Source organism: Tamandua tetradactyla, chromosome 16 (assembly GCF_023851605.1).
Source record: "Tamandua tetradactyla isolate mTamTet1 chromosome 16, mTamTet1.pri, whole genome shotgun sequence".
Taxonomy (NCBI): Eukaryota; Metazoa; Chordata; class Mammalia; order Pilosa; family Myrmecophagidae; genus Tamandua; species Tamandua tetradactyla.
Window position 1 is genome coordinate 40472141 of NC_135342.1, and position 1153433 is coordinate 41625573.

General features: G+C 36.9%; 3 protein-coding genes, 1 long non-coding RNA gene, 3 other non-coding genes and 7 pseudogenes across 20 annotated transcripts; 5 read left to right on the top strand and 9 right to left on the bottom strand.

Annotated features, from left to right (window-relative positions):
* Positions 1-71313: 71313 nt before the first annotated feature.
* On the bottom strand, positions 71314-148530 carry NETO2 (neuropilin and tolloid like 2). 2 transcript variants are annotated; one of them, XM_077132338.1, is made up of 9 exons: positions 148148-148530; positions 125271-125327; positions 121342-121482; positions 120419-120667; positions 117414-117437; positions 117182-117309; positions 92842-93070; positions 74476-74589; positions 71314-73344 (listed from the first exon to the last, which is right to left on the bottom strand). In XM_077132338.1, exons 1-9 carry the CDS (start codon positions 148179-148181, stop codon positions 72764-72766), a joined length of 1557 nt encoding a protein of 518 aa, XP_076988453.1. In that variant the 5' UTR covers positions 148182-148530; the 3' UTR covers positions 71314-72763. The 2 variants fall into 2 exon arrangements, with proteins under 2 accessions (XP_076988453.1, XP_076988452.1); XM_077132337.1 differs by having other exon boundaries at positions 117393-117437; positions 148148-148529.
* A 1584-nt stretch (positions 148531-150114) lies between these two features.
* LOC143659412 (origin recognition complex subunit 1 pseudogene) lies at positions 150115-267770 on the top strand (annotated as a pseudogene). The gene is made up of 5 exons (XR_013163525.1): positions 150115-150208; positions 208538-208598; positions 252757-252818; positions 256872-256934; positions 258051-267770. The product of XR_013163525.1 is annotated as an origin recognition complex subunit 1 pseudogene (transcript).
* ITFG1 (integrin alpha FG-GAP repeat containing 1) lies at positions 174201-517398 on the bottom strand. 2 transcript variants are annotated; one of them, XM_077132340.1, is made up of 18 exons: positions 516963-517398; positions 515245-515317; positions 509704-509849; positions 507815-507872; positions 498058-498132; positions 473328-473422; positions 400943-401004; positions 394734-394815; positions 345907-346001; positions 343446-343618; positions 290803-290953; positions 289068-289176; positions 262711-262754; positions 231615-231693; positions 183533-183657; positions 182928-183010; positions 177339-177456; positions 174201-174428 (listed from the first exon to the last, which is right to left on the bottom strand). In XM_077132340.1, the coding sequence occupies exons 1-18, from the start codon at positions 517168-517170 to the stop codon at positions 174369-174371; spliced, it is 1836 nt and encodes a 611-aa protein (XP_076988455.1). In that variant the 5' UTR covers positions 517171-517398; the 3' UTR covers positions 174201-174368. The 2 variants fall into 2 exon arrangements, with proteins under 2 accessions (XP_076988455.1, XP_076988454.1); XM_077132339.1 differs by lacking the exon at positions 515245-515317 and having other exon boundaries at positions 516963-517070.
* Positions 180598-183209, top strand: LOC143659417 (nucleoside diphosphate kinase 6 pseudogene; annotated as a pseudogene).
* On the bottom strand, positions 195779-225857 carry LOC143659973 (keratin, type II cytoskeletal 8 pseudogene; annotated as a pseudogene).
* Positions 248442-249494, bottom strand: LOC143659974 (nuclear transport factor 2 pseudogene; annotated as a pseudogene).
* On the bottom strand, positions 275202-289061 carry LOC143659413 (SAFB-like transcription modulator pseudogene; annotated as a pseudogene).
* A 1-nt stretch (position 517399) lies between the features above and the next one.
* Positions 517400-811458, top strand: PHKB (phosphorylase kinase regulatory subunit beta). Of its 11 annotated transcripts, XM_077132332.1 has the most exons (33): positions 517435-517530; positions 517688-517863; positions 519665-519759; positions 580487-580576; positions 582265-582403; positions 599637-599736; positions 606341-606448; positions 608443-608523; positions 630188-630303; positions 656873-656936; positions 663807-663902; positions 665032-665229; positions 669188-669245; positions 669739-669816; positions 671530-671688; positions 707061-707155; positions 733303-733358; positions 733865-733958; positions 738390-738473; positions 738939-739043; positions 739633-739715; positions 739925-740015; positions 760892-760953; positions 761042-761204; positions 762328-762409; positions 764535-764592; positions 766754-766844; positions 769605-769807; positions 786730-786864; positions 794318-794447; positions 797673-797780; positions 800302-800442; positions 801078-811455. In XM_077132332.1, the coding sequence occupies exons 3-33, from the start codon at positions 519705-519707 to the stop codon at positions 801213-801215; spliced, it is 3261 nt and encodes a 1086-aa protein (XP_076988447.1). In that variant the 5' UTR covers positions 517435-517530; positions 517688-517863; positions 519665-519704; the 3' UTR covers positions 801216-811455. The 11 variants fall into 11 exon arrangements, with proteins under 11 accessions (XP_076988445.1, XP_076988444.1, XP_076988443.1 ...); XM_077132330.1 differs by lacking the exon at positions 517688-517863 and having other exon boundaries at positions 517400-517530; XM_077132331.1 differs by lacking the exon at positions 517688-517863 and having other exon boundaries at positions 517406-517530; positions 519670-519759.
* On the top strand, positions 611143-630181 carry LOC143659975 (etoposide-induced protein 2.4 homolog pseudogene; annotated as a pseudogene).
* On the top strand, positions 634867-634973 carry LOC143660436 (U6 spliceosomal RNA). The gene has a single exon (XR_013164040.1). It is a non-coding gene; the product is annotated as a U6 spliceosomal RNA (small nuclear RNA).
* A 12730-nt stretch (positions 811459-824188) lies between the features above and the next one.
* Positions 824189-888082, bottom strand: LOC143660277 (uncharacterized). Its single transcript, XR_013163911.1, has 3 exons — positions 887923-888082; positions 886947-887206; positions 824189-824698 (listed from the first exon to the last, which is right to left on the bottom strand). It is a non-coding gene; the product is annotated as an uncharacterized LOC143660277 (long non-coding RNA).
* LOC143660489 (U4 spliceosomal RNA) lies at positions 884194-884332 on the bottom strand. Its single transcript, XR_013164086.1, has one exon. It is a non-coding gene; the product is annotated as a U4 spliceosomal RNA (small nuclear RNA).
* Positions 888083-935975: 47893 nt separating the features above from the next.
* On the bottom strand, positions 935976-936139 carry LOC143660506 (U1 spliceosomal RNA). The gene has a single exon (XR_013164102.1). It is a non-coding gene; the product is annotated as a U1 spliceosomal RNA (small nuclear RNA).
* A 38412-nt stretch (positions 936140-974551) lies between these two features.
* Positions 974552-975203, bottom strand: LOC143658427 (grpE protein homolog 1, mitochondrial pseudogene; annotated as a pseudogene).
* Between the last annotated feature and the right edge of the window lie 178230 nt (positions 975204-1153433).

A 1153433-nucleotide genomic window follows, 5' to 3' on the forward strand; every position in this document is an offset into this window, starting at 1 on the left:
CCTTTAACCCTGGAGAAGGGGGCTAGCCCCCACTCCCACCTCCAATAAGTGAGGTTAAAATTCCAGTAGCGTCCTTTATTTATTGGCTGCTCCAGCTTCAAGCCGATGTGGCGCTGGCATGAGAAAATGCGACAGGAGCAGCAGTGGATTACAGAGTAGGCCGTCCTGCAGCGGGAATGCGCTGGGCGGGTCCCTGGCTGAGGCACCCAATGCTCTGGCTACAGGCACATGCGAGTTTCCATTTCCAGCTCTGTGTGGGCTTGGGGAAAACTTATGCGTATTGCTTTGAGTTATATCTAAAATTGAATTTCTTAACCCCTCTTGAGTGTCGTTGTGTAACTATCAGTTCTGATATTTTTGTAACCTGTTTTTTTTTTTTTTCATCTTCCCTCTTATCACATTGCTTTTGGTGTTAGAAAGGTTTCTCAGCAATGCCGAGTCTCTCTAAAGGGGAGATCAGAACATTTGAATGCTTCCAGTGTGAGAGTCTGGGACAGTGGGAGACTTAAGCACTTCCTCATGAAGTCCCCGCTTTGTGGCCTAAGCACCTACCCCCTGCCCCGGGTGGCATCACCCTTAAAGGTGGGACTCATTGGGACCGAAAGCATGTTACCTGGGAGGGCTTTTTATTATTATTATTAGAGAAGTTGTATGTTTACAGGAAAAAGGTACATAACATATACATTTCCCATATACCACCTTATCATGAATAACTTGCATTAGTATAGTACATTTGTTATAATTCATGACAGAACGTTTTTATCACTGTATTATTAACTATAGTGCATGGTTTTCAGTAGGGTTCACTGTTTATGTTGTACAATCCTATGTTTTGTTTTGTTTTTAAAGTTTTTAATCTAGTAACGTATATATTACCTTTTAACCACATTCAAATTGGGACGGGTTCTTCTAGGGAACTGGAAAATGGAGAATCAGAATTATTAAAAGCAGCAAATGCTAAGCCCAGAGCAAAGTGATGTGGAAAGAAACAAGAGAAAAATTGGTGTCAAGGAGAGTTAAAAGCAGTCCAAGGGAAGAGATGGAGGCAGGATGAGGCTCCAAGGGGAGCTTAGGTGCCAAGACCTCCCTCCTGTTCTGCTCTTCTCAGTCTGGGCTCCTCAGCCCTTTCTTTGGGCCAGTGCCTGCCAGAGTTAGAGAACTTTGTGGCACAGAACGACAAATAGCACCATCCTCTTATTATTTCCCAGGTGCCAGGGTGAAGTTTTCTCTGAACAACCAAGTATGACCTTCACCATCACCTGAAGGCACCCTAAGCATAGCATGTGGATATCCACCTCTCTTGTTTTTCAGAATCCATTTTCATCTCTTTCATTGGCCTGGGGTGCTCAGATGATAAACCTGTGTTTGTTGGCTTCACATTCTAGGTGAATTCAGTGAGGACAGGTACTCAGGCCTGTGTGGGCTGGGATCCTGAGCACTGGGTTGGGTCTGGCAAAAGGATGTTTGCCCAGAGCAGCAGAAGCACCTGCATATCTCCCAGGTCCTGCAAACTCAACACGTTCCACTGGGAACCCTTATTTGTTCCTGGACCTCTTCCCTGAGTGCTATACCAGATTTAGGTCCACGCTATGTGCTGCATGCAGTTTCCTCTAGTTCCTCGAGGACACTCATCATACTTTATCTTAATCGCTTGTTTAACATCAGCCTTCTCTAAGAGCTTTTATGTTCCATGAGGACAGGGACCATGCCTGCCTTGCTCAGTATGGGATCCTTCATGCCTGGAAGTTGGTAATACTCAATACATATTTTTTTAATGGATGATAGAATGAAAACTCAAGTTACAGTTGATGGGGAAATCCAGAAAACAGCCCAGGGAGATCAGCAGCCTCAAGCAAGGGCTGAGCCATAGACAAAATGAGGGACAGAAAGCTACAATCAGGTGTAAGCTGGAAAATGTTGCCAGAAAAACATGGTCTGCATCTTGGGTGACTGGATTTTTACTCTGGATATGTGTGGAAGAGCTCAACACAAGCCTTGTCACTCAGTGGGACTCAGTAAATGATTATTGACTCTAAACTTCTAAGAGCAGAATTACATTATCCAACCAAAAAGCGTATCCACTAGAGTTCTCTGGTTACAGGTAAGAGAAACTGACTTTGACTCACTTAAGCAAACACTTAATGAAGGAAAAGTAGAAAGAGCAGGCTTTAAGATGTTTAGGAACCAGTATAGCTCTGGCCACATGGGTATCAGAAATGATGAGGGTTTCTTCCTGGGGAAGAATCTGTTCCGTCTGTCCTCAGCCCTTCAAAAACTCTGTTCAGTAATTCAAAAACCAAGCAGGAGCCCCCTTAACCAATAGTCCCACCACAACTGTATGCAATGAATGAGGGGGTGCTCCCCAAAGGAAAGGGGCATGGTGGGAGGGCAAACCCACAGACATTCACCAAGCTCAGACTCTGTGTTGGCTCATGGGAGTCTCTCACAGGATGGCCTGGGCTGTCTTGCCTGGTCTCTGTCACCAACTCTTCCTTCCTGTTGGGTGGTTGTCCTTTCCCAACCCTCAGGCTGGATGATTGGATCTCTTTGGCTGCCATGGTTTCCCTGACCTGGTTTCCCTTTGCATCCATTGGTCCGGCCTTCCTACCTTTAAGTTCCAGAAACTGGTACTCTTGCAGGCTCGGGAGGGAAGGTCAGATGAAGATCCAAGAATATTTGTCTCTTGTGCCCAGAGAGGGAAAGAAAGTTTTGTATATATAGATATAAAACATATTTATAGTAACATATGTTTGGGAAAGAAAATCTAGAAAATATGTGAAAATAAAAAGTGAAACACCCACCAAAATAACCCAATGCTATTTATATTTTACACCCCAATCTTTTGGCATCCAGTTTAGATGGGGATGCCAAATCATACCACGTGCACTGGTTGAGAGCACGGGCTGTGGTGCTATCTGAGCTGCCAGTTAGGAGCTGTGTGGCCTGGAAACATGACTTAACCTCTCTAAGCTTCAGTTATCACCTGTAAAATAGAGATGGTGTGAAGAAAGGGCATAGCAGCATCTGTTATATAGTAAATACTCATTTAGTAAATGCTGATAAATGCTGAATAAATTGAATAAATATTAAAATTCATTAACAATTTGTGGTCTCTCCATGCCTCCCTGAATTCCTTAGGCAACTTCCTATCTCATTTCTGGGCTTCAGGAGGACCATTCACTTATTATGGGGAGAGATTTTTTATCAACTCCATGCCCTCCTGAAAGCAAAGCTAGCATCCAGGGGATTATATTGAGCAATTTGGATGGGCATAGTGGGGAGGAAAAAATGTAAAGTGCACATAAGAGTATATTGAGCATTATATTGAACCATAGTGGCTCAGTTATGTCTACTCTTCCATTCTTCTCATAGTGGCACACCCTTCCCCTCATTTTCCTTTGAGAAAATATGCTTCCACTCCATGTGATTTTGGTAAGTCTGTCAATCACATGATCTGGCTCTGCACTGTCCAAGCCACAGGGGTGGGCAAGTGATACAGGTCCAGGCAATCAGAGTACCCCAAATCCTTGTTCTCAGAGAGTGGCTCAGTAATGGGCAATTAACTTCGGGCAGACCCTTTTGATTTTTTCTTGGTACTTTGTCTTTGGATTCAAAGGGTCATGTAAACATGTACTTTTATGTGGAGGAAGTCTACTTGCAGGAAGAGAGAATGAGATCAATACCAAGAGAAGTAGGCACATGCAGACATTAAACTGGAATTATCAAGTCCCTGGTTCCAGCCCACGAAGCCCTGATTCTTGCAGAACTTCTGAATTATAAAGTTTCTCCACCACTCTTCCCAGCTATATGAGCCATACAATTTCCTTTTTCTTGGGCTGGGGGGTGGGGGGTGGGTGGGACGGGGGAAGGGGACAGTGCTTAAACTGAATTATTTTAAGCTGTTGTTCAAGTCAGCATCCGGATACAAATGTTTTGTTTTTAAAGGAAGGAAGGAGGTTTTGTAATCATTTGCAATTATATCCACTCTTTCTCTGATGAAATGCACCATTATTCCCAAGTGGTAAGTATTCCAAGCATACTGACCAAGATCAAGGGACCTACATCTAAATCAGCCTTCTTGATTTCTGATTCAGGGCTCTCTCTGCAGTTGCACTCTGTCTTATTGATCGCTGATATCATCTGCAGCATTCACTCCATCAAGCAGAATTTGAGTCTCTCAAGTCTTTGGAGTTATTTGAAGCAACTTTGATCCTTTCATCTCTTTTGGTTTTCTTGGAGTTTTTATATTCTCTTTGATCTCTAGCTCAGCACTAGGAAAATGTGTAATGGCATGAGATCCCGAGTCTAGATGTGTATGAAAGTATTTGGCATAGTCTAAGCTATCAAAATTAATAAATGTGGCCCCAGTGACCCGTTCTCTTTATCTTCCCAGTCTGCATGAATGGAGCATCCCCAAAGGGGTCTTGTGCAGTCCTTCTTGTATGGTGAAGCTGCAAGCAGAGGAGTGGTCACATTTAGTCAGACACAGAAGCCTTCTAGTTTATTGCTGGCTTAAGACATCCTCCCCACATACCCCAATTTGAGTCCTCCCATTATTTGAGAAGTTTGTTCATCTTCTCATCAGGTTGTCCCTCTTGTCCTTCAGAAAAATACTCAGCACACTTCAGGAAGTTCTCATCCTTGATTCCTTTCAGCGTCAGTTAATGTAGCATTTGTTTCTTCTTACATGTGCCATTTTATTTCCCGGAGCTCATATTGCCCAATGGGCTATCAATGACTTGTGGGCAAAAACAGTGTTTCCTATAATTTCCTTAAGAACATCATAGAAAAAATGGAATAAGGAGCTGAAGGGCAAGACCGTGCAAACGGGAGGGATTAATTGATGTTAGATTTTCATCATCCATGTGTGGAAATAGATCTGGAAGGAATATGCTTTGTGCTTTTGGCCTTCTAGGAAAGAAAGTCTGTGAGAATTGTGACCCAATTTGACTTGTCAGTTCCATAAAAGTCATAAGAAAAGAAATAAAAGAGGATGTTTTTTCAAACATTTACATAGGTACACATCAGTGTGCAAATGACCATACAGACTCATTTCAGCTTGGTTTGTTGGCATTTGCAAATTTAAGTGCTGCTGTGATAAGTTCACTACAAACTAGCCAACCAATTATATCTGAACAAGAAATCAACCAAGACTTGAAACCAATGCTCTCAGACCTTTTCAGAGCTTGAAGGACTAGGCCGAAGTTGTGGACCCCACCAGGATACGGGATCAAAGTGAAAGTTTTGGAAATCTCTCATACCTGCCAAGACCCCTGGCCTCAAATGACCTCCTGAAAGACCAAGAGTACCTTAATTGCTTCCTGATTTGACCAAAAATAAACCATTTTAAAAAGATTTCAAGCATGAAGAACAGGAGATAACGAAACATGACAACTGAATGCACTGCATGTTCTGGTTACTTCTTTTGCTGAGAAAGGAGACAGTTGGTGAACTCTGAATGAGTTTGTAGATCAGAGAATAGTATAACAATATTAATTGACTCATTTTGATAATTGCGTTTTACTATGTCTACATAATATATTGTCCTTTTGGGGAAATACCCATTGAAGTACTTGGGGTGAAATGGCATCACGTTGCAACTCACTTCCAAATGATAACTATAAATGTGTGTCTTTGTATGTGTGTGAAATGAAAGGAGAAATAAGCAAGCCTATAATTATAGTTTGAGATTTCAAAACGTTTCTTTTTATCAATTGATTGAAAAACAATAGGTATATGGAAGACTTAAACAACACAATCAACATTTTTAACCAACTGGGTCGAATTGATATTTATATAACACTGTGGCCAACAACTGAAGAATACACATAATTTTAAATTGCAGATGAAATTTTCACCAAAAGACCATATGCTGAGCCATAAAAAAGCAATTTGTAATAGGGTGCACAGGTAGTTCAGTGGTAGAATTCTCGCCTTTCACGTGGGAGGCTCGGGTTTGATTCCTGGGGCATGTACCCCCACCAAAAAATAAATACATAAATAAACAAAAACAATTTGTAATAAACTTACAAAGACAGAAATCATGCAGAGTGTGTTATTTAACCATGAAAGAATTAATTTTGAAATCAACAACAAAAAGATTGTTAATAGTAGAAAAAGGAAAAGTCTAAAACCAACAATCTAAGTTTCCAAGTTAATAAGTTAGTAAAACCAAATTAAGTCCAAATCAAGTAGAAGGAAGAAAACAAATATATAAGAGTAGAAATCAATAAAATAGAAAATGGACAAATGATAGAGAAAATCAATTAAACTAAATGCTGGTCCTTGGTAAAGATTAATAATATTGCAAACCTCTAGCTGGATTGATATGAAAAAAGAAAAGAAGATACAAATTACCAGTAGGAAAAAAAGAGGACCTACCTGAACAAATCCTACAGATATTGATAGGATAATGAGTGAATACTATGACTAATTTTACACCAATAAAATCAATGATCTAGATGTTTTGCACAAATTCCTTGAAAGACACAAATTACCAAAACAGTCTCAAGAAGAAACAGAAAAATTGAATAGCATTATATCCATCTTTAAAAATGAATTTAAAATACAATAAAAATCTTTACACAAAATTTCAGGCTGAGATGCATCACTGATTAATTTTATCAGAAATTTAAGGAGAAGATCATACCAATTCCATACAAAACCAGAATTTGGAGGAGGAAATAAACATCACCCAACTCATTTTATGATGATAGCGTTGCTCTTACACCAATATCAGACAAAGACATCACAAGAAAATGCACAAACCAATCACCCTCATAAGCACGCTTACAAAAATATTCCTTAACAAAACAGAAATCAAATCTAGCAGTATATACAAAGTGTAATATATCATGACTAGGTGAGTTGATCCCAAGAATGCAAGATTGAAAATCAGATCCCAGGAATGCAAGATTGAAAATCAGTCAATGTAATTAACAATATAAAAGAAAAACATCATATATCATCTAAATAGATGGTGGAAGCATTTTATACAATTCAAAATTTGTGTATAATAAAATGTCTCTGCAAAGTAGGATAAGAAGTGAATTTTCTCAACCTGATAAAAGGCATCTGTTCTACTTTGCTAGTTGCCAGAATGCAATATACCAGAAATGGAATGGCTTTTTAAAAGGGGAATTTAATAAGTTGCAATTTTATAGTTCTAAGACTGTGAAATTGTCCAAATTAAAGCAAGTCTATAGAAATGTCCAAATTAAGGCACCAACAAGAGGTTACCTTCACTCAAAAAAGGCTGATGAAGTTCAGGGTTTCTCTCTCAACTGGGAGGACACAAGGTGAACATGGAGAGGTCTGCTGTGTTTCCAGGCTTCTTGTTTCATGAAGCTCTCCCAGGAACATTTTCCTTCTTCAGCTCCAAAGGTTTCTGACTGGTGGACTCTTGACCCTGTGGCTCTGCTGTGGTTATATGACTCTTTCCTTGTTCTCAAGTTTTTTACAAAATACTTCCTCTTTTAAAGGATCTCAGTAAACTAATCAAGACCCACCTGGAATGGGTGGAGCCACATCTTTGTGGAGATAATTTAATCAAATATCCAACACACAGTACTGTATAGGGTTTAAAGAAATGGCTCCCTCCACAAGACTGGGTTAGGGTTAAAACATGGCTTTTTGAGGGTACATAAATCCTTCCAAAATTGCACAGCATCCTTTCAAATGTATATCTGACATCATCTTAAATGGCAAAAAACTGAATGTTTTTCCCCTAAGATTGGAAACAATGAAAGGATATCCTTTGTCACAATTTCTATTCAACATTGGACTAATGGTTCAAGTCAGAACCATAAGGCAATAAAAAGAAATACAATGTGTGCATAATATAAAACAGCTTTTATTCACAGAGATATCATCGTCAAATACACAAAAAACCCAAATAAGTCTATAAAAAGCTACTAGAATTGGTAAATGAGATTTAGAAAGCATGATTATGAAGGTAGTACACAAAAATAACTGTATTTCTATTTATCAGCAACAAAAAAATTGGAAATGTGTAGGAATAAATGTAATAAAATAGGTGCAAGGCCTGTAAATGAAAACTACAGTGCAATGTTGGGAGAAATTAATAAATACAAATAGATGGAGAGATATACTATGCTCATGGACCAAGAAAGAACATGTTGTTAAGGTGTTAATATTCCCCAAATTGATCTTTAGATTCAATGGAATTCCAAACAAAATCCAAGTAACTTGTTTGTATAAATAGACAAGCTGATTCTACAATTTATATGACAAAGCAAAAGATCTAAAAAAAAAAAACCCCCAATTTTGTAAAAGAAAAGAACAGAGTTGGAAGACTTACACTACCTGATTTCAAGACTTACTTAAAAGGTACAGTAATTGTACAATGGGACTGGATATAAAAACTCAGAAATGGACAGCACAATACTACCCAATTGTAATGCAATTATGTTAAAACACTGAATGAAGCTGCATGTGAGGTATAGGTTTTTTGTTTTTGTTTGTTTGTTATTTTTTTTCTTTCTATTATTGTTTTAATTCTTATTCTGTTGTCTTTTTATTTCTTTTTCTAAATCGATGCAAATGTACTAAGAAATGATGAATATGCAACTATGTGATGTTATTAAGAATTACTGATTGTACATGTAGATCGGAATGATTTCTAATTGTTTTGTTAATTCTTTTTTTAATTAATAAAAAAAAAAAGGTACAGTAATAAATCCCAGAAATATACTCACACATATGTGATCAACTAATTTTTGTGAAAGGTGCCAAAGTACTCCAACATGGAAAAAGTGTTTCAACAAAACATATTCAACAAATGTATATTCACATGGAAAAATAAACTTTGACACTTATGTCACATCACACACAAAATTTAACTTGAAATGGATCATAGATCTCAATGTAAAACCTAAAACTATAAAATATCTAGACAAAAATATAGGAGAAAATCTTTATATCCTTGGAGTGGGCTGAAAATTTTAGGTAGAACCAAAAAAGACTAACAATAAAATACAAAAATGGGTGAATTGGACTTCTGCTATTTGAAAAACAGAGTTAAAGTGAAAACACAAGTCACATCCAAGAAAACATGCCACCAAAAGCAAGGGTCAACAGAAACAACAAATAATTGAATTAGACTTTCAAGAAATTTAGATAATAGAATTACTGAGTTCAGAATATGAAATACATTTAAAATTCTTAAATAAGAGAGGATAAAAGCCAAGAAAAGTTTACAAGTTCATATATCAGACATAGGATTTTATTCAAAATATATAAAGGGCTCATACCTCAGTAACAAGAAAATAAACAACCCTATTTTAAAAATCTGGCAAAAAAGTACAAAATCTTGATAAAGAGGATATATAAATGGTCAATAAGCACATGTAAAGATGCGCAACATTGATGATCAGGGAAATTGAAAGTATGATATCATAGCCATTAATATGTTAAAATTAAAAAGACTAATCATATCAAGTGTTCATCATCTTAAATGGTGAGGTTTTCTCCATAATAGCCCCTGACAATAATATATGTTCATCAATAAAAGAATAGGTAGATTGTTTAAGACTTCCGGGAAGATGTTACAATAAGATAGGCAGAGCTCACCCTCCACCATGGAACAGTAAGAGAAAAGGCAGAAAACAATAGGGACAGTGGTTCCAGGATATAGGTGATCAGAGAGGGACTTCTACATTATATAGGGAAGACCCGGATGAAGAAGTGGGGAAACTACAACTGGAAGGCTGGGGTGAGTTTGCTCAATCATGACCACACTCAGGATCAGCTGCTATAATGCCAACCAGATCAGGTGGCAGAGAAGTGGTGCACTCCCACTTCTGCTGCCATCTGGTGAAAACATCCCTCTCAGTCCCATGGCTTGGAGTTCCCATGTGGGAAACCGAGAGTCAGCAGAGACCTTGCTGTGGTGCCCCATTCCTAATGCCCATCCCTGAGGCAGGCCACTGTGGGCACCTGGTATTGGGGGGCTTGGGAGCCCTCTTCTTGGGAGGAAATGGGGACACAGAGCAGACCCAATCTGACAGTTGGCTGGCAAGAGAGACACTCTGGGTCCCACTACCTCCATCCTTTCTCCATGGACTTCCAGAGCCCTCACTGCATGCATGGAGACAGAGGTGGGGACAAGGGAGGGAGCCACATTGCAGCACCAGGAGCTTTCCCCCAACCCTGAGTCACACCGGTGCATGCCAGTCTGGGTCTTTTGGGCAGTTGAAAATCAGGGCATTCCTGGGCTGGCTGCAGGATGGGGAGATTGAAACTCAGTCCTGCAGCCCTAGGTCTTTCCATGGGAAAACCTGGGAATCAGGAGACGCATTGTGCCCACAAGTGGGGTCTCAGCCAAGCTGCATAGTGCCCATCCCCCACTCCCAGAGCTGGCAGCTTCCAGCTAACACAGGGACCTGTGGCATTGACTGGATTGTTCCTGGTAGGGTCCCCACCCAGTGGGTTTTCACAGTCAGGGAGAGGCTGGGCTGTGGGGAAGAGGTGGCCCAAGGTCACCATCTGCTGGGAAGACTGGGGGAAGTACATGCTGGCAAATTGCTTTTCTGCCCAGCTTTTAACAGAGACTTCTAAAAAGGCTTGCAACTCCTGCATGAGCCCAGCTTTTAACAGAGACTTCTAAAAAGGCTTGCAACTCCTGCATGATGCACCAGCCTTGGCTGGAAATTACCGAAAAACCAAGTGTCAAAGGAGACCTGCAATGTAAACACAAGCAATGACAAAATCTTGGACAAGTAAAGGAAATCAACTTTCAAAATAACCTTATCAAAAAATCAAATGCCAGTGGAATAGCAAGATGGCAGCTTAGTGAGGTGTAGAATTTGGTTCAACAGCCAGAACAGCTAGTAAATAGCCAGGAATGGTTCAGAACAACTGCTGGGGGAACATTAATGACCAGATACAAAGCACACACCAGTCTGGACAAGTGGAATGGCTGAGACCCCAGAAAAACTGTAAGTCCCCCAGGCTGCAGAGACAGGTGCCCCTCCACCATGGGCACAGCAGGCTGGTTCCTGAGAGGAAAGGAAACAAACCTTACTAGCAGTAAGGGCTTAGCACAACCAGCTCCAATTGTGGATTTAATTAACAAAGTCTGGCTTCTGAAAACAAGACCCCAGCTCAGATAAACCTACAGTAAAGCACTAAAAGAAGGAGGAGTTTTTGTCTGAGCAGAGAAGGGGCAGGGCTGAAGGAAAAACAGACAAGCAAAATAACCAGAGGCTTTTTGAGTCAGACAGCATGAAATACTGGGAAAGGGTTAGACCTCAAGAAAAGGAGCACCTAGAGCCTGGAGCTAATAAAGCCATGTACCAACACAAACTCTTTTTTTTTTAATCAATTAATTTATTTTTTATACAACATACAAACACAAACATTTTTACCATATGATCATTCCATTCTTGTTATATAATCAATAACTCACAATATCATTGCATAGTTGTATATTTATCATCATGATCATTTCTTAGAACATTTGCATCAATTCAGAAAAAGAAAAAGAAAACAGAAAAAAAAATCATACACACCATACCCCTTACCCCTCCCATTCATTGATCACTAGCGTTTCAACCCACTAAATTTATTTTAACATTTTGTTCCCTCTATTATTTATTTATTTTTAATCCATATGTTTTACTCGTCTGTCGATAAGGTAGATAAAAGGAGCATCAGACACAAGGTTTTCACAATCACACAGTCACATTATGGAAGCTTTATCATTATACAATCATCTTCAAGAAACATGGCTACTGGAACACAGCTCTACAGTTTCAGCAGTTCCCTCCAGCCTCTCCATTAGACCTTAACTAAAAAGGTGGTATCTATATAAAGCATAAGAATAACCTCCAGCATAACCTCTCGACTCTGTTTGGAATCTCTCAGCCATTGACATTTTATTTTGTCTCATTTCGCTCTTCCCCTTTTTGGTTGAAAAGCCAACACAAACTCTTAATTGACAAACCCGAGGAGCAGGGGTATGGCTCTGCAAAGGCTTTTTTATGTGGGTTTTTTTCTTTTTTCTTTTTTTTTTCTTCTTAACAGTTCATTAGATAGAACTGGAAGCATTCTAAGGCTCCAGCACTGCCCCAGGCAAGGGCAGAGTTAAGCTCCTCTGAGAGACAAAATAATTAGTCAGGTGAAAGGAGTTAATTCCCTAAAGGATGTACCTTTCCCAAAAGAAAGGTGGGGCCCAGCACAAATGGAATCCCTCCTTCAAAGAGTTCAGGCTGCAGGACCTGGAAAACTGAAGAAATTAAAGCCATCCTACAACTTCACCTCTGTCTCAACCAAGCCCCCCAGCAGGAAGAGTCTGCTGAAATTAAAGCACCACATCACTTTATGCTAGTGGTAAGCCATGGACAGACAAGCACCACATGCTGAGCAGAATAAGAAAGGCACAGAGTCTAGGAGCTACATAGGAAAGTCTGTCAACCTGTTGGGTCTCACCCTCAGGGAAAACTGATGCTGATTACTCTTTCCTCCTGGGATGTGGGCCTGTCTGGTCTGAGAAAATCTAACGGGTCTCCAATATCTGAGGAGACCATTCTCAAAAAAAAAGGGTCCATATAAGCAGGGGTAAGAAACAGAAAAACAAGAACTGAAAAATTCTGATCCAGTTAAACAGAACCTATGCTAAAGGTCTAGAATAAGTTTAACTGAATGTCAAAGAATAGATAGAGAACAAAGCCATCCAACAAGAAAATCCTAGGTAAAAGAGTGAAACCACCCTCCAGAAAAAAGTAACTAAGGAAATAAAATGCCTAGATGCCTCCAAAAATGACAAGTCATACTAGGAAAATTAAAGACATGGAAAAAGCCAACAATTCAAATGAGATACAGGAGTTGAGACCACTAATTCAGGATATTCAAACAGACATGGAAAATATCATCAAAAGTCAAAGCAATGAGTTGAGGAAGGATGCAAAGAAGACATTGGGCAGATAAAAAGAAGAACTCAAAAGTTTGAGAAAACAAATCACAACTTATGGGAATGAAAGGCACAATAGAAAAGATGAAAAAGCCAACAGAAACCTACAACAATAAATTTGAATCGGTAGAAGAAGGATTAGTGAACTAGAGGACTGGACATCTGAAATCCGACACACAAACAAAAATATAGGAAAAAGAATGGAAAAAAAGAATGAGCAGAGTCTCAGGGAATTAGATGACAATATGAAGTTCATGAATATATGTGTTGTGGGTATTCCAGAAGGAAAAGAAAAGGGAAAAGGAGGAGAAACACTAATGGAAGAAATAATCATTGAAAATTTCCCATTTCTTATGAAAGACACAAAATTACAGATCCAAGAAGTGCAGCATACCCTAAACAGAATAGATCCAAATATATGTATTCCAAGACACTTACTAAACAGATAGTCAAATGTCAAAGATGAAGAGAGAATTTTGAAAGCAGCAAGAGAAACTCAATCCATCACATACAAGGAAAGCCCAATAAGACCATGTGTGGATTTCTCAGCAGAAACTCTGGAGGTGAGAAGGCAGTGGTTTGATATATTTAAGATTCTAAAAGAGAAAAACTGCCAACCAAGAATTCTATATCCAGCAAAATTGTCCTTCAAAAAGGAGATTAAAATATTTTCAGACAATCACTGAGAGAAATTGTGACCAAAAGACTGTCTTTGCAACAAATATTAAAGGGAGCATGACAGGCAGATAGGAAAAGGCAGGAGGCAGAAGTCTGGGGAAGAGTGTAGAAATGAAGACTATCAGTAAAATAAAAAGAGAAAAAATGGATATTGCATATAAAATCCAAAAGACAAAATGGTAGAAGAAAGTACTGCCTTTACAGTAATAACATTAAATGTGAATGGATTAAAATCCCCACTCAAAAGATATAGACTGGCAGAATGGATTAAAAAACAGGACCCATCTATATGCTGTCTACAGGAGACTCATTTTAGACCCAAGGACAACAATAGGTTAAAGTGAGAGTTTGGGAAAGTATGTTTCATGCAAACAACAATCAGGAAAGAGCAGGTAGCTGTATTAGTTAGGGTTCTCTAGAGAAACAGAATCAACAGGGAACACTTGCAAACATAAAATTTATAAAATGTCTCACATGACTGCCGAAACACAGAGTCCGAAATCCACAGGGCAGTCTGTTAAGCCGATGACTCCAATGGATGGTCTGGATGAACTCCACAGGAGAGGCTCACCAGCCGAAGCAGAAATGGGACCTGTCTCCTCTGAGTCCTCCTTAAAAGGCTTCCCGTGATTAGATTAAGCATCACTCATTATAGAAGACACTCCCCTTTGGCTGATTACAAATGGAATCAGCTGTGGATGCAGCTGACGTGATCATGATCTAATCCTATGAAATGTCCTCATTGCAACAGACAGGCCAGCACTTGCCCAATCAGATAAACAGGTACCACAACTTGGCCAAGTTGACACATGTCCCTAACCATGACAGTAGCTATACTAATATCCAACAAATGTGACTTCAAATATAATACAATTAAGAGACAAAGAAGGAAACTATGAATAAATAAAAGGAACAATTCAACAAAAGACGTGACAATCATAAAGATTAAATGCACTGAGCTAGAGTGCTCCAAAGTACATGAGGCAAACACTGAAAACACTGAAGGTAGACATCTCTAGCATAATAGATCAAGACTTCAATTCCCTGCTTTCATTAATGGATAGAACATCTAGACAGAGGATCAGTAAAGAAACAGAGAATTTGAATAATACAATAAATGAACTAGACTTAACAGACATTTACAGAACATTACATCCCTTGACAGCATGATACATGTTTTCTCAAGTGTTCATGGATCATTTTAAAGGATAGACCATTTGCTGGGTCACAAAGCAGGTCACAATAAATTTTAAAATATTGTAATCATACAAAACACTTTCTTGGATCATAATGGAATGAAGTTTGGAAATCAAAAACAGCTAGAAAATTCACAAATATATGGAAGCTAAACAACACACTCTTAAACAACCAGTGAATCAAGGAAGAAATTACAAGAGAAATAATTAAGTATCTCATGGCAAATGAAAATGGAAATACAACATATAAAAATTTATGGGATGCAGCAAAGGCAGTGTTAAGAGGGAAATGTATTGTTTTAAATGCCTATATTAAAATGAAGAAAGGGCAAAAATTGAGGAATTAACAGTTCACTTGGAAGAACTAGAGAAAGAACACTAATTCCAAAGCAAACAAAAGAAAAGAAATAATAAAGATTAGAGGAGTAATAAATGAGATTAAGAAGATGAAAGCAATCAAGAAAATCAACAAAACCCAAAGTTGGTTCTTTGAGAAAACCAATAAATCAATGGACCCTTAGTTAGGTTGACAAAATAAAATGAGAGAGAGAGAGAGAGGAGAGAGTGAGTGAGTGAGAGAAGATGCAAATAAATGAAATCATAAATGGAAAAGGAGACATAACCACTGACCTGGCAGAAATAAAGGAGATAATGAGAGGATACTATTAGGAATTATATGCAAATAAACTAGAAAATATAGATGAAAGGGACAACATCCTAGAAAAGAATGAACAACTAACATTGAATCGAGAAAACATAGGTGATCTCAACAAAGCAATCACAAGTAAAGAGATTGAATCAATCATCAAGAAGTTCCCCAAAAGATAAAGTCCATGACCAGGCAACTTCACATGTGAATTCTATCAAGCATTCAATAGAGAATTAGTACTAATCCTGCTCAAACACATAAAAAAAAATCGAAGAGGGGAGAAAGCTACCTCTTTTAGTCTGCCAAAGCTGCTAGAATACAACACACCAGAGATGGATTAGCTCTTAATAAAAAGGGATTTATTTAGTTAAAAGCTTATAGTTCTTCAGGGGAAAGACAGCTAACTTTCTCCTGAGGTTTTCTCTTACACAGAAGGTACAAGGTGATATCTCCTGGCCCTCTCTCCCAGTTCTGGGTTCCCTGGGGTTATTCTCTTCTGCATCTCCAAATGTCCGGGCTGAGCTGCAAATCCTGAGATGAGGTATGCTGAGCTGTTTGGGCTGTGGTGCACTGAGCTCTCTTATGACCTCTTTCTTTTAAGCCTCCAGCTAATTAAATTAAACATCACTCTTTGTAGAAGGCACTCCCATTAGCCAACTGCAGATGTAATCAGCCATGGATGAGTTTCACATGCTAATGATTCAAGTCCACAGAAACAGAACTAGGCACCATCACATGGCCAAGTTGACACCTGAACCTAACTACCACACTACCTAACTTATTCTATGGAGCCAACATCACCCTAATAACAAAGCCAGATAAAGATACTACAAAAAAAGAAATGTACAGCTCCTTTAATGAATAGAGATGTAAAATTCCTCAACAAAATACTTGCAAATGTATCCAGCAACATGTTAAAATAATTATACACCATGATCAAGTGGGATTTATCCCAGGTAAGCAAGGATGGTTCAACATAAAATCAATTAATGTAATACACCATATGAAAAATCAAAGCAGAAAAACCACAGGATCATCTTGATTGATGCAGAAAAGGCATTTGACAAAATTCAACATCCTTTCTTGATGAAAACACTTCAAAGGATAGGAATAGAAGTAACTTCTCAATATGATAAAGGAAATATACAAAAAACCCACAGCTAACATCCAAAAGATCCAAAAAGATCCACAAAAGATCCAAAAGATCAGAAAAATACAAGAAATTGCTAGAAGAAATAATGGGAGATCTAAATAAATGGAAGGGTATACCATGTTAATGGATTGGAAGACTGAATATGTTAAAGATGTCAATTCTACTCAAATTGATATATAGATTTAGTGCAATACCAATTAAAATCCCAACAACTTACTTTGCAGAAATAGAAAATCCCATAACCAAATTTATTTGGAAGGGAAGGGTACCCCAAATAGCTTGTGCCTGTTTGAAAGGATTATGTGCTCTAGAAAAGCTGTGCCTTGATCCTGAAATATTTTGTGGAGGCAGCCATTTCTTTTAACCCCTATTCAGTACTGTAGGTTTGAAACTTGATTAGATTATCCCACAGAGATGTGACACAAACAATTATGGGTATTAACCTTTTATTAGAGATATATGTGATTCCACCCATTTCAAGTGGGTCTTGATTAGTTTACTGGAATTCTTTAAGAGAGGAAACATTTTGGTGAAAGCTCCAGAGCCATGAGAACCACAAAAGCCTACATAGCCAAATACTTTTGTAGATGAAGAAGGAAAACACCCCCAAGGGAGCTTCATGACATAAGCATGGAAAGAAAGCTAGCACATGTTGCTGTGTTAGCCATGTGCCTTTCCAGTTGAGAGAGAAACCCTGAACTTCATTAGCCTTTTTGAACCAAGTTATCTTTACCTGGATGCCTTAGATTGGACATTTTTATAGCTTTGCTTTAACTTGGATATTTTCACAGGCTTAGAACTGTAAACTTGCAAATTAACAAATTCCCCCTTATAAAAGCTGTCGTGTTTTTGGTATATCACCTTTCAACAGCTGGCAAACTAAAACATAGCTAAAAATATCTTGAGAATGAAAAATAAAGTGGGAGGTCTCACACTGTCTGACTTCAGAGCATATTATGAAACTACAGTGGTCAAAATAGCATGATATTGGCATAATGATAGAAATACTAACCAATGGCATCAAATAGAGTGTTTAGAATAGACCTTCTCATCTATTGACAATTGATCTTTGTTAAGATAGTCAAGCCAACCCACCTGGGACAGAGCAGCCTTTTCAATAAATGGAACTTGGAGAACTGGATATCCATATGCAAAAGAATGAAAGATGACCTATATCTCATACCTCATACAAAAATTAACTCAAAGTCAATCAAAGACCTAAACATTAGAGTTAAGACCATAAAACTTTTAGAAGAAAATGTAAGGAAATTTCTTATAAATCTTATAATAAGAGGTGGTTTCCTAGACCTTACACCCAAAAAATAAGCATTGAAAAAAAGAAATAGATAAATGGGAAATCCTCAAAATTAAACACTTTTGTGAATCGAAGATCTTTGTCAAAAAAAGTAAAAAGGCAGTCTATGCAATGGGAGACAATATCTGGAAACTACATAAAGATAAGGGTTTGGTGTCCAGAATATATATAGATTCTTCAACTCAACAACAAAAAGACAAACAACCCAATTAAAAATGGGCAAAAAACATGAACAGACACTTCTCAGAAGAGGAAATACAAATGGCTAAAAGGCACATGAAATGATGCACAACTTCACTGGCTATTAAGGGCATGCAAATCAAAACCACAATGAGATATCATCTGACACTCACTAGATGGCCATTAAAAAAAAAAAAACAAAGAAAACAACAAGCTCTGGAGGGAATGTGAGGAAATTGGCAACTTATCCACTATTGGTGGGAATGCAGAATGGTACAACAGCTCTGGAAGACAGGTTGACTGTCCCTCGGGAAGCTAAGTATAGTATTGCTATATGAACAAACAATCCCATTACTAGGTATATATTCAGAGGATCTGAGGGCAAGGATGTAAATGGACATTTGCACCCCGATGTTTATAGCTGCATTATTTACAACTGCCAAGGAATGGAAACAGCCTAAATATCCATCAATGGATGAATTGCTAAACAAGCTGTGGTATATACATATGATGGGATATAATATAGCTGTAAGACAATAAAGTCATAAAACATGTAACATCATGGATGGACCTTGAGGACATTATTCTGAGTGAAATAAGCCAGAAACAAAAGTGTAATACCTTATGGTTTCTCTAATATGAACTAACATTAATGAGTGAACTTTGAGAATTGAAGTTAAAACACAAGTTATCAGAAGATAGAAATAGGGTAAAGACTGAGCAGTTGGTGCTGAGGCAATATAGATTCTGTGATAGGACTGATTGTAAAAATTCAGAAATGGGTAGCATGATACACCTGATTGTAGCACAATAACATAAGTTCACTGAATGAAGCTGAATGTGAGTATGATTGAGGGAGAAGGGCTAGGGACACATATGAAACCAGAAAGAAAGGTAGAGGATAAAGACTGAGATGGTATAATTTAGAAATGCCTAGAGCAGACAGTGATGATGATTAAATTTACAAATAAAAAAACATTTTTGCATGAGGGAGAACAAATGAATGTCAACATTGCAGGGTGATGAAAATAGATAGTATACAGGAAAATATACAATCAATGCAAGTTAAGGTCTATAGTCAACAGTAACATTGTAATATGCTTCCACTGAATGTAACAAAGGCATTGTGCCAAGACTAAATGTCAGCAGGTGGAGGCATGGGAGAGGGGAATCGATTTTTTGTGGAACAAAAGAAAATGTCTTTGAACAGATTATGGTGGTGAAGGCATGTCTACACACTTATGATATGTGAATAAAACTGAACATGAACAGAGAGAAACAAGTGTTAGAGAAAATGCAGAGAAAGAGATGCAACTTTTCACTGTCAGTAGGGAAACTGAGATGTGCAACACCTTTGACGGCAGTGTGGTGGTTACACAGGAGGCTGGGGTGGGGTTGCCATCTGATCCTGAAACCCCTTTGCTCAGTCTATACCTGGAGGAACTGAATGTGGAGACATGAATGGATATTTTCACACTGTGTTTATGGTGGCAGTGTTCATGATCCACAGCGGATGGCCTAAGGGTACAACAACGGAGGAATGGAAGGGGGATCCATGGTCTATACATACAATGGACAACTGAGCAGCCACAAGAAGGAATGATTGTGAGGCATGCATCCAGGTGTATGAGCCTTAAGGTCTATGTTGAATGAAATGTCAGGAACAAAAAGACAAGTATTATCATGCCTCAATCATATGGACTAACTATAATATAAAAATTCAGTGAACTGGTGTCGAGAACGTGGGTTATCAGGTTGGGGCCTAATGTAAAGGGTCTTAGATTATAAGCTCTTACAGCAGTCACATATATTCAGGAGCTGTAACTATTCTTTTTAAATTCTGAGATACTAAGCTGTTTGTATATAACCTGTTCAGAAGTTTTGGGTATTTATGTGACACCTGAAACTCAGAATTAGAGCTCTGAAACTATGAAAGTCAGCAGTACCACATACCACAGGAACTGTGGAAAAAGTTTAAAAAGTAGTCAGACTTCAAGTAGAGATATGAATGAAGCTGATCTGGATAGGACTAAGGTAAATCAGAATACAGAGCAAAGGATGATATCTTCCATATTTTAAAACCTCAGCTTCTGTGGGAGACCAAAGGGAGAGATGCTTTTTTGGTACAAAGTTTATATTTTGGGTAGTGCATTTCCAAATTTAACTTCCATGGTCAGTTTAATTGATCACCACAAGTACATGGAATCTTGAATAGGGCATGATTTTGTTGATTTCTCCAGGTTAGCATGATGCTCTGATAAATCTCAGAATAATTTGAACAGTGAATAAAGAAATATTTGCTAATTCTCCTTGGGAGACTGGGGAGAAGGAAGGAAATATTTAACTTTCCCATTTGGAAAATTTCTGATATTCTTGCAAACAGTAGAAACAACAAAATCAATAGACCAAGCACTCAATCTTGGGGTTCACCCCTATGAAACTTATTCTTGCAAAGGATAGGCTAAGCCTGCTTATAATTATGCCTAAAAATCACTCTCAGGAAACCTCTTTTATTGCTAAGATGTGGTTTCTCTCTCTAAGCCATCTTGGCAGGTAAGCTCACTGCCCTCCTACTATATGGGACATGACTCCCAGGATGTAAATATACCTGGCAACATGGGACAGAAATGCCTGAATGAACCAGGACCCAGTATCAAGGGATTGAAAAAGTCTTCTTGACCAAAAGAGGGAAGAGAGAAATTACACAAAATAAAGTTTCAGTGACTGAGAGATTTCAGGGTTGAGAGGTTATCTTTGAGGCTATTCTCATGCATTATATAGATAGCTCTTTTTAGTCTATAGTGTATTGGATGGTTGGAGAGGGAAGTACCTGAAGCTGTAGAGCTGTGTTCCAGTAGCCTTGATTCTTGAAGACGATGGTATAACTATATAACGTTTATGATATGACTGTGTGATTGTGAAAACCTTGTGTTTTCACAATTTGTAACAACTAATCAAAGATACTAAAAAAATCTCCTAAATAACTTCATTGGGTTTGCTAAAGATGTAGAGGATATCAAGAAGACACTGGAAGAGCATAAAGAAGAATTTGAAAGAATAAATAGAAAAACGGTAAATCTTACAGAAATGAAAGCTACTGTAGGTTAAATTAAAAATATACTAGAGACACACTACAGCAGATTTGAAGAGATAGAAGTAAGAATAAGTAAATTAGAGGATAGAACAACTGAATCTGAATGCACAAAAGAACAAATGGTGAAAATGATGGAAAAATTTAATAGTATCTTGGTGTGCTGGTTTGAAAGGATGTGTGTCCCCTAGAAAAACCATGTTTTAACCTTCATCCCATTTTGCAGCTGTTTCTTCTAATCCCTATTCAGCATTGTATGTTTGAAACTGTAATTAGATCATCTCTCTGGAGATGTGATGTAATTGAGAGTAGTTGTTAAGCTGGTTTAGGTGATGACATGTCTCCACCCATTCGGGTGGGTCTTGATTAGTTTCTGAAGTCCTATAAAAGAGGAAACATTTTGGAGATTGGAGATTTGGAGAGAGCAGAGAATGCTGCAGCACCATGAAGCAGACAGTCCACCAGCCAGCGACCTTTGGAGATGAAGAAGGAAAAATGCCTCCCGGGGAGCTTCATGAAACAGGAAACCAGGAGAGAAAACTAGCAACTAGAACACTTGGGGGAAATGATTGACAACACAAAGGGAGGAAATATAACTATCATTGGTGTCCCAGCAGAAGAAGAGAAAAGGTCTAAGAAGATTATTGAAAGAGATAATTGGGAAAAACTTCCCAAGGATACAAATAGGCTGAAAGTGAAAGGATTGAAAAATATATTCCTTGCAAGTAGTAACCAAAAGAAAACAGGGCAGCTGTACTAATATCAGACAAAATAGACTTTAAATGCAAAGATGTAATAAGAGACAAGGAAAGAAACCATAAATTCATAAAAAGGACAATTCATCAAGAAGAAATAACAATCATATGTTATTATGCACCCCATCAAGGAGCTCCAAAGTACATGAAAAAAATTGGAAAAACTGAGGGGAGGATTACAGCTTCAATAATAATAGTGGGAGACTTCAACACATCACTGTCTTCTATAGATAGAACAACCAGATAGAGGCTCAATTAGGAAACAGAGTACATAAACCATATGATAAGTGAATTACATCTAACAGACATATATTGATCGTTGCACCCCAAAACACCAGGATATCTATTCTTCTTAAGAACTCATGGAACTTTCTCCAGGATAGATGATATGCTGGGGCACAAAACAGGTCTTATTAATTTAAAGAATATTGAGATTATCTGAAGCACTTTCTCTGACCATAATGAAGTGAAGCTGGAAATCAATATCCACCAAAGAATTGGAACTTTCACCTCTATGTTTCACCAAACATATGAAGGTTAAACAACACACTTAGACAATCAGTGGGTCAAAAAAGAAAATTCAAAAGAATTCAGTAAGTATCTGGAGATTAATGAACATGAGAATACAACATATAAAAACCTTTAGGATGCAGTGAAGGCAGTGTTGAGAGGGAAATTTATAGCTCAAAGTGCTTACATTAAAATGAAAGAAAGAACAAATATAAAAAAACCTAACCAAACAACTGAAGAAACTAGGGAAAGACACGTAAACTAATGCTAAAGCAAATAGAAGAAAAGAAATAACAAAGATTCAAGCAGAAATAAATGAATTGGTGGGAGAGAGAGGAGAGAGAGACAGAGACAGAGAGAGAGAGAGAGAGAGAGAGAGAGAGAGAGAGACAGAGAGACAGAGAGACAGAGAGACAGAGAGAGAAGAGAATTAATAAAATCAAAAGCAAGATTTGGTTATTTGAGATCAACAAGATTGACAAACCCTTAGCTAGGATGACAAAGTAAAGTAAAAGAGCTCCAGTAAGCAACCCCACCTGGAATGGGTGGAGATACATCTCCATGGAAACCATCTAATCAAAAGATACCACCCACAATTGGGTAAGACACATCTCCATAGAAGTAATAAAAAAATCCCACCTAGCCATACCGAATAAGGATTGAAGAACATGGTTTTTCTGGGGTACACAACACTTTCAAACTGGAACATCTTCCTACAAAGAAAAGCCCAGGGCCAGATGGCTACACCGGGGAATTTTACCAAACATTCCCAAAATAACTAACATGATTCCTGCTCAAGCTCTTCCCAAAATTGAAGTAAAGGGAACACTACATAACTCATCCTAAGAAGCTAACATCACTCTAATACCAAAACCTGATAAAGATACTACAAAGAAAGGAAAACTACAGGCAAATCTCCCTAATGAATATAGATGCAAAAATTCTCAACAACAGACTAGCTAATTGAATCCGAAGGCACATTAAAAGAATTATGCACCATGACCAAGTGGGGTTTATTCCAGGAATGTAAGGGTGGTTCACACAAGAAAATCAATCAATGTAATACAGCATATGAACAAATCAAAAGGGAAAAATCACATAGTCATCTCAATTTACATGGAAAAGATATTTGACCAAATTCAGCATGCTTTTCTAATAAAAACACTTCAAAAGGGAGGAGTTGAAGGACACTCCCTCAATATCATAAAGGGAATATATGAAAAACGCACACAGCATTGTACTCAATGATGAGAAACTGAAAGCCTTCTCCCTAAGAATGAAACAATAAAAGAATGCCCAGTGACACCATTGTATTGAAATTCTAACTAGAGCAACTAGGCAAGAAGAAGAAATAAAAGACAGCCAAATCAGAAAGAAAAAAGTAAGACGCTTATTATTTGTAGATGACAAGACCTTATATTTGGAAAATCCCGAGAACCTATGACAAAACTACTTGAGTTTAGAAATTCAGCAAAATGGTGGGATACAAAATTAATGTACAAAAATCATTAGTGTTTTTATACACTAGTAAGGCCTAACCAAGAAGACAATTAAGAAAAAAATTCCATTCACAATAGCAACTAAAAGAATCAAACATCTAGGAATAAACTTAACCAGGATTTAAAGGGCTTGTGCACAGAAAACTACAAAACATTGCTTAAAGAAATAAAAAATGACCAAATAGGTGAAAAGACATTCTCTGTTCATTGATGAGGTGTTAAATGCCATTAGGATATCAATTCTACCCAAATTGATCTACAGACTCAAAGCTATACCATTAAAAATTCCAACAACCTACATTGCAGACTTGGAAAACTGCAAGTAGGTTTTCCAGTTGCAGTTTATTTGGAAGGAAATGGGCCCTCAAATAGCTAAAAACATCCTAAAAAAAGAACACAGTGGGAAGACTTACATTTTCTGACTTTAAACCTTATTATAAAGCTATGGTGGTCAAAACAGCATGATATTGCCACAAAGATAGAACTATTGATCAATGGAATCAAATTGAGAGTTTGGAAATAGACCCTCAGATCTATGGTCAAGTGATTTTTTATAAGGCACCCAAAGCTACTAACATGGGACAGAATATCTCTTCAACAAATGGGCTGGGAGAACTAGATATCTATATCCAAAGGAATGAAAGAGGACTCTTGCATCACACCCTATACAAAAATTAACTCAAAGTGGATCAAAAACCTAAATATAAGAGGTATAAAACTTCTAGAGAAAAATATAGGGAAACATCTTCAAGACCTAACATTAAGAGGTATCTTCTTAGATCTTATACTCAAAGCACAAGGAATGAAAGAAAAATAGATAAATGGGAACTCCTTATCATTGAACACTTTGACAAGTCAAAGGACTTGTCAAAAAGGTGAAGAGGCAGCCAACTCAATCATAGAGAATATTTGGAAACCATGTATCGGATAAGGGTTTGATATCCAGTATCTATAAAGAAATCATACAATTCAATAACAAAAGACAGCTCAACTATAAAATGGGCAAAAGATATGAATGGATATTTTTTCCAAAGAGGAAATACAAATGGCTAAAAAAAAGCACATGAAAAGATGTTCATCTTCATTAGCTATAAGGGAAATGCAAACCAAAACCACAATGAGATATCATCTCCTTGCTGGTTTGAAAGGATGTATGTATACTAGAAAAGCCATGTTTTAATCCTAATCCCATTTTGTAAAGCCTTTTCTTCAAATCCCTATTCAGTACTGCATGTTTGAATCTGTAATTAGATCATCTCCCTGAAGATGTGACTCAATCAAGTGTGGTTGTTAAACTGGATTAGGTGGAGACATGTCTCCACCCATTTGAGAGGGTCTTGATTAGTTTACTGGTATCCTATAAAAGAGGAAACATTTTGGAGAAAGAGAGAGATTCAGAGAGAGCAGAGAATGCTGCAGCACCATGGAGCAGTGAGTCCACCAGCCAGTACTTTGGAGATGAAGAAGGAAAATGCCTCCCAGGAAGCTTCATGAAACAGGAAGCCAAGAGAGAAAGCTAGTGCATGATGCAGTGTTCACTATGCACTCTTCCAGCTGAGAGAAAAACGCTGACTGTCTTTGTCATGTGCCTTCTCCCTTGAGAGAGAAATCCTGAACTTCATCAGCCTTCTGGAACCAAGATATCTTTCCCTGGATGCCTTTGATTGGACATTTCTATAGACTTGTTTTAACTGGGACATTTTCTCGGCCTTAGAACTATAAACTAGCAACTTATTAAATTCCCCTTTTTAAAAGCCATTCCATTTATGGTATTTTGCATTTCTGATAGTTAGCAAACTAGGACAATCTCACACTTATACGAATGGCTGCTAGTAAACAGAAAACTACAAATGTTGGAGAAGATGTGGAGAAATAGGAACACTTATTCACTGCTGGTGGGAATTTAAAATTGTACAGCAGTTGTGGAAGAGAGTTTGGCAGTGTCTCAGAAAACTAAAGATTGAATTGCCCTATGACACAGCAATTCTACTACTTGGTATATATTCTAAAGTTTGGAAAGCAGGGACACAAATAGATATCTGCACACCAATGTTCATAGTTGCATTATTCACAGTTGCCAATCAATCCGAGTGTTCAAAAACAGAGATGAGTGGATAAACAAAACATAGTATATTCAAGTGATGTAATGTTATGTATCAGTGAGAAGAAGTGAGGTCCTGAAGCATGCAACAATAAGGGTGAACCTTGAGGACATAAAGCTGAAAGAAATAAGCCAGACACAAAAGGACAGATATTGTATAATTTCACTAACATGAACTACCTAGAAAATGTAAACTCAGAGGCTTAAAATGTAGAATATAGGGACCTAGAAATATACAGAAGTTAAGAAGGGAAAGCAGTTATGTAATGTGTACAGAATTGTTAACAAGGTTGAACTTAAATGTTTGGGAAAGGATAGAGGTGATGGTAGTTATGAGTCATAATGTTGTATTGTAAGTGAATTTGACTGAAAAGGGTTACTGAAAGTCATGTATGTCACTAATTAACATTACAAATATAAATAAGTTCTTGCATGAACTGCTGCAAATGTATGACACTTGTACAAAGAGTTAATAATAGAGTGGCATATGGGGGGAAATTAGCTATTCCATGCTACAGACTCTGTTTAACAGTAATATATTAATATTCTTTCATCAACAGTAACATGTATACTACACCAATACTAGGGGGAAGTAATGGAGGTGTAGGGATATGGGGTTTTGGGTTTTTTTTCATAGTATGTGATGATTGCACAAATAAGTGAGGATACCATGAGACATTGATTGCATACTTTAGATGGAATATGTAGTATGTGAATATAGCTTAATAAAATCTGTAGTTTAAAAATAAAAGAATAGGGGTGCAAGGGTAGTTCAGTGGTAGAATTCTCCTCTGCCATGTGGGAGACCCAGGTTCATTTCTTAGTCTGTGCATGTACCTGCAAATATAAAATAAAGTAAAAGAATAGGTAAACAACTCATCTAACTGGATACTTAACTTATGTGCATTTTTCTGTATGTAAATCAATAAAGTTAATAAAGAATTTTATAACATCTGTGTGTTTTGGAAACTCCCAATCTAGGAAATTAATTTACAGTGATTAAATTAAAGTGAAAGTGCCATGGAAGCACCACATAGAGGTAAAATAAAATCCTCTGTGGAGGGAATACACTCACACCAGGCTTCATGGACTCATACAGAAAAAAAATCCTTTTCAAGGATGAGTTCACTACAAAAAGAAAATTTTAAAACTCTTTCTCTCAAAAAAAAAAAAAACCAAACCAGCTGCCATGAGCAAGGCTCAACAGATACAAGCGATAACAAAATATTTTGTCAAGGTAATTAGTTAATAGAATTATAGGATATAGATATAAAATATATTTAAAATGGTTAAAGAAAGATTTAAAATACAAGGAAAAAAGGACACCATCAACAAAGAGTTGGTGTCACTTTTGGCTTTTTGTTTAGAGGCAGACAAGGTGAGACTGTAAGAATAAAATTAAGTTTAGCTTTCACACAAGATGGTGCAGGGTGAGAGAAATGGAAGTCACTAAACAAAGGGGTGCAAAGCAACTCAGACTGGTCCTGCAGGTAGGGAAAGGGGAGGGCATCTGATGCAAGCCTGGGATTGTCACCAAATCCTAATATAGGTAAAAACAAGTTTAAATAAGTAACAGTTAGGGTCACTGAAATGTAAAGTGCAATAAAAAGTGGGAGCCTTCGGTGGGAAATTTGAAAGTTAGACTACCTGGGTAGGCTGTAATCCCTGGAGTATCCAATCAGTGGAGAAACAGAGGAGGGACCTGTGTGCTCAGCTTATGGTATAGAACCTGTGGCATTCTATTGCTTGATGTGCCAGCCATCATTTTTTCCATTGAGTCCCCATTCTTGCAAGATCATGAATAAATTATTTTCTTCTCTACAATTGGATGAGCATTTGTTTTCTTTCAGGTATGCTTTCTTTCTAATAATTTTGGTACTTATCTGGGACCTGATGCTTTGGAAGAGGACTCCTAGGGAGGATGAAGGAAAGGTGTGCCCCATTGATTGAGTGGCCTCAGACTTTGCTCTTGGGGGGCCACTTCTGATAGCCCAAAGGGCCCAAGACCGGATGCTTGGATCCGCTGATTGTGAATGAGAAAAGGGGGAAGAAAATCTGCCTCACAGTGACCAGACAACACTGTGCAAGGACTAAGGTAAGAAAAAGGACTATTAAGTATTGCCTTGGTGGTCAAGAAGAATTCTGATGAGCCTGGAGTTGAGTAAGCAAGTACAGAGTCCCAATCCATTATTCCCTTCTCCCGTGAGGGAAAGGGCTGGAGTTGGACAAAGCGAAATGGTGCTGAGAGAAAGAAACCCAGGCAAGACTCAGAATGGGTAATAGAAGTAGTTGGCCCAGGGAATAAGGGAAGGGGGTACCTGCAGAGTTCCCTGGAAACATTCCCTTGGATAGTCCATAGGGAGAATGTTAGAACATTGGACAGATAGTGATTGGATTAAGGAAAAGGACAAAAAGGAAATGATTAAATACTGTGTTACATTTGGACAAAGGAAAACATTGTGCCATCTGTTGTATTCTGGCAAAAATATGGGGCAGATGGGGATTGGTTCTGTGCCAACCTCATACTTTATGTTAATGGAAAGCCCTTTTCCAAAGAGGAGTCTGATTATGCTACATGTTGGTTAAAAGGAGGGGAGACCACTCTTTATCCCATAAAAGTTAAAACCCCAGACCTAGAGACTAAATCTTTAGGAAATAAAGCCTGGGATCCTTTGTTGAGCCATCCCCTGCTCTAAGCACCCCCAGCCCCTGGGGTAGGGACTGTTGGACCTTGAAGGTCCAGTGGAACTAATCTGCATTCCCCCTATCCCTGGGGAACCAGAGAGTCAATCTGGGCCAACTGTTCCACCCGTGACAACCCACCAACAATTAAGAAAGGAGTTGGAACAGTGTAAAATAGATATAAAGAATTTTCCATTTCAGAGGCTCCTGAGGAAAAAAAAGTGAAAGCATAGATCTGTTGAGTCCCTATACCCTTTGAGAGACATACCTATTGGACCAAGGGAAATCAGTTATGTAAATGCCCCATTGATGAGTACAGAATTAAGGAACTTGAAGAAGTGATAAAATCATTAATGGATGATCCAATAGAGCTAGCCAAACAACTGCATCAATTTTTAGGCCCCATTTTATACGGCTGATCCAAACTTTTGTCTATCCTCAATGTCCTCTTTACAGGGGAAGAAAAGGGAATGGTGAGGAGCGTGGCTATGAAAGAATGGGAGAGGCAGCACCCACCTGGACAAGGGGTAATGGCAGCAGAACAAAAATTCTCCTATGTAGATCCCAATTGGGATAATAATCAGGAAGACAGGGCACAATGAGGATATTAGAGACCTCAATATATAGGGATAAAGTTGGCTGTACCTAAATCTCAGAACTTAAATAAAGCCTTTGAGGTAGCTCAAGAAAAAAATATGACTCCCTCTGCTTGCCTGCAAAGGTTGAGGGACCAAGTGAAGAAATTCTCAGGGATGGATCTTGATAGTCCTGTGGCCCAAAGCTGTAAAGGGGTCTTGGACTGACATTCAGAAAAAAGATTCAGAAAATAGATGGGTGGATGGATAAACCACTAGGAGAGTTATTGAGAGTCTCAGAAAATTTTGTCTGTGAGAAGGGAAGAGGAAAAACAGAAGCAACAAGCTAAAGTCATGTAGAGCATGGTTGACCACATGGTCAAGACGAGATTAGAGATAAAGCAGCAAGGAGAAAGGCAGAGATGAGAGAGAGAAACAGTCTGTACCAAAGGGGATAAAGGAGTGAGGCAGGCACAGGGCTCAGCAAGGGTGTTATCACTGTGGGAAACCCGGTCATTTCAAAAGGGAGTGCCCAAGTTTAAAGAAAGAAGGTCTGGTGACACACCTGATGAATTTTGAGGATTAGGGGTGTCAGAGGCTCCTTGTCTAAAAAGCCCACTGGGAGCCTTTGGTAAATCTGAAGGTAGGTCCATATCAGGAAGGAATTACATTTTTTGGTAGACACTGGGGCAGCTCAATCTTCTGTGAGTGGAAGGGGACCTATGCTCTGGACCAATTGGCCATCCTGGCATTTGAAAAGGAGGAGGATGTTCTAACCCAAGGAAAAAGAAAGAAAGAAAAAGGTTACTTGATTCCTTTGATGATCAAATTTATTTGGACAGTATAGGGGTGTCATGGGAAATCCCAGATGAGTTTGAGGCTAGGAATCAAGTAGCGGCAGGATTTGCACCATTCTTAATTCTGGTGGGCTACCATCAACAAAAATGTGAATCAGCAAAGATTTATCAATTACACCAAGGATGCAGTTAAGGGAATAGCATAACAGTTGGATGCTATGAGCCAAATGACATGGGAGAATTGAATGGCCCTAGACATGATGCTAGCTGAAAATGGAGGCATTTTTGTTACAATCAGGGGTAATTGTTGTACATTTATCCCCAATAATACAGCCCCAGATGGAACTAGCACCAAAGCTTTACAAGGCCTAATGGCCTTATCTGAAGAATTGGTAGAAAATCCAGGCATTAATAACTCCTTCATGGGATGGTTAGAAAGCTGGTTTGGGAAATTGAAAGGGGTGGTATAGGGAGCTCTTACAATCACAAAGACTGTCCATGTTAACTTCTTTAAACATCGTAACTGGGGTACTCACAGCGCTAGGGTGTTATATTATCCTATATGCCTGAGGGCTAGCTCAGAGACTCACTGAAGCTCCCCTAACCAAGCAAATACCTGTTCAATACAGGCATAACAATCTGTACAGTGTAAAAGAGGAAGATACCTATGGTGAAGAGTGAAAAGATTGTTATCAGGTTTGAAATAAGACTAAAATGTGAAGACTAAGAGTTGGAAAAGAAAGGGGGGGGATTTGTAAGAATAAAAGTAAGTTTAGCTTTCACATAATATGGTGCAGGATGACAGAAATGGAACTCACTAAACAAAGGGCTGCAAAATGGCTCAGATTGGTCTTGCAGGCAGGGAAAGGGGAGTGCCTATGATGCAAGCCTAGAATTAGTGCCAAGTCCTTATATTGGTAAAAACAAGTTTAAATAAGTAACATCCAGGGTCACTGAAATATAAAGCATAATCAAAAGCAGGAATCTTTGGCAGGAAATTTGAATTAGTTAGACTATCTGGATAGGCAGTAACTTCTGGAGTATCCAATCAGTGGAGAAACAGGGGAGGGACCTGCATGCTAAGCTTAGGGTATAAAACCTGTGGCATTCTATTGCATGGTGTGCCAGCCACGATTTTTTTTTTTTTTTGGTTGAGCTCCGTTCTTTCAAGATCATGAATAAATTCTTTTCTTCTCCACAATTGGATGAGCATTTGTTCTCTTGAAGTTACATCTTTCTTTCTAACAAGACCTCCTTCAGTTGTCTTGTATCCAGGTTCATCTGATACCAATTACCTTTGCCATGCTACCCAAACTTTACTCCAACAAGATCAAAGTCATTTACCTAAAGTTCACCAGTTGGGAAATCTGTAGTACATCTTCCCTAGACCCCAAGTTTGACACCCTGGTCTGCCTCCAAAAAAGGTTGGTGATGACATCACCAAGACAACTGGTGACTAGAAAGTTCTAAGGATCACAGGGAAATTGATAGCAGACAAAGGTGGTGAATTCCTTGTGAGGTGGTTCAAATGACCAATTCCTGAGTCACTGGGGTTTCAAAGAGAGAAAGAGTTTATTGCTAAATATACAGCAGGAGAATGGATGAGCTAGTGGCCCAAAAATCTGTCTCCCCAAGTCTAGAGGTTCAAGGTTTTATGGATTCTAATAAGGGGAGATGAAGTCATTACAATTTCCATAGCAAGCAGAAAGGAAGAGAAACAAACTTATGATTTTAATAGCAAATGCAAGCAGAAAGGAAGGGAGATGGAGTCATCATTTCAATAGTAGGTACAAGTTGAAACATTTTACAAATGTAAAGGAGTGAAAGTAACTGGCTAGAACCAGTTAAGGCCGACTCAAGTTCTTTCATTAACATTAGGACATGTGCCCTTATAAATTACTTTGAGAAAAAGACTGGATAAAGGGAGTAAGAGCTCTTACAATCACAAAGATACAAGATAAGGACTTTAAAAATCATTATCAGATATCAGGGCAGCCAAATTGTAGTTCAGAGATTTCTGGTATCCTATAATATACCAGAAAGAAAAAAGGAATATTTATAAAATGGTTCAGTTGTCATAATCATCCCTTAAATCCTAACTTCTCTGTTACAAAACTGACCATTCAGAACAAACAGCATCAGATTGATGAGGTGGAAACTTCTACGTCTGTCCCGCTCATCAAAGCCCTCAAAAAACCACTCAGAAATAGAAAGAAGCAGAAAAACATCAAGCACAAAAGGAATATCACTTTTGATGAGATTTTCAACTTTTCCTGAGAGATGCAGCAGCAATCTCTAGCCAGAAAAACTTCTGGAATCATTAAAGAGTGTGGTAGTTAGGTTCAGGTGTCAACTTGGCCAGGTGATGGTGCCTAGTTCTGTTGCTGTTGACTTGAATCATTAGCATGTGAAATTTATTTATGGCTGATTACATCTGCAGTTGGCTAAAAGGAGTGCCTTCAGCAATGAGTGATGTTTAATTTAATTAACTGGAGGATTAAAAGAGAGAGGTCAGAGAGAGCTCAATGCAGCACTGCCCAAGAAACTCAGCATACCTCATCTCAGCACTTGCAGCTCAGCCCAGATGTTTGGAGATACAGAAAGGAATCACTCCAGGGAAAGCTGTTGGAACCCAGAAGCCAGAAGAGACCAGCAGACCTCACCCTGTGCCTTCCCATGTAACAGAGAAGCTCAGATGAAAGTTAGCTGCCTTTCCTCTGAAGAACTATAAGTTTTTAACTAAATAAATTCCCTTTTATTAAAATCCAATCCATCTACGGTGTGTTGTGTTCTGCAGCTTTGGCAGACTAAAACAAAGATATTCTGAGGAATGCCAAGTCTATGGGCTGTCATGTTTACGGCTGCCACTGTTGCACGAAATCAGGGGCAAGGCTGCAGTCCTCCATGAACATTATGTGGAGCACCAAGGGAATTGGGAAAGAGGCTACAGAGCTTCAGGAAGCAAGATTTCATTCATCCTTGCACACGGGACCCAGCCAAGTCATCTCTAAAGTCTGTGCCCCGAACAAAAGGTTCTAAGAGCTTTTATAGTGAGGATGATGCATTAAAGACAAGGTATGAACTCATGGTGTTGGAGGGAAATGATTGACTGATTTAAACTGGGAAAAGCATGAAGCTGGGTTTACAGAAGCAGATGAGTGGTTAGGGGAGGGGTTCCTTTATAGGAATTTATCTTACCTTGTCTATGTGCAATCTTACCTGTTCTCTGGGCAAGCATCCTGTTTATGTGTAGTTCTGACTGGGGAATTTTTAAAGAGGAGGTAGTTTAAATGTGCAAAAAGGGATGAGGGGCCCACCTACTGCAAGGGGGAATGGCTTGGACAAACAGGAGCTGCCTGCTAAACCACCTTCATGACATCATAGATAGCATTAACAATGGTGTAGAAGAATGTCCAGCCAGTGAAGAACTACAAGGGATGATATTTCAACAAAGGATCATTTGACAACCAAAAAAAAAAAAAAAAAAAAAGAGTGGTATCAAAACTATAGGCAGTTATAGTAATATAGTAATAGATAAAATAAATTCCTGAAATAAAAAATTTGAAACTATTTAGTAACATAGCTCACCACTGTAGCAAAGTTGACATTTGTAGTAACTTTTCACTTGAAATTTTGAGAACACACACAGTTTTGATAGTTAATCAAATGGTATTTAAGATACTAGTTAATATTTAGAATTCAAGTAACTGATATCTGTATTTATAGATTTTTTTCCTTACTTGCTTTAATTTTAAATTGGTTTTGAAGCATTGTACAAACAGGCTTTATGATGATTACTTAGATTTTTTTTTTTTAATATGCCTGTGGATAAGCTAACAAAGAAATCCGTTTTAGGTGGTTAGGATTTCCTCATGTTAATTGTAGAAATATTCATATTTTCAGGATGATATTCATATTTGCCTGAGATCAGGAAAATATTTATTAAAATGGGTCATTATTATAGCAATGCAGATATTTGTAAGAACTTTCTACTTGATATTTTGAGAGCAAAGTTTTGACAGCTGATCAAAAGGTACCTTAGAATTTAAGAACTTTGCTATCTGAAAATGTAGATTTCTTCCTTGTTGCCTTAATTTTTTTATTGTACAGTATAACATTTAGACAAAGCAAAGAAATAAAAAAGCAATAGTTTTCAAAGCATTCTTTGGAAGATCCTGTAGTTTGTCATGGGCTACCATACAATCCTCTCATATTTTTCCTTCTAGCTATTCCAGAACATAGGAGGCTAGAGGGCTTAAATACTGTATCATCATGATCGACTTTTGTTTTCCTTCTTTTTTTTTTTGTGAACTATATATATATGCTATAAATTTCAAAGCACAGTACCACAATTAGTTGTAGAACATATTTCAGACTTTGACATGGGTTACAATTTCACAATTTTAGATTTTCACTTCTAACTACTCTAAAATACTGGGACCAAAAGAGATATCAATTTAATGATTCAGCATTCATAATCATTTGTTAAGTCCTATCTTCAATGTATAATTCCACCATCACCTTTTATCTTTCTATACCTCCGTTTGGGTTGTTTTGGGCTATGGCCATTCTAAATTTGTGATATTGGAAGGGTCTGTCACTAATATAGGGTAGGGAGATGGAACTATCTGATGTTCTGGAGAGGCTGGGCAAGGTTTCAGGAAGTATCTGGACCAGGGACCCATCTGGAGGGTGTAAGTTTCTGGAAAGTTACTCTAATGCCTGGAACCCTTGTGGAATCTTATATATTGCCCTAGGTGTTCTTTAGGATTGGCCGGAATGGTCCCTGTTGGGGGTTGGCAGGTGATGATAGATATCAAGGTCTACATGAAGCCTGAGTAAGAGCAACCTCCAGAGCAGCCTCTCGACTCTATTTGAACTCTCTCTGCCACTGATACTTTATTAATTGCACTTCTTTCCCCCCCTTTGGTCAGGATGTAATTGTTGATCCCATGGTGCCAGGTCTAGATTCATCCCTGGGAGTCCTCTCCCATGTCTCCAGGGAGACTTTCACACCTAGATGTCATGTCTGAGAGGGGCGAGGGCAATGATTTCACTTGTAGAGTTGGGCTTAGAGAGACTGAGGCCACATCTGAGCAACATCTTGTTGCCTTAATTTTAAATTGGCTTATGAAACTCACTGTGTAAGCACAGGCTTTACAATGATTGTATAGATACTTCATTTAAATATGCCTATGGTTAAGCTAGCTAAGATATTCATTGTTGGTGGTTCTAAGTGTATTGTTTGTTTTACTAAATAAATAAATAAATGATGTTGGACAAACTGGATCTTAATGAAAATGGACCCCTGCTTAGCACCATATAAAAACTCAATTCAAAATTCACCAAAGACGTAAATATAACAGTAAATACTATAAAACTCTTAGAGGAAAACAGGGAAATGTATGCAGTACCTTGTATTAGGAAATAGACTGATAGATTTTACACTGAAAGCATGGGCAAAAAAAGAAAAATAGATAAAGTGGACTTTATCAAAATTAAAAACTTTTGTGTACCTAAAGACATTATTATGAAAGTGGCAAAATATAGTGGGAGAATATATCTGGAAACCATGCCTGGTAAGGGTTTAATATCTAGAATTTATAAAGAATTCCTACAATTTAATAACCAAAAGAGAAAAAAGCTAATTAAAAATAGGCAAAGGACTTGAATAGATATTTTACAAAAAAATATATACAAATGGCCAAGAAGAGCAAAGAAAATATGCTCAAAGTCATTATCCATTAAGGAAATGTAAATCAAAACAACAGTGGATTCCACATCACATCCACTAGAATGGCTATTATTATTATTATTATTTTGCACGGGCATGCACCAGGAATTGAACCCAGGTCTCCAGCATGGCAGGCAAGAACTCTGTCTGCTCAGCCACCGTGTCCCACCCATAGAATGACTATTATTTTTAAAAATGGAAAATAATAAGTGCTGGTGATGATGTGGAGAAATGAAAATCCTTGAATGTTGTTGGTGGAAATATAAAGTGGTGCAACAGTTGGAAAACAGTTTGGTGGTTTCTTGAGAAGTTAAACATAGAACTACCATACATCCTGGCAATCCCACTTCTAGGTATATACCCCAAAGATTTAAAAGCAAGGACTGAGAGAGATATTTGTACACCAATGACCATAACAGCATTATTCACAATAGCTAAAAGGTAGAAGCAATCCAACTGTCCATCAGCAGATGAAGGGACAAACAAATTGGGGTATTGCATAGAATGAAATATTACTCAGTCTTAAAAGGAATGATATACATCACTACTTGGATTAAGCTGGAGGGCATCATGTTGAGTGAAATAAGTCATACATAAAAGGACAGATACAGTATCATTCACTTTTATGAAATAGCTAAACTATGCAAATTCATAGAGACAGAAGTAGAGTACATGTTACTAAGGGCATGGAGAGGGAGGGTGTGATGGTTTGAAAGGAAGTATGCCCCCTAGAAAAGCCATGTTTTAATCAAAATCTCATTTCATAAAGGTAGAATAATCCCTATTCAATACTGTATGTTTGAAACTGCAATCAGATCATCTCCCTGGATGATGTGATATAACAAGAGTGGTTGTTAAACTGGATTAGGTGACAACATGTCTCCACCCATTTGGGTGAGTCATGATTGGTTTACTGGAGCCCTATAAAAGAGGAAACATTATGGAGAATGGTAGATTCAGAGAGAGCAGAGAAGAACAACATAGCCACGAGAAGCAGAGTTCACCAGACAGCAACCTTTGGAGATGAAGAAAGAAAATGCCTCCTGGGGAGCTTTGTGAAACAGAAAGTCAGGAGAAGAAGCTAGCAGATGATGCCATGTTCACCACATGCCCTTTCAGATGAGAGAGGAACCCTGACCATGTTCACCATGTGCCTTTCCAGGTGAGAGAGAAACTGACTGTGTTTGCCATGTGCCTTCTCACTTGAAAGAGAAACCCTGAACTTCATCGGCCTTCTTGAACCAAGGTATCTTTCCCTGGATGCCTTTGATTGGACATTTCTACAGACTTGTTTTAATTGGGACATTTTCTTGGCCTTAGAATTGTAAACTAGCAACTTATTAAATTCCCCCTTTTAAAAGCCATTCCATTTCTGTTATATTGCATTCCAGCAGCTAGCAAACTAGAACAGAGGGAAAATGGGGAGTTAAAGCACAATAAATTTATGGTTCTTCCTTGATGATGGGAAAGTTCTGGTAATGGGTGATGGTGAGGATAGAACAATATTGTGAATGTGATTAATCCCAATGAATGGTATGCTTGGTAATTGTTGAGATGGAAAAGTTTGTATTGTGCATATGCACAACTTAAAGCAACTAAAGAGACGATGACAATAAGATGCAATACATGGATCTAGTAATGGAGGAACAAAGGCCCAAAAGGACATTATTGGGACATAGGATAAATTAGAATATAACCTGATAAAATTCTTTAACATGATAACTATATTTAAGATGTTTACATAAGTGAATATCCTTGTTCTTAGGAAATATACATGGAAGTATTAAGTGTTCCAAAAACATGATGTTTACAACCTACTCTCACATGTTTAGAAAATTGATGATAAAATGGATTAGATAGAAAGAGACACAGAGATAAAGACAGAATGATACAACAAATGTGGGAAAATGTTAAAATTGATGGGCAGGTAATGGTAGGGGTCATGCTGGAGTTCTCTGTATAGGTTTTGTATTATTTTTGCAAGTGTTCTGTAAGCTTGAAATGATTTCAACATAAAAAGCTTAACAGAAAAAGAGTAGGCAGATTTCAAAAGGAGCTAAATAGGATTCTGGGAAATAAACAATAAAATCATTCAAAGTAATACTCATTGGAAATTAAACAGAAAATTAGATAGGGCCAAGAAAGCTTGTATCACATTGAAGATATGAGGACATAGAAATAATGAGAGATTAGGGGATATGGCAGATATGAAGGTCTAAAATATCTCTAACTGAAGACCAGATGGCAAGAATAAAGATTATGGAAGACAGGTAATATTCAAAGAGATGTTTATAGAATTTTTGACAACTATTGAAAGATATGAATCATTAGACTCAAGAAGCATATTGAGAGACTTACAGTTGATGAAGATGGTGTAGAGAGACACTCCAGGGTGCCATACTCCCACAGAATCTATGAACAACTAGCAAATATTGGCACAGCCATCTTTCTCAGAGCTCCAGAAAGCAGTTAACATGTTGCCGTAGCTTGGAAAGCACAAAAGGCAACATAAAAACTGTAGGAAAACCACGTAGTACCTTGTTGGTCTTTCCACCACCCCATCCCCAGCTCAGAATGGAACCAGCCTGCACTATCAGTGCTGCTCCTAGTTCCAGTTTTGAGAGAGAAGAGTAGACTTTATGTGCATAAGGGTACATGTATATCTGTGCCAATCTATCTAATGGCAGCAGAAGGACTTAATGAGGGCATTAATTTCTGGCTCACTGACCAAGAATTGGTCTTGCATGCAGGAGCAGCTTGCAGACAGCTAAATCAGTACAAGAAAAAATCAAATTGCAGTGGTCTGGGGCAAAGAATTATCAGATTTAAGATGTATAAAACAAGACTGGAAGGAAAGATTATTCCATAGGAAGAAGAGGGGGCATTCAGATGCTTGTAAATGGGTGAATTTGTAAGGGCACAAGCATATACCCAAGATGAGATGCTCAGAAATGGCCATAGAGGAACCTGAAGTTTTACCTAGGGCTATTATTCAGGGTCACTGGTAAGAGAGATAAGCTCTGAAAGATACCACCAATCAACACAAAGCTAATTTGTAAAGATTGTGAAAGGTGACTGTTTGCACTTGTCCTCTGATTTTGCTAGCTCTTGGTGTTCAAGGAAATTGCTGTCATATCACTAGCTGGATACAAATGTAAGAAAAAGGCATCCCAGGGACTAAAATATCAGAGTTAACACTTTAAAATATTAAAAGTATAGTGTGCAGCAAAAAACCCAAGAGGCCCAGAAAGAAATATGAAATAATGGCCCAACCAAAGGAATAAGCAAAAACATTAAAAGCCACCAGGGAGGAAAACTAAGCTTTGAGCACACCAGAAAAAAAGATTTTTTTAAACATTGTGAGCCATTGTTTGTAAACCATGTATGGAATGTTTATATGTTAGGATTTACAACAAATAAACATAATAACATTCTTGACATACAAATATTCTTTTTTTTTTTTGCTCTTCCTAATGAAAAATATTTTTAAATTTATACTTTTAGTCACTATCATTGTACACTCAAGGCATCCCTAGACTATACCACCTCAGTCTTTCCTTCTAGTTTCATTTGTGCCCCAGCCCTCCTCCCTCTATCATTCTCACATTCAGCTTCATTCAGTGTACTAACATTATTGTGCTACAGTTAGGAAGTATTGTGCTATCCATTTCTGAATTTTTACAATCAGCCCTGTTGCACAATCTGTATCCCTTCAGCTCCAATTACCCAATATTTACCATATTTCTAGCTCCTGATGGCCTCTGTTCTTAACTGAAATTCTCCAAGTTCATTAATTAATGTTAGTGCATATCAGTGAGACCATACAGTATTTGTCCTTTTGTTTCTGGCTAATCTCACTCAGCATAATGTCCTCAAGCTCCATCCATATTGTTACATGCTTCATGACTTTATTCTGTCTTACAGTTGCATAATATTCCATCATATGTATATACCACAGCTTGTTTAGCCATGCCTCTGTTGATGGACATTTGGGCTGATTCCATCCCTTGGCACATGTAAATAATACTGCTATAAACATTGGTGTGCAAATGTCCATTTTTATCCTTGACCTCCTGTCCTCTGAGTAGACACCTAGCAATGGTATTGCCAGATCATATGGCAAGTCTATACTTAGCTTCCTGAGGAACCAGCAAACTACCATCCACAGTGGTTGTCCCAGGTGAGTTGGCTTGACTGCCTTATCAAAGATCAATTATTCATAGTTGAGAGGGTCTATATCTGAACATGCTATTCAATTCCATTGGCCAGTGTGGTAGTTAGATTCAGGTGTCAACTGGCTAGGTGAAGGTGCTTAGTTCTATTGCTGTGGACATGAACCAAATGGCATGTGAACCTCATCTGTTGTTGATTACATCTGCAGTCAGTTAGGAGGTGTGCCTGCTGCAATGAATGATGTTTGATTTAATTGGCTGGTGCTGAAATGAGAGACTCAACATAACACAGTCCAAGCAGCTCAGCATACCTCATCTCAGCACTCAAAGCTCAGCCCAGGCCTTTGGAGATGCAGAAAGGAATGACCCTGGGGAAAGTTGCTGAAACCCAGAGGCCTGGAGAGGCCAACAGAGATCACTCTGTGCCTTCCCATGTAAGAATCTCAGTTGAAAGTTAGCTGCCTTTCTTCTGAAGAACTATACATCAACTAAACAAATCCTCTTTTATTGAAAGCCAGTCCATCTCTGGTGTGTTGCATTATAGCAGCTAGTAAACTAGAACAGTGAGTATATCTTTCTTTATGCCAGTACCATGCTGCTTTGACCTCTGTAGCTTCATAACACACCTTAAAGTCAGGTAGTGTGAGACCTCTGACTTCATCTATCTTTCTCAGGATATTTTTTTAGCTCTTCAGGGCACCCTGTCCTTCCAGTTAAATTTGGTTATTGGTTTTTCTATTTCTGAAAAGTGAGTTTTTGGGATTTTAATTGGTATTGCCTTGAATCTATAAATCAATTTAGGTAGAATTGACATCTTAACTGTATTTAGTCTTCCAATCCATGAACATGGTATGCCCTTCCATTTACTTGGGTCTTCTGTGATTTCTCTTAGCAATTTCTTCTAGTTTTCTTTGTAGAGGTCTTTTGTATCCTTAGTTAAAATTATTCTTAAAATATTTTATTCTTTTGGTTGCAATTGTAAATGGAATTTTTTTCTTGATTTCCCCTTCAGATTGCTTATTACTAGCAATTGTATAGAAAGTCTACAGATTTTTGAGTGTTAATCTTGTAACCTGCCACTTTGATGTACTCATTTATTAGCTCTAGTAGTTTTTCTGTGGATTTTTAAGGGTTTTTGACATATAATATCATATCATCTGCAAACAGTGAGTGTTTTACTTCTTCTTTTCCAATTCTGATGCCTTATATTTCTTTTTCTTGGCTAATTGCTCTGGCTAGAACTTCCAACACAATCTTGAATAACAATGGTGATAGTGAACATCCTTGTCTTGTTCCTGATCTTAGGGGGAAAGTTTTCAGTTTTTCCCCATTGAGGATGATGTTAGCTGTGGGTTTTTCATATATTCCCTTTACCATATTGAGGAAGTTCCCTTGTATTCCTATACTTTGAAGTGTTTTCAACAAGAAACGATGTTGATTCTTGTCAAATGTCTTTTCTGCATCAATCAAGATGAACATGTGGTTTTTTCTGCCTTGATTTGTTGATACTTTGTATAACATTAATTGATTTTCTCATGTTGAACCATCCTTGCATACCTGGGATGAATCCTATTTGGTCATGGTGTATAATTCTTTTAATGTGCTACTGTATTCGATTTGCAAAAATTTTGTTGAGGATTTTTGCATCTACATTCATTAGAGAGATTGGTCTATAATTTTCTTTTCTTGTAGTATCTTTGGCTTTTGTATGAAGGCATTGTTAGCTTCATAGAATGAGGTAGCCTTCCCTCCTCTTAAGTTTTTTTTAAAGAGCTTGAGCAGGATTGGTACTAATTCTTTCTTGAATGTTTGGCAGAATTCACATGTGAAGCCATCTGGTTCTGGGCTTTTTCTTTTTGGGGAGCTTTTTAATGACCAATTCAATTTCTTGTGATCAGTTTGTTGAGGTCATCTATTTCTTCTCGAGTAAATGTTAGTTATTCATGCCTTTCCATTTCATCTATGTTGTCTAGTTTATTAGCATAAAGTTGTTCATAGTATCCTCTCATTATCTCCTTTATTTCTGCAAGATCAGTGGTTATGTCTCCTCTTCCATTTCTGATTTTATTTATTTGCATCCTCTCTCTTCTTTTTGTCAACCTTGCTAAAGGTCAATCAATCTTATTGATTTTCTCATGGAAACAACTTATGGTTTTGTTGATTTTCTTGACTGTTTTCATGTTCTCAATTTCACTTGTTTCTGCTCTAATCTTCATTATCTCTTTCCTTTTGCTTGCTTTGGGATTGGTTTGCTGTTCTTTCTCTAGTTCTTCCAAGTTGTATTAGTTAGGGTTCTCTAGAGAAACAGAATCAACAGGAAATATTCATAAATATAAAATTTATAAAAGTGTCTCACATAACCATCAGAATGTAGAGTCCAAAATCTGTAGGGTAGGCTGTGAAGCTGACAATTCCAATGGAGGGTCTGGATGAACTTCACAGGAGAAGCTCGCTGGCTGAAGCAGGAAAAGAGCCTGTCTCTTCTGAATCCTCCTGAAAGGGCTTCCAGTGATTAGGAAAGCATCACTCATTGCAGAAGACACACCCCTTGGCTGATTGCAAATGGAATCAGATGTGGATGCAGCCAACGTGATCATGATTTAGTTCTATGAAACATTCTCATAGCAACAGATAGGAGAGCACTTGCCCAACCAGACAAACAGGTACCACCACCTGGCCAAGTTGACACATGAACCTGACCATGACAGTCCACCCCTTGTCAACTTGGCAGCTATACACATCATCTTAAATCATACCTATTTTCTAAATAAAAAACAATAAACACATTTTTTTCTTTCACCTAGCAATGCCCAACTGTCCTGCATATAACTGGAAACACACTAAATCTCTCCAGAATAGGGTGCAAGTCCTTGGGTAATATTCTTTCTTAAACTTGATACTTTACAACTTAAATAGTATAACATGAACAAAACAGCATTACAGTCCTTGTTTCTGTAACTGATCACGTGATCGTGGTTCATATTTATCACTACCTTCTTCCACTACCCATTCCATGTTCACTTTACCCTCAGCAAACACTTCAGCTGGCCATGGATCTTTGCCTGGTGGGGTGACCCAAACCTTCATTCCTGAAGTTTCAGACCCATTGATAGTCCTGCCTGGATTGGGTTGTTGCAGTTTTCCATTGATTTTAATCACAGAGCATGGTAGTACTAAAAGATGCCCTAGGGGATCTCCTATATTCCAGGAAAACTCTTCTTCACCTCCATTGTGTAGTTGCAGTCCTATTTCCCCCTGGCAGTCAGGGTCAATCACCCCAGCCAGTAATTTAATCCCTTTCTTGGCTTGTTGATCCAGGGGCATGAGTAGCCCAAAGTGACCAAGTGGCAGTCTTAGATTCCAGTTCAATGGAATCATTGTTGTTTCTCCTGGTAGAAGCACTTCCCATTTTGGAACTAAAACCTGTAGACAAGCAGAGCACAGGATCACAGGGACAGGAAGTAAAAATTTTTCTAGTGGATCACTAGAGGTAATAGTGAGTGGTGCCACTCCCATTTCCACCTCTTGGTTCCTGGACCCATGGATCCTGGCTATGGGAGAACAGCACCATGTAGTGGATGCTGATTCAGAGCATATACAGCTTCTGGGAGAACATTATTCCAGCCCTTCAAGGTATTGCCACCTAGTTCGCACCATAATTGAGTTTTCGCAAGACCATTCCACCGTTCTATCAATCCAGTTGCTTCTGGGTGATGGGGAACATGGTAACATCAGAGAATTCCATGAGCATGTGCTCATTCCCACGCTTCATTTGCTGTGATGTGAGTTCCTTGATCAGAAGCAATGCTATGTGGAACACCATGATGATGAATAAGGCATTCCGTAAGCCCATGGATGGTAGTTTTGGCAGAAGTATTGCATGCAGGGAAAGCAAATCCATATCCAGAATATGTGTCCATTCCAGTTAGAACAGATCACTGCCCCTTCCATGAAGGGAGTGGTTCAATGTAATCAACCTGCCACCATGTAGCCAGCTGGTCACCTCAGGGAATGGAGCCTTATAAGGGGCTGAGTGTAGGTCTCTGCTGCAGGCAGATTGGGCACTCAACAGTGGCTGTAGCCAGGTCAGCCTTGGTGAGTGGAAGTCCATGTTGCTGAGACCAAGCATAACCTTCATCCCTACCACCATGACCACTTTGTTCATGAGCCCTTTGGGCAATGACAGGAGTTGCTGGGGAAAGAGGCTGACTGATATCCACAGAATGGGTCATCTTATTCACTTGATTATTAAAACCTTCTTATGCTGAAGTCACCATCTGGTGTGCATTCACATGGGACACAAATATGTTCATGTTTTTAGCCCACTCAGAAAGGTCTATCCACATACCTCTTCCCCAGACCTCTGTCACCAATTTTTCAATTATGGTCTTTCAAGTCCTTGACCATCCAGCCAAACCATTAACAAGCCCATGAGTCAGATACAAATACTCTGGCCAGTTCTCCTTCCAGGCAAGATGAACAACCAGGTGTGCTGCTCAAAGTTCTGCCCACTGGGAGGATTTCCCCTCAAGGACACCCCAGGAAGGGGTTGTAGTGCTGCAGCTGTCCACTTTCAGGGGGTACCTATATATTGTACTGAACCATCTGTAAAGCACGCCTGAGTTTTCTCTTCCTAAGCCAACTCACTGTAAGGAAATCCCCAAGGGGCCACACCTCTGGTCTGGGAAAGAGAAGGTAATGTGGCAGGAGTGGCAACCATGGGCATACGGACCACTTTCTCATGTAATTTATTTGTGCCTTCAGAACCTGCTCTGGCCCTATCTCATATGTACCATTTCCATTTTAAGACAGAGTGCTGCTATGCATGCCCAACTTTATGGCTTGGTGGGTCAGACAATACCCAGCTCATGATAGGCAACTCAGGTCTCATGGTAACTTGGTAGCCCAAGGTTAAGCCTTCAGTCTCTACTAAGGCCCAGTAGCAGTACAAAAGCTGTTTCTCAGAAGGACAGTAGTTATGTGTAGCAGATAGTAAGGCTTTGCTCTAAAATTCTAAGGATCTGCATTGCGATTCTTCTATAGGGGCCTGCCAAAGGCTCCAAACAGCATCTCTATTTGCCATTGACACTTCTGGCAGCATTGCATCTGCTAGATCATGTATTCCAAGTGGCAGAGCAGCTTGTACAGCAGCCTGGATCTGTCACAGAGCCTCCTCTTGTTCAGGTCCCCACTCAAAATTAGCAGCTTTTCTGGTCTCTCAATAAATGAGCCGGAGTAGCACACCCAATGAGGAATACGTTGTCGCCAACATCCAAAGAGATTAGGCATTGTGCCTCTTTTTTTGGTTGTAGGAGGGGCCCGATGCAGCAACTTATTCTTCAACTTAGAAAGGATAGCTCAACATGCCCCACACCACTGGTCACCTAGAAATTTCATTGAGGTGGAAGACCCCTGTATTTTTGTTGGATTTATCTTCCATTCTCTGACATGCAAATGCATTACCAGTAAGTCTAGAGTAGGTGCTACTTCTTGCTCACTAGGTCCAATCAACATGGTATCATCAATATAATGGACCAATGTGATGTCTTGTGGGAGGGAGAAACAATCAAGGTCCCTGCGGACAAGATTATGACATAGGGCAGAGAATTGATATACCCCTGGGGTAGGACAGTGAAAGTATATTGCTGACCTTGCCAGATGAAAGCAAATTGTTTCTTGTGGTCCTTACTAACAGCTATTGAGGAAAAAAGCATTTGCCAGATCAATAGCTGCACACCAGGTACCAGGGGATGTATTGATCTGCTCAAGCAATGATGCTACATCCAGAACAGTGACTGCAATTGGAGTTACCACCTGGTTGAGCTTACAATAATCCACCATCATTGTCCAAGACCCATCTGTTTTCTGCACAGGCCAAATAGCAGAGTTGAATGGGGATGTGGTGGGAATCACCACCCCTGCATCCTTCAAGTCCTTAAGAGTGGCAGTAATCTCTGCATCCCTCCAGAAATCCAGTATTGCTTCTGATTTACTGTTTCTCTAAGTAGGGGCAGTTCTAGTGGCTTCCACTTGGCCTTTCACACCATAATCATCCTCACTGCATGAGTTAGAGCACCAATGTGGGGATTCTGCCAATTGCTCAGTATGTCTATTTGAATTATACATTCTGGAACTGGGGAAATAACTACAGAATGGGTCCAAGGCCCCATTGGACCCACTGTGAAATGGATCTGAGCTAAAACTCCATTGATCACCTGGCTTCCATAAGTACCCACTCTGATTGGTGAACCAGAGTGACCTTTTGGGTCCCCTGGAATTAATGCCACTTATGAACCAGTGTCTAATAATACCCCAAATATCTGATCATTTTCTTTTCCCCAGTGCACAGTCACCCTGATAAAAGGCCATCGGTCTCCTTGGGGAAGGCTTGGGGGAAGATTGACAGTATAAATTTCTGTCTGTGTAACAGGGTTCTCCCCCAAAGGGACCTAGCCTCCTCTTCATTCAAGGGGACCTGGGTCTGGAAACTTTCTCAATTCTGGAAATTGATTAAGGGGTTTTGACTCTGTCTTTTTGTAATTCAAATTTGTAATTCAGTCAGGTTAGACTTCTGTTCACTTGACCTAGAAGTCTTTTGTTTATGCAGCTCAGACAAGAATTTAGTAGACTGCCCATTTATTGTATTTCTAGGTACCCCATGATTTTCTAGCCAATGCCACAAATCTCTGTGAGTCAAATTATTTTGACTCCTGCTTTGAGTTTGCTGTCTATTATAATATCCACATCCACCCTATCTTTGGGATTAAGTGCTGCCATCTGGTTCCTGTCAACTCAAGATCCAGTCATCCTCATTGTGTTTAAGGATTCCAGCTCAGTGACAGCAGTTACCACAGTAATACCTGACCTACAGAGAAGTGCAACTATAGAGCTCTTCAAGGATGATGGTGCTAGTCTCACAAATTTATTTCTCACTGTTCTGGTAAAAGGTGAATCCTCTGGACATTCCTGGGGTGTAAGAGTAGGCTTTGCATGATAAATCCACTCTAACATTCCAATCTCTCTAAGCCTCTTGTTCCCTCATCTACATTATACCGGGGCAATTCTGGCATTTCAACCTTAGGTAATGTCGGCCACCTTTTGATCCATGTTTCAGCCAACCATCCAAACAAACTGTTAATGCTTTTTCTAACCCCTCAAGCTATAACATTGAATGCAGAATCTTTACTTAGTGGGCCCATATCAATAAATCCAGCCTGATCCAGCCTTACAGTCCTCCCACCATTATCCCACACCATTACAATCTATTGCCACATATATTCCCCTGATTTCTGTCTATATAAGTTGGAAAACTCACTCAGTTCTTTTGGAGTGTAATGTACCTCTTCATATGTGATACTTTGTACCTCACCTTTAGGGGCCTGTTGGGACTTTGCTCTAGTTATAGGTCTGGAAGAAATGAGGGATGGTGGGGGTGGGTCATGAAAAGAATTAGAAATAACTTCCAAACCATTTGCTTCAGGGCATTCATTTGCAGTTTCATCTGGTGAAACAGGATTAATCATTCTAGGACTAATCCCTTCAGGTGGAGGTTGGGTGGCCAACTCCTTCAGGCAGGCTGGAGGTGGAGCAGCTATGTCCTCAGGCAGACTATTACAGGGTTATCTAGGGAAGACTCAGCATGACCTAGGATTTCAACCTTGCCCCAGATATCATTATCAATCCATATGTAACCATCCCATTTTCATGGTCCCACTCCTTTCCAATCAATGCCCTCACTTTAATGGCAGATGCTATGCAAGATTGAGATTTCAGTTTATGTTGCAAAGTTGCAATTCTAACAATAAGATTCTGAGTCTGATTTTCAGAGATCTCAAGTCTATGGCTACAGGAAATAAGATTTTCCTTCAGGACACTCATAGAAACTTCTTCATCTGTCAGATAGTGCTTAAGCTTCTCACTTGAAGCCTTAAGCCCATGTACATACATGATACATGGATACATATACCATTAACGTATCCAGTGTATCTAACAACAACCAGCCAACATCTCTATACCACCTATGTCCACAAAACTCCATAAAGGTGTCAAAAACATTACCCCCCAGAGCCTGACTTCATACAAGCAAAGCATTAGAAGAATCAAATGGTGATATTTTGCCAACTCACTCCATGGATTGGCAGCGTCATTCTGATTATGGGAATCAGAGTCTTTTGTGCCTCTGAGTACAGTCAGAGTAGAAAACCATTCATAAAAAACCATTTTAAGATTCTGATTCTTAAGAACCACTCCCGGTACCAAGTTGTATTAGTTAGGGTTCTCTAGAGAAACAGAATCAACAGGAAATATTTGTAAATATAAAATTTATAAAAGTGTCTCACATAACCATGGGAATGTAGAGTCCAAAATCTATAGGCAGGCTGTGAAGCTCATGATTCTGATGGAGGATTTGGATGAACTCCACAGAGAGTTTCACTGGCTGAAGCAGGAAAAGAGCCTGTTTCTTCTGAATCCTCCTTAAAAGGCTTCCAGTGATTAGATTAAGTATCACTCATTGCAGAAGACATTCTCCTTGGCTGACTACAAATGGAATCAATTGTGGATGCAGCTGACATGATCATGCTTTAATTCTATGAAATGCCCTTATAGCAACAGATAGGCCAGCACTTGCCCAACCAGAGAAACAGGTACCACCACTTGGCCAAGTTAAACATGAACCTGACCATGACACAAGTGAACAGTTAATTCCTAGATTTTTCCTCTTTCTTCTTTAATATAGGTATTTAGGGCAATACATTTCCCTCTTAGCACTGCCTTTGTTGCATCCCATAAATTTTGACGTGTTGTGTTTTCATTTGCCTCCAGATATTTACTAATTTCTCTTGTAATTTCTTCCTTGACTCACTGGTTGTTTAAGGATGTATTGTTAAGCCTCCATATATTTGTTAATTTTCTGGCCCTGTGACCCAGCATATTTTCTACCATTGAGAACGACCCAGGAGCTCTTGAGAAAAAAGTGTATCCTGCTGTTGTGGGGTGCAAAGTTCTATAAATGTCTGTTAAGTATAGTTCGCTTTTTGTATTATGCAAATTCTGTGTTTCTTTATTGATCCTCTACCTAGATGGTCTGTCCATTGATGAGAGTGGGGAATTGAAATCCCCAATTATTATGGCAGATGTGTCTATTTCTCTTTTCAGTGTTTGCCTCATGTATTTTGGAGCACTTTGACCTGGTACATAAATATTTATGATTGTTATGTCTTCTTGTTGAATTGTTCTTTTTATTAATACATAGTGTCCCTCTTTGTCTCTTTTAATTGTTTTACATTTGAAATCTAATTTGTTGGATACTAGTATAGCTACTTCTTCTTTTTTCTGTCTGTTATTTGCATGAAATATCTTTTCCCAACCTTTTCCTTTCAACCTATGGTTATCCTTGGGTCTAAAATGCATCTCCTCTGGGCAGCATATAGATGGGTCCTGCCTTTTAATCCATTCTGCCAGTTTATGTCTTTTGATCGGAGAATTTAATCCATTAACATCTAGCATTATTACTGTAGGGGCAGTGCTCTCTTCTACCATTTTGTCATTTGGATTTTACATGTCATATCTAATATTTCTTCTTTTTACCTTTACTGATAGTCTTCACTTCTACACTCTTCTCCACATCTTTCTCTTTTGTCTTTTCCTATCTGTCTCTAGTGCTCCCTTTAGTATTTCTTGCAGAGTCAGTCTCTTGATCACAAATCCTCAGTGATTTTTGTCTGAAAATATTTTAATCTCCCCCTCATTTTTGAAGGACAATTTTGCTGGATATAGAATTCTTGGTTGGCAGTTTTTCTCTTTTAGTATCTTAAATATATCATACCACTCTCTTCTCACCTCCATAGTTTCTGCTGAGAAATCTATGCATAGTCTTATTGGGCTTCCCTTGCATGTGACGGATTGCTCTTCTCTTGCTGCTTTCAAGATTCTCTCTTTCTCTTTGACCTCTGACATTCTGATTAGTAAGTGTCTTGGAGTATGTCCGTTTGGATCTATTCTGTTTGGGGTATGTTGCACTTCTTGGATCTGTAATTTTAAGTCTTACGTAAGAGTTGGGAAATTTTCAGTGATAATTTCCTCCATTAGTTTTTCCTCCTCCTTTTCCCTTCTCTTATCCTTCTGGGACACCCACAACACATATATTCATATGCTTCATGTTGTCATTCAATTCCCTGTGTCCCTGCTATATTTTTTCCATTCTTTTCCCTATATATTTTTTGCTTGTTGGATTTCAAATGTTTCATCCCCCAGTTCACTAATCCTGTCTTCTGCCTCTTGAAATCTAACATTGTAGATTTCCATAGTTTTTTTTTCATCTCTTCTACTGTGCCTTTCATTTCCATAAGTTCTGTGATTTGTTTTTTCAGACTTTTGACTTCTTTTTGTTCATCCCTTGCCTGCATTATATACTCCCTCAATTCATTGATTTGGTTTTTGATGATATTTTCTATATCTGTCCAAACATTCTGAATTAATTGGTTCAACTTCTGTATCTCATTCAAATTGTTGGTTTGTTCCTTTGACTGGGCCATATCTTCAATTTTCCTAGTATGATTCATTGCTTTTAGCTGGTGTTTAGACATTTAATTTCCTTAATTAGTTTATTCTGGAGGTTATTTTCCCTTTTTTAACTAGGATTTTCTTGCTGGATGACTTGGTTGTCTATCTGTTCTTTGCCATTCAATTCAGCTTATTCTAGACCTCTAGCATAGGTTTTGTTTAACAGATCAGAATTTTTCAGTTCCTGTTTTCTTGTTTCTTGTCCTGATTTATTGTGCTTTTTTTTTTTCCTTAGGCAGGTCTGCTTAGGTGTTATAGACCCCAATCAGATTTTCTCAAATCAGACTGACCCCCCTCTTAGGAGGAAAGTGTCACCTGTATCAGTTTTCCCTGAAGGAGAGCCAGCAGGTTGAAAGATTTTCCTATGAAGTTTGTAGACTCTGTTTTTCTTATCCTGCTTGGTATGTGGCTTTGTCTGCCTGTAGGTCCCACAAGCATAAAGTTATAAAGATGTGGTACCTTTAACTTCAGCAGACTCTCCCTGCTGGGGTGTGGTTAAGGCAGAAGAGAGGTTGTATACTGGCTTTAATTGCTTCAGTTTTCTAGACCCTGGGTTCTGAATTCCTTGAAGGAGGAATTCCCCTGAGCTGGGCCCCACCCCTCTCCTGGGGAAGGAACAGCCTCCAGGGAATTACTTCCTTTCACCTGACCAGCCTCTTTGTCTCTCAGACAAGCTTAATTCTGCCCTTTCCTGGGGCAGTTGGAGCCTGAGAAGCCTTGTAGTTGTATCTAAAGAGTAGTCAAGCCATAGAAACACAGCCCCCTCCCCCCAAAAAAAAGAAAAGAAAAAAAATCCTTTTCAGAGCAGTACTCCCATACTCAGGTTTACTAGTCAAGAACTTAAGTTGGTATATTGCTCTATGTATCTCTGGGTCCTACATGCTCCCTCCTTCCTTCATGGCCCAGACTTTCAAATATTTTGCGCTGTCTGATCCAAAAAAAAACTCTGTTTTTTTTTTTTTTTTTTTTTTTTTTACCTGTCAGCCCTGCACCCTTAGTGCTGGTGTAAAAACCAGCAGCCTCCGCTTTTACTCGAGGTTCAGCTGAGCTTGCGGTCTAAATTCAGTAGTCAGAATTTTTTAAGTAATTCCATAATTGGAGTTTGGTTGAGCTCAGCCCTTTGCTGTTAGAAAGGTCTCTTTCCTTTCCCCTCTGAGAATCAGCCTGTGGGGGAGGGGTGCCAGCCTCCATGGCTTGGGGGCCTCATGGTTCTGGGTGGAATCCCAGCTGGTCCAGCTTGTCCAGATTGGTGTACACTGTGTGTGTGGTCACTGACGTGGCCCCAACAGTTGTTCTGTACTGTTCTTGACTATTTATTAGCTGCTCCGAAACACAAACTAAATTCCACACCTCACTAAGCCACCATCTTAGACCTTCTCCAATAAATATTTTTAAAAATGTTTTTAAATATTCTCAGAGAGCTAAAGGAAAATGTGGAAAAAGTTTAAAGGATATCAGGAAAATGATAAATGAACAAGCAAACAAAAAAGAATTTCAATAAAGAGATAGAGATTATGAAAAGAAACCAAGCAGAAATACTGGAGTTGATGCCCACAATAACAAATAAAAAGCTCTTTTGTGGGGTTCAAGAGCACACTGAAGGTGGGAAAAGCAAGAATCAGTGAACACAAAGATAAGACAATTGAAGTTCTCCATTCTGAGGAGCAGAAGGAACAAAGAATGAAGAAAAGTTAACTGAGCCTAAGACACCTTGGGAAACTGTCAAGCATACCACTATAGCATTATGGGAGTCAAACGGTAGGAGAAGAAAGAGAGAAAGGGACAAAGAGAATATTCAAAGAAACAATGACCAAAAAGTTCCCAAACAATAAAAATATGAATATACATGTAAAATAATTCCTAAGAACCCCAAACCAGAAAAACTCAAATAGGTCCACACCCAGACACCTTATAATCAAATGTCAAATGTCAAAGACAAAAAGAATTCTGAAATCTGCAAGGCAGTAGCAATGCATAAAGAACAAGAGACACTCAATAGATTAAGTCTATGTTTCTCATCAGAAACCATGGAGGCAAGAAGGTAGTGGTATAACACAATTGCAAAGAAAACAATAGCCAACCAAGCACCTTTAGGGACAATGAAACTATCTTTCAAAATGGGGAGAGAGATTAAGACATTCTCAGATAAACAAAAGCTGAGGTAGTTCATCACCACTACACTTAACCCACATGCAATGTTAAAGGGAGTTCTTGAGGTTGAAATGAAAGGACAGGAGACAGTAGAAGCTACATAAAGAAATAAAAATATCCAGTAAGGGTAATTACATGGATAATTATAAACACCAGCAGTATTGTGTTTTTGGTTGGTAACTCCACTTTTACTTATGGGGTCTAAAATGTAAATGCATTAAAAGCAATAATAAATCCATGGTTTTGGATACATCGTGTATGAAGATAATTTTCTAACAAGAACACCATAAAGGTGTGAGTGTTGGGGGAAGAGGTAGAGAAAGATAGTTCGTGTATGCTATTAAAGTTAAGTTGGATTCTCCTCAAGCATGATTGTTATAGATTTAAGATATTAAATTTAAGCCCATGGTAAACACACGACAATATATGTGAAAAATACACACAAAAGGAAACCAAAGGCAGATAAAGATATCACAAGAAAAGAAAGCTACAATATCCTTTAGGAACACAGATGCAGAAATCTTCAATAAAGTACTAGCATGCTGAATCCAGGAGGACACTGAAAAAATTTTACAACATGACCAAATGGATTTTTTTCTGGAAACCAAACAGTAGTTTAATGTAAGAAAATCAATCAATGTAATATACCACATTAATAGAATTAAGGGAAAAATTCATGGGATCAACTCATTTGATGCAGATAATTGATGCTTTTGACAAAATCTAACACTAATTTCATTATAAAAACATTCGGAAAAATATGGTTAGAAGGTAACTTCCTTAACATTTTAAAGGGCATATATGAAAAACTCACAGCTAACCATTTGTGCAACAGTGAAAGACTGAAAGCCTTCCCTTTGAGATCAAGGAAAAAAGATAAGTTATCTCACTTTCATCATGGCTATTCAATATCATACCAGAAAACCTTGCCAGAAAAGGTAAGCAAAAAAAATAAATAAAAGATATTCAAAGGAGAACGAAAAAGTAAAACTGCCTCTATCCACAGTGACATGATCTTTTATACAACAAGTCCAAAAGAATGTGCAAGGAAACTATTAAAACTAATAAACAAATTAAGCAAAGTTCCCAGCTACAAGATTAATGAGCAAAAATCAGCTGTTCTCCTATGAATTACTGTATTAGTTTGTTAAGCTGCCAGAATGCAATTTACCAGAAATGGGACAGTTTTTAAAAAGGGAACTTACTAAGTTGAAAGTTTACAGTTCTAAGGCCAGGAGAATGCCCAAATTAAGGCACCAACAAGAGGTTATGTTCATTTGAGAAAGGCTAATGCTATCTGGAACACTTCTGTCAGATGGGAAGGCACGTGACAACATCTGCTGGGCTCCAAGCATCTCCAAACATCTCTGCCTCTGTCAGCTCTGAAGCAACTGTTCTCCAAGCATCTGTGGGCATTCACTTAATTGCTATGAGACAAAACTCTCAAGTTTCATTTCTTAGCTGAGCATCTGCCAGGGCGAAAGATTTCTTCTTTTCACATTCTGGCTATTTCTGTGTTCCTTGCTTAGCATCCAGGATATTTCTGTCTTGATCTCCAAACATCTACATCAGATCTCTGTCAGCTCTGGCTGTCTCTCCAAAATGTTTCATCCCTTAAAGGATTCCAGTAAACTAATCAAGACTCACCTGGAATGGATGGAGTCACATCTTCATCTAATTAAAAGGCCACACCCACAATTTGTCATGTCATTTCTCCATGGAGATAATCTAATCAAAGTTTCCACCCTATAATATTGAATCACGATTAAAAGAAATGGCTGCTCCTACAAGATTGGATCAGGATTAAAACATGGCTTTGCTGTGGTTCAGAGTACTTTCAAACTGGCACAATTACCAAGTAATTTAAAAATAAAAACACCCCATTCACATTAGCTCAAAAAAAAATACTTAGGAATAAATTTAAACTAAGGAGGTGAAGAACTTGTATAATGAACACTACAAAATATTCCTGAAAGAAATGAAAGAACTAAATAAGGGAAGGATGACTGTGGACATTTTTCTTGTTCCTAGTCATAGAGGGAAAGCTTTTTTCAGTTTTCATCATTGAGTATGATGTTAGCTGTGGGTTTCTCATATATGCCTTTATCATGTTAAGGATATTTCCTTGTATTTCTAGTTTTATGAATATTTTTATGAGGAAAGCATACTGAATTTTGTTAAATGCCTTTTCTTCTGCATAAGTTAGATGATCTTGTGTTTTCCCCTCTTCTTTCTATTAATGTGGCATATTACATTCATTTATTTCCTTATGTTGAGCCATCCTTGCCTACCTGTAGTAAATCCCACTTGATCATGTACAATTCTTTTAATGTGTTGTAGGATTTGGCTTGCTGCTATTTCTTTGAGGAGTTTTGCATCTATGTTCAAAAGGAATATTGTTCTATAACTTTCTTTTCTTGTGATGTTTTTACATGGATTTTCTATTAGGGTGATGCTGGCCTAATAGAATGAGTTGGGCTGTGTTCCTTCCTCTCCAAGTTTTTGAAAGAATTTGAGAAATACTGGTGTTAAATTCTTCTTTATTATTTGGTAGACTTCACCATTGAAGCCATTTGGTACTTGTTTTTTCTTTCTTGGGACATTTTTATTACTGATATATCTCTGTACTTGCTATTGGTCTGTTGAGAACATCGATTTATTCTAGATGCAGTACACATAGCTTGTGTACTTCTAAGAACTTGCCAATTTCATTTAGGTCATCAGATTTGTTGGCATACAATTGTTGAGATTATCCTCTTATAATCCCTTTTATTTCTTTGAGGCTACTAGTAATGCATTCCCTTTATTTCCTGATTTTAGTTGTTTGCATCCTCTCTCTTTTTTTTAATGTCAGCTTCATTAAAAGTTTGCTGATTTTATTGATTTTCAAAGAACAAACTTTGGTTTCATTTTCTTTCTCCATTGTTTTATTTTTTTAATTCTCTATTTTATTTATCCATCTGCTTGTTTTTATTTTTTTCCACCGTTCACTTTGTGATTAGTATGTTCTTTTTATAATTCCTTCAGACGTGAGATATGCTCTGTGATTTGACCTCTTTTATTTTCTTTCATTGTTTTCAAATTAGGCAGTTGTAATTGTGCTGGTTTGAAAAGATGTATGTCCCCTAGAAAAGCCACATTTTAATCAAAATCCCATTTCATAAAGGCAGAATAATCCCTATTCAATACTGCATGTTTGAAACTGTAGTCAGATTATCTCCCTGGAGATGTGATTTGATCAAGTGTGGTTGTTGAACTGGATTAGGTGATGACATGTCTCCATCCACTTGGGTGGGTCTTGATTAGTTTCTGGAGTCCTATAAAAGAGGAAATATTGGGGAGAATAAGAGATTCAGAGAGAGCAGAGCAGAATGACTTAGCCAGAAGAAGCGGAGTCCAGCAGCCAGCAACCTTTGGAGATGAAAAAGGAACATGCCTCTTGGGGAGCTTCATGAAACAGGAAGCCAGGAGAGAAAGCTAGCAGATGATGCCATGTTCACCATGTGCCCTTCCAGCTGAGAGAGAAACTGTGACTGTGTTCACCATATGCCTTCTCCCTTGAGAGAGAAACCCTGAACTTCATTGGCCTTTCATGAGTGAAGGTAATCTCTTATTGGTGCCTCAGTTTGGACATTTTTATAGACTTGCTTTAATTTGGACATTTTCTTGGCCTTAGAACTGTAAACTAGCAACTTATTAAATTCCCCTTTCAGAAAAAGGCATTCCATTTCTGGTATATTGCATTCTGGCAGCTAGCAAACTAGAACATACACCCTTTCCCTTCCCCTTTCCTTCTGGGACTCCACTTCATTTATCCCTCAGGTCTTTTAGGCTTTGGCAACATTATTTCATTTCTCTATCTGCTCTCCTGGCTGTTTGATTACAATAGTTCTGTATCTACTTCATTGATTCTTTCTTCTGCCTGTTCAAATCTGCTGTTGAATGTTGTTAGTATATTTTAATCTCTGTTATTGTGTTTTCATCTCTATAAGTTCTGTTACGTTCTTTTGAAAACTTTCTAATTCTTTTTTTCATGCATCATATTCCTATGATATAGTTCTATATCCAAATTTAGTTTATTTTTATCCATATTTTCCTTTAGCTCTTGAATTGATGTAGGTGATCTGACTGAACTCTTTGATTAGTTGCTCCAGTCTCTGTGTTTTCTCTGCAGTTTTAATTTGTTGCCTTGACTGAGCCATCTCTTCCTATTTCTTTGTATGGCTTGTGATATTTTGTTGATGTCTACATATTTGACTGTTATGTATTTGCTCTGGAAGTCAGTCTCTTCTTCCTGCCTATAGCTTTATTGTACATTTCTGGTGTGCAAGTGCTATTGTTCAATGCTTGGTCCATTTTATACGGAACCTTTAGAGCAGTGCATGTTTAACACTTCAGATTTTCTCAGGTGTTTCTGGACAATCCCTCTTGCCATGGGTTGCACAGTAACTGTTAAGATTACCCTATTATGTGCAAGTGTCCCCCTCCAGGAAAGCTCTGTTCCTCCTCCAGGAATCCTAGGCTTTTCTCTTTGTTTTATACAGATTTTCCTCCCCATTAGCTATGATTTTCTCAACTTTTCCCCCAAACACTGGGCAGCCTTTTCACTCCAGCTTTCAGTGTTGAGTCTTTCCTGCCTTACAGTGATTCAGTTTACCCTTTCATGTGACTTTTCTGCATCTGTGACTTCCACATTAGGGGATCCCAACTCATGAAACCAGATGTTGTCAGTGTTCAAAAACACCTGATTTTTTTCACTTAGATGCACCAGAAATTAGGGACCAGGCTGGGAGTGTGTACAGCTTGCCAGTTCTGCCACGGGTAACTATGATTTCTGGGAATTTCTTTGTATGCCTGAATGTGTGTGGGGCTCTAAGTCTCTGCTGTGAGAGGCTGTGTGGTCAGCAGCTGTGGCTGGTGGTGTCCAGGACGCAGCACTGCTGCAATGCCTCTCTTAAACCACAAGGGACTGAACATGGGGGAAGGGTCCAGATGGACAGGTCCACATCACTCTCCTATCTTTTTCTTTTTTGGTAGGCTTTTTTAACTTCTTCAATTCAGCATCTGTGCAGTCATTCCCCAGTCTCTATCATTCTCCAGAGTTCCAAGCTAGTTGAATCTGCCCTTTCATTTAGCTATCTCTAAGGGGATATGTTCCCAAGGATGTCTTAACTATACCATCTTGCTGATGTCACCTCCTTGGTGTTTTTCTTTCTCTCTTTTTCAAATAACTGTACGTTTTCAAAACAACTCTCATGTTAAGGAAAAAAATTTGGTCCAGGTATGCTTCTGAGGGGCTGCTTTGACTCAAGCCCCACAGGCTCTGGCTTGAAGGGGGAGGGATGTGCTGGTTTGAAAGGATGTATGTCCCCTAGAAGAGCCACGTTTTAATCAAAATCCCATTTCATAAAGGCAGAATAATCCCTATTCAATACTGTATGTTTGAAACTGTAATCAGATCATCTCCTTGGCGATGTGATTTGATCAAGAGTGGTTGTTAAGTTGGATTAGGTGATGATGTGTCTCCACCCATTTGGGTGGGTCTTGATAAGTTTCTGGAGTCCTATAAAAGAGGAAACATTTTGGAGAATGAGAGAGTCGGAGAGAGCAGAGAATGCTGCAGCACCATAAAGCAGAGAATCCACTAGCCAGCGTTTTGGAGATGAAGAAAGAAAATGTATTCCGGGGAGCTTCATGAACAGGAAGCCAGGAGAGAAAGCTAGCAGATGATGTCATGCTCACCATGTTTCCTTGAAACTAAGAGAGAAACCATGACTGGGTTCACCATGTGCCTTCTCACTTGAGAGAGAAACCCTGAACTTCATTGGCCTCCTTGAACCAAGGTATCTTTCCCTGGATGCCTTTGATTGGACATTTCTACAGATTTGTTTTAATTGGGACATTTTCTCAGCCTTAGAACTGTAAACTAGCAACTTATTAAATTCCCCTTTTTTAAAAGCCATTCCATTTCTGGTATATTGCATTCTGGCAGCTAGCAAACTAGAACAAGGGACAAGCATAACAATGAAAACTCCAGCAGGGAAGAACAAATTGCAGCAAAACACTGCCAGCCTCAAGACACTTTTGTTGTCAGATGCTGGCAAGAGGGTACCATTTCGACTTTAATACTCACAAAAACTATCATACAATAATGAAAAGTAAATGAAGACATTTTCAGAAAAGCAATAATTGAACAGATCACCAGGCAGAGTGTCAATAAATAACTTCTAAATGAATACAGAAGGAGAGTGATCAGAGGTATAAGGTCTTTGATGGAAGAAAATACAAGAGCAAATAAACTGATAAATGTAAAGAATCTAAATTTTTACTGTAAAATTAAAAATACTGACCATTTAGAGGAGAATAAAACACAAGTTAGGCCCTGCCTGATCAAGATGGCACAATGAGAAGCTTCAGGGCCCAATAAACCTACAGAAGTTTTGAACAACCAGTAAGAACTGGCAGATACATCTTCTACAAAGCTCCATAACATAGTTAAAGGACTTCAGTAACAAGGTGTTCTAGTTTGCTAGCTGCTGGAATGCAATATAACAGAAATGGAATGGCTTTTTAAAAAGGGGAATTTAATAAGTTGCTAGTTTACAGTTCTAAGGCTGAGAAAATGTCCAACTAAAACAAGTCTATAGAAATGTCCAACCAAAGGTGTCCAGGGAAAGATACCTTGCTTTAAGAAGGCCGATGAAGTTCAGGGTTTCTCTCTCAAGTGGAAGGGCACATGGCAAACACAATCAGAGTTTCTCTTTCATCTGGAAAGGCACATGGTGAACATGGTGTCATCTGTTAGCTTCTTCTCCTGGCTTCTGGTTTCATGAAGCTCCCCGGAACGCGTTTTTCGTCTTCATCTCCAAAGGTCGCTGGCTAGTGGGCTTTCTGCTTCTAATGGCTATGTCGGTCTTCACTGGTTCTCTCTGAATCTGTTTCATTCTCCAAAATGTTTCCTCTTTTATAGGACTCCAGAAACTTATCAAGACCCATCCAAATGGGTGGAGACATGTCGTCACCTAATCCAGCATAACAACCACTCTTGATCAAATCACATCTCCAGGGAGATGATCTGATTACAGTTTCAAACATACAGTATTGAATAGGGATTATTCTGCCTTTATGAAATGGGATTTTGATTAAAACGTGGCTCTTCTAGGGGACATACATCATTTCAAACCAGCACGTAAGGCAAGTGCTGAATCAAGAGAAGAGCTACTTAAAAGCAGTAGGATCTCATGGCAACCTGGCTGGCCATTCCCTCACACATCACTGGCTTGGTGCAGAGCCAGCCTTTGCTCCCAGTACAGATTCTCTGGTGTCAGTTCTGGATGGAGCTGAGTAAGCCTCATGAACATACTGGTAGCATGTGTGACTTGCTGAATCTGTCGGTTGCCTGAGGGTTTTGCTGTCCCAGAAATTGCCCTGTGTGTAGAATGCAGTTCACAGAGCCCTCCTACAAAAATGCAGTGGCTGTCTGGACAGGGATTGCTGGCTGTAGGACATACAGTGTTGTGCACAGTATCATGAGGGTACTGTCTCCTAGGGAAGAGGGGACATTCATATCTGTGTAAATGAGGAAATTCCCAGGGCCACAGGAAGATGCTCAAGACAAGATGCAAGCACAGAAAGGATCAGGGAGGCCCCCTGGCCTTAGCCTGGAGCTATTTTCCAAACTCATTGCATGGATAAGCTCTGAGGGAGTCAATTTGCAAAGACTGGCAAAGGTGTATTCTTTTTGTCCTTTTCTCTTTCTTCTTAGCTCCTGATATCCTAGGAAAGCTTTGTTATAACACTAGCTGGATTTAAGCTTAAAGAACTCAGAGTCTAAATTCCAGTGATAACATATTAAAATATCAAAGTTTCTGCTGGGTAGCTGATGGCTGGTTAGCTGATGGCTGGGGGTAAGCGGCCGTACTGAGTCAGTCACACAGGCACAGAGCACACAGCACACAACTCAGGAGACAACCCTCAGGGGAGAGTGGAAGGTGTCCGCTTTATTGAGGAAGTGCACAGGCTTATATAGGCTGGGAGCATGCAGGGACACGTGTCAGGCTGGGATTGGTCACCGTTATTGCTAAGGTGGAGGGAAGATTTCTGGGATTGGTCACCATTGTTGCTAGGGTGGAGAGCAGATTTCTGGGATTGGTCACCGTTGTCGCTAAGGTGGAAAGCAGATTTCTGGGATTGGTCACCGTTGTTGCTAGGGCGGAGGGCAGATTTAAGGTCAGCCACTTTGTGTTGCCTTGCATCAGCCATGGCAGCCATGTTATGATTTCTCCATCAAGTTTCTAGGTGTGGTAATTTGAAAGTGTTGGTTTCCAGAAAAGTCATGTACTTTAATCCTGATTCAATATTGTAGAGTGGATTTTTTTAGATTATTGCCATAGAGATGTGGCATACCCAATTGTGGGTGTGGTTTTTTGGTTGGATTGAGATGTGACTCTGCCCATTCACGGTGGATCTTGATGAGTTTACTGGCGTCCTTTAAAGGGGAAACATTTTGAAGAAACCTCAGATGCAGGTGCTTGGAGAACAGTTGCTTCAGAGCTGACAGAAACATGGATGTTTGGAGATGCCTGGAGTGCTGACAGAGAGCGCAGATGCCTAGACATGGGCAGACCCAGCAGGTGTCACCGTGTGCCTTCCCATGAGATGCTAAGCAAGCAGAACCCAGAGTTGTGTCCTGGAGGAATTAAGTGAAGGCCCACAGGTGCTTAGAGAGGAAACTACTGGCATCAGAAGTGGGAGCAATGAATCAGGAACAAGGACCAGCAAACACCAGGCACATGTCTTCCTAGACCATCCTTCCTTGAGCTAAGGTATCTTTCTCTTGGATGCCTTCGTTTGGACATATTTATAGCCATAGAACTGTAAACCGGTAACTTATTAAATTCCCTTTATAAAAGCCACTCCATTTCTGGTATATTGCATTCTGGCAGCTTTAATAAATTAATACACCAGGTTTCAACAAAATATTACAAAACATACAAAGAAATAGATAGTGATGGCTTAGGCAAAAAAGAAGATTAAAGCATTAGAAACCATCAGTGAGGAGGATCAGACCCAAGACATTTGGACAAAGTCTTTTTAAAAAATGGTCCTGAATATGCTCAAAGAGCTAAAAAAAAAATGTACAAGGAATGAAAGGAAATCAGGAAAATGATAGAACGCAAAGAGAATATCAATAGAGAGATGGAAATTATTAAAAAGAATCAAATCGAGCTGAAGAGCACAGTAATCAAAAACTCCTTAGAGGGATTCGAGAGAAGAAAGAATCAGTGAACTTGAAGATAAGAAAATGAAATCATCCAGTCTGATGACAGAAAAAGGAAAGAATGAAGAAATAGAGCCTGAGGAATCTGTGGGACACAATCAAGCTTATCAATATATGCAAGTGGGAATCCCAGAAGCAGAAGAGAGAAAGCAGAAGAGAGAATATTCAAAGAAATAATGGCTGGAAACTTCCCCAATTTAATGAAAGACATGAATATAAACATCCAAGATGCTCAGGGAACTACAAACAGAATAAACCCAAATAGATCTACACTAAATCATACTATAATCAAACTGTTAAAGGCCAACGATAAAGAGAGGATTCTGAGAGCAACAAGAAAGAAGCAATAGGCCACATACAAAGGAAGCTCAGTAAGATTGTTTCAATTTCTCACCGGAATCCATGGATGCATGAATGCACGGGGAAGACACATTTAAAGTGCTGAAAGCAAAACATTTCCAACCAAGAATTCTGTTTCCAGCAAACTGACTTTCAAAAATGAGGAACTCAGTGAGACAATCCCAAATATACAAAAGCTGAGGGAGTTCATCACCCCTAGACTGGCCCTAAAGGAAATGCTAAAGGGAGTTCTGCAGAGTAAAAGGAAAGGACATCAGACAAGTGACTGAATCCACATGAGGAAATAAAGATCTCTGGTAGAGATAATGACATGTATAAATATAAATATGAAAATTATTGTATTTTTAATTTGTAAATCCACCTTTTACTTCTTACAGGATCTAAAAGGCAAATGTATTAAATGTAATAAATCAGTGGTTTTAGATTCAGTGTATAAATATGTAATTTGTGACAAGAACTATATAAAGGTGGGAATGGAGGGGTATAGGAACATCGTTCAGATATGTTATTGAAGTAAAGTTGATATCGAAGCAAATGAGATTATTATGAATATAGGATATTAAATTTAAGTGTCATGGTAACGACAAAGAAAATATCAGCGAATGTGCAAACTCATAGAAACAGAAAGTAGGTTACAGGTTACCAGGGGTGTGGATGCAGAGAAAATGGTGAGTTGATACAAAATGAGTGTAGGTTTTCTGTTTGAGGTGAAGGAAAAATTCTCCTACTGGTTGGTAGTGTGGATATTGCAATACTGTGAAAGTGATTAATCCCACTGACTGTTTGAGGTGAAGGAAAGATTCTCCTACTGGTTGGTACTGTGGATATTGCAATACTGTGAAAGTGATTAATCCCACTGACTGTTTGAGGTGAAGGAAAAATTCTCCTACTGGTTGGTACTGTGGATATTGCAATACTGTGAAAGTGATTAATCCCACTGACTGTTTGAGGTGAAGGAAAAATTCTCCTACTGGCTGGTAGTGTGGATATTGCAATACTGTGAAAGTGATTAATCCCACTGAATGGTTGAGGTGAAGGAAAAATTCTCCCACTGGTTGGTAGTGTGGATATTGCAATACTGTGAAAGTGATTAATCCCACTGAATGGTTGAGGTGAAGGAAAAATTCTCCTACTCGTTGGTAGTGTGGATATTGCATTACTGTGAAAGTGATTAATCCCACTGAATGTTTGAGGTGAAGGAAAGATTCTCCTACTGGTTGGTAGTGTGGATATTGCAATACTGTGAAAGTGATTAATCCCACTGAATGGTATGGTTGGGAGGGGTCGGAATGGAAAGGTTTATGTTGTATATGTGTTTCCACAATTAAAAAAAAAAGAAAAAGTAGAAATAATGACGTTCAAAGACAATAAGGACACTAGATTGGATCTAAGAATGGAGTAGAAAAGTCACAAAAGGATTTTTTTGGACAAGTAAAAATTGGGATATAGAATATAACCCACATAACAACATTCTTGAACTTGACAACTGCATTTAAAGTGATTATATAAGTGAATATCCATGTTTGTAGGAAATGTATATGGAAGTATCATGTGTTCAAGGTCATGGCATGTGCAACCTGCTCTCAAATGATTAGAAGATGGATAGATAGATTAATAGATAGGTAGATGATAGAGAGATAAAATGTTACGGGAAAGATGGCAAAATCTTAAAATTGGAGGATCAGGGTAAACGTGTTGGAGTTCTCTACATGGGGTTTGTATTATTTTTGCAGCTGTCCTATAAGTTTGAAATTATTTTAAAATAGAAAGTAACAAAAATAAAGATGATAAGGAAATATAGAAAAAACTAAAACTATACAAAAGTAACATATAAGATGGAAGAAGGGTGAGTGCAATTAAGACATAAGATTCTTGTCTTGTTCAGAAAGTCGGTGGAAATAGTAATTTTATATTTGAAGTATGCATAAGAAAATTTGAAGGTCAGCCACAAAAACAAGAGCAATAGAGCATGTAATGTCTAAGCAATCCATACATGGGATTGATAAACACCAAATTCAGGACTGGGAGACTGGGTGGATAGGAGGGAAATTAAACCCAGGAAGTTTCATTTAGACTTTAATTGTATTTATAGAATACCATTTCTTAAGCAGGATCCTGGGTATGGGGGGGATCTCATTATTCTTTATATCTTTCCATAAATCTGAAACATTTCTTTAAAGTAGAATTCAATAGATTTGAGTTAGTTTTTTTTTTTTTATCACTTTAATCTTTGTATAGCAGTTGTTCTCAAACGATTTTGCCTCAAAGCAGACATACAGCCTGTCTGGAGATATTTTCAGTTGACACAACTGCAGGTAGTAACGCTACTGGCATCCGGCGTTAGAGGCCAGAGATGCTGTTAAGTCTCCTACAATGTACAGGCAGCCCCCAAAGCAAAGAATTATGCAACCCAAAATGCCAGTAGTGCAAGCTTGAGAAACTCTGTTCTATGAGAACATTTATTTTTTCAAAAATTAGATTTTCTCCTCTCCCTTCTACTTAAACGGAAATGAAACTCCATTTTGCAAATTGAGAGAAGCAGAAATGATGGTGCCACCTGGTGACCTAGTTCACAATACTTCCTGTACATAATTATTTTCAGAAAGTAAAAATGTTTGATCAAGTCTTTAGGAAAAACATTAATTCATCAAAACATTCAAAATTGTTACTATATTAATTTACCTTTGGCTGATTGGTAAAGTGCCTCGGACATATTAATACCTATAATGAGCTGCTTTTGACTGGAGTTTCTTTATGAGATGAGGTTTCCATGAATTGCTTTCAGTTTCTCCATATTCAAGGAAGGAACAAAAGATAACCAAGAAAGAAGCTGTTTTTGTTCTCTTGTTTTCTTTCTAGTGGCACATTAGTATTCCACAGTGGCACTGTACTCAATTCTGGGACTGCTACTGAAATGTCATTAAATCCTGACTTCACACATCTGGCATGCTGCCTAAATGCAGCTCAGAGTAGATTACAGTTCAACAAATCAATGCTTTTGAATTGCGAGTTTATGTAAACCGGCAATTAAAAACAGTGTGCAATCACTTTCTTTGCCTACCTGATGAGAGGAGAGAAGCAGGCTGTTTTTTTCTAGGTCGGAGAGGTGAGAATGCTATCTAAAAATAGAAGCGTTCCCTAGCATATCCATTAAGCACAGATTTTGATAAAAGGCAGTTTCACGGTATATCTCTCAGTCCTTGCACTATTCGGGGAAGTTCTCTAATTTTCATTGAAAGACTTGGAAGTTTCTTCAGAGAACTTAGTTTGGTGAAGTAATATTTCCTTAAGAAAGCTGTGGGCATTTGTGGGAATGGGGAAAATAAAGTTCAGGTCCTCAAGAAAGGAGATGGTGGTAGTAGGACCGGAAGGTTTTTTTTTTTTTTTTTTTTTTTTTTACAAAATGTGTGGGGGGGTGTGTGTGTAGGGAGGTTAGGTTTATTTAAAAGTGATTGAGAGATGCGGGCCACGGTGGTTCAGCAGGCAGAGGTACTCGCCTGTCATGCCGGAGACCTGGGTTTGATATCCAGTGTCTGCCCAATAAAAAAAAAAAAGTGATTTAGAGGATATCCACTGGCTCCTAGCGGAAAGGCAGACACTTCTCCTTACCCTGCAGAAGAAAACGAAAACCTCAAAGAAGTACTTTAAGAAGTAGGAAATAGTCACAGACTTCCACAGAGCAGGAAGACAGTGCTCTGGTATCTAGAAATAAAAAATTTAAAACGATTTTAGAAAGAAAAGCAGGCTAAAGTTATTGGGCTTTTGATTATTTTGACGGAAGCAAAGCAAAGCAAAGCAAAGCAAAGCAAAGCAAAAAACAAGCATTGCCTCCCACGAAATCCATTTACTTTTCATCACAGCAAAATAACCCCCACATAGGAATGTTTGGGCTACACTTCTCAGTTTGGAGTCGGGTAGGATCTGGATATAAAGGATTTGTATTTCCTTTTTCAGTGATCCAGGTAGACCACTTCACCATAGGGTTTTTTGTTAGTAGTGTTTTCTGGTCCTCTGCCTTCTAAATCAATTGAACCAACAATTGTTTTTTCATGTAGAGTAACTTTAGAAGTGTCACTGGGATTGGAAATATGAAAGATTTTGGTGGAATTGTGGGAATCCCACATAGGCTCTGAATAGAATTTTATCCTGGATTCATTTTTAGATAATTCCATTTTACCCAAAGGAGCTGATAAGTGACTTAAAAGGGATACTACTCAAGAGTCAGGATTTAATTGTAATCTAATTTACATTTCAAATGCAGAATAACTACATTTTAATCTCTTTTGGTTATCTTTGGAGAGAGTGAATCCAGTTAAGTGTTTTTGTCTATGGCTGGGGAGGCTAAAGATAGCTGTGAAATGCTCATGCAGGGGGTAAATCAGCTCTTTTTAATCCAGCTCCTCAAATGCTGACAGATTCATCAAGATGCTGTGACCATTGCTTTGATCATCTTTCTGCACACAAAGCACACAAAGCATCAAATTAAATCTCTAGCAACTACTTTTACCCCAGGGGTTGAGTTGGGATATGCCATTGTCTTTCTTTTCTAGCTTTGTATTAGTTATTTATGGTTGTATAATAAATTGCTCCAAGATTTAACAGTTTAAAACAACTCCTATTTTCTCACTTTCTGCAAAGAAGGAATCTGGATGTGGCTTAGCTGGGTCCTCAGGCTCAGGGTCTCTCACAGGCTGCGTCATCTCAAGGCTCTACAGAACTCGATTCTTTCACAGGCTGTTGGACTTGGGGCCTGAGTTCCATGCTGGGTTTTGGCTGGAGAGCTACCTGGGTTTCTGCCACGTGGGCCTTTTCATGGAGCATCTCACAATATGGCAGCTGGCTTCCATCAGAGCAAGTGAGAACGAGAGAATGTGAACAGGACAGAAGTCAGAGTGTTTTCATCATATAATCTCAGAAGTGGCACCTATCACTTTTGTTGTATTCTGTTTATTAGAAGCAGGTCACTAGGTTATTAGGGCAGGGGATTAGACAAGAGTGTGAATACCTAGGAAATAGGGATCACTGGAACCATATTAGTTGCTTTGTTTTTTATATGAAAAGGTAATGACTGAAGAATTAGCCTTAAGACTGGATTTGAAAGGCAGTTGCAGTAGGCTTACTAATCTGTTACTTGTACACATTTTCAGACTAAATTGTTTTATGAGGTATACACACTAGAGTGATAAATGAATTCAAGGGTACAAAAATGTATTTGAATACTGGAACAAAAATCTCCTTTTTATGACTTACTAAAACGACCAGGACTGTCTATATTTTTGGTTCAAATTCTGTGAATGCTCTGAAACAGCACTAAATACAAAGGACAAAGTTATGAAAGGAAGAATAAAAACAAGATTTCAAAAGCATGGTTCAAAATCCAGATTTCTGATGAAAATTCCTTTTAGCAATCATCACTTACTCATATTGTACTGACCAGGTGACCAGAAGGTACTAGATGTTGCTGAATATGACAAAGTTTGGAAGGTGAGAGCACTTTTAGATGAAACCTGATTCTTGATCCTAAATGCACAGGAAGTAACACTGTTCTGTAACTACCTTTTAATTTTTTCCTTCTTATGTTCCTTGTTCTGTGACTATATGACGGTAAAACTCCAGGGAGTTCTTGCCTTCCTTTGCTTACCTACCCCACCCCATCCCTAGGTAAGTGCATACCTTTCTTGAGGTCCACTCATCCATCTTTACTAAGCTGGGGCTATGCATTCCACACCTCAGAGGCACTGGGTGAGTCTGGTCATAGGAGGTCTCATGCCACCTCAGTGACTGGGCACAGCAGAGCGGACCTGTGGACAGCCTGAACAATTTGGTAGAAATCCCTTCTTTTTCTTTTTTTAAAATTTATCTCACTTGATGTTACTTCACTTGAAAACACAAAATGGTTTTCATGTAAATAGCTTGGGGGCGCTTTTATTTCCATAAACAGTTATGATTATTATTTTGGAAACTAGTGGACAGGAAATGTTGACCTTGCACTGGAAGGAAATAAAGATTCTACTGCCATCGGTGGCCTACAGATTCCATGTCACTTCCAGAGACTTTGGCAATCAAGGAAATCAAAACATAAGGTTTTATTTAGTTAATAAGCTTGCCCAGAGGGCAAAACTCTTTAATGTGAAATTCCAAATGCATAATTAAGCATATGGTCTGGAAGTTTATCTCTAATAAAAATCCATTTTTAAAAAATTTACTGTAGACAGTACATAGTGCTAAATGTGCACCAACAGTCATTAAACCACAGAAATATATAAAAAGAGTTACTAGCACAGGAAGGCAAGTTCAGAATTCTGAATTTGTTATTAGATGTGTGTAAAATATGAGCAATTGATTTTGCAGAGTTAGAAAAAGCTATCTGAGGTCAATTTGTCGTTTGTGGTGGCTCAAAACTCAAATCATTGTCCAAAACTCAAGAGATATAGTGCACAAATGTTTAATTTCTAAGTATACATAGTCTCCTTTAGATTTAACAAAGATCACAAAAGCAAAAACACCGAAGCTCTTTCTATATAATATTAAGCCTATAATTAACATTATTTATTAGGAATTCACAGCAATTGCCTTGCAGCTTGCAGGTGCCAAGAAATTATGGCAATCAAAACTGCAGAATTATGAAGTGTTACATATATTAGAAAAAAGGTGAAATATAATGTGCTGAAAGAAAAATTACTTTTATGGAATAAATTACCTTTTAAATCACGATTGGCAAGTATACATGGAACATCTAGGCTGCTGTTTAGAACTGTTTGACTTTTAAAACTTACAGCCAGCTAAAGCAGGGAGACAGCACAAAGCAGGAAAAGCGCATTGGGGTACTAGTTGCAAGATTTGGGGACTCACTTCACTTCTCCGGGCTTCTGGACTAGATAATCTTTCTTGCATCTTCAAAAAGAAAATTCAAGGCTTCTTCTAGCAGTCTAATCAGTCTGGTTCATGGCATATTATGTTTAGTACTTGAAATAAAGTAATGTGAACAATATTGCAGACATTAGTTTTCAATAAAATATAATCTACTTTGAGAATTATTCCTGGAATCACAAAGAGGTTTTCCCACATCAGTTGACACACTCCTGAAACAAGAACGCATCCTTCTCATCAGGTGAGAGCAGAACTACAAAAATGTTCAGAGGCAGACAATTAGAAGTTCTTTTACCGTCTAATGATTATATGAAACATCATGAAGACACTGACACAAGAACTGCTAACAAGTCAAAGAGGCTTTTAAAATCTTTTTTGTGGTGTGAAATATGAAAAATCTCTTGCTTTTTATTAAACCTTTAGATTGAGAATTTTCCCCCACAACAGGATTATTGCACTTTGCTATATTCTTTAGATGTTGGGATGCTTAAATGATAATAAACTTCCTGTAATTTTGGGACATTTGGGGGTTGTCTTGTGTTAAAATTGGGTATAACTGTGTCACAAATGGAAGATAGTGATGACAATATTTTAGAGATCTATGGACATCTTCCTTAACGATGCTCCTAAAATGGAGATATTCCCAACTCCAGATTTACATTTTCTGTTAGAAGTTTTATGTTTAACACTGGGCTACTGTATTGTCTGTGCAGGGTATAATAAATTTCATAAAATGGTTAAATTTCATGTCTTCCATTACTAAAATTTATGGCTTTCACCATTGTAAACAATTTGTAGTTTTCCTACTGACCTAAAAAATTAAAGAGTTAGGCATTACATAGTAATAATGCCTAAATTTTATTAGTTCCATTCTCTTCCCTTTCTAGAGTATATTAGCAAAATGTTTGACTAATAAATAAATGAAATCTAAGACCCATCTATAGCTTCAATGAAGGCATAAACTATGACAGGTTGGCTTAGCTATTGATTATCTGATTTTCTAGTTCTATCCCTGCAGACAGATGATCAGAAACCAATGTTTATAGATGCCATTAAGTTGTGCCTACACTGGGTTAATTTTTAATGACCTTTTTCTGTATATTTTCCTTTCTTAAATACCAAGAAAATGCTGCCTCACATAAAGTTTGTCTCAAACTAGTTATCAAGGAAAAAAAAAGCCTCTGCAGGTAAGTTTGTTTTTCATTGTGAAAAACAACTCTTCCTTCTTTGTTTTAGCAGCCAGAAAATTTAGAACCAAATTTGTTGTTCAAGCTTTACTTGTTAACCTGAGTTGTTTGAAACCATGTGCTTCTGTGCTAATGTTTTAACTTTAAAATGTCTTATTTAAAGGCTCTATATATTGTAGGCTTCTTTGAGACTTTTTAAAGAAGAAAGGACACACATCTCAAAAGTAAAAATATAGTTACAAGTGACTATAATGTTCAGCATATTGTATAATGGATATAGTTTCACATAGAAAATATGCTAAGTTCCCTTTCATCATCATGAAGGATGAGATCAATTACTATTATTATTTTAAATGCTTACCACGTTGTTCAAATGTTGGCTGGCTTAAATTGTCTACTAAAAAGCCTATTCAACATAGCTACCAAAAGAAATTAGCTATCTAATCTGGCTCTGGTAATAATCTGGTTCTGGTAATGCTATATTCATTAAGACCTTTTACCTTTCCAAGTTGTACTTTTAAAACAGAGAAAAATAAGCTGGCTTACAAAAATTATGTGTGTTTTCAAATTTCCTGGGTATAATAATTTGTTATTAAAAAACAAAAAGTGACATAAATGTTTTGTATTATATATATATCCACCTATCATATTTAAGGTCACAGTTTTCATTAATGTAAGAGAAGATATTTATATTTTAAAGAATGAAATCCAATGAAATTTCAGGTTCTCATTTCAGTGAAAATTCACTATCAAAAATATAATAAATAAGAATTTACATCTTTTAAACGGCATGTCTGTATTAGTTGTATTTCTTTACATGGATTCCTTTCCATACATATCTTAAGATGCAAAACCTCAGTGCCATAAATAACATGATTGAAGGATCATGTAACAATGTATATTTTAATATGGGATTTGTGTAATGATATAGAGCAATAAATATCACAGTAGAAATTTATCACAAACTAAATACAGTAACAAAAGGGGAAAAAAGCTTATGTACACATTACCAAGGTCTTTACAATAAATTATAGTTACAATTCCATCACAGCATATTTGTATACAGAGCTGCTAATGTGAACGCTGAAAGAAATCCTCCATGTAGGTTTTTAATCCTGATTTAATAAAGTTTGTACAGTATCAAATAATATCAAAAGTCTAAAAAAAGACTGTGAGTTTTTATATCATGTTTATAAATTATTGTTTTGTATACCATTAAAAAACATAAGGTCAAAAGTACAGTTTAAAAAAAAGTTGTTATTCTTGATAAGAGCTAGAAAAATGTATTGTCCCAAGTAAGAAGCAATGTAAAGGCTTATACAGTTCCTTAGGAATTTCCCTTTAATTCTCATACAACCTTGGTTACCATATGCCATAAGATAAACCAATGCAAAGGTAGCTAAAGCAATCTTTTTATGAAAATAATAGGAAACAGCTGGAGGTGAGAAACATCACAAATAAACTCAATTATAGGGATCTTCCACAGTGAATTAAATGGAATGAATGGGCAGTCATTGGATGTGGCCAAATTTGAGAAATTTCAAAGGCCTGCTAGAAGTTTTATTTTTCTCAAGTTTTTAGTCATAATGGACAATAGTGTATGCATCCAAAGGTTATGCAATTTTCCACTACAATTAAGATAAAATATGATTAAAAGGTGATAAATAATACCATCTACTTCTCACAGAAAATAAAGACTAAGGATGCAGTAATTAAAAGGCAACTGTATAAAAAATTAGTCAAGAAGAAACAGATGGATGATGAAACCTAACTCTGTGTCTTAATCAGCTCTTTTCAGAGTTAACTAGCTATAATTTGACAAATTCAAGAACAAATATCTATTGAAATATATGAGAAGCATTAACCACTTGTATTTTTTCAGAAGCTGAAATGGTAAAACTACTGGCATATAAAACCAATTAGAGAAAGGAAAAAGGAACCCAAGATATAATGAAAAATCTTATTTTTAAGCCTGTTGTGGGATCAAAACATTGACAGAGCTATGCTGATCAACAGCAGTCTTCCTGTTGCTAAAACTAACTGGTAGCTTGAGCATGGGTCAACACAACCCATTCCTTACTCAAATGCTGTTAACTGGTGCTTTGTTTACATGAACAAAATAATACCCAATTTTTTTTTTCTTCACTGAATAGAGTTAAGTTCCTTGGTGGGCTTAACATATAGACTGCCTGAGACAATAATTTCACCATTACAATAGGCTAATCGTTAAGATCTCTCTATTTTGATAGGGGAAAGGGTTGGCTGCTAAAACAGTATAGGTACACTGTAGGCTGAACACACACGCACATAATAATTAGCGTCAACTTTAGAAGATTAAAAATCAATGGATATGGATGTTTGTGCAGAATCTTCTCGTCCCCTGACATAAATTTCACAGGGAATCTCCTCCATTACTCTGTCTTCTAGAGCCTGTTCAGAGCACTCATGTGCCTGTTTGAAAGTGTAGCTACTTTTTTTGAAGGTGCTATTAAATGTTTTCATTGGCTGTGGTTGTGCAAAATCATTTCGGAAAGGAAGTTCCATGGAACTGAGGTTGGTCCTGCTTTGTTTGACACTGGATGCTTGTGACCCACAGTGATGGTCATGAATGCACCGGGAGGCAGTGGAGGAGCGCCGCATTTTCTGGTAGTTGTCCAGTTCTTCCGACAAGTCAGCCAGGTCTGCAGAAATTTCTTTGTCCCTTAGCGAAAACAGTTCATAATGAGGAGGATCAAACACTTCTTGGAACCCCGTTTTATTAAAAGCAGTTTTGCAAGCCATGACCTTTTTTCGAGGCTGTTTCACTTGAACTAAAATAGAAATAATGAGAAGAACTAAGACAATCCCTGATGTAATGCCAATAATTGTTCCATGAGTTTTAGTGATTTGCTCAAATATTCCTGCTTTTTTCTTCTCTGTAGGAAGAGAAAGAGAAACATTGAGGCTCTCAAAATTCATCAATAGGAATTGTGTCATAAATTGGGAAGAAGGCATTTTTAGGTAAAGCACTTGGGTCAAATACACCACAGATGATGCAATTTAAAATTAGATTTCTACACAAATAAACCAATTTATTAAAATGATATCTAGTTAAAAATAATCATAATACAGCTAGACAGAGTACTTAGTTCCTTTACTCAAAGGTACATGAACACATATAATTAAAGACATGAATATAGAAAATACTAGATTAAATACTTTTATTTTATCAAGTCTAACTTTCTGCTTTATGGGAAGTTTGACCAACAGCCCCTGTAAGTATATTTTCAATATTTCTACTGATGGACATCAGCAACAGAGAACTACAATAAAAAGACTAACCTAGTCAGATGTATTATCATGGTTACTGGTTTTGAAAATATTTCATGGCAAGTACGTAAGATAGCCAGATCAGATTACATCACCTTTTTATAGTGATTTATTTTAAAGACATCTATTGAACTCTTGGAGGAAAAAAGGTAGATATACTTTAGTTCTGAGAATGATTTTGACAACCATCTTAACAACATTCAACTATTACCATAAGCCATGCTTGTCTTTCACATAGTAAATACAGATAATATAGCCTAAGAAATCTTCCAAAATGAAAAAAAGCAATTCTTAGAGTGAGTTTGCTTTTACCTTGTAATGGTGATTCTATCAGTTAATTTTTATTAATCACATAAAACAGTATTTCCATATAATGTTAAAAATACTAAAGTATTTTTACTTTAAAAATTATTTTGAGAAATAAGGTATCTTTATTGTACATATGACTAATATCGACAACAGAAATATAAAAGGCAGGAAATACCATGATGCAATTCTGAATTAAGATAAAACTTATTTTAGAAACCCCAAATACTTTTGTTTAAAACAAGTATTTTTTCTTTGTTTCTATCACATCTCAGGGAAGCTCTGTGATCCATTTAAAAGAACATTTATATTATATGTCTCCTTTTCTGCCAAAACAGCTATGCTAAAACAACTTTAAGAAAAAAAAATCTTAATTCTTGAGGCAAGAGCCACTTTTATCTCAAAAATGTTCGCCCTTGTACCAGACTCACCTTTACAATGATTTTCATCCCAAGGGTATGCACAGTTTTGAACACCATTACAGACCAAAGAATTATTGATGCACATGTTGCTATGGCAAAAGAAAGTGCTGCCTGTGCAGGGAGCTGTAGGAAAAAGGAAAACAGCATTGCTAAGAAAAGAGAATATACAGATTATGAGCCCATCTTGATTTAATTTACACTTACTTTTACAAAGACAATTTCTTAATTTAAAGACTTTTCAATGAATATACTGTGCTACATGAACAATAAATAAGACAAAGCCAATATTCTCTAGCCCTGGCTCATATAAAGTTTCGCTCATGTTGGGCACTACAAAGGCCATTTTTAAATAATGACAATCTGAATATATTTCCCATAGTTCTTATGGAACTAGTATATACCCCACTGTGATGGTTAATTTTATGTGTCAACTTGGCTAAGTTAAAATGTTCACTTGTTTGGTCAAAAACTGGCCTAGCTCTTTGTGGTGATATTCTGTAGACATGATTAGCAGCTATAAATAGTTGACTTTAAGCGAAATAAATTATCCTTGATAATGTGGGTGGGTCCCACCCAATCAATCAGTTGAAGGTCTTAAGAGCAAAAACGGTTATTTCCATAAGAAGAAATTCTTCTTTAAGACTACAACCTTCTACTCCACACTGAATTTCATTCTGCCGGCTTGCCCTATAGAATTCGGATTGCCAGCCACCACAATCACATAAGCCAATTCCTTAAAATAAATCCATATATTACATAAATAAATAAACACACACACACACGTCCTGCTAGTTCTATTTCTCTGGAGAACCCAGACAAACATATCTGGTAAATTTTTTCAAAAATTTAAAGGACATCTGTACATCAATATTCATAATAGCATTATTCTCAACTTCCAAAAGATAGAAGCAAACCAAGTGTCTATCAACAGATGAATGGATAAACAAAATGTGGTACATCCATACAATGGAATATTATTCAGCTATAAAAAGGAACAGAGTTCTGAAACATGCAGTAACACAAATGAACACTGAAGATATTGTCTTGAGTAAAATAATCCAGATACAAAAAAATATTGGGATTTGACTTCCTGAAATATCTAGATAGGCAAATTCATAGAGAAATTAAGTAGATTACATGTTACCAGGGGCAGGGGGAAGGCATGGGGAGTCAACGCAGAGTTTCTATTTGGAGTGATGGAAAAGTTTTGGTAATGGATGATGGTGATGGTAGCACAACATTACGAATGGAAATAATACCGAGTTGTACATTTGAAAGTGGTTAAGAATGGGAAATTTTACATTATAAATATGTTACAATAAAAACATTTCAAAGTACAATAAAGGCATATGGAGTAATTTCTTATTTTGTGTAAGTTATTCTCTCCGCCTAGAATATCTTCTTCCTTCCCTTCTTGGCAATCATTTTCAAAATCATCTCAAATGTTACCCTTTCTGTGATGATTTCTCAATTATCCTAGGTAGCTAGTCATCCCTGTGTGTTCCTGTCACACTCTATATACTTCTCGATGTACACTTCTCAATGTATTTGTGAATATTTGTTATACTGGATTATGACTCAATGCATGTACTTCGGTTATGAAATAAAGTCCTAGATCAGAGACAGAAATACAAAGTAGTGTAACTTTAAAGTACTTCACTGAAAAGACGTACACAAAAAAATCTGAAAGTTAAAAAGTGGGACAGCTTAAAGACTGGAAAAAGATATGGTAAAAATACCCAAAAATAAACTAACCATTTTGACTTGTAAAATTATAATCTGATAAAATGTTTTTTTCTGTCTAAAAAATTCTACTGAAATAAATAATTCCAGCAAATTTTTCTTTTTTAATGCAATTTTATTGAGATATATTTACATACATACAATCCATCCAAAAGTATACAATCAATAAAATTCCACATTTTAATTTTCAGAAAATATGTGTTTTATCAAGAATTGATTATGATTTTATATCAGACTGAAAGAACCTAAAAAATTTTTCACATTTTCATTTTAAAGTTTCTTTAAAGATTTCAAGGTGAAACGAAACATCTAAAATTTCAATGACTGATAAATAACCTCTTCCCACCCAAGATGGCTTGCAAGGGTTTTTTCCAGCTAAATGTTATCTTTATGCAATGAATATCATTAAAATACCAGGCATGAGGTAAGCATTTCTTTTTCTCCATAGAGGGGGCTATCTGTTTAGGTTGTCACTCCAGGCCTTTGTTTGCTTACTTGTTTCCTCCCTAAGGAAAGAAGAGTGAATTATTTTATTGATATATCTGGGAGCAGGAATTGGAGATTCACAGCTCAGCCCCTTTTCTTATTTACTTTGGGAGCCAGTGGCCTGCAGGAAGCTGACATTTTTCTCAGAACCTCTATACCATTACTTTAGAGGGCCTGACTTCCACATGACTGTCTAGCTCTGTGCTGGTGACTGGGTTGTCAAGCCTGAAATACTAGGGTGCAGTCTTAGGAAACTTAAGAATGCCTACTCATATTCCTCAATTGCAATATCAATAATAAAACTGATATATTGATATCCACTTGCCTGTCCCCCTTTACCTATCTCAACTGGCTCTGAACATGGGCTGGGAAAACAGTTATTATACTAGATTCCCAGAAAAACCCCAAAGCATAATCTGATTAACATAGGTCAATATTCTCTATTCCAAAATCTCTATTCTTCATCCAAAATTGTCTTGGTATTAGAGTGCAATCATAACTTTTCTTTAAGGAATAATCCCTGATAAGGTATTATTTATCCAATTTGCAATGCAGCAGATTTATAATCTATGTTAATCATTATGAAGCAGTTTGTTTACCCCTTTCCCACACTGTTAAACAATTTGAGCTTAGGCACTGACTTCTTTATCTACATACAATTAAACAGTCTTCATATTAAACTTTTAAGCTTGTTTTTTTGCTGAGCATTCAGCCACTACACTTCAAGTATAATAACCCCTAGGTGGCTCTTGTGACTGGAAAGTCTGAAACAGCTATGAACCATGAATAACTGTGGAGCAGTGCTGTGCAGCAGAAAGTAGAAAAATAGTGGACAGGTAATCAATAGAAATTGTTTCTGTTACCAGTTCACTGTACACTTTAAGACGATCTAACATCTGAGATTCTTTTATGCAGGGTATTAGATTCTGGTTTGAATATTCAATGAGATTATGAAATTACTGGTCTCAACATGTTGCTACTTCTACTCTCAATCTAAGTGCAAAAAAAAGTTAATAATTAATGACTAAATTATCCAGAGACTGTTATCCTGTCAAAAATCATTTAACCTATTGGAATTATAAATATTTCATGATCCTTAAAAAATGTTTGATGATTTCAAAGCTCATCATAATGACAATAGGTATTAGTTACATAAATAAGCCATTAGATTGGGAATAGGTAAGTCAACAAAGATGTATAGTGGTATTTTATTTAATTAAAGAAACTAGCTAGTGCACCACTTTAGTTGCATCATATATATCATAAAATGATTACATAATGGGTACTCTCTAAAATATAACGAATGGCCTAGAGAAACATACAGCATCTTCAAATTCACCATCCCTTAAAACAGGAGTTTTCTGTTTTTATATATATACCACACCATAATTCTATTACATGGTGCATAGTACTCTATATTATATTCTAATTCTGCTATCTGTTTTATCTATTTAAGAGATGGGGATGCAGGGAAGAGAAGCTATTTTTAAGACATGCTGAATGAGATAAACAACAGAGTGGCTTTTTGGGATTCAGATTTTCTGAGCCAAACTATCATTAGCTTTTAAGTTTATCCACAGAGCATTATGTGACTGCAATCTGTTGGCTCTTTATAGTTTGAAAGGTGACATAATACAGGTTTTCTGCTCTGTGTTTCTCAATGATTATATGGTTAAGAGGAAAATATCCTTAGCTTTTATGGTAGAGGGCTTTATAATTGCTCCTCCAGTTATTTAAAGCAATTAGAAAAAATAGGACTGATATAGTCAAATGTTTTACAGAAATTTGTGTTACATTTATAATTACAAATATCTTAAGCATTATGGCTTTTCGTTGGACAAACATGGCTGTTCTTATGAGAGTCAAGGTAGTTATTGATTTGGGATGCTAATGAAAACTTTAATTCAAAACTATGATGAAATAGTTGAATAATGAGTCTTTATCAACAAAGTACAAAGATAATAGCAAAAATAGTGCTAGTTATGTCACTCTTTACTTATAGCCTAAAAACTCTCTACCCCCTTTATTCACCACTGGGTTATGGCATGGAAAAGAGGAGGAAGGTTCAGATTTCAGCTCCCCTCTACTTGTGATGAGATGTGACAATGATGCTGAAAGATGGTTCTCTCCTTCAACTAAGCCTGCAGGTGACCCTTAGGCAATATGCCACTGAAAATCACATTACGGATTCATTCTAACAAAAGTATCTACTCCTTTCACAGTTCTAGTCCTAGAAATTTTCTTATAAAGCCATATAATTTCTTAGAGAGTCAGGTATGTATTGGAATTCAGTGCCTGGACAGAAGTCTAACATATCCTGATTCCTATTCTACATTGTCCCATTTAGCTAAGTAATGTTATTTTAGTTACATCTGCAATGTACAATGGGTAGGCATGAAGTGACTCTCATGCAGAAATAGCCCATTTATATAAGCCTCATTTGAAATATTGTTTCATAGGTAGATTCACAACAATTACAAATCACTAATAACTTAGAGAAGAACAAAAGAAATAGTTCAACAATTAGAATTAATGACTAGGATGTAAAAATTTCATCTCTGAAATGTGCTTATCAAAGGGAGATTTTCAAGCTGGGAATATTCTCTTTAAAAAAATCCATGAAATCCCCTAATTTATCACATCTACAAAGTTTGTGGAAGATGTTCTTGGTTAATAAAGTTAAATTTGGGGTATGGAGCTAAATCTATTGTAGCCTTACAACTCAATCTTACATTTAATGATTACCATAAAAATAACTTAGGGAGACTTTTCACCTGATTAATAATCAGAATTGTACCAACAGAGAAATCATTAAATGTATATATAGAAAATACCTTAACTAAAACATATCAGTGGATAATTTCCATTTAAGATTTAGAGCAGCACTCTCCAAAATATGTATGAGCCAAAAATATAAGTATGAGCCAAAAACATGATCTAGTAGCCACATTAAAAAGAAACGGATGAAATTAATTTTACTAAACCCAATTTATTAGTACAAAAGAGAGTTAAATTAGGCTTAAAGCTATCTTTAGAAGGGCCTGTTTACAAGGTTGACCTTGGCTGGCATCTGGGAATTTGGCTTTCCTCCATTCTCTAACATAACTGATAAAGGTGGTTCACTGGGCCTAGACTGTTTGTGCAAGCAGTGTAGTTTATGCTGAACACATGCTTTCATTCTGACAGTCTGGAATTTTTGTATGTGCTCAGCAGAGGTAGATATATGATCAACTTTCAGTAAAAACACTGGGTGTTGAGCCTCTAATGGGCTTTCCTGGGTGGAACACTGCATACATGTAACAGCATTATGCGCTGCTGGAAAATGATTTCTCCAGACTATTATGGTGTCTCTTTCACTTGCTGATCATATCGTGTATCCTTTCGCTGCAATATATCTTAGCTGTGAGAACAAATACATGAATCCTTCTAGCAAATCACCTAACATGTAGGTGGTCTTGGGAAGTCCTGAAACAGTATAAAGAATATTCTTCTTTAAACATGTAACCAACAGAAAACATTATCAAGGAGATATTTCACATTCTTCAGTGAAATCTGTGATGTATTTAGGTACTTTAAGCACTTTTCAATTTGGACTGGCCAAACTGGACTGGCTCAAAAGCCCCCGTGGCTAGTGGACACTGTGCTGGACAGGGCAGACATGGATGTCAGGAATAATAAACAGATGAAAAAAATAAGACAACTAAATTAGCTTTCTTGTTAACTATATCTTTGCATAAAGCCCTGATGATTTGAAATTACTTGAAATACCAAACAGTCTATGTATAGGTGATTTCTTCTTAAAGTTGTGGCTTTACAGAAAAATCATGCATAAAATACAGGGTTCCGATACATCACCCCATTATCAACACCTTGCATTGGTATGGTGCATTTTTACATCTGATGAAAGCATTTTTGTAACTGTACTTATTAACTATAGTTCATGGTTTAACCTAGGGTTCACTGCTAGTGTTGCCCAGTTTCATGGATTTTTAAATTTTTATTCTAGTGACATATACACAACCTAAACTTCTCTTTTAAACCACAAATATACAATTTAGTGTGGTTATTATCTTCACAATATTGTGCTACCATCACCATCATTCATTACCAAAACCTTTCATTGTGGAAAACAGAAACTGTATATTTTAAGCCTGAACTCCTTATTTCCTTACCCAGTCCTGTCCCATGGTAACCTATATTACATTCTGACTTTGAGTTTACTTATTCCAATTATTTCCTATCAGTGAGATCACACAATATTTGCCTTTTTGTGTCAGGCTTATTTCACCCAAAGTGATGTCTTCAAGGTTTATCCATGTTGTTCTAGGTATAAGCACTTCATTCCTTTTTACAGCTGAATAATATTCAGTTGTGTGTATATTTTGTTTATCTATTCACTTGGTGGTGGATACTTGGGTTCTTTCATCTTTTGGCAATTGTGAATAATGCTACTATGAATATCAGTGCGCAAATATCTGTCAATTCTTTGGGGGTATATAACAATAGGTGGGATTGCTGGGTCATACAGTAATTCTACACTTAACTTTCTGAGGAACAGCCACAATGTCTTCCACTATTTTATATTCCCATCAGCAATGAGTGTTTCTATTTTAGCACATCCTCTCCAACACTTGTGCTTTTATATTTTTAAAACAGTAGCCATACTAGAGGTGTGAAATGGCTTCTCCCTGTGGTTTTAATTTGCATTTCTACCATTGCGTAGGTTGTTGTTTTACTTTCATAATAAAGTCCTTTGATGCACACGTATTTAACTTTGTTGAGGATCCATTTATCTGTTCTTTCTTCTGTTGCTTGTGTTTTTGGTGTAACGTCTAAGAAACCACTGCCTGACACAATGTCCTGAAGTTTTTTACTCTAGGAGTTTTATAGCTGTGGCTCTTATATTTAGGTCTTTGATCCACTTTGAGTTGATTTTTGTATATGATGTAAGGTATGGGTTCACCTTAATTCTTCTCGATATGGAGATCCAATTTTCCTGACACCATTTGTTGAAGAGACTATTCTTCCCCAATTAAGTGGTCTTTGCCTCTTGTTGAAAATCAGTTAGTTATAAATGTGAGGGTTGATTTCAGAACTCTCCATTGACCTACATATCTGCCCTTGTGTCAGTACCATGCCATTGAATTTGTAAATTGCCTTGACTAGAATTGACTTCCTGACAATATTTGGTTTTTTAATCCATGTATATTTATTTAGGTCTTCTTTCTTTTGACAACGCTTTGTAGTTTTCTGTGTACAAGACCTTTATGGCCCTTTTCAGATTTATTCCTAGATATTTGTCTCTTTTAGTTGTTATTGTAAATGGAGTTTTTCCCTTGATTTCCTCCTCATATTACTTATCACTAGTGTGATTTTGGGGTGTTCATCTTGTATCCTGACACTTCAATGATTTAATTAGCACTAGCAGTTTTGTTGTGGATTTCTTCAGGATTTTCTGTATATATAGGATGTCATCTTCAAATACGGAAAGTTTTACTTCTTCCTTTCCAATTTGGTGTCTTTTATTTCTTTTCCTTTCTAAGTGCTTTGGCTAGAACTGATAGTCCTATGCTGAATAAGTGGTGATAGTGGCCATCTTTATCTTGTTCCTGGTATTAAAGCAAAAGTTATCAGTCTTTCACCATTAAGGAGGATGTTAGCTGTGGTATATATTTTTCATATATGCCCTTTATCATGTTGAGGAAGTTTCCTTCTATTTCCAGTTTCCTAAGAGTTTTATCAATAAAGGGCTGCTGGATTTTGTCACATGCCTTTTCTGCATCCAACTGAGATGATCATGAAGTTTTTTTTTCTTTACTCTATTAATGTGGTGTATTACATTAATTGATTTTCTTATGTTAAACTACCCTTGCATACCTGTGATAAATCCCAGTTGATCATGGTATATAATTCTTTAAATGTGCTGATGGATTCAGTATTGGGGGGGGGGGGTTGCATCTTAAGAGATATTGGTATAATTTTCTTTTCTTATGTCTTAATCTGGCTTTGGTATGAAAGTGATGTTGGCCTTGTAAATGAACTAGGGAGCATGCCCTCCTCCTAATATTTTGGAAGAGTTTGAGCACGATAGGTATTAATTCTTCTTGGGATGGTTGGTAAAATTCACCAGTAAAGCCATTTGATCCTGGGCTTTTCTTTGTCGGGAGATTTTTGATCACTGATTCAATCTTTTTAGTAGTTGTTGATTTGTTGAGATTTTCTATTTCTTCTTGAGTCAGTCCAAGTAGTTTCTATGTATCTAGGAATTTGTCCCTTTTATCTATGTCATCTTTAATGCTATCACATATTATCAGATATGTTATTGGCATACATTTGTTCACAGTATCCTCTCATTGTGTAGTTGCTTTTTATTTTTCAATTTTGAAAATATCTCAAATTAGAAACAAGCTCAGGTTATATTCATACGGCAATAAGAAGCAGCAGCACAATTCACTCATGGCAAATATCTTTGCTGAGTTCTTCGTATTTCCAAATGCCTGAGCAACTCACTACATGCAAAACAATGCAATATTTTCCCTATCATATCTTTTAATAGTTTTCCAAGGCAGTTAGACTTAAAACTGTAGTTATCTTTGACTCATTCTCTCTTACCTTTATTCTTGACTAGTCACCAAATCCGGTTGTTTTTGGCTCCACACATTTTTGTTTTTAAGATTTTAATTTCGAAGCAAGTTTAACCTCGCACGATGTTTGGGAAAAAAAAGAAAAATCCATACCGAGAATTCCAACAAAACCTCCACCCACATGCACTAATTTTTACCATATTGCCACACTTGCCATTCATTTTAACCATCCATGCACCATTTTTCTAAACATCTGAGAGTAAGTTGTATAGATCATGCTTTTTGAACACTTTATACTTCCATGTATATTTTGTAAGAATAAGGATATTCACTAGTTAACCACTTCAAGAACAGTTTTCAAATTTAAAAAATTTAACACTGACATACAGTTTATAGTCTATAGTCCAGTATTTTCACAAGTTCCTGTAATGTCCTTTTGGGTCTTTTACTCTCCATCAATAGATCCAGTTCAGGATCATGCACTGTTATCTAATTGTCATTGCATCTTTAGACTCCCTATTTTTAAAAAAAAAAAATTACAGAAACCTATACAACATAAAATTTCCCATTTCAATTATTCCCAATGATAAAATCCAGTGGTATTTACCAGGTTGTTGCTACCCTGACCACCATCCATTACAAGAACTTTTACATCAACCCAAACAGAAAGTCTGCATCCGTTGTGCATTAAGTCCTTATCCTCTTTCTCTTCCACCTGGATAAACTGCACTTTATTTTCAGCCTATTTACATATTCTATCTATTTAATGTAAGTGAAATCATGTAATATGTGACCTACTTGTTTGACTTATTTCACTCAACATTTCAAGGTGTCATCAATGCTATAGCATATAACTTAATTTCATTATTTTTTATAGCTGAATATTACACTGCAAGTATTTACCATATTGTGCTTATCCATTTATTTGTTGATGGGCACTTGTGTTGCTTCCATCTTTTGGCTATTGTGAATAATACAAGTATGTGTCCGAGTACTTGTTTTCAATTCTTTGGGGTATATATCTAGAAGTGGTACAGCTGGGTCATTTGATAATTTTAAGTTTTATTTCTTAACTGACAAATCATTTCCTGTAGTGTCTGCACCAGTTTACATTCCCACCAATAATGTACTAAGGTTCCTATTTCTCTGCATTCTCACCAACACTTATTTTCTGTTTTCTTAATAATAATCATTCCAGCATGAGGTGCTATCTCATTGTGGTTTTGATTTGAACTTCCCTAACAGAAAATGATGTTAATAATCTTTTCATATTTTCAATGGCCATTTGTATATCTTTGGAGAAATGCCTATTTAATTCCTTTGCCCATTCTTCAATTTTTTTTTTGTCATTTTGTGGTTGAATTGTAGGAGCTTTTTGTACATTCTGGATATTAAATACTTATCAGATACATAAGTTCCAAATATTTTCTCCCATTCAGTTGGCTATCTTTTCACCTTCTTAATAATGTCTTTTGATGTATAAATATTTATAATTTTGATGAAGTCCAATTTAACTGGTTTTTTTCCTTCTATTGCCCATGTTTTTGGTATAAAGTTTAAGAATCCATTGCCTAATACAAGGTCCAGAAAATATTCCTCTAGAATTTCTAAGAGTTTTAGGATTTTAGCACTTAATTTAGGTCTCTGATTCATTTTTAGTTGATTCTTGCATATGGTGTGAGATAAGGGCCCATTTTCATTTTCTACATGTGGATATTGTTTTCCCAGTAGTGTTGGTTGAAGAGACTATCCTTGCACCTTTGTGAAAAAGCAAAGGTGTGAAATTCCATTTAAAACAACAACTAAAAGAATAAAAAATCTAGGAATAAATCTAGCAAAGGATATAAAGGTCTTGACACAGATAACTACAAAATAAAATCAAATAAGATCTGGATAAACATAAGGAAATTCTGTGTTCAAGAACAGGAAGACTAAATATTGTTAAGGTGTGAATGACCCCAAACTAATTACAGACTCAACACAATCCTAATACAATTTCCAACAGCCTTCTTTGCAGCAATGAGAAAAGCAATCATCAAATTTATGTGGGAGGGTAAGGGAATTCAGATAGCCAAATTCATCTTGAAAAAGAACGAAGTTAGAGGACAAACAGTTCCAGATTTTAAAACTTCTTACAAAGTCACAGTAATCAAAACAGCATGGTAAGAGGGTATAAAGGGTAGGTCAGTGGTAGAATTCTTGCCTGCCAGGCAGGAGACCTGGGTTCAATTCCCGGCCATACACGTGCCCCTTAAGGAAAAAAAAAATCAACATATGGTGCTGCAATAAGGGGACAGTCACGTGGAAAAAGAATGAAATGTGACCCCCACCATACAACATACAAAAACCAAAAACAAAAAACAGTATATGTCCTTGTCTGGCCCAAGGACAGACATATAGGCCAATGGAATAAAATAAACAGTTAAGAAATAAATCCTTACGTCTAATAAACCCTGGCAAATTCATTTCTGACTAGGTTGCCAAGCCCACTCATTTGGGAAAGAATAGTCTCTACCACAATAGTGCTGGGAAAACTGGATCTCTATAAACAAAAGAATGAAGGAGGACCCTTACCACATACCATTTACAAAAAATAAACTCAAAATGGATCAAAGACCTAAATACAAGAACCAAAAATCATAGAACTAGAAGAAAATGTAGGGAAACATCTTCAGGACCTTGTGTGAGGTTAAAATTCTTAGATTTTTACCCAAAGCATGAGCAACAAATGAAAAAAATAGATAAATGGGGCCCCTGATGGTACCATTTTGATGCATATTTGTGCATTAAAGGACTTCACCATGAAAGTAAAACAACAACCTATACAATGGGAGAAAATATTTGGAATCACATATCAAATAAGGGGCTAAATATCCAGAATATATAAAGAAATCCTTCAAGCCACAACAAAAACACAAACAACCCAACTGAAAAATGGATAAAGGACTTGAAGAGATATTTCTCCAAGGATATACAAATGGCTAAAAAGCACATGAAAAGATGCCCAACATCTTTAGCCATTAGGGAAATGCAAATAAGAACCACAATGAAATGTCATTTCACATCCATGAAAATGGCTACTAGTATAAAAAAGGAAAATAAAAAGATCTCGAGAGAATATAGTGAAACAAGAAAATTCATTTCTTTTGGTAGGAATATAAAATGGTACAGACTCCATGAGTGAATAAATTGTGGTGTAAAAAGGAACGAAATTCTGATACATCAACAACATGGATGAACCCTGAAGATGTCATATTCCATGAAATAAGCCAGACAAAGAAGACAAATATTATATGATCTCAGTGATCTAATTAAAATATTCAAATTCACAGACTCAGAAACTAGAATAGACTATCTAGGACACAGGCAGGGGTAGAGAAAGGAGTGGTTATACTTAATTTCTATTTGGGTTCATGGAAATGTTTTGGTAATGGATGGTGGTGATGGTAGCACAACATTGTGACTGTAATTGATAGCAATGAATTATATATGTGAATGTGGTTAAAAGGGGAAATTTTACGTTGTATATATGTTATCAGAATAAAATATTAAAAAAAAAACCCTTGGACTAGTGCAGGAATAGTCTCTTCAGTAAACGGTAAAACCTCATGTAAATTATGTACCTGAAGAGTATAGTATGCTGCTCTTCATGTAAGACAAAAAGAGGTTAAAAAAACATATATATATATATATATATATATATATATATATATCTGCCCATTTTTGCAAAAGAAATACAGGAGGGATACACCAGGATCTAATGAGATTGGTTACCTACAGAGAGTGGGTTGGAATAAAATGCAAGGAATGGGGAAACGGGGTTGGGGCAGCAGAGATGAGAGGAGATACTTATCAGTATTTCTTTTTGTATAGTTCTGAGAACAGCGTTAAGTTCCCCAAAAGGAAAAATAATTTGAAGTACTCAAGACATGCAGCAAAACAGAATAAAATATAAATAGTCAGGGCAGTGCAACGGTGGCTCAGTAGTAGAATTCTTGCCTGCCATGCTGGAAACCTGGGTTTGATTCCCAGTGCCTGCCCATGTAAAAAAAAAGAAAGAAATATAAGCAGTCACAAGTAAATTCCTGTGGTACTTTGAAGCAGTTATGTACCCCAGAAAAGGCCAGGCTTTTTCAATCCACTCCTGAAGGTGCAAGAGCTATTGTGGATAGAACCTTTTGATTTAGGTTATTTCAATTGTGATGTGACCCATATTCAAGGTGGGTCTTAATCCTTCTACTGGAGTCCTTTATAAGAGGATAAAAGCCACAGAAAAGCTGATAGATGAAATTAAGAAAAACTCATAGAGAAAAGCCTTGGAGAAGCTAAAAAGGACTTAAAAGAAATAGAGAGGAAGGCCAGCAGATGTCACCACATGCCTGGCCATGTGACAGAGGAGTCGGGATTGCCAGCAGCTTTTCTTCAGAGAAGCTTTAGCAAGTCAAAACAATTGTATTACAAATGTATTTTGAATACAGTACATTAAAATGTATTCCAAGGGTATTACATATATAACTGTAATTCAAAGAGAGCAGAAAGCAACTAATCTAACCGGAAAACAGTATTTTGAAGTAAAGCTATGACAAAAAGAAGTGTAGATAAATAATTTACTCTGGTTAGTAAATTTCTTTCTCACAAGGGTATGAGTTAGCAATTTAGAAACTACTTTATGCATGATTTAACAATAAATGCTAAAAAGAGCCATATTTCTCACTGTGAAGAAAGGAAAGGAAAAAGGCTACAATGTACCTTGTGGTACTGGACTGGAATTGGGGAGGTATCAGAATGAACAATAGTTTTAATATGCATACAGATGGGTAGATATAGAAATATACATGTGCATGTATGTGTATGTTAGCATATACACATATATTTTGTAGCTCTGTCTGCTGAGAGGGTTCAAAAGCAATGACACCTCAGAAGCAATGAGCACACGAAGTGTCCTGATCTTGATTTCTAAATATCACGCTCCAATAAAAGGGACCAGGGTTCTGTAGGAACATGGTTGATTCCAGGGCTGGAGTAGGGAAAATACAGGTTGAGCATGGTTCATCTGGTAGCACCAGTAAGTAAGGAAGGCTTAAAAAAATAATGGGGCAACCCAAGTGTTCATCAACATACAAATCAATAAACAAAATGTGGTATACACATACAATGAAACTGTATTCAGCTGTAAAAACAACGAAGTTCTGACACAGGCTACAACATGGATGAACCTCGAAGACATGTTGAATGAAATAAAACAGACACTAAAGAAAAGATATTCTATTTCTTGATTGACAAGAAATTACTACATGCAAATTCATAGACTGAAAGTAGATTACGGATTACCAGGGGCTGAGGGCAGGGGGAATGGGGAGTCAGTGCATCATGGGTGGAGTTTGGGGTGATGGGAAAAGTTTTGGTAATGAATGGTGGTGATGGCAGCATGACACTGTGAATGTAATTGACACCACTGAATTGTATGTTCAAGAGTAGTTAAAATGGGAAATCTTATGCTGTATATATGGTACAGCAATAAAAAAATAAAGTGGTGGGTCGATAGGATACTGGAGGTAACCTGAAGAAGCTCCCAAATGCCAAACGTAGCACTTTGAACAAAATAATCTCTACTGGATTATAACCCAATAGAACAATATGAATAACCATGAGCCAATACTGATATAAATGAGTAACTGAGTAAACGGGAGAAAAAGATAGGTCTTCCTCACAACAGAATACTAATTAATAAGTATATAGAAGGAACAGTGGAAATGAACAATTACAATTAGGTCAAATCTATAGTAAATAATTCCAAAAGGCAAAAATCATCAATGGATGCTAAAATTTTTTAGCAAAAGCATATCTGCATAGTCTCAAAGAGCCACATGGTGGTTTGGAGACTTTATGAACCCCAAAAGATCATGCTCTTAAAGCTAATCCATTCCTGTGGGTGTAAACCTATTCTGGGTGGAACCTTTTGATTAGGTTATTTCAGTTGAGGTATGTGCCAGGTGAGTATTAATCCTCTTACAAAGGTCCTTTATAAGAGGATGAAATACAGAGATAAAGACACAGAAGCTAAGAGAGAAAGCCAGAGACAAAGTAGCCAGAAGCTAAAAGCAAAAAAAATGCAGGAGAGAAGGGAGAGACCAGCAGATGCTGCCATATGTCTTGCTATGTGATCGCTGGTAGCCACTCTTCAGTGAGAAAGCATCCAGTTGATGCCTTGATTTGGACGTTTCATTGACTCAGAACTGTAAGCATATAAGTTAATAAATTCCCACTGTAAAAGCCAACAAAGTTCCGGTATACTGCATTTTGGCAGCTTCAGCAAACTAAAACAGTGCTCACTGATAAGAAACAAACAAAAATCATAACTTTATAGTAGAAAAACCCAGAAGACAGCAACTTAATGAAGTGATCAAAATTACCACCACCAGTTTTCTGGTACTATCTGCAGTTTTGAGTCATCTGTGTGGTGGACCCAGGTGCCTTGTTGGCACTTTGCCTTTTTCTGATATAGGCAGTAGGGAGGGAGAAATGGCAACAGGTTGCTGCCAGCCGAGGCTCCAGGATTCTGTTTTTCAAACCTAAGGTCATCTCCCAGTTATAGCAGGGGGAAGATCCCTGGAGGATGGAAAAAGTTCCTCAAAGCACATGTCCATAAGATGGGAGAGCATGCTTGAAACCAGAGTTTCCAAAGAAAAAAATCAGGAAGTGATAATAAAAAACTCATAGATGGTGGTCCTTTTCACTTCAAATTGAGGAAAATCTATACATATGAGTACAGGTTAGAGAAGCAACAAGGCACAAGAACAATCCTTTCAGGAAAGTCTTAGTTATCATCAAAAAAAACTTAAAGGAGAAAAGATTTAAAGGTATTGAATTTGGGAAAAATCTTAGTCTAAAATCATCACTTATTAGATAACCTAGAGTCATTTCCAGATGTATGGAACCCTATTTACAGCAGGAGTTAATTCTAATTAAATTTTCGGGAATCAACACAGCACATACATGTTACAAATGTAACGTCTCTGGGAAATCTTCCTCCACAGTTTTCCCCTCAGTATATATCAGAGAAGCTCTATAAATGTAAGGAATGCAGGAAAGCTTTCAGCCAAAGTTCATTGCTCACTCAGCATCTCAGGATTCATTATGGAGAGAAACATTATATATGTAGTGAACGTGGAAAAGCCTTCAGTTTCAGCACATCTCTTACTGAACATCATAGAATTCACACTGGAGAGAAACCCTTTAGTTGTAATGACTGGAAAAGTATTCAGTTACCACTTAGCCTTTACTCTATATCAGAGAATACACACTGGTGAGAGAACTTATGTGTGTAAAGAATGTGGGAAAGCCTTTAGCCAAAGCTTGGCTCTTATACAGCATCACTGGAGAAAAACCCTACAAATGTCATGAATGTGAGAAAGCTGACTCCTGGATTTCACAGCTTAATATATACCACAGAATTCATACTGGGGAGAAATCGTTAAGTCTGTAAAGAATGTGGAAAGGCGTTCAGTTCCCACTCAGCAGTTAATACATATCAGAAAATTCATAGTCGAGAGAAACCCTATAAATGTAATGACTGTGAAAAAGTCTTCAACCAAAGTTCAGCTCTTCTTGGCATGAGAATTTATACTGGAGAGAAATCATTTAACTGTAAAGTTGTGGGAAAGCCTTCAGACAAAGTTCATCCTTTATGACACAAAATAATTCATATGGGTGAAAAATCTTATAAATCTTAAGAATGTGGGAAAGCTCTTAGAGGATTGATCCCCTACTAATCAACAGGGGACTCATATCAGAGAGAAACTCTATAACAGAATGTATGTAGAAAATCTTTCAAGTGAAGTTCATTCCAGTTGTTCATCTGGTAAGAAAATGAGGAAGTGTAATCAATTATGGGGAAAACATCAAAATATAGACCTCATCAAACATCAGAGACTTGATACAAGATAGCCTTGGGAATATTTTGAAGTTTCTATAAAAATTATACATATCTTATGTACATATATATCCTACGGTTAAGTTGGTATATTCTTTACTCATTGTAATACCGAAAATTTGTTAGATCAAAGGGGCTGTGTTCTTTTTTTCTCTCCAGTGATGCACTTATACAAGCATCATTGCAAAGCATGCTAATTTACTGAAAAAATGCAGTCATAAAATTCAGACTTCAGATAAATATTGGATCCATTTTTATAAATTTAAATTTAAGTGTTATGCAAATCAGTTGTACTTAAGAGACTGGAGAAGAAATTGTATGCAAGTGATCTGTAGCTACCTCACAGTCACTGACTTTTTTTTCAGTCAAAAACACATATTCTGTACTTGGTTGTTAAAATATTTGTGTTGTTTCTTCCCTGCTCTCTAAGGCATTTTTTGGAAAATAAAGTTATTTTATCTTTGTTGTGTGTATCAACATTTCATTTCTTTACTATTATTGGGTATTATTCTGTGGTATAGGTGTATCATAGTTTGTTTATTCATTCACCCATTGAAGTATATCTGGGTCATTTTCAGTTTTTAGACTATTTTTAGACTGAATAAAGCTGCTATGAATATTTGTGTAAAAAAAATTAACACCACCACCAATAAGACCACTCACTCCAATGATATGATGCACTGAGTATGGCATAAATAATTTCTGAGGTACTACTGACAGAAATAAAAGAATCTGTGAGAAGTAATCAGACAAATGCAAACCGACAGAGTATACAAAATAACTGACCAATTCTCTTCAAAAGGGCATAGGATATGAAAGACAGAGAAAGACTGAGACCATCAGATTGGAGAGAAAGGAGACATGACAACTATATGCAATTGGAAGTTCAGATCGGACCTTGGACAAGGAAAAGGCATTAGTGGGAAAAAATGGCAAAATTCAAAAAAGGTCTATGGATTAGTTAATAATATTGTACCAATGTTAATTTCTTACTGCAGTATGCTTTTGTAAGATCTTGACATTAGGGGAACCTGAGTGAATGGTATATGGGAACTCTCTGCATTACTTTTACAACTTTCTACAAATATAAAATCATTTCAAAATAAGTCAGCCCATCTAAATATTTGAAAATCATGGTTATGATCGTCAAATTATTCACCAAGCTGAATTAAGACTACTAATAAGTGTTGTTAGTTTAGAATATCTTGCAGGTCCCTTGTCCTAGATCTGGATGGAGCAAAGTAACCCTCGAGCACTTACTGCTAGCACGTGTGTCTGGCAGAATCTGACTGGTGGCTGCCTGAGGGACTGAAACAGGATACTCATCACAGGCTTGTCATCCCAGAACCTGCCTTGCCTGTAGAAGGATGCTCACAAAGCTCTCTAACAGAACGCTGTGGTAGAACAGTCAAGTTTAAGAATTAACCCTGCACTCCCATCATTTGTTTACATTTTTGCATTCGTGTTACAATTTAAGCACTAACATGCTTTTTTTCACCCATGACAAAGCCAATTACTTGAGATAAGGACAAAATCACTGTTATTTTGCATCTTGTCAAAGCACAGTCTTGGGCAAAAGTAAATGAAAATTATGTAAAATATCTCAACAATACAGGAACATTTACTTACGTTCCACAAAGGAGGTAAAGAGCATTCTAAACCTGCTAAGCCGACTTCCTTCATCTGCCCACATTCGTATTACTCCAACTCCTGTTTTAAGCATTACATCATTGGCCACGGTGCTGCAAAACTTGGCCTTCAGATTTTCAATAGAACTGCTTCCATCATAGACTGCAACAAAGTTTCTCTTGCATTCATTTGAGTGCTCCATTTGATAATCTAGGAACCTCAAATAAATCTGTAACATTAAAACAAAGAAAAACACTGCTTTTAAAAAGAAACCTTAATTTTTCTATTTCTCTTATCCACAGTCAACAAGATAAACTGAACTGAGCTATGACAGCTGACATAAAAACATAGTAGAGAGAATAAAAGGCTGAACATTAAATAGTTAACAGAAATAAAGCTATTTCTTTGGTTGTCTTAATAATGAAACCAGGCATTAAGAAATCTAAAGTTTATATTTATAAAAAGAATAAATTTTTTTGCTCCATGAGATGTAACTGTCATATATTTTCCTCATTATAGAAGCAATCTCATAATACTGACAAACTGGGAAAATGATCTGGACTGTTATCAAAGCAAGAACTTCAGTATTCTATTTGTGTTTTGCAACCTCTTTCTTCAAATTTTATAGGAAGTTTACTACCTAACACTAATTCTTAAAATACACTTTGGCCTTTCTTGTTTAAAAATTTTCCACTCCTTCTTTTTAGATTATAGGCTTACAAAGACTGTGAGCATTAACCTTTAAAAGGACCTAATGAAGTTCTGTTGTTTTGTTTTGTTTGTTTTTCCCAACTAAGGAAGAAATTAGGGTCAGAGAGATCAGGAACTGCCCTAGAATAACTCAAGGTCATGATTTGAACCCAGGTTGGTTTGACCGTGAAGTGTGTGTTTTTTCCATTCACTATGGTATCTTCTAAACACACAATTCACTTTTTGCCTCTGATTGCTTAAGTGTGACTCCACAATTAAAATTTCAGTGAATGAATAGAAGTTCCTTGTGAATTTCCACTAAAGATGTCTAATGAAATAATGAGAAATGTAGCTGATAGAGTTAAATTCGGACCAAGTCACTTTGGCTAATTTGAAATAAGTTTGTTGTTTCTATGAGATTGGGGAAACTGGTAATGAATGGGATTTTAATTTCAAGAATTCACAGAATCTTCATACATGCATTTTAGCCATGGAAGCAATATGCCTCCATAATATATAATACATTCCCATTAATTTGTCCATCATTTATATAACCAAAACACTTTGGTCAAGTTTTTGTGGTAACAAATATCATAAATATTGAATGTAATTCCTTTAGGTTCTATAGAACTGTTTTCTTAATTTCTGTTTTTGATTGCGTATTAGTGGCATACAGAAACAACTAATTTTTACATATTGTATTTCTGACAGAAAATCAATGGAGAAAGTTTTCAGTTTTTATAAGGCCCAGTGTATTAATTTTTCTTTTATAGATTTTCCTTTGGTATACCACATAAAAATTCTTTCATTACCCAAGGTCATAAAGATTTTTCCAATTTTTTTTTGTGAATTTTATAATTTTAAATTGTGGCTTATGATTCATTTTATATACGGTATTAAGGTCAGGTTCTTTTTTCCTTTCTGGTAGAGGAATGTCCAACTGTCCCAGCACCATCTGAAGATATAGAGATTGCTAGTAAGTGGATAAAAAGATGCTCAGTGTCATGAGTCATTAGGGAAATGCAAATCAAAGCCACAATGAGGAAGGTCCCATGACCACAAAAGAAAACACTCATCTGAAGGAACATATTTTTTGAGATAGCATCTCACAGTGCTGGATAATGGAGATTCAAAAGAGGTAATATGGATATACCCTCATCAAGATGGTGGAATGAGAAGCTTCAGGGCACCAACCCCCCATAACTTTAGAACAACCAGCAATAACTGGCAGAAACATCTTTCACAAAGTTTCAGAAAACAGCTAAAAGGCCTGCAGAAAAAGGATGAGTGCTGACTCAAGAAATGGGCTATTTAAAAGCTGTAGGATCCTGTGGCACCCTGGCTGGCTCTTCATCCATTCCCTGAGTGGCTCAGTACAGAGCTGGCCCATCATCCCAGTGCAGTTCCCTGGTCCTAGTTCTGGAGAGAGAAAAGTAATCCACATGTAATATGGTAGGAGCTTGTATGTCTAACACTAACTGGTGACAGCCTGAGAGACTGAACCAGGATACTCATCACAGGCTTGCCACCCTAGAACTTTCCCTGAGTGTTGAAGGCTGCCACAGAACTCTCCTAAACAATGCTATGGGAGTGCAGTCAAGTTGTGGTTGCCTGGTGCAAGTGCCCACGACCATGAGGAAATAGTTTCTGAGGGAAAAGAGGACATTTGTATCCAAGTAAACAGGCAAATACCTAGGGCCACAAGTGCATGCCTCAGCAAGACCTGCAAGGGCCCTGAATAACCAAACAGTCTTGTAAAAGAAGACTGAAGTTGGAGGACTCACAATTCCCACTTACAAATGGAGTTACAAAGTGACAGTAATCAAAACAGTGTGGCACTGACACAACGAAAGACAAAAAGCTCAGTGGAACAGAACTGAAAGTTCAAAAACAGATGCATATATTTATGGACAATTAATTTTTTACAAGGATACTAAATACATAAAGGGGGTTGGGAGAAGAATAGTCTCTTCAATAAATGGTGTTGGGGAAAACTGGATATCCACATGAAGAAGAATGAAGTAGACTCTTACCTTCACACCATAGACAAATATCAACTCAAAACAGATCCAGGAGCTAAATAAAAGAAGTAAAGCAACAGAATTTTTAAGAGCTAACAGAGGGAAAATCTTCATGATTTGGGATTTGGCAATGATTCTTAGATATAACACAAAAACTACAAAGAACCAAAGAACAAATAAAAATTTTTTTGCACTGAAGGAAATTATCAAGAAAGAGAAAAGATGACCAATAGCATGGGAGAAAATAGCTTCAAAGCATTTCTTGGATAAGGGCTTAATATCCAGAATATATTAAAGACTCATAAACTCAACAACGAAAGGCAAATTACCTAATTAAAAAATGGACAAAGGATTGAACAGATATTCCTCCAAAGATATATATACAACTGGCCAAAAACTGCACTATTGGCCATTAGAGAAATGCAAATTAAAATCACAATGATATACCACTTCACACACACAAGGATGCCTAGTATTATAACAACAAAACAGAAAATAATAAGTGTTTGAGAGGTTGTGAAGAAACTAGAACTCTAGTGCATTATTTTTGGGAATGTGAAATGGTACAGCCACTGTAGAAAGCAATATGGCTGTTCCTCAAACAGTTAATATAGATTACCATTTAACTAGTAATCTTATTTCTAGGGATATAACCAAATAGAGTGAAAACAGGGTCATAAACAGATACTTGCATACCAATGTTTGTAGCAGCATTATTCACAACAGTCAAAAGGTGGAGACAACCCAAATGTCCATTAACAAATGAATGGATGAATAAAACATGGTATATAAACACAACAGAGTATTAGGCTATAAGAAAAATTGATATTTTTCTTAATGAAATAAGCAAGACACATAAGAACAAAAACTGTACAATCACTTTTTTTTTTTTCCGCATGGGCAGGCACCTGGAATCCAATCCAGGTCTCTGGCATGGAAGATGGGAAGTCTGCCTGCTGAGCCACAATGGCCTACCCTGTACCATCATTTTTAAGAGATGCTTAGAAACAGCAAATTCAGAGACAGAAAATAGATTAGAAGTTATAGATGGAAGCTGAATGGTGGGGGGAGATGAAGGGGGAGTGTTTGGAAAAAAAGAGTGTTTGCTAAAGAGAGCTCTGCAGTTTGAAAGGAAAGGACAATAGATAATAGTTTGAAGCCAAATGAGAATTAAAAGTCTCTGATTTGAGGGTTAACATGGATAAATATATATGTTAGTACTAAATATTTGGCTTGCAATTTCACTTTTTACTTCCTACATAATCTAACAGGCAAATGCATAAAATGCAATGACAAATCAGAGATTTTAGACTCAATGTATAGACATGTAATTCGTGACAAAAACTACAAAAAGGTGGGGGAACAGACTAGGGTAGAAACAGTTTGCGTATACTCTAAATTAGTATCAAAGCAAACAAGATTGTTATAGATTGAGGATGTTAAATTTAAGCTGCACGGTAAGAACAAAGAAAGTATTGGAGGATATGCAATCTCATAGACAGAAAGTAGAGTATAGGTTACCAAGGGCAAAGGGCAGGGTAAATGGGGAGTTAATCCATAATGGGTGTCAGGTTTCTGTCAGGAGAGATGGAAAAATTTTGGTAATGGAAAATGGTAAGGGTACCACAACATTTTGAATGTGAATAATCCCACTGAATGGTAAGCTTGGGAGTAGTTGAATAGGGAGTTTATGTTCTATCTATGTCCCCACAAAAAAATATTTACAGAGCAACGAAAGAGACAAGGACAATTAAATGAAATACATGACCCTAAACGGGATCTAACAAGGGAGAAGAAAAGGCTTAAAAGGACTTACTGGGACATATGAAAAAAATGGAATATAGACAATAAATTTATCAATGTTAAATATCTCGAATAGAGTAACTGCATTTAAGATAGTTATAAAGTGAATATCCTTGGTCTTAGGAAATATACATGGCAATATTAAGCGTTCAAGAAGGAGGATATATAGAACCTGCACCCAAGTGTTCAGAAAATGGATTCAAAAAATAGACAAACAGATAAATGGATGGCTAAATAGACCAGTAAGAGTGATATGGTGAATGCGGCAAAATGTTAAAAGCAGTGAGTATGGGTACCCTGGGTTGGGGTAAGTTGGAATTCTCCATATGGGATTTGGATTATTTTCATAACCGTCCTTTAAGTTTGAAAGTATTTCAAAGTAAAAAGTTAAATAAAGAGAAAAACAATCCCACAAATGAGATGCCTCTTCACAATCACTGGATAGCTATTATTTAAAAACAGAAAATATCAAGTGTTGACGAGAATACAAAGAAATACGAACCTTCATGCACTTGCTGGTGGAAATGTAAAATGGTACAGCCTCTGTGGAAAACAGTTCCTCAACAAGAAACACAGGCTTACTATACAACCTGGTAATTCCATTCCTAGGCATATGCCCGAAAAAAATGAAGACAGGGACTGAAACAGGCATTTGCACACCAACCTTCATAGCAGCATTATTCACAATAGCCAAACAGTAGAAACAACCCAAGCATACATCAACAGAACGTAGTATGTGGACAGAATGGAATATTACCTAGCCATAGAAAGGAACAAGGTTTTGACACATGCTACACAGATGAACACAGAAAACACTATGCTGAATGAAATAAGCCAAAAACAAAAGGAAAAATACTGACTCCACTACATTAAAATCTAAAGTAGGCAAATTCACAGAAAACAGAGGTAACCAGGAGTTGGGAGAAGAAATGGGGAGTTACTGTTTAATGGGTACAGAGCTTGTTTTTGGTAATGAAAAAGATTCAACTTTAAATGGTGGTAATGGTTGTATAACACTGTGAATGTAATTAATGCCACTGAATCAACTGTACAATTAAAAATGGTTAAAATGACAAATTTTCTTACATATATTCTGTCACAACAAAGTTCTTTCTTTTTTTTTTTTTTTTTAAGAGTAAGCAGAAAGAAACCTTACTGAATACACATGTAAGAAGACTTGCAGGCACCCTGACAAGAAAGGAAAGACGAAAGGTGAGAAGCCCACAACAAAGTTTTAAAATGCCAAATGTGAAAATCTGTATCTGGGTTCTTTACTCCGTTTCCACTGATCTATGGGTCTGTCCTTTCCCAGTACCACACAGTCTTGATTACCATAGCCTTACATTATCTTGAAATCAGGTAGTGAGTCCCTTGTTTTCATTCTCTTTGAACACTGTTTTGGCTATTGTAATTCCTATTCTAGAACCCATTTGTCAATATTTACAAACATACAGCTGGAATTTTAATTGGGACCATGTTCTATCTATATAAATTAATTTCAGGAGAATAGACCACTTAACAATACTTAGTTAATCCATACAAATAGCAAAATTTTTATTTAGGTGGTCTTTAAATTTTGTTGCTTTCAGTTTATGAATCCTACGCTTATTTTTTGGGGGGTGGTGGTGGTGTCTGATGCTGAATTAAACAGTTTTCTTCATTTTGATCTCCAATTGTTCATTGCTAGTATATATACATATATATATACACTACTGAATTTTCTTTATTACAACCTTGCTAAGCTGATTTATTTGTTACAGGAGCATTTTTGTAGATTTCATGGAATTATTTTTTACATAGACCAAATGAAAAATGAGTTTTCAATCTATATATATGCCTTTTTTGTCTTGGCTACATCTTCCCATACGATGCTGAATAGGAGTTGCCTTATTTGATCTTGAGAGAGAAAGCACTGAATTTCGCCACAAAAGCGTTACTAGATACAGGTTTATTGTAGATGTCTTTTACTAGGCAATGGAGATTTCTTCTGTTCTCATCTTTCTGAGATTTTATAAAGGGGAGTTCAATTTTAACAAATTTAGATGATCATGAAGTTTTTCTTTAGTCCATTAATATGGTGAATTATATTGATATTTTGAACATTGAATCAGTCATTCTTAGGTAAACCACACTGAGTTGTGATGTATACTATTTATATTTTATTGGATTAGATTCAATATTTTGTTTGTTGAGAATTTTTACTTGTTTTCTTGAGTAATACTGATCACGAATACACCTCTGGTGATAAAAGTGTAAAGCAGATCTCTAAAAATAAGTTGGGCAAGTATTCCTTCTTCTGTTATTTCCTTGAAGACATTGTGAAGATTTAGCTTTATTTCTTCCTTAAATATTTGGTGCAAGCTGCCAGTGAATCCATCCAAGCCATGCAAGCTTCTTTTGGAAAGTTTTTAACGGTGAATTTAATGTTTTTGATGGGCATAGGACAATTCAGGTCACATTATTTGCTCTTGGGAGAGTTTGGTTAGTTTATGGCTTTCAAAGAATTTCTCCATTTCATCTAAGCAGTTCATATAAGCAGTTCTATTTTGAGGCAGAGTTGTCTTATTTTTAATGTCTGTAGGGTCTGTAGTGATATCCTATCTTTCAATTCTGATATTGAAATATCATGAAATATCATGGTTCTGTTACTGAAGTCATTCTTTCTTTAATTTGTCCCTTCTCTGTCCCTTTCAGCCCAGGATGGCAATATTGAAATATTAAAATGGTTTAATATTTACCCAAATCCTTACTATTTCTGTCTCCCTTCATTTCAACTTCCAAATTTCTTTCCAGTATCATTACTCTTTCATATATTTCTTTAGTGTTTCTCTTATAGCAAGTCTCTAGTGAACAAATTATTTCAGCCTGTCTTCACCTAAATTTCTATTTTACTCTCATTCCTGAAAACATATTTTTGCTATACATAAAATTCTGAGTTCATAGTTATTTTCTTTCAGCATTTTAAAGATGCTCATTCGCTGCCTTTTAGCTTCCTTGATTCTGATGAGAAATTCAGTCATATAAATCATTGCATACTTATAGAAGATACACCATTTTTCTCAGGGTGAGCTCAGCTTTTTATCTTTGATATTGCTTTAATTTCTTGGCTGCTAAAAGCAAATACCATAAAATGGGATGGCTTAAACAATGGGAATTTATTGACTCATGGTTTTGAGGCTAGGCTATGCCCAAAATTGAGGTTTTAGCAAAGTGATGCTTTCTCCCTGAAGACTAGCATTTGGGGGCTGGCTGCCAACAATTCTTGGTCCTTGGTTTTTCCATTACATGGCAACTGCAATTGCAACTTCTTATTTTTCCTCTGGATTCTGTTACCTTCCAGCTTCTAATTGCTTCCTGTGGATTCTCTATGGCTTTCTCTATAAGGCTTCCAACAATAGAATTAAGGGTCATGCCGGTTAAGGTGTGCTACACATAAACTGAAGAAATCTCATCAAAAGAGCCTATTTAGAATGGGTTCACATGCAGGAATGGATTAAGATTAAGAACACGTTTTTTCTGTGGTATACAGCTCCAAGCTACCATAGTCCACCCTCTGGATCCCAAAAGACACGCTCTTCCCACATACAAAATACATACATTCAATCATGACATCCCAAAAGACTTAAGTCATTTCAATAAAATTCCTAACTACAAAGTCTCATCAAAACTGGAAAGGGTGTGACCTATCCTGGGTCACAATTCCCTTTTAGATGAAGCCCTGTAAAACCTAGAAAACAATTTATCAGCTTCAAGTACACAATGGAGGGACAGACATCTTATAAACACGTTCATTCCAGAAGGAAGAAATTAGAAGGAAAACAGGGGTTATAATTCCAAACAATTCTGAAACCCAGCAGGGCAAACTCCATTATATTTCAAGATCTGAGTAATGTATGGATCATACATTTTCCTTCCAGATCTGATGGAGCAGCAGCCCCAACCCTTCCAAGCAGTTGTACAGTGGCCATGCTTTCCCCAAACACTGGGGTGAAGGCCCAACACTCTCCAAAAACTAGAATTGGAATCAGTCGTCATGAACGCCAGACGCAGGCTCCACCTTCTCTGAGCATTAGGGTGGCAGCCAGGTACTAGGACCCAACCCCCACCATTTGATTACTGGGCACCACTTACCCTGAACAGAGGGCAATGCCCACCCCCTCCAGGTGCTAGGAAAGATGGCCTACCCCCTCCAAACAGAGGAGTGAACCTGTCCTTTTTACATACATGGGTGGAGATCTCTTGAGTCTAGACTTTGGCCTCCACGGTTCTGTCACTGAAGTCATTCTTCTTCGAGTCATCCTTTCTTTGTCCCTTTCAGCCCAGGATGGCAGTGTTTCTGCTCATAAAAACTTTATAAGAACCTCATTGGCTTTGCATGTATTTCACAGGAGCCCAAACTATCAGACAACAGAACTTTCCACAGATCCTTCCTGAAAAACTGCATTTATGAAAATCCTGACTTCCATTGAAATGGCTAACTTGATCCATGTTTAACCACATACTCTTTAGCAAATAGTTCAGTTAAAACCTCACGTGGAGCCCTGTCCTCTGTTAAGGAACCTCCTGAAAGCTCAGGGAAAGTCCCTGATAGAGCTGCTTCTGGCCCTAGTCTCACTGCACACAACCTGGATTGGCTCAGAGTTTTCCAAACCATCTGTGCCAGTCTGAAAGGATATATGCACCCTAGAAAAGCCATGTTTTAATCCTAATCTCATTTTATAAATTCAGCTGTTTCTTCTAATCCCTATCCAGTACTGTATGTTTGAATCTGTAATTAGACCATCTCCCTGGAGATGTGACTCTATCAAGAGTGGTTATTAAGCAGGATTAGGTGGAGAAGTGTCTCCATCCACTTGGGTGGGTCTTGATTAGCTTACTGGAATCTAATGAACTGTGAACTAGCAACTTATTAAATTCCCCTTTTGTAAAAGCTGTTCTGTTTCTGGCATATTGCATTCTGGCAGCTAGCAAACTAGAACATCATCAATTTCTGGTTTCTTTGTGCTTAAGAAATCAGTTCTCAGTTTATCCTTTGACTCTCACATATTAGTATAAGCTTCAAGGAAAAACCAAGCTGCACCTTCTACTTAGCTTGGAAATCTCAGCTAAATATCTAAGTTCATTGGTTTTAAGTTCTGCCTTCCATCTGATATCAGAATTCAATTTTGCCAAGTTATCTGCCACTTTAAAGCAAGGATCACCTTTCTTCCAATTTTCAATAACACTCAACATTTCTTTCTAAAGTCTTATCAGAAGTACCTTTAGTGTCCATACTTCTACCAAGAGTCTTTTCAAAGCAGCTTAAGCCTTTTTCTATTAAGCACCTTACAATTCTTCCAGCCTGTACCCATTACCCAATTCCAAAGCCATTTCCATATTTTAGGTATCTGTAATAGCAGCACCTCACTTTGTAGTACAAAAAACTGTTTAGTTTCCTGGCTGCTAATATAAATACCATGCAACGGGTTGGCTTAAACAATGGGGTGTTTACTGGATCACAATTTTGAACCTAGAAGTCCAAAATCAAGATGTCATAAAGGTGATGTTTTCTCCTAGAAAACACTGGCTGCCAGGCATCTTTGGTCTTTGGATTTTCTGTCACATGGTAACATACGTGGTGGCCTCTTCTAACTTCCCTTCTGGGTTCTATTGACTTCCAGCTTCTAGCTGCTCCTGGTGGCATGCTCTCTGTCTGGATTCCATTCTGCATATAAAGGACTGCAGTAATGGGATTAAGAGCCACGCTGATTCAGCAGGGCCACAGTTTAGGTGACAGAACCTTATCAAATGGCCCTATTTAAATGGATTAAAACCCATAAGAATTGATTAAGGACTATGTTTTTCTGGGATATATAACTCCAAGCCACCACAGATATAAAGCAGTTTGATTTCAATATGCCCAAGCTTGGTTTTGATCTGGTTAATTTTATTTACTCAGTTTGTTCATTGCTTAGCTCCTTCAATTTATAAATTTTTGTCTTTACCAAACATGGGACCTTTGCAACTGTTTCTTCAAATATTCTTTCTGCACGAATCTCTTTCCCTTTTCCTGCTGGGTCTCAAATGGCTCAAATATTGAGTTTTTTTTTTAATTGTCTTACAAGTCTCCAGGGTTGTTAATTTTCCTGTCCTTTTTCTGTACTTCATATTGAATAATTTCTATTGATTTATCTTCAAGTTCTCTGACTATCCTTTGCCATCTCCATTCTTCTACTGAGCCAGATTGTTTTTTTGTTTTTTTTAAAAAGAACATTCAGATACCATATTTTCTTTTTTCAGGTGTAAAATTTCCCCCTGGCATTTCTTTTACAGTTTCTACTTTTTAGTTTAGACCTGCCTTTCTGTTCATTTCAAGAGCATTTGCTTTACCTCACAGAGTATGGCTATAATAGTTACTTAAACATCTTTGATAATTCCAACTTCTGAGTTGTTGCGGTTGGCATCTGCTGATTTTTTCCTTTCAAAATAAGATTTTTATGTTTTTCTAATTTTTTTTTTCATATCCTGGGTACTTTCAATATAATAGTGTGAAACTCTGAGTTCTACTAAAAATCTCTGGAGAATGTTGGTTTTGGTTGTTTTGTTTTAGAGCCATCCACCCAGTTAAGTTTAGACTGCAAATTCTACCTCAGTTTGTATGGGTGGTAGTGCCAATGTCCATTTAATTTTCAGAAACTTTGTAACATCATTTACGTTTGTTCAGGATATGCCCTTCTCAGGGATTTGGATGGTAGATGATATTGTAATTTGGTTCCCAATGAATTTACCACGTTTCTTTGGGCCTATTTCATGAATACACAGCTTAGAAGTAAGTCACAATTAAATTCACCCCTTCTCTATCTCTCTCATCTCTAAAACTTCTCTCATATTCTATGGACAACAAAGCCCCTTTTTCTGTATTTCCATGGCCAGAAAGACAAGTTTCTGCTTTTTGCTTAAGTTCAGAAATGACTGATTTTGTTTGTCAATTTATTTTTATTTTTTTATTTCCTTATACTTGCACTATTTATTTAGAATTTTTTAAAAAATCACTCTATGGGACATGCTATATTTGACCCCTCAAATCATTCAGCCACTGAATGTAACAGCTCATTAAAGCTGAACAACAGAGTATGAAATTAGGCCTTCTGAAATGACCCTTAATCTTTTATTTATTTTAAACATAACAACATACAAACACAAACATTCTTGCCATATGATCCTTCCATTCTTGGTATAGAATCAATAACTCACAATATCATCACACAGTTGTATATTCATCACCATGATCACTTCTTAGAACATTTGCATCAATCCAGAAGAAGAAATAAAAAGAAAATAGAAAAAAATTCATATATACCAGAACCCCTACCCCTACCCTTCACTGACCACCAGCATTTCAATCCCCTAAACTTATTTTAACATTTGTTCCCTCTATTATTTATTTATTTTTAATCCTTATATTTTAGTCATCTGTCCATAAGGTAGATGAAAGGAGCATCAGACACAAGGTTGTCACAATCACACAGTCACACTGAGAAAGCTCTATCATTATACAATCATCTTCAAGAAACATGGCTACTGGGACACAGCTCTACATTTTCAGGCACTTCCCTCCAGACTCTCCATTATACCCTAATTAAAAAGGTGATACCTATATAATGCGTAAGAATAACCTCCAGGATAACCTCGACTCTGTTTGAAATCTCTCAGCCATTGACACTTCGAATCATTTCGATCTTTCCCCTTTTGGTCAAGAAGGTTTTCTTGATCCCCTGATGCTGAGTCCCAGAACATTCTAGGATTTCTGTCCAACGTTGCCAGGAAGGTCCACACCCCTGGGAATCATGTCCCACGTGAAGAGAGGGAGGGCAGTGAGTTTGCTTGTTGTGTTGGCTGAGAGAGAAAGGCCACATCTGAGCAACAAAAGAGGTTCGTTTAGGCCTCTTTTTGGAGGTGACTCTTAGGCCTAATTTTAAGTAGGCTTAGTCTATCCTTTGCAGAGATAAGTTTCATATGAACAAACCCCAAGACTGAGGCCTATTGCTTGGTTGTCCCCACTGCTTGTGAGAATATCAGGAATTCTCCACATGGGGAAGCTGAATAGAAATGACTGATTTTTGTAACTGATGAATTTTTCTTTCTCTCATTTTGTTGCATTAACCAGGATATCTGAATAATACCACACAGAATATTGAAAGTAGACATTTGTCTTATTCCTGAGTTTAAAGGAAGTGCTTCATAGGTTTCACCATTAATTATGGTTGGTTATTGTGGTAGTTAGGTCTTGGCCAGGTGAAGGTGCCTAGTTCTATTGCCGTGGACATGAGCCAATGGCATGTGAACCTCATCTGTTGCTGATTACATCTGCAGTCGGCAAGGAGGCAGCCTGCTGCAATGAATGATGCTTGATTTAATTGGCTAGATGCTTAAATGAGAGAGCTCAACACAGGACAGCCCAAGCAGTTCAGCGTACCTCATCTCAGCACTCTCAGCTCAGCCTGGGCCTTTGGAGATGCAGGAAAGAATCACCCTGGGGAAAGCTGTTGGAACCCAGAGGCCTGAAGAGAAGGCCAACAGAGATCACCATGTGCCTTCCCGTGTAAGAAAGACCCTCAGTTGAAAGTTAGCTGCCTTTTCTCTGAAGAACTATACATTTTTAACTAAATAAATCCCCTTTTATTAAAAGCCAATCCATCTTCGGTGTGTTGCATTCCAGCAGCTAGCAAACTAGAATGGTTATGTATGACTAGAATACTGCTAAAAAAATGTTAACATGAGCTTCTATGTTGATGAGCTTTATTTTCCTTTATATCGATCCGTTTTAAGCTTCATTAAATATTTTTTCTGTATCTATAGAGATACATGGATTTTCTGTTTAAATCTATTAACACAAAAAACTACATAAAGTTTTATAATATTACATTATCTAAGAAACGTAGGTTATAGCCAACTCGGTCAGATTTCTAAAAAACATTGTTTTGTTTGTTGTGGCTTGGTTTAGCTTTTTCTAAGGTTTTTTTGTTCATTTTATAAATGATACTGGCTTTTGATTTTCTTCTCTCATGCTATCCTTTGTTTTTGATAGAATGGGCTGGGGGACATTCTCCTTCAGGTTTTTGAAACAGAATATAAGATGTTTCTTATTTGAAACTAGTCTAACATGTTTTCTATTAACATATTTTAATTAAAAAATTAGTTTCTTTAAATGGATAGAAGTTTATTCAGGTTTTCTATTCCTTGGATTGAATTTTGATTAATTTTATATAGATAGAGATATTTTAAGGAAATTGCCAACTTTGCCTGTTTAAAAATTTACTGGCAAACAACTATTCATAACACTCTTTCATTATAGTTTAAAATCACCTTTTAGTACAGTTATTGTAGAAAATTTCAAACAAATGCAAAAGTAGAAAGCAGTATAAGGAACCCATGTATCTATCCATCCACTAAAATATATAAGCTTATAGCCCATCAGGCTTTATCCATCCTCCTCCCCCTTCTGCCCCTTACATGTTTTCAGAGAAATCACAAATTTATAAATTCGTATTTTTAAATGTACTACTAAAGGCCTCTTAAAAAATAACCCCATATTTTTATAAAAGCCAAAAAAATTCCTAATATCAATAATTTTCTAATATCAGTTAAACAAAGTTCTAATTGTTTCAAAGGCCTTTAATTTTTCTCTTTTCTAATGAGTTTGTTAATATCATAAGTTGGGGGTGTACATTTATAGTAAACTAATGCAAAAAATAGAGTAATCATATATTCCTACTCACAAAGATTTCCCTCTTATTAACATTTTGCATTTCTGTGGTGCCCTTGTAATAATTGATGAACAATATTATTAGATTATACTTGTTCTAGTTCACTAGCTGCTGGAATGCAACACACCAGAGACAGATTGGCTTTCAAGAAAAGGGGATTTATTTCGTTTTAACTGGAGCTGAGAAAAAGGTGGTCTCCCCAGTGTCCCCCAAGGTTGCGTTTGGAGAGAGGCAGGCCTCGGCGTAGGCTCTTGGGAAGGGCGGGAGTGCTGCTTTCTAATGCCCCGAGTATAAATGACTCTCAGACCTTGAAATCTAATGGACTTTGCCCTGCAGCTTTTCGAAGCTGCATGGGTCCGGTGACACCTGTGTTCCTTCCTCCCTATGGAAATGGGTATATGTATCCTATGAATTTTCCTCCTTTGTATGTTGGCAGCAAATAACTTGTTTTGAGTTTTTATAGGTCCAAAGTCATAGGAGAACTCTGCCTTAGAACAGACCATGCCCCATTTGTATTTCTAATGAAATGGTTTAAGGACTTCTGGTATTGTGATGGAATTAATATATTTTGTATATGGGGAAAACATGTCTTTTTTAGGGTCCAGAGCAGTGGAATGTGCTGGTTTGAAATGATGTATGTACCCTAGAAAAGCCATGTTTTAATCCTAATCCCCTCTTGGAAAGGCAGCCATTTCTTCTAATCCCTATTCAGCATTGCATGCTTGAAACTGTAATTAGATCATCTCCCTGGAGATGTGATTTAATCAAGAGTGGTTGTTTAGCTGGATTAGATGGAGGCATGGCTTCACCCATTTGGGTGGGTCTTGAGTAGTTTCTGGAGTCCTATAAAAGACGAAATATTTCGGAGAAAGGTAGTGATTCAGTGAGAGCAAAGCAGAATAACGTAGCCATGAGAAGCAGAGTCCACCAGCGAGCGACTTCTGGAGATGAAAAAGGAAAATGCCTCCCAGGGAGCTTCGTGAAACAGGAAGCCAGGAGAGAAAGCTAGTAGATGATGCTGTGTTCACCATGTGCCCTTCCAACCCAGAGAGAAACCCTGACTGTGTTGGCCATGTGCCTTCTCACTTGAGAAAGAGAGACCCTGAATTTCATCGGCCTTCTTGACCAAGATATCTTTCCCTGGATGCCTTTGATTGGACATTTCTCTAGACTTGTTTTAATTGGGACATTTTCTTGGCCTTAGAACTGTAAACTAGCAACTCATTAGATTCCCCTTTTAAAAGCCATCCCATTTCTGGTATACTGCATTCCAGCAGCTGGCAAACTAGAACAATATTATTGATAGAGTCCATAGTTTACATTAGGGTAACTGGGTTGTAAAATCAAATTAAATTTTTTTTTTTGTAACATACCTACAACCAAAAGTCTCCCCTTTTAATTACATTCCAATATATAACTCAGTGGTGTTAATTATTCACATTTTATGCTACCATAACCATAACTACATCTATTACCAAAACATTCCCATCAAACCAACAGAAACTCTGTTACATTTAAGTATTAATTCCCCATTCCCTACATATACTCCAGCCCAAGGTAACCTAAATTATATTTTAGTTTCTGACACTATGAATTTGCTTATTCTAATTATTTCATATCAGTGAGAAGATTCTATTTTTCCTCTCGTGTTTGGCTTATTTCACTCAATATGCAAAGCAAAGAAAGAAAAAAGAAATAGTTTTCAAAGCACTCTTCAACAAGTAGTTACAGGACAGATCCCAGAGCTGGTCATGGGCCACCATACCATCATCTCAGATTTTTCCTCCTAGCTGCTCAGAATATTGGCGGTCAGAAGGAATATATATATTTCTTATCATCATTTTTTTCTTTTTTGTGAAAAATAACATATATACTAAAAAATAAATTTCAAAACACAAAGCACAACAATTAGTTGTAGAACAGATTTCAGTTTGGATGGGTTACAATTCTACAATTTTAGGTTTTTACTCCTAGCTGCTCTAAGATACTGGAGACTAAAGTATCAATATAATGATCCAGCAGTCATATTCGTTTGTTAAACCCTACCTTTTCTGTATAACTCCATTATCACTTTTGATCTTTCTATCCTACTTTTTAGGGATATTTGGGTTATGGCCATTCTAAATTTTTCGTGTTGGCAGGGGCTGTCAATAATATGGGGTAGGAAGATGAAACTAGCTGATGTTCTGGAGAGGCTGGGCCCTCTAGGTTTCAGGACTAATCTGGTCCAGGGACCCATCTGGAGGTTGTAGGGTTTCTAGAAAGTTACTCGAGGCGTGGAACCTTTGTAGAATATTATATACTGCCCTAGGTGTTCTTTAGGATTGGCTGGAATGGTTTCTGTTGGGATTTGGCAAGTTATGATAGGTAGCAATATCTAACTGAAACTTGCATAAGAGTGAACTCCAGAGTAGCCTCTAGACTCTATTTGAACTCTTCTAGCCATTGATACTTTATTAAAACGTCATTCCTTTTTATGGCAATATTTGATTTTATGCATATGCCACAGTTTATGTGTTCATGGTTGATGGATACTTGGGTTGGTTCAACTTTGAGCAACTGTCAATAATGCCACTATAAAAATCAGTGTGTGAATATCTGTATGAGTCACTGGTTTTGATTCTTTTGGGTTTACATCTAGCACTGAGATAGATGGCCAGGTCATTTGTTAGTCTATATTTAACTTTTTGAAGAATAGCCAAATTGTTTGCCACAAAAGCGACACCATTTTACATTCCCACTAACAATGAACAAGTGTTCCTTTCTCCTCCACATTCTGTCCAACTCCCGTTATTTTCATTTTCATTCTAATAGGTATGGAGTGGTATTGCACTATGTGTTTGATTTATATTACTTTAATGGCTAATGATGTTGAGCATCTTTCCCTGTACTTTTTGGTCATTTGAAAATCTTCTTTAGAGATAACTGGATTATCTTGCCCATTTATTAACTGGATTTTGTTGTTGAGCTGTTGGATTTTAAAAATATATTCCAGATATTAAACCCTTATCAAATATGTCCTTTTGAAATATTTTCTCCTGTTTTATGGGTTGCCTTTTACCTTCAAGATGAAGTTTATGTAGTTTTTCTTTTGTTGCTCACATTTTTTAGCATGAAATCTAAGAGTGGGCCTGGTACCCTTGTAGAAAGTCACCCTCACCTTGGCCATGGAGGTGAGGGTTTAATTCCAAGCTCTCAGTTGGATTTCACTGTTCTATATGTCTGCAACTGTGACAGTACCATGCTGTTTTGACTGCCATGGCTTTGTAATAGGTTTGAAAATCAGGAAGTATGTGTCCTCTAACTTTGTTCTTTTTCAATACAGTTTTGGCTTTGGGGCACCTTATCCTTCCACATCTACTTGACAATTGGCTTTTCCATTCTGAACAGAAGGCTGCTGGAATTGGAAATGCATTGAATCTTTAAATCAGTTTGATTAGTATTCACATCTTAATATTTAGTCTTCCAATCAATTAATGTGGATGTCCTTCAATTTATTTAGATCTGCTTTGATTTGTCCATGTATAAGTCCTTTACAGCCTTTGGAAGATTTATACATAGACATACAGTCCTTTTATTGCTTCTGTAAAGAGATTTCCTCTTTAGACTTGTTCATGACTAGTTTACAGAAATACTACTGATCTTTGCATGTTGATTTTACATCCTGTCACTTTTGTAAATTTATTAGTCCTCACAGCATTGCAGTGTATTTTTCAGTACCTTCTGTATATACAATCACTTCATCTGCAAATAGGGAAAGTTACAATTCCTCCTTTCCAATTTGGATGTCTTTCCTTTTTTCTGGCCCAAATGATCCAGCTAGAATTTCTAGCAGAATATTGAATAACAGTGGTAATAGTGGGCACTCTTGTTTTGTTCCTGATATTAGAGTGAGAGCTTTCAGTTTTTCAGCATTAAGTAGGATGTTACCTGTTGTTTTCATATATGCCCTTTATTACGTTGAAGAAGTTTCTGTCTTTTCCAAGTTATCTAAGTGATTTCATTAAAAAGCGGTTTCAATTTTGTCAAATGCCTTTTCTGCATCAACTGAGATTTTGTTAAGGCTCTTTGCATTTATCCTCAAAAGGGTTATCAGTGTGTAATTTCTTTCCTTGTGGTATGTTTATCGGGCCTTGGTGTCAGGGTGATATTGGCCTCATAGAATGAGTTAGGAAGTGTTCTCTTCTCTTCAATATAGATTTATCTCTTCTACATCATAACTTCCCTCATCAAAGTTTTGATATATCACAGGTTGGCATAAGAAATTAAATGGGAATTTGGGGGGAATTTCACAGAAGCATCAGACAAAAAAATTTATGTTTTTAGACATAAAAAAATATACAATATTTTTAGTTAACATTGACGTACATATAGTCTAATGACCAAATACTTAATCCAAAGTTTACAATAAGGTCAACACCCCATAAAAGAAAAGAAAAAAAAATCAGACTTCTCTGGTGTGAAGGGAGGGTCAAAAATTTTACATGGATATTCCTGACTGTGAGGGCACTAAGCCACTAAACCCTGTGATGTGGAAAGGATAACTGTATTTGAATTTACTGAAACTTTTGTGTCCTAATATGTAGTCCATCCTGAAGAAAGAGGCACATACCCTAGATACATGTATTCTGCTGCTGGTGAAAGGTTCTACATATGTCTGTTAGGTCCACTTGTTTTATTGTATAGCTCAAGTCTCCAATTTTGTTATTGATTTTTTGTCTAGCTGTTCTATCCATTATTGATAGGTGGTGTGATGAACTTTCTCCTATTAATGTAGAATTGCTTTTATTCCCTTTAGTCTGTCTATATTTTCTGCATACACTTTTTATGAATCTGCCATAATATATCTATATATTTATAATTGCTATGTCTTCTTTAGTCTGTCAATATTCTTCTTGTTGAATTGACCCCTTTATCTACATATAGTGACCCTTTTTTTCCCCTCATAACTTAAGTTTTTTACTTAAGTATATTTTACCTTAGCATAGCTGCACCAGCTCTTTTGTTTACCATAAACATGGTATATATTTTTCCTATCCTTTAACTTACAACTGACCTGTGGCTTTGAACTTAAGGCAAGTATTTTGTAAATATCATAAAGTTGGTTCATGCTTTTTTTATGCTTCTGCCAATCTCTTCCCTTTGATTGCATAGTTTAATCCATTTACATTTCAAGTAACCACTAATAACGCAGGATTTTCTTTTGTCATTTTGTTATACTTAGTATTTTTAAGTCATACCGTTTTTTGTTCTTCAATTCTTCCATTAATACCTACCTTGATATTTGACTTTTTTTGAATTGTACTATTTTGAGTTCCTTCTTTCTTACTTTTCATATATTCTCTTTGCAATTATCAAGGGGCTTAAGCATGGTTGATTTGATATCAACTTAGCTTTAACAACATTCACATAGATTGTTCCCCTACCCGACATCCCCTACTTTTTTGTGGTACTTAATACAAATTATACCTTATACTTTATATCCAAAACCATAGATTTTATGCATTTGCATTTTAGAACCTGGAAGGAATTAAAAGTACAGTTATGTAGAAAAAAAATACAATTATATTGGCATTTATAATCATAAATTACATTTGTGGCTACCTTTAATGGAGGTCTTTATTTCTTCATGCTGCTTTGGTCCCCCTCTAGTGTCATTTATTTCAGTCTGAAGAACTCCTTTTAGCATCTTCCAGAGCAGGTCTAGTGACAACAAACTCCCTCAGGTTTGGGGAATGTCTTAAACTCCCCCTCATTTTTGAAAGATTTTCTCAGTGGATATAAAATTTTCAGTTGGCAAATTTTTCCTGAAGTATTTTACATGTTTTGTCCCATAGACTTCTTGCCTCCATGGCTTCTAATGAGAAATCTGCATCTAATCTTATTGAGACCCTCCTGTACCTAGCACACTGCTTTTCCCTTGCAGCTTGTAGAACTCTTAAAGTCCCTGGCATTTGAAAGTTTGACTAATGTGAGGGTGGGTATTGTTCTCATCCATTTTATCTTTTTTGGGATTTGCTGAGATTCTTGGATGTGCATATTCATGTCTTTTGTTAAATTTGCTAAGTTTTCTACCATTATTTTTTAGTATTTCTTCTGCTCCTTTGTCATTTCTCCTTCTGGGACTAATATAATTCTTATATGTTTAATGGTGTCCCATAGATCCCTTTGGCTCTGTTCATTTTTTTCTTTCTGCTTCTCAATATGAATCATTCAATTGTCTTGTGTTCTAGTTCACTGTTTTTTCCTTCTGCCAGGTCCAATCTTCTGGTGAAACTGTCTCTGGAGAATTTATTTCAGTTACTGTAGTCTTCAACTTCAGTAGTTCAGTTTGGTGCCTTAAAAAATGTCTATATTTACTGAGATTCTCATATTGTTTATTTATTGTTTTCCTGATAATCATTCATTTTTTTAAATGTTTTCCTTTATCTCCTTTAGCATATTGCAGATCACACTCTGGTATGCTCAAAGTCCGGTCTGCTTTGTTGATGACTTCTACATTTTTAGCTTATTCCTCTGGATAGGTCATCATTTCCTGTTTCTTTATCTTATACTCTTTTTTTGCATACTGTACATTTAAATATTTTAAAGTGTGAACCCTGTGATTTAGCTCCTGAGCTCTCTGTTCTGTAGAAAACAAACCAACGCAAAAAAAAAATCTTTTACAGTCTGCAAATTGGGTCTGGGTTGGCTGGTGGTATCCTTCAATTTAGCCCTTCTATCAAGCAAGTCAGCCTGAGGTCAATATGAAGTGCAGAGTACTCTCCATCTTTTCTGAACCTGTGTCTTGTCCTGTACATGTGCTTGCTTATGGCCTTAGAAAATCCCATTTACAAGAATTCGAATACTCCCTCTGTTCCCTATGGAATAGACTTTCTCCTCCTTTCAGGTGCTCTATTTTATGACTTATAGCAGGTAATTCTTTGCCCTACACCACTTTGATTTGTTTCTTAAAACTGCTTTAGCTATTTGAAGGTTGCTTCTGCCTATGGGGCAAATTCTAGGAGAGCCAGAAATGAGGTACCTGGTTCATTCTTTCATGCTGTCACTCAATAAACTGGTACCAATCTACAGGCATTATACATATGCATAGTTGTTATTACTCTCCTTCCTCCAGAATACGGGTAGGGACCCATAATGGGAGTGCAGGCTGGCTCCACAATGTGCTATGTCAGATGGCAGAGGGGCCACAAAGATGCTAGGAGCAGTTCCTACCATATTTCTGCGGACAAATGGCACCTTGGAGTGTCAAAGACCGCCACCTTAGATTCTTGGAAGCCTCATTTGTCTTTTAATAACTCTTTTTAATCTCTAAATTCCTCTTCTACTTTCTACCTCCTAGTCATTTCTATATTGAAGATTCATGGCTTTTTCCCTTTTTGTTTAGCAAGTCTATTTTACAGTTAAAATGTGTGCTAGTTTTTAATCTCTGCTCTAGTTCACTTCCCATTTCTAATGTCATTTTATCTTTTCTTTCCTAGATCAATCTTGCCAGGTTTATTATTTTTTACAAAAAAAAAGTTTTTGTTACATCTTTCTCTTTTCAAATTTGTTTTAAATTTCCTTAATTTATGCTCTTTTATTATTTTCCTGTACCTTCTTTGTATATATTCTGACATTCTTTTAATTTCTTGATTGAGTCATAGCTCGATTTTCAATCTTTTCTTTTTCTTCTAAAAACAGGCCTGAGGGTCATAAATTTCCCAATGTACTGCTTTACAGCATCCTACAATTTGTGATATGTGGTATTTTCATTATTAATGAGTTCTAAATTTGTTCAAATATGCATCATGACTTCTTCTGTGACCTAACGCTTTTTATCCAATTGTACAGATCAGTTCTTATAAATGTTTCATGCATGGTTTAGAGAATACATATTCTCTGGTTGTCGAGAGTAAGATACCATACCCATTAAGCATAATGTGTTGTTTAAATCTTTTTACCATTACTAATTTTATGTGTGATCTATTAGTAAAAGAGAACTAAATAAAATTATCGGCTATAATTATTGATCTGTCAATTTTCTCTATTGCCAAATTATGTCTTCTACATTTTGAGGTTAATATAGAAATTTTAAAATCATTTTATTTTTCTGGTGAATCTGTGATCTGGTTTTGATTTTAACAGCTATATCCACTTTCTTTTGGTGCCTGCTAGGTATTTCTTCCCTATTATTGCATTTCAAATTTTTCTATAATTATCCTATAAAACAAAATGCATTCGGATTTTAACTGTAGCATTTGGTATACTTATTCATTTTGCTGAGAAATGTTAACTTTTCTCTCATTCTTGAATGACAGTTTAGTTGGATGTGGAGTTTTAAGACTGCCAACAATATGAAGACGTTGTTCTACTGTTTTCTGACTTCTATTCTGCAATCGATGATTCTGGTATCATTCTTAATCTTAATTCCTCCTTTCTAGCCATTTAAAATTTTTTGCCTGTGGTGTCTATTATAAGGCATCAATTCAGGAAATGTTTTTTCCCCCGCTAGGGAGTCATTTAATGCCTTCCATCAATTCTTGAAAATTTTCTTAATAAACTGGCACTTTCTCTCAGGGCTGTACCTGAGTAATTTCTTCAGACCTGTCAATAACCATACTTTCTACTTGTGGAAAGTATATTTGGTTATTTTTAAGTGCCTGATCTTTTTTCTTTCATGTCTTTTTGATTCCTTATTGTCAAATATTTAAAGCACTTATTAAAATATTTAAAACACTTTACGGTTTTTCTTTCTAATACTATATTCTGAAATTTGGGGGGCTCTAAGAAATCATTTGTTGTGTTGTTAAGCATTTTTGTTTCCTAATTTTAGTTTGTAAGCTTACCTTCAGTAATGTTTCATCTGTGGAAATTAAGTGACCTTTAGGGCAACTTTGAATTAAAGTTTTTATGAGCACAGGATAATTTTTAAACTTAGCGGCTTAGTGGTTTCTGGTTTAAGCAGAAAATGTAAATTCATATTCCACACCCTAAGAAAGACAGGTTTTTAGATATAAAGTCTTAGGGGAAACCTCAACCCCAGCCTCTAACCTGAGCCCAAGATCAGAAAGGCAACTTTCTTGGTCATCAACCTACACTAGTGGCAGTTTTCTTTAATCTACCCACTTATGGCAAGCATTTCCCTTTGAGCTTCCAGCTTCATGTTGAGTCTTACAACAGTCACATGAACTCCAGGCATTATTTTTTTCCTACCTTAGTGTAGGTATTTAAGCCAAATTTCTGAGTATATCTACCTTTGAGCAGTGAGAGGCTACTGAGATCAGCAAGGGTCATTAGTACCATCAATTTCAGTTTATTGTTTTGATTTATAGTTATCTGTCTTCTTTTCTAGTCCAAAAGAATTACCCTTTCTCTGGAACTTACCAAAGCTTTTAAAAGGATATTTGCTATATTTTAACCAATATTCCAGGTGTTTTGTAACAGGTAATTTTCAGGTTATCATTGTATTTCAGGTTTTCATTTTATTATCACAACTCTAAATCTGATTTTAATGATTCTTTAAATGTATGTTTCGCCAGCCTCACTCTCTTCATCTCTCTACACATGCAAAATGTAATCTTAACTGTTGATATTCTTAGAAGTAGAAGTTAAAAGCAAACAGCAAATGTAGTTATCAATTTCAATCTCAATTTCAGATTTAAAAACATTCATTTGTCAATGAAAGCACTATATGATTAGGAGAGTACATCATGGTACGAACATAAAAGTGCTGTCAATATATTGTGTTTTGGTTTTGACACTGCTGTGACCAGCTCTGTGATACTTACAAGACACTCTGACCTTCTGTGGCCTGTTTTCCTCCTCATAAAAAGGTTTTATGAATCTATGATTCTTAATATTGCAAGAATCTTAATATAGTGTGATATTTTGGAAAATTGTATTCTAAGTTTTTAACTTTAATAAAGTTTAACTTTAATAACTGGGACCTTAATAGATCCTTAATAAAGTAAAAAATAATTTTTTTAAGGTGTAACATCAGTTTATATAATAAATAAAATATATGCATGAACCACAATACCACACTATACAAATCATGTCTTATGTTCTTCTCTGAAATGACTCAATACACAACAATACCTTAGCTTTTGGAGTCGCTTTAATTGTCCATATGCAATCAACCGCTTGGCCAGGTTTTGTTTTCTCTTCTTGTTCTACCTGACTAGAACGTACTATTCCATCAGCTCCTGAGAGCTCAAACTGGCAATCTAGAAAGAATAAATTAATGATGTTAAAAGGAAAATAAGACTAATAAAATATGCCATGAGAAAAAAGAAGTAATATACTAAACCTGGAATGGGATTTAAAATACCTCCTAGGTAAGTAAAGTCTGGATCTGTAACAGAAAAAAGAAAGAAAAGAAAAGAAAATCATCGGCATTGAGATATTTTAGATCTACTTCAAGGGTTAAAATCTTAAGTTACACCTAATGCTCCATTTAATAGCAAGGCAAGAGAAAGCAGCTTTTAACGAAGATTATAGACAATGGTCTATTTAGGAACATATTCAGCCTGAGCACTTAGGATCAAATTTATTTAGGGATCACATTTATACTTTGGACCCCATCATAAATTAATAATTTATTTATGCTATGTAAAATCTCACATCAACTCACTGTCAAAAGTAGCTGCAGATGTTCCATTCCAGTGAGTTTTTTCACAGGGCAAAAAAAAGCAAAGATGACCAGGGGATTCAGAGGATATTTTGCTAATACAAATTTGAGAAGCAATAGTTTATATCAAAATACCTGATTTGATTAAATTGGTAAATATTTGATTTTTATTAACTAAATCAAGTGAATTAATGATATTTTGGTGTTATAAAATGTTATACATGAATCAGATCTTTGCAAGTAAGTTTGTACTACTTGAAAGAAAAAAACAGACAAAAACAACACTCTTAATAATATTTCAAAATATTAAAAAACAAAATCAGGCAACTTCATATATAAAGGTGCTTGCTTTCAAGACAAGTAGCTTTTTTCTTTATCAGTTTTATATAGCATAAGAGCAACTTTACATGGCTCATAGTTAAAATATAGACAAATAAAATGCTTATGATTTCTAAACTTCATCACCTTACATTTGCAATTTGTAGTACTTGAGAATTTCCACATGTATTATGTCTAATTTTATGCTCATGACTGTAATATCAGAAGGATTATATAAGATCACATTTACAAATGTGAAGAAACTGAGTTAAAGCCATTGATTTTCTTCTATCAGACAGTGGTAAAGCCAGGAGTAGGTTCTAATTCTCTAGACATCTACTTTGAAACTTTTCCCATTCTACCTTTATGCCTTTCATCTATCTTTTATGTTGCCTTTAACTGTGGGTCAGGATCCCACAATTTTACCTCTAAGAGGAAAATCCACATGTCAAAATAAATATGCAAAATAAGCTATATGTATTGTTATTTATAATCATGTTTATAGAAAAAACTTTATCTAAGGGTTGGTAAATCTGCTGGAAGCCTCTTAAGAATACTGAGAAATTAGCATTTTTATATATGAAATTCTTTTAAACTATTGGTTGATGCAGGCTATGGATGAGGCAGACATTCAACATAGGAATCGTTACTTCCTATTAGTAAAGGAGATAATTTTAGAAACTTCAATGAAATAATGACAATATCCTAACATTTTTGCTTATATTTGAAGCAATTCTGATTAATTTTTATGAATTAATAATTCTGATAGATCTTTCCCCAATGCTACTTAAGATTTAAATTTCACATTGGCATTTCTCTGCAAAGAGCTGAAGTGTCTTTTATTTGTTCCCTTTCAGTAAGGTTGGATTTACTTTATTACAATAAAAAGAACAGTCTTGGTGATGTATTCCATATTAAGGTAAAATTTAAAAGACAAAATTTAATTTTTGAAAATGCTACCCTTTTGGCACTGAGCAGATAAATACTGAAGCAACACTTAAAAATCCCCATCACATTTTTACCAAAAGAAAAACCAACTTTTAAAAATGTTGCTCTGGCATAAAAAGCAGGTAATAACGCTGTTTGTATAATATGATCCTAGTTTTGTACCACAAAATAAAGAGATATAGAAAAACCTCTGAAAGGATACACATGAGAATGCTAACACTGATTTTATATATAAAGGTTTGGGATTATATATTTTTTCAGATGTGGGATTATCTATATTCTTTATTTAGACGTATTTTAATTTTTTCCATTAAATTTCTTGTGTGAAAAAACAAAGGCAAAAAGAGTATATATTTGATAAACTAAATTATTTTTCATCTTCTTGTAAGTTTTTCAAAAAATCATTGAAAAACTTTGTTTTTAGGGATATATACATACTTTCACAGTGGAAAGGGTTATAGAGGTTACAAAGTGCTTTCACATACTCCAGAATAGTTTAAGATAATTGTAGTGGGCTGAATGGTGATGCCCTCAAAAGAGATGCCCATGTCTTAATCCCTGGAACCTATTTCCTTATAGTAAGTGAATATTACCTTACATGGGAAAAGATGTAATTAAGAATTTTGGGAAGAGGAGAAGACACAGATATACGGAGATGACAATGTGAAGACAAAGGCAGAAAGTGTATGGCTATGGCCACCAGCCCAGGAATGCTGGGGCAGCCACCAGAAGCTCAAAGAAGCCTAGGGACCCTGGAGGGAGCAATGGGTAGCCCTGCCAGATAGCGTTACTTCCAGCCTCCAGAACTATGACGGAATAAATTTGTTGTTTTAAGCCTCCAAATCTGTGTCAATTTTTTATGGACATCTCAGGAAACTGATACAGGAGGTATTCCCATTTTCCTAATGGCAAATCTCAAGCAAAAATCTGTGCTTAACAGTCTTATAGCTCTTAGGTGACAGAGAAAGGGTTTAAACCCCTATCCTCTGCCTCCAAGTGCACATCAGTATTCTTTTTATTGCTCAACATTTTCTATAGATTATGTATTCACATGAGTGGTTAGTTCAATCAATCCAATGAAAATAAAAGTGCTAAGCATTTTTTGGTGGGAATGAAAACAAGACAATTTGATGAACAATTTTTTAAAATGTATTCACCTTGATGCTTTTGGTCTTGAGTATATGCTACAAAACATAAAGAAATCTAAGACAAAAATGGGCCACCATCTATACTATGCTTCGAAATGTAAGTGGTATGGTTTGATTTCCAATTTTTGTCAAGTGTTTACTTGTTGATGGACTGCTTTTTCTTCAACCTTGCTAATTTCTTTAAAGCCTTGATTTTGATTAACTAGATTAGCTTATCTCTTTCCTAATCTTAAGACTCTAAAATCATAGTGTGAGATACCTAACCAACTGAAAAGATAATTTATTCTTTACCTGGAATAAATGAGTATTTTGCTCGAAATCCCAGTCCTTCTAGCTCTTCATCAGAACTAAACTTAATCCACATGAATCTCCCTGTTGATCTAATTAACGGAGGGCTTTTCACACCACAATAACGATCTATAAGTGGAGAGAAACCAAATGGTCCATCTCGAACTTCCAAGTGATCAAACCGACATTCAAATGATGGTTCTATATAATAATGTTCATCAAAGGTCAACTCTATTCTTTGACGTGGAGCAGCTAGAAAATAGGGTAAGCAGATCAGGACAACACAACCAAACAGAATATAAATGTTTGATACAGATGAGAAAAGCAAAACAACTGTTATGTTACTACTTCATAAATGAGGTTAATAATGGGAATTAACTGCTATATACAAAAGTCATAATAAATGTTATTTTTACATTAAATGGTAATGCTAATTTTTTTTGTAAAACTAAGGGATACATTATATTAAATTAGTCAAATGTACTTAATTGATTAAAACTGAAGAATTTTGTAGCCAATTCTTAGTTCATGAGATCTGATGTACCAAGATACAAAGAAAAATAATCTGAAGCAATGCAAATAATAAGGTAACTATGGATATAAATCTGCATAAAGCTTAAGATGGGATGGCAGTAAGTTTAAGAAAGTTATTTTATCAGAGGTGTCTCACATATACTGATGCACTAGTTGAATTAAGTTCTCATGCAATTCAAACTATTTTGAGGAGAGTCAAACTTCCTATGAAATTTCAACTATTATTTTGCTAGTGTATTCAACATTCGGAAATATTTATAATTTCTAAAGTTTAATCCAAATGCATGTTTAAATTTTGTTCAAAGTGGTTTGAATAGAACATTTTATCTATGTATTTAGTTTTACCATAAAGTGAAAATTCACTCAATAAAAGACAGAATTATGTCAAATACCTTCCAAAATATAAATACACTCCTTGTTTGGTGGATATGAATCAGGATAATTTGGTGAAGCAAAATGACCTCCATTGCTGGTCCGAACCCAAATGCCACACTGGGTTGCAGGAATGTGTTTGATTCCAATATTTTGTCCATCTTAAGGAAAGATAGCATTTCAAATATTAATTACAGCAAAAGAAAATAGCATTCTTCTCTTTTTCCCACACCCTCCCCCAAACAATGGCTCCCTCTATGCTACAGAGATAGACTTTTGTAAGAAACCCTACCAAATTTAGCACAATAACTGACTATAGTAGAAGTAAAAGAAAAAGAACATTGTATGCTGTGCTTGCTGGCAAAACTTGGTGCTGCTAGAGGACAAGTTTGCCGTGAGAGAGAATGGGGAAATAAAATCCTCAGATTTTTATAAAGACAAAAACCATGCGGGAAAATCTGACAAATCAACAAAAGTTCAATAAAATTCAGTTGCCATAACAATAAAAGGATCCCAGGAGTTTATCTCTGATATGCACCTCTATATTTAGTTTAACACAAAAGTCAAAAAAGATTAATAAGTTACAGAGCAATTTTATTAAAGATTGTAGATTGAACACTGGCTCTACTCCTTGAAACTTCAATTAGACAAGGGTAAGGGAGTTTTTAAAAGGGGATAAACCCTTAAGTACAAACAGGAAGATACAATAATAACAATTGGCAGTACTAGGTACTAGGAGTGAAATTGGGCTTTTAAAAACATGAGGCTTGGTTAAGTCTGTTTAGAATCCATTTGATCTTCAATCCTAATCCTCTATTTCACAGATCTATGTAGCTGTTGCTCTTTTACCACACCAGAAAACTGGAGATTATTTCTTTGGAGAAGGTAAAACAAGGATTTCTGGACTAGGGGCCCCAAGGACGCTGACAATAGGGAGATTAGGTGAAGGTTAACACACTGAATGATGCTCCCAGCCTTCGTCCCCCACTGAGCATTCCAAAACCTGGCAGACAGCTATAAAGCCTCTAGCAGGAGATGGAAAGAGTCTTCTCTGGGAAATCTCATCAGCTCAAAGCAAAAGACCTAAAGATGCAGACTCAGGGGTTCCTCACCAACAGATCACTCAACACCAAGGGCCACAGACAAGCCCTAATCACATCTGCAGAGAACCTATGACCCCTTTCTAGTGCCCCTCACATAAAGACTAATAGTCACCGAACGATTGAGGAAAGTCTCAAATAAGATACAATCAGAAAAAAAAGCAACTCTGAGGAAACAGACTAGCTAAGAGTAAAAGAAAATAACAAAAATATCAACACAAAACAAAAGACAGTATTATCCAGAAAAGATAGAAGACATTTTACAACGTGTAGAAAATTTAGAGCTAAGGTTGGCAAACTATGGCCTTGGGCCAAATCTGGCTGGCTCACCATAATAATAAATTAAGTTTTATTGAAATACAGCCACGTCCATTCATCCACATAGACATATAGCTGCTTTTGCACTGTAATGGCAAAGTTAAGTAGTCTGCACCAGAGAAGGTAAGGACAACAAAGTCTAAAATATTTACTATCTGGCCCTTTATAGAACAAGTTTTTCTGCTCCTAGTTTAAAGGATAAAATGAGTAAGTCTCCAAAAGAGAAAAGCAAAAAAGATAGAAATGGAAAACAGAAAACAGAACAAGCAAAAAACAATAACCAGAAGGTGCACAGGTAGTTTAGTAGTAGAATTCTCACCTGGACCCAGGTTCGATTCCTGGCCCATGCTCCCCCCCCCCCATATAATAAAAACATTGTGAACAAAGTTCCCTAGGATATACATATCACATATCTGCCGCTGTGTACGTGTATGTATAGATATAGAAATACATATATGTAGGGAGACACATAAAAAATATATTACAAAAATAAGGAAATTTTAAAATTAAACAGGAAAAAAAGGAAAAAGAAAAAAATGAATGACACAATTTCTCTATTAAAAAAGCTCTGTGACCATAAGTACAGGGAATCTTGACTAGGGCATGAAATTTTGTTGGTTTGTCCAGGTTAGTGTGGTGCCCCAATATCTCAGAGTAATTTGGGAAGCAAATAAAGAAATATTTACAAAGTCCCTTTGGGGGACTGGGGAGAAGGGAGGAAATATTCAACTTTCCCATTTGGAGAATTTCTGATATTCTTGCAAGCAATGGGGAAAACCAAATCAATAGGCTATGCCCTCGATCTTAAGGTTTACCCCTATGAAACTTATTCCTGCAAAGGACACGCTAAACCTACTTATAATTATACCTAAGAGTCACCCCAAGAGAACCTATTTTGTTGCTCAGATGTGGCCTCTCTCTGTAAACCAAGTGGGCAGGTAAATTCACTGCCCTCCCTCCTACATGGGACATGACTCCCAAAGGTACAGATCTCCCTGGCAACAAGGGACAGAACCCCCAGGATGAGCCAGGACCCAGCACCATGGGATTGAGAAAACCTTCTGACCAAAAGGGAGAAGAGAGAAATGAGACAAAGTTTCAGTGGCTAAAAGATTTCAAACAGGGTCGAGAGGTTTTGCTGGAGGTTATTCTTACGTATTATATAGCTATTTCTTTTTAGTTTACAGTGCATTGGAGTGGCTGGAGCGAAGTACCTGAAACTGCTGAACTGTGTTCCAGTAGCCTTGATTCTTGAAGACTGTATAATGATACAACTTTTACAATGAAAAAAAAATGTAAGCAGGGGCTCTCAACTACCTCATTATCTAAACTGTCTGGCTCCTTGGAACAGCCTTAAAGAACGGGAGTCCTGTATTGGGAGGAGAACATTACTGGACTATTGACTGAAGGTAAATTTAGATACATTTAAAATACAGCTTTTTTCCCATGGGCATTTATTTTATTTCAAGTGAACATAACCTAGGTATTATATTGCTAGCAATGGATACAGGCACTCAGTTCTTAAAAAATAAACATTTTTTGAAATTTTCTGTAAAAAAAAAAAAAGAAGAAGAAGAAAGCTCTGTGCTCTGTGCATGACAATGTAAAATTCTAATTTAACTGGAATTATACTATATTGAAGAGGGTGGAAAGATGGAAAGTGAAGTTATACTTGTATGTGGCTGCAGTGGACAGTAGGTATGTGAAAAAACTAAATTCTCATCTTCCATGATGAAAAGTTAGTATCTATTGCTGAAAATGGAAACAATCAAGAAGCAGTAATATGGCATGCTATTTAGAATATGAAGGGAAACACTAAAAGAGTTAGTTAAAAGAGTGGTTATCTACACGGAGCAGGAAAAGAGGGAGGATGAGAAGGGGGAATGTTTTTCTCCAACTTTAGTTTTAGAACTATTTGACTTGTCATGTGTATGTGTATCTTCGAAATATTAAAAAAAGATGATGTTATATATGAAACGTCTTAAACTCTGCCATGAAAATCTGACTTAAAAATCACAATGGTTAATTCTTCATAAACCAGGTCATAACAGGTAGAAACAGCTTTGAACAAGAGATTGATGGAAATGTTTTAACTGTCTACCTTGGAAAACGGATTTTATTTTTGCTTAGTGATAAAGCATAAATTTCATTTAATTTTTGAACATAATCCACGGTGTGCCAGGAGCTATTAGTAATGCCATTTAAAAATATTTATCAGGCGGGCCATGGTGGCTCAGCAGGTAAGAATGCTTGCCTGCCAAGCCCGAGGACCCGGGTTCAATTCCCGGTGCCTGCCCATGTAAAAAACAAAAAAAATATTTATCAAGGCAAGACTTTCTGTTGACAATTTATTATGGTTAGCCACAGCTGAACCCAGTTAATTTGAGGCTGATATGTTGACAGAAGGCCTCAGAGATCATTGGAACAACCACAGGGATTAAGGAAATAGTACTGAAAAGTTGCAATCCTTTCAAATAAGCTATCCCACACTGTCCTTAACATGCCAAAAGTTATCACTGTAAGTACTTTACCTTGGGTCTTTTGGGCCACAGCAATCCCTTCCACTACAAGTACTGTTATTAACAACACTAGAGAAATAACAGAGAAGAGAAGTTAAAAATGGAATTTATAGTACATTTTCTATGTATAAGGAAAATCAGATGGAAAAAAAGATAAATTAAAACCAGTATTTCTTACTAACGTTCACTCTCGAGAAAACAGCATTGATTTTGTACTCATTTATAAGTACAAATAATACATGGTATTAAAAGTATTTTTCAACTTATGATGGATTTTTAAAAATTTTACTTTAGTAACATATATACAACCTAAAATTTCCACTTTTAACCATATCAGATATTATCATACAATGGATTTTTAAAAGCAAAGTTTTTCCTATATTTACTTTAATCCATCTCAAAGATATCTGAATTCTGGCTAGCTCTGCATTGCATTATGCCAGTGAAAGTTCAATTAGATGATATGACTTGTGAGAATATTCATAATAAAATAGAAGTAAAGGGCAGGCCACGGTGGCTCAGCAGGCAGAGTTCCTGCCGGCCATGCTGGAGACCCAAGTTCGATTTCTGGTGCCTGCCCATGGAAAAAAATTAATAAATAAAATAGAAGTAAGGTGGCAGCAGTCTCAAGATGTTTTACAGTTGTGCAGCACTATGCTGTGTTCTGTGTTACAGAAGCTAGTAATATTTAGAAAATGAAACTTTTTCTTAAGCTGTTAACAGTGAACATTTCTCAGATCCAGTCAACAACATATTGAATTGTCATAGGTAGGTGTTTTGAAGATTTCTTTAAACATTTTAACAATTTTCATTATCCCTTTCAATGAAAACCATACTCCCAGACTGCCCCCAAATACCTATGTGAAGTTTTAGTTTTTTATTATTTATTCAGTCAGTTAGTAATTACAAAGCACCTCCTCCATAGCAGGTACTGAGGATATGCAAATGTGCGTGTGGGTGGGGGAAGTGACAAAATAGTTAAGGAGTTAGACAGATCTGGGTTTAAGTTCCAGTTTTGCTTTGTAGCAGCAGTGAGGCCTTTTCAGTTCAGTTTACTTATTTTTAATATGGGGATGAGGTACTATTAGTATGTATTATTAGTACACAGGGCTGTTGTGAAGATTAAATGAGATGCTATTTATAGCACATTCTATGTGCTGGGTATTCTGCTAAATAAAAATGATAGCTATTAGGACAAACTACCACTCTCAAGTAGTCAATTTATTGTCAAAGACAACCTACAACACAAAGTGAAAAGGTGTTTAACAAGAGCTATGCAGAAAGCATCATGGAAACACAGAGAAGAGACCCATTCATATTTCTGGGGATTCAGGAAAATAGGGTAAGGCAAACTTCAGAAGAGAAGGTATATTCTAGGTGAACCTTTTAGGACACTATGGGAGAGGGAGAAACAGCTTAAAAAACATGGAGGGCATAACTAAATGATTTTACTGGGAACCACTGGTTGTTTACTTAGCACAGATTATATGATGTGTGCATAAAATGGTTTAAAAAATAAACAGAAAAATACAAGTACTGGAGAAAATATGGAGAGGGATGTATCATTCCCTGTTTACTGTCGGTAAAGAAGTAGAATGGAGCAGCCCATCTGGCGAGCAGTGTAATGGTTCCACAGAAGGCTAAGTATAGGATTGCATATGATCCTGCAACCCTGCTATTAAGTATATACTTAAAATAACTGGAAGCAGGGACATAAATGGACATTTGCATACTGGCGGTGTTTATGCCCACAATATTCACAATTTGCAATAGATGGAGGTGGCCTGAGGGTACATCAACTGATAAATACAAGTGTGAACTATGATCTATACATACAATAGAATATAGAGCAGCTGCAAGAAGGAATGACGTTGTGAGACATGTTCTTTACATGATTAAATCTTGAGGACAGTATACTGAGTAAAATAAGCCAGAAACAAAAAGACAAATATTACAACGCCTCACTAATATGGACTAACTATAATGTGTAAACTCTGGTTATCAGGGGAAGGCTGATGGTAAAGGCTCCTAGATTGTAAGCTCTTAAAGCAATCACATCTATTCCTGAGTTGTAACTGTTACTTCTAAATTCTGAGATGCTGAGCTCTTTGTGTATAACTTGGTTGTTTCCAGGTCCTATGGGTATCTGTGTGACACCTGACACTCAGCTAGTATTCTGCAGGTCTGAGAGTCAGCATTACCTCAAACAGCAACTATTAAAAATGCTGAAAAAGAGATCAGACTTCAATTAGAGATATGAATGAAGCAGATATGGTTAGGACTAAGGTAAGTCAGACTAGAGGATAAAGGATAATATTGACTATGTTTTAAAACTTCAACTTCTGTTTGAGCCCAAAGGAAGAGATGGTGCAAAATTTATATTTTCTGTAGCACACTATCTAATTTAACTTGTATGGTCAGTTTATTCGAACACCATAATTACATGGAAACTTGAATAGGGAGTGAGATTTTGTTGGTTAGTACAGGTTAGTGTGATGCCCCGATAAAGCCGAGAGTAATCTGGGCAGAAAAACAAAAAGTATTTGCAAAGCCCCCTTGAAGGACTGGAGAAAAATATGGAAATATTAAACTTCCCCATCTGGGGAATTCCAGATACTCTTGTAAGTGTTGGGGACTACCAATTTAATAGGTAAACCCTCAATCTTGGAGCTTGTTCCTATGATACCTATGACTGCAAAGGAGAAGCTAAGCCTACTTATAATTAATTATACCTCGAAGTCACCCCTAGAGAACCTCTTCTGTTGGTTGGATGTGGCTTCTCTATAAGCCAACTTGGCAGCAAACCCACTACCTTCCCCCTAATGTGGGACATGACCTTCAGGGATGTAAATCTTCCTGGCAATGTGGGACACAACTCCCAGGGATGTGCATGGCCCTGACACTGTGGGATTGAGAAAGACTTCTTCACCAAAAGGGGGAAGAGAAACGAGACAAAATCAAGCTTCAGTGACTGAGAGATTTCAAATAGAGCTGAGAGGTCATTCTGGAAGTTATTTTCCTGCAATATAGAGATATTCCTTTTTAGTTCTTAGTGAATTAGAACAGTTAAAGGGAAATACTTGAAGATGTTGAACTGCAATCTAGTAGCCTTGATTATATATATACATATATATATATAATATGATATATACATACATATATATATCTTTATCAGTGTGACCATGATAGTGAAAACCTGTGGCTGACACTCCCTTTAACCAGTGTATGGACAGATATTCAAAAATAAGGACAATAAATAAATAAATAATAAGAGGGGATAGCGGCATGGGATATTTTGGGTGTTCTTTTTTATTTTTATTATTTTTTGAGTAATGAAAACTTTCCAAAATTGATTGTGGTGATGAATGCACAACTATATGATGATACTGTGAACCACTGATTGCACACTTGGATGATTATATGGATGATTATATGATATGTAAATATATCTCAATAAAACTGCATTAGGAGAAACAAACAAAAGAAAAAAACAGAGGTAGGAGCACTGATCTATAGCAGTTTCATGAAACTCTGAGTAGTATAATATAATTAGCACGTGGAGGGGGATGGTGGTTATATAAGGTTAGAAAAAGTAGTATGAGATCTGATTGTAGAAAACATTTGAGTGTCATGCTAAAGAGTTTGGACTTTTGACTATAACGAGAAGCCACTGAAGGTTTTAAATTAGAGAGTACTATTATCAACATTACTGTGTGTTTCAGACCAATGAAGTTGAAAGTTCAGGAGTCTCAACTTCTAAAGAGAAGAGATCATAAGTGAAGCAAAGATGATGAGGTCTTGAGGCAGAGCAGTATTACTGGGAATGGAAAGGATGAGACATTTATGAGATGATTCAGATGCACTCAACCGCACTGAGCTTAGAGGATGTTAGGGGACAGTGCAACGGAGGCCTCGGCGAGGGTGCTACTGTGAGTGACTGGGCAACAGCTATGGCACTGTTCACTCAACTGCACCCACTGAGCGTCTAACACACAGTCCCTGATGTACACACATTATGCGGAGTTCTTGCCATTTGGCTATTTATAACTTATAATCTAATTATTTGATCTCTTCACCTTTGGTTTCTTATCTTTGCTGACCTTTGACTCTGTCTTTTCTCAATAACTTTACTTTCCCATTTTCCCTTTTCTACCTGCTGGTAGCATTGATTATAATCATATGTTACATAGGAACAACTCTTCCTCCAAATTCCTCACATCTTTAGGATGGATATCTTCATATCTTTAGAGGTATGGAATCTGGGAACATTCTTGTTGTTGTTAAACAAAAGCATTATGATGATCAGAAAGAAAACCCAGGGTAATGTCAGATATTTGGCAATTCAGCAATTAACAAATCTATCTGTATCCACTTATCTTGTTGAGGAAACTACTTCTCAAATGATATATAACTGGTCAAAATTTTGTGCTCAGTATATATTTCTTTCTGAATCACAGGATTAACTATTAACCAGTTTTCACAATTATAATTCACAGTATTTAAGCAAGAAACTACAAAGCCAGGCAAATGGTGAAAGAAACCAACAAACTCTAATCAGGAGAGCAACAGTAAGACTACGATAAAAGATGACTGCATAAGGAAAAGCATATTATATAATGACCAATAAAAATTTGACTGGGTAAAATAACTGATTTATGAAATTAGTGCAGACTATCCACGTGGCATTAAAAATAAAGTTGTGGAGGGTGGGCCACAGTGGCTCAGCAGGCAGAGTTCTCGCCTGCCATGCCAGAGACCCAGGTTCATTTTCCGGTGCCTGCCCATGCAAACAAAAATAAAAATAAAAATAAAAACAAAAGACTAAAGCTGCAGACTTCAGGAAGATGGCCGACTAGAGAAGCTTGAGATTAGCCCTGCTTCATGGAAAAGTTAGAGAAGGGACAGGTGAGCAACTGAGGTGGCAATTCAGGAGTGCGGCTGACCTGGGAAAGCCTTCAGCACCACACAGAGTTGCAGAGACCGAGGCAGAAAGCTGGAGCCTGGTATGGAGGCATGGAGCCACAGAGCACGCAGGAGTGCAGGGACTAGGAAGTAAGCCAGGCCCGCATGCATCCCTTGTGTGCTACTCTCACCAGTGCAGCCCCGTGACCAGCGACTCACCCCACACCCCACACACTTGAAACCTGTTGTCTGCCCCCATTTCCCACGCTCAGGTGCCCCAAAACAACCAGCCTCCAGTGTACGTACCTGCCCCACACCCCCACCGTAAGGGCAGCCCAACCCACCTTTCATACACCACTCCAGAGCACTACCTCCCCCTCTCTGTACCCTGCAGGCTGTTATCAGTGCATAAAGGTTGTGGGCACTAACTCCCATACCTAGAATACCCCCACCCCCTGCCCATAGTGTCGCACAGCCTCACCCCATCCTCCCAGAGCTCAGCGCATCTATTTATGGCACTCCCAGGCCCACGCATGCGCACAGCCTTCAGCCTCACTTTTCAGCTCTGAGAAAGTGCCGACCTGTGCAGCCAGGTCACATCTGCCCCCAATCCACAAAGGTGTAATGCTGACGTGTTGCTACAGCTCTACGCATGTGCACAAAGGGCCCCATGCCTTAGTTCAGCGCACATCAGGTTTACAGCCCCCAGACCCATGCACCTGCACAGTTACATCCTCACTGGCCCTGGGCACCCATGTTCACAAGCATCAGCATAACATCCCCAAACCTGCATCTATACCTACCCTGAAACAAATCACTGTACTATGGGCTCCACCCGGGGACCTGCTCCTTGTTGTACAACCATCCCACAAACACAAGGCCTTAGACTACTGAAATAAATCAATTCTCAAAGTAAATCAAGATATTTATATGCAACAAAGACAACAGAAGATCACTAAGCATATCACAATGCAGACAGATACAGCCCTGCCTAATGACCAAAGTAAAACAACAGAGTAGATACAGACATTGGAACAACTAATCAAAGATGTCGTAAAACTCTATTTAATAAAATAAATGGGATAGCAAACTACATAAAGGAGATCAAGAAGACAGTACAAGAGCACAAAGAGGAATTCGAAAGAATATATAGAAAAATAGCAGGTATCACAGAGATTAAAGACTCTGCTGACCAAATAAAAAACATACTAGAGGCACACAGCACCAGATTTGAAGAGACAGAAGAAAGAATAAGTGATATTGAGGACAGGAAAATTGACTTCTAAGGCTCAAAACAGCAAATGGTGAAAAAGATGGAAAAAATTGAATGGGAACTCAGGGAAATGATAGACAAATCAAAGCTCACAAATAAAAGAATCATTGGTGTCCCAGAAGGAGAAGAGAGGAGTAAAGGGTGAGGAAGAGTAGTTGAGGATATAATGGGGGAAAACTTCCCAACCCTCATAAAGGACATAAATACAAAAGTCAAAGAAGCCCAAAGAACTCCAAACAGAATAAATCCAAATAGGCCTTCCCCAAGGCACATACTGATCAGTCTGTCAAATGTTGAAAAGAAGCAGAAAATCCTGAAAGCAGCAAGAGAAAAACAATCTACTACATACAAGGGAAATGAAATAAGACTGAGATCAGACTATCTAACTAGCACCCTGGAGGTGAGAAGGCAATGGTATGATATATTCAAGATTCTGAAAGAGAAGGACTTTCAGCCAAGATTTCTGTACCCAGACAAATTATCCTTCAAAATTCAGGGAAAGATTAAAGTTTTCACAGACAGAGAAGTCCTGAAAGAATTTGTCAACAAGAGACTGGCCCTACAAGAAATACTAAAAGGAGTTCTGCTGGCTGAAAAAAAAAAAAAAAAAGACAAGAGAGGGAGGTCTGGAGGAGGGCACAGAATTGAACAGTACCACTAAGGGTAATTTAAAGAATACAAAGAGAAAGAGGAAAAAGAATATATAGATTCGACAAATAAAATAAAAAAGATAGGATGGTGGAATCAAGAAACGCCTTTTCAGTAATAACTTTGCATGTTAATGGACTAAATTTACCAATTAAAAGAGATTGGCAGAATGGATTAAGAAACATAATCCAGCTGCTTACAAGAGACTCATCTTAGATGCAAGTATACAAATAGACTGAAAGAGAAAGGATGGAAAAAGATTTTCCACACAAGCTGTAACCAAAAGAAAGTAGGAGTAGCTACACTAATATTGGACAAAATAGACTTTAAATGTAAAGACATCAAAAGAGACAAAGAAGGACACTATATACTAATTAAAGGGTCAATTCACCAAGAAGATACAATGATTATAAATGTTTATGCTCCCAATCAAGGAGTACCAAAATACATGAGACAGACATTGGCAAAACTGAAGGGAGAGATAGATGTTTCAACAATAATACTAAAATACTTCAATACACCACTCTTCTCTATAGATAGAACAACCAGGCAGAAGGTCAACAAGGAACAGAGAAGTTAAATAAATTGATAAATGAATTATACCTAACAGACATATAGCAGTCATTGCACCCCAAAGCACAATGACATACATTCTTCTCTAGTGCTCATGGAACATTCCCCAGGACAGATCATGTCCTGGGACACAAAAGGGTCTCAAAACATTGAGGACTTAACAGCAAACCTGGAGGAACTTGAGAAAGAACAGCAAACTAAACCCCAAAGCAATTAGAAGAGAAATAACAAAGATTAAGCACAGATAAATGAATGGGAGAACAAAAGAACAATAGAAAGAATCAATAAAACCATAAGTTGGTTCATTGAGAAAAATCAATAAAATTGATGCGCCACTAGCAAGACTGACAAAGAAAAAGAGAGAGGATGCAAATAAACAAAATCAGAAATGGGAAGAGGTGCATTACCACAGACCCTGAAGAAATAAAAGAAATCATAAGAGGATACTATGAACGACTATATGCCAACAAGCTAGACAACTTAGATGAAATGAACAAATTCCTGGACACACACACAAACAAGCTACACTGACTCAGGAAGAAACAGAAGATCTCAACAAAAGATTCAATCAATTATCAAAAATCTTCCTATAAAGAAAGCCCATGGTGGCAGGGCTGATGGAAAAAGGGGGGGGGGAAAAAAAAAGAAGGAAACAGAGGTTTTTGTGGCTCTGTTTCTACAAAGGGTTCACTGCCTCTGGATATAGCAACAGGACTTCTCAAGCTGCAACTGCACCAGCCATAGGCAGAAGTGAGCTCTTTTGGGAGCTTGTCTGGAGCCTGTGCCTTCCCCAGGGGAGGGGTGAAGCCCAACTTAGGTAGAATCCCTCTCTCAAGGAACTCAGACACCAGGGCTTGGTAATTTGAAGCCATTAAAACCAGCCTACAACCTCTCCTCTGTCTCCACCACGCCCCCAGCAGGGAGAGTCCGCCAAAGTTAAAGGTTCCGCATCATCTTACGCTGGTGGGACCTACAGGAAGACAAGCACCACATACTGGGCAGGATAAGAAAAACAGAGCCCAGAGACTTCACAGGAAAGTCTTTCAACCTGCTGGGTCTCATTCTCAGGGAAAACTGATGCAGGTGACTCTTTCCTCCTGATAGGAGGCCATTTCAGTCTGGGAAAATCCAGCTGGGGTCTATAATATCTAAATAGACCCTCCTAAGGATTGGGGGCGGGGCGGGAAAGGCACCATGCAAGCAGGGCAAGAAACAAGAAAACAAGAACTGAAAAATTCTCCTCTGTTAAACAAAACTTAAGCTAGAGGTCCAGATCAAGCTGAACTGAATGTCAAAGAACAGACAGACAACAAATTCATCCAGCAAGAAAACCCTAGGTAAAAGAAGTGAAAACAATCTCCAGAATAAACTAATTAAGGTAATGAAATGCCTAGATACCAGCAAAAAATAACAAATCACACTAAGAAAATTGAAGATATGGCCTAGTCAAAGGAACAAACCAACAATTTAAATGACATACAGGAGCTGAAACAATTAATTCAGAATATACGAACAGACATGGAAAAGCTCATCAAAAACCAAATCAATGAATTGAGGGAGGATATAAAGAAGGCAAGGAATGAACAAAAAGAAGAAATTGAAAGTCTGAAAAAACAAATCACAGAATTTATGGGAATGAAAGGCAAGGTAGAAGAGATGAAAAAAACAATGGAAACCTACAATGGTAGATTTCGAGAGGCAGAACATAGGATTGGTGAACTGGAGAATGGAACATCTGAAATCCGGCAAAAAAAAGAAAATATAGGGAAAAAAAATGGAAAAATATGAGCAGGGACTCAGGGAATTGAATGACAACATGAAGCACACAAATATACATGTTGTGGGTGTCCCAGAAGGAGAAGAGAAGAGAAAAGGAGGAGAAAAACTAATGGAGGAAATTATCGCTGAAAATTTCCTAACTCTTATGAAAGACTTAAAATTACAGATCCAAGAAGTGCAGCGTACCCTAAAGAGAATAAATCCAAATAGACGTACTCCAAGACATTTATTAATCAGAATGTCAGAGGTCAAAGAGAAAGAGCGAATCTTGAAAGCAGCAAGAGAAAAGCAATCCATCACATACAAGGGAAGCCCAATAAGACTATGCGCAGATCTCTCAGAAGAAACCATGGAGGCGAGAAGACAGTGGTGGTATGATATATTTAAACTATTAAAAGAGAAAAACTGCCAACCAAGAATTCTATATCCAGCAAAATTGTCCTTCAAAAATGAGGGAGAAATTAAAACATTTTCAGACAAAAAATCACTGGGAGAATTTGTGACCAAGAGACCAGCTCTGTAAGAAATACTAAAGGGAGCACTAGAGACAGATATGAAGACAGAAGAGACAGGTGTGGAGAAGAGTGTAAAAGGAAGACGATGAGTAAAGGTAAAAAGAAAGAAAATTAGATATGACATATAAAATCCAGAAGGCAAAATAGTAGAAGAAAGTACTACCCATGCAGTAATAACACTGAATGTTAATGGATTACACTCTCCAATCAAAAGATACAGTCCAGCAGTATGGATTAAAAAACAGGACCCATCTATATGCTGTCTCTACTCAAAGGACATGAGGGCAAGGACACAAATGGATATTTACACACCAATGTTAATAGCAGCATTATTTACAATTACCAAGAGATGGAAGCAGACAAAATGTCCATCAACAGAGAGTTGACTAAACAAACTGTGGCATTTACATAAGATGGAATATTATGCAGCTGTAAGACAGAATAAAGTTATGAAGTATGTAACAACATGAATGGACCTTAAGGACATTATGCTGAATGTGATTAGCCAGAAACAAAAGGACAAATACTGTATGGTTTCACTGATATGAATTGACATTAGTGAATAAACTTGGAATATTTCATTGGTAAGAGAGACCATCAGGAGATAGAAATAGGGTAAGATATTGGGTAATTGGAGTTGAAAGGATACAGGTTGTGCAACAGGACTGAATATAAAAACTCAGAAATGGACAGCACAATATTACCTAACTGTAATATAATTATGCTAAAACACTAAATGAAGCTACATATGAGAATGATAGAGGGAGGAGAGCTGGGGCATGAATGAAATCACAAAGAAAGATAGATGGTAAAGATTGAGATGGAATAATCTAGGTATGCCTAGAGTGTATAATGATAGTGACTAAATGTACAAATTTAAAAAAATGTTTTTGCATGAGGGAGAACAAAAGAATGTTATTACTGCAGGGTGCTGAAAATAGATGCTAATTAATATTTTAAAATTTCAACTTATGTGTGAGACTAAAACAAAAAGTGTTTATTTGGTACAAATTTATACTTTGACTAGTGCATCTCCTAATATAACTTATGTAGATAGTTGATTTAAGGTGTTTAACACCTTAAATACACAGAACTTTGTATAAGACATGAGATTTTGTTGGTTTGTCCAGGTGATGCCCTGATGAATCCCAGAGTGATTTGATCAGTGAGTGGAAAAGTATTTGCAAAGTCCCCTTCAGGGAATGGTGAGAATGGGGGAAAACTCAACTTCCTCAAGTTGAATTCTTGATATTCTCACAAACAGTGTGGGAAACCAGAGCTATACAGGCTGAGCCCCCAGTCTTGGGATTTGTTCATATGAAACTTAACCCCACAAAGGATAGGTCAAGCCTACTTAAAATTAGGCCTAAGAGTCACCCCCAGGAGAACCTCTTTTGTTGCTCAGATGTGGCCTCTCTCTCCAGCCAACACAGCAAGCAAACTCACCACCCTTCCCCTGTCTACGTGGGACATGACTACCAGGGGTGTGGATCTTCCTGGCAACGTGGGACAGAAATCCCAGAAATGAGCTGAGATTCAGCATCAAGGGATTGAGAAAAACTCTAGAATGAGCTGAGCCCCAGCATCAAGGGATTGAGAAAACCTTCTCGACCAAAAGGGGGAAGAGTGAAATGAGACAAAGTGTCAATGGCTAAGAGATTCCAAACAGAGTCGAGAGGTTATCCTGGAGGTCATTCTTACGCATTAAGTAGATATCACCTGTTAACCAAGATGTAATGGACAGGCTGAAGGGAACTGCCTGAAAACACAGAGCTGTGTTCCAGTAGCCATGTTTCTTGATGATGACTGAAAAATGATATAACTTGCACAATGTAACTGTGTGATTGTGAAAACCTTGTGTCTGATGCTCTTTTTATCTACCTTATCAACAGACGAGTAGAACATATGGAATAAAATAAATAATAGGGGGAACAAATGTTAAAATAAGTTTAGTTTGAAATGCTAGTATAAATGAAAGCAAGGGGTAAGGGGTATGGTATGTATAATCTTTTTTTTTCTGTTATCGTTTTATTTCTTTTTCTGTTGTCTTTTTATTTCTTTTTCTGAACTGATGCAAATGTTCTAAGAAATGATGAATATGCAACTACGTGATGATATTGAGAATTACTGATTATATATGTAGAGCGGAATGATATGTTAATGTTTTTGTTTATTCTTAATTTTTTAAATTAATTAATAAATAAATTTTAAAATTAAAAAATTAAAAAAAAAGAAGGCCCACGGCCAGATGGCTTCACAAGGGGATTTTATCAAACATTCCAGAAAGAATTAACACCAATCCTGCTCAAAGTTTTCCAAAACACTGGGGAAAAAGGAACTCTACCTAACTCACTTTATGAAGCTAATAGTATTTTAATATCAAAACCAGGTAAAGACACTGTAAGAAAGGAAAACTACAAGCCAATCTCCTTACTGATCATAGATGCAAAAATCCTCAATAAAATATTATAAATTGACTCCAACAGCACATTAAAATAATTATACACCATGACCAAGTAGGGTTTACACCAGGAATGCAAGGATGGTTCAACACAAGAAAATCAATTAATGTAATACTGCACATTAACAGATCAAAAGGGAAAAATCACACGATCATCTCGATTGATACTGAAAAAGCATTTGACAAAATTCAGCATCTGTTTCTGAAAAAAACACTCCAAAAGATAGGAATCAAAGGTAACTACCTAATATGATAAGGGGAATATATGAAAAACTGATAGTCAGCATCATACTCAATTGAGAGACACCAAAAGCCTTTTCCCCAAGATCAGGTAGAAGACAAGGATGCCCACTGTCACCACTATTATTAAACATTCTGCTAGAAGTTCTAGCTAAAGCAATCAGGCAGGATAAAGAAATAAATGGTACCCAAATTGGAAAGGAAGATGTAAAACTTTCATTTTTTGCAGATGATATGCTACTATACTTGGAAGATCCTGAAAACTGACAGCAAAGTTATCTGAGCTAATAAACAAATTCGGCAAGGTGGCAGGATATAAAATTAATGTGTAAAAATCAGTAACATTTCTATACACAAGCAATGATCTAGCTGAGGAGTCAGTTAAGGAAAAAAATCCCATTCAAAATAGCAACTAAAACAATCAAATATTTAGGAATGAATGTAACTAGGGATGTAAAGGACTTGTACACAGAAAACTACATAACACTGAAAAAAAAATAAAATCAAAGGAGATCTAAATAGGTGGAAAGAAATTCCCTGCTCATGGATAGGAAGGCTAAATATAGTTAAGTTGTCAATTTTCCCCAAATTGATCTACAGATTCAACACAGTACCAATCAAAATTCCAACAACCTACTTTGAAGATTTTGAAAAGCTAACTACCAAATTTATCTGGAAGGGAAAGAGACCCCAAATAGCTAAAAGCATCCTAAAAGAACCAAGTGGGAGGATTAACACTCCCTGACTTTAAAACCTATAATAAAGCCACAGTGGTCAAAACAGCATGGTATTGGCACAAAGACAGAAGCACTGACCAATGGAATCAAATTGAGAGTGCAGAAATAGACCACCAAATTTATGGTCAACTGATTTTTGACAAGGCCCCCAAATCCTTTGAACTGGGACAAAGTAGTCTTTTCAATAATTGGGCATGGAAGAACTGGATATCAATAGCCAAGGCAATTGAAGAGAATCCTTATCTTACACGTACACAAAAATTAACTCAAAGTGGATCAAACAGCTAAATATAAGAACTAGCACCATAAAGCTTCTAGAAGAAAATGTAGGGAAACATCTTCAAGACCTAGTAATAGGAGGTAGTTTCCTAAACTTTACACCCAAAGCACAAGCAACAAAATAAAAAAAAGTTAATTGGGAACTCCTTAAAATCAAATGCTTCTGCACCTCAAAAGACTTCGTCAAAAAGGTGAAGAGGCAGCCAACTCAATGGGAGAAAATATTTGGAAATCACATATCAGACAAACATTTGATTCCCTGTATACACAAAGAAATCATACAACTCAACAACAAAAGAACAAACAATCCAACTGCAAAGTGGGCTAAAGATATGAATAGGCATTTTTCTGAAAAGCAAATACAGATGGCTCAAAAGCACATGAAGAGATGCTCATTTTCATTGGCTATAAGGGAAATGCAGATCAAGACTACACTGAGATACCACCTCATACCTATAAGAATGGCTGCTACTAAACAAACAGGAAACTATAAATGTTGGAGAGGATGTGGAGAAACTAGGACAGATATGCACTGCTGGTGGGAATGTATAATGGTGCAGCCACTGTGGAAGACTGTTTGGTGGTTCCTTAGGAAACTAATAATCGAGCTGCCCTATGATCCAGCAATAGCACTACTTGGTGTATACCCAAAAGAGGTGAATGCAATGACACAAATAGACATATGCACACCAATGTTCATAGAAGCATTATTTAAAATTGCCAAAAGATGAAAACAAATCAAATGCCCATCAACAGACGAGTGGATCAACAAAATGTGGCCTATACATACGATGGAATATTATGTAGCAGTAAGAAAAAATGACGTTCTGAAGCACATGAACAAGATGGATGAGCCTTGAGGACATAATGCTGAGTGAAATTAGCCAGATACAAAAGGACAGATACTGTATGATTCCACTTTTATGACCAGCATAAAGTTATAATCGGGACTTATAATACAGAATATAGGGGACTTAGAGATACATAGACGCTAGAGATGTGTGTCTCAAATCCAGAGACACATCACACTTTGAATCAATGACAACATACTCAGTAAAGCACTAATTTCTTTAAGGGAGAAATTCACACTAAAACATAAATTCTCAACTCCCTAATATTAGTTTGGTTATGAAGAGAACTGTTAGTGATTTGTTGCTTAAGAAAAGTTAGGGCCCACCACTTATGCCCTTACTTCTAGTTTTAGAGTTTAGTCAAGGCCTTGTAATAATTTTGTACAGATCTGACTTAAAAGGAAAGCTTAAATAATAGACAGGTGCCATTCAAAGTGTTAATACAAATCTTTGAAGCCATTCCCTTTATCTCCTTTAACTCTGAATCACTTTCATTTTTGCTCTAAGCACAGAATCTCGTCTCCCAGATCTTCCAGTTTAAAGGTTCTACTTTACATTGTGAAAATCAAGATTACTTTTATTCTTTTCACCATTATTTAATAGTGGTGACTCTGGCCAATGCAATAAATACCGGAAAGAGACAAAATTATTATTTATAAGCAATGTTATTTAAAACCTCAAAATCCCAAAAGAATTATTTGGAAAAATTATTATACCTATTAAGTTAATAAAGATTAAAGTAAATCAAAAAGTAAATAAATTGAATAAAATGGCTAAGTAACATATTTCTGGATAGTAAATCTCAACACTGTAAAGGTTACAATATTTTCCAATAAATTATACACTTAATGATATTTTAATCAAATTTTGAGGGTTTTTTTAACTTTACAGAATGTTTCTTAAGCTCAATTTGAAGACTTTTCATCAACCAAATAAAATTGAAAAATAAAAACATATACAAACATAAACATATAAAATTAATAAAATGTATAATATACTTATCATGGAGTAATTAATTAAAAATGTAATTTTAATAATCAGACTGTTAAGCATATCGAATGCCCACTGAATAACAAGTAGTGAGTCAGTCCTTGGGAATATAGTAATGAAACAAATAGACATGTGTCCTTATTTTCAAGGAACTTACAGATAAGAAAATACAAGGAGAAAAAGCTAAGAAACTTTTTCACCACAGATATCCAAGAATGTATTATTATGATACATGTAGCATTTAAACCGTTGGTGAAGATGGGTTTAATAAATGGTTCTGGGATAACCATTATTTGGAAAAAAAGTTAGAGCCCTACTTCAAGCTAAGTACAAAGATATAAGATTGAAAAAATGAGTTTAAAGTAAAACCTAAGGGGAAAAAAAGGTGCATTATGTATGTACTTTTGAGTGGAAAACACCTTCATTTGCTAAAGACAGACACATAAATGCAAACTATAAGTAACTGAAAAGAATTATACCACAAGAAAGACAGTCCAAAAATTTAAAAACAAAGCAAACATTCAGCTATAACAACATAAAAAAAAACACAGATTCTATTGTCTTCAGGATACAGGAAACTAGCATACTCATATTCTACTGTAGATTCTGAACTGGCCCAACCTTTTAATGGGAAATCTGGTAACATTTATCAAAGACTTAAAAAATGTGCAATTCCCATCCAGTAATTAGAAGTCCAGGTTTAGGAAATAAATGAGTACGATAGTTCTCAAACTTTAGAATGCATCATGATGAACTGGAGGGCTTGTTAAAATACAGATTTGCCAGGGAGCCACCTCCAGAGATTCTGATCAAGTAGGCTTGATGTAGGTCTGAGAAGCTGCAGCTTAACAAGTTCTCTAGTGATGTTGAGGCTGTTGGTCCTGGGACCACACTTTGGGGACGAATGTGATAGATCTATCGTTCTGAAAGTATACTGAAAGAAACAAACAGAAGCCTCCAGTTTTCTCCTTTGGTTGTGATAAGGGCAAATTTGGGCCCTAGGGATGGGGCAGGTTGAGATGAGCGTAGAGAAAAAGGAGCAGCTGAGTTGGATTCAGAAATTAAGAACCTGAGGTGTATGTTCTACTACCGATTTGTGGGAGATTGAATTATATATTCCCACGTAGATATGTTCTTAATCTTAATTTGCATTCCTGTGGGCACGAACCCATTGTAAATAGGTCTCCTAAAGATGGTATTTTTAGTTAAGGTGTGGTCCATCTGAATAAGGTTGGGTCTTAATCCATTATTGGATTAAGAATTACTGGAATGCTTCATAAGCAGAAGTTCAGACATAGTGAGAGAGGGCCACAGGGAGAAACAGGAAGTCAGAAAGAACTCAGAAGAGAAAGGAGAGGAAATCACCATGGGATGCAGGCAAGGATACCAGCCAAGGAAATCCAAGGATCTCTGGCAGCCAGCATCAGAATATTACAGACTTTGAGGAGAAAGCATTATCTTTCTAATGCCACAGTTGTGGACTGCTCTATAGTTTCAAAACAATGAGCCAATAAATTCCCAGTGTTTAAGCCAATCCATTGTATGGTTTTTGTCATAACAGCACAGAAAACTAAGATACTATTCTTAAAATGTCCTCACAAACACATCTCGTTTCTGAGCATCTGTGCTTGCAACGGACCTCTTTTTGCTCTGCCAAATTACCTTCACATTGCTTAAAACCTGCTTTCTCTAGAAACCTTTCCAGATTAATTTTACATGACAGCATTCAAGACATTTCACTTCTGTGGCTATTCAACAATTCTCTGTTTCTCTCTAGCTTTATATTTCTTTCACTGATTTTGTATGCTTTTATTAAATAATACAAGAGCATTAGGATTAGGTTTGGCATGAGTAAAAGAAAAACCCAACCAAGTACTTTAAACAATACAGAAGTATATTTTGATGTCATATAAACAAACTGTGGAGATAATCAGTCAAGGGCTAAAGTGAAGGCTATATAATTACTAGAGATGCAGGCTCCTTCTATTTTGTTGTTCCTCTCTGTGTGACTTTCATTTTCAAAGTTATCTTACGGAACGATGTGGATGGTGGATTGCCAACTATTACAGGCATACCTCAGAATCTTGCAAAAAGTGAGTCACACTAAATTTTTGGTTTCCCAGTGCAATGCTTACATTGCTGTTTGGTTTTCCAGGGAAATGTTTACACTATTCTGTAGTCTATTATGTGCACAATAGCATCATGTCTAAAAAATGCTCATACCTTAATTTAAAACATGATACAGACACAAAATAAGCACGTTACTAGAAAAATAGTGCCAAAAGACTTGCCCAACGCAGGGTTGCCACAAACCTTTCATTCGTAAGAAATGTAATAACTGTGAAGCATAATACAAGATATGACTACACATCTTCATTATAACTATTGTGCCTGCATTCTAATCAGTAGGAATGAAGAAATGAAATAGGAAATTTACCTCCCCTTTAAAAACACTTCCCTAGAATTTCCAATTATCTCAAAATAAAAAGTTTAAACAGCAACAAAAACAACACTTTCCTGAAGTTGCATACATTTCTTCTACTCACATCTTACTGCCTTGACATGGCCACACACTTACACTAAAGGAAGTTGGGAAGTATAGTCTTTATGTTGGGCAATCATGTGTTTAGCTACAATACAGAGAATTACTGAAGGGTAGAATGGACATTAAAGACAACTGGCAACTTCTCCAATAGACCCTTATATTCTATTTTATACACAGTAGCCAGCAATTGTTCCAAACCATAGATCATATAACCAGGCTTTCATAACACCCTTCAATACATTCCTGCTGCATTTAGAATAAATCCATTCTCCTTACTGTGGCTTCAAAAAAACCTATGTGATCTGGTCCCTAACTAACTCTCTGACCTTCCACCTTTTTGATCACTATCTCTAGCTACACAGACCTTCTTCCCCTTCCTTCAACACACCAGTAACTCTTACTTTAGGTACAAATTTCTTACTTCTTTTGCCTAGAATCTCTGTATGACTGGTTCCTTCTTATCATTCAGGTCTTGTGAGGCCTCTCCTGAATTCTATAGTCCTACATTTTGCTTAATATTTATTATTACTTATTACCTGATATTTTCATGTTCATTGTCTGTCTCTTCTTACTAGAAAGAGGGGTCTTATCTCTGACTTACTGATACATCTCCAGTGCCTAGAAGATTGGCTCACGATAAAACCTAGAATAAGGGTGTGCAAGGGTAGTTCAGTGGTAAAATTCTTGCCTGTCATGCGGGAGATGGGGGTTCAGTTTCTGGCCCATGTACTCCCCCTATCCGCCCCCCCCCAACTATCAACAAATGGTGCTGCAATAACTGGATACTCACATGGAAAAAGAATGAAATGTGACCCCCACCATACAGCATGCAAAAAACAACAACAACAACAAAAAAACCCTCAAATAAATGAAGTGACTAAGCATGATCCTGATTGCATCTTCTTTTTAATACCAGGACATTGTACCCTGTACTAACATACTGACATGCATACATCTTGGTTAACACACATGACCCAGGAATTGAGGTGTTTTTTTTTCCTTCTTCACACTCCTAGCCACTACTCTTATTTTCTTCTAGCTGGCTTAGTTCCCCTTTGTTAGTAATTAAAACAACTCTTTCTAAGCTTTTCTTTTTTAAGCATCTAAGTGATAAAATAAGTTTGTTAAATCTATCTAGAGATGCCAAAATGTAACAACCGCCTACCTGGACTCCCTGGCCATTACTATTTTCTATAATGAAAACAGAATGGAGTTTAGTTAGAAAGTGCATACTACTTGAGGGAGTAATAAACTGTTTTCAGTAAACTCTGAACTAAAGAATAAAAAATATTCTAATTATGTCAAACTCAGTCTTAAGAAAGATGATAAATCTTGGTGAACGTTGCAATCACTCTAGCCCACATATACTAATCGCACCGTCAATCATTTTTGTAAGAAAGTCATTATGTGGCAGAAGTGCCTTCTCTTTTCTGCAAAAAGTGACAACCTCCTTGCAACCAAAGTATTCCTGAGATGGCAGTTTTATATGTTCTATTTTAGCTGCAAGAGTCCTCCTTAAACATCCATAGCAACTCCCACCAAATTTTAACATGACCCGGACAGAATCTAAGAAGAATCTGATATTCCTCATTCACTAGTGTTGCAATTTTCAACATGTTATCTAGGCACAATTAAACCAACATGTTTTAATGTCATTTTGACCAGAAAGAAGAGAATCCTCAGATTAGCACACTCTGTAATTTTGTAAGTGATATAATAAACATGTTGAAAATGTCAGTTTTTTAGGGGCCACTCTGATGTTTGAAGGGATTGAGAGGGCAAGGTGCTCCACCCACAGAGGAGCCTGTAGTTTTCCTCATAAGGGTTCCTTTAAGAAGGGGTTCTGTTGTAAGGACAGTTTGGAAACTACAGCTCCCCTTTCCAACTCAAAGACAATATATGTGGGATCTCAAAGTACCTCAGGGACAAACATTTTGTAATATCACCAATTATTCTGCAGTAGAGAAAAATGACAGGAGACTGGGCTGGATGAATACTAGTAACCCAAGAGCGGTCTTTGGATTGTTCTTAAAAATTTTAGATATGAGCATTATTTGTAGTCTTATTCCAAAAAAGGACAGAAAATGGCTTTGATTTGAATTTGCATTGTAATGCACAAGAGTATTACAGGATTGCATCTTTTTTCCAAAACGTGGTTTTTGATTTCAAAACACAGATAAATGGATTCTAGTTATTTGAAGGTATACTATAATAAAACCGTCCTTTAATAAATTTTTCAATTGTTAGGTTAAAATAGGCTCTCCAACCACTGGGGGAGAAAAATCAAAAAGTTGATTTTTAACAATGCTGTGTTGAAAATTTTCACTATTAAAGGGGAAGCATTTCAGTACTTTACTTATTTAATTATATAGTTACAGCTTAATTTCTTGGATGAGGTTGTTTGTCACAATCTCAGACAAGATTTTAAAAATATAATGCCAAGGGATATTTGTGTTCTGTTACTTTGTAAATTTAACCACAGTTTATACAGTTTTAAATCTAGCTGAGTTTAATAAGATTCTCCTGAAGCAAATGTGCAATGTGAGTAAGAATAGATGGATTTGTGTAATGAAATATGTTCATGTGCCTCTGCTGTGTACTTAAGTTTGACAGAAGCTAAGTCAAGTTTTATAAGACCTGGAATGCTCATAAAACTGTTAAAAGTGAATTATCCAGGTCAACAATATAGAAAAGGTTTAAAAAGCCTAGTAAAGTTTCCTTTTGTCTTAACTGCTTAAAGCGAAACAAAAGGAATCAATAGTATCTTTGAGAACTTAAAATTACCGACTACTTAAAATCTCAAACACTCATTATGGCTGATTTGTTTTAGTAGAAACTGACCATAATATTCCAAACAAGGCTTTTGGTAGCTACTATCTACTCTTCGGTAAATAACTGCTTCACATAAAACCTCTTTGATGTTGAAGCAATTTATCTTATAGGATACTTAAGGGATACTTTTGCAAACCTTGCTACACACAGTGAATAGCATCAAGAAAAGGCTGCTTCTTAAAAGAAACTTAAAACAAATTAAAAACATTAACTTCTGTATAAGTAACATATTTAATGAAGAAAAAATCAAATGGTACAAACGAGTGTACAGGGGAAGGTAAGTCTTCCTTTTACTCTTATCTCTCAGTGCCTGGATTCCCCCTTTAGAAATCAACTATTGTTAATTTCTCAAATCCTTCCAGACCATTTCCCTGCATTTACAAGCATATAGACTTAAAAAATAAGTTGCTTTCTTTCTAGTAAGCATACAACAATTTAACTTGAGTTTTAAAAACATGCCAGTGTGAAAAAATTGTGTTGGTTCAGTAGCTAAAAAAAGAAAAGAAAGAAAGCCACATACTACATTGTTTTCACCATAGCTCTGCCAGCACTAAAGAAGCATTACATGAAAGCTGCAAAAACTAAACGCTATACCACGGTGGCCATAGAGGGCAGTGTGCACCAACGACAAAAGGAAAGGTAGAAAAGCTGCAAATTCGTTTACCATTCCAGGAGTATCTAGGGAGACTCGGTCCTGTTCAGCTCCGTTTCTCAAGTTCTGCAGGTAAAACTGTACTACAGATCTAACGTGATTTCTTCCCAAGGGGCTACTCTCAGATGGACTGTCATTATGATGCTGATAACCGTGGTGAGTGCAGCAATCAGAAGAAGGGGAAAAAATTCCAATAAGAAGCACCATCAGAAACCCTTTCGTGCATATGGTTTATTATGAAAGAGTAAAACAAAATCTTTTCCAAAGAATAAAAGATAATACAAAAAGAATATAAATTAGAAGCTATAGCCATTCCACGTTTTAAAATTTTAATATAACGAAGGAATCGCTGAAAAATTATGGATTGTGAAACAGTCCCCAGCCAGAAAGTCCTATGTTATCGTAGTACACACGCGACATGCATAAGTACATAGCTGGGTAATTAAACATTTCCTGACATCTCAGTTACAAACTCAGTAATGTCTAGTAATATGTCCAATTAAAATTAAGAGCAAAATTATACTGCATTTCCTAAAAAACAAATGGAAAACAGTGTTACTATGGAGAAGCAAAATTTGTCACTGTGCACATATCATGATACAATAAGCTAAAGATGACATGCTCACACAATGCCTTAAATTCCCCCTTCCATAAAGAATATTCTATAACATTACAAGTATACAGACACTCACTTTCAATCTTAATCAGCAGGGGGTAGGGAGATAGGAAAGCCGTTTTCTGAGTATTGAGTTGTGCTTGTTTTCCTCCGAAGACTGAAAAAAGAATTCATTCTGTCCGAGTTTCACGAGCAACTTTGTATCACAACCTTAATAATCAATGGATAGTAATTTTTACCTAATAACACTTCCTGGGAAATGTAAAGCAGCGACTATGTGTTTTATTAGAGCTTTCTGCACTTGACGAGCTGACCGTTTTAATCCCCGGTACAGAAAATCCATAAGAGAATCGGCCCCAGCCGCACGCTATCTAGCCGGAGGAGGGTCACCGCAGAGCGCCCAGGGCGGCCGGGAGCAGCCGCGCTCCGGGGGCCGGGCCGAGCCGGGGGCCGCAGTGGTGCCGCAGCCTGCGCGGCCGCAGCAGGTGGAACCCACTGGCCAGGCCCACTGCGCCGCCCGCCACGGCGATGTCCGGCCGCGAAGCGGGGCTTTTCGAATATCACTCCACGACGTCTCGGCTGGAGCTTTTATTATTTGTATGGGATGACTTTTTGTTACTGAATTTTGAAAAAGACCGGCCTTCGCTCCACTTACATAAACCCCACAACTTTGCAGGGCCATGAACCCGATCATAAGGAAAAGCGAGAACACCGAGAGGCGCGCGCGCAGCTCGAAGGGCCTCCGAGGCGCCAGGGGCCTCCTCTGTTCAACCTAACTCCGCGTTTTGACCCGAAACACTCCGCCGCCCGAGGGCAGCACCTGGAGGGCAGGTCGGCCGGGTCCGGCGGGGCGGGAGGGTCCACGGTCCGCTCGGGTAGCCGCGATCCCGGCAGACAAAGAGTCGCGCGGGGCGCCCGCGCGCGGCGAGGGGCGGCAGGTCCGGGCGGACGTCCGGCTGGCCCGCAGGGGGCGCCGTCCGCGGCCCCGGAGCTTACCTTTGAGGACGGCGCAGAGCTGCTCCAGGGCCATGGTCCCAGCGGCCCGGCGCTCCGCAAGGGGTTGAGGTGGTGGCAGCGGCTAGAAGGTGGCGGCGTTCACGGCTTGGCTCGGCTGCAGCCCCGCTGTGGCTCCATCGCCGGCCAGCACGCTTCTTCCCCACGGGCCAGGGCTCAGCTCCTGCGGCCCGCCATGCCCGAGAACCCCGGCGGGCTCTCGCGCCACCCGAGTTCCCCGACGGCGCTGCGTCCCATCGGCCGCCCAGCAGCTGAGGGCTGTGAATGCGAGGGATGCGGAGAGCGCGGGTTGCCCGGGACGCAGCACCCAAGCGGTTCCGCCCGCCGCTGCAGCTCAGACTCCACTGAAGTGGCGGAGGCAGGCAGCCGACGTTCATTTAAGCCGGAGCGCGAGCGCCGCGTGCCGGCCGCGCCGCCAGTGCGCATGTGCCCGCCCTCTCCCCGCCCCCGCCCGCGTGCCCCTCGCAGGGAGGGCATGGCTTGGGGGAGACCGGCAGCCGTTACACCGGGGGACCGGGCCAGGAGGGCAGGGCCAAGGAACCCGGCCGCAACTCCCCGCGTGGGTCTGCCGCGGACTGCTGCTTCGAGAGGCCAGCGACCAGGGCGAGCCGGCCCTACTCCCCGCCCCGAGGGGCGCCCGGGGTAAGCAGGCCCGTGCCCTCTACGCCTCCTGGCCAAAGGGATGGGCCCGAGGGCCCTGCCACCCACCTCGCAAACGGACAGAGGGTGTCGAACCCTCCTTCTCCTAAGTCCTCAATTCAAGGTCAAAACTTTACCCAGCTCGGTCCTGCTTTCATTCTTGCCTCGGGCAAGGAAGCACAGGAACGGGCGGGGCGGAGGGCGAGGGGTCCTGAGGTCTCTTACCTGCTCATAAGCTTTTAAAAGGGTGCTAATCATTTAGTGGTATCAACTCTTAAGCCTCAGAACCACCCGCTCATGAGATAAGTACTCTTAGAGGATGGGGAAATGGCCGGGGGAGAGGTCAGGTAGTCTGTCCAGACCCACCCTGTGACCAGCAGGGGCGGTCGTGAACCCGGGGAATCTGCCTCCAGAGACTGCCCTGTGACCACTAAGCCCTGCTGATGGGTTAACGTCACCGATAAAAATCTCCAAATTTATGAAAAATTGCATAATATAGGATATTAATTATCCTGTTTTATTTTCTCCATAGCAGTTATCACTCCCTCAAATTTCCTTGCCGGTCTATTTGTTCAGCATCCGTATCCCCCTAATCCTCACCCCATTAAAATGTAAGCCATTTGAGGGCAGGAAAGGTATGTTCAATTATTCACTCAACACATAACTTATAGGCAGTATTCGTGTGCGAATAAACCGTAATAGATGCTGGAGAAACAACCAGTTAAGGCCCTATATAGTAGATACAATTTTTGTACCTGTACCTGGCGCATACTAGGAACTCCATAAATGTCTAACAAATTATATCCGGACGTGCCAGTCAACTGAAGAAAATATTCCAAAGGTGCTAAGCTCTTTTCTTTCCTTCTATTCCTCCAAGAAAGACACAAAAGAGATCATTCATAAGGTTTATGCATGGAAACATATTTTATATCAAGCAGGTATTAAGACCTTTAGCCCTTTCCTCTTGCTAGAGTGGGTACAAAACATGTGTTGAGTTTGGGTTTCTAAGGACCAATCACCTACAGTTACACTGAGATTGCACACAAGAATCAACTAGTAAGGAAAACAGCATTTTCCACTAAATATGTAATATAGTGACATTGTGACTAAGATGATAAATAATAAGAATATTAAGTCTAAATTACACACAATAGTGGACAGAAAGAATGGGGAGGAAGGGGCCCTTACAGCTTCTGGAACATAAGAGGTTCTTAATGTATAGTTGTTGACTGAAGGAAAACCCAGGGTGTGTGATGTCATCAGAGAATGCTTCATGAAAGAGATGACACACAAAGAATGCAAAAGCTGTGGTTGGTAAGTGGAGAGGAAAGAAGAACATTTCAGGCAAGGAGTGGGAGTCAGCATCACATTTGGAACTAGTGTTATGTTTGGTAGCAGTTAAAAGTAAGGTTGAATATGGTGAGCTTTGATTATGGAGATTCTTGGTTGAATGCTAGGCAGTTTGTTCAGAGTGTATACTTGATTCAGAAGGTCAGACAGTGTAGCTTTCAATAAAAGGAAAACGGAGTTCTAGAAAGATTAATCTGGCAGTTGAGTTGAGGATGTAATAAAAGGGGAGAGATGAGAGCCACCACAGTAATTTAAAAAGTAGAAATACTGTGTGGCACTTCTTCATTCAGCCTAGTAGCCTATACTGGTAAAACTTAAAAAGTCTTTCCTCCTCTAGTATATTGGCTTGGAAGTAGATTCCAATGGAGAATGTTCATTTTGTGACTCTGTTTTAAGACACGTAACACTTAGGTGTACAGGTACAATAGTAGTATATTTTTCAAGGAATGGAGTAAAGCACAGATTTTAGCTGAGATTACAGTGTGGCCATATGCTGGCTAAATCAAAAGGAAAGTAGTTTGCATCTCTCTCAGTTGGGGATTTCTGCTTTTGAATAATTATTTCCCTGAAGACCACCCAGTAGCATCGAGTCTGTCCCCAGATTACCTGCCAGTGCACAGGTGATCAAGGGCTCTGATTTCTCTGGATCCCACCTCCTCTTCCTTGGTCTAGCCTTGCCAACTCCTCACAAAATAATTCCTGTAGTTTGAATTTGGCTTTCTCTGATCAAGTCCTATGCAATACTCCAATGCTATTGCTTAGTATTGACGACTTGTGAGAATGAATGAGAAAAAACCCCACATTTTATTCCAATGTTTATGTACTTATAGATTTTTGTTGTCTCTCTTTTTTGCTGTAGTCTGGGAACTTTAATATTTTATTAAGTGATAGCCTAGGAAATATGGTATGTTTAGAGATATAAGGAGCTTTAATATTTTTAAAAAATAGGCTAGGAAGACATGTTACATTTAGAGATATAACCAAGGGAGATTGAGGAATTTATACAGAATCAAACTTTGATGTACAGAAAATCTATTTTTAGAGAATAAAATAGACATCACAAAATGCTTTTATTTTCTTACTGTGCAAATATAGCTACAGTAATGGTGAAATTTAGTAAAACATGAAATCACACAGGATCTCACTAAAGAGTTCATTGTTCATTTTACAATTGTGGGGGTTTGGGGGGAAAAGAAAAAAATTAATTTTTGTTGCATGAACAAGAATTATTAGTGGGTTACTGATATTGAAGAATAACTGTCTCCAGGGAGTCAAAAACAGTTCTTTCAGGAACATTGTCATCTAAAGTTGTTTCTGATTAGCAAGATTCCACACCTAGAAAACTTTTAAGAATCATTTACCTAGTACCAATACTAAAGTCGTTTAACGATTAAATTATCAGGAAAATTTCTGCTCATTTAACTACCCTCATTTGATTGTGAAAAACTAAGAAAGCTCCTAATTATATTTCTTTATTGAATAAAGTTCTTTTTCTTAAAAGCCAAAACCCCATTTGAAACAGATGTTAAACATGTTTTTTTCAAACTTAAGTGAATGCTAGTTCATTTAGTACAATGTAAAACTATAATTTTTAAAGTGTAAAATTTTTAATGTAGTTATTTAGTAACTTTGCTAGATAGTGGAAGTATAAGTTCCTGTAAGTTCAGTTGAAGACGTAATGGGCTGTAAATATTTGTGCTGCTTGATAAACCTATGCTGTTTAATGCTAGTGTGATTGGAATGCTTATATTCAACTGTATACTGGTGTTATTCAATTCTGACAATATATAAGGAAGATATATCTGAATTATTGCAATTATTAACAACAAATGTCAAACTTTTCTTGCTGTATAAAATGTATAATTTAAGATTTGTAATGAAATATTTCTAGATTTATGATCTAGAAAGGGATCTTTGGGAAAGTCTTATAATTAAAAAAATTGTGATATATATAACATTCAGAAAAAATTTAAAATAAAATGTACAGTTTAACAAATAATTACAATGCTAAGAATCATATTAATACCACTCAAATCAAGAAGTAGAATATTGGGCGGGACACGGTGGCTCAGCAGGCAGAGTTCTCGCCTGCCATGTTGGAGACCCAGGTTCGATTCCCGGTTCCTGCCCATGCACAAAAAAAAAAGAAAAGGAAAAAAAAAGAAGTAGAACATCACCTGTATCCTGAAGCCCACCATGCGCCTCTGACTGGTTATAATCCTCTCCCAATCCTCTAAAGTTGATCACTGTTCTGACTTCTGGAGACGGGGGTGAAGGTAGGGTGTGTGTGGGTGTGTGTGGGGGTGTCCTCCCCTCAGGTAGAGGCGGGGACACAGAACACAGCTGATCTAACAATTGGCCAGCAAAGGTGGCAGTCGGGGTCCCACTCCCTTTCTCCGTGGAGGTGTGAAGCACTCAGGGCATGCATGGGGGTGAGAGGTGGGGATGAAGGAGGGAGCCACACAGCACCACTAGGCACTCCCAGCTTGCGGGCAGGGGGTATAGAAACTCTCGGCTCCTCAGGCCAAGGCCATTTAACACAGGAGCCTGGGAATCACCAAACCCATCTGGCCCACAAGTGGATCCTCCAGTGAAGTGCAGTGCGCACCCCCCACCCTTGGGGTTGGGTGCTTTCAACATACATGGAGCTCTGCCGCATTGACTGGGTTTGCACCTGGTCTCAATCCTGCCACAGTTGGGGAGAGGTAATCCTTAGGGGAAGAGGTGGCACAAGTGCGTTATCTTCTGAGGAAACAGGGAAAGTGCACTCTGACCGACTGCCTTTCTCCCTAGCTTTTAACAGATCTTCAATTAGAGTTGTACCTCCTTCATGAGCTCCTGGCCTTGGTTTGGTGGGGAATTACTGACAAACCAAGTACAAAGCAGACCTTCACTGCAAACCCAAGCAAATAGAAAATCTTAGACAAGTGAGAGAAATCAACTTAGGAAATTTATCCTTATCAATATAATCAAATGCCAAGAAATCAACAAAAAATCAAGCAAATGAAGATTCAAGAAGCCAATGAACAAATTAAAAAGCCAAAAGAGATAGAATTTGGAAGAATTAAAGATGTTTATTCAAATCTCCTAAATAACTTCAATGAATTAGATAGACAAAGGAGATAAAGAAAGCACTGGAAGAGAATAAAGAATTTCAAAGAATAAATGGAAAAATAGCAGATCTTACAGAAATGAAAGATAAAGTGGATCAAATTAAAAATATAGTAGAGACACACAACAACAGATTTGAAGAAGCAAGAAATAAGTGAACTAGAGGATAGGGCCACTGAATTTGAGTGCACAAAAGAACAAATGGCATCAGATGCAAAAACTTGAATTGGCTGTCAGGAGAATGATGGGCAACGTGATGTGCACAAATGTAAGAATCACTAGATCCCAGGAAGAGAAAAGAAGAGTAAAAGACTAGGAAGATATGTGAAGAGATAATTGGGGAAAACTTCCCAATTCTATTGTTCTAGTTTGCTAGCTACTGATATGCAATATGTCAGAAATGGAATGACTTTTAAAAAGGGGAATTTAATAAGTTGCTAGTTAACAGTTCTAAGGCTGAAAAAATGTCCCAATTAAAGCAAAGCTATAAAAATATCCAATATAAGGCATCAGGGAAAGATACCTTGGTTCAGGAAGGCCGATGAAGATCAGAGTTCCTCTCTCAACTGGAAAGTCACATGGTGAACATGGAAACATCCAGTAGCTTTCTCTCCAGGTCTCTTGCTTCATAAAGCTCTCCCAGGGGTGTATTCCTTCTTCATCTCCAAAGGTCTCTGGTTGCATGGGCTCTGGCTCTCGTCATTCTCAAAAAAAGGACTCTCCAAAATTCTTCCTCTTTTAAAGGATTCCAGTAAACTAATAAAGACCCACATGGAATGGGAGTGGTCATATCTTCCTCTATTCAAAAGTTAACACCCACAATTTGGTGAGTCGCAGCTCTGTGGGGATAATCAAGTTTCCAACATACAGTGCTGAATAGGGATTAAAAGAAATGGTTGTTCCCACAAGATTGATTAGAATTAGAACATGGCTTTTCTAGGGTACATAAATCCTTTCAAACCGGCATGCCTATAAAAGACAAGTATGCAAATCAAAGAAGCCCAATGAACTCCAAATAGAATAAATTCATATAGACCCACTCCAAGACACATACTGATCAGACTGTCAAATGGTGAAGAAAATCAGAAAGTCCTGAAAGCAGCAAGAGAAAAATGATTCACCACATACAAGGAATGTCACATAAGACTAAGTTCTGACTACTCAACAGGCACCATGGAAGCAAGAAGGTGGTGGTATGATATATTTAAGATTCTGAAAGAGAAAAATTGCCAGCTGATAATTCTTTATCCAGCAAGCTGGTCTTCAAAAGTGAGGGAGCAATTAAAATGTTCGCATGTAAATAAATGCTGAGAGAATGTGTTAACAAGAGATCTGCCCTGTAAGAAATACTAAAAGGGAGTTCTGTCAGCTGAGAGAAAAAGAAAAGCAGGAAAGAGAGGTCTGGAGGAAGGCACAGAAGTGAAGAGTATTAATAAGGGTAACTTAAAGGATACAAACAGAGAAAGGAAAAACATAGATCTAACAAGTAAAAACCAAAAGATAAGATAGTAGATTCAAGAACTGTAATTACAGTAATCGCTTTGAATGTTAATGGACTAAACTCCCCAATTGAAAGATAAAGTTTGGCAGAATGGGTTTAAAAATATGATCCTTCAATGTACTGTTTACAAAAGACTCATCTTAAACCCAAGGATCCAAATAGATTGAAAGTAAAAAGATGGAAAAAGACATTCCACACAAGCTGAAGCCAAAAGAAGGCAGGACTAGCTATACTAATATTAGACAAAATAGATTTTAAATGCTATCATAAGAGACAAGGAAGAACACTACATATTAATACAAGGGACAATTCATCAAGAAGAAATAGCAGTCATATATATTTTTTCACCCAGTTCAGGAGCTCTGAAGTACATGAGGCAAACAATGGAAAAAATGAAGGGAGCAATACATGTTTCAACAATAATAGTGGGAAATTTCAATATGCCACTGTTTTCTATAGATTGAATAACCAGGTAGGATCAATAAGGAAATAGAGAACCTAAACAATGTGATAAATGAATTAGACCTGACAGACATATATAGATTGTTACACCCCAAAACACCAAGAAATACATTCTTCTCTAGTTCTAATGGAATGTTCTCCAGGACAGAGCATATGCTGGGGCACAAGCTGTAATAAATTTAATAAGATTGAAATTAATCAAAGCACTTTATTTACCACAATGGAATGAAGCCGGAAATCAGCAACCACCAAAATGGAACTTTCACAAAAAGTTAAATAACACACCTAAACAGTCAGTGGGTCAAAGAAGAAATTGCAAAAGAAATCGGTAAATATCTGGAGACAAATAAAAATGAGAATGCAACGTATCAAAACTTATGGGATGCAGCAAAGGCATCCTGAAAGGGAAATTAATTGCCCTAGATATATATATATAAAAAAGAAGAAAGATGGGGGTGCAAGGGTAGTTCAGAGGGTAGAATTCTCTCCTGCCATGCAGGAGACCTGGGTTTGATTCCTGGCCCATGCACTTCTCAAAACAAACAAAAGAAATCAGTGAAAACAAACAAAAAATTAGGCAAATTGTGCTGCAATAATAGAATAGTCACATGGAAAATGAATGAAATATGACCCCACCATACAGCGTAAAAAAAAAAAAGAAGAAAGGGCAAAAAACTAGGACTTTAACTGCTTACTTAAAGTAACTAGGAAAAGAATAGCAAATTAATCCCAAAGCAAATAGAAGAAAATGAATAACAAATTAAAGCATAAATAAGTGAATTGCAGAACAACAACAACAAAAACCCACAATAGAATCAGTTAAACCAAAAGTTGGTTCTTTGAAAAGCTCAATAAAATCAATGGACCCTTAGCTAGGCTGACAAAGTCAAAGAGAGAGAAAATGCAAATAAATACAATCAGAAATGAGAGGATGGTAATGACCATGGCCTGTGAAGAAATAAAGTAAATCATAAAAGGGTACTATGAACAACTATATGCCAACAATTTAAGGCAACTTAGATGAAACAGACAATTTCCTAGAAACACACAAACAACCTATACTGACTCAAAAAGTAGAAGACCTCAACAAACCAAACAAAAGGAAATTCAGTTATTAAATACTTTCCTACAAAGAAAAGCCCAGGGCCAGAGAGCTTCACAGGGGAATTTTACCAAACTTTCAAAAGAAAAAAAAAAAAGGGTAGCACTCTTACAAACTCTTACAGAAAAATTGAGGGAAAAGGAAACTACCCAACTCATTTTATGAAGCTAACATCACACTAATATCATTGAGTAACACTCTAAAATTCTCAACAAAATACTTGCAAATCAAATCCAACAACACAGGAAAAGAATTATACACCATGAGCAAGTAGGTTTATTCCAGGCATGCAAGGGTGGTTCAGCACAAGAAAATCAATCAATGTAATACAACACATTAACAAATCAAAAGGGGGAAAAACACACGATCATCTCAATTAATGCTGAAAAAAAGCATTCCATAGAATTTATCCTTTTCTGATAAAAACACTTCAAAAAATACCATAGAAGGAAACTTCCTCAATACGATTGTGCTGGTTTGAAAGAATATATGTCCCCTAGAAAAGCCATGTTTTAATCTAAATCCCATTTCATAATGGTAGATTAATCTCTATTCAATACTATATGTTTGAAACTGTAATCAGATTATCTCGCTGGATGATGTGATTTAGTCAGGAGTGGTTGTTAAACTGGATTAGGTGACAACATGTCTCCACCCATTTGGGTGGGTTTTGATAAGTTCCTGGAGTCCTATGAAAGATGAAACATTTTGGAGAATGAAGGAGATTCAGAGAGAGCAGAGCAGAACAACATAGCCACGAGAAGCAGAGTCCACCAATCAGCGACCTTTGGAGATGAAGAAGGAAAATGCCTCCTGGGGAACTTCATGATACAGGAAGCCAGGAGAAGAAGCTAGCAGATGATGCCGTGTTCGCCATGTGTCCTTCTAGATGAGAGAGGAACCCTGACCATGTTCACCATGTGCCTTTCCAGATGAGAGAGAAATTCTGACTGTGTTCGCCATTTGCCCTTCCACTTGAGAGAGAACTGAACTTTATCTGCCTTCTTGAACCAAGATATCTTTCTCTAGATGCCTTAGATTGGACACTTCCATAGACTTGCTTTAACTGGGACATTTTCTCAGCCTTAGAACTGTAAATGAGCAACTTATTAAATTCCCCTTTTTAAAAGCCATTCTGTTTCTGGTATATTGCATTCCAGCAGCTAGCAAACTAGAACTATGATAAAAAGCATACATGAAAAACCCACAACCAGAATCATACTCATTGGTGGGAGACTGAAAGCCTTCCCCTACGAATGAGAATGAACAGGATACCCATTGACACCACTGTTATTCAGCATTGTGCTAGAAGTTCTAACTAGAGTAATTAGGCAAAAAAAAAAAAAAAAAAAAAGCCAAATCAAAAAGGAAGAAACAAAACTCTCATTGTTTATAGATGACAAATCCTATATTTGGAAAACCCCAAGAAATCTATGACAAAGCTACTTGAGCTAAAAGTTCAGCAGCATGGGGGGATACGAGATTAATGTGCATATATCAGTAATGTCTCTATACACTAGTAATGACCTAACCAAGGAGGCAATTGAGAAAAAAAATCCATTCACAATTGCACTAAAAGAATCAAGTATCTAGAAATAAACTTAAACAAGTCTTTAAAGGACCTGTGCACAGTAAACTACAAAACATTGCTAAACCTAAAACAGGTGGAAAGACATTCCATGTTTATGGGTAGGAAGGCTAAATGTCATTAAAATGTGAATTCTATCCAAATTGATGTGTAGATTCAACACAATACCAATCAAAATTCTGAAACCTACTTTGCAGACTTGGTAGTTATCAAATTTACTTGGAAGGGAAAGAGGCCTCAAATAGCCAAAAATATTAAAAGAGAAGAATGAAGTTGGAGAACTCACGTTTTCTGACTTTAAAGCTTATTATAAAGCTACAGTGGTCAAAACAGCATGGTACTGGCACAAAGATAGACATATTGATCAATGGAATCAAATTGAAAGTTCAGAAAGATATCCCAGATTTGTGGTCAATTGATTTTTTTTTATTGACCAAACAAAACAACATGCAGACATGAACATTCTTAACATATGGACATTCCATACTTGGTGTATAATCAGTGGCTCACAGTATCATCACAGGGTTGTATATTCATCACCTTGTTCATTTCTTGGAACATTTGCATCACCCCAGAAAAAGAAATAAAAAGAAAAAAGCTCATTCACACCATAGCCCTTATTCTTCCCTCTCACTGGCCCACTAGTATTTCCATCTACCCAATATATTTTAACCGTTATTCTCCCTATTTTTTTCTATACTCCTTACCACTCCCTTTCATTGATCATTAGCATTTCAGTCTACCCAATTTATTTTAACATTTGTTCTTCCTATTTATTTATTTATTTAAAACTTTTTTGATTGTATAATATAACATATATACAAAGCAAAGAAATAGAAAGCAATAGTTTTCAAAGCACTCTTCAAAAAGTGGTTACAGGATAGATCCCAGAGTTTGTCGTGGGCTACCATACGATGGTAGAAAACAAAACATTGTTCTCATGTTTTTCCTTCTGGCTGCTCCAGAATATAGGAGGCTAGTGGGCTTAAATATTTTTTTATCATCACAATCGACTTATTTTCCTTCTTTTTTTTGTAAGCAATAACATATATACAAAAAAAGCTATAAATTTCCAAGCACAGCACCACAATTAGTTGTAGAACATATTTTAGACTTTGACATGGGTTACAGTTTCACAATTTTAGGTTTTTACTTCTAGCTGCTCTAAAATACTGGAGACTAAAAGAAATATCAGTTTATGATTCAGCATTCATATTCGTTTGTTAAGTCCTATCTTCTATATATAATTCCACCATCACCTTTGATCTTTCCATGCCTCTCATTGAGGTTGTTTGGGCTGTGGCAATTCTAAATTTTTTATATTGAAAGGGCCTGTCACTAATACAGGGTAGGGAAATGGAACTATCTGATGTTCTGGAAAGGCTGGGCTGGGTATCAGGACTTATCTGGACCAGGGACTTATCTGGAGGTTGTAGGTTTCTGTCAAGCTACTCTAGTGCCTGGAACCCTTGTGGAATCTTATAAATTGCCCTCGGTGTTCCTTAGGATTGGCTGGAATGGTTCTGGTTGGGGGTTGGCAGATTATGATAGGTAGCAAAGTCTACCTGAAGCTTGTGTAAGAGCAACCTCCAGCGTAGCCTCTCAACTCTATTTGAACTCTCTCTGCCACTGATACTTTATAATTACACTTCTTTTCCCCCTTTCGGAAAGGATGTAATTGTTGATCCCATGGTGCCAGGTCTGGATTCATCCCAGGGAGTCCTCTCCCACATTGCCAGGGAGATTTTCACCCCTGGATGTCATTGGGGTTAGAGAGACTGAGGCCACATCTGAGCAACAATAGAGCTCCTCCAGAAGTAACTCTTAGGCATTCCTCTAGGTAGTCTAAGCTTCTCCGCTACCTACATAAGCATCACAAGAGTAAGCCTCGTGATTGAGGGCATGTCTATGGATTTGGGTGTCCCTAAAGTTTGAAATAGTATCAGGTGATATCCCTGATGGTAGAGTTTAATAGTTCCATAGTCTTTCTCCCCTCCCTCAGACGAGTTTCCCAATACTTTTTGATTATCTGGTTAATATACTTTAGGATGTTTCCAGGCATTACAATAATCTATGCAGGATCAAAGGACCTCTTTCTCATTCTGTGCTCTCTGTGTTTCAGTTGTTCAAATGAGCTATACAGATAGGTTGAATTAGATTATGCACTATAGAAAATTTCAATTCCAGATCAAATAAACCTCCTCAAAAAGTATGTGTGGTTCTAAAATAGAGACACTGTTTTCCTTACCGCTATGTTTTGAATTACTTTAACCCCAACCTGTTTGGCTTCATTCTTATCTCTAAATATCAGGTTTTAACAGCCTCTCAGAATCCAGAAATAATAATCACCACTCTGGATTTAATGTGTCTGCTCTAAAAGCTTACAATCTAGGCCCTTGTTTTCTTATAAGCATTTTGTAAAGGTGACCATACCATTGTTTTTTTTTTTTCTGACTTATTTTGTCTCACCAAATGTCCCATATGTACATTCACAACATTGCATGCCTTATGGCATTATGTCAGTTGATTTTTGACAAGGCCCTCAAATCCACTGAATTGGGACAAAACAGTCTCTTCAACACTTGGTGTTGGGAGAACTGAATATCCATATACAACAGAATGAAAGAGGACACCTACCTCACACCCTACACAAAAATTAACTCAGTGGATTGAAGTCCTAAATATAAGAGCCAGTACGTAAAACTCCTAGAAGGAAATATCGGGAAACATCTTCAAGACCTAGTAATAGGAGGTAGCTTCTTAGACCTTATACCCAAAGCACAAGCAATGAAAGAAAAGTAGATAAATGGGAACTTCTCAAGACTGAACACTTCTGTGCTTCAAAAGATTTTGTCAAAAAGGTGAAGAGACAGCCAACTCAATCATAAAGAATATTTGGAAATCATGTATCTGATAAAGTTTGACATCCAGTCTATATAAAAAATATTACAACTCAAAAGAAAAGGACAAACAATCCAATTATAAAATGAGCAAAAGAGATGAATAGACCTTTTTTTTCCAGAGAAGAAATACGAATGACTAAAAGCACATGAAAAGGTGTTCATCATCATTAGCTATTAGAGAAATGCTAATCAAAACTTCAGTGAGATGTCATCTCACACCTATAAATGGCCACTATTAATCAGGAAACCACAAAGGTTGGAGAGGATGCGGAGAAAATGGAGCACTTATTCACTGCTGTGTGAATGTAAAATGGCAGAGCTGCTTTGGGGACAGTTTGGCAATTCCTCAAAAAACTAAGTATCAATTTTCCCTATGACATGGCAATTCTGCCACTTGGTATATACCCAGAAGATTTTAAAGTAATGACACAAACAGAAATTTGCAAATTGATGTTCATAGCAACATTATTCACAATTGCCAAAAGATGGAAACAATATGTGTCCATCAACAGATGAGTGGATAAGCAAAATGTGGTAAAACCATATGATGGAATATTATACAACAGTAAGAAGGAATGAGGTCCTGAAGCATGTGGCAACATGGATGATCCTTGAAGACATAATGATGTATGAAATAAGCCAGATACAAAAGGATAGCAATTGTATAATTTCACTAATGTGAATCACCTAGAAAATGTTAACTCAGAGTACTGAAATGTAAAATATAGGGGACCTGGAGATGGAAGCTAGAGAATGGGGAGCAGTTACCTAGTGTGTACAGATTTATTAATGAGATTGACCTTAAGTGTTTGGAAATGGATAGAGGTGATGCTAATTGTTTGTTGGGATTGTTAGTACTAGAACCTTTTGAAGGTGAATATGATTGAAAGAGGTGGTCTAAAGTCATGTGTCTCATTGACTGACACTATAAATGTAAGTAAGTTCTTGCATGAACTACTTCAAGTATATGACACTTGTACAAAGAGTTAATAATAGAGTGGTGCATGGGGAAAATTGCCTATTGCATACTATAGACCATAGCAAAGTGCAATACCTTACTAGTAACACACCAACACTGGGGGTAAATAATTAGGAATGGGGATAAGAGATATGGTGGACTCTCTTATGTACAGCTGTGTATATCTGTTATTTTTCTCTGAAGCAATGAAAATTGCCTAAAATTGAGAATGAGGATCATTGTTCAACGAAATGAGGATACAGTGAGACATTGATTATATACTTTGGATAGAATATATAGTATGTAAATATATCTCAACAAAAACTGCAGAGTAATGAACCTTGAGGACATTATGTTGAGCAAAACAAGCCAGAAACAAAAGGACAAATACTGTATTAACTCATTTGGAAAATGCTTATAGGTAAACTAGGGCCTAGATTGTAAGCTCTTACAGTAGTAACATTTATTCCTGTGCTTTAAGTGTTATTTCTAAATTTTGAGATGCTGTGCTCTTTGTGTTTGACTTGGTAGTACCCTGAATCTATAGGTACCTGTGTGACACCTGAGACTCAGAGCTAGAGTTCTATAGCTCTGAAATTCGGTATTATGCCATATAGCAACTGTTAAAGAAGATGAAAAACCACCCATATCTCAATGATTATGATATCAATAGTCTGAATGATTACTGAAATATCATAATCTCAATTAGAGATATGAAGGAAGCTGATCTTGTTGGGACTAAGGTAAATCAGAATACAGGATAAAGGATGATATTGTCTGTATTTTAAAACTTCAGCTTCTGTGTGAGACCAAAGGAAGAGATGTTTATTCTGTTCAAAATTTAAATTTTATGTGGCACCCTATCTAAACTTAACCAGTCTGACCAGTTCATTTAAACAACCTAGATACATGGCACCTAGAATAGAGAATGAGATCTAATGATTCCATATAGCTTAATGTAATACCATGATAGAGTCCAGAGTATTGGGGAAAGATAATAAAAAAGCAAATTTCCTTGATGGAATGGAGAAATAAAATTGAACTAGTAAACTTCCTCACCTGGTAAATTCCTGATATTCTTACAAGCACTGAGGGCTCCCAATTTAATAAGCCAAGCCCTCGATCTTGAGGCTGGCCCTTATGAAACTTATTTCTGCAGTGTAAGTTAAGCCTACTTATAAGCACACCCAAGAATCACCTCAGACAACCTCTTTTGTTGCTCAGATGTAGCTCTCTCTAAGCCAAACTCTGAATATAAACTCACTACCCTCCCCTTATGTGAGACATGATTTTCAGGGATATGTGTCTCTCTGGCAATATGGAATATGACTCCCAGGGACGAGCCTGAACCTGGCGTCGTGGGATCAGGTGTTCCTGGTTGACCAAAATGGGGAAATAAATGTAACAAAATAAGAATTCAAGGGCTAAGAGATTTCAGATAGATTTAAGAGGTCATTCTGGAGATTGCTCTTATGGAAAGCTTCAGCCAGATATTACAGATTGCCACGGTATACCAAGCCCCAACCAAAAGTATTCCTGAAAACCTTAGAGAAAACCCAGGGTTATATTTAAGACTTTATAAAAGCTTTACTTATTAAGTTTATTTTTCAGAAACTTAAAACCTCCAGATTTTTCCTATGTCAGATAAGCTCTGAAACTTAGAGTTACCAGTCTCTCCCAGAGCATCAACCAGTTGCATACCCCTACCCTATACTATTGACACCCCTTTTCAACATGAAGAAGTTAGAATGGTCATTGTCCAAATATCCCTGAAGATTGAGAGAATGATCAAATGAGAGGGAGGAGTTGTAACAGAGAAGTTAGGATTTAACAAAGGATTATGACTACTGAATCATTATATAGATATTTCTTGTTAGTTTTTATTGTGTTAGAATAGCCAGAAGGAAATACCTGAAATTGTGGACCTGCAATCCATACTATATTTTGAAATTTGCTGTACAACTGCTTGGTAAATTGTACTTTGATATTGCTTTTCTGTGCATAATATTTCATAATAAAAATCTATGTAGACAAACATTTATGCAGTTTATAGTTTTTAGCCATTATGACCATTGCTGCTATGAACATTTTTATACCTATATCCTTGTATACATGTGCAAGAATTTCTCTAATAGAATTTCTTTGTGGAATTGCAGGATGTGTATCTTCAATTGCAAAATAAAAGTAAAAGCAACTACTGCTTTAGAAAGTTGTTGTGCCACTTTATAAAGTTCTACTAAGAATGTATAAAACTTCTCTTGCTCCACATTCATATCAATACTTGGCCACTGTCAGCTGTTTTATTATTTCTCAATTTGGTGTGTAGGCCATGGTATCTTAGTGAGGTTTTAATTTGTATTTTCCTTACTAATAGTATTGAACACCTTTTATATGTTTATTTTTCATTTGGATTTCCCCTCTTTCTTGAACCAAATGCCCATGTATGTTGAACCAAATGTCCATGTATGTGACTCATCAGTGGTCTCCCATTGGTCTATTTGTCTGTCTCCTCACCAATAACATACTGTATTAATCATCATAATTTCATAGCTCAAACTTTGAAATATGGTTGAACAAGTTGTTCTTTTCAAGATTGCCCTCACTATTCTTGGCTGTTTGTATTTCTATATACATTTTAGAAACAGCTTATCAAATCCACCACAACCACCAAAACTCACAGGGACATTGTATGGAATTGGGGGAGATTTTGACATATTTACAATATGGAGACTTCCATTTTATGAAGATGGTACAAGTGTCCATTTATTGAATATTCCACTAATGTTCCTTAGAAAAGTTTTCTAATTTCTGGAAAATTTACAAATGTGGCCATTAAGCACTCTTAAACAATGAGTTAAAGAGGAATTACAAGGGAATTTAGAAAATACTTAGAGATGAATAAAAACGAAGACACAACAAAGCAAAACTTATGAGATACAGTGAAGACAGTGCTCAAAGGGAAATTTATAGCTATGAACATCTTTATTAAAGAAGAAAGATCTCAAATTAATAATCTCATATCTTGAGGAAATAGAAAATGAAGAACAAGGTAAATCCAAAGTTAGCAGAGGAAAGTAAATAATTAAGATGGGATTTTTAAAGCAGTTGTGAAGTATTCTCTCTTGCTTTCTGAAGGAGATTGTGTACAATAGGTACTTTTAAAATATTTAGTAAAATATTTAAGTAATATTTAGTAATAAAAATATTTGTTCCATTGAATTTTCTTTTGTGGAAAGTCTTTAATATACTGATTCAACTTTTTAAAAGATGCAGGATTTAAGTCTGATTGCTGAATCAAGTATATTGGTATTTCTTTTAGTGTCCAGTATCTTAGAGCAGCTAGAAGTAAAAACTTAAAGTTGTGTAATTGTAGCCCATACCAAACTCTGAAATCTGTTCTACAACTAGTTGTTGTGATGTGCTTTGAAATTTATTGCTTTTTTGTATATATGTTACTTTCCACAAAAAAAAAAAGTCGATTGTGATGAATGCACAGCTATATGATGATATTGTGAACCACTGATTGTATACTTTGGATGATTACATGGTTTTGTAAATACATAATAGGTATCTATAAAATCAATTAAGAAAAGATATAGGATTTATTTCTTTCTTTTCGGTGAGTTTTGGTGGTTTATGTTGTTTAAGGACTTGATCCATTTTATCTAACTTATTGAATTCATCAGCATAGAATTGTGCAGTGTTCCATTAGTGGTCCTTTAATGTGTGTGGGAGCAGTAGTGATGTTCCCTCTTTTATGCATTATATTGGTGGTTTATGTCTACTCCTGTTTTCCTGGTCAGCTTGGCTAGGGGATTATCAACTTGGTTGATCTTTTCAAAGCATGACCTTTTAAATCCATTGCTTTTGTCTATTTTCACGGTTTTCAGTTTCACTGATTTCTGCTCTAGTCTCTCCTGTTTCCTTCTGTCTTCTGTTTAAGGTTAAATTTAATTTTCCTTCACTAATTTATTAAGTTGGAAACTTAGGTTACTGATTTTAGAACTTCTTTTTAATTGTGTAGTAAGGAATTTGACTTTGCCTAAAGAGAGGTTTGACTTTGTTTTCTGTTCCTGGGAGTTAGGTCCTAAACATATGGAATTTCTGAGTGACAGAAGTGTCTTTGTTATTTATAGGGAGGCCCTCATAATTTATGCTAATGAGGTGACTCATGATGGGCCTCTTGACAGCCAGGGGCTGGAGTTTGAGTTTAACCATGTGTATAATAAATCAGTCATTCAGGTCTATGAAATGAAGCCTCAGTAAAATCTCTGGACACAATGCCTGGGTCAACTTCCCTGGTTGGCATTATTCAGTGTGTATTATCACACATAGTAGTCAAGATGACTGCACGGGGAGAAGGCACTTGGAAGAGACTTCACAAAGTGTACTCTCTGTGTCTTTTCCTTCTACTGGTCTAATTTGTATCATTTCCCTGTAATAATTGTAATAACAGTAAGTTTCAGTGGCTTCTGTTTGTCTTTCTAGTGAATTATCAAATCTGAGGTAGTTTTGGGAACCCCCTGAACTTGCAGTTGGTGTAAGGAGTAAGGTGGCCTTTATGGATTCTTCTTTCAAAGTTTGTATTTGGACCCTAACTCCTTACAATAGGGTTCAGAAATCTTGGGCAGATTTAGCAGTCTGGAGGACTGTGCCCTAAACCTCCAAGGTTGGCTAACTCTAGGATTAATATATGCATTTCATACTATAAATTTTCAGCCATCTATAGATTTTTTTAAAAGCAGTTTGATTCACACACCTTATAGTTCAACTTGTACAATCAGTGGCTCTCAGTATAATCACAGAGTTGTTCTTTCATCCCATCACCACAATCAATTTTAGAACATTTTCATTGTTCCCCAAAGAAAAACCCCATACCCTTATGCCTCCCCTGTTATTGACACTTTAGCATTGGTGTGGTACTTTGTTGCAGTTGATGGAAGAACATTAAAATATTGCTGTTAACTACATTAGGTATGTTTTTTTCCCATATACTACCCTACAGTCACATGCATTTGTTTTAGTTCATGGAAGAATGTTCTTGTATTTGCAATATTGACCACCTTTATCATCCTCAGTTGGGTTCACTATGTTTAACAGACCCATTTTTCATCCTCTAGCTTTCCTTCTAGTGACATTGATAACCCTAAACTTCCTCTTTCAACCACAATCATATGCACAATTCAGTGCTGTTAATTACACTCACAATAATGTGCTGCCGTCACCTCTATCCATTTCCAAACATATACAATCAATCTTACTAAAAATTCTGCACAAATTAACATCAGCTCCTCATTCTCTACCCTCATTCTATCTTCTAGTAAATCTGTATTCTAGGTATTACCTCCATGAGTTTGCTCATTATATTTACTTTATATTAGTGAGATCATACCATATTTGTCCTTTTGCGTTTGGCTTGGTTCACTCAACATAATGTCCTCAAGGTTTATCCATGTTGTTGCATGCTTCAGGATCTTCTTTTTATAGCAGAATAGTATTCCATCATATGTATATACCATATTTTGTTTATCCATTCATCAGTTGATGGATATTTGGGTTGTTTCAGAACAATTCAGAAATCAATTGAACATAAATATGTGGGTCCATTTCTGAACTCAATTAGAGTCCATTGATCAATATGGCTGTCTTTATGGCAACACCATAAGCTGTTTTGACCACCATAACTTTTTTTTTTTTTTGCATGGGCAGGCACCAGGAATTGAACCTGGGTCTCTGGTATGGGAGGCAAGAACTCTGCCTGCTGAGCCACTGTGGGCCACCCACTATAGCTTTTTAGATATGCTTTAAAATCAGGAAGTGTGAGTCCAACTTTCATCTTCTTTTTCAAGATGCTTTGGCTATTTGGGACTTTACCCTTCTGAATAAATTTGATTATTGGATTTTTTCATTTCTTCAACATAGGCCATTGGAATTTTGACTGAGATTGCATTGAGTCTGTAAATCAATTTGGGTAGAATTGACTTCTTAATGATAATCTTCTAATCCATGAACATGGCATGTCCTGTTTACTTGGTCTTCTTTGATTTCTTTTGCAAAGTTTTGCAGTTTTCTGTATAAATGTCCTTTAGATCCTTGGTTAAATTTATTTCTAGATATTTTATTCTTTTAGTTGCTATTGTAAATGGATTTTTTCTTGATTTCCTCCTAAAATGCTCATTACTAGTGTATAAAACATTATTGATATTTGCTTATTGATCTTGTATCCCACCAGTTTACGAGAACTCATTTATTAGCTCTAGAGTCTTTGTTGTTGATTTTTCAGGACTTTCTAAATATAGGACCATATTGTCTGCAAATAGTGAAAGTTTTCCTTTCTAATTCAGATGCCTTTTATTTCTTTTTCTTGACTAATTGCTCTAGCTAGAACTTCTGGCACAGTGTTGAATAACAGTGTGACAGTGAGCATACTTGTCTTCTTCCAGATCTTAGAGGGAAAGCTTCCATTCTTTCACCACTGAGTACAGTGTGAGCTGTGGGTCTTTCATATATTCCCTTTATCTCATCGAAGAAGTTTCCTTCTATTCTTATATTTTTAATTGTTTTCATCAGGAAAGGATGATGGATTTTGTCAAATGTTTTTTCTGCATCAATAGAGATGATAATTTTTTACCCTTCATTCTGTTAATGTGGTGTAGTAACATTAGTTGATTAATGTTAATCAATTAACATTGATTAATCTGCATCTGGGCAAAAAAACCCACATGATGAAAAGAACATATAGAGGAAAAAATGCAAAAAATTGAGCAGTATCTCAGGGAATTGAATAACAAAGCAAAGCACACAACCACATACATCATGGGTGTCCTGGAAGAGAAGAAAAGGGAAAAGGGGCTGAAAGAATATTTGAGGAAATAATGGCTGAAAATTTACATGTTTTGGAGTAGGGCTATTCTTTTGTCTGTTCAATTTCAGATAACCTGTCTTCTGATCCTCTCTTCTGCCTGGTCAGATCCATTGTTGTATGCCTCTAGTGTATTTTGAATCTCTCCTATTGTGCCTTTAGTTCCTATAAGATCTGATATTTTTCTTTGCATACTTTCAAATTCTTCTTTACACTCACCCAGTATCTTCTTAATATCCTTTATCTCTTTAGCCATATTTTCCTTCATCTCCTTGAATTTATGAGATTTGTTTGAACATTTTTTATTAGTTGTTCCAAATTCTTTTGTATCCTCTCCTGTTTTTAATTTGTTTCTTTGGGCCATATCTTCCTGTTTCTTAGTAAGGCTTGTAATTTTTTTGCATTTATCTGGGCATCTGATTATCTTGATGAGATTTTTTGAAGGTTATTTTTTCTGTCTTGTCTAAGAGTTTGTTATTGATTGAGCTTGTGTTAAGACTCTTCTTTCACACTAGGTTTGTTAGTATTTCCCATCCAAAACAGGGTCAGGGACCCATGCAGGGGGTGAAGACCAGCAGCAAAGGACCGTAGGGAGAGGGTCTGGAAAGATGCCAAAAAACCCTTTTCTCAGCTCTCCAAGACTTGCTTTCCTTTACCTTCCCAGCGGAAGGCGCTTATTCATTGCCTAAGAAGGCAGGGTGTTTTTAGTATTCTTCCTGTTCCGCCAGTGATGTGGGTTGAAACAGTGGCTTACTGGTGCTTGTACGGTATGGCCTAAAGCAGTGGTGCCCAACAGACCGAATTTGACCATAAATAGCTGGATCATTACTCGTCTGTGTCCCCCTTTGTTCTTGGAGAAGAGGTCTTCTGCAGCCCTCCTAGTCTGCAGCAGCCCACCAGGGAGGGACTGGACTGACCTGAAGCTGCTTTCCTCAAGGGTCTTAGATAGGCAGCGGGAGCCGTGGTTGAGTGAGTGACTCATATTTTTTCACCCCGTTTCTTTCTCTTTGTCCCACTTTTCTGTGGATGCTGTACAAGTACTTCCCTGGTCTCCAGAACTCCAGAACAGTTGTTTTGAAAGTTTCTACTTGTCTACTAGTGGTTTTTGTAGAGGAGTGAGCCCTGTAGCTCCCTACTCCATCATCTTCCTGGGAATTCTTGCTTTCTACAAATTTTGATATGTTGTAAATGTATTTTCAGTTCATTCAAAATATTTTAAAATTTCTTTTTAGATTTTCTCTTTGACCACTGTTTTTTAAATGTGTGCTGTTTATTTCTAAATATTTGGGGATTTTCCAGTTATATTTCTACTTTAATTCCATTTGAGTATGAGAATATATTTTATGATTTGTTTTTTAAAATTTGTTAAGTTTTGTTTTCTGGCCCAGAATATGGTGATTTTCTGAATGTTCCATGTGCACTTAAGAAGGTGGTATATTTTGTTGTTATTGGTTGGAATTTACTACAAATATCCATTGTTAGATTGCTTGATAGTGCTTTTTAAGTCTACTTTTTTTTCCCCCCTACTTTTTCTATCAGTTACTGATGAGGAGTGTTGAAGTTGATTGAGTACAGCACATGTGGCAAAATATTAAAACTTGTGGACCTGGTTATTTGTAGGGGATATGTTGAGGTTCTCTGTATGGGTTTTGTATTATTCTTGCAACTGTCCTGTAAGTTTGAAATTATCTCAAAATAAAAAGTTTAAGTAAAAAACAAAAAGAGTGGGGAGTGATGTTAGACAGCTCTGCTCTTTTCAGCCAAGGCAGTCCTCAGATGGGGCTGACAGGTGACCAACTGTTTCTGGCACTCTCAGAAATGAGGGAAAGTAATCCTTTATTTTTGAAGGAGGATATTGACACATCACAGAAAGTACCAGGAGTATTTAGGTTTTATGTTTCTTCTGGTGTCTGTTTTGTCTATATTTTCCTAGGAATTGTTTCATTTCATCTAAAATTGCAAACTCACTGGTATAGAATTGCTCTCATGTCTTCCTCTTTCTGTTTTGATATATACATGATCTGTAGTAATATCATTTCTGATAGTGGTCATTTCTGCTTATTTTCTTTTCTTGATCACTTATGCTGGAGCTTCTTAGAGACAGCCTGCATTCAATGATTGATGGTTGTGGGATATGAAGACCCAGCTTTCCTACCTTAACTTGGGACAGGTTAGGAGGTAGGGTCATCCTATCTCAGAACTCTCTGTAGGGTTGGATAAGGCATTTCACTGAGAGTGGATTACAATTTGATTTCTCCCTCTATTCTATCTTGCTTTTTCTGAATTGGGTATAGATTTCAAGAGTACTCTCTAATCTGTTTCTATTTTATTAGTCTTTTAAAATATCAGCCAGTTGATGTCAAGTCAGGCTGCAAGTAATCACAAGGCTAGGGTTTACTTTTAGCTTACTTATATTCTGAGGCATTGGCCCTTAAGTATCCTAGTTTAACCCTTAGTATACCATCAGGGTCTGTTGGGCTCTTTACATTTTTGAGTTTCTTTTTTGAGCATTTCTGCCTGTTTCTATGGATTAATATTTCCTTACTTTCATTCTTTCTTAGACGTCTTCAAAAGAACAAAAACACAATGCATACTTTTTTTTAAAAAAGGAATAAACTCATTTTCTCTTGCAGTTATATATGAATCCCTTAGGTACTTTTATAAATCTAAGACTTATGGAATTTGGTGACCTTAGTTTTATCTTGAACAATATTGTTAGAGGATTTCTCTGCTTCTCAAAAGGATATCTATAAAATGCAGGTCTTTTATCCTTTGATGATTTAGTAACCACTGCCTCTGAGTAAAGATGTTCTTCATAGATTTGCAGGGATACTTTAGGTCCCTACAATTCACTACTAAGAGTGGGATGAGAAAAAGGGAAGAATAGGTTTAAAAGTTGTTATTATTATTATGGAGCCTTTTTAGGAATGAGGAATTTTAGTAAATATTTCTGAAATATGTAAAGATTTTTTGACTGGTAGGATGGGGCTAGTCCAAATAAATGCTATATTAACAATGTTATTTGCAGTATTTCCAAATACTGTAATTTTTATCTTAAAAGTGATTTTAAGTTTTAATTACCCCTGAAAGTCCCCAAAAGGAGAATCATGGAACTATATAGATTAGTGGAAGAGAAATGTCAGAAAATGTCAAGTTATTGTTTGTCACTATAATGGGAAACGGGAGGAAAGAAAAGAAATAGCACTTACCAAGTGACTTCTAAGCACACATTGCTATATGAGTAAAAACCATCCTTTAATATATTATTCACTATTCTTGTTTTACATATGAGGAAACCAAGCTCTAAGAGGTATGACTGAATCAGTTATAAAATGGGTGATTTGTGCTTTGAATCTAGATTTCATTGACCTCAATGTCTTGTGATCTATTAAAATATTAAAAATTGATGTAAAGGTCTTTGTCACTGATTCTCAGCATTGTGATGCATTTTTTTTTGTTTTGTTTTGTTTTGCCAGCTGCTCCTTAATTAAGACATTGGTATTGCATCTGGAATTAAGTATCAAGAACACAGAGAAATATGGAAATGCCATTTGTTGTATTTTTAAATGCCATTGGCATTTTTATTTTTATTTGTCTGCAACATTGAGGGAGTTTTAAAGATCATTTTAGGAGTGCATGGGCAGAATTTCTTCCTGTCATTTGGGAGACTTGGGTTCAATTTCCGGCCATGCAACCTGACCCCCACGCCTCATCACAAACAAAACAAAACAAAACAAAACAAAACATGTTGTGAACAAAATTCCCTCTGAGTGTATATATGTATAGATATAGAAATACCTTTTTTTATATGTAGGGAGACACTAAGCTAGGGACCAAACTTACAAAATGGGCTTTACATATGTCATCCCATAAAAAGAAGAAAGCTCATTTTATATTTTTGATAGACACTAAGCCCAAATGTTTATAGAGACAGTGTGGAATAGTATTTGGCACAGAATTGTGGATAAAAAACTAGTTAATGAGGGTGCACAGGTGGTTCAGTGGTAGAATGCTCACCTTACATGCAGGAGACCTGGGTTTGATTCCCGGACCATGCACCCAGAAAAAAACCAAACAAGTTAGTAACTTTAACTGAGTATGTAGTCTGGATAGCCCCATCTTGCCCATGACTTGTTAAAAGGCAATAGGCCAGTCACCTCACTCTGTCTCATGGCCCAGATGAGTGATTTAATCTCTAAGGTCTCTGCATGTTCCAAGATAATTATTTAAAAACTCACAAAAAACTTTATTTCCATAAAGAATATTTATTAAGATGATACATTAACATGCTTAGATACAAAGGAAACCATTTAAGCAGATGCCATTCTCAGCGAATTGTGAAGGAGCAAATAGCAAGATATAGAAATAAAATTATCTTCAGGGAAGTTTTTGTTTCATAGCCATCACATTTCCATTAGTATATTAGAAAATTATTAGCCTTGATATGTAAGTTTTTCCCCATCTTAGACGCAAGTCTTTTTAAAGTTACTTTCTGACGTGAAGTCCACAATACAAAATTTGCATTGAAATCAATGTAAGTTATAGCTTTCTCCAAACTTTTGAGAATAAAAATGTGATTGAAGATTTGCATTCCCAGATGCTGCCTACTGCACTTTCAAGAAATCAAATGTTCTTCATTACCATATGATGAGGCTCAATGTTCAAATGACAATTTTTAGCATATATTAATTCCTTTTTTTTTTTAACATGGGCAGGCACCAGGAAGCGAACCTGGGTCTCTGGCATGGCAGGTGAGAATTCTGCCACTGAGCCACTGTTGCCCACTCTATATTCTTGATATGTACTACAATATAATTTTCAGTTAATGTGAGCAACTATCTTTAAATAAGATGTCAACTACCAAGAATTTAGGTTTTTCAAGGAATATGATTTCCTCAAGCCTGAAAATAAAATTCTGTTGCCTCTCTATATTTTGATAATTAGTTATAGAAGTCTATAAAAAAACCCTAAAAATACTAATAAAAAAAATGATGACTATTATGTATTGAGCAGTATATGCTAGGGACCAAGCTTAGTGCTTTACATACGTCATCCTGTTTAATTTTACAGTAAGACAAGTGAGTAGGTAATATTAACCCCATTGTATAAATGAAAAAACTGAGGCTTATAACGATTAAGCAATTTGCCAAATTCAAACAGCTAGTGGGTGGTGAGCCAGGTGTCTAAGGTGAGACTGTCAGACTGCAATTTCAAAGCCAGAATACTCAGCCATTGTACTATATGCCAGTCTGTGAAAGACCCCTCCCTGATCTGCTATTAGGAATGTGAATGTTTCAAGACTTTTTCTGTGATACAGTCACAAAAGTATAATTTGCAGCATTAGAATAAGAAGCAAGACCAATTCAAGTGGAACACAAAAAAACCCCACTCATTTAAATAGTTTTATTTACATGTCTTTTCCATCATTATTATTCTAATGAGATTATAAATACATAAACACCTGAGTACATGCAACACATTCCACAAAGGAACAAAAACGTACAGCACTATTCAATAAAGAACCCAAAATACTGTATACAAAGTGCTTTAAAAAAAAGATCATGCGACACTTTCAGACCATATTTATTTGAATACTTTCCAGTATTATCAAAGGATGCATCATTTATAAATAATCAAAACAATCCCCTATTTTCTTTTATAAGCCAGAATTTAGTATTTCAATTAATCAAACAAATAGCAGTCCCATTATGTATTATTAAAGGCAAGTTACATAGCATCAAAATGAAACCGATGGGCTTCTTGTCGTTTTTCTCTATCATCTGCTTTCTGAAAAAGAATTTTACACTAGTTTATAAATGATAGGAAAATGTTAAGAAAAAACTAATTTCTGAGGTTAATAAAATTTAAAAAGCCTTCAGCAATTGATAAATAGGCATGATTTTATAACTGCAATAATCACATGAAATATTTTTGTAGTTTATACTAGCTATTTTATAATTAATGATCAGCAAATTGAATTTTTAAACCAGCAAGAAATATTCTTTAGGTACAAAATTTATCATTTACTTGTAAGTAGGAGAACTTACAAGTAAACACTAGAGTCTATGAGGATGGAATCAATTATTGCATTTCTTTTTCCATTTTTAACAATGATGCTAGTAAATCAGTCTAAATTATATTAAAGTATATTAATTATTTTTGGTTTAACTTAATGATTTAACATATTTATTGACCCTCTACTTCCAGCAAGATACTGTGCTTGGTATTTTGAGGGTTTAAACAAAATATTCAAGTTCTGAAGGAATGAAAGCCTAGCCTGGAAAGAAAATAAAGTCCATTGAATAACTATATTTCAAGATAAGAAAGTGAAACATGTTACCAGTATTCTGAGAGAAAGATTTACTTCTAGGGTGGGGTGAGGAAAGGAAAAGCTTTCAAAAGAAAGGGTGTTTAGAAATGGAGGGTAAGAGGAGCATTCAGTTGAAGCTGGGAGTAAAACAAGCAATTATGGGAAGTAGAACAGATCAGGGAACATGTAAAGGGAAGTGGTAAGCAATGAGGTTGAAAAGGTATATTGTCTAGTCATATGGGGGTACATGAGGGACAGCCTAAAGAGTTTAGATATTTTAGGCAGGGATGTGATATAGCAGTGTGACATTTGAGCAGGAAAGTGACATAATTAAGCTAAACTTAATGATGAAGTAATCTGGTGGCAATGTGATAAACAGAAATGGAAAGGGGCGCAAACGGAATCAGGGAGACCAGGTAGGATATATCAAGGGGCTGAACTAAAGTAGTGGTAGTAGGAATGCAGAAGTGGAGTTAGCTGCAGAGATTTTTTGATGGACACAGAATCAACAGGGCAATTGATTACATCTTGTACGTAGATAAGAAAGAAGAGTGAGAGATGAAGCTTTAGAATACTGATTTTTGAGGTGCCTGTAAGTGATCTACATAGAGTTGTCATGGAGATGGTTGGAAATGGGGGAGGAGCTCTGGAGAGAGACGAGGACTGGAGAAATTTGGGGTAATAGCTGAAACCATGATTTTATATGAAATTGGCTAGGAGAGTATAGGAAGAAGGCGGCTTAGGACGGACACTGGAGTATCTGTATTTAGAAAATGATTGATCAGTCAGAGTAGGTGAAGGAGGAATGGACAAAGAGGTGTGAGACAGTATACAGGGAGAGAACTTCATGTATCATGGTCAAATATATGCTTATCTTCAAAATCTTCAGCTACTGCATCATTGTGTAAGTGTGCACACTATGTAAATGTACAGTGTTTATGCTACAATCAGTCCCCCAAGAAATTAAACTAATCTCCTTTCCTTCATAAGTTTAGAGCTTTGTAATATTTCAGACTACATTCTGATACTTCTGGACAAAAGTATATAGGGTCTTCCTTTGCAATCTTAATGTTAAGTCAATATATTTTATGTTACCATTTTTGATATTTAATGTAGGGAATTTTCTTGAGAGACAAATCTATGACCATTTACCAGAACAATTAACATGCTAATTTTTTTTTATAAGTTAAAAGAGCTGCTAAGATAAAACAGATGGTGAAACTGGTTAACAAAAAATGAATATGATGGGGATAACTATCCAAAGAGAATAGGTGCAAAAGAGTCCCCACTTTTCTGACAAAAAAGGTATTGTTTTGGAAACTACCTAGTTGTGTATTTAATATATATTCATATATGAATAGAAATTAGTCTTTTTTTTTTTTTGCATGGGCAGGCACCAGGAATCGAACCCAGGTCTCTGGCATGGCAGGCCAGAACTCTGCCTGCTAAGCCACCATGGCCTCCCCGGAAATTAGTCTTTTAAGCATATATTTAAGCTGCTAGTCAATTCAGTATAACATCTTTCTTCACTTAAACATTTTATTAAAAAATCTATAGTTTTGGGAGTTTTGTTTAATTCCCTACATTAAATATCTAAAATGGTAACATAAAATATATTGACTTAACATTAAGATTGCAAAGGAAGACCCTACATACTTTTGTCCAGAAGTATCAGAATGTAGTCTGAAATATTACAAAGCTCTAAACTTATGAAGGAAAGGAAATTAGTTTAATTTCTTGGGGGACTGATTGTAGCATAAACACTGTACACTTACATAGTGTGCACACTTACACAATGATGCAGTAGCTGAAAGAACATTACTCTTTCAGATGTTTTACTAAAGAAGATAAATCAATGTGGTTTAATGCAAAAAATACATGAAGGATGGAAATTATATTTATCACTTTAGTTGTTATCTTTTCCCCTCCCCAGCAAACCTTGAGAAAATCATGTAATATTTTTTTGTGCTCTAATTTCTTTATCTATAAAATGAGATAGCTGTTATTCCTGGAAAAACAATGTCCATGACTCTGTCACTAGATAATGAATACAGGCTGATTAAAAAAAAATACTTTTGAGGCCATTAAGAAATGATTTCTAATTAAGTTTTCTATACAGCTGGTAAAAATTTGGGTGTATCAATCTATGTACAGCATTGAACATTTTAAATAGTCTTCTCCTGTGACTTGTATGAATTTCTAAGTGACATCAGTGACTTCAGGGGACAAAATAAATGATCATCAATTAGATAACATTCTAGATAGAATTTGAAAAATCAGGAAATCTTTGTCATGTGAAAAGTTCAAACTAAATATAGCATTTTCAAGAGTAATATGGTACTATAATAAATTAATCAAAGTTAAAATTTCATTTAATTGAAACAAACCTTTTCCTGCCAATGTAAAATGCCAATTATTGCCAAGATGAAAACGCAGACACCAATGAGAGCTATAGCAGTGAGCAGAACAATGTTACTTGGTGTAAGATACAGTTTGGCACTCCAGCTGTAGATGAAAAGAGAATTAAATTAGAAAACCTAACTTACAAATGACAAACTTCTATTGAGACCAGAAAGTGAAAAAGCTTAGTAATGAATGAATCAATCAATTCACTCATTAATTCATTTACCCATCAATCCATTTGTTAAAAATTAAAACAAAAGCAATTAAATTTAGAGAGTGCTAAGACTATCAAGATCCTGCAGAATTCAGATTTCACTCAGAGGATGGAAATAGAACAGACTACAATATTTTTGTTTTCAAGCTTGATCCTGTGAGGACTCTTCTTAAGTAAACTTATCAAGGGTACTTTAGATCTTAACCTGCTTTTATATCTTGACTGACTTGCTGAATTTAAAACCTTGAACTCTAAGGCTAAATATTCACATGATTTCCAAAAAGCTTCTTTATCATCTTATTTGTGATTTCCATTTCTATAAGCACTATGACCATCTAAAACAATCATGTGGCTAGGGTAGATAGACGGCTGTGCAAAACCTCTCCCAATTCTGGGTCATGTTGGAGGATTTATATTACTACAATGCATTTTAGAGACCTATTACAAAATCACTTTTGTTTTTCATTATTAATGGCAATATACAAACTATTGAGGTCTTTAGCATAAATACAACTAGTTCTTTCCTTCTGAAACAGTCCATATAACACAGCACATGCAAAATCTTCAGTGCCTAAAACTGAGGTCTATTATCACTAACACTGCAGATAGTTGTATACATAGAGCTTTTTGTTCTCCCTGAAAAGATATAATGGATATATTTTCATTTTAAACGTTTAATAAAGGAATATCATTCTGATGAATAGAAAGTAGCTTAGCTTCTATCAATAAATCTCAAAATCAACCACAAATTAAAATAATTTTATTATTATGTACATAAATTTGAAAACAAAATTTCTTCTGAAAGAATAAGAGAAAAAAAAATCGAGATTGCAGAATTTTCCAGAACATTAAGAAGAATAAGAAAACAAATATTGTTAATTACTTCAGTACCTTATTCATACTTAAAAGTTTTTCATGAGGTTATTATTATTATTTTTTGGTGCTTTTAAAATAAATAAAAACACACAACAAGAATATAGACATTTTGGGCAGGACTCCAGCTCCTCAGGTTTGCTAATCAAGAGCTTAAGTTGTGGCTGCATTCAAGACTTGAGTATTTGTATTTGATCACTTTACTTCCAGCAACTTTACATATATATGCACTCTTTCTCACTGCGGAAAATCCTGCCAAGTTTAATGAAGTGAGAAGCTGACCTGGATGCAGGTAAATGTCCTAAAGGCTTGCTGCAATAGGGAAAATAAAGCTGGATAGTAGTACACTGGCTCCTAAATATTTCCTACTGAGTGTGGAACACTGGATATCTGCAAGCTAGTCATATGGTCCTTCTTAAACACAAGAATTGTACTGTGTACCTCAAAGGACTTTGTTGAAAAGGTGAAGAGGTAGTGAACTCAATGGGAGAAAACATTTGAAAACCACATAAACAACACAATTATAAAATAGGCAGAGGATATGAATAGACACTATTCTGAAGAGCAAATACAGATGTCTAAAAAGCACATGAAGAGCTGCTCATCTTCACTGGCTGTAAGGGAGATGCAAATTAAGATGATAATGGGATATTACATCACACATATAAGAATGGCTGCTGTTAAAAAAACCAGGAAACTACAAATTTTGGAGAGGATGTAAAGAAACTGGAACACTTATTCATTGCTGATGGGATAATTTGGCAATTCCTCAGAAAACTAAATATTGAGTTGCCTGATAATCCTGCAATACCAGTACTCTGTATATGCCCAGAAGACCTGATGGCAGTGACATGAACAGACACTTGTACAGTGATATAATGGCACATTCACAATAGCTAAGAGATGAAAACTATCCAAGTGCCCAACAACAGATGAGTGGATAAACAAAATGTGGTATATACATATGATCAAATATGCAATAGTAAGATGAAATGATGTCCTGAAATATATGACAACCTGGATGAACCTTGAGGACATAATGCCAAGTGAAATAAGTCAGACACAAAAGGACATTCTAAGCATTTTTATGTTTCAATACTGGACAAGGAGACAATGGTAGAGGGATAAAGGGGGAAAACTAAAAATGCCTGCTATGGCCAATAGTTAAAAGGCAGTTAGTCCTAATGGTCATAGTTTGCTAAACCCCAATCAACATCTCTCCTGTTGTCTCTTAAGAGCACCTGGGGCTCAAACGAGGCTCTATAAAGGTTTCATGTGGTTTGCCTTCCTGCAACATATAATTCCCAGAGGGTTCTTAGATCAGATAAATCCGGAAGTCCAGAGATATTAGCCTCTCCAGGATTATCAACTGATTGGATCCCTCCTTCAGTGTGGACACCTTTTCTCAGCATTCAAGAGTTGGGACAGGCATTCCCCAAGGAACCCTATATTAAAGGAGAGAGAGGAGGCATAAAAGAGAAAACTGGACTTAACAAGTAAGTATGGCTGCTGAATCACTATATTAATCTTCCTTCTAGCCTCCAGTATTTTGGAGCATATAGAAGGAAAAATCTGAGGTAATGGAATGGTAGCCTATGATAAACTCTGGTATCTGTCCTGTAGTTGCTTGTTGAGGTGTGCTTTGAAAATAACTTGCCTTTTTCCTTCTTTGATTTGTATATATGTTGTATTTTACAATAAAATCATTAAAAAATTAAACAAAACAAAACTAACAAAAAAGAATATAGACAATTTGGTAAAAATAAAAATCAAATAGGGCAAAAGGACAATCCTCATTTTCCTGCTGAGATGCAGTCACTCGTTTCTTGTGTATCCTTTGAGAGATATTTTGCATAGATATAAACATATGCATATATAACATTTCTTAAAATTTTTATTTATTTATTTATTTTTCATATATAACATTTTTAAACAAAGTGTTTTAAAACTTTAGGAACACAAATGGTCATTTATTATAATATTCTTCTATAATTTACTGTTTTTGGCACCACACTATCTTAACAGTTTTTTACATGTCCATGGCAGTTCATAGAAAACTGTGTCATGATATTGACCTGTATAGAAGTAAGATAATTTACACAGTTTTCTACTTATGGTCCAGTGTTAAATTTGATGTATAGAAAACTAACACAAACATACAATATAGGATCATTTTAAAACATCTGAACAAGGAGTATAATTGTTTCTATAAATGATGTTATCTCATTTCAAGCATATGGCTATAATAAAGTTTTCTTAAGAAATTTGGTTCTAAAGTCCACAAATCTACCATAAAAAACACCCAGTGGTGCTGGTAAACTAGCTTTCTGGAAAAAAAAAAAAGCCATGATTTATGACATTGGCCAATTTTCATGATGTAAATGCTCTTACCATGACTATTTTCAGTTACCAATGTGACTTAATTGAACACAGAATTGGAAAGAGGTGTGCATAATTGGCTTGTGAGCTGGCATAAGCTGGCTCTAGCACCAATGAATACATCTAAAAATTTAATTAAAAAAGTTAAGCCTGGGAGAGCACCTAGTGAATCCGGATGCACAGTAACTTGCGCAGGGGCTCTCAGATCACCTGGAATCTGGATTTAATCTTTCAAGACCTAATCTTTACTCTTGCAGAAGTGATCAATTTCTCACATGAATGAGATGGCCTCAATCTTGAGAAGCCCTCAGGCTCTCCAGCTTACTCTAGCCCTGATTAAGCCGGATGCAGTTGCTCACCCACTGATTCTGGAGGCTGTTCATCAGTAGATTCTGAGCAACAAGTTCCTTATTGTACGAATGAGAGAACTACTGTGGAGAAAGGAAGACTGCCAGAGGTTTTACCAAGAGCATGAAGGGCGGTTTTTCTATCAGCGGCTGGTAGAGTTCATGGCCAGTGGGCCTATCCGAGCCTATATCCTTGCCCACAAGGATGCCATCCAGCTCTGGAGGACACTAATGGGACCTACCAGAGTGTTTCGAGCACGCCACCTGGCCCCAGATTCAATTCGTGGGAGTTTTGGCCTCACTGACACCGGCAACACCACCCATGGCTCAGACTCTGTGGTTTCAGCCAGTAGAGAGATTGCAGCCTTCTTCCCCGACTTCAGTGAGCAGCGCTGGTATGAGGAGGAGAAGCCCCAGTTGCGCTGTGGCCCTGTATACTACAGTCCTGAGGGAGATGTCCATTGTGCAGTTGGAACAGGGGGCCCAGGACCAGCCTGATGCAGGCCTGTCAGTCTATGAAGACTGATGGTATTGCCCAGCCTTCTCTCTTAGACCTCAGAAGTATTTTCCTAGGACCACGGAATCCTGGGCTCAAGGTGCCATCTCTGCCACCTCCCTGAGGGCCTACCTCATCACTGCCACCCCCTCCAGATTCTAGTTCTTCATCCACCTTTTGTCTAGAATGTTCATGGGTGGTTCAAAAGATGATGGACAACTAGAGCTTTTAGACTCTTCTGTTGGGAACTGCCCATCCTTCATCAAGGAGGAGCTTGCCTAAATGACTTACCAGGGATGTAAGTCCCTAAAAGTGTGGTGACTCTGTAGAAGCAGCAGTTGGCCTATATTTCTCAATAAAAGTCACTGTCCTACTGAAAAAAAAAAAGTTAAGCCTGTACATTGAGGAGAAATGTAACAAACAGGACCCCTCAGGTTACACACTCATATATAAATTATACCATTTCTCTTTGATTATTTCCCCCTAGATAGACTAAATTTATTTTTTTCCTAATGAAGTTTAATGTTAGTGAATACCTTCATTACTTACTTTAAAAAGAATAGACTCAATCTAGTAATTTAAAGAAAAATGAAGAAAGGTGGGGATTTAGAGTTAAATGCTATATTATGAAAAAAGGTCACTCTGCTAAAAAGGATAAAAATGGCTACCATTTACTGAAAACTTACCACATACTAGGCACTGTGTCAAGTACATTTAATCCTCAAATTAGCCTTTGAAAATAGACATTCTATCTACTATTCTACAGATGCAGAAATTGAGACTCAAAGAGGATAAACAATTAGCTCAAGTCTCACAGTCCACGGCGGAACTGAGTTTCTACCTTAGATCTGTTTGACTCCAAAATTTGTGCTCAACCACTGTGGGATATAAACCATTCTTCAAAGACTTTATTAAAAAGTTCAGTACTTACTAAAAATTTAGCATCCTGAAATTTTTGAATTTACACACCTAGTAAACTCAAGACCAGTTTATTTAACCTGAATATACACAAATGCCTAATTAGTTAACCTGCTGTTTTTCTAATAGGATTAATTGTTCTTCATGAAAAATACCAGGGACCTTGTGTGTATGCTTGGTCATTTAAGGTTAGCTTGGTCATTTAAGGTTAGCTGTAAGAAGATTAAGTGATGGCATTCATATGGGAACATGGTAGGATTAAAAAGGTTTTTAAAAGACATTAAATGCATCTGTGATTCAGAGTTGATCATATCTTTACCAAATTCAGTACAAATAAGAACATTACCTTCGAGGAACATTGTGAGGGTATGGAATGACAATTAGCTGGGAATTTGGAATGATTGCAGTCCACTCTTGTTTTCGTATAGACTGGAAAAAGAATTGAATAAAATTAAAAATCCAATATATTTCAAAGACATTTAATTACTATCCAAAATAAACAAAGAAAAAAAGCTCAGGTAGTCAGTGAGAAACTGAAATTTTAGGTATGGATTAAACTAAATTTACATATTCACATTAAGTCCAAAATAGAGCCCCTGTGTCAACTGTTGGCAAATACTTTCTGATCTTTCCAGGGAAGGATTATATTTGCTTCTCACAGATTCATTTACTCATTCATTTATTAAATATTTATTGAACATTTTATGCAAGTGCTGCTTAGAATTAACATCAAATAAAATATATAGCATGTTAGATGGTGAAAGTGAGAAGGATAAAATAAAGAAGGAAAGAGGAAGTTGTGAAGTTTATGGGAGAGGTGGTGGAAGGATAGGCTGTATCTTCAAATCAATATGTGCTCTCTATAAGGTAAGCTTAGGTCACTTTCAATTAATTTTTAAAATTTTCATTTAAAAAACAGATTAATTGTAAACAAATTCAATTTTTGCTCACCTTCTCTCCAGATGGACGGGGAATACCAACATAAAGATGATCAAGAAAATTTGCACTTCGACCTAAACCAAGTACATTGTATGGTAGTTGGAGAGCTAAATGTGCTGACTGGCTGAGCTGTCCAGCTATATTAAAAAAAAAAAAGAAATCTTGGAATATATTGTTCTTGTCCAATTTTAAATGATAAAATATAAAATATGTAAGTACTAGAACTGATTTTTTTTAATCCACTAAATTTATTTTAACACTTGTTCCCCTATTATTTATTTATTTTTAATCCATATGTTTTACTCATCTGTCCATAAAGTAGATAAAAGAAGCATCAGACACAAGGTTTTCACAATCACACAGTCACACTATGAAAGCTATATCATTATACTATAATGTATATATATTATACTATAATGTATATAGTATATACTATATTCTAAAGCTATATCATCATCTTCAAGAATCATGGTTACTGGAACACAGCTCTACATTTTCAGGCACTTCCCTCCAGCCTCTCTGTTATGCCTTAACTAAAAAGGTGGTATCTATTTAATGCATGAGAATAACCTCCAGGATAACCTCTCAACTCTGTTTGGAATCTCTCAGCCATTGACACTTTATTTTGTCTCATTTCTCTCTTCCCACTTTCGGTTGAGAAGGTTTCCTCAATCCCTTGATGCTGAGTCCCAGCTCATTCAAGGATTTCTGTTCCGCATTGCCAGGAAGGTCCACACCCCTGGGAGTCATGTCCCATGTAGACAGAGGGAGGGCAGTGAGTTTGCTTGTCGTGTTGGCTGAGAAAGAGAGGCCACATCTGAGCAAAAAAAGAGGATTCTCTTGGGGGTGACTTTTAGGCCTAATTTTAAGTAGGCTTGACCTATCCTTTGTGGGGTTAAGTTTCATATGAACAAGCCGCAAGACTGGGGGCTCAGCTTATTGCTTTGGTTGTCCCCACTGCTTGTGAGAATATCAAGAATTCTCCACTTGAGGAGGTTGAATTTCCCCCCTTCTTACCATTCCCCCAATGGGGCTTTGCAAATACTTTTTTATTCACTGTTCAAATCCTTCTGGAATTTATCGAGGCATCACTCTGGACAAACCTACAAAATCTCATGCCCTACTCAAGGTTTCATGTACTTATGATGTTCAATTAAGCTGTCCACATAAGTTATATTAGGAAATGCATTAGTCAAAATATAAATATACATTTTGTACCAAATAAACATTTTTTTGCTTTAGTTTCACACATAAGTTGAAGTTTTAAAATATTAATTACCATCTACTTTCAACACCCTGCATTAGACATTCCTTTGTTCTTCCTCATGCAAAACATTTTAAAATTTGTACATTTAGTCACTATCATTATACACTCTAGGCATTCATAGATTATACCATCTCAGTCTTTATGTCTTTATAGTATATTTTTCCTTCTGATTTCATTTCTGCCCCCAGGCCTCCTCCATCTATCAGTCTCACATTCAGCTTCATTCAGTATTCTAACATTATTGTATTACAGTTAGGTAGTGTTGTGCTATCTATTTCTGAATTTAATGTTCTAACATTATTGTATTACAGTTAGGTAGTATTGTACTATCCATTTCTGAATTTTTACAATCAGTCCTGTTGCACAATCTGTATCCCTTCAGTTCTAATTACCCAATATCTACCATATTTCTATCTCCTGATGACCTCTGTTCTTAACTGAAATTATCCAAGTTCATTCATTAACATTAGTTCATATTAGCGAGACCATACAGTATTTTGTCCTTTTGTTTCTGGCTAATCTCACTCAGGATAATGTCCTTAAGGTCCATCCATGTTGTTACTTTATTCTGTCTTACAGCTGCAGAATATTCCATCATATGTATATACCACAGCTTGTTTAGCCACTTGTCTGTTAATGGACATTTTGGCTATTTCCATCTCTTGGCAATTGTAAATAATAGTGCTATAAACATTGGTGTGCAAATATCTGTTTGTGTCTTTGTCCTCATGTCCTCTGAGTAGATACCAAGCAATGGAATTGCCAGGTCATATGGCATTTCTATACTTAGCTTCCTGAGGAACTGCCAAACTGGCTTCCACAGCGGTTGCACCATTTGACATTCCCACCAACAGCGGATAAGTGTGCCTCTTTCTCCACATCCTCTCCAGCACTTGTTGTTTTCTGTTTTATTGATAATGGCCATTCTCATGGGTGTGAGATGATATCTCATTGTGGCTTTGATTTGCATTTCCCTAATAGCCAGGGAAGCTGAGCATCTCTTCATGTGCCTTTTGGCCATTTGTATTTCCCCCTCTGAGAAATGTCTGTTCAAGTCTTTTGCCTATTTTGTAATTGGGTTGTCTGTCTTTTTGTTGTTGAGTTGAACAATCTCTTTATATATTCTGGATACTAGAACTTTATCTGATATATCATTTCCAAATATTGTCTCCCATTGTGTAGGCTGTCTTCACTTCTTGACGAAGTTTATGATGCACAAAAGTATTTAATTTTGAGGAGTTCCCACTTATTTATTTATTTCTTCAATGCTCATGCTTTGGGTGTAAGGTTTAGGAAACCGCCTCCTATTATAAGATTTATAAAATATTTCCCTACATTTTGTTCTAACAGTTTATGGTCTTAGATCTAATGTTTAGGTCTTTGATCCATTTTGAGTTAATTTTTGTATAGGGTGTGAGACATGGGTCCTCCTTCTTTCTTTTGCATGTGGATACCCAGTTCTCTAGGCACCATTTATTGAAGAGACTGTTTTGTACAAGGTGAGTTGGCTTAACTGCCTTATCAAAGATCAATTGTCTGGGGAAATCAAGAAACGAATTCCATTTACAATTGCAACTAAAAGAATAAAATACTTAGGAATAAATTTAACTAAAGAGACAAAAGACCTATACAAAGAAAACTACAAGAAACTGTTAAAAGAAATCACAGAATACCTAAATAGATGGAAGGGCATACCATGTTCATGGACTGGAAGATTAAATATAGTTAAGATGCCGTTTCTACCTAAACTGATTTACAGATTCAACGCAATACCAATCAAAATCCCAACAACTTACTTTTCAGAAATAGAAAAATCAATAAGCAAATTTATCTGGAAGGGCAGGGTGCCCCGAATTGCTAAAAGTATCTTGAGGAAAAAAAACGAAGCTGGAGGTCTCACGCTGCCTGACTTTAAGGCATATTATGAAGGCACAGTGGTCAAAACAGCATGGTACTGGCATAAAGATAGATATATTGACCAATGGAATTGAATAGAGTGTTCAGATATAGACCCTCTCATCTATGGATATTTGATCTTTGATAAGGCAATCAAGCCAACTCATTTGGGACAGAACAGTTTCTTCAATAAATGGTGCCTAGAGAACTGGTTATCTATATGCAAAAGAATGAAAGAGGACCCGTATCTCACACCCTATACAGAAGTTAGCTCAAAATGGATCAAAGATCTAAACATTAGGTCTAAGACCATAAAACAGAGGAAAATGTAGGGAGATATCTTATGAAGCTTATAACTGGAGGCTGTTTTATGGACCTTACACCTAAAGCAAGAGCACTGAAGAAAGAAATAAATAAATGGGAACTCCTCAAAATTAAACACTTTTGTGCATAAAAGAACTTCATCAAGAAAGTAAAAAGACAGCCTACACAATGGGAGACAATATTTGGAAACGTCATATCAGATAAAGGTCTAGTATCCAGAATTTATCAAGAGATTGTTCAACTCAACAACAAAAAGATAGCCAATCCAATTACAAAATGGGAAAAGACGTGAACAGACACTTCTCAGAAGAGGAAATACAAATGGCCAAAAGGCACATGAAGAGATGCTCAATGTCCCTGGCCATTAGAGAAATGCAAATCAAAACCACAATGAGATATCATCTCACACCCACCAGAATGGCCATTATCAACAAAACAGAAAATGACAAGTGCTGGAGAGGATATGAAGAAAGAGGCACACTTATTCACTGTTGGTGAGAATGTCAAACGGTGCAACCACTGTGGAAGGCAGTTTGGCGGTTCCTCAAAAAGCTGAATATAGAATTGCCATATGACCCAGCAATACCATTGCTAGGTATCTACTCAGAGGACTTAAGGGCAAAGACACAAACGGACATTTGCACACCAATGTTTATAGCAGCATTATTTACAATTGCAAAGAGATGGAAACAGCCAAAATGTCCAACAACAGACGAGTGGCTAAACAAACTGTGGTATATACATACAATGGAATATTATGCAGCTCTAAGACAGAATAAGTTATGAAGTATGTAACAACATGGATGGACCTAGAGAACATTATGCTGAGTGAGACTAGCCAAAAACTAAAGGACAAATACTGTATGGTCTCACTGATATGAACCGACATTAGTGAATAAACTTGGAATATGTCATTGGTAACAGAGACATCAGGAGATAGAAATAGGGTAAGATAGTGGGTAATTGGAACCGAAGGGATACGGACTGTGCAACAGGACTGGATACAAAAACTCAGAAATAGACAGCACAATACTACCTAACTGTAATGTTAAAACACTGAATGAAGCTGCATGTGAGAATGATAGAGGGAGGAGGGCTGGGGACATAAATGAAATCAGAAAGAAAGATAGATGTTAAAGATCGAAATGGTATAATCTAGGAATGCCTAGAGTATATAATAATAGTGAAATGTACAATGTACAAATTTTAAAAATGTTTTGGCATGAGGAAGAACAAAGGAATGTCATTATTGCAGGGTGCTGAAAATAGATGATAATTAATACTTTAAAATGTCACCTTATGTGTGAGACTAAAGCAAAAAATGTTTGTTACAAAATTTAGATTTTGACTAGAGCATTTCCTAATATAACTCATGTAGATAGTTTGATTGAATGTCATAAGTATTTGGAATCTCAGGTAGTACATGAGATTTTGTTTGTTTGTCCAGTGTGACCCCCCAATGAATCCCAGAATGATTTGATCAGTGACTGGAATAGTATTTGCAAGCCCCCTTTGGGGAATGGTGAGAGTGGGGAGAAATTCAACTTCCCCAAGTTGAATTCTTGATATTCTCACAAGCAGTGTGGACAACCAAAGCTATAGGCTGAGCCCCCAGTTTTGGGGTTTGTTCACATGAAACTTAACCCCACAAAGGATAGGTCAAGTCTACTTAAAATTTAGGCCTAAGAGTCACCCCCAAGAGAGCCTCTTTTCTTGTTCAGATGTGGCCTCTCCCTCCAGCCAACATGACGAGCAGTCTCACCACCCTCCCCCTCTCTGCATGGGACATGACTCCCAGGGGTGTGGACCTTCCTGGCAACGTGGGACAAAGATCCTGGAATGAGCTGAAACTCAGCATCAAGGGACTGAGAAAAACCCTAGAATGAGCTGAGAATTAACGTCAAGGGATTGAGGGAACCTTCTTGACCAAAGGGGGAAGAGTGAAATGAGACTAAGTGTCAATGGCTGAGAGACTCCAAACAGAGTTGAGAGGTTATCCTGGAGGTTATTCTTACGCATTAAGTAGATATCACCTTGTTGTTCAAGATGTAGTGGAGAGGCTGGAGGGAATTGCCTGAAAATGTAGTGCTGTGTTCCAGGAGCCATGTTTCTTGATGATGATTGAACAATGATATAGCTTTCACAGTGAGACTCTGTGAATGTGAAAACCTTATGTCTGATGCTCCTTTTAGCTCTATATCAACAGAAGAGTAGAACATATGGAATAAAAATAAATAATAGGGGGAACAAATGTTAAAATAAATTCAGTTTGAAATAGTGGTAAATGAAAGCGAGGGGTAAGGGGTATGGTACATATAGTTTTTTCTCTATTATCATTTTATTTTTCTGTTGTCTTTTTATTTTTTTCTAAATCGATGCAAATGTACTAAGAAATGATGAATATGCAACTATGTGATGATATTAAGAATTACTGATTGTATACGTAGAATGGAATGATATCTAAATGTTTTGTTTGTTAATTTTTTTTAATTAATAAAAAAAAAATCAATTGTCCATAGATGAGAGGGTCTATATCTGAACTCTCTATTTGATTCCATTGGTCAGTATATCTATCTTTATGCCAGTACCATGCTGCTTTGACCATTGTAGCTTTGTAATATGCCTTAAAGTCAGGTAGTGTGAGACCTCTGATTTCATTTTTCTCTCTCAGGATACTTTTAGCTATTTGGGGCACGCTGCCCTTCCAGATAAATTTGGTTATTGGTTTTCTATTTCTGAAATGTAAGTTTTTTGGATTTTAATTGGTATTGCATGGAATCTATAAATCAATTTATAGATTGACATCTTAACTATATTTAGTCTTTGAATCCATGAACACGGTATGCCCTTCCATTTATTTTATATCATATCATCTGCAAACAGTGAGAGTTTTACATCTTCCTTTCCAATTTTGATGACTTGTATTTCTTTTTCTTTTTCTTGTCTAATTGCTCTGGCTAGAACTTCCAACACAATGTTGAATAATAATGGTGATAGTGGACATCCTTGTCTTGTTCCTGATCTTAGGGGGAAAGTTTTCAGTTTTTCCCCATTGAGGAAGATGTTAGCTGTGGGTTTTTCATATTTTCATATATTCCCTTTATCATATTGAGGAAGTTCCTTTCTATTCCTATCCTTTGAAGTGTTTTCAACAGGAAAGGATGTTGAATTTTGTCAAATGCCTTTTCTGCATCAATTGAGATGGTCATGTGGTTTTCTGCTTTGATTTGTTGATATGTTGTATTACATTAATTGATTTTCTTATGTTGAACCATCCTTGCATACCTAGGATGAATCCTAATTGGTCATGGTGTATGCTTCTTTTAATATGCTGCTGGATTCGATCTGCAAGAATTTTGTTGAGGATTTCTGCATCTATATTCATAAGAGAGATCTGGTCTGTAGTTTCCTTTTTTCATAATATCTTTGTTTGGCTTTGTTATGAAGGCGATGTTGGCTTTGTAGAATGAGTTAGGTAGTTTTCCCTCTTCAATTTTTTTTGAAGAGTTTGAGCAGGATTGGTACTAATTCTTTCTGGAATGTTTGATAGAATTCACATGAAGTCATCAGGTCTTGGACTTTTCTTTTTGGAGAACTTCTTAATGACTGATTCAATTTCTTTACTTGTGACTGGTTTGCTGAGGTCATCTATTTCTTCTTGAGTCAATGTTAGTTGTTCACACCTTTCTAGAACGTTGTCCATTTCATCTACATTGTTGTATTTATTAGCATAAAGTGGTTCATAGTATCCTCTCATTACTTCCTTTATTTCTGTGGGGTCAATGGTTATGTCTCCTCCTCCAGTTCTGATTTTATTTGCATCCTCTCTCTTCTTCTTTCTGTCAACTTCGCTAAGGGTCCATCAATCTTACTGATTTTCTCATAGAACTTCTGTTTTTTAAAATTTTCTTGATTGTTTTCACGTTCTCAATTTCATTTATTTCTGCTCTAATATTCATTATTTCTTTCCTTTTGCTGGCTTTGGGGTTAGTTTGCAGTTCTTCCTCTGGTTCTTCCAAGTGGACAATTAATTCCTCGATTTTTCCTCTTTCTTCTTTTTTGATATAGTCATTTAGGGCAATGCCTTTGCTGCATCCCATAAATTTTGATATGTCGTGTTTTCATTTTCATTTGCCTCTAGATATTTACTGATTTCACTTGTAATTTCTTTTGTGGCCCACTGGTTGTTTAAGAGTGTGTTGTTGAGCCTCCATATATTTGTGAATTTTCTGGCACTCTGCCTATGACTGATTTCCAACTTCACTCCTTTATGATCTGAGAAAGTGTTTGGTATGATTTCAATCTTTTTCAATTTATAGAGGCTTGCTTTGTGACCCAGAATATAGTCTATCCTTGAGAATGATCCATGAGCACTTGAGAAAAAGGTATACCCTGCTGTTGTGGGGTGTAATGTTCTATAAATGTCTGTTAAATATAGCTCATTTATTGTATTATTCAGATTCTCTGTTTCTTTATTGATCCTCTGTCTAGATGTTCTATCCACTGATTAAAGTGGGGAGTTGAAGTGTCCAACTATTATGGTAGATGTGTCTATTTCTCTTTCAGTGTTTGCCTCATGTATTTTGGAGCATTCTGGCGTGGCGCATAAATATTTATGATTGTTATGTCTTCTTGTTGAATTGTTCTTTTTATTAATACATAGTGTCCTTCTTTGTCTCTTTTAACTATTTTACATTTGAAGTCTAATTTGTTGGATATTAATATAGCTACTCCTGCTCTTTTCTGATTGTTATTTGCATGAAATATCTTTTCCCAACTGTTCACTTTCAACCTATGTTTATCCTTGGGTCTAAGATGAATTTCCTGTAGACAGCATATAGATGAGTCCTGTTTTTTAACCAGTTCTGCCAGTCTATGTCTTTTGATTGGGGAGTTTAATCCATTAACATTTAGTATTATTACTGTATGGGCAGTACTTTCTTCTACCATTTTGCCTTTTGGATATTGTATGTCATATCTAATTTTTCTTCTTTTTACCTTTACTGATAGTCTTCATTTCTGCACTCTTCTCCATACTTGTCTCTCCTGTTTTTTTCATATCTGTCTATAGTGCTCCCTTTAGCATTTCTTGCAGAGCCAGTCTCTTGGTCACAAATTCTCTCAGTGATTTTTTTGTCAGAAAATGTTTTAATTTCTCCCTCATCTTTGAAGGACAAGTTTGCTCGATATAGAATTCTTGGTTGGCAGTTCTTCTCTTTTAGTAATTTAAATATATCATCCCACTGTCTTCTCACTTCCATGGGTTCTGCTGAGAAATCTATGCATAGTCTTACTGGGCTTCCCTTGTATGTGATGGATTGCTTTTCTCTTGCTGCTTTCAAGATTCTCTTTCTCTTTGACATCTGACATTCTGATTAGTAAGTTTCATGGAGTATGTCTATTTGCATCTATTCTGTTTGGGGTATGCTGCACTTCTTGGATCTGTAATTTTATGTCTTTCATAAGAGTTGGGATATGTTCAGTGATAATTTCCATTAGTTTTTCTCCTCCCTTTCCCTTCTCTTCTCCTTCTGGGTCACCCACAACATGTATATTCAGGCGCTTCATGTTAGTCATTCAATTCCTTGAGTCTCTGCTCATATTTTTCCATTCTTTTCCCTATATTTTCTTTTGCTTGTCAGATTTCAGATGTCCTGTCCTCCAGTTCACTAATCCTATCTTCTGCCTCTTGAAATCTGACATCGAATGTTTCCATTGTTTTTTCCAACTTTTCTACTATGCCTTTCATTCCCATAAGTTCTGTGCTTTGTTTTTTCAGACTTTCGATTTCTTCTTTTTGTTCATCCTTTGTCTTCTTTATATCCTCCCTCATTTCACTGATTAGATTTTTGATGAGGTTTTCCATGTCCATTTGAACATTCTGAATTAATTGTTTCAACTCCTGTATCTCATTTGAATTGTTGGTTTGTTCCTTTGACTGGGCCATATCTTCAATTTTCCTAGTATGATTCATTATTTTTTTGCTGGCATCTAGGCATTTATTACCTTAATTAGTTTATTTTGGAGATTGTTTTCACTTTTTTTTACCTAGGATTTTCTTGCTGGATGACTTTGCTGTCTGTCTGTTCTTTGACATTCAGTTCAGCTTATTGTGGACTTCTAGCTTAGGTTTTGTTAAATGGATCAATATTTTTCAGTTCTTTTTTTCTTGTTTCTTGCCCAGTCTGTATGGTGCCTGTTTCCCCCTCTCAGGTGGGTCTACTTAGGTATTATAAAGCCCAGCCAGATTTTCCCAGACCAAACTGGCCTTCTGTCAGGAGGAAAGAGTCATGTGTCAGTTTTCCCTGAGGGGGAAGACCCAGCAGATTGAAAGGCTTTCCCATGAAGCCTCTGGGCTCTGAGAAGGGAAAGGGAGCAGAAAAACTAATGGAAATTATCACTGAACATATCCCAACTCTTATGAAAGACATAAAATTACAGATCCAAGAAGTGCAGCATACCCCAAACAGAATAGATGCAAATAGACATACTCCATGAAACTTACTAATCAGAATGTCAGATGTCAAAGAGAAAGAGAATCTTGAAAGCAGCAAGAGAAAAGCAATCCATCACATACAAGGGAAGCCCAGTAAGACTATGCATAAATTTCTCAGCAGAACCCATGGAAGTGAGAAGACAGTGGGATGATATATTTAAATTACTAAAAGAGAAGAACTGCCAACCAAGAATTCTATATCGAGCAAACTTGTCCTTCAAAGATGAGGGAGAAATTAAAACATTTTCTGACAAAAAAATCACTGAGAGAATTTGTGACCAAGAGACCGGCTCTGCAAGAAATGCTAAAGGGAGCACTATAGACAGATATGAAAAAAACAGGAGAGACAAGTATGGAGAAGAGTGCAGAAATGAAGACTATCAGTAAAGGTAAAAAGAAGAAAAATTAGATATGACATACAATATCCAAAAGGCAAAATATCCTATCCTGCCCAGTAGGTGGCGCTTGTCTGCCTGCAGGTCCCACCAGCATAAGGTGAGGCAGTACCTTTAATTTCAGCCAACTCTCCCTGCTGGGGATGTGATGGAGACAGAGGAGAGGTTGTAGTCTGGTTTTAATTGCTTCACTTTTCCAGACCTTGGGGACTGAACTCCTTGAGGGAGGGATTCCACCTGAGCTGGGCCCCACCCCTCTCTTGGGGAAGGCACAGGCTCCAGACAAGCTCTCAAGGAAGCTTAATTCTGCCTATGCCTTGGACAGTGGAGCCCCGAGAAGCCTTGCAACTGTATCCAAAGACCAGTCAAGCTGTAGAAACACAGCCACCAAATGAAAGAGAGAAATCCTTTTCAGAGCAGGACGCTGTTTCTCGGATTTGCCAATTAAAAGCTTAAGTTGTTAGGTTGCTCGGTGTCCTATGCATCTCCAGGTCCTATGTGTACCCTCCTTTCCTTCAGAGCCCAGACCTTTTCAGATTCAAAAAAAACCTCTGTTTTTTTTCTTTTCCCATCACCCCTGCCCCCTCTGCGCTGGGGCAAAAACCAGTGACCTCTGCTTTTACTTGAGGTTCAGCTGAGCTGGGGGCCTATGTTTAGTAGTCAGAATTTGTTAATTAACTCTACATTTGGATCTTGGTTTCACTCAGCCCCTGCCGCTGGCAAACTCTCTTTTCGTTTCACCTCTGGGAAGCAGCCTGTGGGGGAGGAGCAGCGGCTGCCATGGCTTGGGGAACTCATGATTCTGGGTGGGCTCACAACCAGTCCAGCTGGTCCCGACTGGTGTACACTGTGCATCTGGTCACTGATATGGCCCCAGCAGTTGTTATGTACTGTTCCTGGCTATTTATTAACTGTTCTGGAGGAAGAACTAAGTCCCACACCTCGCTAAGCTGCCATCTTGACCCCCTTCTTAGAACTGATTCTTTAAGGATAAAAAAGTGAAACTAAATCTCTAGTTCCTTATTTCATTACTATTAATGACACATACACACACAAAAAAACAATAGAGCTTTATAGGTATAATTCACCTTCCATAAAAATCATCCATTTGAAAGTGTACAGTTCTGTGGTTTTAAGTATATTCATTGAGTTGTGCAACCAGCCGCATAACCTAATTTTAGAATATTTTTATTGCTCCAAGAAGAAACCCCCCTACCCATTAGCAATCACTTCTATTTCCAACCCCCGCTCTCCCAGCTGTAGGTTACCATTACTCTTCTTTCTGACTATATAGATATACCTGTTTTGGAGAGTTCATTTAAATGCAATCATATAATTTGTGGTCTTTTGCACCTGGCTTGTTGCATTAAGAATAATGTGTTCAGGTTCATCACTGCTGTAGCATATTTCAGTACTTCATTCCTTTTAATTGTCAAGTAATATTCCATTATATGGCCATACTGCATTTTATTTATTCATTCATCAGTTGATATACATTTGGCTGATTCCCACTTTTTGGCCATTATGAATAATGTTGTGATGAACATGTGTGTACAAGTTTTTGCGTCAACTTAGGTTTTCATTTCTTTAAGTATATATCTGGGAGTGGAATTGCTAGGTCACATGGCAACTCTATGCAATATTGTGAGGAACTAATAAACTTTTTTCCAAAGCAGTTGCAACATTTTACATTTCCACCAGCAGTGTTATGAGGGCTCCAATTTTTCCACATCTTTCCTAACACTTGTATTATTGTTTGTCTTTTTGATTATAGCCATCCAAGTGGGTATGAACCGGTATGTCATTGTGGTTTTGCTATGCATTTCCCTATTGTCTAATGATGTGCATTATTACATATGTGTATTGGCCATTTGCATACCTTCAGTTTTATATCTGTAAGGTTGGTAGTGATACTTCTCTTTCATCCTTGATTGCATTAATTTGAGACTTCTTTTTCTTGGTCAGTCTAGCTAAAGGTTTGGCAATTTGCTGAACTTTTTAAAGAATGACTTTTGGTTTATTTCCTCTATGTTTTTCTATTCTCTATTTCACTTATTTCAATTCCTTATATTAGTGTCTCATTGCTTTGGATTTAGTTTGCTTTTCTTTTTCTAGATTTTTATGGTAGAAGATTAGGTTATTGATTTCAGAGTCTTCTTCTTAAATATAGGCATTTACATTATAAATTTCCTTATAAGCACTGCTTTAGCTGCATCCTAAACACTTAGGTAAATTGTTTTCGTTTTCATTCAACTCAAAGTATTTTTTAATTTCCTTGGTGTTCTTCTTTGACCCATTGGTTACTTAGGAGTATGTTAATTTCAACCTATTTGTGAATCTCCTTCTGTTAATGATTTCTAATTTCATTCCATTATAGTTGGAGAACAAACTTTGTATGATTCCAATCCTATTAAATTTATTGAGGCTTGTTTCATGACTTAGTAGAGAGTTTATCCTGGAGAATGCTCCATGTGTACTTGAGACGAATGTATATTGTACTTTAATGGATGGGGTGTTCTATACATATTTGCTAGGTCTAGTTGGAAGTGTAGCTCAAATCTTTTTCATTGCTGATCTTCTACCTAGTTGTTCAACCCATTATTGAAAGTGGGGTATTGAAGTTTGATTATTATTGTGAAATTATTCACTTCTCCAATGCTTCATGCATTTTGGGGCTTTGTTGATAGGTGCATATGTTTATAATTGTCAGAGCAATCCTGGTGGATTGACCTTTTACTATCATTATAAAATGTCCTTTGTTTTCTAGTAATAATTTTTGTCTTATAGTCTACTTTGTCTCATATTAGTACAGCCACTCCAGTTCTTTTGGTTACTGTTTGCATGCTATATCTTTTCCCATCCTTTTACCAACTAAATAGTTTCTATGACTCTAAAGTGTGTCTCTTGTAGGCAGCAAATAGTTGGATCACATTATCTTTTATCCATTATTTCAATTTCTGCCTATTAATTGGAATTTTTAATCCATTTTAATTTAATAGGGTTACTGATGAGGTAGGATTTATGCCTGTCTTTTGCCATTTGTTTTCTATATTTTCTATATACTGGTTTCATTAGATTTTTTAAAGTTATTTTCATATTGGCTGCCTTGGGGATTAAAATTTGTATATTAAAAGCAATCCTGATATTAATAACAACTTAATTTCAATAGCATGCAAAAACTTTACTCAAATGTGGCTCAGCCATTCCTCCCCCCTTTTTGCTACTGTCATGCAAATTACATCCTTGTACATTATGAGCCCATATAAACACAGTTTTGTAATGAATGCTTTAAGTAGTATCTTTTAAATCATAAAGGAGAAAAGAGGTACACACAAAAATATACATTTATACCTTCTTTTATATTTATTTATAGTTAGATTTACTGGTGCTCTTCATTTGTGTGGATATGAATTATGTCTAGTGTCCTTTTCAGTTTAACCTGAAGGATTCCCTTTAATATTTCTTGTAGGGCATGTTTACCAGTGATAAATTCTTGCCGTTTATGTTCTGAGAATTTCTAAAACTCTCCCTCATTTTTTTTCTTTTTCTTTTGAAATATTTTTATTGAGAAACAGTCACATACATACAGTCCAACCATATTATACAATCAATGGCTCACGATATCATCACATAGTTCTGCTATTTTCCTTCACTTTTGAGGAATAGTTTGGCTGGATATAGAGTTCTTCGTTGATTGTTTTTTCTTTGAGCACTTGGAATAAGTTATCTCACTGCCTTCTGGTGTCCTTGGATTCTGAGATGAAAGTAACTGTTAATCTTATTGAGGATCTCTTGTACCAAGATGGTCTTTTTAACAATTTGCCTATAATGGCTTGGAGTTTATTTTACTTGGAGTATGCTGAGCTTCTAATATGTGCAGAATATTAAAAAAAAATCATATTTGGGAAGCTTTAGAAAAATTCTTCAAATATTTGTTCTTTCCCTTTCTTTCTCTCCCCTCCTTCAGGGATTCTCATTATATGTAAGCTGGTATGCTTATAGTGCCCTACTGGTCTCTGTTCATTTTTATTCATTCTGTTTTCTTTCTGTACTCAGACTGTATAATTTCAATACATTTATATTCAAATTTGCTGATTCTCTGTCAGCTGAAACCTGTCGTTGAACTTTTAGTATATATTCAGCTATGATAATTTTCAACTTCAGAATTTCTATTTGAGTTTAAAAAAGGACTTCTATTTATATTCTATGTTTAGTTAGGCATAGCTATCATATTTTTAATTTAAAAAATTGAGGTGAAATTCACATAATATACAATTGGTCATTTTAAGGTGTACAATTCAGTGGCATATAGTATATTCATAAAATTATGCAACCATACTCTCTAGTTTCAAAATTTTTATCACCCCAGGAAAACACCTCATACTCAGTAAGTAATCATTTACAATTCCTCCTTTTCCTTATCACCTGGCAAATATTAATCTGCTTTCTGTCCTATGGATTTGCCTATTATGGATATATCATATGAAAGGAATCATATTACATGTGCTATTTTGTGTCTGGCTTCTTTCAGTTTGCATGTTTTCAAGGTTCATCCAAGTTGTAGGTAGCATGTATTATTAGTACTTTGTTCCTTCTTATGGCTGAATAATGTTCCTTCATATCTATATCCTACAAATTATCCATTTATCTGTTGATGGACATCCTATAATTCTTTTTTTTAAATTATGTATATTTATACATACATGAACACAGAATTTGCCATTTTAACTGCTACTGAGTTTATCAACCTGTGCTATCATCACCACATCTATTACCAAAACTGTATCACCCCAAACATAAAGTCTGGATCCTGAAGCTGTTAACTCCCCATATTTCTCTCTGCCCTCAAGCCCTACTAACCTCTAATCTACATTCTGTCACTATGAATTTCCTTATTCTAGATTCTACATAGTTCACATAAATGGAATCGTGCAATATTTGTCTTTATTGCTTGCTTCTTTCACTTAGCATAATGTTCTCAAGGGTCATTCATGTTGTAACATGTATCAAAACTTCAATTCCCCTTTATAGCTAAATAATATTCCATTGTATGGATACATTACAGTTTTCTGTTCATCTGTTGATGAACACTTGCACTTTAATTCTTTAACCATAGTTTCCTTTAGGTCTTTAAATACATTTAAAACAGTTGATTTAAAGTTTTTGTCTACTACATCTGGTCCTACTCAGGGACATTTTCTGTTGCTTGCTCCCCCACACTCGCATTTATGTGACATATTTTCCTGTTTTGTTACATGTCTTGTATTTTTTTGTTGTTGAAAACTGGACTTTTAAAATAATGCAACAACTCTTGTATCACCAAACTCAGGGTTTGTGGGTTTTGCTGGTTTATCTTTGTTTTTCTTGCTGCTTTGCTTATTTGTTTAGTATATTTTCTGTACTAATTCTGTAGACTTTGTACTCCCTGCAAAGAATTGAATTCTTTGGTTGCTGTTAAATTTTACGGTTCTTATACTTATTTAAATTGAAATTTTGGGTATGTGTTAAATTTTTATTCTGGTAACATATATACAACCTAAAATTTCCTCTTTTATTCACCTTCAATTTTACAGTTCATTGGTGTTATTTACATTCACAGTGCTATGTCTTTATTATGATTTTTTTTTAAATAGGGCAGTTGTAGGTTTACAGAAGAATCACGCAGGAAGCCCAGATTTCCCATGACTCCAACCCCATCACAATAAAGTTTTCCCTATTAATGACATTTTGTATTAGTGTAGTATTTTTTAACAATTGATGAAACATTATTAGTGTAATTATACTATTAACTATAGCCTATATTTTACATTAGTATTCAGTCTTTGTGTTGTACAGTTCTATTTTTTTATTCCTGGTAACTAATATAGAAACTAAAATTTCCCTTTTTATGTACTTTTAAATACACAATTCATTGGTGTTAGTTACATTTGCAAATTTGTGTCTCCATCACCATCATTTCTATTGCCAACATTTTTCATCACCACAAATAGAAGCTAAATACAAATTAAACATAATTCCCTACTGCTCAGCTCTACCTGGTACCTGGTAGTGTGTATTCTAGTTTATGACTTTATGATTTTTCATATTCTGCTTATTTCATATAAGTGAAGTGATACAGTATTAGTCCTTTTGTGTCTGGCTTTTTTTAATCAACATGTCTTCAAGGTTCAGCCATTTTGTGGCATACATCAGAACTTCATTCTCTTTTAAAATTGTATTGTATGTATATACCATATTTTGTTTATCTATTCATCTATTGATGGACACTTAGGCTGCTTCAACCTTCTGGAAATTGTGAATAATGCTTCTATGAACATATGTGTACACATATCTGTTCTAATCCCTGTTTTCAATTCTTTGTTTATATACATAGTAGTGGGCTTTTTGGTCATATGGTAAGTCTGTACTTAACCTTCTGGGGAATTGCCAAGCTGTTTAACAATACTGTATAAGGATTCCTATTTCTCCCTATCTTTTCCAACACTTAATTTCCATTTTTAAAATCATAACCATTCTATTAGGTGTGAAATGGCACACCATTGTGGTTTTGATTTGCATTTCCCTGATGGTTAATGAAGTTGAGCATTTTTTCATGTGTTTATTGGCCATTTGTTTACCTTCTTTGGAAGACCTGGTGAAAGGCCTATTCAAGTCTTTTCTGTACTTATTACTTTTTTTTGTATACTGTATGGCAGGGGACACATTTCATTCTTTTTCCATGTGACTATTCCCTTACTGCAGCACCAATTGTTGAATTTTTTTGTTTGGTTTTTTGTTTGTTTGCTTGGGAAGCGCATGGGTCAGGAATCGAACCTGAGTTTTCCGCATAGCAGGTAAGAATTCTACCACTGAAGTATCCTTGCACCCCCTGTACTTATTTATTTTATTTTTGTATGGGCAGGCACTGGGAATCAAACCTGGGTCTCCGGCATGGTAGGCAAGAATTCTGCCACCAAGCCACAGTCATACCACCCTGTACTTATTTTTAAACTTGACTTCCTAAGGGGACATACCAAGTCAGTATAATTCATTGGTCAGCCAGTGATTGGTTAGAAGATTTTCTTAAATGCCTTGCCTGTATGTCTTCTGCCCTTTGCCAAGGGTGTGTGTGAAGGCATACCTTCAAACTTCAGGCAATTTACAGGAGAGCAGTAGCTTTCATTTTTTTGTGTCAAGTTCAGTTAGAATGGAGCTGAGTTGAGTAAATGCAGTCTTTTCCTTTCTAGGCATGTGTATAGCCTTCTAGATCACCAGGAATATGTCAGAGCTTTTCAGAATTCCCTATGGCTCTCTAGTTACCTGCAACTTCCTTTACTGATTTTTGGCAAGGCTCTTGCTTGCAGCACCTGAATTCACAGCTGTAGGTGCCAAGATGTCAGCAGATTGCTTTCTTTTTGGTAACGTCTACCTCCACTCCCTGTGCTGAGCTCTGAGTCAAATCTAATTGCTACAATACCCTGAAAATGGAGATTTTCTAAGCAGCTTCTTATTTAGACAAAATATTGACTATGCTGTGGGGATGTGGTTTCTATACAGGCTCGTAAGTGGTCAGTCCTCTGCACTGGCTGTGAGGCTGCTTAGCTTTCCATGGTTACTGTGCCACTCAGCTAGGGAGGGAGGGAAGATGGGAATAGCTCCTTGTTAAAACACCACAGGGTCCACTGTCTTAGGTAGGTACAATAGTCTCTCTTGGATAAATGATTTTTTTCAGGCCTTAGTTAATTTCCAGAGTTCTGAAATGGTTGGTTTTAATTGTTTTGCCAGTATTTTTGTTGTTGTTTTGGGGGAAGGGTGGGAGGCAGAAGAGCAGATTCACCAGGTCCTCACTCCACCATTCAGGAAGTCAATCTCTCTCCATCAACCCTCTCTTTATAGAGTATATATATTTGTTAAGTATCTGTATTAGTCTCTTATTGTAGCCATAATTAAGTACCATAAATTGGGTAGACTAAAATAGCAACTTTATTCTCTCACAATTTAGGAGGTCAGAAGTCCAAGATTATGATGCCGGTAAGGTTGTCTCCTTCTGGAGGCTCTAAGTGAGAATCTGTTCCCTGCCTCTCTCTTGGCTTTTGATGGTTGCTGGCAATTCTTGGCATTCCTTACTTTTTAGCTGTTATTACCTCAAATTCTATCTCTGTCTTCACATGGCCTTTCCTGTATGTGTTCCTCTTTATATAAGGACACCAGTGACTGGATTTAGGGCTAATCCTAATTCAATATGACTCCCTCTTAACTTGATTACATCTGTAAAGACCTTATTTTAAAATAAGGTCACATAAATAGATATTGGGTGGACATGAATTTTTCCTTTTTTGCATGGGCAGGCACCAGGAACTGAATCCAGGTCTCTGGTGAGTGGTCATGAATTTTTAAGGGATCTTATTCAACTTAGTACCAGTATGCATTTATGTGTGGAACTGAACATTTAAATGACAAGGTTAAAAAATATTCTAAAATTTCAATATTTAAGGGGATTTTGCTAAATGTCACTATAGTTACCCAGAAATGTGAAATCAGTGGAGAAAGTATATATAGTAACAATTAAATAAGAATAATCTACAAGTGATTATGTAGTTCTTACTTATTTTGGAATAGCAAGGTATAAGGGAAAGGAACAGTGAACTTAGGGATAGACAATTCTTTTCTTCAAAATTAAACAATGTATGTGAAACATACAGTAGCATAGTAAATAGCATGGGCTGTAGAATCAGTCTGCCTTGTGGAATTGTGCAGATTGAAATGAATAATGCTTAAAAGAAAAGTGTTTTACACAGTATATACTGAATGCATGTTAGCTAATTTATCAATATAAATATTAGAGTTAAAAAATATATATTAGAGTTGAATTAAAAATTAAATACAGAATTCAGGAGACTACTATCAGAGACTGAGTTAACAGATATCAAGACAGACTTATAAGCTATTTTTTCTGAAGTTACCTTACTAAAAAGACCAAAATCAGAATTTTAATCTCAAAATGAAGAGCTGATAATTATATTTTAGTATATTTTTAATCTGTAATTTTTCCCTTGGTCATGTGCATGCATAAATAAGCATTTTAGCATACTTTAGTTTTACTGCTTTTTAAACACAAGATTATTTCATGAATATTTACTCATGTCATTACAATTTTTTAAAAGGTGGATAAAAAAGGGAAAGATTAACACAACACCCCAAATCCTTTAGTAAGAGAAAATCAAAGTTAATACAATGTAAAAACCCTATTATGTACACCCTTCTAAATTATTTTTCTCAAAACTGTATCTACACACATTATAGAATACATAATTTTGTTGCCTACATAATATCCTGTTATTAATAAAAATTAATTAATAATTGATCCCCTATTAAAGCTTTCCAAATTTTTACCTATATAAATAATGCTGTACTGAACATCTCTGCATATCAATCTTTGCACCCAGATTATTTTCTTATAATATATTTCTAGATAATGGTTACTGGATCAAGGAGTAGGAGTTTTTAAGAGTTCTTTGTAAACATAGAAAATCTGATTTCTAAAAAGAGGTTATACCACTTTAAACTCAACAGCTCTAGTTCCATGAAGAAAAGACATCACAGACTTGTTCAAGAGAGTATGTTTTTTTCTCAACCTGCTCCATCTCAGTTATGGCAACTCCATCTTTTCAGTTGGCTCAGGCCCACACACCTAGACTTACCCTTGATTACTCTTTCTCTCATACCCTCCATCCAATTTGTCCGGAAATCATGTTGGTGATACCTTTAAAATATAACCACAATCCAAACATTTCTTTCTACCTCCAGGGCAACCTAGATCTAAGCCAGTCACCATCATCTTTCGCCTGATTTATTTTAATAGCCTTCTAATTGGTTTACCTGCCTCCATGTTGTTTCTCCTATAAAGTCTACTGTTTTACTGAGAATAAAACCTCTCCTATACAATTTATACTCTTCCATATAAATATACTCTTTCTATAAATGGACCAACAAAGCCTGGATGACAGCACATCTGTTTACAACATGGTTTACTGAATATTTTAAGCCCTCTGTTGAGAACTACTGTTCAGAAAAAAAAATTTCTTTCAAAATATTACTGCTCATTGACAATGCACCTGGTTACTCAGCTCCGATGGAGATGAACAATGAAATGAATTTTAATTCCTGCTAACACAACATCTATTCTGCAGCTCATGGATTAAGAAATCATTTTGACTGTCAAGTCTTATTATTTAAGAAACAAATTTTGTAAGGCTCTAGCTGCTACAGTGATTCCTTTGATGGATCTGGGCAATGTAAATTGAAAACCTTTTTGAAAGGATTCACTCTTCTAAATGCTATAAAGAACATTTGTGTTCATGGGAAGAGGTCAAAATAGCAACAGGAGTTTGGAAGGAGGTGATTCTAACCATCATGGATAACTTTGAGGGTTTCAAGACTTCAGTGGAGGAAGTAACTACTGATGTGGTCAACACAGCAAGAGAATTAGAATTATTAGTGGAGTCTGAAGATGTAATCAAATTGTGGCAAACTCATAATAAAATTTTAACAGATGAGTTGCTTCTTATGGATGGGCAAAGAAAGTGGATTCTGGATATGGAATCTATTTCTGGTAATATGCTGTGAACACTGTTGAAATGACAACAAAGGATTTAGAATATTAAATCAACTTAGTTGATAAAGCAGCAGCAGGGTTTGAAAGGACTGACTCCAATGCTGAAAGAAGTTCCCCTGTGGGTAAAATGCTATCAGTCAGCATTACATGCTATGGAGGAATCTTTCAAGAAAGGAAGAGTTCATTGATGTGGCAAACTTGTTGTCTTATTTTAAGAAATTGCCCTAGTCATTCCAACTTCAGCAACCACCACCCTGATCAGTCAGCAGCCATCAACATCAAGGTAAGACCCTCTACCAACAAAAAGATTATGACTTGCTGAAGGCTCAGATGATGGTTATCACTTTTTAGCATTTAAAAATTAAGGTATGTACTTTGTCTTTTCCTGGGTTGGCAGAGTCAACTGGGTCTTTATTTTGGAAAAGACAAAACTGGTTTTTAGGTGGAGACATGGGCAAGAAGGGGCAGCCCTGGTCTCCTGTTCCCTACGATCCCCTGCACGACTCCTTGTCCTCGGGCTCTAGGGCAGCCACGGCAAGGGGATAGCCTGGGAGAAGCTGCAGTGGCAGTTCATTCTGCAGGATATCGGACAACTCGGACGCCAGCTTCTCATCGTGGGTCTCAATCTTCACAACCATGGCCTTAGCAGAGCTGATGTGGCTGAAGAAGCTGGAGTTGGAGTGGAAACACCTCAGGCCATAGTTGTTGCTGGTGCCTGTGAGGCCCCTGAAGGCCAGGCACAGTGGACCTGAGTAGCCGACTGGAGGTCTTCCTATGAATACTCATGTTCTGTATCCCAAACTACAGCTGGCTCTCCTTGTCCTCCAACAGCTTGCAGTAGGTGGTGATCTCAACATCCAGGGCCAGTTTGACATTCATCAGCTCCTGGTACTTGTGCAGCTGGCATGCCATGTCTTGCTTGGCCTGGTGCAGGGCACCCTCCAGCTGGGCCAGCTTGGCATTGGCATCCTTAATGGCCAGTTCCCCATGCTATTTGGCATCAGCAATGGCAGCTTCCAGAGAAACTCTCTATCCACTGAGATCCTTGATCTCAGTGTGGAGCTGGCTGATGCTCTGGTTCATCTCAGAGACCTCTGTTTCTGTGCAGCAAAGGCCATACCCATGCTTCCTGGCCAGCATCTGCAGTTACTTGTACTTGACCTGGTACTTGCTCTCGGGCTCAGCCTGGCTATAGTTGGCAATGTCCTCTTACTGGGCCTTGACCTTGGTGACAATGCCATCCAAGTCCTGGAGGCAGCTGTTGTCCATAGAGAGGACCATGGATGTGTCTGAGATCACAGCCTGCAGGTCATGGATTTCCTCTCCATACAGCTGCCTGAGGAAGTTAATCTTATCAGTCAGCCGTTCCAGGTGGGACTCTGGCTCTACTTTGTTCATGCAAGCTTCATCCACATCCTTGATGAGGACAAATTCATTCTCCATCTCTTTGCTTGTTGATCTCATCCTCATATTTATTCTTGAAGTCTTCCACCAGCCCCTGCATGTTGCCAAACTCTGCTTCCAGCTTCAGCTTCTCAAACATGTTGTCCATGTTGCTCTGAGCTGTGTTCTGCTGCTGCAGGAAGTTCTACCTGGTCTCTAGCATCTTGTTTTGCTGCTCCAAGAACTGTACCTAGTTGATGAAGGAAGAAAACTTGTTGAGGGTTTTGATTTGCTCCTTCTTCTGCATCTGCATGGCCTGGATATTGGGGTCCACCTCCAGCTTAAAGGGGCTCAGCAGGCTCTGGTTCAATGGGATGTTGTGATGCTTCCTGCACTCCCTGCCCTGCTATAGCTCCCAACCAGACCCATGCCTGCCCTGGCCACCCCAGAAGCTGCTGCCACCACTGTCCATCCAGGATTAAGCTGATGTGAGTGCCAGAAGTAAACATCTTGTAGGACTTCTGGGTGATCATGATGAACATAGTGGAAGCTGAAGAAGTGGGCAGGCAAGCCAAACCAGAGACTGGAGAAGGAGCCAAGGACTGCTGTTTCGTGGTTCTATACTTTTGTTTTTTTAGGCATAATGCTACTGCACATTTAATAGACAACAATGTAGTATAAACATAACTTTTATATGTTTTGGGAAACCAAAAAAATCGTGTGACTTGTTTTATTATGATATTTGCTTTAATGAGGTGGTCTGGAACTGAACTTGCAATACCTCCAAGGTATACGTGTAATGCCATTATAAAATAGATTATGCTATAATTTAAGGTCCCAAATTAAATAAATAGTCAGGATAGAAGAATGAATTACATTGTAATAATTCTCATGTACTGTTTTTAGGTAAAATACTGAAGCCAACTTCTGTCTAAAAATCCCAGTCATGAACCCTACCATAACTCTTGTTTTAACATCTATCAAAAATAAAACTTAAATAATGTACACATGTTAATGTAAGATGAAGCTGGAAACGCACAAAGGGAAAATGTGCTAGAGAAAAAGTCGCTGAAATTTTATCTCCTTAGTATCTGAATATGCATATGTGTGTGTGTATATGTCTTTTTCTGAGTCAAACGAACATTGAAATCTATCTATCTGCAATACTTTAAGCTACAGTGAATTTTCATCTAGCAAAATAGTATCTCTCTACAAATGAGATAAAAGGAGAGAGTCAAATAACCAATGTTTTGTGTTAAAGAAAAACATGCTTTTCCTTGGAAGAGAAAAGCATTCCAAGAATTATTTGTTAATATCAAAATGGCTGCTCTGAAACAATACTTCATTGACATCAATTAAAATGAAAAAGAGGAAAACCATAAAAGAACAGAGTATTAAAAAACACACTCACACAAAATACTTCAGTAGGCAATAATAAAAGAATGAATAGCTATTGAATGCTATGCTGTACAAACCACTGTGGCATGTGCTTCTACTGTAGTTCAATTATTTTTGACAATATTTGTGTGAGGGTTAGTACGATTATTATTCCTACTTTATCATGAAGAAATTGAAAGGTAGGGCAATTTGACCCAAACCGCAAGATTATTGGGTGGTAGAGATGGGATTTCAATTTAGGCAGCCTAATTCCACATCTCATCCTGTTCAGCATCACTGCAATCTTGTCCTTAGTTGAAAACAAAGTGTGATATTTGTCTTAGTGCTCTATAAAAAGGACTTCTAATGGCACAGTGCCACCACTTGGGCTCCAGGCCAGTTGTTCCTATCTTTTACAATTTGAATCTGTATATTATCTGTGGTGTCCTAGGATATGATCTGGGATTTTAACATTTTATGCCCAGTGAAGGATTCCAGTTAATATGGTGTTTGCTGATTTTTGTACATCTGTGCTGTAGGGTCATACTTCCTGGCATTGGTGTTGGAGCCCAGTGGGCATATCTTGGGCTTCGTGATATTCCCAATTCTAGACCTAAAGCTTGTACTATTTAAGCAACTCTTCTTAATCTTGTTTGATGAAGGACACCAACTTGCCCCAGAAGAATTTCATCCACTTATATCCTGGCAGGAAAAGATTATGAAAAAGGCAATGCCATCGATATGGACTAGCTCTTGACCTACACTAGAATGTCAGGTTGGATTCTCTGGCTCATCTCAGATAGTTAAAAGAGTAGTACTTGCCAGAATGAAAAATTTCAGGACTATTCTTATAACTCTTAGGAGGATGCTAAAAGAAACACATTTTGGTTCCATGTGGTATGCTTAATGAATTATATTTTCCTACGGGAAAACTATAGGAGTATTAGGTAAGGGGAAAACATTTGTTTCTCTGTGAGAACCTATAATTTGAGGTTGGAAAGCTGGATAATAACATAGATGGTAGTGGTTGAGAGAAATGAACATAATGAAAAACTTTATGTTCATAATAACTTCAATATTAACGATTTTATTATACAGGGACTCTGATATACAAATAATTGGACCTGTAGTGTTTTATCAATTGAAAAGTACTCTTTAGTGGCCTGTTTCCAATTTCCTAGCAGCCTAAGAGAATCATGTTTCTGGTATATTGTCATATCTGCCTTGAAACTTTCAACTACAAAGAAGTCATGTTCCCTTAGTCAGTGTGTTCTTTGTTCTCTAGGTGACCAGTACATGATTCCTCATCCTACAGAGTGAAGGGATGGAGAAAGACTATGTTCCAGGTATGTACTTATTTCTCACAGAAACAAAGTTTTCAACAGTGATTAGGATCCTAATAAAATCAATGATTAAAAAAGATTTTTTGATAAAATATTTTTAAATTTTATCATTTATCACTGCAATCCATTGCTGGAAATCTATTTTAATAGCTAGCAGAATAAGTTTCTGAGATAGTTATAACAAATCTTGCTAGCTACAACAATTATCCTGATCCCTTGTACCTAAATGTCAACTTGGGGTAATAATTTGTGTTATCTAATATGATGAGTCTCATTGGAAATGTATATCAAATCAGATACTCTAGCCAGAAAAAGTCTAGTAATGAAATTGAGATTTACAGTCTAATCTGTTAATGTCATTCTCTCCCTGATATTTTTAAATAATAAAAAAAGAAAGTGGTCTAAGTTTCAAACAACTGACACAATGGAAACTTATAGAAAATAACTTCTGCGTTACATTCGATATGTATGATTTCTAGTTCTATGGAAAAAAAGAGAAATGAAGCAGCTGGTTTCTACTCAATGGTAACATTTTCTACTGGTTTATGTAAATTAAGCACATCGCTTAATGCAGCATTTGGGAAATCTAGATTCAGTGTTAGAGGATTCTCACTAATCACTTACCAAGAATTAGTTTGTTTATCTTAAAGATATTAAGCATCTGCTATGAGTATCAAGTTCTCTGCTGATTGGAGGATCACCTTAATCAATCTGTTATAAAATTATAAATCTAAGACTGTGTTAACAATGTCATTCCATAAATACTCCTGTTTTTTAACACAGTACTTGTTAGTGGTCATCTTAAGATTAACAAATCTAATCAGCTAGAAAGTGGTTAATAATTCTGAAAAGTATGCGGTGAAACAAGTATGCGGTGTTCAAGAATGTGACTGCAGAAAGAAAGATCCTCAATTATCCTAAGTTAACAGTGTGTAGGGAGTTTTTGGGGATATATGTATAAATGCTCTGAGACTTGAGAAGTTAGAATTTAGCTGTTTATGGAAAACTTCTAAAATATGGTTGGCCTCTTTTCTTGGAAGGTGATGGGTGGATTATAATGGAGAATAAAGGAATCTCTTATTCCTTTGAAGTATTTTGAATTATATCTGAACTCAGCTTCTAGATAACTGATATGGACAAAATGATGAAATACGTGGTAGAACCTCCTACTAGACTGAAGGCTCCATGGAATGAGGTGCTTCCAGTTTACTGCCTTAGTCATCTCTGTATCCCTCGGGCATAGCATAGTGTCTGGCACAAAACAGGCAATTAGAAAATGTCTGTTGCACTAAACTGAAGATTTGGTAGTAAATTATAAAGTATAACATGTATAATTGTTTAACAGCAATCTTCCTTTGAGGTCTTATATATGTCAATGAGTACTGTTAAAGACATCCATTTGGGCTTTGAATTCTAACATAATATCAACTTGAAGTCTGGAATGGGAGACAGGGTGATGTGGTATTATGGAAAACACATAGGATTTGAATGGCAAAGACATGTATTCTAATACTGTTTCATTTTTTTATTTTTAGTAAGAACTTTGTCCTCTCTAAGCCTCAATTTATTTGTCTGTTCACTTAAACATTTATTGGATGTCCACTGTATGCCTTTTACACAGAGATGAAAAAGACACAAACCTTGACCAGGAGCTGCTTAAAGACACAACAACAGAGAAATATAATTCAATATTTCCTCATCTGTAAAATTAGAATAACAATATTACCTACTTGTTGATATGGTGAGGCAATTATAAAAATAGTACTTAACTTTTAATGCATATAGAAGTGTTCTGTAAATGGAAAAGCAATATACAAATATTAGTTATTATTTTAAATATTGTATAATCACTCCTGATACTTTCTGGTTTCCTTAGGTTGGATTTCCACTTGATGCTAGTTCTGGAAAAAGTGAAATGATTAACAATTTTCAAGCAATTTTTTTCTAAATTCTCTTTTGGAATAAACCGGGGGGGCTGGTGGTTTAAATTGTATGTTAACTTGCTTCCAAGTTATTTGTTTAGAAGAAATTTTTTTTTCATTCTTTTTTCTTCTTTTTAATTTGAGATATATTTTACCCCTTTAAAGTATACAATTTAGTAGTTTTTGGTATATTCACAACCATCACTACTACCTACTTTCCTAACGTTTTCATCAGCTCCAAAAGAAACCCTGTACACGACAGTCATTTCCCTTCTTCTACCCTAAGCTACCAATAATCTTTTTTCTGTCTCTATCAGATTTTGCTTAATTCTGGAATTTTATGTAAATAGAATCATACAATATGTGGTCTTTAGTGTCCAGCTTCTTTCACTTAGCATAACACTCACAAGAGATTCATCTCTGTCATAGCATGTACAATATTACATTCCTTTTTATGGCTGAATCATGGGTTTATTTTTATTTTCTGGCTATTATGAATAATGTTGTTATGAACAAGTTATTATGTGGATATATATTTTCAAATCTCTTGGGTATAGTACTGAGTTGTGGAATTAATGAGACATATGGTAACTCCATCATTAGCTTTTAAGGAACTGAATAACTTGATTTTGATTCCTACTTTTCTATAGGTTGATGCACCTAAGTGTCCAAACAAGGAATGATAATAGGCCATTGCAAATGCATGTCGAAAACAATGCAAAAGAAAAACAAGAAAAGAAATCCACAGCTTTCAAAAACCAAGCTGTTATTGCCTGCAGAGTTCCAATTTAATAGTCAGTGCTTCTCTACAGAGTTGCAGTAGGGAGGTACACTTTTCTGAGGTTATATGCAATTATGTTTCAATTGTTATGCTCTGGATTAAAAAAATAAACTCTGGTTTCCAAAGTGGACAATGTGGTATAAATGAGTTAAATGGGAAAGTTTGGCTAATCCCTTAGTACACCTCATTTTTCATGTTAGAGAGCTACAACTCTCAAGAGGCAAATCAATAAGCAATGGGCCATGCCAACTTTACTATAAGCTGGCGTTTTTAATGGTGACAAAAAGCAGAAATGGATAAAATTTCTTAGTTTGAGACACGGATAAAGACATATAGTTACTTTGCAAACCAAATGTGAGAAGACTTTTTAATTCCCAAGTTGCAAGACAGGTTGTTTTTAGTGAAATGTGATTTTTAAGTAAATGCTCAGCAGACTAGGTAGCTGTTACAAGTTACACAATTTGGAGACACCTGGAGGTAATTACTTGGCTATCAATAGATATTACACACAAAAGTACTTTGTAATTTTTTCCTTCAGTAAAGTTATCTTTCACATGTACCTTCTTTTTAGATGACACAACAGGTTTGACAATCAGTGAGCATATTCTTTCAAACTTCAATTTCTCACCTTTTGCCTCTTCACATTTCTTTCCCTTTCCTATCCACTCACATCTGCTCTGCCCAAACACAGCTTTTTATTAGCATTGATGCATTCATCTTCATAAATTCTTTTGCTTTGCTTTACGGCTGCCACGCCCTCATTCAAATAAGACAGACTCTCTGATTTTTTTTTGAAACCCCCAGAATCACACCTGAAAATATGATTCATATTAAAGGTGTCAAGTGATTAGAATACTCACTGGACTCCTTATGAATTTATTCCCTATTCCTGATTTTACTCTTCTTTCTTCTGGGTATGGATTACTTAGGATCGTAGCTTGTAAATGTTTTTGGAATACTAATAAATCTTTATAGAACAACCCACTATCACTGTGGAGATTACTGTCTATATGTACAGCCCCCAACCTTAGACAACACACACATCACAAAAGATTTTCATATCCCTAAACTGTGTACCTGTCAATTTTCTATCATTCTCTTAGCAATTTCTATTCTCTTGCTTTTGTGTCTTTTTTTCCTTACTCATATTTATTGTATAGATTTGTTCCTGCTAAGTTTCTTTCTGCGCTATTCTTAATATCCCTTAATTAACCTTCTTTAGTTCCCTAAAAATTTGAAAATTTTGCAAAGTCAAAATTTTACCTTTTGAAGAAAAATATATTAAGTTTAAGTCCACCACTATTTCATGAAAGGGTCATCACACAAAGCTGGTGGGTAAAGGAAGACTTTTGACCATGATTTCCAAGAAAGAACCAATTTTAATAAATAATAGAGTAATTCCAATTCCTCTTTCCCATCCCTTATGACATCACTATCCCTCATTTCACTTATTCATTTGCTATAACCACCCACTGCATTGCCACTGTTATTACTTTAAACTGTAGTTATCTTTCACATTAACTAAGAATAAAAAAGATTTTACCTTCATTTCTCCCTTCTCCTGTGCTCTTCCTTTCTTTATATAGATCTAAGTTTTGAACCTATGTCATTTTCCTTCTCCCTGAAGAACTTCTTTTAAAATTTCTGGCAGGACAGAGCTGTTGCCAATGAATTTTCCTCAGTATTTGCCTGGGAAGTTATTTCTTCTTCCCTTTCCCCCCCATTTCACTTTTGAAAAATAATTTTGCTGGATATAGAATTTTAGATTGGTGGTTTTATTCTTTGATACCACTCTCACCTTGTCTGCTGTAATTCTTATCCTTGTTCCTCTACAGGTACGTGTTTCTTCCCCTTTGGCTTTTTTTCAAGAGGTCTATGTATAGGTTTTGGGGGTATTTATCTTGTTTGATGTCCTGTTAGCATTCTGTATGTGTGGTTAAGTGTTTGTCATTAATTTTCAAAAATTTGTGACAGTTATTACATTAATTATTTCTTCTGCTCTGTTCTCTTTTCTTCTGTTGGTACAAGTATGTTTCACTCTCTGAAATTGTTCTATAGCTCTTGGATGTTCCATTTTGTCATTCATTATTTCCCTTTGTAATTCAGTATGGGAAGTTTCTATTAATTTATCTTTAAGCACACTGATTCTTTCCTCAGCTGTATCCAGGCTACTTATGAGACTATCAAAGGCATTCTTCATATCTATTATAGGGCTTTTGATTTTTAGCATTTCATTTTGATGTTTCATAGTTTTTGTTTCTTTACTTACACCTAAGTAAGTAAAGTGTTCTTGCATGCTATTTATTTCCATTAAAGTCTTTAGCATATAAACCCTAGTTATTTTAAATTTGCTGTCTGATACTTCCAGAATCTGTTATATCTGAGTTTGATGGTTGCTTTGCCTTGTCAAGACTTTTAAAAATTTACTGCCTTGTAATATTTTGTTGAAAGCTGGATATGATATAAAAGAAACTGAGGTAGATAGGGCAATAGTGTGAGGTGTTAGAAGGTAGACTCTGTTTAAATTTAGCTGTAAGTTGTGCCAGAGGCTTCAGATTCCTTCACTGTTGTTGTTTTTGTCTTCCCTGTTATCTCTGTGATTCCTTAAAAACTCCTCCTTAGATAGAGTCTGATTTATAACATGTGCATCTGAAATCCACTCTTGGTATACTCAAGCACTGTTGGCATGGTGATAAAGTGTGGGAGAGAGGATGCATGCTATAATCTAATGAATAAATCTCAGTCCTTTAGTGGGCCTGGGCTTTGAGCTTCACAAGTGTTTCTGTTTCTAAGTGTTTCTCCTCCAGCTCCTACTTTAGATGAGACAAGGAGGCCAGAGGGCCAGGAATTGGTTAAGTGTCCTATTCCCAGGTGGCATAAGGCTCTGGTAAAGTCATTTTCTCTGGAGACTAGGCTTTTCTTTTGAAGCTGGCATCTCTTGGTCCCTTGCTCCTGGGCTCCATTGCTTTCAGCTTCTGTTCCTGTGGGGGTTCCTCACTTTGCTTCTCTGGAACTGGCTTTCATCTCTTGGCTTTTTATGGCTCTTCCAGAATCTGACTTGATTAACAACTCATGGCAACATCTGCTGGGTTCTAAGCATCTCCAAACATCTCTGCTTCTGTTCTCCAAGTGTTGGCATCTGTGTCAGCTTTGCTCTGAAGTTTCATTCAGCTCTGTCATTTCTGAGGTTTCTTTTAAAGACTTTAATAAACTAATAAAGACACACCTGAAATGGGTGGAGTCACACATCCATCTAATCAAAAGGTCACACCCACAATTCAGTGTATCATATCTCTGTGGAGATGATCTCATAAAAAATTTCCAACCTACAGTACTGAATCAGGATTAAAAGAAATGGCGGTGCCCACAAGATTGGATCAGGATTAAAACATGGCTTTTCTAGGGTACATAATATTTTCAAACTGGCACACAGTAACTTTTTTTCCTTGTTTTTATTTTGGGGTGGTGGTGCATGGTCCAGGAATCAAACCTGGGTCTCTTGCATGGAAGGCAAGCAGTCTACCACTGAACCACCCATGTGCCTGGCACACGGTAATTCAAAGGATAAAGAGAGGTAAGGAAAAGAATATATAGCTCTGACAAAACTAAAGGACAAAATGGTAGAGTCAAGAAGTGCTTTTACATTAATTACAGTAAACATTAATGGACTAAACTCACCAATTAAAATATACGGACTGGCAGAAGGGATTAAAAAACATAATCCATCTATATGCTATTTACAAGAGACTTGTCTTAGACTGAAGGACACAGATTGAAAGTGAAAGGATGGAAAAAGTTCTTCTATGCAAGCTGCAACCAAAAGACAGCCAGAATAGCTATACCAATATCAGGCAAAACAGACTTTAAATGTAAAGATGTCATAAGAGACAAAGGAGGACACTGCTTATTAATAAAAGGGACAATTCACCAAGGATATATAACAATCATAAACGTGTACGTTTCCAGTCAAGGAGCTTCAAAGTACATGAGGCAAACACCGGAAAAACTAGACCTATAGACATTTCAACAGTAATAATGGGAGACTTCAACAACCCACTCTCTGCTACAGACAGAACAACCAGACAGAGAATCAATAAGGAAATAGAGAACCTAAACAATGGAATAAATGAATTATACCTAATAGACATATATAGATCATTATACCCCAAAACACCAGGATATACATTCTTCTGTAGCACATATGGAACATTCTCCAGGACAGATCATATGCTGGGACACAAACTGAGTGTTTATAAATTTAATAAGATTGAACTTATCCAAAGCACTTTCTCTCATCACAACTGAATAAAGCTGGAAGTTAATAAATACCAAAGAACCAGAGCTTTCACAAATATATGGAGATTAAGCAACACACTCTTAAATAATCAGTGGGTCAAGGAAGAAATTTCTAGAGAAATTGGTAAATATCTGGAGATGAATGATAATGAGAATACAATGTATCAAAACTTATGGGAAGCAGCAAAGGGAGCACTGAGAGGGAAATTTATTGCCCTGAATACCTATGTTAAAAAACAAGAACAAGTAAAACTTGAGGATTTAACTGCTCACTGGAGAATTTAGAGAAAGAACAGCAAACTGATCCCAAAGCAAAAAAGAGAAATAATAAGATTAAAGCAGGAATACACAAACTGGAGAACAATAAAACAAAAAGAACAAAACCAAATGTTGGTTCTTTGAGAAGATCATTAAAACTGATGGACTCCTAGCTAGATTAACAAAGAAAAAAAGAGAGAGGATGCAAATAAAATCTGGAATGGGGGGGAGAGGAGGGTCATTACCACAGATCATGAAAAAATTTTAAAAATCATAAGAGAATATTAGAAATGAACAAATTCCTAGAAAGACACGGATTACCTACACTGACTTGAGAAGAAATAGAAGATCTCAAAAAATCAATTACAAGTAAAGAGTTCAATTAGTCTTCAAAAATCTTCCCACAAAGTAAAGTCCAGGACCAGACAGCTTCACTGGACAATGTTATCAACATTCCAAAATGAACTAACACCAATCCTGCTCAAACCCTTCCAAAAAATTGAGGAAAAAGGAATGCTACCTAATTCATTTTGTGAAGCTAACATCACTCTAATACTAAAACTGGATAAAAATGCTACTAGAAAGGAAAACTGCAGACCTATTGCCCTAATGAACATGTATGCAAAAATTCTTAACAAAATAATAACAAATCAAATCCAATGCTAATTAAGGGAATTATACATTATGACCACGTGGGATTCATACCAGGAATGCAAGGATGGTTCAACACAACAATATAATATAGTACATTAACAAACTGAAAGGGAAAAATCACATGAACATATTGATTGATACTGAAAAAGCATTTGTTCTAGTTTGCTAGCTGCTGGAATGCAACACGCCAGAGACGGATTGGCTTTTAATAAAAGGGGATTTATTTTGTTGGTTCTTCAGAGGAAAGGCAGCTAACTTCCCACTGAGGTTCTTTCTTACGTGGAAGGCACAAGATGGTCTCTGCTGGTCTTCTCTCCAGGCCCCTGGGTTCCAACAACTTTCCCCGGGGTGACTTCTTTCTGCATCTCCAAAGGCCTGGGCTGAGCTGCTAGTGCTGAGATGAGGAATGCTGAGCTGCTTAGCAGTGCTACGTTGCAATCTCTTATTTAAGCACCAGCCAATTAAGCCAAACATCACTCATTGCAGCAGACATGCCTCCTAGCTGACTGCAGATGTAATTGGCAACAGATGAGGTTCACGTACCGTTGGCTTATGTCCGCAGCAACAAGACTAGGTATGCTCACCTGGCCAAGCTGACAACTGAATCTAACTAACACAGCATTAGACAGAATCTAGAATCCTTTTCTGATAAAAACACTTCAAAAGTTAGGAACCAAAGGAAATTTTCTCAGTATCATAATGGGCATATATGATGAACCCACAGCCAGCATCATACTTAATGGTGAGAAACTGAAAGCATTCCCCCTAAGATTGAGAATGAAAGAAAGATTCCACTGTCACCACTGTTATTCAACATTGTATTAGAAGTCCTAGCTGGAATGATTAGACAGGAGAAAGAAATAGAAGACATTCAAATAGGAAAGGAAAAAGTAAAACTTTCATTATTTGCAAACAACATGATCCTATACTTAGAAAAGCCTGAGAAATCTATGGCAAAGCTAACTGAACTAATAAACAAATGCAGCAAAGTGGCAGGATATAAGATTACTGTACAAATATCAGTAATGTTTCTAAACCCAAGCAATGACCTATCTGAGGTGATAATTAAGGAAAAAATTCCATTCAAAATAGTGACGAGAAGAATCAGGTATCCAGGAATAAGCCTTACCAGGATGTCAAAGACTTACACACAGAAAATGACAAAAAATTGCTAAAAGAAAAAATGACCTAATAGAGGGAAAGACATTTCATGTTCAGGGATAAGAAGGTTGAATGTCATTAAGATGTCAATTCTACCCAAAGTGACCTACAGATTCAATGCAATACCAATCAAAATCCAAACAACCTACTTCAAAGACGTGGAAAAGCTGGTTATCAAATTTATATGAAAAAGAGACCCCGAATAGCTAATGATATCCTAAAAAAGAAAAGTGAAGTGGGAGGACTATTACTTTCCGACTTTAAAGCTTACTATTTCCTATATTGTCATCTTCAATTTCATTACGTCTGACAAAAATGTTTCAATTGTGGAGCTCTAGAGAAACTGAATTGAGATACTATAGGTCTTTTAGGTCAGTGGTTCCCAAATACCTGTTAAATTTTATACTAGGGAAGAAAAGAAAATACAACTGCATTTCAAACTTCAGGAATATTCTTATTTGTAGAACATCTTTTCCAGTGGTTCCTGAAATGTGGTCCCAGGAATAGTGGAACACCCTAGGAACTTATTCAATAGGTCTGAGAATTTTCATTATTAGGAACTTACTAATAATGAAAATTCTCAGACCTATTGAATTGAAACTCTAGAGATGAGGGACCCAGCAATTTGTCTTTTAATTAGTTCTCTAGGTGATTTGGATGTATGCTAAAGTTTGACAGTGTCAAAACATATTAGAAAAGCACAATATTCCTTAAAGAGAAACAGCTGCAATTCATCACTGATTTTCTACATTCCTGGCTCATTTTCCCCATGCTATGCAATTAACAATGAACACTGGGATTTTTTAAAGCAATGGAGTGTGGGAACCACTGTAATAGGGAGAATATTTGTTCTCTAGAGATTTAATGACATTTATAATGCATACCTGATGGAACGAAATGATTATTTTTAGAATAAATAGAACATTTTCTAAAATTAATAAAAGTTCATGAGGGAGAAAAGAATTAAAAATTTCACTTAGGAATAAATTTCCATTTTGTACACTACTTAAATTTAGGACTATTCATATTTAATTTATCTTGGTGCCAAATTCTTATTCCGTTTGTTGATGCTAGGGCAATATGAAAAAGAAGCCAAACACAGTAAGGTACAATGAATTGATGAAGCTGTAAGTTAGCCCCCCCAAAAGTTTCTTATATGTATTTCACATGGGTGTGCAGCATGTTTCATCATTTACCTAATGTTGTCATCCTACCTGATGATACAAAGTTTTAAGTATATCTCTACAGTAATCTCATGCCGGTTAGGCAGAAAGTTGACTTTCTATTATGTATCTTTCTATCTTCATCTAGGAGCCTGGCACAATAACTTTGAATGTAGTTAGTAATGAAAAATATACACAGAACCAAATACATTATTTCAAGCTTCAACATGATCCCTTCATGTTTACAACCCGATGCTGGTAACATTTATCTTATTAGGCAAGTAATGTTGGATTTTAAGAATTCTGTTCAACTGCAGATAAGATTAATGGATTTTTAGGGTATAGTTCTGATCTACTATGTAAAATGCAACATCAAAATTTCAGCCAGAACTAGAGCTGCAATTTATATACTTGTAAATATAGTGTGCTTTATTTGCAAAAGCTGCCAGAATGAAATATACGAGAAACAGAACAGCTTTTAAAAAGAGGAATTTATTAAGTTTAAAGTTCTAAGGCTGTGAAAATGTCCAAACTAAGGCATCCAGGGAAGATACCCTAGTTCAAAAAAGCTGATGTTGTTTGGGGTTTCTCTCTTGGCTGAAAAGGCACATGGCAATGTCTGCAAGTTTTTTTTCCAGGCTTCTTCAACAGTTTACCCTGGGCTGCTTTCTTTCTTCATCTCCACTGATCTCTGGGTGTGTGGGCTCTGTTGGGTCTGGTGGCGCTAAAACTTCTTCCAAAAATGGTACCCTCTTAAAGGATTACAGTAAGCAACTCTGCCTTGAATGGGTGGAGAAATGGCTCCATGGAAACCATCTAATCATCGGGAAATAATGAAAGTCTTACTTCTTCCTTCCAATTTGGATGCTTTTATTTCTTTTTCCAGCCTGAATGCTCTAGCTAGAACTTTGAGTACAATGTTGAATAATGTGGTTAAAGAGGGCATCTCTGTCTCATTCCTGATCTTATAGGGAAGGCTTTCAGTCTCTCCTCATTGAGTACAATGCTGGCTATGGGTTTTTCATATATATGCTTTATCATATTGAGGAATTACCCAATCACAACAACAGAAAATAGACACAGAAAATATTTTGAAAATGGCCAGAGACAAATGGCACCTTACTGATATGGGAAAAAGAACTAGATTGACAGAAATCTTATCAGAATCCATGGAGGTCAGAAGGAAGAGGCAAATTTTTCAAATGCTGAAAGAACTGTCAACTCACAGTTCTAAACTCAATGAAAATATTTTTCAAGAATGAAAAGGAAATCAAAACATTATCAGATGAAGAAAAAAATAAGAGAATTTGTCTCCACCAGGCTTATACTGAATGAATGACAAAAGTAAGTTCTTTAAAATGAAAGGAAATTATAAAAAAAGGGATGTTGGAAACATCAGGAAAGAAGAAAGAGTATGGTAAACAGTAATATAGTAAATAAAATAGGCATTCCTTCTCCACTGAGTTTCCTAAGTTATACCTGGCAGTGGAAGTAAAAATTATAACTATGTCTTATATGACTCTAACTGTACATAAATGAAATATATAAGATGATATATACTGGTGACATTAGTGGGACATAAAGGAGGGGTAATGTTTTGATGCCCTAAATAAATAAAAAAATGACATATTAGTACACTGCATTAAGTTATGCATATATAATGTAATACCCAAGGCAATCACTAAAAAAACTATGAAAAGATACACTCAAAAACACTATAGAAAAATCAATATGACATTCTAAACAATGTCCAGGTAATCCATAGGAAACAGAAAATAGAAAAAGAAAAATGAGAGAACAGAAAACATAATAAAACAAAAGGCAGATGTGTGCAATGAATATTATTACATTAAATGTAAATGGTCTAAATACACCAACTGAAAGGCAGAGAATGGCAGAGTGGATTAAAAAAAGTTAATTTTTTTTGACCCAGCTATATGTCTGTTTACAAGACACTCAATTATTGTGATATAGGTAGATGAAAGTTATAGATAAATCTTGTCAACCACACCCATCCAACCTTGCTAATGGTTCACTTGTACAGTTAGTGAAGGCATCAGGTTCTAAAACTGCATGAAAGGACTACTTCTCTCCTTTTTATTACAATGCTATCTGAGAATATGAGCAGTATTTCATCATTCTTTTGCCTAGTGGAGGTAACTATTATTGAAGTAAAAGATAAAACATTCTGATTCCATTTATTTTCCCATGTCGGAACTCTTCTAAGTTTTACTAGACTCTTTTTTTTAAAGCAATCTACCAGCAGGTAAATATTCAGGATGGACTTGTAGGACTGTGATTACTACCCACTATGCAATTTGATAGATAATATTCTTGAATTAAATTTTACAACTTTCTGCTTAACATATTTAAAAGATAATTAAATCATTAGTTGTTATGCATTCATTTACTTAATTTCTAGTATTTTCTGAAATTCTACAAATTTATAACCAAGAAGGAAAAGAAATACTTTAACATTCATTTTTACTTTATTCTCCAAATTTATCTTTTAAATTATATGTAGCTTTGCTGTTGTTTTTCACCAAAAATTTTCTAACTATTCAAAGAACTGTTGTTTTAAATTTGTAGTTGTACTGCACTAGGGACATTTATGAAAATAAAGATATATTTGTTTTGCTTGTTAGATTTTATTAGATGTTTTCTTTGTAGCTATCCCTACAACATAATATGACCACACAAAAACTCAAGAGCTCTATTAAATAACCAATAGAATTACAAATAACTAGAACATGGTGTTATGTTTTAATGTCTGCAGCAATAAAGTCAGAAAAGAAAATTATAAGAAATTTAAGTTATAGTGCTTTGACAGGAGCTTGCTTCACTGAGAAGTCTGGGTACATTCTGAAGAATTAAATGAATATTTCAGGCACTATCATTATTGTACTAGTATATACCTCAGAAAAGCCATGTTATTTTCCTTACAGTCTTGTGGGGGCAGACCTATTCTTTAGGGTGGAACATTTGATTAAATTGTTTGCACAGAGACTGACTCACTAAATTGTGGGTGTTGATGGAGATGTAGTCCCGCTAAATCAAGATGATATAGATTAGTTTCCTGGAATCCTTTAAAAGGGGAGACATTTAGGAGTGGCTTTACAGCTGGCTTAGATAAAGAAATTTGGAAATGCAGAAGCTCCAAGAGACACCAGGAGCTCAGAGCTGACACAGACACAAACATTTGGAGATGCCTGGAGTGCTGACAGAGTAAGCAGACACCTAGACATGGATGTTTGGAGATGCAGAGCCCAGCAGACATTGCTATGTGCTTTTTCCTGAGATGCTAAGCAAGTCAGAACACAGAGTTTCACTCAGGAGAAGCTAAGTGAAGACCAACAGATGATTAGATAGGAAACAACTGGAACCAGAAGCTGGAAGCAACAGAATTGGGAACAAGGACCAGCAGATGCCAGCCACAGCTTCCTATATGACAAACATTGGCCTTTCTTTGGAGTTAAGGTATCTTTCTCTGGATGCCTTAGTTTGGATATTTTTAATGGCCTTAGCACTGGAAATTTATAACTTAATAAATCCCCTTTAAATAAGCCATTCCATTTTTGGTATATTGCATTCTGGCATCTTTAGCAATTATCAAAACAATATTCTATTGTAAGGAAGTCTTTATATCTGTAATGAACATGTCCAAGTCTACTTTCAGGTAAAACTCATGCATACAGTAGATGTTACAAACAAATGGCTTACTGGTCTTAAAAATGGGGTACAGAACAAACCAAGAGGTCACTGAAGGTGCATCAGCAGCTAAAGGAGGCAGAGTAACCCAAGAATGAGGAAGATATGGGATCCAAAAACTAAGAATCGAACTTAAGGAGGTAAGGGGAATAAGACCACAAAAGGAAGTCCCAGGGTGACAACCTGGTGGAAGATTAGAGAGTGCTAGGCCAGATACATAGAGATTTCTGAGTATCAGTGGTATTGCCAAGGGGGAAGAAAATGAACTGAGATATTGTCAGATAATTTTAGCTTTGTGGAAAACTAGAAAAAGAAGAGTGACAAAAGAACTAAATGAGCCAATTAATTGCAGGAAAAGCACAACATTCTTTAAGGAAGGAAATAAATTCATAGCATACTGCTTGGCTCAGCAATAAAGAAAAAGTTACATCTTTTTGAAAATGGAAACCTGTCAATATGGACTCAACCAAAATGATTTAAAACTATATTGCAAGGATCACAGAAAGAGGAAATATGTTTGTATGTTATGGAAGATAAAAGAGAGCTAAATTATAAATTCTTATTCCTAAATAGAGGGAAATAAATAACAGCTAAAACAAGAATTAAGGAATAACGTCATTTTTAAACCATCATTTTAAAGAACAATAAAGAAGTAACAGGTACAGAGTTGAATTTTTTAGCACTCTGAATATCTGACTATATTAAAAATAAAATTTAAATATGGACAACAACAAAATAAATGCTTTGCCGTCTATAACCTTCTCTAATATGAAAGAATAACAATAGTGTGATATAAACATTTTGCAGAGAGTTCTATTATTTGGTTGTTAAATGCTCAGCCCATGAGTTTGTATGATATTTTCTAAATGGATATAAATAAATTATTATTATTTTTAACAGTAAAACTCAGTACTGTGTATTACTGAACAACTTTAAAAAGTAGTTCTGCTTACTTGGAAGAGTATTTAAAGATATTAAAAGGAAGATACTTGGTCAAAATAAAATAGATTTAATAGAATAGGATCTATTCATATTTTATTTGTAAATATGGTAAGCTCTTTGATTAAAATAACTGAATTTAATTATAACTGTTGACAATGTAACTTGGGTCTTAAATGAGGAATGTTAGAATTATGAGAAAGATCTTTTAGGTGAATCTATTATCTTCTTAAAATGTGTTAGGAAAACTTGTCTACTATTATTATTATTATTATTAAATTAATTACAGAAATATAAGAGCATAATACTAGGACCATAACTTGTACTTATTGTACTGGTGGCTTTTCTCCTCTTCCTTTTGCATCGGTCTATGTAATATTATGATACTTTTTAATATTGATTTTATTCTCATTTTTTTCTTGCCCCTCAGATTTTTAATCACTGATGTGAAAAAATGTCCACCACTGATCCATTACAGGCAACCACAGAAGCATATTAATTTACCCTAGAATACTCTCAAATCAGACTTCACATTCTCCTATCCCCAAACCTATAGCATTTCCACAACCGATCTCTATAACTCAGCCACCAAATATCCAATTTGCCCAACCTCTTCAAACACTATTCCTCACAGAGTCACAATAACTCATGCCCATAGCCACCAAAATTCCTGAATAAATGTCTTCCCATGATTTTACATTGAATACATTTTCCAAGATGGATTCTGTTTCTCCCCTAAGAGATTTCATCCTGCTAATAAAGTCTTTTCCTTCTTATTTCATGCTTTTGTGACTTCCCTATCATTTCATGTTTTTTGTGGTTATTCCTAAATAACCTTTAGTGCAACAAGGCTTTGTATTTCACTGAATGATAGTGCACAGTAATTACAGACTTAGTGATTCATTCCTCGGGTGTCCATTCATTTAAAGGATAAATTACAAATTAAGGCACTCCCATATTGAGTACAGACATAGAATTCCTCACATGTAATTTGTCTGGTTTATGAGTTAGAGTGGTAGATGAGGACTTTCCACTTCCAATGGATTCATACTGTGAGTTTTCCCATATGGTATATCATCACACAAACTACTAAGGGCTTTGCTACATAGATGACATTCATATGGATTCTCTCCTGTATAAATTTCTTTATGTTAACTGAAATAGTACTGATGACTATAGGCACTAGCATATTGATTATGTAGAATTTTTCAGTATGTCAGTTGTCTCATGTGTTTAGAGGTTGAAGCTATGGTCAAAATCTCTTCCCTATTCAGAATGTGTAGTGTGAGTTCTCTCATTCCATCTAAGGTTAGAATACTGACTGAAGGCTTTCTATATTGATGACATTCATAGGTTTCCTCTCAGGATTGAATAATTTCATGTTGTCTAAGGATAGAAAAATTAAGGTTTTCCCATTTAGATGACACTCTTATTGCTTCTCTCCACTGTGTATTTTGTCGTGTTGATTGAGGGGAGATAGTAAAAGTGAAGGTTTCCCACAGAGATGACATTCATGGGGTTTCTCTCCAGCATATGTTATCTCATGTCATCTGAGGGTAGAACAATGAATGAAGGCTTTCCCACATAGATGGTATTCATGGGTTTTTTCTCCACTGTGTGTTCTCTCTGTCTGAGAATACTGACTGAACGTTTTCCCATGGAGATGACATTCATGGAGTTTCACTCCAGTGTGTGTCCTCTCATGTTATCTAAGGGTAGAACAATGAATGAAGGCTCTCCTACATGTATGGCATTCATAGGGTTTCTCCCTAGTGTGAGTTCTTTAATGTTGTTGAAGATTAGAAGTATGACTGGAGGCTTTTCCACATAGATTACATTCATAGGGCTTCTCTCCAGTGTGAGTTCTCTCATTTTGTCTAAGATAAAAAAAAAAAACGGAATTAAAGTTTTCTCACACAGAAGGCATTCAAATGGTTTACTGCCAATTTAAATTTCATTGTATTGTCTGTGGACAGAGCTGTAAATAAAGGCTTTAGTGCTTTGATGGCATTTATATAATTTATTTCTAGTGCGAATCTCATTATTAAAAGTGAGGACTTAACCAAGATGTTTGCTTAAATATGGTTTATTTTTCATGGGAATTAATGCATGTTCAGTCACTGTGGATCTGAGAGTGGAATCTTCTTGCAAATAATGACACTGAAAGGAATTTATTTGAGTATGAGAAATTCATGTTTGCAGTGTCAATAGCTCAGATGACAAATGTATTCTTTTGGATTTTCACTTACAACCAGACAAACAGCAGGTGAGAAAAGGTGGTATCTGCAGGTGGCTGCCATCCTCTGGGGGCCCCTCCACACCCCAGGCTGGGCCAGGGATCCAAGGGCACTGCAGAGGCATGCGCAAGAGCTATGCTCATGGCGCCATCATGCATCCATTCTCATATATTTTAACATCAAAATTTATGTAATCTACACAGCTGAGAATTCTTCCAGGTGAGCAGTTAAGTCCTCAACTTTTGCTCTTTATTCTTTTTTTCAATATAATGTACTACCTGTTGTAACTTGCCAAACCCTAACCAAATCCATTTCTGCCAATACTAAAAAATAGCCAGGGCATTATATCAGATTCTACAAAGGTTCCATGCACTAGGGTACCTTTCCAAAACCTACAACTCCCGAGGGGTCCTTGGACCAGTTAAGACCTGAATGCAGGGGGCCAGTCTTTCCAGAACATCAACTAGTTTCAACCCCCATCCTATATTATCGACAGCCCCTTCCAACATGAAAAAGATAGAATGGGAATAGCCCAAATACTCTAAAGAATGGGAGAAAGATCAAAGATGATGGTGGAGTTATACAGAGAAGTTCGGGTTTAACAAATGAGAATGAGTGCTAAATCATCATACTGATAGGTCTTTTAGACTCCAGTACCTTAGGTAGCTAGAAATAAAAACCTAAAATTGTGGAATTATAACCCATACCAAACTCTGAAATTTGTTCTACAACTAATTGTTGTGGTGTACTTTGAAATTTATTGCTTTTAAGTATATATGTTATTTAAAGGAGGAGCATAACAGAGAAGATAGGATTTAACAAATGAGTATGACTTCTGATTCATCATATTGATATTTCTGTTGGTCTCCAGTGTCTTGGAGCAGCTAGGAGAAAAAATGAAAAATCGTGGAACTGTAACCCATACCAAACTTTAAAATCTGTTCTATAACTGCTTTTTAAAATATACTTGGAAATTTATTGCTTTTTGTATATATGTTATATTTCACAAAACAACAACAAAAAAATACACAGCTGACAGAAAGTTCACAATGTATACTATTACAGTACTACTAAATGAGAACATTCATGTAAAATGCTTAGCAGAATCCCTGGTACAGAGTAATTACTAATCAGCTAATATTATTACTTAGGAGTAGTCCCCAACTCCTAGGAAAGAAAAGATTATGATCACATTCCTTAGGAATAAACATCACATAAAATGTTAAAATGACTGGGTTTGTGGATTACAGACTATTTACTATCACCCAACTTCTAAATCAAGTAGGAACTGCAAACCCCTGGAATGCCAGGGAATGTACCTATATCTGAGTGATGTTTCTGAAATAATTATAAGAAAAAGATCCATGAAGTGCAGAAATCATAAAGCCTAACGCAATGAAAAAGGAACAGAGAAATATCATGAAACAACATCATGCATCTGTTAAATTGTAGTCATCATTTTACATATTTACATATTTACCATGTTTTAAAGTTGAATGAAACAAACACTTTTAGGGACAATTTCCTCATTTTTGTATACCTCAAGCCTTTCACAAGATATTTAAAAATACAGATTTTACAGTCAGACAGTTTACAGTTTAAATCCAGCTCTGTTAGTTAAGAGCTGAGCAACAAAGTTATTTAAGCTCTCTGTGCCAGTTTGAATCTGTTGTATAAAGCCATGTCCTTTACTACTCATTCAGTATTGCAGGGTGTGATCTTCTTGATTGTTTCCATGGAGATGTGACCCTCCCAATTGTGGGTGGTAAAGTTTGACTAGATGGTTTCTATGGACAGTCTCTACCCATTCAAGGTGGGGTTGCTTACTGGAGCCCTTTAAGAGAGAACCATGTTGGAAAGAACCAGCAGAACCCACATAGCCAAAGACCTTTGGAGCAGAAGGAAAACACCCCTGGGAAAGCCTTATGAAATGAGGAGAGAAAGCTAGCAGATATTGCCATGTGCCCTCCCAGGTGAGAGAGAAACCCTGAACTCCATTGGCCCTTTTTTTGGAGTTAAGGTATCTTTTCCTCGATGCCTTAATTTGGACAATTTCTCAACCTTAGAGCTGTAAACTTGCAATGAAATAAATTCCCTTTTTAAAAGCCATTTGGTTTCTGGTATATTGTATTCTGGCAGCTTACGAACTAATATACTCTCAGAGCCTGCGTTCCCTCAGCAGGAGAATGGAGATAATGACAGCTATGATGCAGGGATATTGTGAAATTCAATGAGACAACAGTTTCATAGTGCCCAGAACAAAGTAAGGGCATTATAATTATAATAAACACCAACAGGTCAGGTATCCGAGTTTTAATTCAGTTTTTGTAAACCAGTTTCACTATTTATATTAGATTAGAAAACTATCCTGACTGCAAACAGGAATGAACTGTCACTATGATTTATTTTGGGTAGGTTTTCTGCTTGGATTTTGTCTTAAATTTTAAGTCTTTCTACTAATCTTATGTCTTATTCATTCCAAAATTATTTGGATGTGGGAAAATGGGTAAGGCACAAAAAGACAAACTCAATCTTCAATAAGTTTATGGTCTTGTGGGAGATAAGATACAGACATAAATATTAATGCAAAGAAAATGGTAGTGTTGTAACAGAGGTACTAAAATAAACTTTTATTGACATTTGTTGGGAAGAGAGTTTATTTCGGGTTTGTGAGTGCTGGTTAGGGTAAGATAGATGAGACAGTGGTATTACTGTCAGATTTAGAAGTGCTAAGGTGTAGGGATGGGGAAGAGGCAGAGATTAGAGCATGGAAATGTAAAAGCTAGGCATACAGGAAAACAAGTTGGAATGATGTATAAGATGTGTAAAAAGAATAGGGAGAGATATGGCTGGAATATGGCTCATATATGGTAGTACTTGATTCTCAGGTAGTAGGATGCCACTCAGGGATATAAACAGAGCTGTGCTTTAGAAAGATTAATTTCTACAGCTGGATTTCTAAGATATCTCAACATTTTGATGTGACAAACTATTCAGACTATTGTTACTTAAATTTATATTTAGCCATGATAGAGATTATGGAAAAATGAGAAAATAATGACCCATAATTTAGGTGTTTGTAGAAGAGGAGTGAGGAGTGATGGAATATTCTGTTAGTGGACACAATCTACATTACGATTTTCATCAAAAGTTATTTTAACATTTTACAGGCTGAAAAATATTATATAACATGGTACAGTTTGTTAATTATTTCTCTGTTGTTAGACAATTAGATTTTCCCAGTTTACTACTACTGTCTTTTAATTTTATATTTTGCCATGCACATGTCTCCATTCATTTAATTTTTGTATTTGACTGTATTTATCTTTTTTCTTAGATATTTCTCCCTTGCTTTTATGCTTGCAAATTCCTTCCATACCTAGGGAAAAAGGAAATATTCAACCTTAGTAATATTAAGTCTGTTGTTCCATTGTTGCTGTGGGGGGGTTAAAAAAAGCATGCTGAGAAAGTATTCTTCTGTTCCTTTAAAACAATTAGTAATGGGTACTGAAAAAATGGGTTTTCAGCATTGTGTAATATAACACACTAGGTGCCAATGCCAGGTTTGTAGCAGGGGTTGAAGAAACAGTTTTTAAGTCAATGAACAATCTCAAAATTAAAAAAAATCCTACATTTAGTTGTAAGACATATATGTATATATATACGTGTACATTTTTTCTTTTTATTAATAAACAAGATAATTTAACTTTTTTTTTTTTGGTATGAGCAGGCTCCAGGAATTGAATCCAGGTCTCTGGCATGGCAGGTGAGCATTCTGCCACTGAGCCACTGTTGCACCACCTTAAAATATCTTTTTTTAACTGAAAGACTACAATCTTACAGAAAATTAGTCAAGTTTCAGAAACGTAAAAAGTAGAAAGTGAATCTCTAAAAATCTTGTGTATGTTCTTCCAAATATTTACTCTGTGAAGTGAGAATTATTCATTTAATTACACAAAAATACATGCACCTACTTACTTCTGCACTGTTGTATTAATGGTGAAAAAAATAAAAGATTGGACAGATAAGTGGTTACTGCCACACAAAACAGCTCAAAAAAAAAATTAGGGCTATCTGCATGAACAAATATAGAAAGATCTACACACAGTATGTTATTATATGAAAAAAATGAACACAGGTCTTTTAAAAATTGATCACTTGTTATGATATCATCAGTGCATTACTGTGATAATTATCTACTCGATGGTGTTATGCTTTTCTTTCTAAATATGGATGAACGTTAACATTTTAGCTAGGATTTTTACTGATAATTCACAAATAAGCTAATGTTTTAGTTTTTGGTATAATGGCTTGTTCTAGTTTGCTAGTTGCTGGAATGCAACACACCAGAGATGGATTGGCTTTTAATAAAAGGGGATTTATTTTGTTAGTTCTTCAGAGAAAAGGCAGCTAATTTTTAACTGAGGTTCTTTCTTACGTGGGAAGGCACAGGATGTCTCTGCTGGCCTTCTCTCCAGGTCTCTGGTTCCCAACAACTTTCCCCAGGGTGACTTTCTGCATCTCCAAAGGCCTGGGCTGAGTTGCCAGTGATGAGATGAGGTATGCTGAGCTGCTTGGACTGTGCTATGTGGCGCTCTTTCATTTAAGCACCAGCCAATTAAGTCAAACGTCATTCACTGCAGCAGGCACGCCTCCTAGCTGACTGCAGATGTAATTAGCAAAAGATGAGGTTCATGTATCATTGGCTCATGTCCGCAGCAACAAAACTAGGTGCCTTCACCCAGCCAAGTTGACAAATGAATCTAACTACCACATGGCTTAATCTGGGTTATACAAGTTTCATGACATGAAATGAGTAGCTTTTCATCTTTTTCCTTGTGTCCTGTAACTTCTTACAGAGCACTGAAATGATCTGTACTTTGAATGTTTAAAATAGTTAAGTGATAAAACCACCTGGTCCTGGAGCCTTTTGTGACAATACAAAGTTTAATAAGTACCCAAATTAAAACTTAAATAAGTAATTGGCTCAAAGCATTTATAGCCTTATTTGTTTTGACTTTCCTTCATTGACAGTGGTACATTAAAGTATTTGACTATAATGATGTTTGTCAGGTTCTCCCTGAATTTTTAAGTTTTTCTTTTAGAGAATATGTTTCCATGAGGAAGCAACAGTATGAATGAGTCTCTTAAATGTGCATAAATAACTTAAAAGGAAGCTTACTGTGGTATGTTTGATTTATGGTTGGACATTATATACGATGAAAAAGGCCACATAAGTTCTTCCTTTTTGGTTGTTGGTCAAAAATGTATAGGCATCTTAAAGGATAATGTTAATACTATTAATATTAATAATATTGCTTTTGTCATTTAGTTAATTGAAATTATCACAGTTTTATTTACTGTGATTTGGGTCTCACCTCAATCGGTTAGCCACCTGTCAAAAGTAGATATTCTTTGTAGTCATATTTTCTTTTTGTCTTGATTGTATTTTCCTTTATTATTTATTAAAGTATTTAAGTAGAATTTTTTATAATCAAATATTTAAAAAATCTAGATAAGCTTTTGATTTCTACTACATATATGAAAAAATCTAGAATTAGTTCAGATTGTAGTGTTGATTGGATTCCTATTTTTTTTCCTTCTGAGATGATGTTAATTATCACCTAATTTATAAGTTCAATGTTTGATCAAAATAATTCAGGCAATTTCTTTCAATCTCTCCATTAATTCAACTGGAAGATAAGGATAATGATGTTGCTTAGCCACAATGGGGATATATGAGGAATTAAATGTTACCATTTTTGTCATGGAGAATTTTTGTAACTCTACAGAAAGTTTAAGTATAATAAATTGAAAAATTTTACTGTCATCAAGTTTATCTTGCAAATACATTGTTTACAGATGCTTTTATACATTATGGATATTGTATCTAGTCTTACCAGAACCATTTTTCGGATATCCGTTTGCATCCACAGTTGTGTACATGATATAAGGTCCAGGCTGATTCACTCCAAAGGGCTGCAATTAAAAAGCAATAGTTAAGCCTTGAAAAGTAAGTGAATTATTGAAGTTATAGAACTATATACATAATTCTTATATAGAATACAGTTACTTAGAAATACTTCCATAAACAGATAACACTTTAAAAGAAAATACCTATTAGTAGAAAATTCATAACACTAAATTATTTGATAGTTGTATATGTTGTACAATTTATTAATTGGATACTTTTAAGAGCAAATATTGTCTCTATTATATAAGGGATACTATTTTAAGCAAAGTTTTCTTTAATACTTTTGGCTCTACATGGAACAGGAGTACAATAATTTTATTAATGGCATTTCTGATGAATATGCATTGCTTCTTGTATGGCTTGGATACAGTTCCCATTTTCCCACTAAGATATCAAAATAAATAAAACCCTTTCATAATAATTACAGTAAAATGAAAATATTGATGATTAGCTCCAGCATATTTAATCTCCATCACTAGACTTAGAGAACACATTATCTTCTAGTTAAGGAAAAATCTAACATTGACAGAACCAAGTTAAAATGGTGAGGTTTATCATCAACTTGTGTATTGTTCCCTGCTTCTGGAACACAAAACCTTATATTCCTTTCCCTGAGAAACCAAGTCTAAATAAATAGGTCTAAAGAAACTAGCAACTGCAGTGAATAGCTTAATAGCCTAAAAGGAGATGACAAAATGCTCAAGTAATGCTATAAATCCTTTTTTGAACACCCTTCACAGAATTAAGTTTCTACTGTACTTCTAAATACAGAGAAAAAAAAATTGCCTCCATGATGATAGACTAGAAATAATTAACTACACTGATATTACCAATTGCCTAAATGATATTTTAAGAACTTTAGAGGTCCATATGCCTTCAAAGAATCTGAGAAAACAGATTGCTATAAGAATGGAATTACTCATAAGATATTAGATTCATGATGAATATCACAGAAATATTAAAAACAAACAGACTTGTCAAGGAAGTATTTTTAGGTATGAAGAAGAACACAACATACTTTTGTACTAATGCTCCTTCCATGAAAGAATTACCAAAATTCTCTATCTATATTCCATTTTGAAGATGGGCAAGGAATAGCATTGCTCTTTTGATACACATAGATTTAAAGCTTACCACATACAGTTGAAGAGAAGTTAGGCTGTGGAATTATATTCTTCATCCAATGACACACTTTTCCTTTATACTATAATCATATATGTAAATATCTAAAATACTATTTAGTTGCTTGTTTTTTTTGAATTTTTATGTAAATGCATAAAACTGTATGCATGTATATTGACATTTGCTTTTTTAATATATTATTTTGAGACTCACCCATGAGTCTCAAATTACAATTACATGAAAAGCATGTAACTGTAGTCCACTTTCATGGCTGTAGAGTTTGCACTGTAAGAATATAGAATGATTGTCTTGATTCTATTGTTGACTGACATTTGTTTCCATTTTTTTGCCATGATACATGGCATTTTTAGATATATCTCCTGATGCATGAGTGCAAAAGGTTACCTGGGGTTATGTGCCCAGAGTGGAATTGCTAAGTCACAGAATATATACATGTTTTACTGTATAGTAGTGCCAATTTTTTTCCAGAAGTGGTATTACCACTTTACACTCCTACCAGCAGTGTGTGAAAGATCCTGCTGCTTCATAAGCTTACTAAACAAATATTGCTAATGTAGTATGTCTCCTTTTTACTTAATAAAAGAAGTTCTGGGTTTACAGAACAATCATGCATAAAATAGAGGATCCCCATATAACACTCTATCACTGACATACTGCATTTGTGTGGTATATTAATTACAATTGATGAAAGCACATTTTTAATAATAGTACTATAAAGTATAGCCTATGGTTTAACTTTAGGTTCACTTTTGGTATAGTGCAGTAGCATGGATTATCCTTTCCACTTTCTATTACTATATGTACAATCTAACATTTCTCCCTTTTACTACATTCAGATATATATATTTCAGTGCTGCTAATTACATTCACAATGTTGTGCTATCATCACCACTATCCATTACCAAATGATTTGTTTCAAAAAGGAATTCTATACATTTTATACCTCCTATTCCCTATTCCCGCCCTGTCTCCTGAAAACCTATATTTCATATTCTGACACTATATGAGTTTGCTTGTTCCAATTATTTCCTATCAGTGAGATCATATAACGTTTGTCCTTTTGGATCTGTCTTATTTCACTCAACATGACATCATCAAGGTTCATCCAGTTTTCACAAACATCAGAACTTCATTCCTTTTTAAGGCTGAATAATATATCCCATTGTATGTATATACCACATTTGCTTATCCATTCATCAGTTGATAAACACCTGAGTTGTTTTGATCTTTTGGCAATCGTGAAAGTGTGCAAATAAGTGTTGAAGTCACTGCTTTTAATTCTTTTGGGTATACATCTAGTAGTAGGATGGCTGGGTAATATGGTAATTATATACAGTTATCTCTTCCACATTGCAAGAGTTAGGGGTGCAGTATTCCTGTGATCTGGAAAAATCTGTAAAATTTTATTTTCCAGGGTTTTAGGAAACTCCCTAGCTGCTCCTTGATTGGCAGACACTGCCTCTCCTGTTAAGTTTTACACTGCATAGGTTAAATGTTTTTTAAAAATTTTCAAACCAGCTTCTGCTGGTCAAAAAATCCAGGGAAGTAAACTCTACGCCTTCATTTTCCTTTAGGGAATCATATAAAGACTTAGCTTTTTCTCATTTGATGCCAGAGTCTACTGGAAAGCTTATTTAATAACAATCCTGCACCCAAAAGAATGTTGGAATTTCTCTGCACTTGAAATGTGGATTTTGTGGTTTGTGGAAATGCTTTGCAGTTGGTGTAGCTGCAGTAACAGCTTTGTGGATTTCTTTCTATTTTTCTTAATATGCCTTATGGTCGCCTCGGTGCTACAAAAAGACAGCCAACGGCAGCAGCCATTTTGCCTGAACACGTGTCATTCCCATTTTTTATGCCCACCTGCAATGTACGGAAATTGCAAAGGGAAAGTCGTGATGTGGAAGGGATAACTGTACATAACTTTCTCAGGAACTGCCATAATGTTTTCCATTAGAGACTGCACCATTTTACACTGTCACCAGCAAGGGAGTATTTTTTACTTCTTTGCATCCTCTCTAACACTTATAATTTTCTTTTCTTCTTTTTTTAATAGCAGTCATTCTGAGGGATGTGAAATGATATCATATTATGGTTTTGATTTGCATTGTCCTGATGGCTAATGATATCGAACATCTTTTCATGTGCTTTGGGGCATTTGCTTATTTTCTTTGGAGAGACATCTATTCAAGTGTTTGATCCATTTTTAAACTGTGTCTATCTTTTTGTTTTTAAGTTGAAGGATTTCTTTATATATTCTGGATATTAAAACTTTAAGGATGTGTGGTTTCCAAATATTTTCTCCCATACTGTAGGTTGTCATTTCACTTCCATGATAAAGTCCTTTGATGCACAACAGTTTTTAATTTTGATGGGTTCTAATTTATCTATCTTTTCTTTTGTGACTTGTGCTTTGGGTGTAATGTCTAAGAAACCATTGAATATTTGGAAACCACATATCAGATAAGAGTTTATTATCCAGAATATATAAAGAGATTCTTTAATTCAACAACAAAAAAACAAACAACTGAATTTAAAAAATGGGTAAAAGACATGAACAGACACTCCTCAGAAGAGTAAATACAAATGGCTAAAAGGCACATGAAAAGATGCTCAACTTCACTGGCTGTTATGAAAATGCGGATCAAAACCACAATGAGATATCATTTCACACCCACTAGAATGGGCATTATAAAAAAAAAACTGAAGATGACAAGTGCTGGAGAAGATGGGGAGAAAGAGGCACACTTATCCACTGTTGGTGGGAATGTCAAATGGTGCAACTGCTCTCAAGGCAGACTGACAGTTCCTCAGGAAGCTAAGTATAGAATTACCATATGATCCAGCAATCCAATTACTAGGTATATATTCAGAGGAACTGAAGGCAAGAACACAAATGGACATTTTCACAGCAATGTTTATAGCAGGATTATTTACGATTGCCAAGAGATGGAAACATCCCAAATATCCATCAATGGATGAGGAACCCCTACTGCACACCTTATACAAAAGTCAACTGAAAATAGATCAAAGACCTAAATGTAAGAGCCATAACAAATTCCTAGAAGAAAACGGGACCTTGTACTAGGCAATGGTTTCTTCCTTTCTTTTTTTTTTTGCCTTCTCTCTGTTCTTTAGAAAAGGCTGGACCTGTTTATATATACTCTATTAAGATATCTTTATACACATACAGTTCACATATGGTATAAAATAAATGGCTCACAATAAATATCATCACATAGTTGTGTAATCATCACCATGATCATTTTTTAGAACATTCGCATCACTCCAAAAAAGAAATAAAAAGAAAAAACTCATACATACTATACCCTTACCTTCCTTCTCATAGACCACTACATTTCCTTCTACCCAATTTATTTTACCCCTTATCCCCTCTTATTATTTATTTTTTATTCATATTTTTTATTCATCTGTCTATATCCTGGATGAAGAGAGTATCAAACACAAGGTTTTCACAATCACACAGTCATATTGAAAAAGTTTTATCTTAATACAATCAATCATCTTCAAGAATCAAGGCTGGAACTGGAATACAGCTCAACAATTTCAGGTACTTTCCCCTAGCCACTCCAATATAACCAAAAAAAAAAAAAAAAAAAGGATAAAGGATATCTATATAATTCATAATTCATAAGAATAACCTCCAGCTCCAGGATAACGTCTCAGCTCGGTTTGAAATCTCTCAGCCACTGAAACTTTGTCTCATTTCTCTCTTCCCCCTTTTGGTCAAGAAGGCTTTCTCAATCCCTTGATGCCAGGTTCATCCCAGGAGCTCTGTCCCACGTTGCCAGGGAGATTTACACCCCTGGGAGTCATTTCCCACATAGAGGTCAATGAGTTTACCTGCCAAGTTGGCTTATAGAGAGAGGCCAAGTTGCCTTAGAGAGAGAGGCCACATCCAAGCAACAAAAATACATGGAATTTTTGGAATAGTTATCTGTTATCATGAACATAGCAGTTTTCCAATGTTTAAAGAGTTTTATGAGATCAGTGCTGATATTTTCAAATGTGATTTTTAAATATTTTATAACGAAATGTATTAATATAGGGGAAGTCTGCATTAACACTAAACCAATATTTTCCAAATAGTAAATGTACGCTCTTACAAAATCATGTGAGGGTAAAAGATCCATTCAAAGTAAAAGATAGACCAATGGATTTTAATAAAAGAGAGCAGGGCAGAAGCATTCCTGGAATAGTGTAGTTATAAGGGTCTCCAGAAATCCCCTCTCCCATAAAAGCAACTAAAACACTAGGAAGAATGGAGACAAAAAGAAACAGGAAATTGTGGGTCTTAAATAGGAAAAAAAAAAAAACCCAAACAAACCAAAAACTGAAACAACTGAATGAAACTGTCCATAAGGAGGCCCAGATGTTGGACTTAGTAGAGAGAAAGAGACTTTAAATCAATGATTACAAAAATTAAAAAATTATTCATTCTTCTTGTCTGAAGGATAAAAGGAAATAGAATATCACAACAAAAGATAGCATCAATAAAGAGATAGAAATAATAAAAAAGAACCAAATAGAAATTACAGAGTTGAAAAGTATAAGAGTTGAATTGAAAAATTCATTAAAAGGCTCAACAACAGAATCTGAAGTGGCAGGAGAAAGAACCAACTATACTGAAATTACAAAAATTGAAAGTATCCAAAAAGAGAAAGGAATCCATAAAAATGAACAGAGCCTCAGACACCTGTGGGGCATCATCAAATATTACAACACATGCAAAATGGCATTCACAGAAGGAAAGGAGAGAAAGAAAGAATATTTGAGAAAATAGTAGTTGAAGACATCTCAAATTTGATGAAAAACCTACTCTACATATCTAAGAAGCTCAGTAAACTCCAGGTAGGACTTAGTTATGAACTTAGATATGAACTGTTTACACTTAGATATGAACTGTTGAGAGCAAGGGGAATCATGAAACAGCTAGAGAATAATTCAATAAGATTAACAGCTGATTACTCGTTAGAAATTTGGAGGCCAGGATGTAGCAGGATCATCTAGAAAAAGTGGTGAACAAAAAAAGACTGCCAACCAAGAATTCTAAAACCCAGTGAAACTATCCTTTACAAATGAAGAGGAAACTAAGACATTATTAGATAAACAAAAATTGATAGATTTTATCACTAGCAAATCTGCCATTAGAGTCCTTCAAGTTAAATTGAAACGATATTATACAGTAACCTGAATCTACACAAATAAGAGTACTGTTAAAGTACAAGTAAATATAATAGATGGTATAAATGCATTTTTGTTTAACTCTTTTATCCTATTTGACTTAAAAGATCACTGCATAAAGCAATGATTACAAAATTGTGTCGATGGGCTCATGATGCACAAAAATATAGTTTGTATGACAGTAGCACAAAATTAGAGGGAATAGAGGTATACTGGATCAAAGTTTTTCTATGCTATTGAAATTAAACTGATTTTAATAAGAAGGAGATTGTTTTAATGTTACGATGTTAATTATAATCCCCACAGAATCCAATGAAAAGATGTAGTAAAAGAAACAAGGGAATTAAAATGGTTCTAGAAACGATCTGATCATGGAATAAAGAGAAAAAAAGCCATGTCATATAGGAATCAAATAGTGAAATGGCATATGGAAATCGCACCTTACCAGAAATTACATTAAATTTGAGTGGATTATACATTTCAATCAAAAGGAATAGATTAGTAGAATGTAAAGAAAAATATGGTCCAAGTATATGTTATCTACAAAAGACCCACTTTAGATTCAAAGACAACAATAGGTTGAAAGTAAAAGGTTAGAAAATATATACCATGTTGTGCTGGTTTGAAATGATGTATGTACCCTAGAAAAGCCATGTTTTAATCCTAATCCCATTTTGTAAAGGCAGCTGTTTCTTCTAATCCCTATTCAGTATTATATGTTTGAAACTGTAATCAGATCATCTCCCTGAAGATATGATTTAATCAAGAGTGGCTGTTTAGCTGGATTAGGTAGAGGCATGTCTCTACTCATTTCAGTAGGTCTGATTAGTTTCTGAAGTCCTATAAAAGAGGAAACATTTTGGAGAAAGAGAGATTCGGAGAGATGAGAGAATGCTGCATCACCATGAAGCAGAGAGTCCACGAGCCAGTGACCTTTGGAGATGAAGAAGGATAACGCCTCCTGGGAAGCTTCATAAAACCAGAAGCCAGGACATAAGAAGCTAGCAGATGATGCCATGTTCGCCATGTGTCCTTCCAGATGAGAGAGGAACCCTGACCGTGTTCACCATGTGCCTTTCCAGATCGAGAGAGAATCTTTGACTGTGCTCGGCATGTGTCCTTCCACTTAAGAGAGAAACCCTGAACTTCATCAGCCTTCTTGAACCAAGGTATCTTTCCCTGGTTGCCTTAGATTGGACATTTCTATAGACTTGTTTTAACTGGGACATTTTCTCGGCCTTAGAACTGTAAACTAGCATCTGATTAAATTCCCCTTTTTAAAAGCCATTCTATTTCTGGTATATTGCATTCCGGCAGCTAGCAAACTAGAACACTAGGCCATATGACTGTAAATCATAAGGCCAATAAATGTAAAAAGATTGAAATTGTACAAACTGTGTTCTCTCATCACAATAGAATTAAATTAGAAATCAGTAGCACAAGGAAATTTAGGAAGTTTCACACATACATGTGTGAGGCTGGATTTTTTCATATATTTAAACCAAAACAATCTAAGAGGATTAAAATAACATAAGGGCTTTGTACAGTCATTACCATCTCAGACTCTTTCTGCAGGTCTCTCAGTGACCATCTCTGATACCTGCCTACAAAAAATAAACAGCTTCTCCCTCTTTTCCTTGCATCTTTCCCAGGTTGGTGTCTCCACAAAGAGCTAAATACTAACACCCCAATCTCTACTCTTGCTTGACCAAGTGTTACAGCTCCATCCACATAATGTTATAAAGGTCTAGTCCCCAGGTCCACTGTGACCTTTTGCTCCCTGCCTGCCTGGTTGAGCCCCATGTTCCTGATGTGTTCCCTGTGTGGCCCTGTCAGGTGTGGCACTCATCTCTGTTCTGGGACCTGTGAGTACTAACAAACTTTTCTTTTATGTATCTCCAGTGTCACTTGTCCTTGTTCCACTTGACTATCCATAAATAGTTCCTTACAAGACAACAATATATCATAAAAAATTGATTACAGAAGGAGATAGGAGAATCTGCTCTCTTCTGTTATGCCAGGTTTTAGAGAGAATTTTGCAAAAATATAAAGCAATGCCATTCTTTTCAATAACTTATTTTTGTTTTTGAAAAATACTGTTTTTTTACAAAATATCTGTTATATTACTTTAAAATTAATGAATAAACATTTAAAATAGTTTAGTATTAATTTCAAGTAGAGCAAAATTGATAGATATAATTTACATAAAGAAAAGCTCTTTTGAATCTTTAGACAAAAAAGTCTGACAACTGCTGTTCTGTTCGTTGAATTAAAAATTCCTCTACTGCATTTAAGTATTTGTGCACATAACTTCATTGATATAAAAACCTGAAAAGCTTACATGTCAAGAGCCCAAACTATGGGGCTTTCAGTCAGCAGTGATAATAATGATCTGTAAAAGTAACATATAAGTTAATGTGAAAATGATTCATTTTATAACCTTCTCTGAAATAGTTCAGTTAATAAATCAAGGTCTGTGGGTTTATGGTATGTTTCAATAGTTATCAGCTTCCTAAATTGTGAAAATAAGAATTTCGTCTTTAGAGTTAGATAACCTGGGTTCCAATTTATAAGCTATTTAACTTCTCTGTGTTTCAGCTTCCTCATTGTAAAGTAGGGTTAGTCATAGTTCCTATTCATAGGATAAGAGTGAGGATTAAGTGAGTAAACATTTAAAATAAATAAAACATTGCATAGTACATAATAAGTGGTAAATATGTGTGGGCTTTATTTTTTTTTTATGCCATATAGGTTAATGTCATTTTTCTCAATGAAGTGATGAAATTTCATTTTCAATTATGAGTGAACATAAACTGACTAACACCAAAAATGTTTGTCAACTCTACCTTCTTGTATTATTTACTGTATTAAGGGATTCTATGATTATGAGTAAAGTTTATTTGTAAGAATGTATGTTTGGAAGGAAATTACATTTCCAAGTAAATACAATTATTGTGTAAGACAAGCTTGTTAGCCTCCAGTAGAATCCTTTCCTAAATCTAATGTAATGGTTCCTAAACTTTAATGCACATCACATTACCTAGAGGGTTTGATAAAATATAGATGTATCAGCTGCACACTTAGAGTTTCTGATTTGGTAAGGCTAGGGTGTGCCTGAGAATCTGCATTTCTGACAAGTTCCCAGGAGATGCTGATTCTGGTGATCTGGGGCCTCTAAGAACCACTGCTGGGATGATACTTTGAATAACTAATAAAAAATGGCAGTGTGTAAAAAAGTATTTAGTGTAATATAAGCCCTCTTATGTGGACTGCATTTGACTGACTATAAGAAAATAAACCATTAATTCAGTTGAATGTAGAAAATAACAATGTTTGAAACCTCTCACTCTTTTCAGTTGCTTTTACTCGTGCAGAAAATTGTCTTAACCAAACAAATGCACAGGAGTGGACTGAGGGAAGCTGTATAAAACTGAAAGGCAGAGAAAGATTTAGGTTGGGATCATTAAGAAACTTTTGGAATTGTATGCTATAAACTGCAGCTTTTAGATTTATTTTAATTTATATAGGTCTAAAAGGTATAATCTTAAAGTATTTTTTGTGTAACTATTTGTTTTCACGTGGCCTATATCATTATGACAATCAGAATGCTCATTTTTTTTCTCCCTAACCATAAAATAAAATATGCCCTTTAAAAAAAAAACTTTCATGGTTTTATTGTATAATGAGACATTGAAACATATGAATAAATCAATATGTGGGCAGTGAGGTACTGAATTTCTCCTTCACTCTTTGGGTGTATTAGTTAGGGTTCTCTAGAGAAACAGAATCAACAGGGAACACTTGCAAATATAAAATTTATGAAAGTGTCTCACGTGACCATAGGAATGCAGAGTCCAAAATCCACAGGGCAGGCTGCGAAGCCGATGACTCCAATGGATGGCCTGGATGAACTCCACAGGAGAGGCTCACCAGCCAAAGCAGGAATGGAACCTGTCTCCTCTGAGTCCTCCTTAAAAGGCTTCCCATGATTGGATTTAGCATCACTAATTGCAGAAGATACTCCCCTTTAGCTGATTACAAATGGAATCAGCTGTGGATGTAGCTGATGTGATCATGACCTAATCCTATGAAATGTCCTCATTGCAACAGACAGGCCAGCGCTTGCCCAATCAGATGAACAGGTACCACAACTTGGCCAAGTTGACACCTGTCCCTAACCATGACAGCCCACCCCTTGTCAACTTGGCACATATATATATATCACCTTAGACCATACTTAATTTCCAAATGAAAACAAATAAGCACACATTTTTTCTTTTACCTGACAATACTCAATTGTCCTGCATATAACTGGAAACACATTAAATCTCTCCAGAATAGCGTGCAAATCCTTGGGCAACATTCATTCTAAAACTTGATATCTTACAACTTAAATAGTATAACACAAACAAAACAGCATTACAGTCCTCGTTTCTGTAACTGATCACGTGGTCGAAGTTCATATTTATCACTACCTTCTTCCACTACCCATTCCATGTTCCCTTTCCCCTCAGCAAGCACTTCAGCTGGCCGTGGTTCTTTGCCTGGTGGGGTGACCCAAACCTTCATTCCTGAAGTCTCAGAGCCATTAGTGGTCCTGCCTGGATTGTGTTGTTGCAGTTTTCCATTGATTTTAATCACAGGGCATGGTAGTACTAATAGACACCCCACGGGATCTCCTATATTCCAAGAAAACTCTTCTTTACCTCCATTATGTAGTTGCAGTCCTACTTCCTTCTGATAGTCAGGGTCAATTACCCCAGACAATAATGTAATCCCCTTCTTGGTGTGTTGATCCAGAGGCATAAGTAGCCCAAAGTGGCCAGGTGGCAATCTTAACTTCCAGTTCAGTGGTATCACTGTTGTTTCTCCTGGAGAAAGCACACCCCGTTTTGGAACTAAAACCTGTAGACCAGCAGAACTCAGGGTAGCAGGGACAGGAAGCAAAAATTTTCCTAGTGGATCACTAGGAGTAATAGTGAGTGGCACCACACCCATTTCCACCCCTTGGTTCCTGGACCCATGGATCCTAGCTATGGGAGAAACAGCACCATACAGTGGACGCTGATTCAGAGCATACACAGCTTCCTGGAGAACATTACCCCAGCCTTTCAAGTTTCTGCCACCTAGTTGGCACCGTAATTGAGTTTTCAAAAGGCCATTCCACTGTTCTTTCAATCCAGCAGCTTCTGGATGATGGGGAACATGGTAAGACCAGAGAATTCCATGAGCATGTGCCCATTCCCACACTTCATTTGCTGTGAAGTGTGTTCCTTGATCCGAAGCAATGCTATGTGGAATACCATGACGATGGATAAGGCATTCTGTAAGCCCAGGGATAGTAGTTTTGGCAGAAGCATTGCGTGCAGGGAAAGCAAACCCATATCCAGAGTATGTGTCTATTCCAGTTAGAACAAATCGCTGCCCCTTCCATGAAGGGAGTGGTCCAATGTAATCAACCTGCCACCACGTAGCTGGCTGGTCACCTCGGGGAATGGTGCCATATCGGGGGCTGAGTGTGGGTCTCTGCTGCTGGCAGATTGGGCACTCAGCAGTGGCTGTAGCCAGGTCAGCCTTGGTGAGTGGAAGTCCATGTTGCTGAGCCCATGCATAACCTCCATCCCTACCACCATGACCACTTTGTTCATGAGCCCACTGGGCAATAACAGGAGTTGCTGGGGAAAGAGGCTGACTGGTATCCATAGAACGGGTCATCTTATCCACTTGATTATTAAAATCTTCCTCTGCTGAAGTCACCCTCTGGTGTGCATTCACATGGGACACAAATATCTTCATGTTTTTAGCCCACTCAGAAAGGTCTATCCACATACTTCTTCCCCAGACCTCTTTGTCACCAATTTTCCAATTATGGTCTTTCCAAGTCCCTGACCATCCAGCCAAACCATTAGCAACAGCCCATGAGTCAGTATACAAACGCACCTCTGGCCAGTTTTCCTTCCAAGCAAAATGAACAACCAGGTGCATTGCTCGAAGTTCTGCCCACTGGGAGGATTTCCCCTCACCACTGTCCTTCAAGGACACCCCAGAAAGGGGTTGTAATGCTGCAGCTGTCCACTTTCGGGTGGTACCTGCATATCGTGCTGAACCATCTGTAAACCAGGCCCGAGTTTTCTCTTCCTCAGTCAATTCACTGTAAGGAACACCCCAAGAGGCCATAGCTCTGGTCTGGGAAAGAGAAGGTAATGTGGCAGCAGGAGTGGAAACCATGGGCATTTGTGCCACTTCTTCATGTAACTTACTTGTGCCTTCAGGACCTGCTCTGGCTCTATCTCGTATATACCATTTCCACTTTACAATAGAGTGCTGCTGTGCACGCCCAACTTTATGGCTTGGTGGGTCAGACAACACCCAACTCATGATAGGCAACTCAGGTCTCATGGTAACTTGGTGGCCCATGGTTAAGCGTTCAGTCTCTACTAAAGCCCAGTAGCAGGCCAGAAGCTGTTTCTCAAAAGGAGAGTAGTTATCTGAAGCAGATGGTAAGCCTTTGCTCCAAAATCTTAAGGGTCTGTGTTGTGATTCTCCTATAGGGGCCTGCCAAAGGCTCCAGACAGCATCTCTATTTGCCACTGACACTTCCAGCACCATTGGATCTGTTGGATCATATGGCCCAAGTGGCAGAGCAGCTTGCACAGCAGCCTGGACCTGTCGCAGAGCCTCCTCTTGTTCAGGTCCCCACTCAAAATTAGCAGCTTTTCTGGTCACTCGATAAATGGGCTGGAGTAGCACACCCAAATGAGGAATATGTTGTCGCCAAAATCCAAAAAGACCAACTAGGCGTTGTGCCTCTTTTTTGGATGTGGGAGGGGCCAGATGCAGCAATTTGTCCTTCACCTTAGAAGGAATATCTCAACATGCCCCACACCACTGGACACCTAAATATTTTACTGAGGTGGAAGGCCCCTGTATTTTTGTTGGATTTATCTCCCATCCTCTGACACGCAAATGCCTTACCAGTAAATCTAGAGTAGTTGCTACTTCTTGCTCACTAGGTCCAATCAACATGATATCATCAATATAATGGACCAGTGTGATGTCTTGTGGGAGGGAGAAACGATCAAGGTCTCTGCGAACAAGATTATGACATAGGGCTGGAGAGTTGATATACCCCTGAGGTAGGACAGTGAAAGTATATTGCTGACCTTGCCGGCTGAAAGCAAACTGTTTCTGGTGGTCCTTACTAATAGCTATTGAGAAAAAAGCATTTGCCAGATCAATAGCTGCATACCAGGTACCAGGGGATGTATTGATTTGCTCAAGCAATGATACTACATCTGGAACAGCAGCTGCAATTGGAGTTACCACCTGGTTGAGTTTACGATAATCCACTGTCATTCTCCAAGACCCATCTGTTTTCTGCACAGGCCAAATAGGAGAGTTGAATGGGGATGTGGTGGGAATCACCACCCCTGCATCTTTCAAGTCCTTAAGAGTGGCAGTAATCTCTGCAATCCCTCCAGGAATACGGTATTGCTTTTGATTTACTATTTTGCTTGGTAGGGGCAGTTCTAGTGGCTTCCACTTGGCCTTTCCCACCATAATAGCCCTCACTGCACGAGTTAGAGAACCAACGTGGGGATTCTGCCAGTTGCTCAGTATGTCTATGCCAATTATACATTCCGGAACTGGGGAAATAACTACAGGATGGGTCCGGGGGCCCACTGGACCCACCGTGAGACGGACCTGAGCTAAAACTCCATTGATCACCTGGCCTCCATAAGCCCCCACTCTGACTGGTGGTCCAGAGTGACGTTTTGGGTCCCCTGGATTTAATGTCACTTCTGAACCAGTGTCTAATAATCCCCGAAATATCTGATCATTTCCTTTTCCCCAATGCACAGTTACCCTGGTAAAAGGCCGTCGGTCTCCTTGGGGAAGACTTAGAGGAAGGTTAACAGTATAAATTTGTGGCAGTGTAACAGGTTTCTCCCCCATAGGGACCTGGCCTCCCCTTCATTCAAGGGGCTCAGGGTCTGTAGACTGTTTCAAGTCTGGAAATTGGTTAAGGGGCCGTGACTCTGTGTTTTTGTAATTCAGGTTAGACTTCTGTTCCCTTGACCTAGAACTCTTTTGTTTATGCAGCTCCAACAAGAATTTAGTAGACTGCCCTTCTATTGTATTTCTAGGCACCCCATGATTTACTAGCCAATGCCACAAATCTCTGCGTGTCATATAATTTTGATGCCTCCTTTGAGTTTGTTGTCTATTATAATACCCACGTCTACCCTGTCTTTGGTGATTAAGTGCTGCCACCTGGCTTCTGCCAACTCGGGATCCTGTCATCCCCATTGTGTTTAAGGATTCCAGCTCAGTGACAGCAGTTCCTACAGTTAATATCTGACCTACAGAGAAGTGCAACCACAGAGCTCTTGAGGGATGCTGGTGCTAGTCTCACAAATTTATTTCTCACTGTTCTGGTAAAAGGTGCATCCTCTGGACATTCCTGGGGTGTAAGAGCAGGCTTTGCATGATAAATCCACTCTAACATCCCAATCTCTCTAAGCCTCTGGATCCCCTCATCTACATTATACCAGGGCAGTTCTGGCATTTCAACCTCAGGTAATGTTGGCCACCTTTTGATCCATGTTTCAACCAACCACCCAAACAAGCTGTTAACACCTTTTCTAACTGCTCTAGCTATAACACTGAATGCAGAATCTCTGCTTAGTGGGCCCATATCAATAAATTCAGCCTGATCCAGCCTTATATTCCTCCCACCATTATCCCACACTCTTAAAATCCATTGCCACACATATTCCCCTGATTTCTGTCTATATAAATTGGAAAACTCACACAGTTCTTTTGGAGTATAACGTACCTCCTCATGTGTGATACTTTGTACCTCACCTTTAGGGGCCTGTTGGGACTTTAGTCTAGTTATAGGTCTAGAAGAAATGAGGGGTGGTGGGGGTGGGTCATGAAAAGAATTAGAAATATCTTCTAAGCCATTTGCTTCAGGGCTTTCATTTGCAGTTTCATCTGGTGAAACAGGATTAATAACTCTAGGGCTAATCCCTTCAGGAGGAGGTTGGGTGTCCAATTCCTCAAGGCAGGCTGGAGGTGGGGCGGCTATGTCCTCAGGGCAGACTATTACAGGGTTATCTAAAGGCTCAGCATGGTCTAGGGTTTCAACCTCACCCCCAACATCATTATCAATCCATATGTCACCATCCCATTTTTCAGGGTCCCACTCCTTTCCAATCAATGCCCTCACTTTAACGGCAGACACCATGCAAGACTGAGATTTCAGTTTACGTTGTAAAGTTGCTACTCTAACAATAAGATTCTGAGTCTGATTTTCAGAGATCTCAAGTCTACGGCTACAGGAAATAAAATTTTCCTTCAGGATACTCATAGAAACCTCTACATCTTTCAGACGGCGCTTAAGCTTCTTGTTTGAAGCCTTAAGCCCATCCCTTTCACCCTTTAATGTAGACAGTGTATCTAACAACAACCAACCAACATCTCTATAACTCTTATTTCTACAAAACTCTGTAAAGGTGTAAAAAACATTATCCCCCAGAGTCTGGCTTCGTACAAGCGAAGCATTAGGAGAATCGAATGATGATATTTTGACTATCTCCTTTGCCAACTCAGTCCATGGATTGGGAGTGTCATTCTGATTACGGGAATCAGAGTCCTTAGTGTCTCTGAGCCCAGTCAGAGTAGAAAACCATTCATAAAAACCCATTTTTAAGATTCTGTTCCTTAAGAACCACTCCTGGTACCAAGATGTATTAGTTAGGGTTCTCTAGAGAAACAGAATCAACAGGGAACACTTGCAAATATAAAATTTATGAAAGTGTCTCACGTGACCGTAGGAATGCAGAGTCCAAAATCCACAGGGCAGGCTGCGAAGCCGATGACTCCAATGGATGGCCTGGATGAACTCCACAGGAGAGGCTCACCAGCCAAAGCAGGAATGGAACCCGTCTCCTCTGAGTCCTCCTTAAAAGGCTTCCCATGATTGGATTTAGCATCACTAATTGCAGAAGACACTCCCCTTTGGCTGATTACAAATGGAATCAGCTGTGGATGTAGCTGACGTGATCATGAGCTAATCTTATGAAATGTCCTCATTGCAACAGACAGGCCAGCGCGTGCCCAATCAGATGAACAGGTACCACAACTTGGCCAAGTTGACACCTGTCCCTAACCATGACATTGGGGTACTAGAGCAATTTGTCAGTAGATTAAAAATAAATTAAAAAGACAATCTTTTGCATTACTAAAATCCTTCCAAGGCATGTGCTGGTACAACACAAACTTCTCCTGTCAAATGCAACTAGTCCAGCACCCAAACATCATGCACAACACCTTAGTGGCAGCAGTGCTCTGTACCCACTCCCACTACAGCCCTGTTCATTTGTATATGATATTTGGATCACCTGAACGAGTGTGAATAGTAAGAATAAGAAGGAGGAAACAGCATCAGTGCCTGGCTGGGAGGAGGTGAGCCAAAGTTGTGCAGGGCAAGAGAACATGTCATCGGTGCAAATCCAAGCATCACTGATGTTTGTTAATAGGAACAACTAGTGGAACCCCATGATGGGGTCTTCATTGGCCTTGAGGTAACCTACAACCATGCTGATGATGCAGCTATCTGGCACAGGCTGATGGTCCTGTGCCATGATGCTGTGCTGGATTTTCTGGAATGGAGGGCTACACAATTTCTCCACAATGGCAGCTTTCTCCTGGAACTGCTGTCCTTCCCACATAAGGCATAATGCATCAGTATAAATTGTTCCTAGTTGGGGTCTGCTGTTATCAAGTAATTGGTAGTAAAGCTGAATGAAGCTGGATCCAACCTGCTTCCAAATTAGCTTGTCTCCCATTTTGGAGCAATACCTTGCCTCACTGAGACTCTAGGGGCTGGTAAGATGGCAGGAGTGGCTGTGGTGGCAGCAACCCAGAGCTGTCTGCCTCCTTTTTCTTAAGGGAACACTTCAGGTTCTCTGTCAGGTGGCATATAAGAGAGGTGTAGGATCTTGTTGGAATGTCCATGGAGCAGATACACTTCGAGAAACAAAGAAGCCAAGTGTTAAACAACAGAAAATGTAGTAGATATTTCGACATTCAACAAACCTTATTAAAAATTATAAGCAGTTTTCTTTTATCTGCAGTATGGACAGATGAGTAAATGTGACCCCCACCATATAGCATACAAAAAAAAAAAAGGTATACCAGTTAGAAATTTAATAGAGAGATCCAGGGAAGGAGACAGTTAAGAAGAACCCTCATGGAGTTGGGACAAGCCAAAAAAACTGGACTCAACATCTACCCCTGCAAAGAGCTCAACTTTAACTGGATCAGACTGTGGAGCAATATATGATCAAGGGAATTTTGATAATAGAGCAATCAGCTAATAATTAGGACTTAAAGAAAAAAAAATTCTCAATCAAGAATATTACACCCTGCAATATTAAGTTTCAAAAATAAAGCACATACCTTGAATGGACTATATGATGTGTGACTATATCTCAAAAAAATTGCATTAAAAAAAGGACAGTGACATCACACAAGTTGGTCGAGTAGGAAGCTTAGGCAATCAGTCCTTCCATAGAAACAAATACTGAAAATAAAATTACAAGCAAATTTTAACTTGTAAGTGCCTTAAATTTCAGAGAAAGAATAAACATAAAGAGGGGAACAGTCTTAGCGTGGGCAGTAAAAGCCAAGTACTTTGAAATGAAAGAATCCTGTGGTTTATTAGTTTAGGTAGTGTCACAAGACAGAAATAATAAAAAAAATAATAATTTAAAAAGGAGTTGGGAAGAACATCTCAGGAAAAGAAAATTTCTGATTAAATGATAATTAAGGTGCTGGTTTAAAGAATTTAAGTGTACTAGTCAGAACACATAGCAAATCAACTAAAGTTGAGATTACTTTCTATTGCAGTTGTTATTGTAGATCAGGGTTGGAAAACTATCTGTGAGGGGCCAAAAAGACAGTAAATATTTTAGCCTTTGTGGGCTATAAGGTTCCTGGCACAACTCCCTAACTCTACTGTTGTAGCAAAAAGTAGGAGAGATATTATGTAAATGAATGAGTGTGGCTGTGTTTCAATAAAATTTTATTCACAAAACAGGCTGGATTTGAATTACAGACTGTAGTTTGCTGATCCCTATTCTATCCAACAGAAGAAACAGTAAGACACAGATCATAAACTTTATCTGATACTGGTTTATTCACTCTAACATAAGGTTACATACCAATGATACGTGTTACTGTATAGAAGTGTTTTCTATATACATGGGGTAAAGAAAAGGTATATAGTATCATACTTTTAATGATGCAGAGTAAGCAAATACTTTTAAATTCCTATATAAAGTGAGTAATAACCAAGAATTTCAAAATTTCAGGAGACAATTTTGTCTCATACACTGAGATATTTAAGTGCTTGAGTTGGACAGAAAAAGGCTCAGGGTTTTTCTCCTGGTTTGTAAGTGGTAGCATGAATTTGACAGAGGCACTTTTGAGAATGCAACCTATGATAAGTGGCTGTGTACTAGTACACCTCCCTGCCCTTGGAGAATGCTTATTAAGAGCATATTTATCTTAAATAAGCTGATTGATCTCTTTGTTTCTGTGCTGCTATAGCTTTTTATTCCATCTTCCCTGGCCATGTTCTTTGGGTCAATATCCTCTTTTGGAATCCTGGAAGAAGTATTACTAATGCTAGAAAAGTATTACCCTTGATACTAGAGAAGGCTCTTGAACCATACAGTTTCCTGTGGCTAGAGAAAACCAAGGAGTAGAAAAAGACATGGGCCATCATCAACATACATACTATGATTTATAGGAGCCAAAGGAGGAACACTGGATTTCACTAACAAAAGAAGCAGAAGTGGAGGGCAATAAATCAGCATATGAGTGTCATAAAGAATTGTTCTGTGTTTTATATTTGGCATATACTTCAACTCTGACTAAATACAGAATAAACATGACTATGCAATATAAATTTATGATTCTAAAATATTAAGAAAATAGCTGATTTCAAGTGTGAACTATATTTTTCTCAAAGGTAATGTTTTCTTGTTCTTGTTTATGTTTATAAACACTTACTGGTAGTTTTCCTTATTTTCACTAGTGTTAGCATATTGCCAAATTTTAGTTCAATATTGAATTATTTATATCATTTCTTAGTTCTTTAAATCATTAAATTACTGTTTTTTCTTTTTTTACTGTGAAATAACATATATACAAAAAAGCAATAAATTTCAAAGTACGTTTTTTGTATTTTTTTAAAATGTGTCTCCCTACATAAATGTATTTCTATATCTATACATATACACAGAGGCAGATATGTGATATATCTATCATAGGGAATATTGTTCACAACATTTTTTTATGTGTGTGCGTGTGCGTGGGCCAGGAATCCAACATGCATAGCAGGCAAGAATTCTACCGCTGAAATACCTGTGCACCCCTCACAGTACCTTTTAAAAGTAGTTATAGAACAGATTTCAAAGTTTGGTATGGGTTACAGTTTTACAATTTCAGGTTTTTCTTTCTAGCTGCTCTAAGACACTGGAGACTAAAAAAAAAAAATACCAATACAATGATTCAGTAGCCATACTCATTTGTTAAATTGTAACTTCTCTGTTATAATTCCTCCTTCTTCTTTGAGCTTTCTCCCAATCTTTAGGGATATACGGGTCATGCCCATTCTAATTTTTTTCATGTTGAAAAAGGAATGTCAACCATAAGGTATATGGGGATGGAAATGGTTGATGTTCTTAGAGACTGGTACCTCTGGCTTTAAGGACTTATTTGGCCTAGGAACCAGCTGAAGGTTTTAGGTTCCTGAAAAGTAAACTTCATGTGTGCAACTTTTTTAGGATCTCAGAGACCTGGGTGTTCTTTAGGGTTAACAGGAATGATGCTGGTTAGGGTTGGGCAAACCATGGCAATTAACAATATTTGATTGAAGCTTGCATAAGACTAGTTTCCAAAATAGCCTCTTGACTATATTTGAAGTCTCTTAGCCACTGATACCTTATTTTGCTATAATTTTTCCCCCTTTTGGTCAGGAAGGCATTGTCAATCCTACAGTGCCAGGGCCAGGCTCATTCCTGGATGACCTATCCCATGTAGTGGGGGAGGGTAATGATTTTTTGCAGTGTTGGGCTTAGAAAGGCCACATCTGAGCAGCAAAAGATGTTCTCTGGAAGTAACTTTTAGGCATAATTATAGGTAGGCTTAGCTTCTCCGCTACGGAAATAAGTCTCATAAGAGCAAGTTTCAAGATCAGGGGCTTGGCCTATTGACTCTGGACACCCTAGTGTCTGAGAAATTATCAGGGGTTTCCCAGTTGGGAAAATGAAAGTTTCTTATTTTCTGTCCAGTCACTCAAGGGAGTTTTAAATGATCTGTCCAACATATTCTGGGACGTATCCAGGTATTATATTAAGCTATACAGATTTACAAGCCCTCATTCCTATTCTGGGCTCCATGTGTTTGGGTTGTTTAAAGGAACTATCCAGACAGCTTGAGTTAGATTATGTGCTACAGAAAATTTAGGCTTGGGACAAAATAAACCTTTTTCCTTTGCTCTCATACAGTAGGTAAAATTCTAAAATACAGACACTATTATCCTTTACCTTTACCCTGTATTTTGATTTTCCTTAGTCCCAACCAGAATGGCTTCGTTCTTCTCTCGAACTGAAGGCTGATCTCTTTTTTGGTTTCTTTAACAGTTGCTGTATGTAACAATGCTGACTTTCAGAGCTACAGAAATGAATCTTAGGTGTCAACGCAGGTACCAAAAATTTCAATTATTTATATTTAAAAATTCCGGATAATTTCCTGTTAGAACTGTGAGAAATTTTCCTTTTGAACAAAGTTAATAAAGGACTGTTAACAGGCACATTATAGCCACAAAATGTTCATGTTCTTAATTTTCTATCTTTGAAAATGGAAGCATGATATTGCCACTATCAGTTATGATAAGAAAGGAAAATACATAGACTTGAAGAGAGAATGGCATTTTGAGAAAATGTTAAAAAATTAATCAGTTGCAATACTTGTTGAAATAATGCCTGTTATCCTTTTACAAATGGAGATGTAATACAGTACCAGATAATTCATGTAACCAAAATAAATTCAAAGAGAAAGTTCTTAAATAGAACAGGAAAAAGCCTGATAATTTTCTGATTGAAAGGATGGGAAAAAAAGCATCAAAAGCCATCTTTGTTTTGTTATATACATTAAAAATGTGCTTCTAGTAACAATGGAAACTTTTGTGTCTCATCATGAGATATCTTTGGGAATATAAATAAGGGATGTTTTACTTTTATATCAAGGCTTTGCAGAATACATTTCTCTTACAAATAGTCTGTATTTTGCAAGTGTTTAAACTAGACAATGAATGTACTTTTGTGGTGGGAGATGATATGGTAGATTTATCAATGGAGCCTTGTTAAAAAACAAACTAAATTTTAAGGAAATCACATTTATTTATACATGAAATATTTATTGTCTAAATGTCAGTCTAGGGAGTAAAGACAGAAAAACCAAGTATACTTTCTCCTCTAAAATGAGTTAACACTAATAACTTAACAACTACAAAATAAAATTGAAAAGTGCTAGACTAACCAAACACAGGCAACCAAGAAACAAAAGATGGTGTACCCAATTCTCTATTAAGGGGAGTCAGGGATGCTTCTCAAAGGATATACTGCCTGACAGCCAACCTGATAGTTATACCTAGTAATCCAGAAGGTGGAGAAGAAGAGCTGCAGGAGAGAGGAATACTGTATAAGGACCTCAAGGTGAAGGAGTATGGCAAAACACAGTAATTCAGTGTGGCTGACATATGGAGTTGGGCAGAGTTTAAGGAATTGGAAAGGATGAGGGTGAAGAGGTAAATAAAGGCGCTATCTCACTAAGAATGACTTGGACTATTTTTTAAGGGCAGAGGGAAGCCAATGAAGGTTTATGTTTTTGAAAGTTTTGTGGTAGCTTTTTGAAGGATGGCCCAGATAATTTTAACAGTCCAGGCAAAATATAATAGCGGCCTGAACTAAAGTAATAAGATAAGGAGAAGGGTCAGTTAGGGAGAGAATACTCTTCTAGTAGATTTTGGGGCAATGGAAAAGAAAACGTAACTGATAGGGAACATGGGAAGAGGAGTGTTTTTGTGTGTGTGTGTGTGCAGAAACACTAACATTTCAGTTTTAGAGGTACCTAGAAGACATTCAGATATAAAGGTCTTCAAGACAGATGGTTGGAAAAAAATATGTGGCAATAATAGAGCTATGAGAGAGCTTGGGATCATCTAGTGGAGTCAAAAAAACCCTGGAGAGAGAAGCGGCAATATTTAAAGGATGGGTAGAAATAAAGTCCGTAAAGAGACCTTGGAAGAATGGTTAGAGAGATAGAAGTTACAAACAGGAGGGTAGAGTGTAGAGAAATACAAGGAAAGGGAAATGATCCTAGAAAATGTGGTCAGTAACATCAATGAAGTTTCAATGGCATGAGGTCAAAAGCTACTTACAACAGTGGGTTAAGGAATATGGAGGTGAGGAATTGGAGAGCTCCAACTGCAACTCAATAAGTTTGGCCCTGAAAAGAAAACAGTTAGAGGAGAGGTGGGGTTGAGGAAAGTATATATATATATGTATTTATAATAAGAGTGATTTAGACACCCTTAAATGCTGAAGGGAAGGTGCTGATAGGTTGAGACTGAATATAAGGCAAGAAAGAATAAGCAATAGAACATGATCCCTGAGAAGACAGAGTTGGGAGGTATGTGGGCCTCAAGCACAATTGATGTACTGACTTTGTGTGTGTGTGCGTGTGTGTGTGTATGAAAAGTAAAAGTAAAAGGGATGGATGTGAATACAGGAATTATGTTTAGCGGAACAACTTTCAAATGACCCGTGTGTTAAGCATAAGGCTAGGTTTTAATAAATACTGATGAGCAAAACATATTGTCTCTGTCTCCATGGAGCTCTTTTCAAAGCAATTTGCACAAACTCTTTTGTATATAGAATGAAGGACTACGTTTCAAATTTTTTTGCTGTTCACGGGGAAAAGTACTTAATTACCTGCTTCTAGACTCCTAATCTATGAGGTGGGAAGTCATCAGTCCTTGGCCGAAAACAGTATCAAATGACAGAGAAAGAAGCTACCACTAACACAGAGGAAGGCCAACATATATCATAACTTATACTGAGAATAAATGATTATACTGAGAAAAAAGATTAAATACTAGTCTGGTATTAAAAAAATCAATAAACAGAAATAAAGTTTTTCTTTTGATTGTCAGATATTTAAGGTAGCTTTCACTAAAAATATCAGTTATCTTACCTTATCCATGTTTCACAAACTTTTGATATATTTTAAAAAACTTATTTACATAAGAAAACACCATGCAGAAGTCAAGAAGACCCCTAGTCCGATACTAAAGGCAATGGAACACTATCATCTTAAATATTTAAGACTGTCTCTACCAATATAGGGATATTACAGAGACAGGGGGATAAACATCAACATCCATAAATAGCAGTAACATTTTTGAGTGCTTATTGCATATTAGGGTCTCTACTATTACTTATCTATGTTAATTCCTCTAACCTTTATAAAAACTTTATGAGCTAGGCGGCAGGCAGAATAATGTCCTTCCAAATACTTCCAAGTCCTAATTCTCAGAACCTGTGAATGTTACCTAATATAGCAAAAGGAACTTTGCAGTTATGATTAAGGATTCTGAGATGAGGGGATTATACTGAAATTATCTGGTGGCCCAATGCAATCATAACGATTTCTGTTAAGTGAGACAGGAAGGCAGGTCAGGATCAGAGAGATATTTGAAGATGTTATGATGCTGTCTTATTTGAAGATGGAGGAAGGGACCATGAGCCAAAGAATGTAGGTGGCCTCTGGTAGCTTGAAATCAAGTAAATATTCTCTTCAAGGACTCCAGAAGGAACAGAGCCCTGCCACCACCCTGACTTTAGCCCAGTGAAATACATTCAGCCTATGATATCCAGAACTGTAAATGAATACATCTGTATTGTTTTAAGCAAAAAGTTTGTGGTAATTTGTTATAGCAGCAACAGGAAACTAAAATAGGTAGGCACTACTAGTTTTCCCATTTTAGATGTGGATAACAAGGCTTAAAGAGGTTAACTTTCCCAAAGTTACTACAGATAGTTGAAGAAATTCCCATCTTATGTCTTATTTTTTCTTTGAAGTAGGAGGTGAGATCACCTAGTAGGAAGAGAGAATATAAAATAGTTCTTATGAAGAAAAAATGATTTGGGATCCCTACAGACTATGATATAATGATGAATGCTCATTTGAGGCTGAAGACCATGAATTAGTGCTGGTGTCAATATGCAGAGTTGTGTATTTTTCTTCACAAATGCCCAGAGGCCTAGGTATAGGAGTGAATAAGAGAGAAACCTGGACTGACCCGGTGTGGAACTTTGCCAGGTAGCTGTAGCAGAAAGGCAATGATTTATGTGAGTTAAAGACAGTTGTGGAAGTGATGGTTGATGGTATGGTAGCTAAATAAGGAGGGAAGGAGATAAAGACAAGAGTGAGTTGACCCAGGTCAAAGGACTAAAGATCTTACAGAGTGAGAGCACTAGAAAGATAAGATATGCTCAGAGAGCTGGAAAGATGAAATTGAGATTTTAGAAGCAGACCAGTTCTGGGCAATAAAGCCCAGACTAGGGTATGGCCATGTGAGCAAGTAACTAAAGTTATGTAAGAATTAAAGACTCTAATGTCTTCAAAATAGACTTAAAGGAATCTTGGGATTAGCTGTTGAGTTGAATAATTCTTTTCTTTCTCCATATACCAGATATCTAGCCTGCATCAGTTGGGAACGGCAACCAGCAGAAAAGCTATTCAACTATATCATATGGTATGTACATTTCTCCTCTTCATCTTACACTATGTCGTATCTACTATGATAATACTTTCTACTAAGATCAAGTGGATCTCATGTCAAAGAAATATGAAGAAAGGCCACTTTCTCCAAGAAGTAAGTAATTTCACAAATGAGCATACATTTGACACATAGCATACTAAGGAAGTACACTATACATTTATTTCTTTTAAGTTGTCATAGTATTGTAATCTATAATATTAGTGGGAAAGGAAAATGATATATATAAAGGACAGCTCAACAGGACTGACCTTCAAAGAACGCCATAAACAGATGAATGGGAGGCAGATATATCACTGGCAGAAAAGCATAAGCTGAGAGTATCTCTCTTTGTTGGCCTTTACTTATGAGGCTTTCTAAATGATTCTATTCTCCACAGGATAAAAGTGGCTTATAATGCATTCGACTTTAAAAAAAAAGTGGCTTATATTTGAAGCTAAGGAGAAATCATTATTGGTCTTAGAAGTACAGCCTACTTTAATCATATAGCCTTTCCTATTAAAGTTTATGCTGAAATTTGTGAGTAAAATGAGTAGATTCAATTTTAACTTTTTAAATTCTTTGCTGGATGATGTAATGAAAGAGCCATAGAGGGGTTATATGGATAACAAGAGTGAAAGAGCAACAAGGGGTCTGAATTTTTCACAAGCAGGGCAGACAGTAGCTAAATAATCAAGTTAATATTTAGCCTCTGATTAATCACATCTACATTTTTATAATGATATAAAGGCATAAGAGTTTAGCTAGGCAGTCATCTGCATGCTGTCCTGGATGTGTCATTTGGAATATTCCTTCATTACTGAGGCACTTATTCCCTGAAGTGCCCCAAATATCAGGTCCTGACAACTCAGAGATGGGTTCTTCCCGGAAATTGCTCTCAGCCAAAGGGAGCTACTTACACCAAGTTATAAATCCCTTCAGAGGAGTGCTTATATGCAGTCTGATTGATGCAAGAGTACAGAGGCCCAGGAGAACTGGATCACAAAGTGGCCAAGGGGAGTTCGCGCACTCTGGCTCACCCTTAAGTCCAAAGCACTCCTTTTTACCAGTACTTGGATTCAAAGTTTGTGTCTGAATAATCTTCTCCACCAGATATTGAGGGTTGGTGCCATGGATGCACTGTGTATCCTTCACTATACAGTCAACATTTTAGAAGATCATCTGCTCTATTTCCATCGGGTCCTTCAATGTGTCACATCTGGGTTTAAAAAACCTCAAGAGGGATGAAGAAAAAGGGGAGGAAGTCTAACAGCGCGGATAACCAACCTGATGCCAGAAACACTGCCTGAATCAATTATGGCCACAGCATGTTGGCGTACCGAGGCTCCTGCTTTGGCTCATGCGTGAGGCTTGGCTGTGAGCCTTATGACTGTAAAAGGAGTCCAGCTAGGGCAAATTAGAGTTGCCACAGTCCCTCGAGGTCCTGAAATGGAGGTGGTGGTCAGTGGAGGCATTGTGCCCAGCCAGAGGAAGTGCTGGGCGCCAGCATTTTCTGGCTGATTTTATCGTGGAAAGGCGAAAAGTTCCAAGTTTATTCTGACAGTTCCCTGTCAGATCATCCATCGACCATATATAGAAGCTATTCACAATACTCATATCTAGGACCTGTCAGCTATAAGGAACAATGCCTTCAGACTGCCAGAGTAATACAGGAACGATGGCATCTTACCCCACCAGGCTGAAGACCAGACTGACTTATTTATGGGTTGGCAGGCCACTGTTGGATTGAAAACTGCACTACGAAACCTAGAAAGAAATGTGTGTGAAAATAGAAGGTTGTTCGACTGAGATTCACATCCAGTTAGACAGTTTGTATGACTGGAGGGGAAGAGGATAAAAATCCATACGTTGTTAAACTGGATGAATTGTTTGAAGATGACGCTGAACCTAATTTCAAGAAACGTGCTCAAGTACATTGGTTGTCCGATTCTGTTAAGTCCCTGTGGGTAAACAGCACTTGTTGGACCAGAAACATGCTGCACAGGAGATATTCTAGTATGATTAACCTGCCTGTGATGGCAACATTAGTGCCAAGACCATCATAGGCCTTGTGCAAGTAGTAACTTTAGCCCCAGATGAAGTGATAACCTGTGAATCTGAAAAATGAGAAGATACTGTTTGTGAAACTATCATGGAATGAAAAGAAGTTGAGATCAATGTCCCCAGAACTATTTGCAGAATTGGGTATGCTACAAGAAGGCAGCCCCAGGTGCCAGAAGGCCATGAGAGACAAGATTAAGTGCACAAAAAGCCCTTCTCAGACCACAGCAGAGCAAGTGTTTAAAAGGATTGAATTAAGGCATTCCATCTCCAAATAGTGTCAAACTTCTACTCATCCTGTCACCCCATGAGCAAGGAAGAGGATAGAGCTCAGCAGCTTCCTTAGGATACCAAACATTAGGATTTCCCAGCAGACTTCATGTGCCTCTTTGGATTCTCCAGAAAGAAAGAAATGAAAAGTGACCTCAGAGATCACCTCTCCTTCTGAAAGTTCTCAGTGTGATGGACTTCAGATCCTGTTTCTCTGAAAACCCAAGAGAAAACTGGAGAGATTCAACTCTTCTTGTACCCAGGATAACACCCAGTCTTCACCTGAAAGTCACATGATCTTAAGAACCTGAGTCTCAGCTTTGAAAGCTACAATGTTAGTGGAGAGAAAAGTTACCCCTATCCGGGGGATACAAGCCTCAGTGGGATCTTCTGTGGTCCTGATACTAAAAGATATTAAAAAGAGGGAGGCAAACGAACCAAAAATACAGAATATAAGCTACAACTACTCCCCATCATATCTGCAGAAACAGCTTTCTCTTGACTTTGAATCAGATTAGGCAGCAACTTTGGTTTTGCAGTAACAGTAAAAGTGGCAAAGAAGATAAAGAATTTCTGTCAGCAGCAGAGATTTTAGATTCGAGCAATGAGGAGGAAGAGGCCTCCACATGACCCATTCCAAGGAGTATAGCCAGCAGCATGTCCAGAACCAACACTCGCCCATGAAGTCACATTTACAGACCTATCCTAAGACAACAAAGAAAACTCTGAAGCCTCGAACCCTATGGCAAGCCACTCCCCAGATCCACAGCAGAAACTTGGCTATCCAGGAGCCAGCCAGTGTGCTGAAAGAGACTCGGCTAAGGCTGCATGTTTCTGCCACACCTGACTCTCTGTCCTGTTGGGAACAGGAATTCTAAGACATCCACACCTTTGTGAAAAGCAAACTCCGTGATTATACCGGAGGGTGCATATACATTGCTGGGGTCCCTGGGACAGGGAAGACTGCCACTGTGCATAAGATGATACACTGCCTGCAGCAAGCAGCCCAAGCAAATAATGTGCCTCTTTTTTGCTGACAGAGCCCCATCAAGCCTATGCACAAATCTTGTAGAAGGTGAGAGGCCAAAAGGCATCAGCTAACCATGTGGCAGAACTACTGGCAAAGCGATTCTATAACCAAGGATCCTCTCAGGAAATCACTGTGCTGCTTGTGGATGAGCTTGACTTTCTGTGGATTCAGAAACAAGACGTAAATGTACAACCTCTTTGACTGGCTCACTCACAAAGAGGCCCATTTTGTGGTCCTAACCACCACCAATTATGATGGACCTGACAGAATGAATCATGATGAATTGAGTGTCAAGCCGACTGGGTCTCACTAGGATGTCCTTCCAATTGGTAGCCAACTGCAGCATAACCTACTGTCTCGGCTCAAACATTTAAAGGCCTCTGAGGATGACACCATCCAGCTGGTAGCTAGGAAGGTGGGAGCTCTCTCTGGAGATGCACGATACTGCCTGGACACTTGTAGGCAAGGCACAGAGTTCTCCGATAAAAAAGCCTGACTCCTCTGGCCTGGTTACTATAGCCCACGCAATGGAAGGTGTGGATGAGATGCTTTCATTGTAATACATCACTGTTGTAAAAATTCCTCAGTTCTGGAACAGGGCTTCCTGAGAGACATCCTTGCAGAGTTCCACTGATCAGGACTGCAGGAAGCAACACTTCAATAGGTATACAATCAGCACATGGCTCTGTGCAGAATGGAGGGACTGCTGTACCCTACCATGTCAGAGACAATGGTTGTATGCTCACATCTGGCTCCTGCTGCCTCCTCCTCATGCAGCCCAGCAGGAATGACTTGCTTCTTCATGTGTGGCTCAACATACTGTTTGCACTAAAAGAAGAGTGAGGGACTTTCACAAGGACTGTGAAAGGACTGTGATCTCTTGTAAAGAACCTAATTTCTTTTATCTAAGCACATGGATTTATTGTAACAAAGTATACTGAATGGAAAAGGCTATTTTATATATTTCGAATTTTCCAGTAAATAATTTTGTTCGAGTATTTGGGAAGTTTACAGCTATTTCAGAATTCAGATTATAAAACCAAACTGTCCTTCCCAAAACAGACCCTCTCTCTGACTTCCATCTCTGTTACTTGCCCTGCCTTTTATTTAATGGTAACATACCATGTACAGAAATTTAGGCACAAAAGATATTTGTATTTATATAAATACTTGTACTTATATAAAATAGCTCTGGGAGAACATATAAAAATTGATTACATTGGTTGTCTCTGAGAAAGAAAACTGTATGGCTATGGTCAAGGGTTAGAAATAAGACTTATGGTACAGAAAATATAAGGTATGAATTACTCTAATAAAGAGATGTAATTAATCTCTAAATTAAAATAAATTCCAATTATAAAAAGAGTAAAAAGGCCTAGGACTTTTGCTTAAATTTGGGTAATCTTTCGGGGCCATTCTAGCTTCAGAGCTTCCCATGCATCACAGACAAATTTTCCCTCTGCCAAATCTGCTTGCCTCATTACTTGAGAAGTGTTCTCACATAGACTCTCCAATAAATCTGAATGCAAATCTTTAGCTTAGGGTCTGTTTCCTAAGGAACCCAACCTAAGACACACATCTTAAATAAGGGAAGTTGCCCAATTATTAAAAAATGTTGGTAACATAGTGCTTTAATTGCATAGCAATAATTCAAGACTATAATTAGAATACTCAGCTTTGTGTTCTAGTTTGACTACTTATTAGCTATGTGACTTTGGAAAAGTTATTCAACTTATACGAGCTTCAGTTTCCTCAGCTTTAAATGGCGGATAATTTCTTAGGAAACAAGGATTATGATGATGAACCAAGCAGAGATATATACACACATACACACACACACACGTCCAAGCAATGATTCACACACAAAGAAACACAAATGTAATATTCTTAATGCAATTTACATGAACTTGCTACTTCAAAGTCTAAATGTAATTGTTTTTGTATTTTATTATTTCACTGAAACATTCCATTAAACAAGTCCCTATTAAGATCACATACAAAAAACCCAAAAAACATTTATTAATTGCCTACCATATACGCCTTCACCCTGTGCTATGTACCAGCTACACAGAGATGACATGGTTCTTTTCCTTAAGGGACTACAATATAGGGTGGAGAGGCCTCTAATCTAAGCAATTAAGTGTAATCAAATACTTATGCCAAAATAACAGTAGAATGCCTAGAAATAATAGGACGGATGGTCATTCTCTCAAGGGTATCATAAAAGGTTTCATAAGGAGGTGAACTTTCAGGTGATATTTTTTCACAAAGATACTCTATTTCCAGCAAAGTCTTCTTCAGCACTTCCAAAAAGCAATAACAATTTGACTGTGACCTACGATAAGTATTTTGTTTATTTATCATGCAAAGAATTTTCACAGAAATACTTACAACTGAAAGTTGTTTACTTACTGTTATTTTACGAGGACAGTCATTAGAACAGAGACCACTAAGAACTGTGGAAAAATAAAGAACAATCTATTATTCTTGTTATATTGTAAGGCTATATTTAAAGTGAACTCTAATTTATCCTGTATAAAATCTATTAATATGCTGCATTGATTCATGAACACAAACAGAAGTCAATTCCAGTACTTTAGAGCTAAGCTAATTTTCCATTGTTCACTTTTTCCTAATATTTCAGAAGCCTTTTTATTAAGCTGCAAGAGGCTGCAATTTTGGAAAATATGAAGATGAAATAACTGTAGTTATATCAGACCACAGCTACTGTTGGTTCTATTTTTTAGTTGGTTAGCTTAATTGCAAGTGAGATTTAGAATATGACAAAGAGGTGCCAAATGTAAATAAATGAAAACATATACTGAGAATAACAAATAGAACATTTAGTATTTTATTTCTTTAATTAGATGTTGTTCATTTAACTAATCAAATTTTCTAGGTCAAAGATTCTGGACACTCTTGATAACTATATGCAGAACATGATTATAAAATAATTGATGAGTACATATGAAAGTCTTTAACACACATACAAAAATAAATTAATCATATATTTATTCTACAATCACCATCAAAAAAGAAAAGGTTAGATTATCCGAAAACTTTATATAAATAACATGAATTTTAAAATATATTACTACCACTTCTAGTGATGTGATACCTCTATAAGGAAGTAGACATTCAGTGCTATCAGTTAAATATTCTAGATGTTATAATTAAAGTTGGCGACAATTCTGCTCAGTAAGCAATCTTTCAACAACAATTATGAATATTTGTTAATGGATTCAAATATATCCATACGAAAATGTTTCCTTATATTTGTTTATATAGTATAAACATTAAGTGACAAGCATCCTAATAGCAATATTATGCTTAGGTAGGATAAATAAAGTATAAAGACATGATATCAGCATGACATATTTCATTACAAAAGAAGATACCTGTTCATATTCTATAGGACTTTTACATTAAATACAATTTGAGGCAATTGTGAAAAAAAGATGTTTTACTCTTGCAAAACAGTTTTTGATCTTTAAATTTACTACTACAGCATAGGAACTGGTTTTTAAAAAGCAACTATTGAATGAAAGAATGATCTCAGGGAACAACTGTACATTCATACAAGAAAAAAAAAAAGAACGTTGACCTAGATGTACAAATGGCCAATATGCATATGAAAAGATGCTCAACCTCAATAGCCATTAGGGAAATGCAAATCAAAACCACAATGAAACACTATTTCACACCCACTAGGATGGCTATTATCAAAAAGTCAGATAAGATCAAGTGTTCGGGAGAATGTGGAGAAACTGGAACCATCATACATTGCTGGTGGGAATGAAAAATGGTGCAGTTGCTTTGGAAAGCAGGTTAGCAATTCCTTAAAATGTTAAACATACAGTTACCATTTGACCAGGCAATTCCACTCCTAAGTATATGACCAAAATAAATGAAAATAAATGCCCACACAAAAACTTGTACTGAAGGTTCAGAGCAGTATTGTTCCTAATAGCCCATGGTGGAAACCACCCAAATGTCCATCAACAGAGGAAGAGATTAAAAAAATTTTGTGTAACTACACAATGGAATATTAGTAGGCAATTAAAAGGAATGAAGTACTAATACAAGCTACGGCTTCATTTTTGCTAAGTGAAAGAAGTCAGCCACAAAGGCCACATATTATATGATTTCATTTATGTGAAATATCTGGAATAGGCAAATCTATGAAGATAGAAAATAGGTTAGTAGCTGCCTGGGGTTGAGGATAATAGCTAAGGGTTTCTTTCTGGGGTGATGAAAATGTTCTAAAATTGTGATTGTTGGGCAACTCTGTGAATATACTAAAAATCACTTAACTGTACACCTTAAATAGGTATATGAATATATCTCAGTAAGGTTACAAAAAAAGCACACCATTAAATATTAAAAGACTAATGACAGATGGGGTGAATGCTTTGGTAAAACATACTACAAAGTAACACTATCTCTAATATATAAAGAGCTTCCAATATATAATAAGCTAATATATAAAGAGCTTAGAAAAAGATAACCCAATAGAAAACAAAGGATTGCCAGAAGTAATATCTAGTAGAGAAAATGAAAACGATCAAAAACATGAAAAGACACTATACTCAATAGAAAGGCAGAAATTAAAAAGAATGTTAAACTGTCTGTAGAAAAAAAATAAAATCAAAGACAAATGAAACTACAAAAAACACTTGCAACATATATCACAAAAGGTTAACTTCTCTAATATACACTATAGCATTTTCACAAATCAATAAGAAAATGAGAAAGGACAAGAACTGTTCATAGAAGTAAAAATGCAAATGATTCAAACATGAAAACATGCTCAACTTTACTCACTATAAGAAAAGGGCAGAATAAAAACAAGACAATATTATCATCCACCTGACTGGCAAAGATCAAAGTAAGTGAAGGTGTTAGAAGCACATGTTCTCACTTACAGTAGGCGAAAGTATAAACTGATAAAATTTGTATGAAAGGATATCTTTTAAAATAGTTTCTTGTCTATAAAATTAAAAGAGTAATAATAAACTATTGGAAACTACCTAAATATCCACCAATGGGGGAAAGGCCAAATCAACTGTGGAACAAGTATAATATATTTTAGAATGATATGGAGCTATTAAAAGAATGAGGGAGACCTGTAAGTGCTGACTTGAATGGGTATTTATATTCTCTTTTTAAGGTAAGAGTCTATAAACAAACATGTTTTGGACGAATCTCTCAGATATAATTTTGAGTATAAGAAGCCAAGCACAAAGAATACATAACCATATGATTCCATTTACATGATGTTCAGAAAACAGGCAAAACTAATCTATGGTGACAGAAGTCAGAAGAGTGGCTAGATATTTGCAGGGGGTAATGACTAGATGGGACGATATGAGAGAACCTTCTGGGGCACTGGAAATATTTCTTCTTCATCTGGTTGTGCTTACAAGAGGAATATACATATGTAAAAATTCACCAAACCATACACTTTTATTTCCTTTGTATACCCATTGCTACAACTTTTCTTCTACTGCATTGCAACTTCACACCTAGATGACAGTATTCTAAGCTAGGTCACTGTCTCTGGCCTTTCAATTATGAGCATATCTTTTTCTTCTGAACATTGCTGCAAAATTCATCTTCTTAATCCACATATTTTATCACAGACTCTCTTTGATGAAGAATTAAAAAAAGTATTTGGGGCCACGGTGGCCCGGAGACCTGGTTTGATTCCGGGTGCCTGACCATGTAAAAAAAAAGAAGAAGAAGAAAAAAAAAAGCAAGAGAAAGTGCATCAAAAATTGGGCAGGCAATGGTGGCACAGCAGCAGAGTTGTCATCTGCCATACTGGAGACACAGGTTTGATTCCTGGTGCCTGCCCGTGACAAAAAAAAAAAAAGTATTCGGTCTGACAAAATCTTCTCTTTGTGATAGATGCTTATTCATAACTGATACTAGCAATATTCTCTCTTTATTTATATTCAAGACCGTGCAAGAAGTGAATTAGTCTCTACTTACTATCTGCTCATTTTGTCTACAGTGATCATGGCCTCCCTTCTGGAATGTTTATACCACTACCTATTTTGGTCATTCCCAATTTTACCCATCTTTGAGGATCTAGGTTCTCACCTCATCTTCACAAAGCCTTCTTTGACCTTAATAATCATTTAGGGCAAATAATTCTTTACAAGATTCTACTATAAAGTACTTTTCACCATTTTTAGCTATTTTAGAGGCATGTATCTTCCTCTTCAAAGTATACAGATTCCTATTGATAGTTATAATGCTTGCTCAGCAAACAGATCTTCACTGATAAAACTGTGTAGTAGTCTAAAGGCAAGAAAATGTGCAGTGTGGGAGAACACACTGGGCTGTAGTGACTGGAAGTGATAATTCAAAACCCCATCTATGAGTGTACACACACATACACACACACACTTGGTATCAGCTTTACTGAGATATAATTCACATGCCTTAGTGTGCATTCAACTCACTTAAGAGTAATTCACTTAAGAGTACAAGTCAATGTTTTTTTTAACATATTCACAGAATTGTGCAACCATTAGCATAGTCAATTTTATCACATTTTCATCACCCTCTATACCCATCAGCTATCATATCTTAGGTTCCCCATCAGTCTGAAACCCTCAGAAACCACTAATTTAGTGTCTCAATATATATAGTTCTTGAATTTTTGAGTACATGTATATTGTAGAAAAATTTAAGAATATAGAAGTAAAAAGAAAATAAAAATCACTTGAAAAACAACTATCCTGGATTATTACCATTTTGTGGCACGGTATCACACAAGTTATAATATTTTTTTCATAAATGAAACCATACTATACACTATCTTGTAACTGGCTTTTTGGATTGAACTTAAACTTTTCCCACATCAATATATACAAATCTACTACATAGTTCTGTGGTATTGCATTGAACAGATGGATAGATATGAATATATAAACGTGTACACATAGGTGCATACATATGCATAAATACATATACAATATGAATCTCATTATTAGGATATTTAGGTTCTTCTCTATCCCTTAACTCTTGTTTTTTTCCTCCTCTTAAAAAAACCATTGTGGTGGTGGGCCATGGTGGCTCAGCAGGCAGAGTTCTTGCCTGCCATGCCAGAGACCCGGGTTCATTTGGCAGTGCCTGCCTATGTGAAAAAACAAAACAAAAACAAACAAAACAACTTTGTGAAGATCAACTTTATAGACTCAGAGCATGTATACACAAATTTTTGGCACATACCTGATTATTTACTTGAATTAAATTCACAGAAATAGAATATTTAGGTTCAATTTTAAAGCTTTTGATGTATCAAGTGAAATTCTTCTCCAGAAAGGTTAGCAAGCATTCTTTCAGCAAATATTCTTTGATTTTCTGGTAAGTACCAAGCTCTGAATATGAATTTTCTTTCACATATGCTCTTCCTTAATCCTCATAGCAAAACAGTGGAATAAGTAAAATCATTTTTTTTTTCCCAGGATGGAACTTAAGGTTGTGTCAAAAACTACTCAAGGTCACATAGTGAATGGAATTCTTTTGTAAAACTATACGGCTGCTGCTTTCAACAAGAAAACAACTAATTCAAAGAATACATTATCTTAGTCCTATGGGAGACAGAAAATCTATTAACTATTGGATTATTTTATTTTCTGTATAAAATAAAATATCTGTATTTTGTTTAACATAGTCAAGAACTATTTACTCAAAATTACACAGTAGCCTCTTTGTGTATATAGCAAGCTAAACTGTTTTCCTGAATCTGTTTTTTTTTTAAGATGACTTCTATGAAATTTGAAATTTTATACTATGGTAAAACGTTAAGATTTAAATGTTACTGTAACTTCTCTACATCTTAGAGCTTTTTCCCTTAAGGAGTATTGTATAACAAAGTCAAACTAGTTATAAAATGTGAAAAAAAAAAAGATACATTAATATAACGCACATATTTCCTTTGTTTTTGAAACCATAGATTCAAGGAGAAACAATAAGCATCTTTGAGCTTACCATGCTGATTGATAATATTGTTTAATTGAGTCAAAACTTCAAAACATGCTTTTATAAAGGTTAACCTATTCTCAACCTAGTATTATTATTTTACCCTCAAAACAATCTGACCTTTTCCCAGTGACATCCACATGGCTATTGCAGCAGGGGAGGCAAACTTAGCATGGATTCTGGATTCTACTAGCTATATATGTTTGAAGTAGGGCAGAATGGAATGACTGGTTTACCCACTTTCAGTAATTAAACTGCTTTTGTAAGAAATACAATAGAAGTAAGAGTAAAATCCCACTTTTTGTTTTGGCCTTATCACTGAATCTCTCTGTGACCCACCCTGTAGTTTTTCCATCAGAAAAAAGGAACACATCCACTCCCACATATACTTCCACTGTTGAATTAATAAGAAATTGTCTGAAAAGCTTTAGGTTTCTTGAAGTTTACAACCATATAAGGGAAATTTTTATTCTCAATTTCTTTTAAATTTCAATATATAAATTCAACATGATCATCAGGATTACAGGTTAAGTTATAGTTTACAAAAGCAGGTAAGAATTAAATTAAATGCTACTAGAAAGATATAATACTACACAAGGTTTATATATGTGCGAACTCATCTTCTGTTATTAATAGTTAGGTTTTTTTCTTATATAGTTTCTGTTTGTGTCAGATTGATTTCACTAAGTCTATATGTTATGAGTGTTGATCCAGAGTAAATCCCAACGTGATATGAAACCAATATGGGCTCAAAATCATAATAAGCTTAGCTCCTTCAGGCATACTATTTGTACGGTACAGGATGTCCATCAACTAAGGCAGTCAATGCAAAGTGTGGACGTGAGCAATCACTCCACTGCTCTACGCTTTAAAAAAAAAATCTTTAAAATAATATAGTTGGATTAAATAATTTATATGGTTTTAATCAAAGGTCCAAATTCTAGGACTTTGAACTAGGACCCATTAACAACTCTGCCCTAATGCAGAGGGAAGAATTCTAGGTTTATATGGCCCATTGTATAAGTTTGCTCAGATAGGACAAAATTAGCTAGAGCTTTGAATAGGCAAGTTGTGGATGAATGAATGAATGAGAGCAGATCATATATGATCAGAAATGCAGAGCAGACTAGGAGTACAGCCTGTTGTTCTATGAGCTAATTTTCTGCTTTGTCTTTCTTCTTATGAGAACGAGTAATATTATACTATTTCAAAAAATTGTACATTCTTATAATATTTTACTTAAATATTAGCATATATAGGATAATATAATATGATATAATCCATGTAATACCTTTGGTAGAGGGCCTGGCATAGGATAAACAGTAAATGTTTACTACTGTTTATTTTTTAAAGAAATTACATGGATTCTATAAAAATAGGATGTGCATTTTATGCTTCCTTTAAAGTAACAATGCTTAAGAGCCTATCATTTCAAGTTAAACCACATTATATGTTATAGATCATGTATTCTTAAGGATATTTAAAGTATAAAAACTTGGCTTCTAGTTGTGTGATTTGTGTGATTTATTACATTATCAATTTCACATAAATGCCAAAACAAAAATCAAAGAATAGCAATAATCAGCATAAATAACACCAAACTAATGTGCAGGGCAGGACAAGTATAAGTTGAATAAAGTCAAAGCTATAAAGGTCAATACTGTATAATGGTTTTAGCAGCTTTTAAAATGAAAAATCCTTACCTGGATTATGGGTGACCATTCATAGCTATACTCTGAAAATGTCTTTAGTTCTTGTTTCTTTAAGAATATAAATATAAAATAAATAGAATGATCTCTCTACCAGTAGCTCAAGCTTTTCCTACACATGTGAAATAAAGAAGCCCCCACTACTTGCCATTCTTGGTATTTACATAACATTTTTTAGATTTCATCTGGCAAAATTTTTTTTTTCCTTTTTTTGATTATTTTTCATTCATAATTTTTAAATTAAAAATATGACATGCTCATTTTAAAAAGCTTAAATACAGAACATATAAATAAAAAATGAATGCTCCTTCAAGCATAATTTTGATCTTGTTCTCTACATATTCAAACATATTAAATATTAAACATTATAGGTATATTTTATAAATATATAAAATTTTATACATATGTAAATACACAGACACATATAAATATATTTTTATACATATAACTTTGTTAAAACTTTTGCTAAATAGTTCCCACCTAAACAGGAGAAATTGCAAGAAAAGAGAATTTGAGAGACTGCCATACTTTCTGCAAGAAGAAAATGGAAGGGTGCATCACGAGTAGTTTAGTGGTTAGAATGCCCACCTTCCATGTTGGAGACCTGGATTCAATTCCCAGATCATGCACCCCTCCCCCGCCAAAAAAAGAGAAGAAAATGGAGCAATGCTTACAAAATTCTTCACCAGCAGAACTAGACTTAATATGAAAGGGCAAGAGGAAGATATTTTAAGACATGCAAGCACCCAGAAAATATACTAATGTACGCACATTTCTGAAAATTACATGAAGGAACTACTCCACCAACAGAAACAGAAATCAGAATGAAGAAAGGGAAAGATGTGGTATTGAATAATGGTGGCAACAAAACCAGTAAAACTTAGCTAGGTTTAATAATTGATAACATGGCTGTAAACTGTTAAGGATTTCTTAAATAGAAGGCACAAAAGGTAAAATAAAATTAATCATCGAGAAATAAACTTTGACAATATTTCAAGATCTGTAGGCAGATAAAGGAATAAAAGCTTTCTACAGGTTTCATCCCATTTGGAATTACAAGGTAGAAGGTATTATCATATTTTTTAAAGTGTTAAGGAAATACAGGTTCATGGATGTTTGTTAGGAATTCGATTTCAGCACTAGTAGAAAAGAATTATGATGCAAAACCTCTAAACACAGCTGACAGGAGTAACAGAAAAAATTAGAGCTAAGAACTAGTTCTGATTCAGGAGAGCTAAGGAACCCCACAATTCTGCAATGTAGAGGGACTGTGTTTTCACACAAGTACTTGGAGAATTTTCTATGAAGTGTTCTGGGAACCAATAGGGCAAAAGCCAGAAGGATAATTTTACCTTTGCCTAGTCACATATTCAAAGTTTACCCAAATTTCCTTAACTGAAAGACATTTAGTACAGGCTTTCCAAATGAATGCTTTAAATTACTATCTCATTTCCCATGACTAAATATGTTAAGTTTTTAATGTACTTTTCCTATTTTCTAAAACCAAAACTCTTCTGCATCTAATTGGCTATCTCTGGGTCTTAACCATCAATGTTTGGAGAAACCATTCCCAGCAACAATGTTTCTTGGATAGCAGTGTTCCCCAGTGGTACTACATTGCCTTAGGCTCTGAAGTCAAAGGCTAGAGATTCTTAAACTTTCCAGGCCAGATACCATCAAGAGGTTTAGGACTTTCAGCTTGTTATTTAAACCTTTTACCATGAAGTTTGCAAACAAATTTTCAAGCATATATAAATTAGAAAGACTAGTACAATGTGCTCCAGGAACCCTTCACACACTTCAACAACTGCCAACAGCATGTGGCCGTAGGCAATCTTGGTTTCACCTATATTCCATTTTCTACTTGCTGGATTACTTTAAAGAAAAAAATCAGACATGTCATTTCATTCTCAAGGAGTTTGCTGTCTCACTATTTACAGAAACAAGATACCTACTTTTCTTGAGTAGGCCCACGTTGTGTCTATAGGCATTCTGTTACTACAGTTTATAGTCTGCATTAAGAATAAAAACTGCAAAAATCTTATTAGGATAGTGCTGTATTCAACAGATCCTTATCCAGGGCCTACTCTCTGGCAGGCATTAGTATCAATGGATAGAAGTAAATAAATATGCACATACTGAATTTTATGTAGAATAAAAGCTTTCTAGTTAAATCAACTCATAAAAGAAGTTTGTATTTGCTTTATCGAGGAAGTGGGCTTTCTTTCACTGCCAAGTATTCAACCAGCGGAGATGTTGCATTAGGTTGAACTTGGGTATGATACTTTCTGAGGCCTTTCCCATATCTAAGATTCCCTGATTTTGGCTTTGTAATTTTTAAATATGTAAATGAATAAATACCAGAAAGGCACTGAGGATCTTAATTCATATGGATATATTTCTTCATGTGGCCAATTTCCTAAATGATCAACACCAAAATATAAAATGTCAGACTTGTTTCTGCTTCACACAGAGAACTGCTTTCTCTCTTTAGCATTTAAAAGAACTACAACAACAACAATAATAGGGACTAATACATTTTATTCTGAATCCCTTATCACTGTTAGGAAAATCTTATTCTCTGATTTACTTCTCCTTTAACTGACTAAGAACTTCTGCTCAAGGAAAGAAGCTACAGAATCAAACTTGGGAAGCAATGGCATCATATGCCCTCATACTAGTAAGCAAATTTGTGACAAACACAGAAAATTAATCATACTTTTTTAAGAGCTCAAAAGAGGGAAATTTTAGTATAAAGTGACTAAGGCCTTAAAACTAAAAAATACAAAGCAAAAATAAGATAAGATAAAAGTGATTAAGGATTGAACAAATGAACTTCCTGAGTGCAGAATTAATATCATTTTTTACTCGAAATTTTCTTTAAGCATTAAAAGTACATATAGATAGACACATAAAAATACTACATCCATTGAAGAGTGTTAAAGAAATCACCTCTTCATAAAGCAACTAGTCAGTGTTTCCTTCTGAAAGCTTCGAACTTTGAGGAAATAGTTCCTTCAAACTACACTGGCAAAATTCATACCAAAGTCACAATTTAATGTGATGCTACAGCTATCACATTAAATGGAAAAATATTTTGAAAGATAATTATTAATTTGAATTTAATGTATATTTGAAACAAATACCATTTTAGATTGGAGCAAAAGGGTTATTTTCATATCATTCTATTAGGGTAATGAGAAAGAAAACCTCTCTTACTCAATAAGAAAATAGGCTTGGGGGGATTTGTCCTTCAATTGAAGTTCTAGTTTGGTAAAATGCTTTCTAGAAACATGAGTGGGGTCAGAGGCATTAAAGGTGACTGGATGCAAGACAGGAAGGGAATACTTCCTCTAGTATATCTGTGATTTGAAAGGTACCCAGTGATTTGTTTGTCATAAACCTCCTGAATGCCTCCTATGCACCAAGCCCTGTATTATTAGGTAGGCAATGGGGAATCAAAGATAAGACAGACAGGGCAGGCCACTGTGGCTCAGCAGGCAAGAAAGCTTGCCTGCCATGCCAGAGGACCTGGGTTTGATTCCCGGTACCTGCCTATGTAAAAAAAAAAAAGATAAGACAGACACAATACCCTCAAGTTGCTTAAGCTATCAAAATATACCAGATATACGAGAAGACAGAGATGCTAAGTCAAGTGGCACAAATAAATAAGTACACATTTCAGAGTATTTTTTCATATGCCTTGGAATGCATGCAGGGAGGAAGTACAGGAAATTATGTAATATATAAATGAGTACTAATAGTGTGCTGTCTTTGAAAGGAGGATGAGCTAGTGTTCCAAGGTCACAGGACAGAGGTTCTAAGATGTTTTCTTAGAGATGATATGATTTCTGTGGAATCACCCCTTGTCCATAAAAGATCAAATCCCAAACTCTCACTCCATCAGCCCTTTGTTTCAAATAAAGTAACTGAACCAAATTATCCTAATTACTTCTACAACTGGGGTTAGCAAAAGTTTCAAGGATTCCATGTTTTCTATTTGGAGGTCTGAAGAGAAAAAAACCACTGAGAAAAAAAATGCATTTCAAACAGTTTAAGTTAACAGCATAACAAGTGTCTAGTATATGTTAAATTTTGTAGCTCTAAAACAGCCAAATAAACCTTCTAGATAAATAGGTGGTAAGTATAGAAATGGTTTGGTTCACATACAGGTATTCTGTCAACCAGTTAAAAGTGAATTTGATAGTTAGAAATGAAGCTTACATATTTTGTCATTTTCATCTCTCAAAATAAATGTCCCAACATTTATTTGTTATTCTGTTGTTTTTCTATGTCCAGCTAATTATGTCCATTTCAAAACTGTAACAAATATTTCTACAAAGTATATGTGGCATTTTGTTAACAGACTGACATGGCTGTTTTGATGCTGACTATAATAGTAACCACCTTTGCACCCTAATTCATAATAAAACTCTCAACAAACTAGGAAGAGAGAGGAACTTCCTTAACCTGATAGACAGCATCTACAAAAGCCCTCCAACTAATATTATACTTAATGTGGTGAAAGATCAAATGTTTTCCTCTTAAAATGACAAAGAAAGTAAAGATGTCTAATCTCACTACTCTTAGTCAACAGAGTACTGGAATTTCTAGTCAGCACAACAGAAACAAAAGGCATACAGATTGGAAAGGAAGAAATAAAATGGTCCCTATTTATAGATGAAATGATTGAATATGTTGGAAAATTCAAGGACTCTACAAAAAACCTCTGAGAATCAGTAAGAGAGTTCAGCAACATTTTAGGATACAAAATCAACACTCAAAAATCAATTACAGGAGAGGTGGGGCAAGATGGCAGCATAGTGAGGTGTGGAATTTAGTTCATCCTCTTGGGCAGCTAGTAAATAGCCAGGAACTGTATGGAAAAACTGTTTGGGGGGACTTCAGTGACCGGACACATCATACACAAGTCTAGAACAAGTTGACTGGCTGATTCCCACACAGAACTGTTAAGTCTCTCAAGTCACAGACGGCTGGTTCCCTGATGGAAAAAGCAGCAGACTCTATCAGGTGCCAGGAATGTAGCTCAACCCAAACACCAACTGCAGAATGAATTAACAAATTTGGACTGCTGAAAACAAGCCCCAGGATGTTAAAAACCTGGAGTAAGCTCTAAAAGAACCAGGAGTTTTCACCCAGACAGAGAGGGAATGGGGCTAACAGTAACAACAGTAACAACAACAACAACAACAACAACAACTATAGAGGCTTTCTGAGTTGAATGAGCACAAAATACTGGAAAAAGGCTGGGCTCCAAGAAAAGGAGGAACAAAAAGCTGTGCATCAACTCCGGCTCTTGAATGGCAAAACCTGAGGAGGAGGCTGGGGTCTGGCTCTAAAAAAAACTCTCTCTCTCTTGTTTTTTTTCCCTAACCTCTTAACAGCTCATTAGATAGAACTGCAGGCATTAAATAGCTACAATACTACCCCAGACAGGGTGGAATTAAGGCATGTCTGAGAGGCAAAGTAACTGGTCAGGTGAATGGGAATAATTCCCTAAAGGGTACTATCTTTAAGTAGTTTCTACTGGGAGCAAGGGAAGATAGCTCACCCAAGCTCCAATTGTTTTAATCCTGGGCTGACAGAAAAAAAAAAAAAAGGTGAAATTTGAATAAAGTAGGATAAAGACAGAGGATTTTGGCGTTGGCCAAGGTCAGAGTACTGGAAACTAGGGGGCTGAGAACTGACTCTGAAAAGGGACTTCTGTTTATTTTAAACTATTCCAAGCAGCTCATCAGAGAAAGCCCCAGGTATTCCTAATTGTCAGCTGGACCTAGGCTAGGGCTGAGTTGAGATAGGTCTGAGAGACAAAGAAATGAGCCAAGTGGCAGAGAAATCTTTCTCAAGAAGATATCTTTCTCAAGAAGAGGGGGGTGGGTCCCAGCTCAAGTGCAGGCCTGCCTTCAAGGAATTCAGACACCATGGCTGGAAAACAAAACCAAACTAAGTCTGGCTTCTACCTTGGCCTGTGCTAATCATGCCCCTGGCAGGGAGAGGTGGCTGAGAATTAAAGGTACCACATCACTTTATGCTGGTGGGAAGCTTCAGGGTGACAAGCACAACCTACTGGGTAGGATAGGAAAATCACAGAGTCTAGAAGCTTCATAGGAAATTCTGACAACCTGCTGGGTCTCACCCTCAGGGAAACTAGATACTGATTACTATCCCCTCCTGAGATGTGGGCCTGCCTGATCTGGGAAAACTTGACTGGTTTCAATCATATCTGAGGAAACCCTCCCCCAAAAAAGGTTCTGTGCAAGCAGGGCAAGAACCAGAAAAACAAGATCTGAAAAATTCTAATCAGTTAAACAAAAGCTATGCTGGAGGTCAAGAATAAGTTGAATTAAATATCAAAGAACAGATAGAGAACAAAGACAAACTACAAGAAAAACAAAGATATGGCCCAGAAAAAGAACAAATGAATATTTGAAATGAAACAGGAGATGTAACAACTAATTAAAGATGTTTGAACAGCCATTCAAAATTACATCAAAAATCAAATCAATGAATTGAGGAAAGATATGGCAAAAGAGATGAAGGATATAAAGAACACATTGGGTGAACATAAAGGAGAACTAGAAAGTTTGAAAAAACAAATGGCAGAAGTTATGGAAATGAAAGAGACAACAGAAGAGATGAAAAACAAAATGGAGACCTACAATAGCAGATTTGAAAAGGCGGAAGAAAGGATTAGTGAACTAGAGGACAGAATATCTGAAATCCTACACAAAAAAGAACAGATACAGAAAAGAATGGAAAATATGAGCAGGGTCTCAGGGAATAAAATGACAACATGAAGTACATGAATATATATGTTACGGTTAACCCAGAAGGAGAAGAGAAGGGAAAAGGGGCAGAAAGACTAATGGAGGAAGCAATCACTGAAAATTTCTCATCTCTTATGAAAGACATAAAAATTACACAGCATACCCCAAACAGAATAGATCACATACGAGGGAAACTTGGTAAGACTGTATGTAGACTTCTCAGCAGAAACTATGGAGGTGAGCAGGCAGTGGCATGACATACTTAAGATACTGAAAGAGAAAGGCATCCAATAAAGAATTCTATACCTGGCAAAACTGTGCTTCAAAACTGAGGGGGAGTTTAAAATATTTTCAGAGAAACAGTCACTGAGAGAACTTGTGACTAAGAGATAGGCTCTACAAGAAATACTATAAGGAGCACTAAAGGAAGATAGCAAAAGACAGGAGAGAGGTCTGGAGAAGAGTATAGAAATGGAGATTATCAGTAATGGTAAAAAGAGAAAAAAAAGTAATGACATATAAAATCCAAAAGACAAAATGGTAGAAGATTCTAAGTACTGCCTTTAAACTAATAATACTAAATGCAATGGATTAAACTCTCCAATCAAAAGACTGACTGGCAGAATGCATGAAAAAAGAGGACCCATATATATGCTGATTAAAAGAAACTCATTTTAGGCCCAAGAACAAAAATGATTGAAAGTGAAAGGTAGAAAAAGATATTTCAGGCAAACAAGAACCAGAAAAGAGTTGGGGTGCTATACTAATAACCAACAAATTAGACTTCAAATGTAAAACAATTAAAATAGACCAAGGATACTATGTTTTAAAATGAACAATTCATCAAGTTGATGTAACAATAATAAACACTTATGCACCAAGTCAGGGTGCCCCAAAATACGAGGCACTCACTGACAAGACTGAAGGGTGTAGAAGACACCTCTACAATAATAGTTGGAGACTTCAATACACCACTCTCATCAATGGATAGAACACCTAGACAGAGGATCAATAAAGAAACAGTTTTTAAGTAACACAATAAATGGACATTTACAGAACAGGATACACATTTTCTCAGGTGCTCATAGATCATTATCAAGGACAGACCATATGTTGGGCCACAAAGTAAGTCTCAAAAGTTTAAAAAGACTGAAATTATACAAAACACCTTCTCAGATCATAATGGAACGAAGTTGGAAATCAGTAACAGGTAGAGAGCTGGAATATTCACAAATATATGGAGGCTAAAAACACATTCTTAAACAACCAGTGGGTCAAGAAGATATTACAAGATATTGCAAGAGAAATGAAAACACAACATATCAAAATTTATGGGATGGATCAAAGTGGTGCTGAGGGAAATTTATTGTCCTAAATGCCTTTATTAAAACAGAAAAAAGACCGAAGATTGAGTAATTTAACTGTTCACCTGAAGGAACTAGAGGAGAACAGCAAACTAACCCAAAGGCAGACCGAAGGAATGAAATAACAAATTTTATAGCATAAATAAATGAAATTGAGAATGTTAAAACAATAGAGATAATTAACAAAGCCAAAAGATGGATCTTGGAGAAAATCCACAAAATCCATGCACACTTAGCTGACCAAAAAAAGAAAAAAAGAAAAAGATGCAAATAAATAAAATCAGATGGGAGCGGGGACACAACTACTGAACCCACAGACATAAAGGAGAAAATGAGAGGATACTATGAGCAACTATATGCTATTAACCTAGACAATGTAGATGAAATGGAAAATTTCCTAGAAAAGCATGAACAACCAACACTGACTCAAGATGAAATAGATGACCTCAAAAAGTAATAATAAGTAAAGAGATTGAATCAGTCATTAAGAAGCTCCTCAAACAGAAAAGTCCAGGGCCAGAGGCTTCACATATGAATTCTACCAAACATTCAAGAAAGAATTAGTACCAATCCTGCTCAAACTTTTCAAAAAAAATGAAGAGAAGGGAAAGCTACCTAACTCATTCTATGTAGCCAACAGCACCTTAACACCAAAGCCAGACAAAGATACAAGAAAACAAAATTACAGATCAATCTCTTTAATGAATAGTTACAGAAATCCTCAACAAAATATTGCAAACCAAATCCAGCAGCACATTAAAAGAATTATACACCATGACGAAGTGGGATTTATTCTAGGTATTCAAGGGTGGTTCAACACAAGAAAATCAATTACTGTAATATACCACAACAATAAATCAAACTGGAAAAACCATGTAATCATCTCGATTGATGTATAAAATGCATCTGATTAAATTCAACATCCTTTCTTGATGAAAACACTTCAAAGGACAGGAATGGAAGGGAACTCCCTCAAAATGATAAAGAGAAAATTTTAAAAATCCACAGCTGACATCCTCAATGGAAAAAGACTAAAAGTTTTCCATTTAAGATCAGCGATAAGACAAGGATATCTGTTGCCACCATTGTTATTCAACATTGTGCTGGAAGTTCTAGCTAGAGCAATTTAACAAGAAAAAGACATAAAAGGCATCCAAGTTACAAAAGAAGAAGTAAAACGCCCACTGTTTGCAGATGACATGATACTGTATGTCAAAAATCCCCAAAAGTCTACAGCAAAGCTATTGGAGCTAATAACTGAGTACAGCAAAGTGGTAGGGTACAAGATCAACACCCCCAAATCGGTAGTGTTTCTACACACTAGCAATGAGCAATTTAAGGATGAAATCAAGAAAAAATTTCATTTACAATAGCAACCAAAAGAATCAAATATTTCAGAATAAATTTAACCAACGACACATCAGACCTGTACACAGAAATCTACAAGAAATTGTTAAAAGAAATCATGGAAGACCTAAATAAATAGAAGGGCATATCATGTTCATGCAAGACTAAATATAGTTAGTTAACATGTCAATTTTTTTTTTAACTATACAGAATATGAAGGTTTATTTAAAAAGAGTACATTTTTAAACCAGGATACACAGATGCACTTAATCTAACAGTACCTTCTGCAAAAATAGGCTACATAGTACTCAGAAATGCAAGGAACAATCTTATTCTCTAAAAATTAGACAGTTGACTTTTTAAGCTTATTCAGCCTTCAACATGGAGGCTGAAAACGCTTAGTGACAAGAAATAACTCTAGCGCTTGATATCATTAAGCTAATGCTGTAAATTAAACTTCTACTATATAGCTGCAAACTACTCTTTTATTCACACAGCGTTAAATAAAATGGTTTCAATTCCAGTATTTTCAAATGTGTCTTGGTGCCGCAAGAAAAAAGCTAAATGATACACAAAACTATTAAGTTACAAAAAACTATTTAACATCTCCAAAACTGAGAAAAGCAATTATGTTAAATTTTAAAAATGAAAAAAAAGAGAAGACTGACAGAACTCTCAAGTCAAGTCAGAGAGGCCCCCTTCATAAGTAGTCAAATAAAACTTTACAGGAGATTTCAATAAATTATCTTAAAACCATGGAAGGGTGCAGCTCACTTTCAGAATCCTTGTGGAGGTCCATCCTTAAATGGCTTAAATCTGAAGCCACTTCCTCATGGCATGGAACTGCCACTGATTTGCACAATGTTATTAATTGTTTCATGTTGGGTCATCATGCCTGCTCTCGCCCGGCCATCACCCATTCACCTTGCATCATATTCAGGCCCCTGAGAAAGTAGATGCCACTCTTTCCTTGGTTCACATGTGTCCCATCCATGGCATTCAACTACATTCCATCCTTCAGTGGGGAACCTCTCACACTATGCTCTGACACTTTCCTCCCATATTGTTCTGGCCTTTCAACTCTTGTTTCCCATTTGTTGGTGGCTATGCCTCCTTCACTTTTCCAGGTTGTTGGTCTAGGTGGATTGGGTCCTGCTCCTCGAGGATGTTTAGGGTGGGCGACATCAGGCCTGTCGTGATTATAGTTCTCCTCTCATCTTGTTCTCCACGCTCTACTTATCTGTCTGTTTCTCGAAGTTCATTCCTTGGTGGTGGAGGCTCATTTCTTCTGGAATCACTGACGTTTTGGGGATACCTTTCAAAGCCTGCATCTGCTCTTAGTGCTGTAGGACATGACTTTTCTCCTTCATTTTGATAAACAAAGCATACTCGCCTATGATCTACATCACATGGCCATTTAAAAGAATTCCTTTTTTCTTGTTCATAACAAAGCTGCTGCTGTTGCTGTCTGAGTTCTTCTCATTCTCGAGCGTTATGTTTGGCTTCCTTAAGACATTCCTGTTCAGTACGAATGCATTCCCTTTCCAAGTGTTTGCATTTCATTCTATATCTCTAGTTTTTGTCTTTCAATTTCTAGGCACCCTCTCTCTCGGTAAGTGCTCTCGTTTTTCCAGTTGATGAATTATTCTAATGTGTTCTCACTCTGGATGCTTTCTTTCTGCAATCTCTCTCAGTCTCTGAAGTTCTATTGCTTGTTGTGGCCTTTCAAAATGAACTAAAGGTTCTCTCAATCTTTGTTCTTTCATTTTTCAAAAGGCTAGATCTTGCCACTTCTGTAGCCCTTGTCTCCCTTTTTATCTAGGCTAGTTCTCTCCTTCTCTTTGCTCCTTCCATGAGTTTTCTCATGTCTTCCACTTCTTAAAGGTTTACAATGATCACCTTTAGTTTGGTCTAATATTACCATATGTCCTGGATTCTTTGAACTTATTCGTTTCTTTTCTTCACTTATTTTAATGGATTCTGAAGTTTGTTCACTTGAACCATTATCATTCTTCTCATCTTTACCTTCTATTTTCTTAGTATTCCTGTTTTCTTTTTTCACAGATTTCTCAGACAACTGCTTCTCTTCTTTTCTGACAGAAGCTTGCATCTTGTACTTCTATTGCCTGCATTTTTTGTCCCCAGAACTTCTTGAACTACTCTTCTCATCATTTTCCCTGTTCAGTTATTACTTGGAAGGATCACCTTTAACTTTTTCAACAGAAATCAGCTGTCCAAGCAGTTCAGTGCAACGAAATGTGCAATACATCTCGGACACCTCTGTACTCGAAGACATAGTTACAATGCTATGGCATTTTGCCCCAGGACTTTGAGCATTTGTAACTACCTTTGCACTAAGAACCTTCCCATATTTGCCAAAGAGGTTCTTCAAATCAGTAGCTTTGGTATTAGAAGAAAGTCCACTAACTCAGATATTTTTAGTTGAGCTTCCACTGCTACCACTAGTACTACGCGTTCTTCCTTTGTCATCTTTGGATGATGTCTTGCTTTCTTCAGATTCCTTTGAAGAAGTCTTTGTTTGCCCAGAGCTCCCAGTGATGCGGGCCCTTTCTTCAAAGCATCCTTTTCTTTGTCTCCAGATTCTGCTTTCTGCCGCCGCCACATGTTAAAGGAAAATATGAAAAGCCCACTACTAACATCATACACAATGGTGAAAGACTGAAAGCTTTCCCTCTAAGATAGGAAAAAACACAAGTATGCCCACTGACACCACTGTTATTCAACATGCTACTGGAAGTATTTGCTAGAGCGATTAGACAAGAAAACGAAATAAAAGGCATCCAAATTTTGAAAGGAAGACGTAAACTTGTACTATTTGATGACATGACACTATATATAGACCCCCAAAATTTAAGAGAAAACTACTAGAGGGTGGTACAACGGTGGCTCAGTGGCAGAATTCTTGCCTGCTATGCCAGAGACCGGGTTCGATTCCAGGTGCCTTTCTATGCAAAACAAAAACAAAAACAAACAAACAAACAAAAACTAGTAGAGCTAAAATATAAATTCAGCAAAGTGGTAGGGTACAAGATCAACAAGCAAAAAATCAGAAGTGCTTCTTTATAATACTAATGAGCTATCTGAGGAGGAAATCAAGAAAAAAATTTCATTTACAATAGCAACTAAAAGAATCAAATATCCAGGAATAATATAACCAAGGATGTAAAGGACTTACCCATTGAAAACTACAAATTTCTTAAAAAAAACAAAGACCTAAATAAATGGAAGGACTAAATATTAATTCCATGCTCTTGGATTAGAAGACTAAATATTAAGATGTCAATTCTAACAAAAATGATTTACAGATTCAATGGAATTCCAATATTTCCAACAATCTATCTTACAGAAATGGAAAAGCCAATTATCAAATTTATTTGGAAGAGCAAAGGGCTCCATATATCCAAAAAAATCTGGTAAAAGAAGAAAAGTTGGAGAACTAAAACTTCCTGACTTTAAAGCACATTACAAAACTATAGTAGTAGAAACAACATGCCCTGGAACAAGTTTGGATATACTGATGAGTGGAACAGAATTGAGAATCCAACTAGATATACATATGCAAAAGAATGAAGGAGGACCTCTACCTCACCCCATATACAAAAATCAACTCAAAATGGGTCAAAGACCTAAATGTAAGAGCCATAACTATGAAACTCCTAGAAGAAAATGAAGGGAAGCATCTTTAGGATCTTGTGTTAGACAATGGTTTTAAGACTTTACAATCAAAGCACAAGCCAAAAAAATAAAAATGGATAAAAAGGACCTCATGAAAATTAATAACTTTTGCCATCAAAGGATTTCATCATGAAAGTGAAAAGACAACCTATTGGAAACCACAATTCCAATATGGGTTTTATATCTGGAATATATAAAGAAATCCTTCAACTAAACATAAAAAGATGAACAGCCCTATTTAAAAAAAGGGCAATAATGGAATGATATCTAAATGTTTTGTTTGTTAATTTTTTTTAATTAATAAAAAAAGTTAAAAAAAGGGCAATAGACTTGACTGAACATTTCTCTAAAGAGGTTATACAAACGGCAAAAAGCACATGAAAAGATGCTCAACATCATTAGTTATTAGGGAAATGCAAATGAAAACCACAATAAGACATCATTTCATATGGGTACTTTTTTTTTTTTACTTTTTAAATTGTATAATATAACATACATACAAAGCAAAGAAAGAAAAAAAGCTCTCTTCAACAAGTAGTTACAGGACAGATCCCAGAATTTATTAGGGCTACCATTCCATTATCTCAGATTTTTCCTTCTAGCTACTCCAGAACATTGGAGGTTAGAAGGAATAAATATTTTCTATCATCACAATTGACTTTTTTTTTGTGAAAAAATAACATATATACAAAACCAAAAAATTTCAAAGCACAGTACAACAAATAGTTGTAGAACAGATTTCAGTCTTTGTATAGGTTACAATTCCACAATTTCAGGTTTTTACTTCTAGCTCCTCTAAGATAGTAGAGACTAAAAGAAATATCAATATACTGATTCAGCACTCATACTCATTGTTAAACACTACCTTTTCTGTCTAACTCCATAATCACTTTTGATCTTTCTCCCACTCTTTAGGGATATCTGGGCTATGTCCATTCTAAATTTTTCATGTTTGAAGGGGCTGTCAATAATATGGGTAGGGAGATGGAACTAGCTAACGTTCTGGAGAGGGCTGGCCCCTCTAGGTTTCAGGACTTACTTGCTCCAGGGACCCATCTTGAGGTTGTAAGTTTCTGGAAAGTTACCCTAGTGCATGGGACCTTTGTAGAATCTTATATATTGCCCTAGGTGTTCTTTATGGTTGGATGGAATGGTTTTGGTCGGGGTTTGGCAATTTATGATAGGTAGCAATGTCTAACTGAAGTTTGTTTAAGAATGAACTCTAGAGTAGCCTCTTGACTCTATTTGAGTTCTCTCAGCCACTGATACCTTACTTGTTACACTTCTTTCCCCCCTTTTGGTCATGATGGAATTATTGATCCCACGGTGCCAGGGCTGGACTCATCCTTGGGAATCATCTTCCACACTTCCAGGGAGACTTTCACCCTGTATATCGGGGGGGAGTGCAATGATTTCACTTGCAGAGTTGGGCTTAGATGGAGTGAGACTACATGTGAACAACAGAAGAGGTCCTCCAGAAGTAACTCTTAGGCATACCTATAGGTAGGATAAGTTTCTCTGCTACATACATAAGCTCCACAAGAGCAAGCCTCAAGATCAAGGGCTTGGCCTATTGATTTGGGTGTCCCTAATGCTAGACTCAATATCAGGGGTTTCTCTGGTGGTAGAGTTTAATAGTTCCATATTTTTTCTCCCATCCCTCAAGGGACTTTGCTAATACTATTTTTTTAAAACTTTTTTATTGAGAAAAATTATCACATACATACTTCCTATACATGGTGCACAATCAGTGGCTCACAATATCATCACATAGTTGTGTATTCATCACCATGATCATTTTTTTTAACTTCTGCACTGTCATGGTCAGGTTCATGTGTCAACTTGGCCAGTGGTGGTACCTGTTTGTCTGGTTGGACAAGTGCTGGCCTGTCTGTTGCAATGAGGACATTTCATAGAATTAAATCATGATCATGTCAGCTGCATCTACAGCTGATTCCATTTGTAATCAGCCAAAGGGGAGTGTCTTCTGCAATGAGTAATGTTTAATCTGATCACTGGAAGCCTTTTAAAGAGGATTCAGAAGAGAGGCTCTTTCTGCTTTGGCTGGCGAGCTTCTCCTGTGGAGTTTGTCCAGACCCTCCATCAGAATCGTTGGCTTCACAGCCTGCCCTACAGACTTTGGACTCTGCGTTCCCATGGTCACATGACACACTTTTATAAATTTTATATTTACGAATGTTTCTTGTTGATTCTGTTCCTCCAGAGAGCCCTAACTAATACATGCATCACTCCAGAAGAAGAAATAAAAAGAAAAAAAGAAAAAAATTCACACATACCACCTACCTTATCCCTCCCTCTTGACCACTAGTGTTTCCATGTACTCAATTTATTTTACCCTTTCCCTTTATTATCTATTTATTTATTTATATCTATTTTTTTACTCACTTGTCTAGAATAGGTACTATTAAAAAAATACATATATATAACAAGTGTTGGAGACAATGTGGAGAAATAGGAATATTCATTCGTTTCTGGTGGGAATGTAAAATGGTGCAGACACTTTGAAAGTCAATTTGTCGGTTATTCAGAAAACTATTTACCATTTGACCCAGTTATACTTTTAGTAAGTACATACTGAAAATAATTGAAAACAAGGACTTGAACAGATACTTGTACATCAGTGTTCATAGTGGCATTATTCAAAATTGTCAAATGATGGACACAACATAAATGTCTGTCAACCAATGAATGAATAAACAAAATGTAGCATATACATTTAAAAGAATATTATTCAGCATTAAAAAGAATGAAGTCCTGAAATGTGAGACAACATAGATGGACCCTGAAGACACCATGTTGAGTGAAATAAGGACAAATATTGTATGATCTCACTGATATGAACTAATTAGAATAAGTAAACTTACAGAGTCAGAATCTAGAATATATAGGTAACCAGAGGACGTGTGGGGGAAGAGATAGGGAAGGGGAAGCTAAGGCTTAAAATGTATATGGCTTCTATTTGGAATGATGGAAATGTTTTGGTAATGGATGGTAGTGATGGTAACACAACATTGTGAATGTAATTAATAGCACTGAATTTATATATGTGAATGTGTTTAAAAGGGGAAATTGTCAGTTCAATATATGCTTTAGGATAAAAATTAAAACAGGACTATACAGTGCAATGAATCCTACTGTAAATGATGGACTACAGTTAATAGTACAATTATAAAAATAGGTTGTTTCATTAATTATAGCAAACTATATATGTGAATATGTTTTAAAAGGCAAATTTTAGGTTGAATATATGTTACTAGAATAAAAATCAAAATACAGGATTATACAACACAATGAACTCACTGTAAATGATGGACTATAGTTAATAGTACAATATAAAAATGTTTTTCATGAATTATAACAAATGTACCACATTAATGCAAGGTGTTAAGAATAGGTGGGTGTATGGTAACTCTGCATTTTACATATTTTATGCATATTTCTGTAAACCTACAATTTCTCTAAAAAATTTTTAATTAAAATTTTAATAAATAAAAATAGTGAGTCCATACTGATATGAATGAATGAATGAATGGGAAGTTTGATGAGGAATGGGATCATTTACATAGTTCTAAAGTATTTCTCTATAAACTACTTATTAATTACAAAGAGAAAAAGAGTAACTTTCAAGTAGAAAAGCCTGGCAGATAACACCTTAATCAAGTGTTTCAAATAAACATCAGTATCAGGATAAATAAAAATTATGCACTACTTGATAGAAAGCAATGGGAATTCAGCATCACTTCTCTGGCATTGTAAAAAAAATTATAACCTGAATCATTAGGAAACGTCAGACAAACTGAAATTGAAGGACATTATACAAAATAACTGGCCTGTTGTATTAAAAATATGTCAATGCCCTGAAAGTTAAGGTAAGACTGAGGAAGTATTCCAGACTAAAGGAGGCTAATGAAATTTGACAAATACTTGTAGCATGTGATTCTGACCTGATTCCTTTTGCTATAAAGGACATTATTAAGACAACTGGCAAATGGATGGGGTCTGAGGATTAGAAGATAGTACTGTATCAAACTTAATTTCCCAATTTTGATGGTCATATTCTGATTATGTACCTTGTTTCTAGGAATTGCATACTATAGTATTCAGGGATAATGAGACAAATGGTTCAGAAAAAAACATTATTTGGGCTGAATGTACAAATTTTCTGCAGGCTTCAGCCTGTTTTAAAATAAAAATAAATTTATACCAAAAGACTGGAAAAAAAAAACCTACTGCATTTCCATGTACTAATGAAAAACAAGTGGGAACCAAACTTAAACCATAGTAAGATTTACATTCATTACAAGGAAAATTAAATATTTAGGTATAAATACTTAAACATGTACAGGATCTCTGATGAACATAGTTGACAGGTGGAAGAGATGGATGGTATGGTTGGAAACTGGTTACATTGAACAAACAAGCAAATATATAGACAATAATGGGAGAAAAGTTTCTTCTGGTAGGAAAGGTATTTATAAACTTGGAACTGTTAGAAAGAATCCTGAAGTGTGATGGATTAGAAATGGAAATGTTGGCATGAATTAATAGTATTATAATACATATATACATATGTATATATATATGCATGTGTGTATGTGTTCATCTGTTATATATATATGATATTTAAACATGACTAGATATGAAAATAGTTTGTAGATATGTATATGTATGCATGCGTGCATGAATCCATACCTGCAATTCTTAGCTCTGCCCATGAACAGAGCCTAGAAGAAATGCAACCCAAGAACAACGAGAACACTAAGCACCTACATTTGGCTTTTAAATAAAATCTCTACTAAAAGGACCCAGGGCTCTTTGGATGAATGTCTTATTCCAGGGTTGGGGCAAGGGAGGGACAAAATGAGCCTGAAATATCTTGCTGTGCACAGAGAATATGTTAAAATTATACAGATACTGCCGACATTAAGAACAATTTGAGCAACAAAATAAATTTTAGTGATGCATTACAACCCATTGAAGAAAATATGGATCCACGACTCTATAGTGATAAAATAAGTGAATATATAAATACACAAGAAAGAGATAAAAGATCTTTTTTAGAGTGGCATGTCAACTAATACATATAGAAGGAAGGATGGAAATAGAGAATCACCATTTGGCCATTATAATATAGAATATTGGTTTAGGCAGGACTTTTAATAGCCTCGAAGTCTGGTAGTTAGCAGAGAAAGGTTGTTAAATTCCCATCAGAATATTTCCTTACAAAATACAATGGGGAAAATGATGAATTTAAGGTGGAGAAATCTGGTGGTCATCAACATGACTAGTGATCACAGTTAACACCATGGTGGTGGGACAGCTCATCATCATGCGGCTATTGATACAATGTGCTGACTAGTACACAATATCAGAATCAGTTTTACAAACTATGCAGTGGAATTTCCACAAAGAATGTTTGTTATGTTTTGAGTTGGGAAATGAGGACACAAGGGTCATCATTGTATAGTTTGTAAGATGTGTGTTCTTTAAAAATGAGAAGGACATGAAAAGCAGAGAAAGATTAAGCAATTGTCCAGACTGAATAAGTGTGAAGAGATGTGATAACTAAATGCAAAAGGCATTCTTAGACAGGATCCTGGATCACAAACAAACAAACAAACAAACAAACAAACAGGACATTGTTGGAACAGTGGTGAAGTCTGAACAGAGCCTGTGTTTTGGATGGTAGTGCTGTACTGATGCTGAATTTGTGTTTGGGGGATTGTACATAGGTTATGCAGTTATATGTTCTTTTGTTCTTTGGAAAATATGTACCAGAGAGAGAAGTATGTGTGTGGTATACAAAATTAAACACTAATCATCATAAAAAATATCAAAGAAATACTCACCAATGACTTTAACAAAATAAGCATCTGCTTCAAAGTTATTTTTTAGTGTATGGATGGCAAAATCATTCCTTGTATACCCTTTACTTAACACTATTATATCCAAGATTCCCTGGAAATAAACAAACAAAAAGGTGAGAATAAGCTTCTAGACAGACTTAAAAATGACCATTAAAATACCAGATATGCTTATCTGCTGAATGTAAACCTTATCTATTAAATCTGATGTTTAAAAATTAAATTATGATTTTAGAGACTTATACAAAACTTTGTATAGTAAAATATAAATAAAATGAAAAGCACCTTTAGTTTTAGTCTCCAGATACAGCTGTTAGAATTTTGGTGTAGTTCCTTTCAGTCATATTTGCATACATTATTATGGCTGCCAACTGTCTCCAACCATCAGAGAAAGAGAGTACCTTTTTATCTGCCTTTTACCAACACTAAATATTTTTTCCCTAAAAATGAAGAAAAACTTTCTAGTAATTTTTGATAAGCAAAAAAACAACAAAAAGTTTGATCATTTAAATTTATATATTTTTCCCTCTTTAATGAGGTCAATCATTTATCATATGTTTGCCATTTGTGTTTTTTCTGTAAATTGATTATTTTTTCTAGAGGAAGTTTTTGGTTACTTGCATCAGTTTGTATGAACCCTTTTTGTATTAAGGTTTTGACTCTTTCATAGCAAATTTATTTTAAAAACCAGTCAATTTTATTTATGATGCTTTTGATGTATAAAAATTAAAAACTAATTGTAGTTAATTCTCTTGATATTTCTCACCACGATTTCTTTTTTTTTTTTTTGGTTTGAAAACTGCTAATAAAAAATGAAATAAACAAGATTTGGTAGCATGAGAAACAGGTGAAAACAAGGACCTGGATAATTATATAAAACTGAGAATCAGGTTCTGAAAAAGAAAATAAAAATCTGGGGTTTTGGGGGTGCATGGGTAGTTCAGTGGTAGAATGCTTGCCTTCTATGCGGAAGAGGTGGGTTCGAGTCCTGGACCATTCACCAAAGAAAAAAGAAAAAAAAAAGAAGGAAAGTAAAGAGAGGGGGAGGGAGGGAAGGGATTCTGGAAAAAAAAAAAGCTGGGGTGCAGGAGACATAAATGTAGTGATGGGCATTTAACTTTTTAAAATTATCAAATTGTTTTGCAAGGATATACTGTGACATATTGACTAGAATTTTACACATTTTTAAAAGAATTTATCATTTTTCTTCTCAACATTCTATGTGGTAAACTGGCTTCCCAGGCCTAGAAACGGGAAATCTAGGACCCTGAGAGCCTTTCGTAAAGACACCTGGCAACCAAAGAGCCACAAGAATCTGGGGAAATGGATGATACAAAATTAAAAATAAGTACTGAATTCATTCTTCTGTGATCCCTGTGCAGGTTCCAGGGTCTATTATCTGCCAACCATGCTCTTGTCTACTACTGAACATTAAGTCTCAGAACATGAATTCTCCAGTTTATTTAATTTAAATAAGCACAAAATTAGATGAGGGTGTTTTCATATTTCATTGTACTGATCAACAAATGGCATTAATAAATTAGTTCCCGCTGCCATTTAAAGTTAAAAAAAAGGCTCTCTTTAATTAATTCATCTGCTTTCATGATCTCATCTACATTTTCTGGTCAAACAAGGTGAAGCTGAAAGCAGAAACTCAAGTGAGACGAGGTGGATAATAAAAACATCCCAAACACACAGGAGAGAGCGTGTCTCAACTCACATCTTCATAAATGTCAAAGAAGGTAGCAACCACAGCATCTCTGATTTGATTTAGGTCTGAGAGCTCCCAATAGACTTTAAACATACGATGAGCATCCTCACAGCTTGCATTATTACAAGGAACATTCTCCAGTAAAAAGGCCTGCTGATTGCTGGAAGACAAAGAAAAACTATTTAGTTATCATACTATCCGTGAAGCGGAGCATCCCCTGTGCTATGTTTCCTAGAATCAAAGGAGATGGTAAATGGTGTACACAGTGAAATTATACCAAAAAATCCCATCTTATTGATTATTATCCTTTGTAATAAAAACTTAAATTGTTGGAAATACTTAGCCTTTGCTAAAAATCCTCTGCTAATTCACTGCTGGTCTCTGTCTTCTAATGTGGAGTTTCCCAGTCTATCCCCCTTTACTAACCTGCTGTTCCACAGACATAGATTCTGTGTTCCATTATTGAATCCTGGGACACTAACATTATCCCCTCAGATGAGCAGTTTGAAACTACTTGGAAACTCCAGATTAGAGGACAAAGAGACGAGCACTCAATTAGTAGAGGATATTTGGCAAAGGCTGAGTAAAGATGGCCAACAACTTATATCCACTGTAAGTGCAAAACAGTGAATTTAAGATAGAATTTCAGCTGCCCTGATAGGCAGTAGGGTACATATTGACCAGTACTTCTCAGATAATAGAAGTTTCATACTTCACATATCCATGAAGTCCTCTCTCTTGAATTCTACTTTTCAGGCCAAGTGATTATAAGCTTGGATTCTGGACCTTAATCACCTGGACTCAAATCCTGGCTCTGTAATTTAGGCTCTGTATGACCTTGGGCAAGTTATTTAATCTAAGACTTATATACTTTGTAAACTAAGTAATAAGAGTACTCATAGGCATGCTGTGAGAATGAAATGAGATATAGTATGGAAAGTACTTAGAACCATTCCTGACACCCAGTTATTACACAGTAAAAGTGTTGATATAATTCTTATTAGGTTGTGCAACACAATGTCATGTAACAATATTTTCTTTAGATGTAAAAGAAGTAACTTTTGTAAACACTGATCTTATGAAGCTCCTATTTATAGGTATTTTCATATATAAGAGAATATATATATTCTTTAATTTCCCTCTGTGCACATAGGAAATAATAGATTATACAGCTTACATTTTATTACTGGTCAAATTTTCTCTAGCAATTATTTAAAATAAAACTATAAAGGGGAATTCCTCTTTTCTTTCATATGAAAATATTACCCTGGGTCTGTGTGATTTGGAAAAGAAAGGCTCTTCAGTAAGAAAAATTACAAGTGTTTAATACAGTAAGAAACTTATGTACAGAACATTGAATTTGCATGAAGCACTAAACATATGATTGAATTCAAATTATTTTTCTAGATAAAAAGTTCCAAACATAAATAATCTATCAGAATAATTCTTTAACAAAGGAAAAACAAAAACAAAAACAAAACTCCAAGACCATAACACTTATTTTGTAAATTTTGAGGTAATCTTACTCAAAACCTGACATATAATAATTCTTCCACTAAAAATAATAAATGATTTCTTCTCTGTAGTCAGCCTAATAGTTGATTTTTAAATTCTAATTTTTAATATTCTTTTCAGGTTACATACCCATCCTGCCTTTATTTTTAGCTAAAAAAGCTTTACTAGATATTTTACAGAGATGTATCACATTCTATTTTATTATTAAGAGATTATGTTAAAACATGAAAACATATGATAAAGCAGACATTCCATAATCTTCTATAACCAATGCATTATACTAGCCAAACTTTTATTTCATTTTTTTTTACCAGATTGATACAATTATTTAATGATGTGGGAAAATAAACGTTATGAAACATGTTGGCTACTACAAAGTAATGGGTAGAGGATAACTTCACTATTAGATAAAAAAAAAATTTTAAGTATCAGCATGCATAGAAATGGCTGGAGAGTTAGATACCCAAACACCAACAGCATTTAGTTCTGTTCAGTGATTAAATATTCTTCCTTTTGCTTTTGCATATTGTTTGAAACATAATTACTTCTGAAACAAACAAACAAAACAAGTTACAGAGGGAAAGCTGCTAAATGCTAGATAGAAGTTAGGAGCCTAGAAGCTAATGTCTGATCTCCAAGAAGACAGGGCCAGCCCGAAGCCAGTGTACAAGCGCAGATGCAGAACCCTGTTATCTTCTTTCTCTGTTGGAATGCTACTTATAAGACTGTTTGCCTTATACTTGACGTTCTCAGTGTACTTACATTTCATGGAACTTTGTGAACATTAACTGGTACAACAGCAAAATGACACAAGCAACTTTGGTTTTGAATTGCTATAAAATAGAACTACCACACTGCATAAAATATATCAGAAATCAAATGTTCCCACAACAGAAAAACTACCTGACTAAACTACTGGCTTTGCTGATTTTCTCTGACCTTCCTTCATTTTCAACTTGCACTGCCTATTTTGTTTCATGGATTCTGGAAGAGGTAATTTTTCTCACAAAGACACTAAAATGAATGTTTGCTAAGCAATGACTATTTGATGGCCTTGCTATATGTCCATTAATACACGGTCTTTCCCTTTAAATACTCTGCAAAATCAAAAGGGAACACCAAAATCCAAACTACTTAGAAATTAACAAATGAGCAATGTCCCATTCTTTATTTATTTAAAAAAGGTCTTTTCAAAGTTCCCAAATATAGAACAGCAGATTACACCTATATTGGTATAAATGAAGCTTAAAGAGCCCAGATTTTCTCATCAAATGTTTTATTTATTCCAATTATTATTTATTCAAATAGCAAGCAGTATATAAAAATTCATACCACCTTTAACCTAAAGTGTTTCTAAAGTATTTCCCAAAGCTTTTTATATTACAGCATTTCCAGGAAGGAAGAGTGAGGATGTACCAATGGTTTTCCTTTATCAAGGCTGCTCAGAGAATTTCATTATTTTACTGTGAGTGCGGTCACAATTTCAAATATAAAACAATAACCTGTAAGAACTCTTATTGCATTTGGAGAATTTAAAATGTCACTTAATTTTTTAAATGAGTTTGTAGAGGTTATAAAGCTAGAACTTCATGTAACTGTTATTCTTGTCAAGAACTCACAAACTGGGCGGGCCAAGGTGGCTCAGGAGGCAAGAATGCTTGCGTGCCTGCCCATGTAAAAAAAAAAAAAAAAGAAAAAAGAAAAGAAAAGAACTCATAAACTATCTAGGGTCTTTGACTGTAGAACTTGGGGTTGTTAAAAGTTCAGTACTTTAAAAACAAAACAAAAATTTCAATACTTTTAAATTTTACTGGGCTATACAGGTAGAGCCCAACATCTTACCCTTAAAAATAAAATTCCATTTAAGCCCAGGAAGGAAGACCCTTAATCCATACGGTTTGTAAAACCTTGGGGAGAAGTGGTCTTGCTTCTTTTGAGTTAGTTCCTCCATATGTTTTTGGCAATTATCATCAGTATAACTATGTAAACAATAATCTTTTTTTTTTTTAACTATTTAAAGTCCGTATAAACTTCAGACATTTAAAAAGCAGAAATCTTTCTTTACCATGGATAACCACTGATAACAATTTGGTGTGCAGTTTTCCAAACCTTATTCACATATAAATGTGTAGGTACTATGCCCTTAAAAATGGGTGAATTGTATACTATCTGAATTATACCTGCATAAAGCTGTTATATATCGAAGAAAAGATATACCAGGTTAAGGCAAATTAAAGTCTGGAATAGCTATATTAATAAACTACAAAGGAGACTTCAAAGCAAAGAATATTACCAGAATAAAGACAGCCATTTCATAATGAAAAGGATCAATTCATCTAGATAATGTAAGAATACTAAGTGATTATGTATACAATAATACAGTTTTAAGTGACATGAAACAAAAAGCGAGGGAACTGCAAGGAGAAATACATTTCATAATTATAGTTAAAGGTTTCAATATGTTTCTCTCAATAATTGATAGACTAAGCAGATAGAAAAAAATCAATAAAGATAAAGAAGACACAAAAATAAGAACCAATTTGACCTAATTGTTTTAATTGACCACTCAACCAAACAACACCAGAATTTATCATCTTTGAAGTGCATATGGAATATTTATTAATATATTTACCAATAGAACATATTCTGGGTCATAAAACAAGTTTCACAATTTAAAAAGATTCAAGCTATACAAAGTGTGTTCTTTGACCATAATGGAACTAAATTAGAAAACAGTAACAAATACATGAAAAATCCCCAAATATGAAATTAAATAAAACACTTTTAAATAATCCATGCATAAAATAAATCAAATGGGAAACTTGGAAGAATATATATATATTTTTTGCATGGGCAGGCAAAAATTGAACCCATATCTCCAGCATAAGAATTGGTAGAATCCACAAGTGAAGCTACATGGCCCTGGGAATTGAACCCGTGTCTCCAGCATGGCTGGTGAGAATTCTGCCACTGAGCCACCATCGCACCGCCCTAGGAAGTATTTTGAATTGAATGAAAATGAAGTCACAGTACATGAAAAGTTACTACTAAAGTAGTATTTAAAGGGAAATTTATAGCACTAAATGTCTGTATTCGAAAAGAAGAAAGATCTCAAGTCAATGTCTTCTGCTTCTACCTTAAGGAACTAGTATTAGGAGGAAATGAGATATAAAATAAACAGAAGAAAGGAAATGATAATGAATATAGGGGAAATCAATGAAGCAGAGGACAGAAAAATAGAGAAAATCAATGAAACCAAAGGTAGATTCTTTGAGATCAGTAAAATTGAGAAACCTCTAGTTGGATGATCATCAAAAATTACCAATATGAGGAATGAGAGTGATGACATCATTACAGATCTTACAGCTAGTAAAAGAATAATAAGGGAATGTTATGAACAGTTTTATGTCAATATAATCGACAAGTTAGATGAAATGGACAAATTCCTTAATAAGCACAAACTATCAAAACTCACTCAAGAAGAAATAAAGAAAGAAATTGTAATTTAACATTTGCAAAGAATAAAACTCCACGTCCATGTGGCTTCACTTGTGAATTCTACCCAATATTTAAGGAAGAATTAATACCATTTCTTTACAAACTCTTCATAAAATAGAAGAAGGCATATTTCCCAACTCATTCTATGAAGCCAGCATTAAACTGATACCCAAACTGGACAAAGATATTATAAGAAAATTACACATCAATTATCTTCATGACCACAGATATAAACATTTTTAACAAATCCAACAATATAATTGGACCTCACTTTGCACAGTACTGTGTTCCCTGAAACACATGCATATTGGATTGTGTCTTTACTTTGCAGTGATCAGAGAACTGTGCAGAGAAAGGACATGGTTCTGAATGGACAACTTTCAGATGACATAGTACCATACAAAGTGAGGGCTGCCGTATATAAAAATGATAAAAATCAAGACCAAATGAAATTTATACTAGGAATGCAAACCTGCTTTAATATTAGAAAGTAAATCACCAAATTAACAAACTAAAAAAGAAAAACCATATGATCATCTTAATAGAAGCAGAAAAAGTAGTTGACAAAATTCAATATCCATTCTTAACAAACTAGAAATAGAGTTTTCTCAACATGATAATGGGTATCTACAGAAAACCTACAATTAACATAATACTCATGATAAATTGTAAATGCTGTCCTGCAAAGATACGGAACAACACAAGGTGGCAGAACACAAGATCAATATACAAAAGTTGATTGTATTTTGATATACTACCAGAGCAATAAAAAATTGAAATAAAAAATACCCTGCATAATAGCATCAAAAACACAAAATACTTAGTATGAATCTACAAAAATATGCAAGACCCCCCCAAAAAACAAAAGACAAAAAAAATGCAAGATCTGTATACTGAAAAATATAGAACACCATTGTGAGAAATAAAAGACCTAAACAAAAAAAAAGATGTCGTTTTTGTGTGTATATATTATATCGTGTTAATGGGTTGGAAGACTCAGTATTGTTAGGATGTCAATATCCCCAAATTGATCTAAAGGTTCAATGTAATTCCAATTAAAATCTCAGACCTTTTTTTTGTTGTTACAGAAAGTGACACGCTAATCCTAAAATTCAAAGGAAACAAAAGGCTCTAGATTAGCTAAAATGACTGGAAAAGAAGAATAAATTTTGAAGGCTTACACTATCTGAATTCACTACTTACAATAATCCTAAAGTAATCAAAACAGTGTAATATTGCTAGAAAGATACAACATTGGAACAAAAAAGAAAAAAAGAATATATCCACACACATATAATCCACTGATTTTCATAAAAGCAACTGAGTGAAAAAAGCAAGTCTTTTCAACAAATTGTGCAGAACAACTGGCTATTCATTTATAAACAATTGAACTTGGATTTTTACCTTGCACGATATATAAATACTAATACAAAATGGATCTAAATGTAAACTAAATGTAGAACTAAATGTAAAACCTATAACTATAAAAATTGTAGAGGAAAACAGGAGGAAATCCTTATAACCTTGAGTTAGGTAAAGATTTCTTAGATATAACACAAAAAGCATAATGTATAAAAGAAAAATTGATAAATTTGACTTTTTCAAAATTAAGAACTTCTGCTCTTTGAAAGATGCTGTTCAGAGAATTAGAAGATAGCCAAAATTTGGGAGAAAATATTTGGAAATCAATGTCTAATGAAGGATTTATATCTAGAATACATAAAGAACTCTCAAAACTCAATAAGAAAACAAATAACTTAATCATAGTCTGGGCAAAAGACTGGAACACACACTTCACCAAAAAAGACATAAGAATAGTAAATAAGCACATGAAAAGATACTCAAACATAATTAGACATTAGGGAATATAAACTATAAAAAGATACATTACAAACCTATCATAATGGCTAAGATTTAAGAAAGTGACCTTTCCAATGTGGGAGCAAATGTGGAACAACTGGAACTCTCATACACTGGTAGAGGAAATGTAAAATGGCACACGCACTTTGGAAAACCGGCATTTTGTCAACAATTTAAATATGAACCTACCACAAGACTCAGACATTCCATTCCTTGATATTTACCCAATACAAATGAAGGCATGTGTCCAGGTGACTTATACCTGAATATTCACAGCAGAGTACTTGTTATAGCCAACACCTGATAACATGTGAATGGATATGATAAACATACAATGGAATCCTACTTAAGATACATGTAACAACATGGTGAATCTTAATATAATTATGCTGAGTGAAAGAACCCAGACATAAAAAAGCCTATACTGTATGATTCTGTTAATATTAAATTCTACAAGATAGAAGCTAAACTATAATGACAGAAAGCAAATTTCTTGTTGCCTACGGCATGGATGTGGATAGGAGGCATAGGAAGGATGGATTACAATGGGTTAAGAAGAATTAAGGGGGCGACATATATGTTCATTAATTGATGGTGAATACTTTCATCGGAGTACACATATGTTCAAAATACACCAATTTCTATGCCTTAAATATGCGTACTTTATGTCAATTAAAATTCTATAAAATGGTTAAAAATACATGGGGTTCCTTCATGACAAAAACACTAGAAGCACAAGCAATAAAAAAAAGAGATAAATAGGATATCATCAAAATTAAAAACATTTGTGGTTCAAAGGACAGCCCAAAATAGGAAAAAACCTCACAGAATGGGAAAAGTTTTTGCAAATTCTTATAGTGATAAGGGATTTGTATTTAGAATATATAAAGAACTCTTACAACTCAAAAATAATTCTTACAACGCAATAACATGAAGAAAAATAACCCAATTAAAAAATGGGAAAAGGATCTGAATAGACGTTTCTCCAAAGAAGACATATAAATGGCCAATAAGCACATGAAAAAGCCATCAGGGAAATGTAAATCAAAACCACATGGGATAGATACCACTTCATACACATTAGAATGACAATAATCTAAAAGATAATAACAAACATTGGTGGGGATATGGAGAGATTAGAATCTTTATATATGCTGGTGGGGATGCAAAATGCTGCAGCTACTTTGGAAAACAGTCTGGCAGTTCCTCAAAAAGGTATGCTCTACTCCTAGGTATATCAGAATCGAAATGAAAACCTATGTCCGTATAAAAACTCGCACATGAATGTTCACAGCAGCATTATTTGTAATAGCCAAAAAGTGGAAACAACACTAATGTCCATCAGTTGATGGATAATAATAAAATGTGGTATCTCCATTTAATGGATTAATGTTCAACAAAAGAAAGAAATGAAGTACTGATATATACTACTATGTGGGCTAACCTTGAAAACAAGTGGAAGAAGGCAGTCTCAAAGTAAAGCGTATTGTATGACGGCATTTATATCAAAAGTATAGAATAGGCAAAACTATAGAGAAAGAAAGTAGATTAATGATTGCTTAGGGCTGGCAGGAGATGGAAAAAAGCGGGACTTGGAGGATGTCCGCAAAGGGGAACAGGGTTTCTCTTTAGGGTAATGAAATGTTTTAAATATACCAAATGTACTAAATATACTAAAAGCCACTGAACTGATACTTTAAATGGGTAAACTGTATGATGTGTGAATTATATCTTGATAAAGCTGTTAATAAAAAGTAATTCCAGGAAATTTTGATCTGTTTAAAAAAAATACAGGAAAGTGTTAATGACATTACATGTAAATTCACCTATCAAATGTTACTTCTCCAGAATTTATACATCTGTGCAGACTATTAAGGCTGGTTTTAATTTCTTTCCAAAGCCCATAAAATCAGTGTTGTTTCTCAACACACCACCACTTGACAGAATTTGGTTTATTCTAGGTTGTTAATGTGCTGTGTGCATTGTCTTATTTTTCATTAAGCAAGGTAGCTGATGGCTCATTTAACTTGGAGTTTGATTTTCTCCCTGACTGCTCTTAGAGCTTGTGTGTCCACTTTAGTCATTTCTATCTCTAGTGAGTTCTGCTCTTCTAGATTGTCCTTAATTCTACTCCTCTTAATAATAATTTTACTGTCAGTCTAGGCTCATAAGAAAGGAGAAGAGCTCCATTTGGGTATCTGTCTTTCTGTAAGAAAGGCAGTTCCACACAGAAAAGGAAAAACAAATTAAGAAACAATACAAATAAGTCCATTAGGGAATCTCTAAAATTGAAACAATTTTTTGAACTGCTGCTCTTAAATTCATGCTGCCAACTACTGGTAAATGTAGAATCCTCAACTAGGCTAATATAACAAAATAAAACTTCCACTTTGATATAATAATAAATATTGAAGTATTTATATGATACAGACTATTAGAAATGTTCAAATAAGGTGATAAACTGCTACTCAGAGTAAAGTTCACTTGAGCTCTGGTCAATTCCTCAATGTCTAGGATTCAAGATTCAGTGGGCAGAGAGTAAATGTTTTTGAGTAAAAAAAGGAAGAAAGCATCTTCCGTAGATCAAGACTGTGCTGGTTTGAAAGGATTATGAACCCCAGAAAAGCCCTGTTCTAATCCTTCTCCCATCATATGGAGGCATTCGACATGTCAGGGTGGAAACTTGATAAGATTATCTTCATGGAGTTGTGGCTCCACCCATTCCAGGTAGGTCTTATTTAGTTTACTGGAATCCTTCAAAAGAAGAAGAATTTTGGAGAAAGCTTCAGAATGATGAGAGCCAGAAGAGAGCCATGAGACCCATGAGAACCCACACAGTCAGAGACCTTTGGAGATGAAGAAGGAAAATGCCCCTGGGGGTGCTTCATGAAAGAAGCCTGGAGAGAAAGCTAGCAGATGTCACCATGTTCACCATATGCTTTCCAGTTGAAAGAGAAACCCTGAACTGCACTGGCCTTTCTTGAGTGAAGGTAACCTCCTGCTGGTGCCTTAATTTGGACATTTTTATAGATTTGCTTTAATTGGGACATTTTCTTGGCCTTAGAACTGTAAAACTGCAACTTAATAAACTCCCCCTTTTAATAGCCATTCTGTTTCTGGTATATCACATTTTGGCAGCTAGCTAACTAGAATAGAGGCCAACTGAAAGGAAAAACTGAATGGATCTATCTACGATTGTGAATGCTAAAAGTCCTGTCAAATAAATGGCTAGGAAAGATTTTTTCATGTTTCAATTTCTTTTTATTCCAAGGTATTTCCTTGTATTCGGTAAGGTGGAGACTACTACAACATTTTCTTTCTAGGTATTAAATATTTGTCTCTTATTTTTAAAAAATAAAAAACAATGGGCATTTTGTTAGTTGGGTAATGTTATAACTAGGATACTCTGATTTTAAGAGTGAGAAATTCATGAACACAGACATAAAGTACATATGTGAAAGGCACAAAGACTGATTAGGAAATTATACTACTCCTTATTTGCTTGATAACACTATAGGATATAGTAATGAGTTAGATAAAGGGGAAAGGAGAGAGGAAATGAGGGAGGGATGGGAAACGAAGGATGACTTCAACATTCCTGGTTTGAGTGATTGGAAGGGGGATGAGTCCATAATCTGAGAAAGAAAATACAAAAAATAACAGGTTTACAGGAAAGAAGATCTAGGGTGTCAGAGGTAAAATACCTGGAGGGAAGAATCTATCAGACAGTTATATACACAAGTAAGTTTCAGATAGATTTCAAAGTCTTAAGCTCACGTGGCAAAAGAGGAATTCTTAGAAAGAGAAGAAACAGATATAGTCAGAGAGAATATAGAGAAAGCCAGGAAAATTCCAGGAGTAGGACATCAACAGCCAGATGTAGGCAAGTCTGGTGAACAAGTTTTCACTGGATCTGTCAATGAGAAGTCACTGTGACTGAAGGAAAGCCTCAGTAGAGTGGGATGCACAGAAGCTTGACTGTAGCAGGGTAAGAGTAAGCTTGAGTGTAGCAGGGTAAGAGTGAAATTGAGATCATAAAGTAGAGATAGCTGTCCAGAGCCACACACACACACACACACACACACACACACACAAAAAAAAAGGTCTTTGTTTAAGTTGCATAGGTTTAAATAAAGGTTGGGGAAAGAGAGTAGAATGAGAAGATTTTGAAGACAAAGGAAAGAGGATAATTGATGCAGCAAGATCCAGAGGGAAGAGGTGGGGTCAAAAGGGAGTATATATTGAGTACAGACAGATACATCAATGAGATTGTTATAATAATTTAGGGTGATGAGAAAGTGGTCTGAATTAGGGAGGTACAATGAAAATGGAAAATACAAGAAACCTGAAAATCTCATTATGAAGGAGGACTGCATCCTCCTTTGGAGGACAGTCAAAGATAATTTAACTTTTCTAGGCTAAAACGAAGGATGTCATGATTATATTCTTGTGGCAAACAAGAAAATTATGAGAGAGCTGGATTTGAAGAGACGGGGAAATATGCATTAGTTTGGTTTTAGACAAGTCAAGTTTGAGGGGATGGCAGGATATCCAAATGCTAGAGAAAACAAGGTTGGAGGTAAAGATCTAGGAGTTATTCACCTGGTAAATATCAATGAGATAGCTGGGGGAGGTAAAATTGAAGAATAAAACGCTGAATATTCCACCTTGTGGAATGTCCTCATAAGGGTAGACAAAAGATTTTAAAAAAATCAAAAGTATGGTAAGTAAGTATCATGAGAGAAACTTGTGACATTCAACATTAGAAATGAATGATTCACTTGAAAATGAACTTTAGCTAAATATAGTGATATCTTCCCATATGATACTGTAAAAAGCTATGGTATAAGACAATCTAAGTAGCCAATAACTTAAGATTGGTTAAATCAATCCAAAAAAATATTTTGTAGCTATTAAATGTTATAAAAGTAATATTTACTGACATGGAAAATTGTTCATAATATGTTGAATGAAAAAATGAGGTCACAAAATAGTATCAAAGATATTATTTCATTTTGCAAGACAAACAAAACACGTATTGTCTTGCATGCTCATGAGGACACAGAAGTAGAGCAGGGTTTGGAAGGATACACATCCAAGATGAACAGCGGTCGTTTCATACTGGGTAGAACTGTGGGTATATTTTATTTTATTTCATTTGATTTGCACATATTTTTCTGTAGTAAGCAGAAAAACAGCATTTTCTTATAGTTGCTAATCACTCTCACATCATTACTTTAATTCACTGCATAGTCTTAGCAAATTTTTCTTATTTATGATTTGTCTCCCATCAATTTTATCTAACTTTTTCTCTCTTATTCACTCTTGTTATCTCAATCATAGAATAGTGATTCAACAGAGCAGGTACTCAGTATTCTTAAGTTAACAGGTGTGTTAGTTTGCAAGATGCTGGAATGCAATATACCAGAACTGGGAGGGCTTTTAAAAAGGATAATTTAATCAGTCACAAGCTTACAGTTCTGAGCCTATAAAAATGTCCAAACTAAGGCATCTGGAGAAAGGTAACTTAACTCAAGGAGGGCTGATGGGTCAGGAACACCTCTGTCAGCTGAGTAGTCAAGGGGCTGGCATCGGCTGGTCCCTTGTTCCTGGGCTCCATTCAGCCTCTGTTCCTGTGGTGGTTCCTGACTTTGCTTCATCAGGGCTGGCTTTCATCTCTTGGCTTCCCTTGGCTCTCTCCAAATAATGTCATTGATACTATTTTGTGACCTCATTTTTTCATTCAACTTATTATGAACAATTTTCCATGTCAGTAAATACTGTTGGTTAGAACAGTATTTGATCTCACGGTGACGTCTGTTGGGCTCCAAGCATCTCTGTCAGCTCTGCTCTAAAATTTCTATCAGCTCTGAGGCTTCTGTCATTTCTGACTCTCTCCAAACTTGTTTCCCTTTTAAAAGATTCCAGGAAAATAATCAAGACCCACCTGGAATGGATAGTGTGTCACAACTCCATCTAATCAAAAGGTTATGCCCACAATTTAGCATACCACATCTCCGTGGAGATAATCTGATCAAAGGTTTCTGCCCTACAGTGTTAAATTAGGATTAAAAGAACTGGTTGCACCCTACAAGATTGAGTCAGGATTAAAATATGGCTTTTCTGGGGGATATAACAGATTCAAACTGGCACAACAGGTAATGTATTATAACAAAAACAATAAACACTAAAAGCTTAATTTATTTTTAAACACTATAATTTTTTCCATAAGTTCCTCTATTTACAAAGAGATCAAATATGTTAGAAGCTAAGAAAAATGCTGTAGGTAAGTAACATTCTTTTTATTATTACTGAAGTTTTACTATTACTTCTGGCTAGTAGGGACTTGACTCACAATAAAACTCTGAAACTGAGGTGGGTTAAACACTTCTCTCAGCTGCAAGAGCATTATCTCACAAGGCCCAGTATGGCCCAAGACAAGAAGGGACTGACAGCAACAATCTGATATGACTGAGTTTTATAAAATACCCTTTCATAATACATACACACTCACAAACCCTGTGTCCTCCAAGTCAAGTACTGTGGTGTTTTATTATTACTTCATTTGTCATTGCTCATACCATTTTTGTGATTCCTCTTTGAGGATGCTTTCAGAAGCTGTTGAGATTTTTGAAAAACTCAATGATGAAAAATCTTCAATGTGAGCAGTATATTTGGACTGAAGTCTTGTGGTTAAGGTCAGTAAAAAGGTTGGTTAAAACAGTATTTGTATAAAATTCAAGTATATATAAAGCAGCGAGACTCTTGAGTTTGACTCTATAAATGACAGGTTTTTTTTGAGACAAAATTCATATACCATAAAATTTGCCATGTTTAAGTATACAATTCACCTGTTTTTACTATATTCACAAGGTTGTGGAACCATCACTAATATATAGTCGTAGAATGTTTCCATCACTTCCAAAACAATAGCATAGCCATTAGCAGTCATACTCCATTACAGGGAATTCTTAAGAAGGGATATCTAAAGTGTTTTAAACACTGCTGAAGAAAAGTCTATTTTCCCAAGGTGACACCTCTGAGGACAACTGATTCTTCAGTGTACATCATTATTTTTAGATAAATAACAGTCATATTCATTCAGTTCAGGATACCCTTGAAATTGGATCAAGGAAATCAAATTTTTCTAGCATAAGTCATATTTTGTGTAGAAAATCTTCATGTTTTTCTTCTTTTTAAATTTTAGCAAAAGATGATGTGCACCTTGGTGTCTCCTATGCAGTTTTTATTGATAATCTAAGACTGTACTGATTTCAATCATACAGTAAGTTTTTAGACTATATTCTTAAGCCAACTTTTATGGAATATTCATTGAATCATGAAAGGTAAGAAAACTAAGTACTTTAATATCTGTATGAAACAAGAACTAACCACATTTAAGATCAATTTTATCTTCTTGGAAAAAGCTTGACAGCATGCTGAGTTAAGATAATTATGCACCTTTAATAAAGGAGATATCCCATCAATGGAAACACATTAAAATAAGATTAAACAAGGAATGCGTATATAATCACCTATTAAACCCTTTATTTAGCAAAGAACAAAGCATTTAGATAATTAACTAAAACTGACTGAAACAAAAAGCAAAAATAACACAATTACTTCTATAAAACTGAAAACATTTTCTTAGTCCATCTTTCTTGGTTTTCAGTGACCCCAAATGACTTAGTTTTAAGATTTAAGCTCAGAATGCTAAACTACTTTCTACCATTATTCAAAGGTGAGTTAAAATTCTTTTTTTTGGGACAGTGATGATTTAAAACTACCAAGTAACGGCATACCTATGATAATGAAAATTTACCAGAAAATATCATTATTAACCAGTGAATCCCATGTATATTAGCATGCTTATGCTTATACTAAGAAGTAAGTTGTTGGAGACATGGAAAGATGGAGCGATAGTGGGAAAGACCATGGGTTCAACTTATATTCTGTGGGGAAAAAACCTCAATAAGTCAGTTGAAATACCCTAGCTATAATACAAAAAGAGTGAATTCAGGTAGTCCATGATTTCTTCCTTACTCTTTAAACTTCATTTCAAACTTCACAATATAGGAAAATGACAATTTATATACTACTACCCTCACTTTAGTGATCTACTGATGTTCACTTATTTGAAAGAAAGGGAGGGAAGGAGTTTCTCTAAGAAACTCCAAAGTGCTGCTATACTATGGCATAGAAGACCTATGACCAGCAGCATTTTAAAAGCTTGACTAACACAGACAAAGGTTTTATCTTGTGAATATTATATATCAAATTTGTGTTCTTTTAACAGTTTTTTGCATTTGGTTTCACATCCATAGATGATCTCCTAAATTTCCCATATGTACCCAAGCATGAATCAATGTGTTATTCTACTATGTTAACTTACTTTGCCCATTGCCTGAAAGGATTTAGAATGAATAATATATTTTCTTAGAATTTGAGAATCACAGACCTCTCCTTTACTATTACATTTCTTTAACTGTTGTTTTTGTATTACAAAGCGGCACCATTTTAGAAATGCTAATTATGGCCCTAAACAACAATGCTAGGAAGTAAATACATGATAATAGGTACTTATGATATATAGTTAAATAAAATATATACCTGTTATATTAGGGAATATAAGGATAGGTGCTCCAGCCAGTTAGGTGAAATCATTTTGAACTGATCCATATTCATTTAACTACCTGAATTGAAGTATATGTATAAAGCAAATAAAAAACCATAGTGAGATACCACCTCACATCCACTAGGAGGGCTATAATTAAAAACAGAAAATGATCAATGGGTGAGTGGATAAACAAAATGTGGTATATAGATACAATGGAATATTATTCAGTCATAAAGAGGGATGAAGTTTTAATGCATGTCACAGCACGGATGAACCCTAAAGCCATCATTTTCAGTGAAATAAGAAGAAAAATATTTTATGTTGTTCTTTAAATGAAATACCTAGAAGAAGCAAACTTCATTGGGACAGATAGTGGTTTATAGGCTACCAGGGATGGGTGAGGGGCAGGAAGAGGGAATTATAGCTTGATAGGTGAGTAGTTTCTGCTTGAGATAATGAAAAAGGAAGGGTTGCTGTATGTCGGAGACAGTAGCACAACACTTAATATAATTAATACTACTGAATTGTTCGTTTGACTGTGGTTAAAACGGGACATTTTAAACTGCACATTGGTTATACAACAAAAAGTTAATAAGAAAAAAAGAAAAACAAGCATATGTGAAAAGCAATTTTATGATAAAATACAGGAAAATATATTTATGATCATAGGATATACCAGGATTACATAAGTAAGATCAGTAAAGCTATGGCTGCATAAAAAGTAATCTGCATTTATTGTATGTGTACATTTCTAATGTTAAGTTAGAGATTTAATTATCTCTATTCTCTGCATGTTTTAGAATATGAGAAGGCTCTACTGAGTGCTACCAGTTATCATAAACATAGTGGCAGCAGATGCAATGATAGATAAAAATAAACTGGATTGTATATTTAATTGAACTACATAGATTGTAAAGGACATAAAAATTTTAAAAATCAGTTGCTTATTTTATTAGAAATATAAATCATTGGAAAATTTTTATTTTCTAATTATAAAAACAAAATATGAAAATATATTCACAAGCACAGTACCTTGAAATTTTGAGAGAAAATTAGACACAGGTATTTTACCATGGAATTTTAAATGGTAGTTACAGATGAAACTGCACTTACAACCAAAGATTTGAATGTTCAGTCTGTAAAACATGAATGGACTTAGTCCAAACTTGCACTATCCAATACAGTGGCTACTAACCGCGTATGGCTACTGAGCACGTGAAATGTAGCTAGTCTGAATTCAGATGTGAATACACATACACACACAGACTACAATACCAAAACAGTTTTGAAGAATGTTATCTAAGTTTCTTATTCTTCAAGGGAATAGCTATGTATGATGTGCATGTATATTTATTTATCTTAGTTCTCAGATTTGGGAGGGATGAACTTATGTTTCTACTTCAAGTGCAGAATTGACTCTAATTAGAAAGAGTGTCTTAGGCAAACTAACCAGCTTTAAAGCATATCACAAAATTACAAATAATAGATTTTATGTTAAAAGGTATTCAAAATATTAGTTCAAGAAATATTTCATGAGCCAGGCAAAGGGAATAAAACATAATGAGATTAGTTGTCTGTCTTCATGGACCTGCAGGTGTAATCAGGAAGTAGACAACTATAACCGAGAGTGGTGTCAGTGAGGCGTAAAGCACAGAATACCATAAGAATACATACAAGGGGCATTTGGGGAGCGTTCCTAAAGAAGGTGAAATCTGCATTGACTCTGATGGTCATTAAGTGTTATGAAGGTAAATGGAGACAGGAGGGAAAAAAGATGCTTAGATCCATTTTGGCTAGACTGGATTTGAGGCAGAATCCCATTCCCATTATGCTGCTAGAACATCAAGCAAAAAAAAAAACCTTCCTTTTTTTTTTCCTTCACATATAGCTACTCCTGCCCCATGAGATTATTTCTTTGTTCCCATTAATAGCAAATCCTTGAAAGAGTTGGCTATATGCACTATCTCTATTTCCTTATTACCCACTTACTTTAACTGTTTTAGTTTGAAATTCAGACTCACATACAAGTTAAAGAAAAATACAGAAAATTCCCATGTAGCCTTTGCCCTGCATCCCCCAATGATAACATCTTCAATAATCACTGCGTATTTCCAAAACCAGGAACTGGTATTGGTATATTATTAACTGAATTACAGATTTTGTTAGGATTACAGCATTTTTCACATGTGTTTTGTTTTTGGTGGTAGCATATAGTTTGATGAAAATTTATCACATACATAGATACCTGAAACCAGCACCACAACCAGAATCACTCCAAAGAAATTGCTCGGTGCTACTACTGTGGAGTCACAACTTCTCTCCAACCCCTGCCTCAACTCTAACCCATGGTAAGCACTAATCTTTTCTCATCACCACAATTTTGTCATAAAATATATAAATGGAATCATACAGAATATAACCCTTTTGAGATTGGCTTGTAAAAAAATTCATTAATGTCCTTGAGAGTTGTCCAAGTTGTTGCACCTATCAAGAGTTTGTTCCTTATTATTGCTGAGTACTATATCATTGTATTGATGTTCCACAATGGGTGTCATCATTCACCCCAATGATGTATCCAGTCTCTGACCATTATAAATACATCCAGTTGATGTATCCAGGTTCTGATCATCATAAATATGGGAACCATAAAAATTTGCCTACAGTTTTTATATGAACATAAGTTTTAATTTTTTTAGTCTTTAATTTTTATGTGAACAGACATTTTAATTACCCTGAGGGCAAAATACTCAGGGGTAGGTCTGATGGTCATGTGATAAGTGAATGTTTAACTTTATAATAAATTGCCAAACCGTTTTCTAGAATAGCTAACCCATCTTACTTGCCCACAGGCAAGGTATGAGAGATCCATTTGCTCAATATCTCTGCCAGCACATGGTATCATTAGTAGTTTTTTACTGACATTCTAATAGTTGTATTGTGGCAGTATCTCAGTGGTACTAATTTGTAATTCTCTTACAGTTTATGATGTTGAAATTATTATAATGTGGTTATTTGCCATACATATATTATTTTTGGTGAAATATCCAAGTTTTTTGCCTATTTTCTAGTTAGAGAATTTGTTTTCTTCCTATTGAGCTTAGAAAGTTCTTTATATATTATGGGCAAAAGTCCTTTGGAGCATATGAGATGTGAAAACATTTTCTCCTTGTCTGTGGTTCTTTTCATTCTCTTAATAATATCTTCCGCAGAGGTCAACAGTTTTATTTTTTGATCAATATCTTTCAATTTTTTGTTCACTGCGTGATCTTTTTGTGTCATGTCTACGGGCTTTTCAATAACACTAGGTGATAAAGATTTTATGCTATCTTTTCTTATAAAAGTTTTATAACTTTATAACTTACATTTAAGTTTGTCATACATTTTTGCATTAATTTCTGTCTAAGGTATGAGGTTTAGGTCAAGGTTCTCTCTTTTTAACTATGAATGACCAATTGTTCCAAATCCCTTGGTTGAAAAGGCTATCTTTTCCCCATTCAATTGATGCTGCACTTCTGTCAAAAATCAGCTGTAACTATGTGAACTGTTAAGTTTAAAGCTGTTATGTAACCCAGAAAAGCCATGCTCTTTTTTAAAAATATTTTTATTAAGAAATCTTCACACACATACAGTCCATCCAACAATGGCTCACAATATCATCATATTGTGATGATATTGTGCATTCTTCACCATGATCATTTTTTAACATTTGCATCACTACAGAAAAAATAAAAACAGAAAAAGGAAAGCTCACCCATCCTATACCCCTTATCTCTCCCTCTCATTGACCACCAGTATTTCAATCTACCCAATTTTTTTACCCTTATCCCCCCCCATTATTTATTTATTTTCCTTATTTTTTTACTCATCTGTCCATATCCTGGATAAAAGGAGTATCAGACACAAGGTTTTAACAATCACACAGTCACACCGTAAAAGCTATATAGTTATACAATTATCTCCAATAACCAAAGCTACTGGGACACAGTTTAAAAGTTCCAGATACTTCTCTCGAGCCATTCCAATGCACCATAACTAAAAAAGGGATATCCATATAATGCATAAGAATAAACTCCAGGCTAATCACTCGACTCTATTTGAAATCTCTCAGCCACTGACACTTTATTTTGTTCATTTCCTTTCCCCCCCCTTTTGGTCAAGAAGTCTTTCTCAATCCCAAGATGCCAGGACCTGGCTCATCCTGGGAGTCCTGTCCCATTTGCCAGGGAAATTTACAACCCTTCAAGTCATGTCCCAAATAGTGGGGGAGGGCAGTGAGTTCACCTGCTGAGTGGAAAGTCATGTTATTTTAATCCAGTCTTTTGGGGGCAGACTAATCGTAGGTGCGACCTTTTGATAACGTTGTTTCCATGGGGATGTAACCCTGCCAATTCAAGATGGGTCTTAATCCTTTCCTGAGGTCCTTTATGTGCAAGAACTCAGAGTCTTTTCTTTCCATAGAAATGAAATAATTACTTTGTCTATTTGTAAAAAAAAAAAATCCTATTGGGAATTTGAATAAGAATGGCATTTAATCTATTGATCAATTTGAGAAGAAATGACATAATAGCATTGTTCAGTCTTCCAATTCATGAATATTTCTTCATTTGTTTCTATCTTCTTTGCTTTCTTTAATCAGCATTTTGGAGTTATGAGCATACTGTTGCCATACATATTCATTCATATGTAATTCATCTTTTTAAGATGTTTTAAATTGTATTGTGTTGATAATTTTCATTTGTAATTGTTCATTACCAGTGTATAGAAATAAGATTGGTTTTTGTGTATTGACCTTGTATCTTGTAACATTCCTAAACTCACTTATAAGTTATACTAGGTTTTTTTCTTCTTTTTCGGGGGTGTATGTAGATTCAAAAAACTTTTCTACATATACAATCATGTCATCTACAAATACGGAATGTTTGATTCCTTCCATTCCAGATTATGTTCTTTTTATTTCCTTTCCTTGCCTTACTGCACTGGCTAAGTCATCTAGTATTATGTTAAATGGGTGTTGTGATAATCTATATACTTGTCTTGTTCCTAGTCTTGAAGGGAAAGCATCAGTGTTTCATAATTAAGTATAAGATTAGCTACAGGTTTTTAGTAAAAGCTCTTTATTAAATAGAAGAAGTTCCCCTGTATTCCTGTATTACTGAGAGTTTTTATTATGAATGCATGTTGAATTCTGTTGAATGTTTTCCTACATCAATCAATGTGCTATTTTCCTGAAACCGTTAACATTAAATCAGCCTTGCATTCTTGGACACAGTACTTTGTCATGGTTTATATTACTTTGAAATATTGCTGCATTGAACTTCTTAATACTGTATTTGACACTTTTGTATCTGTTCATGAGGGAGCACTAACTGTAGTTGGTTTTTAATTTTGTACTATTGTTTGGTTTTAGAATCAAGGTATTGTTGATTTCTTAAAATGAGTTGAATTGGGAAATGCTCCTTCCATTTCTGTTTTCTAGAAGAGATTATATAGAATTGAAATGATATATTCTATGAAGTTTTGTAGACTTTGTCACTGAAACTATGAGGGCCTGGGGATTTTGTTTTCAGAAGGTTTTTAATGAAAAAATCAATTTCTTTAATAGTTATAGATGGTTTAAATAATCTATTTCAAAGCTTTGTTAGTTTGTTGTTTTCAAGGAATTGGACCATTACCAATTGTGCTGGTTTGAAAGGATGTATGGACCCTAGAAAAGCCATGTTTTAATCAAAATTCCATTTCATAAAGGTAGAATAATTCCTATTCAATACTATATTTATGAAACTGTAATCAGATCATCTCCTTGGAGATGTGATTTAATCAAGAGTGGTTGTTAAGTTGGATTAGGTGATGGCATGTCTGTACCCATTTGGGTGGGTCTTGATGAGTTTCTGGAGTCCTATGAAAGAGGAAACATTCTGGAGAATGAAGGAAATTCATAGAGAACAGAGAATACTGCAGTACCACAAAGCAGAGAATCCATCAGCCAGCGCTTTGGAGATGAAGAAGGAAGGTGTCTCCTGGGGAGCTTCATGAAACAGGAAACCAGGAGAGAAAGCTAGCACATGACACTGTGTTTGCCATGTGCCTTTCCAGAATGAGAGAGAAACCCTGAACATCATCGGCCTTCTTGAACCAAGGTATTTTTCCCTGGATACCTTTGATTGGACATTTCCATAGACTTGTTTTAATTGGACATTTTCTCGACCTTAGAACTGTAAACTAGCAACTTATTAAATTCCCCTTTTTAAAAGCCATTCTGATTCTGGTATACTACATTCTGGCAGCTAGCAACTAGAATACCAATGCATATACATTGCACTGTTCATAATAGTCCCTTATTAACCTTTTTTTTCTTATGAACCTTTTAAAATCTCTGCGTTCCATGGTAATATTCTTTTTTCACTTTTGTTATTGGTAATTTGTACCTTCTCTTTCCATTTTTTTTTTTTTGTCAGCTTCTGGAAGATGGCAGTATAGGAAGCTCGAGGACTTAGTCCTTCCACCCAAACAATTATTAAACAGTCAGGAACTGTATGAAACAACTATTTTGAAACTCCAGAGGCCAAAAGAATACTGTACAACATCCAGGGAAGAGTAGGAAGAGGCTTATAAATTACAGTAAAGAACAGTAAATTGCTCTCCACATGCAGAGACTACCCATTCTTACTGCAGGCTACCCTGGGGTCCAGACACTAGCCAACTGCTAGAGACAGAAAGGGCATAAAAATCCTCTTCTCCAAGAAAAGAAGTAGGCTTGGTTGATCACTGATCATGGCTTTAGTGAATTCAGAGTGTCCTGGTTCTGAGAGCAGCTATTGTGTCAACCTGTTTTGGACAAAGGGGCAGTAGCCATTGTTTATACCCACACAGACAAAGGGGGAGGCAGTCAGTGCTTCAACTCTCCCTGGACAGGAGTAGAAGTGCTGGAGATATAAAGATCCAATGCTTCCTCAGGGTTATGGGGGACAGTTAGCTGAAAGGCTGCATTTGCTGGGAAGGCAAGAAAGTGCAGCTTTGGGGAGCCATGAGAGAAGCTCTTGGTATCCTTTCTGATCCCCACCCCATGGGCACTTTGGACCCCCTCTGGGGTCCCTGGTTTTGTTTTGGCTGGGAAAGACTGACTTGGGAATGTCCTTTCCCAGGTGACCCTTCCAGAATTTTCCCTCCATGCAAAAGCAGCATGAGACAACAAAAGGAGTAAAAATAACTATAGATATGGGAAGTCTGGGACAAAAGCCTAACTGCATTAATTTCCAAGAGAGGACAGCTGGTCTCCTGGGAAATAAAGGGGACAGCTAAACTCCTGTAAACAGATGAGCCCCCAAATAAGGAACAAGCAAAAGCCTAGGACAAGACAGAGGCCCAGAAAGACAAGGAAAACCCTGGACAGTGCACTGTCTTTGATGATCAACAAAATCTTGGTCTTATCACTGGGTGATATACAAGAAACAGACATACCAGAAAGTAAATCGCAGAGTAAACATTTTAAAATATTAAAACATATAGTGTGCAACAAAAGAGTACAAGTCAAACAAAGAAGCAGGAAATGATGGCCCAGCCAAAGGAAGAGGATAAAAATACAGATAACACTAATGGGTATAAAAATGCTGATTTATTGAACAAAGTCTTTTAAAAAATGATCTTCAAAATGCTCAAGGAGATGAAAGAACACTAAGGAATGGCCAAGATTGAGGCTTAACAATGTGCGCATTTTAGTTTGTCCTCCAGAACACTACTAAATAACCAGAAACAGTACAGAACAGCTCCTGGGGCCACATCAGTGACCAGACACACAGCATACCTACCCCAGTCTGGACCAGCTGGACCAGCTGCAAGCCGCCCCCAGAACCATGAGTTCCCTCAGCTGCAGAGGCCAGTGCCCCTCCCTCACAGACTGCTTCCCAGAGGGGAAAGGAAAGAGACTTTACTAGCAGCAGGGGCTGAGCCCAACCAAGCGCCAATTGTGGAATTAATTAACAAATTCTGACTACTAAAAATAGGCCCCCAGCTCAGGCGAACCTGGTCAAACCGGAGGTCACTCATTTTTGCCCCGGTGCCAAGGGGGTAGGGCTGACAGAAAAAGAAAAAAAAAAAAAAAAGAAGGAAACAGAGGTTTTTGTGGCTGTGTTTCTACAGAGGCTTGACTGCCTTTAGATACACTGGAAGGACTTCTCAGGCTGCAACTGCCCCAGGCATAGGCAGAAACAAGCTCATTTGAGGGCTTGTTTGGAGCCCGTACCTTCCCCAGCGGAGGGGTGAAGTCCAACTCAGGTGGAATCCCTCCATCAAGGAATTCAGACACCAGGGCTTGGTAATTTGAAGCCATTAAAACCAGCCTACAACCTCTCCTCTGTCTCCACCACACCCCCAGCAGGGACAGTCTGCCAAAATTAAAGGTGCTGCATCATCTTATGCTGGGGGGACCTGCAGGCAGACAGGCACCACATACTGGGCAGGATAAGAAAAACAGAGTCCAGAAACTTCACAGGAAAGTCTTTCAACCTGCTGGGTCTCACCTTCAGGGAAAACTGACGCAGGTGACTCCTTCCCCCTGACAGGAGGCCAGTTTGGTCTGGGAAAATCTGACTGGGGTCTATAATATCTAAGTAGACCCTCCTAAGTGTGGAGGGGGGGAAAGACACCATACAAGCAGGGCAAGAAACAAGAAAACAAGAACTGAAAAATTCTCCTCTGTTAAACAAAACTTAAGCTAGAGGTCCAGATAAAGCTGAAGGTAATGTCAAAGAACAGATAGACAACAAATTCATCCAGCAAGAAAACCCTAGGTAAAAGAAGTGAAAGCAATCTCCAGAATAAACTAATTAAGGTAATGAAATGCCTAGATGCCAGCAAAAAATAACAGATCACACTAGGAAAATTGAAGATATGGCCCAGTCAAAGGAACAAACCAACAATTCAAATGACATACAGGAACTGAAACAATTAATTCAGACTATATGAACAGACATGGAAAAGCTCATCAAAAACCAAATCAATGAATTGAGGGAGGATATAAAGAAGGCGGGGAATGAACAAAGAGAAGAAATTGAAAGTCTGAAAAAACAAATCATAGAACTTATGGGAATGAAAGGCAAGGTAGAAGAGATGAAAAAAACAATGGAAACCTACAATGGTAGATTTCGAGAGACAGAACATAGGATTAGTGAACTGGAGGACAGAACATCTGAAATCCGACAAGAAAAAAGTGCCCAGGAGAGTTTCAAGAGTAGATTGAGGATGGCAGAAGAATTAGTAAGCTTGAGGAAAAGATGCTTTAAATGAATCAGGCTGAGGTATAAAAAGAAAAAAGAAATATTAAAAGTTAAACTAGCCTAACAGCTATGAACACCATCAAGAGTACCAATATATGTATTATGGGTGTCCCAGAAAGAGAATAAAGAAAGGAGAAGGACTAGTCAAAGAAATTATGACAGAGAACTTCCCAAACTTAGCAGAAGACATGAATATCCACACATAAGAAGCTCAGAAAATGCCAAACAGAATAAACATGAAGAAAAATATACCCCATCATATATTGATTACATTATCAAATATAAAGGAAAAGTACAGAATTCTGAAAGCTGCAAGAAAAAAAGCACATACTGCGTACAAGGAAGCCCAAATTAGACTGAGTGCTGATTTCTCATTAGAAACCATGAAAACAAGAAGGTAGTGGACCAAATTACTTAAAGTGCTGAAAGCAAACAACTGCAGGCCAAAAAATTTGTATCTGGTGAGGCCCTTTTAAAAATGAGGAAGAAATTAAGACATTCTCAGATAAACAAAAGCTGAGGAAGCTTCTAGACTTGCCCTAGAAGCAAAGCTAAAGGGAGTTCTTCAGGCTGAAAGGAAAGAACACTACACAATAGCTGAAAGAAGCATAAAGAAATAAAGACCTCAGGTAAAGGCAACATATTGGAATTACAAATGCCAGTATTACTGTGTTGTATTGTTTGTTATGTAACTCCACATCTTACTCCATCTGCAAAAATGCAAACGTTTAAAAAGTAATGATAAATCTTTGTTTTAGGACATACAGTGTACAACAATATAAGTGATAACATGTATAAATAAAATGCTGGGACAGAAGGGGTATAGGAAAAGTGTATGTGTATGCTATTGAAGTTAAGCTGGTACCAAACCAAATATGATTGCTATATACATTTTAAACCCATGGTAACTACAAGGAGATAAAAAGTATATCCAGATAGAAATGAGAAGACACTCAATATGGTACAACATAAAAAAGGAAATAAATATAAAAGGAGGCATTAACAGAAGTAAGGGGGGGAAGGTATAAGACTTAAAAAAGCTAAACCGCAAAATGGCAGAAAAGATCCTATATTATCAGTAGTCTTTCAATATAAATGGATTAAACTGTCCAGTCAAAAGGCAGAAATTGGCAGAATGGATTAAAAAGCAGGACCCAACTAGATGCTGTCTCCAACAGACTCACTTTAAAGTCAAATTCAAGAAGGCTGAGGGTGAAAGGATGGAAAAAATATTCCATGCAAGTAGAAACAGCACATAAACTAGACTTTAAGTCAAAAACAGTTACAAGGGACAAAGATGAATATTAGATACTGATAAAGGGGTCAATTCAACAGAAACATGTAACAATTATAAATATATATACACTTAACAGCAGAGCCCCCAAATATATGAAGAAAATAGTGACAAATTTGAGATGAAAAATTGATGATTCTACGTTATTAGTAGGATACTCTAACACAACAACTCTCTTAATAATGGATACAAGAAACCAGAAGATCCTTAAGGAAGTACTGGACTTGAATGATGCACTAAACCAGCCAGAACTAATAGACATATATAGGACACTGGATCCAGTGAAGACAGAACATGCCTTCTTCTCAAGTGCACATGGATTATTCTATAGGATAGACCATTTGTGGTGTGAGGAAACAAGTACCAATAAATTTAAAAAATACTGAAATTACACAATGGATATTTTTCAACCAGAATGGAATGAAGTTAGAAATCAGTAACAAGAGAAAGAAATGGAAATTCATAAATATGTGAAAATCAAGCAACATACATTTTGGGTGTGTGAGCGAGAGAGAAAAGAAAACGAAAAAGTCTGTATTTACTGACATAGAGCTCCTGAACATGTTGATAAAAATGCAACTTGCAAATCATATGCATAGTAAGACACGATTTTAGGTAAAAATTAAAAACCTGCAATAGTATTTTTATATGCAAATATATATGAATATATATACATAGAAACAAGGTAATTGAAGAATAATCATAGAATAGTAGCCACAGTTTGGGAGGGGGCACTTTTAGAATATCTTTATTTTTTATTCTTTTTCTAGATTTAATCTTCCCTATATAAAAGTAAATACAAAATAAGGAATATTTACATTCTAGGAAGTACTACATATTATGGTTTCCTTAAGATAGCTTGATACTGAAGTTTGGCAAACGTTAACTAGTTTAAATTTCAACATTATCATACTTTCATCTCTGCTATACCTCACCTTTCTCTATTTGCTCTATAGAAAACAACATACTCTCAAACAATTAATGAATTAAAGAGGACATGAGAACTGAAATGAGGTATTATCTTGAGGCAAATCAAAATGAAAATACAACATACCAAAACTTATGGGATGCAGTAAAGGCAGTGCTGAAAGGGAAATTTATGGCTCTAAAGTTTACATTAAAAAAAGAGAAATACTTCAAATCAGAAACTTATCCACAAAACTGGAAGAATTAGAGAAGAAGAGTAAACTAAACCCAAAGCGAGCAGAAGGAAGGAAATAAGAAAGATTAGAGCAGCAATAAATGAAGGGGACAATTACTAAAAGAAAATAACAATCATAAAAGTTTATGTCTCAATCAAGGAGATCCAAAGTACATGAATCAAGCATTGGCAAAACAGAAGGAGATATAGACATTTCAACAATAATACTGGGAGACTTCAATAAACCACTCTTCTCTATGATAGAACAACCAGACAGAAGATCAACAAGGAAATAGAAAATTTTACAAATTTGATAAATGGATTAGACCTAACAGACATATATAGATCACTACACTCCAATACACCAGGATACATATTCTTCTCTAGTGGACATGGAATGTTCTCCAGGATAGATCATAAGCTGAGACATAAACTGAGACTTTATAAATTAAGTAAGATTGAAATTATCCAAAGAGTTTTCTCTGATCACAATGGAATGAAGCTGGAAATTAATAATCACCAAAGAACCAGAGTTTTCACATATGTATGGAGATTAAATACCATACTCTTAAATAATCAAAGAAATTGCAAGAGAAATCAGTAAATATCTGGAGATGAATGATAATGAGAACACAACATATCAGAACTTATGGGATGTGCCAAAGGCAGTGCTGAGAGGGAAATTTATTGCCCTAAATGACTATATTAAAAAACAAGGAACAGTAAAAATCGAGGACTGAGGAGAATTCAGAGAAAGAACAGCAACTAATCCCAAAGCAAATAAAGGAAGAAATAACAAAGACTAAAGCAGAAATCAACAAACTGGAAAACAATAAAACAGAAATAGTCAACAAAATCAAAAGTTGGTTTTTGAGAAAATCAATAAAATTTGATGGATGCCTACCTAGACTAACAAAGAAAAAAAAAGAGATGCAAATAAAATCAGAAATGAGAGGGGGCTCATTACCATGGACCTTAAAGAAATTAAAAAATCGTAAGAGAACGCTATGAAGAACTACATGCCAACAAACTAGACAATTTAGATGAAGTGGCCAAATTCCTAGAAACCCACAAACTACCTACTACCTAATATTTGACTCAAGAAGAAATAGAAGATTTTAACAAGCCAATTACAAGTAAACAGGTTAAATCAGTTAAAAAAATTTTCCAACAAAGGAAAGCCCAGGATCAGATGGCTTTACAGGGGAATTTTATTAAACATTCCCAAAAGAACTAACCCTATCCTACTCAAACTTTTCCAAAAAATTGAGGAAAAAGGAATGCTACATAATTCATTTTATGTAGCTAACATCACTCTAATACCAAAATTGGAAAAAAAAATCTACAGGAAGGAAAAACTGCAGACCAATCTCCCTGATGAACATAGATGTACAGTGTGCTGGTTTGAAAGGAAGTATGCCTCCCTAGAAAAGCCATGTTTTAATCAAAATCCCATTTCATAAAGGTAGAATAATTCCTATTCAATACTGTATGCTTGAAAGTGCAATTAGATCATCTCCCTGGATGATGTGATTCAGTCAAGAGTGGTTGTTAAACTGGATTAGGTAATGACATGTCTCCACCCATTTGGGAGGGTCTTGATTGGTTTACTGGAGTCCTATAAAAGAGGAAACATTTTGGAGAATGGGAGATTCAGAGAGACAGCAGGGAAGAACGACATAGTCACGAGAAGCAGAGTCCACCAGCCAGTGGCCTTTGGGGATGAAGAAGGAAAATGCCTCCTGGAGCTTCATGAAAGCAAAAGCCAGGAGAGAAAACTAGCAGATGATGCCGTGTTCGTCACGTGCCTGTCCAGATGAGACAGAAGCCTTGACTGTGTTCGCCATGTGCCTTCTCACTTGAGAAACCCTGAACTTCTTTGGCCTTCTTGAACCAAGGTATTTTTCCCTGGATGGATGGCTTTGATTGGACATTCCTATAGACTTTTTTAATTGGAACATTTTCTTGGCCTTAGAACTGTAAACTAGCAACTTATTAAATTCCCCTTTTAGAAGCCATTCCATTTCTGGTATATTGCATTCTGGCAGCTAGCAAACTAGAACAGACAGATTCTCAAAAAATATTAGCAAATCCAATCCAATCATATGTTAACAGAATTATACATGATGACCAAGTGGGGTTTATACCAGGAATGCAACAGAAGAAAGTTAATCAATGTAATACAGCACATTAAGAAACTGAAAGGGGAAAAGTCACAGGATCATATTGATTGATGCTGAAAAAACATGTGGCAAAATTCAGAATACTTTCCTGATAAAAGCACTTCAAAAGGTAGGAACTGAAGGAAACTTTCTCAATACCATAAAGTGCGTATGTAAAACACCCACACCCAGTATCATACTCAATGGTGAGAGACTGAAAGCATTTCCCCTAAGATCAGGAATGAGATGAGGATGCTCACTGTCATCACTATTACTCAACATTGTACTAGAAGTTGGAATCATTAGGCAGGAGAAAGAAATAAAAGGCATCTGCACTGGTTTGAAATGGTTTTGTACTCCAGAAAACCCATGTTCTTTAACCCTGATTTAGTATTGCTGGGGAAGATCTTTTCAATTAAGTTGTTTCCATAGAGATGTGACTCACCCAATTGTGGGTGGGAACTTCTGATCAGGTGGTTTCCATGGAGATGCTCTCCACTCATTCATGGTAGGGTTGCTTATTAGAGTCCATAAAACAGGAAACTATTTTGGAAAAGAGTTTCAGAACCCACATAGTCAGAGACCTCTGGAGATGAAAGAAAACTCCCCCAGGGAAGCTGTTGAAGAAGCTGGGAGAGAAATCTAGTAAACACCTGTCCCAGCTGACAGAGGTGTCCAGAGCTCAAAGATCCTAACAGACATCAGGAACTTGCCTCTCCAGCTTAGAAAACCCTGAGAACTCTACTGCAAAGCTACTTGAACTAATAAACAAATTCAGCAAAGTGGCAGGATACAAGAATAATATACAAAAATCAGTAATGTTTCTATACATCAGCAATGACCTATCTGAGGAGATAATCAAGGAAAAAATTCCATTCAAAGTAGCAACTAAAAGAATCAGGTATCAAGGAAGTCTATCCAGGAATGTCAAGGACTTGTACACAGAAAATTCTAAAACATAGCTAAAAGAAATAAAAAATCACCTAAATAGATAGGAACACATTCCATGCTCATGGATTGGAAGGTTGAATGTTATTAAGATGTTGATTCTACTGAAACTGATAAAGAGATTTGATGCAATGCCGATGAAAATACCAACAGCCTACTTTGGAGACTTGGAAAAACTAGTGACCAAATTAATTTGGAAGAGAAAGAGACCCCAAATAGCTAAAGATATCTTAGAAAAGAACAGCATAGTGGGAGGACTATCATTTCCAGATTCTAAAGTTTCTATAATGCCAAAGTATTCAAAACAGCATGGTATTGGCACAAAGATGGAAGTATCGATCAATGGAATCAAATGGAGAGTATGGAGATTGACCAAATACATGGACAACTCATTTTCAATAAGGTCCCCAAATCCACTGAGCTGGGGCAGAATAGTCTTTTCAATAAAAGGCACAGGAGAATTGAATATCAATAGCCAAAAGAAAGAAAAATGACCCATATTTTACCCCCTATGCAAAAATTAATTTAAAATAGATTAAGGACCTAAGTATAAGAGCCATTCACATAAAATTTCTAGAAGAAAATATAGGGAAACAATTTCAAGATCTAGTAATATGAGGTAGCTTCTTAAACTTTATACCTAAAGCACAAGCACAAGCAATGAAAAAAAAAATAGAAAAAGGGGAACGCCTCAAGATCAAGAGCTTCTGTGCCTCAAAGAACTGTCAAAAAAGTAAAGAGGCAGCCAACTCAATGTTAGAAAATATTTGGAAACCACATATCAGATAAAGGCTTGATTTCTTGGGTATATAAAGAAATCATATAGCTCAACAAGAAAAGGACAAACAACCCAATTATAATTAGGGTAGAGGATGTGAATAGACACTTTACAGAAGAGCAAATACAGATGGCTTAAAAGCACATGAAGAGATGCTCATTTTCATTCGCCATATCACCTCATACCTATAAGAATGGCTGCTATTAAACAGAAAACTACAAATATTGGAGAGGACATGGAGAAACTGGAACACTTACTCACTGCTGGTGGGAATGTAAAACAGTGCAGCCACTATGGAAGACAGTTTGGCAATTCCTCAGAAAACTAAATATTGAATTGCCCTGTGACCCATCAATACCAATACTTGGTATATAACCAGAAGAGCTGAAAGCAGTGACACAAGCAGACATTTGCACACCAATGTTCACAGTAACACTATTTACAATCATTAAAGATGGAAGCAATCCAAGTGCCTATCAAGAGACAAGTGGATAAACAAAATGTGGCATGTATATATGATGGCCTATTATGCAGTAGTAAGACGTAATAAAGTCCTGAAGCATGTGACAATGTGGATAAACCTTGATGACATAATGCTGAATGAAATAAGTTAGACACAAAAGGGAGAATATTGCTGGGCATGGTTTGCTTATTGTGAACATTATCCATGATACTTGGTAGATGGAGAGAGCCAAAGGGTTCAGTGACTGAGAAGCAGAATAGTGAACTGTGATACTTTTATATGATGGAATATGATGCAACTACAAAAGGAATGATGATGAGAGGTATACAATGAACTGAATGAACCTTGGGGACAGTGTGTTGTACAGAGTAAAGCAGAAACAAAAGAACAAATATGGTAAGGTCTCTTTAGGCAGGAAAATACTTGTAGGAATGTTGAAGCCTAGATTGTAAGCCCTTTTGCAGACATGCTTAGTTTCAACTTGTAAATGTATTTTTAGATGCTGAGCTGTGTGTGTATATGGGTCTCCGAGTAACTGTGACACCTGGGGTCCAGAGATGGCATGCTGCAACCCTGAAGGTTAGCACAGCCATGCATAATCACAGTTGAAGTGACTGAAGGAGAGATCAGGCCGCAACAGGAGTTTAAAATGAAGCTGATCTGGCTGGGTATGGGGTAAATCAGTACAGGGTGGAAGATGATTATGTATGTATTCTAGACCTTGAGCTACTGTGTGGGACTGAAGGCAAGGGGGTTTACTGTGTCTAGATTTCTATGATGCATAATCTGGACCGGCCTGTCTCAACAGCTTATTTGAACCCAGAGTTCTGAGGTCCAGAGTGGGAACAAAGCCTTGTAGTCCTGTGTGGCTTGGTGCAGTGCTGGGACACAGCTCTACTGTAGTGAGCTGATTAACTGAGAGGTGTAGGTGGAATTCCTTGAGGGTTCAAAGGACGAAAAAATATATATATATGGATGAAAAAAATATATATATACACACACACACATGGATCTACTGAACTTTCCCATACAAGAAACTCCAGGTACCCTCTCAACCATTGGGAACTCCCAGGAAAATGGGCCAGGCCCTTGATTTTGAGGCTTGGCCTTATGAGACTTGTTTCTGTGTGAGAGAAGCTAAGACTGCACATGGTGAAGCCTAGGAGTTGTTTCCAGGAAGCCTCTTTGTTGTCCAGATGTGGCCTCTCTATCTCTAAACCCACTCTGCAAGGAAGCTCAAGGTGCTGCCCTCCACTGCGTGGGACCTGACATTCAGGGGTGAAGGTTTCCCTGGTGGCATGGGGCATGGCTCTCAGGGATGAGTCTGGTCCTGGCACTGTGGGACTGACAATGTCTTCTAGGCCAAGGGGAGGAAAGGAGATATAATAAAATAAGGCTTCAGTGCCCAGAAGAGATCGACTGGAGTCAAGAGGCTATTCTGGAGGTGATTCTTATGCTAGCTTTAGTTAGATAGTACTGATTGCCATGGTTTGATAAATCCCAACAACTATCACCCTTGCTGATTCTTGAGAACACCTGGGGCTCAAACTGAGACTGTATAAAGGTTTCATGCACTAAGCTTGCTTTTCTGGAACTTATAATTACTAGAGGGTTCCAGGTCAGATAAATCCTTAAACCCAGAGGGACCAATCTCTTTATATTATCAATTAATTACATCCCCATATCCTTTAGTATCAATACCCCTCCTCATCATGAAAACATCAGAACTGGCGTTGCCCAAAGATCCCTATTGATTGGGAGAAGGATCAAAGAAGGAGGAGGTATAACAGAGAGAATAGGATTTGGCAAAGGAGTATGACTCCTGAATCACTATATTAATATACATTTTAGCCTCAAGTGTTTAGAAACTCCTAGAAGGATAAATTTGAGATGTTGGAATATAGCCCATGACAAATTCTGGGATCTGTTTTGTAACTACTAGTTGAAGTATGCTTTGAAAATTATTGCTTTTTTTTTTTTCCTTTCTTTGCTTTGTATATATTTTTTACAATAAAAGCATTTAAAAAATCATTCCAAAAGATAAGTGTATTAATAAAAAGAATGGGAAAACACCATGTGAAATTATACTCAAGCTATTAAGTGGAGGGGGAGAGCAAAGTACAGAAAGTAGTTACATTATTTTACCCTTTATACACACATAGAAGAGGATGGTATCCATTCACATCAAGGTACCTCTGGAAGGATAGCCAGAAAAGTGAGAAGAGGAACAGGAATTTAGAAAACTGATATGAAGAACTGGGAAACATACTTTCCACTATACACTCATTTGTAACATTTGAATCTTATATCATATGCTTGTACAATCATCTACGAAAATAAATAAAAAGGACCTTTAAAAACCAAAGAAACAAAAACAAAAAAACTCCAGCATGGCCATGCCACAAGGACAGACATGTACATCAATGGACTAGAACTGAGAGCTCACATCAATCCTCACATTTATGCCCAAATATTTTTGATAAGGTGGCAAAGAGCACTCAATTGGCAAAGAGTACTCTCTTCAGCAAATGGTGCTGGGAAAAGTGGATATACATCTGTACAAGAGAGGAGGACACCTACGCCACAACATACAAAAAAACACAAAAAAACAAAAACAAAAAACAACAACTCAAAATGGAGCAAAGACCTAAATGTAAGAGCCACAACTATCAAACTTCTAGAAAACTCTGGGATCTATCCTATAATTAGAAGAAAATGAAGGGAAGCATTTTCCAGGACCTTGTGCAAGACAATTGTTTCTCAGACTTTACATCCAAACACTAAGCGACAAAAGCAGCAAAATTAAAAACTTTTGCTTCTCAAAGGACACTTTGAAGTAGAAGAACAATCCACACCATGGACGAAAATATTTGGAAACCACATATCTCATAAAAGATTAATGTCCAGAGTATATAAAGAAATCCTTCAACTTAACAACAAAAAGACAAAGAACCCAATTATAAAATGGGTAAAAGACCTGAACAAGAACCTCTCCAAACAAAATAAACAAATACCCAGAAAGTAAACAGAAAGATGCTCAACATCATTAGTCATCAGGGAAATATAAGTTAAAACCACAATGAGATACCATTTCATCTCCATTAGAATTAAAAATAAAAATAAAAAATTAAATAAAAATTAAAAAAATTGAAATATTTTAACAGAAACAGTGAACCCAACATTAGTCCATGGAATTTTTATCAATAATACAATTATAAAAATGTACTATCATCATTGTAACAAATGTACACAAATGGAGGTTACTGGTGTTGCGGTAGTATATGGAAGTCCTATACTTACGTATGATTGCTCAGTAAATCCAAACTTCTCTAATAAAAAAAATAAACAAATAACCTGTTTTTGATTTGATTGAATTTATTGTTTTTCTCCTTCTGCATTTATTCTTTTACCTGTATTCTTTCCTCTGTTTGCTTTGGGTTTATTTTGCTTTTCTCTTTCTAGTTTCTGGAGTTGGAAACTTAAATTATTGATTTGATAGTTACTCTCTTCTAATATAAACATTGTCATAAATTTCCTTCTGTTTTATCTGTACAGATTTTGACATGCTTCATCTTCATTCTTTTCAGTATATTTTTAAATTTTTTAAGACTTCCTCTTTGACAGATTATGTAGAAATAAATGTCTTACTTAATTCCCATGTTTTTGGAGGTTTCCTGTTATCTTTTATAATTTATTCTTAATTTAATTCCATATGGGTAAATGCTGTATATGATTGTTCATTGTAATTTACATGATTTCAGTTACCTAAAATTTGTTAAAGTCGGTTTAGTGACTTAAGAATGTCTATCTTGGCGAATGTCCATGTGCAATTGGAAAGAAGGTGTATTCTGCTATTTTTGGGTGAACTGTTCTATAAACATAAATTATATCTTGCTAATGGTGTTTGTTTCTTCTTTACCTTGCTGATTTTCTATCTAGCGGTTCTACTGAGAGGACACTGAAGTCCCCAAGTATATTTTCATATTTGTCTATTCCTGTTTCAGTTCTATCAGCTTTTGCTTTTTGTATTTACAGTTCTGTTGTTTGAGGCATTCACATTTAGAATTGATAGGTCCATGATGAAATGACCCTTTTATAATCATGTTATTTCATTGTTTGCCCCTGGTAATTTTCTTTACTCTTAAATCTACCTTATGGAACTAATATAGCCATTCCAGTTTTCTTTCGTGTAGTGTTGAATGGTATTGTTTAAAGCCTGTTTATTTCTAACCTACCTTTTTCATTGTATCTTAAGTGATCTGTTTATAGACAGCATTTAGGTGAGTCATGATCTTTTAAATCCATTCTGACAGTGTCTTTTAATCATTGCATTTAGACAATTTACATTTAATGTAAGCATTGATATGGTTTTAATGAACTATTTTATTAATTTCTTAGTAGTTTCCTCTGTGTTTCATTCTTGCCTCCATGTTGGTTATTTCAATATTTTAAAAATACCACATTTTAATTTCTCCATTGCTTTTGAGTCTCTATGTATAATTTTTTTTCCTTATTTAGTGGTTGTTCTGGATTACAATATACATTCAATGTTGGTCTATATCTATTAGTATACATACTAGTATTTGTATATATATATGTGATATATATCATATACATCACATCTATGGGTACCAACATCATTTCATCATGTAATGTAGCAACCAATAGATCTCTTTATCTTTTATCATATAGTTGCTGTAAATAGTACCTCTACGGACATTAGAACTATCGCAGAAAACGTTAAAAATTTTTGCTGTCGATTGTCAACAGATAATTAAAATAGCTCAGGAGGATAAAGATAACCAAGTTATCAACCCATTCTTTTAAAAAAATTTTTAATTTAATTTTTAAATATTTTTATTGACAGATCTTCACACATACATTCTATACATGGTGTACAATCAATGGCTTAGAACATATCACACAGTTGTGTATTCAACACTATGATCATTTTTCAGAACAATTTGCATCACTCCAGAAAAAGAAATAAAAAGGAAAAGGAAAAAACTCATACATACCATAACTCTTGTCCCTCCCTCTCACTGAATACTAGTATTTCCAACTACCCAATTTATTTTGTCCTTTGTCCCCTATTATTTATTTATTTTTTATCCATATATATTTTAAATCATCTATCCATACCCTGGATATAAGGAGCATCAGACACAATGTTAACAACCCAATCTGTCATTCTTTCTTCAGTATGGATGTTCCAAGTTTCTTTTTGTCTAGAGTATGTCCTTTAGCAATTCCTTTAGAAAAGGTCTGCTAACTCTGAATTTTCAGTCTTCTTTCATTTGAGAATGTGTTTATTTCACGTTGATCCCTGAAGGATATTTTTTCTGGGTATAGAATTCTAGTATGACAGTTGTTTTCTTTCAGTTTTTGAAAAATGTTGTGTGCCTTCTTTCTGGTCTCCATGGCTTCTGACAAGAAATCTACCACTCATTTGAAATACAGTTTCTTTAGTGTAAGAAACCTTTACTGACTGATTTTATCATTTGTTCTTTCATCTCCAATTTTCAGAAATTTGATTATGATATGTGGATTTCTTTGGGTTCATTCTGTTTGATGCTTGCTCACTTTCTTCAATCAGTAGGTTTACATCTTTCAACAAATACGGGATATTTTTGGTATTTATTTCTTCCAATTTTTTTAAATCCCAAATTCTTCCTCCTTTCCTTTTGTGACACCCATGGTATCAATGTTAGATCTTTTGTTATTGCACCACTGATCCTTGAGATTCTGTTTTTTTTCTTCAACCTATTATCTGATTGTAGACTGGATAATTTCTAATCATCTTTTGTCAAGGTCAAATATTCTTTGCTTTGTTATCTCAGTTCTGCCTTGGAGGTGGTCAGTGAGTTTTTAATTTTAGTTACTGAAATTTTTAATTCTAAAATTTCCATTTGGTTTTATCTTATCTGTACTATTTCTTTGCTTAGAAATTCTAATTTTTTTTCATTTATTTCAGCAGTGTTTGTAAACCATAGAGGCATTTTTATGGTAACTGCTTTAAACTTCTTGTTAGATGATTCCAATATTTATGTCATATTGTTATTGGCATGTGTTGGATGCCTTTTCTCATTTGAGATGACATTTTTCTGGTTCTATGAGAAATTGTGGATTTTATCTTTGATTTTTTTCTTTTTTACTTAATTTATTTCTCATTTATGATACATAACCACATACAAACACAAATATTCTTATATGATCATTCTGTTCTTGTTATATAATCAATAACTCACACTATCATCACATAGTTGTATATTCATGATCATGATCATTTCTTAGAACATCAATTCAGAAAAACCAATAAAAAGAAAACAGAAAAATCTTCATTCATACCATACCCCTTACCTCTTTCCTTCACTGATCATCAGCATTTTAATCTACTAAATTTATTTTAACATTTGTCCCCTATTATTTATTTTTAATCCATATGTTTTAATTGTCCATCGATTAGGTAGACAAAAGGAGCATAAGACATAAGGCTCTCACAACCACACAGTCACACCGCGGCAGCCATATCATCATACAATTATCTTCAAGAAACATGGCCACTGGAGCACAGCTCCACATTTTCAGGCAGTTCCCTCCAGCCTCTCCATTACACCTTAACTAAACAGGTGATATCTATTTAATGTGTAAGAATAACCTCCAGCATAACCTCTGGACTCTGTTTGGAATCTCTCAGCCACTGACACTTTATTTTGTCTCATTTCACTCTTCCCCCTTTTGGTCAAGAAGGTTTTCTCAATCCCTTGATGATGAGTTCCAGCTCATTCTAGGATTTCTGTCCCACGTTGCCAGGAACATCCACACCCCTGGGAGTTATGTCCCTTGTAGAGAGGGGGAGGGCAGTGAGTTTGTTTGCTGTGTTGGCTGAGAGAGAGAGAGGCCACATCTGAGCAACAAAAGAGGTTCTCTTGGGGGGTGATCCTTGGGCCTAATTTTAAGTAGGCTTAGCCTATTCTTTGTGGGATTAAGTTTACCTTTGATATTTTGAGTGTTGAGACTTTGGATCCTATTTAAATCTTCCATTTTAGAGGAAGTCAATAGAATGTTTGACTTAGCTCACATTTGTGGATGCCTATTTGAATGCCAATTTAGAATTCAAATGCTTTACAATGCTCTTCTGGTCTGCCTCATTTGTTGGACACCTGAGGCCATTTTGAAGTCTGAGCAGTACTCTATACTGTAGATCAGTTATGAAAACTTTTGCTGTGTTGACACTGGTCACACTCACATATGGGCCACTTTAGGGTATGCCTAGGACTTCAAATACAGATTTAAAGAATCCCTTTTTTCCAGCTTTCTCTTCTTTTTAATCTTCTTTACACTCTGGATAGAAGTGGTCAGCTACTGTCTCTTTGCTGATATTTGCTTCCTGCACAGTGGGGATGGTCAATAGTGGTCTACCCCAAGAGGGAAGAAGTAGGACATTGCTTTTTTAGTACAACGTGGGGATGGTTAATATGCCCTACTATATAGCCTTTGTTGAGTCAGATGAGGAGAAACAAGGTGCTACCTCTACTCTACGGGTACACAGTTATTATGTTCCACAAGGGTGTACGCAACAGTCTCCAAAGTACCTGGGGAAGGGGGCTGCTTACTTGGAGGAGATATAGTAAAATATATATAGTAAAAAATATTCCTTTCTGTATGGCCTTGATCTTTCCAGTCCTTTGACTTGATATATTGCTTTCTTGGGGATTTTGTTTTATCTGTGTCCAGTGGCATTTCTGGATGCACGCTACTCTAGCACCTAGGGAAGGATATATACGAAGGAGAAAACTAAGAAAAAGAAAACTTATCACTGTGTTGTCCCACCACCCCTGAGGTTCCTAGCTAATCCACCTTTTTTCCAAGTCTTGTAGATTATACTTTCAAATATATATTAATCTGATCATTCCCCTAGCCCGACTGCTACAACCCGAGTCACCATTATCTCTTGCCTAAACTCCACAGCAGCCTCCTATCAGACTTTCCTTATTCAACTTTTGCCCATCACCACCCCAAATTCATTTCCCAACAGCAACCAGAATAAATAGGAATGATCCTTTAAAGGTCTGTCAGATCACGTCCTACGACCTCTGCTCAAACCCTCTAAAGTTTTCCTATGGCAGTTCACGTAAAATCTAAAGTTCTTACCATGCCCCATAAAGCACTAGATTATGCTTTGGCTACTTATCTGGCCTCCTTTCCTACTATTCTCCGGGTCACTCGCTGTAGCCATACTTGTTTTTGGAAAACTCTTACATTCGATTTCAGGTCTTGCTTCCTCTACCTAGACTATTCTTTAACCAGATATTTCCATGGGTTCTTGCTCACTGCAAGAAGATGATATTCTGGCTTCTGCTCAAATATCATCTCCCCAGAAAGGATTCACCTGATTTCCATATCTAAAATTATTTACTCTCCTTTCCCCTAACACTATTCCCTGGTTTATTTTGTCTTCCATGGCACTTATCTCTTACATTTTTAAATATATTTACATGTAATTATTGTGGTCTCTTCTTTCCTCTATAACATCAGCTCCAGGAAGTTAAGTGCCCATTCATTTTCTGCTGTATATTCAGAGTACAGAAGAGGGCCAGGAACATGTTACACCCTCAATAAATATTTGTTCCATGAGCAAATTAATGAACTGATATTTAAACTTTAGTAATACTCATGTGGCTATCTCTTCCTCATCATATCAGCTTAATCTCAAATATCATTAACTTGGCAATGCTTTATTTGATCATTACAGGTTAAAGTAGACCTCTTGGCCTGTATTCTATTAGCATATTTTATATATTCTTTAGAGAATAAGAATTATACTCTGAAATTGTATTATTTATATGTTACATGCTTGTTTTCTACCATAATAATGTATGGCTTTATGGGCCACAGGGGCTTTGTCTTTTCATGTTTTTGTTCTATTTCCAGATCTCAAAAAGTTTCTAGCAATTTTATGTACTGAATGAAGACATAAAATGGTATAGTTTGCACTTGATATAATACCCTAAAAAACTAAATAACAAAAAGATTAGGATAGAAGATAAATAAAATTATAAATAAATAAAAACAGATTGGTTTAGTAGATTAAAAATATGTTAAGCATGCTATGGTAAGGAAAAACAGATTATTTCTTTCTCACGTGGCATGCATTATATTTTCTCCATTTATGTGCATGCAGACAACTCTTAATATTTCATTAGATTATTTAAAAACTTAGTTTGTAGAGCAGTGCAACAGTGGCTCAATGGCAGAATTCACATCTCCCATGCTGGAGACCTGGGTTCGATTCCCAGAGCCTGCCATGTGGGAAAAAAAAAAATTGAATTTGTAAACTCTATCCATCACCAAAAATCTTGTCATCATGTTCAGTTCATCCTATACCAGTCTCAGTTTGATTGTCTGTAAGGCAGGTCATAATAGTACTAACTTCCTGTGAGGAATATATGATCAAAATTAATAGCCACATGTGGCTAGTAAATACTGTATTGTCTATATTGGACAGCATGGATAGAGTTTTGCCCAAATCATGACAATTTACCATTTTATTTGTCTATCTATCTATTTATTTATTTATTTTATTTTATTTAAAAGTCTCCAGTACCTGGTATTTCTAGGCCATCTCCCATCCAAGTACTAATGAGGCCCAACCTTGTTTAGCTTCTGAGATCAGATGAGATGGGGTAAGCTCAGGGTGTTACGCTTGTAGAGTATTTACTTTTATTGAGACAAAACTCATGTAAGATGAAATTTACAAATTTACAAAGTATAATGCAGTGGTGATTCGTATATTTACTATGTTGTGCAACCTTCACAACTATATAATTCCAGAACATTTCCATCATTCAGAAAGAAACCCCATACTTATTGGCAGTCAGTTCCAATTCTCCCCTGCCCCTGCTCTTGGTAACCATTAGTCTACTTTCTATTAGATGCCTTTTCTGGATATTTTGTATAAATGGAATCTTATGACATGTAGCCTCTGTCTGGCTTTATTCACTTAGCATAATGTTTCCAAGGTTCATTCATGTATCTATACTTCATTCCTACTCTTTTAGTCCTAGAGGCGAGCCCATGAGTTTATATAAAAAAAAGTATAGAAACAGAATTCTACGGTCCTTTTTAAAAGCAAGTAAACTCATGATTAGACTTACTAAAAGAAAACAAACAAACAAAAAAACAGCAACACACAGACCAGAAAGCAAAACAAATAATGCCCATTAAACAACTCTCTTCCATATCAATTATGCACAAAAAGAGAAAAGTGAATCTTGGTGCAGATTTTCACTGAAAGATCACGGACTAAAATATGGAGATAATAAGAATTAATACAGTAATGCCAAATCTATAAATGCTTTAGTGATTCTGTGTCAAAGTAGAGCTAAAAAAAAAAATCTACTAAAGATTTTTTACTTCCAATTTTTTAGCTAAATATTTTATATAATTGACAAATAATAAATAATATAGAGAATGAAGATTTAGAGACTATGAATTAGAGCAAAATTTCATCTTCATCTGGGTGCTTCTTTCTAATAAACTATTAAAAAATTCCAGTTAAAAGTTTAACAGGTCTCATTTTACTGGTAGATCAAAATCAGTCAGCTTTTCAATTATCAGAGTATAGTATTTGATAAGCTTAGAACTGTCCTAATTTTTAATCACTTCATTAGGTATTTTTACATAGAAGCCAGACGCTAAGGAGGCAGCCAACCACATGGATATGACCTTATCTAGTTGCTTTAAGTGCCTCTGCAAAAAAAAAAAAAAAAATTAACAAATTACTTTTCTGATGACAAAAGTAATGCTGCACTGTAGAAAACTTGAAGAGAAGCACACGAATAAATAAAATAAAAGGTTAGCCCTGTATAATAGAAAGGTATTTTTCTGATTTTATAATACTCCAGGAAGTTTGATTAATTAATTCTATTAACAGTAGTGTTAGAGGTAAAACCAATGTTCATCTTTACAAGGCTAAAGAATTTTGTATTTTATCTTTTAAAACAAGTCTTAAGCATCTCTTTCAAACACTTCAATTAATAGAAGTTTTATCAAGGAATAGACCTCTTCTCTAGCTATGAGTTTTTTTGGTTTTGTCTCGTTAGCAACGTTAATGCCTAATATAAAATATCTTTAAAGGAGATTATACTATGTCCAAGATCTTAATACTGTTATCTTTAAATGTGGCAAATTTAAACACTATAGATACTTGTTTTGAGTGATGAAAAACTGTTACCGCAAATTAAAAATTAAAATAAAGCCTTAATAAAACACTTTGCCGTTTCCTCTTATATACATTATCGTGCTTTATTTTGACAACTTCTTTGTAATGTAGGGAAAGTATTAGCTTCACCTTCACTTCACAGATAAAGGACTTACAAGCTAAGGTCAGGATTTTAAGGCAAATCTTTTGACATTAAATTTAATTCTCATCATATTGTGCCATCCTATTGCTACCTGTTTTCCTGGAATGAAGAAAACACTTAGGTTCCTCTGAATCAAGTCTCCTCTCTGCAAAAACTTTTTAGGTCTTAAAAATCCTATTTAGGTTTAACTTAGTGACAAAGACACAAAGAAAAATGGATAACAATGCTGATTTATATTTTCACTATGTATTACATAGTCTTTTTTATATAAAATATATAGTATTCATGATTGTCCTTTTTTCTCTCACAAAGAATGTGAGAAATTATGGCAAACGTATGAAAAAAAGATTTTTGTGACCATGGGCCTATTATATTTTTCACAGTTCATGCATAACAACACTGAAAATAGGGACCCATTGTAGCATTTACTCTATCAGCCTTAGAGAGATAAAGGTTGCAAACTGAGGATCTGAGGCAGTTGAAAAATTTTAAGTTACTCCCTTGAAAACAATAAAGAAGAAAATGTTTTCTTATCTTTTAATTCTCCCATTAGTATTACTGATTTTCTTTTTCATGCTATCAGCTGATTCTACCTTTATTTGAAACATTTCAATTTGACTTTTCTTTTCAAGAAAAGATTTATTTTATATGTTTATATTAGTATGGTTTAGATTTTTTAACACATAAGTAAACTGCTCTTGGGGTTCAGAGCTGGATTAAAAAAGAATAGAAAAAAAATTAGCCATAAGCCCTTTCCCTGCCAATAATCTGTAGAGTCTGTAGCTGGTAGGCCACTTAGCTGTCCCATATCGCTTGGAGTAAAAGTCAACATAGAGGTTGCTGCCTGTCCAGATTAAATATAGATTTCTTAATCATTTAAAGTTGAGAGGGAAAGGGAAGTTATAGTATTTTATTCAATCCTCAAAAAAACCTTGCAGTGTAAGTATAACTAATTTTTATAGATTCAGAAATTCAGGCACAAAGGGGTTAAAAACTTGCTGAAGGAAACAGATATGAAGTGGCATTACTGACATTTAAACTATGTCATGTTCAAAGTCCATGCTCCTTTTTCTTATCCTAAGCTATATTTAGAAATAAACTTTCCATTTAATTCTATGCGAGACATAATGTAATAGAAGCAACAGTACATGTATTTTGCATTGCACCCTCACCTAAATTCCTTCTGTCCATAAATCTGAAAAAAATAACCTTCATTTGTATTTTATTTTCCCTTTTATTCATTTATCTGACTCCAAGCAGCAAAATGGAGATGTATGAATCTAAATCCTGCCTTCTTCATGGACTATTAGGAAAAACAGTTTTCATTCTATCATTCTTGGACATGGATTTCACACTGCCAGTTTCCACCATCATTAGTCTGATTCATACAGATAAGAATCACAAAACCAAAAGTTCCAATCTTCCATGTCTTTGCTGTTTTGAAGAATATTACTGTTCCTTAGAAGCTGTAAAATTATGTGCCGACTATTCTAGCAAGGAAGCCAAGTAAAAGGAAATAAAATGGATTTAAGTATATTATTCCAGACACGCTTTTCTTTTCTCAGCAGCTTCCCTCCACTAATACAAAGTTAAGTGAATGTGTTGATGATTCATCAGCTAAAAAGCTTACTTTATCAAAGCATAATTTTATGCAAAAACAAAGTTAGCAATACACTCAATTTTATAGCAAATGCTTATTGGAATTTATTTTGGTATCAACAGGGTGAAGTAATGAAATTTATCAACATTAATTTGTCTGGAAAGACCAGCATATATACTCATACATCACTGTCTGGAAAGACCAGCATATACGCTCATACATTATTCACCACTCTTTCTCTGTAATTAATTATGTGCTGTCCTGTGCATATAAACTACTTATTAAAATGATACTTCTGACCCTGACCCACTGTCAATAAGTCATATAATCTGGCTTGTTTCATAGTGGTGACTAGCAACTTGTGCTGTTCTATAGTCTGATTTGATTCCTCCTCACTTCAGAAATCTAGGCAGTGAGCTGAACAATTTAGACAAGATATTTTCCAGAACACAGGATAAAAGAACAAAAAAGATGAAAAAAATATGTGCTGGGAAAAAAGAAAGACAAAGAAGATAGATCCAGAAGTTCCTTAATGTATTCAAATAAAAGCATCATAAAATAAATAAAATGTATTTATATATTACATGTAATATATAAAAATAACATTAAAAATAGGTATGGAAATTTTTAGACAGGCAAGGTCTCAGAAAAGTTTACTATCTGCAGACTCTTTATGATGGAATTACTTGACATTGTATCCAGAAAAATAATATATGAATTTAAAGAAACAATGGAAGACACAGTGTTCAATGGTCACCAAATAAACTATTCAATGTTGTAGCTTAACATAAATAACCACAGAGAAGAAATGTGAAAATGAATATGTAAGCATGTAAATAAATAATCCTTAAAGATATCACCATGGTGATGGTATTACTAAATGACTGGGGTGCAAGGAGAGAGAATTGAAAGTGTGATATAAAATTCTTATATTAACTTTAGAATTTCATTAAATTAAAGTTTAAATATTTCCTATTGACAGATTTAACTTGTTTCTAATTTAAGGTTATTATGAATAAGACTACTATTTTTTGTAGGTCTTTTTGTGCATACAAGTTTTCAACTCCTTACATAAATACCTAGGAGTGGAACTGCTGGATCATAGAGAACATATGTGTTTAACTTTATAAGTTAACAGCTAAAGAGTTTTCCAAAATGATTGTCCTTTTACATTTGTTCCAGAAAATGTATTAAGAGTTCTGTTTGTTCCACCCTCCCCAACATTTTGTGTTGTTGGTCTTTTTAACTGCAACCATTCTAGTGAGTGTGAAAAAGTATCTCATTATAGCTTTAGTTGCATTTCTGTAATTACTAATGATGTTGAAAGACTTTCCATATATCTATTAGCCAGTCATAAGCCTTCCTCACTGAATTGTCTTGGCACCTTTGGAAAGAAATCAGTTGATAATATAGGTGTTGCTCTTTTTCTGAACTCACTGTCCTGGTCCACTGATTTTTCTACGTATTCTCTTATTAGTATCACACTGTCATGATAACTGTAACTTCAACATAAGTGTTAAGATCAGGTAGCACGAGTCCTCCATCTTAGTTTGTTTTCTTCAAGATAATTTTGGCTAATTTATATCATATGCTTTTCAATATAAATATTAGATTCATCTTATCAATTCCCACAAGAAAGCTTGCTGGGATTTTCATTGGAATTACATCCAATATAAAGATCAAGTTGGAGAGAACTGACATCTTAATAATATCGAGCTTACTGATATGTGACTATGGTCTATCTCTCCAAGTTTTCAGGTCTTCTTTATTCCTTCCAGCAGTGTTCTGAAGTTCAAAAATAGGCAAAATCAAGCTTTGGTGATAGAAATCAGAATAGTATTACCTCTGGGGCTTGGAATTACTGTAAAGGGGGCATGAAAGAACTTTCAGGGATAATGGGAGAATGTTCTATGTCTTATTGGAGTATTGGTTACACAAGTATAAACATGTCAAAACTCATCAAATTGTACACATATGATCATTGCAAAGACTGAACATAAATTTTTACTGAAAGTTTTAAACTGAATGCAAATTTTTACCTTAATAAAATCCCACAGAAAAGTAAAAAATAATGAGATAGAAAAATATACCTGGTAAATGCTCAGAAATAGTATAGGAATTACAACTTCAGAAAAAATGCATTCAAAGCAAAAAAAGCATTAAATAGGAAAAAATAGTGATCTTTCATTGTTAACAAAGGGGTAAGGAAGATAAAGCAGTCATAATCTATGAACCTAACAATTAAGGTGCAAATAAATGAAAAGTTGATAGAAGGAGAAACTGACAAACTTTCATAGTAAAGGGGGGATTAGAATACTTTGAAAGTACACAAAATGTAAGGGTATATAGAGGATTTAAATAATATAATTATTATAAATGATATTTCATTAGGCTATCTATTTAGCTAGTGGAAAACTTTAACAAGTTTCTAAAAGTTATTATACAAGTCACGTTAGTTTGGAATGCAATAATTTTAAGAATAAAGAGTAAAAACATAGCTCCCAAGCCCCAAAAAGCCCCCAAATACATCTATGTGAACACTTTAGAACACCTTTCTAAGTAACTCTTAGGTTAAAGAGAAAAAATACAATGAAAACATTTATTATCAACAAAATATGTGGTCTGATGCCCAATAAAGAGGAAATATCTAGCATTAAAAACACTTGTTAGAAAATAAGAGTAAAATCTACTTGTTAAGTATTCATTGAAATAAACTAACAACAAAACAAAAATAAACCTGAAAACAGAAGAAAGTATAAAAAAAAGAAATAAAATATTCATAGAAAAAATTCACTTTGTCAATGAAAGCAACTGATTTTTTGAAGAATTACAGTAATAAAAACACAGACATGAATGAAATAATAAAACAGAAAAGTGTTTATCAAATCTAATGAAAGAAATAAAAAAGGTAAACAGCATCAGAAATGTACAGGGGTTATACCTAAATCTTTAGAGGGAAGAAAAATTATAGAATAATATAACCTTATGCTAGTAAATTTAGCATAATCTTAACAGCTTTCTTAAAAACTACTTACTGATGGAGGGAATAATGTTTAATACATCTCATTTTGGAATTAACAGAGCCTGCCAGAATTTAGCTGTCTACAAATCATAAGTAATCAGGGAATTCTTTTCACTTCAGTGTGGGATTAAGAAATACATTATCATTAAGGCAGGACAATAGGCAACTTTACTGCAGATAAAAAAGGATCTTTACAAATTTCAACTACAGAAGTTTGAGCTCTTTGGTGAATGAAGGTTAACCAATATAGCAGTGTGAGTTCTTCAATGATGAGTCAGAATGAGTTATCATTCGACAAGGTTTCAAAGCATATTTTGGCATTTTTGACTCTACCACACCATATTGGATTAATACTGTATTCTTCCTCATTTGAGATACAAAAGCTATTGAGCAAGATATTATTATCAAAAGTAGCATAAAAATGAAAGTAAGTTAAATCCTGAAAAGATAATTTACTCTTTAAAAATTTACTAAAAAAAAAATCACATACTGGATATTCCTGGAAGCTTAACAATAAATTGCTCAAGAGGCAATACTGAATTTTATTAAATCAAGCAGTGGAGTGACTATGACTACTGAATCAAGTACCTTTTTCATTTTGTTTCACAAACATTTGACAAAAAACCAAAACCGAATCTATTATTTTATAAAACACACTAAACAAAAATTTTAATATCCTCTAGTCTTCAGTAATCTGCAAATGGTAGACAACTTCCCTATCTAAAGTTATTATTCATTAACTAATGGTTAGTTAGTGGTATAGGTCATAAAACTTGATTTAGGTCATAGGGTTAGTAACAGGCTATTCTTACGAACATTTAAACAGATGAAAATACGGATATGGTATGTGAAACAGAAAACTGGGATTTATTTTGCAAACTACCAGCAAACACTGCTAGGCAGAAAATGCATGGAATGTTTTATTCTTTTGTTGAAAATTAGAAAACCAACTATATATACATCCATGGAGAAGATGGCAAGTAATCTGATGAGCCATTTAATAGCATATAAAATTAGTAAGATATTTAATATAATTTAAAATGATGATGACACCCTTTGACATATTCCATAATGAAAATGAAGAACAAAAGTGACTAGAAATATTCATGTGTCCAGGCTTCTATAAACTTCCTTGTCTTCTAAAACAAAATATCTGAAACATAATTTACTCTTTTCTTGATGAGTCAGGGTCATCAGTGTGAACCTAAGTTATCACATAAAGCTGAGGGTGCAGATGAAAATACAGCTCATACTGAAAGGGTAATTAGCCAACACCTTTCACAGAAGTCCTCAGCACTTACTTTTGTGACAGACCCAGATCCTAATTTGCTTCTAGTATTTCCCACCCTCTCATAATGGTAATTTGAACTTATACCACCCACACATTCATACATTCCCTCTGGCTTCTAAATTAATACAAGAGACCTCATGCTTGCACATAATCTCCTTTGAAAGCAGTTTCAGTGAGGAAGGATACTGTTATGGGATATGTGTCATGTATTATTATTTTTCCTCTCTAGGACTCAGAGAGCTTCTGGATTTTATGTTTTTGTCTCTTTCTTGCTCCTTTTCTCTCGCCAGAGTGACTTTTATTATATACTCATATCATCACTTCTAACTTCTACCAAAAGCTTGTATTTTTTTCCTAATCTACTACTTTATTCTTACTTTTAAAATTTTTTCTCACAGAGAAGTAGGATTTGGATTCTGAGGACCTGAGTGGGAGTCCTGGCAAAGTCTGCAACTTACTAGCTCTGTGATCTTGAAAAATTGTTTGACTTATCTGAGACTAGTTTCATAGTAATTCAATAAAGACAATACCACCCCCCAAAAGAGTTGATTTGAGGTAATATTTAGGAAAAATCACTTTATAAATTGAAGTTACTTGCCATTTAACAGGTTTTGGGTATTTTCATGGCAAGTACTAAGAATTTGCTCCTTTGCCACTAAAATCTTTTCTCTTTAATAGCTAGTTCTACATTTGGATATCCTACAAAAATCTGCCATATAGCTTCATCTACTGATGTGCAATTTATTAACAACAATAAAGCTTTTTTAAATATATCAAAATTTTGATCGAAACATGAAGATATTACAGAAAAGGCAGAACAAAGGTATCTAGGAGAAGCAGTCTTACACACAACTACATTGTTAAATTCTCACAATAAAGAAGTAATATGCATTATATGGACTTGATATAATGAAAAATCATTAGTGTAACTTGTAGATTATAGGACCAGCATTAAGGAAACATACTTATTTTGAGCAAATCACAGTCTATTTTCTATCTTTGAATTAAAAAAAAACTTAATAAGATCTAGAACTTAATTGTGGTTTGTCAAATTATCCTACTGAACCTTAATGGTGACTCTATATTATAAGTGAGATTTAATTAGATGTATAATATTAGGACATATAGGGGAACATTTGGGGTAAAATTCTTTCCAGTATATGTACAAAATAAAATTTCCAAATATTGGGCAAATAATAACTTGAATGCTAACTTTTCCTTTTTTTTTTCTATATCAGCTCCTCTAGTAAACTGGTTAATCAAAAAAACAATAGTAAATGGAGAGTCATAAGAACAAGAGCTTAATTAGACAAATGGTATCCAAATTATCTTCATTATAATTTAGCCTTCATTTCCTTTTTACAAAGATTTTCAGTCCCATACAAAGATTCAGGACATAAAAGATCTCTTCAGCTTTACTCTAAAAATGAAATTAAAAAAAAACTCTACAAAAAAAATAGGACTGTATTTTATTATTTACTTAAGAGTATACATACTACTAGAACAATGTCCTTTCTTTTCTCAAAAAAAAAAAAAAAAAAAAGGAAAGAAGGAGAGTTAAGATAATGTAACTATAAACAGAATATGATAGTAAACACAGGGCAACTGAGTAGCAATGGGACAACCACAAGGCAAAGAACAGGAGTTTTAGCCTGTGGTACTGATCTCTGACCATGCCGTTGAGAGTTACTAGCTGCCCCTGTAAAATGTCATTTGCAAAGATCTTTTTCATGTGACTTGATTTTAAAAATCGACATAAGACAAATCAGTCCTTTATTGGGAAATAAAACATAAATAGAAACCCAAACACCACCACCCTCCCAAGAAAAGGAAAACAAAAAAGCCACAAAACAAGTTAACAAATTATGGTTTCAGAATTTTTTTTCACGAAATACATGTTGAGGATTGTACTCTCATCTGCATAGTTAATTCCTCACTGATTTTCAAAATCTTCAGAAAAAGAGAAACAAAATTCTCTAGAAAGCAACTCTTTCAATTAGTAACAACTTTTACTAATTCTCAGTAAAACAGCAGTCTTGAAATCACTTAAAAATTATAAATTGCTTTTTCAACGAAAGTAAATTCATGTAGGAAAGTATTATAATGCACACCTTATCTTTTTTTCCTTCTATTTCTCAATGAATATGGTATGCTGAATTCTCTTAGACATACACCTCCCTTTCACGTACAGGGCTATTTCTCATTTAGTGATTAAACAATAACGAACACTCAGATACAAGGAAATCTATCCTTCAACTCTCATCTATTCCAAAGGACAAAAAAAACAACAACAACTGGGTTTTAAACAGTTGCATTTATAAAAGTATCAAGAGCCTATGACTGCCTTTTGTACCTTGTGTTTCCTGTAGAGCTTTAGTGTCCACTGCTGAATTAGCTGTTGACACCATCATTTTAACTGAAAGGTAAAGGAACTTAAGTAAAGTATGTGAAAGTTTAAAGGAGAAAATTTTGGTAAAAAACTATATAACAAATTGTTTATATGTCTACTATGGATGAGTGATCATAGGTTTAACTGAATCTAAATTGTTACTTATTCTTTTGAATAGGGCTATTGTCCAGAACAAAGCAAGTTTACATTTGTTTTTATGTGTCACTATATCTATAAAAGAATAATAATCACTTTCATTTCAAAAGTTCTTTTGTTTACATCAGATTTACTTCAAATAGGTCATGTGTGTATATAAACTCTGGACAGCAGAGCATAAGGACAATATCCCTGGAAAACCTTATAACCACAATGCAGAGATAATCTCAAGATCTTTAGAAAAGTTTGAATGTTAAGTACATATGATTCCTAATTTTATATAAATACTTTAGGGTAAACTAAGGACACATGTTTCTCCCAAACCAAATTTCTAGATAATTATTATTTGGTGTTAAAAGCAACAATAGGTCTGATTTTCTCCAGAGAAGTTACAATGCATTAAGGATCTGGTAGTAAAAGTACAGTTGAAGCATTGCTAATTCCATGATTAATAAATGAATTAAAGCTCTGAAGACAAACTACTGACAGATAAATGATTCAAGAGGTAAGAAAGAATAAGGCCTAAGAAATACAACATTGTGAACTGAACAAAACAGTTGTCATATTTATGAAAATCTTCTGAGTCAGGCTAATTTTGAATTTATGTTAGCTTATCTATTGGTTTGTCAACATAAAGAAACAAGGTAGTTACCATTCAAAACCACTGATAATATAATAAATGTACTCACATTTTATGTATACAAATAATATCAATTTTCAATGCCATTACAAAACAAAAAATAATAAGGTAACATCTACTGAAAGCATACATGTGCTAAGTATCTTACTAAATACTACATTTCCTTTTATCTCATTTAATTTTCTTTACAACTCCCTGACAGAGGTATCATTATTACTCTCATTTTACAGATGAGGAGTTCAGGTAATCTGCCCAAGGTCATGAAGGTGGTAAGTGGGTGACTGGGATAAAGTCTAGGATATTTTATCCTAAAGACTCGAGCCCTAACCACCATGATCTTGAGTCTCAAAATAATCAGATCATTTGGTATGTCACCTACCAATACAAAAACATTTTTTTCACTTTTTAAAAATCAAGTTTTGTTGAATAAAAAAATAAGCTTTGTACTTGACTTTAGATTAGATGTTCATTTCTGTACTACAGAAATGGGGAGTATTTTAGGGCCTATGGAAAGAAATAGGAACCAAGTTCATTATGCTCCTTATTTAAGGGGCTGAAACAAATTTAGGTGTTATTTAGTTAAAAGGTACAATAATGAAGACACTTGAAAAATATTTCTCAATTGATTTACTTTCCATACCTTCCAGATGCATTCTTCAGTATGGCAAGAGCATCTGGATAGCCATCCATGTTGTAGTCTCCAATATGAAGGGCAATTGGAATTGGTATTTCAGCTGGCTTTTGTTCATGCACAAATGGCACAAAGCTCCAGAGAGTACCCTTATTGCTGAAATCCTGTAGCACTGGAACCCACTATAGTTTAAGGGGAAAATGATTAGAATATACAGTTATTTTAGGAAAAAAAATCACCATTTGCAAACTAAATGATGTTCCACTTTTTAAAAAGGTTGTTTTCAATGTCAGTTCCTTTTTATATAGATAACACTCCTCAAGAAAAGCATTATTCTATTTAACTTCTTTATCTCTGTGATATAGTAGGATATTTATTACGATGTATTTTGGGGAATAAGTGACTGGTACTCGGGGAAAAAAAAAGTAGACTCCTCTGGAATTAGTCATCTTGGCTTAAACTGGCACATAAAGACTTTTTTGGAAGGTTTTCCACAGAATCATGGAATCTTAGGGTTGAACTGATGTTAATGATCATTTAGTGGCACCGTGATTCCATTTCTAGTGGAAATTTAAAACGTGTCGTGCAGAAATAAAACCTCAAATGAGGAATGTAAAATAATAAAGCAAAGTGTAAAATTATCTAATGCTGATGTCCTTTCAGGAGGACCAAATTAGGAAGAAAATTAGAACATGGTAGGGTCTCCCTTGTTCTCCTGCTATACCTCATACATGAAGATGGCTTGAACCCTTACTTCCATAGCCAAGTAGCTCAAAGGCTTCCCAAATGAAACCAGGCATGACAAGCCCCACCTACAGCTAACAGGCCCATTTTGGCCCAGGAGAATGAGCTCTGCCACTAAATGGGCTTGAGGCCACATTTTAATAATTTTTTTATTTCCATATTGATAATAGTGAAGATAACAGAGAGAACAAGCTGATTTCAAAATGAGCTTTAAGAAAACTCTTTCTTCTTGAAGGCCCAAATCTTTACCTTTTATTAACCCAATCCAAAACTAAAAATCTAAAGAGTAGAAATTATACCATTAAAACTATAGATATGTTTATAATTTTAAGAGAAGGGATGCTGGTATATAACCTGGAACTATCCAAACAGAAGGAGGCATAGTTGACTTGAAATTGCAGGAAAAACATGCCTACAGATGTTTGGTCTTTACGTAGGTGGCTCATTTATATGGTTCTAAGCTAAACTATAATAAAAAGGGCTTATTTAATATAAAATATGCCCAACGTTTTATAGATTATCCAAAGAAAGCATAATTTGCTATGGAAAATGAAAAAAGTAGCTTAATGGTAAAGATACATTAATAGACACTGAGTTGTTTTAAAAATTGGTCCATACCTTTAATCATTTTTTCCATCTTTCTTAACAAAAAAATTATTTTGTATAGAATCAAAGTGCTTTACATTTCATTTGACTTAGAAAAAAAATTGTTTTGCTTTTGAAGAAGATGGGAAAATTTCACTAAACACCAAGTTATCACAAATTTCTGAAGAGGATGACAGTTTATTAATAAGAATAAACTACATAAGATAAAGTGTTAAGGAAAATGTATCAAGGCCTAAAAAGTAAAAAAGATTTTTCAGTTGCTCTGACATCCACAATAGTCACCAAAGAACTGACATTTATCTTCTCAGAAAGGTGACTATATAATTTGAAACTATTCTTGCGGTAGCCTGCCACTTGAAGACAGGCTGTAATTACCAGGTTTACTTACACCTATGAACCAATGATGAGGTGTTGTTACTTGACCTAAAATTGTGTTAAGTGATTCAAAACCTAAACAAAGTTCAAGATAATAAAATTTACAGGTGTCATAATTAATGTCTTTATGAAGCTAACTGTATGAAGATTTATTTTCTTTATTGTCTTAGTACAAAGTATGATATTCCCTAACTCTAGAAGCTATAATAATCAACACATTATTCTAACATTTATTATCCCAAAAAAGAAAATAAACTGATGAATTTTCTTACTATTATTATTTGTTTCACGTGAGGTACTATCAAAATGGAAAAATTCTCAATGACATAACCTATTATTTCTAATTAATCCCCTGCTGTGACTATCATATTCTCAACTGTTGCCCACAAGTTCAGCAGAAGAGAATGGAATAGATCTAAATACCAGAAATGAAAACAAAATTAACCTTGAAAATATTCCTTTATCAATAGTGTTTTACTATATTCTTGGCATGTAGGATGCTACAGATCATTTAATTACTGAATCCAGAAGGCATTTTCTTCAGAAGAAATTATTATAATACTACTCTCTTCCCCTCAATCAATAAATTGTATCAATAAAAATGGACCGAATCAATAAAAAAATTAAATGTTATTTTATTAAGTTAAAATGTGGAAGTCAATAATTTAATTGAGTTTCTGTTCCTAGTCTTCAGATTCTTTTCTAACGTCCGAACATCTGTTTACATTCAAAGAAGTAGACAAACCTGTTTTGTTCCAGATTTTGCTAAGTAGATGATGCTTTTCTGACAATTTTTATCTTCACAGCCTGGCAGTAAGTGATCCATGTGTCCATCTCCATCTGTGAAAAGAAACTTCAAAAGTCCTACAACAGCCACAAAATAAAGTGCTCTTTTATGACAGATTAAATTTGCTATTTGTTCAAAGTCTACATCAATCCGGATAAAACTGAAGAATTTGACATATTACTTAGTAATGAATGTTATTTGAGTTTTAAAAAATTATTCTGGTCCTTGCTGCCTATTATATGGTCTGTATCTTGCTTTAAATTGCTTTTGTGTAGTTGAATATTTATTCAGTATTGGAAAAAGACTTCACTTTAGGCTTTAATGTTAAAATAATAAATTTTTAAAATGTGGCTTTTACTTACATAATTACCATTGCTGCCACAGGAGAAAAATAAGCATGTCAGTAGTAACTCACCATTAACAGCTTATATTAAATGTGAGACTCTTATCTTTATATATACTTCTGTTAGTTGCTTTTTATACAGCATTCAGGAGTTACAAAACTCTCAGCACCATGGCTTCTGAAGAGTAGCAATACATTTTTATATATAAAAAAAGCAAATGTAGGGAATACAGATGTCCTTTCCAATTAATCCTTTTAAAAAGCTGAGGTCAGTTCCCAAACGCTAGATTTTCATCCCAATCAGTCTGAAAATCTTCTTCCGTTTTGAATAAGTCATTAGAGACTTGATAGGCTTATTACAGTTATATATCTTTCTTAATTTTTTCCTTCCAAGTGTACTTTGGGCACAAGTTAAACACCATACTAAACTATGGCAAATAAGTCAATGATTAAAACAATAAAAACCAGTCCCCAAATTTAAAACCTAGGTGACTACCCCATTGAGACTGTTCCTGTAAAGAGATTTAGCTCTAGGACTAAATCTATCGTCGGGGTGGGGGGGCAGTCCAGATAAGGGAATGCTGTAGTCAACCTCTCTCACATTCCCTCCTCTTGATGTCCAGAGCTTCTCTTTCTCTCAAGTAGTTTGATATTTCCCATCCAGAATTTCAACCACGATTTAGCTGATATCTTTTATTTTTGTATGCTGTGTGGTGGGGTTACATTTCATTCTTTTTCCATGTGAGTATCCTGTTGTTGAAGCACCATTTGCTGAATTTTTGTTTGTTTTTTGTTTGTTTTTTGGGGAAGTGCACGGGCCAGGAATTGAACTTGGGTCTTCTGCATGGCAGGTGAGAATTCTACCACTGAACTACCCTCACATCCCCTTAACTGATATCTTTATGAAAAGCTCTGGCAAATAATTATACAGCAATCATTTAACCAAATCATGTGATAACACCACCATCATGCTTTTTTATTATGAATTATCACCAATATATTATTTTAAATTAATATTTTATACATATGTTCACAGAAATCTAGAACTCAGAGATTGTGCTCTCAGTCCTGAACCTAAGTGCTTGCTTATTAACAAAGTGAAAGAAAAGTCTTTTGTGTCCAACTTCAAGCCCAAAGGAAATTGGCTCTCTTAAAGAAAAGAACCCTTTTAATCTTACAAGTTTCATTTTTCTGCATTTTTAGGAAAGTTTTTTTATTTGGAAATGATTTCAAGCTAAAAAAAAAGTTGCAATAATAAAAATAATATAAGGAATACCTGTAAATCCTTTATGGCGATTTGCCTATTGTTAACATTTTAACCCATTTGTTTTATCATTTGTGCTCACTCTTTCTGAAATAATTTTTCTGAAACATTTTTTTCCCTGAATCATGGGTGTGGACTTACATACATTATGGCCATTTACCCTAAATACTTCAGTGTGTATTTCCTAAAGATAGGAATATTCTCTTACATAACCATAGTAATCCATAAATTCACACCAATGCAATTTTAACTAATGTACTAGACATATTCCAATTTTGTCAATAGATCAAATAATGTCCCTTGTAGCATTTTTTGCTCTCCAGTACAGAATCCAGTCTAGGAGTAGGAATTACATTTATCATTAACTGTTATTTATTTTTAGTTGTTATTTATCATTAGCTTCCTTTAATTTGGAATACCGTCACAGCCTTTCTTTGTCTTTAATAATCTTCATGTCTTTTTGCCTAAGTTTATAGGCATCTTTTACTTTTTAATAAATTGTTATGCCTGGAGAGGAAACTAGCTTTAAGAAAAATAGGTTTCACATGGGAAAAATTAGACGTACCAGGCTGGGAATGAAAATTAGCTTAAACAAATTATCTTAGAAATAAGATGACTGTGTTGAGTAGACTAAGAAAAAGTCATGCTGTTACAGGTGCAAGTCTGTGAACTTGGCAGGCAATCCTTTAAAAAGTTGCCAGAAATTACAACTTTGAACTGTCTTCACTCAGGACTTAAACACAGTACATATGTCAGGTTTTCTGGGAGGCTGAAATCCCTCCTTGAAGACGCAACAGAAATTTTAACAGAAGGAATGGCAATTTCATTGACATATTTAGAAACAGTAGTGTAAAAACTGAACTTTTACATGGCTGCTGATCACCAGCACTAAGAAGGAACTGAATAAATGCTAAGTTCTATTTGTTGTTAACCAAATAAAATTCTTCCCTGAAATATGTACATAACTTTACTGGAATAGTTTTAATGATTCAAAACTGGTTTACAGAGAATTAAAAACTTTAAGACCAACAGGACACTAAAACAGTGTTTTTAAAATAGTTCTTGTTATAAAAATGGATTGTAACGATTTTTTGCATACTTTTGTTTTTTAATTAAGCAGGGAACATACAAGAAAGGGTAACATTTATTTTATAAATTATTCTCTTAAACATTTATAAAATTTTCAATTTGAAGAAGTTAATGGACACGTGGTACTACTTGGGTAAATTACAACCCATTATTCTGGCCCCAAACTTCCTATCCAACTTTGCATACTTCTAATGCAGTGTTCTCAAAGCGTGGGCCTCACTGAAGTAGGCTTATCTGTTCAGCCTTACCTAGGAACTTGTTAGAAATGCAAAAAAAAAAGGGCTAGTTCACCTTGCAACTCAAACAACTGCTTCACTGCTTTTCATAAGACAGCCATCATAGTCAGAGTACCACAGGTGCATACTTTACATACTCTCACACAGAAAATTTAAAAAACGTATTCAAGGGTCTATATTTATTAAAATTAATATCCTTGCTGCTTCATCAAAACAACCTTTAGTGAAACTGACTTCTTCCTTCCCCTCTTCATTTAACCCTAAGCATATGGTGGTGACCAATACAATGATGGCTAGTAAAGTCTGGTGTCACTGCTTTCAATTGTGCTAAACTGCAAGCAGCTTACCCCCCATTAATCAGTGTAAATGTCAACGCTGTGAAAATGCAAACAGCATCTTAGCATTTACTATGAAACAGTTTTGATCTTGTAGACCCCAGGAAAGAGCTGCAGGCACCTTCAGTGATTCATACTTTAAGAATCATTGCCAGAGCAGCTGCAGTGATGGCTGAATTATCAAATGTTTTGATTTCTTGCAATCTGATAGGGGAAAAAGTATCTCATTGTGGTTTTAACGCTTAGTTTTCTTAAGAATGATGTTGCTGGTGTTCTTCCTATCAATTTGTAGAGCCCCCTTTCTATGTTAACACATAATTATTTTGTTTTTAATTTACTAATTTTTCATTCATGAAAAATGAAGGTAAAAGTTCAGAATTTGATAAACATTACTGCATAGATGGGGAAAAAATGTGAGTAGATTGGCTAAATATTTTGATCTATAACCAAGAATTCTGAATTCAAAACAAAAATAAATCAGTGATTTTTGAATTATAGGATAGAATATGGAATGACAGCTCTAACAGGGCATAAGTCAAAATGTCTCTTTCCCCCAACTGGAAAATTTACTCTTGGATGGCTGTAGCATACATGAACTATCAATACTACAAGTCACAAGACTAATTAATGGTATAAGGTTTTAAATAGAATTCAGGCCTTCCTTTAACTTTTAACATGTGGGGCCTATGGCCAAAAGATTTCTATACTGAATTTTCTATCTTGCTAATACAAACCCAGAAAAAAAGTAAAAGTAATAGCTTTCCATCACGTTTGTTAAGAGACGTGAGACATGACAGATAATGTATTCACATATAAAGGTACATTTCTGTGACTCATTATTAGGATACAGCTGGAAATATCCAGACTAAAATAAAATTTGCAAAAATTCAGTTCTTTTTACTGAAGTATATGAAGAATATCACTTTAAAGTTTTTAGAAGAGCACATCATTAATAAAAGAGAAATTGGCACAGACAACAACTGAATATGATAAAAAATTAGCATAATAACCACATTTGATTTCTTAGGGAAAATAAAATTTAGACTTTCAAAATAAGTCCTAAATAGTACAAAAATAGATGGCAACCATGAAAATATTTAAATTCCTTTAGGTTTGTTTTAAAAATGCTCATAAATAAAACTGTATGAAGGAGAGACTGGTGCTCTGTTAGATAAAAAGAAAAAAAGAAGAAGAAAGGAAAAAAAGATTATATTATCTATATTATCATGTGAAAAGTAAGAACATTTCTTCAAAACATGAATTTGAAAAGTGACAAATGATAGAAAAACTATGAATATGCATACAAGTTTATTTGGTTTCAGATCTTAAATAGTATAGATTGATTTGTGTATTTGTGCCTAAGGGTCTGCTCTTCTAAGGACTCAGTAAACTAATTAAGACCCACCTTGAATGGGCGCGCTCTTATTTCCATGGAAATAATCTAATCAAAAGCCCCCCAGCAATGGGTCTACCCCCATAAGACCGGATCAGGATTAAAAGGCCATGGCTTTTCTGGGGTACATAACAGTTTCAAACCAGCACATTTCACCTTCTGGACCCCCAAAAGACACATTCCATATACAAAATAAATTCATTCTATTACAATATCACAAAAGCCTGAAACCATTTCAGTAACAATACAAATACAATTCAGAGTCTACAACAGTACAAAATCTTATCAAAATCAGTTACAGACATGGTGGTACTAAGGCAAAATTCTCCTCTGGCTGGGGACCTGTGAAACGCAGAATAAGTTACCTGCTACAGAGGGACGGTCATAGGATCAACATTTCCATTGTCATAGGAAGAAATTGGAAGGAAGACAGGTCACCAGACCCAAACGGTTCCAAAAAGGAACAGGGCAAATTCCATTAGATTTCAAAGTCTGAGAATCATTTATCCTAGGGGCTTGAGAGAGTGACAGTCCCACCCTTTCCAAGGGTTTACACAATGGCTCTTTTCTCTCCAAGCACTGAGTAGAGGGCTGCAATACTGGTGAGCACTGGGGAGAACATTCTGTTTTCAGTCCTACCCTCTCCAAGCATCTCAGTGGCACCTGGACTCTCTGCCATCACTAGGGCACACATTCCACCCTTTCAGAACAGTTGGGTAGTGGCTTCCCAGGTTCTTCACAAGCCCTTGGGAATGTGCTCCATTCTTTCTGTGGCCTGCGGTGGCAAAACTCTTCCTGGACATCTAGGAGGAAGGCCTACCCTCTGCTTTGAGAACAAATTCACTCTCTCTACATGAATGGGTGGGTCTGTTCTCATGGGCCAAGATTTCCTGGCTCCAGACATGAGCTTCCAGGGTTTTACCTTTGAAGTTATTTTTCCTTCAATATGTTCCTTTTAGGAAAAAAATTATGTTGGTTTTCCATGCAGCACAAAGGGATTATAACCATTAGACAATAGGGCTTTCTACATATCCTTTCTGGATAACTCCATCTCCAATCCTGGATTGTCCAGTAATGGCTGACTGGTTCCATGTTTGGTTAAATCCTCATGTGGGGCAATATTTCTCTGGGGAACCATTTTCCAAGAGCTTAATATTTCCTAGGATACCTCTTTTGGGTTTCTTTGTACCCAAGAATTCAGTTCTCAGCTTATCCCTTTCCTGCCACATTTTATTCTAAGCTGCCAGAAGAAGCCAGGCTGCATTTCCCTCATTTAGTATTCAAATATTCAAAAATTCAATATTCAAGCTTATTGCCTCCAAATTCTACTTTTCATCTAACACTACAACTCAATTTTGCCAAATTCTCTGCTACTTTAAAACAAGGGTCACCTTTCTTCCACTGTGCAATCACACATCAATCATTTCTGTCTAAGGCCTTACTGGAAGAACCATTAGTGTCCATATTTCTATGAACACTCTTTTCAAAGCAATTCAGGCCTTTCCTATTCACCTCCTCACAATTCTTCCCGAATCTTATCCATTAATAAAGCCATTCCAACATGTTTGGTATTTGCAAATTGCAGCACCTCACTTCTATAATACTAAAATCTGTTTTGGTTTGCTAAAGCTGCCAGAATGCAATATACCAGATTTGAATTGGCTTTTATAAAGTTCACAGTTCAGTTACAAGCTTACAGTTCTAAACCCATAAAAATGTCCAGATTAAAGCATCAACAAGAGGATAACTTCACTCAAGAAAGGCCGACCACGTTCAGGGTTTCTCTGTCAGCTAGGAAGGCACATGGCTGGCATTTCCTGGTTCTTTGCTCCCAGGTTGTGTTGCTTTCAGCTTCTGATTCCAGCGGCTTTCTATGTTGGTTCTCCAAGCATCTCCAAGTATTTGTGTCTAGGGGACTGCTCTCTCTGTCAGCTCTTTTAAAGACCCCAGTAAACTAATTAAGACCCACCTTGAATGGGCAGGCTCAAACTTCCATGGAAATAATCTAATCAAAAGATCCCACCCAAACAGTGGTTTGTCCCCATAAGATCGAATTAGGATAAAAAGATCATGGCTTTTTTAGGATACATAACAGTTTCAAACCAGTATATACGCCATCATGACTTTCTTCCTAATAACAGAATTTTACAAGACAAAGTCATGACCTACTCCACTAAATGCTCTGAGTTTCCTGTGCTCTTTCCAATATGTGAATAGAAGTCAAAGCTAACTATCTTGGTGAGCAGCAAGGTAATGAGGTGGAATGAGGTCCAATTCCAGCCCAGTCACCAGCAGGTACATGGTGGTGAAAATGTCTCCTACCTATTCTGCACAGCAATGACCTCATTCACCTTCTGAAGCTGGAAAATGTATGGGGACAGCAGGGTTGGGCTAGATGATTCTTTTTTTTTTTTTTCTTTTATTATTATTTTTTTTAATATTTAATTTTTTTTTATTAATTAAAAAAAGAATTAACAAAACAATTAGAAATCATTCCAATCTACATGTACAATCAGTAATTCTTAATAACATCACATAGTTGCATATTCATCATTTCTTAGTACATTTGCATCGATTTAGAAAAAGAAATAAAAAGACAACAGAATAAGAATTAAAACAATAATAGAAAGAAAAAAAACAAAAAAAAACAAAAACAAAGAACCTATACCTCACATGCAGCTTCATTCAGTGTTTTAACATAATTGCATTACAATTGGGTAGTATTGTGCTGTCCATTTCTGAGTTTTTATATCCAGTCCCGTTGTACAGTCTGTATCCCTTCAGTTCCAATTATCCCTTCTCTTTTTTTTTTTTTAATTAACGGAAAAAAAGAAATTAACCCAACATTTAGAGATCATACCATTCTACATATGCAATCATTAATTCTTAACATCATCACATAGATGCATGATCATCATTTCTTAGTACATTTGCATTGGTTTAGAAGAAATAGCAACATAACCGAAAAAGATATAGAATGTTAATATAGAGAAAAAAATAAAAGTAATAATAGTAAAATCAAAACAAAACAAAACAAAACAAAACAAAAACCTATAGCTCAGATGCAGCTTCATTCAGTGTTTTAACATGATTACTTTACAGTTAGGTATTATTGTGCTGTCCATTTTTGAGTTTTTGTATCTAGTCCTGTTGCACAGTCTGTATCCCTTCAGCTTCAATTACCCATTGTCTTACCCTGTTTCTAACTCCTGCTGAACTCTGTTACCAATGACATATTTCAAGTTTATTCTCGAATGTCCGTTCACATCAGTGGAACCATACAGTATTTGTCCTTTAGTTTTTGACTGGATTCACTCAGCATAATATTCTCTAGGTCCATCCATGTTATTACATGGTTCATAAGTTTATCTTGTCTTAAAGCTGCATAATATTCCATCGTATGTATATACCACAGTTTGTTTAGCCACTCTTCTGTTGATGGAGATTTTGGCTGTTTCCATCTCTTTGCAATTGTAAATAATGCTGCTATAAACATTGGTGTGCAAATGTCCGTTTGTGTCTCTGCCCTTAAGTCCTTTGAGTAGATACCTAGCAATGGTACTGCTGGGTCGTATGGCAATTCTATATTCAGCTTTTTGAGGAACCGCCAAACTGCCTTCCACAGTGGTTGCACCCTTTGACATTCCCACCAACAGTGGATAAGTGTGCCTCTTTCTCCACATCCTCTCCAGCACTTGTCATTTTCTGTTTTGTTGATAATGGCCATTCTGGTGGGTGTGAGATGATATCTCATTGTGGTTTTGATTTGCATTTCTCTAATGGCCAGGGACATTGAGCATCTCTTCATGTGCCTCTTGGCCATCCGTATTTCCTCTTCTGAGAGGTGTCTGTTCAAGTCTTTTTCCCATTTTGTAATTGGGTTGGCTGTCTTTTTGTTGTTGAGATGAACAATCTCTTTATAAATTCTGGATACTAGACCTTTATCTGATATATCATTTCCAAATATTGTCTCCCATTGTGAAGGCTGTCTTTCTACTTTCTTGATGAAGTTCTTTGATGCACAAAGTGTTTAATTTTGAGGAGTTCCCATTTATTTATTTCCTTCTTCAGTGCTCTTGCTTTAGGTTTAAGGTCCATAAAACCGCCTCCAGTTGTAAGATCCATAAGATATCTCCCAACATTTTCCTCTAACTGTTTTATGGTCTTAGACCTAATGTTTAGATCTTTGATCCATTTTGAGTTAACTTTTGTATAGGGTGTGAGAGATGGGTCTTCTTTCATTCTTTTGCATATGGATATCCAGTTCTCTAGGCACCATTTATTGAAGAGACTGCTCTGTCCCAGGTGAGTTGGCTTGACTGCCTTATCAAAGATCAAATGTCCATAGATGAGAGGGTCTATATCTGAGCACTCTATTCGATTCCATTGGTCGATATATCTATCTTTATGCCAATACCATGCTGTTTTGACCACTGTGGCTTCATAATATGCCTTAAAGTCAGGCAGCGCGAGACCTCCAGCTTCGTTTTTTTTCCTCAAGATGTTTTTAGCAATTCGGGGCACCCTGCCCTTCCAGATAAATTTGCTTATTGGTTTTTCTATTTCTGAAAAATAAGTTGTTGGGATTTTGATTGGTATTGCATTGAATCTGTAAATCAATTTAGGTAGGATTGACATCTTAACTATATTTAGTCTTCCAATCCATGAACACGGTATGCCCTTCCATCTATTTAGGTCTTCTGTGATTTCTTTTAGCAGTTTTTTGTAGTTTTCTTTATATAGGTTTTTGTCTCTTTAGTTAAATTTATTCCTAGGTATTTTATTCTTTTAGTTGCAATTGTAAATGGGATTCGTTTCTTGATTTCCCCCTCAGCTTGTTCATTACTAGTGTATAGAAATGCTACAGATTTTTGAATGTTGATCTTGTAACCTGCTACTTTGCTGTACTCATTTATTAGCTCTAGTAGTTTTGCTGTGGATTTTTCCGGGTTTTCGACGTATAGTATCATATCGTCTGCAAACAGTGATAGTTTTACTTCTTCCTTTCCAATTTTGATGCCTTGTATTTCTTTTTCTTGTCTAATTGCTCTGGCTAGAACCTCCAACACAATGTTGAATAATAGTGGTGATAGTGGACATCCTTGTCTTGTTCCTGATCTTAGGGGGAAAGTTTTCAATTTTTCCCCATTGAGGATGATATTAGCTGTGGGTTTTTCATATATTCCCTCTATCATTTTAAGGAAGTTCCCTTGTATTCCTATCTTTTGAAGTGTTTTCAACAGGAAAGGATGTTGAATCTTGTCGAATGCCTTCTCTGCATCAATTGAGATGATCATGTGATTTTTCTGCTTTGACTTGTTGATATGGTGTATTACATTAATTGATTTTCTTATGTTGAACCATCCTTGCATACCTGGGATGAATCCTACTTGGTCATGATGTATAATTCTTTTAATGTGTTGTTGGATACGATTTGCTAGAATTTTATTGAGGATTTTTGCATCTGTATTCATTAGAGAGATTGGTCTGTAGTTTTCTTTTTTTGTAATATCTTTGCCTGGTTTTGGTATGAGGGTGATGTTGGCTTCATAGAATGAATTAGGTAGTTTTCCCTCCACTTCGATTTTTTTGAAGAGTTTGAAGAGAATTGGTACTAATTCTTTCTGGAACGTTTGGTAGAATTCACATGTGAAGCCATCTGGTCCTGGACTTTTCTTTTTAGGAAGCTTTTGAATGACTAATTCAATTTCTTTATTTGTGATTGGTTTGTTGAGGTCATCTATGTCTTCTTGAGTCAAAGTTGGTTGTTCATGTCTTTCCAGGAACCCGTCCATTTCATCTAAATTGTTGTATTTATTAGCATAAAGTTGTTCATAGTATCCTGTTATTACCTCCTTTATTTCTGTGAGGTCAGTAGTTATGTCTCCTCTTCCATTTCTGATCTTATTTATTTGCATCCTCTCTCTTCTTCTTTTTGTCAATCTTGATAGGGGCCCATCAATCTTATTGATTTTCTCATAGAACCAACTTCTGGTCTTATTGATTTTCTCTACTGTTTTCATATTTTCAATTCATTTATTTCTGCTCTGATCTTTGTTATTTCTTTCCTTTTGCTTGCTTTGGGATTAGTTTGCTGTTCTTTCTCCAGTTCTTCCAATTGAACAGTTAATTCCTGCATTTTTGCCTTTTCTTCTTTTCTGATATAGGCATTTAGGGCAATAAATTTCCCTCTTAGCACTGCCTTTGCTGCATCCCATAAGTTTTGATATGTTGTGTTTTCATTTTCATTTGCCTCGAGGTATTTACTAATTTCTCTTGCAATTTCTTCTTTGACCCACTCGTTGTTTAAGAGTGTGTTGTTGAGCCTCCAGGTATTTGTGAATTTTCTGGCATTCTGCCTATTATTGATTTCCAACTTCATTCCTTTATGATCCGAGAAAGTGTTGTGTATGATTTCAATCTTTTTAAATTTGTTAAGACTTGCTTTGTGACCCAGCATATGGTCTATCTTTGAGAATGATCCATGAGCACTTGAGAAAAAGGTGTATCCTGCTGTTGTGGGATGTAATGTCCTATAAATGTCTGTTACGTCTAGCTCATTTATAGTAATATTCAGATTCTCTATTTCTTTATTGATCCTCTGTCTAGATGTTCTGTCCATTGATGAGAGTGGGGAATTGAAGTCTCCAACTATTATGGTATATGTGTCTATTTCCCTTTTCAGTGTTTGCAGTGTATTCCTCACGTATTTTGGGGCATTCTGGTTCGGTGCATAAATATTTATGATTGTTATGTCTTCTTGTTTAATTGTTCCTTTTATTAGTATATAGTGTCCTTCTTTGTCTCTTTTAACTGTTTTACATTTGAAGTCTAACTTGTTGGATATTAGTATAGCCACTCCTGCTCTTTTCTGGTTGTTATTTGCATGAAATATCTTTTCCCAACCTTTCACTTTCAACCTATGTTTATCTTTGGGTCTAAGGTGTGTTTCCTGTAGACAGCATATAGAAGGATCCTGTTTTTTAATCCATTCTGCCAATCTATGTCTTTTGATTGGGGAATTCAGTCCATTAACATTTAGTGTTATTACTGTTTGGATAATATTTTCCTCTGCCATTTTGCCTTTTGTATTATATATATATCATATCTGACTTTCCTTCTTTCTACACTTTTCTCCATACCTCTCTCTTCTGTCTTTTTGGTTCTGACTCTAGTGCTCCCTTTAGTATTTCTTGCAGAGCTGGTCTCTTGGTCACAAATTCTCTCAGTGACTTTTTGTCTGAGAATGTTTTAATTTCTCCCTCATTTTTGAAGGACAATTTTGCTGGATATAGGAGTCTTGGTTGGCAGTTTTTCTCTTTTAGTAATTTAAATATATCATCCCACTGTCTTCTAGCCTCCATGGTTTCTGCTGAGAAATCTACACATAGTCTTATTGGGTTTCCCTTGTATGTTTTTCTCTTGCTGCTTTCAAGATCCTCTCTTTCTCTTTGACCTCTGACATTCTAACTAGTAAGTGTCTTGGAGAACGCCTATTTGGGTCTAATCTCTTTGGGGTGCGCTGCACTTCTTGGATCTGTAATTTTAGGTCTTTCATAAGAGTTGGGAAATTTTCAGTGAAAATTTCTTCCATTAGTTTTTCTCCTCCTTTTCCCTTCTCTTCTCCTTCTGGGACACCCACAACACGTATATTTGTGCGGTTCATATTGTCCTTGAGTTCCCTGATACCCTGTTCAAATTTTTCCATTCTTTTCCCGATAGTTTCTGTTTCTTTTTGGAATTCAGATGTTCCATCCTCCAAATCACTAATTCTATCTTCTGTCTCTTTGAATCTATCATTGTAGGTATCCATTGTTTTTTCTATCTTTTCTACTTTGTTCTTCACTTCCATAAGTTCTGTGATTTGCTTTTTCAGTTTTTCTATTTCTTCTTTATGTTCAGCCCATGTCTTCTTCATGTCCTCCCTCAATTTATCGATTTCATTTTTGAAGAGGTTTTCCATTTCTGTTCGTATATTTAGCATTAGTTGTCTCAGCTCCTGTATCTCATTTGAACTATTGGTTTGTTCCTTTGACTGGGCCATATTTTCAATTATTTGAGCGTGATCCGTTATCTTCTGTTGGCGTCTGCGCATTTAGACAGATATCCCTGGGTATTGGATCCAAAAGTTTGGAAGATTTTTCTGTGAAATCTCTGGGTTCTGTTTTTCTTATCCTGCCCAGTAGGTGGCGCTCGTGGCACACGTTTGTCTGCGGGTCCCACCAGTAAAAGGTGCTGTGGGACCTTAAACTTTGGAAAACTCTCGCCGTCCTGGGGGTTCGACAGCCGAAGCGGGGTCCGAATGCAGGGAGGGTTGCTGGTCGCCGCAGCCAGGGAAAGAGCCCGTCCGAATTTCCTAGTCGGCCCTGGGCAACAAGCGTGGCGGGAGGGCGCCAGCGGCAGCGGCCCGCCCGAGAGAGTGCACGTTCCCCGGGAGTCACGGGTTTGGAAGGGGCCTCCCCCACCCGTCACCGTTCTCCGCGGCCTGGGGGTTTCCGATCCAATTCTCTCAGTTGGTCCGGGGGCTGCGCGTGGTGTGGGCGCCAGCCGCCTTGGTTTCAGGGGACTGCCTCTACAATTCTCCCAGCCGGCCCGGGAAGGGGGAAGGGAGTAACTCCGGCCGCTTGCCACCCCGCCCGGTAAGGCCCGCGCGCCTCGGCGATCTCACCCGAGCTGCTTCTCTCAGCCAGCCAGCCGTTCCAGGATGGGGTACACTGTCTTTTTTATCTCTGTTGTGGCTTTGGGCACTTTCTGTATCGTTTCTACTCCCCTAGTAGGTGTCCTGGAGAAGAAACTAAGATCCGTGCGTCTTACTAAGCCGCCATCTTCCAGGAAGTCCTAGATGATTCTTTAAATTCTTATGATTAAATCTAAAACTCTATGGCTATTATTAGAGCTTAATTATCAATGTCGTATGAAATTATGACTCTTTTAGCTTTTCTTACAAAAACAAACTCTGAATGTTTATATGTGTGTGTACATAAGCATTTTATTCATAAACCATACAATCCATCCTAAGTGTAAAATCAATGGCTCTTGATATAATCACATATTTATGATTTCACCACAATAGTCTATATGAGAACATTCTCATTTCTTCCAAAGGAAAAAATCCCATACCCCTTATATGCCATTGTTGACATTTAGCTCTAGTATGGTGTCTTTGTTACAGTCAATGAAAGAATATTACAATGTTACTGATGACTACAGACCTTAGCTTACGTCAGCTGTATTTTTTCCCATATAACACCCTATTATTAACACCTTGTAATAGTGACATGTTTGCTCTAATTCATGTACGAACTCTCTCATATTTAAACAACCACCATCACTGTGGGTTTTGCTAAGTTATACTGTCCCAGTTTTCATCCTCTAGCTTTTTTTCTGGTGACATACATGACTCTAGGCTCCTTCTTTCAACCATACTCATGCTCCACTTTGTTAATTACACTTACAGTATTGTGGTATCATCACACAATATTATACCATTGATTTCCAAATCTTTCTTTATAGTGAACCTTGTTGAACATTCTGTAATCAATTGATTGCTCAATTTTTGCCCACTTAAAAAAAATATATTTTTATGACAAATCTTCACATATATTCCATACATGGTGTACAATCAATTCTGCCCACTTTCTATCTCCAGATAACCTATACTCCTGAATTTAATTCTCAGAGTTTGTTCATTATAGTTACTTCATATTAGTGAGAACACACAATATTTGTCCTTTTGTTTCTGGCTTATTTTGCTTAACATAATGTCCTTCAGGTTCATTCATCTTGTTGCATACCTCACAAGTTCATTCTTTTCTATAGTCACACAATATTCCATCATATGTATACACCACAGTCCACCCTTCTGCTCATCCGTCTATGGACCCCTGAACCACTTCCATCCACTGGTAATTGTGACTAATGCCACCATAAACATCAGTATGCAAATGTCTATTTGTGTCCCTGCTTACACAAATAGGTGTCAGAAGGACTTGGATTCAAATCTCAGCTATATCACCTGTTAACAGTGCAACTTTGGGCAAGTTACGTAACCGTTCTCGGCCTCAGTCTCTTTATATGCAAAATACACACAATAACACAATATTTTCTTGTAAGGATTAAATGATGATGTTGACAATGATGACACTAGTCAGCATTTATTGTTTACTATGAGCAAAACACTGTTGTAAGTTTACTACATGTATTGTCTCCTTAATTTCCACAATAATTCTTATTGCATCATTATCCTATATTATTACCCCCATTTAACAGAGAAAAAGTATCAACAGTTTAAATTATCTGCCCATGATCTCAGTTAGTAGGAGGCAGAGTTAGAATAGAAACCTAGGCAGTCTGACCCCAGAGCCCATGTTTTTATACAGGGTTGTATATACACAGTAAGTTTAACAAATGGTAGTTATTGTTAGGATGATGAACACTACAAAGTGTCAAATGTTGACATTAAGTTGTCAAAAACAGTTAATTTTATGTAAACCAAGAGTCACTATTAAAAAGAAACGGATGGGCTATGGCCTGATAATCTCTTCTGGAGACCAAGAGGATGCTACCCTGTTTCAGTTTGCTAAAGCTGCCAAAATGCAATATACCAGAAATGGGTTGGCTTTTACCAGGGGATTTATTAGGTTGTAAATTTACAATTCTAATGCCATGATAATGTCCAAAGTAAGGTATCAAGAGGAAGATGCCTTCTCTCAGGAAAGACTGCTGGCATCTGGAATTCCTCTGTTACATGGTGTGGTGATTTGAAAGTATTGTGTACCCCAGAAAACCCATATTTTAATTCTGATTCAATCTTGTGGGGGCAGTCAGTTCTTTTAATCCTGATTCAATATTGCAGTTTGGAAACCTTTGATTAGATTTTTTCCACGGAGATGTGGCATGCCTAATTGTGGGTGTGACCTTTTGACTAGGTGGAGATGTGACCCCATCATTCAAGGTAGGTCTTGATTAGTTTACTGGAGTTTTTTAAAACAGGAAACATTTTGGAGAGAATCAGAGCCTATAGAAATGACAGAACCAACAGAGAGAGAGCTGATGCAGATGCTTGGAGCTCAGCAGATGTCACCATGAGATGTTAAGCTAGAGAGAACCTGGAGAGAGCCAAGGGAAGCCAAGAGATGAAAGTCAGCCTGGAGAAGCAAAATGAGGAACCCCTATAGGAACAGAGGCTGAAAGCAATGGAGCCCAGGAGCAAGGGACTAGCAAATGCCAGCCACATGACTACTTAGTTGACAGAGGTGTTCCTGACCCATTAACCTTCCTTGAGTTAAGGTATCTTTACCTGGATGCCTAAGTTTGGACATTTTTATAGGCTTAGAACTGTATATTTGTAACTTACTAAATTCCCCTATTTAAAAGCTGTTCCACTTCTGGTATATCACATCTTGGAAGCCTGCAAAACCAAAACACATGGGAAGGCACACTGGTGATGTCTGCTGGTCCTTCTCTCCAAAAATGACTCTGGGCATTTCTTTCTTAGCTTCTCTCAGGGTATTTTTTTCCTAAGCTCTCTCTTTTCATGAACTCTCCAAAGGACTCTAGTAGAGGATTAAGACCCACCTTGAATGGGCTGGGTCACATTTCCATGGAAACAACCTAATCAAAAGGTCCCACCCACAATATCTGTACCCACAGGGATAGATTACAAAAACATAGATTTTCTAGGGTACAGAGCAGATTCAAATCAGTACACCCCAAAGAGGGCTGAAAATGGATCCCATTAAAATGGACATTGATAGTTATTGGTAAAAAGGGTTACCCTAGGACTTCTGCCTATACTCATCTTTCATTCGAAATATGTATCTTTGGGACTTTTAGTCTGAAGGTAAAAACTCTAACAACTAGACATTGGGAAAAAAAAAGCAGGCAGCTTGTTACTGTCATTTCCTAATCAGATTTACCTTTGAGATCTTTTCATAACTGGCAGTATTTTAACTAAATATGGGCTACTTTAAAGGTGTTAAAAAGGACAAATTTCAGAAATATGTAGTATATGCAGAAATATGTACATAATTTGATGTATTACTTAGAAAAATACAAGAATACTCTGATCATGCTAATTTTGAAATATCTATGAGAGAAATATTTCAGATGTTTTAAGTCATTTGGCTGTACAATCAATGAGCTAATTAGCACTTTTTTCCACAGATGATTTTCAATTCCCTTCACAACTGCAGAGTAGTTATAATTTCCATTTGCAGTTCACGATTTATCTTAGGTCAACTATGGAATAACCAAATGAATAATTTTTGCAAATCCCCAACAAGTTTATTAGGACATAAACTCTCAGGTTGTAGCTCCCAGCCTTTAAGAAATGCAATTTTCCCTTCATAATACTAATAAAAGATAATTATGAATGTAATGTCTGAACTAATGTTGCCTTTTTTCTAGCTACAGTTAAATTCTTGCTTCACTGGTTGGCTATAAACTTTCTGTCAGAAGATTGGGATTAGTGAAATAAACAGGTAGTAGCAGTGATACCTACTATCAGTTTCACTGGATAATCATTTTCAACCCGAAGATTTTATTATCTATCCTTCTCAAAGGAAAAATAAGGAATTAAACTATGAAGTTGTTAAGTTCATCAGCAAGGTGAACAAACTATTCTACGGCAACTGTGATCTCTGCAATTTCACGGTCAGTAAAAGGAAAATGTTCTAACTAATAAGAGGTGTAAGGATCCTTCCTAATATTAGTGTTTTCTTCACATATTTTATTCAGCTTCCTAATTACTAATCTATTTATTTTAAATATTAGTCTCTAGCACATAATGATAAGCTTTGATTAGATTAAGTTCTCACAGAGTTCAAGTTATATGATGTTAGAAATAGAAAGGGTGATCATTTTACAGATGGAAAAATTGGGAAAGGTGAACTCATTTGTTCAAGATTCCAAATTGAGGGAGATCCAAAGTCACATGGATCATTCCTTCAACCATGCAGGAATGACTCACATTTAGAAAAGGCCTCTAACAGGTAAATATTTAATTTGTTAGGCATAAAGTCACTGCACAACATCAGAATATTGATGTCAGGACTTCTAACTACCTTTTGCATTGGAAGAGCGGTTTATTCAAAGGCACCAGAGCAATTTAAGGGGTTATTCATCTATAAAAGCACATCAATATAATTCACTATTGCAGTTTCAAACACATTTTAATTGTGCTCATAAACACTGCAATAATAATAGAAGACAATGTAAGGAAGGAGGAAAACAAACTAGTCATGAAGTTTCCCAATTTTAATAAATATACAATGACTAAACTGTGGTTCTCAGTCTTTTTCTACTCCAATACACATGATGGGTATATCCTGGGATGAAGGAAGGAGCTGATAATTCCTAAATATCTATTAAGTCCTAGTAGAGGCTCTTTTATATACATGTTTAATTCTGACAAAACTCATGAAGCAAATGATATTATTTACATTTTACAGATGAGAATAGTGATCCACGGAGACAGTCATCAATCCGGGGAAAATGTGAGTAAGAGGCAGGCAAAAGTGGAGCTTGAATTTAAGTCTGTCCGAGCCCATTATCCAAAGATATCTCCTTCACTTATTGGAAATAACATGTAACTATGAAGGGTTTAACCAGAATCAGAGATCTAGAAAACAGCAGGGGAATATGGTTTTTCTTGGGGTTGAAAGGGAATAGCTAGAACTCGAGAAGACATCCATAATATGACTTTTTACCTTTTTATGAGTTGGTCGTTCAGATATAATGAAAGTGAACATTGATTCTAACATTAATCACTTAGCAAAGTATATTAGTATTAAATTAAACACAATATAATCTTCATTAAGACCATAAAGTTTATTAATAAGGGCGGTTCTGGGATTAATACCAAGAACTGTTTGGCTCTGGAACACAGGCAAGTTGCTTGAGTTTCTCAAGCATCGATTTTCTCATCACACAGCAATCATGATGGACACAAGGCCCCCTTCTTGATTTAAAGGACTGTCTCTCTTTACCTAGCACCTTAAGCAGGAAAGCAAATGTATTCCCCATTAATGACTGGGCAATATTTAAGTATTGCTGAACCTTGAAAAAATAACAATAGTCTGAGTTGAGGTTTCAAAATTCAAGGAACTGTGACATGCATATCTGAGTAGCTCAATAATTCCACTGTAAATTAAATAGTGGGTTTATTAATTTAGATATCCACAACAGCAACTAAAACATGCCATACACTATATTGCTATATTGGTCCTATCAATGGGAATATTGTGAAATAATATGTGAAAAAAGTTTTCAATTGCATTCCATTTGATTTGGTTCATCATTGATTTTGCTAAATACAATGACATACATGATATTAATTCCATCCAAAGAACCTCTATTCACATAGGAGTATATTTTTTGTTAGTTTATGGATAAATGGCATTATTTCATTGTACTAGGAATTGCGGGTACAGAACTGACATTCTGCTTTAAATAAACACTTGAATTAAGGTACAACGGACCTTAAAAAATCCTACAGCAAATAATTTCAGATTTTTTTTTGTCTATGACATGTTGCTTAGCTGAAGCTCTGTGTCTAAGCAAATTATACACCTTAATGTGCGTGAAGAACTGTTATCATAATTGTAAATGCTGACATTTAATAATTTCAATTCTGACAACCAACAAATTTCTGCAGTTTTTCCCTCACTTTGAGCTACAGCAAATAATCACCAGTCAATATTAGTCTAGTTCCTCACACAGGTCCCATTTTATGAAACTACTCTTTATACATGGAAATATTATGATTAGAAATTACTCATAATTAATACAATGTCCCGAATAGAGGAAAAGACATTTCTGACAATGCATAATGAGATTAAAAAAAAAATTAACTTGAAATAGGTCATAACCCTAAAATAAGAGGTAAAATTATAAAACGTATAGAAGAAAATAGAACATCTCTGTGCCCACTATTGGACAAAGATTCAGACACACCAAAAGCACGATCCATAAAAGAAAAAACTGACAAACTGGACTTCAAAACAATTGAAAGCTTTTGTTCTTCAAAAACACACCATAAGGACAATAAAAAGACAAGTCACAGACTGGAAGAAAAGATTTGCAAATCATATATCTGATAAAAGATTTATATCAAGAATATAAAAGGTGTAAAATTTAATAATAAGGCACATAACCAATTAAAAAAAGGACAAAGGACTGGTATGGGCATTTTACTCTAGGATATATACAAATGGCAAATAAGTACATGAAAAGATGCTCACCAACATAAGTTATAAGGGAAATGCAAATGAAAGGCATACTAATATACCACTATAAACCCAATCAAATTATTATAATTAAAAGGAGTGACGATATTAAGTGCTGACAAGGATGTGAAGAAATTGGAATCCTAATACACTGCTGATATGAATATAAATTTTCATATTCATTTTGAAGATCTGTTTAGCAGCTTTTAAAAATGTTAAGCATATACTTATCATACAACCCAGTAATTCCACTCCTACTAATACCCAGAAAGTGAAAATATGTGTCCATATAAAGACTTCTACACAAATGTTTACAGAAGTATTGATAATAGCCATAAACTGGAGGAAATTCAATATGTCCCTTGATAGACAACAGATAAATAAAAAGTGGTATACTCATACAATGGAATACCATTCAGCTACAGAAAGGAGCAAATTAACAATATATACTACAACATGAATGAACCTCTGAAACACTATACTAATTGAAAGAAGTCAGACATATTGTATAATTCTATTTCTATAAAATTCTAGAATATGTAAGTACGTACCTGTGAATGTGACGATTTGGAAATAGGATAATTGCAGATGGAATTAGTTAAATTAAAATGAGGTTACACTGGAGTGATATCAGCAAGATTACAAAGGATGAAGCTCCAAAGTTCTACCCACCAAAGAAACATTATTAAAAATAAGCAAAAACTGGCAGAAGCAAGTTTACTGGAGGTCTAGAAAATAGTCAAAGGATTAAAGTAATTAACCGAAATCCAAATCAAGAAAAAGGTAATTTAAAAATGGCAGAAAAATTTGTGGCTCTATTATTAGACCTTCCTCCAGTCCTTCCCTGGCATGGTGCAGTACCAGACCATGCTTCCAAATGGGTCCCTAGTCTGGTGTTCAGGAGGAAGCAGAGTAATCCTTAAGTGCAAATTGGGGTACGTACACGTCAGCACTAATCCATCTGGTGGCAGTGTTAAGGACTAATCCAAGATGCTCATTTCTGTGTGGCCCATCCCAGAATTTTGGACATAGATGCACGGCTGCTAAAACATCATAAAAAAAAAAACAAGGAAAAAAACAGTCAAGCCACAGCTGCCTGGGACAAATGAGTTAAGGATTCAGAAATACAACACAGGAATGGGAGAAAAGGCTGCAAATTTTTTTTTTCTTTTTGTGGGGGAAATGGGACATTCGGAGTATCTGTGTATACCAGGGAATTTATAAGGTTATGTGCACATGTCCATAGCAGTATGTATGCTCAGTTAAGACCTAAGAAGAACAGATGCTTTTCTCTCAGCATATTCTTTAGTCTTACTGTAAGGATAGTAAAAGCACTGGATGAGAACACAAGCAGAGAGCTCATCTGCAAAGTCTAGGAAAGGTGTTTTCTCTCTCTTTCTGTTAGCCCCTAGAATTCAAGGAAATCATAGTACTAGCTGAATATAAGTGTAAAGAATAGAGAACTCACTGACTTGCATAAAGGATTACAGTCTTTGCATAAATAGTTTGTAAAATTCAATACAGAAATAGATTACTAGAGTCTTCAACAATAAGTAGGAGTTAAAAATCCAGCAACCCTTGGGGGAAGGAGAGAATTCTGTCTTTCGAGTTAATATACTAAATTATCAAAAAAGTCCAGACTGCAATAAAAAATCATAAAGCATACAACAAAACAAGAAAAGAAAATCCATTCAGAGAAACAAAACAAAGTCACAGAAACCACTCACGTTCAGGAAGCCCAGACTGCGGACATCCAGACAAAGACTTTAAGAAAAGGAAAGTACAGAAAGATAACTAAAGGAAACAGAAAAATGATACATGAACAAAATGATAATTTCAATAAGGAGAAATTGTAAAAAGGAACAAAAAGGAAATAGTGAAGCTGAAAAGTAAAATAACTAAAGTAAAAACTTCCCTGAAGGGTTCAACAGCAGAAGAAAGATGGCAAAAGAAAGAAGCAGAAAACTTGATGATAGGCCAAGTGAAACAATTCAGTTTGAGGAGCAAAGTAAAAAAAGAATGAAGAAAAGTTAAGAGAACTTAAGAGATCAGTGGGTCACCATCACTATGCATAATGTACCATGCATTATTAGAGTCTAAAAAGGACAAGAAAGAAGAGAAAGTGGCAGAAAGAATATCTGAAAAAATAGTAGCTGAAAACTTCACATATTTGAAGAAAGACGTGAATGTACACGAATATACACGTCTAAGAAGCTCAAAAAATTCCCAATAGGATCAACTTAAAGAAATCACACTGAAACATATTATAATCAAATTGTTAAAATCAAAGAAAAAGACATAATTCTGCAAGCCTCCAGAAAGAATCAGCTCATCATATAAAGAAGAGCCTCAGTAAGATTAAGTGCCAATTTCTTATATAAACAATGGAGGTGAGAAGGCAATGTATTCCATATTTAAAGTGCTGAAAGAAAAACAGAAGTCAAACCAGAATTCTATAATAAGTATAACTGTCCTTCAAAAACTAAGGTGAGATTAAGATAGTCCCAGATAAATAAAACTGAGCTCATATATCACCATTAAACCTACCGAGAAGAGATGTTAAAGGAAGGTTTCAGGTTGAAAGGAAAAGAAATTAGACAGTAGCTCAAGGCCATATGAAGAAACAGACCCCAGTAATGACAACCATATGGGTAATATAAAAGCCAATAACGTTCTATTTTTTGGTCTGTAACTCCACTTTTTACTTTTCACATGATGTAACATACAAATGCTTAAAATGGAACTATAAATCTATGATTTGGGACATACAATATATAAAGATGTAATGTCTAACAGCAGTGTAAAGGAGTAGGAGGAAGAGAATAGGAGCACAGATTGTGTATGCTACTGAAGGTAAATTGGCATCAAATCAAACAAGATTGCTATAGATTTTGGATATTAAATTTAAACTCATAAGATAACCAGAAAGAAAATACAGAAAAAACTTTTGCAAAAAAAAAAAGAGAAAGAAGGATTCTAAATGGATACAAAAGCCTGTACACTGAAAACTAGAAAAAAAAATTGCTGAAAGACAATAAATGGAAAGACATTCCACGTTTAAAGAACTAGAAATATTAATATCGTTAATAGGTTAGGACTATCCAAAGTAATGTAGAGATACAATACAATACAATAAAAATTCCAGCCACATTTTATTTTTTTATGAAAGTGGAAATGCCAGTCATCAAGTCATGAAGAAGTACAATAGTCCCCAAATAGCCAAAATCATCTTGAAAAAGAAGAACAAAGTTGGAAGACTTGTACTTCTAGCCTTCAAAACTTACTACAAAGTCACAGTAATCAAAACAGTGTGGTAGTGCAAAAGGTTCTATGTAGATTAATGGAACAGAATTGAGAGTTCAGAAATAAATCCATAGCATTTAAGGTCAATTGATTTTCTAAATGGGTGCCAAATCCACTCATGGGGGTGGGATGGGGAAACAACAGTCTCTTCAAAAATGGTGCTGGAACAACTGGATATCCACATGCAAAGTAACGAAAGTTGACCCACATCTCATACCATATACAAAGATTAATTGAAAAAATGGATGAGCAGCCTGCATATAAAAACTAAAATCATAAAACTCTTAGAAGAAAACGAATGAGAAAAATCTTCAGACTTTGTATAAAGCAATGGATTTATTTTTATTTTTTTCTTTTTATTCTCGCCAGGCATGGCCAGTGAGAATTCTGCCACTAAGCCAGAGTTGCACCACCCAAGGCAATGGATTTTTGTGATGATACTAAAAGTATGGGGAACAAAAGAAATAACTGATTTCATCAAAATAAAAAACTTTTGTGTATCAGAAGACATTACCCAGAAAGTGAATACATAACTTATAATGGGAGAAAATATTAGGAAATCATGTATTGGATAAGTGTCTCATATTTGAAATACATAGAGAACTCCTACAACTCAACAACAAAAAACAAACAATCCAATTAAAATACTGGCAAAGGACTTGAATGACATTTCTCCAAAGAAGATACACAAATGGCCAGTAAGTGCAGGAGAAGGTGTTCAATATCATCAGCCATTAGGGAATGCAAACCAAAATCATGAGAAAGTACATCACTCTGCTGGGATGACTATTATTAAAAACATGGAGTCTAAGTGTTGGTGAGGATGTGGAGAAATGAGAACTCTCATGCACTGCTGGGTAGGAAAGTAAAATAATGCAGTGGAGGCAGTTTGGTGGTTCCTCAAAAAGTTAAACATAGATTTACTATATGACCTGGCAGTTCTACTCTTAGATTTAAACCCTCAAAAACTGAAAGAAGGGACTCAAAGAGAAACTTGTATGCAAATGTTTATAGCAGCATTATCCACAATAGGTGAAAAGTAGAAAAGTTCCATATAATGGAAAAGTATTAAATTGTAAGAGGAATGAAGTTCTGATTCATGGATGAATCATGGTGAACCTTGAAAACATTATTATTAATGAAACAAGCCAGAAACAAAAAGACAAAAATTGCAGGATTCCACTTACATAAATTATCTAGAATTAGCAATTTAATAGAGACAGAAAATTCATTTAAGGTTACAAGGTGCTTTGGGAGAGGGGTAATGGGTAGTTATTGCCTAATGGGCAAAAAGTTTCTGTTTGGCATAATGAGAAAGTTTTTGTAATGGAAAATGGTAATGGTACCACAACATTGTAAAAGTAATTAATACCACTGAATTGTATACTTAAACATGGCTAAAATGGCAAATTTTATGATCTATATATGACAGCTATGTTTTATGATAAATACATATCATATTACTACAATACATAAAAATTGGGTCATATTAAAGTAGATGGTCTTTAATCTTTTGTAATTGCTGTCCTTACAAGAAGGGGAGAAGAGATAGTGAGGTACAAAGAGAAGAAGGGCATGAGAGAACAGAAGAGATCAAAGTGTAACACTGCAAGTTAAGAAATGCCAAAGAAATTAGAGCAAACCATCAGAAGCTAGGAAAAGGTAAGGAAGTATTCTTCCCTATAGATTTAGAAGGAAGCATAGTCTTAGTGGCACCTTGACTTTGGACTTACAGCCTGAAAATTTGTAAGTCAAAAAATTTGTTGTTTTATGCTACCCGGTTTGTGGTACTTTGTTATGGCAGCTCTGGGAAACTAAGATGGTATCATGTACCCAATCTACTAAATTCCTCTTCCCTAATGCCTCCATTTAACATCATCGAATATGCCAATATTTTAAAACTGGGGGCTTATTTTAAAAATATTAAGATATTTTTTTTTTTTTTTTGAAGGAAGGATAGAAGGAAGGAAGGAAGGAAGAAAGGGAAACATTTTTAAACATTTTCTTGTTTTATTGTATTCTGTTTCTCCGTTTTTGTTACATGGGCTGGGGCCGGGAATCGAACCGAGGTCCTCCGGCATAGCAGGCAAGCACTTTGCCCACTGAGCCACCGCGGCCCGCCCCCGATATTTAATGGACATAAATGACAGATATAAGTGGACCATTCAAATAAAGACTCATAAATCAAAGGAGAAAAATAGAAGGATTTATATAATATATAGCAAAACAATGCTTGACTTATAAATTACGAACTTTTGGAAGGGGACAAAGAATGCTGAGATATTTACTACTGAATGTTTAAGAAAGAATTTGCTTGACTAATGAGAAAACCTAATTTGAAATGATGACTAAATAACAATTTAGAAATGAGTTTTCAAAAGTGACTGAGAAATACTGACTCAAAACTGATAAACAACTGAAGTGAAAAACTGAAAATCAAAGGGTTATCAAAGAGCTTATTTCTATAAAATGCCTTCTCATATGTACACAGATATTAATAGTGGAATGCTTTTACACTAACTATAACAGAAATTTACTACACTTAATAAAGGGATATTCTGAAGAACTTGTCTTATTCCAAGAAAAACCAACTATAAGATAATTTTGCATCAAAACCACTAATGGCTGGTCTTGATATTTTCTGGACTTCATAAGATTATATATTTAGAATTATAGATATATATAATCATACTTTTAAGATGGATAATGAAGAATAGTCAGGCAGTATTAAAAAATTTTAAAGTAATGAGAAGGCCATCATAAAATGCAGGGAGCAGAAGGAAAAGATTCATCAACAACTTATTATATGGCTTTAAAAAAATTGAAACTGTACTTTAGGGGTCATTTTTGGTGCCAATCAACAAGCCTGTCACAAATTTTTAGAACCAATGTAGAAAAAAGGGATGTATAGTGTTTAAGATGATGGCTTGTGAGACAGAGTCAAGGATCCTAGCTTTATTCCCTTAGGGAAGTTTCTTTATTCCTCTGGACCCTTGCTACCACAAATGCATAATGGGGAAAAATAATACTGTTTACCTCGGAGGGGTTTATGAAGGTTAATTGAGATAAATGTAAAATACTCCCCACCAAATAATAAGTATTCTTTAAAAGAAGTAAATAGACATTTGGAATATATTAAACTCCTAAATCCTTAAAATGTCCCTGTTTTGGTTTGCTAAAGCTGCCGGAATGCAATATACCAGAAATGGAATGGCTTTCATAAAGAGAATTAATCATGTTACAAGTTTACAGTTCTAAAACCAGAAAAATGTCCAAATTAAGGAATCCAGGATACCCTACTCCAGAAAGGCTGATGTTTGTCACACAGAAAGGTACATGGCTGGTGACTGTCCGTCTTTGTTCCCAGTTCTGTTGTTACCAGCTTCTAATGGCAATGGTTTCCTCTCTAAGCACCTGTAGGTCTTCACGTAGCTCCTCCAAGACACACCTCTGGGTTCTGGCTTGCTTAGAATCTCATGGGAAGGGACATGGCAAGATCTGCTGGTTCTGCCCATGTCTAGGCATCTGCTCTTCCTGTCAGCACTCCAAGCATCTTCAAACATCCATGTCTCTCTGCCAGCTCTGAAACAACTGTTCTCTAAGTGTCTGCACCTGAGGTTTCACCTCAGTCTTTTTAAAGGACTCCAGCAAATTAATCAAGACCCACCTCAAAAGGGTAGAGTCATACCTCCATGGAAACAATCCAATCAAAGTTTCCCACTGTAAACAATAGGTCTGGACCCACAAGATTGGATCAGCATTAAAACATGGCTTTTCAGAGCTGACAGAGAGACATGGATGTTTGAAGATGCTTGGAGTGCTGACAGGAAGAGCAGATGCCTAGACATGGGCAGAACCAGAAGATCTTGCCATGTCCCTTTCCATGAGATTCTAAGCAAGCCAGAACCCAGAGGTGTATCTTGGAGGAGCTATGTGAAGACCTACAGGTGCTTAGAGAGGAAACCATTGGCATCAGTGATTTTAAACTGGCATAGTTCCTAACAAAAATCTTGAAATATTTCTTTTGACTAATTTAAAAACACATCAGTGATGTGAGGTCAGGCAGGAAAATCTTAAATACAGTGAATGTTCATTCACCATTCACCTGTAATTGTAATGGATTAAAAGGGAATTCTTATATATGTAACTATAATGGAATAAAAGGAAATTGTTCTGCAATGGTGAAATGGAACAGGAAAATGTGATTGTTCTATGAGAGCAGTTAAAAAAATGGATTGCTCTGTATATTGGAATAAACAGCAAACAGCATATTTATCAATCCATATACTATCAAACCACAACCCATTTACTTACCCATGCATCCATCCAATTCCCTACCATCCCTCTATCCACCCACATAATTACTCCTCTTTTCAGTATTTAAAAGCTAACCACATAGGAGCTGTGTACGTTCCTACTTCCAAGAAGCACAATTGTACTTTTACTTATCAAAAGATGTGGCTTTTACACAGAATGATCACGCAGTATTATGGAAGAAAACAGGGTTGAAATGGAAACCTGAATTGCTTGAAAATTGGGCAGGACACTTAGAAAAGGGAACAAGGGTGGCAATAAGATCTTCATGATTTATTCCCAGACTTCTATATTGCTCTGATAGCAGGGAATTCTCTTCAGGTGTATTATGTCAGAGAGGAATAAATATCATCTATATATGAGTCCTTTCCAGATTGTAAGTATATGTAAGGTCAAAGAATAGGCAAGGTACATGTAAAAATCATGCTGAGAATAGCATGGCCATCTAATAACAAAGAGATAAATGTGTGGTAAAGTTCACATGGCAGTTTTATGGGCTGCTTTCCTTATCATAGATCAATTCTATTAATTATGACAGGTTCAGTGTGACAAGTGTCCCAGTTAAGTTGTGGGTTATGTTAGGAAGTATTAAAAATAATACCCTTTTGAGTAGGGCATGAAATTTTGTACATTTGTCCAGTGTGAAGCCTCGATAAATCCCAGAGTGATATGAACAGTGAATAAAGAAATATTTGCAAAGTTCCCTTGGGCAAATGATGATAAAGGGGAAAAATTCAACTTCCCATTTGGAGAATTCCTGATATTCTCACAAGCAGCGGGGACTACCAAATCAATAGGCTGAGGCCCTAAATCTTGGTTTTTGTTCATATGAAACTTATCCCCACAAAGGATAGGCTAAACCTACTTAACATTAGGCCTAAGAGTCACCCCAGAGAACCTCTTTTGTTGCTCAGATGTGGCCTCTCAACAAACACGGCAAGCAAAATCACTGCCTTATGTGGGAAATGATTCCCAGGGGTGTAAACCTCCCTGGCAACGTCGGACAGAAATTCTAGAATCAGTTGGGACTCAGTATCAAGGGATTGAGAAAACCTTCTCAACCAACAGTGGGAAGAGAGAAATGAGACAAAATGAAGTGTCAGTGGCTGAGAGATTTCAAACAGAGTTGAGAGGCTTTCCTGGAGATTATTCTTACACATTATATAGATATCCCCTTTTTAGTTTAAGATGTATTAGACTATAGAGAAGTACCTGAAACTGTAGAGCTGTGTTCAAGTAGCCAGGTCTCTTAAAGACGAATGTATAATTATACAGCTTTTGCAATGTCACTATGTGATTGTGAAAACCTTGTATCTGATGCTCCTTTTATCTATGGTATGGACAGATGAGTAAAAAATATGGATTAAAAATAAATAATAGGGGGAACAAATGTTAAAACATATTGGGTAGATGGAAATACTAGTGGTTAATGAGACGGAGGGGTAAGGGGTATGGTATGTATGAGGTTTTCTTTTTTCTTTTTATTTATTTTTCTGTAGAGATGCAAATATTCTAAAAAATGATTATGGTGATGAATACACTACTATGTGATGATATTGTGAGACACTGATTGTACACCATATATGGAATGTTTGTATGTTAAGAATGTTCCTGTTTGTATGTTGTTTTGGTTTGTCAATTAAAAGAATAAAAAAAAAAAGGTACACAAAAAAATACTATCCATTGAATTTTATAATAGCAATGTAATAACGTAAAATATAACATTATCCTATAGCAATCCTTCAGTACTTTAAATTTCACATTCACATGCACATTCATGAAAAAATTCAAAGCACAGTGAAGTTTTGAGAATTCAGTGTCAGAGGTATAGCTTTACTAAAAAAAATTCTTATCTTGAAAGGCTAAAATCTACCTATAAAGGCTTCAGGGATTTGGGGGCTCTTCATTAAAAGAAACAAATACAGGCTGGTCTGATTTAAATTCTAGATCTATATAAGTCAAGACCCTGAAGTAGCAATTTTATAATTTTTATATAAATTAACTTTTCCAATCAAAATGTATTCAAATTATTTATCAGAATTACATCTGGCATCTGTGACTCACAGAGATAGGTGCCTAACAGAAGTCGTGCTAGAAATTAGAATCTCAGGGTAATCATTTTGCTATGGCAACCAATGAACTGCACTCACCACAGTGACATGGAATGGAAAGGAAATACTAATGAACTTAACATTATTTGGTTGAAAGAGTAATATGAATTGCTGGGTAAAATGCTTTAAGAACACCTAATCACTTTAGGGACCATATGGCAAATGGTGTGCATATGAAATATTTGTTTCACCCAAAATTTATAATAGTGTTTTTCTTTGGTGGGTTAGGGACAGAAAGGTGGAGGGAGTTAAAAGCGCAGAAGATTAGAAGGAAAAGTGTTTAAAATGGTTGCTTTGACTCTGATCACATGAGAACAAAATTGGTACTGTAAAGAAAAAAACAGGCTATTCAGCTACTCAGAAGCTGTACAAATACAGTTGTCCATTTAATGTTAAACAGCATGAAAACTGTTGATAACACATGTTTTTCTCCAGTGGTCAGAGTTCAGGAATCAGAATGAAAATATAAACACCTTAGAATTGCAATTTATAAAGATCTACAATATCTCCTGTGGAAATCAGAACCCATTTACTTAAAATGTAAAGGATACTTTTTAGTTCAACCACTTAATTTTAATCAAAATGAGCAAAAGCACTTTTATATCAGTACGCATCATGTCTATGGTTCAGGAGTATAGTTGAAGATATTTAAGACGTTCTAAATTTGGGCTCAATTATCAAAAATCAATTAGTCAATTTAATTAGAAGATTTTTTCATTTTAATTCAGTCAAAATCATTCTTTGGGTATTTACAATGTGCCTGGCACTATTCTGGGTTTGAGAAATATAGCAGCGAACAAAACACATAAGCAGTACAGTCTAATGTGGTGATAAATCCAATGGTGAGACTTTCGGGAAGATGGCCGAATAGAGCAGTTTGAGATTGGCCCAGTTCCATGGAAAAGTTAGAGAAGGGACAGGAGAGCGATTGAAGCAACAACTTGGGAGTGTGGCTAACTGGGGAGAGCCTTCTGCATCACATGTGGTAGTCCTGGTTGCAGAGGCTGAGGAACTGAGAGTCAGAAAACTGGAGCCTGGTGCAGAGGAGCAGTGATGCTCAGCCTGCAGGGTGCATGGATGGTAACATGGAACTAGGAAGTAAGCCAGGCTACATTCCTTGGGCTCCCTACTTCACCAGGGCAGCCCATGACCGGTGACTCACCTCATACCCCACGCACCTGAATACCATCACCCGTTCCCATTCCCCGTGCTCCAAGTGCCCCCAACCTACCAGCCCCTAGTGCACGTTCCTGACCCACATACCCGCCTCAAATGCAGCCCAACTCACCCCTCCTTTACCCCTCCTGAGCACTACCTCCCCATCCCAGTTTCCTGCAGGCTGTTATCAGTGCATAAAGGTTGCAAGCACTAACCTCCATACCTAGGCTACCCCTGTCCCACGCCCACAGTGTTGCACAGCCTCACCCCACCCTCCCTGAGTTCAGCGCATTCCTTTACAGAACTCCCAGGCCCACACATGTGCACAGGCCTCCAATCACGTCATTCAGCTCTGGGAACTGCATGTTACAGCAGACCTAGAACTGGGCATGTACACAACCCTCAGCCTCACTTCCTGGTTCTGAGAAAGTGCTGGCCTGCACAGCCAGGTAACATCTACCCCTAGTACACAAAGGCATAACACCAACCTGTTGCCATAGCTCTATGCATGTGTACAAAGGGCCCCGTGCTTTAGACCAGCACACACTAGGGTTATGTACCCCAGACTGGTGCACCCACACAACTACATCCTCCCTGGACACAGGGCGCCCACGCTCACAAGCACCAGAATTCCCAACCTGTGTCCATACCTGCCCTGAAACAAATCACTGTACTGAGTGCTCCACCCCATGCCCTGCCCCCGATGTACAATCATCCCGCAAACACAAGGCTTTAGACAACTGAAAGAACCTCTCAAAGTAAATTAATCAAGATATCTACATGTGATCAAGACAGCAGAAGATCACTAAGCATATCACAATGAAGACAGATATAGCCCTGTCTAATGACCAAATTAAAACACCTGAGGACACACAGACATTGGAACAACTAACTAAAAACGTTCATACAACTCTACTTAACAAAATAAGCAGAGGGTGCACAGGTACTTCAGTGGTTAGAATGTGCATTTTTCATGTGGGAGACCCAGGTTTGATTCCTGGACTGTGCATCCAAATAATAATAATAATAAATAATAATAAGCCAAATAGAAGAGCAAAAAGAGGAATTTGAAAGAATAAATAGAAATATAGCGGAAATCATGGAGATAAAAGATTCTGTTGACCAAATAAACACATACTAGAGGCATACAACATAAATTTTTATGCTCCCAATCAAGGAGCTCCAAAGTATATGAGACAGACATTGGCAAAACTGAAGAGAGCAACAGATGTTTCAACAATAATAGTAGAAGACTTCAATACACCATTCTACCCTATAGATAGAACAACCAGACAGAAGATCAACAAGGAAATAGAGAAGTTAAATAACTTGATAAATGAATTAGACCTACCAGACATATAGAGGTCATTGCATCCCAAAGCACAAGGAAATACATTCTTTTCTAGAGCCCATGGAACATTCTCTGAGATAGATAATGTGCTGGGGCACAAAACAGGTCATTATAAATTTCAAAATTTTGAAATTATTCAAAGCACTTTCTCTGATCACAATAGGATGAAGCTGGATCTCAATAACCACCAAAGAATGAGAATACTCACAAATATACACTCTTCAACAACCAGTGGGTCAAAGAAGAAATTGCTAGAGAAATCAGCAGCTATCAGGAGATGAGTGAAAATGAGAATACAACTTATCAGAACTTATGGGAGATGGCAAAGGCTGTGCTGAGAGGGAAATTTATTGCCTTAAATGCCTATATTAAAAAACTAGAAAGAGCCAAAATCGAGGACTTAACAGCAAACCTGGAGGAACTTGAAAAAGAAGAGCAAACTAACCCCAAAGCAAATAGAAGAAGAGAAATAACAAACATTAAAGCAGAGATAAATAAACGGAGATCAAAAGAACACTAGAAAGAATCATAAAATCAAAAGTTGGTTCTTTGAGAACATCAATAAAATTGATGTGTCACTACCAGGATTGACAAAGAAAAAAAGGGAGAGGATGTAGATAAACAAAATCAGAAATGAAAAAGGATGCATTACCACAGACCCTAAAGAAATAAAAGAAGTCATAACAGGATAATATGAACAACTATATGACAACAAACTAGACAACTTAGATGAAATGCACAAATTCCTGGAGACACACAAACAAGCTAAACTAACTCAGGAAGAAATAGAAGATCTCAACAAACCAATCACAAGTAAAGAGATTCAATCAGTCATCAAAAACGTTTCTGCAAAGAAAAGCCCAGGGCCAGATGGCTTCACAGGGGAATTTTATCAAACATTCCAGAAAGAAGTAACACCAATATCCTGCTCAAACTTTTCCAAAACATTAAGGAAAAAGGAATTGTACCTAACTCATTTTAAGAAGCTAATTATCATTTTAACACTAAAACCGGGTAAAGATGCCATAAGAAACGAAAACTACAGGCCAATCTACCTAATGAATATAGATAAAAAATTCTCAAGAAAATATTAGCAAATCGAATTCAACAGCACATTAAAAGAATTATACATCATGCCCAAGTGGGATTTCTACCAGGAATGCAAGGATGGTTCAACACAAGAAACTCAATTAATGCAATAAAGCACATTAACAAATCAAACGGGGAAAACCATATACCTCAGTATCATAAGGGGACTATATGAAAAACTGATAGCCAGCATCATACTCAATGGAGAGAGACTAAAAGCCTTCCCCCCAAGATCAGGTACAAGACAAGGATGCCCACTGTCACCACTATTATTCAACATTTTGCTTGAAGTTCTAGCTAAAGCAATCAGGCAGGACAAAGAAATAAAAGGCATCCAAATTGGAAAGGAAAAGTAAAACTCTCATTATTTGCAGATGATAAAATACTATACTTAGAAGAGCCTGAGAAATCTATAGCAAAGATTTCTTGAGCTAATAAACAAATTCGGCAAGGTGATGGGATATAAAATTAATGTGTATAAATCAGTAACATTTCTGTACACAAGCAATGACCTAGCTGAGGAGTAAGTTAAGGAAAAAATCTCATTCAAAATAGCAACTAAAAGAATCTAATACTTAGGAATGAACTTAACAAGAGATGTAAAGGGTTTGTATACAGAAAACTATGCAACATTGCTAAAAGAAATCAAAGGAGATTTAAATAGGTGGAAAGACATTCCCTGTTCATGGATAGGAAGGCTAAATACAGTTAAGATGCAAATTCTTCCCAAATTAATCTACAGATTCGACACAGTACCAATCAAAATTCTAACAACCTACTTTGAGGATTTGGAAAAGCTAACTACCAAATTCATCTGGAAGGGAAAGAGACCCCGAATAGCTAAAAGCATTCTAAAAAAGTAGAAAGAAGTGGGAGGAGTAACACTTCCTGATTTTAAAACCTATTATAAACCCATAGTGGTCAAAACAGCATGGTACTGACACAAAGACAGAAGCACTGACCAATGGAATTGAATTGAAAGTGCAGAAACAGACCACCAAATCTACAGTCAACTGATTTTTGACAATACCACCAAATCCTTTGAACTGGGACAAAATAGTCTTTTCAATAATTTGGCATGGAAGAATTGGATATCAATAGCCAAGAGAACGAAAGAGGACCCCTATCTTAGATCCTACACACATATTAACTCAAAGTGGATCAAACACTTAAATATAAGAACTAGCACGATAAAGTTTCTAGAAGAAATTGTACAGACACACCCTCAAGACCTAGTAATAGGAAGTAGCTTCCTAAACTTTACACCCAAAGCAGAAGCAACAACAAAAAAAAGATAAATGGGAACTTCTCAAAATCAAATGCTTCTGCACCTCAAAAGACTTTGTCAAAAAGAGGAAGAGGCAGCCAACTCAATGGGAGAAAATATTTTGAAATCACATATCAAACACAGGTTTGATTTCCTGTATATACAAGAAATCATACAATTCAACAACAAAGAAACAATCCAATTATAAAATGGGCTAAAGATATGAATAAGCATTTTTCTGAAAAGCAAATACCATCTATATTTGCTCAAAAGCATATGAAGATATGCTCATTTTCACTGGCTATAAGGGAAATGCAGATCAAGACTACAATGAGATATCATCTCACACCTAAAAGAATGGCTGCTATTAAACAATCAAGAAACTATATGAATGATCCAGCCATGAAGGGAGACTGTTTGGTGGTTCCTTAGGAAACTAAATATTGATTTGCCCTATGACTCAGCAATAGCACTACTTGGTATATACCAAGAAGAATTAAAGCAATGACACAAACAGACATTTACACACCAATGTTCATAGTAGCATTATTCACAATCACCAAAAGATGGAAACAAACCAAATGCCCATTAACAGATGAGTGGATCAACAAAATGTGGTATATATATACAATGGAATATTATGCAGCAGTAAGAAAAAATGACATCCTGAGGCACATGACATAATGGATGAGCCTTGAGGATATAATGCTGAGCCAAATTAGCCAGACACAAAAGGACAGATACTGCATGATTCCACTTTTATGACCAGCATAAAGGTATAATCAGAGACGTATAATACAGAAAACAAGGGGCTTAGAGATGTATACAAGCTAGAGATGGGTGAACTGTTAGCTAATGAGGTTGAACTCCAATGTAAGGGAATAGATAGGAGTGAAGTTGATTCTCTAGTGGGTCTAGAAGTAATATTACCACATTGAAGATGAACAGGGTTGAAAGGGATTGTATAGATATATGTGTTTCACTGACTCACACTAGAAATATGAATGAGTTCTTGTAAGAATTACTTTAAAGATATGATTCTTGTATAAAGAATGTTTAAGTCCATGATCCAGGGAGAAAACTGCTATTGCATGCTAGGAACTATGTTCAAAAGGAAACCATCAGCACTACCACAGCAACAGCAGAGGTAAATAACGGGGCGAGGGACAAGAGTTAAGAGGAGGTTTAGACTTCCTATTTGGTGAGGGTGTGTTTACTGGTTTTCTGTCTGTTGGGAAAAAATGAAATTATCTAAAATTGAGAATGTTGATGGACTTTGGACTTCAGGCACTCTACATGATGTCCCATGAATGCGGGGGGTTGAAGGATGCACTGACAGAGAAGTAGAATGGCAAACGATGGTGTATACTTATGAATGAAGGCTGTGCTCCTACTAAAGGGAACAATGTTATGAGGCATGCAATTATGTAAATGAACATGTGGAACAATTGGTGAGACAAAATAAGCCAGAAACAAAAAAACAACAACAATGGCATGGCCACCTTTGGAAAATGCTTACAAGAAAACAGGGGCCTAAATTTTAAGCTTTTAGAGCAGACACATTAAGTCTGGAGTGGTGATTATTATCTCTGGATTCTGAGAGGCTGTTTTATACATACAGCCTGATATTTAGAGATAAGAATGAAGCTGAACAGGTTGGGGTTAAAGTAATTCAGAACATAGGGGTAAGGAAGACAGCAAATATATTTTAGAACCACACATGCTCTTTGAGACCAATGGAGGAAAGGTTTATTTGGTCTGGAGTGGAAATTTTCTGTAGTGCATAATCTAATTCAACCTATTCATATAGCTCATTTGAACAACTGAAACATAGAGAGCACAGAATGAGAAAAGAGGTCCTTTAATCCTGTACAGATTTGTAATGCCTAAAAACATCCTAGAGCATATAAACCTGAAAATCAAAAAATATTGGCAAAGTCCCCTGAGGAAGGGGAGAAAGACTATGGAACTATTAAACCTTACCATCAGGTGTCAAACTTTGGGGACACCCAAGTCAATAGGCCATGCTCTCGATCATGAGGCTTACTTTTGTGAAGTTTATGAAGATAGCACAGAAACTTAGACTACCTATAGGCATGCCTAAGAGTTACTTCTGGAGGACTTCTATTGTTGCTCAGATGTGGTCTCAGTCTCTTTAAGTACAACTCTGCAAATGAAATCATTGCCATTTCCCCTACGTGGGACATGACATCCCTGGCAACAGGGATGAATCCAGACCTGGCACCGTGGGATCAACAATTCCATCGTGATCAAACGGGGGAAAAGAAGAGTAATTAATAAAGTATCAGTGGCAGAGAGAGTTCAAATAGAGTTGAGAGGCTACTCTGGAGGTTGCTCTTATGCAAGCTTCAGGTAGACCTTGCTACCTATCATAACCTGCCAGCCTCCAATCAGGACCATTCTAGCCAATACTAAAGAACACCTTGGGCAATTTATAAGATCCCACAAGGGTTCCAGGCACTAGAGGAACTTACCAGAAACCTATAACCTCCAGATGGGTCGCTGGTCCAGATAAGTCCTGACACCTAGCCCAGCCTCTCCAGAACATCAGATAGTTCCATCTTCCTACCCCATTTTAGTGACAGACCCTTTCAATATAAAAAATTTAGAATTGCCATAGCCCAAACAACCCCAAAGAGAGTTATGGAAGGATCAAAGGTGATGGTGCAATTATACATAGAAGATAGGACTTAACAAAAGAATATGCTTGCTGAATCATTAAACTGATATCCCTTTTAGTCTCTAGTATTTTAGAGCAGCTAGAAGTAAAAACCTAAAATTGTGAAATTGTAACCCATGTCAAAGTCTGAAATATGTTGTACAATTAATTGTGTTGCTGTTTCTAGAAATTTATAGCTTTTTTGTATATATGTTATTGTTCGCAAAAAAAGGAAAAAAAGTCGATTGTGATGATAAAAAAGTAGTTAAGCCCTCTAGCCTCCTATATTCTGTAGCAGCTAGAAGGAAAAATAGGAGAGGATCATATGGTAGCTCATGACAAACTCTGGGATCTATCCTGTAACCACTCTTTGAAGAGTGCTTTGAAGAGCATTGCTCTTTTATTTCTTTGCTTTGTATGTATGTAATACTATACAATAAAAAAAGTTAAAAAAAAAGTTACTGGTTGCTCTTTTTTTTTTCACACACAGCTCTGCTTTATTGTTTTACATCTTATTTACTTGCCAGACAGAAAAGATTTTTTCCAAAGCATGGCTACAAATCACATTTATAAGGATTGTTTTCAAATAAATGAGCAGAAAAATTACATCAAATATATTCTCCTAGACAAAGAAAAAAGTCCAAACTAACCAGATTATCTGTACAAAAATGCTTGGGTCATCCAAATCATCCCCCCAAAGCCCTTTTACATTTTAAGAAAGCAAGCAAAAGCTGTTCATGTTAATTAATGTCTAGCATATCTAGCATAATCCCTTTAAAATTCAAACTTTGAAATGACATTGTAAAGTTATATCAGAGTCCCTGGTGGAACAAATAACTGCAGGTTATTTATTTCCATTTAACTGGTTGCTCTTTTTGGTATATTATTGCAACTTGGAAAGGATAATTTGAAACAACAGTTAAACTGAAATATGGAGGTTGGATTAATACCTAAATTTTTTGTGAAAGGTCTTGTTTATGTTATTAAATTTTGACTTTCAAAATTAAAAAATAAAACACTATGGAGATAAATAAGAGGGAAAGAGGGTCAGGAGTACTAGGGTAAGCATTTCTATGCTAACTAGAGTGGTCAGGGAAGGCCTCCTCCAGAGGAACCCAGAGAGGAAGTGAGCCCTGTGGAGTTTCTGCAGGAAGAGCATTCCATAAAGAGGATGAGCAAGGCAAAGGCCCTGAGGGGAGACTGTGCCTGGCTTGTCTGAAGAACACTGAAGAGGCTACCGTAGCTTGAATACAGTTAAATATACAGTGTAGGAAGAAAGATAAGATACTTTGGGCTTACACTTTTTCATTTAGTAACCTTCTAAAAGGCATGGAAATAATATATTCTATCCCAAACATAACTCTCCAGTGCTCTCTCTCTCTCTCCAAACCTTCTACATCCCATTCCTATCTTTACTAGCTGTCTAATACACATTCCAAATTAACATGTCCAAAACAGAACTATTAACATAAACTCAAAAGTTCCTCTTCCTCCTGGCTACTTCTTTCCTATCTCAGCAAACAGCACCACCATCCAGACAATTTTCAAGCCAAAAACAGAAGTCACCCTCAGTTCCTCTTTTTCTTTCTCTCCGAATGTCTAATCCATCAGCAAGTTCTGTCAATTCTCTCTCCAGTATCACTCTCTCCACCCCCTGGTGATTTAAGAGAGAATAGTAATACCTGAAACCAACTTTAATGATGATTCTGAATTGGTGTTTAAGGTCCCCCTTTAAAAGGGGAAAAAACCCATAACAAAACTCAACAAAAGAGAAGCTGATTTTAAACTGTAAGAAACCCTCCCCCCCCCAAAAGTACAATATGAACGTAAGCCTTTGGAATATACTGTAAACCTAAATAACTCATATAATAAAACCAAGCCCAGAAAGCATAACACCTAGACAGTTCTCCTAAACAGCCCCCCTTTTTTTAAACAGCCTCTTTTATAGTATAATCATCACTTCTCTATTTGACGGCATTTGAATTTTGAAATTCTTTTGTAAGTGAGAATATGAATATTCAATTATCACCAATTAGCATTCAGGCTAAATGTAATATAAGAACCAATTTTAATTTATCAGACTGTTATTAAATACACCCCATTATAAAGCAAAGAAAAGTATGAGTGCTATGAATGTTATTTTGAATTAAGCATTTCAACTCTATCATGGTTAATTTGAACTTAACATCTGAATTTTTACCAAGTGTTTCAGTTTGCCAGGGTGTTTTAAGCAAATCCCAAAAAATGGGTTGGGTTAAAAACGTTGAAATTTATTTGTTCATGGTTGAGGCCAGAAAATGTCCCAATCAAATCATCATCAAAGCGATGCTTTCATCACAGAGAGTGACTGCCAGTGATTTTTGGCTTGTCTGCCACACGGCAAGGCAGCACCTGCTGGTCTCTCCTTTCTCTTCCTGATTCCCTTGATTTCAATTCCTTGTTTCCATGGATTTATTTATTTTTTCTTTCTCTGTATATATTCTGTTTATAAAGGACTCCAGAAATAGGATTAAATCCCATCTTGAGTGGGATGGGTCACACCTTACCTAAGGGAGTTTCTCGAAAGAAACTGTTTACAGTGGGCTTATATCCAAAGGAACAGATTAGATTTAAGAACATGTTTTTCTGGGGTACATACATCTTCAAACCACTACACCAATCATCATAAAGATGTCATAAAATAACTTTATTATTTTCCATCCCTTTCACCTTCACTCTAATAAACATCATTGTGCTAATGCTGGGGACACTTAGTTGAATAAGATTTGGTCTCAAGCATCAATGATACCATCTGTAAGCTGTACAATATTTTCTTATATCTTAATAAGTTCTGGATAACAATGTTTTCCATTTTCATAGGCTCCTATCTGGGAGGCCTAATTGACAATATTTAGGTTCCACCATCATACCAGGTATTCTTCAATCACTTGCTCATGTTAAGGCAGTCCTTGTGATCTGACAGATAAGAGTCAGCATCAGACTTGGGTCTATATATACATACAGGTATATACGCACATATATAATTTTATGCATTACAAGATTTACAATATGATTCAATTTATAGAAAATGCTGACATTCTATATAATATGTCTGTTTTCCCTTCAGCTTTATAGCTTTTTATTGAGTCCTAATACCTCTGGTATTATATGCAAAACCAAGTCATGTTTTCTGTAAGTCTGGTCCAAATGTAAGATTTTGGAGAGAAAAGATGTATTTTATTTTCACTGACTTTTTTAGTTCTATGTAATTTAATAAATAGATTCCTCATCTATTTGTAGAAATCTAGAATTTGATATTTTCAGGTAACCTAGAAACAGATTTAACTTTAATATATAAAGAGGGTGATAGAGTAGGGCAAGATACAAACATGTTTTCTAGAAGATACACATTCCTTGATGTGCTTAGAGGCATTCATGGGCTGCAGATTTCCCAAGCATGAGGTAGGACCTAGTACTGCATCTGATGCTAACTAGTAGCAGCTACTATTATTGGGTGATTTCTATAGTTCAGAAACTGCACAAGAATTTTTAAATGGTCCCTTTGAGCCTGCTAAATTTTAAAGCCAAAGGGCTTTTCTTGGTCATCCTCTTATATAATAGTCTATTATCTGTCAATGACATCTGACCACCATTTAGCACTCTTTTTCCTCCCTCCTCAGCTCTCTGTCAATCTCTCTGTTTTACACTGTTTTCCAAGGAGGGCTCATTCAGGACTTGATCTCTTACCTTTCTGTGGTAGACTCTCAAGCCTGCTTTGGCTTTATTCCTGAACTTAGGTTTGCTAACTGTTCCCGCTTGATTGTCTTACCAACATGATCAATGTGGAAAGTCTAAAGTATCTGAATATCTAAACTAACCTTCTCTGCTGATTTACAGATCGCTATGAATACTATCATCATTCTTTTAGTTATTTGGAGTCAATTTTTAATTTTTATTAATCTTTTTAGCATCAAATCAATCACTAAGTTTACTGATTTTTTTTTTTTTGCAGTTTCATAAACCTGTGCCTCCATTCACTGGCCTACCTGTAGTTCAGGCTTTCACCACCTCATGCTCTGACCTGTCTCATCAGAAGCTTCCATCTCTAGAATATCCAGTTGTTTTAAACTGTTCTATCTTGTACATTGTTGGTGGTAATGTAAAATGGTGCAACCACTGTGGAAAAGTTTGGTGGTTCATCAGAAAATTACAGAGTATTACCATATGACCCAGTGTACCCCAAAGAACTGAAAGTAGGGACTTTAATGGACACTTGTACACTGATGTTCATAGCAGCTTTAGTCATAACAACTAAATGGTGGAAACCCATTGATGAGTGGATAAACAAAATGTGATATATCCATATAATGGAATATTTTTCAGCCATAAAAAGGAATGAAATCCTACAACATATAGTATGCTACAACATGGAAGAACATTGAAAATATTATCCTAAATAAAATAAGCCAGGCACAAAAGGACAGATATTGTATGATTTCACTTATTGAAATATCTAGAATAAGCAAGCTCATAGAGATAGAAAGTAGATTAGAGGGCATCAGGAACTAGGGAGGTGGGAATGAATAGATACTGTTTAATGGGTAGAGACTCTGTTTTGGGTGATGAAAAAGTTTTAGTAATTGAAGGTTGTGATGGTAGCATAAAATTGCGAGTGTAATTAATACCACTGCACTATACATTAAAAAAATCATTAAAATGGGAACTTTTGTGTTGCATACTGTACATGTTAACACAATAAAAATTAAACATACACCTGTTTATATCCTCATCTGTTTTGATGTATATCAAAATCGTGGGCACCTCAGAAATTCTAAAAATCTCCCACTGAACTCCTATTCCATGCCTAAGAACCATGACCTTCTGCATATCCCACCAGACTTTGTTGTACTTTATTTTCTGAAGTTAATAAAAAAGGTATTAAGGAAGAGCTGTTCAAAGTCTTCGAAAAAATATCTATACTATTTGTTTATGCTGTTAATTATCTATAGGAGTCATATATACTTTTACATTCTTGTACCCTTTTTCTGTGTGGAGAAAAAAGATTAATTTTCATTCATGGGTTTTAGATGAAGAGTCTAATTAAAATTTTAATCTTAAAAAAAAAGGAAGAGCTGTTCAAAGTTCAATAACATTTGCTCATTTGTTATTGATTTGGTAATCAAATGTGTTACCAAACACAGGCCATTTTTATACATTTCTGAATTTTTACAGAAACGCTTTAGTTTATTTACTAGTCACTAACCATGCTCTGTTTTCATGCCTCCACATATTTTTAGTCAAAGTTAAAGTTACTTCAAGGACAAGTTCAAAATCTCACGTCTTCCATGAGGCTTTCCTAACCTCTATCAGCCTAGAGTGATCTCTACTGCCACTACAAAGACTATACCTTGCTATGACATTCATTTCATAATTAACAATGAAATACTTTCTGGTTTCTCATATTGTGGTAGCTATTTTGTTTCTTTATACTTGTATTTATTTTTTTACATATTTATTTTTGATCACCCCAACTAGATTATACATTTCATAAAGGCAAGAACCTTACCTTAAAATTTTCTGCATTTTCACATGGTATTTAGCGCAATATTTTAAGCATAACAAAAGTCTCATTTTTAAATTTTATTTGTAGTAACAACTCTGTGAAAGTACATGACCTAAAGTTCTTGTTCAAGCAAATAAGATAGATTCAATTATATGTAAATTTAGAAAATTTATGACAAAAATTCTAAGTTTTTAAAAAAAATTATGGGGAACTAAGTATATACTTTGGTTTCCCTCTTGCCATTATTGACTCTGACGTTCACTTTTTAATTATTAAATACAACCATATTAGCAGAAAATTTGGAAAATAAGGAATAACTCATTATTCTACATTAAGAGAACCATTTTGATGTATTTCTTTCTAATCTTTTCCATTTTGGTATATCTTCTTCAAGTCCTTTTTTTAAAAAATTTTTATTAATAAAATTGATCAACATACAACACGAACATTCTTAACGTATGAACATTCCATACTTGGTGTGCAATCAGTGGCTCACAATATCATCACATAGTTGTATATTCATCACCATGATCATTAGTCAGAACATTTACATCATTCCAGAAAAAGAAATAAAAAGAAAAAAGAAAAAACTTATATATACCATACCCCTTTCCCCTCCCTCTCACTGACCACTAGTATTTTCCTCTACTCTATTTTAACATTTGTTCCCCCTATTATTTATTTATTTTTAATCCATATTTTCTACTCATCTGTCCATACCATAGATAAAAGGAGCATCAGAACAAGGTTTTCACAATCATAAAGTCACTTTGCAAAACCTGTATCATTATATGATCATTTTAAAGAAACATGGCTACCAGAACACAGCTCTACAGTTTCAGGCACTTCCCTCTAGTATGTAATACACCTTAAACTAAAAAAGGGTCACCCACATAATGCATAAGAATAACCTCCAGGCTAATTTCTCGACTCTATTTGAAATCTCTCAGCCATTGACTTTATTTTGCCTCATTTCTTTCTTCCCCTTTCAGTCAAGAAGGTTATCTCAATCTCTTGACGCTGAGTCCCAGCTCATTCTAGGATTTCTGTTCCATATTGCCAGGGAGGTTTACACTCCTGGGAATCATGTCTCACGTAGAAAGGGGAAGGGCAGTGAGTTTGCTTGCCTTGTTGGCTGAGAGATAGGCCACATCTGAGCAACAAAAGAGGTTCTCTGGGGGTGATTCTTAGGCCTAATTTTAAGTAGGCTTAGCCTATCCTTTGCAGGGATAAGTCTCATATGAACAAACCCCAAGTTTGAGGGTTCCACCTATTGATTTTGTTGCCCTCAATAACTGCCAGAGCATTAAGCCTTCCCCAAATGAAGAAGCTGAATTTTCTCTCTTTCTCACCATTCCCCCACGGGGACTTTGCAAATACTTTTTTATTCACTGTTCAAATCACTCTGGGATTTATGGGGGCATCGTTCTGGACAAACCTACAAAATCTCAGACCCTACTGAAGGTTCCATGCACTTGCAGCGTTCAATTAAACTGTCCATATAATTATATTAGGAAATGCACTGGTCAAAACATAAATTTTGTATCAAATAAACATTTTTAACTTTAGTCTCACACATAAGTTCAAGTTTTAAAATATGAATGACCATCTATTTTCAACACCCTGCAATATTGACAATGCTTTGTTCTTCCTCTATGCAAAAACATTTTTAATTTGTATATTTAGTCACTATCACTGTATACTCTTGGCATTCCTAGATTATATCACCTCAGTCTTTATCACCTATCTTTCCTTCTGAATTCATTTGTGTTCCCAGCCTTCCTCCCTCTATCAGTTCAGCTTCATTCAGTGTACTAATATTATTGTATTATAGTTAGGTATTATTGTGTTATCCATTTCTGAACTTTTACAATCAGTCCTGTTGCACAATCTGTATCCCTTCAGCTCCAATTACCCAATATCTACCTATTTCTATCTCCTGATGGTTTCTTTCCTTAACTGAAATTCTCCAAGTTCACTGGGTTTAAGTGTGTTTCCTGTAGACAGCATATAGATGGGCCCTGTTTTCAAATCCATTCTACCAATCTATGTCTTTTGATTGGGGAGTTTAATCCATTACCATTTAGTTTTATTACTGTAAGGGCAGTACTTTCTTCTACCATTTTGCCTTTTGCCTTCTGGATTTTATATGTCATATCTATTCTTTTTTTTTTTTTTTTTTTTTTTTTTACCTTTACTGATAGTCTTCATTTCTACACTCTTCTCCACACCTCTCTCTCCTGTCTTTTCCTATCTGTCTCTTGTGCTTCCTTTAGTATTTCTTGCAGAGCCAGTCTCTTGGTCACAAATTCTCTCAGTGATTTTTTGTCTGAAAATGTGTTAATGTTCCCCTCATTTTTAAAGGACAGTTTTGCTGGATATAGAATTCTTGGTTGGCAGTTTTTCTCTTTTAGTATCTTAAATATTTCATACTACTGTCTTCTCGCCTCCATGGTTTCTGCTGAGAAATCTATGCATAGTCTTATTGGGTTTCCTTTGTATGTGATGAATTGCTTTTTTCTCGCTGCTTCCAAATTCTGTCTTGACATCTGACATTCTGATTAGAAAGTTTCTTGGAGTATGTCTATTTGGATCTATTCTGTTTGGGGTACACTGCACGTCTTGAATCTGTAAGTTTAAATCTTTCATAAGAGTTGGGAAATTTTCAGTGATAATTTCCTCCATTAGTTTTTTCTCCTCCTTTTCCCTTCTCTTCTCCTTTTGGGACACCCACAACATGTATATTCATGCACTTCATGTTGTCATTCAATTCTGAGTCCCTGCTCATATTTTTCCATTCTTTCCCTATATTTTCTTTTGCTTGTCAGATTTCAGATGTCCCGTCCTCCAGTTCACTAATCCTATCTTCTGCCTCATGAAATCTAACATTGTTTTTTTCATCTCTTTCTACTGTGCCTTTCATTCCCATATGTTCTGTGATTTGTTTTTTCAGGCTTCCATTTTCTTCTTTTTGCTTCTCCCTTGCCTTCTTTATATCCTCCCTCAATTCATTAATTTGATTTTTGATGAGGTTTTCCATGTCTGTTCCACATTCTCAACCAATTTTTTCAACTCCTGTATCTCATTTGAATTGTTGGTTTGTTCCTTTGACTGGGCCAGATCTTCAAATTTCCTAGCATGATTCATTATTTTTTGCTGGTGTGTAGGTATTTAATTTCTTTAATTAGTTTATTCTGGAGATTGTTTTCACTTATTTTTTTATGGAGGATTTTCTTGCTGGGTGACTTTGTTGTCTGTCTGTTCTTTGACATTCAGTTCAGGTTATTCTAGACCTGTACCTTAGGTTTTGTTTAACAGATCAGAATTTTTCAGTTCTTATTTCTTGCCATACCTGTATGGTGCCTTTTTTATTTTCCCCTTAGGAGGGTCTAGTTAGGTATTATAGACCCCAGTCAGATTTTCCCAGACCAAACTGGCCCCCTTTTAGGAGGAAATAGTCACCCTAATCAGTTTTCCTTGAGGGTGAGACCTAGTAGGTTGAAACACTTTCTTATGAAGCCTCTAGACTCTGTGTTCTTCCTATCCCACCCAGTATGTGGCACTTGTCTGCCTGTGGGTCCCACCAGCTTAAGGTGATGTGGTTCCTTTAACTTCAGCATACTCTTCCTGTTGGGGGTGTGGTTGAGACAAAGGAGAGGTAGTATGCTGGTTTTAATTGTTTCAGTTTTCCAGATGCTAGGGTCTGAATTCCTTGAGGGATGGATTCCACCCGAGCTGGGCCCCACCCCTCTCTTGGGGAAGACACAGCCTCCAGACAAACTCTCAAACAAGCTTAATTCTGCCCCTGCCTGGGGCAGTTGGAGCCTGAGAAGCCTTGCTGCTGTATCCAAAGAGCAGTCAAGCTGTAGAAACACAGTCACAAAAAAGAAAGGGGAAAAAATCCTTTTCAGAGCAGGACCCCCGTTCCTTGGGTTTGCCAAGAGCTTAAGTTGGTACATTGCTCTGTGTATCTCCAGGTCCTATGTGCCCCCTCCCTTCCTTCAGAGCCCAGACCCTTTCAAATATTTTGTGCTGTCCAATCCAAAAATATCTCTGCTTTTCTTTTTCCGTCTGCCCTGCCCCCTCTGCATTGGGGCAGAAACCAGCTACCTCAGCTTTTACTGAAGTTAGCTGAGCTGGGGCCCTATTTTTAGTAGTGAGAATTCATTAATTAATTCCAAAACACCTGTATCAGTTATTTATCCACTGAGTGGCAAATTTCTACCATTTCCTTTACCTTAGTTCAAAAAGAATGGATGGGGAGAGAAAGGGGGGTAGAAACAATTTGATAAATTCAAATGTATACTTTTCATCACAAAGTGCATATTCTGTGTATTTTAATATTCATAACCTTTTTCAATGCCATCTGCTTTCTTTGGAATCATTAGTAGTCTTGTTTTTTGATAATACCCAACTTAAAATACATGGATTTTTTTTAAAAAAGGCCTTATAGGACATTCATTAAAAGTTTAGTGATAGGGCGGGCCACAGTGGCTCAGCAGGCAAGAATGCTTGCCTGCCGTGCCCGAGGACCCGGGTTCGATTCCTGGTGTCTGCCCATGTAAAAAAAAAAAAAAAAAAGAGTTTAGTGATAAACTTTAAAGGTTTACTAAGAAACTACCTAAATACAGTAATATTTCTTAATTCAAATATATCCTATGTTTGGCACAGTTTTAAAATACTAACATGTAAATGCTTACATTTATAGTTAGTACAATTAAAATAAAACTTTGAAGTTACTAATAATTTTGTTAAAAGAAAGGACTTTATTATAGAAAAGACATAAATCATAGAAATATATAACTTTAATCAGGAAGTTCTTAACCATGTGTTGATACATGGGGTTTAGGGAGGTCTGTGAATCCTTGAGAATTACATATTGCATATATATTTTTTTTTCTAGGGAGGGAGTTGCAAAGGATCTGCTATTCCTCCAAAATTAAGAATCACTGTTTTAAGGGCATTAATTCAGTTAATGAAATCTATCAGCAAATTTTAAAAAATAACATATATTAATCACTTAACTATTTGCATCAAAAAATTGTGAATCACAAGAAATTTATTAAAACTGAAGGGATATTCAACCTAATAAAACTAAAATGGAATATATCACAGAGATATGTATTTAAATGTCCATCAAATAAGACTAGGAAACCTCCTGCTTGGCTACCTTGGGATGCATCATTAAAATATTGTACAAGTTGATTTAGTTAACTGAGTAAACAGCAACAACAACAAAAGAGTCAGATAAGTCCAAAGAAAAGACTCAACCTGTTTAATAATTTCTTGTGCTTTTACCATGAGCCTGAAACTGTGTTTTACTCACGTTGGATAATATCCAATGGATATTATCATCATTTCTATTATATAAATGAGGATGCTGAAGTCTCTGGACAGGGTTACATCTCATCAGCACTTTGAGAAAGGCTGAAATGTTTGGTGAAAGAATGAAGGAACAACATGACTGGGATGAAATTTGGACATCTTTTAGAGATAGTCTAATGACCACTTACTTTCTCATCTAATACAAAAATTCTTTTTATAATAATCCTGGCAAATGATGAACCTATCATATATGTTTTGGTAGTTACTAACTAACGCGAAGTTGATTTACTGTGTAGAATCTTATATAAAACAGAAATTCATAGGTCCTCTTGTAGAAAATTCATTATAAATGTTATTCTCCTTTGAAATTTAGATATAAATAAAAATGGTTTTTAATATCCAAGTTTCAAGAGATCAGATTAACTTCTTCAATTCTATTTATTCTGTGTTTGGGTATATATGAAGGGGAATTCATAATTATTATTTGGTATTCTCTAGATAAATCTCAATAGACTTCCTTGATTTGCATATTATTCTTGAAAACAGGAGTTCCTTAAATGCAAACTATATGTAAACATACATGACATAAATTAGTTCTTTCTGTATTAGGGGAATGACCACATGCAATGCTACTAGAACAGTCATCTTTTAAATCTATAATAGTATTGAAGACAATGAAATTACTTTCTTAAATGCATAATTAATATTACTAGGTTAGAGAGTGAAAGAGAAAATTTGAAAGGTGAAAATAATCTTACCAAAGTCTGCAAAGGCTGACTGTCCAACCACCATCATATTTTGAGGTTTTTTAAGTATACTAGTGACAGAGAAATTTCCATCCTGTTAAATGCAGAAAATTTTGGATGAGATCATCATAATCCACTCATATGTCACATATGGAACAAAACATTTTGACTGAAGCACAGAAGTAAATAATTTAAGACTTTTACTGTATTGCACAAAAATTATTTCAATCTCCTGTACCATTTTTACCATGAAACGAAACAAACTACTATGAGCTGATGAAGAAGTGTATTTGTAGTGCTTTCCTTGCTGTCAATTCCAGTATAGTTTATTTTTCTAAACTGTCATTATTACTTCAGACATAATGAATGTCTTCTACTTTTAAGTACTGTGAGAGGCTTTGGTAATAAAAAGCAATATAAAACACAGTTCCTATCTTCAAAGAGCTTACAGTCCAGTTGGGAGATAGAATATAAATCAGGAAGATAAAATTTCTGAAGGTAACAAGTAAGTGGCACAAGAAAGTAGTAAGGATACTATATTTCACAGATTTTAAGGGAAGAAGACTCTCTGTTGGGGATAATTAAGAACATGCTCAAATGAGGTGAGAACTACACTGTCCTTAAAGGGCTAATTATTTATCAATTCAAGTTTATGTATCAGTGAGATAAGGAACTAAGGATTACAACACCTGCCACATACTAACCAGAAGCAGTTGAGCTAAACAACAAAAGGAGATCATATCATAAAACTAAAAAAAAAAGAGAACACATCAGAGACCCTTTGTTGCAGTTATTCTTTACAAAACAGAACAGTATATATCTGATTTCCAAAAATAATATGCATTTCTTTACATTATTGCATATTTTTCTGTAATTTTTTATTATTATACAAGAAAAATAAAACACTGAATTTGGGATATTTAGCTCTTAGTGAACACAAAGTTCTCTTCTAATCACTGATCTTTATGCACTGTTTGATAAATGACTCTGCTATATACTTCCTACCTAGTGACAATTTTTCTCCTTCCTCATTTCTCTAAGGTTACTTTTCTAAGGTCTGCAAGTTAATTTCTTGAGAAATCATTTCTGATTTTTATAGAGAAAGGCATTTCTGCAATGAAAGCATAACAACCAAATGCTTGCAGACCATGAGTAAATGAATAAGATTTGTCTCCTAACTGGCAATTTTCCAACCATTTCAATATTCCATCATCCCCATACAGAAATATATGTCCCTTACCATTACTGAAGTACTTAATGTATTTTTCACAGGATTTTCTACAGAAATCTTATTTACTTATGATTTTTTTTCTAGTACCTGAAATTACATTAGAGATGTTGTTACCAAAGTTGCCAAATTTCTGGATGAAATGCTTTTTCTAAAAGACAGAAGGACTTCACTGAACTTTCAAGTGCTTTTGCACTTTAGAAAGATTACAGAATGGGGTACAGAGTAGACAGAATATTTCATGAATAAATGGGAAGAATCTCTCTTAAAATATATTAATCTCATGTGAAATAAAGGTGAATGAATATCAACCCATTACATTGACTCAACTGAATTACACCACTGAAGGTCTATGAAATTTGGTAAGGATTCTTGAAATATAAATTTAATTAAGTATGTTTCTAGAATTTAATTAGGGATGTTTCTAGATATGATTTTGTGATGCAACTCCATCAACAAATGCCATATTCATAGTAACCATCAACAGAAGAGCAATACCCTTCTAACTGCTGGAAAAAGATGTACCCTTGTCACGGGAAGAGCATGCAAGGCACATATGTTTGATATAATAGGGGAAAAGGGACAGTACAAATTTAATTTTCCACTATTATTATTATTTGTTTTTACTCCACTTGGTAGTACAAATCTATATAATTTAATTTCCATTCAGATTAGTGTTATTTACATGTTTAGTATTTGATAAAAATGATTTAATAAACTACATTATCAACATTTATTAATCTCAATAGATAGCCTATTTTGAAGTGGAGAATGTCTACACTTATTTTTAAAGATGAAGCTGCTATATGTAGACTTTCAACAAAGGAAAGACAAATGTGATCAAAGACATTTTTCACTCTGCATACATACTGAGAGGGCAAAACAATCTAGTTGAAGGAGTACTACAAGTATAGTTAGATGACATGAGTTTCAATCTTGCTTTTATTTATAAGTTGTGTCACTATGAGGCAATCAATTGCTGCTCTGAGTCTTGGTTCTTCAACAGTCAGAAGATAATTGTCTTACATGTCCCCTACTTAGAGAATACTTGGGAGGATCAAATGTAATGATAGATGTGAGTGTTCTGCAAAATGTAAAGCATCATGCACCATTTTATAATAGCTGTCCTGTGCGTGAGCTGCAAGTACTTTGGTCACGGTTGGTATTTGGGACTCAACCACTCCACCATCTATTCTACTCTTTATCTTTACTGGCTTTCACTATTTCCTTGCAATCCTAACTTGGGCCAACTTACTTGGGATTCTGCTGCAGCTGTGTCCTTATCTTCACTCCTACCTACTTAGTTTCTGGATTTACTGCACAGATAAGGTAGACGTTTTAGAGTCAGACTCCCTGGTTCAGGTGCCAGCTTTGGTTTTCTAGCTATGAGACCCTGAATAAGTTAGTTCAACTGTAAGTGTCAGTTTATTCATCTCTAAAATGTATTTTTATAAGATTTTATGAGAATTAATGAGATAATCTGAATAAAGCACTTAATACAGCACCTAGCACATGCTATGTATTTAATTACCATTAACCATTAATGGTAGTAGGAACAGTAGCAGAAACACTATTACTTCTACCACAACTACCACCACCATGAAGCAGCTACACACCATACCACCATTGACATTGGAGACGTTTTCCCATTTTCTGTTTGAATTCCACCTACAAGTCCTAGGTTGTAGCAAGTATCCTTTCATGAATCAAACTATTCTTTGGTATGCATGTTTTAATATTTAATATTAAAATGCCATATCTATAATGTTAATAAGTGATCAGAAGCAAAATGTGATACCTATTAAGTGTACACACTTTCAATCACATAAAGCAGTGGTTCTCAACTGGAGGCAATTTTACCCCCCAGGGGACACTTGGCAATTTCTGAAGACATCTGTGATTGTTACATCTCAGGGAAGGGGTGCTCTTCTCATCTAGTGGATAGAAATCAAGGATACTGCTAAAAAACCTGCAATACACAGAACAGTTCCCACAACAAAGAATTATCTGGCCCAAAATGTTAAACAGTGTCAAGGTTGAGAAACTCTGACATAAAAGTTGGTAGGTTTTGTCGAAAGATCTGCCTTTGCCATTCTATTTTTTAACTCTTTCTCTTCATGACACTTATCTATTCTCTCCCTTGAGTTCTAGTCCCACATTGTCTTCCAACTACTTTCTTCACTTGTCTCTTACCTAAAATAAATTTTTTACCTGCTCCAAATTAGCTCCTGCTTCTGCTTTCCTATTTCTGTTGCTTACTGCTAGCACAAAACCCAAGTTACCTTTCAGTTAATGGTCATCCTGTCTTCTCAGGTCTTTCTCATCTTGTTCATTCCCAACATTTTACTCCTTGCATCACTCATCTCTTTCCTGTTTTCTACTTATTATTTATTTATTACCATAAATACCACCTAAATTATCTCCCCACCTCTAGATTTCCCATGCCAATCTATCCGGTACAAAGCAGCCAAGTTAATTACAGTAATGAAGGCTCTATTCATCTTACTTTCATTTCTGCAATCTTCATTAGCTTTTCAACAGTTTTTTTGCACGGTCAGGCACTGGGAATCGAACCTGGGTCTCTGTCATGGCAGGTGAGAACTCTGCCACTGAGCCACCATGACCTGCCCTCAATAGCTTCTGAAAATATTAAATCATTTAGCTCACTTGAAAGAGAAATCTTTATATACTGAGATACCTGAAACAATTTTAAAAATTGTTTGCTTCTATAAATCTTGTCTAAACTGTTCTAATCTCACCTTTCCTCTTTCATATTCTAGCCCAAGCCATCCCCTTTCTAACTCCCTGAATGTTTTCTGTACTTCCCACCTAAGCACTTCCTTGTCCTCCTCTTCCTCTTTCTCATTTTCAATCATTAAAATCTTTTTCAACTGTACTAGTCATATCAAATGTTACATCTTCCTCAAAGCCTTCCCTGATAATCCTATGTGGGCCAGATGGAGTACCTGTCTTTTAACTCTGGTACCATGAAGTTTCAATCTCTCATTATACCAGCCAGCACTGTTCACACTGTTCACACTAACATCTTAACTCTCCTCCTAGCCTAAGCTCTGTTCACTTCTCTAACCACTTCCACCTTCCTCCACCATCCTTGTGTGCCTTCCACGGGGCTGTGTGCACAATCAACAATCTAAAAATATTCTTATTCTTTTAGTAGCTAGTAAGGTTTATTGGTTTTGAGTGTTGCTGTTTGCCAATTAGTGTGTTACTGCAAGGTGTACTGCCCAGTCTCTGAAAATGATCCTCCATTTTATGAAAACCACACTTTATCTGAACTAGTTAATTCTGAGTTCACATTCTCCTTAAATTGTACTAATGACTTATTCATTGTTAACATGGGTACCTCCATCACACAGCTGCTTTACAATCCCTGTTGTGCAACAGCCAAGTCATTAATTTTCTTTAAAGAAAACAATAACATATGGAAAAAAGATCCCAATCGAAATCTATTCTCTTCATGAAGATTTCTGTCTTACTGAACTGCTACACTCTATTACTTTTAAATAAGCCTAGGTGGAAAGAATTTTAAACACTTGAACGTATTTCATAATTTTATACACACATATTTATTTGTGATGAGGCCCTTTCTGCTGCAGATGGATCAAGTCAAATCAGTACGGGTCTTATTTTAAAATATTTCAAGATTCATTTGAGATGGGAATGAAAGGTTATCTATAAACAAGTTAATAACTCCAGAAGTGGGAGACTTAATTTATAAAAATCAGGAAGAATTTAAAAACCACATTTTTATCATTAGAAAAGCAAATATAAATACTTTTTTAAAGAAAAATAATACAATAAACAAAGAAATCTTTCTGGTTTAGGGGGCTCTTTAACTTTTCCTTATCCCATTAAAAAAATAAAGATCAAATTACTTAAGTTTAGAAGTAATCAGTAGTAGTTAGAAGACTTGTGATCTTGCCTAAACAAAGCCCTTCCCCCATTCTAATTTCCTCCATGAAGAAACTGAGTCATGACCAAGACCATACATCATCACTGACTAGCTATAAGAGACCACTGATAACGAATCTCTGTTCACAGCCTTGTGCTTTACATACTTTACAGATTTTCTGCTTTTACTATTAATATTTTAATGAAAATATACAAAAGACTATGGGCTTAATCTGTACTGAATAAAATATAACCTGGAGTAAAGGGATGGGAAATCAAGAGGAGATCTAAAATTAAAATTTGACATGTAACTACTGTATGCCAAGCATTTCACATACATTGCTTCATTGAATCTTCACAAACATTCTAGGAAGCAGAGATTCTTAAATCCATTTTCTAGATGAAGAAATGAGGTTTAATACTTGACCAGTGTTTGAGCAATGTTACTGAGTCAGCCAGGTTTACCTGACCTCAAATCCTGTCCTCTACTATGCAGGCTGAAATTCAAGATTTCAGGTGGTCTCTTCCCCACTAATTAATCTTTCATATAACCTCTATCAAGCTTAAAATCAAATCAAATCAAATCATGACATCGTTTTAAGAATCTTATACTTGCAATTAAAAATAAACTTTTGGGACAGACTCCTTAATTTTGATCAACTTGGCAGTAAGTGTCTCTTATTCTTATTTCTTTATATAAGCCTGAAGGCAAGGAGGAAAAATTAGTCATTTAAAAAGCATTTACTTCATAAGCCATCATGCTGACAAATTAAATGACAGTAACCTCTCTCAACAGCTGACAGCCTAGCAGGGGCCCTGTTAACATGTGCATTAGGGCAGACTGACTGGTTTAATTGGCAGTCGTGCCTAAAAACCTGCAGTGGAATTGATGCTGAATGAATCATTTCCTTCAGTAATATTCAGCAGTTTGAATGCAGCAATGCAACCAAAGGCTCTTAAAGTTGTTCTATTTATTGTTGAAACCAACCGACCAAGTGATTACTTTCACTTTATTTTCTAAAACTGCATGCTTTTACTGAAAGCCATCATTTAAAAATGCTTCAAAGAAAAAATTTCTTACCAAATTTTCCCATATCTCAAATTGTAAGGTACTGGAGGCAGACAATGTAGTGAGGAATAAATCTAGATGGAAGATAACAGAAATATTAGGTTTTGCAGTCATACTGATATGTACATTTAAAAACAGGAAGAAATATAATTCACAAAAATAACCATTAATACAATTTTACTTAAACATATTTAAATTATATTGTAATGGGCTTGGTTACATCAAAGAAAAAGAAAGCAGATGATTCCGCATTTTGGTTTCCTGGCTGCTAAAACAAGTATCATACAATGAAGCGGAATTTATTGGCTTATGGTTTCTGAGGTTAGAAGGCTTGCTTCCTTCTGTGGCTGGTATGTTCTGGCTGGCCAGCAATTTTTGGGGTTCTTTGGCTTTTCTGTCACATGGCAATGCACATGCTGGTGCCTTTTCCCTTCTCTCCTGGGTTTCAACCACTTCTACCTTCTAGCTCCTTCCCATTGCTTCTTCTTTGTCCAATTTCCTTTGTTTATAAGGACTTCAGTGATATTTGATTAAGGCCCGTTCATCCTCATTCAATTTGGGCACATCTTAACTAATAACATCCTCAAAGATCTGATTTACAAATGGCTTCACACTCACAGGATCAGGAACTGGGGTGTGAACATGCTTTTTGTGGGGGACATGATTCAAACTCTAACACCCTATATCAGTAACATTAGGAAAAATGTATTTAAAAGGAGCATTTGGCATTAGTCTTTCAAAAATATTCCTCATTTTCAAGAACAATTATGCGCAGCTTTTTTTTTTACTTACACATGCTTATTCTAAAGTGATTTATATATTTTTAAAAAGTAGTGTAATCACAATTGGCATTTGCTTTCTTACCCTAAAAGCAGCATTGCCAATATATCATAGTCACGTTTCAGCATTAATTTAAACCACAGTATTACAGAATCCAAAATCTTTAGCATTCATGTTAAATAAGAAATTATACTTCAAATTTTAAGTAATGAAAGAACTATTTTCATGATAAATTCCACCAAAGGAAGTTTCTTTTATTGGAAAATGCAAGAATTTTAATAACATTTTGGTGAAAAATAGATTGACAATCAAATTGAACATCCTATTAATGAAAACGCCAGCTGAACTCATATCCATTCTAGAAGCAACATTTATTATATGCTTGCATAATCGCTATTTTACTTATTTTACTTAGCAAATATGTAAAGTCTTAAAATGAACCCTGGCTCATAGGAATATTAAAATGACATTACCATTTTATGCTTTAAAAATGAAAATTATTCAGGGTGATGTTAAGACCATGACTAGCTTAAAGAAAAATGTTTTTTCCCAAATGAAAACTATCATTCATGATTTAATATATTTTCTGTAAATGTTTCATATGAGTTTAATGAGGCAAATTTATGTATTAATAACAACTTTTATAATAAATTCCTCAGATAGATAAGTAATTTGGTTCTCATTTTTTTTTAACTTGGGCAGATACCGGGAATTGAACCTGGGTCTCCAGCATGGCAGGTGAGAATTCTGCCTGCTGAGCCACTGTCGCACCACCTGGTTCACTTTTATAATTAGTTGAACTCAAAAGTTGTGACTCCTAGTAAGTGAAACCATTCTTTATGTCTATATATTAAATACCCCTTGATTCATTTTCACCACACTGAAGATAATTTTGTCTAGGGATACAGAATTGTAGTCTTATAAAAATGATTTCTTTACTCTGTCACACATACATTCTCAATGAGGGGTCTGCTTCAGTATTCATCTGGAAACTCCTAAATAATACCTGAGATTTCTATGATAATCTATCTACTATCAGCCTCCTCTCCTGCTCCAATGTTTCCTCCACATTGCCCACAACGTAATGAAAAAGAAAAGAGTTCAAATTTGATCTCATTCTTTCTCTTCCAGGATGTAGGGCAAAGCTCTTTGTCTCTTATATGAAGGCCTTCTTATCTATGTGTGCTGGTTTGAAAGGAAGTATGCCCCCTAGAAAAGCCATGTTTTAATCAAAATATCATTTCATAAAGGTAAAATAATCTCTATTCAATACTGTATGTTTGAAACTGTAATCAGATCATCTCCCTGGATGATGGGATTTAGTCAAGAGTGGTTGTTAAACTGGATTAGGTGACGACATGTCTCCACCCATTTGGGTGGGTCTTGATTGGTTTATTGGAGTCCTATAAAAGAGGAAACATTTTGGAGAAAGAAATTCAGAGAGAGCAGAATGATGTAGCCATGAGATGCAGAGAGTCCACAAGCCAGCAACCTTTGGAGATGAAGAAGGAAAACACCTCCTGGGGAGCTTCATGAAAACAGAAGCCAGGAGAGAAAACTAGCAGATGATGATGCCATGTTCACCATGTGGCCTTCCAGCTGAGAGAGAAGCCCTGACTGTGTTCGCCACATGCCTTCCCACTTGAGAGAGAGACCCTGAACTTCACTGGCCTTCTTGAACCAAGGTACCTTTCCCTGGATGCCTTTGATTGGACATTTCTATAGACTTGTTCTAATTGGGAGATTTTCTCGGCCTTAGAACTATAAACTAGCAACTCATTAAATTACCCCTTTTAAAAGCCATTCCATTTCTGGTATATTGCATTCCAGCAGCTAGCAAACTAAGATACTATGCTTCCAGATTCATTTCCTGCTACTCCCTAATAAGGAGCTTGTGCTCCAGAGAAAGCAAAGTAGTCACCTGATTTTATCATATTTCTTTCACCTCTATTTGCTTCTGTACATGTCATTTCTTCTCTCTGCAGTATCCTGACTGCCACTTGAAGTAATTATTCAAAATTAGCACAAACATCCCCATCCATTATGAGGCCCTCCATCCCCCTAGTCATAGCTTGTTCTCCATTGTTATTCCAATGGTAGCTCTATCACAGCAGTAGCTACAGTATATCATGACATTCTGGTTTCACATCTCTCTTTCCTGAGCTTCTTAAGAACAGGAGTGATGTCTAGCAGATTTTTATAGCCCCGTGTTCCATGAGCTTGGAAACAGTGTGTATACAAGTGATGGCTGATTAACTAAATAACATCATGCTTTATGCATATTCTGGTTCTTGCAAGTTTGCTTGAATTGTCTAAAAATATTACCCCATTGCACATTTAAATGGAAAGTTTTAGGAAAAGAAGAGTTAAATTAAAAATATTTCATTAAAAAGTATGACTCATCACAATGACTACTGTATTAAGAATGTTTAAAAGCTTTTACATCTTTGTATTATCAGAAAATGTGGATAATCAGCATATAATGTGATTAAGGATTAATAAACACAGATTTCTAAGATCACTAAAAGGGGAATATCACTGCAAACTGTGAGTTACATGAAAGAAGCAAAATCCAAAAAGGGACAAAATCCACAAGTAATATAGTACAGGTGAATTTATTCAAATGGAAAACAACAAACTGTTGAAACTCTTAATGTATTTGAGAATAAATGAGGCGGCAACTTTGCAACAAGGGACCAAGGAATCAATGCCTTGATAAGCCAGTAAGCTTTGGGGAACTGGAACAACTATTCTATTGCCACATATGGTTAAGCAGGCTTTGAGGGAATGATAGATGGCTACCAGCAATTTATCACCACCTCTAGAAAACAACTCAATGTCTTCTACTGGTGTTGTATTAGTCTCAATATATTTGCATAAAAAGTGATAAATTATGAACTTCCTGTTTTTTATACATATTTACAACATTTAAGAATAACCATTATACATATTCTCAAAGTTTTATTAGCTATTTTTTATGAGACTTTGTAAAACAGTAAAGCAAGATGAGGAACTGGAAGTACCTTGTAAGACAGATTTTAAAAAAATCTCACACTACTATTCAATTCTGTAAAGAAGTTATAGAAAAAGCAAATGATTAATTACACAGAGGAAAAAAGCTACAGAAAATTAATTATTAACAATTCAGTTATAAAGAATCATGTTTCATATTTGAGTAAGAATGACATTTTGTTGAGAAAAAAATTTTAGTCCACAAAGCAATAAGGTTCTCAACCTCCCACATCCTAAGAGTAATTCACAAAATAAAATGAAAGGAAATATACTCAATGAAATTGTAACAGATGCTGTGATATGCCCAACAGATTATCCATTAAGAATAAAGGACTTATTTCCTTAGCTGCTGAAAATATTGCTGGTAGACAAAGTCCTTGCTCTTTGAAACAGCTTTGGCTGAAGAGAGCTACTTTGCAGAAGGCCATGCATCCAATAACTTTCCGAGCCATACTGAATCAAAGAACTGGTCAATTCAGAGGTATAAAGGCTGGACTCCCTTACTCAGGCCAACTGTGCAGGACCATTCTACCTTAAGAACTACCCAGGAGTGAGCTGAGACTCTTTTTGACATTGCATCACTCCCAACCCTGCTTTCTTCCCTTCCTTTTCACTGGTAATGACTACAATTGCAGTCCCTAAAAAACTGCCTGCACAGTAATCTCCAACTCAGACCCTGCTTCCCAGGGAACTCAATCTACAACAGCTGATACCAAAAGGTATTTGAGAAAGCAGACAAAATGAGATTTTGGGGTTGGATCACCCAATATGGGTCTAGCAATAAGGATTTCTTTTCTGTTAAGAAGTGGACACAGATAGCCCCACAATTGTTTAACTTTCACTAGTGTTCTCCTGGGACAGTAGTCTAGTGGGTGTAGTATTTCAGGCTTTTGAGAAAACACTAACTATAAAGATAGTGGAGTTAGATGGTTACTGCTAAGCTCAGTTGAGGAAATATACAAAAAACTCAAGGAAGAGTATAATTGATTGAAAATTAAATACTAAGTGTGAAAGCCAGAGGGCCTCTTGGGTAGCATATAAAGAGGCTCTCATATCCTGCAGCAGAAGGGAAAACAAAACTAAGGACCAAAATACTTAATGGCAAGAGTAGAAGAGCTCCAAAGAGCTTAAAACATAGGTTGGCCATGCTAAGGTTTGGGCCCTAGTTGGGCAAGGCTGATACTCTGATGCAAGGGGGTTTGGAATACTTTGGTTGATGAATCTGAAAATCTTGAAACCCCAGATTCACTTATAAACCTTCAGAGACTGCAGAAATGGCCCATTCTTCACTGTCTTGTTTGAAGATGATGGAGAAGTTTCTCCCCTCAGGAGGAAACAAGAACCTCATTAGGCCTACCCCTTGGCTACTAAGCCTAGAAGTGGAGTTAATTTACAAGATAGTCTAGCAAGGAATGTGGTGGGCATATAAAGGAAAAAAAGGGACTATTCACTGAAGGAAGTCCCAGACCTAGTTAACAGTCGTGGCACAAGCCAAGAAGAGTATGCAGAGGACCATATTCTGAGAACACGTGATGAAGGCAGGGAGAAGGGAGGTGGGGGAATGGAGAGTTGGGAATAACGAGTTGGTGGAAAACTGACTACATTGGTCTTCTTTCATCCTGGAAGTGTCAGCAATTCATTTTGACAGGAATAGGTACATGTTCAGAGTATAGCCTTGCATTTTCTGTCTTGAAAACTAACTTAAAATGTTAACAAAAGAGTATCATGATGTATGTATTGAAATCTCCTGCTGTTATTGTTGAAACTTCTATTGTTTCTTTCAGTTTTGTCAATGTTTGTCTCATGCATTTTGAGCTCTTTGATTGGAAGCATAAACATTTATGATTGTTATTTCTCCTTGGTGAATTGTCCTTTTTATTATTATGTAGTATCCTTGTCTTTTATGGCGTCTTTACATTTAAAGTCTATTTTGTCTGATATTGGTATAACTACTTCTGTTTTCCTTTGGTTATACTTAGCATAGAACACCTTTTTCCATCCTTTCACTTTCATTCTACTTATAGCCTTCGTTCTAAGATGAGTTTCTTCTAAGCAGCATATAGATGGATCATATTTCTTAATTCACATTCTGTCAATCTGTATCATTTAATTGGTAACTTAAGTCCGCTAACATTAAAAGTTATCACTGTGAAAGCATTTCTTGAATCTACCATCTTGTCCTTTGGATTTTATTTGTCAGATCTATATACTCTCTTCCTTCTTCTCTTATCCTTCAAGTTACCCTTATAGGGTAACTTAAATTCTGTACCCTCCTACAGAGCTCCCTCTCTTGTCTTTTTCTTTTCAGCCGACAGAACTCCCTTTAGTATTTCTAGTAGGGCTGGTCTCTTGTTGACAATTTCTTTCAGCATTTCCTTGTTTGTGAAAATTTTAATGTCTCTCTCATGTGTTCAAGACAATTTGGCTGGGTACAGAATTCTTGGCTGGAAGTCTTTCTCTTTCAGGATCTGAAATATATCATACCACTGCATTCTCAGCCTCCATAGTGCCTGTTGAGTAGTCTGAATTGTCTTATGTGGTTTCCCTTGTATGTAGTAGATTGCTTTTCTGTTACTGCTTTCAGGATTTTCTGGTTCTCTTTAACATTTGACAGACTGATTAGTATTAGTCTTGGGGAAAGCCTGTTTGGACTTATTCTATTTGGGGTTCATTGGGCTTCTTTGATTTGCATAATATTTATGCCTTTTATATGGGTTGAGAAGTTTTCTCCCAATATCTCCTCTACTAATCTTTCCAGCCCATTAGTCTTCTCTTCTTCTGGGGCATCTATGACTTAAATTTTTGTGCTTCATGTGTCCTGTCATGTCTCTGAGGTCCAATTCAAATTTTTCTTTTTTTTTTTTTTTGCCATTTGTTCTTTACTGTTTTATGAAAATAATTTTCCTGTCCTCTAGTTTGCTTATATTTTCTTCTGCCACTTCAAATCTGTTCTTGTATGCCTCTAGTATATTTCTGATTTGGTCCACAGTACCTTTTATTTCTGTGATATTTGTTATTTTTCTATCTATTCTTTCAAATTCTTCTTTATGCTCTTCGAGGGTTTTCATGATCTCTTTATGTCATTAGCCATATTTAGGAGAGTTGTATGAACATCTTTGACTAGTTCCAAGGTCTGTGTCTCCTTCAGTGTTTTAATTTGGTCATTAGGCTGGGCTATATCTGTTTGCATCTTCATATGCTTTGTAATTTTCTGTCGCCTTTGAGGCATTTAATAACCTTAATAGGGTTATTTTGGGAATTGACATCCCTTAGTAGTCAACAGTTTAGTATTTGTGGGATGGGCATGGGGTTGTGCAAGGCTAGTCAAGGGACGGGGGCACTATGCTGGTACTGAGGACTGTGGGGGTGGGGCATGGCATTGTGGGGGTCAGTGCAGGGGCTATGGGGGTGGGAGGTGACATGGGCAGGCCCCAAAGAGCAAGGGCAGGGGGCAGCACAGGGGACATGGAAGCAGGGTCGGCGTGAGGCAGACTGAGGGACTGTGTGGGTGTGTGGGGTGCAGGTGGGAAGTATGTGGGTGCATGGGTAGGTGTGGCCAGGGGAGCAGGTGCAGGTGAATAGGCGCAGCGTGGGTGCATGCATGGAGCATGGGGTTCATGGGGATTGGAACGCAGGTTTGGGGTATAATGTTTGGGGTGCGGATGCATGTGTGAGTGGGGAAGGTGATCAGAGGTGGGGGGCAGGAGATGGTGGTCAGGGTTGGGCGCGTGGGTGTGCATATGTATGTCACCAGGGGTGGAGAACAGATGTGTGCATGTGGGGATGGCACGGAAGAAGGATGATGTGTGTGTGTCTGCAGGGTGCAGGGTGGTCCAGGGCATGGGTGTGCATGCACACGGGGTAGGGCGTGGATAAGCATGTGAGCGCATGTGGGGCTGGGGGGCACAGGTGTGCATATGCATGGGATGTGGGGGCACAGGTGCATGTGTATACTGGGTAGGGAGGATGGGTGAAGTGTTAGGAGGTGGGGCACAGGTGTGTGGGTGCGTATGGGGTAGGAATGTGTATATTTGTGGGGGGGGGTGGGTTGCTTGGGGTGCCGAGGTCCACGTACACTGGGTGCAGGGGGTGTGTCCTGGGTCGTGAGTCTTGGATCGCAGGTGGGAGGCAGTACTCAGGAGCATGGGGCATGGTGGCAGTGAGGGGTGGTGTGTGTGGGTATGGCAGGTTCAATGAGCAGGGCTTGGCCTACTTCCTCTTCTGTGCCTCCCTGTCTGTGCACTCCTGAGGTCTCTGGGTGTCTATGTGTAAAGGGGCACATTAGGCTCTTTGCACTTGCCGAATAGTCTTCAGTTCTCACTAGATGGTCTTCAGTTCAGTTTTATTCAATCAGGGCCTCCCTATGTAGTGTAGAAGACCCTCAGGCCACTTTACCCTGGAATTGCTGTACTGGATGTTTTTCTGTCACTTCTCTAGCTGTTCCTTGGAGCAATGATGAACTCTGCCTATCCTATTCCAACATGGTAAAGTAAACTCAGAGGCTTATAATACAGAATATAGGGGACCTAGAGATACATGGAAGCTAGAGATGGGTGAACGGTTTGCTAATGAGGTTGAACTTAAATGTAAGGGAATGGATAGAACTGAAGTTCATTAGTGGGTCTAAAAGTAACCATATTGAAGGTGAACAAGATTGAAAGGGGTCATATAGAGCCACATATCCCACTGATTAACACTACAAATATAAATAAGTTCTTTCATGAACTACTTCAAAGGTATGAAACTTGTACAAAGAGTAAATAATATTGGGGTATGAGGGAAAACTGCTATTGCATGCTATGGGCTACAGGAAGAGATCAACAATACCAGGGATAAATAATTGGGAGGGAAGAACAAGCGTTAAGGTGAAGTTTGGATTTTCTATTTGGTGAGGGTGTGTTTATCAATTATTTTTCTATTGGGATCAAAGCAAACAGTCTAAAATTGAAAGTGTTGGTGATTATAGCACTAAGTGAGAATAATGTGAGACATAGACTGTTAACTTTGGGCACTTTACATGATGCCAAAAGGACGGAAGTGGCTGAAGGATATACTGATTGAGAACTAGAATGGCGAATTAACCCTGTAAGTTCAATCATATGAAAAGGAGGGAACACTCCATAACTCATTCTATGGGACCAAAATCAACCTAATATGAAAGCCAGAGAAAGAGTCCAAGAAAAGAAAATCACAGACCAATTTCTATTATGAATAAAGATGTAAAACCCTCAACAAAACACCTGCAAAGTAAATCGAAAAGCATATCAAAAGTATGATACACCATGATCAAGGGCGTTTTTATTCCTGGTGTGCTAGGGTGGTTCAATACAAGAAAATCAACTAATGCAATATGCCATATCAACAAAACAAAGGTAAAAGAAGTACATGATCATCTCAATTGATACAGAAAAGATGTTTGACAAAATTCAGTATCCATTCTTGATAAAAAACACTTAGGAAAATAAGGATAGGACATATCCTCAATATGATAAAGGGCATATATGAAAAACCCACAGCTAATATCATATTCAACAGTGAAAGACTGAAAGATTTCCCTCTAAGATCTGGAACAAGACAATGATGCCCACAGTCACCACTGTTATTCAACATAGTATTGGAGGTTCTAGCCAGAGCAATTAGTAAGAAAAAGAAATAAAGGAATCTGCGCTGGAAAGGAATAAAACTATTGTCAGAGCACATGATCCTATATAAAGAATGTCAAAAAAGTCTACAACAAAGCTACAAGAGCTAATAAATTCAACAAAGTTTATTAGGTTTAGAAGAACAACAGTATTTTTATACTCTAGTACTGAGCAAGCTGGGGAAGAAATCAAGTAAAAAATTCCATTTACAATAGCAAATAGGATCAAATATACAGGAATAAATTTAAAGAAGGATGTAAATGACTTGTGCCCAGAAAACTACCAAGCAATACTAAGAAATCAAAGCATATCTAAATAAATGGAAGGGCATTATGCGTCCATGAATTGAAAGACCAAATATCATTATGATGTCAATTCTACCCAAAATGATTTACAGATTCAAGACAATCTCAAACAAAATTCCAACACCCTACTTTGTAGAAATTGAAAAGCCAATTATCAAATTTATTTGGAAGGGTAAGGGGTCCCAAATAGCCAAAAAAACTCCTTAAAAAGAAGAATGAAGTTGGAGGAATCACACTTCTTATTTTCAAGCATATTACAAAGCTACAGGAGTCAAAACAGCCTGGTACAGGTACAAGGACAGATATATTAAACAATGGATCCAACTGAGAGGTCAGAAATAGAACCTCACACCTATGGTCAACTGACTTTTGAAAAGGGTGCCAAGAAAGAATAGTATCTCCAACAAATGGTGCTGGGACACCTGGATATCCATATGCAAAAGAATGAAGAAGAGACTGCTAACTCACATCATATACAAAAAGTAACTCAAAATGGCTGTAAGACCTATGTAAGAGCTAGTAAAATAAAACTCCTAGAAGAAAATGTAGAGAAGCATCTTCAGGATCTTAGGTTGGGCAACAGTTTTTTAGACTTTACACCCAAGCATTAGCAATGAAAGGATAAGCAGATAAATGGGGCATCCTCAAAATTCAAAACTTTTGTGCATCAAAGGACTTTGTCACAAAAGTGAAAAGACAGTTGTGCTGGTTTGAAAGAAGTACCCCTGGAAAATCCATGTTTTAATAAAAATTACATTTCATAAAGGTAAAATAATCTCTATTCAATACTGTATGTTTGAAACTGTAATCAGATCATCTCCCTGGATAATGTGATTTAGTCAAGAGTGGTTGTTAAACTGGATTAGGTGACGACATGTCTCCACCCATTTGGGTGGGTCTTGATGGGTTTACCGGAGTCCTATAAAAGAGGAAACATTTGGGAGAATAAGAGATTCGGAGAGAGCAGAGCAGAATGATATAGCCACAAGAAGCAGAGTCCACCAGCCAGCAACCTTTGGAGATGAAGAAGGAACATGCCTCCTGGGGAGCTTCATGAAACAGGGAGAAGAAGCAAGTAGATGACACCATGTTTGCCATGTGCCCTTCCAGATGAAAGAGGTACACTGTGTTCACCACGTGCCTTTCCAGATGAGAGAGAAACTCCGACCATGTTCACCATGTGCCTTTCCAGACAAGAGAGAAACTCTGACTGTGTTTGCCATGTGCCTTCTCAATTGAGAGAAACCCTGAACTTCATTGGCCTTCTTGAACCAAGGTATTTTTCCCTAGATGCCTATGATTGGACATTACCATAGACTTGTAATTGGGGTATTCTCTCAGCCTTAGAACTGTAAACTAGCAACTTATTATAATAATTCCCCTTTTTAAAAGTCATTCTGTTTCCAGTATATTGCATTCTGGCAGCTAGCAAACTAGAACAACAGTGAACTCAATGGGACAAGATATGCAGAAATCATATATTTGATAAAGGTACAATATAAAGAATATATAAAGAAATCCTACAACTCAACAATAGAGAGACAACTCAATGATCCTTATAGTAAATGAATGATCTCATCTTGTAAGTTAATGAACTTATCTTGTAGGTAAGTTAATGGTCCTAGAAGAATTAACAGTATTTTACATTTCAGAATACTGATGTGTATATCAAAGCCTTAAGAATTAGAGGAGCTTTTGCAGTTTTTATATTTTCAGTGTTGGAATGTTTCTATAGGTCAAACGATGTTAATTTGAAATTACTCTACATTGCAGTAGATAAAGACCTCATAAAAGATGATAATACTTCACAATGAAAGAAACTGGAGAAAAGGAAAATGGCATCAATCATCACTAAGAATTTTCCCTAATGCACATTTATATAAATTTACTTGAAGGAAGGTTTTATAATACAGATTTTAAAATTGCATTTGGACTGAGGTTTTTCATAGGGCAGGGAAGTCAGACTGCATGCATTTTGTTTACACACTGAAGCTACCTGCTTCCATTTATCTCTTTCATTCCCAAATCCTGACCCTTGATTACCATGTCTACTTCTGTTCAGTTCATAAATTTATAAAGATGTTAAATCTGCTAGTAGCTAAAAAACTGCCTAAGGGAGAATTAATATAAAAAAAAGTTCTTTTGGCAGCACAACACAACATGTTGGATTTCTGAGTATTTACTTCCTCTGAATGAAAAGACTGTGTCAATCTACACTGAAGTTGAAGGATTACCAAGAAAAATGCATTTTTGAATATTTCGGTCTGCTGAGCTGTTTCATTCTTAATGAAACCTAGATTTTTAGTATATGATGGGCTCCAGCTCCTGGGATGTGTGTCAAAGAAGAAACTTCAATTTGGCTTATGAAAATAGCGGCCAGACATATAAAATCAAATTCAAACTGAGAGTGATTTATTTTTTAAGGGGTAAAGCTGATTGAACTATGACAAAAGCTCTAAAATTTGTAAGCAGAAGCTGGTTGGTCTATGTGGTAGTGCTATGTCAGAATGAACTTCAAAACAAAATTAAAAAGGCTGCAAATTTAACAGTTTAGAGAGTGCAAGATGGTGACAAATGGAGAGGTAGAACTCATGTCTCCGCAAAAACACCTAGAGAACAGGCAGAAACTGTCCAAAGCAGTTGTTTTGGGGCTCAGGAGTCCACGAAAAAGAGTGCCATCTGCAGGGAAGACTGGGAAAGTTCAGTCTTAGGAAGCTGCTTCCCTGACCATTTATCCAGGGTCCCTTGTAATCAGTCTGCATCCCCTGCATAGGTCCGTGGTCCTGTTTTGGCTGGGAAATACTGTTGAGCCAAGAGCCAAAGAAGATCTTTAACTTGACACCCATTCAACAACAAAATCTTAGACAAAGGAGGGAAACCAACTTTCAAAATAATCATATCATGATAATCAGATGCCCAGATAGCAGCAAAAAAATTATAAGACACATCAGAAGCAAAAAGATAAGGCCAAGCCAATCAATAAAACAAAAAAGGCAGAGGAGATAAAAAACTTGGAACAAAGAATCAAAGATGTCCAAAAGAATTTCTTAAATAATTTCAACGAGAAGGCTGAAAAAACAAAGGATACGAAGATATTAGAAGAGCAAAAAGAAGAATTTGAAAGAATACACAGAGAAATAAAATATCTTATGAATATGAAAGACACTGTGTGGGTGAAATTAAAAATATACTAGAAATATATATATGTTCTAGTTTGCTAGTTGCCAGAATGCAGCACCACAGAGTAGGATTGGCTTTTAATAAAAGGGATTTATTTTGTCAGTTCTTCATAGGAAAGGCAGCTAACTTTCAACTGAGGTTCTTTCTTATGTGGGAAGGCACAGGATGGTCTCTGCTGGCCTTCTCTACAGGCCTAAGGAGTGGGTTGCTGCTGCGGTTTGCAAATACCAGATATGCTGGAAAAGTTTTTTGGATGGCTAAGGGGAAGATTTTGGAGGAACTGTGAAGAGAATGATGGAGAAGTCCTGGAGTGCTTGAAGAGACTGTTGGTGTAAACGGAACCACTACCGACCTGGACAAAGGTGGACATAAAAGGGAAAAATTAGAGTTTGCAGAGTGAGAACCATGGAAACATGGGTCTAAAGCCAAGAAACCATGTCCAGGAGAGTGGACCCACCCATATACATGGAGAGGGTGAGTTTACCCTGAAGAGTGAGGGTGAGTCTCGCACCTCATTGCGGTAGAAGAGTGGTGCAGCCTCAGGCCTTGGAGAAGGTACAGCATGTTCTTTGGGAGACTGGGGAGAGCCTGGCTGCCACCACATGGAGGGGCTGAATGTGTGCCCTGGAAATGGCAGAGAGCCCAGGGGTGGCCCTGATGCCTAGAGAGAGGGGAGCCAAGAAAAAGGTGGTTTCCTCAATGTTGCCCAAGATCGAGTTGGAAAGAGGTGGGCTACTGCATAGGCCCTTGGAAAGGGTGGAACTGCCACTTTCTAAAGCTGAAGGATAAATGACTTTCAGACTTTGAAATACAATGGTGTTTGCCCTGCAGGTTTTCTTTCCAGTTTCTCCCTATGGATCCTATGACTGTCCTCTCCTTTGCATATTGGCACCTGACAACTTGTTTTGAGATTCAAAGGTCCACAGCCAGAAGAGAATTTTTTTTTTCACCTTAATATTGTTTAAGGTGATGCGTGTAGTTGCCAAGCTGACAAGGGGTAGACATGTAGTAGTTAGATTCAGTTGTCAACTTGGCCAAGTGAATATGCCTAGTTCTATTGCTGTGGACGTAAGCCAATGGTATGTGAACTTCATCTGTTGCTAAGTACATCTGCAGTCGGCTGGGAGGCATGCCTGCTGTAATGAATGATATTTGAGTTAATTGGCTTGTGCTTAAATGAGAGAGCTCAACATAGGACAGCCCAAGCAGCTCAGCATACCTCATCTCAGCACTCACACCTCAGCCCAGGCCTTTGGAGATGCATAAAGAAATCACCCTGGGGAAAGTTGTTGGAACCCAGAGGCCTGGAGAGAAGGCCAGCAGAGACCATCCTATGCCTTCCCACGTAAGAAAGAACCTCAGTTGAAAGTTAGTTGCATTTCCTCTGAAGAACTGACAAAATAAATCCCCTTTTATTAAAAACCAATCCTACTCTGGGGTGCTGCATTCTGGGAGCTAGCTAACTAGAACAATATATAAATAAATAAAAAAAACCAAGAGATGCATAAAAACAGATTTGAAGAGACAGAAGAAAGGATTAGCAAACTAGAAGACAAGGCATCCAAAGTTGAAGAAACAAACAAAAAAGAAATGGAGGAAAAAATGGAAAAATTTGAGCTGGGTCTCAGGAAAATGACTGAAAACAGGAAGGGTAAAAATACATGCACTGTTGATGTCACAGAAGAAGAGAAGGGACAAATGCTGGGAAGAAAATATGAGGAAATAATTGGCTAGAAATTTCCAAACTCTTATAGGGAAATAAATATGCAAATCAAAGAAGCCAACAAACTCCAAATCACATAAATGTGAATAACCCACTCCAAAATACATACTAGTCAAATGCCAAAGAGGATAAATCTGAAAGCAGCAAGAGAAGTGATTGATCACATATGAGGGAAGCCATATAACACTAAATGTTGACTTCTCATCAGACACCATGGAGGTGAGAAGGCAGTGGTAAGATACATCTAAGATACATAAAAATTGCCAGCCAAGAATTCTTCATCCTGCAAAATTGTCCCTTAAAAGAGGGGGAATTTTAACTATTCACAGGTAAACAAAAGGTGAGAGAGTTTGTTAATAAAAATCTGCCCCGTAAGAGATACAAAAGGGAGTTCTGCTTTCAGAAAAAACATAAGACAGGTGTCATGATGAAGGACACATATTAATTTGGCCAAGTTGTGGTACCTGTTTATCTGATTGGGCAAGCGCTGGCCTGTCTGTTGCATTGAGGACATTTCATAGGATTAGGTCATGATCATGTCAGCTGCATCCACAGCTGATTCCATTTGTAATCAGCCAAAGGGGAGTGTCTTCTGCAATTAGTGATGCTAAATCTAATCATGGGAAGCCTTTTAAGGAGGACTCAGAGGAGACAGGTTACATTCCTGCTTTGGCTGGTGAGCCTCTCATGAGTTTGTACAGGCCATCCATCGGAGTTGTTGGGTTTGCAGCCTGCCCTGTGGATTTTGGACTCTGCGTTCCTGCAGTCACGTGAGACACTTTTATAAATTTTATATTTGCAAGTGTTCCCTGTTGATTCTGTTTCTCTAGAGAACCCTAACTAAAACATCTTGGTACCGGGAGTGGTTCTTAAAAAACAGAACCTTAAAAATAGGTTTTTATGAATGGTTTTCTACTCTGACTGGACTCAGAGACACTAAGGACTCTGATTCCCGTAATCAGAATGACATCCCAATCTATGGAGTGAGTTGGCAAAGGAGATAGTAAAAATATCATCATTCAATTTTCCTAATGCTTCGCTTCTACGAAGCCAGACTCTGGGGGATAATGTTTTTGACACCTTTACAGAGTTCTGTAGAAATAAGAGTTATAGAGATGTTGGTTGATTGTTGTTAGATATACTGTCTACATTAAGTGGTGAAAGGGATGGGCTTAAGACTTCAAACGAGAAGCTTAAGCACCATGTGAAACACGTAGATGTTTCTATGAGTATCCTGAAGGAAAATCTTATTTCCTGTAGCCGTAGACTTGAGATTTCTGAAAATCAGACTCAGAATCTTATTGTTAGAGTAGCAACTTTACAACGTAAACTGAAATCTCAGTCTTGCATGGTGTCTGCCGTTAAAGTGAGGGCATTGATTGGAAAGGAGTGGGACCCTGAAAAATGGGATGGTGATATATGGATTGATAATGATGTTGGGGGCGAGGTTGAAACCCTAGGCCATACTGAGTCTTCTCTAGATAACCCTGTAATAGTCTTCGCTGAGGACATAGCCACCCCACCTCCAGCCTGCCTTGAGGAATTGGCCACCCAGCTTCCTCCTGAAGGGATTAGCCTTAGAGTGATTAATCCTGTTTCAGCAGATGAAACTGCAAATGAAGGCCCTGAAGCAAATGGCTTGGAAGATATTTCTAAATCTTTTCATGACCCACCCCCACCACCCCTCATTTTTTCTAGACCTATAACTAGACTAAAGTTCCAACAGGCCCCTAAAGGTGAGGTACAAAGTATCACACATGAGGAGGTACGTTACACTCCAAAAGAACTGTGTGAGTTTCCAATTTATATAGACAGAAATCAGGGGAATATGTGTGGCAATGGATTTTAAGAGTGTGGGATAATGGTTGGAGGAATATAAGGCTGGATCAGGCTGAATTTATCGATATGGGCCCACTAAGCAGAGATTCTGCATTCAATGTTATAGCTCGAGTGGTTAGAAACGGTGTTAACAGCTTGTTTGGGTGGTTGGTTGAAACATGGATCAAAAGGTGGCCAACAATACCTGAGTTTGAAATGCCAGAACTGTCCTGGTATAATGTAGATGAGGGGATCCAGAGGCTTCGAGAGATTGGAATGTTAAAGTGTATTTATCATGCAAAGCCTGCTCTTACACCCCAGGAATGTCCAGAGGATGCACCTTTTACCAGAACAGTGAGAAACAAATTTGTGAGACTAGAACCATCATCCCTAAAGAGCTCTGTGGTTCCACTTCTCTGTAGGTCAGACATTACTGTAGGAACTGCTGCCAGTGAGCTGGAATCCTTAAACACAATGGGGATGACAGGATCCCGAGTTGGCAGAAGCCAGGTGGCAGCACTTAATCACCAAAGACAGGGTAGACACGGCTATTATAATAGACAGCAAACTCAAAGGAGGCATTAGAATTATATGACACGCAGAGATTTGTGGCATTGGCTAGTAAATAATGCGGTACCTAGAAATACAATAGAAGGGCAGTCTACTAAATTCTTGTTGGAGCTGCATAAACAAAAGAGTTCTAGGTCAAGGGAACAGAAGTCTAACCTGAATTACATAAACACAGAGTCACGACCCCTTAATCAATTTCCAGACTTGAAACAGTTTACAGACCCTGAGCCCGTTGAATGAAGGGGAGGCCAGGTCCCAATGGGGAAGAAACCTGTTACACTGCCACAAATTTATACTGTTAACCTTCCTCTAAGTCTTCCCCAAGGAGACCGACAGACTTTTACCAGGGTAACTGTGCACTTGGGAAAAGGAAATGATCAGATATTTCGGGGATTATTTGACACTGGTTCAGAAGTGACATTAATACCAGGGGACCCAAAACGTCACTCTGGACCACCAGTCAGAGTGGGGGCTTATGGAGGCCAGGTGATCAATGGAGTTTTAGCTCAGGTCGTCTCCCAGTGGGTCCAGTGGGCATCTGGACCCATCCTGTAGTTATTTTCCCAGTTCCGGAATGTGTAATTGGCATAGACATACTGAGCAACTGGCAGAATCCCCACGTTGGTTCTCTAACTCGTGCAGTAAGGGCTATTATGGTGGGAAAGGCCAAGTGGAAGCCACTAAAACTGCCCCTACCAAGCAAAACAGTAAATCAGAAGCAATACCATATTCCTGGAGGGATTGCAGAGATTACTGCCACTCTTAAGGACTTGAAAGATGCAGGGGTAGTGATTCCCACCACATCCCCATTCAACTCTCCTATTTGGCCTGTGCAGAAAACAGATGGGTCTTGGAGAATGACAGTGGATTATCGTAAACTCAATCAGGTGGTAACTCCAATTGTAGCTGCTGTTCCAGATGTAGTATCATTGCTTGAGCAAATCAATACATCCCCTGGTACCTGGTATGCAGCTATTGATCTGGCAAATGCTTTTTTCTCAATAGCTATTAGTAACGACCACCAGAAACAGTTTGCTTTCAGCTGGTAAGGTAAGCAATATACTTCCACTGTCCTACCTCAGGGGTATATCAACTCTCCAGCCCTATGTCATAATCTTGTTCGCAGAGACCTTGATTGTTTCTGCCTTCCACAAGACATCACACTGGTCCATTATACTGAAGATATCATGTTGATTGGACCTAGTGAGCAAGAAGTAGCAACTACTCTAGATTTACTGGTAAGGCATTTGTGTGTCAGACGATGGGAGATAAATCCAACAAAAATACAGGGGCCTTTCACCTCCGTAAAATTTCTAGGTGTCCAGTGGTGGGGGGCATGTTGAGATATTCCTTCTAAGGTGAAGGATAAGTTGCTGCATCTGGCCCCTCCCACAACCAAAAAAGAGGCAAAACGCCTAGTTGGACTTTTTGGATTTTGGTGACAACATACTCCTCATTTGGATGTGCTACTCCGGCCCATTTACCGAGTGACCAGAAAAGCTGCTAACTTTGAGTGGGGACCTGAACAAGAGGAGACTCTGCGACACATCCAGGCTACTGTACAAGCTGCTCTGCCACTTGGGCCGTATGATCCAGCAGAGCCAATGGTGCTGGAAGTGTCAGTGGCAAATAGAGATGCTGTCTGGAGCCTTTGGCAGGCCCCGATAGGAGAATCACAACACAGAACCTTAGGATTTTGGAGCAAAGCCTTACCATCTGCTGCAGATAACTACTCTCCTTTTGAGAAACAGCTTTTGGCCTACTACTGGGCCTTAGTAGAGACTGAACACTTAATCACGGGCCACCAAGTTACCATGAGACCTGAGTTGCCTATCATGAGTTGGGTGTTGTCTGACCCACCAAGCCATAAAGTTGGGTGTGCACAGCAGCACTCTATTGTAAAATGGAAATGGTATATACAAGATAGAGCCAGAGCAGGTCCTGAAGGCACAAGTAAGTTACATGAAGAAGTGGCACAAATGCCCATGGTTTCCACTCCTGCTGCCACATTACCTTCTCTTTCCCAGACCAGAGCTATGGCCTCTTGGGGAGTTCCTTACAGTGAACTGATTGAGGAAGAGAAAACTCGGGCCTGGTTTACAGATGGTTCAGCACGATATGCAGGTACCACCCGAAAGTGGAGAGCTGCAGCATTACAACCCCTTTCCGGGGGGGTCTTTGAAGGACAGTGGTGAAGTGAAATCTTCCCAGTGGGCAGAACTTCGAGCAGTGCACCTGGTTGTTCATTTTGCTTGGAAGGAAAACTGGCCAGAGGTGCGTTTGTATACTGACTCATGGACTGTCGCTAATGGTTTGGCTGGATGGTCAGGGACTTGGAAAGACCATAATTGGAAAATTGGTGACAAAGAGGTATGGGGAAGAAGTATGTGGATAGACCTTTCTGAGTGGGCTAAAAACACGAAGATATTTGTGTCCAATGTGAATGCACACCAGAGGGTGACTTCAGCAGAGGAAGATTTTAATAATCAAGTGCATAAGATGACCCGTTCTGTGGATACCAGTCAGCCTCTTTCCCCAGCAACTCCTGTCATTGCCCAATGGGCTCATGAACAAAGTGGTCATGGTGGTAGGGATGGAGGTTATGCATGGGCTCAGCAACATGGACTTCCACTCACCAAGGCTGACCTGGCTACAGCCACTGCTGAGTGCTCAATCTGCCAGCAGCAGAGACCCACACTCAGCTCCCAATATGGCAACATTCCCCGAGGTGACCAGCCAGCTACATGGTGGCAGGTTGATTACATTGGACCACTCCTTTCATGGAAGGGGCAGTTATTTTTTCTAACTGAAATAGACACATACTCTGGATATGGGTTTGCTTTCCCTGCACACAATGCTTCTGCCAAAACTACCATCCGTGGGCTTACAGAATGCCTTATCCACCGTCATGGTATTCCACATAGCATTGCTTCGGATCAAGGAACACACTTCACATCAAATGAAGTGTGGGAATGGGCGCATGCTCATGAAATTCTCTGGTCTTACCATGTTCCCCATCATCCAAAAGCAGCTGGATCGACAGAACGGTGGAATGGCCTTTTGAAAACTCAATTACGGTGCCAACTAGGTGGCAAAAACTTGAAAGGCTGGGGTAATGTTCTCCAGGAAGCTGTGTATGCTCTGAATCAGCGTCCGCTGTATGGTGCTGTTTCTCCCATAGCCAGGATCCATGGGTCCAGGAACCAAGGGGTGGAAATAGGTGTAGTACCACTCACTATTACCCCTAGTGATCCACTAGGAAAATGTTTGCTTCCTGTCCCTGCTACCCTGAGTTCTGCTGGTCTACAGGTTTTAGTTCCAAAATGGGGTGTACTTTCTCCAGGAGAAACAACAGTGATATCACTGAACTGGAAGTTAAGATTGCCACCTGGTCACTTTGGGCTACTTATGCCTCTGGATCAACAAGCCAAGAAGGGGATTACATTATTGTCTGGGGTAACTGACCCTGACTATCAGAAGGAAGTAGGACTGCAACTACATAATGGAGGTAAAGAAGAGTTTTCTTGGAATATAGGAGATCCCCTAGGGCGTCTATTAGTACTACCATGCCCTGTGATTAAAATCAATGGAAAACTGCAACAACACAATCTAGGCAGGACTGTGGATTTTGGACTCTGCGTTCCTGCGGTCACATGAGACACTTTTATAAATTTTATATTTGCAAGTGTTCCCTGTTGATTCTGTTTCTCTAGAGAACCCTAACTAATACAACAGACAGAGAGAAATGGAGGAGAATATAGAAAGGAAGATTATCAGTAACGGTAAGTAAAAGGAAAATAAGAGCAAAAAAAATAGATCTGACAAATAAAAGCCAAAGGATAAAACGGTCAAAGTAAGGACTGCTTTTACAATAATAATGTGTTAAACTCCCCAAACAAAACACAAACATTGGCAGAATGGATCAAATAAAGATGATCCATCTATATATCGTTTATAAAAGACTCAATTTAGACTTGAAGATACAAATGGTTTCAAAGTGAAAGGATGAAAAGAGACATTTAATGCAAGCAGTAATAAAAAACATCTGGTACACCTATACTAATATCAGACAAAATAGACTTTATTGAAAAAATGTTACAAGACAAAGAAGGACACTATTTATTAATGAAAGGGCAATTCACCAAGAAGAAATATCATAAATGTTTATGTACCTAATAAAGTCCCCCAAAGAGATAAACAGTGACAAAACTGAAATAAGTAATAGATGTCTCTATAATAATAATGGGAGACTGCAACACATCACTCTCTTCAACAGCTAGAATGTCTAAACAGGAGCAGTAAGGAAACAAAGCCCTAAATAATCTGATAAATGAACTAGACCTAAAAGACATATATAGAACACTGGATCCAAACAGCAGGATATAGTTTCTTCTTGTGTACTCATGGAACACTCTCCAGGATAGACTACATGCTGCGGCACAAAACAGTTCTTAATAAATTTAAAACGACTGAAATTATACAAAGCACTTTCTCTGATCATAATGAAATGAAGCTGGCAATCAGTCACAGCTGAAGAATTGGAACTTAAAAAATAGAGACAAAGCACACTCTTAAAAAGTCAGTGGATCAAAGAAGAATTACAGGAGAAATCAGCAAACATCTTGAGATGGATGAAAATGAGGATACAATCTATGAAAACATACAGGAAGCAGCAAAGTCAGTGCTAAGAGGGGAATTTATAGCCCTAAATACCTACATTAAAAGGAGGAAAGAGGGCAATGTGATGGTGGCTCAGGGGCAGAATTCTTGCCTGCCATGCTGGAGACCTGGGCTTGATTTCTGCTACCTGCCCATGTTAAAAAAAAAAAAAAAAGCTGGAATGAGATAAAATCAAAGTTGTAACTGAACACCTGGATAACCTAGAAAAATAATAGTAAAATAATTAAAAGCAGGCAGAAGGAAATAAATAACAAAGACTGGGCTGGAAATAAATGAGAGAGAGCAACAAAAAAGTAATAGAGAGGATCAATAATACCAAAATTTGGTTATTTGAGAAGATCAAATAAAATTGACAAACCTGAGGCTAGACTGACAGAAAAAAAGAGAGAAAATACAAATAAATAAAATCATACAGGCGAGGGGGCATATTACTACCAAATCCTCAAGAAATAAAAAGGATCAAAAGAAGATATTTTGAACAACGTATGCCAACAAACTAGACAACTTATATGAAACGGACTCTTTCCTAGAAACACAAACAACCTACACTGACCTGAGAAGAAATAGAAGACCTCAATGAACCAATACAAGTAAAGAGATTGAATCAGTCATAAAAAACCTCCCCCAAAGGAAAAGCCTAGGACCAGTGGCTTCACAGCTGAATTTTATCAAGCATTCCAAGAAGAAGAATACCAATTCTGCTCAAACTCTTCCTTAGAAAACAGAAGAAGGAGTACTACCATAATGCATTCTGTGAAGCCAATATCACCCTAATACCAAAGACTGATAAAGACACTTGGAGAAAACCACAGATCAATTTCTCTAATCAATATAGATGCAAAAGTCCTCAATAAAATACTTGCAAATCGAATCTAACAGCACATTGAAAGAATCATACTGTGTGAGCTAATAGGTTTTAAACCAGGTATACAAGGGTTCAACGTCAGAAAATCAATTAAAGTAACAGACCACATTAACAAATCAAAGGGGAAAACCACAAGGTCATCTTGACTGATGGAGAAAAAGCCATTTCATTTGACAAAATCCAGCATCCTTTCTTGATAAAAACATTTTGAGAGACAGGAATAGAGCGAACCTTCCTCAATATGATAAAGGGCATATATGAAAAAGCCAAAGCTGCAGATGTGGCCTCTGTCTCTAAGTCAATTCCACAGGAGAATTCACTGCCCACCACAGGGGTGTTTATCTCCCTGGCAGTGTGGGACATGATTCCTGTGGATGAGCCTGGCCCTGGAGTGGTGGGAATGGGAAAGCCTCCTTCACAAAAGAGGGGAAGATAAATGAAATAAAGGTTTAGTGGCTGAGAGATTTCAAATAGAGTCAAGAGGTCTTTTTGGAGGTTATTCCTATGCAGTATATAGATATCCCTTTACAGTTTTTAGTGTATTGGAGTAGCTAGAGGGAAATACCTGAAACTGTTGAACTGTAATCCAATAGCCTTGATTTCTGAAAATGGCTGAATAATTACAGAGCTTTTATGGTGTGACTGTGTGATTATGAAAACTTATGACTGACGCTTTTCCAGTGTCTGGGCAGATGAGTAAGAAAAAAGAACAATAAATAAGCAATAGGGTTTATGGCCATTATGGCATGTTTTGGGTGTTTTATTTAATTTATTTATTTTTGCATGGGCAGGCCCCAGGAATTGAACCCAGGTCTCCGACATGGCAGGTGAGAATCTGCCACTGAGCCATCATCGCGCCTCCCTCTATTTTATTTTTAAATAAAATAAATGAATGCACAGTTTTACAATGATACTGTGAACCGGACTGTACACTTTAGATGATTATATCTCAATTAAAAAAAATCATTGAAGCGAGAAACAACCTACCATTAACATCGTATTCGATGGTGAGAGAGACTGAAAGATTTCCCTCTAAGATTGGGAACAAGACAAGGATGCAAATCGTCACCACTGTTATTCAGCATTGTGCTAATACATAGAGCAGTAAGCATGAAAAAGAAATAAAAGGTATCCAAATTGGAAAGGAAGAAGTAAAACTTCCACTATTTGCAGATGACATGATATTATATTTAGAAAGGCCCCCAAAAAACTACAAAAAAGCTACAGGAGCTAATAAACAAGTTCAGCAGAGTGGTGGGATAGAAGATTAATATGCAAAAATCAGTGCTGTTTCTATACACTAATAATGAGCTATCCAAGGAGGCAATCAAGGTAAAAATTTGATTCACAATAGCAAGTAAAAGAATCAAATTTCTAGCAGTAAACTTAACCAAGGATGTAAAGGAACTGTACACAGAAAACTACAAAATATTACTAAAAGAAATCAAAGAAGACCTAAACAAATGGGAAGACATTCCCTATCCATGGCTTGAAAGGCTAAATGTAATTAAGATGTCAATTCTACCTGTGTTAGTTAGATTCAGTTGTCAACTCGGCCAGGTGAGCATACCTAGTCTTGTTGCTGCGGACATAAGCCAATGGTACTGAACCTCATCTATTGCTAATTACATCTGCAGTCGGCTAGGAGGTGTGTCTGCTGCAATGAGTGACGTTTGACTTAATTGGCTGGTGCTTAAGTGAGAGAACACAATGTAGCACAGCCTAGCAGCTCAGCATTCCTCATCTCAGCACTAGCAGCTCAGCCCAGGCCTTTGGAGATGCAGAAAGAAGTCACCCCAGGGAAAGTTGCTGGAACCCAGGGGCCTGGAGAGAAGACCAGCAGAGACCATCTTGTGCCTTCCACGTAAGAAAGAACCTCAGTGGAAAGTTAGCTGCCTTTCCTTTGAAGAACCAACAAAATAAATCCCCTTTTATTACAAGCCAATCCGTCTCTGGTGTGCTGCATTCCGGCAGCTAGCAAACTAGAACACTACCCAAATTGATCTACAGATTCAAGGTAATACCAATGAAAATTCCAACAGCCTACTTCGCTGAAACAGAAAAGCTAATTATTAAATTTATTTGGAAGGGAAAGTGGCCTTGCATAGCCAAAAACATCTTGAAAAAGAAGAATGAAGTGGGAGAATTCATGCTTCCAGACTCTGAAATATATTAAAGCCACAGAGGTCAAAACAGTATAAAGACAGACATACTGATCAATAGAATTAAACTGAGAGTTCAGAAACAGACATTCAAATCCATGGTCAATTTGATTTTTTCTTTCTTTTTTTTTCGTATGCTATATGGCTGGGTCACATTGCACTATTTTTCCATGTGAGTATCTCATTGTTGCAGCACCATTTGTTGAATTTTTGTTTGTTTTGCTTGTTTGCTTTTTGGGAAGTGCATGCACCAGAAATCGAACCCATGTCTCTCACATGTCAGGCGAGAATTCTACCACTGAACTACCCTAGCAACCCCAATTGATTTTTGATAAGGATCCCAAATCCATTCAATTGGGAAAGAAAAGTCTATCCTACAGATGGTGCTGGAAGAACTGGATATACATATCCAAAGAATGAAAGAGGACTCCTATCTCACCCCATATACACAAAAATTAACTCAAAATGTATCAAAGATCTAAATATAAGAGACAGTCCCATAAAATTCCTAAAAGAAAATGTAGGGAAACATCTTCAAGATCTAGTGATATGTGGTAGTTTCCTAGATCTTATACCCAAAGCACAAGCAACAAAATAATAGATAAATGGGACCTCCTCAAAAGTGAATACTTTTGTGCTTCAAAGAACTTTGTCAAAGAGGTGAAAAGGCAAGCAACTCAATGGGAGAAAATATTTGGAAACCACATATCTGATAAGGGTTTGATATCCAGACTAAATAAGGAAATCCTACAACTCAACGATAAAAAGACAAATAATCAATTTAAAAATGGGCCAAAGACATGAATAAATATTTTTCCAGTGAGGAAATAAAAATGATTAAAAAGCACATGAAAAGATGCTCAATTTCACCATTTATTAGGGAAATGCAAACAAAAAACCACAATGAGACATCATTTCACATCTATTAGTATGGCCACTATTAAACAAATAAGAAACTACAAATGTTGGATAGGTTGTGGAAAATTAAGAATTACTGCTGGTAGGAATGTAAAATGGCAGAGCCATTACAGAAAGTGGTTTGGCAGTTCCTCAGAAAGCTAAGTATATAGCTGCTCTACGATCTTGCAATTCTGCTACTTGATATATACCCAGAAGAACTGAAAGCAGGTACACGAACAGACATTTGCACGCCAATGTTCATAACAGCATTATTAACATTGCCAAAAGATGGAAACAATCTATGCACCCATCAACTGACGAATGGATAAACAAAATGTGGTACATACATATGATGTAACATTATTCAGCAATAAGAAGGAATGAAGTCTTGAAGCATGCAACAACATGGATCAAACTTGAAGCATTATGTTGAATGAAATAAGTCAGATACAAAAGGACAAATATCATATGATCTTAGTAATGTGAACTAGTTATACCATTTAAAGTTATGGGTATAGAATCTAGAACGTATAGGTTACAGGGAAATAGAATGAGGTCAGAGAATGGGGAGAGTTACTTAAGGTATGCAGAATTTTTAACTAGGTTGAATTTAAATGAATGGAAATGGATAGAGGTGATGGTTGTACATTATTGTGAGTATAATTAACAATGCTGAATTATGTGTGAGTGTAGTTTAAAAGTGAAGTTTAGAGTCATATATGTCAAAAGAAGGAAAGACAGAAGTTAAAATATGGGACCGTGTAACTCAGTAAATCTTGTGGTGGATGATGACTGTGATAACTTCACAAATATAAACAATTTTCTCCATGCATGAAGAAAAACAAATGTGTGAAATTATTATAAGGATTTAATAATAAAGTGGTTAATGGAAAAAATGCACTAATTGTGAACTATGGAGTATAGTTAATAGTAATATCTTAATATTCTTTCATTAACAGTAAGAAATGTAGGAAATATGCCCCCTCAATTCTAAGGATCAATGATGGGGGGAGGATAAGGAGTATAAAATGTTTGAGCTTTCTCTTTTCCTTCTTGGAGTAATAAAATGTCTCCAAATTGATTGTGGTGATGTGAACAACTATGTGACAGTACTGTGAACCACTGATTGTGTACTTTGGATGGATTGTACAGTGTGTGAATATATCTGAAAATTGCATTAAAAAATTTAACAGTTTATCATTCCTAATAAATCTATGGGTAATAGTTAAAAATACAAAAGAAATTATTTAAAATGATTTAAACCCATTGTCACTCAAGAGCAAGCCTCTAACAGTAGCAAGTTCCGTTCCATACAGCTTACAAAGTCTTACATTGTGTACTGTCTTCTCTTCTTGACTGGCCTCTGTTCCCTTTCTATGCCCCAGAGAGGAACTTTCTGCAGACTAGAATAATAGTGGCCTTAATGAGATAATCTGTGTATATGGTTTCTGTATATAATTTCTAGAAACAAACCAAAGGGAATATTTTTGCTGAACCCAGAGAGCAGTGTAGTGATATAATTCTTGAACTGTAATAGCTGTGAATAGTTTGTAAAAACTAAAGCAAAATATTAACCTCTCTGGGCTTCATTTCCTTGCCAAATAGATTAAATGATATTTAAGACTTATTCAATATTATATCCATCCTTTCATTTAACATCTTTTAAGTACTAGCTATTTGTGCCTGCAACACACATTAGGTATTAGAGGCAGAAACACAAATGAGGCATGCTCCTTTGAAGAGAAGAACTTTTTGTCCCTAAAGGAAACAAGTGCAGAAACAGATAAATATTAGGTGGTATTACCTCTGTTTGAATTATAAACGTGAACATGAACATAGCAGAGCTAGTAACTGGTTGGGTGAAAGAGGGCTTCATTAATGAAGGTGCCTTTCACACAACAAATATTAAGTTTTAGAAGTTATGACACATTAGTGAACACATGGCATATTATAGTTTATAAAGACTTTTATATGCAGATCCAGTTAAAACAAATCATATCATTAAGAAACTTCAGGTTAAAGGAATTTATTAAAATGATGGGACACACTCATGGCCTCTAATTCATTTAAAAAAAAAATCCGAGGTAGAGATTATTTTCTATAATGTAATATAAACACTAAGTACACCTAACAATTCCAAAAATGTTCATATACCCATTACAGCTGTACACATTATGAAGATAAGATAATTCTGAGAAGTAAATAATTTCCTCACCATTATGGCATTTGATTAAAGTAGTCCCTAAACCTAAATTATAAACATACTTCTCTTGAAAGAGAAAAAGACACTAGTGATTAAATATGAAAATTAAGTTTGTATCAATGCATTAAAGCTTCAAATACATAAATTAAATAATCTTAAAAATGTAATGTTAAATTCCAAAGTGCATCTTTAGCAATATGGAAAGTAGACAGAATGCAAATAGTAAACCATATAGTGACTAATAAGCCTATAATTAAACTTTCCTCTGGAGAATGCCATATGTAGATCTTGTTAAGAGTGCTCGCTTCAACAGGAAGAGATTTAGCTTTTTTTTTTTGTAATGTCAAAGGGCCTTATATAAGAATAGGAACTAGTAGCAATTAAATTGAAAACTTAATTGAAACACTGCACCAAAAGTAAGAAAGAAATGGCTTGCTAGGTCATGTAGGAAAGTTCAAATGTTGCTTCGGTTATTTATCATATTTAGTTTATATACGTCAGAATAATCTCACGTATTATCCAATTATAAAATCTTCAGCAGGCAAAAGACCCACGAAAAAAAGTGAGCAACAAAGTTCAAGGCATTACACTTAAAAAAAAATCGCCAATTATTTGGTATTAGGACTAACAATTTTTAGGGTGGTAAATTCCTACCAAATGTAGCAGTTCCACTTCAGGAATGGAAGCATGGGGAGCTCTGCAGACATGCTCCTCAATAAAAGAGGGGTAACTGGAGAAAATTAAGAAAACCACTATTTAAAGTCTCTGGAAATTGACCTAAGGATATACAGTATATAAAAAAAATTTATTCAGGAAAATCTACTAAAACTTGGTAAGAATCTATGGTATTCTAACCATGCCCTATTCTTTCCCTCCCACCCCTTAGCTTAGTGTGACTGAGACTCTGCTCCAGACTGGTACAGCCAGAGCACAGGGAACACTTTTCCCACAGCTTCTAGAAAAGGGCTATGGTATTTTTCTGGGAGGAGTAAACTACCAGCATTTCTCATCCCATCTATGAGTTTCAGAGGCTGACTTATGAGTACAGCTGAGAGATCAAGGACTCCCTTCTTCCACCCAGCCCATACTCATAGGGTGGAGGTTCTGCCTCATATGTGATATACTGAGATTACTAAGGCCCCAATTACCCTTGCCAGCTTGCTCAAAGGGTGGCATTTCCATGCTGGGAAAGGCAAGTCAAGAAGACCCTACCACTCTTACCAGGGTCCTTCTATAACAGGTGTGTCATTCAGTGAGAAGAGCACCACTGTCACTGTGACTGTGCACATGACCAAGGTTGTTCCCTCTGAGGAGGAACATTAGCAGCTTCACATGGCATGGAGAAAGAGACTTCATTAAAACTGACCATCCAGTCACTAAACAAATAAACAACCAAATGGCAATAACAAACTTTGGCAGAAGAAGTAGGGGACGAGAGGTCAGTACTAGAGTTACTGCAATAAAGTACTGTAAAAATGAATCTGACTCCATATTTTGATGTCTGATTAGTGACCGCTTTTAAGCCTCACCATTCCCTGGTCTCCCACATCCAGGCAAGCTGATGGGAAAACCTAAGTGCCTCCTCCTTTGGTACTGACAGGGATTTAGAACCATGTAGGACCCTGCCTGCATGCAAGCATCCTCACTCAGGACCCATCCTCACTCAGGACCCATCCCAAGCCTATTTTGAAATCTGTTGCTTTTTTGTGTATATGTTATATTTCACAATAAAACATGTTAAAAAAAAATTCTAAGCCAATCTCTTTTAGTGCTCTCCATCTGTTTTCAGACCATCTTGAGAGATCTGCCCTACTCTTTCCAGAAAGCTTTATATGTAAGTAATAGACCTTTTCATATGTTCTAGGTATGTGTGATAACATCATTCTCAACACCTGAAACAAATTTTGGCTGATTGGGTGAGGATTCATACTGTTTCTGTGGGATGGCTGAAGCAATTATCTAAAATGTTAGTTTCTGCGCAAAAAATTACAAGAAATGCAAATAAACAGTTAAGTTTGACCCATACACGGGGGTTAAAAAGGAGGTAACTGAAATTATGTGAAAGGGACAAGATGTCATAAGACAACTTCAAATTAGTCATTACAGATATGCTTAAAGAAGTGAAGGACAATATGCTTTAAGAAATAAAGGAAGGTATGATGACAATGTCTCATTAAAAGAAACAGAAACTATAAAATGAATACAATGGAAACTATGGAGTAGAAAAGTACATCTATAGAAATGAAAAATTCATTAGAGAAGCTAAACAGTAGAGCAGAACTGCCAGAGGAATTAGTGAACTTCTAGATTTATAGGTATGATAAAATCTGAAGAACTGAGACAGAAAAAGAATGAAGAAAAATGAACAGAGCCTGAGAAATAAGTAGAACACCATTAAGCACACTAACACAGGTGTAACAGAAGTACCAGAAGAGAGGAGAGAAAGGAGGGAAAGTACAAAAACATCTGAAGAAATCATGGCCAAAAAATTCTCAAATTTGATGGAAAAAACAACTCATCAATACATCCAAGAAGTTCAATGAATTTCAAACTGGAATTCCACACCCAGGTAAATCATAGTAAAAATTCTGAAAATCAGAGAAAATGAAAAAATACTGAAAGCAGCAAGAGAAAATACTTCAGGCAGAATGGAACTCCAGTAAGACTAAAAGCTGACTTTTCATCAGAAACAAAGGAGGCCAGGAGGCAGTGGGATGACATAAATGAGGTGCTGAATGAAAAATAAAACTACTAACCAAGAAACAGCAAATATTTAGCAAATTAACATTAAAAAGTGAAGGTAAATTTAGACATTTCCAGATAAACAAACATTTCTATTAGAACCGTCTTATAACAAATTTCTTTGGGCTGAAAACAACTGACCCAAGAGAGTAAATTGTTTGAATTCAAATGAAAAAATTAACAGTATATTGGTGAAGGTAGTTATGTCACTGAAAAACAGTATAAATGATTATTTCTTTTCCCTTGTTGTCTTATTTAAAGAGCAACTGTATAAAACAATACATATATAATCCTTTCGCTGGGCCAATAATATACAGAAAGGTAATATATATGCCAATAACAACACAAACGGAATGAATGGGAACAAAATTATACTGGACTAAGGAAAATACACCAGATGTTACTGTGAACTTATAGGCACAAATTGAAAAAATCAGAAATAGTAAATAAGGTTAGTATAACAAAAAATAAAACTTCTGAATCATCAAATGACAAATCAGATCATAGGTAGCAAAGACTTTAAAAACCTGGTTTTCAATATGCTCAAAGCACCAAAAGAAAACACATGCAAAAAAAAGAACTTAAGGATATCACAAGAATGCAATAAATAAAGCAAATGAGAATATCAGTAATTAAGAGACAGAAGGAACCAAAAAGAAAACCTGGAGGTGAAGACCACAATAACTGACTTAAAAATTCCTTAGAGGGTGTCATGGTCAGTTTCATGTGTCAACTTGGCCAAATTGTGATACCTGTTTGTCTGGTTGGTCAAGTGCTGGCCTGTCTGTTGCTATGAGGACATTTCATAGAATTAAATCATGACCACACTGGCTGCATTCACAGTTGATCTTGTAATCAGCCAAGGGGAGTATCTTCCACAATGAGTGATGCTTAATCTAACCACTGGAAGCCTTTTAAGGAGGATTCAGAAGAGACAGGCTCTCTTCCTGCTTCAGCTGGCAAGCCTCTCCTGTGGAGTTCATCCAGACCCTCCATTGGAATCATCAGCTTCACCGCCTGCCCTACAGATTTTGAACTCTACATTCCCAGTTATGTGAGACACTTTCATGAATTTTATATTTACGAATATTTCCTGTTGATTCTGTTTCTCTAGAGAACCCTAACTAATACAGAGGGTTTTAACAGCATATTGAAGTTGGCAGAAGAAAGAATCAGTGATCTCAAAGACAAGATAATTTAAATTAATCAGGCTGAGGAGCAGAAGGAATGCTTCGAGAAAAAAGCAATTTAAATAATTTTTTATCATGTACAAGGGAGTCCAAGTAGATTAAATGCTGATTTCTCATCAGAAACCATGGAAGAAGGGAGTATGTTGAAACACTTAAAGTGCTGAGAGAAAACAACTGCCAACAAAGAATTTCATATCTGGTGAGACTTACTTTCAAAAGAGAGGGAAAGAGTAAGACATTTACAGATAGACAAAAGCTGAGGGATTTTATTACAACGAAACCTACTGTATGGGCAATGTTAAAGGAAACTTCTTGGACTGAAAGCAAAGGACATTAGACAGTGGATTAAAGCAGGACGGAGAAGTAAAAGACCTTCAGTGAGGGTAACCATTTGGGCGATTACAAATACCAGTACAATTGAATTGTACTTTTTGCTCTCTAACTCCATATCTTACTTCTTACCTGTGCTAAAATGCAACTGGACAAAAAGTCATGAAAAATGTATCGTTTTGGACAATGTACAAAGATATAACCTGTAACAAATACAAAAAAAGGTGGGAGATGGAGGCATATAGAAATAATGTATGCATATGCTATTGAGGTTAAGTTGGTATCAAAACAAAAAAGAAATTGGTATATATTCAGGAGAGTATACATATACACCACAAATATATACACAGATATATATTGTTCTATATCCAGGAGAGTATATATATATCATTAATATATACAGGAAGAAATCATAAGTGAGTCAATATGTTACAGCACAAGAAAATAAAATAAAATGAAAGTAGGCATTAACGGAATTGAGGATCAAAAATGGCATGACTTACAAATATTAAATAGCAAAATGGCATTAGAACGTCCTGCATTATCTGGAGTTACCTTAAGTGTAAATGAGTTAAACTCTCCAGTCAAAAGGCAGAGACTGGAAGAATGGATAAAAAACGCAGGGCTCAATTATGCTGTTTACAAGAGACTCATCTTAAATTCAAAGACACGGCAGGTTGAAAGTGAAAGTATGGAAACTAATATGCCATGCAAGAAATAATAAAAATGAAGCTGCGGCAGCCATACTAAGCCATACTTACAGTAGACTTTAAGTAAGAAACTGCTCCAAGAGAGAAAGGTCGTTATATACTGAGAGATATAAATTCAAAATGAAGGCTTAACAACTATCAATATATATGCATCTAGCAGCAAAGCCTCACAATATATGAAACAAATACTGATAGATTTGAGAGGGTAAATCAAAATATCTACATTAATAGAAGGAAATGACAATACAACACTTGAAAAAAGTGATGGAATATCTAGACAGATCAATAAGCACAAAGAAGAAATGAATGATACTACGTGTCAACTAGATCTTACAGAAATAAATAGATCATTTCATCCAACAGCAGGATAATACACACTATTCAATAGTGGACATGGATTACTCTTTAGGATAGATAATGTTAGGCCACAAAACAAGTCTCAATAAATTGAAAAATACTGAAATACTACAATGCATCTCCTCTGACAACAATGGAATGAAATTGCAAATCAATAACAGAGAAAGGGAAAATTCAATTACGTAGAAATTAAACAGCCTTTTCTTAAAGAACTAATAGTTTAAAGAGAAAATCACAAGGGAAATATCCTGGGGTGAATGAAAATGAACACACAGTATACAAAAACATATGGGATACAGCAAAGGCTATGCTGAGTGGGAAATTTATAGTTCTCAATGCTTATATCAAAAAAGAAAAACAGACCTAAAATCAGAGGCCTGGCCATACAACCTGATATTTGGGAAAAAGAAGTGCAAACTAAACTTAAAGGAAAAAGGAAGGAAATTACAAAGATTAGAGAAGAAACAAGTGAAATAGAGAATTAAAAATACAACAGAAAGAATTAATAAAGCCAAAAGTTGGTTTTCCGAAAAGACCACAAAATTGACAAATCTTTGGCTGGACAAAGAAAAAAGAGAGGACACAAATAATTAAATGGGAAATTAAAAGGGAAACATTACTACTGAGTGATGCTTAATGTAACCACTAGAAGTGGTTAGATTTGTTAGGTTAACAAAAAAGACTATAAGAATAATGTGAATTGTATGCCAACAAATTAGATAATCCAGATGAAATGGACACATTCCAGAAGCATAGAAACTACCTACACTCACCCAAGAAGAAAGGGAAGATTTCAACAAACCAAAGGAGATTAAATCAGCAATAAAAAAACCTTCCCAACAAAGGAAATCTCAGGACATGATGGCTTCACAGGGGAATTATACCAGACATTCCAAGAAGAATTAATACCAATCCTCCTCAAACTGTTCCAAAATACTGAAGAACAGGGAACACTCTCTAAATTATTCTGATAAGGGCAACATCAACTTCACATCAAAGCCAGATAAAGGTACCATAAGAAAAGAAAATTAAAGACAAATATCTCTTATGAACATTGGTGTACACATCCCAACAAAATACTAGCTAACCAAATCCAGCAGCACATTAAAAGAATTATACACTTTGATCAAGTGGGATTTATCCCAGGTATGTCTACATGAAAAAGGGCATATAAGAAAAAAACCACAGCTAACATCACACTTAAAGGTGAAAGTTTGAAAGCTTAAGATTAGGAACAAGATAAGGAGGCCCAATGCCACCACTGTTATTAGACACTAAACCTAGAAGTTTTAGCCAGATCCATTAAGCCAAATATATTTAAAAAGAAAAAGAAAAAGAAATAAATGACATCCACATCAGAAAGGAAAAAGTAAAACTTTCTCTATTTTCAGATGACATAATGTTACATACAGAAAATCCTGAAAAATCCAAATAAAACAACTAGAGCTAATAAATCAATTTAGCAGCATGGTGGTGTACAAAATCAATAGCCAAAACATAGTACTGTTTTTGTATACTAGTAATGAAGAATCTGAAGAAGAAATCAAGAAAAAACTCCTTTACAACAGCAACTAATAGAATCAAAGAATAAATCTAACTACAGATACAAAAACTTGTACACAGAAAACCATAAAACATTGCTAAAACAAATCAAAGAAGTAAATAAATAGAAATATATTCCATCTTCATAGATTGGAAGACTAAATGTTATTAAGATGTCAACTCTAACCAGAGTGATTTACAGATTCAATGCAACCTCAGTTAAACTTCCATCAGCCTAGTTTGCTGAATGGGACCCTAACCAACCAAAGCCATGTGTAAAAAGAACGAAGCTGGAGGACATACACTTCCCAATCTTGAAATTCATTACAAAGCCATAGTAATTAAACAACATGGTACTCAAACAAAGACAGATATGCAGACCAATGGAACTGAACTCAGAGTTCAGAAATAAACCTTCACATTTATGATTAATTTTTGACAAGGGTGCTAAGTTCACTCAATTGGGAAAGAACAGTCTCTTCAACAAATGGTGCTGAGAAAAATGAATGTCCGGATGTAAAAGAACCATGTTAGACCCCTACCTCATACCATATGCAAAAATCAACTCAAAATGGGGAAAACTCTGTTCTAGTTTGCTAGCTGCCAGAATGCAACACACCAGAGACGGATTGGCTTTTAATAAAAGGGGATTTATTTTGTTAGTTCTTCAGAGGGGAGGCAGCTAACTTTCATCTGAGGTTCCTTCTTACGTGGGAAGGCTCAGGGTAATCTCTGCTGGCCTTCTCTCCAGGCTTCTGGGTTCCAACAACTTTCCTTGGGGTGATTCCTTTCTGCATCTCCAAAGGCCTGGGCTGAGCTGCGAGTGCTGGGATGAGGTATGCCGAGCTGTTTGGGCTATGCTACTTTGCACTCTCTCATTTAAGCACCAGCCAATTAAGTCAAACGTCATTCACTGCAGCAGGCACACTCCTAGCTGACTGCAGATGTAAATCGGCAACAGATGAGGTTCATGTACCACTGGCTCATATCCACAGCAACCTTCACCTGGCCAAGATGACAACTGAATCTTACTACGACAAAGTCTAAATGTAAGAAACAGAACTATAAAATTCCTAGAAAAAAACATATGGAAGCACCTTAAATAGCTTAGACTTTTACACCAAAGCACAGTAACAAAAAAAAAAAATAGATAAATGTATCTCATCAAAATTAAAAGCTTCTGTGCATCAAAGGACTTTATCACGAAAGCAAAATGACAACACATACAATAGCAGGAAATATTTGGAAACCAAATAGACGATAAATCTGTAATAACAAGAATATATAAAGAAATTCTATAACACAACAACAAAAAGACAAACAACTCCAGCAAAAAAAATGGACAAAAGAATAAATTTTCAAAGAAAATATACAAATCACCAGAGAATACATGAAAATGCCCTTAGTCATAAGTGAAACATAAATCAAAATCACAATGAGAAGAAGTACATGGAATCTTGAATAGGGTCTGAGACCTTGTTGGTCGGTCCAGGTTAGTGTGGTGCACCAATATATCCCAGAGTAACGTGGGCAGTGAATAAAGAAGTACTTGCAAGGTCCCCTTGAGGAACTTGGGAGACAAGAGGAAATAGTCAACCTCCCCATTTGGAGAATTTCTGCTATTCTTCCAAGCAATGGGGATAACTAAGTCAATAGGCTGAGCTCTCAATCTCAGGGTTTGTGCCTATGAAACTTATTCCTGCAAAGGATAGGCTAAGCCTACTTAAAATTATGCCCAAGAGTCACCCCCAATGAATCTCTTTTGTTGCTCAGATATGGCCTCTTTCTTTAAGCCAATTTAGTAGGTAAAATCGCTACATGGAACATGACTCCCAGGGGTGTAAATCAGACAGAACTCCCGGGATGAGCTCAGACCCAGCATTAAGGGATTGAGAATGCCTTCTTGACCAAAAGGGGGAAAAGAGAAATGACACAAAATAAAGTTTCAGTGGCTGAGAGAATTCAAACAGAATGGAGAGGTTATCCTGGAGGTTATTCTTATGTATTATATAGATAGCTTGTTTTAGTTTATGTTACATTAGAGTGGCTGGAGGGAAGTACCTGAAACTGTTGAGCTGCCTTCCAGTAACCTTGATTCTTGAAGATGATTGTATAAAGATATAACCCTTACAATGTGACGGTGGGATTATGAAAACCTCGTGTCTGTTGCTCCTTTTATCCAGGGTTAAGGACAGATGAGTGAAAATATATGGATAAAGAATAAATAAATAATAGGAAAAACAAAAGGTAAAATAAATAGGGTAGATGGTAATACTAGTGGTCAATGAGAGGGAGGGATAAGGGGTATAATATATGAATTTTTTTTTCTTTTTACTTCTTTTTTCTGGAGTGATGCAAATGTTCTAAAAATGATAATGGTGATGAATACACAATCATGTGATGATATTGTGAGCCACTGACTGTATACCATGTATGGAATACATGTGTGTGAAGATTTATTTAAAAAAAAAATCACAATGAGATATCATTTCACAGCCAACGGAACGGGAGATATTTAAAAAGAAACAAAAAATAAAAGTGTTGGAGAGGATGTGGAAAAATAGGAACACAGATTCACTACTGGTGGGAATGTACAATGGTACAGTTCCCATGGATGAGAATTTGGTCATTTCTCAGAGAAAGCTAAGTATGGAATTACCATAGCACCAAGCAATTCCACTTCTAGATAAATACTCAAAGGAATTGAAAGTTTTTTTTCAATTAAACAGATATTTGTATACCAATGATCACAGCAGCACTATACACAACTGCCAAAAGATGGGGGCACCTCAAGTGTCCACCAACAGGTGAATGGATAAAAGCAAAATGTGGTATATACCTAGAATAGAATATTCAGCTGAAAAAAAAGAATGACGTTCTAATATATCTGACAACATGGATGAACCTTGAAGATAGCATGTTGAGTGAAATAAGTCAAATGCATTGGCACTGACATCACCAAATCAAAAACTTTTGCATTAGGAAGCATTTTTTATCCAAGGTTACAAACTTTGCTATTGAACAAGTGGTGCATGCCTTTATTTAAATGAAATAATTAGAATATGCAGATTCATCAAGTTGAAAATTGCAGTAAAGGTTACTAGCAGCAGGATGATGAAAATGTTTTGGTAATGGATGGTGGTAACATTGTAAACGTAATTAACAGCAACATAACTAACAGCACTGAAATGTATGACTGAAAATGGAAAAAAGGGGAAATACTTGGTTGTATATATGGAAAACTAAACTTGTTTATTTATTTATTTAATTTTTGTAAAACTAAATTTAAAAAACCTCACACAACTTTAGAACACAAGGAGTGAACCCTATGTAAATATAAAGCATGGACTACAGTTAATACTATAATTATAATATCGTTGCTTCAAGTATAACAAATTTACTATACTGATGCAAAATGTTCATAAAAGGAAAACTGCATGTGGGATGGGGGTTGAGATTATAAGGGAATTCTATATTATATGCATTTATAGAAATATAAACCTATAATTGCTTTAATTAAAAAATACATTAATTTAAAAAAGTAAAATGGCAGATGTAAACCCAACTATTACCAATAAAAATACTGACTGTCATTGGATGAATCAATTTAATCAATAGCGAAGTTTGTAACCTTGGATAAAAAATGCTTCCTAATGCAAAAGTTTTTGATTTGGTGATATCAATGCCAAGCTGCTACTGTCCTTTAAATAAGTGATACTCTCATCCAACATCCCTCAATTTGAAGGTGGAGAGAAGAGGAGCATGAAATGTGTACGGAGAAGAAAACTTGGTTTGTTAAAGTTGGAGCTTATCCATTAAATTTACCAGGTGGATAATTGTACAGATTTAGATAAAGATGGCAATGATTGAAGATTAGGATTGAATCTGACATAGGGTCTTGCATGGGATGATGTTAACAATGGAAGCATAACAGGGAACCCTCGTAAGTGTCAACAGGAGAAGCTTTGTCCTGAGATTTAATTCTTTGTTCTTTATTTGGAGATGGTTTCTTTATGTGAAATTAAAGGCAGGGAAAGGTGGATGAATGCTACAAGTAGCCTTAAATGAACTGAAATAGTTTCCAAATGAAATAAAAGAGTGTATTAGTGCTCATTAGTCAAAAAAGTGTTACTGAAACCTACAAGGTATTACTTGAAAACTTCAGTACTGACATATATTCATTTGTTTTCTCAACAGATATTTAACAAATATAACTGTATAGAAAATATTATGCATAAAGATGAATCAAATTTAGGGAAGGTTATCCAAGTATATAAGTAATTATTATACAAAGCTGAATTAAAAAATATTATTCAGGAATGTACAAATAAGTTGGATTCCTGAGACTATAGAGATGATTAACTGCTAGGGTATTAAGAAAGTTTTGCCAAACATTGATGCCTGGGGAATAACTGGTCAAGGACATTCCACAAACAGAAGCATAAAGATGGAAAAGTGGACATGGCAAAGAATCAAGCACTCAGATCAGGTTACTCAGAGAAATGTGCTTACCTAGTTGCAATGTAATATTATTCCCTAGGCCATTTTAAAGGACAGTTATATGAAGTACCCATTTGAACAAAGTTTCTGTATGTCTTAAGCTTCTACAGTTGAAGACAAGTCTATATGAAGACACATAATTCAACTGATTGGAGTTATAAGTAAATTCATTTCTGTAGATGAATATCATGTTTACTTCTTTGAGATACTCAAAAATGATACTCAAGGAAATTTCCTTTTGATCGAAGTTATGAAAAGATTCAGAAGAAATTAGCACCCAAATGTTTTAATTTGCTCAAATGTTTAAGTCATATCAGATGCCTTGGGTCTAACAACTATTCCTTGGGTCCTTTAGTTCACCTCTGTACTGTGTTAAAGGTTTTTATTTTGTCCTTATTTTATAGCATATATAGCTTTTAAGATTCCTTTGAATTCTTTCAGAAGTAGGACTATAAAAATTAAATAAATTCTTTTTAACCTGTATATGTTTATCAAAGACCTATGTGAAAGGCTTCCAAAAATCTTTTTTTCAAAAATAAGAAAGATAGGGCAGTGCAAGGGTAGCTCACTGGTAGAATTCTCGCCTGCCATGTGGGAGACCTGGGTTCGATTTCCACAGCCTGCACATGCCAAAAAAAAAAAAAAAAAAAAAAAAAAAAAAAGAGCAAAGATAAATCGTAGAAATACACACAGAAACCTTGCTAAACTGGTAAACGATTCTGTCATGAGATTATTTCCTGTCAACACTGATTCTCTGATTTGGGAATTAGGACCGATATACAATACTTCTGGAACATTTGCATCCTAGGAATTAATTCAGTAGTAGAATATATGTGTACAGGTATTCCATCCATCCATTCCCATATTTTTTGAGGGATAGTTACTCAGTGCCTAATATAGGCCAGGCACTGTTCGAGCTGGGAATATATTGGTAAAGAAGCACTTCATTTTTACATATAAATATGCTGTGTAATATGCTGTGTAAGAAGAGAACAATAAACCAGTGCAGGCGGACAGGAAACATCAATGGGGGAGGAGTGTTTGGAACTTCAGGAAGACTCATTTAGAAAGCGATATTTGAGTAAAGGTCTGCAGAAGATAAGGGAGTGAGTTGTGGATACCTAGGGGAAGAACAATCTTGTAGATAGTTCAGCGAGCAAAAAGGTATTGGGTGAGAGCATACCTGGCATATCTGAGGAATTCATGCCACAGAGGCCTGTGTGGTTGGGGCAGTGTGTGCAAGGGAAAGGAGAGGAAATGAGGTTGGAGAGGTTAGGGAGGTTAGGTAGTGCAGAACCCTATTGGACACTATAAAGGCTTGAGTTTTATTCATCGTGTTATAAAGTAGAGAGAATCCAGGTTTTGGAATCAGAATGTCTGATCAGTTAGTTATTAGCTATGTGATTCATGGGCAAGAAGTATTGCAGGGAAGGCACTTGGGCAAGCAGCCTAGGAGAGGGAGTGCTGGTAGGAGAGTGGGGTATTTGATTAGTGATTTTGGAGATGGTATATTTTCTGACACCTACAAGGTACAGGTGAAGGAAGTGAACCAGAAAGTGTGTGGCTGAACTAGGAAGGCCATGGTGCTGGGCTGGATCATCTCTGTGGACAGTGTCACCTAAAATGATGGCAAGATCTAGAAAACTGTCCAGTAGGTATTACTAAGAGACTGAAAGATGCTAGTAACATGAAAGAGATGATCATGATGGTTGGTATAGGTGGATGGCAGAATTCACAAAGGAGTAGGAGATTTCTAGCAATGTATGGCAGAAATAATTTGTAAGTAGAACTGGGGATTAAAGATGCTGACCTAATCTCTTAATACCAACATATATGGTATGTACATATTTCATTTGAGAGGACTACAAGGGAGAGTTCCATTAACTTTCAATGAACACTGTGAGAAGAAGAAAGAATATAGATAAGTTTGCTGATCATGGATTGGTGTTATAAAAGAGAGAGAGGAAATATCTTAGAAAGAGTCCATGGATGAAGGAAGGGCAAGCTAGAGTATCTATAGATCACTGGGATGTTAACTCTCACCAGGCACTGAAAATACAGCTGTGAATAAGGCAGGAAACAGGGAAGGAGAGAGAGAACAGTAACATATCTTAGCAGAAATAGTACTTGAAATAAAGCTTGAAGGGTAGACATGTATGACACAGGTAGGGTAGAACTGAATACCTCACCAGGTAGAGCAACAGTTCTCAACCAGGGGCTATTTTGCCAAGTAAGGGGGTATTTGACAATGTTCGGAGACATTTTTGGTTGTTACAACAGGGGGAGGAGTGCTACTGGCATCCAGAAGGGAGAGGCTAGGGATGCTAAGCATGTATAGGGTAGTCCCCACAACAAAGAATTGGGCAGCTAAAATGTCAATAGTGCCTGGTTGAAAAATTCTGAGGCAGAGGAACCAGCATGTGCAAATGCATGACAATAGGAAAACTTGAGCACACTCAAAAAAGAAGCACAGAGTTTGGGTCAAGTGAAGCATAGGATATCTACAGGGAAGTAGGAGATAAAGGTGGAAAGGAAGCTAGGGTCAAACTGGATACAAGCTAAGGAACTAGCATCTAAGTAAGAGGACAGGAGACACCGAACAAAGAAATGATGCAACACCAATGACTGGGAGGCTTTACATATGATTGGAGCCTTACCAATAATTTTTCTTTCAGTTATTAACACTTAATTTATGTCTCATCTCCTTAACAGAATAGAAAGGCTTGGATGAGACATATCATGTTCCAAAGGCATACAGCGGGCTAGCCTAAAATTCAGACTTTAAGCTATACCACTTTTAACAGCCTTGTTATACACACCCTCAGCTACCCAAACCAAAAAATGTGAAAAATTTTAATTTTCTCTCTTCATTCTCAGTGTCTATTTAGAGATACTGAGGAACAATTAAATGGCAGGTAGCATGAGGCAGGGAAATTAAAATAAAAAAGAAGGCCTACATTAATATATGGAGTATCTAAATACTTTCTGTGCAACTGGAAATGCAAGTTGTACTGCTGGATTTAGAGATATTCACTAAAGTAAAAACATGAGTCATAAAATTCTTCAATAATTTTAACCCCTCCTCTCCAGAAAAGAAATCACTATTAATAGCACAAGATTCTGAATCTTCACTGACTTTTAGTTATTCAGTAAATTTGTCTGGCTCATTTCAATCATCAGTTACTTTGTATAATGATGGCAATTTATAAAAGACTGAATTTAACCAAGGCAAATGAATATCTGTTTCTAAGAAGAAAATGTTAATTTGATTCAGGTTACCTTTTCTGTTTCCTCTCCCTCAAAATATATTAGATACCAAACAAGGTCACCAAGGCATTAATGTCCCCAAATGAATCGGACCCTTTCTGGCAAGTCAAGAATTTTTTTTTCTTTTTTTTTTTTTACATGGGCAGGCACCGGGAATCGAACCCGGGTCCTCTGGCTGGCAGGCGAGGCAAGTCAAGAATTTAATCCTCTCGCAAGCATTCTGTTCAGAATGATAACCACAATACCAAATGTCATTTATTCTTTTCCAGTGTACCAAATGGAGCCTTAGTGACATAAAAGAGCTAATACTATTTCAACGGTACATGGTTTATACTCAGGGAAACCTTATTCAGCAGACAACATTTCAGTGAACATTAATCAGAGAGAAAAGCTCACTCCAAATCACATGCATGGAGCAAGCTAGATAAAACCCACAATGGGATGAACTTTCAACGTCAGGAAGGAGAGAATTCCTTCCCTGTGCTTTTAACCAGTTTGGAGAAGTGTTTTCTAATCTTCACATAGCAAGTTCTGAGGGCTAGGAGTACCCAGATGGATTGAGGGAGGTATAAGAAAAATTACCAAGGTGCAAGTAAATTAATTGGTATCATATATTAATAGATAGTAAATATAGAGAAAATGATCTAAAGGCTAAATAGAGCAATACCATTAAGATCATTTTAACAGATGGTTAAATTTTATCTTCCTTCTTTAAGAAGGAACATTTTGACAGACATACCTTTGTAGAAATTAGCTTTCATCAGAGAAACTTTAGAAAACTTACATTCTTTTCCATCCGTTATGAGCTACAATAGTCATGCTACAATTTCCTGCAGCATTTATAAAGCACATTTTTAACATTCTGTAGTTAGCTAGCTTCGTGGTCTCCTATAACAAGAAAAGATTTTGTTTTTCCTATGATGATTACATTTTTATCCAACTGGGAAGTCAGTCATCTACCTCTAATATCTTCAGGGGTAGAGGCCACCTATAATAGCATGCATCAGGTCTCCAGATATTAATTAATCTCTGTCACTGGATAAATAAATTCCTCTACTGGAATTTATGTATGCTTTTACTGTCAGAAAGAATATACCAATAATTAGATGGTTTTATAGTTTTATCTGTTTAAAAATCAGAATGAAATGGTACTGTGTACTTATTACGCCCCAGGCACTGTACTGGGTATTTTGTACCTGTTCTCTCATTTACTTCTTACCCTGCAAGATAAAAACTATTATTCCCATTTTTAGAGAAGTAGAGTTTGATATTAGGATTAAATACCTTATCCATATCAGTAACCATACAGTTGGTCAGCGTTAGAGCTAGGAGTAGGATTTAGATCCCCTGGACTCCGGACCCTGTACGGTTAGCAACAATGGTATACCCTCTTTCTTTGCAATTAGCTTGCTCAGACTTACTTACCTTCCTTCCTTCATTCAAATTTCTATGAGTAGGTATTTCAGTTTGCTAAAGCTGCCAGAATGCAATATACCAGAAATGGAATGGCTTTTAAAAAGGGGAACTTATTAAGTTGCAAGTTTATAGTTCTAAAGCTGTGAAAATGTCCAAACTAAGGCACGCAGGGAAAGATACCCTGAGTTGTTTTATTTATTTATTTTTATTTCCTTTTCTGGAGTGATGCAAATGTTCTAAAAATGATCATGATGATGAATACACAACTATGCGATGATACTGTGAACCACTGATTGTATACGGTGTGTGAAGATACCTCAAAAAATATTTTAAAAAAAGAATGACTAAGGACCCCTATCTCACATCTATACAAAAACTTAACTCAAAATGGGTCAAGGACCTAAATGTAAGAGCTACAACCATATAATGCTTAGAAGATAAATTAGGAGTAGATCTTAAGAACCTGGGATTTGCCAATGGATTCTTAGATATAACACTAAAAACATGAGTTAAAAAAAGAAAAAATATATATATATTGAATTGAATTAAAATTTAAAAATTTGGGGTATCAAAGGGTATTATCAGGAAAGTGAAAATATATCCTACAAAATGGGAGAAAATAATTGCAAATCATATACTGGAGAAGAGCTTAAAATATAGGATATATATATATTTATATATATATATAAAACTTCTGCAATGCAACAAGAAAAGAGACAAACAACCCCATTAAAAATGGGCAAACCCTAGGGAAGCCTTATGAAATGAGAAGAGAAAGATAGCAGATATATCATGTGCCTTTCCAGCTGACAGAGGTGTTCTGGACCCAACAGCTTCTCCTAAATCAAGGTATCTTCTTTTTCCTGGATGCCTTAGTTTGGACATTTTCATGGCCTTAAGAAATATAAACATGCAACTTAATAAACTCCCTCTTAAAAAGCAAAAACAAAAATTTTCTGTAGTACCTAATCTAACTCAACCTACCTGTATAGCTCATTTAAACAACTGAAACACAGTGAGTGCAGAATAAGAGAGGGCCTTTAATCCTGTAGAGATTATTGTAATGCCTGAATATATCCTAGCACATATTAAGCAGATAATCAAAAAGTATTGGCAAAGCCCCTTGAGGGATGGAACTATTAAATTTTACCATCAGGGTATCCCTTGATACTGTGTCAAAATTTAGGGACACCCAAATCAATAGGCCAAGCCCTTGATCTTGATGCTTACTGTTGTGAAGCTCATGTAGGTAGCGGAGAAGCTTAGCCTACCTACAGGTATGCCTAAGAATCACTTCTGGAGGACCTCTTTTGTTGCTCAGATGTGGCCTCACTCTCTCTAAGCCCAACTCTGCAAGTGAAATCATTGCCATCCTCACTATGCGGGACATGACACCCAGGGGTGAAAGTCTCCCTGGCAATATGAGAGATGACTCCCAGGGATAAATCTGGCCCTGGGACCATGGGATCAACAATTTTATCCTGATCAAAAGGGGGAAAAGAAGTGTTAACTACTAAAGTATCAGTGGCTGAGAGAGTTCACATAGAGTGGAGAGGCTACTCTGGAGGCTGCTCTTACACAGCTTCAGTTAGACCTTGCTACCTATCATAACCTACCAACCCCAACCAGGACCATTCCCGCCAATCCTAAAGAATACTTAGGGGAATATACAAGATTCCACAAGGGTTCCATGCACTAGAGTAACTTTCCAGAAATCTACAATCTCCAGATGAGCCCTGGTCCAGATAAATCCTGAAACCTAGAGGGCCCAGTCACTCCAAAACATCAGATAGTTTCATCTCCCTGTATTAGTGACAGCCCCTTCCAACATGAAATAGAATAGTCATAGCCCAAGCACCCTTAAAGAGAGGGACGGAAAGATCAAAGGTGATGGTGGAGTTATACAGTGAAGACAGGGTTTAACAAATGAATATGAATGCTGAATCATTAAATTAAATAATCTTTTAGTCTCCAGTATCTTAGAGCAGCTAGAAGTAAAAACCTAAAATTGTGGAATTGCAATCCATGTCAAACTCTGCAATATGTTTTATAACTAATTGTGGTGCTGTGCTTTGAAATTTATTGTTTTTTTGTATATATGCTATTTTTCACAAAAAGAAAGAAAGAAAAGAAGTCGATTGTGATGACAAAAAAATATTTAAGCCTTCTAGTCTCCCTATACTCTGGAACAGCTAGAAGGAAAAATCTGAGAGGATCATATGGTAGCCCATGACACACTCCGGGATCTGTCCTGTAACTACTTGTTGAAGAGTGCTTCAAAAAGTATTGCTTTTTATTTCTTTGCTTTGTATATATGCTACACTATACAATAAAAAAAAGTTTTAAAAAAAGCAAAAAAAAAAGGGCAAAGGATTTGATTAGATTTTTTTCTAAAGAAGATACACAAATAAAATGCCATAAGCAAATGAAAAGTTTTTTCAACATCAATATATTGATTCTTCAAAAAATTAAGTACAGAATTACCAGATGACCTAGCAATTCCATTCCTAATTACACATCCAAGAAAGTAAAAACAGGCTCTCAAATAGATATTTGCATACCAATGTTCACAATAGTATTGTACACAACAGCCAAAAGATAGAAACAATCTAAGTGTACTTCAACATATGAATGGATGAACAAAATGTGATACACACCCCCAATGGGATATTATTTGGCTATAGGAAGGAAGGAATCAAGCGCTGAGATGTGTTGCAACATTAGTGAGTCATGAAATCATTTTGCTCAGTGAAATAAGCAGGGCACATAAGGACAATTATTGTATGGTGTTACTTATATCAGATATCTAGAATTAGCAGATTCACAAAGACAGAAAGTACATTAGGAATTACCAAAGAATGTGGGGCAGGGAAAAGGAGAAGTTTCCTTTGGTGATTATTTCGGTTTGCTAAAGCTACCGGAATGCAATATACCAGAAATGGAATGGCTTTTACAAAGTGGATTTATTACATTATAAGTTAGAATTCTAAAGCCATGGAAATGTTCAAATTAAGGTATCAACAAGAGGATGTCTTCACTGAAGAAAGGCTGATTGCATCTGGGTTCCTCTGTCACATGGGAACTCACATGTTGATGTCTGCTGGTGCTTCTCTCCTGGATTGGTTTCAAAATGGCTCTATCAGCTCCTGTGGGTCCTTCTGGCTTCTGCTGGGCATTTTCTTTTTTAGCTTCTTAAACTCACTGGGCTCTCTTAAAGGATTCCAGGAAGCACATCAAGACCCACTGTGAGTGGGTGGTGTCACATCTCCATGGAAATAACCTAATCAAAGGGTCCCACCCAACAATAGTCTGGCCCCACAAGACTGGATTAAAAGAACATAGGCTTTTCTGGGGTACAAAACAGATTCAAACCAGCACATGTCTAAACACTGTTTGTTAACAGAAATTAAGAAAAAACCCAATAAAATAATACGGCAAATTTATCTGAATGGCTCAAATAAATAATACTGATGCTACAGGTACAAGTGAAGATAAAGAGCATATAGAATTTCTTGTCAAAATTTATCTTTGGTGACAGAAGGCAGAATAGTGGTTATCTGCGAGAAGTAGAGGTAACTGGACAGAGATATAAGGGGGACTTTTGAGATACTAGTAATGGTCTACAATCCAGGTGATGATTACAATGGGTATGTTCACATTATGATGGTTCATCAAACTTATGATTTGTGCACTTTCTTACATATAAAGGTTTACTTCAATAAAAAGGTAACTAAAAATATGATTATAAAAGTAAAATTTAAAAAAATCATTTGGGAAAACTGCCTGTGTAAAATATTATTTATTTGGTTGACAGCAATTAATTCATTAAAAAATAAAATCAGTGATAACAATTAACTCTGAAAGCAAAACTTAAAAAACAATTTTCAAACTCATTTAGTCACAAGAATTCAACTGGGGCTTTCTCTCATCCTTCCACTGGATGTCTCTTCCCTCCAATTTCAGCTGAACTCTAACTCCCCAAATCCCATTCCTAATCTGTTGCTGATCTTCTCTGGTTTTCTTTCACACAGCACCTGTCCCATGTGTCTTTTCATGGCTCAGATGATAAGTTCACAATGACAGCTTTTCTTATTTATTTTCTTTCTTTTCAAGAACCTGCAAACTTCACACGGGAAAGAACTGCCAATTTTGTTCACAGAAGCACATGATAACTGCTTAGAAAATGTTTGCTGACAAAGTAGCAGAATCATTTTGTTAGCAGAATATGAAACCAACTGAACATTTCTGTGGTGATTTCAAACTGAGGGTCATTACCCATTAGTGTATTATAAATCAATTTCATCATTTTCCATTAAAATAGGAAAAAAAACGTAGAAAACCATACATGGTATGGGTAAACATTGTTACATAAAAAGTTTATATGTGTGTAGGTATATATCTATAAACATACATGATATACATATAGGTATATAGACTGTTACATAAAATATTGTATATTTTAATGTATTTTTAAACAGTTTAAAATACTTTTTCAGAAACTTTCAAAGCCAATCCACTTGACTATGTAATACTAACCCTACTTTTACAAATAAGGAGACAATGTCTGCAAGAACGAAAGGACTTGCCCACTATTGAGGCTGTGAGAAAAACCGAAAGAACAACCTGGTTGGGTGTTCAATCATTTACCCTTCCGTGATTATAAATATATGAAAAACATTTCTGTTTGTTACCAAATGCCCAGTTGACTATTTTGTATGATCGCAACAGCTTTTATAGACAGAAATAACCTGTGAGTGATTCAAATAAGCAAACCGATCATGCATATAAGGAAACTATGCTTTTATCTGTAAAACCGTAAAACATAAACGAGTATCAAATATCTTTGTGTAGAACCAATGAATAGATGTACACATTAGAATCCTGCATAACAAAAACAGTTGTGTTTTTAATAGATAGGAAAAAATTATACTTCATGCAATAGGTGTCTTGAACTATTTGAACCAAAGAAACTAATTCTTTCAATAACTAAAATAATAAAAAAGGACCTTCATATTTCATGCTTTTTAAAAGATCACAAACACTCAAATATTTGCAATATTTATAGTATTTGCTCCTTCTCTTTCTTCATAGTGAATAAAATTGGTTCATCTATTTTGTCAAAAAACAAGAACCCAATCAATTATACTGGGCTTTCTGGAGTACCTTCTTTTTTGCTTTTTTCTCATTGGAAGTCAGTGCTCAAAAGTTAAATGCCATCATGTGAAAATAACCAGACAAAATCCAGAATGAGGGACATTCTATAATATAAATGGTCCCAATTTTCAAAAACTCAATATTATGGGGGAAAAAAAAAAAGGCGATGATGCTATAGCTAGATTAAGAGATTATGGAGCTCTAACTACCAAATGCATACATGAATTTTACTTGGAGTCTAATAAGAAGGAAAGTAGTTTTTATAAAATATATTTTGGGGACAATCAGGAAAATTTGAATATTGATTGGTTACTAGATGAAATTACTGTTAATTTGCTTATAGGTGATAATGATATTATGATTATATAGGAAACATCTTTATTCTTTGGAGATTACATGCTGAAGAATTTAAAGGTGAAGTGCTAAGATATCTAAAACTTAAACATCTTTTTTCTTTGGAGACAACATGTTAAAGTATTTACAGGTGAAACACTAAGTTATTTTCAAACAGTTCAAGAAAAGAAAGTAGACTTTGATTTTTCTCCCTCTCTTTATATGCATAAGAAAATGTAGCAAAACATTAAAAATTGTTTGATCTAGGGGCACAGTATTACAATCCTCTTTCAAAATTTAATTCTGAATGCTTGAAATTTTCCAAAGTGAAAAGTAAGGAAAAGAAAACATAAGAAGTCATTGCTAAATGTAGAACACTATGTTCAATGCAATCAAACCAAAAGTAGATTCAGTGCCACATACAACAATATACTGGCATTAGAGCATGGATTTATTTAGTTTAAATAAACTTTAAACTGATAAAATTTAAATTTTAAATCGGCAAGGTAAAAAACCCTAAAAACACCATTTCCTTAGGTGGTATCTATACAGACAATCTTAGAAATCCTCATGAACACAAAATCCCTTTCATAAACCAAATTATGGTAAATGCTAGTCATTACTGGGGCTTTCCAATGTGTCTTTAATGGCGAGACATGCTGTTAGAAGAAATACACAACCACATGAAGGAATACCATTCAGCTGTGGTGCAGATGTGGTAGATCTAAGTATTGAGATGGAATGGTATCCAAGAAATTAAGTGAAAAAAAAAGGAAGCTATAAAGTAGCATACATAGTATCATTTTATAAACTGTGAAATAACTCATACAAATAAAGGAATCAAAGAAAAAGGAAAGAATGACAAAACAAACACAAATATCTTCTTTAACAGATCATCCGTGTGCCACTGAAACTCTTACACGTCTCTGTTGAATCTTCTTCTGCCTCCCCAACAAAGGTTACTGTCTGTTTATTATTCTTTTTACTCTTTTGTATAGGTTAGCCACACACATATGCACACATGGTAAATATTATTTAGTTTTGCATTTTACCTAAAAGTTATCACTTTTCTGAGACCATTTGTTTTTTGGTTTAACATTCTTTCTGCGATGAAATCCATCCATGTCAATTTAAACAAGTTTTAGTTCTAATTTTTTTCACTGTATAATTAGATCAATTTTTTCATTTAATATTTGTAACTTTTGAGAAGTGAAAAATCATATCATGTGGTTTTAACTTAATTTCTCTTACTTCTAAAGATGTTGAATATGTATGTTTATTGTCCTTTCTTATCTGTTCTTTTGTGAATTGTCTGTTCATATTTTCTTTCAATTTTCCGATATGTGGTTTTGTCTTTTTTCTTGATTGATAGTAGTTTCTTATTTTGGAACTCAATTAATTGTTGGTTATAAATGTTGCAAATATCTTCTCCCAATTTGTGGACTGTCTTTCCATTTTACTTCCAAGGTAACGTCTGAGAAATAGAGGCTTATATTTTAACAATAGTCCTTACACCATTTAAAAAAAAAAACCAAAATCAAATATGACCCTGCCATACGGCATATTAAAAAAAAAAACACCAAACACCAAACACCAAAACGCCAAATCAAAATCACCTATTTTCTTCTGTGTACAGAATATGCTTAGAAAAATAATCTGTGAATACAGACCAAAGCAATAACAATGTTTCAGGTTATATAGGATTTTTTTTTTTTTGCATAATGGCTACAGTGCTTCGATGTATAAAATGAGGATGTATTACTTCATTCATAATTGGAGGGCCATGGGATTTCTAGGGAATTCATGGATGGGTTTCAGGGTGTTTCTGAACATAAAACTTTATTCTTATGTGCATTTTTCTTGGATGAGGTTACATAAATTTCATCAGATCTTCAAAAACACATTAAATGCACAGCTCTCTGCATTATAGCAATGGTAAAACTATTTTTATAGTAATTAAACTAAAAGAGTAGCAAAAAGGCTCTTGGATTCCATGGTATGACTTTGGGCTAGTTATTAAACCCCTTGATGCTAGTTTCATAATATGTGTAATGGAGTTAATAATAGAACTAGCGTTGGGCTCATTTACATCCTCAATTAGTGTTAGTATTCTTATTAATTCTTAACTTATTTTAGATAAAGACTAAATAAATTGTAGCAGATTAAATGCATAATAGACTTTGCTTTTGCAGGGGGGTGGTGGCTTAGGGGGATTGGGTAGGGTATAGGTGGACTTCCCTGAATCAAGTCCAGGAACTAATAAATGGGCACTAAAAGCTATGAAATGAGTCTTGCCTGTGTAATACTGCTATAGCAGACTAATATAGGTATAAAATTTCACTTGGAAATGATTAAGAGTAAATATGTATGAGTGTTGGAGAAGTCATAGTGTTCTTACAATAAAACATTTTTCATTACTCTCTCTGATGTCCTATTCTTATCAGAGAACATGATAACATCAGAAGCAATTGAATTTTTTGGGAAACGCCTCTCTTCATCTTTGAGGATAAACGTCAACTTTGTATTTAAAATGGAATTTGAATTACACCAAACTAAGGCATTTAGAAGTTATTCATAAAATAACCTTATGATAGCTCAAGGGTTGGAATGGTTTAATTTGTGCTTTTAGAAAAATGAAAAAAATTCTTGAAAAATGTCACTATTATTTTCCACCTCTGCTTAGATAAAATTCCCACAACCAATGTTACTAACCTTTGTATGTGTTTTGAGAAACCCCTCGCAGAGTTTTCAAAGAAAGCCCATCCCAAAAAATGTATGCTTGAGCTTCGGTGAATAAATAGCAATTTCATTAAAAAGCTTCCTTTATCAGATGTTAAATCTTCAGCTGAAAAAGGCCTACCAATTGCGGGCAGTTTGAACATGTAAAAATATTACAGCTACCCTTTGGTTCTGTTCAGCTGCCAAAAATATAACTATTTATTCAACAGATAACCATCAAGTCTCTACTTGTTGCCAGGCCTGGTTCTTGGTACTTAAAAAAAGATAGTGAACAGAACAAATAAAAATATCTGCTCTCCTGGAGCATATATATTCTAGTAGCAGAAAACATAACAAAATCAGCAAGTTAAAAAAATGAAGCGTGAATTTCTTAATGCAGAATGAATAAAGTAGTGTCAGGCTACAATGACGTCTTTGAGGTTCATGCATAGCAGCACTTGACCTCGCTTTTCATCTTTAAATTCTTGGTTCCTAACATAATGTCTGACAGCATAAAAGCTCAGGAAATTATTATTGTATTCAATGAATGAAGGAAGTAGTATTTATGATATTACAGATGTTTGCAGGTCATGTTTCCTTTGCCTTCCATGATGGAACATTTACCATTTTAAATGCTTCATAAGCTCCGTCCATCATACCCTAAGCTCAAAGAAATAACCAAGGAGACATACTGAATGCGAGCTTTTCAGTTCTACTAAAAGTTAAAACACATGCTTGTCCTAACTAAAGGCCCACAAAGTGGTATCTTGTCAGTCTTGTAAAAAGTAGAAAAATGACTTAACAAATTAAATGGTAGGGAGTCCCTGGGGTTAAGGGCTATCTATATATTTTATATCACCTCATCAATAGCAAGGCCTCTAAGTTCCTTTATTTGATTGCTTCTCAAGGCTACATGCCAGAACCACAACGACTTCAAAGGAAGAAGGGGGCAGGGGTCAAGCTCAAAGAGAGCATTATAATCTATCCAACATGTCACAGCTGTATCTTATCTTAATTTGACATACGTATATTACACTTTCTCATGACTTTGTATAGTGACCCTATTTAGCCAGAGGCATCCTTTACCTAGGGCAGCAGTTCTCAAACTGCTATTATTGAGGACTCCAAACAGCTTCTGTTGATATGAACTATACATATTGATATTTACCATATTAGAAATTAAAACTGGGATAAATTTAAAACACAAGACTATACAAATATGCATACAAAGTCCTAAGAGTAATGAAGCCATTACATATAATGAAATCTCTGAAAACTATACTGTACACTTGCGTGAAAAAGGCAAATGATGCTTTACAGTTTTTTTTGTGTGTGATTGTATATCTTTATGTTCATTCCATTCCATTTGATTTTTTTAACTTCTTTTCACTGTATAATATAACATATATACAAAGCAAAGAAAGAAAAAAGCAATAGTTTTCAAAGCACTCTTCAACAAGTAGTTACAGGATAGAACCCAGAATTTCTCATGGGCTACCATATGATCATCTTATATTTTTCCTTCTAACTGCTCCAGAATATAGGAGACTAGAGGGCTTAAATATTTTTTCATCATCACAATCGACTTCCTCTCCTTTTTTGTGTGCGAAAAATAACATATATACAAAACTATAAATTTCAAAGCCCAGTACCACAATTAGCTGTAGAACATATTTCAGAGTTTGACATGGGTCATAATTCCACAATTTTAGGTTTTTACTTCTAGCTGCTCTAAGATACTGGAAACTAAAAGAGATACCATTTAAATTATTCAGCAATCATATTCATTTGCTAATCCTATCTTCTCCACCACCATTAACTCCACCATCACCTTTGATCTTTCTATCCCTTTCTTTAGGGTATTTGGGTGATGGCCATTCTAACATTTTCATGTTGGAAGGGGCTGTCAATAATATGGGGAAGGGAGATGGAACTATCTGATGTTCGGGAGAGGCTGGGCCCTCTAGGTTTCAGGACTTATCTGGTCCAGGGACCCATATGGAGGTTGTACGTTTCTGGAAAGTTACTCAAGTGCATGGAAACATTGTAGAATCTTACATTTTGTCCCAAGTGTTCTTTAGGATTGGCTGGAATGGTTTTGGTTGGGGCTTGGCAAGTTATGATATGTAGCAAGGTCTAACTGCAGCTTGTGTAAGAGCAACTTCCAGAGTAGCCTCTCGATTCTATTTGAACTCTTTCAGACACTAATACTTTATTAGTTATGCTTCTTTTCCCCCTTTTATTCAGGATGGAACTGCTGATCCCATGGTGCCAGATCTGGACTCATCCCTGGGAGACATCTTCCACACTGCCAGGGAGACTTTCACCCCTGGATATCATGTCCCATGTAGGGGGGAGGGCAATGATTTCACTTGCAGTGTTGGGCTTAGAGAAAGTAAAGCCATATCTGAGCACAAAAGAAGTCCTCTGGAAGTAAGTCTTAGGCATACCTACAGGTAGGCTAAGCTTCTCTGCTACCTACATAAACTTCACAAGAGTAAGCCTCAATATCAAGGGCTTGGCCTGTTGATTTGGGTGTCCCTAAAGTTTCACACAGTATTGGGGGATTTCTTGATGGTAAAATTCATTTAGTTCCATATTTTTTCTCCTATCCCTCAAGGGACTTGGCCAATACTTTTTGATTATCTTCTTAATATATTCCAGGATGTATTCAGGCATTAAAATAATCTATACAGGATTAAAGGCCCTCTTTCTTATTCTGGGGTTGCTGTGTTTCAATTTTTTAAATGAGCTATACAGATAGGTTGAGTTAGATTATGTGCTACAGAAAATTTAGGTTCCAGACAAAATAAACCTTTCTTCCTTTGGTCTCAAAGAGTATGTATGGTTCTAAAATACAGACAGTGTCTTCTTTACCCCTGTGCTCTGAATTACTTTAACCTCGACCTGATCGGCTTAGTTCTAATCTGATCGGTTTAATTCTAATCTCTAAATACCAAATTATATATAGATACAAAACAGTCTCTCAAAATCCAGAAATAATAATGACCTACTCAGGACTAAATGTATCTGCTATAAGAGCTCACATTCTAGGCCCCTGTTTTCTTATAAGTATTTTCTAAAGGAAACTGTGGCAGTTAGATTCAGGTGTCACCTTGGCTAGGTGAAGGTGCTTAGTCCTATTGCTATGGACATGAGCCAATGGCACGTGAACCTCATCTGTTGCTGATTACATCTGCATAGGCTAGGAGGCGTGCCTGCTTCAATGAATGATGTTTGATTTAATTGGCTGGTGCTTAAATGAGAGACTCAATGTAGTACAGCCCAAGCAGCTCAGTATACCTCATCTCAGCACTCACAACTCAGCCCAGGCCTTTGGAGATGCAGAAAGAAATCACCCTGGGGAAAGTTGTTGGAACCCAGAGGCCTGGAGAGAAGGGCAGCAGAGATCACCCTGTGCCTTCCCACATAAGAAAGAACCTCAGTTGAAAGTTAGCTGCCTTTCCTCTGAAGAAACAACGAAATATATCCCCTTTTATTAAACGCCAATCCATCTTTGGTGTGTTCCATTCCAGAAGCTAACAAACTAGAACGGATTTTGATACCGAGAGTGGGGTGCTGCCGCAGTTTGCAAATACCAGATACGTTAGAACGGTTTTTTGGATGGCTAAGGGGAAGATTTTGGAGGAACTGTGAAGAGAATGATGGAAAAGTCCTGGAGTGCTTGAAGAGACTACTGGTATAAATGGAACCACTGCTAATCTGGACAAAGGGGGACCCAAAAGGGACTAACTGGAGTTTGCAGAGCGAGAACCATGGAAGCCAAGAAACCTCAGCCAGGAGAGTGGACCCATCCATATATATGGAGAGGGTGAGTTTGCCCTGAGGGCAGAGGATGAGTCTCCCATCTCATTGCAGTGGAAGAGTAGTGCTGCCTAAGGCCTTTGAGAAGGTACAGCACACTCCCTGACTGGGGAGAGCCTGGCTGCCACCACATGGTGGGGTTGAGTGTGTGCCCCAGAAATGGCAGAGAGCCCAGGTGTGGCCCCAATGCCTGGAGAGAGTGGAGCTGAGAAAAAGGTGATCTCCTCAATGTCCCCCGAGGTTGATTTGGAAAGAGACGGGCCACTGCATAGGCCCTTGGAAAGGGTGAGACTGCCACTTTCTAAAGCCTAAGGATAAATGACTTTCAGGTTTTGAAATTTAATGGTATTTACCCTGCAGGTTTTCCTTCCACTTTCTCCCTATGGATCCTGTGGCTGTCCTCCTTTGCATATTGGCACCAGATAACTTGTTTTGAGATTCATAGGTCCACAGCTAGAAGACGATTTTTTGCACCTTAATATTGTTTAAGGTGATGCATATAATTGCTAAGTTGACAAGGGGTGGACATGTAACAGATTCAGTTGTCAACTTGGCCAGGTGAAGATGCCTAGATATATTGCTGTGGACATAAGCTGATGGTATGTGAACCTTATCTGTTTCTGATTACATCTGCAGTCAGCTAGGAGATGTGCCTCCTGCAATGAATGATGTTTGAGTTAATTGGCTGGTGCTTAAATGAGAGACTCAACATAGCACAACCCAAGCAACTCAGCATACCTCATCTCAGCACTTGCAGCTCAGCCCAGACCTTTGGAGATACAGAAAGAAATCATCCCAGGGAAAGTTGTTGGAACCCAGAGGCCTGGAGAGAAGGCCAGCAGAGATGGTCCTGTGCCTTCCCATGTAAGAAAGAACCTCAATTGAAAGTTAGCTGCCTTTCCTCTGAAGAATTAATGAGACAAATACCCTTTTATTGAAAGCCAATCCATCTCTGGTGTGTTGCAATCTGGCAACTAGCAAACTAGAACAGAGACCATCAAAATTGTTCTTTCATTTCTGGTTTATTTTGCCTCACCAAATGTCACACATGTTCATTCCCATCATTGCATGCCTCATGACTCCATTCCTTTTTGTAGCAGCACAATATTCAATCATATATATCCACCATCACTTGCCAACCTACTTCTCAGTCAGTGCATCCTGCTTTATGGTTTTTACAAAAATCATTTGACCTTGCAGATCCTCTGAAAGGGTCTTTGAGACCCTCAGGGATCCACAGACCATACATGGAGAACTGGCTTAGTAAAAGATTAGGTTTATTAGAGTAGGATTGGAAAAAAAAGGTCAGTATTCACGTACTGACTTTCAAAATATCAATATATAAGTCTACAGACAGAAAACAGTATTGAAAGTCAGGCTTTATTGAGAATGAAAAAATATTGCAAAATCCTCAAATTTCGATTATATATTAAAGCAAAACCTGGGAATCTGAACAAAAGAACACATGTCAGGATGTCAGGTTATCTAGGGAGGAAATGGAAAGCTTTGGAAAAAGGAGGAGGAATCAGAGAGCCTGGGGAGGAGAGAGATCTGATGCCAATTCCCTTGAGTACCTCTGACCTCTATTTCAGAGTCCAAACTCAAATTGGGTAGCACTGAGAATGTAGAAGAAACTCATGAAATTGAAGAGAATTCAGGAAGAGCGTGTCCTTCAAGATGATTAGTACCAACAGGGTTATCCTTTGTGACACAGAAAAGATAGCAGAGACAGTCTAAGTTAGAATTCTGAAACTTCCCTTCATTTTCAGGTATAGAGAAGGGTCTCAAAATCCCCTCTGGTGGACATGAAAGGTAGCCACGTTGACAACAATGGATCCTCCATGGGAATACTATAGTTTAAGGCAAAGGAATTCCATGGTAAAGGATAGGCAGTATACAGTCCAAGTCAGAGGACTGGGAGGAGAGGATGAGCTTTGGGAATCCAAATGGACATTAAGATTCAAGACAACCAGTCAAAAGAAGAGATCAGGTTACCAGCTGCCAGCTTCAGCAGCAAATGCCATAAGGCACCCAGTGTGCAAGGTTTATCAATGTAGTAGCAAAATGACCTCAGGGCAGATACAAGGATCTGTCCCTCCATTGAGAACAAATAACCCTACCCCTTTTGTCCACTCAGCTGTTATCTCTGCTAGGAGAAGGAATGCAGAAAGACCCAGAAAGATTGCAAATTTACCCAAGACTGAATGAAAACCCTAAAAAGACTGAGATTTTTTTAACTGACAAATTTAAATTCCCTTTCTCCCATATCTGCTCAAAACATAAAAGCTTTGTTATAAGAGTTTTAGACAACAAACTCCATTTCTGTGTATACCTTTGTGGTAATTTGCTACATTGTAATATCACTACATACAATATTCCTTAAAAAAATAAATGTTTTAGCTAAACATAACAATAATTCTTTTATTTAAATGACCAGTGATTAGGATATTTTCCTTTTATTTATGGCAAACCTATAAAGAAGAAAAGCTAATTTACAAGGTCCAAAAGGGAGAACATAGTGCTATAAACATTAAGTGCAGGAACAAATCACTCAATAGCAAGGAAGATGCCTGTACTGCCAAATAAGGATTCCTTCAGGAACCACCCATACAGAGACAGATATCTAAAGATTTAACAACAATATCAACAAGGGCGGACCACGGTGGCTCAGCAGGCAAAAGTGCTTGCCTGCCATGCCTGAGGACCCAGGTTCGTTTCCTGGTGCCTGCCCATGTAAAAAAATAAATAAATAAATAAAAAATATATATCAACAAGAAAATCCAACTGGATCACATATTTAAGTATAAAAAACATATATATTACCACCAAACATTATTTTTAAAATTTCTTTGTTCTAAAAATTTTACACACAAATCACAATTAAGTAGGACACAAAAATGAGATACCATGAAAGAAGATAACAATTCTATGTGGTAAAAACCACCACTGTTTTAGTTTGCTAAAGCTGCCAGAATGCAATAAACCAGACATGGATCAGCTTTTAATAGGGGGATTTATTCAGATAAAAACTTACAGTTCTTCAGAGGAAAGGCAGCTTAGCTTTCCTAGCTAGCTAGCATATGAAGTTCTTTGTTTCATGGGAAAGCACAGAGTGACATCTGCTGGCCTTCTCTCCTAGCTTCCGGGTTCCAACGGCTTTCCCTGGGTTGATTTCTTCCTACGTCTCTGAATGTCTAGGTTAAGCTGTGAGTACTGAGATGAAGTATGCTGAGCTGCTGAGCTCTCCTCTGACCTCTCTCTTTTAAGCTTCCAGCTAATTAAATTCAACCTCACTCATTGTGGAAGGCAATCTCCTTAGCTGGCCACAAACGTAATCAGGCATAGATGAATTTCACATACTGTGGATAAGAAATGAGGCAACATTACCTGGCCAAGTTGACACCTGAACCTAACTACCACACCCACAAACTATAGAGGAAATAAAAAGTTACACAATAAGCTGGCGATATGTACAGTATATATCACAAAAACAGGACTAATTTCCTTACAGTACGAAGAACTATCACAAATAAAAGAAACAGGCAAAGGGTGATTCAGTGGTAGAATGCTGGCTTTTCATGCAGGAGACCAGTTAAACAAAAGGCAAAAAATCTCTAATAGAAAAATGGGCAAAGCATATGACCAGGCAATTCAAAGAAAAAGAATTTATAAAAAAGAATTGCAAACGGACAATAATTATTAGAAAAGTTGTTCAACATTATTCATAACTCAAGAAATGCAAATTAAAACAAGATGACATTTTTTACCAATAAAACAGGCAAAATGTAAACATTTAATACCAGCGCTGTATCTGTTATTTCTGTATGCTTGAAATAATCCATTATTAATCACAAAAAATTTAAAAAAACAAATGAAAGAAAATATCCAATGTTGGCAAGAATAAGCACTTTTATATGCTTTGTGGGAATGTAAATGGATGTAACAACTGAAGGGAAGCTGGAAATATCTATCGGAATTAAAAATAAAAACATCATTTGTTTATTTTTTGCCCTCTTCAGTATATGTGAAATATCCCATTATAAAGGACATTTAAGAGAAAAAAATGCGCATATATTTTGACCTTAATTAAAATGCTGAGAGTATCTAATCCTCTTATGCTTCATTAAGTATGTAGAGATCCACGTATATAAATGTTCAATGGAGCACTGTTTCAAACAAAAAAAAGGGGAAACACACAAAGAGCCACTATGAAATGAATATTTAAGTTATAGTATCTCCACATAGTAGAATCCCATGAATCCAAGAACAAAGCAGGTCTATAACTGCAGATATGTTAAATTAAGACAAGATTCAAAATTATACATAAATTATATATAAAATTTCATTTGGGTAGAAAAAGGAAATGTGTTGCATGTGTGTTTAAGTGCGTAAGTGTGTTTGTGTTATGTTTACAGAAAATTTGTGGACGAATATAGAAGAAATGATCAATCTGATTATCTCTTTTATTTAATTATCCATTTAAAGAAAACAAAGTCTGCCTTTTACTCCTCTGGCCCTCTCCTCCAGGCACAGTAAGAAAAGGCCACTAATTACCTAGATCAGTCTGCTACATTCCTTCATTCTAAAAAAAGAAAATCAGTCTTAAAGTATAGGCATTTGCCTTCAAAAATAGACCAATATTGACATCTAGGTCCTTATCAGATAATGAACATGTGAAATCTGTATACCAAAAGTCCAGTTGAAAAAAGAAGATATTTACATATGGCTGACAGGATATGTGGACCATTAATCTCTTGATATTAGAAGACAGGATTTGGATTAGGCTATATCATGGGTGCTACTGCCTTGGCTTTCCTGTAGAACTGCTTTCACTGAGTTGGATTTTGGAGGCATGTTCCTGGTTTTCATGGAGGGACCTGCTAAGAGTAAGCCCTAAACTGGTAAACTACCAGGCAACCTATGAGAAAACAAACAACTCACATATGGAAAAAATTTTATTTCAATAGTACTCTGAGAAAGGCATATTAAAATCATAATGAAGTAACATGTTTTTCCACATCACTGAATTAACAATGATTTGAAAGAGAAAATGTTGGCAGAGGTGGGAGAAGCAAGCACTCCGACTTTCTGGAAAGCAATAATGCAATGTTTCACCTCCTTAAAAATGTTTGTATTTACGTAACCCCTTATTTCACTTCCAGAAACTCTCCTTGAAGAATTTCTGAGAGATGTGCATAAAAAGTCGAATGTGAGGATTTTCACCAGAGCACTGTTTATAATAAAAACCAAACCAAAACAAAACATGAAAACAACAGTTTAAAAGAGTTATTATGTTATGACTGTGCAGTGGATAAGAATCATTAAAAGCCACATAATTTTGGTACTTAAAAAAAAATTAGGCACAAATAAAAATGACATAAAAAGCAGAAAAAAAGTATTTGAGATTGTGATAGTTAGGTTCAGGTGCCAACGTTGCCAGGTGATGATGCCCAGTTGTTCTGTTGCTGTGGACTTAAATTCACAGTATGTAAAATTCACCTATGGCTGATTACATTTGTGGTCAGCTAAAGGGAGTGCCTTCCACAAAAAGTGTGGTTTAATTTAATTAGCTGGAAGCTTAAAAGACAGAGGTCAGAAGAGAGCTCAGTAGCCCAGCATACCTCACCTCACAACTCAGCCTAGACTGTGGAGATACAGAAAGGAATCACCCCAGGGAAAGCCATTTGAACCCAGATGCTGAGAGGGAAACCCATCAGACTTCCAAATATGCCTTCCCAAGTGACAGAGAAAGCCAGAGGAAAGACAGCTGCCTTTCCTCTGAACAACTATACATTTGTAACTAAACAAATCCTCTTATTAAAAGCTGATTCATCTCTGGTGTGTTGCATTCTGGCAGCTTTAGGAAACTAAAACATAGAAAATTCATTTTATACATTACATATCTTGGCTTGCTGTGCATAATACCTATTTATATTGAGAATTTCTTTGAGGACTTATTATTTGGAAATGCTTTACATGTCCCAAGGAACAACTATATTATAATGAGACCCCTTCTTTTTTTTTTCATTTGGGCAAGTTCTTACCTCAACTATGTAGAATTTTACAGTCCCAAGAATAGTGCCCCACCCCCCATATTGCTCTTGTTATTACATAGCAATTGGTAATTAATAAGCACTTATTTTATTCAGTCGCATATTATGGTCAGATTTAGCCTCTCCCAGTAAACCAAATTTTCTTTGATGGTTGAAAGAATTTCCTCCCACTCCTGTATTTCACATAATGCACATGGAGGTGTCTGCACAAAGCATATATATACTCAATCAATGTTTGCTGAAATGATTTGAAAGGCAGAGATAGAGTTCTGAGTAACAGAATTTTAAAAATTGGAATTTTTAAATATTTCTTCATATATTCTAAGCTGTTAACTTCCAAAAGTCCACTCATCAAAGATAACTTCTTTATATTTTATACCATTGATTGCTTAGTGTAAAATCACAATTTCTTGGAACAAATACAACTGGCTTGTTTCATCACAAAATATTTAAGGTATATTTTGTTGATTGTGCATACTCCAAAGTCTTATTTAAATGTAAAGTTGATGCCTGCCTCAATCATACTGCCTCAACCACACTTCAGGGTAACAAAAAAGATGATGATGGGAAATTCCTTTCTTAAGGAATATATAAACCTAATAATATATACAGAGGAATGATAGATTTAGGGTGTAAATATGTTGCAATTCCTGTTGAAAAAATCTGACAATGATCATCAATGGCCACTAAATTCACTAGGCAATGTTTAAATTTTTCTAAAATAAACAGCTTTTAAAAGCCATTGGATATATATATATTTTTTTTACATATGCAATCAGCAATTCTTAACATCATCACATAGATGCATGATCATCGTTTCTTAGTACATTTGCATCGGTTTAGAAGAACCAGCAATACAACTGAAAAAGATATAGAATGTTAATATAGAGAAAAAAAATAAAAGTAATAATAGTAAGAATAAAACAAAACAAAACAAAACAAAACAAAACAAAAACCTATAGCTTGGATGCAGCTTCATTCAGTGTTTTAACATGATTACTTTACAATTAGGTATTATTGTGCTGTCCATTTTTGAGTTTTTGTATCTAGTCCTATTGCACAGTCTGTATCCTATCAGCTACAATTACCCATTATCTTACCCTGTTTCTAACTCCTGCTGAACTCTGTTACCAATGACATATTCCAAGTTTATTCTCGAGTGTCGATTCACATCATTGGGACCATACAGTATTTGTCTTTTAGTTTTTGGCTAGACTCACTCAGCATAATGTTCTCTACGTCCATCCATGTTATTACATGCTTCATAAGTTTATCCTGCCTTAAAGCTGCATAATATTCCATCGTATGTATATACCACAGTTTGTTTAGCCACGCGTCTGTTGATGGACATTTTGGCTGTTTCCATCTCTTTGCAATTGTAAATAACGCTGCTATAAACATTGGTGTGCAAATGTCCGTTTGAGTTTTTGCCCTTAATTCCTTTGAGCAGATTCCCAGCAATGGTATTGCTGGGTCGTATGGCAATTCTATATTCAGCTTTATGAGAAACCGCCAAACTGCCTTCCACAGTGGTTGCACCATTTGACATTCCCACCAACAGTGGATAAGTGTGCCTCTTTCACTGCATCCTCTCCAGCACTTGTCATTTTCTGTTTTGTTGATAATGGCCATTCTGGTGGGTGTGAGATGATATCTCATTGTGGTTTTGATTTGCATTTCTCTAATGGCCAGGGACATTGAGCATCTCTTCATGTGCCTTTTGGCCATTTGTATTTCCTCCTCTGAGAGGTGTCTATTCAAGTCTTTTTCCCATTTTGTAATTGGGTTGGCTGTCTTTTTGTTGTTGAGTTGAACAATCTCATTATAAATTCTGGATACTAGACCTTTATTTGATATGTCGTTTCCAAATATTGATTCCCATTGTGTAGGCTGTCTTTCTACTTTCTTGATGAAGTTCTTTGATGCACAGAAGTGTTTAATTTTGAGGAGTTCCCATTTATTTATTTCCTTCTTCAGTGCTGTTGCTTTAGGTTTAAGGTCCATAAAACTGCCTCCAATTGTAAGATTCATAAGATATCTCCCTACATTTTCCTCTAACTGTTTTATGGTCTTAGACCTAATGTTTAGATCTTTGATCCATTTTGAGTTAACTTTTGTGTAGGGTGTGAGATATGGGTCTTCTTTCATTCTTTTGCATATGGATATCCGGTTCTCTAGGCACCATTTATTGAAGAGACTGCTCTGTCCCAGGTGAGTTGGCTTGACTGCCTTATCAAAGATCAAATGTCCATAGATGAGAGGGTCTATATCTGAGCACTCTATTCGATTCCATTGGTCGATATATCTATCTTTATGCCAGTACCATGCTGTTTTGACCACTGTGGCTTCATAATATGCCTTAAAGTCCGGCATCGCTAGACCTCCAGCTTCGTTTTTTTTCCTCAAGATGTTTTTAGCAATTCGGGGCACCCTGCCCTTCCAGATAAATTTGCTTATTGGTTTTTCTATTTCTGAAAAATAAGTTGTTGGGATTTTGATTGGTATTGCATTGAATCTGTAAATCAATTTAGGTAGGATTGACATCTTAACTATATTTAGTCTTCCAATCCATGAACACGGTATGCCCTTCCATCTATTTAGGTCTTCTGTGATTTCTTTTAGCAGTTTTTTGTAGTTTTCTTTATATAGGTTTTTTGTCTCTTTAGTTAAATTTATTCCTAGGTATTTTATTCTTTTAGTTGCAATTGTAAATGGGATTCGTTTCTTGATTTCCCCCTCCGCTTGTTCATTGCTAAGTGTATAGAAATGCTACAGATTTTTGAATGTTGATCTTGTAACCTGCTACTTTGCTGTACTCATTTATTAGCTCTAGTAGTTTTGTTGTGGATTTTTCCGGGTTTTCGACGTATAGTATCATATCGTCTGCAAACAGTGATAGTTTTATTTCTTCCTTTCCAATTTTGATGCCTTGTATTTCTTTTTCTTGTCTAAATTGCTCTGGCTAGAACCTCCAACACAATGTTGAATAATAGTGGTGATAGTGGACATCCTTGTCTTGTTCCTGATCTTAGGGGGAAAGTTTTTAATTTTTCCCCATTGAGGATGATATTAGCTGTGGGTTTTTCATATATTCCCTCTATCATTTTAAGGAAGTTCCCTTGTATTCCTATCCTTTGAAGTGTTTTCAACAGGAAAGGATGTTAAATCTTGTCAAATGCCTTCTCTGCATCAACTGAGATGATCATGTGATTTTTCTGCTTTGATTTGTTGATATGGTGTATTACATTAATTGATTTTCTTATGTTGAACCATCCTTGCATACCTGGGATGAATCCTACTTGGTCATGATGTATAATTCTTTTAATGTGTTGTTGGATACGATTTGCTAGAATTTTATTGAGGATTTTTGCATCTGTATTCATTAGAGAGATTGGTCTGTAGTTTTCTTTTTTTGTAATATCTTTGCCTGGTTTTGGTATGAGGGTGATGTTGGCTTCATAGAATGAATTAGGTAGTTTTCCCTCCACTTCGATTTTTTTGAAGAGTTTGAGGAGAGTTGGTACTAATTCTTTCTGGAATGTTTGATAGAATTCAGATGTGAAGCCATCTGGTCCTGGACTTTTCTTTTTAGGAAGCTTTTGAATGACTGATTCAATTTCTTTACTTGTGATTGGTTTGTTGAGGTCATCTATGTCTTCTTGAGTCAAAGTTGGTTGTTCATGTCTTTCCAGGAACCCGTCCATTTCATCTAAATTGTTGTATTTATTAGCGTAAAGTTGTTCATAGTATCCTGTTATTACCTCCTTTATTTCTGTGAGGTCAGTAGTTATGTCTCCTCTTCCATTTCTGATCTTATTTATTTGCATCCTCTCTCTTCTTCTTTTTGTCAATCTTGCTAAGGGCCCATCAATCTTATTGATTTTCTCATAGAACCAACTTCTGGCCTTATTGATTTTCTCTATTGTTTTCATGTTTTCAATTTCATTTATTTCTGCTCTAATCTTTGTTATTTCTTTCCTTTTGCTTGCTTTGGGATTAGTTTGCTGTTCTTTCTCCAGTTCTTCCAAATGGATAGTTAATTCCTGAATTTTTGCCTTTTCTTCTTTTCTGATATAGGGATTTAGAGCAATAAATTTCCCTCTTAGCACTGCCTTTGCTGCGTCCCATAAGTTTTGATATGTTGTGTTTTCATTTTCATTCGCCTTGAGGTATTTGCTAATTTCTCTAGCAATTTCTTCTTTGACCCACTCGTTGTTTAGGAGTGTGTTGTTGAGCCTCCATGTATTTGTGAATTTTCTGGCACTCCGCCTATTATTGATTTCCAACTTCATTCCTTTATGATCCGAGAAAGTGTTGTGTATGATTTCAATCTTTTTAAATTTGTTAAGACTTGCTTTGTGACCCAGCATATGGTCTATCTTTGAGAATGATCCATGAGCACTTGAGAAAAAGGTGTATCCTGCTATTGTGGGATGTAATGTCCTATAAATGTCTGTTAAGTCTAGCTCATTTATAGTAATATTCAGATTCTCTATTTCTTTATTGATCCTCTGTCTAGATGTTCTGTCCATTGCTGAGAGTGGTGAATTGAAGTCTACAACTATTATGCTATATGAGTCTATTTCCCTTTTCAGTGTTTGCAGTGTATTCCTCACGTATTTTGGGGCATTCTGGTTCGGTGCGTAAATATTTATGATTGTTATGTCTTCTTGCTTAATTGTTCCTTTTATTAGTATATAGTGTCCTTCTTTGTCTCTTTTAACTGTTTTACATTTGAAGTCTAATTTGTTGAATATTAGTATAGCCACTCCTGCTCTTTTCTGGTTGTTATTTGCATGAAATATCTTTTCCCAACCTTTCACTTTCAACCTATGTTTATCTTTGGGTCTAAGATGTGTTTCCTGTAGACAGCATATAGAAGGATCCTGTTTTTTAATCCATTCTGCCAATCTATGTCTTTTGATTGGGGAATTCAGTCCATTGACATTTAGTGTTATTACTGTTTGGATGATATTTTCCTCTAACATTTTGCCTTTTGTATTATATATATCATATCTGATTTTCCTTCTTTCTACACTCTTCTCCATACCTCTCTCTTCTGTCTTTTTGTATCTGACTCTAGTGCTCCCTTTAGTATTTCTTGCAGAGCTGGTCTCTTGGTCACAAATTCTCTCAGTGACTTTTTGTCTGAGAATGTTTTAATTTCTCCCTCATTTTTGAAGGATAATTTTGCTGGATATAGGAGTCTTGGTTGACAGTTTTTCTCTTTTAGTAATTTAAATATATCATCCCACTGTCTTCTAGCTTCCATGGTTTCTGCTGAGAAATCTACACAGTCTTATTGGGTTTCCCTTGTATGTGATGGATTGTTTTTCTCTTACTGCTTTCAAGATCCTCTCTTTCTCTTTGACCTCTGACATTCTAAGTAGTAAGTGTCTTGGAGAATGCCTATTTGGGTGTAATCTCTTTGGGGTGCGCTGCTCTTCTTGGATCTGTACTTTTAGGTCTTTCATAAGAGTTGGGAAATTTTCAGTGATAATTTCTTCCATTAGTTTTTCTCCTCCTTTTCCCTTCTCTTCTCCTTCTGGGACACCCATAACATGTATATTTGTGCGGTTCATATTGTCCTTGAGTTCCCTGATACCCCGCTCAAATTTTTCCATTCTTTTCCCAATAGTTTCTGTTTCTTTTTAGAATTCAGATGTTCCATCCTCCAATTCACTAATTCTATCTTCTGTCTCTTTAAATCTATCATTGTAGGTATCCATTGTTTTTTCCATCTTTTCTACTTTATCCTTCACTTCCATAAGTTCTGTGATTTGTGTTTTCAGTTTTTCTATTTCTTCTTTATGTTCAGCCCATGTCCTCTTCATGTCCTCCCTGAATTTATTGATTTCATTTTTGAAGAGGTTTTCCATTTCTGTTCGTATATTCAGCATTAGTTGTCTCAGCTCTTGTATCTCATTTAAACTATTGGTTTGTTCCTTTGACTGGGCCATATTCTCAATCTTCTGAGCATGGACAGTTATCTTCTGCTGCTGGCATCTGGGCATTTAGTCAGATTTCCCTGGGTGTCGGACCCAACAAGGTTGCAAGATTTTTCTGTGAAATCTCCGGGTTCTGTTTTTCTTATCCTGCCCAGTAGGTGGCGCTCGTGGCACACGTTTATCTCAAGTGTTTGGAATGGATCCCCCCGGTCACCGATCTCCGCGACCTGGGGATTTCCGATCCAATTCTCTCCGTTGGTTCAGGGGCCGCGCGTGGTGGGGGCGTCAGCTGCCGCGGCTTGAGGGGACCCTGTGGCTGGTCGCCGGCCGCAGCGGACCCGGGGAATTCGCCACCGGACCAGGAAGTTGCCCGCGGGGGGGGGGCGTCGGTCACCGGCCGCCGCGGCCTGGGGCATTCCCCACCGGACCAGGAAGCCGCCCGCGGCGGGGGGGGGGCACCACGGCTTGGATAGCCCTCTGATCCGAGACTCGTAGCCGAGACTCGAAGCCGCCCGCAAAAGAGGGGCGCCGGCCGCCTCGGCTTGGGAAACTTGCCTCTCCGAGACTCTCAGCCGGCCCGGGAAGGAGGGAGGGAGTAGCTCCGACCGCCGCAGCTGCCGCTGCTCAGGAAATCGCGTGCCGCTCGGAGATCTCACCGCAGCCGAGTCTCGCAGTCAGACTAGCCAGTCCAGACTGGGGTACGCTGTGTGTCCATTCCCTGCCGTAGCCCCAGGAGCTGTTCTGCACTGTTTCAGTTCACCTAGTAGTTGCTTTGGAGGAGGAGGAACTAAGACGCACGTACCTTACTAAGCCGCCATCTTGGAACCTCCCTATGTGACTCTTAAATCCACTCCTGTATTTCTCCTTAAGTGGAGCATCTGTCTCTTCGTTTTCCCTGTGATTCCTATCACAGTGCCAGTTAAAAAGGTGTTTGTGTACCTGGCTGCTGTGGCTGATGCAAGGCAACACAAAATGCCCATTGGATATTTTAAGGCTAAGTATAGGGCTCCTATTTGGAATGATGGAAATGTGTTGGTAATGGATGGTGTTGATGGTAGCATAACATTATGAATGTAATTAACAGCACTGAAATGTGATTAAAAGATGAAATACTACATTGTATAAATGGTAATAGAATAAAGCTTAAAAAAAAGAAAATCCATGAATTACACTACAATTCATACTGTCGGCGGCAAAGTGATCTCTAGTTAAACCATGTAGTATAATTAACAGTACAATTATAAAAAACATGCTATCATCAATTGAAGCAAAAGTTCCATACCAATGCAAGGTGTGAATAATAGGGTGGTAAATGGAAATCCTGTATTTTATGCATGATTGTTCTGTAAACCCACAACTTTTCTAATAAAGGGAAAAAAAAGCCTTTGGACAGAGGATTGTTGGAAGATGGTGGAGTCGAAAGCTCTAGGAATCAGTCCCTTTACCAGAATGACTATTAAACAGGCAGGAACTGTCTCAATCAACTATTTAAAAACTCTAAAGACAAGCAGAACACTATAACAGATACAGGTAACAGCAGGAGGAAGAGGCTGGCAAATTATGACAAATACCAATAAATTGCTCTCTTAGCACAGGAGATACCATTGCCCAGCCTCGACTCTCACAGTGGGCATCTAGATGAGATGGTTTTTTGAGACGGTTTTCATTTTACTTTGCCCAGATCCATCAGAGGAATCACTATCTATGGCACCTACAGCTTTATAAAATGTATTTCCTAAGTAATAAGTCTTGAAAGAAGGAATGACTCCTTGATTCATGAGCTGCAGAATTGATGTTGTATTACCAGGACTGGAAACAACATTCATCGCGTACATCTTCATCAGAGCTCTTGAGTAACCAGGAACATTGTCAGTGAGCAATAATATTTTGAAAGGAATCTTTTTCTAAGCAGTAATTCTCAACAGTGGGATTAAAATACTTAGTAAACTATGTTGAAAACAGATGTGCTGTCATCCAGGCTTTCTTGTTCCATTTATAGGCAGAATAGATTTACCATAATTCTTCAGAGCCACAGGATTGTTTTTTTTTTTTTTGGAAAAAACGTTTTTTTATTTGTACATTTAATCACCATCATTGTCCACTCTAGGCATTCCTAAATTATACTGTCTCAGTCTTTAAGCTCTATCTTTCCTTCTGGTCTCATATGTTTCCCCAGGCCTTCTCTCTATGCTCATTCAGTATACTTATATTACTGTGCTACAATCAGGTAGTATTGTGCTATCCATTTCTAAACTTTAACAATCAATCCTGTTGCACATCTGCATTCCTTCAGCACTAATAGCCCAATCTCTACCCTGTTTGTATCTCCTGATAACCTATGTTCTTAACTTCAATTCTCAAAGTTCGCTCATTAATGTTAGTTCATATTAGTGAGACCATATAGTATGTGTCATTTAGTTGCTGGCTAATTTCACTCAGCATAATGTCCTCAAATTTTATGTATGTTGTTATGTCCTTCATGACTTAATTCTGTCTTACAGCAGTGTAATATTCCATAGTCTGTATATTCTACAGCTTGTTTAGCAAGTTATCTGTTGATGGACATTTGGGCTGTTTCCATCTCTTGGCAATTGTGGATAACGTTGCTATAACCATTGGCGTGTGAATGTCTGTTTCTGTCCTTGTCCTCAGGTCCTCTGAATATATACCTAGTAATCTGATTGCTGAATCATATGGCAATTCTATACTTAGCTTCTTGGGGAATCACCAAATTGCTTCCAGAGCAGTTGTACCATTTTACATTCACACCAACAGTGGTGACGTGCGCCTCTTTCTCTAAATCCTCTCCAGCACTTGCCATTTTCTATTTTTTTGATAATGGCCATTCTAGTGGGTGTCAGATGAGCCACAGGATTTTTTGAATGGTAAACAAGCTTTGCCTTCAACTTAAACGCAACAGTTGCATTAGTTCCTATAAGGAAGTTAGCCTGTCTCCTGGAGCTGGGATGTCAGGAACTGAGTTTTCCTCTCCAGCTATGAAAGCTGTAGGTGGCATCTTCTTCCAATAGAAGGTTGTTCAACATTGAATATCTATTATTTAACGTAATCACCTTTATCAGTTTTCTTGGTTTCATCTTCTGGATAACTTGTAGCAGTTTTTAAATCAGCATTTGCTGCCTCACCCTGTACTTTTATGTTACAGAGATAGCTTCTTTCCTTAAACCTCTTGAACCAACCTCTGGTAGCTTCAAACTTTTCTTCAGCGGCATCCTTACCCCTCTTAGCCTTCAAAGAATTGAAGAGAGTTAGGTCATTCTCTAGATTAGGCTTTGGTTTAAGGGAAGCTGGTTTAATGGTCTACCCAGACCACAAAACTTCTTCCTATTAGTGATACCATTCATGTGTTCACTGAAGTAACAATTTTAATTTCCATCAAGAATTTTTCCTTTGCATTCACAACTAGGACTTGAACAGATATTTGAACACTGACGTTCATAGTGACATTATTCACAACTGCCAAAAGATGGAAGCAACCCAAGGGTCCATCAACTAACGAATAAATAAAAAAATGTGGTATATACTCATAATGGAATATTATTCAGCAGTAAAAAGGAATGAAATTCTGATACAGGTGACAACATGTATGAACCTTTAAGATATGTTGAGTTAAATTAGCCAAAGCAAAATGACAAATATAGTGTGAGCTCAATGATATGAAATAGTAGGTATAAGAGAACCTTATAGAGTCAAATTCTACAATACAGGCTAATGGGATAGATTAGGGCTGGGGAATAGGGAGTTAAGGTTTAAAACAAATAGAATTTCTATTTGGGATGATGGAAAAGTTTTGGTAATGGATGGAGGTGATGCTAGCAAAACACTGTGAATGTAATTAACATCACTGAATTATATATTTGAATGTTGTAAAAGGGGAAAATTTAGGTTGTATATACAATACTAGAGAAATTTAAAAAAATTCTTTGGAATTGTACAACTCAGTGTTAAAGTATGAAGTATAGTTAATAGTATAATTTTTAAAATGTGTTTTCATCAATCATAACAAATTTAGACACAAATGCAAGGTAATTTTAATAGGTTGGTATATAGTAATCCTGTATGTCATGCATGATTGTAGTTCTCCAGTTAGGAAAAAAAAAAAGCCTTTAGATATATTTTGTACATAAGCTAAGTATTTTCTTTTAATTTAAATTATAGTAACTAAAACAATTTTTAAATGGAAAGGGAAATAGTCAACAATATACCCAAATTCTCAGGAATTCAAAATAAATGGCAAATTCCAATTTTGAGGTGGTTAAGAACAATAACAGACTTATTTATTACACACAATATTTTTCCATGTTTCCAATATCACTGACTTTTTAATACCTGATTATCATTATGTTTTTAACTTTCAGTTCATCAGCAAATGAATACTAATTAGAGTTGGGAAATAAAATCATAAAATTCTTTGAGAATTTTAAAGAAATATTTCACATTTATATGCAACTCACCTGCTGTAAAATCTTCAGTCAGATCAATAAATGCATGAGAATGTGGAATTTGCATTTTACTTTCAGTAGTCAATGCAGGATGCCATGATAAATTCCTTCAAAAAATAAAAAAAATAATTTTATTATTATATACTTTGAATGAGTATAGCTTTAAGCGTAGAATTTCTGAATGGAAAACTCTAAAAAATATATTTAATTATTTTTACTGAAACATAGTTCATAAACCATTTTTAAGAATTTGCAGTTCAGTGCTTTTTATATTCACTAAGTGTGCAACCATCACCACTATTTAATTCCAGGACTTTTCATCACTTAAAAAGAAATCCCAAACCCATCAGCAGAGACTCCCCAATCTCCCCTCCCCCCACCCAGCCTCTGCCAGCCATTAATCTACTTTCCTAAGGATTTGTCTGTTCTGGACATTTCATGTAAATGCAGTCATACAATATATGGCTTTTTGTGTCTAGTTCTTTTTTTTTTTAGGTGCATGGTCCAGGAATTGAACCGAGTCTCCCACATGGAAGGCAAACATTCCATCACTCAACCACCTGTGCACCCTGTGTCTAGTTTTTTTAACTTAGTGCAATGTTTTCAGGGTTCATCTATGTGATAACATGTATCAATAGTTCATTCCATTTTATGACCAAATAATGTTCTATCATATGGACATTTATTTTGTGTACTCATGGGTAAAAGGACATCTGGGTGATTTTTCACACTGAATTTTATGAAAAATGCTGTTTTGAACATTTCTGTATAAGATTTTGTGTTCACTTAATGTTCAGTTCTCTTGGGTATAGACTGTGGAGTGGAAATGATGGGCCATATGATAACTCTATATTTAACATTATTTAGAAATTACCAAATTCTTTCACATTTTACATTCACACCAGCAATGTTACAATTTTTCTACATCCTTGCCAATACTTGCTATTTTCTGCTTTTTAATTACTACCTACCTAGGTATGAAATGGTACCTCACTGTGATTTTGCTTTATATTTCCCTAATAATTAATGAAGTTGAGCATCTTTCCATGTGCTTGCTGGCCAGCTGTATACCTTTTTTGGATAAATGTCTACTATACTCATTTACCCATTTAAAAAATTTGTATTATGGTAACATACATGTAACTTGAAATAGTAAAATAACCATTTTTGAGTGTACAATTTAGCAAAATTGCACTTACAATGTTGTGTTATCATCATCACCATCCATTACAAAAGTCGTTCCCACCTCCAAATAGAAACTCTGTACCCATTAAGCAGTAACTTCCCATTGCTTCCTTTATCTGGCATGTGATAATTTACTTTTTGTTGCCATGAATTTGCTTATTCTAGATTATTTCATATTTTAAGCATCCTCATGCAATAATTCTCCTTTATTGCCTGGCTTATTTCACTCACATAATGTTTTTTAGGATTACCCATCCCATAGCATGGATCAGAACTTCATTCTCTTTTATGGCTGAATAATACTGTGTATATATTCCACATTTTGTTTTTCCATTCTTTTGTTAATGAACATTTGAGGGGTGTATTTATTTTAGCACACCTGAACCTCATTTTTAATCTAAACAAGACAGTAAAAACAAAAATAAGCAAAATTCATAAAATCTAATTTTATTATTTCAACTAAATCCCCATAGTAGAAGGCTATGGTAATTGGAAAATATTATAATCTATTGGGAAGTATATTCAACATTTATTGTAAGGTAATTCATGCCAAGCAACTAATTGTTTATTCTTCTTTCAAACTGCATATGGTTAAAAATCTTGAAAATAATTTCAATTAAGTCCAGTTTAATAATGGTCGATTCTTTTTAAGATAGGCCATTTACTCAACATTTCCGTAAATTATAAGCATTAAAGTATTTTTAATTATTAGGAAAATAATCAGACTCAATCAGGACATTCTATGACAAGTTTAACACAGAGTTATTTCAGAAGATTTTCCTGAAATGCTCCTAACAAATCTGTAATTATAGGCCAAAATGAATTAAATAACACAGGGTTTTACAGAGTTGAGCTTGATGAGGTTGTTCATGTGGCTGTGTCTTTAATTACCACCTGAGCAGTTATTGATCTCATTACCTGCAGAATTTTTAAGAGGTTGACTTTGAAGTAATTCACAGCTAGACTTCTGGAAAACCTCAACTAACTCGTGACATTTCGTTCAAGGAACTATAAGCAAATGAATATGAATATGTACATGTATGTATATGTGAAATGAGGGATCTACAACAGTGATAAAATGAAGTTCATAACATGGCCTATTATGGGACAAAGTCAATAAAAACATGAGTTCTATCCGACCCATACCTTGTTTTAAAAGTCCTGAATTCAATGCCAACACATAAAAGAATAAAATCAGATTTCATATAAATTCATATTTCCAGATTCTTGTAAAATATCAAAAGTTTGGCACTTAACTATTCCATTCCAGGCAGAGTGAAAGCCTAAAGACAGCTAAAGTCACAACCTTCCCAAAATTACCTCACTCATTATGCTATCTATTCTTCTTGTCCACGTTAGACATTTGAGTTTTTAACCTCTAACAAAGCATGAACTGTAATCTTGTTGAAAATTTCAAATCAATATTCAAGTATTTCACAGCATTTCAGATTTTATACTTTGTCAGCTATGCTTTTCTATTTCACATTAACTTCTTAATAAAAGCAGAAGATGACTCTTATATTTTGTTTTCTACAAAGTGTCTATTTAACATTCTGATGTTTTACCAAGGTGGGAGTTTGGGGGAGAGGAAGAGCTGCTATTTCTTTTTGCAGCACATTTTAAGATGGTTGAAAACTGAATATGAATATATACATGTTAAAATAAAAACTTGAGCAAAATTTATTAGGTATCAGTTTTATTTAATCAAATTATAATTTGGGGAGATCCCAACACCACAAAGTAGAGAGGAATTCTGTTGAACAAAAATAGCAACAGGCTTTTATAAACAAAACATAGGAGTACACTGGGAGGAAAATTTCATTGGTTAATGCAGACTACAACTTCTAATATGGTTAGTGCAGGCCGTTGCTTAGCAATGAGGAAAACACTGTAAGAATAAGGTGTTGGCAAAAGCTGACTGGCTGATTTAAATTCTGTTTTCTGGGCTAACTAGGCATTTATAAGAAAGAAATACTTAGATCTTCGTTTTGCTGACATGGGACTTAGCACAGGCACCTCTGGGTGGGTCCTACTAGATTTTATATATCAATTTCTTTCTTTTGGTCTGGCTCTCAGTTAGGCTGAGGGCTGAGACAAAAATTTAAGGCATTAGTGCCACTCTCAGTTACTATCTGCTGGCTCTGAATAGTTTTCGTAGTTGATTAATTCTAGGTTACAGATGTTTAGGGATTGGTTGTTTTCTTTTTCTTTGTGCTTCTGTCTTTCTAGGTGGATGGACACCATCTGGTGCTAGGCTAGGTACAACCATTTAACATTTTTGACAAGATACAGTATACCAGGAAGACTATTATGATTATTATGAGTAATAAAATACCCAATATTTACAGTATGCTTTTGAGCCAAGAATCCCAGAACCCAAACTAATTGAAATCAAAGGGATCAAAAAACAATCCCAAGAAATGACTTACCTGTTTGACCATGTGGCTTATTTGACTATATCATATAGCTGCATTTCAGCTGCCCCTTGTACTTTATCAAAGCACAGCAAATAGTACTGATGACAACACAAACTCCTTGCTCATCCAGCAAGTAAAGTAAAAGAATCTAAAGATTTTTGCTGCAGAACAATAGCCTTTACCGTGAATTGGCAATTTTCACTACAGTTTTAGATACATTTCTCATCATAGTTTCATTGGTGTCAATTCCTAAGCAAGGCAACAAGAGTTTAATGAAAGAGGTTCAAGTGGTATCAGTGACATTCCCAAGGAATTTGCATTTAGCTTGGGAATGTAAATAAAGTAGCACAGTCCAATGTGAAACAGGATTTGCTATGAATTTTGAAAGGAATAAGGAGGCACACAAGGGCGCATTGTCCTGTCACTGTCCAACAACCTCTACTGGGAGTGACCTAACTGGAAAAGGTTTAATTTCTTCCAAAAATTAAAATAAACACTGTAAGGGTGCAGCCCACTTGTAGAGATGTTGTGGCCATCTTGGGAATGCTTCTGGATTTATGAGTAAGCAATCTGCCATTTTAATTATATTGGGAGCTGTTACACCTTCCCAGATCGCCCAGAGGTGTGGGGAGGAAGGGTGCACAGCTAATGGCTGCACTGTTATCTTTGTCACAGGGAATAAATGAAGGCTTTCCTGATGTTTGCATAAATGTCAGGCAGGTGAAATCAGCTCTGTGGTAGCAGTCCTGACTTGATAGAGAGATGAGAAATTGAGGACGAGTGTCTTAAAAAGACACTTGTTGGGACCTGAGAGTGATCAGTCATGGGTAAAACAACTGGGTCTCTGGCACCATGCACAGATTATAATTTGGGAAGACAGATCCAATAATCAGGTAGGTTCCCTCTTTTTGCAAAGGAATGGGGAAACTGAATGATAGCATTTTCTTTCCAGGTCATGGCAAGAAGGAAGAAAGAGATAAGTAAGAAGAATTTAAATATTTTTGGTGGTAGAAACTCATGAAGCCATCTACTTGTTCTAGTGAATTTAAGTTGCAGGTCTTTCATTTGGTCACAGGTTCAACTGTTGGAAGGTGAAGCCCTTTTATGTTGTGAGATGTGAACCCAAGGTTCAATCCCTTTTAGTCTGACTGTTGTCAGAAGTTAAGAGTATCTGGTAAAGCCCCTTCCAGTGTGGTTCAAGACCCGTTTTGCACTAATGTGACTTCCAGTTTACCTCACTGCTGGAAGTTAGGGTGTGAGGTGTTTGAGGGAGATTCGGATCCGGAAATGTCTCTCTCATCTGTTGGAGTTAACCTTTCACTTATGTCACAAGATTTATAATAATGAGTTTTATTTTGCTAGGGAAGCAGGGGATCAAAGTTAAGATTGAGAACAACTGACACTGACCCTCCAGTGATAATTTCATAGGGAGAAAATTTATGTTTCCCAAAAAGTGTGCTTTGAATGTCCTTAAGGGCCACTAGAAGAACTTTAGGCCGAGGTAAGCAGTTTCCTAGGTTAATTTACACAACCTTAAGTTTTAATATCCATTTGTTCTCTTCACCTTTCCAGAGAATTGAGGGTGGTGGTGACAATGATAATGCCAACTTGTTTGTAGAATGTTAGCTAGAGCTTTAATGACCTGTCCAGTAAAATGAGTCCATTAATCATTAAAAATAATTGAACGCATTCCCCAGGTGGGGAATACATTTTATAAAAGTTTTTTTTTTTAGCAATTATTATAGCATCTGCCTCATGACAAGGAAAAGCCTGTCTCTGTTCTGAGAATAAACTGACAATGGCTAGGAAATAAAGTTCATGCTGGGTGGTAGCCGAATGAAGTGCAGTTGTAAACTGCATTTCAAAGGGGCCAGAGGGTGGCTGTGTATAACCTGCAGGAACTAGAATTGTTTCTTCCAGGTTGTGCTGTTGACAAATTATGTACTTATTGTAAATGCAGGTAGTACTTAGGAAAATTTACCCCCCAATATTTATTTAGTATCTGAGCCATTTTGTTGGCACTATGGTGAGACAAAGAGTGAAACTTAAGGATTGGCTCCTTTAAAGATTCAGGAAGCACCAAGCAACCATATTTGTTCTCATAAAATAAGTCTGCTGGAATTAAAAATGTATCCTTTAGCCAAGATGGATTTTCAGCCAAAGGGTCTTTTCTTGATTTACCCTTACATGCTTTGAGCATATTTCATTAAAATTAGTGATTAATATGTCTACAAGAGAAAATTGAGTATACATTTAAAAGGCGGTTCAAATGCAGCTGTCTTTGCACAGAAATCTGCTAGAGTATTTCCTTGTTACTCTGTGTTTTGGGTATGAACTCCAATTTTTTTTTTTTTTAATTTTTTATTAATAAAAAAAAATTACAAGAAACACAAACATTCCCAACACATACACTCAGCAATTCACAATATCATCACATAGTTGCATATTCATCATTATGATCATTTCCCAGAACATTAGCATCAATTCAGAAAAAGAAATAAAAAGACAACAGAAAAATATAACAAACAAAGAAAAAAAATTTTACATGCCATACCCCTTACTGATCCCTTTCATTGATCACTAGCATTTCAAACTAAATCTATTTTAACATTTGTTCCCCCTATTATTTATTTTTATTCCATATGTTCCCCTCATCTGTTGACAAGGTAGATAAAAGGAGCATCAGACACAAGGTTTTCACAATCACACAGTCACACTGTGAAAGCTATATACAATCATCATCAAGAAACAAGGCTACTGGAACACAGCTCTACATTTTCAGGCAGTTCCCTCCAGCCTCTCCATTACATCTTGGATAATAAGGTGATATCTACTTAATGCATAAGAATAACCTCCAGGATAACCTCTCCACTCTGTTTGGAATCTCTCAGCCATCGACACTTTGTCTCATTTCACTCTTCCCCTATGAACTCCAACTTTTAATAATGATGACAGATTGAGGAAGTGAGATGGCACTTAGTGAGTCACTGACTAGTTGTTCATTCTTTGTAGGGCATTTACTGAGGTAAGGAAACCCGTTTCATAGCATTCCAAAATCATGACCAACTTTGTGTATTAGTTCTCAGTATAAATGTTAACTGTTTTTTCATATGACAGCATACAATCAATAGTAAGAGTACATAGTTAGTTTTATTGGGCAGAAGTAAACTGAGGTAAGTTACCTAGTTCAGTTAGTCAAATCTGGGTTGGGACAGCATATCCAGACTGAAATTTTCCATTAATTCCTTGGATACAGGATACAACAACAAAGAGAACAAAGTTAGGGTTATGAAATGGTATTTCTTATAAGTCAGGATGGGGAGTCATTAACTAAGGGATAATCAGCTCACAGCAATGAGGATTTTCTTCCTTTGGTGAAGGCAATTGAGGGGCAGGGTAAAGATTAATGCATCATTTTGGAATTGCATTAGAAGGTGAGAGTAAAAAAAGGACTTTTTAGGAAGTCAATTGACTGGAAGATAGATGCTGAGTAAATTCAGAGTTTTAAGAGAGATGAGGGATTAAGAGAATATAAAGGGTTTGTAAATATACATCATTTCCCAGTGTTATTTCTGCAGTTGCAAGTACTATTTTTGCAGCTGTAACTACTGATTTTAAACAAGCAGGGTATGCTTGAGCCACAGCATCTAATTGCAAGCTATAATAGGTAGTAAATCTTAGTTTTCCCCATGCTCTTCTGTTAATCAGCGAACAGCCTGTCCATTTCTTTACGAATAGAATAAATGGCTTAGAATAATTTGGTAGCCCCAAGGCTAGTAAGGCCATCTTAAGTTCTTTAAAGTCCTGTTCATGAGAGCCAGCACAAGGTAAAGATTCAGTTATATCTGCTTTAGTTAATTTATAAAGAGAAGATGTTAAAAAAAAAAAAAATTTGGAACCCAGAGTCAGCAATAACTTGCTAGTGCAAAGAATTGCATCAATTTTCTTTCATCTGGAACATTTTTATTCTTTTGAGCTGATTGGTAATTCTTTCAACATTGAAATCATGACCCAAATGGTAGACTATTTATGGAGTAAACTGCAGTTTTTCCTTGAAACTTTATGTCCCTTTTGTACTAGACACCAGAGTAAATAGAATTCCATAAGGAGATATTGTCAGTATAGAAGCAGAGCAGTGAATCATCCACATATTGTAATAGAGTGAATTCATTACAGAATTATAGGTTACTCAGGTCTTCATTGGGAGAAATGAGAAGGTACCCCTATAAAGTCTGTACTCATAACCATCTAGGTGTACTGCTGACTATTTATGTACATGAAAAGAAATACATATTGACTATTTGGATCTACCTGAATACTGAAGAAATGAGAATACAGATCTACAACTGTAAACTACTTAGCATCAAGAGGAACCCAGGATAACAAGGTACTTGGTTTTGGAAATACAAGAAAGTGAGGGATGACTAATTTTTTAATGGCCCTTAAATTTTGAACAAACTGCTATTTGTGATCATTTGGTTTCTTTACAGTTAAAATAGGAATGTAACAAGGACTAGTTCAGAGAATAAATAGTCCTTGTGATACTAAGCATTTACCTATTGGGGTTAGGAGAGCAATGGCCTCCAGTTTAAGAGGACATCGAGGAAACTTGGTAAGGGTTTTTTTTTTCTTTTTGTTAACTTTTTTTATTGTATAGAACAATATATACAAAGCACAGAAATAAGAAAGCAATACTTTTCAAAGCACTCTTGAAAAAGTGGTTATAGGATAGATCCCAGATTGTCATGGGCTATCATACAATCCTCTCATATTTTTCCTTCTAGCTGCTCCAGAATATAGGAGGCTACAGGGCTTAAATACCTTACCATCATAACCGACATTTTCTTTCCTTCTTTTTTTTTTTGTGAATAATAACATATATACAAAAAAGCTGTAAACTTCTAGGCACAGCACCACAATTAGTTGTAGAACATATTTCAGAGTTTGACATGGGTTACAGTTTCACAATTTTAGGTTTTTACTTCTAGCTGTTCTAAAATACTGGAGAATAAAAGGGATATCAATTTAATGATTCAGTAAGTATATTCATGTGTCAAGTCCTATCTTCTATGTATAATTCCACCATCACACCTTTGATCTTTCCATACCTCTCTTTAGGGGTTGTCTGGGCTATGGCAATTCTAAATTTTTGATATTGGAAGGGTCTGTCACTAATATGGGGTAGGAAAATGGAACTATCCGATGTTCTGGAGAGGCTGGGCTAGGTTTCAAGAATTATCTGGACCAGGGGACCCATCTGGAGTTTGCAGGTTTCTGGAAAGTTATTCTAGTGTGTGGAACCCTTGTAGAATCTTATATACTGCCCTAGGTGTTCTTTAGGATTGGCTGGAACGGTCCTGGTTGGAGGTTGGCAGGTTATGATAGGTAGCAAGGTCTACCTGAAGCTCACGTAACAGCAACCTCCAGAGTAACCTCGCAACTCTGTCTGAACTCTTTCTGCCACTGATACTTTATTAATTATACTTCTTTTCCCCCTTTTGGTCAGGATGGAATTTTTGATCCCATGGTGCCAGGTCTAGAGTCATCCCTGGGATTCCTCTCCCACGTCGCCAGGAAGACCTTCACCCCTGGATATTATGTCCCATGGAGGGGGGAGGGCAATGATTTTACTTGCAGAGCTGGGTTAAGAGACTGAGACCAATTTGAGCAACAAAAGAGGTCCTCCAGAAGTAACTCTTAGGCATGCCCACAGGTGGTCTAAGTTTCTATGCTATCTACATAAGCGTCACAAGAGTAAGCCTCATGATATAGGGCACGTTCTATTGATTGAGTATCCCTAAAGTTTGACACAGTATCAAGGAATTCCCTGATGGTAAGGTTTAATCGTTCCATATTCTTTTTCCCATCTCTCAGGGGACTTTGCTAATATTTTTTGATTATCTGCTTAATATACTGTAGGATGTTTCCAGGCCTTACAATAATCTATACAGGATTAAAGGTCCTCTTTCTTATTCTGTGCCTCCTGTGTTTCAGTTGTTCAAACGAGCTATACAGATAGGTTGAATTAGATTATGCACTAGAGAGAATTTTAGTTCCAGACACACACAAAAAACCTTTCTTCCGCTGGTCTCAAAGAATATGTGTGGTTCTAAAATAGAGACAATGTCTTCCTTACCCCTATGTTCTGAATTACTTTAACCCCAACCTATTAGGCTTCATTCTTATCTCTAAACAGTCTTCCACAGTGGCTGCACAATTATACATTCCCACCAGCAGTGTATAAATGTCCCAATTTCTCCACATCCTCTCCAACACTTATAGTTTCCTGTTTGTTTAAAAGCAGCCATTCTTTTAGGTGTGAGGTGGTATCTCATTGATCTGCATTTCCCTTACAGCCAATGAAAATGAGCATCTTTTCATGTGCTTTTGAGCCATCTGTATTTGCTCTTCAGAAAAATGCCTATTCACATCTTTAGCCCATTTCATAATTGGATTGTTTGTTCTTTTGTTGTTGAGTTGTATGATTTCTTTGTATATATAGGATATCAAACCTTTGCCAGATATGGATTTCCAAATAATTTCTCCCAGAGTTAGCTGCCTCTTCACCTTTATGATAAAGTCTTTTGAGGTGCAGAAGCACTGGATTGTGAGGAGTTCCTATTTATCTATTCTATCTTTTGTTGCTTAGGCTTTTGGTGTAAAGTTCAGGAAGCTACCATGCCTCTTATTTTTGATGGAAGTCTCTTCTCACAAAACTTGTGGGGTAGAGTCCCAAAGCAGAAAGGAATGTTTTTCAATAAAAGGGCCTAAGGACATTTGGATGAATACTTCCATTTCGGCTTTAATGCTAATCACCACTATTGCAATTTGCTTTTGACTCCAAGCAACCTGTTTCTTTAACAGTGTGGGGGTTCACAGCTGTAAATGTGGTTCCAGTATGTACAAGAAGCTTACATGCTTCCCCATTTATTGTTAATTCAGTCTCACTTTGTGCATTTAAAGGGATTATGCAGAAGAGGCACTCAGATCCCCAGAGTCCCATCAATATTGAGCAGGGTTTCCCATATGCCTTAGTAGAGCTGTTGTTTCTTTTCCCCATTTTTCCGAGGGCAATCTCTCTTTCAATGGCAGGTGATTTTGAGGCCATTGGTTGGGAATTTGATTTCTGCACTTGAAACTTTAAGTGGTTTGAAACCCAAGATTAGACAGTCTAGGTCCTTGTATTTGTTTTACTTGTAAGGACATAAGTTTAGCAGTTTTCTGTTTGTTTGTTTGCTTTTAATCTGTTTCTAAGGTTCTTCCAAAATGATCAGCCATAGTTTTAAGTTTAGTTAAATTGCCTCCCAACCTATTCTTTGTATTATTTGTCTTGTATAGGTCTCCCTATTTCAGAGAATATAGCATTTTTGGCTGGGTATCAGCAGTTACTTCTTTAAATCCTGAGTGTTTGATAAAAAGGGTTTCTAATAAAGTTTTAAAATCTACAACAGATTCACTTTTTTTTGGTTTACAGGTTTGAATGACTGTCCAATCTGCATTCTGGAAAAATTTTAGGAAATGTTTTTTAACAATTCAGCAAAAGGTGCCATGGAAATCTTGGGATTTTGAATATCATTCCAGGTTCCAAACAGTCTGTCTCATGCATCCATTTTTTGAACTTTCCCTGGACCAACTAAGATGTGGATTAACTGATAAAGATCAGGCAACCTGGGGTCATAGTTCCTATGAGTACTTAAAATTCCTCATAGAATTTTTAAGTCTCGTGGCTTGGGGAATTCCTTGAAAATAGCTTGCAATTCAGACTTTATCAATAGAGAGAATCTGTGGTGGTTCTCTGGTAACCTTAGGAGGTCTAACTTTAAAAGACAACTGTTTCAATCCTAAAGAATATCTAGGGCAATACATAAGATTGTACATGGGTTCTATGCACTAGAGTAACATTCCAGATGGGTCCCTGGATAAGTGCTGAAACCTAGAGGGCCCATCCTCTCCAGAGCATAAGATAGTTTCATTTCCCTATTCCATATTAGTGACAGACCCTTCCAACATGAAAAAGCTAGAATGGCCATTGCCCAAACACCCCTAAAGAGAGGGATAGAAAGATCAAAGGTGATGGTCGAGTTATAAAGAGAAGATAGAATTTAACAAATGAATATGACTGCTGCATCACTGAATTGATATTTTAGTCTTCAGTATCTTAGAGCAGCTAGAAGAAAAACCTAAAATTGTGAAATTGTAACGCATGTCAAACCCTGAAATATGTTCTACAACTAATTGTGGTGCTGTGTTTTCTGAAATTTATTGTTTAGTAAATATGCTACTTTTTCACAAAAAAAAAGAGAAAAAAGTCAATTGTGGTGTTAAAAAAATATTTACACCTTCTAACTTCTAATGTTCTGGAACAGGTAGAAGGAAAAATCTGAGAGGCTTGTATAGTAGCCCATGACAAACTCTGGGAGCTTTCCTGTAACTATTTTTTTTTAATTTAATTTTTTAAATTTATTAATTAAAAAAAACTAACAACAAACAAAAATATTAACATATCATTCCATTCTACATATACAATCAGCAATTCTCTTACTGAAGAGTGCTTTGAAACTATCGCTTTTTTATTTCTTTGCTTTGTATATATGTTATACTATACAATAAAAAAGAAAAAAAGGCAACTGTTTAATTTCCTCATCAGAAAAGCAGGGAAGTAGAGTGTTAATAGAGAGAGGATATTCAGGCAAAAGTAGATAAAAAGGAGCAGCTAGGGTAAGAGAGGCATGAGCCAAACACTCCCTGGCATTAAGGGTTTGACCCTTTAATTTCTTTCACTTTTTTGGGGAATCTTTTAAGGAAGCTAGAGTCCTGAAGCATTTGATAAGACTCAGCATACTAACTGAAACAGGCATTCCACTAATTCTGTCTTATTCAGGAGTCTGCTTTTTCAAGTGCAGTTCTGAAATGAGTAATCTTATTCAGCTAAAAAATTCCCCATGAGAGCCACTGTATTTTTAATTTATACTTAGTGATATTCTACCATTTAGTTCCATAAGTACAACTCTGTGCTCCATAATTCTTAAATTTAAGTAGAAGATGTTGGGGTGCCAGCCAGCAGAGTGCTTTAGAATTTGAGGATCCCATAGTTAATCAGCAGCAAAAGTCCTGCAGACCCCAGAGTGGAAGTGTTGGGAACAAAGTATAAAGTTTGTTCCAAAGGGTAAGGAATCAGTTCTCTAATAAGCAATATTCCTGCAGATGATAATCAGCCTGTTAACCCCTGGACATGAACTCAGTGACCTTCGAGAGCCCAAATACAAAAAGGGTAGAGCTCCAAGAAACCAGAACTCACCAATGACTCTGAGGTGACAGCAAGAAGAGTAAACACAATAGTTCCCAGTGGTGCCATGCCTGTCAGGTTATTCACAGAGTCACCAGGAATTTCATTTAGATACCATCCTTGTAAGGAAATAACATTAAAAAAAAACTGGAGCGAACTTTGATTAGATATCAGAGAATTCTATTGAATCAGTTTATGAAGTGGGGAGATTCCAATTGCCAAAAGGTGGAGGAATTTTGTTGAACAAAAAGAGGGACAGGCTTTTATAGACAGAACATATGAATACATTGGGAGGAAATTTTCACTGGTTAATGTAGACTACATTTCCTAATATGGTTCCTGCAGGCAAGTATTTAGGGATGAGGAAGTTAGCCAGTTCACAATAAGGAATTGGTAACAGCTGACTGGGTGATTTAAAGTCTGTTTTCTTCGGGAGCTTGGCATTCGCAGGGAATAGAAACTTAGATTTTGGTTTTCCTTAGTATGGGTGTCTTGGTTGGGTGTTCAAGACTTTATTTATAATATTTATAGCAGAATTAAAACAATTAAATAATTTAAAATTTATAGTTGAAAATAAAATTCATTTCTCTGATTCCACCTATAAAGTCACTCTTTGGACACATCATATATGTGCCCAACTCCATTTGAAGGCTAGGATCACAAACTGCTACGATTACAAAGGAAGGACAGAGTAGACATGACAGTGTTCAGTTCTAAGACATGTTGGGAAAATTCACTGAAATTTCTTAACCTTCATAGAAAATTCAAAGTATTACCTTTTCAACAACCCCCACCCCAGAATCATAATTATGTTAACGTGTTCTAATTTCTGGGAATCATTACCCATAAACACAAAAGATAGCATTCATGGAAGGATACATGTAAATGTAATTAATATCACTTGCACTTTTAGCAGTGTATGGCTAACTGGTCTTTGAAATGAACCCTAATCTACCCACTTTTTAAGAATCAGCTTTTATTGAATTATCACTATTTAAGATACACAAGTAGGGGTGTAGGCAGGGCAAGATGGCAGCATAGGGAAGTGTAGAATTTAGTTAGTCCTCTAGAGCAGTTAATAAATACAGTTTGAAACAACTGTTCGGGGGATATTTGTGACCAGACTACACATCATATACCAATCTAGAATGGGAGGGCTGAGAGGGAGGACAGAACTGTAAGTAAAGCTGCCAAACTGCAGAGCCTAGAGCCCATCGCTATAGAAGGCTGTCTTGGAGACACTTCCTTGTGGGACAAAGAAGCAGTCTCTACTGGGAGCAAGGAAAGGTAACTCAAACAAGCTCCAAATGAAGCTTTTTTTTTTTCTTTCCAAATGCAGTTTTAACAAATTTAAACTGTTGAATACAAGCTCCAAGCACAGGAATAAACTTAGAACAAGCACAAAAGGAACCCTGAGGTCTCTCCTAGCAGAAAGGAGGCAGGGCTGATGAAGGGGGGAGAAAAGAGGGCTTTGGAGTCAGCTGAGCTCAGAATACTGGAAAAGGGCTGTGCCCCAAGAAAAGGGGCACACAGAGCCAGGTAGCAACGCTGCATCTTGAGACCTTGGCGGCTGGGGATTGGATCTGAAAAGGGATTTCTTTATTTTTAACTATTCTGTGTAGCTTATCAGACAAAGCCTCAGGCATTTTCAACTGTCAGCACTGACCCAGGCAAGGGCACAGTGAAGGCAGGTCTGAGAGACTAAGCAACCAGTCAAATGAAGGAGATAATTCCCTAAAGGGTATATCTTCCCCAAGAAAACAGTGGGGGGTTGGGGGGCAGGCCCAGTTCAAGTGGTGACCCTCTTACAGTGAATTCAGACCCCAGGCTGGGAAACAGAAGCAGCTTAAGACTGCCTCCTACTTCAGTCTTTGTCTAAACCATTTCCCTGGCAGAGACAAGGGCTGCTGAGAATTAAAGGCACCGCATCACTTTACACCAGAGGGGAGCTGTGGGCTGACAAGTGCCACCTGTTGGGCAGGATAGGAAAAGCACAGAGTTTACAGGCTTTACAGGGAAGTGTAACAACCTGACGGTGACCATGTGATTGGGAAAATCTTGTTTCTGACACTCCCTTTTTCCAGTGTACAGACAAATGAGTAAAATAATAAAGACAAATAATAATAATCAGGGAGAATAAGGTGTATGGGATGTTTTGTGTATTCTATGTATTTTTATTCATTGTTGGGTAATGAAAATGTTCAAAAATCGATTGTGGTGATGAATGCACAAGTATATGATGATTCTGTGAACCATTTTTCATATACTTTGGATAATTATATGGTATGTGAATATATTTCAATATAAACTGCACACAGACACATGAGAAAAGATACAAGTAAAGACAAGAGGAGTCTGCAAGACTCCTAGTTCTTTTATGCATTAGCGTCCAAATAATTTGCTTAGATATTCTTTACAAGAATTTTGAAAAACTATGTACCTCACCCCCAACAATTTTAAGTCAATTTCTATGAAAAAAATTTAAATTCTTTCTTTAGCTTAAGTAGTTACAAAGTAAATTATCTTCCAGTCTATTATAGTTATTGAAATTTTAAAACAAAATGATTACTTCTAAAAAATATATCCACTGGAATACAAAAACTATCTTAAATTATCCACTATTATCCATGTAAAACTTGAACAAGTTCTTCCTTAATATTCAGAAAATATGTCATTCCCTTTTATTCTTGTATTACTACTTCTGTTTCCCTCACAGAACTTCATCATGATATAAAATGTTTTCATATCAGAAGGCTTTTAAATGAGCATTCTATCATACTTTTCCACACAGAAATGTGTACATAAATTGGCTGTGAATCAAAAATTTTTTTACAGTCTTTGAGATTTATTTTAATTAGTATGTAATTAAATATACTTACCATATAGCAGAATATAATATATGAAAACAATAACTTATAATTCAAAGATAAAATTTTATTGGAAGTGCATTTCTTAAAGATATGTACAGAAGTTTCAAAAATGTTATTTTATTAATCCTTACTGTTAGTACAATCAGTAATACTATTACTGATTGCTGGAATGAGACAGATTAATCATGAAGTATATGCCTATCTTTTATAGATATATACTGAAATATTTATAGATCAAAGATATCAGGGATGAGATGGATGGGTTAGAAGAGAAGGAAATGGTAGGAAAGGTATAAAAGAAGTAAGAATGATCATGAACTGATAATTATTGAAGCTGGGTAACAGATGCAATGCATGCAAATTCATTCTCCCAATCAATCTACTGTTGCAAGTTTAAAAGTTTCCATAATAGAAGGTTAAAAACATTTTTTTAAAGCTATAGATTTAGCTCAATTTATGCCAGATGCCAGCCATATAACTCAATTAGCAAAGCCAAACCTCAAGGTCAAATAAATTTCTAAATGAAAATTATTTTTTCTGCAAAATAGTTTCATCTTATTTTTTCGATTCAAGTAATCAAGTTAATGCATGTTTTAAGGAATATTATAAAAACTACTGAAGAATTATAGAATATATACTGTAGGAAAGATAACTAAAGGCAGTTAATACTAAAATACTACAATTCTAATAAAGCTGATTTACTTATTTTTATAAAGTAGGTTAAAAGATAGTAAAGCAACACTGTTCATCATTAGTTAATTCATAGCAATGCAATGCAGCTAAAATAATTTATGATACAAGAAATCTGATAAATGACATAACAGTCCTTTAGTGTATGTGTATATTGAACTTTGGTGCATCTAGCTTTGGGAATAATTAAATAAAAACAGATTATAAAAATCAGAAATAACACCATTTCTTATTTTATTAGACAAAACAAATTTTTCCTATGGCTTTAATAAAAGAAAAAGGTAGATATGGAAAAAATTCATTGGTCCAAGAGATAACAGATAAATTTTTAACTAATAGGAGGTAGAAAATAGTGAACATTTCATGAGAAAACAAGATGCTTGACTTTAAATGGAATATTTCTTGAATTAATTTGATAAAGTAGGTTTTACCTACATTGTAGAAAAATGCATATGAAATATATACAAAAATTTTATCCATGGGTTTGGTAGTTCTAGAGAACATTCCAGTCACACTTAAAACAATCATTGTCATTATTCGAAAAACCTTAGGCAGCAGAAGTGCTTTCTTTCCAGCTAATGTTGTGTCCTAGGAATACAGTACAAAGAAGAGCCCAAAGATCTCCTTCTTGGAACTCTGTTTCTCATGGATGTGCTCTTTGCTTTGTTCTTTCAGGGGTCCCTCTCAACAATAATGGATTTTTTGACAATAATCACAGGACGGAAGAGGCAAACTCATGAAAAACTGTCACTACTCCCACAACCCCACTCTATTCCAGCTGAATTCAGAATACGTAAATGTGGAACCTTTACCCAAATGTCCCCTTTTTCAGCCAACTTGGAAATACTAGCAGTACTATTAGTTTAGGGTATCTTGATTAATCACAGTAGGAGATTTTTTTTTTTTTTTTTTGTGCAATGTGGGGTTTTACACCTCAGGAAATGCATAAGTAGTAAGATTTAGGAAGAGTAAGGAATATGGCTTTCTCATGTGAAGGAGAGAACGGGTATAGCAAAAACAGGGACATTCTCAGGAACATCAGTTTTAGGTAAGAGCACCTATGGATGTGATTTTTTGAGAAGCAAATTTAGAATGTGATTTGCTTAAGAAGATCTATGCCTGCATATTTGTTTGGAAGTCTTTACTTATTGTAAAGTAAGTAAACACCGTTTACTGTACTGTTTCCAAAGCTGGCCACATTATCTCCAATCCCGTGTTTTGCCTTTTGATTTTATCTGCCTCTATCAAGAGGTGGAGTCTATAATCCCCTAGCCCCCTTGAATTTTGGCTTAGTTCTCTGATCCATTTTAATCAATAGAATGCAGCATAAGTGATGCGTGTTAATTCCTAGGGTTGAGCCTTAAAGATCAGCTTCTGCCCATTCTCTTAGAATACTTATTTTCAGAACAAAGCAACTATGCTATAAGGAAGTCCAAGCCAGTCAAGTGGTGAGAAAAAAAGAGACTACATGAAGCATTGAGGCTCTAGATAGGTGACTGAAGCTTTCTTGGACCTTTCAGGCACACGTGACTACCAGGTAAATGCAGCCAAGTGAATGACTTGCCAAATGACAGCTGGCCAAGAACCACCTTGTCAAATCCTGCCCAAATTCCTGACATCAATCCAAGGGAATGCACATATTATATCAACCCTGGTACAGGAGAGAGGGGCACAAATAGGCCAGGAGTGAAAACTTTCAAAAGATCCTTATTTTACTATTCATAAGAATCTAATCACCACCAAAGGCCCTATGTAATTACCATGGTAATGACTGTATTGAAATTAAAGAAGGAGCAAGATTTTAGAACTAGTAGATCAAGATTCAAATCCTAGATCTACTATTTATTTACAAATAGGTAGAGGTGATCACTTAACCACTTTAATTAGCCTTGTGGTAGTTAGATTCAGTTGTCAACTTGGCCAGGTGAAGGCACCTAGTTCTGTTGCTGTGGACATGAGCAAATGGTACCTGAACCTCATCTGTTGCTGATTACATCTGTAGTCAGCTAGGAGACGTGCCTGCTGCAATGAATGACCTTTGACTTAAATTGGCTGGTGCTTAAATGAGAGAGCACAACATAGCCCAGCCCAAGCAACTCAGCATACCTCATCTCAGTACTTGCAGCTCAGCCCAGGCCTGGGCAGAAAGAAATCACCCCAGGGAAAGTTGTTGGAACCCAGAGGCCTGGAGAGAAGGCCAGCAGAGATTACCCTGAGCCTTCCCACGTAAGAAAGAACCACAGATGAAAGTTAGCTGCCTTTCCTCTGAAGAACTAATGAAATAAATCCCCTTTTATTAAAAGCCAATCTGTCTCTAGTGTGTTGCATTCCGGCAGCTAGCAAACTAGAATAAGGCTCTTTAGCAATCTCCTTGAAATAGCCTCCTTAACCACACAAGCTATCTGTTGTGAGACAAAAACAGACAGACAGCTAATACAAAGTGTCAACCCCAGTGTCACTCAGATATTTTAAAAAACAAATAGGCTTGTTTGAGACTTTCTTTCTTCTCTTCCTTCCCCATTCAATCCTAAACCTCACAGAGGACAAGTAAACTGTGCAACTATATGATGTCTCCTCCGGAGGGTCATGTTGAGCAGTGAGAAAAGAAGCATCACTGAAAAACAGAAGTCACCCTGGTACTACTGGATGAATCATACATTCTGGGTGGCAAATTAACTCAAAGATATGAGACCAAATCATCTCAAGGACCTCTCAGTATAACACCATAATCTCCTAATAGAAAATATGGAGTTTTCTTGCAGCTGTATCCTTCACTTTGTTCCAATATTTCAGCAAAGAGACATGCCCTGGCTTCTGGGGCAGGCATTAAAAACGATATAAAACCATGCAAAAGTATTTAAATACAATGCTACCAATCAGAATATAAAACAAAGGATAATGAGATATCACCAGGGATTCTTGGGTCATTTAGTTGATCCCTCAAAAACTCTTGGTGGGATTCTAGGAAATAAAATTATGGATCCTTATGTAACTATGACATGCTACTTGAATCACACTACATAAAATTTTAAGGCATCTGCGAAAGGTTTTCATAGTTTCTGTTTTTGAGTTTTCACTCAAAAACTCTTGGTGGGATTCTAGGAAATAAAATTATGGATCCTTATGTAACTATGACATGCTACTTGAATCATACTACATAAAATTTTAAGGCATCTGAGAAAGGTTTTCATAGTTTCTGTTACTTAATTTTGAAAAGAACAAGGTTTAGATGAGAAACATTGGGAAAATAAATGAATCCCCAAGAAAAGAGTTTCTTTAGGAGTAGACAAAACTTAGAAAACGGATGCACTGTTTCTATGGAAATATTCATAAAAACTGATTTTACAAGTTCTAATGGATTCCTTTTAATACCAAAATATAAATGGTATGTAGGGTGGGAGAAGAGGGAGCTACCAAGGAAAGCCAAAGAAAATACGAATTAGCTCAAAGCCACCTTTTTGGTTAGGATTTTGAATACTAATGTTGATCTAAAATTTTAAAACTGTCTTGAGGATTATTTGGTTTTATTTTGTGTTTCATATTTCTAAACAAGAAAATTTAAATGACGTAATGGTATTATGACTTCATTAAGACAAATATTTGCAATATTTTCTCCAATGCATCAGCAAACAAACAAAATTAGCAATAAATATGAAAGATGATTTAATAAACCAGTTATTGCTCTTGAGGTTAGAAAAGATGTAAAAACAGAAATATAGGGATTCATTACTTCTAGATTGACAGTACCTATATCTAAATAAAACATAAAGAATTTTTCTGATAATGGTGAATTCAAAACTCACCCACACAACTTACAGTTAAAAATTTCTGCTTTCAGTGTCATTAACATTACTCAAAAAAATTTCATGCAACAATTTTAAACCAGTATTGCAAAATACAAATATGCCACATATCTACATTAATACGCCCAAGTATACAACCTAGACCTGGCCCAGAAATATGCTTGAACCCAACATATGAGTGACAGAAAATTTGAACAGTACAACATTAGGTTTGGCTTTTATTAAAATGATAGGTACAAGTATTTCACTTCAATACCAAAAACAATATCCTGCGTGCTTATGCAACATCAATTTCAAATATGCCTTTATAGAAAATGCTCATTAATGATAACATCATTGCAAATGCTGCTCCACACTTAATAGCTAGGTGTTTTTCTAATTAATATGACACATTATTATATTATTTCAAGTCTCAAGTCATTTTAAAGTGAGTTTGAGACACAAACTGAAACCTCACCTTTGACTATTTAACATACTTCAATTATCTCCAGCACCTGAGAAGATTTAGCACCCTTACAGTCACTGTTGGTAACTCCCCCCATTGCACTAATTATAAGAGACTCTTCTGCCCATTACAACTGCCAGCCTAGGTTAGCCAGCTGTATCTTTACTCCTCCCAAACTGGTTCTCCTAGTTTGCCTGTGCTATTTCCATGCCTATATAGAGCTAGGAAGCATATAACACTCTACTTAAAGATTACTGCAAATTTTCCATAAAGCTAAGGTGCTGGTCAAATTCAGTACAAGTTAAGATAACCTCTGTCTACCATGCTCATGAGGTAGAATATTTAAGCTGCAAAAGCAAGGTTATATTTCCTAGTAAATCAGGCAAGTTTAGATTTATTGATAAATAAGATTGGGCCGCCCATTAAACAGGTCACTCAAAGAAGTCCAAAATGTCACAGTTGATGGCTTTTTCACTTTTGCACTAGAGGCTTATGAAACTGATATGGGCTAAATATATTTTTTCTAATTTTAGTAACACATTAATCTTTGTCGCCACAGGGACTTATTCAAGTTTCTGTTGACTGAGTCATGAAGATATTTCTAGGCTGCAATAATTCTAACAAGGCTATTGACAGAAATTTATGTAATTTGTATAATTTCTACAATCCACATAACTTCATTCTTTATATTTGCATCAGGATAAATCTTAGATTAGTACTTGTCAATTAGAGCACATCAGCTACTATTGTTAACTGAAGTTTACATAACAGGCATTGGATAATACCAGAATATTCAAGAGTAAGTACAAAAAACCCACAAGAATACGTCCTTAGGCAAAAAAAGTATTAAAACTACAGTTTTTCAGGAAGCATTAGAGAAAAAAAGATAATACAGAATTCAGAACAAGTCAACAAGCTATGACTTTATCACATGATATTCTAAATAGTTTCTTTTAGATTAGGTATAAAATCCATAAAGATGACAAGAAATTTTACTTTTTGAATTATCAACAATAGCTATTTCACAAGTTTTAATTTCTAACTGTCAAACTATATCAGAATGGAGATATTATAAGTATTCTTTTTACTAAATTAGAGGTTATTATGAAATTAAGCAAGAAATCACTATGACATTTTCAGTCAAATAAACTAAGCAAGAAATCACTATGACATTTTCAGTCACGTGTCAGCTTTTCAAGAGAGGAAAGGAAAGCACTGAGTTTTCCAAGAACTCCCAACCCAAGGCAAAACAGCAGGGCTTGCCATGGGAGAAGTAACTTATATAGGCTCTTTTTCAGGTATTTTTGAAATTTTGGGGTGAAAACAGGTTTCTCATTCAAGATTCACAATAAGCCTTTCAAAGTTCACTAGGATTATCAACAACATCCATAATTCTTTATCAAAAATTTTCAGAAAAAGTAACAGGAAATATGACATTTTTCTCATAATACCTTAAATTTTGACAATTTACTCATCTATATGCCTGTCAATCATATTTTAAAAACTAATCATAAAGAGACACTACTTCTCCAAAATGCAGACTAAAATTTCCAAGTACTTGGACAAGACAAACTCATGAAGGGAGATCTATTCACTACTAGGAAAGCCAACAAACTAAACATTTTGTATACTTCTGAACTAAATTTTCCCTTAACAGATACAGAAAAAATTAAGTTAACTGTTTCACACAAAAAGTATCTTGCTTTCATGAATGCTTGTGTAAGGAGGACCATTCTATTTAAATCCAGAAGAATTAGAATGGAGATTTTGAATTACAAAGTTCCAAGCAGTTTTCTCTAAGAGATTAGCATGTTTGGATAGTAGGGGAGTTCTAGCACATATACTTGTCAAGCATCAGGTTTAAACTAACAACTTTCCTGAGCTTAAAAGAGAAATAGTTGCACATCCAGAAAATTATTACTCATTGAACAAATGAAAAAATATGGAATAAGACTTATCAGTTAAAGTCTAGGAGCTACCAAGACTAAGGTGGAGGAGGTTCCAACAAGAATTGAGCTATCCATACTATTTAAATTAAATACTTCCATCTCTGAAAAAAAAAAATCTAGTAATTCATTTGACTGGCTATCATTAAAACATGGAAAATATTACGGCCAACTGATTTATTTATTTATTTATTTTATTTTACATGGGCAGGCACCAGGAAACAAACCCAGGTGTCTGGCATGGCAGGCGAGGACTCTGCCTGCCGAGCCACCGTGGCCCACCTCCAACTGATTTTTGACAAGGGTGCTAAGTACATGCAGCGGGGAAAGAAAAGTGTCCTCAATAGATGGTGCTGGAAAAACTGTATATTCAAATGCAAAAGAATGAAGACCCATACCTCATACCATATACAAAAAATCAACTCAAATTAGATCAAGGACCTAAATATAAAAGCTAAAACTATAAAACTCTTAGGAGATAATACAGAGGCAAATCTTTATCACCCAGGATTTGGCAATGGAGTCTTAGATATGACACCAAAAGTATGAGCGACAAAAGAAACAACAGATAAATCTGATTTAAAACCTTCCGTGCATAAAGGGGCTTCTTAATAAAGTGAAAAGGACAACCTACAGAATGGGATAAAATAGTTTCAAATCACGTTTTAGATAAGCACTTAATATCTAAAATATAAAAAGAACTCCTATAACTCAACAACAAATAGACAACCCAATTTAAAAAATGGACAAAGGATTTGAATAGGTATTTCTCCAAGGAAAATATATAGATGAAATATACATATATATAAGTAAATGAAAAGATGCTCAATATCATTAGCCATTGGAGAAATACAAATCAAAACCACCATGAGATACCACTTTACACCCACTATGATGGTTGTTATTTAAAATGGAAAATAACAAATGTGGGCAAGAAAGCAATGAAGTATGAGACAAGTTGCAACATGGAAGCACCTTAAAAATACGTTCAGTGAAATAAGCAAGGCACATAAGGGTAAATAATTTATGCCCTCGCTTACAACAGAGGACTAGAAATAGAAAATGTGCAGAATAGAAGACAGATTAGAAGTTATGGGTGGGTGGTTTGAAGGCAGGAAGGAAAGTTAAAAGAAAACAAGATAAAAAATTAAAATAACCATAAAAACAAATAGAAAATGTTGCCAAGGATATAGAGAATTGCAACCCTCTGCATTATAGGTAGGACTATAAAATAGGTGCAGCCATCGTGGAAAACAGTTCGGCTTTTTTTGGCTGTCAAAAAGGTAAACACAGAATTACGATTTGATTCAGCAATTCTATTCTTACGTATATATTTCAAAGAATTGAAAGTAGGTACTTAGTTACTTGTACAATCAACATTTGTAGCAGCATTATTCATAATAGCCAAAAAATGGAAGTAATCCAAATGTCCATCAGCAGATGAATGGATAAACAAAATATGGTATATACATACAGTGGAGTGTTATTCAGCTGTAAAAAGAGTGAAGTTCTGATACATGATACAACATGGATAAACCGTAAAACAGTATGTTAAGTGAAATAAGCCAGACAAAATGGACATATATTAAATGATTCCATTTATACGAAATATCTAAAATACACAAATCCATAAAGACAAAAATACAGATTAGAGGCTATAGGGGTTAGGGGAGGGAAAATTGGGAATTAGTAAAATGGTAAAAATTTTATGTTTGGGATGTGAAAAAGTTTTAGTAACAAAAGGTGGTGATAGCAGCACAACATTGTAAATGCAATTAAAACCAAAGAACTATACATATAAAAATATTTAAAATGGCACATTTCATGTTTTACATATGTTACCACATTAGATTATTTTGCATCTCTAAATTCCAAGTGGATAATGGGACTAAGTTGGATTTACACAGAAAGCAATTGCAGATCAAATCAAAACAAATAAAAATTGTTGAACATATACCATTTGAAAAATATTTAAGGACAAGGATTTCTAATGAGCTGGATTTTTTCCAATGATTTAAGCAATTAGTTCACACAGATACACAGTTCCCCAGCAGAAACAATACATTAAGCTAATATATGGTCATAATCATATTTACTCACCCTCCTAATAGTATCTGTGGCTGACTGGACTCATTTGTGATACCAAATACATCAGGAATTAAATCACCATTGAAACTAAAAAGAAAACATTGAAAATTTTAAGCAGTTATTTTATAACATCTCACGTCTCATTTAGCTTTAAAAGAAAGAATTTCTGGGAGGTGTGGCAGATATAACAATGTTCACCAATGTCTTGCTGTAGTTAATGAAATGTAAGAGAAGTGACGTGTTACCTCCAGGTCAAAGTATTTGATTTCTGTTACTAGGCCCTCTAGCCTTTCCTAAGACTACTGAGGCAGTGAGAAAAACATGTATTTCAGATGCTCAAACCACAAGGATGGTGGTCCTTAACTGACTCTGACTGATGGCCTATCACTCATTTACACTGGACATGTAGTGAAAGTGAGAAATAAACTTCTGGGAGATACGAAGGTTGTCTGCAACCTCTGTATAATTTAATCTATCCCTGAGTGTTAGGAGAAATAATTCAAAAAATTAATCGCTAGCTGATATAAAAATTCATACTAGCCACTGAATATTGTGATAACAATGAAAAAAATACACAGCTATACATGAAATCAAGCTAAGTACTCTAAAGAAGATTAACCCACAGATTTATTGTTCAGACTTCTAATGGCAAATGAACTACAGATGTAACTGTAAGAAGGGTGGCAATGGAAATAAGAATATGGTAATACATATTTAAGTCTCAAGAATTATTTCTACCTATTATTGAAGGATCCTGTCAAAAATATGGATTAAATTTATTATGGTCCATGAGTCGATTTTGAGGAAACAAATGTTAACACTAAGAGAGATTTGCAAAAACAATAAAAATGTCTCCTTAATACAGAATTCTTTCCAAGTCTTTGGAGAAAATCTTTCACTCTTCATATCTGTTAATCAAGCACTAGTAGTTTTTTCCCAAAACAATTCTTAATTCTTTGAATAACTGCAGGGCTAGAATCAGCATGGATCCATAATGGATTCAACTCTAAGCTACTGAACCTGAGACAAAACCACAAACTTCTTCCAAAATACTGAATTTCATCTTTCTCTTTCCTCTATCACAATTAATAAATATCATAACATCAAGAACAGAGGCTCCTGGCTTCTGGGAAGATGGCAGAGCAGAGAGAATGAGTTCACTCCTACCCCGTGGAACAAAGATAGGGGACAGGGGAAAAAAATGACTGGGACTGCCTCCTGCAGGGTGAGTTATAAACAGGGTCTCTAAGCAGTCATAAGGAGGAGAGAGGCAGGGGGATCGGGATGGGGATAGCGGGATGGGTCAGTCGACTGTGATCTCCACTTGGGCCAGCTGTGGCTAAGGGGAGGTACAATCAAAGGGAAATAACTCCCTCCACTCCAGCCTGCACCAACTGCTGGCTGGGGAAACCTCAACGTGTGGGTCTGTAGTTGACAGTGCCCATGGGCAGCCTGGAGGTGGACAGGATCATCGACCATGGTTAGGAGGGCCCCAAGGCGCTGGAAGTAGCTGGCTCTGAAGGTGCAGTAATTTGCAGACCCAACAGGCGCTGGAGCCTGAGGGTCTGCCGATCCTGCAGGCAGTGGTTTTCACCCCAGTTCTCCTGGTAGGGATTGGGAGCAGCCCTCCTGCTCTACATAATTCCTCTAGTTTCTGAAGGCAGGAGGAGTGGTCCTGTGGGGAGGAGAGCCTAAGTGCAGACCGATCTTGCAGATGGGAAGTGAGGAGCCTGAGGGATGGAAGGGCCTCCTGGGGAAAAGAGGAACGTGCAATCAGACTAACTCCCTATTTACCTACATTTTTCTTCTTTTTCCTTTTTTTCCCTATACTTTTTCTTTGTTTAATAAAATTTATCTATACATAGTTTATTAGTAGTATAATTATTTCTCATATTAGATTCTTATTTTATTTTTAAAGACATTTTATATTCTCACATTTTTAATTCTTTACTTATGTCTCATTTTATATATTTTTTATTATTCCATTCTATTTCCTTTATTTTTATTACTATTATTATTATTTTCTTAAATTTTATCTCCCTTAGTGAGACACCAGTCTGAGTTTACTCCCAATATAGTGTGGGGTGTCTCCTTCTGACTCTGGGGTGTACTAATGTTGAGGACTGTTTTTTGTCATTATCGTACATTTTTACTAAATTCTTATTTTATTTTACATATTTACTTATTTCATTTTTCCTTTTTTGGGGTGCATGGGCTGGGAGTCAAGCCTGGGGGGCTATTCTACCACTGAAGTACCCAGGCATGCCAGCCTAGCTTCCAATACACCCTCAAGTTGAACTGGCTCCCCGACATGAAATCCAGACCTTGATTTGGCAAGGAATAACTGATAAATCAAGTGTAAAAGGAAACTTCAACGTAAAACCAAATACATACAAAACTTTAGATAACTGAAGGAAACCAACTTGCAAAACAACTACATTAATAAAATCAAATGCCCCACACCCAAGAGAAAATCACAAAGAATGTGAAGATCCAAGCAGAAATGGCCCACCAAACAACCAAATCAAAATTCCAAAGGGGATATAGTATATGTAAAAGCTCTACAAGGATATGTATCAATGAAATAAAGGACATCAGGAAGCCACTGCAAGAGCATAAAGAAGAATTTGGAAGCTCTAAATAGAAAAATGGCAGATTTCACAGAAATGAAAGATACAGTAGAATGAATTAGAACTATACTAGAGACAAATGATAGCAGATTTGAAGAAGCAGTAGGAAGAATAAGTGAGCTAGAAGACAGAATAATTGAACTAGAGTATACAAAAGAACAAATAGCAAGAAAGATGGAAAAAATGCAGCTGGATCTGAGGGAAATGATAGATAAGAGGCTTACAAGTATAAGAATCAATGATGTCCCAGAAGGAGAAGAGAAGAGAAAAGGCTGGGAAAGTTAGCTGAAAATATAGTCAGGAAAAATGTCCTAAGCCTCATAAAAGACATAAATAGGCAAATCAAAAAGGATCAATGAACTCCAAGTAAAATAAATCCAAACAAGCCAACTCCAAGACACATACTACTCAAACAGTCAAATGTTGAAGAAAGACAAAGTCCTGAAAATAACATGAGAAAAGCAATCTACTACATACAAGGGAAAACACATAAGACTAACTTCAGACTACTCAATAGACACCATGGAAGCAGTAAGGCAGTGGTATGATACATTTAAGATCTTGAAAGAGAAAGGCTTTCAGCCAAGTATCCCTTATCCAACCAAGTTATCCTTCCAAATTGAAGGAGAAATTAAAATCTTCAAAGATAAACACAGATTGAGAGAACCAGGAAACAAAAGAACTGCCCTATAAGAAATATTAAAGAGAATACTATCAGGTGAAAAAAAAAGACAGGAGAGGGAGACATGGAAGAGAGCACAAAATTGAAGTATACAAGTTACAGTAATTAAAAGGATAAAAAGAGAGAGAAAGAAATACATAGATCTGAAAAATAAAAATGAAACTATAAGATGGGAGAGTCAAGAACTGCTTTTATAGTAGTTACTTTGAACGTTAATGGACTAAACTCATCAATTAAAAGACAGAGATTGGCAGAATGGCTTAATAAACATAATAGATCTATATGCTGTTTACAAGAGATACATAAAATCAACTCAAGGACATGGTTAGATTGAAAGTAAAAGGATAGAAAAAGATCTCCTATGCAAGCTGTAATCAAAAGAAAACAGTATGTATACCGACATCAGATAAAATAGACTTTAAATGTAAAGATGTCATAACTGACAAAGAAGGACACTATATATTAATAAAAGGGACAATTCATCAAGAAGAACTAACAATCATAAACATGTATAGTCTTAATCAAGGTGTTCCAAAGTACAAAGTATAAGAGGCAATCATTGGCAAAACTGAAGGAAACTATAGATGTTTCAATAATAATAGTGGGAAACTTGAATACACGACTGTGCTATAAATAGAACAACCAGACAGAGAATCAACGAGGAAACAGAGAACCAAAACAATGGGGTAAATGAATTAGACCTAATAGACATAATAACATTATACCCCAAAACACTGATCACTCAAAAACTCTGATCACAATGGAATAAAGCTGGAAATTAATAATCACTAAAGAACTAGAGTGTCCACAAGCTCTGGAGATTAATCTGAAGATTAAACAACACACACTTAAATAATCAATGCGTCAAGAAAGAAAATGCTAGAGAAATCAGTAAATATCTGGAGATGAATGATAATGAGAATAAAACATATGAAAATCATGAGATGTGGCAAAGACAGTTCTGAGAGGGAAACTTATTTCACTAAATGCCTATATTAAAAATTAAAAAATAAGAACAAGCAAAATTAGGGACTTAACTGCTCACCTGGAGAATGTAGAGAAAGAACAGCAAACTAACACCAAAGCAAATAAAACAAGTTAAATAATAACAATTAAAGCAGAAATAAACTGGAGAACAATAAAATAGAAAGAATCAACAAAACCAAAAGTTGGTTCTTTTAGAAAATAAAAAAAAATTATGAACTCCTAGCTAGATTAACAAAGAAAAAAAGAGGATATAAACAAACAAAATCAGAAATGAGAGGAAGGTCATTACCACAGATCATGAAGAAATTTAAAAAATCTTAAGAGAATATCATGAATAAATATATACCAACAAGCTATAGGCAACTTAGATGAAATGGAAGAATTCCTAGAAACACAAAAACTACTTACACTGACTTGAATGAAAATAAAAAATTGCAAAAACCAATCACAAGTAAAGAGATTCAATCAGTTATCAAAAATCTTCCCACAAAGAAAAGCCCAGGATCATATGGCTTCTCAAGGGAATTCATTCAAACATTCCACAAAGAACTAACACCAACCCTGCTCAAACTCTTCCAAAAAGTTAAGGAGAAAAGAATGTTAACAAACTCACTTTATGAAGCTAACATCCCTCTAATACCAAAATTGGATAAGGATGCTACAAGAAATGAAAACTATAGACAATCTCCCTAATGAACATAGATGCAAAAATTCTATAAAATACTACCAAATAGAATCCAATGACACACTTAAAGAACTACACATCTTGACCAAATGCAGGTTATATCAGGAATGCAAGGGTGGTCTGATGCAAGAAAATCAATCAATGTAATAAGCACATTAACAAATCAAAAGGGAAAAATCACATGATCATATTGATTTATGCTGAAAAAGCACTCATCAACATCCAGCATCCTTTCCTAATAAAAATACTTCAAAATGTAGGAATCAAAGGAAGCTTTCTCAAAATGATAAAGGGTATCTATGAAAAACCCATGGATAGCATCATACTTAATGGTGAGAGACTGAAAGGATTCCCCCTAAAATCGGGAATGAGACAAGTGTGCCCATTGTCACAACTACCATTCAACATCGTATTAGAAGTCCTAGCTGGAACAATTAGACAGGAGAAAGAAATAAAAGGCATCCAAAGAGGAAGAAATAAAACATTCATTATTTGCAGATGACATGATCCTATACTTAGAAAATGCTCAAAATCCTATGGCAAAGCTACCTGAGCTAATAAACAAATTCATCAAAGTGGCGGGATACAAGATTAATGTACAAAAATCAGTAATGTTTCTATATACAAGCAATGACCTATCTGAGGATACAATTAAGGAAAAAATTCCATTCAAAATAGCGACCAATTTAAGAATCAGCATAGCAAGTCAAGGACTTATAGACAGAAAATAAAAAAAATTACTAAAAGAAATAAAAAATGACCTAAATATATGGAAAGACATTCCATGCCCACGGATACGAAGGTTGAATGTCATTAAGATGCCATTTCTTGACTCTACCAGTGACTTTATTCCAGAAAGGCCAAAACAACCTGATATATTACCCCTATTCCAAATGATTATTTTTCTAAAGTTTGGTACTTATTTCTTTATTCATTTGTTCAACAAATCTTTATTGAACATGTGTATGTACAAGGTGCTTTATGTACAACCCCAAACAATACAGATGAGGTTCCCGCTATTGTGGTGCTAACCTTTCTAGTGGACAAAGATAGACTGTATACCAATAAACAAATGCATAATTAGGATGAAATTAAGAAAAAAATGGTGTCACTTCTACCCAAACTGATCTATAGATTCAATGAAATACCAATCAAAATCCCAACAACCTACTCTGAAGACTTGGCAAAACTGGTATCAAATTTATATGGAAGGGAAAGAGACCCCAAATAGCTAAAGATATCCTAAAATAAAAGAACGAAGTGGGAGTTCTATCAATAGCTAAAAGAATGAAAGAGGACTCCTACCATTCACCCTATACAAAAATTAATTCAAAGTGGATTATAGACCTAAATGGAAGAGCCAGTACCAAAAACTTCTAGAGGAAAATGCAGGGAAACATTTTCATGATAGGAGGTAGCTTCTTAAACTTTACACCTAAGACAGAAGCAGTGAAGAAAAAAATAGACAAATGGGAACTCCTTAAGATCAAGAGCATTTCTGCCTAAAAGGATTGTCAGAAAGTGAAGAGGCAGCCAACTTAAATGGAAAAAATATTTAGAAACCACATATCAGATAAAGGCTCAATATCCTGTTTACATAAAGAAATTATACAGCTCAACAACAAAAGAATAAACAAGCCACTTATAAAATGGGCAAAGAATATGAATAGACACTTTACTGAAGAGCAAATATAGATGGGTTAAAAGCACATGAAGAGATGCTCATTTTCATTAGGTATTAGGGAAATGCAAATTAAGATGACAGCGAAATATCACCTCACACCTATAAGAATGGCTGCTATTAAACAAAGAGAAAACTACAAATGTTGGAGAGGATGTGCAGAAATTGGAACACTTACTCACTGGGATGTATAATGGTGCAGTGGGTGTGTATAATGGTGCAGCCACTGTGGAAGACATTTTGGTGATCCTCAGAAACCTAAATATTGAGTTGCCCTATGACCCAACAATACCAATACTCGGTATAGACCTGAAGAGATGAGGGCAGTGACACACACAAACATTTGCACACTGATGTTCATAGTGGCACTACTCACAATTTCCAAGAGATGGAAACAATCCAAGTGCCCATCAAGAGAAGAGCAGATAAACAAAATGTGGGACAGTCATACGATGGAATATTACACAGTAGCAAGGCGAAATGAGGTCCTGAGATCTATGACAATGTGGATGAACCTTGAGAACATAATGCTGAGTGAAATAAATTATTCACAAAAGGACAGATACTGTATGATTTTGTTATGACTCTGGTAAAGGTAATCTCTGAGGTTACACTGTAGAATATAGCAGACCTAGAGGTACAGAAAAGCTAGAGATGGAGGAAAGTTTACCCAGAGGATGAATCTTAATGCACAGGAATGAATAGAAATGAGGACAACTAACTAGCGGGTTTATACATAACATTGAAATATTGAAGGTGAATTTAAGTGAAAGGGGATGTATAGTGCTATGTATCCCACTGATTAAATCTACCATTATAAATAAGTTCTCACATGAACTATTTCAATGGTTTGATAGTGTACAAAGAGTCAATGGTCAGGGGATCTAAGAGGAAAACTAAGAACGCATGCTAGAGCCAGCAGTTAACATGAAAACATTACGAATAGCACAGCACTACCAGGAACAACTAAATAGGCTGGAAGGACAAATAATTAAGAATAGTTTTTATTCGATAGTTGGTGACGTTATGTTTGCCAGTTCTTTGTCATTATGGAATGAAAACTGTCTAAGATTGAGAGTGCTGATGATTGTACCACCAAATGAAGATACTGTAGCAGACATGGTTTGTTTATTTTGAACATTATCCATGATGGCTAATAGATGGAGGGAGCTGAAGGATACAATGACTGAGAAGCACAATGACAACCAGTGATACATTAATATAATGTTATTTGGTGTGGCTACAAAAAGGAGGGATGTTGAGGGGCACATGACAAACTGAATACACGTTGGGACAATGGGGTGTGCAAAATAAGCCGGAAACAAAAGTACAAATATGCTAATGTTTTCTCTTAGAAAATACTCATTAAAAAACAGGAGTCTAGACTGTGGGCTTTTATAGCAGTCACACTTGGTCTGAAATTGTGGATGTGTTTCTGGATTCTGGGACACTGAGTTATATGTGTTTCAGCTGTTATTTCCTTGGAACTCTTGAGTAGCTTTGTGACATCTGGGTCTAAGAAATGGAGTGCTCCAGATGTGAAAGTTAATATCTAAAGTAACCAAAAAAGAGACTATCCCTCAATTATGGTTTAAAACAAAGCCAATCTGGCTAAGTCTAAGATAAATCAGAATGCAAGGTAAAAGATGATACTGTATGTATTCTAGACCTTCAGCTACCGTATGAGATCAAAGGCAGAAAGGTTTATTATGCTTAGAACCTAAATTTTCTGTAACACATAAGCTAAAGTAACCTCTCTGGATAGCTCATTTAAATAATCTAAATTCCTGGAGTCCAGAACAGGAACAAGGCCTCGTAATTATCTATAGCTTAATATAATACCAGGATACAACTCAGACTATGGTGGGCTGATAATTAAAAAGTATTGACAGAGTCCTTTCAGGATCTGAAAGGGAAATATATATACATATAAACATAAATATATATTTACTTATTCATGGAACTATTAAACCCTCCCTTCTGGTAAACCTCCCAACCATTGGAGTCTCCCAAGAAAACAGGCCAAGCCCTGGATTTTGAGACTTGCCCTTATGCTACTTATTTCTGTAGAGGAGAAGCTAAGACTACCCATAATGAGGACTGTGAGTTGCTTCCAAGAAGTCTCTTTGTTGCTCAGTTGTGGCCTTTCTTTCTCTCTCCCTAAGCCCAACTTTGCAAGGAAAACTGTTGCCCTCTCTACTATGTGGTACAAACCATTCAGGGGTGAAAACTTCCCTGACAATGAGCAGCATGACTCCCGAGGATGAGTCTGGCCCTTGCACCATGGGATTGACAATGTCTTCTTGACAAAAAGGTGGAAAAGAAGGGTAATAATACAAGGCATCAGTGGGCAAGAGAGATCAAATGGAATCAATAGCCACTGGAGGCTATTTTCACGCAAGTTTCAGTTAGATAGTGAAACTGCCATGGTTTGCTAAACCCCAATCAGCATCACTCCTGCTGACTCTAATAAACACCTAGGGCTCAAACTGAGACTCTGTAAAGGTTTCATGCACTAAGTTTGCAGTCCTGGAACATATAATTCCCAGAGGTTTCCTAGATCAGATAAATCCTGAAACTCAGAGTAACCAGCCTCTCCAGGGTTTATCAATTAATTACATCCCCTTATCCTTTAATGTGGACACTTCTTTTCAACATGAAAAAGTCAGAACAGATTCCTATAGATTGGGAGGAGGATTAAAGGAGGAGGAGGTATAAGAGAGAAAACAGGATTTAAGAAACGAGTATGGCTGTTGAATCAATCTATTAATATTCCTTCTATTCCAGTGTTTGGAGCAGCTAGAAGGAAAAATCAGAGATGATAGAATGGTAGCCCATGACAAACTCTGGGATCTGTTCTGTAACTACTGTTGAAGTGTGCTTTGAAAATTATTGGTTTTTCCTTTCTTTGCTTTGAATATATTTGATATTATACACTAAAAAAAATTTCTTTAGAAGAAAAAAAAGAAAAGAGACCCCTATCAGCTTTAAGGAAGAATGAATTTAGTGTCAATATTACTTAACAAAGCAGTTTTCTATGTGAAGGATTTTCTTTTATGTTTAAAAGTTTAAAGTAATTCAAAAGGAAGCAAGCAAATACTTACTCCATAATTAGTGGTTCATCATGAAAGGTCCTGTTGAGTATAGTCATATTGTTAGGATCTGTAAAGAAAGAAACTACATAAATTATACACAGCATTTTATATTATTTTTTGTATCTACACTTAAGAGAAAATATTCTTTTCATCTCTAATTTATTCCAACTATTACCACTAACATGATGCCATAAATCTAACTTTACTGGACATCACATTTGTAAAGGAAGACTGTTGGAAGAGATCATTCTGTAGTAAAGACCAGTATTAAAATAACTTCCTTTTGAGGCTTCAATATGAAAATCCCTTACATGAACCTTCGTTATACACAATTTAACACTGGAGAAATTGGCAATTACAACATGACTCTGAGTGTTCACGCTTATATATAAGCAGCACCTTACACATGGTAATCCTTATTTAAATACTTATTGACTGAATGAACTTACAGTATTGAAATTATTGCCTATATTCTCACTAAATTCTGGCTCCATGAACCAAGTTGTCTATTTAGGCATAATTATATAGACAAGTCTGTTAAGACTTGAAAGTTGTGGGTAGAAATAGCAGACTGGCTCAAACCTCTATCCCAATCTTTTCGGCGCAGATGAGAAACCAAAAATGGCATTTCCCAGATACCCTTCCTGCATCTGAAGAAATCTCAGAAACTGAGATTCTGAATATAATTTATGTTTTGCCTGTCAGCTACACTGTGAATTTTGGAAGGCAGAAGTGAGTGAAGTCTGTCAGTGTCTGATTACTAAATCTGTGAGTATCAAAAGATAGGTGAAAGGTACTCATGTAGCTGGTTAGTCATAGCAGGTACAGTGTTATTCTGGCAGTTGTTAGGCAGCTGGACACACCCTCTGATAGTAATACTAAGTGGCAGTAGCTTCCTTGATGGCTTTGAGGATAGTTTGTGAAACTTCATCCTAGAGTCTGCTCTTCAGCCATTCCAATACAGTCATTAAAATTCTATAAAATTCTCTTTCTTCCTTAAGTTAACAAGAATGCACTCTGTTCTCTGCATCTGACTACAGACTGGTTCTGAGTTGAAAAAAAAAAATCAGATAATGAATTGTTTAAAAAAAGTTTGTGTAAAAAATAAATTACTTAACTTTTTACTTGATATTTTGAGAATGCGCACAGTTTTGATAGTTAATCAAATGGTATTTAAGATGCTATTCAATATTCAGAATTCAAGTAACTCTGATATCTGTATTTATAGACTTTTTTCCTTCCTTGCATTAATTTTAAACTGGTTTATGAAACATATTGTACAAACAGGCTTAATGAGTACATAGATTTTTTTTTTAATATGCCTATGGATAAGCTAACTTAGATATCCATTTTAGCTGGGTAAAAAATATTTGTATCTTCATACTTTCCTGAAATCAGGAAAATATTTAGGAATATACGTCATTACTATAGCAATGCAGATATTTGTAAGAACTTTCTACTTGATATTTTGAGAACATTCACAGTTTTGACAGCTAATCAAATGGTAGCTAAGTTAGTATTTAACACTTAGAATTTAACAACTTTGCTATCTGAATATACAGATTTTTTTCCTTGTTGCCTCAATATTTAATTGGTTTATGAAACTTACTGAGTAAATACAGGCTTTACAATGATTTTATTTGGATACTTTATTTAAATATGCCTATGGTTAAGCTACCTAAGATATTCATTATTTGTGGTTCTAAGGGTATTGTTTGTTTTCTTAAATAAAAAAAATTTATAAAAATAAAAAATAAAAATAAATTACTGACATTCATGAACTCTATTTTTGAGCAGATTCTAGGGCAATGTTTTTTATTATATTTACCTAAAATAAACAGGCATTTCCCCCCTCAATATTCAATGATAAGTACTAAAAATTCTGCAAACTAATTCACCTAATGTTTGATTTTGTCCCCAGATGATAACAGCTCCTAATTCACCGCTGGCATGATTTTTGGGAAGATATGTCAGAAGCACATCCATTTGTGAGTCTCCATCATAATCCCCAGGGACTACACTGGTTATCAATGCACTGTGATTTCTAAAAAAAAAAAAAGCAAGCATTTGAAAATATTCACTTAAATTATAATAAAGATACCTCTATATTTCTACTGCACAAAAGGTATTTTCAACATAAAAGTTAAAGCTCATAGAAGTGATTAATTTCATTCTCTTCTTTAATATCCCATCTGTCATATATTCAGCTGTCCTTGGTAGGGAGTGGAGAGTTCAGAATAATGTATAGTAGTCTTAAAGAAACAAGATAAATCTGAATTACTATAGGAGAAAGTTTGAGTTTATTTCAACCATTGCCTAATACATCCTTTTTATTTAGTTTCTTCATCAAAGATATCAAGGCATTTGAACAGAAGCCCAATTATTCAAGTGCTGAAACAGCAAAAAATGTCACCGTGATTTTGTTAGTTGAAACATATTATTCATAAAATTTTTAATTTTAGATTTTAATTGTAGATTCTAAACTTAGAGTGAGAATTAAATAATCATATTTCTGAAAGCTACTCAGACTACTTAGAAAATAAGTTTTTTTATCCACACTGGTAATATATACTTCTAGCCATAAAATAATTCTAAAATCATTTACATTTACTTTGAAAACTTAACAAAATATCCTGGAGTCTTGTCACAATGATGTTTGAATGATTCAATCCAAAAATAGATCTTAAATTCAACTTATATTGAATTCTACTTAGAGCAAACTGCAAGTAAACACATTAGACTTGCAATTAGACAATGGATCATTATTTCCTAAATGGCATCAAGAATCTAAAAGTATATAGACATCGGTTTTATTTAAAGTGAAATGAGGAAAACACTGAAAGGGTTTAAGGTTAAAACAGTCAGAAAATATAAATATAATTATAGCTTTATTATGATGCATCTCCTTATCATGCCCTAGTAAGTAGTACATAATATCTACCATCTCATTTAATCTTCACCAGTGAAATTATTGTTATTCGTAATTAATGGACTAGATTCAGAGTAATCAAGTAGGTTCCAGAGTTAAACAGCTAGTCAGATGAAACAGCTGGACTTCAAATACAGTTGTGTTGACCTCTAAAAATTGATCATGATGCAATAAAATATCTTAGGTAATGCCTGCCAGTTTCCTCAAAGAACTCCAAAAATACTTTAACCTTAGGAAGGAAAACACCCTATCTTTAAAAATGGTGAGATAGTGCTCGTTTCGGCAGCACATATACATGCCTATGCAAGTATGGCATGCAAATTTGTGAAACGTTCCATATTTTTAAAAAGAAAAAAAATGGTGAGATAACATCCGCTAGGATGGCAATTATTAAGAAACAAACAAACAAGCAGAAAATAGCAAGCGTTTCTGAGTATATGGAGAAACTGGAATCCTCACGAATTGCTGGGGGAAGACAAAATGGTGCAGCATTATGAAAACCAGTTTGGCAATTCCTTACAATATAAAACGATCCAGTAATTTCACCTCTTCTATATCTCAAAGAATTGAAAGGAAGGACCCAAACAGATACTAGCACACCAATGTTCAGCATTACTCACTGTATAGCATTACTCAGTGTAATGTACAGCATTACTCACTGTAGCCAAAAGGTGAGAACAACCCAAGTGTCCATTAACAGATGAGTTGATAAACAAAGTGTGACATATCCATACAATGGGAACAGTATACAGCCATAAAAGGAATGAAATTCTGATGCATGCTACAACGTGGATGAACCTTGCAAAAACACTAACTGAAATAAGCCAGACACAAACTGAAAAATATTGTATGATCCTACTCATATGAAATATCTAGAATGAACACATTCGGAGAGACAGAAAGTAGATTAGTATTTACCTGGGGCTGGGTGGAGGGGGAAATGGCAGTTATTGCTTAATAGATATGGAGTTTCTATGTGGGGTCATGAAAAAGTTCTGGAAATACGGATGATGGTTACATATCGTTGTGAATGTACTTAATGTCACTGAACTGTACACTTAAAAATGGTAAATTTTCTGTTTACTTTACCACAATGAAAAAAAGATGTGATATAGCAATCCACACATGCTACTATGTAACAAACTGAAACTAGTGTGTGTGTGTGTGTGTGTGTGTGTGTGTGTGTGTGTGTGTGTGTACATGTATGTCTTCCCTACAGGCAGTGGTATCTCTCCAAATACATCTAGGATTTGGGTGCAAAAAGCTCCTTGAAATAGATGGAAGGATACTACAAAGGGTTAGATGGAGATTTAACAAAATCAGTCTTGATTTCTACAATTGCCCAGCTTCTTCATGTTGTAAAAACAGTAAGATTTTAAAGATGTCAGACTGACACATACATTTATATCTTTTTCTTTCAGAGAATCCACTAAAATGATATGAATCGATTTAAAAGAAAAGGTAAACTGTCAAGGACAAAGAAACCATGAAACAATATAGCAGATAGAAGGATGTTAATGGACTTAGCAGAGCAAGAAAACTATAAAATTAAAGTGCCCAGGAAAAAAAGGGTCAAGAAGAAATGCTTTGTCCTCTGAAGAATCCCTGAGAGGATCAGAATTTTGAGTCATCAGAAATAGTGGAAGACAAGAATGAGGCACAGAGCTGAAAGCAGGTTTAACGGAAAGTCTGTATTCTGAACAATAATCCCTTCTCCCTCTGGCTCACTATGCAAGAACCAAGATTTACTTTCTGGAAAGTCTCAGGGGATTTTAAGTAACAGCAGAGGGTAAGAGTAAGGCTTTTAACTAAAAACAAAGAGTTAATGGAAAATCTATAACCTGAACAGTTTGACCCTTGTCCCCACCCTAGTCCTAGAATGCCAGCCAGCCAGCCTATTCCTAGAATGCCAGGCCCTCTTGCTCCAGGAGGGGAGAGAAAGTAGAGAAGTCCATCCATGCAATGAGCTAGCAATAAGTTCTTTAGTGACTTACTCTTAACTATGAAAAGACACCTGCCTTTTGAAGAGAATTATTATATTAAAGAAGAGCTAAAACAAACAGCAGTAATGTACTTGATGAAATCAGAGGTAATGGAGGCAAAAAAAGCAGACTTCAAAACTATACTTGGAGAGATAAGAGAAGAAAGTACGACCATTAAAAAAAGAACACTACTAAAGGAAGTTGGTGGTGATGGTAAGACAATACCATAAAAGTAATTAAAGCCACTGAAATGGTTAAAGTGGCAAATTTTATATCTTGTTATACACACATATGCTGGTTTGAAGCTGTTATGTACCCCAGAAAAGCCATGAATTTTTTCCTGATCCTCTCTTGTGAGGGCAGCCATGTTTCTTTTAATCTTGATTCAATATCATGGGGTGGAAACTGTGGATTATTTCCATTGAGATATGACACACCCAGTTGTAGGTGGGCCCTTCTGATCAGATGATTAGGAGAAAATGAAGAAATAAGGTGGCACAGGATGCAAGAAACAGGATTGAGCAAAGATGCAAGAAACAGGGGACCAAGCAAAGTGCATGAAAGTGAAAGTCTCCAAATAGTAACTTCACAGAAGGCCTAAAGAGTGAATCCAGATAGGGTAGGAGTGCAGATGACTTATCGGGGAAAACAAAAATGCATGACAGGTATATGGCACTATGTTGAAACATTTGCAAGAAATTAAGGATATATACAAGAAAACCATGCAATTTCTTCTATAAAAAGCAATCAATTCACTCCAGGAAGGAAAAACTACATGAATTTTTACTGGACACTAATTGCATGGTTAAAATGTAAACAGTTATTATTAACTTAACTAAAAACTATGACATAACTATATTGGTATGATGGAGATGCTAAATTCTTACCTATGCTAACAAAAAATCAAGAGATAAAGATTTAAAAAATAACTCAAGAAATTAAAGAGTAAATGTTTATTTTAAAATATGGACATAAACACCAGAAGAAAGAGCTAAACATTTTTAAATAGGGTGCATATGAGAAAGAAATAAGGGAGGTTGGAAAGGGGGTCAGGGAGTCAGAAAAGGATGAAGAATAGTTATCTTTACTTGTAAAATATTTTTAGTAAAATAAAACCAAAAGTTTCTAAATTTTTAAATATGTAAAACAGTTAACATTGCATAATTGAAGATATTACTTTAAATCTTTTTAAAATCAGTATAACTCAAGCCAGTTAAATCATCTATCCTTCCTTAACTTCTTATCCCTTCCAAGAAAAACCATTTCTATGCAGTTAATTTCTTGTATATAACATTTATCAACTTCTGTTTCCTCCCCACCCCAAGCAGGCTGGCATCTACTACTCACAAACATTTCTCAAGACGAATAAGTTTCTATTTATCCATTTATAATTCTCAATGTTTGAATTCAAAGTTATTATTATTTTTTACATCTATCCAAGTTCAAATTAAGTACCGTAGAGTCCAGGCACTCATCACCTCTACAAGGACATTAATAACATAGCCTAAGTAGTCTCTCATCTTCCCCCACCGAATTCATTCTGTACAAGATTAATAAGTAAATTAATTAAAAATACCATTTTCCTTATCTCTCCTTTGCACAAGAACCTGTACTGATTCCACATGGCACATGGGATCAAGTTCAAACTCTTTCTTATATTTATGAACGTCTTTAGTCTGCCCTGATCTCATCTTCCTAGCCCATAACTCTCCAAAGAGTACCCTTACTTTTGCCAGGCAAATCTTCTGGCCTTCTCTTCATAGCTGTTTTTACAGCTATCACTTACAAATGTTGTGCCCCCAACCTTGAACTTTTCCACCTAAGTATACTCATTCTAAGGTCAAGCTCAAGACCCATGACTCCAGTGGAAGATGCCACTCACTCTAGCCTGCACTGACCCATCTCTTCCTCCTTGAGCTCTGACAGTAATAAATGGTACATTCCACTTTAAAATAGTATAGGCTCATTATTGCTGAGGGTTACTGTTTCAAGCATTGCCAGTTATAAAAAAGAAACATTTGAGCAGTATCTTAAAAAATTGAGATAATTTCAAAAGCTTGATTTGAATTCCTTCAAAATCAACCTTATGAGTCAAGAAACAAAAAAACTGTAACCAAGGTCATTGACCTTTTCTTCACTGTCTACTAATATTTTCTCTCCAATACATGCTTGACATGATGAGCTTTCCGTGAGTGATCTACTCCTACAGGCACACTCAGGGTGAAAGACAATTCCTAACAAATTCCAGAAAGCATATTAGATTACAAGGGGATAGAGGGTGTTTTTCTAAAAACAGCCCTGAATCCATTCAAATTTATTTAATTTTTAGAAGTAAATTATTTCACAACATTAGTACTTACACTATATTTCCTAACAAATTATTTACCACAACTACCTCATTATTAGTGGTTTTGTGTCATGATACCAGTTAGGTAAGACTGATTTCAAAGGCAATACAACAAGCTACTGCATAACCATTATTACACAAATGACTAATATTTTGCAGAAACAAATGCATTTGCACTTACTTCAAGGATAGTTTTACTTTGGGTTTAAAATAAGGTGCGTTCTGGTCTGCCAAAAAGACGATTAAATCGTTTCCTAAAAGAAGTGAATATATGACATTAAAAAAATGTTCCCCTGCAAGAAATTCAGTCAGTAGTTACAAGTAGCTTTTCAGGTACTGTTCTAAATAAGGAAACTTTCATTCTACTCCAGTTAATCTGCCCTCTCAAGGATAGTTCTAATAGTCCAATGGAACTGGGATTCTTAATAGAGTATCACAAGCTCAATGTTCAAAGCAGGAAAGAAATATGCAAGAAAAGCATGGAAAAACTGAAGTCAACGTCTTCCTCCAGTAGTCACACTGGTTGACTTAAAAAAAACAGTACAGCAACATGTTCTTTAACTATAAGTCAAGTCTAAAGCTAACAATACAGCCCCTTTTAAAGCTGATTAGTTCATTCATCACATCAAGGGTACAGTAATTTCCACTGCAGGTATCTGACTAGTAACAAGGATGTGATCAAGCGTTTAAGCAGACAACACTGATTCTTCCAAGAGTCCTCCTCCTGTCATGCCTAAGGAACCAACCCCAGGTTGATGCATTCTTGAAGCTCAAAGAAAGGTCATTGGGACTGACTGTCGAAATTGTTTAACCAAACACAGTTTAGGCCATCATCAAAGAGCAGAGTCTCTGTGTCCAATTTGGATGAAGTACTGACAGATTTGGCAGTATGCATACTTGAAACACGGAGTCACACAAAGATACGAAAATATATGTCGGAATCAGAGAAACCCTAAGTTCCTAGGAAGAGCTCCCAGAAGCCTGGTCCAGGATCCTGCCAGTCAGGCTGTGTCAGCTCTTTCTGCCTTCTTCCCTGGCCTTGACCTTAAGAAGCACTTGCTTTTGTGGATACTCAAGAATGCTAAGACCCCTTATCAGTCAACATTAAAAATTATAAAAATTCGCTTAGTGATCAGTTAAAGTAAAGAACTTCTAAGAACCACTATTTGCCAAAAAAAGTAGGGATATGAAAAACTAGAGGGTTGACTAAGGTGATGGAGAGTAAGATGCACACAAAAAACTAAGCAGCTCAGTAAAGTTTCTGCAGTTTGGGAATGTTTCCCCTAGGTTTTGAGGTTTATCTGTGTCCTTGCAAAATACTCGCGTGAGCTGCCAAGTATTTAGGGCCTTAGGAAGGACACAGAGGTTTCAGAGATAGTGGGGATCCTGATGAAGGGAGGAAAAGGTTTATTAGGTAAGTGAGGAGGCAGGGAGAAATCACCTATAAAAAGAAACTGTCAAGTTGCATCTTTTCCTGTTCATCAAAGAGGAAGATGGGTAGGGGGAAGCAAAGGAGTTGGGAAGGTAGGGGCCTTAGGAGTGAACATACACTATCAAGCTACAAAGACACCTGGGAATCAGAAAGGATTTTGGAAGACAGATGATTCCATGAAGAGAAGAGGGTGGGGTGAGTGGAGGCCTCGGGCTTCTCAAAAAAAATACTGTGGTGTGGCCAGAGTTTCTGGGTATAGATCAATCTGTGGGGTGGTCAGATCAAGTCCTAGGATTGAAAAGATGAAGTAAAACGGTAAGCTGTCAAGGATGCTGGAGACGAAGGAGACAGAGATGGGAGAGAAGGGGCTGAGAAATGCAGGAGGACCTATAATCGGGTCAAGGGGTGTGGGGGACACCGGGCGGGGCACAGAGACGGCAAAGAGGGAGGGCCCCGCAAGCACTGACTTTCCCGCAGCACGAAGAGATCCGTCTGCTTGTCGGAGTTGAGGTCCCCGAAGGCCGCTAGGGTGCCCCAAGCCTCGGCCCCAAAGAGCTCGGCCGTGACGTTGTGCAGCGCCCGCGCCGGGACCGGCCCGACTCCCAGTAGCACAAGCCCCAAGAGCACAGGCGCCAGCAGCACCCAGGAATTCGGCAGCCGGCCCGCCGCCGCCATGGCAGCTCTCGGCCCCCCGCCCGCCGGCCCAGCGCCGCGCTTGACGGCAGCCGTAAAGCGCCTCGCCGCCGGCCGAGAAACACAGCGCGCAGTCCCGAGGCAAGCTGAGCCCCTGCTGGCCCCCCTCTCCCTCTCGCGGTAGGCTGCTAGTCCGATGTTCGCAAGGCCGCGGAGCCAGTGGAAGAGCGCCCCTACGCTCACTTCCGGCGCCGTGCCTCCCGACAGCGTCGCGCAGGGGGCGGGGCTGACAGGCGGCCCAGCGGCGGAGGAGGCGGCCCGACGCTATGGCTGGGGCGGCGGGGCTCTTGGCCGACGTGAGCTGGAAGGTCCTGGAGCGAAGAGCCCGGACCAAGCGCTCAGGTTTGGCTGGTCGTGGGTGGTATTCCTCCTCCATCGCCTAGGGCGGGAGGCAGGTAGGGGTGCTGGAAATGAACCAGTGCCGTGTCCTTCGTGTTTTCCCACCGAAAGCTGGCGACGGTGCCGTCCTTGTTCCTAGTGTCTGCCCTTCCACCTTTAGAAAGTCCGTGGCGGCGTCATTTCTACACCGTGTTACTCCTTTCTTCATGTCGATGGTGATCCCGACTTCGCCCTGAGTTTTCCCATAGAAATTAGGCGGCTGCCACAATCCTAAAGAAGGAAATGTGACCTCTTTATTTGTGTTCCTCCGCAAAAATCGGATAGTTTAATTCTTAGGTATGGTAGCGTTCTGGCCTTAGAAAACAAGCGACTACTCATTGCCTTACTTTGTATCTCCCTTTTACATTTCGCACGAATTCTCTGTTCTGGCCACGCATCTTTGTGGCAGAAATTGAGGGGGATAGTTCCTCGGGCCACGAACTGGGACATTTAGAGCATAATTCGGTCTCGGAAGGAAGTTGACCCCTGGACGTGTAGTTCCCAATTGTGGGTCCCAAGCCCCAGCCCTTGGAGTTCAGAAGATACCGTGCAGGCAGTTATAACAGTTCATGTGTCTTGACCTGACGTGTTCAAATTGCAAAGTCACGACTTTAAAGTTAGCATTTGTGGCTGATAACTTCTCTGAGGACTGGTTTTGAAACTTTATTGCTGGCTGGAAATAAGCTAAACGCGTGCTAGTGAAAAGAAAAGGTGGTGGAATGACTAGTTTGAAACTAAGAACTTCTCCCTTTTAAGAGATTTTACTATTTATCACCATTTGTCAATATCAATGCTGATGCTAATCTAAGAAAATTAAAATGAACTCTGCATTTGCATGAATTTTAAGAGATCTGTTTTTTCCTTCAGCTAATATGATCCCCTTATGTTTTGTTTTATTTTTTTTTACCGTCTTTGAAGTTCTTAGTTGTCTGTTGCCCTTTTTCTATTTTTTTTTTTCAATTTGGAGAAAGCATCAAATTCCATAAGTCAGGAGAAATTCACACAATCTTTGTTGTCAATTTCATTGTTTTTAAACCTTAAAAAAAGTTTTGCATTTATTTAGAGTTATAGTAAAAATCACCAGCAGAGTCTGAGAGAATTTTCCAAAAGTAGTCCTTAGTATTTTTAGAGTCAAAACAGCTGCTTGAAATAGTCACATTTATTTTTGTTTTTCATCTTTTTCTTGAATTTTGTATCATATAGAAATATCGAGGTGACCACCATTTAGCTGTCTGAGCTATAGCATTAATGGGTTGGTTATATCTGGACCAAGAGAGTAACCAGAGTTTTCTTACAAGGAACTGTCTGTCCTCAACGTATTTTTGCAGCAATTCTCTGTTCCTTTAAATAGCACCTCGGATTTATTTTCTCCTCTTGTCTTTACTCTATTTCCTTTGAGATGCATATCCAAACAGTAAGCTTTGAAAACCTTGGGTTTTTTCCCATTGATTAAAAAGTCCGAATTTTCCTTAACTGTTGTTGAATGCAGTCACTTAAGTCTAGTTCATATGAAAAGTAAACTACATAGTGTCAATGTTAAATGTTCCTGTATGTTTACATCATAGTAGTTAAAAGAACTACCAACTGAAGTCATTCCTCTAAATTAGTAGTGATGTTTGAGGTTTTAGAGTCTTCTGATAACTCTGGAATTGAAGACTATAAAGTTTCTTCAGTGAATCGTTAACTTTATATGTCATTAAAAACAATCAACTTAATTCTGTTTATTTCTTTTAGAAGAAATATAAACAGAGCTTTGTTTGAAACTTGAACTAACCTGTCTGGTATACTACTGCAGGGTTCTGAGCATTGTTACATAGTAGAATAATCACTTCACTGCTCAGTAAAGAATGCTACTCCTGTGTAACATTAAGTAAATGCAGATTATGTATTTCCTGTCTCATCCATCTAAGCAAATGTAACTTATCAAAGCAAAGAAAATCAAACTTTCAAATCACATAAGAGAAAATAAAATAATAATGAACCTCAGTTATTGCCTTTGTTGTGCATTGCATCATGTTAATATTGCTCACACAGCTTTCAATTAATCTAAAGCTGATTGCTTCTAACCTTCACTAAACATTTTTGAAAATTGCTGTAGTTTAGCCTGGAGCGCTTATGATTAGAGTCAGCAGTTTGAAATGGCCAGCTCACCTGATGCAGTCGTCTACGCTCCACCTGCTTTCTTAAGGTCTGGTAAGTGTGTAGACCCAAAAAGGGTCACTTGGTAATTTAAAATACATTTGTTTTGAAAGGTTGATGTCCCAGTATGATATCGTTTGGATTTTATTTCCTCTTTGGTGGGCCAGAGCCTGAGCGCTATTTCTCCTATTGTTAGAATTAGTTTGCTTTGTATTTCAAATGTGGTCTCTCTTGGTGATGTGTTATAGGGCCTGGGAAGGGCCCAGAGTGAAGTCCCTGCCCTGACGCTTGCCAGCTGTTAATTGGGGGCAGTTTCTCAGTGTAATTTCTCAGTGCTGTTCAGTGCCTCAGATGTTAATTGAGATGGAAGGCAACTCCTTAAACCAGTTTTTCTCTTCTTTCAGAATGGAAATAAATCGTAAATTAGGAATTCTGGGTCAGTATCCTAAATATTTACTTTTCCTCTACTCCCTATGAAGTAGATCTCTTATACATTTTGCAGATGGTAAATAGAAGGTCACAGATGTGAAGTGATTTGTCCTAAGCCTTGAGACTGGTATATTTCAGTGCATGTGCTCTGTGTTCTTTCCCACGTAAGACTGGAAGAAGCCGTGGCAGTGGTTCTTAGTCTGTTGCAGTTGGTGAGCCCCTTTGAAAGTGAATGATGGCAGTGGTATTGCTCCTCAGATTAGTGCGCAGGATTTTTTTCTTTTTTGGCAAACCAAAACAACATACAAACACAAACATTCTTAACATGCAAACATTCCATGTATGGTATACAATCAGTGGCTCACTATAGTGTGCATAGGATTTTGAAAACGATTTTAGAGAGTTTCATGGAACCAAGAAAGACCATGTATGAGCTCCTATTAGGAACGCAGGCCTCTAAATGCATTCATCTCACTTTATAGAAGAAATGGGCTTTGTTAAATGGTCACAGGGCTAAAATTAAGATCAAAATCTATGTGGCCCTGTCCTGTAGGCTGTGAATCACCTTGGAGCATTCAAAGCCTGTTAGCTGAGACTACCCTGGAAGAAATTTGTTGACAAGTTGTATTTTTTCTAAGATACCTTGTTCCATCCAGCCCAGCACAACCCTGAGACCTAAGGCCAAAGAACATGCCAAACAGAGGATTAGACAAGAGTTTTAAATAGGGATTTATGGGCAGAGAATAATTGTTCCCAATAGCAGCTGTTTGGGAAATGGAAGTCTGCACTCTACCCAAAACCAAGAGAGAGAGACAGCATGGGGGTAGCGGGGGTTGGTATAAAGTTTAGCAGACTCAGGAGACTCTCCAGAGATTTGGCAGAGTCCAGGAGAATTGGTTATCAACAGTGACTAGCGAAGCAGGGTTTTACATTCTTTGACCTTTTGACAGCTGTTGGGGTCATGTAGGCCTGACTTGCTCTCAGCATGGAGGACCGGACTGGGACCAAGCCTGGGCCTTGGGTCCTTACATACTTGAAGCAGAATTTTCAGCGTCACAACCCATTAATAGATAAATGTAAAATGAGCCAACCCAAAAAGTGTCAGTGAAAACTCTTTTTGTTTTCACCATAACCACTCAGAAGTGGGTTTCCTCCCCTTCCACATACATTGCTTGTCTTGGCAAGATGCAGGAAGAAAATTACTAGAAAAGTAAATAGACAATACCTTAGGAAAGAATAACAGTCAAACAAGAGAATACAAAGGTTATACTTTAAGGAACAAAAATGATCCTTATCAGGTGGGCCATGGTGGCTCAGCAGGCCGAGTTCTCACCTGCCATGCTGGAGACATGGGTTCAATTCTCAGTACCTGCCCACGCCAAAAAAAAAAAAGATACTTGTCTTTTGGTGTCATCTGTGAAATGACAAAATGCCATATTATATGTAACAAGGTCATGGGTTTCTGATTTAAGTTTTAAAGTAAAAGAATAGGAGAACATACATCTTTATACTTTTTTTTTTTTTTGGCATGGGCAGGCTCTGGGAATAAGGGTTTGGTGAATTTTCAGTTTTAGCAAAGTCCATTCAGTGGTACTGGGGAAATAGAATGTTAAAGGTGTGCTTTTATACCTCAGTAGTCCTAAAATTCAAAATCCAAGAATTATACTTTAACATTAAATGGTGTGTTTGAAGGCAAATGCAGGTTGCTTTTTGAGTACCACATTATTAGATTGAAATAGAAGGCAAACATATAAAGTAGAAAAATTAGACTTCTTCTGTTTTAAAGAATGATTCCATAGAAATTGTTTTCAATATTTGAGCTTTCTTTTTGGTTCCTCTAACCAAAATTTAGTAATATTATAAGGAAATATTTAAAACTCTTATCTGTTAAAATAATAAGTAATCAGAGTGATCGTATATATAGTTTATTAACTTCATTTAACTTAGAAATGATTTGTTTTCCCCATTGTAGTTGTGGGAGAGTGTTTGTTGCATGATTTCATTTAACAGTCATTTTGAAGCATTCCTGGGTTCACAGTTGAGCTTTTCACTGACGTTTTTGGCTGGAAACTATCAAGTGTTGTCAAAAATAAAAGCCAGTATGCTGATTTTGGAAAATTAATTTCTGATGCACCTAAATCATAGCATATATTGTAAGCTTCCTTATTCCTTCTGAATAACTGCTCAGCTATTTTTTTCTTTATTTCTAGTCTTTCTTGAGTTTAGTGTAAGTCCTGCCTTTATTTCTACTTGTGCATACTTGAGTTGTACTCTGACTGCTAATGTGTCAGTCTGTGCTGTGGTGAATGTTATTTTGATTGCTTAAATCCAAAGTGAGATCCAGATATTCAGTTTTCGTTTGCTTGTTTGTTTTAAAGAACCTTGGATAAAATGTCTAAGAAACTGAATTTATAATGTAATTCAACAACCAAAATAAGTCAAATAATTAGTAGGGAAGGAGTACAGCCTTAGATTGTTTTATTTCTCATGTGAACATTGCAGTTAGACAGTATATTAGCTTGGCAGAGTTGGTCATCCTTTAGCTGTCCCATTGGCATTGCAGTTCCATTTTTATACTAATGGTTACCACATATTGTGATTGGATGAGAAATGTCCACGCATTTTTGCTTCTATTCTGAAGTGATTAGATAATTTAAAAATGATTCCTGTTAAAATGAAAGAATTTGCTTATCTTTATAGATCCCTAATTTTATCAGTATCTAATAAGCATCTGACTTGAATATTTCCCTTATTCATTTTCATTTCTATGTAGTTCATTGATTAATTTCCTTTTATTAATTTTGATTTGATGGATGTCTTAGTCTGCCAGGTCTCATATGACAGATACTATACAATGGTTGACTTAACAGCGGAAGTTTATTGTCTTACAGTTTGGGATGCTAGAAGTCCAAAATTAAGATTTTGCTTAGGCTATACTCTCTCTCTCCAGGTCAGTAGCATTCTGGTGAATAGCAGTCTTCTGTCATATGGTAATCTCTCTTCCCTGGCCTCTCTGACTTCTGACTCCTAGTCTTTTGGCTTCTTCTAGTTTTTGGTTTTTGCTGACTGACTGTATCTAAATTTCCTCTCTTTAAAAGCCTCCAGTAATATTGAATAAGACTGAGCCTCATTTAGTTGGCCACACATTTTAGAAAATCCTATTCACAAATGAGTCCACACCTTAATCTGACACACGTTCAAAGGGTCCACAGACTGTGGATTAAGATTAAGAATTTGTCAGGGTGCATAACCCATGACAGTGGGTATATGAGTACTTGGTAAGGTTTTATTGTTTATTTTGGGCAAAACTCAACTTTTTAGTTTCTATGTCTGACACTCTCTTCTTTCAAGCATTTATATAGCAGCCTTGTTTTTAGTCTACTCTAACAAGCAGCTGATTGAAAAGGTTCTTGTAGCTTGAGGAATCCTTTGGGGGGTTTTTGAGGGTTGGGCCCCCTTTAAGAATCCAAAGAAAGAGCATGCATTTTGTGGTTGGCTAGATTAGGTTCTAAGCCTGGTTCGGTTGTTTATTATCTGTTTGTATCTTGGGCAAGTTAATTTACACCCCTGAGACTTCCTTCTCTGTAAAAATGAGGATAATCAAATTTACCTGGAGGGATTATTCAATAAAATGTTATATGAAAAATAATTGATATTTAGTAGCTGCTTTATCGTCTTTCCTAAAAATAGCTGTCGTTTACAATATTGCTAATATGTATTAAAGAAAAGGATTTAAAGGGAAATAGACATGGTTTATTTCTTTCCTACGTTTTGATATCTATCCTCAGAGTAGCCATTTGATTAAGAAAATACATTTGCTTGAATCAGAATCTAATATAGAGTTGTGCTATTTAATGGTCTATTCCATTTTTAATTTTACCTCTCATTGTCCTCTCAGTCCATCTCATTTTTGTCAATAATTATCTACAAGTTTAAAGAATTTATTTCTGATGGTTTCCATGGAAACTTCTATTTGGTAGCAGAGAGACCAGTGGGTATTTTATTATAGTTAGGAGCTCTGATCTGTTCTTACCAGATCCAGTTTTATAATCTATTAAGATATAGAATATGAAGGCCATATGCTATGACTTAAGTCCCTTGGCATGAATCTCACTGACCTTCGAGTTTACTGTCTTTCTATGTCATTATCCTCAACAAAAACTGATACTTCTGATTTCCTGGGTAAAATAGATTCATGATGAATACATCTGCCAATCTAACTGCTTTAGATTGTTAACAAGTACTTTACATCATACATTCTAAAAGTTATTTTCCTATTACTGTTTTCTTATCTTCTGTCTTTTGTGAAGCCAGAGGAAGATTAAGAAGACTTCTCCACAATCTCTGATTCTGATCCAGGTGCCTACTGAACATTTTCAAATGGGCACATAAGGGTTATTTCAAACATTACATGGCCAAAACAGAACTCTTATTTTCTACCTCATACATGTGCCTCCCTAAATCTTTTCCACATCAGTAAACCAAACCACCATTCTCCCTGTTGCTCAAGCTAAAAATATGGGTGTTATTCCTCTCTTTTCTTTACACTTTTTATTCAGTTCATGTGTAAATCTTTTCCATTCAATCTCTAATACATGTACCAAAGCTTTCTATTACTTATCTCCAACACAAATACCAAACCTGTTTCTCTCCAGCTGTATTTCTACCTCCCTAGCACAAGCCGTTTTTATCCCTGGTATAGGCTACTGAAATAGCCTGACCTCCTGCCGCTACATTTTTGTTTCACTGCAATCTGTTCTCAACCCAGCAGCAAGAAGGATCTTTTAAAAATACGAGTCAGATCACATTACTGTCCTGCTTAAACTCTGCCAGTAGCCTTCACTACTCTTAGCTTAAAATCCACCATTCTTCCCATCGGTTCCAGAACTTGAGTGGCTTGGCTCTTGTTTAGGTCTGTGAACTCCTTGTGTATCTCTCCTCACCTCATCCATGACTATTCAGCCATGCTATCTTGCTTTAGTTCCTTAAGACACAATCTGATGTTGATGTTAGGCTTTTTGTAGTAGCTCTTTACTCTCCCTAGAAAACTATACTGCTATTTGGGTAGCTTATTCCCTCTGGTTGTCTTAAACTTTATCTTCCTTGGAAAGACCTTTTCTGCACACTCAAAGTGGCCTCCAGGTATGTCACTCTTAATTTTAATTCTCTGTAGTGTTCTCACTAGTTGATTTTTTTTTCTTAGGTTCGATGTCCATCTCCATCCACTAGAATGTTAGTACTATGCAAGCAAGCACTTCATCTATTTTTTCACTGTTGTATCCCTAGAGCCCAGAAGAGTGCCTGGAACATAGTACATGTTCAATAAATCATATTGCTTATCATTCCTGAGTCCCTCCTGCCTCTTTTGGTACACAATGGTATATAATATGGTGAGCATATTGACTTTGAACTCATACAGATAGTCTCAAAACCCAGTAGTGATACTTACAAACTGTGTGAACTTCTTTGGTATCTAATTTTCTTCATTGTACATTTTACATAATATGTCCCTCATAAATTCTACTGTTAAGTACCTTGTGGTGGTAGTAACAACATCAATAGTGATTATAATATGAATGACTTATATGAGAACTTAAGCATTTAATTTTTACCAAGTACTTAATATGTTCTAAGTAGTGTTCTAAGTGCTTTACATTTAAATTTCACAACAAACCAATGCTATAGGTACTACTATCCTCTTTTGGAAAATCAAAGCATAGAGAAATAAGTTACTTGAAGTCACATAGCTAGTAAATCATAAAGCTAGGATATAAAAACTTACTTACTTAGGCAGAAGTTTTTCTATTCTGGCATATATCATAGTGCTCCAGACCATTATGTGTATAAGTCATTCATACAGCCTAGTACCCCATCAATAGATTGAAAGCATGACAGTTATTATTACTTGCTTTTTGGCAATGTATAGTGTTCTTCTCTTATTTCAAATTAGTTGATGGTTATTGGACCTTTCTGAAGTCATAGAAAACTTAGTTCCTGATGCTGGTCTCAGAGAGCTCATAGCCTGACAGACCATTATACACATTTATGGTGACTTCAGTGCTTTTGCACATACCCTCAATCTCTTATACTCTTTCATTTGTCTCCTTCTTAACTTTATTACCTGTATCACCTCCCCAGCTAATCCTTCCTGTAAGTTGCTGCCTGGACGATTTTTCTAAAATGAGCAACTGACCCCTGTTCTAGTTTGCTAGCTGCTGGAATGCAATATACCAGAAACGGAATGGCTTTTAAAAAGGGGAATTTAATTAGTTGCTAGTTTACAGTTCTAAAGCCAAGCAAATGTCCCAATTAAAACAAGTCTATAGAAATGATCAATCAAAGGCATCCAGAGAAAGATACCTTGGTTCAAGAAGGCCAATGAAGTTCAGTGTTTCTTTCTCTCAAGTGAGAAGGCACATGGTGAACACAGTCAGGGCTTCTCTCTCAGCTGGAAGGGCATATTGCAAATAGAGTATCATCTGCTAGCTTTCTCTCCTGGCTTCCGGTTTCATGAAGCTCCCTGGGAGGCGTTTTCCTTCTTCATCTCCAAAGGTCACTGGCTGGTGGACTTTCTGCTTCGTGGTGCTGCAGCATTCTCTGCTCTCTCTGAGTCTCTCTGAATCTCTCATTCTCCAAAATGTTTCCTCTTTTATAGGACTTCAGAAACTAATCAAAACCCACTCAAATGGCTGGAGACATGTCATCTCGTAATCCAGTTTAACAACCATTCTTAACTAAATCACATCAACCAGGGAGATGATCTCATTACAGTTTCAAATATACAGTATTGCATAGGGATTATTCTACCTTTATGAAATGGGATTTATATTAAAACATGGCTTTTCTTAGGGGGCATACTTCCTTTTAAACCAGCACATTCCACCCTCTGGCCCCTAAAAAAGACATGTTTTTTCCATATACAAAATACATTAGTTTCATAACAACATCAGAAACCTTAAACCTTTCAGTAGCAATACTAAATAAAGTACAAAATTAAAGACAGTATAAAATCTCATCAAGTCAGTTACAGGCATGGTCTGTCCTAAGGCAAAATTCTCTCCATTTGCTCTGGACCTTTGAAAACTCATAACAAGTTATTTGCTGCCAGCATACAAAGGAGGAACATTCATAGGATACATAGACACATTTCCATAGGGAGAAAGGAACACAGGGGTCACTGGACCCATACAGTTTCGAAAACCCGCATGGCAAAGTCCATTAGATTTCAAAGTCTGAGACTCATTTATCCTTTGGGCTTTAGAAAGTGACAGTCCCACCCTTTCCAAATGCCTACGCCTGCCTCTCTCTGAATGCAACCTTGGGGGATATTGGGGAGACCACCTTTCTCTCGGCTCCACCCTCTCCAAGCATTGGGGCCGCACCCGGGCTCTCTGCCATCTCCGGGGCACACGCTCAACCCCTCCATGTGGTGGCAGCCAGGCTCCCCCCAAACCCCAAGGAATGTGCTTCACCTTCTCCAAGGCCTGAGGTGGCATGACTCTTCCACTGCAACGAGGTGGAAGGCCCATTCTCTGCCTTTGGGGCAAACTCACCCTCTCCATGGGCTTGGGTGGGTCTGCTCTCCTGGCCCAAGGCTTCTTGACTTCAGACCTCAGCTTCCATGGTTTTGCCTCTGAAGTTATTTTTCCTCAAATGTGTCCCTTCTCTGAACCCCTCAGTCCAGACTGGCAGCAGCTCTGTTTATACAGGTCCCACAGCACTCTCGTCGGCTTTCTATGCAGTAGCCTTGGATTATGCCCATCAGACATAAGGAGTTTCCACAAATCCTTCCTGGATAATTTCATGTCCGATCCTGACTCTCTGAAATGGCTGACTGGTTCCACATTTGGTTAAATCCACACACTGGGCACTATACTCTGGAGTCTCCCTTTCTGTAGGCCCAGAATTTTCCAGCACCTCAATTTCTGGTTTCTTTTTACTCAAGAGTTCAGTTCTCAGCTTATTTCTTTCCTTTCGCACTTCACTATAAGCTGTGAGGAGAAACCAGGCTGCACTTTCGACACTTAATTTGGAAATCTCTTCTGCTAAATATCCAAGTTCATGGCTTTTAAAATCTACCTTCCAGCCAAAACCACTAGTCAATTTTGCCAGATTATCTGCCATTTTAAAACAAGGCTCACTTTCCTTCCAGTCTACAGTAACACAGACCTCATTTCTGTCTAAGGCCTCATCAGAAGTGTCTTTAGAGTCCACATTTCTACCAACAGTCTCTTCAGAGTATTGTAGGCCTTCTCTATCAAGCTTCTCCCAACTCTTCCAAAATCTTCCCTTTATCCATTTAAAAAGCTGTTCCAACATATTTGGTATTTGCGAACTGCAGCAGCAGCACCCCACTCTCCAGTACCAAAATCTGTTCTAGTTTGCTAGCTGCCGGAATGCAATATACCAGAGACGGAATGGCTTTTAACAAGAGGTAATTTAATGAGTTGCTAGTTTACAGTTCTAAGGCTGAGAAAATGTCCCAATTAAAACAAGTCTATAGAAATGTCCAATCAGAGGCATCCAGGGAAAGATACCTTGGTTCAAGATGGCCGATGAAGTTCAGGGTTTCTTTCTCAAGTTAGAAGGCACATGGCGAACACAGTCAGGGCTTCTCTCTCAGCTGGAAGGGCAAATGGCGACCATGGCGCCATCTGCTAGCTTTCTCTCCTGGCTTCCTATTTCATGAAGCTCCCCGGGAGGCATCTTCCTTCTTCATCTCTAAAGGTCGCTGGCTGGTGGACTCTCTGCTTGTAGTGTTGCTGTCTCTGAATCTCTCTGAATCTCATTCTCCAAAATATTTCCTCTTTTATAGGACTTCAGAAACTAATCAAGACCCACTCAAGTGGGTGGAGACCTGTCATCCCCTAATCCGGTTTAACAACCATTCTTAACTAAATCACATCAACCAGGGAGATGATCTCATTACAGTTTCAAATATACAGTATTGCATAGGGATTATTCTACCATTATGAAATGGGATTTATATTAAAACATGACTTTTCTTAGAGGGCATACTTCCTTTCAAACCAGCACAACCCCATTACTTCCTTTCTTAACAATAGTCTTTAGCTGTCCATCTCCTGCAAGATTAGGGGTGAGGTCTTCAGGGAAGGCCTCTTTGGAAGTGACATTTAAACTGAAAGAGGGAATAGGAGTCAAGTGAGAAGTTGGGGTGAGGAGGGTTCAAGGATCTTGAAGTTAGATAGGGCTGGGAGTTTGAGGTGGTCTTTTTGGACAGAGCACTGTCAATAATAGGAATAGATAAGAGAGGGAGGTTTGCCTTGGGAACCTTAAGCTGTTTGAATTTTGTTGTAAATGGGAGGGAAACCCTTTGAAAGTTTTTGAAGTAATGGAGTGATAAGACCGGATTAATATTTTATGAGGGTTATCTGGCCATTTATGTAAAAATAGATTGACTCCAGTCTGATGGGAGAACTATGTGTTACGTCTCTTTGTGGTTTAATACCTAACACAGTACACAGTGCCAAACACATGTTGGGCACTCAGTCCATTTTTGATAATACTGAACAAAGTACAGATTGATGGATCATCAGTCTGGATTCAGAAAGTGTGGTTACCATGATTTTACATTAGAGTTTATCTACTGTTTATAATATATCTTTAACTAGGAGATAAACTTTTAGAATGTGTCCCATTTGCCCATTTAACAATGAAAAATTTCCTGTGTGTGTGTGTATGTGTGTGTGTGTGTGTATGTAGTGAAATACTATTATAATCTATGTACATATTTTAAAATGGCATATTGACCTTTCTCTTTATGAGGAATAATCTGCAAAACTGTACATGGTGTGTTACCTATTCTTTATATGCTTCAGGTTGAAACATACATGTAAACATCATTTGATTTACCTATTAAAACATTTTGGGTTTTGAGGAATAAAATGGCTTTTTGTTTTTATTGGTACACACTTAGGAAGTTGGGACATGTCTTTTATGATTTTTATTTGGTGTATTTTCAACTCACCAATTACAAAACAAATGGAAAATTTAACTGCAAGTAATGTATAGTCTTAAAAACTTGGTTAATATCTTCTGATGGTTCATTGTAGCTTTCTAAGATGCATTTTTTTTCTTTTTAATTTTTTTAGTGTATAGTATAGCATATAGACAAAGCCAAGAAATGAAAAAGCAGTAGTTTTCAAAGTACTCTTCAACAAGTAGTTACAGAATATATCCCAGAGTTTGTCATGGACTACCATACAATCCTCTCCGATTTTTCCTTCTAGCTGCTCCAAAATATAGGGGGCTAGATGGCTTAAATATTTTTTTATCACCACAATCAACTTTTTACCCTTCATTTTTGTGAAAAATAACATTTATACAAAAAAATCTATAAATTTCAATGCACAGCACCACAATTAGTTGTAGGACATGTTTCAGAGTTTGACATGGTTTACAATTCCACCATTTTAGGTTTTTACTTCTAACTGCTCTAAAATACTAGAGACTAAAAGACATGTATATCAATTTAATGATTCAGCATTCATATTAATTTATTAAACCCTATCTTCACTGTATAACTCCACTGTGTAACTCCTGAGGTTGCTTTTATACAAACCTCAGTTAGACCTTGTTACCTATCATAACCTGTCAGCCCCCAGCCAGGACCATTCCAGCCAATCCTAAAGAACCTCAGGCAATATATAAGATTCTGCAAGGGTTCCATGCACTAGAGTAACTTTCCAGAAATCTGCAACCTCCATATGGTCCAGATAAGTACTGAAACCTAGCCCAGCCTCTCCAGAACATCAGATAGTTCCATCTCCCTATCCCATATTAGTGTCAGACCCTGCCAGTATCAAAATTTAGAACTGCCATAACCCTTTTTTTTGCCATTGCCAGGGAGATTTTCAACCCTGGATGTCGTGTCCCACATAGGGGGAAGGGCAATGATTCCACTTGCAGAGTTGGGCTTAGAGAGACTGAGGCCACATCTGAGCAACAATAGAGGTCCTCCAGAAGTAACTCTTAGGCATGCCTATAAGTGGTCTAAGCTTCTATGCTACCTACATAAGCTTCACACAAGTAAGCCTCATGATTGAGGACATGGCCTATTGACTTGGGTGTCCTCAAAGTTTAACACAGTATCAGGAGATTCCCTCATGGTAAGGTTTAATAGTTCCATAGTCCCCTCCCTCAGGGGACTTTGCCAATACTTTTTGATTATCGGGTTAATATGCTCTAGGATGTTTCTCAGCATTACAATAATCTGTACAGGATTAAAGGACCTCTTTCTCATTCTGTGCTCCCTGTGTTTCAGTTGTTCAAATGAGACATACAGATAGGTTGAATTAGATAATGCACTACAGAAAATTTCAGTTCCAGATCAAATAAACTTTTCTTCCATTGATCTCAAAGAGTGTGTGTGGTTCTAAAATAGAGACAGTCTTTCTTACCCCTATGTTCTGAACTTTAACCCCAACCTGTTCAACTTCGTTCTTATCGCTAAATATCAGGTTATATCTATATAAAACAGCCTCTCAAAATCCAGCAATAATAATCACCACGCTGGATTTAATTTGTCTGCTCTAAAACCTTGCAATCTAGACCCCTGTTTTCTTATAAGCATTTTTTAAAGGTGACCATACCATTGTTGTTTTTTTGTTTCTGGCTTATTTTATCTCACCAGATGTCCCACATGTTCGTTCACATTGTTGCATACCTCACGAATTTGTTCCTTTCTGTAGTAGCACAACATTCCTTCATAAGTTATACACTATCATTCGCCAATCTCCGTCTCCATCAGTGCATCATTCAACCACCTGTATTCATCAGGCATCATATGGAGTGCCCAAAGTCCACAGTCCATCAACATTCTCAATTTTAGATGATTTCACTGTTCCCAAGAGAAAGAAAACCAATAGACACACCCTCACCAAATAAGAAATCTATACCTCCTCTTAACTCTTGTTCCTCCTCCCATTATTTACCTCTGCTGTTGCTAGTTGTATTGCTAATGTTTTCCTTTTGAACATAGTTCATGGCATGCAATAGTAGTTTTCCGCCTGTATCCTGGACTTAAACACTCTTTGTGCAAGAATCATATATTTGAAGTACTTCTTGCAAGAACTAATTCATATTTCTAGTGTTAATCAGCGGGACACATAGGTCTGCACAACCCCTTTCAATCTTGTTCATCTTCAATATGGCAATATTACCTATAGACCCACTACAGAACCACTGCCACTCCTATCTATTTTTTTACATTGGAGTTCAACCTTATTAGCTAACAGTTCACCCATCCCTAGCTTCTGTATATCTCTAAGTCCCCTATATTCTGTATTATAAGCCTCTGATTTTACCTTTATGCTGGTCATAAATGTAGAATCATATGGTATCTATCCTTTTATGCCTGGCTAATTTCACTCAGCATTATGTCCTCAAGATTCACCCATCTTGTCCTGTGCTTCAGGACATAATTTTTTCTTACTGTTGCATAACATTCCATAGTATGTATATACCACATTTTTTTGATCCAGTCATCTGTTGATGGGCAATTTGGTTTGTTTCCATCTTTTGATGATTGTGAATGGTGCTGCTGTGAACATCAGTGTGCAAATGTCTGTCTGTGCCATTGCTTTCAGTTCTTCTGGGTATATACCAAGTAGTGCTATTACTGGGTCATAGGGCAACTCGATATGTTTCCCAAGGATCTGCCAAACGTTCTTACATACTACTATATCTTTATACATTCCCACCAGAAGTGACATAAGTGTCCCGGTTTCTCTACATTATCTCCAACATTTATTCCTGTTTGTTTAATAGCAGCCATTCTTATAGCTGTGAGGTGGTATCGCATCATAGTCTTGATTTGCATTTACCTTATAGCCAATAAAAATGAGCATATCTTTGTTCTTCCTCATGCCAAAACATTTTTGAAATTTTATAGCTGTGAGGTGGTATCGCATCATAGTCTTGATCTGCATTTACCTTATAGCCAATAAAAATGAGCATATCTTTGTTCTTCCTCATGCCAAAACATTTTTGAAATTTGTACATTGTACATTTCACTATTACTGTAGAGGCTGGAGGGAATTGCCTGAAAATGTAGTGCTGTGTTCCAGTAGCCATGTTTCTTGATGATGGTTGAACAATGATATAGCTTTCACAGTGAGACTCTGTGAATGTGAAAACCTTATGTCTGATGCTCCCTTTAGCTACTATATCAACAGAATAGTAGAACATACGGGATAAAAATAAATAATAGGGGGAACAAATGTTAAAATAAATTCAGTTTGAAATAGTGGTAAATGAAAGCGAGGGGTAAGGGGTATGGTATGTATAGTCTTTTTTTTCTCTATTATTTTATTTCTTTTTCTGTTGTCTTTTATTTCTTTTTCTAAATCGAAGCAAATGTACTAAGAAATGATGAATATGGAACTGTGATGATATTAAGAATTACTGATTGTATATGTAGAATGGAATGATATCTAAATGTTTGTTAATTTTTTTTAATTAATAAAAAAAAGTTTAAAAAAAAATGAGCATCTCCTCATGTGCCTCTGAGCCATCTGTATTTGCTTTTCAGAAAAATCCCTATTCATATCTTTAGCCCATTTTATAATTGGATTGTTTGTTCTTTAGTTGTTGAGTTGTGTGATTTCTTGTATATACAGGAAATCAAACCTTTGTCTGTAATGAGATTTCCAAATATTTTCTCCCATTGAATTGGCTGCCTCTTCCTCATTTTGACAGTCTTTTGAGGTGTAGAAGCATTTGATTTTGAGGAGTTCCCATTTATCTATTCTTTCTTTTGCTGCTTGTGCTTTTTGATATAAAGTTTAGGAAGCTGCCTCCTATTACTAGGTCTTGAAGATGTTTCCCTACATTTTCTTCTAGAACCTTTATGGTGCTCATTCTTATATTTAGGTGTATGATCCACTTTGAGTAAATTTTTGTGTAGGGTATATGTTATGGCCAGGTTTATGTGTCAACTTGGCCAGGTGATGGTACCTGTTTGTCTGGTTGGCCAAGTGCTGGACTCTCTTTTGCTATGAGGACATTTCATAGAATTAAATCATGCTCATGTTGGCTATATCCACAGCTGATTCCATTTGTAATCAGCCAAGAGGAGTGTCTTCTTTAATGACTGATGCTTAATCTAATCACTGAAAGTCTTTTAAGGAGGATTCAGAAGAGACAGGCTCTCTTCCTGCTTCAGCCGGTGAGCCTCTCCTGTAGAGTTCATTCACATCCTCCATTGGAATCATCTCTTCACAGCCTACCCTACAGATTTGGGATTCTGTGTTCCCACGGTTATATGAGACACTTTTATACATTTAAAAAAATTTTATTTATTAATTAAAAAAATTAAGAACAAACAATAACATATAATTCTTTTTTACATATACATTCAGTAATTCTCAATATCATCACATAGTTGCATATTCATCATTTTTTAGAACATTTGCATCAGTTCAGAAGAGAAACAAAAAGACAACCAAAAAAGAAATAAAACAATAACAGAAAAAGAAAAGATTATACATACCATATCCCTTACCCCTCACTTTCATTTATCACTAGCATTTCAAACTAAATTTATTTTAACATTTGTACCCCCTATTATTTATTTTTATTCTGTATATTCTACTCATTTCTTGACAAGGTAGATAAAAGGAGCATCAGAGACAAGGTTTTCACAATCACGCAGTCACATTGTGAAAGCTATATCATTATTCAATCATCCTTGAGAAACATGGCTACTGGAACCCAGCTCTACATTTTCAGGCAGTTCCCTCCAGCCTCTCCATTACATCTTGAATAACAAGATGGTATCTACTTAATGCATAAGAATAATCTCCAGGACAACCTCTCGACTCTGTTTGGAGTCTCTCAGCCATTGACACTTTGTCTCATTTCACTCTTCCCCCTTTTGGTCAAGAAGGTTCTCTCAATCCCTTCTTGCTAAGTCTCAGCTCATTCTAGGGTTTGTCTCAATCCCTTGATGCTGAGTCTCAGCTCATTCTAGGATTTCTGTCCCACATTGCCAGGAAGGTCCACACCCCTGGGAGTTATGTCCCACATAGACAGGGGGAGGGTGGTGAGATTGCTCGTTGTGTTGGCTGGAGAGAGAGGCCACATCTGAGCAACAAAAGAGGCTCGCTTGGGGGTGACTCTTAGGCCTAAATTTTAAGTAGACTTGACGTATCCTTTGTGGGGTTAAGTTTCATATGAACAAACCCCAAGACTGGGGGCTCAGCCTATAGCTTTGGTTGTCCACACTGCTTGTGAGAATATCAAGAATTCAACTTGGGGAAGTTGCATTTCTCCCCATTCTCAACATTCCCCTAAGGGGACTTTGCAAATACTTTTCCACTCACTGATCGAATCACTCTGGGATTCATCGGGGCATCACTCTAAAAACAAACAAACAAAATCTCATGTCCTACCTGAGATTCCAAGTACTTAAGGCGTTCAATCAAACTATCTACATGAGTTATATTAGGAAATGCACTAGTCAAAATATAAATTTTGTAACAAACATTTTTTGCTTTAGTCGCATACATACGGTGACATTTTAAAATATTAATTACCATCTATTTTCAGCACCGTGCAATAATAACATTCCTTTATTCTTCCTCATGCAAAAATATTTTTAAAATTTGTGCATTTAGTCACTATTATTATACATTCTAGGCATTCCTAGATTATACCATCTCATCTTTGACACCTATCTTTCTTTCTGATTTCATTTATGTCCCCAGCCCTCCTTCCTCTATCATTCTCACATGCAGCTTTATTCAGTGTTTTAACATAATTGTATTACACTTAGGTAGTATTGTGCCGTCCATTTCTGAGTTTTTATATTCAGTTCTGTTGCACATTCTGTATCCCTTCAGCTCCAGTTACCCAATATCTTACCCTATTTCTATCTCCTGATGGTCTCTGTTACCAACGAAATATTCCAAGTTTATTCACTATAATGTCAATTCATATCAGTGAGACCATACAGTATTTGTCCTTTTGCTTTTGGCTAATCTCACTCAGCATAATGTTCTCAAGGTCCATCCATGTTGTTACGTAGTTCATAAGTTTATTCTGTCTGAAAGCTGCATAATATTCTATCGTATGTATATACCACAGTTTGTTTAGCCACTCGTATGTTGATGGACAGTTTGGCTGTTTCCATCTCTTTGCAATTGTAAGTAATGCTGCTATAAGCTTTGGTGTGCAAATGTCCGTTTGTGTCTTTGCCCTTATGTCCTCTGAGTAGATACCTAGCAATGGTATTGCTGGGTCATGTGGCAATTTTATACTCAGCTTTTTGAGGAACCACTAAACTGCCTTCCACAGCAGTTGCATCATTTGACATTCCCACCAACAGTGAATAAGTGTGCCTCTTTCTCCGCATCCTCTCCAGCACTTGTCATTTTCTGTTTTGTTGATAATGGCCATTCTGGTGGGTGTGAGATGATATCTCGTTGTGGTTTTGATTTGCATTTCTCTAATGGCCAGGGACATTGAGCATCTCTTCATGTGCCTTTTGGCAATTTGTAGATCCTCTTCTGAGAAGTGTCTGTTCAAGTCTTTTTCCCATTTTGTAATTGGGTTGGTTGTCTTTTTCTTGTTGAGTTGAACAATCTCTTTATAAATGCTGGATACTAGACCTTTGTCTGATATGTCATTTCCAAATATTGTCTCCCATTGTGTAGGCTGTCTTTTTACTTTCTTGGTGAAGTTCTTTGAAGCGCAAAAGTGTTTAATTTTGAGGAGTTGCCGTTTCTTTCTTTCTTTCTTCAGTGCTCTTGCTTTAGGTGTAAGGTCTATAAAACCGCCTCCAAGTATAAGAATTATAAGATATTTCCCTACATTTTCCTCTAAGTGTTTTGTGGTCTTAGACCTGATGTTTAGATCTTTGATCCATTTTGAATTAACTTTTATATAGGGTGTGAGATTTGGGTCCTCTTTCATTCCTTTGCATATGGATATCCAGTTCTCTAGGCACCATTTATTGGAGAGACTGTTCTGTCCCAGGTGAGTTGGCTTGACTGCCTTATCAAAGATCAAATGTCCATAGATGAGAGTGTCTATATCTGAACACTATATTCGATTCCATTGGTCAATATATCTATCTTTATGCCAGTACCATGCTGTTTTGACCACTGTGGTTTCATAATATGCCTTAAAGTCAGACAGTGTGAGAACTCCAGCTTTGTTTTTTTTCTTTCAGTTACTTGTAGCAATTCGGGGCACCCTGCCCTTCCAGGTAAATTTGCTTATTGGTTATTCTGTTTCTGAAAAGTAAGTTCTTGGGATTTTGATCAGTATTGCATTGAATTTGTAAATCAGTTTATGTAGAATTGACATCTTAACTATATTTAGTCTTCCAATCCATGAACACGGTATGTCCTTCCATCTATTTTGGTCTTCTGTGATTTCTTTGACCAGTTTCTTGTAGTTTTTTTTTTTATAGGTCTTTTGTCTCATTAGTTAAATTTATTCCTAAGTATTTTATTCTTTTAGTTGCAATTGTAAATTGAATTTGTTTCTTGATTTCCCCCTCAGATTGTTCGTTACTGCTGTATGGAAACACTACTGATTTTTGAGTGTTGATCTTGTAACCTGCCACTTTGCTGTACTTGTTTATTAGCTCTAGTACTTTTGCTGTGGATTTTTCAAGGTTTTTGACATATAGTATCATATCATCTGCAAACAGTGATAGTTTTACTTCTTCTTTTCCAATTCTGATGCCTTGTATTTCTTTTTCTTGTCTAATTGCTCTGGCTAGAACTTTCAACACAATGTTGAATAACAGTGGTGATAGTGGACATCCTTGTCTTGTTCCTGATCTTAGGGGGAAAGTTTTCAGTTTTTCCTCATTGAGGATGATATTAGCTGTGGGTTTTTCATATATTCCCTTTATCATTTTAAGGAAGTTCCCTTGTATTCCCATCCTTTGAAGTGTTTTCAACAGGAAAGGGTGTTGAATTTTGTCAAATGCCTTCTCTGCATCAATTGAGAAGATCATGTGATTTTTCTGCTTTGATTTGTTGATATGGTGTATTACATTAATTGATTTTCTCATGTTGAACCATCTTTGCATGCCTGGGATGAGTCCTACTTGGTCCTGATGTATAATTCTTTTAATGTGTTGCTGAATTCGATTTGCTAGAATTTTGTCGAGGATTTTTGCATCTATATTCATTAGAGAGATTGGTCTATAGTTTTCTTTTTTTGTAATATCTTTGTCTGGTTTTCGTATGAGGGTGATGTTGGCTTCATAGAATGAATTAAGTAGCTTTCCCTTCTCTTCAGTTTTTTCGAAGAGTTTGAGCAGGGTTGGTACTAATTCTTTCTGGAATGTTTGGTAGAATTCACATGTGAAGCCGTCTGGTCCTGGACTTTTCTTTTTTGGAATCTTTTGAATGGCTGATTCAATTTCTTTACTTGTGATTGGTTTGCTGAGGTCATCTGTTTCTTCTTGAGTCAAAGTTGGTTGTTCATGTCTTTCCAGGAACCCGTCCATTTCATCTAAATTGTTGTATTTATTAGCGTTAAGTTGTTCATAGTATCCTGTTATTACCTCCTTTATTTCTGTGAGGTCAGTGGTTATGTCTCCTCTTCCATTTCTGATCTTGTTTATTTGCATCCTCTATCTTATTCTTTTTGTCAATCTTGCTAAGGGCCCGTCAATCTTATTGATTTTCTCATAGAACCAACTTCTGGTCTTATTGATTTTCTCTGTTGTTTTCAATTTCATTTACTTCTGCTCTAATCTCTGTTATTTCTTTCCTTTTGCTTGCTTTGGGGTTAGTTTGCTGTTCTTTCTCCAGTTCTTCCAAGTGGACAGTTAATTCCTGAATTTTTGCCTTTTCTTCTTTTCTGATATAGGCATTTAGGGCAATAAATTTCCCTCTTAGCACTGACTTTGCTGTGTCCCATAGGTTTTGATATGTTGTGTTTTCGTTTTCATTCGCCTCGAGGTATTCACTAATTTCTGTTGCAATTTCTTCTTTGACCCACTCGTTGTTTAAGAGTGTGTTGTTGAGCCTCCACGTATTTGTGAATTTTCTGGCACTCTATCTAGTATTGATTTCCAACTTCATTCCTTTATGATCCGAGAAAGTGTTGTGTATGTTTTCAATCTGTTTAAATTTGTTAAGACTTGCTTTGTGACCCAGCATATGGTCTGTCTTTGAGAATGATCCATGAGCATTTGAGAAAAAGGTGTATCCTGCTGTTGTGGGATGTAATGTCCTATAAATGTCTGTTAAGTCTAGCTCATTTATAGTAATATTCAGATTCTCTATTTCTTTATTGATCCTCTGTTTAGATGTTCTGTCCATTGATGAGAGTGGTGAATTGAAGTCTCCAACTATTATGGTATATGTGTCTATTTCCCTTTCAGTGTTTGCAGTATAGTCCTCACGTATTTTGGGGCATTCTGGTTCGGTGCATAAATATTTATGATTGTTATGTCTTTTTGTTTAATTGTTCCTTTTATTAGTAGATAGTGTACTTCTTTGTCTCTTTTAACTGTTTTACATTTTAAGCCTAATTTGTTGGATATCAGTATAGCTACTCCTGCTCTTTTCTGGTTGTTATTTGCATGAAATATCTTTTCCCAACCTTTCACTTTCAACCTATGTTTATCTTTGGGTCTAAGATGTGTTTCCTGTAGACAGCATATAGAAGGATCCTGTTTTTTAATCCATTCTTCCAGTCTATGTCTTTTGATTGGGGAATTCAGTCCATTAACATTTAGTGTTATTACTGTTTGGATAATATTTTCCTCTACCATTTTGCCTTTTGTATTATATATATCATATCTGATTTTCCTTCTTTCTACACTCTTCTCCATACCTATCTCTTCTGTCTTTTCGTAACTGACTGTAGTGCTCCCTTTAGTATTTCTTGCAGAGCTGGTCTCTTGGTCACAAATTCTCTCAGTGACTTTTTGTCTGAGAATGTTTTAATTTCTCCCTCATTTTTGAAGGACAATTTTGCTGGATATAGGAGTCTTGGTTGGCAGTTTTTCTCTTTTAGTAATTTAAATATATCATCCCACTATCTTCTAGCTTCCATGGTTTCTGCTGAGAAATCTACACATAGTCTTATTGGGTTTCCCTTGTATTTGATGGATTGTTTTTCTCTTGCTGCTTTCAAGATCCTCTCTTTCTCTTTGACCTCTGACATTCTAACTGGTAAGTGTCTTGGAGAACGCCTATTTGAGTCTGTTCTCTTTGGGGTGCGCTGCACTTCTTGGATCTGTAATTTTAGGTCTTTCATAAGAGTTGGGAAATTTTCAGTGATACTTTCTTCCATTAGTTTTTCTCCTCCTTTTCCCTTCTCTTCTCCTTCTTGAAAACCCACAACACGTATATTTGTGCGGTTCATATTGTCCTTGAGTTCCCTGATACCCTGTTCAAATTTTTCCATTCTTTTCCCGATAGTTTCTGTTTCTTTTTGGAATTCAGATGTTCCATCCTCCAATTCACTAATTCTAGCTTCTGTCTCTTTAAATCTACCATTGTAGATATCCATTGTTTTTTCCAGCTTTTCTACTTTGTCCTTCACTCCCATAAGTTTTGTGATTTGTTTTTTCAGTTTTTCTATTTCTTCTTTTTGTTCAGCCCATGTCTTCTTCATGTCCTCCGTGAATTTATCGATTTGGTTTTTGAAGAGGTTTTCCATTTCTGTTCGTATATTCAGCATTAGTTGTCTCAGCTCCTGTATCTCATTTGAACTATTGGTTTGTTCCTTTGACTGGGCCATATTTTCAATTTTTTGAGCATGATCCGTTATCTTCTGCTGGCTTCTGGGCATTTAATCAGATTTCCCTGGGTGTAAGACCCCGCAGGTTGAAAGATTTTTCTGTGAAATATCTGGGCTCTGTTTTTCTTATCCTGCCCAGTAGGTGGCGCTTGTGGTGCTCATCTGTCTGCGGGTCCCAGCAGTTAAAGATGCTGTGGCCCCTTTAACTTTGGAAAACTCTCGTTGTAGGGGTGGTCGCCAGCCGAAGCGTCTTGGGGAAGTACCAGTCCGAATCTCCCAGCCGGCCCGGGGATCCGCGCATGGGGTGGGTCGCCGACCTCCGCGGCTTGGGGAAAGGCCTGTCCAAATTTCCCAGCTGGCCCGGGGCGCCAAGCGTGGCGGGGGGGTGCCAGCCGCCGCGTCTTAGGGAAGTGTCTATCCACCGTTCACAGCCGGACCGGGAAGCCACGTGTTTGGAAGGGACCCCGGTCGCCGTTCTCCACGGCTTGGGGATCTCCTATCCAATTCTCCCAGCTGGTCCGGGGGGCCGCGCATGGGGGGAGGGCGCCAGCCGCCGCCGCTTGAGGGGACTGCCTGTCCAATTCTCCCAGCTGGCCTGGGAAGGAGGGAGGGAGGGAGGGACTCCGGCCACCTACTGCCCCGGCCCGGGGAAGCCCACGCCCCTCGGCGATCTCACCGGAGCGGGTTCTCCCAGCCAGTCATCCATTCCAGAATGGGGTACGCTGTCTTCTTGTTCTCTTTCGTGGCTCTGGGAGCTGTTCTGAATCGTTTCTACTTTTCTAGTAGCTGTTCTGGAGGAGGAACTAAGACCCGCGTGTCTTACTACGCCGCCATCTTCTCCAGAAGTCTCTTTGTTATTTCTTTCTCTTTGCTTGCTTTGGGGTTAGTTTGCTGTTCTTTCTCTAGTTCTCCAAGTGGACAGTTAATTCCTGAATTTTTACCCTTTCTTCTTTTTTGATATAAGCATTTAGGGCAATAAATTTCCCTCTTAGCAGTGCCTTTGCTGCGTCCCATAAGTTTTGATATGTTGTGTTTTCATTTTCATTATCCTCAAGAAATTTACTGATTTCTCTTGTAATCTCTTCCTTGACCCACTGGTTGTTTTAAGAGTGTGTTGTTGAGCCTCCACATATTTGTGAATTTTCTGGCGCTCTGCATATTATTGATTTCCAACTTCATTTCTTTATGGTCTGAGAAAGTTTTATGTATGATTTCAGTCTTTTTAAACCTGTTGATACTTGCTTTGTAACCCAGCATATGGTCTATCTTTGAGAATGATCCATGAGCACTTGAGAAAAAGGTGTATCCTGCTGTTGTGGGGTGTAATGTCCTATAAATGTCTATTAAGTTTAACTCATTTATTATAACATTCAAATGCTCTGTTTCTTTATTGATCCTCTGTCTAGATGTTCTGTGCAGTGATGAGAGTGGGGAATTGAAGTTTCCAACTATTATGATAGGTGTGTCTATTTCTCTTTTCAGTGTTTGCCTCAAGTATTTTGGAGCATTCTGATTTGGTGCATAAATATTTATGATTTTATGTCTTCGTTCTGAATTGTTCCTTTTATTAGTACATAGTATCCTTCTACTTTTATAAATTTTATATTTACAAATATTTCCTGTTGATTCTGTTTCTCTAGAGAGCCCCAGCTAATGCAGTGGAAGATAGGGGTCCTCTTTCATTCTTTTTGCTATTGATATCCAGTTCTTCCATGCCCAATTATTGAAAAGACTATTTTGTCCCAGTTCTAAGGATTTGGGGCCTTGTCAAAAATTAGTTAACCATAGATTTGGTGGTCTATTTCTACACTCTTGATTCAATTCCATTGGTCAGTTCTTCTATCTTTGTGCCAATACCATACTGTTTTGACCACTGTGGCTTTATAATAAGTTTGAAGTCAGGAAGTGTTTATGCTCCCACTTCGTTCATCTTTTTTTAGGATGCTTTTAACTATTCATGGTGTATTTCCCTTCCAGATGAATTTGATAGTTAGCTTTTTCAATTCTTCAAAGTAAGTTGTTAGAATTTTGATTCATACTGTGTTAAATCTGTAGATCAATTTGGGGAGAATTTATATCTTTACTGTATTTTGCCTTCCTATCCATGAGCAGTAAATTTCTTTCCACCTATTTAGATCTCCTTTGATTTCTTTAGCAATGTTATGTAGTTTTCTGTCTACAAGTCCTTTCCATCCCTAGTTAAGTTCATTCCTAAGTACTTGATTCTTTTAGTTGCTGTCTTGAATGGAATTTTTTCCTTAACTGATTCCTCCGCTAGGTCACTGCTTGTATATAGAAATGTTACTGATTTTTGAACATTAATTTTATAATCTGCCACCTTGCTGTATTTATTTATTAACTCAAGTAACTTTGCTGTAGATTTCTTAGGATCTTCCAAGTATGGTATTATATCATCTGCAAATAATGAGAGTTTTACTTCTTCCTTCTAATTTGGATGCCTTTTACTTCTTTGTCTTGCCTGATTACTCTGGCTAGAACTTCTAGCACAATGTTGAATAATAGTGGTGATAGTGGGCATCCCTTGTCTTGTTCCTGATCTTAGGGTGAAGCTTTCAGTCTCTCTCCTTTGAGTAAAGTGTAGGCTATCAGTTATGTTTTGGAGTGTTTTTACCAGAAAAGAATGCTGAAGTTTGTCAAATGCTTTTTCAGCATCATTCGAAACAATCATGTGATTTTACCCTTTTGATTTGTTAATGTACTATATTACATTAATTGATTTTCTTGCATTGCACTGTCCTTGCATTTCTGCTAGAAACCCCACTTGGTCATTGTGTATAATTCTTTTAATGTGTTGTTGCTTTTATTTGAATTTTTTCCTCTGTGTTCATTAGGGAAATTGGCCTATAGTTTTTCTTTCTTATAATACCCGGTTTTAGTATTAAAATGATATTGGCTTCATAAAATGAATTAGGTAGAGTTCCTTTTTCCTCACTTCTTTGGAAAAGTTTGAGCAGGATTGGTGTTAGTTCTTTTTGGAATATTTGATAAAATTCCCCTGTGAAGCCATCACACCCTAGGCTTTTCCTTGCAGGAAGATTTTTTTTTTAAATTTTTTATTATCAAACCCAAGCATCATAGAAATGTGATCATTCTTAACGTGCAAGCATTCTGTTCATGGTGTACAATCAGTGGCTGACGACATCATCCCATAGTAGCATATTCATCACCATGATCATTTTTTAGAGTTAGCATCACTCCAGAAAAAGAGATAGAAAGAAAAAACTCATATATACCATACCCCTTACCCCCCTCCCATTTACTGTTAGTATTTCCATCTAGTCAATATATTTTAATCTTTGTTCCCCCTATTTTTTATTTTTTTAATCCATTTTTTTTTACTCATCTGTCAATATCATAGATAAAAGGAACATCAGACACAAGGTTTTCATACTCACATAGTCACATTGTGAAAGCTATATCATTATTCATTCATCTTCAAGAAAAATGACTACTGGAACACAGTTCTACATTTTCAGGCAGTTCCCTCCATCCTCTCCATTACACCTTAACTAAAAAGGTGATATCTATATAAAGCATAAGAATAACCTCCAGGATAACCTCTGGACTATGAAATCTCTCAGCCACTGACACTTTATTTTGTCTCATTTCTTTTTTCCCCCCTTTTGGTTGAGATTCTCTCAATCCCTTGATGCTGAGTCCCAGCTCATTCTAGGATTTCTGTCCCACATTGTCAGGGAAGTTTATACCCCTAGAAGTCATGTACCATGTAGAGAGGGGTAGGGCAGTGAGTTTGCTTGCTGTGTTGGTTGAGAGAGAGATAGACCACATCTGAGCAACAAAAGAGATTCTCTGGGGCTGACTCTTAGGCCTAATTTTAAGTAGGCTTTGTCTGTCCTTTGCGGGTATACGTTTCATATCAGCATACCCCAAGATTGAGGGCTCGGCCTGTTGATTTGGTTCTCCCCACTGCTTACAAGAATATCAGGGATTCTCCGCATGATGAAGTTGAATTTTCCACCTTTCTCTCCGTTCCCCCAAGGGGAGTTTACAAGTAGTTTTTTATTCACTATTCAAATCAATCATCTGTCTTTCCTTCTGGTTTCCTTTGTGTACCCCAGCTACAATTAGGTAGTATTGTGCTATCCATTTCTGAATTTTTTCAGTCAGTCCCCAGTGAAGCTGTTGGCCCTAGGCTTTTCTTTGTAGGAAGATTTTTGGCAACTGATTGTATCTCTTTACATGTGGTTGGTTTCTTGATATCTTCTATTTCTTCCTGAGTCAGTGAAGCTTGTTTGCGTGTCTCCAGGAATTTGTCCATTTCATCTGATGTCCCCCTTCTCATTTCTGATTTTGTGTAATGCATCTTCTCTCTTTTCTTTTCTTTGTCAGTGTTGCTAGTGGCCCATCAATTTTATTGATTTACTCAAAGAACCAACTTTTGGTTTTATTGATTCTTTCTGTTGTTCTTTTGTTCTTGCATTCATTTATTCCTGCTTTAATCTTTGTTATTTGTCTTCTTCTGTTTGCTTTGGAGTTAGTTTGCTGTTCTTTCTCAAGTTCCTCCAGGTGTGGTGTTAAGTCCTCAATTTTTGCTCTTTCTTATTTTTTAATATAGGCATTTAGGGCAATAAATTTTCCTCTCAGTGCAACTGTTGTCATGTCCCATAAGTTCTGATAAATTGTATTCTCATTTTCATTCATCTCCAGGTACCTACTGATTTCTCTAGCAATTTCTCCTTTGACCCACTGGTTGTATAAGAGTGTGTTATTTAATCTCCATTTATTTGTGAATGTTCTTGTTCTTTGGTGGTTATTGAGATCCAGTTTCATCCCATTGTGATCAGAGAAAGTGCTTTGAATAATTTCAGTGTTTCTAATATATAAAGACCTGTCTTGTGTCCCAGCATATGATGTACTCTGGAGAATATTCCATGAGCACTAGCGAACAATATATATCCTTGTGCTTTGGTATCAGTGCCCTATATATGTCTGTTAGGTCTAATTCATTTATGAAGTTATTTAACTTCTCTGTTTCCTTGTTGATCTTCTGTCTGGTTGTTCTGTGTATAGAGGAGAGTGGTGAATTGAAGTCTCCTACTATTACTGTTGAAACATCTATAGCTCCCTTAAATTTTGCCAATGTCTGTCTCATGTACTTTGCTGCTCCTTGATTGGGAGCATAAACATTTATGATTGTTGTATCTTCTTGGTGAATTGATCCTTTAATTAGTATATAGTGCCCTTCTTTGTCTCTTATGAGGTCCTTATATTTAAAATCTATTTTGTCCAAAATTAGTATAGCTCTCTGCTTTCTTTTGGTTACAACTTGCATGGAAAATCCTTTCACTTTCAATCTATTTGTATCCTTTTGTGTAAGATGAGTCTCTTGTAAGCATCATAAAGCTGGATTATGTTTCTTAATCCATTCTGCCAGTCTGCATCTTTTAACTGTTAAGTTTAGTCCATTAACATTCAAAGTTATTACTGAAAAGTTGTTTCTTGAATCCACCATCTTATCTTTTTTATTTTACTTGTCAGATCTATATATTGTTTTCCCTCTTTCTATTTGTATTCTTTTAATTACCCTTACTGGTACTCTTCAATTCTGTGCCCTCCTCCAGACCTCCCTCTCGTCTTTTTTTTTTAACCTCTTAGTATTTCTTGTAGGGCTGGTCTCCTGTTGATAAATTCTTTCAGGACTTCTTTGTTGTGAAAACTTTAACCTCTCCCTCAGTTTTGAAGAACAGTTTGACTGGGTACAGAATTCTTGGCTGGATGTCTTTCTCTTTCAGGATCTTGAATTTGTCATACCACTGCCTTCTTGCCTCCAGGGTGATAGTTAAGTAGTCTGAACTCAATCTTATTTGGTTTACCTTGTATTTAGTAGGTGTTTTTCTCTTACTGCTTTCAGGATTTTCTGTTTCTTGTCAACATTTGACAGAGTGATTAGTATGTGCCTTGAGGAAGGCCTATTTGGATTCATTCTATTTAGAGTTCTTTGGGCTTCTTTGACTTGTATATTTATGTCTTTTATGAGGGTTAGGAAGTTTTCCCCCATTATATCCTCAACTACTTTTCCTAGCCCTTTACTCCTTTCTTCTCCTTCTGGGACACCAATGATTCTTATATTTGCATGTTTTGTTTTGTCTATGAGATCCAATTCAATTTTTTCCATCTTTTTTACCATTTGCTCTTTTGAGTCTTCAAAGTCAGTCATCCTGTCCTCTATATCACTTATTCTTTCTTCTCTCTCTTCAAATCTGGTGTTGTATGCCTCTGGTATATTTTTTATTTGGTCATCATAGTGTTTAATCTCTGTGATATCTGCTATTTTTCCATTTATTCTTTCAAATTCCTCTTTATGCTCTTCTATTGTCTTCTTGATCTCCTTTATGTATTAGTCATCACACTTATTTTATTAAGTTGAGTTGTATGTACATCTTTGTTTACTTGTTCCAACATCTGTCTCCTCTGATGGTTTAATTTAGTCATTAGGCAGGGTATATCTGCCTGCATTGTGATATACTTAGTGATCTTCTGGTTTCTTCGTGGCATGTAAATATCTTGATTGATTTATTTGGGGAGTTGATTTCTTTTAACAGTCTGGGGCCTTGTGTTTGCGGGATGGTTGTATAGCAGAGAGCAGGGTACACAGGTGTGCACTTTTTATAGTGATTTGTTTCAGGGCAGGTATGGGCAGAGGTTGAAGATGTTATGCTGATGCTCGTGAATATGGGTGCCCAGCATCCAGGAAATATGTAGGTGTGCAGGTGCACTGGTTTTGGGGGTGTAACCCTTGTATGCGGTCGTCTAAGGCATGATGCCTGTGTAAGCTTGCATAGCGTTGTGGCAGCAGGTCGGCATTATGCCTTCGTGGATTGGGCACAGTTGGGCCCCATCTGCGTAGGCTAGCACTTTCTCTGAGCTGGGAAGTGTAGCTGAGGGCCGTGCACATGTGCCATTCTAGGTCTACTGTAAAGTGCTGTTCCCAGAGCTGGATGACTTGATTTTGGGCCCGTGCACATGCATGGGCCTAGGAGTGCCGTAAACTGATGCTCAGAGCTTGTTGGGGGTGGGGGTGGGGGTGCTGGGTAAAGCTGTGTGACACTATGGCCAGTGGGACAAGAGTAGCCTAGATATGGAGGGTAGTTCTCACAGCCTGTATGTGCTGACAACAGAGAGGGGTAGGTATTGCTCGAGATGGTGGGTTGGCTGTATTTGGGGTGGGGATGTGGGGCACGTACGTGCACTGGGGGCTGGTGGGGTGGGGGTGCCTGGAGCGTGGCAAATGTGAGCAGGTGACAGGGTTCAGGTGCATGTGGTGTGGGGTGAGTCACTGTTCACGGGCCTGGCTTACTTCATAATCTCCAGCTCCTGTCCATCCACTCCCGTGGGCTCCTTACCTATGCTCCAGACTCTACCCCTCTGCCTCTCAGTTCCTCGGCCTCTGCATCCAGATTCTAGGTCCGCTGCTCTCCCAAATTGCCGCCTCAGTTGCCCTCCTGTCCCTTCTCTAACTTTTCTGCGGAGCATGGCTAATATTGAGCTAATTTACATCTGAATATCTTCATTTTAATATGGGTGTGATTACGTAATACTCATTCTGCAATTCTTAATGAGAGATTTTATTCCCCTCACAAAGATCTAGGGTTCGCTTCCTCCCCACAGAGAGAGCTTGCTTTCCTGGAATGTTTGACAGTTAGCCCTAGTTAGGTTTAGAAATTGTAAGTGACTTATTAATAAAATTAAGATCAACTCTTAATAGTCATACCTCAGATAATAATTATTCAGTTTGGTTATAAAATTGTTTTTGAAAACTCATTAGCATCACTCGTATGTAGCACACGATCATATTTTAGTGAAGGTTTTTTCTCCATCCAAGTAATGCTCCTTCCTTAGTCCTGGTTGGAGAGAGCGGTAATTTTACAGGCCGTACATATAGACATTAAACTGCCTGTGGCTACTGAGAATGTTTTACTTTCACATCTACACTTAAATTCCACTCAGTGTTCTTTTTCTATTTTTTAAAAATTACTGATTATTTAAATTCTTGTTGAAAATTTTATCCACTTTTGCATTGATTGAGAAGATTATGATGTTAACGTGTCAGAGTCAATTAATCAATAATTCTTTGATTTCCATTTTTGTGCCCATTGCTGTGCTAGGTGCTGGAGGAGATTTAAAAGTTTAAGGGTTAGAAAGGAAAGAAATTCTTATTTAATGAGCACTGTGCTAATTGCTTTGCTTAAAATATTTCATGGAAGCCTCACAACAACCCTGTGAGGTTAGGTAGTTTTCCCTCTTCTGTAGATGAGAAGACCAAGCTTGGCAAGAGCCCAGCCCTGAAAGTGGCCAAATAATATTGTAGCCTAGGTCTCTCTGTTTTAGAAACTCATGTTTTCTCTGTAGCCACTTATTAAGTAACACAAGCTCTCTCCAGGAGTTTGTTTACACTGTGGGTGGGAAGACCTCTTTTTTTTCCTTGATTGAGCCTTTGGTTTAACTTTATTCGTTAAAGAGTGTAAGTTGGTTTAAAAAAATCTGGCTTGAATTCCATATAAGAAGATTAGGTCAGTCATTTTATTATAAGTCAGTCTTTAAAGAAATTAGTTTCTTAACATAGAACCTGAGAAGTCTATGGGGGCAAAGCATCAAAATCTAAATGTTGTAGAGAAGTAGAGTGTAGGAAAAGGCAGTGCTATCCTCTGCTCAGCTTTACCTAGCTAGTGATCTAAATTTACTGCAGTTTGATGGGAAGAACATTAACCAACATTCATTACCTACATGCCATATATTCTTTTAAAGTATTTCATGTTTTATTCTTTATATGAAGTTTTTATTCATAAGCTTAGCTTACTTTGCTAATTTATATTTTATTGTAATTTTTTTCAATTAGCATTCAAGGCTGTTCCTCTGTTCTTGCCTATTGCACAGTGTGGGCAATTTTTAATTATTAGTTATAGTATTTGTATTAAATGCATTGCTACACTTTTTGCCAAGACAAGAATGAAGCATGACCACATCAAAATGTAAATGATAAACGAAAATAGTAGAAGTCGATTTTCAAAATGTTGAATGGCTTGAAACTTTTTATCTTAAGAAATCATACAGGATAACATATAATGCAGAAAAATTCCTTACATTGCATGTTTTATCATTACAATACCAGAAGGTTTGATAAAATTAAATTGTTCTTATAAATAGTGAGAATGATGGGTAGTGAAGTTCTTTTTGTCCTTCCATGTAATTCATTAATATTGAAGTAAGACTTTATCATTTAGGTTTGGAATTTAACATATTTCACTTGCTGTATTTAATAATGACTCTGTTTCTGTTGACAAATCTTTTTGTTCATAGTAGTATTATCCTTTATAAAGTGATCCATCTCAAGGCTATAGACATTTATTCTAATGATTCTGCAGCTACTCAAATCATTTATAAAATTATCTCCTTTTATGATGTCATTCAGATTCCCCTTTATAAGCAACAGAAGAATAGAAGAGAGTAAAGTAAAATAGAATAGAAGGATAGAACAAGTTGAATTACTCTGCAGTCACAGCTTAGGTTATTGATAAGTTGTTGCCTTACCAATTTCATCTGCCTTTATGGATCACTAATAGCCTTATTTATTGCAGAAGATTCTCGGTACTTTTTGGCAAAATGTAGATACCAGAATATTGACTTTATTTATTCAGTGAATATTTATTAAGTGCTCACTGTGGGCCAGGCACTACTGGAACTGGGATTACAGCAGTGAATAAAGCAACCACTATTAAGAACATTTAAAAAGTAAGGCCACTTACGAAATCATTTTTATTTTTTAGAAAGATATTTCTACTTTTTAGAAAGATTAGAATTTTTGGAATATGACTTTGACCTCACAAAAATCATATAAAATCATAGTACATTGTAGAAGGTACTCTACTGAGTTAGAAAAAGGAAGAAAAATAAAATAGCTAACTGAATGATTCATATTCATAGGTCAACAAATGAAACATCAGCTGGATTTAATATCCTTAAATAGATTTTATAGGCCATGCTCCATCTATAAAGGTCACTGGAAAAACTTAATACCTTTTTATTAAGAATAAAATAGAAATGGTGGCATGGCCTTTTCATATCTGAGTTGGATAAGTTGAATAGGCAAATTTTACTTCATTTTTATGAAGTTGTGTTATTTCACATTTGCCATTTCATATTTTACGTTTAGAATGTTTCCTGCCCAGTTTGTCACCCATGATAGATAGGGAAATATTTAAATTTTAAAAGTTGAGAAATTCAGATAAACTCTGATAATAAATAGGGGTAGCTAAGTAAATGTATATGCATGTGAATATGCACATAGATGCAGACACACACGCGCAATTTTAGAGCATTCTGCTTGTTAAGTCAGAAAATGAAGGCAAGGATTAAGAGCTCTTAATTCTTCTAAGCCAATAATTTTTGTGAGGTTTCATGATACTGGGAAATGAGCACACGTAGTATTTGTCTTCTGAGAGCTCTGTATTCAAATTTAGACTGCCACTTAATAACTTCTCTGTGCTGTAACTTAGTACCAATCTCATAGCTTTGTTAGGGCAATGCAATGGGGTATTGTGTATGAATTGTCTTGTGTAATGCATGGTAGTAGAATTCAAATGCTCCATTACCCATTTTTGGCAGCTCCACAAGTAATAAGTGAATACCTTCTTTATGCAATATTTTGATAATCAGAAATAGAGAAAAATCACTCTCCTCTCCTTAATGGCAACCATTTTTAAGTTAGGTGTGTATCTTCCAGGCTTTACGAAGAATTTAACTACCCATATATATGTTATATTTGCATCACACATACCTAGTTATTTTTACCCACCTAAGATCATGTTGTATATGTCTTGTTTTGTGATTTAATTGTTTTCACAGTACTTTTGTGATCTTTCATGATATTACAAATGCATCTGCTGCATTCATTTGACTGTTTCAAGGTACTTTGTTGAATGGAGGTACCATAATTTTTTTCATTCATTCCCTTACTGAGGGTACATTTTATTCCTTAAAGTTTTTAGTTTCTGTTTATGATAGAACTGAATAGAGAAGAAAATCAGGGTTGTAAGTTTTGTTTCTTTCTTTTGCAACAAAGTGCTGAGTCCTGTATAGTATATTCAAATCTTATAACTATATAACTTAACACATACCCATTCTGAAATTATTAAGGTAAGTTTTCTCATTTATCTAATAAAAGTCTTGCTGGAAGATGTAGCACATGATCTTTAAATTAGAACATGTGATTGGACCAGTAGCAGAAAGTAGGGCAGCCTGTGAGAATAAATTTGTAAACTAATCATCAGTAGTTTCTGGAAACATTTTTGTCAGCTTCTCTCCTTTTACTTCCTACTAAACATTTACAGGCCATCTACTATGTACTAGATATGTTCTCTGTTATTAATCAGTTACTATTGTGGTAGAGATAATGCTACAAATAGTCAAGGTATAATGTATTGTGATAAACCAGAGCTGTGATTCTGACATTTACAAAATGCCATTAGAATCCAAATTATGGAACCGTTATCTCTGCCTATGGGATTTCAAGATAGCCTCCCCCAATCATGTGGAACACCCAGTTCAAGTCAATAAATTGAGAGCCTCCCCTGTGCCAACATTGGGGATACAAAGTTGGGTGTATATTGGAGTAACTTATCGCTCCTCTCATAGTGCCTTTCTAGTTTGTATCCGTGAAGGAGTATACAGGAATTTAAAAATGAAGAATTATTGGCTGAAATTAATGATATTATTTAAATCTCAAAGTTGCTTGCAAATTTATTGCATTATAAATAAATGATACCTAGGATAAATTTAGATTATTATCCCCTGAAAATGTTTGCTATCTTGTTATCTCATTAATTAATGTTTGAATAATTTCCTCGTAAACTACTCATGTGGTTTGCATATATTTGTATGATCATATACAGGGCTATCCTTTTCCTCTGTTCTCCCATGCCTACCCTTTCTGTACCCTCCCTAATTTTGCCACTTCCCTACAGTGTTTGTGAATACAGGGAACATGCCAACTACATAGAACTGAGACTGTTTATTTATAGTAGAAGGTGTTCAACTTCTATTTAGATCTTGATTAGTTCATTGGGGAACACTAGCCCAGGGATTTTGGTTATTCAGTGCTTCTTTCTACATACTTTCTTCTTAGTTTATTAACTTATGCACTACAGTTCAAAAACTGTACTTCTCAGGCTTTCAAAGACTTACTCCTGACTCCAGTAACTCAGAGCTCTTAACAAATACCATATGTATAGAATTAGCTACTCATCATTAGCTAACAAAGGAGGAGATTCTAAAGTTGCAATCATTGTAACAGTTGAACTTCAACTTGTTCAAGTCCGATAGTTAGAAAACATTAATGAAGCACAGATTGGTGAAGGGGAACAAGATGGAGGCTTTAGTGAGGTGTAGAATTTAGTTCATCCTCCAGAGCAGCTAGTAAATACCCAGGAACAGTGCAGAACAACTGCTGGGACCACATCAGTGACTGGAAACACAGTGTATACCAGCCTGAACAAGCTGGACCAGCTGCAGTCCCATCCACAACCGTGAATCCCCCAAGGTGCGAAGGCCAGCACCCCTCCACTACAGGCTGGTTCCCATAGGGGAAAGGGAAGAGACATTACTAACAGCAAGGGGCTAAGCCCAACCAAGCTCCAGTTGTGGAATTAATTAACAAATTCTGACTACAGAAAACAGACTCTCAGTTCAACTGAACCTCAAGTGAAAGCTGAGATGGCTGCATTTTGCCACTGTGCAAAGGAGACAGGGCTGACAGGGAAAAAAAAGGGTGAGGGGTGGGTTTGGGATCAGACAGCACAAAAATACTTGGAAAGGTCTGGACACTAAAAAAAAAAAAAGAGAGAGAGACGGCACATAGGACCTGGAGATATGTAGAGCAACTTCAGCTCTTGATTAACAAACCCGAGGAATAGGGGTCCTGCTCTGAGAAGGATTTTTTTTTCTGTTTCTACTGCTAAACTGCTCTCAAGCTTCAACTGCCCCAAGCAAGGGCAGAATTAAGCTTCTCTGAGAGAAAAAGAGGCTGGTCAGATGAAAGAAGATAATTCCCTGGAGGCTGTGCCTTACCCAGGAGAGGGATGGGCCCAGCTCCAGTGGAATCCTTCCATCAAGGAATTCAGACCCCAGGGAGTGAAAAACTGAAGCAATTAAAGCCAGCCTACAACCTCTCCTCTGTCTAAACCAAGCCCTCAGCAGGAAGAGTCTGCTGAAGTTAAAGGTACTGCATCACTTTATGCTGCTGTGACCCTCAGGCAGATAAGCACCACATACTGGGAAGGATAGCAAAAACACAGAGTCTAGAGGCTTCATAGGAATGTCTGTCAACCTGCTGGGTCTCACCCCCAGGGAAAACTGATGTAGGTGACATTTTCCTTCTGAGAGGAGGCCAGTCTGCTCTGGGATAGTATGACTGGGTCTATAAAACCTAAGTATACCCTCTCAAGGGAAAAAAAAGAATGACATCATACAGGCAGGGAAGAAACAAGAAAACAAGAACTGAAAAATTCTGATCCCTTAAATAAAACTTATGCTAGAGGGCAACAATAACCTGAACTAAATGTTGAAGAACAGGTAATGAACAAAGCCATCCAGCAAGAAAATCTAAGGTAAAAAAGTGAAAAAAATCTCCATAATAGACTAAGGAAATTAAATGCCTACACACCAGCAAAAAATAACAACTCATGCTAGAAAAATTGAAGATATGGCTCAGTCAAAGGAACAAATTAGCAATTCAAATGAGATACAGGAGTTGAAACAATTAATTCAGGATGTTCAAACAGACATGGAAAATCTCATCAAAAATCCAATCAAAGACTTGAGGTAGGATATAAAGAAGGCGAGGGATGAACAAAAAGAAGAAATTGAAAGTCTGAAAAAACAATTCACAGAACTAATGGGAATAAAAGGCACAGTAGAGGAGATGAAAACAACAGTAGAAACCTCCAACGTTAGATTTCAAGAGGCAGAAGGTAGGATTAGTGAATTGGAGGACAGGACATCTGAAATCTGACAAGCAAAAGAAAATATAGGGAAAAGAATGGAAAAATACGATCAGGGACTCAGGGAATTGAATGACAACATGAAGCGCATGAATATACATGTTGTGGGTGTCCCAGAAGGAGAAGAGAAAGGAAAAGGAAGAGAAAGACTAATGGAGGAAATTATCACTGAAAATTTCCCAACTCTTACGAAAGACTTGAAATTACAGATCCAAGAAGTGCAGCAAACTCCAAACAGAATAGATCCCAATGGACATACTCCAAGATACTTACTAATCAGACTGTCAGATGCAAAGAGAAAGAATTTTGGAAACAACAAGAGAAAACCAAACCATCACATTCAAGGGAAGTACAATAAGGCTATGTCTACATTTTCTCAGCAGAAACCATGAAGGCAGAGACAATAGTAGATATATTTAATATTCTGAAAGAGAAAACTGGCAATGGAGAATTCTGTATCCAGCTAAATTATCCTTCAAAAATGAGGGTGAACTTAAAGCATTTTCAGATAAAAAAATCACTGAGAGAATTTGTGACCAAGAGACCAGCTCTCCAAGAAATACTAAAGGGAGCACTAGCAACAAATAAGAAAAGATGGGAGAGAGAAGTGTGGAGAAGAGTGTAGAAATGAAGAGCATCAATAAAGGTAAAAAGAGGAAAAATTAGATATGACATATAAAGTCCAAAAGGCAAACTGTTTGAACAAAGTATTGCCCTTACAGTAATAAAACTAAATGTTACTGGATTAGATTCCCCAATCAAAAGACATAGACTGGAAAAAAAAAAAAGACATAGACTGACAGAATGAATTAAAAAACAGTACCCATCCATATGCTGTCTACAGGAGATGTATTTTAGACCCAGGGACAAACATAGGTTGAAAGTGAAAGGATAGGAAAAGATATTTCATGCAAACAACAATCACAAAAGAGCAGGAGTACCTATACTAATATCCAACAAATCAGACTTCAAATGTAAAGCAATTAAAAGAGACGAAGAAGGACACTATGTAATTAATAAAAGGAACAATTCAACAAGGAGATATAACAATCATAAATATTTATGCACCAAGCCAGAGTGCTCCAAAATACACGAGGCAAACACTGAAAAGAGAAATAGGCACATCTACCATAGTAGTTGGAGACTTCAGTTCCCCACACTCATTCATAGACAGAACATCTAGACAGAGGATCAATAAAGCAACAGAATTTGAATAATACAGTAAACGAACAAGACTTAACGAACATTTAAAGAACATTACATCCTACAGCTGCAGGATATACCTTTTTCTCAAGTGCTCATGGATTATTCTCAAGGATAGACCATATGCTGGGTTAAAAAGCGAGTCTCAAATTTAAAAAGATTGAAATCATACATAGCACTTTCTTGGATCATAAAGTAGTAAACTTGGAAATCAGTAAGAGCCAGTGGGCCAGAAAATTCACAACTATATGGAGGGTCAGCAGCACACACGTGAACAACCAGTGGGCCAAGGGAGAAATTACAAGAGAAATCACTAAATATCTCAAGGCAAGTGAAAATGCAAACACAGTGTATCAAAATTTATAGGATGCAGCAAAGGCAGTGCTAAGAGGGAAATTTATTGCCTGAAATGCCTGTATTAAAAAAGAAGAAAGAACAAAAATCAAGGAATTAACTGTTCACTTGGAGGAACTAGAGAAAGAACAGCAAACTAACCCCAAAGCAAGCAAAATGAAAGAAATAATGAAGATTAGAGCAGAAATAAATGAAATTGAGGATATAAAACAATCAAGAAAGTCAACAAAACCAGAAGTTAGTTCTATGAGAAAGTAAAATTGATGGACCCTTAGCAAGATTGACAAAAAGTTGAAGAGAGAGGATGCAAAATAAAATCAGAAATGGAAGAGGAGACATAACAACAAATGCTGCAGAAATAAAGGTGGTAATGAGAGGATACTATGAGCAACTTTATGCTAATAAACTAAACAATGTAACAAATGGACAACTTCCTTGAAAGGTATTAACTACCAACATTGACTCGAGAAGAAATAGACAACCTCAACAAACCAATCACAAGTAAAGAAATTGAATTGAACATTAATAAGCTCCCCCTCCCCCCCAAAAAATTCCAAGACCAGATGGCTTTACATGTGAATTCTACCAAACATTCAAGAAACGTTCAAAATCCTACTCAAACTCTGGAAAAGAATTGAAGTGAAGGGAAACCTGCCTAACTAATTCCATGAAACCAATGTCACCCTCATACCAAAACCAGACAAAGATACTACAAGAAAGGTAAATTACAGACCAATCTCTCTAATGAATATAGATGCAAAAATCTTCCACAAAATTCTTGCAAATTGAATCCATCAGCACATTATACACCATGACCAAGTAGGATTCCCCCCAAAAGGTAATCAAGGATGGTTCAACATAAGAAAAGAAAACTATAAGAAATTGCTAAAAGAAATCACAGAAGACCTAAATAAATGGAAGGGCAAACTGTGTTCATGGATTGAAAGGCTAAATATAGATAAGATGTCAGTTCTACATAAATTGCTTTATAGATTCAATACAATACAAATTAAAATCCCAAAAGCTTATTTTTCAGAAATAGAAAACCAATAACCAAATTTGCCTGGATGGGTAGGGTGCCCCAAATAGCTAAAAACATCCTGAGAAAGAAAAATGAAGTCAGAGGTCTCACACTACCTGACATTAAGGTGTATTATGAAGCTACAGTGGTGAAAACAGCATGTTGCTGACATAAAGATAGATATAATTACCGATAGAATCAAACAGAATGTTCAGATATAGACATTCTCATCTATAGACAATTGATCTTTGATCAGGATTCAAGCCAGCTTACCTGGACTCAAGTCTCTTCAAAAAATGGTGCTGAAAGAACTGGACATCTACCTGAAAAGAGTGAAAGAGGATCCATATCTCACTCCCTATACAAAAATTAACTCAAAATGAATCAAGACCTAAACATTAGATCTAAGACCATAAAACTTTTAGAAGAAAATGTAGAGAAATGTCTTATAAAACTTGTAATAGGAGGCAGTTTCCTAGATCTTACACACAGAGCATGGGCATTGAAGAAGGAAATAGACAAATGGGAACTCCTCAGAATTAAATGTTTTTGTGCATAAAAGAACTTTGTCAAGAAGGTAAAACTACAGCCTACACAATGGAAGGTAATATTTGGAAACCATATATCAGTTAAGGTTACAGTATCCAGAATACATAAAGAGATTGTTCAGCTCAGCAACAAAAGGACAAACAACCCATTTACAAAATGGGCAAAAGACTTGAACAGACGCTAAAAGGCATATGAAAAGATGCTCAACTTCCCTGGCTATTAGGAAATGCAAATGAAAACCACAATGAGATATCATCTCACACCCACCAAAATGACCATTATCTGTAAAACAGAAAACAACAAGTGCTGGAGAGAATGTGGAGAAAGAGGCACACTTGTCCACTTTTGGTGGGGATGTACAGCCACTGTGGAAGGCAATTTGGTGGTCCTTCAAGAAGCTTAGTATAGAATTGCCATATGATCTAGCAATACCATTGCCATATGATCCCACACCATTGCTATCTATTCAGAGGACATGATGGCAAGAACATAAACAGACATTTGCATGCCTATCTTTTTTGCAGCATATTTACAATTGCCAAGAGATGAAAACAGCCCAAATGTCCATCAACAGACAAGTGGCTAAACAAATTGTGGTATATACATACAATAGAATATTATTCAGCTGTAAGAAAGAATAAAGTCATGAAGCATGTGACAATGTGGACGGAACTTTAGGACATTATCCTGAGTGAGATTAGCCAGAAACAAAAAGACAAATACTGTATGGTCTCACTGATATGAACTAACATTAGTGAATGAACTTGGAGAATTTCAGTTAGGAACAGAGGTCATCAGGAGATAAAAATAGGGTAGATATTGGGTAATTGGAGCTGCAGGGATACACATCGTGCAACAGGACTGATTATAAAAATTCAGAAATATATAGCAGAATGCTACCTGATTGTAGCAAAATAATGTAAGTATGCTGAATGAAGCTGAATGTGAGAGTGATAGAGGGAGGACACATATGAAACCAAAAGAAAAGATAGGCGATAAAGACTGACATGATATAATCTAGGAATGCCCAGAGTGTACAATGATAGTACTATTAATGATAGTGACTAAATGTACAAATTAAAAAATGTTTTTGCATGAAGAAGAACAAAGGAATGTCACTATTGCAGGGTGTTAAAAATAGACGGTCCTTCATATTTTAAAACTTCAACTTCTGTATGAGACTAAAGCAAAAAATGTTTATTTGGTACAAAATTTGTATTTTGACTAGTGCATTTCCTAATATAACTTATATGGACAGGTTAATTGAATACCATATGTACATGGAGCCTTGAAATGGCCATGAGATTTTGTAGGTTTGTCCAGAGTGGTGCCCCAAGATATCCCAGAGTGATTTGAACTGTGAATAAAGAAGTATTTGCAAAGTCCCCTTGGGGGAATGATGAAAAAGAGGGAAAATTCAGCTTCCTCATTTGGAGAATTCCTGGTATTTTCGCAAGCAGTGTGGACAACCATATCAATATCCGAGCCCTCACTCTTGGAATTTGTTCATATGAAACTTATCTCTGCAAAGGATAGGCTAAGCCTACTTAAAATTAGGCCTAAGAGACACCCCCAGAGAACCTCTTTTGTTGCTCAGATGTGACCTATCGCTCTCTCAACCAACACGGCAAGCAAACTCACTGCCCTCTCCCCGTCTGCGTGGGACATGACTCCCAGGGGTGTAACCCTTCCTGGCAACGTGGGGCAGAAATCCTAGAATGAGCTGAGACTCACCATCAAGGGATTGAGAAAATCTTCTCAACCAAACGGGGGAGGAGAGAAATGAGACAAAATAAAATGTCAGTGGCTGAGAGATTTCATACAGAGTCTAGAGGTTATCCTGGAGGTTATTTTTGCTCATTATATAGATATACCCTTTTTAGTTTAAGGTGTATTAGAGAGGCTAGAGGGAAGTGCCTGAAACTGTAGAGCTGTGTTCCAGTAGCCATGTTTCTTGAAGATGAATGTATAAATGATAGAGCTTTTGCAATGTAACATAGTGATTGTGAAAACCTTGTGTCTCATGCTCCTCTTATCTACGGTGTGGACAGATGAGTAAAAATATGGATTAAAAATAAATAAATACTAGGGCGAACAAATGTTAAAACATGTTGAGTAGATTTTGTGGTAAGGGGTATAGAAAAAAAATAGAGGGAACGGAGGTTAAAATATGTTGGGTAGGTGGAAATACTAGTGATCAGTGAGAGAGAGGGTAAGGGGTATGGTATGCCTGAGTTTTCTTTTTATTTCTTTTTCTGGAGTGATGCAAATGTTCTAAAAAATAATCATGGTGATGAATATACTACTGTGTGATGATATTGTGAGTCATTGATTGTATGACATGTATGGAATGTTTGTATGTTAAGAATGTTCATGTTTGTATGTTGTTTTGGTTTGTCAAGTAAAAAAATTTTTTTAAAAAGCACAGATGGTAGATACCAATTGATTCTTTTTTGTGCCAAGGCAGTACTTTCATTCATTTATGTGTATTTTCTGCAGGAACTCAGGAAGCAAAGAAAAATGAAAATATGTTGTTTACTTTATGTTTTAAGTCTATGTCAATATTCAGTATTGGGTGATACATAAAAATAATTTTTTGTTTTGTTTTTAATCAGTGTATGTTGCTTTAAGCAATAGGGAGTTTTAGGGATTTGCGCAAATTTACATATAGCTTTGACTTGTTTAAGCTATTTGTCAACATCATGTGTCCATGATAGGTTTGAAATCTTGCATCCAAGGAAAGATACCTTGGTTGAAGAGGACTGATGAAGTTCGGGGTTTCTCTTTCTCATCTGGAAGGGCACATGGCAAACACAGTGTCATCTGCTAGCTTTCTCTCCTGGCTTCCTGTTTCATGAAGCTCCCTGGGAAGTGTTTTCCCTCTTCATCTCCAAAGGTCGCTGGCTGGTGGACTCTTCTTTGTGGTTCTGCAGCATTCTCTGCTCTCTCTGAATCGCCTGGCTTTCTCTCTTGTCGTTCTCTTTTATAGGATTCCAGTAAACTAATCAAGGCCCACCCGATTGGGTGGAGACCCGTCTCCACCTAATCCAGTTTAACAACCATTCGATTGAGTCACATCACCAGGGAGATGATCTAATTACAGTTTCAAATACATAGTACTGAATAGGGATTAGAAGAAATGGCTGCCTTTACAAAATGGAATTAGGATTAAAACATGGCTTTTCTAGGGTACATACATCCTTTCAAACCAGCACACAGACCAAATAAACCTTTCTTCCAATGGTCTCAAAGAGTATTCTGGTTCTAAAATATAGACACTGTCTTCCTTGTCCCTATGTTCTGAATTACTTTAACCCCAACCTGTTTGGCTTCATTTTTATCTCTCAATATCGGGTTATGTTTATAAAATAGCCTCTGAAAATCCAGAAATAATAATCACCACTCCGGACTTAATGTGTCTGCTTTTAAGAGCTTACAACATAGGCCCTGTTTTCTTGTAAGCATTGTCTAAATGTGAGCATACCATTCTTGTTCTTTTGTTTCTGGCTTATTGTGTCTTACCAGATGTCCCACATGTTCACTCATGTCATTGCATACCTCATGACTTTGTTCCTTTTTGTAGTAGCACAACCTTCCTTCATAACTATATACCATCATTCACCCTTCAGCTACCTGCATTCATCTGGCATCATGTAGAGGGCCCAAAGTCCACAATATTCTTAATTTTAGATAATTTCATTGCTCTCAAGATAAAGAAAACCAATAAACATACCCTTACCAAATAGGAAATCTAAACCTCTTCTTAACTCTGCCCCTACCCCCATTATATACCTCTGCTGTTTCTGTGGTAGTGCTGATGGTTTCCTTTTGAATATATCTCATAGCTTGCAATAGTAGTTTCCTACCTTGTGTATAACTTTTAAAACTTATGTTTTATTATTTCAAAATTAACTGGTTTATTTGAATTCCATAACTTGCGATTTTCTCTGTTTATAATAAATGAATTTTTAGGCAATATTTTGCAACCTAGCAAAAAACAATGAATGATTATAGTTTTGTATTAAAAATATGAAATATAATACCTTAAAATCTATATCATTATCTTTGTTCCATTTTTATAAGCAAATTCCCAGTGGATCAAATAACTGAATGCATGAAGTACATTAATAAAAACCCTGCAGGAAAGTAGGTGACTATATGTATTAACCTAGGTGTCATCAAAAACTGTTTTAAACAATCAGGAAATTAAAACCAAATGAGAAAATATTGACAGTTTCAACCGTTCAATTTTTTTTTACATTGAAACTACTGTAAACTGCATTGGTAGAATAATGAAAACTTTTGAAAAGTTCTTGTAAAGAAAGTGTTAGATATCTGTGTAACATGCAAAGAATTGATGTGTATCAGATAATCTAAAGATTGCTGCATCAATGGAAAATGGCAAAAAGGTATAGGCATTTCACAGAAGAGCTAATCCAAATGACCAACTAACATTTGAAAAGACTCTCAAACTCACTAGTCATAAAGGAAATGAAAATTAATAATGAGATAGCGTTTTATGCCTATCAGATTGAAAAAACTTTAAAGAATGAAACGGTTAAATTCCTGGTTTGTTTTATGGATTTGTTTTGTTTATAGCCCTTTTTAAAATGTGATTTGCAGAGTGCGTGGGTTGTTCAGTGGTAGAATACTCACCTTCCTTGTGGGAGAACCCGGTTCGTTTCCTGGACCATGCACCCTCCCCCCCCCCAAAAAAATGTGATTTGCCCTTAGTTTGTAAAAAGTATGTTTGTCATTTAATTCAATACTGCTCCTGAGACTTTAGATAAGAGGTGGGCAGACTTTTTCTATAGAGGGCCTGAGATTTAGTTATTTCAAGTTTTGCAGATTATGTGGTCTTTCTCACAACTACTTAATTTCGCCGATATATCATCACCGAATCCAATATGTCTTAGTTTGCTAGAGCTGCTATGGCAAATATCACACACTGTTTAACAACAGGAGTTTATTGGCTCCCAGTTTGGGAGGCTCGAAGTCCAAAGTCAAGGCATCTGCAAGGCTGTGCTTTTTCCCGCAGATCTATAGCACTGTGATACTGGCTTGCCAGAATCCTTGATGTTCTATCTCTCCTTGTGCCTGCTCATTTGCTTTCCTCTATTTTCTGTTTTCTTCCTATGGTTTTCTTTGACTTATGACTTCTCTTTATAAAGCCTCCAGTAATAACCAAGTAAGGTCCACCCTGATTAATTTTGTTCATACCTAAGAAAGGATCTTAGAAGATTCTGTTCACAAATGAGCCCCACCTTAATTATTAATACATCTAAAAAGGGTCTTTTTACAAATGAATCCACACCCACAGGGTTGTGGATTAAAATTAAGAAATATCTTTTGGTTGGGGTACATGATTCATGTGATGACGTAAGATATGTGATATCATGTGATGTCCATGACAAAAACAACATATATGTTATGTTATGATCCTACATGTGGTATGTATTATATATATTGCTTTAAAAAAAGCCAAAAAGGAATGCACCAAAATATTAATGGTGGCTTTGTTGCGTGGTGGAATTTTAAATCTTTCATTTATTTTTTTCATCTGAAAAAAATATTTTAATTGAGTGAGAATCATGATCTTATAGTCCTTTCTAAGGAATTATAGATTTATAAGAAAATTCTCTAACTGTGAAAGGACATAGTTGGATTAGTTTTTTAATATCATTTACCCTCTTAGTGAAATTCTGTCTTTTAAACACTTTCATTTTTATCAATTCAAAAAGAAGTTCAGGGTGGGCCACATGGCTCAACAGGCAGAATTCTTGCCTGTCATACCAGAGACCCAGGTTCGATTCCTGGTGTCTGCCCACCATGCAAAAAAAGTAATAATAAGTTCAGTATATAATAGCATCTTCTTTCATAATATACGTGCCTACGTTTATAGAGGCCTTTTTTCTAAATTTTCGGATTATAAGCCTTAAGTCCCTTGTATGTCCATTTTTAAGACGTCCTATCCTCCTAAGTTTCAGTTGTTATCTTCATATTTAGATGACAATTCATTACTTGAAAAGCTATTATTTTCAGAGGCAGTGAAGGTGTTGGCTTTTCTCTGAGTCCCTGAATATTTACAGGGTGTAAATATTCCTGACCTTTCTCTTTTAAGGTATTCACCAGTCTCTACCTTTTATTATTCTTATTCAAGAGCTTATCTTGACTTTCTTTTCACACTGCAAGTCCTGTAAACTGTTTTTGCATGACCCATTGCCTTATGTTTATACTGTGTATATATATTTTTTAACTATTTTATTGTATAGTAAAACACATATACAAAGCAAAGAAATAAAAAAGCAATAGTTTTCAAAGCACTCTTCAACAGGTCGTTACAGGACAGATCCCAGAGTTTGTCATGGGCTGCCTACCATATGATCGTCTCATATTTTTTCTTTTAGCTGCTCCAGAATATAGGAGGCTAGAAGTCTTAAATATTTTTTTATCACCACAATCGACTTTTTTCTTTCTTTTTTTTTTTTGTGAAAAATAACACATATACAAAAAAGCAATGAATTTCAAAGCCCAGCACCACTTAGTTGTAGAACATGTTTCAGAGTTTGATAGGGTTTACAATTCCATGATTTTAGGTTTTTACTTCTAACTGCTCTAAGATACTGGAGATTAAAAGAGGTATCAGTTTAATGACTCAGCATTCATACTCATTTGTTAAATCCTACCTTCACTGCATAACTCCACCATCACCTTTGATCTTTCCATCCCTCTCTTTAGGGTTGTTTGAGCTATGGCAGTTCTAACTTTCTCATGTTACAAGAGTCTGTCCTTAATATGGTGTAGGGAGATGGAAATATCTGATGTTCTGGAGAGGCTCGGCCCTCTAGGTTTTAGGACTTATCTGGAACAGGGACCCATCTGGAGGTTGTAGGTTTCTGGAAAGTTACTCTAGTGCATGGAACCCTTGTGGAATCTTATATGTTGCCCTAGGTGTTCTTTAGGATTGACTGGAATGGTCATGGTTGGGGGTTTGCAGGTTATGGTAGGTAGTAAGGTCTCACTGAAGTTTGTGTAAGAGCAACGTCCAGAGTAGTCTCTCTACTCTATTTGAAATCTCTCAGCCACTGATACTTTAGTAGTTACACTTCTTTTCCCCCTTTTGGTCAGGATGGAATTGTTGATCCCATGGTGCCAAGGAGAGACTTTCACCCCTGAATGTCATGTACTGCATGTATTCATTGACTGAATATGGTGGTATTTATATCATTCAGAAGCACTCCTGAAAGTTTAATTCATGTGAATATTTATTTTTAGTAGCTCTTCTCTTTTGAATTTGTGGAATAAATAAAATGCATCTAACTCATCACTTCATATGGCTGGGTTAGGGGCTCTCCAAGTCTCTGATTAAGAACATTTTTTCGGGTGTTAAAGAGCTTGAAATCTATAATGAAATGTATTATGCCGATATAATATGGATCATTTATTAATTATTTTGCTGTTTAGAGTTTTCCACAGTGAAGTTCCTCTTAGATCATCTTTTTCATTCTTTAAATGGTTGATATTTGAATTTCCAATGTTATTTGTGATTTTTTAAGTCAAGAATCATCTTATAACACTGAAGAACCATGGTGTTTCAAAGGACAAAATTTAAAGATTTTTTTTCATAGGACAAAATTTAAATTTACATCTTTCATAAGTTTATATTTTCTAAATATTGCTTTTGACTCATGGGAAGTTTTAGGAAACTTTCCTTCTATGTTGGTCTTGTCATTAATGGCTCTTTCCTACTTCTAGACAATTGTAGTTGTCTAAAATAACTATTTCTGATATCGTTCTCTTATAGTGCTTTTTTAGTGTAATAGCTTCTAAGCTCCCCTCTCCTGTTCATTCTCTCTTCCTTCCCTTCTTCCCTCCCTCCCTCTGTCTCTCCCTCCTTCCTTCCTTTCTGTCTATCTATCTATCCTTCTGTCACCTATCTATGACCCCTACCTATCTATTTTTCCATCTATTTACTTTCTGAACATTTGCGAGAAGGTTGCAGGGTTATAATCCTTGAGTACGTGATGCTTACATTTTCTAAAAAAAAGTATATTCCTTTATATAATCCCCTTACGTGCTGTTATCAAGTTCAAAAATTTAACGTTGATAAAAAGCTTATATTCTGCATTCCAGTTTTTTCTTATGTCCGAAAAATGTCCTTTTGAGCCTTTTCAACTCCTTTTGAAGATTCCATCCATTATCATGTATTGTCATTATTTCTTTAGTTTCTCCTTTTAAAAAAAATTTTATAGAAATATATATACAGCATAAATCTTTCCATCCTAATGCCTCCCCAGCAATATCATTCAGTGGGATTAATCATGCTGACAATGTTGCAGTACCCTCACCACCATCCATTGTTACAGCTTTCCTTCACTCCAAACAAACTCTGCACTTATTTTTGTATTAACTTCTCGTTACCCCTGCTCCCATCTGTGATAACCTGCATTTTACTCTCTGTCTCTGAGTTTGGATATTCTAGGGTGTTTTCTTTGTGATTACCATGGGACTTAAATTTAATACCCTAAATCTGTAACAGTCTTGTTTAATTTCATACCAAATTCACATCAGTAGCATTCCTAAATTAGTTCTTAAACTCCTCTATCCCTCTGCCTTTAATAGTTTTTAACACAAATTACATATTTATACATTATGAATCCAAAACCATTTATCAGTACATCTTATGCATTTGCTTTTTAGATCCTGTAGAAATCAAAAAGTAGAATTACAAATAAAAAATTCAGTAGTACTGATGCTTATAATTGCCTAGATAATTGTCTGTGCTGCAGATCTTTATTTCATATGGTTTCAGTCAATTGTTTAAGGTCCTTTTATTTCTACTTGCAGAACTCCCTTTAGCATTTCTTGTAGGGCCAGTCTAGTGGCGACAGACTCCCTCAGATTTTGTTTGTCTGTGATACAGTTTTCCTAGATATAGAATTATTGCTTGCCAAATTTTTCTGTCTGCAATTTAAATTTGTCTTTCCACTGCCTTCCTGCCAAATGGCTTCTAATGATAAATCAGCACTTAACCTTATTAATTTTAATTTCAGTCAAAATCTAAACATTCATTATATTTTTAAAACTTTTTTTTATAAAATATAACATATATACAAAGCAAAGAAAGAAAAAAGCAATAATTTTCAATGCACATTTCAGCAAGTTGTTACAGAACAGATGCCTGAGTTTGTCATGATCTACCATTCTGTCATCTCAGATTTTCCTTCTAGTTGCTCCAAAATACTAGAGGTTAGAAAGAATATTAATACAGTGATTCAGCAGCCATACTCATTTGTTAAATCCCATTTTCTCTGTTAGATCTCCTCCTTCTCCTTTAATCCTTCTCTCATTTGATAGAGTCTTTAGGTAATGCCCATTCTGACTTTGTTGAGAGGGGGTATCCACAATAAAGGGTAGGTGGATGAAATTAATTGATAATCTTAGAGAGGCTTTTCCCTCTGGGTTTCAGGATTAATTTAACCTAGGAACCCTTGAAGAAATATATGTTCCAGGAAGGCAAACCTAGTGCACGAAACCTTCATAGAATCTCAATTTGAGCCCTAGGTATTCTTAAGAAATCAACAGGAGTGATGGTGATTGGGCATGAGCAAACCATGCAATTAGCTGTATCTAATTGAAGCTTGCATAAGAGTAGCCTCTAGAATAGCTTCTTGACTCCATTTCATCTGTCTTGGACACTGATGCCTTATTTTATTACTCTTCTTTTCCCCCTGTTGGTCAGGAAGGTGTTGATCCCATGGTGCCAGGGCCAGACTCATCCCCAGGAGTCATGCCCCATGTTGGCAGGGACATTTGCACCCCTGAGTGGCTTGTCCCGTGTGAGAGGAGATACATGGATTTTTCCTTATAGAATTGTGCTTAGAGAGAGGGTGAGGCCATTTCTGAACAGCAAAGAGGATTTCTGGAAGCAATGCTTAGACCTTGTAATGGGTAGTCTTAGCTTCTCCACTACATAAATAAGCTTCTTAAAGGCAAGCCTCAAAATCCAGGGCTTTGCCAATTTTCCTGGGAGTTTGCAATGGTTGAGAAGGTACCTGGGGTTTCCCAGATGGAAGAGTGTAATAGTTCCATATATATATATTTTTTTCCTTACCCGCCTTTGGACCCTCAAGGGACTCTACCAGTACTTTTTTTTTTTTAACTTTTTATTGCATAGCATAACATATATAAAGCAAAAAAATAAAGCAGCAATCATTTTCAAAGCACTTTTCAGCACGTAGTTACAGGGCAGATTCCAGAGTTTGCCATGGGCTGCCATATGATCCTCTCAGATTTTTCCTTCTAGCAGCTCCAGAATAAAGGAAGCTAGAGAAGGCTTAAATATTTTTTATCACCTCTTTTTTCCTTTCTTTTTTGTGAAAAATAACATATATACAAAAAAGCAATAAGTTTCAAAGCCTAGCACCACAATTAGTTGTAGAACATATTTCAGAGTTTGACATGGGTTGCAATTCCACAATTTTAGGTTTTTACTATTATCTGTTCTAAGATATTGGAGACTAAAAGAGATATCGATTTAATGATACAGCAGTCATATTCATTTGTTAAATCCATTTGTCTCTGTATAACTCCATCAGCACCTTTGACCTTTCTATCCCTCGTTTTAGGGGTGTTTGGGTTATGACCATTCCAACTTTTTCACGTTGGAAGGGTCTGTCACCATTATGGAGTAGGGAGATGGAATTATTCGATGCTCTGGAGAGGCTGGTCCCTCTTGTTCAGGATGCATTCAGTCCAACCATGCATCTGGAGGTTGTATGCCTCTGGAAAGTTATACTAGTACATAGAACCTTTGAGGAATCTTATATATTGCCCTAGGTGTTTTTTAGGATTGGCTAAAATGGTCCTGGTTGGGGTTTGGCAGGTTATGATAGGTAGCAAGGTCTAACTGAAGCTTGTATAAGAGCAACCTCTTGACTCTATTTGAACTCTCAGCCACTGATACTTTAGTTGTTAAACTCCTTTTCCCTCTTTTGGTCAGGATGAAATTCTTGATCCCAAGGTGCCAGGGCCAGAGTCATCCCTGGGAGTCATCTCCCACGTGTCCAGGGAGACTCACCCGTGGATGTCATGTCCCACCTAGGGGGGAGGGCAATGATTTCACTTGCAGAATTGGGCTTAGAGAGACTGAGGTCACATCTGAGCAACAAAAGAGGTCCTCCAGAAGTAACTCTCAGGTATACCTATAGGTTGACTAAAGTTCTCTGCTACCTACATGAGCTTCACGAGAATAAACCTCAAGATCAAGGACCTGGCCTATTGATTTGGTTGTCCCTAAAGTTTGATGTAGTATCGGGATTTCCTGATGGTAAAGTTAAATTGTTCCATATTTTTTCTCCCATCCCTCAAGAGAGTTTGCCAATACTTTTTGATTATCTGCTTAATATGCTCTAGGATGTACCTAGGCATTACATTAGGCTATACGGAATTAAAGGACCTCTTTCTTATTCTGGGCTTGCTGTGTTTCAGTGTTCAAATTAGCTATACAGATAGGTTGAGTTAGATTAATCTGTAGTACAGAAAACTTTGGTTCCAGACCAAATAAACCTTTCTTCCTTTGGTCTCAAAGAGTATGTGTGGTTCTAAAATATAGACATTGTCTTCCTTACCCCTGTGTTGTAAATTACTTTAAACACGACTTGATCAGCTTCATTCTTATCGCTAAATATCAAGTTTTATATGTATATATCATCCTCTTGAAATCCAGAAATAATAATTACCAGATTACCACTCAAGATTAAAAATGTCTCCTATAGAAGCTTAAAATCTAGTCCCCTGTTTTCTTGTAAGTATTTTTTAAAGGAGACCATATGATTGTTTTTATTTTGTTTCTGGCTTATTTTGCCTCACCAAATGTCCCACGTTCATTCACATCATTGCATGCCTCATGACTTCATTCCTTTCTTGTAGCAACACAGTATTTGTTAATAAGTATACACCATCATTTGCCAATCTACTTCTCAGTTAGTGCATCCTTCAGCCACCAACATTCATTCGAAGTGCCCAAAGTCCACATAACACTCTCAATTTTAGATAATTTCTTTGTTCCCCAGAGAAAGAAAACCAATAAACAACCCCCGCCAAATAGGAAATCTAAACCTCCTCTTATTTTATGTCCCTACCCCCATTATTTACTTCTCCTGTTGCTGTGGTAGTGCTGATGTTTTCCTTTTAAACATAGCCATAGCATGCAATAGCATTTTCCCCTTGTATCCTAGGCTTAAACATCCTTTATACACGAATCATACCTTTGAAGTAGTTCTTGCAAGAACTCATTTATATTACTAGTATTAATCAGTGGGATTTGTAGGTCTGTACAACCCCTTTCAATCTTGTTTATCTTCGATATGGTAATATTACTTATAGATCCACTAGAGAACCGCCTTCACAACTATCTATTCTCTTACACTGGAGTTCAATCACATTAGCTAACGTTCACCCATCTCTAACTTCTGTGTATATCTAAGTCCCCTATATTTTGTATTATAAGCCTCTGATTTTATCTTTACCATGGTCATGAAAGTGGAATCATACAGTATCTATCCTTTTGTGTCTTTTGCTGTTTCATGGTTTTTAATATAGGCATTTAGGGCAACAAATTTCTGTCTCAGCACAACCTTTGCCTCATTCCATAAATTCTTTAAGTTGTATTCTCATTTTCATTCATCTCCAGACAGCTACTGATTTCTCTACAATTTTTTTCTTTGACCCACTGGTTGCCTGAGAGTGTTATTTAATCTCCATATATTTGTGAATGTTCTTGTTCTTTAATAATTATTGAGATTCAGCTTCATTCCATTGTGATAAAGTGCTTTGAATGATTTCAGTGTTTTTAAATTTATAAAGACCTATTTTGTACCCCAGTATATGATCTATCTTAAAGAATGTTCTGTGAGCACTAAGAAGAATATTTTGGGATACAATGACCTATATATGTCTGTTAGGTCTATTTCATTTATCAGATTGTTAACTTCTCTGTTTCCTTTTTGAGCTTCTGTCTGGTTATTCTATCTATAGAGGAGAGTAGTGTATTGAAGTCTCCTACTATTATTGTTGAAACATCTATCTGTCGCTCCCTTCAGTTTTGCCAGTGTCTGTCTCAAGTACTTTGGAGCTCCCTAACTGGATGCATATGCACTTATGGTTGTTATATCTTCTTGGTGAATTGTCCCTTTAATTAGTATATAGTGTCCTTCTTTGTCTCTTATGATGTCTTTACATTTAAAGTCTATTTTGTCTGATATTAGTATAGCTACTCCTGCTTTCTTTTGGTTACCACTTACGTGGAAAATCATTTTACATCCTTTCACTTTCAGTCTATTTGTATCCTTGTGTCTAAGTTGAGTCTCTTGTAAGCAGCATGTAGCTGGATTATATTTCTTAATCCATTCTGCCAAACTGTATCTTTTAATTTAGTTCATTAACATTCAGTTATTACTGAAAAGATGTTTCTTGAATCCACCATTTTTTTTTTGTCAGATCTGTATATTCTTTCCCCTCTTTTTCCTTTTATCCTTTAAGTTACTGTTGCTGATACTCTTGTAGTATCAGTCTGTGTCCTCTTCCAGACCTCCCTCTCCTTTTTTTCTCAGCTGGCAGAACTCCCTTTAGTATTTCTTATAGGGCCGGTCTCTTGTTGACAAATTCTTTTAGGATTTGTTTGTGAAAATTTTAATCTCTTACCCAGTTTTAAAGAACAGTTTGGCTGAATACATAATTCTTGGCTGGAAGTCTTTATCTTTCAGGATCTTAAATATATCATACCAGTGCCTTCTCACCTCCATGGTGCCAGTTTAGTCGTCTGAGCTCAGTCTTATGTGGTTTACCTTGTATGTAGTGGATTGATTTTCTCTTGCCGCTTTGAGAATTTTCTGCTTCTCTTCAAATTTGACAGACTGAGTAGTATGTGTCTTGGGAAAGGCCTATTTGGATTTTTTTCTGTTTGTAGTTCATTGGACTTCTTTGTCTTGTATATTTGTGTTCTTTATAAAGGTTGGAAAGTTTTCCCCCATTATATCCTATTCTTCCTAGCCCTTTACTCCTCTCTCTCCTTCTAGGACACCACTGATTCTTATATTTGTTTACTTTGTTTTGTCTGTCATTTCCCTGAGATCCAATTCAAATCTTTCCATCTTTTTGCCATTTGCCATTTTGAGTGTTTAAAATCAATTATCCTGTCTTCTGTCTCTAGTATGTTTTTCATTTGGTCAACGGAGTCTTTAATCTCTGTGATATCTGCTATGTTTATAGTTATTCTTTCAAATTCCTCTTTATACTCTTCTACTGTCTTCTTGATCTCCTTTATGTCACTAGCCATCCCACTTATTTCATTAAATAGAGTTATATGAACATCTTTGATCAGTTGTGCCAGTATCTGTGTCTCCTTTGGTGTTTTAATTTGGTTGTTAGGCTGGGATATATCTGTCTAAATTGTGATATTCTTAGTGATATTCTGTTGTTTTCATCACGTGTAAATATCTTAATTTATTTACTTTGGCAGTTGATTTCCTTCTGTGGAATGCAAGGTACGGGGCAGGGCACAACAGTGCAGTGATGCATTGCAGCATAGGTATAGACGCAGGTTGGGGGTGTTACACTGGTGATTGTGAACGAGGGCATACGAGGCATCCAGTGGCCAGGGAAGATGTACCTGTGCTGGTGTACAGGTATGGGGGTATAACCCTGGTATGCACTGGTCTAGAGCATGGGGCCCTTTGTGCATATGCACGGAGCTATGACTATAGGTCGGTGTTATGTATTCATGGGCTGGGGGTGGATGGGACCTGGCTGTGTAGGTCAGTGCCTTCTCATAGCTGAAAGTGTGACTGAGGGCTGTGCGTATATGTGAGTCTAGGAGTTCTGTAAACTGATGTTCGCAGAGCTGAAAGATGTCATTGGATGTCGTGTGCATGCACGGGTCTTGGAGTGCCGTAAACTGATGTGCACAGCTTGGGGGGTCATCGTGAGGCTATGCAACACTATGGGCATGGGGCAGGTGTAACCTGGTATGGAGGTTTGTGCCTGCAGCCTCCACTCACTGGCAACAGCCTTCAGAGAACAGGGAGGGGAGGTAGTGCTCAGGAGGGGTGCAGGAAAGGTGGGTTGTGCTGCACCTGGGGTGGGGGTGGGGTATGGGCACTGGGGGTTGTAGGGTGGGGGCACTTAGAGCGCTGGGAGCTGGAGTGGGTGACAGGGTTCAGGTATGTGGGGTGTGGGGTGAGTCGCGGGTCACCAGGGTGCGCTGATGAGGGTCGCGTGTTCAAGGCTTACTTCCTTGTCCCTGTTGTCCCCGTGCTTGCACTCCTTTGGGCTCCGTTCTTCCGCATTAGGCTCCAGTTTTTGCTTTCTCAGCTTTTGGAACCAGGCCACCCTATGTAGTACAGATGGCCCTCTTAGTTCATTTGCAGTCTTAAATCTCGACCCTAATCTGAGATGCATCCTGATCTTATATTAAGCTATACAGAATTAGAAGTCCTCATCCGGGCGGGCCATGGTGGCTCAGCGGCAAGAACGCTTTTGCCTGCCATGCCAGAGGACCCGGGTTCGATTCCCGGTGCCTACCCATGAAAAAAAAAAAAAAGTCCTCATCCCATTCTAGACTCCAGGAGTTGGGGTTTGCTAAATGGAGCTTAGAGTCTAGGCTCCCATTTTCTTATAAGTATTTTCTGAGAGAGAACTTAGCATATATCTTCCTTCATTTCTGGCACATTTTGCACAACACAGTGTCCCCAAGGTTTATTCGGTTCATTGTGTGTCTCTTGATGTCTTTCCTTTTTGTAGCCACACCCTATTCCATCTTATAATTCTGTCACCTTTTGCAATTGTGCCTCTTATTCATTATATCCTTTGTCTCCCTCCATTTATTGGGCATCGTGGATGATGTCCAAATTAAGCAAACTATGTCTTACAATATCCTTGCTTGGTTGTACAATCAGGCGCACTCTCACTGTTTTGTTTATTTATCCCTCTCAATTTTACACAATTTTTATTGGTCCATAATGACAAAAGAATGGCACACACAGCATCACCAACCATCAAGTCTAAACTATGCCTTATTATTTGTCCTCACCCCCCAGTTGCTCCTGGTAATGCTGTGGTAATGTTGATGTCTTTCTCTTAACTCTTGGCCATAGCTACATTTTTAGTTTTGCCCTTATATCCCTCTACGATTGACTCCTTGTCCACTATCGAACCATTGAAATAGTTCATGTGAGAACTTATTTATAATGGTTGATTTAATCAATGGGATACATGGCCCTATATATCCCCATTTAGTCATATTCATATTCACTATGGCAGTGTTAGTTAAAAACCCACTAATGAGTTACCATCACTTCTATCCGTTCCCTTGTGTTAAGATTCAGCCTCTTTGGTAGCCTTTCCTCCATCTCTAGCTTCTGCATACCTCTAGGTCTGCTGTATTTTATAGTGTAATCTCTGAGATTACCAGAGTTATAATAGTGAAATCATATAGTATCTGTGCTTTTGTGTCTGAATTATTTCACTCAGCATTATGTCCTCAAGGTTCATCCACATTGTCATGTGCTTCAAGACTTCAATACATCTTAATGCTGCATTCCACCTTCGTGTTCGGCATCATGGAATATCTTTCCTTCCATTTAGATTATTTTGTATTTCCTTTAGCAATGTTTTGTAATTTTCTGTGTACAAGTCCTTAACATCCCTGGTTAGGCTTATTCCTAAAAACCTGATTCTTTTGATTGCTATTTTGAATGGAATTTTTTCCTTAGTTGTCTCCTCTTACAGGTCATTGCTGGTGTACAGAAGTATTACTGATTTTTGTGTATTAATCTTGTATCCCACCACTTTTTTGAAGTTATTTATGAGCTTGGGTAGCTTTCGCATAGATTTCTCAGGGTTTTCTAAATATAAGATCATGTCGTTTGCAAATGAAAGTTTGACTTCATCCTTTCCTATTTGGATTCCTTTATTTCTTTCTCCTGTCTAATTGCTCCAACTAGGACTTATAATACAATGTTGAATAATAGTGGTGACACTGGGCATACTTATCCTGTTCCCGATCTAGGTGGAATGCTTTCAGTCTCTCACCTTTAAGTATGATGCTGGCTGTGGGTTTTTCATCTATGTCCTTTACGATATTGACAAAGTTTCTTTCAATTCCTATCATTTTGAAATGTTTTTGTCAGGAAATGATGCTGGATTTGGTCAAGTGGTTTTTCAGCATCAATCAATATGATCATTTGATTTTTCCCTTTCGATTTTTTAGTGTGCTGTATCACATTGATTGATTTTCTTGCACTGAACCACCCTTACTTTCCTGGTAAAAACTGCACTTGATCATGATGTATAATTGTTTTAAAGTGTCGTTGAATTTGATTTGCTAATATGTTAAGAATTTTTACATCTGTGTTCGCTAGGAAGATTGGTCTGTATTTTCCTTTCTTATAGAATCTTTATCTGATTTTGGTACTAGAGTGATATTAGCTTCATAAATGAGTTATGTTGCATTCCTTTTTCCTCAAATTTTTGGAAGAATTGAGCAGAATTGGTGTTTGTTCTTTTTGAAATGTTTGATAAAATTTCCCTGTGAAGCCATCTGGTCCTGGGCTTTTCTTTGTGGGAGGATTTTCGATGACTCATTGCATCTCTTTACCTGTAATTGGTTTGTTGAGATCTTCTGTTTCTTCTTGAGTCAGTATAGGCAGTTTGTTTATTTCTAGGAATTTGTCCATTTCATTTGAGTTGTCTAGTTTGTTGGCATATATTGTTCATAGTATTCTCTTATGAATTTTAAAAATTCTTCAAGATCCATGGCAATGACTCCCCTCTCGTTTCTGATTTTATTTGTGCCTTCTTTTTTTCTTTGTTATTCTACCTAGGGGTCCATCAGTTTTATTGATTTCCTCAAAGAACTAACTTTTGGTTTTGTTGATTCTTTCTATTTTATTGTTCTCCAGTTTGTTTATTTCTGCTTTAATCTTTGTTATTTCTTTTCTTTTATTTGCTTTATGGTTAGTTTGCTTTCTTTCTCTATGTTCTCCAGGTGGGCAGTTAAGTCCTCAAGTTTTATTCATTCTTGTTTATTAATATAGTCATTACTTAGAGGGTCTTTCCCTCTCACCACTGCCTTTGCTGCATCCCATAAGTTTTGATATATTGCAATCTCATTCTCATTTGTTTCCAGATATTTACTGATTTCTCTAGCAGTTTCTTTCTTGACCCACTGCTTGTTTAAGAGTGTGTTGTTTAATCTCCATATGTTCATGAAAGCTTTGGTTCTTTGGTGAGTATTAATTTCCAGCTTTATTCTCTTGTGCTGAGAGAACATGCTTTCGGTAATTTCTAGCTTATTTAATTTATAAAGATTCACTTTGTGTCCCACCATATGATCTATCCTGGGGAATGTTCCATGTGTGCTAAAGAAGAATGTATATCCTGGTTAAATATTCATTATATGTTTCTGATTATTTTGCATCCATTTCATTTTCTTTGAGCATTCATGCTGCATTGTTTGCTTTCTTTTCTACACTTTTATCTGTATTGTTGCTTTTCAGATGTCGTAATTCTTGTCTAAAATTTTACCGTTGATTACTCTTTCTTTAACTTCAGATTTGTGGCACAATTCAACATAAATTGTGTGTCACATTCATGTGTTTAATTTAAATAATTTTTGAAATATGTTTAAATTTTATTTAAGTATGTTAGTATGATAATCCTATACTCGTTATTTATATTTCACGAAGTCATTGGAATATGCAATATAGTTGGTTTTTCAAAACAATCATACAGATGTAGCTCATACAGGAATTTTATGGTAATTGTGTATCCTTCAGTTAATTTTTATTATAGCTTGATTTAGTGCTGAACTCTTAATTTTTAAAAGCCTAGTTAAGTGTGAGCATATTGTTTTATTATAGAAGTGTAGGTTTACATAACATATGCAGAAAATGTAGAGTTCCCATATACCCTCCCTCAGACATGCAGCCTTCCCTTTTTGCATTTTGCATTAGTGTGGTATCTTTATTACAATTGATAAATAATATTATTATAATTATACTGTTAACTATAATGCATATTTTACATGAAGGTTTATTGTTCGTACAATCCTATAGTTCCTTTAAAACTTTTATTTTTATATAGATGCAACCAAAAATTTCACCAGTAACCACATTAAATATATGATTTCATGGTGATAATCATATCAACAATATTGTATTACCATTACCACTATCCATTAACAGAACTTTTCCATTACCCAAATTTGAACTCTGTACCAATAAAACATTAACTCTCCATTCCCTGTCTCTACCCTGGTCCCTGGTAATATGTACTGTCTTTTCTACCTATGAATTTGTTTATTCTAATTATTTCCTATCAGTGACCTTATTCCAACCAACATGATGTCTTCACAGTTCATCCATGTTGTCAAATATTTCAAAGCATCATTCCTTTTTATGGTTGAATAATATTCCATTGTATGTTTTTACCATGTTTTTTTATCCATTCATCTGTTGGTGGATATCTAGGATGCTTCAGTCTTTTGACCATTGTCAGTAATGCTGTTGTGAATATAGATATGAAAATACCTGTTCAAGTCTCTGCTCTCACTTATTTTAGATCTATACCTAGAAGTGGGATAAGCAGATCATATGGTAATTCTATGCTTAACTTTTTAAGATATTGTCAAACTTTTAAACTTCAGCTGTACCATTTAATATTACCACCAACAATGTATAAGAATTTCTATTTCTATACATTCTCACCACGACCTATTTTCCTGTTTTTTAATAGTAACCACTCTAGTGGTTGTGAAGTAGTATCTCCTTGTGGTTTTGATTTCCATTTCTCTAATGCTTAATGATGTTGGGCATCTCTTTTATGTGCTCATTGGCCACTTGTATACCTTCTTTGGAGAAATGTCTTTTGCTTATTTTTTATTGGTTGTTTTTTGTTGTTGACATGTAGGATATCTATATATATTTTGGATATTAAATCCTTGTTACATATGTCCAAAGTCTGGTATTTTTCATTAATGGTTTCTGAATTTTTATTGTGTTCCTTTGGTAGTCCATTATTTCCTATTTCTTTGTCTTGTATCTACTTCCGTAGTACACTGTGCATTTTAATATTTTTAAAGTGCTAGTTTACTCTGGGATTTAAGTCCTTGAACTACTGAACCACCCTTGTACCCCCTTCCTACCATTTTTAAAGCCATCTTTTTAAGCTGCTTTTCCTTGATTCCTTTCTTGCCCAGTTAATGAAGCCATTTGTTTTCCATGGTTTTGAGAAAGATGGCTACACCAGTTTTTAGTAATTGTTCAACATTTCTGTGGGGGACTGAACTCTGAAGTGTCTTCATCTTGGCCAACTGGAAAAATATTTCCATTTGTTTAATTTTTTTATGTAATTACTTCAGAAATGATACAAAGGTGGTCATTAAAATGTCAACTTTAATCAAGCTGTTCTTAATTCACTATGGGATTTCTTTGAAGGTTTAGGAATATATAAGAAAATATTGAGTCTATAGAATTAGGTTATTTTGTTTTCATGTTTTTCTGCTATGACTTGAATAGCTTCTCTTTTAGCTCCTAATAGATATTTATTTTCTGGAGAATTTGGTTTTCATTTTCTTCTTTCATTTTTACCTCTAGACAACTTCACTGATGATGGTAATTAGAATAATTAGATAGCAGAATTATTTTAGTCTTTTATGGGGAAGGAGAGTTACTTTAATATCACTTTAAACAATATTTGTTCAGTCTAAAACCATGACTCAATACCATTAAAACAGTCATCAAAATAAATTCACTTACCATTGTATATGTAGTTTGATTTCAATTTTGTATATTCTATTTCTGTCTTCAACTATACCTGTATATATTATTTACTGATTGTTATAAAAGTATATATATGATTTATAGTGATTTTATTTTTGTGTAATGTAAAGTAATACTCTTTTGTTAGATTGCTAAATAAAAAAAATATTCACACAGAGTCCTTCCATCTTAGCAAATCTGTCCCTTTTGTCTTTGTACATATATAAACACAGTTTTAAATTGTGATTATTTGTACCTCATTTAGTTTTCTTTTTTAATTAATGGACTTCTGTAGGAATTTGTAGACTCCCAGAGTTTGGCACCTTTAGTGCAAACAGTGACCGTATTATTTCTGTCCAAATTGCTTTCAGTTCATAACTAATTGAATTCAGGCACTCAAGGGCATGGGTGGGCCCATGCCTCCTTCTCTGTCTTGTCTGTGTTAGATCTTTTTAGTCTTCACTGTGAGCCATTCTAGTTGGTGCCATTATGAAGACTGTTTTAGAAACTCTTCTCTTGGCTCAGAGTAGGTCATTTCCTGTTCCCCATTTTATCCACAAATCGCTTCCCTTCCCACCAGAAAATAGTGAGACAGAATCTAAATGTATATGTCCTTTCTTTACTTCCTTCAGAATGTTTAACATCTGCCTAAACATGAAAGTTATTCTAGGTACTCTGGCTTTAAGCTAGCATACTGTACATAGAATTTTATGAATCTAAATGCTTTAATTTTCTGCAAATACAGAATCTTAATGGATCTCAATGCAGTTTTACCCCCTGGGTAAATTATAGGTTCATTTTTGTGCTTTGTTGTTTGACATGCATTACCTGAATGTAGAGGTAGATTCATTGTGATCCTGAGATGTTATGATTTTTGAGTGCTTTTAAGAAGAATGAGAGCCCATTGTTAGTTTGAAGGCTGAAAGTTCAGATGCTTCCTTTTAAGTCAGCAGTAGAAGATGTATACCAGTCAAGTGAACAATTTTCTGTATCCATTTTGTGACAAATTATCATGATTATTGTGTATTCTGTAACTTTTAAGCAATGTGCTTTAACATCTTACAATGTTAGAGCTCACTACTTTTGATCTGCTTTTTGTCTGGATAATAAGGCAAGAGTGTTATCTACTTGGGATAAAGTGGAGTTCTGAAGATTTCAGGAAGAAGACTAACTGAATATTAGGAAGTGGATGGGTTTGGAATGTGTGAGGTTTTGTGGGTATGATTGTTTGGCAGAGGATTGCCTTGGAAGTATCAACATAGGACTTGGGTTTGGATTTAAGGGCATGTATTTCCCAAAGGGAGCTGAGGTGATTGAACTAATGACTACCATGTGATTTTTGAGTTGTCAGCACCAGATACATGTCAATTAGTTAGACCAACTGCCAGCGGTGAGGATGAGGTTGTCCCACGATATTTAGAGCCCCTCTGTACTTGTTGACAAGGAGGGTTTTCTTCCCTCTCTGCCTCCCACCAAAAAAAAAAAAAAAAAAAAAAAATTACCAGTAGTGAAATAGGGTAGTTCACATAAAAATGAAAATCATTTGTTAGATAGTCTTTATTTCTAAGAGGTTTTCTTTGTATCTTTGGGTGAAGATGACTGAATTTGATGTTTTTTCATTTTTCTTTTAGACTCAGTTTATGAACCTCTTAAAAGCATTGATCTTCCAAGACCTGATAATGAAACTCTGTGGGATAAATTGGATCATTATTATAGAATAGGTAAGCAAAACTGAGGAAAACATGTCCTTAAATAGCTAGTATTGGTATTTATTCTACCCTGTTTATATTGCATCCATTATGTCGGTTTTTTTTTTTTTCACTTGAATGTTAGGATAGTTTCAGTGCTTAGGCATCTGTATATTCCAATTGCACATTGATACCAGGACTATAAAAGTAAATCTCCACATTATTTCTGGTTCTTGAATACTTTTTAAACTGTCACCAGTATTTCTGTGTTCTTCCAGCCTTCATAAACATTACAAAATTCAAGCACTTGAAAATTTTTCTTGATTAATACTTACACAAAAACAAAAATTTTGTATGGATATTCCTTCTTCATTTACTTATGCCTAGTGTCGTGATAATTCTGAAATTTTTATATTCATTTCAAATTCAGTGTGACACAAAAAGTAGTATCAGGTTACTATCATTATCATGTTACTCGTTTTGTATACAAAGATCATTCTGGCAAATTTTTTCAGTGTGAAGAAACAACTTTGAGATGTACATGTATGATTTTCCTCTTTGTCAGACTGTGAATTGGAACTGCCTATTAAATTTTAGTTAGTTTATTTCTTGTACCTACAATCACAAATAATATATTTGGTTTATGTATCTCATTCTGAGATGTGTATTTTGTATTTATTTCAACCTCGTGTAAAACCTTATTTCAGTTAAGATTCTGACATATATTCTTATGTTGCCCTTTTATCTTTGTAGGAGTAATTGGTTGGTGAATTAGCTACATTTTTTAAAGAAATGCCAGTTGTTTACTTTGGATTATGAAGATCAATTCTACACTCTGGGAAATAATAAATATCTTGAATTCTGAAAGAGATGTTGACTTTCTTTGCATGAAAAACCTTTATAGTGATAGGATCTATTTAGTGTGAGAAAAAGAAAACAAAAGCTTAACTCTTTAATATCTGTAAAGGACCAGAGCATTTAAGAGCTTTGAAAAGCTATCCTAAAAAGTAGTTGGAACATATCCTAGCTAGGTTTGATTAATTAAGGTACTTTATGGAAGAAATATTGCTCATCCATTTATAGTTAGAGAGGAATAAAATAGCTTTTATGTTAATCTTCCAACTTTAGGACTCCTAAAAGGTGATAAAACATTAGTTTCAGACTTCTTTAAGTAAAATGTTCACAAGACAATTATCTACTTCCTGCTGTTTTCATGTCATATAAGTATGGAATTCAGTTTTGAAATGTTAGGCATCTTCTTAACCTTCACGATATAATAAACAATATAATAAGTAAAATGAATGCAGTCCTCTAAAGATCAGACATAAATTAATCATCAGTGAAATACAGGATTCTGGCCTGTTTTATACATCCTTCCTAAGTCATCGATAATTTGCTTTACTCCTTGTAGTTAGATCAGCTTTGGATTTAGCAACTGTATGTTACTCTTTGTTGTACATTAAGTGCTCATTAGCTGAATTCTTTCCTTAAAATTGGAAAGACGCTTTCATCCAAGGTGGATTCCTACTTAGGTTGGAGTAACTTATATGATGTTGTTTCTACATCTACAAATTTTATAGATTTAAATATCGGAGAGTTTAGAAACAACAAGAAAACTGTCAGGAGTGGAACGAGTAAACCCAAAAGGATCAAGACATTCAGCCTAAGGAAAATGGATGACTGTACAATTCTCTCATTCTTTGTATTGTCTTCAATTGCAGTCAAGGCAACGTTGTTGCTGTATCAAAGTCCAACCACAGGACTCTTTCCTGCTAAAACGTGTGGTGATGATCAGAAAGCCAAGATCCAGGACAGCCTGTACTGTGCTGCTGGGGCATGGGCTTTGGCACTTGCATACAGGTAAGCTGGTTGTGCTCTACTAGTATCTCCAAGTCTAGGTAGAAGAGTTTTCTGGAACCAAGCCAAATTAGGCAGCCAAGTTTTAATTCTGCCACTGGCTCACTCTGTCAGCTGTGATAACTCATAGCCCCTTTCTAAGGGGTGTATATGAGATTTCTAAGATTCCTTTGGTTCTAACATTTTATGATATTGTGATCAAAATATTTCATCTCTAGGCTTTTAAATCCACATTAGTCTTTGGCAGAATGAATTATATGTTCTCATTGAGTTGATTTCAGTAACAGAGGAAATTGATGGTTATTGAATTTTGCAGATGAAAATTCTGAACAAACCAGAAACCTGTTAAATACAGGTTTGTCCAGAATTACAGAGGTAGTTTATAATAGAGCTAGGCCACAACTACTGTTTTTTGGTTTCAGTTTTATGTTTTTCCCACTGTGCTCCTTTGGAGTATTAGTTGTTAAATCTAGTTTTAACTCAGATAATTATTTAATAAAGAAAAAAATCCTTTTACAATAGAAAATTTCTCCTCTTTATTGATTTCATTATACATATAAAGCACCCTTGTAAATGGTAATATATTCTAACCATTAATTATTAAGATTATTAAGTTTCTGAATGTTGATTTTTCTGAGGGTGATACAAAATACAGAAAAATTTACTTCTGTTTTGAAATCTTATCTTCCATTTGATCCTGATTCTGTGTCTTAAATCACTGATGCCTTACAGTTTTTACAAATAAATCTAATATTAAGATAATACGGGGTGGGCCACAGTGGCTCAGCAGGTAAGAGTGCTTGCCTGCCATGCCTGAGGACCCGGGTTCGATTCCCGGTGCCTGCCCATGTAAAAAAAACTAATAATAATATGAAGTGATCATCTTTAGCACACTTTTGGGCTTATGCCCCTATAAGCAGTTCCTTGAGTATTCTGTATAAATATAGTACTGCTTCATTAAATGTAAAGCTACTACCAGTCTTAACAGTATGGGGAGTATCAACAGTACTTTAAACCAAATGGTCAAGCCAATAATAATCAAACTCTGATATTATATACCTCCTAATGAGAGAGAGTGGGAACTATACAGCATCTCCTACAAGAACTTCTTATCAAAATGTCTAAATAATCAATAGAAACCAGATTATAGTTTGTACCAAAACAAATGGCTTGGACTGTTAAAAAAAATGTCAGTATCCTAGAAGACCTTTTTTAAAAAGTGAGAATGACTAGATTAAGAAAGACTTAAGACGTGATAACCAAATGCAATATATGATCCTTAAGTGGATCATGTATTTTAAAAACACTATAAAGTTCATTTGGGGGATTTTTGGATAAATTTAGGTAGACTATATATTATGTAATTTCTATATTTTATTTCTTGGGTTTGATAATGATTTTATGACCATGTAGAATAATGTCCCTGTTTTTAGCAGATACTTCTGAGGTGTGTAGGTGTGAAAGGTCATGATGTTTACAGGTTACTTTCCACTAGTCCAGAGTAAAAAGAAAAGGTTGAGAATATAAACTAATTAATAATTAGTAAATCCAGGTGAAAAGTAGAAAGGTTTATTCATTGTAGCATTCTTTCACCTTTTCTGTAGCTTTGAAATTTTTCCTTATAAATCACTGAGAGAAAATTGGTTGTATAGAAAATACTGCTTATATAACAAAGTAAAAAGTAAAGATAGCATGTGGATAAAAGTTAGACATTGACATTTTCTCAGAAGTCTTCAAACATCTGATAAGGAATTCAGTGTTTTTAATTTTCTGGGCACATTATCTGTGTACTAACTCCTTCAATCATTTCTTTTCTTATGTAGTAAAAATTTGTGTATGTGTATGTGTATGTGCTTATGATGAGCAAGCGAAATACATTCCATTTAAAGAAAGGCAAGGGCACTCGTCATGGAAACATTATGAAACCCATTTTAATTTCACAATATAATTAAATTGTGATGACTTGTTTAGAAAATTCCCTTGCTGTAAATTTAATAAAATTTTTGTTTTAGTCTACTTGTAAATGCTAATGAAATCATATAGATTGCGTTAGGAAGAATTCCCCAAAAATTACATTAATTTTTTTCTTCAGGTGTTTTTATCTGTCTCTTTTTGTTATTGACTGCATGGTATGAAGTTGTTAATTTTAAAAAATAATGAGTAATTTGAATTTTCTAATTGTATTAGTTTTCTATACAATTAGTTTTCTATCAGCCTTGTAACAATCCATGAAACCTCATATTTGTTTAAATTTGTGTGTTGTGTGTGTGAACTGGGGACTTTAAAAGATTCAAAATCTTTTTACTTTATGCGAATTTAGGAGTATGATTTTGTGTTATTTAATTAGTTACATATAGTCAATATTTTTATTATTGAACACAATGGAATAATTATGTTGCATAATGCTTGAAATAGTTTGCTCTTTCTTAACTGTGATGTGTACACTTTATAATTTGAATTTGTTTAATCCCGGAGGAGGAAAGAAATGTCTTATAGTAACCTGTAGTTCTCAATGTATCATTATTTGTAAAAAAAAAAAAAAAAGATTTTAATTTACATGGTTCAGATTAAAACTATTTTCTGAACCTACTATCTGTACAAAGTCTGTTAAAAGAAAATTAGCTTATTCCTTATAATAAAATAGTATCATGTAGGGTTTGGGCATTTTTTTGTTGTTTCTAGTATGAGCTCTTGGGGGGGAAAAACTGACTTTTACATTAAGGTCTACGTGTGAAAAATAGCATTCTTTACGATTTATATTTGAGAAAAATAAGTGATTTTTTTAAAAGTATTGACTTGATAGAATATTTTCAGACTTTTTATGTGTGTATATATTGGAAAAAGAAATACTCGAAGTAAACTTTGACAAGATACTATGAGCAGTGTCAAGGGGAGAGAGAGGATGACTTCAGCAAAGAAATCATCCTGTTCTCTGCCAGTGACAGATTTATTGCTGTTTGGGAGTTTAATGTAGTAAGTAGCCACATGTATAACTTAGTCTTATCAAGCAACATTCTGATTATATTTTCCTTGAAGCTTGCCTGAGAGGGAATAATGTGTCAATGATAGGACTCTAGTGTCTAGTTTCTTCTGTAGTTATATATATCAGTGTATATATATATATCTGGAATTCTGGTTTAGATGTGAAATCAAAGCTTCATGTTGTAGAGATATCTGCTCAATAATTGAACTTGATTATAATAAATTACTAAGTAGAATTACTTTAAAAGTTTCATTTATTAGTTTTTATAAATGTGAAATATTTTTCGGATCACACTAGAACTTGAATTTGCATGCATACTGCTTCCTAAAGAAAACAGAATATTGCCAATCTCTGGTAGAAAAATAGGGAAATTATTTTAGGTCACCAGGTTCACTTTAAATCTTAGGAAAGGTAATAAATATATCCTAATGGCCTTAATGTTTTTACTCAAATGCATCTGTTCTTTTATTTTCCAGAGAAATATTCTTCTGGTTACTATATTATTTGCAATAGAAAGAAGAACCAGGAGAATGTCATTAAAATAAAAGGGTCCTTTGTTGTACCTGAATTATTGTGGAATATTTTGTCTTGCTTTAATGCTTGCTGAAATTAGGAGCGAGAAAATTATTTTAAAGACATTTTTAGGAAAACATGACTTGGTTTGCTTTTTTCTTAATTTTTTTTTTTCATATTTAGTTGAGGTAGGGATGGTACACAGAAAATTTCATTGATTTAATTATATTCCAACTGTGCTGTTTCCTCCATGTATCAATGCCTGATCTCCTTGTATCTGTATCAGATGAAAAAAATTGAGTATAGAGTAAAATTATGCCAGTGTTACAGCAGTGCCTGCATAATAAAGAAAGAATAATGTGGTAATGATGAACAATTTACTTTTTACTGGCATTTACCATAATATGTTAAAATGACAATCATTCTTCCCGTTAGTGGTCTATGAGATATGCAATTTGAGAAGGAGGTAATTGTGGTATACTTTTTAAATAGACAGGTGTATTGGTTGCTAAAGCTACCGGAATGCAATATACTAGAGATGGGTTGGCTTTTATAAAGGGAATTCATTAAGTTGCAAGTTACAGTTCTGATGCCATAAAAAATGTCCAAACTAAGGCATCCAAAGAAAGATCCTTGACTCAAGAAAAGGCCAATGACGTTTGATGTTTCTCTGTCAACTGGGAAGGCACATAACAAATGTCTGCTAGCTTTATCTCTTTGCTTTTCTTTTCAGAATGGCTTCCCTAGGGGTGTTTTCCTTCTGCATCTCCAAAGGTGGGCTCTGAAGCTTTTTCTAAAATGGTTCTCTCTTAAATGACTTCAGTCATTTAAGAACCATTTCTAAAATGGTTCTCTCTTAAATGACTTCAGTAAACAATCCCACCTTGAATGGGTAGAGACAGATCTCCATGGAATCCACCTAATCAAAAGCCCCACCCACAACTGGATGGTTCATAGCTCCATGGAATCAACTTAATCAAAAAGATCCTACTTAATAATATTGAATCAAGATTAAAGAGCATGCTTTTCTGGTGTACACAACAGTGATGTTCTTTATCAGGTTTGGATATTGACAGATATTTTAATTAAGATTAAATGAAAGAATAAATAAATCACTTCTATTTTTCAGTAGTGGGTAACTCTCACCCAGCTTTTGTTGGTCACTCATCCATAATAATAAGTAAAAATAAAACAGGAAATCAGAGCCAGGAGAACGTTTAAAACCCAGTTTAATAGTAATACTTTAGCTAGTCTTCTTTTTTCTTCTATTTGTTTTTCTTCAAAGCAGGAAGTGTTGTTAACTGTGATTTACTGATATTAAATTAACACCTAAGAATTGTAAAATTCTATTTACAAATACATCATGTAGTTTAAATAACATTTCCAGTTAGTACTTTTTCCCTTTAAGAAGTTAGAAGAGAAGTTGATAGGGGAAGAGAAAAATAAACTGTAGGAAAGGAGCAGAAAGCATATACACTTAAAAGCGAGGTTTAGGAGAGAAAGAGGTAAGGAAAGAAATAGGAAAAGAAGTAAACCAAGGAGCATATAAACGTTCAACATATTAGAGTTATTAGTCACTTATTTTTAAATTGATCATTTGATTTGTCTTAAGAACCTTCATGTTTGTAATTCTAATTACTTATGCACCTAATGACAGTACATCAAAATTCACAAAGCAAAATGATACAACTAAGGGAAAAAGGAGAGAAATCCACATGATAGTTGGAAATTAATTTTACCACTCCTCTCAATAACAACTTAAGCAGACAAAAAATCAATAGGGATATAAAGCTTTGAACAAATATGTGGTATCTAGAAAAGTCTTAAATATTTCTCAGTGAAACAATATGGCCAAATAAAGTAGCCAGGGGGCAAGTAGAAAAATAAATTTTAAACTGATAATTAAAACAAAGTGAATACATAGAAATCTCTACCAGAAAATCTAAAATTTTGCACCTCAACGTAATTTTCTGCCCATGTCTTCAGTTACTCATTTGTTCGAACAGCATTAAATGTTTACTCCAAGGTAGCCATTTGGCCTTAGCATATGATAACTCTGGTTGTTTCTAGAGCTCAGAGAACTATATGGCACACCAATGCTACATCTGTCCCGTGCTCTGTGTCTCTAGAGCTTCATGAATAAAGAATATGCTTCAGCAGACTTGAATGTGCTTTTCTGTTTTAGCAAGTTCAATTAATGGCATCACCTTGCACCCAGTCATTCACAAATTATTCCAATTTTACTTCATAAACATTACTTAAACCTTTCTCCTCTTTTCCTTTTCTCCTATCACTGATTGTAAGTTTTCATACAACAGTTTATTCCCTTTTTGACTGGAATATTAGTTGCATCCCTTAACCATCTTGCTGCCTCTATTTTTTTCCCCTTTTATCCAGCATCTGTTTTAGAGCTTGTTTGCTTATCTAAAATACAAATCTAACTATGTTCTTTTTCTCCTCTAGATGCTTCAGTCTCTTTAGTTCCTCACTACAGAATCAAGTTCTAACTTCTAAATATGGCATATAGAGCCCATTGTTAACTTGCTATCTGTCCAACTTCCTCATCATTTTCTATCTACTATTTTAATATCACAAGATTAATAGCTCTCTGAATATATCAAGCTTACTTATGCTGTGTCTTTGATCATGCTGTTCCTTCCATCTGGAATAACCTTTTACTTCTTATCTCACTAAGTTTTATTTATCTGTTAAAGAATCAACTTGCTTCTGGTATTCTGGAAGTCTTCTTGAGCTTTTTCCTAACTATGCATCTCTACTCTGACCTCATTGTGCCCCATTCAGACCTCAACATCAGCTCAGCATAGTATACTGATAATATGTATCTGTTCAACTGTGAAGCCTCAGTGCTTTGCACATACTATAGCCCTAAATATCTGTACAGTTAGTCTCCGATTCTTATTTTACTGAGAGAGGGGTGTTACAAATAATATTCAACTATTCTATAGATTTTTTTCAACTTTCCTTCAGTTTTGTCACTTTCACTTGTGAATTTTGAAGTTCAGCTATTAGGTACATGCATATTTTGAATCATTATGTCTTCCTGATCACTATGAAAGATCTTCCCTTGTTTAAATAAGGCGTTTTGTCCATTTACGTTTTTTTTTTTTTTTGAGGTATCTTCACACATATACAGTCCATCCAAAGTATACAGTTTTGCTTACAGTATCATCACATAGTTGTGTATTCATCACCATGATCATTTTTAGAACATTTGCATCACTCTAGAAAAAGAAATTTAAAAAGAAAAAGCTCATACATCCCATGCCCCTTACTCCTCCCTCTCATTGACCACTAGTATTTCAATCTACCTAATTCTTTTTAACCCCTCATTCCCTCCCTATTATTTATTTATTTTTTGTCCTTATTTTTCTTTTACTCATCTCTTCATACCCTGGATAAAAGGAGCATCAGACACAAGATTTTCAGAATCATACAGTCACAATGTGAAAACAAAATAGTTATACAGTTTTTTTCAAGAATCAAGGCTACTATAACACAGTTCAACAATTTCAGATACTTCCCTCTAGCCCATCCAATACACCATAAAATAAAAAGGGATAGCTATATAATGTGTAAGAATAACCTCCAGGATAATCTCTCAGTTCTGTTTGAAATCTTTTAGCTGCTGAGTCTTTATCTCATTTTTCTCTTCTTCCTTTTGGTCAAGAAGGCTTTCTCATTCCTATGATGCCAGTCCTGGCTCAGCTCAGGGAGTTGCGTCACATGTTGCCAGGGAGATATATACCCCTTGAGAGTCATGTCATAATGTAGGGCAGAGGGCAGTGAGTTTACCTGCCAAGTTGGCTTAGAGAGAGAAGCCATATCTGCAAAAAAGAACATTTCAGTGCTCTAACTCTGAGTCTCAGTTGTCACATAAGTCCCCAAAGTTTTGGGAATGACCAGGTTATACACAAATAGCTCAATATCTCAGATGTATTTGGTACAAAATTTAGGAATAATTATAAGTCGGCTTCACTTTTCCTTTGCAGAAATAAATTTCATAAGGGCGAACTCTAAAATGGAGGGCTCAGCCTATTGAATTATTTGGCCCAACTGCTTGCACAAATATCAGGAGTTCCCCAATGGGGAAGTTCACTGTTTCTTCTTTTCTCCCTAGTCCCCTAAGTATTTGCGAATACTTTTTTAATTCTCTGTATAGATTACTCTGGGATGTATCAGGGCATTACACTAACATGTACAAACCAACAGATCTCATGCCCCATTCAAGATTCCGTGTAATTGTGGTGTTCAAATACACTGGCCATACAAGTTAAATTAGATAATGCACTAATCAAAATATAAATTTTGTACCAAAAAAACATACCTCCCTTTAGTCTTACACAGAAGTTGAAGTTTTAAAATTACCTTAGTCCTATCTATATCAGCTTCATTCTTATCTCTAGTCAAAGTCTGATCACTTTTTCAACTTTTTAAACAGTTGCAGGTGTGAGGTAATGCTGACTTTCATGACTTCAGTGCTCTAACTCTGAGTCTCAGGTATCACATAAGTACCCGAAGTTTTAGGAATGACCAGGTTATACACAAATGGCTCAGTATCTCAGAATTTAGAAATAACAGTTACAACTCCTGATTATATGTGACTGCTTTAAGAGCTTACAATCTAGGACCCTTTACGATAGGCCTCAACCTGATGACCCATACAGCTGTAAAGCAGAATAAAGTCATGAAGCATGTAACAACATGGATGAACCTTGAGGACATTATGCTGAATGAATTTAGCCAGAAACAAAAGGGCAAATACTATATGGTCTCTCTTATATAAACTAATATCATTAAGTGAACTTTGAGAGTTAAAATTAAGAACACAGATTATCAGGAGATAAAAAGAGGGTAGAGATTAGGCATATGGTGCTAAAGGAATGCAGAATGTGCAACAGGACTGGTTATAAAAATTCAGAAATGGATAACTACAATGCTGTCTGATGGTAGCACAATAATATAAATACACTGAATGAAGGTGAATGTGAGTATGATTCAAGGAGGCTGGGGGCATGTTTGACACCAGAAGCAAAGAAAGAGAGTAAAGACTGAAATGGTATGGCTTAGGAATGCCTAGAGTGGACCATGATGGTGATTAAATGTACAGATATAACAGTGTTTTTGCAAGGTGTTGAAAATGGGTGGTATATAAGAAAAAATAACCGTCAATGCAAGCAAGGTCTATAGGCAACAGTAACATTGTAATATGTCTACACTGGATATAACAAAAGCATTTTGCCAGAGTTAAATGTCAACAAGAGGGGAATATGGGAGAGGGGTGTGGATTCTTTGTGGAAGGAAAGGAAATGTCTTCTTATAGATTATTTTGGCAAAGGCATGGCTGCTTACTTAGGTTAGATTGTATGATGTGTGAATAAAACTGTTTAAAAATGAACAGAGATAGGCCCTTGATCTTGAGGCTTACTCTTGTGAAGCTTAAGTAGGGACCTGTAGGTATGCCTAAGAGTTATTTCTGGAGGACCTCGTTGGTTGCTCAGATGTGGCCTCACTCTCTCTAAGCCCTGCTCTCTAAGTGAAATCATTGCCCTCCTCCCTACATGGGACATGACATCCAGGGGTGAAACTCTCCCTGGTGGCATGGGAAATGACCCTCAAGGATGAGTCCGGCCCTGGCACTATGGAATCAACAATTCCATCCTAACCAAAATCAGAAAAAGAAGTGTAACTACTAAAGTAGCAATGGCTGAGGGAGTCCACATAGATTCAGGAGGCTACTCTGGAGGACTCTCTTATACAAGTTTCATTTAAACATCACTACTATCATAACTTGCCAAACCCCAACCAAAACCATTCCATCCAATTCTAAAGAACACCTAGGGCAATACATGAGATTCCACAAAGGTTCCATGCACTAGGGTAACTTTCCAGAAACCTATAATCTCCAGGTAAGTCTCTGAACCAGATAAGTCCTGAAAACTAGAAGACCCAACCTCTCCAGAAATCAGCTAGTTCCATCTCTCTACCCCATATTATTGACAGCCCCTTCAAAAGTGAAAGAGTTAGAATGGCCATAGTCCAGATACCCCTAAAGAGTGGAATAGAAAGGTCAAAGGTGATGGTGGAGTTATGAAAAAAGGTAGGGTTTGACAAACAAGTGATTGCTGAATCATTAAATTGATATTTCTTTTAGTCTCCAATATCTTAGTGCAGCAAGAAGTAAAAATATAAAAATGTGGAATTGTAACCCATACTAAATTCTGAAGTCTGTTCTATGACTAATGGTTCTGCTGTGCTTTGAAATTTATTGCTTTTTTTTAATATTTGTTATTTTTTGCAAAAAGGTAAAAAAAAAGGTCGATTGTGATGATGAAGAAAATAATTATTCCTCCTGGTGCCTTCCCATGCAAAAAATATACATATATTTATTCATTCTGGTGTCCTATATTCTGAAGCAGCTATAAGGAAAAATCTGAGAGAATAGTAGTAGCCCATGATGAACTCTGGGATCTGTCTTATAATTACTTCTTGAAGAGTGCTTTGGAAAGTATTGCTTTTTTCCTTTTTTGTGTTGTATATATATAATATTATATAATAAAAAAAAATTTTTTTTAAATGAATAGAGAAAGGGAGGGGCCAAGATGGCAGCTTAGCAATGTGCATGTTTTAGTTTGTCCTCCAGAACAACTACTAAATAACCAGAAACAGTACAGAACAGCTCCTGGAGCCACATCAGTGACCGGACACACAGCGCACCCCAGTCTGGAACAGCTGGACCGGCTGCGAGCCTCCCCAGGACCGTGAGTTCACCAAGGCGTGGTGGCCAGTGCCCCTCCCCCACAGACTGCTTCCCAGAGGGGAAAGGAAAGAGACTTTAACAGCATCAGGGGCTGAGCCCAGCCAAACACCAACTGTAGCTTTAATTAATACATTCTGACTACTAAAAATAGGCCCCCAGTCCAGGTGAACATGGTCAAAGCAGAGGACGCTCATTGGGCTAAAGGAAAAAGAAAAAAAGAAAAGGAACAGAGGTCTTTGGGCTGTGACTCTACAAAGGCTTGACTGCCTCTGGATTCAACGGCAGGACTTCTCAGGCTGCAACTGAGAAGGTCGTTTCAGGGCTTGTCTAGAGCCTGTGCCTTCCCCAGGGAAGGGGTGAAGCCCAACTCAGGTGGAATCCCTCCCTCAAGGAATTAAAAACCAGAGCTTGGTAATTTGAAACCATTAAAACCAGCCTACAACCTCTCCTGTCTCCACCACGCCCCCAGCAGGGAGAGTCTGCCAGAGTTAAAGGTACCACATCATCTTATGCTGGTGGGACCCGCAAGCAGATAAGCACCACATACTGGGCAGGATAAGAGAAACAGAGTCCAGAGACTTCGCAGGAAAGTCTTTCAACCTGCTGGGTCCCACCCTCAGAGAAAACCAACACAGGTGGCTCCTTCCTCCTCATAGGAGGCCAGTTTGGTCCAGGAAAACCCGGCTGGGGTCTATAATACCTACATAGATTTTCCTAAGGGGGGTGGGGGGGCAAGGCACCATATAGGCAGGGCAAGAAACAAGAAAACAAGAACCAAAAAATTCTCCTGTGTTAAACAAAATCTAAGCTAGAGGTCCAGAAAAAGCTGAACTGAATGTCAAAGAACAGATAGACAATAAATTCATCCAGCAAGAAAACCCTAGGTAAAAGAAGTGAAAGCAATCTCCAGAATAAACTAATTAAGGTAATTATATGTCTAGACGCCAGCAAAAAATATCAGATCACACCAGGGAAATTGAAAATATGGCCCAATCAAAGGAACAAATCAACAATTCAAATGAGATACAGGAGCTGAAACAATTAATTCAGAATATGCGAACAGACATGGAAAACCATCAAAAACCAAATCAGTGAATTGAGGCAAGAAATGAACAAAAAGAAGAAATTGAAAGTCTGAAAAAACAAATAACAGAACTTATGGGAATGAAAGGCACTGTAGAAGAGATGAAAAAAAAAACAGTGGAAACCTGCAATGGTAGATTTTGAAATGCAGAGGATAGGATTAGTGAACTGGCAAACGGAACATCTGAAATCTGACAAGAAACAAACTATAGGGAAAAAAATGGAAAAATATGAGCAGGGACTTAGGGAATTGAATGACAATATGAAGCATATGAATATGCGTGTTGTTGGTGTCCCAGAAGGAGAAGAGAAGGGGAAAGGAGGAGAAAAACTAATGGAGCCAGCCATCATAACAAGCCATCATAACAAGCAAACTCACCACCCTCCCCGTCTACGTGTGATATGACTCCCAGGGGTGTGGGCCTTCCTGGCAACGTGGGACAGAAATCCTGGAATGAGCTGAGACTCAGCATCCACGGATTGAGAAAACCTTCTCGACCAAAAGGGGGAACAGTGAAATGAGACAAAGTTTCAATGGCTGAGAGATTCCAGAGTTGAGAGGTTGTCCTGGAGGTTATTCTTATGCATTAAGTAGATATCACCTTGTTATTCAAGATATATTGGAGAGGCTGGAGGGAGCTGCCTGAAAATGTAGAACTGTGTTCCAGTAGCCATGTTTCTTGATGATTGTATAATGGTGTAACCTTCACAGTGTGACTGTATGATTGTGAAAACCTTGTGTCTTATGCTCCTTTTATCTACCTTGTCAACAGACGAGTAGAACATATGGAATAAAAATAAATAATAGGGGGAACAAATGTTAAAATAAATTTAGTTTGAAATGCTAGTGATAAATGAAAGCAAGGGGTAAGGGGTATGGTATTTATAATCTTTTTTTTTCTGTTATCGTTTTATTTCTTTTTCTGTTGTCTTTTTATTTCTTTTTCTGAATTGATACAAATGTTCTAAGAAATGATTAGTATGCAACTATGTGATGATATTGAAAATTACTGATTATATATGTAGAACGGAATGATATGTTAATGTTTTTGTTCTTAATTTTTTAAATTAATAAATAAATGAATTTTTTAAAAATGAACAGAGAGAAATATGTGCTAGAGAAAATGTTGAGAAGAAGGTGTACCTATGCATTGTTGGTAGGGAAGCTGAGAGGGTCACCCCTTCTGGAGTGCTTGTGATGCACAGGAGGCTAGGGTTGGGGTTACCATATGATCCTGCAACCCTGCTGCCAGGTATATTGCTGGAGGACTGAGAGTGAAGACATGAATGTCTTTTTTTTTTTTTAAAGACTGATCCATTTACTTTTAAAATAATTGATATGACTAGAATTTATTCTTCCATCAGTTTGTTTTCCATTTGTTTTTTCTGTTTTTGTTTCTCTTTTGCTCCTTTACTACCATCAGTTTTTTTAATTGAATTTTTTTAGTATTCCATTTTATTTTCCCTTTACCTCTTTTTGTTATTGGCTGTTGGTTGCTGTTCTAATTTGCTTGCTGCTGAAATGCAACACCCCAGAGATGGATTGGTTTTCAATAAAGGGGTATTTATTTAGTTAATGTATAGTTCTTCAAAGGACGGCAACTAACTTTCGCTGAGGTTCTTTCTTATGTGGGAAGGCAAAGTGCAATCTCACCTGGCCTTCTGTCCAGGCCTCTGGGTTCCAACAACTTTCCCCGGGGTGATTCCATTTTGTATCTCCAAAGGTCTGTGGTGAGTTCTGAGTGCTGAGATGAGGTATGCTGAGCTTCTTGGGCTGTGCTACTTTGCGCTCTCTTATTTAAGCAACCTCCAATTAAATCAAACATCATTCATTATAGCAGGCAGGCCTCCTAGCCGACTGCAAATGTAATCAGCAACACATGAGGTTCATATGCTCATGTCTACAGCAGTACAACTAGGCTCCTTCACCTAGCCAAGTTGACATCTGAATCTAACTACCACAGTTGCTAACAATATGTCTCCTTCATTTACAGCTCACACTATGCATTCTTAACTCAATAAAAGTCCATTACAGTCAGTATTCCACCATTTTACAGATCTTACCAGGCACTTCACAATTCCCACTTCTTCTCTCACATCTGGCAAATATAATAACCTCACAACAGTATAAGTCTTATTTCTTGTTCACTCTACCCTTATTCTTTGTATGATGCTGTCATGTGTATCACAAGAACATATATTACAAATTCCACCTTACGATGTTATTATTTTTGCTCTAAAAAAGTCATAGTCCTTCAGAATGTAGGAGCACACTATTTTTAATATTTACCCACTTTATCGTTTCGGTTGCTCTTCATTCTTTCTTCTAGGTCTAAGTTTTTATCTAGTTAATTTCTCTTCAGCCTGAAGAACATCCTAAAGCTTGCGCTAAAGTAGGTCTGCTGATTGGCAAATATTTCAGATTTTGTTTATCTGAAAATGTCTTTATTTCACTTTTGTTTTTGGAGACAATTTTTTTCATTTTAGGAAATATATCATTCCTTTTGTCCTGTGGCGTCCATTTTTTCTCTGGAGCAAGTGAGTATCTTTCATACCTTTGTTTCCCTAATATGTCCTTTTTTGTTTATTACTGCTTTTGAGATTTTCTCTTTCTGTTTCACTTTTTACATTTTTATTGTGAAATACCTAGGTATGGTTATTCCTTTTGTTTTCATTTTTCCAGCTTATGTTTCACTGTTTCTTCATTTTATAGGTTTATGAATTAAAGTTTTTAACCAAACCGGGAATATTTTTGTCATTTTTTCTTCAACTGTTTTTTCTTTCCATCTTCTCTCGTTGTCTTCTGGGACCTGGATTGCATTATATATTGACTATAGTAATCAAGTTTCATGAGTTTTTTTTATTTAAGTATTTTTTCTCTCTGTTCTTCCAGTTGGATAATTTCTATTAATCTGTCTTCAAATATACTGTCTCTTTTTCCATCATCTTCAGTCATCCAGTAACTTTTTTATTTCAGTTATTGTATTTCTGATTACTGTCATTTCTATTTGGTTTCCAGTTCTCTGTTAATGTTCACTATCAGTTTCCTCATTTTAACAGTATTTTCTTTTCATTCTTTGGACAAATTTTCCTTTACTGTTCTAAACATATTTAGAGTAGCCAATGCTAATCAAATACTCAGCCATTTCAAGATCAGTTTCAAGTGAGTTTTTTGGGATTAAGATGCTAATGATATTTTCTGGTTTCTTTGAATATCTTATGCGTTTAATTGTGTATTGCACCTTATAGTTGATAATTGTAGAGAATCTGGATTTTGTAATCTTTTTCTCTAAAGTATGTTGATTTTTTTTCCGTGTGGACACTCATTTATGGGCTGGTCATCTTTAACTCTTGTAGGCTTCATTTTGTACTTTGTTAGCATGCATCTGTGGAAAAACAAAGGTGTTTTCCAAGCACCTGTAACTTAATAGGACATGATTTCCAAACTGTCTCCTCTGTATACCTTATCAAGACTTAGTTTGGACCTTGATAATGGTGGGATTCTTAGATTCTTCAAAAATGAGACCTTTTCTCATGCCTTAACTGGATGACTGAGGGTTAAAAAAGTATTAAGGACATCTCTTCATTATAGCTGAACTGGAACTGCAAATATCCACTGTACTGCTCAGCCTCTAACATCTCTGTTCTGTTTCAGCTGCTGTCTGGTAAGCCTAAAGTACTTTTGTCCTATTCATGTTTTGCCAAGTCTTAAACCAAGGAAATCACAGGGACTCTCAGTGGACTTCTGTTGTTTCCCTCCAGATACAATTTCCTTCTCTCCAGTTTCCTTCCATGAAGATTTACTTACTTAAACTACGCTAGACTCTTATCCCTGCCTTACCTCAAAGGAAGTGGCATGCTTTGATTGAATTTCAGCTCTTCCCCAGGCCAAGACCCAGAGGAATTATGGGGCTTATATTGTAGGTTTTCCTTTCCAGTTTTGTGCTGCCTGTTAAGCAAAAGCAGTTGTCTCATTTATTTTGTCTGATTTTATGGTATTCTGATAATAGTTTTTCTTTCATAGAAAAAAGTTAAAGTATTTTCAGGTTAAAGTATTAATTTTGAGGAAAAAGGCTTGTAGTTATTTTGTCATACCACAAATTTTCTGGAAACCTGTAGATCAGAATGTAATATCCAATATTCTTAGATGTTCTTAACTTATAATCACTATGAAAACTATCTCTTTATATTTAGCTTCAGATAAATGTATTCCCCAATAATACCCCTCATTTGATTTATTATAATTGCCCCAACTGATCTCCTTATCTTTAAAATTGAATCTCTCCAATCTGTTCACTTTATTGTATCCAGGGTGATTTTTCTGCCTAACTCATCTTTCTCTGCTTTAGTTGAAAATATTTCTTTCTTAAAACTACCTAGCAGTTTACGGTGTCCTTGTTCCCACCCCAATCCCATGGCTGCTAAATTCTGCTCAGCATTCAGTTCTCTAGAAAGTCTTTCTATATCTTCTTGCCAGGCCTTCCTTCTCAGTCTTTCTTACTCCCAGACTTTATCAGTTGCCTCTGCTATGTACTTCAATAACACTTCCCTGATCATAACTTTTATCATTGTTAATTTTTGGTTATTCTTATTCTCTGCTGGATTGTAATTTCCCTGATGGCAGAGACTTTTTTTTTTTTTTTTGCCACTGTCCTAGCTCTAATATCTATCAGTTTTACTCTACATACTAGACATTCAATGTAATATGTGAATGGAAAAAATAAGTGAATGACTTTGTACTTAGGTACTTTTATCAGTTATCACTAAAAACACCAAATGTAGGTTTTTAGCTAAAAATTCAGGATGCTTGTGGAAGTAGTTTCATTCAACTTCCACATTTGAGATATAAAGATTCTGCGGTTTCTAAAAATGGGTTTCTTTTTTATACTTCAAGTAATTAGATGCTGAGACAACTAAACTGATTGAAAAGAGGAACCATATATAATATAACTGTTGGAACTACCAGATCAGTCAGAATGATCTGCTTCGTTGAGTACTTACCTTCAAAAAAATGTTCTTTCTCAGAACTTAGACCTGTTTAGAATTCTTGGGCTTTGAAATCTGGTACACATATTGAAATCCTTTTCCACAAGTATTTGTATCATTATGGGTAAGGTGTTAGTCCTAGTTGAGCTCCAGTTGCTTCAGGAAGAAATAGAATTATTGTGATAATCAAATGACGTAATATATGTAAAGGACTGATCATAGTATCTGGCATTAAGAAAGCTGTCAGTAAATGATAGCCACTATATTATGTTGTATCATCATCAATATCATTATCATCATTACAAATAATAACTTAATTTTCCTTGTCTAGTTTATTATTAATAATTATTATTCTGTGGCTTACTTAATTTTCTTATTTAATGTATTTTTAATTGAAGGAATTTTTGACTGTGGACTAAAGTGCTAGCCATAGCAATATTAAACAGGTGTCAGAGCAAAGTCATGGGCCTAACTTAACCTGAACTTCCTTGAATCCATGTGGCCTTTATATAACCTCAAAGGATTGGCATTAAAAACTGCTTCTACTGTATATTTTAAAAATCCATTGGTGAATTTTTCCAATGCAGAAATTTCCTTTTAAAGTGTCAACCCACTTAAAGAAGGCATGGTATGCTATTTTTAAAGTGATTGGTTTACTTCCTTAAAAGAATTGATCTTTGGGTGAGAAATCTGCACAAGTTTCATCTTAGGATTTTTTTTTTAATTGTAACGTTTCTACATCTGTTTTGAAAATGAAGTTCCACTTTGACAGAATTAGTCAACATCACCAGAACACAGGATTAGCCAGATAGTTAAATACTTAATTATCAAAAGCTTTGCTTCCTTTTCAAATTCCTTTCCAATTTGTTTCATGAATTATCTCTCTCACCCAGGCGCATTGATGATGACAAGGGAAGGACCCATGAGCTGGAACATTCGGCTATAAAGTGTATGAGAGGAATTCTCTACTGCTATATGCGTCAGGCTGATAAGGTAAACACTGCAGTGTGGACTGGAATTCTCACATCATTCTGAAAGATTAATTGAACCAATACCAATAGCATCGTCTGAAGAAGAATGTACTTTAGAAACTTAAAGGGACATTCTAGGCAGTCTAGATAGTTAAAACTGTCTCTGCCTTCTGAGATCCTGAAATTGAAGGAATGCCTTAAGCCAGAAGTAGTTGGGAATTGTTATTTTGACTTGAATTTATGTGAGTTTTGTATCTGGTATATGCTTGATAAAAACCTAGTGTTTTACTTTGCTAATGCTGTTGAAATGCAATATACCAGAAATGAACTGGCTTTTACAAAGGGAATTTATTAGCTTACAAATTTACAGTTCTCAGGCCATGAAAATGTCCAAATTAAGGCATCAACAATAGGATATCTTCACTTAAGTAAGGCTGATCACGTCCACAGTTTTTCTGTCACATGGGTAGGCACAAGGCAATGTCTACTCTACTTCTCTCCTGGCTTCTGGTTTCAGCTTCTGATTCCAGGATCCTCTCTTCGCTTCTCTGGGACAACTCTGGATTCCATCTGTTAGCTTAGCATCTCTTGGGGGGCGGGCTTTTTCTGTCTCCAACCATCTTTGTTTTCTACACTTGGTTTCATTTCTCTGCTCTCTGTATCAGTTTTGAACTCTATGTTTTTTGCCTTTTATTCTCTTCATAGAGGACTCCAGTGAAAGGATTAAGACCCACCTTAAATTGGGTGGGTCACATCTCCATGGAAAAAAACTCACCAAAATGTCCAGCAGAGTGGATTAAAAGAATGTGGCTTTTGTGGGGTCCATAGCAGTTTCATAACAGCATGCCTAGTTTCCCAGGAACTTCACAATATCCAAACTTTTAACCAATATTATATTATGTAGGAGAATTCTTATCAAAATTACTTTTGTATATATGATTTACTCTAGCTTAAATAAACTTTAATTCTAAAATATAATGTCTCATTTCTTTGTGTGTAAAGAGGCCAAGACTTATAGATTTAGAAAATAGCAAAATTCTCCAGATTATCGTGAAAATTAAATTGAACAGTGTACATAATAACATCTTTTAAACATAAAGCTCTATATGGATATAATATGCTAGTCCCCCTACTTGCCTAAATCTTGGTGTCCCTGGGCCCTAATATTGTGGGTGTGTGTATACATCAGGGACCCCAAGGCCAGTCCCAGGTTTGGAGATTCACTAGGAGTACTCAGAAAACTCAGCATATGGTTGTCCTACACGTATGATGTATTCCAGTGAAAGATTACAAAGAATAATCAGCAAAGGAAAAAGGTACATGGGATGAAATCCAGAGGAAACCAGGTACATGCTTCAAAGAGTCCTTGCCTGATTGAGTCACACAGGATGCACTTAATTCCCACACAGATGAATTGTGACAATATCTGTAAAATATTATCTACCAGAGATGAATTGTGACAGTATCTGTAAAATATTATCTGCCAGAGAAGCTTGTTAAAGACTCAGAGCGTAAGATTTTTATTGGGGGCTGATCATATAGGCACGCTCTGCCATAATATTTATCAAAATTCCGGAATCCTAGAAGAAAAATGTTTAGCATAAGCCATGTTATTTGTATAAACAGTTAAGGCATAGGGAGCCAGTCATTTTTATCAGGTAATGATGAGAGCTCTCTCAAAATCCAAATTCCCAGATACCACCAGCTAGGCAGGCCAATCCTGCAAGCAGACCTTTCTAAGGATAGCAGTCTCAGGCTAATTTTTTTCTACACAAATAAGCGTAAACGATTTCTAATATGTTATTTGCTGTATGATGTTGGGCAAATTAGTTAATCTCTTTGTACCTTAGTTTCTCATCTGAAAAATACGGGTACTAGTAGTACCTACTTGGTGGGTTTCTTGTGAAGAACAAGAGATAATATACAGAAAGCATCTAGCACAGTGCCTAGAACAGGCAGGCACACAGAAAATATTCATTGTTGCTATCATTACCGGTATTCCCCATTTTTTCCAGCCCGTGTTTCAATTGTATTTCCAACTTCTTCATCTTAGCAAAGATTGACACCTAAATATGCCAGCAATGTTGAACATTTAATCTTATGTATGTTTTTATCACATGAATATCTTCATGTTAAGTTTTAGATTATGTTTGAAAAAGGATAAAAAATCATGATAGCAAATTTCTCCTAAAAACCTGTATTTGAAGTAAAAATTTCACCATATTCTGCCACCAGAATGTGGTAAACCATATTCTTCCACAGGAATTTGTCTACTGATATTTGCCATTGCAAATCATTATTGTAAAGGTTTTTGGAATGCTTGAGATGAAAGAATATATTATAGATTGACATACCTGAAATAAAGAAGTATGCCATGTTATATTAAGTAATTGTGATTATAGATTTTTTTTCTGAAGTATAAGTTATTGTTTATTTCACGTCATCTCATTAATATTAAATTTATTTATGAATGCAACTTTTCTATCAGGTAAATATTGTGAAGCCATGAATTTCATGTTTGTTAGACAAGGTGAGTAACTTATATTAGAATGTTTATCAGAAGAAAGGCAGTGATATAATAGTTTTAAGTTTTTTTCTATTTGGCTTATTTAGCTGATTGGTAGTGGCCCTTTCTAAGTATAATTCAGCTTTATTAACTAGTCTTCACAATTATGTTTCTGTTTGATTAGTTCGTATGTGACTTAAGCTTTCTTAAATTCCTTAAATTAAAAAGAATTGGGATATCTTTCCCTGTGTAGGTATGTTGGTAGCCATTAAAATACATGGAGTTGTAAGAAGATATGAATCATATTGGGTATTCATACCATGAAATATGGGGTTTTGATATTCTTATAAGTAAAAGATGTTTTACAAATTCTAAAGCATTTGAATTTGTTTTAGTTTTCTTTAAGTAAAGGCATATAAATATTTCACATTTGAAAATACATTAACATTTCCTACTATTACAGAAACATGACATGGCCAAGACTAGAGGACAAATCTGTGAACATTAACAGGAGGTAATGTTAGTGTTTGAATGTTTGCAGTTTGAATGTTGCAATACCTCATTTATCTACTTCAAAAATCATTTGTTTAAAATATTTCTAAGTAGTTCCTAATTTGGGAGGTATCATTAAAATTTTATAATTTAGAATTGTAAAATTTTAATTTTACAATTGAAATAATCTTTCTTTATGCCCATAACCATTTGGGATAAGAAAGGAGAACATTACTGGCTTGTGACTGTAGGGAACCATTTCAGAGAGATTGAACAGTGTACCCAGATCACTGCCATTTACCATGTTTTTACCTCCTGTTAGTGTTCACAGATTTGTCCTCTAGTCTTGGCCATGTCATGTTTCTGTAATAGTAGGAAATGTTAATGTATTTTGAAATGTGAAATATTTATATGCCTTTACTTAAAGAAAACTGAAGCAATCAATTTTCAATCCTTATGTTCTTTATCTTCTAGAGTGGAATTATGACCTAGAAAGCTTAAGCATTCTCCACTTTCATCAGTTTCTTATTGTAAAACATGATTGCTACAAGATTTTATGAAAACACTAGCTAAAAGAGATAGTTTTGATTTATTATGAATTAGGGTGAATAAATATAATTTCTTTTTATTTACAAAATGTAAGAATTTGATTTACGATCTGATTTGTCTATTATTCTTTTGCCATTTGTTTTAATGCCTACTTATTAATCTCAGCTATATTTTACCTTTAAAAAGTCACAAACTGAAGGTGCGAGGATAGTTCAGTGGTAGAATTCTCACCTAACATGCGGGAGACCTGGGTTCAATTTCTGGCCCATGCACTTCCCAAAACCAACAAAAGAAACTGTCAGAAGCAAAACAACAACTAAAAAATTCAACAAAAGCTGCTACGATAACGGGATACTCACATGGAAAAAGAATGAAATGTGACCCCTGCCATACAGCATACAAAAAAAGAGTCACAAACCTATTTTCTCATTAGAAAAGAAAGCTTTTCTAATAGTCTTTATGAAGGAGAATTTGGAGACCCTCAAAGCTAATTCAGTATATTGTTAGTAGTTTGGAAGATATTTACTTTTTGTCTGTGAATGTTGCAATACCTCATTTATCTACTTCAAAAATCATTTGTTTAAAATATTTCTAAGTAGTTCCTAATTTGGGAGGTGTTATTAAAATTTTATAAAATGTATTTTTCCATGATTCAAGGCTATAAATTAAAGATGGATGACAAAATACTTTTACTTTTTCCCAGTGATAGACTGGTTATTCAGTGACAAAGGTTTTCAGAAAAAAATCTAAGTAAAATTTAAGTGAGGAAGACATTCTTCTGTATTTATTTTAATCTAAAACTTTTTCCTGGAATCATTTTCATTTTTTCCTCCCAGAGGTGAGACTTAAAATACAAGGTAATATCCTTTTGCTTTTGACTCCTTTCAATAACATTTTTTCTTGTAATTAACATATAGCATGCTCCATTATTCTCCAAAGCTTATGGGGTTGGGACTTATTTTTCTCTGAAATTTCTAAATTACATGTTTTCTAATAGCTTTAAAACTCAAAGAATAGTTGAAAGGAAAGTGAAGGAGAGTAGTGGAGGAGAATGCATGAAAAGAAGAAATGGTCAGACCTCAGTGGATCATGGCAAGTTTTATTAGAGAGCTTGAGAGGAACGGCCCGAGGAGCAGTCAAGCTGACTGAACCAAGAGCCGTGCTAGGGGAAGGGAGAGTGGCATATTTATAGAGCAGAGTTTATTGAAACCAAGAAAAATTTTTAAAAATGTCTTTTGTGGTTGCATTTCTGTGGTTAAACATTTGGTATTCTTCAGAGGTTGTTAAGAATAGGCAGGTGGGGCTCTCCAGTTCGGCAGGGTGGGTGAAGTTCAATGAAACCGCAACAGGTTAGGTCAGTTAGTTAGTTCCATCAATAGTTATATAATTTCCCATTTGCTCATCTTTAATCATTTGCAGTTGGAGCAATTGACTATGAATTCTGAAGCTGGGTTCTTACATAGCTTGCAAACAAATGACAAACATTGTCTTGTGAACTGAAGCCATTAATAACATTTAGTTACTGCAAACTTGAAATGTAGCTAGTATGACTTATGAACTGACTTTAAAAATTGTATTTAATTTTAATTAATTTTAATTTAATTTAATTAGCCACATGTAGCTAGTAGCTACCATGTTGGGCAGTGTAGCTTCTAGAATCTTTTAAGGTAGTGGGAGATAGAAACAACTAGTGAAAGTACAAGGCAGGAAAAATAATTGAGGGGTAAGCAGCCTGGTGAGAGAGTACAAGAAGGAATTTTAGTTAGGGTTCAGAAAGGACTTCGTAAGAGAAGGTATTTTTAAAGATAAGTTTTAAGAATGAGAATTATTTTGAGATATTGAGAAGAAAATATGGCTTTAATTAGCCAAATGAAGAATGCAGGATCTTGAGCAAGCATTTATTACTATCAGTTCCATCCTTTCAAAGATAGAATAAAATCATTTATATAGAATTTTGTATCATTCTATTCATTCTCTGTTCCTATTTATATCATACTTCCAGAGAACAGCACAATGCTAAGCACATAATTAGCATCATAAAATGTGTCCTGAATTGAAGCGACCTAAAAACGTGGATTTTTTTTTTGTCCTTGCAGATTTCCTATCAGATTATGTAGGATTTAATATTCTAAAGTGGTTAAATTTTACTTAATGTTAATAAATAAAAGTGTGTCTATGTTCTCTTGGAATTGGTACTGAAATAGAGTATATTTGGAAAGGGAAATGAAGACATGTTGACAGGCATATAGATCAAAATTTTTTATCCTTAGAGAAAGAAATAGCATTTGAAGAATCTTTTTTTTTACTTTTAAAGAATTTTGAACTTTCTGAGTTAGAGTGTGGCCTTATGCATTTTTTCCTTATGAATCCTGTATGAACACTTACAATTAACAGTACAGTGGATGCAAATCACTGAAATTCTCTCACACAGTAAGCCATTATTTCACTTTAAAATGAAAGTAAGGTGGGGTGGGCACCTGTGGCTCAGTGGCAGAATTTTCGCCTGCTGCATTTGAAGAATTTTTTTTTTTTACTTTTAAAGAATTTTGAACTTTCTGAGTTAGAGTGTGGCCTTATGCATTTTTTCCTTATGAATCCTGTATGAACACTTACAATTAACAGTACAGTGGATGCAAATCACTGAAATTCTCTCACACAGTAAGCCATTATTTCACTTTAAAATAAAAGTAAGGTGGGGTGGGCACCTGTGGCTCAGTGGCAGAATTTTCGCCTGCTGTTCTGGAGACCTGGATTCGGTTCCCAGTACCTGTCCATGTCAAAAAAAAAAAAAAAAACCTAAAAATAATAATAATAAAGTAAGGTGAAAAACAGTGCAAATGTCATTGCTACTGCATTAATATGTTTTTGAATTATCAATGAAATATTCATCGTGTTAATCCAATAAAATTAGTTCTTATGAACTTTTTCTGGTTTTCTTTCTTAAGATATAGTTATCTTTATTACTCAGTAAGCCTTAGCTTACTTCATTAAAAGGGTCCATAAAAAATAACTTGAAATCTGTCACCTTGGATGACTGTGTGAACTACTAGCATTATTTAAATTTTATGCTTGATTCTAGGTTCAGCAGTTTAAGCAGGATCCACGCCCAACGACATGTCTTCACTCTGTATTCAATGTGCACACAGGAGATGAAGTTCGTTCTTTTGAAGAATATGGTCATCTTCAGGTGAAAAGAAAAGATAATACATTTCTTCTTTTTTGTCTGTGCTCCTCATCATAGAAGAGTAGAGGTTGTTTACAATTTAGAAAAAGTAGAGTTTATAGGACGAATGCACAGGAGGCCTTCATGTTTTGTTTTTACTTTAACTTTTTTCCTCATCTGTTTATCATTTTTAGCTGGACACCCTGTTGCCTCATTTCTAGGATAAAAATGTGGTATAAACTATTTATTTTTAATGAATTTTCTTCCTGCTCTTCATTTGGTCTTGTTATTGCTCAAACAAAATATGTATTATTATTTACCCCCTACCAAAATTAGAATATATCCTTTTCATAATCCCTTTCTCTAGAGATCTGAAATATCTTACTTTAGTGTCACCGATCCAGACACAGAAAGTGCAGCGTCTCCATTTCAATACCGATATAACTCTTGTACTGTAAAGTTCCTTGGAGAATTGCTATAAGAAAATACTTGGATGAGTCTGGCAGTGGGATGAAGTGCATCTCTCTGCCCGGTTGTTAGAAGTTACTCAAGAGCTTATGATCTAGAAAACCCAAATCCAAAGTCCTAAGTCTCCCTGTGTGGTTCAGTTGGGCCTTGATTAAGGACTGCACATCCTTTGGACTCTGAATGCTGGGAAATCAGGAGGCATCAAGATAGGTTAAGAAGGCTGCCAGAGCGCAGGGACCCTGTTGGCAAATGGCTGTTTTGCCCAAGGCCTCTAGAACACTGATAATTATCTGCCTTGACTTTCCAGTCAGTCTTTTGTAAGGGTTGAAGGAGAGTCAAGTGTTTCCATATAAATGGAAACCACCAAAGCTGTTAAAGGATAATTATCTTCTGGGTCAGAAGTGTATGGCAGCAAAAGTACTTCTTGCTTTTTCTTTCTTTTTAACTCTTTTGTAATTTCCTGACTGAATTAAATTTTTACCCCCACTGCCTCCCTCCCTCCCTCCTTCTTTCCCTCCTTTTGGTCCCTTTCTCCCTTTCTCCCTCTCTCCCTTCCTTCCTCCCTCCCTTTTTTCAATATAATAGCTTTGTGGAGATATCATTCCCATAAGATGCAGTTCACCAGTTAAAGAATACACAATTCAGTCGTTTTTAGTATATTCAAATTTATGCATTGTTCACCACAATCAATTTTAGAACACTTTTATCACCCATAAGGATAGTTAGCAGCCACTCTCCATTTCTTCCCAGTCCCCCCAGCCCTAGGCAACCACTCATCTGCTTTCTGTCCTGGATTTGCCTATTATGGATAGTTCATATAAATGGAATCTCACATTATACAGTCTTTTGTGACTAGCTTCTTTCACTTAGCATAATCTTTTCAAGCTGTATCCATATTGTAGTATGTATGTCTCACTGCTTTTTTATGTGAGATTATTTCCACATCCCATCTAAGATTCTGTGGGAATCTTCCCCTTGAAGTAGATTTTATTTTCTTCATGATTTGTAATTTAGTTTATATAACACCATCATTAATAGTGTAGTATATTTAAAGAAGGAAACTCATTTGTTCGTAAGTATTTTTTATATTATATGCTATACCGTTGATTAGAATTAATGTTCTGGAAATGAATCTGTTTTAAAATAGTTATAATGCCTTACATGTTAATAATGTTTGCATTTACATACAATGGAAAGGATATGACATTACATAACCACCTGTGGGACAAAACTATTCCAAAGCTAAGGTTATCATACACCCAAGATTTGAAAATAAATCTTAGAAAACAATGTTAGAAACAGTTGCTAACAGTGATATTTGCAACTGTTTCAGTAATCAGGTATTATCATGACAATGAATTTGAGGATTTTAGAAATTTATACGCAAACGTGGCATTTTATTATGAACTAAAGCCACTTTTTTTACAGTAGAAGAGAAAATAGTTTTTATATGCCATTGATAGAGTAAATGACTTGTAATTTTAGTTTTAAATTTAATTTCATAACTGTTTTGTTTCTTTTAAACTTTTAATGTTGCCATTTGTTTTCAGATAAACACAGTATCGCTGTATCTCCTTTATCTTGTGGAAATGATTTCCTCAGGACTTCAGATTATTTACAACACTGATGAGGTACTATTTAACCAAATTTTTTACTACTAAAATTCATCTCCTATAATATCCTTTAGAATATCCCTTTCTTTAATTTAAAAAATCTTATTATTGATTTCAAAAAAAAAAAAGATTATTCTTAAATTCACATCATCAGATATTGGATGTATATCAAAAGTGTGTATTTTCAATACATAGAATTTGAAAAATGCGCACAGTATTTCACTGTATGTAAAATTTTACTCCTATGAGAGCTCCGTTTCACATCATCTGAAATAAAAACTGATAACTTTCAGAAAATTTTAGTTACAATGAATGTAAAGTATCATTTTCAGATTTTTAAATAGTTATCATGTTTCACTTCATTGCTCTTCATAGTCCATCCTTTAGAAAGTAAAAAGAATCTGTTATGTTATTCTTATTTGTGGTACCTCCATAGGGCCCTTAATATTTTTCAAAATACAGATACCATGTTCATATTATTAGGAAATTTCACAGGCATTTATATTCCAAAGTTAAGCGTATTTTTCACAGGCACAAATGCTTGAAGAAGCACACACACACACACACACACACACACACACATACATATATATGCTGACACATTTTTAAATATACCACAATGGGAGTAAACATAATTTATTATTGAGATGGTACATCCAATGAGAGCTTCATCAAAGACTAGGTTTGCTGTACATAACTTGTTAGTATTCTTTTCCTGTGATCCATTCCAGGAAGAGCAATGGCATTATATACTAAACACCCAATATCCATTAAACTGTGCTGAAGTTTGATGAAGATTAATAGCTATGAAATAGATATTACCTTCTAATAGTATTAATCTTGTACATCCTCGCAGTTGTGCTTTTTAAATATAGTGACTAAGGCCTGTTTAGAAAAGAAGATATCTCTGATAAGAAATTAATACCCAATTTTGGTTTCTTCTGTTTGATTTGCCAGAAAATTACATGTTTTCATTTCACCCAGATAGTTCTCAGATCTTGTTTTGCTTCGTTTGTGACTGGTTAACTCCTATTTCAGACAGTACTTAACATCCTAAATTATAAAACAAATAAAAGTGTGCCTCTGACTAAGGAGAGGAAGGCTACCACACTTGTCAATTTATATTCCCACTTATTCCTACACATAGTAACGCCAGTGCACTAGGAGAAGTATTCCAGGTTCCAGTTGGATGCAGTGTAATAATCATTTATGGTAGCTAACGTTGAGGGATTGCAAGTGATTTCTCACTAACGTTACTTGAAGTAAAATAGTAGTGGTAAAATTGCTTTGGTTAGTCGTGGGTTTGTACTGTTTTCTTATGTTATTTTAATCTTTTTGTTTTATGAAGTTCTACCATAGTTTATTTTAAATCTTAATTTGTGAACTGACCTTTCTTTCATATCTTACAGATTTTTAACAACTTTTCTATTTTGTTTTATATAGTGTATATCTATACTTAAGCAATTTCTGATATTTCTCCTTAACCTTTACTGCTTTTATATTTAATTGTGTTCTTTCCTTTTTTTTGGCATGGGCAGCCTCTGGGAATCGAACCTGGGTCTCTGGCATGGCAGGCAAGAATTCTGCCACTGAGCCACCACGCTGCCCTCTTTCCTGTTTTTATTCTTAACTAGATTTTCTTCTTGGTCGTATAGTCTTTATTTGCTACACATAAGTTTTTAATATTGCTAATACCAATATACTTTCACCACCTACATTTCAAATCCTAAAATAATAATATGTGTCATTGCTACCCCCTATCTTTTCCCCTTTAGAGTGTGTATACTATGCTGGAGATAATATGGAGAGGCAGTTAAATAGACCTGCAAAAAAATCTTTCTGTGAATATAGCCACATTCATCTAGATATTTTACAATATTTTACCCTTTGGAAGGTGGTATGAGTTAGAAGTCATTTTCTTTTCTAATTGTACTGTAGGCCCTAGAGTGGCAAGTTCATAGTCTCACCATTTTTCTTCAGTCACCAGGCACATTTATATCTTAGGGTAACCCAAGGGCCTGGGAAGGCAGTGGGATCTATATACTACCAAATTTTGAATTTACCAAAATCTTTGTGTTTCATAGGATTATGTTTCATAGGATTGAAGAATACAGAGTTTGGATTCAAACATGCACTCATACAGTTGATCCTTGTTTTCTAGGGCTTCCAAAACAAAGTAGCACAATCTTGGTGGCTTAAAGTAATGGAAAGTTATTGGCTTACAATTCTGAATGCTAAATGTTGACAAGTTCATGTTTCTTTCTAAGCCTATAGGAAAGAATCTCTTCCCTGCCTCTTCTAGCTTTTGGTTTTAGCTTGCTGATAATCCATGGCATTTTCACATGAACTTCTTCCCTCTGTCTCTGTCTGTCCACGTTACCTCTCCTTTCAAAGACACCCATAATCTTAGATTAGGACCCACCCTAATCAAGTTTTGTTTCCTCTTAACTAATAGCATCTTCAGAGATCCTATTTCCAAGTAAGATTACGTTCATGAGACCAGGGTTTAGGACTTAAACATATCTTTTTGCAACATATAATCCAATCTATAATATTTCTCATTGTTTGTGGATCCTGTATTTGCAAATTTGCCTTCTTAACTGAAATTAAGAACAACTTTTGCAGTTGTTTGCAAACATGCACAGTGCATTTGAAAATCTGAGTCACCTGAGTTGCCGGTTCCCAGCTGAAGTTGAACAAGGCAATGTCTGTCTTCCTGTCCTAGCTCTTGTACTGTAAGCAAGTGTCTGCTGTGGTATATTTAGTGCCATATTTGTGGTGCTTTTTGTTAGTGATGTCACGGTTTAAAATAGCCACCACATGTAGTGTTGAAGTGTTGTCTAGTATTCCTAATGCAAGAAAGCTGTAATGTGCTTTACAGAGAAAATACATGTGTTAGATAAGCTTCTAGAGTTATAATTCTGTTGAACTTGAGTTCAAGGTTAACAAATCAACCATATATATTAGCTAAGATATCTTTATACAGAATTACATACAAAAGAAAGTTGAGTATTGATTGGCTTGTGAAAATATTGTGATCACAGACTCTGGGGAACCATATCCTACATTTCCCCTAGGAGCAGCAGTTCGGTATTTTCTAATTCAGTATTTTTGGTTACTTTTTGTAATAACATGTATCATCTATGTAGGTAGGGAGAAGGAATTACATTTTCATCACTTTTAATTTTCTTTCTTTTTTTTTTTTTATGGGCAGGCACCGGAAATCGAACCCAGATTTCTGGCATGGCAGGCATGAATTCTGCCACTGAGCTACCATTGCACCACCCCCACTTTTCATTTTAATAAGCCATTCTTTTTGCATTTTATCATTATATCTTTACTGATTCTGTTGTTTTTGTAAATTTTATACACATTGTAATTCCCTAAAGAGGGGCCATTGTCTCACTAAGGTGCTATAAACATACTGGATTTTGTAATAAAAATAACTGTGTAAGAGGTGTATTTTTTAGTTCTGCCTAGCACTGTTATTTGCTTTCTCCCTTTTTTTTTTGTTGTTGTTGCTGTGTGGTGGTGGTCACATTTCATTCTTTTTCCATGTGACTATCCCCTTATTGCAGCACAATTTGCTGAATTTTTGTTTCTTTGGTTTTTGTTTGTTTGTTTGGAAAGTGCATGGGCTGGGAATTGAACTTGGGTCTCCTGCATGGCAGGTAAAAATTCTACCACTGATCTATCCTTGCACCCCACTATTTGCTTTCTCTTTAACTCAAAATATAGATTACATTTATACTTAATTGTAAAGCTAACATATATCCTTTGGTTTACTAATGGATATAATCTATTTACATCTTTTAGAAAGGATTGCGGGTAAAGTAATGAACTGAACTGCTACATGGGATTTGTCATATTCCATGACATGCCCTTAAATAAATATCCTAAAAGTTGATTTTAAAAATTAGAATGGAATAATTTAGAAATGGATCTGGGGAAACCTTATTTAAAATGAAGGAAGCTTGCCCTAGAAATTGCCTAACAATGAGATTTCATTTTTTTGAAGAGAATATTTTCTTGCTTTTTATAGAAAAAAAAAAAGCTTTATTTCCTGAAGAAGCGTAGTACTTCTATAAAGAAGGGATTTTCTAGACCCCCAGTTAAAAGTCTTAAAGAATACTTTGAAAGTCGAGATTTACAAGGTTAAAATTTTGTTTTCCCTTCCTTCGTTTTGGATTTACTTTTATTTTTAATTAATGAATAGGAGATAGCTACTTGTGTCATACTTGCTGTGAAGTCACCTATTTTTCTGGAAGCTTTTATTTCTTCTTAGGTATTTGCTTTGTTGAGTTATCTTGACATCTTAGGATCTTTATAGTTACTGTTAACCAAATTTGAGTAATGCCATTTCACTTGCCTATACATTTTAAAATAAAAAATTGAAACATTATTGAATTCAATAAGTATTACTTGCCCTTACTTTTTTCTTTGAACCTTAATAAGCATCTGTTTAAAAAAAAAAACTCAAATATTTGATCATAATTCATGATTTTGATGGAGATTCAGAAAGTATTTGGTATAATTAAGTATTCATTTTAATAACCTTGACTCTTGTTTCTACTGATCGACTATGTATTTTTTGATAATTTTGGTAGGTTGTATTTTACAAGAAATTTCTCTTTCCATTTAAATAGTCAGACATTTGCCAAAAGTTGTTTGATAGATCTTTTCATTATTTTAACATCTATAGTTTCTGTAATGCTCTCCCCTTTTCAAATCCTGATATAATATGTATATCAGTTTTTTTGTTTATGTGTGATTGGTCTTGATTTTGGTTCTCAGTTTTATTAGTCCTTTTAAAAATGCGTAAAAAAGTTTTTTGTGCTAGCTTATATACAACATAACATTTCCCATTTGCTGTGTTGTTTATGTTTGTGGATAACAACTTTTTGTTAAAAACTGGGCATTTGAAATAATATTATGTGGCAACTCTTAGAATAATCACATCACTCTTCCCAAGTATTTTTGTTGTTGGTGGTGGGTTTGTTGTTGGTTAACGGTCCTTCCCAGACAGTTTTTGTTAAGTCTGTATTCTTTGCCTGGTGTGAAAACTGAATACTTTACTTGGTTAGCTTAGTGGTTGTTCAGAGAGTTCCTTAAATGTTTTGAACCAAGAAGTCTCCTGTGCTTTGTTGAGAGCCTCTGCATGGGTTTGAGTCTATGCCTTCAAAGCTCTGGCAGTTTTTCTATCATTCTGCTTTATCCTTCAGTCCTGCTTTTGCAGAGCCTCATCTTCACTCACAGGCAAGAGATGAGCAACTCTGACATCCTTTCTGGTGGGTATGTGTGGAGCCATGCCCATATAGGTAGTCTTCTAGATTCTAGGAATATGTTGAAATTTTTAAAATCCTCTATAATCATCTCATTCCCTAGTTTTAAATATATATATATATATTTTGGGCAGCTTCTTGTTTGCCTCAATTGTTAGCATACCTTTAGACAACTGCTGCGTTACACGTTTGTCACTGCCTGTTTTCAGTATAAGCCCAGGGGAAAGATTGTTCACTTTGAAGGAGCTCTTTATCAGGGCACATGAAAAAACACATATGGAGTTCCAGTTTCCTAGAAGCTGCCAGATGGTTCAAATGGTAACAGTTCACTACACTGGTTATTGGAGGAGCTTTAAACCTGTTCTGCCGCCATCAGTGTCTGCTAGGTTTCTGGTTTTCATGGGTATCATAACTACAAGGCTGTTGGTTTTCAAAGTTATGCTACATTGCTAGTGAGATAATTGGGAATAGGGCAAGTTAATATTTCACAGACCGCTCACTATTCTTACCAAGATTCATCTGTTTTTCTTAAATAAATGTACCTTGGATTGTTGCAAACTCTTGTTTAATTTTCAGTTTCTGAAAAATTTGATTTTGACATTTTTGTGAAGTTTTTTCATTGCTTTTATGAAAGTGTGGATTTGGGGGAATTCTACCTCTGTCATTCTAAAAGTTGGTTTCCCTTTATAGTTATTTTTAAAGTACCTTTATATTTGCACCTTATATCTTTCCCCCAAAACATTTTATCCTGAAGTTAAGTCATTCTGTAAAATCAGTTAACCTGGGAGTCCTAATGTAATTTTTAAAAATTGTGGTTAACATATATACAGCAAAAAAATCAACCATTTTATCCACTTTTAATCATTCAGTTCATTAGTATTAACTACATTTACAGTGTTTTACCATTACTAGCATCCATTACCAAAACTTCCATCACCTTAGCAAAAACTCAATACCCATTAGACATTAACTTCCCCCCGCCCTGCCAGTAGCCTGCAGTCTACTCTGTCTATAAATTTTGCATAATCTAATTAATTATATAAGTAAAATCATACCATATCTGTCCTTTTGGATCTGACTTATTTTGTTCAACATGATTTCTTCAAGATTCATCCATATTGTAGGATGTATCATGTTTTGTTTATCCTTTTTTCTGTTGATGGATATGGGTTAATTCCACCTTTTGGTTGGCGTGAACAGTGCTGTTATGAACATTGATGTACAAATATCTGTTCGAGTTCCTTCTTTTAGTTCTTTTGGGTGTTTACCTTAAACTGGTATTGCCAGGTCTTATGATAATTTATGGGGACCAAAGACCCACGTTGGGAGCCCAGGCTGGCTCCATACCAGCCCAGGAAGGGTATGAGAGAATGCCCAGCAAAGGCATCCATCATAAGGTTTCTGTCCATTTTTATGTTTCTGTTACCCTTTGACTATTTTCCAGAGCTCTGGAAAGATGATTCTACCCATTTCTGCTTGTTTAAAAATTCCCTGAAGCTTTACCCTCTACCATATTAGTGGTATCACTCAACTAATGTAGTTTTTTTATTTTATTAAACAATTTTATATGCTGCGAACATTTTGCCTCATTTAACCATCTATATAACAACACTTTAGTAGCCCTCAGTGATTCTGTAATATTTCTCAGAAATATAGAATCTAAAACCTACTGTCCATTCATTCTCAAATAGTGAACACTTGTGCACTGGGCCTTTACTTGGACATTTAGGGCCATTGCAGTATTTTCCTAATACGATAATAATTCTATTGTAACTGATGTTTTGGGTACCTGATTTTGAACACTATGGCCAAGAAGGTTTTAGAGTACAGCTAATACTTTGAGATTGCTTTCACTTCATTGATTTCATGATTATGCAGATGAATTTATGTTCGTGTCCAAATTAGTATCTTTGATGTTTTAAAACTAAAATCAAACTTATAGTATGTATACAAACATGATTTTATAATTTTTGTTGGCTGTAAAGCTGTTAGTAAATAAATTTCAGTTTATGAAATTGTAGTTCAATGTGAAATATTATTTTAATTTATCCTGTATCTGTTGGGGATTCCTGTAGCAGCTTAAATGAAAAGGTGTTTATATCTCATATAATAGGATGCCTGGAGATAACCAGCTGTTTATGTGTTACCCTTTTCCTTTTTACCTCAAAATGGCTTCCCCAACTTTCTGTCATCATGGTAAAAAGCATGGGGAAGTTTGGAAAAGAGGTGCATTAGTTACTTTTCATCCAAAGTAACTTCTCAAAAGCCCTTAGGAGACTTATGCTGGGCCAGAATTATAACTAGACCACTTATAGCTCTGTACATGGAGCTGGGAAATTCATATATTTCTTCATCAAGTCTTTATAATTCTGCTGTATAATAGAAATATAATGAGTCCCATAGGTAATTTTAAATTTTCTAATTGCCACATTAATAAAATAAAAACAGATGGTAATATTAATAATATGTTTTATTTAGTGCATTTATCTAAATATAATTATTTCAGCATTTAATCTATGTAAAAATTATCCTTGAGATATTTTACTCTCTTTTTCATATTCAGATATCAAAGTTCAATGTGTATTTTATACTGAAATCTTATCCCAGATCAGACTAGCTACCTTTTACATGCTTAATAGCCACATTTGGCTAGAGTAGCTACTTTATTTACTTTGGACGCTTATCCAATGAACAGTGACTACTGCCAAAGCCAGTTTGATTTTCTCTAATCTCCTTCAGGTCATTTGCCTTCTTTCTTGTCTTTTGCAGTATATTGAGTTTTAGTAATGGAAATATACATAAATCAGGAAATTATTTTCCTTGAGATATTCTCCTATCCTCTACCCAAATGCCATTTTTTATGATGATAAAAAGCTCATCTTACTTCATTTTCTGCTGTAGTTGTGGCAATGTCTCTTACATGACTTAGTGTCTCTTAAGTACAACTACATAACAATCATTATGTTGTTGTTGTTGCTGTTTTTAAGACAAAATATTAACCTGTTGGAAAAGGGTTATCCTCTTGAGGACAAGTGTATTCATCAGATTCATTTTCTACCTACTGCTTCCATTCTGTGCCCTTATTCCTTTCCTACTCCTCTCTCTTGTCTTTTGAAATTTTCACTTCTTTGAAACCCTTCCTCATATTTCAGCTATAATTCATTCCACCCTTGTCTGTGGTCCTTACTCATATAATTTAGATTGTATGATTTCTATCTCTATATCATGGTTATGATGTTATTGGAAGAAGTAAATGCAAATTATATTATTCATCATGGTTAAATCCTTTTTTTCCCTTTTTACGTTAAATTTGGGCTGCCATAAACTAAATAAAATGAACAGACATTATAATTTTTCACTGTTAGAAAAATAGGGACATAGAGGGGCCATTTGTCAATTCAAGTGCTTGAGAATAGGTGGGAGAAATGGATACACACAGAAAGCTACTGTCAGACTTAACCCCCCCCCCTTTTTTGATGTTTGTATGATTGATAGTGAGGTAAGGGATATGAGGAATTTGAAGGATGATAAATAGGAAAAATGGGTTTGTAATTGTTACTATAGTCCCTGATTTCAGTATAACATGTAATTTGGAGAATATTTTTTAAATTTTAAGTCTACAATATACTGGTATAGGTTTCTTTAGATAATCTTTCTAAAACATATCCCAAATGTTAGTTGTTATTGAAATAAAGCTGATAAGTAAAAATTACTGGTATATTCATGACACATAGTAGTAATTGGAGTGACCATTTCTCTTATTGCTGAAATTAATAAAATTTTACAAAATGTCTAAAATTGTCATTGTTTAATAGGAATTCATCCCTCTACTTGACATGTTATAAGAAAAAATATAGTATTAGTAATTGTTCCTAAGAGTGCTTTCGTTTCTAAAATATATTTATAGTTAATAAGCATGAGGTTGCAACTGTCACTGTTTCTGGCAAGTTAAATATACATATGGTCAAGTATATCTGAGTCCTTTTTCCATTTAACCAATTAGTAATGGTCAGTCTATGGAGATCTTTGGGCAATGCCCATTCTGACTTTTTCATGTTGAGAAATAGTGTCAACACTGAATGATAGAGGCGTTTAAGTAGTTGATAATCTTGGAGAACTTTGTCCCTCTGGGTTTCAGGATTTAATTGGCCTCGGAATCCTCTGTAAATTATATGTTCCAGGAAAGCAAACTTAGTACACGAAACTTCTATGAAGTCTCAGTTTGAGCCCTCAGTGTTCTTAAGAGTTAACACGAGTAATGTTCCTTGCCATACTATGACAATTAACACTATCTAACTGTAGCTTGCATAAGAGTAGCCTCCAGAAGAGCCTCTTGACCCCATTTGATCTCTCTTGGTCACTGAAGCCTTATTTTATTACATGTTTTTTCACCCTTTTGGTCAGGAAGGCATTGTTGATGTCAGGGTGCCAGGACCGGTCTCTTCCCCACAAATCATACATCACATTGTCAGGGAGACTTTCATCCCTGAATGTCACATCCCACATAGTGGGGCTGGTAATGATTTTCATTGTAGAGTTGGCGTAGAGAGAGAGAAAGGCCACATCTGAGCAATAAAAGAGGTTTCCCAGATGAGAAAGTTTAGTAGTTCCTTTTTTTTTTTTTTTAATGCAGACGCTTAAGGAACTCTGCCAATACTTTTTAATTATTAGCCCACAATAGTCTGAGGTGTATCTGTGTATTACATTAAGCTTTACAAAATTACAGGGCCTCGTTCCCATTCTGGACTCCAGGAGATGGGGTTGTTTAAATGAGCTATCCAGACAGGTTGATTGAGATCTTGTGTTACTCAAAATTTAGATTCCAGATAGTAAACCTCTCACCTTTAATCTAATACAGTAGGTAAAGGTCTAGACTATATACACTATCATCTTTTATCCTGTATTCTGATTAACCTTAGTCCCAGCCAGATTGGCTTCATTTTTATTTCTAATTAAGTCCTGACCTCTTCCTTGGTTACTTTATTATTACATATAGCTATGCCAATTTTTAGGCCTGCAGTACTCCATATCAGGGTCTTAGCTGTCACAGAGTTACTCAGAGTTCCAGGGAAATACCAGCTCATACACATATAGCTCAATGTCTCATAATCTTAACACCTTCAGACTGAGTGTGGCTACTATAAGGGCTTATAATATAGCCTCCAATTTTCTTATAAATGTTTTCTTAAAGATACCTTAGCATATTTGTTCCTTTGTTTCTGGCTTATTTTAAACAACACATTGTTTATTCAGTTCATTGTGTGCCTCACAATGCCATTCATTATTGTTTCTGCACCATATCCCATCAAATAAATATCACAGTTCACCATTCTGCTTCTCAATCATTGTATCCTTTGGTTCCCTTCATCTTTTGGGCATCATGGATAATGTCCAAAATAAATAAGCCAAGTCTTGCAGTGTCCTCACTTGGTTGTACAATCAGCAGCACTCTCAATTTTAAACAATTTTCATTGGTCCATACAGGTAAAGAAATGATAAACACAGCCTCACCAGATACCATATCAAAACTACCCCTTGCCTTCACCTCACCCTGCCTCCCCAGTTAGTTGCCCCTGGTACTGCTGTGATACTGCTGATGTCTTCCAGTTAACTCTTGGCCATGGCATGCATTTTTAGTTTCCCCCCTGTATTAGCCAGGGTTCTTTAGAGAAACTGAATCAGCAGGAGATATCCGTAGATATAAAATTTATAAAATTGTCTCACTTAACCATGGGGATGTGGAGTCCAAGGTCTGTAGAGCAGGCTGCAAGCTAGCAACTCTGATGAATATCCTCATGAATTCTCAGGAGAGGCTGGCTCGGCAACTGAGGGAATGTAAGGGTCCAAGATCCATAGGGCAGGCTGCAAGCTGGCAACTCTGATGAAGATCCTCAGTGAACTCTCAGGAAGAGCTAGCTGGATAACTGTGGGAATGGAAGAGTCAAAAATCTGTAGGGCAGGCTGGGAAGCTGGTGACTCCAATGAAGAGTCTGGATGAACTCCACAGGAGAGGCTTGCTGGCTGAAGCAGGAAAAGTGATTGTCTCTTCTGAATCCTCCTTAAAAGCCTTCCGGTGATTAGATTAAGTGTTGTTCATTGCAGAGGATGCTCCCCTTAGCTGATCACAAATGCAGTCAGCTGTGGATGTAGCCAGTGTGCTCATGATTTATGCCCATGAAATGTCTTCATAGCAACAGACAGGCCAGCGCTTGCCTGACCAGACAACTGGACACCACCACCTGGTCAAATTGACATCTGAACCTCACCATGACACCCACTCTAATGCTCTACTATTGACTATTTGTCCAGTATCAAACCTGTGAAATAATTCATGTAGGAACTTAGGTATAATTGTAGGTTAAAACGTGGGACACATGGTAAATACATCCCTTTTCAATCATATTCATCTTCAATATTGCAATGTTCATTATAACTCCACTAGTTAGTTACTATCACTTCTATCTGTTCCCTCGCATTTAAATTCATCCTCATTGGGTAACCGTTCCTCTGTCTCTAGCTTCTGTGTACCTCTTTGTCTGCTGTATTCTACAGTGTAACTTCTGAGATTTCCTTTAGCAGAGTCATGCAGAATCTGTCCGTTTGTGTCTGACTTATTTCACTCACGATGATGTCCTCCAGGTTCATCCATGTTGTCATGCTTTGGGACCTCATTTCGTCTTAATGCTACATAATAGTACATCATATGTTATGGTAGTTAGATTCAGTTGTCAACTTGGCTAGGTGACAGTACCTAATTTTGTTGTGAACCTCATCTGTTGTTCATTACATCTGCAGTCAGCTAAGAGGTGTGCCTGCTGTAATGAATGATGTTTGATTTAATTAGCTGGTGCTTAAATGAGAGAGTTCAATGTAGCACAGCCCAAGCAGCACAGCATGCCTCATCTCAGCACTCGCAGCTCAGCCCAGGCCTTTGGAGATGAAGAAAGAAATCATCCTGGGGAAAGTTGTTGGAACCCAGAGGCCTGTAGAGAAGGCCAGCAGAGATCGCCCTGTGCCTTCCCACGTAAGAAAGAACCTCAGTTGAAAGTTAGCTGCCTTTCCTCTGAAGAACTAACGAAATAAATCCCCTTTTATTAAAAGCTAGTCCGTCTCTGGTGTGTTGCATTCCAGCAGCTAACAAACTAGGACATATGTATATACCACATTTTGTTTATCCACTCATCTGTTGATGGACACTTAGATTGTTTCTGTTTTTTGGCAGTTGTTACTAGTACAGCTGTGAATATCAGTGTGTAAATGTCTGTTCATGTCACTGCTTTCGGCTCCTCTGGTTATATACCAAGTATTGGTATTATAGGATCATAGGGCAACTCAATATTTAGTTTTCTGAGGAATCACCAAACAGTCTTCCACAGCGCTTGCACCATTATGCAGTCCCACCAACAGTGAATAAGTGTTCCGGTTTTTCCACATCCTCTCCAACATTTGTAGTTTTCTGTTTAACAGCAGGCATTCCTATTATTATATTATGAATCTGTTATATCAATGAAATATCTCATTGTCATCTTGGTTTGCATTTCCTTTATAGCTAATGAAAGTGAGCACTTCTTCATGTGCTTTTTAGCCATTTATATTTGCTCTTCAGAAAAGTATCAATTCATATCTTCTGCCCATTGTATAATTGGGTTGTTGTTCTTTTGTTGTGGAGCTGTATAATTTGTTTACCTACACAGGGTATCAAACCTTTGTCTGATATGTGGTTTCCAGATATTTTCTCCCATTGAATTGCCTGCCTCTTTACCTTTTTGACAAATCCTTTGAGATACAGAAGGTTTTGATTTTGAGGAGTTCCCAGTTATCTATATTTTCTTTTGCTGCTTGTTCTATAGGTATAAAGTTCAAGAAACCATCCCCTTTTGACTTTATTTTTCCAACTTTTTTTATTGTGTAGTATAACATGTATACAAAGCAAAGAAATAAAAAAGCAATAGTTTTCAAAGCACTCTTCAACAAGTAGTTACAGGATAGATCCCAGAGTTTGTCATGGGCTACGATACGATCCTCTTGTATTTTTCCTTCTAGCTGCTCCAGAATGTAGGAGGCTAGAAGGCTTAAGTATTTTTTGTCATCACAATCGACTTCTCCTTTTTTTGTGAAAAATAGCCTATGTACAAAAAAGCTATAAATTTCAAAGCATAGCAGCACCATATAGTTGTAGAACATATTTCAGAATTTGAGATATGGGTTACAATTTCACAATTTTAGGTTTTTGCTTCTAGCTGCTCTAAAATACTGGACACTAAAAGAGATATCAATTTAAAGACTTAGCAAGCATATTCATTTGTTAACTCCTCTCTTCTCTATATAACTCCACCATCACTTTTGATCTTTCCATCCCTCTCTAGGGGTGTTTGGGCTATGGCAGTTCTAACTTTCTCATGTTGGAAGGGCCTGTCCTTAATATGGTGTAGGGAGATGGAACTATCTGATGCTCTGGAGAACTAGAGGGCTAGGCCCTCTAGGTTTCAGGACTTATCTGGACCAGGGACCCATCTGGAGGTTGTAGTTTTCTAGAAAATTACTCTAGTGCATGGAACCCTTATGGAATCTTATATATTACCCTAGATGTTTTTTAGGATTGGCTGGAATTGTCGTGGTTGGGGGTTGGCAGGTTATGATAGGTAGCAAGGTCTTACTGAAGCTTGCATAAGAGCAACCTCCAGACTCTATTTGAACTCTCTCTGCCACTGATACTTTAATAATTACACTTCTTTTCCCCTTTTTGGTCAGAATGGAATTGTTGATCCCATGGTGCCAGGTCTGAATTCATCCCCGGGACTTATCTCCCATGTCGCCAAGGAGATGTTCACCCCTAGATGTCTGACTACATTTTGAAGATGTTTCTGCATATTTTCTTTTAGAAGTTTTGTAGTACTGGCTCTTATATTTAGGTATTTTATCCATTTTGAAATAATTTTTGAATCGATTATAAGGTAGGGGTCCTTTGTCATTTTTTGGGCTATTGATATTCAATTCTCCTATGTCCATTTTTTGAAAAGACCATTCTTTTGGTACGATTTTATTAGGACTGTATAATAATCCACTCCCCCCACCACAAAATCCCTGTGTTAAAGTACTTTAAATTCGGATGTACTTGCACTTGTCACCTGTGGCAATATAATGGAGTTAAAAGAATAATTTCTTCCCATGGATAAACAATGTTGTGAAAAAAGCACATACTATTTAGCCAAGAAAAGGCACTTATTCTTTGATTTTAATGTTTCTGAAGCTCAAACCCACAAATTATTAGTTTTAGATTCGGGGTGGTTTCCAAAGGTTTCTCCTCATATAATGTCAAACTTTGAAAAGATAGATAGCTTTTCCATCAATCTTTAAATATATATACTAAATGCCTTTTGAAGGTTATTTCTTGAACACCTATTATGTGTGGGAAACTATTGTAGGTACTGGGATACATGATGAATAAGATAGGTTAGACTTCAGAATTTCGGGAAGTTTTCCTTCTCCATATTTATATCTGAGGAGAGTGTAGGATTTAGCTGGATGAAGTAGTGAATAAGAATGTAAAAATAACCAAATTTGGTAAAGAATGCTGATTATTCCAGGACCTGGTAGAATTATTACTTCTGACGTTTTAGGGGCAACAAGAGTACCAATTGGTGGGGTACATCTCAAGAGATTAAGGTCATGAAACCTCCATAAATGTAACATTATAGCAGAATAAATGGCTTTTTTGCCTGTCTCTCTCTGATATGCTCATCAATCTTTTGCTCCAGGCTCTTTTCCTCATCAAGGGGATGTTTGTGAGTCTGTTTCCCATCCATCTCATTGACCAGCTAGTTAGTCTCCCTTATGTCCCTTCTCTAATCTCTTTACTACTTCAGATATCATTGATTCAATTAAGGAATTGACATGCACCAATGGTTATCAAATATAGAAAGGAACTGGTCTTACTACTTTAGATTTTTTTTGCCCTTGGCCTTTCTCACAGCAGTGTGCTCCTCATACATTATCAGTGGCTGCCTCTTCTCTGTCTTCTTACCTTTATTCATTGTCAGTGCCAATGAAGCAAAGACCCCTCGCAAAGCCTACCTATTACAGATGTGCCTCTTCTCCTTGGTGATGTGCTTAAGCAACAGACTCTTCCAAAAGACAGTCTGTCAGCCATCTGCCCTGAGTAACTCAGCCTGTGCAGAGAAGTTCTTCACCATGTCCATCACCTGCCACATTGAAGGCTGCTGCAGGCCACTGAATCTCCTGCCATCTGAAGGAGGTGGGTGGGATAAGAAGGAGGCTGTGGAAGATATTTTTCCTGTTCACCTTCCCCTAGCCTGGGAGGGCAAGCCCCACTCTGCCCAGGAGACCTCTTTATATCCTCTTCTCTCTGAGGAATTGGAGTTTTTGTCTCTGGTGCATGTAATGTAGTATCTTCTGACACCAGTCTGGATTTTTAACAATACTGTATGTCTGAAAGGACCACAGGTTTTTCTGCAGGTATGCTGTAGTGTTTGTAGCCTGTGTCTATATTGGTTTGTTTTTCTCTCTGTGCCATCTTCCTACCTTTTTTCTCTACCTTCCACCACCCTTGGATGAATGGATTTTGTAAATTTAGCTGTTGTAATTTGTCAATTTGTTACTTTTTTTTTTTTTTCTGTGAAGCGTATCCATCAGATGTCGGCGTAAAGGAATTGTTCCTAGTCACTCCATTCAGAGCCACCACTGTCTTGTTTCTTATAACTCAAGTTAGCTTTTGGTCTCTTGCTCCACTGCAAAAAATATATATACAAGCCTGAAGACATGGGGCAGGAGGGAAGACCTCCCCCAGCCAGATTTGCTGGGCTTTTTTCTTTCTTTCTTTCTTTCCTTTTGGCTTTTAAAAAAGAGAATTTAATAAGTTACAAGTTTACAGTTCTAAGGCTGTGAAAATGTCCAAATTAAAGCAATGCTATGTCCAATCTAATACATCTAGGGAAAGCTACCTTGATTCAAAAAAGCCAATGACATTCAGGGTTTCTCTCTAAAGTGGAAAGGCAACCTGGCGAACATGGCGACATCTGCTAGCTTTCTCTCCAGGTTTCTTGTTTCATGAAGCTCCCCTAGGGTTGTTTTCCTTCTTCATCTCCAAAGGTCTCTGCCTGCGTGGGCTCTCGTGGTTCTCTTGGCTCTGGTGGCTCTAAAGCATTTTCCAAAATGGTTCTCTCTTTTTTTTTTTAAATTTTGATATTTTTATTGTAAAAACTTAACATGCAAACATTCTTGGTATACAAACATACCATACGTGAAGTACAATCAGTGGCCCACAATATCATCATGTAGTTGTGTATTCATCACCATGATCATTTTTCTGAACATTTGTATCATTCCAGCAAAAGAAATAATGGAGAAAAAAGAAAAAACTCATAAATACCATATCTGTTTAGCTCCTCCCTCTCATTGACCACTAATATTTCAGTCTACTCAATTTATTCTTACTTTGTTCCCCCTATTATTTTATTTTTTATCCATCTGTCCAAACCCTACATAAAAGGATCATCAGATACAAGGTTTTCACAATCACACAGTCACGTTGTAAAAATATCATTATACAGTCATCTTCAAAAACCAAGGCTGCAGCTAGCAGATTTCTGGTATACCATGCTGGAGACCCAGGTTCGATTCCCAGTGCCTCCTCATGCAAAAAGGAAAAAAGGAAATGCAGAAACCAAGGCTACTGGAACAGAACTCTACAGTTTCAGGAACTTTCCACCAGCCATTCCAATACATGATAAACTAAAAGTAGATTATTTGTATAATGCATAAAATTAACCTCCAGGATAATCTCTTGACTCTGATATCTCTTAGCCACTGAAACTTTATTTTGTCTCGTTTCTCTCTTTTCCCTTTTGATCGAGAAGGCTTTCCCAGTCCCTTGATACTGGATCCTGGCTCATCCTGGAATTTCTGTCCCCTGTTGCCAGGGAGTTTTACACCCCTGGGAGTCATGTCCCATATAGTGGGGAAGAGCAGTGAGTTCACTAACCATGTCAGCTTAGAGAGAAGAGCCACATCTGAGTACCAAAGAAGTTCTCTGGGGGTGGTTCTTAGGCATGATTTTTTTTTTTTTTTTTTCACATGGGCAGGCACCATCAATCAAACTCAGGTCTCCAGCATGGCAGGCAAGAACTCTGCCACTGAGCCACCGTGGCCCACCCTCTGTGGCTTAATTTTAAGTAGACTTAGCCTGTCCTTTTCCGGAATAAGTTTCACAGGGGCAAACCCCAAGATTAAGGGCTTAGTCTATTGATTTGGGTATCCCCACTGCTTACAAGAATATCAGAAATTCTCCAAAGGGGGAAGTTGAATATTTCCCTCTTTCTGCCCATTCCCCCAAGGGAACTTTCATCTGCTTGGTTTTGAGGAGTGATTTTTCTTTCTTCCCCTTGAAGGAGAAAAACCTTTTTCATTGTTACATTTAAAGTTCCCCAAGTGTGAGGAGCTGCCAGTTCTGGACGAATGCAACTGCAATATAGAATGATCAGAGAACCTAAACTTTTAAACTCTGATTGGTCTGAAATGTACTGTTGGACATTGCTGTATTTCTAAGGAATATTGGGTGCTGTGAATAGGAGCTGACAGGGTGAACTTTTTAAACAAATTATATCTGTAAATAAGTAAGTAAATAAATAAACTCATTACATGCTAACATAAATAACATATTTAAAAAACAACGTTTTCCAAACAAAAAATAATTTACTTAGATGAGTAACAATTTCCTACATTTTTCTAAATCTCTAATTACTGCATTAGTAGGCATTTTTCTGCTTGTTGCAATATGACATACCATGTAGCCTCTGGGATACTCCAGTACACATTTATGAGAGGAAATTCAGTAGTTTTGATTTGATTCTTCTCCACAGGTTCTTTGAACTCACTTTGAGAACTGTTATTTTAAAGAAAAATCTAGGAGAATATCTTTCTCACTTCCTGGTATTGGAAAAAAAGAGAAAGCATTAAAGTAACAAGTCTGTTCATCAAAAAGACAGACGTAAAACAATAAAGAGGATGAAAAGATAAGCCATCATGCAAGAGGAGATATTTGCTACACATGTATCTGGAATAGGATGAGTATTTGGAATATGTAAAGAACTATTACTAATCCATAAAAATAAGTCTCATTATTGGAAATTAGGGAACATAATTAGGAAAATAAAAGTTAAAACCCCAATGATAATAACATTTCACATTGAACAGATTGGTAGAAAAAAGGAGTTGGGCAATTCTACATATTAGAAAAGAATGCAAAGCAGAGAACTCTGTATACTGCTTGAATGAGCATATATTCTTAGATATGCTTTGGGAGCCATTTGGCCACAACTAGTAAGATCGAAGATGCACTTAGTCTGCAACCCAGTAATTGAACTCCCACGTGTATATACTGGATCTGTGCTTCCCTATTACCGTGCCACAGACAGGTAACAGGTATGCAAAGTTATTGAATGCTTTATCTACAAAGTGGTCACGGAACCTGGGGTGGCCACACCTCCCAGGCCAGTAACTTCTTTCTTCAGATAGTCTTGCCCATTTCCCTCAGTGTGTTATAAAAATATTACTTCTATGTGTAACTTGATGTTAAAATAGTGGTTGAGAATCTCTTTCTAAAAGACATTAAATGTCCGTTGCAGCAATGATGCAGTATGAAAACTCATTACGGTAGAATTCTAATTAATGTAGGATGATAAGGGAAAAATAGAAAATCAACTTTGGATAAGAGCTACAGTAATAATTGCTGTAGACAAGATTAACTGATGGTTGCTAAAATTAGTGAGCAAAAAACTATGAGGAAGAATATTTTGCATCATCTCATAACATCTCCCCTAAGATATTTATTACAAAAGGAACAACTGTAAAATTACAGTGGAGAACCCCAGCAGAAGACACCATAACTAAGAAATCAGGTCATCACCACCAGATCCCCATGATTATACACGTAAGAAGGTCACATCGTAGGCAAACATGCATAACCTCAGTCCATTCATGTGAATACACTGGCCAAACTGAAATTGAGGGGCATGTGACAGACAGATAAATACTCTTGTTCAAAAGTGTCAAGGTCATGAAAAACAAGGAAAGAATGTGGAAGAAATAAGATAAAGAGAAATAACAATTAAATACAAGTTGATATGTTCCATAGGATCCTGAACAGAAAAAGGACTTTAGTACAAAGACGTGAAATTCTAATTATGGTTTTAGTTTTGTTAGTAGTATTGTAACAGTGTCAGTTCCCTGGTTGTGATCATTTTATCAGGTAAGAGTTTAATATTAGGGGAAATTGTGTAAGGGATATGTGGATATTATCTGTTCTGCTTTTGCAACTTTTCTGTAAGTCTAAATCCAAAATAAATGTTTAAAATTTTAATAATTTTAAGTATCAACTGTTCCATCTTTTGTGGAGAGGTAGTAGAATAAGTGCATGTCTTATGGAAGACTAGAATTAGCTCATTTTCTGTTCTGTTTCTTTGAGGCCCAACACCTCTCCTTACCTCATTTTAAGGAGCTGTTCTTAGCCCTAAGGGCAATATTCTCTCTTTGGGGAAGGAGAATGGGAAAGACAGGGATTCAGGTGTCCCAGCCATTCAGCATTTTTTTTTGACCAATGTATTTGTTGATGCTCAGCTTAAGGATATTTTGGAAGCACTGGAAAACAAGGAAGCATTGGTTTCCTCTGATCAATTTATTGACCAATTCATTCCCATTTGCTTTCTCTTTTCTTAATATTTCTCAAAATTTATGTTCGAATGACAGAACCTTACCTGTTTTTTTGTGTGTGTTTTTATTTCTTTCTTAAAAAATATATGCACATATTAGTTATGTGTATGCATGTGGGAAAGAGGATATGAATTGCTACTTCACAGATATCTTGTGATGAAGGGGAAGATGATGTATGTATTCAGTTTACCATATTGAACCAAGCAGAATGACTAAATTTTAAGCCCTGCAATCAAAACACATAGCCCACTTAAGAATCGCCTTTACTAAAATGAGTAAGATTTTATTACATAAGAACAGACCTTAGTCCTTGCTTTCCGTGGTAACTTCTGAGAGTATAAATTCCACAAAATGTTTGGAATCTTTATGTGAAAACTGTGACACCTGGCCTATTTTTGAAGTCTACCTCCAACTGTGAACTTCCAGTTTATGATAAAAAAAAAAAAAAGGCACCTTTTAGCTATAGAAATGATAGAAGAAAGATTAAAGGAGAATGGAATAAACTGTAAATTTCAGATTGATGCAACATGGGACTGGCACATTTATGACAGAGAAATAACTTTTTGTCTCCAAAGTTTTAGACTTAGTTAAAATTTCATATGGGCATGTTAGATTCCAAATATTATTATCCAGTATAAAAACAGTGCTCTGTATCTTTTAGATACACAACCGTCAGAAACATTAAGAGTTATGTCATTGATGATTATTGGAGTATAGCAAGTATTCTGGTTTGCTAGTTGACAGGATTTAATATGTCAGAAGTGGAACAACTTTTAAAAGGGGGAATTTATCAAGTTGCAAGGTTACATGTTCTAAGGCCATGAAAATGTCCCAATTAAAGCAAGTCTATAAAAATATCCTAATTGAGGAACCAATAAGACATTACTTTCACTCAGGGAAGGCTGATGAAGTTTATGGTTTCTTTGAACTGGAAAAGCACTTGGAGAACATGGTGACATCTGCTAGCTTTCTCTTCAGGCTTCTTGTTTCATGAAACTCCCCTAGGGACATTTTCCTTCTTCATCTCCAAAGGTCTTTGGCTGTGTGGGCTCTCATGGTTCTCACAGCTCTCTAGCTTTTTCCAAAATGGTTCCTCTTTTAAAGGATTCCAGTAAACTAATCAAGACACTCCTGGAATGGGTGGAGTCATGTCTCCTTCTAACCAAAGTTAATACTCACAATTGGGCGAGTCACATCTCTGTGGAGATAATCTAAACAAGTTTCCAATATATAGTACTGAATAGGGTTTAAAAGAAACAGTTACTCCCAGGATTAAATATGACTTTTCTAGGGAACATAATCCTTTACCAATACAGCAAGTATTTAAATTTTATTTCTGTAATATATAATATTAGGTTCTCACTTTAGGTTTCATATTAGAAGAATCAAGTTTAGGAGAATATTAGGGAACATAATCTTTTACCAACACAGCAAGTATTTAAATTTTATTTCTGTAATATATAATATTAGGTTCTCACTTTTGGTTTCATATTAGAAGAATCAAGTTTAGGAGAATATTCATAGTAATGTAAGAAGCATAATAAGAATTTCAACACATTAAAATGTTGAGAGGAAATTGTGTGTTTGATTTTTCAAATAGTATATAATTGTTCTTGCTTATATTTAAAGATCATTATTGCATATGTCCTTATATTTGTTTTCTTTTCTTATAGGTGTCTTTCATTCAAAACCTTGTATTTTGTGTAGAAAGGGTTTACCGTGTGCCTGACTTTGGTGTCTGGGAACGTGGAAGTAAATATAATAATGGTAGCACAGAACTGCATTCAAGGTAATTTGCTGATTTCTGAGTGTTTCTCTTTATGTGAATGTACAGAATTTGAATATAAATAGAAAAATCAAAGCGTTAGATTGGATTTGTGATTTCTGTGTTAATTTTTGACCAAATTTTTTTTTTTTGTACATGAGTGATACATACGGAATTCAATTCAAATTAAAGCAAAAATCAGTTTTTGTTGCCCAGAAAGCAGTTGCAAGTAAACAAGTTGGTAGACTTTCCAAGCCTCCCAATATGTCAGTGCATTAAGATCAGTCTTGATCATCAGTCTGTAGTTTGGCTCTTTTGGTCAAACATGTCATTTTCTTTGATGTATTAAAGTTTCCAAACACCAGTTGTATGTGCCTTGCATGTGGAATGCCCTCCTATATTATAGTGCTGATTTTTATCCTAACCACAGATTCCCATCCTTCACATAAAAGTACACATTCAGTGGCATCTGTATAGGTGTGTTTAACATCTGTGGTTTAGTTGGTATGAATAAGCAACAATACCTGTTTACTCTCAGTATTAGTTTATGAAATTTCTTTATTGAAGTCAGGGAAATAGTTTTAGTGACTAATTGTTCCTCTCAAATATCCAAATTTTATACCAAGGAGGTGATCTTTTAACTGTAAAGTGTAGCTCAGAAGATGTCAGAGAAAGTGGTAGATTAGGGAACTCCAAGTAAAGGCCCCAGATCAGGTAAGGGCCCATCCGTCCACAGAAACATCAAAAGAACTGGCAAAATATATCAGAATCATCATTATTGGAACCATGAATAATAGTCATAAATTTGCAGCAACCAAGTAAATGCTTAACCAAATTAAAAAAAAGTGACCTAAGCCTGGTAGAAGAACTTTGTGGTGTATTAACTGAACCCTACTCCATTCCCCAGTTTCCCAGCTCAGTAGCAGGCTTGAAGAAAGCAGACCATGTTCTTAGTGTGGGTTCCTGGTCTCGGAATGAGCAGAGTGAACATTTTTCTTGAAGAACTTGAGTGTTTTGTTTTGACTTGTCTGGCGGGTTCCTGAAGAAGTAACACCCAGGTCTTACCCTAGTTCGGCAGACTTGGAGCTCTCTCAGGGTAGAGAGGAACCTATGCTTCTGATGATCCTTGAAATATTAAAGGCAAATAAACCAGCCCCTGAAGCTAGGGCAAACAATAAACGTACCAAAAAGCAATGGAATGGACTAAAAGGTGGGAGCTGAAATGCTTTGAAGAATAAGAACTTTGAAAATCTTCCACATATCCCTGGAAATCTAGAAGGCTGCATATATGCTGGGGCACATACTTACAAAAACCTGAGAAGAGCCTAGCCTCTCACCTCTGACTAACTTCAGAATCTTTACAAGTGGGGAGTAAACTCAAAGGCAGACGTGTAAAGTGTTGAGTGTGGGAAGTATATCCTAATAAACTCAGAGTTCAACTGCAAGGATTGGGAGATTGGTTTTTTGTTTGCCTCTAGGTATTTGAGAAAATATCTTTCAGATCATTAGCTGACTACTCAGTGGAACAGAGTCTTCAGTGTCCATACATGACAAATAATTCAGTCCTTACAAAAATAGTTTAAAATCTACTAAACAATCAACAACAATCAGCAGCAACAAATCCTGGGGAGGCTTTAGAATCTGATTTCTAGAATTCCCATATTGTATTGAAAATGTCCAATTTTTAAGAAAACACTGGGAGACATACAAAGAAACAAGAAAGTATGGCCTATGCAAAGGAAAAATGTAACAGAAAGTGTTCCTGAAGAATTCCAGACATTGAACTTACTAGAGGGAAATTTAAAGTAAATGTAATATGCTCCAGATTGTAAAGAAAAAAGAATGAAAGGAAATTAATAGAATAATACCCTACCACATAAAGAATGTCAATAAAGAGATATAAATTATTAAAAATAACCAAACAAAAATTCTGGAGCTGAAAAGTACCATAACTGAAATGAAAAATAAATTAGAGGGAATCACCTGCAAATTTTAGCTGGCAAAATAAAGAATAATGGAGTTTTAAGATTGGTTAATTGAAATGATTCATTCTTAGGAATAAAAAGAAAAAGAATTAAGAAAAATGAGCAAAGCCATATATATCTGAGAGTCCTAAAAAGAGAGGAGAGAGAAAAAAGGATGCAAAAATATATAATGAAATAATTGTTGAAAACTTACCAAATTTGATGACTCTTGAATCTAAACATGCAAAAAGTTCAAAGAATCTAAAATATATTGAACTCAAAGAGATTTACACAAAGGCACATTATAGCCAAACTGGATAAAGACAGAAAATCTTGAAAGCAGCAAGAGATAAGTAACTGATGATGTGCAAGGGATTGTCAGTTAATAGCTGACATATCCTTTGAAACCATGGAGGTCAGAAGGCAGTAGAATTACATTAAAGTGCTGAAAGAATTAAAAAAGAGTTCAACTGTGAAATCTTCATCTTACAAATCTTCTGTCCCGTATTAACAAAAACAGAGTTTGTAGCTAGTAGACCTCCTGTGAACGAAATGCTAAAGGGGACATTCAGGTTGAAATGCAAAGACACTAAACAATGTTTCAAATACAATGAAAAAATAAAGAGCTCTGGTAAAGGTAATTACATAAGTAAATGTAAAAGCCAGTTTTACCATATTATTGACAGCCCCTTCCAACATGAAAATGTTAGAATGGCCATAGTGCAAATACCTCTAAAGAGTGGGATAGAAAGATCAAAGGTGATGGTGGAGTTGTACAGAAAAGGTAGGGTTTAACAGATGAATATGATTGCTGAATCACTAAATTGATATTTCTTTTAGTCTCCAGTATTTTAGAGCAGCTAGAAGTAAAAACCTAAAATTGTGGAATTATAACCCATACCAAACTCTGAAGTCTGTTCTATAACTAATTATTGTGCTTTGAAATTTATTGCTTTTTTGTATGTTTGTTATTTTTCCCAAAAAAGAAAAAAATGTCAATTGTAATGATAAAAAGATTTATTCCTTCTAGCCTGCAATATTCTGGAGCAACTAGAAGGAAAAATCTGAGAGGATGGTATGATAGCCCGTGACAGGCTCTGGGATCTGTGCTATAACTATTGTTGAAGAGTGCTCTGAAAATTATTGCTTTTTTTCTTTCTTTGCTTTGTATATATGTTATATTATGCAATTTTAAAAGTTTTTAAAAAGCCAGTTTTAATATATTTTTAGTTTGTAATTCCTCTATATTTTCTATATGGTCTAAAATAATAGTACATAAAACAGGGCAGAGTAACGGTGGCTCAGTGGCAGAGTTCTCGCCTGCCATGCCGGAGACCTGGGTTCAAGTCCCAGTGACTGCCCATGTGAAAAAAAAGTAAAACAATAATTGTGAATCTATGCTGATAGGCACATAAAGCATAAAGATAGAATTTCTTATAGGGGAGAATGAACCTATGTAGGAAAAAGTTTTATATACTATTGAAAACAAGTTGGTATTAATCTGAACTAGTGAGTTACAAACTAATATGCTAATTTTAATCTCCAGGATGATCACTTAGAAAATAACTATACAATATACAGAAAAGGTAATAAGAAGGAAATCAATGTTATACACAAAAATTCAGTTAAACGTATAAGAAGACAGTAATGTAAGAATTAAGAGGAAAAAATGTTTAGTATATATATAAAAAAAGACCTTCCTCATAAGTTATTATATTAAATGTAAAATGGATTAAGCTCTCCAATTAAAAGCTGAGGTTGGTAGAGTGGATCTTTAAAGGCAAACAAATCAATCATATGCTCTCTACAGGAGACTCACTTTAGACCCATAGGCAGAAATAATTTAAAAGTGAAAGAATGGAAAAGGATATTCCATGTAAATAGTAAGCAATAAAGAGCTGGTGTGGCTATCCTTGGTATCAGATTAAATAGAATTTAAGTCAAAAGTTGTTATGGTAGACAAAGATGACATTGTATATTGATAAAAGTTTCAACCCATCATGAAGATGTAGCAAATATAAATATGTATGCACATAACAAAAGGCTCAAAGTATGTAAAATAAAATTGACAGAATTGAAGGAAAAAATAGACAGGTCTATAATAGTAATTGTAGACTCTATACCCTTGCTTCAGTACCCCACTAATCAGATTGGTAAGAAAGTAGATGGCTTAAACAATATATATGCAAACTATCTTAACACATACTGAACACCCCCATCCAAAAATAGAAACCTTATTTCTTTCCTGTGGCACATGTAACATTCGCTGAGATATATCATATGTTACATCACAAAATAAGTCTCAATAGATTCAAAAAGAGTAAAATCACATTGTCTTCTCTGAACACAATTGAATAAAATTAGAAATGAATAAGAAGGAAATGTAAAATTCACAAATATGAGGAAAATTAAGTGCACATCTTTGAACAACCAATTGGGCAAAAAAAGAAATCACAAGGGAATTTAGAAAATACTTTGAGACAAAAGAAACTGGAAACACAGCATTCAAAAATAACTGTGTAGGTTGGGCCATGGTGGCTCAGCAGGCAGAGTTCTCGCTGGCAATGCCGGCGACCTGAGTTCATTTCCCGGTGCTTGCCCATGCAAAAAAGTAAACTGTATAGTGCTCGCTTCGGCAGCACATATATAAAAATTGGAGCCATGCAGAGAAGGTTAGCTTGGCCTCTGTGCAAGGATGACACGCAAATTCATGAAGCATTCCATGTTTTCATAAAAGAGAAAAAAAGAAAAGGAACTGTGTAGCTACATGCAGTAGAATGAAGTTGGGACATTATCACATACCATATTCAAAAATACACAAAAAATGCATGTTCTTAAATATATGTTGTTAAACTCGAACTGTTAGATGGAATTTAGGGTTAAATATTTATGACTTTGGCTTTGGCAAAGGATTCTTAAATATGATGGAAAGTGAACAAGCAAAAAGCAAAAAAAGGAACAATAAACTGAACTTTATCAAAAAAAGTTTTGTCCATGACAGAATACTATCAAGTAAGTGTATAGAGAATCCACATACTTGGAGAAAATATTTGCAAATCATCTATCTGATACGTGATTTGTGTCCAGAATAATATATAAAGAAATCTTAAAATTCAACAATAAAAAGACAACCCAATTTTATAAAGGGAAAAGTATCTCTGAAAAGGCACTTCTCTAAAGAAGATATATATACAGCCAACAAGCACATGGCCAGATGCCCAATGTCACTAGTTATTACTGAACTGCAAATCAAAACAACAAGATACCATATCATACCAATTGCGGTAGGTATCATTTTAAAAGGAAAATAGGTATTGATGATGTTGTGGTGATATTTGGAACCTCATATATTGCTGGTAGGAATGTAAAATTGCATATCATTGTGAAAAACAGTATGGCGGTTCCTCAATACATTTATACTAAGTAAAAGGACCCGCATGCAAAAGGCCACAAGGTGAATGATTTCGTTTGTATGAAATATCCGCAATAGGCAAATCCATTGAGAGAGAAGGCAGGTTACTGGTTGCTAGGGTCTGTGGGTCAGGTGATAGAAGTGATTTCTTAATGGTATGGAGTTTCCTTTTGCGTTGGTGAAAATGTTCTGGAGTAAGATGAGAGGTGTTGGTTGCACAATGTTGTAAATGTTAGACATCTCCTAATCCGCATAGCTTCAGCCCCAGCTTTACTCGTATCCCTTTTAGTCCAAATTCATTAATTATTTTGTAAAGCCCAGAATTTTTGTTATTAAACATGCTCTCCTAACATTTATCTGACTCCCATTCTAGCAGCAGTCTCCTCCTCTTCAAAGCTTTGTTAAAAGAGATTACTGTAGGATCCCTGTGTTCTCTGAAAATGTTTCCCAAGCAACTACTTCCTGCTCTCCTGTTGTTTCTGTTGACTTGACTTTCCTCAGGCAATATACCCCTTACCATTTCCCCTTGATGTCTGGATCTACATCAAATAATTCTCTTCTTTTGTCCTGTTCATACTCTAACACTTTTCATAAAATGGTGTATTTTTAAAAATTATTGTTAGCTACATTTTTCTCCATGTACAATTTTTAAATGTAATTTAGTCTTTTAAATTTTATATGTTGCCTCTTTGTTTTTTTATTTGTAGACTTTGTAACTAGCTTTTAAAATTGATAACCTTTTTTAACATCTGCTTTTACAATTGAGTCTTCACCAGTGTTTCTAAACTTTTTTTTCAAGTTTTTTCTCTGTATTTTTTTTCCAGTTTTATTGAGATATACTCATACACCACAAAAACCATCCAAACTATGTAATTGCTGGTTCACAGTATCATATAGTTGTGTATACATCCCCATAATCAATTTAGAACATTTTCATCACTCCATAATAGAAATAAGAATAAAAAATAAAACCCAAATCCTCCTGCACCCCTTACCTCACACATTGTTGACCCATAGTATTGGTGAAGGTAATTTGTTACTGTAGAAAGAATATTAAAATATCACTGTTAACTATAATCTGTAGTTTGGAATAGCTATGTTTTTCCCCTATATCTTTCTGTTATTCTTTTTTTTCATTTGTGTTAGTTCATACAAGAACTTATATTCGTACATGACTTTAAACAATCACTTTCAGTCATTTACCTGCAATGTCACTATCGCCTATAATCCCAAATATGAGTTACCATCACTCTATCCATTCCCAAACGTTTAATTTCAACAATTCTGTACATGTTAGGTAACTTCTCCCCTTCTCTAGCGTCTCTCTATCTTTAGGTACCCTGTATTCTACATTTTAAGACTCTGAGGTTACATGTTCTAGTAGTTTATATTAGTGAAGTAATAATACCTGTCCTTTTATGTCTGGCTTAATTCACTCAGCCTTTCATCCTCAAGGTTCATCCATGTTGTGATATGCTTCATGACTTCATTCATTCTTACTACTGTGTAATATTCCATCATATGTATTTACCACATTTTGTTTATCTACTCATCTGTTGATGGGCTCTTGGATTGTTTCCATCTTTTGGCAGTTGTGAATAACGCCACTATGAACATTGGTGTGCAAATGTCTGTTCATGTCGCTGCTTTCAGATCTGCTGCGTAAATATCAAGTAACAGAATTGCTGGCTCATAGGGAAACCCAATGTTTAGTTTTCTGATGAACCATCAAACTGTCCTCCACAGTAGCTGTACAATTTTATACACTCACCAGCAGTGAATAAGTGTTCTTATTTCTTCACATCCTCTCCAACACCTTGTTTGTTTAGTACTAGGCATTCTTATAGGTGTGAGATGATATCTCAAAGTGTTTTGATTGCCATTTCCCTAATAGCTAATAAAGATGAACATCTTTTCATGTAGCCATTTATATTTCTTTTATGGAGAAATATTTATTCATATCTTTTGCCCATCTTATAATTGGATTGTTTGTCCTTTTATTGTTGTGTTGTAGGGTAGGATTTCTTTTATATACTGGATATCAGATTCTTGTCAGATATATAGTTACCAAATATTCTCTCTCATTGAGTCCATTGCCTTTTTACCTTTTTACCACTTTTGACAAAGTCCTTTGAAGCACAGAAGTGTTCAGTCTGTAGGGGTTCTGATTTATCTGTTTTTTCCTTTACTGCTTGTGCTTTGGGTGAATGGTCATAGAAGCCACCTTTTACCACTAGGTCTGAAAATGTTTCCCTATATTTTCTTCCAGGACTTTTATAGTACAGGCTATTATATTTAGATATTTTGTTCACTTTGTGTTTATTTTTGTATAGGGTGTGAAATTGGGGTCCTCTTTCATTCTTTTGGATATAGATACCAGTTTTCCTAGACTCAATTCTTTAGAGAGCATTCTGTCCCAGTTCAGTGGATTTGGAGGCCCTGTCAAAACAAAAAAAATTGGCCATAGATTTGAGGATCCATTTCTGAATTCTCACATCTATTCCATTGATCAGTGTGGTAGTTAGATTCAGTTGTCAGCTTGGCCAGGTGAAGGCACCTAATTCTGTTGCTGTGGGCATGAGCCATTGGTACGTGAAACTCATCTGTCCTGATTACATTTGCAATTGGCTAAGAGGCTGCCTGCTGCAATGAATGATGTTTGACTTAATTGGCTGGTGCTTAAATGAGAGAGCGCAAGGTAGTACAGCCCAAGCATCTTGGCATCCCTCATCTCAGCACTGTCAGCTCAACCAGGCCTTTGGAGATGCAGAAAGAAATCACCCAGGGAAAGTTGTTGGAACCCAGAGGCCTGGAGAGAAGGTCAGCAGAGATTACTCTGAGCCTTCCCACCTAAGAAAGAACCTCAGGTGAAAGTTAGCTGCCTTTCCTCTGAAGAGCTAATGAAATAAATCCCGTTTTATTAAAAGCCAATCCATCTCTGGTGTTTTGCATTCCAGCAGCTAGCAAACTAGAACAATCAGTATATCTGTTTTTGTGCTGTTACCATGCTGCATTGTCCACTGTGGCTTAATAATAAGCTTTAAAGTCGGGAAGTGTAAGTCTTCCTACTTCCTTCTTTTTTAGGATGCTTCTAGCTATTTGAGTCACCTTCCCCTTCCAACTAAATTTGATAACTAACTTTTCCATTCTGCAAAGTAGGTTGGTAGGATTTTCATTGGTATTACATTGAATTTGTAGATCAATTTAGTTAGAATTCACATCTGAACATTTAGCCTTTCTATTCATGAACATGGAATGTCTTTCCACCTTTTTAGGTCTTCTGTGATTTCTTTTAGCAATGTTTTATAGTTATTTTTGTACAGGTCCTTTACATCCTTAGTTAAGTTTATTTCTCCATGCTTGATTCTTTTATTTGCTACTGTGAGTGGAATTTTTTCTTAATTTTCTCCTTAGTTATGTAATTACTGCTATATAGAAACTGCATGTTCATCTTGTACATTGCTATTTTCATTAGCTTTATTAGTGTGTTATAGGTTTTTCAGGGTTTTTTATATATAGGATCATGTCATCTGCAAATAGGGTATGTTTTACTTCTTCCCTTCCAATTTTAGATGCCTTTTATTCTTTTCTTTCCTAATCATTCTGGCTAGAACTTTCTGAAAAATGTTGAGTAACAGTGGGCAGCCTTGTCTTGTTCCTGATCTTAGTGGGAAAGCTTCCAGCCTTTTACCATTGAATATGAAGTTAACTGTGCATTTTTCATATATTCCCTCTTTCGTTAAAGATGTTCCCCACTTTTCTTAGTTTTCTTAGTGTTTTTGTCTTCATTGATGTAAGGATGTTTCTGCTCCTTGTGTTTCTGTCCTTACCCATTTCTCTTTGTTTTGGAGAAATGATGTGTCCCTGCTGTAAAATGTGCATTGAGTCCCAAACCCTAATATTGAATGTATTGACTATTATGGAGCAAAATAGAAGAACAACCTTATAATTTATCAATGCAGACATGCCCCAGATTGGAAAGAAAACTTTTTGAAACATTAACTCTTCAGTAGAAATTTATATTTAAAATACCACATAAAAACTGTATTAACTCCACTTGACTCATTTAAAATGCCTTTAGTCACCATTTTCTTCCACAGGCTGCATATTGTTTAAATTAACTCTTAGTCTCATTTTTGATGTTACAGTCATTGTACTATGATTCAGGCTACCGTTTGTCAGTTATTCATTTTATGTTTTTTTGCTGTCCTGAACAATTAAAGGACATCCTTTAAAACAATGAAAAACATGCAGAAAATGTGATTGGAACCTTAGGAAGTTAATGGTTAATATATAGTATTAATGAAATGGAGATTGTGCATTAAATTGCCAGCCAGTTACCTTTGTGGATTCCATGGTAGGTTGTAAGTGATGTAATTCAAATCCATCAACTTTTCTAAAAAAACTTGATTCATACAGAAGCAATTTCATTAAAAACTGTGTCCCAAACAAATGTTACTTTATTTTGCCCTTTTAAGTAAATGACTAAATTAAAAGATGTTTTGGAATCCTTTTTTTCTGCAAGAATAAAATCTGTGATTATTCTGCTGAGAACAGTTCATAGTACTTCTATATTCAATAGTTAATGATAACCTAATTTAATTTTTTATAGTATTACTGCCATTAAAATATTGTTAATTCTTAGAACAATATTTGCTATTTGCCAGTAAAATGTAAAGTCACATTAGGTGTGTTTTTTAGTTTCTAGATTGCTTTGCCTTTTGCCAGTGATTAAAGTAACCAGTGAATAATAGTTTAGCGTATTTGTGAATTGCAACAACTCCACTTATTTAATTAATTGCATTGGGATACAAAGTTAGAATGAAATGAATTCAGGCGGGCCACAGTGGCAGAGTAGGCAGTTCTCACCTGCTATGCTGGAGACCTGGGTTCAATTCCCCGTGCCTGCCCATGCGAAAAGAAAAAAAAAAAAGACATGAAATCACTAGACATTTACTGTAGTCTAGGGTACAGTATTTGTTTCTTTTGTAATACAATACTAAAAAACAGATCACACTAGCAGAGTAGGCAGAGAGTTCTCACCTGCCATGCTGGAGACCTGGGTTCAATTCCCCGTGCCTGCCCATGCGAAAAGAAAAAAAAAAAAAGACATGAAATCACTAGACATTTACTGTAGTCTAGGGTACAGTATTTGTTTCTTTTGTAATATGATACTAAAAAACAGATTTCTAATTCATCCCTTAACTGTCATTTTGTACTACTATTAAAGACAATCTTTTTCTAATGCCTTGTATCTCCTCCAGTACAAATGTAAGTGATTGCCTTGAAAATAAGTTCTTTTCTCTTAGCATTTCAAACTAATGTAAGCAGTCTTAATAAAAACTTTACCTCATTCTTGAAGTGGAGGTTTTCTGGACTTATCTGATTAACTGGAACTTCCTGGCTTTGGTAGATCTTATGAATTGGAGGTTAAGAATGATTTCATAGGGCATCCAGTAACACATTTTAAGCAAGAAAACCATTTGGCAATAAATGTTTTGCCTGAACTGTCAGAATAAATGACCCTTGAGGGCTCTTCCAATCTTAAGTTATAAGGATATAGATTTGGGGGGTAGTAACCAAAGTCATTTGATATCCGTTTGGAGTGTGTAAAACTAAGTATGTTTAAGTAATCCAGGTAGGGTTAAGAACCTGTTTTGGGTTCTTTTCTGATTATCTGTTGCTTCGAACAAACCACCCCACACTTGACTCCTAGGGATCTGGGGGTTAACTGGGCCAAGTTAGATGGTTCTTGTTCAGGGAATCTCATTTATTGCTGTTAATTGTAGCTGGGACTGGAGTCATTTGACAGGCTGCCTCACTCAGAATCTGATCACTAACTTAGACCTGAGCTGATTGCTGTCAGAACACCTGTATGAAGTTGTGCACATTGGCTCCCTCACTGTTTGGTGTCTTGTTTCCAGTATACAGTATCACGATAGGAAAGATGCTCTGCTGTAATCTTCTGACTGTATAACCTTGGAAGTCATGCAGCACCACTTGCACTACATTCTGTTTGTAATAATCAGTGAGACCAGGCCATAATCAAGTGAGGGAAATTAGACTCCATTTATTTATAGGAAGAGTGTCATAGTTTGCAGATATGTTTTTTAACCACTGCAGGATATTCCTTTGGACTTCATTCCTTCAGATTCCAAATGTAGTCATTTCTCAATAATTAATAGTTTTCTTGTTGAAGGTACAGTAGCTGCCCTCCAGCATATGTGCAGTTTGAAAGGATTATATACCATAGAAGAGCCATGTTTTAATCCTGATCCATCTTGTAGAGGCAACTGTTTCTTTTAAACCCTGTTCAGCACTGTAGTTTGGAAACTTGATTAGATTATCCCCACAGAGCTGTGACACACTCAATTGTGGTATTAACCTTTGGTTAGAGAGAGTTGTGACTCCAGCCATTCCAGGTGGGTCTTGATTGCTTTACTGGAATCCTTTGAAACAGGAAACATTTTGGACAGAGCCACAAGAACCGCAAGAGCCCACACTAACCTATACAAATCAACAAGATCTTATGCCTTATTCAAGATTCCACATAATTAATGGTGTTCAAATAAACTGACCACACAAGTTAAATTAGATAATGTGCCACCCATAATATAATTTTGCACCAAATAAATATCTCTTCCTTTGGTCTTAACACAGAAGTTGAAGTTTTAAGAACCTACAATCTAGGGCCATTTATTATAAGCCCCAACCTGATAAGCCATACTCTCAATTTTGGTTCTCTGAGTTTCTAAATTATAGTTAGTCCATATGAGTGAGGCATGGTAATATTTATCTTTTTGTTTCAACTATTTCATTCAACCTACTGACATTAAGGTTCATTCATCTAGTTGCATGCCTCATGACTTCATTCCTTCTTGTAGCCACTCAATAATCCATTGTATGTATACACTATAGTCCCCTCTTACAACCCTCAGTTGTACCCTTAGGCCACTTCCATTTTGAATCTGAACACTGCCACCATAAACACCAGGTGCAAATGTCCATTCATGTCCCCACTCTCAGTTTCTTCAGATATATACCTAGCAACAGAATCATATGGCATCCCCACCCCTAGCTTCGTGTGCAACCACCGTGCTACCTTCCAGAGGGGCTACACTTCTCAGCTTCCCTACCAGCAGTGATAGGTACATCTTTTACTCTTCATTTTCTCTAGCACTTGTTTTTCTCTGTTCGTTTTTGAACAGTTTTATTCGCACATCATACAATCCAACCTAAGTAAATAGTCATGCCTTTGCCACCATAATCCATATGAAGACATTTCCTTTCCTTCTGCAAAGAATCCATACCCTTCCCCCATATCCCCCACCTGTTGACATTTAGTTTTGTTAGACTGCCATTGTTACAATAGTGGAAGCATAGTACAATGTTGCTGTTGACTATAGACCCTACCTTGCATTGATGGTACATTTTCCTATATACTATCACATATCAGCATCTTGCAATGTTGACATAACTTTGTTATCCCTTATGCAAAATGTTTTTATATTTGTATGCTTAATTACCATCATTGTCCACTCTGTGCATTCCTAAGATATACCATTTCAATCTTTATCCTCTATCTTTCCTTTTGGTGTCAAACGTGACCCCAGCCCTTCTCCCTCAACCATTCTCACATTCACCTTCATTCAGTATACTTATATTATTTTTCTCTCATCAGATAGTATTGTGGTATCCATTTCTGAATTTTTATAGTCCTGTTGTACATTCTGTATTCCTTCAGCATCAAATGTGCTATCTCTACCCTCTTTCTATCTCCTGATAAACTGTGTTCTTAACTTTAACTGTCAAAGTTCACATATTAATGTTAGTTCACATTAGTGAGACCATACAGTATTTGTCCTTTTGTTTCTGGCTAAATTCACTCGGCATAATGTCCTCAGGGTTCATCCATGTTGTTACATGTTTCATGAATTTGTTGTTTCTTACAGCTGTGTAATATTCCATCACATATATATATATATATATATATATATATATCACAGCTTGTTTAGCCACTCATCCATTGATGGACTTCAGCCTGTTTCCATCTCTTGGTCATCACAAATAATACTACTGTAAGCATCAATGTGCAGATTTCCATTTTTGTCCTTGCCTTCAATTCCTCTGAAAATATACCTTGTAAAAGGATTACTGGATCATATGGCAATTCTATGTTAAGCTTCCCAACGATGCCAAACTGCCTTTCAGAGTGGTTGCACCATTTTACATTCTCACCAAGAGCAGATAAGTGTGCCTCTTTCTCCACAGCCTCTCCAGCACTTGTCATTTTCTGCTTTTTGTTTTGTTTTGTTTTTGTTTTGTTTATTTGATAATGACCATTCTTGTGGGTGTGAGATGACATTTCATTTGTGGTTCTGATTTGCATTTTCCCAGTAGCCAGTGAAGTTGAACATCTTTTTATCTGTCTTTTAGCCATTTGTATTTCCTCTTCTGTAAAGTGTCTATTAGGGTTTAATTCTGGATATTAAACCCTTATCTGATATGTGGTTTCCAAATATTATCTCCCACAACTTAGACTGCCATTTTACTTTGTTGACAAAGTGCTCTGATGCACAGAAGTCTTTAATTTTGAACAGATCTCATTTATCTATTTCTTTTTTCATTGCTCATGTTTTGAGTGTAAAGTCTAGGAAACCACCTATCACAATATTTATCAGATATTTACCTACATTTTCTTCTAACAGTTTTATAGTCTTAGCTCTAATGTTTAGATCTTTGATCCATTTTGAGTTAATTTTTATATAGGATGTGAGACATGAATCCTCTTTCATTCTTTTGCTTATGGATATCCATTTTCCAAACATCAATTGTTGAAGAGATTGCTCTTTCCCACCCTTTATTGAAGAGGCTGCCCTTTCCTTATCAATGATCAGTTGTCCGTAGATGAGAGGGTCTGTTTCCAAACATTCAATTCTATTCTGTTGGCCAGTGTACCTATCTTTATGCCAGTACCATGGTGTTTGACCACTGTAGCTTCATAATATGTTTTAAAGTCAGGTAGTGTGAGACCTCCCACTTTGTTTTTCATTCTCATGGTATTTTAGCTATTTGTGGTATCCTGGCCTTCCAAGTAAGTTTGGTTATTGGTTTTTCTATTTCTGCAGAATAAGTTTTTGGGATTTTAATTGGTAGTGCTTTGAATTTATAAATCAATTTGGGTAGAATTGATATCTTAATTATATTTAGTCTTTCAGTTCATGGACACAGTATGCCTGTCCTGTCCATTTATTTAGTTCTTCTGTGATTTCTTTTTAGCAATTTCTTGGAATTTTCTGTATATAGGACTTTTGTATCCTTAGTTAAATTTATTCCTAAATATTTGATTCTTTTGGTAGCTATTGTAAATGGAATTGTTCTCTTTATTTCCTCCTCAGATTGCTCATTACTAGTGTCTAGAATCTTTACAGATTTGGGGTGTTAATATGTACCCTACCACTTTGCTGTGCTCCTTTATTAGTTCTTGTAGCTTTGCTGTAGGTTTTTCAGGATTTTCAGCATATATTGTATCATGTTATCTGCAAATAATGAGAGTTTTACTTCTTCCTTTCCAGTTTAGATGCCTTTTATTTCTTTTTCTTGTCTAATTGCTCTGAATGAAACTTTCACCACAGTGTTGAATAATAGTGGTGACAATGTACATCCTTGTCTTGTTCCTGATCTTATAGGAAAAGCTTTTAGTCTTTCTCCATTGAGGATAATGTTAGCTGTGGATTTTTCTTATATTCCCTTTATCATGCTGAGTTAGTTGCTGAGTTAGTTCCCTTCTATTCCTATCCATTGAAGTGTTTTCATCAAGAAAGGATGTTGAATTTTATTAAATGTCTTTTCTGCATCAGTTGAGATAATCACATGGTTTTTCCACTTTGACTTATTAATATGGTCTGTTAGGTTAACTTATTTTCTTGTGTTGAAGCAGCCTTGCATATGTACTGTAAATCTCACTTGATCATGGTGTATAATTCTTTTAATGTGCTGCTGGATTTGATTTGTAGGTATTTTGTTGAGGATTTTTGCATCTATATTTGTTAAAGAGATTGGGCTGTAATTTTCTTTTCTTTTAGTATCTTTGTCTGGCTTTGGTCTTAGGGTGGTATTGGCTTATAGAACAAGTTAAGTTGTTTTCCTTTCTCTTCAGTTTTTTGAAGAATTTGAGCAGGATTGATGTTAATTCTTTCTTGAATGTTTGGTAGAATTCACATGTGAAGACATCTGGTTCTGAACTTTTGTTTTTTGGGAGTTTTTAATGACTGATTCAATCTCTACTTGTGATAAGTTTGTTTAGGTCATCTATTTCTTTTTGTGTCAGTGTTGGTTGTTCATTGTTTTTAGGAAGTTTTCCATTTCTTCTACATTGTCTAGTTTATAAGTATATAGCTACTCATAGTATCCTCTCATTATCTTCTTATCTTCTTGATTTCTCTGGGGACAGTGTTTAAATCCCCTCTTCCATTTCTGATTTTATTTGCATTCTCTTTTTTTTAATTTATTTATTTTTGTCAGCCTAGCTAAGGAACTATCAATTTTATTGATATTCTCAAAGCACCAACTTCCAGTTTGTTGATTTTCTCTATTGTTTTAATATTCTCAGTTTCATTTATTTCTGACCTAATTTCATCATTTCTTTCATTTTGTTTTGCTTTGGTATTGGTTTGCTGTTCTTTTTCTAATTCTTTCAAGTGAACAGTTAGTTCCTCAAGTTTGGTCTTTTTTTTTTATAAATACAGGCATTTAGGGCAGTACATTTGCTGTATTCCACAAATTTTGATGTGTTGTGTTTTCATTTTCATTTGCCTCGAAATATTTATTGATGTCTCTTGTAATTTCTTCCTTGACCCACTGGTTGTTTAAGAGTGTGTTGTTTAGCCTACATATATTTGTGAATTTTTCAGCCCTCTACCTGTTATTGATTTCCAACTTTATTCCATTATGATCCAAGAAAGTGTTTTGTATAATTTCAATCTTTTTAAGAATGTTAAGACTTACTTTGTGACTCACCAGATGTCTGTACTTGAGAATGATCTGTGAGCACTTGAGAAATTGTATATCCTGCTGTTGTCGGATATAGTGTTCTGTAAATCTATGTTAAGTCCAGTTTATTTATTGTATTATTTAAAAATATATTTTCCTCTTGATGCCTTTGTCTAAATGTACTGTCCATTGATGAGAGTGGGGAATTGAAGTCTATAAGTGTTATGATAGTCATGTCTCCTTCTCCCTTCAATGTTGTCACTGTATGTGTCATGTATTTTGGAGCACTCTGGCTCACTGTATAAATATTTATGATTGTTATGTCTTCTTCTTGAATTGTTCCTTTTATTAGTACATAGTGTCCTTCTTTGTCTCTTCTAGTTGTTTAACATTTGAAGTTAAATCTGTTGCATATAAATATAGCTACCCCTGCTTTTTTCTGGTTGTTGTTTATATGAAATAACTTTCCCCAACCTTTTACTTTCAACCTGCTTTAGTCTTTCATTCTGAAATGTAGACAGCATATAGATAGGTCCTGTTTTTTAATCTGTTCAGCCAGTCTGTGTCTTTTTATTGTTGAGTTTAATCCATTAAGATTTAATGTTATTGCTGTAAAGGAAATGCTTTATTCTTTTAGATTTTATATGCCATATTTAATTTTTTTCTCTTTTTTCTTTACGTATAGTTTTTATTTCACACCCTTCTCCAGACCTCTCTTCCCTATCTTTTCTAATCTACCTGTAGTGCTCCCTTTAGCATTTCTTTTAGAGCTTGTCTCTTAGTCTCAAATTCTCTTTGTCTGAAAATATTTTAATCTCCCCCTCATTTTTGATAGTTTTGCTGGGTAGAGAAATTTTGGTTGGAAGTTTTTCTCTTTCTGAATCTTATATATATATTTCTCGTCTCCATAGCTGCTGCTGAGAAATCCACACATGGTCTTATCAGATTTCCCTTGTATGTGGTGAATTGTTTTTCTCTTGCTGCTTTCAAAATTCTGTCTTTGACATTTGATAATCTGATTTGTAAGTGTCTTGGAGTAGGTCTGTTCTGATCTAGTAGCTCTGTTCTGTTTGGGGTATATGCATTTCTTGGATCTGCAATTTAATATCTTTCATAAGAGATGAGAAATTGCCAGTGATTATTTACTTCTCTAGTCTGTTTGCCCCTTTTCCCTTTTCTTGTCCTTCTGTGACACATATATTTACACACTTCATGGTATCATTCAATTCCCTGAGACTCCACTCAGTTTTTTACATAGTTTTTCCTATAAATGGGGGATTTCAGATGTCCTGTCCTCCTTCACTCATCCTTTCTTTTGCTTCTTCAAATCAATTGTAAGTCTACCTTAGTTTTTCTTTTTTTTAATCTCTTAAATTACTCCTTTCATTCCCATAAGTTCTGTGATTTTTTTCAAACTTTTGAATTATTTATATTCTCCCATGTCTTCTTTATATCCTCTCTCAAATCATTGATTTGATTTTTGATGAGATTTTACTTTTTTTTTCCCTGTTGTTTGAGTGTGTGATCCAGGAATTGAACCCAGGTCTCCTGCATGGAAGGCAAGCATTCTACCACTGAACAACCTGTGCACCTGAGATTTTGCATGTTTGTTCGGACATCCTGAATTATTTGTTTTAACTCATGTTTCTCATTTGAAGTGTTGGTTTGTTTCGTTGAATGGGTCATATCTTTGATTTTCCTAGTATGTCTCATTATTTTTTTCTGGCATCTGTGCATTTGATTTCCTCAATTAGTTTATTGTGGAGGTTGTTTTTACTCATTTACCTGGGATTTTCTTGTTGGATGGCTTTGTTCTCTGTCTGTTCTTTCACATTCAGTTTAACTTATTCTAGAGTTCTAGCATAGGTTCTGATCAGAATTTTTCAGTTCTTGTTTTTCTGTTTCTTGCCATACCTATATGGAACCTTTTTTGGGGGGGCAGGGGAAGAGGTTTTCCTCAGATATTAATGACCCTAGTCAGATATTCCCTGACCAGACAGTCTCAGGAGGAGAGAGTAGCCAGTATGAAGTTTCCCTGAGGGTGAGACCCAGCAGATTGTCACTTTCCTATGAAGTCTCTAGACTCTGTACTTTTCCTGTCCTACCCAGTATGTGGTGTTTGTCAGCCTGCAGCTCCCCACTGTCGTAATATGATGTGTTGCCTTTGATTTCAGTAACCATTCCCAGCCTGTTTTATGGTTGAAGCAGAGGCTGATGTAGTAGGTGGGCTTTGATTACTTCTGTTTTCCAGCCTCTGGTGCCTGAATTACCTGAAGGAGTGCCTCCAGTTGAGCTGGGCCCCACCCTCCTTTTCTTAGAGAAGACATGCCCTTTATGGAATTAACCACTTTCACCTGACTAGTTACTTGGTCTCTCAGACATGCCTTAATTCCCCTCTTACCTGGGACAATACTGGAGCCTGAGAGTGCTTGCAGTTCTATCTAATGGGCTGCTGAAAATTTTTTTTTAAAATTCTTTTTCAGAGCTGGACCCCTCTTCCCCAGGTTTGCCAAACAAGAGCTAGATTTGGTACGTAGCTCTTTGTGTCCCCAGGCTCTGTGTGCCTCTTTTTCTTGGGGCCTAGCCCTTTTGCAGTATTTTGTACTATCCAACTCAGCAATCCTTTGTTTTCTTTTTTTCCATCAGCCCTCCCTCTCTCTGCCAGGGCAAAAATTCTTGGTTCGGTCAGTACTTTCTCTAGGTTTATCTGTGCTCAGGGTCTGATTTCAGTAGTCAGAATCGTTAGTTCTGCAATTGGAGCTTGCTTGAGCCATGTCCTTGCTGCTAGTAAAGTCTCTTTCTTTCCCCTCTGGGAACCAGCCTGCCATGCCTGTAGTGGAGGGTCACCAGTCTCCGTGTATTGGGAGACTTACAGCTCTGTGTGGGATCTCAGCTGTCCTACCCATTCCCAGACTGGCATACACTGTGTTTCTGGTCACTGATATCCCCCAGCAATTGCTGTGTACAGTTCTGGCATTTTACTAGCTGCTCTGGAGGACAAACTAAATTCCATACCTGTTCTAGTTTGCAAGCTGCTGGAATGCAGTATACCAGAAATGGGAAAGGCAAAGTGGTGAACATGGCAACGTCTCCTAGCTTTCTCTCCAGGCTTCTTGTTTCATGAAGCTCCCCCAGGGATGTTTTCCTTCTTCACCTTCAAAGGTCTCTAGCTACATGGGCTCTCTTGCTTCTCATGGCTCTGCTGGATCTCATGGCTCTATCATGGCTCTCTCCATAATGTTTCCTCTTTTAAAGGATTCCAGTAAACTAATCAAGGCACACCTAGAATGGGTGGAGTCACATCTGCATCTAATCAAAAGTTAATACCCACAATTGAGTGTTTCACATCTCCATGGAGATAATCTAATTAAAAGTTTCCAATCTATACTATTGAATAGGCATTAAAAGAAATGGTTACTTCCGCAAGATTGGATCAGGATTAAAACATGGCTTTCTAGGATATATATCCTTCCAAACCAGCACAACACCTCAATATGCCGCCATCTTTCAGTCAGTAATGACAAGATATTTCAAAAGAGAAAGAATAATCTTTTCAACAAATAGCCCTAGGACAAATAGATATCCATATGCCAAAGAATGAATTTCTACCTCTACTACACACCATAAAGGAAAATGTACTAAAAATGTATCAAAGGCCTAAATATACCATCTAAAGTCATAAAACTCTTTGAAGAAAACATGGTTGTAATCATTGTGGAATTGGATTAGGTCGTGGTTTGTTATGTAAGACACCTAAAGCACCAGCAACCAAAGAAAATTGTTTTTTGTATATGTTCTTCTTTTCTCAGGGATAAGTGATCAGTAGTACAGTTGCTGAGTCATATGGTAGTTGCATGTTAGTTTCTTAAGAAGCTACCTAACTTTTAAGGGGGCTGTACCATATTATATTCCTACCAGCAATGTGTGAGTGATCTGCTCTCTCTTTATCCTCACCAGCATTTGGTGGTGCTATTAATTTTTTGAGGTTATAATTTGTATTTCCTAATAGATAATGATGTTCAACATCTTTTCATGTCCTGATTTGCCATGTATTTAATGGCATCTGTTTGCTCTTTTGATGAAATGTCCCTTCATGTCTTGTGCTGATTTCTATTTGGATTATTTGTTTTATATTTGTGAACTTTGAGGATTCTTTATATATTCTAGATACTCGTCCTATGGGATATGTGTTTTTCAGTTAATTTCTCCTGTACTTTGCCTTTCCATCTTTTTATCAGGGTTTCTTACAAAGCACATGTTTGAAATTTTGATGTAATCCAGTTTACCAATTTTTCCTTTTGTATTGGTCACACTTTTGGTTTCTGGTCTAACAACTCTCCCTATATCTTGTTCGTTTTCTATGTGGCCACGGTTTTTTTCCTAGAAGTTTTATAGTTTTACATTTTATTTATGGCCTTGAACCATTTTGTGGTATTTTGTATAAGGTGTGAGACTTAAGTTAATGTTCATTTTTGGTGGGGCCATATTTATCCAATTATTCCAGCACTATTTGTTAAAAGGGGTATCTTTGCTCCATTGCTAAAAATAGAAATGCAATTAGTTTTTTAATGTTGATATTGTACCCCCATGACCATGCTGAACTTGCTTATTAGTTTCTGGATGTTTTCTGGATTCCTTATGTTTTCCTATTTAGCCAGTCATGTCATCTACAAATAAGCACAGTTTATAACTTCCTTTTTCATTATATGCCTTTTCTTTCCTTTTCTCACCTTATTGTACTGACTAGAATTTCAATACTATGTTGAATAAATAATAGTGGTGAGATAAGACATCCTTGCCTTGTTTCCGATCTTAAGCAGAAAGCATTCAGTCTTTCACCTCAACCATGAGGTCAGGTGTAAGGTTTTTTTGAGATGTTCCCTTATCAAGTTGGAAAAGTTCTTCTCTGTCATATTTTTTATTGATCTTTTCAAAGAACCAGTTCTTTGTGTCATTGATTTTCTGTATTGTTTTTCTGTTGCAGTTTCATTGATATATGCCTTTGTCTGTGATATCCTTCCATTGCCTTTGAGTTTGTTTTGCTCTTTTATGTTCTTAAGGGTAGTGGGTAAGATTGACTTGAAACTTTTACACTTTTCTGATATATGTATTTAGGGCTGTACATTGTCTTTCACCAGTGCTTTAGTTGGGTCCCACGAATTTTATGTTGTATTTTCATTTTAATTCAGTTCAGTGCATTTTTAGAATTTCGGTTGAGACTTCCTTTTTGACTCATATGGATTATTTTGAATTGTGGGTTTTTTGTTTTGTTTTTCTGTTGTTTGATTCCATCGTGTAACTCGCACACAATTATTGTGATTCAATTCTTTTACATTTTTTGAAGTTTTATTTATGGCTTAGGTGTGATCTATATTGGTATATATGGTGGGTATTTACGAAGAAAATATGTTCTATTTGTTTTGTAGAGTGCTCTAAAAATATCACTAAAATCCTGATGGTTCATAATGTTTTTAGTTTCTACCTGTAGTTGCTGGATTTCTGTCTACTTTTTCTTTTCACTGGTAAGAAGAAGTGTTGAAATTTCCACCTGTAATTGTGGTTTTTTCTGTTTATTCTTTCAATTTTATCAGATTTGTTTCACGTATTTTTGCAACTGTACAAATATGTTTTATCATTATGTAATATCCTTTTCTACCACTAATAAATTTCTTTGTTCTGAGGTCTACTTAATCTGACATTAATGTAGCTACTCCTGCTTTCTTTTGATTAATGTGTCCATGATATTTTTTTTGCCCCCTTTTCTTTCAGTCTCCCTGTATTGTTATAGTTGAATTGAGTTTCTTTTACAATATATAGTTGGATTATGTTTTTTAATCCACTCTGCCAATTTCTTTTAACTGCTGTATTTAGACGATTTACATATAATGTAATTAATGTTACTCCTAATTCCTACAGTTTATTTTTTGTTTCTCATTTCTCTTTTTCCTTTTTCTGCCTTCTTGAAGGTTACTTGAATTTTTTAATTACATTTTGATACATCTGTAATGGTTTTAAGTGTATTTCTTTGTTCAGCTTTTTAGTAGTTGGCATTATGTTATATATACATACTTTATCACTGTGTATTAATTCCATCATTTTACCAGTTCAAAGGAAGTATAAAAACCACACCTCACTTTATATCCTCTCACTCTCTCTATTTGTAGTATAATTGACTTAAATTTTTATTCTGTATACATTTAGAACAACATCAGACAGTATTACAATTTCGCTTTAACAATCAGATGAAATTTATAAAGGTCAAGAGGAAAGAATAAGCCTATTATATTTACCCATATTTGTGCTTATCATGTTTTCTTTCTCTTTTTATGGTTCAGTTTTTCATGTCTTTAAATTTGGAGGACTTAATTTAGTCATTCTGTTAAATCTGCTAGTGACAGATTATCTTATTTTTCCTCCATCTGAGAATGCCTTCATTTGCTCTTTATTCCTGATATATGTATGTAAGTATGAGATTTTGAGTTGACAGTGTTTTTGTTTCAATGCTTGAAAAATATGCCATTTGATCTTGGCCCTCATGGCTTCTAATAAGAAATCTTGTCATTCTAATTGTTGTTCCTCTATACGTAAGGCATTGTTTTCTCTGGCTCCTCTTTTTTTGGGGGGGGGAGGGGCGGGGGGAAGGTGCATTGTCCAGGAATCAAACCAGAGTCTTCCACAAGAAAGGAGAGCATTCTTCCACTGAACCACCCATGCGCTCTCTCTGGCTACTTTTGAAATTCTTTTCTTTGGCTTTAGTTTTCAGAAGTTAAATTATGATGCCTTTTGTTGTGGGTATTTTTTATTTTATCCCACATTTGGGTTTGCTCACCATGAAAAATAATCACCATGATTATTTTTAGAACCTTTGCATCACTCCAGAAAAGTAAATAAAAAGAAAAATTCATACATCCCATGCCCCTTACCCCTCTCTCTCATTGACCACTGCTATTTCTATCTACCCAATTTTTTACCCTTTATCCGTCCACCATTATTTATTTGTTTATTATTCTTATTTTTTTACTCATTTGTCCATACCCTGGATGAAAGGAGAATCAGACACAAGCCTTTCACAATTACATGATCACGTTATAAAAGCTATTAAGTTATACAATCATCTTTAAGAATCAAGAATCAGGGTTACTGGAACCCAGTTTCAGGTAATTCTTTCTAGCCACACCAATACACCGTAAACTACAAAAAATAATATCTGTATAATGTGTTAGAATAGCCTGCAGGATAACCTCTTGACTCTGAAATCTCTCCACCACGTAGACTTTATTTTGTCTCTTTTCTCTCTTCCCTCTTTTGGTCAAGCAGTCTTTCTCAGTCCCATGATGCCAGGTCCCGGCTCATGCCAGGAGTCCTGTCCCACTTTGCCTGGGAGATTTACACCCCTGTGAGTCATGTCCCACATAGCCATTCTCTGGGGAGGTGACTCTTAGGCATAACTATAAGTAAGCTTAGCTTCTCCTTTCCAGGAATAAGTTTCATAAAGGGGAACCCCAAGATTGAGAGTGCATCCTGTAATTGGTTGTCCCCACTGCTTGCCAGAATATCAAGAATTCCCCAGATGGAGAAGTTGAATATTTCCTCCTTTCTCCCCAATCCCCCAAGGGGCCTTTTTATTCTCTGGCCAGATTACTCTGGGACATATCAGGGTATCACACTAACCTGTTCAAACCAACAAGATCTCTTGCCTGTTTAAGATTCCATGTAATTATAGTGTTCAAATAAGCTGACCATACAAGTTCAGTTAGATAATGTGCTACCCAAAATATAAATTTTGCACCCAATAAACATCTTTCCCTTTGGTCTCAGACAGGAGTTGAAGTTTTAAAGTATAATCCTTTACCCTGTATCCTGATCTACCTTAGCCCTTTACAGATCGGCTTCGTTCATTTCTCTCATTGAAGTCTGATCACTTTTTCAACTTTTTAACAGTTGCTGTATGAAGTAATGCTGACTTTCATAGCTTCAGTGCTCTAACTCGGAGTCTCTGATGTCACATAAATACCCGAAGTTTCAGGGAATGACCATTTTATACACAAATAGAAATAACAGTTACAACTCCTAAATAGATATGACTGCTGTAAGAGCTTACAATCGAAGACCCTTTACAATAGGCCCCAACCTGATAACCCATGTTCTTGACTTCAGTTATCCAAGTTTGTGTATTTTAGTTAGTTCATATGAGTGAGGCATGATAATATTTGTCTTTTTGTTTCTGCCCTTTCGTTCAGCATACTGTCCTAAAGGTTCATTCACCTATTTACATGCCTCACAACTTCATTCCTTCTTGCAGCCGCTTAGTAGTTCATTGTATGTATCTATCACAGTTCCGTCTTAAATCCTTCAGTCATTGTACCCTTAGACCACCTCCATCCGTTGTGAATTGCAAACACTGCCATCACGAACACCAGTGTGCAAATGCCCATTCGTGTTCCCACTCTCAGTTCCTCGGATATATAACTAGCAGTGGGGTTGCAGGATCATATGGCAACCCCAAACTTTGCCTCCTATGGAACCACCATGTTGTCCTCCAGATGGGTTGCACCTCTCAGCTTCTCTGCCAACAGTGAATAGGTACATCTCTTTCTCCACGTTTTCTCTAGCATTTGTTTCTCTCTGTCTATTTTTAGATGGTTTTATTCATGCACCATACAATCCAACCTAAGTAAAAAATCAGTGGTTCCTAGTATAATCATATAGCCATACCTTATCCACCACAACCTGTAGAAGGACATTTCCATTTCTTCCCTAAAGTATCCCATATCCCTCTTGCTTATTGACATTTAGTTTTGGCATGTTGCCTTTCTTATATTCAGTGGAAGCGTATTACAGTGTGATGTTAACCGTAGATCCTAGTTTGCGTTAATTGTATTTTTTCCATGTATGATCCCCTTTTCAGCACCTTGCAATGTGGACATTTATTTGTTCTCTCTCATGCAAAAACATTCTTTTATTTGTACATTTAATCACCATCATTGTTCACTCTTAGCTTGTCTGAGTTATACTGTCCCAGTCTTTATCTTCTGTCGTCATGCATACCCCCAGCCCTCCTCCCTCAACATACAATCAGCTTCATTAAGTGTATTTACAATATTGTGCTACCTTCAGATAGTATTGTGCTACCCATTTCTGGATCTTTACAGTCAATCCTGTTGAACATCTTGTCCATGTAATTTTAAAATGTTTTCTGTGCCAAAATCACCTACTTACTGTCCTGAAATATAAGTAGAATATATAAAACAGAGCAGCGTGGATAGCTTAGAACAGTTATTCTCAAATTTAAGCTTTCAAACACTTGGAGGTCTTTTTAAAAACACAGATTACTGGGCCCCACCTCCAGACTTTTTGATCAGTATGTCTTGAGTGAGACCTGAGAGCTTGCATTTTTAACAAGTTGCCAGGTGATGGATGCTGTTGCTGCTGCTGCTCTGGGTACCACATTTTGATAATCAGTGCTTTAGAAAAATGCTAAAGTGATGGAACATCATGGACTTTAAATCATATCAATGGCATATACACTTCTTTGAATTAAAGAAAAAATATCCATAAAATAAACTGAATACTAGATTTAAAATTTTAAAACTTGATGTTTATAAAATGAAAGTGTCATGTTTTTAATGAATCTTATGGTGTTCCCATTTTCCATCATTATTGTGTGTTGTATTTGAGAGTTCAATAGAGTAGGTCCCTGAGGGAAATAGTACACAATTTATGATGAAGGGAAGAGTATAGCAGCAAATGAGAAATATGGTGTCAGCCATACTGGACCCTACACAGAGAGTATTTGAATAAGTATATTAATCCATACTCCATGGCAAGGGTCTTTTAAGATTGAGTTGTTGTCATGAAATTTTTTACATCTATCTTAATTGATGGTGTCTGACCTGGCAATTACTGTGGACTTATAATCTTCCTACATATTCCTGTGTATTTCCTCTTTTTTTAATATATATAAATGATACTGGAATGAAATAGTATGGCCCTTAATCTAGATCACGGTGAGCCTAGAGATATTTTTCCCAGATAATCACTGGCTTTGAAAAAGAAAAAATTAAAATAATGATTTATCAGAAAAAAATCTCTTAAAAATTATTCTTTTTTTGAAAGTTTTATAAGTGTTAATAAAGAAACATGTTTGTAAATATTCATCAGATAATGATTCTTATTTTGTAGCTGGATTTATCAAAGTAACAATGTATTTCCTTTTCTTTCATAGCTCAATTGGCTTAGCAAAAGCAGCTCTAGAAGCAATTAATGGATTCAACCTCTTTGGCAACCAGGTAAAAATAAAATAAAAATAAACTTTGATTATTTATTTCAGTGGCATGTTTAATTAATTGTAGCTTATCATTAACAAAGTAATTTCCCTATAATTAGAGACTGTCTAAAATTCATGTAGCAGCCCATGCTTGAATAGTTTTTCTTTTGAAAATAATTTGTCAATTAAACTTTAATTTTTAACTAAAACTCTTTGGTTAATTAAAAAATCTCTTGGTGAAGAATTCTCATTTTCCTTGCTCAGTAACTTTTTCCCCCATGTCTCTTGCTGTTTTCTTAGTGCTTTCACATTTTTAAATATTCCTAACCTTATACTAGATGTTTTCCACGTCAATTCTTATGTTGGTTTTTATTTAATGTGTATTTCATGCAGAAGGGAATTAATGTGTGTAATGTGTGTAGGCAGAGATTTTGTAGTTCTGATATTAATTTCACTCTCAATTGGCTGTTATCAAATGTCAAAACATTATTTTCTCTGGGGATAAAAGCCAGTCCTCAGGCTTAAATTTTCTTAAGACCCTTAACTGGTTTCTGCACCAGAAGAAACTAAACTAATCAAGCCAATATGGGACTGAGTTGTCAATGAAAGGAGATAAAATGTAGGGATATAGGAAACTTTTCTGGACCTAGAAGTAAAGTGATTTTCTTTAGCAATTTTTTTGAAGATTCCCAGGACAAAATGAAGTTTCCAAATGGTACTATAATTAACCTAAACAAGGGAAATGCTAAGGCAGTGGGAATACATTTAAAGAAATTATGTAAACATGCAATGAAGTGACATGATTTTTGTTACAGCAGTTAATGATCTATATGTGAAGTCTTGAATTTAAGAAAGTTTCAAGTTAGCAAAGGTTAACATACTCTCTTCTCCTCACATGTACAATTTAAATCCCCATCTCTTCTCACCTCACCTTACTCTGGAGTATATCCAGGACATGAGATGGAAAACAACAATGAATATTGACCACAATATGAAAGGGTCAAGAGGCAAAGTGGCACCTCATTTTTGTTGCCTATGAGGTGACTCTGCATCACCCAGTTCCTACACTCCACTTCCTCTCTCAGGAGTCCTCATGAGATAAATGGGAAGATCAGAGCACTTGGGGTTTTGGAGTTGTATAGTCTGTCGAAATTTGTGATTATTAGTATGATGCCTCCTGGAAATTCTGGGTGCCTCTGGCACTGATCTCTTATGTGTCAATATTTTTCTCTCCCTGGAAGAATCTACATAACTCATGGAAATTCCATGTACATATCCAGTACTTTTCATTTCCCACTCACCCCTTTCTTACTCTTGATACAGCCGTGTATACTTCTGGATACATACACATGTACATTTATTTAGAAGTAGGAGTGTAATATGATATAAAGGAATAGCATTGTGCTGGGAGTTAGGAGACGTAGGGTCACTGTATGCTCTGTAGTCTTACAAGTAAGCTCTCTAGTGACTTGGCTGTTTATTTTCCTATCTATGTAAGCCTCAGATTCTTCATCTTAAAATAGATATAATGATAATAGGACCTAACTGGGAAGGCAGTAATGTGAAGAGTAAGCTTAGTTAGCATCATCCGTCCTTGGCAAAAGTAAACCCTCAGTAAATGTTAGGTCTTAATGTTATTATTAATGAAGTACTGCTAATACTAATGGAATATGAAGATATTGAACTAAATGTACCCTAAAGAGGATCTCAAGAAGATCAAGAAGAGACATGATCTAACCAGTAATTTTTGAAACATCAGCCTGAAAAGATAGCAGTCTCCCTCTGCTGCTTTCTAAGGCATACCATATAGCTAGCTGAGTGGAGTTGAGAACCTGCGGTAGTGATTGGCTCCTTTTTATAATCATGCTGTCTCCTTTGAAGTATATGAGTCTTAGTTTATATTACTTACATATCTAGAAACCACCCCCTACACCTTCATATACACCTGCACACATGCATACCCGTACCTTTTCCTAATTCTACCCATCTTTGCCTTAGGCTTCATTTTCCCAGGAAGCTTTCATAGGTCACTCAGCCTTATCTCTGCAAGCACCAAATTGCTTTACTGTGTATTCTGGTTCTGAGGTATAAACACACTTCCAATATTGTAAACAAGCCAACAAATAATGTCATATTCTTTTAGCCCCACAGAAGTCATATGTTGCAAGAAGTCTCTTCATCTTTCATTTTTTCAGAATGGAATCTGAGAGCGTCCCAATTTTACACATTCCCTTTTGTCTTGTTTCTGATGTGGAGGATTGCAGAAAACTGACCTTGAAATCTATCTCTATAGTAGTTAAATAAAAATCTGCCTGCTAAACAGAGGGTACATTTAAAAGTGTATTTGATCTTTTTAGTGTTTAATCATTTTATAATGTCACTCCATGTATTTAAAAGAGCTGTGGTCTAATTAAATGTCAGTGGCTATGAAAAGAACTGACATAACAGAGATGTTCCTATCTAAACAAAAACCCAAAGAAACCGCCTCAAAACCTGAGGGAACTCAGATCAGATGGATGTTCTGTTATTTCTAATGACTGTCAATATAGTGTTTTGAAAGACCTTATCATAAGTTAACCAAATTAACTTAGAGCTTTCAAAAGTACATCCTTTATTGATGACAACTCAGAATCATAGATCTTTAGAACCAAAGGGCCCATCTCTCAAAATGAATTGTCGGATAGTTGAGGTAGCTTTTCTCAGGTCACACAGCTAATGAGGGATAGAAATAGAAAGTAAATGAAAGCCACTTAATGAATCTGAAAGATCAAATGTTCGTACAGGAAATCTCAGATCTTGGATGCTTTCTGCCTTTAGGAATCAAGAGCTGTGGAGTATCTTTGAAAGGTCTTGATTCATTTTTTGCTTAAATATTGAGTGTCTAAAGAAGTTACCCTTTAGAGTGTTAAAGACTTGTCTTTTGCTCTTTTTGTGATTTAGGGTATGAGAGAAGACAAATGCTGATTTTTATTGTTACGGAAAATTGTTGGGTGGAATAGGCATTTACCTTTGGTTATGATTACTATGCTTTTCTACATTTTCTTTCTCCTTCTCCACCCTCTTCCCTGCTCTTCCCCTATCAGGCTTTCCTTATCATTGTTCAAGAAAAATAAATTTAAGTTGTTTCATGATCGGTTTGCAATAAAAGCTACTCTGGGGGCAGAGTCACATTTGGAAGCATACTCATAATCCTCAATATCAGGGATCACATTTCATCATGATCTCAAATATTCTGTATAAATATAGTGACAATTTTGTGATCCATCCCAGCTCTTGTGGGGCCAAGACAGCCTGAAGACCAAAGGCCACTTCAGGCATAGAGTTAGACATGAATTTTAATTAGAACTCCCAACAGCAGAGGATTTTCTGTGGTAGTATCTGAGGCAAGTGGAAGTTAATGCTCCGCAAAGGGGGCAGGGGAGTGCAATGGCTTAAAAGGGTTTAGGACAAGGGTGTGAGAACTGAGTTTCACAAGGGTCTCCTGACACAGGGGTTTGTTCTCAACAGTAATCAAGGGAGGAGAGTTTCAATGCCTTGTTTACCATTTGTACATTGTTCACACACACACACACCTGCCCCCCTCTACAGAGGTTTGATGACCTTTAATGTCTGTCCTGATCATATAGGCAGCTATGTGAAATGACCTGCTCTTGATCTGGAGGAGAATTCCAGGCCCTGGGGCTCCACACCCAGCTTTGAGTTTCATCTCTGCTCTTCTGAGGCCCTGGGAATTAATCCTCAGGCTCACTTCTCCTTGTGCTTTGAAATTCTTTTATCCATGTTCATCCTGCACCTTCTGCTGAGAAAAGAGAAGCCTAGTAGTTTGGGAGAGAGACTGCTGGAAGCTACTTTGAGGTCAGTAGGTAATAGTTGGCTATTTACATACCCATTGCTACCACAGCCATGGTGCAGAGAGAGTTCCCATCAGGGAATATCTTTTCTGGAAGAATCCTGCTCTCTAGGTTCTGCCGCAAAGCTCAGTGTTAGTCTAAATCTCCTGATTTTAGTTTTGTGGTATGCTTTTGCTCCCAGAAAAATAGAAAAGACCATATACAATAGATAAACTTTGATTCTAGATAAGGCCAAGAAGGCTTTAGCTCAAACTCAGGGAAGTTGTTAATGGGGGAAAGAAAGGTCCAGACAGTCCTCCAGATCATTTCACCTTGAACTGAAGAGGAGATCAGCAATGTCTGATCATCATGGAAGATACCCTTGGCCTCAAGGACAGTCCCGAAAGTGTTGTTGTCATGGGGATTGAGAGAGTTGTGGGATAACTCAGTACAGCACCTCCCCACCATTGAAATTCAAGTCCATGACAGATTAGAATACTCTTGTAGTGCATTTACTAGGATAAAAGCAATCTTAGAAACTCAGCTCAGGGGTAAAGTTTGAACTGTCAGTCATAAAGTATGCTGTTTAGAGAATGTCAGGATATTAAGGCATCATTGTGATAATTTCAGGAATTAGAAAATAAAATATCCAAAAATATGTATGTATATAAATCCTTCTTTCAGATTCTTGTCTTTAATTGGGGAAATCAAAATACTGATGAATGAACTGAGGCCAAAATCAGATCAGATGACTAGAGAGATAGCTCATGTTATACAAAGTGTTCAAAGTGGACATATATTGCTTTCTTTGAAATATGCAAGCCTAAAATTAATGTATCTGATTATTTAAAGTAGGTGATAATTAATTCCATGTGTGGGCTCTTCTAGATGACATTTTTAAAAACTTACTTCTGAATGGGGCATATCCGCCCATTGCCTTGGATGAATTTTATCCTCCTGAAAATCTGGACCATAATTCCTGAAACACGGTATATTTTTGTACTAGGACAGCCAAATGATATAATTAACTGGTCTCTGACTTTAGTGTTAAAATAGGGTGACAATATGAGATTTTTTTTCCCTTTTGAGCATAATGTTTTAGGGGCTAGAAATAGAAAACTGAGATCTAAACAAATACTTTAAGGTACTTAGATAAAGAAGCCATGTATTTATGGCCAAAAAAATAGAAGTTGACTGTTTACATTTATCAAATAATGGAGGTATTTGTCAAATTTGCCATTTTATTTCACCATTTATAAATTGTCCTACTTGTATCTTTTAAAAATCTAATTTAAGGCAGACAAATTTTTCATGTAATTAGTTTTATTAATTATTGATGAGGATAAATTATAGCTCCTTTGTTTGTAATATTCATAGGCTCTCAACCCAGTATTACCATTCCTTTTGCAGTTATTTTGTTCTAACCACCCTACTTGCTCCTGTTTCCCCAGTTTCAGATCTTCACTCTGGCTCCCATCTTCCCTATGAAGTGCCTTGCCCTCCCTATTTTGTTTTTACCTGTTAACTCTAGAGGTTCATTATCATTATTAATCTGTTATCTAAGCCATTCATGTGTACTTAATCATATACTGTCATGTACACGCTTTTTTTTTTTTTTTTTGGATAATCTAGTTCAGGACTGTTTATTACCTGGGTCAGTTCCTTGAGAGCAAAGGTTAAGTTGATCTTTTCTTCCTCAAAAGAAAAAGCACAGTATATTTTGCCAGTGAAAGCTACTGCATAAAGCTTTGCTGAACAAATGAAAATGGAAAGTCAGGACTCTCAAATAACAGTTTAGCCTTAATCTGTTTCTTGAGAGAGCTCTACTACTTTTTTGTTCATTTATTAATTCGCTTGGTAAAAAAATGCCAGTGAGAAATAATTCAATTTTGCATGTTAATATTCAGGTATAAACATGGGCTTACAGGGCAATATCCATCTAGCGAGTCTGATACTTTGATTTAAGACCTAGTACTACTAGATTTTGAAGTTTCGGGTTAGATGATAGAGTCACAGTAGTTTAGTTTTTGGGTAAATATATCATTGAAGTAACCGTATTGAGGTGAAATTTAAAAGGTAATATTGAAGCTACATGAAATTTATGATAGTTATCTTCTCACTTTCACCACATATTTTTCTGAGTATTTTCTTCTAATGGAAGCAGTCATTGTATTCCCATTTCATTCTCTATATTTTCAAAATATTTAGCCCCCCAATAAAATTACAAATCCATGTTTACTTACACCTTTGTAACTGAATGTAGGATAGGTATATTGTAGTTGAATGTAGAATATATTCATGGCTAAATGGTAAACATTTTTTAAAACTGAGTTAGTAGATCAGATGACATTTCCTTTTATATCTGTATTTTTTTCAAATTGTTGGTTCGTAGTTGAAAGGTAAGTTTTTCATTGTGGGAGATTGCATAACCTAGTGGTTAATATATGGGCTTCTGTCTCAGAGACTTCAGCTTATTGTCCTTTTCGATAAAATGAAGATAATATCTACAAATGGGGTTGAAAGAGGTAATCCTTGGGATACATAAGGCACAGTGTCTGACACATAGTAAATATTAACTGGTATTATCTGAATTATTATTTGAATTCTTCCTGTCTTCATATTTTAATCTGTTTACATCCACAATTCTAGATTGTACCTAATTTAAATGTGATCATATGATTAACATTATTTATCAGAAATGTGTGATTCAGATTTTGTGATTCAGAATTATTTTTTTCTTGTCACAAATTTTAGCTAGACTATTTGTGTTTTCATTCCTATAAATGTCATTAATTGGTTGGTTACTTTATCATCATTATATTTTGATTTATAAGAAAACCAAGGCAGAAATAGGAAAAAATATGTATTTTATGTTTATGAAGTAAGTATGTAGGAAATTTTTAAAATACTGAAAATATAAGAAAAGAAAATGAAAATCTTCTGTAACCCTACTCTCAGATGTAACTATTAGTATTCTTGTGAAATTTGTTATACTCAAAAAGTCAAGTGTTGTACAGGTCCTTTTTCTTGTCTTAGGAAGTGTTTTTTCTTTCTCATTGCAGGGCTGTTCTTGGTCAGTTATATTTGTGGATCTCGATGCTCACAATCGCAACAGGCAAACATTGTGCTCACTATTACCTAGAGAATCAAGATCTCACGTGAGACTTTTTAGTGAAATAAAATGCACTACCATTTATGGTTGTTATGTAGTTTTATTTTATTTTCCAAGAAAATGCTCTAAAAGGTTAGAGGTTGTCGGAAGACATCCCTTGCTTCCCTGGCCTGTAGATGTCTTACTGAAGGAGTGAGCAGAGTTATGGACAAAGCCAGAGTTTTGTTTCTTGAGTCTTTTGCAAGACAATAGAAAAGTAGACATATATATTTTTTGGAAGTAGCAACATATTATACCAAAAGGAATCCTTTTTGTCCTGAACATTAAAAAAATATTTTTCATAATGTATATTTCTTTTGAATAAAATTACATCTCTTTCCTTATTTCTTTTTTCCCATTTCATTTTAATTTTTTTTTTTACTTCTTCTGATAAACTTTTATTTGCCTATTGTATCTGATTACAGATCTTTCTAGTGGTTATTTGTGGCTCTATTCTTAGAAACACCCAAAATTGGATAATTTTTATTATTTTAAAATAGCCTCTTTATACAAGTAGTACAACTTGATGATAAAAGTGAAAGAAAATCTACAAATAAGCAAAAGTAATAATATATCCATCTATTATTCAGTCATTCAGATTTAATCTTAGGATGACAGCATTTGTGTATCTATACTTCCACATATTTGATGCACACGTATAACATTCTGATTTTACAAAATTAGAATGATAGTGTTCGTAATGCTTTGTAACCTAGTCCTGTGAATGAGCAGTATATCGTGCTAACATATCAATAAATATATTTCTACAATATAAATTTTAAATACTCAACTAATTGTTGCACATTTATATTGTTCTCTATATTTCACCATCATAAAGAAATAACAAATTATTATATCAAATTGAGATGTGATGACTCATTATTGTTGTTAAATTTTTACACATTGCCCTAATTAATAATTTAAAATTTGAATTCAGTGTTGAATCTGGAAAACACTCTTTATTAATGAATTTTTACCTCTTCTGTAAGGTTCTCTAAAATCTGCCATATAAATATATATCTGTCCCTCAGAGCAGAGAATCACACTGTTTCATTTAGATAACTTGATTGTCTTTTCATCTCCATGATTCTCCTTGGGCGTTGTTGATCAGTTCTTATTTTTTTTATTGCTCCCAGAACACAGACGCTGCCCTGCTCCCCTGTATCAGTTATCCTGCATTTGCCCTAGATGATGAAGCTCTGTTTAGCCAGACACTTGATAAAGTGGTTAGAAAATTAAAAGGAAAATATGGATTTAAGCGTTTCTTGAGAGATGGGTATAGAACATCATTGGAAGATTCCAACAGACGCTACTACAAACCAGCTGAAATCAAGGTATCAAAACACCTTCCATGTTAGCAGCATAGTAGAGGGGTCAAAGCAGATTCAGGAGGCAGACTTCTTGAGTTTGAATTCTGTTTCTGCCACTTACTAGCTGTGTGGCCTTGGACAAATAAATTAACCTCTCTGAGTTTAATATTCTTTGTTGGTAAAATTATCATAGTACCTAACTCATGAGGTTCATATGAGTATTAATATATATAAAAGTTAATATATGTGACAATGACTATCATATTAAAAAGTTAATATATGTAAAATTATATATATAAAAGTGCTTAGAACAGTGCTTAGCACACAGTGAGTATTAGCTCTTATTACCAGTGAATAATTTTATTGGGTAAATAATTCTTCTTTTGCATTTTCAGGCGTTTGCCTGCCTTCTATAAATTCATATTTGTGATCCAGATCTCAACATATTAAGCAAATGTTTTTATTAAAACTGATACTTCTGGAGGTGCAGTGGTAGCATTCTTGTCCGCCATGCTGGAGACCGGGTTTGATTCTTGGCCCATGCATTTCCCCAAAACAACAACAACACCAAAACAATGAAAACAAAAACATCAACAACAACATTTCAACAAATGGTGCTGGAATAACGGAATAGTCACGTGGAAAAAAGAATGAAATGTGACCACTACCATACAGCATACAAGAACAAACAAACGGGGTGCAAGGGTAGTTCAGTGGTAGAATTCTTGCCTGCCATGAGGGAGACCCACGTTCAATTCCTGGTCCATGCACTTGAAACAAACAAGAAAAACAGACAAACAGAACAAACAAAACGAAAATTCAACAAATGGTGCTGCAATAATGGGATACTCACATGGAGAAATAATGAAATGTGACCCCGCCATACAGCATGCAAACAGACAAACAAATAAAAAAGCTGATATTTCTTCCCCTCTTCTTTTTTTTGTTTCACCTAAGTACTTCTCTTTGAAATATAGCCCTCTATATTTACTTTTTTAGAGATTTTATATTTCAAATATACATATACACAACTCTCCAGATTCATTTTAACTGTTTTTAAGCCTTCCAATAAAACCTACCTCCCTCCCAACACCAAAAACAAATTTATAATATGCATACATGCATATTGCTGAAGACTTTGCTTTATAGATAGATTGAAAATTATTTTGATAAGCATGGTCATAACTCTGATTCAGTCATTGAAGGAAAAGGTCCTTTTCCTAAGGAATCTGTGTACGGAAAATGTCTAAACAACGTTATATGTTATAATTTGTTCAGGAATTAGCATATTACTCTTTTATAAATCAGTATACACTTAGTTTTGCAGGACAAGCTGTTTATCATTGTATTTAATTTCACAGCTGATTACATTTAGGAGCATTACGAACCATTTTGTTATTTGCATTTTTGAGATTTCACTGCAGTCTGTTAGGCTGGACAAAACACCTTCAGATGTTTCTTTTCAGTTCATTTTTTGTGCTTATTTATAGCACTTATATTTGAACTGGACCTCTTGCAATTACCACCCTGCATATTTTCAACTTTGGATCAGCCCAGCAGATCTCTATTTTTATAACTGCTGCTGCAAGGAAAACCAAAACAACATGGATAGTTGCTGCCCATAAATCAGGACTTCCAGTGTGGTTCAGTCCTCATTACTGCTTTCGCTGCTTGTCAGTCCTGCTATATGAACGTGCTAGAAGCTCCCCCCTTTAAAGTTTTTCTAGCCTTTTCCCATTTCTACTCATGTTCCCACACTTTACTGCTTACTTACTACTTGAAAGCCTTTCACTTCTGTGTGCCTCACCCACTGCATCCATCCTTCATCCATACTTAATCCTGTCTCTTAACTCTTGGAAGGTGCTGTCCTTCATTCTAAAGCCAACCTATCATATGCTGCGTCTTTTTCTCTTCATTCCTTGGAACTCGCTCTTATCATTTGTTTTCTTTTCTAATAGAGTGATATCCATCTCTTTCTTTTTGTCTCTCTTCCTCTCATCTTCTTTACTCTGCCTTACCTCTCTCTTGCTCTCCAAGTTCAAATCATCTTCTTTCCCTCAGCATAAATACTGTGTTGTTCAAAAAACAAAAACCCTCCCTCACCCTTCATTCCTGTCTGCCTCCCATCCCTTTCTCTTCATGGCCACACTTCTGAAAAGCATGGCCTGTACTTGGTGTCTCTCTTTGTTTGATTATGCCTACTCCTACTCCTTATGATCTACTTCTTTCCTCACTTTCCCTCATAGCTATGCTGCCTTCCATCTGTTTTGATCACTGAGTCATTGTGATCTTTTCTGACCCTAGTTCATTAAACTTGTCCTTGGGATTTGAATGTCTTGACTGAGACCTCTTTCTTGAAAGGTTCTCCTCCATTTCTTATGACTCCACCCTCTTCCTACTTCTCTGCTTACTTCCCTCTCTGTTCTGCTTATTCTTCTTTGCAGTTCCTCTTCTGCATCCTCTTAAACATTGCTCTTTGCCTGGTTCCATCTTCAGCCATATTCTTTTTTATGCTGTCCTCATCTGTACCCAAAGCTTTAGCTATTATTGTTAAACCCAGAGCTTTATTCCTTACCCATATCTCTCCCCCTGAGTGTCCTACCCACATATCCAACTGCCTTTTGGGGATCTTCACTTGGATGCCCTACTGTTCATCTTTCAGTCCTCTGCAGACCCCCGAACCTTAGGTTCTTCATTCTCATTCACCCCTTCTATCAGTTAACAAGTCTTAACAGATCTAACCTGCTTAAAATCTTAGAAATATGTCCCTTCCTCTCTATTATTTCTTAGTTAAAGCTAATGGTTCATATTCAGGGGAAATTTTGAACCCCAAGGGACATTTGGCAATGTCTGGAAACATGTTTAGTTGTTACAATTTGTGGATGCTACTGGCATTTAGGGAATAAAGATAAGAAATGCTGCTAAACATCCTGCAATGTACAGGACAGCCTCCCACAACAAAGCATTATCTGGCCCAAAATGTCAGTAATGTCAATGCTGAGAAACCCTAGTATGACCATCATTTCTCTTTGGATTGTTCCACAACCTTCCAGTTAGTCTCCTTATTTTTTATCCTTCCACTCTCCTCAGTTCTTCCAACAGTCCAGTCTAGCAAGTAAATCTAATGAGTAAGTCCTATCCTACTCAGTATTCACCAGTGGTTCCCTGTCACATATAGATCATTCTTAGCATGACTACCAGTGCCCTTCCTGATCTAACTGCTCTGACCTACCCATTGGGCTTTAGCTTTCATTACTGCCTTCTTGCTTGTTCCAGAAATATTGAACTGCTGGTTGTTTCTTTAACTTGCTTTGTGTTTCCATGCATCTGTAGTTTGCATCATCCTAGTGAAATCCATCAAGCATTAGCCAAAGTATATGCTTATTTATTAACCCTCCCCTGACCACATAATTAGACTCAGATGTTTCATTCCCTATTCCTGCTCTACCATGTATAGAAATTTTATACTGTACTGTATTTGTTTGCTAACATGCCTGCCTCCCTGCTACACTTTGAGCCCCTTAGGGCAGGGTCTCTATCTTTTTATCTTTATAGGCTTCTGTCTATTTGATGCCAAGTATTAATAAGTAAATATTTATTGAATGAATGACTTCTATTTAATGGGTAGAATGAATGATTTTTTGAATAACAAGAGTCCTGAGTAATTTAAAAAATAAAAAAAGAACCCTGTTGTAAATGATGAACTATACCTAATACTACAACTATAAAAACATTCTTTCGTGACACTTATGCAGGGTGTTGTCAGTAGGGTGGTATATGGGAATTGCTGTATTTTATGCATGATTTTTCTGTAAACATACAACTTCTCTAATTAAAAAAAAAGAGATCAATGAAACTATTTATAAATTCAGTCCAATTTTAAGTTAATACTAAAAATAAATCTTTTACATATATCCTAACTAGAATTGTTCTACTTTGTTAATGAAATTTAATTTAATGAAGGTTTTATTTTATGTTTTAGTTGTTTGATGGCATTGAATGTGAATTTCCCATATTCTTCCTTTACATGATGATTGATGGTAAGTGAGCTTTTCTGTGAAATTTAAGCTCTGGGATATAAGTGGTTTAAAGAAGAGTGGAAATGAAATATGACTGCTTTCAGCTAGCAAAATAAACTGTACTTCAGTGATGTTAACTGTTCTGCATTTTTATATGCTACCTTCTGCTTTCTGAGGTGGTTAAAGAATTTAAAAATACTTTAGAGTATTTTAAAATAATACTAATATGTTAGCCATACTTATAAAGAAAATTTTTATGACTAGAAATTGTGAATAAATACAACAGTCAAGATTAAAGAAATTTTAAACAATTAAAATTGTTCGCAATTCTAAATGTTAACAGGACCTTTTAAAATCAATGTCTTAGAAATACACATACGTTGCTTTTTTTAAATTTAAATTTTATCACTTACATAGAAAATTAAAATAAATATTTCTAGGCTAAATTATTTTTCTAAGACACAATTTCTGAGATGGTTTTTGAGTTCAACTGCTATTGGATTTTATATTTTAGGAGTTTTTAGAGGTAATCCCAAACAAGTAAAGGAATATCAGGATCTTCTGACTCCAATACTTCATCAGACTACGGAAGGTATAGTTGTGTTGTTTTCTCAAGAAATTCTTCCTGCCAATATTTTATTATTGTTCCTTTGAAATGTATAAATGATTCCATTTTAAAGCATAACAGTTTATATTAAATTTTTAAGATAAATGGTACCTCAAGTGAAATTAGAAAGAATAATCTTTATTAATTGGGCATACAGTGTTAGTAAGTGACCAGTTTTTATTCAGTTCACCAAAAATGTTATTCTCTGGTGAGTACTGCCCCCTTCAGAGGGCCACCAGGAGATGCTCTGCCCTGTTCCAAAGATACTGCCATTTCTGAGAACATTCTGGCTTCCGCCTTGGTGTTGCTTCTAGGGTCCTTAGCATGTTATTTTGAATGTCTATACTGGCACTAAAGTGTCATCCTTTTTGTCTTAAAATGTCATATTTTAGAAATGGTCATATGGCCCAGTCTTACAAATAAAAGTATATTGGTTTTGGTCAAATACCAACAGGGACTGAAAAAGAGCATCAACCTATTTTTCTATATGACTGGAAAACTAATTCTCAAAGGAATTCTGAAGATGTTCCCGATATTTTGGGGTTTAGAATTAATAGAATAATAATATAGTCTTTTAATTTTTTTATCTGGAAGTTGAGAATTATGATGGATTGGTAAACAGTGGATTGCATTGTGGACACAGTACATAAACTAGCAATTGCAGTAACTTCCTTATAACTTCATTATCTTACATGAAGTTTATGGTGTTCTTTGGTGTTTTCCAGAAATACCTCAGAGTAAACCATTCATATTATGTGCTCCACCCTTTGAAACACTTGTATATTTTAAATTTGTAAAATGTTTATGGATAAAAATTAAATTCCCCTAAAATACTAATTTTTGAAAAGAGGTTGTTTTTATTATGTCTGTGTTCCAAATAATCACTTCTTCAATGTGAGAAATATGTAATGAATTTTTGTTTGAAATTCTTCGAATCAGACCTAATAGTATTCGGTGGTTGAACATTAATATATATGTGGGTGTGGTAGTTTAATGTACCATACTTTAGGCTTCATCGTGCTTTCGAGAGTGATATTCAAAGTATTCTCTGTGGATCATAGATTTTTATAGGGACTTTAGAGACAAACATCACTATTGTTTGATATATGAAGAAAAAAGTGACATTTTAGAGAAATTTGTGCAATTTTATTGGGAAAATTAAGTTTGCTGAGTGCTTATATTATGAAAAGCTTATGAATAGTCTACTAGCATGTTGCTGTTTTTTCCTTTTTATCACTCATAAAGATCCTTCTCTTTAAATGATAATTTTAAGTTCCACCAAGGAAAAAATTTAAATGGTTTGGTTACAAAAGAGGATTTTTTTTCCTCTTCAATGTATATTGAATGATTTGTGAAGCTTCCACAGACTAATCCTATTAAAATAGTCTCTTCCTTGGCTATAAATAGTGGCATGCTCTTTATTTATTGATTCATTTAAAAGTTTTAAAATTAAATGCTGTTTGTTAAAGAAAATTATGTACTCGTTGTTGACCAAAGCAGAGCATATGCTGTTGAATTAATGTTTTAATATGAAATTTTTTTGTCCATATTTTCCATTGACAATTTCTGAAAGAACCCAGAATATCCAATAGACATGACCTTTCTCCCTACTTTCTGCTATTACAGCTTCTTGAAGGGAAAATTGGGGGAGGGCAGTAATTTTTTATATTTTAAATATTTGTTTTTTCAACTCCATAGGCTATCCTGTTATACCAAAGTATTACTATGTGCCAGCTGACTTTGTAGAACATGAAAAAAGAAACCCTGGTAGTCAAAAGCGATTTCCTAGTAATTGTGGCCGTGATGGAAAATTATTTCTTTGGGGACAAGCTCTTTATATCATTGCAAAACTCCTGGGTAAGTGGAAGTGTTTGGGAACATTTTTTTCCTTGTTATGAAGCTATTAGAAATAAGTATATCTTTCCTGGATCTTTTCTTGGATTGGCTGGTATTTCATGCTTTTAAGAGGTCTTTTCAGGATTTTCTTACTCTGTAAAGGTGTTTTAATAATGTCTGTTTCACTGAATGATGACTGATAGTTTCTGCTAAGAAAGTCAAATAAGGTACCATCGTGATCACTTAGGGGGCTGTATCCAGCTTAAAGAATACATCCTTACAGAAAGCTTTGGAAATTTTGAATTAGCTTCATATGATAAAGTAAAACTCTGATTTAATTTAACAGTCATGCTTGGTCATAGGTTTAGTAAACCACTTGCCTAAAGGAATTGATTATCTGAAAGTTCTCTTCTTTTCAATAAATACACATTGGCAGTTTTCTCAGTCAGTTGGATGCTTAAAGGGACCATTATTCATAATTCTTTGAAGAATTATTTTTCAGCTTTTTCTGCTTCAGCTAAATTAAAGAATTCCTTAAGCATGTCAAAATGAAGGCTGGTTTTCTGAATACAAAAGCATTGTGCGTCTTCCTGCACCATTCCGTGTAAAATTTTCAAATATTATTAGTATTTCCATTACAAGGTTTATGATTTTAGAGTCCAAATTCCTTCTTGGCAAACAGGCTGTACCTAACAGATTAGAAACAAACTAAGTATAAATACTACAACTGACCTAAAAGAACTTACTATATGAAATACTATTTTTTTTTGTTTCTGACATTACTACATAAATGCTAAATTTGTTTGTGCTATAATAATAATCATCTCTGGTTTTTTTCTTTTTGTGCATTCCATTAAGGAATAGTCTTTCAAAGGCTAGATTTCCAACTGAAGCATGTACAAGCATACAGAAACTAACCAAAGCACAGAAAATTAAGTTAATGCTTTTTTCACTTTGCTTACTTTTTTTTTACTTTATTTTCTGAGTTTCTGTATTTACTTAATGTAATTTAAGAAACTGTAGACAAATTTTCTTGCTTTAAGGGGACTGCTTTTTGAGAAAGGAGTAGCTATTATTTATTCTGGTTTTGCTTTTAATTTTTCCAAAGGGAAAATAAAAATAATTAAATATATATATATGTGTATGTATATGTATTTCTTAGAATTAAGCCAAGTTGGAAGAGTTGTCTCTATTTAGAGTATGTTATTTCCATCTCATTAGTAATAATACAAGAAACTTTGTTGATACAGTTAAATAAAATGTATTTTATTAGGTCAATTATTGACCTATATTGGGGCAAGAATTTTAACATTAGGTAAATTACCTACCTCACTTGGAAATTATAAATAAGCATGATCATATTTTTCTGTGGTTCTGAAACTGAAAACTGACATTTGGGTTTTAAGATCTAAACCCTCTTCATTCTGCCTTTTGCTCTATATTCAGAATGAGGTTAGTAAGCTACAAAGAGTGCTGTTTGAGCAGAATCTCTGAATAAAACTGACAAGGCTGATGAACTTGGAGTACAGAAATGACAAGACAAACATAGCAAATTGAGCTTTAAAAAAAAAAGAAAAAGAGCAGTATCAATCAGTAAAAAAAGCTTTGGCTCTTCCTTACTCCAAAATAAATTAACAGATCTTGAATATAGATAGTATTTTCCTTACATTCAGAGCAGAGTGAACAGAAATAGTCCAGGTCATACCTTCATCTCTGTGTCATGACCAAAGAGAAAAAATACTGTAGGTCTCCCTTAACAGAAAGGGTCAATTTCCCTTTTCCTTACTGAGCTTCGAAAAAGGGATGAGGAACACACAGAAGGTGAGTTGAAAACTATGAAACCACATGCCTGTCTTCTACTGAAAAATGAGGTGCTGCATATTCATTAGCACTCTAGCGTAGCTATGTGTCATCCTGGTTAACAGCTCACTGGTTAAGATAAATAAGTTCTCAGAAGATTGAATTATTTAGTTACTCTGAACTGTGTCTACTTCCCCCAAAGACAATCAAACTTCTGTGGATTTTTAACAAGATTCCAGATACTACATTTATTAACAGTCTTATTTCTTCATTAAAGAAGCCTCAGTTGTACATTTACTTGACAACATTTTGTGGGCACTTAATTGCATTTACTATTTTTACATGAAAATTAATTGAACAGTGAGTCTTTAAAATATTCTATAATAATGACCTTCACTAATTCTTTTGGCCACCATTTAGGAGATAGTATATGTGAAAATACGTTTCAAAGTTATTGTCAACCAGGCAATTTAGGATTCTCATTGGTCCTCTTATGTATACACTAAAAGCCACAAAATTCACCACAAGAAGGAAATTCTTTCCATAGTTACTACTTAACAATTCATCTATTCATAGACTCAGCAATTATTTGTAGAGTGCCTACTCTGTACTAGTCTCCACAATACCAAGTTACTTTACAGCAAAGTGGGAGTGGGACAACTTAGAAATATTTCTGTCTCTCTGAGGCAGCCTAGTTATTGTGATATACTTCCTAATTCCATTGTTTGTAACTAAAATGAGTCTTTTTGCAGCTAAAGATAGAAAAGCCATTGTTCATTTTTTATTCTAATGCTTTTTAAAATTAAATTCAGTGATGAAGTGCCCCGTAGAATTTTTAAGGACCTAAGAAACTGTGGTCTTGATTTTCATTGATCTGTTGACTTTAAATGCAGCTGACTCGCTATATAATAATAACATATGGTTTTGTTACTGACCGGTTACATATAAAATGAGTAGATAAGACTGTACAGTACAGATATATTCCTACCTTTTGATTACTAAGAGATTTCCCAGCTGTTAAACACTTTAGTAGGAAATTTCAGGCAGAGAGACATTGATTTCTTAGCACTTTCATTATCTGTTTCATGTGATTACAAGTGAGCTAAGGTAGGATTTTTTAATGTCTATCCTTAAAATATGTCACATTTTATACTTTGCCCTTTTCAAACATAATCCTTTTAAATTCTCTGTGAGTTTGGTACTATAGGTCCTAAGTGAGGAAACTAAGGCTCAGAAGAGTTTAGTAACTCACCAAGGTCACACAGCTCATGACTGACAGAAACTTCATCTAGGAAACTTGTCTTTCTTTAGTTTATTGTATAAATGACTGGCTTTCTTAAAATTAAATTGTTTTAGTTGAATTGCTACAGGACTAGATTGATTCCTTGAGGAGTCTACAAGGAGCTTTTGTCACCTGTGCCCTCTCTGGCATTAAATATTCTCATTAAAAACAATTTGAAAAACTTTACTACCCTGGTAATCTGTTAAATTGCATTGTGCTTTAATTTATAGGCTGAAGCTGAAAACATATTTCTTAGTCATATCTGTCTTCTTTAAATTATTCTAGTTATTTGCTTTGTTTCATGATTTTTCCTATCATTTACCTGAACATTTTTATATTAAGTATTCTGAACCTTTCTGATATTTTCCTAGTTTGTCTCTAAACAGCTTTTGCTGTTTTTTGATGAACAAAATTTTGAATCTTTATGCACTTGGATCAATCATTGTTTTCCTAATTTTCATCATGGCTTTTAATCTTAAAATGTCCATCCTGATTAATTAGTTGAGTGTTTTGTTTATAGTTCATCTAGTTGTTTTTTTTTTTTTAAATAATGTTTCTGTTCTTTTCTTATGAGATAGATGAGGTTGTGGCAATTTCTTTTTTCTGAATAGCTTATTTCTTAATACATGTGTTATTAATATGTGTTATTGTAGCTGAGAATCATTTAGACTTTTAAGCACAGACTTTTATCAAGTGAATTGTCTGCTGAGCTTATTTTAATGTGTCCTATGTAATTTTGGTGTCTTCATAAAAAATATTTATTTAATTAACTTTCCTTTAAGTTGTCATTTTATTAGAGAAACAAGAATTCTTCTTAATATTTTCTTTTTGCCCTCAACATTGCTGTTTAAGGTAAATGCAAGATAGATCCCATAAACCTTTTGGGGTATAAAAATGCTAATTTGTCTTTTTGTCCGCCGGCCCGCCCTCCTCTCCCCTCTTTCTTCCGCCTTCACCGGCTCCTCCGCCACCAGCCTCGACAGCCTTGCCACCCTCACCTTTCCTCCTCCAAAACAGCTACTGGGGGAGTGGAGATAATACAGAGCAGCTCCCGGAGCCACGGGGGAGATCAAAGGGACGGCGTACCCCATCCTGGAACGGCTGACTATCTGGGAGAACCAGCTCCGGTGAGATCACCAAGGGGCACGGGCTTTCCTGGGTGGGACGGCAAGCGACCGGAGTCCCTCCCTTCCACCTTCCCAGGCCAGCTGGTAGAATTGGACAGGCGGTCCCCTTAGGCTGCGGCAGCTGGTGCCCTCACCACGCGAGGCCCCCCGGACCAACTGAGAGAGTTGGGTCGGAAATCCCCAGACTGTGGAGAACAGTGACCGGGGATCCCTTCCAAACACGTGACTCCCCCGTCCGGCAGGAAACAGTGCACTCTCCCGGGCTGCGACAGCTGGCGCCCTCCCGCCACGCTTGGCACCCCGGGCCGACTAGCTACTTCGGCCGGACGCTCTCCCGTGCTGCGGCGGCCGGCGACCCTCCCCGCATTCGGAACCCCAGGCCGGCTGGCACTCTTCCAAGACGCTTCGGCTGCCGAACCTCCCCTACGGCGAGAATTTTCCAGAGTTAAAGGACCCACAGCAACTTTCACTGGTGGAACCTGTAGACAAACGTGTGCCACGAGCGCCACCTACTGGGCAGGATAAGAAAAACAGAACCCAGAGATTGCACAGAAAAATCTTTCAACCTGTGGGGTCGAACACCCAGGGAAATCTGACTAAATGCCCAGACGCCAGCAGAAGATAACGGATCACGCTCAGAAAATTGAACATATGGCCCAGTCAAACGAACAAACCAATAGTTCAAATGAGATACAGGAGCTGAAACAACTAATGCTGAATATACGAACAGAAATGGAAAACCTTTTCAAAAACAAAATCGATAAATTGAGGGAGGACATGAAGAAGACATGGGCTGAACATAAAGAAGAAATAGAAAAACTGAAAAAACAAATCACAGAACTTATGGAAGTGAAAGATAAAGTAGAAAAGATGGAAAAAACAATGGATACCTACAATGACAGATTTAAAGAGACAGAAGATAGAATTAGTGATTTGGAGGATGAAACATCTGAATTCCAAAAAGAAACAGAAACTATCCGGAAAAGAATGGAAAAATTTGAACAGGGTATCAGGGAACTCAAGGACAATGTGAACCGCACAAATATACATGTTGTGGGTGTCCCAGAAGGAGAAGAGGAGGGAAAAGGAGGAGAAAAACTAATGGAAGAAATTATCACTGAAAATTTCCCAACTCTTATGAAAGACCTAAAATTACAGATCCAAGAAGTGCAGCGCACCCCAAAGAGATAAGACCCAAATAGGCGTTCTCCAAGACACTTACTAGTTAGAATGTCAGAGGTCAAAGAGAAAGAGAGGATCTTGAAAGCAGCAAGAGAAAAACAATCCATCACATACAAGGGAAACCCAATAAGACTATATGTAGATTTCTCAGCAGAAACCATGGAAGCTAGAAGACAGTGGGATGATATATTTAAATTACTAAAAGAGAAAAACTGCCAACCAAGACTCCTATATCCAGCAAAATTGTCCTTCAAAAATGAGGGAGAAATTAAAACATTCTCAGACAAAAAGTCACTGAGAGAATTTGTGACCAAGAGACCAGCTCTGCAAGAAATACTAAAGGAAGCACTAGAGTCAGATACAAAAAGACAGAAGAGAGAGGCATGGAGAAAAGTGTAGAAAGAAGGAAAGTCAGATATGATATATATAATACAAAAGGCAAAATGGTAGAGGAAAATATTATCCAAACAGTAATAACTCTAAATGTCAATGGACTGAATTCCCCAATCAAAAGACATAGATTGGCAGAATGGATTAAAAAACAGGATCCTTCTATATGCTGTCTACAGGAAACACATCTTAGACCCAAAGATAAACATAGGATGAAAGTGAAAGGTTGGGAAAAGATATTTCATGCAAATAACAACCAGAAAAGAGCAGGAGTGGCTATACTAATATCCAACAAATTAGACTTCAAATGTAAAACAGTTAAAAGAGACAAAGAAGGACACTATATACTATTAAAAGGAACAATTAAGCAAGAAGACATAACAATCATAAATATTTACGCACCGAACCAGATTGCCCCAAAATACGTGAGGAATACACTGCAAACACTGAAAAGGGAAATAGACACATATACCATAATAGTTGGAGACTTCAATTCACCACTCTCATCAATGGACAGAACATCTAGACAGAGGATCAATAAAGAAATAGAGAATCTGAATATTACTATAAATGAGCTTGACTTAACAGACATTTATAGGACATTACATCCCACAACAGCAGGGTACACCTTTTTTTCAAGTGCTCATGGATCATTCTCAAAGATAGACCATATGCTGGGTCACAAAGCAAGTCTTAACAAATTTAAAAAGATTGAAATCATACACAACACTTTCTCGGATCATAAAGGAATGAAGTTGAAAATCAATAATAGGTGGAGTGCCAGAAAATTCATAAATACGTGGAGGCTCAACAACACACTCTTAAACAACAAGTGGGTCAAAGAAGAAGTTGCAAGAGAAATTAGTAAATACCTAGAGGCAAATGAAAATGAAGACACAACATATCAAAACTTATGGGACGCAGCAAAGGCAGTGCCAAGAGGGAAATTTATTGCCCTAAATGCCTTTATCAGAAAAGAAGAAAAGGCAAAAATGCAGGAATTAACTGTCCACTTGGAAGAACTGGAGAAAGAACAGCAAACTAATCCCAAAGTAAGCAAAAGGAAAGAAATAACAAAGATTAGAGCAGAAATAAATGAAATTGAAAACATGAAAACAATAGAGAAAATCAATAAGACCAGAAGTTGGTTCTATGAGAAAATCAACAAGACTGATGGGCCCTTAGCAAGATTGACAAAAAGAAGAAGAGAGAGGATGCAAATAAATAAGATTAGAAATGGAAGAGGAGACATAACTACTGACCTCACAGAAATAAAGGAGGTAATAACAGGATACTATGAACAACTTTACGCTAATAAATACAACAATTTAGATGAAATGGACGGGTTCCTGGAAAGACATGAACAACCAACTTTGACTCAAGAAGAAATAGATGACCTCAACAAACCAATCACAAGTAAAGAGATTGAATTAGTTATTCAAAAGCTCCCTAAAAAGAAAAGTCGAGGACCAGACGGCTTCACATGTGAATTCTATCAAACATTCCAGAAAGAATTAGTACCTACTCTCCTCAAACTCTTCAACATAATCGAAGTCGAGGGAAAACTACCTAATTCATTCTATGAAGCCAACATCACCCCCATACCAAAACCAGGCAAAGATATTACAAAAAAAGAAAACTACAGACCAATCTCTCTAATGAATACAGATGCAAAAATCCTCAGTAAAATTCTAGCAAATCGTATCCAACAACACATTAAAAGAATTATACATCATGACCAAGTAGGATTCATCCCAGGTATGCAAGGATGGTTCAACATAAGAAAATCAATTAATGTAATACACCATATCAACAAATCAAAGCAGAAAAATCACATGATCATCTCAATTGATGCAGAGAAGGCATTTGACAAGATTCAACATCCTTTCCTGCTGAAAACACTTCAAAGGATAGCAATACAAGGGAACTTCCTTAAAATGATAGAGGGAATATATGAAAAACCCACAGCTAATATCATCCTCAATGGGGAAAAATTGAAAACTTTCCCCCTAAGATCAGGAACAAGACAAGGATGTCCACTATCACCACTATTATTCAACATTGTGTTGGAAGTTCTAGCCAGAGCAATTAGGCAAGAAAAAGAAATACAAGGCATCAAAATTGGAAAGGAAGAAGTAAAACTATCACTGTTTGCAGACAATATGATACTATACGTCGAAAACCCTGAAAAATCCACAACAAAATTACTAGAGCTAATAAATGAGTACAGCAAAGTAGCAGGCTACAAGATCAACATTCAAAAATCTGTACCTTTTCTATACACTAGTAATGAACAAGCTGAGGCGGAAATCAAGAAACGAATCCCATTTACAATCGCAACTAAAAGAATAAAATACCTAGGAATAAATTTAACCAAAGAGACAAAAAACCTATATAAAGAAAACTACAAAAAACTGCTAAAAGAAATCACAGAAGACCTAAATAGATGGAAGGGCATACCGTGTTCATGGATTGGAAGACTAAATATAATTAAGATGTCAATCCTACCTAAACTCATCTACAGATTCAATGCAATACCAATCAAAATCCCAACAACTTATTTTTCAGAATTAGAAAAACCAATAAGCAAATTTATCTGGAAGGGCAGGTTGCCCCGAATTGCTAAAAACATCTTGAGGAAAAAAAACGAAGCTGGAGGTCTAGCGATGCCGGACTTTAAGGCATATTATGAAGCCACAGTGGTCAAAACAGCATGGTATTGGCATAAAGATAGATATATCGACCAATGGAATCGAATAGAGTGCTCAGATATAGACCCTCTCATCTATGGACATTTGATCTTTGATAAGGCAGTCAAGCCAACTCACCTGGGACAGAACAGTCTCTTCAATAAATGGTGCCTAGAGAACTGGATATCCATAAGTAAAAGAATGAAAGAAGACCCGTATCTCACACCTTATACAAAAATTAATTCAAAATGGATCAAAGATCTAAACATTAGGTCTAAGACCATAAAACAGTTAGAGGAAAATGTAGGGAGATATCTTACGAATCTTACAACTGGAGGCGGTTTTATGGACCTTAAACCTAAAGCCAGAGCACTGAAGAAAGAAATAAATAAATGGGAGCTCCTCAAAATTAAACACTTTTGTGCATCAAAGAACTTCATCAAGAAAGTAGAAAGACAGCCTACACAATGGGAGACAATATTTGGAAACGACATATCAGATAAAGGTCTAGTATCCAGAATTTATAAAGAGATTGTTCAACTCAACAACAACGAAAAGGCAGCCAACCCAATTACAAAATGGGAAAAAGACTTGAACAGATACCTACCAGAAGAAGAAATACGGATGGCCAAGAGGCACATGAAGAGATGCTCAGTGTCCCTGGCCATTAGGGAAATGCAAATCAAAACCACAATGAGATATCATCTCACACCCACCAGAATGGCCATTATCAACAAAACAGAAAATGACAAGTGCTGGAGAGGATGCGGAGAAAGAGGCACACTTATCCACTGTTGGTGGGAATGTCAAAGGGTGCAACCACTGTGGAAGGCAGTTTGGCGGTTCCTCAAAAAGCTGAATATAGAATTGCCATACGACCCAGCAATACCATTGCTAGGTATCTACCCAAAGGACTTAAGGGCAAAGACACAAACGGACATTTGCACACCAATGTTTATAGCAGCGTTATTTACAATTGCAAAGAGATGGAAACAGCCAAAATGTCCATCAACAGAAGAATGGCTAAACAAACTGTGGTATATACATACGATGGAATATTATGCAGCTTTAAGACAAGATAAACTTATGAACCATGTAATAACATGGATGGACCTAGAGAATATTATGCTGAGTGAATCCAGCCAAAAACTAAAGGACAAATACCGTATGGTCCCACTGATGTGAACGGACATTCGAGAATAAACTTGAAATATGTCATTGGTAACAGAGTTCAGCAGGAGTTAGAAACAGGGTAAGACAATGGGTAATTGAAGCTGAAGGGATACAAGACTGTGCAACAGGACTAGATACAAAAACTCAAAAATGGACAGCACAATAATACCTAATTGTAAAGTAATCATGTTAAAACACTGAATGAAGCTGCATCTGACCTATAAGGTTTTTTTTGTTTTTGTTTGCTTGTTTGTTTGTTTGTTTGTTGTTGTTTTTTACTATTATTACTACTTTTATTTCTTTTCTTTATATTAACATTTTATATCTTTTTCGGTTGTGTTGCTAGTTCCTCTAAACCGATGCAAATGTACTAAGAAACGATGATCATGCATCTATGTGATGATGTTAAGAATTACTGAGTGCATATGTAGAACGGTATGATTTCTAAATGTTGTGTTAATTTCTTTTTTTTTTTTTCTTTCCGTTAATAAAAAAATAAAATAAATAAATAAATAAAAATGCTAATTTGGGGGGGCAGGCCACAGTGACTCAGCAGGCAGAGTTCTGGCCTACCATGCCAGAGACCCAGGTTCAATACCCAGTGCCTGCCCATGAAAAAAACAAAAAAATGCAAATATTAGTGAACCTAATCCCTGTTGGCTAATGATTTAAAGCGCCTGTTCTTATTTGTAGAAATACTTGATTATCTAAGAGGTTTGATACTGTGTTGTAAAATGTAGAAAGTCATTGCACATTTATCTCTCTTATTTTCTTTTTAAGCATTATGTAGATGGTCAGATATAAGTTCTTTAAAGTTTATCATTCTTCACCAGAAAACTAGTGCTATGGATTTGGCACAATGATAAAATTTATTTTTGCCTCTTGACTGATAATAATCAATATAGTGAAAAAAATAAATGTGTTTATTAACTTGAAAAGGATATTTGTTATTTTTACCATATGGAAGTTAATGATTGTGGCAGTAAATGTTTCTGTATTTGTCAACTCCTTCATTTATTCTTTTGTTTAATGTCTGTTGATTGCCAATTATGTGCCATTTGCCATGCTAGGGTACAGAGATATAGTCATGAATTAGTAGCATACAATCTATGGAATTATAGATGAACATGTTAGTACAAGGTAGTACAACAAGCAAGATTTAGAGGTGTGTGGCACAAAGAGAGTAATAGGAAGGAAAAACAAGGAAATAAATTTTCAAAAGATTTGTTTAATCTTTTGATTCAAGTCAGTTTTAATAGATTAGCATATATACTCTTCCAGGATATAAGGTTTCTTAATTTATGTCACCACTTAAAAACAACAAAATAACAAAGATAGAATTTCATTTCCAAAGAATAACAGTGAATCATTAATTATATAAAATGTTCTTGTTTATTCACATCTCAGTGATCATACAGTGGACATCAGGAAATAATTTGCTGCTTACTTAGAATATCCGTGTACTAATCAACCCTGCATTGTAAGCTAAACTGAAATTAATAAACTGAAATTATATATTGTTACTTGCCATAAGTATGTCTATATTGATTTGCAAAAGTACATTTTAAGAGAATAAAGATAAATCTATAATATGCTACCTGATTTGAATAGGAAAAATGTAACATACGAAGATTAAATTATTTCCTCCTCTTGCTGTGTTTTTCCATCTGCACTGCTTAGAATGTCAGTGTCCTTAAAGGGCTGGGTTAGTATATGGTTAAGAACCCCTACTCCAGAGACAGGCTATGGTAGAATCTCAACTTTGTCATTACTAGCTATGTGCAAGTTGGTTAACCTCTCATTTACTTCCTTTCATCATCTGTATAATGATAAGGTTGTTGTGAGAATTAATGAATTTGTGTATGTGAATGCCAGGCACACACTAATTATTGTATACCTATTGCTGCTGCTGCATGCAAAAATCAGTATGGTGTCATTTTTACATGATCATTCTAGAACTGTAGATCAAAAATTAAATGTGCAGGTTTTCATAGCTTACATGCAATGAAAACACAGAAATACAGTCTCACTTTAGTAAAAATTAGATTCTTTTTTGTCGTTATTTGATAATCTTTTAGCATAACTAAGATAAATCATAGCTGCCAGATCAAAGAGTATGTTTGCTATAAATTTGTATAGATACTGTCAATATGCACCTGGAGAAATTGTAAAGAATTATATTCAAGGATCTTGTTCTACAGCTACCTCTCCCTGCTGTATTCCCTTCCATGCTCACCTCACAGAGAATCCCTGTTATGCTGAGCCACCAATGCTAGTGGGTATCTCTCAGATGTATTACAGAAAAGACAACTGAGAACTATGACTTAGTGCCTTCTTCCTACCCTTCCCTCTCCAAAATTCTAAATTGCCTTCGTGGTTATATCCTTGGATTTTATCATTTTATACAAGGAACTACCATGTGAAAACCTCTTCCATGTTTGCACTACACAGGAGTTGAAGACATTTTCCTCATATTGTTTAGGCCCCATCTCAGAAATTTAGGGTCAAGATACATTTTTCTCTCTCCTTATCAAACTGGTTAAGGATTTACATATAGGATTTCCTATATGTAAGGTTATGTTATTTGTAAGAATAAGTAGTTTTACATCTTCCTTTCCAACTTGGATGCTTTTTATTTCTTTTTCTAATCTAATTCCTTGACTGGAACCTCCAGTACAGTATTGAATAGAAGTGGTGGGTGCTCTACATCTTTCTCCTATTCCTGATTCTTTAGGAAAAACATTCAGTCTTTCACCTTAAATATGGCATCAACTTTGGGGTTTTTGTAGATGCCCTTATCAGGTTGAAAAAATCCCCTTCTACTTCTAATTTTGAATGCTTGTTATAAAAAAGTGTTAGATTTTGTCTAATGCTTTTTCTGTATCTTTTGAGTTGATCGTGTCGTTTTTATTTTTTATGCTGTTTATATGATATTTTACATTGATTTTTTGGCTGTGAAACCAGCCTTGCATTTGTGGGATAAATCCCATGTGGTCATGGTTCATAATCCTTTTTATGTTACTGTATTTGGTGTGGTAGTATTTTGTTGAGGATTTTTTGTGTCATTATATTCATGCGAGGTTTTCCTGTCTTGTGATATCTTTGGATTTGGTGTCAGAATAATTGTATCTCCTATTTTTTGGACAAGTTTTTGAAAAACTTGTATTTATTCTTTTTTTAGAACATTTTTTATTGTGAAATATAACATATATACAGAAAAAAGAAAGCAAAAGCAATAATTTTCAAAGTATGTTTCACCAAATAGTTACAGAACAAATTTCAGAGTTTGTTACTGGTTACTGTTCCACTATTTCAGACTTTTCCTTTTAGCTTCTCCCAAACACCAAGAGCTAGAAGAAAATCAATATAGTGATTCAACAGTCTTATTTATTAAATCCTGTTGTCTCTGTTACAACTCTTCCTCGTCCTTTGAACTTTCTCCCAATCTGTAGGGACCTTTGGGCAATGCCTGTTGTGAATTTTTCATGTTGAGAAGGGGTGTCTACACTAAAGGATAGGGGCATGTAATTAGTTAATAATCTCTGAAAACTAGCCCCTTTGGGTTTCAGGATTTATCTGGCCTAGGAACCCACTGTAAATTATATGTTCCAGAAGAACAAACTTAGCACATGAAACTTTTGTAGAGCCTCATTTCAAGCTCTAGGTGTTCGTAAGAGTCAACAGGGGTAATGTTTGTTGAGGTTTAGCAAACCATGGCAATTGGTATTATCTAACTGAAGCATTCATAGAAGAAGCCTCCAGAATAACTTCTTCACTCTATTTGATCTCTATTAGCGACTGATGCCTTGTTTTATTACACTTCTTTTCCCCCTTTGGTCAGGAAGGTATTGTCGATCCCATAGTGTTAGGAACAGACTCATCCCTGGGAGTCACATACCATATTGTCAGGGAGACTTTGACCCCTGAATGTCATATCCAGCATAGATGGGAGTGTAATGATTTCCTTGCAGAGTTGGGCTTGGAGAAAGAGAGGCCATATCTGAGAGGTTTCCTGGAAGCAACTTTTAGGCCTCATTATAGGTGGTCTTAGCTTGCCCACTACAGAAATAAGTTACATAAGGGCAGGCCTCAAAATAAAAGGTTTGGCCTATTTTCTTGGGAGTCATTAATGGGGTTTCCAAGATGGGAAGATTTAATAGTTCTATTTATTCACCCCCCCATGGACCCTCAAGGGACTCTGCCAATACTTTTTAATTATCAGCCCACCATACTGTGAGGTGTACCCGGGTATTACCTTAAGCTATACAAATTACAAGTCCTCGTTTCAGTTTTAGACTCCAGGAATTTGGGTTAAGTGAGCTATCCAGAGAGGTTAATTTGGATTGTGTGTTACAGAAAATTTAGGTTCTAGGCAAAATAACCCCTCTATCTTTCGTCTCATATAGTAGGTGAAGTTCTAATTTATATACACTATCATTTTTTGCCTTGATTTCTGATTGACCTTAATCCCAACCAGATTGGCTTCATTTTTTTTTTAAGCAAAAAAGGTTTATTTTTTTCAACTTTTTTTATTGTATAGTATAACATATAAAAAGCAAAGAAATAAAAAAAGCAATAGTTTTCAAAGCTCTCTTCAACAACTGGTTACAGGACAGATCCCAGAGTTTGTCATGGGCTACCATACAATCCTCTCATATTTTTCCCCTAGCTGCTCCAGAATATAGGAGGCTAGAGGGCTTAAATGCATTATCATCATAAATGACTTTTTTTCCTTTTTTTGTGAAAAATAACATATATACAAAAAAGCTATAAATTTCAAAGCACAGCACCCCTATTAGTTGTAGAACATATTTCAGACTTGGGCATGGGTTACAATTTCACAGTTTTAGTTTTTTACTTCTGGGTGCTCTAAAATACTCATGACTAAAAGAAACATCAATTTAATGATTCAGCATTCATATTCACTGAAGTCCTATTTTCTATTTATAATTCACGTTTGATCACCTTTGATTTTTCCATCCCTCTCTTTGGGGTTGTTTGGGCTATGGCGGTTCTAAATTTTTGATATTGGAAGGGTCTATCACTAATATGGCAAAGGAAGATGAAACTATCTGATGTTCTGGAGAGGCTGGGCTAGGTTTCAGACTTTATCTGGACCAGGGACCCATTCTGGAGGTTGTAGGTTTCTGGAAAGTTACTCTAGTGCCTGGAACCCTTGTGAAATCTTATATATATATATATAGCCCTAGGTGTTCTTTAGGATTGCCTGAAATGGTCCTGATTGCGGGTTGGCAGATTATGATAACAAGGTCTACCTGCAGTTTGCATAAGAGGAACCTCCAGAGTAGCCTCTCAACTGTATTTGAACTCTCTCTGCCACTGATACTTTATTAATTACACTTCTTTTCTCCCTTTTGGTCAGAACGTAATTGTTGACCCCACATGAATCTGATCCCACTTCGCCAGGGAGACTTTCACCCCACATAGGGGGAGGGCAGTGATTTCACTTGCAGGGTTGGGCTTAGAGAGACTGAGGCCACATCTGAGCAGCGACAGAGGTCCTCCAGAAGTAACTCTTAGGCACATGCCTGTAGGTAGTCTAAGCTTCTGCACTACCTACATAAGCTTCGTAAGAATAAACCTCATGATTGAGGGGATGACCTATTGACTTGGGTGTCCCCAAAGTTTGACATAGTATCAGGGGATTCCCTGATGGTAAAGTTTAATAGTTCCATAGTCTTTCTCCCTTCCATCAAGGGACTTTGCCAATATTTTTAGATTATCTACTTAATATACTCTAGGATGTTTCCAGGCATTACAATAATCTATACAGGATTAAAGGACCTCTTTCTTATTCTCTGTTTCCTGTGTTTCAGTGTTCATATGAGCTATATAGATAGGTTGAATTAGATTATGCACTACAGAAAATTTCAGTTCTAGATCATATAAATGTTTCTTCAATTGGCCTCAAAAGTGTATGTGTGGTTCTAAAATATAGACACTGTCTTCCTTACCCCTAAGTTCTGAATTACTTTAACCCCAACCTATTCGGCGTCATTCTTGTATCTAAATGCCCTCAGGTTATATATATATAACAGACTCTCAAAATTCAGAAATAATAACCACCACTCTGCACTTAATGTGTCTGCTCTAAAAGCTTAAAATCTAGGCCCCTGTTTTCGTATAAGCCTTTTCTAAAGGTGACCATACCATTGTTGTTTTTTTTGTTTCTGGCTTATTTTGTCTCACCAAATGTCCCACATATTCATGCACATCGTTGCATTCCTCACAACATTGTTCGTTTTTGTAGCAGCACAACCTTTGTTCATAAGTATATGCCATCGTTTGCCAATCTACTTCTCCTGCATCCTTCAGCCACCTGCATTCATTAAGTGTCATGTAGAGGGTCCAAAGTCCGCAGTCCATCAACATTCTCAATTTTAGATGATTTCATTGTTCACAAGAGACAGAAAACCAATAAACACACTCTCACCAAATAGGAAATCTAAACCTCTTAACTCTTGTCCCTCACCCCATTATTTACCTCTGCTGTTGCTGTGATAGTGCTGATGGTTTCCTTTTGAACATAGCTCATAGCATGCAATAACAGTTTTCCCCCATACCCTGGGCTTAAACACTCTTTATACAAGAATCATATCCTTAAATTAATTCTTACAAGAACTCATTCATATTTCTAGTGTGAGTCAATGAGACACGTAGGTCTATACAACCCCCTTCAATCTTGTTCATCTTCAATATAGTGATATTACTTCTAGAGCCACTAGAGAATCACCTTTGCTCCTATCTATTCCCTTACATCAGAGTACAACCTCCTTAGCTAATGGTTCACCCATCTCTAGCTTCAATGTATCTCTAAGGCCCCTTTATTCTGTATTATAAGCCACTGATTATACCTTTGTGCAGGTCTTAAAAGTAGAATCATATAGTATCTATCCTTTTGTGTCTGGCTAATTTCGCTTAGCATTATGTCCTCAGGGCTCATCTGTCTTGTCACATGCTTCAGGACGTTATTTTGTCTTACTACTGCATGATATTCCATCGTATGTATTTATCACATTTTGTTGACTCGCTCCTCTGTTGATGGGCATTTGGTTTGTTTCCATCTTTTGGCAATTGTGAATAATGTTGCTGTGAACATTGGTGTGCAAATGTCTATTTGTGTCATTGCTTTCAGCTCTTCTGGGTATATATACCAAGTAGTGCTATTGCTGGGTCATAGGGCAACTCGATATTTAGTTTCCCAAGAAACTGCCAAACAGTCTTCCATAGTGGCTGCATCATTATACATTCCCACCAGCAGTGCATAAGTATCCCAGTTTCTCCACATCCTCTCCAACGTTTATAGTTTCCTGTTTAATAGCAGCCATTCTTATAGGTGTGAGGTGGTATCTCATTGTAGTCTTGATCTGCATTTCCCTTATAGCCAGTGAAAATGACCATCTCCATGTGCTTTTGAGCCATTTGTATTTGCTCTTCAGAAAAAATGGCTATTCATATCTTTAGCCCATTTTATAATTGGATTATTTATTTTCTTGTTGAGTTGTATGACTTCTTTGTATATATAGGAAATCAAACCTTTGTCTGATATGTAATTTCCAAATATTTTCTCCCATTGAGTTGGCTCCCTTTTCCCATTTTTGATAAAGTCTTTTGAGGTACACAAGCATTTGATTTTGAGAAGTTCCCATTTATCTATTTTTTCTTTTGTTGCTTGTGCTTTGAGTATAAAGTTCAGGAAGCTACCTCCTATTTCTAGGTCTTGAAGATATTTCTCTACATTTTCTTCTGGAAGCTTTATGGTGCTAGTTCTTATATTTAGGTGTTTGATCCACTTTGAGTTCATTTGTGTGCAGGGTGTAAGGTAGGAGTCCTCTTTCATTCTCTTGGCTATTGATATCAAGTTCTTCCATGCCCATTAATTAAAAAGACTATTTTGTCCCAGTTCAGAGGATTTGGGGGCCTTGTCAAAAATCTTATGACCATAAATTTGGTGTTCTATTTCTGCACTCTCGATTCAATTCCATTGGTCAATGTTTCTGTCTTTGTGCCAGTACCATGCTGTTTTGACCACTGTGGCTTTATAATAGGTTTTAAAGTCAGGGAGTGTTAATCCTCCCACTTTGTTCTTCTTTTTTAGGATGCTTTTAACTTTGGGGGGTCTCTTCCCCTTACAGATGAATTTGATAGTTAGCTTTTGTAGATCTTCAAAATATATTGTTGGAATTTTTATTCGTACTGTGTTGAATCTGTAGATCAATTTGGGGAAAATTGACATCTTAACTATATTTAGCCTTCCTACCCATGAACAGTGAATGTCTTTCCTTTGATTTCTTTTAGCAATGTTATGCAGTTTTCTGTGTACAATTCCTTATGTCCCTAGTTAAGGGACGTAATACTCATTCCTAAGTATTTGAATCTTTTAGCTGCTATCTTGAATGGAATTTTTTCCTTAACTGACTCCTCAGCTAGGTAGGTCATTGCTTATTTATAGAAATTTTACTGATTTTTACACATTAATTTTATATCTCACCACCTTACTGTATTTGTTTATTAGCTCAAGTAACTTTGCTGTAGATTTCTCAGGATCTTGCAAGTATTAGTATCATATCATCTGCAAATAATAAGAGTTTTTCTTCTTCCTTTCCAATTTGGATGCCTTTTATTTCTTTGTCCTGCCTGATTGCTCTAGCTAGAACTTCAAGCAGAATGTTGAATAATAGTGGTGACAGTGGGCATCCTTGTCTTGTACCTGATTTTAGGGGAAGGTTTTCAGTCTCCCTCCATTGAGTACATTGCTGGTTGTCAGTTTTTCATATATTCCCTTTATCATATATTGAGGTAGTTACCTTTGATTCTTATCTTTCGGAGTGTTTATATCAGAAAAGGATGCTGAATTTTGTTGAATGCTTTTTCTTCATCAATCGAGATGATCATGTGATTTTTCCCTTTTAATTTGTTAATATGCTGTATTACATTAATTGATTTTCTTTTGTTGAGCCATCCTTGTATTCCTGGTATAAACCCCACTTGGTCATGGTGTATAATTCTTTTAATGTGCTGTTGAATTCAATTTGCTAATTTTTTTTGAGAATTTTTGCATCTATGTTTATTAGGGAGATTGGCCTGTAATTCTTCTTTCTTATAACATCTTTACCTGGTTTTGGTATTAAAATGATATTTGCTTCATAAAATGAGTTAGATAGAATTCCTTTTGCCTCAGTTTTTTTGAAAAGTTTGAGCAGGATTGGTGTTAGTTCTTCTGGAATGTTTGGTAAAATTCCCCTGTGAAGCCATCTGGCCCTGGGCTTTTCTATATAGGAAGATTTTTGATGACTGATTGAATCTCTTTACTTGTGATTGGTTTGTTGAGATCTTCTATTTCTTCCTGAGTCAGTGTAGCGTGTTTATGTGTCTCCAGGAATTTGTCCATTTCATCTAAGTTGTCTACTTTGTTGACATATAGTTGTTCATAGTATCCTCTTAAGATTTCTTTTATTTCTTCAGGGTCTGTGGTAACGCACCCCTTCTCATTTCTGATTTTGTTTATGTGCATCGTCTCTCTCTTTTTTTTTTTTGTCAGTCTTACTAGTGGCCCATCAATTTTATTTATTTATTCAAAGAACCAGCTTTTGGTTTTATTGATTCTTTCTATTGTTCTTCTGTTCTCCCATTCATTTATCTCTGCTTTAATCTTTATTTGTCTTCTTCTGTTTGCTTTGGGGTTAGTTTGCTGTTCTTCCTCAGGTTCCTCCAGGTGTCCTGTTTTAAATCCTCAATTTTTGCTCTTTCTTGTTTTTTTATAGAGGCATTTAGGGCAATAAATTTCCCTCTCAGTACAGCCTTTACTGCATCCCATAAGTTCTGATAAGTTGTATTCTCATTTTCGTTCATCTCCAGATAGCTACTGATTTTTCTAGCAATTTCTTCTTTGACCCCACTGGTTGTTTATGACTGTGTTACTTAATTTCCATTTATTTGTGAATGTTCTCGTTCTTTCATGGTTATTGAGATTCAGCCTCATCTAATTGTGATCAAAGTACTTTGAGTAATTTCAGTATTTTTAAATTTATAAAGATGTTTTGTGCACCAGCATATGATCTATCCTGGAGAATGTTCCATGAGCATTAGAGAAGAATGTTTAACCTTGTGCTTTGGGGTGCAGTGACCTCTCTATGTCTGTTAAGTCTAATTCATTTATCAACTTATTTAACTTCTCTATTTCTTGTTGATCTTCTGTCTGGTTTTCTATCTATATAGGAGAGTGGTATATAGAAGTCTCCTGCTATTATTGTAAAACATCTGTCTCTTCCTTCAATTTTGCCAATATCTGTCTCTTGTACTTTGAAGCTTGTTGATTGGGAGCATAAACAATTATAATTGTTATATCTTCTTGGTGAATTGATCCTTTAATTAGTATATAGTGTCCTTCTTTGTCTCTTATGATGTCTTTACATTTGAAGTCTATTTTGTCTGATATTAGTATAGCTACTCCTGCTTTCTTTTGCTTAGAACTTGCATGGAAAATCTTTTTCCATCTTTTCAGTTGAGGTCTATTGGTATCCTTATGTCTAAGATAAGTCTTTTGGAAGGAGCATATAGCTGGATTATGTTTCTTAATCCATTCTGCCAATTTGTATCTTTTAATTGATAAGTTTAGTCCATTAACATTCAAAGTTGTTTCTGAAAAGGCGTTTCTTGATTCCACCATCTTATCTTTTTAATTTTATTCGTCAAATCTATCTATTCTTTTGCCTCTTTCCCTTTGTCTAATTTAAATTACCCTTAGTGGTACTCTTCAATTCTGTGCCCTTCTCCAGACCTGCCTCTCCTGTCTTTTTTTTTTTCAGCCGGCAGAACTTTTAGTATTTCTTGTAGGGTAGTCTCTTGTTGACAGATTCTTTCAGTACTTCTCTGTCTGTAAAACTTGAATCTCTCCCTCAGTGTTGAAGGACAGTTTGGCTGAGTACAGAATTCTTGGCTGGACGTCTTTCTCTTTCAGGATCTTGAATATATCATACCACTGCCTTCTCACTTCCAGGGTGCTAGTTGAATAGTCTAAACTCAGTCTTATTTGATTTTTCTTATATGTAGTAGTGTTGTTCTTCTCTTGCCACTTTCAGGATTTTCTGCTTCTCTTCAACATTTGACAGACTAATTATATATTCCTTGGGTAAGGCCTATTTGGATTTATTCTGTTTGGAGTTCTTTGGGATTCTTTGACTTGTATATTTATGTCCTTTATGAGGGTTGGGAAATTTTCCCCCATTATATCCTCAACTACTCTTCCTAGTCCTGTACTCCTCTCTTCTCCTCTGGGACACCAATGATTCTTATATTTGCATGCTTTGTTTTATCTGTCGGTTCCCTGAATTCCCACTCAGTTTTTCCATCTCTTTTGCTATTTGCTGTTTTGAGCCTTCAGAGTCAATTATCCTGCCCTCTATATCACTTATTCTTTTTAATCTCTTCAGATCTGGTGTTGTGTGCCTCTGTGTTTTTTATTTGGTCAACAGAGTCTTTAATCTTTAATCCACCATTTTTCAATTTATTCTTTCAAATTCCTCTTTGTGCTCCTCTGCTGTCTTCTTGATCTCCTTTATGTCATTTGCTATCCCATTTACTTTATAAGTAAAGTTGTATGAACATCTTTGATTAGTTGTTCCAACATCAGTGTCTCCTCTGGTGTTTTAATGGTGATTAGGCAGGGTTATTTCTGTCTGCATTGTGATGTGCTTAGTGATCTCCTGCTGTCTTTGTCGCATGTAAATATCTTGATTGATTTACTTTGGGAGTTGATTTCTTTCAGTAGTCTAAGGCCTTGTATTTGCGGAATGGTTGTATAGCAGGTAGCAGGTCACAGGGTGTACATTCTGTACAGTGATTTGTTTCAGGTCAGGTATGGGTGCAAGTTGGGGATGTTACGCTGATGCTTGTGAATGTGGGCGCCCAGCATCCAGGGAGGATGTAGCTGAGTGGGTGCACTGGTCTGAGGTGCTTAACTGTGGTGCGCGCTGGCCTAAGGCACAGGGCCCTTTGTGCATATGCATAGATAGGGCTGTGGCAGCAGGTCAGCATTTTCTCAGAGCTGGGAAGTGAGGCTGAGGGCTGTGCACATGCGCAGTTCTAGGACTGCTGTAACGGTGGTTCCCAGAGGTGAATGACGTGATTGGGGACCCGTGTGCATGAGTGGGCCTAGGAATGCCATAAAGGGATGCGCTGAGCTCAGGGAGGGTGGGATGAGGCTATGCGACACTATGGGCAGGGAATGGGGGTAGCCTAGTTATGGAGGTTAGTACCCACAACATTTATGCACTGGCAACAGCCTGCAGGGAACAGGGACAGGAGGTAGTGTTCAGGAGGAGTGCAGGAGAGGTGGGCTGGGCTGTACTTAGGGTGCAGGTGTGGGGTAGGTATGTGCACTGGGGCCTGGTAAGGTGGGGCGTGTGGAGTGCGGGGAATGGAAGCAGGTGACAGGGTTCAAGTGCCTGAGGTTTGGGGTGAGTCACTGGTCATGGGGCTGCACTGGTGAGGGTAGCGCGCCCAAGAAATGTGGCCTGGCCTACTTCCTAGTCCCATGTTCTGTCGCTGCACTCCCATAGGCTCCGCAGCTCCATGCCAGGCTCCAGCTTTCTGCTTCTCAGTTCCTTGGCCTCTGCAACCAGGGCTGCTGCATGTAGTACAGAAGGCCCTCCCACCTCATCTGTACTCCTGAATTGCCACCTCAGTCACCTTCCTGCCCCTTCTCTAACTTTTCCATGGAGCAGGGCTAATATCGAGCTACTGTAGTCGGCCATCTTCCCAAAAGTCCCAGATTGGCTTCATTTTTGTCTCACCTGATCTCTTTTTTGGTTATTTTAATGTAGTTATATCTATAACTATGCTCACTTTCAGGGCTGCAGCACTCCATTTCTGGATCTTGGGTGTGGCAGTGTTACTCAGAGTTCTGGGAAATACTAACTGTATGTATACCATAAGGCCCAGTGTCTCAGAATCTAGAAATACATTTACAACTTCAGGCTAAATGTGGCTGCTATAAGGGCTAACATTCTAGGCTCCAATTTTCTTATGAATATTTTCAGAAAGAGACCACAGCATATTTCTTGGTTTTTTTCTGGCTTATTTTACCCAACACATTGTCCCCAAGGTTTATTCAGTTCATTGCATGCCTCACGACATACTTCTTTTTTGTAGCCGCACCATATTCCATCACTTAAATTATCACAGTTCGCTGTTGTGTTCCTCAGTCATTGTACCCTTTGGCTCCCTCCATCAATTGGGCATCATGGATATTGTCCAAAATAAAGAAACCATATCTTACAGTATCCTCACTTGGTTGTACAATCAGCAGCACTCTTAATTCTAGACAATTTTCATTGGTCCATAGAGACGAAGAACCAACAAACACAGCTTCATCAGATATCAAATCGAAACTACCCCTTATCACTTGTCCCTCCCTTTCCTCCCAATTATTTCCCCTGGTAGTGCTGTGGTACTGTTGATATCTTCCTGTTAACTATGCACCAGTATAGTATGCATGTTTAGTTTTTCCCTATAATTCTCTACTATTGATTCTTTGCCAGTATCTAACCTTTGAAGTAGTTCATACAAGAACTTATATATAATTGCAGGTTAAATTAGTGGGCTACATGGTACTATACATCCCCTTTCAATCATATTCACCTTCAATATGGCAGTGTTGTTATAACCCCACTGATTAGTTACCATCACTTTTATCCATTTCCTTGTGTTTAAGATCAACTTCATTGGGTAGACTTTCCCCAATCTCTAGCCTCTGTGTACCTCTAGGTCTGTTATATACAGTGTAACCTGAAATTATGTTTACAAGAGTCATAGTAGTGAAATCGTACGGTATCTGTACTTTTGTTTCTGACTTATTTCACTCAGCATTATGTCCTCAGGATTTATCCATGTTGTCATATGTTTTGGAACCTCATTTCATCTTACTGCTGCATAATATTCCATTATATGTACATACCACATTTGTTTATCTGCTCATCTGTTGATAGACACTTGGATTGTTTCCATCTTTTGGCAATTGTGACTAGTGCTACTGTGAACATCAATGTGCAAATGTCTGTTTGTGTCACTGCTTTCAGCTCTTCTAAGTATATACCGAGTATTGGTATTTCTGGGTGTTCTAGTTTGCTAGCTGCCAGAATGCAATATACCAGGAATGGAATGGCTTTTTAAAAGGGGAATTTAATAAGTTACTAGTTTACAGTTCTGAGGTTAAGAAAATATCCCAATTAAAACAAGTCTATAGAAATTTTCAATCAAAGGCATCCAGGGAATGGTACCTTGGTTCAAGAAGGCTGCTGAAATTCAGGGTTTCTCTCTCTCAAGTGAGAAGGCACATGGTGAACATAGTCAGGGCTTCTCTCTCAGTTGGAAGGGCACATGGCAAACACGGCGTCATCTGCTAGCTTTTTCTCCTGGCTTCCTGTTTCATGAAGCTCCCCGGGAGGCATTTTTCTTTTTCATCTCTGCTTCATGGTGCTGCAGCATTCTCTACTCTCTTTGAATCTCTCTCCTTTTCCAAAATATTTCCTCTTTTATAGGACTTCAGAAACTAATCAGGACCCACCCCAATAGGTGGAGACATGCCTCCAACTAATCCACCTTAACAACCACTCTTGATTAAATCACATCTCTAGGGAGATGATCTAATTTAGTTTCAAGCATGCAATACTGAATGAGAATTAGAAGAAATGGCTGCCTTTACAAAATGGGATTAGAATTAAAACATGGCTTTTCTAGGGTACGTACATCATTTCAAACCAGCACACTGGGTAATATGGCAAATCAGTATTTGGTTTTCTGAGCAGTCGCCAAACAGTCTTCCACAGTGGCTGCACCATTATACAGTCCCACCATTAATAAGTAAGTGTCACAATTTCTCCACATCTTCACCATCATTTGTAGTTTTCTGTTCGTTTAATAGTAGCAGTTCCTACAAGTGTGAGATATCTCATTGTTGTCTAGATTTGCTTTTCCCTTATAGCTAATGAAAATAAACCTCTCTTCATGTGCTTTTTATTTATCTGTATTTGCTCTTTGGAAAAGTGTCTATTCATATCTTCTGCCCATTTCATAATTGGGTTGTTTGTTCCTTTGCTGTTGAGCTGTATAACTTGTTTATGTACACAGGATATCAAACCTTTATCCAATAGTGATTTCCAGATGTTTTTTCCCACTGAGTTGACTGCTACTTCACCTTTTTGACAAAGTCTTTTGAGGCACAGATGCTCTTGATTTTAAGGAGTTCCCATTCATTGATTTTTTCTTTTGCTCCTTATGCTTTAGGTATAAAGTTTAAAAAGCTACCTCCTATCACTATATCTTGAAGATGTTTCCCTGCCTTTCTTCTAGAAGTTTTATGGCAGTGGCTTTTACATTTAGGTCTGTGGTCCATTTTGAATTAACTTTTGAATAAAGGGTAAGGTAGAGAATCTTTTTTAGTCTTTGGGTTATTGATACCCCTTTTCCCATGTCCATTTGTTGATAAAACTAATCTGTCCCAGTTCAATGGATTTGGGGGTCTTACTGAAGATTAATCTTCCATGCATTTGGTGGTCTGTTTCCACACTCTCAATTTCATTCCTTTGCAAAATATCATGCTGTTTTGACCACTGTGGCTCTATAGTTAGTTTTAAAGTCAGGAAGTGTTAGTCTTTTCAATTCGCTCTTCTTTTGTGGGATATCTTTAACTATTCAGGATCTCTTTCCCTTCCAAATAAATTTGATAACCAGCTTTTCCAATTCCTCAAAGTAGGTCATTGAGATTTTTTTTTTTTTTTTTTTTTTTTTTTATTAACGGAAAGAAAAAAAAGAAATTAACACAACATTTAGAAATCATACCATTCTACATATGCACTCAGTAATTCTTAACATCATCACATAGATGCATGATCATTGTTTCTTAGTACATTTGCATCAGTTTAGAGGAACTAGCAACACAACAGAAAAAGATATAAAATGTCAATATAAAGAAAAGAAATAAAAGTAGTAGTAATAGTAAAAAACAACAACAACAAACAAACCAACAAGCAAACAAAAACAAAAAAAAACCCTATAGCTCAGATGCAGCTTCATTCAGTATTTTAACATGATTACTTTACAATTAGGTATTATCGTGCTGTCCATTTTTGAGTTTTTGTATCTAGTCCTGTTGCACAATCTGTATCCCTTCAGCTTCAATTACCCATTGTCTTACCCTGTTTCTAACTCCTGCTGAACTCTGTTACCAATGACATATTTCAAGTTTATTCTCGAATGTCCGTTCACAACAGTGGGACCATACAGTATTTGTCCTTTAGTTTTTGGCTGGATTCACTCAGCATAATATTCTCTAGGTCCATCCATGTTATTACATGGTTCACAAGTTTATCTTGTCTTAAAGCTGCATAATATTCCATCGTATGTATATACCACAGTTTGTTTAGCCACTCTTCTGTTGATGGAGATTTTGGCTGTTTCCATCTCTTTGCAATTGTAAATAACGCTGCTATAAACATTGGTGTGCAAATGTCCGTTTGTGTCTTTGCCCTTAAGTCCTTTGAGTAGATACCTAGCAATGGTATTGCTGGGTCGTATGGCAATTCTATATTCAGCTTTTTGAGGAACCGCCAAACTGCCTTCCACAGTGGTTGCACCCTTTGACATTCCCACCAACAGTGAATAAGTGTGCCTCTTTCTCCGCATCCTCTCCAGCACTTGTCATTTTCTGTTTTGTTGATAATGGCCATTCTGGTGGGTGTGAGATGATATCTCATTGTGGTTTTGATTTGCATTTCTCTAATGGCCAGGGACATTGAGCATCTCTTCATGTGCCTCTTGGCCATCCGTATTTCTTCTTCTGGTAGGTGTCTGTTTAAGTCTTTTTCCCATTTTGTAATTGGGTTGGCTGTCTTTTTGTTGTTGAGTTGAATAATCTCTTTATAAATTCTGGATACTAGACCCTTATCTGATATGTCATTTCCAAATATTGTCTCCCATTGTGTAGGCTGTCTTTCTACTTTCTTGATGAAGTTCTCTGATGCACAAAAGTGTTTAATTTTGAGAAGCTCCCATTTATTTATTTCCTTCTTCAGTGTTCTTGCTTTAGGTTTAAGGTCCATAAAACCACCTCCAGTTGTAAGATCCATAAGATATCTCCCAACATTTTCCTCTAACTGTTTTATGGTCTTAGACCTAATGTTTAGATCTTTGATCCATTTTGAGTTAACTTTTGTATAGGGTGTGAGAGATGGGTCTTCTTTCATTCTTTTGCATATGGATATCCAGTTCTCTAGGCACCATTTATTGAAGAGACTGTTCTGTCCCAGGTGAGTTGGCTTGACTGCCTTATCAAAGATCAAATGTCCATAGATGAGAGGGTCTATATCTGAGCACTCTATTCGATTCCATTGGTCGATATATCTATCTTTATGCCAATACCATGCTGTTTTGACCACTGTGGCTTCATAATATGCCTTAAAGTCAGGCATCGCGAGACCTCCAGCTTCGTTTTTTTTCCTCAAGATGTTTTTAGCAATTCGGGGTACCCTGCCCTTCCAGATAAATTTGCTTATTGGTTTTTCTATTTCTGAAAATATGTTGTTGGGATTTTGATTGGTATTGCATTGAATCTGTAAATCAATTTAGGTAGGATTGACATCTTAACTATATTTAGTCTTCCAATCCATGAACACGGTACGCCCTTCCATCTATTTAGGTCTTCTGTGATTTCTTTTAACAGTTTTTTGTAGTTTTCTTTATATAGGTTTTTTGTCTCTTTGGTTAAATTTATTCCTAGGTATTTTATTCTTTTAGTTGCGATTGTAAATGGGATTCGTTTCTTGATTTCTACCTCAGCTTGTTCATTACTAGTGTATAGAAAAGCTACAGATTTTTGAATGTTGATCTTGTAGCCTGCTACTTTGCTGTACTCATTTATTAGCTCTAGTAATTTTGTTGTGGATTTTTCTGGGTTTTCTACATATAGTATCATATCGTCTGCAAACAGTGATAGTTTTACTTCTTCCTTTCCAATTTTGATGCCTTGTATTTCTTTTTCTTGCCTAATTGCTCTGGCTAGAACTTCCAACACAATGTTGAATAATAGTGGTGATAGTGGACATCCTTGTCTTGTTCCTGATCTTAGGGGGAAAGTTTTCAATTTTTCCCCGTTGAGGATGATATTAGCTGTGGGTTTTTCATATATTCCCTCTATCATTTTAAGGAAGTTCCCTTGTATTCCTATCTTTTGAAGTGTTTTCAGCAGGAAAGGATGTTGAATCTTGTCAAATGCCTTCTCTGCATCAATTGAGATGATCATGTGATTTTTCTGCTTTGATTTGTTGATATGGTGTATTACATTAATTGATTTTCTTATGTTGAACCATCCTTGCATACCTGGGATGAATCCTACTTGGTCATGATGTATAATTCTTTTAATGTGTTGCTGGATACGATTTGCTAGAATTTTATTGAGGATTTTTGCATCTGTATTCATTAGAGAGATTGGTCTGTAGTTTTCTTTTTTTGTAATATCTTTGCCTGGTTTTGGTATGAGGGTGATGTTGGCTTCATAGAATGAATTAGGTAGTTTTCCCTCTGCTTCGATTTTTTTGAAGAGTTTGAGGAGAGTAGGTACTAATTCTTTCTGGAATGTTTGATAGAATTCACATGTGAAGCCGTCTGGTCCTGGACTTTTCTTTTTAGGGAGGTTTTGAATAACTAATTCAATCTCTTTACTTGTGATTGGTTTGTTGAGGTCGTCTATTTCTTCTTGAGTCAAAGTTGGTTGTTCATGTCTTTCCAGGAACCTGTCCATTTCTTCTAAATTGTTGTATTTATTAGCGTAAAGTTGTTCATAGTATCCTGTTATTACCTCCTTTATTTCTGTGAGGTCAGTAGTTATGTCTCCTCTTTCATTTCTAATCTTATTTATTTGCATCCTCTCTCTTCTTCTTTTTGTCAATCTTGCTAAGGGCCCATCAATCTTGTTGATTTTCTCATAGAACCAACTTCTGGCCTTATTGATTTTCTCTATTGTTTTCATGTTTTCAATTTCATTTATTTCTGCTCTAATCTTTGTTATTTCTTTCCTTTTGCTTGCTTTGGGATTAGTTTGCTGTTCTTTCTCCAGTTCTTCCAAGTGGACAGTTAATTCCTGCATTTTTGCCTTTTCTTCTTTTCTGATAAAGGCATTTAGGGCAATAAATTTCCCTCTTAGCACTGCCTTTGCTGCATCCCATAAGTTTTGATATGTTGTGTCTTCATTTTCATTTGCCTCTAGGTATTTACTAATTTCTCTTGCAATTTCTTCTTTGACCCACTTGTTGTTTAAGAGTGTGTTGTTGAGCCTCCATGTATTTATGAATTTTCTGGCACTCCGCCTATTATTGATTTCCAACTTCATTCCTTTATGATCCGAGAAAGTGTTGTGTATGATTTCAATCTTTTTAAATTTGTTAAGACTTGCTTTGTGACCCAGCATATGGTCTATCTTTGAGGATGATCCATGAGCACTTGAAAAAAAGGTGTATCCTGCTGTTGTGGGATGTAATGTCCTATAAATGTCTGTTAAGTCAAGTTCATTTATAGTAATATTCAGGTTCTCTATTTCTTTATTGATCCTCTGTGTAGATGTTCTGTCCATTGATGAGAGTGGTGAATTGAAGTCTCCAACTATTATGGTATATGTGTCTATTTCCCTTTTCAGTGTTTGTAGTGTATTCCTCACGTATTTTGGGGCATTCTGGTTCGGTGCGTAAATATTTATGATTGTTATGTCTTCTTGTTTAATTGTTCCTTTTATTAGTATATAGTGTCCTTCTTTGTCTCTTTTAACTGTTTTACATTTGAAGTCTAATTTGTTGGATATTAGTATAGCCACTCCTGCTCTTTTCTGGTTGTTGTTTGCATGAAATATCTTTTCCCAACCTTTCACTTTCAACCTATATTTATCTTTGGGTCTAAGATGTGTTTCCTGTAGACAGCATATAGAAGGATCCTGTTTTTTAATCCATTCTGCCAGTCTATGTCTTTTAATTGGGGAATTCAGTCCATTGACATTTAGAGTTATTACTGTTTGGATAATATTTTCCTCTACCATTTTGCCTTTTGTATTATATATATCATATCTGTCTTTCCTTCTTTCTACACTTTTCTCCATGTCTCTCTCTTCTGTCTTTTTGTATCTGACTCTAGTGCTTCCTTTAGTATTTCTTGCAAAGCTGGTCTCTTGGTCACAAATTCTCTTAGTGACTTTTTGTCTGAGAATGTTTTAAATTCTCCCTCATTTTTGAAGGACAATTTTGCTGGATATAGGAGTCTTGGCTGAGTCATTGAGATTTTGATTGGTGTTGAATTGAATCTGTAGATCAATTTGAATTTCCACCACAACAACATTTCAACCTTCCTATCCATGATCTGAGAATGTCTTTCCATCTATTTAGATCATTTTTTATTTCTTTTAGAAATGTTTTATAGTTTTCTGTGTATAAGTCCTTGATATCCCTGGTTAGACATATTCCTAGATATCTGATTCTTTTGCTTGCTGTTTTGAATGTAATGTTTTCCTTAATTGTCTCTTCAGATAAGTCATTACTTGTGTATAGAAACATTACTGATTTTTTTTAACCTTAATTTTGTATCCTATAAATAGAAATACATTTTCTATTTATTTCTCTCTCCTGTCTAATCACATGTGCTAGGACTTCTAATACAATGTTGAATAATATAGAGAAAATGGACATCTTTGTCTCATTCCTGATCTTAAGAGGAATGTTTCCCTCATGAATGCTGGCTATGGATTTTTCATATATGCCCTTTATGATATTGAGGAGGTTTCACTTGATTCCTACCTTTTGAAGTGTTTCTATCAGGAAAAGATGCTAAATTTTGTCAAATGATTCTCAGTATCAATCAATGTGATCTTGTGATTTTTTCCCTTTCAATTTGTTAATGTGCTGTATTACATTGATTGGTTTTCTTGTATTGAACCACCTTGCGTTCCTGGTATAAACCCCATTTGATCATGATATATAATTCTTTTAATATATTGTTGGATTCGATTTGCTAATATTTTTTTGAGAATTTTTGTATCTGCGTTCATTAGGGAGATTGGTCTGTAGTTTTCCTTTCTTGTAGCATCTTTATCCAGTTTTTGGTATTAGAGTGATATTAGCATCATAATATGCATTAGTAACATTCCTTTCTCCACAGTTTTTTAGAAGCATTTGAACAGGATGGGTATTAGTTCCTTTTGTAATGTTTGACAAAATTTCCCTGTGAGGCCATCTGGTCCCTTTGTGGGAACATTTCTGATGACTGAATCGCTTTACTTGTTATTGATTTGTTGAGATCTATTTCTTTTTAAGTCAGTATAGATAGTTCCAGTGTTTCTAGGAATTTGTTCATAATATTCTCTTAATATTTTTAAAATTTCCTCAAAAGCCAGTGTAATGACCCCCCCATTTCTAATTTTGTTTACTTGTGTCTTCTTCTCTTTTTTGTCAGTCTACCTAATTGTCTATCCATATTATTGATTTTCTCAAAGAACAGATTTTTCATTTTGTTGACTTTTTCTATTGTTTTTGTTCTCCAGTTCATTTATTTCTTCTTTTACCTTTCTTATTTCTCCTCTTATTTTTTTTAGCTTGGGTTAATCTGCTATTTCTGTAATTTTTCCAGATGAGCAGTTAGGTCTTCAGTTTTTACCATTTATTTTAATACAGGCATTTAGGGCAATAAATTTCCCTCTCAGCGGTGCCTTTGCTACATCCCATAAGTTCTGATATGTTGTATTCTCATTGTCATTCGTCTCCAGATACTTAGCGATTTCTATAGCAATTTCTTCTTTGACCCACTTATTATTTAAGAGTGTGTTGTTTAATCTCCATATATTTGTGAAAGCTGTGGTGTTTGGTGATTATTAGTTTCTAGTTTCGTTCCATTGTGGTTAAAGTGCTTTGGAATATATAAGGACTTATTTTGTGTCTCAGCATATGATCTATCCTGGAGAACGTTCCATGTGGACTAGAAGAAATTTTAACCTGGTGTTTTGGGGTGTAATGATCTATATATGTCTGTCAGGTCTAATTCATTTATTATATCGTTTGGGGTCTCTGTTTCCTTGTTTACCCTCTGTCTGGTTGTTCTATCTATGGTGGAGAGTGGTGTATTGAAATCTCCTTTGAGGTGGGCCACAGTGGCTCAGCAGGCAGAGTTCTCGCCTGCCATGCCAGAGATTCCAGGTGCCCGCCCATGTGAAAAAAAAAAAAAGAATGTAAGGTTTCCTTTGGTTATTGTTGAAATGTCCGTAGGTCCCAAGTTTTGCCAATGTATGCCTCATGTACTTCTGAGCTCCTTGATTTGTGATTGTTATTTCCTCATGTGAATTGTCCCTTTTATTAATATCTAGTCTCTTTCTTTGTCCCTTAGGATGTCTTTACATTTAAAGTCTATTTTATCTGGTATTAGTATAGCCGCTCCTGCTTTCTTTTGTTTACAGTTTGCATAGAACATCTTTTTCCATCCTTTCACTTTCAGTATATTGTGTTCTTGGGTCTAAATGTGTTTCTTGTAAACAGCGTATAGATGGATTATATCGTTTAATCCATTCTGTCAATCTGTGACTTTTAATTGGTAAATTTAATCCATTAATGTTCAAAGTTATTACTGTGAAAGCAGTTCTTGAATCCACCATCTTATACTTTAGTTTTTATTTGTCAGATTTTATATATTCTTTTCCTGCTCTCTCTCTATCCTCTAAATTACCTTTAGTGGTACTCTTCATTTCTTTGCCTCCTCCAGACCTCCCTCTCCTGTCGTTTTATTTGCTGTTGTCAGGACTTGCTTCAGTATTTCTCTTAGGACAGGTCTCTTGTTGACTAGTTCTCTCAGTCTTTTTTTATCTTTGAAGATTTTAATCTCTCTCTCAGTTTCAAAGCACAGCTTGATTGGAAGCTTTTCTCATTCAGAATCTTAACTATATCAGATTGCTGCCTTCTTGCCTCCACAGTGTCTCTTGAGTAGTCCAAACTCAGTTGTATGTGTTTTCACTTTTGTATATAGTAGATTGCTTTTCTCATGCTGTGTTCACGACTTTCTCCTTCTCTTCAACATTTGACTGTTTGATTAGTATGTGTCTTGGAGTAGGCCTGTTTGGTTTTATTCTTTTTGGCATTCACTGGGCCAGTTTAATTTGCGTATTTGTGTATTTTATAAGGGTTGAGAAGTTTTACCCAATTGTATCTTCAGATAACCTTCCCAACCCTTTACTCTTCTGTTCCCGTTTTGGGACACCAGTGATTCTTATATTTATGTGCCTTTTTTTTTTCCCATCATTTCCCTGAGATCCAGTTCCATTTTTTTTCATCATTCTTGCCTTTTTTTTTTGCATTCTGGTTCAATTATTTTGTCTTCTGGCTCACTTATTCTTCTTTCTGATTCTTTGAATCTGCTATCATGTATCTCTAGTATATTTCTAATTTGGTCTACTGTATCTTTTATCTCTGTGAGATCTGCCATTTTTCTATTTAATCTTTTGAATTCTTCTTTAGGTTTTAGTGTCTTTCTGATATCCTTCTTTTTATATATGTCCTGGAATTGTTGTTCTGTATTCTGTGTCCCTTCCTGTGTTTTGATTTCGTTGTTTCGCTGGGGCATTTTTGTGCCTTGATCTTCACGTGCTTTTTGAATTTCTGTTGTGCTTGGGGCATTTGATTATCTTAATAAAGTTATTTTTCAAGTTGGTTTCCTTTATTCATCTTAAGGTTTCTATATACTTGGTTTTGTACTAAAGGTTCACTTTTGTGCTTGGTTTGTCAGTAATTCTTCACAAAACCGAAGTCCAAGTAGGGGATATAATTCTACTTGAGGGTCTATTAAAAGTTAGGCCACAGTTCCGGGTAGTTCAGTCACAGAACAGTCACCCGTCACATGGTAATTCCAGGCTCAATTCCCAATCCATATGCCCAAAGAAGAAGAATTTTTAATAATAAAGTAAAATCTAAATTTTTTTTCAAAAGAAACACATCTTTGCAGTAATAGACCAAAAGTCAGAAAGAGACACCCACAAGATATATTGGGAATGAACTGAGATTGGTGTCCACAGAAGGAAGAGAAAATTTAAAAAATAAAAACAAATGAAAAATAAGAAATCAATAAAATACTTTTAAATTAAAATAATAATTTAAAATATTGAAAAAATATGTTAAGAATAAAAAAGAAAATCTAGGCAATTAGGGAGTTTGTCAGACTGCACTTACCGCTTCTTCCCAGCAGGTGACACTGCTGAGGCACTCCCTCCCTGCAGGCCCTCTCCTCCCTGAGTACAGCAGCCAGCTGGGAAGATGGCATGCACTGCAGCAGGGTGGAAGAGCCTATTGTAACATCTGGAGGAACAACTGATCAACAGTGCCCAGCAGATCCACCATTCACCACACTAGATCAGATGGCTGTTTGTAACCAACCTGCTCTAAGAGGTTACCCCAGCCAACCACTTGGGCAGACTGAAGTGAAGGGACCCTTAGTACCCTTGGATCTGCACCTCCCTGCACGCTGCTGCCTCCCCCCACCTCCAAGTGGGGGTCATGGCTGATCAGACCCACCCTCCTCTCCCCATCCTGATCTCCCTACCTCTCTCCCCTTTATGAAATATTGAAGCCCATCTTCAGATCAGTCACACCCCATGACTGCAATCCCTGTCTTTTTTTCCCCATCCCCTCTCTTGTCCTGTGGAGTAAGAGTGAATCCAGCCTACCCTACTCCGCCACTTTCCTGGAACTTCAATATTTATTCTTAAACTATTTAGTAGAACTCACCAGTGAAGCCAACTGGTTTGGAGTTTTCTTTATGAGAAGTTTCAATCTATCTTTATTAGTCTATTCAGATTTCCTATGTCTTCTTGAGTCATATTTGGTAGTTTATGTCTTTCTAGAAATTTTTTCATTTCATTTCTCATCTAATTTGTTAAAATATAGTTGCTCATAGTATTCTCTTGTAATCTTTTTTATTTCTGTAAGGTTGATAATAATGTCTCCATTTTCATTCCAGAGTTTAATAATGAAAATATTCTTTCTTTCTAGATCCCTCAAGCTAAAGGTTTGGTAGTTACTTGATCTTTTTCGAGGACTAACTTTTGTTTTCAATGATACTCTTTATTGCTATTCTACACTTTCTTTCTTTTATTTGCTTCTTTCTGCCTGCTTTAGGTTTAGTTTACTCTTTTTATCCATTGTCTTAAGGTGAGGAATAGGTTATTGATTTGAGATTTTTATTCTGTTTTGATATAGCCATTTTTATAGCTATAAATTTCCCCCTCAGTACTACTTGACTGTGTTCTGTAAGCTTTGGTTTGTTGTGTCTTCATTTTCATTCAACTCATTAGAAAGTATATTAGAAAATATTTTCTGATTTCCCTTTGGTTTCTTCTCTCACCCATTGGTTTTATCAGAGTGTGCTGCTTAATTTCCACATTTTTGTGAATTTTCTCTTTTTCCTTCTGTTTTGATTTTTAATTTCATTCCGTTATAGTTGGAGAATATACCTTGTATGATACCTATTCTTTTAAATTTATTGATCATTATTTCATTGCCTAGAATATGGTCTAACCTGAAGAAGCTTCCACATGTACTTGAGAAAAATGTATATTCTCTAGTTGGGTAGGATTTTTTATATGTGTCTCTTAAGTCTGCTTGTTTTATAATATTGTGCAAATGCATTTCTGATAATGTCACTTCCCTTCTTTCTTTTCAGCTGATGAATTAATCAGTCCTAAAGACATTGATCCTGTCCAGCGCTATGTCCCACTACAAAATCAACGTAATGTTAGCATGAGGTTTTCCAATCAGGTAAAATGATATTTCTTTTCTTAATTTAGACTCAACCAAAACAATTAAAAGTAAATTGAAAAATGTATACATTTTTTATGAATGGAGTTTTGTTGTTCCTACTTACGGTAAGACTTCTCCCTCTTGTAGTAAGTTAAAATTTGCTTGTGGTAAGTGGTTATTTGTTAATAAGGGAGTAGGAGTCAGAAGGTTTCTTACAGGTAAACATTGACAAGGTGTCAGTTGTCTTTGAGAAGATATAGTGTGTGGGTTGGTGGGGCAACAGGTGAGTCAGTGCTAGTATTGAAGGGAGTTGGGCCCCATGAATGCCTTGTACCTGATTTCTCTTCAGTGGTCCCTCTCCTTGACATAACTGAGTCACTGCCAGATTGTTCTTAGAACTTGGTAACATTTCAGGGAAAGGAACATTTTTAAAATTTTTATATTTAGTAGCTGTGGACTGTGTGTGTCAACAAAATAAGTGTTTGCAGGATCAGCAAGATTGTTGTTCTCTTGAGCAAACCCTGAAGTATTAAATGATACCACTGGGCAGGCCACGGTGGCTCAGCAGGCAAGCATTCTTGCCAGAGGATCTGGGTTCGTTTCCCAGTGCCTGCCCATGTGAAATAAAAAAAATAAAATGATACCACTAATGAGACTATTAAAATGAAAACATTATGGATTGTCAAAACTGCCTGAGGAGAAAGGGAATGAAGTTGAGTGTGTGCTGTGATTCCAAGCTTTTAATATGCATTTAATAAGAGTATAGCAGATGTGTTTACAAAATTGAAATATTCCTTTCATTAAATATATATGTGTATATATATCATGCAAATGCATGTGTGTATATATGTCCAAGGCGTCAATCAATGGTTGTTTTAATGAAGAAAGGGAGAGCTAGCAAGCTCCATTAGAATGTATCCCACCTCTTCTCTCATTCTTTTGCTGGTCTTCACCAAATCATTTAGTTATTCTGACTGGTTTATACATGAGAGGTTATTTGGGCAATGTGTAAATAAAGGTTTTTATTAAAAACATAAATCCCCATGTTAATATATGATAGAAATTTCTCACTGTCCTATTATTGCTAATCTTTAGCACTTATGTCAGTAAGGTGTTAGTGTCCATTCTGCAAAATTTTGAGATGTGCACACTTGAAGAAGCAGTAAAATAGGGATTATCCACCACCTTGACTCTGAACTGTTTTAAGACTAGGTGTGTTATTTTCATAGCATTTCACCTTTATGATCCACTTTCCTAGAATCATAAAACCTCAGAATCTTTAATTAGAAAATCCAGATTTATCCAGGTAAAAGGGTAATTTTATATATGTTATATATTTTTATATACACGAGAGCAGGAGCCCAGGAGCATCAAAGAATTTTCGAGGCACATGGCTACCCAAAACAACATTTTATAGGCATGTGGCTACCCAAATCAACTTTTTAAACAGTTATTTCATGATTGGTACATATAAGCAGCACTGAATTTTTTGTAATTTCTATCATACAATGTACTTGCAACACTTTCTCTCCTCTCAAGAACTTTTGTCACAGTAAAAGTAAGTGATAGAGAATTTTATAGAGAATTCACTCTGATATTAACATCTTGCATAACTGCAGTACAATATGAAAACCAGAAAATTTACATTGATATAATTCACAGAGCTGATTCTGATTTTACCAGTTATACACACTGTGTATATATACATTTGTGTGTGTGTCTATAGCTCTATATAGTTTTATCACATGTATAGCTTTGTGTCACCACCACTGCAGTCAAGGTTCTTATCAGTACCATTACCACGAGGCTTCCTGTATTACGTCTTTATCACTATATCCCCTCCTTTAAATCTCACCCGTAACCACTTGGTAACTACTAATCTGTTCTCCATGTCTATAATTTTGTCATTTGAAGAATATTATATAAATTGAACTATATCATATAACCTTTTGGGACTGGCTTTTTTTTACTTAGCATAATTCCCATGAAATTGATCCAAATTGTTGAATATATCCAAAGTTTGTTCCTTTTTATTTCTGTGTTAGTATTCCATGGAATGGATGAACTACCTTTTGTTTAACCATTCACCCATTGAAAGATACCTGAGAAGTTTTCCAGTTTTTAGTTATTACAAATAAAGCATTCTTGGTCAAGTGTCTGCAAGAAAATAAATTTTCATCTGGGATAAATGCCCAAAAGTGGAATTGATGGGTTTTATGGTAAGTCCATTTTTAGCTTTAAAAGGAATGGCCCAGTTATTTTCCAGAGTGACTATGTATTTTACATTCCCTCTAGCACTGTATGCGTGTTCTTATTCCTCTCCATCCTTGTCAACAATTGGTATTATCGCTATTTTTTATTTTAGCCATTCTTATAGGTTACAGTGATATCTAACTCATTGGAAGCAATGTGACTTAAATTTCCAGTACTGTGTTGACCAAAAGTGATGAAAGCAGACTATCCTTTCTCCATATCCAATCTTTGAAGGAAAACATTTAGGCTTTAATCATTATAGAGATAAAGTATTCAGTTTTTCATTAAATATTATGTTAGCTATAGGCTTCTCACTTAATAGGTTGAAGGAGTGCTCCTCTATTCCTAGTGTACTGAGGGGTTTTATTATGAATCATTGTTGAATTTTGTCAAATGCTTTTTCTGCATTCTTGTTACAACCATGAGCTTTTTCTCCTTTAACATGTTGTTAGGGTGTATTACACTGATAAATTTTCAAATATTGAACCGACCTTTTATCCTGGGAACAAATCCCACTTGGTTATGGTGTAGTAGTCTTTTTGTATATTGCTAGATTTATTTGCTACTATTTTGTTGAGGATCTGTGTATCTAAGTTCATTAGAGGTGATCGTTTATAGTTTTCTGTGTGTGTGTGTGTGTGTGTGTGTGTGTGTGTGATTTTTCCTGGTTTTGATATCAGGGTAATGACAGCAGATAAAATGAGTTAGATGTGTCCTTTCTTATTTCCTGGAAGAGATTATATGAAATTGGTGTCAATTCTTCTTTAAATATTTGGCAAAATTCTCCAGTAAACCTGGAGATTTCTTTTTCAGAAGCTTTTTAATTAGAAATTCCCTCTGTTTAATTATTCTGAGTCTATCTAGGTTATCTCTTTTTTTATCTTGGCTGAGTTTTGGCAGTTTGTAATTTCAAGGAGTTGCTCCATTTCTTCTAAATTGTCAAATTTATTAGTCTAAACTTATACATAGGATTCTCTTATTATTCCTTTAATGCATACATCCACCTGTGATGTCTCCTGTTTCATTCCTAATACTGGTTGTTTATGTCTTCTTTCTCTCTTTTTATCTTTGTCAGTTTTGCTAGAGGTTTATTAATTTCATCACTTTTTTCCAAGAACCACTTTTTTATGGTTTAATTAAATTTCTCTTTCCCTGTTTTCAATTTCATTGATTTCTGTTCTTCTGCTTGCTTTTTTCCTCTCTCTTCTTTTTCTAAGTTAATATAAAAACATATTATTCATTTGAGTTCTTTCCTCTCTTGCATTATGTGAATGTAATGTTATAAATTGGCCTCCATACAATTTTAGCTGCATCTCACAAATTTTCATATGCTGTGTTTTCATTTTCACTCCTGTATATTTATTTTTCCTTTGGATGTCCTCCTTGACCCATGGAATATTTAGTATTATGTTGTTTAATTGCCAAGTGTCTTGAGAGATTCCTGTTTATTTCTGTTAATGATTTCAAATTTTCTCCCATTATCATCTGAGAACATGCTATTTATGATTAAAATTCAATTTCATTGTTATAATGTTTGTTTTATGGTCCCTGATATCATCTATCTCGGTGAAAATTCTTTGTACTTTGGAGAAGAGTGTGTATTATGCTGTTGTTGGATGGAGTGTTCTGTAGTCTCATTTCGGTTTTGGTATCTGTTTTTTGTCTTTTTGGTTTTTGTTTTGTTTTGTTTTTTGGTTAAGCTGACAAAAATGCAATATACCAGAAATGAACTGGCTTTTAACTACGGGGATTTATTAACTTATAAATGTACAGTTCTAAGACTGTGGAAATGTCCCAGTTAAGGCATCAATAAGAGGTCATTTCCTTGAAGACCAGTTACTTGTGAGCTTAGACTCCTCTGTCAGATGTGAGATGCATGGCGATGTCTGCTGGTCCTTCCCTCCCAGGTTTCAGTATTTCAGCTTCTGGCTCTTCCATCTGTAGCTTTTTCTCTAAACTTCCCTGTATTTTTCTTTCTGTTTCATCTCTTAGCTCCTTATGTGTCTTATCCTCTTATAAAGAACTCCACTAAAAGGATTAAGACCCACCTTGAATGAGGAGGGTTACATCTCGATTAAAATAATGTAATCGGAAGGTCCCACCCACAAGTAGTGTACACCCATAGGAATGGATTGAAAGAACATGACCTTCTCTGGGTTGGTGTTGTTCAGTTCTTTATTCTGACCAATTTTCTGTCATTTCACTCTAATTAAACTGTTGAAAATAGGATGTTGCAGTCCCTAACTGTAATTGAATTTTTCTTTCTCTTTTCAGATATACTTTTGCTACATGTATTTTGAAGCTCTGTCATTTGATGCATGTACATTTAGCATTACAACATGTTCTCTATGGATTGATCCTTTTATCATTATGTAATGTTCTTCATTGCCCCTAGTAGTTTTCTTTGATCTTAAGTCTACTTCATTTGATGCCAGTATAGCAACTCCTGTTATTATTGTTTGTTATTAGTTTTTGCATGATATATCTTTTCCCATTCTTTTGCTTTCAACCTACCTATGTCATTGTGTTTGAAGTGGGTTTTCTTATAGAAAGCAGTAGATGGCTCATGTTTTTTATTCACTCTGCCTCTTTTTCTTTTTTAATTAATATATTTAGACCATTTACATTTTTTGTAATTATTGATTAGCTAGAACTAAGTCTGCCATTTATTCATTTTATATTTGTTCCCTCTATTTCTTGCCCTCTTTCTTTCTTTGTGCCTTCCTATGAGCTATTTTCACTACTTTAAGAATTCCATTTTGATTTATTTATAATGTTTCTTAGTATACTGCTTTTTTTTATAATTTTCTTAGTGGTTGCCTTAAGTACTACATCAGTTATCAAAGTCTATGGGTACCACAATTTTACCACTTTGAATGAAATGTAAAAACCTTACTTCCATTTAGTTTCCTTTAGCCTTCTCATCTTTTAAGCATAATTGTCTTAAATATTTCTTCTATATACATTAAGGAGCACATCAGATCATATTATGATTGTTGCCTCATCTGTAAAATTTGATTAAAGAAATTCATGAGGCGAATTGTAGTCTATTGTGCTTACTTCAGCCTTTACTATTCCATTGTCCCTTCCTTTCTGAAGGTCTCAGTCTTCTTCCATGAACCATTTTCTTTCTATGTGGAGGACTTTTTTTTTTACATCATTTATGTATGTTTGTAAGTAACAAATTTCTTAGTTTTTCTTTGAGAATATCTTGACTTCCCTTTCATTCTTGAAGGATAGTTTTGTTGACAGTTGTTTTCTTTCAGCAGTAAAAAAATATTGTCACTTTCTTCTTGTTTCTGTGTTTTCAGCTGAAAAATCCTCCATCAATTCGAATTAATTTACCCCTATAGAGAAAGTGCCATTTCTTTCTGGCTTGTATCCCCTTATGTCACCAGGTGGAAAGCCAGGAGATACTTGGCTCTTCCTATAAATGGATCACCCTGCTTACTGGTGCCATTGACATGGAGCAGGAATTGGGTACAGTTGTTTTTGCTCTGATGCTGCTATGGAAAGCAAATCAGATTGTCACTAGTGCACTGTTTGTGGAATGAGGATTAGGATGGCCTTCAAACCACTGCCAGTGAATTCAGCTGTCATTTGAGGCCCCAGTTGTGGAATAAAGGTGAGGATAACTCCTTAGGACTTCACTGATGCTGCATGTATCTTGGCCCTCCAGTGCCCTGGTTGTGGAGTAGAAGTTCAGTCATTCTGCTAGAGCTTTGAAGCATCTGCTGAAGACATATAGGGCAACTGGTGCCTCATTTAAGGAGCTGGAGTTGGAGCTCCCCACTAGGTCTCTGTTAAGCTTTCCCTTTCCCAGTTCTGTGGCCAGAGAGGACAGATTGAGCTTGCTTTTATGTTTATGTTCTGTACCTGTTGGTTGTTCCAGGTTGCACATCTCTCTGGTGCCAAATATAGCATATGCAGGATCTCAGTCATCTTAACCACATTGTCATCCTCAAATCCTGAGATCCACTGGAGTCCTGTCCACTGCCTTCTTTTCAGCCTTTAGAGTCCTTTTATTGTTGTCATTGAATTTTTTCCAAGGTAAATAGTTGCATTTGTGGGGAGCAGCAGGAAAAACTGAATCTAGGCCATCTTGTTCTAACTTCCTATTTTTTAAATGGATGATTTATCCTCTAAAGAAGTCTTTTTATGAGAATAATTAGACTTAAAAGTTCTTCTGTTCCTTGAATTATCTTTTTTCTCCAGAGTAATTTTTAAAATAATAAAGACTATCATTTATTGAGCATTTGAGTAGAATTATTTTGAGGTACATAATTCACACACTGTAACATTTACCAATTTACTTTCTACAATTCATTGCTTTTTTTGTATATTCACACAGAGTTGTTCAACCATCACCATAATAAATTTTAGAACATTTTTTACCGTACCCAAATGAAACCCTCTAACCTTTAGCAGGTACTCTCCATTTCACCCCAATCTTCTCTTCTCACCTACCCCAGCCCTAGGTAACCGTTGGTTCTATAGATTTGGCTATTCTGGATATTTCATATAAGTGTATTAATATAATACTTTTTTTTAGTAACAGACTTCTTTTGCTTAGCGTAATGTTTTCAAGATTCATCTATGTTGTAGCAATTATCAGTACTTCATCTCTTTCTACAGCTAAAGGACATTCCACGTTCTGTTTGTCCTTTCATCAGTTGATGGACAATTGTGTTTTTTCCCACTTTTGGGCTATAATGAATAATGCTGCTATGAACATTCACATACAAGTTTTTGCATGACACTTGTTTTCAGTTTTCTTGGGTATGGATTAGAACTGTTGGGTCACTTGATAACTCTGTGTTTAACACTTGAGTAACTGCCAGACTTTTTCAAAATAGCTGCATCAATTTATTCTACCAACAATGTATAAGGGTTCCTATATCTCTGCATCCTCACCAGAACTTTTATTTTTTGCCTTTTTTCTATTGTAACCATCTGAAGTGTATCTCATTCTGGTTTTCATTTTCATTTGTCTAATGACAAATGTTGTTTTACTCCTTTTCATGTGCTTTTTAGCCATTATATATGTCCTTTGAGAAAAAGTGTATTCAGATACTGTGTCCATTTTTAAATTGGGTTATTTACTTCTTTATTGTTGAGTTGTAAGAATTCTTTATATATTCCAAAGATAAATCCCTTATGAGATACACAATTTATAAATATTTTCTCTCATTCTCTGGGTTGTCATTTCGCTTTCTTAATAGTGCCATTTCAAGCACAGAAGTTTACAGTTTTGAAGTCCAGTTTTTTTTTTGGTTGCTTGTCTTTTGGTGTGATATCTAAGAGATCTTTGTTTAATCAGAGTTTATGGAAATTTATGCCTATGTTTTCTTCTAAGAATTTTATAGTTGATATATCTTACATTTAGGTGTATGATCCATTTTTAGTTCATTTATATATATGCTATAAGGTAGGGGTATACCTTCATTCTTTTGCATGTGGGTATCCAATTGCTACAGCTTCATTTGTTGAATCTCTAAGTAATTTTTGTGTTTAACCTAGTGTTTCTCTTCCTGACTGCTGGGTATTTTGTAATGTACCTATTGATCCTGATTTATCCATTCATACATTAGGTTGGTAGATGGGCTGGTTATTCTCAGTGTATTGGTCATGGGACTGCCTACTGTGACCTCTAATTAGTCCTGTACTTCTGCCTGCTCTCCATTGTGCCTGCAAACCCAGCACCCCTCTGAGGTTCCGCTGACTGGCAGGGCAGCTCCCACACCTGCTGCAGCTTCTGTTCATACTATAAGTGGTATAGTTTGGATTAATATTGATGTTCTCTGCTCTGCTTTGTTCAGTAATGTGTTGAAATATGTAGTCATCTAATGACCTTTCTTTTTCTCCTCTCCTCTATGTCTTTAGCCTTTTTTGTTGTTATTTTGTAACATCTGTATAGTCATTTCTCTGGGTTCTGAAGAGATTAGAGAAGTAAGTGAATGTGCTCACTTTGTGCATTAGACCAGAAACCTAGGCCTTATCTCGTTGTTGTGTTTATTTCTCTTGCTGTTCTGTGCTTCTCAAATTTTGATCAGTAAATTTGTTTCCTTCACTAAACCTAACACTGGGATTTGAGCAGAGTAGATGTTCGTTAAACATTGTGATAGCAAACCAAATAAATTAAACATTGAAATCATTCCTAATATCAGATAAAGAAATATTTGAAAGAAAATAATTCACTCAAATTAATTGGTCTGTCTTTTATTCTTGTAAATGGGGTAACAATGCCTGTTCTTCTACCTACTTTCCTGTCATCCTTTATTTGGGGAAGATAAGTTATAAGAGACTAGATTGTGCTTTCTTATAAATTGCTCTCTACAAGCAAATCATGTGTTTTTGGAAGCTGTGCTATTAAGCCTGCTCTTCAGTAGTCCTTTGTATATACTCCTTGGTACCGTGCTTGTCACACTATTGCAGTTATTTGTTTACATACCTGATTTTCCTGAAAGGATCTTCAGAGCAGGAATGCATTGTATTCTTTTTTTGCAGTCTCTTAACCTACTTTGAGAGAGCAAGAAAAAGTAAACAAGAAAAATAAGCTTAGTGACTACTGATTTGCTCCGACTTTATAAACACTGTGCAAACCATTCTGTATATATCTGATTTTAACATCTCTATGAGATAGACATTATTATACCCATTTTACAGATAGATAACTCTCAGAGAAGTTTAGTAATTTCTTCAAGGTCACACTGGTGAGCCAATATAAAGGTGTTAAATAACCAAGGAGGGCATATCATACATTTGGAAGCAGTGGCTTTTGTAATAGTGTAAATGAGTTAGCTTGTTTTCTGAGCAGCCTACTTTAATGTCAGTAGCATAACAATTGCACCTGTGGCTTAGGAAGATTGTGAAAATAATTTTAAAAATTACAAAGTTGGTGTCACATCAGTATAAAATGTATTCTGGGATTCATTATATATAGCATTCATCATACTGAAGGGGTCTGATTATTTCCTTCTTTCTTCTTCATTAGATAATCAATCCTGTTAACCCTTGGATGAGGCTAAATCCATTAGTCATTTTGTTGGAGATTTCCTTCTTCCTTATTATCCAAAAGAAATCTCTTTCAGGAGGCCTTTTCATTTGTGTATTCATTCCCTCTCTCCATTCAGTGTATCTTGTTCATTTTAGGGTCCCACTTTTTTTTTGGTTGCCTGAGTAGTTCTAGTGCTCGGTACCCACTGATTATCTGCAAATGAGACGTGGATTGTTCACACTGAAGTGCCTCCTCATGTTAATGTGAGATAATGGTCCCTTGAAGACTATTTCCAGCCTCTGCTGTTCATTCCTACTTGGAAGAAGTTTGATTTCTGCAGAAACTGTAAACAGCTGACCATGTGCATTTTACTGATTCTTTGTATTCTTCATTACAGTTTTCTACTGGGGATAAGGTGACCCTGTAGTAGACATCCATTTATAACAATTGGGTGTTGAATTTCTGGAATTCTGTAGCAAATGTGTGTTTATTCTGAAATGTTTGTTATACTAGTTAGGATACAGAAGATTCCTGGTTAAATAGGAAAATGCATTTAATAACCTTTTATATATTTGTGAAATTCTGTCTGAAACTATCTTATTTAAACAGATAATTGCATAAGACCAGCCAGGCAAATATTATAAATATTATATCATAAAATAACAAAAAAACTGGGGTTTGTTGTTTTTTTCTCATTTTTTAACTGATTTGATAAGAAATTGATCTTGTTTCCTGGAATAGATGTTGAATGCTATGAAATAGTTGCATAAATAAGTCATTCGAATATCAAAGCAAGAGTTTTATTATTTAAAAAAAACACTCTGAAATGAAAATGCTATTTTAATATTCAACAAAAAAAAAATAAGAGAGTTTTCATATTGTTGGACAATCCCCTTAACAAAACAGGCAAGACTATGGCCTCTTAAGACATACTGATGGGTTTGAACCCAAGCTTTTAGAACTTGGTTACTGTATGTCTCAGTTTCCTCACATATAAAATTGGGATAGCACCTCATATAGTTGCTGTGAGCCTTAAATGAGTTCACCCATTAAAGAGCTTAGAATAGCTCCTGGCTTATAGTTAAGCAGTCAGTAAATTTTAGCTATTCTTATTATGTTGTGTTTGATAGTTCCAGCCCAGATATGGTAGCTCAATAGTTAATGAACTGAAAAGGTACAAAGATGTGTTGCTGTTGTCGTATAGGCAAATATTGCAGGTTTGATTCCATATTACCCCATGATAAAGCAAATATCACAATAAAGCAAATATTTCAATAAAGTGTGTTACATGAAATTTTTGGTTGCCCAGTGCATATAAAAGTTATGTTTATACTATACTATAGTCTTATTAAATGTACAGTAACATTATGTGTAAAAAAAACAGTGTACATATCTGTTTTAGTTTCCTAGTTATAAGCAGCAAATACCATGAAACAAGTTGGCTTAAACAAGGGGAATTTATTAGTTTATAGTTTTGAGACAGAGAAAGTGTCCAAATCTAGACATCATCAAGGCAATACTTTCTTCCTGAAGACTGGCTGCCAGCAATCCTTGACTCCTCTGCCACATAGCAAGGCACATGCCAGCTATCGACAAGCCTTTCCTCACTAATTTTACGTCATTTCTAGCTTTTGATTTAAAGTGGGAGACATGCAACTTTTCCTTTCTCTTGAATGTTTAACGGCCGTTGTTGGATTATTAATTGGCCTAATTTCAATGTTCTGCCTCAGAATAACAAGGCCTTAGGATTGGAGAGAGAGAGAGGAAATGGCCAATTGATGGAGCTGTCATAACAGGCACAACATTTGTCTATAAGTTTTCTATCTTATATAGTTGTGGTTCGTGGCACCCCAAAACAATTGTAATAGTAACTTCAGACGTCACTGAGCACAGATCACCATACCAGATCTAATAGTAATGAAAAAGTTTGAAATATTGCAAGAATTGCCAAAATGTGATTGTAATGAAAATGTAGTGAGCACATGCTGTTGGAAAAATGGCACCAATAAACTTGCTTGATGCAGGTTTGCCACAAACCTTCAATTTATAAAAAACAGAATCTGCAAAATGCAGTAAAGCAAGATAGAATAAAACAAGGTATGCCTGTACACATACCTTGTGTACAAGGTACACTGAACTGTGGAAACTGAACTGTGAACAGTCAGTTCTTGAAAGGCCAGGCTCAAGGCCTAGTTCTTTGCAGGCATGCAGGTAATGCAGATGGTAGAGTAAAGAGATGTTTGAGGAAGGGCAGGACAAAGGAATCTAGGAAGAAGGTAAAATTTGTGTCATGATTGTGAAAAGTGTGAATTTTTACTTCAAGACACTCGATTTTGGCTTTGAGATACTGATTACCTTGAGGCTGGGAGGAACAAAACACGAGGAAATTCAGGGTGCTAGCTAGTCTTTAGACCTTCAGTTGTTCACCCAAATAAATTAGGGAATTTATTTCCCTAATCTATAAAATTATTTGGCTAAATCTGATTAATAAATTTCCTTCTAGCCCTTCTGTTGCTGGCTTCTATGATGTAGGTGACTGATAATCTTTGAGTGATTTCAGGGGAGTGGTGTGCCCAGAAGCCAGACTGCGGGGAGTTAAAGAGCAATTAAATGGTGAAAGACCATCTGTTCTGGAAATTGAGTGTATTACAAGAAAGGTTATAGGCTCCTCCTAATTAAGTAGATAGATTATGTAGAACTTTGACAATATGGAATTATCTACTTTCTCTTTTTTTCATATTTCAAATCTAGTCAGTTTTTAAAGGCTTATTAATCTTGAGTCATTTAAGAAAATTTTGCCTGTGGCTCAATTTTATGTGGTTCAGTTCATTCTGATGCTATCAAGTAGTTTAACCAGTAAACAAACACAATTTCTCACTTAAAGGATAAAAGAGCTCCACTTCGCTAGGTTCGTGTGTGACCCCGAAACCAAATGTATCTATAAGTTTGAGTACTGAGCAAAATTCTTATGAATATCAAAATAAAGTAAAATAATCAAAGCATCCAAAATGTTTTTGAAAGACTGGTCCCACATATGCCATGGAGGTTTTCTTCAACTTGTGCTCTCTGCAATCTTTAGAGGAAATGAGTCTTATCAACTACCAAAGCCAGTGATAACTATGAGTTGATAAAAAATAACCTGAACTGATGATAATTAAACTGGAAGATAAAGAAATGAGCTTAAATATGTTTAGTAACATCATTTGAATTAAGCCATTTAGCTTACTAAAATCAAAAGTTCCAGTATTAGACATGGGTAAAATGAAATGTTTCATCTGTAAGATGAACACTTCTTATAGTCGTGTCTGAAATGTGAAAGGGGGAGAAATGGATGTAAGTAAGACAAGAAGATTTATGGTTCAGAGTAAAAATATACAGGGAAAATTATGACCTGGTATTGTTTTAATGAATCTGTATTCTTGGCATTTTTCTGGGAAAAAATATTTATAAATATGAAAATGAGACATTTGAGGAAAAATCTATTATTTGGTTTTGTTCTAATCACCTGATTTAAGGATCCATATTATAAGGGGTTGCCCTCTTCTAAAACAAGAGGACTGGGCTTTGGGCAGACACTCTTCTCTAAGGAGTGATTTTCTCTCATGAGGTGCTTTGAGAATTTCAGGTATTTTTGACATTGTGTTATTGAATAAAATGTGAATATTTGGGGGCAGCTACTTGAGGCATTACGTACAGTAATGGAATGATTGCCATGATAAAACAGATCATGTGAGTTAAAATACCCTCGAGAGAATTCAGTTTAACATTTGTCATTTTCAGTGACACCCAGGCTTTGAATGTGAGAAGTACACTAGCACATTTAGTATGCCAATTAAAATGAATTGATCTCCTTTGGTAGTCTTTGGAGAAAAGCCTGATATTAAAGAAATGTTTTTTTAATCATGTGATCTTTTTTTCCAAGCTGCAAAGATCCAAATTTAGGGTGAAAGTCAGTATTGGTTTAATAAATCATTTATACATTTGTACAGACCTGAGCTAAAAACTTTTACACTTGTTATCCTCTCGTTTTTCAAATTAACAAGGAAGTAAGGGGGGGTTGTGTTTTGTTTTTTGAAAATAAAGATACATAAAAGTCCTTATGAATTATTTTCTTAGAAATTAAAGAACATCACATATATTTGTAATACAATTTTATTTTTAAGAAAGTGATTTAATACAGTGGCTTTGAATTATGTGGACCTAGCTAGCTATAAAGCCTATCTCTTCTACTTATTAACTCTGTGACCTTGGAAAATTTTATTAATCCTTCCAGGCCTCACTTTTCTCATCTATTAAATAAAGGTATAATTCCTAACACATGGTAGTGGTGTATAACTAAATGTTAAGGTATGTAAGGCTCATAGCAAAGTGCTTGAGAAGTTGAAAGAGCTAAATAAATGTCAGTGCTGTTTAATTTTATTTCAAATAATTATGCGTATATATATATATATAATATTGCTTTCTCATTAAAGAAAATGAGAAAAAACATTTTCGACATCTTGGTTACTGTACTTAGCCTTTTTGTTAAGTGGTTATAACCTTATTGGATATTTAGTTTTGCTTCCACAAACACTTTATACTATCATCATTACTTTCCATATTATTTCTGTAAAATAATCATAGAAGTCTGTGGTTTCTAGAGCCAAATGTTTTATGGAGATTAACTGAAAGAAACACTGTGGCATGGTATAGTACTTAGGTTCAGGTGTCCTCTGGGCCAGGTGATGGTACCCTGTTGTTCTGTTGCTGTGGTCTTAAATCATCAGCATGTAAAATTCATCCATGGCTGATTACAGCTGCAGTTGGCTAAGGGGTGTGCCTTCCACAGTGAGTGACATTTAGTTTAATTAGCTGGAGGCTTAAAAGAGAAGTCAGAAGATAGCTCAGCAGCTCAGACCCAGATGTTTGGAGATGCAGGAAGGACATGCCCCAGGGAAAGCCATTGGAACCCAGAAGCCAGGAGAGGCCAGTAGACATCGCATGTGCCTTCCTATGTGACAAAGAAACTCAAATGAAAGCTAGCTAGCTGCCTTTCCTCCTAGGAACTGTAAATTTGTAACTAAATAAATCCCCTTGTTAAATGTCAATATATCTCTGGTGTGTTGCATTCTGGCAGCTTTAGAAAACTCAAAAAGCATGATCAGAGGGCTGAAGAAACAAAGTCAGCCCAAGAATATGATTTAAATGTGACAGCAGAGAACGAATAACCCTATGTAGCAGTTTGAGCCCTTCTTTGTCCTTATTAGGTCACATTATTAAAAGAAGGAATTAGAGCTTTAAGCTATTTATATTTTGGAAAATAAAAGTTAAATGTACTAGTGGATGCCATTATTTAATTATGACTAAATCTTCTGAATCCCAGAAACCTAAGAAAATACCTCCACTCCCAGGCATTATTCAACTGTTCCATATTATATCTAGTCTTTCTTTTTTACCTTCAACTCTTTCTCGCTCTACTTACTTTTCCCTTCAGCATGTAGACACTTTTAAGTGTCCCCTGCTTGAAAAAAGAAAAAAGCATTTTTTCAGTATGCCAGTTTGAAACTGTCATGTGCCCCAGAAAAGCTATATTCTTTAATCCTCATTCAGTATTTCTGAGTGAAATCTTTTTTCTTGTTTCCTTGGAGATGTGTCTCCACCCTTCAAGGTGGGGTTGCCTACTGGAGGCCTTTAAGAGGGAACCATTTTGGAAATAACTTTATTGCCAACAGAACCCACAGAGCCAGATATCTTGGAAGATGCAAAAGGAAAACATCCCTAGGGAAGCCTTATGAAATGAGGAAAGAAAGTTCACAGAGGTCCCCATGTGCCTTCCTAGCTGAAAGGTGTCCAGAAGCCAGAGACCCCAGCAAATCCCAGCCACATGTCTTTCCAGCTAACAGAGGTGTTCCAGATGGTATCAGCCATTATTTTTTAATATTTTTGTTATAAACAGTGAACCAACATGCCAACATTCTTGATATGCAGTTATTCTTGACATATAAACATTCTTGACATGGTTACAATCAGTGGCTCACAATATCATCACATAGTTGTATATTCATCACCATGGTCATTTCTTTGAACATTTGCATCTCTCCCAAAAAAGAAAGAAAAAACTCATACATGACCCATACCCCTTACCACTCCCTTTCATTGACTGCTAGTATTTTAATCTACTCAATTAATTTTAACCTTTGTTCCCCTTATTATTTGCTTATTTTTTTATCCATATTTTTTACTCATCTGTCCATACCATAGATAAAAGGAGCATCAGACACAAGGTTTTCGCAATCACACAGTCATATTGCAAGAGCTATATCACTACACATTCATCTTCAAGAAACATGGCTTCTGGAACACAGCTCTACAATTTCAGGCACTCCCCTCTAGCCACTCTCATACACCTTAAACTAAAAAGGGGGTATCTATATAATACGTAAGAATAACCTCCAGGATAACCTCTCAACTCTGTTTGAAATCTCTCAGCCACTGACACTTTATTTTGTCTTATTTCTCTCTTCCCCCTTTCGGTTGAAAGGGTTTTCTCAGTCCCTTGATGCTGAGTTCCAGCTTATTCTAGAATTTCTGTCCCACGTTGCCAGGGAGGTTTACACCCCTGGGAGTCATGTCCCAGGTAGAGAGGGGGAAGGCAATGAGTTTCCTTGCCACGTTGGCTGAGATTGAGAGAGGCCACATCTGAGCAATAAAAGATTCCCTGGGGATGACTCTTAAGCCTGATTTTAAGTAGGCTTAGCCTACCTTTTGTGGGGATAAGTTTCATAAGAACAAACCCCAAGATTGAAGGCTTGGCCTATTGATTTAGTTGTTTCCACTGCTTGCAAGAATATCAGGAATTCTCCAAATGGGAAAGTTCCGGATGGTATCAGCCATTCTTGAATGAAGATACCTGTTGTTGGTGCAGACATTTTTATGACCTTAGAACTGTAAACTGTAACCTAATAAATTTCTTTTTAAAAGCCATTCCATTTCCGGTATATTGCATTCTGGCATCTTTAGCAAACTAAAGCACTCAACTTCACCCTTCCCTCATGGGCCTCTCACCTCCCTTCTTTCCTTTTCTTCCAGACATCTTGGAAATATACTTGTACCACCTCCATTTCTTAACTCCCAGTCATCCTTACTATATGCTTTCTAGCTGCTTATACCATTGCTGTGCTAAAACCACCTATGAAAGGTTATAAATTTATCTTTTTAGCCATCTGTCTCCTCCACTAAAGTGTAAGTTTCAAGAGGGAGGAATTTTTTCTTATTACCTTATCTGTCTGGCACATACGATAAATGTTTATTGAATAAATTAATTAGATGACAAGTTTTTATTCTTGAAGAACAGCTCAAGTACCTTTTCTGTCAAGTCTTTCTCTTCCCTGGGGCTAAATTGGATGCTCCCTCCCTTATCCTCAACGTACCCTTTAAAAGCAGTGTATTAATAGTTACTGAATTCCAGCTAGTTCTTTGTCTTCTCTCTTATATGGTCAGTTCCTGAAGAATGGGGATAATGCTTGATTAATTTTTTTGCCATCCCTAGTGCTTCTCCGTGCACTATGTCTTGGGGGCATAATAGGCCTTAGTAAATATTTTTAGATGAATGAACAAACCCTTTAAGGCAGGAGCATTTCTAGTACACAAAACTACTGAATTATGATCTAATTGATATGGAGGAAAAGAGCCTTAGGCTTCCTCTGCTAAGAGTGATGGTAGAATGTCTTCTCCACAGTCCCTTGTAAGAATCCACACTAAGAACACTTTGGTCCCAATCTAGTGAAGATGGCTCTATAACTAAAGGCTTGTTAGATTCTAGAGTTTTCTGGGTGCCTCTGTAGCTATTTGATCTGTCTAACCCTGCACTGTTATCTTGTCACAGGTTGCCCCTTACCCTGTCTTACCAGTACAGTTTTTTGTCCTTGGGACATCTAATGCTTAAAGAAAAAATGGAACAAGTTTTTATACTCTTTCCCCTATCAAGGCTACGTCTCCCAGGTGGCTTCCCACTGTAATACCTGTGCCCGTGGCCTGTCCATTCGCTTCCTTTCATAAGTGGAGTACAGCACTTAGCAATGCTCCAGTGATTTGAAGAGTTTATTGTACAGCTAGTCAGATAAGTCTGACCTAAGTGGAGAAATCTCTAGACCAAGCCTTTCCAGAGATCTCGATTCTACTTTGAGGTCTCTCAATGAACTTGTGATGGATCTTGGTCATTTCTCCTTTTGGGACCTCAATCTCTTCATCCATCAAGTGGATTACTGATTTTTACCAAGGAAATTCATTTTTCAGACAAAACCAAATGCAGGATTTTATCATACAAAATAGATCAAAGCTGTGTTGCTGTGGCTAAAATGGGGTCTTGCAGCCCAGTCTCTCTCATAGGCTTCCTCCCACCTTTTACCTCACCCAGCCATCTCCCAAATGATAAAAGTGATTCCTTCCATTTCTGATATTGATGCCAGACAACTGAGCCAGTCAGTCCAGTCTCACACAAAGGAGCACAGCCAAAAAGAAGTTGATTTTCTATACTTGCTTCCTTTTCCCATGTTTTTACATATCTCTTCCTTTTGTCTACCATTAGAGTCTTTGCTTGTAATACATCACCTGAGGTCCTTTTAAGTAATGCAGGAACTCTGAAAGTGAAATGACTTGATTATTTTTTTGAAACTGTACTCTGCTCTTCTGTCTCTACCTTTCCTGTCTCACTCTCATTTTACTGGTCTTTTCTGATGTTGATCTTTCCTGTTATGTTTCCATAAGTTTCTCATTTGTTCTTCCCCCTTGTGACTAAAACTTTGTGAGGCACCCAGGTCAGGGTTTCTCTGCCTGGGCCCATGTAATCATTTCAGCATTGTTATTGGGAAGTGGGCAAGATTTTTACACTATCATTTCTTTAAGATAAAATTATAGAAACATCCAGTTAAAGCAAGTGGTTAGAGAGGGGTGAAAACAGTTTTACAAATCAATTTGTTAGGACAGAGCATTCAGTGTTCTTCTCCAGAATAAATTGTAGTCATTGAAAGAACTCCTGTCAGAAAGGATTGCCTGATTTACTAATTTGGGCATTTGAAACAGTGTGTCTAATGTCTAGGAATACTTCTTTAAATATTGATTTGTTTTCCTCTAAGTAGAAAGCTTATAATCACGAATCCTATATATACATGTAAGGATTCTAAGGGCCGTTTTCTCCCTGGCCAGTTCTACTGTCCAGCCAAGTTTAGCTTTTTAACCATGCTTGATGTTATAATTCCTCAGATGTTTCTACTTATACTCCTCTGCTTTCCTATTCATTTTCTACACGTTTCTGCTTTGGCTTGGTTGGAAATGTCAAAACAGGATACCACTGTGTCCCAATCAGGATGTGCCTGTGTTCAAACTGCTGTAGTCTGTTACTTGGGACCTGCAGTAGAAATACTGCAGGCACTGTCTCTAGTCAGAATTGAGATGTATAAAGCATCTTCCTGGTTTCTTCAGCTAATGAGGTTTTGCTGAAAAATGAATGTAATGAAAAAATGCTGGATGTTGGCAGGACCTACTGATGAAGGCTAATGAGCATAAATGAATGTTCTGTAAGGCCCTAAAAGCAGAGGTATAGAATGTGCACAGCCCTTGAGGCAGAACCTCCTGACAATGAGGTGTGACCAGTTTATTTGTTGGCTTCTTTTTCATTTCCTTTTCCCCCCTCCCCCATCTTTCAATAAAAGACCTATTCAAGCCAGCAGCAAACAGATCATCTTATGTATTATAGGACATATTAAAAATAAAAATAATTAGGCCAGTGCTTAATGTTATGTTGCAACAATAAGAATTATGACCTTTATATACTGTATAGATAATTTAATTGAAGGGTTAATTTTAAAATGTACTTCTCAAGAAATAACCGTATTTCATCAAAAAGCAGATAAGAAATAGGTAACTTGTAAACAACACTAGGAACTGTGTTTTCTTGATGTTTATTTAATATGTCACCTCAAGTAGAAAAAGAGTGGCATGTGTTGGGACACAAAGCCTTTTTTGGCACCACTCTCCTCCCTTGAATGCCACACATTCCTCCAACCACAGAAGCAAGCAGTATATAATCTGTGAAATACCTACTGTGATATGTGCCACATGAACTTTAGACTAGGACATAAGTGCCATCAAATTTAAGCTCTACCGCTGTCTAGATGGGGTAACCTTTAGCAAGTTATTTAATCTCTCCCCATCTCAGTTTCCTAAGCTTTGAAATGAGTTCTTCTGTAAATTTGCAATATAGTTTTTGAATAATATAGGGCATGTAGTAGACTTAAGAATATTAATTCCTTGGCATTCTAAACTGTGCTACCAAACATTTTCAGCAATAAAATAGTAAGAAAAACCATATTAACAAGCTCTCATGTTATTTCCATGAATAAGCTGTTCATCTCTGTATTTTTTTGTGCTATCCTCCTAAAAAAAGATTCAGGCTTTTCCCACTGACCCACCCAAAATCTAAACCTCTGCCCTTTTCTGATAGCAAACTTGTAATAATCCAATGGCATTAGTACTGCTGAGTGGTTTAGATTGAGCTCTTATTCTACTCCCTATAAACAAAATAAAAAAACTGATGTTTAATGGAACCACTGTGTAACCATAACCATGTCCAGGGATTTCAGTGCAAAAGATTGACTAACCTTCAGTGATAAAAGCTGTAAAAAGATGACATGAGGAAGTATGGTACAAATACAAAATGAAATTCCATGTGGTTATAAAGAAAAGGAGGCCATGTACTATGTACTAATATATGAAAAGAGCACCATGATATATTATTATGAAGTGGAAAAAGTGTTTACAATATGCTGGTTTTGTATAAAAGCATGAGAAAGTAAGACTATATATTCTTCTTTACCTTTATATGTATAAGAAAATTCTGGGAAGAGGCATAAATAATCACAGCAGATACCCCATTTGTGGATGTATGGGGTACATCTAACTGAATGGATAGAAAGGTCAGGGTCAAGAGAAACATCTCATTGAAAACTTCTGATAATTTTTGAGCAGTGTAAACAAATTATCTATTGAAAAAATTTAAAGAACAAGGAAAATATCATTATACACTAAGGTTTCTCTGTACACCTTTTCAAAGTTGTATGACTGTTTTACTTATAACTTCCAGCTGCAAATCTCCCAGCCATGCAACTTTGACCTGATATAAGTAGTTTAGAAACTAGAGTATAGGCAGATGAATATGCAATGTCTTAATTACTGTAGTTTTAAAATTTAAGATAAGTTGCAGTACTAATATAGGCAGTACCTAATGTATGAGCAAATTTTTCTATAAAAGTTCCTCTTCCAAACCATCAAGTGAGTGCCAATTACCTTTTTTCAATATAAGATGAGCATGAGGGGCCCCTCAAAGGCCTATCCTGTAGTTATACAGACCACTCTTAAGCATGCTAAAAGCTAAATGGTCCATCCAAGGAGATGTGAACGAGTGGTCTCTTAACTCATACAGATAGTGTCTGCTCTTGTTTGTAGGGGTAGAAGATATCTAGACGCTCCAGTGTTTGAGGTATTTTATGGAGGAGACTAGGTTGAAAGAGAAGAGAGAATCAGGATCTGGATAGATAGTGAGGAACAGAAACAGCAATCTGAACATACATGCGCAGTAGACAGAAACTTGGGAGGGACATGAGTAAACTAGTTTTTTTAGTGAAGTGTTCTAAGGGGGACAGATGGGAGGCAAACAGGAAGCATAAGTAGCAGCTACATTGTAGTGGTACTCAAGAAGTGTGGGCTTTTTTTGAGAATCATTAGTTCTGGAGTAGGAAAGTGATGCCCTAAACACTACATGGGTATATTTGCTTTCCCATCGACCCATTCAACAAATATTTTGTCCCATCTCCTTTGTTCATATCACTGATATAAGAAAATTAACCTAACAAAATTAACCTGATAGAAGTACAGGAGGGGGACACAGTCAAGCATGAAGTAGAGATCCAAGGAATGATCCAGGGAGGGTTGTGGTTGTGTTACAGGAGTTGATGAGAGAGCTAACTTTTTTAGGTGTTCACTTTGGTAAATGCTTATATGTGTTATATATTATCCTCATAATGTTGTGAGATACACATTTTTAACATTCCCAGTTCACAGATGAGGAAACTGTGGCTTGGTTGAAGTGACAATAGAGGCTCACGTAACAACATATAATAGTATAAATATCATTTGTTTTATAGTCTAAGTTTGTATATTTTCCATACCCCCTTATTTAATCCTCTCCCTTGTGTGGTAGGCAGCCTTACTATTGCTATTCCCAATTTATAGAACACAGAGTTGAAAAACTTGCCCAGATAACCATTTATCAAATAGTAAGCACCTACTATATACCAGACCCTCTTCTGGTCACTAGGGATATAGCAGTAACAGGGTAGTCTGAGAAGCTTGCCTTCAGGGAACTTTACTTACTGGTGGGAAAGAAACAATGAATTTTTAAATAAATAATGTAATATAAATTCTGGAGCCGACAAGTACTGTAAAGCAGGCAAAATAAGGTGAAATGGTAGATACAGGCTGGAGAACGGCCCAGAGAAGGCCTCTATGAGTAAGGGACAATGGTAGAGACCTGCACAATGAGAAGACATGCAACAACTATTTGGAGGAAAATCTTTCAATTTTAAGCAGAATGTACATGGTATAGTGTGTGTATACGTGTGGGTGTAGCAATATGAGCTGATTTACCCTTTGAAAAAATGCATCCTCACTGCCATTTGTAGGATAGACAGCTGTGAATAGGTGGGGCGAGACTGAGGTAAGTAGACCAGTTAGTTAACCAAGTGTAAGAACAAGATGACTTTGAGTAGGGTATTAGTAGAAATGAAGATAGAAAGAAGTAGTGAATTTGAGATATATTTTGTAGATAGAATCAAAAGGATTTATTGATGGATTTGCAAATATTAATGGTTAAGAGACATTAACCATTAACCATACAATAGATTGCCCAGGTTTTAATCTCCCACCTTGCCACTTATTAACTATGTTGTTGGATAAGTTTCTCAACCATCTCTGCCTTAATTTTCTAATTGTGAATGAAAATAATTATAGTTACCTGCTTAGTAGTGAGTTAGATGAATAAATGATTAAATATGGCTGCCTAGTGCTCAGTAAATGTTGTCTATTTTTTTTTATCGATTATTGATTGTGAAGTGTAAGGGAGAAAGAAGAGTCAAAGATGGCTTATACATTTTTTGGCCACAGCAAATGAGTATGTAGTGTGGAGCCTTTGATTGAAATTTGGGGTTGGGGGTGAATTTATAGATAAATCAGTAATTCTGTTTTGGCCTTGGTAAGTTTAAGGGGCCTATTAGATGTTCAGGGTCATGCTGGAGGAAATGATGAAATGGGATTTCTATGTGGGTCTTTTTATTCTAAAACCTGTCCTCTTCCTACTCTTTGAGAGAAGATAAATGAGTGGTTATGAGCACAGACTCTGCAGTCGTACTGCCTAGGTTTGAATTCTAGCTCTGCTGTTTACTAGCTCTGTGACCTTGGATAAGTTACTTAAGCGTGCCAGTGCCTCATTTTTCTCACTTGTAAAATGGGGACAGTGGTTTGTTGGAGCACTGGAACAATGCCTGTGACATAGAGTATGGAGTGTTGGCTTTTGTTGTTGTTAATACTTTTCAGCCTTGAATGTTGCTGTGAAGATGGAAAGAAAGGAGGATTCAATATATTTTTGTGTATTCCACAAGTATATATTGAGCACATACTCTGAGTTAAGCATCATGCCAGACATGATACAATGGTGGAAGTGGTATTTTTTTAAAGAATGATTAACAGAATTTTGGTGGTTAGTGATACGCATGGCAAGAGAGCGGACTCCAAGGTAAATCTCAGGTTCTAAGCTATAGTGACATATTAAATGAAGTATCAGGAATAAGAACCTGTTTGTAGTGAGGGTGGAATTGATGAGGAATTGAGTTTGAGAGCTACAAGTTCCGGAAATAGCCAAAAGAAAATGTCCATAAGCAGTTAAAAACATGAGAACTCAAGAGAAATATCAAGACTAGAAATACAGGCATGTAATCATCTGCTTAGAGGTGATTAAAGATACCAGAGTAAATGAAATCGATAGAGAGAAGGAAAAAAGAAGTGGAATGAGTAGAAGTCCAAGGACTTAAGTGTGAGCATTGCCCATCTCTAAAAGCAGAGCAGGTTATAAAACAGAGTTGGGGGGTAGAGAACAGGTAAGGAATAGTTACAGTCTATGTTTAAGGAATGAAAGGAGAGAAAATTGGATAGCAGTTAAGAAAAGTGGTTAGTCAACTAAGGATTTCTTTTAAAAGATGTTTGGAATTCTTTGGGGAAGATACAGCTAGATAAAAATGAAATAATGGATGGTCTTACTGTCTTAGAATGATACAAGTCAATGACAGGACAACATAGGTATAATAGCACATCTCAACAAGGGAGAGAGAAACAGCTGTTCTAAATTAAGTATGGAAATAACAGTAAATACAACTGCAGCAGGTTTTGCTGCCCTTTATTGAGTGCCAACTACTGTGCTAAATACTTTGTCCTTTTCCTAAATCCTCATAGCAGTTCTTTGCGATAGAGACAATTGTTGTATTTTCTGTAGAAGTAAAAATGGAAACCATCTAAATGTACATCAAAACAAACATTCCTTAAATAAATTATTATATATCTATATAATGAAATACCCTGCAGCCATTTTTTAATGAGATAGAAATAGATATTACCAAAGAAGTCTGTCTGAAATAATTTTACGTAATTCTAAACACATATGTGAAAACCTGTCTGTTGTCCAGCTCTCCCAGTAGATTCCAAACTCGTCAAGATGAGGCACTGGAACATATTCAGTGACATCAGGGTCTAGCTTGGAACCTTATACATTTTATGCTATAACCATTGCTAGAATGAATGATTGCATGAATGTTTGTAAAATGGGCAGCAGTAGTACCACACAGAGCTTGGCTACATGTGTACCTGTGTATATACATATATATTTATAAACAAGGCAGATCACAGATCCTAACTGGCAAATTGGTATCTTACCTTCTTTTTGAATTAACAGACCTACTTCTTAGGATAATATATATACACATACACACACACACTTAATGAACCTAAAAGCAGAAAATATAATATTATTAGGGAAAATGCCACTCAGAGGTAGAAGACATTAGTTACTATTAGGAAGAAGGTATGAGAGAAACTTCATGGGTTTCAGACAGTGAAGTTGGTGGTTTGAAAAAAAGTGAGGGAAAAGATCATTCCAATTCTGGTTTGAAAGGAAGAAGTTTGTTTTGTGAGGGTGGGACTGCCACTGCTAAATTCTTTCTTGCGGTGGAGAATGGGGTGAGAGTCCCACCTGGGCTGGGTTTAAAGACCTAGGTTCATTATAGTAGATAGTTGGTGAATTGGAACTTTTCAAAATACTGAGTTTTGCAATGAAGGCATTCTTCAAGCATCTAATAGTCCCCTAACAAGATGCTCACTAGGATTCACTATGAGTGGTCCCCATTTTAGACCTGAGTATTCTGTCATACAAATGGATGCAACATTATCCTAAGAAGTAGGTCTGTCAATTCAAAAAGAAGGTAAGATACCAATTTGCCAGTTAGTATCTGTGAGTTGCCTTATTATTATTAAGGTTTCATCTGTATTCTAGTAGATGGTTTCACTTGCTTTTTATTTAAGAATCCCATTATTTTTCTGGAGATTATAGATAATGGTATACTCTAAGTTATTCCTCCTTTTGACTAAATAAATACTAGATTTCATCCAAGAGAAATAAGACTTATTTTTTTTTCATTTATTGTTAGAAATCTTGATGAGACTCTGAATAATTAATTTTTCTCATCCCTTTGAGAAATATTAAATTACAATCTCTTTATCAAATAAAAGTAGAATTTATAGCATTTTGAATGTTATTTATTTTTGTTGAATTGTTACATATTATTTTCTTATGTATTCAAGTCACATGGAAATCTGCCTGAAATGGCATTTTCACCATGACTCTCAGAACCATACCTTTGTTTGTGTGATATTTACTGCTGATATATGCATTCTAGTGTTTCTTGCTTTCCATTATTCGTATATTCTGGTGGCATTTTGAATAGAGAGGAACTAATATAGGTAAATCAAATGTTTTATAGCATACTATTTGGTATTTTGGATTCATTAAAGAATTTACATTTGATCAGTATTTCAGAGCTGCCTATTACTGTAATTTATTGGTGCTTCTTAATGCTCCCTGTTAATTACATACAAGCTCTAAAATTGGTCTCATTTTAACAATGCATAATATATATAGTGAACCTTTTCCACACAAAAGAAAACAGCAAATATCCAACACTGTCTTTGATTAGAACTATTACATCAAACGGCTTATCTTTAATGAAGATAGTGTTAATTATATAGTCAACTGGGTAGTTCATTCTGTACCATAGGAATTCAATATTAGAATAAAGTGATTTTGATATATAAGATGCCAAAGGAAAATTGGCTAACAAGAAAGGGAATAGCCTTATATATGGTTAAGATGTCAAATGAATAACGTTAATTCGTCCTCTTTTTTTTTACAGAGAAGATATAAATTGAGATTTTATTTTTATTTCTTCCTCCTCCTTTCAGAGTTAAATGATGGAAAATGGCTCTCAGTCCTCAAACTACTCTTCTCATTTATTCAAAATAGCCTTGACAGGCTAGCCCCTCTGGTAGTGGTGAGATTTATGGCTCTCCATTCCTTGGTGTTCCATTACTCTGTCCATGTCATCAAATTGATTAGTAGGCAGCAGAGAGCAAGAAAAGAGGCAGCCTTCTAGAACCAGCCTGTGTCCATCATTCTAATGAACTGCTTAGAGATGGTTAATAGTTTCCTTGATTTTCATTGTAGCGATGATGACCAGATCTTTTTAAATGTTTTCCCCCCTTCCCTTATTTTGTATTACAGGGCCCACTGGAAAATGATTTGGTAGTTCATGTAGCACTTGTAGCAGAAAGCCAACGGTATGAAATCCATATGGGTGGTAGGTTCTTTTATTTGGGAAATTAGAGGTGGAGAATGACTGCTTTATGCTTACAGTGTTGAGTATGATGCAGGGATTAATTGCATAGACCCCTTGATAGGGTTTCAAGGATGTCATTAATGTCATTTTAAAATGCTAGAACAGCATTCCCTTCATTACTAAAAAAATAATTTTGATTTAGGAGATGTAACAATAAAGACTGTGACTAGTGCCAGTGTTGCCTGGGGTTTTGTTTTGAGAAATTATTGCGAGCAGAATGCAGGGATTACTGACATCACTGGCTTATTCTCCTTGCACCCCTCTGACTCTTCATTAAGAATCCAAAAGGTCCTCTGAATTACAGGGAGACTGGCTTATTGCTGACATTAACAAATTCATACTGTGCCCCAAGTTATGCATACTTTTTCCTTTTACCCTTGTCATTCCATTTCCTAAATTATGGATGAATTTCTTAAAATGTCTCTTTTTTTTTCCTGTGTTCATTAGCCTTCAAGTTTTTCTCAATACATACGGTATTCAAACTCAAACTCCTCAACAGGTAGAACCTATTCAGATATGGCCTCAGCAGGAGCTCGTGAAAGTAAGTGATTCTGCCTCTGCTTTCAACTTTGGGGAGGTACTAGAACATGATGATTGAACTTAGTTTACAGGCAAGTCACATAGTTAAAATCCATTTCTGAGATAAGATCATTAAATCTGAAAACCTTTTTAATTAGGATTAGAAGCCCACTTTAGCAGCATTATTACTAAAAAACCAACTGCATTGGTGTGTCAACATTATATTCATAGGTCTCGTTGATTCTGTTCCTTACTAAAGTCGATTACCAACTTAGACTGAGCACTTAAATAACAAATTAGCCTTAAATTAGTAGTAATGTATAAAATTATTGTTCACATTTGAATCAATTTTCCCTTTTATTTCAGTTGAAGACAGCTCATTTCTAAATATTTTTGGTAATCACTACCTCTTCTTTTTTGGCTTGCCCTACTATATATAGTCTGAAGTAATTGCTACCCCTTAGGTTTGCTGGGTCTCAGATTAATTATAAAGTAATATCTAAGTTTCTTTGATTCAGTTATATAATTGGTATGGGATTAAAATGTGATTTTGGAGGTCTTCTACATGCAGTGTTCTGTGTTTGGGATTGTTAAGTCTGACTAGTTATTCAAAAACAACCATTTTTATTTGGTAATTGTTGAAATACAGGAAACCCAGTATGTGTTGGAAGTGTTTGTAATAATATATCTCGAATGATCAAGGTTAAGTTGAACAGGTTGATATAAATAGTTGTGTCAGGAGGAGTCCCCAGTTAAGAAAATGCTGGGCCCCATAGTTGCTGATAATCAGATTGGATTTTCAGGACACCAGTTCTTCAAGAGTCCTTAAATCTCTTCTAACAAACTTAGAGCCCTTTGTTTCCCTTTTAGAGAGATAAAATTGAAAATGGGAGAACTCCAAAACCATGGTAATGCTTTCAAATCACTCCAGGATGTAAATGATGAAGAAGTGTTTTTCTATGGTAGAGTTGGGGAGAAGAGGGTAAATGAGACCAAGAGGAAACTAAGGATCTACGAAACAAGGGGAGGAAAGGACACCAAAATCTAAGACTCCCACTCTATACAGTTATCTTTCAGGTGCAGACTGTTTCTGTTAATACACCTTTATGTTCTCACACTGAAAGCTCCTGAGACTGTTAACAAAGGTTATTTTTTTTATAGACATGCCCACAAAGCAAATTAACCCAATTCTTGTTTTTTCAGTTCTAATTTGTATCAACAACTTTTGAAATGCTTCTTTTGGTTGTAGGAGAGTGTGTACTTTTTAACAGGCAACATGCAGTCAAGATTAGAAAGGCCAACATGGCTAGCAAATGATCTGAGTGTGGCATTGTGTTCATCCTTTCATTCATTTGTCAGCAAACAGCAGCTGTGTGCAGAGCACTGTGTAGGGTACTCTGATAGAAGAACTTAGACCCTCTTCTCGATAGTCTTTCAGTCTGGTAGTATGGCAGGAAAGGTAGTTAATCACAATCACTTTGATAAGTCCTATAATAGAGGTTTGTACAGAGAGGTGGTAGGAAGCATTCTCTTGCAGAATAAAGTCCTGACAAATTTTATATTTTGCTATTTTAAAGATGGTGTTAAAAAATGATTTGCTCTTTGGGTATGTGGCTGTGTCTTTGTGATCAGTAGCCCAGCTACCTCCCTGCAGCCTCAGTGTTCCAAGCTAACTGTTTTGGCAGTTCATACCTTATATGTACAGCCTATTATACTGCTCCTTATAAGTCTGCCTTTTAAAAGTAAAGGTGTTCCCTCAAATCTCGGTTGTCTCACATATTTTATGCCAACAGCTAATCTTTTCTGAAAAGTCACACCTCCTTCAGTCCCCTGAAGAGGATGTGAGGTCAGGCAGCTGAAAGCAGTTTTTACTGTGTGTGATTAATGTTTTATGATGTGTCAACTGTGGTGTGATTGCTTCATGGGACATTTGAATCCTTTAATAACAGGGTTTTGCTCTGAAATGCAGACCTAGCATGAAGTCAGGGGCCTGTACTTCTGGGTGGTTTGATCGCTATTGTGTATATCAGCTCATTAAATGGTAGGAATGTGTACAACATGGGGGAGCATCCTAGCATGCAGAGAGCATATCAGGTATGTCTGTTTAATTGTCACAGATTGGTTATACCTAGGTTCAGAAGGTTAAGCAGAATCCTTTTACTGTAATAAAGAGTATTTAATGGAATTCTGCCTATATCAGTATATTTTAATTTGTACAGAATTAATTTATATAATTATTCATCTAAAAGAAGAAAACTAGATTAGTCTAGACATAACTTTATGTCTGAAAAATTGCAGTTGTTTCAGGAAAAGTGTCCTTTGTCTAGCGTTGTGTGCTCTTGTTTTAGTGCAGTTACCCATTATAATGTTTTTCTGGATAGTTCATTTCTTCTAAAACCAATGCTGTTCCAGAACCAACATTCGCAAGCGCCTCTGGCTCAGGAGAACATCATTTGCTCCTCATTCATCCATCAAGTATTTCATCAGCACCAGCTAAATCCTAGAATAGACTTAGTGCCAACTCAAGGGAAACTGTTCTCTAGGAACACTGACATAATAGAACACTGACTTGTACACAAGTGCAGGGTGAGCAGAGAGCTTTGGCAATGACATTTATTTTGTATACCATTGAGGTTGATATTTGACATCAGTTCAAATCACAGTCAGTAGATTGTTTAGAGAGAATTGGTTTGACTTTCCATTTAGGAGAATTTAGATTCAATTTCTACCTCTCATCAAATGCAAAAATTAATTCCAGACAGACTAAAGATTTAAATATAAAACATTAGAACTAAAAATAACAGCATATTTTTACAACTTTTGGGAAGGGAAGTCCTTTCTTACAATGATACCAGTGCCAAAAAGCCATTAAGAAAAAGACTGACAAATTTAACTAAATATAGCTGAAGATACCATAAACAACCTGGCAAATCAAAGGTGCTTGTGATGTTTCCTATTAGAGAAGTGTTCACATTGAAATACCACGTGCTAAAATGATATTTGACTTACTACGCAGTCATTCTATATTTCATAGAAAAATTGAAGAGAAACAAACTAGGGAAAATATCTGCTACATATATGACAGGTGAATGGTAATATTCTTCATATACCAAGATCTCTTACAAATTAAAAAAAATAGTAGAAAAAAGAACAAATGAAAACAAAAATAGAACTTAAATAGCCATTAAATATATAGAAACATGCTCATCCACAAAAGTATTTGAATACAGTACATTGAAACTAAAATGAAATATCATTTTCACCCAAGAAACTGACATAAATGCCCATGTACCGTTAATGCCAACATTAACTGGTAAATTATTTCTGGCGGTTGATCAACCTGGCTTTATCCTCTTTGATCCAGCAAATTTAGGAAATTATCCTGCAGAAATAAATATACAATAGTATATTGTCCAAAGATGTTTATTAAATTATTTTTTAAATAATAAAAAATTGGAAACTACCCTCATTAGGAGGTAGGCATTAAAAAGAGTAAGAGGACTTCTTGATTGGACTAAATGCTCAGCTCTGACTCTAATTGACAACTAATTCATTCCAAGTCTGTCCACTTTTATCTTGATGTTTCTTCTCTACTATGGCACTCTTCCCCGTTACGTAAGAGTTCTACAGATATTTTTTCCAGCTTTTATATTTCTTCAATCATTTCAACATTAAAAAATAGTATAAATGCATTTTGAAACTCAGCTTACCATCTTGAAACTGGAACCTCATAATATTGTTTTTAAAAAAATGGAACACTGAACAGATTATGTAGTATATGAACCCATTTAGGTAAATACACACACATGAAAGTATGTTTATATATGGGTATATGTCTGTCTCTATACTTTTAAAATCTATAGCCCTACCTATACTTTTGATCTTTCTTAAGGACTCACACAATAAATTACACCCAATCAACATACACCAGTGTGAAGCAGTTGTTGCATAAGGGGTTGTGAGAGTAGACAGTACCATTCACTTTTGACATGTTTAAATTTTTCATAAAGTTCATGTAGTCAGAAAAATCATAAGTACATTTTAATTTTAATTGAAAATACCTGAAGTAGGAATCCAGTAGGAGATATATGGCTCTGTTTTTTGAAACATTAAAATAGCCAGATTTTTTAACATGAAGGATTTAATTGTCCGCTGTGTGTTCTTTTACAACCAGAGCCATGCACATTTTACATTAGGACAACATAAGAACAGTTTCTAATTCCAGAATGCCACTAAGTATATCAGCAAGTATTATTCTCAAATCAGGGTCCCTAAATCTAAGTTGACATTACTGGCTAGCTTGTTTTCTGCATGTCCATTGAATAAGGTTTCCCTGACCTCATTATCTAGGAAGAACAGAAATTAGCAGGGCAATAGCCAGGGAGAAGAAAGAGACAAAAAGGGTAAGCATGGATTCTTGCCTAACCTGGATTTACAAATTTGTGTCTTACAGGCTTATTTCCATTTGGGTATCAATGAAAAGTTAGGACTCTCCGGAAGACCAGATAGGCCCATTGGCTGCCTTGGTACATCAAAGGTGCTCATAGAGTTTCTTACTATAGCAGTGCTCAGATTATAATACTATATGCTCTAATGTACCACCTGCCATGACTCACATTTTATTATTATATACTTTGGCTAATTATCTGAATTATTTTCTGAAAGTAAATCTTATTATTTGTTTTCCATCATAGTGTACACTTCTTTTAGCAATGAATAAGCATTTTTGCTTCCTTAAGAAGCTTTGTAAAATACCTGATTATGGCATATTTATTCAAAAACAGGCTTTCTTCCATCATATCAGAGGTGGACTACATTGTTTGTTACTGCACTGATTCAATAAAAAACCTTTAAAAATTTTTGATCGTATGTGGATTTCACAAACTATTATTTTATTTGCTTATTCAGAATTAAACATCAATTTTAATTTTTGTTAGAATTTACAATATTGCACTTTTGTGTTTATTATGTTTTATATATATTTTTAAATTATCCCTTACAGATTTATCGAATTTTAGGAAAGACTGTGGTTTGTTATCCCATCATATTTGACCTGAGTGATTTCTACATGTCTCAAGATGTTTTGCTGCTGATAGATGACATAAAGGTATCTTCTAAACATCTTTTTATTTATATGGGATCACTTTCTTTCTACTGATTTTATTATGTTATTAAATTGAGTGTTCGTGGGAGTCTATGAGTCTGATTAAGTGTTATGTATGTCTTTGACATGATGATGATCATGGTGGTGGTGGTGGTAGTAGAAATTTAGTTAAATAAACAATGACCACACACTGGTCTGTATACAGTCAGTCCAATATCTTCTTCCCGTGCTAGTATAAATCCACAGTTGTGTGGAGTGAGAATTAATCTTCTAAAAATGATAACCCTGGGACTGTTTTTTCCCTATGGGACCATTCTCTAGCTGTATTTATTAGGCAAAAAAATTTTTAAAGCCTTAAAACATACATGATTGCATTTAAGAACAGAGCTTAAAATCAAAATAATTTCAGCTTATGTACCCAAATACTGCATTAGGGCATTTCTTTTCCTAAATAGTCTACTTTATCCAGGGTTCAGTTATGAATGTCTTGATACACAGGAGTTTTGTGGGCTCTTTGTCACTGATGGTTAAGCATATTGATCAGCTCATGTACTGTGCCATTACATCCTACGTCATTCTTATATTTTGATAGAATGCCCTGCAGTTCATTAAGCAATACTGGAAAATGCATGGACGTCCACTTTTCCTTGTTCTCATCCGGGAAGACAATATAAGGTGGGTTAACAAAAGGATTGAGGTCCCCGTATCTCACCACTATTTACACTGTGAGCCTTTGGGAGCAGAACCTCCTTGTGCTTTTTGGTGTCCCTTTAAATATGTGGCATAGTTCTCTGCATATGTAAAGAGCACTTAGTCAATATTAGACCATCAATGTCTCACTCCATTGTTAATATGCATATTTTGCTTATCTCTTTATATTTTAGAGGTAGCCGATTCAACCCCATATTAGATATGCTGGCAGCTTTTAAAAAAGGAATGGTTGGAGGAGTCAAAGTTCATGTTGATCGCCTACAGGTAGTCTTCTGAATTTCAGTGTGTTGCTGTTCTCAAGACAGTCCACAGATACAACTGTTTCTTAATATATGTTTTATTGAAAGTTTTTTTCTTAAGGTTTTATTCTCTGTCTACCTTCCTATTCCTCTTCTCACCATCTCAGTATAAATCCTTGTAATCTGGTGCTTGAAAAGTTGCAGGGGTTTCCTAACCAAAATGTTAGACTTTAATAGTTTGTCTCTATCCTCAGTTTTGCATTTGAGGAAGTGGGGTTCCAGAGTCATGAAGTAACTTGCTGTATAAAGTTGGCTGACTCCTCTTCCAGTACTCTTTGCCCTAGTTGTCGATAATATCCAATCTGAAGATATTCCTTGTGCCATTCAGAACTTCACAGAATTATCTTCACAGCCCCTAAATTACAAAAACCCTCTGTTTGTTAGCTGAAACAGTTTCCCTGTCCATTATTTCCTACTAAACACTTTTGTTGTTTCAGCCAACACAAATTATTTACTGTGTTCCAAACTTTTATGGGGCTTCTGCCCCTCTGCTCATACCAGTCCCTCTGCTCATACGGGTCCCTCTGCTTGTAATATTTCCATCTTTTAAGGCCTCTAGACTTTGATGTCTTTTCCTCTGTTAAATCACTCAGGCCAGAAATGACACTTACTCTTTTTAGCATCCTTTTGTGACCATTTTCATAAACAACTCAGATTGTAGTCTTTCATGGAATTTTATGTCTTACTTTCTATAAAAATTGTGTTCATTCCACAGGATCCAGGATCTTTCATATAATAGGTATTCAATATTGAGTACAAAAGAAGAAGGCTATATTTGTATGTTAGGAATGTTTGTATGTTTGTATGATGTTTTTTCAATAAAAATATTTAAAAAAAAAAAAAAAAGAAGAAGAAGAAGAAAGCTCCTATTTCTCCCATCCTTGCCAGCACTTGTAATTTTCGTGGTTTTTTGTTTTGTTTTTTATTTTTAAACAAACAGTCTCATGGGTGTGAGGTGTTATCTAATCGTGGTAGTGACTTGTTTCTTCCTCCTGGCTAATTTTTTTAAGCATCTTTTCATGTGCTTATTGGTCACTTGTATACTTTCTTTGGAGAATTGTCTGTTCAAGCCTTGACCCATTTTTTAATTGGGTTTGTTTCTCTTTTTATGGTTGAATTGTAGGTTTTAGAAATATATTCTGTATATTATATCCTTATCAGTTTTGTGGTTTTCAGATAGTTTCTCCCATTCTTTAGGTTGTCTTTTTGCTTTATTGAGAATGTCCTTACATGCATAAAAGGTTTTTGTGTTGTTGAAAACAAATTAATCTGGTTTTTTTCTTCATTTGTTGCTCTTACTTTTGGCTTTAAGTCTAAAAATCCATTGCTAAATACAAGGTCCTAAAGATATTTCTTCTAAGAGTTTTTTAGTTTTATATTTAGGTTAATGATCCATTTTGATTTGTATATGATGTAAGGTAAGAGATCCACTTTCAGTCTTTTCCATGTGTATAATCAGTTTTCCCAGTACCAGTTGTTGAAGTGAGTATACTTTCCCTATTGAGTGGACTTGATACCCTTGTCAAAAATCAGTTGTCCATAGATGTATGAGTTAATTTCCGCACTCTCAAATATATTCCATTAGTCATCCGTTTATTTTGTTTATGCTTTGTGGCTTGAACTCTGCTTTATTAGTGGAATCACTACCCCTGCTTCCTTATTTTTTTCATTTCCGAACATACACTTGTCCATACCTTGATTTTAACTGATCTGAATCCTCCTGCTTCAGTGTTCATCTAATATATAGCGTGTAGTTTGCTCTTAAGATGTGATCCACCTTGAAAATCTTTTAAAAATGCATGTTAATCGCATTCACTGCTATCGATATGACTTTTATGTTTAGTCTCAATGTGTATTTTGTTATATTTGCTATATTTATTTTGCTGTGAGATGTGTATTCTTTGATATTAAAGCTATAATTTTTTTTTAATTTGGAAAGGTTTATATTTTTGTTTTAGGTGTTACCTTTGTACTCTTAACTTATTAAAATGCACTTAGTCACCAGTTTTATTATTTGACTTTTACTACATCATTAATCCATTTTTAAACATTTTTTTATTGCTACAGACAACGTAATACAAAGGAAACAAAGAAAAAGCAATGATTTTCAAAATACAATTCAACAAGTAGATACAGAACAGATTTCAGAGTTTGTTATGGGTTACCATTCCTCTATTTCAGATTTTTCCTTCTCACTGCTCCAAAACGCTGGGAGCTAAAAGAAACATTTTTTCTTTCTTTTTTTGTGAAAAATAACATATGTACAAAAAAGCAGTAAATTTCAAAGCACATCACAATAGTTTTAGAATATATTTCAGAGTTTGACATGGGTTACAATTCCACAATTTTAGGTTTTTGCTTCTAGCTGCTCTAAAATACCGGAGACTAAAAGAGATATCAATTTAATGATTCAGCATTCATATTCATTTGTTAAATCCTGTCTTCATTGTATAACTCCACCATCACCTTTGATCTTTCCATCCCTATGTTTAAGGGCTGTTTAGGCTATGGTCATTCTAACTTTTTCATATTGGAAAGGGCTGTCACTAATGTGGGATAGGGAGATGAAACTATCTGGTTGGGACCTATTTGGAGGTTATAGGTTTTTGGAATGTTACCCTACTGCATGGAACCTTTGTAGAATCTTATATATTTCCCTAAGTGTTCTTTAGGATTGGCTGGAATGGTTTTGCTTCAGGTTTGGCAAGTTATGGTAGGTAGCATTGTCTAACTGAAGCTTGTGTTAGAGTTACCTTCAGAGTAGCCTCTCAACTCTATTTGAACTCTCTCAGCCACTGATACCCTATGTGGTACATTTCTTTACCCCCTTTTGGTCAGGATGAAATTGTTGATCCCATGGTGCCAGAGCCACACTCATCCATGGAAGTCATCTCCCACGCTGCCAAAGGAAACTGTCACCCCTGGATGTCATGTCCACATAGGGGAGAGAGCAGTGATTTCACCTGCAGAGTTGGGCTTAGAGAGAGAGAGAGAGGCCACATGTGAGCAACAAAAGCAGTCCACTGGAAGTAACTCTTAGACATAGTTATAGGTAGACTAAGTTTCTCTACTACATACATAAGCTTCACAACAGCAAGCCTCAAGATTAAGGGCTTGGCCTATTGACTTAGGTGTCCCTATGTTTGTCACAGTATCAGGGGTTTCCCCTGTGGTAAAGTTTAATAGTTCCATATTGTTTCTCCCATCCCTAAAGGGACTTTGCCAGTACTTTCTGATTATTTGCTTAGTATACTCTGGTATGCATCCAGGCATTACATTAAGCTATACAGAATTAAAGACCTTCATTCTTATTCTGGGCTCCCTGTGTTTGGATTATTTAAATGATCTGTCCAGACAGGTTAAGTTAGATTATGTGCTACCGAAAATTTAAGTTCTGGTCAAAGTAAACATTTCTTCCTTTGGTTTCAAAGAGTAGATGAGGTTCTAAAATATAGACAGTGTCTTCCTTACCCATGTATTCTGAATTACCTTTATCCCAGCCTGATTGGTTTTGTTCTTAACTCTAAATACCTGGTTTTACATATATAGAACAGCTTCTCAAAATCCAGAAGTAATAATTACCACTCTGGGCTAAATGTGACTGCTATAAGAACTTACAATCTAGGCCCCTTGTGGGCTTATAAGTATTTTCTAAGTGAGACCATCTATTAACTGCTTTTTTGTTTCTGGCTTATTTTGCCTCACCAAATGTTCCACAGGTTCATTCACAGTGTTGCATGCCTCACAACTTTGTTTCTTTGTGTAGCAGCACAGTATTTGAGCATATGTAAGCACCATCATTTGCCAATCTAATTCTCAGTCAGTGCAACCTTCAGACACCTTTATTCATTAGGTAGCATGTATAATGTCCAAAGTCAATAGTTTATCAATACTCTCAATTTTAGATAATTTCATTGTTCCCAAGAGAAGGATAACCAATAAACACACCCTCACCAAGTAGAAAATCTGAACCTTCCCTTAACTCTTGTCCCTCCCGCCATTATAAATTCCTGGTGTTGCTGTGGTACTGTTGATGTTTTCCCGTTAAACATATCCCAAAGCATACAATAGCAGATTTCCCCTCATACCCTGAAGTTATATGCTGTTTATTCAAAAGATTCATACCTTTGAAGTAGTTCATGCAATAACTTATTTATATTTCTGTTGTTGACTGCTGGGACACATGGGTCTGTACAACTCCTTTCAATCACATTCACCTTCAGTATGGTAATATTACTTATAGACCCATTTACATTTGAGTTCAACCTCATTAGCTAACTGTTCACCCATCTCTAGCTTCCATCTCTAGGTCCCCTATATTCTGTATCATAAGCCTCTGGTTTTACATTTGTCATGGTCATAAAAGTGGAATCATGCAGTATCTATCATTCTGTGTCTGGCTTATTTCACTCAACATTATGTCCTCAAGGCTTATCCATCTCATTGTATGCTTCAGGATGTCATTTCATCTTACTGCTACATAATATTCCATCATATGTATATACCACATTTTGTTAATGCACTTGTTTGTTGATGGGCATTTGTATCCTTTCCATCTTTTGGTGATTGTGAATAATGCTGCTATGAACATCGGTGTGCAAAGGTCTGTTTGTGTCACAGCTTTCAGCTCTTCTGGATATATATCAAGTAGCGGTATTGCTGGGTCATAGGGCAGCTCGATATTTAGTTTCTTAAGGACCTGCTAAACTGTCTTCCATAGTGACTGTACCATCAGGGACATTCCCACCAGCAGTGCTTAAGTGTCCCCATTTCTCCGCATCTTCTCCAACATTTGTAGTTCCCTTTTTCTTTAATAGCAGCCATTCTCATAGGTGTGAAGTGGTATCTCATTGTAGTCTTGATCTGCATTTCCCTTATAGCTAATGAAAATGAGCGTCTCTTCATGTGTTTTTTAGTTATCTGTATTTGCTCTTCAGAAAAATGCCTGTTCGTATCTTTAGCCCATTTTATGATTGGGTTGTTTGTTCTTTTGTTGTTGCAAGTATGATTTCTTTATGTATATAGGATATCAAACCTTTTATCCAATACGTGATTTCTGAATATTTTCTCTCATTGAGTTGGCTGTCCCATCACCTTTTTGACAAAGTCTTTTAAGGCACAAAAGCATTTGATTTTGAGGAGTTCCCGTTTATCCTATTTTTTTCTTTTGTTACTTGTGCTTTGGGTGTGAAGTTTAGGAAGCTACCTCGTATTACTAGGTCTTGAAGGTGTTTCCCTACATTTTCTTCTAAGAACTTAATGTACTGATTCTTATATTTAGATGTTTGATCCTATTTGAGTTAATTTTTCTGTAGGATATAAGGTAAGGATATCATTCTTTTAACTATTGATATCCAGTTCTCCCACATCCATTTATTGAAAAGACTATTTTGTCCCAGTTCAATGAATCTGGAGGCCTTATCAAAGATCATTGACCACAGATTTTGTGGTCTATCTCTGCGCTCTCAATTTTATTCTATTGGTAAATACGTCTGTCTTTGTGCCAGTATCATGCTGTTTTGACCACTGTGGCTTTATAATAAGTTTTAAAATCAAGAAGTATTAATCCTTCCACTTCATTCCTCTTTTTTAGGATGCTTTTAGCTATTCAGTGTCTCTTTCCCTTCCAGATGAATTTGATAACCAGCTTTTCCAACTTCTCAAAGTAAGTTGTTGGAATTTTAATTGCTACTGCATTGAATCTGTACATCAATTTGGGTATAATTGACATCTTAACTATATTTAACCTTCCTGTCCATGAGCAGGGAGTGTCTTCCCACCTACTTAGATCTTTGATTTATTGTAGCAATATTATGTAGTTTTCCATCCTTTATATCCCTAGTTAAGTTCATTTCTACATATTTAATTCTTTTAGTTGCTATTTTGAATGGAATTTTTTCCTTGACTTCTCAGTTAGGTCATTGCTTGTGTATAGAAACATTACTGATTTTTTGCACATTGATTTTATATCTCACTGAACCTTGCTGAATTTTATCTTGTTTAATTATCTCAAGTAACTTTGTTGTAGATTTCTCAGGATATTCAAACTGTAGTCTCATGTCATCTGCAAACAGTGGAAGTTTTACTTCTTCCTTTCCAATTTAGATGTCTTTTATTTCTTTTTCCTGCTTGATTGCTCTAGCTAGACCTTCTAGTATAATGTTGAATAATAATGATGACAGAGGGCATCCTTGTCTCATTCCCAGTCTTCGGGGGAAAGCTTTCTGTCTCTCTCCATTGAGTATGATCCTGCCGATGGGTTTTTCATATATGCCCTTATCTTACTGAGGAAGTTACCTTTGATTCCTACCTTTTTAATTTTTTTTTTTCAGAAAAGGGTGTTGAATTTTGCCGAATGATTTTTCAGCATCAGTAAAGATGATCATATGATTTTTCCCTTTTGATTTGTTAATGTGCTGTACTACATTAATTGATTTTCTCTTACATTTCTGACATAAACCCAACTTGGTTATGGTGTATAATTATTTTAATGTGTTGTTAGATGTGATTTTCTAATATGTTGTTGGAAATTTTTGCATGTACATTTATTAGGGAGATTGGCTTGTAGTTTTCCTTTCTTATAGCATCTTTACCCCGTTTTGGTATTAAAGTGATGTTAGCTTCATAAAATGAGTTAGGTAGTGTTCTTTTTTCCTTATTTTTTTGGAAAAGTTTGAGCAGGATTGGTGTTAGTTCTTTTGGGGATGTTTGATAAAACTCCCCTGTGAAGCCAGTTTGGCCCTGGCTTTTCTTTGTAGGGAGATTTTTGATGACTGATCGAATCTCTGCTTGTGATTGGTTTGTTAAGATTCTTGTATTTCTCCCTGAGTCACTGTAGCTTGTTTGTGTGTTTCCAGGGATTTGTCCATTTCATCTAAGTTGTCTAGTTTCTTGGCGTATACTTGTTCATAGTTTCCTCTTAGGATTTTTTGTTTCCAGGGTCTGTGGTAAGATCTCCCTTTCATTTCTGATCTTATTTGCGTCCTCTCTCTTTTTTTCTTTGTCAGCTTTGCTAGTGGTCCATCAATTTTATTGACTTTCTCAAAGAATAAACTTTTCATTTTATTGATTCTTTCTATTGTTCTTTTGTTCTCTGCTTTGATCTTTGTTATTTCTGTTCTCCTATTTGCTTTAGTATTAGTTGGCTGTTCTTTCTCAAGTTCTTCCAGGTAAGTCCTCGATTTCTCTTTCTTCTTTTTTGATTTAGACATTTAGAGCAGTAAATTTCCCTCTCAGTACAGTCTTTGCCATGTCCCATAAATTCTGATATATTGTATTCTCATTCATCTCCAGATAGCTACCAAATTCTCTTGCAATTTCTTCTTTGATGCAGTAATTATTTAGAGTGTGTTATTTAATTTCCATGTATTTGTGAAAATTCTCATTCTTTGGTGAATATTGATTTCCAGCTTCATTCCATTGTAATCAGAGAAAGTACTTTGAATAAATTCAGTGTTTTTAAATTTATAAAGATCTGTTTTGTCCTCCAGCATATAATCTGCCCTGGAGAATGTTCCCTGAGCACTAGAAAAGAATGTATATCCTGGTGTTTTGGAGTGTAACAATCTATATATGTCTGTTATGTCTAATTCATTTATCAAATTGTCTATGTTTTCTATTTCCTTGCTGATCATCTGTCTGGTTCTTCTATCTATAGAGAAGAGAAGTGTATTAAAGTCTCTTACTATTGTTGAAACGTCTATTGCTCCCTTCGGTTTTGCCTGTGTTTGTCTTATCTACTTTGGAGCTCCTTGATTGGAAACATAAACATTTCTGATTGTTATTCCTTCTAGGTGAATTATCCCTTTTATTAATATATAGTGTCCTTCTTTGTCTCTTATAATGTCTTTACATTTAAATTCTCTTTTGTCTGTTATTATTATAGTTCCTTCTGCTTTCTTTTGATTACAACTTGCATATATAAGAATCATCTGGGGGCAGGCCACAGTGGCTCAGTAGGCAGGAATGCTTGCCTGCGATGCCAGAGGACCCGGGTTCATTTCCCGGTGCCTGCCCATGTGTGTAAAAAAAAAGAGAGAGAGAGAAAAGAATCATTTGGGAAACTGGTGGTTCTTTTATTTGTGCACTTTGTTTTTTCCATCATTTTCCTGAGATCCAATTCAGATTTTTCCATCTTTTTTCCATTTGCTCTTTTGTGTGCGCGAAATCAGTTGCCCTGTCTGCTAGCTTGCTTATTCTTTCTTCTGCCTCTTCAAATCTGCTGTTGTGTGTCTCTAGTATATATTTGATTTGGTCTGCAGCATGTTTAATCTCTTGATATCTGCTGATTTCCTATTTATTCTTTCAAATTTCTTTTTATGCTTTTCTATTGTCTTCTTGATCTCCTTTATGTCATTAGCCCCATCCCATTGATTTTATTCAGTAGAGTTATATAAACTTCTTTGATTAGTTGTTCCAAAGTCTGTGTCTCCTCTGGTATTTTAATTTGGTCATTAGGCTGGGCTATATGCCTGTAACTTGAAATACTTAGTGATCTTCAGTTGCGTTTGGAGCATGTCAGTATCTTGATAGGGTTACTTTAGAAGTTGATTTTCTTCAGTAGTATGAAGCTTTGTATTTGTGCTATAAATGTAGAGCAGGGTATGGGACGGGGCACAATAGTGTGGTGACGGATTGCAAGGCAGGTATAGTCATGGATTGGGGATGCTGTGCTGGTCCCTTTGAGCCTGGGGTGCAGGACCCAGGGTTATGGTAGTACAGTGCAAGGTGCAGCTCAGGCAGGCCTTAGAGCGCAGGAGCAGGGTGCAGCATGGGAGACACAGAGGTAGGGTACAGCCGGAGGTGGACAGTGGCTGCTATGCAGGCAAGATGTGAGTGGGCACATGGAGCATGAGGGTTGTGCGTATCAGGGTGTGAAGTAGGTATACAGAGGTCTGAGCGCAGAGACGATAGGGTGTGGGTATGTCCATACGCAGGGGGTTGGATCCAGGGTGCCCAGGTGCGGATGTGCAAGTATGTAGGGGCAGGACACAGGTCACGGGGGTTGTGGGTCATGGGTCAGGCGTGGGTGATGTCGAGTGGGCTGGGCCCTAGCGTGGTAGTACAGTTTGACCAGGTATGCACGCATGTGTGGGGGTGGGGGCTGGGTAGGCTATGTAGCAGAGATCTACCATGAGCATCTGTCAGATGGAGAGCAGGGTGCTTGTGCTAAGGGGTAGGGCAAGGGTGTGCACATGGTCAGGGCAGTGGGTTGGAGTGCAGAGTTCAAGAGGTCAATTCATGGATGTATGGGTGTCTGGCGGGAAAGATGTGGCTGGGCACGTGCTTGGGTCTGTGGGGTGGGGATCCCTGGTGTGTGTGAGTCTAGAGGACAGGCCCCTGGTGTGCCTGTGTGCAGAGCTCAGGGGTAGCCAGCAGGCCTGTGTGGGCTGGGGGTGGGTGGGCCCAGATACATAGGTTATCACCCAGTGCTGGAGAGTGTGGCAGGGTTGTAAACATGAGTGTGTGGGAATCTGCAAGGGCCTTACACTAATGTATATGTGCACAGAGCTCAGGGGGATGTGGGGCAGAGTTGTGTGACTTTATGGGCTGAGGACAGATGTAGCCTGGCTATGAAGGTGAGTGCCCACAGCCTGGATGCATGGGTGACCACCTGTCGGGGGCAGGGATGGGGAGATAGGGGTCAAAAAAAAGCTGGTTGCAGGTGCGTGGGCCTTGAGATGGTCTGGGTGAGACTGTGTGCTTGTGTGGGAGAGATGGGTCAGGCTATGACAGGCGTGCGTAGAATGTGGGAGGAGTCACAGGTCACTTGGGGGGGCATGGCGTGCCTGAGGATAGTGCGTTCAAGGAACGCAGCTTGGTTTGCTTCCTAATCCCAGTCTCCCTGTCCATGTACTTCTGAGGGCTCCGAGCTTCCGTTTCAAAAAGGGCAGATTAGGCTCTTTGCACTAGCTGGACAGTCTCTGGTTCTCTCTGCCTCAGTTCTTTAGCTTGTGCAACCAGAGCTTCCTTGTGTGGTGTAGAAGACCCTCTCAGGTCACTTATACTCAGGAATCACTGGCCAGTCGCCTTCCTGTCCCTTCTCAAGCTGTTCTTGGAGCAGGGGTGAAATTGACCTATCCTGTTCTGCCAATTTCCTAGAACTACCATCCATTCATTTTTAAGAGTGAAGTTGAAAAAGGTTATTGGAAGCTGTGTGTTTGGGCAAAGTTCTTTTGTCTTATTGAATCCATTTAGAAGATGGTCTACTGGCAAGGGCCCTTTTGTTGGAGGAAGCCCCAGATACCATTATCTGGACTGGAGGTCTTTTCGTTGACTCTTCTCTGAGACTCTTTAGTTTCCCCAGGAAATAATCATCTATCCTCCTGTCTGAAGTACTTATACCTTTCTTCCTCATTTGCAAAAATGAGGTTATAGCAGGATGGGAGAAGGGAGCCAGTAGCCTCCTGTCTGAAATACTTATACTTTTCTTCCTCATTTGCAAAAATGAGGTTACAGCAAGATAGAGGAAGGGAGCTGGTAGTATAGTCTTTTACTTAGTCCTTTGTTAAAATCTTGCATTTCCTGCTCTTTGCTGTGCCTTATACTCCTGCGTATGGAGCCTTTCACCAAAGAATAAACCTGTTCTCTCCTGAAAGGTAAAAAATGAAAGCATTCAAGAACTTCCTAGCTATGTCAAGAAGGAAGAGGAAGTTTTGGAGCCTGTCATTTTGTATATAGACTGTCAGTCAAGTTATTGCTTCTAAGTCCCTTTCTCCCTCCCCTGCAGTATCTGGGCCTCAGAGTCTCGAGCCTTTCAGGGTTCTGTAGGGATGTTTGCTTTCCCTTAGAGGTAAAGTTACTTTGCTGTGCTAAGTTAATTACTCCTCTCCATCTGTTGTGCTTATTTAAAACTTTTTTAGAATATCTTACTCACTGATATCTCCTTTCTGGTTCTGTATGCCTACTTGACCCTTATTTTTCTGCAGTCATTTTAGTGGAATTTAAGGAAAGATAAGAATTAAGTATACGTTCTTATCATATTAACCAGAAGTCTGCTGTTACTTTTACACTCTCTATTCCAAGATCACCTAGATATTTTTCTAAGCTTTATAAGAAATGCATGGACTGAAGAAAAAAACCTATTTAATTTTGATGAAATATGTAAAATAAGATTTTAATAAATGAGGGAATAATTAAATATTAAAAGATGTTAGTTCTTAGTTATCCATGCCCAGAGGAGTGAGAGGACCCCTACCTCACACGTCTTATACAAAAATTAACTCAAAGGGGTTCAGAAACCTAAACATAAGAACTAGTACCATAAAACTTCTGGGAGAAAATATAGGGAAACATTTTCAAGATTTAGTGATAGGAGATAGCTTCTTAGACCCTATACCCCAAAGCCAAACAATCACATAAAAAAATAGACAAAAACAGGAAAAAAAAAAAACAGGAAACTGCAGGTTTCGGAGAGGATGTGGAGCAATAGGAACCCTTATTCACTGCTGGTGGGAGTATAAAATGGTACAGCCGTTGTGGAGGACAGTTTGGGGATTCATCAGAAAACTGAATATTAAGTTGCCCTATGACCCAGCAAATCTGCTACTCAGTGTATACCCAGAAGATCTGAAAGCAGGGACACAAATAGACATTTACACCCTGATGTTAATAGTGGCATTATTCACAGTTGCCAAAAGATGGAAACGGTCCAAATGCCCATCAACAGAAAAGTGGATAAACAAAATGTGGTATATACATATGATGAAATATTATGCAGTAGTAAGAAGAAATGAGGTCCTGAAACATGCAGCAATATGGATGAATCTTGAGGACATAATGCTGAGTGAAATAAGGAACTAACATACCTTTTTTTTTTAAAGTGAAATCATACAATATTTGCCCTTTTGTGTGAATTCACTTTAAAAAGGGCAAATATTGTATGATTTCACTTAAAAAAAAAATGTTAGTTCCTCCTAAAGTAATATATTGGTTTGTAATCACAGTCACAGTGAGGAATTCAGTGGAAATGTTGGCAGAGCTTTTGGCAGTCTCTTATTGCCAATGGGACAAAAATTGGAATTCAAGGCCCGCAGGGAGGAGAGATCCTGATACACATTCCAGACTTTCAGGTAGTCCTCTTGAAAGGCTATGCCTTAGGAGTAAAGCAAACCAGAAATAGTTCCATTCTCACAAAGAATAGAAAATAACTTCATTCTCAGCCTCAAAGTGTTTCTGTAGTGATTTATGTAGAAAGTCTATCTTTCATTAAAAAATTACCGGGCATACTAGAAGAAAGGATCAAGCAATTGAGAACCAAGAGGAAACAGACAGAAATAGATCTGCCCCACTGAGCCCCAGATATTGGAGTTATCAGATACAGACTTTAAAGTGACTATGATCAATATTGTATAAGAAATCAGGTGACAAGATAGAGAATTTTATTGGAGACTTTGAATTTATAAAAAGAATCAAATAGAAAGTCTAAAAATGAAAAATGCAATCATTGAAATTAAGACTTCAGTGAACCAGTGAGTACTTGCTGAGTATAATTGATTTCAGGATATAGGTAATACAGAAAAAAATCCTACTATACACATAAGAACTTAAAATGATATATGTGATCAAGAGAACTTGAGGAATTGTTAGTGATGTATAGATTATTTAATAAATACTTTGAGAAAATTAGTGAAATTTCACATCACATATCAGAATGCATTGCAAATTGGATTAAATGGTTTAATGTAAAAAGTAAAGCCATAAAATTTTTCATTACAATTTTTGAAAGAAATAAAAATATTTTCAGGCTTTCATTTCAAGCTTATATAATGGCCCGACAGTTTCAACCTGAGATGTTGACAAATTCTTATTTCAGTGTGGGATTTCAGCTTAAAAAAGAATTTTACTTGGCTTTAAAGATTTTTTATCCTGCCATGTTTTGGAGAGTTTCCATTTCATTTGAAGAGTCAAGCAAATTATAAAGATAATGCAGTAGATGCTGAAATTTTCTCTCAAAACAATAAATTAGACATTTTCTCTCAAAACAATAAATTTCTCATTTGCTTTTGATTTCTTTTTAGTGTCAGACAAGCAAAGAACTTTAAAGTTGGAAAGAGATCCTTTTTCTCCATCTTCTATGAAATTGGAAAACTTATATATCCTTATATACACAAACTCAAGTTGGATAGGACCTTGAGATCATTTCACCTAATGCCCTCATTTAACATCAGTGGAGCCCTTGATAGGAAATTGATTCTCTAAGTCCTGAGATTAGTTATTGCAGAAGAGGGGCTAGAAATAATGGCTTCATATTCCTGGCAAATGCTTTTTCTACCCATGTATCTGGACCTTTTTCAATGTCCTCTTCAGCAGCAGAGTTTCGCTACCTTGTCATTTTTCTATTTTAGTTGTGCTTCAGAAGTTAGAAGAGAGAGGGGTGAGTAGTTTAATTTTTTATGATTCAGGGTGCTATATTTTGAAATTTTTTATGTAAATAGGACCTCAGTGTTTTTACTTTTCATCTTCTATTTAACATAGCAACTGACTGTGGCAAAAAAAAAAAAATCCTCTTAGATTTTATTTCAACGCCTTTTAAATTTCCTTAGACCATGACCTGCAATTTCTCTCATCACTGGACCTCAGCTTCCCTTCCCAAGGTTCATCACCCAAGAATCTCTCCATTGCAGTTCATTCCAGCCACACTTTCCACTCCCCAAGTGTACTGAGTTCTTTGTATACAATTGGAGGTTTTCTTTGACTCTCAGACTATTACCCTATTGTAGAGTTTGTCTTTTCCTTCTTTCCTTCTAAGTCATAATTTATTTTTTACTGCGATTTTATTGAGATATAGTCATATACTATACAAACCATCCAAAGTGTACTGTCATTGTATCACAGTATCATCATATAGTTGTACATACATCCCTATGATAAGTTTTAGAACATTTTCATTACTCCAGAAGAGAAAAAAAATAGAAAACCCATATTCTTCCGTACCCCTTTTCCTCCCTTATTGTTGACACATAGTATCGGTGTGGTATATTTATTACTATTGCTGAAAGAATATTAAAATATTACTGTTAATTTTAGCCCATAGTTTACGATAGGTACTCTTTTTCCCATTTACCCCTCTGTTATTAACTCCTTATAATAGTGTTGCACATTTTGTTCTAGTTTATGAAAGAACGTTTTAGTATTTGTAGTTACATTACCTTATGTTTATCTTGTCCTCCACAAGATTCACTGTGTTATACATTTCCCATGTTTCATTTCCAACTTTCCTTCTGGTGACATACATGAGTCTAAGCTTCCCCTTTCTACCACATTCACGTACTATTCAGTACTGTTAATTATTTTCACAGTAACATGCTACTATCACCTCTATCCATTTCCAAATGTTTACATTCAATCTAGTTTAGTATTCTGCACATATTAAGCAACTGCTCCCCAGTTTTTAGCCTTACTCTATATCCTGGTAACCTATATTCTATATGTCTGTGAGTATTATAATTATTTCACACAGTGAGATCAAACAATATTTGCCTTTTTGTGTCTAACTTATTTCACTTAACAGTGTTCTAAAAGTTCATCCATGTTGCACACTTCGAGACTTCATTCCTTCTTACTGCTGAGTAATATTCTATTGTATATTTATGACATTTTGTTTATCCATTGTCTGTTGATGGACACTTGGGTTGTTTCCATCTTGTGGCAATAATGAATAATGCCACAATAAACATCCATCTGCAAATCTCTGTTTGCATCCCTGCTTTCAGATTTTCTGGGTAAATCCTGACTGACAGGATTGCTGGGTCGTAAGGAATTTTATGCTTAGCTTCCTGAGGAATTAACAAATCATCCTCCACAGCACTGTACCATTTCACATTCCCACTAGCAGTGAATACATGTTCCAGTTTTTCCATATCCTCTCCAACACTTGTAGTTTCCTGTTTGTTTAATAATAGCCTAGTAGGTGTGAGTTGATATCTCATTGTGATTTTGATTTGTATTTTCCTTATAGCCAGTGAAACTGAGCATCTTTTCATGGCTTTTTAGTCATTTCTATTTCCTCTTTGGGAAAATTTCTATTCATGTTTTTTTGTCCATTTTTTAGTTGGGTTGTTTGTCTTTTTATTTTTAAGTTGTAGGATTTCTTTATATATTCTGGATATCAATCCTTTATCAGATACATGGTTTCCAAATATTTTCTACCATTGAGTTGGTTGCCTTTTCACCCTTTTGACAAAGTCCTTTGAAGCACTGAAGTATTTGATTTTAAGGAGTTCCCATTTATCTGGGTTTTTTTTTCTTTCATTGCTTCTGGTTTCTATGTAAAGTCTAAGAAACTGCTGGCTATCGTTAGATCTTGAAGATATTTGCCTACATTTTCTTCTAGGAGTTTGTAGTACTGGTTCTTATATTTAGGTATTTGATCTATTTGGAATTAATTTGTATATAGAATGAGAGATCCTCTTCCATTCTTTTGGTTATGGATATCCAGTTTTCCCAACACCATTTAATAGACGAGATTGTTCTATTTGGAAGCCTTTTCACAAATCAATTGACCATAGATCTGAGGGTCTAATTCTGAAATCTTAATTTGATGCCATTGATCAATATGTCTATCTTTATATAGTACCATGCTGTTTAGACCATTGTGGTCTCTAATATGCTTTAAAGTCAGGAAGCGTGATACCACCTACTTCATTCTTCTTTTTCAAGATGTTTTTGGCTATTCAAGGCCCCTGACCCTTCCAAAGAAAATTTTTAATTAGCTTTTCCATTTCTACAAACAGTTTGTTGGGATTTTCATTGGTGTTAACATTGAATCTATAAATCAGTTTGAGTAGAATTGACGTCTTAACGACTTTTAGTAATCCAATCCGTGAACGTGGAATGTGTTGCCATTTATTCAAGTCTTCTTTGATTTCTTTTAGCAATGTTTTGTAGTTTTTAGTATACAAGTCCTTTACAGCCTTGGATAAATTTATTCTTAGATGGTTGATTCTTTTAGTAGCTATTGCAAATTGAATTTTTTTCTTGATTACTTCCTTGCATAGCTCATTACTAGTACATAGATGCACCATTGATTTTTGCATATTCATCTTGTATTCCCTCATTTGCTGAACTAATATAATCTCAAGTAGCTATGTTGTTTTGTTTTGTTTTTCCAGGATTTTCTAAATATAGGATTATATCACCTGCAAATGTTGACAGTTCTACTTCTTCCTTTCCAATCTGGATGCTTTTTTTTCCTTACCTAATTGCTCTAGCTAGAACTTTTAGCACAATGTTGAATGACAGTGGTGACAGAGAATATCCTTGTTTCTGATCCTATCTAATTAATAATTTAAGTTTACAGCTTTGCTCCTTGTTGCCTTTTTGGTGATGCCTCCTAGACTGGAATAAATTTTTTCCTTCCAGTGTGCTTCTGTTGTTTTGCTTGAAGTTCTCTATAGCTCTTATTTCATTGTATATCTAGTGAGTTGCTTATGTCTTCTTTCTGTGAATTTTAAGCTCTTTCAGGTAAAGCTTCCCCCATCTCTGCATTCTCAGAGAATACTGATCATTACTACTCTCTCTTGAGGAAATATGTAAATATTGATTCATTGATTCAACAAATACTTATTGAACCCTCCTCCCAACAGATACTGGGGATAAAGTGGTGAATAAGAGATAGAGGAGTGTGTTTTCATGGATTTAAATTCTAATGGGGTAGCCAAACATAAAACAAAAACCTGTAGGGATAGAGAGTAATAGGAAAAAGTACAGTCTTAGGTAGGGTATTCAGTTGAAATGGATCTGGTGGGATATAATTGAATGTCTTAGAGTAAGATACTTTTTTAATATTACATGGTATTTAACATATCTGTAGCAATATTAAGTTATTTTATTACTATCAGAACTAAGATATTAATGGCTAGCAAATTAAATCATAAATATGTTTTTTATATTAAACTAATTTAGGAGCCTGTTCAAATTTTTTTTCAAGAACTCTAGAGACTATTTTTGGAATTTAGCATTTGCCTGTTAACTCAGACTAAACATTTACTTCATAAGCTGAATAGGAATATAAGGGTAAGTAGGTCAGAAATGGGAAATAGTCATCAAAATTATTTTTCATGTTTTCAGATTAGCTGTCAGCTTTAAAATTAAGTAATTATTGACGCTTTCTGTCATACACCACATTACAATACATTATCAAATCCTGTTGTCTCTATGATCAAATTGTATCCAGAATCTAACCACTTTCTATCACCTTCAGACTCATCAGGATGCAAGCTACTATCATCTCTCACCTGGGTTTTTGTAATAGCATCTCCTAAATTCCTTCAGCCATAAGACAGTTAGCCTTCTCCTATTCTACTGGTCATGAGGTGGTTAGGTTATGTCACACATTACAATGCTCCAATATCTTTCCCTCTCACAGAAAGTAAAAGCTGCAATCGTTCAAATGCTCTCTATGGTCTGGACCTCCCTCTGACTGCATCTCCTAGCATTCTCCTACTGTTCCCTCTACTTCAACCACACTGGCATCCTTACTGCTCCTAAAACATGCCAAATATGCTCCTGTCTCAACACCTTTGTACTTGCTCTTCCCTTTTCTTCACTCTCTTCTTACATGTCACCTAATAGGAAGTCTCTTAATCTATATGAAGATCTATATTAATCACACTAGTCTATATTAGAGTGATCTATGTGATTAGTATAATAAAATGACAAAACTGCCTTGTCCTATACCCCACCATGGCACTCCCCATCGCCTACATTTTTATTTACGTTTTTTTTTTTTCAGGAAAGCAATTGAGTTTTGTGCATTGTATATGGAGATCATGCAATACTCACTTCTTAGTTCCTGGTGATTTTTTGGTAGATTATCTCTGAATACAGTCAATTTTCTTCCTTCCTTTCTAATCTATGTATGGCTTTTTTTTTTCCTATTTTTGTATTGTTGTTGTTATACTCATCATTACAATTTATTATAGTTAAGGTCTATAGATTAAAATCTGCAAAGAGAAAAAGCTATATGGGACAAAGACCAGAGGAACCTAGGTACAATGTCACAGATATCCCCTCCTGGTGAAATCACATGGGAGGTATCATTCCTCTAGCAACAATGTGTAATAAAACTTGAAAGTGTTGCCAACCCAAGAAGCTCCCCCTAACCTAGTGCCCAGGGTTTTTATTACCATCAGTCACAGAAGCATATAGAACCTGCATGTCAGGCCTCAGTGACTCAGTCTCTAAACCCATAGTGTGAAAAATAGGTGTTCACTATGTATTACATTGCTAGCATAACCTGTCTGGGCTGCCTTGTACATCATGGGCCAAGGTCTCAGGTATGTCATTATGCTCTAATCAGATGGAACATTCCAGAAGCTCAGTTGCCAGAAGCTGGCCAAAGCTCACTCCCCAAAACAGACATTTTGGAAAATGAGCAGTGTTTGAGAAACCCAGGCATGTGTGATTACCTCTTTTCATACATATTCATTGGAAAATTGTCCAAGATCTTTAATGAAAATAATTGTCTGTACAAATCAAAAGATAGAAGACATAAAAGAGAAAAAGAAAGAGCCCTATTTTAGAAGCAAAACCATAGGGAATAAGAATCCAATACTGCAAAAAAGTAAATGCAAGTAAATTCCAGGAACTGCCCTCATCTTTATAAATTAAAGGGAAAATGATTTAGCCAAATGCCTTTGAAATAACAATGTATGACACTTGATGAATACCTGGTAATGTTTTTTACTTAACTGATAATGATATAGCCACTCCGGTTCTCTTTTGGTGACTACTTGCAAGGTATGTTTTTCCATTGTTTCACCCTCATCCTACTTGTGTCTTTGACTTTAGGATGAGTCTCTTGCAGACATCATATAGTTTCAGTCTTTCACTGTTATATAAGATGTTAGTCGTGGGTTTTCTATTCATTTATCATGTTGAGGACTTTTCTTTCTATTCATAGTTTACTAAGGAATTTTATCAAGAAGGGTAATGGGATTTGTCAAATCTTTTACGTCAATTGAGATTAACATTTTTTTTCATTCTGTTAGTGGTATATGGCATTAACTGATTTTCTTATATTGAACCACATTTGCATACCTATGATAAATCCCACTTGATCATGATGTGTAATTCTTTTAATATGCTGTTGGATTCCATTTGCTACTATTTTTTGAGGATTTTTACATCTATATTCATAGGAGATATTGGTCTATAATTTTCTTTTCTTATATATCTCCTTAGTTTTGGTATTAGGGTGATATTGGTCTTGTAGAATGATTTAGGAAGTGTTCCCTCCACTTCAGTTTTTTGGAAGAGTTTGTGCAGTATTGGTGGTTAGTCTTCTTTGGATGTTTGGTAAAATTCTCTTGTGAAGCCATCTGGTTCTTGGCTTTTTGTTTGTTGTGAGGTTTTTGATAACTGATTCAATCTGTTTACTCATTATTTGTTTGTTGAAATCTACCTGTTTTATTTCTACTTTCCACTTAAATCTGACATAGTGTCTGTTTGTGTGTGTGTGTGTGTGTGTGTGTGTGTGTGTATTTGTTTATTATCCATCCCTATAAGGCTAGTTTTAAAAGGATAAAGATTTTATATGAAGCCATCTGGTTCTTGGCTTTTTGTTTGTTGTGAGGTTTTTGATAACTGATTCAATCTCTTTACTCATTATTTGTTTGTTGAAATCTACCTGTTTTATTTCTACTTTCCACTTAAATCTGACATAGTTTCTGTTTGTATGTGTGTGTGTGTGTGTGTGTATTTGTTTATTATCCATCCCTATAAGGCTAGTTTTAAAAGGATAAAGATTTTATATAATTTATGCTTTATCTTCAGGACCCATCTTTGTGCTTGGCACATACTACATGTTCACTAAATATTTGTCTAAAAGATTAGTGACCTAAAGAGCAAGCTGTATAGATAGAAGCCTGCATCTTAGGAAGTATTATTCAATAGATGTTTATTGTACTTGCCACTGATCTCTGCCCTGTCTCAGATTTCTGCCCTGTCTCAGATTCTGTCCTCAGTGAGCTCACAGTCCAGAAGTGACCTGACTGTGGCTGCGCCTTATAAAAATACACAGATCAATTACATGTTTGGGCCTTCCTCACTCGTACTCTGCAAGAGGGCTTTCTTATGATTGCTAGTAAAATGGCCATCCTGCCATCTACAACACATATTTACTGATGATCCACTGAGTGGATCATCACTCAGTGTGATCATCAACTCTCTGTGGTCAGCCAATAAGAACAGTCAATGTTCCCTTATGTTATGTTGCTTCAAATTTAAATTGAATAATGAGCAGATGGAGATTTTATATATATATAAAACATAAAAGACAGTTTTGATTGAAGAATTTATTAAATATGGGTTGCCAGAACACAGATAAGCCCTGGCCTGGATAATCAACACTTTCATGAGACAGAAAAATGGAGACTTAGCAGTATCCCATCACTGGCTAGACCTAAAATATATTATGGTAGTCAAATCTGAAGGGCAGTTTCACATTGCCTCTTTCCAAAACAGTTTAAGTAGTTCATGTAGTTTTTAAAATTTTTCAAAATATTATTTTTAACATTTCAGTAGTTACTGGACTGAATTATTCATTTCAGCTTAAGTATAAATGCCCACATTCTAAGAACAGAGGGAAATATAATTCATCTTATATTGACTCCCATTTCTTATGATTCATGAACTTGTAGCGTCATGTGTATGTTCTGTTTTACGGGGGTGTTTTTGAATAGGAAAACCTAATGTAGAATGCTATTTTAAAAATTATTTAAGAGTTGCATATATATATTTAAGTAAACTTTTTAAAAAGTATTATATACTTATAGAAAAGTATGTGTACAGATTATAAGGGATTTAAAAGTTGTAAATGTATTCTCAATCACATTTCAGACACTAATATCTGGAGCCGTAGTTGAACAACTTGACTTCCTACGAATCAGTGATACAGAAGAGTGAGTCCCTTTGGGTTATCTAATTATTATGTTTCTGGAGATAGAATAAGAAAATTATTAAATCTGAATTTTTTTTTTTAATTTCCAGACTTCCAGAATTTAAGAGTTTTGAGGAACTAGAACTTCCCAAACATTCAAAAGTCAAAAGACAAAGCAGCACCCCCAATGCTCCTGAACTGGAACAACAGCCAGATATTGCCATTACTGACTGGAAAAACAAACCCACCCACGAAATTCTTCAAAAACTGAACGTGAGAAAGTTTGAATTCCCACATGGCCCCAAGTAAGGTTGGCAGAGCAGGAATTCCCAGGTTCAGCCTGTATGTCTTTTTTTTCTCAGAGAATATAGCAATTAACCTGTAAATGGATGGCCTGTCTATACTGAGGCAGTAATGAGAGGTTGTTCTCATGGTCTATCATTAGCATGGATGTATTGATGCTTAACGAGTAGGGATGAGTAGAGTTGTTTTGGATATGAAAATATTGTAGAGGCCATTAAAGAAGGTATCAGTGATAGTTTTCTTTGGAAGCTCCAGTTTTCCCTTTCAGTGCCCTTTCCCTCCCTTTCTCAGCTCTAATCTTCTTTCCTGCCCCCTTTTAGGTCTAATGCTTGCTTTAAGTCCCTCCTGTCATGGAGGAAACAATCGTATGACCACATCCATATGAATATGTTAGCAACTTAATATTTTGCCTTTCCCAGGATTATTGACATTCTAAAGTGTGTGTGGGGTCCCGCTTGTGTTAAGTGTACCACTTATACAAAGAAGTGAAATTGTGGTGGTAGAATGGTAAACACTCTTGCATCTTGTTGTGCCATACGAATTCAAGCTTATAGGCTAAATGGATAATCTCCAGATATTATCAACACCTGATTGATAATCATATAGATCCATGTAAGCATAAAGCACATAGCACAATACCCTAATATGCAATAAGTACTTTATATATGTACCCTCCTATCAATCATCCTTTCATAATAGGTTGATATCGGCATGGTTTTCTCATTTACAAATAGGTAAAATCAGGAAAGAGTGGTTAAATGACTTGGTTAAGTGTCTCAGAGAGTGGCAGAATCAGGATTAATGATTGCTGACAACACATTTTCTCTCTATTGGTTATCTTGTTTCCTGGGAAATCTGATTATTATATCCTCTACCCCAGGAAGCCTGCTGGTCTGGCTCTTTCTCCAAGAATCTAAGAAAAATAGCTGTATAATGTCATCTTATGCCTGGTAGTATATCAGTGACATTTTATCATTCTTCCATTCCATTGTAGAATATTTCCTCTCTGCATCATGTGATTTCATGATCACTTACCCCCTGTCATAACTCTTATACTCATTCTTTCCAGTTACTCAATGATTTATATTTTCAGGACTGTAGTTGTCTGACTAGCCAAGCCATCCTGCTGGGTATATTGCTCAAAAGAGAAGGCCCCAATTTCATCACAAAGGAAGGTAAGAGTACAAATCTAGGGGAATATTTTAAATAACAGAACCTCCCTATTCTTCAACATATATCAAATACGTAATGAATTTCTACTAAAATGTTACAAATTAATTCCTTCTCCATTAAGCTTTTTCTTTCTCTTTCTCTCTCTTTCTCTTTTTCTCCTCTCTTTCTCTTTGTTTCCCTCTTCCTTCTTTCCATCTTTCCTTCCTTCCTTATTTCTTTTTTTCTTTAACTTTTAAATGGAATGTGCTCTTTCATATCCCCTTGAGTGGAATAGACTGTTCAGTATATGAATTCTTAAATTGCTTTCCTACAGTGGTACTTGATTGTTCCTCTGATTGTCTGAACAGGGTTCAGGATTGGACTCTGTCCATTACCCTTTGATGTCTCCATGGTTGATTATTGACAGCTTCCGTTTCCACTTTTATTTTCCATAATTCTTCAAGAAAGATGTTGAATTGTTATTTATAAAAATTAGTTCCCTCATGGTCTGCAACAGCCAATTGGAATGGCACATGGCATTTAATGAAATTGTGTTCTAAAGATAGTTATAAAAATAAACCATTTCTCATTATGTCCATATCCACTCTTCCTCAAGGCTGAAAAATAATTATTCCTGAAATCCACCTTGTGCAATTGAATCACTACTCTAAGGAATCCTTGAGTTCTACATGATGATCTACTTCTGGCATTTATAGCACAGAATAATATTGATATATTTCAAGTATTTAATGTCTAACTACTTAAGTTTTTGCTCATCTGAAAACCCTCTGTCCGAAAGGGTGTGTTTATTTGGTTAGAATTGGAGAGCGAGTCAATTTCCTAAATATCTGTTTAATTAATAAGATTTGTAGTTCTGGCAATGAACTAAAATGTTTATTCAAATGAGTTCTACATAGTTATTACAGTATTGCAGTTGAGATAACCTTCTTGAATATTGTACATGTAAATTGAATAGTCTTAAATTTCTTAGCCAGTTAAAAGCAAAGGAATTTTAGACAAATTCCAAACAATGTCCCACATGTTTCTAATTCATGAAACTATAAGTAGAATCCCAGTTATATTGGGGACTTACATTTAAATTTGAACCTTAGTTAAAACAGTAAGATTTTTTTTAAATCAAACATTTCATTAGGAACCTAGAATTTGAATGGTTATTTTAATAGACCTTTTAAACAGAATGAAATTTATGTAAAATATTTATAAAGAAAATGCTGAGGGAATTTTTTATTTTGAATGCATGGTCTGGGAATCAAACCCAGGTTTCCAACACAGAAGGCAAACGTTCTATCACTGAACCACCTGTGCACCCTTAGGAATTATTTTTAAAAACAATTTTTATTAACTTGAGAATAATGCGCATATTTTACTAAGATATTTGAAAGTCTTAAAATTTAAGACTTTAAGATAAAATCTAAAGCTTTATCTTGTCTTGAAGTTCATGAACATCTCATGAAGATCATAAGAATCTGAAGATAATTTTAGCCAATTTGTTATAAAACTATAAAGATAAGTTTAAGGTAAAATGTTAAAGATACTGTTCTTTACCCTTATTTCCTTTTTGATGCACTGTCCTGTCGCAAGGTTGATTTACTGATAAAACCAGTCATGAGACCAGACCGTGTATTAATTACAACCGAAGACTGAAGCCCATTGTTGTCTTTTAAGTTCAGTATATGTCAAAATGGTCATAGTCTCATGCACATAAGAGAGTCTCAAAGTTTTGTTGAAAAAACAAAGGAGTGATTGTATATATTTAGAGTCTCCAGTATTGTTCAGTTTGCCAATTATATTACTATATTCTGTTTTTATTTTTTGCAGTAAATTACATAATTTATTTTTTCTTTAAAATTTAGATTGCATATTAATTAAGAAAACAGATAAATTTCAAGAAATATTTGCCAAAATCATATACTCAGAGTAAATATTAGCAAGTGATGGAGACATTCACATCTTATATGTTGGGATTGAATATTTGAATGTGTCAGATAGTTCAGAGCATTAATGGATAACTATATCAACTCAAACAAAATGTTAATACTACAAGAGTGATTTTTTACAAAGGGGAATAAATGTTAGGCATTTAATTAAAAGCCTCCTTCAACAAAGATTCTATTATCCAATGTCTAGGTACCGTTTCTGATCACATTGAGAGAGTCTATAGAAGAGCTGGCAGCAAAAAGCTTTGGTTCGTATAAGTGTTCTTGTCATTATGTTTTATTTTTGTTGTCATATTCAGTAGTCTTAAGAAATGGACCAATCTTGAAGGGATTTGGTCTAATTTTTACATTTGAACTCCAAGGTTCTACTTTCCAAAGATCTGCCTACATTCCATTGTAGCATGGCTCTCCCAAGATACAGGACAAAAAAAATGAATGGAAATAGAGGCCCCATGGGGATAGAACCTGGAAAGCATTCACTGGAATGATTATGCTTAATGAATGCTTCCTACCTGCACTTCCTCTGCCCCAGCAAGGTGCTTTAGGTTCTAATTTGTATCCAAGAAACCTGTTCTGTCATCATAGGCCATGAAAAGAGATCAAGGGCTCCTTTGGTCCTAAGAAAAAATAATGGACTTAGAAGGCAGTACTCTCACTATTCAATATGAATGAGTCCCAATGAATGTAGTTACTTCATGAAAAATAGTTTTGTTCTTATGAATAGTTGCTTCCCAGGGATTTAAAAACATACTGGATAAACTGAGATAAAATTGTTTAAATTCACAATGGGGTAAATGCATGGTTCTCTACATTTTGAAGCAATTCTAATAGTTTTATTAGTAGAATCTAGCAAATCTGAAAATTAAGTGTATATTTCTTTAAATGACCTATTATCTAATTTTGAATGAAGTCTTAAGCAGTGTCATAAGAAACGCCCTTAACCCTAATTGGCCTCCAGTTTCTAATCTCTAAAATAAGGGGGTTAGATGAAACAATCTTTTAGTAGTATTTTAATTTACCATTTTGATAGTATTTAAATATACCATTCCTACACAGAAGAAATAATATAACAATCCTATGGCTGAATCCCTGAAATTTTCACTGTAAATATTCTCAGCAAGTGAGACATGCAAGCCAATAAATGTTGTTTTGTAGCCAAATTTCAGATGTGGTCAGTTGTCTTATTTTTGTCTAAGCAAACTGTTCTTGCTTAATGGATTATGCGTGCATTTTAAATAAATCATTAATTAGCAAACATTTAGAATATTGACTATTAAATTTAAGAGAACAAACTCCTGGAAGTTTTATTTACAGTATTTTCCCTTCCATGGCTTCCCACTGATGTACCCAGGCTGGCAGTGCGCTCCGGGGCAGCATTCACCCAGAAATTTTCTTCCTCTATAGCCCCACACATTACTACCTTACTGGTTCATGGGAAACAGGTAACCTGCACTGCATTTGGAAACTCGAGCTGCTTGAAACTTGTGGGCTGATTTGCATTCTGAGGGTTAAATATGTCTTTTGATCGTACAGTGTATGGGTGAAAGCTGTTAGGAAGTGTTTGTTTCACTAACTTTACCAGTTTTTTTACTTATTTATGTATTAGACCCTTATAAATCCTTCCATGATATCCTGAAATGCAAAAAAAAAAAAAAAAAATGCAGCCAGTTTTAAACCTACATCTTTATTTTCTCCTTCTAAAAGTTCATACAGATTTTTGCTTTTGAAGAAAAATATATATACATACTGTAGTCTTATGTATTGCATGTGCTGTGCTGAAAAAAAAAAATCTGTTCTCACTACATTCCACATACTTTTTTAGAAATGTAAAAATAGCAGTGTGAATTCCTTCACCCAGCATTCCAACTCCCCAACATTCTGGCTTTATCTAGAAAAAAAAGTTGCTGGTCTTTCATTGTAGCACTTCCAAAAATTCAGTACCAAGTGAATCCTCTAATCCAGGGACTTGCTTATCTAGGCACCAAAAAAATATGACTTAATTCAGTTATAAGAATAAGTGACATGTACTAGTGACATGTACACTATTCGGCATTAATGAGTTAACGCAGAATTACAATGTCCGCTTAACTTCTCCCCCAACATCCCAGTCAAAGGAAAATTCAAGTTCCTTTTTCTTTCTTTTAAAATTAACGATGTCATTAATAATTCTTTTTGGCACAGCCTGGTGGCAGAGGTGAGGGTAAGAAATAGATCCCTCACTAATTCTGGATGGTCCACAGTCTGGGAAATTTCAGCTTTTTTGTCCAGTGTCTTTGTCGGGCTCAGTGTTCCTCCATATAATTACATGAGGACTCAATCTTATGTGTTTTTAAGACTCCCCACCCATGGGCCCCATTCAGTGTCTTTTAGATTTGTGAACACCTGGCCTGCTTTCTTCTTTGCCCCCAGGTCGGTTGTGCGCCATGCAGCAAGTCTTTTAAATAAAGTAGTGGACAGCCTGGCCCCATCCATTACTAATGTGTTAGTGCAGGGCAAACAGGTAAGTATCTGCTCTTCAGACTCTCACTCCAACATAATAACAAAGGTTTTTGGGTAAGGCCCTTTCTACAAAAAACCTCATGATAAAATCTAATCTTAAAGATGCAGTTATTAAATGGGCCACAGTTATACCTTAGAGCTATGGTTTCAATTCCTATGTTAACTTGAGATCAATACAGGTGCTGATATAGAAAATGGAATACCCCTGAAGTATTCCAGACAGGTTTAGGATAGGCAGAGCAAATGCAGGTGAATAATGAAGGGCACATTTTCTCTTCTGCTCTGCATAGGGTCCTCCCCCTCAACCCCATCTTCTTAGAAATGCATTGGTCCTCAGGCAAAGTCTGTTTCTGTACACCAAAGCTGCTCCCCAGAGCCTTTACCCACTTGGCTATCTCTTCCTCTGTTATGCTCTCTTCTCCACCTGCAAGACCATCTGTATCACTTCCTCCTTGCAGAACCAGCTCCAGTTAGCAGGGTCCCTATAATCTAGGTTCTCATAAAAGACCTGTGACACTTCTCACATCCTGTCCTGGATTTTGCTTCACTTGAATGTGTGTCTCTCACTCCATGATGAGCTATGAACCCCTGGAGGTCAGGGACTAGGTCTTGTCCAGCACTCTTCCACTGGGCTTAGCAGGGGGCCTGGCATGGGGTAGGCACTTGGTAAATGTGGGTTGAATAGAGCTTGTGCATGTGGATTTGCAGAGTGGGGTGTGATGGCTCATTCTGGTTTTTTCCTATATACTCTAAACACCTGGTTGAATCATCATTTGGTTAGAAGAAAATCTATTTGCTTTTCTTTTCTTCTCTGGGACTATATGTATTTTATTGTTTTTTCTGGCAGTTAACCTAACAATAAAATACTTTATTCACTCTTTAATGGAATCAACCTGTTGCGCATATCTCAGGGACCTTAATTCTTTAAAATGGAAATTATTTTATCATGAATCCAGCTTTTTGAAAATTAGAATAAGCCATTTTCCTATAATATTTAGTAACTGAAAAAATAATTATACTAACAAACTTCTGAGAAAAAATTAAATCACTTTTCATATGTGCTGTTTTCTCTGTTTTTGCCAAATAATTGAGGTAAATTTTTATCTCCATTTGTCAGCTAAATAGACCAAGGTACAGGGAATGACTTATCCAGTACCTTTCATCACTGGAATCTTCACTCCTCTCCTGCCATATAGTTATATAATTTTGCCCTGAACCAAGCCTACTTTGAAAGAAAGTAAATAGCCTTTAAAAAGCTATTTTTTCTTGAATTTTAGAGCTATGTAGTATACCTGACACTACACATGAGATTCTGAAGGTCTTTGAGATCTTCAAAAGAAGATTTAGAGATCTAAAGGTTGATGGTGGGTGAGGCTTGGTCATGTCCATTCTGTACCATATCTGAAAGTGACGTCCAGCATGTGATCCCAAGAGACCTCGGAGCTTCTCCTGAGGCTGTAGCTAGACCATTGCCCATCAAACCAGCACATCTTCTGAGGGATTAGTCACTTAACAGAGTTGGGTGAGCCTGGGAGGGCAGTAGCTCAGCTTCATGACCAGGCTCATGAAGTCTGTTCGTTGACTGCATGTTACCGCTTTACAAAAAAAAAAAAAAATAAGAATGAAATGTTCAAAATTTGCGTTAGCTCAGTTACAGATTGTGACCCAGAAAACAAATAATATTTCTACAAAGTATTTTCAGGTCACCTCAAGCTCCCTAGAATGAAACAATAGTTCAGACATCATTGCTTTCAGAGGCAATGATGTGCCTTCTGTTTGTTTTCTTCTGTTCACAGTGGCATTTTGATAAAAGTAATTGCACTTGAACTAACTGATTTACACTATTTATCATATAATACAAGCAAACGTTTTCAGTTTTTGCTGTGCATATCACAAAATTGGGGGTGAAAGACTCCATATCCTTCCCTCTCCCTTCATCTCTGAAAACACAAGTACATTTTGACATGCTGTTCTTTTTCCTACCTCTTGTGATAGTACACTTTACATAAAAGGAAGGTGGAAACAGGTGATGAGGAAGAAGATGGGGCTGCAACTTCTCTGGAAAACAAATGCTAAGGATAAAGTAGAGAGCAAAACCAGAGTAATCTTCTTACCAGCTTCAGCAGCACTTTCTGCTTTGAGTTTTTCTTTACCATTTTCCTCTGTGCTTTCTCCTTTTCCAAGCCTGTGCTCAGCCTCATTTATGCCCATCCACAAATGGAAGCTACATCAGCAAGTATTTTAGTACTCACTAGGTGCCTAGTACTATGCCAAGAAAAGAGGGGGCCATCCAAGCAGAATATAACCTAGCTCCTACCTTTGGAAAAGTTACAAAGCTGAAGAGCAAAAGCTTCCACATCTTACTCTATGAAAGAATAGAAAAATGTCGAATACCAGATTTTATAGATTGTGCAGTAACATTAAACTATTCAATGTATTCTGGTTCCTCTGGGGAATTTATAATACTGAAGTCATTCAAAATAATTTTATTTTAATAGTTATTTATATTCCTTCTCTGCTTTTATTAACTAACCTCCACTTCCCTAACTGAGATCCTCACCTGCCCTTACATTTTAAACCAGAGTTGAACCATCATGAACTCCAGTGGGAGTCATGCTATGGAAGCCGTTTTAATAGATAGCAGGAAAAGTTTATTCTACCTAGTTCCCTAGATGTAATTTCAGCCTACCGGTCATCCTGATTTTTTTTTTTTATCTTTTCATAGCTAAGAGATTTTTACAATAAAGTTTTCCACTTGTAGGTAACTCTGGGTACCTTTGGACATGAAGAAGAGGTTATCTCTAATCCTTTGTCTCCAAAAGTGATCAAGAACATCATCTATTATAAGTGTAACATCCATGATGAGAGGGAAGCAGTCATCCAGCAAGAACTGGTCATCCATATTGGTTGGATCCTCTCTAATAATCCTGAGTTATTCAGTGGCATGCTGAAAATACGTATTGGGTGAGTAGAGTACTTTGCATTTGCATAAAGATAATTGTTCAAGTTGTCCTCTTACAGACTTGGCCTCTCCTAGTGAAGTGCTACCCCATGTTCCAGGTGAGTATTTAGAAAAGTATATTTCACCCCTAAGCCATGGAAGCAACATTTCATGGTATGAAGAATTTAATACCAGTGATCTGAAAGAATCCTCATGTCTGTTTAACTACCAAATTCAACATAGTGAAGTAACTCTGTTCTCTGTTAAAATCAGACTCCAGGGATTTAAACAACTGCATCATGTAAAATGCTAATATTTGTGTTCTAGTTTGCAAGCTACCAGAATAAAATATACAAGAACTGGAATGGCTTTTCAAAAGGGGAATTTAATAAGTTACAACTTTACAGTTCTAAGCCTATGAAAATGTCCAAAGTAAGGCATCCAGGTAAAGATACCTTAATTCAAAAAAGACTGATGGATCTGGAGCAGCTCTGTCAGTTGGAAGTCACATGGCTGATATCTCTTGGTCCCTTGATCCTGTGCTATTTGCTTTCAGCCTGTTTTCCTGTAGGAGTTCCTCCCTTTGCTTCTCCAGGGCTGACTTTCATCTTTTGGCTTTCCTTGGCTCTCTCCAGCTTCTTGGTTGCTTAACATCTCATGGTGACTTTTGCTGGGATTCAAGCAGCTGTGTCAGCTCTCTCTCACTATGTCAGCTCTGTCATTTCTAACTCCCTTCAAAATATTTCCTCTTTTAAAGGCTTCCAGTAACTTAATCAAGACCCAACTGGAACAGATGGAGTCACATCTCCACCTAATCAAAAGGTCACACCCACAATTGGGCACACCGCATCTCCATGGGATGATCTAATCAAAAGTTTTGCAATACAGTATAGAATCAGGATTAAAAGAAATTGCTGCTCCCACAAGATTAGGTCAGGCTTAAAACATGGCTTTTCTGGGGTACATAATATATTCAAACTAGCACAACTTGTAAAAATTCCTGTAAGTAAAATTGGATAAAACTTCAGAGAATGACTCTCAATAAAAATGAGGTGTCTGGAGGACATACCCAATAAGAATTTCATCCTTTTCAGAATATTCTATATCCATTTTTTACTAAAATCTATGTTCAAGAATTTCGTGAGGCAACATGGTATAGGAAAAGTTGACCAGACTCTGGTATCTAACAAAACTGCCTACCATTTGCCATCTGGGTAATCTTTTGTAAGTTACTGAACCTTTCTAATCTCACTTTAACACCACCTTCGTTATTTTATGTGAAAATGAAATGGGAACATATGTTTAAAATGACTACCATAGCCTAATGAATTTTAAATATATATGGTGGCTTGAAGTTACATACCCCAGAAAAACATAATCTTAATCCATTCCTAAAGATCTTTAATATCTTTACTGTTTCTTTTCTTCTTGATCCATGAGTGCTGAAAAATATCTTTGAAGTTTCTCATTGTGATTGTGGATTTGTCAGTATTTCCTTACATCTTTATCAGTTTTGTTTTATAGATTTTAAAACTTTGTCCACATTACTTCATGGCTTTTATCAGTATTTCTTTGTGTAATTTATTGCTTTGTACCTTGAGTTCTTTTTTCAAGTTTTTTTAAATTTCAAATATTCACAAAAATATAGAGAATAGAATATAGTATATAAAATCCCAAGTCCCATAGAAAGATTCTTTTAATAGAAAGATTTACTTCATATGTGTGCCATTTCTTTTGTATTTTGGCTTATTCTGGCTATTTTATTGTAGGGAAAACTCTGTTTACCCTGCTCTTTTGTTGTTACTTTTTTTCCTCTCCTGTTTATTGTTGGATTGATTTGCCTTTTGTTTCTTAGTTTTCATTTTTTTACATTAATATGAACTACATTCTGAAAAATTAAGTTTAACCATTTTTATTTCAAAAAATTAAACATGCTTTATTTTATTTTCCTTATGGTAATTTGACATTATCTTTTATAATTTGGCAATAATTGGCAATATCTGTTATAATCTAAAATTTGCATGCCTTTTGATTAAATCATTTGCTCTACAATAATCCTCAGACACGTAAATATATTTCAGCATTATTCAGTGCATTGTTTGAAGTAGTGAACATTGGGAATAAGACAGATGCCCATCAGTAGGAAATAGTTTGAATAAATTGTTATAGCCATACAGTAAAATACTGTACAGCCATTACAAGGAACAAGATAAAGTTATATACTGATATTTTTAAATGTCTAATATAAATTTAGTGAAAAAAGTAAAATACAAATATATTGTTCCATTTTTTATAAAAGAAAAGCAGTAATAACCATATATATATTACTGTATATGTAGAAAAATACCTAAAATATATACATCAAGTTGGTGTCAATTACTATCTCTACAAGTTTTTATTTTCTAAGTTATATTTTTCAATAGTGTTTTAAAATCTTTACTTGGGCTTATTATTTTTTTAAATGATTTTTCTGATTTAAATTATAGTATATTTCAGGTGAATTTCCCATTCTTTGTCTCTTCTTTCTTTTGATGAAGAAGTAAATTACTATACCTGTATAAAACTTGACCATTTTTATCCCTTAAAATTGCTTGTTTCAAAGATTTAGAGGTTTTCCAAATCATTTATGAGATCTTTGAGTCATATCCTCATTTATTCCATCTCCATTTGCTGCAGCATTTTCAGCTCCAACCTCTTGACTACATGTGAGAATACAGAAATAGGTCTTTATTTGAGTTATCTTTAAATGAAAAGAAATTTGATTCCCTGTTCACATACAAAACATTGAAAGTACTCTGTTATCACAGACTCAGGCATTTCTCTGTGATAGACTGAGAAGTCAAGTTATAAGTCTTCCAAAACACATATGAAACATTCATTCATTCATTCTTTGTAATGAATATTCTAGTCAGGAGTCTTTTTCAGTGGTGGTCATCCTTGCAGAAGCTTAAGCAAAACAGTTTCCAAATATTCTACAGTGCTGTGTTTTCCATTCTCTAATAGTTTTTCCTTTACTACTTATTCAGCATTTTAGACCAATTTCTGTCCTCTTAAAATTTCAAGCAATATCCTTTCTTGAATTTAAATCTAACCTTAAGTTTCTTTCTCTTCATGAGAATGATGTGTGCTTATTGTAAAAATTTTTATATATTTTATAAATTATTGTAAAAATAATTTCCTTCATGTTTTTATATCTGCTACTCTGTTTCATGCTTTCCATGAGAAATAACATACTTTTTTTCTTAAACTGTGTCACCAAATAAAAATGTCAAGACAGCAGCATGTTAGAGTATTTAATAGTACCACAAAACTTCTTCATAAAGAAATTTGCCATGAATCCTTAATTCTTTGTTGTCCTGAATCTCAGCCTGGATTTAATTTTGGCATTAAATTCCCATCGTATTAATAGTATCCCTGCCCAACTCATTATGTACATTTCCCTCTTATGTGGGTCTCAGTAATTATATGAGAAATTTGTTCCTACTAATAATAGGGACTACATCTTAAATTAATTCCTGTCTGTATCAGGTCTAACTCATAGGAGATGTTAAATAGGATCGTTGTTTAATATCTAGGGTATAAGCTGAATCGGGTGGTTAGCCTTGGCTAGCGATGGGGAATAAAGAAAAACAACAGATAGCATGCCTCTGCACTTGTTAGAGAAAATTAAAGGATTCTTACTTTTGATAAGTACACTTCATGTGTGCCACTTACATGATATTGGAATTAAGTATAAAAAGATTTAAGTCCTTTAAGGGTCTGAAACAAAGCTTTGCTTATGTGAAAGTCCAGTATACACATGGAGGATATCAGGATGCAGTACTTTTCTCTGTTCATTTATTAATGGAATGATGCAAGCAGTCATGTTCAGAGCATATTTTGGCTTGGCTTATAATCGTACCTCTCGAAGCATTGTTTCCGGCAAGGATCTGACATTGCACAAGTATGAATAATGCAGTTATTGCATGCAAAAGCTCACTGTAGTAAACCATCCTTCTCCACTTCCTCCATCATCATAACCCCAAATAATACACATTGAATGCCTATTATATGCTAGGCACCATCTAAAACTATTTCACATATATTATCTAATTTAGTTCTTAAAACAACCTTACAAAGTAGGGACTAGGATCTCCATTTTACAAGAAAGAAACTGAGACTCAGAGAGCTTATATGAGCTGCCATAGTCAAACCCGTAAGTGGAAGAGCTGAGGTTTATATTTAATTCTACCTGATTTCACCATCCTTTTTTCAGGTAAACTTTTTAGAAATATTTATATCTCAAAACTTATAATTTTTATGTTTTCTTCTTTGTGATTTTGACTTCTGGTCCATTTTATATTCAACTATTCATGTAGCAACTATTGTTTCCCTGTTGTCTGTTAGCCTTGCAATCTAGGGCTGGTAGTGTTTAGCATTAAACAATTAGTAGATGTTATGGAGCAAGTTTTTTATTTCTTTGTAATATTGTAGGATACCTCTAACAAGTGGAGAGTTTCAACACACATTAACCACAAAAAAAGATTTTCTTATATTTAAATCTTCCTGATTATTGTTGGATCAAAATTGGCTTAGGAGGCAAAGTATAAGAACAGTTCAAAATTATTTATTTTGCCATATTTTCTAAGTCAGTGTTTGCAGTGGAAATAATACTTGCCTGGGGATAGAGCTGTATTTCTAGGTCCAAGGTAAATGCCTGCAAACAACTAATCCAAAATGTTCTAAGTGAACACTCATTAGGGCCAGCAAAAGGAAAAGTAATGTATAAGGACAAAGGGTAGACAGTTGCTGTATGACTTCTCTAAGGAAATATTCAATCTCCCTTAAGGCAAACCACCCCGACACCTAATTCAGCAAACCATATACCAATGTAAGTGTTACAAGTGGAAAGACTCATTTCTGACTCTAACTTATGTCACTTTCTTGGGCACATATCCTTCTTAATACTCGGAAAGAGTTTTGAGAGTATTACTAGGGGCCTGTTTCCTGAATTCTTGACCCCTGGATTCTCTCAAAAAAAAAAAAATATATATATATATATCCAATAAGCATTATTTCTCCAGTGTATGAATAAGTTATCTGAAATTCAGTGAGGTTAAGTCACTGGCCCAGAGTCACAACGCCCAGAACCAGGATTAAACTAGGGTAAATGACTCCAGAGTTCATGCTTCTCCACTCCCTTTTTAGCTCCCTTGTTTATAAAGTGTCGTAATATTCCTGCTTTGACTTCCTCATTGCACTGGAGTGATTCTTGGTAAGGAATGAGAAGATGTTTTATGAAGGGTGAAACTTCACCATCTATTACTATTACATTTGACTATTTATCCTCTGTCTTTTGTATGTGGACAGGGAATTTCTCCTTTTGACACATCACAAATACCAGGAATCCATAAAAGGAGATTCTACCTTCTCTCAGTATGCCTGTTCTGTCTTCTGGCCCAGGTTTCAAAGGCCCTACACTCCCATAGGAAATGTTCAGTTTGTAGGCATCCCTTCATCCATGGTTGACTCTCTCTCAGGGCCCAGGAGAATGATTGCTAAGCATTTCATACAGAAACTCCAACCCAGAATCCCTTTGGGATTCTCCAGTGCCATTCAACATGGTCAAATCCCTCCATCACCTAGTGTGGCCTCATGAAATACTTGGTATACACTCTAAAGACCCCTTAAAACTGTACCCATAATGCTTTTCCATCACATTAGCAGGAAAGTTTTGGGACTGTTTTTCTACCCTAGGGATATCAGACAACTTCAGAGAATTGCATTAATCCTATTTATGGGACTTGTAATAGTGCCCTTCTATGAGGAAAAGACATTTTGGGGTCTTTTTCATATATTTTTATTAAACTTCATCCTTAATAAATTTAGTTCCTTTTCTAGTTTGCTAGCTGCCGGAATGCAATATACCAGAAACGGAATGGCTTTTAAAAAGGGGAAATTTAATGAGTTGCTGGTTTACAGTTCTAAGACTGAGAAAATGTCCAAATTAAAACAAGTCTATAGAAATGTCCAATCAAAGGCATCCAGGGAAAGATACCTTAGTTCAAGAAGGCCGATGAAGTTCAGGGTTTCTTTCTCAAGTGAGAAGGCACATGGCAAACATAGTCAGGGCTTCTCTCTCAGCTGGAAGGGCACATTGGCGAATATGGTCATCTGCTAGCTTTCTCTCCTGGCTTCTGGTTTCATGAAGCTCCCGGGAGGCGTTTTCCTTCTTTATCTCCAAAGGTCACTGGCTGGTGGACTCTCTGCTTCGTAATGTTGCACTCTCTGAATCTCTCATTCTCCGAAATATTTCCTCTTTTATAGGACTCCAATAAACTAATCAAGACCCACCCAAATGGGTGGAGATATGTCGTCCCTTAATCCAGTTTAACAACCACTCTTGACTAAATCACATCATCTGGGGAGATGATCTCTTTACAGTTTCAAACATAGAGTATTGAATAGAGATTATTCTACCTTTATGAAATGGGATTTATATTAAAACATGGCTTTTCTTAGGGGGCATACTTCCTTTCAGACCAGCACAGTTCCCTTCCATGTTAGTTTTTATTACCACCAGCAAATATATATCCAGTTATTTTTCTTTACAAAACTTAACTTAGTCCATGGAAAATTTTTAGTTTCCTTAAGATCAGTGAGCAAATTATTCATATCTAGAATCTTTATATGTCAAAATTTTAAGAAATAGTTGAACTTCCTGCTGCCTCTAAATTACTCCTTTGTGCATTATATTGATTGTATCATGGTTTTTAAAGAAAGGGGTCAGAAGATTTATAGAATACATTCTTTTCTTTTCACTTCCTTATTGGGCAATATACTCTCTCAGACTTATTCTTATCTGTAGTTTACTATTCTTTCACACTTTTTAATATTGACTGTGATTAAAGAAATTGATTGTGTGGTCAGATTTTGCCCACTGTATTCTTCCTGAAATGCCAACATTCACTGAATGGACAAAAGACCATTTACTTTAGTCATGGTATATCTTATCCAGAATTCCCCTGTATTCCCTGTACTGTCTTTTTTTTTCTTTTTTTATTAGAGAATTTGTAGGTTTAAGGAAAATCATACACAAAATATAGCATTCCCATGTAATACTCTGTTATTAATACCTTACATTAATTTGGGAAATATGCTGCAATTGGAGAAAGGCCATTTTTATAATTGTGCTGTTAACTTTAATCTATGGTATACTCTAGGGTTTACTGTTTGTGTTCTGCAGTCCTACCCTTTTATTTATATATGTGTTTTAGTTTTTATTCTAGTAACATATGGAACCTAAAATTTCCTCTTTAAACCACATTTAAACATATAATAATTGCTGTTTATTCAGTATCATGTGCTACCATCACCACCAGCCATTACCAAAACTTTTCCATCATCCCAAATAAAACTTGGCAAAATTTAAGCATTGATTTTCATTCTCTATCCCCGCCACCTGGTGACCTGTATTCTAGGTTCTGAGTCTATGAATTTGCTTATTCTAATTATTTCATATCAGTGCATCATATGGTATTTGTCCTTTTGTGAGTCTGGCTTATTTCATTCAACATTATGTCTTCAAGGTTCATCCATACTGTAAGATGTATCAGAACTTCATTTCATTTTACGTGTGAATAATATTCCACTGTATATATACCACATTTTATTTATCCATTCATCATTTGATGGATATCTTTTGGCAATAGTGAATAGTGAATAACTGTGACCATTGGTGTGCACATATCTGTCTGAGTCCCTGCTTTCAATACTTTGGGGTATATACCTAGTAATGAGAATGCCAGGTCATATGGTAATTCTATATTTAACATTCTGAGGAACTGCCAAACTTTTCCACAGCGGCTGCACCATTTTATATTTCCATCAAAAATGAACAAGTATTCTTATTTCTCTAGCACTTGTAATTTTCCATTTTTTAATAGTATATATCCTAGTAGGTGTGATGTGGTATTCCATTGTGGAGTACTGTACTGGCTAAGGGTGTTGAACATCTTATCTTGTGCCTTTTGACCATTTTTATACCTTCTTTGGAGAACTGCTGTTCAAGTCTTTTGCCAATTTTTTAAACTTGGTTGTCTTTTTGTTGTTGAGTTGTAAATTTTCTTTACATATTCTAGACATTAAACTTTATCAGATATGATTCCAAATATCTTCTCCTATTGGGTAGGTTGTCATTTTTACTTTAATGGTTAAGTCCTTTGATGCATAAAATTTTTTAAAAATTTTTATGAGTTTCCATTTATCTATTTTTCCTTTTGTTGCTTGTGCTCTGGGTTTAAAGTCAAAGAAACTATGGCCTAACACAAGGTCCTGAAAATGCTTCCCTTTGTTTTCTTCTTGGAGTTTTATAGTTCTGATTCTTATGTTTAGATTTTTTATTCATTTTGACTTGATTTTTGCATGTGATGTGAGATAGGTTCCACCTATATTCTTTGGCAATTGGAAATCCAATCTTAACCACCACCATTTTCTGAAGCAATTATTCTTTCCCAATAGAATGGACTTGCACCCTTCTCAAAAATCAGTTGGCCATTAATGTTAGGGTTGATTTCTGAACTCTCAGTTCAATTCCATTGGTCTATATATGTGTCCTTGTGATAGTACCAAGCTGTTTTGATTTTTGTGGCTTTGTAATAAGTTTTAAGATCAGAAAGTGTGAGTCCTTCAACTTAGTTCTTTTTCAAGATGGCTTTGGTTATTTGATGCCCCTCAATCTTCTATATAAATTTGATGATTGGCTTTTCCATTTCTTCAAAGAAGACTCTTAGAATTCTTAACTTGACTGCATTGAATCTCTTAATCACTTCAGGTAGAATTGGTGTCTTAATGATACTTTGTCTTCCAATTCATGAACATAGAATGACCTTCTGTTTATTTGATCTTCTTTGGTTTCTTTAAAAATGTTTTGTACTTTTTTGTTTACAAGTCCTCTACATCCTTGGTTTGATTTATTCCTAGATATTTGATTCCTTTATTTGCTATTGTAAATGGAATTTTTTTCTTGATTTTCTTCTTCAGGGTGTTCATTACTAGTGTATAGAAACCCTGCTGATTTTGCAGTTGATCTTTTACCTTGCCACTTTGCTGAATTCATTTATTAGCTCTAGGAGTTTTGTTGTGGATTTTTCAGGATTTTCTATAAATATGTTATCATCTGTAAACATGGGAAATTTTACTTCTCCCTTCAAATTTGGATACCTTTCATTTCCTTTTTTTTTTTGCCTAACTGCTCTGGCAATGACTTCCAATACAGTGTTGAATAACAGTGGTAATAGTGGGAATCCTTATGTTGTTCCTGATTTCAGAGAGAAAGCTTTCAAGTTTTCACTATGAAGTATGATGTTAACTGTGGGGTTTTTATATGTACCCTTTATTATGTTGAGGACTTTTCCTTCTATTCCTAATGTTCTAAGTGTTTGGTTTTTTTTAAGAAGGATTGTAGGATTTTATCAAATGCCTTTTCTGCATCAATGAAGATGACCATGTAACTTTTCCTTCATTCTGTTAATGTGGTGTATTACATTAATTGGTTTTCTTATGTTGGGCCACACAGTTTTGTCATGTTGTATTTTCATTTTCATTCTCCTCAAGATGTTTCTTGATTTCTGTAGTGATTTCTTCTTTGACTGATTAGCTGTTTAGGAGTGCATTGTTTAATTTCCACATATTTGTGTGTTTTCCTTTTCTGTCTTTGTTATTGATTTCTTTGCCCCTCATAACACTTTTTTGACTTAAAGTTTATTTTATCTGGTATTACTGTAACTACCCAGCCCTCTTTTAGTTACTACTTTCATGATATATATATATTTTTTTCTATCCTTTCACTTTCAACCTTCTTATATCGTTGAAAGGTGAGTCTCTTGCCAACACCATATAGTTGGGTTGTGCTTTTTTCCTCCATTCTGCCAATCTCTGGCTTTTCACTGGAGAGTTCATCCAATTACATTTAATGTCACTACAGATAATGCAGCACTTTATTCTGCCATTTTACTACTTAGTTTTTGCAAATCCTACACCTTTTTTTATCCTAAATTCTTCATTTAATGCCTACTTTATTATTTATTTGACTTTTTGTGTTGTCCACATTGAGTCCCTTCTCCTCTCCTTCTAGATATATTTTTCATATATTTTCTTTATGGTAACCATGAAGTTAATGTAGCTAACTAAATATATAGCACCCATTTTTTTAATCTACCTTACCTTCAACAATGTACAAATAAACTGTTCCTGTATTCCTCCATGACCCCACTTTTTTTTTACTTATTCAAATACATATGTACAAGTACATATATACATATATGTATATGTATATATGCACATGACTTTATGCCTTTTCATTTTAGCATCTATGAGAAGAAAGAGTTATATACCAACAAAAAATACAATACCATGCGTTTGTAATTGCTAAAATGGTTAGCCTTTAACAGAGGTCTTTATTTCCTCATGCCTCTTTGACCCACTGTCTAGTATCCTATAAGTCTGAAAAAGTCCCTTTAACATTGTTTGTAGGACCGTTCTGGTGGTGACATACTTCCCTAGTTTTTGTTTATCTGGGAATGTCTTCTTCTCTCTCTCTCATTTTTGAGTGAAATTCTGGCTGGATATAAAATTCTTACTTGACAATTGTTTTCTCCCAGCACTTTTAGTATTTCAACCCACTGCCTCTTTTCCTCCATGGTTTTGAAAAGAATTCAACCCTTAACCTAAATGAGACTTTCTTATATATGACACTTTGCTTTTGTCTTGTAGCTTTCAGAACTTTCCTTGTCCTTTTCATTCAGCAGTTTGACTACCATGTGTCTGGGTTAGTCTTCAGGTTTATCCTGTTCAGTGGGCTTCTTGTATATCCGTATTGATGTCTTTTGCCATACATGGGGAGTTTTCTGTCATTATTTCTTTGAATATTCTTTCTGCTCCTTTCTTTTCTTCTTCTCCCTTTGGGACTCCCATAATGCTTATTTGGTACTCTGTTATTGTGGTCTTCAACTTCAGTAATTCTACTTTGTTCCTCTTAAAAGTTTCTTTTTATTGAGATTCTTATGTTGTTCATTCCTTGTTTTCTTAATATCCTTTAATTCTTTCCCTGTATTTTCCTTCATCTCCTTGATCATATTGAAGAGCATCATTTAAAAGTCTCTGTCTAGTATGTCCTCAGTGTGATCTTGATTGTTGATGACCCTGTTCCTTTGGGTGGGCCATCATTTCCTGTTTCTTTGTCTTGTAATTTTTTGCTACTCGCTGTATATTCTAATATTTTAGTGTTAGCTCTGGGATTCAGTTTCAAAGCTGACTGTTTCTTGAGTTTGTATCCAGTTGGTGATATAATAGAGATTTGCTGAAGTGCCAGGAACTAACAAAACCAAATGAACCAATGCAAAAAACACCTTTCACGGTCTGCACATTGGCTCTGGGTTACTTGGTGCTGTCCTTCAGTTTTCAGCTGTCCTCTCAAGAAGGTCCACCCAAGGCAAATGCTAGTACAGGGTCCTCCCTGCCTTTTCTGAACCTGAATCTTTTCCTGGGCTTGTGCTTACTAGTTGCCTTAGGAATTCCCTATTTACAGAAATTGGAATACTCCTCTTCCCCAGGAAACAATCCTCCTCCCTTTCCAGATTACTCTACTGCAGGTCTTAAAGCAGGTAAGCCTTTGCCCCAGGTTGCCTGCTTTCGCTGAGTCAAGCTGCTTTTGCCTGGGGGGTAAATTCTTGTGTGGGAGGGGGGGTGCTGAAAGCCGGACAGCAATTTTCTTGGTCAGTCTTTCCGAGATGGAAGGAGACAGGGGACCCACAAAGAGGAGCTGGTGAGCTCTACACTGCCCTGGGGAGGGGCAGTGGGAGAAGCCAGCATGAGTGCCAGGAGATTCTTTTCTCTGATGGCTCTTTGAAGCTGTTTTCTTGATTTGGTCTTTATCCATTAAATGCAGCCCTTTAATTTTTTTCCTTGGTTTTGAGGAATGCCCTCAAAACTAAGCAGCTCCTCTGCTACTCATGCCCAAAGCAGATTAGCACAATGGCCACACTAGGAGCCAATCATCCCAGAAATCTGAAGTAGCTAATGAAAAGCACCGCTGGATCTTAGGGGACTAGGTCTTTATATTCCACCCTGACATCAACAAGCTGTACCAGGAGCCAAGGTCTAGTACCTCATGCTGCCTGCCAGGAGCTTAAGGATTGAACAACAGTAGCTGCTACACAAAGAATGTATTTTCCTGGTTTTTACCACAATTTATCAGCCTCTTCATCCCTTTTGTTCTTGGATGCTGCACAATTCAGCATCTGCCCTGCTACACTCCAGGTTTCAAAATAGTTGATTCAAACAGTTCCTGCCTGTTTAATAGGTGTTCTGGTAGAAGAACTGGTTCCTGGAGCTTCCTACTTGCCATCTTCCCACAGTCCTCTCCTGTGCTGTGTGTATCTCTCTGTTTTAACGCCTCTCCCTAGGGTAATGATGGTTGTTTTGTTTTTTAATTAATGTATTTTTATCACCACTGTATCAATGCATTTAATACCAGTATGTTTCCTTTCTCTTTTTTCCAGGGTAAATCCTGCCAATGCAATTTCAGCTTTTCTGCTTTCAGGCATTCCACTGAACAAAATTAACCTGCTCACAGGAATGGTCTTCTAGTCTGATAATGATTTGATTTGCTACCTCATTATTGATTTGGGCTCCAGCTTTCATGTTGAAATAGATCAAGTTTTTGACAGACCCATTACTGTAAAGACCTCCAATCAACTTCTTTCTGCTCCAGATCTGTCAGTCAAGCTGTAGTGATATCTAACCCCTGAGGATATATGTTATCAAACCTCTTTCATACTTCCAAGACATCTTTTAAGCAATTATGATTCTGATTTGTCCTGTCCTCTGATGTCCATGACTGTATGTGTGGATCACACATCCAATTCTTAACAAATATCATTGGTATCATGGGTATCAGACTAACTAACATTGCTCTTCACTAAAAGAAAGGGGAGGCAGTTGCAGCTTTGAGTTCTTTAGCATGATTCTGATACTCATTCCAAGTGTTTGCTTTGACATTTGCTATGAGGAAAGGAAGTAAGATGATGGAGCCCTTCTCCATGTAGCCCATTCTGATTGGATCGGAAGGTAGAATGGGCCAGTCATTGTCCGTCACTTACCAAACAGGAAGCCCAGTTGCCTCATCAAAAAATCACCATGTTAATATGACTCAAGGTGAAAAGTACTTTCTTGTACTTTTGCATCTTCTATTATATGATTTAGTAAAATGCTTGCATAGATACTTACTTTTTAATAACAAACTTAGAGATCCTTATTATAATAAAATTTTCTCAAAATAATCATTTAAAAACGTTTTTCCCATGAATCAGTGTTATTCTTTATGGCATTTTTTGAGAAAACGTCAGCCATTCTGGTTTACCAATGATGTCAGATTTCCATGTACTTTATTATATATTTTATTCCTTGATTGGGGCATATTGGAAAAAAATTTGCCAATGCACACACAGTGTCTTTACTAACTTCACAACAAGAGAGTTTTTTTAATAGATGGGTAAGTTTATTCCCAGAACAGTGAGAGAATGCCAGTCTATCTCTTTACACTTGTCCAACAATGCTAATGAATTCATTGTCCTCAGTTGAACCGTCATATGTATGAAGGTTGATTTGGTTAGTCCTGTGTGTCTGCCACTTTCTCATTTGCTTATTGACAAGTTAGAGCATGTTCCTGGTTCTTTAGACAGACTGAATTTATAAAGACCTAGCCCAAGGCTAACTTTCAGACTTTTCACCTCTAGATTTGCTTTTCTTTCTTTCTTCTACCCTTTTGTATTAGGTGCTTATATGCTAGAATTGTCAAATCATATTTTAGTCTTTTGGAGGATTCTTGGTTTAAAAGATTAGTTTGGCCAATATATTTTAATAAATGAATGAATTTTCATAATGTGACTAATAAGTTATATTCATTTGTGCTTGAATGAATGAAAAATAGTCCCCTTCTTTCTTTGGTTACTTTTAAGCCGTGTTTTATATAATTTGTTCACAAAACTGATGAGATTTTGGAAACAGAAAGAAAAATCCTGAGGGGAAACATTTAAGGTATTTTTGCCCAATACTTCTTTTTATATGGTACTGGAGAATTTTGTATGGTACTGAGGAGTTACAAAAATAAATATGACAGACTATGTTTAGTTTTAATAACTCGGAATATTGGAGAGCTTTAAAAAGTATGGCTTCTAAAAATCAAAGTTTGGCTTATTTTAAGAGTATGCCTCCTGAATGAAGGTAAGTGAATATGTGATACTAGCTTAAATAACTCCAAGACTTGAATTACCTCCACCCCGAATCTGAGAAGTCAAGTAACGTGATTTTGTTAATGTTTTTATGTCTCTATGATTTCAAACCCTTTTTCCATGTATTATCTTATTCTTTAATATAATTCCATAAAATGAGTTGAAGAGATAATGACAGTATTCCCATTTTTAAAATAACTTGCCCATTTGGACATAGTTAATAAGTGACAGGATTGATATTCAAGACCAACGTTTTGTTTTTCCTTTTCATTATGAAAAATTTGCTGTGTATAACAGAGAGAATAATTTGGTAAATTCCCGTACACCCATTATTTAAGTGGGTATTAACCTTCTTAGTTATTTACAGTTTTTGCTTTTTTTCTGTAATAAAGGAAATGCCAGACATTTTACTTTTCCCCTCAACATTTCTTTTTATGCCTCAATATTTTAGTTAGTATACATCTCTTTAAAAGGATTTTTTTTAATAATCACAATATCACCGTCATTCTGACAGAATTAGCAGTGATTCCTTAATATTGCCTAATACACAATCTTATTTAAATTCCTCTGATTGTCCCAGAAATGACTTTTTTATAGTTGGTCTGTTTGAATCAGGATCCAAACAAGGCTCACACATGGCATCAGTTATTCTCTCTTAAGTCACTTTTAGTCTATAACAATACTTCCCACCTCTACTTTTCTTTCTATGCATTGACTTGTTAAAGAGAACAAATCCAGGTCTTTGAATTTTGAATTTAGTGTTCCATCTATCATACTAAGCTGCCTCAAATGTAAATACTAAATGTAAAACAATTTAATAAATAGAAGACAACTCTATATCTAACCTATAAAATAAAAATGGAATTTTTTTTTATTTAAAGAACAGTTCCATTGAACAGTTTATTGTGACTGAAATGTTACTGTAACAGTTAATTTTGTATGCAACTTTAACATCATAGCATCCAAATAATTAGGTTCGTGTGACTTTCATGTTTGTATAACATTTTGGTTAAATGCAGTTAATAATAATGAGTATAAACATGTAAAGAAATCCTAGTCTTTGCCAATAACATGAGTTTAGTTCAGTTTTTCTTTTCCATTGAATAGAAAAATACAAATGGTGAATCTTAATTCTGTATACATTCTGTTACACATATCAGTAGGCTCTCATTTTGTTGTTTGCAAATACTTCATCATTATTTGTATCAATGAATAGTTACTAAATATGTATTTTATAGTATCAACATTAATAGTAACAATGTTTTAAAAATATGTGTTATGTTTCATCCTTGTGTCATCTCTCATGCCTCCATATTCTATCTGAATGTTTTACAATGTATACCCTGCAGTTGACTGATACATGTCAACACAAGATAGAGGAAGAGCTGAGAGTTGCCTTGGCAGATGGCACTGGAGATGGAACAGTCACACAGCAATGATATATTGCCTATGACTCGACACAGCAGGCAAGGAGATATGCCTGGATGATATTGCTTCTGTTTCAACTGGGAGGATTTAATCTTTTTCTTACCATCTTTTGCACCAAAACACATTAAAGTCACCCCACAAGGATATATCACTGTTGTTTCGCAAACCAGCCTTGGCAGTTTGCGAAACAGTAAAAAAGACTGTTTAGTTATATGCATCTAACATTTTCATCTCTATATCTGCAATAGCTTGTGGGTTGTCATTCAAGTAAGCACATCAAGAGAAAGTTAATCTTGGTGGAGTGGTGTAGCTGCTTTAAATCTTCATTGCTGTAACTACACGTTGCCCACAGCAGGCTGACTACACAGCCCTGCTTTGAGGGACAAATAATATGGGTGAATGAAGGCACATTCTTTTCAGATGATGAGCTGCATAGTCTCTTTGTTACTGAGTGTTTACCAGAAAATTTAAGGATGAAGCTTATGAATCTGCTGTGTAAAAGTAATTCTCTCACTTTTCCTAATGGTGTGTAGAGTTCTGGTTCCCTAAGGCACAGTATTATTTCCAAAATTTTCTATGGACTTCACAACTTGTTTATTTGAATTCTTTCCTCAGATCACAGTAAATGAAAGAAATGAGATAAAACTGCAAAAATATTTTTTAAGTTTTTAAAAATAAAATAATACACAAAAATAATTCACTGAAATATTGTGGTAAAGTATGTTCTCCAATGTACCAGTATAATTAATTTATAACTGATTTCAAAAACAGTTACTTTTCCTCTGTCCCTTCCCATCCCTGGAAATGACTGCAAAGTAAAGGAAATATGTGAAAATGCTTGTCCTTGAGAAAAGAACATTTACGTAATAGCATATCTGAGCCCATTTCTTAAAATGAATTCAGTTTTTGTTTTTTGCATATATCTGGCATTAAGAAAATATAGTGTGGCATCTATTTGTGCCTCTCATACAGAATTGGTAGATTCTAACTTGGTAAGCACTTTGGTGCTTGCCTATTTCTGTATTTTACCATCTGACCACATTTGCCAGAGCAGGCTCTGTTTATAAGGATCTGATCACATCACATAACCTTCATGGAAGTAATTGTATCAGCAGTTCAGGAGATTCAAGTAGCCTTCTCCTCATTCCCCTTGTATGGCTCAGTGCTGTTAAGGGCATTACCATGAGAGGCACACAGTGATTTTATTTCAAGCTTTGTTGATTCAAACTCTCCCGATTTTGTTTTAGGTGGATCATCCATGCCATGGAATATGAGCTACAGCTCCGTGGTGGAGACAAGCCAGCCACAGACTTATATCGGCTGTCACCTAGTGAAGTTAAACAACTTCTGTTGGATATTCTCCAGCCTCAACAGAATGGAAGGTAATGAAGACCCTTTGTTACCTCTAGAATCCTCTGGATTTTAAGTAATGTCATAAATTTTAGCCTGATGTATGTATGAGATTAATAAGATATCAAGCCACTCTACTAGATGAGCAGCGTAACTAGAGATGCTGAAATGTCTGTCTTCAGTTGAGATTTTACATTGATTTGAATTTTGTATTTTTTTCAGGTATAGTTTATAAAAGTTTCTTCATTTTTATTGTTCTGTGCAGAATATAACACTTCATACCACTTTGGTCAATTCTGCTTCCAACCCCTTGTTGCATTCACTATCTCCTCCCAACATTTTGGCAAAGAGATGTATTTTATAAGGTTATTTGAGTATGTTGTCTTATAACTATATCTCCCTAAATAGGCCATAAACTTCTTTTGGGCTAAGTTCTTCCATAGACTTAACAAGTGCTACTCTTAGAATAAAAATAATAAATAAAATAGTAAAATATTATATGTGTGCCTGGCATTTCCCAAAGTGATATAGTTAAGGGCATAGAAAATTCACCCTAGAGAAAGAGTCTTCTACAAAGGAGATTTGAACAAATGGAGAGAATCATTGTTCTTAGCTAGGAACACCTAATGTTATAAAAATGTGAGTTATAAATTTAATATAATTTCAATAAAATTTCAATAAGCTATTTAATAGAGTCAGAGAAGTTAATATTAAACTTCAAATTGAAAAACAAACATGCAAGAATCATCAGGAAAACATAAAATGAGAACTTTCCCTACCAGACTTTAAAACTACCATAAAGTCTCTACAATTAGGATAATATGATACTGGTTTAACAAACAGACCAGTAACACAGACTAGAAGAACCAGAAATAGTATATATGGACCCAAGTACACACTGAGTGTGTGATAAAGGTAGCATCTCACATCACTTGGTCAAGGACACACTTTTTAAATAAATAGTGCTGGAACAGCAGGATAGCCATTTGGAAAAAGATAAAATCAGCTCCATACTTGATACCATGCATAAAAATAAAGTCCAAGTAGATTAGAGATCTGAAAGTAAAACAATGAAACCATACAAGTAATAAAAGAAAACATGGGTAAATTCCTCTTTAACTTGGTTTGGAGAAAGGCTTTCTAACTATGATGCAAAACCCAGAAGCAATATAATAAAAGATTAAGTATATATAAAAATTTAAATGCAAAAAAAATTTTGCATGGCAAAAATACATAAACAACATCAAAAGACAACTGAGAAACTGAGACAAAACATGCCATAAACAAAGAGCTAATATCCAAAATTTCTTCAAAATTGAGGGACAGAGAACCAAAACTCAAGGTAAAAATGAAGAAAAGTCATGATTTAAAAATGTATTTAAAATGCATAAAATTGCCTTTAAACATTTAAAAGATGCTCAGACTCACTCATAATTAGAGAAATGTAAGTTAAAATAGTGAGATACTATTTCTTATCTATCAAACTGGGGAAAGTTAAAAAAGTGTGACAGGCATTTAATTAATGATCATGGCTGTTAGAAAATAGAAATTCTCAGATATATTTTATGTTTTTCTTGTGGGCAGAAACCCTTCTGGGAGGAAATTTGGCAACATCTAAGAAGTCTGCATATGTACTTTGACCTAGCAATTTTAGAAATCTTAAGATGCACCTTAAAATACACCTCCAACAATTTGAGTATATATTTGCACAAGGTTATTCATTGTATCATTATTTATATTTGCAAAATACCGGAAACAACCTAAATGCCCATACATAGAACTTTGTCTGACTGAATTATAATATGTCCACACAATGAAGTACTATGAAGCAGTGAAAAAGGATGAAAGTGGTCTGTTTGAACTGATATGGAGTCATTTTTAGGCTGTATTATTACATGAAAACAGCAAAGTGCAAAAAGCATCTACAGTATGCTGCAGTTCATGTAAGAAAGTAGAGAATATGAGAAAATAAATGTGTATCTGCTCATTTGTGCAGAACAAATACAGAAAGGATAAATAACAAATTAATGAAATTGATTACTTTGAGGGAGTGGGTAGGAACAGGATAGAAAGAATAGAAGAAATAGGTACAGGAAGATATAATTAGGGGAAAAGCAATACTTCCAAACCATGGTAATGTTTTCATATACCCAAAATTTGAACAATTAAAATTAATCCAAGATGTTAAGGGAACCCAAAATAGAATACAAACAGTAACAAATGCACCTAACTATATTATAAATGACTACTATAACTCCTCTCAAGGGCAGAAAATAAGTAACTCAAGTACTTTTGGAAAACATTTCTTTGGCTAGATTCTGTAAGGCTGAAGAAAAGATGAACCACACATAAATACTGTACTCTAATATTTTTTTCTTACGGGGATATCAGTTAGCAATTCTGAAATTACCTTATATATATATGCACACACATATTATACATATAGTAGGATTGAATAAATAAGTAAGTATATTGTGGATAATGAGAGCCAGATTTCTTACATTTGGAAAAAATAATTACAAATAATGAAAAGGGGGAATCCTAAAATGTACCCTTTGGTTTTGATTGGGATTGAAAATCTAGGTATGAATTCGTGGTTTTTACAGTGATGGATAGATACATGTGGATGTGTGTGTGTATATATATATATATATGAGGATACATACATTTATTACCTAGCCCTGTCCACTAAGAGAACCTAGAAATAAAAACCCAATGGCAGTGAGCATACCTAGCACCCAGATATTGACTTCTTTTTTTTTTTTTTAATATTTTTATTGAGGAACCTTCACACATATACATTCCATATATGGTATACAATCAGTGGCTTACAATATCATCACATAGTTGTGTATTCATCAACATGATCATTTTTTACACTTGCATCACTTCAGAGAAAGAAGTAAAAAGAAAAAAGAAAAAACTCAGACATACCATACACCTTACTCTTCCCTCTCATTGACCACTAGTATGTTCATCTACCCAATTTATTTTACCCTTTGTTCCCCCTATTTATTTTTTTTATTCATCTATCCATACCCTGGATAAATGAAGCATCATACACAAAGTTTTCACATAGTCACATTATAAACGTTATATCTTTATACAGTTGTCTTCAAGAATCAAGGCTACTGGAACACAGCTCAACAACTACAGGTACTTCTTCTCTAGCTGCTCCAATATACCATAAACTAAAAAGGGGTATCTTTATAATGCATAAGAATAACTTCCAGGATAACTTCTCGGCTCTGTTTGAAACCTCTCAGCCACTGAAACTTTATTTTGCCTCGTTTCTCTCTTACCCATTTTGGTCAAGAAGGCTTTCTCAGCCCCTTGATGCTGGGTCCCATCTCATCCTGGGATTTCTGTCCCATGTTACCAGGGAGATTTGCACCCCTGGGAGTCATGTAGGAGGGAGAGCAGTGAGTTCATCTACTGAGTTGGCTTAGAGAGAGAGGCCATATCTGAGCAACAAAAGAGGTTCTCTGGGGTGACTGTTAGGCCTAATTTTAAGTAGGCTTAGCCGATCCTTTGCAGAAATAAGTTTCATAGGGGCAAACCCCACAATCGAGGGCTTGGCCTTTTGATTTGGTTGTCCCCACTGCTTGTGAGAATATCAGAAATTCTCCAAATGGAGAAGTTGAATATTTACTTTCTCCCCAGTTCCCCAAGGGGACTTTGCAAATACTTCTTTATTCACTGCCCAAATTACTCTGGGATTTATCGGGGCATCACACTAACCTGGACAAACCAACAAGATCTCACACCCTATTCATGATTCCATATACTTACAGTCTTCAGCTAAACTGACCATACAAGTTAAATTAGGTAATGAGCTACCCAAAATATAAATTTTGCACCAAATAAACACCTCTCTCTTTGGTCTGACAAAGAAGTTGAAGTTTTAAGATATGGACAATGTTATCCTTTACCTTGTATTCTGTTCTACCTTGTCCTATCCAGATTAGCATCCTTCATATCTCTAGTTGAAGTTTGATCCCTTTCTCAACTCTTTAGACAGTTCCTTTATGGGGTACTGCTGACTTTCATAGCTTCAGAACTCTGAGTCTCAGATTTCACATAAATACCCAAAGTTTCTGGGAATGACCGAATTATATACAAGCAACTCTGTATCTCAGAATTTAGAAATAACAGTTACAACTTCTAAATATATGTAATTGCTGTAAAAACTTACAGTCTAGAACCGTTTACAGTAGGCCCCAACCTGATAGCCCATGCTCTCGACTTCAGTTCACCAAATTTTTGTATTATAATTAGTCTGTATGATTGAGGCATGATAATATTTGTCTTTTTGTTCCCAACATTTCATACCACATACAGCCCTTAAGATTCATTCACCTAGTTTCATGGCTTACAACTTCAGTAGTCCATTGTATGTATACACCAAAGTTACCCCATTCCATTCTTCAGTCATTGTACCCTTAGACCACCTCCATTCATTGTGGATCAGGAACACTGCCGCCATAAACGCCAGTGTACAAATGCCCATTGGTGTCCCCACACATAGCTCCTACCCGTATATACTGAGCAAGGGGGTTTCAGCATCATATGGCAAACCCACCCCCAGCTCTTTCCTAATGAAAGGAGTGAATACTCCTTAAGATTAATGGCTGATACCAGAGCTGGAGAAGGAAAGGTACAGGATGAACCTGGAACACCTTGTGGTGCCAAAAAGTAAGGATGTGTTCAAAATATGATAGGACATGTTATTAAGAAGGCAGTTAATAAATAATGATGCAATGAATAACCTCATACATATATATATGTCTCTAGGACACGACAGCTTCAAAGACTTCCCAGTGGGACAATTTACGCAAAAAAAAAAATAGTGGGTAAAAGTGTTACAAGAAATAGAAAACTTGCATAATTTCAAAGTATCTCCTCTCAAGATATTTTTTAATTGCAAAAGGAAAAATAGTAACTTTACAGGGGAAAAGCCCAATAGATTCCACCTTAACCAAGAAAGCCTAACATCTCCAGTAAAAAGACATATCAACATATCAAAAGGACATAACATAGCTTTTATGGTCATCTTGCAAAAAATGCATAATCTCAGTCTAACTGTGAGAAAACATCAGACAAACCCAAACTGAGGTACTTTTGTAGAAATAGCTGACATTTCTAGTATGAAAGTCAGTAAGATAAAGTCTAAAGAGCTATCACAGATTAGAGGAATCTAAAGAGACATGAAAACTAAATGCAATGTGGCATCCTGGATTGTATCTTGAACCAAAACAATGACATAAGTGGTAAAACTAGTGAAGTTTGAACTAAGTCCATAAATTAATAGTATGGTATCAATGTTAATTTCTTGGTTTCCACAATAAAACTACTTGTGTTTAGAGTAAGATGTAGTAAAATTAGATAATAAGAATTAGGGAAACCGAGTTGAAGAGTATACCAGAACTTTCTGAATTATTTGTGTGACTTTTTTGTAAGTTTAAAATTTTTAAAAATAAAAAAGATTTTCTGAAATACTTCTCCACCTCCATGGTGAACATGAATATTCACACATTTCTACTTTTTATGTTGTTCTGAGCAAACATCTCCTTTCTAAAGTAATATCCATGACTTCCTAGAATGAAAACATCCTTTTTTGTTGCTAACGAAAGGAGTGGGAAAAAATCAAGGGCAGAGTGTGGGGTATTCATTTTACACAGCCATTATCCAAAGTAAAACATCACGAAGGAATCTCTAGACATTTGGGCTTCTTGTTAACATAGCACTGAACTCAGTGAGGAAAACCAAAAAAGATACTCCTCTCGTTAAGCAGGGATAAAATTTCATTGGTCTTCTTTCACCAGAACGAAAAATGTCTTTTTCTGTTTCCTATACTTGCATAGCTATTTTCATTCTTAGTAATATTATAGATCATGACACACCTCCCTTATAATTGATATGTTCCACTCTGCTGCCTTTTTTAATGCTAAGCTTTAAAAATGGATAGTTGTTCCTGTCTTCAGTTTTGGCAAGAGTATACTACTATGTCATTCATTCTATTCTTTTCAAATTATACAAAAAGTATCCTTAGTAGGTATGAATTATTTCAGAAACATAGCTTTAAGATTTAATGCTTAATGCATGAAACTCAGATCTGAATTTTTCATCACTGGCACTCCAGTCATATTTAAACAGCAAAGTTTTTTGTTAATAAGGTTTAAAGTAAAGGTAATTTCATTACATGTAATATGCTTTACTAGAGTATTCATTCATTCCATTGTCAAATGTTTATTAAGTACCTTTCTGGAAGTTGTATGCAGTTAATCGAGTTATAAAATTTCCGTTTCTTCATGGAGTTTTTATCTTATTGTAAAAACCACATAAACTTAATTTTTTAATTTGCAGCTTCTTTATTTTTTATATACATTTTTTCAATTGAGAATATCCACACATGTACAGTCCGACAATATTATACAATCAGTGGCTCACAATATCACATAGTTTTGTATTCTTCATCATGAACACTTTTAGAGCATTTACATCACTCCAGAAAAAGAGAAAAAAAGAGCTCATACATCCCATACCCCTTATCGTTCCCTCTCATTGACCCACAGTATTTTAATCTACCCAATTTTTACCCTTTATCTCTCCTTATTATTTATTTTTTATCCTTATTTTCTTTTTTTCACTTATCTATCTATACCCTGGATAAAAGGAGCATCAGACACAAGGTTTTCAGAATCACACAGTCATAAAAAGCTATATAGTTATACAGTCTTCTTCAAGAATCAAGGCTACTGGAACATAGTCCAGCAGTTTCAGATACTTCTCTCTAGCCACTCCAATACACTGTAAACTAAAAAAGGACATCTATAATATGCATAAGAATAACCTCCGGGATAACTTCCTGACTCTGAAATCTCTCAGCCACTGAGACTTTATTTTGTCTCATTTCTCTCTTCCCCCTTTTGGTCAAGAAGACTTTGTCACTCTGATGTTGCTGGGTCCTGGCTCATCTCCAGGAGTCAGGTCTCACATGGCCAGGGAGATTTACACTCCTGGGAGTCATGTCCCATGTAGTGAGGAGGGCAATGAGTTTTAGAGAGAGAGACCACATCTGAGCAACAAAAGAGGCTCTCTCCAGAGGTAACTTAGCCACTCCTTTGCAGGAATAAGCTTCATAGGGGTGAACCCCAAGATTGTGCCCCTATGTTTTTAAAGGGAGCTGCTTTATGTATTAGAAAAATCATTTGATCATGTAATGAGCAACCTCATAATTTGCTAAAGAATAGTGTTTTGCCTATTAAATGTTTTAAAATCTTGGACATTTTCTCTTCTGCAAGCTCTGTTTTTACTGTGAAATATTTACAAACTTCTATAACAGGTGGCAGATATGCATCATTGATGGATTTGGACTTTTACTGCTCACCCTATTGAAACAATTAATCCATATTGTAAGCTCTGCTTTCTACCAGAACAAGCTTTTTGTTTTTCAACTCTGAGGTGTTTTCCTTTGGTCTACAGAAGTTGGATGAACAGGCGTCAGCTTGATGGGTCTTTGAATCGAACTCCCCCTGGGTTCTATGACCGAGTGTGGCAGATCCTGGAGCGCACACCCAATGGTATCATTGTAGCTGGGAAGCATTTGCCACAGGTAAAGCCCCATCCTGTTCTGTCAGTGAAAGGGAGTTCTAAAAGGAACTAAAGGAATAGAGAATTTTACCCCTCTCTGCACTGCAGGTCATCTTTCTTCTTATTTAGTTGTCGAATGGTATTTGAAGGGGAAATAATACCCAGAGGGTAGAAATAGTAGAAAATAAGAGTCTAACCAACTAGTTGGAAATATTTTTCTGCAATCTCAATTTTAATGTCCTTCTTTATAAAAGGGCTGCTTTATCAAGTTGGATATATTACTGAAAAGTTGTGTTAAATCTTTTTGTTTTTTTGCTTTGTCATATTTCATGTGTCAAGGAAGCTCTCTGTTTAAAGGAAGTATATGGTCAAAGCTTTTACCAAGCAAGCTGTCCTTCCTTTGTTTGCTTATTATGAAATTTAGGGCGTCTTTATATTGGCTTTACTTTAAGTGGGGGTAACCCTTCACTACCAATTTTTTTGTTTTTGTTTTTTGCAAATTTATGGTTCACTGGGTAGTATAGTGTCGTTCCATCAAATTTTTAAAAATTTTTTATTGTTACTGTATATATAATCTAACATTTCCCCTTTTAATCACATTGAAATATATATTTCAGTGCTGCTAATTATGTTCATAATGTATGAAATGAACCTTGAAGACATCATATTGAGGGAATAAGCTAGACACAAAAGGACAAATATGGTATATAGTATTACTGATTTGAAATAATTAGAATAAGCAAACTCATAGAGGCAGAATCTAGAATATATGTTACCAGGAAATGGGGAGGGGATAGGGAAAGGGAAGTTAAGGCTAAGATATACAGTGTACCTGTTTGGAATGATGGAAATGTTTTGGTAATGGATGATGGTTATGGTAAGCACCAGCAAGTTTAAATCTCTCAAAAGCATGAACTGCTGTGGGGGGACCTCACAAATAATAAAATATGCATTCAAAAGACAGACCAGATCAGACTTAAAACACAGAGTAGTCTAGTAATGCTACAGATAAAGAAATTACTACTTAGAAATAGCATTGAAATGTCAGAAATGCAGTCATTCTTTAGGCCATTAGACAATCAGACAATCACTTATTTTACTTGAGTTGTAACTTTACTTATGTGCCAAATAATTCAATGTTCCATTCCTTGTATGATTTTCCAAATTATATAAACTGACCTGCTTCTTTGATATGATTTTTCAATTTAATCCTAACATTAAAATCATTCTGCTTATACACAAAATGAATAATTATCATCTTGAAAGTTGGAATACTGTATTTGTTTTTAGTGTTGAAACTTCAGCCAAATTAATTTTGATGAAGCTCTTTATATAAATAAACTATTCCTAAATATACAGACCCACAGACCCATATTTTTTGCACATATATATAGGTATAGTATCTCTGGAAGGACTCGCAAGAAATTGGTAGCTTTTTTTTTTTTTTTTTTTTTGCCTTTAGATAAAGGAACTATGTGGCTAAGGGCAGAAGTAAGTTTTCCATTGAAAGCCTTCTTTACTTTTGAAATTTTGAACTATGTGAATATATTACTTATTTTACAAAATAAATACTTTTAAAAAGTATTCTCTGTATTATCTATTACTCATAGACTGTTAAATGGTTTTCTTTGGTTGCCAGTGTATGTGCTCCAGCCTTCTGCCAGATGATGTGACTTAAGGTTATGGAGCCACACTGTCTCCTTGAGCAGAGAACGTGCATCCATTCTTAATGTCTTGCTTCTTCCACTGGGTCTCATCTCTGCACACCTGGACAGTGGCCTAAGGCAACCTTTGATTAGCTCCTATCTCAGCTTCCACTGATACTTATCAGATTTTCATTTAATTGTGTGATTGCCTGTAGTATGCTCTGCTTGCTAGCGCTAACAACAATAAATATGAATTAAATACTTTTTGTGTACCAGGCTTTTTTTAAGCAATAACTGAATCCTCACAATAGTCTTGTGTGGTAGGTACGTTATTATATTCCCGTTTGACAAATGAGGAAACTGAAGTACAAGTAAGTGGTTTTCCCAAGGCCACACTTGTAATAAGTAGCAGACCCAGGCCTCTGGCAGTTAAGCTTCTGAGCCTTTATTCTAAACTTCCCTACCACACTGATTCCCATAAGAACTGGTGGAGAGTAGGAGATAAGACAAGCTGATACCTCTTCTCTAAATTTAGTTATCATAGTTACATAGTAACTTGATTGACTTTTCAAATGAGATCTATTAAAACAAAGTGATGTGAATCCATGACGTGTCCCCCTTTCCTCTGTAACCCCATTAATCCCATTGCTATATATGTAAACAATTATAGTAACTGTTTGGAAACTGGTTTCATTTTCCCCGGATTGGGTACTGCCTCTAAGATTGTACTGAATTTAGGGCTGATGCTGAACAATACTATCATTTGATTGAAAGGGGAAATTCCCATTGGGTCTCATTTTGAATAGTAGGTAGGTGCATATTATTCTGAAGCTGTGACTAAAGTATACTGTACATCATTATTGAGGTAAAAGCAACTAATCTGTCTCATCATCTCTGGTAATAATTTTGGTGACTCCGTCTGCTTTCCTCCTTAACATTTAGAGCCTTCTCTTCCATCTATTAAGTGTTTTCTACCATGTTTGGCATTGAAATTAGATTTGAGTTCATTTTCTCCTTTCATTTGGTTTGTGAAAGTGAATAAGAACACAATACAGTTCTCTAGTTTTAAATGAAATATAAAAGATAAAGTAGAAAAAAGTCTTTTAATTTTGCTTTTTCTGTGTTTGCCTGCCATTTCTGCAAATAATGGTGCTTTTGCTTGTTTGTATTCATTTTTATGCTGCTAGCTCAGAAAGGACCTGCCACAGAAATTGTGTAAACTAAGTAGCAAGTGATTTACATGCTGAAGTCTAATAGCAAGCATAACTTTTTGTGTTAATTCTGAAAACAATAGGTACTCTATTTGTTGCCTCAAGTTTTGGCTGCCCTTTTGTGTATCAAAATGACTTTCTAATATAGTCCCTTTCCCCTAAAAACATTAATATAGTGAAGATAACTACTAAAAATGGGAGGCTTAATTCACAATAGTCAGCTGGTTGCCTTCAGTAGTTTGACATATAAAATGCTATTGTATAGCTAAAAATGGTCTCTGAATCTTTAAAGAAACTGAAGATTGATTAGAAAATAAAATTCCTCTATTAAATAAAAACCAGAATATAACAATGAACCATTTTAATGTTCAGTTTTTTTTACTTTTTCAGCAACCAACCCTGTCTGATATGACCATGTATGAAATGAATTTCTCTCTTCTTGTTGAAGACATATTGGGAAATATTGACCAGCCAAAGTACAGACAGATCATTGTGGAGGTTTGTATCAAGAAAGGCAAATTGCTCAAAAAGTGCTTTCTACCTTCTCTCTGAAAACTAGGATAAAAGAGACTTCCCAGTAGACCAAGAATTTCACTCCCTACCTATCCCTAATCTCCTCTAATTGAGCCTTTCATGTGATGTGCCCAAGTCCAGGCACATGAACAGTTTGAGCGTCTTATAATCCTTCAGGGTGGAAAGAGTCCCTCCTCATTTTGTTTCAGCTGTACAGTCATTACAAGTACATCAGCAGTACTATAAAAATAGAGGAAGTGACCATTTTTCTATTTATTTTGTTTTCATTTTATTCTATTTACAGAAATAATGTGGGACTATTGTAAAAGTATCAACAGTTCAAACAATTGTAGAAAAAAAGCAAAAATTTCCCCACACCCATTAGCAGGAGGTAATTACCACTGATATTTCAAGGGATATCTTTCCAAACCTCTCTCTATAGACAAAGAATACATGAAATTATTGTATCATAATTGCTGTATATAAAACTAAATGCTAAAATGTATACCCAATTTACTATATATCTCATGCCCACCTTTGTCTCTGGGAACATCTTTATCAGACTTATTGGGGGTAGATAATATATATCTTACTGATACAGACAAAGAAGCTCTTGATGAGTATTGTGCCAGATGTGGCACCTCCTAAAATCCAGAATGTCTAGAGCTACACTTAGAACTGAGTGATTTTCAGCCTTATCCCTGAGGTGCCAATATTTTGAAACAGTCGGTTGGTTTCATAGCATGTAAGAGTGAGGCAGAGACTAGAATCAAGTAAAGATGGGTATGTTAGAAGGTTGAATTCCTTCCTTGTGCTGTTCCCGTAACCTTTCCACATCTAGTACATAAAGTGAATAATAGAGGTCCTTCCTGTTGACCATAACAAGATCATTCCTTTTGCAGGAAAAGAAAATGTTCCTTTAGGACTGGAGCATAACTGAATATTCCCCCACATTGTGGCCCCTAGATTTTATTGAATGTGTTTCCTTTGTTCTTCCAGGTTCTGTTTTTGAAGCATTTAGATAAAGTACAGCCATTTAGGTTGCCAAATAGGGAATTATAAGTTCTGTTTCCTGTTACATGTACAAAGTAGGAGCCATAAGAGTTTATCATCTAAAATACATTAGTACTTAGGATAAATGTATGGGATGGCCAAACATTAGGGTGATGTGTTAAACTAAAATAGTTTATGCAAACCTGACTAGCCTTATGTCAAAAAAAAAAGTCAGAAGTAAATGTACTTTTTAAAACAATCATTCTGAGAAATTGCTATGGCATCACAGAGTTATATTCATTTTCGGAAACTGAGGCCCCAAGTTGTTTCATCCTTAACCCTGTTCCACAGTCTCTGTTGGACTCATCTGCCTTCTCTGGCTCTGTCCCTACTCCTTCATCTATGGCAGACTCCTAATGGCACTAGTTGTTGTTTGGTTACTGGCCTCTCGCCCACGAGGATTAATGCCAAAGGCCCAGGAGAAGTTCATGTATTGGGGGTAAATAACACACAAGGTTAGGAAAAGCATTTTTCTAAGTTATTAATTTTACTTAAGTGACTAAGAAACATTTACATACAGCTACAGGAAGAGACACACAGTAAAAACATTCACATCACTCATCACTTCTAAACAGAAGACTGCTGGGTTAGTTTGCAAGCTTCTGAAATGCGATATACCAGAACTGAATCAGCTTTTAAAAAGGGGAATTTAATAAGTTACAGGTTTACAGTTCTAAGGCTGTGAAAATGTCCAAACTAAGGCATCCAAGAAAAGATACCTTAATTCAAGGAGGGCCCATGGGTCTGGAACAGCTCTGTCATCTGGGAAGTCACATGGCTGGCATCTGCTTAGTTCCTTGCTCCTGGGCTCCGTTGGTTTCAACCTGTCTTCCTGTGAATCCTCCTCACTTTGCTTCTGCAGTGCTGGTTTTTCATCTCTTGGCTTCTTTTGGGTCTCTCCAGATTCTGGCACACTTAACAGCACATGTCAGTGTCTACTGGGCTCCAGGCATTTCCAAACATCCATGTCTCTGCTCTCTCTGTTGTCTCTGTCGTTTCTGTAGACTCCTGTCATTTCTGAGGTTTCTCCAAAATGTTTCCCCTTTTAAAGGATTCCAGTAAACTAGTCAAGACCCACCTGGAATGGGTGGAGTCACTTCTCTATCTAATCAAAAGTTAACACCCACAGTTGAGTATGTCATATCTCTATGGAGATAATCTAAAGATTCCATAGTACATTATGGAATCAGGATTAAAAAAAATGCCTGCCTCCACAAAATGAAATTAGGATTAAAGCATGGCTTTTCTGGGGTACATAATGCTTTCAAACTGGCACAACTGCCAATTTGTAAGATTAGAAATATTCCATAAGTGATCCTAAAGCCTCTTAGCAAACAGAACACACTGTAGAATGCTAGGATCATCCATCAATCTGATTAAAGAATAAAAACGGGTCCAGAGTGCTCTGCGTTTATGGTTCATATAATTGGCTTTCAACATCTGTTTCTTTTAGCTACTGATGGTTGTAGCCATTGTACTGGAAAGAAACCCTGAGCTAGAATTTCAAGACAAAGTAGATCTAGACAGATTGGTGAAAGAAGCATTTCATGAATTTCAAAAAGATGGGAGTCAGCTAAAAGAAGTGGAAAAACAAGTAAGTAGAGAAAATAGCTTTGTGTAGAATTTTTTCGCTGTCTTAATTCTTAAAAAGAAAATTCCTAATCTCTCATCGAATTTACAAAACATCTTCAGAGAGTGCAAAATACATTATTTGAGGGACAGGGTGACATTTGACTATTTGAATAATTAAGATTACTTTTTAGTTAATTATTGGTCTTCAGGTGTGGAATTCTGACTAAAAATCTAGGAAGAAGTGAATTCCTTTATATATTTAGCAGTTAAAATGTGTTTACCAAGGAGGAGCCATAGATACCAGAAGACTTTAAAATTAAATTCTGGGAGGATGGGAATGCAATAATCAGTGTACTGGGGCTGTCTACTGCCTAATACAGCTCCTTCCAGGCCCTCTGTTTAATACTTATGCTCACCGGTAAAATGTTTCCCTAAGTAAATAAAAATTATTGGTTAAGAAGAGAATACTAAAAATGTCTGTGTTTGTTTTATGTGCTGAGAAGACACCTCAGGAAACTGAAAGAAATGTTCGGGAAGCTTGTATTTTCTACAAGGAAATATTTATGTGAATTTATTTTTCCCCTAGTCTGACACTGATTTTACCTGTCAACTCTTTACAAACAAAAAAATCAGACTGTTTATTTTTTTCCTTTGTAGGATGACATGGCTTCCTTTTACAACACTCCCCCCCTGGGAAAAAAGGGAACGTGCAGCTATTTGACAAAGGTTGTGATGAATTTGCTGCTGGAAGGAGAGGTCAAACCCAGCAATGACGACCCATGTCTGGTTAGCTAATGAGGAAGGTAGAAGAGGCTCTACTGAGACACTTTCTAGAAGTGTGTTAAATTTTGTGTTGAAGAGTAATCAAGGCAGCCAATGGACCGATCATGCTGGTGAAGTGTTTTTCATGTCCTTGGCAGAGTTATTGAACCTCTTTTGCATGCCATAGCCAATCTATTGGTAAGAAATGCTTTTACGCAGCAGGAAAAGTTCTCGTGATTATACCAACAATAACATTCACTGAATGATAGAAATAGTTTATAGATTGAAAATTAACCTCTGCATGTCTCACGAAAATAAATCTTTTCTCTTTGTACTAAATTCCCACCTCAGTGGATACTGGTAGACTTTCTTTTTTCTTTTTTTTTTAACATGGGCAGGCACCGGGAATTGAACCTGGGTCCTCTGGCATGGCAGGCAAGCATTCTTGCCTGCTGAGCCACCGTGCATGGCCCTGGTAGACTTTCTTTAGTGGCTTTGTTGTATTATTAGAAGATCTTAATATGCATCATAAAAACAAAGTCAGCCAAGCTATATTTTGATTCTTAGAAACTGCTTTATTGATAATATTTTAGTATACAGAGGTGTTATACAGTTTTACCTTATAAACATGAATGTGGTTTTGTGTTTGTGCTAACAATAAGGGTTGAACTAAAATACAATGCAGTAAATCTATGCCTTATCAAAGATTTTCTTTGAGCTCCTACTAAAAATTGAATCTGTATAGAATTGCTCAAAAATATGTTAATTTATAGGATTGTTAACTTAGTTTGTACTAGTAAAAACAGGATTAAAAGTCAGTAAATTTAGGAATTAATGAATGTTTCTGGATATGTTCTTTGTTCCCAAGTTCACATTATTGAGTTTATTACACCTGAATATTTTCATTTAATTAATTTGATGATATAATGGAAAGGAATCTCTAATAGCTTTTATTACACACACTTTAGTACCAGATTGACGTCAGAAAACGTTAGTAAAAATAGAAAGTAAATTAAACATGCATTTTATGAATTTATTTTCTTCCTGAATACTACAGTGCAGCACATTAGTTTGAGCCCTGGTGAATAGTTTTACTGACCCGTCTTAGTGTGGTATTTCACTTGAGAAGTCAGGAATTTTTCACATAAAAATGCAGCCCATTTGTGGAGTCTTGAAAGAATCTAGCAAAGAAGGGACGACTGGCTTCAGTAACAAGTCAAATTGATATTAAATGGATGTATCAGCACATGGAAAATCTGAAGAATCAGTCAGTTTCTCATAACTTTTTGGTATACTGCCTAGATCTTGCATAAGAAATGACATATGCATTGGTCGGAATAATGGAGAAGAATGAGATATAGTGTGCTTACAGACCAGCTTAAGGAGAGGGATATGACAAAGAAAAGAATTGTTATACGACTATATATTAAGTATATATGTATATATATAAATGATGAAGCTAGATTATAAAACTTAAAGCATGAAGCCCATGGAGAGAGAATTGAGGACTGGCACCTCATGGTAGAAAAACCAGAAATTAAATAATGATAATAATAAAAAGCCCTGAAATGTTTAATACTGGCAGAAATTTGGAGGAAAGTAAATTGTATTTTTAAGAATTTTTTTTTTAAAGTGCATAGCTGAGCAAAATTCCAAGAAACCTGCTGTAGCCTTAGGTGGAACCAGACATCATTTGCAAAAGTGTTTCCTGAATGATTTTTTAACTTCCTGCTTAAATATTACATATGCAAATTTATGAAGTTTCCACGTGCTACTGAAAGCATTCAGAATCAGACATAAGTATCCACAATGTGTTTTATAAAATTCAGAATTTTTGGTTCTGGAAGATATATTGGGATCAGTACATTTTAATGCTCACCTCTATAGAAGCCAGTATCTGTTTTCTAATTAGAAAAGCAAAAAATAATAAGAATTAGAATACAGAGCTTATATGAGTTTTAGAAGTCCATTTGGCATACAGAGCTAAAATGTTTTAACAGCTGCACTAGAGACTGGCTGAAAATATTAGCACATTTATCCAGACATGACATGATTTAAATATGATTTTAAGATCCCTCTATCACAATGGCAGATTCACTGTATAAGTTTATTGTATAAACAAGCTATGTTGGAAAATCCTGACTGAATATCAAATTCAACTACATTTCCACTGCATCATTTTAAAGAACATGGTGTTTTCTAGATTTCCTGCCATTTCATTTATCTGAAAAAGCTGTATTTCAATTTTATAAAATCAGAGTGTGGGATCATCTTGATGTCATCTTCAATATGTTATAAGGTTGCAGTGCTTTATGGACAACAAATAGCATTTGTTGAACACTTGAATACATTTAACTTTTCACCAAAACAAATTCAAAGACATGCTTTTGGTCTTTCATGTGCATGCATATTAAATAGATGACATAGAGAAGTGTGAGTCTATACAATGTGAAGACATAGCTATAACAGCAAAGAGACCGAATTTAAACCAAGGAGAGGTTGGAATCAGCATAGTACCATGCAACCAGGTCATAAAACTCGACCATCTCAGAAACTAAAACCATCAAAGAAAAATAAAGGGGAACAGATCATCAAACCAGCACAGGCGGCATTCAAACAAAGAAAGCACCATGTCTCATGCCATAAACTTCTAAAAACAGTAGAAATACAAAAAAATAATTGAAATTAGTATTTGACTTCTACACTCCAGCCTCCCAGAAGCTCTACACGGGTGTGGAAAAGGTCAGTTGAGAAATTATGAAAAACCTAATGCATTTGGAAGGAGTATTGAGTCAGCACCTAGTATAAAAGTCAGGGAAAGTCGCTGCAGTGTAGAAGCTTATCCCTACCACACATGCTCCTGTCCACTTTGCTCTCCTGAAGGTCTACCACAGATCATGTGACACCTCCATGTGAATTAGAACAGGCATCCACCCTAGGCACAAGATTTGGGTATTGAGTGGTACCTTTATGCAAAGAAAAAGGTCTTTTCCCTGAGCAGATACAAGCCCATGCTCAGACACATGGCTTAAAGAGCCAAGCATAAACTGGAGTTTAGCCCCCAGTTGCCCTCTTGTGCTGTACACAAAACACATGTGTATTTGTCACAGTCCTGCTCCTAAAGGAAGGAAAAGGCTATGGGAGTGGGCATTTTTGTTTTCCAGCTGGGAAAATAGTTATTTCCAACAATAAGAGATGATATGAGAACTTGTATCCTGACCTGTGAAGGAGGGACTGTATCTGGACCATAGTGATTGGTGGATTGGATGACTATCCTTTTTCCCGTCTAATCCTGTCTAAAAGTACTAGATCTGGGTTCATCCTGCCTATTCGAGGGCATATCTTATTTCCAAAGACAGTACCTTATAGTATAAGATAGTTTCTGAAAATAAAGTAAGCTTTGTTGCCTCTACTTATGACAGAAATGGTCAGCCTTATCATTCCCTCTCCCCAAAAGTTGTCAGCATTCTAGTCAGAGAGGAAAAGATGGGTGAAACAAATGGGAGTAGGGCTCCCATTTGGGTAGGGCTTACCATCAGCCCATTTCCCTTCTTTCAATTGGTTCTTATCCTATTTATATTTCCTTTTTATCTTTTCTGTCTTTCTGAATGCTGCATATTCCTGATTTTGTATAATTGCCTCAGAGGGATGGACTCAGCTGGAAGCAGCAAGAAAGGACTAGCTGGGAAGAGGTAAAAGAGTCTATCCATACCATATCTGGCCACCCACAGAACTGCTATGCCAGATGTGAGAAAGACAGAAAGAAACTGCCTACAGGCTATGTAAAAATACTACAGAAAAAAGTAATATAAAACCTTTTCTGGCAGGTGGGCCATGGTGGCTTACCAGGCAGAGTTCTCGCCTGCCATGCCAGAGAACCCGGGTTCAATTCCTGGTGCCTGCCCATGCGGAAAAAAAAACCCTTTATGAAAGAAAATTTACCCTGGGAAACAGAACATTCTCCCAAACAAATGTTCTATATTCTGAAAGAAAGAGAAAAGGAATTATTGAAAGAAGAAATCAAAGTCAAATAAGATAATACAATGAGATAGAAAGGAAAATAGAGCTAAGGAAACAAGTTTCACAGAGCTAATAAATTAGAAACAGCAAAGAACAAAATTGAATTGCTGAAATTGAATTGCTGACATAAAGGGAAAGCTTGAGATAATTTGGTCAAGTACTTACTGAGCATCAACCATATGTTCTAGGCAAAGTGGTGCGAAAAAGACAAAAGTACCACTCCTCATGGAACTTACATTCTATTGGGGATGATGATGTGAGGTGTCAGATGTGATCAGAACTGTGAAAAAAGTAAGGCAGAATAAGAAGAGCATGGAGTGACAAAGGGTATTCACTTTCTTATAGTTGTGGGAAAGTCCCTGATAAGGTGATGTTTGATCAGAGAGAGAATCACAGTGAATGCAGATGGGAAAGAATTATAATAGACATGGAGGATAGACAGGGTTGAGCCAAGATAAAAAAAAGTTGGCATCTCTAGGTGGAATACCTTACGAATGGCACAGAAGAAATATATATAATAAAGTTTTCCCTAAATAAGGAAGAACTAAATCTACAGATAAAGAGAACAAATCTTATCCTAAGAAAAACTAAGAATGAGCAACACTGAAACATCTTTAGGAGAAGTAATTGATCTTCAGGAATAAAAAGTAATTATTCAGGAAAGTAGGCCAGAAAAAAATCAGTCATCTTCTAGGCAAGAAAATGTAACTTGCTCAAGTGACCTAAAATTTTTAATTCCAACCAGTTATAAAGGCAAATTAAATATTCTTAAATATGCAAAGACTTGGGAATTATAGCAACTACTAGCCTTTTTGAAAATAATGTTTATGAAATCCAGCTAACTGAATCAATGTGAAGGTTGTAGTAAATGGAGAAGACATGAGAATATATAAAAACCATTTGTAAAAAAAAAAACTTGTGAACCATGATTTCATTAAACTATAAGAATACTAAACAAGAGGTTCACATCTACAGAAAACAATGTGCAGATGACTTTAAAGAATAGCCTCACAATTTAAAATAATAAAAATAGTGAACTTAGGGTGCATGGGTGGTTCAGTGATAGAATGCTCACCCTTCATGCAGGAGACCTGGGTTCGATTCCCGGACCATGCACCCCCCAAAAAATAAATAAATAGTGAACTTAGACAAAAATCCTGGAGCTTACTGTCAAAAGTCAGTAGGGGCCTAGAAAAAAGTGTATGTGAGCTAATTTCCTTGTCTTTCATAACAAGAAGTCAATATACACTTCATTTTTTTAAATTCATAAATCAAAAAATAAAGGTTGGGGGCGGGCCACAGTGGCTCAGCAGGCAAGAATGCTCGCCTGCCATGCCAGAGGACCTGGGTTTGATTCCCGGTGCCTGCCCGTGTAAAATAAATAAATAAATAAAAGTAAAGGTTGGGGTAGGGGGAAAGGTATAGTTGGAAAATTGTTTGTAAAGACAGAAAACAAAAAGGAAATGACAGTCTCCAGATCCAGTATAACCAGGACTCTCCATTTTAATGTCAGACATTGTAACTTCGAGGCAAAGGTGTTTGATCCATAACTAGAATACAAGTAGCCTAAATCAATACACAAAATAACCAACAACAAGAAAACAGTATTGTGGCAAAAACTCCTAGCTATCCACCAAAATCTGTTCTTTGCTGCCATGGTAACAGAATTATAGGTGGGCATATGGCTGCTCAGATACAAAACACATTCCATTCTCTTTTACAGTTAGGTGTGGCCTTGTGATTAAATATTCTCCAATGAAATGTGAGCAGAAGAAATGAGTGCCACTTCTAGGTCTGATCTGTAAACCTGTTAGCCCCTTTGTGCTCTTTCTGCTTTTCTGTGGGCTGCAATGGCAATGAGCAAGGTCACTTTAGTAACGTGTTGAAAATGGCCAAACTACTTGAGTTTAATTGTGGAGCACAGGCCATACCCCCTCCACATCCCAGCCTTCACACCAGAACACTGGTCATTGACTAGATTCCATCAGGTGACAGAAACTATCTGTTATTTAAACAGAGAATTTAACGAATTTTTTTAAGCAGGTATAGAGTTATTAACTAGGAAACTAAAAGGATGTAAGTTATTATATTTTTTAGGGGCTGTACATCTGCTCTCACAGTTTAATCTAACCAATGTAAGTGTCAAAATATATAAAGCAAGGGCGGGCCATGGTGGGTCAGCAGGCAGAGTTCTCACCTGCCATGCCAGAGACCTGGGTTCGATTCCCAGTGCCTGCCCGTGAAAAAAAATACATTTATATGTTTTACATATATATATATATGTAAAGCAAGTGCCTGGAAAAACAAAGAGAAAGAGACTTCATCTAACATACTTCTGACAACCTATGACAAATGAAATCTACAAACACAGGTAATGATATGGGTCATAGAAATAATATAATCACTAATATTTGAATATTTAATTCCATATCCAAACACAGAGATTTCACCTTTTGAAGTTTTCTGAAACATTTATTGAAACTGACCATATTTTGAATAGCCTCCATGTTTTTCAAAATTAGAATACAGAACATATAATCTTATATAAAAGAAAAAAAAACATTTTAACAACCAAAATAGAAGGGGAAAAACCCAACCTCTAGGAAATTTTGAAATTCCTTCAAATTGAAATCAAAACTGGACTTTCAGAATATACGGATGATAATCATACTGCTACATTTAAGACAACTAAGTTCATAGCCTTAAACATTGGATTAAGCAGGATATAATGGAAATAAATACTCATTTCAAGAAATTTTAAAATTACTACAAAATAAACATAAAAGCAGGAGAAAGAAAATGATAGGTGAAGCAAATTAATTTTTTAAAACTATGAGAACCAGTATTTTGAAGAAAATATAAGCTATACCACTGCTTAGCCTAATCAAGTAATAAAGGAGACAAATAGCTTACATTAATTGAACACTTAATATACTAGGCACTGTGCTTAGTCCTTTATGAAATGAGAACTATTATTATATCCTCATTTTATATATGAAGAAACTGAGGCACAGAATTTAAACATCTTATTCAAGCTCACACATGAATAAATGACTAAACAGTCTAATTCCAGATCACAAAATTAGAACCCCAAAAGAGGAAATCATCACAGATGCACAAGAAAATTTTAACTTTCAATGATACATGTTAACAGAAAAATCTCAAACTTGTATTATGACTAGTTTAAAGATACTTCATAAAGAAATAAGCTCATCCATTTTTCAAGATTGAAGAAACCTGGGACAGGATTGGGGAACCTGCTGTCACCTAGCCCATGCTCATTTTACTACAGCACGAGTTCCTCTGTGATAGAGAAGGCATCTTGTGAACAACAGAATGGGGACGCAAGGGAGCAGTTTCCCTAAAAGAGGGAGCAGGAAACCCTGCAGCTGAAAGAAGTGCATTTACTCTGGAATCTGGCATAAACTTCCTTCCTTGCTAAAGAATTGCTGGAGGCATATCCATCTGACAGAAAGGGCAGATGCTAGTTCTATCTTGCTGGAAGTACTGAAGGGTACCAAATAAGCATAAAAGTTTACAGCATGAATGTATTTTACGCTCACAATAAAATCAAGTGAAGAAACTTAACCATATCAAAGTCACTCACCATCAAGAGCCCACTGTCCTATGTTTCGTGTTTGGTAGGGAAATACAATGTGAGGTGGATAATTAACTCTCATTGTGCCATCAGTACAGTAAATACAGGGACTGGGTTAAGTGGCAATTTTAATTCAAGTACTGGCTGTGCCCCCGGAAAGGGGTTTGGATCATTTAGACAAGTACTTGTTTTCTGAGCCTGAAAGTGGGTGCTATAATCAGAAATCGTTCTTGCAACACACGTTTCTGGCTCCTCAGATTCAATTGTTTTGTGATGGAGACTTTGCAAATTACAAAAGCATAACTCTTGACCTAGAAGTTTGGCAGTACAATCAAGTTTCTCTTCTAGTCAACTTCATGCAAGACTGGGCTGAAAAGGAGTAGGGTGAGCCCAAGCAGAAATGAAGTGTTTCATTCCCATACTCACTTTTACAGTATTCACAATTCTTTGATTAATATGTGTATTTCCCTCAGATTTAGAGGTTCAAGATTGACAGTGCCAGCCTGGTGATGAACATCAAATAACACCCACTGTTTATGTAGCCATTTCCTGGTCTCTAGATTAAAACTGTGGGGAAGGACAAAACCAGGAAGATATGTAAACACAGAAGAATCAAAACTTTTTTCCATTTCTGTTGCCTTGGCTTTGACTTCTTTGATACCCAAACCTTGATGGAGTCCCCAGCCCAATTACAGACAGGTGCCAGGAAGTTTGGATAAATTCCTCTCAAGGTCACAATTCCCACTGCTCATGTACATTTGATGACCGGGACAGTGAGACTTGTTAACATCTCTTTTTCCAGGAATTATCTTTTTAAGAGACATGGATTCAAAACAAACACCTGGATTTGTTTCAAGTTGTGCTGTTTGTATGCCAGGATCAGAAGGTGATGAAAAAGGGGCTCCTTAAGTTGTGCTCTTGCTCTGATCCTGGTGGAGCTGAAAGTCCTGCTGGGCACTTTAGGGGGTAATGAGGCCACAGAAAGACCCAGGAGGGAGCCTCCCTGGGAGTGGCTCTCCCCTGCTCTAGCCAGCCTCTTGAGTGTATAGAAGCTGGCTAGAGTGAGTGTTTTTTGAAACCGTGGGAGCAGTGCTCAGAAGTCCGGAGTGTAACTACTCAGGGCTGCCTGGAAGCACACATCTTGTGTAAGGGACAGGACCTTTTACTTTCTTGTTGCAGTCCGTAGTACCCACCTCTTGTACCCTCATGGGCAGGCAATGGTGGAATGCAAATGCCCATCCATGTGGGGAGGCAGAAGTAATACAGTAAGGGAATAATTACGTGGAAAACAGGGCAATTCCTACTCTGAGCTCAGTAGGCGTTCAGGGAAGGACGAGTTCTTATGAGCTGGAGAGTTCAGTGGAGCTTCTCTGAAAGGCAGGGCTTGGCCTGAGGCTTGGAGGTGGGTGACCTTCAGGCAGGCCAGGGGGCCTGGTGCAGTGCTGAGCTTGCCTAAGTGGGCAGCCCATGAGCCTGGTGGAACGCGGCTCAGTGGCAGAGTTCTTACCTGCCATGCGGGAGCCCCAGGTTTGATTCCCAGAGCCTGCCCTTGCCAAAAAAAAAAACACCGTGATGCCCCCCACACACACACCTATGTGGGACATGACTCCCAGGTGTGTAAATCTCCCTGGGAACATGGGACAGAAGTCCTGGGATGAGCCAAGACCCAGCATCAAGGAATTGAGAAAACCTTCTTGACCAAGAAGTGGAAAAGAGAAATGAGACAAAATAAAGTGTCAGTGGCTGAAAGATTTCAAACAGAGTTGAGAAGTTGCCCTGGAGGTTATTCTTGCGCATTATATAGATACCCCCTTTTTAGTTTATGGTGTAGTGGAGTGGCTAGAGGGAAGTACCTGAAACTGTAGAACTGTATTCCAGTAGCCTTTTTCTTGAAGATGATAATATAATAATGCAGCTTTTACAGTGTGACTGTTTGTGAAAACCTTCTTTCTATTGCTCCATTTATCTGCAGTATACACAGATGAGTAAAAAATATGGATAAAAATAAATAATGGGGGAACAAATGTTAAAATAAATGAGTAGATTGAAATACTAGTGGTCAATGAGAGGGAGGGGTAAGGGGCATGGTATATATGAGTTTTTTCTTTTTCTTTTTTATTTCTTTGGCTGGAATGATGCACATGTTCAAAAAAATGATCGTTATGATGATTACACAACTATGTGATGATATTTTGAGCCACTGATTGTACACCATGTATGGAATGTTTGTTACATTTTTACACTAAAAATATTAAATTTAAAAAAAAAAAGGACAGAGATGGAAACTGGTTGTCAAGATTTTTTCTTGTCTCCCTAAGGAGAGAAATGCTGTTCTGTGTAGTCTAGAATCCTTGAAGAAAATCATGGTCAAGTTGTACGGCTTAAGCCACATTGATTCTGCTTCTGACTTAATTTTCTTCTTTCTTCTCCCTCTAATACCTCAAATAATATCTGGGTTCCTCCACTGGCAGGGTAAGGAAGAGTCACTCTCTATCCCTAATCTGACTCTACCACCTGCCCAGTTTCAGTCTGACTCAAGTCCCACTTATTCAGTCCTTCCATCCTTGTATCCCCCACAACTCCTAGACTCTTGAAGGTCTTCTGGTCTTTGCCTCTGAATGCCCAGCTTATTCCGTGTAACTATAGACTGTCCACTAATGCATTCATCCTTTCATGAGAGCAAAGCCTTTAGATGAAGTGTAAATCTTCTGAGGTCCGGCACTCAAAAAAGGTTAAATAAATTGGGTGTCTTCACCCAGTATCCATCGCAGTATGAAACATATAGCAGAAGCTTAATAAATGCTTGCTGACTGAAAGAAAAGTAAGTGGATAATAAATATTTAATATGAATGAGGATTTGCCCAAAGGGAGATGTAATTGTCTGGTTGTCTGAAAATAGGAACAGGCCTAGTGCTGTTTGGGTGGTTTTATATATGACTGTGCAGTGAGACAGAGAAATTCAGTAAACCTGTACATGCCTAATTCATCTAAAAAATGGAAGTTAAAAAAAATTGTATGCTTAACATTTATGAAAGCAGCTGATGAATGACTTTAGTCTTTGAAAGCAGAAAGCTGGGAATTCCAACTTTGCTTTGTAAAAATAGCTTTAGAGTCACATTCTGAAGCTGGAAAGTTTTATGCAAATTAATAATACAAGTGATTTTTCAACTTCAATTGAACAGGGAAGTAAATAACTGGAAATAGCAGAGTCAGCAGTTAAATGGTTCTCTCAAATGCATCAAGAGCAGTGCCATTAATTTTCTCTGTTGTGGAGATGGTGGATGATCCCACCACAATTCCTTCCAGTTTTGGCCCAGTGCCCCTTATCCTTGATAGGCATTTAGTTGGCAGCTGTTTAATCGAAATACGTTATGCCAGTGAAATTTTCTTTAGTTCTTTTATAGAGAAGAGACCCAAGGCAGCAATACAGTAGTAGTAGTTTTAACTACACAGACATTGTATTGTTGTACATGTATGTATGGGAACCTGACTTTAACATGCCCATGTTGATCTTAGAAGAGTGACCACACAGTGCAGTTGTCATTGCCTCCTGGGCCTTTGGTCCACCAGCTGCAATATAGGCCATAGGTCCACATGGATCTTGGCCAATTCCTCCCAGAATTGATAAGTAACAATAATAGTCACCTATTCAAGGACCTTTCATAGCCATCTGTGCTGGTTTGAAAGGATGCATGTCCCCTAGAAAAGTCATGTTTTAATCTAAATCCCATTTCATAAAGCAGAATAATCCCTATTCAATACTGTATGTTTGAAACTATAATCAGATCATCTCCCTGGAGATGTGATTTAATCAAGAATGGTTGTTAAACTGGATTAGGTGATGACATGTCTCCACCCATTTGGGCAGATCTTGATGAGTTTCTGGAGTCCTAAAAAAGAGGAAACATTTTTGAGAATGGAAGAGATTCGGAGAGAGCAGAGAATGCTGCAGCGCCACAAGAAGCAGAGTCTACCATCCAGCGACCTTTGGAGATGAAGAAGGAAAATGCCTCCCAGGGAGCTTCATGAAACAGGAAGCCAGGAGAAGAAGCTAGCAGATGATGCCGTGTTCGCCATGTGTCCTTCCAAATGAGAGAGGAACCTTGATTGTGTTTGCCATGTGCCTTTCCAGATGAGAGAGTAACTCTGACTGTGTTCACCATGTGCCTTTCCACTTGAGAGAGAAACCCTGAACTTCACTGGCCTTCTTGAACCAAGGTATCTTTTCCTGGATGCCTTAGACATTTCTCTAGACTTGCTTTAACTGGGACATTTTATCAGCCTTAGAACTGTAAACTAGCAACCTATTAAATTCCCCTTTTTTAAAAGCCATTCCGTTTCTGGTATATTGCATTCCATCAGCTAGCAAACTAGCACACCATCTCTCCATTGTATCCTCACAACCACCAAGTTCCTGCTCAGTGCCCTATGTGATTTCATTCCCAGAGCTGTGGCCCAATCCTTACCCCCAGTTTGATCACCCTGGAGCTGTACCAGAAGCCATTCTATCTCTGACAGGAGTTGAGGGGGTAGCTGCCATTGTGGTAGTTTAGGCCAGAGACTTCATACCTTGCATAGATCAGAAGTGGCGGGCAGTCTCTTTTGCCAGTGCTCCTTTTAGGACTTATCTTACTACCTTTGGGAAAATGATGTCTTGAGGTGACCCAAGCCCCTTTTCTCTGGTGTGGTGTAGCACTCCTATCCTTCCTTTTGTAGCTGATTGTGTCTTAGTTGGCCATGGGACTTGGCCATTTATTATCTCCCCAAAAAGTTGAAAATAGATCATTTCAAATCTGAGGAGTAGGAGAAACAGTGAAAGGGTGATGTTTAATGTATAAACGGAGGTCTCAGCTGTGTAAGGAAAACCTTTAGGCAAGAAGTATAAATAGGTTCTCCTGTGAGGTTCCTGGATGCCTCTGATTATCTGTTTCCAAAACAGTGTTTAATGAGAAGTAGTGTGTGTTGTGTGTGTTCACTGGGGAGCAAGGAGAAGAACTCTAATCCCTCACCCGGTGGCATGGTAAATAGCAAATGATGCCCACCAACGCTTTTTGAGAACATTCTGCATCCAGTTTGGCATAGGTTCATTCCTGGGCTATAACCTTTACCCAGGTTTGTTTTAGGCTCCACAGGGCAGAAACAGGTTTCCCTTCCACCTAAAGCTGACCCCTGTACCTCTGCTGGGAGCTCACCTTCACCAGTCTTCTCAAGCACCTTACCCATCAGCCATCTCTTTTTTTACTCTTCACTCGATCCTTCCTATTAGCATTAAAGATTTCTCCAAACTTAAATCTTCCCTAAGCCTACTTTATAATTAACGCCTAAGCGTCACCCTCAGAGAATCTCTTTACTTGCTCAGATGTAGCTTCTCTAAGCTAGCTCTTAGAGAGCTGTGCAGGACATGACTCCCAGAGGTGGTATAAATCCCCCTGGCAGCATGGGACAGGACTCCTGGGATGAGCCAGAACCTGGCATCATAGGATTGAGAATACCTTCTTGACCAAAAGAGGGAAGAGAGAAATCAGACAAAACTTCAGTGGCTGAGAGATTTCAAACAGAATCAAGAAGTTATCCTGGAGGTTGTTCTTATGTATAATATAGATATCCCTTTTTAGTTTGTGGTGCATTAGAGTGGCTAGAGGGAAGTACCTGAAACTGTTGAACTGTGTTCCAGTAGCCCTGATTCTTGAAGAAAATTGTATAACTATATGGTTTTTACACTGTGATCATGTAATTGTGAAAACTTTGTGTCTGATGCTATTTTTATCCAGGGTATAGGCAGATGAATTAAAAAAAATAAGTAAAAATAGAAAAATAATGGGGAGGGGGGATAAGAGGTAAAAAAAAAAATGAATAGATTGAAATACTAGTGGTCAATGAGAGGGAGGGTGTATTAGCTAGGGTTCTCTAGAGAAAGAGAATCAGCAGGAAATATCCATAAATATAAAATTTATAAAAGTGTCTCATGTAACCATGGGAACATAGAGTCCAAAGTCTGTAGGGCAGGCCACAAACTGGTAACTCCAGTGAAATTCTTCAGTGAACTCTCAGAAGAGGCTGGCTGGACAACCATAGGAATGGAGGAGTCCAAAATCTATAGGGCAAGCTGTGAAGCTGACAACTCCAATAAAGGGTCTAGACAAACTCCGCAGGAGAGGCTCACCAGCTGAAGCAGGAAGAGAGACTGTCTCTTCTGAATCCTTCTTAAAAGTCTTCCCGTGATTAAATTAAGTGCCACTCATTGCAGGAGACACTCCCCTTGGCTAATTACAAATGCAATCAGCTGTGGATGCAGCCAACATAATCATGATTTAAATCCATGAAATGTCCTCATGGCAACAGACAGGCCAGCACTTGCCCAACCAGACAAACAGGCACCACCACCTGGCCAAGTTGACGCATGAACCTGACCATGACAGAGGGGTGACTGGTATAGGATATATGAATTTTTTCTTTTTCTGGAGTGATGCAAATGTTCAAAAAAAGATCGTGGTGATGAATACACAACTGTGTGATGATATTATGAGCTATTGATTGTATACTGTGGATGGACTGTATGTGTATGAAGATTTCTCAATAAAAAAAAATTTTCCAAAACCAGCAAACCTTTCTCCCTCATCCCACTCCCTTTTATAGCCAAAATTCTCAAAAGAACCGTCTGCACATGTTCTCATTTTCTCACCACTTACTGTCACCAAAATGCCTTTTATTGTAACAAGTTCAAAGAACATGTTTTAGACCTCATCTCAGCAATCATTAAATGGTCACTTCCTCCTTAAAGCACCACTTTCCTTTGGCTCCCAGATCACTTATTGTCTCCTGATTTACTGCCTTCCTCCTTAGAAGCTCTTTCTCGGCCTCATACTTATTCATCCACTTACAATGTTGGAGTTGCCTCGGCTCAGCCAAAGCCTAACTTTCCTGCTCTACAGTCTCTCCCTGTTGGTCTCACCTGCGTATGACCTTACTGGTCAATAACCAACTGTACAACAGCCCAAATCTCATCACAGACCTTATTAACGTACCTACTTGACAACTCAATCCAGAGGTCCTTCAAAGTCAACATATCCAATATTAACGCATGGTGATCTCTCCCCAACTCCAAAACTCCTGGTTTTCCTCCAGTTTTCCTTCTGTAACCCATACACCCAACTGTGAAGGCATCAAATTTGGTATTCATCTTTGATGCTACCCTTTATTCAGTCCCAAAGTTAATCAGTGTGCTGGTTTGAATCTGTTGTGTACCCCAGAAAAGCCATGTCCTTTAAGGTGGGATCTTTTTTATTGTTTCTATGGAGACGTGTCTCCACCCATTCAAGGTGGGGTTGTTTACTACAGCCATTTAAGAGGGAATTATTTTGGAAAGAGCCATCAGAACCAACAGAGCCTACACAGCCAGAAACCTTTGGAGATGCCAAAGGAAAATGCTTCCGGGGAGTCCTTTTGAAACAAGCCAGGGGAGAAAGCTAGCAGATACGCCATGGCCTTTCCAACTGAGAGAGAAACCCTGAACATCATTGACCATCTTGAGCCAAGGTATCTTTCCCTGGATGCCTTAATTTGGACATTATTATAGCCTTTCCTTAATTTGAACATTTTCACAGGCTTAGAATTGTAAACTTGTAACTTACTAAATTCCCTTTTTAAAAGCTGTTCTACTTTTGGCATATCACATTCTGGCAGCATTTAAGAAACTAAAGCAATCAGTTGCCAAGTTCTGTCCATTCTGTCTAATAAATCTTGAATCACTCTTCTCATTTCCATGATTTAGGCCACCATCATCTGCAGTGGGCTCCTACCTGATCTCCCTGCTTTCACTCTTGCATCCCACTGATCCATTCTCCAGCTATCAGCCAGAGACAGTCTTTTGAAATGCAAATTTGAACATGAGTATAAGAGTCAGAGGCAGGGGCTTAAAACTTAAAACAATAGAAAACCCATTGTTCTTAGGATAAAAGTTAAAATCCTTTTCTCAGTACCTTAGATCCACCACAGAGCAATTGCTCTTGTGTTTTCTCTGCCTGGAGTGTTCTGCCTCCTCCCTTTCATTTCACTTCTTGTGGCTGGTTCTCTCCTACTCATCACGCAGCTCTCAGTTTAAATGTCACTTCTCAGGGAGCCTATTTGGAGCCTTGAGACCAGAGAGCACCTCCTGTTACATGCTTTACTCCTTCATGGAAATAGAAGCAGCGATCACAATTGTAATTCAATAATTGACTAAATGATAGTTCCTTAAAATCTTACCTGAAAGGGTACTGAAAGTGTTCTAAAACGAATCATGGTGATGGATGCACAACTCTGTTATATGAAAAACCATTGAATTGCACATTTTAAATCGGTAAATTGTTTGGTATGTGAATTATATCTCAGTAAAGCCATTTTTTTACCCTAGAATAAAAGCTGCAGAAGAGGCAGAAATCTCGTCTATCTTCCTTATCATTGAGTACCTAGAATGCAGCATGGCTCCTTGCACATAGTGTATGCTTAATAAGTATTGGTGGAAGAGGATTGAGGTAGGTTAATAAATGATAAGGTTGCCCTTCTGAGTGGATCTGGCCTTGGAAATGTTTAATTTTTCTTAGATGTAGAGAAGAAAGCTTGGCTTTAATCTATCCCGCTCTGATTATCTTATATAAATGCCCTTAGATCCTATCATTATGTAGAGGGAAGCAGTGACGGCGAATTTGAAGTTGTTCTTAGAGTTTTCTAGTTTCTCCCCTTAAAGCACCCACTCCTCATAAAGCTCCCTTTAAGTCCCCTTAAAGCCAGCTGTATATCCTCAGGGATAGCCAAATATCAAGAATCACAATCCTCATACTGAGGTCACAGTCAGAGTTCTATGCATAACTCCGTTGCACATGGTTAACTGCAGTTCTTTTGGGCAAGTAAATGAGGAGTCTTAAAGTATATAGCTGAACTTTTAGTACAATTACTATTGTTATTGTTATTATTTTGCATCTTGTGAACGCTTTCTTTGTTTAGTGCAATTGCACAGAGGTACCATACACATCTTCGTCCTACTGATGAGTCTCGTAACCAGTAGAAATCAGTCATAGAGGGAGCCACAGAAGAGAATCCAGACTGAGTAGAACCTTTTTCTTCTTATAAGTATTCACCTTTGATTATATTAAAATTGTTTAAAGTCAATGTGTTTGACTCCATTTGCTTCCATCTCCTTCTGCTTTCCTTTCTGGGTCACTGATGGTCACAAAATGAAGCAAAATATGCTCCAGTGAGCATGCTCACAATCTGCATTGTCACTGGAAAAATTGACAGTACATGTGGCAGCCTAGAGCAGATGCAAATGGATGGGTAAGAAGGATGGGTAGGTAAACAGCAGGAGGAGGATACAATTCCATTTCTCTTTTTGATCTGCAAACACCTCTTTCCCAAGCTGTTGTCATCACTGGCTTTGAAATTACTGCCCATGTACTGACTACTTAAGGACTTACTACATTATTTTAAAGACTTTCCAACTGATGGCCCTTGTGGCTTGTTTATGTAAGATATTACTGGAGCCAGCTGCATCTCTGGGTAAAGACACTCTTGGGTGGACATAAATGACTTGGAGAATGAAAACTAGTTTTTATATAAAGTAACTTTCTACAAATTACTTCTGTCTGCTGTCAGATGCCAACCAGGAGCTTAGGGTGCCTAGAGCTCAGCAATGGCCAGGATCCAAGTATGTGCAGAATAACCTCTAAAGCATTGCCAGTTTGTCCTAGTATCACATGCACTTGCCTGATTGTTGAGATTTTTGTTTTTTAATTTTATTTCTAGATTTCTAATTATTTGTGGCAGTACGTCACCTATCAAAGTCATTCATTCATTCAAAAGTACTGATTGGGCACTATTCAAGATGCTAAGGATCTTGTGATAAACAAGATAGTCAATGTTTCATTCTCAAGGAGCTAATATTCTTGTGTGGAAAATAAAACCAATAAACATGGAAATATGGTAACACCAGAAAATGTTACCAAGACAAAAACAAAACAAGGTCTTGGCTAGAGAGTTATGGAAGAAGCACAGGATATTTTACAGAAGGTAAGCCTAAAAGGCTTCTGTAATCAGGTGACTTTTGAGATAAGACATGAATGATTGGGAAGGAACCGGCCATGAGAAGATCTGAGAAGAGCCATCCAGAATGAGAGAACTACAGATACAAAGGCCCTGAGGCAGGAACAGGTAAGTTTTATTCATAGAAGAAAAAGTCCAGAGTGGTTCGACTGGAGTGAACCAAGGAGCCTGAGTGAGATGTGAGTTTGGATGGGTGGGGACCCTGTAGGCTTTGGCAAGGGGCTTGGCTTTTAGTCTAAATGCAGTACAAAGAAATTTGAGGATTTTAAGCAGTGGAGCAACATGGATGCCTTGGAATGGTAAAGAGCAACTTGGGAGATCCTTGCAGGGTTGGAAATGAAGAGGGCAGGTGTGGTAAAGACAAGGCCAATATAGAGTTTATGTAATATATAGGCAAACTGCCAGAGTCTCTAGGGGTCAGTAAACCACTTCCCTTTGCCCCAGTTAGCCACCTGACCCTTAATTTGAGACTAGCCTTAAAAAAAGAGGCAGCTAAAAATCCCACTGCTGCTTTAGCCAGTGTCCATATTTCCAATTCCTTGTGACAACTTTTACTGGTTTTCAGAACTCCAGTGATATTTCTTTTTCATGAAAAGGCTCTCACCTTAATTAAGATGACTTGGCCACATTTGTAGAATTCGTTTCCTAAACCATCCACCTCCAAAAGCTGGGTTTTGCTGCTTTCCTCCATGCCTCCATGTCACAGGACAAGGACCTCCAAGAACCTCTTGTGGAAGTGCTAGCCAGGGCTCCTGTGCAGCATTTTTCAGAGTTATTAGGGGCAGAAAATTGGCAATTAACCATATCAACTGCTTTTGGAATCTGGTCCAAACACCATTTGCTCAAAGAGCTAAATAGTATATCTTTTTCTGCCTATTGGAGATAAGAGATCAGAGCATTTCTCAAATATATTGCTCTTTCTAGGGAAGGGCTGAAAATTCTAACAATTAAAAAACAACAGTGACCAGCCATCATGATGTTTCTCCTATGATGAACAGGAGTAAATCTGTCTGTTCTTCACAAATGAGGGTTATTCTCTAGTCATAGTGAAGTATGGGAGGCGAAAATGACTGTGATGAATTTTGGTTCTACTTTAATCTCTGCCTACTTGTGATTTCAACTCCCACTAGTGTTTTCTGTTAAACTAACACTGAATTATAGCTTTCTTTTCTTTAGTAAGGTCTCTTGACAGTTGAAATTAAGGTAATAATAATGGGGGAGGGGTCACAGGAGGAGGAAATGGAGTTTTAACGAGCTTTTATGTTTTTGATAGATGGATAAAGTTTATTGGGGTTAGCTTTGAGTGAAGCCTGGGAATGGGCCTGGGTGATAAGACTGATTATGTTTAAATCTACTCTGTACGTTAAAAAAGTTAAACATCAAAGTACTTCCATAATAGTCCCTCGGAAGTAAGACACTTCATTTTCATGGAACCAGCAAGGAGATTTTGGTGATAGAACAGCAAAAAAACATCATTTGCCTTTCATTTGCCAGAGACCTCAGGTTGACATGGAGGGAAATGACACTGTCTCGTGACAGGCCTCTCCCAGCTAAGGAAAACAAGAGATGCTTTGTCAAGGTTTGAGAGCCTCCAGTGTCTCTCTTGCCAGAAAGAGCTCACCCAGCTTTCCAGTCCGTGGCATGCTTTCAGGTTCTTTGGCTTGAAGTCATTTCTCTAGGAGGTTCTTGCTAAATGAATGTGTGAAGCTAGTGGTACAACCCCCAATAACCACATTTACGTGAATGAATCATACAAGCTATATAAAAGGGCCCTAGGGTAATTTCCCACCTCTTTTCTCTTTCCACCTTCATCATCCTTCATGACCTCCGTGACCTCACATCTTGACTGCGCCAAGTACCTCTTCTAACCACCTTCTCAAACCTGACTTTTGTCCTTCCAGCCCAGCTCACATACAACTGTTATATCCAATCAAATCCCATTTATGTTCAGGAACATTGTCTGACTCACAGCTGTTTACAGAATATAGTCCAGACTGCTCAAACTGTATTTTGGAAAGTCCTAGAGTTGTGCTCTGCAACTGACTAGGTCTTTGCTAGGGGAGAGTCGAGCAATCTCTTTCAGGTGCAGAACAAGGGCTGCGGTGGGGGATAAAAACCTGTGTGTGTGGCCACTGGTAGTGCTGCAGACATCAGAGATTTGTTGTTTTTCATTTTTCCTGTTGCAATCTTCAGAGTTGCTAAAATATCAACCTTGTGAATACACCCTGGTTTCTCTATGTATTTATCCACTTCCAGGTAAATTCTGGGGAGTCATAGGAAGAGAGAACACAACATAGTATGCTGTGATGGTCAGGTTTATGTGTGAACTTGGCCAGGTAGTGATGCCCAGTTGTTTGGATGGGCAAGCACTGGACTGTCTGTTGCTGTGAGGACATTTCATGGACTTAAATAATGACCACATTGGCTGCATCCACAGCTGATTGCATTTGTAATTAGCTAAGGGGGTGGGGGGGTGTCTTCTGCAATGAATGATGCTTCATCTAATCACTGGAAGACTTTTAAGGAGGATTCAGAAGAGACAATCACTCCTTCTGCTTCAGCCAACCAGCCTCTCCTGAGAGTTCATTGGAGGGGACCTTCATTGGAGCTGCCAGGTCACAGCCTGCCCTACAGACTTGGACTCCTACATTCTCACAATTTTGTGAGACACTTGCAAATTTTATATTTACAGATATCTTCTGCTGACCCTGTTTCTCTTGAGAACGCTAGCTAATACATATACCAACTCCTTTTTTGCCACTGTTTGAGGCTCCTCTCTGTAAAATCTGGAAAACAAGACAGCTCAGTGGCTTGCTGAGAGGTAATGGATATGAAGGTGACACTCCTTAAATATAGACCTAACATTCCATCATTATTTCCCTCCTCACCCGTCTATTGAGTGTTTCTTACAAGTCTACTGCAGTGCCTTGAGGGGCACCTCATTTTTGTTTCTCTACTTGAGGCCAAACTAGTAAATTTCAATCCCCAACCGATATTCTCCAATGACTTGCCTAGCTACCTTGCAATCATCCAGTTGCATTGTTGCCCAGGATCCACCCTATTCTGCAAACCTGACTGGCTTAGTCTCCTAACTTCTTCAAGATTTATATAGTCTTAGGCATGGGAAGGACTTTGACAGATTCCTGTGAGCTGTCACAGCTCTAAGATAATCTTGTTTTTCATGCCTTCAATAAAGGAGATTCCCATTAACTCAGTCACAGTACTGTGTCTAACTTCTTTAGAACAGAGTTTTGCTCCTACAAAGCTGGGTGGGATTCTAGTCCTAGCTCCATCTCTGACCTTTGTTGTATGACCTTGTAAAGTCAGTTTGCCTCCCCAAGCCATAGTTGTCTCAGTTATAAAATGATGGGAGCATCAGGGGAGAGATGGTCTCCATTCTTCATTCCTTAAACCCAGATTTTTTTGTGCCTCAGTGGGGATAAACACATAATGGACCACATACTCTCAGTAAAAGCCCTAAATGAATCTACCTAACATTCTATAGATGCACGATGGATAGCACTATCCCCAACTGGTAGGTGGAAATGGCTTGTGGTTGGTTAGTAACAGCAGTAGGCCATGGGTGTAAGCAGGCAATAACACCAGGGAGAGCTAGCTTGGCACCATCCTTTCAGGAGAGTGGTTGTAGTACACTCATAAAAATGGTGTCACCTTTGGAGTGTTTTCTCTGTGTCACCTATGGTCTTTCTGTCACACTCTGCCCTCTAATATCTTTTTATCTATGTCACGCAGAATGTGAAGAAAAAAAAACTGAAAAAGCACCGCCTTTGTAAAATAGGCTCAATCTCTTCCCCTTGCCATTATGCTTCTGAATGAGACTAGATCTAAGGTTTCTTCACTCCTGGTTCAGCTACCCTTTAGTCCCCATGAAGACTCTCAGATCCAACCTGAGCCCCTTCATCTCCATGCTATAGGGAGGCTTTTCTGTTTTCTGGTCTCACATAGAAGTCCTTTTTGCTTATTCCCAGCTGCTCTTCTAACTGTTTTTGAAGTTTCCCATGCTCCTCCTGGTTTAGGAAACCATGAACTGACAGAGTTGTCACTGTACTAACATGATACTGATTTATTTTATGCACTTAGCTGTGGGATGTTTTCTTTCCCTGAGATCCCTCCACAAGAAAACAGAAAATGGATCTCTACCAGGTTTGCTGTCCTGCTTGTTTCTGCTTCATTGATACAGAATGGTCTGCTCTGTAAATGACCACAGCCGACCAGCCTGCCATCCTTCACTGGGTTTCTTAGAGAGTAGGGGAGAGATACCACAACAATTTAATTTAAAGTCTATTCCTCAATCAGATATGGCAGATGGCTGTCCCTGGGAGCCAGCAGATTGAAAGGGATCTCTTACATCACACCCTGTATTCAAGCTTCATCTTGTTCAAGATTGTAATGAAAGGAAAGGAGTCAATCAAAATGAAAGCCATAGGTGATGACAGTTCCCAACTTCCTCTTAGCTCCTCTTTCCTCTGCCTGCAGCTCCGTCGTTACCACCAGCACAGCTCTTCCTCTGACAAGAAACTAACAGACCACATTTCCTACTGGATCCCTCCTGCAAGGTTAAGTTTGGTTGGTAATTCCAATTTAATTACTGTTCTATCACCATCATGGCAAATGGTTTCCAACTGTTTCTTATGTTCATATGTCGAGAATCACTTTAGCTAAAGCTCTCAAGCTCATCCAGTAAAGGAAAAGGGATTAAACCAAGAAAAATAGTATAATAATAATCACCAGCATTTACTGACTATTCTCCATGTGTCCCTTGCTAAATGCTTTATGTGCATTATTTCATTAATCCTTGTTGCAACTTTTTAAGATAGGAGGAGTATAGCTATCTTAGAAATGAAGACACTGAAGCTCAGAGGACTCAGAAACTTGGTCAAGTTCATATAACTAGACGGTGGTAAAACTAGAATTCAAACCCAGGTTGGTCCAGAGCATATGCTCCCAAACATGTTTCACGATGTCCTCTGTGAAGAACTAGAACCTGGACTTGTTTACTCAAAGTGTCCAACAGCATTTCTTATTCCACATCCTCTGTTCTGCCCATCTCTGAGCAAATTATTTCCCTACTCTGAACTTCCAGGTCCCACACACAGGGTGGTTAAGATGAAATAAAATTATGTGTACCTAGTGCTTTATTTTGCCTCAGCCACAGAACAAGTATTCAGAAAGTCTTAGTTATATTTCTCAAGAAAATTCTATGCATGGACACTTGGCTGTTATTTGTAAAGAGACATTTGAATGCAGAGTCCCCATTTGCAGATCACTTTATCAAATATAATGAATAGCCTTTCTAGGGAATGATAGAGTCAGTGAAGTGAGCTGTTTCCTCTCAAAGATTTTATGTCTCAGAAGGAAGAGTGAGGCCACCCAGCTTGGTCAGCCTGGAGGGAGAGAAACAGACTAGAGAGGACAAACATGGCTTAACAGTGAGACATTGGTGAGGACCCCCAAGTTCACCTTCTTCGGTTGAGCCGCATCCTCTGCCTGTTGAAGACCACACAGGAGATTAAAAACCTTGTTTCATTGCCACTTCTTATATACCCAGAAGCAAACTGAAGCATTTATAGTCAGAGCCTATTGAAATCTTGGGACGTCCTTCTCCAATTTGATTTTTCCTTCTGGTTTTCTAAGGGCTTGTTTCATGAGGGGCTTGAGGAATCATTCAGTGTAATTGAATGATCAGTGTTCTTTAATTAAAACAACAAGATGCAGCATGCAGCATATTTCACATTGATTATAGGATGACCAGGCAGTTTTCTGCTGAAAAAAGCTTGAAGGAGAGGCTCATTTTAATAACCTGCAAGGCAAAATTGTCATCTGTAGGTTGGTCTGTGCTGTTAGAAGTATGGGGTCACATTTGTACATAAAAACTAGTGAGGCCCCTGAATAATCACTCCTTAATCTAGCTCCATGTGGACTATGTCTTAAAGAATAATGATGACCAGTTCCATGGTAGTGCAGGAAGTGCTCATTGCATAGAGTTAAATGATCTCTTGGTAAATTTTAAGCCAGTCTGGTTTCCTTCCAGTCCTCATAGCTATCCTTTCTAATCATGCCTACTCTGCCTAGTGGAATACTTAATTTATTTTAACACTAAATTAGGCAGGATACAATTCAGGAAGTAAGAATTGTTTAAACATTCTTTTAAAATGGCATATTCCTAGATCAGACGTAAATAACTTTCACATTGACATTTTGGATAATGGCTACAATTGTATTGAAAACCAAGTGTATAAGCATAAGTTCTCCTTAATTTAAAAAAAAAAAGGCTTACGAAACTTGGAAGTATAGATAATTTTAAGAGAGCATATCTAAAGTAGAAGGAAGTACTAATTTATCATGGTGATAGCTATGCTTCCAGATGGCATCCCAAAGAAAGCTTTCTAAGAATTGTTATTCCCAGAGACTTACCAAAAGATGCTTCTGTTGTGTGTTCCTGATTCACACATCTAGGTCGTTCTGGTCTCAATGGTAACAATTTAGCATTTGGGACCATTTATTTCTCTAGGTGTTTACCTGTCCCAGATGGTGTCTAGTGCAAGATAATGTGAAGAAATGACAGCAATGGTATACTCCACATCTATCTCTCTTGAGCCTCTTCGGAGACAGGGACGATTTGATGAGACATACAGCATTTATCACTGTGTGTGTGTGTGTAAATGAAAATACTTCTAAAGGAATATTTAATTACAGGGTTATCAGTATCTCCACTGAGGGCTACTTTATTTCTTCCGTGGGCTTCCCTGACTTAGCCAGCTCACAGTGAACCCTTCTGACTCCCAACTCTGGTACCATTTACTAGTGCAACATCACTGACCTGGGGCACCATGTTGGACACCAAAGCCCACCTCGTCATGCACAGCTTCTCCTGCCTGGGCAACAGGTAACTGACATCCTCCATTACCTATTCCCTGTGCTCAAGGATGACAGCCAATGGGTCATCGTCTTCCCTGACAAGGACTACTACATCTTCAGGCATCACACCTATAAGTATACAGGTGGGGCCTCGTTTTAAGCTGATGCTGTACATGACCCACCTGGGCACACTGCAGCAGGAGGCCACAGCTGATGTGGAGTGACACTGGCACCGTACACCAGTACCACACACAAAACATTCTTCTTGAGTGCTGTGTGAGCCCACTAACTGATCAGGGCATGAAGTTAAAACTGGGAGGTGGGGCTGTCACTCATGGCCACCAGAGAGTGTGGGGTTCATGGGAAGGAATGGAGGGGCCAGAATAAACACTCTGTCACACCAAAAAAAATACTAACATATCTCTTGGTAGTACTGATCTACATGCAACTGTTCTCAGGTGAGTCCATCTTGTCCCCTCAATCAGAATGTTAGTTCCAGGAGAGCAACCACTTTGGAGATGGCTTTTATATCCCTCATAATGCCAAGGACAGAGATCCATGTACATGATATCTATTTAGCTTGCTAACGTCACTAGTAAGAGGAAAAAGCAAGATAGTCTATTTATTTGAATGTGAGGCTAATATACATAGGGTTTCTCAACATGAATTCTGTAAGTCTTTGAGCCGCTCCTTATCATATACAACCTCCAGCCTTCATCAAGGACCGCAATGATCCTAAAATAGGATTATATGACTTTATTGCCTTCTTGAAAAACTCAAGTGAGATGTGAAGGCTAGGAAGAGTTTGTGGAAATCTGGCCCTCACCCTGTGGGACAGGGAGGAATGAACAGAACTTTTCCCTAAAGCTGCCCACTGATAAATGATTGAATCCATCCCTACTTTATTAGAGGAGGAAGGAGATTGCTGACTTGGTTTCTTTTTCCTTTTGCCATTTGAACTAAATTTTAAACTGATTTTCAAAGCTAACAAAAATATTAAAAGGGTTTCTTCTGAAGCAGTTTAGTTTTCTTAGAAAGTATGTAGAAAACCCAAGGACATGTACTGCTATCTTTTGGAAAATCATACCAAATTGTAAGAATTAATATATATATGTACACATGAAATATGTATTTTGTGTTATTCTTAACATGTACATTGTTCACATTTAAATGTTGTCTTCAAATTAAGATGCTCAACATTGAGATAGAAATATGGAAGGATCAGTAGTGGCAGTGGAATTAGGGAGTAGCTAGTAAATAGCTGTCAGGTGTTCCATTCAGCTGGCCCCACTTTTGCTCAGCTCCCTGAACTAGCAAAGCGGCACATCAGCCCCAGTATGGCCCAGTAGAGAAACAAAACTGAGAAAAAGCCCTTGTCATTCTTTCCCTAGTCTTCCCTAGTTTAGCTTAATTATTTTCTAGGCATTTCCTTGAACCCTATTTCTTTGGAACTTCAATGTCCAAGTTGAAGCTCCCTAGAAGTTCAGTAATGGGATATGCCAGTCAGCTATTGCCTGTGTAACAAATAACCCCAAAATTTAGAGATTTTAAACAGCAAGCATTTATTTAACTTATGATTTTGTTGGCTGACTAGGTATATTCTGGTCTTGACTAGGCTTACTCATTCATCTTTGGTCAGCTATTGGTCAGGTAGATGATTGTTCTAGTTTGCAAGCTGCTGGAACATGATATACTAGAAACAGAAAGGCTTTTTAAAAAGGGGAATTTATTAAGTTGCAAGTTTACATGTTCTAAGCCTGTGAAAATGTCCAAATTAAAGCAAGGCTATAGAAATGTCCAATCTAAGGCATCCAGGGAAAGATAACTTGGTTCAGGGTTTCTCTCTCAACTGGAAAGGCACGTGGTGAACATGGTGATGTCTGCTGGCTTTCTCTGCAGGCTTCTTGTTTCATGAAGCTCCCTGGGGGTGTTTTCCTTCTTCATCTCCAAAGGTCTCTGGCTAGCTGGGCTCTTATGGCTCTTTCCAAAATGGTTCCCTCTTAAAGGGCTCCAGTAAGCAACCACACCTTGAATGTTTGGAGATACATCTCCATGGAAACTATCTAATCAAAAGTTACCACCACAATTGGTGGGTCACATCTCCATGGGAACAAAAAAAAGCTTCCACCTAGGAATACTGAATGAGGATTAAAGAAGATGGGTTTTCTGGGGGTACACAACAGATTCTAACACAAATAATAAACTGTTAATTGCTGGGCTTTCTCAAATGCTGGTTGGCAGCTGGCTGTTAACTGGTCTAGGAAGGCCTCATGTCTTCTCCAAGTCCAACAAATCCAGCTTGTTCCCATTGCAGTAGCAGGGACTCAAGAGAGAGAAGCAGAGTGCAAAGACTCTTGAAGCTCCAGCTCAGAACTAGCACAACATCTCTTCTGCCCATTCTGTTGGCCAAAAGAAGTCAATAAGCTGGCCCAGATTCAAAGGAAGGGTGATGGCTTCTTTTTTTGCAGGAAAAAGCTGCAAAGTCACATTGAAAAGGGATGGATAATACAGGGAGGTAAAATATTGTGAGGGTTTTTCCCCCCAATTTATCATACTGGGATCATACCAGAAGAATTTTATTTATATATACACACATACAGATACACACAAAAAGCTTGTTTCATTTGCTGTGTTGTAGGCACAATGATCAGAGCAGCAAGATTGGTGTTAGAATTTAAAAGAGGACTTTTTTCCTGCACTCGAATTTTAAGTGTCCATTCTCTCCAGGTTTAATTTTGGTTATTTAACTGTTGTCACTCCTCTCCTTCCCATTTGACCACATTTTCAAAGAACTGGGGTTTTCAGATGGCTGAGATCATCTATGATGCCAGCCTTGGCTAATCCTGTGTGTTTGGAATCCCTATTAAATGAGTACTTTGGGGTACAATCATTTATTTTTCTAAGATGTTCATATTCAATATTTCTCTGTGGCTTTTAAGAAATCCTTGTTTTTAAATTCAGCACCATCATTTTTTTTTAAAATATTGTTCTTCTGGCAATTTTTGTGGACCTTGATTTGCAACTCCTGTGAAAGTGATGAGACTCCAGAGTAGGGGTCATGAACTCAAGGGCCAAAGTGATAAGGTCCGAGTGCATTGGTTGGGTGTCTTATCTGGGAGGCAAAAGGTAGTGGTAGGCCAGCAGTTTTAAAATTTTGCTGCATGTTAAAATCATCTGGGGGGATTTTTCAAATTCCTAGGCTGCATTCCAGACTAATTAAAACAGAATCTCTGGGAATGGGACCTGGGCATCAGTATTTTTTTAAGCTTCTCAGGTAATTTCAGTATACACCCAAGTTTATGAACAAGTGAAGCAAGCAGGGCTTCTCAATCTTTGATGTGCAGAAAAATCTTCTGGTGATGAATCAGACAAATCTGATTCATCAGGTCTAGGGTGGATCTCATAATCTTACTGAGATTATGGATCTCAGTAAGGTCCGTAGTGATGTGAGTGTTGCTCATTTTGATAGCAAGAGTTTAAGGTAGAGCTCTCAAGCAGCCCACAGACTTTTTCTTTTTGGTGCATTGCATATTTAGATACATTTTCTTAACCAAGAGATTTCTCATGAAAATTCATATTTCTGGTTTCTCTGGAAGGAATGAAAGACCCTGTAACACCAACCCTGCATTTTTATTATATTAGTGATGAATAGTGACCACCCCTGATGGGGAGTGCCTGTGACTCGCCAAGGGAGGCTGTGAAATGCCTTCTCCTGCCCCTGTTCATGAATAGGATAAATGTATCTTTCCCATATGGACTGGCAGATCTCCATCCAGCACACAAGTGCACATATGCACTCTCAGAAAAAAACATGAAGGCAAAACCTAAGTATTCAAGTGGGAAAATGTGAAAGGAGAGGAAAAACAATAATGATACTGATTGCAACAGAACCTTTTGGAGGTGTTTCAAGGGGAAAATAAGTGAGGGGGATTTATTAGGTGGCAGGGGTAGCTCATGGACCTATGTTGCAGCCACACTTCAGAGAAAAATGGAACTAGGAACATGAACGTCACCAAGGAGGACCCTCTCTGCCTTCATCTCCATTCCTTTCTGTCTGTACAATTTCCTCATTCTCTGTCCTTGCTTCATCTGTTTTCCAGTCCACATGGCAAAGACATGACTCCTGGCAGTGCTTGGGATTACATGTATGGACCTTGCTATGCAGTCCCATTCCACATTCCTGGGGAAGGGATTACCATTGGCTCAGTCTGATAGAAGTGCTTATGCTTTGGTACCCCTCTTATCATGGGATTGAGGATGATCTAAGAGGCTTCTGCTACATTAAGAACTGAGCATCAAGTTGAATCCTGAATGTGTTGGAACCCTTGTACAGAGGGAGGATAATGGTCTGGAACTCTAAGATGCAAGCCCATCCCAGAGGTAGATCTCAGGACTACCTTCACTTGTAAGGCATCTTTGCCCTTTAAAGGAGGATGCTCTTTTCAACTACAGACTCAACTGTTTCTTGGAGGGGTGGGGGGAGAAGCATTTATGATAATAACACATGAAGGTAAAACAAGGGCAGAAGTGACTAGCTGAATAGATTTCTTTTCTCTCCAAAATATAATGCAGTGCATGAAAATTAAATACAGACATCAACTCCTGACAGCCCACTACACACAAACTTCAGAGTTTTGAGTGTGACCATGTGGGTGGCATTAAGTGAATAACTCACAGGAATGATCTCTGTATGTGAGATTAGGAGAGTACATCCAAGGCTACACAATACCGAGATACACCAGGCTGAATTTTGACAGGGGAGGTTAACTGGGTTAAATGTGAACATGGGAAGAGAGAAGAGGAAAATGTTAATCAGCCAGGTTATTGAAAAATCTGGAGTGGTTCATAAGAGTGTGCATTTACTCCCCCATAATGAGATCAGGGACTATCTGTAAAAACAGTTAGCTCTGACTTTAAAAAAGAAGAGATGAAATGTTTAATATGTGGCACCCTGGAGCCTTCCTTTTTTCATACTTTAAATGATAATTCTAATGAAACACCTATAATCTGCAAGAGATCAAGTTATACAGCCTCCCACCAGAGAGTGAAATTGAAAACAATGGCACAGATGTTGTATATTCACATGATGAGGTGAGAGCAGATTTGAGGATAAAAGGAACTGAAGTACCTCATACAAGACAGTACAAATTCTTCCACCTGGGCCCAGGACTAGCCTGTCTGACTTTAGCTAAGATGTTTCATAATTCATGGGGCCAAATGCTATCTACCTCGTAATTAAAATTATATGAAATACCCCTTACTTGAGATCTGAGAAAATGTTATGGTACTAATAATTACAATGAATTTGGGGCCGAGACAAGTGTATCCAGAATGTTGCCATAGTGGGGACCCTTAGTAGGAGTTTACTTTGATCACACTTACAGAAGAAAGGCCAAGAGAACAAGGAAAGCAGGTCAGAATGTAACCAGGAAGTATTTAGGCAGCTTGCCCCACTTGTGCTGGCCTATAATCCTCAATTAAGCTTGATAGGGGTCCTAAGGTTTATCAGTTTGTCTGTCTCTGGCTCTATTAAGTCTATAGGCAGCGGTCATTTTCTCCCTGGAATGCTAAAAAGTGATGCCTTCTCCCAAATCATCTCTGGTTAGGTATGATTCCTACAAAGGCCTAGTTGATTCATGTAGAGACAGACAGGGAAACTTCTCACTGGCTCCTTTCTATCCCTCCACTTTCTTCCCCTTTATTATGGAATCATGCCCTTGAAGCAAGGCATTTAAATAAATATGAGTGATACCAGAACAAAAATTTATTTTTATTGAGGCATGGCTTCTTTCTACAACGACTGCCACTTGGAAACCCAAATCTGAAGGCCGACTACTGAGGACTCTGAAACGACCTCTTATCACCTGGGCTTGGCTGGCCCTTCCCTTAGCCAATACTTGAGGCTCTCTGCTCTATTTCTCTGCAATATTCCCTTTCCAATAGACCAAGCTGTGCTTTCAGTTATTCTGACTACAGTAACATTTGTATTAAATAATTTATCCCTGTTCCAGAAAGGTAAACTTCAGCAGCTTCCAATTTCTGTCTTTAAACCTGATGATTTCAAAGGGTCTTCCCTGAAAGAAAGCACCTCTACCTTTCCCACACAAGAAATAGGTCTTTGTACTCTTCTGCAGAAGTCAAGGAGTATAAATCACTATCCCTCTTCCTCAATTGCTCATAAACTTCAAGATCCTTTGATTTTTGAAGTAATGAATACCTTAAAAGTAGATATAAAAAGATTTCTGTTTGTGCAAATAATTAGAGTATATCACTCATATATTCCATCTGAAAAAAAATGCTAAAGAGAAATCTGACCACAAAAACAAAGACTGCAAAAAAGTAGAGAACTCAAACTGGGGCAAACCAAAAACACAGGGTGAATAACAAAATATCTAAATAAATATAGGTAGGTTAACATGAAATAAGAGAGAACAAAGTCAGGATTCTTGAAACAGATATGGTATGAGGGAGGAGAATTCTAATAAGTCTCAGAAAATTTATGAGTTTGGAGGTGGGGATGTAGATGAAGTAAAAAAAAAAAAGGTTTAGTGTGGGAGGCAAATTGTGGGTAGCTGACTGAGTAGGAAGCTCCAGGAATCAGTCCCTCCATGAAGGCAAATATTAAACACTCAGTAACTGTCTGAATAAACTATTTTGAAACCCTGGAATCTCAGAAAACTGTGCTACATCCAGGGAAGAGTAGGAGTAAGAGACTAGTGAATTTCAATAAATACAGGTGAATTGCATTCTCCATACAGTGACAACTGTCACCCATCCCCCAGTCTCACAGTGGCAGCAGTGAGGTACTCAAACCTGACACCTGGGACAACTTGCTAGTAGTTCTCTAAGATTTAGGGGTGCTTTGTCCCATCATTGATCACTACTCTTTTTTTTTTTTTTCATGCTGCATGGTGGGGTCACATTTCATTCTTTTTCCATGTGAGTATGCTGTTATTGCAGCACTATTTGTTGAATTTTTGTTCAGTTGGCTTTTTGTTTGTTTGGGGGAGAAGTGCATGGAGCAGGAATCGAACAGGGGCAATCAAATCTGGGTCTCCAGCTTGGCAAGAGAGAGTTCTACCACTGAACTACCCTCGCACTCCCCACCCCCATCACTGCTTTTTATCAGCTACTTCAGATCACTAGGGGCACAATGCTGAAGGCAGCCATTTTTCCAATCAGCCTTGAGGAAAAAGCATTTACTGAAGACTTAAAGATAGTAAGCTACTTTAAAACAACAGAAAACAAAGGGCTGTACTCACTGGGCCAGTGCTGAATAAAGAAAGCACAGCTTCAAAGAGCCATAGGATTATATCCAGGCAAACTTCCTGTCTCCTCCCTCAAACCCTGCCCATGGCAGTTTGGGGTTGCTGGCACTCCATGAGTCCCTGGTATTGTTCTGGCTAGGAGAGACTGACTTGGGAAACAAGATACAGGACCAGAAAAGACAGGGAGGACACAGTACATTGCATTCACTTGAGATGGCATTCTTGAAAGAAGGGTTGAACTCTGAAGGAGAGCACCAGCCAATGCAGTCAATTTTCAAAGACTGTGAATGGTGCTTTTTGCATTGGTTTGTTTGGTTTTGATAGCTCCTGGCACTCAAGAAAATCCCTGTAATATCACTACCTGAATACAAACTCAAGAAACAAGAACTAAATCCACCAGTTAAATACTAAGACATTAAGATGTACAATGTGCAACAAAATATTATCAGACAAAAGAAACAGAAAATGATGACTCTTCTGAAAGGAAGAGGATATAATTCCAGAAAATATCAAAATGACCAGGCTATAGACATACCAGACAAAGCCTTTAAAAAAAATGAGCTTCTTAGTTGATTATCATAAGTACATGGAATCTAGAATAGGGCATGAAATTTTGTTGGTTTGTCCAGGTTAGTGTAATGCCCTGATATATTCCAGAGTAATGTGGGCAGTAAATAAAGAATTATTTGCAAAGTCCCCTTGGGGGACTCGTGAGAAAGGAAGAAATATTCAACTTCCACATTGTAGAATTTCTCATATTCTCACAAGCAGTGAGGACAACCAAATCAGTAGGCTGATCCCATGATCTTGGAGTTCACCTCTGTGAAACTTACTCTTAAAAAAGATAGTCTAAGCCTATTTAAAATTATGCCTAAGAGTCACCCCAAGAGAATCACTTTTATTGCTTAGATGTGGCCTCTCTCTCTAGTAGGTGAGCTCACTGCCCTCCCCCCCTCCGCCATGTGGGACATGATTCCCTGGCATATGTGGGACAGAACTCCTGGGATTTGCTGGGATCCAGCATCATGGGATTAAGAAAGCCTTCTTGACTAAAAGGGGGAAGAGAGAAATGAAACAAAATAAAATTTCAGTGGCTGAGAGATTGCGAACAGAGTCAAGAGTTTATCCTGGAGGTTATTTTTATGCATTATATAGATATCCATTTTTAGTTTATGGTGTATTGGAGTGAAATAGTTGAGCTGTGTTCCAGTAGCCTTGATTATTGAAGATGATTGTATAAAGATATAACTTTTACAGTGTGATTGTGTGATTGTGAAAACCTTCTGTCTGATTCACCATTTATCCAGGGTATGGGCAGATGAGTAAAAAATATTGATAAAATATAAATAAATAATAAGGGGATTGGGGGTAAAACAAATTGGGTAGATGGAAATACTAGTGGTCATTGAGAGGAAGGCATAAGGGATATGAGATGTATGGGTTTTTATCTTTTTTCTTTTTATTTCTTTTTCTGTGATGATACAAATGTTCTAAAAAATGATCATGGTGATGAATACACAACATATGATGATATTGCGAGTCATTAACTGTAAACCATGTGTAGACTATATGTGTATGAAGATTTGTCAATAAAATACATTTTTTAAATGAACTTAAATATGCTCAAGGAAAATACAGAGAACAAACTGGAGGATAGCAAGAAAATAATGGATGGAAAATATGAGAATTTCAGTAAAGAGACAGAAGTTTTAAAAAGGAATCAAGCAGAGCTACTGGAGTTGAAAACAATAACTGAAATGAGAAGTTCCCAGGATGGTTTCAACAGCAGATTGGAGATGAAGAAGGAATCAGTGAACTTGAAAATGAGTCAATTGAAATGAGTCAGGTGAGGACCAAAAAGAAAAAAAATCACAAAAAGTAAAAATAGCCTTTTAGACTTGTGGGACAACATCAAGCATACCAATACACACATTATGGGAAGGAGAGAAAGGAAGAGATGAAATTTTTTTTAAATGACAGAAAACTTCCAAACTTTGTCGAGAGATGTGAATATGTACATTCAAGAAGCCCGTTGAACACCAAGGAAGATAATCTTGAAGAGAAATATGCCCAAATATATGGTGGTCAAACTGTTGGATGCAAAAGAGAAGAAGAGAGTTCTGAACTGCAAGAGAAAGAGAATGTGTTAGGTACAAGGGAGTCCCAATTAGATTAAGTCCTGATTTCTCATCAGAAACCATAGAGGCAAGGAGGCAGTGGATTGAAATACTTAAAGTTCTGAGAGAAAACAATTGCCAACCAAGAATTTCATATCTGGCAAAATTTTCTTCCAAAAATTAGGGAGAGATGAGGGCATAAAAGCTAAAGGATATAATTACCACTAGACCTGCCCTACAAGTAATGCAAGGCAGAGTTCATCAGACTGAAAGGAAAGAACACCAGACAGTGGATGAAAGCAGCATAAAGAAGCAGAGAGGCCCAGTAAAGTTAAGCATTTGGGTAATTATAAATTCCAGTGCTATTATATTGAATTTTTTGGTATGTAACATCAGTTCTTCCTCCTTACAGGTGATAAAATGCTAACGTATACAAGTAAGGATAGATGTATGGTTTTGGACATACACTATATAAAGATGGTACAGTGTATTTTTGTATATAGTATATATATATATACTATAATATATATATTATATATTATAGAAGAGCCATGCTCTTTTAATAAATCTTGTGGGTGTAGACTTATTGTGGGTGGGGTCTTTTGATTAGGTTTTTCCCATGGAGATGTGGCACACCCAATTATGGGTGGAACCATTTGATTAGATTATTTACATGGAGATGTGACCCTGCCTATTAAAGGTGGGTCTTAATTAGTTTACTGGAGTCCTTAAAAGAGCAATACAGATAGCAGATGCTAGACATAGTCTTTTGGAAATGCAGAAGGAAACTGACCCAGGAGATGCCAGATGGCACATAGGAGCTAAAAGAGAAACCATTTGAAACCAGAAACCAGGAGCAAGGACCTCAGATGCCAGCCACATGCCTTCCCAGCTAACAGAGGTGTTCCAGATGCAGGCTGCCTTTCCTCTGAGAAGATATCCTCTTATTGGTGCCTTAATTTGGACATTGTCAGAGCCTTAGAATTGTAACCTGTGAGTTAATAAATCCCCTTTATAAAAGCCAATCCATTTCTGGTATATTGCATTCCAACAGCTCTAGCAAACTGAAACAATAACAAATATAAAAAAGCTTGGGGGATAGAGGAGTGAAAGAATAAAATATGAGTATGCTATTTTTTTTATCTCTTTACATGCATTATTTGTGAAACAGCATGATTTTTCTGTTCAGTTTAATTTTTTACTTCATCTTGAGGTAAAATTAATAAACATTTTTAAAAGTTTTTTGTTCTAGTTTGCTAGCTGCCAGAAAGCAATATACCAGAAATGGAATGGTTTTTAAAAAGGGGGATTTAATAAGTGGCTAGTTTACAGTTCTAAGGCCAAGAAAATGTTCCAATTAAAACAAGTCTATAGAAATGTCCAATCAAAGGCATCCATCCAGGGAAAGATACCTTGGTTCAGGAAGGCTGATGAAGTTCAGGGTTTCTCTCTCAAGTGAGAAGGCACATGGCAAACACAGTCAGGGCTTCTCTCTCAGCTGGAAGAGCATATGGTGAACACAGTCAGGGTTCTTCTCTCATCTGGAAAGGCACATGGCAAACACAGCATCATCTGCTAGCTTCTTTTCCTGGCTTCCTGTTTCATGAAGTTCCCCAGGAGGCATTTTCCTTCTTCATCTCCAATGGTTGCTGGCTGGTGGACTCTGCTTCTCGTGGCTATGTCATTCTGCTCTGCTCTCTCTGAATCTCTCATTCTCCAAAATGTTTCCTCTTTCATAGGACTCCAATAAATCAATCAAGGTCCACCCAAATGGGTGGAGACATGTCATTAACTAATCCAGTTTAACAGTCACTCTTGACTAAATCACATCATCCAGGGAGATGATCAGATTACAGTTTCAAACATACAATATTGAATAGGGATTATTCTACTTTATAAAATGGGACTTAGATCAAAACATGGCTTTTCTAGGGGACATGCTTCCTTTCAAACCAACACGTTTTTAATGGTGACTTTTAGAGTGATGTGAACCCCATCACCCGTACCCCACTCCCTGTATTCCAAGTGCCCCCACTGTGACAACCCCTCTTGTGCATACCTACCCACAACCCCGTCCCAAGTGCATGCACACCTGCCCCAGCCCAACCCACCTCTCCTGTGCACATGCAGTCTTGCCCCATCCCTTCTGAGACCTACCTCCTAGTCCTTGCCCCACGCAAGCAATTGCCACAATATAAAGGTTCCTAGCATTTACCTCTATACCCAGGCTACACCTGCCCCCAGCCTATACAGTCACAGAGACCCACCCCGCCCCCCTCCGAGGTCTATGCAAGTGTACATCAGGTTATGGCATGCCCAGATCTGAGCACGTGATGCGTATGGCCCCCAGTCACACACCCCCAGCTCTGGGAAACATCTGACCCCAGCCCACACAGTCACAATGCCAACCCACTGCCTTAGCTCTGCACATACACACAAAGGGCCTTGCACCCTAGACAAGTGCACACCAGGACCCCACCTCAGACCCATGCACCTGGACAGCCACTTCTTCCCCACTGCTGGCAACCCATGCTCACAGGATTCAGCATAGAATCACCAGCCTGTGCCTATACCTGAACTGCAGCACATCACCACACTGTTGTGTCCTGTTCCATGCCTTGCATCCTGCTCCACATCCATCCTGCAAATACAAGGCTTTAGACTTCTGAAAGGAATCAACTTCCAAAATAAACTAATCAAAGTATTTACATGCCATGAAGACAGCAGAAGATCACTAAACATATCATGGTACAGACAGAGCCCAATCTAACCATTAAATCAAAACACCAGAGGAAACACAGACCTTGGAACAACTAATCAGAGATATTCATATAACTCTACTAAATAAATAAGTGGGATGGCTAATCACATAAAGGAAATCAAGAAGATACTAGAAGAGCATAAAGAGGAACTTGAAGGAATAAATACAAAAATAGCACATATTACAGAGGTTAAAGATGCTGTAGACCAAATAAAAAACATACTACAGACACACAATAGCAGATCTGAAGAGACAAAAGAAAGAATAAATGTTATAGAGGACAGGATAACTGACTTCAAAGACTTAAAACAGCAAATGGCAAAAAAAGATGGAAAAACTCAATAGGAACACAGGGAAATGATAGGCAAAAAAAAGCACACAAATATAAGAATCATCGGTGTCCCAGAAGAAGAGAGGAGTAAAGGGCTAAGAAGAGTAGTTGAGGATATAATGGGAGAAAACCTCCCAACCCTCGTAAAGGATATAAATATGCAAGTCAATGAAACCCAAAGAACTCCAAATAGAATAAATACAGATAGGCCTTCACCAAGACACATACTAATTTGTCTGTCAAGTGATGATTCCAATTTTATGACCAGCATAAAGATATAATCAGAGACTTATAATACAGAATACAGGGGACTTAGAGATACATAGAAGCTAAAGAGGGGTGAACTGTTAACTAATGAAATTGAACTCCAATGTAAGGGAATAAATAAGAGCAAAGATGATTCTTTAATGAGTCTAGAAGTAATATTACCATATTGAAGATGAACAAGTTTGAAAAGGGTTGTATAGACCTATGTGTCCCACTGACTCACACTAAAAGTATGAATGAGTTCTTATAAGAATTACTTCAAAGATATGATTCTTGTATAAAGAGTGCTTAAGTCCAGGGTACAGGGGTAAAACTGCTATTGCATGCTATGAGCTATGTTCCAAAGGTAACCATCAGCACTACCACAGCAACAGCAGAGGTAAATAATGGGGTGAGGGACAAGAGTTAAGAGAAGGTTTAGATTTCCTATTTGGTGAAGGTGTGTTTATTGGTTTTCTTTCTCTTGGGAAAGATGAAATTATCTAAAATTGAGAATGTTGATAGACTGGACTTTGGGCCCTCTACATGATGCCCGATAAATGCAGGTGGCTGAAGGATGCACTGATGGAGAAGTAGATTGGTGAACGATGGTGTATACTTATGAACGAAGGCTGGGCAGCTACAAAAAGGAACATCATGAGGCATGTAACGATGTGAACAAATGTGGGACATTTGGTGACACAAAGTAAACCAGAAATAAAAAATAACAATGGTATGGTCACCTTTAGAAAATGCTTATAAGAAAACAGGGGCCTGGATTGTAAGCTTTTAGAGAAGACACATTAAGTCTAGAATGGTGGTTATTATTTCTGGATTTTGAGAGGCTGTTTTATATATGTAACCTGATATTTTAGAGATAAGAATGAAGCTGAACAGGTTGGGGTTAAAGTAATTCAGAATATAGGAATAAAGGAAGACAATGTCTGTATTTTAGAACCACACATACTCTTTGAGACCAATGTAAGAAAAGTTTATTTGGTCTGGAACTGAAATTTTCTGTACTGCATAATCTAATTCAACCTATCTGTATAGCTCATTTGAAAAACTGAAACACAGAAAGCACAGAATGAGAAAGAGGTCTTTTAATCTTGTATAGATTATTGTAATGCCTGGAAACATACTAGAGTATTTTAGCCAGATAATCAAAAAGTATTGGGAAAGTCCCCTGAGGGAGGGGAGGAAGAATATGAAACTATTAAACCTTATTATCTGAGAATCCCCTGATACTGTATCAAACTTTAGGGATATCCAAATCAATAGACCATGCCCTTGATCATACTCTTGTGAAGCTTATGTAGGTAGCACAGAAACTTAGACTACTTATCAGCATGCCTAAGAGTTACTCCTGGAGGACCTCTATTGTTGCTCAGATGTGGCCTCAGTCTCTCTAAGCCCAACTCTGCAAGTGAAATCATTGCCCTCTACCTATGTGGGACATGACATCCAGGGGTGAAAGTCTCCCTGGTGACATGGGAGAGGACTCCCAGGGATAAATTCAGACCTGGCACCATGGAATCAACAATTCCATCCTGACCAAATGGGGGAAAAGAAGCATAATTAATAAAGTATCAGTGGTAGAGAGAGTTCAAATAGTGTCGAGAGACTACTCTGGAGTTTGCTCTTACACAAACTTCAGCTAGACCTTGCTACCTATCATAACCTGCTAACCTCCAACCAGGACCATTCCAGCCAATCCTAAAGAACCTCTAGGGCAATTTGTAAGATTCCACAAGTGTTCCAAGCACTAGAGTAACTTGCCAGAAACCTACAACCTCCAGATGGGTCCCTGGTCCAGATAAGTCCTGACACCTAGCCCAGCCTCTCCAGAACATCAGATAGTTCTATCTCCCTACCCCATATTAGTGAAAGACCCTTCCAATATAAAAAATTTAGAATTCTCATAGCCCAAACAACCCCAATGAGAGGTGTGGAAAGATCAAAGGTGATGGTGGAATTATACATAGAAGATAGGACTTAACAAATGAGCATGAATGCTGAGTCATTAAATTGATATCTCTTTGAGTCTCCAATATTTTAGAGCAGCTAGAAGTAAAAACCTAAAATTGTGAAATTGTAACCTATGTCCAAGTCTGAAATATGTTCTGCAACTAATTGTGGTGCTGTGCTTGGAAATTTATAGCTTTTATTTATGTATGTTATTGTTAACAAAAAAATAATGAAAAAAGTCAATTGTGATGATAAAAAAGTATTTAAGCCCTCTAGCCTCCTATATTCTGGAGCAGCTAGAAGGAAAAATGTGAGAGGATTGTATGGTAGCCCACGACAAATTCTGGGATCTATCCTGTAACCACTTGTTGAAGAGTGCTTTGAAAACTATTGCTTTTTTATTTCTTTGCTTTGTATATATGTTATACTATGCAATAAAAAAAGTTAAAAAGAAAATTTTCACAGACAAACAATTCCTGAAAGATCTGTAAGCAAGAGATTGGCCCTATAAGAAATACTTAAGGTAGTTTTTCCAGCTGAAAAAAAAAAAAGACAGGAGAGGAAGGTCTGCAGGAGGGCACATAATTGAAGGGTGCCAGGAAAGGTAACTTAAAGGATAAAAAGAGAAAGAGGGAAAAGAATATATAGAACTGATGAATAAAATCCAAAAGATAAGATGGTGGATTCAAGAATTGCCTTTCCATAATAACTTTGAATGTTAACGGACTAAATTTACCAATTAAAGGTACAGAGTTGCAGAATGGATTACGAAATATAATCCAGCGATATGCTGTTTAGAAGAAATTCATCTTAGACTCAAGGATACAAATAGATTGAATGTAAAAGGATGGAACACAAGTTAAACCAAAAGAAAGCAAGTGTAACTATCCCAATATCCAACAAAATAGACTTTAAACATAAAGACATCATCAGAGACAAAGAAGGACTCTATATATTAATAAAAGAGAAAATTCGCCAAGAAAAATAACAATCATAAATCTTTATGCTCCTAATCAAAGACCTCCGAAGTACATGAGATAGAAATTGGCAAAACTGAAGGGAGCAATAGATGTTTCAACAATAATAGCTGGAGACTTTGATACACCACTCTCCTCTATAAATAGAACAACCAAACAGATCAACAAGTAAATAGAGAAATTAAAGAACTCGATAAATGAATTATCCTAACAGACATATATATGTCATTATACCCCAAAACACCAGGATATATATTCTTCTCTAGCGCTATGGGACATTCTCCAGGATATATCATATGCAGGGGCACAAAACAGGTCTTTCTAAATTTAAAAACATTTAAATTATTCAAAGCACTTTCTCTGATCACAATGAGATGAACCATCAAAGAATGAGAACATTCACAAATATATGGGGATTAAATAACACACTCTTAAACACCAGTGGGTCAAAGAAGAAATTGCTAGAGAAATCAGGAGCTATCTGGAGATTAATGAAAATTAGATTGCAACATATCAGAATTTATGGGATGTGACAAAGGCTGTACTGAGAGGGAAATTTATTGCACTAAATGCCTGCATTAAAAAAAAACAGGGATAAGCAAAAATCAAGGACTTTACTGCTCACCTGGAAGAACTTGAGGAAGAACAGCAAATGGAAGAAGAGAAATAATAAAGATTAAAGCAGATTTAAATGAATGGGAGAACAAAAGAACAATAGTAAGAATCAATAAAACCAAAAGTTGGTTCTTTGAGAAAAATCAATAAAATTGATGAACCACTAATAAGACTGACAAAGAAAAAAAGGAGAGAGGATGCAAATATATAAAATCAGAAAGGAGAAGGGGTTCATTGCCACAGACCCTGAGGAAATAAAAGAAATCATAAGAGAATATTATAAACAGCTATATGTCAGCAAACTAGACAACTGTTCTAGTTTGCTAGCTGCCGGAATGCAATATACCAGAAAGGAAAGGCTGTTAGAAAGGGGAATTTAGTAAGTTGCTAGTGTACTGTTCTAAAGCCAAGAAAATGTCCCAATTAAACAAGCCTGTACAATCACAGGCATCCAGGGAAAGATACCTTGATTCAAGAAGACTGATGAAGTTCAGAGTTTCTCTCTCAAGTGGAAAGGCACACGGAGAACATGGTCAGGGTTTCTCTGTTGTCTGTAAAAGCACGTGGCAAACACACAACATCATCTGCCAGCTTTCTCTCCTGGCTTCCTTTCATGAAGCTCCCTGGGAGGCGTTTTCCCCCTGCATCTCCAAAGGTTGCTGGCTGGTAGACTCTCTGCTTCTCGTGGCTATGGCATTCTCTGCTCTCTCAGAAATCTCTCTCATTCTCCAAATATTTTCTCTTTTATAGGACTTCAGAAACTAATCAAGACCCACCCAAATGGGTGGAGACATGCCTCCAGCTAATCCATTTTAACAGCCACTCTTGATTAAATCACATCTCCAGGGAGATTATCTAATTACAGTTTCAAGCACACAATGCTGAATAAGGATTAGAAGAAACAGCTGCCTTTACAAAATGAGATTAGGATGAAAACATAGCTTTTCTAGGTACACATATCATTTCAAACCAGCACAACAACTTAGATGAAATGGATGAATTCCTGGAAACACACAAGCAAGCTATACTGACTCAGGAAGAAATACAAAATCTCAACAAACCAATCACAAGTAAAGAGATTCATTCAGTCATCAAAAATCTTCCTACAAAGAAAAGTCCAGGACCAAATAGCTTCACAGTGGAATTTTATCAAACATTCCTAAAAGAACTAACACCAATCCTGCTCAAACTTTTCCAAAAAGTTGAGAAAAAAAGGAGCACTACCTAACTCATTTTATGAAGCTAATATTATTCTAATACCAAAACTGGGCAAAGATGCTATTAGAAATGAAAACTATAGGGCAATCTCCCTAATGAACATAGATGCAAAAATTCTCAATAAGATATTAGCAAATCAAATCCAACAACACATTAACAGAATTATACATCATGACCAAGTGGAATGCAAGGATGGTTCAACACAAGAAAATCAATTAATGAAATACAGCACATTAATGTATAGAAAGTGAAAAAAACACATGATCATCTTGATTGATGCTGAAAAAGCATTCAATGAAATTCAACATCCTTTTCTGATAAAAACACTCCAAAAGATAGTACTCAAAGGTAACTACCTCATATGAAAAAGGGCATCTGTGAAAAACTGATAGCCAGCATCATACTCAATGGAGAGAGACTGAAAGCTTTCTGCCTGAGATTGGGAATGAGACAAGGATGCCCTCTGTCACCACTATTATTCAACATTGTGCTAGAAGTTCTAGCTAGAGCCATCAGACAGGACAAAGAAATAAAAGGCATCCAAATTGGAAAGGATGAAGTAGAAGTTTCATTATTTGTGGAGATCATGATACTATACTTGAAAAATCCTGAGAAATCTACAACAAAGTTACTTGAGCTAATAAACAAATTCAGTAAGGTGGCTGGATATAAAGTTAATGTGCAAAAATCAGTAACATTTCTATACACAAGCAATGACCTAACTGAGGAGTCAGCTAAGGAGAAAATACCTTTCAAAATAGCAACAAAAAGAATCAAATACTTAGGAATGAACTTAAGTAGGGCTGTAAAGGACTTGTACACAGAAAACTACATAAATTGCTAAAAGGTATCAAAGAAGATCTAAATAGGTGTAAAGACATTCCCTGGTCATGGATAGGAAGGTTAAATATAGTTAAGATGTCAATTCTACCCAAATTGATCTACAGATTCAACACAGTACCAATCAAAATTCCAACAACCTACTTTGAAGACTTGGAAAAGCTAGTTACCAAATTCATTTGGAAGGGAAAGAGACCCAGAATAGCTAAAAGCATCCTAAAGAACAGTGGTGCAATGGTGGCTCTGTGGCAGAATTCTTGCCTACCATACTGGAGAACCAGGTTCGATTCCTGGAGCCTGTCTATGCCAAAAAAAAATAATAAAATAAATAAATAAATAAAAGCATCCTAAAGAAGAACAAAGTGGGAAGATTAACACTTCTTGACTTTAAAACTTTTATAAAGCCACAGTGGTCAAAACAGCATGGTACTGGTACAAAGATAGCAGTATTGACTAATGGAATAGAATCGACAGTGAAGAAATAGACCCCCAAATCCATGGTCAACTGATTTTTGACAAGGTCCGCAAATCCACTGATCTGTGATAAAATAGAGTTTTCAGTAAGTGGGCATGGAAGAACTGGAAATCAACAGCCCAAAGAATGAAAGAAGACCCTTACCTTACACCCTATACAAAAATGAGCTCAAAGAGAATCAAATTCCTAAATATAAGAACTAGCACATAAAGCTTCTAGAAGAAAATTTAGGGAAACATCTTAAAGACCTAGTAATAAGAGGTTGCTTCCTAAACTTTATACCCAAAGCACAAGCAACAAAAGAAAATACAGGTAAATGGGAACTCCTCAAAATCAAATGCTTCTGCACCTCAAAAGACTTTATCAAAAAAAAAAAGGTGAAGAGGTAGCTAACTCAATGGGAGAAAATATTTGGAAATCAAACATTGGACAAAGGTTTGATATCCTGTATTCATAAAGAAATCATACAACTCAACAATAAAAGAAAAACCAGCCCAATTATAAAATGGGCTAAATATATGAATAAACATTTTACTGAAGAGCAAATACAGATGGCCCCAAAGCACATGAAGAGACACTCATTTTCATTAGCTATAATGGAAATGCAGATCAAGACTACATTGAGATACCAGCTCACACCTATAAGAATGGCTTCTATAAAACAAACAGGAAACTATAAATGTTGGAGAGGATGTGGAGAAATTAGGACACTTATGCCAGTTCTGATGGGAATGTATAATGGTACAGCCACTATGGAAGACAGTATGGGTGTTCCTTAGGAAACTAAATATCAAGTTGCCCTAAGACCCAGAAATACCATTAGGTATATCTCCAGAAAAGCTGAAAGCAGTGACACAAACAGACATTTGCACACCGATGTTTATAGCAGCATTATTCATAATCTCCAAAAGACAGAAACAATCCAAATGCCCTTCAACAGACGAGTGGATTAACAAAATGTGACATATACTTATAATGGAATATTATGCAACAGTATGATGAAACAATGTCCTGAAGCACATGACAAGATGGATGAGCCTTGAGGACATAATGCTGAGTGAAATAAGGCAGACACAAAAGGATACATACTGTATGACTCCATTTTTATGACCATGGCAAAGGTAAAATCAGAGGCTTATAGTACAGAATACAGGGGACTTAGAGATATATAGAAGCTAGAGATGGGTGAACGGTTAGCTACCGAGATTGAACTCAAATGTTAGGGATTAGACGGAAGTGAAGGCAGTTCTCTAGTGGGCCTATAAGTGATATTACCATATTGAGGATGAACAAGATTGAAAGGGGTTTTATAGACCTGCGTGTTTCACTGATTAACACTAGAAATATAAATAAGTTCTTGCAAGAACTACTTCAGGGATATGATTCATGTGCAAAGAGTGTTTAAGTCCAGGGTATGGGGGCAAACTGTTATTGCATGCTATGGGCTATGTTTAACAGGAAAACATCAGCAGTACCACCACAACAGCAGGGTTAAATTACAGGCGAAGAGACAAGAATTAAGGGGTGGTTTAGATTTCCTAATTGGTAAGGGTGTGTTTATTGAGTACCTTTTTCTTGGAAACAATGAAATTATCTAAAATTGAGAGTGTTGATGGACTGTGGACTTTGGGCATTATACATGATGACTAATGAAAGCAGGTGGCTGAAGGATGCATTGACTGACAAGTAGATTGGGAATGACGGTGTATATATGTGATCTAATATTGTATTGCTACAAAAAGGAACAAAGTTGTGAGGCAAGCAACAATGTGAATAAACATGATGGACATTTTGTGAGGGAAAATAAGCCAGAAACAAAAGAAAAATTAGTGTAAGTCTCCTTTAGAAAATGCTTATAATAAATTAGGGACCTCGATTGTAAGCTCTTATAGCAGACACATTTAGTCTAGATTGGTAATTATTATCTCTGGATTTTGAGAGGCTGTTTTATATGTCTACAACCTGGTGTTTAGAGATAAGAATGAAACTGATCAGATTGGGATTAAGGTAATTCAGAACACAGGGGTAAGGAAGACATTGTCTTCCATTTTAGAACTGCACCTACACTTTGAGACCAAAGGAAGAAAGGTTTGTTTTGCCTGGAACCTAAATTTTCTGCAGGATTTAACCTAACTAACCTGTCTGGATAGCTCATTTGAACAATTGAAACAAAGGGAGCTCAGAATAAAAATGAGGGCCTTTAGTCCTGGATAGCGCAATATAATGCCTGGATACATCCTAGAATATATTAAGCAGAAAATAAAAAAGCATTGGCAAAGTTCCTTGAGTGATGGGAGAGAAAACAAAATATTTGCAAATAAAATCCAGCAGCACACTAAAAATATTATACACCATCACCAAGTGGGACTTATTCCAGTTATGCAAGGCTGGCTTAACATAAGAAAATCAATTAATGTAATACACCATATCAACAAATCACAGTGGAAAAAGCCCATAATAATCTCTATTGATGCAAATAGGCATGTGACAAAATCCAACATCCTTTCTTGATGAAAACACTTCAAAGGATAGGAATAGAAGGGAACTTAATCAACATTGTAAAAGGAATATATAAAAACCCACAGCTAATATCATCCTCAATGGGGAAAGACTGAAAAATTCCCCTATAAGATCAGGAATGCAATAAGGATGCTCACTGTCACCATTGTTAGTCACCATTGTGTTGGAATTTCTAGCTGGAGCAATTAAACAAGAAAAAGAAATTAAAGGCATCCAAATGGAAAGAAAGAAGTAAAACTCTCACTGTTTGCAGATGGCATGATACTATATGTCAAAAATCACACAAAAAAAATCTACAGCAGAACTACTAAAGCTAATAAATAAGTACAGCAATGTGGTGGAGTACAAGATCAACACCTAAAAATCAGTAGTATTTCTGTACACTAGTGATGCACAATCTGAAGGAGAAATCAAGAAAAAAAATCTATTTACGATAGCAACCAAAAGAATCAAATTTTTAGGAATAAATTTAACTAAGGATACAAAAGTCCTTTACACAAAAACTACAAGAAATTTGTAAAAGAAATCACAGAAGACCTAAATAAATGGAAAGTCATACTGTGTTCATGGATTGGAAAATGAAATATAGTTAAGATGTCAATTCTACCAAAATTGATTTATGGATTCATTGCAATAACAATTAAAATCCCAAAAACTTATTTTACAGAAATAGAAAGGCCAATAAACAAATTTATTTAGAAGGGCAAGGTGCCCTGAATAGCTAAAAATATCTTGAGAAGAAAAATGACATGGGAAGTCTCACATTACATGACTTTAAAGCATATTATGAATCTATAGTGGTTTAAATGGCATGGTACTAGCATAAAGATAGATATACTGACCAATATAATCAAATAGAGTGTTCAGAAATAAGCCCTCATACGGACAATTGATCTTTGACAAGGCAGTCAAGCCAACCCACCTGTGACAGAGCAGCCTCTTTAATAAACAGTGCTTGAAGAACTGGCTATCCATACACAAAATAATGAAAGAGGATCCATATCTTACACCCTATACAAAAATTAACCCAAATGGATCAAAGACCTAAACATTGGAGCTAAACCTTTAGAAGAAAATGTAGGGAAATAGCCTATAAATCTTGTAATAGGAGGTGATTTCCTAGACCTTACACCCAAAGCATGAGCATTGAAAAAGAAATAGGTAAATGGGAAGCCCTCAAAATCAAACACTTTTGTGCATCAAAGAACTTTGTCAGGAAAGTAAAACAGCAGCTTACACAAAGGACACTATTTGGAAACTGCATATCAGATAAAGGGTTGAGTGTGCAGAATATATGAAGAGATTCCTCAACTCAGCAACAGAAAGGCAAAGAACCCAATTAAAAATGGGCAAAAGACCAAAGGACAGGCTAAACCTATTTAAAATTAGGCCTAAGAGTCACCTCCAAGAGAACCTCTTGTGTTGCTCATATGTAGCCTCTCTGTCTCAGCCAACATCTCAAGCAAACTCACTGGCCTCCCCCTCTCTATGTGGGACATGACTCCCAGGGGTGTGGACCTTCCTAGCAACGTGGGACAGAAATCTTAGAATGAGCTGGGACTCAGCATCAAGGGATTGAGAAAAACTTCTCGATTAAAAAATGAAAGAGCAAAATGAGACAAAATAAAGTGTCAATGGCTGAGAGATTCCAAACAGAGTCAAGAGGTTATCCTGGAGATTATTCTTACACATAATAGATATCATCTTTTTAGTTAAGGTGTAATGGAGAGGCTGGAGGGAAGTGCCTGAAAATGTAGAGCTGTGTTCCAGTAGCCATATTTCTTGAAGATGATTATATAATGATATAGCTTTCTCAATGTGACTGTGTGATTGTGAAAACCTTGTGTCTGATGCTCCTTTTATCTATCTTATTGACAGACTAGTAAAGCATATCAAGCAAAAAATAAATAAATAATGGGGGGAACAAATGTTAAAATAAATTTAGTAGATTGGAATGCTAGTGATCAATGAAAGGGAGTGATAACGGGTATGGTATGTGTGAATTTTTTCTTTTTATTTCTTCTTCTGAATTGATGCAAATGTTCTAAGGAATGATCATGATGCTGAATATACAACTATGTGATCATATTGTGAGTTACTGATTATATATGTAGAATTGAATAATTACATGGTAAGAATGCTTGTGTTTGTGTGTTGGTATGTTTAATAAATAAAAAATTTTAAAAATGGGCAAAAGATATGAACAGATATTTTTTAGAAGAGGGAATACAAATGGCCAAAATGCACATGAAAAGATGTTCAACTTCACTAGCTATTAGGGAAATGCAAATGGAAACACAATGAGATATCATCCTATACCCACTAAAATGGCCATTATAAAAAAAAAACAGAAAACAATAAATACTGGAGAGGCTGTGGAGAAAGAAACACACTAATCCACTGTTGGTGGGATTGTAAAATGGTACAACTGTTGTGGAAGGCAGTTTGGCAGCTCCTCAGGAAGCTAAATATAGAATTACCATATGATCCAGCAATCCCATTACTAGATCTATATTCAGAGGAACTGAAGGCAAGGACACAAGTGGACATTTGCACTCCTATGTTTATAGTAGCATTTTTACAATTGCCAAGAGATGGGAACAGCCCAAATGTCCATCAGTAGATGAGTTTTTAAATAAGCTGTGGTATATACATTCAATAGAATATTATGCAGCAGTAAGACAGAATAAAGTCATGAAGCATGTAACAATGTGGGTGAAGCTAGAGGGCATTACACTGAGTGAAATTAGCCAGAAACAAAAGGATAAATATTGCCTGGTTTCACTATAATGAACTAACATTAATGAATGAATTTTGAGAGTTGAAGTTAAGAACACAGGATATCAGGAGATAGAAATAGGGTAGAGATAGGACATTTGGTGCTGAAGGAATACAGATTGTGCAACGGGGCTGACTGTAAAACTTCAGAAATGGATAGCACAATACTATCTGATGGTAGCACAATAATATAAGTATACTGAATGAAGCCGAATGTGAATGTGGTTGAAGGAGAAAGGCTGGGGACAAGTATGACACCAGATGGAAAGATAGAGGATAAAGACTGAGATGGTATAACTTAGGAATTCTGAGAGTGGACAATGATGGTGATGAAATGTATAATTATAAAAACATTTTTGCATGAGGTAGCACAAATGGATGCCCACACTGCAGAGTATTGAAATGGATGGTATACAGGAAAAGTGCAATCAATGCAAGCTAAGTTCTTTGGTCAGCAGTAACATTGCAATATGCTTCCACTGAATGTAACAAAGGCACTATGCCAAAACTAAATGTCAACAGGCAGGGGGCATGGGGAAGAGGTATGGATTCTTTGTGGAAGAAAAGGAAATGTCTTCATATAGATTATGGTGGTGAAGTCATGTCTATATATTTAGTTTAGATTGTATGATCTGTGAATAAAATTGCTTAAAAATAAACAGAGAGGAACAAATGCTAGGGAAAAGGCAGAGAAAGAGGTGTACCTGTTCACTGTTGCTAGGGAAACTGAGAGGTGCAGCCCCTTGGAGGTCAGTGTGGTGGTTCCACAGAAAGTTAGAGGTGGGTTTGCTATATGATCCTGAAATCCCTTTGCTCAGTAAATACCTGGAGTAATTGAGTGTGGAGACATGATGGGACATTTGCACACTGGTGTTTAAGGAAGCAGTGTTCATGATTCACAATGAGTGGAGGTGGTCTGAAGATGCAATGACTGAGGAATGGAAGGGGGAACTATGGTGTATACATACAATGGACTACTGAGCAACTGCAAGAAGGTATGACGTTGTGAGGTGTGCAACTAGGTAAATGAACCTTAAGGATCATATATTGAATGAAATGTCAGAAACAAAAAGACAATTATTATCATGCCTCATTCACATGGACTAACTATAATATAAAAAATTCAGTAAACTGAAGTCAAAAGCATGGCCTAGCAGGTTGGGGCCTACTGTAAAGGGTCCTAGATTGTAAGCTCTTACAGCATTTACATATATTCAGAAGTTGTAACTGTTATTTCTAAATTCTGAGATACTTAGCTGTTTATATAAAACCTAGTCATTCCCAGGAACTTTGGGTATTTATCTGATACCTGGGACTCAGAGTCATGAAGCTATGAAAGTCAGCAGTACCCCATAAAGGAACTGTTTAAGAAGTTGAAAAATGGATCAGACTTCAACTAGAGGTATGAAGGACACTGATCTGGAGAGGCCTGAGGTTGAACAGAATACAGTAAAGGATAATATCATCCATATTTTAAAACTTCAACTTCTTTGTGAAACCAAAATATAAGTGCAAAACTTATATTTTGGGTAGCTCATTACCCAATTTAACTTGTATGGTCAATTTAGCTGAACATGATAAGTACATAGAATCTTGAATAGGGTGTGAGGTTTCATTGGTTTGTCCAATTTAGTGTGATGCCCCAACATATTCTAGAGTAATTTGGCTAACGAACAAAGTACTTTGATATTACAGAAAGGAGGAAATATTCAACTTCCACATTTGGGGAATTTCTAACATTCTCACAAGCAGTAAAGACAACTAAATCAATAAGATAAGCCATCAGTTTTGATGTTCACCCCTATGAAACTTATTCCTGCAAAGGATAGGTAGGCTAAGCCTACTTAAAATTATGCCTAGGAGTGACTCCTAGAGAACCTCTTTTGTTGCTCAGATATGGCCTTTCTCTCCAAACCAACCTGGCAGGTGAACCCAGTGCCCTTCCCCCCATGTGGGACTTGACTCCCAGGGTCAAGATTTGCAAAATTTCCCTGGCAACATCAGACAGAACTCCAAGGATTTTCTGGGACCTGGCATCATGGGATTGATAAAAACTTTTTCAGTAAAAGGAAGAAGAGAGTAATGAGACAAAAGAAAGTTTCAGTGGCTGAGAGATTTCAAACAGAGTCATGAGTTTATCCTTGTGGTTATTCTTATACATTATATAGACATTCCTTTTTAGTTTGTGGCGTATTGGAGTGACTGGAGGAAAGTACCTAAAACTGTTGAGCTGTCTCCCAGTAGCCTTGATATTTGAAGATTATTGTATAAAGATATAGCTCTTACAATGTGACTGTGTGATTCTAAAAACCTTGTGTCTGATGCCCATTTTACCCAACTATGGATGAAAAATAAGTAATAGGGGGATGTATTAGCTAGGCTTCTCTAGAGAAACAGAACCATCAGGAGATATCCATGTATATACAATTTATAAAAGCATCTTAAGTAACCATGGGGATGTAGGGTCCAAGGTCTGTAGGTCAGGCCACAAGCTGGCAGCTCTGATGAAGTTCCTCAATGAACTCACAGAAGAGGCTGGCTAGCTGAAGCAGAAAGAGGGGCTATGTCTTCTGAATCCTTAAAAACCTTTCAGTGGGGGTGCACAGGTGGTTCAGTGGTAGAATGCTCACCTTTCATGCAGGAGACCTTGGTTTGATTCCTGGACCATGTAGCTCCCCCAAAAAAACAAAAACAAAAACCCCCAAAAAGCCTCCCAGTGATTAGATTAGGCATCACTCATTACAGGAGACCTTGGTTTGATTCCTGGACCATGTACCCCCCCAAACAAAAACAAAAACAAAAACCCCAAAAAAGCCTCCCAGTGATTAGATTAGGCATCACTCATTACAGAAGGCACACCCTTTAGCTAATTACAAATGTAATCAGCTGTAGATTCAGCTAAAATGATCATGATTTAAGTCCATGAAATGTCCTCATAGCAGCAGACAGGCCAGCAATTGACTGACCAGTAAACCGGGCCACCACTTGGCCAAGTTGACACATGAACCTGACCATGACAGTCCACCCCTTGTCAATTTGGCAGCTATACACATCACCTTAAACCATACTTAATCTCTAAATAGAAAACAGTAATAGACACATTTTTTCCTCATCTAACAATGCTCAGCTGTTCAATGTACAACTGCAAATGCATTAAATCTCTCCAGAACAGGGTTCAGGTCCTTCGGTAATATTCACTCTTAAACTTGATATAACTTAAATACTATAACATGAACAAAGCAGCATTACAGTCCTCATTTCTGTAACTGATCACGTGATTGTAGTTCATATTTATCACTACCTTCTTCCACTACCCATTCCGTGTTCCCTTACCCTCAGCAAGCACTTCAGCTTGCTCTGGTTCTTTGCCTAGTGGGGTGACCTAAACCTTCATTCCTGAAGTTTCAGAGCCATTGGTAGTCCTGCCTGGATTGGGTTGTTGCAGTTTTCCACTGATTTTAATCACAGGGCATGGTAGTACTAAGAGACATCCTAGGGGATCTCCTATATTCAAGGAAAACTCTTCTTTACCTCCATTGTGTGCTTACAGTCCTATTTTCCCCTGATAGTCAGGGTCAGTCACTCTAGCCAGTAAAGTAATCCTTTCTTGGCTTGTTCATCCAGGGGCAAGAGTTACCCAAAGTAACAGTGTGGGAGTCTTAGATTCTAATTAAATGTAATCATTGTTGTTTCTCCTGATGGAAGCACTCCCCCTTCTGGAACTAAAACCTGTAGACCAGTAGAGCTCAAGTCACAGATAAAGAAAGCAAAAATTTTCCTAGTGGATCACTAGGGATAATCGTGAATTGTGCCACTCCCATTTCCATCCCTTGGTTCCTGGACACATGGATCCTGACTATGGAAGAAACAGACCTAAGGGTCTGCATTGTGATTCTTCCATAAGGGCCTGCCAAAGGCTCCAGAGAGCATCTCTATTTACCACTGACACTTCCAGCACCATTGGCTCTGCTGTATCATATGGTCCAAGGGGCAGAGCAGCTTGTACAGCAGCCTGGACCTGTAGCAGAGCCTCCTCTTGTTCAGGTCCCTACTCAAAATTAGCTGCTTTTCAGGTCATTCAATAAATGGGCCTAAGTAGCACACCCAAATGAGGAATATGTTGTCACCAAAATCCAAAGAGACCAACTAGGCATTGTACCTCTTTTTTGGTCATAGAAGGGGACAGATGCAGCAAATTATCCTTCACCTTAGAAAAAAACATTTGCCAGATCAATAGCTGCATACTAAGTACCAGGGGATGTATTGATTTGCTCAAGCAATGATACCACATCTGAAACAGCAGCTACAATGGGAGTTATCACCTGGTTCATCTTATGACAATCCACTGTCACCCTCCAAGACGCATCTGTTTTCTGCACAGGCCAAACAGAAGAACTGAAATGGGGATGTTGTGGGAATCATCACTGCTGCATTCTTTAAGACTTTAAGAGTGGCACTAATCACTGCAATACCTCCATGAATCCTGTATTGCTTCTGATTTACTGTTTTCTAGGAAAGAGCAGTTTTAGTGGTTTCCACTTGGCCATTCCTACCTTAATTAATAGCCCTCACTCCATGAGTTAGAGAGGCAATGTAGGGACTCTGCCAGTTGCTCAGTATGTCTATTCCAATTATGCATTCTGGAACTTGGGAAATGACTACAGAATGGGTCTGGGGACCCACTGGACCCACTGTGAGTTGGACCTGACCTTCATAAGTCCCGACTCTGACTGGTGGAGCAGAGTGACATTTTGGGTCCTGTTCTAGTTTGCTAACTGCCAGGATGTAATATACAAGAAATGGAATTTCTTTCCCATTCTGTTTAAGGATTCCAGTCCAGTGACAACAGTTCCCACAGTAATGTCTGACCTACAGAGAAAGGTGACTACAGAGCTCTTCAGGGATGATTGAGCTAGTCTCATAAATTTCTCAGTTCTAGCAAGAGGTGTGTCTTCTGGACAATCCTGAGGTTTATGAGCAGGCTTTCCATGATAAATCCACTCTAGTATTTTAATCTCTCTAAGCCCTTGGATCCCCTCATCTGGTATTCCAACTTCAGGTAATGTTGGCCACCTTCTGTTCCATGTTTCTGCCAACCATCCAAACAAACTGTTAATACCTTTTCTAACCCATTGAGTTATAAGACTGAATGAGGGATCTCTGCTTAGGGGTCCCATATTAATAAATTCAGTCTGATACAGCTATATATTCCTCCCACATTACCCTATACTCTTAAAATCTATTGCCACACACATTCCTCTGATTTTTATCTATATAAAATGGAAAACTCATGCAGTTCTTTAGGAGTATAATGTACCTTCTCATGGGCAACACTTGTATCTCACCTTTTGGGGCCTGTTGGGACTTTAGTCTAGTTATAGGTCTGGAATAAATGAGGGATGGTGGGGGTCAGTCATGAAAAGAATCAGAGGTATCTTCCAAGTCAACTGCTTCAGGGCATTTGTATGCAATTTCATCTGGTGAAACAGCATTAATCACTCTAGGGTTAATCCCTTCAGGTGGAAGTTGGGTGGCCAACTCCTCAGGGCAGGCTGGAAGTGGGGCAGCTATGTCCTCAGGACGACTATTACAGAGTTATCTAGAAAAGACTCAGTATGATCTAGGATCATTCAACCTCTCCACCGCTATCATTATCAATCCATATGTCACCATCCCGTTTTTCAGGGTCCCACTCCTTTCCAATCAGTGCCCTCACTTTAACAGCAGACACCATGCAAGATTGAGATTTCAGTTTATGTTGTAGAGTTGCTACTCTAACAATGAGACTCTGAGTCTGATTTTCAGAGATCTCATGTCTGCAGCTACAGGAAATAATATTTTCCTTCAGGGCACTCATAGTACCTTTTACATCTGTCCATACAGTGCATAAGCTTCTCATTTGAAGCCTTCAGCTCATCCCTTTCCCTCATCCATGTATACAGCATATCTAACAACAACAAGCCAACATCTCTCTACCTAATTCCACAAAATTCCATAAAGGTGTCAAAAACATCCCCCCTCCCCGATGTTGATTTCATATAAGTGAAGCATCAGAAGTATTTAATGGTGATGTTTTGATTATCTCTTCTGCCAGCTCATCCCATGTATTAACAGTGCCATTCTGATTATGGGAAACAGAGTCCCTAGTGCTTTTGAGTCCAGTCAGAGTAGAAAACCAATCATAAAGACCCATTTTTAAGGTTCTGTTTCTTAAGAACCACCCACTCCTGGTACCAAGCTGTATTAGCTAGGGTTCTGCAGAGAAACAGAATCAGCAGGAGATATCCATATACATAAAATTTATAAAAGTATCTCATGTAACTGTGAGAATGTAGAGTCCAAGGTCTGTAGGGCAAGCCACAAGCTGGCAGCTCTGAAGAAGGTCCTCAATGAACTCTCAGGAGAGGCTGGCTGGGCAACCATAGGTATGTAAGCATCCAAGATCTGTAGCACAGACCACAAGCTGGCAACTCTGAAGCAGGTCTCCAATGAACTCCCAGGAAAGGTTGGTTGGCTGAAGCAGAAAGAACGAACTGTCTCTTGAGTCCTCCTTAAAAGCCTTCTGGGTCTTAGATTAAGCATCACTCATTACAGAACACACTTCCCTTAGCTGATTACAGATGCAATCAGCTATGAATGCAGACAACCTGATCATGATTTAAGTTCATTAAATGTCCTCGTAAACAGACAGACCCATGCTTGCCTGACCAGACAACCAGGTACCACCACCTGGCCAAGTTGACACATGAACCTGACCATAACAGGCAACAAGGGGTAAAATAAATTGGGAAGATGGAAATACTAGTGGTCAAAGAGAGGGAGGGGTGAGGGACATGGGATTTATAAGATTTTCTTTTTTCTTTTTATATCTTTTCTGGAGCGATGCAAATGTTCTAAAAATGATTATGGTGATGAATACAACAACTATGTGATGATACTGTGAGCCATTTATTGTACATCATGTACAGACTGTATGTGTGTGAAGATTTTTCAATAAAAATATAAAATATATATACATACATATTTCATGCAAGTAGTAACCAAGAGAGAGTGGATGAAACTGTTCTATGTCAGATAAAATGGACTTTAAATTAAAAGCTGTTACAATGAACAAAGAAGGGCATTATATACTGATGAAAGGTTCAATTCAACAAAAAACTCATAAATATATGTGCATCTAACAGTATAGCCTCAAAATATGTGAAGCACATATATTCAGGAGGTGTAACAGTTAATTCTAAATTCTGAGATACTGAGCTGTTTGTATATAACATCATCCTTCCCAGAAACTTAGGGTATTTATGTGACACTTGAGACTCAGAGTTAACTATGAGGCTATGAAAGTTAGCAGTACTCCTTACAGGAACTGTTAAATAGTTGAAAAAGTGACCAGACATTGAGTAGAGATATGAATGAAGCTTATCTTGATAGAACTAAGGTATATGAGAAGGCTGGTTAGAGGATGATGTTATCCACATTTTAAAACTTCAACTTCTGTGTGAAACTAAAGGGAGAGATGTTTATTTGGTGCAAAATCTATATTATGGGTAGTGCATTTCCTAATTTAACTTGTATGGTCAGTTTAGTTGAACACCGTAAGTATATGAAACCTTGAATAGGGCATGCTATTTTCTTGATTTGTCCAGGTTAACGTGAAGCCCCAGTAAATCCCAGAGTGATTTGGACAGTGAATAAAGAATTATTTGCAAAGTCCCATTAGGGGAATGGGAAGATAAGGGGAAATATTCAACTTCCCATGTGGAGAATTTCTGATATTTGCCCAAGCAGTGGGGACAACCAAATCAATAGGCCAAGCCCTTGATCTTAGGGTTGGCTACTATGAAACATATTCTTGCAAAGAATAGGCTAAGCCTACTTTAAATCATGTCTCAGAGTCACCCCCAGAGAGTCTCTTTTGTTGCTCAGATGTGTCCTCTTTCTCTTAGCTGACATGGGATGTGAACTCACTGCCCTCACCCCGTACATGGGACATGACTCCCAGGGGTGTAAATCTCCCTGGAAACATGGGACAGAAATCCAGGGATGAGCCAGGACCTAGTATCAAGGAATTGAGAAAACCTTGACCAAAAGGGAGAAAAGAGATATGAGACAAAACAAAGTTACAGTGGCTGGGAGATTTTGAACAGAGTCAAAAGATTATCCTCAAAGTTGTTCTTGTGCATTATATAGCTATCCCTTTTTAGTTTATGGAGTATTGGAGTGGCTAAAGGGAAGTACCTGAAGCTGTAGAGCTGTGTTTCAGTAGCCTTCTTGAAGATGATTATATAATGCTATAGCTTTTACAATGTGACTGTGTATTGTGAAAACATTGTGTCTAATGCTCCTTTTATCTAGGGCATGAACAGATGAGTAAAAAAATGGATAAAAATAAACAAATAATAAAGAAGACAGATTAAAATAAATTGGGTATATGGAGATACTAGTGGTCAATGAGAGGGAGCTGTAAGGGATATGGTAAGTATGTTTTTTTTTTCTTTTTTCTTTCTTTTTCTGAACTGATGAAAATATTCAAAAAAAGATGATGGTGATGAATACACAACTATGTGATGATATTGTTAGTCATTAATTTTACCACATGCATGAAATGTTTGTATGTTAAAAAGGTTTGTATGATTGTATGCTAAGTTTTATCAATAAAAATATTTTTAAAAATGTGACACAAACATTGACAGATTTGAAGAGAGAGATAAATGTTTCTATATTAATAGTATGAGACTTTAAGATGTGACTTTTAATAATAGATAGAGCATATAAAGTTCAACAAGGAAATAGAAGACTTGGATGGTACTGTAAAACAGATAGACCTAACGGTCAAATATAGAATACTTCATTCATTATGGGTAGAATACTCATTTTTTCCTAGCCCACATGGATCATTCTCCAGAACAGACAATATGTTAGATAAAAAGCCAAGTCTCAGTAAATTAAAAAATATTGAAATCATGCAATGGATATTATCTGACCAAAATGGAATAAAACTAGAAATCAATTATCAGAGGGAGAAAAGGAAAACTCACGAATATGTAGAGATTAAACAACACATTCTGGAAGACCAATGAATCAAAGAAGAAATCACAGGGGAAATTAGGTAATACCTTAAGGCAAATAAAAATGACAGCACAGCATACCCAAACCTATAGGATACAACAAAGGCAGTGCTGAGAGCATAATTTATAGCTATAAATGCATTCAATAATAAAAAGAGGACTTCTGAGAATATGGCAGAGTAGGAAGGGAGCTGGAGAACCTATTCCTCTCCCCAAAGCAGTGAGTAGACAGGCAGAAATTGTCTGGATCAACAGTTCTTAGGCTCTGAAGATGATAAGAGTTCTAAACAACTTCTGGAGAAGTGCAGGATAAAGAGACTGAGAAATTGTGGTCAGAGACTAAGTAATTCCATCCATAGCTTCTGGCACCCATTCCCCACACTGAAGGGAAGACATAGCAGGTAGTCTGATCCTTGCATGGGAGGCTGCTGCAGATTAGGATGACCATGGGAACCCTCCACCTGAAGTACAGTGGGACACAGCCCAATCTGAGCCAGATACTGGCCAGCAAATTTAGAATATGGGATCCTGTTGTCCCTGTCCAATACAGTCATCTGTGAATCAGGATGGTCTTACTTTGTCCTTTCCAATTTGGATACTTTTTATTTCTTTTTCTTACCTAATCACTCTGACTAAAACTTTCAGTACAATGCTGACTAGCAATGGTGATGGTAGGCATCCTTGTCTTGTTCCTGATCTTAGAGGAAAACATTCAATCTTTCACAATTAAGTGTTTTTTACTTAAAGGTCCTTATCATGTTGAGAAATTTCTCTTCTATTCCTAATTTTTTTTAGTTTTATATCACTAAAAGTGTTGAATTTTGTCAAATGCTTTTTTATACATCTATCGAGATGACCATGTGGGGTGTTCTTTCATTCTATTAATGCGGTATATTGCACTGATTGTTTTTATGTATGTTGAACCCTTACATCCCTGGGATAAATCTTGCTTGTTCATGGTGAATGATTTTTTAAAATATGTTGCTAGATTCGGTTTGCTAGCATTTGGTTGAGGATGTTTGTGTCAATATTCACAAGAGATATTTGTTTATATTTTTTTTCTTGTGATGTCTTCACCTGGTTTAAGTATCAGGGTAATGTTGGCTTCATCAACTGAATTGGGGAGTGTTCCTTCTCTATTTTTTGGAAGAGTTTTGAAAAGATTGCAATGAATACATTTTAAAAATGCTTGGGAGAATTTATCACTGAAGCCACCTGTGATGGTTAGGTTCTGGTTCCAACTTGGGCACGTGATGATGCCCAGTTGTCTGGTCAGTCAAGCATTGGCCTGACCATTGCTGCAAAGATATTTTCATGGCTAGTTGATAAACTGTAAGGCTGGTGGATTAAATCATCAGTCATTTGCTTGCATCTGTGACTGATTAGATCTGTGATCAACTAAGGTATGTCTCCCAACAATGATATAATCCAATTAGTTGAGAGTTTTTAAGGAAGAAAAGTTTTTCACTGCTTCTTTAGCTAGTGAGCCTCTCCTGTAGAGTTTAACCAGACCCTTCATCAGAGCTGCCAGCCTCACAGTCTGCCCTGTGGATTTTGTACTCCTTCATTCCCATGGTTGCAGGAGACAGCTTTATAAATTTCATATTTACAGATATCTCCTGTTGGTTCTGTTTCTCTAGAGAGCCCTGACTAATATAGCTTGGTACCAAGACTGATTCTTCAGAAACAAAATATTGAAAATGGGTTTTTACAATTGATTTTGAACTCTGATTAGACACAGAGATACTAATGACTGTTTCCAATAATCAAAATGGCACTGACAGTCCATGGGGTGAGCTGTTAAGAGAGATATTCAAATTATCACCCCTAGATTCTGCTAATTGCATGTTTATACAAGGCAAGTCTCTGTGTGAGAGTGTTTTTGATACCTCCATGGAGTTTTGTGGAATAAGAGGTATAATGATGTTGGCTGGTTGGTGTTAGATATGCTGCATGCAGTGATGAGGGAAAGGGATAAGCTGAAGGCTTCACATTTGAAACTTAGGTACTGTATGAATGATGTAAAGGTTTCCATCTTTGCTGTAAAGGAAAATTTTATTTCTGGTGGTTGCAGACTTGAGATCTCTGAAAACCAGACACAGGGCCTCATTGTGTAAGTAGAAGATTTGCAACATAAAATAAAATTGCAACCTTGTAGATATTCTGCTGTTAAAGTAAGAATGTGACTGGAAAAGAATGGGATCCTGAAGTGCTAGATCTGCTTCCCTGTTTCTAGTCTTCCCAGAGGAGTCTGCCGTACGGAACCTCCAGCTAAAGAGATTAATCCTTCAGGGCCTAATTATCCTGTAACCACCTCCCCTGGGAAAATAGCCCTCACTCCTATATCTGGAGTGACTAATTCTGTTTCACCAGATGAAACTGCAATAGAATGCCCTAAGGAAATTGGCTTGAAATACATTTGTATTTCTTTTCATGACTCATCTCCACCACCTCTCTTTTCTTCAAGATCTATAATTAGACCAAAGTGTCAACAGGCACGAATAGTGAGTGTGATGCTATACTCCAAAAGAACTGCATGACTTTTCCAATCCATATAGACAGAAATCATGGGAATGTGTGTGGTAATGGATATGGAAGACCTGCTTACACACCTCAGGAATATAAGGAGAACACATCTTTCACCAGAACCTTAAGAGATAAATTAGTGAGACTAGCTCCATCATCCAGAAGAGCTCTGGAGTTACCCTTCTCTGTAGGTCAGATATTACTGTGGGAACTGCTGTCACTGAGCTGGAATCCTTAAACACAAAAGGGATGATTGGATCCAAGTTGGCAAAAGCCATGTGGTGACAGTTAATCACCATAGACAAAGTGGGTGTGGCTACTATAATGGACAGCACACTCAATACAGTAGTCAAAATAATCTGATTTTCAGAGACTGTGGCATTGGTGAGTAGATAATGGGGTATCTAGAAGTAAAATAAATGGAAAGCCTACTAAATTCTTGTTTGAGCTGTATAAGCAAAATTCTAGGTCAAGTGAAGAAAAGTCTTACTTGAATTACAAAAATGGAGTCACAGCCCCTTAATAAATTCCCAGACTTGAGGCAGTTTACAGACCCAGAGCCCCTTGAATGAGGGGAGGGCCAGGTACCCTTGGGGAAAGACCATTTTACACTCCCCCAAATTTACACTGTTAACCTTCCTCCCAGCCTTTACCTAGGAGACCTACGGCTTTTGACCAGGGAGAATGTGTGCTGGGAAAAAGGAAATGATTAGCTATTTCAGGGATTGTTAGACACTGGCTCAGAAGTGATACTAATTCCAGGAGACCCAAAACAGCACCCTGGTCCACCAGTCACGGAGGTCAGGTGATCAATGGAGATCAAGTCCATCTCACAGTAGGTCTAGTGGGTCCTTGGACCCATTCTTTGGTCAATTCTCCAGTTTTAGAATGCATAACTGGAATCAACATACTTAGCAATCCCCACATTGCCTAAGTTCATGGAGTGAGGGCTATTATTGAAGCCACTAGACCTACTATCAAAATAGTAGGTCTAGAGATTAGTTGCACTCTGAGAGACTTGAAAGATACAGGGATGGTGATACCCACCACATCCCCATTCAAGTCTCCTGTTTGGCCTGTGCAGAAAACAGTGAATTATCATAAACTTAACTAGGTGGTGACTCCAATTGAAGCTGCTGTTCCAGATATGGTATCATTGGTTGAGCAAATCAACACATCACCTAGTACCTGGTATGCAGCTATTGATCTGGCAAATGCTTTTTTCTCAATAGCTGTTAATAAGAACCACCAGAAACAGTTTGCATTCAGCTGGCAAGGCCAGCAGTACACCTTCACTGTCTTGCCTCAGGGGTATTTCAACTCTCCAGCCCTATGTCACAATCTTGTCCGCAGGGACTTGATCATTTCTCCTCCCATAAGACATCACACTGGTCCATTATATTGATGATATCATGTTGATTGGACCTACTGAACAACAAGTAGCAAGTATTCTAGGCTTATTTGTAAGGCATTTGTGTGTTAGGATATGGGAAATAAATCCAACAAAAATATAAGGGCTTTCCATCTCAGTGAAATTTCTGGATGTCCAATGGTGTGGGGCATGTCAAGATATCCCTTCTAAGGTGAAGAATAAGCTGTTGCATCTGGTCACTCTTATGACCAATGCCCGGTTAGTCTCTTTGGATTTTGGTGACAACATATCCCTCATTTGGATGTGCTACTCCAGCCCATTTTCTGGGTGACTAGAAAAACTACTAGTTTTGAGTGGGGGCTGGAACAAGAGGTGGCACTATGATATGTCCAGGCTGCTGTGCAAGCTGCATGATATGCAGGGACTTCCCAGAAGTGGACAGCTGCAGCACAACAGCCCCTTTCTGGGATGTCCTTAAAGGTCAATGGTGAGGGGAAATGTTCCCAGTGGGTGGAACTGTGAGCAGTGCACCTGATAGTTCATTTTTCTTGGAAGGAGAACTGGCCAAAAGTGTGTTTGTATGCTGACTCATGAGCTGTTGCTAATGGTTTAGATGAATGGTTGGACTCTTGGAAGGAGCATGATTGGAAAACCGGTAACAAAGAGGTCTGGGAAAGAGATATCTGGATAGAATTTCTGAGTAGGCAAAGAACATGAAAATATTTGTGTTCCATGTAAATGCCGATCAGAGGGTGTCTTCAGCAGAAGAGTGTTTTAATAAACAAGTGGATAAGTTGACCTGTCCTGTGGATACATGTTATCCTCTTTCTTCAGCCATTCCTGCATTGCCCAAGGGGTTCATGAACAAAGTGGTCATGGTGGTAGGGATGAGGTTATGCATGGGCTCAACAACATGAACTTCCACTCACCAAGGCTGACCTATCTATGACCATTGCTGACTGCCCAATCTGCCAGTAGCAGAGATCCACACTCAGTCCCTGATATACAGCCATTCCCCAAGGTGATCAGCCTGCTACCTGGTGGCAGGTTGATTACATTGGACCACTCCCATTATGGAAGGAGCAGCGATTTGTTTTAACTGGAATAGACATACTCAGGTATGTGTTTGCTTTCTTTGCACACAATGTTTCTGCAAAAACTACCATCCATGGATGTATGGAATGCCTTATCCACTGTCATGGTATTCCACACAGCATTGCTTCTGATCAAGGAATCTGCTTCACAGCAAATGAAGTGTGGGAATGGACACATGCTTAAGGAACTATCTGGTCTTATTATGTTTCCCATCATTCAGAGGCCACTGGGTTGGTAAAAACATGGAATGGCCTTTTGAAGACCCAACTTGGTGGCAATACCTTGAAAGACTGGGAATTTTTGTCCAAGAGGCTGTGCGTGCTCTGAATCAGCATCCACTGTATAGTGCTGTTTCTCCCATACTCAGGATTCATGGGTCTAGGAATAAAGGGGTGGAAATGGGAGTGGTGCCACTCACTTTCACCCCTAGTTTATCCACTAGGAAAATTTTGCTTCTTGCCCCTGAACCCTTAAGATCTACTGGTCTACAGGTCTTAGTTCCAAAAGAAGGAGTGCTTTTATCTAGGAAGTACAATAATGATTCCACCGAACTAGAAGTTAAGGCAGCCACTTGGCCACTTTGGGCTTCTCATGCCATGGAATCCACAGACACAAAAAGGAATTATTCTTCTGTCTGAGATTATTGATCCTGACTATCAAGGGGAAGGAATTAAGACTGCATCTACACAACAGAGGTAATGAAGTGTTTTCCTGGAGTACAGGGGATCCCCTATGGCATCACTTCATACTACCATGACCTGTGATTAAAGTCAATGGAAAACTGCAGCAACCCAATCCAGGCAGGACTACCAATGGCCCCAAAACTTCAAGAATGAAGATTTGTATCACCTGGCAATAAACCACTGCCAGCTGAAGTGCTTGCTGAGGGCAAAGGGAACATGGAACAGGTAGTAGAAGAAGGTAGTGATAAATATGAACTACAACCATATGACCAGTTACTGAAAGAAGGGCAGTGATTATATGAATATCTTCACCCTGTTATTGTGTTCTATTTGGAAATTAGGCATTTTTAAAGGTGATGTGTGTACCTGCCAAATTGACAAAGGGTGGAGTATGATGGTTAGGTTCAGGTGTCAACTTGGCCAAGTGCTTATGCCCAGTTGTCTGGTCAGGCAAGCACTGGCCTGAGTCTCGCTGCAAGGATGTTACATGGCTTGTTAATAAACCAGAAGGCTGGTGTATTAAATCATCAGTCAGTTGATTGCATCTGTGGCTGATTATATCTTCAATCACCTCTCACCAACAAGATAATCCAATCAGTTGAAGGTTTTTAAGGAAGAAGAGAGACTTCTGCTCTAAGAAGAGAGACTGCTTCTTCAGTGCCTCTCCTGCGGAGTTTGTCCAGACCCTTCATAGGAGCTTCCAGCTTCACAGCGTGCTTTACAGATTTTGGACTCTTTAATTACCTAAGTTGCATGAGACACCTTCATAAATCTTATATTTACAGATATCTCTTGTTGATTCTGTTTCTCTAGAGAACTCTGATTAAAACACCATATGGCTCCAGACTTTTCCTTATTGGGAGGCTTTTTATTTATTGTTTCAGTCTCTATTTATTAACAGTCTATTCAGGTATTCTATTTCATTTTGTAATTTTGGTGGTATGGTGTTTCTAGGAATTCATACATTTTATCTAGGATATCTAATTTTGTTAGCCTACATTTACTCATAGTATTTTTTTATAATCCTCTTGTTTTTGTAAGGTTGAAAGTAATGCCTCGTGTTTCATTCCTGATTTTAGTAATTTAAGTCTTTTTTCTTTCTCTCTCTAGTTAAAGGTCTGTCAATTTTGTTGATCTTGTCAAAGAACCAATTTTGGTTTTATTGATTTTTCCTATTTTTTCCTTTTCTTTATTTTATTTATTTACACTCTAATTTTTATTATTTCCTTATGCCTGATTTGGGTCTATTTTGCTTTCCATTTTCTAGTTTCTTAAGGTAGAATGTTGGTTGAGATCATTTTTCTTTTTTTAATATAGGCACCAAATCTTTATATTTCCCTCTAAATATGGTTTTAGCTGAATCTCAAGTTTTGCTATCCTGCATTTTTTTTAAATTTTTTTTTTTTTACATGGGCAGGCACCAGAATCGAACCCGGGTCCTCTGGCATGGCAGGCGAGCATTCTTGCTTGCTGAGCCACCGTGGCCTGCCCTGTATGCTGCATTTTTGTATTCACAATATATTTAGTCACCATGTCTTCTTAGGCACTGAAAGTCTGCAAATACATGGACATTAAATAATACATTTCTATACAACAAATGTCAAAGTACTAGCCACGCAAGACACTAGAAAAAAACTTTGAGGTGAATAGGTATATGTACTCCTCTTTGAGTACATAAACTGGTGAAACAGTTTCTCAGACTTTTCTTGCAATAAATGATCTTGACAGTTTTGATGAATATTGATCAGGAATTTGCAGAATGTCTTCTATTGTGGTATATTAGATGCTTCCTCATGATTAGACCAGAGTTATGGGTTTTTGAGAAGACCACCACAGGGGCAGAGTGCCATTCTCATCACATCACATCAAGAGGACATACTAACAATGTTACCTATATCATGTTGATGCTAACCTTGATCACTTGGCTGAGGAAGTGTATGTCAGGTTTCCCCACTGTAATGTTATTCTTTTACCCCCCTTTCCATATTGTACTCTGTTGAAGAAAGTCACTATGTATATATTTAATATTGAATTTCCAGAAATCATAATAAGACAAAATATGAAACAAAACTGTATGAATATTGGAAACAAAAGGAAACCAACTATGTTTTTGTTAATGGTAATCTACAAATTTAGAAAATCAAGATGTGAGGTTTTGTTTCTCTTTTTTTTAAGCTATCAGATTTTGGAAAAGTGACTGGCTATACAAAGTATAAAATGAGTTGCATTGCTGTAGAAATCAGTTCATATAAATGTGAAAACATTGTTTTCACATTTATATGAGAAAGGAAAGATCATATAGTGCTTAGAATAAATCCACAAGAAAGGCACAGGACTTATTTGAAGATAATTATAAAATCTTACTGGTAGTAAAGATATTCCCAAGCAACTTGTTCTAAAATGAGAAGGCTTATAAAAATGTCAGTTCTTCCCAAATGAAGATATAAATATCACCCAATTCTAATTAAGAGTACAAATATTTTTAAAAATTGGATGACTAATCCTAAAATACATATGAAAGAACAAATGCCTGGGAATAACCTAGAAAACAATGAAGAAGAACCATAATGGAGAATTTATCTTTTAAGAGTATACCATAAACTCACTGTATTCAAAACATTGTGATGTTTGTATAGAAAAAGAAACTTCAAAAATTTAACACATGACAAATCTGGTTAATTCTATGATCAAAGAGCCATTGAGCTAGAAGAATAGAAACCAATTCTCTACTATATTTAAATGTAAATTCCCCATGAGCGCCTTGAGGGTTTCTGCTTCCAGATAGAGTGAACTAACATGATTGGATTTGGTTGCTGTTTTTAAAAAATATCTTCCATATCTCTACTTAACATGTTCAATTGTTTTTTTTTCATGTTTAAACTTTATCTTCTTGAACATATGGAATGCAATTATAATGATTATTTAAATACTAGCTATTATTTCTGGATCACTTTGATTGATTTTTCTCCTAATTATGGGATACATTTTTCTGCTTCATTGCATGTTTCATAATTTTTAATGTATGCCAGACTTTGTGAAATTTTGCTTGTTTGCTGCTGCATATTGTTGTGTTCCTATAAATATACTTGAGCTTTGTTCTGAGATGCAGTTTAGTTACCTGGAAACAATGTGATCCTTTTGGGTCTTTCTTTAAAGCTTTGTCAGGTGGGATCAGGGCAACATTTAGCCTGTGGAAAATTTTCTCCACTCTTAAGTCAAAACTCTTCTGAGCATCCTACTAATCCCCCAAATTATGAGGTTTTCCCACTCTGACTGGTGTGACTAGGCACTATTCTGGCATTTAGTGATCCTCAGGGATTCTTCCCTCTAATCTTTTGGTAGTACTTTCCTAACCTCGGGTAGTTTTCTCACTTGCATGTGATAAAGAATACTGGGACCCACTGCACATCCCAAACTCTCTTCTTATGTAGCCCTCTCCTCTTTGGGACTCTGTCCTGGCTCCCCTGGATCCCAGCTCCATCTCTTCAACTTGGAGACTACTATCCTCTGTGGTGGTTTAAAAATGTATGTACTCCAGGAAACCATGTTCTTAAATCTTATATATTCCTGGGGGTATACTCCCATTACAAGTAGAATTCTGATGAGGCACCTTCAGTTAAGGTGTGACCTACCTTATTCAGAATGGGTCTTAATCCTAGTACTGGATTCAAAGAGAATGATGAAAGAGAGAAAGAGAGAGAGAGAGAGAGAGAGAGAGAGAGAGAGAGAGAGAACCACAGAAGCCAAAAGCTGAAATCAATGAACCCAAAAGAGAAGGAAAAGATCAGGAGATGCTGCCTTGTACCTTTGTGATGTGGCAGAGAATATAAGAATTGCTGGCATCTTGTCTTCGAAGAAAGCACTGTCTTGAGTATGCATGAGTTGGACATTTTTCCCAGCTAATAAACTCCCACTGTTTAAGCCAACCCATTTCATCATACTTGCTGGAGGAGCACAAGAAACTAACACATCCTCTACCTGCATTCCCCTCCATTTTTTGCTGCCTGTAGATTCTCTACAGGCCATGCTTAGGATGACTGTGGGTTTGGGATCACTGTCCTTCTTTTCCCTGATGTTCAGTATCTTGAAAACCTTTTGTTGTCCTGTTTTTTTAATTGTTTCAAGTAGGAGGACAAATTCACCCCTGGGAACTCCATTAACTTTAGTGTTCACATCCTCCAGCTTTGGGCTTTGCATCCAGGATGCCTCAGAGTCTGAGAAGATGAAAACTAGTAATTTTTGGAAGAAATTGACAAGGCGATTTCAAAATTTATATAGAAAGGCAATGGGCCTACAGTAGCCAAGACAATTTTGAAAAAGAAGATTCAATTTGGAGGACTTACACTACCTGATTTCAAGACTATCTATAAATCTATAATAATCATGATAGTTGTGATATTGGCTTAAGGATAGTCATATAGACAAATGGGACAGAATAGACCCACACTTACATAGTCAATTGAGTGCTACTGCAAGTCAATGGCAGGGAGTGGGGAGTAGGAAGAATAGTCCATTCTACAAATGATGCTGGAATATCTGCATATCCATAACCAAAAAAAAGGACTTAGATCCTTACCTTAATTCCAAATGGACCATAGAGCTAAATCTAAGAATTTAAACTATAATACTTCTAAGTAAAGCAAATAAACTTGAATACTTATAAATAAGGGTGGGTCACTGTGGCTCAGCAAGCAGAGTTCTTGCCTGGCATGCTAGAGACCCAGGTTCAATTCCCGGTACCTGCCCATGTACAAAAAAAAGAATAATACTTCTAAATAGAAGCAAAACTATAAAACTTCTAAATAGGAGCAAATCTTTGTGACCTTTGGTTACTCCAAGAAGTCTTTAAAAGGACACATAAAGTATAAAATATAAGTGAAAAAATGATAAAATGTACCACATTTAGATTAAAAGCTTTTGGTTTTAAGAAACATAGTTAAGAAAATGTAAAGGCAAACCAATATAGGCAAGCTATATTGGGGATCAAATTCTGTCCCCCACAGAAGATGTTTTCAAGTGCTAAACTCTGGTCCTATGGGTTTGAACCCATTTGTAAATAAGACCTTTGAAAATGTTAATATTAGTTAAGGTGCAGAGTCATTTGTGAATAGAATCTTCAAAGTCCCATTTAGATGAAGCCAAATTAAATCAGGATGGGCCATAATCCATGTGAATAAAGTTCTTTTAAGGAGAAGAAATCTAGATAGAGACACAGAGGACTGGGCAGAAGCAGGAGAAAACAGAGAGAGAGCTCATCATGTAAAAGAGGATTGCCATCATCAGAACATTTTGAAGAAAGTATCGCCTTTACTGATGATTTTGGACTTCTAGCCTCCAAAACTGTGAGCCACTGAATTCCTATGGTTTAAGCCAACCAGCATGTGGTATTTATATAGCAGCCTTGGCAAACTAAGACAGACTGGGAGAAAATATATGTAAAACACATCAAAGGACTTTCTAAAATATATAAAGAACTCTTATAAATCAAGAAAAGGATTCAAACAACCCAATAAAAAAGCAGTCAGGTCTATGTCAAACAAGGGCCAAATTTGTGAATAGATGTTTTACAAATGAAGATCTACAGCCAATATATGGCCAATAGACATATAAAAAGATTCTTAATATTACTATTTGTGCTGGTTTGAGAAATTGTATGTACCCTCAAAAAGTCATGTTTTAATCAAAATCCCATTTTGTAAAGGCAGAATAACCCCTATCCAATACTGTATGTAATTAGATCATCTCCCTGGAAATGTAACCCAATTCAAGAGTGGTTGTTAAACTGGATTAGGGGAGATGTGTCTCCACCCATTTGGGTGGGTCTTGATTGGTTTACTGGAGTCCTATAAAAGAGGAAACATTTTGGAGAATGAGAGATTCTGAGAGAGCAGAATGACATAGCCATGAGAAGCAGAGAGCCCACCAGCCAGTGACCTTTGGAGATGAAGAAGGAATATGCCTTCTGGGGAGCTTCATGAAACAGAAAGGAGAGGAAACTAGAAGATGATGCTGTGTTCACCATGTTCCTTTCCAGATGGGAGAGAAACTCTGACTGTGTTCCCTGTGTGCCCTTCCACTTGAGAGAGAAAGCCTAAACTTCATTAGCCTTCTTGAACCAAGGTATCTTTCCCTGGATGCCTTTGATTGGACATTTCTATAGACTTGTTTTAATTGGGACATTTTCTCAGCCTTAGAACTGTAAACTAGCAACTCATTAAATTCCCCTTTTTGAAAGCCATTCCATTCTGGTATATTGCATTCTGGCAACTAGCAAACTAGAACACTATTCATCAGAGAAATGCAAATAAATTCCCAACAATGTATTTTTACACATCTACAAGAAGGGCTGAATTGAAAAATACAATACAAAGTTTTGACAAAGATGTGGACCACATGTAACTCTCATACATTTCTGATTGAAATGTGAAATTCTACAGTCACTTTGGAAAACAGTAGGGTAGTATTGCATAACATTAAATATATACTTACCTTGTAACTCAGAAGTTTTACTCCTGGGTATTTACCAAGGAGAAATGAAAACATGCCTACAAAAACATGTACACACATATTTATAGCAGGATTATTTATAATAGCTCCAAACTGATGAATGGGTAACCAAATTCCATAGTTTACCTATACTATGGAATGCTACACTGCAAAAACAACAAAAAGTTAATGCACTCAACATCATAGATAAATCTCAAAAACATTATACTAAGTGAAAGAAGTAAGGCATAAAAATATATACTGGATGATTCCATTTAAATAAAATTCTAGAAAAAGACAGCACTATAGTAACAAATGGATCTATGATTGCCTAGAGCTGGGATGAGGGGTGGGGATTGACTTTAAGGGGTATGAAAAAACATTTTATATTTTGATTGTGATGGTAGTTGCTTGATTTTATACAATTGCCACAAATCATGAAACTGAACATTTAAAATGAGTGATTTGTATTGTATAGAAATAATACCTTAATTTCAAAAATTCAAAAAGAAAATGTAGGTTTTTCATGACGAAAAGACTTAAATACCAAAGAGATTCTTCCAAGAAAATTTAGGAGCCTACCACTTAGGGGTCAGAAAGAACTTCTTAACTAAGACCAGAAACTTCGATGCTTTAAAAGACATAATTTACTCTTCACTATAGAAAGGTTCCACACAAGCAATAACCTTTGTGTGACTAAAGAAACAATTCAAATCACCAGAAACAAATAGATCTGGAAAAATAATGTAATGCAAATGACAGACAAGGGGGAGGTTGTCCATATTATTCATAGTGCTTCTACAAACTGAAAAGAAAAACACCATTAAAAAAATTGACAAAGAAGAGCACATTTAAATGGCCACAGATATATGAAAAGATGTTTAAATTCTTTGGAAGCTAGAAGAATGCAAATTTAAATAACAATGATATGCCAGTTAACATCTGCAACATTGAATATTCTGGGAATTAGAAGAAAACAATACTCTCATATTCCTGTGGAAATGGGCATTGTTATCGCCTGATGAAGAAGTAATCTAGCAGTATCTTTAAAAAAGAAAACCCTATGTATCATTTAACCTTTCCAAGCTACTCTCAAGAATGACAATAGATATAAAAGTAGATGTACTTTTCACATCTTATATATAGTACAAATTAATAATGAATATATAATGTAATAATAAGTAACATGTGCTAAAATGTGTACTGCAACTTTGTTTATAGTGGAACAAAACGAGATCCAAGTGGATACTCATCAAGGGAACTGTCTGAATAAATTTTACTGCATTCATATTATATTCTATTGAGCAATCAGTACAATGAATGAGTTAGAGCTATAACAGGTAACTTTATACCATCAATTATTATTGAGTGAGAAATGCAAAATGCAGAAAAGAATGTATAAGCAGGTATAAAACAAGGGTCAAAATCTAATTTTACATATAAAACATATGTTTTTATTTATATGTGTATATGCATCTTTGTATAGTATTATGAGCATGGAGGAAAATATGGAAGGGTACTTAGCACATTTTTCACTCCTTCTACAAAAGTGACCCCTACTATGTGTGTGTATATGTGTGTGTGTTTTTAGAGATGTTCTAGGTTTATAGAAATCATGCATAAAATACAGACTATATTAACTACATTCCATTATTTACAATAGGATTTACCACATGTGATTGTGCCGGTTTGAAACTGTTTTGTACCCCAGAAAAGCCATGTTCTTTAATCCTGATTCAATATTGTTGGGTGAGATCTTTTTGATTGTTTCCCAAGAGATGTGATCCACCTAATTATGGATGTGATCTTTTGATTAGGTGGTTTCCATGTAGATGTGTCTCTGCCCATTAAAAGTGGGTCACTTACTAGAGTCCTTTAAAAAGGAGTCATTTTGGAAAAAGCTTCAGAGCCCAAACAGACAGAGACCTTTGGAGATGCAGAAAGAAAATACCCCAGGGAAAGCCATTTGAAATGAGAAGCTGGGAAAAAAAGCTAACAGACATCACCATATGCCTTCCCAGATGTCAGAGAAACCCAAAACATCATGGGCTCTTTTTTGAGTCAAGGTATCTTTCTCTGGATGCCTCAGTTTGGACATCTTTGTGGCTTTAGAACTGTAAACTTGTAACTTGACAAATTCCCTTTATAAAAGCCAACACATTTCTCATATATTGCATTTCTGGCAGCATTAACAAGCCAAAACAGTGATGCTATTTAAAAAAGAATTTATACAACCTAAAATTTCAACCTAAAAACATCTTCAAATATATCACTTATTGTTTTTAATTATTTTCACAATGTTGTGTGACCATCACTGCCATCAATTACCAAAACTTTACTATCAATCCAAATAGAACTCTGCATGATTTAATTATTACCTCCTCATCCCTTATCCCTACCCTGTCACCTGGTAACCTATTTCTACATTCTGACTCTAGGAGTTCACTTATTCTAACTGTTTTATATCAGTAAGTTCATACAATATTTGCTCTTTTGTTTCTGGTTTATTTCAGAATGGTATCTCCAAGGTTCATCTATGCTGTTACATATTTCAGAACTTCCTTCCTTTTTATGGCTGAATAATATTCCATTGTATATATATACTACATTTGTTGCTCCTTCCATCTTTTGGCAATTGTGAATGATGCCACTATGAACTTCAGTGTAAAAATATTTGTTTGAGTTCCTGTTTTCAAATATTTGGGGTATATACCTAGAAATGGGATTGTCAGGTCATATGGTAGTTCTATACTTAACTTTCTGAGGAATCTCCCAATTGTTTCCCACAGTACCTGCACCATTTTACACTACGACCAACAATTAATGAGTAGTTCTATTTCTCCACATCCACTCCAAAACTTGTAAAGTCTTGTTTTTCTTAAATGTAGCTATTACACATTTCACAAATGCATGAAATTGTATCTCACTGTGGTTTTGATTTGCATTTCCCTAAAGCTGATGATGTGTGAGCATCTTTTCATGAGCTATTTGACCATTTGTATATCTTCTTGGAGAAATGTCTATTCAAGTCCTTTGCCCATTTTTAAAATGGGTTGTTTGTATTTTTATTGTTGAGTTGTAGGATTTATTTATATATCTTGGTATTGAACCCTTTAATGATGAAATCCTTTGATGCCAAAAGTTTTTAATTTTCATGAGATCCCATTTTCTATTCTTTTGTTGCTTGTGCTTTGCATGTAAAGCCTAAGAAGGCATTGCCCTAACACAAGATTCCAAAGATGCTTCCCTACACTTTCTTCTAAGAGTTTTACTTCTGGTGCTTGTCTTTAGGTCTTTGATCCATTTTGAGTTGATATGAAGTGAGGTAGGGGTCCACCTTCATTCTTTTGCATATGGACACCCACTTTTCCCAGCACTTTTTGTTGAAAAGACTATTCTTTCTCCATTGTGTGACCTGACACCCTAGTAAAAAATCAGTTGGCCATAAATATGAGGGTTGATTTCTGAATTCTCAATTCAATTCCATTGGTCTATATGTTGGTCCTTGTGCCAGTACCAGGATGTTTTGATTACTTATGGCTTTGTGATTAGTTTTAAGATCAAGAAGTGTAAGTCCTCCAATGTTTGTTTCCTAGGCTGCTCCAGCAAATACCATGACATGAGTTAGCTTAAAAAATATGAATTTATTAGCTTACAGTTTTGGGTTTAAGAAATGACCAAAACAAGCGCAAAATCAATGCAGTGCTTTCTTCCTGAAGACTGGTTGCTGGTGATCCTTGGCATCTGTGCCTCATGGTAAGGCACATGGTAGAACCTGCTGGTTTCTCCGTTCTCTTCTGGGTTTCATTTATTTTGACTTTCTGCTCCCATAGTTTTCTCTCTTCATCTTGCTTTTGTTTCTAAATGACTTTAGTTTGAGGACTAAGACTCATCCTGAATAAGTGGGTCACACCTTAACTGAAGGAGCCTCATCAAAAAGTGCCACTTGTAATGGGGTCACATCCACAGGGATGGAGTAAATATAAGAACATGTTTTTCTGGGTACTTACAGCATCAAACCATCACACCCAATCTCATTTTTTTTTTCAAGATGGCTTCAGCTATTCAGGGTCCCTTACCCTTCCACATAAATTTAAGGATTAGCTTTTCCATTTCTGTAAAGAAAGTTATTGGGATTTTTATTGTGATTGCATTTAATCTTTAAATTGATTTAGATAGAATTGACATCTTTGTAACCAAGAAGTTAGGATTTAAGGGATGATTATTATTACTAAATCAGTATATAGATATTCCTTTTTTACTTTTTGGTATATTAGGGTAGAAAGAGGGAAATACCCGAAATCTCTGAACTTTAATTCAGTTGCTTAATCTCTGATGATGATTTTAAAATTGATAATTTGGTTTTGTTTTTTTTTTGTGTGTGTGAGCATGTTCTGGGAATTGAACTGGGGTCTTGGTAGGCAAGAATTCTGCCACTGAGCCACCATCACACCACCCTAATAATGATTATATAGACCTTATCTTGTGCCCTTGTGATTGTAAAAACCTATGTTTGATTCCTGGACCATGCACCTCTCAAAACAATAGCAACAATGAAACAACCTTATGACCAATCTTCACTTATAGCCATTGTATCCAGTTTTTAGACTTTAAAGTCTTATGACCACTAAAGACAGCCCCTAATGTTTATTAATGAAGGGTCTTGGGTCATCCCAGAACTAACCTACCTCAAGTCAAAGTTTTCTTGATAACCAAAGCTGGATCTAACCAAAATGGGCCTGTTTGGTATGCACAGTAGTTTAGACTTTAACCTATAAGCTACCTATACCTATAACCTATCATTATAATACTAAAAATCATGCCCATCATCATATTAAGGCCATCACTTTCATATATATTCTGTGGCTAAGCATGTAATCAATCTGTGCATTCTCAATAATTAGAGCATCTCTAATTACATCATCTGGAGTCATTGTGCTCATTATCCTAAAAACTGCCCATCTTTTAATATTATAAAATGATCAAATTATTGTAGTTCATAGAGAGCAGATTTTTTGAACAATAGATCATCTGATCCTCTGCTTCATACCTAGTAATAAACTCTTTCTATCTTTGAAACCCAATGCCTTAAAAATTGATCATTAAGTACATCGGACAGAGAACTCACCACTTTTGTCTGGTAACATCTTGACAATATTTAGCCTTTCCAATCCATGACCATAGAATGTTTTTCTATTTATTTAGATCTTTGATTTCTTTTACCACTGTCTTGTAATCTTCTGTGTATAAAAAGTCCTTTAAATCCTTGGGAAGACTTATTCTCAGAATTTTATTCTTTCAGTTGTCGCTATTGTACATCTAAGTTTTCTCTTGATTTTTCTTCATATTGTTCAAATTAATTTATAGAAGCACATGGATTTTGGAGTGTTGATTTTTACCCTACCCCATTGCTGAATTAATTTATTAGCTCCAGTAGCTTTGTTGTGGATATTTCAGGATTATTTTTATGTAGAATGGTGTCAGCTGTAAATAGGGAAAGTTTTACTTCTTTTACAATTCAGATGATCTCTAGTTCTCTTTCCTAATTGTTCTAGCTAAAACTTCCAGTATAATGTTCAATAACTGTGGTGAAAGTAGGCATATCCTTGTCTTGTTCTATATTTTAAAGGAAAAGCTGTCAGTCTTTCATCCATTGAGTATGGTGTTAGCTGTGGCTTTAGTATGAGGTTGATGTTGGCCTCATAGAATGAATTAGAAAGTGTTCCCTCCTCTTCAATTTTTTGGAAGACTTTGAAAAGGATAGGTGTTGTTTTTGGAATATTGGGTAAAATTCACCTGTGAATCCATCTGGCCCTGGGCTTGGCTTTGTTGGGGGGATTTTTTTTTTTTTTTTTTTTTTTGCATGGGCAGGTACCAGGAATTGAACCTGGGTCTTCAGCATGGCAGGTGAGAACTCTGCCTGCTGAGCCACTGTGGCCCACCCTGTTGGGAGGATTTTGATTACTGATTCAATCTCTTTATTAGTTTGATTTGTTGGGATCTCCTATTACTTCTTGAGTCAGAGTAGGTAGTTTTTGTGTTTCCAGAAAGTTTTCCCATTTTATTTAAGCTATCCAGTTTGTGGGTGTACATTTGTTCATAGCATTCTCTTTTAGTCCTTTCATTTCTTTGAAGTCGGTAGTAATGTCCCTCTTTTCATTTCTGATTTTAGTTATTTGTGTCCTCTTTCTTTTTTTCTTTATCAGTCTAGCTAAAGGTTTTGATTTTGTTGATCTTTCAAATAATTAACTTTTAGTTTGTTGATATGTTTTATTCTCTATATCATTTATCTAGGCTCTAATCTTTGTTATTTTCTTTCTTCTGTTTACATTTGGTTCAATTTGTTCTTGTTTTTTCTGGATTCTTTATTTATGAGGTAAGGTCTCTGATTTGAGATCATTCTTCTTCTTCATCTTCTTTTTTTGCATGGACAGGCACCGGAAGTCGAATCCAGGACTCTGGCATGGCAGGTGAGAATTCTGCCGCTGAGCCACCGTGGCTCATCCCTTTCTTCTTTTTTAATGTAGGCATTAAAGCTATAAATTTCCCTCTGTGAACTGCCTTTTCTGCAACTCAGAAATTTTGGTACGTTGTGTTTTCATCATCATTTGCCTCAAGATACTTCCTAATTCCCTATGCTATTTCTTCTTTGGTGTATTGATTATTTCAGAGTGTGTTGTTTTAACTTCTACCTATTTGTGAATTTTCCATTTCTTTATGTTATTGATTTCAAGTTTCATTCCATTGTGATCAGAGAAAATAAATAGTTTGATTTCAATATTTTTTAATTTATTGAGACTTGTTTTTTTGGATTAACACACAGTCTATCCTAGAGAAGGATCAATTGCCCTAGAGAAGAATGTGTATTCTGCTGCTGTTGAGTGAAGTGCTCTAAATACCTCTTTTAGGACTAGCTGCTTTAGAGTATCAGCCAAGTCCTCCATTTCCTTATTGATCTTGTGTCTAGATGTTCTATCCATTACTGAAAGTGGTGTATAGAAATCTACTATTAATGTAGAACTATTTCTTCCTTCCAATCTATCATTATTTGCTTCATATACTTTGGGGGCTTTGCCATTAGGTGCATATATATATTTGTAATTGCTATATCTTCTTCTTTAATTGACACCTTTATCAATATATAGTGACCCTTATTGTCCTTTATAACAGTTTTGAATTAAAGTTAATTTTATCTGATATTAGTATGGCTCCCAAGCTATCTTTTGTTAATACTTAGATGGTATATTTTCCCATCCTTTCACTTTCAATCTTTTTATGTCTTTGAATTTAAGATGAATCTCTTGTGAACAGCATATGGTGGTGTCATGCTTTTTATCTATTCTGTCAATCTCTACCTTTTGACTGGAGTGTTTAATCCATTTACATTTAAAGTAACTACTGATAATGCAGGATTTTCTTTGGCTATTTTGTGTTTGTAAGTCTCTGACATTTTTTTGACATTCAATTCTTCCATTAATGACTATTTCCATATTCATTTGGCTTTTTGTATTGTATCATTTTGAGATCTTTCTCATTTCTTTCTGAATTTTTTTTGGTATATTTTCCTTGTGGTTAACATGAGGTTAAAATTTAACATCTTAAGTCTATAAAATCATTTGATTTAATACCAATGTATCTTCAATAACACACACATACACAGTTTCTATACCCCTCTGCCTCCTTCACTATTTGTATTTGTTCTAAGTTATATTTTTGTATGTCATATATCCAAAGCCATCAACTTATCATACTTTTTATGCATTTGCATTTTACCATCTGTATGAAACAAGAACTGGAGTTACAAACAATAGAATAAGATAGTAATGGCATTTATAATTATCCAAACTATACCTTTATTTATAATTACCCAAATTGTTACCTTTACTATCAGTCTTTATCTATTTATGCTTCTTTGATCCACTGTACAGTGTTCTTTCCTTTCAGTCTGAAGAACTTCCTTTAGCATTGCTTTTAGGACAGGACTAGTGGTGACAAATTCTCTTAGCTTTTGTTTATCTGGGAGTGTGTTCCTCTCTTCCTCATTTTTGAAAGAAAGTCTTGCCAGATATAAAATTCTTGGTTGACAACTAACTGTTTTCTTTCAACATTTTAAATATTTCATACCATTGCCTTCTTGTTTCAATGGTTTCTGATGAGATATCTATGCTTAATCTTTATCCTCTGTTTTTCCTTCTGGTGTCACACTTGCCCCCAGCTCTTCTCCTTCAACCATACTCACATTCTGCTTCATTCAGCATACTTATATTATTGTACTACCATTAGATAGCATGGCTCTATCCATTTCTGAAGCTTTACAATCCTTCTTCTTGCGCATTCTGTATTCCTTCAGCAGCAAATGTCCAATCTATCTTGACAACCTATATTCTGTTTTGCATGGGCAGGCACCAGGAATCAAACCCGGGTCTCTGTTATGGCAGGCAAAATCTCTGCTGGCTGAGCCACCCATGGCCCACCCAAAAACCTATATTCTTAACTTTAACTCTCAAAGTTCATTCATCAAGGTTAGTATATATTAGTGAGACCATACAGCATTTGTTCTTTTGTTTCTGGCTAATTTCATTCAGCATTCAGGGTTTCATCCACATCATTACATGCTTTATAACTTTATTTTGTCTTACAGCTGCATAACATTCCATTGTATGTGTATACCGGTTTTTTTTAGTCACTCATCCATTGGTGGATATTTATGCTTTTTATATCTCTTGGCAATCATGAATAATGCCACTAGAAGCATTGGTGTGCAAATGTCCATTTCTGCTCTTGACTTCAGTTCCTCCAAAATATATCTAGTAATGAGTGCTGGGTCATATGGCAATTCTATACTTAGCTTCCTAAGGAACCACTGACCTGCCTTCCACAGCTGTTGCACCATTCTCATTCCCACCAACAATGAATAAGTGTGCCTCTTTCTCCACATCCTCTCTAACACTTGTCATTCCTGGTTTTTTTGATAATGGTCATTCTAGTAGGTGTGAGATGATATCTCACTGTGGTATTGATTTGCATTTCCCTGATAGCCAGTGATGTTGACCATCTTTTCATGTGTTTTTGAGCTCTTTGTATTTCCTCTTCAGAGTGTCTCTTGCGCATTTTTAAATTGGGTTGTATATCTTCTTTATGTTGAGTTGTTGGATCTCTTTATATATTCTGGATATTAAATCCCTATCTGAAATGTGGCTTCCAAATGCTGTCTCCCATTGTATAGGCTGCGTTTTTACTTTTCTTTTTTACTTTTCAAAGTGCTTTGATGCAAAAAAGTGCTCAATTTTGAAGAGATCCTATTTGTCTAGTTCTTCATTCATTGCTCATGATTTGGGTATAAGGTCCAGTAAAACCCTACCTGTCACAAGATCTTTAAATATTTTCCTACATTTTCTTCTAAACATTTTATAATCTTAGTATTAATGTTTAGGTTTTTGATCTATGTTGAGTCAATTTTGTATAAGGTGTGAGAAAAGGGTCCTCTTTCATTGTTTTCGATATGGATATGCAGTTCTCTAAGCACCATTTATTGAAGAGACTGCTCTGTTCCAGTTGAGTTGATGTGATCACCTTATCAAAGATCAATTGGCCATGGACATGAGGGTCCACCTCTGAAAACTCAATTCAATTCTGCTGGTCAGTACACCTATCTTTATGCCAGTGCCATGCAGTTCTGACAGCTGTAGCTATGCAATATGCTTTAAAGTCAGGTCATGCAAGACCTCCCATTTCATTTTTCTTTCTCAAGATATTTTTAGTTATTTGGGGCACCCTGTTCTTCCAAATTAACTTGATTATTGGTTTTTCTATTTCTGTAAAGTTGTTGGGGTTTTAATTGGTATTGCATTGAATCTATAAATCAATTTGGGAAGAATTGATGCCTTAATTATATTTAGTATTCTGATCCATGAACATGGGTACATCCTTCCATTTATTTAGGTCTTCCTTGATTTGTTTAACTAAAGTTTTATAGTTTGGATGTATAGGTCTCTTATGTCCTTGGTTAAATTTATTCATAGACATTTGATTCTTTTGGATGCTATTGTAAATGGAAGCTTTCTAAAAAAATTTCCTCCTCAGATTTTTCATTGCTGGTGCATAGAAACACTATTGACTTTTGCATGTTGGCCTTGTATCCTGCCACTTTGCTGGACTTCACTGTAGATTTTTCAGGATTTTCTACATACAGGATCATGTCACCTGTAAAAAGTGAAAGTTTTATTCCTTGCTTTCTAATTTGGATGCCTTTTATTTCTTTTTCTTGCCTAATTTCTCTGTCTAGATTTTGCAGCACAATGTTGAGTAACAATGATGACAATGGACATCCTTGTCTTGTTCCTGATCTTAGAGGGAAAGATTTCAGCCTTTCTGCAATGAGTACAATGTTAAGTATGAGTTTTCATATATTTTCTTTATCATGTTGAGGAAATTTCCTTCTATTCCTATCCTTTGAAGTATTTGCATCAAGAAAGGATGATGAATTTTGTCAAATGCCTATCTGCATCAATCAAGATGGTCAGTCACATGGTTTTCCTCTTTAATTTATTGAATTATTGTATTATAGTAATTGATTTTCTTGTGTTGAACCACCTTTATATACATGGAATAAAACCTACTTGGTTATGTGTAATTCTTTTAATGTGTGGCTGGATTTGATTTGCAAGTATTTTGTTGAGGATTTTTGCATCAATATTCATTAAAGACATTGATTTGAAATTTTCTTTCATTGCAGTATATTTGACCTGGCTTCAGTATTAGGGTTAGGTTGGTTTCATAGAATGAGTTAGGTAGATTTCTCTCCCCTTCAATTTTCTTGAAGAGTTTGATCAGGATTAGCAAGAATTTTTTCTTGAATGTTTGGTAGAACTCACATGTGAACCTATGGGTGTTTTCATTTTGGGTGTTTTTTGATGATTGATTCAATCTCTTTACTCATCATTGGTTTGTTGATGTCTTCTATTTCTTCTCAAGTCAATGTTGGCTGTTCTTTTTCTAAGAAGTTGATTTCATCTAAGTTGTCAAGTTTGTTAGCATATAGTTGTTCATAGCACCCTCTTATTATCTCTTTATTTCTGCAAGATCAGTAGTTATGTTCCCCCTTCCATTTCTGATTTTATTTATTTGCAGCCACTCTCTTTGTTTCTATTTCAGCCTAGCTAAGGGTTTATCTATTTTATTGAGTTTCCCAAAGGCCCAGCTTCAGGTTTTATTGCTTCTCTCTATGGTTTTCATGTTCTCTATGTCATTTATTTCTTCTCTAGTCTTTGTTATTTCTTTCCTTCTGATTGCTTTTGGGTTAGTTTGCTGTTCTTTTATAGTTCCTTCAGATAAGCACTTAATTACTTAATTTTTTCTCTTTCTTCTTTTTTAATATAGGCATTGAGAACAATAAATCTCCCTCTCATCACCACATTTGCTGCATCCTGTAAGTTTTGATATGCTGTGCTCTCATTTTCATTTGCCTTGAGATATTTACTGATTTTTCTTGTAATTTCCTCCTTGACCTATTGCTTGTTTAAGAATGAGTTGTTTAGCCTCCATAAATCTGTGAAGTTTCTAGGCTTCTGCCTAGTAATAATTACTAACTGCATTCCATTATAATCTGAGAAAGTGCTTTGTGTAATTTCAATATTCTTAAATTTACTAAGACCTGCTTTGTGCCCCAACCTATGGTCTATTTTGGAGAATGATCCATAAGCACTTGAGAAAAATGTGCATCTTGCTTTTGTAGGTGCAATGTTCTGTAAATGTCTGTTAAGTCTATATCATTTATCATATTATTCAAGATCTCTAGCTCCTTATTGATCCTCTGTCTAGATGTTCTATCCATTGAAACTGTGGTGCATTGAAGCTTCCAGCTGCTATTGTAGAAACATTTACTTTCTCCCTTAAATGTTGTCAGTGTTTGCCTCATGCATTTTGGGGCACTCTAACTCAGTGCATAGATATTTATTACTGTTATGTCTTCCTGGTGAATTGTCCCTTTTATTAATATGTAGTGTCCTTCTTTGTCTTTTAAAATTTTTATACCTTTGAAATTGAATTTGTCTGACTTTAGTATAGCTACCCCCACTCCCTTCTGGTTGTTGTTTGCATGGATTATCTTTTTCCAACCTTTCACTTTCAACCTGTTTTTGTCCTTGGTTCTTAAATTAGTCTTTTGTAGCCAGCATATAGATGGATTCTGTTTTTTAAGTCCATTCTGCTAATCTATATCTTTTGATTGGGGAGTTTAATCCATTAATATTTAATGTTATTACTCTAAAGGCTGTACTTTCTTCACCCATTTTTCCTTTTAGATTGTAGTTGTCATATCTTAACTTTTTTCTTTCTTTTAACCCTATTAATTACCCTTCCTGCTAATCGTCACTTCTGCACTCTTCTCCAAATTTCTTTCATATCTTTTCCTACCTACCTGTGGGCTTTCCTTTAGCATCTTTTGCAAAGCAGGCCTCTTGTTCACAAATTCTCTAAGTGTCTGTTTGCCTGTAAATATTTTAAACTCTTCCTCACTTTTGAAGGTCAGAATTCTTAGTTGGCAGTTTTTCTCTTTCAGTGTCTTAAATATGTCATCCCACTGCCTTCTTGCCTCTACGGTTTCTGCTTGGAAATCTGCAATTAGTCTTATTAAGCTTCACTTTTATGTGATGAATTGCTTTTGTCCTGCCGCTTTCAGAATTCTCTGTCTTTGACATTTCACAATCTAATTAGTAAGTGTCTTGTCATAGGTCTATTTGGATCTCTTCTGTTTGGGGTATGCTGCACTTCTTGAACCTATATTTTTATGTCTTTCAGAAGAGTTGGGAAATTTTCATTGATTATTTCCTCCATTATTCTTTTTGCTCCTTTTCACTTCTCTTCTCCTTCTGGGACACCCACAACACGTACACTTAGGGACTTCATGTTGTCATTCAGTTCCCTGAAACCCTGCTCAAATTTTTCCATTTTTTTCCCCTCCCTGTTTTTTATGTGTATAGAATTTTAGATGTCCTGTCTTCTAGTTCACTGATCCTTTCTTCTGCTTCTTCAAATATGCTGTTGTATGTTATCATTTTGTTTTTCATTCCTTCTTTTTTTATATATAATTCAGTCTCCAAAAAGACTCAAAAATTGCCAGTGCCAACTATATTTCAAGTTGTCATGGCGGGATATTGGGAAAAGTTTTCAATTAGCAATAATCGTGCCTCAGATAAACCTCGTTGGCTATGATACTGCCACTGCATAAAGCTCATCATCACTTCTCTTGTGTCTTTCATTCCCATAAGATTTGCCACTTATCTTTTCAAGCTTTCCAGTTCTTCTGTATGGGACACTCTGTACCTTCTTTGTATCCTTCATGCCTTTTAATTTTTTTCCCTTCAGCTCATTGAATTGATTTAGATTTAGATAGATTTAACACATTAATTAGTTGTTTCAACTCCTTTATCTTAGTTGAGGTTTTAGTTTGTCGCTTTTGTGGGACCATATCTTTGTTCTTCCTGTATGAGTCATGATTTTTTGCCAGTGTGGTGGCATCTGATTTTCTTGTTTCGTTTACCTAGAGGTCATTTTTATCTCTTCTGCCTAGGGCTTTCTTGATGGTTGGATTTGTTCTTTATCTGTTCATCTCCCTCACCAGCCAATTATCAGATTTGTTCTGTCCCCAAATGTCCTCACAAATCCAGGCACCTACAGCAGTCTGCCTTAGGGATGGGAGTAGGCACTGGACACCACAGCAATATCTCTGTGGGTAAAACAAGTCTGCTGTCTCCCAGTGATGCTCTAGGTTTCACTTCCCTGAAAGACCTGGGTTTGTTTTAGGGCAGTGCTTTAACAGTTGGGTCATACAGTTTTCTCAGCCAAAACAGAGGCAGGTTCCCATGCAGGGGCTCTTGACCCACTCCAGTCAGCCTGAAAAAATTTTCCAGGTAGTGTCTGAAAAAGCCCTTCAATTCTCTTGCACTACCTGTTTTGCCCAGGAAATGATGCTGTTCAGTAACTTAATCACCCTCAGAGCACTGGTTGGGTCTCTCCAGGTCTGGCTAAAAAAGCAGGTTTCCTGTTTCCTCTCTTTGATGGCCAAAATCCGGTTCAATGTGGGTTTGTGCACCCCCCACACTTTATTTGTGGCAGAGCACACCCCCAGCTGTCCCAGTCTTTAGCCTTCCCCCAGGAATGAATGAGGTATCTCACTGCCATTTTTCACAGGGGTGAAGGGAGGACTTAAGGACCCAGGGCTGGAAACACAACTTCTGTCCTCATATTCTCAGATTCCCTGTCTCTCACTACATTAGTTTGCAAATTGCCAGAATGTAATATACCAGAAATGGAATGGCCTTTGAAAAGGGAATTAAATATGTTACAAGTTAACAGTTCTAGTGCTGAGAAAATGTCCAAACTTAGGCACCCAGAGAAAGATAGCCTAATTCAAGAAAAGCTGATGAGTTTAGAACATCTCTGTTTTGTTGCTTTCAACCTCTGTTCTCGTGGGGTTTCCTCACTTTGCTTCTTCAGGGCTGGCTTTATCTCTTAGCTTCCCTTGGGTCACTTCAGTTTCTGGCTTGCTTAACATCTCATAGGAATCCACATGGCTATGTCTGCTGGGCTCCAAGCATCTCCAAACATCCATGTCTCTGTTTTCCAAGCATCATCATCTGTGTCAGCTCTGTTCTTTCTAAAATGTTTCCTCTTCTAAAGGACTCCAGTAAACTAATCAAGACCCACTCTGAATGGGCAGAGCCACACCTCCAATTCACCAAAAGGCCACACCCACAATTGGGCAGGTCACATCTCCATGGAAATAATCTAATCAAAATTTCTGACTTACAGTCTTGAATTAGGATTAAAATAAAAGGTTGTCCCCACAAGACTGAATCAGGATTAAAACAATGGCTTTTCTAGGGTACATAATACTTTCAAACTGGCACACTCACTGATCTGGGCCTTGAAATGCTGTTTCCTGTTCCCTAGGTCTCCAAAAGTTGAGGGTTTGTGAGAGAATACATATTCTGTGTCCCTGTTGAGAAGCATCCCTGTTTCTGTTTCTCCGCCCATCCCACACTGTGAGACTGAGTGAGGCAGAGGGGAGAGGACTGGCAAGTCCAGGACAGAAATTTCCTATGTGATATGCTTCTGTTTCTTCAGTTCAGGATTTGTCGAGTCCATCTCCAGTCCATATCTTCCCCCAATTTCTGAACAATTCAGAATTGTTCTTTCTTTAATGCTGAATCTTCAAGGAGAAATTTTCAGTAGCTGTTTACATTGTCATTTTGTTGATGTCACCCCTAAAGTGTAATTTTTGAATTATCTTTTGGCTAAGTACTATGACATAAGAATTCATCTTTGAAAACTGTCAGACAAGTATATTTAGAAATTCGTAAAACAGAATGTTCACTGTTGCATTATTTATAATAATAAAAGGGGAAACAATCTAAAAATACATCTATCAGGAATGAATTAACTAACAAATGGTAAATTATAGAGTCAAATACCAGGGGAGTAACTAAAAGAAATGAGGTACGTTTAGTTTTTTTTTTTAACATCTTTTATTGTGAAATACAACATACATACAAAAAAGCAATAAATTTCAAAGTACATTGTAGCAAGTTGTTATAGAACAGATTTCAGAGTTTGGTATGGGGTACAGTTCCACAATTTTAAGATTTCCCTTCTAGCTGCTCCAGGATGCTGGAGACTGAATTAATATAATGATTGAGGAGTAGATTTATTTTAACATGAAAATAATGTTTTAAGCACGTTTTAGATATCTATTGCCATGTTACAAACAACTCCAGAACTGAGGAGTTTAAATCAACTATTTTATTTTTTCCTGATTTTGTGGGTCAGAACTCAGGAGGGACTCACCTGAATGGTATGTCTCTTCTCTATCTACATGTAGTCAGCTGGGCCAGGTGGGGCTGCAGGGCCCTCCTCCAAGATGGCTTCTTCACTTGTGCTCCTGGTGTCTTAGTGCACCTTGGCTTCTCTCTCCTTCAACGTGGAAGCTCATGTTCCAGAGCTTCTTGGGCTTCCTCACAATATGGTGGTCTCAGGGTAGCCCTACTTCTTATATGATGATTGACTTCCAGGAAGCAGAAAGTGGAAGTTTCCAGGCCATTTATAGGCTACGTACAAAACTGAGACAACATTACTTCAACTATATTCTAGTGATTAAAGCAGTACAGGTCTTCTCAGATTTAAGGAAGTGGAGAAATATTATTTCTTGATGGGAGAGTGGCAAAGTCACATTTCCCAAGAGTATACATGATAGGGAATGTTGTTTGGGCCAACTTTGGAAATTGCAGTCTGCCACAATATATGATTCAACTTATGTAAATATTCATGTTTTTAATATTTAAAAATCTAAGAAAATGTAGAGCTACACAATGCTTCAGTGGGGCATAGCAAATTTAGGTAGAACTCTACTTTTCTATTTTCTACTTTAGATTTTTCAGTGTTTACAGTAAACTTTAATAACAGCAAAATAAAAGATATGCCAATTTTGATATAAAAAATAAACTGATTATTTAAAATTGTGAGCCCAAAGTGCACATTTACACAGATGACAATTTCCCCCCGTTGAAAATTTCAGGAGGAACCTCTACATAATTTTCCGTATTTGCACGTGGATTAGAAGTGATGGCTTCTTAGCAAAATTGAATTTAAATAATGGATTTAAATAATAGCCATTATTCAGGATGAGCTTAATGCATTCCCCACCCTAGATGAAAGATTTTGGCAATGAAATAGAACAGATAAAAGATTACAGTTGCCTCATGCAAATTATGTCTCATTAAAAACTTTAAAAAATTAAAAATGAAGCAGACAAAAATGGATTTACAGGTTAAGTGTCCTTTTTAGCAGTCAGAAGAATGATCTCTGCCTTTAGTGAGCATCTGTCTGGTTCTTACTCTCTATTTTCAGCAGCATCACTCCTGTAGCTGTTATTAGAAAAACAACAAATGTGTATGTTTGAAGATTTTTCATTGCCTTCACTCATCTTCTCAACATACCCAGAAGTCATAATGCTGAAATTACACTGACACAATCATCACCATGGAAACGGAGGCTGGCGTCATAAACATGGCATTATGACTTCTCAGGAGGAGGCAGGCAGAATTCTGGCACTGAATGTGTAAGATTTATTAAAAAACATAAATGTCTTGAAGAATAACACCAAGGCAAAAAAAAAAAAAAAAGGGTATGAAGTTTCGTTGTTCTCCAAGAATTTGCTCACGTCTGACAGGACTTGATTTTGCCTATTCTTTTTATTTTCCATAGCTGTGATTGGCATGTTATATTCTAATCTTAGTCACTGGCTGTTCAGGCTGGCAGGATCTGCATTTGCAGGAGAAAAAATCCAGAGAAGAAAACTGACTTGCCAAAGTCACATACCTAGCAAGTGAGTAGCTCTGCTGAAGTCAGACCCTTTTCCTGACTCCCAATCCACACATTTTAATTTACCTCTTAGTGTCCCAGTTATACTTTGAGAACAAAATTTGTGCATCATTATAACATTGGGATGGCTATTTTAATAAAATAAAAATATATAATGTTTTAAGTAGGAGAAATTTTATCTCTCCACAGTGATAGAAACCCACGGGGCTATTTCTATATTATTTTTGTGCTATCTTTAGTGTATTGCCCTGATCTGCTGATCTAGGATGGCTCACATAATATCTGCATTCTAGCCAGCATGAGTGAAGGGCATTCTCTTGCCTCAAAAAAATTTTTATTGTGGTAACATATGTACAACACAGAATTTCCCATTTTAGCCACTGTCATGTGTTCAATTCAGTGATATTAAATACAATCACAATATAGTGCTGCCATCATCACCATCTATTACCAAAATTTTACTTCACCCCAAACAGAAACTCTGCACCCATTTAGTTGTAATTCACCATTCCCCTTCCCTTCACCCCCACCTCTGGTAATCTGTAATTTACTTTTAGTCTGTATGAATTTGCATATTTTAATTATTTCATATAAATGGAGAATAATACAGTATCTATCACTATGTGTATGATATGATGTCCTCAACATTCATTCATGTTTTAGCAGGTATCAGAACTTCATCCCTTTTAAAGCTGAATAATATTCCACCGTGTGTGTATATACCACACATTGTTTATTCATCTATTGATGGTCACTTGGGTTGTTTTCCTGCTTTTGGAAGTTGTTAATAATGCTACTGCAAACAGTGGTGTACAAAGATCTGTTTGAGTCCCTGTCTTCAATTTGGCTATATAGATAAAAATAGAATTGCTGGATCATAAGGTAATTCTATTTTTAAATTTCTAAGGAACTTTCAAATTGTTTTCCACAGAAGATGCACCATTTTACATTTCTACCTGCAGTGTACAAAGAACACTTTTTCACCAATATTTGTTATTTTTCTCCAACTCTTTTTTTTTTTTTTTTTGCATGGGCAGGTACCAGGAATCAAGCCCGGGTCTCTGGCATGGCAGGCAAGAACTGTGCCTGCTGAGCCACCATGGCCTGCCCCACTGTCCATTTTTTAAGAGCAAAATCTGAAAGTTACACAAGTAACTTCTGTTCACATTCCATTGACCAGAACTTATCTGGCCATCCCAGTTTTAAGGGAAGCTGGAATTGTAATTTTTATTTTGAGTATCAGCTAAGTGTGGATGATCTATTTTGTGGGAGAAAGGAAGAACAGAAACTGGCAACAACCATGGTCTCTGCCATACCCCACATCTCCTTCTGCAAAGTGTTGCTCTCAGTGGACTGTTGACTAATTTCCCTCAGCTAATGCCATGGCTGAAGACTGATTACAGCATTCATTTTCCCAAGGGTATTTAAAACTGTAATTATTGCATTAGTTATAGAGATCACTGAATTGGTGGAAAGACTGAATACCAGACTAGGATAAACATAGGAATTAATTGGCCATTAGAGTGTGTATTAGAATTGTAACAGAAACCCTTCCATTCAGTGACTATAGGAACAAATTTACTTCTTTTTCAACTAACAGTTCAAGGTGTGTGTTACAATGTTGATGAAGCTTTGCTCTATGCAGATATTCAAGGACCCAGGTTAATGACAGCTTTGCTGTTTCCAATAAGTGACTTCTAAGGTCTCTCTGCTCACTGCCATTCCAGTCACCAGGATGCGAGAAAGAGCAAAAATTCAGGGATAGGGATGATTTTGTTAAATAAATGAAGGAGTGCTTGTTTTCTCATACTCTATTCATGAAGGCTTAGGCACTTGGCACAAATGGTTCTTAGGTGAACTGTGACATACCATATTCAAATTCATTATTATTGAGAATGGGGAGCATGGCTATCAGTGGATGGTCAACAGTTTTCTCTGCAAATTACCACAGCTGGAATGACTGAGCTGCAGTCATTTATTTCATCTAAATATCTCTAGCCACTAAAAGATTCCAGAAAGAAAAGGAGAAAGAGAGGGAGGGGGAAGGGAAAGGGAGGAGAAAGAGGTGGGGGAGGGGAGAGAGAGAGAGATTTTCCAGTCAACTAAACTGAGGGCACATGCACACCACTTGGTAGCCACTGGGAGGCAAGAGGAAAGATCACAAAATCTCTTTGGGTACCTGGATTGTTCACAGTACAATATCAGTCAGAAGTTTCCCTCAAGGATTCCCTGATCCCAGATATATTCCTTCCTATTCCTGTTATGTAGCAGCACCCCTGTTTCTCTTGATAATTAAGATCAATCACCCCAACCAACAGCCATCTTTTTGCTTGTTTTTCCAGTGCCATGAAGGTCTCAAAATGATCAGGGGATACCTTGGACTTTCAGTTAAATGTAAACCTGGTTGAAACCATGTGATAGAAGCCCTATTCTCTTGAGTTCTCAGACCTCTAAATTAACAGAGTCCAAAGTTTCAAAGATGGGAATTTTAAGAACATTTTTAAGTCCCAGTTCTAACCAGTGAAACACAATGCACTCTGGATCACCAGGAATTAGTGCTGGCTCACCACTAGCATCCAATAATACTTGAATAGTCTTCATAGTTTCATTTCCTCAGTGATCAGTTACTCTGGTCCCTAGTCCCGTTAACTATGGCTAGGAAAAATATTTCCAGCACACATGGGTGTTATCTCAGTATTCTTACTCAATGTAATTTGACCTCCCCTTTGTTCCAGAAGCTCTAGATCTAAGAATTAAATCAGGTCTTGGAATTGAGGGATGGGCTGTAATAGTTTCCTAACAACATAAATGAGTCCTGTTTGCCAAACCGAATTCCATGATCAGTAATACAGAGCAAGTAGGACCATACTGTCGCGCTTCTGTTTTGATGCTAGCAGCACTGATGATCAGAAACTATGCTCAGCCTGTTGTAGGCATTTAAGTGTTACCAGTTGTCATCTGTCACCCCTGAATAACATCACCCTAATTGAAAAAGGAAGGTCTCATTTTAAGGGTGGCCTTTCTCACTTTCATTCCCTACCTGCAAAGGATGGCTACTATCTCCTTTACCAAAAGTAAATATATTCTTATTCTAGAAATGCAAAGCTCACAAATCATTTTAAAATCAAACAATGTGATTTACCTTATTAATAGACTAAGAAAGAACCATGATCGTTCAAATAAATGTATAAAAAGCATTTGACAGACTCTGACATCAACAGACAAATTATATTGAAGAAATAGAGCAAAGTAGGAAAACTTCACTACTTGATTCTAGGATTTTACTGTAGAGTTATAGGAATCAAGATAATACAGTAAGGGCATGAAAAGCATATATAGAACAGTGGAACAGAACAGAGTGCAAAAATAGACTCACATATATGGTCATTTGATTTTTGACAAATGATGCTGTGAGAATCAGATTCCCTCATGGAGGGAAAAGCTCTTGACCCTTACCTAACATCATACAAATATTAACATGTTATGAATTATAGACCTAAAGTAGAACTCACAATTTTAAAATTTCTGAAAGAAAGCATGGGAGGAAGTCTTGGCTATCTTTGATTTGAGAAGATTTCTTAAATATGATACAAAGAGAACTTTATAAAATCTTATATTGAACTTCATCAAAATCAAAACTATTCACTCTTCAAATGATACTCTGAAGAAAATGAGAAGGCAAGCTATAGACAAAAATTTTGCAACAAAAAAAATGACAAAAGGACTCATACCCAAAAAATACAAAGAACTCTTACAACTCAATGAAAAGAAAATTCTAATTTTTAATAGATTTTATTTTTATATCAATTTAAAGTTTATAGAAATATTGTTCAGAAATTACAGAAAGTTCCCATATACCCCCTCTTCCTCCTCACAGAGTTTTCTCCTATTTTTAATGTCTTGTGGTAGTATGTACACGTGGTACAAAGGATGAACAAAACAATTGTTCATTGATGCATTGTTACTAAATAGACATTTTCACACCAATGTTTGTGGTGGCATTATTCACGATTGCCAATGAATGGAGGTGGCCCAAGCATCCATCGACAGAAAAGTGGAAGGGTGAACTGTGGTGAATATATACAAAGGAATATTGTGTGGCTGAAGGAAAGAATGAAATTATGATGGATACAACAATGTAACTGAATCTTGAGGATATATATTTTGTTGAGCAAAATAAGCCAGAAACAAAAGGACAAATATCGTATGATTTTAGTAATATGAATTAACTATAATGAGCAAACTCTGAGACTTAAATTTCAGAGCACAGGTTATCAGGAAAGAGAAAGAGGGCAGAGATTTGGCAACAGTGCTTAAGGTATACAGAATGCTTAATAAGGTTGATTGTAAAGGTTCAGAAATGTATAGCACAACACTGTGTGATGATAGCACATATACTTTAAGTAATGAACAAAGCTGAGTATGAGTATGCTTGAAAGAGGAAGGTTATCATCATGTATGTCACAAGAAGGAAAGCTAGAGGACCATAATTGAGACTGTATAACTTAGCAAAACCTAAAGTGTTGTTTCCTGGTGCCTGCCCATGCAAAAAAAAACACAAACAAACAACAACAAAACCAAAACCAAAAAAAACCCACCTAAAGTGGACAGTGATGGTGGTTAATTATACAAATACAAGAAAGTTCTTATATGAACTAGAACAAACCCTACATCACTATTTCAAGATGTTAATAGTAGAGTGGTATATGGGAAAAATACAATTAATGCAAACTAAGGTTTATAATTAATAGTAACACTGTAATATTCTTTCATTAATTGTACCAAAGGCATATACCAAAGCTAAATGTCAATAATAGGGGGATATAAGAAGTATGGGATTTTTTTCTTCAGAGGAAATGAGAGTGTTCTCATATTGACTGTCAGGTGGTAAGTGCATAACTATATGATTATACCAGCGGCCATTGATGTACACTTAGGATGGATTGTATGATGTGTGAATAAGACTGTCTAAAAAGAATGAGCCTAGGAATATGAGAAAAGAAAAAAGAACATGGTAAGCAAACTTATGAGTAAACACAATAGACTTTCCTTCCTCTCTTGAGTACTTTGAATTTTGTTTGACTTTTGAAGTAAGTAACCCCACAACTGTATAATACGGTCTGTTGTGGTTCTAAATTTATGTAGAAAAATATTTAAGGCAATTATATAATAAAGAGAAAGGGTAAAGGGAAGTAAAGAGAATTAGGTTTGTATATTTCACTCAAACTGAGCAAATAAGGATGAGTGTAGACCGTGATAAGTTGTATATCTAAAATATAGCACCTAGAGCAACAATTGAAGCAGCCATACAAAGTTTATACTCAAAAACATAAAGTTAAATCCAAGTGGAATTCTAAAAAAATGTTCAAGTAACCCATACAAAGGCAGGAAAAAGGAAAGAGAAACAAAAAACAAGAAAATATAAATAAAATGACAGACTTACCACTAACATATCAATAATTACATTAAATATAAATGTTAGCAGTAAAAGAGAATGGCAGAGTGAATTTAAAAACATGACCCAACCATTTCCTGTCTGCAAGAAACTTACATCAAATATAAAAATACTGGCAGGTAAAGTCAGAGAATGGAAAAAGCTGCACATATAAATATGAATAAAAAGAAATCAGGAGTGGTTATATTAATATCAGATAAAGTAGACGTCAGAACATGAAAAGTAAGAAGATAGAGCAAAACTAAATGTGTATAAACCAGACAATAGAGTTGGGAAATATGTGAAATAAAACTAGTAGAACTGAAGTAGAAATACACAGATCCACACTTATAGTTGGAGACTTCACTACCTGTGTTAGTTAGATTCAGTTGTCAACTTGGCCAGGTGAGCATACCTAATCTTGTTGCTGCGGACATAAGCCAACGGTATGTGAACCTCATCTGTTGCTAATTACATCTGCAGTTGGCTAGGAGGCGTGTCTGCTGCAATGAGTGACGTTTAACTTAATTGGCTTGTGCTTAAATGAGAGAACGCAATGTAGCACAGCCTAGCAGCTCAGCATTCCTCATCTCAGCACTTGCAGCTCAGCCCAGGCCTTTGGAGAAGTCACCCCGGGGAAAGTTGTTGGAACCCAGGGGCCTGGAGAGAAGACCAGCAGAGACCATCCTGTGCCTTCCACGTAAGAAAAGAGCCTCAGTGGAAAGTTAGCTGCCTTTCCTCTGAAGAACCAACAAAATAAATCCCCTTTTATTAAAAGCCAATCCGTCTCTGGTGTGTTGCATTCCGGCAGCTAGCAAACTAGAACACTACCCCTCTCTCAATAATTGATTGACCAATTAGACAGTAAATCAGCAAGGATACAGAAGAACTGAATAACACCATCACTAACAGGCTTTTATAGAAAATTCTGTTCAAGAAGAGAAGAATGTATATTTTTCAAGAACCTATGGAATATATGCTAAGATATACCATATCTTGAGACATAAAATAACCTCCAAAAATAAAAAAGATACAATGTATTCTCCAATCACAAGAGAATCGAACTAGAAATATCAATAAGAAAAAGAAAACAGGAAAATCTCCAAACATTTGGATAATGAAATTAACACTTCTGAATAATGTATGGGTCAAGGAGGAAGTCTTTAGGAAAATAAAAACATATGTTGAACTGGATGAAAGTGAAAATAAAATATACGAACATTGTGTAGCTGCTAAGGCAATGCTGAAAGGGATACACATAGTACTAAATGTATAAATTAGAAAATGTAAAGATTCTGAAACCAATAGTCTAAGCTCCCAGCTCAAGAACTAGAAAAAGAAGAGAAAAACAAACTCAAAGCAATCAGAAGGAAGAAAATAATAAAGAGCAGAAAGCAATGAATTTGAGAACAAAAAAAGTAGAGAAGATCAATGAAAAAAAGAGCTGGTTCTTTGAAAAGACCAATAAAACTGACAAACCTATAGTAAGACTGATGGAAAAAAGAAAAACAAATTATTAATAGCAGTAATGATACATGGAATATCACACCAGATACTGAAGCCATTAAAAGTATTGTAAAGGGGTACAATAAGCAACTCTGCATACATAAATTTAACAACTCATAAGAAACAGATGTATTCTTCAAAAATTCAAACAGCAAACAACCAAATCATTTCTATTACCATCACCACAATAAAATACATAATAGTCCTATGATTAGTAAGGAAATTGCATTCATAATTTTAAAACTCCCATAAAAGAAATATCCAGGCCCAACTGGATAGTTACAATACATATTTGAAGAAAATGTAACACCAATTCTACAAATCTCTTCCAGAAAATACAAAGAAGGGAAAATTTCTCAAAATCAGTACAAAAAAGAAAACTATGGACCAATATCACTTGTGAATATGGACACAAATATCCTTAACAAAGTATTAGCAAGCACAGATTTACAGAATTTCAGGGTACAAGATCAATACACAAAGAATGAGTGGTGTTTCTACACACCAGAAATGAACTATCTGAAAAAGAGCTCAAGAAAACAATCGGTGAGTGAGATCCCCGAGCGGCGGGCGATTTCCCGAGCAGCCGCAGCTGCGGCGGTCCGAGCTAATCCCTCCCTCCTTCCCGGGCTGGCTGAGGGACGCGGAGAGACAAGCTTCCCAGCCAAGGCGGCCGGCGCCACACTTTTGCGGGCGGCTTCGTGTCTCGGCTTCGAGTCTGCGACTACGAGTCTCGCATCAGAGGGCTATCCAAAGTTTGGGCTGGCAAGTCTGATTGCGAGACTTGGCTGCGGCGAGACCCCCGAGCGGCCGCAGCTGCGGCGGTCCGAGCTAATCCCTCCCTCCTTCCCGGGCTGGCTGAGGGACGGGAGAGACAAGCTTCCCAGCCAAGGCGGCCGGCGCCACACTTTTGCGGGCGGCTTCAAGTCTCGGCTTCGAGTCCGCGACTACGAGTCTGCATCAGAGGGCTATCCAAAGTCTGGGCTGGCAAGTCTGATTGCGAGACTTGGCTGCGGCGAGACCCCCGAGCAGCCGCAGCTGCGGCGGTCCGACCTAATCCCTCCCTCCTTCCCGGGCTGGCTGAGAGACTCGGAGAGACAAGCTTCCCAGCCAAGGCGGCCGGCGCCACACTTTTGCGGGCGGCTTCGAGTCTCGGCTTCGAGTCCGCAGCTACGAGTCTCGGATCAGAGGGCTATACAAAGTCTGGGCTGGCAAGTCTGACTGCGACTCTTGGCTGCGGCGAGACCCCCGAGCAGCGCGTGATTTGCCGAGCAGCCGCAGCTGCGGCGGTCCGAGCTAATCCCTCCCCCTTCCCGGGCCGGCTGAGAGTATCGGAGAAGCAAGTTTCCCAAGCCGAGGCAGGCGGCGCCCTTTTCTGCGGGCGGCTTCGAGTCTCGGCTTTGAGTCCGCGGCTACGAATCTCAGATCAGAGGGCTATCCAAAGTCTGGGCTGGCTAGACTGACTGCGAGACTCGGCTGCGGTGAGACCCCCGAGCGGCGCGTGATTTCCCGATCAGCGGCAGCTGCGGTGGTCCGAGCTACTCCCTCCCTCCTTTCTGGGCCGGCTGAGAGTATTGGAGAAGCAAGTTTCCCAAGCCGAGGCAGGCGGCACCCCTCTTTTGCGGGCGGCTTCGAGTCTCTGCTTCGAGTCCGCGGATACAAGTCTCGGATAGGAGGGCTATCCAAGCAGCGGTAGCCCCCCCCACGGGAGGCTTCCTGGTCCGGTGGGGAATCCCCCAGGCCCGCTGCGGCCCGCAACCAGCCACAGGGTCCCCTCAAGCCGCGGCAGCTGACGCCCCCACCACGCGCGGCCCCTGAACCAACGGAGAGAATTGGATCCGAAATCCCCAGGCCACGGAGATCGGTGACTGGGGGAGACCCCTTCCAAACATTGAGACAAACGTGTGCCACGTGCGCCACATACTGGGCAAGATAAGAAAAACAGATCCCAGAGATTTCACAGAAAAATATTACAACCTTGCTGGGTCCAACACCAAGAGAAATCTGAATAAATGCCCAGACGCCAGCAGCAGAAGAAACTGTCCACGCTCAAAAGATTGAGAATATGGCTCAGTCAAAGGAACAAACCAATAGCTCAAATGAGACACAAGAGCTGAGACAACTAATGCTGAATATACGAACAGAAATGGAAAACCTCTTCAAAAATGAAATCGATAAATTGAGGGAGGACATGAAGAGACATGGGCTGAACATAAAAAGAAATAGAAAAACTGAAAAAACAAATCGCAGAACTTATGGAAGTGAAGGATAAAGTAGCAAACATAGAAAAAATAATGGATAGCTACAATGATAGATTTAAAGAGACAGAAGATAGAATTAGTGATTTGGAGGATGGAACATCTGAATTCCAAAAAGAAACAGAAACTATAGGGAAAAGAATGGAAAAATTTGAACAGGGTATCAGGGAACTCAAGGACAATATGAACCACAAATATACGTGTTGTGGGTGTCCCAGAAGGAGAAGAGAAGGGAAAAGGAGGAGAAAAACTAATGGAAGAAATTATCACTGAAAATTTCCCAACTCTTATGAAAGACCTAAAATTACAGATCCAAGAAGTGCAGCGCACCCCAAAGAGATTAGACCCAAATAGGCGTTCTCCAAGACACTTACTAGTTAGAATGTCAGAGGTCAAAGAGAAAGAGAAGATCTTGAAAGCAGCAAGAGAAAAAACAATCCATTACATACAAGGGAAACCCAATAAGACTTGTGTAGATTTCTCAGCAGAAACCATGGAAGCTAGAAGACAGTGGGATGATATATTTAAAATACTAAAAGAGAAAAACTGCCAACCAAGACTCCTATATCCAGCAAAATTATCCTTCAAAAATGAGGGAGAAATTAAAACATTCTCAGACAAAAAGTCACTGAAAGAATTTGTGACCAAGAGACCAGCTCTGCAAGAAATACTAAAGGGAGCACTAGAGTCAGATACAAAAAGACAGAAGAGAGAGATATGGAAAAGAGTGTAGAAAGAAGGAAAATCAGATATGATATATATAATACAAAAGGCAAAATGTTAGAGGAAAATATTATCCAAACAGTAATAACACTAAATGTCAATGGACTGAATTCCCCAATCAAAAGACATAGATTGGCAGAATGGATTAAAAAACAGGATCCTTCTATATGCTGTCTACAGGAAACACATCTTAGACCCAAAGATAAACATAGGTTGAAAGTGAAAGGTTGGGAAAAAGATATTTCATGCAAATAACAACCAGAAAAGAGCAGGAGTGGCTATACTAATATCCAACAAATTAGACTTCAAATGTAAAACAGTTAAAAGAGACAAAGAAGGACACTATATACTAATAAAAGGAACAATTAAACAAGAAGACATAACAATCATAAATATTTACGCACCGAATCAGAATGCCCCAAAATACGTGAGGAATATACTGCAAACACTGAAAAGGGAAATAGACTCATATACCATAATAGTTGGAGACTTCAACTCACCACTCTCATCAAGGGACAGAACATCTAGACAGAGGATCAACAAAGAAATAGAGAATCTGAATATTACTATAAATGAACTAGACTTAATAGACATTTATAGGACATTACATCCCACAACAGCAGGATACACCTTTTTCTCAAGTGCTCATGGATCATTCTCAAAGATAGACCATATGCTGGGTCACAAAGCAAGTCTTAACAAATTTAAAAAGATTGAAATCTTACACAACACTTTCTCGGACCATAAAGGAATGATGTTGGAAATCAATAATAGGCAGAGTGCCAGAAAATTCACAAATACGTGGAGGCTCAACAACACACTCCTAAACAACGACTGGGTCAAAGAAGAATTGCTAGAGAAATTAGCAAATACCTCGAGGCGAATGAAAATGAAAACACAACATATCAAAACTTATGGGACGCAGCAAAGGCAGTGCTAAGAGGGAAATTTATTGCTCTAAATGCCTATATCAGAAAAAGAAAAGGCAAAAATTCAGGAATTAACTATCCATTTGGAAGAACTGGAGAAAGAACAGCAAGCTAACCCCAAAGCAAGCAAAAGGAAAGAAATAACAAAGATTAGAGCACAAATAAATGAAATTGAAAACATGAAAACAATAGAGAATATCAATAAGGCCAGAAGTTGGTTCTATGAGAAAATCAATAAGATTGATGGGCCCTTAGCAAGATTGACAAAAAGAAGAAGAGAGAGGATGCAAATAAATAAGATCAGAATGGAAGAGGAGACATAACTACTGACCTCACAGAAATAAAGGAGGTAATAACAGGATACTATGAACAACTTTACGCTAATAAATACAACAATTAGAGGAAATGGACGGGTTCCTGGAAAACATGAACAACCAACTTTGACTCAAGAAGACATAGATGACCTCAACAAACCAATCACAAGTAAAGAAATTGAAGCAGTCATTCAAAAGCTTCCTAAAAAGAAAAGTCCAGGACCAGACGGCTTCACATGTGAATTCTATCAAACATTCCAGAAAGAATTAGTACCAACTCTCCTCAAACTCTTCAAAAAAATCGAAGTGGAGGGAAAACTACCTAATTCATTCTATGAAGCCAACATTACCCTCATACAAAAACCAGGCAAAGATATTACAAGAAAAGAAAACTACAGGCCGATCTCTCTAATGAATATAGATGCAAAAATCCTCAATAAAATTCTAGCAAATCGTATCCAACAACACATTAAAAGAATTATTCATCGACCAAGTAGGATTCATCCCAGGTATGCAAGGATGGTTCAACATAAGAAAATCAATTAATGTAATACACCATATCAACAAATCAAAGCAGAAAAATCACATGATCATCTCAATTGATGCAGAGAAGGCATTTGACAAGATTCAACATCCTTTCCTGTTGAAAACACTTCAAAGGATAGGAATACAAGGGAACTTCCTTAAAATGATAGAGGGAATATATGAAAAACCCACAGCTAATATCATCCTTAATGGGGAAAAATTGAAAACGTTCCCCCTAAGATCAGGAACAAGACAAGGATGTCCACTATCACCACTATTATTCAACATTGTGTTGGAGGTTCTAGCCAGAGCAATTAGACAAGAAAAAGAAATACAAGGCATCAAAATTGGAAAGGAAGAAGTAAAACTATCACTGTTTGCAGATGATATGATATATACGTCGAAAATCCGGAAAAATCCACAACAAAACTACTAGAGCTAATAAATGAGTACAGCAAAGTAGCAGGTTACAAGATCAACATTCAAAAATCTGTAGCATTTCTATACACTAGCAATGAACAAGCGGAGGGGGAAATCAAGAACGAATCCCATTTACAATTGCAACTAAAAGAATAAAATACCTAGGAATAAATTTAACTAAAGAGAAAAAACCTATATAAAGAAAACTACAAAAAACTGCTAAAAGAAATCACAGAAGACCTAAACAGATGGAAGGGCATACCGTGTTCATGGATTGGAAGACTAAATATAGTTAAGATGTCAATCCTACCTAAATTGATTTACAGATTCAATGCAATACCAATCAAAATCCCAACAACTTATTTTTCAGAAATAGAAAAACCAATAAGCAAATTTATCTGGAAGGGCAGGGTGCCCCGAATTGCTAAAAACATCTTGAGGAAAAAAACGAAGCTGGAGGTCTTGCACTGCCTGACTTTAAGGCATATTATGAAGCCACAGTGGTCAAAACAGCATGGTATTATTGGCATAAAGATAGATATATCGACCAATGGAATCGAATAGAGTGCTCAGATATAGACCCTCTCATCTATGGACATTTGATCTTTGATAAGGCAGTCAAGCCAACTCACCTGGGACAGAACAGTCTCTTCAATAAATGGTGCCTAGAGAACTGGATATCCATATGCAAAAGAATGAAAGAAGACCCATATCTCACACCCTACACAAAAGTTAACTCAAAATGGATCAAAGATCTAAACATTAGGTCTAAGACCTTAGAACAGTTAGAGGAAAATGTAGGGAGATATCTTATGAATCTTACAATTGGAGGCGGTTTTATGGACCTTACACCTAAAGCAAGAGCACTGAAGAAGGAAATAAATAAATGGGAACTCCTCAAAATTAAACACTTTTGTGCATCAAAGAACTTCATCAAGAAAGTAGAAAGACAGCCTACACAATGGGAGACAATATTTGGAAACGACATATCAGATAAAGGTCTAGTATCCAGAATTTATAATGAGATTGTTCAACTCAACAACAAAAAGATAGCCAACCCAATTACAAAATGGGAAAAAGACTTGAATAGACACCTCTCAGAGGAGGAAATACAAATGGCCAAAAGACACATGAAGAGATGCTCAATGTCCCTGGCCATTAGAGAAATGCAAATCAAAACCACAATGAGATATCATCTCACACCCACCAGAATGGCCATTATCAACAAAACAGAAAATGACAAGTGCTGGAGAGGATGCGGTGAAAGAGGCACACTTATCCACTGTTGGTGGGAATGCCAAATGGTGCAACCACTGTGGAAACAGTTTGGCGGTTCCTCAAAAAGCTGAATATAGAATTGCCATACGACCCAGCAATACCATTGCTGGGAATCTACTCAAAGGAATTAAGGGCAAAAACTCAAACAGACATTTGCACACCAATGTTTATAGCAGCGTTATTTACAATTGCAAAGAGATGGAAACAGCCAAAATGTCCATCAACAGAGAGTGGCTAAACAAACTGTGGTATATACATACGATGGAATATTATGCAGCTTTAAGCAGGATAAACTTATGAAGCATGTAATAACATGGATGGACCTAGAGAACATTATGCTGAGTGAGTCTAGCCAAAAAGTAAAAGACAAATACTGTATGGTCCCAATGATGTGAATCTACACTCGAGAATAAACTTGGAATATGTCATTGGTAACAGAGTTCAGCAGGAGTTAGAAACAGGGTAAGATAATGGGTAATCGGAGCTGATGGAATACAGACTGTGCAATAGGACTAGATACAAAACTCAAAAATGGACAGCACAATAATACCTAATTGTAAAGTAATCATGTTAAATACTGAACGAAGCTGCATCCGAGCGATAGATTCTTGTTTTGTTTTGTTTTGTTTTGTTTTTTATTATTATTTTTTTTTTTTTTTCTCTATATTAACATTCTATATTTTTTCTGTTATACTGCTAGTTCTTCTAAACCGATGCAAATGTACTAAGAAACGATGATCATGCATCTATGTGATGATGTTAAGAATTACTGATTGCATATGTAGAATGGTATGATGTCTAAAAAAAAAAAAAAATGGTCAGCACAATACTGCCTAACTGTAATGTAATTATGTTGGAACGCTGAATGAAGTTGCATCTGATCTATAGTTTTTTTTTGTTTTTTTTTCTTTCTCTTATATATTTTTGTACTTTTTATTTTTATTTGTGTTTTCTCTGTGTTATCACTTTATTTCTTTTTCTGTTGTCGTGCTATTTCTTTCTCTAAATCGATGCATATGTCACTTACAATTGCAACTGAAAGAATGAAAGATCTAGGAATAAATTTAACCATAGATGTAAAGGGAAATTATTAAAAACTATAAAACATTACCAAATATAATGAAAGAAGGGATAAATAAATGAAAAAAAAATAGTCCAGGCTAGTGGATTAGAAGACATAATATTGTTAAGATGTCAATATTACCCATAGTGATTGATAGACTTAATGCAATTATAGATTTTATTAAATCTGTAGTACTAATACTAAGAAGTGGAAAAGCTAATCATCAAATTCAAATGAAAGGGCAAGGGATCCCAAACAGCCACAACCATCTTAAGAATGAAGAATGAAGTCCAAGGATGCACCATCCCCAATTTCAAAATTTATGGCATATCTACAGGAATCAAAACAGTGCAGTACTGGCAGAAGAACAGACATATAGACCAGTGACATAGATTTAAGAGAGTAGAAATAAATCACCCATCTTTCAAGTTCACTCAATGAGAAAATAACAGTCTCTTCAAAAATGGTGCGGGGAAAACAGGCTATCCACATGCCAAAGAATGAAGGTGGGGCTCTACCTCACACTATGTACAATAATAAACTAAAAATGAATCAACAATCTAAATATAAGAACTAAAAATATAAAACCCTTAGAGCAAAACACAAGGAAATATCTGCAAGAAATTGTATTAGGCAATAGATTCTTAGACTTAACACTGAAAGCACGAACAATAAAAGAAACATGAGATAAACTAGACTTAAAATTTAAAATGGTGCATCTCAGGACATTACTGAGAAAGTGAAAAGACAACCAACAGAATGGGAGAAAATATTTTGAAACCATGTGTCAGATAAGGGTTTAATATTGAGAATCTATAAATAACTCCTAAAACTCAACCACAAAAAGGCAAACAGTCCAGTTTTTAAAATGGGCTAATTTACAACAAAGCTCCTAAAGTTGATAAATGAATTCCTCAAAGTCATAGGGTATAAGATCAACATCCAGAAATCAGTAAAATTTCTATACACTAGCAATGAATAAGCAGAAGAAAAAAATTCCATTTACAATAGCAAAAAAAATTCCATTTAAAATAAATTTAGGAATAAATCTAATCAAGGATGCAAAGAACTTGTACACAGAAAACTACAAAACATTGCTATAAGATATCAAAGAAGACCTAAATAAATGGAAGGACTGTGCTGGTTTGAAAGGATGTATGTCCCCTAGAAAAGCCATGTTTTAACATAAATCCCATTTTGTAAAAGCAGAATAATCCCATTCTATACTGTATGTTAGAAACTGTAATTAGATAATCTCCCTGGAGATGTGATTAAATCAAGAGTGGTTGTTAAGCTGGATTAGGTGACAACATGTCTCAACCCATTTGGGTGGGTCTTGATAAGTTTCTGGAGTCCTATAAAAGAGGAAACACTTTGGAGAAAGGAGATTCAGAGAGAGCAAAGAACGCTGCAGCACCATGAAGCAGGAAGTCCATCAGCCAGTACTTTGGAGATAAAGAAGGAAAACACCTCCCAGGGAGCTTCACGGAACAGGAAGCCAGGAGGGAAAGCTAGCAGATGATGCTGTGCTCACCATATGCCTTTTCAGATGAGAGAGAAACTGTGACTGTGTTCGCCATGTGCCTTCTCACTTGAGAGAGAAACCCTGAACTTCATCGGCCTTCCTAAACCAAGTTATCTTTCCCTGGATGCCTTTGATTGGACACTTCTATAGACTTGTTTTAATTGGGACATTTTCTCGGCCTTAGAACTGTAAATTAGAAACTTATTTAATTCCCCTTTTTAAAAGCCATCCTGTTTCTAGTATATTGCATTCTGGCAGCTAGCAAACTGGAACAAGGACATTCTCTGTTCATGGATTGGGAAGACTAACTATTGTCAAGATGCCAATTCTACCCATATTGATTTACAGATTCAATGCAATTCTAGTCAAAATTCCAACAATTTTTTTCTTGCAGAAATGGAAAAGCAATCATATAATTTATATGGAAGGGTAGGAACGCCCCCCAAAAGGCAAAGCCATCATGCAAAGGAAGAACAAATTTGGAGGCTGCAATTTCCCCATCTTAAATTTTTTATTTACAAAGCCATTGTAATAAAGACATCATGGTACTGGAACAAGGACAGACATATAGTTCAATGGAATTGAATTGAGAATTCAGAAATCAACCTTCACATATACAGTCAACTGATTTTTGACAAAAGGGCAAAGACCACACGATTGGGAAATAATACTCTTTTCAGCAAACAGAGCTGGGAAAATGGAATCTCCATTTGCAAAAGGATGATAGTGGACCATACCTCACACCATATCCAAAATTCAACTCAACTCAGAATGAATTGAAGAACTAAATATAAGAGCCAGAACTATAAAACTGCTAGAAGAATATGTAGGGAAGCATGTCTAGGAAGTTGTGTTAAGGAATGGCTTTTTTGACTTTATACACAAAGCAGAAGCAACAAAAGGAAAAATAAATAAATAGGACCTCATCAAAATGAAAAATCTTTGTGCCTCAAAGTATTTTGTCATGAGAGTAAAACAACAACCTCACAATAGGAGAAAATATTTGGAAACCACATATCTGAGGAGTATTTAATGTCCAGAATATACAAAGAAATCTTACAACTTAATAACTTAAAGACAAATAACAAAATTTAAAAGTGGACAAAGGACTTGAATAAATATTTTTCCAAAGAATACATACAAATGGTCAAAAAGCACATGCAGAGATGCTCAGCATCATTAACCACTAGGGAAATGCAAATCAAAACCATAATCAAGGGTGCATGGATGGTTCAGCGGTAGAATGCTCATCTTTCATGTGGGAGACCTAGGTTCAATTACCAGACTATGCACCTAAAAAAAACCAAAACAAACCACAATCAAATACCATTTCACAGCCAGTGAAATTGCTACTATAAAAGAAAACGGAAAATTATAAGGGCTGTAGAGGATGTGGAGAAATTGAAACATTCATTGCTAATGGAAATGTAAAATGATGCTGTGGAAGACAGTTTAGTGATTCCTTAGAAAGCTAAATATGGCATTATCATATAACCTGGTGATCCCACTTCTAGGTGTACAACAAATTATTGAAAACAAGGACTCAGAAGATATTTGTATTCATAGTGGCATTATTCACAATTACCAAAAGATAGAAACATCTCAAGTGTGCATCAACCAATGAATAGATAAACAAAAGGTTTTATAATACACCATGGAATATTATTCAGCCATAAAAAGGAATGAAGTTCTGATATATGTGACAATATAGATGAACCCTGAAGACATCATGTTGAGTGAAAAAATTCAGACACAAAAGAACAAAGATTGTGTGATCCCACTGATATGAAATAATTGGAACAAGCAAACTTGTAGAGTTAGGACCTAGAATATAAGTTACCAGGGTGTTTCAGTTTGCTAAAGCTGCCAGAATGCAATATACCAGAAATGGATTGGCTTGTACAAAGGGATTTATCAGGTTACAAATTTATAGTTCTAAGGCCGTGAAAATGTTCAAATTAAGGTATCCAGAGAAAGACTTTGAAGAAAGGCTGCCAGCATCTGGAACACCTCTGTTAGCTGGGAAGGTATGCGGCTGGCACCTACTGGTTCTTGCTCCCACTTCATTGCTTTCAGCTTCTGATTCCAGTGGCTTTCTCTTTAAGTGTATGTGGGTCTTCACTTATGTTCTTTGGGGCAAACTCTGGGTTTCATCTCTTAGCTTAGCATCTCCAAACGTCTGTTTCTCTGGGTTTCATCTCTGCTCCTTGTGTTGACTATGAGTTGTCTCTCATAAAGGGTGCTAGGAAAGTAATAAGTCCTACATGCAGTGGGTGGGGTCACATCTCCATGGAAACAACTTAATCAGAAGAATCCACCACAATTGGGTGGGTCACATCTCCATGAAAACAACATAATCAATAGGTCCCACCCAACAATAGGTCTGTCCCCCACAAGACTGGATTAAAAGAACATAGCTTTTCTGGTATGACCAGGTATTAGAAGTGGATAGGGAATAACAAGGTATTAGAAGTGGGTAGGAGATAGGGAGTTAAGGCTTAAAATGCTTAGCTCCTATTTGGGGGTGATAGAAACATTTTGGTAATAAATGGTGGTGATGGTAGCATAACATTGTGGAAGCAATTAACAGCATTGAATTATACATTTGAATGTGCTCAAAAGTGGAAATGTTAGGCTATTTGTTTCTAGAGTAAAAATTTAAAATTCTAACAAACAGCACAACACAAACCGTGAACCCTAAGTTAAAATATGAACTGTAGTTAATAGTACAATTATAAAAATAAACTTTCATCAGTTGTAACAGATGTATCACACTAATGCAAGGTGTTAATAATAGGATGAGATATGGGCGCACTATATTTTATTCATGATTTTTCTCTAAACCTACATTGCTAATAAAAAAGATACTTGAAAGCAAAATCAAACAAGAAAATGGGCCAAGAATTTGAATAGATAGTTCTCCAAAGGAGATAAATATTTGTCTACCACATGAAAAATTTTGGAGAAGATGCAGAGAAATAGGAATACTTTCACTCTTGGTGGGAATATAAAAATTGCACTCACTGTTTGCAGTCCTTCCAAAAGTTAAGTACAGAATTACCTAATGACCCAGAAATCCTACTTCTAGATATATACCCAAAATAATTGAAAGCAGAATTCAGACATATTTGTAAACAAATGTTCATAGAAGCATCATTCACAATAGTCAAAAGGTGAAAGCAACTCAAATTTCCAACAGGGATGAATGGATCACCAAAATGTGGTGTGTATGTGTCTGTGTGTGCATTTTTAATGGATTATTATTCAGCCTTAAAAAGAATGGGGTCTCAATACATTGCCACTATAAGGATGAACTTGAAGACATCATGTTGAGTGAAATAAGCCAGACGCAAAGGGACAAATATTGTATGATTCCACTTACATGACATTATTGGAATATTCAAGCACATAGAGACAGATTGTAGAATACAACTTACCAGTGGGAAGAGAAAAGTTCCCAAAGAATATTGTTTCAGTTTCCTAATGCTGCCAGAAAGTAATATGCCAGAAATGGATTGGCTTTTACAAAAGGAATTCATTAAGTTACAAATTTACTCTTCTAAGATCATGGGTACCTCCTAATTAAGGCATCAACAAGAGGATACTTCACTCAAGAAAAGCCAATCGTGTCTCAGGTTTCTCTGTCACATGGGAAAGCACATGGCGATGTCTGCTGCCCTTCTCACCCAGCTTTTAATTTCAGATGTCTCTCTCAGCTTCTGTGGGATTTCGGGTGTTTCCTGGGGCAGTTGCTGCATCCTCAAACATCTGTGTCTAGTCATCTGCTGTTTGTATTGGATCTGAGCTCTTTCTCTGTCCATGAACTCTTTTAAGGCCTCCAGTAAGCTAATTAAGACCCACCTTGAATGGGCAGGGTCACAGCTCTATCTAACTAAATGTCCCGCCCACAGTTGTGTGGGTCACATCTCCATGGAAATGACCTAGTCAAAGGTCCAATCAAAACAATAGGTCTGACCCCACAACATTGGATTAGGATTAAAAGAACATGGATTTTCTGGAGTACATTATAGTTTCAAACTAGCACAGACATCACTGGGGCATATGAAAATTTGGAATATAGACTGAAAGCTTTATATTAATGTTAAAGTTCTTGAACTTGATAACTGTACAGTACATAAGTGAGTATTCTTGTTCTTTAGAAAATAGGCATGGAAGTATTATGTGTTCAAAGGTTATGATATATGCAGCCTACACTCAAATGCTTAGAAAATTGATGGATAAATAGGCATATAGACAGAATGGCTAAAATCTTACAACAAATGTGATAAAAATGTTACAATTGATTTGGTGGATCTGGGTATCTGGGGGTGTATATTGGAATTCTCTGTATGGGTTTTGTATTATTTTTGCAACTGTCCGTAAGCTTGAAATTGCTTGAAAATAAAAAGCTTAAGAAAAAATTAGCAAATATAATTCAGCGATATATCAGAATCATGCACAATGACCAAATGGAGTTATCCCAAAAATGCAAGGTTTGTTCAGTATTCAAAAGTAAATGAATGTGGGCAGGCCATGGTGACTCAGCAGGCAGAGTTCTCGCCTGCCATGCCAGAGACCCAGGTTCATTTCCTGGTGCCTGCACATGCAAAAAAAGAAAAGAAAATAAAAAAATAAAAAAATAGTAAATGAATGTAATCCACCATATTAAACAGGCTAACACAGAAAAATCACATAGGGGTCATATCTTTAGCTGCAGCATTTGACAAAATTCAAACACTTTCATTGTTAAAAAAAACTCAGGAAATAAAGATAGAGAGTAACTTAGTCAACATGATAAATTATAGCTACAAAGAAATTACAGCTAATATTATACTCAATGATGAAAGACTGAATGCTTTACTTGTAAAATTGGAAACAAGGCAGGGTGTCTATTCTCACCACTTGTCTTAGTTTGCCAGGGCTGCTATAACAAAATACCATAAATTGGTTGGCTATAAGAATAGGCATTTATGGGTTCAGAATTTGGAGACTGGAAGTCAAAATCAAGGTATTGGCAGGCCATGCCTTCTACAAAGTCTGTAGCTTTCTGGTGATGGCTGGCTGGGAATCAATCTCTGCTTCTGTCATGTGGTGACCTGTGTCTGTCTCTTCCTATGGCTTTTGCTTCCATGTCCACATTTCCTTTGCTTATAAGACTCCAGTCACACCAGATTAAGGCCCAACCTGTTTCAATTTGGCTCATCTTAATAGGGTCTTCAATGATTCCATTTACAAAATATTTCACACCCACAAAACCTGGAGTTAGAATGTGAACATATCTTTGTGGGAAACATGATTCGATCTACCATATGACTGCTATTCAACATTGTGCTAGCAGTTCTAGTCAATGTAATAAGAAGAGTAAATGAAGTAAAAATGCATACAGAGTAGAAAGGAAGAAACAAACAGTCCCTATTGCAGATGATATGATTGTCTATGAAGCAAATTCCCATGAATCTACAAAAATCTCCTATAGCTAATAACTGAGTTCAGCAAGATCAAAGGGTACAAAATAAGCATTCAAAAAATCAATTTTATTTCTATGTACTAACAATGAACATATGGACACTGAAATTAAAAATACAATATTATTTCTAATTACCAAAAAATGAAATGCCTAAGTGTAAATCTAATATAACATGCCCAGGTATGATTGTGTTCATAGGTTGGAAGACTCAACATACTAAAGATGTCAATTCTCCCCAAATTTACAGATTTAATGTAATTAGTAGCAAAACTTCAACAAGATTATTTTTGTAGATATAGGCAAGATTATCTAAAATTTAAACGCTGAGTGAAAAAAAGCCAATCTGAAAAGGTTACATGCAAACTGTATGAATCCATTAACATAACATTCTTGAAATGACAAAAGGTATAAAAATTGAGCACAAATTAGTCATTGCCAAGGGTTAAGGAGGAGGTGGGGATAGGAGGGGAGGGGATGTTCCAATGAAAAGGAATGCTAGGAATCTTACTGTGCCCATGTCAATATCTTGCTTGTAATATTGTACTACAGTTTTGCAGGTGGTACCCTTGGGAGAAATTGGGTAAAGAGTACCCAGCATCTCTGTAACTTTTTCTTACAACTGCATGTGAATCTACAACCATCTTAAAATACAAAGCTTAACACAAGAAAAAAATGGGCAAAGGTTTGAATAGACACTGCATCAAAGAGGACACACAGACAGGGAAGTGGCACATGAAAAGATGCTCAATGTCATTAGTCATTAGGAACCTGTAAATTAAAACCAAAATGTACAACCACTAAACACCTATTAGAATAACTAAAATCAAAAAGATTCAGCAAGTGTTGGCAAGGATGTGGCACGACTGTAACTCACATACGCTTTTTGCGAAAGCATAACATAGTACAACTACTTTGGAAAACAGTTCGGCAGCTTCTTATGAAGCTAAACACAACTATCATAAGACTCAGCCATGACACATCTATGTGTCTACTTAGATACACAGAGCAGTGAACATACGTGCACTCAAAGATTTATATGCAAATGTTCATAGCAGCTTTACTTATAATAAGCCATGTTATGGGTTGAACTGTGCTCCCTCCCTTCCAAGAGATATATTGAAGTCTTATCTCTGGTACCTCAGAATGTGATCCTATGTGAAAATTGGGTCATTAAAGATGAAATTAAGCAAGTTAGTGTAGGGTAGGCCCTTAATCCAATATGAATGGTGCTCTTGTAAGAAGGGGAGAGGAGACACACAGAGACATACAGAGTGAAGATGGTATGTGGTTATGGAGGCAGATATTAAGTTATGCCACAAACCAAAAAATAACAAGGTTTGCCAGACACCACCAGAAGCAGGGAGAAGGGCATAGAACGGACACCTCCCTATAGATTTGAGAGTGAACATTGTCTTTCCACCTTGATTTTGGACCTCTAGCCTCTAGAACCATGAGACAATAAATTCTCCTGTTTTCAGCCATCTAGTTTATGGTCCTTTGTAACACAAGATAAGTAAGGAAAATCAGGCAAGGCCAAATTGGAAACAATTCAAAAACCATTAAAAGGTGAATCGGTAAACAAATTGTGGTACATGTATATAATGCAATAATACTCAACAATGAAAATGGAAGAACAATTGAATAATGCAACAACATTGATTACTCTCAAAATCATTTTGTTGAGCACAAGAATTCAGACTAAACCATAAAACAGTGTACACTATATGATTCATTTACTTAACAATTCAAACTAAGAAAATGCAAACTAAGCTGTAATTACTAATCAGGAACTGCTTGAGGATGGGGTAGAAAAAGTGTTGGGTTACAAAGGGATATGAGGCTATTTTGGCAATGTTCATAATCTTGATAAGGTTTGCCTCACTGGTGCATGCACATGTCAAAACTCATCAATTTTTATACTTTAAAGATATGTAATTTCTTATTTGTCTATTATAACCCAAAAATGCTATATAAAACAAAAAAATTGATTCAACCAATGTTTAATAAACAGTTACTATGCTCTAGGCCAGGGTTTGGCAATCCATGGGCCAAATCCAGCCCACTGTCTGGTTTTATAAGGCCCATGAGCTAAGAATGGTTTTTTACGTGTTTTTAATGGTTGAAATAGAATCAAGAGAAAAATATTTTATAATTTGATAATTCTATGAAGTTCAAATTTCAGTGTCCACAAATAAAGTTTTATTGGAACAAAACAATACCCATTCATTTATATGTTGTCTACAACTGCTTTTAAGTAGTTGGGACAGAGACTGTATGGCTCACAAAGCCTGAAATATTTACTATGTGGCCCTTTACATGAAAAGTTTGCCAACCCATGTTCTAGGCACTGGAGATGTATCAGTGAACAAAATAGATAAATATCTTTGCTGCATGGAGCAAATTGGTGAAGTGCTTTGGAAGCAAATAAAGCAGGGAATAGGGATATGGAGGGTTAGAGTAAGATCACAATTTTTAATTGGATTTTGTTGTTGAGGTAAAACTGATATAACATAAAATGAAACATTTTGAAGTGAACAATTCAGTGGCCTTGAATGCATTCACAATGTTGGAGGGTCATGGTTTAAATAGGAGGCCAGATATGGCCTCAATTAGTAGGTGAGGTTTGAGAAAAGGAGTAAGAGAACAAAGGTGCTGGTTTCTGGGATTTGGGTCAGAGGAAAGAGAAAATGCAGCACCTGTCGCCAGAACCTGCCTAGCACATTTGAGGCCTGTGTGCCTGGAGAAGAGTAGTTAGAGATGAAATGAGAGAGTGGTGGAGCCAGAATGTGTTATTTTGTGGGTCACTGTGGAACTTTGGCTTTCACTCTTAAAGAAATGAGTAACCACTGGAGGGTTTTCAGCCAAGTTGTACTGTGTTCTGGCATATAGTTTATGCCAAAACATACAGTGGCAGGCTCACTCTGGCTGCTGTTTGGAGGATAACATGAAGGGCGCCAACAGTGGAAGAAGTAGGGAGACCAACGAGGGGCCTGGTAATCCAGGAGACAGATGACAGGGCCTTCGGCGGCATGATGGCCGTGGTCATGATGAGATGTGTTTCTTTTATGGATGAATTTTGAAGGCAAAGTCAACATGATTTTCTGACAGATTAGATGTAGAATGGAAGAGAAAGAGAAGTTGAGCTTGATTCAAGGTGGAACTACAATGTATTTCTCAGGGCTTTCGTGAAAGAAGTATGATCTGGGATCTCTTGAAAAATATAGTTAAGGTTTGGGTAAGCAGTCCACACATGGTATATCCGTTCCAATATTCTCATTTTTACATGACTATGGGCTTCCCTTATGTTATACCAAGGAATTTCTGCATTTAAATTACATTCATGGCAGGCCACCATTTAATCCAGCTTCACTCAACCAAATAAACAAACACTTAGAACCACAATTAGCAGTGAGTACATGGAATTTGGAATCCTGGTAAACATACTCACATGGATAACTGCAGCCTGAACTAAAACTGCTTCTGCCCTCTGGGATTGGCACTTTCAGAATCCATTTCATACATTCCCCAGGTTTTTGCTGATTCTACAACTATTTTTAGTATTTTAGCACTGTCCTCCTGGGTTTGACTTTGATTTAATCTGACTCTAATGGCTCCAGAGTTCAGCCTTAAGGTAATGGGAGGTTGTTAGGTTTGGTATACGAGGAAAATTAATATCCCTTTGCAACGTAACACCCTCAGGGGAGGCCATCAATAGAGGCAGCATCATAATCTTCAGATAAAGTGGGAATGGCTGTTTCTGCTGTAAAAGCAGTACCAGTGGAATGTGGAAGTCAACTGACTTCTCCCAGATATTACCGTATTTTCCCCCATTCAATGCCCTAAATTTCACAGAAAGGAGTTGAAATTCAGCAGCCACAGGGTCAGATTTGTTTCTTATTTTTGCATAGGTCTGTCCATCCTGTGGATATAAAAAAATAAGAATTTGTAGAGCAGTTATAAAATATCCCTAGTTCTCTTACTATGCCATGAGTCAAATATTCATAAGTCAGTTGTCATTATTTTTCCCTTTACATTTTCTAAAACAATAAGAGATACTTTTCATTCTTCATAAACCCCACAATGAGGTAGCCTGTCTTGGTTTCAATAGGCCTCTGATTCCCAGTGACCACATAATTTTTGCTACTGGAGTCAAGGATCATTTGGTGGAGTCCTCTAATGGTCACTAAACCCTTGCTGTCTTCAGATTCAACCATATGAATTAGCCAGTCCAATATTCTCATTCCTCTACTTTTGTTACCCATTATTTTACTGGTTGAAATTCTTAGTAACACTAAACTAGTTTAAAGAAAAGGAATTTATTACGAGCTGTAGGTAGATCACAGAATCATCCAGAAGCTGAATAAATGGAATCTAGGATGATTTGACAGGAATGACTCTGAAGACTAAACAGAAGTACTGGGCAACCTAGAGAGCTGCTAGTGCTACTCCAGTCAGAAAGCCACCATAGCCGTGGCCTCCCTGGAAATAATTTGTACCAATAACATGGATGCTTTACACCTTTTAAACTCTATCTCCAAATACACCCTGATCTGAACTGTTCTCAAACGAAGGCATCTAATTGATAGAACCTAAGCCACACCTGGAACTGTAAGCTGTGAGGAGGAGACTCAATCTCTCCCACCCCTGCAAAATAGGAGGGTGTGCCAGATCATGATCGGAATGGGGTTGAGTAAGTGACAATGCCCCAGAAAAGGGAGACAGGATTTTTGGCATACCCACACCCAATAAATGTCTGATGTAGCTACTTAACAATGTTTAAATTACATAAAAACTCACAACTGTATGCTATTAAAAAATTCAAACATAAATGTGTTACTCAGCGTTCGCTAGAGAAACAGAACCAACAGGAGAGATCTGTAAATATGAAATTTCTAAAGGTATCTCATGTAACCATGGGAATGGAAAAGTCCAAAATCCATAGGGAAGGCTGTGAAGCTGGTGGCTCTGATGAAGGGTCTGGACGAACGCCTCAGGGAAGGCTCACTGGCTGAAGAAGCAGAGAAAGAGTCTCTCTTCTTTTAAAAGCCTTTGACTGATTGGATTATCTCATCATGGGAGGCACACCTTAGTTGATCACAGATGTAATCAGTCACAGATGCAATCAACTTGCTGATGATTTAATCAACCAGCCACAAAATATTCTTGCATTGGGATGATTTCCCCACATCACTGTCTTTTAAGAACATCCCAGAATGGAGTTGTAATGCTGCAGCTTTCTACTTCCAATGGCCCCTGCATATCGTGTAGAACCATCTGTAAACCAGGCCCCAGTTTTCTCTTCCTCAGTCAACTGACTAAGAAACTCCAAAGAGGACATAGCTCTGGTCTGGGAAGGTAATGTGGCAGGAGTGGGGGCCATAGGAATTTGGGCCACTTCCTCATATTACTTACTTGTGCCTTCAGGACCTGCTTGAGACCTATCTACTATATATCATTTCCATTTTATGATGGAGTGCACTGTGCACTCCCAACTTTATGGCTTGGTGGGTCAAACAACACCCAGGTCATGATAGGCAACTTAGGTCTCATGGTAACTTGGAGGCCCAGGTTAAGTGTTCAGTCTCTACTAAGGCCCAGTAGCAGGTGAAAAGCTGTTTCTTAAAAGGACGGTAGTTATCTGCAGCAGATGGTAAGGCTTTGCTCCAAAATCCTAAGGGTCTGCATTGTGATTCTCCTATAGGGGCCTGCCAAAAGCTCCAGACAGCATAGATATTTGCTACTGACACTTCCAGCACCATTGGATTTGCTGGATCATATGGCCTAAGTGGCAGAGCAGCTTGCACAGCAGCCTGGACATGTCATAGTGCCTCCTCTTGTTCCATTCCCCACTCAAAACTAGCACCTTTTTCTGTGTATTCAGTAAGTGGGCTGGAGTAGCACACCCAAATGAGCAATATGTTGTGTCCAAAATCTGAAGAGGCCAACTAGGTATTGTGCCTCTTTTTTGGTCATAGTAGGGGTCAGATACAATAGCTTATCCTTCACCTTAGAAGGGATATCTTGACATGCCCCACATCACTGGAGACTTATACATTTCACTGAGGTGGAAGTCCCCTCTATATTTGGTGGATTTATCTTCCATCCCCTGTTATGGAAATGCCTTACCAATAAGTCTAGAGTTCTTGCTGCTTCTTGCTCACTAGGTCCAATCAGCATGATGTCATCGGTATAATGGACCAATGTAACGGCTTGTGGGAGGAAGAAACCCTCAAGTTCCCTGCAGACAAAATTGTAACATAGGGCTGGAGAGTTGATATACTCCTGAGGCAGGGCATATACTGAGGCAGAATGTATACTGCTGGCCTTCAGTTGTGGTGGGTCATGAAAAGAAATTGAAGTGTCTATCAAGCCAGTTACCTCAAGGCATTCCAATGCTGTTTCATCTGGTAACAGGATTAGTCACTCCAGACAGAGGAATGAGGGGTGTTTCCCCAGGTGATGTGGTAACAGGGTTATCAGGCAGTGACAGGTTAATCTCCTTAGGTAGAGGTTGGATGGCAAGACTCCTCTGAGGGCACTGGAGGTCAGAAAGAAAGGGATTCTGTCTCCCCATCATCTTCATTATCAAGTCATATATATCATCCCACATTTCAGGATCCCATTCTTTTCCAATCAAAGCCCTTACTTTAACAGCAGACACCCTTCAAGGTTGAGATTTTAGTTTACATTGTAAATCTGCTACTTGCACAATGAGGCTTTGTGTCTGGTTTTCAGAGATCTCAAGTATGTGACCACAGAAAATAAGATTTTCTTTCAGGGCCAAGATGGGAACTTTTATATTATTCATATGGTGCTGAAGTTTCAAATTTGAAGCCTTTAGCTCATCCCTTTCCCTCATCACTGTATTCAGTGTAACTAACGTCAACCAGCCAACATCATTATACCACTAATTCCACAAAACTCCATAAAAGTGTCAAAAACATTATCACTTAGAGCCTTGCCTCATATAAGCATACAATTAGCAGAATATAATGGTGATATTTTGAGCATTTCTTTTGCCAGCTCACCCCATGGACTGTCAGTGCCATCTTGATTATTGGAAACAGAGTCATTAGTGCTTCTGAGTCTAGTCAGAGTAGAAAATCAATTGTAAAAACCCATTTTTAAGATTCTGTTTCTCAAGAACCACTCTTAGTACCAAGCTAGATTAGTCAGGGTTCTCTAGAGAAAAGAGCCAACAGGAGAGGTCTGCAAATACGAAATTTATAAAGGTTTATCACACAACCATGGGAATGGAATAGTCCAGAATCCGCAGAGCAGAGTCTCTTTTCTTCCTTGAAAACTTTCAAATGATTGTGTTATATTGGTGGGAGACACACCTTAGTTGATCACAGATGTAATCAGCCACAGATGCAATCAACTAACTGATTTAATGAACCAGCCAGGAAACATCTTTGCAGCAATCAATGGCCAGGCCAGTGCTTGCCTGACCAGACAACTGGGCATAATCATTTGGCTAAGTTGACACTAGAACCTAACCATCATAATAAATATTTAGGAAAAAATGTTTCACTTTCATTCTCTGTCCCATTCAAATCTTACAGAACTACTCACAGCTATTATCAGTTTTTCAGTTCTTCTAAGCAATACCCTGTGCATCTGTAAATGTGTGTCTATAATAGTATTTTTTTAATATAAAAGTTATGCTACTAAATCTTGGCCGCCAGACAGTGTGACCCTGCAGAGAAGGGGATTAAATACCTTGACCTCATTTTGCACCTTCCCTCTCATCTCCTGCTGGGGCTTCCCAATTAGAAGCCAGAGACACACAAGCCTGTTGATGTGGTCCTCACAGGTCAGCTTCTCAGCACATAAAACAGGGTGGAGAGGGAGAGCCAGAGGGGCAGAAGGAAGATGTCTGGCCCAGAGACACTGGAGAGAGGAAATGAGAGCAGTGTGTTAAAAGTAGTCACTAAAAAAATAAAAAAGGTAATCATAGAGGAGGCTGATTCCCATATTATTTCCTTCTTCTTGGTCAGTGGAGCCCATGGAGCAGCTGTGTCAATATTTTCATGTTACCCTGTGGTCCCCACCATAGCAGGGAAGAGGGTGCTTCCCATACATTGGTAGCTTCCTATCAACTCCTTGTAGTCATGAATAAGATACATTATGCACCTCTGCTCTCTCTGTCCTCCCCCAGGCCCCGACAAAGTAGCATATTGTCTTCCCAGTGATGTATTCAGCTTCCTACCGCCTTCTCCTAGTGCCTCTTCCTTGTGTCCTGAGCCGGTCCAGGCTGGCCTGAGAAAGCCACACTCCCCTGAAGAAGGATATGGCTAACCTCTCATTCTTCTCTGGCTCTAAGCAGCTGGCTGGATGGATAAAATCCATCTTTGTTTTCATGACTTGGACTGTAAGGAATTACCACTGTTTAGGCTGTTGTCTGTCTCATATAGGTGTGGATGGAACTGGTTTCCCACACCCACATGTGTCTTAAAACCTCCCAACCGGTGCCCCAAAGTGTACTAATGACCTCAAAATCCTCACTTTCCTTACAAGCCTTTCTTTCTGTCCTTCAGTGTTAATTAGGCAAAAGTAGCTTTCAGTGAAATCTCTTGAAGAGATTTTTAACTTTTCTCCCTGCTTTTTTAGCTAAATGCCATGTAGGCTTCTGTCTCAGTTCTGTATTCTTTGCCAAACCGTTTTCCTCCGCCCAGTCCAGCTGAGGTCTTGTCTCTGATGAGAGGCCTCTTTGGGCAAAAGTGAGTCTGTACTTCCTTTCTGATTAAAAAGTATATGCAAGCCCAGCCTACTGTGACCCCTTCTGTGTATACAAGAGCAGCAGAGTTGTGTGTGGAAAGATTCCTGGCCTCGGGGTCGGGAGTTTCCAGGGCTGCTGTGGACATGAGTTGGCTCTGGGACTTTGGGTTAGTTTCTCCTCTTCTCTGTTGGTTGGGTCTGCAAACAGATGACTAATGGATCATATCTAGCCCAAGCATGCTTGCTTGTCCTATACTGTTTTTGTTATATATGTTCTTAACTGTGAATGCTTTAGACTGAGCTTGTGCTTTCTAGTTCATCGTATCCCCACCAAAGGCTTTTCATGCTGCACCTGGCTTCATGGTTTTATACTGTCTTCCCTATGGATATATATATTCTTGACCCTAATTCTAGTTCATTTGTTCTTAATATTTTGGGGCTGTGGTGCCTCTTGATAATCAAGGGAAGCACTCTGCTCCTTTCTTAAAATGACCTACATATTCACAAACACATAAAATTTTGTATATGATTTCAGGGTACCTAGAAACACACTGGAGCCATCTACAGATGATCCCCTTCCCAGAGGTCCATGGACCCCTGCATCTAAATGATCTCTAAGCCCCGTTACTGGTCTGGAGTTGGAGGATTCTTTGCAAACCTCTACTTTTCTGGGGTGGGGCACATTCAGTCACAGTTGTCATGTGTAAGGCCCTGCACCCATATTCTCAAAAGAAGGGGCTGTTACAGCACGTATGGAGTAGGCTTTAAGGAAATTGAGTTAAATATCTGGGTCAGCAGCCCTGAGGCTGTTGGTAAATTTTCCCCAGGTTTTTGGAAAACAATTGACTTTTGCCAGCTCCTGATGTACATTGTACACAGGTATTGCTATTGAGCATTTCCCAGAGGACAAGCCTCTTCTCCACATCCAGCATCAGAGGGGAAAGGGGGTTCTTCCAAGAGGTTTATGTGACTTGGTATAGCACATGGCTATTTGATCTCACAAGCTGCTGGAGATTTCCATTAAAAAATGCAATTGTGGCTGATAGTGGAGACGTTGTCTTATTGGCTTTCTCTCAGAGGTAGGGTAATGAGCTAACTTTCACTGGAATCACTCCCCAGTGAAGGTGGAGAATGGAGTCGGGGGGCAGAGAAACTTTCTCCAAGTGATCTGAGTTCTAACCCTCTGTGATCACCATGATAGATGGCCTGTTGATTGTTTATCTCCTATAAAACTTATGCAATCCTATCAAGTAGATCCTATTTCCCATTTTAAAGATATAGACCTTGAGATTCAGAGAGGTAAGGAGACTTCACCCAGGTCACACACAGATGATGGCTCAGGGACTGGGCCAGGTCAATCTGACTGTCAAATAAGCTCTTTCTGTCATGCTTGAGAGCTGCTGAATGTGCTGAGTGATTCAGGCTTCCTCTCCTCAGGTGTGAGTCAGACTAGGTTGTGAAGGGAGTGGGGAGGAAGACAGCTGACTCACATGGCATCCCTCCCTTGCATGACCTCCCCATCCCCTAGCACCATGAAGAAGCAGTGAAGCTGGAATTCTTTGCCTGGTTTGGCTGTGGGAAGAAAGGGTCAGTCCCCTCACTGTTGCCTGCATCTTCCCCAGTGGCCTCTTCTCAGATGCCACTTGCTTGGACCAAAACTTGTAGCTCAGGAGCCATAGGAGTCCCTTAGGACTACCCAGAAAGAACTCACTTCAGAGCAGGAAGCAGGCACCCAACCTAGACTTTCCCTCCAAAGGTGTGAAATTCTTGCCTCTGTCTCAAAATCCAGTTAGCTTTATTTAGCACATTCAACTCTACAAGGTTACTTCTCCAGCATGATTTCATTCTTCCCTGAAATAGCCTGAGAAACTGTATGCTTGTTTCATCCACTCTTCTGTTTGTGTGTTATAGTTCACAACTAAAAGGTAAAATAATATGTAGAACCCCAGAAAGGTGGCCGGTGGGATCCACTTTTTACAGCTGGGGAAACAGAGGCACAGAGGTTATGGGATATAATTCAATAGGGTTGACACATATGGTTGTGCAGGTGCTTTGCTGCACAGAGATCCCAGCAGAGAGGTGAGTGGAGTTGAAACACAGCCTGAGCTAAATTCACTAAGCTATCTAGACTGCATCTGGCAAGAGGGAGGAGTGTGTTTTTCTGCTTTGCACAAAAGTGGCTTTTGCATAAAACTCTGTGGCAAGGTCACGTCTCCAGGCTCTTGTAGTTCATCCATCACACTATCTGTTCGTGCTCTCAGTTCCTAGCCCCCTTTTGTTACCGTCGTTTTCTACCTAGAGCTCCCATTTCCCCCACCAACCCTTGCCTGGCTTTCTAGATCCAACAGCCTTGGAGAGAGAAAGAAAGAATGGGAGGGCAAATGGAAAAGCATCAGCAGCTTCCTCGGGCAAAGTAGAAAGGCATGCAAATAGAGGGAGATGGAGCTCTTGAAAGGAATGCTGCTTACTGCTTCCTGCTTCCTGTTGAAGCCTCTGGGCTCCTGGCACCCTGCATAGATGCAGGTAAAAGGTCTCACTCTAATTGGCAATGTCATGATTATTTTAGCCACCTTATTCCCTTGTAATAAGTTTATTCACTCCATTCTGGTGAACCTTCCCTGGGCTTCCCTCAAACTAGTCTTCCCAGCCTTCACTTCCATTCCTCTCAAATTTCTGTCCCTTGGGCATACAACAGTGGTCCTAGGCAGAGGGATTTCCAGAGATCCTAGAGGCTCTGAACATAAACATGAAGTCCTAGGCACCTGGGCGGGGGGCTTTCTTGGAGAAGGAATGAGGAAGGATGGTGTTTTCTTTTCCCACAAACTCTCATGTCCTGGCTCTGAGCATCCAAAGCTAAGTATGCATTTCTCACCTTCTGCCTGCTCAAAATTCATCTCACTTCTCAGCAGCACTAAGATACCTTTGGGGAGTTTCCTTTCTCCCAGTGTTTGTGGCTTTAGGGAGAGATTTTTTTCTAAGTCCTCCCTCCCACTGAAGAAATTAAGCCACCAGGTGGCTTGCCAGGGGCTGGCCAATGGAGCACCTTTTTTTGGGAGTTAGACTCTGAGCTGAGGACACACAAACAGAAGGAATGATGAGGGCTCTTCCTTCCAGCAGAGGTAGGGTCTCATGTAGGCTGTTCAAGTATGAGAAGATGCAGTGCTTCCACTGTGATTTCTTGACATTCTGAAATGTCCTGCCCCTTCCCAAGCCTGCTGCCCCATTGGTTCTATGAGTGTCCTGTTATCCTCAACAGATTCCTTTGTTTTGGTTGCTTGCAGCCAAGATCTCTGATCCAAACCCCAAACCTCTGCCATTTGAATAGATCTTTTAATGAAGATTTATTCTGAGGAAAGCATGTTGTGGAAATGACTTTTGGACAGTTCTTCCTTTTGCCAGTATTCCTAATTCTTCCCACAGCGTTGTCCTCCCCACTTCACATTTGCCTGAAGAGAATACTTCTTTGTTCATCTCTCCCCCAAACTGGCTGCCCAAAGGTAGCACTTCCCTAGTTTCCATCTGGTTCTTTAGGACAGACACACACACTTTTGTCACTAGAAGGGACTCAGGCAAAAAGTAACCACAATCATAAGCTTAAGGAATTTCTAAAAGGAGTAAAACTCAAGTTCTGTTTGATCCCTTGGGATCAAATTTCTGCCCAGCAATTTCCTCACTATGTTACCTCGTGCAAAGTACTTACTCTTCCTGTGCTTCTGGCTTCTCATCTAAAATGTGGGATGATAATGTCTACCTCTTAGGAATTCTGTGAGGATTATAGTAGATAACAAAGGTAAGGTGTTTAGTACATTGGAGCACTTAACAAATATCAGTTATTATATTACTCCTACTATTATTACTAGAATAGTGCTTATGGTTAACTTAGTTTGTCAGGGCTGCTATGACAAATACCACACAATGGGTTGGCTTAAACAACACAATTTTATTAGCTCAGTTTGGAAGCCTGAAGTCCAAATCAAGGTGGCAAGATCATGCTTTCTCCTGGAGTCTAGAGAGTTCAGGTGATGGCAGTCTTCTGTCAGAAGGCACTTTCTCTCTGCTTTTGGCTTCTTCTGCCTGCTGGCTTCTTCTAGTAGCCTTCTCTGACCGACTACACCCAAATTTCCTCTCCTAATAAGGCCTCCAGTCATATGGATTAAAATCCTTCTCATTCAGTTTAGCCACACCTTAATAATAAGGTCCGATTTACTAATGGGTTCACACCCACAGGAATGGGGATTAAAGTTTGAATATGTCTTCTGGGGGGCACGTGATTCAACCCCCAACAATAGTTAGATGGTATTTTCGCATTCTCCTTATCCGTGATCTGTGAAGGTTCTTTCTAATCCCCGTCCCCAAATCCTTAGTGGTGAAATACCTCCGTCTTCATGCTTCCTTTGGAAATGCTCCCACGCTGGCACTGGGTGTCCTCTTCTGTGCCCCAGCCCTGGCCACACACAAACACATGCTGGGTAAACCCTGAAGCCTGTGAAACGACCCTGTACTTGGGTCACCCTCTAGAGCTGGTCTCTGCTTTCTGTGGGAAAATTCCTCTCCCCTTAGTCCCTGGATCGCTTACGGCTCTTCTGCAACTTCTCAGCTTTATTTATTCCCTCATCCAAATTTCTCCAGCTACTTGCTCCTGCAACCCACCTTCTCTGGGAAATGATCTCTGAGTACCTGACAGCACAGTGACACTTCTCCCCAGAAATACAGCCCACTCACAAGCTCAAATTGCTCATCTCATCTTCATGCGCTGGGGAGGAGACTGCCTCCAGAGACTGGAATTCCTGGAGCCTGTGGAGGTGGGGGGTAGGAGGCATGGGGGGCAGGTGTGGAGGTCCCAGGTCCAGTCCTATTGTTGTGTTCTACAGTTCTAATATGAATTCTTGGAATCCAAGAAATCATCTACCTTCACTGGTGATAGATTCACATGGTTGTTGGGATTATGTGGCCAATTTAAGGTCACATCACTGCAGCAAAATGGAGAACTAGATTTTGGTTATCTTCCCCCTGGTCAGAAACATTGCTAGAGGAGCTGTAATCTTACCAAGTCCATTTGCCAAGGGAATGTGGCTATGATCCATCCTTCCTTACTCCCTTCCTTCTTTCCTCCTTTTCTCCCCCCCACCCCCACTGCCTTCTCTCTCTCTCACTGTGAAAACAAGTGTCACTGTGCACAATGTGCAAAATGCCATTGGAATATTAATAGGCTGACTGTGAGACCTTTAGGGAAGGTGATTTAGGGGGTAAGGGATTTCCTGTACTTCTTCCCTCAAACCTCAGCCTTGCTCCCTGGTTGTTGGGACCTGGCTCCACCTCCACCTGCAGCCTGACTTTCTCCCTTCCCTGCCTCCTGCCAGGTCTGTTTGAATTCAGCTCTGTCTGGGCACACAGCTTCCATGACTGAATTGGCCTGAAGATTTTGAGACCCAGGTCTGTTTGATTTCTCTGTGAATCTTGTCACATACTTGAAGTTTAATCATTAATTATAAGGACACAAATTTATGGAAGAAGCCAAGCTTTGTTTGTCCTCCTGAATACAAGGAGAGCACTTTCTCAAGATCCTGAACATTTCTTGAAAATTTTCTGCACTTACAGAGTTTGCACACAGGTTAAACATTTTCAAATGTGTTAGATTTTTATTCTTTTGTGGATTAAAGCACTATTAAACTTGGATCGGGGCCTCTGGTGTATAAGAGTTCCTCATTTTAAAGTGGTAACAGGCTTTAATAAAACATGGACAAAAGGAAGTGGCAAAGGAGAGAAATTTTCAAAAGTTTTCATCTATAGAAACTTGGAATTCTGAACATTCACATGTTAAATTCAGCTGCAGCATATCTGGATATAAATAATACATTGAAGTTTTTATATAGTTAAGCATTATAAGAGTTAGATAAGCTCTGCAAGGATTTGCATTTGATTCTGTTTTTTTTTTTCTTAAAGCTTGTTAACTAAAAATAAAATAATTTCAGGCTTATAAAATAACTAGACAGTAAGGAGAATGTGAAACAGAAAATGATCCATTTCATTTAGTGTCTGGACTTAAACCGTTCATGGTTTAGTTTACAGGAAAAGGTCACACTGGGGTTGAGGGAGAGAGGAGTCTGCTCTAGATTACAAGCCAAGACCTTTTGGCCTTCAATTAAGTTTCATCTTACTCCTCCTGGCTCTTTGAATCAGCTTTCCTTTTTGTTTAAACAGTGCAGCAGAGATGTTCCTACAGCTAGAGAGTCACAGGTGTGGACAAAGACAGGAGGTGAGAGAAAGGAATAGATGAGGAAGGCCTGGAGATGTGTGTCCTTTGCATTCACCTTCACCTTGAGTCACCCGAAGTTCAACACCATTTGGGGCTTCTGCACCCTCGCAAGTGGAGCAGTCTGGGCAGGAATCCAACAGCCTCTTGGAGATCACGGCCTTATAGGTTACAGGATATGGGATCCTCAGAAAGTTGTCTTGAATCCATCTTCTCTTCCCATGCCTCATTGTATAAAAAACCTGAAGATTTTATACAATCTCTTAGATCTTGGTTTCCTCCTATAATAAAAGGCATATTAGAAACTAATTTGCATGATCTGCCTCAATTCTGGAATTCTCACAGATCTTCCTGACTCATACTTATTAGACACATGTACTCCTGGGGTTTAGACCCAGGTCTATTCCCAGTTGACTTTGAAGCCTTGGCTACTCTTACATATCCAATAATAAATATATATTCCAGGACTCGTGCTGAACACCAGGGACACACAGCCAACTAGAACCCAGGCCTTCTCCCAAGCAGCCCCCAGCAGGTAAAGCAAAAGCTTCTTGAAGGACATGTGTTAGAACAGTAGTGGGAAAACATGCAAAAAGGGGCACAGCACCTCCTTGGTGATATGGGAGGAGACATATTAGGTATATCAAAATATAATAACAGCACCAGTACTGATGCTCATGGAGCATTTACTACATGCCAGTTTCTATGCTAGGTGCCTATTAGCTTGGCACAACAGACCACCCATGCCCTGTGCCCCAGCCATAGGCGGGCTCTTTTATTTGTAAAATCATACTATTATATAGGTACTACTTATAATTAGATTGAGGTAAAATCCACATAACATAATATTCTCCATTTTAAGCATTTTATAGTATGCAACTTAGTGGCTTTTAGTACAGTCACAATGTTGTGCAACTATCACCACTATCTAGTTCCAGAACATTTTTATCACCCCCAAAAGAAAGCCTCTACCCACTGAGCAGCCATTCTCTCCTCTTCCCTCTCCCCAACCCCTGGCAACCTCCTATCTGCTTTCTGTCTTTATTGATTTGCCTATCTGGCTATTTAATATAAATGGAATCATATAATACATGCCTTTTATGTCTGGCTTTGTTCACTTAGCATAATGCCTTCAAGGTTCAACCTTGTTGTAGCATATATTAGTACTTCATTCCTTTTTTTATTGGAGGAGTGTAGGGATACAGAAAATACAGAGTTCCCATATACCACTTTTCTACAAACAGTTCTCCCTAATATTATTAATGTTCATTAGAGCAGTGCCTTTGTTAAAATTAATGCTACATTATTATTATAACTACACTATTAACTGTAGTCCATAATTAACATTTTAATTCCTATTTGTGTTGTACAGTCCTATGCTATTTTTGCAAAAATTTATTCTAGTAACATTGTTCCAATTTAAATCTGTTATGTACCCCAGAAAAACCAAGTCCTTTAATCCTCATTCAATATTGCTGGATGGGATCTTGGTAATTGTTTCCAGGAAGACGTGACCTACCCGATTGTGGGTGGTAACTTTGATTAGATGGTTCCTACGGAGATGTGTCTCCACCCATGCAAGGTGGGATTGCTTTCTGGAACCTTTTAAGAGGGAACCATTTTGGAAAAAGCTCAGTGTTGAAAGAGCCCACACAGCCAGAGATCTTTGGAGATGCAGAAGGAAAACGCCTCCAGGGAAGTCTTATGAAATAAGAAGAGAAAGCTAACATACATTGCCATGTGCCTTTCTAGCTGACAAAAGTGTTCAGGACCCTATGACCTTTCTTGAATCAAGGTATCTTTCCCTGGATGCCTTAGTTTGGACATTTTCACGGCCTTAGAACTGTAAACTTGCAATGTAGTTAATCCCCATTTTAAAAGCCATTTCATTTCTGATATATTGCATTCTGGCAGCTTTTAAAAACTAAAACAGATTTTGGTACCAGATAAGTGGGGTGTTGTTACAATTTGCAAATACCAAACATGTTGGAATGTTTTTTTAAATGGATAAGGGGAAGATTCTGGAAGGGTTGTGAGGAGCTTGACAGAGAAGGACTAGAATGCTTTGAAGAGACTGTTGGTAGAAACACGGACTCTAAAGATATCTCTGATAAGGGCTTAGGCAGAAATATGATGCATGTGTTACTGTAAATTGGAAGGTAAGTGGCATGTCACGTGCTTGCCATGTGACAGAGGAACCAAGACCAGAGGCTGGTCTTCAGGAAGAAAGCATTGCCTTAAGGATGCCTTGATTTGGCCTTTGTTTAGCCTCAAAAAATAACATTCCCACTGTTTAAACCAACCCAAATGGTATTTGCTTAAGCAGCTTAGGAAACTACAACAGATTTTGGCCCAGGAAAGTGGGGCACTTTTATTGCACATATCAAAATTGTGGAAATGGCTTTGGAATTGGGTAATAGGTAAAGGCTGGAAGATTGTATGTAATTGATAGAAAAAGCCTAGATTGCTTAAAGAGATTATTCATAGAAATATGGATGCTAAAAGTACTTCTGATGAGGCCTTAGAAGGAAATGATGCGTGGGTTATTGGAAACTGGAAGAAAGGTGATCCTTGTTTTAAAGTGGCATAAAACTTGGTAAAATTGAGTCCTCTGTTGGATGGAAGGCAGAATGTAAGGGTGATGAACTTGGATATTTAGTTGAGGAGATTTCAAAGCCAACTACGGAAAGTTTATCCTGGTTTCTTCTTGCAGCTTATAGTAAAATGAAAGAATAAAGGGATAAGTTGAGAACTGAATTCCTGGGCATAAATAAACCAGAACTCAATGGTTTGAAAAATCCTAAGTTTCCAGAAAGTGAATCCCCAGAGAATAGTGCTCTATGTGAGGGTTTAACTGAACATGTAATCAGTTGGCAATTTCTGTGGAAGTCAAGATTGGAAATGCAGTTCTGCAGGAAGGAGTTGTGGAAAGTTTCTTTCCCCCCCTGAAGCTTTAGACCCCTGTGAACTATGTGCAAAATCAGCATGTTTCTTGTAATTTGTATGAATGGAACCACTGCCAGCCTGGGCAGAGAAGGGACAAATTGAAGGAAAAATCACTTCAAAGGCAGAATCATGAAGCTGAGGCCTGGATTGAAGATATATTCTCAGAACAAGGAAGCAAGCACACTATGTGTGTGGAAAGGGTATGTCTGCCCTGGTGCTTGGAAAGGGTGAAAATCCTGTAACCCAGAGATTGCAGACAGCCTGACTGCTATACTCTTCTTGGAAAGGGTAGAGCCTTCACCCCAGTGATTGGGGAGAGAGTGACTGCTGGACAAATGCTTGGAATGGGGTTGCCACTCCATGAGGCCCAGAAGACAAAACATTGTTCCACAGATAACTCTCAGACCTTGAGATCTCAGAAAGTATGCTTTGCTGGGTTTCAGAATTGTTTGGGAACCATGTCCCCTGCTTTCCTTTCAATTTCTCACTATGGGAATGGGAATGTTTATCCCATGTCTGTCCCTCCATTGCATGCTGGAAGCAGATAACTTGTTTTCTAAGTTTTGCAGGTCTGCAGAGAGGAATTGTGCCCCAGAACAGACCACACACATAACTGATTTTTTTGCCCCTTATCCCCCTGCCCCTATTATTTATTTTTTTAAAATTTTTTAACTCATCTGTTCAATCTTGGATAAAGGGAACATCAGACACAAGGTTTTCACAATCAATCACATGGTCATATTGTAAAAGTTATATAATTACACAATCATCTTTAAGAATCAAGACTACGGGAATATAGTTCACGTTTCTTGCTTCCATATTTTTTTATAAGAAATTTGTGCTTCAGTTTATTAGGACTCCCTTGTACATAATATGTTTTTTTTTCTATTGTAGCTTTCAGAACTCTCTTATTTCCTTGACAACCTGACAGTTTGACTACTACATGCCTGGGTGTGGTTCTCTTCAAGTTTATCCTGATTGGTTTTTTTTTTTTTTTTAAAGTCAACAGGTAGAAAATTTATTAGGTACATATGTAAGAGGACATGCGGGCACTCACACAAAGACGAAGTTGAGGCAGGCAGGAGGCCATAGGCAATATAAGGCCATTTGCTTTTTTTGGCAGTTTCTTTTTTTTTATTAATTAAAAAAAATTAACAAACAAAACAACAAGATATCATTCCATTCTACATTTATAATCAGTAATTCTTAATATCATCACATAGTTGCATATTCATAATTTCTTAGAACATTTGCATTGATTTAGAAAAAGAAATAAAATGAAAATAGAGAAAAAAAGTTATACATACCATACCCCTTACCCTCGCTTTCATTTACCACTAGCATTTCAAACTAAATTTATTTTAACGTTTGTTCCCCCTATTATTTATTTTTATTCCATATGTTCTGCTCTTTTGTTGATATGGTAGGTAAAAGGAGCATCAGACACAAGGTTTTCACATTCACAGAGTCACATTGTGAAAGCTATATCATTGTTCAATCATCATCAAGAAACATGGCTACTGGAACACAGCTCTACATTTTCAGGCAGTTCCCTCCAGCCTCTCCACTACATCTTGAACAACAAGGCGATATCTATTTAATGCATAAGAATAACCTCCAGGATAACCTCTCGACTCTGTTTGGAATCTCTCAGCCATTGACACTTAGTCTCATTTCACTGTTCCCCCTTTTGGTGGAGAAGTTTCTCTCAATCCCTTGATGTTAATTCTCAGCTCATTCTAGGGTTTTTCTCAGTCCCTTGATGCTGAGTCTCAGCTCATTCCAGGATCTCTGTCCCAAGAATTGGGACAGAGATTGTCCCAATTGCCAGGAAGGTCCACACCCCTGGGAGTCATGTCCCACACAGAGAGGGGAAGGGTGGTGAGACTGCTCGTCATGTTGGCTGGAGGGAGAGGCCACATCTGAGCAACAAAAGAGGCTCTCTTGGGGGTGACTGTTAGGCCTAAATTTTAAGTAGACTTGACCTATTCTTTGTGGGGTTAAGTTTCATATGAACAAACCCCAAGACTGGGGGCTCAGCCTGTAGCTTTAGTTGTCCACACTGCTTGTGGGAATATCAAGAATTCGACTTGGGGAGGTTGAATTTCTCCCTGCTCTCACCATTCCCCGAAGGGGGCTTGCAAATACTTTTCCACTCACTGATCAAATCACTCTGGGATTCATCGGGGCATCACTCTGGACAAACCAACAGAATCTCATGTCCTACCTGGGAGTCCAAGTACTTATGACATTCAATCAAACTATCTACATGAGTTATATTAGGAAATGCTCTAGTCAAAATATAAATTTTATAACAAATAAACATTTTTTGCTTTAGTCTCACACATAAGGTGACATTTTAAAATATTAATTACCATCTATTTTCAGTACCCTGCAATAATGACATTCCTTTGTTCTTCCTCATGCAAAAACATTTTTAAAATTTGTGCATTGTACCTTTCACTATTGTTTTACACTCTAGACATTCCTAGATTATACCATCTTAATCTTTAACATCTATCTTTCTTTCTGATTTCATTTATGTCCCCAGCCCTCCTCCTTCTATTGTTCTCACATGCAGCTTCATTCAGTGTTTTAACATAATTATATTACAGTTAGGTAGTATTGTGCTGTCCATTTCTGAGTTTTTGTATCCAGTCCTGTTGCACAGTCTGTATCCCTTCAGCTCCAATTACCCAATATTTTACCCTATTTCTATCTCCTGATGGTCTCTGTTACCAATGACATATTCCAAGTTTATTCACTAATGTCAGTTCATATCAGTGAGACCATACAGTATTTGTCCTTTAGTTTTTGGCTAGTCTCACTCAGCATAATGTTCTCTAGGTCCATCCATGTTATTACATGCTTCATAACTTATTCTGTCTTAAAGCTGCATAATATTCCATCATATGTATATACCACAGTTTGTTTAGTCACTCGTCTGTTGATGGACATTTTGGCTGTTTCCATCTCTTTGCAATTGTAAATAACGCTGCTATAAACATTGGTGTGCAAGTGTCCGTTTGTGTCTTTGCCCTTAAGTCCTTTGAGTAGATTCCCAGCAATGGTATTGCTGGGTCATATGGCAATTCTATATTCAGCTTTTTGAGGAACCGCCAAACTGCCTTCCACAGCGGTTGCACCATTTGACATTCCCACCAACAGTGAATGTGTGCCTCTTTCTCCACATCCTCTCCAGCACTTGTCATTTCCTGTTTTGTTGATAATGGCCATTCTGGTGGGTGTGAGATGATATCTCATTGTGGTTTTGATTTGCATTTCTCTAATGGCCAGGGACATTGAGCATCTCTTCATGTGCCTTTTGGCCATTTGTATTTCCTCTTCTGAGAAGTGTCTGTTCAAGTCGTTTGCCCATTTTGTATTTGGACTGGCTGTCTTTTTGTTGTTGAGTTGAACAATCTCTTTATAAATTCTGGATACTAGAGCTTTATCTGATACGTCGTTTCCAAATATTGTCTCCCATTGTGTAGGCTGTCTTTTTACTTTCTTGATGAAGTTCTTTGATGCACAAAAGTGTTTAATTTTGAGGAGCTCCCATTTATTTATTTATTTCTTCAGTGCTCTTGCTTTAGGTGTAAGGCCTATAAAACTGCCTCCAATTATAAGATTTATAAGATATCTCCCTACATTTTCCTCTAGTTGTTTTATGGTCTTAGACCTAATGTTTAGATCTTTGATCCATTTTGAGTTAACTTTTGTATAGGGTGTGAGATACGGGTCCTCTTTCATTCTTTTGCATATGAATATCCAGTTCTCTAGGCACCATTTATTGAAGAGACTGTTCTGTCCCAGGTGAGTTGGCTTGACTGCCTTATCAAAGATTAAATGTCCATTGATGAGAGGGTCTATATCTGAGCACTCTATTTGATTCCATTGGTCAATATATCTATCTTTATGCCAGTACCATGCTGTTTTGACCACTGTGGCTTCATAATATGCCTTAAAGTCAGGCAGTGTGAGACCTCCAGCTTCATTTTTTTTCCTCAAGATACTTTTAGCAATTTGGGGCACCCTGCCCTTCCAGATAAATTTGCTTATTGGTTTTTGCTATTTCTGAAAAGTAAGTTGTTGGGATTTTGATTGGTATTGCATTGAATCTGTAAATCAATTTAGGTAGAATTGACATCTTAACTATATTTAGTCTTCCAATCCATGAACACGGTATGCCCTTCCATTCATTTAGATCTTCTGTGATTTCTTTAAACAGTTCCTTGTAGTTTTCTTTGTATAGGTCTTTTGTCTCTTTAGTTAAATTTATTCCTAAGTATTTTATTCTTTTAGTTGCATTTGTAAATGGAATTCCTTTCTTGATTTCCCCCTCAGATTGTTCATTACTAGTGTATAGAAACACTACAGATTTTTGAATGTTGATCTTGTAACCTGCCACTTTGATGTATTCATTTATTAGCTCTAGTAGTTTTGCTGTGAATTTTTCAGGGTTTTTGACATATAGCATCATATCATCTGCAAACAGTGACAGTTTTACTTCTTCCTTTCCAATTTTGATGCCTTGTATTTCTTTTTCTTGTCTAATTGCTCTGGCTAGAACTTCCAACACAATGTTGAATAACAGTGGTGATAGTGGGCATCCTTGTCTTGTTCCTGATCTTAGGTGGAAAGTTTTCCATTTTTCCCCATTGAGGATGATATTAGCTGTGGGTTTTTCATATATTCCCTTTATCATTTTAAGAAATTCCCTTGTATTCCTATCCTTTGAAGTGTTTTCAACAGGAAAGGATGTTGAATCTTGTCAAATGCCTTCTCTGCATCAATTGAGATGATCATGTGATTTTCTGCTTTGATTTGTTGATATGGTGTATTACATTAATTGATTTCCTTATGTTGAACCATCCTTGCATACCTGGGATGAATCTTACTTGGTCATGATGTATAATTCTTTTAATGTGTTACTGGATTTGATTTGCTAGAATTTTGTTGAGGATTTTTGCATCTATATTCATTAGAGAGATTGGTCTGTGGTTTTCTTTTTTTGGTAATATCTTTGCCTGGTTCTGGTATGAGGGTGATGTTGGCTTCTTAGAATGAATTAGATAGCTTTCCCTCCACTTCAATTTTTTTGAAGAGTTTGTGCAAGGTTGGTACTAATTCTTTCTGGACTGTTTGGTAGAATTCACATGTGAAGCCGTCTGGTCCTGGACTTTTTTGGGGGGGAAGCTTTTTAATGACTGATTCAATTTCTTTACTTGTGATTGGTTTGTTGAGGTCATCCATTTCTTCTTGAGTCAAAGTTGGTTGTTCATGCCTTTCTAGGAAGTTGTCCATTTCATCTACATTGTTGTATTTATTAGCATAAAGTTGTTCATAGTATCCTGTTATTACCTCCTTTATTTCTGTGGGGTCAGTGGTTATGTCTCCTCTTCCATTTCTGATCTTATTTATTTGCATCCTCTCTCTTCTTTTTGTCATTCTTGCTAAGGGCCCATCAATCTTATTGATTTTCTCATAGAACCAACTTCTGGTCTTATTGATTTTCTCAATTGTTTTCATGTTCTCAATGTCATTTATTTCTGCTCTAATCTTTGTTATTTCTTTCCTTTTGCTTGCTTTGGGGTTAGCTTGCTGTTCTTTCTCCAGTTCTTCCAAATGGGCAGTTAAGTCCTGAATTTTTGCCCTTTCTTCTTTTTTAATATAGGCATTTAGGGCAATAAATTTCCCTCTTAGCACTGCCTTTGATGCATCCCATAAGTTTTGATATGTTGTGTTTTCATTTTCATTTGCCTCGAGATATTTACTGATTTCTCTTGTGATTTCTTCCTTGACCTACTGGTTGTTTAATAGTGTGTTGTTGAGCCTCCACATATTTGTGAATTTTCTGACACTCTGCCTATTATTGATTTCCAACTTCATTCCTTTATGATCTGAGAAGTGTTGTGTATGATTTCAGTCTTTTTAAATTTGTTGAGACTTGCTTTGTGACCCAGCATATGGTCTATCTTTGAGAATGATCCATGAGCACTTGAGAAAAAGGTGTATCCTGCTGTTGTAGGGTGTAATGTCCTATAAATTTCTGTCAAGTCTAGCTCATTTATTGTAATATTCAAATTCTCTGTTTCTTTATTGATCCTCTGTCTAGATGTTCTGTCCATTGATGAGAGTGGGGAATTGAAGTCTCCAACTATTATGGTAGATGTGTCTATTTCCCTTTTCAGTGTTTGCCGTGTTTGCCTCATGTATTTTGGGGCATTCTGGTTTGGTGCATAAATATTTATGATTGTTATGTCTTCATGTTGAATTTTTCCTTTTATTAGTACATAGTATCCTTCTTTGTCTCTTTTAACTGTTTTATATTTGAAGTCTCATTTGTTGGAAATTAGTATAGCTACTCCTGCTCTTTTCTGGTTGTTATTTGCATGGAATATCTTTTCCCAACTTTTCACTTTCAACCTATGCTTATCTTTTGGTCTAAGATTTGTTTCCTGTAGACAGCATGTAGAAGGATCCTGTTTTTTAATCCATTCTGCCAGTCTATGTCTTTTGATTGGGGAGTTCAATCCATTAACATTTAGTGTTATTACTGTATGGGTAGTACTTCCTTCTACCATTTTGCCTTTTGTATTTTATATGTCATATCTAATTTTCCTTCTTTCTACATTCTTCTCCACACCTCTCTCTTCTGTCTTTTCATATCTGTCTCTAGTGCTCCCTTTAGTATTTCTTGCAGAGCTGGTCTCTTGATCATAAATTCTCTCAGTGATTTTTTTGTCTGAAAATGTTTTAATTTCTCCCTCATTTTTGAAGGACAGTTTTTCTGGGTATAGAATTCTTGGTTGGCAGTTTTTCTCTTTTAGTAATTTAAATATATCATCCCACTGTCTTCTTGCCTCCATGGTTTCTGCTGAGAAATCTACATGTAGTCTTATTGGGTTTCCCTTCTATGTGATGGATTGCTTTTCTCTTGCTGCTTTCAAGATCCTCTCTTTCTCTTTGACCTCTGACATTCTGACTAGTAAGTGTCTTGGAGAATGTCTATTTGGATCTATTCTCTTTGGGGTGTGCTGCACTTCTTGGATCTGTAATTTTAGGTCTTTCGTAAAGAGTTAGGAAATTTTCAGTGATAATTTCTTCCATTAGCTTTTCTCCTCCTTTTCCCTTCTCTTCTCCTTTTGGGTCACCCACAACATGTATATTTGTGCACTTCATATTATCATTCAATTCCCTGAGTCCCTGCTCATATTTTTCAGTTCTTTTCCCTATAGTTTCTGTTTCTTTTTGGATTTCAAATGTTCCATCCTCCAGTTCACTAATCCTAACTGCTGTCTCTTAAAATCTACCATTGCAGGTTTCCATTGTATTTTTTCATCTCTTCTACTGTACCTTTCATTCCCATAAGTTCTGTGATTTGTTTTTTCAGACTTTCCATTTCTTCTTCTTTTTTTTTTTTTATTCCTTGCCTTCTTCATATCCTCCCTCAATTCATTGATTTGGTTTTTGATGAGATTTTTCCATGTCTGTTCATATAGTCTGAATTAATTGTTTCAGGTCTTGTATCTCATTTGAACTATTGGTTTGTTCCTTTGACTGGGCCATATCTTCAGTTTTCTTGGTGTGATTTATTATTATTTTTTGCTGGTGTCTAGACATTTAATTACCTTAATTAGTGTATTCTGGAGATTGCTTCACTTATCTTACCTAGGGTTTTCTTGCTAGATGAGTTTGTTGTCTATCTGTTTTTTGACCTTCAGTTCAGCTTTTTCTGAACCTCTAGCTTAGGTTTTGTTTAACAGAGGATAATTTTTCAGTTCTTGTTTTCTTGTTTCTTGCCCTTCTTATGAGGTGCCTTTTCCCTCCCCACCCTTAGGAGGGTCTAAATAGGTAATATAGACTCCAGCCAGGTTTTCCCAGACTAAACTGGCCTCCTATCAGGGGGAAGGAGTCACCTGCATCAGTTTTCCCTGAGGGTGAGACCCAGCAGGTTAAAAGACTTTCCTGTGAAGTCTCTGGGCTCTTTTTTTCTTATCCTACCCAGTATATGGTGCTTGTTTGCCTGTAGGTCCCACCGGTAAAAGATGTTATGGCACCTTTAAGTTTGGAAGGCTCTCCCTGCTGGGGGCATGGTGGAGACAGAGGGATGTTGTAGGCTGGCTTTTTTTTTTGTAAAGCGCGAAAGCAGTCCCCCACTACCACAAATTATGCAGTCGGGTTTCCCACATTTGGGGAAATCGCAGGGGTCAACACATCCAGAGTGCAATGGACAAGCCTCGCCCTGGGAAAACCACCTACGTGATCGTGGTATCTCCCCTGCCAGGTAAGTATGTAGACTGGTTTTAATGGCTTCAAATTGCTGAGCCCTGGGTTCTGAATTCCTTGAGAGAGGGATTCCACCTGAGTTGGACGTCACCCCTCACCTGGGGAAGGCACAGGCAGGAGACAGCCCTGAAAACAGTCCGTTTCTGCCTATGCCTGGGGCAGTTGTAGCCCGAGAAGTCCCACCGCTGAATCCAGAGGCAGCCAAGCCTCTGTAGAGACAGCCACAAAAACCTCCATTTTGTCCCTTTTCCTCTTTCTTGGTTAGCCCAATAAGTGACCTCCATCTTGACCAGGTTTGCCTGATTGGGAGCCTATTTTTAGTAGTCAGAATTTGTTAATTAATGCCACAATTGGTGTGTGGTTGGACTCAGTCCTTGCTACTATTAGAGTGTCTTTCCTTTCCCTCTGGGAAGCTGCCTGTTGGGGAGGGGCTCCAGCAACTGCTGCCAAGGCTTGGGGAACTCACGGTTCTGGGGAGACTTGCAGCCGGTCCAGCTGGTCCAGACTGGGGTACACTGTGTGTCCGGTCACTGTCGTGGCTCTGGGAGCTGTTCTGTACTCTTTCAGGTTATTTAGTAGTTGTTCTATAGAAGGAACTAAAACGCACACCTTGATAAGCCGCCATCTTGGCCCCTCCCCCATTTGCTTTTATAGATTAGCTTTACTTACTTACCTTCCCGTTTCCTTGTTCAGAGCTTTCTTTTCTCCTCCTTTCTTTCAAGAGTAGTGCCTGGTAGTATTGCATTTGGTTAGGTCAGTTGAATTCACCCTTTTCTGTAGATGACACACTCATGTGGGAGCCATTTGACTCCACCCTGCTCTGTGGATGACTCAAGTGGAGATTGTTTGGCTCCAGATGGGTCAATGCTTCCATGTGTTTTCTGTAAGTGGTAGCCCCCAATCAGGGTGTCTGGGGGATAGAGGCCTTCTTGACTTTGATTAACTGTCCTTGTTCAAGGGCTTCTCTTCCCTTTCAGACTCCTTTTCTAGCCTGCCTCAAATTCCCCCTCAGAGAGTTCTCATCCCTTAATATTAAGGTGTGCTGAGGGACAAGAGTCTGTCTTCTGTAACTGCCTTTAGCTTGTCAGGTAATGTAGGCCCTGCTTGATGGGGAATAGAATCTTCTGGCTATCTCTTTTAAGTTAGAAAAGGGAGGATTCCAGAGGGATGGTAGGAAAGGCAGAAAATCCTTGAATCAGCATTGGTTTGGTGTGAAAATCCTCTAATCTGGAAGAAATAAACTTGGTGAGAAGCTTGAAAATGCAAGGGCTGATTAATAGCAAGAGGAAAATAGAAGTGAGTGGGCTTAGGAAATGCATTAGCCAAGTGAGACTGGGGAGGAAGGAAGGAAATGACCATCTTTCAGGCCCAAGAGTGAATCTTAGCTGGGTTGCTCATTCTTGCTTAACTGGGGAATAACAGGGTGCATGTGCCAAGTTAATGGGCTCAGGAATGAGGCTTATTTAAGGGGTTTGATTAATTGGGCTGTGGCTTTGGCTGCCATGTCAGCTCAGTTATTTCCTTGAGAGATGTTAGTATTACTTTTCTGATGGCTGGGGCAATGAATTACCACTATTTTTTTTTTTTGGTAAGAGCACTGCATTTAAGAAATTGAGTATCTCTTGGTGGTGTTTAATTGGAAGAAAGCTTTGCTCTTTCTACACTGTTGCATGTGTGTGCAGGATTTGGAGGCAGACTTCTCCCTTTTCCTCGTTCTAGAGCTTAGGTGGGGGCAATTAATTTTTTATTTCTGAGCTAAAGTCCATGCTGATTAGGTTTTGTTAGGTTTTTTTAATTTGTATATTCATGTATTTTGCTAAATTTGGAAAGTTTTCCACCATTATTTCTTTAAATATTCCTTCTGTCCCTTTCTTTCTTCTCCTTCTGGGACTCTCATAATGCATATTTTGGTGGGGTTGATGGTGTCCCATAGGTCTCTCACATTCTATTCACTTGTTTTCTTTCTTCTTTTTAATGCTCCTTAGCATTTCAATTATTTTGCCTTTGAGTTTATTGATTTTTCTTCTGCTGGCTCCAATCTGCCATTGAAATGCTTTAGGGAATTTTTCATTTCACTTATTGTGGTCTTCAATCCTGTATTCATATTTGGTTCTTTTTAAAAATTTCTATCTCTTCATTGCAATTCTCATACTGCTCATGCATCATTTCCCTGATAACCTATCATTCTTTCTCTGTGTTTTCTTTATCTTCTTGATCATATTGAGGATATTTTTTAAAAGTTTTGTATTGTGTATCCAAAGTCTGGTTTTCTTTGTTGATGGTTTCTGGAGTTTTATCTGTCCTTTGATGGGCCAGTGTGTTAGTTTGCTAATGCTGCCAGAAAGAAATATTTTGCTTGAGCAAAATCCTGAATGGCTGGAAGATATCTTGGTTGGTGGGGGAAGGGAGAGTTTGTGGCAGGTGTGTTAAGCCCCAGAAATATGAGACAGTTTTCTGTGTTCACATAGGGTGTTATGGTTTAAAGCTGTATTACCTTAGAAAAGTATGTTCTTAAAGTTAATCTATTCCTGTGGGTGTAGACCCATTGTAAGCAAGATCTTTCAGTGAGTAGGATCTTATTTATTTATTTATTTATAACTTTTTATTATGAAATTATTTCAAACTTATGGGACAATTGCAAAATAAGAGAAACTCCATATAGAGAACTCCAACATACTCCCACCCTCCCAGTTAACAAGATCCATCAATTTTCACATTTAGCCACCTTTGCCACATCATTTTATCTATCATCTATCATCTATCTATCAACTATCTATTTTATGAACATTTGAGATTAGGTGGCACACATCATACTCCTTGAACACATAATACTTCCATGTACATTTCCTATGAGCAAGGTTGGAATGAGCAGGATCTTAAGTTAAGATGTGGCCCCCCTCATTCAGAACAGGTCTGAATCCTCTTACTGTGGTCCTTTAAAAGAGAATGAAATTCAGAGAAAGAGAGAGAAAGCCACTGAAGCAAGAAGCTAAAAGCAACGAAACCCAGAAGAGAAGGAGGAGACAATCAGAATCTGCCATATGCCTTCCCATGTGACAGAGGAGTCTAGTATTGCTGGTAGCTGGTCTCTAGGAAGAAAGTATTACCTGATGATGCCTTGATTTGGACATTTCTCTCAGTCTCAAAATTGTAAGCTTGTAAGCTAATAAATTCCCACTGTTAAAAACCAACACATTTTATGGTATCTTTTTTTGGCAGCTTAATAAACTGGAACACAGGGAGAGGTGGTTGAGGGTGGCTAGAGCATGCATTTTTGTGGAATGAATTTTGTGAAATGAATCTGGAAAATAACATATCCTGAAGGTCCTTGCATACCAAGTTCAGGAGCTATGTGGAGAAGGATCTTAAACAAAAAAATAGTATGAAAGATATATGTGCATAAAAAAATGAAATTCATAACTCAAATTATAAAGCAAACACATTGAGATAATATTTGGAGCCATATGTCATTGATTTAATATCTTTGTTACATAAAAAAGCTCCTAAAACTGATTATGAAAACATTTAGACTGAACTAGATAAATGGGCAAAGGACATGAACAGATGATTCACAAGATGAGAAATACTAAGCAATAAACAAACATATGGAAAAATATTCAACTTCGAGTGTAATCAAAGACATGCAAATTTCAACAACAGTAAGCTAAACATTCTTTGCCTATCAGATTAGCAAATGTTTGTCAAAATGATAATAGTTCTGGCAAGAGTGAACTTTATGTGGAATTTCTGCACATTCCAGGTATGCTCCATCCTGGGATGCAAATGCTCCTCCCTCTGAAACTCTGTTATGCCAATATTGGAAATCAGTTTAATTGGAAGCTTCATCCATATACTGTTTACCATAAAGAAAAAAAAAAACTAGAAAGAGAAAGGCAGAGAGTGTGTTACCAAAGTTCAGAATATCACCTGAATTCTTCAGATAATTCCCTACTCACACCAGCCCTGACTTCTCCCTAGAGCTCCAGACCTACCCCAAGCTGAACTCCTTGTTCTCTCCATACTTGCTTTAGCACACACACCAACACTCCTATTATGTTAATAGCATCACTGGTTAAATGGTAAGGAAAGCCAAAAACCCAGAGGCTATCTTTGGATTCTTTCCTTTCTTTCTCCCTTTCCTTTAATCCATTCCCCTCAAATCTTGTCAGTTACACCTTACATCATATCTTGGATCCATTTTCTTCTCTTTTTTTTAATCGTCACTGCCTTAAGCCACCTCTTATTTTTTCACCCCCAAATTCTTTCCAGAGTCTTCTATGGCTCCATAAGGGAATGTACTAAGGGGAGAGTTACAGGAGGGGCCTCAAAAGTGTCTGTAAATTTTTATTTCTTATTTTTCAAAAATTTGAAGCAAGTATCCAAAAAGGTTGAGATTTAAAGGTGTCAATGAGCCAGATGTTCATTATGTTTCTATACTATTCATTGTGTTTGTCTATTTAACAATGGAAAAGTTTCAAGTCTCTTGTATAACTTCCCTTATTTCCATCCTTCCTCCACAAAAAAATTCCACTAAATGTTTTAATCATAAACAAATCTGATTCTGTCATTCTCTACTTGAAATGCTCTGTTAGATTAATTTTCCATTTCTTATAGAGTCAAATCCATATTTATTAGCGCGACACAATAGACTATCCACAGACTATGTCCAAGTCACGTTAAACTTTATAGTACCCCAGATTGTAACTTAAACCACCACAGACCTTAACCCATGCCTCTGTACATGCCCTACCTAGAAAACACTCTCCATCTCCCCATGTAGCAGGGCTTCACTCACCTTTTTTGGGGGGTGGAGATGGTGGTTCATGGTCTGGGAATCAAACCCAGGTCTCTCACATGAAAGGTAAGCATTGTACCACTGAACCACCCGTGCACTCATTCACTCACTTTCGAAAGCCAAGATCAAGCATTGGTTCCAAAGGAAAGCTTTCTCTGATGTTCCCCAAAGAGGAGTTGGTCATTCCTTCCTTTAGTTCCTAAAAAAATTTTGTTCACAACATTTATCATTGCTATCACTACATTGTTTTGAAATATGCTTTCATCATTTCTTCCAATATACTATGAGCACCACAAGGGATGGTGTCCTATTCATCTTTGTATTTCCCAGGCAGTGCTAAGAGCATCACAGGAGCCCTGTTGGTGGTGTTCAAATGCAGGAATGAGGAAGTGAGGGCCAATCTGCAACAGACATGAGGCCTTGTCTTCCTTAATGAAAACTCAGGATGCTGAAGACAGGGACCATATAGGAGACTCAGTTTGGTTAACAGATAGATTAAAGGCAGTAACTACTGTTATAAGAGAGAATCTAATCCAAGTGCAGAAGGCAAGATGGAAATTTTGAATGCCTGAGGGTAATCTGTGAGGGCAGGCTTCCAGCCTGGATGAATGCAGTGCCTTGCTGGCCTTCAGTGATTTAATGAATCCTGTGGCTTGCCACCTACCTGCCGTTTAGAATTGAGATATTCATTCCCCTAGTTCCTGGGAGTGTGGGTACCTGCAGCTCTTAGTTGATTCACTTTCTGGGAATCACCCTCAGCCAAAGAAAGCCTCCCCATCTAAGTTCGTCCCCCTTCCTCAAAGCATGCCCTATCCATTAACTGACCAGTGTGGCATATAAAGGCCCACTTATTTGCCTCCAGACTGGGCAGTGCCAAAGTGTCATCCTTGCCCCAGATCTCAGTGTAGGTCAGCTGAGAACTTTTTTTAATGTCTGCAATGAAATTCAAGCCCTCCCTCTCCCCATTCCTACTTCTTTCATATTCAAGCATATTGATCGCTGGGCTACTCCCATAAACCTCTAACATGAAAATCTCCATCTCAAAGTCTGTTTCCCAGAGAACTGATCTAAGACAAATGATACCACAAGTGCTCAAGTGTCCATTCCAAGGTTTTCACTAGATTGTAAAATCTTTCTTATCCACAACTTCCAAAATCAACTCCACAGATTCTTGAAGATCCTTTTCCTAGTTCCAAGACCACTTTTTAATTGGTCCCAAGACCACTGCTAAATGGTCCCATCTCCTCATCTATGATGTGAATGATTCTTATTTTTGGTTAATGATTGTTAAGGTGTGCTTTCTTGATTTATATTATACTTCACTGTATAGAGAGGTCTGAAATTAAAATAGCTTTAGCAGTGAAGTGGAAGGGGATGGAAAATTTTAAAAATTTTGTTTTCCCACTCTATCAGGTGACAATATTTTAGGGAAAGATGATTTTGACTAGACAGTTTTTATTCCTAGTTAGTTGAGTTGTAGGGATAAAATTTATTTACTTCTGATCATTTGAAGCTCCCGATGGAGCTATGGTTTGGGAGAGATAGATAAGCTATGTTTAGGATTTTTAATGTATGGCTTGGGGCACCAAGGAGATGGGCCACTGTGTGTTTGGAATACACATCTCAAGGGCTGCGATGGTCAGACATCTAGACATTGTGATGTTTATTTTCTATCAAAGGCAGTGAATTCTCTGCCTGATAGCTCAGATGACCTATTCCTGAGACAGTGGGGTTTCAAAGAGAGCAAGAGTTAGTACTACATGTGAAGCAGGAGATCAGATGGCCTTGCAGCCCAAAAATCTGTCTCCCCGAGTTTAGAGTATTCAAGGTTTAGTGGATTTAGACAAGGGAAGAAGGAGTTGTGACCATTGTAATAGTAAGTATACACTGGGCTGAGAATAGGCTAATATAGTCATTACAATAAGTAATAAACTTATTGTAATGTATACACAAGGGTGAGACTAGTTCAGTTTCAGTAATTTCAAGTATTAACTTGTTCTATAATATAGAAAGAAAAAAGTCTATATAATGATTCAGCAATCATAATTATCCCTTAAATCTTAATTTCTCAGTTACATGTTCGTCCCTGAATGTTTCCTCTGAACAGCCCCCCTGCTTTGAGGATGTGGATGACTGGCCTTGCATTGAAAGGTGGATAGAATATGTGGGAGGGATCTCGGCAAGTGATTGTTATAAGGAAAGGCCCTCCTTCCTCCATCTTTTTTCCATAGAATTAACCTCACTTTCTTGGTCTCCAGTCCTTCTTGAGACTTGGTTCTCGTTTTTAACTCTGAGCTCCTACAGGGCTCCTCTCTCTAGCATCTCTGTAGCTTCTGCCTCTTTTCTCACATGACTGCTCATGCTGTGACAAGTTTTCTCCAGGTTCTTCAATTCACTGTTTCACAGAATGGGTTTTTTATATTTGTGAATTCTTTTGGCAGGCAGACATTGCAGTTATGGACAAGACTGACTATTAGGCAAAAACACCCCTACTCTTGGGGGAGATTTGAATAGTACACCATGCATTAAACAAATGAGCAGGAATTAGCATCAATCGTAAACAATTTACCTTGCAGAGCTCCTGCCATTTTTGTAAATCGAGTAAGAACTAGGTGTGAATTCCAACTCTCCTTACCAATTAATTCAGAACAGGAAGATATTCCAAAAAAAAAAAAAAAAAGACAAAACAGTACTCGTCATACTGATGGAGAGTTACATGGACATTTAAAAATACTTGGAGGGTGGGCCACCTGGCTCAGTGGCAGAATTCTCACTTGCCATGCCAGAGACCTGGGTTCATTTCCCGGTGCCTGCCATGTATTAAAAAAAATAACAGTAGAAAAAATAAATAAAAATAAAAATACTTGGGGGTGAAGTGGGATATCCATTCTGTTTGTTATTTTTAGCTTATGAAGACTTCTTTGCCAAAGTCTGTCTCCAAAATTTCATCGCTTTCTGAGAAAAATAGTGTACATGGAAGCATGTAGATATTATTGCTATGTAATTCATTTTTGAAACCCCAGGACCTAGCAGAGTTCCTGGCATATCATACAGATGCAGTTGCTATGATGTCAAATTAAATCTCAATGTGTGCCTATAGAGTGTGTGCTAGCCAATTCAGAATTCATAACCCTGGCTGAAATAAATTTCAGTACATTTTTAAGTAATGCCTATTCCAGATGCTTTAGTAACCAATTTTCTAAGAATGGAACTTGCCCAAGGTCACCCAGGTGGTAGAGGAACTGAGGAACTAGATTGTGAGTTTATCACTGTGATTCCAAAATGTTTAATATCTCCCTCTCACCACGCTGGAGGATCCGTCTTTGCAATTTTGTTTGGTCTCAAGTGCATGTATGGTCTTATCTTTTGAAGCACTCCTTTCTGCATTCAGAGTCCACTATCCAGATACCAAGTCTTTTTACCCTGCCTGGAATGCAATAGAAATGAAAAAAGGGGGAGATGATCAGTAGATTCCTGTTAAAGTGTCTCCTTCATCAAAGGTGTTTGCATTTTTATTTTTTGCATGGGCAGACACCAGGAAAAGAACCTGGGTCTCTGGCATGGCAGATGAGAACTCTGCCTGCTGAGCCACCATGGTCTGCCCAGGTATTTGCATTTTTAAAAGAGAAGTCTGGATAATTAAACATTTAGTTCACTGGTATGTATTCATTCGATAGCCAATGTCCCATTGGCCCCTTATTGATATGGAATATAATTCAAACTCCATACCACGTCCTGAAGGGACTTTCCTACATGGTCCAGCCTCTGTTGACTCCATCTCACTCCACTCTCTTCATACTTACTCTCTGAACACACAACTCACTCACAACTCAGAGACTCGGAACTCACGGTTACCTCAGCCTGGAATGGTTTTCCCTTAGATATTTTCCATGGCTGCCTTCTCCTTTTTTTAGGTCTTCTTAGAGAAGTCTTCAATTTGAAGTTGCTCCCCATCCCAGTCACTCTCTATCCCACAATCCTATTTTGCTTTCTTTATAGTACTTAACATCATCTCGTTTATTTGCATGCCATCTGTCTCTCTCACTAGGATGTGAACTCCCTGATTTCAGGGACTTTATCTGTTTTGTTCACTTATGTTATCCTTCATGCCCAGAATACTTAGTAGGTGCTCATTAAATATCCGTAAAATGTGTGAGTGTCTTCAAGGGAGAAATTCAGGTCTTTGAAGAAGCAAGTTGGGGGGAAAGGTAGATTTGGATGCTAGAGAATATCTCTAGAGGAAGCCTATCACTCCTATCCCATCTCTAGATGAGATGGCCCTCTCTTGCCTCTAGGTCAGGACCCCTTGCTAATCTGGCTGGCAGTCTGAGAACTGGTACATGTGTATTTCTGTGTCTCTGTAATGTTCTCTAGGGGTTCCCTGTAGTGAGGTTGTACAACTCTAGTACCTTTATTATGTCTTTTTCATGTGAAGCAGTGAATTAAATTTTGGCAAAGAGGTTTTGAAAATGAGAAAGTAGGAAGGGAGATTTGGTTGTCACAAACCTGACAAGTTCCATGCAAACATCCTGGTCCCTCCAATTGTGAAACTCCCAGTGAGCCATTCGCAAAAGGATTTCCTGCCGACTGTTACCTGTTCTGGCTGATAAAGTGGCCAGACTCACCAGGTTGAAGAAGCAGATATTTATGGGGAATTTTATTTTGATGAATAAATGGATCGACTAATCACTCTGCAGCTAATTTAATGGACTAAGTTTTGCATTGGTTAACACACTTCTGCACTTAAAAGCTGAGTTAAAGCTTCTCATTTGCCTTGGTGGGCCAAGTTTTCAAGTGGAACAGGGGAGTTTTGCTGTCCTTGGTGCTGAAACAATTTTCCTTTCAGCAGGTGACTGAGAAGAAACAATGTTTCCGTGTTCTTCTACTTTTTCTGGCTACAGGAACATTTATGGATTTCAGAAATCTTTTCACAGACATCTTGCCCATTCTCTTGAGGGTTTTGTAAACTATGTATGGGAGGTGGTTTCTCCTCCCTCCCCAATTTTATGGATTGTGAATCTTTGTCTCTGAGTAGTTAAGTAATGGACCCTGCTGCAAAAATGGAGTTAAGCCTCAATCCCAGGTTACTTTTTTTGTTGGAGGCATTAGCAGTTTTTGATTTAACAATATGCAAATGTCTAATTTTATTGGAAGCTCTGTATTTTCATTTGGTATTTATCTCTTTTCCAGGGATCTTTCTTAAAACAGATCATTCTAAAGATAGATATTAAAGATTGAGATGGTATAATCTATGAATGCCTAGAGTGTATAACAATAGTGAAATGTACAATGCACAAATTTTAAAAATGTTTTTGCATGAGGAAGAACAAAGGAATGTCATTATTGCAGGGTACTGAAAATAGATGGTAATTAATATTTTAAAATGTCACCTTATGTGTAAGACTAAAGCAAAAAATGTTTATTTGTTACAAAATTTATATTTTGACTAGTGCATTTCCTAATATAACTTATGTAGATAGTTTGGTTGGATGCCATAAGTACTTGGAATCTCAGGTAGGACATGAGATTTTGTTGGTTTGTCCAGAGTAATGCCCCAATGAATCCCAGAGTGATTCGATCAGTGAGTGGAAAAGTATTTGCAAAGCCCCTTTCGGGGAATGGTGAGAACAGGGAGAAATTCAACTTCCCCAAGTTGAATTCTTGATATTCTCACAAGCAGTGTGGACAACCAAAGCTATAGGCTGAGCCCCCAGTCTTGGGGTTTGTTCGTATGAAACTTAACCCCACAAAGGATAGGTCAAGTCTACTTAAAATCTAGGCCTAAGAGTCACCCCCAAGAGAGCCTCTTTAGTTGCTCAGATGTGGCCTCTCTCTCCAGCCAACATGACGAGCAATCTCACCACCCTCCCCCTGTCTGCGTGAGACATGACTCCCAGGGGTGTGGACCTTCCTGGCAACGTGGGACAGAGATCCTGGAATGAGCTGAGACTCAGCATCAAGAGATTGAGAAAAACCCTAGAATGAGCTGAGAATTAACATCAAGGGATTGAGAGAACCTTCTCCACCAAAAGGGGGAACAGTGAAATGAGACAAAGTGGCAATGGCTGAGAGATTCCAAGCAGATTTGAGAGGTTATCCTGTAGGTTATTCTTACGCATTAAGTAGATATCACCTTGTTGTTCAAGATGTAGTGGAGAGGCTGGAGGGAACTGCCTGAAAATGTAGAGCTGTGTTCCAGTAGCCATGTTTCTTGATGATGATTGAACAATGATATAGCTTTCACAATGTGACTGTGTGATTGTGAAAACCTTGTGTCTGATGCTCCTTTTACTTATCATATCAACAGACAAGTAGAACTTATGAAAAAAAAATAAATAATAGGGGAAACAAATGTTAAAATAAATTTAGTTTGAAATGCTAATGATAAATGAAAGCGAGGGGTAAGGGGTATGGTATGTATAATCTTTTTTTTTCTGTTAGCATTTTATTTCTTTTTCTGTTGTCTTTTTATTTCTTTTTCTAAATTGATGCAAATGTTCTAAGAAATGATGAATATGCAATTATGTGATGATATTGAGAATTGCTGATTGTATATGTAGAATGGAATGATATGTTAATATTTTTGTTTGTTGTTAATTTTTTGAATTAAAAAAAAAAATAAAAAAAACAGATCTTTCTACATACGTAAAACATTACTCATGAAAAAAATCAGAAATGTAGGTAAACAAAGAAGAAAATGAAATTACTTTATGATCTTAAACACAGAGAAAACTACTATTAACATTTTGATAAATATCCTTTGATAAAGATAGATAAATAGATAGAAAAGGACAAATAAGAATGAAGTACATAACATAATACTGTATATACTGTTTTATAACTTTTTTTATTTAGACAATGTTAAGCACTTTTTCTATGTTAATAAATATACTTCTACAGCATTTAAAAACAGATGAATAGTATATAACTGTGAGTTTGTATCGTAATTTATGACCAATTCTTGTTGGACATTAAGTTTATTTTTATTGTTTTTCCTATATAAGCAACACTGTAATAAGAATTCTTGTAGCTAAATATTTATGCATACTTGTATTTATTTCTCCAGGAAGATTCCTGGAATTGGAATTGTTGGTCACATAACTTCAGGTCTTTAATCCATGTTTACACTCCCAACAGCAGTGCATTTTCTTTTATACTCAAACACTCTGGGTATTACTATTTAAAATACATTATTTTCATTTTATGAGCAGCAATGGGCATTTTACTGTTTTAATTTTCTTTTCTTAAGCATTAATGAGACTGGATTTTTTTCAAATATTTTTGGCCATTTGAATCTTCTTTACTTAACTTCCTCTTCATAATCTTTGCTTATTGTCCTGTTTGAGAGTTCTGAAATCTTGGTCTTTTTACCTTAAGTTCAGTGTTCTCTCTTTGAACTACAAGGTGCAGGTGATATGAAAATAAACATGTCTTGAGTACTGATCCTTAGGTTGATGAGCTTTTCTCCTTTTAGTTTCCTTCCCCCTCAGGGTCCCATTCTAGCCATGAGATGAGGTCTCTAGTGTCACTTTGATTCTTGTGCATGATCTCATTCAATTCTTCCAAGTGTCCTGAAGGGCAGTTAGGGCAAATCATGTGCCTCTATAACAGAGGAAACTAAGGCATAGTGAGGCTCTTAAGGCTTACTGAAGATCACAAGCTAGTATGTACCTCAAGCTAAATCTTGAACCAGTATCTCTTAGAAGTGCAGTAGGAAAGTGAGGATAAGCTAATTGCTTTAATTTTTTTTTAATTTTTAATTTTTTAAAACATAACGTATGTAACACAAACATTCTTACCATATTATCATTCCATTCTTGGTATATAATCAATAACTATGAAGAATATCATCACATAGTTGTAGGTTCATCACCATGATCACCTCTCAGAATATTTGCATCAATTCAGAAAAAGAAATAAACATAAAAAAGAAAAAAGAAAAATCTCATACATACCATGCCCCCTACCCCACCTCTCACCGATCACCAGCATTTTAATCTACTAAGTTTATTTTAACATTTGTTCCCATTATTATTATTTTGCATCGGCAAGCACTGGGAAATGTACCCAGGTCTCCAGCATGGCAGATACTCTGCCTGCTGAGCCACTGTGTCCTTGTTCCTTCTATTATTTGTTTATTTTTAAACCATATGTTTTACTCATCTGTCAATAAGGTAGATAAAAAGAGTATCAGATACAAGGTTTTCACAATCACACAGTCACATTGCGAAAGCTGTTATCATTATACAATCATCTTCAAGAAACATGGCTAGGCGGGCCGCGGTGGCTCAGCGGGCAAAGTGCTTGCCTGCTATGCCGGAGGACCTTGGTTCGATTCCCGGCCCCAGCCCATGTAACAAAAAAACAAACAAAATACAATAAAACAAGAAAATGTTTAAAGATGTTTCCCTTTCTTCCTCCCTTCCTTCCTTCCATCCTTCCTTCCTTCTCTCTGTCTTTCCTTCCCTTCCTCCCTCTTAAAAAAAAAAAAAAAAAAAAAAAAAAAAAGAAACATGGCTACTGGAACACAGCTCTATATTTTCAGGCAGTTTCCTCCAGCCTCTCCATTATACCTTAACTAAAAAGATGATATTTATATAATGCATGTGAATAACCTCCAAGATAACCTCTTGGCTTTGTTTGGAATCTCTCAGCCATTGACATTTTATTTTGTCTCATTTCTCTCTTTCCCCTTTTGGTTGAGGAGGTTTTCTCAATCCCTTGATGCTGAATCCCAGCTCATTCTAGGACGCCTGTCCCACATTACCAGGAAGGTCCAACCCCCTGCGAGTCATGTCCCAGGTAGAGAGAGGGAGGGCAGTGAGTTTGCTTGTCGTGTTGGCTAAAAGAGAGAGACCACATCTGATCAACAAAAGAGGTTCTCTGGGGGTGACTCTTGGGCCTAATTTTAAGTAGGCTTAGCCTATCTTTGCTAGGTTAAGTTTCATATGAACAAACCCCAAGATTGAGGGCTCAGCCTATTGCTTCAGTTGTCCCCACTGCTTGTGAGGATATCAAGAATTCTTCACTTGGGAAGGTTGAATTTTCCTCCTTTCTTGCCATTCCCCCAAGGAGACTTTGCAAATACTTTTTTATTCACTGTTCAAATCACTCTGGGATTTATCGGGACATCACTCAGAACAAACCTACAAAATCTTATGCCCTACTCAAGTTTCCATGTACTTATGGTGTTCAATTAAACTGTCCACATAAATTATATTAGGAAATGCACTAGTCAAAATATAAATTTTGTACCAAATAAATATTTTTTGCTTTAGTCTTACACATAAGTTAAAGTTTTAAAATATGAATTACCATCTATTTTCAACACCCTGCAGTATTGACATTCCTTTGTTCTTCCTCATGCAAAAATATTTTTAAATTTGTACATTTAGTCACAATCACTATACACTCTAGGCATTCCAAGATTATACCATCTCTATCTTTCCTTCTGATTTCATTTGTGCCCCCAGCCCTCCTCCCTCTATCATTCTCACATTCAGCTTTATTCAGTGTTCTAACATTATTATATTACAGTTGGGTAGTATCGTGCTATTCATTTCTGAATTTTTACAATCAGTCCTTTTGCACAATCTGTATCCCTTCAGCTCCAATTACCCAATATCTACCCTATTTCTATCTCCTGATGGCCTCCGTTCTTAACTGAAATTCTCCAAGCTCATTCATAAATGTCAGTTCTTATCAGTGAGACCATACAATATTTGTCCTTTTGTTTCTGGTTAATTTCACTTAGCATAATGTCCTCAAGGTCCACCCATGTTACATACTTCATAACTTTATTCTGTCTTACAGCTGCATAGTATTCCATTGTATGTATATACCATAGCTTGTTTAGCCACTCGTCTGTTGATGGACATTTTGCCTGTTTCCATCTCTTGTAATTGCCTTGATATTTAATGACTCTCCTAAAGTATTATCCTTTCCAGAGTTATTTGCATTTAAATAGAGGAAGCTGAGGTAATCGCTACTTAATGCATCCTGTCAAGCCAAGGAAAAACTACTTTAGGGTTTGGAGTTGGCTCACCCCTAAAATCACAGTGTGTGGGGGCCCACCTACTTTAACAATGCAGTTCTGGAACTTCTATCTCAATGTGGGTTCACTTGAAAACATCAACTATAACAGTCTGATTATATAGAGAGCAAAAAGGGCATAATACCCAAAATAGGAAGAGCATAGAAATTTTTCTCTTTCTCTCTTCTTCAACCCTTTCACCCCCTCCTCTCCTTTTTCTCTAATTTTCTAATCATCTCCTATGCTTAGAAACCCTTTTGTCCCATTTTCTTCACAAAATGACTCAAAGCCACATTTCCCTTTTCTTCAAGATTAGTGAGTTAGAGTTAGACACTTGTGGGCGTTACTAAGCACGTCTCAGAAATGTTCTCTAAGTACCAGAAGACCGGTTAGCTAGAAATTCATAGAACACTGTGCAGGAGCAACTCTTCTCTGCTGAACTACTGTCTGATGAACTCGGGTTTCAGTTTGTCAGTGCTCCTCTGGCCCACTGACTTGATGGGTCTGTCACGGACCCTTAGTGGACAGCAGGTGAGCATGTCTCTGAACACCACTTCTCCAGGCACTTATATGGTGACACATTGCATGGTACAAAATTACAAAGATGTATTGAGGCCTTTCCAGGGAATAGTCCTCCTTTGTCCTGAATGCTGGCCTTCCACTGCCCTTGCTTAGCTGTCTCTCTAATTCTTTGACCATTTTATGAAAGAGGGAGCTGTGTATTTGCTCCCTCTTTCATAAAATGGTCTTTAAAAATAACTATTGAAAAGAGTTGCCTTTTACAATGCCATGCATATTTTCCTGTGCCTACCTCTGTTTCACCTTTTGAAGGATTTTCTAAAGGCCTTTGTCAGTACTTTAATTTTTGTGGAATTAGCGCACTGATGCTAGGAATCCTTAAGATTGAGAGGGTTTGGCATAGTATAACATTATGAATTTTTCTTCTTGCAGAGACATGAGGATTGACACACAGTCAATTCTAAATGGGATGGTAATAACAGAAGGAAAAGAGATCACAGATAGACCCAGATTTTGATTATTACAATTAAATTCTTTTATCCAGCATGGATTATAGCCATACAACCATAGCCAAGGCTAAGGAAAGACTGAGAATGGTTTCACATATCCAGGGGAATATAATCAGGAAGCAGAGGGTCACTAATAATTGACTACCTCTATGGGTGTGTGTGTGTGTGTGTAGCATCAGGGAGGTCATGTAAAGAGTCCCTACACATAAGGATCTTTTCATGGTCCACAGGTCTCTTTTCCATCATGTGCTGATAGTAATCCCTGCCTTATAAAACTAATAGGGTGAAAGTTAAGTTTAAAAAGCAAGGACTTGGGTGGGCAACAGTGGCTCAGTGGCAGAGTTCTCACTTGCTGTGCTGGAGATCCAGGTTTGATTCCTGGTACCTGCCCATGCAAAAAAAAAAAAAAAAAAAAAAAAAAAAAGCAAAGACTTAGAGGAGGATGGTGCTATACAAATGCAAAGGAATTTCCCCCTTCTGTTTATTGAAGTAAATGGGCTCCAACAGGCACTCAGAATGCATGATTAGCAGACCCAACAAATCTGGATAACTAAGATGTCAGGATGTGTAGTAGTGAAGTCCATACTGAAGTGCCCACATCTTTGAAGAAAACATTTAAGAAGATAGAATGACAGGTATCTGAGAATCAAATTTTTTTTCTTTTCTTATAAGAATCAATTTTTGATACTTTTTCAAGTATGGAAAGAGCCCATATAATTTGTTTCAGAGAAATACATGGCCTAGCCACATGGCCTAGCCACAAGGGTCAGCGCCCCAGAATGGCCCAGGCTATTTCACATCCATGGGCATGTGGCAGAACTGCCCAAATGAGCAGGCAGGGCACAACCTCATGCCAGGCAGCTGTTCTGACTGGAACCAGAACTATACTTTTCTCTCATATTGCTAGAAACAGTGTGTTATTTTAGTAACTCTTTATTTTCCACTCTGCAGCTTCCCAAGTAATTATTGGATGCAATTAGGTATCCCATACTGCATAATTACTTGGCTTTCTGATTACAAAAATCCATGACATAAAGCCTCCATCCAAAGAGTAAGCCAATATTTTCCACCTACCTGACTGTATGTCTGAATTAGACCAAACAATATTTAAATACCTTTTTTTTTCCCCTTCCATCTGCTGTATACATGAATGAAATTGAACATTAGGGTAGCAGAGAAAATTGGCTTGGTAGAATTTTTTTTGTCATTTTCAGCTATGGCTTCTTATTCTGATTTGTGCAGGCATCCAAATGGTATGAAAAAAAGAGTGCTGAATCAGGACCCAAATATGTTCCTTAAATCCAGCCTAATGAACTCGTGTACAGGGGAGCTTGAAGATCTGGCTTTATATCTCTATCAATGTCATTCTTTTGCACAGAGAAAAAAAGAAGAGCAAGGCAGATCAAAATAGAGAAAGGGCTTTGCTTTGACATACATCTATATTAATCAGGACTCTTTTGATTGCATGTGACAGGAAACCAATTCCAGCCAGCTTAAACAAAGAAAGGGATTTATTGACATGATGATGAGGTATCTCAGAGAATAAAAGAAGAGCTACAGGTATACATGAAGCTCAAGGACTGGCACTGGGAACTTGATGCTACTAAGACCCTTTGTATCCCTCTACCCATATCTCATCTTTGTTTTTCTCTCTGTTTTGGTAATTTCTCCATGTGGCAGTGATCACAGCTGCTGGAAACTCTGGGGTCACATCCTGATAGCTTGTGATCAAAGGAAGAGTCTTCCATGTCATTTCTGTTTAGAAATAAACAACAGTAAGGGCCTTTGATTGGCCTGGATTGTGCAAAGTGCCTCCCTACGGCCTGATTTCTGGCTTGGGGGTAGTTTAAGGTACCAGTATTGACCCAGCCTGGGTTACATATCCAACTCTGTGCAGAGAATGAGGTCTGTAAACAGAGAAGTTGACGGTGTGGGCAGGGGGAAGCACGCTGGGCAGATGAAAGCAATAGCATTGGAGCATCTAAATATGCCTTTATTCAAATTTCAAGAGCATCTCCAGGGCCTGGAAGAATAACCCAAAGTATACTGATTTGACATCCTTTATTTTTAAATTGAGGTGACATAAGGTCACCATTTAAAAATGAATAATTTAGTAGCATTTAGCATATTCAGTGTTGTAAATGACCATTTCTATCTAGTTTCAAAATATTTTCATCACCCCCAAATGAAATCCTGTCCCATTAAGCAGTCATCCTCTACTAGCTCCTCCCCAAAGCATTTGGCATCTAATAATCTGCTTTCTGTGTCTGTGGATTTACCTGTTCTGAATATTTAATATGATCATATGATACATGACCATTTATGATTAGCTTCTTTTTCCTAGCATAATGTTTTTGGGGTTCATTCATGTTGTAGCATGTATTAGTACTTCATTCCCTTTTGTGGTTAAATAATATTCCATTGCATATATATAACCACAATTTATTTATCCATTCATCTGCTGATGGACATTTGGGTTGATTCTACCTTGAAACTAGATCATTTTGTGTAGAAGCTTAGAATTCCGTTTTCTCTTGGAACTTGTATTTCCTCTCTTGACCATGGACTCTATTCTCTAGTAAGTCCATGTAACAAGGCATAATAGTTTACTGCAGAACAGTTTCCAGAAGAAATCCAGTATAAAACTCTTAGATACAGTGCAATTAATTGTGATAGTGAAGGCAGTCAAAGCCTTAGGAAGCCTGTAGTAATAATTGTTGCTTTGCTGAGTTCAATCCAAGCAAAAAGAATGTTCCTTATTTTCTCCCACTTGGATAGAAGTCTCAGGAAGGAGGAGATCTATGTCTTATGTTTCTCTTGTTGTACTTAAAGATCACTCTTAAAATAGAAAATATCTCTCTTTTACTAGATAGATAGATAGACGAAAATAATTATCCAGCAATAGTATACTTTCTAAAAACAGTCATAAGTCAAAATAGGATTTTTAGTCCTTGCATTGTACTATAAACTATATTTCACAGTCTTGTTTGATCCATGGATTCTCCCAGTATTTTAGCTTGGTTTCCCCAGAGCACAGCCTGAGGCAAAGCTCATGTGTTACTTCTTTATTAGGGAGTGAAATCTCAGGGAGCACAAGTGAGGGACAAGCAGAGTGAGAGAGAAAACCAATATGAGAATACCTTGATGAGCTGGCCACTTCTTGGTATTATGCGTAGTTGATTGCTCCATCTTATAGTACCAATGCCACATAAACAGTTGCTTTTCAGAATAGTCCATCTGGGTGACGAAGGGAGAAGAATGTCTGCAGATCCCATCTCCTATTGGCCAAATGTTTGACCCACAGGACATGAACACTCTTGTACTTTCAGATTGTATAACATGGGTGTTCATGCTTCAGTGTCAAATGGGGATGTTCAAAGGCAAAAGTCCAAAAGTGGGTGGTATAGGCTCAAGGCAAGTGCTCTAGTTTGCTAGCTGCCAGAGTGTGATATACCAGAAACAGAATGACTTTTATAAGGGGAATTTATTAAGTTGCTAGGTTACAGTTCTAACACCATGAAAATGTCCCAATTAAAGCAAGCCTATAAAATAGTCCAAATTAGGTCACCGTCAAGAGGTTACTTCATTCAAGAAAGGCTGATGAAGTTTAGAGTTTCTCTCTCAACTGGAAAGTCACATGGTGAACATGGCGACATCTGCTAGCTTTCTCTCCAGGCTTCTTGTTTCGTGAAGCTCCCCTGGGGGCATACTCCTTTTTCCTCTCAAAAGGTCTCTGGCTGTGTGGGCTCTTGTGGTTCTTGTGGCTCTGTCTAAAATCTTTCCTCTTTTAAAGGATTCCAGTAAACCTAACCAAGACCCACCTGGAATCCCTCTAGTCAAAGATGAATACCCATAATTGGGTGTGCCACATCTTTGTGGAGATAATCTAATCAGGTTTCCAGCCTACATTACTGAATAGGGGGATTAAAAAAAACAGCTGTCTCCATAGGATGCATTAAGATTAAAATATGGCTTTTCTAGAGTACATAACCTTTTTGAACTGGCACAGAAGGTGCTGTTAGTTTGTGTCTATGTGAAGTTGATAAAAGTCAAGGCTGAATTGGTCATCACAGTGCTGGTAGGACTGGGACAAATGACTCAAGGCCCTGATACAGAGAGGGCGAGAGGACTGAAAGTTTTGATTTCCTTCAGAAACACAGAGTTTCAAAACTGAGATACTTTTCTGATAAGGAAAGTAAGATCCAGAGAGTTTCTGTGACTTTCTAAAAAACTTAAAACCAGTTAGTCCAGTTAGTGACAGAGCTTAGAATATGCCTTATTGCTAAATCTGGGCGAATGATCTTTCTATTTATTGTGTCTCCATGGCTCCCCAATAACACACCACTATTTGTGAACATTTATGGTAAAATTTCCCAAAGGCTTTGCGAGGTGAGAAACAAGTCAATTCCTCCTAAATATTCATGAGCTTTTTAATGGTTCAATCTCAGTGGGTAGCAATATGTCTATGAGGATCTATTTATTCTCAATATTTTAGTGTTGTTCTGAAGCAATGCATTATAAACAATTTATGCTGTGTTGACAGGTCAGATGAATACTAGGATAATAGGCTGACAAGGAGAAAATCTCACCGTGGCAAACAGAATGCAGAGGTATGACTCTTAGAAAGTTGGTGGGAAAGAGTTTGATGGTTTATGCACTTAGCCGTATAGGTGCCAGCTTGCAGCACTGCTAATTTTTTGCCACAGCAGTTGTGTATTTTATGTCTCTGCTTAGATTGATGTCTTTATGTTCGAACCTGGTAGAATTTCTGCTCCTCAAAGTTGGGGCACCATGGCTGGGGTGGACGGGGCATTTGCCAGCAGCCTGGGAACATAAACATACTTGAATTCCTAATGACTTAGTAAACTGACGAGATGTTCTCTTACTCACCAAACCCCAAAATCATGTAGTTCAAGTTTTTGGTGAAGATTATATTTTCAGAAGTCAAGGCTAAAAGTTCAGGCTGGGTAGTTTTGTCATCTGGAGCTCCTGTTTTGAAAAGTGTGTCTGAGACCAGAGTCAGCTGATGCTCTGCATTCTCTCAAATGATGAACATTTATTCTTCTCTGCCATCCACAGTGATAGGCTGCATTCAACACTCATCGAGAGTGAGAACAGGATGCCACTTTTTCTCACCTTTACATTCCCTCCTATAAAAAGCCTAAAACAAATGAACAAAAATCATGTTTTATCCCCTACCCCTCCCCAGGATAGTCATTATGGGACAAGAGATCTATTAAGCACTTGTGAGGTATTATCCACATTTTAAAAAGGAGGAAATAGAAGTAAAAGAGATTAGGAAATGTGCTCATGATAACAGAGATGGTATTTGTTAGAATCAGAAATTGAAGCCCAATTGTTAGATTGTACTATCTATACTCAGCATTATCATGCCTCTGTGTGGCCTTGATAAATTGCATTTACCTCTTGGTGCCTCAGAGTTTTCCTCTATTAAACACAGATTTAGGTAAATTGCCTGATACCTTAAAGGCAATTTCCGAGGATAAAATAAATTGATAAACATGAAAGCACTTTGAAAAATGTTAAAAGATATGGGGGAAGAAAGGGAGGATTTCTCCCCTCTTTGTCTTGCTTTTGATGGTCTGTTCTGCTCCAAATTCTTGAGTGTCATTTGGGTGGGCTAACCAAGTCATCCCTCATTTCTACCATAAGGTGAACTATAGTACTCTGAAAAGCATATTGGTGCATCTCTCCATTTGATCTTCAGGACTCTGTGAGCTAGGTTAAGTCAAGGATGATGCCCTTTTATTTATGGACAAACAGAGTCCACAGGTGGCAAATGAACTGCCCAATACTGCACAACAAGTTAGTGGCTGAACTGAGCTTTTTCTGGCGATTCTGTGTTCTTTCCAAAATACTGTACAGTCCCTTTGTGTAAACTAAGTCTTTGTGTGTGGTGTATGCTGGGTAGATTCCTGGGGCTTAAAGTGAAGGAGAGGGCTATTCTGGAGATTCAACTTCCAGTTATTCAGCTTCCACTTTTTCCTTCCCATTATTCCTTCATTTCTAAGCAGCCATATACTTTTCTGAAGCACCCTTTTCATTTTCTTAGGCTTGCCTTCTGTTCCCCTCTCCTATTCCTTAGTACCAACTTCAGAGTGACACAAATGAAGAGAGAATAAGAAACGACAATAGCTACGTTACTCTCTAAATATTTCCTGGATTTTGTTATCACAACTATAATTACAAATATTTTTAACTGTTGATCTTCATGTTGTATAAATCATTGAATGGTTTATAAAGAGCACAAAGGGAGACAAAAGAAGAAAGTTTACCTGCAAACGTATGTGTCTCATGAATTGAAAATTATTGACATTGAGACATAGGCATATGGAGGTTCATTAGATCTGGGCCAGCATACTTTTCAAAAAAGTGCCAGATAAATATTTTAGGCTTTGTAGGATGTGTGTTCTCTTTTGCAACTACTCAACTCTACTGTTGTAGTGCGAAAGCAACCATAGGCAATATGTAAATGAATAAATATGGTTGTGTTCTAACTGTATTTTCAAAGATAGGAGTGGGACCAGATTTAGCCCATGGGCATTATTTGTTGACTCTTCTTTTATTCTGTCTAGTTTAGTAGATGTTTGAAATTTTCCACAGTAAAAGTAAAAATATTTGTGCCTGAAGTTATGTGCGACAATTTTTTAAAGAATGAGAACATTGTTATGAAATTTTTACCTTATATTGCTGTGCACAGAGCTAGTAGTCACTTAACAGTAATCACTTTTTGATAAAGTAAGATTTTTTCATATAAAAGAAGTAGAGTAGTTATTATCCAAAAAGTCTTGGAGACAGCTGGACGATCTTTTGGCAAATTTTGGATAAAAGAAAAATCTAATTTTGCCTGAATTATTTAAATGGACTGATGAGGCTTAGCTGGGGAGTAGGGTGTCAGATCTGGCTGACTCTTCTTTTTACTTTCCAAAGTCAATAATCTACAAACTCCAGCTGTGTATTTTGTGCCTCAGGCTGGGCAGGTGCGATCTGGGAAGCGACAGTCCTGCTCTCAGGCAGCAATTTTTTCTGATGCTCACCCAAGCCCATTTTCAATCCTCTGCTGCTATTATATCTGTTTCCATGGAAATGGACTCCGGCTCAGCCAAAGCAAGATAACCGAAGTTTTAAAACACTGATGACTTGGACTCAGTTTCTATGGCAATAACAGTTAACAATCAAGGATCACTATTTAGTCTGTGAATTTTTCATCCCTGAGATAGGATATCAGATTTCACATAGCAGTCTCATCTGTAAAATGGAATGCTAACAGTGCCTGCCTCATAGTAACATCCTGCACATGAAATGAAGTTATGAATGCAAATCACTTAGCATAGTGCCTGCCCTTGCTGCTCCTCAGATAACTAAAGGCAAGTTTTAGTATTTAGTGTTTACTGTGAGTTTTAGTATTTTGTGCGGCTATTAAAAATAATGTTTTGGAATGTCTTGGATGCCAGGTAAAATGCTTACATTAAAAAGTTAAGTAAAAAACTAAGAAAAAAATGTTCTATATACTATCTCAGTAGCTTAAAATATGCACAGAGAAAAATTGCAAGTAGTGCTGTAAACAGGATTCTCATTACCGAATCCGCAAATTATTTTCATCTTTGCCAAGTGAGTCTATGTTCAGTGTTTAACACCAGCTTCTAGAATTAGGAATTGTTTTATGCGAAATACATTTTGGGTACTTTGATTTTTGCATGATTTCAATATTCCAAAAAGAGCTTGTAAGTGCATTTCCTGGGGGCAAAAAGCTGCTTTTTGTATAAACAGTATAAAACAAAGCTATGAATAACAATATTTCCGAAAGAATCTAAAATGCTTCACTGTAAAGTGGAATGAGCAGTCTGTGTTATTCTGGCAGAGGTTAATTTTGCCAGGCAGGATGGAGCTTCAGCGTCCCCCTCCATCCTGCAGGATGGAGCAAGTGGAGCAAGTCCAGATGCTATTGCCGATGGCATTTGTTTTCTTACCTACATGTGGATAGGGCTTAGAAAGTGGTACCAGCGGTGATTAACACCACTGATAAGTAGTTAATAAACAAAGCTTTCTAACAGGGAGAAAGCTAACGCTGTTCTATTCTATTTGCCCTTCCCAGAAGCTGACTCACTCAGTATTTGTCCACCGTCACAGTTGAGCTGGAAGTAAAGTGCTATCTCTGTTTCTCTGTGTGTGCGTGGCTCTCTCCCTCACTCCTCTTTTTTCCCTCTCTTTTTTTACCCACACCCTTTCTCCTTCCATAGTGAAGCTGTATTTTAGTTAAACTATATGGAATTCCCTTTCAGAGACATGGAAAAGAAATTAGAAGAGTGGTAACAAAACAAAATTTCCTAATGCTGGCATGGTACGCTCATGGAGTGCTGGTTGAAGTATAATTGGCTCAATCTTTCTGAAGGTCAATAAGGCAGAACATATCATGAGCCTTAGCCATGTTTTACACGTCAATCTAGTAATTCCTCTTCTGGGAATTTATCTTGATGAAATAATCCAAAATGTTGACAAAGATTTCCCTAGAACTGGTATTTTTTTCCTATGAGGAGGAGAAATTGAAACAAATCCCAGTGTCCACAAGGGGTGAACGGTTTAGTAAATTGTTGCCTATTTATACAGTAGGGAACTTGTGCAACTGTTAAAGATGTTTACTAAGTTTTTTCTTAAAAATGTGGTTATATTATAATAAATTAAAAAAATACACAAGGTTATAAATAGCTAGTCTTCTCATATATATGTAAAAACATATAAAATATTGGGATGGAATATCTCAACAAGAGGATCATAATTGTTTTTCATAATTTATTTTTAACTTAATGCTTACCTATAAGAAATGCATGAGCACTTTTTATGTAAGAAATTAAAATATTACACCAAGATTAAAGTCATTTTGGCAACAATGCACGGTCCCAATCTCCTGTCATCTTCCTTGGTGATAATCACTGGTGTTAGATTTACGCATGATATTCTTAAAACAGTCTTCATACTTTTCATATTCCCTAGTTTTTCTATAGTAGCATCTCTTACTTTTATAGTACTTATAGTATATACTTATAGTATATATGTTCTTTTGTAGTCAGAAAATAATTTAAAAGAGAAACACAAAATAAAACAATCATAAAACTCCATTTTGCATTCCTCAGAGAGGCAAAAATTTAAAAAATATATATCTGTATATATTCACAATAAAGTGGGGAAGGAGTGGAGAGAATGGTCGTTCAATTGCCAACAGGAATGTAACTGACACAACTATTGTAAGAGTGACTTTATAATAAATAATATATATCTTTTTATTCAACAGTGACACTTCTAGGTATATACCCTAGAGAAACTCTCATATATAGACAAAATGAGACATATACAAGGATGTTTATTATAGCTTTGTTTTTCTTACATTTTAAAAATGTTTTTATTTTACAGACTGCATTTATTTAAAAAAGATATGTATATATATAGTTGTGTGTGTATTTACTAGCTCACAGGTAAAAAAGAAAGACAACATTTGAAAATTAGGTAAGTTTTACGTTACCAGACAAGGCTGATAAATGATGAATGAAAAGTTACTTTTTACAGTTGTGTATATATAGCTATTTTTTTGTATGCTGTGTGGTGGGGGTCACATTTCATTATTTTTCCATCTGAGTATCCCGTTATTGGAGTACCATTTGTTGAATACTTTTTATATGCTCATTGTTTTCTGTTTGTTTGTTTTTTGGGAATTGCATGGACCAAGAATTGAACCTGGGTGTCTCTCATGGCAGGCAAGAATTCTACTACTGAACTACCCTTGTACCTAGCTTTGTTTTTTTTTTATTAATTAACGGAAAAAAAGAAATTAACCCAACATTTAGAAATCATACCATTCTACGTATGCAATCAGTAATTATTACATCATCACATAGATGCATGATCATCGTTTCTTAGTACATTTGCATCGGTTTAGAAGAACTAGCAACACAACCGAAAAAGATATAGAATGTTAATATAGAGAAAAAAATAAAAGTAATAGTAGTAAAAACAAAACAAAACAAAACAAAAACCTATACCTCGGATGCAGCTTCATTCAGTGTTTTAACATGATTACTTTACAATTAGGTATTATTGTGCTGTCCATTTTTGAGTTTTTGTATCTAGTCCTGTTGCACAGTCTGTATCCCTTCAGCTCCAATTACCCATTATCTTACCCTGTTTCTAACTCCTGCTGGACTCTGTTACCAATGACATATTCCAAGTTTATTCTCGAATGTCGATTCACATCATTGGGACCATACAGTATTTGTCTTTTAGTTTTTGGCTAGACTCACTCAGCATAATGTTCTCTAGGTCCATCCATGTTATTACATGCTTCATAAGTTTATCCTGTCTTAAAGTTGCATAATATTCCATCGTATGTATATACCACAGTTTGTTTAGCCACTCGTCTGTTGATGGACATTTTGGCTGTTTCCATCTCTTTGCAATTGTAAATAACGCTGCTATAAACATTGGTGTGCAAATGTCCGTTTGAGTTTTTGCCCTTAATTCCTTTGAGTAGATTCCCAGCAATGGTATTGCTGGGTCGTATGGCAATTCTATATTCAGCTTTTTGAGGAACCGCCAAACTGCCTTCCACAGTGGTTGCACCATTTGACATTCCCACCAACAGTGGATAAGTGTGCCTCTTTCACCGCATCCTCTCCAGCACTTGTCATTTTCTGTTTTGTTGATAATGGCCATTCTGGTGGGTGTGAGATGATATCTCATTGTGGTTTTGATTTGCATTTCTCTAATGGCCAGGGACATTGAGCATCTCTTCATGTGCCTCTTGGCCATCCGTATTTCCTCTTCTGAGAGGTGTCTGTTCAAGTCTTTTTCCCATTTTGTAATTGGGTTGGCTGTCTTTTTGTTGTTGAGTTGGACAATCTCTTTATAAATTCTGGATACTAGACCTTTATCTGATATATCATTTCCAAATATTGTCTCCCATTGTGTAGGCTGTCTTTCTACTTTCTTGATGAAGTTCTCTGATGCACAAAAGTGTTTAATTTTGAGGAGTTCCCATTTATTTATTTCCTTCTTCAGTGCTCTTGCTTTAGGTTTAAGGTCCATAAAACCGCCTCCAATTGTAAGATTCATAAGATATCTCCCTACATTTTCCTCTAACTGTTTTATGGTCTTAGACCTAATGTTTAGATCTTTGATCCATTTTGAGTTAACTTTTGTGTAGGGTGTGAGATATGGGTCTTCTTTCATTCTTTTGCATATGGATATCCAGTTCTCTAGGCACCATTTATTGAAGAGACTGTTCTGTCCCAGGTGAGTTGGCTTGACTGCCTTATCAAAGATCAAATGTCCATAGATGAGAGGGTCTATATCTGAGCACTCTATTCGATTCCATTGGTCGATATATCTATCTTTATGCCAATACCATGCTGTTTTGACCACTGTGGCTTCATAATATGCCTTAAAGTCTGGCAGCGCGAGACCTCCAGCTTCGTTTTTTTTCCTCAAGATGTTTTTAGCAATTCGGGGCACCCTGCCCTTCCAGATAAATTTGCTTATTGGTTTTTCTATTTCTGAAAAATAAGTTGTTGGAATTTTGATTGGTATTGCATTGAATCTGTAAATCAATTTAGGTAGGATTGACATCTTAACTATATTTAGTCTTCCAATCCATGAACACGGTATGCCCTTCCATCTATTTAGGTCTTCTGTGATTTCTTTTAACAGTTTTTTGTAGTTTTCTTTATATAGGTTTTTTGTCTCTTTAGTTAAATTTATTCTAGGTATTTCATTCTTTTAGTTGCAATTGTAAATGGGATTCGTTTCTTGATTTCCCCCTCAGCTTGTTCATTACTAGTGTATAGAAATGCTACAGATTTTTGAATGTTGATCTTGTAAACTGCTACTTTGCTGTACTCATTTATTAGCTCTAGTAGTTTTGTTGTGGATTTTTCTGGGTTTTCGACGTATAGTATCATATCGTCTGCAAACAGTGATAGTTTTACTTCTTCCTTTCCAATTTTGATGCCTTGTATTTCTTTTTCTTGTCTAATTGCTCTGGCTAGAACCTCCAACACAATGTTGAATAATAGTGGTGATAGTGGACATCCTTGTCTTGTTCCTGATCTTAGGGGGAAAGTTTTCAATTTTTCCCCATTGAGGATGATATTAGCTGTGGGTTTTTCATATATTCCCTCTATCATTTTAAGGAAGTTCCCTTGTATTCCTATCTTTTGAAGTGTTTTCAACAGGAAAGGATGTTGAATCTTGTCGAATGCCTTCTCTGCATCAATTGAGATGATCATGTGATTTTTCTGTTTTGATTTGTTGATATGGTGTATTACATTAATTGATTTTCTTATGTTGAACCATCCTTGCATACCTGGGATGAATCCTACTTGGTCATGATGTATAATTCTTTTAATGTGTTGTTGGATACGATTTGCTAGAATTTTATTGAGGATTTTTGCATCTACATTCATTAGAGAGATTGGCCTGTAGTTTTCTTTTTTTGTAATATCTTTGCCTGGTTTTGGTATGAGGGTGATGTTGGCTTCATAGAATGAATTAGGTAGCTTTTCCTCCGCTTCGACTTTTTTGAAGAGTTTGAGGAGAGTTGGTACTAATTCTTTCTGGAATGTTTGATAGGATTCAGATGTGAAGCCGTCTGGTCCTGGACTTTTCTTTTTAGTAAGCTTTTGAATGACTGATTCAATTTCTTTACTTGTGATTGGTTTGTTGAGGTCATCTATGTCTTCTTGAGTCAAAGTTGGTTGTTCATGTCTTTCCAGGAACCCATCCATTTCATCTAAATTGTTGTATTTATTAGCGTAAAGTTGTTCATAGTATCCTGTTATTACCTCCTTTATTTCTGTGAGGTCAGTAGTTATGTCTCCTCTTCCATTTCTGATCTTATTTATTTGCATCCTCTCTCTTCTTCTTTTTGTCAATCTTGCTAAGGGCCCATCAATCTTATTGATTTTCTCATAGAACCAACTTCTGGTCTTATTGATTTTCTCTATTGTTTTCATGTTTTCAATTTCATTTATTTCTGCTCTAATCTTTGTTATTTCTTTCCTTTTGCTTGCTTTGGGATTAGTTTGCTGTTCTTTCTCCAGTTCTTCCAAGTGGACAGTTAATTCCTGCATTTTTGCCTTTTCTTCTTTTCTGATATAGGCATTTAGGGCAATAAATTTCCCTCTTAGCACTGCCTTTGCTGCGTCCCATAAGTTTTGATATGTTGTGTTTTCATTTTCATTCACCTCGAGGTATTTGCTAATTTCTCTTGCAATTTCTTCTTTGACCCACTCGTCGTTTAAGAGTGTGTTGTTAAGCCTCCACGTATTTGTGAATTTTCTGGCACTCCGCCTATTATTGATTTCCAACTTCATTCCTTTATGATCCGAGAAAGTGTTGTGTATGATTTCAATCTTTCTAAATTTGTTAAGACTTGCTTTTTGACCCAGCATATGGTCTATCTTTGAGAATGATCCATGAGCACTTGAGAAAAAGGTGTATCCTGCTGTTGTGGGATGTAATGTCCTATAAATGTCTGTTAAGTCTAGCTCATTTATAGTAATATTCAGATTCTCTATTTCTTTATTGATCCTCTGTCTAGATGTTCTGTCCATTGCTGAGAGTGGTGAATTGAAGTCTCCAACTATTATGGTATATGAGTCTATTTCCCTTTTCAATGTTTGCAGTGTATTCCTCACGTATTTTGGGGCATTCTGGTTCGGTGTGTAAATATTTATGATTGTTATGTCTTCTTGTTTAATTGTTCCTTTTATTAGTATATAGTGTCCTTCTTTGTCTCTTTTAACTGTTTTACATTTGAAGTCTAATTTGTTGGATATTAGTATAGCCACTCCTGCTCTTTTCTGGTTGTTATTTGCATGAAATATCTTTTCCCAACCTTTCACTTTCAACCTATGTTTATCTTTGGGTCTAAGATGTGTTTCCTGTAGACAGCATATAGAAGGATCCTGTTTTTTAATCCATTCTGCCAATCTATGTCTTTTGATTGGGGAATTCAGTCCATTAACATTTAGTGTTATTACTGTTTGGATAATATTTTCCTCTAACATTTTGCCTTTTTTATTATATATATCATATCTGATTTTCCTTCTTTCTACACTCTTCTCCATACCTCTCTTTTCTGTCTTTTTGTATCTGACTCTAGTGCTCCCTTTAGTATTTCTTACAGAGCTGGTCTCTTGGTCACAAATTCTCTCAGTGTCTTTTTGTCTGAGAATGTTTTAATTTCTCCCTCATTTTTGAAGGACAATTTTGCTGGATATAAGAGTCTTGGTTGGCAATTTTTCTCTTTTAGTAATTTAAATATATCATCCCACTGTCTTCTAGCCTCCATGGTTTCTGCTGAGAAATCTACACATAGTCTTATTGGGTTTCCCTTGTATGTGATGGATTGTTTTTCTATTGCTGCTTTCAAGATCCTCTCTTTCTCTTTGACCTCTGACATTCTAACTAGTAAGTGTCTTGGAGAACGCCTATTTGGGTCTAATCTCTTTGGGGTGCGCTGCACTTCTTGGATCTGTAATTTTAGGTCTTTCATAAGAGTTGGGAAATTTTCAGTGAAAATTTCTTCCATTAGTTTTTCTCCTCCTTTTCCCTTCTCTTCTCCTTCTGGGACACCCACAACACGTATATTTGTGCGGTTCATATTGTCCTTGAGTTCCCTGATACCCTGTTCAAATTTTTCCATTCTTTTCTCGATAGTTTCTGTTTCTCTTTGGAATTCAGATGTTCCATCCTCCAAATCACTAATTCTATCTTCTGTCTCTTTGAATCTATCATTGTAGGTATCCATTGTTTTTTCTATCTTTTCTACTTTGTCCTTCACTTCCATAAGTTCTGTGATTTGTTTTTTCAGTTTTTCTATTTCTTCTTTATGTTCAGCCCATGTCTTCTTCATGTCCTCCCTGAATTTACCTATTTGGTTTTTGAAGAGGTTTTCCATTTCTGTTCGTATATTCAGCATTAGTTGTCTCAGCTCCTGTATCTCATTTGAACTATTGGTTTGTTCCTTTGACTGGGCCATATTCTCAGTCTTCTGAGCGTGGACTGTTATCTTCTGCTGGCGTCTGGGCATTTAGTCAGATTTCCCTGGGTGTCGGACCCAACAAGCTTGTAAGATTTTTCTGTGAAATCTCTGGGTTCTGTTTTTGTTATCCTGCCCAGTACGTGGTGCTCGTGGCACACGTTTGTCTCACGTGTTTGGAAGGGATCCCCCCTGTCACCATTCTCCGCGGCCTGGGGGATTTCTGATCCAATTCTCTCAGGTGGTCCGGGGGGCCGCGCGTGGTGGGGGCGTCAGCCGCCGCTGCTTGAGGGGACCCTGTGGCTCCTTTATTAATTCTCCTATTGGTGTTTGGTTGGACACAGTCCCTGCCACTGTCGGAAATTCCCTCCTCTCCCTGGAGGGGTGTCGGTCGCCGGCTGCCGCGGCCTGGGGAATTCACCACCGGACCAGGAAGCCACCCACGGGGGAGGGGCACCGGTCGCCGGCCACCGCGGCTTGGGTAGCCCTCTGATTCGAGACTTGTAGCCAGTCCAGGAAGCCGCCCGCAAAAAAGGGGTGCCGGCTGCCGCGGCTTGGGAAACTTGCCTCTCCGAGACTCTCAGCCGGCCCAGGAAGGAGGGAGGGAGGAGCTCCGGCTGCCACAGCTGCCGTGGCTCGGGGAATCGCGCGACGCTCGGGGATCTCACCGCAGCAGTCTCGCAGTCAGACTAGCCAGTCCAGACTGGGGTACACTGTGTGTCCATTCCCTGCCGTGGCCCCGGGAGCTGTTCTGCACTGTTTCTGTTCACCTAGTAGTTGCTCTGGAGGAGGAACTAAGATGCACGTACCTTATTAAGCCACCATCTTGGCCCCCTAGCTTTGTTTTTTTAATGACTTTTATTGAGATAATTATATATTCGCGTGACATATAATCATCCGAAGTGTACAATTTGTGGTTTACAGTATCATCATATAGTTACACATTCATCATTAAAATTGATTTTTGAGCATTTCCATTACTCTAAAAACAAAAACAAAAAAGTGAAAAAGAATACCCAGGACATCTCATACCCCCCATCTCCCCTGTTGTTATGTTTTTGTCTTTTTCTTCTTACTCATCTGTCCACACACTGAATAAAGGGAGTGTTGGTCTCAACATTTCTGCCATGACCATGTGACCAGCATATGGTCACTATAGTTATTCAATCATCTTCAAGAATCAAGGCTATTGGATCACAGTTCAACAGTTTCAAGTATTTCCCTCTAGCTACTCCAATATGCCAAAAACTGAAAAAGGATATTATGGCATTGTTTTTAATAGCAAAAACTTTAAAACAAACTAAATATTCATCAGTTAGGGAATAGATATAGCAGTTAATATAAACAACTTAGATCTGTATGGATGTATTCTAATAAAATAGAATGAAATGAAATATGAAGTTTAAGTGAATGATAAAATCTTTTACAATTTATATAAAATTTAGAAATGCACAAGACACTTCCAGTTCCAGTTAAGATGAAGTGTCTTAGTTTGCCAGGGCTGCTATGATAAATACTACACACTGGTTTGCTTAAACAAGAGGAATTTATGGTCTTACGGTTTTGGAGGTTAGGAGACCAAACTCAAGGTATTGGCAAGGATTACTTTCTCCTGTGGTCTGTAGTGGTCCAGCAACCCTCCATCCCATGGCGATTTCTCTGTCTTTGTTCTCCTCTGAATTCCTTTGACTTCTGGCTTCTACTTCTCCTGCTCAGTCATCTATGTCTCTGTCTAGATCTCCTTTCTTTATAAGCACTCCAGTTAAATGGATTAAGATCAACCTAGATTCAATTTGGCTTCAACTGTAGGATTTTTAAAGATTCTATTCACCAATGAGCCCATACCCTAACTAATGACAATTTCAAAGGTCCTAATTAGGAATCGGTTCATACTTACAGGACCAGGGGTTAGGACTTGAACGCGTTTATTGTGGGGGGACATTATTCAATCCCAACAAAGATAAATACTCTCCACTCTATTTTTTCCATGGAATGTAAATAGAATCCCTGGACAAAATCCATGGAACAGCTATCTAAGGCATCTGTAGAATAAATAGCATTAGGTAAATCTGAACTTGAAGTATGATGAATATGAGGATGAGCTTCCTGATTTTTCCCCTCTCCTGTATATCCTAGTGTTAGCTCAAAGATGCTGGAACCTGGAACAGTTGACTGGGTATGAACAGAAAGAGTTCTGAAAAAAGCCCTCCCTTTCTGGTCAAAGGAGTAGGAAGAGAAGACCTGATTTGGTAGAGAGTGGATGAAGTTCTCTCATTTTTTCTTTCTCTCCTCAGTCTTGAAAGTGCATTTATGCAGCAGTGGGGGTGACAGCAGCAGCCAGGAAAGTGCTTAAAATTCTGAGGGAGAGTAATCCTTATTTTTGACCATAACTGTTGCCTGTAGAGTTGGAAGAGGAATCCTCAGTGCTTTTTTCTCTATATATCCACCCACTACCTGGCCCCAGAGGCAGATAAAATTGTGGAAAGTGAGCATCACTTTACGGAGACTGGAGTCCTGGATTTCAAGGTAGAGGACAGGAAAGGGGTCTTTGGGAACCAAAGAGTATGGGGTAAATTGTAAAGGAGGAAGCTCAAGAAAGGGATCCCATGAATTTGTGGGTGAGCCCTAAGCAGCGGAAGCACAAACTGACCCTAGCCAGCATGCCAAAGACTTTGGGAACTGAATGATGAAGGTAGAAAGTCCTCCAGGTCCACAACTGGCCCTGGGGCACATGCACAGCATGTATCTGAAAAGCACTGCCGAGACTTTGAAAAACAGAATTAACATGGGAACTACAGCCCACAGAAGGTGGTCAGAACTTGTAACCTGGTCCTGTGTCTATCACCTGCTAACCAGACAAATAAAGATAAAGAAGTAAGAATTCTCCACAGGATTTAAGCAAGATTGAAGTCTCATAATATTCAAAATGCTAAGGCTACAATCCCAAATTATCCAATATTCAAAGAATCAGAAAAACACCAGCAACATTCAAGAGAAAAGTCAATCAACAGATGCCAACTCCAAAATGACCCAGCTATTGGAATTATTACACAGAGGCAAAAGCTGCCATCATAACCATGTTCCAAGATATAAAGGCTAATGTTAGAGAAACAAATGGAAAGGCTCACCATGGAAGTAGAAACTGTATAAAAAAGAACCAAAATGGAAATTACAGAATGAAAAATACAATAACTGAAATGAAAGATTCACTTAATATCCTCAATAGAATGGATACGACAAAGGAAAGAGTCAGTGAACTTGAAGATAAAGCAATAGAAATTAGTCAATAACAAAAGGAAGGAGGGAAATATTGAAAAAAAAATTGTGAGGCAATATCAAAAGGTCTAGTGTTTATATTATTGGAGTTCCAGAAGGAGAGAAAAAGACTGTGAAGCAACAAATATATTTGAAGATATGCTAGCTAAAAACATCTCAAATTTGACAAAATATACCACTTACCAATTCAAGAAACTCAGCAAACATCAACAGGATAGACTCACAGAGAACCACATGCAGGCACATCATAAACAAACTGCTGAAACCAAAGACAAAGAGAAAAATCATGAAAGCAGCCAGAGAAAAGCAGGCATTGTACTTAAGCTGGAAACCAATAATAAAAATGTAACCTATATCCTCATATATTTGGATGGTAAAGAATATACTTCTATATTACCCATAGGGCTAAGGAGATGTCTCAAAGGAAATTCTGAAATGTTTTAATTTCTTGTTGGGTGTAGCTAAAGCTGTGCATAGAGGTGTGCCAGATTTGGGCTCCTAGGTCCTTGGCTATGTCACAAGACAGAATTCAAGGGCACAGCGCAGAATAAGCAAGCAGGTAGTAAATTTATTTAGTACACACATGAGAAGGATGTGGGGTTGCTCTTGCAAGAGGCAAAAGGCAAGAGTCACACAATACTGTGGAAGGGTTTGTTTTAATAATTCTCTTTCTGTTTCTTTTGTAATTTCTTTCTAGTTATTTTATTGCTTTCTCCCTCTTTGCTGAAGCCTGATCCTAGATAACTCCTTCAGGTGCCAGGTGCTGTTCACTGCTGCCAGGGCTCGATTTGCTGCCATTTTCCTCAAAGATATCTTTCTCCTTGCCTTCTTGTGGCCTGAATCCTCTGTGGAATTTGCCCTTTGCTCATTAGCCAGCCCAGAGGGATATTTATAATTAAAAATGCAAATTAAAAAAGAAGAAAGGGGACAGGCAACAGTGGCTCAGTGGCAGAGTTCTTGCCTGCCCATGCCGGAGACCTGGGCTGGATTCCCCAAGCCTGCCCATACAAAAACAATAAAAAAAAGAAGAAGAAGAAAGGCTGATAATCAATGAGCTAAGCATGCAGTTTGAAAAGAAGTGTCAAATTAAAGTCAAAGAAAGTAGAAGAGAAGACATAATAAAGATAAGAGTAGAATTAATGAAAAGAGCAATGGCATTGCTACCCTTATTGAGACTGGTCCAGAAAAAGGAGAGAATGTACAAATACCAATGCTAGAAATGAAAAAATGGGGCATCATTTCAAATCCCATAGACATTAATACATTGATAAAGTAGGTATTATGAAAACTTTATGCCAATAAATTGAAAATATAAATAAAATGGGCAAATTCCTAGAAAAATGCAACTTACTAAAATTGTCACATGAAGGAATAGAAAATGTGAACAGTGTGCTTTTTTGTATATGTGATGTATGCCACAATAAAAAAGTTGAAACATTAATAATAAAGTTAAGAATCACCAGAGCTCGAAGACACCCAATAAATAAATTGCTTTTTTATCTGCCTTTATAAAAATGAATGTCTAGATCTCAATTTTATGAAACTCCAGGGTATGAAAAATTTTTTAAGAAGGTAGGAGTGACAACTTTAAGTTAAATTCAGATAAAGAAAAAGTTAATTTTATGATTCTTTGATATGATGAGAATTGTTTGAATAAAGGATATTAGAACTTGACAAAGCTCCTAAAATGTTGATAATCGAAGATGCTGGAGAGATGCAAATGTTCAAACAAATGATCATGGTGATGAACACAGTACTATGTAATGATATTGTGAGCCACTGATTGTAACCATGTCAAGAATGTTTGTATATCAAGAATGTTGGTATGTCAAGAATGTTGATATGTCTGTTCATTGTTTATAATAAAAATATTTTTAAAAAAAGAAGAAGAAAAAGAGACCTGTCTATTGTCTTGACATAGCTTCCATTGATTTTTCATTCATTCTTATTTTCCTGACAGTCAATGATTTTTTTTTGTTTTAATGTCAGTATAGTTTCTTTCTTTCTTTTCTTTTTTTTAAATTAAGAAATAAAACTGGTCCTTATTGTAAAATCCTTGAAGGGAGATATCAGCTTCCTCAATTCCTTTATTTCCCAAGTGAACATTATACCTTTCCCTTGTCCTGGGATGACACACTGCTGAACTATGGATAACATATTTTTTCCTACCCTAGGTATTAAAAGGAGCTGTAATTCCTTATAAATCAAGCTGATGTTATGCTTCGTTGCAATATAAACTTACCCCCCATTGTATTTATATCCTCTTACTTGCAAACGAATGCCCTCACATGCCATTGTTGTCAATGTTTATCTCTACAGACTTCTAGGGTTGAACACGGAGCTCTGGGATCAGTTCTGACTTTTGACAGGAAGAATTCAGATTGCTCAGCATCGAAGCTCCTGAGAAGCTGCTGGTTTGACTCTGCTTGTTTTTTGCCTTGGTTCTGTGACTGAGTCCTTCCCTGTACTCCAGTTATAGTATCAAGGGTACTTCTCTCCTATACTTTCATGTTTGAATCCCAGGCATGATAATCTTGCCAAGTGCTTTAGTTTCTCCCAAACAACTCTCCCCAGGCCCCCACACTCCTGCCACTAAAGGTCTGTCCTTTGTCCTTGTCTGAGTTCTCCCGCTCAGAGAATTCTCATCCTGCTCAGAGATTTCCCATCACAGACAGGGGTGCTAAGACCCTGACTGTCCTCATTACAGGGAAGGGCAGAGTGGCATATTGCACAGGGCAAGGGGTTTAAATTAAAATAGATCAGATTACAAATCCTGGTGCTGATATTTGTAAGCTTGGTCTTATTACTCAATGTCTTCGGGTGTCATTTTTCACATCTGTAAGGGGAGAGTGATGATGACTGCTTGCTTGCATGAGAATTAACTGAGAAATTGTGAAAGCACCCCTTATGGCTCACATTCCCAGTCGAGGAATTTCCCTATGGACCTTTCTTCTGCTGACTGTGTCCTCCTGCCTGTGGAATTTCTTCTCAAGAACCTACTTTCTCCATGGTCCTCTGGTGGCCCAGTTCCTTCCCACCTGACCTCTCCCATTACTGCTAAGATTTATGTTCCTTTTCTACAAAACCTGGCTTTCACACATCCTTGTCAATATGTAATGATCCAAACTGTCTTAAAAGAGAGAGTCAAAATGCAGCCTATTCACTGAAATTGCTCTGTTATGGTACCTAATAAGTCTTTGATTAGGAGGCATTCTATCCTCTTCAGAAGACAAGAGACACATTCCAAAACCAGAAGGTGTTAATAATTAAAGCTAGAAGGCACAAATTTTTAAAATATATGTTTTGCAGCTGAATTTAATTCAATTCAAGGTGTACATAGCTAAACAACTCAGAGAATTTATTTTATTTATTCATTTATTTTTAGAAAAATAAACATATTAGAACTTCAATCCTCTTAAATAAATTTTAAAAATGAAACAGTAACACTTAAAGTATACCAAGCATGCATTCTGCATATTCTGAGAAAGTCCATCTTACTATGGAATATAATTTAAGGTGGTCTGTAATAGTTGAATATAGATTTAAACATTTCTACATTTAGATGACCCAAACAGGGCAAAGATAATTGATTTTTGTCCAGTTCAATTACAAGCAAAATAAAGGTGGCAAGGACTGTTAAGGTACATATGTTCATTTCACATCCCCACAGAAAGTCAGAAGTCAATCATTTTTAGCAGCTAGACAGTAACTACTTACAGATGAACTCCCTTCTATGCCTCACAGAGGTCACCATAGGTTTTTAAGCAAGAAAAATATCTTAACTTCTGTCCGTCCTTTAGCGAGTGAAATGTGTGGTAAGCTTATTAGTATTCCAGTACTGTGCACTAAAGTGAATTCCAGGAGAAACAGTGAGTTGGGTGTGTCCAGGCAGTCACAGAGCAGGATTCCTGAAGATGTTTTATTCAATTAAAATACTTTTAGATTCACCAGAGTTTGAGCAGATAACATTATTCACGATACTCCAAGTCCAACAGTGTCCCCTTTAGACCCTCTTTTGACATACATGTGGGACAAATATGTGGTACCCAAAACCAGTGTTCACTAAATAATATAATTTTGAAACCAGCTTAATTTTCTGTTTAGCCACTGGTTACTTAAGCTTTCCAACAAGGTTTGGGAAAAGGTCAAATGTCCTGATAGATGAGAAAAGATGAACCAGCCTTTCAAGAATTAAAGCAAGTGATTAGGAAAAACCCCCAAACCCAAAGAGGCACTAAGCTTCTTTGACTACCCCAACCAAAGCAGGTCTCAGGGTGCACCCATGCAGCTTGGACCCCACCTTGTTGACCAGTGCCACCGTGCCTGGCTCTTTCCCCTTGACAGGCGTGTGGAACAAGGCCTCATGCTCACACGGGTCAAACTTTGCTCCCACAAGGTTCAACTTGAGCAAGCCATGCTTTGTGAACACATTCTGGATCTGGACTTCAGTCATTATGAGACCCTCATAGAGGTTCTTCAGGTGAGGGTCATCGTCTTTAATTTCTTCTTTCGGGACATACTGGGTTGCCTTCTCCAAAATGTCTGCAACCTCCAACAAGTCTTTGCAGAAGCCCTGAATGCCATATAATTTTGCCTTCTCCACCAATTTTCGGCTTCTTTGTCATAAATTCTCAGTATCTGACAAAGTTCACGTATATTTTTCCATATTCTCTTTTAGCTGCTCTTCTAACTTGGCCTTCTCCTCCATGAGGTTTTCTCTGTAGAGGGGATGTCTGTTTTCTGTTCAGTTGACCCAAGTCCTCTTCCAAGTTTTGGCCATTGTTCTTTTGTTTTGTAGCTGTGCACAACATCCAAGGAAAGGACCTGAGAGACAACGCCAAAACCGGGATGCTGCGCCGCACCAGCCTCATGCACTGAGGCACCAGAAAATTTATTTTTAAAATAATAGTTTACAAAGTAAAATTTTCTTTGACTTCCCAAATGTGAATCTTATAAGTATTGGCAGCATGTTTACTAGAAATTCTCTTCCATTATCCTAAGATAATAGTTTGAAGATCTTTGCTTTGAAAGATGACCTCTCCACAAAGTGGATATCCAGCTTCAGTGGCTTTTTGGGATGCTTTTTACTGGTATCAAAGTATTTTCCTGTAAACAGTTGCTAAGAATAAAAAGAAACGAGAATGAAAACATTGAATCTTAAGGTTAGTCAATTCTCCAAAAGTCTTCTCATTCAAAAAAAAAGTTGCCTAGTTCATTCTCCAATATGATATGGGATTATTTAATAGTATCCCCAACAAGAGTTCATCCAAATTTTACCTGAATACTTGCAGTGAGAGGGGGCTCACTCTTTTTAGAGGGAGCCCATCTTATGTATAGAAATGTATAGAAAGTTCTGTCTGAGAAAATCCTTCTGTTACATTGAACTGAAACCAATTTCTCCGTATTTTCCAATTGCTGGTCCTAACTCTGGTTCTTGGACTCTATGAAAAGGAGAGTCTAGGTGGAGGCTGACAAAAGACCAAGGAATATTTTTTCCAATGATGTTCAAAAACAGACATCCTGGCCAACAGAGGAGGGACCTTGATATCCTCTGTATATTTAACTTTCAGGTAAAATGGAAGCCAGGAGCTGGTCCTAAGGCCCCTTTTACCTGTTTACATGGGAATTTCAGCAGCAGAAACTTTACTAATGATGATAAAGTAGATAAAAATAGTAGCTAACACTTACAAGAGCTATTATATGCCAGTAGCTGAGCTAGGTTCTCCTCTTGCATAATATCAGTTAATTAAAAAAAAAACACACACACAAAAATAAAATTGTGCAGCCAATGTTATTTCTGCCATCATGTTACAGATGAGTTCATTGAGGCTTGAAGAAGTCAGATAACTTGCCCAAGTCCCTGGGCTAAGGGCACTGGTGTCAATTCCTTGGAACTTAACTCAAGAACCCATATGCTAGCAGCTAATGCTACACTGAATCTCAGTTGTTTTTTAGTGATGCAATGAGCTGTTGATATGTTTTGTCTGAAGCTAAGTGTTTTGTCTTCAGATTTTCCTGTGTGCCACTGACTCCTGGAAGATTGCTATCATCTTGAACAGGGGTAGGGCAGCTTAGATAGCTAGTGTCCTGGGGTAAATCTGTAGTGGCACCTCAGGTGAATGAAACAAAATAAAAACCAAAATGGTCCCTCATACCAGAATCTAGTTCTATGACTGGTGTGTGAGACTATTTTTCTAATCTAGACAACCTGCCTGGGAACATCCACTCCACAATATGTTACCAGCTGAATGTGCTTCACAATAGCTTTTATAGATGATCAGTGCCACCAAGAATGCTGACTTGTAATTGTCTCACAGATTAGTACCTTCCAAGTGTCACAGTAACTTAATTAGTGATGGTTTTCCTGGGCTCAGGATGATATGTGATCTCTCGCCTCCACATTGGAAAACTCAGGGCCAGGGATGTGGACGGGGGAATTTTAGGGTGTCTTATCAGAGAATGTGCCCAGGATCTTTATCCTTTTTCCTACACTTGAAGACTTCATTGAGTACTTCACTGCACTTGCTCAAGGTGCTACAGTTAGTCAACTATACAAAGATCCTGCCTTATGAGTTTAGGCAGTTTACAGATTAGGCACTGTGGGACTAAAGAGATAGATAACTCACCTCTGATTCAAGTCTTGGAAATCCAGAAAACAATATAAAAGGTAATAGAGATGTGCAAATCATGATAATACAAAGCAAAATGTGATGAATGGTCTAAGTAAAAGAGAAGCATCCAAAAGAGAGTGATCACCTCCTTTAATTGGTAATCAATGAAGGCTTCACAAAGGAGGTAGCATTTCAATCTAGAGGTCACAGACTGGAGACCTACATCTAAATCTAATCCTTTAGATGAGTGGGAAGGAAAAGGATACAGGCTGAACAGGCAGCACATCAAACAGGCACGGAATTTGTATGGAAAAAGCCTTAGCTCCAGGTTCATTGCAATGAGAAGTGCATAAGAGCTTGAATTTGGAATATGAGCTAGGACTAGATTGTGGAGATCCTTGCCCAAGGAATTAGAAATTTCCTTCTTATTGAATACATGTCATAAGATGGCCTCACAACATAAAATTGTTCTGTAACTCTTTCATCCTTCTCTACAAAAGAACACTTGATAATGATGGAAGTGAAGTTGTCAAAAGACTTATGAGTCATTCCTGCTTATTTGGTGACACATTAAGTTCTCAAGAGGATTATCGTTATAGGACTCTGAAAATGCCAAGACAATTGGTAGATAAATTTTTTTCGTGGTTAAGCCAAAAAATAAGCACATCTTAAATAGTACATTACTTGGCATAAGATGTATTCTGTATTGCTTTTAGTACAATACATAAGCAAAGATTTCCAATGGAGCCAGCTCTGAGCCATGGCTCCTCTGGAACAAATAATACCTAGGATCCTTCTAAACCAGTCAGTCTCCATTTGCATTTTTCTGGGTATTGCAGGTTGGAAGAACTCCACCTTTTGTCCTCACTTAATTTTCATTTAATATTCCAATTATGGATCTTGCTGATCTGCTCATGGGCAGTTTTCCAGGAGGTCTGTCCCACTTTATGTAGATTATATCAATTATGGTGATTAGATTCCACTGGCAGCACATGTGGAACCCAATTACTACTCAGGTTTTCTACTTTTCATTCTCACTTTGGATCTATAGCTTGTTCCAGCAAATGCCCCTCTTCTTCTTGCACCTCTCTCTGGGCTCAGATCCTGGGAGTTCTTCCTTTGCTCTTCCTCAAGAATGGTGAATTTGGCCCTGTCACCTAAAAGTCAGGACAGGATTCTTTGAACACAAAGCTTGTTCTGGTTTGCAAGCTGCTGGAAAGCAATATACTGGAAACGGAATGGCTTTTTAAAGGGGGGATTTATTTTTATTATTTTTATTTTTTTGCATCCTTGTCTCTTTCCTGTTCTTAAGGGTAAATCTTTCAATCGCTCATCATTGCATAAGATGCTGGCTATGGGTTCTTCATATATGCTCTTTATCATATTGAGGAAATTACCTTTGATTCCCATCTTTTGAAGTGTTTTTAGCAGAAAAAAATGCTGAATTTTGTCAAATGCTTTTTCAGCATTAATCAAGATGATCATATGATTTTTCCCTGTCGATTTGTTAATGTGATGTATTACATTAACTGATTTTCTTGTGTTGAACCATTCTTGTTTTGCTGGCATAAACCCCATTTGGTCATAGTATATAATTCTTTTAATGTGCTGTTGGATTCATTTTACTAATATTTTGTTGAGAATGTTTTCATTTATGTTCATTTGGGAGACTGGTCTTTAGTTTTCTTTTGTTGTGGTATGTCATCCGGTTTTGGTATTAAAGTGATGCTAGCTTCAAAAAATGAGTTAGGTAGTGTTCCTTTTTCCTAAATCTTTTGGAAAGGGTAGAGCAGGATTGGTGCTAGTTCTTTTTGGAGTGTTTGGCAAAATTCCTCTGTGAAGCCATCTGGCCCTGGGCTTTTCTTTCCAGGAAGGTTTTTTTTTTAATTTTTCCTAGGAAGATTTCTCTTTTAAAAAAGATTTTTTTTTATTATTATAAACATACAAACATTCCTGATATACAGACATTCTTTATTAAGTTGCAAGTTTATAGTTCTAAGGCTGTGAAAATGTTCCAACTAAAGCAAGTCTATAAAAATGCCCAAATTAAGGTACCAGCAAGAGGATACTTTCACTCATTAAGGCCAATGAAGTTCACAGTTTCTCTCTCAACTGGAAAGACACATGGCGAACATGGCGACGTCTGCTAGCTTTCTCTCCAGGCTTCTTGTTTCATGAAGCTCCCCCAGGGGTGTTTATGTTCTTCATCTCCAAAGTTCTCTGGCTGCATGGGCTCTTCTGGTTCTCATGGCTCTGTGTCTCTTTCCAAAAGGCTTCCCCTTTTAAAGGATTCCAGTAAACTAATCAAGACCCCCCTAGAATAGGTGGAGTCCCATCTCCCTCTAATCAAAGGTCGATATCTACAATTGGGCATGTCACATCTCTGTGGAGAGAATCTAATGAAGTTCCCAACCTACAGTGTTGAATAGGGATGAAAAGAAGTGGCTGTGTCCAGAAGATAGATCAGGATTAAAACATGGCTTTTCTAGGATACATAATCCCTTCAAACTGGCACAAAGCTGCATGGACTATATCTTGGAGCCATGGACTTTAGCTGTCTTTTTCTGGAATGTGTGCAATAACTAAACCAGGGCTCAAGACACCTGGCTTTTAGCTATGACTTTGCAGTAACTCACTGTGGTGGAGGCAGCATCCAACATTTCCCAGCCATGAAACTTGGGTGAACTGATCCTACCTCCAGCTCTAGGGTGAGACCCTAAATGGCCTAAAGCAGCTTGCATATTCTGTTTCAGAGGCCACAGTGATGGGCTCATGGATATAGCGTGTTAGGTGAATCAGGGCCAACAAGACTAACCTCTTGTGCTGGTTTGAAGCAGTTGTGTACCCAGAAAAGCCATGATCTTTAACCCTGATTCAGTATTGCTGGGTGGATTCTTGTGTTTTTTTTTGCATGAGCAGGCATCAGGAATCGAACCTAGGTTTCTGGCATGGCAGGCGAGAACTCTGCCTTCTAAGCTACCTTGACTTGCTCTGGGTGGGATCTTCTGATTAAGTTGTTTCCATGGAGATGTGATCCACCCAATTGTGAGTGGTACCTTTTGATTAGATGGTTTCCATGGAGTTGTCTCCCCTCATTCAAGGTGGGGTTGCTCACTAGAATTCTTTAAGATGGAACATTTTGGAAAAAGCTGTAGCACCCACACAGCCAGAGACCTGTGAAGATACAGAAGGAAAGTGCCCCCTGGGGAAGCTCTTTGAAATGAGGACAGGAAGCTAGTAGACATTACCATGTGCCTTCCCAGCTGAGAGAGGTATCCAGAGCCAGAGGCCCCAGCAGATGTCAGCTGCATGCCTTCCTAGCCAACCAAGCTGTTTTAGATGGCATTGGTCTTTCTTAAGTGAAAGTAACCTCTTGTTGGTGCCTTAATTTGAACATTTTCATAATCTTAGAACTGTAAACTTGCAACTTAATAAATTTCCTTTTAAAAAGCCATTCCATTTCCAGTGTATTGCATCCAGCAGTTTAGCAAACCAAAAGACCTCTCTAGTTTTGGTTGAGTTATGGGGGAAATAGGGCCCTAATACTGAAGCATCCACTTCTGGTATGTCTTAAGACATCCTGTTGTCGTACCACAACAGGAGTCCCTGGTGAAGAAAGAAAGTGGGAGACAGAGAGAGGGAGAAGGAGAGGGAGGGAGGTAGAGATATCTAATCTCAATCTCATTTTATGGGTCCCAGATCAAGTCTTATCTAAAGCTAGAAATACCCCTGAACCATCCAAACAGATGAACCAATAAATTCTATTTTTGCATACACCAATTTGTATCGAAATTCCTATTTCTTGCAACCCAACTCATCTGAACTGTTATGTGGCATTTAGTGAATTTCTTTCCCTCTCTGTACTTCAGTTTCCTCATCTGCCACACAAGGGGCTAGGCTGGCTTGTCATTCTAGCTCTCACCTTCTGAGACTCTTTGAGTTTTTGCTGCAAGTTTTTTCGAGTGCACTTGGAAGTTTTCACTAATGACAAAGGAAGGGTACGTGAGTGTAGCATTTCTTTATTTTAGTTTACTTGGGGACCACAGGTGTGTCAGGTAAGGTCACTCAGAGGGAATAGCCTCAGCTAAGTCCTGAAGAAGAAGTGGCAGTGAAGTTGGTAAAGCATGGTGTATTTTTTCCAGGGAGTGTGAGCATCCAGTTGTTAATGGAAGATTTGGGGACAGGTTGACTCTTGATATCGTAATTGTAAGAGTTAGCATCTGTCCAATGTTTAACTCCACATGCCCACACCTTTCCCCACATCTGCCTTCATAAAAAACCCTCTTCTCAGTCATATATACACCTTCCATTTCTACTGTGAATACAAGCTCCTTGAAGATAGAGGTCATGTGTCAATCAACTTTGTGTTCCCACAATGCCTAACATAGTGCTGTCTGCACACAGTGAGCTGAATTCCCAGTGGCAGAGCAATGTGAATCTCACAATTTGGAAAGGGCATAGCAAGCTTGGACAAGGAAACGGAGACAGAGCTGGCTGGAGTGTGAGTTCAGGTGCAAGAGGGGAGGAACTGGAGCTACAAAATTAGGTCTGGAGACAGCCTCAGATGCAAGATAAGGTATTGGTGCTATAAGCCACCTTTATGAAGGGGATTAGCAATAAGGTAATGAAAGGACCCATTTGTGCAACCAAAATGCAGTCCTTTTAACTTTTCAGGCCATAGACAGACCATTTGGCAACAGGGGATTTGTGGAACTGAAAATACATTATGTTCTGGAGACAGCTTGGGAAGTTTCAGGCTTTAGGATTTGCTCTTGGAAACCTTCCAAGAATAATCAGTTATATATTTAGGCTAATTTCCCACAGGTGTGGACAATCAGGGTTCTGGTAAAAAGGCAAATTCAAGGCGGGAATGGAGCAAATTCAGAAGGTTATTGGGTATTGGGGTTTACCCAGAGTAGGCCAAGCTCAGCATTGATTTGATCCCTCCACCACACCACACACACACACACACACACACACACACACACACACACAGAGTATGCTTAACATCTTTTCTTATCCAAATTCTCAGAGGTACCTGGAGTGTGAATAGTTGCCCGTGCTAGTAAACTACTTTTCACCTTAACATATCCGCCCCCCCAAAAAACACCAAATTCATTATCATTCATAATTAACAATAATCTTTCTAACTTCTGCATTTCTACTTTCCTTCTGTTTCTAAAAAAACACCAGTTATCTGCCAGGCCTGAAAATTGACAGTCATTTTTAACTTCTCCCACTCCCACGATTTAAATAGTATCCAAATCTTGCCAATTTAAATCTTACCATCTTGCCCTTTCTCTAAGAGTGCTGATAACTTCACATTCATACTTTCATTGAGGGTCATCTGAACAACTGTTGCAATCACTCAAGCAGCCTTTTGTGAAACAATCACAAACTTACAGAAAGCTATAATAAAGCAGCACAAAATCCTTTCTCCCCCTGAATCATTTAAGAATAAGCGCCAATATTACGTGCCATTACTCTTAGATAATTTAGTAACCACAACAACCATAATAAAATGATCAAATTCAGGAAATGACAATTGAAAAATTACCGCAATATAAATTTCCTATTCCATTCAAGTTTTAACAGTTGTTCAAATTTTTTTTTTTTTTTTTTTTTTTTTTTTTTTTTTTTTTTACAGAGAGAAGGAAGGAAGGATAGAAGGAAGGAAGGAAGGAAGAAAGGGAAACAACTTTAAACATTTTCTTGTTTTATTGTATTTTGTTTTTCCGTTTTTTGTTACATGGGCTGGGGCCGGGAATCGAACCGAGGTCCTCCGGCATAGCAGGCAAGCACTTTGCCCGCTGAGCCACCGCGGCCCGCCATTCCAATGTTTTTTTTATGGTAATAGCATCTAGTCGAGGATGGCACATTATATTTAATTGTCATGTCTCTTTACCTTCCCTTGGTCTATAACATTGTCTCAGTGTTTCCCTGACTTTTATGATCTTTACACTTTTAGAGACCACAGGCCACTTATTTTGTAAAACGCCCCTCAATGTGTGTTTGTTTAATGTTTCCTAATAATTAGACACCTTTTTCATCTTTGACAAGAATATCACAGAAATGATGTCAAATGCTTTCCATTGCATCTTATTAAGTGGCGCATGATTATGATTCGTCATTACTGGTGATGTTTACTTTGATAATTTAATGAGGTGGTGGCTACAAAGATTCACACAGTTATCTTCTCTTTGTAATCATCAAGGGCTTTTTTGGAGAGGGTACTTGATGTCTATATAAATATTCTCCTCAAACTTTTTTTTCTCCTAAACTTTTAATGCATTTATTTATATCAGCATGGACTCCTGGATCTCCTTTAGTCAATTAGTTATGGTCTGTTACTATCATTTACTTTGATGCCTAAATTATCCTACATTTGCATAGTGGGGACCCCAACAAACCAGCTTCTGTGCACCTTTGACATGACACCCTATTTTTTTTTAGTACTTTCTTACTTTCTGGCACAAGATCTATGTCTATCTTGTATTTTTCCTACCTCAGTCCTGAAGTTAATAGTTTTTCAAGGATTGCTTTTATTGGAGAATGACATTTAGAAACTACAATTGGGATACTAGGTGTATTTATTGATATTAGGATGTTACTGATTCCAGATATTTGCAGTGAAAGCCAATAGTCTCGTTATCACAGAGAAACTCAGTAGACTGACAACCACAGGATTGGAGTCCTCTAAAGCCCAATTTCCAAAAAAACTGTCATTATTTCATCTGTCTAGTGGTTACCTCAAAGACTCAACTCACAGACTATCTTAATTTGACCTTGAGTTCACCCAGTGTGAGCAATCTTTGCCCCAGGTGCATTTCTTGAAAATGATCAGAGGCAACTGTTTAAAATGGTAGATTCCTTGTATAGTGGATAACAATTAGAGCAAACAGTAGCCTAACCAAAAAACTTAGAAGAAAAAGCTGGGGAATGAGACATCCATAAGGAGCCCTGAGACATTCCTGGGAATCTAAAAGACTATGCATGCCTAGGTCGCTTCTGCTGACCTTGAAGCTCTCTGCTCAAGGAGGAAGTAAAGGCTTAGACAGAGTTTTGAATAGCTTGGATTAGTGCTGAAGGCATGCCATGCACACATATAAATCTCCTTGGCAAAGATTGGGAGAATTAATGGCTCCAGGGTTAAGGAAAGCTTTGTCCCATTATTAACTCACAATTAAACAAACTGAGCAGAGATTTCAGTGATTATTCAGAAAAAAATGCAGACTTTACAGAATTAGTTCAGAAATATCACTAAACAAACACACAATAATAACATTAATACAAATTCTGGGTAAGAGGAGAATCTGGTTTCCACAGTTTCCACATTATGATAATTAAAACATCTAGTATTTAACAAAAAGTTTATGAAATATGTGAAGAAACAAGAAAGCATGACCCACATATAGGGGAAATAGCTGTCAATAGAAACTACTCCTGAGAAACACCAGATGTTGGACTTAACAAGACAGAGAGTTTAAATTAGCTATTTTAAATATGTTTGAAGAACTGGTATGAATGTGCAAAGAAAAGTATGAGAGTGATGGCTCACCAAAAAGGAAATATCAATACATAGATAGAAACCATTTTTAAAAGGACCAAATAGAAATCCTAGAATTGAAAATACGATAATTATAATCTAAAATTCACTAGAATGGCTCAATAGCAGATTTGGACAGCAATACAAAGAATCAACGAATTTGAAGACAAATCAATTGAGATTATCCATTCAAAGTAGACAGAAAAGTGGGAAGAAGGAATATTTGAATAAATGATGGCTTAAAACATCTAAAATTTGATGAAAACCACTGATTTGCACATCTAAGTGTTCAGCAAACTCCAAGTAGAATAAACCAAAAAGATCCACACCCAGACATGCCATAAACTGTTGAAAACCAAAGATGAAAAGAGAATAATGAAAGCAGGAAGATGGAAGTGTCTCATCGAATACAAGGGATCCTCAGTGAGAGTAACAGTTGATTTCTCATTGGTAACCATGAAGGCCAGAATGTGGAGGAATGACATATTCAAAGCTCTGAAAGAAAAACACATTCTATCAACCAACAATTCTATGCCCATCAAAACTATCCTTCAAAAATAAAGAAGGAATGAAGATATTTCCAGACCAGATACGCAAAAACTGGAAAGAATTTGCTCCTGGAAGACTGATTCTACAAGAAATAGTAAATGAAGTCCTTCAAGATGAAGTGAAAGGACACCAGCAGCAAGTCAAATCCACATGAAGAAAGAAATAACATGGGTAAAGGTAAGTACCTAGTGTGGCAGTCAGGGTTCTCCATATGCGTATGAATGCATGCATATATATGTAAATTATACATATATGTAAGTATTAAGAAATTTATCATAGGGAAATTGACTCATATGACCATGGGATTTGCATGTTTGAATTTCATAGGATGGGTTGCAAGTTAGAAACTCTGATGAAGATGAAATTGAATTCCCCAGGATAAACTAGCTGATTGACGTCGAGGCAGGAATTCTTTCTTAAATTCTAATTCTGGCTTTATGACCTCCATTTAATTGGAGGAGGAGAGTCCCTTCATTGCTGAGGGCAATCTCCTTTGTTGATTGTAGATACAACCAGTCATAGATGCATCAACTGACCTTAGATGTAAATCCACCTATGAAATATCCTCACAGAAACAATCAGGTCAGAGCTTGAGTCACTAAATAACTAGATACCATAACCTAGAAATGCTGACTCATGAATTAACCATCACAACATAAGTAAATAAAACAGAAAAATAAATGTATTTTTTGTTTGTAATACTGACTTTCTCTTATTTGACTTAAAACACACATTCTTAAAACAATAATTATTAATCTGAATTGATAGTTTTACAGTATATATAAAGCAGTAATTTGAATGATAATAATAGGAAAAAATAAGGGGAAGAAATGAAATGAACTATATAGGGCAAAAGTTTTGCATACTTTTGAAATTAAATCGATATTGATCCAAATTAGATTGCTAGAAAATATGTAATTAAATGTAATCTTGAGGATAAGCACTAAGAAATTAACCAAAAATATAGTACAATACATGACAAGGAAATTAAATGGTACACTAATAATATGTTTAACACAAAAGAAAACAGTAGTGGAGAAATGGTGGGACAGAAAAGACATGAAACATAAAAAAAAAAAAACATAGAGCAAATTGCCACAATAAATCTTACCTTATCAGTAATTGTACCAAAAGTAAATGGATTAAGCACTACTACAGTTAAAAGTCAGATATTGACAGAAGGCACAGAAAACATGGTCCAATTATATATTGTCTAAAAGAAACATTTTTCAGTTTCAAAGACACAAATGTAGGTAAAATGAGGGACAAGAATATATCATGCAAATGGGAACGAAAAGAAAGTTTGAGTGGCTATACTAATATCAGAAAAGATAGACTTTAAGGCAAAAATTGCTACTAGGGACAAAGAAGGACATTTCAGTATCATATAAGTTCAAATCATTATATAAAATTGCTATATAAATTGATATTTTATAACAAATTGTTATATAAAATGATATAACAATTATAAATATATGTACCTAACAACAGAGGCCCAAAATACATGAATCAAAAACTGACAGAAATGACGAAAAAAGATAATTTAACAATAACAGCTTCAATTATGGATAAAACAACTAGAGTATAAATGAAGAAACTGAAGACTTGAACTATACTCACTGCAAACCAACTAGATAGAACAGTCATCTATAGAACATGCCACTAAAAAATATCAGAGTACACATTATTTGCAGGTGAATGTGAACCATTTTCAAGGATATATCATTTATCATATGTTAGGCCATAGAACAAGTCTCAATGAATTTAAAAGGATGTGAATCAATCAAAGTATATTCTTTGATTACATTGGGATGAAATTAGAAAGCAATGACAGAAGGAAATTTTGGAAATTCACAAATATGTGGACATTAAACACACACTATTAAATAAACAATGGGGTTCAGGTGTGTGGGGTGTGGGATGAATCACGGTTGCAGGCCGAGTGCGGCGCTCGTGAGGGTAGTACATGCAAGGAACACAGATTGGTTTAATTCCTAATCCCTAATCCTAATACCTGTCTCCCTTGTAATAATACTGATAAATATGCTATGAATATTTGGGTACAGGGCTTTAGGCAAACCTAATTTTTTTTCCCTCAGATAAATATTATAAAATAGAATTGCCAGGTCATATGGTAATTAAATGCTTTCTTTTATTAAAAACAGCCAAATTGTTTTACCAAGTAGTTCTGCCATTTTGTATTCCACTAGCTATGTATGAGTGACCCAGTTTCTCTGCATTCTTGCATTGCATTGCTATGTTTTTTAATTTTAGTAATTTTGAGTTGCGTGCAGTGAGATATCACTGTCATTCTAATTTGCATTTCCCTAAAGGCTAATAACTTTGAACATCTTTTCATATGATTATTTGCCATTTGTATATCTTCTTCAGTGAGATATCTGTTCATGTCTTTTGCTCATTTTCTAACGGATTGCTTGTAATTTTTCTTGTTTGTTTGTTTGGGCAGACACTGGGAATCGAATCCAGGTCTCTGGCATGGCAGGTGAGAACTCTGCCTGCTGAGCCACTGTGGCCCACCCTGCTTGCATTTTTTACTGTTGAATTTTGTAATTTCTTTATATATTCTAGATAATAGTCCTTTGTTGGATATGCATTTTGCAAATATTTTCTCCCAGTCTATGGCTTGTTTTTGCATCCTATTACAGATTTTATATAGAGATAACTTTAAATTTTTATGAGGTCCACTTTTTCGATTATTAATTTTATGTATTGTAATTTTGGTATCAAGTTTAAGAACTCTTCATCTAGCTCGAGACCCTGAAGATTTTCTCCAGTGTGTTTTTGTAAAAGTCTTATAGTTTTATTATATTTAGCCCATAATTCATTTTGAGTTGATTTTTATATAAGGTTTGCCACTCCAATAGGGGTTCACTTTTTTAAAAAGTTTATGTTCAAATGCTCTAGCACCATATTTTGAAAAGACCATCCTTTCTCCATTGAATTTCTTTTGCATCTTTGTCAAAAGTCACTTGGGCATATTTGTGTGATTCAACTTCTTGGTTCTCAATTCTGTTCCATTCATTTATATGTCAATCTCTCCACAAACACTGCTCTGTCTTGTTTTCTGTAGCTATATAGTAATTTTTAAAAGTTTTTATTGATAAAACAACATACAAACACATAACATTCTTAACATACAAACATTCCATACATGGTATACAATCAATGGCTCACAGTGTCATCACATAGTTCTATATTCATCATCATGATCATATTTTAGAACATTTGCATCACTCCAGAAAAGAGAAAAAACTCATACATACCATGCCCCTTACCCCTTCCTCTCATTGTCCACTAGTAATTCCATCTACCCAGTATACGTTTTTTCAATCTTAACATTTGTTCCCCCTGTTATTTATTCATTTTTATCCTATATATTTTACTCATCTGTCCATTCCATAGATAAAAGGAGCACCAGACACAAGATTTTCACAATCACACAGTCACATTACGAAAGCCATATCATTATACAATCATCTTTGAGAAACATGGCTACTGGAACAGTTTCAAGCACTTCCCTCTAGCTTCTCTAATACACCTTAAACTAAAAAAGAGGATATCTATGTAATGCATAAGAATAACCTCCAGGATAACCTCTCGACTTTGAAATCTCTCAGCCACTGAAACTTTATTTTGCCTCATTTCTTTCTTCCCCTTTCAGTCGAGAAGGCTTTCTCAATCCTTTGATGCTGAGTCCCAGCTCATTCTAGGATTTCTGTCCCACATTGCCAGGGAGGTTTACACCCCTGGGAGTCATGTACCAGGTAGAAAGTGGGAGGGCAGTGAGTTTGCTTGCTATGTTGGCTGAGAGAGATAGACCACATCTGAGCAACAAAAAAGGTTCTCTGGGGGTGACTATTAGGCCTAATTTTAAGTAGGCTTAGTCTATCTTTTGTGGGGATAAGTTTCATATGAACAAACTTCAACATTGAGGGCTCTGTCTATTGATTTGGTTGACCACACCGCTTGCAAAAATATCAGGAATTCTTTAAATGGGAAGTTGAATTTTCCCCCTTTCTTGCCATTCCCCCAAGGGGACTTTGCAAATACTTTTTTATTCACTGTTCAAATCACTCTGGGATTTATCGGGGCATCAATCTGGACAAACCTACAAAATCTCATGCTCTATTCAAGGTTCCGTGTACTTATAGTGTTCAATTAAGCTGTTCATATAAATTATACTAAGAAATGCACTAGTCAAAATATAAATTTTATACCAAATAAACATTTTTTGCTCTAGTCTCACACAGAAGTTGAAGTTTTAAAATATGGATGACCATCTATTTTCCACACCCTGCAATATTGACATTACTTTGTTCTACCTCAAGCAAAAACATTTTTTAATTTGTGCATTTAGTCACTATCATTGCCCACGGTAGGCATTCTTAGATTATACCATCTCGTCTTTACCGTCTATCTTTCCTTCTGGTTTCATTTTTGTCCCCAGTCCTCCTCCCTCTATGATTCTCACATTCAGCTTCATTCAGTGTACTAACATTATTGTGCTACAATTAGGAAGTATTCTGTCATCCATTTATGAATTTTTACAATCAGTCCTGCTGCACAATCTGTATCCCTTCAGTTCCAATTACCCGATATCTACCGTATTTCTATCTCCTGATGGCCTCCGTTCTTAACTGAAATTCTCCAAGTTCATTCATTAGTGTTAGCTCATATCAGTGAGACCATACAGTATTTGTCCTTTTGTTTCTGGCTAGTCTCACTCAGCATAATATCCTCAAGGTCTATCCATGCTTTAACAACATAAATATGACTTTATTTATTTAATTTTATTTATTTAATTAATTTATTTGAATATTTATTTATGACTTTTTTCTGTCTTACAGCTGTATAATATTCCATTGTATGTATGTATCACAGCTTGTTAAGCCACTCATCTGTTGATGGACATTTGGGCTGTTTCCATCTCTCAGCAACTGTAAATAATGCTGCTATAAACATTGGTGTGCAAATGTCCGTTTCTATCGTTGCCCTCATTTTCTCTGAATAGATACCTAGCAATGGTATTGCTGGATCATATGGCAATTCTATACTTAGCTTCCTGAAGAACCACCTAACTTTAGCCTTCCACGGTGGTTGTACTATTTTACATTCTCACCAACAGTGGATAAGTGTGCCCCTTTCTCCACATCTTCTCCAGCACTTGTTATTTTCTGTTTTATTGATAATGGCCATTCTGGTGGATGTGAGATGATATCTCATTTTGGTTTTGATTTGCATTTCCCTAATAGCCAGGGAAGTTGAGCATCTTTTCGTGTGCCTTTTAGCTATTTGTATTTCTTCTTTGAGAAGTGCCTGTCCATGTTTTTTGCCCATTTTGCAATTTGGTTGTTTGTCTTTTTGTTGTTGAGTTGAACAATCTCTTTTTATATTCTGGATACTAGACCCTTATCTGATATATCATTTCCAGATAGTGTTTCCCATTACATAGGCTGTTTTTTGACTTTCTTGACAAAGTTCTTTTTTTTATTATTATTAATTAAAAAAATTAACACAACATTTAGAAATCATTCCATTCTACATGTACAATCAGTAATTCTTAATATCATCACATAGATGCATATTCATTATTTCTTAGTACATTTGCATCAATTTAGAAAAAGAAATAGAAAGACAACAGAAAAAGAAACAAAACGATAATAGACAGAAAAAATAAATAAATAAAAAATAATTAAAACAAACAAACAAACAAAAAACAATATACCTCAGATGCAGCTTCATTCAATGTTTTAACATAATTACATTACAATTAGGTAGTATTGTGCTGTCCATTTCTGAGTTTTTGTATCCAGTCTGGTTGCACAGTCTGTATCCCTTCAGCTCCAATTACCCATTATCTTACCCTATTTCTATCTCCTGATGGTCTCTGTTACCAACGACATATTCCAAGTTTATTCTCTAATGTCGGTTCACATCAGTGGGACCATACAGTATTTGTCCTTTAGTTTTTGGCTAGTCTCACTCAGCATAATGTTCTCTAGGTCCATCCATGTTATTACATGCTTCATAAGTTTATTCTATCTTAAAGCTGCATAATATTCCATCGTATGTATATACCACAGTTTGTTTAGCCACTCGTCTGTTGATGGACATTTTGGCTGTTTCCATCTCTTTGCAATTGTAAATAATGCTGCTATAAACATTGGTGTGCAAATGTCCGTTTGTGTCTTTGCCCTTAAGTCCTCTGAGTAGATACCTAGCAGTGGTATTGCTGGGTCATATGGCAATTCTATATTCAGCTTTTTGAGGAACCACCAAACTGCCTTCCACAGTGGTTGCACCATTTGACATTCCCACCAACAGTGGATAAGTGTGCCTCTTTCTCCACATCCTCTCCAGCATTTGTCATTTTCTGTTTTGTTGATAATGGCCATTCTGGTGGGTGTGAGATGATATCTCATTGTGGTTTTGATTTGCATTTCTCTAATGGTCAGGGACATTGAGCATCTCTTCATGTGCCTTTTGGCCATTTGTATTTCCTCTTCTGAGAGGTGTCTGTTCAAGTTTTTTTCCCATTTTGTAATTGGGTTGGCTGTCTTTTGTTGTTGAGTTGAACAATCTCTTTATAAATTCTGGATACTAGACCTTTATCTGATATGTCGTTTCCAAATATTGTCTCCCATTGTGTAGGCTGTCTTTCTACTTTCTTGATGAAGTTCTTTGATGCACAAAAGTGTTTAATTTTGAGGATCTCCCATTTATTTATTTATTTCTTCAGTGCTCTTGCTTTAGGTTTAAGGTCCATAAAACCGCCTCCAATTGTAAGATTCATAAGATATCTTCCTACATTTTCCTCTAACTGTTTTATGGTCTTAGACCTAATGTTTAGATCTTTGATCCATTTTGAGTTAACTTTTGTATAGGGTGTGAGATACAGGTCCTCTTTCATTCTTTTGCATATGGATATCCAGTTCTCTAGGCACCATTTATTGAAGAGACTGTTCTGTCCCAGGTGAGTTGGCTTGACAAAGTTCTTTGATACACAAAAGTATTTAATTTTGAGGAATTCCCATTTATCTATTTCTTTCTTCAATGCTCATACTTTGGGTATAAGGTCTAGGAAGCCACCTCCTATTATAAGATTTATAAGATATTTCCCTACATTTTCTTCTAAAAGTTTTATGGTCTTAGATCTAATGTTTAGGTCTTTGATTAATTTTGAGTTAATTTTTGTATAGGGTGTGAAATATGGATCCTTTTTCATTCTTTTGCATGTGCTTATCCAGTTCTCCAAGCACCAATTACTGAAGAGACTGTTCTGTCTCAGGTGAGTTGGCTTGACTGCCTTATCAAAGACCAATTGTCCATAGATGAGAGGGTCTATATCTGAACACTCTATTCAACTCCATTGGTCAATATATCTATCTTTATGCCAGTGCCATGCTGTTTTGACCACTGTAGCTTCATAATACACCTTAAAGTCAGGTGGTGTCAGACCTCCAACTTCAATTTTCTTTCTCAGGATATCTTTAGCTATGCAGGGCATCCTACCCTTCCAGAGAGATTTAGTTATTGGTTTTTCTATTTCTGAAAAGTAAGTTTCTGGGATTTTAATTGGTATTGCTTTGAATCTATAAATCAATTTAGGTAGAATTGGCATCTTAACTATATTTAGCCTTTCAATCCATGAACACAGTATGCCCTTCCATTCATTTAGGTCTTCTGTGATTTCTTTAAACAATATCTCATAGTTTTCTTACTATAGATCTTTTGTATCCTTAGTTAAATTTATTCTTAAATATTTTATTCTTTTGGTTGCAATTGTAAATGGAATTTTTTTCTTGATTTCCCTCTCAGATTGCTCATTTCTAATGTATAGAAACACTACAGATTTTTGAGTATTGATCTTGTAACCCGGTACTTTGCTGTACTCATTTATTAGTGCTAGTAGATTTGCTGTGGATTTTGGGGGGGTTTCAACATACAGTATCATATCATCTGCAAACAGTTAGAGTTTTACTTCTTCCTTTCCAATTTTGATGCCTTGTATTTCTTTTTCTTGTCTAATTGCTCTGGCTAGAACTTCCAGCACAATGTTGAATAACAGTGGTGATAGTGGACATCCTTATCTTGTTCCTGATCTTAGGGGGAAAGTTTTCAGTTTTTCTCCATTGAGTTAGCTGTGGGTTTTTCATATATTCCCTTTATCATGTTGAGGACGTTCCCTTCTATTCCTATCCTTTGAAGTGTTTTCAACAAGAAAGGATGTTGAATTTTGTCAAATGCCTTTTCTGCATCAATTGAGATGATCATGTCTTTTTCTGCTTTGGTTTGTTGATATGGTTTATTACATTAATTGATTTTCTTGTGTTGAACTATCCTTGCATACCTGGGATGAATCCTACTTGGTCATGGTGTATAATTCTTTTAATGTGCTACTGGATTCGATTTGCAAGAATTTTGTTGAGAATTTTTGTATCTATATTCATTAGAGAGATTGGTCTGTAGTTTTCTATTTTTGTACTATCTTTTTCTGGCTTTGGTATGAGGGTGATTTTGGCTTCATAGGAGGTTCCTGGACTTTTCTTTGTTGGGAGCTTCTTAATGATTAATTCAATTTCTTTACTTCTGATTGGTTTGTTAAGGATATCTATTTCTTCTCAAGTCAATGTTGGTTGTTCATGCTTTTCTAGGAAGTTGTCCATTTCATCTATGTTGTCTAGTTTATTAGCATAAAGTTGTTCATAGTATCCTCTCATTACCCTCTGTATTTCTGCAGGGTTAGTGGTTATTTCTCCTCTTCCATTTCTGATTTTATTTATTTGCATCCTCTTTCTTCATCTTTTTTGTGAACCTTGCTAAGGGACCATCAATCTTATTGATCTCTCATAAAACCAACTTCTGGTTTTGTTGATTTTCTCAATTGTTTTCATGTTCTCAATTTCATTTAATCTGCTCTAATCCTTGATATTTCTTTCTTTTTGCTTTGCTGTTCTTTCTCTAGTTTCTTCCAAGTGAACAGTTAATTCCCCTATTTTTGCTCTTTCTTTTATGAAATAGGCATTTAGGGCAATAAATTTCCTTTTTAGCACTGCCTTTACTGCATCCCATAAATTTTGATACATTGTGTTTTCATTTTCAGTTGCCTCCCGATATTTACTGATTTCTCTTGTAATTTCTTCCTTGACCCACTGGTTGTTTAAGAGTGTGTTGTTGAGTCTCCATATATTTGTGAATTTTCTGGCCCTCTGCTTATTATTGATTTCCTACTTCATTCTTTTTTTTTTTTTTAGTAGTATCTAACATGTTCAATTTTTTTTATTAATTAATGGGAAAAAGAAAAAAAAGAAATTAACCCAACATTTAGAAATCATACCATTCTACACATGCAATCAGTAATTCTTAACATCATCACATAGATGCATGATCATCGTTTCTTAGTACATTTGCATCGGTTTAGAAGAACTAGCAACACAACAGAAAAAGATATAGAATGTTAATATAGAGAAAAAAATAAAAGTAATAATAATAGTAAAAACAAACAAACAAAAAAACAAAAAAAAACAACCAGACAGACAAAAACAAACAAAAAACAAAAAAACAACAACAACAACAACAAAAACCTATAGCTCAGATGCAGCTTCATTCAGTGTTTTAACATGATTACTTTACAATTAGGTATTATTGTGTTGTCCATTTTAGAGTTTTTGTATCTAGTCCTGCTGCACAGTCTGTATCCCTTCAGCTCCAATTACCCATTATCTTACCCCTACTTCATTCTTTTATGATCCAAGAAAGTGTTTTGTATGATTTCAATCTTTTTAACTATATTGAGACTTGTTTTGTGACCCAGCATATGAGCTATCCTTGAGAATGACCCATGAGCACTTGAGTAAAAAGCGTATCCTGCTGTTGTGGGGTGTAATGTTCTATAAATGTCTGTTAAGTCTAGTTCATTTATTGTATTATTCAAATTCTGTATTTCTTTATTGATCCTTTGTCTAGATGTTCTGTGTAATGATGAGAGCAGGGAATTGAAGTCTCCAACTATTATGGTAGAAGTGTCTATTTCTCTTTTCAGTGTCTTCAGTGTTTTCCTCATGTATTTTGGAGTACTCTGGCTTGGTGCACCAATATTTATGATTGTTATGACTTCTTATTGAATTGTTCCTTCTATTAATACATAGTGTCCTTCTTTTTCTCTTTTAATTGTTTTACATTTGAAGTCTAATTTATTGGATATTAGTATAGCTACTCCTGCTCTTTTCTGATTGTTGTTTGCATTCAATATCTTTTCCCAACCTTTCACTTCCAACCTATGTTTATCCTTGGGTCTAAAATGTGGCTCCTGTAGACAGCATATAGATGGGTCCTGTTCTTTAATCTATTCTACCAGTCTATGTCTTTTGATTGGGGAGTTTACTCCATTAACATGTAGTGTTGTTATTGTAAGGGCAGTACTTCCTTCTACCATTTTGTCTTTTGGATTTTATATGTTATATCTAATTTTTCTTCTTTTTATCTTTACTGATAGTCTTCATTTCAACCCTCATCTCCACACCTCTCTCTCCTGTCTTTTCCTATCTATCTTTAGTGTTCTGTTTAGTACTTCTTTCAGAGTTGGTCTCTTGGTCACAAAATCTCTCAGTGATTTTTTTGTCTGAAAATATTTTAATTTCCCTCTCATTTTTGAGGGACAATTTTGCTGGACATAGAATTCTTGGCTGGCAATTTTTCTCTTTTAGTATCTCAAATAAATCACACCACTGTCTTCTCACCTCCATGGTTTCTGCTGAGAAATCTACACATAGTCTTATTGGGCTTCCCTTGTATGGTTTGATTTTTTTCTTGCTGTTTTCAAAATTCTCTCTTTCTCTTTGACATCTGACATTCTGATTAGTAAGTGTCTTGGAGTATGTCTGTTTGGATCTCTTCTGTCTGAGGTATGTGGCACTTCTTGGATTTTTAATTTTAAATCTTTGATAAAAGTTGGGAAATTTTCAGTGATAATTTCCTCCTTTAGTTTTTCTTCTCCTTTTCCCTTCTCCTCTTCTTCTGGGACACCCACAACATGTATATTCATGTACTTCATGTTGTCATTCAATTCCCTGAGTCCCTGCTCATATTTTTCCATTCTTTTCCCTATAATTTCCTTTGCTTGTTGGATTTCAGATGTCCTATCCTCCAGTTCATTAATCCTATCTTCTAATTCTTGAAATTTAACATTGTAGGTTTCCATTTCTTCTATTGTGACTTTCATTCCCATATGTTCTATGATTTGTTTTTTCAGACTTTTGATTTCTTCCTTTTGTTCATCCCTTGCCTTCTGTATATCCTCCCTCAATTCATTAATTTGATTTTTTAAATTTTATTCATTAAACATACCAACATACAAACACAAACATTCTTACCATATTATCATTCCGTTCCTGATATATAATCAATAACTCACAGCATCATCACATAGTTGTATATTCATCATCATGATCATTTCTTAGAACATTTGCATCAATTCAGAAAAAGAAATAAAAGGAAAACAAAAAAATTCATACATACCATACCCCTTCCCCCTTCCTTTCATTGATCACTAGCATTTCAATCTACTAAATTTATTTCAACATTTGCTTCCCTTATTATTTATTAATTTTTAATCCATGTGTTTTATTCATCTGTTGATAAGGTAGATAAAAGAAGCATCAGACACAAGGCTCTCACAATCACACAATCACACTGTGAAAGCTATATCCTTATACAGTCATCTTCAAGAAACATGGCCACTGGAACACAGCTCAGGTAGTTCCCTCCAGCCTCTCCATTACACCTTAACTAAAAAGGTGGTATATATATTATGCATAAGAACACCCTCCAGGATAACCTCTTGACTCTGTTTGGAATCTCTCAGCCATTGACACTTTATTTTTCTCATTTTTCTCTTCCCCCTTTTTGTCAAGAAGGTCTTCTCAATCCCTTGATGCTGAGTCCCAGTTCATTCTAGGATTTCTGTCCCACGTTGCCAGGAAGGTCCACATGTAGAGATGGGGAGGGCAGTGAACTCACCTGTCACATTGGCTGAGAGAGGCCACATATGAGCAACAAAATAGGTTCTCTTGGGGGTGACTCTTAGGCCCAATCTCAAGTAGGCTTAGCCTATCCTTTGCAGGGTCAAGACTCAGATGAACAAACCCCAAGACTGGGGGGCTCAGCCCATTGCCTTAGTTGTCTCCACTGCTTGTGAGAATATCCAGAACTTTCCACTTGGGGAAGTTGAATTTTTCCCCTTTCTCCCCACTCCCCCAAGGGGACTTTGTAAATACCTTTTATTCACTGTTCAAATCACTCTGGGATTTATCAGGGCATCACTCTGGACAAACCTACAAAATCTCATGCCCTACTCAAGATTCCATGTACTATTGTGTTCAACTAAGCTGTCCACACAAGTTATATTAGGAAATGCTCTAGATCAATTTGATTTTTGATGAGATTTTCCATGTGTGTTCAAAAATCCTGAATTAATTGCTTCAACTCCTGTATGTCATTTGAATTGTTGGTTTGTTCCCGTGACTGGGTCATATCTTCAATTTTCCTAGTATGATATTATTTTCTTCTGATGTCTAGACATTTAATTTCCTTAATTAGTCTACTCTGGAGATTGTTTTCACTTTTTTACCTAGGGTTTTCTTGCTTGATGACTTTGTTATCTGTCTGTTGTTTGGCATTCAGTTCAGCTTATTCTAGAACTCTAGCATAGGCTTTGTTTAACAGATCAGAATTTTCCAGTTCTTGTTTTTTTGTTTCTTGCCCTGCCTGTATAGTGCCTTTCTTCCCCCACCCCTCAACCCTTAGGAGGGTCTACTTAGGTATTATAGACCCCAGTCAGATTTCCTCAGACTAGTCTGGCCTCCTCTCAGGAGAAGGGAGAGATCTTCCCTGAGGGAGAGATCCAGCAGGTTGAAAGATTTTCCTATGAAGCCTCTAGAATCTGTGTTTTTCCTGTCCTGCCCAGTGTGCAGCCTGTGGGTCCTACCAGCATTGAGTGATGTGGTACCTTTAACTTCAGCAGACTCTCTCTGATGGGGGTGTGGCTGAGACAGAGGAGAGGTTGGTTGTAGGCTGGCTTTAATCACCTTAGTTTTCCAGACCCTGGGGCCTGAATTACTTGAAAGAGGAATTCCACCTGAGCTAGACCCCCACCCCTCTCCTGGGGAAGGCCTAGCCTCCAGGCAAACTCTCAGACAAGCTTAATTCCAACCTTGTCTGGGGCAGTTGGAACCTGAGAAGCCCTGCAGTTGTATCCAAAGAGCAATCAAGCTGTAGAAACCCAGACAGAAAAAGAAATGCTTTTCAGAGCAGGACTCAAGTTCCTCAGGTTTGCCAATCAAGAACTTAAGTTGGTTCATTACTTTCTGTATCTCCAGGTTCTATGTGCCCGCTCCTTCCCTTCAGAACCCAGACCCTTTCAAGTATTTTGGGTTGTCTGATCAAAAAAAACACCTTCTTTTTTTTTTCCTTTTCCCATCAGCTCTACCCCTTCTGCACTGGGGCAAAAACCAGCAACCTCAGCTTTTACTTGAGGTTCAGCTGAGCTGGGGGTCTATCTGTAGTAGTCATAATTTGTCAGTTAATTCTACATAGAGCTCAGCCCCTTGCTTTTAGTAAAGTCTCTTTTCTTTCTCCTCTGGGAACCATCCTATGGGGGAGGGACACTGGCCACTGCAGCTTGGGGGACTCACGGTTCTGGGTGGGATCACAGCCAGTTCAACTTGTCCAGACTGGTGTATTCTGCATATCTGATCACTGATGTGGTCCCAGCAGTTGTTCTGTACTGTTCCTGGCTATTTAGTAGCTGCTCTGGAGGATGAACTAAATCCCACACCTCACTAAGCCACCATCTTGGACCCTCCTATATAGTAATTCTTAATATTGGGTTGAGAGAGTCCTCCCTTTTATCCTTCTTTTTCAATATTATTTTAGCTATTATATGACCTATTCCTGTCTGTATATAATTTATAATAATCTTGTTTAGGTCTACGACAAATCTTGCTAAGATTCTGACAGAAATTTTATAGATCAATTTGGGGAAAATTCACATCTTTACTATGTTGATTCATGTGCCTCTCCTTTACTTTAGGTCTTCTTTGATTTATATATTCTGTTAAGCATAGACTACGGATTTCATTTCATTTGATGTGATTCTAAGTGGTGTTGTGTTTTCAATTTTGGGTTCCACTTGTTAGTTGTTAGTATATAGAAATGTGATTGATTTCTGTATTTTGATCTTATGTCCTGTGAGCTTGTTGAAATCACTTATTTGTTCTAGGCTTTATTATCTTTTTAATGTCCAAAAGATTTGTAGAAATGTCCCATCATTCATTTCTTAATGTGTCTTCTTTCTTTTATCTTGAAGTCTGGTGACAAGTTTATCAATATTATTGTTCTTTTCAAAGGATCAGGTCTTCATTTTGTGATTTTTCCCTCTTGCTTTTCTATTTTTAATTTCATAAATTCTGCCCATATATATTTCCTTCCTCTGTTTGCTTTGGGTTTAATTTGTTCTATTTCTAGTTTCTTTAGGTAGAGGTTTGGCTTATTGAATCGAGACTTTTCTTCTCTTCTAATGTGATAATTCAATGGATTTTATGTCTTTTTCATGGTTTGTCTACTTTGTAACACGATGTCCCTTTTTATTCTTAGGAATATTTCTTTTTCTGAAGTATACTTTGTTGTGAATACAGTTACTCAACCATTCTTTTGGTTAGTGTTTTCATATTACATCTTTTTCATCCTTTTTTTAAATTTGTTTTGTAAAATTATATTTAAAAAATTTACATACCACAAAATTACTCTTTATTGTGTGCAGTTCTATGAGCTTTGATAAATGCAAAGTCATGCAACAATTACCACAAGATACAAAAACAGTCCCCTGAAACAACCCACCCCTGGAAACTGACTCCCCTGTTGTTAACCTTCCCCTGCCTAACTCCTGGCAACCATTGATTGTTCTTCATCCTTATAATTTTGACTTTTCCAGAATGGCACATAAGTGGCTATACTTTTACTTAGCATAATACATCAGTGATTTATCACTCTTGTTATGTGTCAGTGGTTCTTGTTTTTTTATTGCTGGATAATATTCTGTTCTATGGATGGGTCACAGTCTGGTTACCCATTCACTAATTGAGTTGTACAGGGTTGATTCTAGTTTTTGATAGTTATGAATAAAGGTCCTGTAAACATTCATGTACAAGTTTTTAAGTGAGCATAGGTTTCCATTTCATTTGGGTTAATACCTAGTAGTATTGGATCATTAGGTATATGTTTAACTTCATAAGAAGCCATCAACAGCTTTCTACTGTGACTGTACTAATGTGCATCCCCACCAACCATGTGTGAGAGGTCTACTTGCTCCATATCCTTGCCAGCACTTGATATTTTCAGTAAACCATTTTAACAGTCATGTAATGGTAACTCATTTTGTTTTAGTTTGCAATTCATATCTTTGGTGAGCAGTCTGTTCAAATATTTTGCCACTATTTTTATTGAGCTGTTTGCTTTATGTTTTGACAAGTCTTTTGTCAAATATTTTCTCTTAATATGTAGTTTGTGTTTTAATCATCCACTTACTTTTTTTAAAAACTTTTTTATTGTATAATTTAACATATATACAAAGCAAAGAAATAAAAAAGCAATAGCTTCGAAAGCATTCTTTAAAAGTGGTTACAGGATAGATCCCAGAGTTTGTCAAGGGCTACCATAGGATCCTCTCAGATTTTTCCTTTTAGCTACTCCAGAATATAGGAGGCTAGAGGGCTTAAATACTTTTTTATCATCATAATTGAATTTTTTTCTTTTTTTTTTTGTGAACAATAATATATATACAAAAAAACTATAAATTTCAAAGGACAAGACTGCAATTAGTTGTAGAACGTATTTCCGACTTTGACATGGGTTACAATTTCACAATTTTAGGTTTTTACTTCTAGCTGCTCTAAAATACTGGAGACTCAAAGAGATATCAATTTAATGATTCAGCATTCATATTCATTTGTTAAGTCTTGTCTTCTATGTATAATTCCACCATCACCTTTGATCTTTCCATACCTCTCATTGAGGTTGTTTGGGCTATGAAAATTCTAAATTTTTGATACTGGAAGGGTCTGTTACTAATATGGGGTAGGAAGATGGGACTATCTGATGTTCTGGAGAGGCTGGGCTAGGTTTCAGGACTTATCTGGACCAGGGGTCCATCTGGAGGTTATAGGTTTCTGGAAAGTTACTCTCATACCTGGAACCCTTGTGGAATCTTATAAATTACCCTAGGTGTTCTTTAGGATTGACTGGAATGGTCCTGGTTGGGGTTTGGCAGGTTATGATAGGTAGCAAGGTCTACCTGAAGTTTGTGTAAGAGCAACTTCCAGAGTAGTCTCTCGACTCTATTTGAACTCTCTCTGCACCTGATACTTTATTAATTACACTTCTTTTCCCCCATTCAGTCAGGATATAATTGCTGATCCCACAGTGCCAGGTCTGGATTCATCCTGGGGAGTCCTCTTCCATGTTACCAAGGTCCACTTACTTTTAATATATGTCTTTATATTTAATATTCATTTCTTGCATGAAGGGTAGAGCAGTGTACACTATACATATGGATCAAATGAAATTGCTAGAAATAAAAGTACAGATATGAAGTAACAGATATGCAGAATGCTTATGAAAAGCTCATCCATATATAACCAAAGAAAGAACCTATAAACTTGAAGATGAGCCAGTGAAAAATGGATATATAGAAAGAATTTTGAATGGTGGGAATAAGATGCTGTGAGTTATAGATTATTCAACCTAGGGGCTTAAGCAGTAGAAGAATGGAGAGGTTAAATGTACATAATCATATGCTGGAATACTACACAATGACTAAACATCTATCAACACAGATGGCAAGATGCAAAATGGACACCATCTAAGAAAATTGTACCAAAAAATACAAATGAGATAAGATATAGGAATGTGCTTTGTAAACTATAAAATTCCATGGACATTTTAAGGGCTGCTGCTGCTGTGTTATGATGATTATTCCTTTACCGTCTCCATTAAGGGTCTCCTGTTGTCCTAAAAGATGTTGGAAGTCAAGGCGGAGGTGGTGAGAAAAGGGTTCCAAACAACTGGATCCCTAAATGCTACTTCTTTCCTGTCTCAACCCACTCAGATCATAACTGGAATGGATCTCACTGCTGTGCGAGCTTGTGGTTTTAGAACCTTTATAATGAGCCTTATTTGAATATTCTGTGCTCCTTAATCATCGGTTGCCCAGGGGAACATTTTCTGTCTCCTGATAGCCCATGCACCTGAATTCAATTCTCAGAGTTTGTTCATCGTAGTTGGTTTATATTGATGGAACCATGTGCTATTTGTCCATTTGTTTTCTGGCTGGTTTTGCTCCACCTGGTGTCCTCAAAGTTCATTCTCCTAGTTGTGTGCTACATAATTTCATTCCTTCCTGCAGCTGCTCATTGTTCTGTCATATATACACCACATTGCGCCCTTCCATCATCAGTCAATGAACCCTTAGGTTGCCTCCATCCATTGCAAATTGTGAGGAATGCCACCCTAAAGACCAGTGTCAAAAGCCTATTCACATTCCTGTTCGAAGTTCTTCCAAGTCTCTGTCTACTGACAGGGTTGCTGGACCTTTTATCAACCCAACATTTAATCCCCTGTGGGATTGCCACACTGCCCTCCAGAGAAGCTGCATCAATCTGCTTCCCTACAGTATAATTACATGGTAATCCCTAAATTATAATCACTTAGTTATGCATTCCTCACCACAATCTATATGAGAACTGTCATGGTCAGGTTCATGTGTCAACTTGGCCAAGTGGTGGCACCTGTTTGTCTGGTTGGGTGAGTGCTGGTCTGTCTGTTGTGATGAGGCTATTTCATAGAATTACATCATGATCACGTCAGTTGCATCCACAGCTGATTCCATTTGTAATCAGACAAAGGGGAGTGTCTTCTGCAATGAGTGATACTTAATCTAATCACTGAAAGCCTTTTAAGGAGGATTCAGAGGAGACAGGCATTCTTCCTGCTTCGGTTGGTGAGCCTCTCCTGTGGAGTTCGTCCAGACCCTCCATCGGAATCATTGGCTTCACAGCCTGCCCTTCCAGCTGAGAGAGAATCCCTGACTGCGTTCGCCATGTGTCTTCTCACTTGAAAGAGAAACCCTGACCTCATCAGCCTTCTTGAACCAAGGTATCTTTTCCTGGATGCCTTAGATTGTACATTTGTTTTCTGGCTGGTTTTGCTCCACCTGGTGTCCTCAAAGTTCATTCTCCTAGTTGTGTGCTACATAATTTCATTCCTTCCTGCAGCTGCTCATTGTTCTGTCATATATACACCACATTGCACCCTTCCATCATCAGTCAGTGAACCTTTAGGTTGCCTCCATCCATTGCAAACTGTGAGGAATGCCACCCTAAAGACCAGTGTCAAGGTCTTCAAATTTAATAAGTTGCTAGTTTACAGTTCCAAGGCCGAGAAAATGTCCCAGTTAAGCAAGTTTGCTTTACTTTAACTGGAACATTTTCTCGGCCTTGGAACTGTAAACTAACAACTTATTAAATTCCCCGTTTTAAAAGCCATTCCATTTCTAGTATGTTGCATTCCAGCAGCTAGCAAACTAGAACAAAAACACTGTTATTTCTTCTACAAAGAGAGAAGAAGAGAAGAGAAGAGAAAAAAGGAAAAAAAAAAACAGTAACAACAACAAGAATCCCATGTCCCTTCATTATGTCCCCCTCATTGATCAATATATCAAAGGCAATTTGATATATTGCCTTTGTTACAATTAACTGATTTGTTACAATTAATTACTGTTAACCATAGACCCTAGTTTGCATTAATTGTGTCTTTTCCACATACTGCCTTGTTAAGTACCTTGGAGTGATGACCTTCAATTGTTCTCTCTCGAGAAAAGGTTTTCTTGGATTTGTACATTTAATAATACACAAAAAAAATCCTTACCTGACTGTCCTTAGTGCCTCTCCCACAAGAATCATCTTTTTGATCCTTTGATCAAAAAGCAAATCTTTCCTTTCCCTGCATTTGAATTCAAGGTAGTGTAATACTTTCTCTCACCCTATGAAGATGGTGGTCCCCCATTAAATAACATTTCAATATCTCCTTACTGCCTCAAGACCAAGTCTATCCAAAAGACCTCTTATGATCTGTTCTTAAAATTGGTCCCATCTCGTGCCACCCAGAGCACATACCTTCCTGACCACATATTGTCCTATCACACTCCCCTGGACCTTTTCACATGAATATTCATCCTCCTGGAATGGCTTTCCTTTATTCGTGTATCACAGAGAATCTCATCAATCCTTCCAAATTGAGACAAAGTGCTCTCTTGGAAGCTCCCACCCCTAATGGGGAATTCATTTCTCCCTCTTCTATGTTCCCCAAGACGTTCCTTTGACACCTTGTATTGCAATGCTTCTTTTGCTTGCCCTTCCAGTTTGTAAGCTCCTCAAAGACACAGAAGCTCCTCATCTCTTCAAGCTCTTTCCTAAAACAGGGCCTGCGTTTGAAGATGCTCAGTAATGCTTGTTGAATATTTACAAGTATGCAAGAAATGGTGAGGGAGATGAGACTATCAGGGCTCAATTATTTCTGGTAAGGCTGCTTAGTCCAGTCTTGGCAATTGTGGGTGACTTTAGGTGGCATTTGGATGGATGCATTTTTAAATTTGCTGTGAACTTAATTTAACCTGTTCTCATTTCCCTCACCACTGCTTGCATGCTTGTAAGCCTGTTTGAATACTTGTGCCTGTATATATTTAACAAGCATTACTAAGCACCTTCATATGTGGACACTGTTCTAGGAATGGGTTTGGAGAGATAAGGGGCTTCTGTGCCTTTGAGGAGTTTACAACCAGTGGAAGGGCAGGCTAAAAGAAAGCATCGTAATTTTAACTACATCTTAAACCTGTGATTTCATGAATCTTATTGTTTTTCAATAAGCAATGAGTGATTTAACTAGAACTAATAAGTAAGTGTTAACACAAATGGTACATGGCATGGCAAAAATTCCAAATGATTGAAGAGTGACAAAACTGGGCTAATCTTTGACCTTGCCCCTGAACAAAATTGTAGACTGATGTTCCTAAAGACATGTGGAGAATGACATTTTCCATGATTTATTCTGCTTTTCAGTCTTCATTAGCAAGAAGGGGAAAGGTGAGCTGGGAGGGGAAGTGAAGGCATACTAAACTGTGTCTCCACCTGTTTTCCCAGATGCTGTATGTGGTTTTGTTCTGAGTAAGGGATGATGAGCCACGCTCCTAGAGAAATCAGCTAATTTCTTTCATAGCTAAGCTCATTAGTGTTTGTGATTGAGCATTGTGGAATCTGCAAACAAGTGGTATATATTCTACAGGCATCCCTATCAGGATGCTTGTATCTTACATGTTAAAAAGATAGATCTTAAGGAAAGATGGCAGAGTAGGAAACTCCAGAAATCACTCCTTCCACCAGAATAACTATTAAACACATAAGAACTATCTGGATCAACAATTTTGTCACTTTTGAGTATAGTAGAACACTGTACAGCATCCAGGAAAGAGTGAGAGTAAGAGGTTGGTAGATTATGTTGAATGCCAGTAAATTGCTTATTCAACATGTGGCAGGCAGAAGCAGTATGTGACCCTTCGAGTAGCATGCTGATGGCAGAGAAGGTCATAAAAAATCTGGGAAGAGGGGGAGAAGTGGGCTGATCACTGATCACTGCTTTTGATTAGCTACTTTGGATCACTAAAGGCCCGGCTCTGAGCATAACCGTTGTTCCAACTTGCCCTGGACTGAGGAGACTTTAAGATAGTATACTTCCTCAGAGCTGTGGCGGACAGTTGAAGGACTGCATTTGCTTGGAAAGTCAAAAAAGTGCAGCTTTAAGGAACTATGGTAAAAGCTCTTGGTGTTCTCCCTGACGCCTGCCTCAGAGCTGTTTGGAGCCAGTCTGCACCCCCTTTGTGGGTTCTTAGCCTCGTTCTGATTGGGAAAGACTGACTTGGGAGAAGGGGAACTCCTCTCTAGTGTGCCTCCCTCTTAGAATTTGCTTTCCAGGAGAAAGCAGCTTGAGACAATGAAAGCAGTGTAAAAAACTATTGAGACAAATGGCCTCTGGCAGAGGCTTATCTATTTTAAGTTGTGAAGTAGAAGACTCAGGAGAAAAGGAGACCTGTTTCCTGGGAAGTATAGCAGGGCACTCAAACTCTATAAACAGGGTAACTCCTAAGGTCACCAGCAAGTACAAGCCCGGAACAAGACACAGCCCCAGGAAAGCCAAGGAGGGCCCTTTATTTTGTGTTGCCTTAGGCTGACCTACCTGATAGGAAGGCTGAACTTTGACAGAAAGGACCAGCCAATGCAGAGCCGATTTTCAGAGATGGAAAAATGTGTTTTTCCTTATTTCTTCTTGGCTTTTTAGCTTCTGGCACTCAAGAAAATCTCTGTCCTGTCACTACTTGGTTACAAATCAAGAAACAGACATCTCAGGGAATAAATCCCAGAGTCAACATTTTAAATATTAAAATGTATAGTGTACAACAAAAGATTAAAAGACAAACAAAAAATAGGAAATGATGCACCGTTCAAAGAAAGAGGCTAGAAATCCAAGAAACATCAACAAAGAAGATCAGACTGTGGACATGCCAGACAAAGACTTAAAAAAATGATTTTCAATATGTTCAAGGAGATGAAGTAAAATACAGAGAGAGAACTACAGGATATTAGGAAAGCAATGAAGAAACAATATGAAAATCCCAATAAAGATACAGTAATTTTAAAAAGAGCCAAATAGAACTACTGGAGTAGAATACCACAATAACTGAAATGAAAAATTCCTAGGAAAGTTTCAACAGCAGATTGAAACTGGCAGAAGGAAGAATCAGTGAAGTTGAAGACAAGACTATTGAAATGAATCAGGCTCAGTAGCTTAAAGAAAAAAGAATTATAAAAAGTGAAAATAGTCTAAGATAGCTTTAGGACACCATCCAATGTACCAGTATATGCATTACAGAAGTCCAAGAAGAAGAAGAAAGAGGGAAAGTTGCAGAAGGGACATTCAAATAAATAATGACAGAGAATTTTCCAAACTTAGCAGGAGATATGAATATGCACATCTAAGAAGTCCAGAGAACACCATGTAGGATGAACCTGAAGGAAAATATGTCCCATAACATGCTGATCAAACTGTGTTTAATCCAAAGGACAGTTAGAGGGTTGTGAAAGCTGTGAGAGAAAAACAATGTATTTTGTACATGGGAGTCCCAATTAGATTAAGTTCTGATTTCTCATTAGAAACCATGGAGACACAAAGGCATTCACTGACTATTTAAAATGCTGAAAGAAAATGATTGCCAATCAAGAATTTTATACCCAGCACAACTTTCTTTCAAAAGTGAAGGAGAGTTTAAGACATTTAAAGATAAACAAAAGCGCAGGGAGTTCAGTACCACTAGAACTACCCTACAAGCAATGCTAAAGGGAGTTCTTCAGGCTGAAAAAAAATAACACTAGACAGAGGGTTGAAGTGGCATAAAGCAGTAAAGAAATCCAGTAAAGGTAACCATTTGGGTAATTGTGAAGTACCATTGAGTTACTTTTTTTTTCCGTATGTAACTGCACTTCTTACTCCATATAGGTACTAAAATGTAAACACATAGAAATAATTATGGGTCTATGGTTTGGGACTTGTAATTTACAAAAATATAACTAGTAACAAGTACAAAAAAGTGAAGGGATGGAGGTATGTAGAAATAGTATATTTCTATGTTATTGAAGTAAACTTGTTATCAAAGCAAATAAGACTCTTATATAGTTAGATGTTAAATATATGAAAATATACCTAAATTGAAATGAGATGGGATACAATATGGTACAACACACAAAAAAATCAAATAAGTGTGAAAATAAGCATAAGTCAATTAAATGTGAAATAGGCATTGATGGAAGAAATCAAGGGACAATAAAGGTAAATGACTTATAAAAACTAAATAACAAAAAGGAAAAATAAATTGCTGCATTATGAGTAGTGATCTCAAATGTAAATGGATTAAACACTCCATTTAAAAGGCAGAGATTGGCAGAATGGATAAAAAAGCATGACACACGTTAATGCTGTTTACAAGAGATTACCTTAAATTCAAGTGTATAAGTAGGTTGTAAGCAGAAAGTTGGAAAAAACATACCATGAAAGCAATAACCAAAAGAAAGCACGGGTAGTTAAATTAATAGCAGATAAAACAGACTTTATGTAAAAAACTGTAACAAGGGAAAAAACGGTCATTATATACTGATAAAGCTGTCAATTCAACAAGAAGATGTAACCATTATAAATATACATGCACCAAAAAAAACAGAACCCCAAAATATATGAAACAAATATTGAGAGATTTGAAAGGAGAAATATATGGTTCTACATTTATAGCAGGAGACTTTAATACACCACTTTCAGCAATGGATAAAACATCTAGACAGAAGACTGATAAAGAAATGCAAGACTTGAAGAAAACTGCTAAACCACTAGACATAATAGACAAATGAAGAACACTTCACCCAACAGAAGCAGAATACACATTCTACTCAAGTGACCATGGATTTATTCTCCAGGATAGAGCTTATTTTAGGTCACAAAATAAATCTCAAAAAATTAAAAAGTGTTGAAGTCATACAATGTATCTACTCCAACCACAATGGAATGAGGCTGGACATCAATAACAGAGGAAGAAATGGAAAATTCACAAATATGTGGAAATTAGACAATGGGTTTAAAAAAATACTTGTATTGAGATCTCTTCGTGCACACACAGTCTATCCAAACTATACAATCAATGGCTTAAATATCATCAATAGTTGTGTATTCATCACCACGATCATTTTTAGAACATTTGCAACAGTCCAGAAAAAGAAATAAAATAATAATGAAAGAACTCATACATCTCACACCTTTACCCCTCCCTTTCATTAACTACTAGTATTTCAATCTACCCCTTCTTTGTTTTACCCATTATGCCCCCATTATTATTTATTTATTTGTCCTTATTTTTTTACTCATCCATATCCTGGATAAAGGGAGCATCAGCCGCAAGGCTTTCACAATCACATGGTCACATTGTAAAAGCTATATAGTTATACAATCATCTTCAAGGTCAAGGTTATGGAAATACAGTTCAACAGTTTCAGGTACTTCCTTCCAGCTACTTCAATACATCATTAACTAAAAAGAGATATCTATATAATGCATAAGAATAACCTCCAGTATAACCTCTTGACTCTTTAAAATCTCTCAGCCATTGAAACTTTATTTTGTCTCATTTCTCTCTTCCCCCTTTTCGTCAAGAAGGCTTTCTCAATCACATGAGGCTGGGTTAAGGCTTATCCCCAGGAGTCCTGTCCCACATTGTCAGGAAGATTTACACTCCTAGTATTCATGTCCCACATAGCAGGGAGGGCAGTGAGTTCACCGGTTAAGTTGGCTTAGAGAGAGAGGCCACACCTGAGCAACAAAAGAGTTTCTCTGGCAGTGGCCCTTAGGCATAATTATAAGTAGTCTTAGCTTCTCCTTTGCAGGAATAAGTTTTGTAGGGGCAAGCCCTAAGATTGAGGGCTTGAATTGTTTGTCGCCACTGCTTGTAAAAATGTCAGGAATTCCCCAGAGGGAAAGTTTAATATTTCTTCTTTTCTCCCCAGTGCCTCATGGGGATGTTGCAAGTACTTTTTTATACTCTTCCTAAATTACTCTGGGATAAACAACATTTTCTTAAACAACCAATGGGTTAAAGAGTAAAGCACAAGGAAAATTAGGAAATATCTTGTGGTGAATGAAAATGAAGATACAACATACCAAAACTAATGAGATGCAGCAAGAGCTGTGCAGAAAGGGCAATTTATAGCTCTTATGTGTACATTAAAAAAGAAGGAAGTTTTAAAATCAGAGACTGTTTTAGCTTGTTATTGCTGCCAGAAAAGCAATATACCAGAAGCGGGTTGGATTTTATAAAAGGAATTTATTGTTACAAATTTGCACTTCTAAGGCCATAAAATTGGCCAAATTAAGGCATCCAGAGAAAGATACCTTGACCCAAGAAAGGCCAATCTGGGAAGGCATGTGGCTGGCATCTGCTGGTCCTTTGGTTTCTGGTTTCAAACAGCTTCCCTGGGGATGTTTTCCTTCTGTGTCTCCAGACATCTCTGTCTGGGTCAGCTCTGAAGCTTTTTCTAAAATGTTCCCCTCTTAAACGATTCCAGTAAGTAGAGTAAGACCCACCTTTAAATGAGTGGAGATCCATCTCCATGGAAACCACCTAATCAAAAGGTTCTATCAACAATTGGGTGAGTCTGGGTCACATGGAAACAACTTAATTAAAAAGATCCCACCTACAATTGGATCAGTCATATCTCCATGGAAAAAACATAATCAAAAGGTCCCACCCGAAACAATAAGTCTTCCCAACAAGATTGAGTTAGGAAAAAAGAACTCGGCTTTTCTGGGGTACATAACAGTTTCAAACCAGCACAAGAGATCTAACCTCAAGAACTAGAAAAAAAGGAGGAAACTAAATCCAGAGTGAGCAGAAGGAAAGAAATAACAAAAATTAGAGTGCAAATAAATGGTTACACAATTTAAGAAGTTAAAAAAAAAAGCACCATAGAGAGACTGATCAAAGTCAAAAACTGGTTCTTTGAAAAGACCAATGAAGTTGACAACCTTTAGCTAGACTGAAGAAAAGAAGAGAGAGTACACAGATATCTAAAATCAGTAATGAAAGGGGAAGGATTGCTACTGGCCACACTGAAATAAAAAGGTTTACAAGAGAATACTATGAACAAGGCAACAGATTAGACAACCTAGATGAAATGGACGAATTCTTAGAAACACACCACTGCCAACACTGACTCAAGAAGAAACAGAAAATATCAACAAACCAATAACTAGTAAAGGGATTGAATCAGTCATAAAACCCCAAAATCAGTAGTTGACAAGCAATGAACAATCTGAAGAAGAAACTTAAAAATTCCATTTACAATAGCAACCAAAAGAATAAATCTGGCTATGGATGTGAAGGACTTGATGACAGAAAACTACAAAACATTGCTAAAGGAAATTAAAGAAGATTTAAATAAATGAAAGGACATTCCGTATTCATGGATTGGAAGATTAAATATAGTTAAGATGTTGATTCTCCTCGAAGCAATTTATAGATTCAACGCAATCCCAGTAAAAATTTCAACAATATTATTTGCACAAATATAAAAGCCAGCGATCAAATTTATGTGTAAGGGTAAGGGGCCCTGAATTGAAAAAGTAGAAAAATGCTGGAGGACTCACCCTTCCCAACCTTAAAACTTATTACAACTGTAAAAGTAATTAACAAAGCTGAATATAAGTATGGTTGAAAGAGGGAGGCCAGAGTCATCTATGTCACTAGAAAGAAAACTAGACTATAAAACTGGGACTGCATAACTTAGCAAAACCTAGAGTGGACAGTGATGGTGGTTAATTGTCTAGCTACAAGAAAGTTCTTATGTGAAGTACAACAAACGTATGTCACTATTACAATAGGGTGTTATATGGGAAAATACAATTAATGTAAACTAAGATCTATAGTTAACAGTAACATTGCAATATTCTTTCGTTAATTGTAACAGAGGCACCATACCAAAGCTAAAATGCCAATAATAGGGGAATACAAGGGATATTTCTTCTTTTTTCTTCAGAAAAAATGATAATTTCTCTCATATTGACTGTAGTGGTGAATGTGTGACTATGTAATTATATCAAGAGCTATTGATTGTACACATAGGATGGATTGCATGGTGTATAAGTAGAACTGTTTTAAAAAAAACTTATTACAAAGCTGTAGTAATGAAAACAGCATAGCAATTAAAACAGGAGGACAGTCATATGGACTAATGGAATTGAAGTGAGAACTCAGAAATCAATCATCATATTTATGGTCAACTCATCTTTACAAACGGGCAAAGTTCACTCAATTGAGAAAGAATAGTCTTTTCAACAAATAGTGCTGAGAAAACTGCATCTCCATATGTAATTGAATGAAGGTGGATCCTTATTTCACGCTACATGCAAAAGTAAACTCAAAATTCATCAAAGACTTACGTAAAAGAGCTAGAACTACCAAACTCAGAAGAAAACAGGCAAGGAGCTTCAGGACCATGGGTTAGGCAATGGTTTCTTAGATTTTTATACCCAAAGCACAAGCAACGAAAGAAAAAAATGGAAAAATAGGATCTCATCAAATTCAATTTTTTGTACCTTAGAAGACTTTATCATGAAAGTAAAATAACCTATACAGTGGGAGAAAATATTTGGAAGTCATGTATCCAATAAGTATTTAATATCCAGAGTATCTAAAGAAATCCTTCAACTCAACCACAAAAAGGCAACAATCCAATTAAAAAATGGGCAACATACTTGAGTAGATATTTCTCCAAGGAAGATATAAAAGTGGTCAAAAAACACAGGAAAAGATTTTCAACATCATTAGCTATAAGGGAAATACAAATCAAAATGAGATAACATTTCACACTCACTAGAATGGTTGCTATTAAAACACTGGAAAATTACAAGTGTTGAGAAGGATGCAGACAAGGAGGAGCACTCTTTCATTGTTGGAGGCAACATAAAATGGTGTAGCTGCTGTGAAATACAGTTTGGAATTTCCTCAGAGAGGTCATTATAGAATTACCATCTGTGCTGGCAATCTCTTTTTTTTAGGTATATGCCCAAAAGAATTGTTAGCAGGGACTTGAACAGATATTTATACACCAGTGTCTGTAGGGGCATTATTTACAATTGTCAAACAGTAGACGTTGGGAGAGCCATGGTGCCTCAGTGGCAGATTTCAGAGTTTGGTATAGGTTACAATTCCACAATTTTAGGTTTTACTTCTAGCTCCTCTAAGATACTTGAGACTAAAAGAGATATCAATTTAATGATTTAGCAATCGTATTTGTTTGTTAAACCTATCTTCTCTGTATAACCTGACCATCACCTTAAATCTTCTATCTCAGTCTTTATGGGTATTTGGGCTATGGACATTTTAACTTTTTCATGTTGAAAGAGGCTGTCAATTATATGGGGTAGGGAGATGAAACTAGCTGATGTTCTAGGCCCTCTAGGTTTCAGGTCTTATCTGGTCCAGGGACCCAGCTGGAGGTTGTAGGTTTCTGAAGAGTTATCCTAGTGTATGGAACATTTGTAGAATCTTATATATTGCCCTAGGTGTTCTTCAGGATTGATCAGAATGCTTTTGGTTGCGGTTTGACAAGTTATGATAGGTAGCAATGTGTAAGTGAAACTTGTGTAAGAGTGAGCTCCAGAGTAGCCTCTCAAATCTATTTGAACTCTTTCAGCCACTGATACTTTATTATAATATATACTTTTGAATATGGTTAAATGGAGAAATTTTAAGTTGTATATATATTACTAGAATAAAAAAAATATTTAAAACTTCACAGAAATGTACACCACAAACAGTGAACCCTAAGTTAAACTGTGGAGTATAGTCAATAGTACAATTATAAAATTGTGCTTTCATCAATTGTAACAAATGTACTGTATCAATGCAAGGTGTTAATAATAGGGTGATATATGAGAAGCCTGTATTTTGTGCATTATTTTTATATAAACCTGAAACTTCTCTAGGAAAAAGATGAATTTTTGGCTTGCTTTCAAGTCACAAAGATGTGAGTCTTGTTTTAAAAATATTATCTATTCCTAAAGCTGACCTTACAGAATGGAGCGGATCGTGGCAGGTGGCAGAGAGAGAAAGGGAGATGATGCAGGTGGTAGGGGTGTTTTTCATATTACAGAAAGATTCTTTGCCTTTCAAAAGGATTAATCATAGGGTTCCTTTTAAACAGAAAGTTTCATGCATCTTAAAAAGAATTTAATTTACAAGAAACTTTTCAGGAACACAGCTGCTGGGCAAAGCAAATTATTTACACTGACTTGAAATCCATTTTATGAGCCAAGAGTCTTCAGTGTCAGGGGGAGTATCAGAACTCCTTTAGTTTTTAATTGAGGAGTGATATTGACTAGCACAGCAAGGAGCCTAGGTATTGGGTCTGGGCCAGTGGGTTTCTGTAGTAAATAGGAGTGAATGTGCTGAGTGCCTGAGTATTGATTTATTTATGTACCTGTTTGGCTGTTGCTGTGAAGGACTTTGTACTTCGCAGCTTTAGAACCAAGTTGCCTTTCAAAGCAGCCTGTGTCAGTATGCAACCAATGGGTTGTACAGCATGAATCATCTAGCTCGATGACCTCTGGGGATCAGGGCATGGCCTTGAACATAACTATGAGATGTAGACTCAAAAACATCTGGTAGAGATAAAGAGCACAGGGGGTTGAGGGGGCCACACAAAGAAGGAGATGAGATTGCCTTAAAAACAAACCGAGGAACAACAGCCAGTTACATTCCTCTACCCCATAAGGTCAACACCCTTTTCAAGCACAAAAAAAAAAACAAATCTGAAACAGTCAATGCCCAGATATCCTTGAAGACTGAGAGAATGATCAAATGAGAGGGAGGAGAGGTAACTGAGAAATTAGGATTAAGTAAATGATTATGGCTGCTGACTCATTATATAGATACTTCTTTTTAGTTTCTAGTGTATCAGTATAGCCAGAAGGAAATAACTGAAATTGTTGCCTTCACCTTTGATAATGATTGTATAACCCTATAGCTTTTATCATGTGACCATGTAATTGTAAAAGCATGTGATGGACACTCCCTTTATCCAGTGTATGAGTAGATGAGTAATAAAGAAATTCAGGAAATAAAAAAAGAATAATAAAGCAAACAAACCACGGGGTTTATTTTCAGCCCCCTTCCCCTCTCCCATTCAGATTGTTAATAGTTCTTTCCCTTCTTCTCATCCCATTCCATTAAGTTTTTATTATCATCTCTGACTTGCAGAAATTCCATGTGTCCCAGCGTCCTTAAATGATTCCCTCTTCCCTGCTCCCTCCTGCAAATAATACATTAACAGAATTTTGGGCTGAGAGTTTGCAGAAAGAGAGACTGTCATATTGCTGAGCTTCAAATCTCAACCAGGCAAAGAAATTTATAAATGGCTTCTGTTCTGCAGGTTCTAAGGCTCACCTTGAACAAAGTCTGCAGGATCTCATCCTCAAGGTGGTTAAACAAGGGCATCACACCCCGCACAGAGCTACTTTTTATAGAGGGCAAAGATAGATACTAGAAATCTAATTATTTCCAATGGCAGATGTTTCCTGGTTTTCAGAAAGAGAAATGGAAGTTGTACAATTAAGGGGAAAAAACATAAAGACTGGCTCCAATGGTCTTACAATCTAAAAGGAAAGAAAAGGCAGAATAGCATGTACATTACTCCTCAGCCATGTGGATTGCTTTGGTAAAATGTGAAAAGTTTCAGAGCCATTTGTGCTTTACTCCACTCTCTTCTTTCTCTCAGGCAATGTACAGAGCTCTCTTTCCACTGGGAATGATGTCAACAATGATGTTGGAGCAAAGAACCCAAGGGACCTGGCGTTGATATATAGCAGGAGCAAGAAATAAATAAACCTTTGCAGATTTAAGCCCTGAGATCTTAGTGATGTTTATCATGTCGTCAGCTAGTCCCTGACTGATACACTCTGGCTCACTTGTAAGTAGCTATAAATCTTGATCTTTAATTGTTCACAGCTGACTAATGTTAACTTATCTTCATTTTGTAGTAAGTAACCAATAAATGCTTAGAAAATAAATACAAAAAATAGAATTTGGGGAAATAAAAGGAACTTTGATATTTGTCCAATCAAGGCATTTTACCATTGACCTTCTGCTTATAGCACATCTTTCTATCTGTTATCCCTCTGTCCGTCTATCAGTCTACCTTGAATTAATGTGTTTCAAGTAAGTTTCCACTGTAGTATTTTTAAATAATTATCATTTATATTGCTCTTTATTTCCTGGGTTGGACAATTGTTGACTTCATGTGATTATGAGGCTCAAATGAGATAAAGATGATATGAAAAGTTAAAAAGCAAGCAGCACTCAAATATGCTTATCTAATAAATGTTCACTGTGAATGTTAGAGACAGTCATAGCTTTGTGTGTGGCCTTGAAGACACAAAGGTCAATCACTGTTCCTGCACTGGAGGAACTCGGGAGCTACATTTCTGGGACAAAGCCTAGGCTTCACTTTGCTGGACTGATACCTGTAATTTTAATATAGCTTTCAAGATCACCAATGACCATCCTTTATACTAGCCATATGCACAGATATTTAAACTTGTTAATTTGCTCATTAGTTCCTTCTCGAAGTATTTCATCTTCAGTCATAGTATAGTTGCATATTTTCTAAGAACACAATTGTAATCACACACACAAACTCATATACAATACAGGTTGGAAGAGACAGATTATTAGAAAAGATGGCATAGAAAGGAATGAGCTCTACCCAGCCGAGTTCTCCAGTGACATTTATACTTTTAGGACCAGTTTTGAGCGGATGAAGAGAAAAAGCATCTCTTTGCCAGCATGAGTCAGGGCTCAAGACTTAAGCAGTTTCAGGACAAAGGGGCAGAAGAAGTGACATGCTGTGCTGGGAGTATCCATGACAACTTGGGTGTCTGGTGGAGTTCATAAGCCTGTTTTTCAGCTCTTGGCTCTCTCCTTTGGGGGTGAGGTGGTAGGTAGGGCTGGACTTGGCTCCTTCTTAATTTACTGTATTTCCCAGTTGATATATGATATCAGGAGGCACCTGTTTCATCTGGTGGGATAGATCAGCAAAACTAACTCAATGAGGCATGGCAGGCCTGTTGGCTGGTGGCTGGGAGGGCTTTGAGGATTCCCTTGGAATACAGAGCATTGTTTGATACAAACAGTCTATCCAAACAGACAAAACAGTGGATTCCTCCAGTGCTATACCCCAAAGTTAAGTTTGCCTTGATGCCATATTGTGTCCTCAGCCCTGCCTTCCTTTCCCGGCTTCCGAATCCATTTTTCAATGGACTTCAAGGGTGTAGATAAACTCTAGAGCAAGATAACTTGTGTTCAAATCCCAGCTCAGCCACTCACAACTGACTTATCCTCCCACTACCTCAGTTTCCTCATCTTTAAAGTCATGGGGTTGTTGACTGGCTAATGTAATGTGTGTCCAGTGTTCAGAACAGAGCCTAACATATGAAAAGTGCTCCATAAATGTTAGTTAGAATGATTTTATTATTCCTGCTATTGGTAGGGTTCACTGAGAGCTGGACATGCCTGAAGGGAAGGTGCAGCAGTGGCGTGAGTGCAGCAGAGTGGTGAGGCCAACATGTGAAGATGAGCTAATGATTATACTACTGGAAATAGCTCAATTCTCAATTCTCGATACCTTATCCAGCCTACTCCTACTCTGCAAACCTGTCCATCTTCCAGTCTTCCACATCTCAGCAAATGTCATGTTCATCTGCCCCATTACCAAAGCCAGTAATCTAGTGTTCTTTCTTGACTCCTTCCTTTTCCAACCAATTAAGTCCTATCAACTCTTGAATTAACTAATTAATTAATTCCTTCAATAAGTATGAATTGAGCTTCTACTGTACATGAGACATTGTTCTTGGATATATCAGTTAACAGAACCTGGAAAGGGGAGACAGAAAATAAACATAATAAACATAGAAGCCAGTAATTTATATAGTATTATCAATATTCTTCAGCCAAGGACCACCAGGATATATGTGTAGTTGAACAAGTTGGGTTTATTGCTACAAGGGAGGGAACACAAAATTTCCCATGTTTTTCAGTCTTCCTCACTGCAATGAGCAATAAACCTGACGTGTTCAACTGTGGGTGCTCTCCTGGTGGTCTTTGATGAGAAGACATTGACAGCAGGTAGGCTGACAGAAGACAAGTGTTGCAGAAAAAAAAAACCAAGGTGAAAGAGGGGTAATATGGCAGATATTGGGGGAAGCAATTATCAGTCTTAAATAGGTGGTCATGGTAAATCTTAGTGGGAAGGTAAAATTTGAAGTGGTGAGGGGTGGAGGAGTACCCCAGGCAAGTGAGGAGCCCCAAAGAGAAAGCATGCCATTCAGGAATAGGAGTAGGAACTGAGGGTATGGAAGTATCTAGGAATAGAGAGGTCATAGGGCCTTGTGTGGACCTGGCTTCTGCTCAGAGGTCAGTGGGGAGTATGGGAGGGTACTGAGAAGAGGATGGGCATGGCCTGATGGACATCTCAACAAAATTGCTTTGTCTGCTGAGTTGAGATAAACTGTGGGGACCAAAGTAACCTCCCTACCTGGCGAGATTACTGCCAGGAACCCCAAATTTCCATCCGCACTCCTTCCACTGGTAGAATTGCTCCCCAGTGTCCTTAGAATATAATACAATCCTATTAACACTGTGGCGTATTTCTCAGGGACTGGAGCCTAGCCAAACTTAAAATTTTTTAATGTTTCTCTCCCTCTCTATGTTCACTCCCGGCCCCCATATCGGTAACCTAGTTCACTGTTCCCCCTTCCCCCTCTTGTTGTAGACCGCCCATTTCCGTAGCTCATCTCAAAGCCTGCAACCCTTCCTGTTATGCTCAACTCATTCCATACCCCTAATTTCTACCCTCTGCCTGGCAACTGCCTACTACCTTGCATGATTGGCTGCCTCAGTGTGACGTGTAGACCCTTAGCTCCACCCCTCCTCCGAGTATATTTAAGCCTGTTGCTCGCCCAGCCCCGCGTCGTCCGAGCCCCGGGGTCTTCGGACCCCAGACGTCTCACTCCTCGGGTTCCCGGGTGGCCCATCCCGGAGTGTAACAATAAAAGCTTAAAACCCGCATCTGGCCTGAGTGACGACTTCTCGCGACCGCCGGCTGGAGAAAGCGCCGGCTCCAGCTTACCCAGGTTAATTCCCGCGAGCTCGCCCCAAACCCACCCAGTGTACCGGTCGCGCGGCCCGGCTGAAGCTATCAGCGGCAAACACAATTCACAAGGTCCTAACTAACCTGACTCCCCTCACACCCACACTTCTCTCCACTCTCTTTTCCTCTCCCCAGTCATATTTTTTGTTTCAGTCACACTGAATTTCTTTGTTTCCTGAACCTCAAGTAGATATACCCTGTCCTTGCTGAATTCCCAAATCCAGGATGATTTGCTCTCTGACATGCTGTCAGGTTCCCTGACTCCCCAACATGCATCTACTGTGTTGCCGTTGGTTGCTTCTTCTCCCCACTCCCCTCATCCCATCACATCCGAGCATGCATACACTCCGATACATGTATATTCACACATACTTACAAACATGCATGACACATGCACATAGACACACCTGCATACACATTAATGTACACACATATATACATACTCACATGTATGCACACGTGCATGCACTTGCACATGAATATGCATGCATGCACACACTCATACACATACATATATGTTCACTGATTATTTCTAAAACAAATGAATACGTAGAAGGCACTGGGCCAGCACTTTGTGTGCTTTCTTTGAATTTCCCAAAAAACCCCGGGAGACTTATAAATTATCTTCATTATACAGTGAGTGAAATTGAAACTGGGAGAACTTGCTCAGGGCCACACATCATTTAACCTCTCTGAGCTTCAGTGCATTCCTCCATAAAGTTGGGATAATCACATGAACCTTCAAGGAGAGGCTGGAGGAAGACACTCAGCTGTGCCAGGCATATTGCTGCTTGCTCTTTGTTTTCCCTTCATCCACCCCAGCAGCCCCCTGCTCCAAGAAGGCCCTGCAGACCTTCTCCCCTTTTGGGAGGAGGTGTCTGAGCCTTAGGGGTTCATTAGCACCCAGCATGGTACAGAAAGAAGCTGGGAGAGGTAGCGAGAGGCCCCTGTTCCCAGCAGGATATGGTCAAGATACCCACCCAGACTGCTAAAGACGGTCACATTTATGGACGCATCTGGGCATGGTTGAGTTTGGAGCACAGCTCCCCATCTTATGTCCATATACAAGGCCAGCCAGCTGGACTCAATTGCCTCTGTGGCCCACTACACTTTTGCAACTACTCTGAGGCCCTGATGGAGTCCATTACACATTTTGCTTAATACAGCTCAACTGGGTTTCTGCCTTGCTGGTCCTTCATTTTGTGCTCTCCTACATACTTCTTTGGCAGGCAGGGCTCCCACAAACATCATTCTGCCTCTATCTCTTCCAGCGCCCTTCTCTCACCTTGGCAAAACCCTCCTCCATACTGTTCCAATAAAAAGTAATAACTTGATCTGACTGCTGGAACAGAACTTTCGTACTTAAAATTCTACTCACACTTTAAGGCCTGGCTCAAATTCTATATCTTTCAGGAATCTCTTTTTGATTTCTCCTTCTCCATCCAGAGAAATTAATTGCTCCTCTCTCTGTATTCTCATTTGTACTTGTTAGCACTTGACTTACCCTGCTCCCTTGGCAGACAAAGTAAATGAGTAAAGCAGACTGGGTGTGAGACTACAGAGAATAGAAGGGACTAGGGCAAGCTGGAGAAGATGTGCCCCATCCAGAGAAGAGCCAGGTCTCTTCTCAATTCTTACCAGCCATCGCCATGTGAGGAGATGGGCTCAATACTGACAGAGCTGATATTTTTTGGAGAAGCCAGAAATGTGGGTTTGAATATGAGATGTCTTTTCAATGTTGGCAACAAATCCAATTTATAAAAAATACCACATGGATCGGGCAAAATACAACTGAGGCCAAATCAGTGTGTGGCTGTTTTTCATTTTATCTCCTTGCAGGTGAGTTAACCAAGTTGATCAGAAGTTGTGAACTATGCCTTAGTCCTCTTTGGGAAAGTTCTACTATCCAGGAGTCCCTGATGGGCCACGTGTTTTATGAGAGCAGGCTCCTAGTGTCCTCAGTTCCTTCGTTGGGACTTTTCTTGGAATTAATGTCAAAGATAACCTCTCTCACTTGTGGAGACTAAACTGGCAAGATGCAAGCTTGGAATTGGAGCTGCTGGGAGCCCATCTTTGTGTTATATGAACACAACCTACCTGAGAAAGAAGTGAGAAAGGAAAAAGCAGAACCTAAGCAGAAAACCCAATTCCTGGCAGTATTTTTTGGACCTCTAGATCCAACTGTGTCTGAAGCTGAATGACCTCTAAGCTTCTCAGAGATGGGAACCAGTGCCTTGCCTTTCTTACTTAAGCGAATTTCAGTTAGATTTCTGCCATCTGCACCAAAGTCCTCTCCCACATAAACCCCTCTAGTAAGTGAGAGAGGGAACCTGGGGAGGACAATGAGTTTTCCCTAAATGCTTGTGTTTGGTAGGGATTTGCAAGAGTGATTTCTGTGTTAATCAGAGGTCTCCATTTCTGCAGTTGATAATTTATGGGTGAGGGTGCAGTGGTTTTCAAATGAATCCAATTTAACTTAGGTAGAGGGATCACCTTATGATAGTGCAGCCTTCCCAGTCAGAACAAAGGAGCAGAGGCTGGAAGAAATGATATGTTTACATGAGCTTAAGGGGAAATTGTTTTCATAGATTCCTGACTCCAAGACCTCAACAAACTGGAAGGTCTTTGTTTTAGAAGAGTCATATCAGAACTGGACATAAAAAGGAGATTAAGATGATTTCACAACACGGTTTGGCAGCCAACTACTGCCCTTGGCATCTTGAATCACCCTAAAAGCCTTAATTCAAGGTAGACAGAGATCCTTGTCTGTCCTTAGCTGCACTCATTCATGATCAACATCAGGGTTTCATAAGCTGTGACTCAGAGTCATCCATCAGGTCACAGTGGTCGTAACCCTGGCCTCAGTTTCCCCAGTGGAGATTCACTGCATTGTACAGGCATATCTGAACCATTTCCACACATCTCTACCCACAGGCCTTCCCTGCACACCACCCTGTGCTCTACCAAACGGAGTTGAAATAAGCCCTTGCTTTGCCAACCCACTCAAGCATGGCTGATACAGTGTGCTGCAGTGAGAGAGTGGGTTGGGTGGGGGTGAGCATGATGCAAGGAAAGGGAAGGATTACACACTAAATCTCTCCTTCTCAAAGAGGGCTTGGCAGAAAGCCTGTGTTTCAGACTTAGTTTGACAGTTCCAGGTCAGGAGTCATAGGAATGTAGCTGTAGAAAGCAGAAGAAACACAATTTTTCTATCCCATCAAAATATTCCTGAGGAGCTGGGTGTTTGGAGCACTCATGTGTCCTTATTGGTATCAAAAGAGAAAAAGAAATAGATGGTCTGACTCAAATATTGAAGCTGTCATCATGGAAAGGAAAATGAATATTTGTCAACAAATTGTTATATATTTGTTATGGGTAATTAAATGGGTATTTATTAACAAGTACTTATAATAAATGGGTATTTATTAACAAATATTTATTGAGCACTTTGCATGGGATAGGCACTGTGATAAACCTATAGGTGGGAGCTCTGTGATCCTCTGTCCATCCAGAGGAAGTTCATTTTTATTATCCCCATTTGAAGGACAAGGGAATGGAGGCACAGAGAGAGAGTGCACACATCCATACTTGTTGAGCAGTGAGTGGTACAGGTGAGATTGGATCTGTTTGCCTGTTGCTAGAGCCTATGCACCTGCCCGCAGTGCTGAACTGCTAGAACTGAAAGGCGTGGAGGTCTATTTCCCAGGCTCTGTGCTGGTAGGCCATGCTCAGTATCTCATTTAATCTTTGTAATCCTGAGGCATAGGAATCATCTCTGCTTTACAGATGGAGAAACTAAGGCCAGGGAGTCACCAGCCGTAACATATAGTCTCAGGATAGACAGCTGAGTTTCCTGACTCCAAGGCAATGCTTTTTCCACTGATTTCCACGTGGAAGGCAGAAAGGACAAGCTGTTCTGTAAGAGCTGAATTCAATATAGAGACAAGCAGAAAGGCTTTATCTTTCCTTTTCCTTTCTGCATTTGATCATCTTGTTAAAATGCAGGAAAGTAGAACAAGTTCTTCTGAGGAGGATCCTCTCTGTTGGGGCACTTTGTTTGCAAGTATCACAGCAGACTTAGGCTACATTGAGTGGAAGGGGTTCACTGGAAGGATGTGGTTTATTATTATCCATTGAGCAGGTATTTGTTAATCTCCTAATTTCTGCCAGGCACTATTTCAGGTGCTGGTATATATCAGAGAACAAAACAGAGAAAGACATCTTGTAGAATTTAGTTTTTTGGGGGTGAGGTGGGGGAGGGGTTGGCAGGCAGAGAGACAGTAAACAATGAACAAAATATAATTAAGTTATATGATATGTCAGAAGTTATTTCTGTGGCAAAAATAAAAGCAGAGCATATCATTTTTAATAAGGTGGTCAGGACAGCTACATCAAGAAGAGAAGATTTGAGCAGAGACTTAAAGCTGGTGAGGGGTTATCCATGCAGGTATCTGGGAAGCAGAGCCTTGCAGTCAGAGTCCCTGAAGGCAGACACGTGTCCGGTATGTCCAAGGGACAGCAAAGAGGCCAGTGTGCCAGAGCATAGATTGCAAAGAGAGGAGGTTAGAAAGGTAAAAGGGGCTCTAATCATGGAGACTCACATAGGCCATGGCAGATATTTTGGAACTTGACTTTGAGTGAAATAAGGAACCTGAAGCAACAGGCTCCTTTGGTCATTCCAAAAGCTACTGTCTGGCTGCTGGGAGAAGCAGACTATAGGAAGTGATGATAGAAACAAGGAGGTCAATTTTGAGACTGTTGCAGTAAATCATGCAAGAGATGATGGTGGCCAGGAGGTGGTGAGAAGTTGGATTCTGAATATGCTTTGAAGGGACAGCCAGCAAGATTTCCTGATAAGTTGTGTATGGAATGTAAAAGAAAAACTTCAAGTTTTTTGGTCAAAATAATTGGAAGAATGGAGCTACCTGGCACTGAAATGGGAAGACCAGGTTTGAAAAGACAGGAGTTCAAGTAGGCGTTTGGGTTGTCTACTAAATATTCAAGTAGAAATGTCAAACAGGCAGTTGGGTATATGAGTTGAGTTTGAGAAAGAAGTTTAGGCAAGAGATATAAAGAGGTCACAGAATCCAAGGTAATTCTGAAAAAAAAAAAAGGAAAGTTTTGGAAAGGGTGAAACTATGGCAGTTTCTCAGTAACAGAAACATCAGGGATTTTCTCTAACTGAAAGTGAGAATGTTCTTAGGAAAATAAGAGGGAACTGAGATCAAGCACAGGCAATAACTGGGACATCCACTCCAGGACCTTGTCTGGGAATCACAGACATTTCTTTCCATGTCTCCCTGCTATTGTCAAATGAATGCAAGTGATGTTCCTGACAGCCTGCTTTCCCATCTGATCAGAAAAATCTCCATGTCTGGGTGAAAAGTTGATGGCACGTTTAGGTTATCTTGCTAAACACCATTTATCTCCTAAAAACAGTCTGCAGCATGTTTGATCAAGTCAGTGCAGATGTGATTTGCAATATCCCAAAGTCGCTTTTCATCCTGCTTTCTCTTCTTTAGAGAAATACAACCCCTCACCCTCATCTTGAATCCTGGAGGAAAATGATGCACTGATAACAAAGGCCTCTAAGTCATGGGGAAAGATCTGTAAGGGTCCACCCCTCTCCATCCCTGAAAAGTCGATGCCTTGTCCTCAGTCTCCTGGGACTTTGGAAATGAAAGGAAAAGGAAAAGCAAAACAGATGCCTAAGAAAGTCTATCGTTAAGCTATTCCTAGTCAGACAGATTAAACCATAGAAGAATTTGAATTACTGCTTTTCCCATATGACGACTTTTCACTACAGATCACCGTATCTTCAGTGGACAGGGTCCATTTCTCAGATTCTGGGTTTGCAAGAGATTTTAGCTTTTCAGTCTTGAAGAAAAGTACCCAGAGGGTCTGTGCTTTTGTGTCTTCCATTTCTACCCATGAATATCTGAGGAAATAAACTGTGTCCTTATTTAAGGGTTTAAATGTCTTTTAACCAAATGCTGAGGTTTAACTGTTTTGTCTTTTTTAATCAGAGATAATAAGGGAGGACAGAGATTTTAAGTATTCCTAAAAATGAAGGACATTTTTCATTTCCACTTGTGTTGGAAAGGACAGGAAGGAAGGGCAATAAGGAATTAGGAGACAATTATGACTCAACTCAATGTTTAGAAAGTGTTTTCAAAATAATTCCATCTTAATAGGCTAACAGAGGAAAATATTTATAGATTTTCCCTGAGTGGGCAAACCTGTGGAACATCTTTGGCAGTGTTTAGACATCTTTGCAGCTCTTAGGTAATGTTTCATTTCTTCCAACAGTTGTTTCATTCTTTTTTTTTTTTTTTAAGGAAATGTTTGCTGAGGAAAATTTTTTTTTAAATCATTCCTCCTAGAACTAAATGATTTAGTATTTGGGTTGCTCGCCAATTAAATGTGACTCCAAAAATATACTTAATCTTGAAAATGCTATCATTTCAAACAGAAATGCAGCCTTATGGCAAGAGGGTAACTTATTGTCCCTGCAAATGCTGTGCTAGTCTATAACCAATTGATTCACTCGACAAATATGTATTGAGTTCTTACCATGTGCCAGGGACTGAGTCAGGTATATTTAGTGCCAGCCTACGTGAAGTCTAGTGGCAAAAGAGACAACTAAATGGATAATTACCACCCAGTGTGCTAGCTGCCACAATAGAGATAATAAGAGGGTCTGGAAGACAAAGGGAGAATTCTTGGAGGACATGACATCCCAGCGGACCTTAAGAACTGGTAGGAAGCAGCAGGTTGAGAGGAAATGTGGGACCATGGCATAGCAAGGATGTGCAAACAAGCCAGGTTTGTTCAGAGAATCCAAAGGGCAGCACTGTGGGCGAGCATGGCATTGCTCAGTTGGTCCCATTCTGGATGCCCATGATGAAAATCTCATTGTCTAAAAGACCAAGCCTGAATTCTTAGTAAGAAGACTTCTCTATCCAAGGGAATGGCTGAGTTTCTTATTTTCCTTAATTTTAATTTTTGAAATCATTTCCCCCCTCACATTCCTTCCCTTTAGTCATTTTCTTTTTGGAGCCTGAGGCTCCATGTTGTTTTCAGTGTGTTGCCTTGGGTACAAATGATGACAACTCTTTGTCCAAGTGATACCAGTACTAGAGTCTAACTCAGAAAGAAATAATTTTCCAAGATCAATTTGAGTTTCATTTCATTGTCTCCTATTCATTCTTCATTTTGTAAGGCTTTTAAATAAGGATTCTCCTTGCCAAGGAAGAGACTGTTGTTAAAAATTATTATCGTTTTCCTTCTTCTTTTCTACGCCTGAGGCAACTTTCTATGAAAGGGGTGCACAAAAGAAAATGGACATTTTTCTGCCTAACTCAGAGGCTGTGGGTTTTATTCCTAACATTCAAAAAGAACCATACACAGCAGGGTTCCTGAGAGGTGGCCTATAAATCTCCAGAAGCATCCAAGGGTAGAGGCACTGTGTTTTAATATTAATAGGCTGCTGCAGTTTGGCTCTCTAGAGGAATTTTCAAAGAGTTCATTTTCCTGCCTCCTTTCTCCTCCTTACCCTTCATTGCTTTTTTTTTTTTAAAGTTTGGATTGCTTAAATCAAATATAGAAAAAACAAATTTGTCTCTAGGAGAAGAGTTTGCATTTCTCAAATCTTCCAAGTCCTTAAGAGTGGGTTTTTCTACCAGAGCAAGTTTCAGAATTTGTTTTCTCTGCTTGTTCTCTGTGGAAAGACTCTATGTGAAAGGACTTGTAGAGTCAAAAAGTGTATCTGTGCTTTTCCAGAGGGAGGCAGGGCATCTTTACTCAACATCCTTCTGTCAAGTGGAAGGATGGTGCTGCTACAACTCCTGATGCACAGGTCTGATGTGGAAGTCCCTCTAGAAATATGAGAGTATCTGCCATTGAGGGTCCTAATATTTGCAAGTCTGCTATGTTTGAATCCTTTACATTTTGATTCTTCTAGATTATTTAAGACCAGAGCTCAACTTATGAAAAGTGGTGAAATAAATCACAGGGGTACAAAAAACTTGTAGAGAAAATTCAGAGTGTATTCAGAAAAGCTGAGAGATCGCAGTAGGGCAAGGATATTGGGGGGTATCCCAATTGCACAAAACTGTACATTTCCTGGAGGAAAATTCAGAAAGTCAACATATATTTATTGAACACCTATTTTCTGCAGTACTTTGCAAATGATCTGATTGCTTATCTAGGTAATCCAAGAAAATAAATCAAATAGATATTACTTCTGATGCAAATTTAGAAGATAGCTACAAACTTTACAAGTAAAAATGATTAATTATCCTAAATATCATTAATAACCACTTAGTAAACAAAAGGGAAAAAGAACCCATTCACAGTAGAAAGAATAAACCTAACAAAATCCTGAAGCCCTGCGGGGGGATGGGGCGGGAATCAACATTTATTGATGGACATAAAAGAGTTGGAAAAAAAAAAAAAAAAGACGGGCTACGGAGGCGCAGTGGCAGAGTTCTTGCCTGCCATGTCAGAGACTCGGATTCGATTCCTGATGCCTGCCCATGCAAAAAAGAAAAAAAATAAAAATATATACCATGCCTTAGATGGGAAATCTCAAAGGTATAAAAATATTGATTCTTCTCAATTAAGCTATAAATTCAGTTATTTTCACAATAGGAAACTTTAAGAGGTTGGTCTATTGTCTATGTGTTAGAGAAACATATCAAAGTGAATCAAAAACAAACAAACAAAAAAACAAAAACAAAAACAGTGAGAAATGGCTTGCCATTGAAGAGAAACAAGTTGATGTTACAAACCCTATTTTTTTTGTATGGGCAGGCACCAGGAATCAAACCCGGGTCTCCGGCATGGCAGGTGAGAATTCTGCCACTGAGCTACCATGGCACCACTCATAAACCATTTTTAATGAATGCTAAAAGCCCTAGGAACCAACTGGAGATGGGCAAAGTAGTACGCAAAGGAAAATTTTTAGCTTTAAAGGTGTACAGTATATATCAAGAAAGATTGAAAACCAATGAACTCATCTTCAACATAGAAATCTAGAAAAGGCAACAAAATAAACCAAAGAAAGAAGGCTACATAAAATTAATGAAACTATATTTCTATTAATCAAATAAAAAACAAATGAACTAAAGTTGATTAATAAAATCAAGTTCATGAAAGTTAAAAAATTATCCCGAGAAGACCAATAATCATGCAAGTAATTGAAAAGGCAAAGATGTAACTCTAAAAATATACTAGGTCCAGTTAGCCTAATCAAACCATTAAGGGATGGATAATTTCCATGCTAAGCTTTCAGGATTATAGAAATTTGATATAAAATGTCCTAACCTATTCTGAGTTTACAACAATATTAGCAAAAAATTAAAGGCAATATTATGTGATATTACAAAGAAAAAAAAGCCAATATTGTTCATGGATATAGATGTGGAAAGTTTGAGTTGAAGGTGTTAATGGTGCAAGAATGATAATGGAACCCACCCCTCTGTGAAATTATGCATAACGTTAAGGGAATGCTATATCATAACCAAGTATGGCTTATAAATGCCTTGTAATATGTATTTACATGATAGATTAAAGAATAAACACTAGGGCGGGCCACGGTGGCTCAGCAGGTAAGAATGCTTGCCTGCCAAGCCCGAGGACCTGGGTTCGATTCCTGGTGCCTGTACATGTAAAAAAAAAAAAGATAAAAAGAATAAACACTATATTATTTCAGTCAATTCAGGAAAAAATAATAAAATAAAAACCCATTTCTTATTTTTAAAAAGCTCTCATACCTGGATCAAAGGAAAGTTCAACTTAACAAAGTCTATGTATCAGACTCCTCTAACATACACCATACTTAATGGTGATATGTTAAAGGATTCCCACTAGAACTAGGAGCAAGATTAAAGATGCCCAGTAGCCCTACAACTGTTTACATGGGAGAACATGTGGGCAGTTGGGAGCAAATTTGGAAAATAAGGAGGAAAGACAGAACCTCATCATCTATTAGATGTGGCAGTGAGGGGTGAGGCATCTAGTTCTAAAATGAACCCATCGTTTCTGGTTTGGACATATGGGAGGGTGAGGGGTGTTAGTGAGATCAGAAGCACATTAAGAGTAGGTCCATGGGAACTAAGAAAGCAAACGCTGGACACGCAATTCCCATGGAGATGGCAATTCTCTGAGCTGGAGAAGTGTCCAAGTTGGGAGATGTCAATTTGTGAAAAGTCTGCGTGAAAAATGATAAAGGAAATGACAGTAGACAGGCATGCCCGAAAAAGCATATGAAAAAGATCCTGCAATCTATGCTCAGCTGGAATGAACAATGTACATGTCCCAAATTTACCACATCCTCTCTCTTTTAAGTGCATTTGCACATACTGCTTCTTTCACTAGGAACCTCCTCTACCCCCATCCCCTTTCCTTTGGCCAACTATTACTTAGTTACAAACACTTCTTTCTCTGATCAACCACAGTGAAGTTCAGTTGGGCACTCTGTGCTCCATAGTCTGGTTTCTGCCACAATGCAATATAACAGAAAACTACCACATTTAAGTGGCTTCCAACAATATACATTTAGTTTTCTTGCTCATGTGTAGCTGGTTAGCTGGGGAAAGTCTGTTTCAGGCTGAGGTGGGATGGTCTATTCTTCATGTCTCTCATTCGAGGACATGTTCATGCACTTATCATTGCCAGTAGCAGAAGTGTGAGAGACCAATCAATGCTGGGTAAGCACATAGAAAAACTCTGCTTTGCTATGTCCACCCACATTCTATTGGTCAAAGCAAATCATCTAGCCAGGTCCAAATTTAGACAGGTGGGGAAGCATATTCCCAGTACAAATCTGTGAGACAGAGGGCATGAGTATAAAACTCCAATATAAGAAGGAAGTTAAGAATTAGGAACAATATCTGATCAACCACATCAGAATCAAACTATATGTCAGTTTGTTTGTCTTCCCACTTGACTCAAAGTACATTGAGAACAGATCTGTGGCCTTTTCTTGCTTATCATTGTATCCCCAGTTCTTAGCACAGTGCCTGCCCTGGTGGGGAGTAACCATCAATAAACACTGATTGAATGAAAAGTTGGATGAAGGGGTCCCAGAGACAAGGTAGAAGAGTATCTCAGGAAAGCAGGGCGTGGTCGACTCCTAGAGACATCAAGATTGAAATGTACTCTTTAATTTAAATAGCATGTCATTGCTGACATTGGAAAGTAGAGTACTTAGGTGAGTTGCTGTGGGGAGGGGACAGCAGTCAAACAACAATTGGGTGGACAATAAATGGGGACAAAGAAGTGTAGATGATGAGCAAGGAATATTTTTCTGGCTCTTCTTAGGGAAAGATTAGGCAATAGATTATAAGCAATGTGTAGATACAATTTTTTCATGATGGGAGAGATTCAAGAGTGATTATAGGCAAAGATCTCGTTAGCGGAAGAGAATGGATATACTTGCAAGAGAGGAAGGTGATTGAGAGGTATTTGAGAAGGTGGAGGAGGGATAAGGTGCAGAGCAGATGGTGTGTATGTGTGTTTGTGTTAAGGACATTTGTCATGTTTGAGCTGTCCAGTATCTACCCACATCTGTTTTGGAGGACCCCTACACACACACACTGAGTGTTGTCCTGAGAGGAGGCAGAGCCCCACTACTGGCTGTGGAAGCTAAAGGGCAATGCTTTTCCTCTTCCCTTCCCCTGAATGTTGGATACAGGCTTGTGACTTGAGCTCAGCAAATTGGACACTCCCACCTGGATTTAGAATTTTGCAAGAATGACACACAGGTGTGTGGTTCATTTGGACTCTTTCATGGCAGTGGTGACAAGATGTCAGAAGACTCTTGTGCTTAAACTTTTTTTATTTTTGGTTTATTTATTTAAAATTTTAATTAGACAAGTTCTTTACAGAAAAATCATGCAAAAAAATGCAGTGCCCATACCGCCTCCCCATTAACTATTTGCATTAGTGTGGTACCTTTATTACAATTGAAGAAAGAATATTATAATTGTACTCTTCTCTATTGTCCATAGTTTACATTAGGGTGTATTTTTCTCCATAAATTACCCTATTATTAACACCTTGCATTAGTGTGGTACATTTGTTATAATTCATGAAAAAACAGTTTCAAAATTGTACTATTAACTATAGTACATAATTTATAATAGTTCATTGTGTTGTGTAGTCCTATGTTTTATCTTTTAATATTTACTCTAGTAACACATATATAATCTCCAATTTCCTCCTTTAACATATTCATATATATGATTCAGTGCTGTTAATTATACTCACAAGGTTGTGCTGTTGTCATCACTATCCATATTGAATATATTCTAGATACTAACTCTATGAGTTTTTTTATTTTAATTATTTCATATCGGTAACATCAAACAATATTGTCAATTTGTGTCTGGCTTGTTTTACTCAACATAATGTCTTCAAGGTTCATTCTTGTTGTCACATGAACCAGAACTTCTTTCTTTTTTAATGGTGAATAATATTCCATTGTATGTCTATACCACTGTTACATTGTTCATTTATCAGTTAACGGACACTTGGGTTGCTTCCATCTTTTGGCAATTTGAATAATGCCACAATGAACATCTCTGTGAAAACATCTGTTTGAGTCCTTACTTTCAAGTCTTTGGAGGAATATACTTAATAGAGGGATTGCTGAGTCATATGGTTATTCTATGCTTTTTCCTTAATAGCTAGTGATGTTGAGCATCTTTTCATGTGCTTTTTAACCATTTGTATTCCTCTTTAGAGAAATGTCTATTCATGTCTTTTGCCCATTTTTAAAATTAGGTTGTGTGCTGGTTTGAAAAGTTTATGCACTCTAGAAAAGCCATGTTTTAATCCTGCTCCATCTTGTGGAGGCAGCAATTTCTTTTAATCCCTATTCAGCACTGTAAATTGGAAACTTGATTAGATTATCTCCAAGGAGATGTGACATGCCCAATTGTGGGTATTACCTTTGATTGGAGAGAGATGTGACTCCACACATTTCAGGTAGGTCTTGATTAGTTTACTGGAATTCTTTAAAAGAGGAAATATTTTGGAAAAAGCTTGAGAGGAAGAAGAGCCCTTGCAGCCAGAGCCTCTGGAGATGGAGAAGGAAAATGTCCCTGGGGGAGCTTCATGAAACAAGAAGCCTGGAGAAAAAGCTAGCAGATGTTGCCATGTTTGCCATGTGCCTTTCCCGTTGAGAGAGAAACCCTGAACATCTTCAGCCTTCTTGAACCAAGGTATCTTTCCCTGGATGCCTTAGATTGACCATTTCTATAGGTTTGCTTTAGTTTGGACATTTTCACAGCCTTAGGGTTGTAAACTTGTAACTTAATAAATTCCTCTTTTTAAAAGCTGTTCTGTTTCCAGTATATCGCATTCCATCATCTTTCAAACTAGAACAGGTTGTCTTTTTGTTATTGAGTTGCAGGATTTCTGGATATTTAACCCTTATCAGATACGTGATTTCAAATATTTATTCCAGTGAGGAGGGTGTCTTTTCACTTTCGTGATGAAGTTATTTGATGCACAAATTTTTAAATATTGATAAGGTCCCATTTATGTATTTTTCCTTTTGTTGCTTAAGCTTTGGGCATTAAGTCTAAGAAACCATTGCCTACACAAGATCTTGAAGATGCTTCCCTATATTTCCTTCTAGGATTTTTATAATCCTGATTCATATACTTGGGTCTTTGATCCATTTTGAGTAGATTTTTTTATATGGTATGAGATGGAGTCCTCCTTCATTCTTTTGTATATGAATATTCAAATTTCCTAGCACCATTTGTTGAAGAGTCTATTCTTTCCCAATGGAGTAGATTTGGCAGGTTTGTCAAAGATCAATTGGTCATAGATATGAGGGTCTATTTCTGAACTCTCAATTCAGTTCCATTGGTCTATATCTCTCCTTGTGCCAGTACCATGCTGTTTTGACCACTGTAGCTTTGCAATATGCTTTAAAGTCAAGAGGCACAAGTCCTCCAATTTCATTCTTCTTTTTTCAAGATGTTTGACTATTCAGAACTCCTTATCTTTCCAAATAAATTTTTTAATTGTCTTTTCTATTTTTACAAAGTAGGCTGTTGGAATTTTGATTGGGATTGTGCTGAATCTGTAAATCATTTTGGGTAGAATTGACATCTTAACAATATGTAGTCTTCTAATCCATGATTGTGGAATTTGTTTAGATTTTTTGTTTCTTTTAGCAAAATTTTGTAGTTTTCTGTGTTCAAGTCCTTTATATCTTAGGTTAAATTTATTCCTAGACATTTGATTCTTTTAGTGGCAATTGTAAATGAAATTTTTTGTCTTAATTTCCTTCCCAGATTGCTCATTACCAGTATATAGAAGCATGGCTGATTTTTGTGTGTTTATTTTGTACTCTAGTGCTGAATTTATTTATTACCTTGTGCTTACTCTTTTTGACCCTCAAGGGTTCCTTAGTTTCAAACTTCTGCTTGGTTTTGGGAGTCCTTAATACCCTTGCAGTAAATTTGTTCTTTCTTTGTTTGTTTTTGTTGTTGTTTTCTGTTTTTCTTCAAGATGATATCCATTTCTGTTACTTGCACACTAAAGAAGATTGAGGAGTAAGGTTTTGTTGGAACTGGTAAGTGAATTATCTTTATGGGATCAGAAGCCAGGAGAGGCTGGGACCAGGCTCCAAGGCCTGGTCAGTCAGGTCACCCTCTGCCATGAGATGCTGAACAGAGTAGTCACAACAGCAAGAGTAGTCAGACCAGTGTCTCCAAACCCCAAGCATTCGTATACCACCTTCCTGATGTTTGTCCCAACATAAACTGCATTATGTGTTGCCACATGAAATTTTCTTTCCATCAACTGTATTTTTGGTTTAAAAATATTGATTTAAAAAATATTCATTTCAAATGCAAAATCACTAGCTTTCATTAAAATAAATAAAATAAAATAATGTTATTAAATTCTAGCTGGATATTATTGTTTGATGAAGGTTGTCATCCAGAACTCTCTCTTTGTGAAAAAGGGAGATTGGTATCATCATTGTTAAAGACATACTAGTACCAGGCAGACTTTCTTCTTAACTTAGAACTGAAGATGAAGGGAAAAGGAAATTACTTTCTCATTCTTATTTAAAGTTATTTAAAGCTGAGTCAGCTTACCCTTAAGCCTCACAACTCCACTGATGGGGTGCATTTCCAACCAGAAGAAATGCAGATGAAATGATATGGGATAATGCTTGGAAAATGACAAAGGGAGGCACTAGAAATTTGTGCTACTGGAATGATCAAGGAAGGCTTCATGGAGGTGGAGCTTGGCATTTCAAAGGCAGAGAGGAGGAAAGGTCACTTTAGGCAGAAGAAACATAAAAAATAGTTGCTAAGTGGAGACAGACTGGCCTAACTAGAGGGCAGGATCTGTGTTGGATATGAATTGCACAAGCTGACATTATCCCATGGTGCCTCTCCTCCTGTGACTTGTGTCCTAAGCCTGTCCATGCTCCTACGTGGGAGGTGTGCAGTGGCCAGTTGTAAATTCTCATGAGGTGACCACTGCTTCACAGAGACATGTTCTAAGACTTAAGAGTCTGGTTAACCTGCGGGGCTATCCATTGTTTCTTAGGTTATTGCTCAACTGACTCCACCAACAGGGCCAGAAAGCAATTTCCAAAATTCTGTGTTTTTGGTATTCTCCATGTCCAAGACATACTAATGCATAATAATTAATGCAACTCACTTTTTGGAGGCACAAACTGATTTTAAAAGGACATTTTATATCACTACCATAAATGCAAAACCTGTGTTCTTGACAAAAAGAGGAGATCACACCTTAAACTAAATATGTAACTGTTAAAACAATGCTTTCCAGGTACCTCATAAAATCCCTGGTGGTAGATGTATCTTACTTCAGGAACACCCAGGGTTAGAGAATGAAACACCCATTTTTTTTTCTCTCTTTTAAAAAAAATTCATTTTTTATTGTGAAGTATACATACAAAAAAGCAATAAATTTCAAAGTACAATGTAAACAAGCACTTATAGAACAGATTTCAAAGTTTGGTATGGATTACAGTTCTACAGTTGTAGGTTTTTCCTTCTAGCTTCTCCAAGACCCTGGAGACTACAAGAAATAGTGATATAATGATTCAGCAGTCATACTCATTTGTTCAATCTTACTTCTCTGTTACAGCTCCTCCTTCTCCTTTGATCTTTCTTCCAATCCTTAGGGGTATTTGGACTATGCCCATTCAAACTTTTTCATATTGGAAAGGGATATTGACAATATGAGATAGACGGATGGAACTAGTCAATGTTCTGGAGAGGCTGTCCCTTCTGGGTTCCAGGACTTTTCTGGCCTGGAACTCATTTGGAGGTTGTAGGTTTCTAGAAAGTAATCATAGTGCGTGGAACTTTTGTAGAACCTCAGATAGAGCCCTAGCAATTCTTTAGGGTCAACAGGAATGGTTTTGTTTGGGGGGTTGGAAAACCATGGTAATAGCAATATCTAGCTGAAGCTTGCATAGAACTAGCCTCCAGAATGGCCTCTCAACTCTATTTGAACCTTCTCAGCCACTGATATCTTATTTTGTTACGATTCCTTTCCCTCATTTGGTCAGGCAAGCATTGTTGATCCCACGGTACCAGGGCCAGGCTCATCCTTGGGAGTCATATCCCCCATTGCCAGGGACACTTTCAACCCTGGATGTCATGTCCCACATAGAGGGGAGGGTAATGATTTTCCTTGCAGAGTTGGGCTTAGAGAAAGAGGACACGTCTGAGCAAACAAAAGGGATCCTCTGGAAGTAACTCTTACGCATAACTATAGGTAGGCTTAGCTTCCCTGCTACATAAATAAGCTTCACAAGAGAAAGTCTCAAGCTCAAGGACTTAGCTTATTGATTTGGGAATCCCTAATGTTTGAGATAGTATCAGGGGTTTCCCCTAAGGTAAAGCTTAACAGTTCCATATGTTTTCCTCCATTCATCAAGGGACTTTGTATCTCCTCAACATATTCTGGGATATATGCAGGCATTACATTAAGCTAAACAGAATTACGAGCCCTCATTCTCAATCTGGGCTCCATGAAACACCTTCTTTTCTCAGGAGAGAATCTTAAAAACTCAGGGCTAAGTGGGGCCTTAATCAATATCTAGCCAGTGCTATGCAAGTTATTTATTTCCACCAGTGAAATCCTTTTATCACCTGCCCAACCACCACCACCTGTTTTTTTAGCTGCAATTGATGCACAAAGCAGCAAAATGCAGAGTTGCCTTGATAGAACCCTTTTGTGCCCTCTTCCTTGCTTGGTCCCCTCCACAGAGAAGTGGCACTGTGTCCTACACCAGTCCCATCAGTGATCAGGAGGAGACAAAGTATGTTGACCAAGCAGAAGAGGGTGGGCTGGGAAGGGTTGTCCCTGCTTTGTGACACCAGTGCACCTCAGCTTTGGATAGCACTCTAGACCCTCATCAGATGTTGGGTGTCATGTGTAAGAAGGCTGCAAATAACACCCCAGAAGCCACCAACTTCCTTTCACAGGCTCCAGCAGCCTAGGCCTCTGTACCCAACTACTGCAGAGGTTTTAAAGAGCAGGCTATTGTCTTTCCCTGTACGTGCATTTGTGCCTTGCACTATCTTACCTTCCCCGTGGTCTCCCAGATATTCCTTTCCTGAATCTCTTTTTTTTTTTGTCATTTTCTCTTGCACATAAAAGCTCAGTGTAGAGTTCATTCTGTGAACCTAACCTTTTGTTTTCCCCACTTGGTTGGCTCAAGCGCCACTTACAAAAATGTAAATCTGAGCTGGACTGAGTGCTGTTTCTGCTGTCCATTTCCAAGTTCCTTGCTTCACTGCCGGACTCCAAAACATTCTTCTAGCACTGGGCTGAGGAAGTGAGAACAGCATCAGGACTTTGCAAATCTACTAGATTGGCTAACACACATTTCCTGGGCAGATTTTGGAGGCAAGCCTAGCTTGGTGCAGAGGGAAGTACAATTCCAATCACTGGCCTACCACTCACTGTGAGACCTCTCAGAATCTCCAGTTCATTTTTGTTATAAAGATAAGCAATTATCTCTTTTTCAAGCTCATAGGGTCGTGGAGGGACCAAACGGGAAAAGAGTGAGTGTGAAAGTGCCTTGCTGCAGCACTGAGGGTGAGAGACAAACATTTTCAGGATTGGCTGAATTCTCTTCTCTCCCCAGACCTCCAAATGCCAGCAAATGATTGTGTGGAGGTGGTAGATAGAGAAATGTTTATGCAAATTGGGTCTTGATTGGATACAAAAATGTTGACTGCTTTTTTAGAGTTCATTTTTATCGGAGGGTTTTGTTTGCACATTAGATGCACACAATGTGATTTACACCATTGGCTTCACCCGTCTGATTTGCCTTAATGTAACTGTCTGTTCAGATCCACTGATGGTGAAAATTGCATTTGTCCTTATCAGTGGAGATATTCTAAAAATGAGAAGTTCAAAGAAGGCTTTAATGCAGGGAAAGTGTGTTTATTTTCTTAGTTCCTTTAAAACAGTCTTATCCCCTGGAAAAGGATAATCTCTTTGCATAACATGAAAAATGGATGGCTCACAGTAACCCCTAATCAGGGAAGTTACTAAAAGAGTGGACTGATTTAGAATCTTTTTTGTCAGTTCAGCAGTGTTCTTGAGTAACCTTGGAAGATTTGGGGATTTTCGTAGAAATCCATGAATGTATACCTTGGCTTGAATGCAAAGGTAGCTCCAAGCTCTTTCTTTACTGAACGAGCTTCTGGGAATTTGGGTGTGTTCCCATCCCGAAAGTCAGGATGAAGGGGCAGGCAGAAAAAGCTGAGGTGCTGAGGTCCATGCATTGTCCACACCAAGGGTTCTATAAACATCTGCTCAACCTGGCTTCCCTTCTCAGGCTCATACAGACCATCATCAAGTGTGTCTTGGAGAGGTAATGACCTCATTTGGGAAGAACATACAGAATGACAGAGTTTAGATTGGGGAGTAGAGTGGAGTTTTCACAATATGAAGGGGGTTCTCCTTGCTAAGTCTCCATAAACTGAAAGTTCATGACTACAGGGGTCTTAGTATTTATTTTCTGCCTCAAGATGAAAGAATAGCTATATGGGCTTTTCTAAAGTTATTTACCTTCATTAGGCTATGAGGCTGTAGCTTCACATGGAGTTTTAGGCTATCAAATAAGTAAGTATAGGTTTGCCAGACTGTATAAAATAAAGGCAGTAGTTAGCATTCATCGTGTGCCCAAATACCTCCACTAATGGCTCAGCATGAATCACCTTATTTAATCCTCACCAAAACACTCTAAAGTTGATTCTTTAACTTCTTTAAGGCAGTTAAGTAGCTAGTCCCAGGTGACACTGCTGCTAATTGGGGAGCTGGGACTTGAGCCCAGGTATTGGCCTCTGGAGCAGTGGTCTTAACAATGCTAGGAGCTCCCAAGCACATGGCACGCACAGAACTCACTAGGGATGGCTTTTGGAAATACAGTGCACTGTTTGTGAAATGTCACTGTAGGTGGATCCTGGGGATGGGCGCTCTTGGAAGGTCATGCTCAACTTTGGCCACAAACCGTGGATCCCAGGCCAGTCTGGCTGGTATTTCAGAAACTTGCCTGGTACCAGAATAAGCCAGGGGCATTTGCTATAAATGCAGATTTACATAAAATCAAAATCTCCACGAAAGCACCTGGGAAGCTTATTTTAAGAAAATGATTCTCCTGATGCTCACCCAAAGACTGTGCATCTAAAGGCATTTGGTAAGAATCCTTTGAATGAATTAGACTGATTTTCATTGAATGAATTAGACCAGCTAGGCAGCCTCTGACAAGTCATTTCTTCTAACCAAGTTCAATTTTCCCAGCTGTAACATTGAAAGTGTCTGAGAGGGTCTTTTCCGGCTCTTACATCTTTGAAAACTGAATATTCATGGAATGTATATCCGGAGAAACATCTAAACACAGAGGTGCAAGATTTGCTTTGGATCCCCCAATATGAATTTTTAAGGGGATATACTTAAATTTGCTGTGAAACAGTTAATCTTTGTGGATAGGAGCTATTTTTCTTATAAACCTACAAATACTGACAAAGCAGTTGTCCCACCCAAGATTAACTTCTGTTAATTAACCTGCAGGGCAAATGCTGTAGATGTTACTAACTGCTTTTTCACCAGAGGATGAAATTATTCCTTTTCATTTGGGAGAGGCTGGGGAACTGGACAAGGCAAGTTATAACCATGCCTTAGCTTGAAGAGTTCCTCAATTTCTCATCCATGCCCTCATCTGTCCTCTACACAGATATGTGGGTTGGATAGATCACAGTGTCACCTCATTTGACAGCTGGGAAAGCTGAGGTCAAGGAGATCCCACAGCTACTTAATGACTAAACTGGAGCTGCTTTCCCAAGTCCATCTGTGTGGGTGTTGGTTTCTCTGGATAAAATGTGTCACAGGAGAAGAGCTTGATTCACCCCCTAGAACAGTGCTTGTACAGAGCAGACACTAGTAATTACTTGTTGAATGAATGAATGAATCTAGTCCTTGCTCACTGACCATATCACATTGCCTCTCTGGAAGTTTAAAGTGGTGCAAGATGGTTTGTGGTGTTTGGAGAAATGCTTTTATTGCCATGGTCATTTTTATTGTTTACATGGCTACTGCTAAGTTCTGCCTTTCGGAATGCCATTGAAAGTCTGTGAAAGCAGAATCTCACAGGGTGAGAGTTATTAGAAATTTTCCATCTCTGCATAGTGGTTGAAAAAAAGTGGAAACTTCTTCCCTCCACAAACTCCTGATGAGGGCTCACCTGCAGGAGGTGGCAGGGCCACAAAACTGTTAGCATTCAAGGACAGGTTGGCTTGGTGGAAAAGAAGACAGAAGCTGGCAGAACTTTACATCATGCCCTAGCTGTGAGACCTTCAGCAATGTCTTTAACCTTGGATTCTGCCTCTCAGGTGGGATAGCTCTAAGATGTCCTATAAGCAGTAACCTTTCTCAAAAAATAGATCAAAAAAATGTTCTTCCAAGAAATGTGATAAAACCTCACGACAAATAGAAAAACCCTTTGAAGAGAGGGCCATGTGTTTTATGGATACAAAACAATGCCATTGCTTCCTATCATATCAGAAGCTCTACATCAGAACCAGCAAGTGAGCTCTGCTCAACCTGCAGTGTTTTTAAATTGTTGGATTCATTACCAATACTTTTAAAAGTCAAGGGATTTCTAATAAAATTTAGGTTTCTAATTTCTCTTGAATACTGGGTCCATATTATTTCATGGACAGCAATTGGTTGGAGCTAAGTAGAGGCTGTAGTTTCTCCCTGACCTGGAGGTTTTTGCTTTTCCTATAGTAGGGAAGTCATTTTCTGCATCAGAGGCAGTTATTTTTAGTGTCCAACTTACATCGCCTGGACATTTTCTGTCCCCATGCATATCATCCACGCACTTCCTCCTGCAACTACCTAGACTTCTATGCCTTAGGGCTTTCTTTGACCACCCAAACATGCTTGGTTCACCCACAGCACAGGCCAGAAACATCAAGGAAGTTGCCCCTGGGAGCAGCTCTCGAAGAATGCGGTAAGGGAGGTGATGGATAAATACGTGGATTCTGAGGCACAATATGGGTAGCTTCCCAGAGGTTCCCAGAGGGCTTGACCATGGTGGTCCCCAGCAATAATCGACTCATAGATGCTGGCTGAATCAGCTCCTTTCCCTTCCCCATTGTCCTCCTGGTTTTCCTGGGAGCACTGCTGAAACAAGCTACTTGCACTTCAGTCAGTGTCTCAGGATCCTTTTCTGGGGGATCCCAACCAAGACAGTGTAGTAGGCTCTGTTCAAAACAGGAAATAAGATCTTGTAGCAGACCTGTGCCCTGACTGGTGTTTCCTGCTCCATCATCCTCTCAAATCACTAGCTCTGTGATACTCAAGAAGGCAGGAGGCAGACCTCCCTTCCATAAGGAGCGGCCTTGGGGAACACTGGATGGCATTCAATTTGTCTTTTGGGTCCAAGGGACTTGAGTTGATTCCTTCTAATGCCCAGGAGTCTCAAGAGACCATCACACTGACTGTGAGCATAAAAGCAACCTGCTTACTAAGAAAATTCAAGTGAGGGTGTCAGTGTATCCAATATAGCTGCTGTCATGAATCTGCCGCTGATCCCAGCATTCTCACTCCTGCTCAAAGAACCAGGCTCTTCCTTTTGAGGAGCCATTTTCTTCTGACCTCAGTCTGTGGGGCTTAGGAGATGAGCTGGAGTTTGAACCCAACTTTGTCCACAGCCAAAACTTTTTGGGCTCTTAGTCACTACTGTGGGCTGGTCAACAGCACAGGTCCTGGAGTGAGCTTGGTCTGGATTCACACTTCTTCCTGCTAGCTGGGAGGCTGGGGTAAGTCTCCGCCAGCTTTCTGAGCCCTGGTTCCCTCATCTTACTCCTGGGCTGCTGTGGAAATTTAAATTTTACAAGAATCAGAAAGCCCTTAGCATAGTGCTGGGCTCATTGAAAGTTCTCAAAAACAATAACTATTTAAAGAATTAACATTTAGTTAGCTGAAGAAAAGTGACCTGACTACAAACACACAATCTGAGAGTCTCTATTCTGAGTGCTATTAGAGAACAGTCTCTTTTTGGTTATTTCCCTTCTATTCCCTTCCCCCCTTTGTGTGTGTGTGTCTGGGTGTAAGTCTGTGTGCAGAATTCACAATCCATTGAACATGCTTCCTGAGGCTTAGCTAAGTAAGCTCCCTGTCAGGAATTTACTTGTGGCAACCAGGATTTGAGGCATCAAATAATATTCAACTTCTCTTCTCCCTAAATATTATTGAATTCCATTCCCAGTAACTTTTCTTTTTGATTTGGTCTTTTTGAGACAATTCAAGTGGAAAAAGAAATAGCTTAGACATAAGTAATAGAAACTCATTCTACGAAACAAAATTCTTTAGCTAAATGCAAGGAACTAGGCATTTTTGTTTCTTTTTATGTACATTATTTAGCATAATGATTATCCTACACATTTTTTTTTTTGAGACCATTTCTTCCATATCCCTTGGGAGAGAGTTTTTAGCTCCATAGAGCATGAATTTTTTCACTTATCTCATGATTATTAGGTATAAAAATCCCCTTTGGTAAGAGGTTCCACCTTTAATGGGCTCTTCAATGAGCAGTTTTCTGTAAATATTGCATAAGATTATTCAGGGAAAAGCAATGCTCTTGTTTTTTTGGAACCTTCCAAAACCTACTCAGATGACTGCACCTGCTGAATTCCAGCTTGTGGATCTATGGAGCTGATGTAAATTCCTGTCTTGAACACCTCTCTCATTTGTGCTTCCCAAATTCTTTGCTCTAATGGCATTTTCAACATAACCCAGATTCCAGCCTCTGCCATGTAGTAGCTGGGTTACCTCAGACAAGTTATTTAACTTCTCTCTAGTTTACTATCGCTATCTGTAAAACAGAGATAATAGTATCTTCCTAATAGTGAGGATTATATGAATTAACACATGCAATGCACTTAAAAGAGCTGGCACATAGTAAGTACTTCATATGTCAACGTATCATCATCATCTCACCAACACTCAACGCAAGTGGCTAATCTTTACTTTCAGCATAAACAGGTGGCAAAAGGGACGGTCTTAAATATAATCTCCCTTGTCTGGAATCCTTCTACCACAACCCAAAATCAACAAGTGGATTTCATCAGTTTATTTACCTACAAAGAGCTAATAATAGTATTTACTTTACATGTTGTTGTGAGGATTGGATGAGTTAATGAATGTCAGGTGATTAGCACAATACCTGGCACAGAGGAGATAAATAAATGCTAGCAATCTTACTAAGAGTCTTGCTTTCAGTTTATTTTTTATTTTTAGCTTAGTTCCTTAAGGAAGTTAAAAGATGCAAAGCACCTACTTAATCAATTCCTTCTCTTCTTCCTTAAATAGTGTCTTCTTTGTGCCAGGCATTGTTGTAGCCTTGAGCAAAGCTATAGTAGTGAATGTGACTGACAAGTGACAAGGTTTGCCCCATTAAGCATCCATTTTCCTGGGACATTTGACAACAAACAAATATCTCTGCCATGTGGGGGTAAGCGAGTGGCAGAAAAATAACAGAGGGTAAGAATGAAGGAAGTCAGGGTAGTAGTGAGGATGCTAAGCCTCTCTGATGAGGTGACATTGAGCTGGGGACTGAAGAAAGTGAGAAAGTGAGGAAGGGCAGGAAGGGGCCACTGTGGCCGGTGTCTTCTAAACAGAGGGAGCAGTAAATGACAGGCCCTGAGTCCGGGTCTCTTTGGAGACTATAACATTCATTCTTTTTTTCACCATTACTTTTTCCATTTTCACTCCAGCCCTGAAGACAGAAGTTCCCAAAAGTCCAGTAGTTAAAGAACGATGGATTTTAGGGAATCCAAAGGTTAACTACTCAAGAAAACTTGGTCATTAGCAACCTCCCCAAGTTGCCCATTGCACAGGAGTGTTCATCGTCCCAATCAAGCTTCTTGTTTAATTCAGAGAGTAGTCAATTGTGATCTTTAAACTGCTGATATGTGTATTGGTTAATTAAATTACTGCACGTTGCTGGTTGCAAGGCTAAAGCCAATGGAATGATTTGTTATTATCCTCTTAAAGAATAATCCATGGGCAAGATATTATTAGATTTGATTTTTCTAAAAAAGCTATGAGTGAAGTTATTTAATTAAGATTGCATCAAACTATGGCTCTGTTTTTTTCCCTTTGGCCCTTTTCTTTTCATTTCAAATATGAAAGGCTTCCTTTTGGGAAAATGTGAAGATACTGGTTTATCTCCATTATTGCCAAAGTACAAGTTGTATTTCATCAACCTACTTCTGATCCATATTGTAACTGTGCTATTAGGACTCTTTTATGCAGGAAAAAATATGATCCAATATAATCCATACTAGAGTTATCTGGACTTAATTTTATGCTGAGAATTCCAAGGAGAGGCCATACTCTGGGTAGGGACTTTGGTACAATAACTCTATTATTCATTCAACTCATTCATTCACTCCATATTATTTAAATCCTTAATTTATGCAAGATACTGTGATAGGGGCTGTATTTAATTAAAGAACAGACAAAGTTATAATGTCTCTTGCTGAAAGTCCTTAAATAATGAAAGACTATCAGTAAAAAGAGAAATGACTGGTGCCACTAAATTTCATTTGTTACTCTGAAACATGGTCCCTCTCCTTGCTTGCCCAACCTAATCTGTCCTTTAAACCTTCAATCATATCAGGTCTCTTCTATGAAGCCTTCCTCCCACGTTTCGTTCCTTACTTGGAATTCTTTTTTTTTTCCACCTGGGCTTTCTTGGAAAAGTTTAACCAAATAAATATTGCTATTTACATAATATCCCATTTCCTGAATAGATTGCAACTTTTTTGAAGGCATGGACCATATCGTCTATTTTTTGTTCCAAAATATCCACCACTTTTATGTCTTGCAAAAAGCAACATAATTGGAATTACGTGATCTACTGGTAATGATTCTGAGATGATCTGATTTGTCTACAAGAGTCTATTTACATCCATTATACACCCATCTATCCTCCCATCATCCATCCACCCATATATTCATCTATCATACACCCATCCAACTGCCATCTATTCACCCATCCACTGTCCATTTATCCATTCACTATCTTTCTGTATATCCATCTACCAACCATCTATCTATCCATATATTCATCTACCACCTACCCATCTGTTCTAGTTTGCTAGCTGCCAGAATGCAATATACCAGAAACAGAACGGGTTTTTAAAAAGAGAATTTAATAAGTTGCTAGTTTACAGTTCTAAGGCTGAGGAAATGCCCCAATTACAACAAGTCTAAAGAAATGTCCAATCTAAGCCATCCAGGGAAAGATACCTTGGTTCATGAAGGCCGATGAAGTTCAGGGTTTCTCTCTTATAAGGGCACATGGTGAACACAGAGTTTCTCTCTCATCTAGAAAGGCACATAGTGAACACAGTCAGGGTTCCTCTCTCATCTGGAAGGGCACAAGGTGAGCATGGAATCATCTGCTAGCTTATTCTCCTGGCTTCCTGTTTCATGAAGTTCCCCAAGAGGCATTTTCTTTCTTCATCTCCAAAGGTCGCTGGCTGGTGGACTCTGCTTCTCGTGGCTATGTCATTCTGCTCTGCTCTCTCTGAATCTCTCGTTCTCCAAAATGTTTCCTCTTTTATAGGACTTCAGAAACTAATCAGGACCCACCCGAATGGGTAGAGACTTGTCGTCACCTAATCCAGTTTAACAAGCACTCTCGATTACATCACATCTCCAGGGAGATGATCTAATTACAGTTTCAAACATACAATGCTGAATAAGGATTAGAAGAAACGGCTGCCTTTACAAAATGAGATTAGGATTAAAACATGGCTTTTCTAGGGTCATTACATCATTTCAAACCAGCACACCATCCAACTATCATCCATCCATCTATCTACCATCCATCCATATAGCCATTCATCCATCTCCCATCCATTAATACATCCATTTATTCATCCATCCACCACCATCTACCTATCCATCCATTCATCCATCCAGCAAACATTTATTAAAAGTTGGCTCATCTTAATCTTGAGGCTTGCTCTTGTAAAGCTCATGTATGCAGCAGAGAAGCTTAGCCTGTTTATAGGTATGCCTAAGAGTTACTTCTGGAGGACCTCTTTTATTGTTCAGATGTGGTCTCATTCTCTCTAAGCCCAACTCTGCAAGTGAAATCATTGCCCTCCCTGCTATGTGTGACATGACATCCAGGGGTGAAAGTCTCCCTGGAAGCATGGGAGATGAATCCCAGAGATGAGTCCAACCCTGGCATTGTAGGATCAACAATGCCATCCTAACCAAAAGGGGAAAAAAAGTGTAACAAATAAGGCATTAGTAGCTGAGAGAGTTCAAATAGAGTTTAGAGGCTACTCTGGAGGTCACTCTTATACAAGCTTCAGTTAGATATTGCTATCTATCATAACTTGCCAAACCAACCAAAACCATTCCAGCCAATCCTTAAGAACACCTGGGGCAATATATAAGATTCTACAAAGGTTCCATGCACTAGGAAACCTACAACCTCCACATGGGTCCCTGGACCAGATAACTCCTGAATCTTACAGGGGCTAGCCTCTTCAGAACAACAGCTAGTTCTATCTCCCTACCCCATATCATTGACAGCCCTTCCAACATGAAAAAGTTAGAATATACATAGCCCAAATACCCTAGAAGAGTGGGAGAAAGATCAAAGGCAATGGTGGAGATATAAAGCAAAGGTAGATTTAGCAAATGAGTATGACTGCTGAATCATTATATTGATATTTCTTTTAGTCTCAGTATCTTAGAGCGGCTATCATTAAGAACCTAAAATTGTGGAATTGTAATCCATTCCAAACTTCTGGTCTGTTCTACTAATTGTTGTACTGTGCTTTGAAATTTATTGCTATTTTGTATATATGTTATTTTTCACAAAAAAAGAAAAAAAGTTGATTGTGATGATAAAAAATTATTTCTTTTAGCCTCCAATGTTCTGAAGCAGCTAGAAGGAAAAATCTGAGGCGATGGTATGGTAGCCTAAGACAAACTCTAGGATCTGTCCTGTGACTACTTGTTGAAGAAAACTTTGAAAATATTGCTTTTTTCTTTCTTTGCTTTGTACATATGTTACATTATACATTTAAAAAAGTTTAAAAATACTAAAACAAAAAAGTTAGCTCAATGCTAAGCAAACTTTATAGTTTTTAATACTTTTATTAAAAATACAATAATAGTAATTATTGTATAAAAACATTGAGAGTGATAGTCTCTTATTTTTAGAAGGCAGGAGAACTAATCTTGTAAATATTCAGGCAACTGAAAGAGTGTAGCATCCGTGATAGACAATTACTAGTCTTTGTTTCCTAATAGTTTAGTGGCCAATGGACGGATATAGTTTAAGCCTTTCAACTCGTTTTCATAATGTATCTTTTAGAAGCAAACAATTTATGCTAATACAATTGTTACATTAAAAATGGTACTCATTTAAACTTTCTAAGAATATAATGTAAAGCTCATAACTGTTCTGTTACCATTAATCACCCACAAGAGACCGTGACACAAAGTAGGTATTTTGTCTCGGAAACAAAAGCAGCTTGAGAGAATAAACGATTGCACATCAATTCCCTGAGAAAAAAAATGCCAGCCAAATAGAGTGTCACCTAAGTAAACATTAGTGACAAAAGGAAGATGAGAGAAAAGGAGATGGAAATAGAAGAGGTAGGAGGGAGGGAGTAAGAGGGGAAAGGAGGGAAGGAAAAAGATTTTGGGTGGCTAAGGAAACACAGGAAGAAGAGAAAGAAAGAACACAAAAAGGAGAGAGTTCATCATTATCTCTTGAGGGAGGAACTGAGTTGCTGACCGGAAGAAAGAATTCCACTAAGCCAAGCCTGCTCGTTTTGGCAGGCCTTACTTCTCATGTCTCCAACCAGTTCATACTGGGCCACTTGGGCAGCAGGCTCTCTTTCAATACCGTCTCTATAAACCTGCCTAATCCTCTTTCCCCACCCTGAGACCCTTTCCTCACAGCCAATTGTGCAATCCTTTGCTGGCTCACAGAATTTAAGGCCTGCAGCATCCAAACATAATTAATTGATTTAATGCTCTCATCCACTGCCAAGCAGGCCTGGATAACAAAAGAGCCGTAACAAAGCAATGTGGCTATTAAGTACACAGAAAATAAGAACTTTGGCATCTACTGGTGGAAGCTGTTGGCATGAACCATATCAATAATCAGTCCGGACCATATCTCTAAAATAAAAGGAGAAATCAGTTGACTTTTTATTCAGAAAGAGAGTTTTTTTTTTTTATTACCTTGGAAGAAAAAGAACATATTGGTGGTATAAGACCACAAGTTAAAAAGAAAAGAAAAAAGCCCTGTTTTGTTCTTAAAGGATCTGATTACTGCCTTTTGCAATGCTTGAAGAAAATATTTCAGGAGATACTGATAATTTGCTGGGAGGAGTGTGACATGAACTTGAGAGGTGTTTTTGCAGCTTTTCCAAAACAGAAAAGAAATAAAAGGAGAGAAAATGGTTTGTTATTCTAAGAGGTAGAAATTCAAAAGGAGTCAGAATTTTCTTGAAAACGAAGAGAATGGTTTGGCCTTGGTGATGGCCATACCCCAAAGGATGTCTGTTTTCTACTTTCCATTGGCATTTTAGTCTCTTCCCAGAGGAAAGGTTTGCTTGGGTGAAGCTATTTCTTTCTTGTTCTTGTGGGAAGATCAGCTGGTTCCCCAAAGGCTCTCTTTTTCCTTAGGCAAATGGATAGGACAATTATGAAAGCTGGACTCAATAGCACTAGCTCTAGGGCTGGGACTAGAATTCCAGCTCTGATTTGCTGTGTGACCTTGGATAAGACAGTTAACCTCTCTGGGCTACAGTTTCCTTATCTACAAAATGGGTAAAAGAATTTTCAAACTTCATATGGCTTTCTGATCACTCAATAATAAGTTTTCACATGAAATTACTTAGTACAGTACCTGGTCCATAATTAACTCTTGGTAAATACTAACAGTCATTGGCTACCAAATAGCAGCCTTCCCACCCCCTTCTGCCATCCACACAAATGCAGCACCTCTTCCAGGATGCAAATTTTGTAGCAAACTCTATGTGAGTTTCCTATTTTCAAAGCTGGTCATACATTGTCTTTATTATTCACATCACAAATATTTTCTTTATCATTCATATCACAAACTTTTGGAGCCATTGCTTAAGTGCGAGTCGATTTATTATTAATTATCTTATTTGATGTAATTCTTATCAGTAGTCCCTGACAAATCTAATTAAAAAAAAAAACCTTCAGCTGCTATAGCTGCCTTATGTCGAATTGACTTGCTTTAGTTATTTAGATAAGTCTTTCTAGCTTGGCATTTGGCACCTTTTGCTTAAGTGTTTTTCATCCCAAAAGATAGACATCTTTGAATCTTGTTTTTCTCAAGAATGCCCACCCCCGCGACAGCGATGAGATATTGATTCTTCTTGTTGTCATTTAACATTCTCATGGAGACCCTGGCAGACCAATTTACAAATGATTGCAAAAAGAAAAAAAAAATGCTTTGGCAAATTGGGAGTGTTTTTGATGGAGAAAGAAAAATACAGACTAAGAAAATTTCGCACCTTTCAATTGGGCTCACTTACTGAACTGGCCTCTTTCCTAACAAGCATGTTCAATCACCACTAAAAATCTTGTTTGCCTTCTTCAATCCTGTGATTCACAAGCTCCCTTGTTCAGGCAGGATGGCTCATCTCTGCACTCTGTGGGCTGCAGCTGATTCCTGCCCAGGCGACCTTGCCTCCAGGCCTGCCCCTCTCTTAGAGCTTAGTCTTTGCCCAAGCAGGCAGACTGGCTCTGAAACCCATGGGGTTAAAATCCTGGTCCTCCACCCACCGGGCTGACAGCACTCTCTGACCCATCTGTCAGTTCCCTCAATTCACGCTCCTCCGTAGGGCAGAAGCCACGAACCACAGAGCAAAGTCGCCGTCCGATTGTATATTTCAGGGTTATTTATGAGCCCTTGGCTTGGAAGTCTAGCTAGGAGGCTTTCGCTCCGGGTCTGTTTGCCTTGCACAGCCGGTCTCTGAAGTCCAATTTGGAGATATAGAGACGTCAGGGTAATTTTCCGTCCTCTGGTGACAGTGTTATTATCGAGAACGAAGGATGAGGGCTGCTCGCTGTGCTAATGACTGCTTCTCATTTCGGAGGCCCCGGGAGCCGCGGGAGGTGAACGACTGCTCTCACTGTTCACCGCCAGGCTCGGCCCCCGCCCGCACCCCTCCCCGCAGAACTTCACCTGAAGTTCCTCTCCCTGGGGAGGTGATGCTAATGGCTGTTTCTGCAAATCCCTCTCCTCCCCCGGTCTCCCTGCAGGATATAGAATAACTGCGTTTAAATACCCCGGGAGCTTTGAGGCTTTCCTACTCCTGTTCTTGCTTGTTTATTGTGATGTCTCATCTGGAAGCTCAGCCGGGGTCTGGGACTGCTGGTTGTGAAGGAGATGCCAAGATCATGCCCTAAAAGTCCCTGCCTCATCTACGGTCCCCGCCAACCCCCTGTCCCCTCTGTGACCAGTCCCACTAACCCTCCTTCGGGTCCTCCAGCACCCCTTCATCCTGCCCTTTTCAGAGCCCCTGGAAATCTTCTGGCCTAGAATGCTCCCCCCACCCCACCCCTTCAGCTACCCAACACCAACCCATCCTCGTTATCTCAGCTCAAACGTCAATCATCAGAGCAGACTTCTTTCTCCCCATCCGGGCTCGGTCAGGACCCTGCTGGAAGGTCTCCTGCTTTGTCTTTCTCGGTTCCTTTCCACCGTTTGCCCTTTGATGTCTGTCTGAGGACGTGTTCAGCTTCGGTGCACCACAAGCTGGCGAGAGCCCGGCCAGCAGGGGGCGTACTCACTCGGCTCCCGGCCCCTGCGAAACAACAGAGAGCCGTTTATTAATCTTTGGGATGAATGACTGCCTGGGGCTGGTCTTGTGGGGATTCAGGGGGAATTTCGAGTAAGCAGTAGGATTTATAACGGGTACTCACCTGAGAATGGTCTTTCCTCTTTCTATTCACCCCTGGAAAAAGGATGAAAAAAGGAACCACTCCATAGCATGGGTGCAGGAAGGGGAAAATCCATTTATAGTTTACTCTTCTTGACATGCTGCATGCCTAGCCACTAGGAGTAATCTCAAAACTCAGTTAAATTTTAATGGATGTCATTTCCAATAGACCCCTGGACTGACGAGCGAGCTGATTATTTTAAAGTTGATCTCTGTGTGTGCACAGAACTGTTTACATAGGAAATATAATTTAGAGTATCAAATGAGGTAAAAATTGAAGCACTGGGGGAAAAAAATGATGTATTTCTCATGGAAGGATATTGCCCAAAATAGAGCATAAATCAAAACATCTCAATTATTTTGTTCTCTTTTTTATTGTAAAAATCCCTTTAATCTCCATATCTACCGCCTCAATAACCCAAATACTCAGATACCCCAGGAATTTGGTAGCGTTCAAGTCTTATGCATTCATTTACAAAATGCACCCCTGTTGGTTACCCCATGCTGGGTGCTGTTACAGTGTCCCTAGATGGTGTGGGTGAGGAGATGTTGGAATCTCATTGTCCAGAGTGGGAATCACAAAGCTACCATTTATGAACAGGGCAAACTTGGGCAAGATATTTAATTTCCCCAACTCCCAATCCTACATTGATAAAGTAAAATGAGGTTACTGTTACTTATCACTTAAGGTAGTTTTGAGAATTACGTAAGACACAGCCATTTAAAAAGCAAATCAGACCATGGTATGCCATCACTCAAAAGCCTCCAAAGGACCATTAAAATGTCTGGAATAACATTCAAAGTCCAAGTTGGCTACGTGATCTGGCCCCTAACCACCATTCTGTCCACATCTCTTGCTCCTTACTGCCTCACTTCCTTTACTCCCAGGATACTGTCTCCTTGCTCTTTCTCCAGCATGCCAAGCATCTTCCCATCCCAAGACCTTTGGACTGGCTGCTTCTGCTGTTTGGAACACTTTTTGCCCCCACAGTCACAGTTCTCGGTACTCACATCATTCAGAGAGTTCTTTTGTGATCCCTTACCCAAAATAAGCTCCCATCATCCCCTTTTAATTTGCTTTATTTCCCTTTGAATCCTAATCCTTACCTGACATTATGCGATACATTAATTTATTTACTTACTCTCTCTCTCCCTTCCCTAGAATGGAGACTCCATGAAATCAGGGACTTCATTTTATTTATTTGTATTACTATATCCTCAGTTCCTACAATGCCTGTGGTGCGCCAATATTTGTTGAATGAATAACTGATAAAAGGAGCCTCCTCCACTGCCTAGCATATAGCAGGAACTCCATAAACATCAGTTCTTTCCTCTACACTTCTCAGCAAGGAGCTTAAACTTCGGCTTAAGCCGAAGGTAGGACAGTAGGAGACGGGTCTTTTTTGGATTTAGTTAAGCCGCTTGGCTCTTTTTACATCCCAATAACTACATACCACAGAGTCTAACAGAAAGTGAATCCTCGTTTTATGTTTTAATCAATTTGTTCCACATAAAGTATGTCTGGGGTGATAAGAGCAAGTGTTAGAAAAAAATAAAACAGTAGAACAATTCATGAGATTTGCTTATGAATTCTTTTCCTCTCTAGCGCTACTTGCCATGAAAAGGAACAGCCTGGAGAGAAAGTAGGGCTGGGCCACATTGCTTCACTGGAGGAAACATCATAATTAACAAAGCTTCCTTTAACGACTCATACGTGAACCTTGCTGTTAAGAAATGCAGCAGTGGAAACTATTTCTGTCAGCTGCTTTATGAATGATTTGTATCGGGATGTTTGCTGTATTGAGAAGCATCCCCCATGGAGCACCTGGAGCTCCCTCCTCCCTAACTGGGATGCAGATCATGTGTTCTGTGTGCTGGGTGGATAATGGGGAGGTAGAGAAAAAACACATTGGCATGTACTACATGAGTGCATAGGAGGATCCGGATCAAGTCTTGGGGTGGGGAAGAGTCAAGGAAGACTTGCCAGAGGAAGAGATACCTGAGCTGATATTTGAAAATTAATAGGAATTAAAGAGGCAAGAGGATGGTATGGAAGGGGGCGGCACAGAATAAAAACCACTCTAGGCAGAGGAATGGCAGTTAGGAACTCTAGATCCTGGATTCTCATTCTGTTTCTGCCACCATGGAGAGACTTCTCCTCTCAGTGCCTCAGTTTCCCCAAATATTGTATTAGATGATTTTTTAATGTTCTATCCAGATAAGTATTCTGTTTAATCATCTAGAGACTTCGTTTTTGCCCCCTCTCTCTTCCTGTGCCCTTCCTTTCTTGCTAATTTCCTTTTCCTTTCCTTTCTTCCTTGACTCTTTCCATTCTATTTTTCTCTTATTTATGCATTCTTTTTAACTCTTATTTATGCATCATGTCACCAAGGGCATCAGAGAACATTATTTGATGTCTCTGAGGATTCCTGGGAAAAAAGTAATGGCAAATTGCTGCTCTCGCAGTTATTCTTCAATTTGAACAGGGAGAATAAAAATTTTACAAGCAAAATAGCAAGTGGGTGCCACGTGGGATTTAGCCTTGGTGATAAAAAGAAAACTTGAGTTTTAGAGTAGTAATATTTGGGCAAATAGGACAAGTTTTACTGAGTAGTTAACTACTCTATAATTAATATTAATTACTAACACTCTTTGTGCTCTTCCTATATTATCCCACAGAATTCTCACAGTAGGTAGGTATCATCACTCCTAATTTACAGGTAGGAAACTGAGGTTCCAAGAGGACACCAGATAGCAGGTGATGAGCCAGGGTTGAATCCCTGGCAGCCAGACCCCAGAGCTTATGTATCCCTACTTTACCTTAGCTGATATCAGCCCCAGATCTGCCTCATGGTGACTATGTGATCTTGGCTTAGTCCTTCTTTGGACCTCAGTTTCCCTAACTGATCTCTATGAGTTCTAACTTTCTAATTTGGTCAGAAGCCCCTATTCTTTCCCTGCATGAGCCAAAGGAGAAGATAAGAGCAAGAGACTGCCAGCTCTGTAGGAAATGCTCTGAACGATTTCAATGACTGGGAGTATATTTACCTCAAGAACAAAGTGAAGGACAGGTTGAGTTTTGGTGTCCTGAGATAGATAGAGAATAAAGCAAATGTGGAGGGCATGACAATTTCTAAGGATGCAAAAGAGAACACTAAAAATCCAATTTTGTAATGGGGAAAAGAAATCTTGTAATCCATATGGACCAGATTTATACCAGGGGAGTAGTTCTGACAAGAGAAGAACCCTGGCTTGTTAAATATTAAATAACAATATTAATAATCTGCCTCATTCTTTATGTCTATCTCTAATGGTACAACAGTTCCTAATTCACTTTCCTGTTCGTTCTCTCTCTTAGTTAAGCTGATATTTGATTCTAGAGAATTTATTTTATAGCCAGTGGTAAGCCTCCAAAAGATTTGCCAAAGGTATGCTCTTAAAACCATTCCACCTCTCCTTGAGAATTCAGGAACCAGGGATGGGAGAGGTCACAAGACTTAGATATTTCCTGGCCAAGAGTGCAGAAGCAGCATGCAGCGCTTGTCCTCTTCTTGGTTTCTGTCTTTCCCCCATGTAACAGGACGTGTTCTCAGAGGGTGTGTGAGTGGACCAGAATGAGACTATAATTGTGTATAACAAAGCCAAATCTTTTAGGGCTGGCTCATCAGAGGAAAGAGAAATAGGCTCCATTACCCCGGAGTCTTACAAGATCAAAGTGATGGAGTGGAGGAGGTAATGGGAAGTGTCAGAATCTGCCTGGAGAAACAAAGGGATGAGAAAGATCACTGGGAGAACAGAAAATGAAAGTGAATGAAGTTTAGCTTGAATTATGGCAAAAGAGTATGGCTCAAAGTTTCTGAAAGCATGAGATTAGGGCATTATAAATAATATAGAGAGATATTACTGCCTGTCTCACTTATTTCCCATCCATATTTAAGATATACTAACTGCCTTCACTGTTTCATGTCGCACCATTCATAAAATAGAGCATACACCCCCATAGCTGTGTTCCTCCAGATGTAATTTTAGTGAATTAGTCACGTTTTGTTTTCCATTTCTTTTAGAAATGCTTGAAAAAAAATCCCTAAACAAACAAATATTTAACTGACATTTTAAAACACAAGCCGCGTGCCAAATAACATGGCATCATGTTAGGAACTCTTTAATACATGCATACACTTTCAAGACCAAAATGTACACACTCGTTTCAAGTACTTTTTATCAAATAATTTAATCTCAGCATGTTTCAAATAATTGAACAAAAATAGTTCATGAGCATAATAAATCTTTAACATACCCTCTTCTTGCATGCTGTTCCTGAAAGTCTCAATTTGAAGATTAGACTTAATAGAATTGTCTGTCAATTTCAATCATTTATTTTTGGGGCAGATGGCTCTCTGATTGTGATTTAATATGCAGAAAAACCCTGCGCTTTTTCTTGTTCATTATTTAGCCTCCCAACAACTCGCATTGTGATGAGTAGCGTTCCTTTTAAGAGATTTGTTTCCCTTAAACACCAAACTTAATGCATCATTGCAAATAAATATATTCAGAGATGATTTTTTCATCTCCTTTAATTTGTTCACCTCACATATTTGTATTTTAAATGGCACTCACCTAGGGTTTGCAACATAGATGCTCAATTGGAGGGAAATACGGGCAGAGGTCCCACTGAAGCTAGACCCACAGAAGCAACTGGATGCCTCAGGGCAACAAATTTCATCCAAGGCAGCTTTCATGCATCGGATCTGAGTTTGAGATCCTGCCTCATTTTCCCTGCCTTGTTCTTGGGATATTCGATTCTCTCTGGGAAGCTAGGGTTCCCATTGGGTCAAAATTTCAGTATATGCCCCTGACTGATGCCACTTTGTTTGTACCCATTATTTTCATTTTTATTCAGTATTCACCCAGGATGAGTTGAATAAAAGAGGCATACAAAACTTGGAGTGAGAATTCTCACTTGTGATAGATACTAGATCAGACTGAAGATTTCAGTAAGGAAAATTTGGGCTACTGTTTTAATATGTCCCAAGTCTCTACTACTACAACCACATCTGTATATTTCAGTATAAATAGTATGTGTAAAATGCCATTTGTGAGCTTTATGTGACAGTGTGACACAGTAGCAAATATGTGGATTGTGAAATCATATGAGCCAGATTTGACTTTTAATTCTTCCCTTTGGCAGGTGGTTAGAATTAAGGAAAGAATGTAACTCTGGAATCTGTGTGGCTGGGTTTGAAGACCAGCTCCCCATCTGCTAGCTGGGTGACTTTGCTGTCGATTTAACTTCCCTATTTCTCTATTTCCTCATCTGTAAAGGAGGGTAAGAGTAAGATTATTGTATGGATTAAATTAGATAAGATTTATAACATAGAAAGCCATCTAGAAAATATTAGTTGAAGGTTACCTAGCATTTAATAGTTGTTCAAAAATAATTGGTGAACTATGAGATCCTTAATAACCCAGAGTTTGCCTCTACACGGGTTAAAATGGCTTTCTATGAGGCCGTTGCAGAGCATGACACACTGAATGTAGACTCCTGCAAAGAAACCCCCCACCCTCATTCTGCAGCTTCTTAGAGACAATCCAACATGGACATCAGACAATGCAGGAGAAGAATGTGATGCAGCAGAAAGGACAGAAAACTAAATGCATACAAAGTGTGTTAGTCAAAGTTCTCTAGAGAAACAGAACCAACAGGAGATATCTGTAAATATGAGATTTATAAAGGTGTCTCACACAACTGTTGGAATGACAGAGTCCAAAATTCATAAGTCAGGCTGTGAAGCTGGCAGCTCCTGTGAAGTGTCTGGATGAACTCCACTGGAGAGGCTTGCTGACTGAAGAAGCAGTGAAAGTCTCTCTTCTCCTTGAAAAGCTTTCAACTGATTGGGTTATCTCATTGGTGGGTGACATGCTTTGGTTGATCACAGATGTAGCCACAGATGCAATCAAATGACTGATGATTTAATACACCAGCCTCCGGTTTATCAACCAGCCATGAAATCTTCCACCAGTGGTCAGGCCAGTCAGTGCTTGCCTGACCAGACAACTGGGCATCATCATTTGGCCAAGTTGACACCAGAACTTAACCATCACAGTCCACCCCTTGTCAACTTGGCAGCTATACACATCACCTTGAAACATACTTAATTTCCAAATAGAACATAATAATAGACATAGCAATACTCAACTCTCCTACTGTTCTAGTTGCTAGCTGCCAGAATGTAATACACCAGAAACAGAATGACTATTAAAAGGGGGAATTTAATAAGTTGATAGTTTACAGTTCTAAGGCTGAGAAAATGTCCCAATTAAAACAAGTCTATAGAAATGTCCAATCTAAGGCATCCAGGGAAAGATACCTTGGTTCAAGAAGGCTGATGAAGTTCACGATTTCTTTCTCAAGTGGAAGGGCACATGGCAAACACAGAGTTTCTCTCTCATCTGGAAGGGCACATGGCAAACATGGCATCATCTGCTAGCTTTCTCTCCTGGCTTCCTGTTTCATGAAGCTCCCAGGGAGGCATTTTCCTTCTTCATCTCCAAAGGTCACTGGCTCATGGACTCTGCTTCGTGGTGCTGCAGCATTCTTTGCTCTCTCCGAATCGCCTTCATTCTCCAAAAATATTTCCTCTTTTATAGGACTTCAGAAACTAATCAAGACCCACCCAAATGGGTGGAGACATGTCGTCACCTAATCCAGTTTAACAACCACTCTTGATTAAATCACATCTCCAGGGAGATGCTCTGATTACAGTTTCAAACATACAGTATTGAATAGGGATTATTCTGCCTTTATGAAATGGGATTTAGATTAAAACACGGCTTTTCTAGGGGACATATATCCTTTCAAACCAGCACACCTGCATACAACCAGAAACACACTACAGACCAGGGTGCAAGTCCTTAGGTAACATTCACTCTTAAACTTCATATCCTATGACTTAAATATTATAACACGAACAATACAACTTACGTCTTATGATAAGAGGAAAATAAGATATTTTCTTATGTACAAATGTAAACATACTTAAAACAAAATAGGGAAGAAATAGTCATACAATCACAGTCCTTGGTTCTGTAACTCGTAACATGGTCATAGTTCATATTTATAGCTACCTTCTTCTACTACCTGTTCCATGTTTCCTTTACCCTCAGCAAGCACTTCAGCTGGCCATGGTTCTTTGCCAGGTGGGGTGACCCAAACCTTCATTTCTGAAGTTTCTGAGCCATTGTTAGTCCTGTCTGGATTGGGTTGTTGCAGTTTTCCATTGACTTTAATCACAGGGCATGGTAGTACTGAAAGATGCCCTAGGCAACCTCCTGTATTCCAGGAAAAGTCCTCTTTACCTCCATTGTATAGTTGCAGTCCTATTTCCCTTTGATTGTCAGAATCAATCACCCCAGACAGAACAGTAATTCCCTTTCGTGCCTGTTGATTCCATGGCACGAGAAGCCCAAAGTGGCCAGGGGGCAGTTTTAACTTCTAGTTCAGTGGAATCATTGTTGTGTCTCTTGATAGAAACACTCCTCCTTTTGAAACTAAGACCTGTAGACTAGTAGAGCTTAAGGTTGCAGGGACAGAAAGCAAAAATTTTCCTGATGGATCACTAGAGGTGATAAGTGAATGGTGCCACTCCCATTATCAGCACTTGATTCCTGGACCCGTGAATCCTGGCTATGGGAGAAACAGCACCATAACGTGATTGCTGATACAGAGCATACACTGCCTCCTGGAGAACATTGTCTGAGCCCTGCAAGGTATTGTCACTTAGTTGGCACTGTAACTGGGTCTGCAAAGGGACATTCCACCATTCTATCAACCCAGTTGCCTCTGGATGATGGGGAACACGGTAAAACTAGAGAATTCCATGAATGTGTGCCCATTCCTGCGCTTCATTTGCTGTGAAGTGGGTTCCTTGATCAGAAGCAATGCTGTGTGGAAAGCCATGACTGTGAATAAGGCGTTCCATAAGTCTACATATGGTAATTTTTGCAGAGGCATTGTGTGCAGGGAATGCAAACCCATATCCGGAGCATGTGTACCACTTAGAGCAAATCACTGCCCCTTCCATGATGGAAGTGGTCCAATGGAATCAATCTGCCACCAGGTAGCAGGCTGATCACCTTGGGGAATGGTGTCATATCAGGGACTGAGTGTGGGTTTCTGCTGCTGGCAGATTGAGCAGTGTAAACCAGTACCAGAGAAGTGGAGTGCTGCTGCAGTTCGCAAATATCAAACATGTTGGAACGGTGTTTTAAATGGATAAATGGAAGATTTTGGAAGAATTTTGAGGATTTTGATAGAGAAGGCCTGAATTGCTTTGAAGAGACTGTTGGCAGAAATGTGGACTGTAAAGATGCTTCTGATAAGGCTTTAGACAGAAATGATGAATGTGTCATTGAAAACTGAAAGAAAGGCATTCTTTGTAGGTAGAAGGCAGAATTTGAAAGTAATGGACTTGAATATTTAACAGAAGAAATTTCTAAACTAAATGTGGAAAATGCAGTCTGGCTTCTCTTGAAGCTTATAGTAAAATGTAACAGGAAAGAGATAAATTGAGGAATGAACTCTCTTGGGTACAAAGAGACCAGAAATTGATGGTCTAGCAAATTCTAGTGTTCCGGGAAGCAAGACCCCAGAGAGTTGCATCCCATATGAGGATTTGCCCAAAGATAGAAACAGGCAGCCATTTCAGGAAAAACCAGGATTTGAGATGCAGTGTTCAAGAAAGGATTTGTGGAAAGTCCTTTTGTCTGATGGGCATGATCCCAGCTTGCTGCATAAAAAGCTAACAAGAGTGTTGTGGAATCTATATAAATGGAACCACTGTCAATCCGGACCAAAAAGGACAGAAAAGGGACAAATTAACGGAAGAATAACTTTGGAGGCAGAACCATGGAGGCTAAGGTCTGAAGCCAAGGAAATTTGAGCAAGGAGAACTGACCCTCCCATAGATGTGGAGAGGGTGAGTTTGCTCTGCTTTATTACTTATGAAGAATTGTGCCACCCCAGGCATTGGAGAGGGTAGAGCGCATTAACTGGAGATTGAGAGAAGCCTGGCTGCCACCCCATTGTCCTGGGGTGGGGGTTGAGCATGTGCCCTGGAGTTGGCAGAGATCCTGACAGCTGCCCAGAAGCTTGGAGAGGGTAGAGCCAAATAAAAGGTGACCACTCCAATGTCCCCCAAGTTTGCAATCACCCCAGTGTTTGGAGATGGCAAAGCCACTGCGTAGGCCCTTCATAAGGGTAGAGCTGCCACTTTCTGAAGCCCCAAATATAAACAACTCTCAGACTTTGAAGTCTAATGGAATTTACCAAAACTGAATCTGGTGATCCCTGTTTACCTTTTGATTTCTCCCTGTGAAAACGGGAATATGTATCCTATGACTGTCACTCCTTTGTATATTGGCAACAGATAACTTGTTCTGAGTTTTAGATAACTTATTCTGAATTTTACAGGTCCAGAACCAGAGAAGAATTTTGCCTTAGAACAGATCATATCTGTAGCTGAATTTGATGAGATTTTGTTTTGTTTCTGACCCTGTGTTGTATTTGTCTTGTTACTGAAATTGTTTAAGGCTTTGTGATATTGTGATGGAATAAATGCATTTTGTATATGGAAAAAACATGCCTTTTGAGGGTTCCAGAAGGTGGAATGTGCTGGTTTGAAAGAATTATGTATCCCAAAAAGTCGTGTCTTAACCCTGATTCAATCTTGTGGAAGCAGCCATTTCTTTTAATCCTGATTCAATACTGTAGGTTGGAAATTTCTGCTTAGATTATCTCCGTGGAGATGTGACATGCTCAATTGTGGGTGTGACATTTTGATTGGTTGGAGATGTGACTCCACCCATTCCAGGTGGGTCTTGATTCGTTTACTAGGGTTTTAAAAGGGGAAACACTTTTGAGAAATCTCAGAAATGACAGAGGTGACAGAAACTTCAGAGCAGAGCTGCCACAGATGTTGGCACTTGGAGAACAGAGACAAAGATATTTGGAGATGCTTGGAGCCCAGTAGATGTTGCCATGAGATGTTAAGAAAGCCAGAACCTGGAGAGAGCCAAGGGAAGCCTGGAGAGGAAAGCCAGCACAGGAGAAGCAAGTTAGGAACCCCCACAGGAAGAGAGGCTGAAAGCAATGGAGCCTAGGAACAAAGGACCAGTACGCTTTCCCAGCTGACAGAGGTGTTCCAGACACATCAATCTTTCTTGAAGTAAGTTACCTTCCCTGGATGTCTTAGTTTGGACATTTTCATAGGCTTAGAACTGTAAACTTGTAACTTATTAAATTACATTTTTTAAAAGCCATTCCAGTTCTGGTATATTGTGTTCCAGCAGCTTGCAAACTAATACACAGGGTGCCATCCTTCTTCCCCTCAAGAAATCTTTTTACCCAGCTCCATTCCTTATTCCATTTAGATTTCCTATAGCAAAGAAGCCTATTCATGTGTATAGAAGCAACTGTTAATAGTTTTTTCACACTGCAGCTTTTCTAAACTCCATTCCTTGATTTGTGTTTGTCTTGGCCTTCTTGGTGTGTGGAACTGCTTTAGGAAAGTACTAATAGCTTCATTTCATATAAATATAAGGAGCTTCCAAACACTTTTGTAGAAGTCTAAAATATAAGTAATCTGAACCAGTTCTAAAAGTGACTGTGCTTTATATTACTGTGAAGATATGAAAATGTAGTTAATTACAATTAAAGAGTATTCTACATAACTTCTTAATTTCTACATTCTCTCCCTTACTCTTCTTCAAGAATTTCTTTTCGATAAGCAACTTTTCCATGCTTTTAATGCATTCCTTTTTGTAAGAATCCAGAAGTATTAGAGTGAATGGAAAAAGCATTTGATCTTTCTGGGCTGGGGTCACAAATTGCAGTGCCTTCTACGTGATTTAGTATGAAGGTCATGTATATCTGTGACAACAGAAACTTTCCTTATTCATTCTTCATACACAGCTGTTTAAGTTGACAACTATCCTTTCCAAGAAAATTTCACTTAGAATCCTGCCTTCGTAGTTCTGGTATTCATTTTACTATATAATAGAAGTAACATGTTGCTGCCAGAATACAAACATTGCTTTTGGCAAATTAAAGTGCATGTCATTTCTTGATATATTAGAAAGGGATATAAATTAAAGCATGCAAGTCTATGCCTAAAACTTGAGCACTTTTCCAAGCAGATTTATGCACATATGAGAGGGTATCCACTGGGTCTAGTGATTGTTTAGAGAGCTGGACCACTACACTATTGTGTGTTGCTAATCATTAGCGGCCAGAGTGGTATTAGAAATGGGTAAATTGGATCATTTAATATCATTGCTCTTACCCCCAGAAAAAAAGAATTGAGACATTTTTTTCCCCATTAGAGGAAAAAAGCCTTGTGAAAATATTATGCCCTATGTAACAGCACAATAGCATAAACTAAAATTATGCTATGTAAAATTGCACATTATATTTACTATGACATTGTAACAAATGCCTACTCATATTTTAAGGAATGAGCGAATATACTACTATCTGAAGTGCACTGATAGTTCTTCTTTTATCTTCTATAAAATGTAGTATGATACCCACATTTATGCATTATGGTATACTTGTCGAGGGATGCCTGGAAATGTATAAAAGTGAGACTACATTTCTTAAAGCGTTTTACCATAGATCAATCTCATAGGCTATTGCTTCTTCAGATGTAAATGATACCTGATTAAGTGTTATTTGGAATTAAGCGGACATTTAAAAACTAAAATAATAATAATGATAGGTGAATGAATTAAGTATAAGATAAACAACATAAACTCCTTCAGCCCTTAGTTGTAATGGAGTGATGGAAAATGGAAAATGGAGTGATGCTTGATCATTTCCATGTGCAGTTCATATGATGAATTCAGATGGCCTAGTTGCATGACCCTGGGTATTTTATGGAGCCTCTAAAATGGAAATAATAGTACCTTCTACCTCAAAGAGCTATTGTGATGAGAGGCTATGGGCAAAGAATGCACTTAAGATGTTTGTGATTATTAGTAAATTCAGCTCTTATTTACCAACTACCAAAAACTCTCATCTTTACCCAGAGAGCACTGGGTGTGGCTCTTTGACAAAAAGGGGTCTCCCAAGTACATGTATTGACTTCTGGCCATTAGTCAGTTGGCAGAGATGGGAGGTGGAGTATGGGGTGGTGGTGGTGGGGTGGATTTTCAGCCAACACTTGCCCATTAGAAACTGTGATTCCCAAACAATCGTGTGAGGCCAGAAGAAAGCAGTGCTTGATTCACAAAATTTAATTTGCAGCCAACATTTTCTTCTTGCATGGAGCCCATAGCCTGCTGTTCATTGGAGCAGCAAAACCCTGTGTGTGGAGCACACATTATGTTGCAGATGCATCTTCATTAGCGGCCAGAGTGGTATTAGAAATGGGTAAATTGGATCATTTAATATCATTGCTCTTACCCCCAGAAAAAAAGAATTGAGACTTTTTTTTCCCCATTAGAGTTAATAAGATTTGAAAGGCTAAATTTTCATTAGGGCGGCAAAAATTCTGTCTCTATGAAAAAGGGCTGTGGGTGGAAAAGCGAAACCTGGTTACCTTCCCTGTGTGAAAACTCTGATCCTTGTGGACTTAACTTCTCTGCTCTTTTCTGCTAAGTCTTTAGGAGTCAAAGCCCTGCATTCCAGGACTTTTCTGATTTGTTCATCCACGTTCCTCCTTTCTCTGAAATCAAATTGAGAGCTCGCTTCCACCAGGAAACCCTCTCTCTTTGTTTGTCACACTCTGGTCAGACTCTGTATTGCCCTCCTCCCAGCCACTTTTAGATTCAGCAGCCAATGTCCCCTTCAAAAGCAGAGCCTAAAGCAAGGGTTTGGGAGTGGGTCGTTTATTTGGGAACTGATCCCAGGGAGCAGAAGTGAGGGGTCAGGGAGAGTGAGATAGAGGAGGAGGAAAAACCATTATGAGGATGAGTTAAGGCCCCTGCTGGGTGCACTGGGGCCTGGATCCCATTGGAACTTGCTGAGGAGCCCAGGGAACACCTTGAGAGTTGTCTGCCTGAGGCATGGGCAGGGCAGGGGCATTAACTGGGCTCCAGCTCCTTGGGTTCTGGGTTGGCCCTGGGGCATTAACCTCACACCTTTGGGGAACACTTGGGATAGGCTACAGTGGAATCCCAGAGCATCAGAAAGGCCCTGGCGCAGAAAGAAAATCTGAGTGCCTGAGGTGAGAGCCAGCCAGGAAGAGAGGAGTCTGTGCTTGTATGGAGCCATCCACACAGCAGGGGCTGGAATTAGAGGAGGGCCTTGGAAGTTAAAGCACGACATCTGAGGCACCTGTTGCAGAGCTGAGAGAGGAAATGAACATTTTCTGAACACATGATTCAATTGTTCTTTAACATTTATTGAGAGCCTATTTGTCAAAATAAATCTGAGATAAAATTCTGGGTTGGGATATTCTATGAAAAAAGATCACACAGGGTAAGGGGATAGAGTGGTAGTGAGCAGGGTACATTTTATTTTAGATAAAGTGGTCAGCGAATGCGTTTCTGAGGAGGGGGCTGGTAGTTGGGGTAGTGGGGGGGTGAGGTCAAGAGATGGGTGGGGTGAGGTTGGGCAGAGTCTGTAGTTGGTTGGGGGGCTGGGATGGATCTTGCCTTCTCTAGGATAGAAAACTGTTAAGGGGCACAGATGTGAACTGATTATGCATTTCAATGATTATTTTTTTGCAATTTTATTGAGATATATTCACACATCATACAGACCATCCAAAGCTTACAACCAGTGCCTCTCAGTATCATCACACAGTTGCGCACACATCCACATGATCAATTTCAATGACCTTTTAAATGAAGATCTGCACTAGGTATTTTTCATGTTCTCAGTTTAATCCCTACCTCAGCCTTCTGTGGCTTTAAGGATGGGGAGGGCCTGCAACTTTCCCAAGATTTCACAATTAGCATACAGAGGTGCGATTTGAATACCAGCCGTGGCTCCAGGACTCTCACGGTATTCCACCTTCAGCACTCTAAAGTCATTTCCTGAGGACTGTGTCAGGATCCCTCTGGGCAGCAAACTCTTCCAGGGCAGAGCTGTTCCTTTATTTCCTTTGTACCTCCCACACCTGCTATTACCTCATCAGGCTGGCCCTTGCCAGTGCATACCTGGAGCAGGAGGCACAAGTGCTGGCAGAAGGCAGTTGAGACCTACCTGTTCTGACCCAGCCTCTGCTCTCTGTCCTCTCTGGGGCTGATCTTCCTGCAAGCGCATGGCTTTTTTGGATCTCTGTGGTGAAGCTGTGTCTTCTTGGGGACGAGGGGAGGCTCAGCCGAGGGACATTGAAGCTCCATGTCCTAGCCATTTGATGGATGCGTGAGAGACCCAGACAGAATGAGGAAATAGAAGGGATTGACATTTTGCAATTTTCCCATCTGTAAAAATAAATGCAAACTACTTCAACAATTTGACTGAAGCCAATATTGTGGCTTCTTCGTGTCCTCTTTCATCGAGTATCTGAGAAGGTAAGGGTTCATTTTTCTTCTACATTTAGAAAAAGTTTCTTTGACCAGCAAGGACATTAGGTCAGCTTACCCTTTAAAGGTGGCAACACCAATTTAGAAGATTTAAGTTTGAGAAAATGTGCTCTCTATGAAGAGCCCAGCAGCAGTCATAAAAAACTCATTGCCAGTCCCTCAAGTGGTGGTTTATGTGTATTCATTCTGGAAGCTTTTAAAGGATGTGATAAAGGCAGGAATGACTGCCTCTCACTGATTGTGTGGGATCTGCTGACCTTGCGGGTCAGCTGGGCAGCTTGCTCAGCCCCTGCCTTGGGAAGAACAGTGCTCTGTCATTCTCAAGGCACAGAACAGGCAGCAACTTAAAAGTTTCAAAAAAGCTCTTTAATCAAGGCTGTGAGGTCTAAGATGTCACAGCTTGGTGCTTGGAGAGGTCGGCATTGGGGGAACCCAGGGTCAAGTAGAATGAAAGGCCAAAGGCCAGCCTGGTTTCCCTGTGACATGGGTCTGAGCATCATGAAGAGAGGTGAATGGATCTTAATGCCGATTTTCTGAATATCAATGCTAGACTTCCTTGACCCACATGTGTAGCTTTAGGACAAAAAGAAAAAGAAGACCAACCTCACGGTGTTATTGACCTAAAGAATGTAAGGCCCTAAGAAGGAGTTTAGTTAAAAATAACCTACAGGAAGGTTGAAATAAGATAGTGAGGAGTGAGTTTCTTTGGGCTTTGGCTTCAGGGAGGAGAATCATGATGACCCTCATTGACCCCATCAGAGGGATAGTTCCTCAGTTGAATGGACTATGGAACTGGACTCAAGAGAAATTCTGGTCTCTTAAAAGTTTGGCTTAAGTTGCTGTGACTTGAGTTGTAGGTTGATCTCCTAAATTTTCAAAATCCTTGATTGCAGAAGTAAGTATGCAGGCATGAACAGGGGTAATTACGGAGACATGCAGAGTTCCCTGAAATGCCATAGTCAGCATAGTAGCTGTCACAGTAGTTGTCACAGATGTTGTCATAGTAACAGTCATAGTAGTGATAGCCAATATTTATTGAGCACTTATGTGCCAGGCCCTATGCTTAGTGCCCTTCATACATTCTCACATTTAATTTTCACTGTAACTCTATGAAGTAGGTTGGAATTGTTAGCCTTGCTTTACAGATAGTAACAGTCATAGTAGTGATAGGCAATATTTATTAAGCACTTATGTGCCAGGCCCTATGCTTAGTGCCCTTCATACATTCTCACATTTAATTTTCACTGTAACTCTATGAAGTAGGTTGGAATTGTTAGCCTTGCTTTACAGATAAGGACTGAGGCACAAACCAGCTTGACCAGATTCACCATAGTGGTAGGGATCAGAGTTGGGATTTGACTATACAAGTCTGATTCCAGAGTGTATTCTTTTAACTACCAGGTGGGCTCCCTCTCTCATGTGGACACACCTGACCTGAGAGTCACTGGGATTAGATAATGACTGTATGGAAAAATACAAAAGGATTTGAAAAATGCCTAGGGTAGCGATGGCAATAACTATACACAGATTCGCCAGGTCAGAATAGTGGATGGCAATTTCACATACATAATCTATGCTTTCCCCTTTACGCTGCCCTCACTGGGAACAGAAATGTTAGGAATTCTAAATTGTTTGACCATGGACTTGAGGATAAGGTCAACTGGAGATTTGTCTCTGAGCCAGTGCATCCCTCTAAGCATTTTATTTTATGATTCTTTCCTCTGACTTGACTCTCTCCAAACTTGAGTTTTTCTTGAAACTTAATGTACCCATTCCATTCCTTTTGAAAAAAAATGCATTTATATTTGTGTGGAGCTGTGAGAAGGAGTAGGGAAACAAGTGTCGGGGTAAAAGACTGCTGACCAAGGGCAGGACACTTGCAATCAGGGAAAGATGACTTCCACTTCTTTCTGTCACCTCCACTTTCTAAAAATCCAAGTCAAAAATTGGTCCAAATTCTGTAGAATCTGTACTTCAAGTCAAACTTGTTTTGGGAGCAGTAGGGACTAGATGAATATAATTTGATTAAGGCATTATTTATGCCTGGTAGCAGCAGTTCACCTGTAGAAATGATTTGAGGTGTGGGGGAAAAAATAGCTGCATTAGAAAAGCATTCCTGAGCTGTTGAAAAGCACAATGTGAACAAAACTTAATTAGGAGTGCGGGCTAATGGAATTGAGAGGGAAGCAAGATGAATTCATTACATTAATAATAAACCTGAACTTAGAAAAGTAAAAGCAGATGGAAAGAAAGGAACACATAATGCGTTATGTTTCATTTCTTCTGAATAAAGTGGAGTGTGCTAAAATGTAACAAGATTATCCATCCTCTCCATCTGCTTTTGCCTAAATAAATTCAAGTTTTTCACAAATGTAATGAATTCTCAGTTTTTAATTTGCTGTCTCCCAAGTGCGCAGTGTGGAGGAGACCTGAGACATTTTCTTTAAAGCTCATTCGCAGCACACCCCAGGCCCGGGAACTCCATTAAGCACTGGGGCCTCTCAAAGCATCAGTGAGAAAGTTCAATGTCTTCCCACTCTCAGCATGGGTGGGTGTTCTACCAAGACAGCCTCTGGGGAGTTGCATGATACAATCTGGAAAGAGAGAATAGTGGTCTGGATTTGGGGTATTGGGACAGAAGCACATGACAGGTCTCTTTTGCTCTGATTTGTTGAAATTCTGCTTCTTCCCATTTATTATGACACTTACCTCCATGTCTTCATTCATGAACATTTCTTCACCAGGAATTCCATTTCTCCTCTACTCCTGCTCTCCAAATTCTATTATTCTTTAAAACACTTATTTCAGAGGGCCTTCTTCAACTGCTTTAAAATACACTGATTTATTTTTCCTTTCCCTGAACACCTGTTGCCCTTTTACTTGTTGAATTCAACTCTGCACTCGGTTATCTAATTGTCTGCATTGTTCTCTCTAGTTTTATGTGTGTGAATTGTGTAGCCCTGAACAGGACTGTAAGTTCCTCCTCTTTCCTTCAACAGATATTCACTGAGTACCTTCCATCTGCAAGTCACTACACGCTGGAGCCACAGGGGATTCAGTGGACAGCAATGTAGATACATTCTTTGGCCTTTTGGAGCTTGAGGATTAGTGGAGAAGAAATGTTAAATAGTATTCACCAACATAAACTGGTAATTGCATGATTTAATAAGTATCAGATTTAAATCAACGTTATTGAGGTGTAACTATATACAATAAAACTCACATAAATTTAAGGATACAGGTCAATGACTTCTGACAAACATAACAACCCATGTAACCACTAACCCAATTAAGAAACAGAATATTTCCAGCTCCCCAGACAGTTTCCTCATATGCTTCCCAGTTTATCCCTTCCCCCAAGATCTGCTCACCACCTACCACTATTGATCTGGTTTCTATCACGATAGATTATTTTTGTCTGTTCTAGAATTCCATGTAAATGGAGTAATACAATATGCACTCTTTTGTATGTGGTTTCCTACACTTAGCCTAATGGCTGTGAAATTCTTCATCATTGCTGGGAGTAATTATAATTTGTTCCCTTCTATTGCTGAGTATACATATGAAGATACACCAGAATTTGATTATCAATTTGCTTGTTGATGGACATTTGAGTGGTTGACAGCTTTTTGTTACTATGAATAAAGCTGTGTGTTATGCATATTTGTGTTTAGTTCTTTCTGTGTCATATGTTTTTATTTTTCTTGAATAAAGATTGGAAAGTGTACATTTAACCTTATAAGAAACTAAGTGTTTTCCAAAGTGGTTGTAGTACTTTATACTTCCACCAGCATCACATCGAGTTCCAATTGTTCTTTGCCCATACCAACACTTGGTAATTTTTATTCTTTTTAGTATTAGTCATTCTAATGGGTGTGAGCAATATCTCATGGCTTTAATTTGCATCTCCCTAAAGACAAATGACGTTGACTATTTTTCATGTGGTTATTGGCCATTCTGTCATATTTAATGAAGTGTCTGTTCAATTCTTATATTTTAAGAATATAATATATCATGGCCAAGTAGCATTTATCCCAGGAATGCAGGGTTGTTTTTACCTTCCAAAATCAATCATTGCAATTCATTCTGATTGATTGAAAGAAGAAAACTATAGATTATGTCAAAAGGTGCCGAAAAAAGTATTTGACAAAATTCAGCATCTATGATAAAAATGCTCATCACTCCAGGAATAAAGAGGAACTTCCTTGACCTAAATAAAAAGTATCTATGGAAAACCTACATACACCATGCTTAATGGTAAAATATTGGCTACTTTCCTCTCTAAGATTTGAAACAAGGTAAAAATGTCCACTTTCTTTTATTCAACATTGTACTGGAGTTCCTAGCCAGTGGAATAAGGCAAGGGAAAAAACAGTGTACAAATCAGAAAGCAAGAAATAAAACTGTCTTTATTCACAGATAACATGATTATTGAGCATTCTAATGAATACAAAAATAGTACTAAAGCTAGTAAGTGAATTTAACAAAAATGCAGGACACAAAGCAATATACAAAAATCATTTGTATATACTAGAACAATTGAAAATTGAAATTAACAATATTATTTATAGTGGCATCAAATACCTGAAATACTTAGGGATAAATGTAACAAAAATATATGCAAGACCTGTACATGAATATCATAAAACATTTCTAAGAGGAATTAAAGACTTATATTGGAAAAAAAACATGGATTCAAAGACTCACTAATTTTAACATATTAGTTCTCCCCAAGTTGATCTACAGATTCAATGCAACCCTAATCAAAATCCCAGCAAAGCATTATTGTAGAATTTGAAACTGAATCTAAAATTTATATGAAAATACAAAGAACCTAGAATACCCAAAATAATTTTGATAAAGAAGAACAAAGTTGAAGGACTCATTCTATGTGACTTGAAAAGTTACTATAAAGCTGCAGTAATTATGGCAGCATGGTACTAACGTAAAGTCAGACATCAGTGAAACACTTTGAGTCCCAGAATAGATCCACCATATATGGGCAATTGATTTTTGACAATGATGCCAAGGAGATTTAATAGGGAAAGTATAGTCTTTTCAACAAATTGTGCTGAAACTCCTGGCTACATAGAAAAATATTCTTTACCCTTATTTTATACTTATATTATAATCAAATATTAATTCCAAATGGATCACAGACTTAAACATAAGAGCTAAAACCACAAAAATTCTAGAAGAAAATATAGGAGAAAGACTTCATGACTTTGGGGCAGACAAAGATTTCTTAGCCATGTTATGCTTGAACACAAAATTATTTTTAAAAATATAACAAATAGGACTTTATCAAAATTTAAAATGTGTGCTCCTCAGAAAAGAAAGAAAGAAAGAAAAGAAGAGAAAACACCATTAAGAGTTTGAAAAATCGCAGACTAGAAAAAAGTATATGTAAGAATTATTGGTAAAGAAGTTGCATCAGTACATAAGGAACTCTTACATATTAATAACAAGGAGACAACTCAATGAAAAAATTGGCAAAATATTTGAATGGACACCATAGGAATGACCAAAAAGCAAACAAAAAGATGTGCAATATCATTAGTCTTCAGGGTAATTCAAATTAAAACTAGTGTGAGATCCCTCTACATACTCACTAGACTGTGTTAAAAAGAACGAAAATCCCAAGTGTAAGTGATGATGTAAGCTAAAGTGGGTCAATTACATTGGAAAACAGTTGGGTATTTTTTTTGTAAAAGTAAACATGCGCTTGCAATATAACCCAGCAATTCCATTTTCAGATATTTACAGATGAGAAATGAAAACATACTTCTACACAAAGAGTTGTACACAAATGTTCATAGCAGTATTATTCATAACAGCCTCTATATTAGTTGGGAGTTCCCTAGGGAAATAGGACCAACAGAAGACATCTGTAAATATTATGAGTTTTATAAAAGTGTCTCAAACAGCTGTGGGCATGCACAAGTCCAAATTCCATAAGTCGTAAGTCAGGCTGCAAGCTGGCAACTCCAATGAAGGTTTTTGATGAATCCCCAGGAGAAGCTGGGTGGCTGAAGTAGAGATGAAAATTCTCTCTTTTACTGCTGTAGTCATCGCTTCTCCTTTTAAAGCCTTCAACTGATTGGAGTAAACATCTCTCATTGCTTAAGACACTCTCCTTAGTTGACTGTAGATGTAATCAGTCATAGATGCAACAACTTACTGACCATTTAAGTTTATGAAATGCCTTTACAGTAATATTACAGTGAGTGGGCAGGCCACGTTGGCTCAGCAAGCAAGAATGCTTGCCTGCCATGCCAGAGGACCCGGGTTCGATTCCCGGTGCCTGCCCATGTAAAAAAATATATATATTTACAGTGAGTACTTGCTTGGCAGGGCACCATTACCTGGCCAAGTTGACACATAAACCTAACCATCACAGTCCCCAGACTGGAAATAACCCAAATGTCCATCACCAAATTAATAGGTAAACAAATCATGGGATAGTCATGCTATGGAAAACTATTCATCTGTACCAAGGGACAAACTACTAACACACAACAGCACAGATGAACTTCTCAGATGTTACGCTGAGCAAGAAAGAGAGGAACATGTGACAATTTCATTTATATAAAACTACAAAAAAGAGAAGTCTAATTTACAGTGACAAAAACAGATCTATGATTGCCTAGGGCTGTGGGTTGGGAAGGATTAACCCCGAAGTGACCAAAGGAAACTTCCTAGGGTGTTGTTAATACTCTTTATTTTGATGGTGATGATTGCATGGATGTGTCCATTTGTCAAAGTTATTGACCTGTAGCCTTAAAATGATACAATCTTTTGTTTGTACATTATACCTCAATAAAGTTGTTTAGAAACAAACTAACATGTACAGGTAGTAACCATTGTCGACAAGTGACCCCTCTCTTTCTTGCCACTCTCTCACCAGAGAGAAAATGTACTCAACAGGCATAGAAGTGCATCTTTGTATAGAGATTCTATTCATCTTCTGGTAGCACGTTAGAGGCTTGCTGAGGTGCTGGTGATTTAGTTCAACATTATGCTGCAGAAAAATTAAACAAGAAGTGGATTCCATGTGACACTTGCATTTATTAGCAGAGAAATAACGAACCTACTAACAGGAATGACATCTTATTGTGTGGATGTCACTTCTGATTGTCAAGTAGAAGAACTCATTCACCTAAATCCTCAACTTGTGAAACCTGAAAGAACTGTTTAGATTCTGTATTTTCCTTATGTGAACTATTCAGCATTTCATTTAATTTGCAAGGGCTGAACAGGTTTTCTTGATGGCTTGGCTCCTTTGGGATAAATGCTGAGAACTATGCACAATATCAGTACTTTAGGATCTGGACTTTATATTAAGACAGTTTGAGTCTTAAATTGGGGGCATCCAGAGTGTCAGGAGTGACAGGCCATCTAAATTATAGTGAATTCACACTCTAGCTGTTTCCTTTCTTATGAACTAGGTTAAAACCTGACACTGAGACCTGGTTGCCAGCTATTTCCTCATCCTTCAGTTTTTCAGCTTGAGATTTCTCTGTCTCTTATTCACTGCCAAGGTAAAACCTGGCAGTTTTTACTTTTACCCCCAAAGAACCTGCTCTCATATAAAGTATAAACTAGCAATGCCAACTTTACTGAACATCTGGGAAGGAGAAGGAAAGGGAGTTCCATGGCGACATCTCACATCCAAGGAATACTTCAAAGGCCTTCCTTGGTTATGCCAGGGTGTGCATGTAAAACTGTGTGTGGCTATGTATATTTGAGTGAGTTTATGAATGCGTGAGTGTTTGTGTGAGTGTGTGTGTGTATGTAAGGGTTCTTGCTCATCCCTCCTGGAGTACCCAGAATCCTCATTTCTCCTCCTCCTTCTTCCATTCCTCCCCAGAGTTTCACATCCGTCTATCTACCATTGAGTGCAGCAATTTTTCTCTCTTCTGTATTATACATCCAGACTCATTTGAGTGATCAGCAAGCCAAATGTCCTCCAGTAATAGCATCCTCTTCTTTAGAAGAAGACTTAGTGGTCATCTTTTGTAGTTGCATGTAATTTGGAATTTCACTTCCTGCATGTCAAATATCTTATAAAAATCCCCATATTTCAATTCTAAGACCCACCTACATTTTCTCATATTTTAACATTTTTGAGGTTAGAATGCTACTTAAAATAAAAGGCATATTATCCATACAAGTGACAACATTTTTCTTTCATAGCATCTTAGATTTGATTAAATATGGCATTTACTCCAGCTTGAACATAGGACTATTTCTCTCCAAAAACAAGTATTATTATTATAAATTTATTATGCAAAATGTTTTCTGTCTCAAAACAAAAATATGTCAAAGTCCATGGAATTCTAAGCCTTGGTTAGCAAAATATGTATCCAGACAAGTCCATCCCTGCTCCTAACTCATTCACCCTAACCCTCTTACTGGAAAGGACAGAGACAGTAAGCTGGTCATAAGGACAGGAAATTGTCTATTTGTCTACATCAAGTGGGATTCTGTTCAGCAGAAAGGAGTCATCAGTGCAATAAGGACTTAACTAGTAAAGCACTGAATCTCAAAGTGTGGTCCAAAGACTACATCAGAATCTCCTAGAAGACTTGTCCATAAGTGTGAGTTTCTGAGGCATAGTTCCAATCACCTCAGTCACATTTCTGGGGAAGATACCCTAGGTACGAATCACAAACAAGTTCCCCAGGGAATTTTATTCATAGTCAAGATTAAAACCTCAATCAATGCTTTTCAGGAAAGTTGAATACTTACCATAGACTAAGGACTTCCATTTCAATGAACCATAATTTAAAGCTCTCAAAGACTGTTTAAAGATATTCATTAGTCCCTGGTTTACAATGAGGAAACCAAGGCTCCAAAAACTTAAGTAACTTCCCAAGTCACCACCTAGCCCATAGTGGAGGTTGGATGTGAACCCATCTGTCTAATTCCAGGGCTTTCCAAACCCCATTTTGTCTGTGTTGAACACAGAATATAATTTTTACAACCTTTTAGGAATGCAATTTGGCTAAATCTGTTGAAAGTTTATGTGTCTATCCTTTTATCCAGCAATTCCATTTCAAGGAGTTATACTTTAGAGATATTCAAACATAAGCACAAGGACACACACACATGAATATTCGTTGTAGCATTACTTGTGGCAGTAAAAAATCAATGGGGGAGAATCAAATTATAATACTTATATACTTTGAAATATTATGTAGCAGGTTTTTAAAAGTAGTGTACATCTCTGCGTAACTGCGTGGAAAGATCTCTAAAGCACATGATAAAATATAAAAAAGAAATGTGGAGAAGGAAAGAAATGTAGAGAAGAATGCCATTTGTGTAAAACAAACAAAAAACTCACCTTTCTATCTTTGTAAGAGAAATGTGAAGGCATAGGAAAATATCTAGAAAGCTAACAGTGGTTACCTACTGAGAAGTGAGTGGCATTGGGGTTAGCGGGATAAGAAATGTAGCGTGAAGGTCAATTTCAGTGTTTATTCTTACTTCCATATTGTGTTAATTTTGTCATGAGAAGGCATTCAGGAGTTAGGTAAAAATCAAAACAAGGCAAAACATATATAGTAAACTGCTAACACACTCCTTTTCAACCCTGAATTTTGATACAGACATTGTCTGAGGCTGTAGGCTGTGCAGAATAGCTAATACAAAGGATCCTTATCGTCTATTGTTATGAATTATGTGCTCTGCCTAATGGGCAAGTTGTTTTATTCCTCCCAAGTCAGAACTATAAAGTATAAAAATATAACTCAGCAAAATCTACAAGTGCAACCTGTGTTGGTGAAATTTTCCTATTAATGGCAACCTTGTGCTTGTTGGAAACAAGTCATATTTCATTTTATGCTCAGTTCCTTCCAAGTTTTAATAAAGAGCACATAATATATGCTGTTTACCAAGGGAATTTAAGAAAGCTCATCAAAATGTATACAAGAGAACAAAGATGAACAGCATGCAATGAGCAGCACATTCTTCTTGGTATATTAACAAAAAAAAATGACAACTTTACTGAAAATTTCTGTTCTTTGCCTTCTTTTTCTGTTTTGAAAAATCCAAATTCCTTATCGAAGAGTATTTCAAAACCTGCATCATTTGTCTTGAAAAGGTCTTTAAAAGAAACCTATAATTAATGGCTTTGTGCTATAAATCATTTAGTTCTCAATAAAGAAGGCTAGACTCACTGAAGGGACACTGCAGTAACGTGGCTTGAACTGTGGGCTGGGCAGTTTTTCATGACTTACCCTGGGCAAAAAGATGAAACAGAAATTTTCATTATCCTCAGCACAAATGACTCATCTGGCCCTCCTCAATGAGGCTGTCATATTGATTTATTTCTTTACCATATTATCTGCTGGATCAGCCCACCACAGGGAAAGGGGAATATCTACTAACAAGTTTTGTGACTTTGAATAAGTCACACATCCACTCTGAGTCTCATTTTCTCTTTTATAAAATGCAGGAGTTGTCCAAGATAATTATGAATATTTTAATTCTAAAAATCTTGTATTCTTAACACTATCATATAATATATGCTACAGTAAACCACATTCTTTTTCAACCCTTAATTTTGGTACAGACATTGTCTGAGGCTGTAGGCTGTGCAGAATAGCTAATACAAAGAATTCCTGTTGTCTACTCCTATGAATTATGTACTCTGCCTAATGGGTAAGTTGTTTTATTTATGGTTGTGGTAGAATGAAAACAATGGCCATATTTATTTCATTCCCTCTATCCATATACCTTTTTCATGTGACTCTGTAACTCTTCCTATAAATAAGATCAGGTCTCTTTTCTCATTCTAAGAGTCTGGGCTGGCTTTGTGACTTGCTTTGAAAATAGAATGTGGTGGAAGTGACATTGTGCCCGTTCTGAGCCCAAGCCTCAAGAAATCTTGGGTGCTTCTACTCTTCCACTCTCTCTTTTGATACCCTGTCTAGCTTCCATGAGAACAAGCTCAGGCTAGCCCACTGAAGGGTGACCAACAATGTGGGCCCAATATGACCTGCATAAATGAGAACAGTCAAGATAGAAGAACCATCCAGCTGAGCCCATCCCAAATGGCAGAATTATGAGTTAATTAAATGGTTGTTTTTATAAGCCACTAAGTTATGGGTAGTTTTTATGCATCAAAAGCTAACTGGTACAATTGTTAGAGACAGATAGGAATAGACTTAAGACATTGGGTGAAGGTCATTTTCTATCATTTTCAGCACATAGAATAGGAATGACTTCATGCCAGTTAAATAGAAAAATGTCAGAACAAAAAGAGCTGCCTAAAGATAAAAAAAACATGGATCAGATAAGTTTTAATGAGAGGATGAGGAAATAGGTAATCATTCATTTATGTGGGAATTATAAACTGGTTCAACATCTTTGGAGGATAGTTTGGCAATATCTATCAATTTAAATGCATTCATCAAAATCCCAGGAGTTATTAAGAATTTGTCCTACAGATATACTTGTACAAATAATATTTCTTTTTGAATGTTTATTGAAGCAAAAGACTGGAAACAATGTAAATTTAAGAAGGCCTTAGTTAAATAAAACATGCACTATTTATATAGTGAAATACTATCCAAACGTTAAAATGGATGTGTGCTGAAATGAAATGATCAATCTGTAAGATATATCATTGGTTGAAAAAAGAAGTTGAATGCTGTAATTTGCTCCCATATAAGTCAATATTCATATAAACATATTTAAACATAATTATGAATCTATCCATGAAAAGGTAGCACAAAATCCTGGAATTGGAATTTATTTCTGGAATTTCCTTTAAGACTCAAGTCTAATTCACCATCTGGTGCAGACTTTCCCATTATGACTTTTGGTCATTCATGCTGGGCTTGAAAAACTTACTGATGGAGAGCTCATTACCTGTGCACATAGTGTATCTCAAAAGAGCTGTTTCAGGGCAGGCCATGGTGGCTCAGCAGGTAAGAATGCTTGCCTGCCAAGTCCGAGGACACAGGTTCGATTCCCGGTGCCTGCCCATGTAAAAAAAATAATAATAAACAAATAAATAAAAGAGCTGTTCCAGAGTCAAAACTTCAGAACTCCTCGCATGGGGAAAATGTTAAGCTGTTTTCAACTAAAGCTTGACATCTACCCAAGAACAAGGACCTGCTACACGGAGGCTGTTACAAGATGGCTATCTAGGAAGTACAGGATGTCCTGACTCTGCTGATGCCCATTCCTAAAAAAATAAGATGATGCAGTGCAAAGAGCATGGGTTTTGGAGTTAGACAGGTCCCTCTAACTGGCTTTTGTGCCCAGCATTGTTTCAACTCAGCCCACCTCTGATTCCAGCTGTAGGCATGGTGGGCTGTTTTGTACATGCATATATTTCCCAAAAAAAACAGATGAATCAGTCTATCAGCTTTTCTGAATCAACATCTCCTCTAAAGCTGGAGGTATACTCTTTCAGCTCACATACTGGTACAACCCAGAAGAGTAGAGGATTAATGTTTAGTTTCTCAGCCTTTGCAGAGGAAATTCTGAAGCACAGTATATGTTCCTTAGAGAGTCCCTAATGGGATCAGGTCCAGTTGACCCAGTAGTAACCAGCTCAACAATGTGCTTTTTGTTGGCTCATCCCTCCTTCCTTGCCTCACTATCCCCAGGCCATCCCTCTTATTTCTTGGAGTCACCTCCAAATGAACTACCTCCACTCAAGTTTTTGCATCAGATTTTTTGGGGGGACAAACTAATACACTTAGTCAACTTTCGTGAGCTTTGGATATTTTGGTGAAAAGGAGATGCTCCTATATTTATATCTATGTCTGTCCATGTCTACATCTCTGCCTATACTGTATCTATATATCTTTATCTGTATATATATATATATATATATATATATTTGTATATATACATATCTGTATCTGCATCTATATCTATACCTAAATCTATCTGTCTGTCTGCCTGTCTATCTGTTCACTACCTATCATAAATCATCTGGAGCATTGTAGGAATTCAACAAAAAGTAAATAGTTCTTAACCAGGGAGCAGCCTTTCCTCAGTCTTGACCCAAATTCTTTTGCTCTTCCTGCAACTGTGAATCTCTGCTCTCCACTCCTGGTGTGTTGCCTTTTATAAGTAAAGGCATGGTAGAACACTTTAGTTAGTACAACGTGTCTCAGCACTTTGAACTTATCCCTTGACCTTCAGCTTTCTGTCTGCTGTGCTGTGCAGGTTTCATTTATGTGAAGAAGAGCAAGCTTTCCAAAAGGATGCTTGGGGAGCAACGGCCATGAGCCCAGTTTCACCATGGCATCCTGAAATTAGAAAAAAATCTGCTCAGCTCTTTGATTAGCAGCCCTGTTGGAGGTCAGGCAATGGTTTTCTGAAGCCAGCAGCAGGAAATCCAGTGAGAAGCCACTGTTTATTTGGCAGAATAAAAGATCCTAGTTGTCTGTTTATAACCATGACCTGGTGGATAGAGTTCCATTCATGTTGACTACACTGTGGTTAATTTAGGATCTCTTTATTCCTTCTGAAAAGGATCCTAATGTATTTCTTTTGAGAGAATGGCTAGATTTCTTTAATAGAGCAGTCATTTCCGAGGCTTGTGGTGTACTGTGAGATAAATCTGCGTGTGCTTGTATGTATGTGTGTGTATGTGTGTGCGTGTATGCATGTGAGAGAGAGGAAGAGAGAGAAATATGGAGGGAAAGAAAAATTATTCATCAGTGACTTTTTATCTCTAGAGACTGACCTGTGGTACTTCTCTCAGAGACCAATTTGCCCAAGGTTCCCAAATCATATTTTTGGTACTCTGGAACACTAATAATTTTCCACTTTACATTATACTTGTAGACTTATCTCCCTATGGAATGGCATATCCTCTAGGGTTGGGAGGCTATTCAGAAATTTATTTTCCATGGTCTAGCCACTTCTTTCTCCAGGATCAATGCCTAACTCAACTCACAGCTCCCAAGAGGTGCTCTGTAAGGCCTCTGAGCTGAATTGCAGCGTTCATCCTGTTGACAAGTGATTCCACTAATGTTTTAGCCTTGTTGGCTCTAGGGACAGGGCCAGGTCCAACAGGATCACAATCTAATCTCCAGTGCTTGGGCAAATGGGGGATCAATAAACATTTAATGCATGATTAGATTAATGAATGAATGACTGAATGATTATGAGTTCAAACTCAAGAGGGAAACTCTTCCTCCAACTGCTTTCATTATTTGCTCTGTACACAGTATCTAGCACATAGTAGGTGATACATAAAAGTTAATTGGATAAATAAATGGATGAGTGACTAAGTGAACTGATGAGGTGGAGGCTGAGCTGTCAAGGCACCTTGAGTCTGTGTGCTTCTTTGCACTAGTGCTGAGTATCTGTCTCATAATTTGAAAGGAACAAATTTTTGTTTTGCCCTGGTGTGAGCCTAGGTGTGTTATTATATAGTAGATACCTAGGAAATGTTATCTAATTGGGAAAGCAGTGGCATTGACTTAAGAAAAGATTGGCTATTTTGACTCAGGGAAAAATCAGGCAGTCCATGAAATAAGCATCAAGTTTGTGATGTGAAACTGTGGGTTGACATTTCATTAGGTATTCAAAGTAAAAATTATCCTGGATCAATAGACTGTAGTTTGCAAGTCAGAGTTCTCCTTCAAAATATATCAGCATGTTGGTTCCAGACTGTCAGGCCCAGGAGAGGAAGGAAAAGAAAGAAATATCTTTTCTTTGACTAGACTCTGTCTCTTAGTGGGAAACTAGATAAATTGCAATCATGTGGTTCCCATAGAATAGATATGGTGAGCTGATCCAGAGGAGTTGCTTTCCTGGGTCAGAGCCCTGAGAGTAAAGACAGAGGGAAGGAATTGGTTCCTGTATTAAGGATTCATGGTGGCAGAAATCTGGAATCGAGGAGGGATCCCACACCCTCACTCATTTTTAATGGAAACTATCTATTCTGGAGTATGAGGAAGAAAGAAGTCTTGCTGACTCAGGACATGATGTAGGTATGTGGTTTTAAAATGGGGCATCTCTGACTTGATCCAAAACAAGATTCAAATATCTGGCCCTCAGGGTAGATGTGGATCAAAAGACTATTCCTAGCATCCTGCTGACAACATCATTATTGTGCCACCCTGTTGGGGGCTACCTTGGATGTGGGAAGCAATAAAGAAACATTAAGCAAAATCAGCTCTAACCTTCTATTATCTGGGGCTGTGGCAATGCTGCCATAGCAGGACTCTGGACTGTAAGTTGGGAAACCTGGGTTTGAGTCCTGAGCTTGAACTTGTTTCTGCAAATATGAACAAATCCTGTGCTTGTACTTGAGGGCTACAAGTGTCCCCCTGACTCTGCTGTTTTAGGAATCTTGAAGGTCTTTCTCCGTCCTGTCTGGCTCTCCCTCTGGGGTGAAAATTGCTATTGAGGCAGGGTTTGTTTCCCTCCTCAGTCTGTGTGACAATGGTTCCAAATAGCATATGCTCTCTCTTGGACAACAGCAACTCTCCCCTTTTCATAGTGAATAATCCAGATGAAGTTGTTTCAGTACGATATTTTTCCTTGTTTTCTTTTCTTTCCTGATACTTTTAGAACATTTTAGAGCTAAGCATTAATGGCAACCTAATAACAGAAACATGAGACAGTAAAAAATTTATAGCCCACAAATTACATTTTCTGTGCAATTAAACTCTGTAGTAGGCTACTTAGCTACAAATTTGCCAGTAGGGGAAAACAGCCTTATGGGCAGAGAATTGCACAATTATAGACTGGGGCAGGAATTGTTCTCAAGAGAAGCATGGCGCAGCTCCAGACGTTAGTCAGAGAAGATGCATCCCCTTTTCATAGGTGAGGAACTGATATTGGATTATGAAGCCAAGAGAAAAGAGGTGACTTTTTTTTGACTGCCTCAGTAGACAAAATTTCTCTTGAAGACCCATGGCTAAGAAGTGGTAAGATAGGAAAATGGGAAAACAAACTATGCTTTTCCTATTTTTTGCTATGTATGCTACATGCTGTGTAACTTTCAAAGAAATCTGTAGATTATACTGTTATAGGACCATAAAATTACTCTTTTATTTCCTCAGAAAATAATCTTTGAGTGAATTTTATGTACTGTGCGTTATAACCAGTATGAGCTAAATATTATTATCTCTCTCCTTACAAAGTTAGAGGCAGCTAGATATTAAATAAACACACAAACAAATATGTCACCATGTGAATAAGTTAAGTGACGTGGAGGAAGAAAAATACAATGCAAGAAGTGTATAACAATAGGTTAATTATTTAGATTAGGAGTTAAGAAAGGCCTCTGAGGAAGAGATGTTTAATCTGAAGTATGAAGGATAAGGAGTTAGTGAGGCAGAGAACTGAGAGAAGGTTCCCAGCAGGTGGCAAATGGCTTGCTTCAGTTGAAAAAATGAGAAGGCTGGTGCAGCTAAAGTGTCATGTGGTGATTGGTGGTAGGAGAGGCATGTGGGAAGATTGGAAAGGAGGCTAATATCCAATTGAGAGGGGTCTGGTAGACTTTGTAAGAAGTTTGGGCTTTAGCTAAAAGCAGTAGGAAGCCTTTAAAGCAGCGCTGTCCAACTGAACCTTTCTAGGTCCCCTAATCTGTGTTGTTCAAAATGGTAGCCACCAGTCACATATGGCTACTGAGCATTCAAAACATGGCTGGTGAGACTGAGGAACTGAATGCTTAATTTAATTTAATTTTAATTAATTTAAATTTCAATACTCATATGTGCTTAATGGCAATACTGCATTAGACAGTATCTGAAGGGTTTGAAGGCAGAGAGTGACAAAATTAGACTTTGCTTATAAAAATATCTCTCTGGCTCTGGTTTGGAGAATGAATTGAAAGGGGTAGGGTGGAAGTGGAGTGATATACAGAGAGGATATACAGAGTAAGGAAAAAAGGAGGTAGGGAGAGATCAAGGATGATGCCCAGGTTTCTATCTTGAAAAACTGGTGGAGGGAAGAAGGCAAGGGGAACAGATTTAAGAGTTGGGATGGGGTAAGGGAATGTTTCATTTTGAATATTGAAGTGTTGTAATACTGGCTGGACATACAGGTGAAGAAACAAATTGGTAGGTGAACGTGGGAGTCTGCAGCTCAAAATACATTTCATTAGAATTCTAGACTTTACAAGCTGAGCATCAAGAGAAGTTGGCTACACACATCCATTGTTTGGATGTAAAAGAATTTGAGACAAATTGTCAGGGTCAAGTCTGTAGATAATTTGGGGATTTCAATTAATTATCAATTAATAATCTCTTTCTGCCTCTATTCTTTTATTTTGAAGCCATCAATGGATACTAGAGAGGCAAGTTATTCTTCTGCATCTACTCAGGCATAAGCATTTATTAAGTATGTACTTGAGTAATCGCATTCCAGTGTTTCCAAAAGTGTAGATCATATACTACTAGTGGTATGGGAGATGATTTAGGAAAACACAAATTGAGTACTAAATAACATGAAAAAATGATTCTTTTCCTAATTTCTTTCTCCCTTCTGCTGAGAGCAGAAGAAAGCCTCAGTTTATTGCGAGCATGCCCTGAACACTCCACATTTGTTTCATTTCAAACGAGGGCGGGTAAACCTCGGGGTCTGAGCCCTTGGCAAGTAATAGTATCTAGCTGGTTAGTAACAATATTTTGTTGCCATTGCATTTATTTTACAGTTATTTTCTTTTTTAATATTACAGATAATTTTAATTTGAAACAACTTCAAATTTACCAGAAGGTTTAATGAACTACAGAACATTTTTCTTAAACCATTTGAGAGTAAGTTGCTGACATCATACCTATCACCCATGAATATTTTTCTGTATAATTCCTACAAACAAGGACAATCTCTTTCATAACCACAATATAACCACCAAAATCAGGAAATTAGCACTGATATGTAACTATCATTTTAGCCATAGACCCTATTCCAGTTTCACCAACTTACTAAGAATGTCTTATTTATTTATTTATTTATTTATTTTGGCATGAGCAGTCTCCGGGAATCAAACCCTGGTTTCTGGCATGGCAGATGAGAATTCTGCCACTGAGCTGCCGTTGTACCACCCTAAGAATGTCTTTTACTGCAAAATAATTCAACCCATGGCCATTGGTTGTATTTAGATGTCTCTTTAGTTTTCTTCAGTTTGAAACAGTACCTCCGTCTTTCCTCAAATTTCATGACTTCAAAACTTTTAAAGATTGTTATTTTGTAAAATGTCCCCCAATTTGGACTTGTCTGATGTTTCTCCATGATTAGATTCAGATTATGCATCATTGGCAAAATATTGCAGAAAGGCTGTTGTGTTCTTATGGCATCCTACCAAATGGCATGTAATATTGATTTGTCCCATTACTGGTGATGTTAACTTCAATTACTTGATAAACTTGGTGTTTTGTCAAGTTTCTCCACTGTAAAGAAAGCTACTTTTTTATCTTTTGTGATTAATAAGCATTTTTCAGGGAGGTACTTTGAGAATGTGTTAATATCCTCTCCCTCATCAAATTTTAAGGACTAGTTCAGCATCCATTGATGTTTCTTGGATGAATTAATCGTTTCTCTGATGGTTGGCAAACAGTGAATTTCTAATTCTATCATTCTTCCAACATTTATTTGTTGAGTTTCTGCTCAGAGAAAGGTTTTTCTTCTCTCCATTTATTTATTCATTTCTTTGTTTATATATGTATGGACACACAGATTCTTATTTTTTCAATTGGTTAATCTATTACTATGATTTTTTACTTTGACTGTCTTTGATTTGACCAGCAAGAACCTCTCCAGTCTGTCTTTTCAATTTTTGAAATGTTCCCATCACTCTATGGGTGTTTCCTTGCTTTCTGGCACAAGATTTTCAAGATCTTCAGACCTAGCCTTGGAATCAGCCTTTTCTCCAAGAAACCTTGGTCATTTTTTGGTGGAAAAGGGTATTTAGAAACAAAGATCTGGGTGTTAAGTGTGTTCATTGCTATTGGGTTGGCACTGTCCCCAGGCCTTCTCAGTGGAAATTTGTGTATATCTATCTATCTATCTATATATAGTGTATATATATGTGTGTATATATATATATATATATGTATGTATGCATGTATGTGCATGTAGCTATGTACGTAAATATGAATACCTATATTTATTTTTAACTTTATCTACCTATCTTGAGTTCATACCAATTTCAACCCAACACCACAAGTGTTATTCATTCTTTTATTTGTACCTCCTTTTTCTGCCAGTGTGAAATCTGGCTCCCATTAACATTTATGTATTAGAACAAACCTTCATTTATATAGTCAGTCTCCAATCACAACTGCCCCAGGCACAGATGCCCTTTTCACCTTGTTTGCTGTGATACCCTGCACTGGGACATTTCTCTCCCATTTTCATTGTGTTTGGCTCAGGCTCAAATACCTTACATGGGCTCCTGCCAATGCCCCCTGTCTCCCATTTCCATACACAGTTGGCCTCCTCATCAGTCTTGGACTTGACACCCTGTGCTGGCTGTTGTCCCAGCCCCATAAATACTCTCCATACCAAGCTAGAATTCCAACACTTCACGTGGGGTCTCACAGTTGCTCTCTTCATCCCACTTGTCACCCAGCACTTGAACGTTACTGCCTCCCCGCATGGGCACACTCTTCTCAGACTCCAACATCGTGCATGGGGCCATGCCTCCACTCCCCCCAATATTCACGGATTCTGACCCCGCACCCTTGGCATCAAGGTTGTCTTCTACTTGTGTGCTGGAGCCACATGGGCTGTGCCCCTTCTCCCACTGACACACAGACACCTGCTTTACTCAGCCCTGCATAATGCCTTTTGAACTGAATTTTTCAGGAGAGAAGGAAGGAGGGAAAGATGGAAGGAAGGAAGGGAGGGAGGGAGAGAGGAAGGGACAAAGGGATTGAAGGAAGGAAAGAAGGATTACTTGCTTACTTGCTTTTTGGTCATAGCTAACATTGATTTATTATTTATTGCTATATAGCATAAAATCAATTTATTTTAAAAATATATTTATCTGGGTCCAGATAAAAGGAGGGCTTTATTAAAAATGGTAGAGTTGGTATTATAATAATGTAAGTTTGGCAAGCTGCTGAGACCCAAGGGGGATAGGGCAGAAGCAGTCTTTCTTCCTTTGTTATCTCTTGCCTAATAGCTACTCACTCCACCAAACGTATGCAGCTTCCCTAGCCACATGAAATCCTCAGGCATGCTCCTGTGCCATCTGTTCCCAAAACAAAAGGTGTGCGCAGCAAAGAGCCCCTGCCCTGACAGCTGAGATTTATGAGTTTCTGTGTTTGGAGGCTGGGTTGCTCCAGGCTTGCCGACTCAGCCCCCCAAGGGCAGCCTGTCCTGATAGGCTTTGCTTCTCACTCCTTGTCCCATTTCTTTGTCCTCAGCATTCTTTCCTTTTTTCTGTTTGGTCTGAATGAGACACTCTCTAACCCAGCCCAGGCCATGCAATCTTTTTTGCCTCCTCTCAGCTGAGCTGAGTAGATCAGAGTCTGTTCTCCTCCTGCACAGTCGTGGAGCTTATTGGGGTGCCCTATTCAGTATCCATTTCCCTTTGGGTGCCCCTGCTCACCATCCATTCCCCTCCCTACAGACGACTGCTTTAGAAGGGTAGAAAAGAAGAGGATTGGGAGCCCTCATTCTCTACTACTAAGGTGTGTTTCTGTGTGTATGTGTAGGAAAGAGACAGAGAAAGGGAGGAAGGGAAGGGAGAGGGAGAGGGAGAATGAGGGGGAGAAAAAAGAGATATTGAATGAGAAAGAGCAAGAGCAAGTATTCCACAAATCATGGAGTCAGTCATTAAACATAACTGAGTCTTTTCCCCTTGAGTGATCCTCTGGACTTCTAGGTAGTCCTGAATCAAATGCTCTCTATCCTATTAATATTCTCATCTCCATTTGAGAAATACCCTTGTGTAGTTTTGTCCCAATGCCCACCTCTTACTATGGAAGCTGAGGTGCCTGAAACCATTCTCCTCCCTCTCTCCATCCCATCCCATGCCTGAGCTCAGCCAATCTGATGCTCCCTTCCATGATCTTACTGACCAGAACCAATCTGGAGGTCAGATCCTGGGTGGTGAGAATAGAGAGCGGAGGCCAGACAGATCCTGCAGCATGACCTTGGTTCCTGCCCACCCTCAAGTCTGGTCCTCTGACCTCCCAGTGATTCTTTGAATTCCTGATATCCTTTCATGACATTCCCTTTTTGCTTAAGGAAGCCATGGTTTATTTCCATTTTTTTGCTACCAAAAGTTTGGCTGACACACAGCCCCTACCCATAGGACAAGAATAATAACATCTAGCTCACAGGGATTTTGTGATGATTAAGGGAGAAAGCACGCCAACACTCTTAGCTTGGTGCCTGGAATATGAAAACTAAGTTTCACTACATGTTGGGCCCTGACATATGCAGTCTACAACTTTAGTTATGGAATCCTCACAATGACCCCATAAAGAGGGTATTACCAGTTTGCTGAAGTGGAAACTAAGGTGCTGGAAGTCAAGCAACTCGCAAAGCCACCCTGTTGTGAGACCAGAACTGGGCATTGCTTCCAGGCCTTATTAACTCTTCTCCATTCTCATTTTTAGGTCCTCCTGCCCAGCTCAGTTTTGAGGGCTGTCAATGTGGGTTTGGAAGTAAAGTTGAAGGGCTGTGAATCCAGGAACATGGGTCTCAGGGTAAGGTCCCAGGGGACCACCTCTTCTAACTTGGATAGGCTATACAGAGCTATGTTTGCTCCATTCTCCTCTCCTGAAATATCTCCTGAACACTAGGCTATGAACCCAGGCAAGACTCACCAAAGAGAGGCAGTCAATATTGCTTCAGGGTTCATAGGCCATACGCCCTTGAAAACATGACTCACGGGCTATGGCCCTTTGAAAAATGAGAACACAGGGTATGAATCAATTGGTGTAAGCTCCCTGCAACAGTTTTAAAGTTAATGGGAATTTCCATGTGAGAGTGTTGGGGATGAGGAAAGGGTGGAGATGGGGAGGAGAAGGGTGGGCTGTGGAAGACTGTAGCCTCTGCTTAAATCCCATTGACCAGAACAGCCAGCTGGCCTCTGCAAGGCTCCAGTTCACTTCTGCAGTGTCCCTGGGGTCTGTGGAATCTCCTCTAGCAGCATCAGGGCCATGATAATTCCACTACCTTCTTCTCTGTGGCATCTACCTTCATGTAAGCCAGAATTTTTCAGCTTCAATGGTCAATTTAAAACTACTTTTCAAAAGATGAATATACAAGCCTGGTAACAAGTGATGTAATGGACTCAGGCACAACTGGAGATTCTCTCTTTCCCTATTGCTTGGCTTTGCTGTCTTCTGTGGGCTCCTTTCTCAAGCATGCGGCCCCTGACCCCCACCCTGGGTAGCAAACATGACTCCCAGCCATTCCCACACTCTCTAGATTGACAATCACAGCAGAAGGAGGGCAAGTTCTGGATCTGATTCTTATGGGTCTAACTTGATCACGCGACCCCAGTGGGACAATCACCATGCTCACGGGCACGGACTGTCCCCATGGGCTATCCCAAACTGTATGGGCTGAGAATGAGGTGGACTTTCTGGCTTTTGGGTGAGTGCCTTCTTCCCACCAGTGAAGGAAAACAAAGACTGGCCCTCCCTCGCTGCTTCCTCTACCAGCCGCCTTACCCCTACTCAGCTGTGCGCTGTTAGCATTTGGAGAAAAGGAGAGGGAGTTTACTTTGTTCTGAAAGCAGAAGAACCCATGTTAGATCCTGTATATTGGCCCATTTTATGCCTGAAGATTCTCCATGCTTCCTTAGGATCGGGACTGTTTCCTATCTGTTTGGATCTCTTCTCCTCTCCCCTAATAACTTGCTCAGGGAATGTTGTTGAACTTATAGACTTTAATTTTTAGAGCATCTGTAGGCTTACAGAAAGATTCGTCAGGAAATGCAGAGTTCCCATATTACACCTCCCATAGTTTTCCCTATTATTAATTTAACATTCATGTGGTACATTTATTACAATTGAAGAACCAGTATTATTATAATTATATTATTGACTGAAAGTCATAGCTTACACTGGGGTTCACTCTTTGTGTTGTATATTGCTATGGTTTTTCCTTTAAAAAATTTATTGTGATGACAATAAAACATACAAAAATAAAACATAAATGAACAAGATAAAAATTTCCCATTTTAATTATTTTCAAGCATATAATTCATTGGCGTTAATTACATTGACGATGTGCAAAGATGTGGAATTTAATTTAGTATTGAGAATAGAAGCTGGTAGTCTCTGCCGACCAACGTTCACCTCCTTCTAGTCAGAGCAGAGTGGGTCCCCTCTCTCATTCCCACAGCCCTATGTTTTCTTGGACAAGTCTGGTTTCATGGCTACCTTCCTAGCCTGATGAGCGTTATGCTGATGGACACTGTGCTGATGAATGCTGTGGTTGGCCTACAGAGCAGAGGGAAGCAGAAGGTGGAGGTGACTCCGTGCCTGTTCTGTGTTGAGGAGTGGAAAGCATCCGATGTGTCATTCAGGGAAAGAGCGCAGTCTGAAGCTCCTTCCCCCCCACTCCTCTTTCCCCAGCAAAGCTCTGGGCTGCAGAGCTGGCTGCAAATGTTAATTGGGCACAACTTAACTTTATTTGACTGCATTAGCTCTGCTATAATAATCCGTAAAGCACAGAATGTGCATCAGATGCAAGCTTATTGTGTAGAAGGATAGTTACCAGCTATATCTTAATCATATTAAATGAAGTTTTAGAGCAGATGGGTTTCCTTTTCAAGCCACATTTTATTACGTTTCATTATCATCATGTTAATGGCAGCACAATAGCAGAAACACTGGGCATTAAAGCAATTTTCTGATGGCTCAACTACATTTTCTATGTCGTTAACTCAAATGCTAGCCAGATAGCCAGGATTTCCCTGCTGGTCGAAATATGCCTTCTCTCTTTGTGCCTGCGGAAACTCCTGAAGCACCAGGCAAACCCAAGTTACGATATTCAGACTGATTTTTATCAAGCTAGTTTTTCTGGCCTCCAAAGAATCCTGATCTAGAGATGTGTCTGTCCTAGGTCCCAAAGCATTTGTTTGTCTGTGCATTCATTAATTTGCTCCTTCCTTCCTTCATTCTTCCCTTCCTCCCTTCCCTATTCCTTGATGGATTTGAAGTAGCTTATAATATATATATATATTAATGTTATATTAATGTTATAATATATATAAAAAATAGTATAAAATAAATAAAATCAGAGTGTATGCTTGTATTCAAATTCTGACACCATCCCTTCCTAGTTGCATGAACTTTGCCTATCTAAGTGAAGTTTCCTCATCTATAAAATAGAAATCATAGCCTATCCTTCATAGAGCTGCTGTGAAAGTTGAGGATAAAGTGTTTGGGGGGACTGTGTGGCTGGGGTGAGTGAGGAAGAGTAATGAGACCAAAGGCGAAGGGAAGCCATGGTTCAGAGCAGGCAAACCCTTGAGCTCCATGGTTAGGATGGGCTTTTATCCTCAAGGAGCTGAGGACCACTGGAGGGCTGTGAGCAGAAGGGTGGGGGTTATCTGATGTGCATCATAAAATGACTCTGGTTATTGCATGAAGAACGGACTGTAGAGGGCAAGGGAGGAAGCAGAGGCCAGTGAGGGGTCTACTTGAAATATAATGGTGGCTTGGACTAGTGGGGTAGTAAGGAGTGCTCGAGGTAGGAGTGATTTTGAAGGTAGGGCCAACAGGGTTTGCTGATAGGCTGGATGGAGATGGTGGAGGAGGGGGCAAAGATGGGTTAGGGTGGGAGAGTATAAGTGCTCCCCTGCCAGGTCTGGGGTTTCCCTGAAGCATGTCTCTCTGGTCCAGTGGCCTCAGTGACAGCCTTATAAGGGAAAATGATTCAGCATCCTTGGTCTTCATTATCTCAGCTTCTGCTAAGCAGGATCCAGTCACACCAGATATGTAAGGGAAGGAGAAGATACTTATAGGGAATCTCAAATGATTTGGAAGAACCCACATTTCTAATCTCTTGAGTTTATATATTGTTTTTCTTATTCTATAAACTGCTTTCACATACCTTGCCATGCTTTTCTCCCCTTACCAATCCTTTGCATCAGATACAGCATTAAATTATCCTATTTAACAGAGGAGCAAACTGAAATGTGGAGAAGCCAAAGACGTATACTCAGATTTTATTCTGTGAGAATGAATGAAATAATAGGATGAGAACTTTGGAATATTAATGAAGAAAGGCATTAGATAAAGAGAATGTTCTGATGTGATGAGAAGATATTTTTGTAAATTCTAGTAATATGTATTTTAAGTTTTAAGTATATTAAGTATGATCTTCCCCTCACCATTTGTCTATTGGTTTGGGAATGAAATTTTCTAGGAAAAAAAAAGAAAAACAGAACCAAACCAAAGTTTGAGCTCCTCTTTTAAAACTACATATTATACCTCCATGTTCACAGTTAATCCCAGTAAGGATCCCAAGTATAAGCATTATTATCCTCATTTTGCTGCTAAGGTTACTGCAGCTCATTGAGGGGCTTTTGGTGCTCAGATAACTTATGCTCTAAAAGATGCCCACGTCTCATACTCAGTGGAGCTACCCTAATAAACCTGAGCCAGTGGGCCGTTTGTGTACAGTGTGCCATCTATTCAGGAGAGATATCATGTCAGGGTTTATTTTTCTAAGAGTCTTCTAATGTCAGCCCTAAATATGGATGTCAAAACACATCACCCTCTGGGGAGACTGCAGCCATCTCAGGATTGCATGTTTAAATGTCTACAACAGAGCAATTCAGCTCTTGGCTTTACAAAAAAAAGCTGACAGTTTTTCTCTTGGGCAGACCCATGCATGAGGACAGCCAGTGAGGGACAGGGTAGAGGCAGCGCCCCCTGCCCTGGGATCCGGGGGGGAGGATCTGGCAAGTAGTGATGGGCCAGGCCTGTGGCTGGGAATCTGTCCCATTTGTCAAACCCCTGTCTTGTTGTTTGTCAAGCAAGCATTTAAAGTCACAATAGATTATGCTGGAGTCAAAGAGAACATCCTGGCTGAAGACACACCCGAGATTGAAAAATCTCCCACTCCCTCCTATTCCCCCAGTGAGTGGTTTTGAAGAAAATCTGTCATGGACAGGGTTGGTAGGCAGGTGCAGATATAAACTTTCTCCTCTATTAATGAAATAGGGGCAGGCATCCTTCAGGACTGAGGGTGTTGGCCACAAGGCAGGGCTTCTTAAACAATGCACTTGACTCTGCAGAGGCAGCACATTCTACAAATATCTCAGTGAGCCAGAGTAGGCCAAGGACAAAAAGTTCAAATCAGAGCTTGCAAAATGCTTTCTCATGGACCAAATATGATTCATGAACATGTTTTGTTTGGCCTGTTTTGTGTGTGTGTGTGGGGGGGGGGGTTGATTTTTTTAAATTGTAAATTAAAAAGAAATTGCTTATAAAAATCCAGATTTCTGGTTTTTCTGCAAAGAAAATAGGCTATTCTGGGTCTATTTCCAGCAAGAGAAGTTGATAAATTGAGTAGCGGCTGTCCACGTTAAACAGAGCAGGGACTTTCCATTATGTTAAGTTCTTCATTTATTTATTTAAATCATATGCATTTAATTCAGGTTTGTAGTATTGATTTAAACGTGAGGTCTCCTTCTCAAATTCTTCAAAAGAGCTTCTATCCAGCCCTCTCAGGGTCCCTGCCTTCTGAAGTTTCTTCTGTCCAGAAAAGCCAAACTCATGACGGTCAGCTTTGCAAGACACTTCACTCCCTGGCTTTATTTACAAAAAAAAAAAAAATAATAATATATATATATATATATATATATATATATATATAAAGGGTTCCCATGAATACAGGGGAGTCTTCCTTTCTCTTTCCCTTCCTGCCTGGACCTTAATGAGAGGACATGGCTTTAGAAATGAAAGAAAAGCCATTTCATGTTTATTTTGAAGCTACAGATGGAGGAAAAAAATCCCCCTCCTCTGTCCCCCGTTCTTTCTGCCTATTTTGTTCTTCTAATATCAAGAAAGGGCAGAATTTTAATAATATCTCCCTGGAATGACTTTCTTCATGCATGAATTGTTTCTCGTTTACAAAGGTTTGGGAGATGCTTTTTTTCCTCTTTATTGCTGTGGAAAATGATGACTGTTTTCATTGCTAGACACATTACTGTCAGAACTCATGAAGCTGATGGTCAGGCCATTTCCTCGTGGAGTTCGTCTCCAGCAGCCAGCTCAGCTTGTCACAGTCCTGAAATCATGGCTCTTGTCAAGGCATGTATGGGAATGTCACAGCCATGGTGGCTAATGGCAGGTGACTGCTCGGGTTGCACTGCTGGCATAACAAAGGCATATGAAAGGCAGTGGAGGGCCAGCCCAGTCTCTCTCGATCCTCATGAAAACCTTTTGGGAGCTTTGTTATCATCATTTGTACAGGTGAAGAAACAAAAGCTCAGAAAAGTTCAGCTACTTTCTCAAGGTCACCCAGCTGGTAAAGAGCAGAACAAGTATTTAAGCTCAGCTCTGCCGACTCCCAACACTTTAACCCCAATTCTAGACGACCACCCCTGTGTTCTCTTGGGGGGATTTCATACAGGAGCTTGGTTCACCTTGTGGGACTGATTGGGGGAGTGGTTGATTTCCAAGGCATCCGGGCACAAGGTGGTGCCAAGGTGACGTCAACGATGGTGACCTTCCAAGAGCCATGCAGACCCTTGAAAATGCTGGTGGTTCTGAGTCCCCGCAGCGTTCAGGCACTGCTCAGTGCTCCCTGATGCTATTGCATGCCAGCCTTATGACACTGATTGTTCCTCCCCACTTTACAAGTGCTAAACCTCAGTTTTACAGAACAGGTTTGCCTGGCTGCAAGAGCCACCATCCTTTGCTAGTCTCAACTGAAAATTTCCAAGGGCAATAGTTTCAAAGCATAGGATTCACATCACTGGGGGCACAGGATATCATTTCAGGACTTCATGGGAAAACACTTCAAAAAGAATTATGGGGAGCGTCATGGTGACACAGTAGGCAGAGTTCTTACCCGCTATGTTGGAGACCCAGGTTTGATTCCCGGTGCCTGCCCATGCAAAAAAAAAAAAAAAATTATGATATGCACTTATTATAATCTCTGCTAGAAGGATATTTTAAAAACACATCAAACTCAAAATATTGGGGCTACTATTACTTAAGCTAAAGTCAAAATTTATTTAAACGAAACAAGTGAGTTGATTAAAGAAATTACGTAGCTAACAGGGGAGACGGCACCCAGAGATGGTAAGAATTGTCAAGATGATTTATGAGTGACTGAGACTTGGGAAACAGAACAATCTGCTGGTAACACAAGTGAGGCTGTAGAGGACGTTGGGAGCCGTTCCCAATCCACAGTATAATCACTCCTTCTCTGGTGACTGTGCCTCCCGTTTCTACTCCCTGCTTCTTTTATTTAGCGAGAGGAGTCCTGTTCACATAGCATGATCATGCCCTACTGACCGTGGTCTGTTGGTCCAGGGGGTGGACACCTGATGCTAGCTGGGCCACTTGATCACTTTCAATCAAATGCTGAATGTAACTAAGAGTTTGCAGGCATAGGGCAGCTCTCTGTTGAAGGCCAGCCATATAACTCTGGGGCTATTTTTGGTGACTGCCATTTTCTGTCTTGTGCACAGCAGAGCTGGCTATTCTGTTGGGTGAACAGAGAATGAAATTGACCCGCTGAGAGAAGTAGAAATGAGAGAAGCAGGCTCCAGTCCCTGGCTCTGTTCAGTACCCAAAAGAGTGGGTTCTGTAAGACACTTATGTATCCTTCCCATTCTCTCTCCTTTTTGTTGTTGCCCATCTCAAGTGAAGATTATTAATTACAACCAAGGGAGTTATAACCTTTACAAAGTTACTCTGCGATTGGCATGACAATTACATACTCATCTTTGCCAGGTCACCTTCAGCATCTTCGTGCCTCTTGCTCTTCACATGCTACCTCGGTGCTGTTTTAGCGCTCTACTGCCATGAGAGGAGCACTGACTGCTCCACCTTCTGGTATGGGCTCTTTGAGATGAGAAAGGTTTGTTCCACTTCTCAAAATGGCAATTAGGACCAATCAGCATAGCCCTACCTGGAAGCCAGGGATCTGGACATGTGCCTGCCGCCTGCCACACAGTTGGGAGACAAGAGGTGTCTGTATCATCAGGAAGGGGAGCTTCTTGTAATGAGAGGAGGCAGGTCATCAAACTGCTCATAATAGCACTTCTTTGCAGAGAGCCATTCTGTGGCTGAGCCCCTATTGCTTTGGGTTTGCTTTCTGTGGTCCTTTTCCCTGGAAAGGCAGACTTTTGCCTCCATTTCTAGGAGGGATAAAGGATGCCCTTACAGGAACTCGGGAGCCAATACTAAAATATTTCCACGGTACAGGCTCTCTTCTGCCTAAGGATGCTGTGCAGGATCCCACTGGGCCTTCAGCTGGTTAACCTCAGTTGTCCAACCACATCTTCAATTCTTTTAAACATAAACCTTCTATCTTGGTCCAGCTGGTCTCCTTACTGTGCCCTGTAGTTGACACACCTGTGGGATCCCTGTCTAGCCTTGGCCTCCTTCTCTGAATACTGCCCCTCTACTACCTTAGGCATAGACCGTTGCAGCCCGAGATACAACCCTTCCCACCACTACCGCTAATTGAACCTGGAGGAGATCTGGAGAAATTTCACAGATTCTATGAGATGTGCACTGATGTCACTTAGTTGCAGAGCTAGATTGAAAGGTTTTATGGTCTTGGAGACTGTGAATGAATTAGGGTAACCAAGCTGGACTATGTGCAGGTAGAACAAATGAAGTTGGTCTGAGAGTCTCTAAGGTATGGAGAGAGCAGTAGGGATGACACCATTTGTCTGGGATCTTGCTATGTTCATGTCTGTCTTGACAACCGGCCATATTCCTTTAATTTGGGTATCTGGAGATAAGCTTATAACATATTCATCTTTTATTGTTATAATTTTTTTTATTAATTAAAAAAAGAATTAACAAAACAATTAGAAATCATTCCAATCTACATGTACAATCAGTAATTCTTAATAACATCACATAGTTGCATATTCATCATTTCTTAGTACATTTGCATCAATTTAGAAAAAGAAATAAAAAGACAACAGAATAAGAATTAAAACAATAATAGAAAGAAAAAAAACAAAAAAAAACAAAAACAAAAAACCTATACCTCACATGCACCTTCATTCAGTGTTTTAACATAATTGCATTACAATTGGGTAGTATTGTGCTGTCCATTTCTGAGTTTTTATATCCAGTCCCGTTGTACAGTCTGTATCCCTTCAGCTCCAATTATCCCTTCTCTTTTTTTTTTTTTTTTAATTAACGGAAAAAAAGAAATTAACCCAACATTTAGAGATCATACCATTCTACACATGCAATCATTAATTCTTAACATCATCACATAGATGCATGATCATCATTTCTTAGTACATTTGCATTGGTTTAGAAGAACTAGCAACATAACCGAAAAAGATATAGAATGTTAATATAGAGAAAAAAATAAAAGTAATAATAGTAAAATCAAAACAAAACAAAACAAAACAAAACAAAAACCTATAGCTCAGATGCAGCTTCATTCAGTGTTTTAACATGATTACTTTACAATTAGGTATTATTGTGCTGTCCATTTTTGAGTTTTTGTATCTAGTCCTGTTGCACAGTCTGTATCCCTTCAGCTTCAATTACCCATTGTCTTACCCTGTTTCTAACTCCTGCTGAACTCTGTTACCAATGACATATTTCAAGTTTATTCTCGAATGTCCGTTCACATCAGTGGGACCATACAGTATTTGTCCTTTAGTTTATGGCTGGATTCACTCAGCATAATATTCTCTAGGTCCATCCATGTTATTACATGGTTCATAAGTTTATCTTGTCTTAAAGCTGCATAATATTCCATCGTATGTATATACCACAGTTTGTTTAGCCACTCTTCTGTTGATGGAGATTTTGGCTGTTTCCATCTCTTTGCAATTGTAAATAATGCTGCTATAAACATTGGTGTGCAAATGTCCGTTTGTGTCTTTGCCCTTAAGTCCTTTGAGTAGATACCTAGCAATGGTATTGCTGGGTCGTATGGCAATTCTATATTCAGCTTTTTGAGGAACCGCCAAACTGCCTTCCACAGTGGTTGCACCCTTTGACATTCCCACCAACAGTGGATAAGTGTGCCTCTTTCTCCGCATCCTCTCCAGCACTTGTCATTTTCTGTTTTGTTGATAATGGCCATTCTGGTGGGTGTGAGATGATATCTCATTGTGGTTTTGATTTGCATTTCTCTAATGGCCAGGGACATTGAGCATCTCTTCATGTGCCTCTTGGCCATCCGTATTTCCTCTTCTGAGAGGTGTCTGTTCAAGTCTTTTTCCCATTTTGTAATTGGGTTGGCTGTCTTTTTGTTGTTGAGATGAACAATCTCTTTATAAATTCTGGATACTAGACCTTTATCTGATATATCATTTCCAAATATTGTCTCCCATTGTGAAGGCTGTCTTTCTACTTTCTTGATGAAGTTCTTTGATGCACAAAAGTGTTTAATTTTGAGGAGTTCCCATTTATTTATTTCCTTCTTCAGTGCTCTTGCTTTAGGTTTAAGGTCCATAAAACCGCCTCCAGTTGTAAGATCCATAAGATATCTCCCAACATTTTCCTCTAACTGTTTTATGGTCTTAGACCTAATGTTTAGATCTTTGATCCATTTTGAGTTAACTTTTGTATAGGGTGTGAGAGATGGGTCTTCTTTCATTCTTTTGCATATGGATATCCAGTTCTCTAGGCACCATTTATTGAAGAGACTGCTCTGTCCCAGGTGAGTTGGCTTGACTGCCTTATCAAAGATCAAATGTCCATAGATGAGAGGGTCTATATCTGAGCACTCTATTCGATTCCATTGGTCGATATATCTATCTTTATGCCAATACCATGCTGTTTTGACCACTGTGGCTTCATAATATGCCTTAAAGTCAGGCAGCACGAGACCTCCAGCTTCGTTTTTTTTCCTCAAGATGTTTTTAGCAATTCGGGGCACCCTGCCCTTCCAGATAAATTTGCTTATTGGTTTTTCTATTTCTGAAAAATAAGTTGTTGGGATTTTGATTGGTATTGCATTGAATCTGTAAATCAATTTAGGTAGGATTGACATCTTAACTATATTTAGTCTTCCAATCCATGAACATGGTATGCCCTTCCATCTATTTAGGTCTTCTGTGATTTCTTTTAGCAGTTTTTTGTAGTTTTCTTTATATAGGTTTTTTGTCTCTTTAGTTAAATTTATTCCTAGGTATTTTATTCTTTTAGTTGCAATTGTAAATGGGATTCGTTTCTTGATTTCCCCCTCAGCTTGTTCATTACTAGTGTATAGAAATGCTACAGATTTTTGAATGTTGATCTTGTAACCTGCTACTTTGCTGTACTCATTTATTAGCTCTAGTAGTTTTGTTGTGGATTTTTCCGGGTTTTCGACGTATAGTATCATATCGTCTGCAAACAGTGATAGTTTTACTTCTTCCTTTCCAATTTTGATGCCTTGTATTTCTTTTTCTTGTCTAATTGCTCTGGCTAGAACCTCCAACACAATGTTGAATAATAGTGGTGATAGTGGACATCCTTGTCTTGTTTCTGATCTTAGGGGGAAAGTTTTCAATTTTTCCCCATTGAGGATGATATTAGCTGTGGGTTTTTCATATATTCCCTCTATCATTTTAAGGAAGTTCCCTTGTATTCCTATCTTTTGAAGTGTTTTCAACAGGAAAGGATGTTGAATCTTGTCGAATGCCTTCTCTGCATCAATTGAGATGATCATGTGATTTTTCTGCTTTGATTTGTTGATATGGTGTATTACATTAATTGATTTCCTTATGTTGAACCATCCTTGCATACCTGGGATGAATCCTACTTGGTCATGATGTATAATTCTTTTAATGTGTTGTTGGATACGATTTGCTGGAATTTTATTGAGGATTTTTGCATCTGTATTCATTAGAGAGATTGGTCTGTAGTTTTCTTTTTTTGTAATATCTTTGCCTGGTTTTGGTATGAGGGTGATGTTGGCTTCATAGAATGAATTAGGTAGTTTTCCCTCCACTTCGATTTTTTTGAAGAGTTTGAAGAGAATTGGTACTAATTCTTTCTGGAACATTTGGTAGAATTCACATGTGAAGCCATCTGGTCCTGGACTTTTCTTTTTAGGAAGCTTTTGAATGACTAATTCAATTTCTTTACTCGTGATTGGTTTGTTGAGGTCATCTATGTCTTCTTGAGTCAAAGTTGGTTGTTCATGTCTTTCCAGGAACCCGTCCATTTCCTCTAAATTGTTGTATTTATTAGCGTAAAGTTGTTCATAGTATCCTGTTATTACCTCCTTTATTTCTGTGAGGTCAGTAGTTATGTCTCCTCTTCCATTTCTGATCTTATTTATTTGCATCCTCTCTCTTCTTCTTTTTGTCAATCTTGCTAAGGGCCCATCAATCTTATTGATTTTCTCATAGAACCAACTTCTGGCCTTATTGATTTTCTCTATTGTTTTCATGTTTTCAATTTCATTTATTTGTGCTCTAATCTTTGTTATTTCTTTCCTTTTGCTTGCTTTGGGGTTAGCTTGCTGTTCTTTCTCCAGTTCTTCCAAATGGATAGTTAATTCCTGAATTTTTGCCTTTTCTTCTTTTCTGATATAGGCATTTAGAGCAATAAATTTCCCTCTTAGCACTGCCTTTGCTGCGTCCCATAAGTTTTGATATGTTGTGTTTTCATTTTCATTCGCCTCGAGGTATTTGCTAATTTCTCTTGCAATTTCTTCTTTGACCCAGTCGTTGTTTAGGAGTGTGTTGTTGAGCCTCCACGTATTTGTGAATTTTCTGGCACTCTGCCTATTATTGATTTCCAACATCATTCCTTTATGGTCCGAGAAAGTGTTGTGTAAGATTTCAATCTTTTTAAATTTGTTAAGACTTGCTTTGTGACCCAGCATATGGTCTATCTTTGAGAATGATCCATGAGCACTTGAGAAAAAGGTGTATCCTGCTGTTGTGGGATGTAATGTCCTATAAATGTCTATTAAGTCTAGTTCATTTATAGTAATATTCAGATTCTCTATTTCTTTGTTGATCCTCTGTCTAGATGTTCTGTCCCTTGATGAGAGTGGTGAGTTGAAGTCTCCAACTATTATGGTATATGTGTCTATTTCCCTTTTCAGTGTTTGCAGTATATTCCTCACGTATTTTGGGGCATTCTGATTCGGTGCGTAAATATTTATGATTGTTCTGTCTTCTTGTTTAATTGTTCCTTTTATTAGTATATAGTGTCCTTCTTTGTCTCTTTTAACTGTTTTACATTTGAAGTCTAATTTGTTGGATATTAGTATAGCCACTCCTGCTCTTTTCTGGTTGCTATTTGCATGAAATATCTTTTCCCAACCTTTCACTTTCAACCTATGTTTATCTTTGGGTCTAAGATGTGTTTCCTGTAGACAGCATATCGAAGGATCCTGTTTTTTAATCCATTCTGCCAATCTATGTCTTTTGATTGGGGAATTCAGTCCATTGACATTTAGTGTTATTACTGTTTGGATAATATTTTCCTCTACCATTTTGCCTTTTGTATTATATATATCATATCTGATTTTCCTTCTTTCTACACTCTTTTCCATATCTCTCTCTTCTGTCTTTTTGTATCTGACTCTAGTGCTCCCTTTAGTATTTCTTGCAGAGCTGGTCTCTTGGTCACAAATTCTTTCAGTGACTTTTTGTCTGAGAATGTTTTAATTTCTCCCTCATTTTTGAAGGATAATTTTGCTGGATATAGGAGTCTTGGTTGGCAGTTTTTCTCTTTTAGTATTTTAAATATATCATCCCACTGTCTTCTAGCTTCCATGGTTTCTGCTGAGAAATCTACACAAAGTCTTATTGGGTTTCCCTTGTATGTAATGGATTGTTTTTCTCTTGCTGCTTTCAAGATCTTCTCTTTCTCTTTGACCTCTGACATTCTAACTAGTAAGTGTCTTGGAGAACGCCTATTTGGGTCTAATCTCTTTGGGGTGCGCTGCACTTCTTGGATCTGTAATTTTAGGTCTTTCATAAGAGTTGGGAAATTTTCAGTGATAATTTCTTCCATTAGTTTTTCTCCTCCTTTTCCCTTCTCTTCTCCTTCTGGGACACCCACAACACGTATATTTGTGCGGTTCATATTGTCCTTGAGTTCCCTGATACCCTGTTCAAATTTTTCCATTCTTTTCCCGATAGTTTCTGTTTCTTTTTGGAATTCAGATGTTCCATCCTCCAAATCACTAATTCTATCTTCTGTCTCTTTAAATCTATCATTGTAGCTATCCATTATTTTTTCTATGTTTGCTACTTTATCCTTCACTTCCATAAGTTCTGTGATTTGTTTTTTCAGTTTTTCTATTTCTTCTTTATGTTCAGCCCATGTCCTCTTCATGTCCTCCCTCAATTTATCGATTTCATTTTTGAAGAGGTTTTCCATTTCTGTTCGTATATTCAGCATTAGTTGTCTCAGCTCTTGTGTCTCATTTGAGCTATTGGTTTGTTCCTTTGACTGAGCCATATTCTCAATCTTTTGAGCGTGGAAAGTTATCTTCTGGTGCTGGCGTCTGGGCATTTATTCAGATTTCTCTTGGTGTTGGACCCAGCAAGGTTGTAATATTTTTCTGTGAAATCTCTGGGTTCTGTTTTTCTTATCCTGCCCAGTAGGTGGCGCTCTTGGCACACGTTTGTCTGCGGGTCCCACCAGTAAAAGGTGCTGTGGGACCTTAAACTTTGGAAAACTCTCGCCGTCTGGGGGGTTCGCTAGCCGAAGCGGCTTGAGCCGGCCCGGGGTCCGAACGCAGGGAGGGTTGCTGGTCGCCGCAGCCAGGGAAAGAGCCCGTCCGAATTTCCTAGTCGGCCCTGGGCAACAAGCGTGGCGGGAGGGCGCCAGCGGCAGCGGCCCGCCCGAGAGAGTGCACGTTCCCCAGGAGTCACGGGGTCACCGTTCTCCGCAGCCTGGGGGTTTCCAATCCAATTCTCTCAGTTGGTCCGGGGGCTGCGCGTGGTGTGGGCGCCAGTCGCCTTGGTTTCAGGGGACTGCCTCTCCAATTCTCCCAGCCGGCCCGGGAAGGGGGAAGGGAGTAACTCCGGCCGCTTGCCACCCCGCCCGGTAAGGCCCGCGCGCCTCGGCGATCTCACCCAAGCTGCTTCTCTCAGCCAGCCAGCCGTTCCAGGATGGGGTACGCTGTCTTTTTTATCTCTGTTGTGGCTTTGGGCGCTTTCTGTATCGTTTCTACTCCCCTAGTAGGTGTCCTGGAGAAGAAACTAAGATCCGCGCGTCTTACTAAGCCGCCATCTTCCAGAGTCCTCTGTTATAATTTTTATACAATAAATTGCTCAAGTATGAAGTAGGTTGCTGTTTCTGGGCCCCAAATAATTTCTTATGCGCCATTTCCCCATGTGATGACTATTTCATTTATGTTGCCATCATTTCAAGTGTCCACTCCTTACTGCTCTCTGCCTGTCTGAGCCCTTCTCATCCTATAAGCCCATCTCCTCCAAGAATCCCTCCCTGACTTTTCCAGCCAGAAAGGTCTCTCTGTGCTTTGAATCTACCAGTTTAACTACAATGAAGCAGTTCAGTTAAACAGTTTTGAAGTAAACTTCCTCTCCATCAGGCCAGTGCTAGATACTGGATGCACAAAGACACAGAGATACATTCAACCTTGCAGGAACCCACAGGAGAGGAGACATAAATAAAATCCAATCATGATGCAAGTGGCAAGTGCTAAAACAAGAGCCATTTCTTCTGTTGGGGGAACTGAGCGCACACAGAAAAAGTTACAAAATAAAGTGACGTTGGAATTTAAGGATGCTAAAATTTTGCCAAGGGCACAAGAGGGGAAAGGACCTTCTACACTTTTATTGTGCAGCTCAGGTCCTGCAACATTCTCTAATCATTACATGCAAGAAAGACCTTTCCTGACCTGTCTCTGTCATTGGTCTGGGATGAAGGAAATATCCACCTCCTGATTTAGGGGCTGTCTGTCTTCTCTCCTTTCCCCTTCTTCTCCCTCTGACTTCACATTCTTCCCTGATCCAACTGTTTCCATTTCAAATTTTCCTTTGGAAATATAGATGTCTCAGCATCAGGAAATGACATACATATGCAATATGGTAATGAACCCATCTGGGAAGTGTATTGAAATGTAAAGAAGGAAGGGGAAAAACACCCTACTTCCTGCAAAGTCATGGGCTCAGCTGGGCAATTTGCACATATAAAGGAGCTAGGAATTGAAGATAATGGGAACGGAGAGAGTCTTTGACAAAATTTGGTGAATCGAGAAACCCACACATAGGCATGGCCCAGCTTTAGGTTCAACGTGCTGATTCAATGTTGTGCTTCTCTCTGATGTTGCAGCAGAGAGGAAGCAGGCCTGACCTGTTTATAAGAGGCACTGTAGGGTCCACTCCTTTCTTGTCTTGTTCATCTCTATGGCCCCTCTGCACACTGCACAGAGCTGGGACTCAGTATTTGCAATACCAAATGAAACTGAATTCAAAGTCACTACTTAGTTACCCTGTTCACAAACACGCACATGATTTATTGCCAGCATCTACAGTAAATTGAATGATGAGACAAAAATATATTGTAAAGTATTAAAAGGAATTTTGAACACCCTGCCCTTCTTTTTCAAATATCTTTTCTTCCATTCTTTTTCCTTACAAGAGTTTTGAAATAATGAGTATTAGTGTGTGATATATGAGTGTCCTTGATTTCCTATAGCTATGAAAAATATAAGACTTCAGCTTTATTGTCGTCTACCTTTGGCAGAGATGTGAATTAGTGCAGTCTTCAGGGAGAAGAGTTTGACAGTATCTATGAAGATTGTTAGAGCAACTTTTCCTTCCATCCAGAAATCTTAATTGTGCACGTCATCTGTGGTTATCAATTGCTTCATAACAAACTACGCCGAAACATAGTGACTTAAAACAATTTATTATTATTGCTCACAGTTCTGTAGATTGACCAGACTCACGTGGGCAATTTTCACTTAAGGTTTCTCAGCATTGCAATCATCTGAAAGTTCAACTGGGCTGGATATCAAGATGGTTTGTTCCCAGGGCTGGCAATTGATGCTGGCTGGAGCTGACAATTGTGCCTCCATGTGATTTGAGCTTCTTGTAACCTGGTAGTTGGGTTCTCATAAGTAAGTACTTCTAAAACCAAAAAATGTAAGATGCCAAGGCAGTTAACAGTAATGCACAGAATTGGCACAGTGTCACTTCTACTATGTTCTATTGGTCACAGAAGTCACTGGGCACATCCCTATGAAGGGACCATATGCCTCCATGCCCTTAATATGTTCATTGAAATGTTTTCTTAAATCCTTCGTTCCTCTTGTATAAAATATCAGAAGTCTTACACAGTTTTTTTTTTCAGCTGGGGTTCTTTAGCTCTAAAAAGAAACTGGTTGCAAGTAGTAGATAATTTATTGTGTATATATGGGGGGTGCTGTTAAGGAATTAGGCTTGGAATAGGTAAGAAGTACTCAACAGACTCTCCTAGGTTCTGCTGCTAGAATGAATGAACTGTAAGATCTGTTTGGCCCTTTTTCCTCAGCTCAGGAGTCAATGTTCCAGGAGAGAGAATCTGGGTGGACAAGCTTAGGTTACCATCCAAACCTATGTCTGTGGGAAGCAGAGATGAGATCTGACAGAGCTTCCAGGCTCTTCTAAGGCTTTCATGGTGCAATAACAGGCCTGTGGATCCATCCAGCATGATTCCACTGGGGGAGGGGTAATACCCAAAAGGGATGCTGGATGCTGGATGCTGAATGAACAGTCAATGATGAATGTCCCCTCCTCTGAGTTTAATTTCTAATGTCTCCTTCTGACGTTTCACCCTGCATCACAACCAGTTGTGGATCTGTGGTGTGCTCCAAGGAGGATGGAGTTTGAGTCAGATATACCCGGTTGTATCACCTATTGGTTAAGTGACCACAGACAATCACTAAATCTTGCCTATACTCAGTTTCCTCATCTATAAAATGGAGATAAATACTACCTAATTTTCAGGTTTTTTGAGAGAATTAGGGATAACCTATATGAAGTACTTTGCACAGTCTCTGGCCGAAACTAAGCCCTGAAAAAATGGCAGCTATGAATCTTCCTCTTGGAGCAAGCTGCCTCCCTCTTCTCACCCTACCATGGTACCTCTGTTCTTTCTCCATGATGGGTGATGTGTTTACTAGCTAACCAGAAAGGAAAGGCACTTTAGTCCCACTCATTGTATGAGTTGGGTGTGAACTCTGGGCCTGAGACACACTAGGAAGGGAGCATGGCTGACAGAGAATTCCCTGCCCATCCCAGCACTGTGGTAATTGCCTCTGTCCAAAACTTTGGAAAGAAGGGCTCAGGCCTCACATTCACATGACTACATGTTTGAACACAGATGCTCTCATAGCTATTGACACTTCACAGGACACCAGATACACCATGTGCTATTTTAAGCTGTATTTCACAGGCAGTTACATTCCTTCTCTTTCATTCCTACTTTTTTTTGTTCTTGAAACAGATCTTTGTTCTTTTTCAAGTTTCCTGTCCCTCTAAGAATAATGGGATAAGTTCATGACTCCTGCCATCCTCAGAACTGCCTGGCTTTGAGATTTTATTCAGAATCCTTTAGAGTGCTTTAATGTCAGGTGCAAAATGAAGCCTTTCCCATCTTTATAACATGCTTGAAGGGACAAAGTGGTCTTGTCATGGGCTGCTGCGAGGCTCTCAGAGTATTGCCACAATTCATCTCGTAACAGATGGACTCTTCATTAAGTGTACACATTGCATCCACCTGAGAATTCACCACCTTTGGCTGAGAGAGATATTTTACTTCAGCTGCAGATAATTACTCCCTTTCTTGTGTGGACCCTTAGAACAAATTATTAACAAATTCAAATTGTTCTGTCTTTTTCTCTTCTGCTCAATTGGAGTGCTTGTAATAGTTTGGATGAATGACCAACTTTCTTTCAAATAGTTTGGCTTGTATTCAAATACCAAGACCAAGGTTATTAGTATTTGGTGGGGGCTGCAATACAGAGTTTCTGGTATTCATGTCCTTGAAATCCACTGGCGACAACAGTTTCCATTTCTATTGCTCTGAGCATTATTCCACCAAAAAGCTCAGTCCAAGGTCCCAAGGGCTTCCATTTTGTGAATTCATCATTAAAATGCTCCCTTCCTTGTCCTAGTTTACCTCCTACCCCTCTGACTATTATGTCAGGTGTTTTTTTAGGTTCTTCCTAGCCATTAAACATTGAAGAAGCTCAAGTCTTAGTCCTAGGCCTTCTCTATTCTCAGTCTTTACTTTTTTATGAATTTTGTCTAGGCCTATGACTTCAATTATCACCTACATGCAGATGACTCACAAACCTCTAGATAGAAGAGCTCGAACCTTCCCTCACAATTCTATATGTCCAACCACCTTCTGAATCTCCATTTAGATGTGTCGTAGTCACCTCTAACTCAGCCTGTTACAATCTGAACACAATATTTCCCTTGGGAGCTTGTCTTCTTCCAGTATTTCCCATCTCCATGAATGGCAGCTGCATACACCCACCTTCAAACAAGAACCTGAAGTATCTTTCTTAACGTGTCTTTCTCTCATTTGCTCCTACTCAGTCTTTCCTCAATCACTGCAAATTAATCTCTTGAATATCTCCCATATCAGTCCAATTGCTTGTACCCTACCACCAGCATCCTGGCCCAAGAAATCATCTTTCTGGTCTAGATGACTGGTCTACTCTGTCAATAGCCTTAATCTGTTTTCCATGTTGTGGGCATTCCAAAGCATAAATTTTATTATCTTGCCCTCTGCCTGAAAACCTTCAGTTTTTAATTTATTTTAAGATAAGAGCCCAAATCCTTAGCATGTACACAAAGCTATTCCTAATCTGACCCCTGCCTGCCTCTCCAGACACATCTCTCACTTCACCTTCCCTTTTCCAGAGCCTATTTATGGGAAGACTTTTGCACTGGCTATTTGCTCTGACTTCCCCATGACTTCTCTTATTTTATATGATGTTTATTCTTGCTTAGAGCTCTTCTTAATTATCACTTCCTCTGGGAAAGCTTTCCCTTACCTCCTCAATAGGTAAAGTTCCCTTTGTGAATCCTCTGAGTACCATGTGTCTTTTAACCACAGCCTTTATCAAAATGGATTTGTAAGATTCTTTGATTGATGTCTATCATATCTACTTGGCTCTATTCCGTGAGGGTAGTGACTGTTACTATTTTTGCTTGTTTTTATGTTGCGGCACCTAGCACAGTGACCATACAATATAGGTACGCAGTAAATATTTTTAAATGAGAATATAATTAACAGCAGTCCAAGAGACTTGTGCCATTCAAATATTGAACCAGGTAAGTCTCCATGGAACTTTAGAAGAAAGGGGAGAACAGACTCAGAAGGGTTGTTTGGGGATGGGAACTTCGTGGTCTCTGCTCCTTATCATAAATGTCTTTATAGTGTTCACAGTGTCACTCTACTGTCCTACAGGGTTTGTGACAAGAAGGAAAGTTAAAACTGAGCAGAGTTCTGTTGGAAAGACTCCTCTGTCACTAAACGTGTAGTTCCACCATGCCCTATTCCTGTGCTCCCCAAATTCATGGAACTCACAGTCTAGTGGGAGGAACTGGACTAACAAACAGGAAATATGAGTATTACAGCAGAGCCAGAGTCAGGAATTACGGTTTCTGAACCCCTCTGGGACCAAGTTTCTTCATCTGTAGAGGATCATAAAACCAATGCAGTTTTGAGGATTCAGTGAGGTAACGTGGGCAGGGTGCTGTTGTTTGCAGTCAAAGCTGGTGGTGAGCATGCAGCCAGGGCAGCTTTTGTTGCTGCGGCTACTGGCTACAGGAGTTCTGAAGAGGAAGAAAGAAGGGAGTGGGAAGGAGCTGCAGTCACAAAGGAAGAGGCCTGGCCTGAGCCTTGGCGTACGGGAACGTGTAGGTAGGGCAAAAGGGGGACAGCAGGGAATAATACCAGAGGCCCATTAACCAGATGCACAGACATGGACTTCGTACCATGATGAGCCTGGTCGGTTTGTTAGCGGCATAGGAAATTAATATTTTCATGACATATCCCTTTATTAAAAATCACGACGTAAATAAAACTGACCACATGGAGTCTGCCCTTGGGTTTGTTAAGCATCATTATAATGCAAAAAGAACAGTGAATCACTTGGGATCTGGGCCAAATAGCTCAGCACTTGGTTGTTCAAGCAAAATGGGAGGAAGCACACAGGTTTTGGAGTCAAGTAGATCTAGCTACATCTGATAATATTAACCTCTCTCAACCTCAGTTTTCCCATCTTTAAAGTGGGCTTAAAATGCCATCAAACAATGACAAATAGCTTCTATATGCCAGGCACTGAAATGTGTTGTCATTTATATAACATTTATTGGACACTGTGTTGAGTGAGTGCTTTCCATGAATTTAAGCCTCATTACAATGCATTAAAATAAAACTGTTATCATCCCCATTTTACCAGTGAGGCACACAGAGATCAAGTAAACTGCCCAAGGTCTCATAACTGGGATTCAAACTCAACCTCTATCTAGATTTAGAGTCAGAACAGTCTCTTAACCATTCTGAGTCCATGAAGCTGGCGTGCCCTACTTACCACCTTATAGGAATACGGGAGTATTCCTAAGTGTGAAAAACACCTAGCCTGTCACTTTGGTTAGTAGCAAATATTAGATACATGTGAGTCCCCTTTTACATTAATTGTGTTTAACTCAGTTTTTTCTTTTTTTTTTTTTTAGTGAGCTAACACGTATATAAACATAAAATTTGCCATTTTAATAATTTTTAAGTAGACAGTTCAGTGATATTAATTACATTCGCAATATTATGCTACCATCAACACCATCCATTACCAACATTTTTTCATCACCTAAAACAGAATTTTATGACATACTGGTCTTTTTATCTGTTTCAAGTGCTTCTCCTTCATCTAATTACAGTGGTAAATAAGTTTCTTATGGAAATCAGGGGCATTATATCTTGTGTTTCTTTTGTAGCTTTTACAACACCTACAGGGGCTCAATAGACAGCGATTGATCTGAATGAATGAAGGATTCAATGTCTTTTTTAAAAAAAGCACATGTAGAACATAGCTGATTGTATTTTACAGCTTCTTGTTTATTTTGCCCCATCAAATTCTATAGAGAAGTTGAGGAGGATTATAAAAACGCTAAAGATTTGATAGAACATCAGTAAACAAGTGAGGAAATTGAAGCAAAGTGAAAATAAAATAAAACTAGGGTCAGGATTTTGCCATTTCTTGATAGCAAATTTGTCAGCAAATTGACATAATAAAATCCAGAAAATTTACCGATAACTGAAGCTAAAGCCTGTAGGACATCCTTTGCACCCTTTGATGGGACCCAGCTTGTATTGCAAAGGGAAACCACAGCATGGGTAGGAAACTAAGGGAACCTAGGGATTGCCTCTGACTGACTCTAAAGAAAATACAAGGTTTTTCTTGAGATCGATATACTCAGATCTAATTTAGTATGGAAGTAGTTTTCTGTAAAGGAGAGAGAATCTTGCATCCTACTGGCTTGCATTACACCTGCTAGAGCACGTCTGTAACTGAGAACACTGACATACAAACAGAAGGAGAAAGGTCAAACACAACTGCCGGAAGAAATGTTCAGGAATCAAAGGCACCAGCTCCCAGTGAAGATGAGAGAGAGGCAGGGACCTGAAAGCAAAGGAGTTAATGTGAAAGTCTGGATAAGAGGCAGAGCCCCTAGCTCTCTGCTACTACTGTAAGACACTGGAAGCAATTCTCTGGAGAAATTGAACAGAGAGCTTCCAGACTGTGGGGCCCCAGGCACAGAGTAGGGCAGAGTATAACCAGGCCAGAAACAGGGGATTGGATAAAAGTCTGCATCTCAGATAGAGAAGCTTCCAGCTGCTTGCCCAGGCAAAACCACATAATTGTGGTTCCCCAACAATGGTGAGCCATTGTTTATGTGTCCTTAATGTTGAAAACACTTTGTATGAATTTATCCAAAAGTTGTGATTAACCATAGAAGAGATTGAGTTGAAGAGAGGTGGGTGTAAGAGAGCTTAATCTAAATTACCTAATTTAATAAGAAATTGTGTTTAATATGGAAATATTTGGAAATATGGAGGTATACAGAGGATATGCAGCTAAAATTGTTGAAAGCGGTTGACTCTAGGAATGGGGATGTGGGAGGGGTTGTTACATGTGTGGGGACGGCTGTTTTGCATTATAAGCTTTTAAGTACTAATTGACTCTGTTTTAACTAATTGCCTTTTAATTATGTGAATACATTTATTTGATAAAATTTAAATTGAGGGAAAAGGGGAAAAATTGCTTAGGCACTTGTGTACTATTTAATTTATGTACCTTATGGGTTGGATTTCCATAAATGGATTTTATTCAAGCAAGCCACTCATGGAGATTACAGATCATAAATAAGAACTAATGGTCTTGGGAGGAAATTAATTGGTCAGTAACTAAAGAGAGAACACTGGTTCCTAATAAAGGAGTCTGGCTCCAGCTCAAAGAGCTAGGATCTCTATTGTGAGCTTCATTCTGGCCAAAATTCTAAGAGAAATCCTTTATTAATGCACTGTTTTCAGTGCAATCCACCCGATGAGTCACCGATACTTTTGGCGAGTGTCTTAATCGTTGTTCCAACTAGGAGAAGCTCCAGCCTGCTCTTCGTTGCCATAGAAACAGAGTAGCTCAATTCTCTCTGTTGCTTTGGTAACCCACCCCCACTTCCTCGCATCACTACTGCTAGGGTATTTTGCTGCCAAGATAATGTCTTTATTGTGGATTGAATGTTAATGGGGCAGTATGCTACCATTGCCTACACCCAGCCCCCTCCACAGCCCCACATTTAAAGGCTTGTCTAAATAGCATCTCAATGAGATGATAATAGACACTCAAATCAGATAGAGAGGAGCTGTCCTAGTGACTTCCTATTACGGTGCAAGTAGGCTACAGCTCTTAATCTTGGAAAAGAAAGAAAGGTGCATAAGAACTCAGAGCGAGGAATGTGGATATCATTTGTTAGAGGGCCTCAGTCATATGTCAGGGCTGCAAAGCCATTTCCTCCAATCAATAAAGAGCAACAATATTAAAGGTTACTGCGTGGTGAATATATGCTAGGCATTGGGTTAAGTACTTGATACCCATTTAATTCTGCCATTTTACAAAGGAGTCAGAGGGAAACATTTAATATCACACTGAGGATTCAAACTCAAATCTTCATCACTGCACTGATCTAACTCTCATTTCAGACTAGGGAAAAACAAGAGGAGCATCAAAGAGTGTCCTTGCACCCAAAGATTTTATTCTTTAATTGGAAAAAGAAATTTAACACAGAACAAAAAATGAGAAGAGTATATCATGTAAGGAATGATTAACTGTGAAAGTCCTATGGTATATTTGCCAAGAGCCTGAAGAAGTAGGCACAGAAGTCATAGTAGACCAGGTTGGAAAGATTTCCATAGGAAAAAAGAAGAAGAAAGAATCCTACAGACACTGAGAGAGATCCAGGAGATGAGAGGTGCCTGGGGTAGTCTCAAACCAAATACAGCAAGAATCAGCATTGAGTTCCAGATTAAATAGGTATTTAACCTAAATGACCTCACACTGATGGCAGCCTTAGAGTGGGTTTTCAGTTGTCTACCAAAGGAAAACCTTTTGCTTCTCTCCCTCTCATTCTTTGTGTCCTCTAGCCTTTGAAATTCAAATTTTTTTGATATTGTCTGGGTCTTTTACTTTGAAATACAGAAAAAATTATAGTTTCATATAAAATTGTTTTAAATTTTATGGCCTTCAATTTCACAATCCAGTAATTCTATTTGCTTTACAAGTAGATTTTTTTTAGCCACCTCAAGTCCTTGTAGCATTAAGTGGGGTGTAAATCTTCAGAAATGGAATTTTATATGGTGTCTTGATTTTTTTAACCAGAAAGACAATGCTTAGGTTTGTCCTCTTCTATCATCTCATTCAGCTCTGCTCTCCTTTGAAAACGCTGGGGCATGAGAGTCATCTACAGCAGGCTGGAGAAATGATAGAGAGTTATGGAGACACTGAATTTCTCCAGAGGAACTCAAGGAAGAAGCACACTTTTGTCCCTGATCTGTGAGGTCTTGTCAGGAAATCTTAGATAGAATTGAAGACAAAGGGTTACCAGAGATAGTTTTAATTGTTGGCTGAGATGGTGGGCTTAGGATTTGGCTCCTGATCAATAGCCTCTTCCCTTTCTCTCCTCTGTCTCTCCCAAACTGGGTGAACTTACGCAAGTCACTTCATTTTCTTAAGCCTCAGTTTCTTTTTCTGCAAATGGGGAAAACAATGGTATGTCACATATTTTGTACAAATTAAATGAGACTACATATGCAATGAGTTTATAGTCATGCTGGGAATATAATATTTTATAGGTGTTAAAAATTCTTACCCTTGAAAGAAAAGAATGCACTTGGTGTTTAAGGTCTTTTGACAGATTCATCTCTCTTAGAGATCAGCTTCTCTTTGTCAGTCTTAGACTATTTCAGCATGTGAACTTTGGAACATGGTAATCCCATGTTATAAGGGTTTGGTAATTCAGGCTCTGATGTCTCCAGTTTCTGACCTTGCTTCATTCTTACCTCCACTCATTTCTGCACTCTATGTCTTTATTTCTATGGTTCTGCTTCTGAACCCAGGACTTGATCCTAAATCCAAGCTGCTCCCTTGCTCAGCAGTAAATTTCCTGATATTCTTGATGGTGGACTGTATCTTGGGTTATAGCAACAAAATTATAGAAGAGATCAAAGACCTTTGTAAGAAGAAAACAGAAGTCTTAGCATCAGGTAACTGGGAACTGCTGCTCCATTAGGCTGATTTCTTTTTTTATTAAGCAGCTACTGTGCCTAGGGTCAGGGTTTGGAATTTAGAAAGTTCTAGCAAGGGTGTACATCTAATCTTGAATAGCCTTGCCTGAACATGCAATCTAAAGCAGTGAGGAAAGAAGGGGCAACCATCTAACCACTAGAGAAACTGGGTCACTTTTGGTGATTCATCGGGTGACAGTTATTAGTGTTACAAATTATCACTCCTAGGCAATTTAGGGTTACAAAACAAGAGAAGCTTAAATATTTGCTCCAATGAGCTGGTAAAATTGTGGGGGATAAAAAAATAGAATTAGATAATTATATAAAGAATACCCTCAAATGAAATATAATAGAATGGTAGTGTATGTCGAAAAACTCCAAAGGCTACAGAGCTTGAAAGGTAGCTACCAAAATGTGATAGAGATGAAACAGCATGGTTTTGGGTGGGGTGGGGTGGTATTCAGGGTAACTGTTCATGTTTGGTGTTTGAGAGACATTAAAATTTAATGGAAAAAGAGCATGCCAACTTAGAGAGTTCCAGTTCTTGCCCCACCCTTACCTTTCTGGATGAACTTGGACAAGTCATATTGCCGGTGTTAAGCTCCCATTGTTGGGTAAAAACAGATAATGCATGTGAAAGTGACATGTAAACATGTAATTGTCATAGAATAGATAGTTTAGTAAGCATTATTATGAGCGTATTTCTTGAGTTTCAATATATTGGTATATCTAGCTGCTCTTTCTACTTGAAAATTCATGGGCTTATTAAACAAAATTTTACTGTTCCTCTTCTATGTACACAGACTGGTGCCAGATGCTGGGCAGATGTGACTGGGGGCTGTGGACCCTCTTGCAACCTCCCCTGGAGTGCACATAATAAGTTTGCAGTCTCTCTCCTGGGCAACTAAATCAGTTTCTGACTAGTCTCACTGCTTCTGCTTGCTTCCCTTTTCCGTTCTCTCTACAGTAGCCAGAGTGATGCCTTTTTCTTTGAAATATAATATTTGATGCACATATTTACATATATGACACACATGCACACATGTAATATAAGAAAATGCACACTCAGATGCTAGGTCAGAGCTTGGGTCTTGTCATTTCTTATCATTCTTCATCCCATCTCTTTTCCTCACCCCAAAGGTAACTAGTATCCTGAATATCACATTTATAATTCCCTTTTAAAAATATTCTTTCATCCTATCTATATCCCTAAATAATGTATTATTTATTTTATTTTTTTTTAGCTTTATAAAGGTGATATCTCACAGTTCATAAGTCTTCTGGGGCTTCTTTTAAAGTTTATCATATTTCTGAGATGCTCCATGTTGTGTGTAGTTACTGTTCTTTCATTTTTACCGCTGTATACCTAGTGTGATCTTTAAATAAATAACCAGATCATATCAGTTTCCAACTTCAGTGGCCTCCAATTGAATTTGGGTAAATCCCTCACTTCTTACCCTCACTTACCAGGATCTCAATGATTCATGCAAGTATTTACAGTCCTCAAGCAGCCTCCTTTATTCTAGGAAACTGCTTCACTCTCAGTCTTACTCTATCATTGCCTGTGAACTTTAAAACATGCCATATCTCACCTTTTCCTGCACCCTCTCTCCTGGTTTCCTAACTGGCATTGGTAGTTCCTAGACTCCTGCCTATGTCTCCAGGCGTGGCTTTCCCCACTTTTACATTTGGCCTATGTTCCATCCACACTGCCCCTTTTTCTGAGTTTCTCTTATTTGTCCATCAGAGCCTTTGCACAAAATGTGCCTGGAATGCCACCAACTCTTACTCTTGATCTTGTTATCTCCTACCTACTAGGATGACCTGCTTATTATCCACACTCCTCCCTGTCAAGATCAAGTGTTCAAATCTCTCCTCCCACACTATTCATATTCTTGCTTGTAATCAATAAAGTATGTCATTTAATTATACTTACTTATTTGTGTAGTCATTTAGTTGCTGCATGTTTTCCTTTTGGAAATTCCAAGAGGACAAACACTTTCTATCTTATTTGTAACTATATCCCCAGAATCTAGAAGAGTGACAGGCAAAAAGTAGACACAGTAAAAATTTGTTGACTGAATACATGCTTGCATACATACATGAAATAATAAATAAATGTATTAATATGAATCTGGATGGAACCAGCATTTGTTTGCCATGCTATTGGCAGCCAAATCTCTTGCCCTCTCCCTATCTCTCCATAAAGAGCTTCTCATACCCCCACTTCCAAATTCCAGATAGCCACGTGTCTGTCTGTTGTGTGAATCTTGTTCCCCCAGTAGGCCACGGTTTTGCCATGTAGTTTAAATTGTGCTGCAGGCCATCCTTGATACAAGCCTCCAGCCCCTTGTGTTCAATAGCTCCCCTTACCTTCCCACATGTATATTTCAAATCTATTTTCTCTCTCCAGGGTGCTGAACTTCCAAACGTATTGGTGCTTCTCTCCGTGGGAAAAGAAGGTGATAAATACGGGAGCTAATTTAGCAGAGTCATTTGCTGGAGGCTGAAATGACATTTTTGCTTTGACCTGTCGGGTCCTTGTGACTTTCCAAAAATGGATTTGGGTAATGACTTGTCATTATGGTAATTAGCATTTGTGGAAGTCTCAGAAAATCTGCCCTGTTTTTCTTTTTAGCTTCGGAAACTTTACTACTCTTTTGACACCTCCATTGAGGTTGCATATTTGGTAAGAGATGAGGTAAAATCATGGAAATAAAAGGTTATCCACCATCAACGCCTATAATTAACTCTTCATTGTCCTGAAAGAAATAGAATAGTTTATATTTCTAAGGGTATCTTCCAGATTAGACTTTAAAAACTTCAAATTAAAGCTAGCATTTGGAAATTGATGCTTTGGAAGTAAAGAAGAGAGCTATATTTTTCAGTTTTTATTCAATATGATTATGTACCAGAAGATCTGTGATTGCTTATGCTTCTAGATATTCTTGCTCAATTATACATTGAAACTAGAATGGACCTGAGACTTTGACTTATCTTATCCCCTCATTTTACAGATGAAGTAACTGAGGCCCCAAAAAGAAAATTGACTTTATTTGTTTGTATTTAACCCATCATTTGGAGATTGAACTAGATCATCTTTAAGTTCTTTCCAGATATATGGAATACAAAGCAAAATATTTTAGGCAATCTCAGTACTTGAAGGGATTCTCTAAGCTCAAATAATGTTCACCTTAATTAGTTCTATTAAGACGAATTCTGGCATGTTCACAAATGGATTGTCTGAATTTAGACATAAGAAGTACGTTATCTGTTCTATTATCATGGTTGCACTGTGCTGGAGTTTCAATCAAGCACCTGGAAACTGAATGCTGGCAAACAGTGTTGCTAGACTGCTTTTCAGACTAAATATTGGTCATAAACACATTCATAGGCTCTCTCACAAGGTAACAGAGAAGGTTCAAAGCAGGAGCATTGTTATTCTCTATCTCACCCAAGGCACTGACTTGTAAATCACAATGAAGAAAATGAAGTCATAGCAAAATCTGATCTTGATACCCCTTTCATAACCCAAGCTTGTTCTTTGTGCCTGAGAATAACAATATCATAGAATAATCTCATATATAAATATATTATATATATGTGTTATATATATATATATATATAATGTAATTGGCTTAAAATAAATCTTTTTGTGACTTCAGAACTCTCCTTTCTTGCTTCTTCTCTCCTCACTTTTTCCTTTCCTTCCCTCCTCGCTGCTTCATTCATCCATCTTGCTCCTTTTTCTTTCTTCCTTCCTTGTTTTCCCTCCTCCATTCCTCTGCTTTTCTATCTTTCCTTTCTGCTTTCTGCATATTGTGTTACTTCCTTCCCCTTTGGCCACAACTACATTTTCTTGTTCTTTCTTTTTAATTTTTTAAGTTTTTTTTAAACATAACAACACACAAGCATGAACATTCTTACCATATGATCATTGCATTCCTAGGATATTATCAATAACTCACAATATCACCACATAGTTGTATATTCATCACCATGATAATTTCTTACAGCATTTGCATCAATTCAGAAAAAGAATTAAAAAGAAAAAAGAAAAAAAAACTCAGGCATACCATACTCCTTACCCGTCCCTCTCATTGATTGCTAGCATTTCCATCTACCCGATATATTTTAGCCTTTGTCTACCATATTTTTTCTATACCGCTTATCATTCCCTTTCATTGATCACTAGCATTTCAATCTACTAAATTTATGTTAACATTTGTTCCCCCATTATTTATTTATTTGCAATCCATATGTTTTACTCATCTGTCCATACCATAGATAAAAGGAGTATCAGACACAAGGTTTTCTCAATCACACAGTCACATTGCGAAAGTTGTATCATTATACAATCATCTTCAAGAAACATAGCTACTGGAACACAGCTCTACATTTTCAGGCACTTCCCTCCAGCCTCTCCATTACATCTTAACTAAAAAGGTGATAGCTATATAATGCATAAGAATAACCTCCAGGATAGCCTCTCAACTCTGTTTGGAATCTCTCAGCCATTGACACTTTATATTGTCTCATTTTGCTCTTCCCCCTTTTGGTAGAGAAGGTTTTCTCAATCCCTTGCTGCTGAGTCCCAGCTCATTCTAGAATTTCTGTCCCACATAGCCAGGAAGGTCCACACCGCTGGGAGTCATGTCCTATGTAGAGAGGGGGAGGGCAGTGAGTTTGCTTGTTGTGTTGACTGAAAGAGAGAAGCCACATCTGAGCAACAAAAGAGGTTCTCTTGGGGAGATTTTCCTGTTTTAAAGAAGATAGCTGATACAGTCCAGGAGTTACAAAAGTGAAGTGTGTGCGAGATGATCTACTGACATGCAGGTTAGAAATTCTGGTTCTATTTTATTGCATCTACAACATGAAAAATTAAGTTTAACCAATATAGTATTATATTTTGACTGAAATTGGGAAATGATAAAATATGTTTTAATTTCTTAGGCTTGATCAGAGCAATAAGGACAGAAACAGAGCAAAAAATATATAGCTCTAGTCCTAGATCTGAGACACTTGCTCTTTGATCTTCACCATGACACTCAATTTCTTTATTTGCTAGGTGGGCACAGGAATGCATCAAGAGTTTAATTCTCTTTCTGCAATATAGTCTTTTATTTTTCTCCACCTGGCGATTAATTCTGAATTTATGAAAGCTTCTTTCTCAGGACATTGCAGAAATCAGGTGCCCATACCAGCCATCACGCCGTGGGGCAGGGCCAGGCTTACCACCTCCCATGGGAATAGAGAGGGTAATGGTGTGTGTGTGTGTGTGTGTGTGACTTATGTGGAATTGGTTCCACCCTCATGTATTTTATAGACGTTCACTGAGCATCTCTGGGAAGCATTCTGGGACGTGGCCAACAAAGATGAATAAGGAAGAGTTCCACTGTCTGGTTGTAGACACAGATAATGACAAGAGCACAGTAAGCGGCGCTCTGACAGAAGTGTCATGGGTGCAGCCTTGGCACAGGGATTCTTGGGGTAGGCACTCAATGCAGTCTCTCCCAATTCACCAACGCTCTTCAAAATGTTGTACATGGACCTTAAGAAGCTTGCTGGACATGCAAATCCTGGCTCTCAACCCCCAGAAGTATGGACTTTCTGAGGTTGAACTTGGAAATACGTATTTCTAGCAAGCTCTTCTAGTAATTATCAAGTGATTCTAATGGAATATGTCTTTTAAAATACCTGGATGCCCATCACTTGAGACCCAGTCTTTAGGTTTTGCAGTTTCTTTAGGCTTTACAAATCCCAATGTAAAATGCAAAAACAAGCCCCTGTGGGAGACAGTTTGTGTCATTTTCTTTATACTTTATATATCTCCCCACACATGTCACCATGCTCAGTATCCATTAGATGGTCAATAATCAACAGCTTATGGAAAAGATATGCCAACTATTATCAGATGACACCTCAGAGTTGAGATGGGAGTAGAGGAGCGAGGACAGGTAGCTGTGTTTAAAAAATTAAGCGGATGCTGAGGAGCACAGGTAACAAATGAGGAGCATCAGTGGTGGACATAAGGACACTGAAGGGGAAAATGGGAATGAGATAAGGAAAAACTTAACTTCTTTCACAATACCCAAGAATGTTTATCAGGTAGGACTTGATTTGGTTTGCTAAAGCTGCCAGAATGCAACATACCGGAAATGGAATGGCTTTTTCAATGGGAATTTATTAACCTAAAATTTACAGATCTAAGATTGTGAAAATGTCCCAATTAAGACATCAATAAGATGATACCCAGACTCTGAAGACAGGCTGCTGGCATCTGGGATTCCTCTGTCAGACAGTAAGGCACATGGCTGTGTCTCCTGGTCCTTTGCTCTCGGGTCTTGTTGCTTTCAGCTTCTAGTTCCAGTGGCTGCCTCATTTAGCTTCTTTGGGTCCTCTCTTAGCATCTCTGGGGCTTTTCTTTCCAGTTCTCTCTGGGTGTTTCTCTCTCTGCTCTCTAGGCTTTTTCTTTTTTATTTTGTTGTTGTTGTTGTTTTGTTTTTTATCCTTATAAAGGACTCCAGTAAATGATTAAGACCCATTTACTGGATGAATTGGGTGGGTCACATCTCAATTGAAACAACCCAAGCAAAAGGTCCCACATATAATGTTTACCCCCACAGGAATGGACAAAAAAGTATGACAGTTTGGGGATACATAACAGCTTCAAACCAGGACACTGGGAATGGCTGAGAATAAAACTTTTCTTTGAGTTTTATATTCTATCATGATTTGCTAATGGGATATTATTTAATTTTAAATATATGCATATTTTAAACATAACAATGCGATTTAGAGTCTGATCAGAATTAATATTTTGTCACCAATATCTAATACGTACATAACTCGGGCAAATCTTTAACATCTCTCAGGCTTAGTTACCCTATCTATAAAGCAGGGGTAATAATATCTGCTTATTTCAAAGGATAGTTATAATGATCAAATTAAATAATATAAACATATTTTGAAACTGTCTTGAGCCCATTTCTAAAATTATCAGCTCAAAGAAAACAGAGATTTTTGCCTGATTTCCATTGCTGTGTCCCTAGCACTTGGCACATTGTTGGTACATTATATGCCCTTAAATTATGCCACATAAATGACTTCCAGTAACTTGTCTGACATTCTAGTATAATGTAGTGGAGCAAACATGGACTTTGGACATAGACAGAGGTGGGTTCAGAACCCTGCTCTACATCTGATTGTTATGTGACCTTGAGCAAGTGACCGAGCAGATCTTACTCCTTTCGTCTCCTTAAAATGGAAATGATAATGCTTATATTATAAAGTTGTGTGTAGATCAAAAGATGACACATATAAAGATCTTGGTACAGTGTTTGGCACTTAATTGACAATCAAAGGAAGTCAGAAGCTTAAAATCTGAAGGTATGAGAAATACAAAATGCATAGTACTCCATTCTGGAGTCACAAACACTTCTGATTATTTGATGAAAATATGACACACTATCCAGAAAAAAATGCCTGCATGTATATTATACATAAAATATTGCATATAATTTCAGGGGCCATCTTAAAGCCATCCATAGATGCCCTGGTCAGTGACATTTTTCAAGGTATGAGTTTATTGAATTTTTTAACACAGCGTATGCTTATGCTAAAAAATGCAATCAAAACAGAAAAGGACAAGTATCATTGCAACTAATTAGCTAAACACTCACTACTTAAAAAGAAACAGTATTAACACTTGGTGAACATATTTCCAGACATCTCAGTATGAATATATATATACACATCTTGATATGAGTATATATATATTCATATAATATAAAGAAAAAATACTTTTGTATGGATAGAATTACATTATACATACTTTTGTTAAAAAACAAAACAGTTATATTTAGTTTTGTATGAATTCATCAGAAAGGAAAGAAACTGTAACAAAACTGAAGGAATTGCCAAACTTCTAATAAACACTTCTTTATTACAAGTATTATTTTTTTCATACCGTATCCCTCCACCTCTCCCCCTCACTGATCACCAGCATTTCAATCTAAATTTATTTTGACATTTGTTCCCCCATTATTCATCTTTATTCCATATGTTTTACTCTTCTGTTGATAAGGTAGATAAAAGGAGCATCAGACACAAGGTTTTCACAATCACACAGTCACATTGTGAAAGGTGTATCATTACACAGTCATCATCAAGAAACATGGCTCCTGGAACACAGCTCCACATTTTCAGGCAATTCCTTCCAGCCTCTCCACTACATCTTGACTAACAAGGTGACATCTATTTAATGCATAAGAATAACCTCCATAATAACCTCTTGACTCTGGAATCTCTCAGCCATTGACACTTTATTTTGTCTCATTTCACTCTTTTCCCCTTTTGGTCAAGAAGGTTTTCTCAATCCCCTGATGCTGAATCTCAGCTCATTCTAGGGGTTTTCTCAATCCCTTGATGCTGAGTCGTAACTCGTTCCAGGATTTCTGTCCCACATTGCCAGGAAGGTCCACACCTCTGGGAGTCATGTCCCACGTAGACAGGGGAGGGCAGTGAGTTCCCTTGTTGTGTTGGCTGTAGAAAGAGGCCACATCTGAGCAACAAAAGAGGCTATCTTGGAGGTGACTCTTGGGCCCAATTTTAAGTAGGCTTGACCTATCCTTTGTGGGGTTAAGTTTCATATGCACAAACCCCAAGACTGGGGGCTCAGCCTATAGTTTTGGTTGTCCACACTGCTTGTGAGAATATCAAGAATTCACCTTGAGGAGGTTGAATTTTCCCCCGTTCCCTCCATTCCCCAAAGGGGACTTTGCAAATACTTTTCCGCTCACTGACCAAATCATTCTGGGATTCATCGGGGCATCACTCTGGACAAACCAACAAAATCTCATGTCCTACCTAAGGTTCCATGTACTTATGTTGTTCAACCAAGCTATCTACATAAGTTAGATTAGGAAATGCACTAGTCAAAATATAAATTTTGTACCAAATAAACATTTTTTGCTTTAGTCTCACATATAAGGTGACATTTTAAAATATTAATTATCATCTATTTTCAGCACCCTGCACTAATGACATTCCTTTGTTCTTCTTCATGAAAAAAACATTTTTAAAATTTGTACATTTAGGCACTAATATTATACACTCTAGGCATTCCTAGATTATACCATCTCAATCTTTAACATCTTTCTTTCTTTCTGATTTCATTTATGTCAATATTTAACATCTATCTTTCTTTCTGATTTCATTTATGTCCCCAGCCCTCCTCCCTCTAACATTCTCACATGCAGCTTCATTCGGTGTTTTAACATAATTGTATTACAGTTAAGTACTATTGTGCTGTCCGTTTCTGAGTTTTTATATTCAGTCCTGTTGCACAGTCTGTATCCCTTCAGCTCTAATTACCCAATATCTTACCCTATTTCTATCTCCTGATGGTCTCTGTTACCAACGACATATTCCAAGTTTATTCACTAATGTCAGTTCATATCAGTGAGACCATACAGTATTTGTCCTTTAGTTTTTGGCTAGTCTCACTCAGCATAATGTTCTCAAGGTCCACCCATGTTGTTACGTACTTCATAAGTTTATTCTGTCTTAAAGTTGCATAATATTCCATCGTATGTATATACCACAGTTTGGTTAGCCACATCGTCTGTTGATGGACATTTTGGCTGTTTCCATCTCTTTGCAATTGTAAATAATGCTGCTATAAACATTTGTGTGCAAATGTCCGTTTATGTCTTTGCCCTTATGTCCTATGAGTAGATACCTAGCAATGGTATTGCTGAGTCATATGGCAATTTTATATTCAGCTTTTTGAGGAACTGCCAAATTGCCTTCCACAGTGGTTGCACCATTTAACATTCCCACCAACAGTGAATAAGTGTACCTCTTTCTCCACGTCCTCTCCAGCACTTGTCATTTTCTGTTTTATTGATAATGGCCATTCTGATGGGTGTGAAATGATATCTCATTGTGGTTTTGATTTGTAGTTCTCTAATGGCCAGGGACATTGAGCATCTCTTCGTGTGCCTTTTGGCCATTTGTATTTCCTCTTCTGAGAAGTGTCTGTTCAAGTCTTTTGCCTATTTTATAATTGGGTTGGCTGTCTCTTTGTTGTTGAGTTGAACAATCTCTTTATAATTTCTGGATACTAGACCTTTATCTGGTATATCATTTTCAAATATTGTTTCCCATTGTGTAGGTTGTCTTTTTACTTTCTGGATGAAGTTCTTTGATGCTCAAAAGTGTTTAATTTTGAGGAGTTCCCATTTATTTATTTATTTATTTCTTCAATGCTCTTGCTTTGGGTGTAAGGTCTAAGAAAGATTTATAAGTATATTCCCTAGTATAAGATTTGTAAGATATTTCCCTACATTTTCTTCTAGCAGTTTTATGGTCTTAGATCTAATGTTTAGGTCTTTGATCCATTTTGAGTTAATTTTTGTATAGGGTGTGAGATGTGGGTCCTCTTTCATTCTATTGCATATGGATATCCAGTTCTGTAGCCACCATTTATTGAAGACACTGTTCTGTTCCAGGTGAGTTGGTTTGAGTGCTTTATCAAAGATCAATTGTCCATAGATGAGGGGGTCTATATCTGAACACTCTATAATTCTATTCCATTGGTCAGTATATCTATTTTTATGCCAGTACCATGCTATTTTGACCACTGCAGCTTCATAATACGCCTTAAAGTCAGATAGCATGAGACCTCCAATTCATTTTTTTTTCTCAGGATACTTTTAGCTATTTGGGGCACCCTGCCGTTCCAGATAAATTTGCTTATTGGTTTTTCTATTTCTGAAAAGTAAGTTGTTGGTTTTTTTAATTGGTATTGCATTGAATCTGTAAATCAATTTAGGTAGAACTGACATCTTAACTATGTTTAGTCTTCCAATCCATGAACACGGTATGCCCTTCCATTTATTTAGGTCTTCTGTGATTTCTTTTAACAGTTTCTTGTAGTTTTCTTTGTGTAGGTCTTTTGTCTCTTTAGTTAAATTTATTCCTAAATATTTTACTCTTTTGGTTGCAATTGTAAATGGAATTATTTTCTTGATTTCCCCCTCAGATTGTTCATTACTAGTGTATAGAAACACTACAGATTTTTGAGTGTTGATATTGTAACCTGCTATTTTGCTGTTTTCATTTATTAGCTCTAGTAGTTTTGCTGTGGATTTTTTGGGGTTTTTGACATACAGTATCATATCATCTGCAAACAGTGAGAGTTTTACTTCTTCCTTTCCAATTTTGATGCCTTGTATTTCTTTTTCTTGTCTAATTGCTCTGGCTAGAACTTCCAACACAATGTTGAATAACAGTGGTGACAGTGGACATCTTTGTCTTGTTCCTGGTCTTAAGGGGAAAGTTTTCAGTTTTTCCCGGTTGAGGATGATGTTAGGTGTGGGTTTTTTCATATATTCCCTTTATTATTTTGAGTAAGTTCCTTTCTATTCCCATCCTTTGAAGTGTTTTCAACAGGAAAGGATGTTGAATTTTGTCAAATGCCTTTTCTGCATCAATCTAGATGATCATGTGGTTTTTCTGCTTTGATTTGTTGATATGGTTTATTACATTAATTGATTTTCTTATGTTGAACTATCCTTGCATACATGGGATGAATCCTGCTTGGTCATGGTGTATAATTCTTTCAATGTGCTACTGGATTCGATTTGTAAGAATTTTGTTGAAGATTTTGTATCTATATTCATTAGAGAGATTGGTCTGTAGTTTTCTATTTTCCTTCTGGGATACCCACAACACGTATATTCATGCACTTCATATTGTCTTTCAATTCCCTGAGTCCCTGCTCATATTTTTCCATTTTTTCCCTATATATATTTTTTCTTGTCGTATTTCAGATCTTCTGTCCTCCAGTTCATTAATCCTATCTTCTGCCTCTCAAAATCTAACATTATAGGTTTCCATTGTTTTTTTTTTCCATCTTTTCTACTGTGACTTTCATTCCCATAAGTTCTATGATTTGTTTTTTCAGACTTTCGATTTCTTCTTTTTGTTCATTCCTTGCCTTCTTTATATCATCCCTCAATTCATTGATTTGTTTTTTGATGAGGTTTTCCATGTCTATTCATAATTCTAAATTAATTGTTTCAACTCCTGTATCTCATTTGAATTGTTGGTTTGTTCCTTTGGGGGGCCATATCTTCAATTTTCCTAGTGTGATTTGTTATGTTTTGCTGGCGTCTAGACATTTAGTTACCTTAATTAGTCCATTCTGGAGATTGTTTTCACTTCGTTTACCTAGGGTTTTCTTGCTGGATGAATTTGTTGTCTGTCTGTTCTTTGACATTCAGTTCAGCTTTTTCTGGACCACTAGCTTAGGTTTTGTTTAACAGAGGAGAATTTTTCAATTTTTGTTTTCTTGTTTCTTGCCCTGCCTGTATGGTGTCTCCCCCCACCCCACCCCACCCCCCCACACACACCCTTAGGAGGATCTGCTTAGGTATTATAGATCTCAGCCGGATTTTCCCAGACCAAAATGGCCTCCTGTCAGGAGGAAAGAGTCACCTGCATCAGTTTTCCCTGAGTGTGAGACCCAGCATGTTGAAAGATTTTCCTGTGTAGTCTCTGGACTCTGCTTTTCTTATCTTGCCCAGTATGTGGTGCTTGTCTGCCTGAAGGTGCCACCAGCATAAGATGATGTGGTACCTTTAACTTTGGCCAACTCTCCCTGCTGGGGGGTGTGGTGGAGAAAGAGAAGAGGTTGTAGGCTGGTTTTAATGGCATCAAATTACCAAGCTCTGGGGTCTGAATTCCTTGAGGGAGGGATTCCACCTGAGTTGGGCCTCACCCCTCCCCTGGGGAAGGCACTGACTCCAGACAAGCTCTCAAAGAAGCTCGTTTCTGCCTCTGCCTGGGGCAGTTGCAGCCTGAGAAGCCCTGCTGCCATATCCAAAGGCAGCCAAGCCTCTATAGAAACACAGCCACAAAAACCTTGTTTCTTTTTGTTTTCTTTTTCTGCCCCCTTAGCACCGGGGCAAAAATTAGTAACCTTGGCCTTGACCAGGTTCATCTGAGCTGGGGGCCTATTTTTAGTAGTCAGAATTTGTTAATTAATTCCACAATTGGCATTTGGTTGTGCTTAGCCCCTGCTGCTGATAAAGTCCCTTTCCTTTCCCCTCTGGGAAGCAGCCTGTGGGGGAGGGGTTTGGGGAACTCACAGTCTGTGGGGGGGGGGGGGCTTGCCGCCAGTCCAGCTGGTCCAAACTAGGGTATGCTGTGTGTCCAGTCACTGATGTGGCCCCAGGAGCTGTTCTGTACTGTTCCTGGTTATTTAGTAGCTGTTCTGGAGGACGAACTAAATCCCACACCTTGCTAAACCATCATCTTGTCTCCTCATTACAAGTGTTATTAATTTCCCAAAGATTCCTCTATGGTTAAGAAAATACATTATTCAAACTTTCAAGAATTATATCTATTGACCCTTTCTATGGGAGATGAGTTGGTTATGTTTCTGTTTCCCTAGTCCCCTCCAATCCTGATTTTTGTTGATCATATTACTTAACGTTTTTCAGAGTGCTATATGTTTATATTCTGTTCTGCAGCTACAGTTCACGCAATACCTTTTTGTGTATCCTGTATTAGCTAACTTTTGTTGGAAGACTTTAATAGCATATATTCTGTTCTCTAGGAAGTTGAGTTTTTTTTGGGGGGGGAGAGGGGTTGGATAATAGGCAGATTATAGGAGCCAATTACATTATTTTCAAGTGGTCCAGGGGATACAAAATGTTAATGTTAGAAGTCTTGGTCCAATGGAAGGAAGGTTAAGAATTAACTAAATTCAAAGTGTTTGCAGAATGTGGGTGAAAGACTACAGCACAGACCTACTGGTCAACCACTGCTATGACAAGTAGGGTTCCAGGCCCAGAAATCATTCATTGTCAAAATTCCCTGGAGAGGACCATATGGTAGACTCTCTCCTCAGTCTGCTCTACCAAGTCACTTGGAGAAAGTTGCTCTTCAAGGCCAGCTGAGTGGGCATGCCCTGTGGGGTTGGATTTAGTCTACTTCTTCGCCTGTTGTAGGCTGATGCTTGTTATTCTTTTAATGGTGAGGAGAGAAGAAGGGAGCACTTTACTTCTTTTCTACAAAAGTCAATAAAATATTTAAAATGAGGCAGTAAATCTGCCTAACTCAGCATCTGCCACACAGGTTTACTCAAAATGCCAAGTGAGGTAACAATTTTGTTTCTAATCCACTTTTAGATAGTCAATTCCTAAGAGTTAAGACATCCTTTAAGTAGATAATTGGAGGGACTTGAAGTGTGGAGTGAGGCAAGAGGACCAATGTTAGGAGAGGAAACAGTCAGAAAAGTAGACTGAGGTTCTAAATGATGGAGCTCATGTCCTACACGAGAGGGCCCTGTCTATTATTAAAAAGAAGGAAAACAGCTGTTGTACATGTAGGTAATTTTTGTCATACAACTGCAGAAGCAGGCGGCTTTGGTTTTGCATGATTTATAAGAACTTTCTGCTTTTTTTCTTTTTAACCTAACTGACTGTGAGAAAGCGGTCCAGATCCATGACAGTCATTAACTGAAGTTTCTTTCAAAATAGGGATATTTTCACAGAACCCTGGATCTGATGAGGTCACATAGAGATCACCTCATCCAGTCATCTCAGACCTGGCTGAGCATGAGAATCTCCTCAGGTATTTTTAACACCATTGATGGCTGGACCTCACCTCTAAGAAATTCCAACTTACTAGCTCACCTGAGGAAGGGTCTATGGCACGTCGTTTTAATGTGTAGCCAGGGTTGAGAAACACAGAATTTTTCGAACTCTCTCATGGTATGCCTGGAGAAAGTGTAGCTCAGAGAAAAGGAATTTTCCCAATGTCACACAGTTTAGATGGCTGTCCAGTTGGGATAAGAACCCAGGTATTCTGACTGCATTTCACTGTTCCCTGGAATACTGCCACTTCTCATTGTAACCAGGACTTTGGAAAGAGTAATTGACATTTTTGTATTCATTTCTCCAAGGCTCAGAACAGATCAACTTCGGCTGCTACTAAAGAGAACGGATTCCGTAATCCTCCAAGTGTTACTTTTTATTAGAGAAATTGTGAGTTTACAGTATGATAATACATAAAACACAAGATTCCCATATACCATCCCAACAGCAACAACTTGCATTGGTGTGGAACATTTGTTACAATTGATGACAGAACATGTCAATAATTTTGCTATTAATTAAAGTACATGGTTTAACTTAGGATTCACTGTTTGGGTAGTGTAGTTCCATGGTTTTTTAAAAAACATTTTTATTGATACATTTTTGCACATATAGAGTCCATACATGGTGTACAATCAATGGCTCACAATATCATCACATAGTCGTGTATTCATCACCATGATCACTTTTTAGAACATTTACATCACTCCAGTAAAAGAAATAAAAAGAAAAAATCTCATATATCACATAACCTTTACCCCTCCCTCTCATTGACCACTAATATTTCCCTCTATCAATATATTTTACCCCTCATCCTTCCTCCTGTTATTTGTTTATTTTTTATCCATTTTTTTTACTTATCTGTTCATACCCTGGGTAAAAGGAGCAACAGACACAAGGTTTTCACAATCTCACTGTCACATTGTAAAAATTATATCATTATACAATTGTCTTCAAGAATCAAGGCTACTGGAATACAGCTCAACAGTTTCAGGTTCTTTCCTCCAGCCACTCCAATACACCATGAACTAAAAGGGATGTGTTTATAATGCATAAGAATAACCTCCAGGGTAACCTGAACTCTGAAATCTCTCAGCCACTGAAACTTTATTTTGTCTCATTTCTCTCTTCCTCCTTTTGGTCAGGAAGGCTTTCTCAATCCCATGATGCTGGGTCCTGGCTCATCCTGGGAGTTCTGTTTCACATTGCCAGGGAGATTTACATCCCTGAGAGTCATGTCCCACGTATGGGGAAGAGCAGTGAGTTCACCTGCTGAGTTGGCTTAGCGAGAGATGCCACATCTGAGTAACAAAAGAGGGGTGACTCTTATGCCTAATTTTAAGTAGATTTAGCCTATCCTTTATAGGAAGAGTTTCACAGGGGCAAACCCCAAGACTAAGGGCTTGACCTACTGATTTAGTTGTCCGCACTGTTTGCAAGAATACTGGAAATTCTCCAAATGGGGAACTTGAATATTTCCTCCTTTTTTGCCAGTCCCCCAGTGGGACTTTACAAATACTTTATTCACTACCCAAATTACTTTGGGGTATATCAGAGCATCACACTAACCTGTAAAAACCAACAAGATCTCATTCCTTATTCAAGATTCCATGTAATTATATTGTTCAGCTAAACTGACCATACAAGTTGAATTAGGTAATGTGTTACCCAAAATACAAACTTTGCACCAAATAAACATCTCTCCCCTTGGTCTGACACAGAAGGATAATATCATCCTTTACCCTGTATTTTAATCTACACTTGTCCTATCCAGGATAAATCAGCACATCTTTCATATCTCTAGTCAAATTCTGATCACTTTTTTAAACAGTTCCTGTATGGGGAGTTTCATGGGTTTTAAAAATTTTGTTCTGTTGCCATATGTATAATCTGACATTTCCCCATTTAATCATATTAAAATATATATTTCCATGCTGTTAATTGCATTCACAATGTTGTGATACCATTACCCCATTCACCACCTAAACATTTCCATCATTCCAAATAGGAACTCTGTATATTTTAAGCCTTAACTTCTCATTCCCTATCCCCAACTCATTTCCTGGTAACCTACATTCAAGATTCTGACTCTGTGAGTTAACATGTTCTAATTGTTTCATGAGGTCATACAATATTTGTCCTTTTGTATTTCGCTTATTTTACTCAACATGTCTTCAAGGTTCATCATGTTGGTGAATGTGTCAGGACTTCATTCCTTTTTATGGATGAATAATATTCCATTCCTGTATACAGCACACTTGGTTTATCCATTCACTGGATGATGAACACTTGGGTTATTCCCATCTTTTTGTAATTGTGAATAATGCTGCTATGAATCAAAGTGTGAAAACATCTGCTTGAGTACCTTTCTCTCAATTCTTTTGGCTGTATGCCTAGTAATGAGATTGCAGGGCTTCTTGGATGCCTAAGGAACCACCCAACTGTCTTCCACAGTGACTGTACCATTTGATATTGTCACCAGCAAACAATGAGTGTCCCTATTTCTCTGCGTTCTCACTAATACTCGTTATTTTCCATTTTTCTATAGCAGCCTTTGTAATAGGTGTGAAATGGGATCCCATGGTGATTTTGATTTGCATTTCTCTGATAGCTAATGATGTTGGCAATTTTTCATGTGCTTTCAGGCCATTGTATATCTTCTTTGGAGAGATGTCTTGTTTTTTAATTGGGTTGTTTTTCTTTTTTGTTGTTAAGTTGAAGGATTTCTTTATGTATTCTGGATGTGAAACCTTTATTGGATGCATGGTTTCCAGATATTTTCTCCTATTGTGTAGGTTGTTTTACTTTCATGGTAAAGTTCTTTGAGGCACAAATGGTTTTAATTCTGATGAGCTCCCATTTATCTCTTTTTTCTTTTGTTGCTTGTGCTTTGGGTGTAAAATCTAAATCTAATACATGGTTCTGCAGATGCATCCCTACATTTTCTTCTATGAGTTTGGCATTTCTAGCTCTTATATTTAGGTCTTTGACACACTTTGAGTTGATTTTTGTATATGGTGTGAATTAAAGATGCCCTACCTCTATTTTTTTTTTTTTTTTTTTACAAATGGAGATCCAGTTTTCCTGGCTCCATTTGTCAAAAAGACTGTTCTTTCCCAATTGAGTGGTCTTTGCCACCTTGTAAAAAATCTGTTGGCCATGAATGTAACTACTGATTTTTCAGCTCTCGATTGGATTCCATTGGCCTATATGTCTGGCCTTGTAAAAGTACCATGCTGTTTTGATTACTGCGGCTTTGTAATAATATTTAATATCAGGAAGTGTGATTCCTTCATATAAAGATTCATTTATCTTTTTCAAGATGGCTTTAGCTATTTGGGGTCCCTTAGCCTTCCATATAAATTTGATTTATTGGCTTTTCCATTTTTGCAAAATAGTCTGTTGGAATTTTGATTGGGATTGCATTGAATCTGTAAACCACTTTGAGTAGTATTGACATCTTAGTGTTATTTAGTCTTTCATCCCATGAACATGGAATGCTCTTCCATTTATTTAGGTCTTCTTTGATTTCTTTTAGCAATGCTTTGTAGTTTTCTGTGTACAAATTCTTTAAATTCTTGGTTAAGTTTATTCCTGGATATTTGATTTTTTTGTTGCTATAGTATATGGAATTCTTTTCTTGACTTCTTTTGATTACTTATTGCTCGAATATTGAAACACTAGTGATTTGAGGGTGTTGAACTTGTACCCTGACACTTTGTTGAATTCATTTATTATCTCTAGGAGCTTTGTTGCAGATTTTCAGGATGTTTGGTCATAGGATCATATCATCTGCAAATAGGGAAAGTTTTATTTCTCCCTCTCCAACTTGAATGCCTTTTATTTGTTTTTCTTGTCTAATTGCTCTGACAAGAACTTCCAGTACAGTGTTAAATAAGAGTGTTGATAGTGGTCATACTTGTTTTGTTCCTGATCTTGGATGGAAAGCTTTTAGTCTTTCACTATTAAGTATGATGTTAGCTGTGGGCTTTTCCACATATATCCTTTATCATGTCTAGGAAGTTTCTTTCTCTCCATAATTTCTAAGTATTTTTATCATGAAGGGGTGCTGGATTTTGTCAAATGCCTTTTCTTCATCAATTGAGATGATCATGTGAATTTCTTCCTTTGTTTTGTTAATGTGATTTTCTATTTGATTTTGTTATATTGAACCAACCTTGCATATCAGAGATAAATCCCACTTAATCATAGAGTATAACCTTTTAATAGGCTACTAGGGTTTAGCTTGTTAATATTTGTTGAGGATTTTTATATCTATATTCATAAGAATTATTAGTCTGTAGTTTTTTTTTTCATGTGGTACCTTTTTCTGGATTTGGTATAAAGGTGATGTTAGCCTCATAGAATGAATTGGAAGTGTTCTTTCCTCTTCAATTTTTGGAAGAAATTTGAGCAGAATTGGAAGTAAATCTTCTTGGAATGTTTGGTAGAATTTCCCTGTGAAGCTATCTGGTTCTGGACTTTTTTTGTTGTTGGGGGGGGAGGTTTGATTACTGACTCAATCTCTTTATTACTAATTGGTTTGTGGAAATCTTTTATTTCTTCTTGAGTCAATGTAGGCAGTTTGTGTGTTTCTAACAATTTGCCCATTTCATCTAGGTTATCAAATTTATTGGCATAAAGTTGTTCCTAGTCTCCTCTTATAGTACTTTTATTTCAGCAGGGACAGTAGTAATGTCCTTCTTTTCATTTCTGATTTTCATTATTTGTATCCCCTCTTTTTTTCTTTGTTGCTCTAGCTAAAGGTTTGTCAATTTTATTGATCTTTTCAAAGAGCCAAACTTTACCTTTGTTGATTATCTCTATTTTTAAATTTCATTTATCCCTGCTCTAATCTTAGTTATTTCCTTCTTTCTGCTCATTTAGATTTAGTTTGCTCTTTTTTTTCCTGGTCCTTCTAGTATTAAGGCTAGGATTCTAGTTTGAAGTCTTTCTTATTTTTTAATGTAAGTATTTAAAGTGCTAAATTTCCCTCTCAGCACTGCCTTCACTGAATCCCATAAGTTTTGATATGTTGTATTTTAATTTCCCTTTGCCTTAAGATATTTACTAATTTTGCTTCTGATTTTCTCTTTAACTCATTTGTTGCTTATGAGTATGTTGCTTAATTTCCATATATTTGTGAATTTTCTATTTCTTCCTCTGTCATTGATTTCTAGTTTTATTCTGTTGTGGTCAGAGAACTGCTTTGTATTACTTCAACACTTCTGAATATATTAAGACATGTTTTGTGATGCAAATATGGTCTATTCTGGAGAATGAAGCATGTGTACTTGAGAAGAACGCATACTCTATTTTTCTTGAGTGATCTGTTCAATGTATGTTTGTTAGGTGGAGTTGATTTAGTATATGAATCAAGTATTGTACTTCCCTTATCGATCTTTTGACTAGATTTTCCATATATTTTTGAGAATGTTATATTGTCTCTTATTCTTAAAGTAAAACAATCAATTTATCCCTTCAAATCTAATAGTATTTGTTTCATGTACTTTGGGGCTCTGCTTTTTGGTGCATCTACATTTATAATTGCTACATCTTTCTCTTGAGTTGTTTCCTTTATCATTATATAATAACCATCTTTATCCTTATAGATGTTTTTGACTTAAAGTCTATTTTATCCTATATTGGTATTGGAAAAAAGAGCCATCCCAGTTCTCATTTGGTTACTACTTGCATGGTATATTTTTCCACTGTCTAACACTCAACCTTCATGTATCTTTGATTTTATAAGTCTTTTGCAGACAGCATACAGTTGGGTTATGCTTTTTTATCTATTCTGCTAACCTCTGTCTTTTGACTGGACAGTTTAATCCAGTTATATTTAAATTCATTGTTAATAATTCAGGACTTTCTTCTTACGATTTTGCATTTTAGCTTTTGTTAATCTTTTCCCCATTTTTTTTCCCCTTACTTCCATTAATTCTGACTTTTATAGTTGAATTTTTTGTTGTACAATATTGGGTGCTTTATCATTTCTATCTGGATATGTTTTCCGTCTATTTTCTTTGTGGTCACTATGGGGTTAAAATTTAGCTTCTTAAATATTTAACAATCATATTTGATTTGTTAACAACTTAACTTCAATAGCATGCAAATATACATTTCTCTACCCCTCTGTCCTCTCATTTTTTGGGCTTGTTACCATTTACATCTTTGTACACTGCATGTCCAAAAACATAGATTTGTCATTACTTTTTATGCACCTGCATTTTGGCACCTGTAGGAAGTAAGGAGTGGAGTTACATACCAAACAATATACTACAATAATACTAACAGTTGTAATTACCCAATAGTTACCTTTACCACTGGTCTTTATTTCTTTATGCTGCTGTGAACCACTGTCTACTGTCCTCTCCTTTCGGTCTGAAGAACTCCCTTTAGCATTGCTTGTAGGGCAGACCTACTGGCAACAAACTCCCTCAGCTTTTGTTTATCTGAGAGGTCTTAATCGCCTTTACTTTTGAAAGAAAGTCCTGTCAGATACAAAATTCCTGGCTGGCAGTTGTTTTCTTTCAGCGCCTTAAGTATTTCAGCCCACCGCCTCCTTTCCTCCAGGGTTTTTGATGAGAAGTTAGAACTCAATCTAATTGGGATTCCCTTGTATGTAACATGCTTCTTATCTCTAGCAGCTTTCAGAACTCTCTTCTTGCCCTTTGCATTCAAAAGTATGATCTATATGAGTTGAGATACATTTTTCTTTGGGTTTATCTTGTTTTGTGTTCTCTGGGCTTATTGGATGTGCATGTTTATGTCTTTTGCTAAGTTTGGGAAGTTCTCTGTCATGATTTCTTGACTATCCTTCTGCCTCTTTCTTTATTCTCCTTCTGGGACTCCCAGGATGCATGTATTGGTGTGCATGATGGTGTCCCAGAGGTGTCTTATGTTATTTCTACTTTTATTTTTTCCTTTGCCTTTCTGCTCCTTAGTCTGACTCATTTCAAGTGTCTTGTCTTCAAGTCCACTGATTCTTTCATCTGCCAGCTCCAGTCTCCTCTTCAAATCCTAGGCAATTTTCATTTCAGTTATTGTGGTCTTCACATCTAGTAATTCTGTTTGGCTCCTTTTCTAAATTCATGCCTCTTTACTAAGGCTCTCATATTGCTCATGCATTGTTTTCTTAATATCCTTTAGTTCTTTCTCTGTATTTACCTTCACCTTCTTGAATGTTTTTAAGACACTTTTACAAAAGGATTTCTTTGGTTTGTCCACATTCTGTTTTCTTCATTGTTGTTTTCTGTATTTTTATCCTCTCTCTTTGGATGAGCCATCATATGCTTTCTTTGTATTGTGCTTTTTGTTTCACACTGCATATTGTAATATTTTAAAATGTTAACTCTATGGTTTACTCCCTGAGATTTCTTTTTTTCTTGGTTTTGTAACCAGCTAGTGATAAGACAGATTTTCTTGAGTTTCAGCCTTCGTATCAGGAAAGTAAGCCCAAGATGAACGTCATGTTCGGGGTTTTGTCTGTCTTTCTGGGCCTCTGTCTTCTCCTGGGATTTTACTTGTTATTCATTTTGGGGTTCCCCTGTTTACAGAAGTTGGATTGTCCCCTCTATTTCCCAGGAGACAAACTTCCCTCTCCTAGGTGTTTGAAGTGTCAGGCTTTGTCCCTGACTGTCTCCCTCTATCATTTCTTATACTCCTTTTGTTGCCTCAAGCTGTTTTTGCCTGGAGGGCAAATTCTGAGACAAAGGTACACTTGGAGAGGACTTTTACCTGTCAGTCCTTCCCAGCTGAAACAAGGCCAGGGACCCACCAAGGGGGCTCAGACTGGCTCCAAAATGCCCTCTGGAGGGAACAGGTAAGAGCACCAAGAGCTTCTCTGACAGGTCCCCAAGGCTGAACTTTCCTGCCCTGCCCAACCAATGCAGCCCTTCAGCTAACTGTCCTCCACAGTCCTGAGGAAGCCCCGAATTTTTTTTTAAGTCTCCACTGCCACCCTCCACCCCCATCCAGGACAGGTTGAAATAATGGCTGCCCTCAGAGCTGGGCCCCCGGTGATCTAAACTTGCTAATCAAAATCCATGATCAGTGACTGAAGCTAACTAGTTGAATATACCCTGATAAATTGGTATGCTTTAAAGTCAGATATTGAAAAGTACGCTCCTCATATGGCCCCTCTTTTGCTTTGTTTCTTACTTTGGCATGCTGCTATCACAAATACCATATAATGAGTTAACTTAAACAATAGGAATTTATTGGCTTATGGCTGTGAGGTTAAGAGAAGTACAATATCTGTAGCATTCTGGTGCTAATTGCTGGTGGTCTTTGGGGTTTCATGGCTTATATCCTTGCCTCTGTCACATGGTGATATCCTCTCCTTTCTCTTCTAGGTTCCACCGACTTCTTGCTTCCTGCTTCCTGCTCCTATCCCTGAATTTCTCTCTCTATGCCTGAATCTTTACCTTATAAAGGACTCCAGTAATTTGGATTAAGACTCAACCTTATTCAGTTGGCTACACCTTAACTAAAATGACATTATCAAGAGATCCTATCTACAATGGGTTCACATCCACAAGAATGTGAATTAAGATTAAAAACATGTCTAAATTATAATGTAACTCAATCTACCACATCTTAGAAGTCAAAAAGCTGACAGCAACATTTTATACTTCTTGTAGCCAAGGTTTCTACAATAATGTTTTCGCTTTTACCTCTTTTGATATCTGTTTCTTATCATCTGATTCTTGTTTCATGGTCTTAATAAATATGTGTCTTTCCATGTAAGGCATCTCACATCTTTTGGAAAGTATTCTGGAGTATAAATAATAAATGACTCATAGGAATTTGACCAAGATATAGTCTGGATCCCAATGATAGCAAACCTCAACCCCACAGCATCACATCACATGCATAAGTGACAGTGTCTTCCTCTGACTTCCTTCTTTCCTTGCTTTGATATTACTGTTTTAATTGTTTATACTCTGATTCTTCCTTGTATGGATATAGAATACCAGGAGAAAAGTATTCCCTACACTGATGGACTTACATTCTAGGTCCATGACTCAAACATTTCAAAGGGGATTTCCTTTCATTCATTTCCATCTCAAATGCCTTCAGAAATCAGTGTGTGAGAGTGGTAAGAAGAGGTATGTGCTGTTAGGTGTTGGGAAGGGCTCTACTTTCATAGCTGTAGACACCTGATGCTGAGCCCTCTGAGGTATCAATTACTCATTTGTAAGGCAGCCACTGTTCTCTAAATTGAAGTTCCTTGAAAACTTTCTTCACATTGCAAGTTGATTAAGCCTATGTAAGGGCCTTCTCCCCTTCCTCTAAGCATTCCTTCCTTATAGATTTGAAAGAAAAGGGCGCATGACATTTTATATTTGTGTGTTTTGTGAGCAAGTCCAGTCTGGGAGAAGGTCCTGGCCAGAACATCCTCTTCTGCAGTGTCATCATGGCCAGTGATATTTATTAGTGATAGAAGTCTAGAGGTGATAGGGCAAGAGCAAACACCACATTTAAAATGACCATTCATTGCAATTGCTGGCTTGTCTTTACCCTCCTGGTTCCATGTATCTGGGATTATCATTAATATCAAGTTACAAGAAAATCAATCAACCTAGGGTGTGGCAGTCAGCACAAGTAGCAAGCAGGGGAGAAAATAAAACTTATTGGTAGGTGTCCTTTGGTCTGTTGACTTGGTTCCCAAGTGAGGCATTCTCTTCATATTTGTCCCAGGACCATTAAAGAGATCAATATCATCTTTAATGAGGTGGGAACTTTGCCAAGAACAGTTAACGTGACTCTTGTGTCTTATTTTATTGTAATACTGGAAAAGTGAAACTAGTTACTGTCATGCCAACCTCTCTCCCAATCTGGATGGCAGCAGCTCCTTTGGTGAGGAAATCATGCTCCATTCTCTAGGAAAGAGCAGCACTTCCTCCCTCATTGTCCATATCTGTAAAAAAAAGTCCTAAAAATAATCGAAGGGTTAGCATCAGAGGTGAATGTATGACAAGGATTGTGCTTTATTACCCAAAGGTATACCATGATCTTCTGAAACCTCATTAATGGAGACTTTTGTGTAATTTATATTATCTATTATGGAGGTATTAAAAGTGAGAGTTCAGGGGGAAGAATAACCTGGAGACATGTGTCTCCCTCACTCACTCCCCTCTACTAAATGTGTGACCTCAGAGAAATGACTTCTTTCTGAGCCTTCTTGCTCATCCAAAGAATGGGGGTAATCATAGCACCTACCTTGTTGGGATGTGCAGATGGATGAAATGAAACTTTCATGTAAAAGGTTTAAATGCCTGTCACATAGTAACTGCAGAAACAATGGTAGTGCTTTTTTAACCTATTATGGATGATAACAATAGCCAAAAGCACTTCTCCAGAGAGCTCCAAAGAGTCAAAGACATTAATTTTGGTAAACCATTTTCTAGGGGACTTCTCAAATTCAGTTTTCAGCCCTCTGAGTTCTGCAGAACAGCCACTCTTAAAACCTTATATGATTTGCTGTGCCCATGCAGCTCAGCTGAAAACATAGAATGCAGCCTTAAATAGACCTAGAGAAAAGTGAGTATATTAAAATTGGCCACAAAAAAAAACAAGCAAAAATCAAGCTCTGTAATTAATGCTCAGCCTTCTTTAGACTGTGAAGTTTAACAAGACTGTTTAAAGGTCAGAAGTGGGACTTACTCAGCTGAACAGAGAGAGAGGGAGGGAGAGAGAGAAAGAGAGGGAGAGGGAGGGAGAAAGGAAGCATCCTGCTGTATGTCTGCTTCCTTATTCTTTAACATGGAACCTTGTGTTGGTGAATTAGGAATTCCAATTAAGCCCATTCATTTTGATTTCTCATTAGATCCTTAAAATATCTGTAGAAAATTAAGTTGAACTAGAAACCTCCAACAGGGAGATTTATCCGATTTAATGTTTTGAAAGAGACTTATTATCTTGTCAGGAATAATTTGAAAATCCAAATAAGAGCAATTGAATCAGCAGAATTAGGCCTCAAGATAACAATCATTTTGAACAACCAACCATAGCGTTTAAAAAGCTGAAGTGGCATTTCCAAAGCTGCTGCTCCTGGCAATTTTGTCCTTCCATTAGCTCGGTCCTTCCAATAGCTCAGCCCTTCCTAGCTGCACCCTCTCCTCCCCTCACAATGCCCATCATTTTTGTAAAGACCATAATAAGAGACCATGGCATTAGCATTAAAACTAAGGGAATATTTTAGGGATTATTGGCTCCTCACTCTTGCTCTGCTCAATGTTATGTTCTAATTTGTGTGCAGATGGGGTGCAACCTCACGGCCTTCAGAAATACTTCTCCCACTCCACTGTCTGTCTTTGGTAGGTTGTGCCCTCCATGTGAGATAGCATCATCTACTACTGTGGGGGCTCAATATTAGAATCAATTGCATGGATTTCAAAATGTAATTTGGGCTTGTTTTTCCACATCCTTCGAACTACAGGCAGCAACTCTTTTGGAAAATCTGAAGGGATATGCTGTGTCAATAATAACCTTTTCTACTTTCCCCCTCTTCCTGACCTATTTCTGAGTGCTCTTGGCATGAAGTCATGGTCCTGGGTCCACATACTGCTCCCCTCTTCCAAATTCGTTGTTGAGGGTCTTGCCTGGTCTAATCTGATGGCTGAACTGATTTTGCTTAGGTACCACAGGTTCTACCTGCTTATCATTGTCATCAGATTCCCCACCTCGATGGCCTCTTCTTCCTGATTCAGGCCTCTGCTACCTCAGTAGTCCTCTCTGTACCTTTATATCCCTCACAGGGGCTAAGACAGCCAGAAATGCCCCCACAGGGTCTCCTACCTGACTTCTTGTTTTATGATGCTGTAGTAGGGCCTTGTGTGGTCATGTTTGTATAGCATCTCTGGGGCTATGGCCATTGAAATATGCTACCTTCCAGCCCCAAGCCCCACAATGTTCTTGGCTTCCCTTTATCCTTCAGGACATTTCTGCCCACCCACCAAGTTTCCACCCAATAAGGAAGAAAGTGAGGACATGTGTCTTAAACCTTCCCTCTACTATTGCTTTTCTTTTTCTCACATTTCATTTTGGTTTAACAAGTGAATTTCATCTCACATTGTCTCTGTGGCAAATATTTATTTATTTCCCAGGTCACTGGTGATGGTTTAGCTTTAATAGCAGAAGGAGAAGTGATCTTCCTACACCATGGAAGAAAATCTATGATCTGAGTCTGTCAAGGATAGCTCTTGATGTGGGAGCCCATGACAATGAGGAAGGAGGAATTAGTAGGACTGGTTTAATATCCCTAAAATATCCTACTAAATTTAAAATCCACCCTGTCTTCTAGGGGAAGTAGATTCCAAGGAAAAGCTTTTGTAATCAAGCTGGAGCTGTGTGGGAGGCTGCCTGTGGAGAAGCTGAGAGAGTGACCCATACTGCCCTGCCTGAGCAAAGAAGATGGGGACACACACACACCTGGTGTGTGTGGTACGTGTAGTGCCTGGTGAGAAGGAGCCTGGGATGCATGATTAAACCCTCTTGCCCCTAACTTCCTAGAAATATAGCATTGTTGTTTTGGATCAAATAGCACAAACTGTAGATTCAGATCTAACAGCATAGCATTGTGGATTTGGATCTAACAACACAAACATGTGCATTCTAATTTAATAACACAGCATTGTGGAGTTGGATCTAATTCTGGAATGTACAGAACAGCTGCGCCTTGAATCAAGGTGGGCATGGAGTGAGAACTGGAGCTCTGCATAGGAATCTAGTCACACTGCAGTCACATTTCTGTCTTCCCCTGAACTCTGCATCTAATGAACTCAGACATTTGGTAAGGTCCCACGAAGTCTCCTTACTACCCTTAGTTACACCTTCTCCTTTTTTTCAAGTATAGTTTATCTATACTTTTTGCTGAGCTCTTTATAGGACCTAGGAGGGAGAAGAACATAATCTGCACAGATGCTGATACCAGCCGTTTTGTGGAGAAGACAGATATGAAACAAAGGATTATTAAGTAGATAATTCCATGTGTGCAAAGTGCTTCAGTAGAGGAGATGTGGGAAAGTAGCATCCATAGATGGTGTAATCAGGAGACTGACATCCTACAGGGGTTCAGAAGAGGCTTTCCAGATGAAAGAATATTTGGCTGAGTTGTTCTGAAGGATAAGCAAACATTAACAAAGCAAAAAGAGTAAGAAGTATGTTGCAGAAAAAAGGATGGATAAATGCAAAATGTGGAAGCAAGAGAGACACAGCATCTTCTGAATCTGAGGGTGGCCATCATGGGCAGAACCAAAGGAGTGAGAGAGGCTGTGGTGAGAATTGGAGCTATTACCAGCTATTACCTTGATTGAGGCAGCAGAACCCAGTGCTAAGTGCACAGACTATTGGATCAGATATCTAATTGCCTTGACCCTGGAAGGCTGGTCTTGTGCAAGTTACTTAACCTGTCTAGGTCACAATTCCCTCATCTGTAAAACCAGAATAATATACCTGATTCATAGGTTTATTCCTCATATTTGAGGATTAAGTGAGATAATCCACAGAAAGCACTGAGCCTGGCACATAGCACAAAATAAATGATATGTATGGCCTTGAAGGCTGTGATAAGGAATGTGGATTATGTTTTAACAGCAAGGAGAAAAAATCAATGAACTTTAAGTAGAAGGATTTCATGTTCTCTCTTGTGCTTTGAAAAGCACTGTTCTGGCACAAAGAGGAGGAGAGATTGGAGAGTAGGAATGAGGAGACCACTCAAGAGATTGTGATAGATATGAGGGATCGGCTCACTCAATGTCCAAGTCAGCCTACCTTGAGCATGCGTCCCTTCACTGCAAAGGCTACAGAAGGCCAAGTTCAAGAGCTAGTTCTGGAGCAGATTAGGGTCTACCAACTAGATGCATTCTGGAGATCCAGAAGGTAGAGGAGAGGTGGAGGCCATCTTCCTGCTGTTGTGGAATTTCAGCTGGCAAGACCAGTCCTGGCCATTGTTTTATTCCAAAGCACCCTTCCAGGTCAGCCACCAGCTTCATGGTGTCCAGTGGAAGCTTCAGTGGCTTTGTGATCCCCAGACAATATCTAAGCTGGTATGCTCTTGAAGTCAACAGTTCCAATGGTGATTTCCTGAATCCTTGCTTTACCAACTGTGGCAGGGGTAGGAGCTGCCTGCTGAGCCTGTTCTGGTATGATTTCTGGGGGCCTAAATCAGAGCTTTCCAGTCCTTCCATAATTGTGCAAGCTCCTTATTTCTAGCAATAAATCCCTTTCTATTTAAAAGTGAGAATGATTTTCTGCAACTAACCCCCAACTGATAAAGAGATTATTGCAATACTTTAGACAAGAAAAATAATGGCCTAAATGAGCATAATGGCACAGAAAATGAGCAGAAAGAGATATATCCAAGAGATATATAAAAGAATGAATCAATAGGGCTCAGTGATTGAATACCAGGTATGAGAGGAAAATCAACTAGTAAGATTTTGACCTGAGAAATTAAGTGGATGTTGGTGCCATTTCCTAAGACTATCAAGATTGGAGTAGCAGTGATTTTGTTGGAAAAATTATGCATTCAACTCTGGATGTATTGTATTTAAGGCATATTTGAAACATCCATGTAGAAATGTGACAAAGGCTGTTGAATATATTTGTATGGAGCTCAACGGAAACCAACTGGGCTGGATATTTAGGAATCCATGCGAAATGGTGATTAAACCCTTGGTAATGCAGAAGATTGATTCGGGGAAGATTAGAGTGAGAAAAGTTAGGATTCAGAGAAATCTCTGAGAGATACCACCATTTAATGGATGTTTAAAGGAAGGGGAATGACAAAGGAACCAAAACTGATCAGTTGCACAGGCAGGGGGAATACAAGGATAGAGAAGCAATAAAAGAGAATGCAAAGAGAATGAGGGAGAGAAATCAAGTCAGATGGGAACTTAAAGATGTCCATTAGATTTAACAACTTGTAAGTCAGAAGTGAAATGGCAGAAGAAGAAGCCAGATTGGTGGAGGTTGAGGAAAGAGTAGGAGATGAGGAAATAGAGAGGTTATATATATTCAACACCATGGGGTAGCATTCAGTGGCTCATATGCCAAAAGAGCTCAAAATAAGTGTCAGGTATATCCTTAATGGGTTCCTTTCTTGCCATATCTTGAATCCTTCAAAAAACCTCTAATTTTTCTGCAACATGAGTTCTTCTATATTCTGCACATGAAAGAAAAATGTAAGTGCAAACAATTATTTACAAACTCCAACACTTACTACTGAAGTTTGACAGTGTAAGGGAAGAAAGCAAGCTAGGACAGTAACTGGAAAGGAAATAGAGTTAAGGGAAGATATGTTTCTAGGCTTATGCATGCTTCAGTCCTGATGGCAAAGAGCCAAGAAAGAAACAGAGTATTTTGTGGTGCAGTGTTCCTGGGAAAGTAGTACAGCCAGGGTCCAAGAACACAGGAGGAGGCAATGGCCTTGAATAGAGGCAGGGACCACCAGGCCAACAAGAAGAAAGAACTAAAAATGTAGGTGGTTGCCTTAAGTCACATTCCTTAGAAGCAGAGCCTGATATGGGGCTTTTTATGCCAGTGATTCATTAAGGGTGGGTTCTCCAGGAATAAGGAGTATGGGAAGCCAGATTTTACAGAATAAAAGCTGGGAAAGACTTGGCTTCAAAAGTCTAGCCTTGGCCTGATCCCACAGGGTGCTCTGGAGTGTGAATTGCTCCTACAAATTTGTCTCTCCCTGAGGCAAGGGGGCTGGTCTTTTATATTCCTGCATTAGCTAGTCATTAAACACCCCCTTGGAAGGGGGACGGAGTGCATAACCTCCCAGGCATCTCTGGGGGAGGCAGCGCCCATAATCCAAGGGCAGTCCTTCAGAGAAGGGCACAGGTGTGGATCATTAGCAATGGACTCCCATAGAAATTGAGGAATGGGAGAACAGATGCTCCAGATCTAGTGCAGGACATTTGCATATTTGATTTTAAGGATGAACAGTAAGAGAGGAGGCAAGGGAATCTGAGAGAAAAGGTTGAAAATAACAAAGAATGTAAAGTGACCAAAAAAACATGGCAAAGTTCCTGGGCAGTTGAGGTTGGTGACTCTGAGTTTCTAGTGGTATCAATGTGTTCACTTGTGTAATTTTCTCTAGCCATGTTCAGCGGTCCAGATGTAGTGAAGAAGATACAAGTAAATAAGTTCATTCAGGGTTGCAGTAAGGGCAGAAAAGACAGAAGAGAAGACAGATTATGGATCTTAGAGTCTAGCTGGCATAGGGAAAGAAGTGAGAAGAAGAAGAGAGGAAGGAAAACAAGAAAAATCAATGGCTATAGGTCCTTCCATGTGTTAGAGAATAGGGGTCATGGGTGGTTGTTGAGTGAACTAGCTAGTTTGAATGATGGGATTTCATGGGAGGATAGAGGGCTCTTGGAACCATTGAAATGATAGGGTCAACCATGGGAACAGATGGCTAACTTGAGCCAAACATGAGTGATCAGTGAACAATGCTGAAAATTATTAGGAAATAGAGGGAGTGGCAAAGCGGTATGGGAAGTGATATAATTAGAAGGCATAGGCCTCCAAAGTGACAAAACAATAGAATAAGACTTCCTTTCAAGACTTTGTGGATGCCCTAAATCTTTATAGCACTATTTGGTCACCAAGACAACATTCACCATCCAGCTCAGCCATGTTTCTTCTCAGCCTTCATTGTTCCTGTCTGAATAGGCTCTTACACATTAAGCTCCTTCAATAAGCTAGGGTTCTCTAGAAAAACAGAATCAGCAGGAGATATCCATAGATACAAAATTTATAAAATTGTCTCACATAACCATGGGAATGTAGGGTCAACAAACTCTCAGGAGGGCATGGCTCGACAGCTGTGGGAATATAAGGGTCCAAGGTCTGTAGAGCAGGCCACAAGCTGGCAGCTCTGATGAAGGTCCTCAGTGAACACTGAAGAGAGGCTGGCCAGACAACCATGGGAATGGAAGATTCATAGGTCAGGCTGTGAAGTTGGTGACTCCCATAAAGTGTCTGGAGATGCTTGCTGGCTGAAGCAGGAAGAAGAGTGACTGTCTCTTCTGAATCCTCCTTAAAAGCCTTCTGATTGCCAAAAAAAAAAAAAAAAAAGAGAGTTCCGGTGATTAGATTAAGCATTACTCATTGCAGAAGATACTCCCTTTAGCTGACTACAAACTCAATCAGTTGTGGATGCAGCCAACATAATCATGATTTAAGTCCATGAAATGTCCTCATAGCAACAGACAGGCCAGCACTTGCTTGACCAGACAACTGGGCACCATCACTTGGCCAAGTTGACACTCGAACCTGACCATTGTGCAGGGGTAATAAGGAATTATGTAAAGATTAAATGAGATAACATCTATAAGGAAGTGAGTGGCCAACTACAAAACCTCACTATAAGATATTTACACTGTTTTTATGATTTCTGGTTGGAAATGCAATGATGTTTTAACATGGCAAAAAAGAATTAGTTATCTAGACATTTGGTGCTAAGTCTAAGGCCATTTGACCAAAGTAGTGCAAGATTTTTCAACATTGAGACTGGACAACATTTGTTATTCAAATGTTCAGAGTTTAGCAAGAAATGGATGTTTATACAATAGGTATCCTCTCATTGTTTTGGACATAAAAGCCAGGAAGCCCTTTGGCATTCATCCAGTTCACCCTCATGGTTAACTCAGTAGCTGGGAGGACAATGGGACTGCCTTAGCAATGGGGTGCTATATGCACTGTATCCACAATTTAAAAGTGTATCACAACCACATGAGCCTTGCAAACAAATGGTTAATTCAAGCATGCAAGAAGGGGGGGGGGGGATATGCATCCGTTAAGAAGAAAATGACATAGATTTCACTAAGTCAGAGAAATCTTCCCTCTAAATGCACCAGAAGTTGAACAATTTAGTTGGTAGATGAGATTTAGTGTGTATTTTTCTAGTAGTTATTTTGCCACCTGTTCCTCCACATGATAGGTGTGCTACAGGCCTGGCAGGCCCTTACCAAGGAGAGCCTTGAAAATGTTTGATCGAAGGGAGAGTCTAATTTTATCCCAGAATATAAGGGGAGATGATACTTTCCCTAGAGCTATTTCTGTCTTCATCTCGAATCCTTCTTTGGCCTGAGTTGCATCTCAAAGGCAGGAATCACTGTATAAGAAATGTCATATTTAAAAAAAAAATCCCATTTATAGATTCTTTGGCAGGAAATGTCCTTTTTGAAGCCTATGATTGTTTTATTTTTCTTCACCCAGAATGGGCTGTGCCACTCAAATGCGTCCCCACACACTGCATGTCCAAATCATCTTCACACCTCATTGTACTCCATGATGTTTTATTCATCAGCACCTGCTTCTCTGAGTGTTACTGACACTTGTTTTGTACAAAGTAGTCCCTGCCAGTCTTTTATCAAATAATCTCCAATCTCCCATTAATAATTCTATGGGAAAAGGCTGGAGATGGTGTTCTCTGCAGTGTGACAAATGTACCAGTGATTTCATTTGAATTATAGCAATGGAGTGTCTACCTTTGCAACCGATGATTTTTTTTCCTTCCTTGGATGATAATAATTTTTTATTATAAGTAGTCTTCAACAAACTCGATAACAGTCCTTGGTGATTTTCTATAACAGCAGCCATATGGAACTGCAATTTCCAAGTCCCTCTGATCTCATTCAGTTTTATACGATTGGATTAAATGTCAAAGTTGTCTTTGTACCATCTGCAAGATTTCTTCTATTCTGAATACTCTTACTTTACTCTCAGTTATCTGGTTAATCATTCTGTACATTTATCACCAATATTAAATTTCTACTTACAGGAAGCTGTTCAATGTAATTTTTGTGCTGTCTCTAGTTCTGATGATATGGTTGTATAATTATTCCGAAGTATCAAAAACTACAGAGGTGGATCAAGAATGGAGAAAGTTTGGCTTTAGAAAAGCATCACTTATATTCCTTAGGGTCCTAGCTACTGAAAACATCTTACAAGGTCCTAAAGCATACTAGCTTATGTTTATTTCTTCATCTTCATCAAGAGAACACAATTGTTCAGGGAAAGAGCACTGTTGAGTATAGCAAAAACTGGAAACAATTCAAATATCTGCCTATAGAGGAATAGCTAAACAAAGATAGTAGCTCATATTATGACTATGCAGTCATTAGAAAAAATTCAGTAGGCCAAAAGCATTAAAAAAAAGAGAAGATTCTTTGTTTGCAAAATTTATAATACACAAAGAAGAAAATAATAGTTAAAAACCTTTATGCAGCAAGCAACTAAGCAGGAAAATATGTATGACAGAAATGTTTAGAAATGTAAGGAGAATTTGAAAACTATATAAAATTTAAATATATATAATATATAAAATATAAAATGTTGGCATATTTCAATGCAGTGCCTTTGTAAGTTGACAGACCAATTAAAACAAAAAGGATAGAAATGATTTTAATAACACAATTAATAAGATTGGAATATATTTGTTACCTTATAAATAGAGAACACCATCCCTTTTTAATTTTTTTCTTATGTCAAATGAACTATTTATAGAAATTACCCCTTTGCTCAGTTCCAAATAAACAAATAAGAGCATTGGTAAATTCTCTAAACTATAAACTTTTTAGCCCACGTTTTCTGGAAATGTTGTGGGAAAAAGTGAAGTCAATGAAATCACAATTTCCCCACCAAAAGAAAATCATATCTATTCACTTAGAAATTTAAGAAAATTCCAGTGACCTTTTGTGTTGGTTTGAAGTTACTATGTACTGAGAAAAGCCATGCTTTTAGCCTGAGTCAGTCTTGTGGAGGCAGCCATTTCTTTTAATCCTGATTCAAAAATACAAGTTTGAATCTTTTGATTAGATTATCTCCATGGAGATGTGACACCCAATTGTGGGTATTAACATTTGATTAAATGGAGATATGTCTCCACCGATTCCAGGCAGGTGTTGATTAGATTACTGGTATGCTTTAAAAGAGGAAACATTTTGGAGAGAGAAACAATAGAGCCTAAAGAAATGACAGAAGCCTCAGAGCCAACAGAAAGCTGACACACATGCGGACATGAGGAGAACAGAGTTTTGGATGTTTGGAGATGTTTGGAGCCCAGCAGATGTTGCCATGAGATGTTAAGCAAGCCAGAACCTGGAGAGATCCAAGGGAAGCCAAGAAATGAAATCCAGCCCTGGAGAAGTAAAGTGAGGAACCTCCACAGGAACAGAGACAGAAAGCAACAGTCTAGGAACAAGGGACCAGGGTGGGTTCCCAGCTGACAGAAGTGTTCCAGATGCATCAGCCTTCCTTGAATTAAGGTATTTTTCCCTAGATGCCTTAGCTTGGACATTTCCATAGGTTTAGAACTGTAAACCTGTAACTTATTAAATTCCCCTTTATAAGGGGGAAAAGAAGTGTAACTAATAAAGTATCAGTGGCTAAGAGAGTTCAAATAAAGTTAAGAGGCTACTCTGGAGGTCACTCTTATGCAAGCTTCAGTTTGACATTGCTACCTATCATAACTGGCCAAACCCAACCAAAACCATTGCAGCCAATCCTAGAGAACACCTAGGGCATTATATAAGATTCTACAAAGGTTCCATGCATGAGGGTAACTTTCCAGAAACCTACAACCTCCAGATGGGTCCCTGGACCAGATAAGTCCTAAAACCTAGAAGGGCCAGCCTCTCCAGAATATCAGCTAGTTCCATCTCTCTACCCCATATTATTGACAGCCCCTTCCAACATGAAAAAGTTAGAATGGCCATAGCCCAAATATCCTTAAAGAGTGGGATAGAAAGATCAAACGTGATGGTGGAGTTATACAGAGAAGGTAGGGTTTAACAAACAAATATGATTGTAACCCATACCAAACTCTAAAGTCTGTTCTACAGCTAATTGTTGTGCTATGCTTTGAAATTTATTGCTTTTTTTGTATATATCTGCTATTTTTCAAAAAAAAAAGAAAAGAAAAGTCGATTGTGATGATTAAAAAGAAAATCCCCTTTATAAAAGCTGTTCTAGTTCTGGTGTATTGTGTCCAGTAGCTTGCAAACTAATACATCTTTAAAATAACATTTTTAACTCAAAGAGAACATCACAACTGAAATTAAGTCTTCTTTAGGGAGTTAATGATATGGAAGCCCTTCATCTTAGAACCTTGAGGATGATTTTTATCAAGTAGAATTGGGGCATGTCATCTCCCGTCCCCCTGCCCCACTTAAAATACTTCAGAGGAACTTCACAGCAACCCGAATAAAACTCCAGTTTCCCTGGCTTACAAGGACCTACATAACCTACCCTTTGCCTGATTCTCCAAGTTCATTGCTTACCTCTCTTCCCACCCTTTGGCTGCACTGCCCTTCTTTCAGTCCAACAGAATGCCAAGTTAATTCCCATCTCATGGCTTTTGCTTTCTCCTTTTCTTCTGCCTGAAAGTCACTGCCTCAGATCAGTACTGTCCCATAGAATGTCTTGTGGTGACAGATGGGAATGTGCTGTATCTGTGCTTTCTGATACTGTAGCCACGAGCCACGTGTGACCACAGAACACTTGAAATCTGAGTATGGAAACTGAGCAACTAGGTTTCAGATTTTACTTAACTCAATTAATTGATATTTTTATATTTACTTTAATTAAATTAAACTAAATTGGTTAAATGATGGCCACCACTTTGGACAGTGCAGCTCTCAAACTTTGCCTAGTTGTTTCCTTTTCATTCATGTTTCAACGTAAATATTTTCACCTAAAAGAAGCTTTATTAGACTACTTGGTTAAAGTAGTTTCCCCAGTCACTCTCAATCCCATTCCCTGTTTTATTTTCTTCATAACACTTATCAGCCCTGTTCATTGTCTCCCCCTTCCCCCTTCCCTCTAGAATGAAGCTCCATCAGGGTAAAAAACTTATCTGTCTTCTTCAAAATTGCATTTTCAAGAAACATAGTAGATACTTAATAATTAAGCATCAGTTGACTAGTTGACCTATGGGATAAAGGTAATAATTCAAAACTTTTAATGTTTTTATAATTAAATAAGAACATTTGGAAATAAACTACACAGTATTCATCTTAAGAAGAACAATAAATTTAAGTCCCCATAAAAAAAAGTTTGAAGAGACATTCAATAAAGTGATGGTAAATTAATATATGGATGGTGAATTTATGACTTTCTTGATTTTGACAGGGAGTTGAGACTGCAAATACATTTTCTTAACATTAAGTAAATCTAGGTATTATCGTATCCCTGTGATGTTATAATGGGGTTCAAGTTTCTTGTGGGTCATAGCTTACATCCTGGTACAGGTGTGGATGCTTCTCTAGTCTTGTCATTAGATGCCCCATCAGAAGCAGAGCTCTGGATTAAAGGGATCATAGCTCCCATCTGTGTGCCATGGTTATCCCCTTTAACCCTCCACCTGTATATCGTGTCCATTTAGCAGGAGAAAGGCTTATGCTGTGATGCAAATTCTGCCATTACTGAGAGACATAAAAGAACTTTCATAAACAATGGCTTTGAGGAATCCTGTGTACAATATTCGGGACTTCAAGGGGCCTGAGCGAAGCCTTCTTCTAGTTCAATAGTCGTAGGGTCATATTCTCAGCAAAGCTTCTCTAAACACAAGTAAAAGCCATTCATTCATTTATTTAACAAATACTTGTTAAGTTCCTGTTTTGTATGAGGCTTTGTGCTAGCTACTAGCATGGGAAAAAGCAGTAACTTCCTTATTTATAAGGTATTTCACAATTTACAAAACAATTTTGTGGGTAGGTAGTATCTGCTGACAAGTGTTTTTTATTTGATAAAAAGATTCTAATTGAGTATTTGGTTCTCTATTCATTTATCAAACAGTATGATGTCGTTCCTACCATTAAGTCCGAAGAAGCTAATAACTATATTGAAAATAGAAGATTAACATTCCTGGGCCAAATGTAATTAAATAGACCATATAGTGTGGAGGAGAGATCAAAACCTCAGGGGATAAGCTGTTCTGTGATAGAATCGCAGCCTCTGCATCTCCCAGCTGTCAGGCCTTGAACAAATTACTTGGATTTGGCCTCTTTAAACCTCTATTTCCTTTCTCTGTAATACGAGGGAAATGCCTTCCTTATAGAATTGTTGAGAAAATGCACACAAAACTCATTAGCCTTGGGTCTGTCTCATAGAGGGTCTTCTAAAATGGTAGCTGTTTAATAATTGCTTAATGTTAAATGCTCACAATAGTAAATACTGAAAAATGCATATTAAATTAAGCATGAAGCTCTGGGAAATGGAGGAGACAACTCCAGCTAGAATGGATGGAAACAAGGTATTCGTTTTCAACTACCAGACTGCCAAATATGAAAAACTTTGATGATACCCATTTTTGTCATGATTGTGGGTAAACAGGTGTTTGCACATAATCTTGGTATAAAATACTTCAACTTCTTTGAAAGACAATTTGGCTACTTCTGGCAAATAAAAATACACATATCATTTCCTAAACAAATTTACTTGTAGGAATTTAGTGAACCTATTAGTTTGAAATAAACCTAATAGTATGTACAAAGTTTTATGTATGTGGATGATCATTGCAAGATGGTTTATAATAGGAAACTGGATAAACTATGGTATTTCATACAAAAAGATTCCAGGCAGCCAGCAAAGATTGAAGTAGATATATATGTGCAGTTTAGGAAAGAGTTCCAAAGATATTATTAAATAAAAATAGCAAATTTCAGAACTGTGTGTATTGTATGCTCTAATGGTCAATAAACACACACACTCATATAGATATACCCACACATATGCATATAAAATCTCTGGAAGGCTATATAAGAATTATTAACTCTAGTTTACTCTGAACATAGGACTGTGTGTTTAAAATGAGGAGCAAGCTTCATTTCCATTGTTCATTATTTTGTATTACTTGAAATAACACAAACTGAGAAGGTGGAGCAATAGTGGTCTTGAGTTTCAGATGGGGCCCAGTCAGGAAAACTGAATACACACCAGGTGGTTAAATAAAGAGGATTTAATATGGAGGACTCAGTGAAAAGGTGGTGGAAGATTTGGAAAGACAAACAGGGTTAATGAGGCAGCCCAGAGATTAGTGGCAGCAGGAGGCTGTTAAATTAGAAGAACCTAGAAGCTAGGTTCTAGGTAGCAATGGAGGACACTAGTCACTACCAGAAATATTACTCCTCTGGCTTCTCATCTCCCATTGAATGAGCATTTTTTGGAAGCCAGTTTACCACCGAGCCTGGAAAACAATTTGCAGGAACCAGCTTCTGCATGCAGAGCAGAACAGAAAGGAGGTAATGAAACTGAGAACAAAAGCAAATGACCAACACATTCTATGACACCTGGTATCCTCTATAAAGGCGAAGCTTGAACCAAGCTCTAAACAGTGGGGAGGTTTTTGGGGCAAGGTGTAAAGGAGGAATTTGAGATGTCAGAGGTGAAAATAAACATGGCGCTTTGGAGGATTGAGGAGACAGCCCCAGCTGAAGTAGTTGGAGATGAGTTTGGTTTAGTAGGGTGTATTCCCATCATGTGTGGTTTCGAGAACTAGGAATTTGTAGAGAATCACAACAAAGTAGTGTTTTAGGCAAATTTGCCTGGCATCTGTGTAGAGGACTGATTGAAAGTAGCTTATGTTGGAGTTAGGGATGCCTTTAGAAAGCCCACATGAGCATTCCCTAATTATTTTGCACAATTAATACTGGATACAGAAACCTGGACAAGGTCAATCTGGTCTAATGTCTTCTATTTCTCTTTTAAAGTTCAGAAATGCTAGAAACTTCATCCTCACAGAAGACTATATTTCCCTGTAGAAAATCCATATCATCTCTTTACTTTCTAAAGTGATTTTCCATTTGGTAGGGCATGGGGATGTAGGGTCTGTTATTAATTCTCAGCCAAATAGAGGAAAAGTTGGAGGTCATGTCCTAGATAGCCTCAGTCAAAACAATTCTCTTGAACTATACAGATAACTAAGCCTGAGGTCAATGCTTTTCTGAGTCATTTATATAATATCCTCAGTTTTCTCCTTTCTCTCTCCTTTAGATTTTTAAACCCAGTTCTAGGTTCTAGGCCCAGGGTTCTACTTGGGCTCTTTATTGGGACCATCCTCGCTTTGTCTGCCCCACACCCTCTCTTCTGAGGATGGTGTCCTTCTTCCTTAGCTGATGACTGCTGCTGACCCCAATCCTCTGCTCCCAAGGCCTCAGGGTAGGACTACAACTCACGACCTCTCTCTAGGATATTTTTGAATTGTAGCTCGGGCAAAGATGTGGTTTCTTAATGTGAAATGAGAATCAACTTTAACCATGTTGTTTGCAAAGTCTAAACACATGTCAGAGATTGTGTGCAACAAAGGACATCATCAAGGAAGTCAAGAGACAACCCACAGAATAGGAGAAGTTGTTTGGAAACCATATATTTGATAAGGGTTTAATACACAGAATGTAGAAAGAACTCCTACAATTCAACAACAAAAAGACAAACCATTTAGTCAAAATATAGGCAAAGGACTTGAATGAACATTTCTGAAAAGAAGATATGCAAATGGCCAATAAGCATATGAAAAATGCTCCACATCATTAGTCATCAAAGAAACACAAATCAAAACCTCAATGAGCTATCACTTCACACTCACTAGAATGGTTATTACATACAAATTGAAAAATAAGTGTTAGCAAGGATGCAGAAAATAGAAACCTTAGCACATTGTTGGTGTAATGTAAAATGATGCAGGTGTTGTGGAAAGCATATTGGCAGTTCATCAAAAAGTTAAGCATAGAATTACCATATGACCTGGCAATCCCTTTTCTAAGTATATACCCAAAAGATTTGAAAGCATGGACTATAACAGATAGAGCAATTATTCACAAAAGCCAAAAGGTGGAGACAATCCAAGGGTCATTAACGAATGAATGAATAAACAAAATGGGGTATATACACACAAGGGAATATTATTCAGCCATAAAAAGGAATGATGCTCTGATACATGCTATATGGATAAACCTCAAAGACACCATGCTGAGTAAAATTAGCCAGACACAAAAGGACAAATATTATGTAATCTCATTTATATGAAATAACTAGAGTATGCAAATTCAGAGAGAAAGAAAGATTACATGGTATGGAGTGGGAACGGGAAAAGGGTGCTTAATGGGTACAGAGTTTCTGTCCTGGATGATGGAAAGCATTTGGTAATGGATGTTGGTGATGGTGTCGCAACATTGGGAATGTAATTACCACCACTGAAGTGCATGTTTGAAAGTGGTTAGAACGAGAAATTTTAGGTTAAATATTTGTTGCCACAATAAAAATTTAAAAACAAACAGACATAGAACCGCACAACAGAAAGAATGAACCCTAATCTATAGTATGGATTTCAATTCATAATATAATTTAATAATACTGGTTCATCAATCGTAGCAAATATGCTACTCTAATCCAAAATGTTAAGTAAAGCAATGTGTTGGGTGGGAGGGTGGTAAATGGTAACTGTATTTTCTGTGTAATTTTTCATAAACCTACAATTGTTCTAAAAATAAAATCTATTAAAAAATAAGTGAGTCAAAGAGAATGAAACCTACTCACACACACTAAAAAAAAGCAGAGAAAACTATTTTTGGCTCTGATTCCAGTTGTCCCTTGGGATTAGCTGCATCCTTGTTCTTACCACAGTTATGTGAGCCAATATATACACCTTTTCTGATCGTGCTAGTTTGAATTGGGTTTATATCACTTGCAATCAGAAGAACCTTGTCTTACATGACTCCTCAAACTTTTTTGGGAGGAGTGGACAATAGCCATCATCAGATTCTCAAAGGGATCAAGGCAGGTCAAGAAACCCTATCCTACGCACCTTAGGATAAATGAAAGCTGTTTGCT

What these genes read in the sequence shown, in the direction of transcription:
- NETO2 (XM_077132337.1), bottom strand. Translation starts at nt 148,181, where the DNA reads ATGGCCCTGGAGCAGCTCTGCGCCGTCCTCAAAG. An exon ending in TGTGGCCCAAAAGACCCAAG is followed by an intron (nt 121,483 to 125,270) that starts GTAAAGTACTTA and finishes TCTTTCCTTAAG; the next exon opens with ATGGACAAAATATTGGAATC. An exon ending in GGATGAAAATCATTGTAAAG is followed by an intron (nt 73,345 to 74,475) that starts GTGAGTCTGGTA and finishes CTCTTCCTACAG; the next exon opens with AGAAGAAAAAAGCAGGAATA.
- PHKB (XM_077132327.1), top strand. Translation starts at nt 520,057, where the DNA reads ATGTTAATTGAGATGGAAGGCAACTCCTTAAACCAGTTTTTCTCTTCT. An exon ending in ATATGCGTCAGGCTGATAAG is followed by an intron (nt 599,737 to 606,340) that starts GTAAACACTGCA and finishes GCTTGATTCTAG; the next exon opens with GTTCAGCAGTTTAAGCAGGA. An exon ending in AAGAATATGGTCATCTTCAG is followed by an intron (nt 606,449 to 608,442) that starts GTGAAAAGAAAA and finishes ATTTGTTTTCAG; the next exon opens with ATAAACACAGTATCGCTGTA.
- ITFG1 (XM_077132340.1), bottom strand. Translation starts at nt 517,170, where the DNA reads ATGGCGGCGGCGGGCCGGCTGCCGAATTCCTGGGTGCTGCTGGCGCCT. An exon ending in GTCAGCCTTTGCAGACTTTG is followed by an intron (nt 346,002 to 394,733) that starts GTAAGATTATTT and finishes TTCTTTTCACAG; the next exon opens with ATGGAGATGGACACATGGAT. An exon ending in ACTGTCCTCGTAAAATAACA is followed by an intron (nt 231,694 to 262,710) that starts GTAAGTAAACAA and finishes TTTTAATTGCAG; the next exon opens with CCCTTTGGAGTGAATCAGCC.